General features: G+C 39.5%; 3 protein-coding genes across 5 annotated transcripts; 2 read left to right on the top strand and 1 right to left on the bottom strand.

Moving 5' to 3' along the window:
• Positions 1 to 19,885: 19,885 nt before the first annotated feature.
• On the bottom strand, positions 19,886 to 148,407 carry fer (fer (fps/fes related) tyrosine kinase). Of its 2 annotated transcripts, XM_059969499.1 has the most exons (21): positions 148,243 to 148,407; positions 120,495 to 120,559; positions 108,213 to 108,495; positions 107,715 to 107,888; positions 104,802 to 104,901; positions 101,852 to 102,035; positions 83,541 to 83,678; positions 82,818 to 82,937; positions 81,932 to 82,054; positions 78,330 to 78,519; positions 50,532 to 50,624; positions 48,186 to 48,389; positions 45,810 to 45,932; positions 40,072 to 40,128; positions 38,818 to 38,933; positions 36,182 to 36,276; positions 34,106 to 34,229; positions 30,869 to 31,023; positions 28,093 to 28,215; positions 24,897 to 25,030; positions 19,886 to 21,229 (listed from the first exon to the last, which is right to left on the bottom strand). In XM_059969499.1, the coding sequence occupies exons 3-21, from the start codon at positions 108,420 to 108,422 to the stop codon at positions 21,155 to 21,157; spliced, it is 2,538 nt and encodes an 845-aa protein (XP_059825482.1). In that variant the 5' UTR covers positions 108,423 to 108,495; positions 120,495 to 120,559; positions 148,243 to 148,407; the 3' UTR covers positions 19,886 to 21,154. The 2 variants fall into 2 exon arrangements, with proteins under 2 accessions (XP_059825482.1, XP_059825481.1); XM_059969498.1 differs by lacking the exon at positions 120,495 to 120,559.
• A 62,920-nt stretch (positions 148,408 to 211,327) lies between these two features.
• fbxl17 (F-box and leucine-rich repeat protein 17) lies at positions 211,328 to 917,443 on the top strand. Of its 2 annotated transcripts, XM_059969495.1 has the most exons (10): positions 211,365 to 211,537; positions 222,782 to 223,473; positions 237,855 to 237,977; positions 246,195 to 246,452; positions 272,232 to 272,363; positions 450,647 to 450,754; positions 495,541 to 495,671; positions 703,195 to 703,271; positions 881,972 to 882,114; positions 911,337 to 917,443. In XM_059969495.1, exons 2-10 carry the CDS (start codon positions 222,817 to 222,819, stop codon positions 911,472 to 911,474), a joined length of 1,767 nt encoding a protein of 588 aa, XP_059825478.1. In that variant the 5' UTR covers positions 211,365 to 211,537; positions 222,782 to 222,816; the 3' UTR covers positions 911,475 to 917,443. The 2 variants fall into 2 exon arrangements, with proteins under 2 accessions (XP_059825479.1, XP_059825478.1); XM_059969496.1 differs by lacking the exons at positions 450,647 to 450,754; positions 495,541 to 495,671; positions 703,195 to 703,271; positions 881,972 to 882,114; positions 911,337 to 917,443 and adding an exon at positions 301,033 to 306,509 and having other exon boundaries at positions 211,328 to 211,537.
• On the top strand, positions 411,613 to 622,125 carry LOC132393977 (general transcription factor II-I repeat domain-containing protein 2-like). The gene is made up of 2 exons (XM_059969497.1): positions 411,613 to 412,615; positions 622,083 to 622,125. The coding sequence occupies exon 1, from the start codon at positions 412,009 to 412,011 to the stop codon at positions 412,609 to 412,611; it is 603 nt and encodes a 200-aa protein (XP_059825480.1). The 5' UTR covers positions 411,613 to 412,008; the 3' UTR covers positions 412,612 to 412,615; positions 622,083 to 622,125.
• Positions 917,444 to 955,172: the final 37,729 nt, after the last annotated feature.

The following is a 955,172-nucleotide window of genomic DNA, read 5'->3' as shown; positions in this document are numbered from 1 at the left end:
ACAATGAGATAACAATGGCATGTAAAATAAAGGAGAAAGCTGCCAGACTCTATTAGTAAAACCATTGTTAGGGAGTGAGTAGGTCTCCTTAAGGATGATCATAGTAACCTATATGTGGAGGAACTGTAAAAAGAGACATCTGGGCGGGTATTTGACCGAGTAAGGCATGATGATCAGCATAACCATGGTGGTGTGATGTTTATGAACTTTAAAATTCTATTAATCTGATGCACTTGGGTATTTGGTGATATTAGACTGCCATATTTAAAGGGAGTGCAGAGAACAAGGTTCCACTGAATTTAATGGGAGTGCAAAACAAAAAGAGGCCCTGATGAGTTTCAAGGGAGCACAGTAATAAATGCTCAAGCGTGCTTACAGGGAGAACAAGAAACTGGCCCCAGTGAGTTTAACGAGCTTAGCCAGTAGTCCCCAACTACCAGGCCACGAGGAAACGATATGAGCCAGCTGCACCTTTCCTCATTCCCTGTCACGCACACGAGGTCATTACCCATGCGTCATCCATGTCAGCAGAGGAAGAAGATCAACTCCTTGAGCTTGCAAATGACGATGGGCTGAAAGGTATGTTTGACATAGCATCTCTGCCGGCTTCTGGATCAAAGTCAAGGCTGAATATCCTGAGATAGCCACGAAAGCACTGAAAATGTTGCTTCCATTTCCAACATCGTATCTCTGCGAAGCGGGCTTTTCTGCAACAGAAACTAAATTGCGGAATGGACTGGACATAAGGAACCCCCTTCGAGTATCGCTGTCTCTCTTCACCCCTCGATGGGACCGTCTTGTTGCAGGGAAACAAGGCCAGGGCTCCCACTGATTCAGCAATATGTTGCAATGATTTTATATGTTCATACGGGGAAAATATGCGCTGTGTGTTTAATATTAAATTCGTTAGATATACCGTCTTAGAAACAAAATTGAGTGTATTAGCCACTTATAAGTGACTTAGTTGCCTTATCACCTATATTCCGGTCGTGATTAACACCCCACCGGTCGGCCGGTCCGCAAGAATATTGTCAATATTAAACAGGTCCATGGTGCAAAAAAGTTGGGGACCCCTGAGCGTAGCTATCGGGCCCCTGTTGGGAGTGTGGGAACAGAGCACTGCTGTATTAAGGGAATGTGGATATTAGATGAGTCATTTGTTGAACCATTAGGATTTCTGAAAAAATAGAAGATGATTTTCAATATATTTTTCAGAGGATTTATAATAATTTCGTTGTCTTAAGGGCCAAGCAATAAATATGACTTTTCTCTTTTCAGATCCCCCCACGTAAAGAATGATGAAAATTAAATTTACTATGTAGTTCAGAAATTTAATAGACTTAACAATAAAAATGCATATCCTGGTTTACACAGTATTGTGTGAAATATGAAGAAAACCATTGATAAACAGCTTTGCAATTTTTGCTGATTTATTCCATTATGAATTTATATGTTGGAAAGATATTGAAATTTAGTTTGTAGCTGGGCCATTTTGGTTTTTAGTACAGTAATTATTTGAATTTTTGCTATTATGACATTTACTGTTTGTAATACATATCTTCAATTCATGAAACTTTATTAACAAATAATAAATTACACTGGTCATAAGACACGTCACCAAAATGCATTTTGCCCAACATTTCAATTGATGAAAATCAGAATCAGGTTTAATATCACTGATATATGCCATGAAGTTTGTTGTTTTGCAGCAGCGGTACCTTACACGTTTAAAGGCCCATAAATTACAATAAGAAATGTATATTGGGTTCTGGGTAATTGGACCATAGGTTAATCAGGCAGCTGTTTATTTGGGGCAACTCTTAACGAACAAAAGCTAATCAAGAAAATTGCTGAGATCTACTTCATATATTTGGAACACTGTGGCGCTTAATTGGGGCAAAAGACCGTTGCTGAACAGGTTCTAACTAGCATCTCACAAAATGCTGGTGGAACACAGCAGACCAGGCAGCAACTGTAAGGAGAAGCACTGTCGACGTTTCGGGCCGAGATCCTTTGTCTTGCCGGCTGAGGTTACAACTTCCTGCAACTTCTTTCCAATCCCGTGCAGTTGTCCTCCATGCCAGGTAGTGATGCACCAGTTAGAATGCTTTCTGTGGTACATCTGTAAAAACTTGTGAGTCTTTGGTGACATTCCAAGTTTCCTCAAATTCCTAATGAAATATAGCTGCTGTCGTGCCTTCTTTGTATTTGCATCAATGTGTTGGCCCCAGGATAGATTTTCAGAGGTGTTGACACCAGGAACTTGAAACTATTCACCCTTTCCACTGCTGATTACTCGATGAGGACTGGTGTGTGTTCCCTCATAACTTATAGGTGGCATTTGAGTTGTGCCTAGCCTCACAGTTGTAGATGAAGAGAGAATAGAGCAGAGTGTTGATAGACAGTGAGGAGGAGGTGTTATTTCTGACCCACACTGGCTGGTATCCTGGTGAGGAAGTCAAGGATCCAGTTGCAGAGAGAAGTACAGAAGCTCAGGTTTTAGAGCTTGTTGATTAGAATTGAGGGTATGATTGCATTGTACGCTGAGCTGTAATTGGTCAGCAGCCTGACACAGGTAATATCCTAACGAAGGGTCTTGGCCCGAAACGTCAATAGTACTTCTCCCTATAGATGCTGCCTGGCCTGCTGCATTCCACCAGCATTTTGTGTGTGTTGCTTGAATTTCCAGCATCTGCAGATCCCTCGTGTTTGCAGGTAATGCTGCTGTCCAGGTCATCAAAGCCAAGTGGAGATTGACTGAAGTTGCATCCACTGTAGACCTATTGTGGTGATAAGCAAATTGCAGTGGGTCCAGGTCCTTGCTGCGACGGGAAATGATTCTGGTCATGACCAACCTCAAATCATTTCATTACAGCATGTGTGAGTACAACTGGATGATAGTCGTTAAGGTAGCTCACCCTAATTTTCTTGTTTGCTGGAGTGATTGTCATCCAGTTGAAGCAGTTGGGAACTTCCAACTGCAGCAGTGAGAGACTGAAGATACTCTCAAACACTCTTGCCAGTTGATTGGCACAAGTTTTCAATGTCCTACCAGAAAAATCATCAGAGCCTAGCGCCTTGCAAGGTTTTACTCTCTTGAAACTTTGCTTAATACATTTTTGGAACTTGTTAAGTATCCCTCCCTGATTTCATCTTACTGATGTTGAGTGCAAGGTTGTTGCTGTGACACCACTCCACTAGCCGGTATATCTCACTCCTGTACCCCTTTTCGTCTCCATCTGAGATTCTCCCAATCATCAGCAAATTTATATTTGGTATTTGAGCTAAGCTTCGCCACAGTCGTGGGTATAGAGAGCAGAGTCTATAGAAGTGAGGAAAAGCAGCAAGGAGGTCAATTGTATACAGATTACAGAGGAGGAGATGTTGGCAGTCTTGAGGCAAATTAGGGTGGATAAATCCCCAAGCCTGGCAAGATGTTCCCTCAGACCCTGTGGGAGTCTAGTGTAGGAATTGCATGGTTCCTGGCAGAGGTATTTAAAACATCCTTAGCCACAGATGAGGTGATGGAGGATTAGAGGATAGCTGATGTTCCATTGTTTAAGAAAGGATCTAAGAATAAGCCAAGAAATTATAGGCCGGTGAGCCTGACATCAGTACCATGTAAGTTATTGGAAGGTATTCTAAGAAACTGGATATATAAGTAGACAGGGACTGAACTGGGATATTCAACATGGCTTTGTGTGTGTTAAGTCATGTCTAACCAATCCTATAGAGTTTTTAAGGAAGTTATCAGGAAGGTTGATGAGGGTAAGGCAGTGGATGTTGTTTATATGGACTTTAGCAAGGTCTTAAACATGGTTCTGCATGGGAGTTTGATATTCAAAATGAGGTAGTAGATTGAATTAAACATTGTATTTGTGGGAGAAGCCAAAATGGTAGTTGCCTCTCTGATTGGAAGCCTGTGATTAGTGATGTGTTGCAGGGATTAGTGCTGTGTTGTTGTTTGTCATCTATACCAATGATCTGGATGATGATGTGGGGAACTGGATCAGAAAATTTGTGGATGGCACCAGGACTGGGATATAGAGGACATGAAGAAGGTTACCGAAGGTTGCAGCAGAATCTGGATCAGCTGGGAAAAAATGAAATGAAGAACAGTGCATGGAATTTAATGCAGACAAGTGTAAGGTGTTGCTCTTTGGGAGGATACGCCAGGGCAGGTTTTGCATAGTGAGCAGTAGGGCTCTGAGGAGTGCAGTAGAACAGGGGTATCTGGAAATACAGATCCATAATTCCTCGAAAGTGGTGTCACCGTAAGATAGGATTGTAAAGGCCTTTGGCACATTGGCTTTCATAAATCAAAGTATTGCATACATGAGTTGGGATGTTAAAGTTGTATAAGCTTAACTTGAAGTGTTATGTGAAGTTTTAGTCACCTACTTACAGGAAAGAGCGCAGAGAAAATTTACAAGGATGTTGCCAGGACTCGAGGGCCCGAGTTATAGGGAAAGGTTAAAAGGGTTAGGACTATTCCCTAGAGCATGGAAGAGTGGGTGGAGATTTGATAGGGATATACAAAATTATAAGGAACTTTAGAGAGGATAAATGCAAGCAGGCTTTTTCCACTGAGACTAGAACTAGAGGTCATGGGTTAAGGGTGAAAGGTGAAATGTTTAAGGGGAACATGAGGAGGAACTTCCTCACTCAGAGGGTGGTGAGAGTGTGGAATGAACTACCTATGGAAGAAGAGGATATGAGTTTGATTTTAACATTTAAGAGAGATCTGGGTAAGTACATGGATCAGAGGGAAATGGAAGGCTATATGTTCTGAGTGCCGTTCGATAAGATTAGGCAGATTAATGGTTCAGCAAAAACTAGATGGCCGAAGAGCTGCTTCTATGAGTGTGTTATGACTCTAAGATTCTAGATTGACTGAGTTGAAATGATATGTTAGTTGCTTGCAATTTCATAGGGAAGTGTCAGCGTTTACCTTCTTCCAGTTAAATCCTAACTGTGTGATAGCATTCCTCAGAAACCAACCTGACCATACTGGAATTTCCCATAATTAACCTTGGGAAAAACAACTTTCTTAAAAAGAGCTCGCCCCATGTAGCATTTGAATGAGGACCCTGGCCCTGTTGACTAGGTGGGCAAATGTATGGAATTCTGTTTTTTTAATGGATTCCTAAGAAATAATTCAAAAACAATATTTGAAGCAATCATGATGTATTACTAAATGTCTCTGAATATCTGTAAACTGTTATAAAGCTTTAAAGAAAGTAAAGCTCCAGCCCAACCTTGCCTCTGTCAAAAACTTCCATGGTGTTCTGAGGTGAACTCTCAGGGCTGGTTTGCTGTAGTTCTCTTCACCGTTGAGATCTCACTGATTATCTTTCAGAGGCAGCGGGTCAACTTGTTCAGCCTTCCAGATTTCATCAGGTAAGTATGCTAATAATATTTTGAATGGCAGACCAAGCCATCTTCATTTGGTCTAATATACATGCTGCTCATATCCCCCTTTACAAATTAAAAGTAATCGTGATTAAACTTTCCATTTGGGTCTTATTGAGAGCCTGTTTCAGGTGAAATCCTAGTACAGTTGCTGTCTCAGTACTAATGCTTATGTTTGCATAAAATGGCACTCCAAACACTACTGTTTAAGCCAGCCATTTACCTCTTCAGTCTCTTTAACCTTGCATCATTCTCTATGTGGCTCAGGTAATAACACAGAGATTATAGCTCTTGTCATCTTTGGGAACTTAAGACAAACCTCATTCATAGGAGTCAAAACAGACCTTAACAATATGACACTTTCTAATATATCTTCAAGTCAGTTCGAGGTGTTACTCATTCTGTGATGAAATATACCAATGTATGGCACTCTTAATTTTGTTACAAAGGCCAATCTACGATCCTTATTGATTGATTCTCAGCAAGTATATGAATACATTTTGCATCTTCCTGACTGCTTGCGCTTGGGTGCAATAACCATTATTTGGACCTACTTCCTGATAGCATCTATCCTTGTGCTCAGATAGCAAACTGTCTGTTGTATAGTATCTATTTCTATGGTTCCTTTCTTCATCCCATTGAAGTTCCCACTACTCTGTGCAGATGCAAATTACATGTGCTCTCGCATCTGCCAGCTGATGGCGGATATCCATGGTAAGATCAGGTAACATTTTTTATTAATAAATCACTGAAAGATAATGTCAAGTTAACCATTACTGATTCTTTGCAATATTCCCCTTGGTTATTTGGCATACTTATGTTACAAAATGACAAGGAAGCATTACACTTCAGTGCATTCTAATAAAGCATCTATTCATCTACATTAGACTATAAGTACAGGCACTGGATTTTAACTAACAGTTTCAGTACATTAGGAGAACTGCCTTGATGTAGTCTCCTGCAGCCATGACATTCTGTAATGTATGTGTGTGTGTGTGTGTGTGTGTGTGTGTGTGTGTGTGTAAGTGTATATATATATATATATATATATACACACACACGCACTCACATACACATACTGTAAGTTAATTTTTACATATAGTTAAATAAGTAATGCAAAATAGAAACAAAAAAAGTGGTGAGGTAGAGTTCATTGGTTCAGTGTCCATTCAGAAACCTTTTGCCAAACTGGGATAAGTGTCACCCAGGTCTGATGATTTCTCCACTTTAAAGTGTGCTAACTCCTTAATTCTCCCTCTTTTACTGTATCTATCTCATCTCATATTTCACACTTCCACAAGTTTTGCCCCCACTTCCTTGAAGACAACAGTAGGTATCCGTTATAAACCTCCCATACATCCTTTATCTCCAGTTGTACGTTACCTCTTGGGTGTTTAATAAGTCTTCTTCCTTTGTTTTTCTTTTGCTCATATATTTATGGAGCGTATGCGTATTTCTGTACATTTTTCTTGTCAATGATTTTCATTCTCTCTGTTTTATTCATTTCTCTTTAAGTGTCCCCTCCCCCACTCCTGCATTTTTCTGAACTTTTGGCACTGTTAAATTCCTGATGATTGATGTAAGCTATCATATCATATGTGCTATCATACTCTCCATCATCTTATTTACAGAGGAATTCTAAATTTGACTGTCACATCCTTTCTCTTGTGACAACATGTTTACCAATTGGCAAAGAAACACCTCACTCTTCCTGTAATAGAACAGTAAACAGGAATTCAGTGAAGTGCATATTAACAGGAAAGAGGTTAGATTTAGTTTGAAAACAAAACTTAACGGGCGCTTTGCATCAGTCTTCAGTGTGCCAAAGATCCATGAGCGTCAGAGAGCAGGAGTGAGTGCCTTTGCTACTACAAAGGTAAAAGTGCAATGCAAACTCAAAGGTCTTAAGGTGGATAAGTCACCAGGGCCAGATGGACTACATCTCAGAGCCCTGAGAGAAGTTGATGAAGAGATAAAAGATACATTGGCTATGATCTTTCAAGAATCATCTGATTCTGGCATGGTCCCAGAGGACTGGAAGATTTCAGATGTCACTCCTCTCTTTAAGAAGGGAGGTAGGCAAAAGGAAGGAAATCGTAGGCCAGTTAGCCTAACCTCAGTGGTTGGAAAAGTGCTGGAATCCATTATTAGGGATGAGGTTTCGGGGTACTTGGACACTAATGATAAAATAAATCAAAGTCAGCATGGTTTCTGTAAAGGGAAATCTTGCCTGACAAATCTGTTAAGAGTTCTTCAAGGAAGTAACAAGCAGGGTGGACAAAGGAGAGGCAGTGGATGTCATTTACTTGGATTTCCAGAAGGCATTTGATAAGGTGCCACACATCCTATGGCGTTACAGGAAATACACTGGTATGGATAGAGGAATGGCTGACAGGCAGGAGGCAGCGAGTGGGAATAAAGGGGACCTTTTCTGGTTGGCTGCCAGTGACTAGTGGTGTTCCTCAGGGGTCAGTATGGGGACCGCTACTTTTCACATTGTTTGTCAATGATTTGTATAATGGATTTGATGACTTTTTGGCAAAGTTTGCAGATGATATGAAGATAGGTGGAGGGGTAGGTTGTGCCGAGGAAGCAATGCAAATTGGAAGAATGGGCAAAAGGGATAATGCTGAGGCATTATAAGACACTAGCATGGCCTTACTTGGAGTATTAGCAACAGTTTTGACCCTATATCTCAGCTGTCATTGAAGAGAATCCAGAGCAGGTTCACAAGGATGATTCCAGCAATGAAGGAGTTAACATATAAGGAGTGTTTGGCAGCTTTGGCCCTGTACTTGCTGGAATTTAGAAGAATTTGGAGGGATCTCATTGAAACCTACCAAATGTTGAAAGGACTAGATACAGAGTGGATGTGGAGAGGATGACTCTTATGCTGGGTGTACCCAGAACCAGAGGGCACAATCTCAAAATTGAGGGGCAATCTTTTAGAATGGAGGTAAGGAGGGTTTTTTTTTGGCAGAGATGGTGAATCTGTGGAATTCTCTGCCACAGATTGCAGTGAAGACCAAGTCCATGGGTATATTTAAGGTGGAAGTTGTTAGTTTGCTGATCAGTCGGCATCAAAGGATATGGTGAGAAGGTAGGTGTATGGAGTTGAGTGGGATCTGGGATCAGCCATGATAGAATGGTGGAGCAGACTTGATGGGCTGAATGGCCTAATGCTGCTCCTATGTCTTAAGGTCTAAAACTTGAGGCCATGTTTGGATGATTAATTTCAATAGGACTAGGTACAGATTTTGTTGGGAACAGGTCAATTAAATGTGGAAGTGAGGAGATGTGGGTGAAACCCAACAAACATACCTGTTTTTTTTACTGTATAACATTACATTTGGCTGTGCTGTGAGCACTAGTTCACATATTCAACATATTCAAGTTCACAACTTCAAATTTCCTTTTCTAAGATTCTGTCAAATGCTATATTAAAGACAAAGGTAGACACTTATCCTTTGTATTATACATTCAGTAGCCTGTGTTTTACATAGATAACCAGCATTATTTCACCTTTTCTCTGCTTGTCAGAATTTTTCATTCAAACCCATTAAGGTAGACAGCCTTTATGTTAACCTTGCAGGGTCATTTTCAGCTTTGAGTACAAGATTGGATTGGGGTTAGCACTTAATATGCTTTCACTCTTGTGTAAAGAGGCCACTAGGTAGCACAGTGATATCTTTAAGGATTTTATATTTATTTAATGTCATTTGCATAAATTGAACTCCATGTACAAAATCATGTAATGTATTCATACTTTGATCACTGAAGCTAGTCATGAGCAGAGGGTTAAAATGAGCTTATTCATTATTTAAATTGCCTGGATTGCCACTAGAGAGAGAGAGAAATCTACCTTTCTTCAGATCAATGTCTTTAACATTTTCCAAAGACCTATCCGTCTAACCCTTATTCCTCACTCCACTCTTCCCTGACATTTGTGATTTAAGCCCCAGCAGTTGCTTCATGATACCATAACAATAATAGATCATAGAACAACTAGGTCTAAACATTGTATATCTCCAATGTTTGATGGAGGAAACATTCCTGATGAAGCAGTGTAACTGACGATGGAGCCTCAGATAGCTGAGCACAGTAAAGTGCTGTGGTACGGCTGGTCCTTACTCATCTGTGTTTATTCTGGTTGACCCAATTGAGGAATGAGAAAGGTATGATCATGTACAGGAGCTATATTTGTAAACCTCCCAACAGTGCACAGGATTTAGAGGAATAAATTCGTAGAGAGATCACAGATTGTTCCAAGAAACATAAGGCTGTGATAGTAGGTGATTTTAACTTTACACATATTCACTGGGACTCCCATAGTGTAAGTGGACTAGACAGGATAGGTTTTCAAATGTTTTCAAGAAAGTTTCCTCAATCATGTTTCCTTAATTGTGTGGCGTGTGACAGGCTGTTTTCTGGCCTTCAAAAGTGAAATTTTGAGAGTACAAAGCTTGTATGTGCCTGTCAGAATAAAAGGCAAGGTTAATAGGTTTATAGAACCTTGGTTTTCGAGAGATATTGATGCCCTATTAAGAAAAAGAATGGTGCTTTGCAGGTGTGGGCAGGTAGGAACAAATGAGGTGCTTGTGGAGTATAAGAAATTCAAGAGAACTCTTAGAAAGGAAATTAGAAGGGCTAAAAGAAGGCATAAGGACACTCTAGCAGGCAAGCTGAAGGAGAATCCAAAGGACTTCTACAGATATATTAATAGCAAGTGGGTTGAAAGATATAATTGGTCCCCTGGAAAATCAAAATGGTCATCTATGTGTGGAGACAAAAGAGATAGGGGAGATCGTTGCATCTGTATTTACTTACTCAGCAGATGATCACAGTCCATGGAAGTGAGGCAAAGCACTAGCAAGGTCCAAAGGAGGAGGTGTTTGCTGTCTTTAGGCAAATTAAGGTCCCCAGGGCCTGACATGGTACCTGGGACCCTGTGGGAGGCAAGTGAAGAAATTGCCGGAGGCCCATCAGAGATACTTAAATCATCTTTAGCAACAGGTAAGATACTGGAGGATTAGAAGATAGCTAAACTTGTTCCACTGTTTAAGAAAGGCTCTCACAGTAATAGGCTGGTGAGCCTGACAGTAGTGGGAAAGCTATTGGAGGGTATTCTAAGAGTATGAGTGTTCGAAGAATATTATATGAGTATTTGGATAACCAGAGACTGATTAGGGATAGTCAGCATGGCTTTGTGCATGCTAAGTTGTGTTTAACCAATCTTGGAGTTTTTTGAGTAAGTTACTAGGAAAATTGATGAAGGAAAGGCAATGGATGTTGTCTACATGGACTTTAGCAAGGCATTTGACAAAGTCCCACATGGGCAGGGTTGGTCAAGAAGGTTCAGTCACTTGGCATTCAAGATGAGTTAGACATCGGTTTTGCGGGAGAAGCCAGAGAGTGGTAGTAGATAGTTGCCTCTCTGACTAGAGGCCTGTGACTAGTGGTGTGCCACAGGGATCAGTGCTGGATCTGTTGTTGTTTGTCATCCATATCAATGATCTGGATGATAATGTGGCTAACTGGATCAGCAAATTTGCAGATGACTCTAAAATTTGGGGTGTAGTGAATAAGACTTTCAAAGTTTGCAGCAGGGGATCTTGACCAGCTGGAAAAATGGGCTGAAAAATGGCAGTTGGAGTTTATTGCAGACAAGTGTGAGGTGTTGCACTTTGTGAGGGCCAACCGGGGTAGGTCTTACACAGAGAGCAATAGGACACTGAGGAGTGTGGTAGAACAAAGGGATCTGGGAATATTTTGATATCATTCTTTTGGAGACGCTGACCTAGAGTTCCACTCTGACTTTGTTTTTTTGCGTGAATGGGCCTCATGACCGGCCACAGCCTGGAAGACTAGCGCAGGGCTCAGAAAAAGCAACGCAACAGACTTTTAACACCATAAATCAGAGTTGTTTGTTGTCTCCCCTCTCACTGTGAAACAGGGACACCTTTTTCCCTTTTTAGGGAGAGAGAGCACCTGCAGTATGTCAAATTACCGGGTGAACGAGTAGTCTTTGGGGTACCGCAAGTCTGTATCTTTATTGATGCTTTGCCGCAGCGTGAGTGCTCGGTGGTGGTGGGGGGGATTGTCACCTTGCTGCTGCTTGTGCGTGACGGGGGAGCTGGGGGGGGGCTTTGGGTTCTAATGTTTAACTGTCATTCATTTTTTGGGGCACTCCAGTTTTGTTGATGTTTGCAAAGAAAAAGAATTTCAGGATGTATATTGTATACATTTCTCTGACAATAAATGTACCTATTGAATGAATACAAGTCCATAATTCATAGAAAGTAGCATCACAGGTAGATAGGGTCGTAAAGAAAGCTTTTGGCACATTGGCCTTCATAGATCAAAGTAGTGAGTACAAGAGTTGGGATGATATGTTGAAGTTGTATAAGAGATCAGTGAGGCCTAATTTGGAGTGTTGTGTACAGGTTTAGTCACCTACCTACCACAATGATGTTTTAGCATGTACAGACTATTTTTCTTGTCATTATTCCCTAAACTATACAGTATAACAACTATTTACATAGCATTTACATTGTATTAGGTATTATAAGTAATCTAGAGATGATTTAAAAGTACAAGCAGTCCCCAGGTTATGAAGGAGTTCCGTTCCTGTGTCTGTCTTTAAAACGAATTTGAAGTCGGAACAGGTACATCTGGTATTATTTAGCATCAGTTAGTCAAACCTGTGTCTTACCTTTCTATGCATATAAAACACTTAAGAAACATATGTATTTCAATAATCAAACCACTACATTGCTTAGTAATAATTGTAGCTTTCATTGGGGCAGGGCCTTTCACATTATCCATTAAAATTGTCCCGATTGTTGACCGACTGTAGCCCAACGCTTTTACAATGACCGAAGGCGTTTCACCTCTTTCCAATTGCTTTATTACTTCCACTTTATTTTCAATCATATGATTATTTTCATGAACAGAAACACTGCGGACTCAGAGCTGCACCGGGTCCTAAAGACCACCGTACTAAGCCAGGTTAAATAAGGTCTGGGGTTCCGCTGGGTCCTAAACACCATCACACTCAGACAGTTTGAATAAGGGACTTGAGCATCCGCTTTTTTTGATATCTGAGGGGGGTTCCGGAACCAATCCCCCGCGGATAAGGAGGGCCTTCATGTATATAAAATTATGAGGGCTATAGATAGGGTAAATGCAATCAGGCTATTTTTCCACTGAGATTGGGTGAGATCAGACTAGAGGTCATGGGTTAAGAATGAAAGGTGAAATGTTTAAGGAGAACACGAGGGAGAACTGCTTCACACAGAGGGTGGTGAGATTGTGAAATGAACTGCTAGTGCAAGTTGTGGATGCAATTTTGATTTCATCGTTTAAAAGAAGTTGGAAAGGTACATGAATGGGATGGGTATGGAGGGTGATGATACGGATTCTGGTCAACAGGACTAGGCATATGGAGTGGTTTGGCACAGACTAGATGGGCCAAAAAGCCTGTTTCTATGCTGTTGTTTTCTATGACTCTATGATCCCCCATAACTACATTTGCCCAGTTGCTCTGCATGAGTCTCACCTCTGAAAAGTTCTGCTGCTAATTTCAATTGTCTTCATTCTTATTTTACTTTCTGCAGCTAGACTTGGTCAAATGTTGCTTTGATGTCACTTGAGAGATTTTTCTGGTCTCTGAAATTTAGATTTGTCTCAATTTGTCTGGAACCAAGTGGTCCTGGTGAAACTGTTAGAGATAGCTGGCCTGGGATTAGGCACACCATCCTGCAGAAACACAGGTAAAGGTTTGTATTTACTTTTAAAGGATTTTGAGGAATTTTTAATTGTAACTATAAATATTTAAATCTATTTGAATGTTTTTTAAATATCTCTGGCAGCAAATTGTTTAAAGCATGTGGCGTGTTCTGAGGGTGGAGCTGAGGCTTCAAGAATCGAGGCCTGTATGTGGCTTGAAACCTAACATAGCTCTTAGGTGTGGAAGGTCAGTTTAGTCAATGATTTGGATTCAGATGAGTAAATCCTAGGAAGCACAGGGGCCAGGAGTCAGAGCAATAGACAAGATCTTGCATAATCCTTTTCAGTAAGCAGTGCAACATAAACGAAAGACAAGCTAGTGTTTGTAGTGTGTTGAATTACAAAACAAAACAGGCTCTGGGGTTGTGTAAGACCAGACTTATGAACATCTGACTTTAGTTCACCCATAAAATTTGTAAATATTTTTTTAAAAAGATGGTAGGGTTAGTTACAGAAATGTAAACATCTTCAGGAGTTACGGAACAGTAGCACCAGCAAGCAGAAGCAGCAGATAGTCAATAGGTAAATGACATACTATTCTTTACAGTGAAACTCCCTAGTTTTCTTGGCTGTTTAAGTGTAGGGAAGACCAGTTCTCCCCAGTGTCTTCTCTCTTTATCCCCTGCCGCACCAGACAAAACCCCAAGACCAACCTTAGTGTCCCTCACCAGAGAAACCTTTCCCTAATTGGATGGCACACATTCCACATCATCCCTTATCTTCAACAATAACCCAAACAGGCTGAAAGCAGAGCAGACTACTCTTACAAAACTGCTAAATGAAATACCTACAGCATAACAGTAAAGATGTAAACCAGGGCTTTACAACAGTAAAGGGATTGGAGTTTAGGAACAAGGAAGCTTTGTTACAATTTCATGTGGTGTTGGTGAGGCACACCTGGAATACTGTATTCAAAGAGTAATAGGACAACTGGACAGAAAGTTGGTCTCCTGAAGGATCAGTGTGCTTAGCTTTTTAACCATATACAATTACAGCACGGAAACAGGCCATCTCAGCCCTTCTAGTCCGTGCTGAACGCTTACTCGCACCTAGTCCCACTGACCTGCACTCAGCCCATAACCGTCCATTCCTTTCCTGTCCATATTTACTTTAAATGACAATACTGAACCTGTCTCTACCACTTCTACTGGAAGCTCGTTCCACACAGCTACCACTCTCTGAGTAAAGAAATTCCCCCTCATGTTACCCTTCATCTTTTGCCCCCTAACTCTCATCTCATGTCCTCGTTTGAATCTCCCCTACTCTCAATGGAAAAAGCCTATCCACGTCAACTCTATCTATCCCCCTCATAATTTTAAATACCTCTATCAAGTCCCCCCTCAACCTTCTATGCTCCAAAGAATAAAGACCTAACTTGTTCAACCTTTCCCTGTAACTTAGGTGTTGAAACCAAAGTAACATTCTAGTAAATCTGTACTCTCTCTATTTTGTTGACATCTTTCCTATAATTCGGTGACCAGAACTGTACACAATACTCCAAATTTGGCCTTACCAATGCCTTGTACAATTTTAACATTACATCCCAACTTCTAAACTCAATGTTCTGATTTATAAAGGCCAACATACCAAAAGCTTTCTTCACCACCCTATCCACATGAGATTCCACCTTCAGAGAACTATGCACCATTATTCCTAGATCACTCTGTTCTACTGTATTCTTCAATGCCCTACCATTTACCAGGTATGTCCTATTTGGATTATTCCTACCAAAATGTAGCACCTCACACTTATCAGCATTAAACTCCATCTGCCATCATTTAGCCCACTCTTCTAACTGGCCTAAACCTCTCTGCAATCTTTGAAAACCTACTTCATTATCCACAACACCACCCGCCTTAGTATCATCTGCATACTTACTAATCCAATTTACCACCCCATCATCCAGATCATTCATGTATATGACAAACAACATTGGACCCAGTTCAGATCCCTGAGGCACACCACTAGTCACCGGCCTCTAACCTGACCAACAGTTATCCACCACTACTCTCTGGCATCTCCCATCCAGCCACTGTTGAATCCATTTTACTACTTCAACATTAATACCTAACGATTGAACCTTCCTAACTAACCTTCTGTGTGGAACCTTGTCAAAGGCCTTACTGAAGTCCATATAGACAACATCCACTGCTTTACCCTCGTCAACTTTCCTTGTAACCTCTTCAAAGAATTCAATAAGATTTGCCAAGCATGACCTTCCACGTACAAATCCATATTGACTGTTCCTAATCAGACGCTGTCTATCCAGATAATTATATATACCATCTCTAAGAATACTTTCCATTAATTTACCCACCACTGACATCAAACTGACAGGCCTATAATTGCTAGGTTTACTCTTAGAACCCTTTTTAAACAATGGAACCACATGAGCAATACGTCAATCCTCCCGCACCATCCCCGTTTCTAATGACATTTGAAATATTTCTGTCAGAGCCCCTGCTATTTCTACACTAACTTCCCTCAAGGTCGTAGGGAATTGTGGAGTTGCAAGAGTTGGATGAGGTTGTGAGAGAAAACTTATCCATATTTATTATGAAGAAGGACATGGAGTCTAGTGAGTTCAGGAAAAAGAAAAGTGATAACCTGAAACATGTTGATATTATGAAGGAAGTGGTGTCTGGTACTCCTGAAGCACATAAAATTGGATAAATGTGCATCTTTGATCTAGTAAGCAAAGGAGGAGATTGCCAGGGCCTTAAGGTACTAGAAGACTGGAGGATGGCTAAAATAGTGCATTTACTTTTGAACGTCTGCAGACATAACCCAGGAACTATAGGCCAGGTAGTGTTGTGTCAGTAGTTGGAACATTACTGGAAGGGATTTAGAGGGACGGGATGTATTTATATTTGGAAAGACAAGGACTAATTAGAATAGTCAGCTTGGCTTTGTTCATAGGAGATCACATCCTTCAAATTCCATTGAGGTTTTTGAGATAGTGATCACGAGGATTGATGAGGTTAGTGAGATGGATGCCGTTCATTTGGCTTTAGCAAGGCTTTGTCAAGATCCCAAATGGTTGGCAGGCCTAGAAGATTAGATTAACAAATTGGATACAAAATTGGCTTGGTGATCAGAGTCATAGTGGAGGGTCCTTTACTAATTGGAGACCTGTAACCAGTGGGCTTTCTGCTGGGGTATTTACCATTGGTCATATAAGTGACATAGAAGAGAAAGTTAATGGCATAATTAATAAATCTGCAGATGATACCAACATTGGTCATATAGTGGACAGTGAAGAAAGTTGTCTAATGATCTGAATACAACTGAAAAAGTGGGCAAGGCTATACCTTTTGGAATTTAACTCAAACAATTATGAAGTGAGGCATCTGGGAAGTTAAACAAGACCAGGACAAAAACCATGAAAGGCAAGGCCCTGAAGAGTGTTCATGAACAACAAAAACTTGGGGTGCAAGTACAAACAATACTGTGAGAAGGTCTAAGGCACCCTGGATTTTTAACATAAATTCTGTTTTAAATATTCATTTTTTTTGTCTTCTGCATTAGTGTGTCAGTAGAAAAGAGCAGATTTTAGATTTCCAAACATTAATTTTCCAAAAAAATTTATAGAAGTTTCTGTATTTTGTTAAAGAAAGTAACATATTGAGTAATAGACCACTTTTCAAATAAAAACTTGATAACATTGTAGGTACATAGACAAGCGCATGATTAAACAGGCTTGCAGCTTTGGGGCTAAATTTCTGCAAATGGAGTTGGTGATCTAGTCAGAATTATTGATATCCTCAAAGCAGAGAAGTACAAGCAGATTCTCATCCATTTCTCAGTACCATCAGAGAGGCGTTTGATTGGTCCTAACTTCATTCTACAGCAGGACAATGACCCCAAACACATGACCAAGGCCATAAAGAACTATCTTTGGTGAAAAGAACAGAGTTCTGCAATAGATAGTATGGCCTTCACAGAGCCCTGATTTCAACATCATTAAGGCTCTCTGGGATTAGACAGCCAAAGTCTGCAGAAGGCCTATGGCAAGTTTGCCTACATGCTCAGAAACTACCAGCTGATTTTCTTATATAACTGTAGGACAGTGTACCTATGAGAATTGATGCAGTCTTAAAGGCAAAGGGTAGTCACACCAAATCTTGATTTCATATATTGTTTTACTGATTACTGATTTTTACAGTTTTTTGATATTTAGAAACTTTGATTTCATTATTTTTGAAAGCATTTCACTTTACAGAAAATTTTTACATGTGCCTCAGACTTTTGCACAGTACGGCAGTCCCGACAGTGACGCAGGTAGATGGTGCACTGAGAAAGGCATACGCCATACTTTCATTCATCAGCTGAGGCAATGAGTACCTAAGTTGGGACATTATGTTACAGTAGTATAAATTGCTTGTATTTGGAGTATTATGCACAACTGCTTCAGCATGCCATAGGAAGGATATGATAAAGCTAGGGAGAGTGCTGGAGGGCTGACCTTATAAGGAGAAATTAGATAGTCACACTTTTTCCCCGCAAGGTCAGTGTGTTTAGAACAAGAAGGTATAGGCTTAAAGTAAAGATCTGATCTGATCTGAACCAAGTTTTCCTAGCAAGAATGGTGCTATGTGGAATGCGCTGCCAGAGGAGGTGTAAGAGGCAGATACTATTATGATTAAAGACATTTTGACAGCTATACAGATAGGCAGAAGGAAAATGCTGTTATAAGACTATTGAATGATTTCCCTAGATCAAAAAGATAACTCTTGACTTTACTATCTCATTGTGGCCTTGCACCTTACTGTCTACACATAGCATTTTCTCTGTACTGGAACACTTCATTCTGTCATCTGTTATTGTTTTACCTTGTACGACCTCAATGCACTTAATATCCGTTCTAATCATCGTTACTCCTTTTTCCATTTCCTTATCCTTCCTGAGCACTTTCTATCCAAGAACCTTTAACACCTAATTCTTCACTTTTCTCATCGTTTTATTTGTCACCTACATATCATATTCCAATGTGGCTATCTGAACCTGTTGTTTACAAACTTAATTTAACACATTGAATATTCAACTACATTTAGGTATATCATTTCCATTCACCTGTTCTAGTACTCACCTCATGTGAAGCGTCTTTCTCCATTTCTCTCTCATTCCCTTAATTTTATTTTATCACTAACTAGAATCAGAGAGAAGTCCAGCACCAACAGGCCGTTCGGCTCATCTTGCCCTTGTGGAGCCATTTTGACTGCCTATTCCCATTGACCTGCCCTCCATACCCCTATCATCCATATACCCATTGAAACTTCTCTTAAATGTTGAAACCAAGCTCATGTGCAACACTTGTGCTGGCTCATTCCACACTCTCATGACCCTCTGGGTGAAAAAATTTCTCCATGTTCTCCTTAAACTTCTCACCTTTCACCCTTAAGCCATGATTTCTGTTTGTAGGCCTACCCAACCTCCGTGGAAAAAGCCTGCTTGCATTTACCCTATCTATACCCCTCAATTTTATATACCTGTATCAAATCTCCTCTCAATCTTCTATGTTCTAAAGAATACAGTCCTAACCGATTCAATCTTTCCTTATAACTCAGGTTCTCCAGACCTGGCAACACCCTTGTAAGTTTTCTCTGTACTCTTTCAATCTTATTTACATCTTTCCTGTAGGTAGGTGACCAAAACTGCACACAACACTCCAAATTAGGTCTTACCAATGTCTTATACAACTTCAACATAACATCCCATCTCCTGTACTCAATACATTGATTTATGAAGACCAGAAGCTCCAGTGATCTTTTAAGTATTTACCTGTAGTTGTTTTTCACTTTGCCTTTTCTCTGATTTCTTAATAAAACTGGCCATTCATCAACAGAGAACTTTTATTCCCAATTAATCCTTATCTTAGACCTCACTGCTTAAGGTCTAACACCAACATTGTATTTCAACAGAACCTCTACCATGCCAAGATTTATTTCCTACCCAGGTATGTTGGATATATTCCATACCAGCTAAAATAACTCATGAATATATAATTATATACCTTCTATTATCAATTCTATCAAGATAATACGGCTCGTTGACATAGGTCAGAAATGTGCCTGAATATTTTTCTCTTCTCCGTCAAATTCTTTACGCACTCAGTAGTGATTTTAATCCTTAAGTTCGATTCAAAGACTTCATATGATTATTCTCCAAACATAGTGTCTGTGCTAACAGTGGACATTGTTTTTTATTTTAAAAAAACATTGTAAGCCCAATCCCTTCTGTTTTGAATCCTTTCTCTTCTCAAACCATTAAACAGAAAAAAAATGGGTAACTTCATCCACCAGGAACAAGAAGTAGTGAAGCAGTCCTCAAACCATCTTGCACTTTAGTTGGCATTCAGTTCTAAATACAAGTAAAGGCAATAGTTCCTTGACATACACAGTCAATAATATTAAAATTGTAATTTTAATGCTGCTGATACTATATTTAGAGATTTTTATACTTTAGATTACAGCTGCAATAACCAACACAATAGATTTTAAATTAAGGTGGATGACTCCTTATGGGTTTTCATACAAAAAAAAATTCTATTCTGACTCATTTCTGACATTAGATCAGCAGTAAAACTAAGCAGTAAAATAATTAGTGTGAAATAAACAGTAATGTCCAAGAGCTGGGCCTAAAAGTGTACTTTTCAATTTTCCAGTATTGATTAAAAACAACAATCCAGAGTCTCCATTCTTTTTATTAAAGGATTACATAAATATCAACAGACTTATTAGTGGTATTTGGTCTAAAATGACACAGAAGCAGTTCAGGAACAAGTCTGCAATTCACAATAGCACAGAATTCAGAGAATATAACATGTCATTTCAAAATCCCTGTAAATTCACTGTAAAAACAAAAGTACAAAATAAATAAATGTTAACACAGGATTGTTTAAAAAAAGTACAAAAGACAAGTTTCTGTTTGGTATTTTGAACATGATTTCCCCAATGGACATAGCAAAAATTTCATTTATTTTGGGGTAGAAATATTATACTGTACATCATTAAAAATAAGATTTTAAATTTAAGCAAACATTGACAGAAAGATTGAAACATTTTTATGAATTACATAGTTCCAGTGTTGAAAGTTTGTTTTACTTTCTTTGAAAAAGATAGAAGCTTAATATTAGTAAAAGAAAAGGTGCATAAAAAAAATAGAATTCTGGTCTTAATTATGACACCAAATAACACTGCAATGGAGCTTTTGAAAAGTAAAATATGACTTGCTATTTGTTATTATTAGTGGCAGCAATTATATTAAGTGGCAGCAAAATATAATTTGGTTAGTAGAAAGGTAATACACGTATATGGCACACAGCAGGAAAGTGAAGGGTTATAGCCACTGGGCTGTGGCAGCGTGAAAGGCATCAACCATGGGACATGAGGCAAGGTAGACCTTTACCTTAAATCACTGATTTTAAAGTAACTAGACATTCTGCATTCTGATATAGTCACAGTAATATAACAGCAATGGGTCAAGTATAGATCGGTTAGAAAGAATGCAATTAAGATGATTAAAAATTGTGGGGCAACTGAAAATGAAAACAGAAAATTCAGGAGCTACTCAACACGGAAGGCCACATTTTTGTAGAAAGCAACAAAGTTAAAGTTTTCAGGTGAACGTTTCTTTCTCTGCAGGTGCTGAGCATTCCTGTATTTTCTTATTATAAACATTATGGGCCTGTGCCAACTTAAAAAAGGGTCAAACTATCAAAACCATGCACTGAGAGGTGTTAAATCCCATTAATTGAAGGTGATTTAAATTTTTGACATTGCTGCAAGACCAATTGTTAATTCTTATATCACTTGAAAAAAATGGCTACAATATTTACTGGGGTCTGGCAGAATACAAACCATCTCCCATATTTTTCTTCAGTTTACATTTACCAATTGAATGTAAAATCTCATCTGACGTCAGAGATTAAACCAAACTTCTGTTGGTATCTCTGTTAGGAGTTCCCTTCACAGGTACGTTGGTATTGCAAGTCTCCTCTAGTGTGAAACATCTTTCCTAGGATTCTAATCTATAGGCAGTGAGAAAAAGCTTTTAGTGGCAATGTAAAAGCCATGTGAATTTCAAAATACACCACTGATTCCATAATGCACATTATAATAAATTTAAATGCATTTAGATTAGGATTATTTTTGTGATCTTCACTCATGGCTGGATAATGTGGCTAATGTGATAGTATGTCATAGGCGAATGTGTAGTCATGACTGTGGACACAGTACAAACGACACACTATCAATAATTCCATAATAAAGTCAAAGTAATCACCTTTCTTTTGCAGGCAAAAACACGTTTTATCCACCCAGTTTAAGGGAATTTACTGATCTTACTGTGACCAGCTTCAGTTTACAAAATTGGTAACAGAAATGTGAAATTGATGGGGTAAAAAAAAGAAAAAAATCCATTGAGCAACCAAGAACACCTGTTTAAAAATACTGAGAATTCTGTAAATACATTACTGCACCAAAACTTACTTTTTTTCTGTGGAACTTGCCAAGCATTCATTTTTCATGTGCAAAGCTAAGTTTGCCTTGGAAACAGTGCAATGAAAGTAATTAAATATTTACTAAGTGGAAAACTGGGTTACAAATGTAAACTTCATTCTTTTTAAAACAAAAGCCCTTATATTGGATTAGTTATATAAAAAAAATCAATGATCAGTAGCTGTTAAATAATAATGTTACAAAATTTTTCGTAAACGCTGCACAAAGTACTCAAAATATACTTAGCACAGCTTAGTTTCTATGAACAATAATTCTCTAGAATCTAAATTCATAAAATTCCTATATATGGTACTGATGTTTACAAGATAGGTTTAGATTTAAAACAATTGTAAATTACTTTATGTAAATTCCAAAACTGTCAAAGACCAATATTGCCTAAACATACTAAGCAAACTGATGTGTGACACATCAGCTCATGCTTGTAAACATTTGAAAAGTAGAACAATGGAGATTTTAGACCTGAATATTTATAAGTATCACCAATGGTACCATCATTTACAGTACAGTATTTCAAATTGTTTTATTATTTTATCTATATAATTGCAGGTACTGAGTTCAGTATTACAAATCATTAAGTGAAAGTAGGTAAACGTGCTGTTCTCATATTCAAATACCACAAGGGACAAAATAATTATAGCAAAAAGATTCTGGTGTGAAACAACATGTAATTAGCAAAGCATGCAGGAGCTCAGTTATTCAGCAATGCTTGCTTTATGCATCTTTATTTCAGTAATAATTTTCTGAAACAAAGATTCTTTCAGACTATGTCCTGAAACTTATCACAACTTTCAATTTAGTTTAAGCAAGATACAACAGATAAATATACAGACATCCCACTTCTCCTGGAAGTTCCAGGAGTCTCCTGCATATTGATAGCGGTTCCCTGACGCACGCAAATTATATATATCCCAGAAATCGATTTTTTGAGAGCAAGCGGGAGGGGTGGAGAGAGGAAGAGGGAGCGAGAGAGAGACAGAGAGAGAGAGCATCCTGATTGGTCTCTCTTTGCGCTAAGTGGACCTATCAGTTTTCTCTGTGGGCTGGCTTTACAGTCAATCTCTCTCTCTCTCTTTCATTGTCCATCGGTTCAGTTTAATGTCCTGCAGCGCCATGGCAGAGTGTTCCAAAAAAAGAAAATATAAAACATACTTCACCCCACAGAAGTTTGCCAGTTGATGAGTTCTGGGGGAAGCTGTCCAAAGTAAAATCTGTGAACACAGGGCAGTTGAGATTCAAAGAGCTCTGCCGGTTGATGAAGCTGCTTTTGGTGCTGCTAAATTCTAATTGTGATGTAGAAAGGGCATTCAACATGGCGCGTCACATTAAGACAGAATTCAGAAGTCAGCTATCTCACAAAACATTTGTGAATCTGATGTCTTGCAAAAATAACAAATTAATTGACACAGACTGCTATGAGATTGAGACTTATGGTAAAATGCTCAAATCTGCCAAGCAAGCCACATCACAGTACAAGGAAAGTTTGCAAAAAAAATAGAAAAGCTATTTGCATTGAGACTGCCAACAAAATACTATATATGTGAGTGTGTATGTGTGTGTGTGTAAATAGTTTCAATATGTGATCAAATAAATTGTTGTGTTCTTTCATAATCAAATGTCCTCTGACTCCATGGAGGTCGACTGGGGGTGGAGGGGATATGGGGTTGCAGGGGGCAGGGGTGATGATGCTATCTTCCTGAAATGATTTTTTGCAGGGTGGGATGTCTGAATATAGTAAATTGAAATTGGAGTGAACCTTAAAAGATCTGTGGCAGGTATCCAAGCAATAAAAACTTGGCACATGCATAATACTTTGAAACATCACAGCTTATAAACCATAACCGGATCAGATGCCGGTATGAAATAATGAAATAAAACTTCCCCACAGCATTAAGAAAACAATGTTTTTTTTAACAGTGATCTCCAGCTGACTTACTCCTCTCAAGCCATACTGAAGTCTGTGCTGTCTTAATAACAAATGGTGCTTTTGGAAATTCTATATTAAAGCTGGAGAATCATACAGTACATCTCTCCTGCAATAATATGGTAAATCCAAATTAAGAATTTTTTTTAAAAAAATGTGTATAAGGGTAAAAGACGTACAGCTTTTTAGCCACTGGTCTTTCTACCTCAAATGACAGTTCTCCAAAGTCATAACTACAGTTTTAATATGGATTATTTTTGAGTGGTTACAAATTAGGAAATGCTGCATTGCGTCTGCAAGCTTTCTCTAATCTTTTAAATAGTTAATTCACTGTGAGGAATCATTAATTCAGATTCTTAGAAAATAGGAAATGCAGTTTATAATCAAAGGGTTAACATTCAGCAGTGAATATTTAAATGGAAAAACAATATTGTCCCTGTTAAAGATTGGCCAAATGCCCAGTTTTGTTTAGAAAATACTCAAACATTTTAAGAATAGCTGCAAAATACATTTGTAAGCATAATGATCAAAGGTCTCAAAATTGAAATAAATGGAAAAACAATTTTAACATTTGATTCAAAGAGAGAGGACTTTGCACAGTTTAGATTACTGGAATGTCAGGTACATTATGGAATTATTTTCCCTAACATCTGCAACAACTTGCAACACCAAAAATTATAAGCACTGGTAATCAATTACAGCATGAGATAAATCAATGTTCTTTTGCTCGTGTTCACTTTATATATGCAATTTAGTCATTTCAGTGCTTTTTATAACATCAATATTCCCCGGTCAGGTTATTTTTTCCCCCTTTGGAATGTTGTGAATCTGATTTCTACAATACTAAATTTAAAATACACCAGCTTTAAATCAATTCCACTGAAATTCTTGGTATTGCATTTCAATAACACTCCAAGTAAATGCACTAAATCTCCTTGTTTTACTTACATTTTAGAACATGATTACCGCAGAATTTTACTAGGAGTTGCAAGTTAATTGTCAAAATAATTTGCAATTAGTCTGTTTTTTATAAAACATTGGAAAGGCCTTTCCCCATAATGTACCTTATCATTATTTACAGGCCAGAACAACAGGAAATAAACAATTATAAACTGTAAATAAAATATATGCTAACGTGTTTCCATAATTTTAATTACAATGTGGAAGGAAAATTGTAATTTCCTGATTTTTTTTTGTTTCAGTACTTGAATACTGAATTTCCTACAATCAGCATTTGCTCTGTTCCACTATATTACCTTTTTCTTGATACCCAAGAGTTCTTTGTGTACATCACTGAAATTTGGTCTGTTTTCTGGTTTGTACTCCCAACATTTCAGCATTAAGTTGTAGATATCCTCTGGACATTTCTGCGGTGCAGACATCCTGTAACCTGAGAAAGTATTAAGGTACATTTTAAAATTTGCAATGTTCCCCTCGCTTTCTAATAAGAGCAATGCTGAATGGATCTTGGCATCAGCTTTTACTCTTCTTCTTAAAGAACAAAATTCTGTTTACTCCAGCTTTCAAATGATTCAACCTCCTGCACTCTCCCACTTTGAGAACTCATTTTTATTACTAAATGGCAACATGTTTTGAAATTAATGTTAGATTTGTTCACTTTCTTAATGAAAGACAATCTATTTGCAATGATGACTTTGAGGCAGTCTAATCAATACAAGGGCCAATTCATTTTTGTGCACCATAGATGCCCACAATATTTCCAGATACTTATTTTTGAATTACTATTCTTGTACAGGATCTTTAGATGCATCATTCTTCCACTAAATAATATGTCTGGTTTCATAAATACCTTTGAAAGTCATCAGCAGTTATAATAATAATGCTAAGTAATTATAATTTTCAAACATTCCAAGTGAATTTAATATTTACATGAAATATTATAAATAAAACTACAAAGTCAGATTCAGTCTCAAGTAAAACATCATATGAAATGATTAGAGCAGGGTTTCTCAAAGTGGGATCTGTGAGAAGTCACTAGGGGTTCTGCGAGTAAACATGATATTAAAAAAACATCATTTTTTGAACTTGGTGCAATGCATAATGCTAATGCTCACAGTGTTGGGCACTGTTAGTGATTGTTAGCAATCAGCCCTGTTAGTGATCTCATTAGACCACTACAGACCAGTATGGCAGTGTGCAATAGGACCACTTTTATCTGGTTGAGTCCATTCTCAGTTTTTGATGCAAGATTGGGGAAGCAATTGATAATTAATGAGCACCGTACTGCACAGAGGGGTGGATGGTAGGCTGATGATGACTGCTGTATTGCATGGAGGAGAGGACAGTTGGCTGATGAGGAACATGAGGTGCATTTTCCAAGCACTGAATAGACGCGCCCAACTGGGCTGTGACATCAACCTCTCCCTCCCGCATTACCTCCCTCAACTTCCCCTTACACACTGCTGACTGGCTTATGGGAATGAACAAACTACCAGTGTAGTAGAAAACTGGAGGGAAATTTTCATTCTGAAGATGGTTCAGTGTGGCGATTATTGAAGAGGAAGTGTGAGATGGAAGAGGAGGATTCTAGACCTGCAGACAGTACTAAGTTAATGACAAAGATACAACCTTCCGAGTCATTTCACTGCACTAGTTCAAGAACTGATACAAAAAAAAGTCCATCTTTACAATGAAAGCTACTTATCAATGCGTTTCAATGGACTGGTGATCCAAGTTGTCTATTCCATTGTGCCATGTCTATGGCAAACAACTTACACATGTAGCAATGGCTCCAGCAAAATTGAAAAGGCACTTGACTACAAATCACAGCCAAACAATGCGTAAAAGTGCTGCTTATTTTAAATGACTATTGGATCCTTAAAACAAACAGATTAAAGCTTTTGAAAATAAAATCTTAAAATCTGTAAAACGGTTCAGGAAGCAAGTTATTTAGTAGCTTTACAACAAGCTCACCCGAGAATGTTTAAAAAAACTGAGTGAAAACCTGGAAAAGGGCATACACACAGAAATCCTGTGGCTTAGCAGAGGAAGAGTTCTCAACAGGGTGTTTGAGCTAAAAGGTGAATTGCAGAAACAAGCCTACTTAGCTGACATCTTTCATCTTATGAACCAGCTGAACAAGTTTCTGTAAGGCCCTGGAGAAAATATTTTAACTTCCAGCGACAAGATTATTGGATTTAAAAGGAAACTGAATTTTTGGAAAAAAAATATTGCAAAAGGAAATTCTGAAAGGTTTACACTGCTGCTTGGGCTTGAGAGTGAGGAAGGTTGTCAGAAAGTCTTGAGTCTTACAGGAAACCACCTGGAAGAACTGCAAACAAAATTGAATAGTATTTTTCCTCCCTTTCAACACAAATGCATGAAAGTGAGGAACACTTTCTTTGAATCTTCTGCTTAGCCTGAGAACTTGACCTTGAGAGAAGAGGAAGAACTTTGTGAGCTGCACTCTGATCATGTACTCAAGAAGAGATTTACTGACCAGTCCCTGGACAAGTTCCGGATTTCTGTGAAAGAAGAGTATCCTGCCATTCATAGGAAAGAAATGAATATTTTGCAGCAGTTTTCAACTTCTTCCATGTGTGAGCAAGCTTTTTCTTGTAGAACAAGCATCAACAGCAAGGACAGAAAGTGTATCATTTCAATTAAAAGTGAAATCTGTGTGTGCTTATCTCAAGTTCGACCCAGAATTGAGAAATTTATTAGGTTTACCTTATGAGTTTTTAAAATTTATGAAAAGGAAAGAAAGAGATTAATTTCAAGAAAGCTAAAAAAAAAATTCTCTACTCAAGAGCATTGACAATTATTTTTGTATTATTATATCTACAACTTATTGATCACACTAACATACCATGAGGTGTAGATATAATTTTTTGCAACGGTTCCCTGAGACCTGAAAATGAGTTCAAGGGTTCCTCAAGGGCAAAAAGTTTGAGAAAGTCTGGTTTAGAGTAAAAATTTAATGGATTTTGGTTGGATACGATCTTTTATAACTCCTGTATTAATGAGAACACAATGGAGTAGAAGACATTACACTTGCCTTTAGCTTCACGTAATTGTGTTTGACTCTGACCTTGGATCATGACGGGGCAGAGCTTGGACATTCCCTTCCAGACCATGGGTTTCCTTTGACATCCCAAAGATGTGCTGGTACGTTAATTGGTTATTTTAATCGACTTTATGACTTTTATTGTAGGTTAATGGCAAAAGTAACATTGGGTATATGTGAGAGAGAATAATAGGTGTAAGGAAATAACAGGAATGAGTCTGATGGGATTGATTCCATGGGAATTGACATGGCCCCAACTGGTAAATTATGTTCTTTTAAGTATAAGGAAGACATCAAATTTTGGAAAGACTTATACACAGCCAATATTCCAAGAAACATGGCAAAGTTAATACATAGCTTGCCAGAGATTTCACATAGGCCTGTTCCCTTTTAATAAACTCTTGATTTGATGTTCATAACTTTACCTTTTTCAACCTGTTCTCGTGCCTGCTGATTGGTCATTCCAGGATAAGGACATACTCCTAAACTAAATGTTTCCCATAGAAGTATCCCAAAGCTCCAGACATCACTCTCTGAACTGTATCGTCCTGCAACAGAACAACATATCAAGTGTCTCTTCATCTATTTTGTACATTGGAAATATGTTTGTAGTATTTTAACATAAACATTAATAGAAAATTAATCTCAGGATTATATATGGTGACAGAAACGTACTTTGATAATAAATTTACTTTGAACTTTGAACAGAAGTAGATAAACCTGAGTTTATTGTGCAGCTCTAGGAAAGCCCACATTTGCTTTTTTTTTGCAGAGGAAGGATGGAAGTGTAGCATGATGTATCGCTTTTCTAAAAGATGCTCTATCCCTTCACGCTAATTATACTTCTCCCTCTAGTAATTTGTACAGGTAGCTCTTCTTTGCCTAATTGTAGACATCAATATTGACATGTCCATTACCTGTTATTGAGTTTAACCAAACATGGCTGCTAATGGAGAACAGGAATACTGGGTGTTATTTTCTACCCTTAGCTTCAGGTGCTGAGGTCAGTTGAGCTAACTCAGATGATGATAAAGGTATAGATTAGTGGTCGCCAACCAGTCGATCATGATCGACCGGTCGATCTTTGAGACTTTCACAGTAGATCCCAAAAAACCCCCCAAATAATACACAAATACATTATGCCTGATCAACCTTTTGATGCAAATATGTCGTAACTTCTACTTTGAAAAAGGACCACTTGACAACTTCATGCCCAAAAGGAACAACTTTATCTAGGACGATAAAACGATATTCACACACTGAAGTTTTCACTGATGCGCACCGCAGAAACATCGGAAGGAAAACCCCCACAACCCCGGAAACAATCTCTCTTTACAAACACTTTCCATAGTGGGAGTATTACTATATTACCATGATCCTAATTGGTATTAACTTATCTTTATAATGCTCACATTACAACCCTTCTCCCCCTTTAAATTCCAACATTCCCCAAATGTACAAGAATTGGGAAACAAAAACAGTGGTGTCATTAGCTTGCATACCCCTGAAACTAATACTAGTATCTCACTAAATGTACCAATACCAGGAAAGTTGAGGAGCTGAAATTGGGGTTGAAAGCCAAGCAAACATGTTGCTCAGAGGATGTGGATTGACAAGTGTTAAAGGACTTGTCACTCAGTGAATATTGTTCACTACAGTTTGATGAATCCCTGGACGTAATGCAAAGAGCTCAGCTTGTTGTATCTGTCAGAATGGCTTTCCAGGATTTTACAACAAAAGAGGACTTCCTCACTCTTTTGCACTTTAAAAGATGAGGATACTTACAATGAGTTTTAAAAAAATGTCTGTGAAAATTACATCCCCATTCATAAACTGGTGGCAATTTCTACTGATGGGGACCCAGCAATGCGCACGTTGGTTTTATAGCATTATGCCATAATGACCCTGATTTTCCCAACTTCCTGGATCATCACTGTGTCATTCATCAGCTGGGAAGGTCATGGACTTTTTTCACGTACTGTCACTGGTGGTCAAACTGATAAACTTGATTCGAGCAAAAGCGCTTCAGCACCGCTTATTCAAGGCGTTATTGGATGAGCTCGATACCGTTATGCCTGTTTGATATGCTAGTTACAGTATTTTCTTGGTTAGATTAATGTGAAAGTTTGACAAAAGCATTTTATGTAATTAAAATACAATTAGCCCAAATAAAGGGCCTCAAGTTGGAAGTACAATCTCAGCTGTTTTTTCTCTAAACGATTTAGTAGGTCGATCTTGCCTTTCACTAAGGCTGAGGTAGGGGATCTTGGGCTTAAAAAGGTCGGTGACCACTAATATAGATTATATCAATGTCCCTGGTGAGTTAACTTATCTCAATGAAGAACTAAGACCACAGACACAAGTTCATCTGTGATTCAGTTCCACTCTGAAAAATATACCTACTAATTAGCCATTGTAGCTTTATTTGGAATCTCTTTCTTGAAGCTGAACTAATTTATAGAAATGACAAACTTGTTGCAAATACAGAAGAGATACTTACCTAGAGTAAAATGAGCAAAACAAAGATTACATGCTGCATGACGTAGCCTACTAATTTGAATCTTAACAGTTTCTTGTAAACACACAAAGGAACCTAGAGGAACTGAATGAGTCAGGCAATATCTATGGAGGAAAATGGGCAACTGAAGTTTTGGGTCAAAACCTTTCATTAGGACTAGCAACATAAGTACAAGGAGCATAAATCTTTGAAAGAATTCAGGAAGGAGATGAGGTCCTGTCCCTTTAACAAGACAAAGAGTACAAAAACGGAGGCCACCGGAACATTTATTTAAAAGTAAGGTCAATAATGCATCCAGTTCTGGTCTAGATTTTCTAGAAGAGCTCCACCCATAAGGACTGGAATCTGGTAAGTTAGACTGGTGTAACTGGGTTGGTCCAAGGAGGCTGAAAGGAGATTTGAAAAATGCAAGAAGCTAATGGTAGATTTTGATTTAGCAAACAGGTGCTATGAATTACAGTCTGAAACTGCTTCAAAGGCCGTAAGAAAATTATCACAGCCTTCAAAGGATTTGGAAAGGCCCTTGGGGGTAAATCAATTTGCAGGATGGAGAAAGAGCTTGGGAAAAGGAAGATATGATTAAACAACAAGAAGGCAATGCAGACTTCATGGATTGAGTAGTTTCCTTCACTGCTCACACTCACATGTAAACATTTCCAAACACACCACATAAAAACCTTTACCATAATTTAAAGCCTCAGGGGCTGTCCACTTGATTGGAATCTGCTTCAAACCAGATGATGAGTAAATTCCATCATCTTCCTGTCTTGACATGCCAAAATCACTGATTTTTAGTATATTGCCATCAGCAACAAGACAGTTTCTCGCAGCAAGGTCTCTGTTAAAGATAAAAAGGTCAATTAACTCTGACAGATCTGATAATCTTATTTAAAATGATAGATAAAAAGTTCACCTTGTAGAAATTATCTAATTCCTGTTTTAACTGGTCAGTATAGCTCTCTCGCCTTTTTATCTGATTCAAATACAACCCTCATAAAAAGTCCAAGTCTATGGCACTTACCAACACCAGGTGCAAGTTAGACATAGTAGTTGTTCCTAGGTAGATTTGTTTCCATGGAACTATTCAATTATTTACACTTCCTCCTTCCATCTGTGTAAAATTCACCTTTCTTTTTCCTCACTCTAATAATAATACTTGATCTTCCTCTTGCCCGCTTCCATGCTCCATAAGTGACATTACATGCATTAGATGTTCACATCCAACATCAAGAAGAACTGCTTCCACCTCTATAACATTAGGCAACTCCACTCCTGCCACAGCTCATCTGCTGTTGAAATCCTATCAATAGTTTTCTTTAGGAATAATTATTCAAACACAACTTAGCCAGCTTCCATGACTTACACTCCATAAATCTGAAGTCATTCCTAAACTCTGTTGCCCATATCCTAATTCACATCAGGTCCTGTTGACTTATTGAGTCAATGATGGCAGATATATGCTTATTATTCATTAAGCAACATCTCAATTTAAAAATTTAATCATTTTTTAAATCCTTCCATGACCAAACATAATCTCTCTACCCCTGAATCCTTTCCACCCTCCTCCCAAGACTTTTCTTAAACAGCCTAAATATCTCCTGTGGCCAAATGGGAGTTGAATTTTGCTTGATAATACTCCTTTGCAAAACCTCACCAATATTTAGCTTTGTAATAATTTCTGAAACAGTGCTTTCACAGAGCTACAATGCACTGGTGAATAATGACTAATCCTAAATGGCACTAATGTAAAACTACAACAAATACACTTTTTCTGGGGTTAACTGACCTTATGAAGAATGAACATGGCATGGAAGGAATAATTAAGGGGAAGAGATGACATCAACCAATTGCCACAGCATGATTGTTTTGTGTTACAAAAATGGGAAGGTGGGGATAAACCTGGGCAATTTGCAAAGCAACAGTGTGCAGGTATGAACAATCAGTAAAATCAAGAGGACCAATTACCTCATTTGATTAGTGGAATGAGCTGTCCACAGAATCATGAAGTTAGAGTTAATTACACAGAAATTGAAGTTATGGTTTAAGAATTATAAATAGCATGAGGACAGTTTAAATACAGAAATTGCAACACTGTTTAGTTCATTATAGTTTATGGCATTTTTATCATAAAAATCCTACATTATAATTCATTTTAGTTTCTTGTAATATGCTATATTTTTTGTATTATTTTATGAGTTGTGTTACTTAGTTTCAATAAAAATTAAAAGAAAACAGTTGTGCTGCTCTGTAAGTGGTGACTTGTTTTAGCTCACTTGGATGGGTTCAAGCTGGGGAAAGACAACTGGAATGAGGAAAGGCCACTGATAACTCAAATCGTTATGAAAGAGGAATCAATTCTTAATATATAGTACATAATTCATCAGTTTCATGGCGTGTGTTTTAAATTGCTTCATTTCTTCAGCAAACTTCTATGGAGTACCAGAATAATTACTGACGCAAAATTCATTGCAGCTGGTGACCTCCTTAAAAGACACAAATAGATAATACCATGAGGATATGTCAGATTTAAACATTTCTGGATAAATTGCAGGAAATCGTAATTTACATGAAGGTCAACCAGCCTGTGGCTGCTGAATGAACTAGAATCTTCCATCATAAGAAAACTTAAAATTTCTTCTAAAGCTGAAATTCATTTAAAATATTTTAATATTGACTATTAGGTTAAGACATAATCCACTGAATATTCCTAACACCATAAAGATGCATCAAGAGAATGAAATTTAGCATTTTGCACCAGAAAGAACAGGAAAGACAAATTTTCATAACTTTTTAAAAACAATTTACAGATACTGAAAAGCTGGGGATCCCAGTAAAGATCAAGTTCCACAGAGTAGACTCACCTTTAGTCAGAATTGCAAATTCAATTTATTCTAATCTTGGAATAATGCAGTTGAATGTTAGAATATGATAAAAGATTTAAGTTTGTATACAATAAAACAGAAAATAGAAATTAAGAATTAAAATTAAGTAATGCTAACAGTTGCTGTAAAATAAAATAATATCCTGTACTATAATATCCTATAAAATAATATCAATTCAAGCAAGAGCCACACTGAAAATGAGCTCTGGAAACAGACAATGAAAGTGACTGCTTAGGTCAATAGTGCTGGCAAATGTATATCATGAGAATGAAGATAAGCACGAGCCTTTCTCTTCTTCATCTGCTGAAATGACCTTTCCTTTTTAATCCACATGGAGCTAACTTTATGGACAAAATGGCTTATCATTAAATTGATACCAAAGAAGCATATAATATCAGATTATAGGATGGATTATCCATTGCTACAATATATTAACTACATTTTAAAACAACTCACCAATAATTAACTCTCAACACTTTAACCTGATCAAATTTATTATTTTTGACTTGTGACCTGCTTATTCACCAATGGAGTTCAGAAGGATGGATATGTTGCTATGTTGCTTAAGCGAGATTGCAAGGTATTTCCAAAGTACAGCATCCTGAAGGCTAACAATTCACTTAAGTTTAAAGCTGGCATAACATTTTCGCTTTTTTCCCCAATATATATGCATATTTGGAAATGTCTCTACATTTCATTTGTCTTTATTTGATTCATAGTCCATGAATAAAACCCTAAAAGTCGAGGAAAACAATGTGTAGAGAAAAAAGCATCCAAATGAGAAAGTGCTTTACATACATTATCCCTTTCATTTGATACCATCTCACGCCTACAGACAAGTCAAGTTAGCTCCTTGTTGGCATGCAGTCTGATTAACACAAAAAGATGATTTGAAGATCACATGATTTGTCACTGGAGAGGACCCACTTTACAGATAATGTAGTTTAAAAAAAATGTTGATGTGAAAAGCAAAATTTTGATATTGCTAAATTATCTGTGGGAACAAAATTATGAAAAATTATAAAGCCTTTTCCTCACCTGTGAATGCAGTTTTTCCCTTCAAGATAAGCCATGCCAGCAGCTGCATCCAAAGACATCTTCACAAGTTGTTTCATTTTCAGATCATCTTTCTTTTTCCTTAAAAAAGTAAGGAAATCACCTCCTGAACAGAAAATAAGATACAATTGAGTAGTAACATTCAGTTAACTTACGTTTTTAGAAAGGAAAATGCAAGTTTTGAACTGAAATCACAAATATAGCTGTGATCATAAAGAGCAAATCTTAAAATATTAAATCACTGAAACTGGTTATCCATTCATTTTATCAAGGAAATATATACTGTTCTGTTCTCCAAAGCATCTTTAATTTTCTAATTATTTGTTCTGTTTCAGCCTTCTTGATCATACATTGATAGAAGCAGCAAGTGTCTGCCTGTTAAGTCATATTTGGTAAAGTTACTACATAATTATAACAGCAGGTTGTACTCCATGCCTGAGATTATCTTCCACAGAAGTTACTGGAATGGAATTTTGGCAGCAGAATACAAATGCTGTCTCTATTGTGCAGCAAGTTTAGTGCTACAACTATAGAAATGTCCTTTTTTGTAGTAACAAAAAAGCATTTTTGTCTGTTACAAAATGGAACCTGTATTGTACCAGAGTGCTTTGCTAATAGTGTTTGTGTAACATTACGCCATTGGAACTTGAGTCCTTGACAAACTGCAGACCCTGCAGATTCAATTACTGGAAGAATGCCAAGTACACTGATTAAGCAGATACAGTCGGCCCTGCTTATCCGCGGGTTCCGAACACGCAGATTCAACCAACCGCGGACTGGGAAAATATGGAAGATCTCTCTCCAGCACTTGTTGTTTGAGCATGTACAGACTTTTTTTCTTGTCATTATTCCCTAAACAATACAGTATAACAACTATTTACATAGCATTTACTTTGTATTAGGTATTATAAGCAAGTCTGAACAGGTACATTCGGTATTATTTATTGTCAGTCAGTCAAACGTTTACATTAGTATATATTTTACCTTTCTATGCATATAAAACATTTAAGAAACGTATGTATTTCAATAATGAAACCACTGTGTTGCTTAGTAATAATTGTATCTTTCATCAGTGCAGAGCCTTTCACATGCTCCATTATTCTTATTTTATCCTTTAAAATTGTTCCAATCGTTGACTACCGTAGCCTAACGCTTTTCCAATGACTGATGGCGTTTCACCTCTTTCCGATCACTATTATTTCCACTTTATTTTCAATTGTGATTGTTTTCCATCAACAGAACAGAAACACTGCTGGCGGCAGGCCCTGAGCTTTGCCGGGTCCGAAAGTCTGCCGCACTGAGACAGGTTAAATAAGGGACTTGAGCATCCGTGTTTTTTGGTATCTGCGGGGCATCCTGGAACCAATCCCCCGCAGATAAGGAGGGCCGACTGTAACAGAATGTCCTTGAACTGAAACTGTACTTGGGTATAAAGGAGTAACTATGCTGCCTGGTTTTTTGAAGCTATCACCAGCTCTTGTGCGGAGCTTGTCTTCCCTTGCAGCAAGTAAAATAAACAAGCTTATGATTGATCCACTCTTGAGTTAATTGTTGTTTGTTATAAGATGTAGCAAAAAGGTGCTCAACAGAAGCTAGGCATGAATTTCAAAGCAATGAGACTTTCCAGAGTGTCTCCCTGTGTAATAATAGAATAGCACAGTCTTTCCATTGCAGGCAGTACTGAATAATGGGAAATAATTAGGTGGTCATTATGACATTGAACAAAAAATCAAGTTGCTAAATCTACAATTAAAGGTGGTGAGAAAAATGTGCAAATCATTTGAAAGAACAACAACCCAGGATAGTGGATATTCTGATAAACTCAAAGGCAAAACCTCATTAATATTTTAAATATATTTTCATACAATGGACTGATCGAGAGATATCTAATAATTGTATTTTACATATACTGGAATGTTTATAGAAAGCAAGCAGTTCAAAAAACAAGCACAGCACTTTGTAGATATTACATTAAAAATGCTAAATGGAAGGGAAGCATTTCAATAAATTGCTGTAAGGACATCTATTTAACACATTAGCCATGTAAAAGGATCTTACCTTGTATAAGCTCCATAACAATGTAAATGGGCTGCCTCTGGGTACAGACGCCAATCAATTTGACAATGTTTGGATGATCATACTGTTTGAGTATCCTGTTTAAAATTGAGATATTCATGCACAGAGAACTTGTAAAGTCAGCTTTGCAATTATTAGAACTGGAAAATCCACCCCACCCACGCAACCCAAAACTAGACGGCTACCAAAAAAAGCAGCTAGCTCTACCAAAAAAACTAACCCAAATATAACTTCCAGATCTGTGTCATTAACAGCAGTTCCGTATAAATACTATAGCAAATGGTAACTAGTTTATGCACTAGAAAACATAACTACAAATTGGAACATCTTCTGCAGAAATATAAAACTTAATACAGAGAAAATCAGAAGAAAACCAAAACTAACCTACCCGCGAAAAGGTTAAAGGTTAAAGGAATAGAAAGGGGAAAAAAGGGAGGAAGGGAAAAATTGTAGATTCAAGGAGAGTACTTATCAACCATTCACAGAGAAGAAAAAAAATCAAAAATAAAAAAAGTGAAAAAAGCTTTGCAATTATTAGTATTTAGTGCAAATTTGACAAATAATGTAAGTTCTATCCAATAAGAAAAAGAAATAACATCCCAAATGAAGTTTACACCAAAAACAGATAGTCATTTTTTTACAATCAAACATTTTAGCTATACAATATATTAGTTTCACACATCTGTAGTTAACACAGAACAGTACAGTAATGCACCCTATGGCCCATGACGTCTGTACTGACCATGATGTCACGAGATCACAGACAAAGGAGCAGAAGTAGGCCATTCGGCCCATTGAGTCTGCTCTGCCACTCCACCATGAGCTAAACTATTCTCCCGTCTAGTTCCAATTTCCCACTTTGTTCCTATATCCCTTGATACCCTAATTAGATACCAGTCAATTTCTTCCTCAAAAACCCTCAATGATTGGGCCTCCACAGCTGTATGTGGCAACGAATTCCATAAATCCATGACCTTCTGGCTAAAAAAATTTCTCCTCATCTCTGTTTTAAATGTGTATCCTCTAATTCTAAGACTGTGACCTCTTGTCCTGGACTCACCCACCAAGGGAAACAGCCTTTCCACATCTACTCTGTCCAACCCTTTCAACAATCGGAATGTTTCTATGAGATCCCCTCTCATCCTTCTATACTCTAATGAATACAATCCAAGAGCCGACAAATGTTAGTCCCTCATATGTTAGCTCCTCATATGTTAGTCCCTGCATTCCAGGAATCATCCTCATGAATCTTCTCTGAACTCTCTCCAACATCAGCACATTCTCTCTAAGATAGGGGGCCCAAAACTGCACACAGTATTCCAAATGGGGTCTCACCAGTGCCCCATGGAGCCTCATCAACACCTCCTTCACTATTCCTCTTGAAATGAATGCTAACATAACATTCGCTTTCCTTACTGCCGATCCAACCTGGTGGTTAACCTTTAGGGTACCCTGCACTAGGACCCCCAAGTCCCTTTGCACTTCCGATTTTTGAATTTTCTCCCCATCTAAATAATAATCTGCCCGATCATTTCTTCTTCCAAAATGTACAACCGTACATTTCTCATTAAATATCAATTTAAACTAATCCTACCTGCCTGCACATAATCTATATTCCTCCATTCCCAGCCTGTTGAAGTGCTGTCTAAAGATCTCTTAAATGTTCCTATCACATCTGCTTCCACCACATCCCCGGCAGTCACCTAACTAATACTGTTTAAAAAAGCTTGACTTGTAAATCTCCTTTAGCCTTGCTCCATTACCTTAAAGCTATGACCTCCTCCAGTATGTGATAGTTTCTGAAGATACTGAACATTTATCTTATCTATGCCTCTCATAATTTTATAAACTTCTATCACGTTGTCCCTCAGCCTCCAATGTTCTAGAGGAAACAATCCAAGTTTGTCCAGCCTACTCTCTAGTTCAGGCAACATCCTGGTGAACCCTTTCTACACCGTCTCCAAAACCAGCACATCCTTCTAGTAATGTGGCGACCAGAACCACACACAATACTCCAAATGTGGTCCTACCAAAGTTTTATATAGTTGCCTTTCATCTTTGATTCCAATTGCAAGCTACCTTTCAAATTAATGTGAGTCACATAAAATGAACAGAGCTGGAAGAAGGTCATGCATATTCAGAGAATGTAACCTGCACATTATCTGTCTTCTAACACAACAGATCAATATAGATTTGTATCCCATCCATAGAAAATTAACAATAACGGGAGAAAAAACAGTTATACTTATCAAAGGCAGATTCCAAATTTGTAATCTGATCCATCACAATCAACAGATATATCAATCTGTTTTAAACAAAACCAAAACTAATAAAGCAGTAATTTTATTCCATAGACATAGGAAGACACATGAAAATAAAATATTTATCTAACCATCTTTGCTGCAATTCATGATTTGGAAGTAGAACATAATCAGAGTAAAGGAAGGCAAGAATCATTTCCTTTTCTCTTCTATACAATCATTTAGACTTTGGAGAAATTTACATTAGCTTTTTTCAACAGTTCATTAAATTGTCAGCATAAATGGAATGAAAATAAACAAATTTCAAAGAAGTAAATGCAATACACATTTCTGTGTCTCTCAGTATTTAACATTTACCTTGCTTCTGATAAAAATTTTATTTTCAGCTCCTGTGGCAAGTCTTCTTTGCATGTTTTTACAGCTACTTGAGTTTTATCTTTTAAAGTTCCCTTGAAAACTTCTCCAAAGTTTCCCTGAAATATGTAACATCAAATTTAATTATAATCATACTAAATTAAATCAAGTCATCATGATGAGGCATGCACAGTTTCTTTCTGATTTTTCTTTTCCCTGTTTAATAGATTTGTAAATTTCTCTGCATGCTCATTATCTACATTTAAAATTCTCAGAGGAAATTTTATTTGCATATAAAGTACCTTCGCTGAAATTACAGTATTTTTCTTGATATTAAAGAAGCAAACTGTCTGAGATTTAAAAAAATCAGAATCTTGAATATGTCTTCCAAATGTGTATTTCTTGAATATTTTTAGATAATTCTTAAGTATTTTTAAACACTATACAATTTAAGGGCACAGCAAGTACAGCATTCCATGTATTTCTAATAAATCTTTGCAATGTAAACATAAATAGCGGGACAGTTCCAGGTTTGGCTTAAGACTGCTTACAGGAACAAACATTGAAACAAGATCTGAAATGTTGAAACAGGTTCCCTCAGCATTTCTATTATCTGATTTCCAGTATTTTCCATTTATCTGCACTGTGGAGATTCTTTAATAATTAAAGCTTTTAACCATGTTTTTTAAAATGAACATTTCAAAAAAAAGTTTAAATTGTATGTACTCTAAACATATTATTACTTTATAAAATACTCTGTATATGGAAGCCAGCATCTAGATTTACTATTTCTTGCATTGCCCATTACTGACTTAGGTCTTAATAGGGATTTATATCAGTTTCTACAATTCTGGCATTTAGATGAAGTCATTCCAGCATTTGCTCACGTGAAGAACAGCAGCAGGGACTGAGGACTGGAATCAAATTGCCTATTACTCATTGAGCTCAATTCCAAACCCGCTTCTTTGATTTGAGAATTGAGCTCAACTAACTAGAAGAATGAATTAAGAACCCAAGAGATTCTGCAAATGCTGGAAAACCAGAGCACACACATAAGATGCATCAAATGAGTTAATTAAGAATTAAAAAAACAACTTTTATTAATCAAAATAAGACAAAGATGTTGATCAACTGAATACATTTATACTGTTCAGTTGAAGTAATAAGTACCAGTAACATTTGTAAATACAACAGATGAACATATGGAATTATACATTTTAATAAGATCAATCAGTGAAAGTTATCTTTTCCACTTACTTTGCCAAGCAATTCTCCAAGAGTGACATCATCATGATTGAGAACCCACTTCTTGTCCTGTGCCAAAGTAAAAAAAACCATGTTTTAATAAGCCATGTTTTGCTTTAGGCAAATTGAATGTTATGTACATAAAAGTAGCAAAGATATCAATGAATAATTCAAATGTTATGAGACTGATTCTAAAATTTTGGATGCAACATGATTTAAATCAGGCTGCATATTTCAGAAAAATTGGCACATGGTGGCACAATTACGTGAAATATTTTGTTTAATTGCCAATTATATAAACAGCAGGCAATTCTAATGATCAACCATGATGCAGCAACAACATAGAAAGAAATGGATAATTACTCTAGGAATACAGTGCTCTATTAAACTCATCCTCTACAAAGTTAATGTATATTAATGTATATCAATGTATATATCAATATAATGTATATCAAGGAAAGGAGTATATTAGAAATTCCCATATTATTTACACACAATTTATGCACAGGCATTTTGGAATTTTATTTCTTCAAGTGGTCAGATTACCATTTTTACCATAAATATCATGGGCACATCATGTAGATAAATGCTGGTATTCATCATTTTCATTACAATGCTGTTCTTAGTCATAAACTATTGACCTTTGAAACACACAGATAGCTTGAAACATACAATATCAATGCATTCAGTTCGAATTTGGTAGCAGTATTCTGCAACGTTCAAATATTTTTGCTAGATTTACTGCGAACATTTAATCTGGATATAGATTTAGATCAGTCAGTGGCTGACCGCGTTATATTAAAACAAGAAGTGTCGTAAACAATGAGTGTCACAAAAGAAGCTGCAAAGAAAATGTGATAAATTGATGGAAAGGACAAAAAATTGAAAGACAGAACTAAGGTAGTCGCACAAGGAAGTACTGAGGCCTGGGTCTTGAAGCATATTGATTAGTTTTGAGGGCATCTTAGTATTGAATGCCAAACTGTTGTTAATGAAGAGCATCCTGATATGCATCTTTGCTGTCCAGGAGTTCCAAGACTAAGCCTGTTATTGACCTTTTGTGACAGTAAGCAAACTGGAGTGGATCTAAGCAGGAGTTTACATTTTTCATCAACAACCTCTCAAAGCACTTCATCACAGTGTGTTCAAGTGCTACTGGACGACAGTCATTGAGGCAGATTCCCACATTCTTCTTAGGCACCAGTATAATTGAAGCCTGCTTGAAGCAGGTAGGCGGGTGTATGGGGGATCTTAACCGAAACTTAACATTTAAAATGTGGGATCTGCTTTTGGTCCATTGCCATTAAATGAGGCAGTTTATAGAACCATTTAAGTTTATAACAAGACCATAAAACCATAAGATAAAGGAGCAGAAGTTGACCGTTCGGCCCATCGACTCTGCTCCACCATTCTATCATGGCTGATCCCAATTCTTCCAGTCATCCCAACTCTCCTGCTTTCTCCCCATACCTTTTGATGCCCTGGCTAATCAGAACCTATGTAAGACTATAGATCAAGAACAAAGACCATTAAGACTGTAAAGTTGGTGCTAATCAAACTAAATGTTCTCAAAATCCTTGTGGAAATTTTGACCTTTTAGCAACTGCCCCATCTCCTTACTAATCACAGCTCTTCAAGTAAACATCTAAGCCAGGCATAGGCAAACTACGGCTCGGGGGCCATATGCTTTTTAATCCGGCCCGCAGAACTTGATGAAATTATATTAATAAACCTTGTTAACGTTTTTTTCCCCGCAATTCTGGCGTTTTCCCAATAGATGACGCACTCTATATACATTTGTGGCTTCCCATTTCCTGGCACATCCGAACCGGCTCACAATTAGCCAGCATTCCGGCTAAGGGAGATAGCCTGCGGGGATTTGCGAGCACAGAGCTTTGGAGCCTCTGCGCCACGGGGGGCAGGTTGAGGGAGGCTTAAAAGTGAGGCTGGGGATTTCGAATAAAGTTTTTTTCTTCGACTGCAGTTACCGACTCCGTGTCGTAATTTTAGCGCTGCATGTAGCACACCGCTACACATTGACCTTTGTTGAGGTGCAGCGTATTACTCCACATTTACGCTTTACTCTTTGTTCAGCTCGACCTATTTGTGTGAACAGGCGTTCAGCGTCATGAACATCAACAAAGCCAGCCACAGATCCAAGTTAACTGACCAACACCTCAGATCCATCCTGAGAATCGCCACAACAAAACTAAATCCAGACTTTGATGCGCTGGCTAAAAAGGGAGACCAACAACACTGTTCCCACTGAAATTAAAAATAAGTTTCTTCGTTGTGTTATGTAAAAAATGCATTTGAAAATATTTTTTTCAATAAGCCTTACATGTTACATGTCATTTCTGTTAAGTGATGGACATGAGTAGTGCGCAGGTGCACGTACGTTCTCAAAATAAAAAATGCGCTCCAGATCAAATAACGCGCTCCGCATACTGGCGCGCTGTCACTGTTCTGTCCTTGTGCTGGTCGTTGTTGAGTTTTGGCACAGGGGACAATTGAATAAGAAGGAGCAGGACAAGTAGACCTGCATCTCCTACCGTTTTTGAAATAAAGACAGGCAGGAGTAGAGTGATGATGATAATATCTTGAAGGATAACAGAATTTTCAGTGCTTTAAAATAGTAACTGTTACTATTAAAAAAGCTGTATTTTATTCATTTAATTTTCAGTGTTTTAAAAGTCATTTCAATAAATAGCTAAATACCATGGGACTTCATAGACAGATATTTTGTTGTAATGCATTTGTTCATTTTCAATTGAAATTAAAGCCCATGTCTTCTACATATCCCATGATATTTTATTTTCTCTTATGAGGTGTATTACCAAAACACTCCGTCCATCTGCTCCTGGTCCGGCCCCCCTGTCAAATTTTAGAACCCTTTGTGGCCCACAAGTCAAAAAGTTTGCCCACCCCTGATCTAAGCACTGACTAAATTTGGTGAGAGCTTCTGCCACCGCCTCACTTTCTGACAATGAGTTCTAAGCCTTTACCATTGTCTGGTCAAAAGAATCTGCATTTTCCTTCAACTTCTTCTACAAGTGAAAATAAAATTATGCCTCACAGTTTTTGACCTCATTTAATTAATTTACGTAATTAAATTCAGGCACTTTTTGTGTCTTTGTGTCTTGTAGGTACCGGCACAGAATGAATAAAAACTGAAGTAGTTTAAGTGGTTACATTACTCTGTGGAATTTTTGATTTTTTTTTATAGAAGAATCTGGAAATAATAATGTGCTGGTTTTAAATTAAAATTTAAAATTCACCCCAAATGCAGGAGCCACTGGGTCAAAAAAAAATGCTCATGAGAAACCCTTGAAATGTTGGTCATGGTAGTCCACAACAAGAAGGATTATTGGCCAAAATGATGGTGGGTTTTGCCAGCATTCACTAGTATAAATTGCCAGTATGTTCTAGAATTGAGGGCCAGAACTACTGACTGATTCCAGCTGATAAATCTTCACCAATCCCCATCAATGGATTGTGTATGAGGTCTGGCAACAGAACAGGACCTTAATATTTAAACCATGGGAACTGCTTTTGGAGCCTCGTTTAGAATCCTGACATCCAATTATTTGAATAGGGGTTTTATAGTTGAATAAAGAAAAGAGCAAAGTTAGTTAAATTCATTTCATCATTTGAGATTTTGCAATAATAATGTCAATTATCTTTATTTTTGACTTTTTTAAAATGTGAAATAATTTAACAGTTTAAAAATCAATTGTTTATTTGATTCTTACTATTTTCGAAAGGCCTTTGAACCTCAGGGATATTTAGAAGCATTAAAAAATGATAGGTTCAAATCACAAACACGAGAAAGTCTGCAGATACTGGAAATCCAAAACAACACAAACAAAGTGCTGGAGGAACTCAGCAGGTCAGGTTGCATCCATGGAAAAGAATAAACATTTGACATTTAAGCTGAGACCATTCTTCAGGACTGAGAAGGAAGGGTAGGGGAAAAGATGCCTGAATAAAAAGGTGGGAGCCTTTGAACCCATGAACACTACATCCCTATTTTGCTCTCTTTTGGCACAACTTATTTACTTTATTATTTCTTATTGTAACTTGCTGTATTTTTTAATGTATTGCTGCTTCAAAACAACAAATTTCAAGCCATACCATAAATTCCAGTGTATAAACCAACCTGGAGTAAAACCAACAACCCATTTTCAAGTCATCTTTGTATAAGCCGACCCCCTTTGTAGAGGTTTTTGATTTAACCAGAAAAGATCACAAGATCTCACATGCCGGTACTCCGCTTTGCCAGATCTGGACCCCGGAAATTTTGTGAACCTGTACCTACTAAGAAAACAGGCCTACACATTGTAGAGCATTATAGGCAAATTCTTAATAAATAAATCAGGGAGAGGAATTTTGGATCAGGTTTCCAATGGAAAAGAATCCTCTGAAACATACCCCCGTGAAACCATTTAGCGCCCATCGTAATCTCGTTAAAACATAACATGGGGTGGCGGGATCAGTCCGTGTACTCAGTATTGAGTTTGCAACCACCATGTACAAAAGATTAAAACAAATGCGTTATGATGTTGGCTTCAAGCTGAAGGTTGTTGATTTTGCTAAAGGAATGAATAATTCTGCAGCTGCTAAGAAGTTTAGTGTAAACGAGAAACAAGTGAGAGAGTGGAGAGAGGACACGCTGATGGAAATGTCAAAGACAAATGCAAACCGCGAGAAAACATGCCAGTGGCCAGAACTAGAAGAAAAAGCGTTAGAGAGGGTGAATCACCAGCAATCGTCTGGATACATAGTTACCAGAGAAATGATTGAAGTTCAAGCGTTAAAGTGGGATGAAAAACACCGTGAGGTCAGCAAAAATTTCAAAGCTATGCGAAGTTGGTGCATCCCATTTATGAATAAATGTGATCTTGTGTTGAGACAAAAAACAAATATTGTTCAGAAAATTCCCGTGGGGTGTTATTGTTTATGTTCAAGAACGCTGCTGGATGGATGAAGCAGGTTGCTTAAAGTAGGTTAAAGAGGTGTGGCGTTGACGTCCCAAAGGTTTCAGGAAGGAAAAATTGCTACTTGTCTGGGACATGTTCAAAGTGCACTTGTCAGGTGAGACAAAAGCAGCATTGAAAGCTGAAAATAAGGACATTCCAGACATCCCCAGTGATTTGATGCCCGTGCTCCAGCCACTAGATGTGACTTTAAACAAGCCATTCAAAGAATTCATGCGTCAACAGTGGAACAAATTTGACTCAAAAACAGCCAACAAAGACGACCCGTCTTCCGTGTATTTGTTTTTCCAAAGTTGGCACCCTCTGTACAAGCGGACTCCCTAATTTTAGGACCAAAATGTAGGGCCAAATTCTCAGCTTATACACTGGAATTTACAGTATGTCAGTGATAATAAACCGGATTCAGATTCAGATCTTTACTAGAGATTATCCACTTCACAGCAATCCTACTATCTGCCAGCTTAATATTCTATTTACTATTTTAGTCTATTAGTACAAAACTAATCAGATAATTCGGATTTAATATTTTAATCATGAAAGAGTTAAATGAAGAAGTTTTACTGTTTTATTATTTGTATTACATAGTGTGAAAGACTTGAATAAAGTAACCATTTTAGCAGCAGGTTTCAGAAGGGAAAGCTACAAAATACTGACTGAATTACTCAATGCTTGCTTAACAGTGCTGCTCAGATCAACTAATTTCAACTTGTGTTAAAGTAAAATTCTCTAATCTAGTTGCCCGAGTACACTTACTTTAACAACAGGATTTAAGAGAACCACTCCTGATTTTTTTGTGATTACTTGCTTTGTGCTGTAGTGGTATTCTACAAGCTGAGGTATCGTGGGAAATCCAGTTCCTTCAAATCGATATTGATTCTGCGTAAAAGATTGAAAAGTACATAGAATTATAGATGAACTTAAAAGGTTTTGCAAACCAAATAGCAACAGTCCAGCAATTTATAGTATTACAAATAATAAATAAACCTGTGGATCCTGGATATCTGAAATAAAAACAGAGAACACTTAGCCATCATATGGCTATAAGGCACAGAAGCAGAATTAGGCCATTCAGCCATTGAGTCTGCTCCACTATTTAATTGATTAGGGCTGAATTTTTTTCCCCCTCTTCACTACAATCTCCTGCCTTTTCCCTGTAACCATTAACATCCTTTTTTTAATCAAGAAACTATCAACCTTTGCTTTAAATGCACCCAATGACGAGGCCTTTACCGCTGTCTGTGACAATGAATTCTACAGATTCACCACCCTCTGCCTAGAGAAATCTCTCCTCATCTATTTTCTAAATCTATTTTATATTCTGAGACTGAGCCCTCTGGTTCTAAACTCTCCCACTACTGAAAACACCTCTCCATGTCCACTCTATATTCAGGCCTTTTAATATTCAGTAGGTTTTCAATGAGATTCCCCACTCACTCTTCTAAACTCCACAGCTTTCGAATGCTCATGTTAACCCTTTCATTCCTGTGATCATTCTCGTAAACCTCCTCTGGACCCTCTCCAAATCATCACATTCTTTCTTAAATATGGGGTCCAAATTCCCTTTCATCTTTGGAAAGTGAAACAAGAGTTAATGAAGGACCTAATGAAGTCCTCAATCTGAAATGTTAACTTTATTTCTCTTTCCATATATGTTACCTGAACTTCTGAATGTTTGCTGCATTTTCTTTTTGATGTACTTTAGCAGTGATCACTAGCACAGAGATAACAAGCATATGAAACAAAAGAAATCTAGTGGCAGATGGCTTCTTGTTTATAACTGGACATCCTGCAGTTAAGCCCCAGGTTGAGGGATAGGGTGATGTGAGTTGGAGAAGAGGCACTGGAAAGACACAGAGCTTCTGGAAGCTTTCTGCAGTCCCTTGAGCAGTTATTTCCTTTTTCAAGGCCGGCATGCCAAATAAGATGACAGGCCTACTTTAAGAACAGATTCAGCAGGACAAATTGAGGTGTAAGCATATTTTAGAAGGAGAATCAAAATAAACTACACTTCTACAGAAGAGTAGAGAAAGCTTAACACACTCATAAACTGGAACATAAATAGAGTTCTGCACAGGCTGAACTGCTTCTACTTGTGTTGCAAAATTCTGCACTTATAATACTTGTGGAGCATATACGTTTACACGGGACAAACATTGGAAAGAAATCCTCCAGGAGTAAGCAAGGAACTGAAGAGGTGCTGGGGGAATTTCATATGTTTAGAGAAATAACAAGGCAAATCAATTACTTTGGTTAACTGGAAACTAGAGACTGTTATTTCAAAATAAGCACCTCACAATGAGAGAATATCAAGAGGTTTTATGTAAAGGAGTGTTAGAGGTGGTGGTATGGGAATGGGGTGGGCGTGCATGCTCAATCTTCGACATGCCAATTAAGTAATTTACACAGAGAAAGCAAACTAACTGTTTAGTTCAAGTCACAATTCCTAAATGCAAGAAAACATTAGATAAGTGATCCTGACCCCACCACCCTACTGTATAATTCTGAGGCATGGACTACTGATGGGAGGCACCTCAAAGCATTAGAGAAATATTGCCAACACAGACACTGCAAAATCCTTCAAATCCACTTGCAGGTTATATAAATCAACATCAGAATTCAGTTCCACGTCAACCAGTCCAGAAATCAAGACTGTAATCATATTTGGGTCTGATTGGTACATCATGACACTACTTTGAAATCTGTCATGGTAAGTAATTATCAGACAGACAGTGGAACTGACTCAAGGAGATTTTCAAAGCTTCCTGAGAAAGTGTAATACCTTCACAGGCTCAAGGGATCTCTTACTTATTCTGCTCAAAATGAATATTTGGGAAGGCACTTCATTAGAGGTACTTGAAAGTCCAGTGAATTCAGTGGTAAGAGAGCTTCAGCTCCCAAATAAACTAACCCCTCATTGTCAAACATCTCTAAAGCCAGAATCTGCAGAGTCCACATTGGTCTCCTCAGCTCTTTCAAATGCTCAGAACTGAAGTGGAAGAGAATAATCCTTGATCTCTCAGTAATGACGTTGCAGCACAGCAAGGATGAAATGTTCACATTTTCAACTTAAACTTGCACAAAAATTTATCAGTGGAAGAACAAAGCTTTTTTACCCCCACAACTACTTACATCTGTATACTGGATGATAAAGTGTCTGCGCTGCCCATCTGAGTAAACAGAAAGGACGTATTCACCAGGTTTGCCATGACTTTCTCGGACTAGGAAGTCCCCTTGCTGCTTCAGTAGCTCCTGGGCTTCTATCCGAGGAATTGCTCCATGATACCAGTCCTGTTCAGATAATGGTTTCTCACTGGAAGGCATCACATCAAAGAACTAAAAGAAATAAAATGTTCCTAATTTTGAAAAATGTCCAAGCAATCTGTAATGCTACATTAAAACAATTATATTTGAAATTCCACATGTAAAAAAACGAGGCAGTTAATAGGAAAATTTGAGTATTCTAAATAGTAATAGTAGCTTAGAAAGTATTAAATTTTGATGGAATGCTGTAACATTTCAAAGATATTTTATAATTAGAAGCTTGTTAACACAGGAAACTTTCATCATGTCAATAATTTCCATTAATTATGGTATAAATGATTCCTTAGTAAGACCTGCTAAATAATAATGAATTCCTGCTGAACCTTTAAAATTTCAGTACACATACATTAATACAAAAGCCGTATCACTGTACAAGACTGGCAAATAATGATAGGACAGTTAACACTACAACAGAAAATGTTATGCTATATTTAGTTAAAATATGAAGACAACAGAAACAAGATGTGCCTCTGGTCTATGTAAACTAAATGACCAAAAGCTGATTTTTGCAATCTCTCTTTAATAAATACAGTTGTCCAAACAAAATCTAAGTTATATGAAATTAAAAATTGTTTCTTTGGTTTAGCCTGCTGCCATCTTGTATACGTAGAAGAAAGAATGAGAGATCAAGAAAGAAACAGAAAGCAAAAACTGATAATGAACTATTTCAAATTACAAAGGAATTGGATCACACACTTGATTCATCCCTGTAATTATCACTCAATATCCAGATAAAATGTCAATCACATTCAATTCCTTAATTATAAAAAAGTTAAAATATTTGTTTTTAACTATTTAAGAAAAATGATTATGCAGAAAATAACAAAGCATTGATTTCAATACATTGCCAAATTTTCCCCATTATGAGCACATGAATAACTGTTTCTTTTTAAAAAATTACATTTGCAAAATCAAAATCAAAACAGCCCTTCAGCTCAATTTGTCAATGCTAACCACCATATACTCATGTATACAAAAACAATTTGCTGCAGCTTGCAGTAGATGTACAGAATGCAAGAAATTGGGGAGAATAGCAGAGCCTGCCCAGTGCATCACAGATACATCCCTCCCCACCACCATTACTACCTTTCTGAGCTGCTGCCTCAAAAAGGCTCCATCTGTTGTTAATAATCACCACCATCTGGGCCTTGCCATCTTCTTGCACCTACCACTGGACAAGGGACACAGAACCAAAAATCCCATACCACCAGACTCAAGAACAGCTACATCCCTTCAACCATCAGCTCTGCACAACCCTAACCACTATCTCAATCTAGCAACATTATGACCACTTTGCACTACAATGGACTTTCTTTTTGTTCTAATTGTGGTCTTTCTTGTAAAAGTGTATAACTTATGTTTATTTTTGTGTGAGAGGCTACCTGAAGCTATGTGCCTGTGGCGCTGTTGCAAATAAATGTTCAATACCACTGTGTAAGTATGTACTTGTGCATATGACAAACTTGACTTTGAGCTTTCAATGTCCTGGCAATTCAAGTTCACGCACACATACTTCTAAAACATTGTGAGAGTACCAGCCTCCCCCACCTTTGCAGGCATTATATTCTAGATTGTAACCACATTGTGTGAAAAATTTTGCTTAAACTGGTCTTGCGACTCTCTGTTAAGGGGAAAAGTTGAGTAATGGTTGGTTTAAGGAGTTTATATATTCTCCCCAGGATTGAGTGGGTTTCCACTGGTTTCCATTCACATTCTAAATGCATATTGGTTAGCAGGCTAATGGGTATAATTGGGTGATGTGGGCTTGTTGAGCAGGAAGGGTCTGTTACCGTACTGTATCTCTAATAATTATAACAAAATAATAATATTCACTCTACACCCCTTATAATTGAAAAAGAGGCAACTTATTTATTCAATGCATTCCAATAAAGGAACTGGAACACGACTGACTTCAAAGTGATTAATTGTTACTTGCCCCGGAAACAAAATGCACCAGATTATCATAGGAATCACATATGAAAGCAGCGATACAAATTGTCTACCTCCATCTTTTCTGGGTAACTAGGCAGAAGACACAAATTCCATACTTTGTAGAAACATTTAGGATTGTTCTGAAAATTAATGGTTAAAAAAAGGCAAGGAATTTGCCTGAATTACCTGTCAAAAAATGCATATGAAAATACTGTTACTTACAGATGAGCTCAAATAATTCTTTGGTGATCGCATTATCCCAGCAATGGAATGTCGAATGGAGTCAAATTTTGAAACCTTATCTTTTCCTCTATCCTGATAAAAGAATACAAATTATTTACAATAAAGCACACATTCTTTTGTATTCTAGATTTTAGATTTGTGGCCTAATCAAGATTTAATCAGGTTACCCTTATTCAATTCATATACTAATGTTTAAATACTTCAATATAGCCTGAGATCAAACTCGGGATGTTGTACACTGGGAAGTGACGGGGATGGGTTCCCCACATATCTGTGTGGAACTTGAGTTGGGCTACATATCCTGGAGCAGAGTAAAAGGTGATTTTGACAGAGGCATATAAGATCATGAGGGCTAGAGTGAGGTGCTAAAAACAAGGGGGCATAGGTTTAAGATCTGAAGGAAGAGAATTAAAAGGTCATCAGGGGCATCGTCTTCATGCAAAGGGTAATGCATATTTGGAACGAGCTGCCAGAAATAGCGGTTAAGGCAGGCACATTTGTGACATTTAAAAGACAAAAAGTTAAGTACACTGATAGCTTTAGAGTGCTATGTGCCAAACATGGGCAGTTAGGACTAGCATACTGGGCAACACAGTCAGCACGGAGGAGATGGGCTGAAGGGCCTGTTTTATACTACAAGGCTTAAAAATTGATATATGTAGTGTTGTGTGCAGTTCTGGTTGCTGCATTGCAGGAGGACTGTGGGGACTAGAGAGGTTTGCCAGGACACTGTCTGGAGAGTGTTGGCTATGGGGAAAGGTTAGACTGTTTTCTCTGAAGCTTCAGGGACTGTGGCTTAACTGACCGAGATAGATAGGGTAGATGGCAGAAATGTCAAATATTAGAGGGTGCAGATTTAAAATGAGAAGGGGAAAGTTTAAAGGAACTTTATGAGGCAGGTTTATTTTAAGTATATTTTACATGGAGGGCAGCAGATGCCTGGAACAGACAGGGAGAAGTGGTGCAAGTAGCTATGGCACCAAAATTTATGAGACATTTAGATAGGAAGAACAGGCCATATAATAGAGGGGTGTAGACCATGTGCAAACAGATGGGATTAGCTTGCAATGGCATCATAGCTGCTACAGACATGGTAGGCTACGGGGACTGTTCTACATTCCATATAGAAAACATTATATTAAGCAACACAACATTTACAGAAGCCACAGTATCAAACGACATGATTTACTATTTTATTAAATTAGTACAGTGCTGTGGCACAGCTGGCAGAACTGCTGACATACAACACCAGTGAACTTGGTTTGATTCTGACTCCTGTTCTGGTCTATGCAGAGCTGCACATTGTCCCTGTGACTGTGTGCTTTTCTACCTGGGTACTGTTTGTTCTCCCACATCCTCAAAATGTGCAAGTTGGTAATTTATAAAAACACAAAATGATGGCAGAACTCAGCAGGCCAGACAGTATCTATGGGAGGAGGTAGTGACGATGTTTCCGGCCGAAACCAGTTTAGTTGGCCACTGTAAATTGACCCTGGTATGTTGATGAGAGGTAGAATTTGGGACTGTCGATCACAATGTGGGGAAAAAAAAATGGGATCAGTGTAAATGTGTGTTTGATGGTCAGTATGGTTTCATAGCTTTATTACCTCATGAGTTTACATTAAATAGTTTCCAAAGACGTAATTGATTATAATATTTTAATTTTTCAAGAATTCACAAGAACAATCAATTCTATGCATAAAATAATTTTTAAAATATGCACTGGGAAACACTGTGAATTATCTCCGCCAATTAGAAAAAATGCATACCTAATCACATCAGGGTTAATTGCAAGAAATTAAAATTTCAGAACATTTAAAGATAAACCACTATGTATTATTAATTATAAAGCAAACAAAAACTGCAAATCTGAAACAGAAATTGCTAGAAGTAAATGTTTAGTTCATTATTGTCGACAAATACATTAACAATTTTGGCATAAAGCACTTCTTCCAATTAAAATAATTTCAAGGAATCTGATCAGTGGCAAGGGGAAGTACAGAAACAAAACTGGAAATCCTCAGAAACTGTAGAGAACAGACGTTGGATAGAAGATTGAAGTAGTGGATATGGTCCAGTCCACTACAACCCTAATCCAATAGTGGGGAGTGTAGTGCCTCCCCACTATTGAGCTACATCTACATGAAGCACAATTGAGGAAAGCAGCATTCATCATCAAGGACCCCCACCATCCAGGCAATGCTGACGTCTCACTGCTGTCAACAGAAAGGTGGTACAAGAGCCTCAAGACCCACACCACCAGGTTCAGAAACAGTTATTATCCCGCAACAATCAGGCTCTTAATCCAAAAGGGATAACTCTTTTATGGTCTTATGGAAAAATAGTGGTAAAAACATCAAGAGGGGAATGAAAGGTAATGAAATGAAGAATGAAAAAAAATTGTCTTAAAGTCTCCAGATCAGGTATGAAATTTAACCAGAACTAGAGGCCAAAATTGGAAATTGTCTGCTCTCTTGATAGAAAAACAGCAACCCCAATTCATGGGTACCATATCTCTCCCCAGTGCACCCACCTATTCCAAGTCTTGTGAAGAAAACTGAAATATTAACACATTAAGTTACTGAAATCAATTTTAACAGCAAAAATAGGGTGTTTGGAGTGGAAGGCAGTTTTGCAGCTTTTGGAACTTGAGCTTTTTGAAGATTTCATCTCAAACAGGGGTTCCCAACCTGGAGTCCATGGACCTCTTGGTTAACAGCAAGACTTAGTGGCATTAAAAAATGGTTGGGAATTGCTTATCTCAAAGAGCAAAGCAGGAATAAAAAGATAGGGATGAAAACAGAATGAAAAATTTCAGCAGCTGATGTTGCTGACATCATACTTTTGATTAACTCATCTGCATTAGTGCAAAGAAATAAGGAGAAAAAGTCCACATGAATTGTTTCCTCATGAGGAAGGCGTGCATTGTGATCTCCAGTCAACACAAGAGTTGTGAAGGAGTGTAGTGCCTGTTTTGCAGAGCGGAATCATCCTTCAGAAAAGATATGTTGGCAAACTTATGATCCAGATTTGTCAGCAAATTAATTGTGAGATCATCAGTGGCTCTCATAACCACACAAGTAGAGTTCAATGCATAAATCACCAACTTGCTTGTGCAGCTTTTCTGAATATCATGCTCAACTAGTATTTATAGATGGACTCAGATGTAAACATAAAGCAAAATGCAAAAAGCTTCACATAAATCATTAATATTTTCTAAACTCGCCAAACAAAAACTTAGGCATGTCTAATATATTAGAAAAAGTAAGTGTTTACTAATGAGGGAAAGCAGGAGCTGTACTGGAACCTCTGAGTCACACTGGAACCTATATTTTAACCAGCCATTTAATTAGTATTCTAACCAGTCATATAAGAGTTGTGCGGCGTGTAAATCCAAGAGTGGGAAGAAGGGATGAAGTTCCAAGAATGACATAAATCACAGGGATTTATCAGACACTAATACTAGAGGGAAAGGTACTAATGTGGGAAATGATAAAGAAACGGTGACAGAAAAAGCAAAAAGAACACAAACCAAAGAGCAAAACAGATAAAGCAAGAGGTTCCGAAATAATAAAAAGATAAATGCAAAGGCTTTGAACAGGAATGCAGAGTGTTCAAACAAATGAATTAATGGCACAAACAAAAATAAATAAGCAACACACACAAAATGCTGGAGAAACTCACCAGGTCAGGCAGCACCTATGAAAAAAAGTACAGTCAGACGTTTCAGGCAGAGACCTTTCGGCACGGTATGATCTGATAACATTTCAGAAAGATATTGATTGGGATCTGCATATTTAAGGATATATACAGAATGGGGAGCAGAATAATGAGTGTAATCCCTTCTGTCAGGGAAAAGGTCCTTCCATATATCAATTAAACCATACATCCTCAAAAAGTGTATTAACTTTCTTATGTAAAGATTTTGTTTCATAGGTTTTTCTATTGGAAGAGTCTAAATTTGGTTGTAATTGTAAATTTAAGTCTCCCCCACATATTAGGAGGCCTTCTGCTTCCGTTACCATAATATCAGTAATTTTCTGAAAGAAACCAATATCACTTCCCAGGGGTGCATATATATTCAATAGAGAAACTGATTTGTCCTCTATATTCCCCTTTACCAGAATATATCTGCCCCTTTTATCTCCCATTTCGAATACTTTTTCAAAATTTAGCTTCCTTGAAATAAGAATAGCAACTCCTCTCCCATGTCCTGATTTATATGAGGAGAAAAACAGATTAGTGAAGCCCATTCTCTTTAGTTATTTTATGCTCATTATCCCTTAAATGAGTTTCCTGTAAATATATTACATGCGCTTGTTCTTTTTTCATTTTGGATAAAATTCTCTTACATTTGATTGGATTTAATAACCCATTGACATAAAAAGAAATGAATTTTACCTTGTCCTTAGCCATCTGTATTTATCTGTCAATGTATCATTGAAATTAGAGTAAAGCTTAATCAATCTACTCCCAGAACAAATAAGAACCAAGAAATGCAAATAATAACAAAAATGGCAACAAACGTGTGATTCCAAGGCTGAGGTCTCTAGTAGATGACCCTGCATTGAGCTAGAGGAAATGTCTAGCTGTGGGGGATAACCCCTCCTACTTGTGAGTTGAGGGCCCCCATTGCAGTATTCATAAAAGTCAGTGAACAAATCCATTACACAGAAAAGATTTCCCTGTGTACTCCCCCTATACACACACACACATATATATATATGCACACACATAAATATATAAACATTTTTACATACACACGTTACATACACATATATGCACACATACATATATTCTCATTTTGGTGGGGAAAAGGAGTAAGTGAGCGAATAATGAATAACAACTAAGTAATATAAAATCCACATTATAATAAGTATTTCTCGAGATAGGTATATCACCATGTACTTTTGCTTCCATTTAGCTTCTCAACATTTTTAAAAGTTAGCCAAACCTTATGGCTCTTCTGAAGGGGGTGAGGACCGTCTTTGGAAAACTCCCGATCTCTTCCTGATATACTTCTCTCGGTCTCCTCCTGTCTCCTGCCTTCTCGATTCTTGCACTAATTCCCAAGCAGAGTGGGGTAATCCTTCAGCCAGGCTTTCCCTCGTTTTGGTCATCCTGACGGGCAACCCTCTGGCCTTCATGTCTGTAGTTGCCTCTTCCACTGTCTGGTACAACCGCATCCCGTTGTCATAAAAGACTCGAAGTTTAGCAGGGTGTGGAGTTTGAAATCTAATCTTATTTTGCTTTAGTACTCGCTTTACTTCAGAGTATTCTTTGCGTTTCTGGAGGACCGCAGGGGGGGTTAATCTTGGTCGAAATATATTAATTTATCCTCTAAAAACACTCTTTTCTTACCCCAGGCCCTTCGTAGAATCTCCGCCTTGGTGCTGTACCGAAGGAATTTAATTATTATTGAGCGTGGCTTTCTATCCTGGGTAGGTTTCGGGACGAGCGCACGGTGGGCCCTTTCGACTTCCAGCTTCATAGCCGAGGGAAGATCCAGCACGTCCCACAGTAACTTTCTGACAAACTCCATCATAGATGAGCCCTCCGCTCCTTCGGGAATGTTGTAGATTCTGATATCTTGACCTCCAGGTCAAGCAGTTTACTTTCTTGGTGATGTAATATTTTTATTGTCTTACTCAGTATCCGTTCCACGTTTTGAATGTGATCTTCCACCTTCTCAATTCAAGTCTCTGCCACTGCTATTTTTTGATTGACGCTGGTGAGCTCTGACTTGATATCATGGAATTGCTGCTTTATTCCTTTCTGAAATTCCATTATTTCTTTCAGGATTTCAAAGATACTTGCCGCTTTGCCTGAACAAGGCCCAGCATCCACCTCGCTAGCACGCGGTTGGGTAGGAGAGCTGCTCGCTGCACTCCTCTCGAATGCAGGCTCCACAGTGTCGCTTTTTTTATTTCCATTCTTTTTCCCCATTCTTGTCCCTCTTTCCAGTTCAAATATTTTTCGAAAAATACTATATTTGATGGGTTATCAGGGCTTCATACGTGTTTTTCCGGAGGAGCTAGTGACTTAAGCTGCCATTCTCGACGATGACGTCATCGGAAACCCCGAATATTTAAGGGTATATGACATTAAGGAAAGAGAGAAATGTAGCAAATAGTTGAGCAGTGTTTATGAAAATTAGTTATGACTTAGTCCAGCAGACAGGGATTGCATAAATCCAAAAAAGCAAAATGTGGGAGTGGTTTGGGTGAAAATCAGATATAAGGCCAGGCCGCAGTGGGAGAGCTGTCCGCTAACTGTAATCTCATGATTTGACAGAGTGGTGGAGTTCTGAACATGGAAGGCTTTAACTTACATGGAGATTGTGGGAAGTAGATGGCCAAGGGTAGCTAAGATGATGAATTTATAGAGTGTTTTCGGATAGATTCACAGAACAGTAATCTGGAACCCACCAGAGAACAAGCTGTGCAAGATCTGGTACTGTAAATTATGACTGGAAGAATTAATTATGTCATGGTGAAGATGCCCCTGGGCATTAAAGATGATAAATATGAGTAAATGTCATATCTGACTTTGATGAAATCTAAGGTTCATAACTTGAATTTGTAAAAAGAGAATTATAAGAGTACAGAAGAGGAAATGTCAAATGGGAATTAGCAAATTAGATTAAGGAATTGGTTAATCAAAATGCTAAGATAGGCAAAATATGGGAGTAGAGACAGACACAAAGACTGGATTGATCTGAGGCAGACATGAATGTTTTGGTTTGTGGGGTTGAGACACGTAAAGTTGTTAAAGACAGAAGCAAATTTGGAGAGGATGGGGAGAGAAACAAAAGTCAGAAACGAGACAAAAAAGTCTGGGGTGGAGCAAAAAGAGAGAGAAAAACAAAGAGGGACAGATAGGCTGCATGGTATGACTGAAAATGGTGTTGAATAAACCTATATATAGCAATGCTTCTAGTTTTCTTTCATACATCTTATCACTTTCAGCTTCAATTACAGGATTGTATTGTGCAGCACTAAGCGCAATGCCAGCAAGCGTCAGCAATAAAGATAAGACTAAATTAAACCATACAATGCAAATTAAATCTCATATCACAACTCTCCCCAAAAGGGGAAAAACTGCTTTAGCTGACGATAGCAAAATCGTGCCAAAATAAATACATTCCAAGCAACTGTTTTCAATTTAGTTCAACTATCATGCTGAATATTCATAATCAGATGATTTTTTAAAACATATTAACAATAATCCGTATTATTCTATGCAGTTAGTATTTTAATCCATAAATTAAACTGCTTAATAAAACAGCTCATGTTACCATAGTAACTAGTCTCACTTTCACATGAAACAAAGACTAAAAAAAGGTTCAATTCATCAATCCTAGTGAATTACAACAACAATCATGAGGGACATAAGTAAGGTGGATGGCAGCAATCTTTTCCCCAGGTTAGGGAAATCCAAAACTAGATTTACAGTAGATAATGTAGGTGATCAGAATATAAACATCAACAAACTAGATGCCAGAACTCTTGAAATAAAGACAGAAAATGATATAGTCACTCAGCAGACCTGCAACAGCAGTCCTTACACATCTTCCCTTCTCATTATGCAGGGACCCAAGCAGTCTTTCCTTCAGAAGTAGTGATTCACTTGCACTTCTTCCCACGTAGTGTACTGAAAAGATTTGTGAAGAAGTTGTCAGGACCAGACAGTCTGAGTTATAGAGAGGGGTAGGCTGGGCTAGGTCTTTATTCCTTGGAGCATAGGAGAATAAGGGGTGCTCTTATAGAGGTCAATACAAAAATGAGGGACATAAATAAATAGCAGCCTTTTCTCCAGGGTAGCTAAGGGGAATAGATACAGGGTGAGGGGAAAGGTTTAAAAGGGACTTGAGGGACAACTTCTTCGATTGTCACTTAATATCCCCAACTCACTCCTGCACATATCTCTCTGTCTATGGCCTACTGCACTGTTATAATGAGGCCCAATGGCTGCCTGAGGAACAACAACTCATCTTTTGCCTGGATATGTTGCAGCCCATTGGACCCAACATTGAAACCTCCAACATTAGGCAACTTGTTCTTTCTGTCTGTCTACTGTCTTTTATGCTCATTTTCCCTTTCCTATTAGCTTAGTGTGGCTTGCTGGGCATCCCCCACTCAACCACTGAGCTCAGCTGCAGAACACCCATGTGCTGGAGAAAAGGGCTGGATTTTTTTTGCTGACATTTGGAGGTAAGTTTAAATTATTTTACTTTATGTTCATGCTTTAATTATTAGCATTTTATGGTACTTTATTTACTTATATACATGATCCATTATCTTAAAAAAAATTAATCCCACTACATTTAAATAATTTTAATATCTCTATCAAAGTATTCCTAAATCTTGGATGCAACAGAACATCATAAGTTCCATGAGCCTTTGGAAATACAATCCATATACCAGGATGATCTGAGGATAGAGGGTCAGGTTGGTTCTATCCAGATGAGTTCAGTGTGGCTGGCAGATATTGTGGGAAGGGACTGCAGCACAATCTGGCCCAACTTTCAGTTTTACCTAAGCTACAGAAAGAATTAATGCATTCTGCTTTTCTCGGCAAACTACAAGTAATAGCTTCTGTTAATTGGAATCATCTCTGTTCAAATCCCTTAGAAAGATGAATGAATTACATGCATGTTGAATTAACTAAAATTTAAATATATACCTGAAAGCTAGAGTAAAATCTACATATATTTTTGTGAGAGCAATCAAAAGGCAAATGTCATTAGTTAAACTTATCCCTATATGCACCAACTCAAAATACTACTGAACATCAAAATGCCAGCTGATAATGGTACAGCAAACAAGACGTTTGAGTCAGCAGGTCAAAGGACAGCATAATAGAATTGTTACAGCCCAAAAGACAGTAATTTGGTTTCTTTCAACCAGAGCAATTCACTAGTTCCAACACTCCTTGCCCTCTCTATGTAGTATTGAAATTTTACTTCCACCATATGCAGTATTTATCCAGTTTCCCCCTTAAGGCCAAAATGAAACTTGCCTTCACCCTATATGTAGGCAATGAAGCCCAGATTGCAACCAAAAAGGGCATTAAAACATTTTACTTTATATCACACCAAATTCTTTTCCCTAGTCCTCAAATGCCTCAGCAAAAAAAAAACGGCCTTTCTTGATTCATTCTGTCCAAAACCTTAATCACTTATTATATTTCTATCAAGACTCCCTTAGATATGTTCTTATCTGAAGAAAATAGTCTCAAACTCTCTAAGATATCTTTACGACTTCAGTACCAAATCCCAAGGACATGTTAATCAGTTATGCATTAAGTGGCACTTTACCATAAACCTCCTGGAAACCTTGATTTCCTTCATTACCTTCATCAACTCTACCAATCCCCTCAATAAAAATTTTCATCAAACCATTTAAACATAATTTGCCCTTAACAAATTCTGTGTTGGCTTGCCTTAATTAATTTCTATTATTCCTGTCCTAGATCCGTATTTTAAAGTATGTTTCCTTTAAGAGGCCCCTTTTTTTTTCCATTCTCAGCCCTTTTATAGTTATAGCTTGCAGAACACTTCAGGCTTCTTGTTTATGTCAGCAGATATCTTTTTCACATACTCAACTCTTTCCCTCAATTTAATTTTTACTTCTCCTCTGCTTCTATAAACAATATGTTTTTGTCATAAACATCATTTTTCACTTTATCTTCCTCTGCATCTCTTTCATCATTCATGGAGTTCTGAATTTGTTTGTTTTCCCTTTGACCCTTAAGGGAACACGTTTTCTCTGCATCTGAACTCTCCCTTCCTTAAAGACTTACCATAGTTCAGCTACAATTTTGTCTGTCAATTTTTACTTTGAATTTACCTAGGTCAGATACACTCCCATCCCAATGAAATTGTCCTTCCTGAAAATTAATTACATTTAATTTGGATTGCCTTTTCTCATTTTCAATAGTTAACTTAAATTTTAGTGATATTATAATCACTATCTTTCCCCTTAAATGTGGTCTACTTGACCCACCCTATTCCCTGGGAAGAGTTCCAACAATGCCACCTTCCTTCATGTACAAGTAACCAGAAAATTATCCTGGACATATTGCAGAAAATTGTCACACTCTCCATTCTTAACACTAGCAAAATTTGGCAAAATTAAAGGCACCGAACTTAACTATCCAAGACTACATCTAGCAGTTTAGTGTTCTCTCTATAGTTTCTAAGCTTGAACAAAACAGATTGATTCTTTGACCTTCTGTCACATCATCTCTCTACAGAATTGTTATATTCTCTTCAAGCAATACTGCTACCTTCCCCCTTTCTTGGCTTCCCCTTCTTTAAAAGTGGAACTTGAGTTTAACAGACTACCTTTGGCTGTTAAGATAAGCTTAATACTACTGCTGCTTATCATTATTTCTGTGCAAGTGTAATAGCAACTTTAGGAGACTTGAGGTGCAGATGTGCACTTAAACGCTGATAAGCAATATTGCTGTTCAGATGTCTACAGCATTGGACATTGTAAAATTGCTTTATTTCTGTGTTGAATACAAGGCAAATAATCTATATTCCATATTGTATTTCCCCACAATGTAGGACATTCAGCCTATTATTTCCATGCCAGCTCTCCGATGAATCCCATCAATTCTGCTCCCCCAATCAGCCAACTATAAATCCACTTTCATATACGCATATATTAATATCTTGAGTCTCCCACCAGCCACCTACACTGAGGGAATTTACAGCAGCCTATTAACCTAACAATCAGATTTTTTGGATTGTGAGGGAGAACCAGTGGATTCAATATTCAAGTTTGTTTAATGACATTTCCAGTACACAAGTGTACATGAGAACAAAATAATTGTTCTCTGGATCTGATGCAGCCCAAAAAACACAATTAAGATAAAGAACACAATAATTTAAAAAAAACATAATTAATATAAGTACATAAGACAGCTTATATAATGCATTTCAAATTTCAGAAAGCTTTTTATAACAGATTAGTGTGCAAAATAAAAATGTCTGGGATGGGGGTTAGATATGTGCCATTATGGATACAGAAGACATTTAGTAACGTTCAACGAAAGTGAAAAAGAGTTAACATTTAAATCAAACACTGTCAGAACTAGAAAAGAGAGAGAGAAAAAGATACTTGTTTTCGAAGAGAAGGATAGTTTTGCATAGTTTTGATCTCCTGATCTGAGGAAGAATGTTCTTCCTGTGGAGGGAGCACAATTAACAGTTTGCTAGATCTAGGGATGATAGGACTTACATATGAAATATGGATACATGACATATGAAGTGCTGGCAGAGATAGTAAAGCAGCTGTCTCACAGCTCTGGTAACCTGCATTCAACTATGACCCCTGATGATATCAATGTGGAGCTTGTATGCTCTCCGTGTGATCGTGCAGGTTTTCTCTGGATACTAATGTTCACAGATGCTGAGTTCAGTAGGTTATTTCGCCACTGTAACGTGTCTCCAGAGTGCAGGTGGATGTAGGAAATTAGATAGTTATGGGAATGTGGAGATATTAAAATTAGTGTAAAAATTACTTGGTGGTTGGCACAGATTTGTTGGGCTGAAGAGACTATTCTGTGCTGTATGACTGAAGGATTGGGATAACTGGATTTGCGTTCATTAGAGTTAAGAATAAGCAAGCACCTTATTAAAGTCCTGATGACATTTGGACAAACAAGATGCAGGAAATGGTGCTCAATGGTGTGAAGTCCAGAAGCAAGGGTCACAGCCATTCAGGACTAAGATAAAGAGAAATTTCTTCACTTACAAAGGGGGAACCTCTGGATTCTCTATTCCAGAAGGTTGTTGAGTCCAAATTATTCATTTCATTTCAAGAATTCAATATTGAATAGACTATTTCTTACATTCTTCACATACATGAGGAGAATTTCTTTACATTGCATCTCCGTCTAAATGTGCAATTTGCAATCATAGTAATTTATAATAAACAGAATAGTTAATGTAACATAGAAACACACACAAATCAGTGCGAGTTAATCAGTCTGATGGCCTGGTGGAAGAAACTGTCCCAGAGCCTGTTGGTCTTGGCTTTTATGCTGTGGTACTGTTTCCCAGATGGTAGCAGCTGGAATATTTGTGGTTGGGGTGACTCGGGTCCCCAATGATCCTACACACCTGTCTTTGTAAATGTCCTGAATCATGGGAAGTTCACAAGATGCACTAGGCTGTCCGCACCACTTGTTGCAGAATCCTGCAATTAAGGGAGGTACAGCTCCCATACCAGGTAGTGATGCAGCCAAAGGATGCTCTCAATTGTGCCGCTGTAGAAAATTCTTAGGATTTGGGGGCCCATACCAAACTTCCTCAACCATCTGAGGTGAAAGAGGCACTGTTGTATCTTTTTCACCACACAGCTGGTGTGTACAGATCACATGAGGTCCTTGATAATGTGGATGCCAAGGAACTTGAAACTTTTTACCCTCTCAACCCTAAATCCATTGATATCAATAGGGGTTAGCCCATCTCTGTTCCTTCTATAATCCACAACCAACTCCTTTGTTTTTGTGACTTTGAGGGAGAGGTTGTTTTCTTGACACCACTGTGTCAGAGAGGTGACTTCTTCCCTATAGGCCACCTCATTATTGTTTGAGATTAGGCCAATCAATGCAGTGTCATCAGCAAATTTAATTAGCAGATTAGAGCTGTGGGTGGCGATACAATCATGGATAAACAGGGAGTAAAGGAGGGGACAGTACGCAGCCCTGAGGGGCTCCTGTATTGAGAGTGAGGGGGGTGGACGTGAGGGAGCCCACTCTTACCACTTGCCAGTGATCTGACAGGAAGTCCAGGATCCATCTGCATAAGGGAGGGTCAAGGCTAAGGTCTCTGAGCTTCCTGCTGAGCCTGGATGGAATTATGGTGTTGAATGCTGAACTGTGGTCCAAGAACAGCATTCTCACATAAGCATCTTTCTTCTCTAGATGTGTAAGGACAGTATGTAGAGCAGTGGCTATTGCATCGAATTTGACCAGTTGTGTCAGTAGGCGAATTGTAAGGGATCCAGTTTGGGTAGTAGCATGCTGCAGATGTAGTCCCTGACCAGCCTCTCGAAGCTTACTATTGAGGTGAGTGCGCCAAGATGCCAATTGTTCAGGCATGTTACCTTGTACTATTTTGATACAGGGACAATAGTGGATATTTTCAAGCAGGAGGGCACTCTACACTGGGAGAGGGAGAGATTAAAAATGTCTGGAAACACACCTACCAGTTGTGCTGCACACATCCTGAGTACTCTCCCTGGGATGTGACTGTCCACTCATTGGAAACATCTGCGTACCTCAGCCTCAGAGATGACCAGGTTGCAGGTTGTAGCGGTGGCTTTCCTTGGAGGCTCAGAGTTAGTGACATTAAAACAAGTGTAAAAGCAATTGAGCTCATCTGGGAGAGAGGCCGCGATGTTGGCGGCACCACTATGTTTGGCTTTGAAGTCTGTGATGGAATGCAACCACAAGTCATGTGTGCTGAATCTTGACTCAATCTTGCCCCTGTATTGTTGTTTTGCAGCCTTGATAGCTCTGCACAGATCATAGCTGCTTTTCTTGAGCTCCTGCTGATTGCTGGCAATGTAAGCTCTATGTCGCGTGGTAAGTGCTGCTCACACAGAACTGGTGATCCAGGGTTTCTGGTTCGGGAGGACCCTGACTGACTTCTGGGGGACAACGTCGTCGATGCACTTCTAGATGAAGCATGTGACTGCATCCAAGAACTCGGAGACATCCTCATCATGAAAAACATTCCAGTTGATGTCATTGAAGCAGTCCTGCAACATGGAGGCTGATTGGTCGGACCAACACTGGACAGTTTTAACTATGGCCATCTCTTGTTTCAGCTTCTGTCTGTATGTTGGCAAAAGCAGGATCGAAGATGATTTTGACGATGATCAAAAGGAGAGCTTTGTAAGTGTTGCAGAAGGGAGTGTAAGTGGTCAAGTGTCTGATCTCCACGAGTGCTCACCTAGATGTGCTGACAAAACTTCAGAGAGACTTTCGTCAGCGATGCTCGATTAAAGTCACCAGGTGATGAAGGCAGCCTCTGGGTGTGCAATCTCCAGTGTGTTGATGGTTTTGTACAGTTCCTTGATGGCCAGGTCAGTTATCAGCCTGCAGCAGATTATACACAACTGTGATGATAACAGCCATGAACTCCCTCGGCAGCCAGTAGGATCTGCACAGAAGCATCAGGTATTTCAGGTCTGGGGAACAAAAACATACGAGGGCAAGCACATTCCGTGGATCACACCAAACATGGTTGACCATGAAGCATAACCCTCCTCCTTTACTCTTCCCAGTGAGGTTTTCTGACCTGCCCACCCTGAACAGGGAGAACGCAGAGGGCTTGTTAAGTGTAGTCCGGTATCTCCTCAGTCAGCCATGTCTCCACGAAGCACAAAACATTACATTCCTTTGTTTCCTGCTGGTAGGAGATTATGGCTCTCAGTTTGCACAGCTTGTTGTCCAGGGACTGAATGTTAGCCAGGAGTATGCTAGGGAGCGGTGGCCGATTTGCACGCTGTTTCAGCCTCACCAGGCCTTCTCCCTCGCCTCCGAGGGTGTTTCTTCCAAGGGTGGTGATGTAAGAGATGAGTCTCCCTTGGATCACATAAGCAGGGGTTCCCAGTATCGGAAAGGCAGCATATAATGCCAATTTTCAGCAGAGTCAGCCTATTGTAACTAATGTGATATCAGCTACTAGAACAGAAAATGCTAAGAAAATTGTAGAAAGTTGTAGTATACTGTAGATTTGGAATGGAGCTCGCAACACGGCCACCGTACACGGCACCATCTTGTGAAAAAATATAGTTCTAAAGGCTAAAGAGAGCAAGTGATTTTTGGGAGAAAGTATGAATTGAGAATTGCATTTGAATAATCAACCATAATTATACTGAATAGCTGACTCAAAGAGCCAAATAGCCTTCTCCTGTTCATACACCTGTTTATAATTTCTCTGGGGAAATTAGTACCAACAGGTGGCAGCAAAATAATCTGCTTTGCTTTTGACCTTTTGCAAATTTGCTCCAAGCCACATTTCAAAGATTGTGCTTTTCTAGCTTCCCCAGAAAATGGGGAAACTCATAGGGTTAAAGCTCCACACAGTCAGCAATGGAAGTCAAAACTGAACATTGAATCTGAGAATGCTACACTACCTGTAACCATGGTTTCCATACTTCTGCTCTTAAATCACCTTCTAAGCACACAAGAGCACGAGACAGAATTTGACACCAGAGCAAGCAGAAACAAGACAGAGCAACAAGTAGGAAATAGGAATGATTGAGGATTTGCATGAGCACACAAAGATGGCTACACAGCAGCTGGTGAGAGTTGGGCCAGTGTACAAGACTGCATGGGGGGGGGGGGGGGAGAGAGGGGTGGGGAAGAGGGGGAGCAGGAGGGAGGGAGTGAAAAATATATATGCAGTGAAAGGCTAACATCACTGTAGCAAACATCACTGTTCCTGTAGCGGTGTGCTACATGCAGCGCTAAAATTACGACACGGAGTCGGTAACTGAAGTCGAAAGAAAAACTTTATTTGAAATCCTCAACCTCACTTTTAAGCCTCCCTCAACCTGCCCCCCGTGGCGCAGAGGCTCCAAAGCTCTGTGCTCGCAAACCCCCCGTAGGCTATCTCCCTTAGCCAGAAAGCTGGCTAATTGTGAGCCGGTTCGGATGTGCCAGGAAATGGGTCGCCACATAACCCCCCCCCCCCCCCCCCAGAACCGGCGATACACCCCCCAGTGTCCACAGTCTGGGCCGGAACCTGCTTGGGAGGTCGGCCTCTGCGCCGAGGTGCCGGAAACTCGACCGGTTGTGCCAGGTCCACATGGACTGGCTTGAGTCGGTCCACCGTGAAAACCTCCTCTTTCCCCCCAACGTCCAGCACGAACGTGGACCCGTTGTTCTGGAGCACCATAAACGGCCCCTCGTATGGCCGCTGCACCGGTGGCCGATGCCCGCCCCTTCGTACAAACACAAACTTACAGTTCTGCAGGTCTTTGGGTACGCAGGTCGGGTTCCGCCCGTGCTATGAAGTGGGTATGGGGGCCAGGTTACCGAGCTTCTCGCGTAGTCTGCCCAGGACTGCTGCGGGATCTTCCTCTTGCCCCCATGGGGCTGGTAGGAACTCCCCAGGGACGACCAGGGGCGCGCCGTATACCAACTCGGCCAACGAGGCGTGCAGGTCGTCCTTGGGTGCTGTGCGGATGCTGAGTAGGACCCAGGGAAGCTCGTCCGCCCAGTTGGCTCCTTGCAGGCAGGCCATGAGGGCTGACTTCAGGTGACGGTGGAAACGCTCCACTAGCCCGTTCGACTGTGGGTGGTAGGCAGTTGTGTGGTGCAGCTGAGTCCCCAAAAGGCTGGCCATAGCTGACCACAGGCTGGAGGTGAACTGGGCGCCTCTGTTGGAGGTAATGTGGGCCGGTACACCAAAGCGAGATATCCAGGTGGTGATCAGGGCTCGGGCGCAAGATTCGGAGGTGGTGTCGGTGAGCGGGACCGCCTCTGGCCATCTTGTGAACTGGTCTACGATAGTCAGGAGGTGCCCACGATATCCACATGAATGTGGTCGAAACGTCGGTGGGTGGGATGGAACTGCTGTGGTGGGGCTTTGGTGTGCCGCTGCACCTTGGCCATCTGGCAGTGCATGCACGTTTTGGCCCATTCACTGACCTGTTTGCGGAGTCCGTGCCAAACGAACCTGCTGGAAACCATCTGGACAGTCGTCCGGATGGAGGGATGTGCCAAGTTATGAATGGAGTTGAAAACACGGTGCCGCCAGGCTGTCGGAACGACGGGACGGGGCTGGCCGGTGGCAACGTCACAGAGTAGGGTCCTCTCACCCAGGCCTACGGGGAGGTCCTGGAGCTGCAAACCGGAGACTGCGGTTCTGTAACTCGGAATCTCCTCATCTGCCTGCTGTGCCTCTGCCAGTGCCTCAAAGTCTACCCCTTGGGAAAGGGCATGAACGGTAGGGCGAGAGAGCGCATCCGCCACGACATTGTCCTTACCCGAGACGTGCCGGACATCCGTCGTGTATTCAGAGATGTAGGACAGGTGGCGTTGCTGGCGGGACGACCAGGGGTCGGACGCTTTCGTAAACGCAAAGGTAAGCGGTTTGTGGTCCGTGAACGCAGTGAAGGGCCGACCTTCTAGGAAGTACCTGAAATGCCGGATTGCCAGGTAGAGCGCCAACAGTTCCCGATCGAAAGCACTGTACTTGAGCTCGGGTGGCCGCAGGTGTTTGCTGAAAAACGCCAGGGGTTGCCAGCGACCTGCGATGAGTTGCTCCAGCACCCCACCGATTGCCGTGTTAGATGCGTCCACTGTGAGGGCGGTAGGGGCGTCCATTCTGAGATATACTAGCATTGCGACGTTCGCCAAAGCTTCCTTCGTTTGAACGAAAGCGGCGGCGGACTCCTCGTCCCAGGTAATGTCCTTGCTCGGACCTGACATCAGGGCGAACAGGGGGCGCATGATCCGGGCAGCTGAAGGGAGGAAGTGGTGGTAGAAATTGACCATACCTACGAATTCCTGAAGCCCTTTGATCGTGATGGGTCGGGGGAAGTGGCGGACCGCATCTACCTTAGTGGGCAGAGGGGTTGCCCCATCTTTAGTAATCCTGTGGCCCAGGAAGTCAATGGTATCGAGTCCGAACTGGCATTTGGCGGGGTTGATTGTAAGACTGTACTCACTCAGTCGGGCGCAGAGTTGACGGAGGTGGGACAGATGCTCCTGACGACTGCTGCTGGCTATGAGGATGTCGTCCAAATAGATGAACGCGAAGTCCAGGTCCCGTCCCACCGCGTCCATTAACCACTGGAACGTCTGTGCGGCATTCTTCAGGCCGAACGGCATGCGGAGGAACTCGAAAAGGCCAAACGGGGTGATGAGAGCCGTTTTGGGGACGTCGTCAGGATGCATCGGGATTTGATGGTACCCTCGGACGAGGTCTACCTTGGAGAAGATCCGTGTGCCGTGCAGGTTTGCTGCAAAGTCCTGAATGTGAGGCACAGGGTAGTGGTCCGGTGTGGTAGCCTCGTTCAGCCTGCGGTAGTCGCCGCACGGTCTCCAGCCTCCCATCGCTTTGGGCAACATGTGCAGGGGGGAGGCCCATGGGCTGTCAGACCGCCGGATGATCCCCAATTCCTCCATCCTCTGGAACTCCTCCTTCGCCAGTCGGAGCTTGTCCGGGGGAAGCCGCCGAGCGTGGGCGTGGAGGGGTGGTCCCTGGGTCGGGATGTGGTGCTGTACACCATGTCGGGGCATGGCCGCTATGAACTGCGGTGCCAGAACCGATGGGAAATCCGCCAGGACCCTGGTGAAGTCGTTGTCGGACAGCCTGATGGAGCCGAGGTGAGGGGCCGGCAACTGGGCTGCACCCAGGGAGAACGTCTGAAAGGTCTCAGCGTGTACCAGTCTCTTCCTGGGCAGGTCGACCAGTAGGCTGTGAGCCCGCAAAAAATCCGCACCCAGAAGCAGTTGGGCTACGGTGGCCAGTGTAAAGTCCCACGTGAACTGGCTGGAGCCGAACTGTAGCTGCACCTGACGGGTGCCATAGGTCCTTACTGTGCTGCCGTTCACGGCCCTCAGGGGGGGCCCCGGTGCCCTGCTGCGGGTGTCGTAACTTGTCGGAGGTAAAACGCTGATCTCAGCACCAGTGTCAACCAAAAACCGGCGTCCCGACCTTCTGTCCCACACATACAGGAGGCTATCCCGATGGCTAGCCGCCATAACCATCAGCGGCGGCTGGCCCTGGCGTTTCCCAGGAACTTGCAGGGCGGGCGACAACGGCGGGCTTCTGCACTCCACCGCTGGTGGTAGAAGCACCAGTGTTCATTGGGCCGGGGGTTGGCGGGCTCTGCGGCCGGGCCTGGACTGGTTTGCTGCTGGGAGCGTGGCTGGGAGATCTGTGCGATGGACGCCCCGCTCACCTTTTTGGCGTTCCACAGCAAGTCTGCCCGGGCTGCCACCTTCCGGGGGTCACTGAAATCTGCGTCGGACAGCAGCAGGCGTATGTCCTCGGGCAGCTGCTCCAGGAATGCCTGCTCAAACATGAGGCAGGGTGTGTGTCCGTCGGCCAGAGACAACATCTCATTCATTAAAGCCGAAGGAGGTTTGTCGCCCAAGCCATCCAGGTGCAGTAAACGGGCAGCCCGCTCACGCCGTGAGAGTCCGAAAGTCCTGAGGAGCAGGGCTTTGAATTCCGTGTACTTGCCGTCTGCCGGGGGCGACTGTACGAACTCCGCGACCTGGTCGGGGGAGCTCTCCACGTAGTAGTAGCGGATGTCTTCTGAGGTGATCTGGCGAACGTGGAATTGGGCTTCGGCTTGCTGGAACCATAGGTTTGGACGCTGTGTCCAGAAACCCGGCAGTTTCAACGAAACCGCATGAACAGAGGCGGCGTCAGTCATTTCTGGTCCAAAAATCGTTTGGACCGTCGGGGTCACCAATTGTAGCGGTGTGCTACACGCAGTGCTAAAATTACGACATGGAGTCGGTAACTGCAGTCGAAGGAAAAACTTTATTCGAAATCCTCAGCCTCACTTTTAAGCCTCCCTCAACCTGCCCCCCGTGGCGCAGAGGCTCCAAAGCTCTGTGCTCGCAAACCCCCGTAGGCTATCTCCCTTAGCTGGAAAGCTAATTGTGAGCCGGTTCGGATGTGCCAGGAAATGGGTCGCCACATTCCTTCAAATTGAAAGTTTCGTACTCAGAAGCCTATCTGTTTGCCGGCCTATTCCCTTCACACCCAATCTATTCAAAATTATTCTTATATTTCTGACGGTGGGCTACTCTAGGACCAGAGAGGTCACACAAGGGAACCACTTCCGACTGAGATATATTTGTCATGAATTGCATCTAAAACTATTTTTTGTATATAAGTTACACAATTAATCACAGTCATTTTTTTTAAAATTGCTGGATAATCCTTAAGAAAAATTCTCATTTTCAGCCATTTTGCTGGGGAAGCTAGAAAAGCATAATCTTTAAAATGTGGCTTGGTGCAAATGTACAAAAAGCCAAAAGTAAAGCAAATTATTTTGCTGCCATCTATTGATACTAATTCAGCAGTACAAAATGAAAATTACTATCAACGATGCATTTCACAGCAATTATTCTGATCCACAGTTCCACTTTATCCTTGGACACACTAAATACTGCAAAACAAGAAGCTTTGTCTTTCTTTTAGATATTAAAACTTACAACCTTCAACGGCTCATGCGTTTAAGACTTCTCAGTCTTCCTTCCCCTTCACATTGCTCTGAACATACTGCACTCAGTTCCACTCCCTGCCATGTTTTCCATAATCCCTTCTGATCTTCCCGCTCTAATTCTAAACAATCAGCTCTGAACAAATATCTCAATTTCAGAGTCCAGCATGACATTTAAGCTCTTTTTTTCTGCCAACTGCAAACATAACGTTGGCTCTTTTTTTCTCCCCCAATCTCTCTAACTCACTTCAACAAAACTCTCTTGCAACTTGCAGCATTCTGCTCCCTAACTCTGATGAAGCCTTGAAAACTTCTGACAAGGGTAGTACTGTTGTAGTTTGCTGAATTGACCTCTATCTCCCATAGGTCATATATCAGCTTTCTGACACATGAACGATCCCATCATTGAAAATGAGGGCACTGTCTTCTAGAGAGTGATTCATTTTCTTTTGAGATCATCCCTCCCAAATGACCAGTTTTAGAATAGCTACAAGAACTCTCCCCACTCTCTGCCAAGTTCCCTCTCAAGCATCACCTCCCGAAGGCTTAAGATTTGCTTTCCCAATCAGCGTAAATTCATCCATCAATAAGCACAGTGGAAGTGTTCTTCATTGCATGACAACTGCAAGAGAAATACAGTCAGTAGCACCAGCAACTATATAAGCTCACAGATACTTTTTCCTCCATCAATTAGGAGGAACTGTGTAAATATCCCCTTCAAATTCCATTACCCACAGAAATTTGATTTATCTTACATCTGGTTCATGATGGCATACAAACCATGTTCCTAATGAATGGATCCAGAGATCTCTCAATGCCTTTTATTTGTTAATCTTCTCATTACAATGGCGCACTTCACCTCCAACAAGCTTAACATAGAAGTGAAATTAATCTGTAGGACAAATGGGAAACTCTTCATCCTACATTGCCTCTAATTTGAAACCAAGGTTCCATCCCCTCTGCACTTCTCAATCTTAAAAGACAGGCTTTACACAATAGCTGCAAAAGGAAGATCCTCAACCAAAAGGCTCCCAGCTGTACAACATAGTTTCACAACAAGACCCTGAATAATACACAATATCTCTCATCTTAGAAGATGACACTCAGTGAAGGTAGATATTTATAATAAATTTCCTCATCTTCTTCAGTGTTCCAGTAATGCCTTTGGGCCAAAGTGTGTTTGAAGATCAAGACCTCAAACCAAACAAAGCCCACAATTAGCAAACACAAAGAAATCTGCAGATGCTGGAAATTCAAACAACATCACACGCAAAATGCTGGTGGAACACAGCAGGCCAGGCAGCATCTGTAGGAGAAGCGCTGTCAACGTTTCGGGCTGAGATCCTTCGTCAGGACTAACCGAAAGGAAAGATAGTAAGAGATTTGAAAGTAGTGGGGGGGAGGGGGAAAATGCAAAATGATAGAAGACCGGAGGGGGTGGGATGAAGCTAAGAGCTGGAAAGGTGATTGGTGAAAGTGATACGGAGCTGGAGAAGGGAAAGGATCATGGGACGGGAGGCCTTGGGAGAAAGAAAGGGGGTGGGGTGGGGAAGCACCAGAGGGAGATGGAGAACAGGCAAACAACTAAATACGTCAGGGGTGGGGTAAGAAGGGGAAGAGGGGCATTAACGGAAGTTAGAGAAGTCAATGTTCATGCCATCAGGTTGGAGGCTACCTAGTCGGTATATAAGGTGCTGTTCCTCCAACTTGAGTTTGGATTCATTGTGACAGTAGAGGAAGCCATGTATAGACATATCAGAATGGGAATGGGACTTGGAATTAAAATGTGAGGCTACTGGGAGATCCTGCTTTTAATCCACACATTTTAATTCCACGCCCCATTCCCATTCTGATATGTCTATCTATGGCCTCCTCTACTGTCAAAATGAATCCAAACTCAGGTTGGAGGAACAGCACCTTATATACCGACTGGGTAGCCTCCACCTGATGGCATGAACATTGACTTCTCTAACTTCCGTTAATGCCCCTCCTCCCCTTCTTACCCCACCCCTGACATATTTAGTTGTTTGCCTGTTCTCCATCTCCCTCTGGTGCTTCCTCCCCCACCCCCTCTTTCTTTCTCCCAAGGCCTCCCGACCCATGATCCTTTCCCTTCTCCAGCTCAGTATCACTTTCACCAATCACCTTTCCAGCTCAGAGCTTCATCCCACCCCCTCCGGTCTTCTCCTATCATTTTGCATTTCCCCCTCCCCCCACTACCTTCAAATCTCTTACTATCTTTCCTTTCGGTTAGGCCTGACGAAGGGTCTCGGCCCGAAACGTCGACAGTGCTTCTCCTACAGATGCTGCCTGGCCTGCTGTGTTCCACCAGCATTTTGTGTGTGTTGTTGTTTGAAAGCCCACAATTAACATGGCCTCTAAATGCTTCAGAGAGTTTGAAATCTACCACCAGGTACTTCAAAGTACTGGAGTATTACTATTACTTGCATTGCTGCCTCTACAAAATCTTTCAAATCCATTAGCAGGATAAGGAAACTAACATCAGTCTCTTCACCCAAGTCAACTTATCTAGGACTGAGATCCTAATTATACTCATTTTGCTCCATTGGAAAGACCATATCATTTGTATGCTTCACACGAAACTTTTATTCTAAACTCTGCAAATGACAAGAGATTACCTGGTTAACAGCGTATATATTTCAAGGATAGAACTCAAAGCCTTCTTTAAAAAAAGTTCACCAACCCACCAATTCCTAGGAATCCTTATCAACTGCTTCAAGTGGAGAAAGAATATTTAGAAAGACACTGCTAACCCCTCATATGCCAGCAGTCCACTGTTAGCAGGAGTATAGCATCTCACAAATTATTCGCACACCTGCAGAGTCCAGCACTCCTGCTAAAACTGTTACAAAGTCTTTAAGTGCCACATTGGCCTCAATCACTTCAGAATCTGCAGAGCAGGAATGGAAAGCATGTTATCTTTGATCCTAAGAGATAGCTTAAAAGAAAAGTAGGTGTTATTTACCTTACAGAATGCGGTACTCCAGCACTATTAGTATATGATGTTGACTCTAAGTGAACCTCTGCCTCTCAGTCAGTCATAGATGTTGCATAGGTATTGCTAAATGTAGGAATGGACTGCATCATCTACAGAGATGTTGTTATGCATTGAACACTGTGCAAACAATCTATTTTAGTTATCTACTGTGAGGCTACTAATTATAGCCAATTCTTTCAAAATTTTGTTTGTAGTTTTCCTCCTTCACCAGCTGGCTTCCTAGATCTGTCAGAATTGCATCTGAACTATACCAGAACTTAAAATTGAGACACCATGCTAGCAATTTCATTGTGACTGAAAGGCAAGCAAAAAATAGTTAGAACAGAGCTGCACAAAAAAGTGAAAATAATCTTAGCTACAAACAGAACAGGATTGAACTTTTTAACATAAAGCAAAGAGTGGCACTTTATATAAAGGATTACAGTAAGATGTTAAATGGTTCAAAAGCCAAATGACAATTCTTCTTCCAACTGCTAACAGTGGGAAATATTTTTTAAAAACTGAGTTTCCACTTGTGTTCTGGGTTGTTCACTACATTGAAAGCAGATTCAATTTAGGTGGTTTAGTGATTACAGCTACAAAAGTATGACAATTTGCTGATAACATTTATGATCACAACCACCAAATCCTGTGATCCCCTGAGAGGTAAGAGGAAATTACATACAATATTGTGAATGGTCCACTACTTTAAAAAAACAAAGAACTATCCTCATGCAAAGCTCATGATGGTTAGATATTTGGCTGAAAGACTAAAAGCAGAGTATACCAATGTGCTTTCACTTTAGGTTGTTTGTCTTACGAATGATGCGATAAGATAGTCAGTCTGGCATAACGTACAATCTTGTGAGTACAACTATGTAAGGTTGTTGTAAACACTACTAGAGGAATTCAGCAAGTCAAGCAGCATCTGTTGAGGGAAAGGAATTGTTAACTTTTCAGCTCGAAACTCTACATCAGATTATTGCCTACCAATTGTACAACTGCTTTGCAATTTAGCCACCAGTTCCCAAGATAATTGTGAGAAGGAATTTTAGAAGTGCAGTTGGGCTAGGTGTGACTGTTCTATCCAAATTCAATGTCCAAGTCACTGAAGTGCTCTAAATTGTTTCACTGTTATTCAGCATAAACGCTTGAAATCAGGATTCACTGTTTATTGTAAGAGTTGAACTTAGATCTCTGATTTGTTAATCCATGTCTTTGGATTGCTGAACCAATAACTACTGAGCAGCTACTGCATTTCCTTTACCATTTGCCTTGTTATACTTAATGGCCCATTTCTGATAAATTCTAAGTATATTTTGGAATATTGTAGTTAAAGAAGAAAATGAAGAAATCTGACATTTTTGAAATGAGTAATTAACACAAAATAACTTCACAACTATAATTTACGGCAAATAGTAACCAAACAGAGAAAGGCTATTGATGCAGTATACTGGAAAGGGATTCTATACCTAGTATATAGGGGATGTTGAAGAGCAGACAGATGGACTGTTCTCACAAACTTACTACTGACATTTCAACAGGAACTTGGTCAATGGCTTCTTTTTAAACAGAAAAAAGTACAAAAAGGAAGTGTCAGAAATTGACATTAGGTTGATAAATTATAGGCCACAGTTCATGGTAGTTCAAGTTATTTGCTCCTTCTCAAATGCTCTTACAGATAGAATCATGATTTCATCACTCTTCATCTGACCACCAATCACTGACTCCAGTTGCACTTGAAACATCCAAACTGTTACCCAACCATGCAGTGTTTCATCTCATCAAAATCCACAGGTACTAGTAGATCCCTTATTTCAACTTGTTCACAGAGCTCACTTAGAACACAGAACAGGAAAAAGGCCATTTTGGCCACAATATTTGTGTGAAAAACAAATCCAAATTAAACTAAATTGTTTCTGCAGATACTTGATTCACATCACTCAATTCCCTACAGATTTTTCTGTCGTTCTAACAATCTCTTAAACCCCACAGCCACTATCTGCTTCTACCACTACCCTTGGAAGGCAATTCCAGGCACCTACCACTCTCTAAGTGGAAAAAAAATTTGACAGAAAGCACTTGGTAAACATGTTCCTTACACACACGAACATTGCCTTGTCATTCTGATGTCATTGCATATTCTCATAATGGGTCCTAAGCTGAGCTGAAGCGTTTGGGCTGGCTATATGGTGCCTTTATCACCATACATGGTGGAATATTCTGTTTCTTTAGTAATGGAGATGTATAAATGTGTATATCTTGTTTGTATTCTATATTTAAGGGAGCTCCTTCTGCTTATTTTGTAATAAGATTGCAATTACATTGTTGGATGCATCATATTTTAATTCACGTGTAGTCATAAGTTATCTTTCTGAGTAATTAAAGATGGTACGTCCTGGTGCCTAATAAAATAGAGCTTGTAACCTTCAGAAGAAGAGAGAGATAGAAGCTGCCAGGAGTTCACGCTGGACTAGAATATAATATGGAGCTATTTTGTGTTTTCTGGTAGATATACTTCAGTAAATATTTTGTTTTCCATTTACGCTATTTTTTATAAGTTTGATTGTTGATGCAGCTAATAAATACTCTTGCACTGAAGTACCAGACAACTTCAGCCATTCTTCCTTTGGTCATATCCCATGTATCTAACACTTGCACAACAGCATTAAATTGTTTCTCTTCACATTAAATGCATGCTTTCTAGTGTCAACATATCTACCCTGCGGTAAGATTCTGATTGCTCACTCTATATATGGCTCTCATAAATTCATAAAATTCTATCAGGTCTCCCCTCAACTTCTCATGCTACAGAGAAAATAAGTTTAGCCAACCTCTCTTTTTTACTCATCCTTTCTAATCCAGTCAGCAACCTGTTAAAACTCCATAGCGTGCGCGTACACACACACACACACATGCATCTCTGAACGTATAACACATCGAACCTTGAAGTCAATGGGCTACAGCAGGAGAACACCATGAACGTGCACTCAGTGCCAGGTTAGTAAGTACCTCATGTGCTTAGTAAAGTAGCTACTGAGTGTATGTCATGAAAATTGTTGTTTTCTGATAGCAGCACAGTGCTAGACATGAAAATTACTATAAATTACAAAATAAATAGTGTAAAAGAGGAATAACAAGAGTTCATTGATGAATCAGAAATCTGATGCCAGAGGGGAGTGATGAACGCTGCCTTCTTGAGGCACTGCCTCTTGCAGATGTCCTTGATGGCAGGCAGGGTTTTGCCCGTGACAGAGTGGAGTCTACAACCCTCTGCAGCCTCTCGCTATCCTGTACATTAGAAGTTTCATACCAAACTGTGATGAAATCAGTCAGAATAGTCTCCATTGTATATCTATAGAAATTTGCTAGAGTATTTGGTGACATATTATTTCTCCTCAAACTCCTAAAGAAGTCAAGCTTCAGGCTTCTTGGTCATTGCATCAATGTATTGGACCCTGGACAGGTCCTCTGAGATGCTGACACTCAGGACCTTGAAGCTGCCAACCCCTCAATGAGGACTGGTCTGTGTTCTCCCAACTTCCCCTTCCTAAAGTCCACGATCAATTCCTTGGCCTTGCTGCTATTAGTTGATTTGTCAACATCACTTAACCAGCAAATCTATCTCACTCCTATATGCCTCTTCATTGTTATTTGAAATTTTGCCAATAGTAGTGATGTCATCAACAAATTTATAGATGGTGTTTGAGCTGTGCTGAGCCACACATTCAAGAACATAAAGACAGTAAAGTAGTGGCCTAAGCACACATCCTGTGGTATGCCTGTGTTGACTGTCAGTGAGAAGTTGATGTTACTACCAATCCGCACTGACTGTGGTCTCCTGAGAAGTCGTGAATCCAGCTGCAGTGAGAGGTGCAAGTTATTGATAGTACTGAGGGGACGATGGCATTGAATGTGAGCTGTAATTGATGAACAGCAGCCCAACTAGGATGTCATCTAATTGTTCCAAAGCCAAGCCGAGAGCCAGTGAGATTACATCCACTGTAAACCTGTTGTGGCAGTAGGCAAATTGCAGCAGGCCCAGGCCATTAATCAGACAGAATCACACCCACACAACACCACCCCCCCCCCACCAATATACAATCTGTTTCAACTGCACCTCTGTCCATGATAGCCCTGGTTTCACCTATCAGAAAAAATTATTTTGTCCAACCATCCACTTTCTGAAACTTAAAAGTTACTTTCTCTCCTTCCCAGTTCTGACAACACATTTTCAACCTTAACATTTAGCTCTTTTTCAGATTCCACAGGTGCAATATGACCTGCTCAGTGTACTGATCTTTGAATGATGAGTTATAATTGTTTTTTCACTTCTCGTTAAATTTATTGTCCAAATAATAGCCTTTAGCACCTTATATTCCTTATATTCATAGTACTTTTCATGCTCAGTAAAAGTGTATTGACATAACCTAGCTCCCAAATACATCTGAAATATCAGACAAACATGTGATATTTTCTCATATTTTTCTTTTAGCTTACTTTTGTTACAGTTATTAAATATGAATATCTGAAGGACATAATATGTATATTTAAATGTACCATTGAAGTAACAGATCTTGCATCATCTTCATAGGCCAACACTGGAGGTGGTTCCTTCCCATCATTTTCTTTGACCTTTCGATCCAATAAATCTTTCTGTGCCAAGAGTTTAGCTTCAGTACACTTCATCTGCTGAACATTTTGCCGCAGCTCCTCCAACGCCTGCTTCTGACTCAGCAGTGGCACAATGCTGGTACAAAGAAATTTTGGATTAATTATATGTTCTCCATCTTCATTATGAAATGGCACGCCAGTATGCAAGAAAAATAACCTTTTCTGAAAACAACTCATTAGAGTTAACGTTCTCCAAAAAATAAAACTAGTGGTTTGTTTTCATTACTTGTGTTAAAGCCAAAACTAGAGATGCCAAGAAAGCAATTGGGGGCATTTCAGTTATATGAAGAAACCAGTGAAGTTACAGCCATTAGTCCTTGGAGCAGAAAAGGAACAGTTGCTTGAATAGAGCTTTTTCCAAACTCACTAAGATTTGGTGCAAGTGTACAAGGAATTTTCAATAGCAAATGGTTCAGAAATTAGAAAATGCAGATAAATGGAATTTGATCAAAAAAAATCTTTATTTTTAAACACAGCTAATCATGATTTGGGATATATAGCCTAACAGATTTAATAATAGGTTTCACTGCTAATGTAATGGCCTCTCTGTAATGTTTCACTGCTCAGGCTAAGGTAACGGTTCTCTGTAACAGCAATATTTGGGTTATGACAAGAGGTAACGGCATGTTAGCCAATGAGCGGTATGTTGTTCTTTCTTGTGTGTTTGGGAGCAGGGGTTTTGTGGCCTTTAGTTGCAGAGCAACGAAGAGAGAGAACGCAACTGCAGAAAGCTGGTAGACTGCCGGACGGAGTGGACTGAGGAGTGAGGGGTCAAAGGTCGGCTACGCTCTGAGGAGAACAATGGGAACAAATGGACGACATTGTGAGCTCCAACATTTGCGCATTAGACTGTTTTATGAGAATGGACCCTTTTTTTGTTTCTTTACTAACCATATAGTCAAATTAAGAATTATAAAGCTCAATCGTTTAGTCACATATTGTGTACTGTCTGTTATTTCGGGGTACTGATTTGTAACAGGGGACACATCGCACAGCATCCGCCCAAACAAGATTTCTTAAGTTTGGCTGGGCTGGGGGGGGGGGGGGGGGGCTATCATCCCTAGATTAAGTCGCTAGCTAAACCGAGGGTTACAATAAGAAGGAATTGCAAGAGAAATAATATGCAACCAAAATCTGTTTTGCTGTATATTTAAAAAGATGATAGCAATTTGGAATATTAGTTTTACAAAGATATCTGTGATCAGTCTGCAAAGAATACTTTAAATGACAGCCTAGTTCTCAGTTGGAAACACAAATACTTTGCCTATAAAAAGCATTTATTCCCTTTAATATGACACACCAAATCATCACTACTGTTTGGTTTTACAAGTCACATAATTAGTTAAATGCAGATCGCAGTGTGCAGTCAAGGTGTTTAAACTGACTGTAGTAAAAATACACCTGTATCTGGAAGGTAACAACTGCTGGTGAGTCAATACCCTGGCAAAAACTACACCATGAAGTCTAAGAACACTCCAAGCAACTCTGCGAAAAGGTTATTGAAAGCACGTCAGGAGATGGATACAAGAAAATTTCCAAGTCACTGAATACCCTTTGGGGTACAGTTAAGCCAATCATCAAAAAAATGAAAAGAATATGGCACAGCTGTAAATCTGCCTGGGGCAGGCTGTCCTCAAAAATTGAGGGACTGTGCAAGAAGAGACTAGTGAGGGAGGCCATTAAGACATTTATTACAACTCTGGAAGAGATGGGAGAGACTTCGCAGACCACAACTGTTGCCCGGGCGCATCACCAGTCATAGCTTTATGGCAGAATGGCAAAGTGAAAGCCACTGTTGAAAAAAAATTCTCATGAAATCTCAGCTAGTTTGCCAGTATTGAAGTATAAAAGTTGCAACTTGCTATTTGAAAGAGAATGAAATCTTAGGAATGTAGAAGACAATGGTGTGTTAGAGGAAGCTAAGAGATGTAAATTATGTAATCTGAGTTTGCTATTTGCTATGCATGTACCCAATTTAGCAGGAGAATGAAATATTAAGAATGTAGAAGACAATGGTGTGTTAATGAAAGGTAGCTAAGAGATGTAGATTAGAACATGATTAAGTCACGAAATATTAAGAACGTAAACTTGCTATTTGCTACAGAATGAAATCTTAGGAATATAGAAGACAATGGTGTGTTAATGAGAGGTAGCTAAGAGATGTAGTCAGCTTTGAAACTTGCTATTTGCTAAGCATGTACCCAATTTAGCAGGAGAATGAAATATTAAGAATGTAGAAGACAAGGTAGCTAAGAGATGTAGATTAGAACATGATTAAGTCAATGGGTAGAAACAATAGTGGCGGATGTACGTGTGGTACACAACTATAGACCAATTGCATATGCTAATGCAACTAAACCAGGAGATTGCTATAAAACATGCTATGTCCAAAGATCGGTGGGCAATCAGTGACTAGCTCAATGACCGTCTCAGCTTTGATTTGCAAATTAAAGTTTAACCCTTCTTGAAGAATCTTCTGCGTCTCCTAATCATTCGTGGGGCATGAGAAACCACGACACCAGGAGACTCTGAAGTCAGCTGGAAGAAGGTTCTATGGTCTGATAAAATCAAAATTGAGCTTTTAGGCCATCAGACCAAAAACTGGCCTATACCAAACACCCCATATCATCAAAAACACACCACCCTAACTTAAAGCATGGTGGTAGCTGCATCATGCTGAGGGGATGCTTCACTGCAGGAGGCCCTGGAAGGCTTATGACGTTAGAGGGTAAAATGAATGAAACAAAATGCAAGGAAATCCTGGAACCTCGGCAGTTTGCAAGAGAACTGTGACTTGGGAGAAGATTTGTATTTTCAAGCAAGACAATGACTCCAAAGCTACACAGGAATGGCTTAAAAACAACAAAATTAATGTCCTGGAGTGGCAAAGCCAGAATCCAGACCTCAATCCAATTAAGAATTTGTGGCTGGACTTGAAAAGCTTTGTTCACTCACAATACCCATGTAATCTCTCAGAGCTTGAGCAGTTTTGTAGAGAAAAATTGCAGTGTCTAGATGTCCAAAACTGATAGAGACCTATTCATACAGACTCAGTCAAGGCTGTAATTGCTGCCTAAGGTGCATTTACTAAACACTTTGAAGGGGGTGAATAATTAATCAATTATTTTGTGCTCTATGTTTGTAATTAATTTAAATCACTTTATAGATAGCTGTTTTCACTTTGACACCAAAGTTTTTTTCCTGTTGATCAGCATCAAAAAAGCCTAATTAAATCCACTGTGATTCAATGTTGTAAAACAATAAAACAAGAAGACTTCCAGGAGGGTGGGGGGGGGGAGGGGTGTGAACATTTTTTATAGGCACTGTAAATATGCATTGCAATTCAAAAACAACACAGGACTTTTTAAGGGGTATAGCTCTAGTTGTTGTCTTTCTGTAATAGGATCTGGAATTTAAATCACTGCTTTGAGTTTTTCCAAAAAAGGTTTATCAAAATAGTATCTTGAAGTTCGCGTATTGATACTTACTCAGATTTCTTTTCACATGCCATTGTGGTTTCCTGAATTTTTTTCTCAAGTTCTATTATGATTTCTTCTTTGTTGGTAATGGTTTGTTGAGTCTGGATTAAATCTTCAGTTGTTGTTTTTAGCCTGTTATTGAAAGAGCAGAAGATAATCTAAGAATTTCAAGAAGTGATTGACCTAAGCTGCAATAGAAAAGCTATACAAATTATCTGCAAAGGTATCAAAAATGTCACAGTCAGATATGTTAAATGTCTGAGATCAACAATAAGCCTTGCCACACTAAATAGAAAATGCATGATTCAGGTTCCCATCACTATCCAGCTGAATCATATTCTGAGAAATATGAACAGCACACGTCTGTGCTCTAGAATCTTAAGTTATGAATGAAAAGTCAGAAAAGATTCCTGTCCTCAAATAGCATTAAAACATACCCCACATGGTCCCGAGTCCATATAGGGTGCAGGTGGAGGCTTAAATATGATACCACCATATTTAAGACACATTAACAATCACCTGGCAGGTCTACAGTTGAACAATGAACATGGGTAGAAAGTAAACCTCAAACATTGGAAATTAATCTTCCTCTCTGAATTTCAAAATTTACTTTGCAATTATTGTTAATAATAATTGACAGAATCTGCTATTTGCACCCAAGGCTCAATGTTTTTTTTCAGTTTAACATTCTCAATTTCAGCAAACTTTAATAATTTAACATCCTTTCAGGTATCTGTTATAAACAAAATGTGCCCTGATTTTAGTAACTGTTCTCAGAACTCAAAGCAAATACTTTCCTTGCAGCTGCTGTTAAATATTGAAGGCCCAAATGATTATTGTTTAAAATGTTGAGAAACCACATAGGAAAGGCATAAGAACTATTACTGAAACTTACGTTGTTTGTAAACTTTCTGCTGTTAAGTTGTTCCACAAGATATCACTGGACTGAACATTTTCTATTTCTTCTAATAATAGAACATCAAATTCAATACACGCTTCCCTAATTGGCTGTGACCTACAAAAAAAAAATCATGTATTGAAAACAATATGCAAGCATCTGTTAAACTACCCTTGACTGATGCTTTTATAAAAAAAATTAAATTAAATTGACCATGGAGTTGTATTACATATAAAAATGTAAAACAATTACTATCAGAAAAACAATATAGTTACAAATGTAAATTTATTACCAATGAGGAGAATTTACAAACACACCCCAAAGCAATATTTACATTTTGAAAAATTCATTTTATAAACAGCATTCCTTAGTTTTTCAGTTTTTCTTTCCATCTCAGAATCATAAGATTTTGGAACCAACTCCTAAAGCTAGCACTTAAGACACAATCTAGGCTAATACTTCAGGACAGTACAAACTTCAAATTTGTCTATTCAATGTTACTCAACCTTTCAACGTTGATCAAACAAGAGCAACTAAGTATCTGGAACAATGTTTCATCCACAGTTACAGTCAGGGAATCTTGGCTACCCTGTAAATTTGCATTACAAATATTTTGTTACTCCGTCCGTCGTGGTTGACCATGGGTACTGCACCCTCGGGTACAGAAGTCACTGTTAGTGTTTTAGTTTTTAGTACTGGATTGAATAATAAATACATTACCTGTGATTTTCAATGAAGTGGCTATACTCTGAAGTGGGGTCGATTTGTTCCACAGAATTTTGGACATCCTTGTGGATAGTTACTATCTGTTCCGTCACAAGGCTAGTTATGTTTACATATTCTTCTAGAATTCCCTTTCTATTGAGGAAAGTGAAAACAAAAGATAGATATTGTCAGGTACAACATATTTTTCACAAATCTTCTAACTTACTATACAAATACATTAAAACCCCTTTGTGGAAGATAGCCTACTGTTAATATCCCTCATAAGAAAACTGCCATCTTTTTAGTCAGTGTGAGTTCCTTCATATCCTTCACATATTTCAAATCTTACCAATGACAGCATTAAGGCAAGTTAAATAACTATTTGCAACAAACACACAAGAGAATCATGGAGTAACAGGACTTGGGAGCGTGAACATAGCTGAATTTTAATTCTTAGCGTCCAGTGTCACAAACCACTGCATTTCCAAGCATGCAGACAAATGCAGTCTGACCTGCAATTCACAAAGTGATATGAAGCTGGCTTTAATATAATACATATTCTAATATGTGATAGGTTGTAATAAATGTGTTGCTCATTTATTGGTTCACACATCATCAACAAACAATATCAATCCAAATGTGAAGTGTGGTGAGAGATTGCCCTCAGCATAATACTTGATCCAGTGTTACAACAAGAAGCCATGATTAACTTGAAATAAATTCAAGCCAGAGGGAAAATCTTCTTAGCCAGGATGACATCTCCCACAAAGGGAAGGGGACTGTACTTCCTGGAGGCTGATCATCTCAGCCCTATGTCATCACAGAAAAGAGTTCATGCTTGTGTTTCCCAAACACTTTGAGTTGCTCCTGGAATCCACTGTATTGACACTCCATCAGTTTATTGGCAGGAACTTGAAAATAAAGAGGATTCTGTTTTATTGGGCCATCAGTTAATCAGGACAGCCACTTATTTGGGACAACTCTTAAAGAACAAAATCTAATTGAAAAAATAGCTGGGATGTCCTTTCATTTGTTAAGACACTATGCTGCATAATTGGGGCAGGCAGCATAATTGCTGTATGATTGAAACTGTTGCCAGTTTCTCACTAGCATCAATTGAATGAGTTTGTATGGCTGTTACCACTATGCTGTGCTTAGAGTGAACAATTTTTTTAAATAGTTAAGTGTGTTTGTGTTCAAAAGCAAGTGATTTTTGTCATTGATAGTTGGTGAGAAATAAGCAATAAGACAATTTGGAACTGTTTTGCTCACTGTGTTTTCAAGCTTTCAGGCTTGGAGATACCGGAAATGGACAGGAGTGAAAATGAAGAAATTTCACTACCTCAACAAGTTCAAAGGCAGTCCTAGGAGTCTGTGCTGATTTTGTTCATTTACAGTCAATCAGAAGTACAGGGCACCATACAGTGATTGAATTCCTTCGTTGATAACTATTAGAAAGTTTTATGGTACTGTAGTAATATTGGTAAATTTGTTCTGTATTTCTTTTAAATACTTGTTGCCTAGTTTGTCTTTTTTTTAATACCTTTCTAACTATTTTCATGAAATTTTGGGTAACTGTGGCAGCTGCTTACATGGACCAAAATATACTGGTCCCAATATGCCCCAATCAACCAAAATCTACTGTATAAGTTTTGGAGTTATGAAAGGAAAGTCCTATTTGACTGCTGGAGTTCTTTGAGCAGTTGATAAGTAGAAGAGATATCAGACACCAGTGAATGAGTTGTACTTGGGTTTTTCAGAAGGCTTTTAATAAGGTCGTATACAGGTGTCTGGAGTCCATTATTTGTGCTGGAACTAACAGCAAACAACTTCTGATTTGATAGCAAAAATTGCTTGTTACAGTTTTTTCAGTCTGTAAGAATCTTATGAAATATATTGTATTTCAACTGCATTTCTTGCTCATTAAGGGTGTGGGGGCAATTTTTAGTACATGCCGGCAACAAGGAACCATTTTAAAAAATCACATTAAAAGGAAAATCAGAATTAATGTGCATCAAGCCTATAATGTTAATGGCCTCTGTTCAGGTGGCAACCAGATTTCTATCTCTGTGGTTTTGTGAATCACCAATCATCTTCTAGGAGCATTTGAACACAAACAAAAGCTTGTCATATATAGAAATAAGTAATTTGCTGGAGAAGCTTAGCAGATTGAAATTGTTGATGTTTTGGATTAAAACCTTGCAAAAGGACTGCATAGGTAGATTGTATTTGCTTAACTCTGGTTCCGCTGTGATAAGAACAAAGTAGTAAACTCCATACTGTAACAGTGAGAGATTACATTTGTCTGGCACTGAAACCGGTATTGATACAAGAGAACCCCTGCGTGCAATGGCAAGGAAAGGTTTGCATGAAAGAATATTAATTTAGTGCTTCATAGTTCTGGAACCACCACTGAGAATTAATCTTTCAGATGACCACCTTATCCATTCCTTCTTGATCTTATTTTTCTATTTCTTCCTGTGTGGCCTGCAGAATTTTGCAATATGCAAAAACACCACAAAAAACTAAATCCAAGCTCAGGCAAATCCAACCATACCAGAGCTGTCAAGCACCAGAAATGCACACCTACGGTAAGTCCAATTTCATTATATTGTGGCTTGGTTTCTGAAAGGTCAGTCTCCACAAGAATCACAAGGCTAGATCAAGAAAAGACAATTATGTCAAGAAACTACACACAGACTAGCTTTATACCATGACTGTGATCACTTGCCATTCAAGAACTGGAAACTTTCCTTGTTACAGGGTATGACTGGTTTTGGAACTACCACACAACCAGTCCTTTGCTCTGGATATGATATTATAAAAGATACAAGTGCCTAACTGTTAATCAGGAGCCAGCATCAGAAAATTAATGTACTGGTCTATTTCTGCAAAAAGAGGATCCAGCTGTTGTTGGAATACTGAGCGGGTTGTTCCAAAAGGAACCAATTTTCAGTATCATATTATAGACATACCTTAACTAGATATGCAGTGGATTCTACTTAATTGGGGCACATCAGAACCAATACATTTTGGCCCAATTAAGAGACTGCCCCAATTAGCTGAAGTTTCATGGAAATACTTATAAAAAAAGACAAACTGCAGTTTAACTGAGTAACAAGTTAAATATTTAAAAGAAATACAGAATGAATTAGAGCATTACTAATACTACTAAGTATTATAAAACTGCATTAGTTTTCAAGTTATCAATGGACGAATTCATCCCGTTGATAACTTGCTTTCAAAGGATTTGAAATTAGCCAAAAAATTACCCATGTTCTTTAGAAATGAATAAAATCTGCCCAGACACCTAGGGTAATATTTTGGCTAGTTTCAAATCCTTTCATGCCATCTCGGCAAGGGTCTGACATTTTTAAAATCACAATGATCAACATTATTAAATATCACTGCTTTATGAATTAGTGTCCGTCGGCCCAAACGGATAACATAACACAAGCACACACAACTGATGTTATTTAAAATCTGCTTGCTCCAAGCATGGTGTAGTATCCAGGTCACAAGTGCATATGACTGACACTACTTAGAAACTGTTCAGCAACAGCTTCCTGGTCAAATTCAGCAGCAAAAGTTCCCCAAATAAATTAAGGAAATTCTGGTTATTTTCTTCGTCGTTTTTCCTTCTTTAAGAGTTGTTGCAAATAAGCAGCTGCGTTGATGAATCCGATGGCCCAATTAACTGGAATCCACTTGTCTTTGAAAGCATATTTAAATGGTCCCATTGGAAACCAGCACTTAGAGCATAGAACAGTACAGCACTGGAACAGGACCATTGGTCCACAATGTTGTGCCAAACCAGCTAAAAACAAAAACTAATCCCTCCCACCTACACCGTCCATATCCCAGGCATCTACCACTTCCTAAGCAAAAAACACCCCCATTGAACCTACCCCCCTCTCACATTCAATGCATGCCCTCTGGTATGAGGCATACCTACCCTAGGAAAAAGATATTCCTGTCTGCTTTATCTACATCTCTCATAATCTTATAAGCTTCTATCAGATCTCCCCTCAGCCTCCACCACTCCAGAGAAAACAACCCAAGTTTGTCCAGCATCTCATAACAGCACATCCTCTAAACCAGACAACATCCTGGTAAACCTTGTCTGCAAGCTGTTCAAATCCTCAACATCCTTCCTTTAGTGGGGTGACTACAAATGTATGCAATACTCTAGGTGTGGCCTAACCAGAGTTCTATAAAGTTGCAATATAACCTCTTGACTTTTGAACTTAATGCCTCAACTAATAAAAGCAAGCATTTGAACTTGGACCCCAAGATCACTCTGCTCAGTGTACCAGCTCTTTGCATTTGCTCTACCAAAGTGTATCACCTCACATTTATCTGGGTTAAACGCCATCTGCTATTTCTCCGCCCATGTCTACAATGATCTATATCACCCTGTATTCTTTGCTAGTCTTCTACATTATCCACAACTCCATCAATCTTGGTACCATCCACAAACTTATTAACCATTTACATTTTCATCCAGGTCATTAATGTACACACAAACAGCAGGAGTCCCAGCACAGATACCTGTGGTACACCACTAATTACAGACCTCCATCTCGAATAAATCCCTTAGACCACTTGCGATAGTATTAATAGTGTTAGAAATAAATCCTGAGCATTTTCTAAACTACTGTTCCATCTGCAAATAGGCATAAAAGGGCTGCATTTATTTGTTATTTGTGGCCAAGTGAGAAAATAATTTTTTTTTTAGTTCTTTTACTTCTAGTTATGTTAAGTGTTAGAATTTAATATTTGGTGATCTTTAGTCAGAGTAACTGCATGGGCATAGGTCCTCAGGTCGAACTCATCCATGTCAATAAAGATGCCCATCTAAGCTCGTCCCATTTGCCAATGTTTGGCCCATATCTCTCTACATTTATTTGTCCAAGTTGCCTTTTAAATGTTGTCTTCATCCAGTTGTAGGAGAGATCTGAATTGACTGTTTCCAGTCTAAGTGTTGCTCTTTTTTTCCACTGATGACACAGACCTCCCATGTTACTTGTGTATTAAATCATTTCGTATATCAGTGAACTTGCTTTGCATTAGCACTAGAATCATTGGACTATTTTCTGTCTTGATCCCTTAAAGCATTGAGGAGCTAATATAATTGAATAGATCCATGTGAATCAGACAAGTGTTAAAATCTACCACATGCGTAAGGTTTTAAAAAATGCATTATTACAGTGTTTTTGGCCACTGAATTCCCATAATTTTCATGCCATTTTCCATTTCTCTGGTGTATTTGATATAGCTGTTACTCCCAACAAAACCACAACATCTGTTCTGACGTGGAAGATGAATTAGCAGAAGAAATTCATCTGAATATTAGATGAGTAACTGAATATTTCAAATATTAGCATAGTAACTGAGTATTTCACATATCAGTATAGAAACTGGACATTTCAAATATTAGCACAGACAATTCATAACATTTTAACCCCACAAAGTTCAAAGGGAGAATCAGCATCTACATAAATGGACAAAACAAAAGGCCTCATAAAAAGCCTCCTCCCTCAGACTATAATTTAGGCCTGCTTGGAAGCAGTCAATTGATTTCATACAAATATACTTGGCAAAAAATGCATTTTGTTCTGTTAATTCCCCCCAACTCCACTTTTTTATACAAGCTACTGCAAAGTTCACAACAAACTGAACTCAAATTAGTGGAAGAGCAGTAATGTGGACAACCAACACATTGTGGTCCTAGGAAGAAAATTTTAAGTAGCACAACAAAGACTATCGTCTTAGCTAAATTTGAAGTATATGAATAAAATTTATAGTTGCACACTTAAGGGAAATTAATCTTAGAGCACATCAAGTTTTCTGTTATAAACTGATTGAAAGGGATTTAATTTTAAATTAAATTCTTCATAGACCGGTGACCAAGGAGATCAGATAGTTTGCCAGTGAAATCATCACAGCAGAAAACAATTCAGTGGCCAAGATCAGTTTCACTTCGTGCGCAATGTAGTAATAAATTCAAAATTAAAAGGAGTGTTCAGCATGCTTGGAATTAGTTTTATGCCAATACTAACCATAGATAATTAAAAACATCCTGCTCCAGTTCCAAAGAATACATTCTTGTTAGCCACTCAGAATTCTAAATTTCAAAGTCTAAATTTGTAAGGCCTTATTATCTTGGTTGCTCTAAAGGTAATGAATTTGGTCTTTAAATATAACAACTATCCTTTGGCTGGAAAATTAGTCAAGTCACTTTTATTGTCATTTCAACCATAACTGCTGGTACAGTACATAGTAAAAATTAGACTGTGGCGACCCACTTCCCAGCGCACTCGAACCGGCTCACAAAGTGGCGTGCGCCGGCATTGAGGCAGATCCCAAAGAGGGCGCCAAGCCTGCTTCACCAGCAAGGGGAAAAGCCCGTGCGCGGGACTGGACTGTGAATACAGCATTCCCACCCAGGGAGGGCGGGATCAAGAAGGCTTTAAAGCGAGGGCGCGAAGTTTGAATAAACCCCTTTTGCAACTGCAGCTCACCGACTCCGTGATGTTATTTCAGCGCTGCGTGTAGCACACCGCTACAATTGGTGACCCTGATGGCCCAAATGACATTTGGACCGGAGATGAACGACGCCACATCTGTTCATGCAGTTTCGTTAAAACTGCCAAGCTTCTGGACGCTGCGACCTCACCTATGGTTCCAGCAAGCAGAAACCCAATTCCACATTCGGCAGATAACCTCGGATGTCACACGTTACTACTAAGAGTTGAGCTCCCTCGACCAGAAGACAGCTGCCCAGGTTGAGGAGTTCATACAATCGCCCTCAGCGGACGGCAAATACACAGAATTCAAAGCCTTGCTCATAAGGACTTTCGGACTCTCACAGTGCGAGCAAGCTGCCCGCTTACTGCACCTGGATGGTTTGGGGGACAGGCCACCATCGGCTTTGATGAATGAGATGCTGTCCCTGGCCGGAGGTCACAAGCCCTGCCTCACGTTTGAGCAAGCATTCCTGGAGCAGACGCCCGAGGACATACACCTGCTGCTGTCCAACGCGGATTTCAGCGACCCCCCCCCCCCCCAGAAGGTGGCGGGCTGAGCGTACGTGCTACGGAAAGCCAAGGAGAATGGGGCGTCCGTTGCACAGATCACCAGGCCACGCTCCCAGCAGCAAACCAGACCAGGCCCAGCTGCAGAGCCCCTTAAGCCCAGAGGCAGGGGTGAGGAGACCAACGAACAATGGTGCTTCTACCACCAGCGGTGGGGCGCAGAAGCCTACCGCAGTAGCCGGCCCTGCAAGTTCCCGGGGAACACCAGGGCCAGCTGCCGCTGATGGCTACAGCGGCTGGCCATCGGGATAGCCTCCTGTATGTCTGGGACAAGCAGTCGGGACGCCGCTTTTTGGTTGACACCAGAGCCGCGATCAGCGTCTTACCTCCAATGAGTTACAACACCCGCAACAGAGAACCGGGTCCCACCCTGAGGGCCGCGAACGGCAGCACAGTAAGGACCTACGGCACCCGTACGGTGGGGCTACATTTCGGCTCCAGCTGGTTCACGTGGGACTTCACACTGACCGCCGTAGCCCAACCGTTCCTGGGAGCGGATTTTTTGTGAGCTCACAGCCTACTGGTTGACCTGCCCAGGAAGAGGTGGTCCACGTCAAGGCCTTTCAGACGTTCTCCCTGGGTGCAGCCCAGTTGCCGGCCCCACACCTAGACTCCATCACGCTGTCCGACAATGACTTCACCAGAGTCCTGGTGGATTTCCCATCGGTTCTGGCACCGCAGTTCACGGCAGCCATGCCCAGGCATGGCGAACAGCACCACATCCCGACACAAGGACCACCCCTCCACACCCGTGCTCGAAGGCTACCCCCGGACAAGCTCCGGCTGGCGAAGGAGGAGTTCAAAAGGATGGAGGAATTGGGGATCATACGGCGGTCCGACAGCCCATGGGCCTCCCCCCTGCACATGGTGCCCAAAGCAACAGGGGGCTGGAGACCATGCGGCAACTACTGCAAGCTGAACAAGGCTACAACACTGGACCGCTACCCTGTGCCGCACATTCAGGACTTTGCAGCAAATCTGCATGGCACACGGATCTTCTCCAAGGTAGACCTCGTCCGGGGATACCATCAAATCCCGATGCATCCGGACAACGTCCCCAAAACGCCACTCATCACCCCTTTCAGCCTTTTCGATTTCCTCCGCATGCCGTTCAGCCTAAAGAATGCCGCACAGATGTTTCAGCGGTTAATGGACGCGGTGGGACGCGACCTGACCTTCGCTTTCATCTAATTGGACGACATCCTCATAGCCAGCAGCAGTCATCAGGAGCATCTGTCTCACCTCTGTCAACTCTACGCCCGACTGCATCTCTCCCATTTCATGCACATCTGCTCTCATCCCATCCTTCCAACACCCCAGTAGGGATAGGGTTCCTCTTTTCCTCACCTACCACCCCACCAGCCTCCAGGTCCAACATATAATTCTCCGTAATTTCTGCCATCTCCAATGAGATCCCAGCACCAAGCACATCTTTCCCTCCCCCCCCCTCCCCCCATTTTTTGCTTTACGCAGGGATCATAGATTAATTGCAGGAAACGTATCAGAGGTAGTAAAGACTGGAGAACATGGGTTTAGAGTAAATGAGTGGAACCTGCTTCACCTAGAGAGGCAAGTACCTGCAGTACACTACTTGAGAGAATAGTTGAAGCTGTGTTGTTGGCATCGCTTAAGAAGGGTGTGGATTCATGATAATTTACCCTATTAATTTATTGTTTTATTTCTATGTAACATTCCATATTTTCTATTTGTCAATTATTCCTTGTGAAACTTCCTTCAAACTTTGGACGATACATTTATGCAATCTAAGCTAAGTACTTAATTAAGCCCATTACCTCTACTGAGGCATATGCAGTCGATTGCATCTCGCCTGGGCCAGGCTTTTAAGATGTCCTCGGGTGTAGCCCATCTTGGTGTCAGACCATTCCTCTCTTAGGGATGAGGTCTTTGGAGTTTCTGTTGGCATTTCTCTAGCTCTTTTTTTGGGATGGGGTTGCTAACCCTATGCCCAACCATCCTCCTTCCACAGCTGGACTTGGGACCTGCTTAGTGGAGTTTATTGTATAAAATAAGGGGTAGATCTGATATGCAACAAGTCTATAATTCAAATAAGAGATTATTGGAAACCACAAACAATAGAAAATTTGCAGATGCTGGAAATCCAAGCAACACACTCAAAATGCAGGAGGAACTCAGCAGACCGGGCAGCATCAATGGGAAAAAGTTAAGTTGACATTTCAAACCGAAACCCTTCGGCAGGACTGGAGAAAAAGAACTGAGAAGTAGATTTAAAAGGTGAGGGGAGGCAACAGAGAACCACGAAGTGAAAGGTGAAACTTGGAGGGGGAGGGATAAAGTAAAGAGCTGGGAAATTGGTTGGTGAGATGAGGTGAGAGAGGAAAAAGGGGATGGGAAATGGAGGGGGGGTTGGGGGCCTTACCAGAATTTAATGAATGTACAGAGAGTAGAGTGGAGAGCTGAGGAAGCAACCTTGTAGAGCACCGATGTTTAGAATAATTGTGGCAGAGGTGTTCCTTCCTATCCTGACTGATTGTAGTCTGTGGGTCACGAAGTCAGAAGTCCATTGTAGACTGAGTTATTGCCTCCCAGATCTCAAAGTTTGGTGATGAGTTTGCTTGGAATTGTAATATTGAAGGTGGAGCTGTAGTCGATAAACAGTAGCCTATCACTAGTATCTTTACTGTCCAAGTGTTCCAGAGATGAGTGTAGGGCCAGAGAGAGGATGACATCCATAGATCTGTAGACAAATTGCAATGGTTTAAGGTTGACTGAGAGGCTAGAGTTCATCAATGCCATAACTGCCTCTTAAAGTATTTCATCATGGTAGTTGTTAAGAGTCACTGGACGATAGTCATTAAGGCAGGTTACCTGCTTTTCTAGGTACCAGGATGAAAGTGATCTTCTTAAAAGAAGTGTGAATCTCAGACTGAGGCAGAGAGAGGTTAAAAATATCAAATACTCGCCAGTTGATCTGCACAGGATCACACAAGACGCAGCCGGTGATGCCATCTGGGCCAGTTGCTTTTCACAGGTTCGCTCTGTCAGGTCCACAACGATGATAGTGGGTTTAGGTGCATTGGAGGCTGTCGGGGTGGATGAATGTAGAATGTTTTAACCTCATCAGGAAGGTATGTGCTGTTGTTGGTTATGTTGTCTGACTTGTTTTGTAGTCTGTTATTGCACATAATCCCCACCACAACTGAGGGCTGGTCTGGGTCTCAGTTTTGGAATAGTTTAGTGTCTTGGCATCCCTGATAACTTTATGGAAATAATAACTCAGTTTCTTGTAAAGGTTAGGGTTTGAATGCTACAGAACTAGACTTCAGTAGGGAGTGGATCTCCTGGTTCATCCATGGTTTCTGGCCTGCAACTATCAGGATTGTCCTCTGTAGTACACAGTCCTTGACACACTTGCTGCCAAAGTCTGTGATAATGATGACATACTCATCTGAGTCTTAGAGCATGGATCTGTCTACCAACTCAAAGCAGTCACGTAGAAGCTCATCTACTTCAACTCCCACCCATATGTATTATCTACATATAATAGCCATGATACATATAGTAGATGGTTACATTGTAGTCATTTGGCAAACCAAAATTGCAGTACTTTGTCAAGCTAAGAAGCAGCGAAAGCTGCATCATTACCTTAAAGTCTTAGATGATACTAAATTGAACACTATTGCTTCATCAAGTATGGGTCAATGTCTAAGATCTCTTGATGTAATCCTGGATCCTAGACTTCCTGACTGGGAGACCTCAGTCAGTCCGGATCGGGAGCAGCATCTCCAACACCATCACACTGAGCACGGGGGCCCCCCCCAGGGGTGTGTGATCAGTCCACTGCTGTTCACTCTGCTGACCCATGACTGCTGCAACACACAGCTCGAACCACATCATCAAGTTTGCCGATGATACGACCGTGGTGGGTCTCATCAGCAAGAACGACGAGTCAGCTTACAGAGAGGAGGTGCAGTGGCTAACGGACTGATGCAGAGCCAACAACCTGCCTCTGAATGTGAACAAAACAAAAGAGTTGGTTGTTGACTTCAGGAGGGCATGGAGCGACCACTCCCCACTGAACATCGACAGCTCCTCGGTAGAGATTGTAAACAGCCCCAAATTTCTTGGTGTTCACCTGGCGTAGAATCTCACCTGGTCTCTCAACACCAGCTCCATAGCAAAGAAAGCAGCAGCACCTGTACTTTCTGCGAAGGCTGAGGAAAGTTCTTCTCCCATCCCCCATCGTCATCACATTCTACAGGGGTTGTATTGAGAGCATCCTGAGCAGCTGCATCACTGCCTGGTTCGGAAATTGCACCATCACGGATCACAAGACCCTGCAGTGGATAGTGAAGTCAGCTGTGAAGATCATCGGGGTCTCTCTTCCCGCCATTGCGGACATTTACACTACTCGCTGCATCCGCAAAGCAAACAGCATTATGAAGGACCCCACGCACCCTTAATACAAACTCTTCTCCCTCCTGCTGTCTGGGAAAAGGCACTGAAGCATTTGGGCTGTCACAACCAGACTATGTAACAGTTTCTTCCTCCAAGCTATCAGACTCCTGAATACCCAGATCCTGGACTGACACCTTACTGCCCTCTTGTCTTGTTTATTATTTATTGTAATGCCTGCACTGATTTGTGCACTTTATGTGGTCCTGGGTAGGTCTGTTGTCTAGTGTAGTTTTTTTCTGTGTTGTTTTTTTATATAGTTCAGTCTAGTTTTTGTACTGTGTCATGTAACACCATGGTCCTGAAAAAACATTGTCTTGTAGAGGTGTGCAACACGCAGCGTTGAAATATCGACACACAGTCGGTGAGCTGCAGTTACAAAAGAGGTTTATTCAAACTTTGCGGCCTTGCTTTGAAGCCTTCCTGACCCCGCCCTCCCCGGGCAGGAATAGTGTAGGGGTCACGTATTCACAGTCCCGTCCGCGCATGGGCAAAATTTTCCCCATGCTGCTGAAGCAGGCTCGGCGCCCTCTTTGAGATCTGCCTCAATGCCAGAGTGCGCCGCTTTGTGAGCCAGTTTGAGTGCACTGAGAAGTGGGTCGCCACATAATCCCCCCCCCCCCAACCACAGAACCAGCGATACACCCCCCCAATGTCCACAGTCTGGGTCGGACTCTGTTTGGGAGGTCTGCCTCTGCGCCGCGGTGCCTGAATCTCGACCGGCTGCGACAAGTCCACATGGGCCGGTTTGAGTCGGTCCACCGTGAAAACCTCCTCTTCCCCCCAATGTCCAGCAGGAATGTGGACCCGTTGTTTCTGATCATGGTAAACGGCCCCTCGTAGGGCCGCTGTAGCAGTGCCCGATGTCCGCCCCGTCGTACAAAAATGAACTTACAGTTTTGCAGGTCTTTGGGTACACAGGTCGTGTTTTGCCCATGCTATGAAGTGGGTACGGGGGCCAGGTTACTGAGCCTGTCGTGTAATCTGCCCAGGACTGCTGTGGGTTCTTCCTCTTGCCCCCTTGGGGCTGGTATGAACTCTCCTGGGACGGCCAGGGGTGCGCCGTACACCAACTCGGCCGACGAGTGCCGTGCGGATTCCGAGCAGGACCCAGGGAAGCTTGTCCACCCAATTAGGCCCTTTGAGGCGGGCCATAAGAGCCGACTTCAGGTGACGGTGGAAACGCTCCACTAGTCCGTTTGACTGTGGGTGGTAGGCAGTTGTGTGGTGCAGCTGTGTCCCCAAAAGGCTGGCCATAGCTGACCACAGGCTGGAGGTGAACTGGGCGCCTCTGTCAGAGGTAATGTGGGCTGGTACACCAAAGCAAGATACCCAAGTGGCAATCAGTGCCCGGGCGCAAGATTCGGAGGTGGTGTCGGTGAGCAGGATCGCCTCTGGCCATCTTGTGAACCGGTCCACGATAGTCAAGAGGTGCCGTGCTGCTTGCGACACTGGCAGGGGGTCCACGATATCCACATGAATGTGGTCGAAACGCCGGTGGGTGGGGTGGAACTGCTGTGGCAGGGCTTTGGTGTGCCGCTGCACCTTGGCTGTTTGGCAGTGCATGCACGTTTTGGCCCATTCACTGACCTGCTTGCGGAGTCCGTGCCAAACGAACCTGTTGGCTACCATCTGGACGCTTGTCCTGATGGAGGGGTGCGCTAAGTTGTGAATGGAGTTGAAAACGCGCCACTGTCAGAACGACGGGGCAGGGTTGGCTGGTGGTGACGTCACAGAATAGGGTCCTCTCACCTGGGCCTACGGAGAGGTCCTGGAGCTGCAAACCGGAGACTGCAGTCCTGTAACTAGGGATCTCCTTGTTTGCCTGCTGCGCCTCCGTCAGTGCTTCATAGTCTACTCCTGGGACAGGGCTTGGATGTTAAGGCGGGAGAGGGCGTCCGCCACAACATTGTCCTTTCCTGAGACATGCCGGACATCCATCGTGTATTCGGAGATGTAGGACAGATGTCGCTGCTGGCGGGACGACCAGGGGTCGGATGCTTTTGTGAACGCAAAGGTAAGCAGTTTGCGGTCCGTGAACGTGGTGAAGGGCCTACCTTCTAAGAAGTACCTGAAATGTCGGATTGCCAGGTATAGCGCCAACAGTTCCCGGTTGAAAGCACTGTATTTGAGCTCGGATAGTTGTAGGTGTTTGCTGAAAAACAGCAGGGGTTGCCAGCGACCCTCGATGAGTTGTTCCAGCACCCCACCGACTGGAGCGTTAGATACGTCCACTGTGAGGGCGGTAGGGACATCCGTTCTTGGGTGCACTAGCATCGTGGCGTTTGCCAAGGTTTCTTTGGTTTTAATGAAAGCGGCGGTGGACTCCTCGTCCCAGGTAATGTACTTGCCCTTACCTGACATCAGGGCGAACAGGGGGCGCATGATTTGGGCAGCTGAAGGGAGGAAGCGGTGGTAGAAATTCACTATACCCATGAATTCCTGAAGGCCTTTGATTGTGTTGGGTCGGGGGAAATGGCGGACTGCGTCTACCTTGGCGGGCAGAGGGGTTGTCCTGTCTTTAGTAATCCTGTGGCCCAGGAAGTCGATGGTGTCGAGCCCAAACTGGCATTTGGTCGGGTTGATTGTCAGGCCGTATTGATGGTGGAGGAAGGGAAGCCCCTTTTTTTAAAAAAAGGAAAACATCTCCTTCATCCTGAAATGAAAAGCCTCATTTTGAGAGCAGATGTGGCGGAGACAGAGGAATTGAGAGAAGGGGATGGCATTTTTGCAAGTATCATATCAGAAGCAGTGATTCTGGGCAATCAACTGCAAAGGTCGAATGCACCATGATACAACATATTTTCCTTCAACTTTTGTCATTGCAGCTGGTCTTAATGTGTCTATCACCTCCTATAAAGTGAAATCAAGCGACATAAATGACAACAAGCTTTGCTTCCTGCTGAGCTCAATGCCTTTTATGCTCACTTTACCATCAAATCACGGAGGCACCTTCACAAACTCCCACAGTCCCAGATGACCCTGTGAATTGAGTCTCTGAGGCTGAAGGAGAGCATCCTTCAGGAGGGCGAACTCATGGCAAGTAACCAGCCCAGACAAGGTACTTGGCCGAGCACTAAAGACCTGTGCTGAGTGTCCTCTCACTTTACCAGTCTGAGATACCCACCAGATTCAAGCAAGCTTCAATTATACCGGTGCCTAACAACGTGGTAACCTGCCTTAATGACTATCATCCAGTAGCAGTTACATACACTGTGATGAAGTGCTTTGAGGGGTTGGTGATAAAACATATCAACTATTGCCTGAGGAGTGACTTGGGTCTACTCCAATTTGCTTACCGGCACAACAGATGATACCATTTCATTGGCTCTTCACTCAAATACAGAACTTCTGGAGAGCAAAGATGCATTCATCAGGAAGTTCTTCATTGACTACAACTCAGCATTTAGTACTACCAATTCCTCAAAACTAATCAATAAAGCTTCATGGCTTGGCCTTAATACTTCTTTATGCAACTGGATCCTCGATTTCCTCACTTACAGACCCCAAGACAGTTTGGATTGGCAACAATATTTCCTCCACGATCTCTATTGGTGCATCACAAGACTGTGTGCTTGGCCCTCTGTTTTACTCACTTCACACTTATGTCTGTGAGGCTAAGCACAGCTCCAATACCATATTCAAATTTGCTGGTGGCACCACTGCCAAGAGCTGAATCAAAGGTGGTGATGGATCAACATACAGGAAGGAGAGTGCAATCTAGCTGAGTGGTGCCATAACAACAATCACTCACTCAATGTCAGCAAGATCAAAGAGCTATAACGGACTTCAGGAGGAGGAAACTGGAGGTCCATAAGTCGTTCTCATAGCAGATCAGAGTTGGAGAGGGTCATCAACTTTAAATTCCTCGGTGTTATCATTTCAGAGAATCGTCCTGAATCCAGCATGTAAGTGAATTTATGAAGAAAGCATGGTAGAAGTGTGCAAAGATTTGGCATGTCATCTAAAGCTCTGACAAACTTCTACAGATGTATGGTGGATTGACTGGTTGCATCACAGCCAGGTATGGGAACACCCATGAAACAGAAAAGCTTACAAAAAGTCTTGGATACGGCTCAGTCCATCATGAGTAAAGCCCTTCCCACCACGAGGTGACGTCACAGGAACGTATCATCCATCATCAAGGACCTCCACCATCCAGGCTGTGCCCTCCTCTCATGGCTGCCATCAGGAATGTAGTACAGGAGCCTCAGGTCTCACATCATCAAGTTCAGTAACAGTTATACCCCTCAACCTTCAGGCTCTTGAACCAGAGGGAATAATTTCACCTGCCCCATTACTGAACTGCTTCCACAACCCATGTTCATTTTCAAGGATCCTTCTCGTGTCTGCGATATCTATTGCTTATTTTTTTATCTATCTATTTATTTTCATGTTTGCAGTTTGTTCTCTTTGGCACACTGGTTGTTTGTCCTGTTGGGGGCAGTCTTTCATTTATTCTCTTTGTTCCTTGTATTTACTGTGAATGCCTACGAGAAAATAAATCTCAGGGTTGTGCATGGTAACAATCGGTACTTCGATAATAAATTGGTTTTAAACTTTTAACTTTGAAAAATAAATTGGTTGTTTTACTTTGAGGGTTTTTTCTATCAGACTAAATAAGATATTCTAGCAATATATCAACATGCAATTACACTATCAATGCCAATTTTTTAAAAAACAAAGCAAATGTAAAGAAAAATTACCCGTAGAGCCAAATGCTATTTAGGACAGCTATGCATGTTCTGTTTATGCCTAGTCAAAATAACAGGATCTTTTAGCCAGTCATGTAAAACTCAAGGTTTTTTCTCACAGAAAATTCTGATATACACTCAACAACACGAGGTTTAAGAAAATGTAACCTAACAAAAACAAAGCTACTAACTAGCCGTATCCTGATTTAAAGGGATCAAACCCTGATTGAGGTTGCTTGTGTTTTTATTCTGCTTCTTCACTTATTCTAACATCCCAGAAGTCAAACAGGTTTTATAAATTCAGCAGTAAGTCAGTGACAGGAGTATAACCAAATCTTAACTTTCTTCCAAGTTCCCTTTAAAACCATCCAATTTCAAACTTGTTATCTTCAACCTAGAAGGCTACATAATCTGGTGCTCTTGCAATCAGCATAGCTGATGGTTTATGGATTTTAAGCATGAGTTTTGAAAAAGCAGGTGAGCCAGTTGTATCATTTGGTGCCCTTGCTATCAGCAGAGCCGTTGGTTTGTGGATTTTGAGTGCAAGTTTTGAAAAAGCAAGTAGGTCCAGTCAGGTCATTGATGGGCTTGAGATCATTGAGTATTTAGGCACTTGACAAAGGCTAAAAAAGGGAGGTTAGGTTTAAGCATAGTGGCCTAGGCAAAAATGGTTAATACCGAAAGTATGGGGGTGGGGGGGGGGGGAAGAGTCAGAGATATTTTTTAAAAACACAGAGAGTGTTAAGTGTGTGGAACACCCTTCCATGGGTGGTGATAAGGGAAGATACATTAGGGGCATTTAAGTAATTCTTAAATGGACACATGGATAACACAAAAATAAATCCTCCTATGTAGGAAGGAAAGAAGGAGTTTGATCTGAGCGTAGTTTAAAAGGTTGGCAGATCATTGTGGGCCGAAGAGCTTGTATGTGTTGTAGTATTCTATGTTCTACAACTCCATTTTACTTAAATAACACAAAAACTAATGCAACTGAAAGAAACTTGCCTCTGTCATTATCTTGAATGGCAGCAGAGCCCTAAAATTTAATTTTCACACGCAGAGCAGCATAAGTGAAAAAGGAAAATTCAATACTATTTAAAAATTAATATAATATAAAACCATCATATATGATTGGAATTTCAGCACACCCAAAGGAGATTACTGTATATGATCCATTACTGTATTCCAACTATTCAAGAAATTCCAGTTCATTTTTCTAATTCAGCTCTTCTCTTCATTGCCAGTAGTGGCAGGAATAAATGTTTAGATTTATCTATGCATTCATACTCAGATAAATCTAAGCTGAAATTAAAGTATCCATTAAGTTACCTCTTTGTTCTCATACCTCTTCCCTTACAAATATCACTGTTAAATTAATCAATGTCTCTAACTTCAGGGTCAATTTCTTTCATTGTCTAAAATTGACAACAGCTTTAGGGATGGGGGGGACTTCATCTTGGGTAGAAGGAAATAAATTTGCATTGCATTGTAACATTTTTTCACCATAATTGTGAAGAGAGAAGATCTTATTAAGCTACAGAGAGTGGGGGGAGGGGTGGTTATGGTGATGGAGCATTTGCTGATAGCAGAAAATCAGAGTGACCATAGGGATGAGCTGCAACAAGATTTTTTTTTTTGGTTAATAAGTGACTGGGATCAGTGACAGAGCTACAGCATAGTCAAAATAGTATAGGTTTTAATTTTGAGAAAGGGACACATACTCACTCCTATAGCATCCCTGCAGCTTAACAAACCCCTTTTGTCCGTTCCCAGTTCTGACAGTGCTTGACCCAAAGCATTAACTCGGTTTCTCTTCCACAGTTATGGCCTGACCTGCTCAGTATTTCCAGCACTTTCTGTTTTTATTTCAGAAATCCAGAATCTGCATTTTGTTTTTTTTACTTTTAATAACAGTACTTATAGCATGCCTACATTGCACATAAAAATGCTGAACAACTTTTATTAAAATATCAATCCCTAAATTAAAATATGTGCATTATTTGACCACTTACATTGCCAAAATAATATAATGCTCAAAAACTTTTAAATTAACAAAATCTTCTATAAAAGTGGTAGATGAATTATCTAGAATATGCCTTACAATGCAAGAATCATTTCCTCTTGCATCTTCTGAAGAGAATCGAGGAGTAGAGGAAGAACTTTATCATAATATTGTTCCTGATGTAACTGGGCGCCCTTCACTGCAAGCACATACTGGTTGTGTAGATTATGGAGTTTCATCGTAGCCTTGTCAAATCTGTCTTTAGCTTTTTCAGTCTCTTTACCTGAAGGAGGACAGAAAACACAAGTACAAACCTCAAAAACTCAATTGTTTTCTAAGATAAACAGGAAATTCTTTAAATATTGACTCTTTGTACGGTCAATCAATTTTTCAAATCAAAAGCATACCTGCAAAAGCTATGGATTCTCGGAACAAAGTGGGGAGATGTAATTTTTTTAAACAATTTACTTTCTGCTTAGTGAAGATTTTTAACAATAATCTCAACAAAATGTGTTCTGTGATTTGTCAGTGATGGTAAAGTTTACTTATTTTCATCTTGGACACTTAAGATTGCTGTTCTATGGGAATCCTGATTCAAGGACTTAAAACATTGGGTAGAAATTGATGGCAATGGAAGAGAATTAAAGTTAATTTTCCTTCCTTGAGTAGATTCCACATGTTGGCAGTTAATTAAAAACAAAATGGAATATAATGCTAACCACTAATGTAAATCTGTGCTCTGCAGCATGTTTTAAAGGAGTATATCAATTTCACTTCCCACTATTTATTTATGGTCAACCTGTACTTGGGAGATCTGAACAAGAATTTTTTTTGGAAAAGGTAAATTATCAATCTATACTACTACAGGGATAGCTGAGAGTTACAGGGAACAGAGAGCAGTGTGCAGTTGAGGCCAAAATCAGATCAGGCTGAATTCTGATGAACATTAAGGCAGATTTGAGATGCAGAATTATACTTTATTTTATTTAGATAATAATAGGAATAGGCCTTTCTGGCCCTTCGAGCCATGCTGCCCAGCAACCCTGATTCAATCCTAACCTAATCAAGGGCCAATTTGCAATGCTAATTAACTTACCTTGTTCATCTCTGGACTGGGGGAAGAAAGTGGAGCACCAAGATAAAACCTATGCATTCCATGGGGAGGAAGTACAGAGACTCCTTACAGAGACTGTGGGTTTGAACTCCAAACTCCCATGTCCTGAGCTGTAACAGTATCGTGCTAACTACTACATCACCGTGGCACCTATTACGTTGGTAATAGCTTATGCCTGCTTCCACTTCTTATTTCCAAATGGTACCAGTGTTGAATTTTATTTGGGCAAAGTCTTAGCACAAGTAGGTAGCTGGCACTATAAAGATCTTTTTTTTGCTGTTCAACTACATAATATAATGCAAGGTTTGCCTGTTCTACTGAATGAAAAATTTCTTGTTTACTGATATTGCCAAAAATAAGAAATATTAGATGGAACATAGTAGGATTAAATATTTCTTGAAGTAATAGCATCAAATTTAATTTCACATGCCTCACAGGTTGTGTAGCAAGGACAATTCCAATACATTACTGTAAAATGTACAGTTGTCTTTAACAGCTTTTTTTGACTTGAATATCTTGCTGTAGTACTCTCAACAAGTACAAAGTCTTGCAAACCGAAGATAACATCCACAACTTCAACAAACTTAAAAGGCTCATATACATGTAACCAGGCTGGCTGCCATCATTAATTTTATCCTTTACAGCCTGAAGCAACTCAAAACATAAGAAAATATTTCTGCAAGTCTGGGATTGTGATGAAAATGAAGCAAGTTATTCATGTACCTGCCACAACTTGGAGAGCTTTTATAGAACTGATTCATTCATATCACATTGGAAACCCACAATTACATGAAATGTATATTTTATAGACGTTTTACTTCAGTCTCATGGTAAGAGTCATCAGTTTTGTACTTTATTAACTGAATTCATAAAAACTCTCCTATAGTGTACATTCAGTAAATTTGAAATCATATCCCCTTTAAAGCAGATGTACAAGGCATGCTTTTTTTATTACAGAGAGTGGTGGATGCTTGGAATTTACTGCCAGGGGCAGATATGTTAGAGGCATTTAAGAGACTCTTACATAGGCACACGAATATGCAGAGAATGGAGTGTTATAGACCTTATGCAGACAGAAGGGATTAGTGAATTAGGCATTACTTGCTTTATTACTTCTGCACAATACTGTCGTCTTAAGGACTTTTGTGCTGTACTGTTTTATGTTCTATATTCTACTGATTTTATTTCTCTGGGCAAAACATCACATTCTTACCTGGCAATTATAAAACATTAATTTCAAAGGTTAAAATAAATTGATACTTATATTGGGCTCTGATACTTATATTTTAGTCCTTCAGAGTGAATGATAAGAAGTGTTCTGTGTTTCCCTTCGCTGCATATTTAATTGCCAGTCTTGCAGTAATTGCAAGGAAAATTACCCTACTAGTCCATTGTAAATTAATTTAAGACTTAAAACTGTTCAATTATTCCTTCCTGACGGTGTAACTATGAATCAGATTTGGAATTTATAACTGTGATGGTGTAAGCAGGTATAGCTCAGAAGCAATAATTTACCATTTGAACTTTATACAGCAGAAGTAGAACTTACGGATCAATTAAATGAACTACTACATGCTTACGCTTACTACGTATTAGTGCAAATTTTACAGCAGATTTTAATGCAGTTAGTTAATACAATGCTTATTTTGTAAGTGTGCATCATAACTCATATTTTCATAAAATATACTAAATTATACTCATTTACAACACTGTGTGCTCAGAAGAATACTTGGTTTACTTTGAAGTAAGACCAATAATTTTCAAAACAATGAAAATTACTTGCACGATCCTGTGCCATAATATAACGTATATCATTCTTAAATAATCATTTTATTTTCTTGTGCAAATTCAATGTTTTCTCACTTTCAACATATCATAAAAGGATCAAAACATAAATGTATTTTTAGCAGTTTTGCAAGTTTTAATTTAAATTACCTTTTAAAAGGGCATCTTTATATTTTTCCTTAGCTGCTGTGGCTTCCTTTGCCAGGTGTCTGTAGGCAGATTTCAACTTTTCTAGTTCAGTCTTTGTCACCTTAATATAATTAACAAAAAGTTCAGCTAAGAAGTTGTATGATAATGTATACAAAATTCTAAATGGTGAGTCGGCTAAAGATACTTAGATGAAGACAAAGTCTTACATACAATATTTTACAAAACATTAAAATATTTAAACTGTGGGATATATATTTTTCCATGAATTAGTTGAGAATTTACCCTTCTGTTAATTTGTGAGAAATGATCTACTTTGGATTCTCAAACAAATTTAATAGGACACTCTTTAAATGAGGTTTTGCATAGTTATAAATATACAACTCTGATATCCAACCATTCAGAAATCTCAATTGTTCAGCATCTGCTTTACCATTTAATGTTTATCATGTTCCCTTCCCTCTCACTGGGGCCCTGGTTCTCTTGTTCCTTTTTGACTCCGGGGGTTGGGGGGGGGGGGGGCCTAGTTCCCACACTCCCATTCAACTCACTTGAAATTTTCCCTCATCTCGTTAAACAGTCTAGTGTCCAGCTTCCTAGAGTTCTGAGTTCTTTTAAACTTATCAGGTTTATTGCGATATTTATTATAATCTGCAATATACAAAAAGAACAAATTAAAAATTTATTGGGATATTAATAAAGAATAACTTTCAATAGTCTGCAAAATCTGCATGGCTGGCAGAATACTGAATAGTTGAAGTTTTACTATAAATATCTGAATTCTAAGTGTGCTGGGCATAGCTTTATACAAATGGTTTCATTTGTTAATACTAAATTTAATACCTTTCTTACAATGACAATATCAAATTATAGGGTGTAGTTTTAAGAACTTTAATCTGTCAAAATAAAAATAGGAAGCAATCACTTTGGAGATTTCCATATATTTTTCTTATATATAGGACTTACTTCCATATTTCCTTGCAAAATAGAAGACCATTTCAGATGATTGAGATTATACTGACTCACAAAGGAATTTCATTCCCCAACTAATTTTCCCTGGAACATGTTCATCAACTCCTTCCCAGAACCTATCACTCAAAAACATATCAGGCACAAAGTACAGTGGACAATATGCACAATTTTAGGATGTGAGATGACAAAGGAGTCTGGACCACTAATAGTTACAGGGAGAATGTCAAACTCTACAATGACAATACTCAGATTTAGATTTTAACCAGAGTTGCTGGAGCAGTGAGGCAGTGACTCTACTTACCGTGCCATTTTATTGTGACAGATGCAGAAACTTTTGTTCACAGTACTCTTAGCATAACAAAGCTGCTTTCCTGAGACCATGGTCAACATTAGATTGATAAAGAATATTTGGGTTCGGGAAGGGAAATGGAGATATACAGTATATAATGTTTTGCATCTCATAAGGGTGGGGTGCTCAGGTTAATTTACGAAAATGGAACTATTACAGATTAGCTAAGATTCTTGTTATTATTGGGAGTTATGTAATTGAAGCACAGGTCTTCTCCTATCCTTCCTCGATCTGACTCCATCATCACCAGAAAAATAATTCCTTTCTAAATAGTGGAAAACAGTTAGAATGCCAAAATCACAGTGCAAAAATTGTCTAAAGAGCTCAAAAGTGTCAAAAAAGTCACCAAATTTTGTAGACAAATTCATAAGGGACTTTCACAAAACAACAAATTTTGTGATAATCTGACTGATACTGGCATTTACCTGACAATGTAAAAGACTGCCCAGCTGCAACTTCTGTACAGAAAAAATCTGAATCTTGTCCAATTACAGTTTGCAAGGAAGTATTAACATAGAGCCTGACATGAATGAGAAATAAATGCCAAAGGGTAAGAAATAGATATGAAAATATCAGACATTCTGGTCCTCCAAGGAACATATTTTTAACTAAATTTAGGGATGAAACTTTTTTTTTACATAGCTTGGCTCTGCAAAGTCTTGACAAATAGCCAAAATTATTTTTGCCTGACAGTCATACTCTATATTTTTACTGACTGAAACAAAATTAACTGTTACAGACAAGGATCTGATGCATTTTCCCCATCACTCACTATTCACCAAGTGTTGCGAATCACAGAGAAACACACTTTAATTTTACAGTAGCTGAAATGTTTCGTACATTGCTTGAAGATGAAACTTAGAAATGCTTCAGACAAACTTATTGTTCAACAGTTGGGAAGAATGTGAAACCACATCCTTCCTGATTAGTTCAAATATAACTACAAGCTTGAAAGATATGGGTCTCAGATCACTGACTACTTGTTAAGCAGAAAGAAAAAAGGCATGCTGGTCTTTACTAAAAGAGAATTTGACTGCAAGAGATTAAGTTTCTTGCAGGGTCTTGGTAAAATCACAGCTGGAGTATGATGCACAGTTTTGATCATTTAATTCAAGAAAGTACGCACGTGTCAAAGAAGGAATGCAACAACGATTCACAAGACTGTTTCCCAGGATGGTAGGTGTCAGGCACAATGAAAGATTGAAATTACGTCTGTTACTAGCAAAGTACCCCAACTCAACTGCTAAATGGAAAATGGCTTAATAATACTGGGAATATAAGAACAAAATGGAAAAAAAAATCACATATACATCAAAATATGGGCTAGGATAGGGAAACTTCAGATGAATCTAATGATATCCTTTAATTTCACTCTTCATTATTGTCGAATAATGTTCCTCAATAACAAGCCACCAGAATGAAAAAGCAACCTGCTCCTGTACGTGTTATAATGCTGCACTAAACCACTCTCTAAAGGCATAACGTAAGTCCCACTGTCAATTAGAAAGAAGTAACTTAACAGTGGCACATGATAAAATGAATGCAAAGACTAAATATATATCTAAGAACAAACTCATATCTGCACTTTGAATTACCTTGCACATTTCAGCTTCTAAGTGTTGCTGCATACTCTGATAATTCTTTCTCACTTGCTGCTTATCTTTTATCATCATGGTCAATCTGTACAATGGTCCCACATTTAGGTCTTCTGCATGTGCCTTCATTATTTTGCTCAACTGTTCTGTTTGATGTACCACACAGGACCAAGACTATAAAGAAATAAAAAAAATACAGTCTCTCAAAAATGGCAGAGATGTGAGTAAAATATAATCAAAACACCTTATATTCCTTTGATTCCTTACCATTATGAAAAGTAAAATTACATTATGCACTTGCAGATCAAATATGAATACAATTTGTAACCAAAGAATTCAAGATATTTTTTAAATCATTAACAATTTATTTTGAAGCCTAACAATTAGCTAAAAACAAGCAGAAATATTAATTTAAAATCATTGATGGATTGCTGGAGGATGTGTGGTTAAGGGTTTGTGGCAGAGGATGGGAGGAAAAAATAACCATTGCCAATTCACCTTTGAGATATTGCTAACAAAATCCACTGGGGATGATGCTTCATGCTTTTCCACTTGCTGGCAAATGTTCTGTAGGAAGGATGCATACTCTTTGTCACTTTTAACTCTCAGAGACATCAGCCTTTTTAGTGTCTCCATTAACTTAAGCTCAGATTCTTGCAATTTTAGCAAAGCCTCATGAGAATTCTGAAGGTCACTTCCAAAGCCCATGTTGAATAAGGCACAACGATATCCAGCGTTTAGAGCAACTTTAACTTCTGTTGTTCAAAGCATATCCCCTCTCCTGAATAGCAAAAGAAAGAGTACTAGTTATTATTTTTGCTCCATTAAATTGCAAATGTTTGCTTACATTGAACAATGTGGATTGAACAAGGCATGCTTGATTGAATTCTATATAGTTAATAATTATAAGACAGAAGGCTATTTACTCCTAGATGGCTCTCAGCAAAGTAACCCCATTTGCCCCATCATTATTTCCCTGTACACTTGCACTTCGTTTTGTGGCAGCAGTACATAACAATATATAATATTTTTAAAAAATATATACAGTATATATGTGAGAGAGAGAGAGAGAGAGAGAGAGAGAGAGATAAAATAAATTAAATAAATAGTGCAAAAAGAGAGCAAAAGAAAATAGTGTTCATGGGTTCAACCTCCATTCAGAAATCCGACGGTGGAGGGGAAGAAACCCTGAACCATTGAGTGCGTGTCTTAAGCCTCCTGTACCTCCTCCTTGATGGTAGCAATGAGAAGAGGGCATGTCCTGGATGATGGGGGTTCCTTAATGATGTATGCCACTTGTGGCATCACCTTTTCAAAGTGTCCTCAATGTTGAGTAGGCTAGTACCCATGATGGAGTTGGATGAGTTTAAGACCTTCTGCAGCAGGTTTTGATCCTATGCAATGACCCCTCCAAACCAGATGGTGATGCAACCAATTAGAAGTTTGTGAGTAATCTTTGATAACATACCAATTTTCCTCAAATTCCTAATGAAATATAGCCGCTGTCATGCCTTCTTTATAATTGCATCAATGTTGGGCCCAGGATAGATCTCAGAGATGGTCATACACAGGAATTTGAAACCGCTGATCCTTTCCACTTCTGATCCTTTGATGAAGACTGGCATGTGTTCCCTTGACTTCCCTTTCCTGAAGTCAGCTTCTTGCTTGTATTGATGTTGAGTTCAAGGTTGTTGTTGCCACACCACTCAACACCACTATCTTGTTCTTGAAAGCTTAAGCAGTCTATTAACCTATCAACACATCTTTGAAATTAAGGTCACAACTGATCACCCATTGGAAATCCACATGTTACACAGTGGACGTGCAAACTCCACACAGGGAGCACTCAAGGACTGGATTAAGTTCTGGTTACTAGAGTTGCAATGTAGTTGCATCAACTTTTCTCTGCCATGCCTTGCTCTCATTGAAAAAATTGTTAACACTCTTTACATCTGATCCTAAAATGAGGACTGGCTCATGGACCTCTGGTTTCCCTCTCCTGAAATCTATAATTAGTCATTTGGTCTTGTTGACATTGAGTGAGAGGTTGTTGTTGCTGTGACATCACTGAACCACATTTTCAATTTCCCTCCTATATGCTGATTCATCACTACCTGAGATTTGGCCATGACAGTGGTGTCATCAGCAAACTTGAATATGGCATTGGAGTCGTGCTTAAGTAAGTAGAGCATGGTGCTAAGGACACAGCCTTGATGGAAATCTTTGAACTTTGACAGAAGCAGCTATAATAGCAATATTTTGGACAAACTGTGCAAATACAAAAAGAAAAAATATCTAATAACAATAATAAACTAAATTCAACGCACCAAAATGTCACCAACCCTAGCACAGAATTAGCAACAAACACAGAGATAATGAACTTTTGGTCTAATATCTTGTCAAACAGGGTGATACACAATCAAGAAGCAAGCTGGATTATGGAGGAAAAAGAACACACTCACACAGTTGAAGACAAGCAAACACCTGAAGTTACAATGGATATGCTAAAAGCAGTTATAAAAAAAATACTAACACCTGCAGAAGTACCAGCAATTATACTATTCATAATTATTGTTATAAAGAATTTACTCATTTTCATCTGTACCTATTAATACACATGAACAATTTTCTTTTAAGTCCTGAAGATTGCCTAAATTTTTGACAGAAAGTAAAACATATCTCTTACCTTAAGGAGAAAACACAAATGACCCATCAAAATATCGTCTTCTAACTTGTTCTCAAACTATATATGAAATTTTAACATCTTGCATTTTGTAACTAATCACCAGTTATTTAGATAATCACAATATACTTACAAAAGAGCAGAAAGGATGCTGAAAGTGTATGAACAGATGTAAAGAACAACTGATAACAGATTCTATAGTTCTAAATCAACTCCACAGCAAAAGCAAAAATACTTCATGCTGCTACATTGACTACCCATTATATATACTGCATATATAAAATATTAATAAGAATATGTATATATACTGCACCCAATACTTGTGAAATTCCTATAACATCTGATGAAGCATTGGCATACTATAATCACCTTATCCATTAACAACCAAAAGAAACATCATTATCAAAATAAACAGAGGCATTTATCAGGGCAACTCCCTAAGGCAAATAGTTTTGTCTAGATTTAAACCTGCTCTCTAATTTACTGAATCAGTCAAAAATAGGGTATCAAATCAGAAACAACCAAATAAACTTTACCTTGACATTTCTTCTATACATGGATGATTTGAAATTATACATCAGTCAAGCTAAAGCAATTAATTCAAATGGTAGAACTATTTTCCAAAAGATATAAACATAAACTTTGGACTAAATAAGTACAGAACATTAACTATAAAGAACGGTGCAACAGAGCAAGTAGAATATAAAACAAAGCAGCAGGATACAATTGATGGATGAATATGAAACATATTTGGGATATGTTTGAGATATCAACAAGCAAAGAAAAAAGATATACTTCGATAAAAGGATATTTTTCAACCGAACTTACTTTAAGGCTTAAGAAAATCTGCCAAATGGAGCTCAATAGTAAAAACATACAAACACCATAAGCATTTTCTCTCTACCCATATTAATGTTTTCTTTTGGCATAATATCTTAGTCTTTAACTGATCTGGAAAACTTACTAAGAAAAATAAGAACTGAAGTAACATATTCTTGAAAGAATTATGTATAGTCAAACACACTTTGATTAACACTACCTAGGACAGAGGACAGAAGGAGACAAGGATATACTTTCATCAACAAAAACAAGATTCAGTACTCCATATGAGCATATGCAATTCTGATCAGAAATACATACCACTGAACTTAGATGAAAGCACACACAGAAAAATGAAGAAATTATCACTATAGCAGAGAAAGTTACCCAATGGAAGAGCACGACCCTCCAGAGATGGCATCCATATGATCTGAGCAGACAAGATGTCAACAAAGACGTGTCGAATGCCTGTCTCAGAGTTGGAGACCTTTTCCCAGAAACAGAGGGGGTTCCTTGTGGCAATACAGGTGTTTAACACAAAAAAAATCAAAAAATGCATAATAGGCCAACAAATTCAAGATGTATGTAGAAAATGCCAAGGGAAACTCAAAACAATTCAACATGTTACAGGATCCTGTCACAGTTTAACTCAATCTGATTACTCACATATACATAATCAAGTGGCAAACATTATTCACCAAAATCTTGCTTCAAAACACAAAACTCATAAAAGATACCATACCTTACCATAAATACAACTCTGATTCTGTTTTAGAGTCAGAGACCTACAAATTATACCATGACCGATCCATTATTACAGATAGGACAATCCATAATAACCCAATGGATATAATATTACAAGATAAACAAGCAAGAACAACTTGTTTAATAGATATAGCCATTCCAAATGCACATACCATACAGAAAAAGATAAGCAAAAAACACCATAAACATGCTGAATAAAAGAGGAAATCGAAAGACTATGGAACATGTACAGGGTACACACTGCCCCAACAGTAATATCTCCAACTGGTATTACCCCAAAGTCACTATACATTAGCGTTAAACAATTAGGCTTACACAGCAGTATTTATGTAAATCTCCAGAAAATCACAATACTGAACACCACAAGGATAGTCCTAAAGTTCCTAGCAACTGAAAGATCAGTGTTTGGCTATGCCCATTGCTCAGGTTTTACCAGTTTGAGCTGAAGTAAAAATAAAGATACTACAACAACAACAACAACAACAACAATAATAATAATAATAAATAAATAGATAGATAGATAGATAAATAAGCAGCAACTATCAAGAGCATGAGATGAAGAATCCTTGAAAGTGAGTCCTTAAGTTGTGGGAACAGTTCAGTGATGTGGCAAGTGAAGTTGAGTGAAGTTATCCCCTCTGGTTCAAGAGTCTGAAGGTTGAAGAATAATAACTGTTCCTGACCCTGAGGTTCCTGTAGCTTCTTCCTCATGACAGCAGCAAGAAGAGAGCATTAACTCCATGATGATGGACGCTGCTTTCCTGCAGCAACACTTTGTGTAGATGTACTCAATGGTAGGGCAGGCTTTACCCACGATAGACTGGCTCGTATCCACTACTATTTGTAGAATTTTCTGTTCAAGGTCATTGATGTTTCCCTACCAGTAAACATAGTCTTCACTACACACCTATAGAGGCTTGTCAAAGTTTTAGAGGTCATATCGAATCTTCACAAACTTCTAAGAAAATAGAGGCGCCACTGTGCTTTCTTCATAAATGTACTTATGCACTGGGCCCAGGACAGGTCTCACAACATGATGACACCAAGAAATTTAAAACTTGCTGACCCTTTCCACCTCTGATCCTCTGATGAGAACTGGCTCATAAACCTTCAGTATACTCTTCTTAAAGCAGTGGTCCCCAACCACCATTGTCTTTATTGTCAGTAGCAAAGCATGTGCTACCGGGCCACAAGGAAATGATATGATTTGGCGATATGAGTCAGCTGTACCTTTCCTCATTCCCTATCACGCCCACTGTTGAACTTGAACGCACGCGAGGTCATCAGTCGGTCATTAACCTACAACTATTCGATGAGTAAAAAAAACAAACATTGCTTGAGAGTTTCTTTGGAAGAGGTAGTAGGGGACATAAAAGGCCTAATAATGATGATAACGCAGAGACAGCTGAGGCTGAGACTGCAAAAAAGATAGCTTCCTTCAACGGAAAATACGATGAGTTGTACATAAAATATGGCTTTAATGTGACCGGTGTCTTGCATGCTCCAAGCCCGCTATGTGTGATCTGTGGAGACAAGCTGTCTAATGAGGCAATGAAGTCCTCAAAACTGCTTTGGCACCTTGAGCCCAAGCACCCTGCACTTAAAGACAAACCCAATGAGTTTTTTGAGCAGAAAAAAACATAAGCAAGTGAGACAGAAGCAAGTGCTGAGAGCCACCGCCTCCACAAATGCTGCTGCTCTGAGAGCATCGTACTTAGTGGTTAGCCGTATTCTTAAGGTTAAGAAGCCTTTCACTGTTGGTGAAGAATTGATTCTGCCTGCTGCCAAGGACATGTGCCATGAACTGTTGGGAGAAGCTGCAGCTAACAAGATGGCACAAGTTTCTCTTTCAGCTACCACAGTTTCAGGGAGAATCGATGACATAGCGGAGGACACAGCTGTTGAAATGGATTAACGCATCACCATAGTATGCTATCCAGGCTGACAAGTCTAGCGATGTCAACAACAAGGCAATACTGCTAGTTTATGCACGATATACATTTCAAGACGATGTGCACGAGCTTATGTTGTGTGCACTGCTGCTGCCAACTGACACAACCGGGGCAGAACTCGTCAAGTCTTTTAATAACTACATGTCAGGTAAACTGGACTGGTCATTCTGTGTTGGAATATGCACAGATGGGGCTGCAGCTATGACTGGACGGCTGTCTGGTTTCACTACCCGAGTCAAAGAGGTTGCCCCTGAATGCCAGTCTACACACTGTGTCATACACAGGGAAATGCTGGCTAGCTGAAAAATGTCGCCTGATCTTCACAGCATATTGAGTGACGTTGTTGAAGTTATCAATCACATCAAAGCAAAAGCCCTTAACTCAGGTCTGTTCGAGCAGCTTTGCGAGGAAATGGAAGCAGAGCACAAACACCTTTTCTTACACACTAAAGTCAAGTGGCTATCAAAGGGGAGTCCTGGCCAGGGTTTTTGAGTTAAGAGAGCCACTACAGAGATTTCTTTCAGGAAAAAAGTCACCACTGGCAGCACACTTCAGTAATGAGGAGAGGATAGCAAAGCTCGCTTATCTGTGTGACATCTTCAACCTGCTCAAGGAACTCAATTTGTCACTTCAGGTGAGAATGACAACGGTCTTCAAGTTCGCAGATAAAGTGTCTGCTTTCAAAGCCAAACTGTAACTGTGGGGACAGCTCTCGTGACTACACCTCTCCCACACCTGAAACCACCATGGTGGGCTTCACAGCTGAACAGGTGAGAAGACAGCTGAAACAGCTCCACTCAAGCACGGCTGGAGGCCCGGATGGTGTCAGCCCCAGGGTGCTCAAAGCTTGTGTCCCCCACCTATGTGGAGTATACTTCACCATGTCTTCAACCTGAGCCTGAGTCTCCAGAGGGTTCCTGTGCTGTGGAAGACCTCCTGCCTCATTCCTGTACTGAAGACGCCGCGCCCCAGTGGCTCCAATGACCACAGACCAGTGGCATTGACCTCCCACATCATGAAGACCCTGGAGAGACTTGTTCTAGAGCAGCTCCGGCCTACGGTTAGGCCACACTTAGACCCCCTCCAGTTCGCCTATCAGCCCCAACTAGGAGTTGAGGATGCCATCGTCTACCTGCTGAACCGTGTCTATGTCCACCTGGACAAGCCGGCGAGCACCGTGAGGATCATGTCCTTTGACTTCCCCAGTGTATTCAACACCATCCGCCCTGCTCTGCTGGGTGAGAAGCTGACAGAGATGCAGGTGGATGCTTCCCTGGTGTCATGGATTATTGATTACCTGACCAGCAGACCACAGTACGTGCGCTTGCAACACTGTGAGTCAGACAGAATGGTCAGCAGCACTGGGGCTCCACAGGGGACTGTTCTGTCTCCCTTTCTCTTCACCATCTACACCTCGGACTTCAGCTACAACACAGAGTCTTGCCATCTTCAGAAGTTTTCTGATGACTCTGCCATAGTTGGATGCATCAGCAAGGGAGATGAGGCTCAGTACAGGGGGATGGTGGGAAACTTTGTCACATGGTGCGAGCAAAATCATCTGCAGCTTAATGTGAAAAAGACTAAGGAGCTGGTGGTGGACCTGAGGAGGGCTAAGGCACCGGTGACCCATGTTTCCATCCAAGGGGTCAGTGTGGACATGATGGAGGATTACAAATACCTGGGGATACAAATAGACAATAAACTGGACTGGTCAAAGAACACTGAGGCTGTCTACAAGAAGGATCAGAGCCATCTCTATTTCCTGAGGAGACCAAGGTGCTTTAACATCTGCCAGACGGTGCTGAGGATGTTCTACGAGGCTGTAGTGGCCAGTGCTATCATGTTTGCTGTTGTGTGCTGGGGCAGCAGGCTAAGGGTAGCAGACATCAACAGAATCCACAAACTTATTCTTAAGGTCAGTGATGTTGTGGGGGTGGAACTGGACTCTCTGACGGTGGTGTCTGAAAAGAGGATGCTGTTCAAGTTGTATGCCATCTTGGACAATGACTCTCATCCACTCCATAATGTTCTGGTTAGGCACAGGAGTACATTCAGCCAGAGACTCATTCCACCGAGATGTAACACTGAGCATCATAGGAAGTCATTCCTACCCGTGGCCATCAAACTCTACAACTCCTCCCTCGGAGTGTCAGAAACCCTGTGCCAGTAGGCTGGTCCTGGACTTATTTCCACTTGGCATGACTAACTTATTATTTAATTATTTATGGGTTTTATATTGCTGTATTTCTTCACTATTCTTGGTTGGTGCGGCTGTAACAAAACCCAATTTCCCTCGGGATCAATAAAGTATGTCTGTCTGCCTGTCTGTCAGCGAGTGAACAGGGGCATATTTGACATGTTCCCAACATTAGCTGAGACTTTGGGAGAGACTGAGGCTGCACTGTCATTCTCACAGCTGGTGCGTGATCACCTATATTCGCTGTCGACAGAATTCGAGCGTTACTTCCCAACCGCAAATGACCCAAGACGTGCAAAGGAATGGGTCCATGACCCATTTGTGAATGTCCCCAGTGAATCATCCATGTCAGCACAGGAAGAAGATCAACTCCTCAAGCTTGCAAATGACGGTGGGCTGAAAAGAATGTTTAACATAACACCTCTGCTGGCATTCTGGATCAAAGTCAAGGCTGAATATCCTGAGATAGCCAAGAAAACACTGAAAACATTGCTTCCATTCCCAACATCAAATCTCTGTGAAGAGGGGTTTTCTGCAATGAAACAAGCCTAGGGCTCCCACTGATTCAGCGATTTTGGTGTGTTGCAATAATTTTATATGTTCATGCAAGGAAAATATGCACTGTGTTTAATATTAAATTTGTTAGATAAACCCATTTAGAAATAAAATTGAGTTTATTAGCCACTTATAAGTGACTTATTTTATCACCTATATTCCGGTCATGATGAACACCCCTCTCCACCGTTGGCCAGCCTGCAAGAATATTGTCAAAATTAAACTGGTCCGCGGTGCAAAAAAGGATGGTGACCCCTGTCCTAAAGTCAATTATCAACTCCTTAGTCTAGCTGATATTGAGTAACAGGTTGTTACTCTTTTATTATGAAGGACCCTATGCACCCCTCATTCAAACTCTTCTCTGTAATGGCGGACTACGTCATGCCTTACTGTGACATCAAGACGAGAGGGACAGTAAATTGATATCCAGCTAGTTTGCAAGTTGCTTTGGGAAAATCTGCCATTGCGTCCAATGAGTCCAGCATAGACAAGGAAACTTCTTCCTCATTGCTAACTCTTGTCCTCCCTTGATTTGTGAATTCTCTGTATTGGACGAGACAGTGAAAGTAGCAATGTATTCTGACCAATTAATACAAAAAACTAGGTAATTGCAAAGGGTTCACAAACGTTTTCTTGCAACTGCAGCATACCCCTGCTATTTTAGATGCAGTGCTGCAGTCCAATGCTTTCACTATTCTGCACAAAGACAGGACAGCTCAGTGTTTTAAAGTTGGAGGAGCTGGAGTATGCTTTATGATTAACTCATTATGGTGGACAGACTTGGTGGTCGTGGCTCAGTCCTGCTCACCTGACCTGGGACATCTAGCAGTCAAATGTCATCCATTTTATCTGCCGAGGAAGTTTTCTGCCATCACCCAGGTAACGGAGTACATTCCGCCTCAGGCAAATGTCAAGCAGGCGCTGGAGGAGCTGAAAACTGAACAGCAGTAACAAAACAGCGCACCGTGATACCTTCCCTATCATTGCAGGAGATTTCAACCAGGCCAGTTCAAAAGAAATCTCTGAACAACTACCACCAACATATCACCTGTGGAACCAAAGGAACCAACATACTTAACCACTGTTATACCACCATCAAGAACATTTACCATGCCACCCCACGTCCATACCTTGGAGAATCCAATCACTTAGCTACACTTCTACTCCGAGCGTATAGGCAAAGACTAAAGACTGCAGCAACAGTGGTGAGGACCAAGGTGGTGTGATCAAATAACAAGGAGGAGCACTCAGAGGACTACTTTTGAGTCAGTGGACTGGACACTGTTCAGGGTTTCAACTTCAAATCTGAATGAACATCCCATAGTTGTCACTGATTTTATCAAGACCTATGTCAATAAGTGCATGCCTTCAAGAACATATTGGGCATACCCAAACCAAAGGCAATGGGTGAGATCTGAGGGCTAGATCTGTGACATTAAAGACCAGTCATCAAGAACTGTACAAGAATTCCAGGTACAACTTACAGAAGGCTATTTTAAGAGCAAATAAACCCCAATTCTGATTGAAGTTAGAGGCTGAATTGGACGTGTGTGAGCTCTGGCAGGGTTTGCAGACCATAATTCCTGCAAGGCAAAATCTAACATCATGAATGGAAAAATGCTTCACTCCTAGATGAGCTCAACACCTTTTATACATGCCTTGGAAAGGGAGAATTAAACTACACGTGCAAATCCCCACAGCATCTGGTGACCCTGTGATCTATGTGTCGGAGCTCAATATCAGAACATCTTTCAAGACGGTGTACCCTCGCAAGACATCAGGCCTTGATGGTATACCTGCTGAGGCATTGAAAACCTGTGCTAAACATCTGGCGGGAGTGTCAAGGACATCTTCAATCTCTCACTGCTGTAGTCAGAGGTTCCCATTTGCTTCAAAAGGGCAACAATCATACCATTGCCTGAGGACAGGGTGAGCTGCCTCAACAACTACCGTGAAGTGCTTTAAGAAGTTGGTCATGGCCAGAATAAACTCTAGCCTAAACAAGGACCCGGACCGGCTGCAATTTGCCTATTGCCACAATAGGTCTACAGCTGATGCAAACTCATTGGCTCTCCATTTGGCCTTGGATCACCTGGGCAATAGCAATAAACAATACATTCCTCATATGTGTATGTATATACACATACACACATATATAATATTTCTCACTATGATTTATTTTATACTATGTATCACAAAGTTCTGTTGCTGCGAAAGAAATTTCACAACATATGCCAGTGATATTAAACCTGATTCTGATTATTCTGATATTAAGATTGAGTTGTCCTAAGTTCACTAGAAAATTAAGCTAAGTGGGTGAACAGAGGCAGGCATTCAAACAGCTGGTTTATAAGACTCAGTAGGAATTTGACCCAATTAGAAAGAGGGGAATTCCATGAGAATGAGGTACAAACTGTGGTTAATAAAGGAGATCATGTTAAATTGAGAAAAGAAGCACAAAAAGTGGCAAGATATAGTTGACTTGGATGTTTCTTGGTCCAACAGAGAACAGAAAGGTCATAAGAACAAGGAAAACTGATTTTGAAGTAAAACTTGGAATATAATATCAAAACAAATGGCATGAATTTTTATGGATATGAAAATAAGAAAACGGCAATTAAAGTAGGTGTGGGATCTCTAGTTGAATTAATAATAGGAAACAAAGAAACAGCACTTTGTTAAACGAATACTTTGTATCAGTCTTACCATGGAGTACATTGCAAACATCCCTAAAATAACAAATAGGCTAATTTCACACAACTGAGAGGAACTTATAAAAATCACAGTCACAAGGAATACAATATTATAGAGAAACTCACAGGACCAAAGTCTAGGACAAATTATACTCAGGGATTTTAAAGGAAGTGACTGCAGAGACAATTAATCTATCATTTGAAAGTTTTCAAAACTGACTAAACTTTAGGAGAGTACAAGATTGGAAAAAAGCCAATAGTCTTAGAGAAAGACAATAGGCAGGGAACTATTGTCCAGCTAGTTTAACATCGATCCTTGGAAAAAACCTAGAGTCAATAATTAAACAGGAAATAAGTCATCATTTACTAAAGCTGAATAACCAAGTCTGGCCAACATGGTTTTATGGAAGATAAATCACTACTGACAAATTTTGTGATTTCTTTAATGATGTAACCAGGAGAATTAATAGAAGAAAACTGGTGGATATTGTACTTAGATTTCTAAAAGACATTTAACATTATGCCACATAAGAAGCTGGTGTATAAATTAAGAGCCAAAGTACTAGAGGAAGTAAATTAGCATGGATTGAAAACTAGCTCTGACTGAGAAACTAAAGTTTGAAACAAAATATTCTGCAGGGACTTAACTAGTGGAGTACTCCAGAGATCAGTTCTTGGCTTTCAATTGTTTACTATTCATATTAAATCATCTGGAGCGGACAAAATACAAGGCTTCCAAGGTTGCCAGATATGAAAATAGGTGGAAAGCAGGGTAAAAGAAACAAAGTTTTAGAATTAAAAGCAATTAGGAATAACTTTCAGCCTTCAGAAATGAGAAACTAATGCTATAATTGCTCCCTTATTTGGGTGAGAATACTTAAGTCCCATTGCCAGAAAACATAATTCATTATTAACAACACACACAAAAGGCTGGAAGAACTCAGCAGGGCAGGCAGCACCTAAGGAAAAGTGTACACAGTCAATGTTTCAGGCCAAAACCCTTCTTCAGGTCCTGGTAAATTAGCAACAAGTTCCTTACAGTTCCATGAAATAACCTTTAAATTTATTGGGAAGTTGCTGATGAGTTCCTGTTTTAATAAAACCAGAGCTACTTACAGGGCTTGCCCAATGTTAGGTGAACTTTGGCCTAGTATAGTATCAGTTGAATAGATAACGCAGAACTGTAAATGAACAAAGTTAATTAATAGACTTTAAAAGAGATCATCTGCAAACAGATTTTAATAAACTTGCCTCACACAACATTAAGATATTTCACCAAGCGAATGTTCTTGGAACATGCTCAGCAAGCTGGTTAAACAAGGACCATGGCTGTGATTTGGACAAGTTTCTAATTGAGTTACCTGTGAACAGCGTCAGGCTATTTGAAATATCAAGCAGCATAACTAAATTTGCTCCCATCTACAAGTCAGTCATACATAATCTTTCTATTAGTTTAAATAGATAGCTTTCAGAGGCAAGAAATGTGGTAGATTTGTGTTTCTTTTATTACAATTTGGTCATGGAAATTATGAATACAATATCCTTACTTGAAAATACAGTGGATTCTGGTTAATTGGGACACACTAGGGCCAGTACATCTTGGCTGAATTAAGTGGCTGCCGCAATTAGCCGAGGTATCATGGAAAGTTAAAAATGTAAAAAAAATTAAAACCACCAATTATCTGAGTAACATATTATGCATTTAAGTGAAATCCAGAACAAATTAGAACATTACCAATACTACTATAATACTATAAAACTGTGTATTCATTCTTAGCTATCAGTGTAATTCATCCAGTGTACACTGACCTGTTCTTTTGATTGGCTGTACATGAGTAAAATCAGTGCAGACATCTACTGCAGATGTCTACAATGCTATCGACAACTACATCCTCCAAATCCTCATTTTTATTGTAACATTCAATATTATTGTTGATACCTTGAAATTCTTCATGGTTCCTAACTTGTTGAAGTAGTGAGATCGTTTCATTTTCACTGTCAAGCATTTCTGGCATTTCCAAGCCTAAGTGCTTGAAACTGCAGTAAGCAAAACAATTCTGAATTGTCTTACCGCTATCAGCATCAAAAATCATTGCTTTTTGAACAGACATATATGCAATTGACACTATTAAAATTTGTTCACTCTTGGCATGGTGTAGTGTCTAACAGACACATGAGTGCATATGAACTAATGTTAGTCAGAAACTGTTCAGCAATTGAAGGAACTCTCGGCTATTTTCTCAATTATTTTTCTTTCAAAGTTGTCCCAAATAAGCAGCCAATTAACCAATGGCAAAATTAACCTGAATCCACTGTATTTAGATTTATCTTCTTTACCTTACCCAAAAAGCTTCCTATAAACTGTGAAAATTATATGGCCCTTTCATTTCCCACAGAATTTTCTGAGGAATCTGTAACACTGCCCAAAATAACTTTGGTTCTATTGCGAGACATCCTTCCAGTAATCTATAAACAATGACCTACAACTGTTAATGCATCAATGTTTGATTTTCAGAACTTTAAAATCAACCAGATGAACATGTTTTGGAATTATTACATGAATTATTTTTCCAGAAACAAGACACTACTAGCATAGCAAAATGCAATACAATTAATGGTGGTTTTGTTTGTTTTTTAAGAAAATGACAAAAATGAACTATGCTTATGTTCTGAGGAAAAGGCCAAGCCATGGATGTCCTGATTGGCAAGACCACTCCTATATGAACAAAATTAGGCCAATCGGTCCATTGAGTCCATCAATCACTTAAACATGGCCAATTTTTTCTTCAACTCCATTGTCCCACCATCTCCTTGGAACCCCTAAACCATTTACAAATCAGTAACATACCAGTTTCTACCTTAAATTCACCTCCACTTGGCCTCCATAGCCCTCTATGGCAATAAATTTGATAAATTCACCACCCTCTTGCTGAAGAAATTTCTCTGTATTTCAGTTACAAAGGGAGATCCCTCTTGCCTGAGTAAGTGCCCAAGAATCCTAGATTCTCATGCTAATGGAAACCACCTTTCCACATCCATTTCATCCACACCTTTCTGTAAATAATGGTTTCAATGAGATCCTTCCTCCAATCCTGAATTAAAGTATAGGTCCAGAAACAGCAAATGCCTCAATATTTTAATGAAATATTGGAATCATTGCCAAGAAGTTGTCTTACTTAGCCTTCCAAGTTATACTCTGGAATAAAATCCCAAACTCAAAATGTTAACTATTTCCTTTGTAATTAGGAGAAGCTAATTAAATTTCAAGAACTAGCAGGAGGCCTACGATTAACATTTTGAACTCGGCAATGATACCATTTTCCAATTTCTCTAGATCTATAAATTGTTCCTGTGGATTTGGGGATTATAAAGGTGTCCACATTATTTGAACAAGGAGGGAGAGAGAAAAAAAGAATTACTAACCGATTGACCGAATGTCATTGGTTGGGAAAATAGTGGTATCTATCAAGAGGAATACCACAAACCACAAAATAATAACAGGACTAAACAAAGTCAATCTATTTGTATGGAGGGGGAAAATCATATCCAACTAATCTTCTGGAGCTCTTTGACTGCCACAAATAGAAAAGGGGAAAAACAGTAGAAGTGCCATACTTGGATTTTTGGAAGTACTTTGGTGAGGCCCTGTAGGGGAGTAGCAAAGTTAGGGCTTATGGAATTGAGGGGAACATAGTGACATAGACTGAAGATTAGTTATTGGACAGAATGCAAAGAGTCACAACAAACAGTTCCTTTTCAGATTGGCAGGGTGCAATGAATAAGTACCACAAGGATTGGTGCTCAAACACCAGCAATTCACAATCTACATCAATTCTTCAGCAGCAGCTACACAATGTAATATTTTCAAGTTCACAATGATTAAAAACAAAATTAATTGTGATTATAATTACAAAGTTGGGTATGATAAAGAAGCTTGAAGGTGATATATACGAAGAGTGAGTCGGAGAGAGATTGGTGGATGGAACATGGAAAAATGTCATTCACTTCAGTTCACATAAAAGCAGAATCTTTATAAAATGGCAAGAGACTGAATAGTGTTGCTATTCAAAGGAACCTTTGTGTGTTTGTTCTAAAGCCCAATATTCAACAAGTGATTGGGAAAGCAAATGGTTTACTGGCCTTTCTTATTACAGGATTTAATTATAAGACTAAGGAAATCATTGCAATTGTACAGAGTCTTGATGTTACCATATCTGGAGAGTTATGCAGAGTTTTTGCTTCCTTATGTAAGAATGGATTTGTTTGTCACAGAGGAACTGCCGTGAAGATTCACTCTATTGGTTCCATATATGGGAAACTTGGCATACAAGGAGTGGTCATGTAAACAGTGATTGTACTCTCCAAAGTTAAAAAAATGAGGGGAAATCTCACTGAAATTTACAATTTTTATTTTAAAAGATCTTGACAGTCCTGCATTGAAAATTGTTCTACCAATTGGGAGAAGACATTGAAGAAGGAGATGACAAATAAAAAATACTTTACTAAGAGGGCAGCAGACATGAGCAATTTTCTGGCCTGGACCAGTGTGGAAAGCAAGTCATTACTTTAATTCAAAAAAGAGATCAATTGATTTTTGGGGATTAAAGGAACCAACAGATCTGGGGATAATGGTAGAAAAATGATTCAGAAGGAGAAATTCAGCAGTGATCTTGATGAAATGCAATGTAGTCTCAAAAAACTGCATGATCAATGCCTGCTCCTATTTCATAGGCTGTGTTGGAAAACCTGGTGGGAACTTCAGGACTCACAGTACTAGGTTTAGGAACAGTTGTTATCTCTCAACTATCAGTCTCCTGAGCCAAAGGGGATAACTTAATTGCCCCACTATTGAAACATTTCCACAACCAATGGACTCACTTTCAAGGACTCATCAACTCATATTCTCAATATTTATTATTTATTTATTTATTATTACTTTTTTCCTTTTGCTCAATATATTTTCTTTTACGCACTGATTGAATGCCCAAGTTGATGCAGTCCTTCACTGATGGTGTGATTGTTATTAGTTAAAAGTGTCCAAAGCAGAGTCAGGTAGAGCAGCTATTTAGCAGTGTGACTGCCTGTGGGAGGAAGCTGTTTAGTAGCCTTGTGGTTTTAGTTTTGATGCTCCTGTAACGTTTACCTAATGGCAGAAGAACAAACAGTTCAAGAGGGTGTGAGGGGTCTTTAATGATGTACCGTGTCTTCTGGAGGCATCGACTCTGAAAGGAGTCTTGGACAGAAGGTAGGGAGACCCCAATAACCTTCTCTGCTCCCCTAACCACCCTCTGCAAGGCTTTTTTGTTGGCAGCACTGCAGCTGGAGTACCAGGTTGTGATGCCAAAGGTCAGCACACTCTCAACCATGCCTCTGCAGAATGTAACCATAACCATAAAACAATCACAGCACGGAAACAGGCCATCTCGGCCCTCCTAGTCTGTGCCGAACTCGTATTCTCATCTAGTCCCACCTAGCACTTAGCCCATAACCCTCCACTCCTTTCCTGTCCATATACCTATCCAATTTTACCTTAAATGACACAACTGAACTGGCCTCTACTACTTCTACAGGAAGCTCATTCCACACAGCTATCACTCTTTGAGTAAAGAAATACCCCCTCGTGTTTCCCTTAAACTTCTGCCCCCTAACTCTCAAATCATGTCCTCTCGTTTGAATCTCCCCTACTCTTAATGGAAACAGCCTATTCATGTCAACTCTATCTATCCCTCTCAAAATTTTAAATACCTCGATCAAATCCCCCCTCAGCCTTCTACGCTCCAATGAATAGAGACCTAACTTGTTCAACCTTTCTCTGTAACTTAAGTGCTGAAACCCAGGTAACATCCTAGTAAATCGTCTCTGCACTCTCTCTAATTTATTGATATCTTTCCTATAATTCGGTGACCAGAACTGCACACAATATTCCAAATTTGGCCTTACCAATGCCTTGTACAATTTTAACATTACATCCCAACTTCTGTACTCAATGCTTTGATTTATAAAGGCCAGCGCTCCAAAAGCCTTCTTCACTACCCTATCTACATGAGACTCCACCTTCAGGGAACTATGCACTGTTATTCCTAGATCTCTCTGTTCCTCTGCATTCCTCAATGCCCTACCATTTACCCTGTATGTTCTATTTGGATTATTCCTGCCAAAATGTAGAACCTCACACTTCTCAGCATTAAACTCCATCTGCCAACGTTCAGCCCATTCTTCTAACCGGCATAAATCTCCCTGCAAGCTTTGAAAACCCACCTCATTATCCACAACACCTCCTACCTTAGTATCATCGGCATACTTACTAATTCAATTTACCACCCCATCATCCAGATCATTTATGTATATTACAAACAACATTGGGCCCAAAACAGATCCCTGAGGCACCCCACTAGTCACTGGCCTCCATCCCATAAACAATTATCCACCACTACTCTCTGGCATCTCCAATCTAGCTACTGTTGAATCCATTTTATTACTCCAGCATTAATACCTAACGACTGAACCTTCTTAACTAACTTTCCATGTGGAACTTTGTCAAAGGCTTTGCTGAAGTCCATATAGACTACATCCACTGCCTTACCCTCATCAACATTCCTCGTAACTTCTTCAAAAAATTCAATAAGGTTTGTCAAACATGACCTTCCACGCACAAATCCATGCTGGCTACTCCTAATGTAGTTTAGATGTTAGTGGGGAGTGATGCTTGTTTAAGCTTCCTCAGAAAGTGGAATCTCTGCTGGGCTCGTTTCATAATCCCAATGGTGTTCCTGGACCAGGTGAGATTGTCCAAGATCTGCATCCCAAGGAATTTGATGTTTTCCACTCTCTCCACTAAGGAGCCACTGATGCTGAGGGGTGTGTGCTCAGGCTGAGACTGTCTGAAATTGACAATCACCTCCTTGGTTTTGGTGACATTAAGCATCAAGTTGTTGTCACTGCACCAGCTCCCTAGGTGTTTGACCTCCTCCCTGTATGTTGTTTCATCATTTTTGCTGATGAGCCCCACCACTGTGGTATCATCAGCAAATTTAATGATCAGGTTCTCCTTGAATCTGGCTGCACAGTCATGTGTTAGCAGTGTAAACAGCAATGGGCAAAGCATACAGCCTTGTGGGGATCCAGTGCTCAGTGTGATGGAGTCAGAGATGTTCCTGCCAACACGGACTGACTGTGGTCTCTCTGTCAAGAAATCCAGAAATCCAGAATCCAGCGACACATGGCAGTGTTAAGGCCAAGCAGCGACAGTTTCTCCACTAGTCTCTGCGGGATGATGGTACTGAACACTGAACTGAAATCAATGTACAGGATTCTGGGATAAGTGTCTTTGTTGTCCAAGTGAGAGAGAACTGTGTGCATTGTGGTGGATATTGCGTCCTCCGTAGAGTGATCTGGCCGATAAGCAAACTGTAGAGGATCCAGCGATGAGGGGAAGCTGGCTGTGATATGAGGCTTGACAAGCCATTCAAAACATTTCATCACTATGGGGTCAGGGCAACGGGACGGTAATCATTCAGACAGGCTACAACTGATTCCTTTGCTACAGGGATGATTGTGGAGGTTTTGAAGCATCTGGGGACAGTGGCTTGACTAAGGGAGATGTTGAAAATGTCTGTCAGGACATCTGCTAATACATCAGCACATTCCTTGAGCACACATCCAGGGATGTTGTCAGGACCTCCCGCTTTTCCTGGGTTAACCCTGGCAAGGGTCCTCCGTGTTTGCTCTGAATCAATGATTGGAGCCGGCTGGTCAGATGGTAAGAAGGGTCTGGCTCTCCCCCTTGCTGTAGTGTTTGATGCTTCGAAGCATGCAAAGAATTTGTTAAGCCTGTTAGGAAGAGAGGCATCGCTGTCATCAGTTTTCTGCCTGATCTTGTAGTCTGTCAGAGCTTTAATTCCCTGCCAAATTCCGTCTGGTGTCACCTGTGTTACAGATGTATCCATGTATTTTGTCCACGTAGACCTTTTTCGTTTTCCTGATCCCTAGTGAAAGTGCAGACCTGGCTGAGCGAAGCGTACTCCTGCCCCCTGATCTGTAGGCTGTGTCACGGGCCTTCAGTAGTGAACGCACCTCTGTTGTCATCCATGGCTTTTTATAACCATGTGCAGTGAAGGTTTTCATCACAGTGACATCCTCTGTGCATTTGGCTGTGTAGCTGATTACTGCCTCTGCATACTCCTCAATGTCTAAAAGGTCATCATAGGAGGCTGCTGTTTTGAATATGTCCCAGTCTGTGTGCAAAAACCAGTCTTGTAATGCTGATGCTGCTCCTTTTGGCCAGACCCTTATCTCTCTTTTCTCTGCTCTCACATGTTTAAGCAGTGGTTTATATGCTGGATAACATGATAGATATGTGGTTAGAGTGGCCAAGATGGGGGCGGAGGGCTGCTTTGTATGCCTGTGGTGTGTTTGTATAAACCAAGTCCAGTGTTGTCTTCCCTGGTTTTGAAATCCACATATTGCAGGAATTTGGGGAACACAGTCTTTAAGCTGGTGTGGTTTAAGTCCCCAGCAATCACCACAAAGCTGTCGGGATGTGTAGTCAGTAGCTCACTGATGGCTTCATGTAGGCCTCCCAGTGCTTCGTTAGCATTAGCCTCAGCTACGTAAACAGCTGCCACAAGCATGATGGTGAATTCCCTCGGCAGATAGAATGGCCAGCACTTCACAATGAGAAATTCAGCCAGCGGTGAGCAGTGTTTAGCAGCTACTGTAGTGTTCACACACCAGTCTTTGTTTATATAAATACACAGACCTCCTCCTCGGCTCTGGCTGGAACTAGCTGCCTCTCTGTCCGCACGATGTCATTCCCTCTAGCTGTATCGCCGCGTCCAGTATGTTGTTATGGAGCCAGGATTCCGTTAAGACATACCCACAGCAGTCTTTAAGTTTCTTGCGTGTTTCTCTCAGCAGACGCAGCTCATCCAGCTTGTTGTCGATGGAGTGGACATTTGAAAGCAGGAGGGACGGTATCACTGGCCTGGTGGGGTTAGCTTTTAGCCTAGCATGGATGCCAGCCCTCTTACCCCTCCTCTGTCTTCTCTCACAGCGCATTTGTTTTCTCCTCCCTCGGGAAGCAACCGGCTTGGTAGCGGATAGTAGTCCGTAACGGTGTAAACTGTCCATGTCACACCAGAACTCGTCAGTTTTTCCAACATAGTATGCCCTGATGTTAACGAGCATATTCCAACTGTATGTTATGCGTCTAGAACAAACAGAACAACACTAGATACACTTATCGCTCCATGAGGTGCTGTTGCGTCCATGTGTGCCACCATCTTTTTGGAAGACAAAAAACAGGAATTGTGGATTCATTGAGTGCGCCCAAAAGAAAATGAATCTTAGTATTGTATTTGGGACATATATGTACCTGGATAATAAATTTACTTTGAAATTTGAGAGATACTTCAAACTGATGTCTCTTCTTAATCGGAAGAAATCCAGCATCGTTATCAGCTCTGAGCTCACAGAAACTACTTGAACACTTCTAAAGTCCAGAGAAGTCTCATCATAAGTGGTCTTTGTGGAAGAGTTGCTGCCAAAAAGCCATTCCTCTGAAGTGTAAACAAAGCCAAGAGACTCATCTATGCACAAAAACACAAGGACTGGTGTGCTAAACATGGTACCAAGTGCTCTGGACTGACGAGTCAAAATTTGATATTTTTGGCTCAAATGGGAGGCAGTTTGTCTGTAGAAGAACTGGAGAGTGCTTACACAGATGAATGTCTGCAGTCAACAGTTAAGAACGGCAGAGGTTCCCTGTAAATTTGGGGCTGCATTTCTGCAAAATGGAGTTGGTGATCTGGTCAGAATTAATAGAAACCTCAATGCTGAGAAGTACATGTAGATTCCCATCCATCACTCAATACCATCATGGTACTGAGTGATCAGTCCCAACTTCATTCTGTAGCAGGACAATGACTGCAAACACATGGCCAAGGTCATAAAGAACTATCTTCAGTAAAAAGAAGATTAACAGATGGTATGGCCTCCACAGAGCCGTGATTTCAACATCATCGAGACTGTCTGGGATTACCTGGAGAGACAGAAACAAGCGAGACAGCCAGAGTCTGCAGAACTGTGGCAAGTTCTCCAAGATGCTTGGAACAAGCTACCAATCGATTTTCTTATAAAACTGTATGACAGTATACTAAGAGAATTGATGCAATCTTAAAGGCAAAGGATGGTCACACCAAATATTGACGTGATTTAGTGTTTTTTTACTGTCTACTGCTATTTATAGTAACATTTCGATATTTTAAAACTTTTCCTTATTCTGAAACCATCTTTGCTTTATAGAATTTTTTTTACATGTGCCTTAGGCTTTTACACAATACTGGAAATGCTAGCACAAGGTAGGCACATCAGCACCACTGCTTTCTTAGAAGTTTGCATTGATTTAGCATATCATCTAAAACTCTGACAAACTTCTGTAGATTCACATTGGCGAGTATCCCTTACTGGTAACATCATGGACCAGTATGGAAATAACAATGCCCAGGAATAGAAACGTTTACAAAACGTGGTGGATACATCCCAGTCCATCACAAGCAAATCCTCCGCATCATTGAGCACACTTACAAGGAGTGCTGACACAAGGAAGCAGCGTTCATCATCAAGGCTCCCCATCATCCAAGCCATATTTTCTTCTCACTACCACCATCAGGCAAGAGGTATGGGAGCCTTTGGTCCCATAAAACCAGGTTTAGGAACAGTTATTACCCTACAACCATAAGATTTCTGAAGCAGCATGGTTCACTCACTTCAATGCTGAACTGACTCCACAACTATAGACTAACTTTCAAGGACTCTACAATTCATGTTCTCAGTATTATTTACTTTCTCTATTATTTGCATGATTTGTCTCTTACACATTGGTTTGTTTGTAAGTCTTAATGTATCTATTTTCCATAAGTATTGTACTCCTTTATTTCCCTCTTTAGGCCAACAAGAAAATGAATCTCAGTATATGGTGACATATGCGTACTTTGATAATATATTTACTTTGAACTTTGAACCTCAACTCTGCATTTCAGAAAACATGCAGTAACCTTTCACCCTTTGCAGTTGTATTCTGTAACTGCAAATTGTCCAAATGTAGGTCTTCTCTGGGTGTTCCAGTTCCCTCTCACATTCTAAAGATACACGGTTGAGATTTTTGAGTTGTGGACAAGCTATGTTGGTGCCAGAAGCACGGGAACACTTGTGGGCTTCCCTGCACAATTCTCACTGATTTGATAGAAATGACACATTTCACTGTAAGCTTCAATATACATGTGACAAATAAAGCTAATCTCTTTAAGACTTTATATTCAGTAACAGGTTATAAGATGACCCATTTTAACTAGCCTCAAACTAATCTTTCTCTATCTTCAGTTTTCTGTTATCTGAGTGTACCCTTTTTTTAAAATAAGTTTATGTACACACAGATTACTGCTTTCCTGTTCAGTAGTTCCTTAGTTTTTAGTTTAAAAGCCATTGTTCAACACACCCTGATCCAATCTTCCATCTCCAAAAACTACTCCCATATTTCATTATACAATTTCAATGCAAAAGGTGCAAAGCTTCTTCTTTCACTTCACTTCCTGTCACCCAGTGAGCTAAATTATCCAAGTGAAACAGTGATAAACTTGCTCTTAATTGAGTGTGCTGCACTGGTATTCACAGACATGGTCTTCTTTACACCGGATCCAACAAATCACAAATTGGGTGAATTCATCTACAGTAAATTCAGTCCTCAGGAATGACCCTGAGATTCTGCTTACCTGCCCTTTAAAATTCCCCTTCCTACTCTGACCAATTTATTGGTGGCCTCCTTATCTGTTATAAGAAATGTTTCCTATCAGAATCAGGTTTCATATCACCAGCACGTGACGTGAAATTTGTTAACTTAGCAACAGCAGTTCAATGCAATACATAATCTAGCATAGAGAAAGAGAAAAAATAAATAAAATAAAACATAATAATATAGCAAATCAATTACATATATTGAATAGATTTTTTTAAATGTGCAATAAATAAAAACATTGTTATCTTTCTTAATAACTTGCCATATATGAAAATGTGTTTATACACAACACCCACAAAATAGTGGTCTTGTAATAGCCTGATTCCACTAAACAAACTACATTCTGACCATCAAGTTTCATAGCGAGATCCTGGAAAATGTGAACCAGTTTCTACATCTCAGAAACTGCCTTTCAGTGAACATAAAAAGTACTGTTAAAACTTACCATCATCTTCTACACCGTATCACTAAGGAAAAGGGTGTGCAAGGATCAAGACTTCAAACAGCTACAAGATTTATTCCCACTAGAATGCTGACCTTATACTTACAGTATATCATTTAGACTACCTACACCAGATCCCTCATGCTACTGGGAAGATGCAACTACTGTCTCTACAAAGCCCTCCAACATCCATTGTTAGGATAAACAGAGCAATGCCAGTGTCTTCTTCCAGGCTAATATCCTGAATATTGAGACTATTTATGTATAATCCTTTGCCACGCCAATTAAATGCATGAAAAAAACCTCCCAAGTTGGGACAGTTTCTTCTGAGCTCAGACATGGGAATAAATCATGAGAGGAACATGTATATTTCAAAGACAAAGGATAAGAACTAATGTAAAAAATCATTGTATTTCAGTCAGAGGGATGAATCTATGGAACAGTTGTAGTAGAAATTTAAAAACATGCACTACACTTAAGTTCAAAAATTATTTTAAAATTATTTAATGAACAAATATAAAGTACATGATTTAAAATTAATGGGTAATGTAAATAAATGATATTTGGAATTGGATTTTGTGTTAAAAGATTATGAATTTTTTTGTTTTTGATGTGATGATTGACACCAAGTATGTTGTTGTCTAAGTAAGGGGTAGGCTTAATAAGCTGTAGCTTCAGCCTACACCTTTTGGTCTGTTTTAAAGAATATCTATGTTTTTTGTTGTAGTTTTGTCCAATTAAATCATCGTTGTAAATTATGCTTTTTGTTATGTTCGCACTGACAGAAATAAATTAATTTCATTCATTCATGCAACACAGTACTGTAAACAATTCAAGAATATTTTCAAAGCCTCCTTGGAAAAATAAACATATAGTCAAGGACTCCTGAAGTCCTTGGTCTATTTTTGCTCCAAGTGGATGAGAAACATTTGGAGAGGTGTTGTGAACCTTGGTCCATACTGGTCCATGGACTGAAAAGGGAGAGGTTAAAGAGCAGAAAGCCACTTGGGAGCTTCTAAAAGAAATTCATAACCTTCTTTAATAACAGGTTACTGGCAGAATAAAAATACAATGCAGATAAATGTAAATTTCACTGAAAATGCTTGCAAACACATTTACATTCAGGATTGACTGACATGCTCTAGGCAACAGACAGAGCAAAGAAAGGCTGGCACACATAGTGTAAATGCAACCTGCTCAAATTCTGCAATCACTAAATTAAAGAAAATAAAGTAAACTCTCCAATGCATCAAAGTATTATTTCAACCAGAAGTTATTACACAGATCACAACTCTTTGACAAGAAGCTTTTTCCTCACATTCAGGTGAGGAAAGGGCTTGCCAGAAAAGCCTATCTTATTAGCCCTTTACACTTTTATTCAAGTCTTCTCTCATCAATAACATTATTGATAACTCTTTGCTATTGAACTCATCTCCTGAAATCAGAAATATGAATAATAAATAAAAGGAATTAATGCCATAAAAGGAATTAATGACATGGACTGCTGCAAAAGGTTTATTAAGGGAGTCAATTTCAACTTTTGAAATGGTGGAAAAGTGGAGAACAGCAAACCTAAATATATTTGAAAGGCAAGCAGTAAAAACAACTTTGACAAGGAAGAAATTTCAAAAAATTACAGCAAAAATTGTGTAGTAAATGAAGATTAAAATACTGACAGACAAAATATTAAAACTGTCTCCAGAAAAGCTAAACGAGCTGGTTTACCACAATGAGATTGTGTTAAAGGTATGCAGACAGATAACAGAATCAGAGAAAATGAAGAAACACACAAGACCAGGCTAGACACTGAAGGTTGGAGGCCTGTATTCTGAGGGTGGTTGAGAGATAAACACAAGATATTCTGATATTCTGTAGTTGCTGGAAATCTTGAGCAACATACACAAAATGCTGGCGGAACTCAGCAAGTCAAGCAGCATCAGTAAATACGAAAGTGTGAGGTCCACCCCGAAGTGGTACAAGTAATAGAATTGAAAATTTTAACATCGATCCTTCAAAATTAAAATCAATCAAAATTCAGATTGTAACCTCCTTTCCTCAGTTATCCCTCTTAAATAAAGTATACTATTTATTAAATTCAGGTTTTAAATTTGGTTTTGGTTAAAATGATAATGCTGATGATAATGATTGGTGCAACTGACGGTTTCCTCTGTCAAAACATTATCAGAAACACAAACACATTGACATGAGATCACAATGGATCTATCTTTTCTTGATCTAAATCTGATAAACAAATATTCAGAACTGCAAATTCAATTGAAATATTATAAAAATATTTAAAATGTCCAAATTCAGCGAGTTTAAATGTAACAGAAGGTGGCACACATTGTCAGACATATAACAAGATAACCAATTCACAATTAGTAAAATACAGAATTTATTTCTCCTCAGTAATGTTGCTACAAATAAGCTAAGATAGGAAAATAAAATCTCTTCTAATGAGACCATATTCTGAACTAGCAAAGCATGTAGACAGGAACTGATAGAAGAAATATGAAACAAAAATGTGAAAATTGCATTCCAGCAAAACTGCTTTGCTGTGCATTAGGATCATTGCTATATATGTTCATCTGTTCCATTTTATCTACGCTAGCCACCACCGTGCCCAAAAGGATCATTCTTTTGAAACACAGAAAACCTACAGCACAATACAGGTCCTTCGGCCCACAAAGTTGTGCCGAACATGTCCCTACCTTAGAAATTACTAGGCTTACCTATATAGCCCTCTATTTTTCTAAGCTCCATGTACCGATCCAAAAGTATCTTAAGAGGCCCTATTGTATCCGCCTCCACCACTGTTGCCAGCAGCCCATTCCACGCATTCACCACTGAGTAAAAAACATACCCCTGACATCTCCTCTGTACCTACTTCCAAGTACCTTAATTCTGTGTCCTCTTGTGGCAACCATTTCAGCCCTTGGAAAAAAGCCTCTGACGATCCACACAATCAATGCCTCTCATCATCTTATATACCTCTATCAGGTCACCTCTCATCCTCCCTCACTCCAGGAAAAAAAAGGCTGAGTTATTCAACCTATTCTCATAAGGCACACTCCCCAATCCAGGCAACATCCTCGTAAATCTCCTCTGCACCCTTTCTGTGGCTTCCACATCCTTTCTGTAGTGAGGCGACCAGAACTGAGCAAGTGTGGTCTGACCAGGGTCCTATATAGCTGCAACATTACCTCTCGGTTCCTAAATTCAATTCCACAATTGATGAAGGCCAATACACCGTATGCCTTCTTAACCACAGAGTCAATCTGTGCAGCTGCTTTGAGCATCCTACGGACACGGACCCCAAGATCCCTCTGATCCTCCACACTGCCAACAGTCTTACCATTAATACTATATTCTGCCATCAATTTTGACCTACCAAAATGAACCACTTCACACACTGGGTTGAAGTCCATCTGCCACTTCTCAGCCCAGTTTGCATCCTATCAAAGTCCCACTGTAACCTCTGACAGCCCTCCACACTATCCACAACACCTCCAACCTTTGTGTCATCAGCAAACTTACTAACCCATCTCTCCACTTCCTCATCCAGGTCATTTATAAAAATCACGAAGAGTAAGGGTCCCAGAACAGATCCCTGAGATGCTCCACTGGTGACCGACCTCCAAGCAGAATATGATCCGTCTACAACCATTCTTTGCCTTCTGTGGATAAGCCAGTTCTGGATCCACAAAGCAATATCCCCTTGGATCCCATGCCTCCTTACTTTCTCAATAAGCCTTGCATGGGGGTACCTTATCAAATGCCTTGCTGAAATCCATATACACTACATCTACAGCTCTATCTTCATCACGTGTTTAGTCACATCCTCAAAAAATTCAATCAGGCTCATAAAGCATGACCTGCCCTTGATAAAGTCATTCCTAATCATCTTATAGCTCTCCAAATGTTCATAAATCCTGACTCTCAGGATCTTCTCCTTCAACTTTCTAACCAGAGGTAAGACTCATTAGTCTGTAATTTCCTGGGCTATCTCTTCTCCCTTTCTTGAATAAAGGAACAACATCCACAACCCTCCAATCCTCCGGAACCTCTCCCATCCCCATTGATGATGCAAAGATCATCGCCAGAGGCTCAGCAATCTCCTCCCTCGCATCCCACGGCACCCTGGGGTACATTTCATCCGGTCCTGGCGACTTATCCAACTTGATGCTTTCCAAAGCTCCAGTACATCCTCTTTCTTAATATCTACATGCTCAAGCTTTTCATTCTGCCTCAAGTCACCACTATAATCACCAAGATCCTTCTCCATAGTGAATACTTAAGTATAGATTAAGTACCTCTGCTATTTCCTCCGCTTCCATACACACTTTCTCACTGTCACACTTGACAGGTCCTAATCTTTCACATCTTATCCTCTTGTTCTTCACATACTTGTAGAATGCCTTGGGGTTTTCCTTAATCCTGCCCACCAAGGCCTTTGCATGGCCCCTTCTGGCTCTCCTAATTTCCTTCTTAAGTTTCTTCTTAGTAGCCTTATAATCTTCTAGATCTCTAACATTACCTAGCTCTCTGAACCTTTTGTAAGCTTTTCTTTTCTTCTTGACTAGATTTATTACAGCCTTTGTACACCACGGTTCCTGTACCCTACCATAACTTCCCTGTCTCATTGGAACGTACCTATGCAGAACTCCACACAAATATCCCTTGAACATTTGCCACATTTCTTCCATACTTTTCCCTGAGAACGAGTTTCCAAATTAAGCATCCAATTTCCTGCCTGATAACCTCATAATTCCCCTTACTCCAATTAAACACTTTTCTAACTTGTCTGTTCCCATCTCTGTCCAATGCTATTGTAAAGGAGATAGAATTGCGATCACTATCTCCAACATGCTCTCCCACTGAGAGATCTGACACCTGACCAGGTTCATTTCCCAATACCAAATCAAGTACAGCCTCTCCTCTTGTAGGCTTATCTACATATTGTGTCAAGGAACCTTCCTGCACACACCTAACAAACTCCACCCCATCTAAACTCTTTGCTCTAGGGAGATGCCAATCGAGATTTGGGAAATTAAAATCTCCCGTCACGACAACTCTGGTATTATTACACCTTTCCAGGATCTGTTACCCTATCTACTCCTCGATATCCCTGTTACTATTGGGTGGCCTATAAAAAACACCCAGTATAGTAATTGACCCCTTCCTGTTCCTAACCTCCACCCACAGAGACTCCGTAGACAATCCCTCCATGGCATTCACCTTTTCTGCAGCTGTGACACTATCTCTGATCAACAGTGCTACGCCCCCACCTCTTTTGCCTCCCTCCCTGTCTTTTCAGAAACATCTAAAACCTGGCACTTGAAGTAACCATTCCTGTCCCTGAGCCATCCAAGACTCTGTAATGGTCACCACATCATAGCTCCAAGTACTGATCCAGGCTCTAAGCTCATCCACTTTGTTCACAATACTCCTTGCGTTAAAGTAGACACATCTCAAACTGTCCGTCTAGGCACGTCCCTTCTCTATCACCTGCCTATCTTCCCTCTTGCACTGTCTACAAGCTTTTTCTATTTGTGAGGCAACCTCCTCTTCCCCAGTCTCTTCGGTTCGGTTCCCACCCCCCAACAATTCTAGTTTAAACTCTCCCCAGAAGCCTCAGCAAACCTCCCCGCTAGCATATTGGTCCCCCTGAACACACAGGTGGCGCCTCCATTTTCTGAACATTTGCTTTATGACACATCACTTTTACGAAAGACCTACATTAGTTACTTGTTTTCGCTACCTGAAGAGTGCTTTCACTTTTACAAAAAAAGGCAGCGCGTACCCCAAGCAGCCAAGCTCCTCCCCCGGAACTGCATTCTGGCCGTCATAGATTAAATAATACAGACATTTTTGCGAAAGTGGAATTTAAAGATAGTCATGGGTGGTTTGATCGTTTTTTGAGGTGACGGCAGCTTCATAGCTTAAAGGTTACTACAGAGAGTGCTTCCATCCACAGCGCTTGTGTGAGATTTTCACTACGCTTGACAGTGCTGCAATGATTGCAGAAAAGTATTTCTACTTTATATAGGCTGTGTAAGTTTTATATGTTATTTGGTATGATTTGATAGGTTATTTTTGGGTCTGGGAACGCTCAGAAATTTTTCCCATATAAATTAAAGGTAATTGCTTCTTCACTTTACACCATTCCGGCTTATGAACCATTTCATTGGAACGCTCTACCTTTGGATAATGGGGGAAACCCGTAATAATCAAATCTGCATTCATCACCTATTCAGGTAGAAAACTGAAAATATATTCTCCTGACTGAAGATATTTCCTCCCATGTAAATGCAAAATGGTTGCATCGTCATCCTGAGGCTACGTACGGTCTCCAGTTCTCAAATGCCTTGCCAAGGAAAGCAGATTCTCAGCATGTTATCAAGCACTCTAAGAATTTCATTTTCAATGTGATTGCCTCACAATCTTCAACACCAGAGTATTTAGATCCATTCTTTTAATTTCATAACCCAAAACATCTTTAGCTGCTGTGCTGGCTGCTACTAATAAGGAGTGATAAGGAAATGAAATGACAAACATGAAGATGAGCATTTCATACTGGATGAGTTGGTGGCAAAGGATCAGGAATGACAATTAGGCAAGGTTCTGTGGATCCGCAATGGGCTAGCAAAAGATTATGGCAAAAACAGCACTATGGGCCAAAAGTCAAACATTGTGATGGGTCAAGTTGAAGCGTGTGACGAGGGTAGATAATGTTGGTCTTTATGATGGATTTAATATAAGTTTGGAAGTTCAGGGTCCAACAGTGCATAACTGAGAAAAAGAGGTCTTATGCTCTAAATAAGTTGAAGGATGATCTTGAACTACTGAACAATTCTTGATAAGCACACACATCAAGATCTTGCCTCAACTTCTTAGTCCCTGAAAACATGCACCATTTCCAACCTTCTTTTCCTTTTTGGTCTTGTCACCTCACCAAATCTACCTTCCACCAGTTTGCTGTCCTCTTCTGACATACCTATTGTTGAAATTTCCAACAGAGTTTCTCTCCCATCCTATATATAATGACTTGAAAGAGTATTCAGCCCCCACAACTACTTTCATATTGTACTGTATCATTTTAAAAATTTGAAACATACTGAAGTAGAATTTTTGACCTAATCTACTGTGTGCATACATCTACTGATGCTTCCAGACACATCATCAGTAATGTTCCTGGAATCATCGGGTGTTTCAGGTCTTTCAACATCATACACCCTTCTCCAGGTGACCCAGCCGGGACTGATCAGACCCCAGCTTGTGTCCAGATGGCTAACTACACAAGACTCCATGGCTCCCCTCTCTTGAGCCACAGCCACCTTAAGGCCCTCTCTGCTGCATCGGTGGTACTGCGGATGGCTCTCCTCTTCCTCTCTCCCTCAATGCCCAAATTGCTGTAGGCTCTGGCTAAAGAACGGGCTGCGAATCCCTTACAATCAACTTACACTGGGAGACACCTCGCTCTCCATCCAGCCTGCTGGCAGTTGCTGACCAGTCCTGCATATTTAGATAGCTTCCTTGGAAGAGAAAGGCCTCTTCCAAGTGATCTTCCCATGGGACTGTCAGCTCCAGCATCACCACCTGCTTCGTAGACTCAGACACAGGGACAATGTCTGATCGCAGGATGGTGGCTGCGATACAAAAAATTGTGCATGTCAAATCAAAAGAAAAATTCCAAAACCTGTCAACAATTTACTAAAAATAATTAAAATTGTGACTCTGAAAAAATATACATCCCCTCTGTAATTACTATACTAAATTTCATCAGGTGCATTTATTAACTCACCCAATTTGTTGATGTAGAAAATAAGAGGATCGCCTGAATAAATACCCCCTCCCTCTGTAAGAATCAACAGTATAGTTGATTTTCAAGAGACCAAACAAAAATGAAGACAAAAAGCATTCAAGGAAAGTCAGGGAAATGATAAGAGAAGCACAAATCTGGGGAAGGGTACAAAACCAACTCAAAGGCAGTGAACATACCTCAGAGCTCAGTGGCAGTCCATTATGAAAAAGTGGAAAAAAAAGTATGAAATCATAGCCACCTGCTTAGGTCAAGCTGTCCCTTTAAACTTAGTCACTGGAGAAGAATAGTACTTGTAAGAGAAGCTACTGTGATGCTAACAGCCACTGAGTGAGCTATAGAAGTCAGTGAGTGCAAAGTTCATGGCTCCACAATCTCTATGGCCATGCATATAAAGGGTACTGTAAATTCTGGTGTATAAGCCAAGAAATTGGTACTAAATTTTGGTCCTAAAATTAGCGGGTCGTCTTATACTCAGGGTGCCAACTTTGGAAAAACAAATACATGGAAGACAGGTCGTAGTTATTGGCTGTTTTTGAGTCAATTTTGTTCCACTGTTGTCGCATGAATTCTTAGAATGATTTGTTTAAACTCACATCTGGTGGCTGGAGCATGGAGATCAAACCACGCGGGATGACTGTAATGTGCATATTTTCAGCTTTCAATGCTGCTTTTGTCTCATCTGACAAGTGCGCTTTGAACACGTCCCAGACAGGTAGCGACTTTTCTTTCCCAAAACCCACAGGACATCGACGCCACACCTCTTTAACCCACTTGAAGCAACCGGCTTCGTCCATCCAGCAGCATTCTTGAATGTAAACAACAACACCCCATGCGAACTTTCTGAGCAATCTTTGTTTTTTGTCTCAACACAAGATCTTGTCTATTCATAAATCGGGTGCACCAACTTCGCATAGCTTTGAAATTTTCACTGACCTCAGTGTTTTTCGGTCCATTTCAACGCTTGAACTCCAACCATTTCTCTGGTAACAATGAATCCAGACGATCGCTGGTGATTCACGCACTCCAAAACTTTTTCTTCTAGTTTTGACCACTGGCACGTTTTCCCATGGTTTGCACATTTCGTCTCTGGCATTTCCCTCAGCGTGTCCTCTGCCTTTCTCCACTCTTTCACTTGTTTCTCATTTACACTAAACTTCTTTACAGCTGCAGAATTATTCGTTCTTTTAGCAAAATCAACAACTTTCAGCTTGAAGCCAGCATCATATCGCATTTGTTTTAATCTTTTGTGCCTGGCGGTCGCAATCTCAATACTGAATAGAAATACCGATCCCGCCACCCCGTGTTATGTTTTAACGAGATTATGATGGGTGCTAAATAGTTTCGTGGTGGTTACAATTCTGAGCATTCTTTACCATTGGAGACCTAATCCAAAATTTCCTTCCCTGATTTATTTATTAAGAATTCGCTTATAACGCTCTACAATGTGTAGGCCTGTTTTTTTTAGCAGGTACTGGTTCACAAAATTTCCCGGTTCCGGATCTGGCAAAGCTGAGTACCAGCACGTGAGATCTTGTGATCTTTTTCTGGTTAAATCAAAAACCTCTACAAAAGGGGTCAGCTTATACAAAGGTTACATGAAAATGTCATTTTTTTAACCTTGAAAATGGGGGGGGGGGGGGGGGTCGGCTTATACTCTGGAATATATGGTATTTGTGGAGAAGTGGCAAGGAAGAAGCCTTAGCTTGAAAAAACCATAGCCATTAAGATTTTGCAAAGTGTCACTTAGAAGACACTGTGAAGATGTGGAAGAGTGTCTTGTGATTAGATGAGGCTAAAATGGAACTTTTTGGCCCCAACACTAAATGGTACATGTGACATCAATCTAATACTACTGTGAAATGTGGTGGAGAATGCATCATGCTATAGAGATGCCTTTTAACAGTAGGAACTGAAAATATGGTTAGGATCAACTGGAAGATGAACGCAGCTAAATATAGACAGAAGCTGGATAAAAACATGCTAGCTTCAGCCAGGAAGCTTAAACTAGCAAGGAAAATCTTCTTTCAGCAGGACAACAACCCAAAGCATACTGCTAGAGCAACCATGGAGTGGGCTCAAATGAGGAAAATTGATGCCCTTGAGTGGTCCTGTCACAGTCCTGACTTAATGCGATTGAATATCTCTGGTATGAGCACAAGTTAGCAGTCCACTGATGTTCTCCAACTAACCTAGTATGGCTTGAGCAATTTTGTAAGGAGGAATGGGCAAATCTTGCTTTATATAGATTTTTGGATAAGTCTCTTATGAGCTTTGCACATTCTTCATGTGCAAAGCTCATAGAGATTTATCCAAAAAGATCACTGGCTGTAATAACTGTGAGAGGTGGTTTAGCTAACTCTTTGAGCAAAGGAAGATGAATACTCTTTCATTGCTGACATTTCAGTTTCCAAATTTTTAGTTTTTCATGCTCTACCATTTTCCCTGTTTTCTTTTAACTTACTGTGTAAAAAAGAAACATGTAAATCACAGATAAAAAAGCTCAGTTAAATTGATTAATATCCCTGGTTGTAGTACTTATTTATGTGAACAAAGAGTTGGGGGCTGAATACTTTTACAAGTACTTTATCTTTACCATTGGAATCTTGCAAGAATCTATCTTAGCAAATTTATACATCCTGTTCACATTTCCTTTGGTACTATCAAAGACAAAGGACAAGCTTTTAACAATAACTAGCTGTAATTTTTCCACACCTATTTGGAACCCACATCTATTTCTAATGTTAAACAGTTTGTGGAAATATCCAGTCATGAATGAGTCACCATTTCATTCTGTTAAACACCACCATCAAAGCCACCAGCTTTATGCCTTAAATTAACTTCTATAGTTGTCGCCTATTTTGTCTCCATTCATTGCAACATTGAGACATGATGGATAGCTCAGTTGACAGTTTGGAAATAGCGATGTCCCATTTGATCAGAAGTTGAGATTCCAACTACAAATTCTGATATACTTACAAGTTCAAAAACTCAAAGTACAGGTGGCCCCCATTTTTTGAACGTTCACTTTATGACAGCTTGCTGTTAACGAAAGATCTGTTTTTGCTAAGCAAAGTGGATTTTCACTTTTACGAAAAAAGACGCCCGCTTTACACATGTGTTTACTCCGAGAAAGACTACCATGATTGTGAAGCCTTGTGCGGACAGTTGTGCGCGCATGCGTGTATGTGCCGATTTTTTTTTTCTCCAAATAGGTTTTGGCTAAATCTTCCCAATTCTGATAAGTGAAACTACACCACACATACAATATTTTTACTTTATATAGGCCATATATTTATGATATCATTCCTGCTTGTACTATATGTTGGTGTTATTTTAGGTTTTATGTGCTATTTGGTATGATTTGGTAGGTTTTTTTTGGGTCTGGGAACACTCAAAAATTTTTTCCATATAAATTAATGCTAATTGCTTCTTCACTTTACGACCTTTCAGCTTACAAATGGTTTCATAGGAACACTCTACCTTTGGACAGCGGGAGAAACCTGTACATTTATTATCAAAGTATGTATACCACATACAACCTTTAGATTCACCTTTTTTACAGGCAACCCCAAAACAAAGAAACGCAATAGAACCTATTACAAAGACCGTCAAACATCTAATGTGCAAAAAAAGAAACAAATCATGCAAACAATAAAAAGAAAGCAAATAACATTCAGAACATTTATAACACCAGTACTCAACCAATATTTGTTGAAATCAGTGAGAATGCTTTTGCCACCACCAGAACTGACTGGCTGGACTCAGCAAATTTCAAAAATTTTCACCAACTCTACATGAATATTTCCTTACTTTCCTTGCAGACATACACTATTTCTTTAAATAAATACAGCTAATTCAAACTCTCACTCTTAACAAATTTAGAAAACAAAACAAATTCTTCTGTCTCTCTTTCTTCAATCTTTCCTCTGTACTCTACTCCACTCGGTTAGCATCCTCAGATGTTTGGTAACACTGACTGTCCATTTCCCTCCACCAATACTGCCTGAGTCACTGAGTTCTTTCAGCAGTTTGTTTGCTGCTCCATTTCCCTGTATCTGCAGTCTCTTTTGTCTCCCTGGATTTTCTTCTACATGATGACACAATACAAATTCTCTGGAGTGTCACAGGGAAATTTTGAGAGGCAGAAATAAGACAGGTGGTCCGAGTTTTACCCTCCCTGAGTGGAAATGTCAAATGCTAGTGGTCATAGTTTTAAAGTGAGAGGGGGCAAGTTTAAAGGAGATGTAAAAGGCAAAATGCTTTTATTTCCAAAGCAGAGAGAGTGGTAGGTTCCTGAAAGTGGTAGGAGCAAATATACTAATTTTTAAAATATAATGGGAAACTTTTGCACACTGGTTGAACACCCAAGTTGGTGTGGTCTTTCAATGATTCTATTACAGTCATAATTCTATTACGGATTTATTGAGTATGCCCACAAAATAATGAATCTCAGGGTTGTATATGGTGACGTGGATGTATTCTGCTAATAAATTTACTCAGAACTTTGAAAGGCACAAGAACAGGCAGGGAACAGAGGAACAGAGAATTTGTGCAGGCAGATGGGATTAGTTATGATTTTTATGGCAAGCAGAGATAGTGTTCCTGTGTATTCCCATACTGTTCTAGGTTCCAAAAGCAGTTTGTTGAGGGAGGCGAGCGGTACCTTTTCCACACACCATAAAATCAGTGAAGGCCTGACAATTATCAAATAAATCTCCCTACAGTTCTCAAATATTTCCCAAGGCATCTATTTACATTTTCCCTAGTCACTGGATCTTGCTGTCAAAACCAGTATTTATGACTAGCTTCAAATTCCTTTCAACTGAGTTGGTTGCAGTAATGTGTCAATCACACTGCTGTGGGTCCTACGTGAACTAGACTCAACAAAGATGGCAGCTTTCCTTACACAAGGTTATCAGCAATCCTGATGGATTTTTATGACAATCCAGAAATGAAATGGTTTACATCACAGATAGTAGTCTTTTACTATAAATACACACACATATGTATTTGGGTAGTTGAAGATATGGTGAAAGCTCTCCTTGTGTCTCTGGATTATTTGTCAATGCTTATGGTTTATTGCTCCATTATTCTAATTACCAGGCTACACAACTGCATTCTGGCAAAGAAGGTTTGGTTTGCATTTTCAAACCAGGGAATATTTTTTAAAAACTGAAAAACTGAATTTCAGTGCCTATCTTCAACTGAAATTTAAGATTAGTATAGACTCTAAAACCAAAAGTGAAATATTGCATATTGGAAATCAGAAATAAAAAAGTCAATGCTAGGCTGTGACCATGCTGGAGAGAGTGCAGAAGATTCACCAGCAAGTTTCCTAAATTGGCACACTTCAGTTATGGAGAGAGAATCAATAAGCTTGACTTGTTTTCCATGCAATGGAGGTAGCTGAAGTGACCAGATAGAAATATACAAAATCATGACAGGCATACATATAGATTATAGTTAAAATCATTTCTCATGAAGGGCATGTCAAAAGCAGGAGGGCTTATGTTTAAAGAAGAATTTTAAAGAGGATTCAAGGTTCTTTCTTAAACTCAGAGTGGTGTTAGCTGGAAAGTGCTGACAGAGGAGGTAGCGAAATCAGAAACATGTACTATGCTAAAGAGGCATTTTCACCCACAGTTTAATTTGCAAGGCACAGAGGGATACAGTCCTAATATAGGCAAATAGGATGAGGTCAGCATGGATGTGGTGAGCTGAGAGGCCATCTTCTGTGCTGTACATCTCTATGAAAAGCAACATTTTAAAGTGGCAAAGACTCAGACAGTATATTTTATTCTATTAATAGTTAAACTACAGAACTTAGAGCAGTATGAGAATTGGCTTAGTGCAAGGGTTAAGAAATATCAGAAAAAAGCACTACTTCACCACCACAATGAGGTATGCATGATTTTAAAAAGTCATACAAACGCTGTAATTTAGAATAAAAATGCTGGCAACATTTTTATTTTGTTTTTGTTTATTTTGATTTTGATTTTGTTAAGGTATGTTATCTTAAAATAATACATAAAATCCATTTGAAATCTACAAATTTTCTTTCAAATGCTGCAGATTACATCTGCTTTCAATTGTTATCAAAGCGATTTGAATAAGAGAAAAGGAGAATTGGAAATATCTTAAAGTTACAGGTACAAATAATATTACTCCAGTTATTTTAAAATAAAATAAACCTGATCTGTTTTAAAAATATTCTATCAGTTGCTATTGTAGATAAAAAGCAATCCGACTTTTGCAATAGTTCCCTTGGGGCAAAATGGCATTTCTTTTTCAATAAAATTTTTAAAAAGCAGCAAAATTAAAGTCCATTATTAAGGATAAAGGTTTCAGGATTCTTGGAGGTACATGATGAAATAAGTAGGCCAAAGTCAGTGTGGTTTCCTTAGGGGAAAATCTTGACTAACAAATCTACTGGAATTCTTTGAGGAAATAACAGGCAGGATAGACAAAAGAGAGTCAGTGGCTATTGTTTACTTGGATTTTCAGAAGGCCTTTGTCAAGGTGCTGCACGTAAGGCTGCTTAACAAGATAAGAGCCCATGATATTACAGGAAATATATTACCATGGATAGAAGATTGGCTGACTGGCAGCAAGCAAAGTGTGGGAATAAAGGGGGCCTTTTTCTGGTTGACTGCGGTGACTAGTGGTGTTCCACAGGGGTTAATGGTAGGTCCGCTGCTTTTTTGCATTATTTGTTATAGTGACAGAGCTAATGGGTTTGTGACCAAATTTGCAGATGATACAAAGATAGGTGGAGGGGCAGGCAGTGTTAAGGAAGTAGTTAGTTTGCAGAAGGATTTGGACAGATTTGGATAATGGGCAGAGAAGTGACAGTGTAGGGAAGTATATGGGGTGAAGAAATAAGGCACAGACTTTTCTAAACATGAACAAATTTTCAGAAATTGGAGGTGCAAAGGGACGTAGGAGTCATCGTGGAGGATTCCCCAAGGGTTAACTTGCAGGTTAAGTCAGTTTTGATTCTTATGGCAAGCACATAGTGATAGATTACAGGTTGAAAGCAAGCAATATTAGCAATCATTCCAAGAGTATTACAACATAAAAGCTGGGATATAAGGTTCAGGCTTTATAAGGATTGATCGGACCACATTTAGAGTACTGGAACCCAAAACTGTTCACATATCTCAGGAAGGAATTCTCTTTGCTGTCCATTGATTTTTGATGACAACTGAGGCCTGGGCAAGGTTATATGGAAGACCTGCAAGTTGTCCATGCTGCAAGTCTCCCCTCTCCACGCCACTGATGTTGTCCAAGGGAAGGGCATTAGGACCCATACAACTTGGCACCAGTGTCGTCACAGAGCAATGTGTGATTAAGTGCCTTGCTCAAAAACACAACACGTTGCCTCAGCTAAGGCTTGAACTAGCAACCTTGAAATCACAAGACCAATGCCTTAACCGCTTGGCCATGCGCCACAGGAAGGAATTGGACAGAGTCCAGTTGAGGTTTATGAGAATGATCCCGGGAATGAAAGAGTTAATGTGTGAGGACTGTTTGATGACACTGGGCTTGTGTTCACTGGTTTAGAAGAAAGGTAGAAGGGTGGGTGGGGGAGGTCTCATTGAAACTTACTGAACATTGAAAGGCCTGGATAGAGTGAACATGTATAATTACAGAATTGATGGGCATCCCTTTTGAACAGAACTGAAGAGAAATTTATTTAGCAAAAGGATGGTTTATCTGTGGAATTCATTGTCACAGCTGTGGAGGCCAAGAAATTTGGTACATTTAAAATGGAGGTTCAAAGTAAACCTATTGTCAAAGTATTTATCACCATATACAACCATTATTCATTTCCTTGCAGGCATTTACAGGAAAATAAAATATCATACAATTTATGAAAAAGCAAATAACAAAGACTGACAAACAACCAATATGCAAAAGAGGTCAAATCATGCAAATAATAAAAATGTGAATAATACTAAACTGTAGAGTTCTTGAAAGTGAGTTTGCGTGCTATGTAATCAGTTCAGCGTTGAGGTGAGTGAAATTATTTACGGTGGTTCAAGGGGTCTGATGGTTGCAGTTACACGATTCTTGATTCGCAAAAGGTTACCGGACAGAATAGCGTTAAGGAGGGAAATAAATGAGCCATGATTGAATAGCGTAACAGACTCTCCTTGGGCCGAATAGCCTAATTCTGCTCCTATATCTGATGGTCTCATGGTCTAAAATAAAACAGTATATCATTTATCTTAGGTAAACTAAGCTACTTCATTTATGTTTTTATAAGAGCAATCACATACTGCAAACAACTATTAAGAACTCTTCATGTGCAGTAATGTTCTAAATATATCAATATGATAAACTGATTCTCTGCCTATCTGCTCCAATAATGAACTAATAACCTACAGTTGAAGACGATTTGCGTCTTAACAAAATTGTTCAAGTTATTCGAGCGAAAACAGATGCATGCTATGATTACGAATAAACAAGCAGAAATCAGTTGCTGTCATGACAAATAACCGATATATTACAGTACGCGATATTTTAACGAAAATTAAAAGAACTGAAACGCCGTTTCGCCCTCCTCATATGTTGCCTATCCCGAATTGTTCCATTATTTCCTGTTTTGATTTCAGAGGATACAATGCCGGGCTGGATGAAGCGGGCGAGAGGTATGGGGCGTGCAGACGTCGCCGTGAAACCCAGATCTGGGGTTGTCGGGGGTCGCGCCGCTGGGCTCGGGGGCTGCGATAGCCGGAGATGGCATTAATCAGCCGGGGTCTTGTCACTCTACACACACTCTCTCACTCCAAGATTCGCCTACCTCATCAGCAACAACGCGAAGGGGAGTAATCGCCCGCTGGAGTACGGAGTCACCATGGGTTAGACTCTGAACCGGAAACATTGATTGATGTTCAAACCGATCTACTTTTTTTTAACTTTTAATAATCGCCCGTCGAGGTCCAACCGTTCCCAGGCAGCGCGCATGCGCGGTGCTGTGCGATTGCCTGCTGGGGAAGAGGGCAGAGTTCCAGCGGGATAATTTTCCGGAGTGAGCAGGCGCCGAGGGTCCCGGCCAGCGTTACTGCGCATGTTCCGTTGGGCGTCAAGTTTCGTTGGAGAGCTCGAGCTTGCTTTGCAGTATTCCCTTGCTTCAGATGACTTTTCCTTTTTTTTTTGCTACTTTTGGTGTGGTATTAACATCTCCTTGTAAAACTGCGTTACTTATCGTATAACGCACACCAGAGAGAGCATTGCATTGTAAACTGTCCTTGCCACTCCCTATAAAACATTGGTCGTGGGCACGGCTGTCAGGGGCTTCTGAATAGAACATGCGCGTTAGGAAAAAGAATTCCTCATTGGAAGTAAAACATGAGAATAGGAGCGACAAACCATACATCCGTAAGGAAAACTGATCATTTGCCGGCTCGTGAATGATTGGTTTAAAAAAAGCCTTTAAATATGCCTGCATAAAACTCATCTGCGAAATGAAGATTGATTTTGAGAGATTATGTTGTTGCTCTCAGATGGTTTGATGAAGTGATATTCCAAGTGATACAAAATATATTGAAAGCTTTCTATAGATGTCCTTAGAAAATCTCCCAACCCTTGTACTGTCAGGAGTAGAGGGATTAGATAAGTCTTGTGAAGAAGTTTTGAGTCTGCAACACAATACACAGAGTACTGAAAAGATTAAAAGTGAGTCAAAAACAGGCTGAAAAAGGCCAGGAACTGGATAGAGGAAAAGAATTGAATGATGAGAGAAAACTGTTAGACCAATGACAAATGGGAGACAGGATCAAAAACATTGCTAGAATCAGAATGAGGTTTATTATCACTGACGTGTGTTTTGAAATTTGTTAACTTAGCAGCAGCAGTTCAATACATAATATAGAAGAAAAAAACAAAATATAATAATAAATAAGTAAATCAATTACAGTATACATATATTGAATAGATTAAAAATCATGCAAAAAATCAAATAATATATGCTTAAAAAGTGAAGTAGTGTCCAAGGGTTCAATGTCCATTTAGGAATCAGATGGCAGAGGAGAAGAAGTTGTACCTGAATCGCTGAGTGTGTGCCTTCAGGCTTGTGTACCTCCTACCTGATGGTACAGGAGCAGTCAGCGGGGGTGGGGGGGGGGCGGCATGTCCAGACAAGTATATGTAGTTCACCACAGGTAACAGTGAAAAAAGGGCATGTCCTAGGTGCTGGAGGTCCTTAATAATGGAAGCTGTCTTTGTGAGATACCACTCCTTGAAGATGCTGTGGGTACTTTGTAGGCTAGTACCCAAGATGGAGCTGACTAAATTTACAACCCTCTGCAGCTTCTTTTGGTCCTGTGCAGTAGCCCCCCCATACCAGACAGTAATGCAGCCTGTCAGAATGCTCTCCGCAGTACATCTTTAGAAGTTTTTGAGTGTATTTGTTGACATACCAAATCTCTTCAGACTCCCAATGAAGTATAGCCACTGTCTTGCCTTCTTTATAACTGCATCAATATGTTGGGACCAGGTTAGATCCTCAGAGATCTTGACACCCAGGAACTTGAAGCTGCTCACTCTCTCCACTTCTGATCCCCCTATGAGGATTGGTATGTGTTCCTTCGTCTTACCCTTCCTGAAGTCCACAATCAGTTCTTCTGTCTTACTGACGTTGAGTGCCAGGTTGTTGCTGCAACACCACTCCACTAATTGGCATATCTCACTCCTGTACACCCTCTCGTCACCATCTGAGATTCTACCAACAATGGTTGAATCATCAGCAAATTTATAGATGGTATTTGAGCTATTCCTAGCCACGCAGTCATAGGTATATAGAGAGTAGAGCAGTGGGCTAAGCATACACGCCTGAGATGTAAGTGAGGAGGAGGTGTTTTCACCAATCCACATAAGTTTTGGTCTTCCAGTTAGGAAGTCGAGGATTCAATTGCAGAGGGAGGTACAGAGGCCCAGGTTCTGCAACTTCTCAATCAGGATAGTGGGAATGATGGTGTTAAATGCTGAGTTATAGTCAATGAACAACATCCTGACATAGGTGTTTGTGTTGTCCGTAGCCTAAAGTCTTGTGAAGAGCCATTGAGATTGTATCGACCATCGGCAAATTGCAATGGGTCCAGGTCCTTGCTGAGGCAGGAGTTCAGTCTAACAGCATGCAGTGGTAATAGAAATGGATAAAAGAATCAAGCCAATCAATATAGTAAATATTGTGGAAAAGTTGCTACTGGAAAATTTTTATGAATCATATTAAACTAAAAGGTGCTGGTCTTTGACTTCAGGAAAGGGAACAGTGGATATGCTACAGTTTACATCAACGGTCTTGAGGTTGCGAGTTTCAAGTTCCAAGAAGTGAACATCACCAATACCCTGTCCTGATTCAACAATATAGATGCCACCACCAAGAAAGCTCAGCAATACCTCAAATTCATCAGGAGGCTAAAAAAATTTGGTAAGTCCCCATTGTGCTTTACCAATTTTTATCAATTTACCACAGAAAGGATCTTATCTGGATGCATCATAGCATCGTAAGCCAACAGATCTATTAATGACCTCAAGAAACTGCACAGTATTGAGCATAGCTCAGCACGTCATTAAGCCTAGCTTCTCCTCCATGGACTCTCTATAATTTTCACTGCCTCAGTAAATCAGCCATCATCATCATCAAAGACCCCAACCATGCTGGACATTCTTTTTTGTCCCCTTTCTTGTGAAGTAGAAGATTTAAAAAAATAAAGCACATATACTAACAGGCTAAAGGGCAGCTTCTATCCCACTGGTGTAAGACTTTTGAATGATTTCCTAGTACAATAAGATAGATTCTTAACCTTGCAATCTACCTCATTCTGGCCTTGCCCCTTTTTGTTTACCTAAACTGCACTTCCTCTGTAGCTGTTGTACTTTATTCTGCATTCTACTATTGGTTTATCATGTACTATCTTAATGCACTGTGTAACGATCTGATCTACATGGACAGGATTCAAGACATGCTTTTCACTGTACCTCAGTATGTGTAACAATAATAAACCAATTGCACTACCAGTGTCAATGCGGTTAAGTTATCTCTTGTGCTGCTGTTTCAGCCTAACTGCCAACAGAGCACTTTTTAAGTTAACTATTTTTATCAGCACATTGAGATTATGAAATTACAGGCAAAGCCAATGTAGAAAGAAAGATAAAATATCCTTCCATGTCATTGTAACATTCAATCAGAAACAACCTTTCAGCAAGCTTATTGGGATTTTATCAAGTGGGAGGAGTAAAGTGCAGAGGCTATGGATTGATATGAATGATAAGCAAAGTGAGAAGGATCCAATATAGCATGAAGATGGTCTTCATAACCATAACCAGCCACTCAAAGCTGTTAAAGTCATTGTCACTGGACAATAGTCCTTGAGGTAGGTTACTGTTAAGCCCTTGGGCACTGGGATGATGGTGGCCACCTTGAAGCCTGCATCAGCAGTGAACTATTCCAGAAAGGTGCTGAGGATATCTGTTAGAATGTCAATTAGCTAGGCTACACAGTCCCTCAGCACCCAACCAAGTCTGCTATCAGACTCCGCAGCTTTATGTGGGTCAATTAGCTACAGCTAAACAGAGTGACTGCTCCTCAAGGTGAAGAAGTACATTCTTTGCTGGCACATTGTTAATGTGCATCAAACTGACTATAAAAGTCACTCAGTCTATCAGGAAGAGAGCCATCAATGTTGTTGCAGTCCATCCTGGTCTGAATGCCCTGTCTCTGGTGTCACAGAAATGGCTGTAAATTCTCTGTGAACAATCACATTATGCTTTTCTGATGGCGTGGAAAGTTGAGCTCTTGCAGACCTGACAGTCTTCTTATGCCCACAATATAAAGGCAGCATCCTGATCTCTCAGCCATTCCCAGACCTCTGCTGTCAACCATATCTTCTAATTTGCCCTCACAGAGATATGTTTAATAATGGTGATATCTTTGATGCTCTTCTCTATACAAATGGATCTAATTGGCAATGATCAACTGACCAAAGGGAATCAGAATCAGGACAACTGTCATCTATTATTCAGTTGATCCAGATATAGATGTTGCCAGTGTTAAGGATTATCAACTTCAGTACAAGGGGGCCATGACGAGAAAATTGCACCGACTGCAGAAGAAATAATGTCATTGTGCAAGAGGGCGCTTTAAATCCTGAATGGGCACACAAACAACTACCTTAGAGAGGATATATATTGAACGGTTAAGAGACTTGAGCATTTCATTTCATAGATAGTGTTATGTACCCGTGGGTATCTTGTACTTGTCACGTGACAGCAGTGTTGAAGAAATGCTGGACCTAAGGTAGTGGTCTTGTGATGGTGGAGTGACATCATTTTCCTGCCAGTAGAGGTCATGTGACAGGTTTTTTTTTAACAGGGTATAAAAGGAGGACCCCTCCCTGTGAGGAGGGGCAGTTCATGGCTGGATTTGCCATTTTGACTCCATGCCACTGCGTGGTCCAATATTATGATGCAGTTTGGTTGAAAGGTGGAGTTTTACTTAATGCTTGAAGTTTAAAAGGTCATTGTCAGCAGTTTCTTTATAATACTGCTAGTTAAAAATCAATGGAGAGTGAAGATCGGAGTTCAGGAGCTAAAAGATCGAGGAAAGTCCATTTCGATGGTGAAACAGGTTCGACCTTGTTTGATCCTCATTAGGAAGGAATTTGTTGGCTGTGCCCATGTTAACCCCTGCAAATAATAGCAGGGTTGGGTACAGTTTTGTAAAGGAAAGGTCAGTGCCTTTAAGCCGTTTCATTTTCATCTTCGTAAATTCTCCGGGAAAAGTATAGTTCGACTGGGAACCGCAACAACATGACGTGAAAGAGAATTTAAATCGTCTAAAAAGTCTCTCCTTTAATGGACTGTAAGCATTTTGAACTTTTGCAGTACTACTTTGAAGAACTGTTTTTGTAACATCGCTTTAAGAACTGTTTTCACTTTATTCCTTTAAGAACTGTTTAAGCTGCCGCATAGCAGCTGATTTCCGGTTACGTTAGTTGTTTGTTTTACTTTTGAGGCTTTGTTTTTCAGTGTTTAATAAATGTTTTATTTGTCATAAAAAAACCCTGCCTCACTTATATATTTATTGATGCTGATCCGTAACAATAGGTTTATTGTACAGTGAAAAATTTGTTTTGCATGCCATCTATATCAATTATTTATCACATCAGTACATTAAGGTAGTAAAAGGGAAAAGCAAAACAGGGAGCAGAATATAGTGTTACAGACAAGCAGATTAAGTAGACAATAAGGTGTGAGGCCATGACAAGGTAGGCTGTGAGATCAAGAGCCTGCTTTATTGTACAAGATGTCCATTAAATAGTCTTATAACAGTGAGATGTAAGGTATCCTTGAGCGTGGTGGTGTAATCTTTGTATCCTCTGCCAATGGGAGAAGAGAAAAGGGAGAATGTGCAGGTTGGTTGGTGGGATCTTTGATTTAATTGGCTGCTTTACAGAGGCAGCGAGAATCATAATAAGAATCTATGGATAGGAGGCCATTTTTTGTGATGTTCTGGGCAGTGCCCATAACTCTCTACTGTTTCTTGTAGTCTCAGGCAGGGCAGTTGCCTTACCAAGCCATGATACACCTGGATAGGATGCTTCCTAATTCAAGTTCAAGTTTAATTATCATTCAGCCATACATAAATGCCCATGAATCCAGCCAAACAAAACAGTATTACTTCAGAGTCAAGGTGAAAATCACACACAGACAGCAAGCAAATATAAGATATCAGTAAAATACAGTCAGACAAAAGAATATAGTTCAAGACCCTGAGTCCATGAACGTTACAGAAGTCTGCAGTCAACCACAATATAGCTTGTCTTCAGCCGAGCTGGGGGGAGAGCAGCGCCAACTCCAGCTTGGATCCGCACCACACCATCCCTGGCACTCTAGTGGAACGCAACGACTCCCAACGCCTCTATTCTCGGCAGCTGTAAACAGTCAACACCATGGCTTAGGGCCTAGTCTTTCCTAATACTGGCAATAGCACGATCTGCACCAAGTCCAACTCCTGCAGTTTTTTCACCAACAAGGAACTTGCTGATGGGCTAGATCTGCACTAATTTAAGTTCTTAATTTCCATCAGGATCTTGTAATCATAAAAAAATATATTTATAAAGGACAATAACACCTTTGCTTGACTCCATAGAAGACGATGCAACGGAACATGCTGCCATCTTACCATCACGGTGCTTCTATAAAAACTGGTGAATGTCAATGGAGACAAACCAAAGATCCTTAGCATCTTGAGGAAGTAAACTGGTCACCTCTGGATTGCTGCCTGGGCCATGCACCAGCAAGGGTAAGAGTATGATGATTTGGAAAATGAATGTTCAGCTGAGGGGGGTGAGAACCAGAGTGATAGGGCTGAAGATGGAGCAGTTGGTATACAAGTAGATGCGATATACAGTGAGACTTTAAGGAAGAACAGGCAGATGATGAGGCAAAATTGCAGTCAATGAGATGTGTTAAAACGTAACGTGGGGCAAAAAGCGAAAAAGGTGATGAATACAGGACCTTAAATATGAATGCATGCAGTCTATGTAATAAGCTAGATGATCTTGTAGTGCAGTTAGACATTGGGAGGTATGGCATTGCGAGCACCAGTGAGTCGTGGCTGAAAGAAGTTCACAGATAGGAGCTTAGCATTCAAGGATAGACATTGTATCGAAAGGACGGACAGGTAGGCAGAGGGGTGGAGTGGCTTTGTTGGTTAAAGAATTAAATCAAATCCTTAGAAAGAGGTGATATAGGATCAGAAGATGTAGGGTTAAGAAACTGCAAGTGTAAAAAGACCTTGATGGGAGTTATATCAGGCCTCTGAACAGAAGCCAGGAGGTGAAATACAAATTATAGCCGGAGATAGAAAAGGCATGTAAAAAAGGCAATGTTATGATATTGATGGGGGGGTGGGGTAGATTGTAATATGCAGGTAGATTGGGAAAATCAGATTGGTGCTGGATCCCAAGAGAGGGAGTTTGTAGAATGCCTGCAACATGGCTTTTTAGAGCAGCTTGTGGTTGAGCCCACGAGAGGAAAGGTAATTCTGAATTGGGTGTTGTGTAATGAAACAGATACGATGAAGGAGTAGATGGTAAAGGAACTCTTAGGAGGTCGTAGTATAATTAAATTTACCCTGTAGTTTGAGAGAGAGAAGATAAGTCAGAGATATCAGTATTCCAGTGGAGTAAAGGGAATTACAGAGGCATGAGAGAGGAGCTGGCCAAAGTTGATGGGAAGGAAACATTAGCAGGAATGATGACAGAACAGCTAGAATTTCAGGGAGCAATTCAGAAGGTGCAGGATAGATGCATCTAAAGGGAGGAAAACACAAGCGTAGTTGACAAGGGAAGTCAGCATAAAAGGAAATGAGAGGGCATATAATATAGGAAAAATTAGTGGGAAGATAGAGAATTGGGAAGCTTTTAAAAACCAACAGAGGGTGAAAAAAGTCATAAGGAGAGAAAAGAAATATGAAGATAAACTAGTCAATAATATACAAAAGGATAACTAGCTTTGTTTCAGATATATAAACAGTAAAAGAGCAATGAGAGTGGATATGGGACTACTGGAAAAAGATATTGGAGAAGTAGTAATGCGGGATAAGGAAATGGGGGGGGGTCAAAATTAATATGTGTTTTGCATCATTCTTCACTGTGGAAGACACTAACAGTATGCCAGAAATTTGAGAGTGTCAGTGGGCAGATGTGAGTGTAGTTGCTATTAGTAAGGCGAAGGTGCTTGGGAAGCTGAAAGATCTTAAGATAGTAAGTCACCTGGACCAGATAGACTACACCTCAGGGTTCTGAAAGAGGTAGCTGAAGAGATGATGTTACAAGAATCACTAGATTCTGGAGTGGTTCTGGAGGACTGGAAAATTGTAAGTGTTACTCCACTCTTTAAGAAAGAGGAAAGCAGAAGAAAGGAAATTATAGGCCAGTTAATCTGATTTTAGTGGTTGGGAAAATGTTGGAGTCGTTATTAAGAATGAGGATTCTGGGTACTTGGAGGCACCATGATAATCTAGGCCACAGTAATCATGGTCTGCTTAAAAATAAATTTTGCCAGACAAATCTGTTGGAATTCTGAAAGGAAATAGCAAACAGGATAGGCAAAGGAGAGTCAGAAACTGTTGTTTACTTAGATTTTCACAAGTCCTTTGACAAGGTGCCACACGTGAGACTGCTTAACCATGATATTACAAGAAAGATAGAGGGATAGCAAGGATAAAAGATTGGCTAACTGGCCGAGGCGAATCATGGGAATAAAGTGAGCCTTTCTGGTTGGCTGCCAGCAGTTAGTGTTGTTCCACAGGGATCGATGTGGGAACAGCTTCTGTTCACATTATATATCAATGATTTGGATGATAGTAGTATTGAAGAATCAGGGAGTCTGCAGAAGGATTTAGACAGATTGGAGGAATGGGCAATGTTGGGAAATGTACGATCATATACTTTGGTAGAAGGAATAAAGGCATAGGCTATTTTCTAAATGGGAAGAAAATTCAAAAATCAGTGGAGGGCAAATGTGATGTTAGCATTCATGTCGCGATGATTAGAATATAAAAGTGAAGATGTAATGCTGAGGCTTCACAGGGCAAAAAACCACATTTGGAGCATTGTAAGTAGATTTGGGGCCCTTACCTAAAAAAAAATGTGCTGGCATTGGAGTGGGACAGAGGAAGTTCACAAAAATGATTCTGGGGTGAAAGGTTCAACACATGAGCAGTGTTTGATGTACTCACTGGATTTTAGAAAAATGAGGGAAGATCTCATTGAAATCTATCAAATATTGAAATGTGTTGACAGAGTTGATTCCCAAAAGATGTTTCCTACAGTGGGGGAGTCTTAGGCTAAAGGGTACAGCATCAAAATAGAGGAACATACATTTAGAACAGAGATATGAAGGAATTTCTTTAGTCAGAGTGTAGCAAATCTGCAGAATTCATTGCTACAGATGGCTGTGGATAAGTTCTAGTCAAGAACCTATCAAGCAGACTTTAAAGTTGAGTTTGATAGGTTATTAATTAGTAAGGGTATCAAGAGTTATAGGGAAAAGGCATGAGAATGGGATTGAGAAGGATAATAAATCAGCTATGATGGAATGATGGAGCAGACCCAATGGCCAAAAGGCCTAATTCTGCTCCTATGTCTTATGATCTCACTTGGTCAAGGCATCTACAGTAATAGTTGGACCAGGACAAACTATTGGTGAGGTTTACATGTAGGAATGTGAAGCTCTCAACCATCATCACCTCAACACCATGGATATAAACAGGAGCATGTACACCATCCTGTTTCCTGAAGTCATTGACCAGCTCCTTGCTTTTACTGACATTGAGGGGACATTATGTCACTTGACACTCTACACCTTCCAATACTTCGACTCATTGTTTGACTTAGATTTGGCCCGCTACAGTGGTATCATCTGCAAACACATAGGTGAAGTTATTGCAGAATCTGGCCACACAGAGATGAGTGTACAGGGATCAAAATAGGGGGCTGAGGCTACAACCTCATGGGGTACCAGCACTGATGATGATCGTGGCAGAGGTGTTGCTGCCTGTCCTTACTGACTGCAGTCAGTTGGTCAGAAAGTAAAGGACCCACTTGCAAAGGGAGGTGTTCAGTCACAATTCTAGGCATTTGGGGATGAGTTTGCTTGGAATTATGGTACTAAAAGCAGAGTGTAGTCAATAAATAATATTGTGACACAGGTGTTTTTATTATCCAAATGCTGCAGCGATGAGTGTAGTGCCAAGGAGATGGTAACTGCAGGGAGAGGTTAAATCACATCATAGATCTTTGAAATTTATGACTGAACTCTGAAATTTTTACTCCAGTGAACTAGGTGCAGTACAATCATGCATTATTAAATAATTTTGCTATTTTGTTGAACAAGGTCATTGTTAGATTTGTATTGCATATTGTATCCAGTTTTATTCTCCTTAAGCAATGAATTACATTGAGCCAATTGGAAAGGGCGTAGAGAAAAAGCATAACATAACTTCATATTCATATTATATATACATCTACATTGACATCAATGACTACATTGGTGCTGCGTCCTGCACCCATGCAGAGCTCATTGACTTCATTGACTTTGCCTCCAACATCCAACTTGCCCTCAAATTTACCTAGTCCATTTCCGACACCTCCCTCCCCTTTCTCAATCTCTTTGTCTCCATCTCTCAATACAGATGTCTATTATAAACCGACTGACTCTCACAACTACCTGGACTATACCTTTTTCCACCCTGTTACTTGTAAAAATGCCACCCCCTTCACTCAATTCCTCTGTCTCTGTTGCATCTGCTCTTACGATGAGGCTTTTCATTCCAGAACAAAGAAGGTGTCCTCCTTCTTCAAAGAAAGGGGGTTCCCTTCCTCCACCATCAATGCTGCCTTCAACCACATCTCTTCCATTTCGCACACATCTGCCTTCACACCATCCTCCCGCCACCCCACCAGGGATAGGGTTCCTCTTGTCCTCACCAACCACACTACCGGCCTCTGTGCCTAGCACATAATTCTCTGTAACTTCCACCATCTCCAATGGGATCCCACCACCAAGCACATCTTTCCCTACCCCCACCCCCACTTTCTGTTTTCCACAAAGATCACTCCCTACATGATGCCCTTGTCCATTTCCACTGATCTTCCTCCTGGCCCTTACCCATGTAAGCAGAACAAGTGCTACACCTGCCCTTACCTTCTCCCTCACTACCATTTAGAGCTGCAAGCAACTCTTCCAGGTGAAGTGAAACTTTACCTGTGAGTCTGCTGAGGTGTTCTATGGTATCTGGTGCTCCCGGTGTGCCTTCATGTTTATTGGTGAGACCAAGTATAGATTGGGAGAGAGATCATTTCACTGAGCACCTACACTTCATCTGCCAGAAAAAGCAGGATCTCCCAGTGGCCACCCATTTTAATTCCACTTCCCATTCCCATTCTGACATGTCAATCCATGGCCTCCTCTACTGTCAAGATGAGGCCACACTCATGTTGGAGGAGCAACACCTTATGTTCTGGCTGGGTAGCCTCCAACCTGATGGCATGAACATCAATTTCTCAAACTTCTGATAATGCCCACACTCCTCTCTTTCACCATTCCATTCCCTTTTTCCTGTCTCACTTTATCTCCTTACTTGCCCATCACCTCCCTCAGGTGCTCCTTCCCCTTTTCTTTCTTCTATGGCCTTCTGTTCTCTCCTATCAGATTTCCCCTTCTCCAGCCTTGTATCTCTTTTACCAATCAACTTCCCAGCTCTTTACTTCAGCCTCTTCCTGCCCAGTTTCACCTATCAACACATGTTTCTTCCTCCCCTCCACCCACCTTCTGACCTGCTCATCTTTTCTCTTTGCCAGTCCTAATGAAGGCTTGGCCTGAACCATCGACTCTACTCTTCTCTATAGATGCTGCCTGGCCTGCTCAGTTCCTCCAGCATTTTGTGTATGTTACTTGAATTTCCAGCATCTGCAGATTTTCTCTTGTTTATTTATATTATCATTGTTATTCTGACATATTTGCATAGATGGATTTCTGAACATCAGAGAAACATAGATTTGCAGTTGATTTGGACTGAGTTCTACAAAATGCCAAAGAGATTAGATCATGTTTCTTTGACAATTCCTTCTATAACTTCATCTGGACTCTTGTAATCTCCAGATTTATTCATTCCAGCACAGGCAGCTGCGCCTTCTGCTGATAAGGCTGTGAACTCTGGTATTATTACTCAAAACTTCTTTGCCAACTATCTTAAAGCCTATCTCTTCGACCAAGTATTTGACCAGTCGTGTGGTGAAAAAAGCACAATAGCGCCTCTTTCACCTAAGATGGTTGAGGAAGCTTGGTATGGGCCCCCAGATCATAATAACTTTCTACAAGGGCACAATTGAGAGCATCCTGACTGGCTGCATCACTACCTGGTATGGGAATTGTATCTCCCTTAATCGCAGGACTCTGCAGAGAGTGGTGTGGACAGCCCAGCGCATCTGCAGTTGTGAACTTCCCATGATTCAGGACGTTTACAAGGACAGGTATGTAAAAAAGGGCCCGTAGGATCATTATGGACCCGAGTCACCCCAGCCACAATCTAGTCCAGCTGCTCCCATCCAGGAAACAGTACCACAGCACAAAAGCCAGGACTAACAGACTCTGGGACAACTTCTTCCACCAGGCCATCAGACTGATGAACTCACACTGATCTGACTGTACTTTATGTTACATTGACTGTTCTATTTATTATAAATTATTATGATTACATACTGCACATTTAGATCGAGAAATAAAGTAAGGATTTTTACTCCTTGTGTATGTGAAGGATGTAAGAAATAAAGTCAATTCAATTCATCTGATATAATCCCTATTTTGGGGGCTCTGTGCCCCTTTTTATTCCATCATTTTTGTTCCAAATAAGTGCTTCAGAAGATTTTCACTAAAACTAATGGAACAGTGATGTGTCAGGTTGTGCATTTGCCAGACAGCTGCAGTGATCTGGAGAATATCCTGACGTCAGGTGCTGTGCATGTGATTTTCCATGTCCTCCCCGTGATCATGCTGGTTTCCCCCAAGATGCTCTGGTATCCTTCCACATCCCAAAGTAGATTAATTGATTAAATTACACCTAGTGTAGTTGGGTATACAGAAAATCAAGGAAGATTTGATGGGCATGCAGAAGACAATACATGGGATAGTTGGGTTGATAGCTTTGCTCTGACATCACAATCATAGACTCAGCATTGTCTCCTATGGTGTAAGGAGATTTGCTGTATAGATGGTGGTGGTTGTCATTCTTGTTGCTGTTTCAGCTGTATGGTAAAGAAGGACCAGAGGTCAGATGCGCTGTCAGAATTAGATTTGATGAAAATAATTTATTTTCTGAGAGTGTAATGGGCTGTGTTGAGTGTACTGAATTACTTAAGGTTACTCAGGAAATCTGTTTCTGTTTGAAACCACGATAATGTACCTGGCTATTGCTCAGGGCTAAGGTGGTTTCCTGTTTATATTTTGTTTCCCAGTAGAGAGAAACTCTGAATCTTCCTCCAACCCCATCAATTGGCCTAAAGGTTTATCTTTTTTCCCTCATATACTATCTGGGTATTGTCCAGCCCCTTGGCATGAACATTGAATTCTCCAACTTCCAGTAATTTCCTCCCTCACTCTTCCCCCATCCCATTTTCACTCTGCCTCCTCCTCCAGCTGCCTATCACCTCCCTCATGATTCTGCCTTCTTCTACTACCCATAGTGCTTTCCCCTTACATTCCTTCTTCACCTTTCCTGCCTATCCCCTCCCTGCTCCCCCCCCCCCACTCCCTGATCTTTTTTCACCTGGCACCTACTAGCCTTCTCCTTCCCACCTTCTTTATAGGGCCCCTGCCCCCTCCCTCTTTAGTCCTGACGAAGAGTCTCGGCCTGAAACGTTGACTGTTCATTTCCACGGATGCTGCCTGACCTTCTGACTTCCTCCAGCTTGTTGTATGTGTGGCTTTGACCACAGCATCTGCAGTGCACTTCATCTTTTTTCACTTTCCCAAGTAATTTCATGACTTAAGGTAGGACACAGAGTTGCCATGTTATGTTGCATAATGCAGCAAATCTTTTCCTTTCTAACATTTTCCATATGCAAGTGCAACATTTTACAGTTCTGCGGCAGAATTATGAAGAAATTTAGAGGTTCTTTTCTCAATTAAATATTGTATATTTGATTTCCTCCTGAGATAAATAAATTGTACTGCCACCCAATGGCAAGATCGAGATACTACATTTTCACTGTGTTTAGGAGGTGGTTGGTTTTTCATGAAAGTGTTTAAAAGAAAAGCTTATTACAGTCAATCATGTTTGGTTTCTCCCCATACAAAAATTCAAATTGCTATTGGGTTCTACCTGATTGTTATTTTTTAAACAATTCATTTAGATAACGTAACCATATTTGACAAAGTAGCATTGGGATAAGGAAAAGTGAAGATAAAGCAGAGGAAGTTCAGTGGAAAATAAATGAAAAGAAGAAAAGAAAATAGCACTCAAAAACAGGAATAGTAATAAAAGTAATGATTTGAATTTAAGAAAAAAACATTTTTGTCTGTTAAAGTTAATTTCAAACCATAAAGGTCACCTTTAATGTTAACTTCATATTAATATTAGTAAAAACTTTTATTTTGGTGTGGGTTCTTTAACAAATTGGCACTAGAAGTAAATATTGGACTAGTGAATATTTTTTGGTCATGCTAATTGGGATAACAGCAGGATACAATGAGAATTACTGTGTCAAGAAGAGCTGCTTCAATAGATTTGAACCTGGTGATTACTAAATAGTCAAAAATCAGACATTTCTTTTACTGAAGTCCCCTTAACAATTGTTGGCATGAGTGCTTGCTGTAGATTTGCTTTGGGGTTTCTGCTTTATCTGCAAGACTTGTAGGGAAACCAACAGCACTAAAATAACACATGCCAATGTAAAACGTAGCATCAGTTTTAATAGGGAAGTTGACAATTTTCCGTAGGCATATGCAAAATGCAAATCTTCTTGCAAATGATAGCATTTCCTCTGCAGACAAATTTAAACATGCTGTGTTGAAGAGGGAAGTGCAGAGGAAGGATAAGACTGTCAGAAGCTTCCCTTTTGGTGTCATGCAAAGGTTTAACACCAGTCCCAATTGATAGAATTTCTTTATGCAAAGAAAAGAGTGGCAAGAAGTTGTAGAACTCTCCCTGTGTATCTTGAAAATGTAAATAAAGAATTTTGCCAGGCCAACTAAATTTCAAATTATTAACTGAATCTAAATTCCACAGCTGTTGTGACACCATTTGAACTCAACTTACTGAAGTACAATTCCAGTAATTTAACCATTGTGCTACTGCTGTTCTATAGTTGGAGAAGTTGGAGCAGTTATTGTTTGAAGAGATTTGAACTTAATAAAACAAACGGCTCAAGAATAGAAAATAAAAGTAGTACATTTCTCTGCTCCTGTATCTTATTGTCTTATAGAGGTCGATAGATTCTTGATTGGTCAGGACATGAATGTGTAAAGGGGGAAGACAGGAGATTGGGGCTGAGAGGAAAAATTGATCAGCCATGATGAAATGGTGGAGCAGATGCAATGGACCGAATGGCCTAATTCTACTCCCATATCTTATGGTTTTATGGTTTTAAGCATATAAGAGACAACAAATAAAAAGAACAACCTTGCTTAAATGATCATTTTATCGAGGTCTGGTGTTGAAAAGTCAGTATGATCAAAGCTTTAGGATTAAAAATAATCTTGCACTAGTTAGACTGTGTTAAGCATTTAAAAGTTGCAGGAAGAAAATTAAGAAATCTACATTCAGATTAGTGGGATAAGAAGAAACAACAAATTCATTGTTTTTAAACTTACAATTGATAATCTATTGAGTAGGATACAAAATAAATTGAGAAAAAGAGAGCTAAGATTTGTTCTCTAGCTTATCTTAAAAGGCTTACAAGATCCTTCAAGAGAGCAGTTATAATGCACCTGCATTTATTGTCAGGTCTCCTCAAGCACTGTGATATTGCTTGGTTTGACAAATGCTCTGGGAAGCTTGAGTTGAGTTCCAAATGTTCAATACTGTTGTTCATAATCAGCAGATTAACATACCTAAACAGGCAACCACCTTTCCTTATATGAGATTCCATGTTGCAGCTTCACTTGTTTGTGTAAAATCTGGACATTGACATGCTTGTGTCAGGTTTCTGACATGCCATCAGATTTGATAGTTTAACTCCTTCCTTACCCCACCCTTTCCAAAATACACAGTTATATTCTTCTCCGCAATTGTGCAGTCCCCAAGGAGGACACACAAGCTACAATCAGGAAGAAGCAATTTAATTTTCTAGCAGTCTCTGACTGCCACTTGAAGGAGGCACAGAAAAATTAAGTGGAAACAATTGCTGGAAATTGGACAAACCAAACCCACCCTGGAATTCTGAATCTTCTTGAAATTTTAACATTGTGGCTTCAAGTTATGAGGAATCTCAAGTATAAAATGTGAAGTTCTGAAAATCTGAGGAAGTACTTGGCTAAAATCTGTTTCCGATACACAAGATGTTAGGGAGACCTCACTTGGAGTTCTGTGTGCAGTTCAGGTCATCATGCCATTGGTAGGATGTGATTAGATTATATTAAGCTTCCAACAATACACTTGGTTTGGACCCCGGGTATTTATCTATCTTTATGCACTTCAAGGCCACTTGTTGCACGGAGCGACTGAGGAGAACCCAAATGCAAGACACAGGCTGGAGATGGAGTTGGGATGCTTGCGCAGATGTGAACGTTGAACAGCAAACAGGAGGAATCTTGACATGGAGCTCTGATATGGAGTCCTGACGCGGAGATGGGGTTTTCAGGGAATATCTTGAATCTGGAGCTGAAGCTAGAACTAACAGTTCTAAGTGGTCAGGAAACTAAGTTATCACATGGGAATAGACCAATAAACTGGGCAACCAGTGGTTGTGACACCATGGTTCATATACTGCAGTTCTTGATGGAGATCAGGTGTGCTGTCATCAAGCGAATTAGCAGTAAATGGGAAATTAACTATTGGAATCAAGGCATAATCGAAGAAGATTAGGAGCAAACTAGGGGATTGACAATCAGGACCATGACTGTACCCTCCCCCCCCAACGGGAACCTCCAGACAACCCACCAGGCTTGTCCGGATGGTCCCGATGGAAAACACGGATGAGGGAAGGGTCCAAAATGAAGGAGCGGGGAATCCAGGAGCATTCCTCCGGGCCGTATTTTTCCCAGTCGACCAGATATTGAAAGCCCCTGCCTCAGTGGTGAACATCCACTAATCACCGGACGGTGTATGCCGAGTGGTTGTCAATGATCCGGGTGGGTGGAGGATGTTTGGCCGGAGGGCACAAAGGGCTGACAGATACCGGTTTCAATTGGGAAATGTGGAATGTAGGATGGCTGTGCATTGATCTAGGCAATTTGAGTCCGACCGCTGTGGGGTTGATAATGCTCTCAATCTTGAAAGGTCCCAGGAAGCAAGGGGCGAGTTTCTTCGGCTCGTTCTTGAGGGGGATGTCTTTAGAAGAGAGCCAAACCTTCTGCCCAGGTCGATAATCAGGTGCAGGAAACCGATGGTGACTGGCAAACCTCCGGTTGTGGTCATCTGAGTGGAGCAGGGCTGCGCATGTCTTCCCAGATCTTGCAGCTCCGGCAGAGATGGGCCTGAACAGAAGGCACAGCTATGTCCTCTTCGTGAGTGGAGAACAGAGGGAATTGATAACTGAGGGAGCATTCAAAGGGGAACATTACGGTGGCAGTGCTGACTAGGAAGTTGTGGGTGTACTCTAACCAAGCAAGATGGGTGCTCCAGGCAGACGGGTTGTTGGCCATTATGCAGTGCAGTGCTGCTTCCAAATCCTGGTTAGCCCATTCTGTTTGACTGTTCATCTGCAGATGAAAGCTGGATGACAGACTTACTGAGGCACCAAGGGCTTGACAAAAAGATCTCCAGACTTGAGAAACGAATTGGTGACCCCAGTCAGAAATAATATTCTAGGAGCAGGAGAAGGAGAGAGGCTAGGGCTGGGAGAAGAAGATAAAGCATGCTGTGGGGTGACCAAAGGTATAGGATGACCGGTCCTCTCCTTCTGATGTTCTCGGAGTCAGTTATCCAGCCTGGTGGCTAGGGAGATCAATGAATCCAGGCTGTTAGTGTCATCCCTTGCTGCCAACTCGTCCTTTACCATGTCACAGAGGCACTGCTGAAATATCGCCTGGAGTGCCTCATCATTCCATCCCGAGTTGACCACTAGCATCCAGAACTCCACGGAGTATTCAGCAACACTGAGTCCTGATGGAGGGTGAGTAGTCGCTTAGCAGCATCTTTACCACAGACAGGATGGTCAAAAATCTTCCTTATTTCTGAGATGAAGGTGGGGAACGAAAAGCAGGTCTCTGGCTGATTATCCCAAATCGCGGTGGCCCGCACTAAGGCACTTCCTCGCAACAACCCCATGATGTAAGCTATCTTTGATCTGTCTGTGGCGTACGTGGATTACTGCTGCTTGAACACCAAGGAGCAATGTGGCAGAAAGGCCCGGCACTTGCCCAGTTCCCTAGTGTAGGGTTCTGGTTCAGGTACGTGCAGCTCTCTTAGTGGTCGTGTTGTCAACACATAGGGCGTTGCCACTTACAGGGTGTCTGGGTTGGTCAAACAGAGTTCCTGGAATGGACGGGGTAAGATGAGCGGATACTCGGTTAACCTGATCACTGACCTTTTTCACTGACAGGGAACAAAGGTTCTCCATGACATCCCAGCTGATCGTGCAGGCCCAGTAGGGAGCCCTGGCTGGCAGGGGCTTGTTGCAGGGGATTCGTGTCCGCCGGGTTCATTATGATACAGTTCACCTGTTGCACGGAGCGACTGAGAAGAACCCAAGTGCAGGACACACGCCGAAGATGGAGTTGAGATGCTTGCGCAGATGTGAACGTTGAACAGCAAACAGGAGGAATCTTGACATGGAGCTCTGATATGGAGTCTTGACATAGAGTTGGGGTTTTCAGAGGATATCTTGAAACTGGAGCTGAACCTAGAACTAACGGTTCTAAGCAGTCAGGAGATGAAGTTATCACACAGGAATAGACCAACGAACTGGCAACCAGTGGTTGTGATGCCAGGGTTCTTATACTGCAGTTTTTTTTTTAATTCATTTTTTTTACACATTTTCTACATTGCTACAAATAAAAAAAAACCCAGATCAAAATGAAGAACATTAATACAGTGCAAAAATAAACATGCAATAATAATATAATACAAAAAAAGATAATTGAGAAAGCACCCAAATTGAAGACATGTAAAATTAGTATCCTCCCCAAGCCCCGCAACAAAAACAAACTCCAGACCAACCACAACACAATATAGAGAATATAAATCAGGACATTCAACCCCCCAAAACTGTAAATACACTTAGCAACAGAAGATATTAGTGCTTACTACTAAAAAAAAAGGAGCTAAAACCAAGGGACCGAATAAAAAACCTTAGTTAAGAGGAAGGTTATGAAAGTACTCAATAAAAGGTCCCCAGACCTTATGGAACTTTATATCCGAATTAAGAACTGAATATTGAATTTTTTCAAGGTCTAAGCAGGACGTAATATCATTAAGCCATTGAGCATGCGTGGGCGGGGCAACATCTCTCCATCTAAGGAGGATTAAATGTCTAGCCAGGAGAGAAGCAAAAGATAATATTCGACACTTAGTCGAACTCAGACGTAAATCTGTCTCACCCAAAAAACCGAACAAAGCAATTAAAGGGTTAGGTTCTAGGTGGTGATTCAGAATATATGATAACGTTATGAAGACGTCTTTCCAAAATTTCTCCAAGCTAGGACAAAACCAGTACATATGAATGAGAGAGGCCTCGCCCCTTTTGCATTTATCACAAAGAGGACTAATATTAGGGTAAAATCGAGATAGTTTAGATTTAGACATATGGGCTCTATGAACAATCTTAAATTGTAAAAGGCAATGGCGAGCACAAAGAGAGGTTGAATTATCCAATTTGAGAATTGAGTCCCAAGTCTCATCAGATAAGGAGATATTTAAATCATGCTCCCAAGCCATTCTAATTTTATCCACAGGGGCACGTTGTAAGGATGCTAATTTATCACGAATAAATGATATTAAACCTTTACCTAGTGGATTAATAGAAAGAAATAAATCCATAACATTTTTCTCAGGCATTTCAGGGAAGTTAGGAATTAAAGGATTAATAAAATGTCTAATTTGGAGATATCTAAAAAAATGAGCATTGGGCAGATTGAACTTAGCAGAGAGCTGTTGAAAAGATGCGAAGCGATTATCAATAAAAAGATCTTCAAAATGTCTAATCCCCTTCCTATACCAATCATGGAATGCTGAATCATACGTAGTAGGTAAAAAAAGGTGATTATGTAAGATAGAGCTAGAAAAGGAAAAAACCATGGAAACCATAAAATTTCCTAAACTGAGCCCATATACGCAAAGTGTGTCTAACAAGAGGATTAACAATTAATCTGGACAAACTACAAGGGAGTACAGAGCCAAGAAGTGCAGAAATAGATAAATCTTTAGTGAAACTCAACTCTATTGCCACCCATTTAGGGCACTCGGGTTGGCCATGGAAAAAAGACCAAAAGGTAGCACAACGTATATTGGCTGCCCAATAATATAAACAAACGTTAGGTAAAGCCATGCCACCCTCTTTTTTAGATTTTTGGAGATAAACTTTATTAATTCTAGAGCGCTTATTCTTCCACAGATATGACAAAATAATAGAGTCTAAGGAATCAAAATAAGATTTAGGAATAAAAATTGGGATTGATTGAAATAAATATAAAAGTTTAGGGAGAACATACATTTTAACAACATTAATACGACCTACCAAAAACATAGATAGAGGTGACCATTGTACCAGACTCTGTTTTACAGTATATGAAAGATTGGCAAAATTTTCACGAAAAAGTTCTTTAAACTTCCTTGTGACTGTAATCCCAAGATAAGTAAATTGATTATGAACTACTTTAAAAGGGAGATCACGGAAAGTTAATTCTTGTGCTTCTTTATTAATTGGGAAAAGTTCACTCCTATGTAAATTAAGTTTATAGTCAGAGAACTGGCTAAACTGATCAAGAAGTGAAAACATTGGAGGTAAGGATGTAGACGGATTTGAAAGATAAAGTAATAAGTCATCAGCATAAAGAGAAACTTTATGCTCAACACCCCCCCCCCCCAAATCCCAGTCAATTCAGGACAGTTTTGAAATGCTATCGCTAAAGGTTCTATAGCCAAATCAAAGAGAAAGGGACTTAAAGGGCATCCCTGACGGGTGCCACGTTTTAGGTTAAATAACTGGAATTTCTGAAAATTAGTCAAAACAGAGGCAGTAGGTCACAGATATAGCAATTTGATCCAAGAGATAAAACTTTGACTGAAGTCAAATTTTTCTAAAACTGCAGAAAGGTAGTTCCACTCTAAAAGATCAAATGCTTTCTCCGCATCGAGGGAAATAACACATTCAGGAATCCCAGTTGGAGGTGAATATAAAATGTTAAATAAACGCCAAATGTTAAAAAAAGGAAGACGGTTTTTAATAAAACCAGTTTGATCATCAGAAATAATAGAGGGAATAACAGTTTCTAATCTATAAGCCAAAACTTTGGCCAAGATTTTAACATCAACATCAAGCAAAGAAATCGGCTTATATGAGGAACACTCTGTTGGGTCTTTACCCTTTTTTAATAAAAGAATAATAGATGCCTCATTAAAAGAGGGTGGCAATTTACCATAATTAAATGAGTCAGATAATACTGAGAATAACTGAGGAGAAAGAAGTGAAGAGAATGATTTATAAAGTTCTACAGGGAACCCATCAGGTCCAGGAGATTTCCCTGAAGACAATGCAGAAATTGCAGAAGATATTTCTTCTAATGATATAGGCACATTAAGTTTAGCTTTAAAATCAGATGAAAGCGAAGGAATGTTCAGATTATTTGAAAAATGATCAACAGAGATATTCTCATTCAGAGATTCAGAGGAATAAAGTCGAGAATAAAAATTTTTAAATGCATCATTGATTTCTAAGTGATCCAATGTAAAGTCTCCATTCTCTTTCCGGATCTTTGTAATATGTTGTTTGGCTTTGGAACGCCTCAGCTGATTGGCTAGAAATTTACCAGATTTGTCACCATGAATATAAAAGTGACTCTTACTTTCAAGAAGTTGGCGTTCGACAGGTTGAGTAGACAGAAGATTAAATTTAGTTTGAAGTTCTACACGCTTCTTGTATAATAATTCAGGATTCTTAGTTTGAGCATACAGTTGATCCAATTCTTTAATCTGATTAATGAGGTCTAATCGATCTGCACAGGACTTTCTATTAAGATTTGCAGTATAGGAGATTATTTGACCCCTCAAATATGCTTTCATGGCATCCCAGACAATCTGGGATGACATTTCAGATGATGTATTGGTGTTAAAATAAAAGGTTATCTGATCCTTAATAAATTTTAGAAAATCATCATCCAATAATAAAGTCGAGTCAAAACGCCAGTGTTTATTCCTCTGAGGGAGACCAGGAAAATTTAAAGACAAAGTAATTGAGGCATGGTCAGAAATCAGTATACTCTGATAATCACAAAAATAGACAAATGGAATAAGTTGATTATCGAGTAAAAAGTAGTCAATTCTAGTAAAGGTATGGTGAACATGTGAAAAAAAAGAATAATGTCTCTCAGTAGGATGAAGGAAATGCCATATATCAGAGATATACTGCAGTTCTTGATGGAGACCAGGTGTGCTATCATCAAGCGAATAACAGTAAATGGGAAATTAATGATTGGAATCAAAGAATAATCAAAGGAGATTAGGGGCAAACTGGGGGATTGACAGTCGGGCCCATAACACCACTAGCATCTTCTTGCATCATGGCAATATATTTCAGGTCATCATTCTCTTCCCTGAACTCACAAGCTTCCATGGCCTTCTTTACAATAAATAGACATGAGAAGTATTCATATTGGATCTTGCCCATCTCCTGTGGCTCCACACAGCCATGGAAGTTAGTCCTTTCTTTGAGCTAACAAGTTCTCATAAGGACATTTGAGAAACTTCTTCCTTTCTTCAGTCTTTACTCTTAACATTGACATTATCAGACTCAGGTATATTGTCACTGATGTATACTGTATGTCATGAAATTAATTGTTTTGCAGCAGCAATACAGTGCATTTACATAAAGCTAATATGAATGTCAAAATAAGTAGTGCAAAAAGGAATAACAGTAAGGATCAACATTAAAATTCTACAAGGCATCCTGCAGTTGCTGAATATTTCTGTAATTTTACTGCACATCTGCTCTTCTATCTTCCTCCTTAAACTTTTCTTGCCAGTAATAGACAGCTTCCTCTTTGCTTCTTACCTCTAACTAATTGGATTCAGCCTTTGACCTCGCAAGAACATCCTTTTTCTGCAGCACCATAATAATTAATGGACTGCCACCCCAGTTCTATTTCCTTGCCAGTCTTTCCTGAAGAACTGGTGTGCAAGTATATTCATTGTGTAATCCTGTACTTTTGTGCTATTTCATACTATCAAGCAGTTATTTCGTAATCAGAATCAGGTTCATTATCACTTACTTATATTACGTGGAATTTGTTGTTTGGCAATAGCATTATGGTACAAATAGATAAAATTGCTATAAATTACAAAATATATAAATCATGCAAAAGAAAGTAATAATGAAGTAGTGTTTGTTCATGGTCTGATCCGTGTACTTTATCAAACATGTGTTATGTATTTAACAAATGCATTCTAAGCCTGGCTTTGTCTTCCTCATCGACTCCAAAATGTTCTGCACCCATGCTACAATACCCTTTATTGTTCTACTAGGGAGGCAACAGAGCACATGAGGCAAAGCTTTTCTCACTTCTGTGTTGGACCCATGCTACCAAATACTGGACTACATTCCTCAAGGTCTTGCCCACCAGTCTGTAAGGCCAATTTTGGTTTGAGAAAAGCACTTGGAAGGAAGATCATTGCATGTTCTCTTCTTACCCATTTGGATGACCATTCATTTAATGTCCTGAATGCTGTGGTGGGGTGACCGCTTCCTGAAAAGAAGATTCCAGGAAGCTTGGCTTTCCTATTGCTCCACTGTAACTTCAGCTGTCCTTCAAGCTTTTGAAATTAAACGACTGAAGACATCTTTTAAGCACCTCATCCCTAGATCGTATTAAGAATCATGAAGTTCTTGGAAATTGCAAGAAATAGGTCTCAACTTCATGTATAATAATAACAAAAATCATTAATTTATTCCCTTTTTGTCTGCTTTTTATCAACTGATTGTATTAATTATTATTTTGGAATGTAATTTAATTGAAAGGAATGGCAGATTACCTAAAAGTTCAATAGATAAAATATAAGCTTCCCAGTTTAAGTTAAAAGTTTAAGTTAGGGACCTCTCTTTTCCTCCTACACCAAGTTCCAATACCGTCTGAATCCAATTTGGAATCTTCATTCTCTGATTTCATATTTCCCATGACAGCAAGCCCTTTATATGCATGTACATTATTTTAGTCTCATTCATAGCACCTAAGTATTGATTCAGCCCTTGATGGCAGTAATTGCTATTTATAGTAAAAGTTTGGTTATCCAGAACATAGACTTGAGAGCTGCCAGTTTGTGGCATATAATAGTTAGACAGGGAGTCAGCTTGACTGCCCTGACAATGCAGTCCTTCCTTCAGCCCAGCTTCTCCTTTGACATAAGCCCAATGTTAACCCGGGTGTTCCCTCAGAACTGCCCCAGGCACTGCCCCAGTGTTGCCCCTGACATTTCCTCAGCTGATTACTGGAGTGTATTTGATTCTACAGTACATGATAATCTTTTACTGAATTCAGTTTTGAGTTCGAATTTTGCACTTAATTTAATTGGCAGGTATTTTGTTTACCATTAAGAAAAACAAAGAGAAATTACCAGTGAGGTTTGAAGTTAATACAAAATCAAATTAAATTAAATGAATAGACTATCAGAAACAGATTATTTAGTACTCACCAACACACACACACTGAACGACTTGCCAAGATTTACATATTCAATTGTAGTTCGTGATCTGTACTTCCCCATGTGATATCTTTTAAGCATAAAGGCATCATACAATGCTTCAGAGGATAGCGTGATAATTTGCTATTTCATGGAACCTGCAACATCAGGTTCCACACGTACATTCACACCACGTAAATTTACCTCATGACCTTAGCTTTTAACCATTCCACAAGTTCCTTCCTTAACCGTCAACTTTTGAGGCTAGAACAGATTGTTTCCAACCTTCATATTGTATGACATTATCTTCCAACCACATATGCAGAACACTTACAAAAAAAATTGCTCAACTCATTCATTGCTGAAGTTCTCACCAGTGAATTTGCACCACTTTGCCTAATGAATTAACCAATGGTCACCACTTCGCGCTTTACTCTATGTAAATTTAAGGTCATCCAAAGTTTTGATATCCTGTTATAAGTTCCTTCATGGTCTCAGGTTTTCCATCTCAGTAATACTCCAGTCCTCCTCCTCTACCAGGCTCACCATCATCCCTGATTTTAATCACTCATTGGTGGTTATGCCTTCAACTGCCAAGTTTCAAAGCTCTAGAATTCCCTTCCCAAATTTCTTTCCTCCAAGATGCACCTTAAAACTAGCCTAAGGCTAATTGCTTATCTTAATGTGTTTTGGTGTTGAACTTTGTTTGATAATGTTCCTGTAATTAGTGTTAGCAAGCTTTAATATATTAAAGACAAAGTTGTATCTTTGAAAGTAATAACATTCAAACATATGAATATATTAAGTTTTCCATATATGGTGAATATGATATTCATAAATGTACATATAAAAGAGTGTAAATGACTAATCCCAAAGCAAATACAAAACAAAAGAAAATCAAGATTTTTTCAAAACTAATATGGTGTGTTTTGATACAATTCACAAGTTTAAAATCCCCAAATAGTTCACAGTTGTCACTGAGAATTCATTGTAAAGATACATGTGTTTTACCTTACTAATGTCAAAGTGATCTGAAATTCCTTTGGCTCATCTACAGCACTAAATTTGAGCCCCACACTGGTTTCCCATTTATAAAAAACAAAAAGATTGTGTGTCTTTAAAATCAAGTGCTTAAAAAGATTTAGCCCAAATTTTTTTCTCTTGCACTAAAATACACACTTTAATATAAGTAAGGATTCTTTGGACATTTTCAACTTGTACTGCCATCTTCAGAGATTATACACTTCAACCTCTCTTTATTTCTGTCTCTTTGATACTGTACTGTTTAGTTATAATATTACATATATTATAATATTATAATATATAACTGATATTGATTCTTATTCTTACCAAAATACACTAACTTTGTTCAGAAATATTATGTGCTGTTCTATGAAACTGATTATTAAATTCCACATACACACCCACCCCCTCTATTTCATTACCAAAGAATCCCAAGTTTAGTTATTTTTGTTTTATATAGTGATTTTTGATCATATCATCAAGAAAACTAAATGGAACCAGCTATTGTGAGTTGAAGGGTTGATGAATGATCAGGAAAAAAGTTGCCACAGGATACCATTATAATTTTCTACTCAAATTCCATTCAATGATGGATTGAACGGTTTTGTTTTTTTCTGCAGCAGAATGAATTAATTTATTTCAGAAAACATCTGGACGTATGCCCTATGAAGTATCTCAAATTTTCTTATTTTCAAGTACTTGGAACTATTAATAATGTTTATTTTTCAGATTTGCAGAGGTCATCAAGCTCATTATTCCTTTTATTTTGACCTATTCAATCATTCATCTATTTATTTATATATTTAGAGTAATTTCATGTCTGTGCAGTACTACTGACACAAAACAAATTTCATATCATCTACGACAATGAAAGACGATGATAATAAACATGGTTCTGATTCTGAAGCTATATTTTTTTGCAATTCACCGACTTTTCCTTCGCCTGCACATTTATTTTAAATTTACGCTTCCAATAAGTGGAAGCAGAAATAATTTTTGGGCTGAATTATAAGAACAGAAAATAATTACAAGTGGGACAAACTGGATGAAGCTGTACTCTAGGAAATTCTGAGCCAATTTCTGGAATATTGTTCTAATCAGGTTAAGCACTGCAAACTTTATTTCCAGAAAAAGTACATTTGGTATTTGTTATCAATTCTAAACTTAATTATTTTACAAGGTACGCCACAAAACTGTTTTAAGTTTGAATGCTAGTTTTTATGCGTACCTCATGGATTTTCATTTCTACATGCATGTTTTGAGCTGAGGTTTTCCTGCATAATGGTGGTCAGATATAATTGTTACTATTTTTGCAAGAGTGCTGTCAAAAATGAATTCCATTAAACCTGAATGATAAAACAATTGTCTATTGCTGCAAAGGAACATGATTGCAATATATTTGAAGACATTTTTCAAAGAAACAAAAACAGAAAGTTGTACAACCTTAAAGCTTGTCGAACTTCAGATTGGAAATCCAGTCTTTGTTTTTGCTGCTGCTTAGAAATTGGAGCTAGTTCATAAGTTTTAACAGGCTGACAAATACCCAGCTTGAAAACTGTGTTTCACTTCTGAATTTTATGACATTCTTGGCAAATACAAAGTTCAAAAGGAAGTGGATCATCATCTTATTTGCACTGTAGCCACCTCGAGGTGGCTCTTCTGATCATCAGCCAAGCAAATTCTTCATGTTTAGCTGGGAGTTCTAGTGAGGATGCCTCCTGCTGAATGATTTTATCAGTTGGCGAAGATAACCTTCCAACAGAATCCCTTGTCTCATTTTTTCTGCAGAGCTTTGAGAACATTCCTTGCTGACTGCTGCCTGATGGACTTGTTTCTGCAGAAATGTTTCTAATGAGGGATAATGGTACTACACATTCCAGCTGAATGGAATTTTCCACAGCAAGAAGGAGTAGGGCATGGCTCACACTTGTGCCATGTACAGTGAAACTGGGATCACCTTGCATCTTATGTCCAGATTCTTTCCCACAATCAGTAGGAAGAGCCATTCCCTCAAGCCTAGCTTCTGTTTCATCTTAACTATTCACTCCAGCCAGTTCTTGTTTGCGTGCTTTGTCTCGGGGCCATATTCCCAACACCTTCATGAAAATTCAGTGAAGAGGCAAAAGGATTGGTTGTACCCATTCTCTATGAACATATCCTGACTTTTGGCCTTGAAGGCCAGTTCAAACTGATTGCACATATTCATCAATCTCTCAACAGATGTGATTCTGGCAGAAGATAATGACATCATCAATGTAGAAGACTGATTTCCCCTGAGTGCCTCTTCTGCTGTCTGTGTGCACTTCCTGATGGATTTAGCAAAAATTCAATTCAACACAACACTCAAAAAGAGAGGAGAGAGGATAGTCTTGACAACAAATTTGATAGGAAAGATTTCAATTTCTCACCATTAATTTGGACCATACTACTGATGATTCTATAGAAGTATCATTGTCAACCTTGATCATCATCCAAAAGTCCATTTTAGAATCATACCCATCCTGTACACGTGCTAAATTCTAATAAACTTGCTCTTCTGGTCTGAGCAGACTAGGCAACCATCTGTTCCACTGTCTACATGTGGGCAATCACACTCATGAGCAGTGCAAAGCTACCAAGAGGTTTTTCTGCCTGCTACAGTGCAGGTCTGATCCTGGTGAAGCACGTGCCTCAGAACAGGATTGATTTGACTGGTAATATATCTTGTAAGGCTCATTTAATGATATGACTGGTATTCAATTCCTGAATCCTGTCTGACAATTTAGATTTTGTTGAAGAAGTGACAATTAATTTAACTGTACATTTGGATTTATCTGAAAAGCATTTAATGAACATCCATCCATATCATGTCAAATTGGGTGTGCCTAATGTTACATAGATTCAGAAAAAAAATTGGGTTGGGAGATGAAGGAGTCAGAAAAACTGAAAGCAAAATATATTGTTTGGATTGAAAAGGGAAGGAATGAGTTTACAGAGAATGGTGTGAAAATAAAATAAAAGATCCAGTTAGGCAGTTCTGTGGGAGAAAATGCCTTGATAATGAGAGAGGTCAGAGGAGAATGGCCAGACAGATTCAAGCTGACAGGAAGGTTTCAGTAACTCAAAGAATCATGCGTTACAACAGTGGTGTGCAGAAGGGCATCTCTGAATGCACAATACATTGAACCTTTAAGTGGATGGACTATAGCAGCTGAAGACCACAAGAATACATCAGTGGTCAATTTATTAGGTAAAGGAAGAACCTAATAAAGTAACTACTGACTGTATATTAAGAACACAGGAATATCAAGTGACTAAAGAGCAGTAAGTGCATGGAGCCAGGGAACATAGGTGAAATCTTAAATGAATGCTTCTCATCTGTTTTCATGAAGGAGGACATTGTGGTGGAGAATTTAGCGAGGAACACAGTGCAAATCTAATGCAAATTACCAACATCTTATTAGATTTTAAAAGGAGGGTAAGTTGTCAGGACCTGTTTGATGAATCCCAAGTTACAATGCAAGGTTCAGCCAAATATTGCTGGGACTCTGACTCAGTCTTTTAAATTTTTTCTAACTGTAGGTAAAGTACCAGCTGGAAGAAGCAGGGTCAGTCAGGTTTGTGAGTCTATTGTCCATAGCAGAGCAGTTATTAGAAAAGATCGTGGAACCGGATTTTATGACAATCAAATACATTGAGAATAGTTTTATTATGCAGATCCTGTCTGATCAGCTGAATTAATTTTTGATGAAGTAACAAAGTGTATTAATGGCACCTAGGCACAAGGTTTATTGATTCCAGCATCTATAGTCCCTTGTGTCCATATTGATGATGTATTATACAAGGCTTTTGCAAGGCCTTTGACAATGGGAGACTGGTACAAAAGGTTGAAGCCCATGGTATCCAGCCAAGTTGGCAAATCGGATCTAAAACTTGCTTGGTGTACAAGGCAGGTAGTGGACTGATGGAAGCATTTGACAGTGCTTGTTACATCATTAGTAAGTTTGCAGATGACATGAACATTCTAAATACAAGAGGTTCTCCGGATGCTGGAAATCCAGAGCAACACACACAAAATGCTGGAGGAACTCAGCAAATCAGGAAGCTTCTATGCAAATGAATAAACAGTCAATGTCAATGGGCAGAGACCATTCTCCAGCGGAAGCACACCAGAATAAAAAGGTGGGAGAAGGGGAAGGATGACCAGCTAGAAGATGATTGGTGAAGTCAGGTGGGTGGGAAGGGTAAAGGATTAGAGAAGAAACAATCTGATATGAGAGGAGAGTGGATCATGAGCAAAAGGGAAGTGGGTGGGTATCAGAAGGAGGTGATAGGCAGGTGAGGAGAAGAGGTAAGAGGTCAGATTGGGGAATGAAGAAGAGGGAAGGGGAAGGGAAGTTTGATTCACCAGAAGGAGAAATCGATGTTCATGACATCAGGTTGGAGGCAAACCAGACGGAATACAAGGTGTTGCTCCTCCACCCTCAGAATGGCCTCATCGTGGCAAAAGAGGAGGTCATGGACCGACATGTTGAAATGAAAATGTGGATAGGAATTAAAATGGCTGGCCACTGGAAAATTCCATTATTGGCAGATGGAGTGGAGGTACTCAACAAGACAATCCCCCAATTTACCTCCAGTTTCACCAATGTAGAGGAGGCTGCATCAGGAGCACTAGATACAGTAGAGGACCCCAACAGATTTGCAGGTGAAGTATTGCCTCACCTGGAAGGACTGTTAGTGGGCCTGAATGGAGATAAATGGGCAGGAGCAGCATTTTGGTCACATGCAAGCATATGTATCAAAAGGAAGATTGGTAGGGATGGATAAATGGACAAGGTAGAGGGATGGAAAGTAGAATGAAGAGGGGAGATAAAGATGTGTTTGATAGTAGGATCCCATTAAAGATGGCAGAAGTTGCAGAGAATGATGTGTTGAATGTGGGGGTACATGGTGAGGACAAAAGGATCTCTATCACTGTTAAGGAAATGGGAAGGTAGGGTGAGTGCAGACGTCCAGGAAATTGTCAAGATGTGAGTGGGGGTAGCATTAAACAGAGAAACCCCATATTCCTTTCCTCCATCATGATGCTGCCCTCACCAGCATCTCCTCCAGTTCCTGAACATCTGCGCTCACTCTATCTTCCCACAGGGAGCCAGACAGGTTAAGTCATTGGGCATATTTAAGGCAGAAATTGATAGAATCTTAGTTAATCAGAGCATCAAGGGTTCTGGGGAGAAGGCAGGAGTATGGGGTTGAGAGGAATAATGAATCAGCCATGATGGAATGGAGGAGCAGATTTGATGGGCCAAGCGGCTAAGTTTTGCTCCTATGTCTTATGGTTTTAATAAACATAGGACACACTCTAAGAGAGTATAAAGTAACAGAGAGACTTCGGTATGCATTGGAGCAGAAGTAGGGTTCTTGGCCCACTAGGATACACTTAATTCTTTAATAACCTGGTCTTGATGTGGTGTACAAGTCAAAGGTCTCTTAAGGAGACTCTACAGGGAAATAAAGTGGTGAGGAAGTCATACAGGTTACAGCTTTATTAGCTGGGGCACATGCTAACAGAGGAAGGAAGTTAATGTGCAATGTTATAAAATACTGTTAGGTTAGAGCTAGAGGACTGTGTAGAGTCCTGGTCACCATATACCCAGGGTGCAGCTCCTTTGCACCCTTTCCAGTACAATCCTGCTGGAGGGATTGCAGTAGCGAGGGTTCAATGGAAAGGCACCTGCATATGTTTCAGTTATGAGACTGGATTGGCTAGGTTCATTTCTCTTGGAGCAAAGGAGGCTGAGAGAAGAACTGATTCAAATATTAAAAGATTTTGAAGGATTATGGATAGAAAAAAAAATTTTCCCCATCCTCCGGAGTGTGAAATTAGAGAATATAGCTCTAATTCTCCAGAGCTATAGTCTCTAGAGAAGGGATAAGAGGTTTAGACAGAATCAATTTCTTCACCCATTGTTTGGAACCTGGAATGTGCTGTTTGAGTAGGTGGTAGAGGCACAGATTGTTAAGAAGCTTCCAGACAAGCACTTGAATTACCAAGCCACAGAAGGGCATGATTCAAGTGCTGGAAAATGTCTCAAAGCTCTGCTTTCTGTGTGGCATGACTCTGTGACTCATTGCTCTAAAGCAGAAAATACAGAAAATTAGCACAGCGATCTCCAAGCACCAGCTAAGAAATGATAACTGTAAATTGTAATGGTGAATACTACAATTTGATGAGGATACTGGGACACAACTCTTTCTCAAAAGTGGCATAAGATCTTTCACTTCCACCTGGGAGAGTGGATGGGCTCTTGACTTAACATCTGATCTGAAAAACTGTCTAGTCAATTTTCAAATCAGATTATGGACTAAAATTAGTCTTGAATACATGACTTTCTAACTTAGCAGCAAGTATGTTCACACTGAACCAAATTTAATATCAAGAAACCCGAATAGGTAGGTTCACGTCTAGATAATGGTTAAAATACAGGTCCTGACGAAGGATCTCGGCCCGAAACGTCGACAGTGCTTCTCCCTATAGATGCTGCCTGGCCTGCTGCGTTCCACCAGCATTTTGTGTGTGTTGCTGGTATGATCTTTAACTTATCTTTGGTTTAGTGACCTAATCAAGTGGTCGAAAAAGTCATGGTGATATAGATGTAATGTAATATTACATGTAATATAATGTAATGTAATATTACCAATACTTTACACAACCGATTGGCAGTCAGTGACCTTGATGGAAAATTAATTAAAATAGATATTGAGTAAAAAGGGATCGGGTTTACTTACAAAGTTAAAAGTTTAAGATTACAACTGAATAAAGGACTATGGTGAGTTATAAGAAGGCTGCACATTTTAATTTATCACACACAGTAAAACCTTCTAGTGACAGAAACAACTTCTGCAGGAACTAACGCAACAAGGATTTGGCAGCTTCTAATGGTTAGGAAGAGGGATACCAACCAAGCAAAACAATTCAACCTGAAAAATCTTCATATTCAGTATGGATTATTTCAACATTAGCATTTTCTTGAACCTCTCAGTAAAACTACTTTCTTCTTAAGATTTCAGTTTTAATCATGCCAAATATCATTTCCCTGAAGATGGAAGGGATAGGGTGGGGGTGGTGGGATAAGGAGGTAGTTGTAATGGAAATAGAGGGGTCCAAAATCTGTAAATTGGAATTTCAGCTACAATGTGAGCATGTGCCAGGCTTATATTTATTGCAGATGCATTCTGATGCCTGCCAACAGGAAGGTTATGTGGTTAATTTTTTGCTGCAAAATAAGAAATGTATTATTTGTCCCATTTTTTTTATCTGGCTGCCAATCAATTCATGCAAGTTCCACTTAAGTATTCAATTGGGAAAATAGGTTGCACATAGAGAATTCTTTGGGATATTAATATTGGAGTAGAAATATCTCTGCTTTTAATTTGTTAGTTCATCTAATCTATTTTGGAGCATGTGATGTTCCAACAAATTAACTGACCAACAGTAATCATGTGGTCTTCACAAATAAGTGCAACATTTTCTTTTTTTCCGATTTTCTACTGGAATTTACAGTATGTCTTTCTCATTTTTTCATTTGTACAAGCAATTCTCTTGTGCATTTTGAATCTTCTGTATGTAGACTCTCACACATTAGAAATGGAAAGTCTGTGAATAGTAAACACAAAATACTCTGCAGATGCTGGGGTCAAAGCAACACACACAACACGCTAGAGAAACTCAGCAGGTTGGGCAGCATCCGTGGAAATGAACAGTCAACATTTCAGCAAGGATCTCAGCCCGAAACGTTGACTGTCCATTTCCACGGATGCTGCCCGACCTGCTGAGTTCCTCCACCGTGTTGTGTAAGGCCATGAATTGTACAGGTCAACTGTTGGAAACAAGCCAGGGTCACAACAAACCTCAGGGTGTTACAGAAGATATTAAAGGATGCAGGTCGGTAAGCTAAATAGTATCTCACAATTGTGCACATGGCGGGAAAAGAAAGAACATATACAAACTGAATTGGTAAATTGGTTTATTATTGTCACATGCATCATGTTACAGTGAAAAACTTGTCTTGCATACCAGTCATATGGATCAATTCATTACAACAGTGCATTGAGGAAGTACAAAGCAAAACAGTAATAGAATGCAGAATAAAGTTCTACAGTACAAGGGAAGTACAGTGCAAGTAAGCAATAAAGCACAGAATCATAACAAAATAGATTGCAAGGTTAGGAGTCCATCTTACCATATTAGGGAACGATTTGTCTTATAACAGTGGCATAGTTATCCTTGAGCCTGGTGGTATGTGCTTTCAGACTTGTGTATCTTCTGCCTGCTGCGAGGGGGGAGAAGGAGAAGAAAGGATATCTGACATGGGTAGCGTTTTTGATTATGCTGAGCTAGTAAGAAGTGTACATAGAATCTGTGGAGAGGAGGTTGTTTTTTGTGATGAACTGAGCAGATCAGTTGCCATACCAAGCAGTGACTTATCCAGATAGGATACTTTCTATGGTGCATTGATAAAAAAAAATACAGAGTCAAAGCAACATACTATATTTCTTCAGGCTCCTCAGAAAGTAGAGGCATTGGTGGACTTTTTTGTCTAAGGCATCAATGTGGTTCCACAACAGGTGACTGGTGATGTTCCTGTAAGAAACTTGAAGCCCTTAACCCTCTCGATCTCAGCACCTTTGATAAATACAGGAACATACACACCACTCTCCTTACTGAAGTCAGTGACCGGCTCTTTTCTTTTGCTGACATTCAGAGAAAGGTTGGTGCCATGGCACAATGTCAACAGGATCTGTATCTTCTTCTTGCACTCTGACTCATCATTATTTGAGATGCAGCCCACTATAGTGCTATGATATGTAAACTTGTAGACAGAGTCAATGTGGTTGGGCCAGGAACATTTCACTTTGAGGAACTTGAAACTTGCAAGTTGTGAGCACACAGGGAGCAGAGTAGAGGGCCAAGGGTGCATTGTTGTGGGGTGCCAGTGTTGAAAATAATCGTGACAGAGTTGTCGCTTGCTAGCCTCACTGATTGCAGTATGTTGGTCAGGATGTCAAGTATTCAGTTGCAAAGGGAGAAGTTGAATCTCAGGTCTAGGAATTTGGAGTCAAGTTTACTTGGAAATATAGCATTGAAGGCCGAGCTGTAATCAGTAAACAATATTCTAATGTAATGTCTTTACTGACTAGATGCTCCAGAGATGAGAGTAGGGCCAAGAAGACATAAAGGCTTTGTACAGAAAATATTTACAAAGATGTTGCCTGTACTAGACGGCCTGAGTTATAGGAAAAGGATGGCCAGCATAACTCTAACTCTGTATCTTTTTTACTTCAGTCTTGATGAAGGGTCTTGGCCTGAAATGCCAACTATACTCTTTTCCACAGACGCTGCCTAGCCTGCTGGGTTCCTCCAGCATTTTGTGTGTGTTGCAAGGAATCTTTAAGCCCATTCTGTCTATCAGCTCCTGTGAAAACTTACCTACATTATTGTATCCAATTGCTGTAAATGGACATCGTTGACCACACTACTCTGCCCAGTGTTATACTGTGGCAGACATATGCCAAGCAGTACTCTAACCCAGTATCCTACTTTACAAATCTGTATCTGCCAGCAATATACCTGTATTATACCCTTGGATCTACAGCTGGATAAGGACCAGGACAGCCATACTGTATATCTCAGGTTATTGCACCACTAGACCCTTGGACTTACTGCATGAGTCTCACATCCCACAGATCAGGCACAAAGCAGTTGAATCCAATTGTGGAGGAACATTTCCTCAAGTTGCCATGCAAGTTGATAGGTTGGCTAAGAAGGCATATGGTGTGTTGGCCTTCATTAGTCAGGGGATTAGTTCAAGAACCACGAGGTAATGTTGCAGTTCTATAGAACTCTGGTTAGACCACACTTGGAGTATTGTGTTCAATTCTGGTCACATTATGGGAAGGATGTGAAAGCTTTGTGGGGGCTGGGGGGTGCAGAGGAGATTTACCAGGAATGCTGCTTGCATTAGAGAGCATATGTTATGAGGAAAGGTTGACTGAGGTTGGGCTTTTCTCTTTTGAGCAAAGGATGAGGAGAGATGACTTGACAGAGATGTATAAGATGTTAAGAGACATTGATAAAGTGGACAGCCAGTGTCTTTTTCCCAGACCAGAAATGGCTAATAAGAGAGGACGTAATTCTAAGGTGATTGGAGCACACCTTAGGGGAGGGGATGTCTGAGGTAGGTTTTTGTATAGACAGTGGTGAGTACATGGAGTTATGGCAGATGCAGATACATTAGGAACATTGACTATATTAATGGAAATAAATTTTCTGAAATCTCTCAGCTTTGTCATTTAAAGACCCATATCTCTCATCCATGAATTTAGTGGTTTTAGATGCTATTTTTATATTATTGGCAATGTAAATTGAGAGTGCATTCATTACAACGGTATTCTGTGGCAATCTCAAAAGCAACAGGAAGTATATAAAAAACTGTCAACATTTGAATAGGGAACAGAAATTAATACTTTCTCATTAGATCCTCTTTCCAAACTGAAAACAGAATGCAAATGAGATTCTTTTAGAAATTACAAGAGGCAAGAACAAATTCAGGATATTAACTGTCAATGTGATGTTAATTTGATTAACAGTATGTGTGACTGTAAGACCTCATCGTGGCAGTAGAGGAGGCCATGGATTGACATGTAGGAATGGGACTTCTGGTAATTGCCCCCCCTTCACCATTTCCCATTCCCCATTCCCATTTCCCTCTCTCACCTTATCTCCTTACCTGCCCATCACCTCCCTCTGGTGCTCCTCCGCTTCTCTTTCTTCCCTGGCCTTCTGTCTTCTCCTATCAGATTCCCCCTTTTCCAGCCCTGTATCTCTTTCACCAATTGACTTCCCAGCTCTTTACTTCACCCCTCCCCTTGTCCCAGTTTCACCTATCAGCTATTTTTACCTTCAACTTCCTCCCCTCCCCTCACCACTTTCTTACTCTTGACTTCTCATAATTTTTCTCCAATCTCGATGAAGGGTCTCAGCCTGAAACATCGACTGTTTACTCTTTTTAATAGATACTGCCTGGCCTGCTGAGTTCCTCCAGCATTTTGTGTGTGTTACTTGGATTTCCAGCATCTGCAGATTTTCTCTTGTTTGCGATTTGATTGCAGTTTTGTAGATGTTTTAATCATTTCCCTGTTTTTACAGTATTTCTATTTGTTAAGCAGGGGATGTCATTTATTTTCTAAACCACTTTCTCAGTTCATTTTGCCACTTTAAACACACTCCGCATAATTATCTTCCTGTTCTTGTGCCTTCTAGTTTATAGTTCCTCTTCTTGTTCTTCCTATGAAAATGATTTATCAGTAATAAATTTTGGCTTTCACCAATTTGCCACCCCATGTATATCTATCTGAAGTCTTCCATAGAGTCAGTACTCATTCAAATGTTGCCCTCTTGCAGGTATGAAAATTATGTCCAGTCCACTCAAATCTAAATAATATATTAATATAAGGTGTCAGCAGGGATGGATGCTGCATTTCTTTATAGAGGCTTAACACATGCTTTAACCACTTCCTCTTTCTGGTGATCTTTTTCAGTGAGGCTCAGATCAGAGTCTGTCTCAGGAGTCTGGTATTTGCCATGCAAATGATATGGCATTCCCAGCTTCTCTGATTTTACACAATTAGGACTTCATGGCTAGGGAGGTTGGCCTGGAGTAGATCATTGTCATCAGAAGGATTGTCATAGCTGGTGGTTTGCAGGTTTCTTGAGATGCCTACTGTTAGTGGTCCATGTTTCAGAAGCATATAGAAAGCCAGGAATTATAGTTGTTTGATACGTTATGTGTCAGTTCTAATGTATTGATCTTCAAAATACCATTTTCGTCAATTGGCCAAAGACTGTGTTGGTGCATTGAACATAATGGTTCACTGTACCATTCCCGGTGTGGAAATAATATAGGTCAAATGGAAAAGCTGGTGTTAATCTCTTAGGAATAGAGGAGGCACCAGAAACATCTGTTGTTAGAGGCAGTGTAGTGTGGCAGAATAAGGTCCCTTCTGGTCAGGATAGTGCCAATGAACAACAGTTACTCAGGCAATGTCTTCCAGATTGTCCACAAAACTGTTTCTTTCACTTCTTGTATGACTTCTCTTTTATCTTAAAAGTGTTTCTGGAACTGTTAGAGCCTGCGATTTACATTTTGGAGATTGACTGAGTCACCTGGCGCTCTGCTGTCTCCAGGATTCGTGGTGAAGCTCAGAGACATGGCGTGAGCCCGTGATCAACTTCATTTCGCTGATTAAAGTGCCCATTAATCGCTGGTTAAAGCATTGAGGAAGATTGAAACATCAAGGTGAAGATGGAAGTCAAGTGAGTGTTCAGTGCCGACTACCTGCTCTCGTTGGACTGTGACGGATTTCTGCCCAATAAGGAGTTTGTGGGTGACGGCCCATTGCCCACTGTTGCTGGATAAGGTGTCTGTGTGTGACCACTTATCGCTTGCTGTTGCCAGATAAGGTCTCTGTAGGTAACAGCCTTTTGCTTGATGCTGCTGGATAAGACTATCTCCTCGCTGCTCTGCCTCTGCGTTTGAGTGGTCTCCCTCTCGCCTGGGGATGTTACCGAAGTTCTGCGATTTAGGATTGGACTGGACTCCTTTTAGTTTTATGTCTTTCATATTCTGAATTTTCACCCATTCTTCCTGTTGCTGTCTGACTAATTTAATTTTGGCACAATTTGTAAGTTTTTTTGTATGTGGGGTGGGGGTGCGATTGGGGTTTGTAGTTCTCGCAGTTCAATTTATTTTTGTTTTTCTGCGTGGGGGTGATTTGATGCTCCTGTTACTATTGCAATTTAAATTTGGGGTGATTTGTAAGTTTTTTTTGTGTGGGGGGAGGTGATGCTTTTTCTTTGAAAGACTTTCATTCTTTTCTTTGTTTCACGGCTATCCAGAGAAGATGAATCTTAGAGTTGTATACTGATACATACTTTGATAATAGATAAACCTTGGAACTTTTAAGGGTGGTGGAAACTTTTCTTTTGTAAATGCTGCACTCCGGCACTCCTCAATGAAAACATCAAAGGAAGCTTGTAGCTCGGCCTCTGAACATGCACAAACACAATACCAGCTACACCCAGCTTGACTAGTGAGATTCTGGTGACTTTGACTAAAGAGGATTGAATGACTCTTCATCAGTTCTGAAAATTGGTTCCCTTCCTGAAAGAAATTTGTTGGAGATAAGATGTAATATTGTTGCAACAAAGACAGAAAAATGGTGACAGAGCCTTGTTCGATATCAGTCCTCACTGAGAATGGTTCTGTTGAAGACCCACTGAGTAATATTATGGCTTGTATGCTGTCGAGGAGCAAGTGTATAATAGAGACAAATATCTCTGGGTCTCACATTTGAATAAGGTGTTATACACTCTCACCTGATTGAAGGAATCAAAGGCTTAAGTGAGGTTAAAAGAAAGGCCATGCATAGTTTTTAAATGATTGGAAGAAAGCACAAGGGGGGAATGTCAGAGGTAGGTTTTTTTTTCCACAGAGTGTGATAGGTTCAAGGAATGCATTGTGGAGAGTGGTGGAAGAGGCAGATACATTGGGGGGAGATTTAAGACATTCTTTGACTGGCACATTGCTAAAAGAAAACTGGAGGGCTATGTGGGAGGATAGAGTTAGATTGACCTTGTAGTACAGTGAAAGGTTGGCACAGCATGATGGGCTGAAGAGCCTGTACTGTGTTGTACTGCTCTGTGGACAAAATCCATACCGTGACTTGCTCGCTGCAAAGTGGCAGGTGTGTCACACGGCAGGGAGAAACGTTTGTAGTTCCTGTGATTGGATGAAACTTTTTTTTTGAAGATGGCCGCAGATGTAGATCTGTATGAGTTCTCTGGATTATACTTCCTAGGTGTGGGCATTGAAGCTGTCCATTCATTGAATGTTAAGATTTCCATGGAAACACTGACTGCTTCCAAAGCCCCGTGAGATTGTGTCACTTCAAGGAAATAATAAGTTGTCGAGGAGGTTGTTGAAGTGTTCCCTTTAGTGGGGATTGATCGCTTCTCTATTCTGGCTCTCACTGTGGGAGGACCTTGTGTGTTGGGTCATTGATGCCTTATAGATGGCTCCAGCCTTTGAAAAACTGAAGGCATCTATAGTAGATACTTAGGGACGCCAAAGACAAATAGGTAGTTGAAATCTCACAGATCGAGTAAATGTATACCAAGTTGAATTCATTACCATCTTTTCACAGTATAATATTTAAACTTGTGTAAATAATTATAACTAGTTGAGCAACACCTACAAAATGCCGAGGAACTGAGCAAGTCAGACAACATCCATGGAAGGAAATTAACAGGACAGGAGGGTCTTGGCCCAAAACATCAGCTGTTTATTTCCAAAGGAAGACACATAAAATGCTGGAGGAACAAAAGAACATAAGAAATAGGAGCAGGAGTAGGCCCTCTGGCACATTGGACCTGCTCTGTCATTCAATATAGGAACAAAATCCAGGCACAGCTCACCACCAACAATATACACAGCTTATGGCAAGGTCTGCACACCTTTGCAGACTTCAAAGATAAATGTAGTGAAGTTTCCAACATTGATGACTCCCTCCTTGATGAGCTAAATCTTTTTTATGCTTGATTTGATGCCCCTGAGGACAGCCACTGAAGTTACCTGCACCTTGGCCATCTGTAGGCAGTTGTAAGGCTGCGGGACCAGATGACATCCCAGGGTGGGTACTCAGAGTGTGCACGGCACACCTGGTAGGTGTGTTTACAGACATTTTTAATCTCTCCCTCTCCCAGTGTAGAGTGGCCTCCTGCTTAAAAATATCCACCACTGTTCCTGTACGTAAAAAGACCAAGGTAACATGTCAGAACAACTGGCGTCCTGTCACACTCACCTCAACAATAAGTAAATGCTTTTAGAGGCTGGTCAAGGACTACATCTGCAGCATGCTACCTCCCAAACTGGACCTCCTACAATTCACCTATCGACACAACCAATAAACAAATGACACAATAGCCGCAGCTCTACACGCCATCCTTACACATCTGGAGAAGAAGGATGCTTATGTGAGAACGCTGTTCTTGGACTACAGTTCAGCATTCAACACCATAATTCTAATCAGGCTCGACAGGACGCTCAGAGACCTCGGCCTTCACCCTGCCTTGTGCAGCTGGATCCTGGACTTCCTGTCAGATTGCCAGCAGGTGGTAAGAGTGAGCTCCCTTACCTCTGTCCCTCTGACCCTCAACACAGGGGCCCCCAGGGCTGTGTACTGAGCCCCCTCTTTTACTCTCTGTATACCCATGACTGTGTTGCCACCCACAGCTCCAATTTGTTAGTTAAATTTGCTCAGAATACTATACTGATTGATCTAATCTCAAATTATAACAACGCAGCCGACAGAGAAAAGGTCATCACCCTGACACGGTGGTGTCAAGAAAACAACCTCTTCCTCAATGTCACAAAACAAAGGAACTGGTTGTGGACTACAGGAAGAATGGAGTCAGGCTACCCCTACTGACATCAATGGATCTGGGGACGAGTGGGTGAACAGCTTTAAGTTCCTTGGCATAAACCGAGGATCTCACGTGGTCTGTACATACTGGCTGTGTGGTGAAAAAAGCACCACAGTGCCTCTTTCACCTCAGATGGTTGAGGAAGTTTGGTATAGGCTCCAAAGTCCTAAGAACTTTTTACAGGGCCACAACTGAGAACATCCTGACTGGCTGCTTCACTGCCTGGTATGGGAACTATACCTCCCTCAGTTGCAGGAGTCTGCAGAGAGTGGTGCGGACAGCCCAGCACATCTGTAGGTGTGAACTTCCCACTATTCAGGACATTTACAAAGACCGGTGTAAAAAAATGATCACTGGGGACTTGAGTCACCCCAACCACAAACTGTTTCAGCTGCTACCATCCGGGAAATAGCACTGCAGCATAAAAGCCAGGACCAACATGCTCTGGGACAGTTTCTTCTACCAGGCCATCAGACTGCTGAATTCATGCTGATACAACTGTATTTCTATGTTATATTCACTGTCCTGTTGTACATACTATTCCAATTTACTATAAATTGCACATTGCACATTTAGATGAGGATGTAACCTAACAATTTTTACTCCTCTTGTATATGAAGGATGTAAGTAATAAAGTCAATTCAACTTAATAAGATCATGACCGATTTGGTCTCATTTCCACCTACCTGCCTTTTCCCTATAACCTTTAATTCCCCTACTATGCAAAAATCTATGCAACCTTGTCTTAAATTTATTAACTGAGGTAGTCTCCACTGCTTCAATGGGCAGGGAATTCCACAGATTCACCACTCTTTGGGAAAAGCAGTTCCTCCTCATCTCCATCCTAAATCTACTCCCCAATACTCTGAGGCTATGTCGCAACTACCAGTGGAAACAATTTTTCTGTCTCTATTGTATCCATCACCAGTCCTGAAGAAGTGTCTTGGGCTGAAACACTGACTGTTCACTATTTTTCATAGATGCTGCTCAGTATGCTGAGTTCCTCCAGCATTTTGTGTGTGTTGCTTTGAGTTTCCAGCACCTGTAGATTTTCTCGTTTGTGTTTGTGACTGTTTATTTCCTCTCACAGTTGCTGCCTGACTTGCTGAGTTCCTCCAGCATTTTGCATATGTTGCTCACGATTATTAGCATCAAAAGTATCTCTTGTGTATGTAACTAGTTGAAGGTTTCCATGGTTTGTTTGCTTTCTAAAAGAGAAGCAGTGTTGTATGTCTTTTATATATTGCTTATTAGCCCCTTCTGTTCAATTGGGAAATTAATTTCCTATTTCTCCATTTTCCCTTCTACAAGCTGCTGTGGTGCTGTGGGTGACATAATCTAAAACACAGCTTCTGTTTTCACAGGTAAAACAACACCCTGGTCAACAAGACCACAACCTCTCTGACCCTAGAACTCTCTCTAAATTATTTAGCTACTTGTACAACATTGAGGATTGCATAGGAAACTATTTGCTCCAATTTAAATATTTAACCTTCAGTCACAAATTTCATTCATCTCCCAAACAATTGTATAAGGCTACACAATTTATGACTACGGTGTTAATTTTTTTTTACAAAACTACAAAAGTACTTACAAGACAGCAAACAAATTCAAATTAATATATGATCATTATTTTCTATAAAACACTCAATCCCTTGTGGGGCCCACCATTCCTGGAAATCCCCCTCTGTACCCATTGTGACTACATGCTCCCTCTCTAAGGACACCCTGGACACGCAAGTATCCTGGAAGAGGGGCAGGCAGTCAGCCGTGTCAGAGCCCTCAACTGTCTGCTGCCCGGACCTGTAAGTGGCCATCTTGGCCAAGCCCAAGCCCAGCCTACTGGTAAATCCTCTGAGCAACATGCCCCCTTCTGTACTGGGTGTCCATATATTAGGAGCACAGGGCTGAAGTGTAACCAGAACCTGAGGAGCAGTCCCTTCAGATATTCAAATGGGGGCTGCAACCTCTCACATTCCATAGACACTGACTCCTCCTGGTCACAGAATGGACAAGTGGATGGGATGTCTGTGAACCTACTTAAGAACTTGTTGCACGGTACTGCCCTATGCAACACTTTCCACTCCAAGTCCCCAATGTACAGGGGGAGGATCCCTGAATAAAGAGATTTCCACTGGAGACCTTCCCATTGTATTGCATTTGAGTCAAGGTGACTTTTCTTTCAATTTTTCCCATACCATTATTAAGATTATATACTTCCAAATTTCTAACATCCAATTCATTATCAGTTATGAACTATATTTTTCAACTGCAAGTCTGTCTGAACAAATAATGCTTTGCAATCAATACTGAGCTGAATTACAATTTGTATTTTATAAATGTTGGAGCAGCCTTGTTCTGCTCCTATGTCTAATGGTCTTGGTGAAAACATCCAGAATGAGAACTGGGTGTACTATACAGTGATTGCGGTAAGATAGTATAACGTAGCTGAACTGTTCATTTTCTGTGTGGAGAGTAAACCAGACAACTGGTCCCTCAGGTAGTGACCCAGATCATCTGAGGGGTGCTGCTACAGCTGTGGAAGAAGGTAAATACAGATCAGTGTATGATGTATTTCTGAGTACATTTATTATTGAGGTATACAACTCTGAACTTCATCTTCCCAACAGACTATATTTTACTTTGACGTTTAAACCTATTTAATCTCTATGAATGCTGTTTTAAATGTTTTGGCTATCTGCTCATCAGCTTTTGGCAATAACAAGCTGTCAGGCACACTTCTGTAGATCTTGTATTTTTATATATCTGGGAGCACTTCAGGGATGGCTTTCAGGTGTGGGAAGTCAGGACATTCTGCTCTCTGCGTCTGGGAAAAGGATGGGGGGGGGGGGTGAATACAGTGAATCTGGTTAAGTGGGTGGAGCCCAGCACAATCCGGACCAATATTTTACAAATGAAGGTTGTTGCAAACAAGAGAACTACAAACTATCAAGTTTAGAATAATGCATGACCCAAAACTAGGTGAATAATTTTATAAGTGATAAGTCATTGTAATCATTGAATGGTTATGCAGACAAGGGGGCCATTCAGTGCTTCTTGTCTACGCCAGCTATTTGACCAGAGTAGCTCTCTATTTCCACCCACTGGCTTCCTCTTTGTAGCCTTTCAATTTTTCACCATATGTTTATCCAATTTCCTCTTGAATCATGATGGAACTTGCCTCCACCACATCTTAGCCTGTGCATTCTGGATTCTGACCACAGGAAGTGTGAGAAAACTTTCTCATCATGTCATTCTTAATTCTCTTCCCTTTATTTTGTACCTGTGACCTTCAGTCCTCAGCCTTTCACCAAAGAGAACCATCTCCCACTATCTATTCTTTCCAAACCCCTCATCATTTTAAAACCATAAGGTATAGGAGCAGAAATAGGCCATTTGGCCCATTGAGTTTGCTCCACCATTTTATCATGGTCCATGATCCATTTTTCCTCTCAGCCCCAATCTCCTGGCTGCCCCCATATCTGCTCATGCCCTGAACAAACAAGAATCTATCAATCTCTGCAAGCAAAGCAAGCAAGTTTATTTGACTAGCACTTTTCAAACACAAGGGAATTCAAAGTGTCTTACATAGAACAAGATATAAAAATCAAACATCAAATTTCAGACAATATATGAGTTAAAATCACACAAAAATTAGATATGATAAATAGAAGTTACAGTGCAGGAGATTCTAATTAAAAGCTTCAGCGGAAAATTTTAAGCCTTGATTTAAAAGAGCTTAGAGTTGGGGCAGACTTCAGGTTCTCTGGAAGGTTATTCCAGATACGTGGAGCATAGTAACTAAAAGCTGCTTCACCGCGTTTAGCTTTGACCCTGGGGACAGAAAGCAGACCTGCCCCAGACGACCTGGGAGCTCAGGAAGGTTCATAACACAGCAAGAGATTGATGATGTATTTTGCCCACTCAGTGCTTTATGATCCAGTAGTAATATTTTAAAGTCAATTTTATGATGGACTGAAAGCCAGTGTCGCGATCTGAGAACTAGAGTGATATGTTCTACTTCCTTGATCCTAGTGAGGACTCTTGCAGTTCTGAATGAGCTGCAGTTGTCTAAGGAATTTTTTACAGAGACCTGTGAAAACACCATTACAGTAGTCAAGCCAACTAAAAATAAATGCATGGACGAGTTTTTCTGGATCTTGCTGAGACATGAGCCCGCTAACTCTGGTTATATTTTTAAGATGGTCGTAGGCTGATTTTGTAATTGTCTTAATGTGGCTGTTAAAATTTAAGTTGGAGTCCATCATAACACCAAGGTTTTTGGCTTGGTTTGTGATCTGTAATGAAAGGGATTCTAAGTGAGCACTGACTTTTAATCATTCCTTTTTGGCATCGAAAACAATTTTTAAATTCTGCCTTAAATAAGCATAAAGAATTGGCCTTCACAGCTGACTGTGGCAGTGAATTCCACAGATTCACCAGTCTTCTGGCTAAAGAAATTCCTCCTCATCTCCATTTTAAAAGGACGCCCTCTATTCTGAAGCTGTACACACTGGTTTAGACTCTCCCACCATAGGAAAGATCTTCTCCACATTCTCTGTATCGAGGCCTTTCACCATTTGATAGATCTAAATACTTCTATCAAACCTCCCTTCAGCGGTTTTCTTCAAAGAAAGCAGGAGCCTGCGCAACCATTTTTCAAGCCTCAGCTGTATTTCCCTGCACCGTCCCTTATCTTAATGTTCAGAAATCTTCAGATCTCAGTTTTAACTGAACTCAATGACTAAACCTCCACTGTCCTGATACTGCATCCCCTGGGTTTAGACTCCTTGTGTCCAGCCTGTTGGACCATGGGACAATTTTCTACGTTTCAATGTGAACCGCTTTCACTTTTCTAAACTACTGAGATTGTAGGCCTGGTCTACTGAATACAGTGAAATCCACCATTGCTGGAACCTGTCTAATGAATCTTATTTGCAAGTACTGTATGTTATTTTGAAGGTAAGGAGGCTAAAGGTGAATTCCAGTAATACAGATATGTTATCAACAAACCCTAACACAATTGCAATAAAACTAACTTACTCCAGCAATCAAAGACTTTTGAATTAAAGGCAGGATGTTATTTACTCTTCACATGGCCTGCAGCATCTCTACATTGCCTTTCAACGACTTGTGTGCAAGGATACTTAGATCCCTTTGAACATCACGATTAGCCAGTCTCTCACCATTTTACAAATACTATTTTGATTTGTGAATCAAAGTGGATTATTTCATATTCTTTCATACTCATTTAGTTTAGTCTATGGCCTTTGAAATTTCTTTTTACCCTCTTTCTTGCTCAGAAGCTCCCCCTGGTTTTGTATCACCAGCAGAATTGGAAATGTGACATTTTGCCCCTTTGTCAAATAATTGATATAGATTTTGCACAGATCTCTGTGAAACACCAATAGACACAGCTGCCAACACAACCTGTTTGTTCATTGCTAATCTTGGTCTATTCTCAATCCAGGTCAATATACTTGAAGCACTATCAATAACTCCAAAAGACTGGAAATACTGAAAGGCTTTTATTAGCAGTAAAATGGAGCACATCCATGCCGGATGACTGCTCTGGACTGAGGGAGGAGCAGTGACACAATCACCTTTTCCAGGGGTCTGTGGGAGGAGCCACAGGAGCAGTCAGCAGAGGGGCATGTCCAGACAGATATACATGGTTTACCACAATACTATTCAAATTCTGCATGCTCTGACCAACCTTCTATGTGTGAGGTTATTAAAATCCAAGTGTATCACACCCACTGATTCCATATTGAGCAGAAGTAAGTTACAACAAGAATGTACAAATTACCCTGTGCATGTATATGACCAATGATTGTTTCTGTCATGAAATGCCATGGCTGACAAATATATCCAGAAAGAAAGAGCAAACGTAATCCCTTTGCAACTGGATCCTCGATTTGTTTTTCATCGGGAGACCACAGTCAGTATGGATTGGTGATAACATCTCCTCCTTGCTGGCAGTCAACACAGGGGCACTTCACGATGCATGCTTATTTAGCTGACGGCTCTAGCCTCTCCATACTCATGACTATTTGGCTTAGCACAGCTCAAATGCCATTTTAGAATTTGCAGATGATGTGGCAGTCGTTGGTAAAATCTCATCTTTCACTGAGGAGTCATCCACGGATGAGGTAGAACAGTTTGTTGGTGTGGTGTTGCAACAACAACTTAATGTTCAACGTCAGCAAGATCAATGAATTTTGGAAGGGGAAGTTGGCAGAACGTGCACCAGTTGTCGATGATGGGACAATGGTGGAAAGGATGAGCAGCTTGAAGTGCATGGGCGTTAACATCTCTGAGGATCGGCCCTGAACCCAACACATTGATGCAATGACAAAGAATTCCATCCTGGGTAAAGCCTTGCCCACCATTGAGCACACTTACGTGGGGCACAGTTGCAGGAAAGAAGCATCTATCATTGGGACCCTCGCCATCTAGGACATGCTGTCTTCTCACTGCTGCCATCGGGAAGAAAGTACAGGTGCCTCAGGACTCAGAACACCAGGTTCAGGAGCAGTTATTATCCCTCAACCATCAGGTATTGAACCAGAGGGGATAACTTAACTCAACTTCAATTGCCCCATCACTGAATTGTTCACACAACCTATGGACTCACTTTCAAGGACTCTTCATCTCATGTTCTTGATATTTATTTATTGCTTAATTATTTATTATTATTCTTTTTTTTGTTTTGTATTTGCGCAGTGTGTTGTCTTTTGCACACAGGTTGTCTGCCCTGTTGGGTGTGGTCTTTCATTGATTCTGTTGTGGTTAGTAGATTTAATATGCCCACAAGAAAATGAATCTTGGGGTTTTATATGGTGACTTATACTGTATGTACTTTGATAATAAATTTACTTTGAACTTGAAAATTCTCAAATCCAGAAGACAAATCATCAAGAAACCTAGAAAAATCATTAAAAATACAGTAAGGTCAAATGTGGCTTTTATGAAGGGCAAATCATATCTACCAAATCAAATTGAATATATTAAGAACTTAACCAAAAACATGAAGACATCATTTGTACCATCCCACCCTCCCTCAAGGGCATATAGAAAAATGTGGGAAAAGGGCCAGTAACATCATGAAGGATCCATCCAGCCCTGCTCATGGACTGTTTGTCCCATTCCCATCAGGGAGGAGCATCTCATCCTGGACCTCCAGATTCAAAACCTGTTACTTCCCCAAGTAGTAAAGCTGATCAATACCTCCCCCCATTAATCCACCCCTCCATATCCCCCACCACTACTTTATCACTTTCTGTCAGTCACTTTATGTATAGACACTCCTGTGGCTGGCGTCACTTTATGGACATACAATCAATCTATGTATATAAGCTATCTTATGTATTTATATTTGTTGTTATTTTTATTATTGTGGTTTTTGTGCTGTGTTGGATCTGGAATAACAATTATTTTGTTCACCTTTGTACTTGTGTACTGGAAATGACATTAAACAATCTTGAATCTTGAACAGCGATGAACCAGTGATAATTTAGATTAAAAGACAATGTATAACATAGTCAAGTTTATTGATGTTACAAAGATAGTTAGGAAAGTAAATTTTGAGAAAGACATAGAGTTTGCAAACAGATGAAGGAACTGGAATAGGGAAATGACAGGTGGAGTATAAAGGTAGCATACTTAGACAGGAAGAATAGAAAAACAGAGCATCTTCAGATGGTGAGAAATCGGTAAATGTTAGTGCATAGAAACATCTTGGTTTGTTGATTCACACAATACAAAGTGAACCTGAAAATTCAAGAGTGATTGAGATGTTGCTTAACATGAATGGCACAGTTAGCACAAATCCTATTACAATGCCAGCTATCACTGATCATGGTTCGATTTCTGCTGCCTTCTGTAATCATGACTGTGTGGGTTTCCTCTGGATGGTGTGGTTTCCTCTCATATTCCAAAGATGTATGTGGGCATGCTACGTTGGCACTAGAAGCGTGCCAACACTTGTAGGCTGCCCCAGCACAATCCTCGCTGATTTGATTTGATGCATTTTACTGCATATTTTGAGATACGTGTGTACAAATAAAGCCAATGATTTTTAGATCCTTAATCCTTGGAGCCAATGTTGGTCAACAAACAAGGTATTCTCAACTGTAGTTTTCCCGACATGAATAAGAAATATGGCTTTGGTTGAAACAAACACATTGAATAATGTGAAGATTACAGTTGAAAGTATCCAAGCTGTAGTTTGAATTGTGCATTCTAATCTTGGGCAGGTTCATTAACTTCCCTAAGTTGTGGGCTGCCGTGGGGAAGCACTTGAGATGTTGATTGTTTGATTCTTGAATAGCTTGCATCATTTATTGAGGGCTCATGAATTCTTAAGTATTAACCATAGTTTTGACAGTGATTCTTTTTGGAGAAGTAGACATTGCTTATGGGGCCTATGGGAAATGTATGCAGAATTTCCTCTTGGGGGCCAGTTTTTATGTCTAAATGATTTGTTTCAAAACAGTTTGCTGCCAGAGTGTGTGTTATAATAAAAACACTAATATTGTTTTTCATATTTTGATAATGTAAAATGATCCTGCCATGTTAAAGTGCAGTTGCAAATTAAGAACACAAATGCTTCTCATTAACTTCAGTTAGAAACTAATCTCTATTGATTCCATACTTTTTGGCTGGTACAATCATGTAATCCAGATGACTTCAGTTCCAAACAGAATTTAATGTTGAGAATTTGGATACAATATCCACTAACATAGCTTCCCATTCTTTATGGGAAACTTTACAATGCAAAACAGTAAGAAGCCTCAAATACCAAGGAATTTATCTGAGGGTTAAAGAAGACATAGGCAAGATTCCCAATTTCCTTTTTTCTCTTAACTTGTGTCTGCCTCAGTTTCCTATGTGGATCACAAGGGGTAACATTTATTCCCCAAATATGACAGACAAAAGATCAACACTTGTACAGTTAGTAGATTTAACTTTTCAGATAAACTTCCCAGCAAATTGAAGAAATTTGTTGTGCAAAATCAGGTCAGCCATTTGTCTATTGGTGTTGCTACTTTGAAAGTTAACTCTAGCCTTGGCCCTACTTCTTTAGATATTGGTGCTCTTTCTTGGAAAGACTTGATCCTTTGCTTTGCTTGTGTAGCTTTCTGCAGGTGGGAGCAAGCTGAAAACTGATGGTAAGCTGAATGCTGGAGTTGATCACAAAGAAGGCATCACTGCTAAGTTCTCAAAAACTTAGGATTTGGCCTCCCACCGATTTCTCTAAAAAACCTCAGCAGATGCACTATTGTAGGTATCCTGTAGCATCCTTGTCTGGTGTGGCAATTCCAATGGACAGGAACACAAGGGGCTGCAAAGTTGTGGACACAGCCTGGTTTATCATGGGCACAGCCTTCACCCCCTACTGGCAACACCTACAGTACATGAGGCGGTGCCTTAAGAAGGTGGCATTTATTATCAAGAATCCCCACTATCTAGCCATGCACTTTACTTGCTGCTATCATCAGGCAGGAAGTATAGATACCTTAGGTCCCACACCAGCAAGTTCAGAAAGTTACTTTTCTTCAACCATCAGGTTCTGGGATGTCTTCAGGGCAAACTTGGTGCGGTGCAGCTCAACAGATGTGATTAAATGTTCACGTTTCAGCCTGCTATAGCTGAGAATCACAACTGTGCCCAAGGTCTGTGCAGTTAATCAAGATGTTTTAATGCAATTGAACAATCTATTTCTGTTTAAAATCGACAGAAATAATGCCCATTGTGGCTGCATTTTTCAATGGACTTCTTGTAGGAAATGTGGCTGTCGCTCAGGGCTGCTGGTGCATTTAAGAAAACAAGGTTTTCGATTCCTAATCCCAACTATCTCTGGCAAACGTACAGTAAATAAAATAGTCGATCTCAGAGCTGGAGTGTTGTATCAGAGGGACATTAGGATAGCGTGTGTCCTCTTCTTCATGGAATCTTAGTTAACCCCTTCCGTACGGGGTGCAGCGATTCAGATTGACGGGTTCACTACACACTGTCAGGATAGGACTGATGACTGATAGGTTCAATTACATTAAAACATCTTTATCAACTGGGCAGGCCTTTGATGCAGTTGTGATTCTCAGCTGTAGCAGGCTGAAACGGGGACCCCATGCAAGGCTTATTGAGAAAGTTAGGAGGCATGGGATCCAAGGAAACCTCGATCTGTGGATCCAGAATTGGCTTGCCCACAGAAGGCAAAGAGTGGTTGTGGATGGGTCATATTCTGCATGGAGGTCGGTGACCAATGGTGAGCCTCAGGGATCTGTTTTGGGACCCCTACTCTTTGTGATGTTTATAAATGACCTGGATGAAGAAGTGGAGGGATGGGTTAGTAAGTTTGCTGATGACACAAAGGTTGGGAGTGTTGTGAATAGTGTGGAGGGCTGTCAGAGGTTACAGTGGGACATTGATAGGCTGCAAAACTGGGCTGACAAGTGGCAGATGGAGATCAACCCAGATAAGTGTGAGGTGGTTCATTTTGGTAGGTCAAATATGATGGCAGAATATAGCATTAATGCAAGACTCTTGGCAGTGTGGAGGATCAGAGGAATCTTGAGGTCTAAGTCCACAGGACACTCAGAGCTACTATGGAGGTTGACTCTATGGTGAAGAATGCATACGGTGGATTGTCCTTCATCAACCTTGGGATTGAACTTAAGAACCAAGAGGTAATGTTGCAGCTATATAGGACCCTGGTCAGACCCCACTTGGAGTACTGTGCTCAATTCTGGTCGCCTCACTATAGGAAGGATATGGAAACCATAAAAAGGGTGCAGAGGAGATTTACAAGGATGTTGCCTGGATTGGGGAGCATGCCTTATGAGAATAGGTTGAGTGAACTCGGCCTTTTCTCCTTGAAGCAATGGAGGATGAAAGGTGACCTGATATAAGTGTATAAGATAATGAGAGGCATTGATTGTGTGGATAGTCAGAGGCTTTTTCCCCATGGCTGAAATAGCTAGCATGAGAGGGCATAGTTTTAAGGTGCTTGGAAGTAGGTACAGAGGAGATGTCAGGGGTAAGTTTTTTATGCAGTGAGTGGTGAGTGCATGGAATGGGCTGCCAGTGGCGGTGGTGGAGTCGGATACAATAGGGTCTTTTAAGAGACTCCTGGATAGGTACATGGAGCTTGGAAAAATAGAGGGCTATTAATAATCAGGTAGTTCTACGGTAAGGACATGTTCGGCACAGCTTTGAGGGCTGAAGGGCCTGTATTGTGCTGTAGGTTTTCTAAGTTTCTATATTGTACTTACTGTAATTGATTTATTTTTATCTATATTATCATGTATTGCATTGTACCGTTGCTGCTAAGTTAACAAATTTTATGACACAAGCCAGTGATATTAAACTTGATTCTGATTCTTAAACCTGCACAACCCTTAACACTGCCTCAGCAATGGAACACTACAGACTGTGAGCGTGATTTTTGGGATTAGGACATAAATATTTAGCTACTGACTTTGGCTACCAGTCTTCTCAGCTGAAAATGTACTGTGCATTTAATTGGGAGCGCAGCCCTGAACAATGGGTTCCTAAAAGGTGTAAATCCCCGTCCGGACAATGCTGATTAAAATTCATTTGGATGTCTGTGGTGTGGATGTTTAATACACTTCGTTTAATACATGCCCATGGTGATAGCTCATTTTCTATCCTTGCCGCCGCTTTCTGATTCCAGTACAAGTTACTCTTTATCTGCACATTCTCCAATCCCAGATCGTACTTGTTCAGCACCTCTATTACTTTCTCGTGTCTTACTTTATCAAAAGCCTTTTCATAGTCAATAAAGCATAAGTAGATGGTCTTTTGTGCCTCAGTGCATCTCCATGATGTTTCTAATCACAAATATTCCTTCCCTTGTCTCTGAGCCTTTATGAAAACCAAATTGCGTTTCTCCAATTTCATCGCTGATTGTACCTTCCATTCTGCCGAACACTATTTTCAACAGTAGCTTGATGCAGTGAGACATAATGCTTATGTTCACTACATTTTATCGTCCGTGGCTTTTTTGGTAAGGTGATAAATACCAATTTGAGAAAGTCCTCCGGAAGATTTCCTGTCCTACAAATGTTGTTTAATATTGCTAAAAGGTTCATTTTTCCTTTGGACCTAGTGATTTCAGAATTTTAGTGGAAATCTTATCTTCACCAGCCACCTTTCTGACTTTTAGACTCCGAATTGCACTTTCCATCTTTGACATCTTTGACAGTTTATCAATATTTATTCATTTGATTTAATTCTGGTAAATCTTCAATCCTGCTATCTTCAAGTAATTCCGAGATATACTCAACCCATCTGTCCATGATCTCTTCTTTTTCATAGTGTTATGAATGTGCCACCGCTCTGAGGGGCCGAAGCGTGTGGGGTAGCCCCCTCCTTTGTGAGAATCGCAAGATCACTATTAAGTCAGTTCAGGAGACCCAGGAAATGAGAGAAAGACATGCAGAATCCACAAAGAGTTGGAATGTGTCCTGGCCTCCGAAAGGCGGAACCATTGATACCGGCTATTGTCTCTTGGAGACGGGATTGTGTATTGAATCCTATACGATGCATCAAAGCCCCAGGCAATGAACCGAGGGGGAGGTTGGTGGAGGGATTGCGTCATCCCAACCTGATTGACATCTGAGACCCTGTGAGTCAGGATAAAAAGAGGGTCTGTGGGAACAGCCCCTCAGACGCACCAGAAGAAACGCTAGCGATCCTGTAATAGCAAAAGCCGGTGGGAAGGCCACATGCGTCCATTTCCATTTGCCCCGGAATTGGTGGTCCTTTACCACGGAAGAACGGTTTTTAGCTAACAGCGGGGAAATCAACTCCCAAAGACTCTCGAAGGATTGACATCATAAAAGGAATGGGCAAGTTTTAACCCGTCTTTCTCTCCAACCAGAAAGCTGCAGCTTGAATGAACTAAAGTGACTTTTATATTTCCATCGGACAATACATGATCCCCTAGACAACGATAGAGCTATTCCTTATTGATTATTATTATTATACACGCGCTTTTAGATTTAGTATTGACGACATATATTATCTGTATGTTTGCATTGATATTATTTTTGTGTATTTTTATCAATAAATACTTTTAAAAATAGTACCATCAGACTTCAACAGACCTCTCCACCTTTGCTGGTAAGTGACCCAGTTACGGGGTACGTAACAATAGCATGGATTACTACTACCATCTTTGAAATACCCAGCTGATGGCACGGTCCTCTTTAATTTCATCATATCCTTTCCCTTTTGGTGAAGGCCTCTATAATCATGACTTCGTTCATACTGCTCAATTTCTTCACACTGTCCATTCATCCAATTCTCTTTTGCTTCCTTGCATTTTCTTTGAATCAGGTTCGCCAAATTTGTTCAACCTCTACCGAGAATGGATTTTTTGGGAATGCGACCATCAGGAGACAGGTATTCCAATCGGAGGCTGGAAGGTGGATAACATCAGGTATGTGGACGACACCACATTGTTAGCTGACAGCAAAAGAAAACTGCAAATTATGCTGAATAAAGTGAATGAGAAAAGCCTTGACCACAGACTTAAAATCAACCCTAAGAAAACAAAATCGATGGTGGTAAAAACAAACACTAAAGACTCATTCATGATGTTATCGTTACAAGTGAATGGACAAGACATTGAACAGGTGCGAAAGTTTGAATATCTTGGCAGTTGTCCGACAGATGATGGGTGATGCAAAGTTGAGATCAGAAGGAGAATAGGTATGGCTAAGACCCTGTTCATGAAGCAAAAAGATCTACTATGCAATCGGAAGGTAGATATCCAAAGTAGAATCCGCTTCCTCGAGTGTTACGTATGGTCAGTGCTGAGGTATGGATCAGAAACATGGACCCTGAAGAAGGATAACATGAAACAAATTAATGCTTTTGAAATGTGGTACTATCGATGAATGTTGAAGATTAGTTGAGTAGAGAAAGTTTCAAATGAAAGGGTTTTGTTCGAAGTTGACAGACCATGGACATTGCTGGAGAAGATTATGAAGTTAAAAGTTGCTTATTGTGGACATGGTAAGCGGAGAGATAACATCTTGTCGGACTTACACTTTGGAAAGGCAGAGGGAAAGAACGGAAGAGGAAGGCAAAGAACAACATGGGTGGATAACGTCAAGGATTGGACCAAGCTGGACAAGACGAGGGATATTGTGGACAAATGTCGGGACAGAGCGGCGTGGAGGGAAATCGTCTGCCAACTGGAAATTTTAGATGCGACCTAACGACGACGCAGTGTGTATGTGAATCAGGAGGTGTGAAAATTGTATGTAATTTCAAAGAAAGCATTGTCCATACATTGTAAATATGGAGTTGCCCTTTGATGTTTGGTACATCAAGCCCGCATTGGCCTTTTGATCAAAAGTGCCTCCATATGATTCATGCTGTACCTTGTTTTGTCGAATGAAGAAGCTGTATCTACCGGTAATTTTCTCCAGTGGCTTCATTCATGCAACAACACAGACCACCTCTTGTATTACCAAGAACTGTATGAATTTGTCTTCTTTTTTTGCATTCAGGTCTTCACTTTTTCCCCTCTCTCTTAGTCATAGAAAAGTACAGCACAGGAACAGGCCATTCAGCCCTTCTAGTTTGTGCTGAACCATATAAACTGCCTAGTCTCATTGACCTGCACCCAGACCATAGCCCTCCAAATCCCTACTATTCATGTACCTATCCAATCTTCTCTTAAACATTGAAATTGAGCTGGCATGCCCCATTTGTGCTGGCAGCTCATTCCACACTCTCAGAACCCTCTGAGTGAAGAAGTTTCCCCTCATGTTCCCCTTAAACTTTTCACCTTTCACCCTTAACCTATGACATCTTGTTGTACTCCCACCTAATCTCAGAGCAAAAAGCCTGCTTGCATTTACCCCAGTGATTTCCAATGAGGGCGGTAACACCCCCCCCCCCCCCCGTTACATGTCCTAAGCGGGTGGTAGGGGAAATAGAAGTTGCAGGGTGCATTCAAGATTCTTTGTGGGCGGGGGGGGGGGGGGGGCTCAGCGACACGCTATCTTGAGGCACGAGACCTGACCAACTACTAGTAGAGCAGGCACTTACAGTAAAAAAGGATGAGGCTCTGGAATGTAGGAAGAGCCATAGCTTTGCAGGCGGTGAGCACTCGTCGTCACAACATGTTGGAAACTTGACAATCTCATCTGACTTTTCCAACCAAACAGAAGTTATTGGGGATGCATAGATTAGCAACCAGGGTGCCCAACAGTTCCCCTTGATTCACAGCATGGAATGAGTTCATGCAATTTAACAGTTGGTAAGTCAAGAAATCCCTCTCTACATATCTATGGAAAACAGTTCGCGCAACAATACAGCATTGGTTGGAACCAAACGGTGAAATAGAACCAATCAGTGAAGCTGCTGACCCCGAGGATTCCTCACGGTATTCAAAGCAGCCTCAGCTTCATATGTGTGGTGAAGAACCACCTTTGGGATTATGAGGCCTTACGTGATTGGTTAATTGCACTAACTAATTTAGCCCCGTAAATGATGGATAAATATGTATGAATCTTAAGGCAGTGAAACCTTGAATTCTAATCCTGCTATGAAACAGAAACTACAGATCAATGATGCCCCAGGTGTCTTATTTGTAATACTGTAGTGTATAATGAAGCCATGAAACTATCCAGATTGCAGGAACACTTCTGTAAAATACACCCTGAAAAGGCTACTTATGGTATTACTCAGTTCCAGTAGGTGAAAGAAGCATTTGAAAAGCGTTGCACACTTGAGTCATTTGCCAAGAAAGCTAAAAATGACCATAATCTTAGTCTCATTGCTTCTTACAACATTTCCAAAATGATAGCAGTGTGGAAAATAGCATATAATTGCTGAAAGATTAATAATGTGTGCTCTATCAGAAGTGCTCACCATTGTTCTCAAAATGGATACCAGTATTTTAAAATCAATTCCTCTGAGTAATAGCTCTGTAGCTCAACATATTGATGAAATCAGTGAAAACGTCAACTGTGTACAGAGCTACAAAAATCAGAATTTGGGATACAACTGGATGAGTCAACTGTGCGAGACAATGAGACATTACTAAAGGCATATGCACAGTTTATCAAAAATGGAAAAGTTTATGAAGATATTTTCTTTTGTAAAAGTTAAAAACAAATATCAATGGAGAATCAATCTACAAGCAGCTTAAAATGTATATTGAGGATAAAAGTATTATGATTAGGAACATGATTTCTTGTGCAACAGATAGAGCACTATATATGGCAGCTCGCCATGCTGGTTTAGTGGAATATATGAAAAACAATATTCTAAGCTTGTTGGCAATCCATTGTGTAATACATTGTTAACAGCTGGAAGCCAGAAACCTCAGCCAGTGACTTTTTTCAACCATAAAATTTTTCTATCTGCTATTAACAAAATAGCAGAATATTTCACTAGTTATGCCAAGATAATGATGAAGAGTTTGACCGCTTACTTCTTCACAGTGAAGTATGTTGGTTGTCAAAAGGCTGCTGCTTTAAATGTTTCTTTGATCTTTCTGACACTATGGTTGAATTTTTGCTTGAAGTTGAAAAGAACTTGGGAAACAAGACTGAACTTCTCAGTAGAGATGTGGCATACCTAGCCAATCTGTATGACAAAATGAACATTCTAAATATGAAACTGCAGGGTGAGAATTTCAATTTAATCCACAAAAAAAGTGCAGTGGTCCACTTATATCACAAAATTGAAAATATATAAGCAAAACATTAGGAAAGGAATGTTTTCACTGTTTCCCTGTATCGAAAGTAAGGCACTCTCTTTTGCAGACGGTGGTCTGCAAGAGTACCACTTGCACCTGCAGTCACTGAAGAAGGATTTTCAGAATCAATTCAAGGATTTGAATGATCTGGAAATTCTGGACTGGGTAATTAACCCATTTCTTTGCAAGGTGGAAGAACAGGAAGAAAGCTTGCAAGAAGAGATTATTGAAATTCTGAATGACGAAGAAGCAAAAATGCTTTACAAAAACGTCAGCTTTTGTAGGATGTGTCTACACTGTCATATGAAATTTCCTGGTCTTTGGAGAAGAGACAAACTGCTCTTCATTGCATTTCTAAACCTTACTAAAAAAGGCTTTAGTGCCTCACAGAACCACATACTCACAGAAAACAGAAATCACATAGGCATTGTTACACATGGGAATTTAAGGCTTTGGCTGTCACAACTTGAATCAGATATTTCACTCTTGCTAAAAACCATCAAGCTCAAGAATCATATTGATATCAAAGCTGCTGAAAAGAGCACAGGTATTGTGTGAGCTAGGTTTAAAGACAAATAAAAATTTAAAGCAGGATCTTATGTCTCATGTAGCATATGGTAGACAAGTTTTTACACTATGGGGGTGCCGGAAAGTATATTGTGCCTAAGAGGGGTACTGGCAAGAATGAAGGTGCTTTATGTGGGTGTTTGGCTAAAAAAGGTTGGGAAACATTGATTTATTCTATCTATATCCCTTATATGGTTGGTGGGATGGAGGTACATCTCTACCAAAGGAAGTGTAAGGCAGTCCTTTTCTCTGCTAGCCCTCAGGTCACCCTTAGGCAAGGTGTACAGTGCTTAGCACCCCCGATTATGGTTATGTGAAGCCATAGGAGCAGCTGGTGAATGACTGTATGAGCACAAGTGTTTATCACAAGTCCTGCTTATGCGACCACTGATGCCAGGCAGACAATCTCTGAAGAGCATTGATAATGGCTGGGATCATTTGTCTTTTAAAGATACTGTCCAGAAGAAGGCAATGGCAAAATACTACTGTAGAAAGATTTCCCAAGAATTTTCCATGGTCATGGGGGGGGAGAGTGAGGAGAATGAGGGTGCCAGTGGTGTGGGTGGGGGTCTTCCCCAGGGGCAACGATCCCTTGCTACTTCTTAGATAATGGACAGATGATCGCCCATGTCGTACAACACAGTGCATAATGATGATAATGAAACCCCTCATACTTTTGTATACCTCCATCAAATCTCTCCTCAATCTTCTATGTTCAAAGGAATAAAGTCCTAACCTACTCAATCTTTCTTTATAATTCAGTTCCTCTAGTCCTGGCAACATCCTTGTAAATTTCCTTTATACTCTTTCAACCTTATTTATACTTTTCTGTAGGTAAGTGACCTAAAATGCACACAATACTCCAAATTAGGCCTAACCAATGTCTTATACAACTTCAACATAACATCCCATCTCCTGTACTTAATACTTTGATTAACGAAGGCCAATGTGACAGTTAGAATGGTCTCCACGGTACATCTGTAGAAATTTTCAAGTGATTTTGGTGACATACCAAATCTCCCCAAACTCCTAATGAAATATACTGCTGTCATGCTTCTTTGTAGCCGCATTGATATGTTGGGACCAAGTTAGATCCTCAGATATTGTCACCCAGGAACATGAAATTGCGCACTCTTTCCACTTCTGATTCCTCTATGACTGGTGTGTGTTTCCTCATTTTACCCTTTCTGAAGTCCACAATCTGTTCTTTAGTCTCACTGACATTGAATGCAAGGTTGTTACTGTGACATCATTCAACTTACTGATACATCTCATTCTTGTACACCATCTTGTTTCCATCTGAAATTCTGCCAATAATGGTTGTATCGTTAGCAAATTTATAAATGCCTTTTGAGTTGTGTCTTGCCACACAGTCACGCGTGTAGACAGAGTAGAGCAGTGGGCTAAGCTCACTGTTTGAGGTGCACCAATGTTGATTCTCAGCGAGGTGGAAATTTTGTTACTGATACACATTCTTTTTTTTTCTTAACCAGGGCCTCAATATTTCTTGAAAACCAAGGTTCCCTACACCTGTTATCTTTACCTTTTATTTTGACAGGCACATACAAGCTTTGTGCTCACAAAATTTCACTTTTGCAAGTCTCCTACTGACCAAGTACACCTTTGCCAGTAAATAGCCTAACAAAACAAAAGAGATGGTTGTTGACCTCAGGAGGGCACGGAGCGACCACTCCCCACTGGCTCCTCGGTAGAGATTGTTAACAGCACCAAATTTCTTGGTGTTCACCTGGTGGAGAATCTCACCTGGTCCCTCAACACCAGCTCCATAGCAAAGAAAGCCCAGCAGCGTCTCTACTTTCTGCGAAGGCTGAGGAAAGTCCATCTCCCACCCCCCATCCTCATCACATTCTACAGGGGTTGTATTGAGAGCATCCTGAGCAGCTGCACCACTGCCTTGTTCAGAAATTGCACCATCTCGGATCGCAAGACCCTGCAGCAGATAGGGAGGTCAGCTGAGAAGATCATCAGGTTCTCTCTTCCCACCATCACGGACATTTACACTACACGCTGCATCCGCAAAGCAAACAGCATTGTGAAGGACCCCATGCACCCCTCATACAAGCTCTTCTCCCTCCTGCCGTCTGGGAAAAGGTACTGAAGCATTTGGGCTGTCACAACCAGACTACTTAACAGTTTCTTCCCCCAAGCTATCAAACTTGTGTATACCCAGAGCCTGGACTGACACCTTACTGCCCTATTGCCCTGTTTATTATTTATTGTAATGCCTGCACTGTTTTGTGCACGTTATGCAGTCCTGGGTAGGTCTGTAGTCTAGTGTGGTTGTTGTTTTTTTTTCTCTGTGTTATTTTTTTATGCAGTTCAGTCTAGTTTTTGTACTGTGTCATGTAACACCATGGTCCTGAAAAATATTGTCTCATTTTTACTATGCACTGTACATAGCAGTTATGGTCGAAATGACAATAAAAATGGCTTGACTTGACTTGACTTGACAATCCACCCTTAGACTATAAGACATAAGAGCAGAATTAGGCCATTCAGCCACTGACTCAGATCCTTTCTGATACCACCAAAATTGGCCTTTCTCCAATTTAGAAACTCAACCCGTGGACCAGACCTATCCTTTTCTATATTTACTTTAAAACTAATGACATTATGATCACTAAATGCAAAGTGTCTCCTACTCAAACTTTTGTCACCTGCCCTGTTTCATTCTTTAATAGCAGATCAAATATCACTCTCTCATTGGCACCTCTATGTACTGATTAAGGAAACTTCCCCAAACACATTTGACAAATCGTGTCCTATTACAGTAAGCGAGTCCCAGCTAATACGTGGAAAGTTTGTTTCTTACAACAATCTGCAATTTCTCTGTAAATGTGTTCCTCTTAATGTAGGAGTCCAATCCTCAGACTGTTGGATGATCTATAACAGTGGTCCCCAACGTCCAGGCCGAAGCAAGCAGCGGTGCCGCGGTAGCCAGGACGCACCCAGCACATCAGAGGATCTGGGCTGACATTTACATGCCGGGCGGCACCTAATTGATTAGCTTGTTTATTTGGGCTTTTTTCTTAAAGAAGTGCTGGGTGCATCCTGGCTACCACTGCACCGCTGCATGCTTTGTGGCCTGGTATCAGTTCGTGGCCCGGAGGTTGGGGACCGCTAGTCTATAATATATCCCTATTAACTTGGTCATACCTTTTTTATTCTGCAGTTTCTAAATAAAGCTTCTGAGTTCTCCAGACTGTCCTGACTGAACACTGTAGTGATATTTTCTCTGAGTAGTAATGCCTCCTCTCCCCCTTTAATCCCTTCCGCTTTGTCACATCTAAAACTATGGAACCTTGGAATATTGAGCTGCCAGTCCTGTCTTTCCTGCAACCAAGTCTCATGAATTGCTACAATATAATAATTCCATGTGTTGATTCATGCCCTGAGCTTATATGCCTTTTCAGTGTAATACCCTGGGAAAAGTTTCTTTCCGTTGAGGCAGTGTTTGGGTTATGGTTAGAGATAATGGGTGCTTTGGAATGAGGGGAGAGCATTTTTGTGCTGTGTGCTCTATGATGTTGTCTGCACCTATGTACCTGTGATGCTGCTGCAAGTAAATTTTCATTATAGTTATGTTCATGACAATAAACTTGCCTTGACCTGATTGTGATTGGAAGATGTGTGAGAGCAGGCTAGTGAGCTAGCTGACTGTGATCAGGATGGTTTCCAAAGTATAATTAATAATTAAAAAAAGAAAGAAAAACACTAGAAACTCTCAGCTGGTCAAGCAGCATCTGATCAGAGAAAGAAAGAAACAGGGACCAAGGTCTTGAAACATAAATTCTCTTTCACTTTCCATGGATGTTACCTGTCTTACAGAGTATTTCCAAAATTTTCTGATTTAACTTCAGATTTTCAGTATCTGGATTTTTCCAAAGATTTGTTACTCATTTTGGATAGGAGGTTGCAGGAAGTTACTGGCTTTTTATCAACTGATGGGTGTGACTTTAGGTTGGTTATAAACTGGCTGAAGTTAGAGAAGGGTTAATTCTGATGATCTCCCCTTTTCGATGGCAGGTTACAATGTGTTTGAACGCAGAAGAACATTTATCGGAGCATTACGTTGTGAAGTATTATTGATTATATTTATAGATTCATGAATATTACAAAATGCAGTGTGCAATTCACCCTTGGGAATGGCTCTATACTAAAATTATTACTGCAAATCCCCACTCACCTCACGCCTTCACGTGAGACAAAAGTCCAGCCTCTCCAAACTTTGAACACTCGCAAAGTTTGCTTCAGGGAAAAATAAAATCAACTTAAAAAAAAAGACTACCTAGCCTTCAACAAATGTCCTTACTTCGCGATACGTCACCTGACGTTACTTCAAAGCCCGGGCAGAGAAACCCGCCAGAGAACGGGTGACCCCGGCCGGCGCCGGCGCCGGGAGCCCACAGACGGCGACCAGAGGGCGGCCCCAGCCGTCAAGTGACGCTCCAGCAGTGGCGCCAATGAACTGCGGCGGTCGTCACTGCCGTGCTCAGTAGAAGAAGTAGGCCCTGCAGTATAGGAAGCTCCCAAGCAGTTTATGTTCGCTGTTTCTTTCAAACTGGCAATAGCCTTTTTTTTTGTAAATATAGAAATTATGACACCTCCCTGTACAAGGTTGCAAATGCATGAAAGCTAGGGAGGAATAGTCGCCGGTAGGTAGCACGTACTTTATGCTAACTTACTTACGGTTTCAGACATGCACTGGGCAGCTGAGGCCTTGTTTTAAACGAGTATCAGTAGCAGCTTTGCAGCTGAAATTTTAGATCTACGAATATCCCCACTGTGTGAGGGGAAACAAGGGGTGATACAGGCAGGGGGCTCGAGATTGATGGTTCTGGTGTTGAAGTTCTTGGGGATTTAAATATCGATAACAGAGGCTGCTGTTTTTAAAACATCACATTCAGTTCACAGCCTGAAAGAAAAGGTTGATTGTAAAGCCTTATAATAACGTATAATTAGAAGTGGTTTTTAAACTAAAATACTTTCTGATATTAAGGAATTTATTGCAGATGTAAACAATGCAAACTATTGGAAAACATTAGCCTCAAATCTAGGATTATAAATACTTTTTGGGTTTATAGATTTAGTGGCTGATGGTGCAGTTTCTACTACTTGTATTTCACCTAGATTAGTCATTTGAAATGGTGGTGTTTACATGTTTTTGTACAGTATTTACATTTAAAATGATTATATTACACATTAAACTCTGACATTGTATTTGAAAGCACTTTTGGTTTGAGATATTTTTGCAGGCCATGTTTTTGTTTCAAAATGATGCCCAAATCCCTACCCTTTTCTTTATTTCATAAAACGTACATGTATTAGGGTTGAACACGGTGCAATATTAACTGGGGTGTAATGGTTTTGTACTTGGTTAGTGAGAGTTATCCTTTAAAATAAAACATCAAGCTGATGTGTTTCAACAATGATTTTTTCAGTCTGAAACTTATTTTGTACATAAATGAAAAACATTCAAATAATATTCATATGTATTTTGCATATTGGAAGATGTGTGTACACAGAGTGTCTTGTTAATCAGAATTTATGATAAAATGACAATTGCATTTAAAGCTGATATTTCAAAGTATGTTTACCAAAGTCACAAAGTATCACAATATAGCAAGGATATTTTGATCCTTGTTTTGCGATCTGGGCAACACTTGTAAGATGTACCTGAATCTATTGGGATCATGTACTCTGTCTGGGGCTCGCGGTGTGGCATCCTGTATATCGGTGAGACCCGACGTAGATTGGGAGACTGCATCACCGAGTGCTTATGCTCCATCCACCAGAAAAAGCGGAATCTCCCAGTTTAATTCCACTTCCCACTCCCATTGTGATCTGTTGTGATGAGGCCACACTCCGGTTGGAGGAACGACATCTTGTCTTCTGTCTGGGTAGCCTCCAACCTGATGGCATGAATATCAATTTCTGGAACTTCTGGTAAAGCCTCTCCCCCTTTACCATTCCCCATCCCCTTTTCCCTCTCTCACATCTCCTTACGACCCATCGCCTCCCTCTGGTGCTCCTTTTCTTTCTTCCATGGCCTTCTGTCCTCTTCTGTCAGTTCTAACAGACTCCTCCCTTCTCCAGCCCTGTATCTCTTTCACCAATCAGCTCCCCAGCTCTTTACTTCATCCCTTCCCCTTCAGGTTTCACCTATCATCTTGTATTTCTCCCTCCTCTCCCCCACCTTCAAAACTCTACTCCTCATCTTTTTATTCTCCACTCCTGCTGAAGGGTCCTGGCCTGAAATGTCGACTGTACTCTTTTCCATAAATGCTGCCTGGCCTGCTGAGTTCCTCCAGCATTTTGTGTGTGTTGCTCAGATTTCCAGCATCTGCAGATTTTCTCTCGTTTGTGATAAGATCAGTATTTTCTCATTTTTCATTACCCTTAAGAAGGTGGTGAAGCCCTTCTGCCCCTCATCGTGAAGGTACTCTCACTGGGCTGATGGGGAGGCGATTCAGGATTTAGAAAAGTAAGGAATGACAGAATGGACCAAGAATTCATGGTGTCCAAGTATGAGGGAAGCTGACAACAGGTAGTATTCCTTGGTGGTAAGAGATGAAAGACTTGTGAGGTGGTGAGTAACTGCAATGCATTTTGTAGCTGTATACACTGCAGTCACGCTGATGGGAGGAATGGATGTTTGGGCTGGTGGATATGATGTCATCAGCAGGGTTGCTTTGTTTTAGCTGCATTGAGCTTCTTCAGAGCTATTGGATGTGCAGTAATCCGGATGTATAAAAGGGTGTTTTGTAGCTTCACCTGACTGCCATGGAAATGCTGGGTTACCACACAATAGTAAAGCCATTGAATGTCCAGGGTATGTTGCTGAATCCTCTCAGTTTGGAGAGATGATAATTGTCTGCTATTTGTGGCATAAATGTTACCTACTGTTTATCATGTATAAATGTTGTCTCGATACTGCTGCATGCAGGCAAGGATTGGTTCATCTGTTCAGGACTTGTGAATGGAAGTAACCATTGTGCGCTACTTAGATTATCAGAAGGCCTCTGACAAGGTGCCACGCATGAGGCTGCTTAACAAATTAAGAGCCCATGGTATTACAGAAAAGATTCTAGCATGGATAGAGCATTGTCTGGTTGGCAGGAGGCAAAGAGTGGGAATAAAGGGAGCCTTTTCTGGTTGGCTGCTAGTGACTAGTGGTGTTCCGCAAGGCTCTGTGTTGGGACCACTTATTTTTATGTTGGATGTCAATGATTTGGTTGTTGGAATTGATCGCTTTGTTTCCAAATTTGCAGATGATAATGAAGATAGGTGGAGGAGCATGTTGTTTTGAGGAAGGAGAGAGGCTCCAGAACTACTTAGATTAGGAGAATGGGCAAAAAAATGGTAGATGGAATATAGTGTCGTGAAGTGTATGTTCATGCACTTTGGTAGAAGAAGTAAAAGTGTAGACTATTTCTAAGTGCAGAGAAAATGTAAGAGTCTGAGGTGCAAAATGGCTTGGGACTCCTCGTGCAGGATTCCTTAAAGGATAATTTGCAGGTTGAATCACTGGTACAGAGGGCAAATGCGATGTTAACATTCATTTTGAGAAGACTAGAATATAACAGCAAGGATGAAATGTTGAGGCTTTATAAAATGGTGAGACCTCACTTGGAGTATTGTGAGTAGTTTTGGGCCTCTTATCTAAGAAAGGATGTGCTGACATGGGAGAGGATACAAAGGGGTTCACAAAAAAATGGTTCTAGGATCGAATGCTTATCATATGGCTCTGGGCCTGTACTCACTGGAATTTAGAAGAATGAGAGATGACCTCATTGAAACCTGTCTGATCAGCATACATCACTTCCAGTCTTGTCATTGAAGGAAGGATATTATTCCATCATTAGTTCTTTCATCAGTTTTTTAGATCCACTAGAAAAGGTTGTGCAGTGATGCCAAGTACATTGACTTCAGTTTTCCCACGCTTTCTTGATACCGTAGAAATATATGGAGTATTTCTTTTTCACTTTGATATCAAGGTCAGTCACTCTTGCTGGAATTCAGCTCTTTGGTTTGTGTTTGGAGCAAGTCTATGATGAGATCCAATTTGGAATGCTCCAAGTGAAAACTAAACAAGTCACATTGATTGAGCTATTGATGAGGAAGTACTACTGATAGCAATGGAAAGCTTTAACTACATTGCTTTGATTGAGAAGTGGTTACCAGGATTGGATTTTTCCTGCTTTTTTTTGTCTACGTAATGTATGTCGGTAATTTTTCACCTTGCCAGATACCCACTGTTATAACTACTAAAGCATCATTGCCATGGGTATAGCTTGTTCTGACGTGCAGGTCTTCAGTGCTGCATCAGGTGTGATGTTCAGTTCCATAACATTTGCTGTATGCAGTGTTCTTAGATGTATCTTTATGGTATGGGATACAGTGCCTTGTAAAAGTATTTAGCTCCCAATCCTTTGTTCACTTAAGTGAGTATTACAGCCAGGGATTTTGATAAATTTAATTGAGAAATTTTATTTGTGAATCACATGCTGCTGTTTTTTAACAGCAGAGCTCAAAAAACAGGGAAAATTATAAAGCATAAAAAGCTAAAAATTCACGAATTGAAATGTCAGTATTTCAAAAGTATTCATACCCCTTTACTCAGTACTTAGCTGAACCACCTCTTGCAGTTATTACAGTCAGTAGTCTTTTTGTACAAGTCTCTATTAGCTTTGCACAATGTGATGGAGCAAGATTTGCCCATACCTCCTTGCAGAATTGCTCAAGCTGTGCCAGGTTAGTTGTGGAGCGGTGGAAGACGGCAATTTTGAGGTCTTGTTCGATTGGGTTAAGGTCAGGACCCTGACTGACCCACTCAAGGACATCAACTTTCTTCATTTGAAGCCATTCCATGGTTGCTCTGGCAGTATGCTTTGGGTTATCATCCTGCTGGAAGACAAACTTCCTCCCTAGTGTAAGCTTTCTGGCAGAGGCTAGCAGGTTTTTATCCAGGATCTCTCTGTATTTAGCAGCATTGATCTTCCCATTCATCCTGACCAGATTTCCAGTCCCTGCTACTGAAAAGCATCCTCATAGCATGATGCCTTCTCCACCATACTTTATAGTAAGGATGGTGTTACCTGGCTGATGAGCAGTATTATATTTACGCCGCATATACCGTTTAGTGTTGAGGCCAAAAAAATATTACTTTAGTCTCATCTGACCACAAGACCTTCTTCCACATCTTCACAGTATCTTGTCAGTGACACTTTGCAAAGTCTTTATAGGCAAGGATATGTTTTTTTTTGTTAACCAGAGCTTCTTCCTTGTCACTTTTCCATAAATATCCTTTTTTGTGCAAGGTCTTAGAGATAGCACAGCCATGAACTTAATCTCCATTTGCAGCCACTGACTTCCGCAGCTCACTCAGAGTGACTGTCTTACAAGTCTTACATCACAGTAGCCTGTCTTACAAGTTCTCAGGTGACTAAGTTTAGAGGCCCAGCCTGACCTAGGCGGTGTGGCAGTGGTTTTATATTTTTTCCACTTTTTTTGATGGACTACACTGAGCTCCGAGTTACATTCAGTTTCTTTGAGATGGTCTTGTACCCTTCCCCAGATGTGTGCTTCCCTATTACCATTTCCCTGACTTGCTTTGAATGCTCTTGTTTTGGTTTGGCCTGTTGAAAATCTACCATACTGTTGAACCTTGTGGAGAGAGAGGATATTTATTTTGGTGATCCTCCAATTTTCTACATTAACAAATTGGGTGAATTGGGACCACATCTGGTGAGACTGAATCATTCTGCAATGGGAAAGGAGTCTGCCAAGGCTGCATCCTTTCTCCACACCTTTTTAACATCTACACTGAGATGATCATGAGACTGGCAATTCCAGACAACACTGGCATTAAAATAGAGGGAAGAACCATCAGTAACTTGAGATATGCAGATGACACAGCCCTGCTAGCCACAACAGAAGACCCACATACACTACTCAATAATGTTGCAAAAGTCTCTGCTGAATTTGGATTGCTGATAAATGGCAAAAAGACTAAAGCTATGGTGATAAGCAAAACTGCAATTCAAGCTCACATCTACATCGGAAACTACAAGATCGAACAAGTGTCCTCTTATATACCTTGGTGCAGAACTAAATGACACAAAGGCAGCAAGGAAGTAAAGCGAAGGCTAGCAATGGGACGCACAAGCACTACCAGACTCTGGAACATCTGGAAAGATAGATCTGTGAGCACTGACAGCAAGATATGCCTCCTCTGGAGTCTTATCTGGCCAGTAGCCCTATATGGCTGTGAAACAAGGGCCCTAAAAGCAGCAGATGAAAAGAAGTTGACAGCATATGAGATGTGGACATACAGACGGATCCTCAGGGTGTCATACATTGAAAGGAGATCCAACAATTTCATCCTAGAAAAGATTGGCACGAAACCAATACTTCTGGAAAGTGTTATCCAAAGGAAACTTCACTATTTTGGACACATCTCAAGAACTGATGACACACTGGAACGCACTGTGCTTGAAGGCAGAGTAGAAGGAAGCCGCTCCCGAGGCAGACAGAGGACAACCTGATCGACAATGTCAAGAAGTGGACCAGCCTCACTGCCAGAGGTGCAAGAGGTTTGACTGCAGACAGATCGTAGTGGAAGAAAGTGATCGCTGAGGCTCTGGCAGAGTATGGCACATGATGATGATGGTAAGGTAATATACAGAAGTGCACCTGAGGAAAGTTAAAGTAGTCATTACAAATGGGATGAATACTTTTTCAGCCACAGTTTTGATTTCTAATTTTAGTAAATTCTTGACAGGGTTTGGAGTTTTTCTTTGTATTTGACATGCACAATATTTTATAGATTAGCTCAAAAATCCTACTTTAATATACAGTCGGCACTCCTTATTCGCGGGGGATTGGTTCTGAGAACCCTCGCGGATACTCAAGTCCCTTATTTAGCGGACTAGTGAGGTGGTCTTTAGGACCCAGTGGAACCCCAGACTTTATTTAACTTGTGTCAGTGTGGTGGTCTTTAGGACCCAGTGCAGCTCTGAATCCGCAGTGTTTCTGTTCACGAAAATGATCACGATTGAAAATAAAGTGGAAGTAATAAAGTGATCGGAAAGAGGTGAAACGCCATTGGTCATTGGAAAAGCATTAGGCTACAGTCGGTCAACGATCGGAACAATTTTAAAAGATAAAGTGAGAATAATGGAGCATGTGAAAGGCCCTGCCCTGATGAAAGCTACAATTATTACTAAGCAACGCGGTGGTTTAATTATTGAAATACATGCGTTTCTTAAGTGTTCTACATGCATAGGAAGGTAAAGTGTATACTATATACAAAGACAAATGTTTGACTAACTGATGCTAAATAATACCGGATGTACCTGTTAAGACTTCAAATCTGACTTAAAGATGGACTCAGAAACAGAACTCATTCATATCCCGGGGACTGCCTGTACTTTTAAATTATCTCTAGATTACTTATAGTACCTAATACAATGTAATTGCTATGTAAATAGTTGTTATACTGAATTGTTTAGGGAATAATGACAAGAAAAAATGGTCTGTACATGCTCAAATAACTTACGGGTTTTCCCGATCCACGCATGCAGAACCTGCGGACAAGGAGGTCTGACTATTTTAAATTTAGAATGTGTTACAGTAAAATGTGAAAATAATTGTGGTGGCTAAATATTTTTTAAAGGCACTCGGTACAGATAGTAGACTTTTGGATCTGTAATTTGCAAGGGAATGCAGGGAAGTTGAGCTTCATTCTTCCACAATAAATATCTAACAATTTAGAGGTTATAGAGGAATTAAGAGGCGTGGCTTGGAGTCAGCAGCTTTTTACATATAATTATTGTCACCTTGAAGGGATCTAAGTGAGAGCCAAGAGCAAAACCTTAGATCATTGTCTGTTTTTAGCATTAATATATTGAAAGAGTTTCCTCAAGGTTGTCATAGCTGGGATTGGTATTGAGGATAAGCTGCTACTACCTATTAAATGTTATCAATGGCGTGCATCTCAAATAGCCTCTGCCAACCAAGTCCAGCTCCTGACCTTAGCTACTAGGCCCTGCAGAAACATTTCTACTGACATGAGGAGGAGTAAAGACAGGTTACTGGTGCCTTTAAACCAGTCAGTTTGGGCAGATGGAGCTCATTAGCTGTAGTTGGCAGCCCATCTAAGAGAAGGAAAACTGATCTCAAACCTCTGCTGCCTTGCAGCTGTAGCCACTCATGGGGAAGGCTTCAGGAGTAAATCCTGGGGAATTATCTGGACCTGGAGTCCCTAAAGCACTCCTACATTGAGTTCAACACTGATTGGCAACTCCTGCGACGCTGCTGGTGCCACATTATATTGGTCTCTGCCATTCCTTTGGATTCATCAGCTGTGCGGAGAGGGATGTCTGCTACATGGGCACCAGCTTAGTCTCCATACCTTAGTGTCCTGGCTTGCGTATCACGTAGATAGATGGGACAAACATTTGACAATGGAGGGCCTCAGCAATAATGAAATACCATCATAGTCAAAATAAATGTCTTAGTTACTTATGGGCAACCTTTTTTGAGTGGGAGCGGCCAAAACTAGAGATGTGTTAGGGATAGATACAAGTACCTGTGACAGAACTTGTTTGAAAATTCGGTTTTAATTACAAGAGTCATGGCATTGTTGTGCACCTTTATTCCACCTGCAACAGGCAGAATTTCCCAATGGCCAACCATTTTAATTCCACTTCCCAGTCCCGTTCTGAGATGTTGGTCCATGTTCTCCTCTACCGCCATGATGAGACCACTCTCAGGTTGGAGGAGCAGATTCTGTCTGGGTAACCTCCAACCTACTAGCTTGAACATCAATTTCTCTAATTTATGGTAATTTCTTTCCCCCTCCCCTTTTTCCATTCCCCATTCTTGCTCCCCTCTGAGACATTGATATTTGATGTCCATATAATGAGCCAATAGGCCTGTTTCTGTACTGTATCTCTCCATGACCATATCTGGATGAAAGAGTATACATATGACATACTACATTTTATCATGCATATATTTCCTTTGTTCTTATGTTCTGTGTATGCTTCTTCAACAGATTTGGCTCTGCTTAAATATTGGTTAAAACTTTTTAAACAATGAAATTCATCTAACAATAAGCCTTGCAAAAATATCTAGTATTTGGATTGTTTCAAAGTTATTTTTGATGGCAATATGCAATACTTGGTGTAAGTTTCAGATTTCCATTCAGCAATAGATAACATTCTATTCACCTGTCCTGAATGTCAGGCAAGCAGTCTGGACCAGATGACTGTAGAGGGTAGTGAGAGATGGTGATGACATGTCGTTATTGTATACATACTGATGAGTATTCAGTTGTTGAGAGGAGGAGCATTTACTGTAAATTCCGGACTATAAGCCGCTACTTTGAACACTGCGGCCTATACTACGGTGCGGTTAATGCATGTTTTTTTTCATGCCGTCAAAAACATTTTGCCTCGTAACAGTAGATAAAATTGATGAGTAGTTCACAGAGGTCCAATGAAATTGTACGATAAATCAAGCGCACTTTCACAATTAAATTATTGTAAATCAGTCATTTGTACTCACCCTCATCAACATGGAAAACACTCGAAGAAAAGCATATGATGCAGCTTTTAAGTTAAAGGCGATCAATCTGGCGGTTGAAGAAGGAAATCGAGCTGCTGCACATAATCTTGGCATAAATAAATCGATGTTGAGACGGTGGAGACGCCAGCGTGAAGAACTGAGTTAATGCAAAAAGACAACAAAAGCTTTCAGAGGTAATCATAGCAGATGGCCTGAACTTGAAAACTTTCTTGAAGACTGGGTTAACACACAGAGAGCAGGCGGCCACGGTGTTTCCACCATGCAGATCAGACTGAAGGTTAAAGCAATCGCCACCAAAATGAAAATCGAAGATTTTAGAGGTGGGCCATCGTGGTGTTTTAGATTTATGAGACGAAAAGGCCTGTCCGTCAGGGTACGCACGACCCTATGTCAGCAGCTCCCTCCTGACCACGAGGAACAACTTGCTAACTTCCGCACATTCACTCAAACAAAGATAGCGGAGAATTCCATCGGGCCAGATGATATCATAAATATGGATGAAGTACCTTTGACGTTTGACCTGCCTCTCACTCGGACTGTTAATAAAAAAGGTGACTCGTCCATCACACTGAAAACAAGTGGCCATGAGAGAACACATTTTACTTGTGTTCTGAGCTGCACAGCATCCGGATGAAAGCTTCCACTGATGGTTATTTTTTAAGCGGCTGACAATGAAAGTTCAGTGAAAGCTGCCATTAAGAGTACAAACTCAATTCCAGCTGTGATTCCTGGGGGCACCACGAAGCATTTGCAGCCACTGAACATCAGCGTGAACCGGGCATTTAAAGTGGCGCTGCGCGTTGAGTGGGAGGCTTGGATGACGAGCGGCGAGAAATCCTTTACCAAAACAGGACACATGCGAAGAGCATCTTTAACTCAAGTCTGCCAGTGGATCCTAAATGCGTGGAGCGGTGTCACAACTTCCACCATCACCAGCGGGTTTCGAAAGGCTGGACTGCTGCGTGATGAAGAGGACCGCGTGCGCTCAAGTGAGAGCGACAATGAAGAGACTGAAGTGAATGACAAGATCCTGAGGTTTTATTTAATTCGGACACTGAAGGACTTTGATGGTTTTAGTGCGCAGGAGGAAGATGAAGAAGGCGATCAATAACTTTTCCTGGTAGGCTGCAGTATATATATTTTTTTTACCAGTCGTTAGGAGATATTGGAATGTTGTTCGTGCACTGTTCAGTAAAAAAGTATACGCAACGTAATTTGTGTGTTACCGATACGTATGTATATTTAAAAGTAGCTGTGTTACAGGCACTGTTCGAAAAAAAGCATTTGCAATATATATTTGTTTATGTTACCATACGGATTTAATTAAAAGTTAAAAAATCCTCACGTGTAATATCTTTCTGTGTAAATATCTCATATTACAACGTGGGACACCTGCGGCTTAAAATCCGGTGCGGCTTGTACAAGTACAAAATTGATTTTCTTTCTAAAATTAGAGCGTGCGGCTTTTAATCAGGTGCGCTCTGTAGTCCGGAATCTACAGTAACTAAAAGTTTAACTAGTTAAACTAAAACTATTTGAGATGCATTGCTTCTGCTGTTCCAAAATGCAGTTGAAATAAATTGTTTCTCTTTTGTATAAAGGCAAGTTGTGAGGCTTTATGGATGCAATTAAATATTGATAATGTAACTTGTTTTTAGTCTTGAACTACAGGTTGCCCAATTTCAAGTTTGTTCTGACTCAGTTTTGTATCTCTGGAAATATTTTCAGACTATTAAACAAAAGTTCAATATAGAAGATTTGATCTTGAATAAAATAGTCGTGTTGAGACTGTGAAAAATGGACGTTAACAAACATTTGATTATACAAAATAGAATTTTGAACCAATTTATAAAATAAAACTTAATCCTATGACTTCATTTTCTATAATTTACAATTAAAATTAGCTGTAAATCAAGCCTTTCCTTCAATTTTTAGATAGCTGTCAACTTCTGTGCAACAGAAATTTTGCAGTATCAGTGAACTTCAAAATGTTTGAGTTACCTATCCTTTATGTAATAGGGTTACATAGGGTGATTTTAAATTATGCTATAAATTTATGCTGGAATTAAGTGAATTATAAATGTACTTGTATTATTATTAAAGTGCATTGCAGTCTGTGTTTTTCATTACACTAGCAGAATGCTAATCCATACAGTTCACTAAAGAGGAATGTACAACATTCTTTCACCCATGAATCACTTGTCACTTTCAAAATGGTGATTTGAAGTTAAATGTGCAGTTGAATTATCTCTATAGATCTGTTCACATAATATTTTGCTTTACACTTATTTTCTTTTCTTTTATAGAAGTTTCATATTGGAGAACGTTCTGAGTCTTCTATATGGGCCATTTTCTTTCAAAAAATGGTAAACGTATGAAGAAACGAAGACGGAAAGTCAGGAAAAACTGCTTTCTTCGTGGGCCTTGTATGCTGTGTTTCATTGTTCACAATACTTCTGCTATTGATGAGGATCAGCTTGAAAGTGCATCCAAACTAGCAGAAAGATACACTGCATTGACTACTACAGAAGAGTGTGCTAAATTTCTTCTCTCTCCAAAAGAACTTAGTATCTGGGAAGAACAGGGTAAAAGTTTACTTTCCAGTGTTCCAGCAAAACTTATTGGGCCACCTCTTTTTAGGACAGTCTGTTCAGACTATTCCGAGATGCCTGTTTGCAAACGTAAATGTGCTGGGGTACAAGCTTGTACACCTTGCAAACTACCTCGTTCTGCAGTTGGAAGAATTCCAGAGACTGGTTTAAAGAATGACATAGCACAGTGTCCTGTGTCTGTATGTACTTTGCCTACATCCACAGCAGAATGCGCAAACATGGGACGTGATGGGAACATAGGTGACAGTTCATCTCTTCTCCAGCATCCATTATCCTCATTAGGATCTGAAGACAGTGAAATAATTCCTCAAGAAAATCTTAAAGATTTAAGAATGGAATCTGAACCACCGAATATTAATGAGCTTCCGTCCTCTATACTACTTAAGGTGAGGCAAATAACCATACAGGATATTACTTATGACATGAAATAATGTAGTATCATTTACACAGAAACAAATTTGATTTGTTAGCAAGTTTAAAAAGTTGTCTACTAGCCATTTACAAAGAATTATGTGGGGGGGGGGGGGAATGGTTAAATTCCTTGACCAGCTTCATCTTTGTTTCTGACCTTGTGTTTACTTGGCTACAAAGCTATGATTTCTATCCAAGTCAGTGGAATAACTTTTACTTGATATTAATATTGTTCCTATATTACTGCACATTCTATCAATATTGTTTGCAGATTACCAAAGCCATTCTGAGCATTGTAAACTCTAGAATATTGTAATCTGCCTTGCTCAGTAGATATACTAAGATTAATATTCAAATAGTTTTAACATACCTTGGCAATATTTTGCTTTTATTCTTGGTCAGTAGAAACTATTTGCCTAAAGAGTACAATTTGCTTTTGAGAAGTAAATTTGATAACTATAACTTTGGAATTGTTAACCAATATCTTTGTTACGTATGGTATATGCATTTTTGAGAAACTCTTTCAACAACTTGAAACCCATACCCGTATTCCAACTGTCACTTCGTTTCAAAAAAACAAGGCAAATTTCTTTGATTCAATTTCTTTGTTTCTTCTTCTTTTGTGTGTTTGCATTTCCCCCAGCAGATTGTTTTAAGACTTGGGTTGATCTCTTCTGAATTAATTAAAGAAAATGCATTAACCGAGACAAAAGCCTTTGAAGTGATTGGACAGGAAGTAGCTGTGGGATGATGGTTGTGATGGTTACCATCTACCAAAGTTAGGAGGAGGAGATGGAGAATATGAAAAGGGGTACAAATGGGTCAAGAAAGTGGTAGATGAATTGTGACTACAAAATATGGTTGTGCAGGATGATTTGGGAATTCAAGTGTCCTCATGAGAATATTCAAACTACAGGTCATAGTTTCAGATTAAGGTATCACCTATTTCTGGCAGATGAGAATTTTTTTTCTGAAAATCATGAATCTCAGATTTCTCTAAGGTAGAGAGACATTTAAATTACACTGTATCTGAGCATAAGGAAAGAGTTGAAAAAAACGATGGTGAAGTCAAGACTGGGTTAGTCTGCTTCCATTTCTTATTAATTTGGAGCCTCTGCTCCAAAATTCAAAGTTTTGATATTATTGCAATCATTCTGATTTGCTTAACAATCCTTCAGTAGTAATAGATTAATGTTGAAAATATGTTCTAGATATAGAAGTTGTATAGCCCAAGTACAAACCTGTTTTGTATAAAAGTCATCAGGAAGCACAGACTAAAGTCGTCATTTTGTGAACCGTTTTGTTAACTGTGTGATCATCTTTGGTTTGCTGTGTGATCAACTTGCTGCTTCATGACTGATTTAATGTACCATCCAACAGTGCCTTTACTTCATTTGATTTTTTGCTGAAACCCAAATCCATGCCTTTTGTATCTTGACTTATTATTCTAATACGCTCTGCTTGTTTTTTCCTTTCTCTGTTATGAAATACATGGGAATATCCAGTAGGTGAAGCAGCATTTGTGGAGAGAAAAATAAGAGTTGACTTTTCAGTTTGATTGCTTTTAGCAGAGCATTTTTGTGTGAACTTGATCATCCAAAACATGGCTGCCAGTTTTCTAATTGTATGAAGTCATGTTTGCTTAAACCCACCATACTTGCTGACCATTGGTGGCTTACGGTTAAGCAATCCATTGATATATTTATCATATTTATTTGATCTCTTCTGTGGTCTTGTCCATTCGTAGGTCTTTACTTTTCTCCAGAGCTACTGAGACCTCTTCACACTCCAGCAATTTTAACTCCTTGATTACCTTTGAATTAAATTGCTTCACTTTTGGCAGATATAACTTCACATTCAAAGGCCTGAAGCTTTGGAATTTGTTTCTGCAATCTCTCTGGCTCTCTTTTCTTGCTTAATATACTTTGTCCAAGTTTTTGGTTCTATGTCCTAATTTCCCCTTGTGGCACAGTAACAGACATCATGTGGTAATACACCATGAATCACCTTGTGCTTCTGCGTCAGATGTTCTATATAAAACTCAGTTGCTGAAGTTTGAAGTATTGCACTTAAGGCATTATTGGAATTACTGATTTTCTTTCTCTTTGCATCATGGATCTCAGGATAGTGTTCGATTTGAGAAAAAAAAATTCATTTATGTGTAATTGCTCACCTGAGTTATAGTACTGTACCTGTGAAAGCTAATAGGGATTTCAATAGTTTTTCAGAGGCAGTTAATAACTTGTTGTTCCTTTCCGCATCTTGTGGTACATTGGCAGAAACCTTGCCGTTTCTTTAGCTTTTGTCTGTTTTTAACAAGGCCGAGTTGCTAGCTCAACACTCAACCCAGCATGGATGGAAAGCGTGCAAGGAACTGGCTAAATTCACATCCAAAGTCTGCTGCAGATAGTACTACACCACCGGCCAGCTATTCAATAACTGTAACATATGCAAAATGCTGGAGGAATTCAGTAGGCCTAGCAGTATCTATGAAAGGAATAAAGAATTGATGTTTCCAGTCTTGTCCCGAAACATCAATCAGTACTTCTTTCCATAGATGCTGCCTGACTTGCTAAGTTCCTCCAGCATTTTGTGTGGTACTCTAGATTTCTCGCATCTGCAGAATCTCTTCTGTTTAGCATTTAATAGCTGTTAACAATTAACATTTAGTGTTACTTATTTTAAAAATGTTTAAGATAGATAAAATTTTCATAAACATTTAAATAATTTGAAACTAAACACATAATCTTAGTATAATAATTTTGCCTTTTGCTTGATGGCTCTAGCTCAAAAATGTGGCTTGAAGCTAATATGTGATGCAAGACCAGATTTCAGTAGCATAGCACAACAGATGCCATTTGTTTGGGTTATTTAGAACATCCACATGCGTGGAGTTCTGAGATTTGCTACCATTTTAAAGGCTAAAGGTCATCTTTTCCAGCTCAATGCATGGTGTGAATTAAGCTTGATTGAGAAAGCAAACAAATTTAAGAGTTGTCAGTTGTTCTGTGAATGCTATTGTACAAAACATCCATTTATGTGATCAGATAGATTTTCATCGAAGTTAAAACTTTATTTTCTCAAGGTCTCACATTCTGTCTGGCTTTCTTTTGAGTGGTTTTTTCAGCTTAGAAGAAATGGCTGAAGCATAAATGGATAATTATTGTAATGCGCATAAGGTGAAGGGGCTGAAATGCTTAGGGGGAAAAAAATCAGTACTTCTGCTCTCGATCGACACACGTATTTCCGATTGTGAAGTCAATGTCCTAAAATACAGAGATGTAGAGAGGCTGGCCATGGTGTGTTGAAAGGAATTGTGTCATGTCTCTTTTGTTACCATTCCCATATATGCTTCTGAAACACTCATCCATGCCTTTTATTAGATTCATTACTGTTCCATCTGTTTTGGTGACCTAATCTGGCACTAAATCTGCCTAAATTCATTAAATTCCAAGTTGGTCTTGTTGAGTTCTCTGCTCTTCCAGTTCTGGCCTTTTGCAGCATGATTTAATTTGGTCCATTATTAGCAGAACTTTTGAGTCTCATTTGAGAAATTGATGTAATTTTCAGCTGACCTTTCCTCTGAGTTAAATTGGAGGCCTGAGATTTTTGTGAAGAATTTCCTTTGATATATTGTACTAAAGCACAATGCAATTTGAAAAAAAAACTAATCTTGCTTTCTGCATTTATAGAGCACTTGATGAGATAACACTTAGAATGACTATTGTATGCAGATTTTGACTTCCTGTCCAAGGAAAGCTCTACTTGCAACAGAGAAAATGCAGTGAAGATTCAGCAGGTTGAGACCTTAGACTGGGGTGATACATTGTCTGATGAGGAGTGATTGGATAGAGGAGGGTTAGAGATTGGATAGAGGAGGATGCCAGAGAGTGGATTCAACAGTGGCTGGATGGGAGATGCCAGAGAGTAGTGGTGGATAATTGTTTATCGGGATGGAGGCCGGTGACTAGCGGGGTGCCTCAGGGATCTGTTTTGGGCCCAATGTTGTTTGTAATATACATAAATGATCTGGATGATGGGGTGGTAAATTGGATTAGTAAGTATGCCGATGATACTAAAGTAGGAGGTGTTGTGGATAATGAGGTGGGTTTTCAAAGCTTGCAGGGAGATTTATGTCGGTTAGAAGAATGGGCTGAACGTTGGCAGATGGAGTTTAATGCTGAGAAGTGTGAGGTTCTACATTTTGGCAGGAATAATCCAAATAGAACATACAGAGTAAATGGTAGGGCATTGAGGAATGCAGAGGAACAGAGAGATCTAGGAATAACAGTGCATAGTTCCCTGAAGGTGGAGTCTCATGTAGATAGGGTGGTGAAGAGGGCTTTTGGAACGCTGGCCTTTATAAATCAAAGCATTGAGTACAGAAGTTGGGATGTAATGCTAAAGTTGTACAAGGCATTGGTAAGGCCAAATTTGGAATATTGTGTGCAGTTCTGGTCACCGAATTATAGGGAAGATATCAATAAATTAGAGAGAGTGCAGAGACGATTTACTAGGATGTTACCTGGGTTTCAGCAATTAAGTTACAGAGAAAGGTTGAACAAGTTAGGTCTCTATTCATTGGAGCGTAGAAGGTTGAGGGGGGATTTGATCGAGGTATTTAAAATTTTGAGAGGGATAGATAGAGTTGACGTGAACAGGCTGTTTCCATTGAGAGTAGGGGAGATTCAAGCTAGAGGACATGATTTGAGAGTTAGGGGGCAGAAGTTTAAGGGAAACACGAGGGGGTATTTCTTTACTCAAAGAGTGATAGCTGTGTGGAATGAGCTTCCTGTAGAAGTAGTAGAGGCCAGTTCAGTTGTGTCATTTAAGGTAAAATTGGATAGGTATATGGACAGGAAAGGAGTGGAGGGTTATGGGCTGAGTGCGGGTAGGTGGGACTAGGTGAGATTAAGGGTTCGGCACGGACTAGGAGGGCCAAGATGGCCTGTTTCCGTGCTGTGATTGTTATATGGTTATATGGTTATACTCTGTGTTTAGAAGAATGAGGAATGATTCTAATGAAAAATGAAGAATTCCTACAGGCCTTGAGGGTTTGATGTCATGATGATGTTTCACCTAGGTGGCATGTCCCAGAGACATAATCTCAAAGTTCAGGTCTGTGGGAAGAAGTTTTATTTTCGGAAGGCGAGTGAATCTTTGGGTTTCTCCACTCAAAAGCTTTGGAGGCTGAGTTGCAGAGTATAAACAAGAAATCAAAAGACACTTAGTATTAAAGAAAGCAAGGGTTACAGGGTTAGAACAGAAAAAGTCAGCCATGATCCTGTATTGAGCTTGGCATGAGGGTCAAATGTTTTATTCCTTATGTTAAAATGCCATGGGTATAATGATAGCTTTTCATTTGTACGTTTTATGTGCTAACACTTTGGAATTTTCTTTTCAAGAAATTGAATAGTATTATAGTTGGTCTAGAAGATTCTATAGTTTATAATGAGGTGGTAAATGTGCTAGATTTTCCATAATGATTGATCTGATTGTAACAGCTTAATTCTGCTGGGATCTCCAGGTAACCTGAGGCATAAGTGAGTTTGCAACAACCTTAGAAGAAAAATCTAGCTTTAGAAATGTTGCAAGGTTGAGTATTGTGCATAGGGCATGAATTCCCTTCTGAAGAATGCTGGGCTATTTGAATATGTAAATCAGAATGGCAGAAAAGGTATTAGGTTATGGCGGGCTCTTAAAATTTTTTTTATATTGATTCCATCCTTGCTTGTGAAGATTGACAAAAGGTTAAGTGTAGCAGTACTAAAACATTATTAATATGTTCATTTAAAAATAGCTTTTTCCTGCCTTGACTGCAGGACCTTATTTAAAATAAAATTTTTTATGTTGCGTATGTTTAGATATATGGTGGATTCTGGTTAATTTGGATTATTCGGAACCAGTACATTTTGGCTCAGTTGAGCAGCTACCTCAATGAACTGAAGCTTCGTGGAAGTAGTTAAAAAGGTATAAAAAGACAAATTTGTTGTTTGAACTGAGTAATAATTTATATATTTAAATGAAGTACAGAACAAATTAGAACATTTTACCAGTACTACCACAATGCTATAAAACTGCGTATTGGTTCCTAATAGTTACGGACAGATGAATTCATCCAGTGCCGTGTTCTTTTGATTGGCTGTAAGTGAACAAAATCAGTGCAGACACCTAGTGCAGATAATGGACTGCCTTCATACAATGCTTTTGACAATTGCATCTTCCAAATCTTTATTTACATTTAACATTCAAGATGATTGTTGATCCTTTCAAGTTCTTCATAGTTCCTAACTTGAAGTAATGAAATTGTTTTGTTTTACTCTTTGCTATTTGTGGCATCTCCAAGTCTACTTGCTTGAATTTGCAGTGAGCAATCAATTCTGAATTGTCTTACTGCTTATTGCTCACCAACTGTCAGTGACAAAAATCACATATAATGCTGGAGGAACTCAGTAGATCAGGCAGCATTTATGGAAATAAATACATTTTGATTTCTATGGGTGCCGCCTGACCTGCTGAGTTTCTCTAGCAATTTTCATGTGTTGCTTTGGACTTCCAGCATCTGTAGGCTTTCTTGTGTTAGTGACAAAATATCACTGCTTTTTGAACAGAAACACATGAAATTGATGCTATTTAAAAACTGTTCACCCTAATCACGGTGTAGTGGCTAATGACCACTCAAGTGCGCACAACTGACTCCAGTTAGAAACTGCTCGGCAACAGTCTCCTGTCACAATTATGAGGCATAGAGTCCCAAATAAGTAAAGGGAATTGGGACCCGTATCTCAGGAAGGATGTGTTGTCATTGGAGAGAGTCCAGAGGAGGTTCACAAGGATGATTCTGGTAATGAAGGAATTAACATATGAGGAGCATTTTGCAGCTTTGGGCCTGTACTCACTGGAACTTAGAAGAATGCAGGGTGGGGGGGGGGCATGGTGAGATTTCATTGACACCTTCTGAATATTGAAAGGACTAGATAAAGTGGATGTGGAGAGGATGTTTCCTCTGGTGGGGGATATCTAGAACTAGAGGGCACAGCCTCAAAATTGATTGATGACGTTTTAGAACAGAGGTAAGGAGGAATTTTTTTAGCCAGAGTGTAGTGAATCTGTGGAATGCTATGCCACAGACTGCGGTGGAGGCCAAGTCGATGAATATTAAAAGCGGAAGCTGATAGTTTCCTGATTGGTCAGGGTATCAAAGGATATGCGAGAGGGCAGGTGTATGGTATTGAGGGGGATTTGGGATCAGCCATAATGGAATTGCCTAATTCTGATTCTATGTCTTAAGGTCTTATGGTCAAATGGAATCTCAGCTATTTTGTCCATTAGTTTTTGTTCTTTAGAGTTGTCTCAAATAAACGGCGACCCTGATTAACTGATGGCCCAGTTAACCAGAATCGACTATATTTCTGTTGATGTTGTAAATGTTCAGAAATTTCAGATTGTAATGCAGAAAAATAGGAGGTGCAGCGAACTTGGGTTTCAAAATTCATGCATGTAACTCTTGCTTCGGCTCGTGGCTTAATGTAGGGGTGATAACCACGGCCCGGCCAAACTTAAAAAATCTCGTTTGGGTGGATACTATGCGATATGTCCCCTGTTACAAATTAGTACCCCAAAATAACAAACAGTAAACCATCTGCGATTAACAATTAAGCTTTATAGTTCTTACTTTGACTGTATGGTTAGTAAAGAAATGAAAAAAGATAAGGGCCCAGTCTTATTAAACAGTCTGTGGCACAAAGTTGGAGTTCACTGATAAGTCGATCATTCACCATCGACCTCCTCCGATTGTCGCTGCCCTTCAGACCCTCGCTCCGAGTCCACCCTGGCAGGTGGTTACCAAATCACTCCATTCACATCTTCTCTCCTCATCTCTCCCTGGCAAAAGCCCGTGAAAAACCTCCTTGCAGATTCACAAGACAGAACAACAAAATCCTGTTTGGCTAACATGCATAGCACAGTCCTGTTATCTCCAGCCATAACCTATACATTGCTGCTACAGAGAAACAGTTACCTCAGCAGTGAACATTACAGAGAAGTCAGTACAGCGCATGACACTCTTTCTCCCCCCCCCCCACCAAATTTAGTCATGTCCTCATGACATTGAGATAATTCGCCAACCCTTCCTGCAAAACACAAAGCCCAATCCAGGTGCAAAAGGCAATGACATAGCTCCCCAAAACAGTAGAGATCACGCCCTGTTCCCCAGGTGCTACATAGGCCAACCTATGCGGTGGTTTCCTAATTCTCTGAGACCTCCATACCTTCTCACCTAACTCTTCAGGCTCAGAGGCTACTGGGGATACTTCTGGTTTACCTGGCGAGTCCTCCCCTGACCTGTCACTCATGCCACCCTGCAACTCGGAGCCCTCTGTCCCATGTCCAGGTCCTGCTGTAACTCAGGTTGCCCATAGATAGGGCCCCCCCCCCCCCACTTCACCTGACTCAGCGGGAGAAGGGTTGGGAGTCTCTTCCTCAATCCCTGGGGAGTTAGCGAAAGGCAGCATGTACCACACATCCAGGTCCTCATCCTCTGAATCAGTATCCCTCTCAGGTGAGGGCCGGCCTAAACTCAACTGTTGGGGGTCTGGTAGTCCCCCCGCGTTTCCGAAGAGTCCTTTTACTAGGTGTAGGCTCCAAGTCAGGCTCTGGATCTACCTGCACCTCTTGACCCAGGGGCAACAGCTGGTTCCAATGGAGAATCTTGACAGGCTCATTCCCATCCTCTGATTTCACCTGGAAAGCTGGTAGGTTTGGCATCTGACTCTCCACTACATAGGGCGTAGCTGCCCAGCGGTCAGCCAACTTATGCTTTCCAGGTAGTCCCAAAATATTCCTTATGAGGACTCTATCTCCCTCAAGGAGCTGGGACAGCCTCACTTTTTGATCATACCTTCTCTTATTCCCTTGATTCTGATGGGCAGCCGTGACCCCAGCTAATTCATAATCTCTTTTTTAACTGTCTTCTCATGTCAGACACATACTTCAAATAAGTCTTTGGTGGTAAGTCACCCTCCAAACCAAAGGTCGGTGGGCAACCTTGCCTTGCACTGAAACATCAGATAACATGGCGAGTACCCAGTAGCTTCATTTCACGTACAATTATAACTGTGAACCAGATGCCCAATATGTTGACACCACCTGCTCTTCTTGCTGTACTCCAGGGTTCCGAGCGTGTCCAGCAAGGTCCGGGGGGGTTAAACCTCTGGCTGGGGATCACCCTGTTGTGGGTGATAGGGAGCCGGTCCTCAACTTCTCGTCTCCCAGCATGCCCAGTAACTCGCGGATGAATCTGCTCTCAAAATCCTGTCCCTGATCACTGTATTCACCTGGGAAGGCTGTAATAAATGAAATACTTCTCCCAAAACACCTTTGCCGCCATAGTCACCCTCTCGTTCCTGGTAGGAAAAGCCTGATGTAGTGGTCCGTGATGACTAAGACATTCACTGTGTTGCTGGCATCGGGTTCTATTGACAGGAAATCCATACACACCAGGTCCAGAGGCCTTGCACTCTGAAGGTGGGACAAGGGAGCTGCCTGCTGAGACAGTGTCTTCCGCTGTATGCATCGAATGCATGACTTGCAGTGTTCTTCGACCTCCAACTTCATTTGGGGCCGGTAAAACTGGTCTCTGAGCAATCCGTAGGTCTTTTCCACCCCCAAATGTCCAGAATCCATGAAATGATTTCAATGCAATCCTCCGATACTTCTCTGGCAGAACCAGCTGGCAACGCTGGGGTCGGTCTGGGGTGACGTGACCCAGTGTGTGATCTTGTTCTTCAACTCCAACCGAGGCCATTCTCGTAGTAATCGAGGCACCAATGCGTGTTTCGTCTCTCTGCCTGAGCCACGTCTCCCTTTTCGACCGCTGACCAAATGGAACCAATGCCTGGGTCATATCGCTGAGCAACAGCCACTTCCCCAGAACTCAATTCTGGCAGTAGATTTGTCTTCAGACCAGTCAGGTTACAGTAAACTTGAGGGATAGCATCATCAGAATCCCCCAATTGATCCACTGCTTGCTCCTTCCCCTCCTTTCCCTCTGCCTTCGTGGTGATGGCAAACTGACACATGGCCTTCACCCCAGGGGCAGGAATGCTCTCCCACTCCTTGTCCTTGACCATTCCCTCATGTACCCGTCAGGATGAAGCATCAGCATCAACGTTCCTGCTTCCTGGCCGGTACTTCAGACTGAAATCATGGGTAGACAACATTGCCAACCACCGATGGCCTGTGGCATCCAGTTTCACTGAAGGCAGGATATAAGTTAGGGGGTTGTTGTCAAACTTGGCCCATAGAGGTAGTCACTCAGCTTATCCACTGCTGTCCATTTCAACACTAGAAATTCCAACTTGTGCGTGGGATAGTTTTTCTTGCAGAGCGACAGACTCTGGCTGACAAATGCAACGGGCTTCAACCCGGAGCCCTGATCCTGATACAGGATGCCCTCTAAACCCTCTTGGCTGGCATCCATGTGCAGTGCATATGGTAATCAGGGGTCCGCAAAAGCCAGCACTGGTGCCTGGGTGAGCAGCTCCTTCAATGACTGAAAGGTCTCCTCACATTTTGCCTCCCACCTTGGTCCAAAGGGCTCTGATGGGCTAAGATACTCTCCTGTCCTTTCTCCCCTCCCTCCCTTTCTTCCCCGAGGGAGCGTAACTGCACAGAAGCTGATTCAAAGGGTGACTCACTTTTGTGTAGCCTTTCACAAACCTCTGATTGTAACCACAGAACCTGAGGAATGAACGCAGAGTGCTCACAGTCTGGGGTCTTGGCCAGGTGGTAACTGCCTCGATCTCAGCTGGGTCTGTATCTACTCCCTGTGAGACTATGTGCCCAACATAGCTAACAGACGTTTGGCAGAACTGGCACCTGTCCAGGGGAAGTTTTAACCCTTCAGCTATCAGGCAGCCCAGCACCTTCAGCAGCCTCGCTTCATGTTCTTCCAAGGTGGATCCAAATACTATGCGGTCATCCAGGTACACCAATATCTCAAGCAAGTTCGTATCCCCCACCGTCTTCTCCATGACCCGCTGGAAGTTTGCAGGAGCTCCCAAGATGCCCTGTGGCATCCTTTCGAGCTAGAAAAATCCCAGGGGACGTATAAATGCTATTTTCTCTTTATTGGCCTCACTCATGGGGATCTGTTAATACCCACTCCTCAAGTCCAGCAAACTGAACCACTTCGCACCACTCGGGCAGGCCAGCGCGTCTTCAATCTTGGGGACAGTATACTGGTCAGGGATGGTGTGCCTGTTCAGAGTCCTACAGTCCACACACATCTGTACCTTCCCATTCTTCTTTGGGACCACTACTATTGGGAACGCATAGGGGCTTCGGGTCTCGGTGATGATCCCAGCTTCCTTCAACTTACACAAATGTTGCTGAACATTCTCCACCTCTGCAGGGGCCAGTCGCCGCTACCTTTCTCTGAACAGAGTATTCTTAGTCACTCGGATAGTGTGACAGGTGCTCTTGGAACAACCCACATCAAACTTGTCAGTGGAAAAGACACCTTCCAGCTTCAACATCTTCTCTACCAGCCTCCTCTTCTAACCCGCAGGAATCGAGGAGTCCCCAAAGTTGAATGACTCAGCAGTCAACTTTCCCCCTTTTTCTAATAGTTTCTCCCCGGTGTGTCTCACAGGGGCACTAGACATCACTGTCACCAGTAACAAATGCGCCGGGGTATCCTCTGCTTGAAGGTGACCTCCTACTTCGTAGTGTTCTGGACAATCACTGCCATCCTGCGTTCCTGCACAACCAAGGGCTTCTGCAACTCATGCCTCACCAGTACTGGAAGAAGTTGCCTGGGTCTGCAAAATCCACTGATGCAACCTTTCCTTGCTCCTCCCTCTTAATGAGGTGCTTTGCCCACAGAACTACAACTTCGTGTTTCTGTATTTTGCACCAGTCTCTGTAAACTGCAGGGACTGTAGTGCAAGAAAATCCCAGGAGATCAGCAGTTTCTGAGATACTCAACCCAGACCGTCCAGCACCAACAATCGTTCCACAGTCAAAGTCATTTAGACCATGTTTCTTCCCCATTCTGATGTTTGGTCTAAACATTGTGACGTTAACTGCATGTTTTTCTGCATTGAGATGCTGCTACGTGATTGGCTGATTAGGTATTTGCATTAACAAGCAGATGCAATGAATAAAGTCACTACTGCGTGTGTATATATGCTTCCCCTCATATGTATCAATTGTGCTGAATTGGTGATGGTTGAAAGCTTCAGGTAGCTAGATGTAAACATCACCAACAGTTAGTTGTGGTTCAACCACATAGATGCTATGAAGGATAGATTTTATCCTTCTATTAGAAGCTATTTAGTGGACCTCTTGTACAATAAACATGTATTAGAAACATAGAAAATAGGTGCAGGAGTAGGCCATTTGGCCCTTCGAGCCTGCACAGCCATTCAACTTTACAATCTACTACAGCGTTGTCCTTGCACTTATTGTCTACCTGCACTGCATTTTCTCTAACTGTAACACCATAATCTGCATTTGGTTACTGCTTTTTCCTTGTACTGCTCCATGTATTTGTGCTTTGAAATGATCGGTATGGATGTATATGCAAATCAAAGTTTTTTCACTATCTTTGTGCACTCGACAAAAATAAGCTGATTACCAATTATAGGAAGAAGTACAGTTGTCATTTCAGGCCAAGATCCTTTGTCAGGACTAACTGAAAGAAAAGATAGTAAGAGATTTGAAAGTGGAAGGGGGAGGGGGAAATCCGAAATGATAGGAGAAGACAAGAGGTGGAGGGATAAAGCTAAGGGCTGGAAAGTTGATTGGCAAAAGGGATACAGAGCTGGAGAAGGGAAAGTATCATGGGACGGGAGGCCTAGGGAGAAAGAAAGAGGGAGGGGAGCACCAGAGGGAGATGGAGAACAGGCAGAGTGATGGGCAGAAAGAGAGAAACAAAAGGAGGGGGGAAAAATAAATATATCAGGGATGGGGTAAGAAGGGGAGTAGGGGCATTAATGGAAGTTAGGGAAGTCAATGTTCATGCCATCATGTTGGAGGCTACCCATTCGGTATATAAGGTGTTGTTCTTCCAACTTGAGAGTGGCTTCATCTTGTCTCCCGGTGAGACCCGACGCAGACTGGAAGACCGTTTTGCTGAACACCTACGCTCTGTCTGCCAGAGAAAGCAGGATCTCTCAGTGGCCACACATTTTAGTTCCACATCCCATTCCCATTCTGATATGTCTATCCATGGCCTCCTCTACTGTCAAGATGAAGCCACACTCAGGTTGGAGGAACAACAGCTGATATTCCGTTTGGGTAGCCTCCAACCTGATGGCATGAACATTGATTTCTCTAACTTCTGTTAATGCCCCTCCTCCCCTTCTTACCCTATCCCTTATTTATCTATTTATTTATTATTCCACCCCCCTTTTTTCTTTCTTTGCCCCTCTCACAATCACTCCTTGCCTGTTCTCAAACTCCCTCTGGTGCTCCCCTCCCCTTTTTTTCTCGTGTTTGTGTAATTACCAATTACCCTTCTTTCTAACCCTTTAACTCAGAAACATGTAATTTGAGTGGCAGTGTGCTCGGATATTGACTTTGACTTAGTTTTGTACTCTGCAAAGATTTGTTTCTGCAATTTGTGGTGCTTTTTTGTTTTTTTTAAGAATAACTCCCTACACATGTATTGGAAAAAGACAATGCTCTTTTTAAACATGTTACACTGTTATTTCACAAACTGCCCACTGGGTGTAGCTGAAAATCCATTCAAATCATTCATTTCTTCAGAATTGTGCAGTTATAATTTTTAACTTTCATATCTAACATTTTTTTATAATCAGATCTATTGTGTAAAAATTCATCTTAGTGCCTTTCAGTCATCCAACTTCTCTAATATAACCTTTGAGCATTGTTTTAGTTTGCCCCTTCTGACTGTGTTGGACAGTTGTTTGGGTCTTCCCAGGAATTTGATATTGGTGGTCTGTATTTTGAATTCAATTGAAGAATATTTTTAAAATGCATATTAAATTATTGCTTTTAATGCTAGCAGCTGTGGCACTAATCATGTGGGACCGTTCTTGGTATTTTTTTCTTTTTGTTTTTCTTGCAGTTCTAAATTTCTCTCAGTGCATCTTGATGTTTAGGAGCCATATGCTTCATGTGAACACCAGCCTGCTAAGGGAGGAAAATACTGATTTTAACCTTTTAGAAAAATACACATGAAGTTGAAAAATCTAGAAAATGTGTTTGTTTACTTGAACTTTGAATGAAAGCATTGATTATCATCCAGAAATTTTAGAACACATGTTAGAAGCTTCACCCAACATTCTAAATATTAACTGATCAGTGCCTATTTTTAAAAAAATTTCAGGTCTTTGCTCACTTATCTTTGAAGGAAAGATGTCTTTCAGCATCGTTGGTTTGCAAGTACTGGCGTGACCTTGGTCTAGATTTCCAGTTTTGGAAGCAGCTAGATCTCAGTGGACGACAGCAGGTATGGACTTGGTTGTCTTATTTATATAGTTAATCCTGGAGGCCAAGTGAATGTAACATATGAAAAACATTTACTAAATTTGCAGGTTGCATATAACAAGCTTTTACAATAAGAAGGGCTGTGTAAATTTCTATACAAAGATGTGCTCTTCACGTACCAATGACATTTGTAATAAATAATAGGTAGACTTCTTTGCTTGCAAGGTATTTTCAGTGCATCTTGGAAGATAATTTAAAAAATGATAGTATTTCAATTGTTCCTAATAAATATTTGATCATCCTTTTCTTTTGGAAAAGTGAACTGTCTGGGGTAGGGTAGTACGTGTTCAACTCCACAGCTACTCAGTGCTCCCATCAGTAAATGCTGGCTTGGCAATGGTACTCATCCTTGAGAATAAATTAATATCTTTTTAAAATCAACTTGTATAATCAAGTTATGCTTGAAGTTTTGATGAAGGGTCTCGGCCCGATACATTGACTGTTTACTCTTTTCCATAGATGCTGTCTTGCATGCTGAGTTCCTATGGCATTTTGTATGTGCTACCCTAGTAGTTCTATTAGGCTATCATTGTGAACTATTGCACAGGAAAATACCTGCAGTCCTGCTGGATGGAGATGTGCAGGTTTTTGGCTACACATCTCCTGTGCTGTTTTGGTTGTTTGGATGATAAAATTTGATTAATATACATATCTACTGTCCTTGTTTATCTGATTGGCGGAGTACAGGATACCCTGGTGTTTAGCTATAGTGTATCACATTGACTATGGTCATGATGCATTTTTTAAAAAAAGAATTGTGGAATCCTTATGAACAAGAAGGGCATAAGGTTAATTTGGCCCATTGGGGCTCTCTGTAGAAGAGTCCATTGAGAGCCCTTCGCTCAGTCATCTTCTTATTGTCCTACTTATTTCCCTGTAACCTGTTCCCTCACATGTGCCCATTAACATTCCTTTGATTCTGACACCCACCACCCATACTAGGGGTAATTCACAGTTGCCAACTAACTTATCTTTAGGAAGAAATGGGAAACCAGAGAAAACCTACCATCCCAGAGAATATGTGCAGACCCTGCATAGATAGGACTGGAGGCCAGATTTGAATTCTGATCACTGTAGTTATGAGTTTCCTGATTTGAAATAACTTGATTGTAAAAAAAAAAATGCTTTCACTGTTCTTCTATTGAATTCGAATAAAATATGCTCGTGAAATGCAGAAAAAATATTCTGACCACTTACACTCAATATACACAAAAGCGACGAAAGAATTTTTTGTCAAGGATCTGTCTTAAGGAAATTAATAATTAAACTGACAGCTGAATGAAATAGTTTGTGACATACTGAATTAAGTGGAAATTCTCAAATATTTGTTTACAAAATGCTGAAAAGTACTGTAGAGTTGATTTATAAGACATTCAAAATTAGGGTGGTGGAAGCTTTGTGAATTCTGTTTTGCTTTGTGGTTTGAGATGTAGGTTTCCAAGACTTCCCATAAGTGAGAGTATGATATGCTTCCTTTAAATGGTTTATGTTGCCTTCACGCAAGAAATGAAAATATTCATTTGTGGCTTTCCTGTTCTCTCTATTGTGTTGGAAAATATTTGTGGCTTTTCTACTCTGTTCATGTTCTGAAATTCAATAAACAAACTCTTTCAGCCATTCCAGAGTTGAGTTAATTTTATTCCATTCCAAATTGGATTTAAAATACTTTCGTACTGTTCGTTTTGTTAGAGAGCGAGAAGAAACTAGAACATTATGTAGGGGTGGGTGGTGAGGGTTGGGGAGCTAGTTTTCTAGTGCTAATGGGGAAGGTCAAGTGAGGCAATAGGATGAGTGCCTCAGTGGGAATTTAGGAAGGAGAGTAAGAAAATTAGAAGGGCGACTAAGGAATGTGTAACCGAGATAAATGGCAAAGTAAAGCACTGAAGAGGGCAAGAAAAGAAATATGTTAATGACGACATCAGTGACACAGTCAGTTATAGAACCATGCAATGCTGAAGCTAGCATTTCAGCCCGCCATGATCATAATGACCATCAAGTAGTTATCTTGATTTGTCCCATTTTCCATCACTTTATGCTTACCCTTCTATGCCATAGAGCTTCATAGACATGCACAAGTCAGAAATGGATCCTTGACTCAACTTTTCCATTAATGTGTTTTACTGAGCTAGTCCTATTTTCATGCATTTGGCCCACATCCCCCTAAATGTTTTCTGTGCACATACCTGTCCAAATGTCTTTAAAATGTTGTAATTGTACCTACCTCTGTATCTTACTCTGAAAGCTTGTTCTAGCTACACATTACCCTCTGTGTGTGTGGGGCGGGGGGGGGGGGGGTTAAGATTAGCTTTATTTAATACACATTCAGTGAAATGCATCACTTACGCTGAATCAAATTAGCGAGGATTGTGCTGAGCAGCCTGAAGGAGTTGCCATGTTTCCAATGGCAATACAGTATAGCAAGCCCACAGCTCACTAACCCTAATTGTACATCTTTGGAATGTGGGGAGAAACTGGAGAAAACCCCTGCCTTACAAACAGCAGTGGGAACCAACAGCATTATGCTAACCACTGCACTACTGTGCCATTCAGATCCCCTGTAAATCTTTTCTGTCTCACCTGTAAACTTGTGCACTCTAATTTTAGACTCCCCTAAAATGGGAGGAAGTGAATACCTACCCTTTCTATACCATATGCCCTCCATGATTTTATTGATTTCTCAGGTGTGCCCTGAGCCTCCTTTATTTACTCTAGAGAAAACAATCCTAGCCTATCTAGTTGAATAACTTGTCCTCCAGTTTCAGCAACTTCATTGTGAATCTTCTTTGCCCCCTCTGACCAAAGCTATACATAATATTCCGGACGCAGTCTCACCAGTATATTGTACAGCTGTAACTTGACATCCTAATTCTTGTACATGATATTCCATCTGATGAAGGCAATTGTGCCATGTTCTCTACACTGCCTTCACTTTGTCTCATTTTAAGGGAATTGTGTACTTGTATATTTGGTCTTTCTGTTCCACAATTCTTCCTGGTGTACAGTGCCTGTAAAAAGTATTCATCCCCTCCTCCCGGAAGTTTTCATGTTTTTTTGTTTTACAACATTGAATCACAGTGGATTTAATTTGGCTTTTTTGACACTGATCAACAGAAAAAGACTCTTTCATGTTAATGCGAAAATTGATCTCTACAACGTGATCTTAGTTAATAACAAGTATAAAACACTAAATAATTGATTGCATAAGTACTCACCCCCTTCAAGACAGTACTTAGTAGATGCACCTTTGGTAGAAATTGCAGCCTTGAGTGTGTGAATAGATCTCTATCAGCTTTGCACATCTGGACATTGCAATTTTTCCCCATTCTTCTTTACAAGACTGCTCAAGCTATGTCAGATTGCGTGGGGATGATAAGTGAATAGCTCTTTTCAAGTCTAGCCACACATTCTCAATTGGATTGAGGTCTGGACTCGGACTTGGCCACTTTAGGACATGAACCTCATTGTTTTTAAGCCATTGCTGTGTAGCATTGGTTTTATACTTGAGGTCATTGTCTTGCTGGAAAACAAATCTTTTCACATGTCGCAGTTCTTTTGCAGACTGCATCATGTTTTCCTCCAGGATTTTCCTGTATTTTGCTGCATTCATTTTACCCTCTACCTTCACGCACCTTCCAGGACCTGCTGCAGTGAAGCATCACCACCCTGCTTCACGGTAGGGATGGTGTGTTTTTTGATGATGTGCAGTGTTTGGCTAATGCCAAACATAGCGTTTAGTCTGAGGGCTAAAAAGCTCAATTTTGATTTTATCAGATCACAGAACATTCTTCCAGCCAACTTCAGGGTCTCCCACATGCCTTTTGGAAAACTCTAGCATTTCATGTTTTTTTTCCAACAGTGGCTTTCTCTTTGCCACTTTCCCAGAAAGCTGCCACTGGTGAAGTATCCAGGCAACAGTTATTGTACGATACACACAATCACTCATCTCAGCCACTGAAGCTTGTAACTCCTCCAGAGTTATCATAGGTCTCTTGATGGCCTCCCTCACTAGTCCCCTTCTTGCATGGCCACCCAGTTTTCGAGGATGACCTGCTGTAGGCAGATTTACTGTTGTGTTATATTCTTTCCATTTCTTGATGATTTTTAACTGGGATATTCAGTGACTTGGAAATTTTCTTGCATCCATCCTCTGACTTGACCATTTCAATAACCTTTTCGTGGAGTTACTTGGAGTGTTCTTTTGTCTTGATGTCTGGTTTTTGTCAGTATACTGATTCATCAGCAGTTGGACCTTCCAGATACAGGTGTATTTTTACTACAATCAATTGAAACACCTTACCTGCACACAGTGATCTCCATTTAACTAATTATGTGACTTCTAAAGCCAATTGGCTGCACCAGTGATAATTTGGTATGTCATATTAAATGGAGTGAATACTTCTGCAATCAACTATTTTGTGTTTTAGTTGTAATTTAGTTCACTTTGTAGAGATCTGTTTTCACTTTGACACAAAAAGGTCTTTTTCTGTTGATTAGTGTCAAGAGAGCCAAATTAAATCCACTGTGATTCAATGTTGTAAAACAATAGAACATGAAAGGGGGAATGAATGCTTTTTATAGGCACTCTGTGACTGTTTGTACTGTGTTTCGTACCTTGTCCCTGGAGTAATGCTGTTTTGTTTAGCTGTATTCATGGGTATTCATATATGGTTGAGTAACAATTAAACATGAACTTCCCAGAGACCAATTTTCCCCACTCTCTCAGTTGATCTAGATCCAGCTGTTACCTTAAACAACCTCATCACTGTCCACTGCACCATAACATTTGCAGACTTTTTAAATCATGGAAACCTTTGATGCGGGGTGGGGAACGATGAGCTTGTTCGAATCTAGACTTACCCAAATTGTTAATGTATATGACAGACTTCAGTGGATCCAGCACCACTCTCTGCAGCATGCTAATAAGTATAGGCCTACTATCTGAAAAGCAACTCTGCACTAAAGTCCATGTAGACAAAGTGTACCGCCCTACCCTGGATGATCTTCTTGGTTACGTTTTGGGAGAAAAATACTCAATCCATTTGAATTCTAGACACTTGTGAGAGTGCTCTACCACTCACTCAGACATGCTTTCTAGATTCTGACCACCTTTGGATGAAGACCTCAAACCCATTCTTTTACCCCAAACCTATGTCCTCTGGTCATCTACTGTGAAGAAAATTATCTTAATATGTACTCCATCTGCGCTCCTCATAAACTAATAAATCTCTTATGTTCTGCTACTTTCTCCTCTATTTCAAAGAAACAAACCCAGCCTATTCAGTCTCTCAAACATTCCATTTTAGGCATTGTCACCTCCACAACCCCTCTAGTGTATTTGTATCCTGCCTATAGTGCTGTAATGACAGTACTCTATCAGTGGCCAAATGAAATTTTCACTTAATCCCTGCTTTTATATGCTGTGCCCTGTCTAATGAAGGCATGCCTTCCTTATCTACCTTTACTGCTTTCAGGTACCTTGTACATCAGTAACTCTTGTTTCTCAATGCCTTGAGGCTCTGTCATTGATTGGGCTAGCCCAGGGGTCAGCAACCTTTACCACTGAAAGAGCCACTTGGACCCGTTTCCCACAGAAAAGAAAACACTGGGAGCCGCAAAACCCGTTTGACATTTAAAATGAAATAACACTGCATATAACGTTTTGTTTTGCCTTTATGCTATGTATAAACAAACTATAATGTGTTGCATTTATGAAATTGATGAACTCCTGCAGAGAAAACGAAATTACATTTCTGCATGCAACAAAAACATTTTGAACTCCGAAAAAAAGACGTTGGGTTGAAGGTTACTTTTAAGTAAAATACTCAATGTCTATTTGAGTCCTTCTTGTATTTATGAAAAACGCCAAACTTAAATTTGCCGCCAGCAGCAAACCAAAAATAACGTCAGCCAGCTGTCAACCTGAAAAATAAAAGGACTATTTCACTGAACAATGAAAACATATGAATATACGTAAAATAATAGGCAATTAAAATATTTATCATACTTGGTCAGGTTGACTCTCACCTGACAATGCAGTCGTGTTCAGTAGGGATGGATCGATGCTTAGGGGAGTGACCGGGAAGGATAATGTGTTTTTTTCCTCTCTGAACTCACAGAAGCGTTTCCCAAATGATGTTTGCATTGCGATGATTGCAGAATGTAAATACTCCGAATTTATCATGTCGTGACCTTGTTTGAACTCTCTCAAATTGGGGAAGTGAGACAATGTGCCTTTCTGTAAATCTCTGGCAAGCAACGTCAACTTGCGCTCGAATGCCAAAACATCCTCCAACATGTGCAGGGCTGTACGTCCTTACCCCGTTGAAGAGCTGTGTTCAGCGTGTTCAGGTGCGCTGTCATGTCTTCCATGAAGTGTAGCTTTTCCAGCCACTCTGGCTGTTCCAGCTCAGGAAAGTTGAGCCCTTTGCTGCCCAGGAAAGTTTTCACTTCTTCCAGACACGCGACAAACCGTTTCAGCACCTCCCCTCTGGACAGCCAGCGATAAAAACACGTTGTAGTGGTGTGCTACACGCAGTCAGTAAACTGCAGTCAAAGATAGCTTTATTCGAACTAAACAGCCTTGCTTTTAAGCCTCCCTCAATCCGCCCCCCATGGGCGTGGATGCTGCAAAAGACACGTACTCACAAACCCCCGTAGGCTATCTCCCTTAGCCTGAACGCTGGCTAATTGTGAGCCGGTTCGGATGTGTCAGGAAATGGGTCGGCACAACGTCTTATTTAGATTGTACAAGATCACCATAATCTTCAAATTTAGAATTACATTTCAAAATCTAACAAACTAACATAAAATACATTTTAATTAAATACTGACCATGTAGCGGTGTGCTACACGCAACGCTAAAATTACGACACGGAGTCGGTAACTGCAGTCGAAGGATAAAACTTTATTCGAAATCTTCAGCCTCACTTTTAAGCCTCCCTCAACCTGCCCCCCATGGCGCAGAGGCTCCAAAGCTCTGTGCTCGCAAACCCCCGTAGGCTATCTAATTGTGAGTCGGTTCGGATGTGCCAGGAAAGGGTCGCCACAACCAATTATTTCCCAAAGCAACAGGGAGCCGCAGCACAGACGTAAAAGAGCCACATGTGGCTCCGGAGCCGCGGGTTGCCGACCCCCGGGCTAACCTGTCCTTGTTAATCCTCTTTAAATGCATGACTGAGCATTTATCAGGGTTAATTTCCAGCTCTCATTGCTCTGGCTGCTGTATTGCTCTCCTCATATAACCAGTGATGCACATTTTTGTGTTACGTGCATGTTGACTGACCACACCTCTTACATTTGCATCTTAATGTATACAATGTAGGGTTACACTACTGATCATTACGCTACACCATTAGTCAAAGCCTTCCAGTCACAAGAACAATCCTCTATTACTATTCCTGGCCTCCTTGTTGTTCCAATTTTATATCCAATTTGCTGATTTGTCCTGAATCCTATGTATTCATTTAGTACTTTATTGAAGTTCTTCATATATAGCCCTACTTAAATCAATACATTGAAGATTTATTTTTGATTGGTTGGACAAAATCTTTTCATAATAAAAAAATTATGCTGGGTATGATTAATCCCTGTCTTTCAATGTATAGATTAATCTTGTCTGTGAGGAAAATTTTCCTATAATCTTCTTAACACGGAAGTAGACATACTTATTTATCCCAGCTCTCTGTGAATAAAATACCTCTATTACTCTCCTGCAGTTTGGACCTCACCTAAGACCAGTGAAGGCTTAAAATTCTTTGTCAAAATGACTGCAATTTCCTCCCCAAAACAGAAACAGAATCCTTGTCTAGCAGATTCAGATGCAACTAAACTAGCCCTGAGGATTTATCCACAAAGCCGCCTCTTCCATTTTAATGGTAACTTGTTCCAGAATTTTACTTTCTGACTTCACCCACAACATGAACCTTCAGGAAATAATGTTATTTAAAAAAAATATAGCTCTGTAATATATTGTATGTTCACTTGATAGCAGTTGTTCTTATTTTGCTATGGGTTCTTTTGTCCTTGAAGATGTTTTCTTTAAGCTCTGGGAAAGAAAAGTTCCAAAATGAAATTAAACAGATTGTATTTGTTCTTAAACTTGTATTGAAAAGATAATAACTGGACTCCACTTTGTTTGCTTATGGTTAAAATAAATTATATTTTTCTTGTTTCTTGACAGATCACTGATGATGTACTCAAGCGAATTGCATCCAAAAACAGGAACCGAATCCAAATTAATATATCTGATTGTCGAAATATCTCTGACACTGGAGTGAGTTCCATAGCTATGCAGAGCCCAGGTCTGCAGAAATATATAGCATATCGATGCAAGCAACTTAGTGACATTTCCCTCATTGCAATAGCATGCCATTGCCCTTTTTTGCAGAAAGTGCATGTTGGAAACCAGGACAAGCTTACAGATGAATCTTTAAAACAGGTATTAATTTTATTATTATTAAATTTTCAATTTGAAACCTTTTTTATGAATTTCATTAATCTATTATATGCTTTAATTATATTTTAATCCTTGCCAGGCATTTTAGAACCATGGTATTAGGTGAACATGTTCATAGTATAGTAGTAGTTTGATTGGCAATAAAAGGGTATTTCATTCACTTGGTACTGCATTAGCTTAATTAAATTAAATATTATTGTTTGATATAATTACCGGGCACAAGGAATGTTTCTAGTGTGCTGTTTCATGAAATGAAAGAATAGATTAGGTTGTATCTGCAAACTAATGTGTTGCTGCGATTGAGTTCTTTGATGACAACCACTTTCTCCACAGTTCCCACGTACTCTAACTTCCTTATGGATCAAATATCGGTCAATCTGTCACATTTCAATAAATAGCTCTTTAGGAAAGCGAATTCCAGCCTCCTGAAGGAAGAAGTGCTCTACTCACACCTGGAAACTGTGGTCTTATTAGGGATAGTCAGAATGTCTTTGTGGAAGTGTGATTGTGCATTACAAACTTGACTGAGTTATTTGAGGAGATAACAAAGATTATTTACGAGGGCAGGCCAGTGTAGGTCGTTTCAAAGCTCAAAGTAAATTTTATTATCAGAGTATATATGTGTCACCACAAACAACTGTGAAATTATTTTCCTGTGGGCATACACAGCAAATTTTCGCTATAACGTGATCAATGAAAGATCAAGTAGAGTGTAGAAGTCATCATACTGTGCAAAAACAAATATAAATAAATAAAAAGAGCATGAAATAATAAGGTAAAGTGACCTTAAAGTGAGACCACTGGTTGTGAGACCATCTCAATGGATAGGCGTAACTCTTTTGTCCTAGAGCCTGATGGTTATGGAGTGGTAACTGTTAATGAACCTGGTGGTGCTCTTGTACCTTCACCCTGATGGCAGCTGTGAGTAAAGAGCATCCCCTGAGTGGTGAGGATCTCTGATGATAGATTCTGCTCTCCTATGACAGCATTTCTTACAATGTGGACTTTAGTAAAACTTTTGATAAGGTTCATTATGGCAACCTGATCTGCAGGTAGTGGTGCATGAGATCCATGGAGTCTTGGTAGAATGGATTCAAAATTGGTTTAGCCCGAGAAGACAATGACCAGTGTAGTTCCACAAGTATCAGTGCTAGGATCTCTGTGGTTTGTGATATACGCATGTACTTGGACAGAAAATGCTCTGTGGGATGATTAGTAAGTTTGCAGATGACACAAAAAATGGTGGAGCTGTATGTAGTGAGCAAGATTGTCAAAGAATCCAGCAGAATGCAGACTAGTTAGAAATGTGGGCCAAGACATTGCAGATGGAATTTAAACCAGTTAACTATGTGGTGTTGAACTTTCGGAGCTCCAATATAAGGTGAGAGGGGGTAGTTTAAAAGAGATTTACAAGGCAAATATTTGCTCAGTGGCAGGTACCTGCATGTATTGCTAGGGGAGATGGTGGAAGAAACTAAATTACGGACTTTCAAGTGGCATTTAGGTAGACACAATGAACCTGAAGGGAATGCAAGGATATCCAGTAGATCACATGCAGACTGATGTGATTAGTTAAAATTGGTATGGTCAGCACAGATAGTGTGGGTTGAGGAGCTTGTTTCTTTGCTGTACAGTCCAATGTTTTAATTTTAATCTCCATTTTAAATAGGTAATCTCATATTCTGAAATTCCGTTTTCTGGATCTCAAATGGGGAAAGGAATCTCTCAGTAACCACTAAATTCTCCTGTATTATTTCAGTAAGATCGCCTCTAATTTTTCTAAGCTCCAAAAAATATAAACCTAAGCTATTCAGCTGTTCTTCACATACCAAACACTTCATCACCAGGAATCAACTTTAGATGCAAATACATCCTTCTTTTGAATTATTTTTTAATTAAAAAAATTATTTTTTCACCAGTGTAGTGTAAAGTTGGATCAAAACTTTTCAACTTTTCTGTTCTAAGTCTCTTGGTGTTAAAGGCCTGCTCCCCATTGGCCTTCCTAAATACATGCAGTAACTACATCAAACCCTTTATGCTTCATGCAGCTGGACCCCTAAGATCCCTTTGTACCGCAAGAATTTGTAACTCTTGTGGTCTTGTGGCATAGAAGGAGGTCAAATGAGACCTTGAGTTTATGTCTGTTCATGGAACAATCGAAATACCTTATTTTTCTTACTTGCATCTAAATTCCACCCTTATTCTCTCATCAATCACCCACATGAGGGATAAATTACAGTAGCCAATTAACATCAACCAGTTTGTAACTGAAGTGGAAGCAAACTGGAACATCTGGAGAAAACATTGAATTGAATTGACTTTATTACTTACATCCTTCGTATACATGAGTAAAAATTTTTACGTTATGTCTCCATCAAAATGTGCAGCGTGCAATTTGTAGTAATTTATATTATGTACAACAGGATAGTCAGTATAACATAGAAATACAATTGCATAAGCATGAATTAAGCCGTCTGATTCAATAATTAGAATGTGCAAACTTCTTACAGATAGCATTAGAGGTCAGGGTCATACCTGGGTCATCAGAACCAGAAAACAGCAGCCTATTGTGTCACTGTGCAACCAAAAATAGTAATAATTGATATTTAATACTGTAAAAGTGGATAATCTTCAATGTTCCATTTTGTACTTCACCTGCTAATTAACCATCTGCTGAGCCTTTGTCTTTTGTAAGTTCTTTGTGTCCTCCTCACAACTACCTAACCCATCTGTCAAGTCAAGTTACTTTAATTGTCATTTCAACCTTAACTGCTGGTACAATACACAGTAAAAACGAAACAATGTTCCTCCAGGACCATGGTGCTACATGAAACAACACAAAACTAGATCAGACTTCAGACCTACATGGGACTACATAAAGTACACAAAACAGTGCAAGACAATACAATAATTAATAAACAAGACAATAGGCACAGTAAAGGTTAAATTACGATATAATAATAAATGATGTAAATGTAAATGATACAAATGTCTTTGTATCATTTAGCGGCAAAGCATTCGGACCTAAATTATAAATCGTTAAATCCCCAGCATTGATCCCCGTGGCATTCTACTAGTCATTGCTGACTGATCTAAGAATTTGACCTGAAACTGTTTTCTGTTTTTCCACTATTCTAACCATGCTAATACAGTGGATTCCGGTAAATTGGGGCATATTGGGGCCAGTACATTTTGGCCTTGTTAAATGGCTGCCTCAATTAGCTGAAGCTTCATGGAAATAGTTAACAAAGTATTTAAAAAACAGACAAACTACTATTTAACCGAGAAACAAATTATGTATTTATATGAAATACAGACAAATTAGAACATGACTAATAGTACTACAGTACTATAAAGCTGTGTATTAGTTTCTAATAACTACTGACAGAGGAATACATCCGGGGACAACTCATTAACCAGCTCTGTGATTGCCTGTACAGAAATTGCATGAGTTAAGTTGGCGACGTGCTGGCCGGAGCTCCTGCTGAGCTCGTCACACCCTGGGCCTGCCTGATAGGGAAAATCCGACCTTCATTGACTTCCATTGGCAATTTGTTAACTGGCTACTGTGTTTTTTTGATTGTAAATGATCAAAATCAGTGCAGACATCTCCTGCAGATATGGACTACCTTCATACAGTACTCTCAATGATTGCATTCTCCAAATCTTCTTTTACATTGTAACATTCATACCTTCAAATTCTGAAATAGTGGAATCATTTTATTTTCACTTCCATCTGTTTCTGGTGTCTTCAAGCCTGAATGTTTGAAACTGCATGGAGCAAATCAGTCCTGAATTGTCTCTTTGTTTATTTCTCGCCAACTATCAGTGACAAAAATAACTTTTTTTGAACACAAACACACACAACTGATGTAATTCAGAAACTGTTTGCTCAAAGCACAGTATAGTATCTAATGGCACACAAGTGCATGTGACTAATGTTGGTTAGAAACTGTTTGCCAACCTTCTCCTGTCCCAATTAATCGCATAGTGTCCCAAAAAAAATGAGGGAAATCCTGACTCTTTTCTTGATTAGTCGTTGTTCTTCAAGAGTTATCCCAAACAAGTGACTGCCCTGATTAACTGATGGTCTAGTTCACCAGAATCCTCTGTATATTATCTCTAATGGTAACATTTTGGGAAGTAACCTTTCAATCAACACTTTTATCAAACACCATCTGGAAATCAAGGTACACTATACCTACTTGTTTCCATTTGTTTTGTCTTCAAATTTTTTTTGCAGATTTGTCAAATACAATTTTCCTTTCATACAACAATGACTCTGTTTGTTTGTGTTTTGTTAACTGGTTTGCCATTTGCTCTTTTTTGCTGCCTCCTGTTCTTGACAAGCAGTTTTATACATATGATTCTTCTATTCTCTGGGATCTCCGCAGAATACAAGGAAATTTTGTAGTTGAAAAACTTGATGTCTACTATCTCCACAGTCACTTCCTTTAAGATTCAAGCATGCAGACCATTAGGTGTCTCGGCTTAGTTGGCATTTGGCCCCTTTAGTTAGCTTATCAAAGGATAATAAAAAAAATTCCAGAGGCTGAAAATCTGAAACAAAATCTTGCTGAGGTTTTGCAGCATTTTCTGTTTTTTTTGCTTCAGTTCATATGGTATTTTTTCCTTTTAAGTCACTCTTGTTAACTTCCTTCCAAACCACTATTTCTTGATATCATTGTTATTAGCATCTTCCCTCTGGGTCTAGTAGGAAATAATAATTTAGAATCTGTCTTTTCTCTGCTTTCCAAGATCTTTCTCTGTCTGATCCTGTTAACAAATTGGCTTTATTTGTCGTATGTACATCGACACAGCAAAACATGCAATGGAATGTGCTGTTTTCATTCGAATCAAATTGGCGAGGATTATGCTGGTGTCAGCAAACAAATATTGTTTCTAGCGGAAACGTAACACGCCCACTACATACTGACCCCCAGCTACCCATCTTTGGAATTTGGAAGGAAGTCGGAGCACCTGGTTGGAAACCCATGTGGTCATAGGGAGAATGTTTAAAATCTTCACATACAGGGGTGGGAATTGAACTCCAGTCGGTGATTGCTGGCGCTGTTAATGTATTGCATTAACTACTACACTACCATTTAAGGAACCAGCATTTACTTTATCCATTCTTCTTCTTTAAAAATCACAGAAGCTCTTTATATCCAGTTTGCCTTCTTTTGCAAACTTATCCCGCTAATATTTATTTGTCCAGATGAATGCTCGGTCTGGGTTGTTTCCATGAGAGCTTGTGTGCGAAAGTGACCCGTATTTTTGGTCTCCCTGAAGCAACAAGTTTTAAGTACAAAAGCATCTAAGAATTGGTGCCAGTAAATCAAAAGGAATTCTGTACATTGGTTAGAAGGAAAGCTGATTTTACAAAGCATGGTACACTATGTAGCCAAAGAAATGTTTTTCCGGATATCAAGAGTTTTTTTTAACGCTTAAGACAATGTAGCTTATTTCACCTTTGTTCTTAAGGAAATGCACTCATTATAAATATTTTGGAAAATGTTCAAAAACTTTCATTATGTTTGCAAACTAAATTTTCTTATTAAAGAACTTCACTTTTCAAATTGTAGACTTGATATTTTATTGTTTTATAATTTAAAAACTTGTAAATAAAAGGCTGAACTTGTGTCTTGTTTTGTAAATGAATATTAGCTCATATTTTTCTTAAATTTGTAGATTGTACAAATTTATGAGTGTTCAAATTTTGTACAAATTTATGGGTGTTGAAATTTTGTGAGTTGTGTGTCCTCATTTAGTGAATACTAGATATAGTATGGGAAACCTAGCTTTGATGTTTAAGCTGTATTCAGTTTGTAAGTTAAACGTGGGATAATGTCTGTATGTGTTTCAGAGGTTGGAACCCCCTACTAATGTTGTGAAAAAAAAAGAACACAACATTACCCCCCTCTGTTGTATGGGTCATGGCAATCGCCACGATTACACTCGTGAATCCCGCAGTAATCGATCCAAAGCTTCCCAGCCCTCCCGCAACATAAAAAAGTATATATATAAAAAGAAAAAAAATACTATTCTCAATTAATATTTCTGAAATTTTGCTTTTCTCCCCTGTATCATCCTTAAATGTCCATCACTTCCATTCACTGTCTCTATCTTCATCTTTAATCCATTACGCTTGGAAGTCTCTATGTGTAATTAGTGAATAAATGGAAGTTTTTGTGCGAACTCCTCCGCTTCTTGATAATCGGTAAAAAATCATCTTTTTCCCTCCTCCAAAAAAATTATTAGTGTTGCTGGGTGACGCATTATAAATTTATAACTTTTTCCCATAAGACTTTTTTCGTTGGGTTAAATTCCTTCTTTCTCTTCAAAAGTTTATAATTTATATCAGGATAAAAAAGAACTGCCTTCCCTGCTATCATCAATGGCCCGTTTCTCTTTTTGGCACATTGGGCAGCGGCCTTCAGGATCTTTTCTTTATCTTGGTATCTTAAGCATTTTATCAAAATTGATCGTGGATTTTGATCAGCTTGAGGTCTTGACCTTAAGGCTCTATGAGCCCTTTCAATCTCTATTAGAGTTTCTCCTTCCATTTCCAATTTTTCAGGGATCCATTTTTGAAAAAAATTTATTGGATCTTCTCCTTCTGTATCATCTTTAAGTCCAACAATTTTAATATTGTTTCATCTACTAAAATTTTCAAGCTTATCAATTTTTTTCATTGTTTTCTTTCTGATGACCAGGCAGTAGTATCATTTTCCATTTTATTCATTCTTTCAACTATGTCTTCCGTTGTAGTTTCCAAATCTATAATTCTCTTTTCCATTTTTTCCTGTCTTTTTGTCATTTTATCAAACATAATCTCCATATTTGTCATTTTGATTACTTTTAATGCGCCTAATTTAAGCATTATTTGCATCAAAGTCTTTTTTATATTTCCAGAAAAACTTTTACCTCCATCTTCGTCTGATTTTTCCAGAGAATCTGACTCTCCCTCAGATTCACTTTCACTTTCGGTTTCAATCGTAACTGGGATTTGTAGTTCTGGTTGCTCTCGTTTGCGCATGCTCCTTCCTTCACGTTTGCACAGTTCTCGTTGGTCTTTTTCTTTACGATTGATCGATGCTGCCGCAGTTTCCTGTTCTGTATCACCAGAGGTGAAATGTACCTGAGCCCGTGGTTCTTTGGCAGAAGTGGGCCTTGATTCTGTTCCAACTTGCGTTGTCTTCACAGTAGTAGTTTTCTTCATCTTCTGTTTGTGAGGCATAACTTGAAACAATCCGGAGTAGTTTATAAGTAACTTTTAGAAAGTATTGACTAACTTTTCTTCACTTAAACATTAATTTATTGATTTTTTTACAGGAGAGCTGGGTTCCAGCGTCTCAATCCTACGTCATCACGTGACGTCCCCCTCCACAGTGACATTATTGCCAGTGTTGACATTGTTTAGAGTCATTACCATAAGCCAGCATCCACAGAGACATTACAGACAGTGTTATAATATTGTATAGAAAGATTAATTGGCAAGTGCAGAAAGCACTTGAAGTGAAAGAGACATTTGTCCACATGTTTTATAAAGCACATTATGGCTACTGTATGCATAAGAGATTTTAATTTAAAGAGATAAAGAGATTATTTAGATGTAAAGATCTTCTGATAATTTTAGTAAATCATGGCTATGATTTTTGATAAAACATTTAATTCAAATGGCAGTCTAAACTTCCTATAGGCAAGATTGAGAACAGTGATGGCAAATTGACATTCCTTTATGAGAAACGGTTAATAGTTAAAAGTAATTCTACAACAGTATAGTGAGAACATGCTCTCTTATGTAAAGCAAATATACCTCTCCCGAATTCAAAGGATCATTTTAGACTTCCCCTTTCCTTAATGCTGTTAGGTGCCATAATCCATGTTTAATTCTGACGCTGGATGCTGTCGTGTGTAATGTAATAGATCTTGTCATACTGTATAGCCTTCCTCTCAATGTTATGGTTTCTTCCCACATCCCAACTATATGCTAGTATGTTCCAAATATCATCTTCCAAAAATTGTAAGAAATACGAGAAATGCAAATTCAGAAGAATAGATGTATAGGTATGACAAGAAAACCGGCAGATGTTGGAAATTCAAGCAACACATACAAAATGCTGGAGGAACTCAGCAGGCCAGGAAGCATCTATGGAAAAGGGTAAACAGGATACAGTATTTTGGGCTGAGATCCTTCATCAAGACTGGGGAAAAAAAGGTGAGAAGTTAGATCAAGAAGGTGATGGGTGAAATTGGGAGGTGGAAAGGTGTAAAGTTAAAGGGCTGGGCAGCTGATACGTAAAAGAGATAAAGAGCTGGAGAAGGGGGAATCTGATTGGAGAGTGTTGAAGACAATGGAAGAGAGGGAAGGGGGAGGAACACCAAAAGGAGGTAGTAGAGGAAGTCATGGATTGGCATATCATAATGGGAAGTAGAATTGAAGTGGGATGCCACCGGGAGATCCAGCTTTCTCTGGTGGACAGAGTGTAGGTGCTTTGCAAAGTAGTCTCCTAATCTATATTGGGTCTCACAGATATGCAGGAGGCTACACTGGGAGCATAGAATACGGTAGATGGCCCTAACAGACCCTTAGGTGAAGACCTGGAAGGACTATTTGGGGACATGAATGGTAGTGAGGGAGGAGGTGTAGAAGCAGGTATGGTACTTGTTCCACTTGCAGGGCTAAGTACCAGGTGGGAGATCAGTGGGGGAAGGCTGAATGGACAAGGGACTCATGTAGGGAGTGATCCCTGTAGAAAGCGGAAAGTGGGGGGGGGGTGGGAGGAAAATTGTGCTTGGTGTGGGATCCCTTTGGAGATGGCAGAAGTTGTGGAAACGTGTAGATGTTGTATTTTAATCGGGCACTATAGCACAATAGCAGGCTATTTAGACCTGTGAGCCTTTTCCAGATTTTTGTAGATGAATCAAGTTGAACTCAAATTATACTCTTCCTCCACCCCCCCCCAATCCTCCTGCTCTCCACCCCCGCCATTCACTGTCAGATATTTAATCTACATTTTTTTGTGAATACGCAAGAACACAAGAAAATAGGAACAGGAGTTGGCCACCCAGCCTCTTGAGCCTATGCCATCATTCAGTATGCATTCAGTAGGGTGGCATGTTAGCATAATGTTATTACAGTGCCAGCTACCCGGGTTCAACTTTGCTGCTGCCTGTAAGGAGTTTGTACACTGTCCCCTTGGTCACATGGGTGTAATTGGATGGTGTGGGCTGGAAGGACATTTTACCATGCTGTATCTCAAAATAAATAAATGAAATACTATGATCATGGTTGATTTATGCTAGTTAACTCCACTTACTGCAGTTTTTCATATTCTCAATTCCTTGTTCTATCCAATAGTTATCTACGGCACCATAAACATGAACTTCTAACAATCTAAGCAGTATTGAATTTTCTCCACCAAGCTAACATGTGAACTGTTTCAAATTCTTACTAATAATTTTGTAAACAATAACTTATATATATCTTTACCTCTGATCTCTTAAATCTGAATTCTGTTTGGTAACCTAACCGCCAGCCAGAACATTTTAAAATAATCATGGTAGTTAGAACATTTATGCCAAGGTGCTGCAAGAAGTTCTTGTACAGTGTAAAAATGTAAAAAGCTGTTAAGTTTGATTTTTGTTAGTTTATGGAAGTAGCATCTTGCCTCTGCTTATTGTTGAGATGGCTTGAATGGCTTGAGTTTGCTACATAAGCAGGAGATGTGATCTAAATGTCTGATTCAAAGCTGCGTCAAGTCTGAATACATTTTTAACAACCTCAGAGTAGCAAATCATTCTATGTAGATGCTTGGGTTTTGAAAGTTAATTATGACAAGCATGAACACTTGATGAGTTTCTCAAGATCGTGTCAGCATACCTCGGCGACTTTCTGCAGGCTGCAGAAAATTGTACCAATTTTCCTCTTAAATATATTCTTTTTGAATTACTTTTGCTGCATTCTGCAGCATGTAAAATTTCTCTTAACAATGGACTATGAAATTACATCAATGATCTTCAGATCTCATATTCAACAGTTAAATGTGGAGCAGAAGTTATGAGCTCCAGCGAAGCAGTTGTGCATGGCACCTTTTAAGGGTCAACACCATGGCCAAAATGCGCTAGAGAGGCGGAATTCGAACCAGGGTGAAGTGCAGAGGGATGGGGCCTCCTCTACCCACCATCTTGTTGGCTAATGTGCAGTCACTGGAAAATAAGATTGATGATCTCAGGGCAAGGCTACTGTATCAGAGGCAGATGAGGCAGATCTCAATTGCTGTTGCACTGAAACCTGGTTAACTGTGAATACTCTGGATGTCACTATACAATCAGAAGGTTTGATGATTTTCAGAATGGGTTGAACCACTGCCTCTGGAAAGGTAAAAGGTGAAGATGTGTGCTTTTTAGTCAATTCTTGTTGGGGTTATGTTGACTTCTTGTTCCTCTGACTTAGAACACCAAACAATTAAATGTAGACCATTCTTTTGCTGCGAGAGTGCTCATCCGTGACCCTGGCTGCAGTTTATGTATCACCAGCGGCCGATTGTAAGCAAGCACTCATGAAACTGCACAATGTTGTCTTCAAACAAGAAACAGCCCATCCCGACGCATTTCAAATTATTGTTTAAATTATACTTTAACCTGGCCTGTTTGAAGAAAACCCTGCCCAATTATCACCAGCACGTAACCTATTACACCAGAGGTCCCAACACACTAGACAACTGCTACACAATGGTAAGGAATGCCCATTATTCCTTTCTGTGATCACATTTCAGCAAATTGAATCATTTGGCTGTACTCCTACTACCAGCAGACAGACAGAGCCTAAAAAACAAGGCTCCAGAGATCAAGACAACTAAGAGGTGGATGTATGAGGCAGAGGAATGGTTATAGGATTACCTTGAGTCAGTGGACTGGGCTGTGTTCAGGAACTCATCTAAAGACCTGAATGTCTACACCAGGGTCATAACAGACTTTATTAAAACAGCTGTGGATGAGTGTGCCCCAATCCAAAACCCTGGATAAAACTTGAAATCCGGAATTTGCTGAGAGCTATTCTCTGATCAGAGGCACTCAATCCTGGAGATCAAAAATGCTGTGTGAGGTACAGGTATGATCTCTGGAAATCCATCTCATGGCAGTGAAGATTCTGGACTGGAGTGGAATCAACATGGGATGCTTGACAGCTGTAGCAGGCTTTGAATGTCATAACCTCCTACAAAGTTAAATCTTGTGACATTGGGGACAGCAGAGGTTTGCTTCCAGATGAGCTCAATGCCTTCTATGCTTGCTTTGACCACCAGAACAAGGAAAAGCCATCACACATCCCCATGTCTCCGGATGATCCTTTGGTTTCAATATCTGAAGGTGACCCATGGGCTGCCTTCAAGAGAATGAATCCAAAGAAAGTATCTTGTCTAGATGGATTGCCTGGCTGAGTACTGAAGACCTATGCTGACCAACTGGCTGGTGTGCTCACGGATATCTTCAACCTCTCACTCAGGCAATAGGTTGTACCTACCTGCTTCAAGCAGGCTTCAATCATACCAATGCCCAATATCTGCCTCAATGACTATCACCCAGTGCCACTTATATCCACTGTGATGAAATGTTTTGAGAGGCTGGTGTTGAAGCATATCAGCTCCTGCCTGAGTGGTGACGCATCAGCTCCAGTTTCCTTCCGAAGCAACAGATCCACAGCAGATGCCATCTCATTGGCTTTTCACACAACCCTGTAACATCTGGACAATAAAGATGCATACATCAGAATGGTCTTTATCAATTAAGCTCAACATTTAACACCAGCATCCCCTCAAAACTAATCAGCAAGCTCCAAGACCTGAGCTTCAATGCCCCCTTGTGTAATTGGATCCTGAATCTCCTCACTTGTAGACCCTACCAGTTCAGAATGGCAAAAACGACTCCTCCACAGTCTGCACTAGTACAGGAGCACCACAGGGATGTGTGCTGTTGCCCCTGCTCTACTTGCTTTACACCTATGACTGTGTGGTTCAGTACAGTTCCAACATCATATACAAGTTCATTGATGACACCACTGTTGTGGACAGTATCAAAGGTGGTGATGAATCAGCATACAGGGGAGAGATTGAAAATTTGATTCAATAAGACCAAGGAACTGGTAGTAGACTTCAAGAGAGGGAAACCAGAGGGCCATGAGCCAGTAATCATCAGAGGAGGAGAGGGTCAGTAACTTTAAATTCCTAGGTGTCACTATCTCAGAAGGCCTGTCCTGGACCCAGCATATAAATATAATTGCAAAGAAAGCACAGCAATGCCTCTCCTTCCTTATGAGTCTGCGGAGATTCAGAATGTCATCAAAAACCTTAGCGAACTTCTTGCTGTCTGGCTACAATACAGCCTGGTATGGAAGCACCAATGCCTTTGAGTGGAAAATCCTACAAAAGGTAATGGATTCAGCCCAATACATCACAGGCAAAATCCTCCTTATCATTGAGCACATCTACATGAAACGTTGCCATAGCAAAGCAGCATCCATCATCAAAGATCCTCACCACCCAGGCTATGCTCTTTTTTCACTGTTGCCATCAGATTGAAGGTAAAGCACCTTAGGACTCACCACCAGGTTCAAGAACTACCCCTGAACCATCAGGCTCTTGAACAAAAGAGGATAACTGCACTCATTCTATTTCTGGTGTTCCCGCAACAGATAGGCTCACTTTAAGGACTCTTTATCTTGATATTTCATGCTTGTTATTTATTACTAGTTCTTTATATTTGCATTTGTACAGTTTGTTGTTCATTGATCCTGTTTACAGTTACTGTTTTATAGATTTGCTAAGTATGCCTGCAGGAAAAAGAATCTTGGTTGTATGTGGTGACATGTATGTACTCTGATAATAAATCTTACTTTGAGCTTTGTCACTTTCTTTAGTGCTAGGTATACAACAATAGTAATTCATTGAGCAACTGAACACATTGAATTCTTAGAGACCTCAATTAGTGAATTAAAAAAAAAACAGGATTTTTGTAACCTGACTGTTTGCATTAAGGCTTGGTATGGAAACACCAATGCCCAAGAATGGAAAAGCCCACAAAAAGTAGTGGATACAGCCCAGTCCATCATGGAAAGGCCCTCTCTACCATTGAGCACCATACAAGGAGCGCTGCTGTGAGGAAAGAACATCCATAGTTAAGGACCTCCACCATCCATGCCATGCTCTCTTCTCACTGCTGCCATTGGGAAAGAAAAACAAAAGTCTTAAGTTCCATATTACCAGGTTCAGGAACAGTTATTATCCTACAGCCATCACGCTCTGGACTAGTGTGGATAACTTTACTCACCTCAACATTGAACTGATTCCACAACCTATGAACTCACTTTCAAGGACTCTACAACTTATTTCTCAGTCTTATTTATTTACTATTATCTTTTTTTATTTGTTCAGTCTGTCATTGATTGTTGGTCAGTTTTTATGTGTAATTTTCCCATTAATTTTGTTACATTTCTTTGTTCTACTGTGAATGCCAACAAGTAAATGAATCTCAGGGTAGTATGTGGTGATGTGCACTTTGATAATAAATTTACTTTGAACTTAAAAACTGTTAGCTGATAGAAACATAGAAACATAAAAAACCTACAGCATAATATAGGCCCTTCGGCCCACACAGCTGTGCCGAACATGTCCCTACCTCAGAAATTACCTAGGGTTACCCATAGCCCTCTATTTTTCTGAGCATATACCTGTCCAGGAGTTAAAAGACCCTATTGTATCCACCTCACCACCATTGCCAGCAGCCCATTCCACGCACTCACCACTCTGCGTAAAAAGGACTTACCCTTGACATCTCCTCTGTACCTGCTTCCAAGCACCTTAAAGCTGTGCCCTCTCGTGTTAGCCATTTCAGCCCTGGGAAAAAGCCTCTGACTATCCACACGATCAATGCCTCTCATCCTCTTATACACCTCTATCAGGTCACCTCTCATCCTCTGTCGCTCCAAGGAGAAAAGGCTGAGTTCACTCAACCTATTCTCATAAAGCATGCTCCCCAATCCAGGCAGCATCCTTGTAAATCTCCTGTGCACCTTTTCTATTGTTTCCACATCCTTCCTATAGTGAGGGAACCAGAACTGAGCACAGTACTCCAAGTGGGGACTGACCAGGGTCCTATATAGCTGCAATATTACCTTTGGCTCCTGAACTAATCCACGATTGATGAAGGCCAATGCACCGTATGGTTTCTTAACCACACAGCTTTGAGTGAAGTCCATAGGAACTACTTTGTAGATGGTGGTGAGTATCTGGTATATCTCTGCCTGAAACATCAACTGTACTCTTTTCCATAGATGCTGCCTGGCCTGCCGAGTTCCTCCAGAATTTTGTGTGTGTTGCTTGGATTTCTAGCATCTGCTGATTTTTTTTTCTTGGTTGTTGTATCTTCATTCTTAGTTTTTATTATGATATAATGACTTGTCTTCTGACCTCATTACACTCAGTCCAACACAAAAAAAAAGTTAAGTTTTCAAGGTAAGGTTAAAATAACATTGCACAATCTGAGATTTCTTGTGACAAAATGGCAAAGCTCTTAAACTCACTGAGTTCATGACAGTGCTTTGAACAAACTTTAAAAAACTAATTTTTTTAAACCAACTGTAAATTTTCTCAGGAAAATTTTTCTTTTGAAACTGGTGATCAGTTCTTTTCCTGCCACCCTTATAATCAGTGTTCTGTGTCATTTCACTGAATGTAGCGTCAAAGAGACTTCAAAATTCAATGGGAAATGAATACAAGGCACAAGTCAGGAATGTGAAGGAATACCTTGTACTTGTCTGGATGAGTTCAACTACATGTTTCAGAAGCTGCAAAGCATTCAGTGCAAAGCTCCTCATTCAGCATGCTAAATGGTCACTGCCTCTGGATTGTGAATGATCTATTAAAGGCACTGCATTGCAACAGTTAGCCAGAACATAATAGGACCAACAGTGGACCATAGATAGATACTTAATTGATCCCAAAGGAAATTACAGTGTCACAGTATCACAAGTGCACAGATATAAATATTAGAAGAGAAGTAGAAAGAATAAAAAAAGTAAGTGGTCACAACAGTCACTTCCCTGACTATAGGTTGATTCATTGTAGAGCCTCCTATGAGCCTCATATAAACTCCTGCTGCTATTTCATAGTGAAGTAATAGATCCAGCATGCAAACAGGCCCTTTAGCCCACTGTGTCTGTGTGAATCATCTACTCCTATTTTACACTGAGCCTACACAATCACATTTTATTTTTTATCAACATCTTCCCGTCAGTGTGCCCGTTAACCTCTTCCCCTACACTCCTGAAGATTCTATTACTCATCTGCTCAATAGGGTCAATTTACAGTGGCTAAATAAACTACCTTCCCACATCTTTGAATTGTGAAAGGAACCTCCATGTACCATCAGCTCAAGTATTGTTGCTGTCCCATTGATGTAAGACTATTGAATGGTCCCTTGGTATGATAAGATGGAGTCTTAACTTAACAGCCTTGGATTTTATTGTCGGTCTGCATTGCACTTTTTCTGTGACAGTATTGTTTTATTTTGCACTCTGCTGTTGTTTTTCCTTTTACTTCTTCAGTACCTTGTTACAATGAAATGATTTGTATCGATGGCATGTGAAATAGTTTTTCACTGTACCTCAGTCCACATGGCAATAATAAACCAATTTGCCAACTGGATCACTGAAGGAAACACACACATTCCTGGGAGAATGTGTAAGCACACACTGACAACCCCGTAGTTTAGGGTCAAACGCCTGCGCTGGAGCTCTGAGGAAGCACAAACTGTAAAACCGTGTCACTGTCTCGTGACTGATCCCTCATTGCCTGTATTTCCATTTACCCCTATCAGAAGAAACATTCTCTCAGCATTTATGGTATTCAGCCTTCCCAGGATCTTTTGTGTTTCAGATTGAGATTCACTTATTTACCACAGTTAATTGTTCAACACCATAATTCCCTCCAGACTTGACAAAAAGCTCAGAGACCTCTGTCTTCACCCTGCCTTGAGTAGCTGGATCCTGGACTTCCTGTCAGATCACTGGCAGGTGGTAAGAGTGGGCTGCCTTACCTCTACCCCTCTGACCCTCAACATAGGTGCCACTCAGGGTTAAGCTCCCTCCAATGCTCTCTGCATACCCATGACTGTGTCACCATTCATTGTTCCAATCTGCTAATTAAATTTGCTGATGACGCTACATTGATTTGTCTTATCTCAAATAATAGTGAGGCAGCCTACAGAGAAGAAGTCTCCCTAAATGTTGCGAAAACAAAGGAGCTGGTTGTGGACTACAGGAGAAATGGAGACAGGCTAACTTGTATAGACATCAATGGATCTGTGGTTGAGAGGGTGAACAGTTTTAAGTTCCTCAGCATACACATCATCGGACAAAGTCAGCATGGACTTGTGAAAGGAAAATCATGTCTGACGAATCTTAAAAAAATTTTTAAGATGTAACTAGTAGAGTGGATAGGGGAGAGCCAGTGGATGTGGTATATTTAGATTTTCAAAAGGCTTTTGATTAGGTCCCACACAGGAGATTAGTGTGCAAACTTAAAGCACATGGTATTGGGGGTATGGTATTGATGTGGATAGAGAATTGGTTGGCAAACAGGAAGCAAAGAGTGGGAGTAAACAGGACCTTTTCAGAATTTGCAGGCAGTGACTAGTGGGGTACTGCAAGGCTCAGAGCTGGGACACCAGTTGTTTACAATATATATTGATGATTTAGACGAGGGAATTAAATGCAGCATCTCCAAGTTTGCAGATGACATGAAGCTGGGCGGCAGTGTTAGCTGTGAGGAGGATGCTATGAGGATGCAGGGTGACTTGGATAGGTTAGGTGAGTGGGCAAGTTCATGGCAGATGCAATTTAATGTGGATAAATGTGAGGTTATCCACTTTGGTTGCAAGAACAGGAAAACAGATTATTATCTGAACGGTGGCCGATTAGGAAAAGGGGAGATGCAACGAGACCTGGGTGTCATTGTACACCAGTCATTGAAGGTGGGCATGCAGGTACAGCAGGCAGTGAAAAAGGCAAATGGTATGTTAGCTTTCATAGCAAAAGGATTTGAGTACAGGAGCAGGGAGGTTCTACTGCAGTTGTACAAGGCCTTGGTGAGACCACACCTGGAATATTGTGTGCAGTTTTGGTCCCCTAATCTCAGGAAAGACATTCTTGCCATAGAGGGCGTACAGAGAAGGTTCACCAGATTGATTCCTGGGATGGCAGGACTTTCATATGAAGAAAGACTGGATTGACTAGGCTTATATTCACTGGAATTTAGAAGATTGAGGGGGGATCGTGTTGAAACGTATAAAATTCTAAAGGGATTGGACAGGCTATTGCAGGAAGATTGTTTTCGATGTTGGGGAAGTCCAGAACGAGGGGTCACAGTTTAAGGATAAAGGGGAAGCCTTTTAGGACCGAGATGAGGAAAAACTTCTTCACACAGAGAGTGGTGAATCTGTGGAATTCTCTGCCACAGGAAACAGTTGAGGCCGGTTCATTGGCTATATTTAAGAGGAAGTTAGGTATGGCCCTTGTGGCTAAAGGGATTGGGGGGTATGGAGAGAAAGCAGGTACGGGGTTCTGAGTTGGATGATCAGCCATGATCATACTGAATGACGGTGCAGGCTCGAAGGGCCGAATGGTCTACTCCTGTACCTATTTTCTATGTTTCTACGTCTTCAATGATCTCATGTGGTCTGTACATACAACCGTGTGGTGAAAAAGGCACAACAGCACCTCTTTCACCTCAGATGGTTGAAGAAGTTTGGTATGGGCTCCCAGGTCCTACGAGCTTTCTACAGGGGCACAATTGAGAGCATCCTGACTGGCTGCATCACTGCCTGCTATGGGAAATGTACTTCTCTGAATTGCAGGACTCTGCAGATCGTGGAGTGGATAGCCCAGCACATCAGTAGATGCAGACTTCTCACTATTCAGGACATTTACAAAGACCGGTGTGAAAAAAGGGCCTGTAGAATCATTGGGGACCCCAACCACAATCTATTACAGCTGCAACCATCCGGGAAACGTTACCTCAGCATAAAAGCCAGGACCAATGGGCTCCGGGACAGCTTCTTCCACCAGGCTATCAGACTGATTAATTCACGCTGATACAAATGTATTTCCATGTTATATTGACTGTCCTGTTGTACATACTATTTATTAAAGATTACTATAAATTGCACATTTAGACAGAAACGTAAAGATTTTTACTCATGTGAAGGATGTAAGTAAAGTCAGTTTAATTCAATTCAACATGTACAATGAAACATGTAATGGACTGCTTCATTCTTGTTAACAGTCAACACAAGCTAAGGATGAGCTGGGGGCAGCTGCAAATGTTGCCACACAATCCAGCACCAACATCGCGATGCCGGGGTTAGCTGGTTGTAGGATCCTGAACACTAGGCCTCAATCTTCAGATTAACAGATTTGCATGCCTCGATGGTCCCTAGCTCTGAACTCTGGACCCGCCTACTTGCGTGTCTAGGGAGTTGTACCCTCATACCTCCTGTGTGTACAGACATCCAATCCCAAGAGCCACCAGCTTTCGGCCTTGCTGGCTCTCGTCCTCAGCACTTGCTAGCTCAACATCCGCAGATGTCCTTTGTTACATTTCAATATTGCTGGCCTTTGAAAACAGAGTAAAGGCCTAGATTTTGGCTTGATCTCTGGCTCCTCCCCATCCCTAAACCCTACTCTTACACCTAACTGCCTCACATAGTCCCCCTCAGTCCCCAAAGACATTGCAAAGAATGTAAAAAAAACTGAATTACAACTGCAGCTCGGCACCTTAATGTTGCATTCCTTTCTTTAAAATTTCAGTTTGTATGCCTGATGTTTTCCTGGTTCTTCTCATAAATTAACCCCTTTAGAATCTGTTATTGTCTATGTCAAGTATATAATTCCTCAAGTAAGGTCACCAAAATAGTATACGATACTGCAGGTCTAACTTCTGTATTCTTACCCTTAAAGTGAAGGCCAGTATCGATTCAGCTTTCTGAATACTGGCTGTACTTGCTAACTTTCTACTTTTTGATATATCAGACACAAAGTTCTCTGAATGCTAGCATTCAATTGTCTCAGACCATTTAATTTATCTGTTTTTCTAGTCTTCTTCCCAAAGTATATGAACCGGCATTTCTTATGTGACCTTATGTTTTTTGTTGTCTTCTGAGATTGCCAATTCTAATTGTAATATCACAAGGTGGTGACTTTTTCTAAGGTATTGTCTTGCAGCTGACAGCATTATCAAGAATAATTTTCTTGGTAGTATTTGTCTCGTTACTTTCAAATAGATATAAAGTATTTTTGGATATGTTTGACTGGAAATGTATAGTGTAACCTGAGTTTTCATACTCCATTTTGTTAAGATGTGAATCCAAGGACTTTGGGTTCTTGTGCTTTATTTTTGTTTCTCTGGAATACTGTTTGTTTTTATTTGCACAGTCAATTTGTAGAAAACATTCTAAAATAAGTTGATACATTGTGCTTTGATTTGCTTCAGAAGTCACAATAAAGAACTGAAAAAATGGTAAATGAGCCTGGCTGTTTCTGAATTAAGGCTGCGTTAATTTTCAAAGGAATAAAGAATATAATTCAAAATTATTAACATTTATCCACTTGCTTGAAATGTTACTTTTAACGATTGTATTGGCTGTACAGTTAAAGGACATGATTTTTAATTAATAAATCTGATATATAGAACAAATACCAATTAAAACTTGGGAAATAAATCTTTCTTTGGAAACAGCAAGAATTCAGTTGCATTCTAATTGTGTTTCTGTTAATCTTCAAGCCCTTATAATCAGTATCCATCAATAAATTAATTAGAAAGCAATATAGCATGGAAATAGGCCCTTTGACCCAATAAGCACATGTCAACCAATTTCCTTCATTTGGCCCATATCTCCCTATGTTTTGTTCATGCATGTACCTATCTAAATATTTATTAAATCATACAATGTTTTCTTGCCTCAACCACTTTCTCTGACAACTTATTCTATGTACTTACCTGCTTCTAAGTGGGAACTGTGATCCTCAGATCCCTTTAAAGTTTTTTCCCCCCTCACCCTAAATCTGTGCTGCTTCATTTGAACTACCTTGTCCTGGGGAAAAGATAGATACCATCCATCTTCTCTGTGCCACTCATAATTTTAAACACTTTTATAAGGTTATTCTGTGTCTGAAGGAATAAAGAATTAGCCTGGCCAGCCTCTTGCTGTAACTCAGGCCTTCTCATCCTGGGAACATCTCAGAAATCTTCTCTGCATTCTTTCCCGTTTAACCATGTCTTTCCTATAATAGGGTGACAAAAAATGTACACAGTAGCTGAAATGCAACTTCACTAACGACTTACAGAACTGCAGCATAATGTCCCATGTCCTATATTCACTGCCCTGACTGATGAAACCTGTGTGCAAAATGCTTTTTTTCTCATCACTGTCCACCTGTGAAGCTACATTCAATGAACTATGAACTTGTACTCCTAGGGCCTGGGATTCCATTACATTTTCTAGTGTCCCACCATTGATAGTATAAGTTTGACTTTGTAAAATGCATCATCTTACACTTATCTGTATTTAAATACATTTGCTGCTCCTCAGCCTGCTTACCTAACTGATCAAGTTTGGCCCATAATCTCTAACTCCTTAAGAGGAGTTAATTTCATGTCAGCCACAAGCTGCTGCATTTGTAACCAAATCATTTTGATAACTAACAAATTACAAAGGTCCCAACTTCGACCCCTGAGGCACTAGTCACTGGCCTCTATTCTGAGAAATAACCCCCAAATATCATCCTCTGCTTCCTCCCTCAAGGCTAATTTTGAATCTACCTAACCAGCTATCCCTGGATTCTATAGGACATAACCAGCCTTCCATGTAGGACCTTGTTTCAGGACTTGCTCAAGATCAAATATACTGTACCCTCATCTACCCTTTTTGTTACCTCTTTAAAATTAATTCCTCACGAAGGGTCTCGATCCGAAACATTGACTGCATCTTTCAACGGATGCTGCCTGACCTGCTGAGTTCATCCAGATTGTTTGTACGTCTTGATTTGACGACAGCATCTGCAGTGCACTTTGTGTTTAAAATTAATAAAGTTTGTTAATTTGTGAAAGTTAGCGTATTTCATGACACATGCTGCTGATAATGAACCTGATTCTGATTCTCTAAGAAGATTTGTCAAACACAACTTTCCATACGCAATGCCGTACTGTCTCCTCCTAATTAGACTTTGTCTGTCCCTCAGAATTCCCTCCAGTACCCTCCCCACCACTGATGTTAGGCTGACTTGCCTATAGCTCTCTGAGTTATCCTTGCTACCCTTAAACAATGGAATGACATTAGCAACTAGTGAAGTTCCTGAAGAGTGGTAAGTGTTGTATCTATGAAGCAAATATCTCTGCAAGGCCTTTTTCAACTTTTTCTCCAGCCTCCCACAAACTCTGAGGATGTGCTCGGTCAGGCCCAGGGTTGGGTCACCTTTTTATCTTAATTTATCCAACTGTACGGCTGCAAATACCTTCTCCTTGGTAATATGAATGTCATTCACTCCATTTTTGCTTGTTTTCCCTCATCTGTTGAGCAACCATGATCTTTTCTGTAAACATCAAGGAGAAACATTCGTTAAAAACTTCACTCGTCTCCAATGGCTTGAGATGCTGGTTTCTAAGGGGATCTCTCCCGAGCCATTCTGTTACCTTTAGTATAGTTAAAGAACCTCTAAGGATCTTCATTAACCTTACCTGACAGATCCATTTCATACCATCTCTTTGCCCTCCTGATTTCCCTGTTTAGTGTATACTTAATCTTTTTTTCTGCCATTGAGGGAGCGTTATTCTATGACCACCAAAACCTAATGTAGGTTTTCTCCTTTTTCCTGTCCAGAGCTCAATATCTCTTGTCAGCCAGAATTCCCTAAACTTGGCAGCTTTTCCTTTCAACCTAACAGGAACAGCTGTCCTGAACTCTGAATATCTCACTCTAATCTGAAAGCTATTAGAATTATGGTCACGAGAGCCAAGATGGTGCTCCCTGACTGCCACTTCAGTTAACTGCCCAGCCTCATTCCCTAGGAGGAAGTCCAGTATTGCACTCTCTATATTATTGACTCAGGCAACTTTCCTGCATACATTTCGGAAATTCCACCTCATCCAGGCCCTTACCTCTCTGGGTGTCCCAGTTAATGCCAGGGGAATTAAAATCTCCCACTAATACCACCTGATTATTTTTACAACTTTGAGCAAATTATACAGGCACCTGCTCCAAGTTCCCACTGTCTATGCTGGGGTGGGGGGGGGGGGGAATCTGTAATACAGCCCCACCCGAGTGATCCTTCCATGTAGAGGTGCTGTATTATAGACCCCCTTGTAGTCAGTGGGAACAGTGGGAATTTCATTACATCTCATCTTTAAGCAAGCACTGGATGAAAGGTTTGATTGTTATCTTTTTTGCTAATGATGTTGAAGTTTGATCATATACTGCTTATATATGTTTTAAAAATTCCTAAAAAGTTGATCAAATAAACTATACATCATACCATTATTTTAGTTTCAATAAACTGCTGATGTTGGTTTTCCAAGCTTGGTGTATGAGGCTCTCTGTTAGTGGGGGTTGAGAATGTATATTGTGTCCTAGCTGTATATGTGATATGCAAGCTTGGGCAATACGAAATGAAGAGCAAACATTTACCTGTACAGCAGCTCCCCTTCTCCACGCAGATGATGAATCCAAAGGAACAGCAGACACCTTTACAGTTTGAACCAGTGGTGTTGCAGTAGTTGCCAGTCAGTGTTGAACTCCACGTAGGACTGCCTTAGGATCTCCAGCTCCATAGTTTTCCTTTGGGTTTACTCCTGAAGCCTTCCCCATGAGCGGTTATAGCTGCAAGGCAGCGGAGGTTTGAGATCAGAGTTCTCCTTCTAGATGAACAACCAACCACATCTGGTGAACCCTATTTGCCCAAATCATCTGGTTTTAAGGTGCCAATAACCTACTTCTGTCAGTTCCGCTGGACATAGTAGTGAAGCCACATGTGAAGGCCAGGAGCTGGACTTGGTTGTCAGAGGCTAATTTAAGATGTACGCCATTGGGAGCATTTTGTAGGTAGTGGGAGCTTATCCTCACAGCTTGCCCTGGCTGTGGTAACCTTAAACCACCATAGCTTGATACCATACCCAATACTGAGAAGTGAAATTTACATGCCAGTTTAACCACTACACAAGATGTAGTGACCATTTCAGAAGTTGAGTCTTGTATGATAAAGCTAAAAGTCATGAGAATTTTCTTCACCAGATATAATTAACTTTATGTGGATCTGATGCAATAGACGACTTGGTATGAAGACAAACTAAAGTGCTCTGATAGGTCTAATGCTGAAGTACTCTTTCTTGTGTATTATTTACACAAACTCTTGGTGTGTTAGATAACAATGTGATAAACACAGAGATTGTGATTAGTGGGTTAGTATTGGAACTGCTACTTTTCACTTTGTCAGTGATTTAGATAATGGAATTGATGGCTTTATGGCAAAGCTTGCAGATGATAAGAAGATAGATGGAGAGATGGGGACAGTTGAGGAAGCAATGCGATTGCAGCAGGACTTAGACAAATTGGAAAAATGGGCAAAAATGTGACAGACGGAACAGAGTGTTGGGAAATGTATGAAAATGCATTTTGGTAAAAGGAACAATAGTGCAGAATATTCTCTAAATGGTAAGAAAATACAAACATCAGAGGTGCAGAGGGACTTGGGAGTCCTCATGCAAGACTCTCAGAAGGTTAATTTACAGGTTGAGTCTGTGGTAAAGATAACAGATGCAATGTTAGCATTTATTTCAAAGGGAATAGAATATAAAAGCAAGGAGATAATTCTGAGGCTTTATAAGACACCAGTCAGGCCGCACTTGGAGTATTGTCAATGGTTTTGGGCCCCATATCTCAAAAAAGATGGTGTTGTCTTTGGAGAGAGTCCAGAGGAGGTTCATGAGGATGAATCTGGGCACAAATGGGATGACAGATGAGGAGTATTTGGCAGCCTTGGGCTTGTACTCACTGGAATTTAGAAGAATGTGGGGGTGGGTAAGAATCTCATTAAAACCTACCTAATGCTGAAAGGACTAGATAGGGTGGATGTGGAGAAGATATTTCCTGTGGTGGGGATATCCAGAACTAGAGGGCACAGTGTCAAGATTAAGAGTTGACCTTTTAGAACAGAGGTAAGAAGGAATTTTTTTAGCCACAGAGTGGTGAATCTGTGGAATGCTGTGCCATAGACTGTGGTGGAGGCCAAGTCCGTGAGTATGTTTAAAGCAGAGTTTCTTGGTTGGTCAGGGCGTCAAAGGATATGGCGAGAAGGCAGGTGTATGAGGTTGAGTGGAATCCGGGATCAGTCATGACGGAATAACAGAGCAGTCTCGATGGGTTGAATGGCCTAATTCTGCTCCTATGTTTTATGGTCTAATGAAGAATTGTTAATGAATATGGTGTCTTTGAGAGTGGATAATTTACCAGGCCCAGCTGAAATACACAATAGCACATTAAAAGAAGCATAGAGGAAATTATGAAGGCCTGACCATCATTTTTCAATCCTCACTTGTCATTGGAGTGCAGCCAGAGGTTTTGAAGAACCTGTGAACGCCACACTATTGTTTAATGATGGCAAAAAGGATCCGTTAATGAATTGCAGGTCAGTTAGTTTATCTTTGGTGACCAGGTTATTGGGATCTATTCTAAAGGAGAGAAGAAATCTTCAAAAATGTACAGATTTATATTTTGTGACTAGAAACTTGTGATCAAAGGGGTTTTGCAGAACCTGGAACTCACCATACCTTCCCCCCCCCCAGTATGACAGAATGTGGTTTGGAGTGTAAGGGAAGGTTAAGCCTGATTAACTTAATTCAGTTTCTGAGGTGTGTTTCTGAGTTCAGTAAAGCTGTTCACAATGCCCCTCTAAGCAATAAAATCCAAGAGGATCTAAGGTACAAATTGGAGCCAAAGTAATCTGATTTGCAGGAAACAAAGAGCTTATTTTGCATAAGAGCTTGGAACTCACCTTACTTTTTTTGAATCATTGTAGGGGCAAAACAAAGATGTTGCTAGATAATGCAAAAATTGGTAAAATTTATTTTTTTCACTAGTTATCTGTAAGTTGTGCTGGTGTACCAGGGGTTATTCCTAATTGTTCTTTCAGTGTGTTTATTGTATAAAGTTAGATCCAGTTGTTTATAGAGGGATATAGAGATATGTTCAAGCCCATTAGATTGGCGTCAATAAGCATAGCATAGTGGGCTGAAGAGTCTTTCTGTGCTATGTATCATAACTTAAAATTACACAGATAAATGATACTTGTCTAGTTACCATGTTTATGTTATCATTAAGATCTACTTAATAAAGTTCTCATTTGATCTGAAAAAAATAGCATAGAAGGAAAAGTGAGCCAGGCATTGTGATTTGAGTATTTCCAAAATCACCGCAGTGATATTCCTTAACATTGGTTAAATGCAGTCATGGAAGTGATTACTTTGACATAAAATATTATTTTGGCTTATGGTTATGTGATCTTTTTAAAGTTGTGGATTTATTGTATTATTATTTACATGCAGTTAAATAACCACATAGGTTAATTGAAAAGTGTGAACTACAAAGAAAAATATATACATATGTTATTAGGTATAAATTTGTAATATTAAAAATAAATTCTCTAACTTCTTGTAGCTGGGAGAGAAATGTCCTGAAGTCTTGGATATTCATTTTGGTCAATGTTACAAGATCACAGATGAAGGCATGATGGCATTGGCACGTGGCTGTCCCAGATTGCAGAAAATCTACATGCAGGAAAACAAACTGGTATGTTCAGATTTCTGGGCTGAGGACAATATCAGAGCATCCACTTCTAAACCTTCAGGAGAATTGTTTTTAGGTTTAGTGTGGTAGCTGTTAGCCAACATATAGAGTTGGCATTTTTGATTCAGAAATAACCTTCACTTAGATAAGAATGGTTGTAGTTAAAGACTGTTTTTAACTCACTGATGTCCCAATTCTAGTCTTAGAAATGGAAGCTCTGACAATTGATAGAAAAGTCATATTTTAGGAAATATTGTAATGTTCCATACAGGACAGTTCCTTTTTCATTTCTGTTAATGTTGTGGTTGACCATCACTTAATCATATTTTGTGAATTTAAAATCAGTAAACAAACAGTAATAAAAATGAATGTCCATAGAATTAAAAGTGAAACCTCTGTCATATGCACATGTCTGGTTCATGAATGGTTTTCAAGGTCAACATTCCTAGCCTCACTTTATTGATAATGAATCACCTTCCTCATCATCTGTATCCTGAGCACTCAACAGGCTAAGCAGCATCTGTGGAAAGAGAAACAAAATTAATGGAGTGGTTGCTGACCCTGGGCCAGATAAATTATCATGTTGTCATCGATGTCTTTGGCTGATTTCCAAAAACTGTTCTCTTTAATAACCACTATTCCTTCATGCCAAGCACCTTCAGACCCTCCTAGATTAACCCAAAAATACATTCTCCATGTTGTGACTTCTATCACCAATACCATTACCAAAACTGATCCTTGAAGACATAGTGGTTGGACTGGTCATGAAGCAGTGTTGCAAATATCAACACAAGGATGTCTAATACTTCACATTGTTCTTACAATTATAATTGATTCTTGCACAATTGCCCATGATGGCAGAGGCCACTACCATTGATTGTAGAAATGAAGTTCTGTCATCATGTTATGTGTGGATCATTTTGTGAAGTGGACGTTGAAATGATCAGAACTGAAAGCAATAGATGATATGTCAGAGCAAGTGGGAAAGTGTTCTTGATTTGTGTTGGAAATCTGAATGTTTCAATTGATCAAACCTGTTCAATTGTCCAGTGAAATTTTGTGAAATGAACTGCAGGGATGGAAGTGCTATCCAAGTACAAACTGGTTTAGTTTTGGAATTAGAATTGTGAAAAAAAAATCTCAGTTTTATCTTAAATGTAAAATTAAATTCCCTTATCTGATTTAGATTGAATAATTTTTTGTCTTTGTTGATGTTTTATTAAGTTAGCCTGTTCAATAACTATTCATCAATCTTTGCAAGTTAAATTTCCCTTTTAAGCACTGACTAGTTTCAGTAGAAGTGAGTGGAAGGTGAGGTACTGTTCAGTTAAACTTGAAATAAATCCTCAAGAAAATAAGAACAGGGATAGGTGACCAACTTGCCCACTGTTCGATGTAATCATGGCTTATGTCAAATGCTCTTCAAATATCTTTATCTTGCAAATATTTATCGGTCTTGACCTTAGGTATATCTATAGATCTGTCCTCTACTGTATTTGGTGTAGGAAGCGGGAGATACTCAGTACTGGTCAAATAAATTTCACATTTGTCATCTTTAAATAATTGGCCCCATATTTTGTAGCTATGTCCCCTTACCATTGTCTGTCCCACTGATGAAAATATCTCAATATCTACCTTGCCATCTCCATTGGAAACTTGAATAGGATCACCCCTCATTCTTCTAAGCTCCAAGGAATGCAGCCCCAAGCTGTCAGGCTTCTCTTGATAGGACAGCTCTTTTATCCCTGGCATAGCCTTGTATCTCCTTTGGACTTCATCCTTTTTTAAGGTCAGGAGAACCAAACTGTGAACGCTTTTTTTCTAGATGCGGCTTTGCCAAGCCCCTGTACAGCCAATAAAATGTCTGCTTTCTTAAATCCAACTCCCTTTCCAATAAAGGCCAACATACTATTTATCTTAATTAACAAATGAATCTGCCTGCTAATTTTTTTGTGATCACGGAACTTTAATTGTTTGCAATCTCTTTTCCATTTAGATAGTAATCTGCTTTACGATTCCTCCCACTCAAGTGCATGGTCTCACACCTCCCCACTTTAAACACTGTTTAGCAGACATTCACTTAATACCTTACTTTATCTATATCTTGATTTAGACTGACAAATGTTCTTATCACAACATGAACTTACATTTTTGTATCATTGGTAAACTTGGAAACCTCACATTTTGTTCCTTCCTCTGGGTCATTTATGTAAATAGTAGATAAATAAGGGCCAAGAACTGATGTTGGAAATTATTAGAATCATCGAGCACTACAACACAGAAACAGGCCACTTGGCCCATCTAGTTCATGTTGAACTGTTATTTTGCCTAGTCTTTGGACAATACCCCTCCAAACCCCTGCTCTTGCATCTAGTTACAACTCCCCAGCCTGAAAAGGATCCAACACATTGTGATGGCTAGTTTTCAATACATGGTAACATATTTCTTCTAATGTCTAGGGCTCTTAACATAAATATTATGATTAATACTGTTTAAAAATATCAAACCATGGGATAAATAGTATATGTCTCTGTTGGTAATCATGATACGTCAGAGCAAGTGGGGAAAATCTTCCTGATTTATGTTGGAAACATGAATATTTTCTGAAGGCTGTCTTGGACAGGATAAATTTTGGGTATTTTGGAGTCTTACAATGATTTTTACCTCAGAATTATGTTATGTAAGTTTTTCCTTTATGGATAATAAACAAGTATATCACTTTATGCTTTTATTTGTGTTACACTGGGAAAATCATATTTTAATTGTTTTGTGCTGTAGAGTATGATTACTTTAACATCTGTGAAGATTTGGTTCTATGAATGATGTTTTAAGAAAAATACCTTGTTGCAAACATATGAACCTGATCAAATCCTTTTGTGCACTTTGAATATTTGTCATTTCAGAACAAAATTAGAGTTAACATTTATAAATTAATTATTTGGTTGGAGTTGATAAGGATTGCCCATTTTTCTCTAAAGATCGCTTTGAGAAGTGGGGAACTGAAATTTAATTGCCATTCTTCAAAATTCAAAGTAAATTTATTATCAAAATAGATAGATGTCACCATTTACAATCATGATATTCATTTTCTTGTGGGCATACTCAATAAATCCACAATAGAATAATAACCATAATAGAATCGATGAAAGACCAAAACAACTTGCACATTCAACCATTGTGCAAAAGACAACAAACTGCCAATACAAAAAGAAAAAAATACTAATAATAACTATTGAGAACGTGAGATGAAAAGTCCTTGAAAGTGAATCCATGGGTTGTGGGAATATTTTAATGATGGAGCAAATCATGTTGAGTTAAATTATCCCCTTTAGTTCAAGAGCTTGATGGTTGAGGACTCCTGAACTTGGTGGTGTGAGACCTGAGGTTCCTGTATCTTCTTCCCAATGGCAGCAGCGAGGAGAGAGTGTGATGTGGGTGGTGGGGATAGCTGATGATGATGCTGCTTTCCTATGACAACGCTTCGTGTAGATATGCTTAATTCTGGGGAGGTCTTTACCTGTGATGGATTGGGCCATATCGTCTACTTTTGTAGGATTTTCCCTTCAAAGGATTTGGTGTTTTCATACCAGGCTGTGATGCAGTTAGTCAATATACTCATCACTCAACGTCTATAGAAGTTGGTCAAAGTTTTAGATTTCATGCTGAACTTTCACAAACTCTGAAAGAAGTAGAGGTGCTGCCGTCCTTTCTTCATAGTTGCACTTATGTGCTGGGCCTAGGACAGGTCCTCTGAAATAATAACACTGAGGAATTTAAAGTTGCTGACCCTCTCCACCTTTGATCCTCTGATAATGACTGGCTCATGAACCTCTGGTTTCTTCCTTCTGAAGTCAATAATTATCTCCTTGGTCCTACTGATGTAGAGTGAGAGGTGGTTGTTATGGCCCTCAGTGAGATTTTCTTTTCTTTCTTTTTCAATCTTTTTATTAAATTTCATATATAAAAAAAAACAACACATAATAATGAATAGATTACAGATTCAATAAACTTGAGATTACATTAGTAATAGGATAATAATATCCTATTAAAACATCCATCAACAAAAGGTACATAAATCAATCAAGTCTATATAAATATATGAAAAAAAACAAAAATAATCATCAAAAAAAGAAAAAAAAATTGAGATTATATATGAGAAAAAATATATATTGAAAAAAAAATACTAAACTATAACTAACATGGGCAATAATAGTACTTTATAAATATATGAAGGTGTCAAGAAAAGAACTCCGGAACTCCATACCTGAACAAGGATAAGTAGAGAAAAGGATCTGAAATAGGCCAAATTAATTCATATGAAAGTGTCGAATAAATGGTCCCCAGGTTTCTTCAAATTTAATTGAAGAATCAAAGATAGTGCTTCTGATTTTTTCCAAACTCAAATAAGAAATAGTTTGGGAGAACCACTGAAATGTAGTAGGAGGATTTACTTCTTTCCAGTTTTGTAATATAGACCTTCTGGCCATTAATGTTACAAAGGCAATCATTCGTCTGATTGAAGGAGAAAGCTGATTGCCATCTTCATTTGGTATACCGAAAATTGCAGTAATAAAATGGGGTTATAAATCGATATTCCATACTGAGGAAATGACATCAAAAATGTCCTTCCAATAGTTATGTAAAGTGGGACATGTCCAAAACATGTGAGTCAATGAAGCCACTTCTAAGTGACATCTGTCACATTGAGGATTAATATGCGAATAAAATCGGGCAAGCTTATCTTTAGACATATAAGCTCTATGTACAATTTTAAATTGTATTAAAGCATGTTTAGCACAAATAGAGGAGGAATTAACCATTTGTAAAATTTTTTCCCATTTATCTGTTGATATATTACATCGAAGTTCTTTTTCCCATTCTTGTCTAATTCTATCCGATATTTCTGGCTGTATCTTCATAATCATGTTATAAATAAAAGCTACTAATCCCTTCTGACAAGGATTAAAAGTAAAAATCAAATCTGAAAAATCCGATGGAGTTGAATTAGGAAAAGATGGAAGAATTTTATGTAAGAAATTTCTAATTTGTAAGTATCTAAAAAAATTAGATTTAGGTAATTCAAATTTGTTGGATAGTTGATCAAAAGACATCAAAGTACCTTCAAAAAAAAGTTCACGAAAACATTTTATACCTTTCCTTTTCCATATACTAAAAGCTTGATCTGTCAATGAAGGTTTAAAAAAAAAATTACATAAAATAGGGCTGTCCAGAGCAAAGTTTTTCAGATTAAAGAATTTGCGAAATTGAAACCAAATTCGTAGTGTATGTTTAACAACAGGGTTAGATATCTGTTTATTGAATTTGGCTAAATCAATAGGAAGAAAAGAACCAAGAACGGAAAATATAGAATATCCCTTAACCTCACTACATTCCAAATTTACCCACTGTGGGCACACAGGTGAATCCAAATCTAGTTTCCAGTACATTAGGTTACGGATATTATTCGCCCAATAATAAAATCTAAAGTTAGGTAAAGCTAGACCACCATCTTTTTTAGACTTTTGTAATTGCCTTTTGCTTAACCTAGGATTTTTATTTTGCCACACAAATGAGGAAATTTTTGAATCAATATTATCAAAAAAAGATTTAGGAATAAAAATTGGTAAAGCTTGGAATAAATATAAAAATTTCGGTAAAATCATCATTTTAATAGCATTAATCCGACCAACTAATGATAAAAATAAGGGAGACCATCTTGTAGTAAGTTGCTGAATTTGATGAAGCATAGGTAAAAAATTCAGTCCAAATAAATCTTTATATTTCTTGGTGATTTTTATACCTAAATAGATAAAGTTATCAGTAACAACTTTAAATGGCATCCTATCACTCAATAAAGTTTGCGCGTTTAAAGGGAATAACTCACTCTTATCTAAGTTTAACTTATAACCAGAAAAGCTACCAAATTGAGCCAACAAGGATAAAATAGCAGGAATAGACCTACTAGGATTAGAAATATATAACAACAAATCATCAGCATAAAGCGATAATTTGTATAACTTCTCATTACGGGTAATACCAAAAATATTAGGAGACTCACGAATAGCAATAGCTAAAGGTTCTAATGCAATATTAAATAATAAAGGACTTAAAGGACAACCTTGTCTCGTACCACGAGATAATTGAAAAAAAGAGGATCTATAGTTATTTGTAAGAACAGAAGCAACAGGTTTATAATATATTAATTTAATCCATGATATAAAATTAGGACTAAAATTAAAGTTTCTCAATGCATTAAATAAATATGTCCATTCAACTCTATCAAAGGCTTTTTCAGCATCTAATGAGATAACACATTCTGGGGTTGTAGGTGATGAAGTATAAATTATGTTAATCAATTTTCTAATATTAAAAAAGGAATACCGATTCCTAATAAAACCAGTTTGATCTTCTGAAATAATCTGTGGTAATACCTTTTCTAATCTAATGGCTAAAATTTTTGTAAGAATCTTAGAGTCTACATTTAATAATGATATAGGGCGATAAGATGCACATAAAGTAGGATCTTTATCTTTTTTAAGAATTAGAGAGATAGTAGCTTCATAAAACGATTGAGGTAATCTCTTCTTAACAAGCGCATCATTAAAGATTTCACATAGCCAAGGAGAAAGCAATAAAGAAAAAGTTTTAAAAAATTCTACAATAAAACCATCAGGACCAGGAGCTTTCCCTGAATTCATTGATGAGATAGCCTCTCTTATTTCATCCATAGAAATAGGAGCATCAAGCAAGCTACAATCTTCATCTATCAGTTTAGGAATATTCAAGTTATTAAAAAAATTATCCATCGTAAACCGGTCACCGTCAAATTCTGATTGATATAAAGATTTATAAAAATCTTGAAAAGTGTTATTGATTTCTTTATAATCAGTAGTTAAATTACCGTCTTGTTTACGAATTTTAATAATTTGTCACTTAGTCGAAATAGCTTTTAATTGATTAGCTAACAATTTACCAGTTCGATCACTATGAATATAAAATTGAGCCCTAGTCTTAATTAATTGATTCTCAATTGAAGAAGATAATAATAAACTATGTTCCATTTGAAGCTCAACTCTCTTCTTATAAAGTTCTTTGGTAGGAGTAACGGAATAAATCTTATCAATTTCTTTAATTTTATCCACCAATAAAGCTATATCTGAATATCTTTGTTTTCTTTTACCAGCGGAATATGAAATAATTTGTCCACGAATAAAAGCCTTGAAAGAGTCCCAAAGTATTCCTTTGTCAATCTCTTCATTATAGTTTGTTGAAAAAAATAAGTCAATTTGTTGTTTTATGAAGGTAATAAATTCTGGATCTTGAAGCAAAGTAGCATTAAGTCTCCAAGATCTAGTATTGATAGAAGAGTCCAGAATCTTAATAGATAACTTCAAAGGCGCATGATCCGAAATAGCAATAGAATCGTATTTACAATCAATAACATCTGTTAATAAACGATGATCAATAAGGAAATAATCAATTCTAGAATAACTATGATATACATGTGAAAAAAATGAAAATTCTTTATCTTTAGGGTTCAAAAACCGCCATATTTCAGTAATTCCAGAATCAACCATAAAAGAATTAATAAGTAAAGCTGATCTATTCGGAAGAGTTCGAATAGGTTTAGATCTATCCATCGAAGGATTCAAACAACAATTAAAGTCTCCACCCATAATCAACATATATTCATTCAAATTAGGAAGAGAAGTAAATAAACGTTTAAAAAATTCAGGACAATCAAAGTTTGGAGCATAAATATTAACTAAAACAACTTTCCGATTAAAAAGTGAACCAGTTATCAACAAAAATCTACCCTGTGGATCAGAAATAATTTCATAATGTGTAAACGAAATTGAGGCGTCTATAAAAATAGACACACCCCTAATTTTAGCGGTACAATTTGAGTGAAATTGTTGACCTTTCCAGAACCTAAAAAAACGTTGATTATCCTCCCTCCTAATATGGGTCTCCTGTGCAAAAATAATATTAGCGTTCAATCTATGGAATACTTTAAATATTTTTTTACGTTTAATCGGATGATTTAAACCATTAGTATTCCACGAGATAAAGTTAATAGATTTATCCATCATACCAATATTAATTGTGTGTATCATAAAAGGTTAAAAAGACACATAACCCACAATTTAGGAAGAAGGAAAATTGATTCAGGAGCAACCGGAGATCCTGACACCTCAACAATATTAACAATTTAAAGTCAGCCCATAAACTAAAAGCAAAAAAATAAAAAGCAAAAGCATGAAAAAAGATCCCTCCCCCCTCCCCCCACCCTTTGAAAGAAAGCCAAGCGGCAGGCGCATAAACTAATACTAATATTACCCCCATTTCAAGATGGCAGCTCCATAAGAAAATTTTTTTTAAGAAAAAACTATATAACACCCTAATTAAAATATAGAGTTGCAAAAAAAAATATATATATATATATACCTACATATATATATATACATACACATACACACACATATCAGACAAGTCAAAAAAAACCTAAAATAGTAAAACCAGAAAAATCATTAATAAAAAAAAATGAACATTAAAGTTTAAAAATGTGATACACCTTTAAAAAAGAAATTCCATATTCAGATACAAAGATGACGTTTCACAAGCCAAGACTTATGGGAAGAAGAAACGACATTTTGAGAAAGCCATATTACAAAATATGAATATAAATTCAGCAATCTAATAAGAAAATTTAGTAAAAAAAAAGTTATCAAAATAGAATTTTTTTTTAAAAAAAAGATTTAATAGACACTACAACATATATAAAAAAAAAGACTAAAAAAAAAGAATTCAAAGCCTTTGTTCCATTTCTAAATACAGGCAAGCAAATAAACGCTTATAAAAAGTAAAGACTTATGGGAAGAAGAAACGACATTTTGAAAAAATAATTCATTATTACAAAATACAAACGTGTATAAAAAAGGATATTATAAAAATTAAAACAGCATCTATAAGCAATAATAATAGTAGTAAAAAAAAAGACCCAGACCCATAGTTCAAAATAAAAAGTTATAACCCAACTTCCAGGGTTAAAACTTAAAATGAAATGGCATCCTCTCTCCAAAAAAAAATCTTCAATGTAACTCATAGTTCAAGTTGCACTAGAGGATCGATATTCTTCAACAAATTTCTTCGCTTCTTCAGGAGTGTTAAAAAAGTGTAAACTGTTGTCGGGCAGCACCATTCTAAGCTTCGCTGGATACATTAAAGCTTGTTTAAATCCAATCGAATGAATCTCTGCCATCACTGGTTTAAAAGCGATCCTGGCTTTCATTACTTCATACGAATAGTCCTCAACAATTCGAAATGAGTAATTTTGGTAGGAGATCATACCTTTTTTACGAGCTAACCGAATTAGAAGCTCTTTCTCACGAGGATAATGAAGGCGAACAATCACCGCTCGTGGTTTATCAGACACAGACGAAAGCCTCGCAACTCTGTGAGCGCGGTCGATAACAGGTTCATTTTTCAAACCTTCACCACCGAAAATTTCCCACAGTAATTTAGAGAAAAATTCAGTTAAATCACCGGACTCAACTTTTTCGGGAATTCCGATGATGCGCAAATTCTGTCTGCGAGAACGATTTTCAAGATCAGTAATTTTAAACTTATACTGATCTAAAGTTTTAGCAGTCGACTCTATCTTCTTCTCTAACACTTCAATTGTACGTGCTTTTTCACAAATTGATTGTTCAAGAGTCGTGATCTTATTTCCAAGCTGCTGAACCACTAACGCCTGCGACTGAAACTTAGTTTCAAGCGATTTAACAACTCCTTCAAAATCGGATATTTTCGTAGTAATCCTCCTTTCCAAACTTAACAGTTTACTGTCCAATTTACCTTCTAGTCTGCCTTCCAGACCCGCAAATTTAGCATCCAGTTTATTGTCCAATTTACCTTCCATACCCGCAAATTTAACATCCAGTTTAATGTCCAAAAGACCAGAAATTGCGTCGATGGATACAGGATCCTTAGCCGATTTCTTACTTGTAGCCATTTTAGGTTTGACAAGATTAGATCAACTATTATTTTAGGAAAAAAGGGTCAATCAAAGGTAGCAACTCATATGATTAAGTTCGAAAAGATCTAATTAAAGGGTGATTATAGTTAAAAAAATAAAGAGCGCCTAAAAGGCAGATGCTTACGTCGCCATCTTGAAACTCCACCCCCAGTGAGATTTTCAATCTCCACCCTATATGCTAAGTCATCACCACCTTTGATTCGGCCTACAACAGTGCTTAAAATGCTGTTGAATCTTCTTTAATCATGAGTTGCACTCCAAATTTCACCAGATTTGGATACATCGATTTCAATTAATCTTTAAAGAAACTAGAAGTGGGATTTTTGTGTACTTAGGTAGTGATTGATTATTTAAGTTATGGTAATTCATTAGATGAAAGGAGATCATAGTAAAATCAATTTTAATCTTGGAAGAATTTTAGCAAGGACCACTGAATGCTGAGGCTTCTAATTTTAAGATTCTAATTGATTTAATTATGAGAACTGTCCATGAAAAATTAAGAAGTGTTAAACCTGATTCTAATCTTTGAAGTATCTGTGTTGGCAAATTGCATTAATGATATGACAGAAGCAATCACTTTTCTTAGAGGCAGTACTTCAATATTTTGCTGCCCCAAAAGAAAACATTCATGTTGTGTAACGTCTCAAGTTTCCTGCATCACACATAACTTCATCAAGAAGCTAGTGTTGTAGCCAACAATAAACACTTATTTATTTAGCTATACAGTATAGTTTGTAAAACCACTTTCAAATCTTTTCTCAAATATTTGATCTGTATCTTAGAAACCATATTGTTAATTTACTGCTGATGTTTTCTGATTCTTAAGGTTTAGATTATGTTTTGATCTGAGGAGAATTATTTTACTAAAATGAATAAATTCAAGAACTACAAAATGCCTTGCAACAGACACAAAATGTTGGAGGAGCTTAGCAGGCCAGGCAGCATCTATGGAAAAGAGTAAATAGTCAACATTCAGGGCCAAGACCTGATGAGGATTCTTGGCCCGAAATGTCGGCTGTTTACTCTTTCTATAGATGCTGTCTGATCTGCTGAGTTCCTCCGGCATTTAGTGTGTGTTGCTCTGGATTTCTGACATCTGTAGATTTTGTCATGTTTATAATTTACTCCAACATGCTTTGTGATATTTCAACAAACTTTTAAATCACAGGCAGAAAGATAAACATTTCAAACCTACTTACAAATGAGTGAGAGAAATACATTTATATCATTTAGTGCCAAATAATTAATCAAATATGAGATTTGGTATTGGAGAAAAAAAGGCTCTTAGCCATTTAAAATTTAAACCATTTTTGATATCTTTATCATAAAAGCAATTATTTTACAACAGTTGTGTTACTGCCACCTCGTGTTGTCACTAGAGATTTGTAATTAGGTTTGAGAATGAGTAACTGCCTTATAATGTAAGCTTCAGGAATAAAATGTACGGTACAAAAACAAGTGTTTCTTCGCATTTTGTATACTCTATCAGTGTGTTTTGTAGTACATTATGCAACACTACAACTTTACTAATTTCATCATTGAATTGGTTCTGTAATGGGAAAAAAATGATGTATTATGTTTAAAATAATGCTGACTAAAAGCTTTTCTATGGGATAGTAAGCATTACATGAAAAAGTAGTGAATTTGTTGGCCACAGCAGAAAAGAAGATAAGAAAATAGGAGTAAGCTGTTTGGCCCCCAAAACCTGCATGACAATTCAATGTGATTATACAACCTGCATGTGATTAATGTGAACAGTACAGTGCAGAACTAGCTCTTCTGCCCATGATGTTGTCCCAACCTTTTAACCTACTCTGTCAATCTAATTAATGCACATAAAAGGAGCTCAGCAGGCCAGGCAGCATCTATGAAAAAGAGTAAACAGTTGACGTTTCTGGCCAAGACCCTTCATCAGGAAAAAAGAAATGAGAAGTCAGTGTAAGTAGGTGGGGGGAGGTGAAGAAGTAGTACAGGGTAGAAGGTGACTAATTGGGGGAGGAGGGAGGGGTGAAGAAAAGAGCTGGAAGTTGATTGGTGAAAGAGATAAAGGGCTTTCAAAAAATTACCTGCTTCCTCTTCATTCACCTCCAATGACCTAGCCTCCTGGTACTGGAAATTTCAAAGATTCACATTCGTCTGTAAAATGAATCCTTAGGCACCTTAATTTTAATTGAACATCCCCTGATCTCATAATCATGTTGTCTTATACAAGTTTCTTCCACAAGTGGAAACATCTTGCTTGGATTAGAGGACATTAGCTACAAACAGCGATTGGATAGGCTGGGTTTATTTTCCTTGGAATGAAGGAGACCAAAGTTTGGTCTCTTAAGAGATAAATAAAAATATAAGAGAATTTGAACAGAGTAAATCTTTCTTCCCCCATGGTAGAGGTATCAAAAACAAGTGGTCTTAGGTTTAAGGTGAAAGGAAGAGTTTTAAAGGGTATTTAAGGGGAAAGATGTTACATAGAGAGTGTTCAGTATTTGAAACTTGATGTCAAAGAATGAAGCAGAGACAGATAGGAGCATAATGTTTAAGATTCATTTATATTGGCACTTAAATAGCAAGTAAGAGAAGGAAATAGATGTAATTGAGACAAATGGGATTGGTGGAGACGGGCAGAAGTGTATGTATTGACATAATGGGTCGAAGAACCGTTTCTGTACTGTAGAACTCTACTCCTCTATGTAGTTAATTATTAGAAAACAAGTTAGATGTTGGAGCTCCATGGAACTCCTCATGCAGTCAGATTCAAGCACTTTTCAGTTGACTGCTTGGCTGAAAATGTGTCCCACAAGCTGTCTTACATTTTTTTTTACTATAACTGTATCTGATGTTACGTGAAACGTATGTTGGTTTCTTCAGGAGTTCAACCCTTATTGTAGCTACCAAGATTTTTAAATATATCCATGGAAGCCTATATTGTTTGCTTTGATATTGCTTGCCATTTTTCTCTCAAAATCAATCTTCCTCCTCCTATTAACATTTTTAGACTCTCACTGCAAGTTCTGTAAGATTCTCAGTCTTTGATCTCCCACTTTACCACTTTACCACTTTCTATATTCCAGTCTTTAATATTGTCCTTGACTTCTGTTAACCATAGATGGCTCACTTTTCTCCTGCGATCCACCTTTCTAATTAGGTTAAGTTTCTGCTGAGTATTAAGAACTAGCTATTTAAATATCTGCATTGCTGATCTGCTGATCCACTGATCATCCAGCCTATTTACTCAGTCCACCTCAGATAACTCTACCTTCATACCACTGTAATTGAACCTATTTAAGATGAGGATCTTGGTCATGGGCCCTAGGTATTCACATGCAAACTTTATCCAAAACTTTATCACATAAAATAAGATGTATTAATTTTCTTAGGGGATCCTGAACCATTTTTTGTTATCATTGCTTGTTAATTATACAATTATCAGAATTAGGATGTAAATGGAATGAAATTTATTTATATAGGAGTGCAGGCAGTAACAAGTGTTTCTGGCCAATGAGCCAGTGCCACCCAGTTTCACCCATGTGGCCAATTAACCTCTTAACCCTTTTGTCTGTTGGAATGTGGGAGGAGCCCGGAGCACCTGGAGGAACCCACACGGTCATGGAGAGAATGTACAAACTCCTCATAGGCAGCTGTGGGAATTGAACCCAGGTTTCTGGTGCTGTACTAGTATTTTGCTAACTGCTGATTGTGTGGCTGGGAGATAGAAATGGGGGATCAGCTGAAATCCAGTAGACTGAAGACAATTATTAGCCTAGGATTAAAAGTAACATAAGAACATAAGACAGAGAAGCAGATTTAAGCCATTTTGCCTATTGAGACTGTTCCGTCATTCAATCATGGCTTATTTATTTCCCCCCCCTGAACCCATTCTCCTGCCTTCTCCCTTTAACCTTTGACACCCTTACTAGAGAGGAGAAGAATGCAAAGGAGGAGCAGGAGGCCTCTATCAGTAGTAGCCTCTGTTGCTAAAGTGATCCCTGAAGCCACACAAGCAGGGGTTTTGCAGGATGTTGTGAAAGATCTGAGGATCAAGGTATTTCGGATGATATTGGTTGGTGCTTCCACCAGGCATGACAATGCTGACAATGCTGATAAGAAGCCAGGCCCACTGGTGGGACATACTGAGGCAAAGGACAACTGAATGGGGGTCCCTTGACCAGGGAAGCGACTGGTATTTTCTGTTACAACTGTGGAGAAGGTGGACATTTCAAGTGGGAGTGTGAAGGACAGAAATCTTCAGAAAGTAAATCAGCAGTTAATCAGAGAAGAAAAGAAGTAAAACTACGGAGGGATCCAGTAAAGGAAAAGGCTGGTGTTTTGGAAAGGATATGTTCCTATATGTCTTAACATACTCGGCAGAGAATGGTGCTCGGAGAAGCTATGCCGGAGGGGATGGTCGGAGGTTCGACGGACTCGGAATCCGCTGCGGTCAGGTCGCTTTCATTGTGTGCTGCGTCTGCCAGACTGAGTTGGGCGGTGCCGTGGAAGTCCATAGCGGAGGTATTCCCTTCTGCTGCCGGCGTGGGATGATGAGTCAATCGGGACCCTGAGGACTTGTGAAAACTGTGTGATGGTTTCTTTCGAACTTACAGTCTTTTAACATCTTTGGACTATTTTTACTGTGCCCATGGTCTGTTTTTTTATCAATTAGGCTATTGATAAAATAGCACAAAACCACTGTTGTAACTATGTGGTTTTGTGTAGGTCTTGTAGCTTTAGTTTTTGGTCTTGTTTTGTCTGGTAGATTTGGAGCTCCTTTCCGGGGAACACGCTAAGATGGTAGCGCGATATTAATATGCAGCAGCCTCTCCGGACTCTGGATTGGGGAATGTCAAACGTTATGTGGATTTTCTGTTGTAGTCTGTTTTGTCATATGCTTTTGTGATATCATTCTGGAGGAACGTTGTCTCATTTTTTAACTGCATTGCATTTGTGGTTTCTAAATGACAATAAACTGAAATCTGAATCTGAATCTATCACTGTATGAAGGCAAATACTAAAGTACAAAACATGATTCCTGAAGGTTTAGATCTCTGATGTATTCATATGAATTGAAGGTGTTTATGCTAGAGCCATGCACAGTTTCTCAAGTTACTTTGCTTTATAGATCATTTTACAGCTGGTATTTGATGCATTTACAATCGACACCAAGCGATATCCTTGAGGTTCGGGGCCTCAGTACTGATGAATATCCATACGATGGTGACTTGTCGTTGAAACTGGAGTTTTCGGAAGCAGATGTTGGGGTAACTGAGACGATTGACACACCACTGTTGATCTGCCCAGATGCAGTTGAAAAGGGTGTTGCTTCTATTCTTGTGGGAACGAATACTCCAGTTGTGAGAAGACTTGTGGGAGCCCAGAAGGAGAGAAATGGAGATAACCTTTTGAAAACTTTGTCCATTTACCCTGTGTTCAGAGCTGCTTTTGAGAAGGTGCAAGTTCCTCCTAAGCAGGATGATGAGCAGAAACAAGGAACTGTGTGGTACACCCAGTCTAAACCTGTCATGTTACACCCGGGAGGAGTAGCTAGAGTGACAGGAACCCCTAAATTTGCCAAAATGCCTAAGGAATGGAAAAGGAAATGAACTGAGAAGATGTTGGTAGGCAAAGTTGCCTTTTCTAGTGATGAGTCTGATGTTGGGATCAGCGGAGGTTGAAGATGTTTGGCAGCACCTGCTTTAACTGAAGGAAGTTCATTTCAGTCATTGCCACTGGAAGACACGAGTGGGGAGTCACCCTCTAGTAGACAGGAAGGGTCACAAGCAGTGGTTGAACCTGGAGGAGCCTAAAATGGGATAAGGAGGTCTCAAAGAGTCAGGAAACCCCACAGATATGCTGGCCTATGATGCACTGGGGCAACGGAGTGTTGGGTGTATACTCCTAGTGAAACATGTCATTTCCTTTTACAAATGGATTGGAGGTCCTGGCATTACAAAATTCTTTTCAAAAGTGTGCTATTAATGATGGCTTGATAAATTACAAAGTCATGAGGACATGACTATTTTTGGTGGGGAGAGAGTATGATGCCCTGGTTAACATTTTTACTGCAATGCTGTAGGTACTTCATTTGAGCAGTCTCAAAGAGTGTCTGTTCTGCTTTCAGGATGTTTGAGCTAAAGATAAGGGGTTGTGATGTTCATGTTTAGGAATGTAGTGTCATCCAATCAGGGTGGTGGAATTGGGAGAAGGCTCTAGAGAACGCTAGGCAGAGAGGATTTTGGTAATGGACTCTTGTGTGGGTTGAGGTCTCTTTGACAGGAGCTGGGAGAAGACAGGAGGGAAGTTGGCTGAAGATCCCATCCCTATTGCAGCAGCTGCTTTCTGTAGATGAATGGCTTGAAGAAGGATGGACTGATATTCCCATTGGGGAGCTTGTTTGTTCGAAATGGATTTCGAGCAATAGTTGAAAGGTGGTCTGTGCTTTTATTCAGACCGTGCCCAGTGCAAGAGTTAAAGACAACTTTAAGATGAGCTCCAACTTATGTACACATTTGACTGGGTTAACTGTAATGGACCCTTATTATTTTTTTCTTTTTCTTTCCTACCAACTGTTCGATAAAGCTGAAATTTGAAAATATACTTTCATTATAATTGTATGCAGTGTACAATCTATTATTTCTTGTTGATGGGTAATTGCAAGTGGCCAGCATTAACAAAGTATTCGCTCAGATCGGGGTCCGGGTTGGTGAGATATCCCAACCTCCTTGTTTTGGTGGGACCCAAGTCATATTGACCCTAGACGTACAGAGTCTGTGAAAGGTGGTTTTCTCACCGCTGAGTCCAGTGGCGTTTTGCGAGTGTCTAATGAGCTGCAAATATAGAAACGTCCAATAAAAAGGAGTTTCATATAAAATAAGTAGATAAAAGGAGCAAAGTAAGACAGGTTTTCATGGGTTTAGAAATCTGATGGTGGAGGGGAAGAAGCTGTTGCTTAAATGTTGAGTGTGTGTCTTTGGGTTCCTGTACCTCCTCTCTGATGGTAATGAAAAGAGGGCATGTCATGGGTGGTGCGAGTCCTTAATGACTGATGCCCCCTTTTGAGACATTGCCTTATGAAGATATCCTTGATGGTGGGGCTGCCCATGTTGGAGCTGGCTGAGTTACAACCCTTCGCAGTTTTTTCCGATCCTGTGTAGTGGCCCCTCCATTCCAGACAGTGATGTAACAATTTAAAATATTCTCCACGGTACATCAGTAGAAATTTGCTAGAATCTTTGGTGACATACCAAATTTTTTAATGAAATATAGCTGTTGGCATGCCTTCTTTGTAATTGCATCAATATGTTGGGTCCAGGATAGATCTTCAGAGATGTTGACACACTCGAATCAGCTCATCCTTTCCACTCTTGACCCCTTGATGAGGACTGACATGTGTTCTTTTATCTTTCCCTTTACTGAAGTCCACAATCAGTTCCTTGGTTGTACTGATGTTGAGTATCACTCAACCAACCAATCTACTGCACTCCCAAATGCCTTCTCATCACCATCTGAAAACAATTGTCTGAACAATTGAATCCTATAGATATATTAGAAGAACTAAAACCCCAAATATTTTGCATGTGCACTGTTGCTTTTAGCTCTGAAGCAAATACATTATTTTTAATAGCATTTGTTACTTGTTAAGAGAGAGACTGGCTGTTCTGCAGTCATATTACTTAGAAGAAACATTTCTTGGGTGATATCTTTGATCTTGTGGAGGGAATATCATGAAAAGAAATTGTACAGAGTTCTCACCATTTTAGACTGCCCTTACCCTTACATTTTCACTACCATTATGATTTAGTATTAAGTTGTCATTTAAAGTGCTGTTTCGGGCAGAGAGAAAAACAGTCAGTGTGCATTAAAGAAGTTAAGTTACATCCAAACCAGTCAATTGAGGTTCAGGTGATGATACTATATAGCAAACAATTTTTACATTTCATTTGTCATCAATCTCTGCCAAGCTTCACTTGAGTTCCTAGTCTTCTTCCTCTGTGTTGTGCAGGCTATCATGCAGAGAAGTAATTTAAGGCAAACAAGAAATAGAAGATCAGAATCTGCAAACTACAGTGAAATCACATATTTTCTCATGAAAGTTCTTTTTTCCATTTTAAGTTGTTTGCAGATGAACATATGGAAACAGAAGTTCCTAAATCTTCATTGCTGGGCCCCTCTCCCACTTTCCACTCTGATTATAAACAATTAATTAAAACAATCTGCTTCTCAAATTTCCAGTCTCTTCTAACTTTATTGCACAAAATGCCATGAAGCAGGGAGGGAGTATAAGATTTTCTGAAAGGAGATAGAATTGTATGGAAATAATCTCCTCCAGACAAGTCCCATTTACAGGGACAATATTGGAAAATGTGTCATAATTTCACAGGCCTACTCCAGTTGATAAGTACAAAAGAGTTACTATATTACACTATTATCACATTTCTTCTTGAATATGCACTAAACCAGATTATGTCAAAGTGTGTTTCTGCCCTGAATCAAAAAGTGGTAAGTTTATTTCAGTGACTTGCTATTTTATAAAACTTTTGAGAGACACTACTGTACTATTAAAGGTTAATTTATGGAAGAATGTGTTAAAATGAACATGGTTTCTCATGACACATGTAGGTAAAATATTTCATGCTCTGTATAAAGAATGGCTGAATGTGGTCTTCCAATGTTCTGGTGAAAATGCACGCATCAATAACATCACTAAAGCATATCAAGGGGACATTTTCTTATTACTGCCTGTTGGCCTTTGTTTGCATTTCAGCTGCAGTGTTTTTTTGTATTGCAATATTAGCTTCAAATGTACTTGATTGTCATTAAAGTATTATGGATGTTCTGATGTTTTAAGAGACACAAGTAAGCTATTTTTTAAATGAGCATCGCTTGACATCTATATAACAAATGCTGTTTTAATTGTTATGTCTGTATTAAGATAGTAGTTAAGGAAAGGTGGATGGTGTGAGAGAATGCAACAATTGAATGATGCCCTGTTCTCATGAGTAAAAACATATAGCGGTTGGAAAATATTTAGGTTGATTGGTAATTTTTGAAGTGGCTGTGGTATTTTGATCTCTGTAAAGTATTGCATTTTGTAGATGGTATCATCTGTGTGCTTTTTAAAAATTCTCATAGTAGAACAGAGAAATTCATAGGCCAGAAGAGGGAGTGTATGTATCAGCAAAGTTCAACAATCAGCAGTGCTGGTCTTGAGAAGCCAAGGAAGCATTAGCTTTATACTTTGAGCTTTGCTGCTAGTGAATTGTTAATGCGTTTTATATTCTTGGAGATATCTTATTATTCATAATCTTAACTAGGTTAACCATTTAATTATAAAGATAAGTGTAAAATGTGATTCCTGATGAAGGATCTCGGCACAAAACGTTGACAGTTTACTCTTTTCCATAGATGCTGCCTGGCCTGCTGAGTTACTCCAGCATTCTGTGTGTGTTGCTTTGGATTTACAGCATCTGTAGCATCAAACTACATTGTGTTCATGTAAAATATGAATTTGTTTTTCTATCACTAGTTGGCATAATTAAAAGATGCACAGATTAAACCTTGGCTTCTTTTAGTATAGTGTGATCACCATCACCTTCTGAGCAATGTTGGAAAAATATCCAAAATGGAAAAAAATACTTGGCATTTCTCTTCTTGGGCTTATTTTTTATCTGTTTGATTTATTTACCTCCAGATGGAAATTTAAAAAAAGGATTATTAAAATCTTCTGTATGACCATTTGTACTATCTCCCAAGTTTCCCGATGATACAAAAGCTGGGTAGTAGTGTGGGAGGTAACGAGGATGCAGATAGACCTAAGAGAGATAGAGACAGGCAAAGTGAATTCCAGAGAAAAATATGAGGTTATCTGTTTGGACTTAAAATAAATCAAAATAGTTGTGTTTTGTTTTTAAATAGTGGAAAGTTGATTTTTTTTGGCATTCTATTAGATTTGGGTATTCTTACACATAAATTGCTGAAATTTATCACGTGAATGTACCGAGCAGTTAGCAACACAACAGTACATTGACCATTACTGTAATAGAATTTGAGTGTAAGGGGATGGATATCCTACTGAAATTACATAGGTTCCTGGGGGAACGCCTGGAGTATTGTGTGCTGGTCTGGTCACTCTAATTCAGGAAGGTTGCACTAGCGATAGAGGGAGGCAGATATACCTGATTAATTCCTGGAAAGAATATTTTATCATGTGAGAAACGATCAAGCAGACTGGCCAATGAATAATAAGTGATTTCATTGAACGATACAAAACCCTTGAAAGGTAGATAACTCTTCACTCAACCCTGGAACATCTGGACAGCAAAGAAACATATGTTAGGATGTTCTTTATCAACCACAGCTTGGGATTCAGTGCTATCACCCCCTCAAAAACTAATCAATAAGCTTGTAGACCTTGGCTTCCTTGAGCAATTGGTTCATCGATTTCCTTACTGCAGGCCTTAGCTTGGATTGACAGCGGCATCTCCTCCACAAACCCCATAAGCACAGGTGCACCACAAGACTGTATGCTCAGCCCCCTGCTCTATTCGCTTTACACGTATGCCTGTGTGGCACAACTCTAATGCCATATTTAAGTTTGCTGATGACACCACTGTTGTAGGCCGAATCAAAGGTAGTAATGAATCAGCATGTAGGATGGAAATTGAAAATCCAACTGCGTGGTGCCACAGCAACAATCTCCTACTCTGTGTCAACAAGACCAAGGAGTTAATCATTGGCTGCAGGAGGAAACTGGAGGTCCATGAGCTGTTGCTCATCAGATGATCAGAGGTGGAGAGGATAAGCAACTTTAAAATCCTTGGTGTTATCAATTCAGAGGATTTATCCTGGGCCCAGCATGCAAGTGCAATTATGAAGAAAGCTCAGCAGTGCCTCTAGCTTATTAGCAGTTTGTGAGGATTTGGCTTGGCATCTAAAACTTTGAGCTTATATGGTGGAGCATGTATTGACTGGCTACATCACAGGAGTCAAACTGGACATACTGGAGACAGACAGACATACTTTATTGATCCCGAGGGAAATTGGGTTTCGTTCCAGCTGTACCAACCAAGAATAGTGTAGAAATATAGCAATATAAAGCCACAAATAATTAAATAATAAAAAGTTAATCATGCCAAGTGGAAATAAGTCCAGGACCAGACTATTGGCTCAGGGTGTCTGACACTCCGAAGGAGGAGTTGTAAAGTTTGATGGCCACAGGCAAGAATGACTTCCTTTAACGCTTAGTGTTACATCTCAGTGGAATGAGTCTCTGGCTGAATGTATTCCTGTGCCTAACCAGAACATTATGGAGTGGATGGGAGTCATTGTCCAAGATGGCATGCAACTTGTACAGCATCCTCTTTTCAGACACCACCGTCAGAGAGTCCAGTTCCACCCCAACAACATCACTGGCCTTACAAATGAGTTTGTTGATTCTGTTGGTGTCTGCTACCCTCAGCCTGCTGCTCCAGCACACAACAGCAAACATGATAGCACTGGTCACCACAGACTCGTAGAACATCCTCAGCATCGTCTGGCAGATGTTAAAGGACCTCCGTCTCCTCAGGAAATAGAGGGAGCTCTGACCCTTCTTGTAGACAGCCTCAGTGTTCTTTGACCAGTCCAGTTTATTGTCAATTCGTATCCCCAGGTATTTGTAATCCTCCACCATGTCCACACTGACCCCTTGGATGGAAATGGGTCACCGGTGCCTTAACCCTCCTCAGGTCCACCACCAGCTCCTTAGTCTTTTTCATGTTAAGCTGTAGATGATTCTGCTTACACCATGTGACAAGGTTTCACACCGTAGCCCTGTACTTAGCTTCATCTCCCTTGCTGATGCATCCAACTATGGCAGAGTCATCAGAACACTTCTGAAGATGTTGTAGGACGTTGTAGAACAAAGGATCCTCCAGAAAATCCTGGCAGTTCTGGATAATGTTTCTCACCCCATGAACAAAGGAGCACATTAGTATAAATCTAAGACAACTGTGTTGCTCCAAAAGTGCTATATGAGATCATTCTTACTCTTGGCCATCAGGCTCTGTAACGAATTTACCTATAGCTTGGGAAGTGATCTTGTAATCTTTGACTTGTAAACCTTGTACATCTTATTTTTAAGGTAACTTATATTTATTCTTTCTTACTTTTTTACTACTTGTATATCTCTGCACTTGTAATGCTGTTGTGACACCGTGATTTCCTTTGGGATCAATAAAGTATCTATCTATCAGTTTTGGAACACTGCAGAGAGGTGAAGATCAGCTATGAGCTACTGATTGCTGGACTATACATGAGGGTTCAAATGGCATGGTTCTATTTCTAATTCTTAATTTCTTAGGTATTTTGTGATGCATTTGGCATTGAGAGATGGGATTAAGAAATTTGAGATTACATCAGGGTTGGATATAGAAGATGCTTGGAGAACGCTGTGATACAAGAAGTGAAGAGTTGTCGTTGGCAATATATTTTGAATTGCAGCTTTGATACTGAATAGTTAGTCACCGAAGAGCACCTGTTTACTAGCAATAAAACTGGTTGGAATGATATTTGTCTTTCTATTTGAATGATTTTGATATTCAGTTGTTCTGAAGCATGTTGAGCAGCTCTTTGTATGTAAATGTTCTCAACATGCCAGTACATATGTTATTTCATATCTATCACATAATTTTCTGCATGGTAAAATATATTCAGAAACTGTAGAATTAGGTGTAGTTCTAATAATTAAAAATCAAGATCAAAGCATAAAAAATAAACTATTTCAATGGTGCTATTTCTAACAGTTGCTAAAAGGTGCATTCAAAAATTGGCCGCATAGTTAAGCATGAATTATTAATTATGGATTTGCATTTGTTGATGAAATGTGTAAGCGTGATCGTATATGAACAAGTCCTTATGTAAAATGAAAGTTGCTAGCAATTTCTTTCAAAATGAAGGTCAAAGGCTATTGCTCCATTGAGGAAACATTTGAGAGGAGACAGCAGGTGGTTGTTTGGTAACTCACATAGATAATAAGCATCGATGCAGTTGCTCCTTTGATTTAGCCATGGACCTTGCTTGGCTTTAGACATGGTCCTTTGAAGAGGAAATTGTCTTTCTATTTATGATGAATTCTCAAAAAGGGGGATGTCAGGTCTATTTCCGAGGTGCTTTTCGGATAGAGATTATTGTTTTCTAGATTTGGAGGAGCTGACAAGTGATACAATTATGTTCTCTAGTTTAGAATCTAATTCTTGAAATCATCTTTGAAAGTTAAAAATAAAAACTTCCATTAGTTTGTCGTGGATTTGCTGTTAGTTGCTATGTATTTTAGTATATTTTTCTACTGATTAGCGCAGATAGTTCAAATAGAAATATTAATGTAATTTATATGAATTAAACATTATGTCTATTCACTTAGATGCATTCATTGTTTGAAATGTTGTGATTTGATTTGTTAATCCGATGAAAATAGTTAGTTGAGAATGCGAGTCAAAGTTACTCTGCATATTCTTACAACACAAGTTTTTTGTTCAGGCTTTTGATTACCACAGATTTCTTTGTTTTACTGAATTGAGGTGTTAAATATTTGAATTTCTGCTTTATATATTGGATCATCCCACACTTTGAATAGGTATTTTTCTCTCTCCAGAATTGTAACTGCACAGTAAATTTCCAGTATGAAACATAGGGTGCAGTTACAGCAATTGGCTTTAGGACATAATAATCAACTCTGAAGAAGGTTTTAAAATCAGTAAATATTTATCATGGGAATTAATTCATTATCAGCGTTTTGTGAATCATTGTATTTTTAAAATGTGTTAGTACAGATTGGCTAGTAATGCCCTGTGTAATACTGGATCAACCAGCATTGTGGTGCACTTACTAAAGAGCTTGTAACAAAAATAAAACAGCTTAACTTTTTGGATGTTGCATCTTCCTTGAATCAATATTGGGGATGGTTCTTAATTACTTATGTTTGCAGATGCTGACATATTACTGCATATTTCTGCATTATGGATTTTTCAGATTTCCAGCACTGGCCATGTTTTTATCTGATTCAGCAATTACTAAAAGAAATTTTACTAAAAGGATTATATAGGACCATAAAAATTTGACATTAATATCCTTATTTTTAATTTCAGAAGCATTGATCTTGTCTGAATGATTTATAGTTCTATCTTATGTTGTAATGAACAAAATAAAATGGATAGCATTTTATCATACAAGAGAATTATCTGGGCCCCTCAAACACATTTAGGAGTTAGTTGTGATGTAAATTAGCTCAAGTTATGTAAGCATATCCATACATTATACAATTTTAACACATTTTTATTGTTTTCAAATAGGCTTAAACAATGATGATGATCTGTATCATATGGGATGAATTTCTTTCCTATTTGTTCTCCAAATGCTGTAAAAGGTCAAAAAATCAAATGGGTAAATAAAAAAAAGGTTTCTCTTTTTCAGACTTTCCATTCGTTTTCTGTCTGACTGTTCTCATTTTTTTAGAATTCAATTTACAAAAAAAATTCTTGTAGCATTGTGTCTCATTGCTATCCACAATGGTTGCTAGGATACCAGTGCTTTCCTTTATCCACCATGCCTTCCTTTCTCATTGCAATAACTGCTTGAGTGAACATGGTGGAGCACCATTCAGCTTTATCCCACGATGCAGTGGTAAAGGAATCATTGTCCTGGAAAATTTAACAACGCATCTATGCCTTCCTTTAGGCACTGTCCAACAGAGCTTCAAAAAATCATGTATTATGTTACAAGAAGTTGGTGCAGGTGTATGCTATTCAGCTCTTCTAACCTGTGCCACAACTCAAAATTACAACTGAATTTTCATTTTACACTTCCCCAGTATCTATGATTATCATTAATACTTATAATTGTCTTGATGTTTGTCTTGAATTTACTCAGTACTGTACCTAGGTTGAAAATTATTGCTAATTCCCAGTACAATGCACTTTCATTGACGAGTCCTGACGAAGGGTCTCGGCCTGTAACGTCAACAGCGTTTCTCCCTGTAGATGCTGCCTGACCTGCTGTATTCCACCAGCATTTTGTGTGTGTTGCTTGAATTCCCAGCATCTGCAGATATCCTCATGAATGCATTTTCATTGTTGCTTTGCATTTGGAAGCATCCTTGATCCAATTAATAAGATTTAAGCCAATTTAAGACTACAAATCATGAATGAAAAATCTGCTGCCTTTAACATTTCTCTATCTGCAGCCAAACTCAACAGGTTAACTCAGCCTAACACAGGGTTCCATTGCTTAGAATCATTCATAAGTCGGGAATGAGCAGATGGAAGAGTGAGCAGGCACAGGAAGTAAGCTGCCAGCTAGCCTCACTGACTCAGTAAGTGAGTGAGTCTGCTGAGCATTCCAGCTCTTCTTGGATCGACCCAGCCTCCTATCTATTAGTGGGTGGTGGGAATGTGGAAATGCCTCATTTGCACCTGGCAGAAGATGCCTGCAGCCCCATCCATTCTGCTGTCTTCCAAATGTTTGTTCATATATTTGGGGTGTCCATAAGTCAGGCATTCATAAGCTGTGCAGGATCTGTATCCTCACTTTAAGGATTTTATTTGATGGGAATTTATTCAGTGGTAGACAGAGAAGGATAAATCAACAAGTAGCATTACTGACCATCAGTAAATTGGTTCTCAGCCTTGAAATCAGCAATTTTTCCTGCACATCTGATTATCTGAAAGCTTCCAATCGGTACGTTGAATTAAAGTGTACATTTTCCCCTGAATTTATCTTGTGCAATTGCTATTTTGTGTTACAATAAAATAACTTAATTGCACAATTTTCATCTTGCCAAAATTAATGACAGTGGGAAGGCAGTTGTATTGACTGATAAGGTCAGTTTTAACCTATTAGACAAGTTTAAGATGAAGCTTTAAGGCTAGCAGAATAATAAAAGCAATAAGTGCTAATCCTCAACAAAAAGTTATTAAAATTTTCAGTCCATATATTAATGTATTACATTGAAGGACATAAATGAAGTTGCATGTGCTGGACACCATGGGCTATTTCTGCCAACAGGCTGTCCACTAATTTGCAAACTACCTGGAGTAGCCTGATGTAATTTTTGATATGTTGAAATAAAAAAGCAACTTCAAAAGGAGTAGAGATGGTACGAAACGAAAGCATTGATGCATTACCTGAAAGACGGGAAGAATTCGAAGAAGTTTCAGACATTATATCCAAATTATGATTGGGTTGTCAGAAGTTTTATTAATGTTCTTGGCTTCCTATGCATAATGCCACTGGAAACATGTTGTAGAAAATCACGGCCGCGAGCGTAATTTCTGGAGTCCAACCAGGCAGTGCAAAATTCAACGTTTTTAGCTATTTATGAAACAGAACTCTTGCTCTGAGAACAGACTGAGAGTTCTGTCTGTTTCATAAACAGGTATATGTAGTTCATATATATGTAGTTTCATAAGTACAGTGAAATTATTTAAAAAAGGTAAGCAACACTTTATTATGAAAGTTTAAGTTATTTAATGTATATCAGCGTGTTAACAATTTTAACTTTATGATTTCTTTTTTTAATATTAAATTTCATTCATGTCAAAAACATTCAATTTAAAGTTTTGAATTTAAAGGCTGCTTTACAAGATAAGAGCCCGTGGTATTAATGGAAAGATACTAGTGATAGAATATTATTAAGGTACAGCTCAGAAACAGGCCATTCGGCCCATCTAGTATGCGCGGAACCATTTAAACGGCTTAAACTAGCATGGATAGAAGATTGGCTGACTGGCAGGAAGCAGTGAGTGGGAATAAAGGTGGCTGGTTGGCTGCCAGTCACTTGTGGTGTTCCATAGGGATCAGTGTTGGAGCGACTTCTTTTCACATTATATGTCAATGATTTAGATGATGGAATTGGTGCAAATTTGCAGATGATGCGTAAATAGGTGGAGGAGCAGGTGTTGTTGATGAAGCAGGGAGTTTGCAGAAGGACTTAGATTGAGAGCATGGGTAAAGAAATTAGCAGTTGGAATATAGTGTAGGGAACTGTATGGCTATGTACTTTGGTAGGAATAAAGGGGAAAAATTGAAAATGGGGAGAAAATTCAAAAATCAGAGGTGTAAAGGGACTTGGCAGTCCTTGTGCAGGATCCCCTTAAGGTTAAATTATATTTTGAGTTAGTGCTTTAAATCCATCAGGCCCAACCTTGTGCAACACCTTATTGGTAATAATAACCCAGACCTTCTGGTTCTGCTAATAAGTCTCATATTTCTACATTGGATGGTGCAGGGAAAGAAATCCAGGCGCTAGGACTGAAAGTTAGTGCTTTTAATTGGAATTTCTACACTGGCAAAATCTTCAGGATTCAATCCATTAACATTGATTATTCAAGCAGAAATAAACATGCATGCACTAAGAAAGTGAATTTTGCTTCTATTGTATCAAAGCATTTTGAAGTTTTAATAATGACAACTGTGGAGATAAAAAGGGAAAGTCGCAAAGAATGTCAAAACTTGTAAAGCAGCTTTAAATCAATTTTAGACGTAACTGCATAAGAGTGATCTATTCATTGATTTTAAGATGCAGTGTGTGGTTACCATTTAGGTCTGTCATTTACAGATTCTGTTACCTTTTGATGCAAGGTCATTGATGCCAATAATTGTCCTGGTCAAAAGAATAATCTTGTTAGTTATTGCATCAGGAATTTATTTGAAAATTTATGGAACTATGGAAATGTAATAAGCATGTTGTATTATCCTTGTGGCTAGGTACTCATTTAATGTTTTGACTATTTTATCTCTAATTTCACTGTCACTTAAAATTAAGTTTTTAACATATTTGACCTTTTATGCTCTTTAACATTGAATTTAATGTTAGCTACACTAATATTGAATGTACCTTTTGACATTCTTCATCAGATTCTGATATTCCCCTGAGTTCCTTCTCTTTTTGTTTCTCCTGTAATCTTTTCAGTAGTTTGTTTCCTTTGGTCTCTTTGATCTCCTTCAGCTATGCAGTCCTCTCAACTCTTCCAATCCTGGAAATTATTAAATTACCATATCATTGTCAATCACATTCTGAAGTTCACCATCTTTCTTTTTACTCTTTATTTCTTTGAAGACACTCCTTAAACCAATTTCTTCATCTATGTTTTAGTCATGCACTGTAATATCTCCTCAAGCAGCTTGATGTCAAAATCTATTTAATAATATTTCCATGAGGGGCCTTAATATGTTTTGCAAACTGGAAGTTTCAAGTAATTTAACAAATATTATTATATTGAAAATCATAGCACTACAATTCTGTGTTCATGTTTACACCAAGCAAATTAATGAGCTTGACAATAACTCTGGGCTTTCTGAGATGGTTAACTTTTTAACTGCTCCATATCTTAATTTTCTTGCTCTCTGTAATGAGAGGTCATGAGCTGTGATTAAAACTGAACAAGCTGGTCCAGACCTCTGCAATTCCTGATACAATATCTAACAACTGCACCCTCAATAGTGAGGTTAATTATAAACTGCTTTCTTCTTGGCCTTTTAGGTAAGGTGGCAATTTAGCATAATTAATACAGTTTTGGCAAAGCTCACAAATTGTAATAAATACCTCTGTCATTTGCTTGTGTTATTGTTTATTAACTTGGACAATCATAATTTGTAATCTTTAAATAGGCCAAGGTTGACTGGAAAGGGACACTAGCGGGAAGGACGGCAGAGCAGCAGTGGCTGGAGTTTGTGCGAGAAGTGAGGAAGGTGCAAGACAGATATATTCCAAAGAAGAAGAGATTTTCGAATGGAAAAAGGATGCAGCTGTGGCTGACAAAAGAAGTCAAAGCCAAAGTAAAAGCAAAGCAGTGGACATACAAGGAAGCAAAAATTAGTGGGAAAACAGAGGAATGGGAAGTTTTTAAAAGCTTACAAAAAGAAACTGGTAGTAGTCTCTTGAAGTCCGAGGAAGAGGAATGTGTTGCGCAGTTAACGTCTGTGGGCATGCATATGACTTCTGAGGCCGAAGTCCGAAGCGCAGATACGGTTGCAGATGGGGCAAGGAACACCACCTGTTGGGGCAGGAGCATATGCCTTCCTGTGTCTTTCTTGGCTCACCTCGAGGCGCTGCAGACGCTAGTTGGCTTGGAAGTTGTTTGCTGCCTTGGAGCATAGATTGCGCTACTTGGACCGATCAGCAGCAGTGTGTTCGAGATCGCGGGGCTGAAGGTTGTTGAGCTGCTCATGGACTGGGCTCTGGGGAATCTGGTCGAGTACTGACTGGTTGACAGTAGAGGGGCGGTTCAAGAGCTGACTGAAGTGTTCCTTCCATCTGATGTTGATGCCCTCTTTGTCCTTGATAAGCGAGGATCCATCTGCAGAAAACAGAGGAGCTATGCTTGACTTTGAGGGACCAAAGACAGACTTGATGGCGTTGAAGAACTGCTTGGTGTTGTTTGTGTCAGCATAGTGCTGAACCTCATCCGCCTTTTTATTCCACCATGTGTCACGCATTATACGGATTTCCCTTAGAGCGAGTGCCTGATAGGACTTGAATCTGTCCTTTTTGCAGGTAGAGCTCGGGTCATCCTGCCATTCTTTGAATGCCTTGTTCTTCTTGGTGAGTAGGTCATCGATGGTGGTACTATTCTCATTGAACCAATCTTGGTGGGTGTGCTTTCTGCGACCTAGGGTTGATTTTGCCATTTCAGTTATGGCATTTTTGAAGTGGCTCCATTTCTGGATTGGGTTACCTGTGAGTGGCTGGTTTGTTGATAGTTTCTGTTTAAGAGTATTTTGAAATTCGCGTAGACACGAAGGATGCTGAAGTTTGGAGGTGTTAAAAGATGGCTGTACTGCCTTTGGATGCTTTTTGTGAGATTGAACGATGTGTAGCTTGAGGGTGGTGCGGAGGAGTCTGTGGTCTGTCCAACACTCTGCTCCTCGCATGGCTTGTGTAACGACTATGTCTCGGATGTCACGTTGATGCACAATGACATAATTGATCAGATGCCATTGTTTGGATCTAGGGTGCATCCATGTTGTCTTGAATTTGTTGGCCATTCTGAACACTGTGTTCATGATAGTGAGATCATGCTCTTCACATTTGCTGAGAAGCAGAAGGCCATTGCAGTTCATCTTCCCGACTCTGTGTCTGACAAGCACTCCACTCCACTGATCATGGTCTTGGCCGACTTGGGCATTGAAGTCTTCCAGCAAGATCAGCTTATCACTGGCCGGCACTGAGCGCAGGATGGAGTCAAGGTCGGCGTAAGACTGCTCTGTGGTTTCAGTAGGGCTGGTCAGGGTGGGGGTATAGGCACTAATGATAGTTGCATGTCGGTTTTGGCTGAGGCGCAGATGTAGCTTCATCAGTCTTTCGCTGGTGCCGACAGGCAGGTCGGGGAGCTGTTTCATCAGGGTACTCCTTATAGTGAAGCCCACTCCGTGGATCCTGTCTTCGTTCTGTGCCCTTCCTCTCCAGAAGAAGTCGCAGCCGCAGGCAAGCTCAGTGATGGATCCCTCATCTGCAAACCTGGTTTCGCTCAGCACTGCAATGTCAATGTTGTAGCGAGCAAGTTCTTTACCAATGAGAGCTGTTCTCCTTTCAGGTCTTGCAGTGTTTTCCCTATCCATTTAAGGTGTGAATGTTCCATGCTCCTATACAGAGAATCTTTTTCTTTTGATTTTGATTAAGACCGCAATGATTGGATGATCCGTCAGTCGCGGTTAACTGGCCCGATGATCTAGGGCAGGCGATGTTTAGGCCACCTTTTCTAGGCCTCTCCCTGATTACAGGGTGGATAGCGCTGTCCTAAAAAGGGCTGCCCAGTCACCCTGGATGCTGCCAGACTCCCCTACTGCCCTGGGTTCAGAGGAGAACAACCATCTGTCCAAGGGCTGCTGACGTGCAGGTTTGCAACTGCAACTCAGTGGTCACCTCCACCTGTTGGTTCACTGCTCTCCCATCACCGTAGGGATTTTTTGAAGAGAGAAAGAAGACGAAGATGCACAACACAAGGACCTGTGCGTGAAAGATATTATAGTAAAAAAGCCTTAGCACAGAGACAGTCCTACTCTCTCGGCCTCGGAGGTCAGGATCCACTGGCACGAAGATCATCACACATGGCGGCCTCTTCGGCTGCAGGAGTTGCTGGATTATAGATTGATGAAGTCCTCCCTGTTGACCACCTACAGGACTCTGGCTCCAGATTTCTTCTAAGGGTTTACTCCCATAGCCTTTTTCATGATTGGGTGTGGCCGCAAGGCAGCGGAGGTTTTGAAATCAGAGTCTCCCTTCTCCTAGGTGGGCAGTTGACCAGGACTAACGAGCCCCACCTGCCCGAAGGAAGGAAACAAAAGGAAACTAAGAAGGTCATTAAGAAGGAAAAGATGAATTATGAAAAGAAGCTAGCAAATAATATCAAAGAGGATACTAGAAGTTTTTTCAAGTATATAAAGAGTAAAAGACAGATGAGAGTAGATATAGGACCGATAGAAAATTATGTTGGAGAAATTGTAATGGGAGATAAGGAGATGGCAGAGGAACTGAACGAGTGTTTTGCATCAGTCTTCACTGAGGAAGACATCAGCAATATACCGGACATTCAAGGGTGTCAGGGAAGAGAAATATGCGCAGTCACAATTACAACAGAGAAAGTACTCAGGAAGCTGAATAGTCTAAGGGTAGATAAATTTCCTGGACCAGATGAAATGCACCCTTGTGTTCTGAAGGAAGTAGCAGTGGAGATTGCGGAGGCATTAGCAATGATCTTTTAAAAGTCGATAGCTTCTGGCCTGGTTCCAGAGGACTGGAAGATTGCAAATGTCACTCTGCTATTCAAAATGGGGACAAGGAAGCAAAAAGGAAATTATAGACCTGTTAGCTTGGCATCGGTGGTTTGGAAGTTGTTGGAGTCGATTGTCAAGGATGAGGTTATGCAGTACCTGGAGGCATATGACAAGATAGGCAGAACTCAGCATGGTTTCCTTAAAGGACGATCCTGCCTGACAAACCTAGTGCAATTTTTTGAGGAAATTACAAGTAGGCTAGACAAGGGAGATGCAGTGGGTGTTGTGTATCTGAATTTTCAGAAGGCCTTTGACAAGTTGCTGCACATGAGGCTGTTAAACAAGATAAGAGCCCATGGAATTACAGGAAAGTTACATATGTGGATACAGCGTTGGTTGATTTGCAGGAAACAGAGTGGGAATAAGGGGATCCCATTCTGGCTGGCTGCCGGTTACCAGTGGTGTTCCACAGGGGTCTGTGTTGGGGCCGCTTCTTTTTACGTTGTATATCAATGATTTGGATTATGGAATAGATGGCTTTGTGGCTAAGTTTGCAGATGATGCACAGATAGGTGGAGGGACTGGTGGTGCTGAGGAAACAGATTCTGCAGAGAGACTTGGATAGATTGGGAGAATGGGCAAAGAAGTTGCAAGTGAATTACAGTGTTGGAAAGTGTACGGTCATGCACTTTGGTAGACGAAATAAACGGGCAGACTATTATTTAAATAGGGAGAGGATTCAAAGTTCTGAGATGCAACGGGTCTTGGAAGTCCTCAAGCAGGATATCCTTAAGGTTAACCTCCAGGTTGAGTCAATGGTGAAGAAGACGAATGCAATATTGACATTCATTTCTGGAGGAATAGAGTATAGGAGCAGGGATGTGATGTTGAGGCTCTATAAGGCACTGGTAAGACCTCACTTGGAATACTGTGTGCAGTTTTGGGCTCCTTATTTAAGAAAGGATGTGCTGACATTGGAGAGGGTTCAGAGAAGATTCACTAGAATGTTTCTGAGAATGAAAGGGTTAACATATGAGGAAAGTTTGACTGCTCTTGGACTGTACTCCTTGGAGTTTAGAAGAATGGGGGGGGGGACCTCATAGAAACATTTTAATTGTTGAAAGCCATGGAGAGTGGATGTGGCAAAGTTGTTTCCCATGGTGGGGGAGTCTAGTATGAGAGGACATGACTTGAGGATTGCAAGGCGCCCATTCAGAACAGAGATGTGAAAATTTTTTTTTTAGCCAGAAGGTGGTGAATCTATGGAATTTGTTGCCACGGGTGGCAGTGGAGGCTAAGTCATTGGGTGTATTTCAGGCAGAGGTTGATAGGTATCTGAGTAGTCAAGGCATTAAAGGTGATGGTGAGAAAGCGGGGGAATGGGACTAAAGGGGAGATTGGATCAGCTCATGATGAAATGGCGGAGCAGACTCGATGGGCTGAATGGCCGACCTGCTCCTTTGTCTTATGGTCTTAATTAGCAGAATGATGGAATATAAGAGCAGAGCTACAATGGATGTTTCAGTGATTCCCCAACTTTTAAAAAAGATTGGGGAAGATGAACAAGACATTAATGGCAGGAATACAAAAAGATTGAGCTGAAATTATTTTCTTTGGAAAAGTGACTGAAAGGAGCCTCAATTACGGTATATTTATTAGTAGAAGGATTGGCAGTAAGAATGGGAAATTGTTTTCACCCAAATGGAGCTAGGAAATGCAGGTTAATGCCTGAAAAGGTGGTAGAGCTGAAACCCTCTACAGTTAAAAAAATTTTAAGTGAATACTTTTAAGCAAGTGCAAGAGGCTGGGCATAAGTCTGGGAGCTCTTCTTTTGGACAAGCAGGGGCATAATGTGCTTAATACCCACCTCCCTCGATGTGATATGAAACTGGAGTTGGTATTGAGTTATTATTGTCGCATATACCAAAATGCAGTGAAAGGCTTGTCTTGCGTACTGTCATACAGATCAAATCATTGCACAGTGCATTGAGCTGGAATGAGGTAAAACAATTACAATGAAGAATAAAGTTCAAAAGCTATCGAAATAGTGCAGTGCAAGAAAAGTGTGAGATCTAGACTGAGACCAAGAGTCCATCTTATTAAACAAGAGGTTCGTTCAAGAGAGTGATAACCGTGGGATAGAAGCTGTACTTGAGCCTATGTGCTTTCAGGATTTTGCATCATCTGCCAAATGGGAGAAGGTAAGAGGAAAGATTGTATAGTTACAAGAGAAAATCTGCAGATGCTGGCAATCCAAGCAACATACACAAGATGCCGGAGGAACTCAGGAGGCCAGGCAGCATCTATGGAAAAGAGTACAGTTGATGTTTCGAGTTGAGACCCTTTAGCCGGACTGGAGAAAAAAAGATGAGCAGGCAGAGTTAGAAGGTGGGGGAAGGGGAGTGGTGAAGTAAAGAGCTGGGAAGTTGATTGGTGAGAGATATATACAGGGCTGGAGAGGGGGATATCTAATAGGAGAGGACAGAAAGCTATGGAAGAAAGAAAAGTGGAACACCAGAGTGAGGTGATGGGCAGGCAAGGAGATAAAGTGAGAGAGGGAAAAGGGGATGGGGTATGGTGGGGATAGGTGGGAATTCCCAGAAGTTTGAGAAATTGATGTTCACGCCATTAGGTTGGAGGTTACCAAGTCAGAATATAAGTTGTTGCTCCTCCAACCTGAGTGTGACCTTATCACGACAGTAAAGGAAGCAGGCGATGGACATATTGGAAAGGAACACCGTATATTCTGTCTAGATAGCCCCCAACCTGCTGGCAAGTTTTTGAACTTCCGGTAATGCCTGCCCCTCTTCACCATTTCCCATCTCACTTTCACCTATCATCTTGGGTTTCTCCCTCTCCTCCCCCCACCTTCTGTCTCCGCTTGCTCATCTTTTTTTCTCCAGTCCAGCTTAAGAATCTTAACCCGAAAGATTGACTGTACTCTTTTCCATGTATGCTGCCTGGCCTGCTGAGTTCCTCCAGCATTTTGCGTGTGTTGCAAAGATTGCCTTGGGTGGGTTGGGTCTTTGATTGTGCTGGCTGCTTTACTGAAGAAGTGTGAAGTAGAGACAGAATCCAGAGATGGGAGGCTGGTTGCTTTGATGTGCTGAACTGTGTCCATAACTCTGCAGCTTTTGCAGTCACATGTAGAACAGTTGCCATACCAAGTTATTATGCATCCAGATACAATGGTTTCTACGGTACATTGTTAAAAATCAGTACAAATTGTTGGAGAGTTGATAACAATGATAAAGTGAAGGCTACACTGAGGCAGGAGGTTAAATATTGCGGTAGTGTGCATTGTGTTGCTTTGAAAATCCAAAGTGCCTCCAGCTTTAAGCTGCTGGAGCTATTTTGAATCTATACAATTTTGCATGATTACAGTACTGTACAACATCACTGTACAACACTACTGAGGGTTTCCTTGATGTGAAGTTAGAACTTTGTCACCTTAAGGACTGTGCACTGATCACTTCTATCATGAGCAAACAAATCTGTCACAGGTAGATTGTTACAGATGATGTAATTTTTTCTCTCATATAGGCGCACTGATTACCTACTGTAATTGTTTTTTTTTATCCCCTTCAGAATTCAGACAGCTTGGTCATTGGTATTTTATCTAGCCACTTCTGGTGATGGACAGTTTTGTCCCTTACCCTGAGTACATTCTGTGTCTTTGCTGCTTTCAGTGCTTTTTTCAAGTATTGTATAACATGGAGGAGCTCTCATTCATCAGCTGATGTATAATGGCAGGTTGTATTCAGGTGGTGTTATCATTGCTCTTCTGAGATCTGATGTCAAGAATCTTAATGCATGTTTGGTGACATTGTATGTCTCACTAAGGTGAGTCTGTGATACCATATCATGGGGCAGGTGTGATTCTGTGACAGTTATCCCAATTTAGACATCATTTCCTTTATGTTGACTGGGCTAGGAGCAGCATCGTCATTTCTGAATTTGGTGTTGAGGTGGTCAATCCAAACTTAGCGATAGTGTATGATTTGCATGGGTTTTTCAGAGGCAACCAAGGTGAAGTATAGAGTTACACAATGGCCAAGCTCGTAGGAATATAGGTTTCCTCTCATTAAGGATATAAGTGAACTTGCGACCACTTTTGAGCCGATTCCTGAGCCGATTGTGATTTTCAAACTTCAGTTCCCTAACTGAATTGAAATTCCAGCTGCTGTGATTGTATTTGAACCAGACTTTGGATTGATCTTTCAAGTGACTGCATTACAGGCCTGGTAACCAAACCTCTGTACCTCTCAGTTGGAGCAGGATGGAGGTTTAAAGTCACAAACAGCTGAAAGCTCTCGGTCACCTTTGCAGACTACTTGTGGGATTTTAGTGTGTGAGAAGTGGTAACTATATTTGCCTTAATTACAGGAAGTTCACTTAGAAAATGACTCACTAGCTAACAATTAACTTGGGATATTTTCAGAATGTCAAATATAGATTGCCAATTATTTGTTATTACAATGAAAAGAAATCTGTCTCTACCCTTTGAATTTCTGCATTACCTTGCAATTCGATAACGTCAAATCATAAAGTACAATTAACTCCCACATCAGTAGTGACAGAGTTGTCATAATTAGTATGTCATTCTTGTGCAGTATGCATTCTGTTGACAAAATGCTAGACTAAAAGGGCAAAATTGTTCTTTTTGTTAAGGTGCCTTAGTGGCCATAAAGTCACCATAAGCTTTGTGGTAATCTGAAAAATGAAAATGTCAGGTCATTCAACATAAACTAAGCTAATGAAGTTGACTGATATTATATATTGAAAAATCACAAGCACATTTTACTCAGGTGCCCATGTTCTTTTCACAGGAATTCTTAATCCATCAGAAGCATTTTTTTTACAACCTCTGGTACAGGGCAATGTCTAAATCACAATCGTCCTGCATTACCTGTTTGATTGATAAATGACAAGTACTGCCTTGCTTTCAAGAAAATCAATTTGTCATATAATAGTGCAAGCTTGAGGAAAATCAATGTCTCTTATGAGTGAGAAGATAATGTTAGACAGAACCACTTTCAGTTTGTTATTATAGCCTTGACCTTAATTTTACAGCTACTTAGTTAAATGTTTTGTAATGCTTCTTTTAGAAATATAATCCATCAATCACTTTGTGCAAGTTTTATTCCAATTGTCATATATAGTTCCTGTTTGCATGGAATGGATCAAAATAGATCGATCACAAATAGAAACTTTTAGAGTTTAGAATTTTTTAAAATTATGCTCCAGTCAAGGGGCTTGCTATAACCTAAGTAAATTTGCCCATTTACCACCATGAGACTGTCTAATTTTAAATCAGATCATAGGTAATTTGTGCCTCAGTGCCATTTACTTCATAACTAAAATAAAACTAAACCTTGAAGTTTCAGGTCGATTCTATTTCCACAAGTATTTTTGGAAGTGAATTCCAGATTTCACCCTTTTATAGATAGAGAACAGTGTTCTTAATTTGATGATTGAAAGTTCCTCCTCTGATTTTCAGATTATGCTGCTAAAAGATGGATTTCCACACTAGAGGAAATATTTTATTTTTTCATCTATTTTATTGAATCCTTGATTCATTATAATTAATACAAGTAGATTACTCAATCTTCTACACGCAGGATATTTAAGTCAGATTCATAGACAATGCACTCAAAATTCACATATTCCATGGCATGATTTAAAAGATTAAAACACTGTATTGTTTTCTTATGGTGCTTAGTAGGGTAAATGGAGATTTTGTTTCCTCTGTGTCGCATATCTAGAATGGGGTCGTGTGAAAATTAAGGTAATCTAGGAAGAACTTTCTTTATTCACGTAAAAGTGATTCTTTAGAATTATTTACCCAACAGGGCTGTGGAGGCTATGTTGTTGAATATATTCAAAGCGGAGTTTTAGACATTATTGGAATAAGCCAATTTATAGGATCACACAAAATGCAGGACTGCTGAAGGGTCTCGGCTGGAAACATCAACTGTACTCTTTTCCAGAGATGTAGCCTGGTCTGCTGAGATCCTCCAGCATTTTGTGTGTGTTGCTTGGATTTCCAGTATCTGCAGATTTTCTCTTGTTTATGATAGGATATATAGGATTTGGACAGGAAAGTGCCATTAAGGTAAAAAAAAGAACCATAATCTTACTAAATGGCAGAATAAGCAGCAGGTGCTGAATGGTGTAATGATTTTTTAATTTTTTCCCTATATCAGTGTCTTGAAATCCATTTCATGAGAAAAAAGATGTGCTGATTATGATCACATTCCTATTGGTTATGTTTGCTTAGCATATATTAATTGCTATGTCTTCTATGTCAGAACCTGGACTACATTTTAAAAGTTGATAATTGGTTGCATTGAGCCTATGAAAGACATTAATTAGAAGAATGTAAGCTTTCCGTACACTTGATGCTAAACTGAGTTTGAGAGTCTTTTGTTTCTGCAGTCACACGTGACTTTTGAATGTGAAGGTATATTAAAGTTTAAAGAGCTTCAGAAATTATGATCAATGTATCTACAATTTCCTTACCTGTGATAGAACAGTTTGTAGAGATTGGCTTTTTTGCAATAATTTTTTTTTCGAATTAACTAAAACATGCACTGTGTTAGGACTGTCACTGCAAACTTTCACTGAAGCAAAAATAGTTTTGAGTTTTATTTGACATTTCTAATACTGAGATACTAATATATTTCAAATGATATAGTTTTCATATTTCTACATATTGTCAAATTGATTTTTGGAATATTGAAATTATTGAAAATCTCTATATCAAGCTTTGCTACTTTTTAATGTAGCTAAGTCTTTTGTTTCTTAATCTTTCAAGTTCATGTCTAATTAACATTATGGTACATTGCACTCACCGGGAAAGCTGCTCTTTTAATCTTCTTTTTGAATTGGTGGAAGATAATGTAATTTCAGTTCTATACAGTGAAAAAAAAGTGTGGTGATTTAAATGTTTGTGAATAAAATGAAAATAGTTAAAATTGAAGATGAAAGAGTCCTTGGAATCTTCACAGACTTGTAGCTTACCAATGCTCATTAATACTCAAAGAAATTATTGAATGTTGAAATCACTGCCAAGCAGAATGTATGGGATTAAATTACAGTGCCCTTGTGAAACTGTTAGGTTCAGATTGCTTGACAAAAAAAAAGGAGATATTCAAATACTAGTGGCAGCGACAATGAGACAGTCTTGGAAATGATTGAGAGTCATTTAAGCTCAGTTTCTTACTTTTTTCCATAGATTAAACTTAGTTTGTTAAACTGGAACATCTTATGAGCACCAGGGTTCCAACTTTTATGATTGAAATTTTATAGTTCAGCCACAGTTTATAATTGAAAGTAAAAATTAATGCAAAATAACTGCTATTATAACAATCAAAGTATTACATTGTTTAATTGCCAAATTATTAGAGTAGAATTGATACAGAATTGTTGCTTGATTCAGGATGCAATTTCTATGTTTTGCACCTGAAGCACAAAAAAAGGAATCATGGTAGCTTTTGAATCCTTATTCCTTATATTCCAAATAAATGAAATTGAAAATAATGTCCACGTTGCTGGAAGTTCAATGTGTATTATTATTATTTTCATTATTATTTATGAATATCACCTTTTCAAAAAATAGTATCTGAAAAATCTTGTGAGGAAAATTATATGTCAGTTATGTTTTGTAATATTAAAACCTGCTTTTGTAGAATGCTGGTAATCTTAACTTTTGAAAAAAGGGAATATAACAAAGGGATGTCCAGAACAATGCAGGCAGAGGTTCTTCAACAATTGTGTAAGTTACAGAGTTTTACTTCAATTAATTTCATATCTACTGTTAAATCATTTGCATAAGATAGATCATAAACAGTCCTAATTATATCCATTATAACTATTCTAAGTAAATGGCTCTCCCTTCATAATAAATAGGGTTCAACGCACCTGGGAAGTAGAACTTCAACATTCACTTCCAGATAATCAATGGAGTAAAATTTATTATTTAGTCAATAATTCATCTATCTGCACGCACCATATCTTAATTCAGTTTAAGATAGTACACAGGGCCCATATGTCCAAAGATTAATTGGCACATATTTTTCCTAATATAAGACCTATTTGTGACAGATGTAACGCAGAAGTGGCTACTCATATGTTTTGGTCATGTGTAAGTTTAAATAATTTTTGGAGGGATGTGTTTGGAATATTATCTAAAGTTATAGATATGGATGTTCAACCTAATCCACTTAAAGCAAATTTTGAGATTATTCCAGAGGAAGCAAGCAAAATGTCTGCTTCTGCCCAACATGTGATAGCTTTTTCAACTTTATTGGCTGGAAGAGCTATTTTGCTACACTAGAAAGAATCTAACCCACCTACTGTTTTCTATTGGCTCTCCTACATTATGCCATGTCTAAGCTTGGAGAAAATTAGAAGCTGGACATTTGATACATCCTTTAATTTTGAACAAGTCTGGCGACCCTTTATTCAATATTTTCATATGATTTAATTTATTTTAATTTATTTATTTTTCTTTATTCTCTTTGGGGAAAATCCTTGTCCATGAAGGTTCGGAGATGACTGGAAGGATGTGTTTTTTTTCTCTCTTTTTTCTAATTTTATCCTCAATTAGACTGCCCAATCTTTCTTTTTCTTTCCTTTTCTTTCTTTTTTTTTGGTTTCAGTTTAGTTAGTGGTTTTTTTTTCTTTATCAATAAAATTTCCAATTTTTTTTAATGATTGCTATGAGGAGTTGCAGTTTTTGTTTTGACCATTATATATATAACAGCATAATATTTTACCTATTTGATTTTGACATTATATACTTTCTGTTTTTATTATTGCTGTTTATATGTCTTTTATTTTATCTATTTGCTAAACTCCTCCAATTTGTATATTCTTTATTTGAAAATCAATAGAAAGATTGAAAAATGAAATGAATAAATTGCAATTCTGTATTTTGAAATTTACAAGAAATAAATATATACTGTTAGCGAGTAATGAAGTTTGTATTCACTGTGATCATAATGCTGAGTCAGTTAAAATTAAGAGGCCTTTGCAAAAATAATTCACTATGCAGCTGCAATTCAAAGCAATCAAAGGTGTTTCTTATTTAAATTTTGAGTTCAAGGCAAGGATACTCAGGCTTTCATTCAAAAAAAAGAAAAGCTTCATAAGTTCAAAAACTTATCATCTGATCGCCCCAATCAAACCACTCAAAAATGGCAAAAATAAACACAACCATAATCCAGAAACGTATGAAGCATGAACCTCAAAGATCCCAAAATGAGTCCATAGTTTGCTGATCAATCCTTGCAACATGGATCTCAAGATTCTTGCGCATTCTTCCAACAGCAGCTAGAGAGAGGGAGAGGAAGAATGGTCAAATGCGGGCAGACAGTGCTGAACACCAGCCTGTCCTCTGTTCTCACCCTCATCAAGTTCAACCTTCCTTGATGCCTGAATCAGCGAGAAGCAATGGAGTCAAGCACATGCTCACTCCCCTTCTTGAGGCGTCCAAGCAAGCCTCCAGGCCACATACTCCGCTCCAAGCCTCACTGAAGTCCCTTGGGGATAGCAAAGTGCCAAATCACTCAATTGGCCCAAAAACACACTATCAAAATGTAAATCACAGGTTCCAATCGCACACAGCTTAATAATAGAATCATAGATAAGTTAAATGAATTGTGCAGGATGAGTGGGAAAAAATACTGAGGTAGTGTTCATGGATTCATTGTCCATTCAGAAATCTGATGGTGAAGGGGAAGAAGCTGTTCATGTAAGGTTGAGCCTGAAGACTTCTGTACTTCCTGCTTGATGGCAGAAGAGGGCACGTCCTGGGTGGTGGGGGTCATTAATGATGGATGCTCCTTTTTAAGGCATCGCTTTTTAAAGGTGTCCTGGATGTTCTCCACGGTACATCTGAAGAAATTTGTGAGTTTCTTTGGTGATATACCAATTCTCTTTAAACTCCTAATGAAATATAGCCACTATTATGCCTTCTTTGTAATTGCATCAATATGTTGGGCACAGAATAAATTCTCAGAGATGTTGACTCCCAGGAACTTGAAACTGCTCACCCTTCCCATCTTCTGATTCCTCACTGAGGACTGGTGTGTGTTCTTTTGTCTACATATGTTGCTTTGATGAGCAAGTCAAATTTATGTAGAGAACAAAAACTGTGAAAAATTGGATGCTTAGTAATTTGTCTCACACTGCAGACAAATCTTTCAAGTTTAAAAAAGGTTTTGACACGATATAAGAAATTTGGGAGAGCCTGGCATTGGTGAAAACTATCCATGGTTTATTCTCATTAATCTATTGAATTTAAACGTTTGTGTCTGCCTGATGATGTCTGCCAGAAAACCTCTCTGAAAACCTTTTGTTCCAAGTCTACAATAGTTCAGAAAGGGTTTGCTGTTGTATTATAAATTTTCTAATAACCTTTGTCCAACTGATTAGATTTCTTTTTCAAAAATTAGCCAATGCAGATAGAAGTTAATCATCTAGTAGTAGTTATAACTAAGTTAACAAGATTTTTAAGAACTGCTTATATTGAAAAGAGCTAAATACAATGAGAATAAAGATGACTTGGTCCACTAGCCACAATAATTCTTTTCTTCTACTGTATCTTCTTAGGCCCAACATCTCATAACAAAAGAAATTGAATTGGAAATAATGAGAGCTAGGGCTGTTCTTCTGATTTCATGTCATGGCCCACAGGCTGTATTGGAGGTCTGTTTGATGGCCTTTATTCTATCTGCCACATGAGGGAAATGTTTGGAAAAGCAAAGTAATTACTAAAACTTGCCCAGCATCAGATCAAAAGTTCCCAATGATCAAACGAGGCAAAGGGTTTATGTGAGAAGCTTTTCTTTCTGTCCTCAACACTGGTCATGGAGGAGAAAATGCATCAGTCATTAGATTGCATTGATGTACTTTGATGTATAGTCCACCTCAAGTGGACAAGAGTAAAAACTAGGTCTTTGCTAAACTCACTAACTCAGCAGGAAGATGCATTCAAGTATTTGTGGTTTAAAATACTTTGTTTCTCCTTTTATAAGAAAACCTTAACTCTTATAGCTAAATATGGAAGCGTTTTTAAGTCTTATTTGCTCTTCTTTAAAAAAAAGCCACAGTTTCGGAGTTTCTATTCGCACAAGAAAGGTTGGTGATAACTTAAGTTTTTTATTCTCAGGTTGATATGAAATGGATTAATATTGACGTTTTGCAAAAGTGGTCTGTTTGAAAGCTTTGCTGGAGTAAAACAGGATTTTACAATACAGGACTGAATCTGGGTATAGCATATGGATGTGCAAAAGAGAAGCATGCTAATTTATTTGCAAAAGGCTTTGGAAATGTTCACCTTAATTAATTGTGGTTTGTAAGAACCATACTGATAGCATGATTAATAAGAAAAACAGTTGTGAAATAGAATACAGTTTAAGTTCACAGAAGGATGAGCATGGGAATAATGTATTAACAGCTGAATTGTTAAATAAAATTGTTGCAATATATTATTAATATTTCTAATAGATCTGATTCAGATTTCAGATTCAGAGTACCACCAGTATGAATATGTTACCTTGGTTGATCTTTACCAGCAGGAAATCAAATTCCATTTAAGACATCACACTGCTATGTTTCTGTAAGAATGCCCAATGTTTTAAACTATAATTCCACCAAGTGATGCTTCATCTTCAATGGAGAAGTTGGAAAATTTGAGGGTATAATGGTATTGCATTATGCTGAAATGTATTGTTTAATAATTGTAGCATTTGTCATTCATTGATGTCAGGTATAGGTTTCAACAAAGAATAATCAATAATTGTTACTCTGCTTAGTTGTGTTAAGCACAAATATCGGTCAAAGATAAATGCCCTTACACTTGGTGCAAAGGGTGCAGATGTGGTTTGAACTAAATAGAAACGAAAACATACACCTTCCACGTAAAGTTAATAAGTATACTATACATAACAACTTATTCTGGGTTCCGGTACTCTCTTGTTTTAATTTCAAAGTGAAATATAAGCTACTTCATTTAGACTACTGTTTTATGATCACATCCTTTTAACTGTTTATTGCATCATCATAGAGACCTGACGAGAAACTAACTCAGATTAAGAAATGTACTTGTGTACATGACAATAACATCGACTTTTAATTTGTTTTGTAACAAATGACAGTACAAAAAGCAATGCTGTTGCCTTCAAACTGCTGAGTACCTCTGACTGCCAGATGTTTGTTGATCTTTTTTTCAGAAATCCAGTAATTGTCATTTGTTGCACCTATTTGCAGATTTTTGGCAATTGCTGAGTACAATCAGTTTTAAGGAATAGAAAGTTTTGAGATCCCTTTGATAGCTTCTTATCTGAAATTTCTCAAAAATCTTATGTAATTAAGCCAATGGAACAATTAAATGTTAACTATTTGAAATACGCTGAAAGTTTACAACCCAGTAATGATTAATGTATACATGTCCCTAGGAGTACAACGTTTATGATTTTAAATAGTTAAATGCTTTAACAAAATATTTATAGTTATATATTCTGACAGTAACAATTCTTAAATCAGTTAGAACTGTGGTTAATAATACCAGAACATTTGATCTTGTTTCTTAGATAGTGAAGTAATGTAAATTAATCCAATTTGCATTTTCACTTCTGTAGTGGATTACAGATGGTACTCATGAATATCTGTCTGTTTTGGTCAGCAATGTTTTAAAGTAAGGTTAATCATTCATAATTTACTATTTCAACAATAAATTTCTCGTCACGTACGCTCAGTGGCCACTTAATTAGGTTGCACCTGATTTTATGTTCGTGGTCTTCTGCATTCTTTGTAAACTCCAGAGACTATTGTGTGTGAAAATCCCAGGAGATCAACACTTTCTGGGATACCCAATGCACTCCATCCGGCACTAACAATGATTCCACGGTCAAAGTCACTTAGATCACATTTCTTTCCCATTCTGATGTTTGGTCTGAACAACAACTGAACCTCGAGGAACACGTCTGCATACAATTATGTATTGAGTTTCTGCAGTAAACTGGTGAAGCTGAGATAATCCCCAGTTTGGTCTGAAAATTATGGCATTATAAAGCAATTGGTTTGTGAAACTGATATGTTCACCAAAAGAGCTGTATCACTGATCTGACAGTATTATTAAATGAGATGAAGTCATATTCACAGTGTTAGTTTAGAGCCTATTAGTAGTTTCAAATTCAGATTCATCCATTTATCATATGTATATTGAAACATATAATGAAATGTATTGTTTGTGTTAACAACCAACACAGCCTAAGGATGTGATGGGAGAAACCAACAAGTGGTGCCGTAGATTCCAACACCAACATAGCATGCCAACAGTTTTCAGCAGAACAACACAAGCAACAACAACAGAACAGCAGCAAAGCAACAGTAAAACAAGCACCCCTCTTCCATCCTACCTACTCATCCATCACACACACAAACCGTCCTCCAACCCCATTTAGGCTGTTTATGGGCCTCCAGCCTCCAGTAGACTTGCAGACTCACAGACATTGGGCTCCGACTTCCCCAGTGGACTCACAGATTCACAGACCAGATTTTCGACCATAGGCCTTGACTTCCGAGTTTCCCCATTGACCTTCGAACTTTGATATTTGGTATTGACCCCTGGACTCTTTGATGACAGGACCCTGAACTCCAGGCCTTAAACTCTGGGCTCACCGAATTGCATACCTAGGGGCAGCACCAGATTGCAAAGTAATCAATCAGTTTCTACCTCTGTTATAGTAATAGGCTACAACCTAAACAGATTAACAGATTTAAGGATATCCTTCAAACCTCCTCTGAAAGCTGTTGCAGCTCCACTGATTTCATGACCCGTGGTCAATTAAAATTGAGAAGGAAAGTTTTGTATGGAATATAAAATCGTCATTATGCATTTGTTAGTTTGCTCAGCATAAAGGGCTGAAGGAGTGTGTCATCATCCAGACAACTCTCTTCATTATCCACCTCCTGCACTACTTGCAGCATAGTCTACAGACGAGCAAATGTCTTCTCATTCTTCTCAGAACCCAGAGAACAGGAATAGAACCTCGGTCCCAAGGGTTAGTCAAGGAGAACATTAGGGTACTCCAGAATTTTTATTTGAAAGGATCTCAATCACCTTAAAATATCAACACTTCAAAATATCAACATTTCTTGGACTCTGTAAATATGCCAGATTATTTTGCTCATCATCTTTAGCAGCATCAGAATTTCAAATGTATAAATTGTGTTTAAGGAGCCCAATATATCTAAATAAAATTGTTAAAACTGATTAGAGTTTAATGTATTACCACTGACGTATGTAATGAAATCTGATATTTTGTAGCAGCAGTAAAGTGTAAGACATAAAAACTATTGTAAGTTACAAAAACAAATAAATTGTGCAAAAGAGGAATAATGAGATAGTGCTCTTGGGTTCATGGACCATTCAGAAATCTGATGGTAGTGAGGAAGGTTCCTAAAATATGTGAAGAGGGAATAGCCCAGATGTTGAGGGTCTTTAATGATGGATACTGCCTTCCACAGACACCGCCACTTGGAGATGTCCTCAATGATGGAGAGGGCTGTGTCTCTGATGGAGCTGGCTGAGAGTACAACTCACTGCAGCCTTTTTTGATCCTGCACATTGTGCAACCAGCTCTTCACCGTACATCTGCAGAAGGTTGCAGGAACCTTCTCATTCTCTTAAATTTATGAAATCATTTAAGTCCCAATTGCAGTATTCGTGGTCATCAAAGTGACATTGCCTTTTTAAAAAGTATTTCTTAAATTTTTCCTGTTGACATGTTTTCTTAATGTAGTCCATTTACAAAAGAAAATTGTCTAGTGGCAATTCCATTCTTCAGTGTTTTTATGTGCACTAGTCAGGGATTATGTACATTAATCAAAATGAAAAAAGAATAGTCATAAGTAATATTGACCCACCCTTCTTGTTAAGAATATGCTGAATACCTTCAGGCATTTAGGCTTCAACAAGAAGACAAAAATTCTCAGCCTGAAGATAAAGAGTCACCTGTTGTTTACACATAAAACTTTATTGTCTATTTCCTTTCCCTACACCAAGTAATTACAAATGCTTGTCAAAGAAAAGATCAATAAAGAAATACCATTCCATCAAGAAACAAATAGAAAAGATCTGATAAGAGGTTGAAACCAGAATCAAAAGTTATATAAGGGTAGTAACATCTTGAGGTTTGGGATTGTAAAACTGCTGACTATTAGGATATCAGAGGTTTGTTTAGACTTCTCAGAGAAGTTGTTTGCAGAACTCTTAAGAAATACTGGAATATCATGCTCAGTGTTAAAGTCAGCAGTAAGTGCCCAAACAGTGTCTTTAAGTCAACAGCGAAACAGCTAATTCATCCAGGGCATAGCTAGTTCTTATATTGTGCTAACTATGCTAAATTATCGGGCAGTAGGAAAGCAAAGAGACTTCCAAAATTATAACGATAAATATGATATAGGCAAGCTGTCTGTCATGAAACAAAGTGTACAGAGTAATTTGAAGATATTTGAAGGTACAGACAGTAGGCAAGGATTGGCCCAGTATGAGTTTCACCTTAACATTCTAACACTTTCAGATCTGATCTGGAATACTTAAAATTCATTGCTTATTGTTCCATTTCTTTACAATTCGTGGTATTATTATTAATTGTTAAATAAAGTAAGTCTTCAGAAACTTACTGAAGTTTCTGGAGCAGAAACTAGAATTAGATCATTTAGCCCATTGAGTCTGCTCTGCTATTTCATTGTGGTTGATCCAATTTTACTCTCAGCCCCAAGCTCCTGCTCCCCCACCCTGCATCCTTTCATGCCCTGACCCATCAAGAATCTATCAGCCTCTGCCTTAAATATGCATACAGATTTGGCCTCCACAGCCTATGGTAAACAATTCCACTGATTCACTACTCTCTGGCTAAAAGAAATTCTCCTCATCTGTGTTCTAAAAGGATGCTCCTCTATTCTGAGGCCAAGATCTAATAAATGCTCTTCATATGACAAGCCATTTAATCCTTTTGCGTTCATGGGTTCATTGTTCATTCAGAAATCTGATGAGTATGTTTAAAGCCGAATAAAGTCAACTATGTTTTAACCCTTAATTTTTGGATGGATTACTGAACATTTCAGTCCAAGCCAGTTGAATAACTTAAAGGATTTGAAACTCTTCAGTAATTTTAGAACTTGGTATTCATCTTGAAGATATGGAGAACGCACTATGGTAAATATAGAAGAAATTACTGAAAAGCCATTAAATGAAGCATTTTTATGTTAAAAGTCATCAATTAAGAGTTTTTTTTTATAGAGCTACAGGGTGGTAAGCTAGATCATTGCTTTAATGCATCACAGCCTGTATGGTGAAATATGAACATTATAGAACAAGGATACTAGACCCTTGTTGCAAAACTATTTGTAAATGACTGAAGTAGCAGAAATCATGTTTCAAGCTGTTTGCCTCTATTGGTGAAATGATCATGGCAAAAACTGGCTAAGTATTTGGATAAATTAAGGAGAATTTTACATTATTCCATTGATTATATTGTCTCCGATGTCTTTGTTCTTTGAAGGGATGTTGAGCTACCAGTTTACAAAAAAAAACATTAGAAATGGGAGCAGGTGGGGTCATTTGGCCCTTCAAGCTGTTCCGCTATCCATTGAGATTATGGCTGATATTTTATCTCAAAGCTATTTTCCATCACTGTCCATATCCCCCGTTTTCCTTAATATCCAGAAATCTCTTGTTTTTGTTTTGAATGAATGTATGAATGAGCTTGCTGCTGAACATTTCAACCTTTGCTTACAAAATTATTTGTTGTCTTGTAGCGATGTGCTACACACAGCGCTGAAATAACAACACGCAGTCGATAAGTCGTTTCGCGACTAGTTTATTCAAACTTTGCGGTGCTGGTATTTAAATCCCTAGCGCCCGCCCTCTCCGGGCGGAAATGACATCAGAGGTGCATTACCAAGGTCTCCCCCCGCGTGCTGGCTATTTGTGAGCCGGTTCGCCTGCGCAGAAAGTGGGTTGCCACATAACCCCCCCCAGAACTGGTGATACACCCCCCAATGTCCACGGTCTGGATCAGCCTTTGTTTGGGAGGTCTGCCTCTGCGCCGCGGTGCCTGAACCTCAACTGGCTGCACCAAGTCCGCATGGGCCGGTTTGAGTCAGTCCACCGTGAAAACCTCCTCTCTCCCCCCAATGTCCAGAACGTATGTGGACCCGTTGTTGTTGATCACCCTGAATGGCCCCTCATACGGCCGCTGTAGCGGTGCCTGGTGTCAGCCCCTTCGTACAAACACAAACTTACAGTTTTGCAGTTCTTTGGGTACATAGGTTGGGGTCAGTCCATGCTGTGAAGTTGGTACGGGGGCCAGGTTGCCGAGCCTTTCGCGTAGCCTGTCCAGGACTGCTGTGGGTTCTTCCTCTTGCCCCCTTGGGGCTGGTATGAACTCTCCTGGGACGGCCAGGGGTGCGCCATACATCAGCTCGGCCGACGAGGCATGCAGATCCTCTTTGGGCACTGTATGAATTCCAAGCAGGACCCAGGGAAGCTCGTCCACCCAGTTAGGTCCTCTCAGGTGGGCCATGAGAGCCGACTTCAAGTGACGGTGGAAGCGTTCCACTAGTCCGTTCGACTGTGGGTGGTAGGCAGTTGTGTGGTGCAGCTGCGCTCCAACAGGCTGGAGGTGATCTGGGCGCCACTGTTGGAGGTAATGTGGGCTGGTACCCCAAAGTGTGCTACCCAGGTTGCGATCGGTGTTCGGGCGTGGGAATGAGCAGATGTGTCGGTGAGCGAGACCGCCTCTGGCCACCTCATGAACTGGTCTACCATAGTTAGGAGGTACCATGCTCCTCAGGACACTGATAGGGGGCCCCACGACATCCACATGAATGTGGTCGAACCTCCGGTGGGTGGGTTCGAACTGCTGCGGCGGGGCTTTAGTGTGCCGCTGCACCTTGGCTGTTTGGCACTGCGCGCACGTTCTGGCCCATTCACTGACCTGCTTGCGAAGTCCGTGCCACGCGAACTTGCTGGAGACCAGCCGGACGGTTGTCCTGATAGATGGGTGCACCAAACCGTGTATGGAGTCGAAAACCGGCCGCCTCCAGGCTGCCGGGACGATGGGGCGAGGTTGACTGGTAGCCACGTCATACAGGAGGGTCCTCTCACCTGGGCCTACGAGAAAATCCTGCAGCTGCAAACCCGAGACTGCGGTCCTTTAGCTGGGCATCTCGTTGTCTGCCTGCTGCGCCTCCGCCAGTGCTGCATAGTCTACCCCCAGGGACAGGGCCTGGACAGCTGGTCTGGAGAGTGCGTCCGCCATGACGTTGTCCTTCCCCGAGACATGCTGGATGTCCGTCGTGTACTCGGAGATGTAGGACAGATGTTGCTGCTGGCGAGCTGATCAGGGATCGGACACCTTCCTGAACGCGAAGGTCAACGGTTAGTGGTCTGTGAACGTGGCGAATGGCCTGCCTTCTAAGAAGTACCTGAAATGCTGGATTGCCAGATACAGTGCCAACAGCTCCCGGTCGAAAGCACTGTACTTGAGTTCGGGTGTTCGTAGGTGCTTGCTGAAGAACGCCAAGGGTCGCCAGCACCCCACCGACTGCTGTGTCGGATGCATCCACCGTGAGGGTGGTCAGAATGTCCATTCTGGGGTGCACTAGCATCGCAGCATCTGCCAAGGCTTCCTTGGCTTTAACGAAAGTGGCCGCGGCCTCCTCGTTCTAAGTAATGTCCTTGCCTTTACCCAACATCAGGTTGTACAAAGGGCGCATGATACGGGCTGCTGAGGGGAGGAAACGGAGGTAGAAGTTCACCATACCTACGAACTCCTGTAGGCCTTTGACCGTGTTGGGCTGGGCAAAGTGATGGATCGCGTCTACCTTGGCGGGCAGAGGTGTTGCCCCGTCTTTGGTAATCCTGTGGCCCAGGAAGTGGATGGTATCGAGACTGAACTGGCATTTGGCCGGGTTGATCGTGAGGCCGAAATCACTCAGGCGGGAGTAAAGCTGGCGGAGGTGGGACAGATGCTGTTGACGACTACTGCTGGCTATAAGGATGTCGTCCAAATAGATGAACGCAAAGTCCAGGTCGTGTCCCACTGCATCCATTAGCCGCTGGAACATCTGTGCGGCATTCTTCAGGCCAAACGGCATTCGGAGGAACTCGAACCGGCCGAGCAGGGTGATGAGTGCTGTTTTGGGGATGTCTTCAGGGTGCACCAGGATTTGATGGTATCCCCGGACGAGGTCGACTTTGGAAAAGATTCTTGCCCCGTGCAGGTTTGCTGCAAATTCCTGTATGTGCGGCACGGGGTAGCGGTCTGGAGTTGTAGCCTTGTTCAGCCTGCGGTAGTCGCCGCATGATCTCCAACCCTCAGCTCCTTTGGGCACCATTTGCAGGGGGGAGGCCCGTGGGCTGTCGGACCTCCGTATGATCCCCAGTTCCTCCATCCTCTTGAACTCCACCTTTGCCAGGCGGAGCTTTTCCGGGGGGAGCCTTCGTGCGCAGGCATGGAGGGGTGGTCCCTGGGTCGGGATGTGGTGCTGTACCCTGTGTCTGGGCATGGCTGCCGTGAACTGCGGTTCCAGAATCGATGGGAAGTCTGCCAGGATTCTGGTGAATTCATTGTCCAACAACGTGATGGAGTCCAGGTGTGGGGCCGGCAACTTGGCTTCACCCAGGGAGAATGTCTGGAAAGTCTCAGCATGTACCAGTCTTTTCCCTTGCAAGTCGACCAGCAGGCTGTGAGCTCACAAGAAGTCTGCCCCCAGGAGTGGTTGGGCCACGGCGGCCAATGTGAAGAGCCATGTGAACCGGCTGGCACCGAACTGCAGCTGCACTGTTTGGGTGCCGTAGATCCGTATCGTGCTGCCATTTGCGGCCCTAAGGGTGGGTCCTGGCTTCCTGTTGTGGGTGTCGTACCCTGTCAGGGGCAAAACGCTGATCTCTACTCTGGTGTCGACCAAGAAGCGGCGTCCCGAATGTTTGTCGCAGACGTACAAGAGGCTGTCCTGGTGGCCTGCTGCCATAGTCATTAGTGGCAGCTGGCCCTGGCCCTGGCCCTTGCAGGGCGGGTGACAATGGTGGGCTTTTGTGCCCCACCGTTGGTGGTAGAAACACCACTGTTCACTGTCCTCCTCACTCCTGCCTCTGTGTTGTGTGCGCTCCCTTGCCGGGCCTGGTCTGGTCTGCTGTTGGGCGTGTGACCTGGTAATCTGACCGACGGACGCCACGCTCTCCCTCTTGGCTTTCCACAGCACGTCTGCCCGGGCCGCCACCTTCCATGGGTCGCTGAAATCTGCGTCGGCCAGCAGCAGATGTATGTCCCCGGGCAGTTGCTCCAGGAGCGCTTGCTCGAACATGAGGCAGGGCTTGTGTCCATCAGCCAGGGACAGCATCTCGTTCATCAATGCTGACGGCAGTCTGTCTCCCAAACCATCCAGGTGAAGCAGGCGGGCACCCCGCACACGCCGTGAGAGGCCAAAGGTCCCAATGAGCAGCGCTTTGAATGCTTCATAGTTGCCATAGTTACCGGGGCGACTGTATGAAATCCGCAACCTGGGCGGCCGTCTGCTGGTCAATGGTGCTCACCATGTGGTAGTAATGCGCGGAATCAGAGGATATCTGCCAAATCTGGAACTGGGCTTCTGCTTGGCTAAACCACAGGTGTGGTTGCAGCATCCAGAAAGTCGGCAGTTTGAGCGAAACTGAGTGAACAGATGAAGAGTCAGTCATCTTTGGTCCAAATCCCGTTTGGGCCGTCGGGGTCACCAATGCAGCGATGTGCGACGCACAGCGTTAAAATAACGACATGCAGTCGGTAAGTCGTTTCGAGACTAGTTTATTCAAACTTTGTGGTGCTGGTATTTAAATCCCTAGCACACACCCTCTCCGGGCGGAAATGACGTTGGAGGTGCATTACCAAAGTCTCCCCCCACGCGCTGGCTATTTGTGAGCCGGTTCGCCTGCGCAGAAAGTGGGTCGCCACAGTCTTTTGTAAAATTTCAGCCACCATCTGTATATGGTTTTATCTTTGCATTCACAAGTATAATTTATTCAACTGAGTCATCCAGAAGGAATTTAATGCAAGGTATTAAGATGATTATTGTACAAAAGAGCTTTGCATTGCACCAACACTGACAGTGGATAAAATAATTAATCCTGCTTCTTAAGTTTGTACTCAATGGAAGAAATTACCCATAATAATCAATTAAACAGCTTTTTTTTGTAGATTGTCAAGGACTATAGAAACGTGATCTCATGTTCCAATATCTTCAGCCTATTTTGTTGAAAATCAAAATATTGTGGATGCTTGAAATCTGAGCGACAACCCAAAAATTTTGTAAAGTTAGATCAGAGCGATCAGGGCATGTACAAGTGTACTTCCAACGGTTGCCCGGGTTTCCTTCTGTGTCCCAGTCAACTGAAATTCTATCAGCAATAATTGTGTTGTCAGCAAATTTATGGATGGAGTTTGAGCTACACCTAACCACACAGTCATGGGAAGGGTCGAGCAGTGGGCTAAGCATGCATCCATGAGGTGCACCAATGTTGATTGTCAGTGAGGAGATTTTATTTCCAATCTGCACAGACTGTGGTTTCCCAGTGAGGAAATAAACTATCCAGTTGCAGATGGAGGTACAGAGGCCCAGGTTTTGGAACATGTTGATTAGAACTGAGGTTATGATTGTGTTGAAGAGCATCGTGATGTAGGTACTTCTATTGTCCAGGTTATCCAAGACAAGTGGAGAGCCAGTGAGATTGCATCATCCACTGCAGACCTATTGTGACGATAGGCAAATTGCAGCAGATCCAGGTCTTTGCTTAGGCAGGACTTGATTCTACCCATGATTAACTTATCAAAGAATTTTATTCCAATAAATGTGAGTGCCTCAGGGTGATTGTCATTGAGGCAGCTCATGCTGCTCCTCTTGGACACTGGTATAACTGGTGCTCTTTTGAATCAGGTGGGAAACTCCAGCTGCAGTAGTGAGAGATTGAACATTCCCACCAGCTGATTAGCACGAATTTTCAGAGCCATACTAAGTACAACATCAGGGCTGACTCCTTGTGAGGGTTCACCCTGGACATAGATGTCTGACGTTGGCCACTAAGACAGAGATCACAGGGTTACAAGATGTTGCAGGGATTTGCACAGGTGTAGTTTTATTCTTCTTTTCAAAGTGTGCTCAACAGGCATTGAGCTAATCTGGGAATGAAACATCACAGCCATTCCTGATGTAAGATTTTCCTTTGTAGAAAGTAAAGGCTGCAAATCCTGCCAGTGCTGACATGCAGTTGGTTTCATCTCTAACCTCACAGAATGTTTTTTTTTTGCTGTTAAAGTAACCTTTTATAGGTTGTACCTGGACCTCTTATATAGCTCTGGATCACTGGTGTTGAATGCCACAGATCTAGCCCTCAGCAGACTCGTGTATCTCTTGGTTGATCCATGGCTTTTGGCTTGGGCTTGTCCGGTATGTTCTCAAAGGCACACATTCATCCACACAGGTCTCGATGAAGTCGGTGACAACTATGACGTATTCATTCAGACTCAAAGATGAACCCATGCATATTGTGCAGTCCACTGACTCAAGCAGATCTCTAAGTGCCCTTGAGCATACCTCCTTGGTCTTCACCACTGGTGTGCGGTCTTTAGTCTCTGCCTATGCACTAGTTGTAGAAATACAGACAGCTGATCTGACTTTCAAAGTGTGGGTGTGGGATGGCATGGAAAGCATACTTGGTAGTGGTATAATAATGGTCAATTGTGTTGGCTCTTCTGATTCCATAGGTGATATGTTGGTGGTGGTTCACAGACTTCTTGAAGCTGGCCTGGTTGAAATCTCCTGCAGTGATAGGGAAGGTATCAGGGTGATCAGTTTTGTACCAGCTGACAACAGTGCTCAGCTCCTCCAGTGCCTACTTAAGGTCGAAAGTACACTGCTACCTGGATGGTGGTGGAAAGCTCCCTCGGCAGATAAAATGGATGACATCTGACCACTGGATTTTCCAGGTCAGGTGAGTAGGACTGAGACAGACATTTGTGCACCATGAAGAGTTGACCATAAAGCATATTCAACTTCCTCTACCTTTAAAAGACTGAGCGGTTCTGTCTTTGTGGAGAATGATGAATCCATTGGGCTGCAACACTGTGTCTGAAATTGCCAGAGCTTACTTACCAATGAATCTTGATGTATGTCACTTTCCTACACTATTCCATGTCTCTTAATTTTCTTTAACATCTAGAAATCTATCAGTATCTATTTTGATAAACTCAATTACGGAAATTTTGTTGCCCGCTATGGTAGAGAACTTAATAGATTCTCTAATTTAAATGGTATGAAGCATGGACAAATTTCTCCTCACCTTTGCATTACCCCTTATTCTGAGACCATGATTTTCTAGTTAGGGGATACAATCACTTTTCTCCAGCATGAAAGAATTTTGTAAGTTGCAATGAAATCTATTTTCATTCATGTAAACTAGACAGAATGTCTCAATCTTTCCTCACAGAATAGTCTTGCATTCTCATCAATCATTTAAGTGGATCTTCACGGCATCCCTCTCTGACAAGACTATATCTTAAACTTTTTTTTTAATAGCAAGATGTGTGTGAAGGTATTCCCCTCATGAAGATATCTCTCCATTTATTCTGTTAAAATGCTGTACATGTAAATGCATGTTCAGCACACCATTGTGGGCTGAAGGGCTGTATTCTGCTGTAGGTTTTCTATGTTTCTAAAATGTTATTTCACCAGAGTCCGCTATTTTTTCTTACCATGAAGTTAGTTCAGGAAAGAACTGAGTAGCGTTTACAGAATCCAATTTATTTGTGACTGGTGGAGTAAGTTTATTAAAACTTTAAATTTTAATTGCAGACAATCTTATTTCAGAGCAGAGTAGCTACAACTTCTGTTTGTAAATTACCACTGCTTTGTTATCACTTAATTAGTGTGTAACATAGTATTACATCAGAGATTGGATTGTCATGTATTTTATAACTAGATGATGTGTTTTATAAAACCTTTACTTACCAAGGGATTATGTGGATGTTAGTATCGTTTTCATTAAGACATGTAATATTCATGGCCTAACTGTCTTTGCCAGCTGTTTACTGCTTTCTGCTGTAGTTCTAATAGTTTTAGATGTTTGACCTTGTATATTTTTGCTGGATTAAATTAGTTCTTGCACAGTTGACGAGTCAGGTGTCTGGGTGTCAGCATCTCAGAGGATATGTCCTGGAGCCCATGATTCCTTGTTGTATTTAGGGGATACAATCACTTTTCTCCAGCCCTGAAAGAATTTTGGAAGTTGGGCCAGCACACTGATGCAGTCACGAAAAAGGCATTATCAATGGCTGTACTTCATTAGCATTTTGAGGAAATTTGGTATGTCACTGTATTTCTGTATCTTTATGATGTTGAGCATTCTGACTGTTTGCATCAGTGCTGTGGAGGCTCCAATGTGCAGGACCAAAACAGGCTGCAGAGGGTTATAGGCTCAGTCACAATTATCCCCACCATTGAGGACGTCTTCAGGGGATGGTGAATCAAGAAAATGGCATCCATCAGTAAAGATCCTCACCATTCAGAACATGTCCTATTCTCCGTACTACCATTGAGGAGGAGGTACAGGAGCGAAGACTCACGTTCAGTGTTCAAGTAATGGCTTCTTCCCCTCCACCATCAGATTTCTGAATGATCTGTGAACCTCTGAACACTACCTTGCTTTTCCTCTTTTGCACTAGTTGTCTGTCTAGCTGTATATCTATCTATTTAAAGTAACTTATGTTTTGCACTGTATTACTACCGCAAAACAAGACATTTCACGACATAGTCAGCTTAAGTGGTGGTTGTGGGTTTGATTTCAACCTTCAGGAGAAATTTGGAAAGGTCCATGGATGGGAGGGGTATGGAGGGCTGTGGTCCAGGTGCAGATCATTGGAGTTAGGCAGATTAATAGTTTGTCAACACAAAGTACACTGCAGATGCTGTGGTCCTGATGAAGGGTCTCAGCCCAAAACGGTGACTGCTCGTTTCCACGGATGCTGCCCGACCTGCTGAGTTCCTCCAGCTTGTTTGTTTGTGTTAATAGTTCGTCATGCCTAGGTAGGCCAAAGGCCTGTTTCTGTGCTGTAATGTTCTATGACTCTATATTCAGTGATAACAAACCTAATTCCGATTAGTGTTTGGAATATTCTCATAATCTTTCATTTTTCTACATTTGTGTTACATGAGGAACTCTGTTAATAAATTCATTAACTAATTCAGTTTGAGCAGGGGTTTGGAAAGTACTTTGAGAGGAACTGGTAGCAAGTTGTTTGAAGGTTTTTTGAGCCCCAGTGCTTGAATATTTTAATAGAACGCTTCACTTGAATATGTATTGAAAATGAAGATGACTTTTGGGCATTCCTAAAGGAGACGTTAAAGTTGGTAAATGGAAATGTAAAGGAACTTTTGTAAAAGCTTAGGAAAGAAAATTAAAATTGGAGTTTTCTATTAAGACATTTGGGAAAAAAAGCCTGTTCTAAAAGAAGGATCTGAAATATCAAATCTATTTTTCTCATTTGCTCCTGTGCTTCAATTGTCATACCAGAGCTGGTAAGCTAAGTTTGAAAATTGTTGGTAGTGGTGGTGAAGAGGAGAAATTCATTGAAGCCTGCCTACTTTGATTTCTTTGTTTATGCCACATATGAACTTGTAGAGTCTTTTGATGTATTGTGTTAATTTGTTGGTAATTTTAATATGTGTAGATAATAATTTTAATTTCCCCAATTTGGCGATATCTTAAAAGTACATTTTACAAAGTTATTTTGAAGAGCTGAAACTTGTATGTAGATGCAGCAAGATTGAATGAATTCTTCTTTTGATTATTTTCTAGTCAGCAGTATGCATTTTCTTGTTTACTATATTCTATTGTCTGTAGCTATTGGATAATGACGGTAGATTGTCTCATAAATGCATTCATGGTAATAATCAACAGCAAGGGTATGAAAATCAGAATGCTTGAATTATAACTGTCAAAGCACAAATATACTTTGAAATTAGTTGTGCTCATTACAAGTAGGAATTTGTAATGTAGGAATATTTTCTGCACTAGATCTTCAGTGTTCTTTGAAATGCTGGATAAATTCAAATTTGAGTGAGCTAATTTTGACCACCACTGTAAGATGTAAATCTGAATTCTTAATGTATTAGTTTATCTGTCTCATGGATTGATAGGGAATTAGGTCTAGCCTTAGTGATTCAAGATGAATTCAGCTGAAAAATATGAAAATATAAGAAGATAAATGCTGGTAATGGAGGTGAATGAACTTCAATAGACACACCGACAGAAGACAAAACACAGGTGAGTATATAAATACAGAGATTGAACAGGCATGTAGAGAAGGCAGAAGGACTTTAACAAAGTATTTTAACTTTCATATAAAAAGATAAATGGATTGGTTCATATTTGAGTAATTCTGTTCAGCGTGGCTTTCTAAGATGTTATGCCCCAGGACAGGCAGTTGTGAGTACTAAGCAAGATTTCACTAAAAATCTAGCAACGTCCTGAGCCTTTATTGAATATCGGTCACATGAAAGGGAAAAATGATGCAGGGTTTTTCACCTGATACATCAGTAATTCCTTTGCTCTTGTGGGGACAGTTTGGCTTGGTATGTTCCTTTTGCAGCTTGTTTCTTTCTCCATATTCCATCACTGCAGTCTCTTGTGTCTCTATTTTACAATGATTCTAGTTTTAAGTAAGTCTAATTTCAATGCAGTAGTACAGAGAAAATGTACATCATTAACTAAGCAAAGTTGTTAATGATAAAAATAACAAAATTGAGTGGGAGGTACATTTCAAACAAATTTTATCTCCTCAGGGGCAAGGGTACACTTACCAAAAGCACACTTACAGGAAACTAAAGGACAGAAACATTATATGAAAGATAATCTGGAAGGGATATGACCATGTTTCTTTTGCAACTACATTCACAAAAAGGTCAATGCAATTAACAATAAAGAAATGCTGATGTACTGAATGTTTACTTTCGAGTTGATATTCTAAGTATATCAGACCGCCTAGGCGAAGGAAAACTTTGATTTTAAACCTCCGTGGCCTTGCGGCCATACCACCCACAGGAAAGGCTTCGGGAGTAAAACCTGAGGAAGAAATCCAGAGCTGGGGTCTCTAAGGCAGTTCAATGTTTTTTTACAACTTCGTTCTGGCAACCTCTGCAACGACACTATTGGCGCTTGCCCTTCCCTTGGACTACATCAGTGACGTAGAGAGGGGGGACCTGCTGCATGGGCAACAGCTGCTTCTTCAAGTCTTCACCCCCAGGCTTGCACCCTGGAGAGGACACAGTCCATAACAGACACAAACCCATGATTCCCTGGGATCGATGGCTGCCTACTAGTATACTAGACCAGTAAGGAAGCTGGTACTGAGATAGGAATGTGATCTCACCAGAAGTAATACGGGAAAATAATAGTAAAAAGTAAATAATTGGACCGAATAATGATAGACTTCAAGATCAAATTGTATCCTTCATAGGATTTTTAAAATAATATTGCAGATAACTGATAAAAAATACTCTATTTGGGAATATTTTCTTTATATTGCAAAACTCCACATGTCATTGAAATATTTGAAAAGTTTGAAAATAATAGCTTTAATTTTTTAATATTTGAGTAACTTCACACTTTTTGCTTATGTCAGAAATAAGCATTCATTAAAAGCACTTTGACGGTTATTATGCCATCAGAGAAGTACTGGGGCAGAGACTGCTTTTCTGGTGGAAGGCCCTGTGATTATTTATAAACTAGTTTCAGGTCTCTACTGGTAAATGTAGGTAAGGAAGTTATAAGCAAGCAGGTTCACTCCTCATTGAGATCAAATGTATCATGTGGGCCATATGTTGTGTAATGTGTTCTGTGCACTGCAAAGTAAAGTAAATGTTATTATCGAAGTACACGTATGCCACTGAATACTACTATGAAATTCATTTTCTTGCAGCCTTTCATAGTAGAACAAAGAAGTACAATAGGTCAATTAAAATCACACAAAGACTGAAAATTTGTGTAAATGCAAAAATAAAACGAGTATTAATAATAAATGAGTAAATAACTTATTCTGAGAACATGAGTTGCAAAGTCCTTGAAAATGAGTCTATATAATGATCATTTGAGAGTTGTGTTGAGTGAAGATGTCCACACTGGTTCAGGAGCCTGATGGCTGAATGGTTAATAACTGTTCCTGAACCAGGAACCCTTAGGTCCCGTACCTCCTTCCTGATGGTAGCAACGAGAAGAGATGGTGGGGTCCTTGATGATGGATACTGCTTTCTTGTGGCAACACCTTTTGTAGATGTGCTCAATGGTAGGGAGATTTTTCCTGTAACAAATTGGGTTGTGTCCACTACTTTTTGCAGGCTTTTTTGTTTTTAGGCACTGGTGTTTCCATACTAGACTGTTATGCAACCAGTCAGGATACTCTCCACAATATGTCTATAGAAGTATGCCAGAATTTTAGATAAAACGTCGAATCTATGCAAACTTCTAATAAAGGGGCTGCTGTACTTCCTTTGAAATGGCATTTACGCACTGGTCACTGGACAGATCCTCAGAAGTGGTAACAACCAAGAAATTAAAGTTACTGACCTTCTCCACCTCCAATCCCCTAATGAACGCTTGCTCTTGGACCTCCAATTTCTTTCTCCTGCAGTTAATAATCAGCTTTTTGGTTGTGCTGAAATTAAGTGAGAGGTTGTTGTTCAATCTCCCTGTACAAATTTGTCAGCACCTTTGATTTAGCCATCAACACTGGTGTTTTTAACAAACTTGAATATTCCATTGGAGCTGTACTTAGCCTCTCAGTCATAAGTATAAAACTATTAGATTAGAATGCTAAGCACCTGTACTGATGATGATTTTGAAGATGTTGTACCCCCCCCCGACATCCAAAGTTCAATCAAGTTAAATATCTGCCTTCTAATACATGATATTTAGTTACTATTTGTGAAACCATTGCTAGAATGTGAGAGAATCAAAATAGTAAAGAATTTTCAAAATTTTTCTTGTCTAAATTTGGAAAATGCCATCTGCCTCCTCTTGGGAAAAAAATTATCTTTGATCCTGTCTTCTTCTACTTTACATTTGAGATGACTATTTTAACTCTGGGGAGAGTATAAATCCCGAATAATTAATTCTCTTTGGTTTCTGAATCCTGAGTACAAAATATGTGCAGTGTTAACACTTCGGATTATACCCAATTAACCTTTATACTCAGAAAGGACAAAAATAAATTGGAGCTTTAAGGATCCCTCCAGCCATTATATCTGGAATCTTGAAGATCAAAAAGAATACCGTGTACATATTAATGTCTGTGATGTTCTTTACAAGTCACTGTCAATCTCCAGATCTGCCACATATTGCCTTCAAGTGCCAAACTCAGAGATGGAATGCAATTTTGTCTTGCTATTTTGTGAATGTATAATAAATAATGCAAAATGTGTTAAATTCTGTTCATATAAGTGTCCTTTTTAAAAAAAGAATCCCTGATCGTTACTTTAAAGATAACATATATTTATCATGGTTTGTTTATGCATGGTCCACCAACCTATTTGCTTATATTTTTATAAAATTATGTGCAGTACTGTTCATAATTAATCAGCTCTGCACTTGAGCCGATTTATACTTCCCTTGTACATTCTAGTCCAGGTGTTTTATATTGAGTAGACCAATTTTCATAAAGTTGATTAAAGAAAACTCTTTAATTAGCGCTTTTGTCAATGTGCTTATTGAACTTTTGTTGTAGTTATTGGCAGATGTAATTGTTGTAATGTGAACAAAGTCACTGAAGAGATACTGATGCTGAGATTAGTTGATATAGAATCAACAAAATGAGGCACTCTTGGAAGAAAAGGCCTGTTTGATCCAATGCTCTGTGACATTTTATTTACTGAAGATTAAGGGTAGCGATAGGGCAATTCTGTGGTTACAATACATCTACAATGCTTCCTTTGAATTACATATAATTTTTCACAACTCCTCCTTCACACCTACATTCTAGACACCCAGAAGGAATGTTAATCAGCATTGTTTGCTTTTTCAATTAACTGATGTTCACAGCTCCAGGAAATTATTGTCCAGGGCTGGATTTTAAATTTAATCTACAATCCATGTTCAGGTCTAAAGCTTGGTTGCTGAAGTTTATATTTACTATGTACTGTAACTCCAGAATATTCCCTAACAGTAATCTGCTCTAAAATCCTGTGTATACATTTATCTGTCCTTGATTCACCAACTTTGCCAGAGGTTTTGGAGTTTTTTTCTGGTGACAACATCTGTGGGACCTCTCAAGTGTGAGGATATGTTGGTCAATGGAGTTTGTTTAGCAATGTTTTAGTATAATTTCTATTCTTTTCTATGCTTGATAAAGTCAGTTGATAACTCAGAGCTTGTCCGAACATGCACATTCAAATGTCATCTGTGTCTGGCTGCTCAGTGACTGAGCTTGCTGTGTTTAGTTCAGGAATGGATCTGACAAGGGTTGAACAGTAGGTTAATCCCACTCCAGAGTACGGTTTGTTGGAGGTGAGATGTAGTATTGTGTTGAAAAAGATGAAGAACATGTTGGGGCAGTGATATAGCCTTGCTTTAAATCAGTTGGGCCAGAAGCTGGTTCTGATGTGGAACAGTTCGTTAAGATTACAGCTTACATGTGGTCTATATGTGAGATATAAATGGTACTTTGAAATCAGCTGAACTTGAAAAGGATACTTCACAGTTCCTCTTGATTGATGGGAAAAGGATTTTGAGAGGTCAAAAGTTGATGCTACAGTAAAAGGTCATATTACTGGACACTGTTTGCTCAATGATTTGTCAAGACACAGGGCAGTTTACAGTGGCCAATTAATCTACCAACCCACACATCTTTGACATGTGGAAGGAATCTGGAACACCCAGAGGAAACCAGAGAGGAAAAAATGAAGCTAGACAGACAGCAGGAGAGATCAGGGATACCGGGAAATGTAAGACAGCAGAACCTCCAGCTGTGCCATGGTGCTGCCCACAAATCACATTGTGATGTTAAGTTCAGGATTATGTAATGACTCTAGTTTCCATTGTACTGAAATACATGTATATGAACTGCCTGATCAACATATGTCATGCATTTTCATGGGTTGCTGCTTAGATTTAACTGTTGTATCAATAGGCTGGCAGACTAGTAATTGACTATCATATATAAAAAACGATTGCTTGCTAATTCAAGGTACCATTTGTGTTCTCAATCCCCAGATACCCTTTTCTGTGCTCTCAATATCTTCCTTTTTTCCCCATCCCATTAGTTTTTCATTTAACCATCTCTACTTCTCTGCCCAATTACTTTTTCTTAATGCGGTTCATTTTCTCACACCTCACATATCTCTGCAATTAGCAGAATAGATGCTTTAGTGAAAATAATGCCCAGGTAACTGCCAAAACAAAATATTAATAACAGAAGCTAGTGTAGGGTTAGGAAACCAGTTCATTGTGCAAAACAAAATTAAATGCTTATTTCAGAGGTAACACCATGCATGAGTGTAGGTTCAAACCAACTTTGGATTCTGGAAGTTGGATTTGAAATTTTGCCAGTTCCCACCACTATTATGCCAATGTTATTACTAATCTTTTCAGCCTGTGCCAGAATTTTTAGTAATTGTAAATCATGATTGTCCGGCAAGGTTTAATTGTGGTTAAAAGGGCAGGTGAAAGACTGCAGAGTTGGGGAGAAAATTTCTTTGAGTGAGGCCAAGTAACACATGACTGAATTGATGCCCTCCTTCTAAGCTGCAAGCAATGTGCAGTCACCCATTGGGGCTTCTCTCAATTATTTATCAAGGCCCATGGACTTCCTGTGCTTGTTTCTGATGTCATTAGTGATGCTTTAGACCTCCTTTCTTAGATTTTTTTTTTCCTTTGCTTCCATTCAAACAACAAGCAGGAGTATAATGAATAAAATCTTTCATTTTATATTCTGAAAAGAATTGAAAATAATTGTGTCAATGAGATTTTTATGCTTCCTTGAATATTGGATTGCACCTTTGATGAAAGCTCTGAGCTAGGTCATCTGGAGAAACCATATAGCCTTTAGGGCACTTTGAATATTGTGAGTGTAGGTGGATCTGTAGACAGTTGTAAAGTATCAAGAAGATTTGATGTTATTGTAGATGCATAGCAAATTCATTTCTATCTGACCTTTCACAATTTTTCAAGTTTTTGTTCTGTGCTTGTACAAATTTACTGAAATATTAATGTCATATTCTTGACCAATATTCCAGTGCAGTAGAGTGAATTTTCACGAGGTATAAGACCCCTTCAACTTTTTAAGGTAAGTTCATTGTCAATGATTCCATGCCACACAGTTGATTCTTCAGGTTTAATGCCCAATATTTACTCTTTATCTATCTATTTAGATAGATTTTTAATCAGGAAGGGAATCATGTATTTTGGAGAATGGGCAGGAAAGTGGTCAAGGAATGTTTGCAATCACTATGAAGCTGTTGAATGAAATAGTAGGCTTGAGGGGCTGAGTGGCGTTTTGTTCTTACTTATGTTCTTAATTAGACTGAAGTGTTAGTAGCTAATATGGTATTATTTGTAATTAGAAAGTCATGCAGATATTCTTCAGGTTTTGACTTTGATTCTTGCATAGATGTGTAACTTTTGAATAAAATGTTGAATAAAGTTAAAGGAGATGGTAATGGCCTTCAGGAAGACTAAGCCTGCACTGCACCCAGTTATTATTGATGGTGAGGACATGGATTTGGTGAGGACCTACAATACCTGGGGGTGCACCTGGATGACAGACTTGAGTGGAGCACCAACACAAGAGGTTGTGTACAAGAAGGGCCAGAGTCGCCTCTACTTCCTGAGGAGATCCTTTGGAGAACACAGACCTGTCCTTCACATGTTCCACCAGTCTGCTGTTGCCAGTACAATCTGTTATTCAGTGGTGTGCTGGGACAATAGCATCAACACAGGTGATACCAACAGGCTCAATAAACTGATTAGAAAGGCTGTTATAGGAGACAAACTGGACACACGGAGGCTGTGGTAGAACAGAGGACCTATTGATAACCTAGCAATTCTCAGCAATGTTTTTCACCACCTGCATGCCACCTTGGCTGACCAGAGGAGCACTTTCAGGAGACTAAGACAACTGCACTGCTTCGAAGAGCGCTATATGAGGTCATTCTTACCCTTGACCATTAGGTTCTATAATGAGTCAACCTATAGTTAGGGAAGTGGTGACCCCCCCCCCCACCCCCATTAGACTGTTTTTATTCATTCTTGGTCTCTTCTAATAATTGTATATCTGTGCGCTTGTAATGCTACTGCGACACTGTAATTTTCTTTGTGATCAATAAAGTGTCTGTCTGTCTATCTATCTATCTAAAGCATTCTCTCTAAAGGCCTGCCAAGGTAATGGCAAAAGGCACCAAGAGATTTCTCTTTTGGTAAGGTAGGTAAATATGAAAATGGGGTCAGGCATTTACTTGTGTCAGGAGGTCCTCCTATAAGTGGACTGTCTTGAATATGATAACTTGTTTACATAGCAGCCTAGTTTTAAGATTACCTCTAATAGAATGTTATTCCCTTTACCATGTAAATTTTAAAGCGGTTTGCTGGACCTGTTTGTACCCATTTTTCCTCACTCTTCACCTCCAATTTCACCTGACAACCACAACAACCAGTAGAAATTTTGATGCTTGAACAAGCATTGATGTTAGCACTTACCTAATTTAAATGAAACATAGTGTCTAGTGTGTTTTGATTTCACTCTCGTAGATTGCATCTTAGCACTTTCCCTGAATGGAACAATTGCCATTTCTAGTAATGAAGTTTTGTACATAATTGCTGGTTCAAACAAGAGCATAAGAAATTTCAAGATTAATATTGACCAGAAATGCAACAGAAGTGTGAAAAAAGGAATTTAAAATATTCTGTATTTTGAATATTTGTTCATAATAGCACATCACAGAAAATGTCATTCAATTAACATTCCTTAGCCAGAACTGGCAGCTTTACCTGAATTAAAACATATATTATATATATATATATATATATATATATATTTTTTATTTTAATTTAATCCATGCTTTCCATTAAAAAATGTATATAACTGGATGCCTGAAAAGTCAAAGTTAAATTTATTGTCATATTATCAATATTGATATATTACCACTTATCAATAATAGTTACAGATTTAAGCATATGCCACTATTCGGTTCTTCTGAAATCAAACACCATAAAACTTTTAGTGAAGTGAAAAAGATTTTTAAAGCAAGTTGGTACGGCACTGCAAATAAATGGCATATTTCTCCATTTTCTCATACTGTCAGGCTAATAAAATTTGGAGAGGAACAAATTAAAGGGGCGGCATGATAGCATAGTGGTTAGCATAACACTTTACAGTACAGGTGACCTTGGTTCAATTACCACTGCTGCCTGTAAGGGGTTTGTACATTTTCCCTGTGACTGCGTAGATTTCCTCCTGGTGCTCTGGTTCCCTCCCACAGTCCCAATCCAACCACCCCCACACCACCAAACCAAACTATAAGAGGTTTTTTCCCATTTTGTGTGTTTCATATCTTGAGTTTTGTGAAGCAGGATATAAAATGTGTTATAAAATACTGGGAACATGCATCAACAATTCATGAAGGAGAATTATGTCTGGTGTAGCAATTATCAAAGCAGCAACCAAGAGAGCATATAGAACAAGGTTATGTGATATTACTGGGGAGTGTTGAACCATCTAACAGACAGGAGGAAAGATTAGGCGAACTCATGGGTATCATTTTCAAAGGAGGATATAAGTATATAATATAACAAAAATATAAATATATTTAAGACAAGGTTGGATAGATTATTGCATAGTAGGGGAATTAAGGGTTATGAGGAAAAGGCAAGAAGGTGGAGATGAGTCTATGGCCAGATCAGTCATGATCTTATTGAATGGCGAAACAGGCTCGACAGTCCAGATGGCCGACTCCTGCTTCTACTTCTTAAGTTCTTATGTAGGAGAAATTGAAAAGAAAATGATATGTGTGGAGTTGGTACTTGATCATGTAGCCACTGCAGAAATAGGAGGCTTTGAAAAATAGTTGGGAGGATAGGAATTGTCGGTACAGAACAGAAGAAACACTGGAGAAACTGGGGACTGTTATGTGATGGCTAAGCGCTCCTGCTTCTCCTGGCCCACCAGTAGAGCTTTAAAGGGCAGTTACTTGCTGGAATTATCTGCTCCTCCCTCAATTGTCAAATTCACAGAGTTCTGGAAGATCTCCATTCGTGGTTAAAATTTGAGTTGCTGCCAAATCTCAGGAAAAACGTCTTCATTAAATATACTTACTCTGTTTCTAACTATGGAGACTGGTTTATTACCTGTGAACCTGATTACCAACGTGTAAAGATTGGTATTCTGATCTTGTACCAATTTTACACTTTGCAAAGTGTTCCTGAAGTCAAAGGTTGACTCCCTTCACCCACCACCCCAATCTGTGTTAATCTAATTCCTTGGGCACATTGATTCTTTATGTTAAGTTCTCAAGAATTTCCCTCTTAAATTATTCTCATATCTTCATATTTTTATCCTAACTATAATTCCTAGATATCCTTAAGCTCTTTATAATCCATTAAGCACTTTCCATAGATTCTGAAATGTCTATTTAAATGCTTCAGGCAAAATGCCTGAACAAATGTGTTGCAGTTCCATTGTCTGTTTCCTCCATTTGATCTGTATTTAAAGTTGCTGGTAGCAGATACTGCCAAGGGTCAGCAAGAGCTTTTCTCATACATTTTCATTCTGTTCTGATCAGCACCAATTTACAACCTGCAGAAATATATCTTCTAATTTTCACTGGATAATTTGGTATTGGACTGAGTTTAACAAAATGGTCCTGTTTCATTTTAGTTGAGATGGACTGTATCCTTTACAAGGTGTTTGCTAATGATCCTATAAAACATTAGAACATTACTACACAGGAACAGGCCTTTTGGTCCATGAAGCCTGTGCCAACATGATGCTGATTTTAACTAATCCAAACTGTGTGTATTAACTATATTCTTCCATCCCCTATCTGTTCAGGTACCTGACTAAATGCCTCACATTGCTGCATATCTGCTTCTGTCACCTGCTCTGGCAATAAATTCAAGGCACTTATCACTCTACTGTCTCGCAAATCTTCCATAAACATTCCCCCATCACTTTAAATCTGTGCCTTATAGTATTCGACACTTTCTCCCTGGGAAAATGACCCTTATGTAATCCATCAATGCCTCTCATAATTTTATATATTTCTATCATATTCACCCACAATTTATAATGCTGTAAAGAACAACTCTGAAAACAATCCAAGTTAGTTTGACCTCTCTGCAGAGCCAATACTCTTTAATCCAAGCAACCTTGTGGTGAATCTCTTTTGCACTCTCTCCAACGCCTTATATTAATTCCATCCTTCTTAGTGAGTATCATGAATTACTCATTTCGTATTTCACCTATTTCAACTGGCTCCAAGCATCAATTTCCTCCTTTGTCCTTGAGTAGACCTACCCTCTCCCAAGACACTCTTTTATTTTTAATATATGCATAATATGCCTTTGGATTCTCCCTAATGTGACTTGTTAAGGTCACTTCATGACCCGTTCAGCTCTATTGATCCCCTATATAACCTGTATGGTGCTTTCTTCATATTCTTCAAGGGCTCTGAACAATTTTACCTTCCTAATCCGTAGAGTCTTAGAAAAGTACAACACAGAACCAGGCCCTTTGACTCATCTAGTCTGTGTCAGACCATTTAAACTGCCTAGTCCCATTGCACCTGGACCATAACCCTCCATATCATTCCCTTCCATGTACCTGATAGAGGTACGCTTCCTCTTTGTGATAAAATTCATAACATCTCTTGTCATTAAAAGTTTCCAAATCTTCCTATCCTTGTTTGTTTTCTTCGCAGGAAATGTAGGCACTAAATTCTGATGAGTGGGCCTTTAAATGAATTGTACGTGTCAGATGTGGATTTAACCAATAACAGTCTCTCCTAATCGACTTTCCCCTGCTCCTGCCTGATAATGGTGTAATTAACCTTCCCCTAATTTAGCACTTTACTCTGTTGTCCAGTGTGATCCTTTAAAAATAGATTGCCATTGGTGTTTCTTCTTTTTGTGGCTTTTGGATTTTTGTAATTGCCTCTTATCGTGGTGTGAGTCCTGAGATTCCTGTACAACCTCCTTGAGAACAGCAGAGAGAAGAGAGCATGACCTAGGTGGCGGTGTCCCTGATGATGGATGTTGCTTTCCTGTGACAACACTACGTGTAGATCTGCTCAATGGTGCGGAGGGCTTTATGTAAGATTGTTTCATGTCATTTCTAGTACATGGGTAAAGAAGAAATAAGTAAGTGTTACTCTGGATCTGCTTCAGCACAAAAACACATTAAGATAAAGAACATAATAATAACAAACACAATAAATACAAATAAACAAGACAGCTTTTATACTTAGATTGATTTACGTGCGTAAGTGATTCCAGGTGTAAGATTGTCTGTACACAAGGTGACTCCGACGGGTAGAAGGTGATGTGGTGGAATGGGTTAGTGGGTTGAGATGTTGATCTGCCTTACCACATGAGGAAATGTAATTGCTTTTTAGTCTGATGGTCCTGGCATGGATGCGGTGTAGTCTGCTCCCTGAAGGGAGTAGAACAAACAGTCCATGAGTAGGGTGGGTGGGATCCTTTTATGATGTTGCTAGCCTTTTACTGGCACCTTTCTATATATATGTCCTTGAAGGCAGGTGCCAGTGATGCCTAGGGCAATATTCACTACACTTCCTGATGACTGCAGTGCAGTGTCCTTATCATGCAGTGATGCAGCTTGTTTGGATGCTTTCTACCGTGTATTTAGAGAATGATGTGGATGCGCATAGTCCAGCTCTCTTCAGCCTCCTTAAAAAGCAGAGGTGGTGGTGAGCTTTCCTGATTGTGCAGAATGTGTTTGAGACCACAAGAGGCTGTGTGAGATGTGCACTCCCAGGAGTTTGAAACTGCTTGTAGTTTTCACTGTTGTGCTGCTAATGTAAAGAGTGGTGTGAGTTCCCCTGAGGTTGATACCCATCTCTTTTGTCTTATTGAGCATGTTGACTCCTTATTCTTGTAGTTCTGAGTATTCTTGAGTTGTTAGTTTTTAATAATAATGCTATTGACCTTATTTAGGTCTTCACAGAATATACCTTTATTCTTTAAACTGTTAGGTTTTCCTGAATTTTGTAATCAATAATTCATTTGCGTTCTCTGCCACGTCCACTGTAGTTGGTAACCAAAGTTCACCTCCAGTGGTATGATTTCTCTGATTTTGGGTAATTACCCCCACCTTCCTTTCCACCTATTCAATTCCCCATTCTGATTCCCTTCTTACCGCTCCTTTTTTCTTCACCCAGCTATCTCCTCTCCATGGGAGCTCTCCTTCTTCCCTTTCGCCAATGGTCTACTTCCCTCTCCTGTCTGAATCCTCCTTCTCCGGCCCTTTACCTTTTCTTCTTATCACCTCCCAACTTCTTATGTCATTGTGCTTCCTCCATCTACTTAGGCTCACCTGTCACCTCATTAACAAGAGAAAATCTGCAGATGCTGGAAATCCAAGCAACACAAACAAAATACTGGAGGAAATCAGTAGGCCAGGCAGAATCTATGGAAAAGAGTACATTCGACATGGCCTCCATGTACATTCTGACCTTTTCCCCCTTCCTTTCCAGTCTTGATGAAGGGTCTCGGCCTGAAATGTCGACTGTGTATTCATATCCATAGATACTGCCTGACCTGCTGAGCATTTTATGTATTATGTATTTTATGTATTATGTATTCTCCCCATAGCCCTTCGACCAATCAAGAATCTATCAACCTCTGCCTTGAATATACATAAAGACTTGGCCTCGATAGTTGCCTGTGGCAAACAATTCCACAGATTCACCACTTGCTTGCGAAAGAAATTCCTCATCGCTGTTCGAAAAGGGTACCCCTCTGTTCTAAGACTGTGTCCTCTGGTCTTAGGCTTTCCCACCATAGGAAACGTTCTCTGCAGTTTCAGCACATCCTTTCTAAGATAAGGAGCACAAACTTGCTCACAATACTCCAAGTGAGGCCTCACCAATGCTTTATAAAATTTCAACATTACACCCTTGCTTTTATATTCTAGTCCTCTTGAAATGAGTGGTAACGTTGCATTTACCTTCCTCACCACAGACTCAACCTGCAAATCAACCTTTCGAGAATCCTGCACAAGGACTACCATGTCCCTTTGGACCTCAGTTTTTTTTGTATTTTCTTTCCATTTAGAAAATATTCAACCCTTTCATTTCTTCTACCAAAGTGCATGAACATAATCTTTCCAACACTGTATTCCGTCTCCCATTTCTTTGCCCATTCTCCTAATCTGTTTCAAGTTCTTTTGTAGCCTCTTTACTTCCTCAAATATACCTGCCATTTCACCTATCTATATATCGTTAGCAAGCTTTTCAACAAAACCATCAATTCCATCATCCAAATCATTGACATATAATGTAAAAAGAATTGGTCTCAACAAATAGCATTGTGGAACACCAGCAGTCACTGGCAACTGGCCAGAAAAGACTCCCTTTCTTCCCAATATTTGCTTCTTGCCAATCACCCACTGCATTATCTATGCTAGAATCTTTCCTGTAATACCAAGGGCTCATAGCTTGTTAAGCAGCCTCATGTGTGGCACCTTGTCAAAAGCCTTCTGAAAATTTAAGGACACAATATCAATCGATTCTCCTTTGTCTATCCTGCTTTAATTTCTTAAAAGAATTCCAACAGATATGTCAAAGAACATCTGTCTTTGAGGAAACCATGCTGACTATGGGCTATTTTACCATGTGCCTTCTTGTACCCTGAGACCTTAATAATCAACTGCAACATCTTCCCAACCACTGAGGTAAGGCTAACTGGTCTACAGTTTCCTTTCTTCTGCCTCTCTTCCTTCTTGAAGAATGGAGTGACATTTGCAATTTTCCAGTCTTCAGGAACCATTCCAGAATCTAGTGATTCTTGAAAGACCATTACTTATGCCTCCATGATCTCTTCAGCCACCTCTTTCAGAACTCTGGGGTGTTTGCCATCTGCTCCAGGTGACTTATCTACCTTCAGACCTTTCAATTTCCCAAAAACTTTCTCTCTAACTTTACACACTTCATATCCCCTGACACCTGGAGCTTCCACCATACTGCTAATGTCTTCCACAGTGAAGACTGATGCAAAATACTTATTCAGTTCATCCGACATTTTGTTGTCTCCCATTACTACCAATATCTATACTCACTTCTCTTTTACACTTGTGTGAAATTATCAGCTTTGTCACACAAAATACATATAAATAGAGAAATTTTATTGTTAACGCCAAATATATGCAGAAACAAGCATAAATATAGACACATATGCTGCCCCTTTATTATACTCAATCTGCTTATTGCTTTTCCATGCAGTTATTGATGTAGCTGTGCATGATAATTGAGATTGAAGTATGTTGGCTTACGGTTTTATTCAGCTGGAAGAAGTGAAAGGTATTGACACTCAAAAGAGCTTAATTTGGTGTTCCATTTGTTAGAAAAATCAGCTCTTGTAGCTGCTACATTTTCAATTGTTCTTTAACCTGTATTTCCATTTTTGATGATTTACTGGAATCTCTTACTTTTGTTTCCTGTTTAGACTGTCACGATTCAAACACAATTTGGCCTCCTTTTACTTCCCATTTCACAATTATCTAAATTCTAATTTATTTCTTAATTAGATGTTAATTTTTATAATTTATAATGTATTCTTATAATGTCACAGTTTTCCTTTGAATTACAGTGCTAGTTTTGTCTTCAAATTTAGAAATGATATTTCTGGTTCTTCAGTTGAAATTGTTGATATAAGTTGTCCTGGAACTGTGGAACACTGTTTTCAATTTTTAGCCTTTTGACATCCACTTTCTATTTTGTAGCCCACTATTTGTTCATATTGCTGCTTGTTCCCTACATCACATGTTTCAAGGTTAATCACAAGTGCATTATGTAATCTCCAATTGGAAACCTGGTAATCCACAAATATTATGCATGAACAAACAGATGTTGGAATTATGAGCAGGAACTTAGTTTGTCAAATCTGCTCCGCTATTTAATAATAATAGGCTGCTTTGATTTTATTCTCAGCTGCTCATTTCTATCTACACAAAGAAATCTTGCATCTCCTTGTTTATCAAACAAATATCAATCTCTTCTTTAAAGTTATTCAGAAACTATATTTTCACCATCCTCTGAGGAAATAAGAACTTCTGTCCCCCAAATCAATCATGCAAAAAATAATCTGTATCTTATGTGGGCAATCCCTTAGTTTTAAACAATGAGCCCTAGCTCTAGATGCTGCCACAAGAGGGAACATCCTCTCCATGCTCACTTTGTCAAGATCCCTCAGGATTTTGTCTTAACTAAGTTCCCTTGTTATGACTCTTCTAAACTTCACTGGATACAACGGAGCATAAGAAACTGTACTCTGCAAGTCAAGCAGCATCTATCAGAGGAAAGGAATTGTTGATGTTTTGGGTTGAAACTGTAACAAGACTCGAGTGGGGGGGGAAAAGAAGTGGTAAGACAATCAGAAAAGCAACTACTCCTCCTCTCTCACTTCCATCTCTGTCACACCTGTACCGTTTGTATCCCACCCAGAAATATTGATTTGTCAGTCTTATCCATCCCTCACTAATGTCTGCCTTTTTATCTGTTATATTTTCAAATAATTTTGTTTAGCCACAACTGTCCCTTTTGAAATCCATGCTGATCAATCTTATATTTTTGATTACAAGGTGGAATAAGTGCTATTTTCCAAGTATGGAACAATTGTTTCATCATTTTTACTAGAATGGATGTTAATTTGTTAAAAGTAGAAAATATTGCTATATGAATAGATCTTTCTATTTATTCTTGGATTTCTTAATGCAAGGTAGTTGGCATGCTTGTTATGGGAAAAAATATAAACAACTTCATTTTAATTTGTAACCTCATTACTTTGTAATCAATTACCAAAATGGCAACAGGTTAAAAAAATTGCTTAATAGTCTTAATTTCTTTTGACATACATTAAAATGAGGCTGGTGGGGTGGTAGGTGAGGACAAGAGGCCCCCTTCCTCTTCGGTCCTGATGAAGGGTGTCAGCCTGAAGTGTTGACTGTTCGTTTCCATGGATGCTGCCGGACCTGCTGAGTTCCTCCAGCGTGTTGTGTGTGTTGCTTTGACTACAGCATCTGCAGTGTATTTTGTGTTATCACAGGGTACCTTACCATCACAACTTGTTACTACCTTGCCTTAACTGAAAGTGAAATAATGATAAAGTCAAGCTGGTTAAAATGTTATGTTGAATGCATGACAGACCTCAAGAGCAGGCAGAGATGTGCAAGGTATATGTTTGAGCTCAAAATGGAAATAAGCCCTGCCTTTGTTTTATCAAGTCTGTTCTTTTCACGTGATTCAAGATTGATTTAGGCACTTAGCACTTGAAAAATATTTTTGCGATTAAGTGTTATTTTCTTTTTTTATAAAAGATAAAAATTGAGAATTTGAACTAACTACTAAATTACAGATTTAGTAGTTGCTTGTAAAGTAGAATATTCTTCATTCTGTCATTGTTTCTATCTATAACCTATAATTATATGTGGGTGACAGAAAATATAACTGGATTTATTTTCACAGTCTTTTTTTATATTAGTGTATTACTATTTGTAACAGAAGTACTTAAATTCTTTTGTTACCTGGATTAAATCTCTGTTGATTTTCATTGTCTTATAATGAATAATGAAATATCTTTTATCACCATGTAGAATAATCCATTCTGATTTCTTGAAAGCTGATGTATAATTATGATCAGAAATTAAATTAAAGTCAAATTGCTTTGTACCAATTCTGATAACTTAAGTGTTAATACATTTCAATTCTATCCTTGTATTTTGCCTACCTGTAATCTGGATAAAATTGGCAATAAAAATTTTAAACACAAGAAATTCTGCAGATGTTGGAAATCCAGAGCACCTCACACAAAAGGTTAGGTAGGTTAGGGTAAATTGTATGGCCATCCATTTTAAAGTTCCATCTGTGACTTACAGTGATACTCAGGATTTTTAATTTTGGAAGGTGACCAGTCAAAGAAATGGTAATTAAGGTAGTTTACATCTGTGTCATTCATTGAATATTATTATGAATGGAGTCTGACTTTTTGTGGAATCAAACTTACTATTTTCGATAATGCTTCCTTATGAAATGCCTTGTGTACTAGACCAGTTTTATCACTGACATTGATTTATGCTTTCCAACTAGCAGCAATTGTCTTCTAGTTTGGATATCGCAAAGAAGGTAGCATCTATCATTATGGGTCCTCACCATCCAGGACATGCCTTCTGGAACCTGAGGATGCACATTCAATCTGATAGGAACAGCTTCTTCCCCTCTGCCCTTGTCTTTCTGAATGGTCCATGACCCATGAACAATACCTCACTTTTTTGCTTTCTTTTTACACGTTTATTTTTAGAAATATATTTCTTATTGTAACTTTTTTGTAATTTTAAAGTATTGCACAGTACTGCTGCTGCAAAACAACAAATTTCACAACCTATTCGGTGATAATAAACTTAATTCTGATTTTAACTGAGATCCGGGAAGTGTAATAACCTAAATAGTTCCCTTTTTAACTGCCATGGATGTGAAAGGACGGTAGTTGGCTTCCTGTCCTGTAACAATGATTCTATTATACAGAATAAACCATGTTCCAAATTCGAAACCAGGATCTGCCTTCAATCTTTCCTTGAGGCAGGAACATAACTCTGTTCATCATTTTGGGTTTTAACTTCCGCTATCACGTATTGTCGAAATGTCTTTGATTATTACAGTAGTTAATCTTTTATAGTTCAGTGATTGACTCAATGGCTACTTACCTGTGTCGTCTTCTGTGCGCTCAAGGATCAGATGCACAATTGTTGTTACTTTGCTCAGCTGCTGATCTTGTCTGATTTTGCTTGAATTTCGAAGATGACAGATAAGTTTTCACCTAGAGAAGATTATGCCTCAAATAGCTCTTTAAACATGAACAGGAATGTGATGGGTGATGCACTCTTAAACCTACCTTAGATAAAGGGGAATAAAAAGTGCCGTGCTTGCTTGCTACAATGACCTGGAATTTTGATTGCAAAGCACCCATTTCTCAGGTGAAAAATTGACCCTGAAGTTTCTTGTGTGGCATGCAACATGCATGGTCCACTTAAGCTCTCACAGCATGTCAAAGTGGTTGAGATACCCTGTCATTGTTCATTATGGTGTTTAAAATAACTATCAGGAAATTGGGCCTTGAACCCTTTTCATGCGTCGTCATTTTTGATGCAGTTTTCTCATGCATACAACAACTACACCATGTCAGCTAGTACTTAAGTAGCAGGCGAATTACCAAATTCAGCAACTTGTGACTGTCAGGTGCTTCCTCAGGAATGGTTAATAAAGAAAACTGTGTTTGACTAACAGCACTTGTTATTGCACATTAAAACTGTGGTATAATCAGAGAAACTGATGATAGAGGAAAAACTGTCAGTGTTCCAGTCATACCTCACACATATTCTGTGGTTAATGGAGGGAGTTCATCCCAGCCCCAGGACATTACTGCTTGCATGCACCCAGTTGCTACTTTATTAGGTACACCTATACACCTTGTGAATGCAAATATCTCATTAGATAATTTGTGGTAACAACTCAATGCATAAAAACATGCAGGCATGGTCAAGAGGATCAGTTGTTGTTCAGATCAAACATCAGAATGGGGAAGAAATGTAATCTAAGTGACTTTGAATGATCGTTGGTGCTAGATGGGGTGGTTTGAAGATCTCAGAAACTGCTGATCTCTTGAGATTTTCATGCACAACTGTCTAGAGTTTACAGTGCGTTAAAAACATCCAATGAGCGGCAGCTCTGTGGATGAAAATACCTTATTAATGAAAGAGACAGAGGAGAACGGTTAGATGGGTTCAAGTGACAAGAAGGCAACAGTAACTTAAATAACTACACATTACAACAGTGGTGTGCAGAAGAGCATCTCTGAACACATGATACATCGGACCTTGAAGTGGACGAGCTACAGCAGCAGAAGGTCATGAGCATATACTCAGTGGCCACTTTATTAGTTACAGGAGGGATGCACTAGTTAAGGATCCAGACAAGGGGCTGTGAAGTGGGTTTGGGTAGGAAAGTTTTTTTTTGAGTGGATTGCTTATTCAAAGTTCAAGTAAAATGTATCATCAGACGACATACATATCACCAGATACAATCCTGAGATTCTTTTTCTGCAGACATATTTAGCAAATCTATGGAACAGTAACTATAAACAGGATCAATGGACTGTGCACATGCAAATATAAAAAGATTGTAATAAGTAGCAAGCATTAAATAACAAGCTAAAGTGTCCTTAAAGTGAGACCAACGGTTGTGGGGAACACCAGAATGAGTGTTTATCCCCTTTTGTTCAAGAGCCTGATGGTTGATGGGTAGTAACTGTTCTTGAACCTGGTGGTGCGAGCCCTGAGGCTCTTGTACCTTCTATTGTTACGTATCCCATAACTGGATCACTTACCAGCAAAGATAGAGAGGTCCGTTGAAGTCTGATGGTACTATTTTTAAAAGTCTTTATTTATAAAGAGGCACAAAAGTAACGTTAATACAAACATTCAGATAATATACGTCGTCTATAATCAATCTAAAGCGCGGGTATAGTAATAATCATCATTAAGAAATCGTTCTATCATTTGTCTAGGGGATAATATATTGTCCGCTGGAAATATAAAAGTCACTAGAAGTCTGCAGGCTTCAGCCTTTTTGGGGACCGCTGGGTTTCATTTTTTGGAAAGAGAGATTTGTAAGAAAAGAAACTTGCCCAGTCGTTTATGAAGCAGTTCCATTGAATCGGGAATGTTAGTTCCCCGTTGTTAGTTCGAAGTCCTTTTCGGTGTTATCAGCCACCCGCTCCCCAGGCAAAGGAGAATGGAATGCACGTGGCTTTGAATGGCTTCCCGCTAGCACGGGAGTGATGAGCGATGGTGTGTCCTTCTGGTGTGTCGCTGGGGAACTGCCCACTACAGCCCCCCTTTTATCCTTACTCACGGGGTCTCAGATGTCAGTCAGGTTGGGATGATGCAATCTCTCCCCGTCACTCAGCTCACGTTGCCCTGAGGGCTTGCACGTAGTCCAGTCCCCATTCCACAAAGGTGTCTCCAAGAGACAATGGCCGTTTTCCGTGGCTTTGTCTTGCTGAGGGGCCAGGCCACATTCCTTAAATCTTGAGGCTTCTCTCTCATTTCCTGAGTCCAAGACCCGAGTTAATAGCAATCTTGCGAGTCTCAAGAAGGAGGGGGCTGCGATCATAACACTATCTGATGGTACCAGTGAGAAAAGTGTATGGCCTAGGTGGTGTGAATCTTTGATGATGGATGCTGCTTTTCTATGGCAACATTTTATGTAGATATACTCAATGGTTGGGAGTGTTTTACACTTGATGTACTGGGCCAAGTACACTACCTTTTGTAGGATTTTCTGCTTTAAGGCATTGGTGTTCCCATACTAGGCTGTACTGCAGCCAGTAAGCACACTTTCCACCACGCATCTATAGAAGTTTGCCAAGGTGTTTGATAACATGCCAAATCTCTGCAGTCCCTGAGGAAGTAGAGACACTGTGCTTTCTTTGGAATTATATTTATATGATGGGACCAGGACAGGTCCTCTGAGATAGTAAACACAAAGTACACTGCAGATGCTGTGGTCAAGTCAAGACGTACAAAAATGTTGGATGAACTCAGCAGGTCGGGCAGCATCCGTTGAAATGAGCAGTCAGTGTTTCGGATCAAGACCTGGATCATTTTGGTCCTGACGAAGGGTCTCGACCCGAAACGTTGACTGCTCATTTCAACAGATGCTGCCTGACCTGCTGAGTTCATCCAGCTTTTTTGTATGTCCTCTAAGATAGTGACACTCAGGTGTTTAAAGTTACTGACCCTCTCCACCTCTGAGCCGCCAGTGATTACTGGTCGTGGACGTCTGGTTTCCCTCTCTTGGTCCACGATCAGTCCCTTGGTATTATTGATTTTAGGCCATAAGATATAGGAGCAAAATTAAGCCATTTGGCCCATCAAGTCTGCACCACCATTTCATCATGGCTAAATAGGGTTTTCCTCTCAGCCCCGATCTCCTGCCTTCTCCCAGTATCCCTTCATGCCCTAACACTTTTGAGTGAGAGGCTGTTGTGTTTACACCACTCAGCCAAATTTCCAGACTCCCTTGTGTATGCTGATTCATTACCATCTTTGATATAGCCCACAACAGTGGTGTCATCAGTAAACTTGTATATGGTGTTAGAGCTGTAGTTAGCCACACAGTCGTGAGTGTAACTAAAGTAGAACAGGGGGCTAAGCACACATCCCTGTGGTACTCCTGTGCTTATGGAGATTGTGGAGGAGATGCTTTTGCCAATCTGAACTGACCATGGTCTACAAGTGAAGAAATCCAGGATCCAGTTGCACAAGCGTGTATTGAGGCCCAGGTCTTGGAATTTACTGATTAGTTTTGAGGTGATGATGGTATTGAATACTGAGCTGTAATCAATAAAGAGCATCCTGATGTGAGCATCTTTGATGGCCAGATATTCTAAAGTTGTGTGAGGAGCCAATGAGATGGTATCTGCTGTAGATCTGTTGCTTCGGTAGCAAATTGGAGCAGATCCAAGTTGCCACTCAGACAGGAGCTGATACATTTCAACACCAACCTCTCCAAATACTTTATCACTATGGATGTAAGTGGCACTGGGTGATAGTCATTGAGACAGGTTACCACACTCTTCTTGGGGACTGGTATATTTGAAGCCTGCTTGAAGCAGGTGGTACCACACACTGCCAAATACCCCAGCCAGCTGGTCAACAGTACTTGGCCAGGTTCTCCGTCTGGACTAGATGCTTTCCTTGGGTTTGCTGTCTTAAAGGTAGCCTGCAAGTCATCTTAAGATACTGAGGCCAAAGGATCATCTGGAGACATAGGGGTGCACAATGGTTCCTCCCTGTTCTGGTGGTCAAAGCAAGCATTGAAGGCATTGAGCTCATCTAGAAGTGAAACTCTGCTGTCCCTAAGTCACAAGATTTATTTTTGTAGGAGGTTAGGGGATTCATACCCTGCCACAGCTGTGAAGCATACCTTGTTGATTCCAGTCTTATCCGTAAACTCTACTTCACCCTAGAGATGGAGACTTCACCCTGTATTGCATATAGCTTTCTTGATCTCCAGACTTGAATGCCTCTGATCTGGCTCTCAGCAAATTTTGGATTTCATGGTTCATTCAAGGTTTTGGATTGGGATAAACCATGAATGATTTCATGGGGCACACTCATCTGCAGCTGTTTTTATTAAAGTTTGATATGACTCTGGTGTAGGTCTTCAGGTGAGTTCTTGAACATAGCCCAAGGCAATCCTGTAACTGTTCCTCTGCCTCCTGCAACCACCTCTTAGTTGACTTGATCTTGCACTTTAGGCTCTGTCGATATGCAGGTAGTAGGAGTACAGCTAAATGATCTGACTTACCAAAATGGGGTCTAGGAAAGGAACAATAGGCATTACTTATAGTGTAGCAGTGGTCTAGTGTGTTGCAAACTCTGGTGCAACAGGTTACATAATGGTGGTAATTGGGCAGGGTTTTCTTCAAACAGGGCTGGTTAAAGACATTGACTATAATTTGAAATGCATCGGATGGGCTGTTTCTTGCTTGCAGACAACATTGTGTAAGTTGCATGAAAGCTTGCTTATAATTGGTCGCTGGTGATATGTGAACTGCAGTCAGGATCAAAGATAAGAACTCCCAAGGCAAATAGAATGGTCTACATTTAATTGTTAGGTGTTCTAAGTCAGGGACACAAGAGGTTGACATAACCTCAACATATGTGCACCAACAAGAATTGACTAAAAAGCACACGCCACCACCATTTTCCTTACAAGAGTTCACGGTTGGACACATTCTGAAGATAGTAAAACCTTCTGGTCATATCACTGCATCCAGGTTGTTTGCCTTTACCCAAATTTCAGTGTAACTAACAGTTGAGATCTGCCTCAACTGCCTCTGATGCAACAGCCTTACCCTGAGATCGTCAACCTTATTGAGTCAAGTCAAGTCGCTTTTTATTGTCATTTCAACCATAACTGCTAGTACAGTACACAGTAAAAACGAGACAACATTTTTCAGAACCATGGTGCTACATGAAACAATACAAAAGCTACACTGAACTACGTGAAAACAACACAGAAAAGACTGCACTAGACTACAGACCTACGCAGGACTGCATAAAGTGCACAAAACAGTGCAGGCATTACAATAAATAATGAACAAGACAATAGGCACAGTAGAGGGCAGTAAGTTGGTGCCAGTCCAGACTCTGGGTATTGAGGAGTCTGATGGCTTGGGGGAAGAAACTGTTACATAGTCTGGTCTTGAGAGCCCGAATGCTTTGGTTCACATTTTCCAGCGACTGTACATTTGCCAACAAGATGCTCAGTAAAGGAGGCCTCAACCCTCTGCTCATCATCAGCCTGGTTTGAATTCCACCTCTCCTGCCTTTTTAAGCCATGGCGTCGACCTTTAAAGACGCAGCGTGTAACTGCTCAGCAGCTCGTGACTTCTCTTCATTTAACCATTGAACATGAGAACTGAAAATCATTGATGTAGTTGATGTTATGAAGATCTGAATAGACTCTTGTCCCATAAATTTCTGTAATTTTATGCTCAGGCACAGATTAATCTTTGCAGATGTTTAAAGTGTGAATCATTATGGTGCTCTTCTTCTTCTGAATTCTGTGGTTAAGTCATGCTTATTGTTGCCTCATTCAATTATTATTTTTGATAATAAGCATTATCTATTTTTATTACTCATACCCATTTTCAAGGTTATTTTATTTGCATTCTATCAGACTGATATATTGCTGATTACTTTTATTTTTGAGCAGAGCACATTGTTTCATAATTGCTATTAACAATTAATATTTTCAGGGATTTTATTGAGGAAAGTCATTAAACATCATGAATTGTTAATATGCTTTAAATACTTGTACCCTGCACTAAGTATAGCACCTTGAGCTTCCTGGTTTCAAATTTCTTCATTTTGTTTCCACTTGATAAATTATGTAAATATTCCTATTTTGTTCAGCCATGAGAAATTGTTCTCAGAGCGTATATTTATTTTTGAAACCTGGTGTATTTTAAAACATAACCATTCCAATGAAGATTCTGGATTCAGCTCTGCTGAAGTCTTGATACATTTTCTCTCTCTCTCTCTCTCTCTATATATATATATGTAGTGGTGTGCTACACGCAGCGCTGAAATAACGACACATAGTCGGTGAGCTGCAGTTGCAAAAGAGGTTTATTCAAACGTCACGGCCTTGCTTTAAAGCCTTCCTGTTCCTGCCCTCCCTGGGCAGGAATGCTGTAGGGGGCACGTATTCACAGTCCCGTCCCGCGCGTGGGCTTTTCCCCTTGCTGGTGAAGCAGGCTTGGCGCCCTCTTTGGGACTGGCCTCAATGCCGGCGCGTGCCACTTTGTGAGCCGGTTCGAGTGCACTGGGAAGTGGGTCGCCACATAACCCCCCCCTCCCCCGAACCGGCGATACACCCCCCCAATGTCCTCAGTCTGGGTCTGACTCTGTTTGGGAGGTCTGCCTCTGTGCCGCGGTGCCTGAATCTCGACCGGCTGCGCCAAGTCCACACCGGCCGGTTTGAGTCGGTCCGCCATGAAAACCTCCTCTTTCCCCGCAACGTCCAGCACGAATGTGGACCCATTGTTTCTGATCACAGTAAACGGCCCCTTGTAGGGCCGCTGTAGCGGTGCCAGATGTCCGCCCCATCGTACAAAAACGAACTTACAGTTTTGCAGGCCTTTGGGTATGCAGGCCGGGTTCTGCCCATGCTGTGAAGTGGGTATGGGGGCCAGGTCACCGAGCCTCTTGCATAGTCTGCCCAAGACTGCTGCGGGTTTTTCCCTCTTGCCCCCTTGGGGCTGGTACAAACTCCCCTGGGACGACCAGGGGTGCGCCGTACACCAACTCGGCCGACGAGGTGTGCCGATCCTCTTTGGGCACCATGCGGATTCCGAGCAGGACCCAGGGAAGCTTGTCCACCCAGTTAGGCCCTTTGAGGCGGGCCATGAGAGCCGACTTCAGGTGACGGTGGAAACACTCCACTAGTCCATTCGATTGTGGGTGGTAGGCAGTTATGTGTACAGCTGTGTCCCCAAAAGGCTGGCCATAGCTGACCACAGGCTGGAGGTGAACTGGGCGCCTCTGTCAGAGGTAATGTGGGCCGGTACACCAAAGCGAGATACCCAGGTTGCAATCAGTGCTCGGGCGCAAGATTCGGAGCAGGTGTCAGTGAGCGGGACCACCTCTGGCCACCTTGTGAACCGGTCCACGATATTCAGGAGGTGCCGCGCTCCTCACGACACTGGCAGGGGGCCCACAATATCCACATGAACGTGGTTGAAACGCCGGCAGGTGGGGTGGAACTGCTGCGGCAGGGCTTTGGTGTGCTGCTGCACCTTGGCTGTTTGGCAGTGCATGCACGTTTTGGCCCATTCACTGACCTGCTTGCGGAGTCTGTGCCAAACGAACCTGTTGGCTACCATCTGGACAGTTGACCTGATGGAGGGGTGCGCTAAGTTGTGAATGGAGTTGAAAACGCGCCGCTGCCAGAACAACGGGGCAGGGTTGGCCGGTGGTGACGTCACAGAGTAGGGTCCTCTCACCTGGGCCTACGGAGAGGTCCTGGAGCTGCAAACCGGAGACTGCAGTCCTGTAACTAGGGATCTCCTTGTCTGCCTGCTGTGCTTCCGCCAGTGCTTCATAGTCTACCCCCTGGGATAGGGCTTGGATGTTGTGTATTCGGAGATGTAGGACAGATGTCGCTGTTGGCGGGACGACCAGGGGTCGGATGCTTTCGTGAACGCCAAGTTAAGAGGTTTGTGGTCCGTGAACGTGGTGAAGGGCCTACCTTCTAAGAAGTACCTGAAATGTCGGATTGCCAGGTATAGTGCCAACAGTTCCTGGTCGAAAGCACTGTATTTGAGCTCGGGTGGTTGTAGGTGTTTGCTGCAAAACGCCAGGGGTTGCCAGCGACCCTCGATGAGTTGTTCCAGCACTCCACCGACTGCCGTGTTAGATGCGTCCACTGTGAGGGCGGTAGGGACATCCGTTCTGGGGTGCACTAGCATTGCTGCGTTTGCCAAGGCTTCTTTGGTTTTAATGAAAGCGGCGGCATACTCCTCATCCCAGGTAATGTACTTGCCCTTACCCGACATCAGGACTGAATCAGCATGATTCAGGCAGCTGAGGGGAGGAAGCGGTGGTAGAAATTGACCATACCCACGAATTCCTGAAGGCCTTTGATTGTGTTGGGTCGGGGGAAATGGCGGACCACGTCTACCTCGGCGGGCAGAGGGGTTGCCCCATCTTTAGTAATCCTGTGGCCCAGGAAGTCGATGGTGTCAAGCCCAAACTGGCATTTGGCCGGGTTGATTGTCAGCCTGTATTCACTCAGTCGGGCGTAGAGTTGACGGAGGTGGGACAGATGCTCCTGACGACTGCTGCTGGCCATGAGGATGTTGTCCAAATAGATGAAAGTGAAGTCCAGGTCGCATCCCACCGCGTCCATTAACCGCTGAAACGTCTGTGCGGCATTCTTTAGGCTGAACGGCATGCGGAGGAACTCAAAAAGGCCAAACGGGGTGATGAGTGCCGTTTTGGGGACGTCGTCCGGATGCATCGGGATTTGGTGGTAACCCGGGACGAGGTCTACCTTGGAGAAGATCCGTGCGCCGTGCAGGTTTGCTGCAAAGTCCTGAATGTGCGGCACAGGGTAGTGGTCCGGTGTTGTAACCTCGTTCAGCCTGCGGTAGTCACCGCACGGTCTCCTGTTGCTTTGGGCACCATGTGCAGGGGGGAGGCCCATGGGCTGTCGGACCGCTGTATGATCCCCAATTCCTCCATCCTCTTGAACTCCTCCTTCACCAGTTGGAACTTGTCTGGGGGAAGCCTTCGAGCACGGGCGTGGAGGGGTGGTCCTTGTGTCGGGATGCGGTGCTGTATGCCGTGTCTGGGCATGGCTGCCATGAACTGCGGTGCCAGAACCGATGGGAAATCTGCCTGAACTCTAGTGAAGTCGTTGTTGGACCGCGTGATGGAGTCTAGGTGTGGGGCCGGCAACTGGGCTTCACCCAGGGAGAATGTTTGAAAGGTCTCGGCGTGGACCTGGGCAGGTCGACCAGTAGTCTGTGAGCTTGCAAAAAATCCGCTCCCTCGAGCGGTTGGGCTATGGCGGCCAGTGTGAAGTCCCACGTGAACCGGCTGGAGCCGAACTGTAGTCGCACCGTACGGGTGCCGTAGGTCCTTATTGTGCTGCTGTTCGCGGCCCTCAGGGTGGGACCTGGTTCTCTGTTGTGGGTGTCGTAACTTGTTGGAGGTAAGACGCTGATCTCGGCTCTGGTGTCGACCAAAAAGCGGCGTCCTGACTGCTTGTCCCAGACATACAGGAGGCTATCTCGATGGCCAGCTGCCATGGCCATCAACAGTGGCTGGCCCTAGCGTGTCCCGGGAACTTGCAGGGCCGGCTACTGCGGTAGGCTTCTGTGCCCCACCGCTGATGGTAGAAGCACCATTGTTCATTGGTCTCCTCACCCCTGCCTCTGGGGTTAGCGGGCTCTGCAGCCGGGCCTGGTCTGGTTTGCTGCTGGGAGCGTGGCCTGGTGATCTGTGTGACGGATGCCCCACTCTCCTTCTTGGCTTTCCACAGCACGTCCGCCCGGGCCGCCACCCTCCGGGGGTCGCTGAAATCCACATCAGACAGCAGCAGGCGTATGTCCTCGGGCAGCTGCTCCAGGAACGCCTGCTCAAACATGAGGCAGGGCTTGTGACCTCCGGCCAGGGACAGCATCTTGTTCATCAAAGCCGATGGTGGCCTGTCCCCCAAACCATCCAGGTGCAGTAAGCGGGCAGCCAGCTCGCGCCGTGAGAGTCCGAAAGTCCTTATGAGCAAGGCTTTGAATTCTGTGTATTTGCCGTCCTCTGGAGGCGACTGTATGAACCCCTCAACCTGGACAGCTGTCTCCTGGTCGAGGGTGCTTACCACATAGTAGTAACGTGTGGCATCTGAGGTCATCTGCTGAATGTGGAATTGGGCTTCTGCTTGCTGGAACCATAGGTGAGGTCGCAGCGTCCAGAAGCTTGGCAGTTTTAACGAAACTGCATGAACAGATGCGGCATCGTTCATCTGCGGTCCAAGTATCGTTTGGGCTGTTGGGGTCACCAATTGTAGCGGTGTGCTACAGGCAGTGCTGAAATAATGACATGTAGTTGGTGAGCTGCAGTTGCAAAAGAGGTTTATTCAAACTTCGCGGCCTCGCCTTAAAGCCTTCCTGTTCCCGCCTTCCCCGGGCGGGAATGCTGTATTCACAGTCCCGTCCCATGCGCGGGCTTTTCTCCTTGCTGGTGAAGCAGGCTTGGCGCCCTCCTTGGGACCGGCCTCAATGCTGGCACATGCCACTTTGTGAGCCGGTTCGAGTGCGCTGGGAAGTGGGCCGCCACATATATATATATAGTTATTTGATCTAGATAGGGGCCAAAGTGTGCAAGTATTTATGTTTAGGATCATATTTCATCTAAAAGCTACAGTATTCTGTCTTCCATTTTTAAAAAATTCTGGTGCAAGTTAATTGTCTTTAGTAGGATTGATTTGATAGGCGTTTCTGTTTTGAGAAGTAAATAGATAAGTCATCAATTGTTCAAAGTGATTTTGCAGAATTTAAAATGAGAAATTATTAACTTCTGGGACATGTATTGAATGCGAACTATATAATGGAAGTTAATGTTAGGTAGGGAAATGTTGCTATATTTTGCCTATCCATTCTTTAAACTGTAAGTAGGGCTCTTTATAGATTTAGATGGCTAGCTTAAAGTTTGTTGCTAATGACCATGGTATCATTAAAGTGCTAACCACAATTGATCCAGTGGGAAATGTAACATGGATAGTGTATGAAAAATAGAAATAGGAATACTAGTGTGGTATCAGAATTAAGTTTATTGTCACTAGCATGAGTCATGAAATTGGTTGTGTTTTGCAACAGCACAGTGCAGGCATAACAATTTACCCCAAGTTACAATAAAAATAAATAAATAATGCAGAAGAGGAATAGTGAGGTAGTATGCATGGGCTCATAGACTGTCCAGAAATCCTGTGGCAGAGGGGAAATGATGTCCCTAAAACTTTGAGTGTGGGGCATTAGATTCTTTTACCTTCTCCATGATAGTAGAAATGAAAAAAGGCATGTCCCATGTGGTGAGTCTCCTGAATGATGGATGCTGCCTTCTTAAGGCATCACCTTTAGAATATTACCTCAATGGAAGGAAGGCTTATACCCGTGACTGAGCTGGTCGAGTCTATAATCCTCAGAGATGCCTCTTACAGTCCTGTGTATTGGCGTCTTCTTACCAGACGGTTATGTAACCAGTGGGAATTCTATCCACTGTATGTTTAAAGAAATTTGCTTGTCTTTGTTGAAATACCAAAGTATAGCTTTCAATTTGAGGTGAATATAATAGGACAAAGTTAAAGAGATTCTTATTAACTCTGGTGACAGTTTTGGTAAAAATTGGAACACCAATTTCAAGTATATCAATTTCATAAGTACATATCTTAATTGATTAAAGTAGAGCATGCAAACCATATTTTCCTTTACTGCTCAACTTATTCTCTTCTAGATTTTTTTGACAATATTATGTTCAGTAAAATTAATACCATTGAAATTTTAAGCTGCTTTAGTATTGTCAATCAAAAATGCTGCTGATAATCAGAACTTATGATTAAATAAGATATAATTGAAAATTCTAAGGCATGGCTGATGTAAGAAAATTATTAGGCAGGTAGCTAATTACAAAGGTCTAAATCATCCTCATTGCTCTTTCTTTAATTTTTGTGAAAGCTGAACACAATGTCTGCCAGCTTCATTGATAAAGTCTATTTGTATTTAAATGAAATGTATTAAGGCTGCTCATCTCACTCTGGGTTTATGATTGAAACTCTATGACAGTCCTAAGACTAATGATTGCATGAGATCATTTTCTGGTGACTATTTTCACGATTGATTTTAATCAAAAACTTCTAAGTTTTTAGATTTCACATTATGGCCTCCACAACCATTCTGTGGTCATTTGCAAGTTTTAATTTTCCTAATCTATTTTATCTTTAAACAGCAGGTAAAAATCTTCTCTTACAAGGGGTGATTGATAAGTTTGTGGCCTAAGGTGGGAGTCAATTTTAGAAAACCTAGCACATCTATTTTTCAACATAGTCTCCTCCTACATGTACACACTTAGTCCAGTGGTTGTGGAGCATATGGATCCCTTTTTTGTAGAAGTGGTCCACAGCATGTAACAAGAGCATCTTGGACCTCCAGGTGGTCCACAGCAGAGGTGATTGATAAGTTTGTGGCCTAAGGTCGAAGGAGATGAGTTAGACAGATTTCGTCACATGCACGTGCATTTCAACTCTTTGAGTGAAAATGCAGTAAGTTTGAAGTTAATAACTCCTCTCCTATCGTAGGCTGCAAACCTGTCAATCACCTCATGCTGTGGACCACTTCTGCAGGTCCAAGATGCCAATTTCTACAAAAAAGGGATCCATATGCTCCACACCAGCATGTAATTGCAATGTAGGAGAAATAAATGTGCTAGGTTTTCTAAAATTTACTCCTTCTACCTTAAGACACAAACTTATCAATCACACCTTGTATTATCAATTCTATATTCATCATACTCCTTTTTGCAGGGTCATTTAAATTTCTCTTTTGATCTTCATAAAGATAAAGTATTCAAATGGCCATTAGGAAATTGCCATACTCCTTTGTGCAAAAGAAGTCAATCTGCGACTTGGTTCAACCTGGTTTTTATTCATTAGTTTGTTACAATGGTGTATGTTATTGGCAGAAGGCAAAAACTGCTACCTAATTGTAGGGATCATAAATGTACAATGAAGAGTACTATGGAAAATTGCAATGCAGAGGAGGTCATTCAGTCCATCATATCAGAGCCTGGGGTCAATATGCAATGTGGTGTAATTCTACATTATTTTCCTGCACAAGGTCTGCACCCTGTAGATTAAAACTCTTCTAGTTTCAGGTAGTCATTTTCAGACCCAGATCATCTTGAGTGAAAATATTTTTTCTTTTCTCAGTTCAATCCTTCCACCAATTGCTTTATTCACCTCACCTCATAATCTTTGTCGCCTCACTGAAATCTGCCCTCAGCCTTCTCTGCTTAAACAATGCAAGCTTATCCTATTGTAGCTACAATTTTCCAGTTCAACAATATTCTCCGGAATCTCTTGTGTAATCACAGCTCTTTTGCAATGTATTGAGAACTCTGCAAATGATAAACGATGTAGCTTCTAGGAGATAGAGATCTGTCTACCAGGCCACAACTGCTCCACCTGTGTTACAGGTATGGTGACAATATAAAAGTTGATTCTTGGGAAACAAAGTGCCACAGATTCACAGGGATACACATTAGAATGATTGTGTCAAGAAAAATGTTGCCAGAGAAAGATGTTTTACTTAAGCAGCCTGAAAATTATGGCCTCCAGCCTGATCCCCCAATTGTTATACTGCACCAAATATCAGCCTGGAGACACAGGATAGTGCATCATATCCCCGAAGATCTTTTGGCCTTGAGAAATGCACCTTGGGTTCAGTTATCTGAATGATTAGCTTCAATGCCTGTGTGTTTTCTGATGATTGGCATCAAAAAGTTTCAATATAATTACGGAGAAGGATAGGACTGGACCCAGGGTTGAGATTTTTGATTGGAGATGCGAAAGGATTTAGACGGAGTGGATTAGGACAATTTGTTTTATGAGAAGGATGTAATAGAGAAATGGAGGTCATTTAAAGGTGAAATTTTGAGGGTACAGAATCTTTATGTTCCTGTTAGGTTGAAAGGAAAGGTTAAAAGTTTGAGAGAGCCATGGTTTTCAAGGGATATTGGAAACTTGGTTCGGAAAAAGAGGGAGATCTACAACAAATATAGGCAGCATGGTGTAAATGAGGTGCTCGAGGAATATAAAGAATGTAAAAAGAATCTTAAGAAAGAAATTAGAAATGCTAAAAGAAGATAAGAGGTTGCTTTGGTAAGTAAGGTGAAAATAAATCCAAAGGGTTTCTACAGTTATATTAATAGCAAAAGGATAGTGAGGGACAAAATTGGCCCCTTAGAGAATCAGAGTGGATAGCTATGTGTGGAGCCAAAAGAGATGGGGCAAATTTTGAACAATTTCCTTTCTTTGGTATTCACTAAGGAGAAGGATATTGAATTGTGTAAGGTAAGGGAAACAAGTAGGGTAGTTATGGAAACTATGATGATTAAAGAAGAGGAAGTACTGGCACTTTTAAAGAATATAAAGGTGGATAAATCTCCAAATCCTGACAGGATATTCCCTAGGACCTTGAGGGAAGTTAGTGTAAAAATAGCAGGGGCTCTGACAGAAATATTTCAAATATCATTAGAGATGGGGATGGTGCAGGAGGATTGGCGTATTGCTCATGTGGTTCCATTGTTTAAAAAGGGTTCTAAGAGTAAACCTTGCAATTATAGGCCTGTAAGTTTGACGTCAGTGGTGGGTAAATTAATGGAAAGTATTCTTAGAGATGGTATATATAATTATCTGGATAGACAGGGTCTGATTAAGAACAGTCAATATGGATTTGTGCATGCAAGGTCATATTTGACAAATCTTATTGAATTCTTTGAAGAGGTTACTAGGAATGTTGATGAGGGTAAAACAGTGGAATTTGTCCATATGGACTTCAGTAAGGCCTTTGACAAGGTTCCACACGGATGGTTAGGAAGGTTCAATCGATTCAACAGTGGCCGGATGGGAGATGCCAGAGAGTAGTGGTGGATAACTGTTTGTCAGTTTGGAGGCCAGTGACTAGTGGTGTGCCTCAGGGATCTGTACTGTGTCCAATGTTGTTTGTCATATACATTAATGATCTGGATGATGGAGTGGTAAATTGGATTAGTAAGTATGCAGATGATACTAAGATAGGTGGGTTGTGGATAATGAAGTAGTGTTTCAAAGCTTGCAGAGAGATTTATGCCAGTTAGAAGAGTGGGCTGAAAGATGGCAGATTGAGTTAATGTTGATAAGTGTGAGGTGCTGCATTTTGGTAGGACTAATCAAAACAGGATATTCATGGTAAATGGTAGGGCATTGAAGAATGCAGTAGAACAGAGTGATCTAGGAATAATGGTGCATAATTCCCTGAAGGTGGAATCTCATGTGGATAGGGTGGTGAAGAAAGCTTTTGGTATGCTGGTATGCTGTAGATCAGAGTATTGAGTTTAGGAGTTGGGATGTAATGTTAAAATTGTACAAGACATTGGTGAGGCCAAATTTGGAGTATTGTGTATAGTTCTGGTCACCGAATTAAAGGAAAGATGTCAACAAAATAGAGAGAGTACAGAGGAGATTTACTAGAATGTTACCTTGGTTTCAGCATCTAAGTTACAGAGAAAGGTTGAACAAGTTAGTTCTTTATTCTTTGGAGCATAGAAGGTTGAGGGGGGACTTGATAGAGGTGTTTAAAATTAAGAGGGGGATAGATAGAGTTGATGTGGATAGGCTTTTTCCATTAAAAGTAGGGGAGATTCAAACAAGAGGACACAAGTTGAGAGTTTAGGGGTAACACGAGGGGGAACTTCTTTACTCAGAGAGTGGTAGCTGTGTGGAACGAGCTTCCAGTAGAAGTAGTAGAGGCAGGTTTGATTTTGTCATTTAAAAAAAAAAATTGCGTAGGTATATGGACAGGAAAGGAATGGAGGGTTATGGGCTGAATGCAGGTAGGTGGGACTAAATGAGTGTAAGCGTTCGGCATGGACTAGAAAGGCCAAGATGGCCTGTTTCTGTGCTGCAATTGTTATATGGTTATATGGTTAAAAAACTTGGGAGTAATTTCACTCCATAGGTGTAAAGATTGGTGGAACACTTGAATGCTTTTGGCATTGATAGAGGCTCTTCAGATTAGTAGCCAAGGCAGTGCAGAGTAATGAATACTGCAAAATATTGATGCATGTAGCATGCATTCAGTAGGGAAATATTGAGGGGCTTATGTTTTGTGAAGGGAAATTTTTGACTGAGCTTCAAATGAAATTTATTTTCAGCCATTATACTCCCTGACCATTTCCAGATAAACAATGGAGTAGAACTCATCAAGTTTCAGCATGTAAAACTATTGGAAATGATCACTATAGGATCATACTATATTCCCTTAATGTTTAACCTGAAATCTGGTATAAAAACCCAATTTTCTTGTATAATTCATTTCATCCCTTGTATAATTTAGATCATCCAATAGAATTGGAGGATAGTTGATAAAAGTTTTCGAAGCTACGATTCAGATTCATATTACTCTTTTGTCTTAAACACTGTTTGAGTAGTCATAAAATCTGGCATGTACATCTTTTAAACTTCGCTAACATTGCAGATAGCTTGTATCCTGATGAATTTCAATTATATCTAAGGTTAACTATTTTACTGTAGACATTATTATGCTTTGTGAAGTTATTTTACACAGAGGAACTTAAAACAAAATTACCTTCACTGATTGTGTAAAAATGATTATTTTCTTACATTTGGTTTTAAAATAATACGGTGTGAAATGGGAAGCAAAATAGTTAGCAGATTTTCCTTCTACAATTTCAATATAGCTTTGAATTGAGACCATAATCTTTACAGATGCCCCCAACACCTGTGGCAATTTATGAATATAATGGCTAAGTTATCAATTGGTACAATAGGTACATTAAAATTAAATGCTTGTGTTCTGTATGAAAAGGGAGAAAATAGATTTTATATTGGATGAAGCTCAGAATTAGAGTAATAGTGCTTTGAACAGCGGCCAGTCCAGGCACTGGAAGTTTGGAGAGGAAGGGACTTTGATCAGACCCGCTACCCGAGCATAAAAGACAGCAGCAACAGCAGTAGCAGCGACCGATTGGCATCTAAGATTGATTATTAAGAGCAAATTAAAGGAAGGTGAGGCAAGTGCAGAGGCCATTGTCTGAGCAGACATGGTCATGGTGGTGATCTTGAGACTTTAGTTCTTCGAAGCTTCATTCAGAGAAAGCAAAGAAAAGCTCAAGTTTTTTCATTCTTTTTATATCTGCTCAGCCAGGGACAGCAGGGATGACAGGCAGGATAGTGAAATGCTCCTCTTGCAGGATGTGGGAAGGCAGGGAGTCTTCCTGTGTCTCTGATGACTACAACTGTGGGAAGCACATTCAACTGCATTTTCTGACAAACTGAATTAAGGAGATGGAACTGGATCTGAAGAGCTCTGGATCATTCAGGAGGCTGAAGCGGTGATAGATAGGATATATACAGAGGTAGTTACACCCATGGTGCAGGACACAGGAAACTGGTGACAGTCAGAAAGGGGAAAGGGGTTAAAGAGCCAGTGCAGAATACCCCTGTGACCGCCCCCCCCCCCCCCAAAACAGGTTTATTATTTTGGATACTGTCGGGGGTTGATTTAACAGAGAAGAGTTACAGTGGTTGGATCTCTGGTATTGAGTCTGGCTCTGAGACTCAGGAGGGAAGTGGGGAGAAGAGGCATGCTGTGGTGATAGGGGATTCGTTAGATAGGGATACAGATAGAGGTTCTGTTGGTGAGAACAGGATTGTCAGATGGTATGTTGTTTTCTGGGTGTCAGGGTCCAGGATATCTCAAATTGAGTCCTCAGCATTCTTAAGTGGGAGGGTTAATAGCCAGAAATTGTGTAGGTACCAATAACGTGGGTAGGATGAGTGATGAGGTTCTGCATAGGGAGTTCAGGTTTGCACTGAACTGGAGGGGGACTAATATTCTATCAGGAAGATTTTTTAATGCTTCATGGTGGAGCTTACACCAGAGTTGCAGGTGAATGGGAACCAGGGTGCCAGAAGAGTTAGTGGAGAGGTTGTGGAAGCAGATGTTTGTAGGATCTCAGAAATCAGGAATCAAAAGGTTGAGCATGGTGCAATGAGTGTTCTAAGCTGCCTAAATTTCAATGCAAGGAGTATTGTAGGACAGGTGGATAATAGTGGTGAAGATGAAGCAGCTGGTTTGCAGAGGCAATGTGTAGTGAGGAGAAGCTGTTAATAGGGCAAACTTGCAGACAACAGGATGAGCTGCAATGTAAAAGATGGACAAAATTGTAAAGGGGGAATACAGGACTGAAGGTGTTGTATCTGAATGCATACTGTATATGGAATAAGGTAGATGAATTTTCAGCACAATTGCAGGTTGATAGGTATGATGTTGTAGACATCACTGAATCATGGCTGAAAGATTATATTTGGGAACTTAATGTCCATGGATACACATTGTATTGAAAGGAAAGGCAGGAAGGCAGAGGGGGCAGTGTTGCTCTGTCAGTAAAAAATGAAATAAAATCATTCGAAAGACGTGACATAGAGTCAGAAGGTGTTGAATCATTGAGCTAAGGAACTGCAAAGATTAAAAAAACCCTGATGGGAGTTGTATACAGACCCCCAAGCAATAGTAAGGATCTGGTCTACAAACTACAACGGGAGATAGAAAATGCATGCCAAAAAGGCAATGTTGCAATAATTATGGGGGACTTCAATATGCAGGTAGAAAATCAGGTTGGTGCTGGATTACAAGAGGGGGAATTTTTAGCGTGCCTACCAGATGGCTTATTAGAGCAGCTAGTACTTGAGCCCACGAGAGGATCAGCTATTTTGGATTTGGTGTCGTGCAATGAACTAGAATTGATTTGAGAGCTTAAGTTAAAGTAAACCTTAGGGGAAATGATCATAATATGATTGAATTCACCCTGAAATTTGAGAAGGCGAGACTTAAGACAGATGCATCAATATTACAGTGGCTTAGAGGGAATTACAATTCATAAGAGAGGCATTGGCCAGAATTGATTGGAAAAGAACACTGGCAGGGATAATGGCAGAGCAGCAATAGCTGGAATTTCTGGAAGCAATTCAGAAGGCACAGGATATATACACATCACCAAGCGGAAGAAGTATTCTAAAGGAAAGATGACCCAACCGTGGCTAACAAAGCCAATAAAAAAGCCAAAGAGAGGGGAAAAATTAGTGGGAACTGAGAGGATTGAGAAGCTTTCAAATACTAACAGAAGACAACTAAAGAAGTCATTAAGAAGGTAAAAATGGAATATTTAAGCTAGATAATAATAATGTAAGCTAGATAATAGTATTAAAGAGGATACCTAATGTGTCTTCAGATACATCAAGTGTAAAAGAGAGGCATATGCTGGTAATAGTAAACCTGATTCTGATTGTGAAATTAAGAAATTAAGTGAAAATTACCAGTTTTGTAAATTATATGACAAGGCTATTCTCACAGATGTGTGAGTTCAAGACCTTCACCATGAAGGATGTGAAGGCAGTAGGTGTGTGGGAACACTACTGTAATATTCATTTTGAGTTGCATGCCATGTTGATTTAGAAGTTTTTCCATAGGGTTTAAAACTTGAATTCCTCAATTTTTCTGTGGGACAATCTTCATCAAAGGAACCTCAGCATTCTAGAGTCTTCACATTCTTAAAGGCAATAAGGGATAGGCAATAAATGCTGAATTTAGAATGAACTCCATGATCTAGATTAAAAAAAAAACTGGGATTTCTTTGTAAACCAGTGTTAACAATTTCATTCATTACACTGTTGATATAGTTAAAGTAATTAGGAATGTGATCTAACAGAAGTAATAAGTGAGCTTGCACATTAATTGATTTGAGCAGATGTGGAACATGACACTGGAATGATCCTAGCAAACTCTCCTTTGTGTTTTATGACATTGCAGACTTTCTAGAGCAGTTCTAGATCTTGTGATGGATTGTTGAAGTAGAGGGCATCTTGAAGGTGAAGTCTAAATCATAAGAAGGTGAAAGCAGATTGGGTGACTAAATACTGAGATGTTTATAAGGCACCCCATTAGTAGAAAAACATTGAATACAGATGTACAGTAAAAGGTTCAGAAGGGACTAGAACAGAGACTGTTAACAAAACTTGAAACGATAGAGCAGATTGACAGCAGCCAAAGCTTACATCTGATATTATTGAACAATGGAATCTGGATTGCAATAAATTTTGGAATCCCCAAACAAAATAATAGTGTTTGAATAAAATGCAGTTGAAATCCATGAGAAGTTAGGAGTGGATAGTGAGATCTGAAATCTGTTGAGTTGCAAATGAGTTGAATCCAATCAGTTCAGATCAGTGGAATGGCAGATAGATAGTGGATTTAACTGAATGTGGTCATATTAGGTAAATTAAGTAAACAGAGAACAGAATATACAGTACAGTGCTGGTCTTTCAGCCAATGATGTGCAGACCTTTTGACCACCTCTAAGAAACCTTTTCATCCCCATAGTCCTCCATTTTTCTTTCATGCATGTGACTATCTATGAGTCACTTAAATGTCCTCAATGGATATGCCTCTGCCCCCATCCTGGCAGAGTATTCCATGTACCAACCACTCTTTGTGTAAAAGACCTGATATCACTCCTATACTTTCCAAAATTCATCTTAAAATTAGGCTTTATCCAATTCATTGTGGAGTTATCAAAGAGATTAAGAGATGAAATAAGTAATTCCTTGAAAATAGAACATAACGCTATTCAAAACAAATCCATTAGAAGTAGAGATGTGATGTATGAGAATGAAAAAGTAATAATGATTTTATACAAAAAAGCAAAGCCATGATTACAGGGTAATGTACATTTTTTGGTGTCCTTGCACAGAAATACTATTAAATCACTAACAAACAGCCACTGTAGGTTGACAAATTGATGGTGTTTGGAAATTAGTTTTAAGAGACAGGAAAACATTTAGTCCATTCCTCCAAGGCTAAGCACAGGTTTAATTCAAGATTCAAGATCGTTTAATATCATTTGCAGTACACAAGTGCAAAGGAGAACAAAATAATTGTTACCCTAGATTCAATGCAGCACAAAAAACACAAGAAGATAACACAATAATTAAAAAAAATACGATAAATAAAAATACATAATAGTTTTTATACATTGATTGTACTGTGTGTGCATAAATGATTCCAGGTACAGGATTGTCTACAGAAGGTGACTCTTGACACATGGTGGGTGATGTGATGGGGTGGGTTAGTGGACGGAGGTGTTGATCAGTGTTACTGCTTGGGGAAAAATAGCTATTATCGAGGTTTAAATGGGGGTTTAAAGAGATTTTCTATTGAGGGGAATAAAGTAAAGGGTGGAAATAAGATGCCTCAGAGATCAATGAGGACATCAATATGTGGAGCTATACAATGTGTGTGTAATGTATGGATCTGTTTTTTTAGAGCATGGACACAAAGGAGTGAATACAGCATAGCACACAATGAAAGATGTGGTGACTTTAAAGTGAAAATAATGTGGTGGTGGCTTTATTTGGGAAAGCTGATAAATTTGATAGCGCTAGTGAAGGCTGGGAATCATATATCAAGAGGGTGGAACAGTATTGCAATGTGGAGGAGCAAAAGAAAACCCCTATACTTCTTAGCTTAATGTGCCCAAGAATGTACAGTCTCTTAAGCAATCTAGTAACCCTTGCAGAGACAGCAAGCAAGACAGTCAATGAAATTGATACAACTTTACAAAATCACAGAGCCCTAAATTGCTGATAATAGCTAAGAGTTAGATTTACAAAAGGAGCCAGTCAAAAGATGAAAGTATTTCTGAATATATTGCAGAACTGTGCAAACTTTCCCAGTATTTTGACTTTAGGCTTTAGAGATGAACTTTCAGATGCATTAAGGGACAGTCTTGTCTGTGGCATGCACAGTCAAAGCATTTAAAAGAGGCTGCTGTCCAAAAGAGACCTAACCTTAGAATGGGCATCGATCATTGCAATATCATTAGAGACTGCAGCAAGGGATGCAGCAGAACTACAGAAAAGGTGGTGAGAAAATGCAATACACAAAATGTCCCTGAATGGTACGAAAAGCCAAAGATGTTATCGATGTGTCAAATCCTCCTGTGATGCAAATGACTGTTGGTTCAAAGAAAAAATCTGCCGGAAGTGTCACAGACAAGATCACATAGACAGAATGTGTGAGGCAGACAAAAAGCACAACCGAGTGAAGAATCTCAAACACAAAACTAAGCAAATGCATAAAGCTACCGAACGTAAAACAGAATTAGACAACATAGAGTCTCACAAAGGTGAACTGTCATGTCTAGAACTGCACAGTATAACTGAAGCAGATCACAAGATCATTTGGATCACAATAGATGTGTCTGGTGGAAAGCTGAAAATGGAGCTGAATACAGGGTCAGCTTTGTCCATAATTCCAGAGGCTAACTACACCAGACCGTTTTGGAAGGTAGCATTAGAGAAGACTTCAGTGATGCTAAAGACCTACACAGGCAAAAAATAGTGTCCCTCAAAGGCAAGCTGAAAGTAAATGTGATGTGTGGAGGCCAAACACAACAGTTAGATCTTTATGTATTAAAAAGTGTAGGGCCAGCACTTTTCAGACCTGAATGGTTGAGAAAAATCTAACTAGACTAGCAGTCAATCAAAGCTCTCAGGGTAACATCAACAGGAAAGGCAGTCCTTGTGGTAGCACTAACCAGAGACTGGCACAATTGCTTAATGCTAATGAGAAGGTGTTTAAGAAGGGGTTTAGTAAACTCAAAGTTATGAAGATCAGAATTAATCTGCATGAAACAGCAACATCAAGATTCCGTAAAGCACGTACAGTGCCTTACACATTACATCTTAAAATGGATGCTGAACTGCAGATTTTGGAGGCATCTGGATTCTATACAAGGTTGAGTGGAGTGATTAGGCCATGCCCATTATCCTGGTGATCAAGAAAGGGAAGGCTGGAGCCGTTTGCATATGAGGGGAGTTCAAGGTGAGCATCAACCTGGTGCTGAGTACTGTGCAGTATCTCTGCCTCAAGTAGAAGATATTTTTGCATCTTTGGCAGGTGGGGAGAGGTTTTCAATGATTGACTTGTCCCAAGCCTATTTGCAAATGGAGACTGAGGAGTCAAGTGAGAGGTTCCTCACAATCAACACTCAGAAGGGACTGTTCCTCTATAATTGTCTGGTCTTTAGTGATGTATCAGCTCCAGCAGTTTGTCAAAGAGCGATGGACCATATGCTCCAAGATATCCCAGGAGCACAATGTTACCTTGATGACAACATTGTTACTGGCAAAAATGATGAAGAGCACCTCTATATAACCTTGGTAAAGTGCATACCAGGCTGAGTGGATATGGTCTGCTTGCAAAAAGAGAGAAATGCGAGTTTTTCAAGAATGAAATCTCATATTGTGGATATGTCGTTAACAAGCATGTTTTACATAAGTCACAGGAGAAGACTGAAATAGTGCTACAGGCACCCAAACTGGAAAATGTGTCATAACTCAGGTCATACTTGGGCCTTGTAAACTAATACCACCGGTTTCTTAAAAAAATACTTACAGAGCTGCATCCATTGAATGCACTGTTACAGAGCAAAGTGGGAATGGTCAGAAAGATGTCAAAAAGAAGCATTCAAGGAAACAAAGAGACTAATCACCTCTGATGAACCGCTCACCTATTATGATCCATCACTGCCCATCAGACGGGCGTGTGATTTGTCCCCTTATGGCATTGGAGCTGTTTTGTCACACGTTATGAAAGATGGCTCTGAATACCTGATTGTGTTTGCTTCAAGATCACTGAGAAGCGCAGAACGCAGCTATGCACAAATTGACTGAGGGGCCATTGTCTATTATAGGGGGAGAAAGGAAGTTCCAGCACTCCCTCTATAGACAAAAGTTTATGCTAGTGACAGATCACCAGCCTTTGTGTCCATTTTCAATTCCAAGAAGGCATTTCCACTGATGACTGCTACCAGATTGCAACTTTTGGCACTATTCCTACAAGCCCACTCTTACGACATAGAGTTCAAGGGTACCAAGCAACACAGCAATGCTGATGACTTATCACATCTTCCACTACTGACAGCTGAAGAAGGAAAGTCTTCATACTGTGACACAGCAGAAGTATTCCGCACAGCATTGGTGGGCCAGTTGCAGGTACAAATTCTGAAATACAAAGGGAAACAAGGAATGACCCAAAGTTGTCAGAAGTCCATAAATCACCATGAATGGATGGCCAGCTCATGGTAACCCTGCATTTCCAGGGTTCTCTGTGAGATGAGACCAACTGTCGGTATGTCAAATAATGCTGATATGTAGATCTAGTGTTGTGGTTCCCTCTAAACTGCACACCAGACTGGTAGAAAATCTGCATGAAGGTCACCTGTGTAGAGTCAAGGTGAGGAGTCTCATCTGCAGCTACATGTGGTGGCCGGGAATAGCTAAGTAGATTGAAGACTGGCCAAAAGCTGTTTGGGATGCCAAGAAGTTCTAAAAGCACTTCTGCAGGCACTGTTACACCCATGGGAGTGGCTGTCATCACCATGGCAAAATATTGACTTTGCTGGGCCATTCATGGACTCCATGTTTCTGATTGCTGTGGATGCTCATTTGAAGTGGCTCTAAGTTATTACCAACAAAGTCAACCACCTCGGGTAAGACTGTCTCTGCTCTGAGGACTATCTTTGCCAGAAATGGCTTATCAGAACAAATAGTGTGTGACAATGGTCCAAAATACACGTCAGAAGAATTCCGACTGTTTAGGAAGAAGAATGGTATCAGACGTTTTAAGTCAGTTCCTTGCCACCCAGCAAAGAATGGGTTAACTGAAAGGTTTATCCAAACCTTCAAGAAGTCCATTAAAGTGATGGACAAGGAGGATATTTCTCTGCAGCACAAGGTGGACAACTTCCTTTTTGTGTATCAGAACTGTGTTCATGCGATGACAGATCAAACATTTACAGTGCTGTTCATTAACAGGAATTTGAGATCTTGCATTGAACTCCTGAAACCAGACCTCCAGAGGGAAATACAGAATGAACAGTTCAACTATTTGCCAAGTGATTCGGCAAGGAGCTTTGAGGTTGGGCAGGAAGTCCTAGTGTGTGATTACCAAGAAGACAAGTGGACACCTGGAAGGATAGCTATAAGAACTGGACCACTGATGTACACAGTGGGTGTTAGAGATTAGGCATGAATACGTCATGTGGACCAGATACTGGATGCTCCACTGAAGAACACACCTGAGCTGATTGCATCCAACAAGGTGGACACATAACAGTCACCAGACTTGCCTCTCAGTGATGTTTATGTCACTGACATCAACGTGACACTGGAAACTGAGAACGTTGTCTTAGACGAAACACCTACCAAACCTGATGCCACTTCACGGGTCCAGAGGTGTTATTCTGAAAGAACCAGAGTGCTACCCAAAAGACTAAACCTTTAGAACTGTGAAGTTAGTTATGGACTGTTATTGTGAAAGCATGTTTATCTGGAATATGGGTTTATGAAAGGGAAGTTGAATGTTTTGGACATATACAGTTTTATGTTACATTAAGCTAAAGTGGGAGGAAGTGTAATGTATAGACCTATTTCTTTTAGAGCAATGACCCCCCCCCCCCCTTAGCACTACGTATTGATGTGTTGTGTGCACATGCACATTGCATGCTTTCTCTTGCTGTAATGTGAATACACCAGTAAAAGCTATCTTCGTGTGTGTACTTTTATTTAGTCAATACATAGTTGTGCACAGGCACAACAGTGTGCATGATCCTCAGTGACTAGTTTTCCTTTTTTCAGTTTTGAGAAAGACATGAAGTCTAGGAACTCAGGAAAGTTAATGGGGATGTCTTTGGATATAGACCATATTAAATTAGAGGTGGTGATGGATCTCTTAAAATATATTAAGGTAGATAAATTTCTGTGACCTGATCGGATATATCAAAAAATTCTGTGGGAAGTTGGAGAAGAAATTCTGGAATACTAGATCAGGGTGGTAATTTCTGGATTGCTACTTGTGCCACATGCCAATGATGGTAGGAACAGGACGATTAGGCAAATTAATGAGTGGTTGAGAAACTGGTACAGGCTCTTGGATCATTAGGATATCTACTGGGGGAGGTAGGACCTATATTAAAAGGGAGGTGATGCACCTGAAACTGAGGGGACCAATATTCTCGCCAGCAGGTTTGTTAGAGCTATTGGGGAGGGTTTCAACTAATTCGGTAGGGATTGGAACTGGAGTGAAGGGACTCAGGGTAGGATGGATGGTAAAAAAAAGCAAAGATAATGTGCAGTCAGACCATCAGGAAGGGCTGGCAGATGATAGGACAAAATTGCAGCCAGTAGGGTGAGTATCAGTGCATGACGAATGCAGAATCTAAATGGATAGCAAATACAGTACTCGAAGTGTTATGTCTTAATGTGCTGAGTATAAGAAATGAGGTGGATGATCTTGTTGCACTGTTACAGGTGGTCAGGCATGACATTGTGATCATCACTGAATTGTGGCTGAAGGATGGTGAGCTGAATGTCCAAGTTTACACATTGTATAGGAGGGATAGGAAGGTAGACAGAGAGGGTGGCATGGCTCTGCTGGTAAAGAATGGAATTAAATAATTAGAATGATGTTACATAGGATCAGAAGATGCTGAATCCTTGTGGGTTGAAACTGAAAGGGTAAGTGGACCCTGATGGCAGTTACATACAGACCTCCAAACAGACAGATTACGACTGGAAATAGAAAAGACATGTCAAAAGGGCAGTGTTATTATAGTCATGGGAGATTTTAATATGTAGGTAGATTGGGAAAATCAGGTTGGTAATGGATCTAAAGAGAGTGAATTTTTGTGAGTGCCTCCAAGATGGCTTTTTTGAGCAGTTTGTCATTGAGTCTACAAGGGGACCAGCTATACTGGATTGGGTGTTATGTCATGATTCAGTGACAACTGCAGAGCTTAAGGTGAAAGAACCCTTCAGAGTCAGTGATCAGAATATGATTGAGTTCAACTTGAAATTTGATAGGGAAAAAGTAAAGTTTGACATAGCAGTGTTTCAGTGGAGTAAGAGAAATTATAGTGGTATGAGAGAGGAGATGGCCAAAGTAAATTGGAAGGGAATGCTGGCAGGGATGATAGCAAAGCAGCAGTGGCGTGAGTTTCTGGGAAAAATGAGAAAGGTGCAGGATAGATGTATCCAAAAACAAAGAATTACTCAGATGGCAAAATAGTACCACTGTGGCTGATAAGGGAGATAAGAGAGGGCATACAACAAAGCAAAAATTAGCAGGGAGATACAGGATTGGGAAGCTTTTAAAACCTACAGAAAGTAGCTAAAAATAATCGTTAGAAGGGAGCAGATGAAACATGAAAGCAAGCTAGCAAACATTAACAAGGTGAAGAGCGATGAGAGTGGATTAGAACCGCTAGAAAATGAGGCTGGAGAAATAATAACAAGGGACAAAGAGATGGCAGATGAACTCAATGAGTATTTTGCATCAGTCTTTGCTTTGGAAGGCACTGGCAGTGTGCCAGGTATTGAAGGCTGTGAGGGAAAAGAAGTGAGTACAGTTATTATTATAAGGGAGAAGGTGCTCAAAAAGCTGAAAGACTTAAAGGTGCATAAGTCACCTGGCCTAGATGAACTGCAGCTTAGGGCTCTTAAGGAAATAGCGGTAGAGATTGTGGAGGCATTCATAAGATCTTTTCAAGAATCGTTGAACTCTGGCATGGTTCCAGAGGACTGGAAAATTGCAAATGTCACTCCATTCTTTCAGAAAGGAGGGAGGCAGCAGAGGTTATAGACCAGTTAGCCTGACCTCAGTGGTTGAGAAAATGTTGGAGTCAATTGTTAAGGATGAGGTTATGGAGTACTTGGTGATACAGGATAAGATAGAACTAAGTCAGCATTGTTTCTTTAAGGGAAAGTCTTGCCTGACAAACCTGTCATAATTCTTTGAGGTGATTACACATAGCATAGGTAAAGGGGATGGAGTGGATGTTGTATATTTGGATTTTCAGAAGACTTTTGACAAGTTGCCACCAAGTTAAGAACCCATGGTATTACAGGAAGGTTACTGGCATGGTTAGAGCATTGGCTGATTGGTAAAAGGTAGCGAGTGGGAATAAAAGTATTCTTTACTGGTTGGCTGCCAGTGACCAGTGGTTTTCTGCAAGGGTTAGTATTAGGACAGCTTTTTATGCTGTATGCCAATAATTTAGATGATGGAACAGATGGCTTTGTTGCCAAATTTTCAGATGATATGAAGATTGGTGGAGGGGCAGGTAGTGCAGGCAGGCAGGTCCAAAAACAGAAGGCTGTAGAAGAACTTTGATTAGGAGAATAGGCAAGAAAGTGGCAAATGAAATACAATGTTGGAAAATTCATGGTCATGCACTTTGGTAGAAAAAATAAACATGCAGACTATTTTCTAAATGGGGGGAAAATCCAAAAATCTGAGATGCAAAGGGATTTGGGAGTCCTTGTGCAGAACACCCTAAAGGTTAACTTGCAGGTAGAATTGGTGGTGAGAAAGGCAACTTTAGCATTACTTTCAAGAAGTCTGGAACTCAAGAGCTGGGATGTAATGCTGAGGTTTTATAAGGCACCAGTGAGGCTTCACCTTGAGTACTACGAGCTGGCATTGGAGCGGGTTCAGAAGAGGTTCACAAGGATGATTCTGGGAATGAAGTGGTTATCATGTGAGAAACGTTTGATCGCTCTGGGCATGTACTCGCTGGAATTTAGAAGGATGGGGTGGGGGGTGGGGAGGATTCTAGTGAAATCTTTTGAACGTTGTAAGTCCTGGACAGAATAGATGTGGAAAGGATGTTTCCCAAGGTGGAGGAGCCTATGACAAGAGGGTACTGCCTCAGGATAGATGAACGTCCATTTAAAACAGAGATGCTGAGAAATTTCTTTAGCCAGAGGGTGGTGAGTTTGTGGAATTTGTTACCACAGGCAGCTGTGGAGACCAGGTCATTGGGTATATTTAAGACAGAGATTGATAGGTTCTTGATTGGCCATGGCATCAAAAGTTACGGGGAGCAGGCCGGAGAGTGGGTCTGAAGAGGGGAGAAAACTACCAGTCACGACTGAATGGTGGAGCATACTTGATGGGCTAAATGGCCTAATTCTGCTCCTTATGGTCTTATGATATTGCAACATCATTAGAAATGGGTGAGATGGCAGTATATTGGAGGATGGCTAATATTGTACTTTTATTTAAAAAAAGTTGCAAAGGTTGCACCTGGGAGCTATAGGCCAGCAAGCCTAATGTCGTTGCTAGGTACATTATTGGAGGGAATTCTGAGAGATAAGGAATACATGCATTTGAAAAACCAAGGTTGACTTGGAATAGACAGCATGCTTTGTGTATAGGAGATGTCTCAAGAATTTGATTGAGGGCAAGGCTGTATATATGGTTTATATGGACTTTAGTAAAGCTTTTGATGAGGTTCTGCATGGTAGACTGGGAGGTTAGGTCGCATGGGATCCAGGGAGATCTAGTTAACTGGATACAGAATTTGCTTAATGGAAGAAAGCAAAGTGTGATATATTTTGGACAGGATACCCTTGATTATTGGTGTGCCTCAGGATTTGCTGTTTGGCTAATTGTTTGCCATCAATATCAATGATTTGGGTGATAATCTTCATGGGTTTGCAGATAACATTAAAATTGTTGGTAGTTAGACTGTGAAGAAGGTAATCAAAAATTACAATGAGGTGTTAATCAGCTAGATATGTGGACCTAGGAATGGCAAATGTTGTTCAATTAAGGTAAGTGAGAGATGTTGTCTTTTGGGAAGTCAAAGCAGGGTGTGACTTTCACAGTGAATAGGAGGATGAATGTAACTGTACATCTGTACAGAAACTATAGAATGTTTTAGAATAGAGTGACCTAGCTGTACCATATAACTATATAACAAATACAACACAGAAACAGGCCTTCTTACTCTTACCTGGTCCCACCTACCTGCACTCAGCCCATAACCCTACATTCCTTTCCTGTCCATATACCTGTCAAAATTTTTTTTAAATGACAAAACCGAACCTGCCTCTACTACTTCTACTGGAAGCTTGTTCGACACAGCTACCATCCTCTGAGTAAAGAAGTTCTCCCTCGTATTACCCCTAAACTTTTGCCCCTTAACTCTCAACTCATGTCCTCTTGTTTGAACCTCCCCTACTGTCAATGGAAAAAGCCTATCCACGTCAACTCTATCCCCCTCATTTTAAATACCTCTATCAAGTCCCCCCTCAAACTTCTACGCTCCAAAGAATAAAGAACTAACTTGTTCAACCTTTCTCTGTAACTTAGGTGCTGAAACCCAGGTAACATTCTAGTAAATCTCCTCTGTACTCTCTCTATTTTGTTGACATCTTTCCTGTAATTTGGTGACCAGAACTGTACACAGTACTCCAAATTTGGCCTCACCAATGTCTTGTACAATTTTAATATTACATCCCAACTCCTAAACTCAATACTGTGATTTATAGCATACCAGCATACCAAAAGCTTTCTTCACCACTCTATCCACATGAGATTCCACCTTCAGGGAATTATGCACCATTATTCCTAGATCACTCTGTTCTACTACATTCCTCAATGCCCTACCATTTACCATGTATGTCCTATTTTGATTAGGCCTACCAAAATGTAGCACCTCACACTTATCAGCATTAAACTCCATCTGCTATCTTACAGCCCACTCTTCTAACTGGCCTAAATCTCTCTGCAAGCTTTGAAAACATACTTCATTATCCACAATGCCACCTATCTTAGTATTATCTGCATACTTACTAATCCAATTTACCACCCCATCATCCAGATCATTAATGTATATGACAAACAACATTGGACCCAGTACAGATCCCTGAGGCACACCACTAGTCACCGGCCTCTAACCTGACAAACAGTTATCCACCGCTACTCTCTGGCATCTCCCATCCAGCCACTGTTGAATCCATTTTACTACTTCAATATTAATACCTAACAATTGAACCTTCCTAACTAACCTTCCGTGTGGAATTTTGTCAAAGGCCTTACTGAAGTCCATATAGACAACATCCACTGCTTTTCCCTCGTCAAGTTTCCTAGAAACCTCTTCAAAAAATTCAATAAGTTTTGTCAAATATGACCTTCCATGCACAAATCCATGTTGACTGTTCCTAATCAGACCCTGCCTATCCAGGTAATTATATATACCATCTCTAAGAACACTTTCCATTAATTTACCCACCACTGACGTCAATCTTACAAGCCGATAATTGCTAGGTTTACTCTTCGAACCCTTTTTAAACAATGGAACCAATTCATAACTCCCTGAAAGTGGGACATAGGGGTGGATAAAGCTTTTAGCATGCTGGCCTTCATGCATGAAATTTAGTGCAGAATGTGGCATGTTAAAAGTTCAAAGCAAATTCTATTATCAGAGTACATACATGTCACCACATACAACCCTGAGATTATTTTTCCTGTGGGCTTAATCAGCAAACCTATAAAATAGTAACTATAACAAGATCCAATGAAAGATCAAGAAGAGTGCAAATGCAAATATAAATAAATAGCAATAAATAATGAGGACATGAAATAACACAATAAAGGGTCCTTGAAGTGAGATCATTGGTTTTGGGAACATCTGAATAGGTGGACAGGTGAGTGTAGTTATCTGCTTTTGTTCAAGAGTGTGATGGTTGAGGGGCAGTAACTGTTCTTGAACCTGGTGATTCAATTCCTGAGGCTCTTGTCCCTTCTACCTGATGGCAGTAGCAAGAAAAGTGTATTGCCTGGGTGGTGAGGATCTTTGATAATGGATGCTGCTTTCCTTTGATAGCGTTTCATGTAGATGTGTTCAATTGTTGGGAGAGGTTTACCCATGATGTACAGGGCTGAATCCACATTTCCATACCAGACTGTGATGCAGCCAGTCAATACACTTTCCACTACACATCTATAGAAGTTTGTCAAAGGTTTTAATGAGATGCCTGATCTTTGCAGACTCTTAAGGAAGTAAAGAAAGTTGCACATGCTCAAAAACCTTTTGTCTCAGAAAATTGTTTAATAATCAACACTCTGTTACCAGCATTATATCTTACATCTTGGTTGCCCATCACATATTTGCTTGCATTGGTTTCAGGTCCAACAGTACCATACTTGAAACAAATTAATTCTTATCTTGAAATTTCAGCATTTCATGAACATTCCCTCTCTGTAATCCCACCACCTTCAGCGCATTCTTCTCTCTATGTACTCTTCCATTTTATTATTTCTCAAGCTGATCAGTTTTCAATCATTTCATTACTATTTATGGGGGTTTCAGGCCAGGCTCTCTGCTGTTGTCATCAGGCAGGTGGTACAGGAATGTAAGGACCTGCACCACCAAGTTCAGGAACAACTATTACCCCTCAATCATCAGGCTCTTGAACCGGAGAGGTTAATTTCACTCCACTCACCCTAACACCAACCTTTTGACTCATTTTAAAGGTCTCTTCATCTCATGTTCTTGATATTTATTTCTTTTTATTTATTCTTATTATTTTGTTTGCGTTTTTCTTTTTGTATATGCAGTTTGTTGTCTTTTGCATATCTGTTGTTTGCCAATCTTGTGTATATTATTTCCATTGATTCTCTTCTGCTTCTTCGTAATTACTGTGAATGGCCACAAGAAAATGAATCTCAGCTGACATATATGTACTTTGATAATAAATTTGAACTTTGAACTTTAAACTTCTATCTCCATTGCCTAGTTTTTTCTCCTCTTTGAAAGTGATTTTAATTTTTACCTTTACGATTGAGTTTCTGTTGTCTTGCTGTAATAATATTCTCAAATGGTTTAATGTTATTTTTTTGTTTTTTTTCACTGCTTCCATGAGTCACCTTGTGCTGTTTTATTGTAGTAGGGATGCTTTGCAAAAAACAAATTATTGTTCTGTGAATGTCAGGATAGACAATTGATTTGAACATGTCTCTTTTCTGTACTATTCTACACCAGTTAGAAGCCCCATTAAGTAGAATTAATTACATTGTTTAGTTTACAGATGAACATAATTGTGGATTCATCCTTTAATCTTACTGATGTTGGTGTTGTTATGCCCAATTTATTGCTGAAATTGAACCAGTTTCCTTTGAAACATTTTAATTGACTCTGAGATCAGCTTACAACTGAACGCATATCCATTTCATCATCAAATCCATTTGCTTGTTGAGAAAAATAGACATTGCTGGTTGTTTCGTGGAATAATTGCATTTTTAATAAGGATTTCATTAGCTTTAGCGGAATAGGATTGACTGCCCTCCACAATTAAAATGTGACTTGTTTCTGTATTAACTTGAGTTATACAGGGATGAGCACACAACAGTTAAAAAAATCTTTGATAGAGACAGCGATCAGCATGGAACATCCTGCAGATTCTGTGGGACAAGGTTGATGAATAATGTGGGGAAGTTCTCTGAGTGATCCCAAAGTACACTGCAAACGCTGTGGTCAAATCAACATGTACAACATGCTGGAGGAACTCAGCAGGTCGGGCAGCATCAGTGGAAACGAACAATCAACATTTTGGGCCGAGACCCTTTGTCAGGACTGAAGAGGAAGGGGGCAGGGGCCCTGTATAGAAGGTGGAGGGAGGGTGAGAAGGAGAAGGCTGGTGGGAACCAGGTGAAAAACCAGTAACCTCTTGATCTTTCCTTTTACTGGTTTTTCACCTGGCACCTATTAGCCTTCTCCTTCTCATCCTCCCCCCACCTTCTATATAGGGCCCCTGTCCCCTTCCTCTTCAGTCCTGACGAAGGGTCTCGGCCCGAAACGTTGGCTGTTCGTTTCCACGGATGCTGCCAGACCTGATTCTCTGAGTGAACTGTTCAAATCATCTGGCAGAATTCCTCATCACCAGATCTCACCAGTGATTGTTGGCTGGTGGTCTCCTAGTCAGATCTTTCTTGATCAGGTGAAACATCATCCTCAATGTACACCGACCTTGGGACAGTTTCAGTGGGAAAGACAGCGACCCACTTTGTTACAGAATGTGGATTTGCCAAGAGGTGTGGAGGAAGATGCAAGGTTACATGTCCAAACAGCTACGTTTCAGCGGACTCACTGATTTACAGGATGTGCAGTATCTCACACAAAATGCTGCTGTACTTCATCAGCTCAGTGAAAGACACTCTGGTCTGTCTGATACATTTGGCTTCTCGCACAGTGAGGTATCTGTCAGGGAATGCAGCTGACAGGCACGTTTCAGGTTGCAGAACTATATACTTGAGGGATGAACTGAAGCTGTGTGTAGCCAATTCAAAGGCTCTCTGGGGAAGGACCACTGTATAGGCTTCTTCCACTAAGACACAAGGAGGGTCAAAGTCAGGATGCCCATCAAACGATGCACCACCTCATTTGTCTTATTCTATTCACTTAAGTTTAGTGGATCCAGTTAATTGGGCCATTTTGTTAATCAGGGCAGCCAATACTTGGGACAACTCTTAAAGACCAAAAACTAATTGAGAAAATAGCTGGGATTCCCTTTGTTTACTTGGGACACCATGCCATTTAATTGGGACAGGAAACTGATAGCAAATCGTTTCTAACTGGTGTCAGTTGCATGCACTTGTGTGGCCTTTAAGAGACCACACCCTGCTTAGAATGAACTGTGTTTAAATAGCGTCAGTTGCATGCGCTTGTATTATGTTATCCTTTTGGGTCGATGGATGCTGATTCTAAAAGCAGTGATTTTTGATAATTTTGTTTATTTTGACATTAACAATTTTCAAAATACCACAAAAAGATTTGCTACTAGCCGAGAAAAGTATCCTTCTGGATCAAACTGTGGTGAACTACATATACCTGTCTGGATATAACGCCCCTCTGCTGACTGCTCCCACTGACCCCTGTATAAAGGCGGTTGGAGGCACTGCTCCTCCCTCAGTCTTCAGGATGTTGTGTGGTGGTCTCTTGCTACTAATCGTGGTCTCTTGCAGCTAATAAAAGCCTATCGTTCGCTTCCCGTCTCCAAGAGTTATATATGTTGCATCACAAACTAAAAGCTATCTGCTTATTACCACTCATAGTCAGCTGGCAGAGATAACTGGAGTGTTGAAACCTACAATTGCATGCTTGATAAATCTGCAGGATAAACTCTGAGAACAATGGGCATTACACGAGGGTTAACAGGAACATCACAAAAATGAAAGGTAAGGATTCAGATGTTGGAGGACCTCAGTCAATAGTTTTTCGTTGTTATTGGACGAGATGTGCACGTCAGTGAATCAATGTTTAAAAGAAACAAGGCAGAGGAACGACCTAAGAAGCTGGTCACAAACAATTTGAAGCATTGGTTGTCTCGATGGAACTGTTGGCACCACATTAAATTCAAGAAATCACATGGTGAAAACTGATGCTGTAAGTGCAGAAACATGGAGATCTGCAAAACTCCAGAACTTACCTCAAAAATTTTGTGCAGCTGATATCTACAATGCCGATTAAACAGGCCTTCTTTAATCCTGTCACGCGGAAAGGTTCCATTAGCTACAAACATGCAACACTATTAGGTTCAAATAAAACACTGAATCACTTAATGGATCACATAATAGATCGATTATCTGCATTGGTTATCTGCACTGATTTTGTTCATTTATAATCAAAAGAACATGGCAGCGCAAACTGGATGAATTCAATTTTAGGAACTAATACACAGTTCAGAATCAGAATCAGGTTTATTATTACTGGCATGTGACGTGAAAGTTGTTAACAGCAGCAGTAGTTCAATACAATACATAATCAGCAGAGAGAGAGAAAATAATAAAAATAATAAGATAAAAAATAATAAATAAACAAGTAAATCAATTACATATATTGAATAGATTAAAAAATGTGCAAAAACAGAAAGACTGTATATTAAAAAAAATGTGAGATAGTTTCCAAAGATTCAATGCCCATTTAGGAATTGGATGGTAGAGGGGAAGAAGCTGTTTCTGAATCGTTGTGTGTGCCTTCAGGTTTCTGTACCTCCTACCTGATGGTAACAGTGAGAAAAGGGCATGCCCTATGTGCTGGAGGTCCTTAATAATGGACACTGCCTTTCTGAAACACTGCTCCCTAAAGATGTCCTGGGTACTTTGTAAACTAGTACCCAAGATAGAGCTGACTGGATTTACAACCTTCTGCATCTTCTTTTGGTCCTGTGCAGTAGCCCCTCTATACCAGCCAGTGATGTGGCCTGTCAGAATGCTCTCCACAGTACAATTAGAGAAGTTTTTGAGTGTATTTGTTTATATGACAAATCTCTTCAAACTCCTAATAAAGTTTAGCCACTGGCTTGCCTTCTTTATAACTATATTGATAAATTGGGACCAGGTTAGATCCTCAGAGATCTTGACATCCAGGAGCTTGAAGCTGCTCACTTCTGATCTGTCTATGAGGACTGGCATGTGTTCCTTTGTCTTACACTTCCTGAAGTCTACAATCAGCTCTTTCATCTTACTGACATTGAGTGCCAGATTGTTGCCATATCTAACTCCTGTACGCTCTCTCGTCACCACCTGAGAGTCTACCAACAATGGTTGTATCGTCAGCGAATTTATAGATGGTATTTGAGCTATGCCTAGCCACACAGTCATGTGTATATTGAGAGTAGAGCAGTTACACACTCCTGAGGTACACCAGTGTTGATCGTCAGCGAGGGGGATATGTTATCGCCAATCTGCAGAGACTGTGGTCTTCTGGTTAGGAAGTTTTATAGCACTGTAATAGTATTGCTATTTTTCTTTCATTTAAGTACATAATTTGTTATTCAGTTAAACAGTAGTTGCCATTTTTATACCTATTTAACTATTTCCATTAAACTTTGGTGAATTGGGAGAGCTGGTTAATTGGGCCGAAATGTATTGGTCCCGGTGTGTCCCAATTTACCAGCATCCCCTGTATTTGGTAGCGTGAGTTGTATTTATTTCATGGGTTTGTATATTTTAATTTTGTATTAATTGCATATACATTTTAATTTTCAAATTCACTAATGGATTATTATATGGATTAGTGAGAACTGCATTGATTTCATGTATTTAGTAGTCCAATAGAATGGCAGCATGTATTTTACTTAATGAGGCAGTAGTATTGTATATTATGTCAGCTACACCCAGTACATTTGAATTATAGAATACTGTAGTTAATTATAGAAACTTTGTAGGGAAGAAGTTGTGAAAATAGCTCTACATTCATAATTGACTGTTATTCTAAGATTTTATGCACAGTTTTAATCCCATCTGAATATGATGTTTTGAGGAAAGAAGACATAAGAGATCCTACAGATTAAGACAAAATAACTGCAAAATATTTTATTTCCTTATCATAATTTTACCCTTTTTAATTTGCAAAATACAAAATATCCTATAATATGCAAAAGACCACATAGATGCTGCAGTTGGAAGAAGGCAGGAAAGTTTTGACCCATTAAAGTGAATTATGTTGGTTGCATTGCATTGCTAGCCCTTTGGTCAGCAATTAGAGGAAATTAATACAGATTGAAGGCTATGTGGCTGGTTTATTTTATTCCAACTGGATGAGCACAGTTGGAATGAACATTCTCATTTTTTATAACCGTTTATCATTAACATGCACAGAATGCTGGAAGTTATCATTATGAGCTTTTAAGCTTTTATCTTCCCTCAAAGACATTATGTCGGAAGTAAAATATTATGCAGATCTTCAGTCCATTTGAAAATGCTTATTAGACTGTTAAGTATAGTGTTCATAATACATTCAAAGCTTGGTTTATAGATCATTATGAAATTTGAGATGTTGGGTTAAATGTTGCTAGCTGGGAACCAGTGGCATTTCGCTGGTAAAACTAATTTCCAGACATATATACATATGTTCTCAATCCGCTTCTTTCACAGCCTGGTCAATGACCTTCCACGAGATTCAACTGAAATGTTTACCCTACTTCACTTTCCTCAAAAGCAGTGTAACTTACTGAGTATTTCCTGCACTTTTCTGTTGCTGCCATTCATGAAAACTTATTACTGTTGTCACAGGACTGTCAGGTGTTTTCATCAATGCTCTATTCTACTGTAGAAATACTTCTTGTTATATTCCACCCTTCAGCAGTAAAAGTGAGCACACTGTTTTCCTGCTTTCTTGGGAAGATCAGTAGTGAATGTACATCCAGAGAGTAGTGAATCTGTGGAATGCTCTGTCACAGACTGCGGTGGAAGCCAAATCTGTGGGGATATTTAAAATGAAAGTTGAGAGTTTCCTGATGGGTCAGGGCATCAAAAGATATGGCAAGAAGGCAGGTGTATGGGGTTGAGTGGGATCCAGAATCAGCCACGATGGAATGGCAGAGCAGACTTGATGGACTGAATGGCCTAATTCAGTTCCCATGTCTTATGGTCTTATCCCAAATAGTATGCTTGAGTTTATGGCAGATATAAAAAGCTTATGCTATTCCAGTCAAAATACAGGATGCAGCTGAAGTCAATAATTTTTGTTGTCTTTTCTAACAAATTTATGATAGGTCATTGAATAGAGACCATGATAGACAATGTAGGCATTTTAAGAAGGTTTCACCTGTATGCAGTTAATATTGAGAAGCTGTATGGGGAATTATGTTAGCCATATACATCTGTCGGAATGTTTCGAATTTGGTCTGGTTGAATATCATAAAGTATTTAGTGTGCTTGACAATTCATATAAATCAAATGAAAGAAAACTTTTTTCCTGTTTTAAGAGTGTAACTCTCGTCAACCCATCCCCACATGCACGCATCTCTCTCCTTAAAATACGAATTAAATGCTAAGAAATTCCATTTGTCAGCCACAATGAGCAACCTTTAGGGAGCATGTACAACAATACTTTATAAATGAATAGCATAAATCTTCCTATTTATATAAAGCAGTAATTTGACTTAAAGCCTTTTCTCGTTAGTGTTGTAGCTTTGCTGAATCGCAATTCTTAAGTTTGGATTTGTATTATAAATTGACAACATACAGGATGCAATTATTCCATGGAAATAATCTATAATTCTCTGATATTATGGCATATCTGTTTATAGCAGTTCTTGAGATAGATGTATCATGACCATTTCAACATTGTTTCCAAGCCCAGGTCCTAACAATGGCCAGAAGACATGGGAGCACAAATAGGCCCTCTGGTCCATCAAGACTGCTTTGCCATTTCATCATGGCTGATTTATTAACCCTTTAAACCCCATTCTCTTGTTTTCTCCCCATAATAATTGAAATCCTTACTCATCAAAACCTATTAATCTGTGTTCTAAATATCTACCCAATGACAAGGCCTTCACAACCGTCAGTGGCAATAAATTCCACAGATTTATCACACAGTGGCTAAAGTAATTCCTCCTTATCTCTGTTCTAAAGGGATGCCCTTTCATTCTGAGGCTGCCCTTTAGTCCTTGGTTCTCACACTGAAGGAAATATCCTCCCCATGTCTGCTCCATCTGGGCCTTTTATTGAAGGAGACAACCATTTCTGTTAGTTAATTTACGGGTCATTTAAATTTAGGAGTGGCTTTGGTATTGTTTATTCTCAATGGGTTAAAAGGTTGAATAATAAAAGCAGATTTCCATTAGATGTGAAACCATCTTAAATTTTGCCAGTTACACCCACATTTTAGCATTTTCAAGAAAATCCTAATGATTAGAATTTCATATAAAAGGCAGTTTCTCACCTCTTATTGCTCTCACTGCACTATGGTACATTTCCTCAAAATACCACTCAGTTTATTGAAATCCATAAAAACAAGATAAATGGAAGGCCATTTATATTGGTGGTGTACTTCATTTGAATTGACGGGAGATATTGTATGTGCTTGATATGTGTTCCTCCTGGTAATTTCTCCTGGTAACAACATTCGTTGTTGATGAGGAATCTTAGCAATCTTGCATGGTGTCTTTTATCAGAAAAAATGAGTTTTGTTGAAAATTTATCTGAAAATGTTCTGTGACATGTCTAATCATATTTGGTTAAAATAGAATATCATCTGAACACTCAAATGCTGATTTTATTGGTGAAGTTATTGTTTTTTTTTGAAAACTTTTTTATTGCATTTTTAAGTAGTTACAAAGTAAAGTATGAAAAAAAATGTTTATAACCCTTCCCCCCTCCCCCCTAACTACCCTATAGAAAAAAAAGAGAAAGAAAGAAGAAAAAAAGAAAGAGTGCTTGGTTGTTGGAAGATCTCCACATGCTCCATGGAGTTCATAATAACTTTAATATGTATATTTATTTCTTTCCCCAAATAACCAATTGTTTCATCTTCAGAGCATCTATATATTTAATCCTGTCTTTTGTAAATAAGGGCTCCAAATATTCAGAAATGTTTCATATTTATCTCTTAAATTATAAGTAATTTTTTCTAATGGAATACAACCATAGATTTCTTTCTTCCAACAATCTATACTTAAATATGTATCCAATTTCCAAGTAACTGCAATAGCTTTTTTGGCTACTGCCAGTGCAATTTTTATAAATTCTTTCTGATATTTATTTAGTTTGAGTTTCGGTTTTATCCCTTCAATATCACCTAGTAAAAGTAATATTGGATTATGAGGAAATTGTGTTCCTGTCATTTGTTCCAGTAAAAGTCTTAAATTTGTCCAAAAAGCTTGAATTTTAGAGCAAGATCATGTCGAATGTAAAAAAGTACCAGTTTCCTGGTTACATCGGAAACATTGATCCAATAAATTTGGATTTTATTTATTTATTTTTTGAGGTGTAATATATAATTGATGTAGAAAATTATACTGCACTAATCTTAACCGAACATTTATTGTATTTGTCATACTAACAAGACATAGTCTTGACCAATTTGTTTCTTCAATTTTAATATTCAAATCATTTTCCCATTTTTGTCTTGACTTATGGACTCCTTGTTTAATTGCCTGTTTTTGAATCAAATTATATATACAAGATATAAATTTTTTAATATTTCCTTTTTGAATTAAAATTTCTATTTCATTAGGTTTCGGCAATAACATTGTTTGACCTAATTTTTCTCTTAAATAAGCCCTTAATTGAAAGTAACAAAATAAAGTGAAAATAAAATTGTTTTCATTGGGTGTTCTGACTTATGAGTAACTATATTCTTGTAACTGATATTGTTCACTGAATTTCACACAAATCAAGTCACAGCCAACTATGGGGACTGGGGAATGCTGTAGGATCAAGGGACTTTGGCATTCAAGTACATGGTTTCCTGAAAGTGGCATCACAGGGAAGTGAGGAAGGTTTTTGAGATGTTGCCATTGAATATAAACGTTTAGTGGCCACTGTGTGATTATACACGATCCTGCTGAAGCCAAACGTGGGAGTGTTGTGTCCAGTTTCAGCCACCCTGTTACAGGAAAGACATTATTAAACTAGAACGGGTTCTGAAAAGATTTACTAGGATGTTGCCAGGACCTGAGGGACTTAGTTATAGGGAGAGGTTGGATAGGCTAGAACTTTATTCCTTGGAGATGTGATGCGATGTGATCTTACAGAGGTGTATAAAACCATCAAGGGTATAGATGGGGTTAACATGATCAGTCTTTTTCCCAGCATGCAGAATCAGGAATTAGAGGGCATAGGTTTAAGTCAAGAGGAGACAAATATAATAGGAACTTCAGGGGCAACTTGTCTTACACAGAAGGTGAAAACATCTGTAATGAGCTGGCAGAGGAAGTATTTGACTGAGATAACAACTTATTAAAGACAATTGGACAGGTACATAGATAAGAAAGGTTTTGAGGGATTTGGACCAAGCTCTGACAAATGGGACTATTTTGAATGGGCACCTTGATCAGCATGGACCATTTGTGCCTTAGGGCTTGTTTCTGTGCTGATGACTTGATGAACTTATGATGAAGTGAACAACTTCATGGATGAGTCCAATCACAAACAAGAGAAAATCTGCAGATGTTAGAAATCCAAGCAACACACACAAATGCTGGAGGAGCTCAGCAGGGCAGCAACATCTATGGAAAGGAGTAATTTTATCATGCAAATGAAGGAGCTTGGCCTGAAACATCAACTGTTTACTCTTTTCCATAGATGCTGCTTGGCCTGCTGAGTTCCTCCAGCATTTGTGTGTGTTCCATGGATGGGTCACCTGCTCAGCCTGTTTAGATACATTAGTCTTTCATTTAGGCTAAATGGCTAATTAGGCTAATTAATTAAAATCAATGACAAGAAAACAAGAGAACTATGATTATTAAATTAAAAACAAGGCAACAATGTAGCAAGCAGCAGAGCAAGTGTGAAAAACTTGCAACTAATTTGAATTTTGAACTCATTTTGGATTACAGTGATCTATTTTATGTTTGGATCACAACCCCTCTTCATTCTATAATGATGTTTGGTTGGCTCAGCTGAGCTCAAAACCAAGCTCTTGCAAATTAAGCAAATGTATCAGAATAAGAACATGTGAGTAACTCCCTCATGGGAGCCGCAATTACTAAGTAGATACCAATTTAGTATCCTGCCTGTATCTTCCAATACTTCCAGTGAATTCTTAAGATAGACCTAATTCAAAGTATTGACAAGCCATTCTATTCCTTTGTGGGATAGTAATTTAATTATTCTGATCTCTAATTCAGTAATCACCGTACTTCAGTTTGTTTCTTGAAAACTGCAATCTGTTTTTCTTTTTTTGGTCCAAGATCCTGCTAAAATTGGCTGCTAATGGTTTCTTCCCCAAGATGAAAATCTCTTCTTTTGATGTGTGGATAAGAAAATTTACCAAAACTAAAATCACCACAAATATTGCTGGCTTGATTGACTTTATGAACAAAAAAAAGTGTGGTGTGATTGCTTGTGTGGCTGCGCTTTTTTGCTTTTGTCTAAATCTGCTCTAAATCTTTCTCCTTCTCCCAGCCTTTTACAGAGTCTACATCCCCCTTTGGGAACATTGAATGGCTGGTAATATTGCTACAAGTGCAAAATGTTGGCTGTGTTTTGTTAAATTTAAGCCAATTTTCTTTCAGAAGACACCAGACAAGCATATTCAGCATATAAAGACACATAATCTATATCTTTATTTTTTTTTTGTAATTGAGAAGTATGAACAGTCAGCTTTGCAATCATTTAGTGTTTGTAATAAATTAATTAATATGTTGTAGTTATGTTTCATGTTAGTAAAACTTATTTCAGTGCATTCAGTTCTGTAAACTGTCAAACGAGACAATGTTTTTCCAGACCAGGGTGAAAAGCACAGTAGTACACATAACACACAGATAACGCACAATATATCAGGAAAGTAAGAATAAAATGTACATATTAATTACAGATAGATAAACAAAGTAAAATGCATAAATTAAATATTGTCAGGTACAAAACAAAATAACTGGTGACACTTGGAATACATTGCGGCAGGGAATTCAGAAGCCTAATGGAAGAAATTGTTCCCCATCCTGACCATCTTGTCTTTAAGTATCGGAGTCATGCATGTTAGAAAGTCAAAGAGGATGCTGGATGGGTGGGAGGGGGATCCTTGATAATTCTTAGGGCCTTGTGTGAGCAGTACTCCTGATAAAGGTCTCCGATGGATGGTAGGGAACCGCTATGATCCTCTCAGCCATTCTCACAATCCTTTGTAGGGATATATGGTCTGATGCTCTGCTATTTCCATTCTCGATGGAGATACAACTTATCAGGATGCTCTCAATGGTGCTCCTGTAAAATTCAGTTAAGATGGTGGGGTTCTGGGGGGACGACCCTTGCGTGTGTTGTTTACAAACCTAAAGCTTGGCTACCATTTAACTAATCAGACAAAAAATACCTTCCAATCACAGAAAAATATACAAAACCTGCTTCAGGAGGGTGATGGATGATTTTAATTTCTCCAGAATTCTGGCACAAAATTCAAAAATTATGGTAGTGCAGGTGATGATTTGTACAGATATAACATGAAATCTGGTGGATGAAGTTTTGAGACTTATCTGTTATATTTAGAATAGCACTAATAATATGTGCACTGTTTGAACAACATTGTGCTTTTGGTAGCAATGGTAGCCTTGGCTCTGAGCTAGAAGGTCATGGGTTCAAATCCCATTTCAAAGACTTTGGTGTAAAAAAAAGTCAAGACTTCAGTGCAGTACCAAGAGCTTGTTCCTTACTGCAGGTTAAGTCTTCAGATGTCATATCAAACTAAAACCTCATCTACATCTTAGGTAGCACTACTTTGAGGAAGTATTTGGGGTTTTGTATGTTGTCAAGGCCAATTTACACCTTAACAGGAAAACCAAAAACAAATTCTTAATTTTTGCTCTAATGAGACCTCACGATGCTTACAAATTGAGCGCAATGTTTCCTGTATATTTCAGAAAGAGCTGTTTTGAACTCCAGCTGACAGTTGAAATGCTCTTGCAATTGTACATTGAGACCACTGGATGTCATTGCAGCCATGAATATTTAGAGGCGTATTTTACAGAAATCACCCCATGAAAAACTAAAAATACAAAATAAATCAGAAACAAAACGTTGTTCAAAGATTCAGAGTACATTTATGTACTTTGTTAGGCATTAGGTGATAAAATTGCTATGAAAAATAAATCACTTTTGAATATTGGCAACTTACAAGTTGATTTGCAGTCCACTATTGTTGATTTCTCAGTGTCTCTGCGATATATTATGTGAGTTCTCTCAAAGACAAGGTCCCACCCACAAATTGGACTTGTCTGGAAGGTGAGATCGCATGGGAGCCCATGTTGACTAGCCAGATGTAGGCCATTTTTTGGTGGTGTACTTCACAGTGCTTGTGAAGCCTGTTTTTCCTAGTGCTGGTTTGTAGCCTTAAAGTTATTTATTTCCATGTTTGGGCAAATGGTAACAGCCCCAAGTATCCATTCAGACTCACAGACCCTTATAACTTGAATCCCTCGCTCCAGTCATTGAAATAATGCACACAAAATGCTGGAGGAACTCAGTAGGCCAGGCAGCATCTATGGAAGAGTAAACAGCCGACGTTTTAGGCCAAGACCCTTCATCAGGATCACTTGATGAAGGGTGTCGGCCTGAAAGGTTGAGTGTTTTCTTGTTGCGAAAGATGCTGCCTGGCCTGCTGAGTTCCTCTTGCAGTTTATGTGTATTACTTTGATTTCCAGCATCTGCAATTTTCCCCTGTCCCCAATTATCCATCATGTGCCTGAATAAATCCACCAGAGATACCAGGTTACCCACCATGCCACCCAGCAATTCTGAAAATCTACAGTACTTTGCAAAAGTCTTAGGCACATATATATAGCTAGGGTGCCGAAGATTTTGCACAATAATTATATGTATTACACTGCACTGCTGCCATAAAAACAGTTTTCATGTCATATGTGAATGATGATAAACCTAATTCTGATATGGGTCTCTATTGTGGACTGAGAGTGAGAACGTTACAGGGAGAGGGGAATTATGATTGCCAGAAGGAGAGGGGAGGGAGCAGGAAGCACAGAGGAACATTCTGCAGTGATCAATAAACCAATTGTTTGGAATCAAATGTCCTTACTAGAGTCTCAGGGCTGGGGGTGTCTGCACCTGCACCAACTCCTGCCCTGGCACTCCTTCTCTGCCACCTGTCCCACACTTCTCTTGCAGTGCTCCACCCTCGACATTCCCAACATCCTTTGCTCTCACCAGATTTACAAACTTGTTCTCCGCTCGACGTTGACAAATGTAGTACTCTGCAAAAGTCTTTTCTTTCTAAATCTTTTTATTAATATTAGTAATATGGACAGAATACAAATGATATATTGATAAAGAAATTACCAACATATAAATTCCATTACATATGAAAAAAAACATACATAATAGTTACAATATAAATGAGTTTACCAAAACATAAGCCATAAAATATATGTATGAACATAGTAAGTCTAAATATTTCATAATATATGATATAAAGAAAACAGAAAAAAGAAAGAAAAAAAAACAAAAAAAAATATAATGCCAAACTAGCTAATCTAATCTAATAACTAATAACTAATATAGAAGAACAAAGAAGCAAAAAAGAGAGGAAAAAAAGGGGGCTGTTTATAATATCTCACAAAAATAAGTATTCATCAATGCCGTCACTTCCGGTCCTCTCAAAATCCATAAGCTAAAAGCTGGGAAATCAAATGAACTTGGCACAGGGTCATATTACATCATATGAAAATGTTGAATAAATGGTCTCCATAACTTTTCAAATTTAATAGAAGTCTCAAAAGTACCACTTCTAATTTTTTCTAAATTTAAACATAACATAGTTTGAGAGAACCAATTAAATACAGTGGGAGGATTAATTTCTTTCCAATTCAACAATATAGATCTTCTAGCCATCAGAGTTAGAAATGCAATCATTCGACGGGCAGAAGAAGATAAATGCAGCGAGTCTAACATTGGTAAACCAAAAATTGCGGTAATAGGATGAGGTTGTAAATCGATATTCAAAACTGCAGAAATAATATCAAAAATATCTTTCCAATATTTCTCCAAAAATGAACAAGACCAAAACATATGAGTTAAAGACGCAATTTCAGAATGACATCTATCACAAATAGGACTAATATGAGAGTAAAAATGAGCGAATTTATCCTTGGACATATGGGCCCTATGTACGACCTTAAATTGTATTAGTGAATGTTTGGCACATAACGATGATGTATTAACTAATTGAAGAATTCTATCCCAATCCTCACTAGAAATACTAAGACTAAGCTCTCTTTCCCAATCCTTTTTAGTCTTATAAAGAGGCTCTGAACGTATCTTCATAATTATATTATAAAGTTTTGAAATAAGCCCTTTTTGAAAAGGGTCTAATTCAAATAAACTCCAAAATATCTGAAGGCACAAAATTTGGAAACATAGAGAGTACAGAACTTAAAAAATGTCTAATCTGTAAATATCTAAAAAAATGAAATCTAGGCAAGTTATATTTGTTGGATAATTGCTCAAAAGACATGAAACAATTATCTAAAAATAAATCAGAAAATCATAGTAATCCCTTAGTTTTCCAAGCCGAATAAGCTTGATCTATAATGGAAGGGTGAAAAAAAACAATTAGATACAATAGGACTATTTAAAACGAATTGAGTCAACCCAAAAAATCTCCGAAATTGAAACCATATACGCAAAGTATGTTTAACTATCGGGTTGTCAATTTGTTTCGACAATTTAGAAAGAGCAAAAGGGAGAGAAGTCCCTAAAATAGAACCCAGAGCATAAGCTGATACCGATTTAGTTTCTAAACTCACCCAACAAGGGCCAAAAGTTCCACCCCCATCTTTCAACCAACATAACAAATATCTAATATTAACTGCCCAATAGTAAAATCTGAAATTAGGTAATGCTAACCCGCCTTCCTTTTTTGTCTTCTGGAAATATGTTTTACCTAACCTGGGATTTTTATTCTGCCATATATATGAAGAAATTTTAGAGTCAACATTAGTAAAAAAAGATTTTGGGATAAAAATTGGTATCGCTTGAAAAATATATAAAAACTTAGGTAAAATAACCATCTTAATAGCATTAATCCTACCTATTAGGGATAAAGATAAAGGTGACCACTTAGTAAACAAATCTTTAATCTGATCAATCAAGGGTAAAAAATTAAATCTAAATAAATCTTCATGGTTTTTTGTGATTTTGATCCCTAAATAAGTAAAAGAGTCATTAACTAATTTAAAAGGTAAATTTCCATTAATTGGGACCCGTTTATTCAAAGGAAACAATTCACTTTTATTAAGATTTAACTTATACCCAGAAAACTCACTAAATTGAGCCAATAGTGATAAAACTGCTGGAATGGATTTCTCCGGGTTAGAAATGAATAGTAATAAATCATCTGCATACAAAGGTAACTTATGAATATCTGTCCCACGATTAATACCCAAAATATCCTGTGATTGTCTGATGGCAATTGCCAAAGGTTCTAAGGCAATGTTAAATAGTAATGGACTAAGAGGACATCCTTGTCTAGTGCCCCGAAATAAGCGAAAAAACGGGAGATCTTTGATTATTGGTAAACACTGAGGCTACTGGAGTATGATAAATCAATTTAATCCATGATATAAATATCGGACTAAAATTAAACTTCTCCAACACATTAAATAAGTAAGGCCATTCAACTCTATCAAATGCTTTCTCCGCATCTAATGAAATCACGCATTCTGAAGTGTCATGTGAGGGAGTATAAACAATATTCAACAATCTCCTAATGTTAAAAAAAGATTAACAGCTTATAAGAGCAGCTCGTTGAGCAGGAATGATTAAATTCAAAGAATTTTGCTTCCGCCTGGTAGAAGACTTTAGTCCTGACCTTTTAAAAAGAAGGCTTCTTTTTAAACCATTGATGGCTGAATGTTATGAGAAAAATCTGAAACCTGTGCTTCTATACCCTGCGAAGCTTCGAATTTCTCCATCGAATGCTTCACGACAAGTTTTCACTTCAACTTCAGAAGTGAGAAAATATCTGGAGGAGAACTTCCCTACTGCTACAGATACCAGTCTCTAATAAATGAACGATTCTGATCGTATAAGATGGTTCTCGATCTCTTAAACCAGAATTAAAATCTGGTTATTGGTGTAGGTTCATCCTATACTTTATACTTAAGTTAAAGTGTGTTTTCGTCATATTAATTGTTTTGCCTTATATACTTTAATCATTTAACTACATACTTGTCCATTAACTTTGTTCCTTCGAAGGTATATTTTTAATTCTTTGAAGGTGAATTTTTCTTTGATTAAGATGGTGGTTTTTTGAAAAAGATTTTTGGTTTTGCTTAAGATGGCGTTAATGTCTTTATTTTTTTCCGCCTTTTTCCTACAATGCATCGCTTATCATAACTTAAATATTTTTTGTTTTGTCTGGGCTAGAGCCCGATTTATAATTTTTTTTAGTGATTATATTTTTATTCTTTTTACAACTAACTATACTTAGAAATATGGTTTTTATTATAGCGATTTTAATTTTTAAAGTTGGGGTGATTCTTTTATATATATCCTTTATATATGGAGTGTTCTTCAGCTGACATGGGGGTAGGATTAGTCTTATTTTTTCCCTTTTTAAGTCATATTTTGGCTTTTTCTCTTTTGGAGGGTGGGGGGGGGGATGGTCTGTTTTCTAATTCTATTTTTTTTGTACCAGTTTGTGTTAGTTTTTTTATTTGGGCTGTTTTTGAACTTCAAATATGTCTGTGTTGTCATCACTTCCGGGTCTTCTCTTTACTTTTGTTCCTCTTCCGGGTGCATGAGATTATAAGTTGGTTAACCCTTTCTTGATTTTAGAATTATGGCTCAGACCATTAATTTTGTGTCTTGGAATAATAATGGTTTAAATCATCCAATTAAACGAAAGAAGATTTTCAAAGTATTCCAAAGACTTAATGCTCATATCATTTTTGTACAAGAAACTCATGTGAGGAAGGAGGACAAATTTCGTTTTTTTTAGATTTTGGCGGGGTCAACAGTATCACGCAAATTCGAATGTTAAAGTAAAAGGAGTTTTAATTTTTATTGACTCCTCTATTTCATTTGTTCAACATGATATTTTTTCAGATCCGAATGGCAGATTTTTGTTAATTACGGGTTTACTTTGTAATAAAAAGGTTGCTTTGGTTAATGTTTATGCTCCAAATGTGGATTGTCCTGACTTTTTTAAGTCTTTATTTACCTCTTTACCCAATCTAAACGAATATGTTAATAATGGGTGGTGACTTTAATTGTTGTTTAAATCCTCTGATGGATAAATCTTTATCTATTCAGACTTTACCTACTAAGTCGGCCACTTGTATTAACTCTTTTTTGACTGACAATGGAGTTTTTGATATTTGGAGATTCCGGCATCCTAATGACAAAGAGTTTTCTTTTTTCTCACATGTTTATCACTCTTATTCGAGAATTGATTATCTTTTTGTAGACTCTTGTTTTATTCCATTGGTAATCGGTTGTAACTATGATATTATAGCTATCTCTGATCATGCTCCATTATTACTTTCTATGAAATTTACGGATACAGCTTCTAATGCTAGACAATGGCGATTTGACTCTACCTTGTTGCAAGACTCTGACTTTATAAAATTTATGGAGGAGCAGATCGACTTCTTCTTTTCAACTAATTCTACAGATGATATTTCCTGCGGAACACTTTAGGACACTTTTAAAGCGTATATACGTGGACAGATTATTTCTTATTCTGTTGGTTTGAGGAAACGTACTAAGATGGAAACTCTCTTATTGGTTGATAAAATTAAAGAGATTGATAAGAAATATTCGATTGCTCCTAGTAAGGAGCTTTACAAACAAAGGGTTGAACTTCAAATGGAACATAGTTTATTACTTACATCCTCGATTGAAAATCAATAAATGAAATCTAAATCTGATTTTTACATACATTGTGATAAATCTGGTAAACTGTTAGCTAGTCAATTGAAGAATGGTTAAACGTCAAATCACTAAGTTTGGTCAGCAAAATGGGAATCTGACAGTTAATCATGATGAGATAAATAAGGCATTTCAAGACTTCTATACCTCCCTGTATCAATCTGAATTTCCTCAAGATCATAATACCATGTCTGATTTTCTTGGGAAATTAAATTTTCCAAGATTATCATCTGATGATCTTTTGATATTGGATACTCCTATTACGGATGTAGAAATTAAGGGGGCTATTTCCTCAATGAATTCTGGGAAAGCACCGGGTCCAGATGGTTATACAGTTGAATTTTTAAAAATTTTTTCCGCTACTCTTTCCCCTTGGTTAGGTAAGGTTTTTGAGGAAGCCATTAGATTGGGGAATTTGCCACAATCTTTTTATAGAGCTTCCATTTCTTTAATATTGAAGAAAGATAAAGACCCTACTAACTGTGCTTCTTATAGACCTATATCTTTATTGAATGTAGACTCCATGATTTTTTCCAAGTTACTGGCATCTAGATTGGAGAAGGTATTACCCAAAATTATTTCAGATGATCAAACTGGTTTTATTAAAAATCTGCAAAAGTCTTAGGTACCCTGACTATATACTGTAATGTGGCTGAGACTTTGGCACAGGACTGTTGGCATTCGTCACCCCCATGTCCTGCTTCCCCTCACCTCTTTGCAGATTCACTGTCTGTCGAGACCAAGGTGGCCAACCTTTTAAATTCCATGCGTCAATTTTTTTGCACGAGTTCAGATGCACCATACAACTCTTGTACCCCCATTCAATTCTTGTAAAAATATGTTAATATAGACATATTTAGCATTTTTACATGATATATTGATATAATATAAAAACCAGATAAACATTACTTACTTTAATGAGACTTATAACAAATACATTTTGTCTTCTTTTGATTTCTTCCTTTTTCTTAATCACATATTCTTTCCGTAACTCAGACCCAAGCACTAGCTTCAGTTTTCCTTCTATTTCAGTCTGATGTTGTGTTTTATAGTATCTATTAAGATCACATCTTCTATTAGATGAGAAAGTGTTTTCACAAACAATGCACAACGGTTTTCTCGACGGACCCGCTGTAAATAAGAACTCATTTTCCCACTGTTCATTGAATTAATGCTTACTACCTTTCTGCTTTTCTTATGCTCATTTTCTTTTGCACTGTGACGGGTAACTGAATGTAAAAACAAGGCTTAGTTTTTGAAGAAGTACAAAACTGCAAATGTTCACAAAGGACGAACAAAGCACAACTCCGTAGCGCACGAGTGTCAGTTGTAAACTAAGACGCCTGGGAACTATGGAGCTATGAGGGAGGAGCTGGCCAAAGTTCAATGAAACAATACCCTAGCAGGGAAGACAGTGGAACAACAATGGCAGGTATTTCTGGGAATAATGCAGAAGGTGCAGGATCGGTTCATTCCAAAGAGGAAGAAAGATCCTAAGGGGAGTAAGGGGCGGCCGTGGCTGACGAAGGAAGTAAAGGGCAGTATGAAAATAAAAGAGAAGTATAACATAGCAAAGATGAGCGGGAAACCAGAGGACTGGGAAGCTTTTAAAGAGCAACAGAAGATAACAAAAAGGCAATACGCCAAGAAAAAATGAGGTACGAGGGTAAACTAGCCAAGAATATAAAGGAGGATAGTAAAAGCTTCTTTAGGTATGTGAATAGCAAAAAATCCCTAGTGCCTTCACTAGGGAAGACACAAACAATCTCTCAGATGTAATAGTGGCCAAAGGAACTAGGGTAAAGGATGAACTGAAGGAAATTTATATTAGGCAAGTAACGGTGTTGGATAGACTGTTGAGTCTGAAGGCTGATAAGTCCCCGGGACCTGATGGTCTGCATCCCAGGGTACTTAAATGAGGTGGCTCTAGAAATCGTGGACACATTGGTAATCATTTTCCAATGTTCTATAGATTCAGGAACAGTTCCTGCTGATTGGAGGGTGGCAATGTTGTCCCACTTTTCAAGAAAGGAGAGAGAGAGAAAACAGGGAATTATAGACCGGTTAGCCTGATGTCAGTGGTGGGAAAGATGCTGGAGTCAATTATAAAAGAGGAAATTATGACACATTTGGATAGCAGTAGAAGGATCAGTCTGAGTCAGCATGGATTTATGAAGGGAAAATCATGCTGGACTGATCTTCTGGAATTTTTTGAGGATGTAACTATGAAAATGGACAAGGGAGAGCCAGTGGATGTAGTGTACCTGGACTTCCAGAAAGCTTTTGATAAAGTCCCACATAGGAGATTAGTGGGCAAAATTAGGGCACATAGTATTGGGGGCAGAGTACTGACATGGATTGAAAATTGGCTGGCTGACAGGAAACAAAGAGTAGTGATTAACGGGTCCCTTTTGGAATGGCAGGCTGTGACCAGTGGGGTACTGCAAGGTTCGGTGCTGGGACCACAGCTGTTTACAATGATTTAGATGAAGGGATTAAAAGTAACATTAGCAAGTTTGCTGATGACGCAAAGCTGGGTGGCAGTGTGAAATGTCAGGAGGATGTTATGAGAATGCAGGGTGACTTGGACAGGTTGGGTGAGTGGGCAAATGTATGGTAGATGCAGTTTAATGTGGATAAATATGAGGTTATTCACTTTGGTGGCAAGAACAGGAAGGCAGGTTACTATCTAAATGGAGTCAAGTTAGGAAAAGGGGAAGTACAACGAGATCTAGGTGTTCTTGTACATCAGTCAATGAACGCAAGCATGCAGGTACAGCAGGCAGTGAAGAAAGCTGGCTTTTATAACAAGGAATTGAGTATAGGAGTAAAGAGGTCCTTCTGCAGCTGTACAGGGCCCTGGTGAGACCCCACCTGGAGTATTGTGTGCAGTTTTGGTCTCCAAATTTGAGGAAGGACATTCTTGCTATTGAGGGAGTGCAGCGTAGGTTCACAAGGTTAATTCCCGGAATGGCGGGACTGTCATACGTTGAAAGATTGGAGCGACTGGGCTTGTATACACTGGAATTTGGAAGGATGAGAGGGGATCTGATTGAAACATATAAGATTATTAAGGGATTGGACACACTGGAGGCAGGAAGCATGTTCCCGCTGATGGGTGAGTCCAGAACTAGAGGCCACAGTTTAAGAATAAGGGATAGGCCATTTAGAACAGAGACGCGGAAAAACTTTTTCACCCAGATAGTGGTGGATATGTGGAATGTTCTGCCCCAGAAGGCAGTGGAGGCCAAGTCTCTGGATGCATTCAAGAGAGAGTTAGATAGAGCTCTTATAGATAGCGGGGTCAAGGGATATGGGGAGAGGGCAGGAACGGGGTACTGATTGTGTATGATCAGCCATGATCACAGTGGATGGCATTGCTGGCTAGAAGGTCCGAATGGCCTACTCCTGCACCTACTGTCTATTGTCTATTGCCCCTCAGGATCAAACAAGTATCAAATGTGTATTGAACAGTTATGGAATGACTGCAGAACAAAAGTCCTTCTTTCCTAGTTTGACTCATTGAACATTTTTTTAATTGAAAACAGATTAATGTGAAAGAAGATAACATTCGCCAAAAGATGTGCACGGAATAATAAAATCGCTAAAAATAATTGCTAAGTTTTAGATTTATTCTCAGTAAAACCCATTTCTAGCTCTAAGCTACTTAAATTCTTGTTATAGATTTTTTTTCTATAAATCGGTTTTTGGTTAATACTTTGTGCATGAGTAGGCTTACATTTTTATTATTATCACTGGGGTGCAATGTACCACTTCTAATCATCCAATGCGCCACTTATGGCGCATGCACCATAAGTTGGCCATCCCTGCTCTAGACTTTCTGAATCTCTCTGGTACAGAAGCTTTTTTCATGCTTATTGACTACCCCAGCACCTCACAATCTACAAACCCCATTTCCAGAAAAGTTGGGATATTTTCCAAAATGCAAAAAAAAAACAAATATCTGTGATATGTTAATTCACATGAATTTTTATTTAACTGACAGAAGTACAAAGAAAATAGTTTCAATAGTTTTACTGACCAACTTAATTGTATTTTGTAAATATACACAAATTTAGAATTTGATGGCTACAACACACTCAACAAAAGTTGGGACAGAGGCATGTTTACCATTGTGTTACATCACCTTTCCTTTTAATAACACTTTTTAATCGTTTTGGAACTGCGGATACTAATTGTAGTAGATTTGCAATTGGAAATTTTGTCCATTCTTGCTTGATATAAGACTTCAGCTGCTCAACAGTCCGTGGTCTCCGTTGTCTGATTCTCCTTTTCATGATGCGCCATACATTTTCAATAGGAGATAGATCTGGACTGGCAGCAGGCCAGTCAAGAACACGTACTCTGTGTCTATAAAGCCACGCTGTTGTAGCCCGTGCAGAATGTGGTCTGGTATTGTCCTGCTGAAATAAGCATGGACGTCCCTGGAAGAGACGTCGCCTTGATGGCAACATATGTCTCTCTAAAATCCTAATATACGCCTCAGAGTCAATGGTACCTTCGCATACATGCAACCCACCCATGCTGTGGGCAATAATGCACTCCCATACCATCACAGATGCTGGCTTTTACACCTTTTGCTGATAACAATAAGGATGGTCATTTTCATCTTTGGCACAGAGAACTCGACGCCTGTTTTTTCTGAAAACTAGCTGAAATGTGGACTCATCTGACCACAGCACACGGTTCCACAGTCTTTCGGTCCATCTGAGATGAGCTCAGGCCCAGAGAACTCACCGGCGTTTCTGCATAGAGCTGATGTATGGCTTCCTCCTTGCGTAATACAGTTTCAAGTTGCATTTCTGGATGCAGCAACGGACTGTGTTAAGTGACAGTGGTTTTCCGAAGTACTCCTGAACCCAGGTGGCTATAATTGTCACAGTAGCATGACGGTTACTTAGGCAGTGCCGCCTGAGGGCTCGAAGATCACGTGCATTCAACAGTGGTTTCCGACCTTGCTCTTTACGCACTGAGATGTCTCTGAATTCTCTGAATCTTTTCACAATATTATGTACTGTAGATGTTGAAAGACCTAAATTCTCTGCAATCTTGCATTGGGAAATGTTCCTTTTGAACTGACTAACAATTCTCTCACGAATTTTGGCACAAAGTGGTGGGCCACGACCCATCCTTGCTTGCAAAGACTGAGCCTTTGATGGATGCTACTTTTATACCCAGTCATGATACCTCACCTGCTACCAATTAGCCTGCTTAATGTGGAGTCTTCCAAACCGGTGTTACTTGAATATTCTGTGCACTTTTCAATCTTATTTTAACTCTGTCCCAACTTTTGTTGAGTGTGTTGCAGCTATCAAATTCTAAATTTGTGTAAATTTACAAAATACAATTAAGTTGGTCAGTAAAACTATTGAAAATCTTTGTACTTTTGTCAGTTAAATAAAGGTTCACGTGAATTAACGTATTACAGATTTTTGTTTTTATTGCATTTTGGAAAATATCCCAACTTTTCTGGAAATGGGGTTTGTAAAAGCATCTGAAATCTCTGATTACCGTAAATTCCAGACTATAAGCCGCTACTTTTTTCCCACGCTTTGAACACTGTGGCAACACTGCGGCCTATACTATGGTGCGGCTAATGCATGTTTTTTTTTCATGCCGCCAAAAACATTTTGCCTCGTAACAGTAGACCAATAAAATTGATGAGTAGTTCACAGAGGTCCAATGAAATTGTACGATAAATCAAGCGCACTTTCACAATTAAATTATTGTAAATCAGTCATTTGTACTCACCCTCATCAACATAGAAAACACTCGAAGAAAAGCATGTGATGCAGCTTTTAAGTTAAAGGTGATCAATCTGGCAGTTGAAGAAGGAAATCGAGCTGCTGCACATAATCTTGGCATAAATGAATCGATGGTGAGACGGTGGAGACGCCAGCATGAAGAACTGAGTCAATGCAAAAAGACGACAAAAGCTTTCAGAGGTAATCATAGCAGATGGCCCGAACTTGAAAACTTTCTTGAAGACTGGGTTAACACACAGAGAACAGGCGGCCGCGGTGTTTCCACCGTGCAGATCAGACTGAAGGCTAAAGCATTCGCCACCAAAATGAAAATTGAAGATTTTAGAGGTGGGCCATCATGGTGTTTTAGATTTATGAGATGCAAAGGCCTGTCCGTCAGGGTACGCACGACTCTGTGTCAGCAGCTCCCTCCCGACACCACGAGGAAAAACTTGCTAACTTCCGCACATTCACTCAAACAAAGATAGCGGAGAATTCCATCGGGCCAGATGATATCATAAATATGGATGAAGTACCTTTGACGTTTGACCTGCCTCTCACTCGGACTGTTAATAAAAAAGGTGACTCATCCATCACACTGAGAACAAGTGGCCATGAGAGAACGCATTTTACTTGTGTTCTGAGCTGCACAGCATCCGGACTAAAGCTTCCACTGATGGTTATTTTTTAAGCGGCTGACAATGAAAGTTCAGTGAAAACTGCCATCAAGAGTACAAACTCAATTCCAGCTGTGATTCCTGGGGGCACCATGAAGTATTTGCAGCCACTGGACATCAGCGTGAACCGGGCATTTAAAGTGGCGCTGCGCGTTGAGTGGGAGGCTTGGATGACGAGTGGCGAGAAATCCTTTACTAAAACAGGATGCATGCGAAGAGCATCTTTAACTCAAGTCTGCCAGTGGATCCTAAATGCGTGGAGCCGTGTCACAACATCCACCATCACCAACGGGTTTCGAAAGGCTGGACTGCGTGATGAAGAGGACCGCGTGCGCTCAAGTAAGAGCGACAACGAAGAGACTGAAGTGAGTGATGAGATCCTGAGGTTGTTCAATTCGGACACTGAAGGACTTTGATGGTTTTAGTGCGCAGGAGGAAGACGAAGAAGGCGATCAATAACTTTTCCTGGTAGGCTGCAGTATATATATTTTTTTTACCAGTCGTTAGGAGATATTGGAATGTTGTTCGTGCACTGTTCAGTAAAAAAGTATACGCAACGTAATTTGTGTGTAACCAATATGTATGTATATTTAAAAGTAGCTGTGTTACAGGCACTGTTCGAAAAAAAAGCATTTGCAATATGTATTTGTTTATGTTACCATACGGATTTAATTAATAGTTAAAAAATCCTCACGTGTAATATCTTTCTGTGTGAATATCTCATATTACAACATGGGACACCTGCGGCTTAAAATCTGGTGCAGCTTGTACAAGTACAAAATTGATTTTCTTTCTAAAATTAGAGCGTGCGGCTTTTAATCAGGTGCGCTCTGTAGTCCGGAATCTACGGTATGTTTAACGTAACGTTCAGACAACAACTAACCCTAATGATCTTCAGAGCACATTGTCCCTATGATATTACCCCTGTGATCCTCATCTTTCATTAGCCTTATCTGCCTCTTTTCATTCCATTTCTTCTACCTCAGTCATTCCTTCACTCCTTCTGATTTAGATCTTCTCTCCTTCATTCTTTCCACCCTGTAGATCTTCAGCTCTTTTGATGCTAATCTCTTTTGTTAACTTTTTTTTCTAGCACTTAAAATCAGTTTCAGAAATCCTCTTAACTGATTTTTTTCCACTTATGAGTATCTTCCTGCCTGTCTTGATGCTTGTTTTTCTGTTCATCCTGTGATGCACCTTAATTTGGGTATCTAGTACTGATCCCTGTGGAACACCACTTGTCACCATCCTCCATGCAGAATACGAACCATCTACGCATACCTCCTTACTTTCTGAAGGAGCCTTGCATGTGGAACCTTATCGAATGCCTTACTGAAATTCATATAACTACATCCACTATTCTACCTTCATCAATGTGTTTTGTTACATCCTCAAAGAATTCAATCAGGTTCGTAAGGCACGACCTACCCTTGACAAAGCCATGCTGACTATCCCTAATCAGATTATGCCTCTCCAAATGTTCATAAATCCTGTCTCTCAGGATCTTCTCCAGCAGTTTTCCCACCACTGAAGTCAGACTCACTGGTCTGTAATTTCCTGGGTTATCTTTATTCCCTTTCTTGTAGAAGGGAACAATGTTTGCAACCCTCCAATCCTCCGGCACTTCTCCTGTCCCTATTGATGATGCAAAGATCATCACAAGAGGCTCAGCAATCTTCTCCCTCACTTCCCACAGTAGCCTGGGGTATATCTCATCTAGTCTAACTTATCTAACTTAATGCTTTTCAAAAGCTCCAGCACATCTTCTTTCTTAATGTCTGTATGCTCAAGTGTTTCAGTCCACTGTAAGTCATCCCCACAATTGCCAAGTTCTTTTTCCCTGGTGAATACTGAAGCAAAGTATGCATTATACCTCTGCTACCTCCTCCAACTCCAAGCATGTTTCCACTATCACACCTGATTGGTCTTATTGGTCCGATGTGTTGCTCAAGATTTTCAGCATGTGGAGAATCTTTTGTGTTCATAATGTTAGACCCTTTGTATTTGAAAGTATATGTCTATATTATCTACACATGTGAAAATGAGGTTAACAATCAGGCTCTTGAATCAGTGTGGATAACTTCACTCACCCCCAACACTGAACTGATTGCACACCTATGGACTTAATTTCTAGGACACTGCAACTCATTTTCTCAAGATTTATTACTTATTTTTTATTATTAGTATTTTGTTTTTATTTTCTTCATTGTATGAGTTACAGGGCAATAGAAGTGTGGTACAATTGAAACAGATAGCACCAAATATTGGACTGAAATTGTGTTATATTTGAATCCATGCAGCATAAAAAATAAAATGGATGAACTTGAAATTCAGCTACAGATTGGCAAGTATGACGTTGTGGCCATCTCTGAAACTTGGCTAAAGGATGGCTGCCATTGGGATCTGATCGCCCAAGAATATATGGTGTATTGGAAAGATTGGCTAGTAGGCAGAAGGGGTCGTGTGGCCCTGTGTATAAGAAATAATATTAAATCATTAGAAAGGGATGACATAGGATCGGAAGGTGTTGAGTCTCTATGGGTTGAGTTAAGAAATGGCAAGGGTAAAAGGACCATAATGGCAGTTGCATACAGGCCTCCAAACAGCAGGAGATAGAAAAGGCATGTCAGAAGGGCAATGTCATAATAATTGTTGGGGATTTTAACATGAAAGTGGATTGGGAAAACCAGGCCTTGAGAGAGAGAAATTGTCGAATGTCTAAGGGATGGCTTTTTAGAACAGCTTGTTGCTGAGCCCACTAGGGGAATCAGCTGTGCTGGATTGGGTGTTGTGCAATGATCCGGAGTTGATAAGAGAGCTTAAAGTTAAGGAACTCTAAGGGAATAGTGATCACAATATGATCTAGTTGACTTTGAAACTTGAAACGGAGAAACTGAATTCCAATGTCTCAGTATTTCAGTGGAATAAAGAAAATTTCAATGGCATGAAAGGGGAACTGGCCAAGGTTGGCTGGAAAGTGACACTAGCAGGAAGGACAGCAGAGCAGCAATGGCTGGAGTTACTGCGAAAAATGAGGCGTGCAAGCCAGATATATTCCAAATAAGAAGAAATTTTTGAATTGAAGTAGGACATGTGGCTGACAAGTGAAGTCAGAGCCAAAGTAGAAGCAAAAGAGAGGGCATAAAAGGAAGCCAAAGCTAGTGGGAAGATGGAGGGTTGGGAAGCTTTTAAAAACTTGCAGAAGGGAACTAAGAAGGTCATTCGGAAGGAAAAGATGAATTATGAAAGGAACCTGATGACTAATATCAAAGAAGATACTAAAAGCTTTTTTAAGTATATAATATATAAAAAGCAAAAGAGAGTTGAGGGTAGATATAGGACCAATAGAAAATGATGCTGGAGATATTGTAATAAGAGACGCAGAGACGGCAGAGGAACTGAATGCGTAGTTTGCATCAGTCTTCACAGTGGAAGACATCTGCATTATACCGGATATTCAAGAGTGTCAGGGAAGTGAAGTATGTGCAGTGAAAATTACGACTGAGAAAGTGCTCAGGAAGCTGAATGGTCTGAAGGTGGTTAAATCTCCCGGCCCTATGTGGAATGCACCCTTAGGTTCTGAAGGAAGTAGCTGGAGAGACTGCAGAGGCATTAACAATGATTTTTCAAGAATCAATAGATTCTGGCATTGTACTGGATGACTGGAAAATTGCAAATGTTACTCCGCTATTTAAGAAGAGTGGAAGGCAGCAGAGAGGAAACTATAGACCTATTAGTTTGATATCAGAGGTTGGGAAGTTGTTGGAATCAATTTTTAGGAATGAGATTATGGAATAGCTGAAAGCACATGAAAAGATAGGCCAAAGCTAGCATAGCTTCCTGAAAGGACAATCCTGTCTGATTAACCTACTGCAATTTTTTGAGTAAATTACAAGCAGAATAGACAAAGGAGATGCAGTAGATAGACAAGAAAGCCTTTGATAAGGTCCCACATAGGAGATTAGTGGGCAAAATTAGAGCTCATGGTATTGGGGGTAGGGTACTAATATGGATAAAAAATTGGTTGGCAGACAGGAAACAAAGAGTAGGGATTAACGGGTCCTTTTCAGAATGGTGGACAGTGACTAGTGGGGTATTGCAAGGCTCAGTGTTGGGACCACAGCTATTTACAATATACATTAGTCAAGTCAAGTCAAGTCAACTTTTATTGTCATTTTGACCATAACTGCTGGTACAGTGCATAGTAAAAATGAGACAACGTTTTTCAGGACCATGATGTTGCATGACAAGGTACAAAAAACTAGACTGAACTATGTAATTAAAAAAAAACACAGAGGAAGCTACACTAGACTACAGACTACAGACTACAGACCTACACTGGACTGCATAAAGTGCACAAAAACAGTGCAGACATTACAATAAATAATAAACAGAACAATAGGGCAAGGTGTCAGTCCAGGTTCCAGGTATTGAGAAGTCTGATAGCTTGGGGGAAGAAACTGTTATATAGTCTGGTCGTGAGAGCCCGAGTGCTTTGGAGCCTTTTCCCAGATGGCAGGAGGGAGAAGAGATTGTATGAGGGGTGCAAGGGGTCCTTCATAATGCTGTTTCCTTTGCGGATGCAGCGTGTAGTGTAAATGTCCGTGATGACGGGAAGAGAGATCCCGATGATCTTCTCAGCTGACCTCACTATCTGCTGCAGGGTCTTGCGATCCGAGATGGTGCAATTTCCGAACCAGGCAGTGATGCTCAGGATGCTCTCAATACAACCTCTGTAGAATGTGATGAGGATGGGGGGTGGGAGGTGGACTTTCCTCAGCCTTCGAAAAAAATAGAGACGCTGCTGGGCTTTCTTTGCTATGGAGCTGATGTTGAGGAACCAGGTGAGATTTTCCGTCAGGTGAACACCAAGAAATTTGGTGCTGTTATGATTTCTACCGAGGAGCCGTCAATGTTCAGCGAGGAGTGGTTACTCCGTGCCCTCCTGAAGTCAACAACCATCTCTTTTGTTCACCTTAAGAGATAGGTTGTTGGCTCTTCACCAGTCCGTTACCTGCTGCACCTCCTCTCTGTAAGCTGACTTGTCGTTCTTGCTGATGAGACCCACCACTGTTGTGTCATCGGCGAACTTGATGATATGGTTCAAGCTGTGTGTTGCAGCACAGTCGTGGGTCAGCAGAGTGAACAGTTTTGATTTAGATTAAGGGATTAAAAGTAACATTAGCAAATTTGCAGATGACATAAAGCTGTGTGGCAGTGTGAAATATGAGGAGGATGTTAGGAGAATGCTGGGTGACTTGGACAGGTTGGATGACTTGGGCAGATGCATGCCAGATGCAGTTTAATCTGGATAAATGTGAAGTTATCCATTTTGGTGGCAGGAACAGGAAGGCAGATCACTATCTGAATGGTGTCAAGTTGGGAAAAGGGGAAGTACAATGAGATCTCGGTGTCCTTGTTCATCAGTCACTGAAAGTAAGCATGCAGGTACAGCAGGCAGTGAAGAAAGCTAATGGCATGTTGGCCTTCATAACAAGAGGAGTTGAGTATAGGAGCAAAGAGGTCCTTCTGCAGTTGTACAGGGCCCTGGTGAGACCACACCTGGCGTATTGTGTTCAGTTTGGTCTCCAAATTTGAGGAAGGACATTCTTGCCATTGAGAGAGTGCAGCATAGGTTTATGAGGATGATTTACGGGATGGCTGGACTGTCATATGTTGAAAGATTGGAGTGACTGGGCTTGTATACACTTAATTTAGAAGGATGAGAGGGGATCTGATTGAGACATATAAGATTATTAAAGGATTGGGCACACTAGGGGCAGGAAACATATTCCCGATGTTGGGGGAGTCCAGATCCAGAGACCACAGTTTAAGAATAAGGGGTAGGCCATTTAGAACGGAGTTTCGGAAAAATTTTTTCACCCAGAGAGTTGTGGATCTATGGAATGCTCTGCCTCAGAAGGCAGTGGAGGCCAATTCTCTGGATGCTTTCAAGAAAGAGTTAGATAGAGCTCTTAAAGATAGTGGAGTCAAGGGATATGGGGAGAAGGCAGGAACGGGGTACTGATTGTGGATGATCACCCATGATCACGTTGAATGGCGGTGCTGGCTCAAAGGACCGAATGGTCTACTCCTGCACCTATTGTCTATTGTCTATGTATTTGGAGTTTTAGAAGACCTTTGACAAAGTGTTGCTCATGAGGCTGCTTAGCAAGATGAGAGCTCATGGAATTACAGGGGAGTTACTAGCATGAGTGGAGCTTTGGCTTGATCAGCAGAAAACAGAGAGTGGGAATAAAGGGATCCTATTCTGGCTGGCTGCTGGTTACCAGTGGAGTTCCACAGAGGTTGGTGTTGGGACTGCTGCTTTTTATGATGTACAGTATGTCAATGATTTGGACTACAGGATTAATGGATTTGTGGCTAAATTTGTTGATAATACAAAGATAGGTGGAGGAGTGGGTAGTGTTGAGGAAACAGAGAGCCTGCCGAGAGACTTAGATAGTTTAGGGCGGGGGTCGGCAACCTGCGGCTCCCGAGCCATTTGTGGCTCTTTCACCTCTGTGCTGCGGCTCCCTGTGGCTTTGGGAAATAATTGGTCAGTATTTAATTAAAATGTATTTTATGTTAGTTTGTTAGCTTTTGAAATGTAATTATGGTGATCTTGTACATTTCCTGCCACATCCGAAACGGCTCACAATTAGCCGGCATTCCGGCTAAGGGAGATAGCCTACGGGGGTTTGTGAGTACTCGTCTTTTGCAGCATCTGCGTCCATGGGGGCTGGGTTGAGGGAGGCTTAAAAGCAAGGCTGTTTAGTTCGAATAAAGCTATCTTTGACTGCAGTTTACTGACACCGCTACAACGTGTTTTTATCGCTGGCTGTCCAGACGGAAGGTGCTGAAACGCTTTGTCGCGTGTCTGGAAGAAGTGAAAACTTTCCTGGGCAGCAAAGGGCTCACCTTTCCTGAGCTGGAACAGCCAGAGTGGCTGGAAAAGCTACACTTCATGGTAGACATGACAGCGCACCTGAACACGCTGAACACAGCTCTTCAGGGGAAAGGACGTACAGCCCTGCACATGTTGGAGGATGTTTTGGCATTCGAGCGCAAGTTGACAGTGCTTGCCAGAGATTTACAGAAAGGCACTTTGTCTCACTTCCCCAATTTGAGAGAGTTCAAACAAGGTCACGACATGATAATTTCGGAGTATTTACATTCTGCAATCATCGCAATGCAAACATCGTTTGGGAAACGCTTCTGTGAGTTCAGAGAGGAAAAAAACACATTATCCTTCCCGGTCACTCCCTTAAGCATCGATCCTTCCCTACTGAATACGACTGCATTGGCAGGTGTGAGTCAACCTGATCTTGAGATGGAACTGGCCGACATAGCCGACAAAGACATATGGGTGTCCAAGTTTAGACGCTTGACAGCAGACCTTGAAGATGTTGCCCGTCAGAAGGCCGTTCTTGCTCAGAAACACAAATGGAGTGATATTGAAAACCTCACAGATGACAGCTTGCGATCCTGTGTAAAGATGAAGGTGACATCATACAGCCCTGATGTGCAGACGCTGTGCGCTGAGGTCCAGGAGCAGAAATCCCATTAACCAAGTATGATAAATATTTTAATTGCCTATTATTTTACTTATATTCATATTTTTTCATAGTTCAGTGAAATAGTCCTTTCATTTTTCAGGATGACAGCTGGCTGACGTTATTTTTGGTTTGCTGCTGGCGGAAAATTTAAGTTCGGCGTTTTTCATAAATACAAGAAGGACTCAAATAGACATTGAATATTTTACTTAAAAGTAACTTTCAACCCAACGTCTTTTTTTCGGAGTTCAAAATGTTTTTGTTGCATGCAGAAATGTAATTTCGTTTTCTCTGCAGGAGTTCATCAATTTCATAAATGCAACACATTATAGTTTGTTTATACATAGCATAAAGGCAAAAAAAAACGTTGTATGCAGTGTTATTTCATTTTAAATGTCAAACGGGTTTTGCGGCTCCCAGTGTTTTCTTTTCTGTGGGAAACGGGTCCAAGTGGCTCTTTCAGTGGTAAAGGTTGCTGACCCCTGGTTTAGGGGAATGGGCAAAGAAGTGGCAAATGAAATACGATGTTGGAAAGTGTATAGTCATACACTTTGGTGGAAGAAATAAATGGGCAGACTATTATTTAGATGGGGAGAGAATTCAAAATGCAGTTACAAAGGGACTTGAGAGTCCTTGTACAATATACTGTAAAGGTTGATTGTGAAGAAAGCGAATACAGTGTTGGCATTCATTTCTAGAGGTGTAGAATATAAGAGCCAGGATGTGATGTTGAGGCTCTAAAAGGCACTCTTGAGACCACACGGAGTATTGAGTGAAGTTTTGGGCTCCTTATTTTAGAAGGGATATACTGACTTTGGAGAGGATTCAGAGAAGATTTGCAAAAATGATTCCAGGAATGAAAGGGTTACCATATGAGGAACATCAGGCAGCTCTTTGGCTGTATTCCCTGGAGTTCAGGAGAATGGAGGTGTGGACTCTCATAGAAGCATTCCGAATGTTAAAAGGCCTGAACAGATTAGGTGCGACATAGTTATTTCCCATGGTAGGGGATTCTAGAACAAGAGTGCATGACTTCAGGATTGAAGAACATCTATTTAGAACAGAGATACAGAGAAATTAAGAGGGTGATAAATCTGTGGAATTTGTCGCCGTGAGCAGCTGTGGAGGCCATGTCATTTAAGGCAGAGGTAGATAGGTTCTTCATTAGGCAGGGCATCAAAGAGTTGGGGAGAAGACAGGGGAGTGGGGATGACTGGAAGAATTGATTCAGTCCATGGTTGGCAGAGCAGACTCCATGGGCTGAATGGCCTACTCCTGCTCCTATATCTTAATGTCTTAAATATCTAATCGGCCCATCATGTGGTAGCAACTCGATGCATAAAACCATGTAGACATGGTCAGGAGGAGGTTTGGTGGTTGTTCAGACCAAAATGGGGAAGAAATGTGATTTAAGTGACTTTGACTGTGGAATAATTATTGGGGCCAGATGAAGTGGTTTACGTATTTCTTGGGCTTTTCACACACAACGGTGTCTGAAGTTTATGAAAAGCAAAAAAAAACATCCAGTGAGCTGCAGTTCTGTAGGTGAAAATGCCTTATTATTAAGAGGTTGGAGAAGAATGGTTAGCTGACAAGAAGGAGATTAACTCAAATAACCATAGTTTAGAACAGTGGTGTGTAGAAGAACAGCTCTGAATGCACAAGTCAAGCCTTGAAGTGGATGAACTGCAGGAGCAGTAGGCCACCAAAGTTCCATTACTGTACCGAATAAGGTGGCCACTGAATGTATATTTTCTTTTATTTCAATTGGCTACATAAATATGAAGTTTCCTATTGCTTTTTGCTTCAGTTAAGCTGACCAATGAGTTTTGATTTCCCAGCTGTGTTTCCTATTTGCAGCCACCCAGGAGAGTGGCATTGAGTTGGTCACCGGAATGCTGGGTGTGTTGTGGCGCAGTGTCCAAACTGGAGTTGGTGTGTCCTCTAGTGTTTATTCAATGATAGACAAATTGTATTGTGTTTAACTCTATACTGCTGTAACATTCATGGACTCAGGGTCTTGGACTATATAGTTTTTGTGTCACTGTATTTTACTGATATCTGATATGTGCTATTTGTACTTTGTGTTATTGGGAATGTATTTTCCACCTTGGCCCGGAGTAATGCTGTTTTGTTTTATGTATTCAGGGGTATTTATGTACGGCTGAATGAAAATTAAACGTGAATTGACCTTTGTTTAGTGATTTGACCAATGAATGACTTTTCATGTGCCAACAAAGTTGTGTACTGCAAGTATGTGTTTGCTTTTAAAGAATATAAAATTTTTCAAGATGACTGATACATAATCTGATGTTTTGAAATTTGAAAGTGAAATCTGTTTAATTGGTGGTTGGACATTTATTTGTTATACTAGATAGCATCAGAGTTCATGGAAAATAGAAAATGAATGTGACAATTGAATATGTTGGCCTGAAACAAGTCAGAGCATTTGCAATTATTATTTTTATTTTCAAACTGTATAATCTCAGAAAAAGCAGAGACAAACATAGATATTTATATTCCTTGGTTTATGTAATCTCATATTTTTATTGTTTTATGCTGGAGACTTAATCATGTTAGGCTTCTCTATTTCCAACTTTTAAAGTTTAGGTAGTTTGCACAAATGTAGATTGAGGGAGCAAATTGCTTTTGGACCAGTTTCCAGGTTGTCTGAAAAGTTTGCAGGAATTGTTCATCAGAGAAAAAGAATGAACAAATTGATATAATAATGTACATTATTCTGATCTGGAGGATTCAATCAGATAATGGTGTTGAAATAGGGAGTAGTTGTTGTTCTTACTGGATGATAGAGGAGGATGTATCTATTTTTAGACTACACTAACCCTTACTCATTAGTACAGAAATGATTATACATATTCAGTTAAAATACTATGATGCACTTTTAAAAGTATTTTAGATCATTTTATGCCTCCCTCCCAATTTATTGTTAATGGTTAGGAATGTTGTCTTTGAATGAGCCATTGCGTCATGGCTGAATTGTTCATTAAATTTGTCCTTATCATTTAGTAAGCCTGCTACCATGCAAAATGAATTTCACCCTATTATCCTTATTTGAACTCTTTCATAATGCTTTTCTAGTTCTTCCTCCCTCTATAATCAGCCTGATCGTTTAAATGGATTTCTGTTGTAATAGAGTGGGACACTTCAAATACCAAGACATCAACTGTTATGTTGCACAGCAGAACTTTCTGGTGAAAGTCAACTGGCAGTCTTTTATTTGCATTTCAATGTCCTAAGTGTATCATCCCAAATCTTCATTCCTTAGTCCAATAAATGCACATATTAAAATTTTGATAATTCAGTTGAGCTCCAAATATTTATAAACAAGATTTATGGTGAAAAAGGAATAATTGGGTTGAAAAGTATGGAGTGCAGAATGACAAAAACCATTGAAGGAGAAATAAAATTTTCTGAACAGTCCATAAAAATCAGTCATGAGTGTAATTCTCCTTATGTCAACAGTTTCTTGGACAGAGAAAACTAGTCTTTAACATATTGTCAGTTTGCCGGAGGAAATTAATTATGTGTATCCTTGTATAGATACTGTGATATTAAGTGTGAGGAAGGAATGGGTTCTTCAGATTGAGCTAACTATTACTGTTTAACTTTTATCATTGTTTGCGAAAGTATTTTCATTGTACATAGAAGATTCCAGTTAATTGGTCTATCCACTTGGTCTATCCAATTGGAACAACCACTTATTTGGGGACAATGCTTAAAGAACAGCTTTTGTACCAGATACAGCGATTCAGATTGACGGGTTTACTATACACCATCAGGATATGTCTATAGAGTTTCTCAAAAGCAGAGGTGAAGGAGTATACCTCATGATCAACTGTGAATGAGGCACAAATATATCAATGCTGTACCAATTCTGCTCAGCAGGCTTTGTTAAGTGCCACCAATTTTACTTACCAAAGCAGATTTCCAGGATCATTTTGGTCGCAGCATATATTCCATCTCAGGCCGATGTCAATCAGGCTTTAGTTGATCTAAGCAATGGATGGCATGAAACAGCGCACACTAACACATTCACTTTGGGAAGTCTCATCACCCGGCTGTACTTCTGCTCCCTGGGTATAGGCAGAGACTGCAGCACCAGTAGTGAGGATCAAGAAGGTATGGACAAGGGAAGCACAGGAGCACTTACAGGACTGCTTTGAATTGGTGATCTAGACCGTATTCAGGGATTGATCTTCGACTCAGGATGAGTATGCTGCAGTTGTTAACAACTTTATTAAAAGCTGTGGGAATGAGTGTGTGCCTACAAGGATTTGCTGTACATTCCCAAATCTAAAGCCATGGGTGAACCAGGAGGTATGTTGTCTGCTGAAGGCTGGATCTGCGGCATTTCAAGGCTGGTGACCCAGGTCTGTACCAGTAAATCAGGAAGGATTTGTGGAGGGCTATTTCAAGGGTAAAGGGAAATTTTCAAACAAGTTGGTGGTGAAATCAGATGTACAACAACTCTGGCAGGGTCTGCAAGACATTACTTCCAACAAAGCGAAACCCAATACATGAATGGCAGCGATGCTTCACTACCAGGTGAACTCAATGCCTTCAATGCCCACTTTGAAAGGGAGAATATAACTACTGCTGTGAAGATCTCTGCTGCAACCTGTGATCTCTGTCTCGGAGGCCAATGTTAGGCTGTCTTTAAGGAGGGCAAGGCCTTGCAAGTCAACAGGCCCCGATGGAATACCTAGTAAGGCTCTGAAAACTTGTGCCAACCAACTAGTTGGAGTATTCAAGGACATTTTCAACCTCTCACTGCTACAGGCAGAAGTTCCCACTTGCTTCAAAAAGGCAGCAATTATACCAGTACCTAAGAAAGAATAATGTGAGCTGCCTTAATGACTATTGTCTGGTAGCACTCACATCTACAGTGACAAACAGCTTTGAGAGGTTGGTCATGGCTAAACTGAACTCCTGCCTCAGCAAGGACCTGGACCCACTGCAATTTGCCTGTTGCCACAACAGGTCAATGGCAGATGCAATCTCAGTGGCTCTTTAACATGGCTTTAGACCACATAGTCAACACCCACACCCACATCAGGATGCTGTTCATCCACTACAGCTCAGCATTTGAGCACCATCATTCCCACAATCCTGATTGATAAGTTACAGAACCTGGGCCTCTGTACCTCCCTCTGCAATTGGATCCTTGACTTCCTAACCAGAAGTTCATAATCTCTGCGGATTGGTGAAAATACCTCTTCCTCACTGATGATTAACACTGGTGCACGTCAGGGATGTGTGCTTAGCCCACTGCTGTACTCTCTCTATACCCATGACTGTGTGGCTAGGCATAGCTCAAATGCCATCTATAAATTTGCTGATGATACGGCCATTGTATTCCGTCTGCCACTTCTTTGCCCATTCTCCAAATTGTCAAGTCCTTCTGTAGTCTCTCTACTTCCTCAAAACTTTCTGCCCCTCCACTTATCTCTGAATCATTTGCAAACTTTGCAACACTATGACAACAACCTTTCACTCAATGTCACCAAGACCAAGTAATTGATTGTGGACTTCAGGAAAGGAACCAAGAGGTTCATGATCCTGAACTCATCAACATGTAAGAGAAGGAGAGGGTCGATATCTTTAAATTCCTGTGTGTCACTATCTCAGAGGATCTGTCTTGGACCCATCATACAAATGTAATTGCAAAGAAAGCATAGCAGTATCTCTACTTACTTAGGAGTCTGTGGAGATCTGGCACATCATCAAAAACCTACAAATTTTGATAGATGTGTAGTGGAAGGCATGTTGACTGACTGCATTATGTCCTGGTATAGCAGTGGTCTCCAACCTTCTTTTGCACCGAGGACCGGTTTAATATTGACAATATTCCTGCGGACCGGCCAACGGGGGGTGGTGGTGGTGTTAATCACGACCGGAATACAGGTGATAAGTCACTTATAAGTGGCTAATACACTCAAATTTGTTTCTAAAAGGGTTTATCTAATACATTTAATATTAAACATACAGCGCATATTTTCCTCACATGAATATAGTGATAAGTCAATTATAACACACTTATAAGTCAATAGCATCATAACATTTTAAGTAACATTTGGATATTAAACACTCAGCGCATATTTTCCTCGTATGAACATATAAAATCATTGCAACACACCAGTGAGAGGACAAGGTAAGGGCCAGAGGTCCCTGTGCCGGGGCTGCAGTGGTTGCAGTCTGGAGAGAGTGACCGACCGAGCGAGGAGTGTGACAGGGCACGCCCCCCCCCCACCCCCCCGTAGGTAGGTAGGATCTATCGGCCGATAAAAGTTTGACTTCAGGGATGACTTTCAGTAGATCACAGCGAGGTAGCTGCTCTGCTACTTACAAAACCCTGAGCCCAAATTAGGTTGTCTGCAAATATTTTAGCATCGGGTTCCCCACATCATTTGGTGTGCTGAACAGGTTTAAGGGCAGTGCCGATCTGTCCGCGCTCCAGGCCAGTAGCAGTGGCACTTCTCGTCAGCCATGTGAGGTGGCCGGTTACCCAAGGCCAATCAGTGATCCCTGGCGCTAGGGTATCACTGCATTTAGGCGACTGATGACCTCGTGTGCGTTCAAGTTCAACAGTGGGCGTGACAGAAATGAGGAAAGGTGCAGCTGACTCATATCGCTTCATATCGCCAAATCATATCGTTTCCTCGCGGCCCGGTGGTTGGGGACCACTGTGGTATAGGAACACAAATGCCTTTGAGTGGAAAATGCTACAAAAGGTAGTGGATTTGACCCAGTACATCACAGGTAAATCCTTCCCAACCACTGAGCACGTGTATATGAAATGCTGTTGTGGAAAAGCAGCATCCATCATCAAAGTTCCTCACCACCCAGGCCACGCACTTTTCTCACTTCTGCCATCAGGTAGAAGGTACAAGTGCCTCAGGATTGGCACCACCAGATTCAAGAACAGTTGTTACATCTCAACCATCAGGCTCTTGAACAAAAGCAGATAACCACACTCATCTATTGAGATGTTCCCACAACCACTGGTCTCACTTTAAGGACTCTTTACCTTGTTATTTCATTCTCTTGATATTTATTGCTATTTATTTATATTTGTATTTGCACATTGTTGTCTTCTATGCTGTTGCTCTTTCATTGATCCTGTTTACATTTACAGTTCTATAGATTTGCTAAGTATGCCTGCAGGATAAAGAATCTCCAGGTTGTATGTGGTGAGGTGTACATACTCTGATAATACATTTTACTTTGACTTTGAACAAAACCATCATTTCCATCATTTGTCAAATGAAAGTCTTTTCCAACTGCACTTCAGTTTTTCAGAGGAAATTAAAAGCTGTGATTAGGAGATCACGACAGAAGTATATTTCTTTCAGTTGCTAAGTTGCTAATTTAAAATAATGGCTACTTTAGTTGGAATACAATGCAAAAATGCAAATTTAAACCTTGGGATCATTGGCCTTTCTTCCCTGGAGCTTTGTGTTTCCCTTCATTGTGAAGGAACTAGGAGTCAGAGAAATCAAATAGTTCTCATGGTAATAAAGAAAAAAAAGATTATCTCATAGTCATGGTTGCCTTCTTTTAATAAGAAAATTAATTATAGTATTGTAAATTTGTACCCAGAAATAAATTTTAGTAGAGTATTTGCTAAATTTCATGAGGTGTGGTTGACCCTTGTAATGAGACAGTGTGAGTCCAGTTATTTATGCTGTTTTGATCGCTAACAGGAATGCAAATAGTTCAGATGTTGAAAAATTTTTGTTCCTTCTGAAGCCTTCTTGATGGTGCTTGATAGGAGAGAGAACCATAACTGAGGGGAAAAAAAATGACATGTCCACCTTGTTGACAATCAACACAGGCACACCTCAAATTTGTGTGCTTAGCCCACTGCTGTACTCTCTCTACAGATTGTGTGGCTAGGCACAGTTCAAGTGCCATCTATAAATTTGCTGACAATATCACCATTGTTGGAAGAATCTCAGATGGTGACCAGAGGGTGTACAGGAGAAATATACCAGCTAGTTGAGTGGTGCCGCAGCAACAGCCTCACACTCAACGTCAGTAAGACCAAAGAATTGATTGTGGATTTCAGAAAGTGTAAGATGGGGACACACACCAGTCCTCACTGAGGGATCTGAGGTGGAGAGAGTGAGCAATTTCAAGTTCCTGAGTGTCAGTATCTTTGAGGACCTAACCTTGACCCAATGTATCAATGCAGCTACAAAGAAGACACAACAGCGGCTATATTTTCATTAAGAGTTTGAGGAAATTTGGTATGTTAACCAAAACACTCTCAAATTTCTGCAGATGTGCCATGGAGGCATTCCAATTGGCTGTATCTCCATCTGGTATGGGGGTGGGGGGTGGGAGGAGGGGAGATGCTAATGTTCAGGATCAAAGTAAGCTGCAGAGAGGTGTAAACTTAGTCAGCTCCACCATGGGTTCTAGGCTCCATAGTTTTCAGGACATTTTCAAAGTGTGGCCTCAAAAAGTCCATTATTAAGGACTCCCATCATCCAGGTCATGCCTTGTTCTCATTGTTGCCATCAGGAAGCCTGAAGACACACACACTATGATTCAGGAACAGCTTCTTTCCCTCTGGCATCCGATCTCTGATGGACATTGAACCCATGAACCCTCACTACTTCTTTAATTTCTGTTTTTTGCACTACTTATTCAATTTAACTATTGAATAAATATATATGTATAAATATATATATTTACTGTAATTTACAGCTTTTTTCTCTATTGTTATGTATTGCATTGTACTGCTACCGCAAAAACAAACGAATTTCACAACATGTACCAGTGATATTAAACTTGATTCTGATTACCTCGAGATAGTTACTTTGGCCTGTAGTTTTCCTCCTATCAACAATCACTGCTAACTGTGATTGTCTTGGATGTTTCTCCTGTGATTTCAAGAACTTATTGGACATTGGCAATGTAAAATGCTGCAAGTCTGTTTCCCTAGACAGAAGGTTGGGGAGCTATATTGCTTCATTTGCGGCGAGGGCTTGGGCCTCAAGGCACAGGCTTGCCTTTTGTAGCTGTCCGAGAGAGGAGACATAGGAGGTGGTGTAGTGCGGCATCCATGCTGGGTTGGAGGCTGGTTCCTCCCATTGGTGCTGTCCTCCAGTGTTTGATCTTTGAATTGCCAAGCTGGATTGCATGCATGCATTTGTCTCCAGACCGCTGATAACTGCTTGTTCTTGCTGATAACATCCATGCACCATCAATTTACAGAACATGTCACTCTGGGACTTGATCTACAAAACTTTTTGTATGACTGTATGTTTACTTGCTATCTTATATGTGCTATAGGTGCCTATGGATGTATCATTGTTGGTACTGGGTCTCGGAAAATTGCTGTCTCGTATGGCTGTATTCATGGGTATTCATATATGGTTGAATTATAATCAACTTGAACTTGGAACTATTCATTCAATTTTTTTAATTCCTTCTACCTTCTGTGGTTCAGCTAACATTGGTACTTAGTACCTGTTGAATATTGGTATTTTGTTCAAGAATGAATTATTTCTTTGTTAACTTAGATAGCAATTATTAATAACTAGGTAGGTGCGGCTGAATATGACTTTCTCCACTTTCTTCAATTCTACGAACTCTGCAGATATTTCCACTGGAGGGCACTGTATAGTGATTAGAAGTGAGAATTCAACATGATGAAGTGAATTGTGCAGGTTTAACTCAACACAGATGAATCTAAAACTTTATGGTTTGATCAGAGGCTTGGCAGTTTCACATACATCACAATTACAAAATGAATTTCACTCTTACATTAATTTATTATTTTTACTGTTGATTTTTTCCTGTGAACCATTTCAACTAACAATTCTTCCAAGTTTGTTACTTTTCACAATTTATAAACTCTTGTTTCAACAAGTTATCAGTATGATTTGCCCTAAAAAAATATTGAAAGCTAAAAATATCAAACAAAATACTTAAATTTTATTGAGTATGCACGTAGTGTAAAGAGTTGGTTTTTGTGTCATTTTGCTCTCCTGGTGTCTTTATCATACATTTTGTCCAGTTGTAGTTTAAAGTGAAATTATTTCAAATATCATCAGTTAGGTATTGCTGAAGCAGATATGAAAACATAATTTTTGCATTATAAGTTTTAGTGTAGTTTGTTATTTAATCGGCACACTGATATAATTTAGAAAATACATTTGATTCTAGCATTTTTTATCACAATGATTCAATCAGAAATTCTATTTATTTGTGTGATGCGTTGTAAAAGTAGATTGCATATCTAAAGCCATTTACTTTTAATAGTGGGCGAGGGAAAGAAACATTAAATCTCAAATAAAAATAAAACTTATGCTCATGATACAAGGCAGTAATTTGTCATTGTGTCCTGCTGTATTGAATAGGGATAATATATTAACCAAGGCCCATCATAGATCTTTTTTAATGGGTAGAAAAGTATCAGTGCCATTAGTTCCAGGCCAGTCCCTTTTCCTTTTCTTTAAGCTTTAGTGCATAGCTTATAATTCTACTTTCATCAGCTATAAGACTTGCTTCAAGCAAACCCAATGTGAAACCGTGCCCAAAGAGTGAATGTCATTGAAGGTGGAATAGGTAATCAAATTATTGTGAATTCCTGGGTGGAAGCTAATGGACTTAGATAATGTGATAGTTGTGATTTTCTGTGTCCTTGTCATTGGATACAATTAATGTGCCTGCAGGAACTTATTTTGCTATTAACTTTTATTTTGCTATTAAATTTGCAACTGACCTTATCATTATTACATTAATTGTGTATTTTACCAGGTCATTTTGCGTATCTTTGGGAATTCAACTGAGCAATTCCCAGGATGAGTCACACTTCTGTGGGGGATCCAATGTGCCTTTAATAAATTCAGTTCATCTAAACTACTTTTCAGTGTCGTCGGGTGAAATTCACTGATTTTTTTCTCAGACTTTCCCTTCTATTTATTACATTCAGACCAATTTTATTGCTGTTTGCTTGGCAGCAATGCTGAAGAGCAAATAAATTACGTACTCAGGAAGTTATATCAGGTACAGTATATTTTTTGTTTTGATTAATTAAATTGGCTTCTTATTGTCACATGCACTGAGATACAGTGAAGAACTTGTCTTGTGTACCATCCATACAGATTACTTCATTACAATGGTGCATTGAGGTAGTAAAAGGTAAAGCAATAACAGAGTATAGAGTAAAGTGCTACAGTAACAGAGAAAGTGCAGTGCAGGTAGACAGTAAGGTGCAAGATCAGAACAAGGCAGATTGCAAGGTCAATAGTCCATCTCATCATAATAGAAGATAGAAGCTGTTCTTGAGCCAGGTGGCAAATGCTTTAAGGCTTTTGAATCTCATACATAATTGGAGGGGGAGAAGAGAGAATGTCTGCAGAGGGTAGGATCTTTGATTATGTTGGCCGCTTGAGTGTTGACAGAGTCTACAGAAGGGAGGCTGGTTTCCATGAAGCACTGAGCTGTGTCTCCAACAGTCTGCAGATTTTTGTGATCACGTGTAGAGCAGTAGCCATACCAAACTGATGTATCTGGATAGGATGCTTTCTATGGTGCATTGATAAAAATTGGCATTAAGCTTTCTGAACAAGTCGAGGTACTTGAAATATCTTTACCATATGTCTTCAACATATTTGGACCAGGACAAGCTACAGGTCATGTTCACTGCAAGGAACTGGAAACTCTCAACCCTCAGACCTCAGCACTGTTGTTGTAAATAGGAGCATGTGCACTATCCCCACCCCTTTCTTGAAGTCATTGAGCAGCTCTTTTTATTTTGCTGACATTGAGGGAAAGGTTGTTGTCATGACACCACATCAGTAGGCTCTCTATCTTCCTATAATCGTGTCTTTATAAGAGATGCAGACCACAACAGTGGTATCATCTGCAAACTTGTAGATGGACAGAGCACTAATAAGCATATAGGGAGCAAAGTAGGAGGGCGAGGATGTAGCCTTGTGGAGTGCTAATTTTGAGAGTTGCTGATCCTTACAGATTACGGTCTGTTGGTCAGGAAGGTGAAGATTTGGGTCCAAAGGAAAGTATTTGGTCGCAGGTCTGGAAGCTTGTAAATGAGTTTCCTTGGAATTGTACTGTTGAAAACAGAGCTGCAGTCAAAAGTCTTAACACAGGGGTCACCAACCTTTTTTGCACCACGGACCGATTTAATATTGACAATATTCTTGCAGACTGGCTGACGGGGGCAGGGGGGTGGTGTTAATCAGGACCAGAATACAGCGATACTCGAAGGGGGTTCCTTATGTCCAGTCTATTCTGCAATTTAGTTTTCATGGCTCTCAGGACTTGTTTCTGTCCCCGCTTGATCACGTTTTTTTTTGCTCAAAAAAACTCATTGGGTTTGTCTTTAAGTGCAGGGTGCTTGGACTCAAGGTGGCAAAGCAGTTTTGAGGGCTTCATTGCCTCATTAGACAGCCTCCGGGCCTGAACTTCAGCTTCCCGCCCGCCACCAGACACTGTGGCTAGGTGTGGCTGGTCGTGGGTGGGGTGAGAGGACAAGGTAAGGGCCGGAGGTCCCTGTGCCGGGGCTGCAGTGGTCGCAGTCTGGAGAGAGTGACCGAGCGAGCGAGGAGTGTGACAGGGCACGCCCCCCCCCCACCCCCCCGTAGGTAGGTAGGATCTATCGGCTGACAAAAGTATGGCTTGAGGAATGACTTTCAGTAGATTGTAGCGATGTAGCTGCACTGCTACTTATGAAACCCTGAGCCCGAATTAGGTCATCTGCGAATATTTTAGCACCGGGTTCCCCATGAACATTTGGTGTGCTAAACAGGTTTAGAGGCTGCGCCCATCTGTCTGCGCGCCAGGCCAGTAGCAACAGTACTTCTCGCTGGCCGCGCATGGCGGCCGGTTACCCAAGGCCAACCAGTGATCCCTGGCACGAGGGTATCACTGCGTTTGGGCGACTGATGACCTTGCGTGCGTTCAAGTTCAACAGTGGGCGTGACGGAATGAGGAAAGGTGCAGCTGACTCATATTGTTTCATATAGACAAATCATATCGTTTCTTTGCGGCCTGGTAGCACATGCTTTTTGGCCCGGTACCAGTCTGCGGCCTGGTGGTTGGGGACCACTGGTCTAACATAGGTGTCTTTACTGTCAAGATACTCCAGAGATGAGTGTAGGGCCAGGAAGATGGTATCCGCCTTAGACCTATTTCGAGAGTAGGTGGATTGCAGAGGGTCAAGGTTGCCTGGGAGGCTGGAATTAATGTGTACCATGACCAGCTTCTTGAAACATTCCATGATGGTGTATGTTAGAGGCACTGGGCAGCAGTCATTCATGCATTGTACCTTGTTCCCTTGAATTGAGATTTTCTGCCATGGAAAGAACAACCAGCTGCTCAATAGCTTCAGAAACTTTTTCTTAGACTGCTTGTTCAGAGCTTTGTGCTGTGTAGCTTAATTTTGATGCTCACTTAATAATGGATTCATTGTTTGTTGATGTATATTGTTTTGTCAGATTTAAAGACATGTCATTATAAGTGTCATGAGAGTTTGGTATGTTTGTTGTTTACTTCATAGTTTGAGGAAGCATTTAATGTTTTATATTGGACATACTGAAAGATATTTTTCCGTACATTAGTGAAGTACTTATTTGTGAGAAAAGGAACAGCTATAGGTCTCCTGGCCCCTGAAACCTTGCCCTGTCTTTTAAAATTATTGTGGTTGATCTACCACAGTGCTGGGGCAGAGAATTCCGCAGATTCGGCATTCTTTGCATGAGTGGATTTCTTAGTACTTTGGTGTTAAATGATCATCTCCTTTTCTTGAAACTATGTTCCTTCAGCCTAGATTTTCCCAGTAATGAAAAATGTTGCCATGCCTCCTTCAGATCAACTTTCATTCTCTTAAACCCAAAAGACAGATTTAACATTCTTAGCCTCTCACTCCAGTAATTTGCCTGGTGATTCTGTTTAGGTCTGCCTCCACTGCTGCTGTATCCTTTCTTGGGTAAGAGGATGATAGCTGTATACAGTATGCTTAGTGTGATCTCACACAAATATAGCAACTTTACTGATTAGAACTATAAGGCAATAAGATGGACTTCCTTTGGAAGCCTATACATTGTGTTTTACATTTTTAAATTTAATTTTTTGATGAAATGCCATTATGTGCTAATTTCAAAATAGACTGTATGATGCAAAAAAATCTTTAATATTTCTCGTCAGATCTGGTTGCCTTATGGGCAATGACTGTTATACCATTCTTCTGATTTGATATGAGTCAAATATACTGTAAATGTGGAAAACTCCAAATAGGAGATTGATATAAAATTTCATGATGAGAAATTGAAAGCAGTTTGCAACATTCTTCCCTCATGGAATTTCCCAGTGCTCAATGTATATGAGTTGTCCCCTTCTCTAATACATCCTTAATGCAGAAGTATTCAGGAATGAGAGCCTAATGCCTTCTTTAAAAGGGAAAAGATTTACTGTCTGTTCAGATTCTGACAGCTGTGTTTTTGCTCTCAATGCTTAACACATTTTTGCATGAAAGTAGAAACATGATTGAGCTGCCAGATGTACGTTGCTGAAAGAAGGCTTTGATATTTGCATTGCATTGAATTTTAATCATTATGTGCAAGTATTTTTAAAGAACCATAAATATAAATGTCTGTTTAAATTTCAAACTTACACTTGTTCTTTAATATAACTTGTTTCCAAATATGTCCATTACAGTGGAAGTCCACAAGTAGTGATAATTGAAAGTATTCACCATTAGTTCAAGCCATAGCTTTGTAATAAAAAGGTCTGTACTTTATAATGCTACTATTTATGGTTTTTCATTCAAGATCTAAAATGTGAACATGTTAAACATTTTGAGTGATTTTGATGGGGTAAATAAGTAATAACCATTTCCACTACGCATTACACAATGACAAGAGGGCTTAGATTTAAAACTATCAAACAAATTTAGAGAAAACATCTGTTTATTTTTCTATGCATAAGATCAGATGTGGAATATTTCAGCATAAACAGCTGATGCCTGATCGGGAAAGGCAGAGGTATTTTTCAATAAAAGGACTGCACAAAGTAGTTTAAAGAATATGCAAAAGAATGAATTATATCATTTGGAAATGTAATTTAATTTTGCACTTTGCATTGAAATTAAGCTTTTAAATTTTAACAAATGTTAACCATAGTAAATAAGATAGTGAAAATTAAAATTAAAATTTAACACTTAATTAATGATAACCTGTAATGGGTGATAATTATTGTGAGCTGAGGTCAAGTAAGTACCTGAAGACCTTGGTCTTAAGTAAATTAATTTTACTAGCACACGTTGAATTTGATGCAGAGGAGTAGGAGGTGACTCTGTGTGTTTCCATCGGTGCTTCTCGTGCTTGGAATAAAATTGGGTAATTTGGCCTTTTCTGCATGATAAGTGCGATGGAAGGACAGGGTTGTACTCATTGGTATTTAGAAGAATGTGAGGTGGTCTTATTGAAACATATAAAATTCTGAGGAAGGGGATTGTAGAACTAGGAGGCACAGTTTTAGATCAAGATATTGTCTGTTGAAGATGGGGGTGAAGAGGATTTTTTTGTTTGCAGAGGCACATGAGGCCTTGGTTGAGCTATTGAAGATGTTCAAGGCTGAGACAGATTTTTGGACTGCAAGGTAATCTTTGGTTCAGACAAGAATATGGAAATAAGGAACAGGTTGGATTATCTATAATCTAATTGAATAACAGAACAGGCTCAGAGGGATATATGGCCCATTCAGGGACTTATGTTCCTAGTTGTTTTGCTTAAAGACTAATAGGTAGATCAAAATAGAGAGAGCTATTTAACTTTCAATAAATAAATTAGTTAAAATACATGAAAATTTGAAAAATACTTTAGATAAATAGCTCTTTATTTCTGTTTGTATCAGGGCTGGCCATTTTTGCTTGCCTTTTTCTTTCTACTTGTATATTCTTTATGTTTGGTCTGTGCCTTTAGGGCTGACCATACAACAGTAAATAGCCTTCACATTATCGGTAACATATTGCAAAGACCTTAACTGCCCATATGATGGCAACCTTATTTCACCCTATTATAGATGTCAAGTTGAGTTTATTGTTATATGCACAAGTATGGTGAGGAGTGGACACAGTCATCAATTTGCTTGTATACAGGTTGAGGTAAGAAAGGATTTTTGCAGAGAATATTGGAATATAGTCAGGGATGAACAGGTGTGTTTCTTTTAATTATTTCAGGATCTGAATGTCACTGCAAGGCCTGAATTTATTGCCATCCTAAATTGCCTTAAGAAGGGTAATCCCTCTGCTGAAGTTACTCCTACAGTGTTGTTAAGTAAGGACTTTCATGATTTAAGCAGAACAGCAATGAAGACCTGACAATTTATTTCCATGTCAGAACACTACCACACTATTTTGATCTCTTTTTGCACTATTATTTTTATATTTCTTATTGTAACCTGGGTTTTTTTTAATGAATTGCACTGCACTGCTACCCTAGAACTAAATTTCACAACACATGTCAGTGCTAATAAACCTGATTCTGATTCCTGTTCCTAATTAGTGTTTGCTTTGGAGGTTAGCCGTCTCGCTCTTGAAGACAGAGATTGTAGCTTTGAGATGCTACATTATATTGTGAATGTTTCACATTGAAACTACAGACAGCCCTCCTTTTCCGTGGAGGATTGCTTCCGGGACCCCCTGCGGATACCAAAAAATGTAGATACTCAAGTCCCTTATTTAAGATGGCTCAGTGCGGTGGACTTTAGGACCCAGTGGAGCTCAGGACCCGCTGCCCACTGCTGCTGCTGAATCTGCAGTGTTTCTGTTCCACTGATGGAAAATGATCACGATTGAAAATAAAGTAGAAATAATAAAGCGATCGGAAAGAGGTGAAACACCATTGGTCATTGGAAAAGTGTTAGGCTATGGTTGGTCAACGATCGGAGCAATTTTAAAGGATAAAGTGAGAATAATGGAGCATGCCCTGATGAAAGCTACAATTATTACTAAGCAACACAGTGGTTTACTTATTGAAATACATACATTTCTTAGGTGATTTATATGCATAGAAAGGTAAAATATATACTATATACTAAGACAAACATTTGACTAACTGACGCTAAATAATATCAGATGTACTTGTTCCAGCTTATGTACAAATCCAATTTAAAGACTGCCTGTACTTTAAATCATCTCTAGATTACTTATACAGTAATACCTAATACAATGTAAATGCTATTTAAATAGTTGTTATACTGTATTGTTTAGGGAATAATAACAAGGAAAAAAGTTTGTATGTGCTCAAACAACAAGTACTGGAGGGAGAACTTCTGGGTTTTCCCGATTTGTAGTTGGTTGAATCTGCGGGTGTGGAACCCGCGGATATGGAGGGCCGACTGTACTGTATGTAGTTGGTGGAGGAAATGAATATTCGGGTAGTGGACTGTATTTTCCATTTTGATGTCAATCATCTTGAAAACTACTGGAGCAACACTCTTTAAACCAAGTGGATGTTTTCTATCATGGCTTGTGAATGGTGTAAAAGCTTTGGGGCATCAGGAAGTAAATTATATCCTAAAGAAAATATTAGTATTTATGTCCCTGGTTCAGGTGAATTTCTGGTCAATGTAATGTTCAAGATATTGGTGGTGCACTGGATATGGTATTGCCATTAAGTGAAAGTAAAGAAAATCAAGTGTTATAAAACATCTGCTTGTGTCATAAAGGATTTTGGACAAAATGTCGACTGATGATTTCCCCCATTCAAGTCAAGTTTACTGTTATTTAATTACATACAAGTAGGTAACATAAATAACCATATAATGAATATAGAAACCAGATAATGTTTCTTCAAACCAGAGTGTAAAGAATAGTAGTACACATAAAACATGATAAATTATGAAGGTAAAGATAAAATATACAGATGAACCACACATATACAACAAACTAAAGTTCATTAATATTAAATATTGTAAGGTCCAGAACAGATTAACCAGTGACACTTCAAAATACAATGTGGCTGTGAGTTCAGAAGCCTGATGTCCTGGGGGAAGGAACTTTTCTCATCCTGACTGTTCTTGTTTTTATGCATCATAGATTCCTGCTGGGTGGTAGAAAGTCAAAGAGGATACTGGATGGATAGGCAGGATCCTTAATAATACAAGGGCCCTGCGTACATTGTACCCCTGATAAAGGTTCCTCATGGATGGTAGGGAGACTCCTATAATACTCTCAGTTGTTCTCAGAGTCCCTTGTTCGGATTTCCGGTCCGATGCTCAACTGCTCCCTTACTAGATGGAGATGCAACTTGTCAAGACACAGTTAAGATGGGGGAGGGAGAGCCTTGCTTGCCTCAATCTTCTCAGGAAGTGGAGGCACCTTCATATTCAGAGAGGTTATATTAAGGGACCAGGTGAGGTCATCTGTGATGTGAACTCCCAGGATCCTGGTGCACTTCACTCTCTGTACAGAGGAGCCATGTTATTTTCAGAGGGGATGGTTCATCTGCACCTTCCTGAAGTCCCCAATGATTTCCTTTGTCTTCTCCACGTTCATGCATAGGCTCATCTTCTCACACAAATCCACTTCCTCTCTATACATCATCTTGTTATCATGTTTGATAAGGCGCAACAATGTTGTGTCGTTTGCAAACTTGATGACACGGTTTGAGCTGGATCCTGTGACACAGTCACGCGTTAACAGTGTGAGCAGCAGCGGGCTGAGCACACAACGTTGGGGAGCGCCACTACTCAGTGTAGTAGGACAAGAAACATTGCTGCCCACACAGATTGACTGTGGCCTTACTGTTAAGAAGTCCAGTAGTAAATTGCAGATGGAGGTGTTGAGATCCCGCAAGACAGTTTCCTCCCAGTTTCTGGGGTATGATGGTGTTGAATGCTGAACTGAAGTCTATAAACAGCAGTCTGGCATATGAGACCCCATTTTCCAGGTGAAATGGGACAGAGTGGAGGACAGAGGCTATTGTATCACAGTGGATCGATTTGAGCGATAAAGCGAACTGGAAAGGGTCCATTAATGTCTGACCCACTGAGTTCCCCTAGCATATTGTGTGTTGAATTGCTTAAGTTGGCTGTGGTCTTGCTAATGGTAGTTGTACTTCAAGAAGTACTGCAATAATGATGGACCTGAATCTTCAATTTAATTGACAGAAGAAATCTTGAAAATGAGTTTATGGCATGTATTCAAGATAATTTTCTAAAATCATACTTGGTTAATTAAACAGGTAATAAGCTATTTAGAATCAGTGATGTATAATGAAATAGGACTAATTCGTAATTTCCTAACTGTGGAATAGTGATCATAATGTGACAGAAGTTTAGATTTTGATTGAGGGCAAAAAACTGAAATCTGAAATGAGAACCTTATTATCAATCAATATATTGAAAATCTGTTTTATCCTAAACTATGCATTGACACATAGAGGGCTGAGTTGGTAAAGACAATTTCTATAGGTTCTGATCATGTAATGGTACTTCAGTTCTGCAGGATAACTTAGAAAGAAGCCAACGTACATTACAGATTTTATGTCATTATTCTGAAATTGTCCCCTTCTCTGGCAGTAATGATACCATTATCCACAATTTGGTGTCTTTCACAATTTCGCATAGCTCCCAATTTTATTTTACGTGATTCAGAAGCTTCCCCCCCTCCCACCCCAAGAATAAGCATCATATCTGCATCTGTCCCAGAACATCCAATGTTAATTAGGTTCTAACATTGAAATCTCATGCTCACCTACTTCACAGTGGGTGTCAGAAAAATAAATCTTCACAGCCACTTGTCATAGATTTCTGCTTGAATTGACTGGATTAGGAAGGCTATTGAGAAAAGTTAACTTGTGTACTTGTTGAAAAGTTTAAATGATCAAGAATAAAATAAGTAACAAGAATAACTTTTACTGTCATGATAGGGTATAAGTAATATAAAGCCTGCCAAAAAGTGTTTTAACTACTGGATCATGTAGCTCCACCAGCCTAATTATCCAAGCATAGAACCTGGTTGTTTAGCTTATGTCTTCTAAGATGTGCTTTAAGTATTCCTTTCATGAGAGTTGACCTATTGGAATAAAAGTTTAAACTTCAGCTCAAGTTGAAAGCCAACATTGGCACATTCTTAAGTTTCATTGCATTATGTAATGTATTCCATTTGGAGTGAAGAGAATTTTTATGATTTAGCTTCAGATTTTTTAATTGAAGGTTTGTAAGGAACAAGCACAAGTAATTTTCATTGATTGGAAGAATTAGAAATAAGAAAATTGGAAAGCCAATTGAATGTTGCTGAAAAGGAATTAAGAACATGAAGAGAAAATTGGAAAAGAAAATTACTAATGACTGAAGAGAATGCAAAGTGTTTTGGCATTTGGAGTATTTGTAGTTTGACATTAAGATTTGAAACACAAAATCTTTTGTCCAGAAGAAGATGAATGCTGCTAAAGGTATGAATGATTTTTATGCTTTCGTGTAGTGGATTCAGATGTTGAAAGCCTTGAATTACAAACTCAGAAATACATGCATTGTATTAAATATTTCAGAAAAGCACATCAGCCCATTAAACTGATTTCAACAAGCAACTTGAAACGTCCTGCTTGAACATAAGGAAAATGCTGCTTCCTGTGGTTAGCAAAAACACAGAGGAAAGTTTATCTATAAAAAGGAAGTGTACAATTTATCCATACGTTTCTAATTAATTGCAGTCTTTTATTTACAGGATCTAACTTAATTACATGAACTAACATTTGAATTTTAACTGTGTGGTCCTCAAATTTCCTGAATGAGTTGGTAGACAAAAAACACTACCATAAGGATGATAATTTTTATTATCTGGTTACTGTTGAAAGTACATTATACTGGTCCTCAGTCATTCTTGACCATGTTTCCTACTTATGCAGTGTTCAGTGCATATCATAACTGTGAATAAACCTGGTGCCAATGTTCGCCAAGTAGTCTGGTGATATCCATTATTTGAATACATTCATGATGTTTGGTTGTTTTGGCAACTTGCATTGTAAATTGACTGTTTTCTGAGTGACCAATTGATAGGAGTATGGTGAGGGGTTTTGTTCTTCATCTGAGGTGCAAAAATGATGTTGAAATGATTAATTAAGGTAAGTTTTTAGAACATAAAACATAGAAAATCTACAGCACATTACAGGCCCTTCAGCCCACAATGTTGTGCCTTCCAAGTAATCTACTCTGGAAGCTGCGTAGAATTTCCCTACTGCATAGCCCTCTGTTTTTCTACTTTTCTAAAGTTAAGCCTGTAAATACATTTCTTTACGCAGAGGGTAGGGATGAATCTAGTATTCTCAACCCCATCTACCTTGTTCTACAGACCCTATAATGCACAGAAGGAAAGATTTGGTGAGGTGAAGTGAGGCAAAGAGCCAAAATGTAAAGAAAATGAAGGCTGCATAGGAAAGTAAAATTCAACCATTAAAATTTATTTACTGTGTTAAATTTCAGTGCTAAAGTGGTGGTATGGCAGTAATACTTGCATTCAAAAGCAGAGACTGATAGATTTCTGGGTTGGTGAAGAATCAACGGATGTTAGGAGTTGCTAGGAAAATGGTTTGTCTGGAATGGGCTGATCCTTTTCCTGTCCCTTATGCACTAATTTCAATTAATTGAGCATTAGTTAAGAGTAGCCAATAAGTCACTCTAACACCCAACTACTTACTCCCCATTCACCCTCTAGACTAGGTAGTTCTTTTTTATGTTGATGGCGATTTTTTTCTATAAGCTACAGGGAGTGTTCAGTGAATATTGTAGTGCATCTTGCAAGGCAGCTAAGATCTTTTGCACCATGTATCTCCTTAAACAGATTGTATAATGAAAAATGTGGAGATATGAATAGTTTTGTTAATTTGATTGGCCAGATTTAATGTCAAATGAAAGCACAAAAGAAAAGACTGGATTACAAAAAAAGAGATGGAAGCCAGAGTGAAAGCAACATTAATTTTATTATATTAAAAAGCCTTCAACCATTAAAACCTAAAAGGAACTCCATACTTGTCATTGTTAAAGTTTGGTGCTGAAGAGGTGGAATGGCAATAAGTAATACTTAGTATATAATTAAATGATCAATTGTTCATTTCAGCTTTAACCTGACTACACTATATTTTGCTCACAAAATAGTGAAGAACAACATTTCAATTAAACGGGAATTTATATGATTGCTGTTGAGACTTAACATATCCCAATAACTGAATCATCTGTTCAAAAATTTAAAGGATAGTTGATTCCAAAATAATCCAGATAGCACTGTGTTAATCCCATCTGAATACTTATGAACAGTGCAGTATCAACTTTATTGGATTTTTGTCAGTCTCAATTAGTAATCTTCTTTCGTCAGCCAGTTTTTTGAAAACAGACAATTTGTTATTCAGTGATTTAAAAATAAAATATAAGATTTCATTAAACTTGTTTTTTTTTCAGATATCTGGTTCTTTTCATGATGATATTTACAGAACCCACTTCCGTATATCCCATGTAAAATCTGAGATAAAAGACATTACTGTATTTTTTTCCCATTTTGAAATTGTCAGAACATAAAATAAAAAACATTGACTGTTGTGTATATTGGAATAAGGTTCAGATTACAGTATACTGATCTAATTGAATGGGCTGAAAAATCCTGAATTAAATGATCATCTTTCATTCTTATGCTTATAATTCACATCTTCCTTTTGCATTACTGCAAGGACAATACCATAGGTCAGATGCCCCAGTTAAGATCCTTGCCTTCTTAAATTTATTTGTGTATTTCCTGTTGATTGATTGCTTCCAACAAAAACCTTTGTTTTAAAAGTTCAACTTTAATACAATAACTGAAGAATATACCTGCCCGGATTTTGCTGACATTTCTGTGTGTATCTACTTTTTCTTTCAGTCTGCCTCTTTCACTCACCCTCTCTCTTTATCTTTCACATCTACACAGATGTTACGAATCAGAGTTTTTGTTTGGTAACTCAGGTTTTTACATGTAAAAAAAAACGCAGAAGGGGTATAGCAAGCCTCGCATTACAGCTGCCGAAGTAATCAAAATTTGTCTTCACAGAATCCCCAAACCATTCAACAAAAATTTGAAATGCAAAATAAAATTCATAGGAACACAAACCCCAGGTAGAGGGTTTCTGTTCTATATTCCCTACCAAATCCTATGCCCTTGAAGGGAAGCAGACAAGTTAAAATAATTTCTTGAACTAATAGATTCAGTTACAATTTTTTTCCATGTGTTTTCTACTACGTGAACATCAAATACCAGTACTGATGATTTGCCATGAGAACTGTGAGCATTTTCTGAGCTCAGCATTAAATTAATGGCCAGCTATAACTGATAGTGCAGAGCAATAATATGCCTTATTTTTCTTGTCTTTGCAAGCACAAAGCACTTAATCTATAAATCAATAATGCAGTTTGCTGTCTGGCCAGTATCAGCAAATATTCACAAGGCACTTGATTGGTTAACTCCTTATCAGATGCCACTGATTTCTTGAGGGTGAAGTTAATCAGGTTGGATAGCTGTTCCGTCAGGATTGAGTTCCATCCTTGATGAACATAAACATATCAAAACCACAAGTACTTTTATTTGAAAATGTATCAAGGTTTGAAAAGCAGATGGTAGAAGTTTAAAGCATAAGCATTAAACACTGTAAACACTCAGCAAGTCAGGCAGCTTCAATGGAGAAAGCAACAATTATAATTTCTGGTTGATAGCCTTTTGCCAAGTTCATTCATTCATTACCTTTCTGCTTTCTGAAGTACATTTAGGTTCAGTCTAGGAATGTCTTGATTCCAAAGTTTTCATCCCTTTATTGCAAGCCCTTCATGGCCTTGCTGTCTACTGCCTTTATGATATTCACCATGCTTTTGAGATCTCTGCGCTCTGACCTGTTCTTCATTCCCAGTATTAATTTGTCCATCTTTAGCAACCATGACTTCAGCAGTCCTGACCTCAAACTCTGGAAAATCCTCCTTTAGACTATCAGCATTTATACTTCACTTTTTAACCCTTAATGATGATGCAATAAAACTGTATGTAACTTGGAACAGGTACATCTGGTATTATTTAGTGTCAGTTAGTCAAAAGTTGGTTTTAGTCTGTATTATATATTTTACCTTTCTATGCATATAAAACACTTAAGAAATGTATGTATTTCAATAATTAAACCATTGCATTGCTTAGTAATAATTGTAGCTTTCATCAGGACAGGGCCTTTCACATACTCCATTATTCTCACTTTATCCTTTAAAATTGTTCCGATCATTGACCAACTGTGGCCTAGTACTTTTCCAATGACTGATGGCATTTCACCTCTTTCCAATTGCTTTATTATTTCTATTTTATTTTCAATTGTGATCATTTTCTGGCAACGGAACAGAAGCACTGCGGATTCAGCAGTAGCTGCAGGTGGCAGGTCCTGAGCTCCCTCGGGCCTTAAAGTCCACCCGCACTGAGACAGGTTAAATGGGACAAGTGGGGGTGGTGCTGACTGGAGAAGTGGGGGTCAGGGTGAATCTTGCTAAGAAAATTTAAGACAAATACAAAGTTACACACTCAACACAGTGTTAATGGCAACATGATCTAACTTAAAATATCAGACAGTGTTCTTCGAGCAGACGAATTTTTAATATATGTAATAGGCTTTATGGCAGGCCGTTTGTAAATATAAGTTCTTCGTAAGTTGAACGTTCATAACTCAGGGACGAGCTGTACTGTGGTCCTTCAGCTAGGTCTATGAATATTCAATGTTATATTTGAGTATAATTTGCTTATGGATTGTGATGATATGTATTCAGGCCGAGCTACTTTATTGTGCATAATCATTGACTATTACAGGAGGATATTGTTTATTCGAGAAGATTTCCATTATTTACTGCTATTAAGTCTGTTCATCCATGTCATTCACAAAATATCATTGTGCTAATAAGAAAAGGATTGCAAAGTAAAAGCCTTCCTCTGAGACTATAGGATTACGTGTGCTCATCAGGTTTATAAATATTAGATCAAATGCAAGTTTGTGTTCAGTTTTTTGCAATTAACACTGCTGCTGGTGCAAAATGTGACTATGGTTGAGGATTGCCTTATTTGATATGCTTCCATTCCCTGTAAGTTCGAATAAGCACCCCAGGAGTTTGCTGGAGGAAAGTTGTAAAATTTTCAAAAAAATTAAGGAGTTCATTAAAGTTCACTCGGCAGTTTTCTGTCAGGGCCAATGAGAATTATCTATAGCTCAAGGAGTATCCTCCAGCATTCTGCTTCAAACTCTCTCTGGCATATTGGACAAGATCAAGCTCAACAAAGCCCATTCCTCCATCTTGCCCCATGTGCAATGCCCTCTAATGAACTAAACATCTGCTACCTCAGTTAGTCTCGCTGAGCTGGAGGCTTTGCTGGCGTGGCCACTAAATTCAAAGACATTGATGTTGTTTCAGATAATTAAAAATAAAGCAATTATACATATATTTGAAAAAGTGTTTAACAGATATTATTTAATAAAAATAAAAAATACGTTTCCCTTTCTGGCCCACATTAGAGGAACTTTATACAGTTTAATCTATCAGTTTAGTGCTAGGTCCTGCCCCGTGCTCAGCCAAGAAGGAAAAATCAGAAGGAATAGCATATGACTACAAGGGCATTCCTTACGACAGTGGGGAATGTTGTAAGCTTGTATTTGTTTTTGCAACTGACTGCAGCAGGGTAACATGATACAGGCTTATTACAATCTATGTATGATGTGTGGTTCTGCATAACATCAGTGCAATGCTCTTCAGCTTTTTTAATTTCTGTGTGTTTAAATGACTGTATCCCCTATTTTGCTATGCCTTTTGTACGCGTTAACATGAAGCATAGGGAATCTTTGGCAGCTGCCAGATGTTGGGTTCCAGATTGCATTTCTTTTTATCACCCTCTATCAAATCTGAACCTCTTAAGGCCAGATTCAACCTTCTGTTCGTCGTGTGCACTTTTGCCTTGGAAAATTATTTTTTGCATGAACTAATGGTTAATAATGAAAAGGATTACTTCTCTGAAATACCTCATTTATATTTTTTAATTAATTTTTTGTGAGTTTCTACAATACAACAAAAAAATCAACAAAATGGAGATTTATACGGTGCAAAACAAACGTGTCTAATATATAATTCATAGCAATAAGGAAAAAACACCCAAAATAGAATCATATAAAGTTAGTGTCCTCCCTACCCTCCCACTACAAAACTCTAGGCCTGTAGCGATGTACTACACACAGCGCTGAAATAACAACATGCAGTCAGTAAGTCGCTTCGAGACTAGTTTATTCAAACTTCATGGCGCTGGCATTCCACCTCTGCGGGCGGAAATTACATCAGAGGTGCATTACCAAAGTCTCCCTACGCGTGCTGGCTATTTGTGAGCCGGTTCGCCTGTGCAGAAAGTGGGTCGCCACATACCCCCCCCCCCCGCCCCCCCAGAACTGGTGATACACCCCCCAATGTCCACAGTCTGGATCAGCCTGTAGGAGGTCTGCCTCTGTGCCGCGGTGCCTGAACCTCGACCGGCTGCACCAAGTCCACATGGGCTGGTTTGAGTTGGTCCACCGTGAAAACCTCCTCTCTCCCCCCAATGTCCAGAAAGTATGTGGACCCGTTGTTGTTGATCACCTTCAACTGTTCCTCATATGGCCGCTGTAGCGGTGCCCGGTGTCCGCCTCTTCGTACAAACACAAACTTACAGTCCTGCAGGCCTTTGGGTACATGGGTCGGAGTCCATCCGTGCTGTGAAGTCGGCATGGGGGCCAGGTTGCTGGGCCTTTCGAGTAGTCTGTCCAGTTCTTCCTCTTGCCCCCTTGGGGCTGGTATGAACTCTCCCGGGACGGCCAGGGGTGCGCTGTACACCAACTCGGCCGACGAGGCGTGCAGATCCTTTTTGGGCGCTGTACGAATTCCAAGCAGGACCCAGGGATGCTCGTCCACCCAGTTAGGTCCTCTCAGGCGGGCCATGAGAGACGACTTCAAGTGACGGTGGAAGCATTCCACTAGTCCGTTCGACTGTGGGTGGTAGGCAGTAGTGTGGTGTAGCTGCGTTCCCGACAGGCTGGCCACAGCCGACCACAGGCTGGAAGTGAACTGGGCGCCTCTGTTGGAGTTAATGTGGGCCGGTACTCCAAAACATGCTACCCAGGTTGCAATCAGTGCTCAGGTGCAGGAATCGGCAGATGTGTCAGTGAGCGGGACCGCCTCTGGCCACCTCGTGAACCAGTCTACCATAGTTAGGAGGTACCGCGCTCCTCGGGACACTGGTAGGGGGCCCACGATATCCACATGAATGTGGTCGAACGTCCGGTGGGTGGGTTCGAACTGCTGCGGCGGGGCTTTAGTGTGCCACTGCACCTTGGCTGTTTGGCACCGTGCGCATGTTCTGGCTCATTCACTGACCTGCTTGCGAAGTCCGTGCCACACGAACTTGCTGGAGACCAGCTGGACGCTTGTCCTGATAGATGGGTGCGCCAAACCGTGTATGGAATCAAAAACTTGCCGCCTCCAGGCTGCCGGGGCGATGGGGCGAGGTTGGCTGGTAGCCACGTCGCACAGGAGGGTCCTCTCACCTGGGCCTACGAGAAAGTCCTGCAGTTGCAAACCCAAGACTGCAGTCCTGTAGCTGGGTATCTTGACTGCCTGCTGCGCCTCTGCCAATGCTGCATAGTCCACCCCCAGGGACAGGGCCTGGACAGCTGGTCTGGAGAGTGCATCCGCCACGATGTTGTCCTTTCCTGAAACATGCTGGATGCTGCTAGCGAGCTGACCAGGGATCGGACACCTTCGTGGATGCGAAGGTCAACGGTTTGTGGTCTGTGAATGCAGTGAACGGCCTGCCTTCTAAGAAGTACCTGAAATACCAGATTGCCAGATACAGTGCCAACAGCTCTGGGTCGAAAGCACTGTACTTGAGTTTGGGTGGTTGTAGGTGCTTGCTGAAGAACGCCAAGGGTTGCCAGCGCCCCTCGATGAGCTGCTCCAGCACCCCACCGACTGGTGTGTCGGATGCGTCCACCATGAGTGCGGTCAGAACGTCCGTTCTGGGGTCACCAGCATCGCGGCATCTGCCAAGGCTTCCTTGGCTTCAACTAAAGCGGCCGCGGCCTCCTCGTCCCAAGTAATGTCCGTGCCTTTACCCGACATCAAGGTGTACAAAGGGCGCATGATACGGGCTGCTGAGGGTAGGAAACGGTGGTAGAAGTTCACCATACCAACGAACTCCTGCAGGCCTGTGACCGTGTTGGGCCGGGCAAAGTGGCGGATCGCGTCTACCTTGGCGGGCAGAGGTGTTGCCCTGTCTTTGGTAATCCTGTGGCCCAGGAAGTCAATGGTATCGAGACTGAACTGGCATTCGGCTGGGTTGATCGTGAGGCCGAAATCACTCAAGTGGGAGTAGAGCTGGTGGAGATGGGACAGATGCTCCTGGCGACTACTGCTGGCTATAAGGATGTCGTCCAAATAGATGAACGCAAAGTCCAGGTCACATCCCACCGCATCCATTAGCCACTGGAATGTCTGTGCGGCATTCTTAAGGCCGAATGGCATTCGGAGGAACTTGAACAGGCCGAACGGGGTGATGAGTGCTGTTTTGGGGATGTCTTCAGGGTGTACTGGGATTTGATGGTATCCCCGGACGAGGTCTACGTTGGAAAATATTCTTGCCCTGTGCAGGTTTGCTGCAAAGTCCTGCATGTGTGGCACGGGGTAGCGGTCTGGAGTTGTAGCCTCGTTCAGTCTGTGGTAGTCACCGCATGGTCTCCAACCCCCAGCTGCTTTGGGCACCATGTGCAGGGTGGAGGCCCATAGGCTGTCTGACCTCCGTACGATCCCCAATTCCTCCATCCTCTTGAACTCCTCCTTCGCCAGGCTGAGCTTTTCCAGGGGAGCCTTCATGTGCGGGCGTGGAGGGGTGGTCCCTTGGTTGGGATGTGGTGCTGAACCCTATGTCTGGGCATGGCTGCCATGAACTGCGGTGCCAGAATCGATGTAAAGTCCGCCAGGATTCTGGTGAATTCGTTGTCCGACAGTGTGATGGAGTCCAGGTGTGGGGCCGGCAACTTGGCTTCACCCAGGGAGAACGTCTGGAAAGTCTCGGCATGTACCAGTCTTGCAAGTCAACTAGCAGGCTGTGAGCTCACAAGAAGTCCGCCCCCAGAAGTGGTTGGGCCACCACGGCCAGTGTGAAGTCCCATGTGAAGCGGCTGGCGCTGAAATGCAGCTGCACTGTGCGGGTGCCGTAGGTCCATATCATGCTGCCGTTTGCGGCCCTCAGGTTGGGTCCTGGCTTCCTGTTGCGGGTGTCCTACCCCGTCGGGGGCAAGATGCTGATTTCTGCTCCGGTGTCGACCAAGAAGTGGTGTCCCGACTGTTTGTCCCAGACGTTCAAGAGGCTGTCCTGGTGGCCAGCCGCCATAGTCATTAGTGGCAGCTGGCCTTGGCCCTGGCCCTTGCAGGGCGGGCGACAATGGCGGGCTTTTGTGCGCCACCGCTGGTGGTAGAAACACCACTGATCATTGTCCTCCTCACTCCTGCCTCTGTGTTGTATGCGCTCCCCTGCCGGGCCTGGTCTGGTCTGCTGTTGGGTGCATGGCCTGGTAATCTGACCGACGGACGCCAAGCTCTCCCTCTTGACTTTCCACAGCACGTCTGCCCGGGCTGCCACCTTCCGGGGGTCGCTGAAATCTGCGTCGGCCAGCAGCAGATGTATGTCCCCGTGCAGTTGCTCTAGGAACGCTTGCTCAAACATGAGGCAGGGCTTGTGTCCATCAGCCAGGGACAGCATCTCGTTCATCAATGCTGACGGCAGTCTGTCTCCCAAACCGTCCAGGTGAAGCAGGCGGGCACCCCGCTCACGCCGCGAGAGGCCAAAGGTCCCAATAAGCAGCACTTTGAATGCTTCATATTTGTCTTCTTCCGGGGGCGACTGTATGAAATCTGCAACCTGGGCGGCCGTCTCCTGGTCAAGGGCGCTCACCACGTGATAGTAACACGTGGAATTAGAGGATATCTGCTGAATCTGGAACTGGGCTTCTGCTTGGCTAAACCACACGCGTAGTCGCAGTGTCCAGAAAGTTGGCAGTTTTAGCGAAACTACGTGAACAGGTGAAGAGTCGGTCATCTTTGGTCCAAATCTCGTTTGGACCGTCGGGGTCACCAATGTAGCAATGTGCTACACACAGCGCTGAAATAACGACACGCAGTCGGTAAGTCGCTTTGAGACTAGTTTATTCAAACTTTGTGGCGCTGGCATTTAATCCCTAGCGCCCGCCCTCTCCGGGCGGAAATGACGTCAGCGGTGCATTACCAAAGTCTTCCCCCCGCGTGCTGACTATTTGTGAGCCGGTTCACCTGCGCAGAAAGTGGGTCGCCACAGGCCAACCATTTTAATGTGTAAAAGAGAAATTTAATCGGAACGTTTGACCCCACAGAGCTGTAAATATATATTAAAAAATATAGTGCCTACTACCAAAACTATAATGTAATTCACATCAAAAAAAATCATAAAAAAAGCTGAAATTAAGAGATTATAGCACAAAAAAAGGATAAACTTAATCTAAAGAGGAGTTACAAAATTATTCAAGGTCCCCACACCTTATGAAACTTTATGTCCGAATGAGAGGTGAATAATGAATCTTTTTTTGATTCGTTAGATTCTATTATTTCATCCTATCTATGGAAGGGCAAACATTCCAGACTTAACAAGGCTCACCTTCAAAAACCTAAAAAGCAAGGTGGTATGGCCTTGCCTAATTTTCATTTATATTATTGGGCAGCCAATATTCATTGTCTTACTTTTTGGTCCTTATTTCATAATCAGCCTGACTGCCCAAATGCGTGGCAGTGGGGTTGAACTCTAGTAAGGATCTCTCCATTTCTGCACTTCTTGAATCCTCACTTCCTTGTCACTCGCCTAGACTAAATGTTAATCCTCTTTTTAGACATACTCTGAGACTACGGGCTCAGTTCAGAAAATATAATGGCCTTCATGGTTTCTCTCTCTCTAGTTCTATTTTACACAATCATCTTTTCCTACCTTCTATGCAAGACTCAACATTTCATGATTGGTACAGAAATGGCATTAGGCGCTTTGAAGATCTTTTCACAGATAATCGTTTTGCAACTTTTCAACAACTGTCTGCAAAGTTTAACCTACCTAATACTCACTTCTTTAGATATCTTCAAATTAGACATTTCATTAATCCTCTAATATCAAACTTTCCTGAGATGCCCGAGAAAAAGGTTGTGGGCCTGTTTCTTTGTATTAATACATTGGGCAAAGGTTTAATATCTACTATTCATGATAAGTTAATGATCTTGAGGCATGCCCTGTTCGATTAAATTAGAACTGCCTGGGAGCATGATTTAAATATTCCTTTGTCTGATGAGGTTTGGGATTCAATTCTTAAGTCAGTTAACTCAACCTCTTTATGTGCTCACCACCACCTTTTGCAGTTTAAGGTTGTACATAAGGCCCATATGTCTGAAACTAAATTATCGCAGTTTTATCCTGACATTAGTCCCGTTCGTGACAAATGTAAAGGGGGCGCGAGGCTTCTCTTATTCATATGTACCGGGGTTGTCCTAGTCTAGAGAAATTCTGGAGAGAAGTTTTTTTTAACTTTATCCCATATTCTTAATTGCCACTTAGAACCTAATCCTCTGATTGCTCTTTTTGGCACCTTCCGGTGAAGTAGACATGCATTTGAGTCCAATTAAATGTAGAACATTATCTTTTGCCTCTCTTTTGGCTAGATGGTTAGTTTTTCTTAGGTGGAGAGATGCTGCCCCACCCACTCATGCTCAATAGCTTAGTGATATTATGTCCTGCTTAGACCTTGAAAATACCTCATTTATAATTAAATAAAAATATTAATATTGCTGCACAATGGCCAACAGCAGGTGCAGCCACCAAAAGCAAACAATAAGGGATTCTTATAAGGGTGATCCTGGTAAGGTCATAGTTCCTGACCATCCCATGTTGTCCTGTTGATCAATTGAGCAATGACAAATCTACCTGTTGGCTAGAAGTTCTGTGGCTGAACACAGATTTTTATGACAATCCTGCAACTTTCCTGATCATTTTGTTTTAACCTGGTGACCATTGCCAGCTCAAACTTTACTGTATTCAGTTTTACTACTTGCTGTGCTATAAATTGAACAGAAAGCCCTTGCATTAATGTTGAATACCAGAAAGATTTATCTTTTTCATTAATGCCATTTTATTTTACTAAGATCTATTTTTAATAATGAGATTTTTGCACAAATGAAATGTTGTTTCATGCTGCTTCATGTACAAATGCAAAAACTATGAGACAATTTTCAGGAAGTTTCATGCTCCCGTTGTTTTGCCTTCTGGAGGGAAGCCAAAAACCATATCCTGTTGTCTATGATACTGAATTCAGAAGCTCAGCTTTCCAGGATGTTGATAATTTTCACTTTGTTTGGGTCAACCAGTCTGTCATTGTGGTATGTGGGCCCAGGTTTATAGTATCAACTATTAGTTTTGGTTCAAGATTACTTGTTTCCTCAGGTTTAAGCGAAACTTTTCTCTTTAACAACGGGCTGTAATTCCCACACTGTTTAGTGGCCAATACCAAAGACGATTTACTTACAGTTTTGTAATCTTGTCATAATGAGACCTTTTCTCAGTTTGCTTTTGGTGAAACCTTAATCTTAGTTTGTTAAGCTCAAGACTCGAGGATGCTGTCCATGTTCTGTGAGCTTCCAAATCTCTGTTAAGTATATCTGTCTTGCCCAGTCTGTCATTGTTAATTTATTTTGGCTCCCCATTGCTGAACACATAGAATGAGTCCCCCGTTTGTGTTTAAATTCCATCACTGTTTCATCCCTCTAATTAAGGCCCTCAAGAAATCCAGCAGCTCATTTTTGTATGATTGGCCACTCCTCAAACTCTGATTTTCAAAGCAAACCCCCCCCTATTTTCACCCTTCTACTGGCAGCAATGCCTTCAGCTTCCATGCACTGGGTTTCTTGAGGTAATTTTGTCCTTTTTTCATCTTCCATTTCCAGCTTGCACTCCTTTAAGACCCTTCTTTAGATCTATTCCTTTAACCAAGTTTTTGATCTTTCTTCCATCAACATTCAACTTGGGGGTCCATATTTTGATTACACCTTTATTATGTGCCTTGGGATATTTTTCTGTTTTCTGTTCAAAGAAGAATAGACGTTCAAGTTGTTTCTTGCCAGCTATTGCCTGTCAGGACACAGTCAATGAAATAATCCAGTCAACACACACAGAATGCTGGTGGAACACAGCAGGCCAGGCAGCATCTATAGGGAGAAGCACTGTCGAAGGGTCTCAGCCCGAAACATCAACAGTGCTTCTCCCTATAGATGCTGCCTGGCCTGCTGCATTCCACCAGCATTTTGTGTGTGTTGCTTGAATTTCCAGCATCTGCAGATTTCCTCGTGTTTGCGAAATAATCCAGTAGTGTATTTTGATTGTCAGCTATTAAAAGTACTTGGATGACAATATGTAGAAAATATATACATTTTATATATTGAAAGAATTGCCTTATCAATGTTGATAGAACTTTCTAAAATGAGTGACACTGTGATCATGTAACATTGTGCTATTAGTAATGTGTGCTTTAAACATTAGTTTGCCCAGGATGAACATCCCTGTACTTTTCATCATTTTTCTAATTTGTGCTTTCCTAAATGTCTCTTAAATGTAAAGATTGTATCTGACTCTAGCACCACCTCTGTCAGCTATTTCCAGATATCAACCACTCTATGTAAAACAAACTTTACCCTATTACCTTAAACCTACAGCTGAAGTCAGAAGTGTACATACACTTAGGTTGAAGTAATTAAAACTCATTGTTTAACCATGCCACAGATTTCGTATTAGCAAACTATAGTTTTGGCAAGACGCTGAGGACATTTACTTTGTGCATGACATGAGTAATTTTTCCAACAATTGTTTACAGACAGATTATTTCACTTTTAATTGACTATATCACAATTCCAGTGGGTCAGTAGTTTACAAACAAAATCAAAAGAAATCAGAAATCAGACCTCAGAAAAAAAATTGTGGACCTCCACAAGTCTGGTTCATCCTTGGAAGCAATTTCCGAATGCCTGAAGGTACCACGTTTATCTGTACAAATAATAATACGCAAGTATAAACACCATGGAACCATGCAGCTGTCATACTGCTCAGGAAGGAGATACATTCTGTCTCCTAGAGATGAACGTACTTTGGCGCAAAAAGTGCAAATCAATCCCAGAACAACAGCAAAGGACCTTGTGAAGATGCTGGAGGAAACAGGTAGACAAATATCTATATCCACAGTAAAACGAGTCCTATATTGCCATAACCTGAAAGGCTGCTCAGCACGGAAGAAGCCACTGCTTCAAAACCGCCATAAAAAAGCCAAACTACAGTTTGCAAGTGCACATGGGGACAAAGTTCTTACTTTTTGGAGAAATGTCCTCTGGTCTGAAGAAACAAAAATTGAACTGCTGGCCATAATGACCATCGTTATGTTTGGAGGAAAAAGGGTGAGGCTTGCAAGCCGAAGAACACCATCCCAATCGTGATACAGAGGGGTGGCAGCATCATGTTGTGGGGGTGCTTTGCTGCAGGAGGGACTGGTGCACTTCACAGAATAGATGGCATCATGAGGAAGAAAAACTATGTGGATATATTGAAGCAACATCTCAAGACATCAGCCAGGAGGTTAAAGTTCGGTTGCAGATGGGTTTTCCAAATGGACAATGACCCCAAGCATACCTCCAAAGTTGTGGCAAAATTGCTTAAGGACAACAAAGTCAAGGTATTGGAGTTGCCACCACAAAGCCCTGACCTCAATCCAATAGAAAATTTGTGGGCAGAACTGAAAAAGCGTTTGCGAGCAAGGAGGCCTACACACCTGACTCAGTTACACGAGTTCTGTCTGGAGGAATGGAACAAAATTTTAGCAACTTATTGTGAGAAGATTGTGGAAGGCGACCCAAAACGTTTGAACCAAGTTAAACAATTTAAGCACAATGCTACCAAATACTAACAAAATGCATGTAAACTTCTAACCCACTGGGAATGTGATGAACGAAATAAAAACTGAAATAATTCATTCTCTCTGCTATTATTCTGACATTTCATATTCTTAAAGTAGTGATCCTAACTGACCTAAGACAGGAAATGTTTTCTAGGATTAAATATTAGGAATTGTGAAAAACTGAGTTTAAATGTATTTGGCTAAGGTGTATGTGAACTTCTGACTTCAACTGTTTGCCTCTTGTTTATCCAATTTCTCCCCCTAACTAAAGTCCCCCAACTGATGGACGTCCTGCACTCTCTCCAACACAACCATATTCTGCCTATAGTTTGGAGACCTGAGCTGTACACCCAGTGTGTTCTAATAATTTTTTACATTGCAACTTTTTAATCTATGGCCCAACCTATAAAGGCTAGGATGCTGTAATGTTATCTACTTTCGGTTTTCAAGGATCTATAGACTTGAAACTCAAGGTTCTTTTCATCAACATCCCTCAGCACCTTAGCGTTTACCGCATATGCCCTACCCCTTATTTTGGATCCAGTTAGTCAGTGCACCTTGAATCCCATGTGTCTTAATCTTGTGCCCAGTCTACCACATGGATCTTGGCAAACACTTTACAAAAATTCATATAGAGACTGCATCTACTGCCATGCCTTCATCAACCTTCTTCGTTATCTCCTCAGAAACACAATTAAATTAGTGAGCAAGGATTTTGTCAAGTATTTCCCCATTTTAAATAAAGAAACCATATTAGACGTCCCCCAGTCTCCCAGCACCTCAGCATCTTAACGAAGAAGCAGAAATTTTCCCAATGTCCAACCTATTTCCTCCATTGCTTCCCAACCAAACTGGGCAAGAGCTCATCCAGTTCTGCCCATCTTGTGCATCTGTTTACTTTTAACTATTTTGTGATGTCCAACAAATCCACAGTAAGGCATACTCTTGAATATCCATGTACCCTTCCCTGAACTTACCATCTTTTAGGGATATAGCAGTGAAAACAGTACTGTGCAAAAGTCTTAGGTGCACGAACTGTATATATGTACCTAAGACTTTTGCACAGTACTCTATTTGTCAATGTGGAGTGGAAAGCCAGTTTGGAATTCTGGTGGGAGTAAAGGATATTGAGAATGGCGAGTGCGGAGCATTACTAGATGAGTGTGGGACAGGTGGCAGAGAATGAGTGCCAGAGGCGGGTTAGTGTTGATACAGACGCACCCAGCCCTGAGACACCAGACAAGGTAATTTGATTTCAAACAATCGGTTTATTGAGAATGTGTCTCTGTTGCTTCCCACTCCCTCCTCTCTCCCTTCCCCTTTTCCCAACCATGGTACACCTCTCCCTGCCCCTTTCCCACTATCAATCCACAATTTAAAAACATCATATCAAAATCAGGTTTATCACTACTCACAAATGTCATGAATTTTTTTTTTGTGGCAGTAGTACAATGCAATGCATAAAATTTCTACAGTACTGTGCAAAAGTGTAAGGGCTTGCACTCAGTGTCAGCAAGATGGTTGTACTGACAGTGGACTTCAGGAAGGAGAAGTCAGGCGAACTTCTCCCTGTCTTCATCGAGGAGTCAGTAGTGAAAAGGGTGAGCAGCATCGAGTTCCTGGCTGTCAATATCTCAGAGGATCCATTTTGGGTTCAACATGTTGATGCAATTCCAAAGAAAGCATGTCAGCAGCTATTTGTTATTATGAGTTTGAGGAGGTTTGGTATGTCACCAAAGACTCTGGCAAGTTTCTACAGATTTACTGTGGAAAACATTTTGACTGGTTGCATCATTGTCTGATATGGAGGCTCCAACGCACAAGTCTGAAAAAGGCTGTGGAGGATTGTAGACTTAGCCAACTCCATCACAGGTACAAGCCAACCCACCATCAAGAAAATCTTCAGAAGGCAGTACATCAAGAAGGAAGCATTCATCATTAAGGAATCTCACCATCCAGGATATGATGTCTTCTCATTACTACCATCAGACAGGAGATACAGGAGCCTGAAGACACATTCAATATTTTAGGAACAGCTCCTTCCCCTCTGCTATCAGATTTCTGAATGGTTCATGACCTATTTGTCTTTTGCATTTTTTTTATTTTAGATGTCATAAATTCTTTTTATGTCTTGTACTGCACTGCTGCCACAAAATAAATTTCACAACATATGTCTGTGATAATAAACATGATCCTGATTCCTTTATGTCCTTCTCCAAGGGTGAATGCAGATTAAAAGTATTCATTTAGGATCTCGCTCACATTGCTCACCATTTTAGTGGGTTAACCCCTCCTTCCCTGGCTGCCCTCTCATTTGTGGTTAACTGATACAACACCTGTCATTGATTTTGTCAATGGAATCTTCAGGGAAGCTCATTTCATAACCTTCTAATATAAATGGCTGTCAAATGTATCTATTTGCTGCTATATTTTATTGATTTAAAAACATTGTTTATCTTGATGTGTGAAGAATACAAGACAGGATAGTTAAGATGGACTAAAACTCAACAAAGCAAACAATAAAGAGAAAAGGGGTAAGGTATAAGAGAGGCATTTAGTGGAATAAGAATGGTGGCTGTCTATTTTTTTGGATAGAGAGATTGATTTTTAAAAAATTAGCACTTTTTTATAAAATTTTGGAAGCTTGGCTGAATATAATATTAGTATTTTTAGCAAATGTTTGTCCATATTTGCAAATTATTTTGTTCTTTTCTCATGGCTCCTATGCATTTAAGTACTTCATTTATTTGTTAATGTGAACTTTTTTTGCTCAGGGTGTCATTGGCAAAACAAAAGCTTTTAGAAGCAGTTAAAATGAAGCAATTGTGAGCAGTTTTACGGATAAATTTCAACGTAATGTCCTTTAAGCAAAATGTTCTTTCAAATTAACTTGAACTATAAAGTTGGTTAAAACTTTTTTCTGTTGATGAATGTATTGTTCAACTGCTGGATAAATGTCACATTAATTGTTTTTGTTTTATTCTTCCTGCAGGTGACAGATAAATCGGTGAAAACATTTGCAGAACATTGTCCTCTGCTGCAGTATGTGGGTTTTATGGGCTGCTCTGTCACATCCCAAGGAGTCATTCACCTCACTAGGGTAAGTGGTGGGATAACAACCATTTATTATAAATCTTTATAATTACTGCTAAATCTGTAACCATATTTCTGAATAAACATGAAGTTAGACATGAGGACAGAAATAACAGTTCTCTTGCACTCCACTTTTATAAGGTGGGTTTGGACTTCTGTAAAATGAAAACTTGATGAAATATCTTTGAAGGATTTATGTCTGGATTATGCATGCAATAGGGTACATAAATGATATCCTGAAATATTTCAAAATTATTGTGGAGAATGCATCCAAATTCTCCACTTCTATACATTTAAATGTGAAGTTTCTATCTATTGAAAAAAAATGGAAAGGAAGGTTTTTAAGGGAAAAAAAGCATGAACTGAATTCTGAATGATTAATTTTAATTAACTGAATAACACTACAATGCAGTGCTAAACAAGGACTAAATATGAAAAAGCCTAGTCGAGAGTCATAGTGTTGAGGCTCTTTGGCCTCCCCATGTCCATTGTACTATCTGCTTTGATCCCATTTACCTGCATGATATCCATAGCCTTTTAAACCTGGTGATATTCTTTTTGCATGCTCTTAAAGTATCTGTCTCTAGCACCTCTTCAAGCACACATTCCAGACTCTTGCTTTCCATATTGTGGAACAAAAATCTACTCCCTAGAGTCCCTCTAATTCTCTTACTTTTCATCTTAAATCTAAACCCTCTTGCTCTAGACAGCCCCACTGTAGGACAAAGGTTTTAATTATTTTCCCCATTTATACTTCTGTCGGAGTCCCCCTCAATTTCTGGCTTCAGGGAAAGCAAATCCAGCCTGTTCGGTCACTCTTTTTGAAAATGCTCCAGTCCAGGCGATGTCCTTGTGGATCTCCCCTATACTCTGTCCAGCACAATCACATTCATTCTATGGTGTGGCAATCAGAAATGCATTCCATACTCCAGCTGTAGCCAAACCAACATGTGGAATAGAACATCCAGGCTCTCATTCTGTGCCACCCTCATTCAAATGGAATCTTTCATGGCTGCTGGATGTCCTAACACATTTCAGAACTGATAACATATTTTTGAAATTGAAGATGGAACCAACTTCCACCCAGTTTGTTTCAAATGCTTAAGAAAAAAGCACTCTCAGTAGATTAATGAGGAAAGAGACAAAACTTGATTGAAAATCATAACAAAAGAAAAATCTTGCAGTATTCCTGGTGAAGGGAGAAAATAGAAAGAATTTTAAATGATATTACTACAATGAGGAGTATGGAAAAATGCTACAAAGATTATCAAAATCAAATAGCATCCAGTTTAGCCAGATCTCTGGCTATAAACTTAATTTACATAAGAGTGAACTTCTCCCAATTAATAAAGAAGCGCAAGAACTAACATTTCATGATCTCCCTTTTAAAGTAGTCCATAATCAATTTACTTATCTTGGAATTACAGTCACAAGGAAGTTTAAAGATCTCTTTCTTGAAAACTTTGCCAATCTTTCATATGCTATAAAACAGTCTGGTACAATGGTCACCTCTATCTATGTCTTTGGTAGGTCGTATTAATGTTGTTAAAATGTATGTTCTCCCCAAATTTTTATACCTATTTCAATCTATCCCAATTTTTATTCCTAAATCTTTTTTTGATTCCTTAGACTCTATTATTTTGTCATATCTGTGGCAGAATAAGCGCTCTAGAATTAATAAAATCCAGCTCCAAAAATCTAAAAAAGAGGGTGGCATGGCTTTACCTAACTTTCGTTTATATTATTGGGCAGCTAATATACGTTGTGCTACCTTCTGGTCTTTCTTCCATGGCCAACCCGAATGCCCTAACTGGGTGGCGATGGAGCTGAGCTCCACTAAAGAATTATCTATCTCTGCACTTCTTGGCTCTGCACTCCCTAGTAGTCTGCCCAGATCAATAGCTAATCCTCTTGTTAGACACACTTTGCGTATATGGGCTCAGATCAGGAAATGCTATGGTTTCCAGGGGTTTTCCGTTTCCAGCCCTATTGCTCATAATCACCTTTTTTTTACCTACGACATACGATTCAGCATTCCAGGTTTGGTATAGGAAGGGCATTAGACATTTTGAAGATCTTTTCATTGATAATCGCTTCGTTTCTTTTCAGCAGCTCTCTGTTAAGTTCAATCTGCCCAATGCTCATTTTTTCAGATATCTCCAAATCCGACACTTTATTGTTCCTTTAATTCCTAACTTTCCTGAAATGCCTGCGAAAAATGCTATGGACCTATTTCTTTCCATGAATCCACTAGGTAAAGGCTTAATATCAATCATCCGAGATAAACTAGCAGACTTACGTCAGGCCTCCATGGATAAAATCAAAATGGCCTGGGAGCAGGATTTAAATATATCCTTATCTGAGGAGAGCTGGGATTCAGTTCTCAAATTGGTTAACTCAACCTCTCTTTGTGCTCGCCACTGCCTTTTACAGTTTAAGATAGAGCCCATTTGTCTAAATCTAAACTATCTTGATTCTACCCTAGCGTTAGTCCGCTCTGTGATAAGTGCAAGAGGGGCGTGGCCTCTCTCATCCATATGTACTGGTTCTGTCCTAGCTTGGAGAAATTCTGGAAAGATGTCTTCACTACGTTATCGTGTATTCTGAATCAGCGCCTAGAACCAAACCCCTTAATTGCTCTGTTCGGTTTTTGGGGCGAGACAGATTTATGTCTGGGTCCGACCAAATGCCGAATATTATCCTTTGCCTCTCTCCTGGCTAGACGCTTGATCCTCCTCAGATGGAGAGATGTTGCCCCGCCCACTCATGCTCAATGGCTTAACGACATCATGGCCTGTTTGGACCTCGAAAAAATTCATCATTCAGTTCTCAATTCGGATCTAAAGTTCCATAAGGTCTGGGGACCTTTTATCGAGTACTTTCATAACCTTCCTCTTGACTAGGGATTTTTTTTCTTTTTGGTCCCTTGCTTTCAGCTTTTTTTTTCTGGTAGAAGGCATTATTACCCTCTGTTGCTGAGTGTATTCACAGTCTGGGAGTTTGGCTGTCCTGACTTATACTCTCTATATTGTGTTGTGGTTGGTCTGGAGTTGCTGTTGTTTTTTCTTGTGTTGTGGGGCTTGGGGAGGACACTAAGCTTACTTGTCTTTAATTCAGGTGCTTTTTTTTGCTAAATTCTCTTCCTTTGTAGCATATTGTTATTGTATGCTTAATTTTGCACTGTTTTAATGTTCCTCATTGGGATTTGGGGTTTTTAATTTGTAAAATGTTTTGAAAAACTAATTAAAAAAAAGGGTTTAAAAATAAATAAATAAATAAATCGAATGGCAGTAATTTTACAATTTTATTAGAAGATAAATGATGGAAAGGAGGTCTGTGAACTCTTCCTAAACTGGTAACAGGTAAATTTTAAACAAAAATGAGGAAATGGCAGGTATATTTTAATTATTTTATGATTTATATAGAAGGAAGAGTGATAGCAGGTTTGATATACCAACCAGCGAATTATCAATCAGATAGCTTATAGTGAATGAATTTTATAAAGATTTTAATAGATCCAAAAAGGGTGGTATTAGTTTTGCTTGATCAACTGATTATTTCAAAAATGGATGGAATTTTTTGTACTCTGGTTTAAGAAAGTACTTAATTTAAGAAACCATCAATTGAAACTATAGACAAGTTGTTGGCATGGATGAGAAACTTCTATGTATGACAGAAGACAAAGACCATAGATTAGGTGATTGAGGAGCCTGTGAGGATTCATTTAAGTACTTAAAATATTCATTTATGAACATCTTAGATAATAGAGATATATAAATGGTCAAAGTAGGAAGCCATGTGTAGACAAGTTTTGATTGGCATTATAGTACTCAGAGACATTGTGGTCCAGAGGGCTTATTCCCATACTGTACTTTTGCATGCTCTACTGTTTATTTTTTAATAACATAGTAATCTTCCATTGAAAGTTCAGATTAAAATACAGCTGTGAGAATTTAACATGGCCAAACGAATGTTACTATATGCAGGAGTTACTAGAACAGCATGAGAAATCTAAAATAAGTCATTTCACTAACACCAGAGATTCTGCAAATGCTGGGAATCCAGAGCAACACTTCTTCAGTACTGCAGTGGAATGTCAGCATAGATTTTTAAACTTAAATCCCTGGAGTGGGAATTGAACATGGAATCTAAGAGGCTCAAGTTCAACATTTGAACCGACATTTCTTTTGTCATCCACAGCTTTGTTACAGAGGAAAAGAGATTCCATTTTGGCTTTATAAGATCCAAAAGTCCACTGGCACTTCTCACATTAATCTTCACTTTTATTTTCTCACTTGATTGTTATTTATTACTGATGTTGCAAAGCATCAATATGTCTTTAGTTCAGTTGCAAAAGAACCAACTAATTAAAAGTAAATATATTTACCATCTCTGTTTCATGGTAAAACTTTTTTTCCTGTTAGTGGCAGTCTTCGAGGAATCAAGGTAATCCTCACATTCTGAAAATAGCAAAGAGGAGACTGTCAATTCTACAATGGTGTAAGTCCATTGTGTCTTGGTTCTAATGGGACTTGTGTCTAATTCATAATAACTTGATTGCAGATCAGTTATCTGGATTCAGCAGGCAGTGGGATATTGCTTCTTTAGGACATCTTACATTAAGCTCTGCAGATTACCTCCTCCAGGCTATTTATTATAAATGTATTGTGTGCTCTGCTTTTTATTCCCCTAGTTGTTTTAAAAACTAATAATTTTTCTTCTTCTTTCTTCCTGTCATTGCATGACACTGAGTGCCACTTAAGAATTCACAAAGGCAGCCTTAGGTTGTTGAAGAAATAAAATCTATCCTGTTTCATCAACACACTATACTGTATATCCACATGCTCTGGTAAAGTGGCTTGCTAGGGATAAATTTCACAAAATGGGTTTGTTCCTTTTATTAAGTGTTTTCCTCAGTCTGTGATTTGTTAAAGTTGCTGCAAAAAGTCCCCATGATTCTAACGAGTAGAGCAGGCTAGATGGGGGGAGGGGGTGAAAAATGATCAATTGTCTATAATTGAAAATGTACATGCAATGTGTATTTCTTGATCAATGGCTTTTTTTTACAAGACAAATTCTTTATAGCCTTCAGCTTCAAATAATTAGTTTTGGATTTATCATTATCACTTTTAGATATAAGCTGTTAACATTCCATTTTCTCACAAATTATTATGCTGTAGAGTGGTATAAAATCAATAATTGCAACTGTAATTTTATATAACTTTGTTGTGAGTATCCAAGGTGTTGTATATTGTACGATACTGTGGGAAGTTAGAGAAGAAATTACAGGAGTCCTGGCTAAGATACACTCAGTGGCCATTATTTTAGGTACAGGAATGGAACCGGATGTGGTTTTCTGCTGCTGTAGTCCATACACTTCAAGGTTTGATGTGTTGTGTATTCAAAGATACCCTTCTGCACACCACTGTTGTAACATTTGGTTATTTGAGTTATTGTTGTCTTGCTTTCAGCTAGAACCAGTCTAGCCATTCTCCTCTGATCTAGAGTCATAGGGGTCATACAATACTCATGCAGAAATCGGCCCTTTGACCTATCAAATCTATGCATAACCATTAATTTGCTTAGTCCCACTGAACCGCAATCGACCATAGCTCTGCATACCCCTCCCATCCATGTACCCTTCCAAATTTCTATTATATGTTGCAAATGATCCCACATCCATCACTTGCACTGGCAGCTCATTACACACCTTCACCACAACATGAGTGAAAAAGTTCTCTATTATGTTCCCCTTAAATATTTCACCTTTCACCCTTAGCCCATGTCCTCTAATTTATTCTCACTCATTCTCAGTGGAAATTGCCTGCTTGCATTTATCCTCTCTATAGCCCTCATATTTTGTATACTGTACCTCTACCAAATTTCCCCTCAATCTTCTGTGTTTTGGGGAATAAAATCCTAATCTATTCAGCCTTTCCCTATAAATCTGGTCCTCAAGTCACAGCAACATCCTTGTAAATTTTCTCTGCACTTTCTTTAAAACTAACAGAAGGCAACTAAGACAGTCATTCAGAAGCTAAAGATGGAACACGAAAGCAAGCTAGCCAATAATATTAAAGAGGATACCAAAAGTTTTTTCAGATACATAAAGTTTAAAAAAAGAGGCGTAAGTGGATATCAGACTGCTGGAAAACAATGCTGGAGAGCTAGTAAAGGGGGACAACAAAATGGCTGACGAACTGAATAAGTATTTTGCACCAGCTTCACTGTGGAAGACACTAGCAGTGGTGGTAGAAGTTCCAGGTGTTAGGGGGCATAAAGTGTGTGAAGTTACCATAACTAGAGAGAAGTTGCTTGAAAGGACTGAAGGCAAATAAGTCATCTGGACCAGATGGTATACACCCAAGAGTTCTGAAAGAGCTGGCTGAATGAGATCATAGAAGCATTAGTAATGATCTTTCAAAAATTACTGGTTTCTGGAATGGTTCCAGAAGACTAGAAAATTGTAAATGTCAATCCACTCTTCAAGAAGGGAGAGAGGTAGTAGAAAGGAAACTATAGGCCAGTTAGTCTGAACTCAGTAGTTGGAAAAATGTTGGAGTTGATTATTAGGGATGAGGACTCAGGTTACTAGGAAGCACTTGATAAAATAGGTCGTAGTCAGTATTTTTCCTCAAGGGAAAATGTTGCCTGACAAATCTGTTGGAATTCTTTGAAGAAATAACAAGTAGGATAGACAAAGGAGAATTGGGTCATATTGTGTACTTGAATTTTCAGAAGGTCATTGACAGGGTGGCACACATGAAGCTGCTTAACAAGCTGCAAGTCCAGGGTATTACAAAAAAGATTCAAGCATGGATAAAGCAGTGGCTGATTGGAAGAGGCAAAGAGTGGGAATAAAGGGAGCCTTTTCTGGCTGGCTACTAGTGACTACTGGTGTTCCACAGGGTTCTCTGTTGGGACTGATTCCTTTTACGCTATATGTCAATGATTTGGATGATGGAATTGAAGGCTTTGTTGAAAAGTTTGCAGACAATATGAAAGTAGGTGGAGGTGCAGGTAGTTTTGAGGAAGTAAAGCCACTGGAAGGGCAAATAAATGGCAGATGGAATACAGTATTGGGAAGTGTATGGTCATACACATTGGTAGAGGAAATGAAAGTGTTGACTAATTTCTAAATAGAGAGAAAATACAAAAAACTGAGCTGCAAAGGGACATGGGAGTCCTTGTGTAGGATTCTCGAAAGGTTAACTTTCAGGTTGAGTCTGTGGTGAGGAAAGGCAAATGCAATGTTAGCATTAATTTCAAGATGACTAAAATATGAAAGCAAGGATGCAATGTTGATCAGTCTTGGCCTAAAATACTACTCACTTGTAGTATTGTGAGCAATTCTGGGCTCCTTATTGTAGAAACTGGAGAAGGTTCAAAGGAGATTCACGAAAATGAGTCCAGGATTGAGTGGCTTGTCATATGAAGAACATTTGCTCCCCTTGGGCTTGTATTCACTGGAATTCAAAAGAATGATGGGTGACCTAATAGAAACTATCGACTAGTGAAAGGTCTTGATAGAGTGGGTGTGGAGAGGATGATTCCTATGGTGAGATAGTTTAAGACCAGAGAATATAGCCTCAGAAAATAGGGGCATCCTTTTAGAATGGAGATGAGGAGGAAATTCTTTAGCCAGAGGGTGGTGATTGTGTGGAATTCCTTGCCGCAGACGGCTGTGGAAGCCAAGTCTTTATGCATACTTAAGGCAGAGGTTGATAGATTCTTGATTGGTCAGGGCATGAAAGGATACAGGGAGAAAACAGGAGATTGGGGCTGAGAGGAAAATTGGGTCAGCCATGATGAAATAGCAGAGCAGACTTGATGAACTAAATGGCCTAATTCTGCTCCTATATCTTATGGTCTTTCAATCTTATTTCCATCTTTCCTGTAGGTAGGTGACCAAAACTTCACACAGTACTCCAAATTAGGTCTCACTAATGTCTTATATAATTTCAACATATTATCCCAACTTCTGTACTCAGTTCATTAACTTATGAAGACCAATGTGCCAAAAGCTTTCTTTACCATCCTATCTACCTGTGATGCCACTTTTAAGAAATTATGGATCTTTATTTCCAGATCAAACTGTTCTACTGCACTCCTCAGTGCCCTACTGCTCACAGTGTAAGACCTACCCCGATTGGTGCTCAAGTTTGGCTGCATTAAATTCCATCTGCCATTTTTAGCTCATATTTCCAGATCCAGATCCCATTTCAGGCTTTCATAGTCCTCTTCGCTGTCTACTACAACAGTATAGCACATTATCATCCAGATTGTTGATATATAGTGACAAACAACAACGGACTCAGCGCTGATCTCTGTGGCACACTATTAGTTACCAGCTTCGAGTCAGAGAGGCAACCATTTGCAACCCTCTCTGGCTTCCCTTGTGAAGCCAGTGGTACATAGAAACATATAAAACCTACAGCACAATACAGGCCCTTCGGCCCACAATGCTGTGCCGAACATGTACTTATTTTAGAAATTACCCAGGTTACCCATAGCCCTCTTTTTTCTAAGCTTCATGTACCTATCCAGGAGTCTCTTAAAAGACCCTGTCATGTCCGCCTCCACCATCATTGCCGGCAGTCCATTCCATGCATTCACCACCCTCTGTTTAAAAAAACTTGCCCCTGACACCTCCTCTCAACCTACTTCCAAGCACCTTAAAGCTGTGCCCTCTCATGTTAGTCATTTCAGCCCTGGGAAAAAGCTTCTGACTATCCACACAACCAATGACTCTTATAATCTTATACATGTCTATCAGGTCATCCCTCATCCTCCATTGCTCCAAGGAGGAAAGGCCAAGTTTACTCAACCTATTCTCATTAGGCATGCGTACCAATCCTTGTAAATCTCCTCTGCACCCTTTCTATAGTTTCCACATCCTTCCTGTAGTGAGGTGACCAGAACTGAGCACAGTACTCCAAGTCGTGTCTGACCAGGGTCCTATTAAGCTGTAACATTACCTTTCGGCTCTTAAACTCAATCCTGCGGTTGACGAAGCCCAATACACTGTATGTCTTCTTAACCACAGAGTCAACCTCTGTAGCAGTTTTGAGTGTCCTATGGACTTGGACCCCAAGACCCCTCTGATCCTCCACACTACCAAGAGTCTTACCATTAATACTATATTCTGCCATCATATTTGACCTACCAAAATGAACCACTTCACATTTTTCCGGGTTGAACTTCATCTGACCTTTCTCAGCCCAGTTTTGAAACCTATCGATGTCCTTTGTCTAACCCGGTTTACTATCACATCTTGAATGCCAAATACTTGAACCTTCTTGACCAACCTCCCATGTGTGACCTTGTCAATGGCCTTGCTAAAGCCCATGTAGACATTCATTGCCTTACCTTCATCACCTATCCTGGTAACTTTCTTGAAAAACTCTACAAGATTGGTTAGACACAACTTACTACACACAAAGCCATATTGACTATCCCTATCAGTCCATGTATTACAAATATTTATATGTCTAGTACCTTAGAATACCTTTCAATAACTTCCCTACTATTGATGTCAAGCTCACTGGGCCTAAAATTATCTGGTCTATTCTTACTGGGTGGAGGGTAGAGAGATTAGTACAGTTGGTATAGGTAAATAAAGGCTTTTGATAAGGTTCTGCATGGTAAGCTGGTTTGGAAAGTTAGATCACATGAGATACAAGGAGAACTAGCTGATTAGATACACAGTTAACCTGATGTTGTTGGCTATGGCCGATTTAAAATATGGAAGAAAACATTGAACTCAAATGGGTCAAGGACAATAGAAGTAGGAGGTTATGAATCAGTGAGTTATAAGTGGTTGGTAAGTTGACGGAGAAAATCCTGAGAGGCTGGATTTATGAACATTTGGAGAGGCATAATATGATTAGGAATAGTCAGCATGGCTATGTCCAAGGCAGATCATGCCTTATGAATCTGATTGAATTTTTTGAGGATGTCACTAAACACATTGAAGGTAGAGCTGTAGATGTCGTGTATATGGATTTCAGCAAGGCATTTGGTAAGATACCCATGCAAGGCTTATTGAGAAAGTAAGGAGGCATGGGATCCAAGGGGACATTGCTTTGTGGATCCAGAATTCGCTTGCCCACTGAAGGTAAAGAATGGTTGTAGATGGTCATATTCTGCATGGGGGTTGATCACCAGTGGTGTGTCTCAGGAATCTGTTCTGGGACCTATGTTCCCTTTAAGCTGTGCGTGTGTGCATGCACACCCAAGTTTTCCAACCACTGCACAAAGGAAATTAATGTGTGCACAAAAGGTTAGTTACCTAAAATAATGTAGTACTTAATAATTATACTTACTGAAAATAATTTGTTAGCTAATTGTTTCTGATAACTAGTTAGTTGGTTTTTCAAATACCACAATGCATGTCACTAATTTACGTCACCTCACCTTTCCTGTTCTGATTTGTACAGCTGCATCACAGCGGCTGCCATCTTTGGCAGACAGTGTTCATATCGTAAAGTTTACAAAGATCTGTTTCAAATCCTGTAGATAGCTTACTAATTTTTTATTGAAAAAATGTTTTGTGGAGTGACAAAGTTAAAGTTTTGCTAAGCCAACAATGTGAAGAAAACATCACAGCAGATACAAGTTTGCTGTTGACTTTTATAAATAGTCTTTGTGTTCATTTAGAAGAAAGTTTTCCTGAAGATGAGGTACAAGAATGGTCAGCTTTTGATTTCTCCACATTTGCAGATTGTGACTTTACATTTGGCGATGAACAAGTTAATGCCTTATGTCTAAAATATCATGATTTTCTAGCTGAAAATACTGTAATAGTTAGACAGTTTAATGATTTCAGATTTTCCGTACAAGAAAAAAATAAATCTAAACTGATTTCAAACTTTGCTCAAATGGTGGCATTTGTACTTCAAAATGAACAGTTTTGTGACGTTGCTCAGTTGATGTTCATATGGGGAACATTTCTTGCATCTAGTGCGGTGAGCGAGGTTTTAGCCTAATGAATCAACTCAAAAACAAGCTGAGAAACTGTTTAGGTGAATGCCATTTGGATATGTTAATGAGAATCAAAAGCTATCAATTGGATGGAAGTTCTATTAGTCGAGATAGAGTTTACAAAGAATGGGTAAATGCCAAAGACAGGAGAGAGTAAAAGTAAAATATGTATGTTATTTTGTTGTTATTCTGTGCAGTTTTATGTCAAATATTTTGTAAACCTACATAAACTGTGCCATGTGTGCATTCAGTGCACACATACTTCTGTCACAGGAGAAAAATTTGCGCAACGTAATATTTTTGCACATACTGACTACTAAAAATTAGAGGGAACATTGTCTGGGACCCCTTCTCTTTGTGATTTTTATAAGTTACCTGGATGAGGAAGTGGAAGGATGGGTTAGTAAAGTCGCTATGGACACAAAGGTTTGGATGTTGTGGATAGTGTGTAGGGCTGTCAAAGGTTACAGCTAGACATCAATAGCATGCAAAACTGGGCTGAGAAGTGGCAGATGCAGTTCAACCCAGATAAGTGTGAGGTGATTAATTTTAGTAAGTCAAATATGATGACAGAATATAGCATTAATGGCAAGACTCTTGGCTGTGTGGAGGATCAGAGCAATCTTGGGGTCTGAATCCATAGAATGCTCAAAGCTGCTGCACAGGTTGACTGTGTGGTTAAGAAAGCATATGGTGCGTTGGTCTTCCATCAACCATGGGATTGAGTTCAAGAGCCAAGAGGTTATGTTACAGCTGTATAGGACCCCCACATTGGAGTACTGTGCTCCGTTCTGGTCACCTCACTACAGGAAGGATGTGGAAGCCATAGAAAGGGTGCAGAGGAGATTTACAAGGATGTTGCCTGGATTAGGGAGCATGCCTAATGAGAATAGGTTGAGTGAACTTGGCCTTTCCTCCTTAGAGCAACAGAGGATGAAGGGTGACCTGATAGAGGTGTATAAGATGATGAGATGCATTGTTCGTGTGGATAGTCAGAGGCTTTTTCCCAGGGCTGAAATGGCTAACAGGAGAGGGCACAGTTTTAAGGTGCTTGGAGGTAGGTACAGAGGAGATGTCAGGGGTAAGTTTTTTATGCTGAGGGTGGTGAGTGTGCCGTCGACGGTGCTGGAGGCAGATACAATAGGGTCTTTTAGGAGACTCCTGGATAGGTACATGGAGCATAGAAAAATAGAGGGCTATGGATAACCTTAGCTAATTTCTGAAGTAAGTACATGTTCGGCACAGCTCTGTGGGCTGAAGGGCTTGTATTGGGCTCTAGGTTTTCTATGTTTCTGGACAGCTCAATTGTCTCTGGTCCTGCCATGTGCTTGGAGATGGACACTACCATTTTGTGGAACTGTTTTACACTGCTTTCTGTGTTTTAAAGTAGACACAATGATGTTTCAGGTAATTACTGGGTTGGAGATCATATCCAAATAAGAAGTTATTTGTGAGTTGTTCTTTGATATAACATAACATGCAGGTTTGTGAATTTTGGTGTTGATGCCTTCCTGAAGTGATTTGAGCTGGTTACTGAAGAGAACAAATAACCATGAATTACTGACTGCCACTTGTTGGGAAGAGAGCAATAAATGGATGCTGAGCTAGAGCAGAACCAATGAAAGGTGTTAAAGGTCAATCAGATGACCTGTGGCCAATGACAGTGGAATGCAATATTTGAATTGGGAAAGAACGACTATAAAAGTGGATACTTCGAGTGTGCTGTCAGCGATAACTTTCTCAAGAGATTCACCATCTAAAGGAAGAACTCTCATGCCAGGGGCTGGTCGAAAAAAGGATTGATCATCTGACCAATGGACATTCCTCTATTTCGGTGTTATAAATTTGACAAGTTGTCTGAGTTATTATTGGTAAAGAGGGAACAGTAGAATTCATGTTCTAAACTGTTGGCCTGGGGTCAACATAGTTATGTTGTTGCTTGTACAGAGACGATAAAGTGTGAGCTTCGATTAATTACAAGTTCCGTAGTTAATTTCCTAACGTGGTTCCATTGACAAACGGTCTGCACTGCTTGAAAGGAAATGTGCCTGAGCTCATTGTTGCTTGTCATCTATATCAGTGGTGTGGAAGAGAATGTGCAAGATATGGCTTGTAAATTTATAGATGACAGTAGTGTCATAGACAACAGAGTTGCATAACAGATGTTCAGAGGAATTTTGTTCTAATGGGTTATGGGCCGAGAAATTGCAAACGGAGTGGACAGTATTTCATTGTGGAAAAACAGATCAGGAGAGGCCTTTCATAATGAATGATGGTGCTCTGGGGAGTGTTGTTAGAACAGAGGGATCTTGGAGTACAAGTAGATGGCTCTTTGAAAGTGACGTCACAGATAGAAAGCTGGTGGGGAAGACAGAATTGGAAATGTTACGTTGCAATTTTATGAGACCTTGTGAGGCTGTATTTATAAGATTGGGTTCAGTTTTGTTGTGCTACTAAATTAAGCCGAAAAGAGTGCAGAGAAAATTTACAAGGGTGTTGCCACAGCTTGAGGGTCTGAGGGAGCGTAGTTTACCAAATGGTAGTTTAATCATAATGTAGGAGAAGGAGGGGTGATCTTACAGACATCGCTAATTTGATTTTTTTCAGTCTACATATGAATTCAAGCTTGCATTATTATTGTGTTAACTTTACTGTAAATGTGTAGTTTCTTGGTATATGGGAGGGCACACATTACAAAGGCTGATTGGGAGCAAGAGACAACTCCTACCAGCACTGTTGCTGTTTCTTAGCTCCCTTCAAATCAATTCTAGTTTTGATTTCCGATTAAGATCCAGTGTGTTAACAGCTTTTATCATATCCTTTGTTATGAGGACTACTATTTTTTAGTGCATCATGCAATAAAAACATATAACAATTATAAATAGTAAATAATTACATAAAATAATATTAGAATATTAGAATAATATTACATATTAGAATGAAGCATTAATTTTTATCTTGTTGTTTTATTGTACCTTATAAAAATGATATCTTTACAACTATCATAGTAAATAAATGTTTCTATTCAGACCTTCCTTTTGTAACCTAGTTTGAATTTTCTTTCCTTACTGATATTTGATACCTGTATATTTATGATTTGGGCAACAGGGTTCATTCTGGTCTCTATTATAGTATTTTCTTAAGTGGACAAATAATAACAGAACCTGAAAACTCAGTTGATCCCAAGTATTTTGATTGTGTGCTATTGAGCTTCTGTTGTAAATGCCTTTGGATAAAATCCAAAGCAAATTTGTGCTGATTAAATTCGTTTGTGTTTAGCCAGGTTAAAATGTAATCTTCAGCAGCCTTCTGTCAAATATGCTCAATCTCACACAGAATAAATGCCTTCATTGTCAACTATAATTAGAATGCCCTGAAATTAAATATGTTTTAAATCTTGAGAAAGCAATAATGTGTGTAATTACCTTTAATCACATGGAGTGATATATAAACCCAGAAAAATTATTTCCTTGGTTGCAGCTCTGTCTGTGCAAGGTGCTAAAGAGCGCAATATCTGTTATTCAAAAAATTGGTTAAAGTGATGAGGAAGAATATTTAGATCTAGAATATTGAGTGTGGGAGGTGGCATCCCAATTATCTAGAAATAATGTAACTGGGCCACATGCGCAGGAAGAATAACTTGAACCTCCTATCTTGCATCTTTGAAACATCTTAATGTTTTCAATTTGAATTATATTGGTTTATTGATAATTGATTTGGTGATTAGAACAGCCAAATTACCATCATACGAAGAAGTTGAATGGCTTGTCATTGTTTTGAGATTGGTTTGCCATGGATTACATTGGAATTAATCGAAGATCCAGGCATGTTCTTAAATTAATATCTGTTTAGTAATTGCAGCTCCTATTAGGAGATTTTTCTCATGCCATTTTCCTGCTTACATTGGTACATTGCCTGAGTTTGCAAGAAAGTTGATTTTGGATCATCTTAGTTAACCTAACTCCTTCATAGAATGGAGTACAATTAATGAACCCATAATCATGTCTTATGTTGCCTTATAATCATAATTTAGATTTCTATGAACAGCAGATTCAAAATATGTTAGATTGTCAGTACAGGGGAGGAGAAAACAGGGAATGAGTGACTTCTTCCAGAAACAGTGAAATTCTGATTGTGGAATAAAAGCAATATAAAGAAATGTTTGTACAGTGAAGAGCTGCTTATTGCTTGAAATGAAGTTGGAACTATCAGAATTTTGACAAGCTTTGCGGGGGTTCCCAAACTCGTGCCACTGACCCCTTGATTAATGGGGTCCATGCAAAAATGTTGGGAACTCAAGATACGTATGCTATTTGACTGACGTCCACCAGCATCATTGATAGTTAAAGTCCCAACATTTTCAATAGTAAATTATTGACCTAGACTGACTACTACTTTGACACTACCCAGCTCATTAAAATTTCTCAGCCTCTGTCTGATTTCCTGTAATTGAATGACTCTGATCAGTATGTTTTTGCTCCTGATTGTTTCTTGTGCAACTGCTGGTGCACTTCATCAGTGGCTAGTGAATGGTTTAGCAAGGAAGATGGTCAAATTTGTGTATCTCCACTGTGACAGAGACTTTTAATTTTTCTGAAAAATTCTAAAAACTTTTTTCATTTGGCTTCGCAAATGTTGGAGAATTCTGAACAGATGTTGCTCAGCGTGGGCTTTTCCTCATTTTTCATCAGTCACATCAGCTTGTACCTTCTCCTGACATGTATAACTGATAGTAAGAAAATTTGAAATCAAATGTAAGATTTTTAAAAGAAAGAAACTACTATTTGAAGCATATGTCATCTACTTTTCTGCTTTACAGTCCTAAGCTCTCTATTAGAAATCTGAAATCCTTTCTCAAATAAATATTGGATTGAATATGTATGTAAGGCAACATAAATGTCATTGTATAAAAACATAAGCATTATGATTTTTGATGTTATAACTTCCAGAATTGCCAGTTATAGCATTTTAAACTGGTAATGAAAGTTTTTTGATGTTCTTTGTACATCTTGTGAGTTTTGTTGTCAATTTATTTGAGTCCTTGTGTATTTGTTTGATCAGTCAATCTTCCAAGGAATCTTATTTTACAGATGGAGCTGTTTTTGTATTAGATTTCTGTTAACTGGATTTTTTATAGTTCTTTTATGCTTGGACGCCCTTTCAACAATGTAACTTTTTACGTGTTTCGTTAGCATATTTACAACGAATTAAGGAATTGCTGAATCACAATAGTTCATTCAGCTTAGGGCTGTACAAGCTTCTTATAAAGTAGTCTGCACATTTCTTTTATCCAATTCTTTTCTTTCCCTGTAGCCTGCAGTTTTTAAACCTTCATGTATTTATACAGTTCAAATTTGAAAACCATAATTGAATCAGAAACCAGAGTAATCCACATCATTGTTACTTGCTGTAGAATGATTTTCCTCATGTCACCTTTAGATCTTCAGCTTTCATTTTAAATTTGCGTCCTCAGTTCCTTGACCTTTCCTTGAATGGGAACTATTTTTCTTTGGGACATTATTTAAATATGTCATAATTTTGTATACATATATCAAATCTCCTCTCAACTTTATGAGAGTAACCCAAATTCCAAAGGATGTTTTTGAAATTAAAGTTATTTTTCTCCCAGAATAGTCCCTTGGAATCTCAAATGAACCATCTGAAGAGCTTTGACATCCCTCCCAAATTTGTGATCAGCATATTGTACCCATTATTTAAGTAGTATCTTAACTGCTCTATAAAAGCTCAAAACGACCTCCTTGTTTTCTGTATTGCATTTCTGTTTATAAATAATGGCATCCCATATTCTGCAGTAATTTCATGGTCAACTTGCATTCCTTGCTTCGAGAATTTAATGTACAATTCATTTATGTCCCTCTTCTCATTCACCAAATTTAGAAATATTTTGTCCATGCTGTTTCCTTTCTTTTACAAGCTATATTGACATTTCATTTAACACTTATTTTCTGATCTTTTTTTTTGCCTCTGCTGTTCAAATCACTTTACCAGAATCTCTTGTCTGAATCTTGATTGAGCCATACGTTCTTCTTAGAGTGTGACTTGGCCTTCAGGATCATTTGCTTCCACTTGGAATTGTGAGTTTTGAGGTGATTAATGAATCTCGTGTGGGAACCACAGACTCTTCCACAGAGGTCAGGATGGAGCTAGCCCAGGTAGAATAGGTACATAGTTTGTAAGCTAGGACACTTCTTTCACTACTTACACAGGTCCTCTTAATGTTCTTGCTGCATGACTTTGAGGTTAGAATCAGAATGTTTTATAAGCACTGACAAATGTCGTGATTTGTTGTTTTATGGAGGTAGTACAGTGCAAGACATTAAAATCATTCTAAGATATAAAAATAAATAGGGCAATAGAAAAATAATAAGATGGTGTTCATGAGTTCACACACCATTCAGAAATCTGATGGCGGAGGGGAAGAAGCTATTCTTAAAATGTTGAGTGTGGGTCTTCAGGCTTCTGTACCTCCTCCCTGATAAGGGCATGACCTGGATGGTGACAGTCTTTAGTGATGAATGCTGTCTTCCTGAGGCATCACCTTTTGAAAATGTCCTTATTGATGGTATTGAATACCATCAATATTCTCAATGCCAGTTTGAGTGCTGCTTTTTCAGTGGCCATGAGCATCACCTTCTTGGGGATTGGTGGGGGTCATTCTAATTTTTTTGAAGAAGCTTTGAGCAGAACTTTGAAGTATTTTCCCTGTCTATTCTTTATTCTTCTCTCACAAGAGCTCAGCATATAGTCTGTATTTTGGGAATCTGTAGTGGGGCAGGGATATAACATGGCCTCCTTCGACATAGTCAACTGAGTATAACTGGGGCCTCTGTGCTAGGAATGGGCTGGAAAAAGATTATGATGTTGGTTTACTGAAAAGAGTGAAGCTGGAAGATTTTTTATACTTAACTGCCTTTGCTGAGAGTGGTTCCTTTGATATGAGACAGGTACAGAGGGAGCAGTTTAGTAGAGGACATTGGATGTGGAGTTTAAGGCCCATTTTGTCATATAGTTTAGTAAACAAATTGATGATGCCATGGAGCTTGGAATTCCAAGTCTATGCAATCACTAGAATTGTCAGTATTTTTCAGTTCTTAAGAGATTCAGGTGACCTTGGTTCTAATTGATCATTTTCCCTTTGGTTCTCAGGATTAGTTTCAGTTCCATAACAAGTTTGTTGGAAGCATGTTAAAACATACCAGCGAGAAAAATTAGGGAAAGTGTTGGTCGGGTAAGGCTGATGGCATGCTGTACCACTGACATTACCACATCCCTTCTCTACTGCAAGGTTTGAGTGGCATATTATGACAATCATAAAGTTGCTATATCATTCATTGCCACACATTTACTAAATGGTATCAACAAAATGCTAGAAACAAAACTTCAGATCTTTTTGTTTTCAGTTCTGGCATTCTTGCTTTTAATATTAAAGGAACAACTCCCAAAAGAAAGTCAAATTAATGGTTCTGATGAAACAGATACTTTGTTAGTTTAATAGAGAAGGTACCCTTATGTTTTATCTCTCAAGCTTGTGAAAGAACAATAGAATCTTTTTCAGGTCTTTTTGCAAGATGATTTGCTAATTTAATCTTCCAATTTTATATTAATTTAAGTGAGGTAAAGTTCTTTTGCCAGAAACAAACTGAAAATGACTAAAGTTCAAATTTAATGGTCATTTAACCATGCATGAACATTCATGAATAGAGCCAATCTCAACAGTCTTCATCCAGGGCCGAGGTGCAAAACACAATGCCAACAGTCATACACATCACAAGGCACATGTAGCACATATAACTTACAGTCAGCCAGTAAAATATAGACACACAAAAAATAGCCTAAGTCACTGAGTGTCATATCCTCTAAATCAGGGGTGCGCAAACTTTTTGACTTGTGGGCCACAAAGGGTTCTAAAATCTGACAGGGGGGCCAGACCAGGAGCAGATGGACGGAGTGTTTTGGTAATACACCTCATCAGAGAAAATAAAGTATCATGGGATATGTAGAAAACATGTGCTTTAATTTCAATTGAAAATGAACAAATGCATTACAACAAATTATCTGTCTTTGAAGTCCCATGGTATTTAGCTATTTATTGAAATGACTTTTAAAACACTGAAAATTAAATGAATAAAATACAGCTTTTTTAAATAGTAACAGTTATTATTTTAAAGTACTGAAAATTCTGTTATCCTTCAAGATATTATCATCATCACTCTCCTCCTGACTGTCTTTATTTCAAAAATGGTAGGAGATGCAGGTTTACTTGTCCTGCTCCTTCTTATTCAATTGTCCCCTGTGCCAAAACTCAACAACGACCAGCACAAAGACAGAATAATGACAGCGCGCCAGTATGCGGAGCGCGTTATTATTTTGAGAACGTACGTGCACCTGTGCACTACTCATGTCCATCACTTAACAGAAATGACATGTAACATGTAAGGCTTATTGAAAAAATATTTTCAAATGCATTTTTTACATAACACAACGAAGAAACTTATTTTTAATTTCAGTAGGAACAGTGTTGTTGGTCTCCCTTTTTAGCCAGCGCATCAAAGTCTGGATTTAGTTTTGTTGTGGCGATTCTCAGGATGGATCTGAGGTGTTGGTCAGTTAACTTGGATCTGTGGCTGGCTTTGTTGATGTTCATGACGCTGAATGCCTGTTCACACAAATAGGTCGAGCCGAACAAAGAGTAAAGCGCAAATGTGGAGTAATACGCTGCACCTCAACAAAGGTCAATGTATATAGAGTGCATCAACTATTGGGAAAACGCCAGAATTGCGGGGAAAAAAACGTTAACAAGGTTTATTAATATAATTTCATCAAGTTCTGCGGGCCGGATTAAAAAGCTTAACGGGCCGCATATGGCCCGCGGGCCGTAGTTTGCCCATGCCTGCTCTAAATTGATGGTGCATGTATATTGTCAGCAAGAACAAGCCTGCAGCACTCTAATCATCATCATGCACGAGTAGCTGCAGACAAAATGCAACCCAGCTTGTTGTCCATCGAGCAAACACTGGAGGGCAGCACTGATGGGAAGGGCCTGCCCCCAATGAGGTATGGACTCCAGCGCACCCACAGTGCCTCTGCTCTCTCCCTTACCACCTCCAGCAACTTTGTCCTAAGATGGCTGCAACAGGTGAACTTCCGAACGAGGCCCTCATCCGCACTCTGACTGACACCATATAACTCCCCACTGTTGGTCTCGCCAATGAACCAGTGAACCAGACTTGCAGTTTTCTACGTTATCAATATCCAACAGCATCTTGCGATTACAAGAACAAAGTCCAAGACAATCACTCGCTCTATTTGTTAGAATGCACATTGCCTTCGTGCACTGACTCCAAAGCTTTTCAGTAGCAGGCAGCAACACGGTTTTCCTCAAGTCCAGCTCCTCTACTGTTGAGCGACTCACTGATGGAGTAGACCTGCAGTGGTTAACGTTCTTAGTATCCAGCAGTGTCTGGTGTTGTAAAAATGACATAAAGGATCAACAATTACACCTTTGGTTGGGCCTGGATGGTTTGCCATGCACACCACCATCTTACCAGAAGCTTGTTTCAGTCAGTTTACGTACTTCATTATTCTCCTATTGCGTATCGGGGTATCAACTATAATTTGGCAATGTGGTCGCAAATTGAGGGTTCTGTTTGAATTTGCTTCTTACTTACCTATTTGCAAAATCTACCTTAAGCTAGTGCTGCAGTCAGTGTTTTCAAATATACTTGCCTGAATATTCATCCCCCGTCAGCAAAGAAAGTAAGAAAGTATTATTTGTAATGTGTACATTGAAACATGCAGTGAAATGCGTCTTTTGTGTCAAAACAAATTAGTATTGATTGTGCTGGGCAGCCTGCAATTGTTGACATGCTTCTAGAACAAGGTCTGTAAGTTTGCAGTTGAATGAGTTTTGGAGGTAAAGGGTAACATGTTGACACCATTGTATGGCAGCTTCTGCTCAACCTATTGAAACTGAAGTTCACAGCAAGTTCTCTGGTGCATTTTGTTTAATGCACATGAGACTGTGTCACAAAGAAATAAATGGTTGTGATTAATCGTAATGAATTGTTGAAAATGGTTTTAAAAATACATACAATGTCACATTTAAAAACAGTTACTAATATAATTTGGGATTAGCCATTAATTTTTGAATTAATTTACAGAAAATAAATCAAAACCTTTCACAGCATGCCTAACTAATATCTTGGTAATTTTGGTCTTAAAATTAAGCCATATAAAACCATAAAAGATAGAGCAGAATTAGGCCATTTGGCCCATTGAATTTGCTCCTGTGTTTAAGCACAATTATTGAAGATTTCGACCACAGATTTCTGGCATGTTGATTTTTCAAATAGTACAAAGGTAATAAAAAACTCGAATTGTTCAAAATGTAATTTGAGCCCAAAGTTCTGTGGACTTTCGTTGTGCCCATGACACCTATTGCCAAATTACACCAAAAACCTCTGCAGGTGACTGGAAATTCCAGTCAATCCACCTTTCTTGAGTTTGTTCAGCATTTCCTGACAATAAATTTTTCCCACAGCACATTCTGGGCTGGACAATGCTGTGGTGGTATGTTTCATATTGAGGACCATTAATTGAAGTTTTATGTTTGGCATTGACATCATACTTCCTTCAAGAATGTTTAAGATCATTTCCAGTACACAAGTGTAAAGGAGAACAAAATAATTGTTACTCCAGATCTGATGCAGCACAAAAAAATCACTGTAAGATAAAGAACACAATAATAATAAAAAAGTCAATAAATATAAATACACAAGGTAGTTTGTATACATAGGTTGATCAAGTCAAGTCACATTTTATTGTCATTTCAACCATAACTGCTGATACAGTACATAGTGAAAATGCGAACATTTTTCAGGACCATGGTGTTACATGACACAGTACAAAAACTACTCTGAACTATGTTAAAACAACACAGAGAAAAAAAAAACACTCAACAACTACACTAGACTACAGACCTACCCAGGACTGCATAAAGTGCACAAAACAGTGCAAGCATTACAATAAATAATAAACAGGACAATAGGGCAGAAAGGTATCAGTCCAGGCCCTGGGTTGTTACGAATGTACCATAGTTCTGAGGGGCCGAAGGGTGTGGGGTAGCCCCCTCCTTTGTGAGAATCGCAAGATCACTATTGAGTCAGTCCAGGAGACCCAGGAAATGAGAGAAAGACATGCAGAATCCACAAAGAGTTGGAATGTGTCCTGGCCTCCGAAAGGCGGACCCATTGATACTGGCTATTGTCTCTTGGAGACGGACTTGTGTATTGCATCCTGTACGATGCATCGAAGACCCCAGGCAATGAACCAAGGGGGAGGTTGGTGGAGGGATTGCATCATCTCAATCTGATTGACATCTGAGACCCTCTGAGTCAGGATAAAAGAGGGTCTGTGGGAACAGCCCCTCAGACGCACCAGAAGAAACGCTAGCGATTCCGTAATAGCGAAAGCTGGTGGGAAGGCCACGTGCACCCGTTTCCATTTGCCCTGGAATCGGTGGCCTTTACCACGGAAGAACGGGTTTCAGCCAACAATGGGGAGATCAACTCCCAACGACTCTCGAAGGATTGACATCATAAAAGGAATGGGCAAGTTTTAACCCGTCTTTCTCTCCAACCAAAAAGCTGCAGCTTGAATGAACTAAAGTGACTTTTATATTTCCATCGGACGATACATTATCCCCTAGACAATGATAGAGCTATTTCTTATCGATTATTATTATACCCGCGCTTTTAGATTTAGTATTGACCACGTATATTATCTCTATGTTTGCATTGATATTATTTTTGTGTATTCTTATCAATAAATACTGTTAAAAATAGTACCATCAGACTTCAGCGGACCTCTCTATCTTTGCTGGTAAGTGACCCAGTTACGGGGTATGTAACAGGGTATTCAGGAGTCTGATAGCTTGGGGGAAGTAACTGTTACATAGTCTGGTTGTGAGAGTGATGGTACTGTATGTCCATAAAGTGACACTAAGCATGGGAATATCTGTACATAAGGTGGCTGACAGGAAATGATAATGGTTGGGGGTGTGGAAGAGTGGGTTAGTTGGTGGAGGTGTTGATTAGCTTTATTGCTTGGGGAAGATAGCTGTTTTTGAGTCCTGTGGTCTTGGCCTAGGTGCTACCTAGCCTCCTCCTTGATGGGAGTGGGACAAACAATCCATGAGTGGGGTGGGTGGGATCCTTCATGATGTTACTGGCCCTTTTTTGGCACCTTTTTTAATATATATTCTTGATGGCACGTAGGTGTCAATGATGTGTTGGGTAGCTTTGACTACCTGTTTTGGAGCCTTCCTGTCTGCTGCATGCAGTTTCCATACCATGCAGTGGTATGACCTGTTAGGATGCTCTTTACTACACACCTGTAGAATGACATGAATATAGATACGCATAATCCTGTTTTCTTCCGTCTCTTCAGAAGGTAGAGGTGTTGGTGAGCTTTCCTGATTGTGTAAAACGTGTTCTGGGACCATACGAGGTGGCATGAGATGTGTACTCCCAGGAGTTTGAAACTGCTTGCAGTTTCCACTGTTGTGTTGCTGTAGTAAGGAGGGTTATGAATGGTGTGAGTTCTCCTGAAGTCGATAACCATTGTCTTGGTGACTTTGAGGAAGAGGTTATTTGCATGACACCAGGCCTTGAGCTCCTTCACCTCCTCTCTGAAGGCTGTCTCATCATTGTTGGTGATGAGCCCTACCACTGTTGTGTCATCGGTGAACTTGACAATGTGATTACTCAGGTGTTTGGCTGTGCAGTCATTTATGAACAGAGTGTACAACAGTGGGCTCAGCACACATCCCTGGGGAGCACCAGTGTTGAGGATCATGAGGAGGAAGGAGCGATTGTGCATCCTGACTAACTGAGGTCTGTTGGTTCAGAAGTCCAACAGTCAGTTTAACAGCGGTGTATTTAGATTGAAGAGTAGGAGCTCTTCAGTGTTGCAACTTGATGGAACATTGATCTGAAAATGTAATTAGTAGAAACTAGAATGTTATGCTAAGTGGTATCCATCTGAAGCAACACAAAGTGACAACGAACCACTCCAACAGAGAACATAGTTGAGAAGGAAAAGAATAGTAGGAGAGGAATAGGGGATAAAAGGAAATGAAAATAAGAATATGAGGAGAAGCATATTTTCCTTTAATAACTAGTCTCATAGTATAATACCATATTCAAAAATTGTACATTTCCAAAATCCAGTCTTTTTATAATCATGTTATAATTTTTGAAGTTCCCATTAATGGAAGGAGGTTTTGGGTCTAAAACACACATGTCTGGGACCATGTGTACTTGCATATTCTTTTTGATCTTGTAACCCTACTATACAATTGATAATTTTTCCAACTTACATACAGTGAGCCCAATCTTTTTCAGATGCTTACCAAACAGAATGCAGCTTTCCTTTCATAGTAACCTTGAAGTTAGAAGTGGGTAGTTTAATGGAATACTTATAAACCAAAAACAAGAAGTTGAATGCAAACTGTGAAATGTCTGTGACTAATTAAGTATCAGACAACTGATTTTTTTCCTCATAGTCCTTAGTTCTACTGCCTTTTATCAGTTGCCAGAATTTGATCACTGAATTTATTGTTTAAACATTTCAGCCAGAGTATTGTGGTATTCTCTTCCTTTGATAATTTCTCATGTGCAGGTGTGTTTTCTTGCTGAATTGGATTGATCATAGAGAGAAAATGAAACATATAAAATAAGATTTGACAGTTTTCTTTTCTAAAATGAGCACAACTGCTCTGAACATTTTGGACTGATTTTACTAACCACAATGGAAACACTCAGCATCCTGCAGAAAGAAAACCTGTTAATGTTTTGGTCCAGACCTGAAATGTTAGTACTTTTTGAACATTTTCTGTTTTTATGTCAGATTTCTGGAATCATTTCTGGACACACGGCAATGATATAGAAATTTTAATTAAGTTTTTCATCTCTCCGTGTACTGTTAGCATAATCTTGTGGATATCAGCTTTTGTTATAAATGGGTGGGCATCCATTTCAATTCTACTTCCCATTCCCATTCCCCCAGTAGTATATCAACTACTCAAACTTCTGATAATTGTCCCCCACACCTCTCCTTCGCCATTCCCCATTCTAATTTTCCCTCTCACACCTTCTTATCAGCCCATCACCTCCATCTGGTGCTTCTCCCCCTTCCCTTTCTTCCATGGTGTTCCATCCTCTATCAGATTACCCATTCTTGAGCCCTTTATCTCTCTCACCAATAAACGTCCCAGCTCTTTACTCCACCCCTCTTCCTCCCAATTTCACCTATCAGCTACTACCTTGTACTACTTCCTCCCCTTCCCCCACCTTCTTAATCTGACTCATCCCCTTCCTTTCCAATCCTGACGAAGGGTCTTGGCCCAAAATGTTGACTGTTTATACTTTTCCATAAATGCTGCCTGGTGTGTTGAGTTCTTCCAGCATTTTGTGTGCATTGCTTTGGTTATAAGTGAACCTTATATTTGGTTATAAGTGGCATCATGTAAGTGGAGAATGAGAAAACACAAATATATGAAAGTAAAGGTTATGTCAATATTAAATTCTGTTACTGCCCCATAGATGTCCAGTTTATAGATTTTGATCTATTCTTATTCTTTTAAAATCACAATAGCGATGACAAGCAGTATGACAGAGGATGTTCTTATTTTAAAGGTGGTGCTTTGTCTCTGAAAGGAACTGTGAATAGCTGTTCTGCCAGTGCTGTTGAAGGAAGATCAATCATCAATGAGCAGATAATATAATTATCTTTGCAATTGTAGACTACAAATAAGACAACTTAAGCTTCAGCTTTTGTATCTGTAAATAGAGTGATTAATCAATATTAATGCAATTGTTTACAAAGTGCTACTATCCATAAACACTGCAGACAGAATGAGGAATAATTTTAATAACTTTCAATATAAAGGTAAAATGAATCAAGATGGTGAAAGGAAATAGAGAGAAAAGAAAATGAAAATTTCAGTGCTCTGTAGCTTTTTCTGTTCTAGATTAAAAAAAGCACGCCAAGAACATCGACAATTTATGGATGCTAGCCTCATAAAATTACAGCACTGGTAAAATGTATTCTAACTGGAATTCCACAGCAATACCAGACAACCTTGTCAAATTCAGTCATTAATATCTTACAATCAAGAAATGGGCAGAGATAGATAGTGTTTGATTTGGCCTGCTGCTCATATTTCACATAGCTGAACTTAATATTTATGGTTCTGTGGTTCAGATTGACCCCAGGGACCTTATAAATCTGGCCCTGATGGTGGATCCTGAGCCCCTGTGCTCACAACACCTCAATAATTTTTTGCTGGTTTGTTGCTGTTGGTTTTTTTACAAGTTTTAAACAGAGACCTCCATGATTTTTCCCACCTCCTTCCCTCTCAACTCAGTAGCCACTGAAATGGTCATTCACACTTCTGATACATTTACATTTCGAATAGTCCAATAATCTCACAAATTAACCAGCTGCTCTTCTTCCATTTTATAAAAAAATTATCCAAATCGATGTCCTTACATTGTCCTGTTCCTAGTTTGTCTCATTAGCTCCACATATTCATACCTTGCATGGGCCACACATTCCCAAAATCTTTAATTTAAAACCTGTAAAGTTCTTAAATACTTTGTGAACAGGTCCCCTCCCTATTTCTGTGATCTCTTCTAACCCTGCATTTTTATTCTCTCAAGTTTTCTCTTCCTCGAGTTCTTGGCTGGGTCTAAGTATCTGCAGATTTTTCTGCCCATTGTCTTCCTTCAAGATTGGCAGCACTATTTCCAGATACTTAGACCCTTTGTTTTGTTACTCTTGCACTTTGTCTTGTCTTCTACCTTCAAGAATTTTGTCTTTGTCACAGTTTTTGTTTCCTCATGTGTTCATTCCAAAGTTTTGGCTCAACAGAGCATTTTCCCTTCATGCTTCAAAGCTGCTCATTGTAGTTTCAAGAATGATAAATCCACCCCTTCTCTTCTCACCTGCCTATCACCTGCCAGCTTGTACTCTGTCCCTTTCCCCTCCTCCTTATTCTGACTCCAGACCCTTCCTTTGCATTCCTAATGAAGGATCTCAGTCCAAAATTTCAACTGTTTATTTCCCTCCATAGATGCTGTCTGACCTGCTTTTTATGCATGTTGCTCAAGATTTCTGGCATGTATAGAATTGCTTGCATCTATTCAAAAGGAAGTTGATATTGACCAGTTAAAAGGAAATCAAAGTTAGTTCTGTTTCTCAGGGGTAGAACCAAATACATGAGTGAGAAAAGTACGTTCATTGTACCCTACATTTTTCCAATTGACTTTTACCACAGAATTAGTAAAAAAGATCATTCATCCGATCATAATTTGATGCCTCTTTGAAAGTTATCCAATTACTTTGCTCTTTTCCCATATCCCAGAAAATTATTCCTTTTCAGCATTTTTTCCTTTGAAGATGCTTCAAGAATCATTAAAAAAATGTCTCAGTCTTCTCATTAAACAACATTGTGCTCTGCGGGTCCAGATATAGTTGACTCAAAGACTTCAGAGTGGATTTCTTCTGAGTGCTTTCTTTTGCATTAAAACAAAATTCCACAAATTAAAGCTGGTCTGGTGTGAATGTGAAATAAAATTGCCAAATCTTTCCTGAATGCATTTATAAATTTATTTTATTCAATTGTTTCACAATTGATAATTAATTAACATTTTCCAGATCAGCCTCCATCAACCTGTAAGTAATCCTAATGTCATCTAAATGGATGTAATATTAAATAAAAAGTTTTGAAGACTGGGAAATAAAAAAAAAGCTGTATTTATGCATTAAAGACGTCTGTCACAGCAGTAAATCACATTTAACACAAATGGGCTTACAATTCCAAATGAAACAATGAATGAGCAACGAAATTGATGGTGAAAAGGTGACTGTTAATGAAGCCTAAGAGGAAAATAAGTTTCTAACTTTATTTGGTATCTTGCAATTATACACTCTGGGTGGCTATAGATACCATTGAACTATAAATTACAGGGACAGACATTAAAGCTCTTGTGGAGGACAGAATGGCTTCATGAGGCAAAAACGAGCCATTTGGTTAGTTAACACTTTATTTAATGGAATGTGTATTACTCATTCAACTTCAGACAATAGAAGCTATTGTGAACGATTTGATCTAGCAGGAAAGTGCTGGCCAATCCTGTGAAAGAAATGTGATTTTCACAAACCACCTATGTAAATATTAATGTCAGATAACAAGCATCATTGTGATCTGTCTGTTGATGATGTGTTGTTGCACTTTGTTTCAATCGCCCACTAGTTTATATACATACTTATCAAAAATATTAGTATTGCCATATGTTATATTTCCATAAGACCAAAAGACAAGAGCAGAATTAGGCCATCTGCCCATTGAGTCTGCTCTGCCGTTCAATCATGGCTGATTCTTTTTTTCTCCTCCTCAATCCCAGTTCCCAGCCTTCTCCCCGTAACCTTTGATGCCATGTCCAATCAAGAAACTGTAATAAAACAATTACCATTGCATAATCATTTCCTTAGAGCTTTTTTGAAATGTTAACCTAATGACACTTAATACATTTGTTTTATTGAGCCAAATAGTCTTATCTCTGCTACTTCTGCTTCCATTTCAGTATATTTTTTATTTATCTGCATTCTCTCCCTACAGTAGGCTGTTGTTCTGCACCTGTAAACCCATGCTTGAATGGAATTAATATCAGGAATGTGAGTTACCTGTAATTTAGCTTTTCTTTTGAGCTGAATATAGTCAAAAATATCTTATGCTGATTTTATATAATGATGGTATTGACCGTAACTTTCTTAATGTCTAAGAGTAATGAGATTAATGGCAGGAGAACAAAAAAGTTTCAGCAACAGCAAACAAATTATCCAGGCTATGCTTTCTTCTTGCTGCTACCATTAGGTAGGAGGTACAGGAGCCTTAAATCCCACACCACCAGGTCAGGAACAGTTATTACCCTTCTCCCATCAAGGTCCTGAACTAGCGTGGGTAATTCCACTCACCTCAATTCTGAACTGATACCTCAACCAGCAGACTCACTTTCAAGGATTCTGCAATTAATGTTCTCAGCATTATTTATCTATGTATGTATGTATGTATGTATTTATTTATTTATTTATTTATTTATTGCACAAGTTGTCTTCTGCACATTGGTTGGTTGTTAGACTTCGTTTATGAATAGTTTTCCATAAATTCTATTGCATTTCTTTATTTTCCTGTAAATGCCTGCAAGAATATAAGTCTCAAGATAGCATATGGTAACATATACCTACTTTGATAATACATTTCCTTTGACTTTAACTTTGAAGTGGCACATGTGAGGTTACCAGGGACCACCTGTCCTGACGCCTCATGTTTTGTGGATTTTGATTTGAAGTCGCAGCACATGGATCATAAGGTAATGAACTGAAGTTAGTGATGCAAAAGGCCAATTCTGTCAATCAGTTAGCTAAAAATGAGAAAAATTTATTTCAGTGCAGAATGGTGTGAGGGAAACGAGTCACCTTACAGCATTGAAGAAGTATTGAGATGGGCTGTTGAATCACCAAGACATAGAGAGCTACAGACAATGTATCAGTAAATGAGAGTAGTGTAGTTGGGTACTTGATTGTTGGCATGGATGTAATGGGCAAAAGAGTCTTTTTCTGTCCTGAATGATTCTCTTACAAATGATAGTGTGGTACGGGTGGTGACTAAAACGTTAAGAATTGTAGATGTTACACATGCAAAGTTAGCATATGTTACAATCACAAGTCAACAACTGAAGTTTAACCTCAGTGGTGGAGAAACTTAGTTATCAAGAACAGAATTCGCTGTCACTTGAGCAAGTGTAGATCATTATGGGAAGCCAGCATGGGTTTGTTAAGGTCAGAACATATGTAATTAATTTGATAGAGATATTTGCTGGAGGTTCATGGTTGATGAAATGAAGTTGATATTGTGTATATGGGATTTCAAAAGCTTTTTGAAAAGCTGCCTCCTAATAGATATGACATAAAAATCAATGGCTTTGGAATGATTTATGAATACACTTTTATCTGATTGACTATCTGACTGTACATACATGTTTACAAAACTATTTTGTATATAATCTTAGTGTTTGGGCAATATCCTCCCACATTTCCCTTCCGTATTGTTTATACTTAGCAATGGTGAAGCAACATAAAGATTTTTACTCCCTTACATTGGGAGGTGGATGCAAGAAATAAAATTCTAATTCTAATTATGGTGTACTGTACTGGCATATAAGGGGAGTTGAGCCATGATCATATTGAATGGTGGCATATTAAGGGGCATGATTACCTACTCCTGCTCCAAATTTATTGTGTTCCTGAAAAAAAATCTTAGTCCACTCCCAGTGAGTGGCAGATCAATACTCCTGGGTGACTTCAACAGCACGGTGGGAAGATGCACAAAAAGCAACAAGGTGTGATTGCCAAAAAAGTAATCAGAATTAGATTTATTATCACTTATTTACGTGATGCAATATTTGTTGGTTTGTGGCAGCAGTACAGTGCAGAGACATAAAATTACTATAAATTACAAATATAAATAAAATGTACAAATCAAAAAGGAATAATGAGGCAGTGTTCATGGACCAGTCAGAAATTTGATGATGGAGGGAAAGGAGTTGTTTCTGAATTGTTGAGGATAGGCTAACTTCATTGGGGTCCATGTCCTGAAAACATGCTTGGAACATAACCTTGTCATCATGAATACCTCAATTTTAGTCAGAGGGACAAGCTCAAAATTGCAGACTGATCATGCCTTGCATAATTACTGCAAGGTAGTAAAAAGAAAACAGAATGCAGAACCCAGTGTTGCAGTAAAAGAGAGAATGCAGTGTAAGTAGGTAAAAAAAGTGCAAGGGCCCAGATGAGGTAAATTGGGAGATCAAGTTCAAGAACTCACCTTTCAGAGCATGAAAGGTTTGTTCAAGAGCCTGAAAACAGTGCAGTAGAAGTTGTCCTTGAGTCTTGTCATAAGTGTTCTCAAGCTTTTGTATCTTCTGTCTGATGGAAGAGGGTAGGAATGGTCCATGATGATGATCTCTGCTTTTCTGAGGCAGTGGGCAGTGTAGGTAGAGTCAATGGATGGGAGGCCAGTCTACATGATGGATTGGGCTGTGGTCTGCAATTTGTTGTTCTTGAACAGAACAGTCACCATACCAAGCTATGATGCATCCAGATAGGATGTTTTCATGATGCATCAATAAGAGAGAGATCAAAGATATGTTCTGTAATGACCATGGGACAGTCAGTGGTCATATATTGAAAATCAGTGGGAAAACTGTTTAAGTTATTCCCATAAAGCAATCAGATTTTTAGAATGCAGTGAAATCAACAGGTCACTTGGTTGTCAGAAGGACATTCATTTAATATCCTGAATAACTTATTAAGTATAATGAAGGGAGATTCTGTTAATATGCTGACCTTTTTTTAATCTTCCCTGCTGGAATGGTATTCACACATGGATCACCAGTGATGTTCCCATGATTGATACAGGTGGAATTAATGATAATGATGAATGTTTGCTAACTATATGACAGATCATCTGTACAGAATTGTAAAATGTTATGGTGCAGAACCTGCCCATCTGGTTCATCAAATATGTGCAGCTGTTTTTGTTTTATTTCACCTACTATTCTCTATACCTCATCTTTGACACAATTGTGTTCTATTTGAAATAAATGTATGAAGTTGATGAGGCGTAACTCTTAAAAGATGTGCTGATTCTAAATAATAATCTCCTTTTATGAATGCCCATAAAATAGTTTAGCCAGTATTCTCTCTAGAAGCCTTGTAGTTCCTAAAATATCAGAAAACCTCTAAGCCCATTCATAAACTGTCTGGACCACCTGAATTTCTTTAAGCAAGAAGCTCCCCCAGACTGACGTCGGGGGAGGTTTCCATGGCTATCACCTGCAATAAATAGTTATGAAGATACCATTCAATTCGGTCTTGTATTGGATAAATGCTGAGAGTTATTTTCCCACCCTCTAACTTGAGGTCATTTCATTTTTATTGTAACCTCCATTTTAGAGGCTTTCATGCAAAATGGTGCTTGCCATTTTGATTTCGTTTCTGCTCTCTTATCAGGCTTGAAAGCAGGAACATGTACTCAGTATCCACTTTATTAGGTGTCTCCTTTATCTAATAAAGTATCATAAACAAGGCAGATAAACTTAGAGCATGGATTATTGCATGGAACTTTGACATTGGTCATCAGAGAGACTTGTATATCTCAGGAGCAGGAATGGCTGCTGAGTGTGCTGGGCTTTAGATGTTTCAAAAAGAACAGAGGGAGGCAAAAGAGGTGGGGGCATGGTATTGCTAATTAGGGATAGTGTCATGGCCGCAGAAAAGGAGGTAGTCATGGAGGGCTGGTCTACTGAGTCAGTGGGGGTAGAAGTCAGAAACAGGAAAGGAGCAATACCACTGCTGGGTGTTTTTTATAGACATCCCAATAGTAACAGGAAAATTGAGGAGCAGATACGGAGGCAGATTCTGGAATGGTACAATAATAATAGGGTTGTTGTGATGGGAGATTTTAGCTTTCCTAGTATTGATTGGTATCTCCTTAGCGCAAGGGGGTTAGATGGTGTGGAGTTTGTTCGGTGTGTTTAGGAAGGTTTCCTGATTCAATATGTTGATAAGCCAGCTAGAGGAGAGGCTGTACTTGATCTGGTATTGGGAAATGAACCTGGTCAGGTGTCAGTGGGAGAGCATTTTGGAGGTAGAGACCACAACTCTTATCTTCTTCATCATGGTGCTGGAGAGTGATAAGAGCAGACAATTTGGGAAAACATTTAATTGTGGTAGGGGAAATATGATGCTAATAGGCAGGAACTTGGGAGCAGAAATTCTCAGTAAATGCACGGCAGAAATGTGGCAAATGATCAGGGAGTTCTGCATAGGTATGTTCCATTGAAGCAGGGAAAGAATGTTAGGGCTATAGAACTATGGTGTACAAAGTATGTAGAAAATCTAGACAAGAGGAAAAGAAAAGCATACAAAAGGTTCAAGAAACTAGCTTCACCTGTGGAAAAAAAATGTTTTTTTTTATATCAACAGTATGGCGGCATTGGGGGCCTCATGAAGGAAAGCAAAAAGTGGCTCATAAGTCATCCCAGGCCATTTTCCTCGCACAACAGGTCATGGTCTCTGCGGATGCATAGGAGCATTTTTCCTGCCAGAATGATCATCTGGATTCCACTACAGAAATTTTAAAAATACAAAAGAAACTGCAGCCGACAGTTGGCAGTTTGAGTAATTTGTCTGATCTTTGATCATCAGGTCCCAGAGGTCACATGTATAACGCCTCCCAATGGTACATCAGGAATAGGTTGAAAGAGGTTAATGCAGGCGAGATTCATGACGTGCCCTTCTGTTTTAACCTTCATTGTGTAGTGATGCTCGTAATTTTTGCAGCTGAAGTTTCAAGTTCTCCAGGTGGGAGAATTTTTGGCAGTGAACTCCCATTGCCGAACTGATTCAGAAACAGGTGTAACTTTTTAGCTGCTTCCAAGTCTTAAAACAAAAGACACCAATGCTACTGTGGGCTATTATTTGACCTCTCATTAGTCCTCAGGAGGAATGAGTCATGTTGCCATCAAAATCTATCACTATTTTTCTTATTATTGTGTATCAACATTTACTTTAAAGGCAGGAATTTGGAAAAAAATTGTTTAAAAGAGACGCAAGGAGGATTTTAAGAGACCTCTGTGTTTTCGCCACAGAACTGCTGCTCACATGATGTTTTTTGTTTTTTGCACCATACTCTGTCAACTCTATAAATAAAGATTCATGTTCATAACATTGTGTTTCAATTTATGATTTCTTTTTTCTCTACACAAGCTTTTCCTTCTACCAACCCATGAAGTTTAGTTAGTTGCAGATTCCTCTGAAAAACTATACATTGGAATTCACTTGAATTCATTATTTGGTAAAAATTTTGTTCCAATGCAAAATGCCTCCAATTTTTTTAAAGAAATGTTTGTGTCATTTTGGCAGAAGCCGAGGGAGGAAGTACTGAGTGACTTTTATGGGATCTAAAACCATGAAGAGTTTGAGAAAAGAAATGCTTTTGATGTTGAACATGTGGAATAAAACATAAATACTGAAAATACTCAGCAAATCAGGCAGAATCTGTGGAAAAGGAAACAAGAATTAATGTTTTGCGACATTCTTTAATTAGATATGTTAGCTCTGTTTCTATTTACAGATATACAATTTTTTCGAGCACTTTTTAGTCTTATGATGATTTTGATTAGAAATAAATGTTAACATTTGCAACAATGTTATAAAACAGAAAGCAATGGCTAAAGATAACAGTGAATTGAAGAAGGAAAAAGATGAATTCTGGAGATACGAAGTATAAACTGTAACATAGAATTTTTTTGCCATCATTTTCCTTTTTTCTTGACTGCAAAGGTTTTGTACAATGCTTGGAACCTAAAAGAAGTTGAATTGCTTGTATTAGTGTAGTCATTGATATTTTTCCCTTTATAAAAATTTTGCAAGGTAATGTTTTGTACTGACAAAATGGAGACTGTGGAGAAGGAAGAATGGCTAAAGCAGATTTTTTTTGAAACTGTGATGTAGGGAATGTGGGAATATAGCTTTGCATGATAACCAAGACATAAAGAAGTGTTTTCACAGCCACAGGCAAAGCTGCATAACTCAATATGTTGCTCGAGTGACTGAGCCTCAAAAGATCATCTGATGGGAAAACATCAAACACCTGTAGCAGTCAAAGTGTCTGTCTGCCTGTCTGTCTCTCTCCCTTCTCCTTCCCCCTCACACCTCCCACTCCCTCTCCCTCTCTCTCCCCCTCTCTCCCGATCCCCCTCCTCACACTCTCACTCTCTCTCTCATATCTGGTCAGAGAAAGTTTCAGGATTGTACACAAAGCACCCCTGGAGAAAGTGCAAGATCTCCACCACTGTTGGGAACTCCTGTCCAGGGCATCACAAAGTGGAGAAGCGACACTTGGAATGATGTTGAGAATCTCGAGGTCATGCATCAAGAGCACACAGAAGCCTTGTGTAAGCAGCAGAGTGAACACTTCATTTACAAACTCACTGGCCTCATCAGACACCTGCTTCATCCCATAAAGCTTGCAATTCTCAATCAATATCTCTGCTCCACTTTATTTTGCTTTCCTCCTTTCAGATTTTGGTAATTAGTTTCATTGGTTTCCAAATTTTTGATTACAGCCCTGTCCTGCATCTCAGAAAGGAGCAGACTCAATGGCTTAATTGTGCTATTAAGTCTCATGGTATTGTAGTCTAAGAATGTTTGAGCTACAGCAAAGTTGCTCTGTAAATGAAGTTGTTGTTAAAAAGTTATCGCTACAACACCACTATTGTAGGCCGAATTAAAGATGGTGATAAATCAGCAGATAGGAGGTGAATGGTGCCAAAACCATAACCTTTGTTAGCATGACCAAGGAGCTGATAATTGACTTCAGGAAAAGGAAACCAGAGGTCAATGAGCCAGTTTTCACTGAAAGATCAGAGGTGGAGACAGCAACTTTAAATTTCTCATTGCTATTTAGAGGACCTGCCAAGTATGAAAGTGCAATTATGAAGAAAGCACGGCAGCACCTCTACTTCCTTATGAGTTGGTGAAGATTTGGCATGACATCTAAAACTTTGACGAACTTCTCTAGATGTGTGGTGATGAGTATATTGACTGACTGCATGACATTAGTACAGAAACGCTAATGCCCTTGAACGGAAAATCCTGTAAGAAGTTGTGAATACAATCCAGTCCGTAACAGGTAAAGCCTTCTTGACCATTGTGTACATCTATATGAAACGCTGTTGCAAGAAAGCAGCATCCATCATCAGGGTCCCTCACCACCCAGGCCATGCTCTCTTCTCGCTGCTGCCATCAGGAAGAAGGTAGAAGAACTTCAGTACTCACACCATCAGCTTCAGGAATAGTTATTACCCCTCAATCATCAGGCTCCTGAACCAAATGAGATAATCACTCAACTTTACTTGCCCCATTATTGAATGTTCCCAGAACCTATGGACTCATTTTCAGGGACTTCTTAACTCATGTTCTTGATATTTATTGTTGATTTGTTTTGTGCTATTATTCCTTTCTTTTTGTGTTTGCACAGTTTGTAGTCTTTTGCACACTCGTTGAACACCCAAGTTGGTGCGATCTTTCATTGATTCTGTTATCGTTATTGTACTATAGGTTTATTAAGTATGCCCACAAGTAAATGAATCTTAGGGTTGTATATAGTGACATCTATGTACTTCGAAAATAAATTTACTTTAAGGTTTGAAAATACACATTAAATTAGTTTGTTTATGGGAGATGATTGATGTTGATAATTTGATTGTGACTAACCAGTATCAAAGAAAAGTTATAGAAAATTCATTAATTTGTCTCCTTCTGCCTGAAGCTGGGGAAGGTGCCTGTCCTTTCCAAGGTTTTCCCATAGAGATCCTACTTTCCAGTGGTGATGTTTCATCTTCCTGCAGTTGCAGCTGCTGGCATGCTACTCTGGTGGGCTTCTCATGGAATGTAATGGTGAAGAGTGAACCTCTGTAGGCATCTCAGCTCTTTGTGTGGGATATCTGCCTGCTGAACCGGCTGTTGAAATGATTATATGAGTCCAATATGTGCAGATGTAGTATCCTCTTTCTTATAATTCCCCACTCCTATTGATATACTTGGGCCCGTGGAATTAAACTACCAGCAGAAATAGTAATGTGATCACTCAAGTTGAGTATGATGTTCTTCTAAGGCGGTTATTCGTGGGGAGGCTGATTCAAGGGCAGCCACCACATGGTATTTGGTAGGTTGGGGTCAGGGTCTAGTGGCATGAAATGCAAGGTGACTTGGGGACCCTTGATGCTGTAGCTCTTTCTCTGCCTTCACTGCCGTTACGATGCATCGTCTTCCACCAGTTCCACCATTGAGGTTTTGATTTGATTACTCTTTGTCTGGAATCTCCCCCTTGACATTACCATCATGGGTGACTCTGCCAGGAGATAATCTCCAGGCAACATTATTCTTGGGATCTCAGGATCTCATAAGCCTCTCCATCTCAACAAGGTGACAATCCTCAGACTGGAAACAATGCTACATCTATGCTAGTGTAGGCACATGGTTGGTGATATTGGGATAACGGGAGTCCCCAATGGTTCATTAAATCTTTTTGACAAACCTTGGTCATTGGTTGTGCAGTACTTTAGTAGCTACCTGTTCACTTCTGAAATTCAGTTCCTTTGGCAACAGTGTAATTTGGAAATAAAATGCCACATTGCAGGTTTAGTGTTGGTGATGGAGGCCAATTTTATATCTGTCTTTTTAAGGAACCTTTTATTTGAAGTTATTGCTGCACTTACAAGTTATGAAGAAAGTCTTCAACTATAGTTGTGGTTACCATGTATTTGAAAACTTACTTCTGAACCATTTTATTTGAATGCGCTTTGTAGCTCTGTAGTTGCAAAGCTTCAAAATGATTTAGCAAACTATTTTTTATGGGTAATTTTCTTCAGATATATCAGGATAAATTATATGTTGTCAAGTACAAAATACCAGTTTTAACAGTTTTTGCAATGTGAAGCACTAGAGCTTTTCTTGTCTTTGCAAAAAGGCGTACAATATTAGACTGTCCAACTGTGCGTATTTAAATATAGTTTGGCAGAGAACAGTTTTCGTCAGTGGAATCCTCTCGTAACATGCTGTGCATTGCAATTTCCTTAAATGCTAAGTAAATTGCTGCGTTCTGCACCGAGGGATCAATATGAAATGTTCATGTAAGTTGTTTTTAATGGAGACTTAAGGGAATAAAGATATTTATTCTTGGTTCAGAGAGTTATTAATGTGGTTCAGATAAGATTTAGTATCATTGATTGGGTTTAATAAATATGAAAGACTTATGCTCAACTTGCTCTAATTCAGCATTTTGTTTATCTATAAACTTGAAATCTCATTGAGGTAAAAGGTTAACGAGAGTAGTATGTACAAGGAAAAATATATATTACTTACTAAAAGTTCAAAGCTTGATCAGAGAAGAGCCTGCTTTGGTTACGATTATTAATATTTATAATGGCAACCATTTGTGTGAGAATGCCCAGTATTCCTGTCTACACTAGAAAGGGATGATGGTGATTTATTGGCTGTCCTGCATGGAAAGATCATGCCTATCTCATATAACTCTCCCTACAGGAAATGGCTGAGAGAAACCAGCTCCATCTTTTGCAGTGAGGTTTATTTATTGATAGGCCCAGTAAACCTCCCTGAAATTATGAGATTGTCTAGAGAGAAGGAGGAACTCAAATACAGTATAGTAAATAATAACTATTATATAAATTATTGGGACTGGAAGGCACTGAACTCCCAGAACCTGACAAACTGCACCTTTGGATTTTGTTGATGTTAGTCATTTTCATCATTACATGGACCCACAGATTGGAAGGTTAAAAATGTAATCCCACTATTTAAGAAAAGAGGGAGAGAGAAAACTAGTAACAGTAGACCAGTTATCTTGACTTTGTTAGTGGGGAAATTACAAGAAACTATGAGCGGAGAAATGATAACAGGACCCTTAAAAATCTAATATTCTGATTAGATAGAATCAACATGGATCTATAAAAGATAAATGACTAACACAAAACACTGCGAGTTTTTTGTGGTTTTTTAGTAGGCAGAGAAGAGCAAACAAGCTTGTGTGGAATAATTAGGACCGCTAGAGACCTTTGGTAAGATGCCATACAACAGATTAATAAACATGGCACTGGAGGTAATACAGTGGCATGCAAAAGTTTGGGCACCCCTGGTCAAAATTTCTGCTACTGTGAATAGTTAAGTGAGTAGAAGGTGAACTGATCTCCAAAAGTCATAAAGTTAAAGATGAAACATTCTTTTCAACATTTTAAGCAAGATTCATGTATTATTTTTGTTTTGTACAATTTTAGAGTGAAAAAATGGAAAGGAGCACCATGCAAAAGTTTGGGCACCCCAAGAGATTTGAGCTCTCAGATAACTTTTACCAAGGTCTGAGACTTTAATCAGCTTGTTAGGGCTATGGCTTGTTCACAGTCATCGTTAGGAAAGGCTAGCTGATGCAAATTTCAAAGCTTTATAAATACCCTGACTCCTCAAACCTTGCCCCAACAATCAGCAGCCATGGGCTCCTCTAAGCAGCTGTCTAGCACTCTGAAAATTAAAATAAATGATGCCCACAGAGCAGAGGAAGGCTATAAGAAGATAGCAAAGCATTTTCAGGTAGCTGTTTCCTCAGTTCTTAATGTAATTAAGAATTGGCAGTTAACAGGAATGGTGGAGGTCAATTTGAGTTCTGGTAGATCAAGAAAACTTTCTGAGAGAACTGCTCATAGGATTGCTAGAAAGGCAAATCAAACCTCCTGTTTGACTGCAAAAGACTTTCAGGAAGAGTTATCAGACTCTGGAGTGGTGGTGCACTGTTCTACTGTGCAGTGACACCTGCACAAATGTGACCTTCATAGAAGAATCATCAGAAGGAAACCTTTCCTGCGTCTTCACCACAAAATTCAGCATCAGAGATTTGCAAAGGCACATCTAAACAAGCCTGATGCATTTTGGAAACAAGTCCTGTGGACCGATGAAGTTAAAATAGAACTTTTTGGCCGCAATAAGCAAAGGTATATTTGGAGAAAAAAGGGTGCAGAATTTCATGAGAAGAACACCTCTCCATCTTTTAAGCATGAGGGGTGGATCGATCATGCTTTGAGCTTGTGTTGCAGCCAGTGGCATGGGGAACATTTTGCTGGTAGAGGGAAGAATGAATTCAAATAAATACCAGCAAATTCTGGAAGCAAACATCACACCGCCTGCAAAAAAAATGAGGATGAAAAGAGGATGGCTTCTACAACAGGATAATGACCCTAAACACACCTCAAAATCCACAATGGACTACCTCAAGAGATGCAAGCTGAAGGTTTTGCCATGGCCTTCACAGTACCCCGACCTAAATGTCATCAAAAATCTGCGGATAGATCTCAAAAGAGCAGTGCCTGCAAGACAGCCCAAGAATCTCAAAGAACTAGAAGCCTTTTGCAAGGAAGAATGGGCGAAAACCCCCCCAAATAAGAATTGAAAGATTCTTAGCTGGCTACAGAAAGTGTTTACAAGCTGATTCTTGCCAAAGGTAGTGTTACTAAGTACTGATCATGTAGGGTGCCCAAACTTTTGCTTCGGGCCCTTTTTCTTTTTTGTTATTTTGAAACTGTAAAAGGTGGAATTAAAAAAAGTAATCTTGCTTAAAATATTAAAGAAATGTGTCATCTTTAACTTTATGCCTTTTGGAAATCAGGTCATTTTTTACTTGCTTAGCTATTCTTTTGCATGCCATTGTATGCTTCAATATGTTTTGGATTGGTTAGTAGACAAAGTGTAGGAACAAACAGATGATTTTCAGGAGAAAGGTTGTGATTAATGAGGTGCTGTAGATCTGAGTGCTGCAGGTTTCTCTGGAGACAGTTGCTGAATGTATTTACATCGGAGGTAGATAGATTTTACAGATATAAAGGAAATCAAGAGTGAGATGAGTGCAGGGAAGTGGCATTAACATAAATGATCAACCATTCTTTTATTGTGTGGTGAAATATCACAAGGAACGTATATCCTACACCTCTTCATTTATTTAAATTCCTCCACCTCTGCTTGGTTTAAGATGGTGCTGATGAGACACAGCAACACTCTACTGGCAGTAACCAAATCTACTAACTGCTCTATTAATCATACTTTTTATGGACAATGACCACTGCAATCAATATCCTATAACTTCCCTTTCAGAGTTGTGCGTTTGAACCACCTGTATGACCTGGTGTTTTTGCAGTGTCCTAGGGGATTCGGTGACCTGGGGTCTTGGAAGGTGAAGTGCGGTTGTGGTGGTGCCATGGTGCCCGGACCTGGAAGTAAGGAACCAGCCAATGTTTGGCCATTGCTGAAGTGGACTTGAGGCACAATTGAAGCTGCAGGCCCGGGTCCAAGAGCAAGGAATGAGCCTGCGTTTTGGCTGATTTAAGTGCAGGGCCAAGTTAAAAAGGTCAAGGTTTTGGGGGAAGGGAAGGACCAGTGTTCAGCGTGCTGCTCCATAAAGTTTACTCACATCTGTGCTGAACTGAGGCTGTAGCATGAAAGCAATGAGTGCTTGGAAAGGCTGCAGTGATGAACTAGCTTTATGGCTGTGGACTCACATTTGTGAACTTCAGTTCTGAGTGTTATTTGTTTACTTTTTACAGTTTGTATGATATGTTCTTTTTTCAAATTGGGTGTTTGATGGCCTTTTTTAACATGTTGGGTTCTGTTGGGTTTCTCTTTTTTAGTGGCTGCTTGTAAGAAGATGAATTTCAAGGTTGTACATAGTAAACTGTACATACTTTGATAGTAAATGTTCTTTGAATTAAAGAACAAAGAACAATACAGCACAACCCCCAATGTTGTGCACACCCTTAAACCCTGCCCCCCATATAACCCTCCACCTAAAATTCCTCCATATACCTGTCTGGTAGTCTCTTAATCCATTCTTGTTTTGATATACCTGCCACGGGACATAGATCCTTTCTTTCCACCCTGTGAAGAGATCTCCTAATTGGCTGCCAATTCAGGTTTTCACCAATATCCTTTGGTATTTTTCAAGTATGCCATTTTATATTCAATCTCTAATTGTTAAAAATCTATTTTGTAATTAATATTCTGACTTCTGTCTTAATAAATTAATTCTAAAAATTTTAATGGGTGCAGAAGATGAGCTGCGTAATAGAACAATTATCCACCCTGCTGCAAGTCTCAACTGCAGTGGGTGATCCATTCATAGACTGTGTAGCAGAATTAAAGTATATTGCAACCTGGCGCTGATGATTATGATGGGATAAACTGTTAGAGTAATGGGTGATGGAATAAAGACAAATTGACTTATGGTAGGTGGGGCAGAATAGGGATGTCATTTGTAGAATAGTGTGGCAACTTATGCAGTGGTATCTTTCACTTGAAGCATTATGGCAGGTGAGCCAGTTTATGTGGTTAGTACTTTGGACAGGGCATTGCAACCTGGTAGGTCAGGAGTCAGAGCCTTTGAAGAAAGATCATAGGGCGCCAAGTTGTGTAGGATTCTGGCATGACTGGGATGGCAAATTTGGAATCATAGGGTCTCTTAGGAGTTTGGAAAGGTTGGAGCTGTCAGTGGTGAATGATCTGTATTTGGTGCTGTTTGAGCAATGAGAGTACCTTAGGACATTCCTGGGATAAAATCCATCTCATTACAAAAGGAGCATTACATTGGAAATGTTATCTGATGTAGAAGTGCAAGGGTGTTGCAGATGCCATTCCCTGATTAAATTTATTGAATGACACAAGGCAACACTAAAGTAGTTGCTCTTGTGTTTCACTGCGAAAAAAAACATTATTTTTTCAGGGGTAGGACAATGGAAGAAAAAATGCAATTGTGTATCTTGGCACACCTTTGTTCTAATTAGAGCCAGCAGTGAAAACATTTTCTTTCTGTTGAGTTTCTTATGATTTTTGACAACTTTATAAACCTTCACGAGATCGACATCACCATTCCCCCCACTGACACTTCCTGCCTCTCTGTATGGCTCAGTGATATGATCTCTATTGTTTTAGCAAAGTGAAAGTAATGTTTCACAATTTCTTCACCGGTAATTTCTTTTCTCTGCTGTTATGGTCTCCTGGCCAGTTGTTTGCCTTGCATAGTGTAAAAGTACATCCTTTTTCCAATTGTTTTGCTCCTTAAGTAGAATAATATTCTTGAAAAATGCATAGATTAAGTAGAATTTCTGTTCCATATATTACATTTTAAAATTCTTCAGGATGATTCTACATGCAGCATATTCACATAAACCTTTTATTTGCATAAATGAGTATTAAAACCAGGGCTTTTGATCACTTTATCTCCAGTTGCAGCCACTGACTTATGCAGCTCACTCAGAGTGACTGTTGGTGTCACAGTAGCCTGTCTTACAAGTGTCATTCTCCAGCAGCTCAGATTAGATGGACGGCCTGACTGAGGCAGGTTCATATTTTTTCACTTTTTCACAGTGGACTGTACTGAGCTCTGAGGTTTGTTCAGTGAGTTTGAGATGATCTTGTACTCTTCCCCAGATTTGTGCTTTTGTATTATCGTTTCCCTGACTCGGCTTGAATGCTCTTTTGTCTTCAGTTTGAAAACCTATCATACTATTGGATCTTGCAGAGAGAGGGTCTATTTATTTAGGTGATCTCCCAATTTTCTGCATAAACAAATTGGGTGAATTGGTAAGGCAATATACAGTATTGCATGTGAGAAAAGTTAGCATAGCAATTACAAAAGGGATGAATACTTTTTCAGTCTCACATTTTAAATTTTAGTAAAGTGTGACAGGTTTTGGAATTTTTCTTTTGATTTGACATGATGCACAATGTTTTGTAGATTAGCTCAAAAAATTGTACTTAAACATATTTTAAATTTTGAAAATGAAAGAGTAAATGTGAAAATAGTTGTGGGGGCTGAATACTTTTTCAGTGCTCTGTATACTGTACATGACGAATTACTATTGATCAAAGGAAATCTGCTGTTAAAATCTTCAAGCAAAATGAAAGACAGGACAAAGCACTTTGTTTAATTTCATTGTCCAAGGATTGTGTTTGTCTATTTTTCAAGGGAAAGGATGCTAAAGCAGTAAAGCTTTCTCTGTTGTAACAACTTCCAGTTTGCTGAATTGTGACCAAAGCTCATGGTGTGACAATCTAATCTGCATGACAAGACATAAGTGCAGTAAATTCTAAAAAGGTGCATTTCCCTGTTTTTCCCTGTTTATCCATATGCAATATAAAGTTAGATGTGAAATAAATTATTTAATCAATAAGATTAAATTTTCTTGGGGTTTTCCCAAATTTATGCCCCAGTTTCAATAGAAGGTTCACAAAATCCATGTAGAAGCAGCATCAAGGCAATTGATGCTATTTTCCAAGCCTGTCTGAATCTTCCTGGAAAGATGGGTATTGATGGAACACCCACAGACCACTGAACAAGTTTCCTGAAATGTCACTAATTAGATGTGATATCCTATGTATTACTTATTGCTGCAAGCATAAATAAGCTTCTGTTTATTATATATAAAGAAAAATCAACGTCCTCAATAAAACATGTCTACAAACTATATCTAAACTCCATGTGTGCAATTAAACAGATAGACTTAAAGCAAGTTCTGTTGCAATCAATCTGCTTTAAATTACAGTGAATAATTATCAGAATTCAACACTTTTTTTAGTCAATGCACGTATGCAGTGTGTCTTAGCTGTTGGTTCTTTATTCAACACCTATACATTGTGTTAGTAAATGGAAGATTAACATTTCTTTTAGAATATCTTAGCAATAGAGCAAGCCATTCAGCCTGCCCAATCTATGCTCTTCCCTATCCTCCATTTGAGTCCCTGTGCACTTGAGTAAATACAGCATCAATTTGTATTTTCAGTTTACTTTGCCCTCATCTATTTATTTAGCTTCCCCTTGAATGTATTGTGTAATTTGCCTTGGTTAGTCCATTGAGTAACAATAAATATATATTGGAAACAATTCAATCATGATTTTGCTGTAAGAAGAAGTTGGCTTGAAGAATTAGAGAGGCCGTAGATGATCATTTTGTATGATCCGTATTGCAGTTTGTTATTGTGATTTACAACATGAATCGTAGTGCAACAATGACCCATTTCAACTTTTATTTTTCTTTTCATTCTAAGCTGAAGGACCTCATCAGTCTTGATCTACGTCACATAACGGAGTTGAATAATGAAACAGTAATAGAGGTGGTGAAGAGGTGCAAGAAGTTAAGCGCACTGAATCTATGCCTGAACTGGAGCATTAATGACAGGTACAATTCACCTTCCTGAGTACGTGCAATAACTTATAAACAGTGCAAACACCAACACAATAATCCTTTCCTGCATTGCTATATATTGTGGCATCACAGGCAAAATTGATACATCCTGTATGTCTTTGCACAATGTTAACAGTATAATTCAGAGCATGTGTAGTAAAATATATATATATAATTGGCAACTCTTATTGTAAGTAAAACATGAAGCAAGCTCAAGAAGCATGAGGAAAAGCAGCTATTTTATAACAATTATGTGAAGTTTCTACTCAGTGACTAAGATTGTCTGAATTTTGAATTAATCAGTATGTTTGTAAATTTACTCCAAACTATTTCTTTATAATTAAATTACAGCATTGTAAGTTATTTTGCAAAGTAATAGAGAGCAACATTGATTATATCATAAATAGAGTGAGAGTGAAATTGGCTGCTTCCCTTTCCGGTTAAGTCAGTAAAAAGAATGGCTGAAGTTTAAAATGGACTGGTAAATCATTGATACATTTTGAATGTTCATTCTCAAGCTGGTGTTGCTGATTATTATGCCAAATACTGCAGTACAGATTTTAATATGAAACCAGAAAAGGTTATACTGCAGAAAATATCAAAAGCAGAGAAAATAGCTGATTGCTGATGTCCAATTATTATATATACAGAATGTAGTTTGTGAAATTGTATCTCAATAGTTACGGAGGGAAACTAGATACTACCACCTTTCTGTTTCTAACTTGGTGAACTTACTGAATTGTTGATAGTAAAGTTGCTTATTTCATGTCAAAAGAATTTATTCAGTTATGATCTCGGACTAAACACTGATTTTTTTTAAATAATTCCGTCATTTACTTGAGATGTGAAAGTGAGTTGTGGTGAAACCATGCTTGAAAAATTTGTATCTTTTGAAAAATTTTCTCATTCAGATGTTGAACACTAACATTTCATACTTCCATTTTAGTGATGCAATTTTTTTTGTAGAATTTTGATGCATGTCTAGTGAAGATAGCTGACTTTTAAAATACTTCAATTTTCTGAAATATTGATCATGAGCACATGAAAGACAACTATTCCATGGTTCCCTGTTTACATTACATGCTGAATTACAAGAATATCCTCTTGAAAGAGCAAAGTTCAATGAATTTCTTTCTTGACATTGAGGCAGAAATGGGACATAATGTTTTTGTTTAACGTAAACAACATTTTAACAGCTTGACATTCTTGTAATTGTGAAGAAGCTATTATTTGCATAAAATTGAACAAAATTGTTTTTGTTATTTCTACAGTATATCTCAAGTAGCCAGCTAGGCAGAAATAACTTTACAGCTGAAAATCTTTCATGCTTCTCTCTTCTTTGGCTTTATTCTGTGTGATTTTTTTTCTGACCTGTTACTCTTGAAAGGTTGGCAAAATAATGCAGAGCAATGCATTCATTTCTGGAACTACTTTCGAACAAAAGAATGACAAAACCATCGATGACTTCTTCAATACTTCCACATCATTCCTTGTGGAATGATGTGGTTATTGTGGTTATTGGTAACTTTAAAGAACTGTTGAAGGCCATCTTTCTATTCAGCATCTCCACCACAATCTACACCAGCACAGGTGCACCACAAGGCTGAATGCTTACAACCCTGCTTTACTCGCTTTATACTTAAGATTGTGAGGGTAAGCACAGTTCCAATGCCATATTTAAGTTTGCTGATGACACCACTGTCATTGGTCGAATAAAGGTGATGACAAATTAGCATATAGGAGGGAGGCTGAAAATCTGGCTGAATGGTGCCACAACAACAACCTCTCACTCAATATCAGCAAGGCCAAGGAGATGATTATTGACTTAAAGAGGAGGAAACTGGAGGTCCATAAGCCAGTCCATGAGGTAAAGAGGGTCAACAAATTTAAATTCTTCAGTGTTATCAATTCAGAAGATCTTTCTGGACGCGGCATATCAATGTAACTACAAAGAAAGCAAAGCACTGCCTCACCTTCCTCAGTAGTTTGACAAGATTCAGCAGGACATCTAAAACTTAAACAAACTTCTATATTGACTGGTTGCATCAAAGCCTGCAGTGGAAACACTGACAAAAAGTAGTTGATAATAGACAATAGGTGCAGGAGTAGGCCATTCAGCCCTTCGAGCCAGCATCGCCATTCAATGTGATCATGGCTGATCATCCACAATTAGTACCCCGTTCCTGCCTTCTCCCCATATCCCTTGACTCCGCTATCTTTAAGAGCTCTGCCTAACTCTTTCTTGAAAGCATCCAGAGAATTGGCCTCCACTGCCTTCTGAGGCAGAGCATTCCATAGATCCACAACTCTCTGGATGAAAAAGTTTTTCCTCAACTCTGTTCTAAATGGCCTACCCCTTATTCTTAAACTGTGGCCTCTGGTTCTGGACTCCCCCAACATCGGGAATATGTTTCCTGCCTCTAGCGTGTCCAATCCCTTAAATAATCTTATATGTTTCAATCAGATCTCCTCTCATCCTTATAAATTCCAGTGTATACAAGCCCAGTCGCTCCAATCTTTCCATGTATGACAGTCCCGTCATCCCGGGAATCAGCCTCGTGAACCTATGCTGCACTACCTCAGTAGCCAGAATGTCCTTCCTCAAATTTGGAGACCAAAACTGAACACAAAACTGATATGGCCCAGACCATCTTAGGTAAAGCATTATCATAAACCAGAGAAAATCTGCAGATGCTGGCAATCTGAGCAATGCGCACAAAATGCTGAAGGAACTCAGCAGGCCAGGCAACATCTAGAAAAAGAGTATGGTCAGCCCTCCTTATCTGCTAAGGATTGGTTCCGGGACCTCCCGCAGATACCAAAAAAAGTGGATGTTCAAGTCCCTTCTTTAAAATGGCATAGTACTGTATTTGCATATAACCTATGCACATCTTCCCGTATGCCTTAAATCATCTCTAGATTACTTATAATACCTAATACAATGTAAATGCTATGTAAATAGTTGTTATACTGTAATGTTTAAGGAATATTGACAAGAAAAAAAACTGTACATGTTCCTCTCACTCACAACACAAGCAGCGAACGAACGAGACATGAGGTGAACAATGATCAAACAATGAGTAAAACTTTTAATCATCTCTAGGCTACAGAACTTATAACACCTAATACAATGGAACTGCTATGTAAATAATTGCTACACTGTCTTGTTTAGGGAATATTGACAGGAAAAACAAGCTGTACATGTTCCTCTTGCTCACAATACAAGCAGCGACCGAATGAGACACAAGGCGAACAAGTAAAGCTTGTAATATCTGTACAGTAGTTGTTACACTGTATTGTTTAGGGAATAAGGACACTTTGGAGGAGGCTCAATAATACTAAAGTCAGGAACTGTGGAGGTTAAGGGCTGAGGATCTTCAAGTGTTGAACGTCAAGACTTCAGAATTGCAGATGCTTTAGTTAGAAACATTGTTATAGGAAGCTGTGTCTTTTTCTTTGCATCATCAAACAATATGCTTCTGTGGCATGTCCTCTAGCCACACACTTAATGCTTTCTCAGTCTTTGCAAGCACTTTATCGTGAACCAGGGAGACCATTTTTGCTGTTGTAGGGGCAGCACTAACACTTACACGAATTTCAGCTTCTTTTTGCTTTATTGTGTGAATGTTCGATTCGTTCTTACCAACCTTACGGCCCATTTCGGAATGTGACATGCCACTTTTCAAAAGATCAAATACTTCTACTTTCTCAGCAAGAGATGGCACTTTACGCTTCCTCTTAGCCTTTGAGGAACTGCTTTGACCACCTGATTGCTTTTTAGGAGCCATTTTTTCACAGGAACAAAGTAGTGAATGAATGAGATGCGAGATGAACATTGCTCGAACAACAATTACTGGAAGAGCACTTCTGGGTTTTCTCGATTCACGGTTGATTAAATTCGTGCATGAGGAACTCACGGATAAGGAGGACCGACTGTACAGCCAATGTTTCATCCGGAAATGTCAACTGTACTCTTTTCCTAGATGCTGCCTGGCCTGCCAAGTTCCTCCAGCATTTTGTGTGTGTTGATAGTGTTACGTCCGTAGCCCCCTCCTTTTTGAGAATCGCAAGATCACTATTAAGTCAGTTCAGGAGACCCAGGAAATGAGAGAAAGACATGCAGAATCCACAAAGAGTTTGGAATGTGTCCTGGCCTCCGAAAGGCGGAACCATTGAAACCAGCTATTGTCTGAGACCCTGTGAGTCAGGATAAAAGAGGGTCTGTGGGAACAGCCCCTCAGACGCACCAGAAGAAACACTAGGACTCCTGTAACAGCGTAATAGTGAAAGCTGGTGGAAACAGCCCACGTGCGTCCTTTTCCATTTGCCTCAGAATTGGTGGGTCTTGCCACGGAAGCACGGCTTTAGCTAACCACAAAGGGGAAACCAGTTCCCCAACGACTCTCGAAGGATTGACATCATAAAAGGAAGGGGCAAGTTAAACCTCCGTCTTTCTCTCCAACCAAAAATGCTGCAGCCTACAGCTTGAATGAACTAAAGTGACTTTTATATTTCCATCGGACAATACAAGATCCCCTAGGCAACGATAGAGCTATTTCTTATTGATTATTATTATACCCGCGCTTTTAGATTTAGTATTGATGGCGTATATTATCTGTATGTTTGCATTGATATTATTTTTGTGTATTTTTATCAATAAATACTGTTAAAAATTGTACCATCAGACTTCAACGGACCTCTCTATCTTTGCTGGTAAGTGACCCAGTTACGGGGTACGTAACAATAGGTAAAACCCTCCTCACCACTGACTGCATCTACACAGGGCATTGTCACAGGAAAGCAGCGTCCGTTATCAAGGTCGCCCAGCACCCAGGCCATGCTTGCTTCTCACTGCTGCTATCAGAAAGAAGGTACAGGAGGCTCAGGATTCACACCACCAGATTCAGGCCAAGTTATTACCCTCATGAACCAGTGGGTGAACTTCACTCAAGCACTCACCCCATTGTTAAACTGTTCCCACAACCAGTAGCCTTACTTCATCACATTTTCTTGATACTTTTTGCTTATTTATTTAGTCTTTCATCGATTCTATTATGGATCTTGGACTTCCTGTATACGCCTGCAGGAAAATGAATCTCGGTTATATATGGTGACATATACGTACTTCGATAAATAAATTCACTTTGAACTTTGAAAACATCAAACCTTCGTGTAATTGTATCCATAGCTAGTTAGTTTCAGCAACAAACCTGGATGCAATTGATAGTTTAATTGACTCTGTGTTAGGTCGAAATGGTGGATGGATGTCTGATATGAATGGTGACAATTGTAAATTGAAATACACTCAGTGACCATTTTATTAGGTATAACTTTACACTTGTCCGTTAATGCAAATATCTAATCAGCCAATGATGTGGCAGTAATTCAACACATAAAAGCATGCAGATATGGTCAAGATGTTCAGTTGTTGCTCAGACTAAACATAAAAATGAGGAAGAAATGTGATCTAAGTGACTTTGACTGTGGGGTGATTGTTGATGATTTGAGTGGTCTGATCTAGCATTTTCGAACACAGCAATTTCTGGAATTTACAGAGAATGGTGAGGAAAATGAGAATCATTCAGGGAGTGGCAGTAGTCTGGGCAACAATGCCTTGTTAATGAGAGAGGTTGGAGGAGAATGACCAGACTGGTTCAAACTGACAGAATTGGCAGGTACGCAAGTAACCATGCATTACAACAGTAGAGTGCAGAAGAGCATTTCTAAATGCACAACAAATCAAACCTTGTAGTGGATGGACTACAACAGCAGAAGGCATGAACATACACTCAGTAGCCACTTCATTAGGTACAGGAGGTACCTAATAAAGTGACCACTGAATGTACTGTGTATACTTAAGGATCATTTGTGATATTGGAACTAATATAGTTCCTGTATTTCCACTAACTGAGCTGAAATTTGCAGCCATATTTATTGCAGTGAAACAAGAATATTGTTTCCGGTTAAAAAAATTTGGAGGGAAGATTAAAGATATAAGAAATCATAATGTAGTGAAGTGCATTTGTTCTTATAGCCATTTTCAATGCCAGGCAAAAATTGGTCATTTTTAGAAAGCTTTATACGATTTTAGCTGAGATTTTTACAAGTGCAGATGAAAAGTACCAACAATCTAATTATATTTTGATTCACGAGAGAAAAACCTTCTCCATGTTATGCATTCTAGCAGAATATCACAGTATTTCTTTTGTAATATACCTTTTTCGCAGTAACTGAATTAGATTATTTATTTGGCTGCTGATATGTACTGCAAGGAAACTTTCAGAGCCACAGAAATTGTAGTTATAAAGTGCTTTACATGCTGTGACACTTGTTTACAAAATTCATTTGTGGTCCCACCTAGCACTTCATGGCTTCAGACAGGATTGGATTGGAATTGTCGTCTATTTATTGCATTCAGCTTCAGGAGGAGAATAAAACTACTAGTTGAATAGTTGGGTCAATTGTGGCAAGAGGAATGTCGAGATTGGGATATGTAGATAAAACTGTACGAATTGATGAAAGGAAAATAATCTACTCCAAGGTATAATGGAATTAAAAACAGAAGATGTTATGAGTCTCTGAAACTGACATACAATCAACCTTCAGGGAGGTGAGCCCACAAAAAGCATCCGGCCTAGACAGGGTACCTGGCTAAGTACTAAAGACTTGTGCAGATCAACTGGCTGCAGTGTTCACTTAGATCTTTAACCTCTCGCTTCAGCAGTCTGAGATACCCACCTGCTTCAAACAGTCTTCAATTATATCAGTGCCTAAGAAGAACATGGTGACCTACCTCAATGACTTTCATCAAGTCACTGTTACATTCACAGTGCTGAAATTATTTGAGAGGTTGGTGATGAAACTCCTGCTTGAGAAATGACTTGGTTCTGCTCCACTTTGCCTATTGGAACAACAGATCCACAGCAGATGTCATCTCATTGGCTGTTCACTTAATCCTGGAGCATCTGGACAGTAAAGATGCAAACATCAGGATTTTCTTTAAAGAGTACAGCTCAGCATTCAATTGGATCTTCGATTTCCCCACTTACAGTCCCCATTCAATTTCGATTGGCAGTGCATCTCCTCCAAGACCTCCATTAGCACAGGTGCACCACAAGAATGTGAGCTTAGCCCACTGCTCTACTCACTTTACACTTAGGATTGTGAGTCTTAAGTATTGCTTCATGCCATATTCAAGTTTGCCACCAATGTTACTGTCGTAGGCTGAATCAAAGGAGGTGATAAATCAACATTTAGCAGGGAAATTGAAAATCTCGCTGAGTGGTGTCATAACAACAACCTCTTACTCAATATCAGCAAGACCAAGGAGATGATTATTGACTTCAGAAGAAGGAAACCAGAGATCCATGAACCAATCCTCATTGGGGGATCAGAGGTGGAGAGGGTCAGCAACTTTAAATTCCTCAAATGTTATTATTTCAGAGGACCTGTCCTAAGCCTGGTACATAAGTGCAATTAGGAAGAAAACACGGCACCCCCTCTATTTCCTTAGGAGTTTGCGAAGATTCGGTATGACGTCAAAAACTTTGACAAACTTCTTTAGATCTGTAATGGAGAATATATTGACTGTTTGCATCACAGCCTGATATGGAAACACCAGTGCCCTTGAATGGAAAATCCTAGAAAATGTAGTGATATGGCCCAGTTTATCACGGGTAAAGCTCTTTCCACCATTGAGCATATCTACATAAATCGCTGTCATAGAAAAGCAGAATTCATGATCAGGAACCCACAGCACCCAGGACATGCTCTCTTGTCACTGCTGCCATCAGGAGGGAGGGTACAGGAGCCTCAGGATGCACGCCACCAGGTTCAGGAACTATTATTATTCCTCACCCATCAGGGTCTTGAACCAAAGGGGGTAACTTCACTCAATTGCACTTGCCCAATCATTGAAATGTTCCCTCAACTTATGGATGCACTTTCAAGAACTCTTCATCTTATGTTCCCAATATTTATTGCTAATATATTTTTATTATATTATTATTTATTTATTTTTGTATTTGCGCATTTTGATGTCTTTTGCACAGTGGTTGAACGCTCAAGTTAGTGCATTCTTTGACTGATTCTTTTACGGTTGTTCTATGGAGTATGCTTGCAAGAAAGTGAACACACACACACACACACACACACCCCCACCAAGTTTGGGCACCCCTGGTCAAAATTTCTGTTACTGTGAATAGTTAAAGTGAGTAGAAGGTGAACTGATCTCCAGAAGTCATAAAGTTAAAGATGAAACATTCTTTTTAACATTTTAAGCAAGATTAATGTATTATTTTTGTTTTGTACAATTTTAAAATGAAAAAAAGGAAAGGAGCACCATGCAAAAGTTTGGGCACCCCAAGAGATTTGAGCTCTCAGATAACGTTTACCAAGGTCTGAGACCTTAATCAGCTTGTTAGGGCTATGGCTTGTTCACAGTCATCGTTAGGAAAGGCTAGCTGATGCAAATTTCAAAGCTTTATAAATACCCTGACTCTTCAAACCTTGTCCCAACAATCAGCAGCCATGGGCTCCTCTAAACAGCTGCCTAGCACTCTGAAAATTAAAATAAATGATGCCCACAAAGCAGAAAAAGGCTATAAGAAGATAGCAAAGTGTTTTCAGGTAGCCGTTTCCTCAGTTCGTAATGTAATTAAGAAATGGCAGTTAACAGGAACGGTGGAGATCAATTTGAGTTCTGGTAGATCAAGAAAACTTTCTGAGAGAACTGCTCGTAGGATTGCTAGAAAGGCAAATCAAACCCCCCGTTTGACTGCAAAAGACTTTCAGGAAGAGTTATCAGACTCTGGAGTGGTGGTGCACTGTTCTACTGTGCAGTGACACCTGCACAAATGTGACCTTCATAGAAGAATCATCAGAAGGAAACCTTTCCTGCGTCTTCACCACAAAATTAAGCATCAGAAGTTTGCAAAGGAACATCTAAACAAGCCCGATGCATTTTGGAAACAAGTCCTGTGGACCGATGAATTTAAAATAGAACTTTTTGGCCCCAATGAGCAAAGGTATATTTGGAGAAAAAAGGGTGCAGAATTTCACGAAAAGAACACCCCTCCATCTGTTAAGCACAAGGGGTGGATCGATCATGCTTTGGGCTTGTGTTGCAGCCAGTGGCACGGGGAACATTTTGCTGGTAGAGGGAAGAATGAATTCAAATAAATACCAGCAAATTCTGGAAGCAAACATCACACCACCTGCAAAAAAAATGAGGATGAAAAGAGGATGGCTTCTACAACAGGATAGTTACCCTAAACACACAGAAAATCATCGAAAATCTGTGGATGGACCGCAAAAGAGCAGTGCAAGCAAGATGGCCCAAGAATCTCACAGAACTAGAAGTCTTTTGTAAGGAAAAATAGGTGAAAATCCCCCCAAACAAGAACTGAAAGACTCTTAGCTAGCTACAGAAAGTGTTGACAAGCTGTGATACTTACTAATAGGGGTGTTACTAAGTACTGACCATGTAGGGTGCCCAATCTTTTTGCTTTGGGCCTTTTTTGCTTTTTTGTTATCTTGAAACTGTAAAAGCTGGAAATGAAAAAGTAATTTTGCTTAAAATATTAAAGAAATGCATCATCTTTAACTTTATGCCTTTTGGAAATCAGGTCAACTTTTGACCCGGGTGACACACAAACACACAAACACACACACACACACACATACACACACACACACACACACACACACACACACACACACACACACACACACCCCCCTCCCTTTTGAACTTTAACGTACACAAAGCTGACATCTGGAAAATTTCTTCTGTTTTTTCCCATTACCCTGAAAACATCCAGGGTAATTGAAAAAAAAACTTATCAACAAGACCTATTACAGTAATATCAATCAACACTGATAACTAATGACAGATTGAATATATATTATGTCCTTTAGTGGTTTAAATATCCTGATTTTGAATTCATCAATTATATCCTTGCAGACGCTCTCCAGCAGCAATTCTGGAACATGAAAAATCTGCATAATGCTTACTGTTTCCATTATGGATAGAGCAATTTGTTTTTCATTTTCAGCATTTTCTGGCAGCAATTGATTGGTTTATATCAGTCAAACATTGTTATGATATACTTGTACATGCGCTCGTGAGCAGATGATTAAAGTTGGTGCACATGCGCTGTTGTTTGTAACTGAAATATTTGTCTCGAAACATGGCAGCAGCGGTGGTGCTCAGAAAATCGATTTTTTCAACGGCAGCGCCCGATTTTTTCAACTTGCAGTCGGCAGCATAATAATATTGCAACTCTGAAACATCGGAGTGTGAGTGTAAGAGTAGAAAAATGTCAACTGAGACGAGCAACTAGCCACAAGTAGAGATGGGTGCAGTAGCAATGTCTGGAGGTGAGACAGCAGAATCTCAGCAGCACCTAGCACCCACGGGCGACCCCGTGCCAGGGAACCAAAGTTGAGCCAGAAGTCCTCCCCCAGTCAGCGGCATATACCCGCCACCGGCTGTGATGGTCAACTGCGGACTGATAGAAGGATGGAAGACATGGTGGTAGATGTGGACTGACTAAAGGATCATAGCACAACTGCATAAACAAGTTCCAGCATACCAGACGACATTATTTTTGCATACACTTGGACCATCAGGACTTGAGGTTGACAACAGTTTTGTGTTTGCAGATGAGGCTGAAAGCCAAGACCTCACAAAGGTTTTAGCTGCATTTGGCAGATATGCTATTGGTGAGAAAAATGAGACATATGAACTGTACTTGTTCAACAAGCGGCAACAAGAACAAGGTGAGACCTTTGAATCGTTTCTTGCCAGCCCTAAACCCTCTGCAAAGACATGTAATTTTTGCTCATGTCTTTGAGAGACAGTCTGCTGAGAGACAAGATCGTACTGGGCATTAACTACTCCCAAACCAGAAAACGTCTGTTACAAGAGAGAAGGCTAACGCTCAATAACTGCATTGACATCTGAAAAAGCTCAGAAATGGCTGAATCACACCTACAAGCATTCAGTACAGCTGCAGATAGCCGGTCTGCTACTGTCCATGGGATTAAACCTCGTGCTAACAAGAAAGGTTCAAAGCATCCTGGACAGAAAGCTAGTGCTAGTGGTGGAGCCAGAGCAAAAGGCATCTTGAACAGCCACAGAAGCAAAGTGAACCCTTGCAAGTACTGTGGCACAAAACATGCAAAAGACAAGCACCAATGCCCAGCAGATGGCAGGTGTGCAAGGCGTGTGGCATTCAAAATCACTTTGCAAAGGTATGCAAGCAGAAGCCTGTGCGTGGGGTGGCAGCACAAAGTGGTGACCAAACCGACAGTGACAGCAGCACCGAGTTTATCGACAATATCATACTGGTGGTCAACAGTTTGAAGACAAAGGATGACGTATTTGCACAGATCCTCATCAGTGGAAAGCCAATAGACTTCCAAGTCAACAACCGGGTGAGCATTAACATTTTACCCCACAAATACTTGGAGCAAGTAGATCACACACTAAGACAATGCACAAAAAAGTTGATGATGTGGAACAAGACCACCATGGATGCAGAAGGGACGTGCAGAGTAAAATTGCGTAACCCCATGATGAACTGCAAGTATTCTGTTGAACTTGTCGTGGTCACTGATGACTACACCATTGCTGGGAAGCAGGGCCAGCCAACAAATGAAGCTGATTACGGTCAACGATGACAACTTTCGCAGGGTGCATGTATCTACACTCAAAGAAAAACAATGCACACCAGAGGAACGCTATGCAGAGGTTTGATGATGGTCTCAGGGAGCTTCCAGGTGCAGCCCACTTACAGATTGATGAGGAAGTTCAACCTACAGTGTTACCCCCACTATGTCTACCTCACGCTATGAAGTGGAAAGTGAAAGCTGAGCTTGATTAACTGGTAGACCGCAAGGACATAGCTCCAGTCCATGAACCTACAAGGTGGGATAGCCAGCTAGTGGTCGCAAAGAAGAATGGCAATCTTCATATATGCATTGACCCTTGGCCATTGAACAAAGCGCTGAGGAGAGAACACTACCCCCTTCCAGTGATGGAGGATATTTTGCCAGATCTTGACCAGGCTAAAGTTTTCAGCAAGCTTGATACAAGTTCTGCGTTCTGGCAAGTGAAATTGCGCAATGAATCAAGCGTGCTCACCACCTTCAACACACCTTTCAGGTGGTATAGATGGCTCAGACTTCAGTTTGGAAGCAGCGTTTCATCAGAGATCTTCTAGTGCGAACTGCATCAGGCACTGGAAGAACTACTGGGAGTGATCTGCATCACAGGTGACATTCTGGTGTACAGAAAAGGGGAAACGCAGGGAAAGGCAATCGCTGATCATGATGTGAAACTTGAGCAGCTATTACAGCATTATGCAGAGCAGCATATCGGGCTCAACAAGAACAAATCTGTCTTCAGGGCAACAGAGATACCCTTTTTGGGGCATCTCATCACAAGTGAAGGGCTTCAGCCTGATCCTAAAAATGTCGCTGACATTCTCAACATGCCAGCACCCACAGATGTGCAGGGAGTGCAGCGATTGACCGGATTTGTCAACTACTTGAGCCATTTTCTACCAAGTCTCTCAGATGCCCTTGAGCCAATAAGACAGCTGACAAAGCCAGATGTAGCATGGGAGTGGACAGCTGAGCAGCAAAACGCTCTCTCCAAGATCAAGCGGATGTTATCTGAAGCACCGGTGTTGGTATAATACAATTCTAAGGAAGAGCTAACCATCCAATGTGATGCCAGCAACAAAGGCCTAGAGGTAGCACTCCTCCAGAAAGGGCGGCCGATCGCATATGCAAGCAGAGTGCTAACAGACACAGAAACGCGTTACGCAGTGATCGAAAAGGAAATGCTCGCAATTGTTTTTGCACTTGAGCGTTTTCATTAATACACTTTTGGCCGCTTCACAAGAGTACTCTGCGATCACAAGCCGCTCAAAATGATAGCTAAGAAGCCATTGGTGAAAGCACCAAAGCGTCTACTGGGAATGCTTCTTTGCCTGCAGAGCTATGATTTCGATATCACCTACTGTCAAGGAAAGCTCATGCACCTCGCGGATATGCGATCGCAACCAGTTAGCCAAGTGGTACTCTAGGCCAGGAGAGCAGCTCCAACGAAGTCAACATGCTATCTCACCTGCCAATCCGCAATGAGCTTCTAGAGCAGATTCGCATAGATTCAGCGAAAGATGACACACTACAGATGCTGAAACGTGTAATCATCAGCGGATGGCCGAGTGAACGTGACACATTACCAGAGCAACTGACACTTTATTATAGCTATAGGGATGAGCTCGCAGTCCAAGACGGCTTAATCTTCAAAGGTGAGCGTGTCATCATACTACAAAGTGAGCTAAAGCAAATGAAGGAAAGAATTCATTCGTCACACTTGGGCATAGAAGGATGCTTCAGATGCGCACGCGAATGTCTTTTTTAGTTGGGCATGAGCAGCGACATCAAGCAATATATTGCTACATGTGATGTTTGTCGCACATATGAAATGAGTCAGTAGAAAGAATCACTTATGAGTCATGAGGTACCTGCTCAGCCGTGGAAGAAGATAGGTACTGACCTATTTACATTCGAAGGAAAAGAATACCTCGTCACCATTGATTACTACAACAATTTCTTCGAGGTAGATCTTCTCTGTGATACAACCAGCGCAGCCATTATTCACAAATTGAAGGCTCATTTTGCGAGATATGATAGCCCGACACAAGTGGTTAGTGATAATGAACCACCATACACGTCAGTGGAGTTTCACAGATTTGCACGAAAATGGGATTTTGAGCACTTGTGTGGCAGTCCTGGAAATAGCAAAGTGATTGGAAAAACTGAATCAGCAGTTAAAACAGCTCAGCGGATCCTCACAAAGAGCAACAAATTGCAAGCACTTCTAGACCATCGCAACACACTCAGCACGAGTCCTGCCCATACAAATGGAGATAATGAGTGGTATCTATTTGTGACAGGCATAAGAGACATATGACATGATTAATAAATTCTTTGAAAGTTGATACCATGAAAATATACTGGAAAGCAGATAAAAAGGGGGATGTTTATTATATACTTGTACATGCACTCGTGAGCAGATGATTAAAGTTAGTGCACATGCGCCATTGTTTTTATCTGAAATATGTCTTGAAGCAAACATATTTGATAGAAATACAATATATTACAAATTCTGTAGCTATACTGGGGCAAATGCCAACTTTTTATGTGCATAGTATTTGTTTGTCAGAATGCTGTCATTTCTAAGTGCTTTCATAAGACAATCATATTTCCAAGTAATGTACATTCAAGGACCAGAGAATGGTTATGCCAGAATATAATTGGCTTTACATTTGGAATGTCACATCATAGATGAGTGTAAGAGGTGTGACACTACTGCTGTAAATAATTTCACATGGGAATTCAATTCATAAGATTATCTGTAATAGCAAAGGTGCATACTGCAGGTTTTCCTCTTTCTGCCAACTGTTCAGATATATGGAATAGGAGTTGTCATTCCTTTGAAGACCATTAAAGCATTCATTTTTTTAGTTACTACACTCACCATTGTAAATATTACCCATATATCCTACCAAGCGTGCAGACGTACACAGCTAACAGCACAAATCCATTGTGGTTATTGATGTGGCTTTTATTATTATTCTGTAGTGACAGCTTAAGTTTCCAGTTTTCATTTGAAATTGGGATACGGTAGTTAACATTTTTCAAAAACATACCTGCCATTCTACAGATTCTAGTATTTTAATCTAAAACAATTATAAACGTAGAATTAAACTGGATTTTTTTGAATGTACATTTCCACTTTTAAATCTATTGATTTCATTATACACTCCTTTTTGAGATGAATTGATGTGTGAATTTATTGAGTTACATCACTGAACATTTTGACAAACTTTTCTACAATAATTCGTTGTAACACTGTTGTTGTGTAAATGAGGTCACTGGAGAAAAGTACTGGTAGCTGTGAAGCAGCCCCAACATTCAACGTTCGGCAGGCATCACATTGAGGCACTTTTGGTGGAAAGGTCTGGCTAGCCCATGTTACTTAATATTTTATGTGCTAAACATCAAAGGACAATTCCATATGTACAATGCATCCCCAATGGTTTCTTTGACACTAAACACAAACTTCATAACTTCTGATTCACATCCACACCATAGACATCTAAATGAATTTTAACCAGCATTGTAATTCAAGGTTGTTGGGAACCTATTGTTCAGAGCTGCATTTTAAATTAAATCTGAAATCTATGTTCGGATTCTAAATTTGGTGGCTGAAGTTATTTGCTAGGTGTGCTGAACCCTGAAATCGCTCTAACAAACACAGTTTCATATTTTGATATTATAGAGACCTACTGGTCAGTATGTTTCTTTTATCTTCCTTGGAATTTATAACTTTTTAATCATGTAATTTATCTTGTAAGTTCATGATCAAGCTAAGTCGTAATTACAGTATCCTAGGCAGTTCAGTACAGTAGAATATTTCAATACTGCCAGGGAAAATCCATTACTGTTCAAGATGCTCGTTATTGTTACTGAGAGGGGTGGCAAAATAGATTTTAAAAAGTTTATTTCAAAGCTAAATATTGCTTAGATTGAAAGTAAAATTAGTATGAAGTTTAATCATATTGGGATTATATTATGCAAAGTAATTGGTTCAACTTAACTTTCTCTTCATGTGGTTCAACAAATTGACATGTTTTCTGTTCACTTAGTTTTCCATAGAGAAGTTCTGATGAGAATGGAAGTTGGTTTGAAGAATGTCTACATATTACTTCTGAACTCTAATAGCGAGAAATAGACATGTGAAGGAAGGAATCGGAATCCAGGTGATTCCGATTTGGAAATCTTATAATGCAGAGTTTCTGAACATAGAAGCGAACCTGAGAAGTTTGCAGGTTATTTTGACTTTAAAAGCAAAGCATAATCCATGGCACCAAAATCATGAAAACAGTAATGAAGAGAGAAACCACTGGATAAACAAACAAAAAAAAGCACACTGAGACCTGGAATTAAGAAAATATAACTGAATAGAAATAACATCAAATTAAAAAGAAAACATGGAAGAAAGCAACACACACAAAATACTGGAGGAACTCAGCAAGTCCAGCAGTATCTATGGAAAGGAATAAACAGTTGGTAATTTGGGCCCAGATCCTTCATAAGGATAGATGCTCACCTGCAGAATCTCTTATAGTTATAATTTGGAAGAAAGACTTTGAAGGAAAACAGCAAAATTCTCATAGAAACAAAGAAAAATTGGAAGAGAGGTCAGACTCCTGTCAGGTTCAATGATCTTTAGGCTTTGTCAATTCCTCAATCATCTCCTAGCTTTTGGCACCATTCCCACTCTATCCTCACTCATTTGCCTATCACCCCTCCCCCAACCTGGATCCATCCACCTATCACCTGCCAGCTCTTGTTCCATTCCTTTGGGTGAAGGATGTTGACAATCCAAAGCATCATCTGTCTATTTTCCTCCATGAATGCTGCCTGACCCCCTGTGTTCCTCTAGCATCTCATGTGTTGCCCCTGATTCTAGCATTTGCAGCCTCTTGGGTCTTTGTTATCTGAGGAATTGTGAATGGCATTGAATGGCCATAGGATATATAGGCAACATCCTGATATTGAGTTCCATTAGCATAATCACATGTTAATTTGTTGTTATCAGTTAAAACCATGGTTATCATGCTTATTAGAATACAATATAAAAGTTGCCATATCTCATTTAGAAACACGTATGAAAAATGTCAGTGTTCAGAAGTAATCAAATTACTTTCTATCTATCACATAATTTTATCAACATTTATTAGTTCGTTATGTGATGTGTTGTATGATGTTCTTGACTGTTCTTGGCAATTTTTCCTACAGAAGTGGTTTGCTATTGCCTGCTTCTGGGCAGTATCTTTACAAGACAGGTGACCCCAGCCATTATCAATGCTTTTCAGAGTTTGTCTGCCTGGCATCAGTGGTTGCATAACCAAGACTTGTGATATGTTCATATGACATCCACCTCCTGCTCTCATGGCTTCACATGACTCTGGGGGGGCTAAGTAGATGCTACACCTTCCCCAAGGGTGTCCTACAGGCTAGCGGAGGGTGGGAGCACCTTACGTCTCCTTTGGTAGAGATGTATCTCTACCCCATCACCTAATATCATGATTAAACTTCATATTTTTTTATTTTCAAGTTAAGCAGAGTATTGGCAGATGGAATTTAATCCGGACAACACACACAAAACATTGGAGGAACTCAGCAAGTCAGTTAGCATCTCTGGAGGGAAATGAATACTGGACATTTTGGGCCTTGACCCTTCATCAGAACCTGACAGATTTTTAGAACTACAGTATATGAAACTTAAGTTAAGCCATTTGTAGTGTTGTGTGCAGTTCTGGTCACCATGATGCTTTGAAGAGAGTGAAAAGAGCTACATAAGAGTATTGGCTGGATTGAACAATATTACAAATGTTTGTAGTTATTAAGATTACCTTTGATTGTTTTCTTCAGCATTTTGGAGACTGAGGAATGACCTGAAAGAAAAAGCATATAAAATTATAGGAAGCAGAGAGAGGAGAGATAGTTAGCATCTTTTCCCAGAATGCAAATTGTCAAATACTAAAGAATATGCATTTAAGGTGGGGAGCAGGCATGAGGACAAGCTTAAAGGAAATGTGTGAGGAAAGTTGCTGACACAAAGAGTGGAGAGTAACTGGAAAATGCTGGAAGCAGATACAATAGCGACATTTAAGACACACTTAGGCATATGTGATCAGGCAGAGAAACAGCAGGATATAGATCATATGCAGGCCGATGGGATGAGATAGATTGGCATCATGTTCATGGCAGAGATAGTGACCCAAAAGACTGGTTGTACAGTTTTGTACAACTCCTCCTCACTACTTCATCCATTCTCCAAAATTCAAAATAAATTTATTATCACAGTATATATGCATCACTATGGTACAACCTTGAGATTCATTTTCTTGTGGGCATTCACACTAGATCCAGGAAATACAATAGAATCAATGAAAGACTGCCCCAGAAGGGTGGGCAAACAATCAATATGCAAAAGACAAAACAGACTGCACAAATATAAAAAGATTGAATGAATAAATAATAAATAAATAAACAAACAGTAAATATCAAGAACATGAGATGAAGAGTCCATGAAGTAAGTTCATAGATTGTGGGAACAGCTCACTGATGGGGTGACTGAGGTTGAGTGAAGTTATCCTCTCTGGTTCAAGAGCCTAATGATTGAAGAGCAATCATTTTTCCTGAACCTGCTGGTGTGGGTACTGAGGCTCCTGTACCTTCTTCTTGACAGCAGCAGCAGGAAGAGAGTGTAATCTCTTAATAATAAGAGAACAAGATAGGATAATCTGTCCTGTCCTCCTGCAAACTACCTGCCCCCTCAACCTATCTTTGTATCATCTGCATACTTGGTTGTAAAGCCATTAGTTCTGTCATCCAGATTATTACCATATAATGTGAAATGTATTGGACCCAGCACCAACCCCAGCAGAATGCCATTTGTCACCTGCAGCCAACCTGAAAAGTCTCCCTTTATTCTACTGTCTGTCTTCTGCCAGTTAGTCAATCTTCTGCCCAAGCTAGTATCTTTCCTGTAATACCAGGGCCTCTGTTTAGCAGCCTCTTTGTGTGGTACCTTGTGAAAGGCTTTCTGAAAATCCAAATAAGCAACACCCACTGACTCTCCTTTGTCTGTTATTTCCTCAAAGAATTATAACAGATTTGACGGGCAAGATTTCCCCTTAAGGAAAACATGCTGACTTGAACCTATTTTACCATGGGCCTCCAAGTACTCTGAAACCTAATGGTCTCAAATATCTTGTCAACCACTAAAGTCAGCCTAACTGGCCCATAATTTCCTGTCTTTTCTCTCCCTCTCTTAAGAAGTGGAGTGATGCCTGCAGTTTTCCAGTTCTCTGGAGCCGTTCTTGAATCAAATCATTTTGGAGCGATCACTACTAATGCCTCCACAATCTCTTCAGCTACCTCTTTCAGAACCCTGGAGTGTAGTCCATCTGGTTCAGGTGGTTTATCTACCTTCAGATCTTTCTGTTTCAACTGCACTCATTTTTACTTCCCTGACACTCTCGAATTTCTGGCACATTGCTCATTCCTTTCACATTCGAGACTGATGCAAAATATTTACTTAGTTTGTTCATCATTTCTTTGTTCCCTATTACTACCTTGCCAGCATCTTTTTCCAGCAGTCCAATATCCACTCTTGTGTCTATTACTTGTTTTTGGTCAATGAAGAATTTTAAACCTGAGTCAGTGCTTTTTTTATACTAGCCCATTGCCCTTCTTATCTTTTTTAGTCACTTTGCATTTGTATTGGAGTCCTGAAGAACACACAGAAACACATATATAAATTCATACAGCAACAAGAAAAAAACACAGGTTATAAGTGGCCAAGGGAATTGGGTTGAATTGTGTCTAAAAAAATTATTCTTATTCACATATCTTTCTAGAACTCGTGTCAAAACTACACAAACCAGACTATTCTATGGAAGGCCATATGCTCACTGTGTGCATGTCAAAAGAAATACAAAAGGATGTAAAACATGGCCTCTATGTATTTTATAGTTTTAAAACATTCTAGGAGTGCATGAATTTTTTATTAGGATGAAATGCATTTATTTTTGGCATTCAGATAAGGTCAATAACCTGTACCAATATTGTTCCTTTATTGCAGTAATCCCTCCCAAAAAAGACAGTTTTAGCTTTTCCCGTTCAGTACATCAAGAATGATTTAAGTATAACCTTGTAGCACCAGACACATTGAGTAACTCTGCTTCAAGCTGAAGAACTGTTATCACATTGGGAATACACTAGTCGCAACTTAAGCTTTGAAGATACTATTTTTTCTATGCTAACTAGGTACTATGATCCATATGGATGGCATGCAAACCAGGGGTTTTTCACTGAACCTTGATACACGTGACAAAAATAAACCAATTACCAATTGTACTTGCATTGAATATTTTGCATCTGTTTCATAATGCCTTGCTATTTTCATATAAAGCAAAATACTGTATACTGATTTGGTTCATATTTCTTAAGTGTCATTTAATAATCCTTTAGGAAAGCATTGTGCAATAATTGATGAAATTCTCCTGTTACCCAATTAACGGTACAATCATGCTTGAAAATATATAGTTGAACACCCTCACGCTCGCTCCCTACTGTACTTGTGATGTTTACTCCTTCAGCTCTTCCAATCATTTCCTGCTTGCTTACTTTTGTGAATCCTGACTAGTGATCCTATTAAGCCGTATAAGTATTCTTTTATTCAATGTCACTGTTTCTCCCTTTTCCATCAAGGTCTTGAGGATTACTATTCTGTGCATTTTTTGAGTATTTGGAATAATAGATCATATTGATTTGGGACTCTCATTTTTGGACTTGGAGATTCCTATGATGTGCTTGAAAATCATGTCAAGTCTATTGCCACACACACGTGCATGTGAGCAATGATAAACTTCAAAAATAAAAACAAAATTAGGCAGTGTTAAAAAGGTTGAGAGTGTTATGTTGTAGAAATAAACATGGAACTGTGGTGCTGTTGTCTGTCTGTAGCACTAGAATTTTGAGTATACAATGAAATGAAAACATCAGATTTATTCAGCAGTCAGTCCCCATTCCAGTTCCAGAATACAATTTAGCTAATGGAGAGGAAAACTTATAGTAGACTCTACCTCATGCCACTATAGAGCATGGTTGCAACATTATCTATTGTGAAAAGATGTCAGTTTGGTTTGATGCTCTTTTCTTTCCAAACAGTAAATTTGCTGCTGCAAGCTAAGGTAATTATTAAGATTTGACAGATTTTGAACTGCTTGTGAATAATAAAAAAAGATGAAACATTGATGATTTTATTCTTTATTCTTGATTTTCCTATTTTTAATAAAGAAAGGTAAGAATGATGTTGAAGATGTCTAACACAAAAATAAGTCATGATATCCAAAAATGTTTTTACAGTCACAGAAGTAATTCTGAAGTTACTTGAAACAGGTTCTTTGGGCCCATCAAGTCTGTGCTGATCATCAGTCATTCATTTACACTCATTTCACATTAATCCCATTTTGTATTTTCCTCATATTCTTATCAACACCACACAGACTCTACTATTCACTACATAATAGATATTTTACAGTGGCCTAATAAAGTACCAACCAGCTTGAGGGAGGAAATGGAGGAAGCTCCCAACATCAGGATTGAATCTGAGTTTCCGGTGCTGTGAGTGAATGGCTCAATCAGCTATGCTACAGTGTGTCACACTGAGGACACTGTTGTGGAATAGGGAAGTATAATGTATAATTTTCACACAATAGGTTCATCGAGCACTAGGAAAAAAAGTTTGCTTATCTTCTTTAAAGAGCAGAAAACACTAGAAATGAACAACAGGAGCAAGAAGCAAGGTTAACATCTCAGATGGGTGACTGGATTTGCCTGGGTTACAGAATATTTCCAGCATTCATTCTTTTTATTTCAGATATCCATCATCTGTGGTTATTTTTGCTTTTCCACAACTGTTTTAACCTTGGTTGATAAATGTTACCTTGGCCACAAGGAGATGTTCTCTTTGAATAGTGGCATGTTATCTTAATGCCTTCTCAGAAGGCAGATGGCCCTTGGTTCAACAGCTCTTCAAACATGGAACATTAATGTGACAGTCTAAACTATATGTTGTTGTCTGTGAGGTGGGCTTTGATCCCACAACTGCCAGTATACAGAAAAAACTGCTTGCAATGAATTGAGGATAATACTTGCCTGTGTTAAATACTAGGTGCAGTTTTAATGCTCCATGAACTGGCTTACTTTATATTTTAACAAATTAGGTCTAGATCTTCAGCATTCGAAGGTGAATTTTGTAACAACAAAAAAGAAAGGAATTGAGCTTATGCTGCTCATTCTGTTCCTTGTCAGAGTGGATAGTCACATTTTTCCATCTTGCTCATTCTGTGGGATTGTAATTTACAGTTTTGTGGTCCAATTTATTTTGCTTTGACAATAAAACTTGCTTGTTAAACAAAATAGAATTTGTCTTCATTCCATGAATCAAAATCCTAAAATAGTTACTGTTGAATAATTGTGCACAGTGAGCTTTTCCTATTTATTTAATATTGTCTGCAGTTCTATTACAGTGATAGATGTAATCGTGAGTTTATTATACCTGTACTAGGAAATGGGGTCAAACAGCATGTCTGTGGATCTTGCAGCTTCTCTGACCTACATTATACTTGTCTCCAGCAGGGTTCAAAGTCAGCTTAAGTAACAGAATCATATCAACTTGTTCCAGTACTGCAGTAACTTAACAAAATTTAAGGCCCAAATGCTAACCATATGAGAATAAAGCTATTGAACTGGGGTGCAGGTGTGGTTTTGAATGTCCACTTTGAAATACTGTGAAAATGTTCTCTAATGTTGGAATGTGTCATTTATCAGTGGTACAATTAAGCCCAAATTCAAGTTTAATTGCTGTTCAACTGCACATGAATACAGCTGAACAGAACAGTGTCACTCTGGGGCCAAGGTACAAAACACAGTATCAAAGTCATGCACAGCACAAGGCGTATGGATCACATACAAGCAGCAGTAAGATACAGTCACACACAAAAAGACATAGTCCAAGTCCCTGAGTCCCTGATTGTTGCAGCAGTGCTCAGTGAAGCACGGTACATCTTGTCTCCTGCTGAGCGAACACTGGAGAGCAGCAGTGACTTCTGCATGGACATCACGCCACACAGCCTCCATTGGAGCATACTGGCTGCGACGCCTCTGTCCAGGGTGACTGCAAAGAGGCAACACCGCGATTTGAAGGCTAATCCTCATTATGACTGAGTCTACGCAGCTTCTCCACTGTTCACCAATAAAACGATGAATCGAACCTGCAATATTCCACATTACCAATGTCCAATACAGCAATAAAGAAAGCAGAGAGTTATGTCATGTTTTGAATTTATTTTGTCAATTGTATATCCTGGTGGTGACAGTAGCAAATTAATGTACAACTCTATGTACTAATGAATAGCCTTGGTCATTGCTTAATAATGCAGTCTTGAAGAAATAAAGGAAGAAAGGAGAGCCAAGAGATTCGATTAAGGCATATTCACTGTTGTTAACTTTGAAAAGCTCAATTAAATGTATGATGCCTTGGGCCCTGTGCAATAAAATTTGTTGTGATGGTCCCTCAATTAAAAATGTTTAATAGCTCACCAGCATTTGAATGAAATCTTCCAGGTGTTCAAGAATTCCCATGCTGATAGTTCATTGTAGCAGGAAGTTAAATTTATAAGAAGGTTAGAAGGACAATTTGTGTCTTTGTTTTGACATATTCTTGGCTAAAATTTGTATTAGAATTGAACCAAAAACAGTTGCTTTCTATTTCTCTTGCTGTTGGAATGTGTTGGATAGAAGTTAGGGATGGTGTGAAATTGTCAAACAAAAAATGGAGATATTCCTGAATACATTTGTAGGCTTTTTACAGTTTTTGAACATGATCAGATTAACTGAAGTCAGGTAACTTTAATTTGCAAACTCATTTGCTCTGCACTCGATGGATTTTTGAATTGACTCCAAATGAATGGAAACTGTAATTGTAACTTCAAAATAATTGTGGCCTGCTTGAACCTATTTTGTGCATAACCTGTACGTTTTAAAGTCTCAATTTAATGCAGGCATGTTTTTTTGTGGACTGAAAAATGAACTATGTGATGAAATAAGACACTGCATCTAGCCCACCCTATAGTAATGTGGTTGGTCTCAGTTATTGTGTGTTAAGTTGTTACAATTAACTTCAAGTCTTGTGGGGTCAGGCAGGTAATACAGCCATGGTTCCTGCTTCTTTTGCAGAGTAATAATCCCTTGACCACAAAATAGCTATTCTTTATAAGAAACTGGTTTTGTTTAGATGTTGACAAGCAGCAACTCTCAGTATTGACATTATCACATGAAAATAACAACTAGAGCTATTGGCTTATTTGAAATTGCACAATCCGTACCTTGAGGAGAGAAGTTCAAACAAAAAGGAGAAAATTCTAATGCAGAAAGCACATAATGTTCATTGCCCTACTTCTCTGATAGCCTCAGACCCTTTCTGTAAACTGCTTTAGCCATTTTGTCTTGTTAAGCTACACCATTTGTAATGTTTTGTCCCGTCCAGAGTTTTGACTTCAACTGTCTCTCCAGCAAAAGATAATTTATTTCACTTGTACACTGTTCCAAAGATCTGACCTTTTCTCCATCCAATTTCTACTGAAATTCTTGTGTGAACTTTTGTCATTTCAAATTTGATTTTTATAACACGTATTAACCCCATTCTCACCACTAATTGCCACTTATATGTGAAATATTCTTGACCTAGTTTTGCACTTGCATGATTGTGAAATAACTTTCTTAATACTTCTTTTTACAAATTTCTTAAAGCGCTAATCTGAAAATTTATTTTAAAGAAAAGACTAACCCATCTAAATAATTCAAAATGTTTTATTTTCTAAATGTTATGCTATCTTTCATTTACTTTTCCAGAACAGGCGATGAATGCTTCAACAAAACAGGCTTCATCTAACCCACTGCTGAGATTTAACATGGGCATTTGAACTTTTCTTAGATGTTTCTGGTCATCAGAAAATTAGGTACTGTAAACTTGTATTATAAAACTGCTATATTGGAATGGAAGGTTAGGTACATTGGTATCTCCCACCACCAGCACCCTGCTAGTCTGAAACAAATTGCAGATTGAATGCTTGAATGTTGGCACTTCCCCTTGGAAGAGCTGGATTGATTCAACTCAGGAAGCTTGTCAATCAGATATTTAATAATAATATGAATAATATGGACAGGGCTTTGTTTTGCAGATACGTTATTTTTATTAAATTATTTCCACTACAGGATGGACATGGAAAACCATAGAAAAGGTGCACAGGAGATTTACAAGGATGTTGTCTGGATTGGGGAGCATGCCTTATGAGAATAGGTTGAGTGAACTCGGCCTTTTCTCCTTGGAGTGACAGGGAATGAGCGGTGACCTGATAGAGGTGTGTAAGATGATGAAAGGCATTGATCGTGTTGATAATCAGAGGCTTTTACCCAGGGCTGAAATGGCTAGCACAAGAGGGCAGAGTTTTCAGGTGCTTGGAAGCAGGTATAGAGGAGATGTCAGGGGTAAGTTTTTTATGTAGAGATTGGTGAGTGCGTTGAATGGGCTGCCGGCAGCAGTGGTGGAGGTGGAAACAATAGGGTCTTTTAAGAGACTCCTGGATGGCTGCATGGAGCTTAGAAAAGTAGAGGGCTATGGTAAAACCTAGTTAGTTCTAAGGTAGGGACATGTTCGGCACAGCTTTTGTGGGCTGAAGGGCGTGTATTGTATTGTATGTTTTCTATGTTTCTAAGTAGAACTCTTGTCTTCTCTGTTATCTTCGGATGCTTTCATAACATACTTTACACTAACTCTAAGATCACAATATAGTAAATGTGATTTATATTGAGCAGACAGAAATTCTTCATGTGCAGATTTCTCAATAGGTTTTCTGATTATTGATCTTAAGGATAAGAGAGATGCTGGTATTAACCGCTGATCTCTGGTAGGTCATAAGCTGAAATGCGCCTATTTTTAAAATCATAAATAAAAGTAAAAGTAATGGTAATGCAGGTCAAACAGAATCTATGGAGAAGGAGAAGCTGATTAAAAGTTTCAGATCAGTGACCAAAGTTGATTTTCAATTGATACTTTTGAACTCAATTCTTGGTTATAGATGTTGAAAGGAAAGACAGTTTTAAATAGCTATTCCTAGTTTTTAAGATACTGACAGAAAATGTAGTGAAGATATTATAGGGAAGTAATTTTATGAGTTTAACACAATAATACGAAGGAGATTACATTCAAACCTGGTGTGTGGCTTACAGTGTGCTGGTATTCTTGCACCTGCTGTCCTTGTACTAAGAAGGTGGCAGCACAAGTTGTCGTAGTAGATACAATGAAAGTTTTCCCACTGAACTTACAGGTCAGTGAAACACTTGGGTTAAATGTCTCAATCACTACTTGTAATGTTTGCCTTATTTCTCTGGTAGTTCAGCTGAAGTTAATGGTGGGTGGATTAAGTACATCCTAATTTTAAATCTCTTCATCTGTGGCCTCCACCTATGGCTTAAGGCCAGTCCCCTCCTCAGCCTCCAGTGTGTGACTTGGACACACACACACACACACCACCCTACCCCCTTGGTCATTGGAAACCATAGATGCAGGCCTCTCATTATCATTGCATTTTTGTGGCCACTATGTGACTTGGTTTCTGAAAACGTTACTGAACTCATGGGATATGCACCTAGACTTGGTTTAATATGTAGATTTTCTTTCGTGGTCACAGGGTCAATCAGCATAGAAACAGACTATTCAGCCCACTATATGCATGCCAATCACCACAGTGTTATGTTTTATATATATTATGTTGCATAAACCCATCCATACTAATCCCATTCATCAACTTTTCTATGCCATCGTGATTCGTAAGCTCAGCCATATAGTTATTAAACATCACAAGAGTAACTCCCTCAGGTACCACATTCCAGATTCCAGCTGCCACAGAATTCACCCAGCTCTGTTTGTGATCTTATAGAGAATACGCTGAAAGTTCTGTTGTGGGCTTATCATGTCTGAAGTTGACCTGAACCAGAAAAATGCAAAGTGGGAGCCGGAATGAGAGTGCAGCAGGTGGAAAGACAGAATCATATGTAGAAAATGGAGTTGTAGGTTGTTTAGCCACACGGTCCTAATTGCAAAGCGATTAGAACAGGGGGCTAAGCACACAGCCATGTGATGCACCTGTACCGATGGAGATTGTGGAGGAGATGCTGTTGCCAATCTGAGCTGAATGGGGTCTGCAAGTGAAATCAAGGATCCAATTGCACAAGGGGGCATTGAGGCCAAGGTTTTGAAACTTATTGATTAGTTTTGAGGGGATGATAGTGTTGAATACCGAGCTATGCTCCATAAAGAGCATCCTGATGTATGCTTCTTTGCTGTCCAAATGTTCCAGGGTTGAGTGAAAGGCCAATGAGATAGCATCTGCTGAGGACTCGTTTCGCAGTAAGCAAATTGGAGCAGATCCACGTCACTTCTCAGGCAGGAGTTGATATATTTCATTATCACTCTCTCAAAACACTGTGGATTTGAGTGTTTTAAGACTCAAATCCTTCACTGCGGATGTAAGTGTTACTGGATGATAGTCATTGAAGCAGTTACAATGTTCTTTGTAGGCCCTGGTGTACTTGAAGCCTGCTTGAAGTAGATGGCTACCTCAGGCTCCTGAAATGAGAGGTTAATGATCTCAGAAATCACTCCAGCCAGTTGATCAGTGTAGGACGTTAGTATTTGGCCAGTTACCCCTTCTGAGCTGGATTCTTTTCGTGAGTTCATCCTCCTAAAGGATGCTCACATATTGACCTCAGAGATTGAAATCACAGGATTGTCGGGGCTTTTGGGAGTTTATGATGGTTCCTTCATGGTTTTGATAGTCACAGCGAGTACAGAAGGCATTGAGCTCATCTGGAAGTGAAGCCCTATTGTGGCCTATGTCACTTGATTTTACTTTATAAGAGATGATAGTATTGCCCTGCCACAACAGTTGAGCATCCTTTGTTGATTCTAGTTTAGTCTGGAATTGCCACTTCGCCCATGAGATAGTTTTCTGGAGATTATACCTAGACCTCTGGTATCTCTCTTGGCTGCCAGACTTGAATGCCTCTGGCTCTCAGCAGATTGTGGATCTCAGGGTTTCTGGTTGGGGAAGACTGAATGATTTTCTAGGGACACAGTCATCTAAAATTACTTTAAAGTGAGGTCTCCCAAGAGTTAATACGAATACAACAGATATGTAAACAAACTGTTGTAGGGTGCAATATTCCTGGTGTAATAGTAATAGCAGATTAGTATTAGTGTTAATATACAATGAGATCTTAGAGTACAATGTTGATTGTTCCCTGAAAATGGTGACATATGTTAGGGTGGTGGAGAAGGTATTTGCTTTTCATAAGCCAAGGTGTTGTGTGTAATAATTGAGAGATCAGGTTCAGAATTTAGAATCAGGTTTATTATCACCAGCCTGTGTCGTGAAATTTGTTAACTTAGCAGTAGCAGTACAAATGCAATACATGATACTATAGAAAGAAAGAAAGAATAAATAAATCAGTCAATTACTATAAGTATGTGTGTGTGTATGTGTATGCATATTAAATAGATTAAAATAGTGCAAAAACAGAAGCAATGTATATTTTTTTTAAAGTGAAGTAGTGTTTATGTGTTCAATGTCCATTTAAGAATCTTGGCAGAGGAGAAGAAGCTGTTTCTGAATCGCTGAGTGTGTACCTGCTGCCTTCTGTACACTCTTCCTAATGGTAACAATGAGAAGAGGGAGTGGCCTGGATGATGTGTGTCCTTAATAATGGACGCTGACTTTATGAGACACCACTTCTTGAAGATGTCTTGGATACTACAGAGGCTAGTACCCAAGATGGAGCTAACTAATTTTACAACCTTCTGTAGCTTCTTTCAGTCTTGTGTAGTAGCACCCCCCTCCTGCACCATACGAGACAGTGATGCAGCCTGTCAGAATGCTCTCCATGGGACACCTACAGAAGTTTTCGAGAGTTTTAGGTGACAAACCAAATCTCTTCAAAACTCCTTTTTTTTAATTGAATTTTCAAATGGTTACAGAAGGAAAAAAATTGTCAATCCTTCCCCCCCCTTAACCCCTCCCCCCTAACATATCCCTGTAAAAAGAGAAAAAAAAGAAAGAAAGAATGCCTGTATATCGGAAGATCCTCACATGCTCCATGGAGTTCATAATACCTTTAGTATATATATTTATTTCTTTCCGCAAATAACCAATAATTTTATCTTCGGAGCACCTATATATTTAATTCTATCTTTTGTAAATAAGGGTGCCAAATTTTCAGAAATATTTTGTATTTATCTCTTAAGTTATAAGTAATTTTTTCGAATGGAATGCAGCGAAAAGCGATATCTATTTTCATTTTCTTAATGTGTGTTAAAATTCTTTTTCTTTTTACCAGTCCATTAAGCCCATTAACATTAAAACTTTAAAAATTAAGTAAATTAGTCATTATTTTTAACAGGGTTACTCCTGTCTTTAGTAATACCTAACTTTTCATCTTTCGTAGTACCTTGGGGAATCTTTTTAAAATTTTCTGTGTCGCTGTGTGTCTTCCCTCCTCCCCCAATTGTCCAGGCAAAGAAAAAAAGATTAAAGAAAAATAGATTATAAAGAAAAAAGATAACAAGATACCCCCCCTACTAATGTTGTGAATAAAGAAAAAACACAACATTACCCCTCTCCGTTTTGCGGGTCATGGCAATCGCCATGATTACACAAGTGAATCCCATAGCAATCGATCCGAAGTTCCCCCAGCTCCCCCGTAACATAAAAAAGTATATATAAGAGAAGAAAAAATAATATCACTACTCTTGATTAATATTTCTCAAATTTTTACCTTTCTCCCCCTGTATCATATAATTAAGAATATATTTAAATATTCTTCTGTCCTTAAACATCCATCAACTCCATTCACTGTCCCTGTCTTCATCTTTAATCCATTTCATTTTTAAATCTTTGGCTGTGGTTAGCGAATATTTGAAAGTTCTTGTGCAAATTCTTACGCATCCCGATAATCAGTAAAAGATCTTCTTTTTCCGTCATCCAAAAAGGGTGGCTGGGTGGCGCAATATAAATTTATAACCCTTTTCCCATAAAACTTTTTTCGCTGGGTTAAATTCCTTCTTTCTCTTCAAAAGGTCATAACTTATATCAGGATAGGAAAGAACTGTTTTCCCTTCTATCATCAATGGCCCGTTTCTCTTTCTGGCACGTTGGGCAGCCGCCTCCAGGATCTTTTCTTTATCTTGATATCTTAAGCATTTTATCAAGATTGATCGTGAGTTATGATCAACTTGAGGTCTTGATCTTAAGGCTCTGTGAGCCCTTTCAATTTCAGTTAACTGGGTTCTTTCTTCCATTTCCAAAATTTCTGGAATCCATTTTTGAAAAAAAATTATTGGATCCTCTCCCTCTATATCTTCTTTAAGTCCAACAATCTTAATATTATTTCGTCTGTTAAAATTTTCAAGTACATCCACTTTTTCCAACAACTGTTTTCTTTCTGATGTCCAGGCAGAAATATTATCTTCCATTTTATTCACTCTATCAATGGTGTCTCCCGTTATTTCTTCCAAGTTTTTAATTTTCTTGTCCATTTTGTCCTGTCTTTTCATCATTTTATCAAACATAATCTTCATATTTTTATTATATTTTTATTACTTTTCATGCTTTTAATTCATGCATTATTTGCACCAAAGATTTTTTTATGTCTCCAATATCACCTCCAACCTCTTCCTGTTGCTCTTCTTTGTTTGTCTCTTCGTCTTCTTCTGATTTATCCAGAGAATCTGATTCCACCTCATATTCACTTTCACTTTCAGTTCCAGTCATAGCTGGGATTTGTAGTTTGGGTTGCTCGTGTTTGCGCATGCCCCTTCCTTCACGCATGCGCAATCCCTGTTCCTCTTTTTTTTGGAAATGGTTGATGTTGCCACAGTTTCTTGTTCTGTATCGCTGGAGGTAAAATGCACTTGAGCCCGAGGCTTTTTCATGGCTGCTGGCCTTGATTCTTTTCCAACTTGTGTTGTCTTCAAAGTAGTAGTTTTCTTCTGCTTCTGTTTAGGAGACATATCTTAAGACAATCCTGAGTAGTTTATAAGTAATTTTTAATAAGTATTTACTAACTTTTCTTCACTTAAACATTATTTTGCTGGTTTTTTACGGGAGAGCTGGATTTTCACGCCTCGATCTTACGTCATCACGTGACGTCCCCCTCTTCAAAACTCCAAATGAAATATAGCCACTGTCTTGCCTTATATATAGCTATATCAATATGTAGGCACCAGGTTAGATCCTCAGAAATCTTTACTTTTTGAAGTTGTAGGAAACAATGGTTAGGCTGCATGTGGAGTATTGTGTCTAATTCCAGTTTCCACACAACAGGTAATGCTAGAAAGAGTGCAGATATAGTTCACAAGGATGTTGTCTAGAATGGAAGGCTTAGTTACGAGGAGAGACTGGATTCACTTGGTTGGGGGTCGGGGTTGAACTTATAGAGGTTTGTAAAATTATAAGGGGCATAGATAGGATAGAGATTCTTTTACTTAGGGTAGGAGAATCCAAAACTAGAGGACATCAATTTAAAATAAGAAGAGAGAATATGTAAAGGAGATCCAAGAGGGATGTTTTTTACATGGATGGTGATAGTTCTATGGAGCAAGCTGCTAGAAGAAGTGGTGGAGGCAGGAGAAATTACAACTTTTAAAAGGCATTTGGACAGGTACTTGCATAGGGAAGGAATAGAGGGGTGTAGGAAGATGCTATCAGTATAGGCTGGCAATGTGGTTGACATGGATGTATCATCCAAAGAGCCAGCTTCTGTGCTCTACACCTCTTATAAACTGTAAATCTCAGTTATTAATAGGTAAAATTTTTTAGCTATTATAATTAGTTTGCTTGTGATCTTCAACATATTTTGTAAAAAACTTTAATAGACAATAATTTCAAAGGTAGAGAAATTAATAAGATTATTGAGGCTAAATATGGCTTACACTTGGGCTGCAATATGATATGTGTATATCGCACAACTTTTTTTTTAAAACAAGCTATCTTAGCCAGCATTCTGCCTGATCTATCTATCAATGTGTACTTGTTCATAATGACTTTCCACTTTCTGAAATGGTGCTAAAGAATTCTTATGTTTGGAGAGAAAGCAGAACTTAAATTTTGCAGGATTTTTACATTCAGTGGTTTACAACTTACCACAGGAAAAAATAAAGTATTTGCATTTCTCATTTTAATGTTCATCATTAATTAAATATGATGATTAATAAAACTGAAATCTAATTGGTAGAAGATGCTCTAATCCAGACTTTCTCATTGTCATATGCATCTAGTGCATTCTTAAAATTGATGGTCAGATAAATTACAAATGCATTAAGCATGCATTTAAAAATTGATTTTTGTACTTTATGTAAAGCTCATAGCTTCTTAGCTTCTTTATCTATTTCCCCCTTACATTAGCCAAATGGACAAAACTGATTAATGAACGTTAACTGCAGAATTAACTGGTAACAGAGCTTGGTTATTTATTTGACTTGAACGTATGAAGTGGCGGATTTATCTAATTACTGTGTCCAAGTTACAATTACACCAGAAAGGTCAATCTGGTTGTCACCAATTAGAGAAGGAAAGGCTACATTTATGGGTCTGCAAAACAATTAAGTACATTTTTATGCCATTCTCGTCAGTCTTAAACAATTTTCCAACAGAAGTAAGTCTAATCTGCCTTCTTATTGCACCATGCTCAATAGTAGCTGCAAAACAGATGTAACCATAAGTACTTTTTGTTAATTGATGAAGCGACCATCATATTTAATCACATTGTTAAAAGTTCATGTTGAAATGGATGCACCTCTGTATCATCACAATGTTTTCAATGGTACGAGATTATTAATGGTAGTTGAATTTAATCGGCATTCAGACTTCGTGTGAATGTGACCCTCAAAATTGAATCTACCAGTCACTTAATTACTGAATAAAGGGAAAGTGATACTGGACCTAAATTTCAGACAGGTTAAGGTTGTAAATTTAAGTCCTTACCATCTGTTAAATTTAGTACCATTCATTTTGTAATACGCATTTGTAATACCTCAGTTCTTCACTATCAAAGAGGAGTCTTGACTGACTGATATCTTAAAAAGCTTGCAGACGATACAAAGATAAATGGAGGTGCAGGTAGTGTTGAGGAAATGGAACTTACATAAGAACTCAGACAGATTTTGAGAATGGGCAAAGAAATGGCAAATAGAAAACGGTATGGAAGTGTATGGTCATGCACATTGGCAGAAGGAAAAAAGGTGTAGACAATTCTAAATGAGAAGCGAATTCGGAAATCAGAGGTGCAAACGCACTTGGGAGGCCTTGTGCAGGATTCTCTAAACGTTAACTTGCAGATTGAGTTGGTAGCAATGAAGGCAAATGCAATGTTAGTATTCATTTCAGAAGAACTTAAGTATAAGAGCAAGGACGTAATACTGAGGCTGTATAAGGGCTGTTGAGGCCTCATTTGGAGTATTGCGAGTAGTTTTGTGCCCCTTATCAGGATGTGCTGGCATTGGAGAGGGTCCAGAAAAGGTTCACGAGAATAATCCTGGGAATGAAAGGGTTAACATAGTGTATGAGGAGCTATTGATGTACTCACTAGAGTTTAGAAGAATGAGGGGGAGGTCTCATTAAAAGATACTGAATATTGAAAGGCCTCGATAGAATCCAGTATGTGGGAGTCTCGGACTGGGACACAGTCTCAAAATAGAAGGACATCCCTTTAAAACAGAAATGAAGAGGAATGGTGAGGAACAAGGGGTGGTGAAACTGTAGAATTCATTGCCACAGACAGCTGTGGGGGCTAAGTATATCTAAAGTGGAGTTTGATAGGTTCTTGGTTAATAAGGGTATCAAAGGTTACAGGGAACAGATAGGAAAATTGGGTTGAGAGGGTTAATAAATCAGCCATGGTAGAATGGTTGAGAAGAATTGATGGGCTGAATGGCCTAATTCCACTCATATGACTTGTGGTCTAATTGGGCTTATAGTTAATAGTGTTAATGCAGGAATTGTAATTTACTTACTTTGCTGGGGTGTTGTGGAATATCTTCATTCTGCATGTACTGCCACAAGCATTGCATTGTTGTAAGTATTGATCGTATGTCATCAAACCTGTCCTTGGTCAGCAGTATTTATTTCTTTATTGGAGTCTGTATATGTTCCCAGTTCTACAAGGTGTGTTTGTTTAGAAACCTTGAGCGAGATTCCAATCATAATGGATGTAATAAATGTTCTAAAATGCTTTGCATGTCTCTGGGAGTTGTTACTTTTGCTAAATGCATCTGACCTTGTATTAATTCTTACTATCATCTGTTTCTGTACATTAAGATGGATATGTGTGGACAGGGTAACAACTAGTGTTTCAAGTCATCAGAAACCTTTCTGTCTTCATAGATGCTGCCTGACTTGTGGAATACTTTTCAAACATTTTTATTTCAGATGCACATCATCTACCTATTTTTTGCTTTCCCATTAATTGCAGGTGTTCACTTTATGCACCAGATATTTCTGTCCTATATGCAACTGAACAAAAATCATGCATTTTTAAATAAAAGTTACTCTTGGGCAAATTGCACAGAACAAAGTTCTTGAAAACTGCAATAAATTATGTGTAATTTGTTGTACTGATGTTAGCTGAGGAATGGATATTAACCAGGACACAGAGAATTTCCTTGCTCCTCAAATGTGCTTTTGTCAGTGCTACAGTGAGGTGTCAATCTTGGTCAGATCTCTATTATCTGGAACGAGGCTTGAACATATTATCTTCTCAGCTACAGACATTAGTGTTAATCCATTAAAGCTTAATGAGCGCTTCTTTGATATATTGGCTTAGAAATTCTTCTATGTGCTAAAATATATTAAAGTAACGGTGTGTTAAAGACCTGAGCCTGTGTCATTTGAGACTGTGGGGAATGATATTAATAAGTAATAATGTGCCATGTGTGATATGTATTAGAACAGAGAATACTAGGCCTTCTGAATGTAATCATGGAGAAACTGCACATTAGTTCCAAGTCATATAAGAAACACAAACCTTGGTGTGCAGTTTCCTGCACTAGCACAATTATTTCAAATTGAGCCACTTGGGGAAGGCTTGTCCCTTGATTTGTGGATGGATGATAGTAACAGATATGCATTGGTGTCATCAACACTTTCCACCAAGAAAGAGGCAAATTTAACCGAAGATGAAAAACATCTGAGCCATCAGTGAAGACTGCAAGTGTGACTTCACTGCCTAACTCCTTGTAAGTACAATTTGGGCAGAAACAAGATCTAAAAAAGTTGTTACTTGATTCTCTCCCATCGTCTCTCAACCTTTCAGAGCAGCAAAATTCACTTTATCAACAATTTTATCAATGATTTGTTTTTATACTAATGTTGAGTTACATAGTGCAGTAGATAAAGTGTTGGGAGTTCCCTTTCAAATCAGATCACTAATGGTAGTTAATTTTGAGTAGGTTAGCAATTCCATAAGGAAAACAAGTATTGCAAGTAAAGATGTTTGTAACTCAAATAATAATAATAAAGTTGCTTAATTACATGTGTTCTTCTCTTGCCCATAGGTTAATTGGTCACCGTAGATGTCGCTCTCTCTCTCTCCCTCCCTCCATCTATCACTATCTCTCTTTATCTCTATCTCTATCTCTGTCTATCTCTTTCCTGCTTATTATCATTGCTCTCTTGTATCTCTGTCCAAACATTTAAAATCAGGATGACCATTGGGATAAGATGTGCACAAGGTTATCTTATTAATCTTATAAATAAGAGTATTTAGAGGGTGAGAATATAGAATGTGAGGCTGCAAAATGCAAAGCAAAAGGGCATGCCAAGTAGCTGAGGCTCGATTTGGAGCACTCACTCCAAGAGCTAAAGCTGATCTAATGTGACAAATATTGATATAGATAAGGATGACTGATCACGTTAGTGAAGTTCAAGAGTACAATACTATGATCTTCACAGAAGATGAGAACAAATTCCTCAACCTTGTTTTGACAGGAGTTAGAATATATCAGAAGAGGAGTGGGAAGAAGAATTAAAGTGGCAGGTGACTGGAGGCTCCCCCTGTGGAATGAACACAAGTGTTTCACAAAGTGATTACCTAATCTGTATTAGGTTTCTCCACATGCAGTTCTTGAATGCAGTACACAAGACTGAAATCATTGTTTCACCTGGAAAAGCTGTGGCGAGAGAGGAGCAAACATGTAGGGAAATTGCAGATTTGTGTTGGAATAATAAGATTGTAACAATTAGTAATTTTAATTGCCCAAATAGTGCCGATGAACGCCATAGTGCAAAGGGATTAGGTGGGGCAGAATTCATTATGTGTGCCCAGGAAGGTTTTCAAAAGCAATATATGTTGATATATTGCTTTTGAAAAATGAGAGAATGGGCAACACTTGACCTCCTATTGTGAAATGAGGCCAGACAAGTGAGCTTGTTGGAACTAGTGACCATAATTCACTTGGATTTAAAATAGTTTTGGAAAGAAATAGAACTGGCCCACAAGTTAAAGTTCTAAATCAAAACAGGGCTAATTTTGAGGGCTATGGACAGGAACTTACAATTCATTCCTAGGTCTAATGAGGGGTCTTCAAAGTGAAACATTAACCAGTCCCACAGATGCTGCCTGTCGTGTTGTGTATTCACAACTTTTTAAAAATCTGTTAACAGAATCTTAGCTGGACTTATGTTGAAAATATTTGGGCCAATTTGTTTAGTTCCTTTGCTCATAACTTCCTCCCTGGATTTTAATTCTATGGTTGCCTTTCCGAACCCATATCTTTGCACAGCTTATCATCATACCTCCCGTGGTCCCCTTCCTAGCCTCCCTTTATGCTACCAGCCTCTTTCTGCAGATCATTGTACAGTTAGCTGCTTCAAACTCCATGCCAATTTTCTTGTCATGGTCATTACACTCAGTTTCAATGTTGTGTGACAAATTTCCTCCATGATGAAAACTTAGTTCACTTCTCCGAGACTGATTTGTGACATGCTCATTTAATTTCGCTCTTCGAACATCCTTTATGGTCCTCAGTAATGACCCTGCCTCATTTTGGAGGTGATTATTGACTTTTCAGTGTAATTATCAACAATGTGAAGCTGTTATCAGGAAGATCAATCAATTGAATTATTCTTAAGGGTGAGTAGCAGACATTGATGACACATGAAAATCAAATGTTCTTACCAGTACCAGTCCGATATTATGCTACCCGTCTTCTGAACAGACCTTTTGTGCAGAGCATGGCACTTGTGGTGCAAACTTCTGGGTAAAAAAAAACTAGTTATCCCTGATTATTTCAGTGTAAAGATTGTATGATAACATTATAAAAGAAATAAAATTATACTTTCTGTTACTATGTTCCCATACTTCCAATTCTAATCATTGCTTCTCAATCTACAACCAGTCTAAATTTACAGCCTGAGCTAATGTGGTTTTGTTTTAAAGATCTTCACTCTATTAATTGCCAGCACCTACTTTTATGGTCTCAGCTAAATACTTTTGTCTTTTAGACAAAATGACTTCACTGTCTAACCTAATCTTCAGTTGGTATTCATTAGGCATACTGCATAATTTTTGTTGATAATTAATATGAGTGATGACTGTAGGAAATGTAATGTTTCATCCTCCTTCCGCTTGAATTTGATTACCGTTGCTTATCCTGTGTCAGCTGTAATTCTCTGTACATTTCAGAGCACTTTTAACAGTCTATTAGAACAATTGAAAAACATCAGGTTTCCTGCTGCAGCTAACTTGCCAAGAGAGAATATGAATAAGATTCTCCAGCCAGTGAACTCTGCTAATGACGGGGCACCCTACTTTGGAGACGAGAAATAAATTGTTAGGACTCTGCTTCCAATCAAATCTTAAGACCTTGGATTCAGAGAAACCTTGGTTAGCGAACTCGATGGGGTGGCAGTCTCCTCCCTGCACCAGTGCACTTATTTATGATTGATTGTTGTCCTGGAGACAACTTGCTGCTGTTCTTTCAATAAAGTGATGAAACTGACTCAAGGACTATGGTTTGCTCTATAAATTCTGGAAAAATAATGCCCGTCTACAGCTATACTCCAAATGTTACTTGCCCTTTTGTACTTTCCCTTCACACTTCCTTTATCCAAAAGTCAATAGATAGAGACATTTTCTTTTTATGACTGCCCTCTGCTGAATGGAATAACCATGCTGTATTGAATTGGGGTGAATGGAGAGTGAGCATGAAACAATCTGTGCAAATGTACCTTTGGACAAATTTGAATTGCATTTATCTTAATACACCCTTCTAGTTGCATGGCCTAATGAATTAATATTGTTTCATAAGATGGTATGGTTACAATGTTTTTATTAAATATATTTATGGAGAAAACATTACCTATTGTTTGGAACTTTATGCTTTTAGCTATGCAAAATTCATATTTCGGTATGGATTTCAGGATCTGTCTGAAACCAACCCTTAGTGGTCAGTGCAGAATGAGTTAAATGGACTACCCAGTCCGTAAGTTTAATTTTGATTTTTAGTGCAACATAAATCTTCCAATGTATAACTCAAAAAGACTTAGGAATACGAGTGGAAATCTTCATTTTTTTTTCTCACTCAAATCCATTCACAGGAAATACTCTCTTCGTTCCTCCATGCCAGTTACAACAGCTGTGCTGCAATTTTTTTTCAAATTTTAACATTCAACAAAACCAGAATATACAGGATGCAATATTTGTTTTAATGCTGTTTGCTTTACTACAGTAATAAAACATTTCTGTTGAGGAACAGTTCATTCTGTATGTGCTTGTTTACTTGTTTTTCAATCTCTTTACCTCAAACAATTGTATACATTTATATGATAGGATTAATTTGTAACATGATGTGAAGCTGACCTTGCAAAAGCAGTGTACAGAAATTCTTATTATTACCAAGAAAATATATATAACTTCAGCAGTAAAAAAAACTTAAAGATAAGAGGACCTATTCGTCTTATTGTATCTATACAGAATGAACTGCTGCTGCATTTAATTTTTCACCTACATCAATTACTATAGATTTGATTTTTTTTGTTTGAAAATAAAAAGTGTGGAGACTATTTGAAGATGTTGGGTAAAGTTGATAGTCATGTAGAAGGCATTTATAATGTCACTGAATTTGTGTAGCTCACATTTACTTCTGAAATAACTAAGAGCCTAAATTAGATGATCTGTATAGTTGTGACTTTGAATGTCAACTCTGTTTATTGGTATTGGTTATTATTGTCATATACAATGAAAAGATTTTGTTTTCCATGCTACCCTAACAGATCATGCCATACATCAAGACAGTGATAAGAAAACAGAATGCAGAATATAGTGTTGCAGTTACACCAAAAATACAATGCAGTTAGACAAATAAAGTGCAAAGGCCCCAACAATGAGGATTGGGAAAACAAGAATTCATCTAATAATGTATGAGAGGTCCATTCAAGAGTCTAATAATGATACAGTAGGTAGCTGTACTTGATCTAGTGTAAGTGCTTTTGTATCTTCTGGGAGAGAGGAGAAGAGAAAATGACCAAATTGGGAGAGGTCCTCAATTACATGAGCTGCTTTCTCAAAGCAGCAGGAAATGTAGACAGAGACAATAGAGTTTGCCTGATGAACTAAGTAACGTTCACAACTCTGCAATTTTTTGTGGTCTTGGGGAGAGCAGTTGCTGTTCCTGGCAGTGGGAGAGTCCTCTGCAATCAGTAGTTGGTTGGTGTGGAAGGCAGGTGGTGAGGGGTGAGGCAGATACCTAGAACCAAAAGGAAATGTAGCACAAAAACTGTCAACTGGTTAAAATATGCTGCTGATTTAGCCAAAACTGCTGATGACTAAATGTTTCTGCATATTTCATATGGAATAGGGTGGTATTGCTACAGCAACAGTTTTTCTTTATGTGATGTACTTAAAGTAGAAAAAAATACCTACATTTGCAGGCATAATCATAGCAAAGTCAAAGCAAAACTTAAAACATGGAGGAGAGTGATAAATTTGAAGAAGGTGTAGGCTGGCTGGTGGAATTTTTGATAGAATAATGAGGGGCAACAGAGTATAATACCCGGCTGCTGGTGTAATGGCCTCCATATTGGACTTAGAGGCAAGTGGTCTTGGGTTTGAATCCAGCTGGCTTCTTGTACACTTTCCATCCATGCTGGGTTGGGTGTCGAGCAAGCAACTCAGCCTTGTAAAAGAAAAAGACAAGTGCTAAAGAAACAGCAAGGCTGCCTCCCGATGCGCCACAAGGTGTGGAAAGGGATAACAATAAAGAGGTAAATTTCAAAGGAATTGCAGGAACAAGTACATCTTTAAAGTTGACATGTTAGAGGGAAAAATCAATGGGAGATAGGCTTTCAGTAACAAAGGTATAGAGTTCAAAATAAAGGAAGATAGGTGAACTCTAATTCAGCCATAACTGCAATCTTGCATCCATTTCTGGTCTTTTAGCAGCGCTTTAGGATAGGAAGAGTGTGAAAGCCTTGGAGAGGGCGTGGAAGATATTCACTGGAATGGTCCCAGGGTTGTTGCACCTGTTATGGAGAAAGGCCGGGGAAGCTCAGATTGTCTTCAGAACAGAGAATGTTGCAAGGAGATGTTGCAGTAACTAGGAGGAATCTATGCACAGAGAACAGAACTGTTCTCTTTAGTGGAATGGTCAAGAACCTGAGGACACAAATTGGTGGTTGGCAAAAGAATCTTAAGGTGTTTGAGGAAAAATTTAAAATGCACAAGTGCAAGTGCCTGGAATATATGACTTAAGGGGACAGTGGCTGATTTACTCATGGCTTTCAAAAGGGCAATTGGATCATTTTAGTAGGTAAAGGGCATGGGTTTGAGCCTTACTAGTTTGTAGTTGCAGAGGAGCAGCATGGGATCAAATGGGCACCTCCTGTAATAAAGCTATTCTTTCATTATATGAAAGACATTACACCAAAGAAGGTGATATCACCTGGTATTGGGAAGAATGTACAAAAATTTGATCAAGTAGATAAGTTTAAGTGTCTTAGAAAGAAATGAAGGGCTTTAAGGTAGGAATTTTGGAATATGGAGCATAACAACTTAATATATTAAAGAAGGATAAGGTTTAGTGGAGTTGTGTACATAAAGGTCATTATGGAGATGAGGAATGAAGCAATTTAAATATGAACTTACACCATTCAAATGTTGGGACACTCGGCATCAACATAGATCAGCAAGCATAAGGATTATGGATAAGTGGAACAAATTTCAGTAGAATAATTGCAACATGGCTTTGGATGGGTTTAAGTTTATGGAGGGAAGAAGGTGAGAGGTCAGCAAGATCAGCACTGCAGTAGCTGAACCTGAAGAGTTACAGAGACGTCTGGAAACAGAGAGATTTAATGATCGTTTGAGTATAGGAATGGAACCTGTCAATTAGTACCAGTTGCCCCATCTAACATAATGCTTTGCACTCCATTAGAACATTCCAGAAATATAGTCACAGAGCTTTCCAGTCACACAATTGGTTCTTTACATTTATGAGACCTAAGTTACCTAAGTCTGATCAGATAGCAGATTGAAGGATCTTTAACATCACTGTTAAAGTTCCTAGAGCCTATTTCATTTATACTTGAAAGAGTTGCTGATAGTGATGGGGCCATTCTTGTGCCATTGAAAGCACTTTATTAAGTAAAAAAAGTCTTGAAAACCTCCTGTATTTTAAGACAACATGCTTATCTCTCCCCAACTGCTGTACTTGGTATCTGTAGCACTTGAGAAACAAATCACTGTATTTCATGGAGGCAGTGTCAAAAGCAAAGGATTGTGAAGCTATAAAGGTGCTGTGTGAGTGACATTAGATTCTTTGTATTGGTTTATCACTTATTAAAGCATATCCCATAATTCTTCTAATACTTTAATGTTCTGCCTTGGAGATATAGACTGTTTACTCTGGGTCCTGGGGGATCTCTGACCTCTAATCCAACTAATCAAGCTTTGTGTAGAAGCCTTGATGTTAAAGGTGGGCTTTTAGAATGTAGTAACTATTTCCAGGGAGATGATTGAGTATGCTTTGGTTGACACAAGAAGTAGGAATTTAAGTTTGTTTTGCTCACCCTTAGCAAGAAGTACGGAAGTTATTTGCGCATTATCTAGAGACATTCTCATTGAGGTCTTTTAGGTCAGATACATCTGTGATGTATAGAATAGTCTTCTACACAATGTCAGTTCTTTCCTATCTGCTCTAGGTCCTGTCAGGCAGCTTAATCCTTCAAAACCTTTGTGCTGGTGCCATCATTGACAATGAATGTTGAAGATCTCAACCAGCACAAATTTTGTTTATCTGTACGTATTTCAAGGTGTTCAACATTGTGCATTTGAGGGAGGAAGTGACCTTTTCTAATGCCATTAGGCTTCGTTGGTTCTGTAGTTTCTATGTTAAGAACCTGTTCATCTGTTTTCTCCCACTGTAGCAGCCCTCTGATGCCTCCATGCCACAAATGGGCAGGTTGTATATCTAGGGATCAGGATGAAAGAATTTGGAGCATGTATTTGTTGAAATATGAGATTCTGTGTGTCTTCTATTCCTTTATATCTGTGGAATTGATTTTGACAGTTTAGAAATCTCTAAATCTTTGTGGGTTAGAATTTGCAGGCACAACTTGGTTGAGTGTGTTTTTCTCATGTCCACTTTAGTGCACATGTCATTGCCATATGGTCAGTCAAGGTTGTTATAGTTAAAGGGCTTGTTGGACATATGGAAGGTACTTGTGTATTAAGCACATTATACTGGGTCATATGTACCCATATCAGGTTAGGACATATTTCTTTCTATTTGGAAACAAAACAAAATTGAATTTTTATGACAATTCCATGATCATTGGTTCTGTTTTCTTCTTTTTAGACTTCATAATTATGTTTATATTCTCCCATTGCCATGCTGAGATCTAAGCTTAGACCTTGGATTCTGACTTAGGAGTGATTTAGCCATAAGGTTTTTGTTTCTGCTGTGATGAGCATTGAAGCTAGCAGTCTAGTAACTCAATTCTTGCTGCTTACTGTTTACAAATGAAGATATGAAAGCAGTTCAAACTGGCTTAAACTAATTTGTAGAAAATATTTTAGGAAAAGCCTATGCTTTCAGAAGCCTATTACTGGTAGTCAATTAGAGAGTGGTGAAATACAGTAGCATGCACATGTATACAGCTAGGGTGTTGAAGGTACAGTACTGTATTTGTCAATGTGAATCAGAGAGCAAGATTGTAGATCTGACAGGAGCAAAGGATGTTGGGAATGGCAAGGGTGGAGCACCGCAGGAGGAGAGTGCCAACCTGCAGACACACCCAGCCCTGAGACACCAGGCAAGGTCATTTGATTCCAAACAACTGCATTATTGATTATTTTGGAATCTCTCTCTTGTGCTTCCCCCTCCCCCTCCTCACTTTTCCACTTTTCCCAACCATGATTCCCTTCTCCCTGTCTCCTCCCACTCTCAATCTGCAATAGAGACCCATATTAGAATCAGCTTTATCATCACTCACATATGTCATGAAATATGTTTTTCTGCAGCAGAACAGTGCAATGTATAAAATTACTACAGTATTGTGAAAAAGTTTAATGGGACCTAGCTATGTATCTGTGCTAGCTCAACATGCAAGAGTTAATCTTACCATAATGTGATTTGCATTAACTTCATGGATATTAGATGGCTATTTCAAGCTACATCACATTGTAATAAAGTTAAGCAACTGATTAATTTTGCATTCCATTTCATCATAACTACCCTGTCTGTTTACGTTCCCTGATTCTGTGAAATTCTCATAATATTGGGATGAAGGGAATAATTTCATTAGATGGTTCAAAAAGGCTACTCAGATTCTAGTTTTCCAAAGGACATTCATGTCCTATAGATGAATAATTTATAAAATATGGTAAGTCTGCTACAGTGCTTTTTTACCATGTGTTGCATTTGCATTTTTAGTTATATGCCATCTGAAAATTTTGAATATTGTATTAGAAAACTTGGATCATTAATACGCATCAAGAAAAAGGATTGGATGTTAAATGCTGTTTTTTTGCTAGTGGTGTTGGCATTCAATGATGAAAAATAATAAAATCATTCAAATTGTGTTTTCTGGTGCTTGTTTTGATCTGGATCTTCCTAATGCAAAGAACAAGTGAATGTGAAGCAGATGTGGGATCAAACTTACTAATTTTTAAAAAGCTTTTGAAATCTTAAACAACATACACAAAATACATGAGGAACTCAGCAGGCCAGGCACCATCTATGGAAAAGAGTATAGTTGATGTTTTGGGCTGAGACTTTTCAACAGGGTTAGAGAAAAAATGATGAGGAGTCAGATTTTAGAAGCTGGGGGGAAGGGAGGAAGAAACACAATATGATAGGTGAAACTGGGAAGGGTGAAATAAAGAGCTAGCAAGTTGATTGGTGAAAGAGATGCAGGGCTGGAGAAGTGGGAATCTGATAGGAGAGGACAGAAGACCATGGAAGAAAGGGAAGGGGGAGGAGTGCCAGAGGGAGGTGATGGGCAGGTAAGGAAATAAGGTGAGAGAGGGAAGAGGGAATGGCGAGGTGAGGGGTGCATTATGGGAAGTTTGAGAAATCGATATTCATGCCTTCGGTTTGGTGGCTATCCAGATGGAGTATAAGGTGTTGCTCCTCTGACCTGATGGTGGCCATGGACTGACATGTCAGAATGGGAAGTGGAATTAAAATGGGTGGCCATTTGGCGACTGGGAGATCTTGCTTTTTTTGGTGGACAGAACGTAGATGTTTGGCAAAACGGTCTCTCAATCTACATTGGGTCTCACTGATATACAGGAGGCCATACTGGGAGCACCAGATATAGTAGGTGACCCCCAACAGACTTAACAGGTGAAGTGTCACCTCACCTGGAAGGACTGTCTGTGGCCCTGAATGGTAGTGAAAGAGAAGGTGTAGGGGCAGGTGTAGCACATGTTCCGCTTGTAAGAATAAGTGCCAGGAGGGATGAATGGACAAGGTACTTGCATAGGGAGTGATCCTTGCAGAAAACAGTAAGTGAGGAGTGGGGTGGAGAGATACGCTTGGTGGTGGGATCCCGTTGGAGATGAAGGAAGTTAACTCTAACTCTGACTTCTCATCTTTGTTTCTCCAGGCCTGATGAAGGGTCTCGGCCCGAAATGTCAACTATCCTCTTTTCCATAGATGCTGCCTGGCCCGCTGAGTTCCTCCAGCAGTTTGTGTGTGTTGCTTAGATTTCCAGCATCTGCAGGGTTTCTTTTGTTTGTGATTGAAATCTTAAAATCCACTTTTTAAACTGGTGCCAAGAAAGGACCATTTTCAGTGGGTCTCTCCAGTTATTAGAAGACACTAGACACTAAAATTCTACAGCACAGTACAGGCCCTTCAGCCCTCGATGTTGTGCCAACCCATATATTCCTTTAAAAAAAAGTACAAAACCCACACTACTCCATAATCCTCTATTTTTCTTTCATCCATGTGCCTGTCCAAGAGGCTCTTAAATGCCCCTAATGTTTTAGCCTCCACCACCATCCCTGGCAAGTCATTCTAGGCACCCACAACCCTCCATGTAAAAAACTTACCCCTAATGTCTCCCCTAAACTTCCCTCCCTTAACTTTGTATATATGCCCTCTGGTGTTTGCTATTCGTGCCCCGGGAAACAGGTATCCACCCTATCTATGCCTCTCATAACCTTACAGACCTCTATCAAGTCCCTTCTCATTCTTCTACGCTCCAAAGAGAAAAGTCCCAGCTCTGCTAACCTTGCCTCATGAGACTTGTTTTCCAATCCAGGCAACATCTTGGTAAATAACCCCTGCACCCTCTTCATAGCTTCCACATCCTTCCTGTAATGAGGTGACCAGAACTGAACACAATACTCGTAAGTGTGGCTTCACCAGAAATTTGTAGAGTTGCAACATGACCTCTCTACTCTTGAACTCAATCCCCCTATTAACGAAGCCTAGCATACCATAGGCCTTCTTAACTATCCTATCAACCAGTGCAGCGACCTTGAGGGATGTATGGATTTGAACCCAAGATCCCTCTGTTCATCCACACTCTTACATAATCGACCATTAACCCTGTACTCTGCCTTCTGGTTTGTCCTTCCAAAATGCATCACCTCACACTTATCTGGATTGAACTCCATGCGCCACTTTTCTGCCCAACTCTGCGTCCTGGCTATATCCTCTTGTAACCTTTGACAACCTACAGCTTCATCCACAACTCCTCCAATCTTTGTGTCATCTGCAAACTTACTCACCCATCCTTCATTCAGGTCATTTATAAAAGTCACAAGTAGCAGGGGTCCCAGGACAGATACTTGTGGCACTCCACTAGTCACCGACCTCCAGGCAGGATACTTTCCTTCCACTACCACCCTCTGCTTTCTTCCTGTAGGCCAATTTTTTGTCCAAACAGCCAAGGTTCCACTGATCCCATGCCTCATGACTTTCTGGATGAGTCTCTTGTGGGGGACCTTGTTAAATGCCTTGCTAAAATCCATGTAGACCACATCTACCACCCTACCCTCATCTATTTCTTCTGTTACCTCTTCAAAAAACTCAATTAGGCTCATGAGGCACGACCTTCCCTTCAAAAAGCCATGTTGACTATCCTTGAGTAGACTGTACTTTTCCAAATGCTTGTGGATCCTATCCTTAAGAATCTTTTGCAATAGTTTGCAGACCACCGATGTAAGACTCACCAGTCTATAGTTCCCAGGCTTCTCCCTATTACTGTTTAATAGGGTTTATAATCTGCTTTTGGATTTATAAAAGTATGACTGAAAAGCAGTTTGGAACTGTATTATGATGTTACCAATTGCCAGAAATGGGTCACTGTAGGCTTGTTGGTGCATACATGGCATACTCTTTACACCCCCCAGTTTATTTAGGTCACTGGTTTTCTGCTTTATTCTTGCCTAAAAGTGCATGCAGTGCTTTTTTTACCCTTTGAGAAAGTTAAGTATTTTCTCAGTGTTATAGTCATGCTCATCAAATCATTCTAACCTCTTCGGTTGCTATTGATTTTGAATCATGTACATTAATGGGGAAAACTTTCAAATAGTTAGTAGTGGTAATATTGTAGTGCATTTGGAATTTGTCTTTTTTGATATTTTATAAGCAGATCCATCTACTCAGAGTAACATGCTACTGCCTCATTGATTTACTTTTATTTATACTGTATACCTCTAAAAGGAAAATGAAAACAAATGTGATTTGGACCATTCACAAATCAGAAACCATTTTATAGTGGTTATATCTCCCATTGGTCCTAATACAACTAATATTTGAATAACTACAGTGTAGAAGACAAATTCTGAGCATTGACAGCAGCATTGTGAGATTTTAATTCATGTTTCTCTGTTGGAACATTATGCAATGGTATTAACTTTCCTCAGTACTGTTCTGTTATCTAAAATATCAAGTATCAAAGTTTATGTCACATGCTGGTGATAATAAACCTGATTCTGATTCTGAGCTCTTTATCTGAAATTAGAAATGGAACTTCCTTATTTACATAAATGTGGAATACTACAATTCTACTAACTTAGTTCTGAAAAGTATTCTATCCAAAGTTTAAGAGGATGTTTTAATATTAAAATATCATGGGTTTTTCTATGAAAAATGCACAAAGGTCACATTGCTGCAAAATGTGAGCGATTTATCCTTTACTAATTCAGATGTTAATTAGTGATTCTATAATTAGCTGTACCTTCCTGATTTAAAGTTTGAAGTTAGATACACACTACCTTAAGCAGATCTCTGTTTTGTTGATACTGATTGTATGCAGAATGCCTTGGTCCTTTCCTTTTGGGATTATGATGGATTTGGATCAGTAAATCAGATAATTTGGACATTGTCATGTGTCTCATTCTAATAATATTTTCTTGGAAGCACTTAATAGGGCACAAATTTGGGGTGACCCTTGCTTGATGGTGATTTTTCAAAGAAGGTGTTACCTTTTGTGGACTGCATGAGGCCAACGCTGAGAACTAGATAGTGCTAACCTCAAAAACATACCCTTTATCATGGTGGTTACATCCAGATGGAAGCCTTGTCAGAAGGTGAAAGGGGCAGAAGAAACTCAATCCAGAAATTACTACAAAATACTAACAACCAGTTAGATCACATCACTCACTCTGAATGCTTTTGAAATAAAAACAGAAATTGCTGATGCTATATGGATATCATAAACAGAAGCGATTCTGCAGATGCAACAAACACAAAATGCTGGAGAAACTCAGCAGGTTATTCAGCATACATGGAGAGGATTAGCAGTCGATGTTTTGGGCCAAGACCCTTCACGTATTCTACAATAGCTGCAGAGTGAAAAGCAGGTCTAATGGTTCAAGTTAGAAACCTTTTATCAGAATTGGTAAAATATTTTTGATGCAGCATATGTTGGAGGAAAGGGAAATACTGATGGAGTCAAATGTTACACTGTTCACTTTGAGTGTAAGTTCAGCAGGCTACAGTGGAAATGTTGGTGAATTATTTTGTTCTCAGTTCAAGATTTAAGACTTGGGTTCTGAGAATGTATTTCATCAGGTTGAACTTTGTATTTACCTATGACAAGGAAATACATGAGCTAAAATATAAAATTTCTAAGATTTTAATTTATTAATGTTAGTCCTGAGCATTGTATTGCAGTATTGAAGACCATAGGAACAGTTTGCAAAATGAGAGTGATGGTGAGAAAGAGAAGTTTGATTATGATTAGCATATATCTTGTTTAGCTGCAGGGGGAGTTGTGTTGACAGCTTCCACTGGTGATTTTACAATTGCTCACTGAAGTTGGTAATTATTCTCCTCTACTGTGACCTGCTGCAGTTACTTTGTGTTTGTATGAAATTTGACACCACACAGATAATTTTGAAATTAAATTAGAGTGATGAGGAGAGGAGAGACTAAAGATGTAACCCAAGAACATAATAACGTTATGGGCACTAATCTTTGCCTTGGAATTGAATATCCAAACTGTGGCCCACAGCATTTCTTGGGAATATTCTTGAGAAAAGCTATAAACTAAAAATTACTGTTGGTTCCCATTGAAGGTTTAATTTAAATATGACAATTTTTCAGTACTTGTTGCTAAAAACAAGCAAATTTACAGGATTATAATTTCATCACACAAGCATCCAGTCAAAATTTTAAAAAATCTAATTCTGAGCATGTAGGGAATGTGTGAAGCACAGAATGCTGGAATAATACATGTACATCTGGGGCCAGGCAGAAAATAGAAAATGGGCACACAAGAATGTTAACTTAAAAAAAAAATGGATTGAAACTATGTTGTTCCAGATGGAAAATACAAAATAATATATCTTAACTGCAAATTATGTTGCTAATGAAGTGTAACATAAGATAGGAAATGAAACATTATACTGCATATTCATAGGAGGTGCAAGGAAAACAAAGGTTAAAAAACTCAAAGCTTGAACAAGTCAAATCTGGAAAGCTCACTGGATCACAGGAGTATCCATATCAGTAAGCTTCAACATTGTGCAGCTAATTTGCAAATGAATACTTTAAATTTGTGAAAGATAGTTTGACAACAGATAGACTAAATTGGCTAAAGGGCTTGTTTCTATGCTGTACTATTCTATAACTCTATCACCTTAACGTGTTGTATTTAAACCCGTTTCAGTAACTTCTTAAGATGATGAAAAGATAAGTTAGCTGCTAGAAAATTGACTGTGGAGTTTAGTTCTGGCCCGAGATACTCTGATCCAAAAATGGTTCTCCAAGTGCAAACATTTGGACTAGGTTTATTATTTTGCTTCATGGTTTCAAGTTCATCTCTCTCTGATGCCATTCTGATTTCACATAAATGTGCATAATTATTTACAAAGTGGAAGAAATAATAAACTATTTTGATTAAAGTTGATAAATCCTGTATGAGGTGGCATAGGACCTATATTGTTAGTTAATAGTTGCGCTCTTTTTGAAGAAGAGAAGTTATTTTATGGCATGGTAATTTTTGATAGTATTCGTTTATTATGATCATCTCTGTCTGTGGTTGTACATACATACTCTCTTACAAGTCATATGATTAATTAGTGATGGACAATATCCGACTATCAGAATCAGAATCAGGTTTATCATCACCGGCATGTGACATGAAATTTGTTAACTTAGCAGCAACTTTTCAATGCAATACATAATCTAGCAGAGAGAAAAAAAATAAATTAAATAAAATGTAATAATAAATAAACAAGTGAATCAATTACGTGCATTGGATAGATTTACAAAAAATGTGCAAAAACAGGAATACTGTATGTTTAAAAAAAAAAGTGAGGTGGTGTCCAAAGCTTCAAAGTCCATTCAGGAATCGGATGGTAGAGGGGAAGAAGCTGTTCCTGAATCGCTGAGCGTGTGCCTTCAGGCTTCTGTATCTCCTACCTGATGGTAACAGTGAGAAAAGGGCATGTCCTGGGTGCTGGACATCCTTAATAATGGATGCTGCCTTTCTGAGACATGACTCCCTAAAGATGTCCTGGGAACTTTGTAGACTGGTACACAAGATGGAGATGACTAGACTTACAACCTTCTGCAGCTTCTTTTGGTGCTGTATAGTAGCCCCTCCATACCAGACAGTGATGCAGTCTGTCAGAATGCTTTCCACGGTACAGCTGTAGAAATTTTTGAGTGTATTTGTTGACATGCCAAATCTCTTCAAGCTCCTAATAAAGTATAGCCACTGTCTTGCTGCCTTTATGACTACATCAATATGTTGGGACCAGATTAGATCCTCAAAGATCTTGACACACAGGAACTTGAAGTTGCTCACTCTCTCAACTTCTGATCCCTCTATGAGGATTGGTATGTGTTTCTTCGTCTTACCCCTCCTGAAGTCCACAATCAGCTCTTTTGTCTTACTGGCGTTGACTGCCAGGTTGTTGCTGCAGCACCATTCCACTAGTTGGTATATCTCACTCCCTTACGCCCTCTCATCACCACCTGAAATTCTACCAACAATGGTTGTATTGTCAGCAAATTTTTAAATGGTATTTTAGCTATGCTAAGCCACACATTCATGTGTATAAAGAGAGTAGAACAATGGGCTAAGCACACACACCTGAGGTGCGCCAGTGTTGATCGTCAGTGAGGAGGAGATGTTATCATCAATCCGCACAGACTGTGATCTTCTGGTTAGGAAGTCGAGGATCCAATTGCAGAGGGAGGTACAGAGGCCCAGGTTCTGCAACTTCTCAGTCAGGATTGTGGGAATGATGGTATGCAATGATCAGCCCTCTTTGTTATTCATTCCATTATCTTTACCCATTTCAGTTGGTGTAAATGTTGGAGAGAATGATATGGTAGAAGAAGGTGATACACTGAGAAATATTAAGCATTCTGAATGAATCCTTTGAGTATTTGGAACACAAAGTACCTAAGAAAGATATAATCTTTCCACCAACAAATATTTTGCCAATATTTGAACTGTTGTTAGGGCTAGTAGTACTGAGAAGTGGAATGCTTTCTTCAGCCTTCTGAAATCCAATTTAACATACAATATTTATTGGTGCAACATTACTGATTATTACACCAACAGTAGTTTTCAGGCAACTTCATCAAAATGAATGTTTCAATTTTCCAATTTAATTGCTGAAGTTGAGTTTCTAAAACTGTTAATATGAGTACCATTGGCAATGTTGCATTTATTGTGTATTGTCACAGACTTTATTAAAAGATGTTTATTTGTAGAGCAAAGTGTCCGTGAGGCAATTCCAGAGAATGTTAAGAATGAGTTATGTGATGAGTTTTCAGCACACATTGGTGAGACTGGTGAGGGTCTCTGCTCACAAATGATTAGATTTATTGAACTTATTTTCTGTTTTCCATTTGACATATGAACGCACAATGTCTGATTTGCTGCACTACTGTGCCTTTACAAAATCAAAATCAATAAACATGAAAGTAAAAATATATGGAAGTTGATTCTACTTGTGTTTTTGTCAGGCAGTGCCTGCTAATAATTACAGGCCTGCAATTGTTCATTAAAATGGTCTAAAAACCACAGGCTACAAGCTCTTGATTTCTAACCTGAGTCTTCCACAAGTGCACGGCTGACTGAAGCAGCCCAAAAATTTCAAACGCAAGGGAGTATTCTGCCTGACCAAGTGACTATATTGACACATTTGGTGAAGTAAACGTCAGTCCATTTTATTCTGTAATATATTTCACTTATTACATAGAACAAAAACCAAATTAAACTAATTGTATCAACTGCTTCTTGTGTTTCCAGATGGAATCTAACCCTGTTTTTATTAATTATCATTTAATTCATATGTAGATTTTTGTCGCCACATGAGAAGAAAATACAGGAACCCATGCAATTTTCTTTTGCTGTGAGGCAGAACATTATCAAAGCAACATTCTTAATACAGCTGGAATTTTATTTCAATCAGAGTAAAATGAATTGCTTTACACTGATTGAGGTTCAATTCCCACCATTGTCTATAAGGAGTTTGAACATTATCCCCACGACCACATGGGTTTCCTCTGGATGCTCTGCTTTCCTCCCACATTCATGAAGACATCTGGTTAGTGAGTTGTGGTCATGCTATGTTGGCGCATAAAAATGGCGGCACTTCTGGAGGCAATCCTTAAACTGTGTTATCCCTCCCCTTATTCCGGCTTCTTCCCCCTCTTCTTCTAGTCCCGATGAAGGATTTGGTTTTGGCCTGAAACGATGACTCTTTATTCCTTACTATAGACGCTGCCTAATCTGCTGAGCTCCTCCAGTGTTTTGTGTGTGTTACTCAAAGTTTAGTTTATTTTTGAAATAATCTTTTAAGAATTATGATGTGAATGTTGTTTCATTAGGATAAAAGGCAAATTTGTATTTGTGAAATATAACTCCTACTATGGAGTTATATGGACCATGACTACACACAAGCATGGTCATTTCTGTGCCCCTGTTGTTTTTGAAACAATTTTCAGGACATCCTGAAAATAGAGGTCAGAGGTTATGTAACTTAAAGCTGTCTTCTATTGCTGCTATTAATCTTTACACAAAGAGACCAAATAATGAAGGCATGTAAATAATCACTCAATTTAGTCAGCTCTGTGCATTTCTTTAAATCTGTTCAAAGACAGAATAGCTGTATTTAAGGAGGAGAGAGTCACTCACCGCATTCCTTTTTAAAAAGAACCTGAAGCAAGTGCGTCTGTGAAGTTAAGTGTTACAGAGAAAATTTAGAGGATCAATAAATTAAATTGAAATATTGTAAAAAGAGAATGCACATGGATATTAAGAGTGACCAAATTATAAAAATGGAACTTAATTATCAAAGCTGGAGTAGATATGGATGGAGACTGAATTATTAAAGAAAAACTTAAAAACTGTAATGTCGCACAGAATCAATAGGTGCATTTTAAAGCCAGGAAATAAATCTTGGTGAAGGAAGATATTGAAACGTTTACAGAAAGAGAAGAATAATTGTACTGCAAAGGCTTTCAGACTGTGTTCTTTCCCATCAAGCCATAACCCATTAAATTGTTGACAAATTTACTATCTTGGCTTTTGTATGCCTTGTAACCAAGATTCTTACACTTAAGAGCAGTTCCCATAGTTGTAGCTCGAGAGAAGGAAAAAAATTGGCACAAAGTCACTGACAGAATTTTATCTGCAAGTTAGTTATTTAAGTGTTATAATTGGTAAATCGGTTTATTATTGTAACGTGCTGAGGTATGGTGAAAAACCTTTTTTGGATGCTACCCGTTCATTCATTACAACAGTACTTTGATGTTGTATAAAGGAAAACTGTAATAGAATGCAAAGTATTACAGTTACAGAGAAAATGCAGTGCAGGATATCAGTAATTTACAAGACCAAAATGAGGTAGATTGTGAGGACAAGAGTTTGTCTTAGCATACTAATTATTCAGTGGTCTTGTAACAGCTGCTAGTACTTGTTTATAAGCCTTTGTATCTTCTTCCTGATTGGGGAGGAGAGAAGAGAGAATGTAGGGGGTGGGGTCTTTGATTATGTTCACTGCTTTACTGAGGCAGATAAACATATAAGTTGTGTCCATGGGTTTTCCATGATGTACTGAGTTATGTCTATAACTTTCTATAGTTTCTTGCAGACTCAGACAAAGCACTTGCTATGCCGATCTGTGATGCATCTGGATAGGATGTTTCCTTGGTGCATCAATAAATATTGGTAAGAGTCAACAAGGACATGCCACATTCCTTTAGCCTCTTGAGGAAGTAGAGGCATAGTTGAGCTTTCTAGACCTTAGCACGTGCTTGGTTGGACCAAGATAGGCTATTGATGATGCTTACACCTATGAACTTGAAGCTCTAACACTGTTGACCTCAACATCATTGATGTACTCAGGAACATTTGCATCACTGCACTTCTTGAAGTTAATGACTAGCCCTTTGGTTTTGTTGGCATTGAGCGAAAGGGCATTGTTCTGATACCATGCCGCTAGGCTTTCTATCTCTTTATTACATTCTGTTTCATCATGATTTGAGATTCAACCCTCTAAAGTGGTGTCATCTGCAAACATATGGGTGGAGTTAGAGCAGAATCTAGTCACACAGTTGTGAGTGTATAGGGAATAAAATAGTGGGCTTGGGAACCATGCTGAGGATAAGTATGACAGATGGGCTGCTGCCTATCCTTAAGTCAGGAAGTCAAGGATCCATGTACAATAGAGGGTGTTGCATCCCAGGTCTAGGAGTTTAGAGATGAGTTTGCTTGGAATTATAGTACTGAAGACAGAGCTTTAGTAAATGAACAATAGTTTCACGAAGGTGTCTTTACTATCCAGATGCTCTCAAGATAAGTATGGGGTCCAGGGCTGGCAACTGCCATGAATCTGTTTTGGCAGTAGTTGAATTGCAATTGGTCGAAGTTGTCTGTGAGGCTGAATTTGCTGTGTGCCACGACCAGCCTCTTGAAACACGTTATAATGGTGGATGTCAAAGCCACTGGGCAGTAATCATAAATAATAAAGCCAAAATGTTGTTTTGACAACATGTAGAAGTAGTGTTATCCTGAATTTTTAAAAATGGGTAGTGCATTAAGAAAACATGGCAAAGAAACCTCCAGATTAGTTTTGCATCCTCATTATTTCTTCATCTGTGACCAGCTTCTCATTGACCTCCCTGTTCAGCTTGCCCCCAAGGCTTAATCTTGCCAATTGCATTCCTGTGCAGTTTACTCCCCCCGGTATTTATGCAGCAGATTAGTTGACCTTTTCCTCATCTGGTACAGAATATCATTTCACTTATGCATGGGGCATTTTCTGTGATGTAGCATTATGCATAAACTGGTAAGTTAAAATTATTAAAATGTTTTATCACTGAAGTACAGTGAAGGACTTGTTTAGCATATTATTCATTCAGATCAATTCAGTACCATAAGGCACAAGAGCAGAATTAGGCCATTCAGTCCATTGAATTTTCTCCATTCCATCATGGTTGATTTATTACCCCGCTCGAACACATTTTTCTGTCATCTCCCCATAACTTTTGACATCTTTACTAATCAAGAACCTGTCAACTTCTGCTTTAAATATACCCAATGACTTAACCTCCAGAGCCAAATGTGGCAATGAATTCCACAGATTCACCACCTTCTGGCTACAGGGATTTCACCTCATCTCTATTTTAAAGGGATATCCTTCTATTCTGAGGATGTGCTTCTGGTCCTAGACTCCTAGTATTTTGGACAGAACCTCTCCATGTCCACTCTATCAATTACAATATTGCACTGAGGTAGTACAAGGTAAAACAATAACAGAATGCCAAATAAAGTGCTACCCTCACAAAGAAAGTACAGTACAGATAGACAATAAGTTGCAAGCTGAGGATTCATTGTTTTGGATCACCAGTGTTAAGGATAAGTAAGTTATGTTGCTGCCTGTTCTGACTGTCTGTGGTTTGTTGGTCATATAGTCAAGAATCCAGCAGCAAAGGGAGGTGCTGAGTCCCAGGTCTATGAGTATGAGGGTGAGTTTGTTTGGAATTGTAGCATTAGAGCACAATAGCTTGTTGTTCTCAGGTACTGGAATGATAATGGTCTTTTTAAAGCAAATGGAACCTTCAGATGGAAGCCCAGGAATTTAAAAAATATCTGCAAATACTCACACTGGCTGATCTGTGGAGGGTCTAAGGACATAGTGAGGAACACAGTCTGGGCCAGATGTTTCTGCAGGTTCAGTCTGCAGAAGACTGATCTTACATCCACGACGTGCAGTGGAGGCTGTTGGGGTGGGTGGTGACATTCCCTTCCCCTTCTGTTCAAAACTTTCATGGAATGCATTAAACTCATCAGGAAAGGCTGTGCTATTGCTGTTCCTGTTTACTTTGTCTTGTAGTCTGTTGTAACATGTAAACCATGGCACATCTTACAGCTTCTCTGGACTCAGTTTCAGACTTAATCTCTTGCCATTCCTGATAGCTTTATGGAGATGATACCTGATTTCACGTAAAGATCATTATCACCTGATTTGAACACTGCAGTCCTAGACTTTAGTATGGAGCAGATCCACGATTTCTCATTTGGGAATACCTGGATTGTCCTCTTTGTACATGGTCCTTGACACACTGATAACATCTGAGACAGAAGTGATATATGTATCTAGGCTGGCTGCTGTCTTTGAATATAGACCAGTCTACTGACCCAAAGCAGTAACATAGAAGTTTATTCATTATCTCAGACAAGTGCTGTATGACTTTCTGTACTGAATTGTCTTGTTTCAGCTTCTGTTGTCTACAGGGAAAAGGAATACAGTCTGGTGGTCCGATTTGCTAAAACATGAGCTGGTGTGGCTCTTAGGAGGGTGTTGTGGGGAAATGGTTTCATAGGCATCTTTGATAGTTATGTTGATTCATAATCTGTAATAGAATTATGATTTGGGTAATGAGAGTTTCCTCTCAAGCACAGCCTTGCCCATCCCCACCCATCCTTCTTTGAGCTCCTTTGGCAAAAAGCTCATACTGTCAGTCTTCCTTCCTTTTTTCCTGTTTGTGTTGCAGTCCAGCAAGAATATCATTAAAAGACCTATTATAAACAACAAAAAAGTGGCAAACTTCAGCTTGTTACTCACCCAGACTCCGCACATGTCATATATATATTCCAAAAATTAGCTTTATGCAAAAAATGAAAAAAACCTAATTGCTTTTCTTTACATTTGGGGAGTTATTCAGTCAATTCTCCATAGTGTTAACAGTTCTACACATTGCCACTCTTGTGGCCTCCTTGAATGTTGCAAACTTGAGAGGCTTCTACACGATGTCTCATGGCGGTAGGACTTTAGACTGGTGAGATCTTGCAGCAGCAGTTAATGTTGTTTTGGGAATCTCCTGTAGATCAGAGTGTCCTTTGTTATGCAGCTGCTGGAATGAGCATTAGCAAGAACCTTCATATACATTTACAGAATAATTTTTGCAAATGTGCAATCCACAAAGAGGTTGGCAATCACGTTGTCCTCATTACAGCCATCCCAAGGGCAATATGCACTGAATCAGAATCAGCTTTATTATCATTGACATGAAATTTGTTTTATGACATTAGTACAGTGCAAAACATTTAAAAATTACTTTGTTACAATAAAAATAAATAAATAGTGCAAAAGAGGGACAGTGAGGTAGGGTTCATGTGTTCATGGACTGTTTAGAAATGCGATGTTCCTAAAATGTTGAGTATGGGTCACACTTCAGACACCAAGACCTCCTCCACAAAGGTCGTAGTGAGAAGAAGGCATGCCCTTAATAGTTGATGCTGCCTTCTTTAGGGATCGCTTTTTGAAGATGTCATCGATGGTGGAGAGGCTAGTGCCCATGATGGAACTGGCTGAGAAGGCAACATTCTGCTGTCCTGTGCAGTGGAGTGAGATTCTAGTTGTATGGGAAATATATGATGGGGAGGGCTCTGTTATCGCCATTCAAGTGAGGTCTTGGTGTTAGTTGGTGAATTGTAGTGACAAGCCATCCTCCCAAATGGTGTTGACGTCCTGCTTGGGAAACTAACCTCCAGGATCCATCGTGTCCTTCAGCATTGCCTGCAGAACTTCCATGCTGATCACTATCTGATGAATTTGTGATCGAAAGTATTTTTCTGAAATACCTACCTGTGGAAGAGGGATCATGTGCAAATTTTCTAACCGAATGTTTGATGGTGCTTGCAAATGCAGTATTATGTGGTAGAATTTCTGGATCAATCCTACTAAAAAAGAATTAATGCCATCTGGAATATGAAGCTAGATCCATTCAGAAGCTGGATTAGCAGCATTAGATAAGTAATTAACCTTAATTGCTTCAGTGAAAAGTTCTATTAAATTTTTGCTCAGATAATTCTACTCACTGGGTATAATAACTCTTCCCCTGCCAGCTCTGACCCTTCTCCAAAAAATCAATGTAAAAATCTTTCAATGTTTTTGCTTAAGAAATAAAGATTTCTTTGGAGAGAGTCTCTTGGAGAAGAACAACTTGTTCAGTTTTTACCCCATTTATATTCAAACATGCACGTACGGATTTTCTTTCCTGTCATTTAAAAAGTGAAAGTACTGGAGATATTCAGTAGGTGAGGCAGGGGCTGTGGAAAGAGAATTAGAGTTGATCAGTTCATATCACTTCCCTTTCCACAGGTGCTACCTGGCCTGGTTACTCCCTTTTCCCATTGCCATCTGTCTTCATCCGCCTGTCATCTCCTCAGTAAGGTTGCATTTGTCTCACCACACCCTAAGTATTGACTGCCTTCACTCTACACTTTCAGTTCTGATGCAGTGTTCCCCTCCATAAATGTTATCCAATAAGACTTGGGAGCTGAATTAGGCCAGCTGGCCCATCAAGCCTACTCTACCATTCCATCCTTTTTTGTTTCTCTCAACTTCCCTACCATGTTCTCCATGTAACCTTTGACACCCTTACTGTCCAAGAACCTATCAACCTCTATTTTAAGTATACTCAATGCCTTGCCCTCCACAGCTGTCTGTGGCAATGAATTCCACAGATTCACCACCCTTTGGCTAATTCCTGAGTTGAACTCCTGAGTTTGAGTTTTTACTACCTGACCTTTTGAGAATTTACAACATTTTCTGCTTTTATTTCACATATCCAGAATCTGCAATTTTTGTTTTGTTTCCTTTTCAATTACATTTGCTCCCATGTCATTATTTCTGATCTCAGTCCGTCAAAAATTGGAGTAATATCTGCACAGGTGAGACACATAAGGACTTTATTGTTTTCTTTTCTTGATGGTGTAAGTACACACGTTTGGAGCTTGAACCAAGCAACGGCTGAGAAAGTGTAGTTCCATTAGCCATTTATGTTCAATGCTGCAGGCACTTTGTCTAGTGTGATGGGAAGAAATGATCTCATGCGGTGAATCCTTTATTTGTCTCATAATTCTGCTGCTGCTGCTGGAGGCAGAGCCAACTTTAATACTGATGGTTGTAAATCTTTTATTCGCCATTTGTTTTAAATGGTTTTCTGCAAAGCTGTAGTATACACAGCACCACGAATGTGCCACTGCAACATTATAAAGTAATAAGTGAATTCCCACAATGGCTAATTGGTAACTATGGACATGGGTCAAGCCTCCAGCTAAAGCTATTATGAAGTTCATTCTAAGTGTTTGTAAATGCAATGACAAGTCAAAACTGCAGACAGTACATCAGGGCAACATGAAATAACTTTGTCAAAAAACACTGATGAAGTGAGTAATCTTATTTTTATACCTGTGTATGCCCCCTAAAGCAAAATCTTGAGTATTAAAGTTTCAACTTGCAAATGTATCAAAAACAGAGTTGTCAGTGACCAAGAGCATAAGGTAATGAATGCTGCTAGAGTACAAATATGTAAAATATTCATGCTATGAACATTTTTTGCAAATTTCTGATATTAACGTTCTTATTCATGCTTATATTAATTCAGTAATCACTTTTTTAATCTTTCAGTTAACTCATTGTTATCCACTTTGGTATATTACCCCATTGTAAGGTTGTAAGATCTGATATCATTTTCTTTGAAATACTTTAATATATGTAAAATTTCCTCTGTTGCAAACATAAGTTTTCTTTCAATTAGCAGTGATTGGAGAGTTAAACTTTAAAAGAGAGATTAGCTTTATTTGTCAGATGACAGCGAAACATCAAAACATTCAGTGAAATGTGCCATTTTGCCCCGACAACCGGCACAGTCCAATGACTTTGTTGAGCAGCCTGCAAATGTTGCCACACTTCTGGCACCAACATAGAATCCCAAAACTTACAAACCCTAACTCTAACTATACGTATTTGAACTGTGGGAGGAAACCAGTGCACCCAGAGGAAATTCATGCAGTCATGGCGAGAACATACAAACTCCCTACAGCCAGTGGTGGGAATAGAACCCCAATTGATGATCACTGGCACTACCGTGCTGCTCTACCTATAGATATCCAGGCAACCATGTTAATGGTTTTGGATAACGGAAATTTGTCCTCACAGAATTCACAAATCAGCACCATTTTTTAGTTACAGAATAAAAGTTGTTCGAATTGAATTTATGTGTAAAAATACACACAAGATTTGTCTCTTGACCCAGCTGTGTGTTATAGAAAATCACAATATTGGGATATGGGCTGGTTCTTAGGAATGCAATCCCTGTCCCAGCCATAATGTGGTGGTCACCTCCAAATGAGTGAGCAATGTTAACTTTAACCGAAGATTAATGGAAGTGATTGCAATACCTCTCTCATTCACATTACCCCCATTCACAGAACATGATGAATACTTTCGTATGCAAGGGATCAGGAAACTCAATTTGAAATAATAGCGATGGGGTGAGGTGCATTTGCCTACAAGTGATGTAGTAATTACATTGAAATGATGCATTAGAGGCTGTAGTCTCATTTGCAATGTTTATTTAAGTTTGGCGTTTTGAAATGCTTCCCCTGTATATTGGGTGTTTGCGGTTATGACTTGCCTCTAGAATTGTTGCTTTTGGTGACACGTAATTTTCAACCATTTTTCTGCATCAAGTAGATGAGGGTAAATTTGCAAAAGAATGAGGGAGTAAATGTTTTGAACTCCTGCTGAGCCCCTTTGCTTAACAGCTATCCACTTTGGAATATATTCGCTACTTGCAGTATGTAAATGCCAGTGAAGTATTGCTTGGAAATATATCTTGCCTACTATTGCAAGGTGTAAAATATATATGCTCAGTGGGCCCTTAACCTTTGCGGAATATGCAGACTTACACATATGAAACATTAAGAACTCAAACGAAGCATGTGTAATTTATTTAAGAGCTCTTCACAAACTGTCATTGGAACATTCTACAAATGTTATTGCAACCCAGAGAGCAGTTAGTCATGTAACAGAATCCTTTAAGGGGTGATGGCCTTAAAGTAACAATCACTGTTCATAAAGAATATTACAATGCAAAGATGTAAACCAGCCACAGTGGAATAACCATCGTACTCTGTCCATGGAACAGTAAATTAGAGTTATATGGAATGAAATCAGACATTTTGGCCCAACACGTACGCTCTGACCAAACTTTCTGCCACTGATATATGTTTACCCGCCTGCAACTCCTTTACTTAATTTTGCAGACCTTCTAATATTGAGACATAACATTAGTCACCTTTCATCCTTTAGTACCTTAAATTGTGACAAAGGAAAATCTTTACCAAACCCCTGGCAATTTCTTCTTTTGCTTCCCATATGTCCTGGAGTATGCTTGGTCAGATCTTGGAGATGTATGCACCTGTATGTGCCTCAGGACCACCATTATCTCCCCTTTCATAATACCAAAATGTTTCAGGGCATACTGATCCTTTTCTCTAAGCTCCATAGCTTCCACGGCCTTCTTCACAATAAATATAGGTGAGAAATATTCATTGAAGATCTTGCCCATCTCATGTAGCTCCACACATAGATGACCAGACTGATCATTAAGGGGACCTTTGCATTTCTTATTTACCATTTTGTTCTTAATATACTGATAGAAGCTCTTAAGATTGTCCTTTACCCTAAATGCCCAGTATATCCTGTGTCCCCTTTATGCCCTCTTGAATTTTTTCTTATTTGTGCTCCTGTAGCTTTTACTCCTCAAGAGCCTCCATTTAGCCCAGGACCCTATATCTGACATATGCCACCTTTTCAATGGCTAAGGGCTCAATATCCCCTATCACACTGGGTTCCCTAGTCCTGCCAGCACTGCTTTCTACAGGAACGTACTGACTCTGAACTCTCCCCATTTCACCTTAAAAAGCCTCCCACTTGCCAGATATCCCTTTGCCTGCATGTATAATCCTTAAGTTTGTAGCAACTTGACATTTTATTTTGGATTTTCCCAAGTTACAGAGGGAACATTGGTTAATGTTGCGAATTTATTGTTCACTGATGTATAAGTAGGTAACTGCTATTTTTTAAGTTTATAAAATGAGTGATTTCATCGCTTATCACATTGGCAAGAAAGTGCTGCTGCAGTTCTTACAAATGATAAACTTTCCTACAGAGTAAGGTTTTACTATTGATGTACATCTTTCGTGACAAATATTTTACACTGCCATATAGATGAATTGTTTACAAATCCGGTGCTGGCATCTCTATCACATAACATTTGTTGTATCTTTGAATGCTGGGCTTGCAAACAAGATTTTCCTTAATCGTGTTACAATATAAAACGTTTTAGCAAGTTATTATTATTTCCTTGTTTTGTTTTGAAGACAGAGGGAAACTGAAGCCTGGTTGTTTCTTGGCTTTTACCTTTTGCAATATACTCTTTATACAAAAGCAGAGGTGTGTATGAGAATATCGAAGGTCTTGCAAACATAAAAAGAAGTCAATCAGCAATATTTTATGCACATTCATCCTCTCCTATAATCTGTAAACAATCCTTCTGCTAACCTGACAGCAATATTGTAAGGGTGGGGTGGAAAGGTTAAGTAAAACTTAACCAGGTGTATTTTTGTTTAACACATCCATTCCTGCTACTGTTTTGACTACTGTCCATTGACACGTACCATGTGTGATGAAAGAATGTCAGAAAACAATGTCCATGAGTACATTTTGATTGGCATAGTCCTGTTAAGTTTTGTAGCTATCTACTGCTCAAACACTGCGTTGGAATCAGACAAACCTTAAGAGCAGCAGCACTTCCACTGCTGTACTTTTGTGGGATAACTATTTGGCCATAAAATCGTTGAACTTGTTGAAAGAAGGTCTATCTATAGTTCATTGAGTCAGTACCATTTCTTTGTTGAGTAACTCATTCACACACTACTTTTGCCGTGACTTACAACAGCTGAGTAACCATCGGCCAGCATGTCTTTGGCATGTAAATGGATTCTGAAGTAACTCAAGGAAACCCATGATATCAGAGGGCAAACGTGCAAATTCCAGACATTCAACTTACTGATCAAATCCAAGTCTCAGAAAAATATTTTTATTTGCAAGACTAAATTAGCATTTTATAGAATTTAAATTTGTGAGCCACATCAAAGCCTAGCTTTAACACTCAAAAGAGGTTCTTACACTGTAAAATTGTTCAGTGCGCAAGAAGTAAAAAGCAGAAATAGAAGAGGTGGAATTATGTTACCTGTCCTTTGGATTGATGTTGTATCATGGGAAGAGTTTTTCAAAATGTGTTGGATTTAAAGGTTTTGTCTTGCTGTCAAAAAGTTGACCTGTCCCTGCTAGTACCAGATTATTTTTCACACAGTGTTTGGGGCTGAGCTGATGCTGAGGATACGTACAATGTGACCAGTTTTATACGTTACTTTTTCTGCCATACACAGTTGCAGGCACTAGACTCTAGAGAGACATTTTATGCATTATCTTCTCCAAACAACATTAGAGTCAAAGTCCCAGAGCTAGCATATATTACAAATATGCAGTTGAATTTGTCCATTGTTTCAGAATTAAAGGATTAGAACTGATCTGCTCGTGCTTGTTGCTGACATGTATGGTAAGTATGGACTTAACTTTTTGGAAGATCTTTACTTGCTTCTTGAAGCAATTTTGATCCCAGCTGGCATGGCTTGCACATTAACACATCACATAGGAGAGAGAAGAAAGCTTTGGACTCTGAATGCTTGTAAAAACATTCAAAAATAATTCAGAATCAAGGGCAGATTCTCCAGTATAGCTACTGGGGATTGCAGTTTGTTCATGTTCTGTTAGGAGAAGTGCAATGTCAGATTCTAATCAAGGAATTGTTGCTGAAGAGCAGCCAAGTGTGAGGCTTCTGCATTCATGGGTGAATCATGAACTTAATAGCTTTTTGACTGAGTCTTTGGTCTTCCATTAAGATGATGGTGCGCTGAGACACAGTGGCTTCTATGGGACAAGCCAAAGGTGTTACTGTCCTTTTTAAATGTATTTTTTACAGTTGCAAGACCCTGCTGGACATTAAGAACTTAAAGTACTGCAGGTCTACCCCATCAGTGAATTGCTGGTTGGCGGAGAAATCGAAGAAGCTGGACTTGGTGCGGATCATGCGGCTGCTTGTGTCAGACAGATGTTGGAGCGGGGGTGCACAAAGGATATGTGCAGTCTAACAGCGAGTGATCATCTTAGTTGCTTTTCTTGTGATAGCAAGACCCCATTGAACATAGTTAATGTAGAATGCTGCAAGTCCAATTCACTCATTTATTGGTAAGGAGCAAGGGAGCTGCATGGTCTTGGTCACATTGAGGTCGAGGCCTCGAGCCGTGGTGTCACCTGTTTGCAGCCGTCCAGGAGAGAGGTGTCGGAGTCAGTGCTCTCCTCTGGTGTATCCTTGGCAGAAGACAAGATGTATAGTGTTTGACTGCAGACTTGCAACATTTATGGACTCAGGGACTTGAACTATGTATTTTTTGTGTGACTTTATTTTACTGTTGTCTTATATGTGTGCCTTGTGCTAAGTGTGACCATAGTTATTGTGTTTTGCACCTTGGCCCCAGAGTAACAGTGTTTTGTTTGACTGTATTCATGGGTATTTATTATGGTTGAATGACAATTAACCATACTGCTGAACTGCTGGCTCTCCTCAGTATACGCTGGTCTATTATTTAAACTATTACATCTGCCTCACTGACAACCATATAGCAGAGGAAGTTTCATTTACTTTTCCTTCAGCTGATTGTGTTGCACAAAATAGGCATGAGAGATTGTCAGTGCTTTCAAGTGTAGGGCTTAACAGATATTAGCTGCAGCATATGGGATGCTTAGATCTCCAATGTCATTGTCATCTAGAAGAGATGGGAATTGAAATAATAAACACACGAGATTTTGCTGAAATCCAAAGCAATGCACACAAAATACTGGAGGAACTCAACAGGTCAGGCAGCATCAAAATAAATGAATAAACAGTCAACTTTTCGGGTTGAGACCCTTCATCAGAACTGGAAAGGAAGGAGAAGAATCCAAAATAAGAAAACGGCGGAGGGGAAGGAGTACATGCTAGAATGTGATAGATGAATCCAGGGGGGTGGGGGAGGAGGAATGAGTAAGAAGCTAAGGGGTGATAACAGGCAGGTGAAGAGAAGAGAAGAGGTAAGAGGGGAGCCAGAGTGGGGTATTGTTTACTTCCCCTACCTTATTCTGGTTTCTTCCCTGTTCCTTTCCGGTCCTGATGAAGGGGCTTCGGATCAGAGCGTTGACTGTTCATTCAGTTCCATAGATGCTACCTGACCTGCTGAATTCCTCCAGCATTTTGTGTGGGATTTGAAATGATGTGTTTGCTACAGTGAAAGAAGACAGCTTTGCATTTTCGGAGTACTGTCAGGTGTGCAACATAAGACTCGTTTTGAGAGAAGACCTTTGTAGCAAATACATAAGGTTGACCTATATCTACTATCCCTTTGGGAAACAAATGGTTGAATGTGCCCCACTGACATGGTGGTACACGTACAGATGCTGGTTTGTGGCTGACCTTGAAATAGCACCGGACGTTTGAATTTCTATTGCTTTCAGACAGCAACTTCAGAAAGCATGCATACTAAATTGAAATACTGGCTGTCCTCACAAAACACAAATAGTTGATGATTATGTATGCTAGCAGTTTTTTTTTTCTAATGTAAATTGGCCATTCACTTCAAGCAGTGAGAACACCATGTTCTTCCTGGTGGAGCTGTATTATTTCCAAGGAAACCACACTAAGGACAAAGCAATGTGAATGCAACACCACTGTAGTGTAAATGATTTTCCTTCATTACACTAATTAATTCTATAGAAAAGAAAATAATACATGTAATGTGTATTAGATCTACTAAGTTTATACATGTGACAATTTATTTTTAAAGTTGTTTCATTTGAAATAAACACAGCTTCATATCTATGAAGATCTTTGTCATACTGATTGCAAAATGTCAGCGCTATATGATGCAGCACTCTGATTTACACCATTATGGAAGTAATCAATTGTGAAGATGTATAAAAACAGCAAGACACAACAAAAACAAAGCCACACTGAAGAGTACAGCAAATATTATTTAATCCATGACAATTTGCAAATGCATTGCAGTGAACTTGAGTTTTTTTTCCCCTCAGTTGGAACTCTCCGAACCTAGTTCTGGTTTTTCTCTTGTTTGATGACATACCATTACCATTCCTCTTCAGCTTCTCAGAGTGAGAGATAAAAGAAGGGAAAAAAAGGAGAAATGGAGCTAATAGAAATTAACAAATAAAATATTTTATTCCACTTGTAGAAGAACTGTGGAATAAATGTCAAAACTTGAGGAGAGTAATGAAGAGTAAATGGTGAAGAGCTTAAAAATTTTGTGCAGGAATGCAAATCCATTCTAAGCTAAAGTTCAAAGTAAATTTATTATCAATCTACATGCAATATGTGTCACCATATAAAAGTTATAAGTTCAATTTTCTACCATACAACCACCATAAAACATAGGAAGAGAATTACGCTGTTCGACCCATTGAGTCTTCTCCACCATTCGATCATGGCTGGTTTATTTTGTTTGTTGTATGTTGAAATACAACACGGAACAATCCCTTCTGGCCATTCGAGCCATGCTGCTCAGCAATACCCTCAGTTTAATCCTAGCCCAATCATGGAACAATTTACAATGATCAATGAATCTACCAACTGGTACGTCTTTGAACTGTGGTAGGAAACTGGAGTACCCCGAGGAAACGCACAGGGTCACAGGGAGAACATACAAACTCCTTACAGGCTGTGGCAGGAATTGATCCTGGGTCACCTGTATTGTAAAATGTTGTGCTAACCATTACACTGCTGTGCTGGCTCTCTGTTAAAAATATTAAAAATGAATATTAATTAGCCCTCTCAACTTCATTCTCCTATTTTCTCCGCTTAACCTTTAATACCCTTACTAATCATAAACCTATTGACCTCTGCCTTAAGTATACCCAGTGACTTGGCCTTTGTGGCAATGAATTCCACAGGTTCACCACCCTTTGGCTAAAGAAATTTCTCCTCAGCTCTGTTCTAAAGAAAAGTCCTTCTATTCTGATTCAGGACATTTTACCCTTGTTCTTAACCTAGATAATTGAAATTTTAGTTTTATTCACTTTTATAGATTTATTTGAATATAACAAGAAAACAGAGAAACATTCCAAGCTAAATATTTTTTGATCCACATAAAGTACAGAGTATAATTTTATCACAGACCCATAGGAAGAATTGTAAAATCATCAGAACAGTTATCCAGAAGAGGGGAAGAAGTTTCTTTTTTTCCCCTCTCTTTCCTGTAGTTGTCAGTCACTTGGTTTTGGGTCCAGCAGAAAACCTAGGAGCTGACAAGCAGTGAGCACAGCAGGCTCAGCCACTTGCAATGGTGTGCAAGTTCATCATTGCTGTCAGACCAAAACATCCAAATGCCCCACTCCTTGGAGAGTCAGAAATGAGAACAAATTCATCAGGGACAGAGAGGTAGTTGAAGCTCACTGTGAAGCAAGATATATTTTGAAGCCCTCACTGACATGAGAATCCTTCACCACATCCCACAGCAGCTCATTTGAGCCATCCTTGCTGCCACTCCTGACTGAACAGATAAAATTACAAGGCACCTGTATCTCCTCTGGCATCCTAAAACTTGCAATGAATAGCTTTGCTCTCAACTCCACAGTCTGTAACCCACATTGGGAAGTTAGGGCTAGGGTTGGATTGGAACTGAGTGGCTGGAGGAAAGAGGGATGTGGCAGTTAGGGTTCTGGGATGGAGGTGAGGGGCTGGTGAGTAGAGGGGTGTTGAAGTTAGGGTTGGGGGTTGCAGATGAGGGGCTGGTGAAGAGAAGGGTGTGGAGGTTAGTCTTGGAGTTTGGAGGTGAAGGGGGGGCCTAGCGAGGAGAGAGAAAGGAGGTCCTGGTAGGGAGAGAAATGGGATCTGACAGGGTATTCAGGATTATTCAGATTATCAAGTATTCAGAAGAAAAGATTTAGCGATGCGCAAAAAGCCTCTCTGAAGTCATTCAGCATCCTCTGTAATTCCTGGGAATCTCTGGGTCAAGACTATTCAAAGTAGAGAAGGAAAATTTGGTATGATATTGGGAATTTTGAGGTTGTGCGTAGGCAGCATACAGAGGCCCTGGATAAGACGTGGTAGGATCGCACCTCGCAATCCACCCACCCACCCTTCCTTGTCTGTGGAACAGTCTGTGCTTCCCACAACTATTTTCTTAGCCTCCTAAGAACCCACCAAATGGAAGTAGAAGCAAGTCAACATATTAATACAGCAACTCTATCAATGGCAATGGATATAGCTTCTGATTCCAGCTCTAGCATTTGGGCTCAATCCTGACCTCTATTACTGAATGGATTTCCTCTGTGTGCTCTGATTTCCTTGTATCTCTTAAAGATGTTGTTAGCTTAATTAACTGCTTTTAATCACCCCCAAGTGTAGGTGGGTGGGAAGTTGATGGCCACGTGAAAGAAAATGGTTTACAGAAAATGGGGGAATAGGATTAATGGAAATGCTAAAAGAGGCAAGCAAGGTGTCTATGGACCAAATATGGACTTATGTTGTAAGCAAATGTATGAAATGCTAAAAGGTAAATTTTAATATTCATTTGCTTCTTTGCACATTTTTCTTTCTGTCTATATTCGTCAGTTCCTTTTGCTTACCTCCTTTGGGATCATCAGTCTCAATTGCTGAACCCTACTGGACTGAGAAATGTATAATGAGGTGGGAAGATTGCATAAATTGAAAACAAATCCTTGAGTTTTTTACACATCAGAAGACTTGTAAAAAACCAACCAGAAAGGCTATGGTTGAAATCTGGGAATTTCTTAACTTTTTTTGCATAAAAATTCAGATTGTTGCAGCCTCTCTGTTAGCATGTCTTGTACTAATGGATAATGTGACTATAATTTTTGATCACCTATCCAACACGATCCATATTGTACTAGGTTTTTTTCTACATTAGTGTTTTAAATCATATTTGTGTGAACAATTTTTTTTCTCTATGTAGAATGTAGCTATGTCGATTTATTGAAAGTTTATGGGTCATCATGTGTAATTTCTTCTTATTAATAAAGTGGCATCATCTTCAGACTCTGATTTGTTTGAAGCAGTCAGTTGTACTTGGGAAGAAGTCAGGGTGCAATAATGTACCTTCCAGAAACTATACAATAATAATTGAAGCATTTCTTTGCATTCATTTTGCAGAAGAGTTGAAGAATTAATGGCCTGCAAACAAATTGAAGAATAAATGATCAAATGTTACTAGAAACAGATGAGAGGTAGTCCGAAAATGCAATGTCATTATCTGGCTAATTTCAGACAGGGAAGGTATTTAGTTTTTCATGGCTTCTGAATCTATAATAACCCAAGGTATTCCATCATTATATTCAGTTATTTTTGTAGTTTTTTCCTCCACTATTCTGGGAAGGGGTGGTGGGGTGGAGATACGTCTCTGCCAAAGGAGTTGTAAGGTGCCCCCTCCCACTGCTAGCCTGCAGGTCACCCTTGAGCAAGGTATAGCACTTGCTTAGTCCACCAGTCAGGGTCACATGAAGCCGTGGAAGCAGATGGTGGATGATTTAATGAGCAGTGGGTGTATATCACAAATCTGGTTATGCGGCCACCAATGCCGGGCAGACAATCTCTGAAGAGTACTGATAATGGCTGAGGTCACCTGTCTTGTAAAGATACTGTCCAGAAGAAGTCAATAGCAAGCTACTTATGTAGAAAAATTTGCCAAGAACAGTAAAGGTCATGGAAAGACCATTATCACCTATGTCATACGACATGGCATATAATGAACAAATGACTCTGGGATATCTATTCCCAGTGTCAGACAGCAGTCCTAAACTTGTACCTTATTAATCTGCTATTTTGGTTGCTTATAATCTGACAGATTCTACTTTCCCATTTTGTGTTTGGATCTCTAAAGCAGTCTTTCTCAATCTTTTTACCCTGGAAGAACTCTTGAAATAATTTTCAGGTCTCAGGGAACCCCTGCATAAAAATTATATCTACAGCTCACAGTACATTAGCGTGATCAATAAATTGTAGAAATAATAATCCAAAAATAATTGTCAATGCTCTTTTGAAGATAGGATGAGTTTTTAGCTTACCTTTCTTGAAATTAATCTCTTTCCCTTTCAAAAATTTTAAGCACTCGTAAGACAAACATAACAAATTTCTCAATTCTGGGTTGAACTTAAGATAAGCACACATGGATTTCACTTTTCAGCTAAAATGAGATGATATCTATCCTTGCTCTTGATGCTTGTAAAACAAGAAAAAGCTTGCTCACACATGAAAGAAGTTGAAAACTGCAGCAAAATGTTCATTGTTTTCCTATGAATGGCTACTCTTCTTAAACAAAAATCCAGAGCTTGTCCAGGGCAGGTCAGTAAACCTCATCTTGTGTGCATGAGTGCAGCTCACAAAGTTTTTCCTCTTCTCTCAAAGTCAAGTTCTCAGACTGAGCAGAAGATTCAGAGAAAGGGTCCCTCACCCAGTCATACACTGTGTTGAAAGGAAGGATAAATACTGTTCAGTTTTGTTCTGCAGTTCTTCCAGGTGGTTTTCAATAAGATTCGAGGCTTTCTGATATCCTTCCTCATGCTTAAACACAAGCAGCAATGGAAACATTTCAAGATTTCCTTTTGCAACATGATTTTATCAAAAATTCAATTTCCTTTTAAATCCAAGAAACTTGTCACTTAAAGTCACAACATTTTCTCCAGGGCCTTGCAGATACATCCTACAAGGCCCTGGAGAAAATATTGTTCCCCATTGAACTCCCTCCTGGCACTTATATTTGCAAGCAAAACAAGAGCTTCTCCTACCCCTACACCTCCTCCCTCACTACCATTCAGGGCTCCAAACAGTCCTTCTAGATGAGGCGACGCTTCACCTGTGAGTCTGTTGGGATCGTCTTCTGTATCTGGTGCTTCTGGTGTGGCCTTCTATATATTGGGAGACAGCTATAACGAGTTCCTGCACTCCATCCACCAGAAAAAGCAGGGTCTCCCAGTAGCCACCCACTGTATTTCCACTTCCCATTCCCATTTCGACATGTCAGTCCACGGCCTTTTCTATTGTTGCGATGAGGACACACTCAGGTTGGAGAAACAACACCTAATATTCCGTCTGGGTAGCCTCCAACTGATGGCATGAACATCGGTTTCTGAAATGTCCAGTAATGCAACCCCCTGCACCATTCCCCATTTCCTTTTCCTTCTCTTACTTTATCTCCTTTCCTGGCCGTCACCTCCCTCTGGTGCTCCTCCTCCTTTCTTCTGTGGCCTTCTGTCCTCTCCTATCAGATTCCCCCTTCAGCAGCCCTGTATCCTTTTCACCAATCTATTTCCCAGCACTTTGCTTTACCTCCCCCCCCCCTCCACTTTCTGGTTTCACCCATCACCTTGTTGTTTCCTCCCTTCCCCCCACATTCTAATTTTGATGCCTTGTCATTTTATTTTCTCCAGTCCTGATGAAGGGTATTGCCCCAAAATGTTGACTGTACTCTTTTCCATAGATGCTGTCTGGCCTGCTGAGTTCCTCCAACAATCTGTGTGCGTTGGTTGGATTTCCAGCAACTGCAAATTTTCTCTTGTCTGCCCTTGCAGAGACTTTTTCAACTGGTTCACATGATGAAAAAGGTCTGCTAAGTAGGCTAGTTTCTGCAGCCATTCTTCATCTTCAAAGCACTCAGCAAAATCTGGCCTACTGTTTTCTTGAAAGTACTCCTGCAATTCACCTTTCAGCTCAAGTACCCTGTTGAGAACTCTTCCTCTGCTAAGCCACCGGATTTCTGTATGTAGCAGGAGACTGTATGTAGCTCTTTGCCCAGGTTTTCTCACAGTTTTTTTAAACATTCTCGAGTGAACTGGTCTTAAAGCTACTAAATAACTTGCTTCCTGTAACCTTTTACTGGCTGCAACTTTATTTTCAAAAACTTTAATCTGTTTGCTTTGAGATTCCAATAGTCATTTAAAATAATCATCGCCTTTATGTGTCATATGACTATGATTTGTAGTCAAGTGCCTTTTCAACTTTGCTAGAGCCATTGCTACATCTGTAAGTTGTTTGCCACAGACATGGCACAGTGGAATAGACAACTTGGATCACCAGTCCATGTAAAATCCATTGATAAGTAGTTTTCATTGTAAACACGGATTTTTTTGTGTCTGTTGTTGCACTAGTGAAGTGAAATGACTCAGAAGATTGTAATTCTTCATCATCAGCCTTATCAGCATTGTCCATAGGCCTAAGCCTAGAATCCTCCTCTTCCATCTCGCCTCCTCTTCAAAAATCTGGACTGTCTTTAAAATGAAAATTTCTTTCCAATTTTCTACTACACTGGTAGTTTGTTCATTCCTGTAAGTCAACAGCCGTGCGTAAGGGTAAGTTGGGGGAGGTAATTCGGGAGGGAGAGGTTGACATCACAGCCCAAGTTGGGCAAGTCTATTCAATGCTCAGAAAACACACTTTACTCTCCTCATCACCCATTCATCCTCTCCCCTGTGCAATACAGCACTCATCAATTATCAGTTTACTGTCCTACCCCGTGCAATACAGCGCTCACCAGTTATCAGTCTAGCATCCTCCTCTCTTTGCAATACAGCACTCACCAGTTATTAATAGCCTCTCCTATCTTGTATCAAAAGCTGAGAATGGACTAAACTAAATAAACATAGTCCTACTGCACACAGTCAAACTGGGCTAAGAACCTCTATTGAGATTGTAAATGGGGCTGCTCGGTCACTGCTCACCACTGCAAGCGCTAGCATTGCACTTTGCACGTGTTCAAAAAACAATGTTTTTTTTAAATCACGACCCCCTACAGAACCCCTCACGACCTCTCATGAAAACCCAGTTGAGAAACCCCGCTTTAAAGGATCACCACATTGTTATTCATTTTTTGTGTATGAAGAGCTCAATCTGTTATTTTCTTTCTCATTATACCAGAAGTAGTATGAGCAAAGATCCTTAGATTTTTCTGAATTGCCAGTGGGATTTGACTATTTTCCATTCCGGTTTTTGGAATTATTTGTGTTTTAATTAAGATGATTTATTGTCATATCATTGCACTCTATTCAACTTTTATAAATTGAATAAATTACATACGCCGTACCCTACGCTGTAGGGTGATGTGCACCTCTCCAGAAAAGTTACTCATGCATCGCGATGATGCAGACTGCAGCAACTGTGATTGGTCCGCTTGGTAGCATCACATTTCCTCCTACGCATTTCAGGTTGCTTCTTCTCCACCATGTCTGTAGGCTGTGTATACACCGATGTGAAATAGATGAACCAAATCATCAAATCTACCTGCCGACATGCAAAAATGTTTGAAATGCATTTCCTCGTCCATGTCTCTCATGAAGAAATTCAACACAGTGGCATAGAAACCCCACTGCCAACTAGCGTTTTGGAACACACCAACGTATGCTTGCTATAGCGTAGAGCGATGCAGAAGTGAAAATCAGGGTTACGGCGCAGGCTGCGGCTTAGCCCATATGCACAAGTATAAATAAGCCTTGTCTTTAGTTTGGGAGTTCTGTGTCCCTGTATTCAGATCATGCTCTCAAAATTATTTTCATATGTTTTAACACATTTAATAAAAGACATCCAAAATTAGGTAAGGTTGATTTAAACAAAATTTAACTAATTAGAATGGGCTGCACAATGGAAATCAGTCACAATTAGCTAAGGAGCTTAAGGTGACTGTGTCCAGTCCCTCAGTCTATGATTTCTATGCACTTTATCCTATATTCACTGGTGATTTGGGTTCAGTTCTACATTGTGCTGAAATGAAATGAATAACCACCTACTTCTTCCATGTTCACTCCTGCCATTTTTTACCTATTACTCACTTAACCCATTTCTCTCAGCTTATTTGCATTTTCCAGCTTATTGACCGGCATAATATGATGAGTCAAATTGTCACCTTCTGTATCAAAAATATTCTGTAATTTTAAGTTTTCTGATGAGGAAAAGGAAACTTTTCCAACAGTTTTCTCATAAGCAAACTTAGAATTACAGAATATTTATGATACAGAAGGAGACAAATTGGCCCATCATATTATATTGTTCAATAAAGAGGTTGACTCTAGCCTAATTCCAATTTTTAATACAATGCAGTCAGGGCTCTTCAAGTATACATGCTACAGGAAATACATCATTCCTATTAATTCTATCTGAGCATTCTTAATTTTATACACCTAAACTAATTTTTTTTCAAACTCCTCTTATCCCAAAGAGCACAAGTTCAGCTTTCAACCTATGTAGGGTTTTATAATCTCGCTAACATGGTCATTAATCTCCTTTGCATTTTTTCAAGTTCATTTGCATCTCTTCAGTAAAGTCACAACACGTATGACCTAACTAAAGCTTGAACATAACTTTCCCTGCATTTATATTCTATGTATTGGCTCATGAAGGATAGACCATGTAAGTATCATTAAACAGCTTATCAATCTGACTTTCTAACTTTTAACGATCATATATAAACTTAAAGGCCCCCGTGTTCCTTATACTTCTCAATATACTCTTCCTGTGCTTCAACTCCGCAGTGCATCTCCTTGCAGTTTAAATTTCATTTACCATTTTTCATTTTAACTGATCAGACCATCTACATCTTCATGCCATCTAAAATTTTATCCTTGCTATCACCTACACAATCTTTTATTTCATCCAAGTCATTGTACATTGCAAACAGCTGAAGATGTAGTTCTGATCCCTGTCGTAGCTTTGTTAGACTTGCATCCTAAAGAACGGTTTATTCCCAATTCTCCATTCAGGTTAATGTATTACCCCATAACCAGTGACCCTTAATTTGGTGCACCTTTAATGTCCTTTTTAATCTTATGCCTTTTGAAAACACAGATACACCATATTTACTAGTTTCCCTTATCTGCAAAAGTTATCAGAAATCTATTTTATTTGTCAAACACTATTTCAGTTTTATAAATTGATGTTGACTCTGCCTACTGACATTCCAATTTTCTATGTGTCCTTCTACCAAGTCTTTAATAAAAGCATCTAGCAAGTTTCCAGTGTGCATTAGGCCCTTGAGTATGGTTATGTATTTGGTTGTTAAAAGAATTGAATGGTCTGTCGTGTGGTTTTTTGCTGAAGTAAGTGGGGGAGGGGAGGGTCATTGCTTTGCTGCTGCTTGTGCAGGTGTGGGAAGGCGGGGGGGGGGGGGTATTCTCTTACATGTTCCCTGATATTAAATGGAACTATTGAACTGTTTAGAGAAATAAATCAAACAACAGGGAAGTTATTTTAAATTTGCAAGGGTCACACTCTGCACACTGCTGCTCTGTGTTATGAAAATGATTTGGAAGTCATGAAGAAAGTACAAGCATGACAAAACATGTAGGTGTAGGCCACTTGATAATGCGAACCTATGCAATGGGCCTCATTTCTGTGTCTTATTTCTCAACAATGTATTTCCTTTTTAAATACCCCAATGAGTAAACCACCTGAGATAGAGAATTGCAGAAAGTCACTACCCTCTTAAAGGAGGTCCTAAACACCCCATTTTTAGACAATAGACAATAAGACCTAGGAACAGAATGAAGCCATTCAGCTTATTGAGTCTGCTCCGCCATTCCATCATGGCTGATTTGTTATCCCTCTCAACCTCATTATCCTGCCTTCTCCTGTAACCTTTAATGCCCATACTAATCAAGAACCTATCAACCTCTGCTTTAAATATACACAGTGACTTAGCCTCCACGGCTGTCTGTGGTGATGAATTCTACAGATTCACCACCTTCTGACTAAAGAAGTCCCTTCTCATCTCTGTTCTAAAGTGTCGTCCCAAGAGCAGGTTTAATATATGCTTCCTATGATGCGTGCAAGTGTTTTCAGTTTTGAAATTAAGATAATTTGTAAGGTTCCATCATGGAAATTAGGAAATCAATACGTCCTTAATTACTATAAGGTGTTAGTAACTTCAGAAAAAGCAACACAACAAAATGCTGGAGGAACTCAGCAGGCCAGTCAGCATCTTTGAAAAGAGTAAGAGGGAGCAGAGATCACAGAGAGAGCAATTAGAGAGGGTTTCACTGAACTCCCATCAAAGAGAAGATTTAAAGTTCTTTCGGGGAGGCATCACTGGAAGAGACTTTGCAGTGTAGTAGTCCAATCACAAATGAGAAAAGCTGCAGAAGATGCTTTCCTTAAAGTGCTGATAAAAATAGCTTCCAGTGATTGACTGCATTGCTTTTGTTTACAAAAGGATTACATCTTGTTTACAAGATTTCAAACAAAGCAACTGATTTAATTACTATTTTATTGTTTTTTCTTGAAAGAAATGTGGTAATTTCAATCATTGCCCAGTGCTGTCAATTTCTCTGCCACATTTTACACTATAGGTTACTAGTTTTTGAAGTATAAATTATAATTCAGGAATAAATATTGCCGTTTGATTTTCCATTTTCCCTTCAATCTTTCGAATGCTCTTGTTCCAATACCTTCCTGCAATGTCCAGATGAACACTCCTGTCTTAATTCAGTGCCTATACAACATAATGAGAATCAAAATATATATTTTTTCAGTTAATAGTTACCCCTTAGCATTGAGTTCAAGAAAAATTATGTTTTAGTTACACTATTAATATGCTATTGAATTATGTCCAATACTTTGTTAAATAACAAGTTCCTTCAGAGGAGTGTGGTTTGAGATAGTAATTCAATTTGGCTGCTCTATTCATTTGGGCTGTTTTTCATAGTTTGACCAAATGGATGCTGAAGTCAAATAGTGGTGTTGTTGAATGAGAAATGGCAAAGTAGAACCTTCCAGCAAATGTGCACATTTTCTTATTTCTCCCTTGCATTTGGTTTTCTGAATTCTCGAATGAGCAACATGCATTTTGTGTATTTTCAGTTAGGAGGAATTCTGTAGAGTAATCTTTCATTTATGTGGAAACGTTATATACTTGTATATTTTCTACTACTGCACTTGGCTAACAATTCCAATTATTGAATTTCATATTGATTGATGGTTAGGCAAGAGCTACCAAGCTGATCTGAGAAAGGTTATCCATCTATCCACTATGGTACTAATGAATGTTTCACTACCATGTTTTAATGCTAGAAGGGTCATAGAGCTGAATTAATCACGAGGCACAATGAAGCATGTTAATCACCTCCAGTTCCTCATTACTACTAGCAGTCAAGAAAAGCTTACGGGTACTTTAGAACATCTATATCCTGAGCCTGTGCCATTGATGCTCCTTTTAGGAACACAGGCTTTGAGTTTATCCTGGTGAATTGGCCCACATTTGAGATTCCATTGGAGGAATTTGCACCATGTGGGATTGATATTACAGCATAAGGTAACATTTATTGCCTCTGGTATTTTTCACTGACAGGGCTATTCTCATTTGGCAGTCTCTTAGATATTGAAAACTATGTATCCCCTTCTCTTAGATCTTCACACTTCAGAGCAGCCGATTATAAGTTATTTGTGTTTCCTCAGCAGTGAATTAAGAATCTTTAGTTTAGAATGACGGATTAACTTAGGTCATTTTGTCCACTGCCATTGTACTGGCTTTTGGAAGGAGATGTCTAATTAGACCTAGTCTCTGCTCTATCTTCTGATCTTGAAAATGAAGCACTCCTGTTCAAGTTTATATGCAATTCTCTTTTGAATGTCACAATTTCTCCAGCTTCCACGTCTTATAAGGTGGCTTTCCAAATCACTGACAACCTTATGTAAATCAAGTCTCTTGTTTTGTTGATTTATAGAAGGAACATAGCATGAGACAGTGCAGGATGAAGGCACTTGGCCCACTACAGTTTTGCAGAATAAATTGGAATTATATTGGTAACTTTTACTTCCTGGCTGTTGGTGTTTGCTCTTTAGTTCCTTATCCAGGTATATATTAAATTTGATGAATGTTTATCATTCCACCACCCTTTCGTTCAGGGAATTCCAAAAACCCCACAACTTTTGGTTTCAGATTTTATTTTCAACTTCCTCTAATACTATTACCAATTAACTTAAATCTATGTTCTCTTGTCATTGGCCTCTTTGCCAAGGGAATTATGTCCCTCTTGTTCACCTTTTCTTGACCTCTCATAATTTTATTCACCTTAATTAAATCTTCACTCCTGTGTCTACATAAAATCTATCCAATTCAGTCAGACTCTGCACAACAATAATTCTCCAGCACTGAAAAATATCCTCATAATTCTCCTCTGTATTCTATCCTGTACTTTTGGCATTCTACCTGCAGTGTAATGACTACACTGTACGCAATTATCCAGCTGTGACTAAATTAGTGTTTTATGTATTTGTAGCATGACCTCCTTGTTCTTATTTTCAAAGGCTAAGCTATCAAAACTAAGTGCCTTAGACAGAGGAGATTTTGCAGATACTGAAAATCTTGAGCCATGCATACAAAATGCTGGAAGAACTCAGAGAATCAGGCATCATCTAGGGAGTGAATAAATAGTTGACTTTTCAGTCTGAACCCTTCATCAGGACTGGAAAGGGAGGGGAAGGAAGTATTGTATGTGTTTTTTTTTGACTTCCTTAGCCTTGTCCCACGTGATTTTGAGGTTCAGACTTGAGTTTTTATGTCTGAACTAAATAGACATACATGAGTTTGCAGATATGACTGTTGTTCAATTTAACATGTTTGCATGACTCTGTCCAGTTTGAACTTCAGTCCTTGTTTGAACCTTACACCTAACATGAATAGGTTTCTTTTTGCTGTTTTGCCGTAACTTTTGATTTCATTCTGTTAATCAGTTTTTGCCTTAATTTAGAAAGAATTTTTAATCTAATCAAATGGTTTACTTCAAACTTTTTGGCAATGAGTTCTCTTTGACGTAGTTCTGCCCACTGTCCAATTGATTGGTATCTTCCTGCAGCATAAGCATTGCACTATCAACAACGTGGCCAATTTAAGTATTAATTATTAACATGAAAAGCAAGGGTCGTGATACTGGAAGCATGGTATCAATTACTAGAAGTGTAAAACATTACAGAAACTGCTAAAATTTTTCAGATGATTAGGCATCAGTGATGGAGTGAGAAATGGAGTCAATGCTTTACTTACTGGAGAACTACATTGGGGATTGCAGAGCTCACTTTCTGGCGTCATCCATGGAGAGAGAAGGGGAACCAACTTGAGGATGGTATTTTTTCGTACCTTCTGCCCGTGCTGACACCACTGGGGATGATTGTGGGACTAGCATAAAATGATTAAACTACAAGTGATGTCCATGCCTCTTGACTTCAGACACCAAAGTCCGTCCCCTTTACACCACACCCCCTGCTCCCAAACACACTTGCTGTCATTATGAATATAAAGTTAATAGCATGTGACTTTGTTAGATGCCTTGCTAAAATTTATGTAGATTGTATCATACGTAGGAACATAAGAATGAAGACCAAGATTAAAACATAAAATCCCTGATCCTGTTCCATCATTCATTAACATTGTGGCTGATGGAATCTTTGATTTTTATTCTCCTTGATTCCTTTGTAGTCCTTAAAATATTGATTGGTTTTGGTCTATACTATCAAACTACCTCAGAATCATTTATATTTCAATGAAATTTCTTTGTATTCTCAACACGAAATGATAGACCCATTCTCTCAGTCTTTACTTGTAAATAATACAAGAAATTAATCCATTTGATGCCTCTCTGCACTGTCAGAAAGAGAAGTTTATGTCAATCTTTAAATAAGGAATACTCTGCATGTTGCTTAAGGTATGTTGTCATCAAAGACACGTACAGTTACGTATAATCTCATTTACAATCATGGCTAATATGCTATTTTCCCTTTCAATTTTCTGCTCTGTTTTCATGAACACTTTGTGTTTCTTGACCTAACCCACTCTGATCTTGCCAAACAGCAGTGTTTAATGGTCTTACATGATTTAAATAATATTGTTCTGTGGTAATTTGTCTACTAAAGTGAATTTCTTCTCTGTATACTCTGTCTTCCCTCACCTTACTCATTTACTTGATCTCACTGAATTCCTTTGCACAGAGATTATGTCCTCACACTTTATTTTCCTGGCTGTATTTGTATCATCAGCAAACTTGAACACATCATACTTGGTCTCTTCATGTCAGTCATTTAAATGGATCATTTATTGGTTAGGTCCTGGCACTGATCCCAGAGATGTTCCACTAGATTCAGCTTGAAAATTATTCAGTTAGCCTTATTTTCTGTTAGCCAGTCCTCAATCTATAGTGATATGTTACCCTCAAGCCCAGCTACTAAGCAGTAACCTTTTATGTGGTACCTTTTTGATTGTCATTTTGAAATCTAAAACTACAATCTCTGGCTACCCTTTATTCATTCTGCATGGCACTTCCTCATTGTTTCAATACATTTGTCAATGTCCCTCTCATAATGATATTGTCTCTGCCTGATCTTATCAAGCTTTCCTATGTGTTTTGTTATAGGCTATTTGATAATGGTTTCCAGTCGCCACCCACATCAACTCTCACTTTTACTTCCTCCAATCAGATTAACCTTGAGGTGATTTTCCCTTGTGAAATTCGAATGGCCAGACTAAGCATATTCTTTCAAGTGCCAAACGAAGGGCAGCTCTAGGGCAGTGTGGTTGAAGTCCTCATTTGATTCTGCAGAGTGAATGTTGCATGCACAATGACGACAACCCATGTGCAGAAATTGCATGAGGAAATGCCTAATATAATTTCCACAATGATATGAAACCACCTGAAAAGTCTTATGTAATGTTAAGTTGCTAAGAGATGAAAAACATATTTGCAATTCAATTTGTTTTGCTTATTCACGGAAAGCTGATGTTGCAGGTGCAGCAAATGATGATAAAGGCAAATGATATGTTGGCCTTTATTATGAAAGAGCTTGAGAATAGAAATAAAGATCTCTTACAGCAGTTATACAACCTTGGTGAGGCTGCACCTGGAGTAGGATCACAGAGGCATAGAAATGGGTCTTTCAGTCCACATGACCATGCCAACCATTTTCCTGTCTTAGGCAAATTCCCTATGTGTCTGCCTAAACGTCTCTTAAATATAATTACTGCATCTGATTCCGCCTGCTCCTCTGGAAGCGAATTCCAAATACCTAACTCTTAAATATCATTTAAAACTTCTTTAGCTTAATTTTAAGCCTATTCTATATTCTTTCTGATACCTCTATCATAAGGGGGGAAAAAAAAGATTCTGGCTATATACCCTATTTATTCCTCTTCTAATGTTGTTCAAGACTCCTTGGATTATGAATGACCTGACCTATGGAAATCCAACTTGAAACAAATTATCCCGTACATTTTTAAAGCATTTTTAAGCTAGTAATAAGAATAGTAAAATGCTTCATGGTATTCATTATTGACTGTATACTGTATATTTGTTTAACTGTGTGTAGTTTTAGGGTGATTATTCAATGAGATGAAAAATTATAGCAAGTATGAAGAGTGGTATGATATAGGCAGTTAGAGAAAAAAAGGATGTTTCTGATTCATGGAAAAATTAGTTTTCAGATAGTTCCTAAGAATGGAAGCCTTATGTACCTGGGGGCTGCCCGTTTATCTCTATCAGGTGACCCCTTAGCAACCTTAACTCCAAAGAAATCAGGCTCAGCCTATCCAGCCCCTCCACATATTTAAAGACCTCCTTTCCAGGTAACATCCTAGAGAATCTCTTCTGTACTCTCACCAGTACAACCATATTCTTCCTACAGTGTGCTAACCAGAATAGCACACGCTACTCCAAGTGCAGTCCAACTAGTGTTTTGTAACGATGCAACGTAACGTCTAACTTTTCTGTTCTTTGTTGTGACCTATGGAGAAAAGCATGTTATTTACCTTTTTCAGTACCCCATTGACCTATATTGCCACTTTCATGGAATCGATGTTCCTTAGCGTTGTACTGCGTATACGTGTCCTACCTCTGTGTGATTTACCTAAATAGAAAATACTTAATGTCATACTTGTCAGTATTCCACCAAACTTTTCGTCTGATCTATACCTTGCAATTGCCATAGAACATCTTTTTTTGCCATCTACAACACCGCTAATTTTTGTGTTTTACACAAGCTTGCTAATTGTCCCTCTTGCATTCATATTCAGTTTGTTAATATATATCACAAATAACAAGTGCCTCAGAAGCAATCACAATGGTGCACAATTGATCACAGAATTCTAATCTGGATAGGATCCTTCGACCAGCACTTTGTCAAATGACTTGGTGTAGTCCATGCAAACAACATCTTCCACTCTCCCTTTATCAGTCTTCTGAGATGCCTCTTCAAAACACGAGTGAATCTGCAGATGCTGGAAATAAATAAAAACACAAAATGCTGGCAGAACTCAGCAGGCCAAACAGCATCTATGGGAGGAGGTAGTGACAATGTTTCGGGCCGAAACCCTTCATCAGGAGTGAAGTAACATGGGATGGTCGAGAGGGGATCAGAAGTGGGGGGAGGGATAAAGTAGAGAGGTAGGAAGTAATAGACTGGAGGGAAATGGGCTGGGGGAAGGTGGAGAATTATGGGAAATAAAAGAGAAAGAAAGGTAGGGCTGCGGGGAGATTATTGTGAGGGGGGGGAAAAGAGAGAGAAAGAGAACCAGACTAAAATTATAGATAGGGATGGGGTAAGGGGGGGCAGGGGTACCAATGGAGGTCTGTGAGTTGAATGTTCATGCCGGCAGGTAGGAATCTGTGAGTTGGGATTTACCCTGCACAAAGCCATGCTGGCTATTTCTGACTAAAAAAGATGAAAGTATCTCAGTTAGAGGTCCAGCTATTTTCACTGATGCTTTGCATATCCGAGATAGTTCCAGTCTGGTCCCGGGGATTTATCAAGCCTTGCACATTCCCCCTTCTTGATACGGACATGCTTCAGACTTTCTGAATACCCTTCCCTGAACATATTGTCTTTTATGTCCTTCTCCTTAGTGAATACAGATGAGAAGTGTTCATTCAGGACCTTGCCTGCACCTACAACTCCTCACATAGTTTACTCCATTAGTCCTTAAGGGGTCCACTCTTTCCCTATCACATTTCCCTGTCACTATCTTCTTGCTCCTGACATCCTTAATAGAATGTCTTGGGATTCTCCTTAACCTTATTTAAAAAGGATATTTCATTGCTCCTTTCTGTCCTTATTTGTTTCTTAATTTCTCTCCTACATCCACTCAATTTAATTAAATCAAAATGTAATAACATATTGACACAGTTCTTATTTATTAAAATATAATAAAGTGTTGACACAAATGTGTGATTGTTTCAGTGACAGAAACCAGAGAACAGAATAAATGGGTTACTTTTAGGCTGCAAGGCTGTGATGCATGGGATCTCAGCGACTGACAGACTATATTGTGGATTTAGATGAGGGAATCATCCATGTCAGCTGTGTGGCAGTGTCTGTTGTGAGAGGAATGCAACAAGATTTAAAGGAGATATAAATAGGTTCTATGTATGTACAAGTACATCTTCTTCTTAAGCCATTGTCCCTACTGAGGCATAGGCCACTGACAGCAACTCAAAGGAGTACCCTGTCCTTGGCCAGTATTTCAACTATTCCCCAGATGCAGCCCATCTTCTTGGTGTATCCTTCCTCTCCCAGTGATGAGGTCTTTGGAGCTTCTGTTTTTGTTTCTGTAGTGCTGGAATTTTACATGTTGGGGTTGGTAGTCCCATGCCCAACCCTCTCCTTTTGCAGCTGGGCTCAGAACCATCCATGGCGAAATGTATAAGTACATGTTTTACGTTCCTGGGTGTCAAATCTCTGAGGATCTAACCTGCTCCCAACATATCGGTACAGCTATAAACAAGGCAGGACTGTGTTTGAAAAGATTCAGGTTGTCATCTAAAACACTCTAAAGTTTCTACAGATGTACGGTGGAGAGCATTTTTGACTGGCTGTTTCATTGTCTGGTATGGGGGTGAGGTGGAACGACACAGGACCATAAAAGCTACAGAAAGTTGCAAAATGAGTCATTTCCATCTTGGGTACTAGACTCCATTGTGTCCCAGACATCTTCAAGGAGAAATACCTCAGAAAGGCAATGTCCATTATTAAGGCTGCCCATCATTCAGGGAATGCCCTCTTCTCATTGTTACCATCAGGAAGAAGGTACAGAAGCCTGAAGGCAAACACTCAGACACTCATCGATTCAGGAACAGATGCTTCCCCTTTGCCATATGTTTCCTAAGTGGACATTGAATTCATGAACTCACTTATTTTTTTCTTTTTCTTTCTTTCTTTCTTTCTTTCTTTCTTTCTTTCTTTCTTTCTTTCTTTCTTTCTTTCTTTCTTTCTTTCTTTCTTTCTTTCTTTCTTTCTTTCTTTCTTTCTTTCTTTCTTTCTTTCTTTCTTTCTTTCTTTCTTTCTTTCTTTCTTTCTTTCTTTCTTTCTTTCTTTCTTTCTTTCTTTCTTTCTTTCTTTCTTTCTATTTAAAATACATATTATTTATGTTTTCCACTATTTTTTATCTATTTAATATACATATGTATACTCAACTGTAATTGATTAACTTGGCTATTTATTTATTTTCTTTCTATATTATCAATTATTGTATTGTACTGTTGCTGCCAATTTAACAAATTTCATGACACATGCTGGTGATAATAAAACCAATTCCGATTCTGAATATTATGTGGAAAAATGTGAGATCATTAGTGTAAGCTGAAGAAAGACGGAACACTAAAAGAGAGTGAAAGGTATTGACAATCAGAGAGACCTGGGTGTGCTGGAACATGAATCACTAGAATTTAACGTGCAGGTTTAGCATTCGATTAGTCATTTTTTATAACTAATACTTCATTGTCAGTTTTGATTATTCTTCTTGAACCACATATTATCATTTAATGCAGCACCTAAAGCCTTTGTCACTTACAGTGATCCACATTAGGATGAGATATATGTTCCATATGCACTTCACATTAGTAACATTTTTCTGCTTTTGTGAGAGTACCTTAGCAGTTTTATGTCTGAATTTATGTGAATGTTGTTGAACAGAATTTCTGTAGCACTGTAGTCTTTTGAAAAAAAGATGCAATTAGTGTTCTTTGATTAGCTCTACTTGACTTCATCTCCAATGGGCATCACCTATATCATTATTCAGTGCTTCTAAGCTTGCATTGTCAAAAGAATGGGAAAAAAATCACACTCGTAAATTGGATCTGTAGTTTGCATTTCTAGTATACTTTTTGATAAGAGCATAATGTTCATTATTTATGAGTTTATTGTTCAAAATCAGAAGCCTTGCCACCTTTCTTAGACAACATAAATCATATTACTAAACTTCTAAATCATTGTGAATAACAATGTATTCATTATTAATTCCAACTTGTGCTGTTATATTGAAGAAAAATGCATTTTGTAAAACAGTAAACCTCATAGGGAATAAAAAAAAATTTGCATTCAAAATTTGTTATTTGGTGAAGGAATAATATTGATTGTTCATTGAGCTTTTGGTATCCCAATACTTCCTAGAGTAGAATTTCCATTTTCATATGCAAGGTCTTGTTTTGAGTATCACTGAGAAACACATCACATTTTGAGTTGCCACTTTGTCTCTGAAGTGTTGCAGAGCCCTCTCAAAGATGGGGGACCGGCAGATGTTAATCTAACAGGCAAACTCACAAATTTGCCACAATGTCTTGTGATAACGGAGGGAATGGGAAGCAGCACAATTCTTTGCTTACTTACCATGTTGCTTTCTTCTGTTTTCACAACTTTAAATTGACTAATGTTCACATAGAGTTTTAAATGAAATTATTACTTTACTTACAGACCTTGGCCAAGAATCCTTGGATGAAGGGTGTGGGTGGATGGAGGCTTACACTGCTCTTATGTTCTACATAGGTGCTTGAATCCTGTATGTTTACGTATAAGATGCACCTTAGATCCACAACCAAAGAAAATTCAGAAAACTAGTGATTTATGTTCGGAAAAATATGCAATACAAAGCTCAGAAATTACCTTGATTTAGTGGCTTCTTGTTACCTTGGAGATGGTAGAACACCCTGTTGGAAAAACACTTGTTATGAAAGAAATCGTTCAACTTCCCTTTGTGTGCTTTTATAATGTAGAAAAATCAACAAAATGAGTTTTATAGCTACCGTTAAGGAGTAGATTCTGAGCCAAAGTAGGTGTGACCAAAAGCCAAGTCAAAGAGATTGGTTTTAATGAGGAACAGGAGTTAGAGGAGACTTTTCAGAAATATGTAATCAATATAATTGAAGTCTCAGCTGCCAATAAAAATAAATTTGATTTCTGCTTCATTAAGTAAAGTGTGATCCATGTTAGCATTTACCCTTCTGACCTCTTTTTCTAATTTTGCCTTATACTTTACATTTTACTTTTTAATCAGATAAAATAGAATTAAAATATAGTTTTTATTTCCTGTGTTTTGAGACATAGCAAGCAAGTATTTGATACTTCCTCATCTGAGCCATAGTAAGATACTGTACTCTTTTTATTTCACATCAATTGTTATTGTCTTGTCCTAATGCTATTTCTGTAAAGTTTGTCCATGTGACTGAAAGTTGGCCCTCTTATGTAACAACTAGTAATATATGCAGTTTTGTAGATTGAAGTCTTCTTCTTCAGTTGAATCTGTATTCGTTAATTCTTCATTTAGATATCTTGTGACTCAGAAAACTTGAATATTAATGTCAGCTGTAAAAAAATACTTTTGTCACCAGCATTGTAACAGTAGCATCTGTAAGAACCTCGATTTGTTTTATTTTTAGATTCTGATTACTGGATTGTCATTTTAGCTGGTCTGTGGCTGCCAGACTAAATAACAAAACGTTGGCATTTAGACTAAGGCCTTTCTAATATGAATGCACAACATTAAATGCCAAATCAATCTGTATGTGTACATATTTCCTATGCCGAAAGTATAGAGCTGATTTTGTGCTTATGTTGTAGAATGCTCCTGATACTTATCTGGCTATTTAATTCAAATTAAAGGGTGTGATTTCTCACAATAATTCTTCACTGTATTTTATTTATGTTCCAGATGTTCATGTATTTGATATGACTGGTATTGGAGAATTGGTTTCATTTGGTTTCTTTAGACTAATTTTTGCAAAATGTTTTCTTCAGAGGAGGAATGTTGCAAGCATTATCAGCATTTTCTGATGAAACTAGTGATACTCTTCTCTCAAATTACATTACCTTGGCTCATTGACTATCAAAGCCCTTTGTTTCCCACAAGTATACAGCCTAACACCCTAACACAGCTGTAAGTAGAAAACGTATGATCAGGGTCTCATCTAAGAAGCTAACCTGTACTGACCCTTGGTTACCTGGCTGAGAATTTCAGTGGCTGAATAATTGCAATATTGGGATGTGAAAGCAACCATTTTGACACACGATGATTCTCAAATAACCTATCATTTATTGGAATTTTGGAAATAGGTCACTAGGTGGTGCTCAGTGCTGCAACCTTGTAAGTGTAGCTATACTTTTTGAATAATCATTTTAGCGATAATGAAGTTGAAAAATTGAAGAACTGTTGTCATATCAAACTGCCATTACACAACTTGGCTTTACTAGGCTTAAAGGCAATTTGATGTCTGTAAAGGATTTTTGTTTCAGTTTACGATTAAGTAAATTAACAAGTCTTTTGAATTGCAAGTCATGAATGTAGTGCTCCCAGTAGTAAAAATAAACAATGCAACTATCTAATTATAATTAGTCTTCTCAAAAGAAGATTAAAAAAAGTCTTCTCCAGTGACTTGATGTTGTCTATAATTTCAACAGCTGCATTAAGGATGTAATTTAGGAGCACATCTTTGTTCTGCATGCATTTTATTATTGGTACTAATCTCATGTTTCTTGTCAGATAGTACTGAAAATAATTAACAATTGAAAATACTAAGCAAGAAAATGCTGATATATCCTGCATGTTTGCATAAAAATGAAGGTTGCATGACTATTACTATTGCCAAGGGTGGCTTAAAATCAAGACTCTTACTTTTATGGAAGGCATATAATAATTCAAATGTTTTGTTGATATCTGATAGAAAAGCTAATTATTTTGTCATTTTTTTAATCCTGAAGGTACTGAATAAGTCTGGGGATAAAGACATGCCAAGTGGTTGACTTGAATGAGCTGACCATTTTTCATCCACAAGCCTATCTGATTGACTGCATTAATCATCATAAATCTATCACTCTTTCTGGTCTTGTTGTTTTTTAATAATTGCAAATGCCTTTACAGAAATTCTTATCAGGTGTGTAAAGAGGTGGGGGAAGGGGATCCCTGGGAAAGAGCTCATTCTGTTGTTTGGGAGTGTTGAGTTTAGCAATTGCACCCCAGTTCCACCCATGCTGAGATTGGGGTTGGCAGAGAGGGGGGTGTCAGGTAGAGAACAAGTAACTCATTTTTTGGGAGATTAGGCCATAACTGACAAGGCCAGTATCCCTAATTAATTGCGAGAAGAGAGTTGAGGGTCACCAATTTGAATCACCGGTACTGCTTTCATTCTGATGACGCTTCTGTTTGGTATGATGTTCCAGGATTTTGATTCAATGGTGATGAAAAAACAGTGATGTATTATCTGATACTTAAAAACAACCTACGTACTGCCATGTACACAATGCCCTTGTTCATGTCATCTTAGTGAATAACTGATAGAATAGATAAGGGAGATATGCTATGTTTGTATTTTAAGAACATCATTGTGTTAAATTGTACTGCTGCAGTGTATTGCTGCAAAATACATATCACATCATATAAGACTGTGATACTAAATCTGAATCATGTACAAATTAATACATGTGGACAAAAAATGGAAAGTGCCTGAAATACATAGAAGGTCAGACCTGAACTCTCTTTCTCTTCCCACAGGTGAAATCGCACCTGCCGAGGATGTCAAGCAAATTTGTTTTTATTTCAGAGTTCTAGCATCTGCAGTTTATTTAACATAAAGCGCACGGAATTTGGGGTAATATATTGACAAGGAAGAGATGTTGCTTGTCTGACAGAGAATGGGGAATAGGAATAAATGAGTTTTTGAAGTGATTAATGGAGAATTGCAGGAATCATTGTCCAGATTTTGGTATTAACAACATATAATCAAAGATTGGGTGAGGGAACTGAATTAAATATTTACTTTTTGCCTATGACAGAACACTGGATAGTTGTGAGAAAGATCCAAAGAGACTTCATGGCAATTTAGCCTATTTGAGTGGGTATACATTATAGAGTGGATAAATGTGGTTATTTGCAGAATCAGCATAATCAGATTGGTGGAGCAGTACATAACTGGTGATAGAAAGGGAACTATTGATATATGAAGAATGTGTGTGGTTCACCATTCAGTGAAAGCAAGCATGCAATTAAGAAAGCAAATAGTGCAGTGCCTTAATGAGACCAAATCTGGAATACAGTGTGTACTTTTGGTCTTCTTGCTAAGAAAGGATGTATTTATTGTAGAGAAAGTGCAATATTTATATCGTAACAGAAAAGTGCTAGTTCATTGACTGGTTTGTACTGATAGAGAAAATGAAATATTTATATCATAACAGAAAAAGTGCTATTTTGTTGACAGGTTCATACTGATTCCTGGGGAAACAAATCCACTCATCCTGCTCCGCATTATCAGATACACTAGCAGATTGTCTTCTCTCACACTCTACACAGAGCACACCCAAAGTCAGGATTGAAACCAGGTTGCTGGAATTGTGAGGCAGCAGGGCTTACTGCTGGGTCTATAAATGTATTTAGGGAGAGAGTGAAAACCTCCTGCTATCTTTGAGGAGTTAGTATGCTCTCCCTGTGACAGTGTGGGTTTCCTATGGGTGCTCTGGTTTCCTCCCACATTCCAAAGACATATGGGTTAGGGTTAGTAAGTTGTGGACGTGCTACGATGTCGACACTTGCAGGCTGCCCCAGCACATCCTTGGACTGTGTCGGTCGTTGACACAAACAATGAATTTCACTATTTGTTTCAATGTTCAGATATACACATGACAATTAAAGCAAATCTTTTTCTTTAATTTTTTTTTGGTTTTGAAACTGAGGATCAGCTTTGATTATTTTCAGTTGTGCAGCATATTCAAATAGACTGCTATTTTTCTGGATTTCCATCTAAACATTTTATAAGTGATAATCATGGTAAAATTATTAATGAGTCCTTAACTTTAACTGAGTCCTGCCAGAGGGTCTTGGTTTGAGCCATCAACTGTTCATTTTTCCATTGATGCTGCTTGGCCTGCTGCATTTCTCCAGGATTTTGCATATGTTGCATTGATAGCTTTAACTGTTGCATCTACATTGCTCAGTGTTACGTACCCCGTAACTGGGTCACTTACCAGCAAAGATAGAGAGGTCCGTTGAAGTCTGATGGTACTATTTTTAACAGTATTTATTGATAAAAATACACAAAAATAATATCAATGCAAACATCCAGATAATATACGTTGTCAATACTAAATCTAAAAGCGTGGGTATAATAATAATCACTAAGAAATAGCTCTATCGTTGTCTAGGGGATAATGTATTGTCCGATGGAAATATAAAAGTCACTCAAGTTCATGCCGGCTGCAGCCTTTGGTTGGAGTCAAGCGAGAGAGTTTAAAACTTGCCCATTCCTTTTATAATGTCAATCCTTTGAGAGTCGTTGGGGCTGGTTTCTCCTTTGTTTTAGCTAAAGCCGTTCTTCCGTGGTAAGGCCCACCAATTCCGAGGCAAATGGAAAAGGACGCACATGGGCTTTCCACCGGCTGTCGCTATTACGCTGTTACAGGATTTCTAGCGTTTCTTCTGGTGCGTCTAAAGGGGCTGTTCCCCAGACCCTCTTTTATCCTGACTCACAGGGTCTCAGATGTCAATCAGGTTGGAAGGATGCCTCCCTTCAACCAGCCCACTTTTGGTCATTCCCTGAGGGCTTCAAATAAATAGCACAGTACTCAATACACAATTCCGTCTCCAAGAGACAATCGCCGTTTCCCGTGGCTTTGTATCGCTGAGGGGCCAGGACATTCCAAACGTCTCTCTCTCATTTCCTGGGTCTCCTGACCTGAATTAATAGCGATCTTGTAATTCTCAAAAAGGAGGGTGCTACTTTGGACCCTTCGGCCCCTCAGAGTTGGGCACAGGCGTAACATCAGCTATACTCACTTAAGAGTTATTTTAGAAGACCAGCAGCAGCTTTTAGTTTTTCATTTCTTTCTAGCTTTGTGTTTATTGGTTAAGTGCAGAATTTCTCATGCTTCTGAATGAACGGTAATGAACACACCAAGACCAAATGCAAAACATCCACTTGCATAGAAGAGCTCAGTATATTTTAGATTCTGCCCTCTTTGTGAAGCTTTTAATATCCACTTCATCCATCATGTGGTTTCTCTGAGACACAATGCCAGTTTATTGCCAATTAGTATTGAATTATGGTTGGCTTGGTGTCTTAAGACTGTTGCTAAAAATTGTCTGGGTTGCCAAGTACGTTCCAATTGGGATCCTTTGAAGTCCAGAGCAGAGAGAGAATTTAATTTTATCAGCTATGGCTAGTTTTGTGCCAGGTACCAGAAGCTAAAGCAAAATGAGCTCAGTGCTTCATTTGGAAAACTTCTAAAAACATTAGCTCTGAAAGAAAATATATTGTATTGCATACTACTTCTTTCCTAAATGGATTTAATTCACAATTGTTCGTTTGTACTAATGATGTACTTTCAAGAAGACATCATAGTTGTTGTAAAGAGGAACAAAAAAAAATCCTAAAATCAAGAGGTTCTGCGGAAATCCAGAGCAACACCCACAAAATGTTTGATGAACTCAGCAGGTTAGGCATTCAGAGGAATAAAGAGCCAACATTTCAGGCCGAGACCTTTCATCAGGACTGAAAGGGGAAAGAAGTCAGAACAATACTTTAAACCCTAAACTGCAAGCTACTTTTAAAAGATATTTTTCTATTCAGTGAAACATCAATCATTATTGAAGAATGCATTTCAGTAAAGTGGTTATATTTAATACCTGTCAAATAAATTGACTGATTCACTGCCTCAACAATACATTCATTGTCTATCAAATGTGATTAACTAAAGAAAGACTCTTGTGATGCAGAAACAAATTGATTAAAACTTTTATGATCAGCCTGTTCACTGGACCCCAACATACCTGCCAGATATTATGATGATGATTCTGGTGCATAGGTCTACCAGTGAAGTAAAATCGATTATAAAGATTAAAATCAATAAACAGATATGGATTCAGGAGATGTAATACTTACGTATGTCAGTCACTGTAGGGAGCATTAGATTAATGTGATTCATCCATCCACATCATCTTTTCTTTTGATCTTTTTGATGTTAATGTTGAATCTGAGTAAATATCATTCGGCCATTTCTAAGGCAGGGATTACGTAGTATCTTGCCATGATTGCAGACAAATGCCAACTGTGATCTAAATTGAGCATTAAACTTTCTTTTCAAGATTCAAGATTGTTCAATGTTATTTCCAGGACACAAGTGTAATGGAGAACAAAATAATTGTTACTCTGGATCCAATGCAGTGCAAAAAAAAACCACAAGATAAGGAACACAATAATAAAAAAACGCTTAATAAATATAAATACATAAGATAGCTTATATACATCGATTGATTGTATGTTCATAAAGTGACACCAGGCACAGGAATGTCTGTAAGTAAAGTGACTCTGACAGGAAATGATAAAGTAGTGGTGATGGGGTAGGTTAGTAGGTGGAGGTGTTGATCAGCTTTATTACTTAGGAAAAGTAACTGTTTTTGAGTCTGGTGGTCCTGGCATGGTTACTATGTAGCTTGCTCCCTGATGGGAAAGTGAATGGCTTAAATGTTCAGGTGATGAAGAGAAATAATGAGTATATCTTCATATATTTTGCTTAAACACAGGATTGTAACAAAATGCTGCCCAGTGTTTGTAAAGATCATGAATGTTATTTTATTAATTCATAGATAAAACCACAATAAGCACATTAAATGTGTTGTCTACATTAGACAGGTGAATATATATTATATAGCAAATTGCTTTTGAAATGCTGCTTTTCATACTTTGGAGAAGTGGCTTTCAATATCCATTTGGCAGCTTAATTTGGATATATGTTTGCAGACAATTGTATTCAGATAAAATAATAGCTTGCTGGTTGTGAGATAGAATGTGGTAGTTGAATAAAAAGCTGCAAGTGAAACACGAATCAAGCCCCTGAGATTTAACACAGCTTTTTCAGACTATGCAAAGTCATCGGTTCTTGAAGTCCAGATCAGACAACATGAATAGGTCTTTCTTTACAAAACAATAGTGAAAAATGTGTTTGAAATTATTTTGACTCATCATAGCTGTATTACTATGAGTATTAAGCAAGCCATCCCAGGATATTGATTTTAATCCTGGCCGGGAATACCCAGCTGACACTGGATCAAGGTAGATGGTAACTGGCCGAGGCTGATTTATTGCTGTCTGTATAGGTTTTCATTTCCTCAGCAGGATATCTCCCAGTTTAATGAAGATGTCATCCAATACACTGATTTTCCTTCAGCTACTGTATTTATTCCAAATTAAAATAATATCTAAAACTATAACATTCATTAGGTAAAAATGCAAGATGGTCTTGCACATAAATAACAATGATTTACTCACAAAGGGTAAGGTTGAAAATTTAAAAAAGAACTTGCCTAATTGTCTTTTCTTATTCTTGAGAATGTATCAGTTTAACTATTTCTATTTACCAGTCAAGCTTGGCAAATTTATTTCCTGGTTCTGTGGTTCTCTGGTTTCAACCTATCATTGAAATATGACTGAGGTGCTCATTGAATTCAGTCTGCCAATTTCATCATTTTCTTGGCAACAAACCTGCAGTATTCCAGGCATCTTCTATCCTAGTACAGACCAAGTCTGAGTCAGTTTACTCAGATGATGAGAAAGTTGTCTCTTTGCTACCTTGTGTCAGGCAGGATGTGTTGGCATTGGAGGGGTGCAGTCTGAATGATCCTGGGAACGTATGAGGAGCATTTGATGGCTCTGAGCCTGTATCCACTGTAGCTTAGAAGAATGAGGGATGAAGCAGTGGGGGGAGTCTAGGACCAGAGCGCACAACCTCAGAAGATGAGGATATCCCTTTGGAACAGAGATGGGGAGGACTGTCTTTAGTTAGAGGGTGGTCTGTCTGTAGAATTCAAATTCTGTGGGGGCCAAATCATTGGGTATATTTAAAGCGGAGGTTGATAGGTTCTTGATTAGTAAGGGCCTCTAAGGTTATGGAAGAAGGCAAGAGAAATGGTGTTAAGAAGGATAAGAAATCGGTCTTGATGGAATGGTGGAGCAGACTCAGTGGACTGAACGGCCTAATTCTGCCCCTGTATCTTATGGTCTTATGGTAATATAGCTGATACAAAGTGAAATGTCATTTAAATATGCTGCATCTCATGGTTGGAACTATAATGATGGTCATCACGTCACTGATATTTGTAATGTGCTCAAATTTATCATAGAAGCCAAATATACATAGCAATTTTGTCTTTTGATGGTCTCTGTATGATGTTGACCCTGTATGGGAGATTTTGTTTTCAGTTGCTACCAAGTTTTGGGACTCACATGTAAACATGAAAGATTCAGACTTAATTGCTAAGAAGTGGCAGCCATTTCCTGACTGCCTTCCACCCCTGGACACTGTATGGACCTCAGCAATAGAGCAGAGACTTTCCAGCATTTAGATTAGTATGCTGTCAGTCCCTTTGGCAGTTTAGAAGAAGCAGGGAATTCTTGAGCCCCTTTTGCTCCAATGGGGATTGTAGTGTTATGAGGAAGAAAGGTAAGAATTACGTGAGATATATTTTTTAATTGTTTGTACATTATTTTGTGTTTTAGTTGCAGTTATTTTAACAGCTAAATAACTGAATTATTTTAATTTTAATGTTTAGAATGTTTATTAACTTATGAAATATTCAAATGCATTGAACAACCTTATCAGCTTATGCAAAGCTAGATGCAGGAGCCTTGTCAACTGTCAAGGGTTTCCGTAAGTGTTTTTGGAAGAGCCTTTGGGTACATTAGTTGAGGCAAGGCCTCTGATCAGGCTCTGGCTGAGATCTGCTTTCCAGTTGCAGAGAAATTATGGAAATGGAGATCGTGGGCAATAGCCGTGACTTCAGCAAATTCATATCACTTTATTTTTGTGATCACTGGGAGAGTTGTACACATGTTTAGATCTGTTCTCAATAGTTAAGTTTATTGTTAATGTTTCTCTATTGGTTGATTGATCAATAATATGATCAGTTATATGATGTAATATGGAATGCAGTTGAAGAGTAAGTTAATTTATTCCCTTGCTGCCAGGTGTTTTCAGGAAGACCACTACCATATTTCTTCAGTTTTATTCATATCCTTGTTACTCGTGTAGGTGGGTATGTCTTTCTCATATTATAGTCTTGGCAGAACTTGAATTGAAATAGCATCATTCAAGATCTCAAGATATTCTAAAGAAGTATTTTGAGTTGTTACCACCATCGTAATGTAGTTTATCAAAAGGACTGATTCCCAAATTGTGTCAGCAACATTGGGCTAGGCATATACAGGTATATTCCATATTATTGTAGCTGTGGCCTCCATTCCACTTCAGAAATGGAAATGAGTTTCATAAACAGAGTAGATTGTTCAACCACTGCTGCATAATGCATTTGTTCCGAGGAAACAAATAACAACACAACAGATTGGAAATCAACAGGTTAGGCAGCATCTGCAGGGAGATAAGCAAAGCAAATGATTTGGATCAATAACTTTTCCTTAAAACTGAGAGAAGTTATTATTTAATTTGCTTTTTGAAGCTGCAGTGAAGAGGAGTGTCGGTGAGCACAGAGAGAATGTCTGTGATAGGACGAAGATGTAATGGAGTTTCGACCGAGAACGGTAGTGACAGTTTGATAAATGCAGATGATCTATCTGGGGGAAATGTAAATAGAAGGAAATAAGTTAAAAATAAATGGGAGAAAAAAACCAATCTTCAGATTGTGCACTGAACTGGTACCGAGAAGGATAATCAGGGATCAGTTCTGATGGAAACTCATTGACATAGGACATCAGATATCCTCTCCCTACTGATGCAGCCTGACTTACTGAGCTTCCAGCATTTTCTCTTCTCTGTCTAGAGGATGAAACAATATTCTCACTGACAGCATAATCTCCCCAGTCCCGCGAGAGCTAAAATTTTACCCCACCCCTTGGTAGGGCATCATGTCACCTCTTAGTATAGCTTCTCAGATCTCACACTTGCCTTTAGCCCGCACCAGGATGGGTCCCTACACAGCCCTCTACAGTTGGCCTTCGCAGGCAAGAACTAAGTTGTTACCATCAAGGACATCTGTGTGGGTTCAAAAGGAAGTGAGCTAATACGCAGACACAGAAAGGACACCAGGATTTCAAGGCCTGTATCTAAAATATTGAAATGGAGTCTGGGCTGCTGAAATTTGAACCAATATATTATGATTTATTTTAGTTTTGAATCATTCACTCTTTTAATGTTATAAGTGATTCTGAACTAACCCAGTAGAACTGTGACCATCATTGTGCAGGGCTAAGTGACACTGCTCAGGTGTTTGCTGGTGTTGCTATAGAGCCTACCAGGCTTCCTCCAGAAAGGTTGCCAATTTGTGAAGTCTGCTGGGATGAAAGGTGATTTGCTGACACTCTGACTTTGTGATTTCTAACGTAGCTAATGAAACTGGCTAAAATGGTAATGAAGAGTGGAACAGATTGTCTCAGAAGCAGCCCTGACAGCAAGAAAGCTATGGGCAGTGTTTTATATGCTTTGAAACTCAGATATTAACTCACATTCTTTAAGCAGAAGTTAATAAAATACATGAAAATACATAATTAGTTAAAACATTAAATTAACTAATACTTTACGGTGCCAGTGATCAGAATCCCATTCCCGCTGCTGTCTGTAAGGAGTTTGTACGATGTCCTTGTGACTGCCTACGTTTCTTCCAGGTGCTCCCGTTCCAAAGACAAGAAGTCACTTGAGCCCTGTCATTTATCTCTGCACAATAATGGATACATTTGAACTGGATTAGTAAATTGTGGGCACGCTATATTGGCAGTGCAAGAAAGTAACACTTGCGGACTGCCGCGCCTATGCTCGGACTCTTGTCAGTCATTGGCAAAAACAACACATTTCACTGTACCTTTCAATGTACATGTGACAAATAAAACTAATATTTAATCTCTAAATCTTTAATTCAAAATACATTTTAAAAAAGTAATTTGCTTATTCTTTGCATCTGAAACCTTTGATTAGAACTGGAATTCCTGTGGTTCCCATTGGAATTGCTCCACAACTCAGTGTGATCTGGTTCATAATGTTTCTAAGTAAATAATTTTAATTGGACAGAAAAGTGAAAGTACACGGATTTAAATTTTCTTCAACTGATAAGTAATCAGGATTTAGTACATATGAAGTGTTTTATAAAGATAGGAATAATGTGAATTAACTCTTTGAACTGAGGGAGGATCAGAAAGATTTGATTTGCTCTACAGATCTTTATTGTTCTTTACTTTCAATGAGAGAAGACTGCATGAATCATTACTGAAAATTCAAAAAGCTGCGTTCAGAGCATTTCAATCTGTTGAAAATGGAAATACATTTTGATGAAGGTCAGACTTGGGTCTCCATAAACCTAATAAAGCCAGACGCTAATCCCTTTAGTGTGTCTGTGTCTGAGAATATTCTGAGCTGTAAGCAGAATTTTCATGGCACACCTCATCTGCTTTCTCTTCCTTCGTTTACCACTCTATTGTTTGCTTTCTGTAAGTGTAATCTCCTGCACCACACTGTTATACCACCATTTCTGCATCTGAAAAAAGCAGAATGCTTTGCAAACACACTGTCCTCTTTTTGTACTTTTTCGTAGTCTTCATCCTATTCAGTCATTCCCAGAATAAAACTAAATTAACACTGACCATTCATAAATGAACAATGACAAACCTTCTTTTCCACGTACCTGAGCACAGAGAATATTTCTAGCAAAAGGTATTGATGCGTTTGAGGACAGGCTCAAATAATTTTTTTTCTGAATTAATGTAGTTTAACAAAGTTTGCTTCGTGCTTTGGTGATTTATTGATTTTCCTTTTTGAGCAGGGTAATGGTAAAACCTAAAGATGAAAAGATAACATCATTAAGGGTGAAGTGTATTACGATCTCACAGCCAATCTGTCAAGGGCATATGTTCAATGAGAGCATTCGCAATCGGAACACACACAAAATGCTGGAACAACTCAGCAGCATTAATGGAGAGGAATAAACATTTCATGGTTTGGGCCAAGGCCATTCATCAGGACTGGCAAGGAAGGGGGCAGAAGCCATAATAATCTTTCCTTTCCAATCCAAGGAATAGTCTCAGCCCGAAACATCAACTATTTATTCCTCTCCATAGATGCTGCCTGACCTGCTAGGTTCCTCCAATGTTTTATGTATGTTGCTTTGGATTTTCAGCATCTGCAGAATTTTGTGTGTTTATGATTCACAATAGGAAGTCTAGTCTAGTGCAAAGAGAGGCAACGATCACCTTCCAAATTTTTAAGCCCGAAGAACCAGAAGCTACTGCAATAATCCAGCATGCATTTGTGTGCAAATCCTGACACCCTAGTATCTCTCCCACTCATTAGTCTTGAATGTAAGCCAGGGGTACAGAGTTCAAATTAGGGTGTGCGACCAGAGCCAGAAGCCTGGAATGTAATTGGGATCGATGGTGAGCATGTTGTGCCATCAAGTTTGGGTTTAAGGTTGGAAGCATCAGGGGTCAGGAACGTGGGTAGCTTCGCAGCAGGAGCTGGGACCCAGAGTACTTGCATACTTCCTGCTCGTTTTAAGCTCAGTGAGTCAATAAACTCAGTAAGTCAAAAAATTTGAGATGCTAATAGGAGTAACATTCAATCGTCTAAAAAATCTGCTTGTCCAACAGTACCTAAATCCCAGGGGTACATAATTAGAGTTTTATTGTACACAGAACATTGACAAGGTTGCCCCAGGCAGGCATGTCTTTTGGGAAAGCAGCCTTTGTACATTTAGCTCCGTCAATTCCGAAAAGGGCAACTAGTGCTGAGCTCTTCCTGTGTAGCCATCTTGTTACTGTTTTAACACTTACTGCTTTGTTTTCATATCAACATTGAGCCCTGATATTTCCATTGAGGAAACTATTGGAGGGAATAACATTCTGGTGTTGAGTTGGACTTCAATTTACACCAATGGTAGAATTTAATAAGCTACAGTACACCATCATTACAGCTGCGTGTGTTTATTCAAAATCTTTCAAACAACTCTGCATATTTATTCAGTGGGTTACTGTGACATTGTTAGTTTGAGTGAAGCCCCTGTGGAAGTATGTTACAGAATATGCCATAGTCTTCAGAAGGGTAGTGAGATCTGCAGTAGAATTTTTGCTTCACAAATTAACTTATTCCTTTTAATCCTTTCAGCTAAGTATGCTCAATATCCTGAAAGGATCAAATACATTACATCTGTGCAATATGTGAGAGAATGGCTTCTTTTTAATAATTCTTATGTCTAAGGTGCTAAGATAAAAGGCTTAGCATGATCTTTTGGTGTGCAGATCAAGTAAATGGTGATGATTTTCGGTAGAATTCCCAATTATCAGTCTTTGACATCCACACAGTGCTGCAGACTGTCCTTGAATAAAAACAAAGCTCTGTAAAAACTAACATATTTCTCCAATATTAAATCCTATCTGTTCAAGCTATGGAAAGGATGTATTCAGTTTAAGAAAAGCTGTTGTCTGCATGAGAACTGTTTTATATAGATAACTGAGAGTACAATAATTCCACAAGTGACTGGAATTTTAAGTTATTTCTACCTTCATGTAAGGAGGACATAGATGCTTGTCAGTTTTCTGCATGCTGCCAGCACTTGTTCCTTTGTGTGTGCATATTGTATTTTGAGGCTCTCTATTAAGATTAGTTTTTGAATAAGAGGTTTGATTTTGCTTAATTGCTGTATTCCAATGTGTTACCTTTGATCTTGTTATTTTAAATGGAAGGTAAGAAAAGGAAGAAATATTTTTAGTTGTAAAACACTCAGTTGTATGAGTGGAAGGTTTAGTCATCAAGGACCCCCACCATCCAGCCCATGCTCTCTTCTCGCTGCTGCCATTAGGAAAAAGAGACAGAAGCCTCAGGACCTTAAAAACCAGGTTCATGTATAGTTATTATCCGTAAACCATTAGGCTCTTGAAAAGAGGGGATAACTTCACTCAACACTTCACCCTAACAGGGAACTATTCCCTCAACCTATGGACTCACCTCAAGACTTGTTGATGGAAATATATCCTTAGAAGTTTTATCTGACTGCTGTGTAAATTTTTTATGTCTGTTATTCCTCTTCCTCCTTCTAGCTAGTATTAATCTAAGTATGTTCAAGTGTACAGTACATAGTGTTTTGTCGAATTTGTCATTTCAGTTCTTACTTTTATTTGTAAATTTTCCAGATCAGTTTTGGACGAAGATATTATGACAAAAAGAATATGTTAATATGGGTTAATAAGGGTTTGTTGCCTTTGGTATGTTTGATTTCTGAAGTCTTGAGGCAAATTTTATTTACTTTGCTTGGCAATATCTTAGGTACTTACATGTTTCATATTCATCAGTCATTTGTATTGTACCCCAGCTGCTCTGTTTTATATTCTACTAGTTCTATTGCACCTTTCTCTATGTTTAATGTTCTGCACTTATCTTGTCCAAAGTTCATGTTTATGTATTTTGAAAATAGTTCTACTATTTGAATTAATTGCTATATCTTTACTGATGAAGAAGCATAAAATTTAATATCGCACATGTATAGAAGGTGTGTTAAGGTGTAATTCATTCGTTTGTTTCTGATTTCATACCCTATTTTCGTCTGATTCAGTGAATTAGAGAGTGGCTTTAAAGCTAGACAAAGCCATTGTTGGCTTAAGAGAGTTGCTCTGGAAAATGCCTTGGTTTATTTTGATAACAGTGGTTGTTCTTTTTTGGTTGTTAATGGATGTTATTATTATCATCATCATCATTATTATTATTATTATTATTATTATTATTATTATTATTATTATTTGAATACCCACAAGAAAAGGAATCTTAGGGTTGTATATCATGACATATATGTACTTTGATAATAAATTTACTATGGACTTTTGAAATTTCAACTTGAATATTCACATGCCTATCTAAGAGTTATTTGAATGCCTCTATCACATTTGTCTCCACCCCATTCCAGGACTCACCACTTCCTGTGTAGAAAAACCTAACCCCACACAGATCCTTTGAATTTACCCCTTCGCACCTTAAATTCATGGCGTCTGGTGTCAAACACTCCAATCATGTCTATTAAACCATAAGATCATAAGATCTATGAGCAGAATTAGGCTGTTTGGCCCATCGAGTTTGCTCCTCCTTTTCATCATTGCTGATCCATTTCCTTCTCAGCCTCAAATCTCCTGCATTCTCCATGTAACCCTTCATGCCCTGACTAATCTGTCTTTGCCCCTCAAAATCTTATAAACTTCTATGAGACCTCCCCTTAGTTTATGTTGTTCTGTTGTTGGAGGTGTTACCTGTGAGTTAGGAGGTCAAACAAAAGCCTGATCTTATGCAGAGATGAATCTGAAAGAGAACATTTGGGAGCAGGACAAGACACTCTCTCTTCTATTTGGGCTGCATTCATTCAAGTTTATCAATATTTATAATCATTATTTATTTTGTGCAAATTAATCTATAAACGAGGAGACATTGATGGTTTCAGGAATAGAAATCCTAAACATTTCTGCTTAGTTAAAGACTGACTTTGAAGTGGAAGGTGAACGACGTCAGAAAATGTGAGGTGGGAGATTGATAGAGGATCTAAATTTAGATAATAGCAGACACAGATTACATATGGCTTCCAACATAAGGGACTGCACGGTAGCATAGTGGTTATTATAGTACCAATGACCCGGGTTCAATTCCACCACCGTCTCTAAGGAATGTGTACATTTTTCCTGTGTTTTTTCATGGGTTTCCTCCCACATTCCAAAGGCAGTCATTAGGTTAATTGGTCACTGTATGTAATCAGGGTGGCATGAGCTTGTTCAGTTGGTAGGGTCCATTACCAAGCTATATCTTTAAATAAAATAGATACAGGTTTCCCTCGCAATCCAAAGGTAGAGCATTCCTTTGAAAATGTTTGTAAACTGAAATGTTGTAAAGCAAAGAAGCAATTACCATTAATTTATATGGAAAAAAATTTTCAGCGTTCCCAGACCCAAAAAATACCCTACCAAATCATGCCAAATAACACATAAAACCTAAAATAACACTAACATATAGTAAAAGCAAGAATAATGTGATAAATATACACCCTATATCAAGTAGAAATATTGTAGGTATGTTGTAGTTTCACTTATCAATATCGGGAAGACAGCGAGCCAAAATCGATTTGGAGAAAAAAATTGGCACGTACACACATGTGCATGTACACGCCTACGTACGCATGTACACGCATACGTATGCATATGCGTATGCACATACACGCATATGCACGTACGTGCATGCGCAAACAACTGCCTGCACAAGGCTTCACAGTCAGTGTAGTCTTTCTCGGGGTAAACACACGTATAAAGCGGGTGTCTTTTTTTCGTAAAAGCAAAAATCCTCTTTGGTTAGCAAAAACAGGTACTAATGTAGGTCTTTCGTAACAGCGAGTTGTCATAAAGCGAACATTTGAAAAATGGGGGACACCTGTATAAGTGACCACAGGTAGTTATGGAAGCTAGCACAAATAAATAGCATCACCACATCATGGTGTTCACCAGTGAAATTGCCGAACAGATTTAATAGACAAGAACGAATGAAGATCACCCAGCCCACCACTGAGGTGTTTAGCCCTTGGGGCAAGAATATCGAGGAGATGCAGCAGGTTTATAACACTACGAATAAGGGCAGCAAATTATCAAGTACTTAATCTGAGGGCTTTCTTCTTTCTATTGCTGCTTAAGCCACTCCCAATAGGGCAAGATTGACATATCTACAAGTATGCATGAAGGCAGCTGGCCCTACCAGCTGCTCACCCACACTCTTCAGAAACCAGCAGATTTGTTTTGGCATATCTGGTTAGACTTTAATGGAATCACTCTCTCTCAATCTCAGTCAAAGCACAATGCACTGATCTTCATTGGAGTTTAAGAGGAAATAAATCTCTCCCACAGGATATTATACTCTGCTCCTTCTTCCCTTCCTCTTCCAGCTCCCACCACTTAGCAGTTCAGTTTTGTGCAGAGACGTTGGCATTCACTGGAGTAATGGTGGAGGAGGCTGCCAGCTGATGGAGTGACTGGGGAATCTCTGAAGCCTGGTAGTGGCTAATGGGTTTGCACCTCCACTGAAGAGCCCATCCTCTGAACCAAGAAATTCAGTCATGACCTTTGGTCAATGGGATAGATATTTCTTCTTTCTATAATTTTTAAAATCTGAATATTTAATGATGTATTGTTTTAATGCAGCAGAAATAATTATTTCAGAAATAAATATAATAAACTTCCAGGACTTTAAGATATCAGTCCCAGAGATCTGGAGAATACTAGAATCTGGCTGTGGGTCCTAAGCCCAGTAGGGCACATTGATATTTGTCAGATTGATGTCCCATTCAGAGTACGCCCAGGCAAAAAACAGTAGGATTGGATCATTCCGGGCTATATCTGTGGCTCAGTATTTGTAGAGCTCAGGATGACTTGCTTAGAATTATATTATGTATTGGTCAGTATTTGGAGATTGAGCCTCAAGCAGATCAATTGCTTGCTTAAGTTTAAGTGGTGCATTCAGACCCAGCGCCCTTCAGTGGCAAAACAAAGGTGTTTTTGTGTTTCTTAAATGTCCTTTTTATGATCGCGAGGCAATGCTGGACATTAAGAACTTCAGGTACTGTAGGTCTACTCCATCAGTGAGCTGCTCGTTGGAGTCAATGCACGAAGTCTATGTGCAGTCTAGCAGCAGGTGATCGTCTTGTAGTTGCAAGACCCGAATGTAAAATGCTGCAAATCCCTTGTGTGTTGGAGAGACAGATGGCGGAGGAGCCGTTGTATTGAGAACTAGACTGTTGCAGTAATCTGGGAGGGGAGAGGTGGTGTAGCGTGCCATCCAAGCTGGCCACGCCCATGAATGCTGCCCTCCAGTGTTCAATCAGTGGAATGACAAGCTGGATTGCCTGCAATGTTTGATCTTGCCAGTAATACCCACGCACCATCAACTTACAGGACATGTCACTCAGGGACTTGGGCTATAATATATTTTTTAGTGACTGTATGTCTATATATGCCATACTGTTGATTGCCTTATGCTGTGAATGACTTTTGGTATTGTGTTTTGCATTTTAGTCCTTGAGGAATGCTGTTTTATTTGGCTGTATTCATGGGTATTCATATATGATTGAATGAAAATTAAACTTCAACTTGAACTTGAACAACAGCAAAACTTAAGACAGCTTAGGTTGAGTTCAGACTGGCCACAGTTGCAACTGGAGCAGACCTTGACTTCAAACCAACTAAATGGATCAAGAAATTAATTCAGTACTAAGGAGAGAGTCAGAACTGCTGTAGACGTATAGTAAATTAAAATTGACTACTATTATTAGTGCATGAAAACAGCAATTTGTGATGAGAGATATCCATTAGTCACAAATGGGCACAGATTGCTAGAGAATTTGCAAACTCCACCATTGGTTTTAAAGAAAATGAAAGGCTGCTGTTGCTCTCACCATTAACATTCTAGACATTTCTGGACTTGCACCATAAATACAAATTAATCTTGGCACCGCCATATATAACTGGTAAACCATGTTGTAGCCCTGTTAGGCATATAATATTTACCCTAACATACCACATAATCTTGGAGGCCTTGAAAATGAATTGTAAACTCTCATATTGAGCAATGTTTCAAGAGGTTTTCAAAATGTAATTTTAAAAAATATTTTTATTTTCCTTCTGCTTCTTTGCCTCTCAGTTTTATATTTCTCTTTGACTGTCATTCATTTCCTTTTTTTCTGCAATGTTTGGGATCTTTCTTAATCCTTAAATTCCACTGACTTAATGTCTATCAATTTCTAAATGCCCCTACTGACATTCTTGACATCTTATCAATTTGTAGTTCCAGCAGTTGTGAGGCTGAAATAATGAAATCTGAATGATGAGGTTAATGTCCAGCATGTGACACTCGCTGCGTTATGTTGGGGCAGTAGTTAAATATCACTTGAACATAGACTATACAGTAGAACCAAGAACACTACACCATAGTACAGGCCTTTTGGCGCACAATATTGTGCTGACCTTTTAACCTACTTCAAGAATAATCTAACCCTTCCATCCCACTCTCACACTTCCAACTCCATTTTTCTTTCATCCATGTCTCTATCTAAGAGTCTCTTAAATGCCCTTCCTGTATCTGCAATTGCCACTCTTTGTGTGGAAAAAAAAACTACCTCTGACATTCCTCCCCTGATACTTCCCTCTAATCACTTTCCTCTCATTGTTGCTGTGGGAAAACACATGATCTCTCTCAAGTGGTTCAGTTGGCAAATGTACAAGCTCAAGTGATGCCAAGCCTATTGACTGCTATTTTTAATACTTCTGCAGATCTCATCTGGGTTGATGGTTGATGTGCTTCAATCAGCCGCAGCACCCACATTGGAAAATTTCCTCCAGGTCTTATTCTTGGGTGTGTGCAAATCATCACCAATCAGCATCTAAGAAGTATTTGTTATCATTATCTCTAGTTTTCTTTGCACATATGTTACCTTATCTATTGAGGATTTGTAGTATTTTCTACTTTTGCTTCAGATTTTCAGTATCTGCAGTTGTTTTTAATTTTCACCTACCTCATACAAACTCACGGCATTAGGACTTGGACAGACATGTAACTAGTTTGTTGTATCTTTATGGCCGTGTGGAGCTGTTGATAGTGATGTTGAATAACTTGAAGTTCCCTGGTCACTGGTGCAATGCTGGAGCCACGTGATGGTAGTGATAAATCCAATAATAGTCAAATAAGTGGTAACTATCAGCATTTTATAATGGGACATGTTTTATTGACCAAGGGGTATGTGATGGGAAATTACTTACTGTATCTGATCTGAATCTCGATTTGATCTGTTGCCTGACATAGAGATAAAGCTTTTCTTGCTGGCTGATTGCATCCCTCTTTGAGGTTGGTCACTTAGTCTTTTTTAAATGTAAGCCCAACAAGATGAAAAATGCTAATGCAAGTGATTTATGGCTGTTTTATTTCAGGCACACAAACATTGGCGTAGAGCAGTCCAGAGTTAACATTAGTACAGCTAAGTGCAGAACAATTTTCCCTTCACTTTGCTTAGCACTGTACTTCAGTCCTTTCCAGTACACATTTATGTCAGTGTGTAGGCGCATCAGTAAAGTAATTCAGATGAGACAACAATAATGGGAATAAAGGAAAAATCCAATCAAAGTGTACCATGAGTCTGTTATTTTCCTTTTGTCTTTCAGCCGCATGCAAGCTGTTGATGGGTAGGTCATTTCAAACTAACCTGCCCAATAACATCTTGAAATTATAATGAGTGAATAATTTTATCTATGACATGGACACAAGTTACTTAAGTTTTCCCCCATACTCTAATTAAGCTAATGTAAAGTTGAGGTGAGTGCTTTTGATTTCACAGTAAGATGTATTTTCAGCCCACATCAAGATATTGGTACCTGATTTATTTTGCTATTTCTCTTGATAACCACATTTCATAGCTGCTAACTACTGTGTCTGAGAATAATACTGCATACGTGTGGCTTTCCCTGGCGGTGAAAGCTGCCACTATCCAATTAGTCTTTTAAAAATAGCAAGAAATAAAATTTAAATTGCTCTGTGCAACCTGAGCTCTTTTGTGCTATACTTTAAAGTGCTGCATAACATTTAAAAGCCGAGCAGAATAGCTGACAGCTATCTGGGATTTATATCCTGCAGCATTACTACCCTTAGGGCAATTTATAATAAGGTGGCATGCTTCAACCACGGAATGTTAACCCTTTCACTTGCAATTCATTACTTTATGCTGTGGCACTTGTAATACATACAGAATTCTGTCTTTGAATTGTCACACAACTAGCAAGGTTAGAACTCAGCCTCCCAGAGTGATGGTGTGGTTTCAGATACAATGACAATGTCAGTTTGCAGTTTCAGAATGATGGGAGCTGCTTTGTGAAAGGGAAGACGAGAGAAAATTCAGAGAATCTTTTTCCTGGAGAGGCATTGGAATTAACTAGGAGGCACTCCTTAAAAATGTCTCTGGATTCCATTGATTCATAGAAAACAACAGTATTATGAGTGGAACCGTACTAAGTTGGCTGGGTTAGCACGTTTTATTTGCCAGGCAATGCAATATTAAGGAAAATCTTTACAAAAGGAAGAAAATATAGAATTCAGTTTCCTGACAGTTGTGATTCCGACAGGGCAGTGTTTGTTGAATGTGGGCAAGGAGAAGATCAAGTTGGATAAGATTGCCCCTTTATGCTGGCCCACTCCACATTATCAAATAGTCATCTACAGCCCAAGGACTGTGTTTTGCATGAACAAGCAAGCTAGAAGAAAGTACAAACAACCAGTTTGCCACAGCTTGTGCCAGTATTGTAAGGACAGGAAAAAAGTCCATTTTTGTTTATCTGTAAGTGAAATTCCACTGATAAAAGATGCATGAATTCAGTCCGCAATGAATTATGCCTTTCTTGGAAACGTGAGTATTTACCTGACAGTTTGTCAGCACACTGGCAGCTAATCGAGAGAGATGTTTTTTTTGTCCAGGGTGATATTATTGATTGCTAAGCAATTTGCTCAAAGCTAAGAAGCTGCTTACCATTATGAGACGACCGTTACCAATGACTGAGTGAAGACTGGCATGAACATAGTCTTATCTGAGAGCTGTCATAACTTGAATCTCTACAATTTGAAAATCATTTGATTGTACTTATCCAGAGCTGCTGGAAAATGATCTAATAGCCAGGAAGCCAGGATGCTTCAGAGCATCAGATTATGTTAGTTACTTCATATTCATGAATAGTACAAAAACACATGTTTTGGGTTATGTTATTTTTTTTAAAGCATTTACAGCTGAGGTATGAGCTATAGCAAATGAAGAAAATGTCGAGGCAGAAACTTTCAATTGGAATTACTGGAATTTATTTATTTATGTTTTCAATATTTTTTTCACTCCTGTGCTCTTTGAATATTGTCTTTGCTGAGTTGCTGTTCCAGCTGAGCCTTGACACTAGTTTGTTCAAACTGAATAATTCATGTATGAGCCATAATAAAGGTCCCCTCCAACATATAGAATGTTTCTTATTATTTAATCTTACCACTTGAAAAATAAAGTTCTTCAACATTTAAATTGAGATAACTAACACAACAGGCACCGTTAATGGCACAGCTAATAGAGACACTGCCTCATATGATCGAGACCTGAGTTCCATCTTAATCTCAGGTGCTGGCTGAGTGGAGTTAGCAAATTCAGCCAGTGATGGCATGGATTTCCTCTGGATACCCTGGTTTCTACCCAAATCCCAAAGATATGTGGGTTGGTAGGTCAGCTGACCACAATAAATTGCATCTAGTGTGTACATGAATAGTTAAATCTATGGTAGCAATTGGGAATGTGGGGAGAATAAAATGGGATTGTGTAAAATATGAGGATTGGTGAGGACTTGATGGGCTGAATAGCATGTTTTCATGTATCTCTCTATTCTAATCAAGTCAAGTCGCTTTTTATTGTTATTTCGACCATAACTGCTGGTACAGTACACGGTAAAAACGAGACAACGTTTTTCAGGACCGTGGTGCTACATGAAACAATACAAAAACTACACTGAACTATGTCAAAAACAACACAGGAAAAAAAACACTACACTTTACTGCAGACCTACCCAGTACTGCATAAAGTGCACAAAACAGTGCAGGCATTACAGAGTGTTGTGAGAAATTACACAAGTTTGCCAGTTACATGGGGCACTGCCAATATCCTGTACAGAGCAGATATCTCAACTAGATACTTCCTCCTAGAATGATTGGATAGTGATTTGAAGCAGAAACGTGGGACATTTATCCCTCTCCAGTCCTGGAATGTTTTAGCTGTTCAAAGTGGCCTCTCCTCCTGCCTCGCCCAAGAACAACATACAACTGACTGAGATGATTGTGACTATAGTATAAACTTGCTGATGTGTCAAGAGTGGAAGAATGGTGCTTTTGATCTCAAAGAGTGATGAATTGCTAAAGTAGACTTTAATTATTTAATAGAAATACAAAATGATTACTGAATGCTGGAATTTAAAGAATGAGAAAATGGTAAAATGAAATTTAAAGTAGAAATTTTGTCAATGCAAAATGATGTATAGCAGTAGATATTTTGGTTGTAGAAAACTGATTGTGGTATTAGAAATGCATTATTAAGTCAGCCAAGTACATTAACTATTAACTACTATTAGAAATAGTTAGCTTTTGGGCATCTTAAAATGTTTGATTGCAACCAGGAGTCAAACGTTAAACTTTTATCCAAAGTAAAACATGAGAAACAACCAACAGATCAAGCAGAGCATAGTTCCAGAAAAATAGCACTCAAGTTTCTGATTAATGCCCTTTTCACCAGAACTAAGAAAAGCTGGCAATCGAATATGTTTTGCAGAAGGTGGAAGAGTGGAGAGTACAAAGAGAATGTCTATGATAGAGTGCAGAACAAGAAAGACAGATTTGACACAGATGGTGTCAGTGCCGAAGTGGCGAAGGTTTGTTAATCATCTTTGCTCTACTTAGAGGTGCAGTAGAAGCAGAAGTAGAAGTAGAAGCAGTGAATGAAAATAGCGGAGAAACAGAAAAATATAATGCTGGGATGGCAGAAAACAGAAACCCAACAAGTATCCAACACATCATGCAGCATCTGTGAGGAAAGAACTGTGTTAGTGTTACAGACCGATGACCTTTGATCAAGATAATGCTGTGTCATGAATTTACGGGGGGCTGGGGGGTAGAGCAGTAATCCATTCTGTATTTGGTTTCTTCAGTGCAAAAACATCAATCTGCAGCATTAACTCAGTTTTTTCCCTCTCCGCATTGATTCTATTTAAAAATAAAGAGATTCCCTTTTAAGAAGTTACCAGCCTGATCTTATTTCCAAAGATCCTGCAACAGAAGGATAAGATTGCTTGACAGCAAAAAACAAAGAATCAAATGATACAATAACACCTTGCTGGCTTTAGAACAGAATAGGGAAATGAACTTTTCATAACCAAACCACACAAAATAATGACAAAAATATGAAATATTCAAACTTTTGACTTTACATTGTAGGCTGTAACTGAGTGAAAAATAATTCAGCAAGGTGGTGATTACTTACAGTCACCTTGGCTCAGCATGCAACTCTGACATCATTGTTTCCCCATCTCTCAACTGTCATGTGTATTTGACATTTGTGAAGCATGCCAGAGAGGAGACTTCAACTGGAGAATCTTCTGAACATAATTAAGGCTGTGGAATTCATTTTCAGGACCAATGCTCAAGATAAGATTGGGTATAAAGATGAAAGAAAAAGTGTTGAAAGAATGTTGGAACGTGATGAATAAATACAATAGGATTACTTGGTTAAGTGGAGGCTAAAGGTCAAGGTAAATGGATTGGAGAATTGCCTAGTTTTGTAGTCCAACCTGTAAATAATTTCTCTGCATAATTCAAATCCAAAAGTGAGGTTTCTACCTTTTTATATGATGCATATGATATTTAGTTGGAACATAAATTAAAAAGACTTGAACTTGTATGCACGTCCCCACAATGCCAATGGGTGACTTGCATGCTAACAGAAACAAGAAGACATTTATGTTGCCCACATGCAGAGTTAAAGTTTGAAGATCGTGATTGCATTAGAAGCTATGTTATTTCCACATCTGAAGGCAGATTCCCAAAACAGACCTTTATTTAAATAATCAACCAAACCAAACCATTTACCATCTGTCTCATGGGAAGAGAGGACAAAGGGATATTCATAATTATCCTCAATACCTCCTGAAAAAAAATTCTCATTCCTGGGAAACCCTATTTGATAATCATCCAAAGTGTAGAAGTGTAGAATCATCCAAAGTGAAGCCTCAAGTCGATGAGCTGGGAGGGTGGAAGAATTTCAAAACCTCTGAAATTAGCAACCTTTCCACCCATCAGCATTTCCTACCTCAACTGTGAAGGAGCCTGTGGCTCTCATATGGCCATCATTTGCCATTTCAGAGACTATGAAGTGGGAATGGAAACACATTGGTCTTGACACTGAGAGATCACTTAAGGGGAGAAGGAGATAAGAAATCCTATTTTGAATTCATTTGACTGCATCATACCCTGGAAACTGAATTTATAAACATTTCACATTAAGCTTTGGCTCTGACTTTTTAGTGATAGTTGACCAGTAGACTGGTCAGGATTCAATAAACAATGAACACCAAAAAGATTTAGAAGGAAGGAAAAATTAAATTACGGAGCACTGAGATACTATCTTGATGTCCTTGTGGATGACTTGCAAAAGAGGGGTATGCCAATACAGCAAGTAATTTGGAAAGCTAACAGATGTTATTGTTTATTACTGCAGAATTGAAAACAAAAGTAAGGAAGATGTGCTTCAATTAAATAGGGAACTGGTGGGACAGGACACTTAGTGGCCACTTTATTGGGTACACCTGTACTCACTAAGGCAAATATTTAGCAGCCAATCATGCAACTTAGTGCATAAAAGCATGCAGACATGGTCAAGAGCTTCAGTTGTTGTTCAGACCAAACATCAGAATGGGGAAGAAATGTGATCCTAGTGACTTTGATCGTGGAATGATTATGGGCGCCAGGCAGAGTGGTTTGAGTATCTTGGAAGCTGCTGATTTCTAATGCACTATAGTCTCTATAATTTACAGAGAATGGTGCGTAAAACAAAAAGAAAACATGCAGCAAGTGGCACTTCTGTGTGCAGAGATGTTTTGTTAATGTGAGATTTCAGAGCAGAATGGCCAGATTAGTTCAAGCTTGCAAGAAAATGATAGTAACTTAAATAACCACATATTGCAACAGTGGTATGCAGAAGAGCAACTTTGAATGCAGAGCACATTTAAGGGCTACAGCAGCAGCAGACTATGAACATACATTCAGTACTCACAACACCAAATTAGAAACAATTCATCCTTGATCCCAAAGGATTGCTTCAGATTTTTTTTAACCTTTAAAGTTATAGTTCCTATTGAACTAGCAACTCCTCATTCAAAAAGAGAAAGTATCCCTTTTGTGGAGTAATAACATACTATATCTTGGTGCAGCTCTCCTCTGTGCTCTAACCTGAATTAGTGCATCAGTAAGCAGTGAATGGAGCATCACTCCCCCTAAAGTGCATCATCTGTTGAAATATGTCACCAGTTGCCAAAGCCCTAAGCTCTTGAATTTGCTACATGAATCGTTTTTTGCATCTCTTTCTCTACACCGGTAGTTCCCAACCTGGGGTCCACAGACCCTTGCTTAATGATACTGGTTTATGGCATAAAAAAGGTTGGGAACCCCTGCTCTACACTTTAATCCACTCTTTGCAATCTGTTTGTTCAGAGTAAGATTGTGGTCACCTGCCTCAGTGTCTCATTTTGTCACACAACTCTTTCTTTTATTTAATGAAGCTCATAAAAGCATCTTAGACATTTGTTTTGTTGTGATTGTTGTATGAGTGGGATTTTGGGGAGACAATGCAGAACAATTTAGGGGAGAGGTTGGGAAGAGATTTGGGTGTGAGGGTGCAGGTCAGTACAGAGGTGATGGCGTGGAGTATGCAGAAAGATCAGGGAGAGAGGAGTAGGGTGAAGAAAGAGGGAGATAGAGGGTGGGAAGTTGAGTCTGGGAGAGCAGAGGGAGGTGCCTTACAGTTTAGCACAAGGATTTTGCTTCTTTGGTATGGTTCTTTATTTGCTGACCAAAGTGTGGGTTGGGGTAACAAATGGACTCTGATTGTATCCTACCTTGAAGCTGACTCCTGGCAGTTTACAAGCATGCAGAACATATGAAGAATGGGGTTAGTCTGTCTACAACTGAGCTTGTTGATAATGGACTATAATGATGGGTCGGAGAGAATCAGCCCTGTGCAAGAAGCTTGAAATGGATGATTGCAGAGACTTAAGTGACATTGCATTGGAGGAGCTACACAGAAAGGAAAGGGAAATCCCATACATGGACATAGACATGATGAGAATTCTAAATTATGTTATTGGAGCTAATGAGTAGGTCATTTTCCTAATGACCTCCCTAAATCATTACTTTTAGCAATTCTGTTATTTTTTAGCATTCTGTTATTTTTAGCCAATTAAACTATAATTTATTTGTGATTATTTTCTTTAATTGTCCAACATGGTATTATTTATTTTGCAGTCCTAAACCAAGAAGTGAATACTTTTGATCTTTGTTTAAATCTTTTAATAAGAGCTTAGCTGATGCCTTTAGTCTCAGTAATTTTATGGAATTAAACTAAAAATGTGGTATTCTGCTCACACTTTTCCACTCTGTGCAGTTGAAACTATTCATTTTAACGTTAATTGACACATTAAGTTCACTTGCAGCAAATAATTTTTTGTACATAGAAAATTTACTTCTGTGCTTGCATTCCTTTTCCGTAAAAGTACCAAGCATAAATTTGCAGTCCATTTGGAATTGTGGTCATTGACGTTTATTCATGTTTATATTATTCTATATTTGTTTTGAGTAATTGTGTTGCCACTTTAAAAGGGAATACTGCAGCAGTTAGTATCAATACAGAGACTGACTTGTAGATGGGTAATATTTTTATCACAGTTAAGAAAACTTAGAAATCCGACGTTTTAAAGTTGTAGAAAACATTGTGGCAGAAGGCAAGTATGGAATATCTGAGATGGAATGGAATGTCTTCAATGGAAAGGACAAGGACCAAACGAGTTGAAGTGGCACAGGGTGTTGGTGCTGCTGCTGGGTGTGAGAGTGTGGTAAAGGTCTCCTCCAGTTCAGTTTAGGTATTCCCATTTTTCTTTCCAACCTTCCCCTATCTCTACAAGGCCATTGACCTAAAGCATTGACTCTGTTTTTCTGTCCACAGATGCTGCTTGACCCCCTAACATTTCTGGCATTTTCTGTTTTTATTTCAGATACCTATCATCTGATTCTGTTTCACTTTTAATCTTCTTTGGCCTGTATTTTAGATCTGGTAATATATCAAAAATGGTGAAGCTTAATTTTCTGACATAAAAATACACCATTTTTGGACAAGTCTTCCTTATTAAAACCTAAGCTTAGGGATAACTTTTGGCCATTGTCAAAATTACTCAGATGTCAGGAAGTTCTGTTATTTGTTATTTAGTTAAATAAGTTAATGTTTAGCCTTTTTACTTCCCGGCATTAAATTACATATCAGGATACAAAATGATGTAAATATTCTAATGAGTGCATCTGCCACACTAAAAATGCTGGAGGAACTCAGCAGGCCAGGCAACATATATGGAGTGCATTAAACAGTCAATGTTTCAGGCTGAGATCTGTCATCAGGATTTCCACCATCTGCAGAGTGTCTTGTGTTTATGATTCGCCATACCATATATCCTTGTATATTTAATGAAGGCCTTAAGAATTGCAGGGAATTTTGTACAGTGACCTCAACTTAATGAGCCAGACTTTGGATTATTTCAAGAAGAATTACATGTGTATGATGGAAAATCAATACAGTTTATTAGGTAAATGCCAATTATCTGTGAATTGAGGACTGTGGCACAGTGGCTAGCATGATCGCTCTACAGCACCGGTGATCGCCAATTGGTGTTCAATTCCCTTCACAGCCCAAACATGAGATATTTGGGGCGGCACAGTAGATTAGTGGTTAGCACAATACCTTACAGTATCAGTGACCTGGAATTAATTCCCACTGCAGTCTGTAAGAGTTTGTATGTTCTCCCTGTGACCACATCGGTTTCCTCCAAGTACTTCGGTTTCCTCTCACAGTCCATAGGTGTATCAGTCGGTAGGTTAATTGGTCATTGTAAATTGTCCCGTGGTTAGGCCAGGGTTAAATCAGTGGTTGCTAGGCAGCGCGGCTTACTCCTTGCTGTATCTCAATTTTCAAAAATTTATGAAACTTAAGACGAACCAAATGAATAAATATTCAAATGCATTATGCAGTTTATTTAGTTCTTCAAATTAAGTATTTGTGCTTTTGATCAGTGACATAATTATTGCTGAAAAGAAATATAGAAAATCCAAGCAATATCAGAATCAAATTTTTTATAAAACCATAGACATAGTAGCAGAATTCTGCTTCTTTATTCAATCATGGCTGATTAATTTTCCCTCTCTACCCCATTCTCTTATCTTCTCCCTATAACCTTTGACATCTTTACTAATAAAGAACCTATTAACTTCTACTTTTAATAAATGTGTTGACTTGGCATCCCCAACCATCTATGACAATGAATTCCACAGATTCACCACTCTTTTGTCAAAAGGAATTCCTCCTCTTCTCTATTCCAAAGGAACATCCTTCTATTGTAAGGCCGTTCCTTCCAATTTGCAAATTAACCTAAGAGTAAAAGGTAAAACATTTCAGGGGAACATGAGAGGGATCTTTTTCACTCAGAAGGTAGTGAGAGTTTGGATTGAGCTGCCAGCACAAATGGTGGATGTGGGATCAATTTGAACATTTAATAGAAATTTTGATAGGGACATAGATGGGAGGGATATTGACGGCTATGGTCCGAGTGCAGGTTGATAGAACTATGCAGATTAATGATTCAGCACAGATATAGATGGGCAGAAAGGTCAGTTTTGGGCTGTAGTGTTCTATGACTCCAATAATAGTAAATACAAAAGCAACAAATATCGACAAGATGAAGTGTTCTTGAAAATGATTCCATAGGTTGTAGGAACAATTCATTGTTGGGGTGGGTGAAATTATCCCTTCTGGTTCAAGAGCCTGATGGGTGAGGGTTAATAACTGTTCTTGAACCTGATTGCGTGGGTCCTGAGTCTCCTGTACCTTCTTCCTGATGGCAGCAGTGAGAAGAAAACACGACCTGGATGGTGGGGGTTCTTGATGATGGATGCTGCTTTCCTGAGACAGCACTCCTTGAAGATTTGTTCAGTGGGGGGAGGGATTTACCTGTGATGGCCTGAGCTGTATTCACTTCTATATGTTGGATGATGTGAGATTGTTGGTTTTGCTGCGGCTGTACAGTGTAACACTTTAAATTATCATAAACTACAAAAATAAATAAATGGTGCATTAAAAATAGGAATAAGGGGTTAGTATTCATGGCTTCATGGACCATTAAGAAATCTCATGGCAAAGGGGACAAAGCTCTGTTTTTGAATTGTTGCCTGTGCATCATCAAGCTCCTGTCCCTCCTACCTGATTCTAATCATGAGAGGAGTGGATGTCCTGAATGGTGAAGGTCCTTGGTGATAGATACTGTCTTATTGATGCATCACCTCTTCTCTTAAATTTGTCCTAAATGGCTGATGAAGTTGTCTGAGTCTACAACCCACTGCAGCCTCTTTCTGTGTGCATTGAAACGTTCATACCAGATTGTGATCTGAAAAAAAAAGATTGCTTTTCCTTGACTTCATAATAATTTCTGGAAATATTTACTAATTAAGTTGTCAGTTACCTGAATTCCACACAAACTTCATTAACAGATGATACTTGTGTCACTTTAGGATACAGCGGGGGTATTAACTTTAATTTGATATTACTACTGCTTTTCTAACATTGGATCATACGAAACCAAGCTGTTGAAGGAAAAATCCAGAGATTGGTATAAAATTCACGTGGATATTTAACAATCCTTTCCGTCAATAAGATGATTGGAACAGCCAAAGTGTGATAATGACCCAATTTAGGAGATCTGTACCTTGAACTAAAACTACTAATCTATCAAGGAGACTTTAGCTTTGTCCATCAGACCATAAGACAGAGAAGGAGAATTAGGTCAATTTGCCCATTGAGTCTGCTCCACCATTCAATCATGGCTGATTTATTTTCCCTCTCCATCTCATTCTCCTGCCTTCTTCCTGTAACTTTTGATCTCCTTACTAATCAAGAACCTTCCAATCTCTGCTTTAAATATTTACTCAGTGACTTTGCCTCTGCTGCCGTCTCTGGCAATGAATTTCATAGATACACCACTCTGGCTAAAGAAATTAATTCTTATCTCTTTTCTAAAGGGATGTCCTTCTACCCTGAGGCTGTGCCCTCTGGTTCGGGACTCTCCCATTATGTCTGTTATTGTCTGATATGGAGGTCTTCGAATGAGAAACATTTTTCTCCATTATCTTATTACTGTTTCTTAATCATATGCGATGGGTGAAGTTCTTGAAATGTTATGCAATAGTTGCATTTCTTCTGCTGTTTTTGTGTTGTGTGGGATGTTATGTTTTGCATGACTGTACATAACTGTTTTTGCTGAAATGATTAATTAGCAATCTATAAACTTAAATGGACTATTTTATGCATTAAGAGAAAACAAGTAAGAATTTCTTATTTTATCTCTACTCATGTAAATTATCTTCACAATTGCCAATGAAATAATGACTGGTCGTTAAGAAATTAATCAATGTGAAGCAGTTATGGCATCCTTGTTGCATTTAAGGTGACATTTAAATACAGATTCTTTCTTTATTTCTTGAAAACTTTGAAGTACTTTTGCAACCAGTTATTTTGGCAGATAATCACTTTTGGGGAAGAAAAAATAAACAGTCAACTTATGACCATGTAAACAAACAGCAAGTGAGCTGTGAAATGAATCATTCTGTTGCTCTAGATTTAACTGTGGGTGGTTGAATTTTGATCAGAGTACTAGGAAAGCTCCTTACCCGAAAATCTGCAGCAGCACCTGAACCGTACCTAGTTTAATGACATTCATGTTGTCTATCTCTGCATTTGCAACTTTCCACCGCTACGTCAAGTGTGATTTTGTGGTGAAGTCCTGAGCTTGGCTTGAATTTGCATCCTGTAGCTAGGATGTCTATTATTGAACCAAGGCCAAAGCATAATAGAAATACTATCTTAGTTACTGCCTACTGGAGAATGGCTGTCATATTTTCCTGTCACTTTTCTTCAACCAGCTACCAAGGGATCCGGGGGGGTTCATGGGTTCGTGTAGCTTGAGCAGGATGGTTTTCTGATTAACATTTTGCCAGTTTTCTACTGATACTATTGTCTTGTTCCAGTTGGAATATCGTCTGAGATGCCAGGACTTGTGTGAACCCCAAATAGGGACTGCTAGCTGACTGTTATAGCTGAGAATTGTATCCATTACTGTCTCATGCAGGAATTTACAAAAGCACACTTGCATAAAATATCCCCAAATAATCATTTGTAACTTGAACTCTTCTTATACAGCGTCTATGAGGGCAGATGACATCCTGGCAAGATTTACTAACTCAGCAAAGAATAACATTTAATCATAGCGTACCCTGCTTCATTTAGTATTAAGTCAAGCAGCATTTTAGCTACTATCTTTAAACTGACAGTAACGATGTAGCCACTCCATCTGCCTCTTGCATTCAGCAAGAGTTTTAAAAGGTTAAGTCTGAAAACAAGTGATTTAAATTAGTGCAAATCAGATTAGCACGGTGAGTGAAGGACGGCACCCGGATTTAGAGCGATTCATCTTGCTCAGCTGGATTCACTGAATAAGCAACAAATCAAGCAGTAGCAGGTCGCATTGTTTCTGTCACCTGTATTGCAGTAAAAAAGATGGAGTGCCAGAATTAATACTCTTCAGTGCAGTGCACACCGGTGGCTGTTTAACAACCATGCTAGACAGTGCCAAGAGCTAGTGGCACACTGAAGCTCAAAGCTGTCATTCCGAATGACTTGAGATCTCTATGGCAGAAGCAAGTGTTGAAAAAAGTGCTTACACTTCCTTGATATGTGGAACTTATTCAGTTGCTCTTCATCAAATAACTGATGAGCAGATTGCAAAGAACGTGGAGCACTGTTCAAGATTTTGATGCTTAATTGCAATATAGAACACCACAGTATAGGAGCAGGCCATTCAGCCCATGATGACTGTGCTGACCATGATGCCAATCTGAACTAATCCTATCTGTCTGCATGAGATCAAAGTCCCTCTGTATAAAGCGGTTCTCAACCTGGGGGCCCATAGACACCTTGCTTACTGGTAATGGTCCATGGCATAAAAATGATTGGGAGTCCTTGTGCTAAATGCTGTCTATTTGTGTGCTGTCTAAATGTTTCTTAAAATATCATTATTGTACCTTTTCTACCACTTCTCCTGGCAGCACATTCCTGGATGCTACCACCCTCTGCAGAAAAAGAACATGCCTTATAAATCTTTATACTCCCTTACCCACACCATCCCCAACACCTAACACCTTAAACCTATGCTTTTACATTTCCATCCTGCAGAAAAGACTGACCATTTACACTATTTACGCCTCTTATAATTTTACATACTTCTCCGATGTCTCTCTTTAGTCTCTTATGCTCCAGCAATAACAGTCAGTAATGGAGGCAACCAAGAAAGAATGAGGAAATTCATTCCATCCACCGTAAATCCAGATCTCCATGTGGCCATCTATTTTAATTCCACTTCCCATTCCAACAGTGACATACATGTCCATGGCCTCCTTTACTACCAAGTTGTACAACGTAGAGGAACATCTCATGTTTCATCTAGGCCATCTCCAGCCTGATGGCATCAACATCAATTTCTGTCATTTCCAGTAAACACACCCCTCTGTCTTCACCCCCCCCCCCCAATTGTTTTCCCTTATCCCTCAGGCCTCTTTATCCCTTCTCCTTCTTCCCTGCCTTTATGACCTGCCATCACTCCCACATTCCTCCCCGGTTGCCCACTTCCTTCCCTTTATTCCATAGTTTACTGTTGACTCCTTTCAGATTCCATTTTCTTCAGCTCTTTGCCTCATCCACCCTTCACATGCCAGCTTCTCATATTATTCCCATTCTCCCCTAACCTATGGACATAGCCTCTCCCACTCACCTGGTGCAGCCACCCTCCCTCCCTTTTATTTTGGCTTCTGAAGAAGGGTCTCAGTTCAAAACATTGACTGTTCATGTCTCTTCAGAAATGCTGCTGTGATTCCTGATTGTGTTGCTCTGAACTGAAATTGTAAATTGTAGTGAGTGCACTATCCTCCAAACACTTTACAGTACCTGTGCAGAGTAACATTCCTTCTCTTTTTAAAGTGAGTGAGATCATTGAACCTCAGTTTAGTAATCAGAACCAAATGAGCAACTTCACTTTGAAAATTCTGATGATGGGCTATGAAGGGAATAATACACTGCTATGATTAAGGAAAATAGAGTAAGTCATTGGACCACTATTTACCTTGATATTCCCAGGTACAAATAAAGTAGGATAATGTATGGAAGTTGTTTAATCTACCAGCATTCCTCCCCATTCTAATCAGTGGATCAAAATATAAGAGTAATTAAATAGCAATGTCATTTTAATCTACATGGGATTTCATTAACTTCCTTTGTCACTTGCTGATAGCAGATACCGAAAGGGATTCACTTGGCTATTTCCTAGGGTGAGGGGTCAAAGTTAAAAGTTCAAAGTAAAAATTTATTATCAAAGTCCATTTATGAAATTCATCTTCATGTGGGCATAGTCAACATATCTATACAGTAGTAACTATAACAGGATCAATGAAAGATCAACCAGAGTGCAGAAGACAATGAATGTGCAAATGCAAATATAAATAAATAGCAATAAATAACGAGAACATGAGATAAAGAGCCCTTGAAAGTGAGTTCATGAGTTGTGGGAACATTTTAGTGATGGGTTGAGTGATGTTGAGTGATATCCCCTTTCATTCATGAGCCAGATGGTTAAGGGGTAGTTATGAACCAGTTATTCTTGCTCAGTTAAGAGAGATTGGGTAGTCTGCAACTTGATGGCATGACCATCGATTTCTTAAACTTCCAGTAATGCCCCCAAACCCCCACCCCACACCTCCTTCCCGTACCCTTTTCTGTCTATCACCTTATTTCCTTGCCTGCCCATCACCTCCCTCTGGTGCTCCTCCCCCTTTTCTTTCTTCCATGGCCTTTTGTCTCTTTTACCAATCGACTTCCCAGCTCTTTACCTCGTTCCTCCCCTTAAAGGTTTCACCTAACACAATGTGCCTTTCTCTCTCTCCTCCCTCCACCTTTTAAATCAACTCCTCAGCTGTTTTCCTGCAGTCCTGCTGAAGGGTCTCGGCCTGAAACGTCGACTGTGCTCTTTTCCATAAATGCTGCCTGTTCTGCAGAGTTCCTCCAACATTTTCTGTGTGTTGCAGAGATTGGGTCTGTATTCCTTGTAATTTAGATGAATGAGGGGTGACCTTATTGCACCATAAAGGATCCTGAGAAGGCATGACAGGATAGATGTCACTAGTGTGAACAAGGAGACATAGTGTTTAGGGGCAGGTCATTTAAACAAGTGTGTTTAATCTTCCATTTGCAGAGTGTGCTGAATCCCTGGCCCAGGAGGTTGTGTGCGCTAGCTCATTAGAAATATGTAAGGTGGAAGTAGATAAATGTTTGAAAGATCAGGGCAATTAACTGGCAAGGTAGAGGAGATGAGGCCAGTGTAGATCAACCATGATCATATTGAGTTGCAGAGCAGTCTTGAGGGGCCAGGTGGCCTATTTCTGCTCCCAACTTCTTGTGTTTTATACATTTGTTCTTGTCCGATAATGGAAGATTTAAAAAATATTCTGCCACATTCCCATTATTGCTATCTCTACGTAAGTGTTGAGTACTCATAACCACACAATAAAATATACATATGTTAATGGAAGAGTGTTATATTCTGCTTATCAGCATGTTGTATTCAATAAAAGCAGTAGAAAACAGTCTGACCTATTATAATTTCATAATTACTGCAGTAATTTGTATTCTTACCTTACTGCTACAGTCATTTGTATTCTTACCTTATTAACTCAGTATTCAGAAGGGCTTGGCTTTTGCCCTTGGCTGAATATTGAAAATGACTTTGCTGATGTTGCTTCTGACCTGGCCACTTGAGGGGATGTAAATGCAACCAGGCAGCAGTTACTGTGCGATGTTAAATTACACCAGAAAGTGCTGAAAGTGCACAGCAGTTCAGTCAATGTCAGAAGAAGAAAGTAAATGTTCCTTTTTCAATTTTTCTACTCATTTACAGTCTGTGTTTCTCTGCACTTCCTTTTCTTTCTCTTCATGGATAAGTTATATCCTTCCCTACAAATGAAGATGATTGAAGAAAGACCTTGCATTAAGTATAAGACTGCAGCTTGAAATTCCTTCTTAATGTAAGAAGAGATTCCAGAGTTCTGAGATGCATAGAATCTGGATGTTCTCGGGGATGGTCTGTAGAAGATGAGTAGTCAGGTACAGCAAGTAATTAGGAAAACTAATGAAAAGTTTTCATTTATTGTTAGGGGAACTGAATGTACAAATTCGGATGGTATGCTTCAGTGATTTGCGGGATTAATTAGATGATCTTTGGAGAACTGTGTATGTTATTGGTCTCCTTATTTAACATAGATTGTTAATGCATTGGAAATAGCTGAATAGCTTAAAGAAAGTTTACCAAATGAATAACTGGAATGGGTTGGAACATTCATGCTTATAGTCACTGGAGGTTGAGAGAAGTGAGCAATGACTTGCTTGGAACATGTGGGTTAAGAGTTCTGTGGGCTCTTGACAAGGTGGATATAGAAAGTTTGTTTTTTGGGAGAGTCTGAAACTAGGGGGCTGCCTTTTAAAGTAGAGGGTCATGAATTCAAGATGGAGATGAGACTAAGTATTTTCTTTCAGAGAATCATGAGTCTTTGGAACTCTCTTCCTTGAAGGCAGTGGAAGTAATCTTTAAACATTTTCAAGGCAGAGATAAATAAGTCATTGGAAAGCAAATGGTAAAAAGTTAGTTGAAGTTTAGGAATGCATAGTTGAAGTTACAATCAAATCAGCCATGATCTTTTTAAATAATGGAGCAGGCACAAGGGGCTTCTTTCTTTGCTTCATGGAGAACAGGGCAATCCAAATTCTGCCCAGCTGAAATATTCACGTTGATTGTCATCTGACTGCACATATATATTACCAAATGAAACAACGTTCCTCTGGACCATAGTAAAACCTCAAAACATATATTAGACAGTACATAAATCAAAGTTTTACCATAAATAATTTAATAAAGTGTAATTCAAAATGCATGTGAAGTGCGCAGCACAGCTAAGTAGTACAATAACCAGTAAACAGCTCACTGTCCTCATGATGAGACCTGAATGGTGGCAGGGTATTCACTAGTCCACAGCCTGAGGGAAAAAGCAGTTACCAGTCCTAGTTCTCATGCTTCTACACCTCATTCCTGATGGTAGTGGGATGCATAATAGGAATCCTCAACAATGCTTCAGGCTCTTCGTCTGCAATGCTCCCAGTAAGTGTCATGAATAGCAGGGAGGGAGACCCTGGTGATCCTGTAGGCCATTTTTACTATCCTCTGTGGGGTCTTGCAGCTTCCCTATCACACAATAATGCAGTCAGTCAGGGCACTCTTGATGGAGCTCCTGTGGAATGTCATTAGAATGGGGGACAGGATGGAGTGGAGAGCTGAAGCTATGGCATGATCAGTGGACTGGTTTGAACAGCAGGTAAACTGGCAAGAGTCCAATGTAGTTGGAAGGTGGGATTTTATATGATCCATGCCAGCCGCTCAAAGCACCTCATGATTGTTGACACGAGGAAATCTGCAGATGCTGGAATTCAAGCAACACGCACAAAATGCTGGTGGAATGCAGCAGGCCAGGCAGCATCTTCAGATAGTCATGATTGTTGAAGTCAAGTGCCACTGGACAGTAATCGTTTTGGCCAGTTAACATTGCTATTTTGGGCACCAGAAAAATGGTGGTTGCCTTGAAGCCTGCAGGCACAGTGGAGATACTTCAAAGTGACATTAAAGATGTCCATTAAATCTCTGTTAGCTAGGCTGTACAGTCCCTCAGCTGCTGACCAGGCATGTTACCCCACAATTTTGCATGGGTTTACCCTGGCTAGAATATTCCTCACCTAGGCTGTGGCAAAATGATTTCCTCAATGGGAGGGGACTTGCCTCGATGTCACATTATTCAAAGCATCGAATCATGCATCAAAGACATTCAGCCTATCAGGACCAGAAGTGTTGTTGTTGTTGAAGCACAGGTGAACTTGTAACCGGTTATGGTTGCATACTTTGCCACATATGCCTTGTGTCCTGGTGTCACAAAGGTGTTTGTGAATTACCTGTGAGTCTTAATGCTTTTCCTACCTGATGGCATGAGAGCGCATGGCATTTGCTGACCTTAGAGTTGCTCTGTTTCCCCAATCTGAGGGCAGGCTTCCAATCTCTGCAGTCGGCCACGGTTTCTGGTTTACGCTGGCAGTGTAGTGTTTAATCACGGTAACATCCTCAATGCATTTTCCTACATAGTTAGTCACCGATCCTGCATATTCATCAATGTTGACGTGATGATTGTAGGTAGCCACTTCCCTCAATATGTTCCAGTCTGCGCTTCTGAAGCAATGCTGCAGCACTGAGGTTACACCTTCTGGCGCGGTCTTGGTCTCCCTGTAAACTGTTATGACTTGTTTAACCAGTCTGTATGTAGGGATTAGCAAAATGGATGTGGGGTCTGAGAATCCTAGGTGAGAGGTTGCAGCCTTGTAGGCTCCACTAATGTTGGTGTAAAGCAGGTCTAATATATTCTCTCCTTTGGTCGTGAAGTTGACATGTTGGTAGAACTTTGCCAGGCCTGTTTTTAGTTGGCATGATTGAAGTCGCCAGCAACAATGAAGACACCATTAGGGTGAGTGGCTTTGAGGTTGTAGGTAGTCCTGTAGAGCTCCTTCAGAGCTCCCCAACATTAGAACAGAGAGAGATGTGAACAGCAGTATCACAATGGCAGTGAACTCCCTTGCTAAGTAGAAGAGCCTCCACTGTGCCATTAAAAACTCTCTGTAGTGAGTAGCGGGTTGTTACTATCAAGGTGTTCACACACTAGTTCTTATTGACGATGATACACAGACCTCCTCCGCAAGTCTTGCCAGAGATCATAACATTTCTGTCCGCCCAAATGAGGTGAGGCTCTTGAGCTGGATGGTTGAGTCTGGAGTCGTGTCCTGGAGCCACGTTTCTGTCAGGATGAGTGCAGTCCCTCATTTCCCACTGGGTCAGATGCAGACAAAGGTAATCCAGTTTATTTTCTAGCAATCAAACGTTAGCGAGTAGAATCATCTGGAGCGGGGGTCAGCAACCCGCGGCTCCAGAGCCACATGTGGCTCTTTTACGTCTGTGCTGCGGCTCCCTGTTGCTTTGGGAAATAATTGGTCAGTATTTAATTAAAATGTATTTTATGTTGGTTTGTTAGTTTTTGAAATGTAATTCTAAATTTGAAGATTATGGTGATCTTGTACAATCTAAATAAGACGTTGTGGCGACCCATTTCCTGACACATCCAAACCGGCTCACAATTAGCCAGCGTTCAGGCTAAGGGAGATAGCCTACGGGGGTTTGTGAGTACGTGTCTTTTGGATCATCCGCGCCCACGGGGGGCGGGTTGAGGGAGGCTTAAAAGCAAGGCTGTTTAGTTCGAATAAAGCTATCTTTGACTGCAGTTTACTGACTGCGTGTAGCACACCGCTACAACGTGTTTTTATCGCTGGCTGTCCAGAGGGGAGGTGCTGAAACGCTTTGTCGCGTGTCTGGAAGAAGTGAAAACTTTCCTGGGCAGCAAAGGGCTCACCTTTCCTGAGCTGGAACAGCCAGAGTGGCTGGAAAAGCTACACTTCATGGTAGACATGACAGCGCACCTGAACACGCTGAACACAACTCTTCAGGGGAAAGGACGTACAGCCCTGCACATGTTGGAGGATGTTTTGGCATTCGAGCGCAAGTTGACAGTGCTTGCCAGAGATTTACAGAAAGGCATATTGTCTCACTTCCCCAATTTGAGAGAGTTCAAACAAGGTCACGACATGATAACTTCGGAGTATTTACATTCTGCAATCATCGCAATGCAAACATCGTTTGGGAAACGCTTCTGTGAGTTCAGAGAGGGAAAAAACACATTATCCTTCCCGGTCACTCCCCTAAGCATCGATCCATCCCTACCGAATACGACTGCATTGTCAGGTGTGAGTCAACCTGACCAAGTATGATAAATATTTTAATTGCCTATTATTTTACGTATATTCATATGTTTTCATTGTTCAGTGAAATAGTACTTTTATTTTTCAGGATGACAGCTGGCTGACGTTATTTTTGGTTTGCTGCTGGCGGCAAATTTAAGTTTGGCATTTTTCATAAATACAAGAAGGACTCAAATAGACGTTGAGTATTTTACTTAAAAGTAACCTTCAACCCAACGTCTTTTTTTCGGAGTTCAAAATGTTTTTGTTGCATGCAGAAATGTAATTTCGTTTTCTCTGCAGGAGCTATAATGCAACACATTATAGTTTGTTTATACATAGCATAAAGGCAAAACAAAACGTTGTATGCAGTGTTATTCCATTTTAAATGTCAAACGGGTTTTGCGGCTCCCAGTGTTTTCTTTTCTGTGGGAAACGGGTCCAAGTGGCTCTTTCAGTGGTAAAGGTTGCTGACCCCTGATCTGGAGTGTGGGCCGGCAGGGATCTGCTTCAAGTCTCAATCAAATACTGCAGTGCTTAATGTGCTTTTGTGTTTTCATGCACCACTTCTGACGTCTGCTCCCCTGACTGGCTGTGGCACCGAGTGAGGCCCCACTCCCTGCATTAGTCTGTAACTACTCAGCACCTTGTTATTCTGCTTGCTAGTGAGGTAGACTTACAGATTTTAGGGTTCTTTATGATCAGCAGTGTTTTTTAAGTCATAGAAAAGATGAACAGGACAAGAAATGTCACAGTTGATTGTAGCCGGTGAGGCTGCTGAGACTGCGCGCTGCCATCTTCTGACGCACAAATAAAAAGGAGGTCTTTAAACATGCCAGTGATTTTCTGAACAAGATTTTTATTGGTGCATTGCATAAGTTTCACTACTCCTGCAACTGATTGCTTGGGTACTTCTTTGCAAACATCATCTATTATGTGGTTTCCATTTGTTTCTGAGCCGTCAGTCAGTAAGATAGTAAGGAAGCGTAACGAAGTGAGGGAATATGAAGTGCCACAAGATGAAAGTATCATGGAAGCTGAGAATCTTCAGAATCAGAACCAGGTTTATTTTCACTAATATATATCATGAAATTTGTTTTGTAGTAGCAGTACAGTATAAAAACATAAAAGTACTATGTTACAAAAATAGTAAGTAGTTGAAAGATGAATAATAAGGTAGTATTTAATGGTTTATGGACTGTTCAAAACTCTGATAGCAGAGGGGTAAAATCTGGTCTTAACATGTTAAGTGTGGGTCTTCCAGAAACCTATAGAAATAACTTACTGTGGTTTCAAGTTCAAATTTAATTGCAAGTTCAGCTGCAGACAAATTCAGTCTACTATGTCTTCCACTGAGCGAGTGCTGGAGATCGGCAGTGACGGGAGGGGCCAGCCCTCAACCCAGCATGGACTCCAGCACGCCTACCATGCCTACACCACCTCTGGTATCGGCTACCCTGAGTGGCTGTACCAGGTGACAACGTGGCATGAGGGCCTAATCAGCGCAACACTGGAGGCCAAGACAGTTCCTGTGCCATTGGTTACGCAAATGCGCCAGTGACCCAGACTTGCAATATTAGTATTCTATATTACCAGTGTCCAAAAGGAGCTTGTAAATACAAGAAAAATGTCCAAGACAATCATTTGCACCATTTGTTGGACTGCACACTGCCTCTGTGCAACAACAGAATGCACCAAGTCCAGGCAACAACATGGTACACAAGTCCAGCTCCATTACTATAGAGAAACTTGTGGTACTTGTAGTACTTAATATCCAACAGTGTCTTGCGATTGTAATAATTACGTTAAAATGAACAATTTCACCATTGGTTGGACCCTGAGAGGCTGCTGTGACCAAGCATGCCACTTTCTTACCAGAAGACCAAGTACATTGAGATGGAATGGAAGTCCCTCTGATCGGTGGATATATCTGTGTGATCAGCAGTTTCCTTGATTGCCGCAAGTTTTCAGTCAATTGCTCTTGACTCTTGTGGGAAGCCAGCTTGGTGACAAACCGAAGATTTTGATCATTTAAACTGCTTTGTTACAAATTAAGTTGATTAAATGTATAACTATTTATGAGTGACCCATTGATTAATCCTGCATTTGTGTGTGGCAGAAGGTCAAGGTCTGGTAAAAAGAGTGCAGCTAATTAGATCCAGTGGTCAGTATTATGAGACTATATTTGTGAAATTTCCAAAGCTGCCTCAGCTTCTGTGGTTCAAACATGTCAAAAAACAATGTAGACTTGTGCAACACATCTGGTCTCCTATGAACATTAATTATTTGGTGGCGTGTTCTTTATTGTACAGCTGTCAGCAAACGAAGATGAGTTTTAAGGTTTTCAGAAGCTCCTCCTTAGTCCCACATTCAAAACATAGACCCAAATCCCATGATGAAGTGGCACTGGAGAACTGCAAGATGCACTTACCAAGTCTGCATCTCTAAATTTTGTCAATTTAACACAAAAGCCCACCAACTTCAAATTCTCACAAAATTTTGTTTAAAGCTTTTTTAAAATAATTCCCATCTTGAATGCAGTATTTTTTCAGGGCTTCACTTAGAGACCAACAGCAAATCTGCATTCATCATGTCCAGATTTGCCTTTTAACTCTGACCTCCCACTGAATTTTACAGTTCTCCTGTTTTGTTTTCCATGATGTTTTACAGAATGTTTGAGAAACTCATATCATTATTGACCTCACAATCTACCTCATTATGACTTTACACCTTATTGTCTACCTGCATTGAACTTTCTCTTTCTTTTTCAATCTTTTTATTATTGTTACTAATATCAACAAAATAAAATTGATACATAGATAATGGGATTACAAACATACACATTTCAACTGAACATGAAAGAATACATAAGCAATGATTACAGTATAAATGAGTATTCCCAAATCATGGACGATACAATATACAAATAAACAAGACAAACCTAGGTATATCATAATATATAATAAAAAGAAAAAAGAAAAAGAAAAAAAATGCAAAAAAAAACTAATCTAATAACTAATAAGGAAAAAAACAAAAAAAGAAAAAAGAGAGAAAAAATGGAAAAAAAGAAGGGCTGTTTATAATTCTCACAAAAATACAAAATCATCAGTGTCATCAACTCCGATCCTCTCAACATATATAAAATCGAAACTGGAAAATCAAATAGGCCTGGAACAGGGTCATATTACATCATATGAAAATATTAAATAAATGGTCTCCATATCTTTTCAAATTTAATAGAAGTATCAAATACAACACTTCTAAATTTTTTCTAAATTTAGACATAACATAGTTTGAGAAAACCAATGAAATACGGTAGGAGGATTAATTTCTTTCCAATTCAACAAAATAGATCTTCTAGCCATTAATGTAAGAAATGCAATCATTCGACAAGCGAAAGAGGATAAATGGAGTAAGTCCATCATTGGTAAACCAAAAATTGCAGTAATAGGATGAAGTTGTAAATCAATGTTCAATACCACAGAAATAATATCAAAAATATCTTTCCAATATTTTTTCAAAAGCGGACATGACCAGAACATATGAGTTAAAGATGCCATCTCAGAATGACATCTGTCACAAATAGGATTTATATAAGAATAAAAACGAGCCAATTTATCCTTGGACATATGAGCCCTGTGCACAACTTTAAACTGTATTAATGAATGTTTAGCACATATAGATGATGTATTAACTAATTGAAGAATTTTATCCCAATTCTCAATAGGGATAGTAAGGTTAAGTTCTCTTTCCCAATCATTTTTAGTCTTATAAAAGGGCTCTGAACGTATCTTCATAATTATATTGTGAAGTTTTGATATTAGCCCTTTCTGAAAAGGATTTAGTTCAAACAAATTCTCCAAAATACCTGAAGACACAAAATTTGGAAAAGTAGGAAGTACAGTATTTAAGAAATTCCTAATCTGTAAATATCTAAAAAAATGAAATCTAGGCAAATTATATTTATTAGATAATTGCTCAAAAGACATAAAATAATTATCCAAAAATAAATCGGAAAATCGTAGTAATCCTTTAGTCTTCCAAGCTGAATAAGCTTGGTCTATAATAGAAGGATAAAAAAAGCAATTGGATACAATAGGAATATTTAAAACAAACTGAGTCAACCCAAAAAATTTCCGAAATTGAAACCATATACGTAAAGTATGTTTAACTATCGGGTTGTCAATTCGTTTTGGCAATTTAGAAAGAGCAAAGGGAAGAGAAGTCCCTAAAATAGAACCCAGTGCAAATCCTTGAACAGATTTAATTTCCAGGTTCACCCAATGAGGGCTAAAAGATATATCCCAATCCTTTAACCAACATATCAAATATCAGATATTAACTGCCCAATAATAAAATCTAAAATTAGGCAATGCCAATCCACCTTCCTTCCTTGCCTTCTGTAAATATATTTTACCTAACCTAGGATTTTTATTCTGCCATATATATGAGGAAATTTTTGAATCAACATTAGCAAAAAAAGATTTTGGAATAAAAATTGGTACCACTTGAAATAATATAAAAACTTGGGTAAAATAACCATCTTAATAGCATTAATCCGACCTATCAGAGATAAAGATAGTGGTGACCACTTAGTAAACAAACATTTAATTTGACCTTAAATAAGTCTTTATAGTTTTTTGTGATTTTAATCCCTAAGTAAATAAAAAAGTCATTAACTAATTTAAAAGGTAAATTTCCATAAATTGGAACCTGTCTATTTAAAGGAAACAATTCACTCTTATTAAGATTTAATTTATACCCGGAAAAATCACTAAATTGAGCCAACAATGATAAAACTACAGGAATGGATTTCTCAGGATCAGAAATAAATAATAATAAATCATCTGCATATAAATATAACTTATGTATATCCGTCCCACGATTAATGCCAAAAATGTTCTGTGATTCTCTGATAGCAATTGCCAAGGGTTCTAAAGCAATATCAAATAATAATGGACTAAGAGGACAGCCTTGTCTAGTACCCCGAAATAAACGAAAAAAGGGAGATCTTTGATTGTTAGTAAGCACCGAGGCTACTGGAGTATGATATATCAGTTTAATCCAGGAAATGAATGTCGGACGAAAATTAAATTTCTCAAGCACATTAAATAAGTATGGCCATTCAACACTATCAAATGCTTTCTCCACATCTAATGAAATAACACATTCTGAAGTGCTATGTGAAGGAATATAAACAATATTCAATAATCTCCTAACATTGAAAAAAGAATAGCGATTTTTAATAAAACCGGTTTGATCTTCCGAAATAATTTGGGGTAATACCTTCTCCAGCCTGGATGCCAGTAACTTGGAAAAGATCTTGGAATCTACATTCAATAAAGATACTGGTCTATAGGATGCACAACATTGAACTTCCTCCATCACTGTAAAGCTTAATTCTGCATTCTGTTGTTGTATTTCTTTGTACTACCTCAATTCAGTATTGTAATAAATTGATCAGTAGAAACAATATGCAAGACAATTTTTTTTACTGTACCTTGTACAGGTGACAATATGTACCAACTTACTAGTTGAAATATCAGCTTATCTTAATAAATTATTTTTATTTTGAAATTGATGACGTCCTTCTTCAGTATGTCCTCCCCATGAACTCATGGATTTCCTCCAGGTACACTGGTTTCCTCCCACAGTCAAAAGACATACTGGTTAGAAGCTTAATTGGTCAGTGCAAATTGCCCTGTGAATAGGCTATGGTTAAATAGATAGGTTGCTGGGTGGTGGACTTGTTGGGCCAAAAACGTCTGTTCAGGACTGTACTCTAAATAAGTAAATAAGCAGGAAATTTCATCACATATCCCTGTCAGTTCAAAGTAAATGTGGATTTTGGAAGGTGACATTGTGTTTCCAATATGTCATAACTTGTAGTGGAATTAATTATCTATTCCTGTAAGCCTATCTATAGACAGAATCATCCCTCATTTTTCCCAGAAAGATATTTTACCCTGATTATGTAAATACTGAGAAGGCTAACAATCCTCTGGCTGATTTATTAATGTCAACAAGCATTGGAGTGGATATCCATGTAGTTTGCATTTAATTTTTACTTCAAAGACAGATCAAGGTTAACTAGGTGTGACAAAGTTTTTATGAACTTATTTTTCAAAATTAAATTACCATGAAAATATAAACATAAGGCAGAAACCACAGCCAGTGGCACTCCAATCAAAGGTTTTCTGGTCATGTACAATATAAATCAGTTTAAATAGCACGATGAAACAGAAGGCAACCTCAAAGATGTGACAAAATAATGAGCCAGTGTAGCTTTTCATGATAGCCTTTCCTCATATGTCCATTTTAAGCATTGAAAGACTGATCTGATTTGGTATTGGCTTTTGGCAAAGTATGTTAACAGTGGAACTAACCAGTAGAGACCATGATCTAACTGTATGGTATGAGGAGAACCTTTCTTTCCTCTTGAAATCTCTGATGAAACTCCCTGAGGTCGAGATGGGTTAACAGTCATCCAATCAGTCTGGAACATTCATTATTCAGACTGTTTGGAGACAGACGCAATAGTACCCTTCATAGTTCAGCCTTGATAGTACAGCATTTCTCCTAGAGATAAACACTGAGATGCCTGTCATCTATTGAAGGATGACTATCAACTATTGAAAGGAGCTCAGTGTTCTCTCCAAAGCCTTCTACTCTTCCAGATGAAAGACCTACCTGTGACCAAGTGTTAACAAGTAGCATATTGTAAAGTCCATAAAGCTCGATTTTGATCCTTTAAACTGTTCTTTAACTGCTGCACTGCAGGATGGAAACTAGTTTACCGACTTAACATTCTTCATTTGTGCTTACTGCCCACACACATAGGGTAATTTGCCAATGCTGCAGAGAGATTTTAAAAGTTAAATAATGCTCTTTATGTAGTTTTCTTCCTTTCACTTTGAAGTTTTGATATTTCCGTTCTTCCATTGGTTCTGTCTATGTCACTTACGGAGAGAAAATGTGCCACTTTGTTACCTCTGTGGATGAAGTGCAGAATGTAGAGAATGAGGAAACTTGCCAACATTGATAGGCTTAAAGCTTTCTCTCTCTGCTGTCTTCAGGCTAAGTTAGGCTATTTCACTGCACAAGGTGGCACTATTTTGTGTTAACCTAATTTAGTTTTTTGATGAGATTACAGAGAGGTTTTATGTATGGGTTTTTCAAAAGTGATTTTCAGGTTGGAGGGAGATTAAAAAGAACACAAGAAAGTAGGAGAATGACTAGGCCAGGGGTCAGCAACCTCTACCACTGAAAGAGCCACTTGGACCCGTTTCCCACAGAAAAGAAAACACTGGGAGCCGCAAAACCCGTTTGACATTTAAAATGAAATAACACTGCATACAACGTTTTGTTTTGCCTTTATGCTATGTATAAACAAACTATAATGTGTTGCATTTATGAAATTGATGAACTCCTGCAGAGAAAACGAAATTACATTTCTGCATGCAACAAAAACATTTTGAACTCCGAAAAAAAGACGTTGGGTTGAAGGTTACTTTTAAGTAAAATACTCAACGTCTATTTGAGTCCTTCTTGTATTTATGAAAAACGCCAAACTTAAATTTGCCGCCAGCAGCAAACCAAAAATAACGTCAGCCAGCTGTCAACCTGAAAAATAAAAGGACTATTTCACTGAACAATGAAAACATATGAATATACGTAAAATAATAGGCAATTAAAATATTTATCACACTTGTTCAGGTTGGCTCACACCTGACAATGCAGTCGTATTCAGTAGGGATGGATCGATGGTTAGGGGAGTGACCGGGAAGGATAATGTGTTTTTTTCCTCTCTGAACTCACAGAAGCGTTTCCCAAACGATGTTTGCATTGCGATGATTGCAGAATGTAAATACTCCGAATTTATCATGTCGTGACCTTGTTTGAACTCTCTCAAATTGGGGAAGTGAGACAATGTGCCTTTCTGTAAATCTCTGGCAAGCACTGTCAACTTGCGCTCGAATGCCAAAACATCCTCCAACATGTGCAGGGCTGTACGTCCTTACCCCGTTGAAGAGCTGTGTTCAGCGTGTTCAGGTGCGCTGTCATGTCTACCATGAAGTGTAGCTTTTCCAGCCACTCTGGCTGTTCCAGCTCAGGAAAGTTGAGCCCTTTGCTGCCCAGGAAAGTTTTCACTTCTTCCAGACACGCGACAAAGCGTTTCAGCACCTCCCCTCTGGACAGCCAGCGATAAAAACACGTTGTAGCGGTGTGCTACACGCAGTCAGTAAACTGCAGTCAAAGATAGCTTTATTTGAACTAAACAGCCTTGCTTTTAAGCCTCCCTCAACCCGCCCCCCATGGGCGCGGATGCTGCAAAAGACACGTACTCACAAACCCCCGTAGGCTATCTCCCTTAGCCTGAACGCTGGCTAATTGTGAGCCGGTTCGGATGTGTCAGGAAATGGGTCGCCACAACGTCTTATTTAGATTGTACAAGATCACCATAATCTTCAAATTTAGATTTACATTTCAAAAACTAACAAACTAACATAAAATACATTTTAATTAAATACTGACCATGTAGCGGTGTGCTACACGCAGCGCTAAAATTACGACACGGAGTCGGTAACTGCAGTCGAAGGAAAAAACTTTATTCGAAATCTTCAGCCTCACTTTTAAGCCTCCCTCAACCTGCCCCCCATGGCGCAGAGGCTCCAAAGCTCTGTGCTCGCAAACCCCCGTAGGCTATCTAATTGTGAGTCGGTTCGGATGTGCCAGGAAAAGGGTCGCCACAACCAATTATTTCCCAAAGCAACAGGGAGCCGCAGCACAGACGTAAAAGAGCCACATGTGGCTCCGGAGCCGCGGGTTGCCGACCCCCGGACTAGGCCATCTGATCTTCTTGGCCGATTTGACTAGGACTCCTCTTCTGCGACAGATCTTAGTATCCCAGTCTTGCAAAATCTCTTCAGTGTCAGTTTATACGAATTTTTAGAGCAAAGCAGGTAATCTGTTTAAAAAAAGCCCTACCCAACATTGTTTTAAATAAATACCCTTAGTGTAGGGGTTCCAACCCTGAGGTTCACTGACCCCTTGGTTAATGGTAGGGGTCCGTGGCATTAAAAAAATGGTTGGAAGCCCCTGCTGTAGTGAGTTCTCACCCACTTACTTTTGAAAAAATGCCTCCCCAACTCTCCCACAGGTGGAAACGGCTCAACATCTATCTTATGCTGCCCCCTAGGATTGTAAATGTTTCAGTAAGATCACCCCTCAATGGAAACCTGTCCTTTTACCTCATCTCTATTCACCATCCAAGTAGTCTTTCCAGGTCAAACAATGATTCATTTGCACTTCTCACAGTGGCGTGTACTTCGTACAAAGTTCACAATGTGGCCCATTTCTACATTGGAAGAACTTTTGATTTCTTTATGGTGCATTCATATTCAGTCTGCAAGAGTAACCTTGAGCCTGTCACTTTAACTCAATATCCCATTCCCATTTTGTCTGTCTGTGACCTCCTGCACTAATACAGACCTGAGAAACAGCACATCCTCTACTTAACGTATGAGAAGCATTTGATAGCTCTGGCCCTGTGCTTACTGGAATTTAGAAGAATAAGAGGGGATCTCATTGAAACTTATTGAATACTGAAAGGCCTAAATAGAGTGGACATGAAGAGGACGTTTCCTAAAGTGAAGGAGTCTAGGGCCAGAGTGTACAGCCTCAGAGTAGAAAGACAGCTCTTTAAAACAGAAATGAGGAATTTCTTTTGAGGCTGATGAATCTGTGGAATTCATTGCCACAGACTGATGTGATGGTCAAGTCATTGGGTATATTTAAAGCAGAGGTTGATAGGTTCTCGATTAGTAAGGGCATCAAGAGTTATAGGGAGAGGTCAGGAGAATGTGGTTGAGAAGAAAATAGATCTGCCATGATGAAATGGTGGAGCAGACTCGATGGGCCAAATGGCCTGATTCTGCTCCTACATCTTATGGTGTACTGTTTGGTCACATTGCAGACTTGGTATTAAATTGTTTGACATTTAAATAACTTTCTTTTGTATCATAACTGCCCATTTGTGCCTGTCACCTTCCTGGCTCCACTTTGTTTTGCATACTTGTCCACTGGACGTGTTCCACAATCAACTGTTAGCAATACAGTACACAAATGAAGAAAATAAATCTGATCTGAACTTTAGGTAACAATTGAATAGCAATGATGAAGTGAAGTTCATGGGTAGAAATGCCTGGTTGAGTTTCTGGAGTGGTCAGTTTGACCTGAAATTTGTCACAATTTCATTCCCTCCAGAAATAATTTTCATTACAAAGCAAAGAAATAGAAATGCTCTGCATGTCAGTTTCCTGATCAAGTTATTCTTTCATGATCCTTGTAAAAAATAATTACTAGTGTAGTTCATTTTAAATTAAGCAGAGAGGAAGAGAAAATATTAGATATATCCAAACATTAGTGGACATAAGATAATCTGTCAGGTGTTTTAAGTTGCAACAAACTCCAGATGAACAGAATCGGAGCTGGTAAAAGGTAATTGTGCTATTAACGTAAGGCATAACATAAGGGAGAAACTTAATAAAAGAAGTTGGTAACTTTAACATGGGGATGTCTAAGGCAGGATTGGATGAGAGATGGAACAGTAAAGCATGTCTAAAATGCCTTTGGTTGTCTTGGATTAAAGGTGATTTACTGTAACTGACTTGATATGCAAATTATTGTTTCATTTGAGAGGACAGCTTGGGGCTTGAGATATTGATGTCAGGGAAAGAGAGACAATAGATTTGCTTTAAATAGCACGTGTCATAACCTCAGAACATCCATAAGCACTAGGTAGCTAATGAAATAGTAGTGGGTGGCCTGGGTTTGCATTGCAAGTACTTTTGTGATAAGAGCAGATAGTGAGGAAAGTGAAAGATTAAGCATGGGAATCATTGGATAGGTGAATTAAGGTTGCCAGAATCATCTTGTATTTTTATTCACTATCTTGCGATGTATGTATGTTCTTCTCTGTTTTATTTTTTTCCAAGTTGAGAAGAGAAACTAGCTTTACAGAATCTTTTTAAAATAATAATTAGGACAAATAGCATGCATAATAATCTGATTGTGCATATTTTTGTTCAATAAAAGAGAAGGTGATGACTCAAAAATATGGCATTCATCATTAAGGATCCAAGACATGCCCTCTCCTCATTGCTACCATTAAGGAGGAGATGCAGAAGCCTGAAGACACACACTCAACATTTTAAGAGCAGCTTCTTCCCCTCTGCCATTAGATTTCTGAATGGACAATTAACCCATATATGCTACCTCACTATTTTCTTTCTATTTTGCTCTCTTCTTGCATAACTTATTTAATTTAAAATATATATTTCTTATTGTAACTGATAATTTTTATTATTATGTTCTGCAATATATTACTGCTGCAAAACAATAGATTTCATGACAAATGCCAGTGATATTAAACCTGATTCTGATTCTGATTCTGCCTATTAGTCTGTGTTTCAAGGGAAGATGCCATCCATCCTCCAAGAGTTCCCAGAAGGATTGCAGAGAAAATCTATGTTATGAGTTTCTTTGTGCTGACTTAGAAAATAAATCACTGTGATCCAAAGAAGATAGTTTTTATCTTGAATTGATCTTTGCTTGGAGAATACATCAAATGGTGACTCGGGTGTAGGGTGGGGTTTGGTGGATATCAACTTCTGATTGCAATTGTAGCAACCCTTGTAGTAAAAGTCAAAGCGCAATAATCTGTTGAGGTGATGCAAATAGAATTAGACACATGAGGTTGTGCAGATGCTGGAACTCTAGAGCAATAAACAAAATGTGCTGGAGGAGCTCAGCAGGTCGGGCACCATCAACAGATGGGAATAAACAGTCGCCCTTTCAGATGGGGACCCTTCATCAGGACACATTTCAAGTGTTGCCTACGCCTTTCCCTGCTTCGCTGATCACCGCCACTGCCTTTGCATTAGATGCTGAAATGAAAGCATCATTGTCTTAATTATTCATTGATAATGCCTCTTAATTGAGCAGAATTATCTACCAAGGCATGGAAGATTTAGGAACTGGGATGAATTTGTCTTCTAAGTTGTGGATCTAAAGATAACCAGCGAATACAGTTTAGGCACCAGATCGTGACTTGAGTGATGATGGGTCCACAAGATGATGCTTCTGCAGGAGTGGTGGGGGAGGGGTGTGGTGCAAATTTCAAAGGAGATTAAACTTATGCCAAGTGAAGCTCGAAAACTGGCACATACAGACTGATAATTTCAGAAAATTGACAGACCAAAAACAGTCATGTCCAATAAAGCCAGTATTCCAAACTGTTGTGGTCTGTCAGTTTTTTGAAGTGGTGAAGGGTATATCATGGTCACACAACTGCTATCCTTTATTTCACAGAAATTCAAAAAAACTGCTCATCTCAACCATTTTCAATTATGGTGATTATTTTTGTGTATAAAGTTTGAGGGAATTGCATAAACGTTGTATTTACTTTATGGATGTTTTCAATTACAGTTGTGTAATTTAGCACATTAAGCGCATTGCATTTTTGATTGCTATCCTAGTGCGGCACATGTTTATTGGAACTGTGGAAAATTTAATCACAGGTCATTTGTTTGCATTAGCAGAGGGTTAAAAGTCTATGAGGCAGCAATATACAGTGCCATTTAAAAGTATTCACTGCCCTTGGAAGTTTTAATCTTTTATTGTTTTACAAATTTGTGTCAAAACTGAAAATGAATTTCTACAAATTGGTCTAAATTTATTACGGTTATTAAACACACGATAATTGATTGCGTGATTACTCATCCCCTTCAAGTCAGTATTTAGTAGATGCACCTTTGGTAGCAATTACAACCTTGAGTCTGTTTGGATAGATCTCTATCAGCTTTGCACATTTGAACACTGCAACTTCTCCCCATTCTTCTTTGCAAAACTGCTCAAGGTCTGTCAGATTGCATGGGGATCATGACCAAACAGCCCTTGTCAAGTCCAGCCACAAATTCTCAATTGGATTGAGGTCTGGACTCTTGACTTGGCCAATCCAGGACATGAACTTTGTTGTTTCTAAGTCAATCCTGGATAGCTTTGGCTTTATACTTGGGGTCATTGTCTTGCTGGAAAACATCTTCTCCCAAGTCGCAGATCTCTTGCAGACTGCATTAGGTTTTCCTCCAGGATTTCCCTGCATTTTGCTGCATTCACTTCACCCTCTAACTTCACAAGCCTTCCAGAACCTGCTGCAGTGAAGTATCCCCACAACATGATGCAGCCACCACTATGCTTCGCAGTAGAGATGGTGTGTTTTTGATGATGTATGCTGTTTGGTTTATGCCAAATATAATGTTTAGTCTGCTGGTCAAAAAGCTCAGTTTTGGTTTCATCAGACCATAGAACCTTCTCCCAGCAAACTCCAGCCAAGATTTCATGTGAGGCTTTTTCTCCCATAAAGCTGTGACTGGTGAAGCACCCAGACAACAGTTGTTGTATTTGCAGTCTCTCCCATCTCAGCCACTGAAGCTTGTAACTCCTCCAGAGTTGTCATAGGTCTCTTGGTGATCTCCCTCATTAGATCCTTTCTTACATGGTCACTCAGTTTTTGAGGACAGCCTGCTCTAGGCAGATTTACAACTTTGCCATGTTCTTTCCACTTATGATGATTGACTGAACTGTACTCCAAGGAATATTCAGTGAAAAAAGAACACAGAAATCTAGAGCACATTACAGGCCCTTTAGCCTACAATGTTGTGCCAACCATGTAAGCTACTCTAGAAGCTGCCCAGAATTTCCCTACTGCAGAACTAAGAGTCTCTTAAACAACCCTATTGTATCTGCCTGTACCCCTGTCACTGGCAGTGCATTCCACGCCCACACATTCTCCGTGTGAAAAACTTACCTCTGGTGTCCCCCCTGTACCTACTTCCAAGCCCCTTAAACTATGCCCCCTCATGTTAGCCATTTCAGCCCCAGGAAGAAGCCTCTGAACTATCCACACAATCAATGCCTCTCATCATCTTATACACCTCTATCAGGTGACCTCTCATCCTCCATTGCTCCAAGGAGAAAAGACCAAGATACTCAACCTATTCTCATTAGGTACAATCTCCAATCCAGACAACATCCTTGTAAATCTCCTCTGCGCGCTCTCTGTTGTATCCACATCCTTACTGTGACTTGGACATTTTCTTGTGTCCATCTCCTGACTAATGCTTTTCAGTAACCTTTTCGCTGAGTTGCTTGGAGCGTTCTTTTGTCTTTGGTGTTGTTTGTGCCAGGATACCAGTAGTTGGACCTTCCAGATAGAGGTTTTATTTTACTACAATCAATTGATACACCTTAACTGCACACATTTATACATAGCTAGGGCACCTTAATTAATTATGTGATTTCTAAAGCCAATTGGCTGCACCAGTGTTATTTGGTGTGTCATATTAAAGTGGGTGAATACTTAAGCAATTAATTAATTGTGTTTTATATTTATAATTAATTTAGAACCCTTTGTAGAGATTTGTTTTCACTTTGACATGAAAGGGTCTTTTTCTGTTGATCAGATTAAAAAAAAATCAAATTAAATGTACTGTGATTCAGTGTTGTAAAACAATAAAATATGAAAACTTGCTGGGGAGTGGGGAGTGATTACTTTTTTATAGGCTCTGTAAATTGCTGACTGAATGATTCATGTAGATGCAAAAAAATTTTTTTTGTAATGTTGAATCTGGAACTCACTTGTAATAAACATAGATTTAATGTAATGTAATGTGCTGTAGAAATCTACAGCACATTATGCACCCTTCAGCCCGCAATGTTGCGCTGACCACATAACCTACTTTAGAAGCAGCCTAGAATTTCCCTAGCACATCACCCTCTAGTTTTCTAAGCTCCATGTACTATCTAAGAGGCTCTTAAAAGAACCTATTATATCCACTTCCACCATCATGGCTGGCAGTGCATTCCACGCACCCACCACTCATTGTGTGAAAAACTTAAACCTGACATTCCCTCGGTACCTATTTCCAAGCTCCTTAAAAGACCCCCTCATGTTAGCCATTTCAGCCCTGGGAAAAAGCCTCTGGCTATCCACATAATCAATGCCCCTTATCATCTTATACACCTCTATCAGGTCACCTCTCATCCTCCGTCACTCCAAGGAGAAAAGGCCAAGTACACTCAACCTTTTCTCATAAGGTACTCCCTCCAATCCAGGCAACATCCTTGTAAATCTCCTCTGTACTTTCTCTATGGTAACCACATCCTTCCTGTAGTGAGGTGATGTGATCAGAACTGAACACAGTACTCCAAGTGGGCTCTTATTTAGCTGTAACATTACCTCACAGCTCTTGAACTCAGTCCCACGGTTGATAAATGCCAACACACCATACACCTTCCTAACAACATTGTCAACCTGCACAGCAACTTTGAGTGTCCTATCAACACGGACCCCAAAATTTCTCAGATCCTCCACACTGCCAAGAGTCTTATAATAAGAGTAATCATGGGGTTAGTGGGTAATCAGGAATTTCACAATTAAATAGCCATAAAAAATCATTTGTAAAGATGTTGGAAAGGAATGAAAGAATAAGATCAACTAGAGAAATTTGACTGTGCTATTACAGCTCTTTCGTTCTAGATTCGGGATGATCTCCAGAAGACTTAAAGGAGAAAATATCTTTTCCCCATTCCATAATGTTCACAAACCCTGAAATGCTTTACCAAAGGAGTCAGTTGAAGTGGACCTTATGTGAACTCCTGATGACTTGATAATTCAAAAGCAGCTAAATTTTTCAGTGGTATAAGCCACACAATAATAAGGAATGTCATTATCAACTGGTTTGAATTAAGCTGTTAATTAGAATGTATTTACTGAATAATTACCTTTTAATGAGAAATGGATGAGTACTTAGGGAAGAAAAAAAGGGTTACAGTAAAGGACTGAGAGCTGAAAAAGTAGTTACCGGTATGAATGGCCTTCTTCTAGCTCAGTTGTAGCTTTCGTGCTTCAGAGACACAAGTGGGATTATATACCATTCCAGAGACTCCAGCTTAGAAATCTAGGGCAACACTCCTATCCAGTCCTGAAAAAATGGTGCTCTGTCTAGGATGAGAGGTAAAACATAGGCTCTTTCTATTCTCTGTAATAGATGTGTACAATGCTATTTTAAAGAAGAGGATGAGAGTTACCTGCAGCCTCTTGGCTCCTATTTGTCTCTGAAACAGCATGATACAAACAGATTATCTGTTCATTACCTTGAAGCTGTTTATGTGAGCATGCTGTACACTAATTGCTTGTTGTGTTTCCTATTGTACAACAGTTCTGACAGTTCAAAAGCAGTTTAATATATTGTAAAATGCATTGGGATTTTATTAAAGAGAAAAATAATTGTTTTGCCTTTTTTTCTTAGCATTATTTTCTCATCTGTGCTATAATTCCTACCATGTGCTGGTCATTTAGACACTTTACAACTGTGTAGGAACTGCGAACTGTGTGTTCACAGTTCAGAAATAAAACAGCATTTGGGATTACACTGTTGGATTAAGCAACAGCACAAACCCAATGAAGCTCATATTGCCGTCGTTATTACTAACCTCATTGAAAGTTTTGTGTATTTGGACTTAGAGTGAGAACAAAATAGGATGCCACCTGCATTGGTGCACATGGGAAATGGGACCAGGCCATCTGTATTCACATACCTTGTGCTTTCCTGGCATCGTACCTGCATCTGATGACCATGGTGTTCATGGTTTTCCCATTTTTGCTTCTACAAACACATATTGTAGCTTTGAGTTGTAACCTATGACGTCCATTGCACAGTCATAAAAACAATATGGAAATCCCCAATGAGATTCTAATCAACTGATCTCTTGTCTGACAGCAATTAATGACCAAAGCACCTACCAGGGCCATATATAGTATAGTGCCAAAAACATTTTCCCAATCATTTTCCACAATCTTTGCCTCTTTGATCATTTCGCAACTCCCTTGATAGTGGTTTATAGGTGGCAGAAGACTTCATGGAGTATAGCAACATAGATTGACAGTTACTAAGTCCTGTCCTCCTCTGTATTTTCCCTCAATTCTGTGGCAGAGTTTCACATAGATTATATGTGGAAATTGGCCTGCTAAAGTCTGCCAATCATTTTTTTGTTTGCAAATTGGCAGAAATGTAACTAACAGTGTCAAATGAGGGATCTGCATATCCCATCTTGCCTTTGGGATAAGATTCAAAATTCATGCCCAATTTCACAATTATTTTGAAGGGCAAGCAATGAGGCATTAATGCTAAGTACCTCACTATCCTGACACACCAAAAATAGGTTAAAACAACTTCTGATTAAGGATTACCACCAGTTTTGCAGTTCACTGGATTATTTTATCTAATCCATGTCAATGTCAGCTTTCTTTAATCAAATGAAAAGATCCCCTGGAAAGGGAAACTCAAGAGAAAAAAAAATCTTCATTTGTTCTAATAGTTAGCTGTTTTATGTTCCATTTTATGGAATTCATCTGTTAGGGATTCTGGTGTTACAGTATATCTTGATATCTTAGTTAGCTCTATATAATAAGACAGCTCCACATTATATTAAAGTCCTTTGGCATCTATGATGCATTTTATTGCGAAAGATTTTGTGAGTATATTAAAGGCCTGGAGAGGAAGGGGTCATAGAAATATTGTTCTTTGATGGTACAGTGTATCTGTACCATTGTTAATGCATACAATGGAAAAAGGAGATAGAGTACCATGACAAAATTGCTGCTAACAAAATTGTGGTCTTCACCTTAGAGTACATCCTTTATTTTGCAAGAGAACGTTTTCTGTTCAGTACTGCTCTTAAAAAATGTTTCACTTCAAACAGCAGTTTCTCTGTTCATTATCCTTTTTGTCAATGCAAATATTTTACTGCATATTGCAAAGTATAATGTTATCGCAAAGACATCTGAATTATATTTATGCAAGTGAATCGCCTCCTGGAGCTTGCTTCACGTTACAGTTGCTTCTACAACTGCTGCAGTGTATCTAGAAAAATGTTGAAATTTATATTCACCCAAATAGACCTGACTATGGTTGGAGGTTTCAAAAGCTTCTCCAAGATAAATAAGTCTCAGATTTGTGTAGAACTGCTTCAATATTAGGGACATGTGGCATGTGCATCTGTCACTGCACTCCAATATCAAACTTCCCATTGAGTTCACAGCACAGCCACATCACAGCCACATGAGATTGTGCTGGGAATTCCACCTCTCTGATCCAGTGCCAGTTAGAACTGGCAAAGGAGTCGGTCACAAGATCATTGACATGAATGGCCATTTCTAGTCAAGTAGTAGGGCAGGAAAAGATAATTCAATACAGTATTAAATTTTATTTGTCTTACTGTATTTTAAATTTAGTAATTATTTCCTAGTGTTTAATGTGTTTCTTGTTTACTTAACCTTGTAATGTTTTAAAACTGTTTTAAGGAATGTTAAGAGTTTAGTCAAGTCTTTAAGCTGCTGCAAAATTCTGATAGCTTTGACAGAAGGAGACACTGTACCGTTCGCCATGCCATCTGTCAAAAGCTGTCAGGAATTTCTTGGGTGATGTCTTGTCATGAGGCCTATTCATTTTACTAGAACCCCTCACTACTTCTTATTGGAAACCTCCAGGATACAAAGGAGAAGCACTCCATATTTTGATTGTTAATTATGGCTGTGCAGGCACCATGAGCAGTGGATCTAGATGGTGGACTATGTGCGGCTCAAGTTAGCCCATCATTTGTAACCTTAAGGGTTTCTAGTAGTAAAGATTTACCCATAGATTCAGACTGGGCGTAAAAATGTCTGTGTCCCCGTGAGTCAAATAGAAGAGTATAATTTGAATCTTCCATTCCATTGTAGCTGCAGACATATAAATAAATATAGATCTGATAGATATGATTGTGTATACAGGGATCTTTGAATTTATGCCTCCTAATCTGTCAATAACTCTGGGTTGTTGCAGATTCACAGGTAGAGATTAGTCATCACCCTCATTGTCATTGTATCCTGCAATTACTAGAAATATAGGAGTGAAGTTTGATGTTTACTTTTGTCTCACAATTCCTCTTTCTAAAATGTACCATTGTTCAGCCTGCCCTATAGTCCACATTCCATGAACGGTCTAGGTTCTAGTCTCAGCCCTGATGAAGGGTCATGGCTTGAAACGTCAACTGTTTATTCCCCTCTATAGATACCACCTGACTTGCTGAGTTCCACCAGCAGTTTGTGGGTGTTGCTCTCATTTAAAGTTTATTAAATGGCATTAGTTTTACTAATAAAAAGACCCAAGCAGTCAACGGTGATTTAACATTATAGTATTCTAATATTACCAATTAATCTTACCAATATTTTTGATAGCATTTGAACATTAACCAATCGTGCCACAATTCCTCTAATATTTGAGTTCTACATATGTATTAACACAATCAAAAATCACAGGCTGGTTGATCAGATTAGTACTGGGGTAAATAGTAAAGATGAGCAAGTACGTATACACATGAAAAATATGTATATAACAATTGTTTTATGTACGCTTCTACTTCTGCTGTTTGCATTCAGATATCTTTACATTCAATTTATTTTAATGATCTTTTTCCAGTAGCGCTAATTCACTTTTTAATGGCAGCAATTGAAATCTTTTATTGAAATACTTTGTTATTTTTTGATGTACAGTGGATTCTGGTTTAATGGGATCAGTACACTTTGGCCCAATTAAGTGGCTGCCCCAATTATTTAAAGTTTCATGGAAATAGATAAAAGGTATAAAAAAGACAAACCGAGTAACAAGTTATGTGTTTAAATGTAATGGAGAACACATTACACTACCAACGGTAAAACTAAATTTGTTACTAATAGTTATCGACATAGGAATTGGAATGTATGGAATGAGCAAAATTAGCGCAGGCACCTAGCGCAGATAATAGACTGCCTTCTTCCAATGCTTTGGACAAATGTGTCCTCCAAATCTTCATTTTCATTGTAACATTCAAGATGGTTGTCGATACCTGTAGATTCTCCATAGTTCCTAACTTGATAAAGTTGTGAAATAGTTTCATTTCTGGATGCTTTTGGCATTTCCAAGCCTGAATGTTTGAAAGTGCAGAGAGGAAAGCAGTTTGGAATTGTCTTACTGCTTGTTTCTCGACAACTGTCAATGACAAAAATCACTGCTTTTTGAAAACAAACACACACAATTAATGCTATTTATAAACTCTTTGTTGTAAGCATGGTGTGGCATCTAACAGCCACCCAAGTGTGCATGACTGGCACTAGTTAGAGCCTGTTTGGTATCAGTCCCCTGCCCCAATTAAGCAGTATAGGGTACAAAGTAAACAAAGGGAATTCTGGCCATTTTCTCAATTAGGCTTTCTTCTTCAAGTATTGCCCCAAATAAGTGGCTGCCCCCAATTAACCATTGACATAATTAACCTGAATCCACTATATTATGCAATCGAGATTACTCTGAGCATGCAACTTCTGAGTTTAGGTATCATCAGAAGTAGTTTAGAGAATAGCAAGGCATATATAGCCTTCAAATGTACAGTGATTTTTGTTGCAATATGTTTTTTTAATATTCTGTTATGTTGTATTAGTAGCAAATTTGAAAAATCTAGCAATTACACTTTGCTATCTATAGTGAGGCTGTGTAGTAGCCTTTATGAAAAGTTAGTTGAATATGGTAAACTTTGAGCTTTGAAGTAAACTTTGAACTTTTACCTTTGTGGTAAAATTTGGGGCCTGCACTCCTGTTAGCACCATGATAATGGAAACTGGGTGAGACCTTTTAGAATGAATAAATATTCTTTAGTTACATTTGTTGCCGTTTGTTTGCAGAACATATAGGGCTCATGGGACACATGTTCTCCTGAATATTGGATGATCTGAAGTCAAGTATTGCTGCCATCTGGCTTTATGCTATGCTGTAAAGATAGTAACTCTCTTTGTTTTCTATGGTTAAGTAAAGGTAACCAAACTGAATGAATTGAGCAACACGCACAAAATGCTGGAGGAACTCAGCAGGCCAGGTGGCGTCTATGGAAAGAAGTACAGTTGATGTTTTGGTTGGAAATGTTTCTTCCGTAGATGCTGCCTGGCCTGCTGAGTTTCGCTAGCATTTTGTGTGTGTTGCTCCAGCATCTGCAGATTTTCTCTTGTTTGTGAATAAATTGAGCTTTGTCTTGCAAATGTTTGAAATAATGGAATACACATCTAAGATGCTTTCTTGAGTGACATTCTTCCATATCTTGGCATCATTCAGAAAGTGTTGCTCAACGCTAGTAATTTGATAGTGATTTAGACTCATAATGAGTATCCCTGTAGGTCCTCTAGCAGAGTGATCAGCCATCTTCAACGTTTGTCCAATCTCATAGAGTATGGCTCTCTTCTGCCTCCTTGTTTTAGGTTTTAAATCAGAGGGCAGGGGACATTCATCTGGCCTTTTATTCTTGTGCTGAAACTGAACAACATAACTAGTATGCCATGGTCCCTTGTTCTTTTCCCTCTTCCTCCATTATTTTCCTCTTTGTGCAAATATAAAATTCCATTTTGCAAATTACTACTGTATGTATTTATACCACTCATCCATGGAGTGCATTCCTTGACCAAAATAGCTAGCTGCATTAAATAAGATTCTTTTCGTCTCCCTTCTGGTTGATAATATGTCAAATATCTTCAATTAGTCTTCACTGATGATTGATCCCCTTACCACTGGGAGCAGTTGCTCTCTGGGGAGGTCTTAACTTAAGTTCAGTTGAAATGTGCCATCACCCGGCAGAACCGGATATACTGCTATATCCCCTTCCTCTCCGTGGTCGAGTGAAATCAGTTGAATTGATGAGAACCTCATCATTAAGGCACAAGAGGCTGCAAATGCTGGAAATCTGGAGCAATACACAAAGGGGTGTTTTGATGGGGGGAGTTGATTATCAGAATGCTGTTCTTTTTTGTAGGGGGGGGTTGGATTTGATGTTTTCCTCTGAACAACTTTCATGTTCTTTCTTTATTTCATGGCTATCTGGAGAAGACAAATTTCAGAGTTGTATATGGGTATTTGCTTTGATAATAAATGAACCTTTGATTTTAAAATAACAAGTTTGTGAGATTTCAGCATCCATCTTAATATTTTTTTGATATTTTCATTCTTATTGATGTCACAATAAATAAATTAAAACTTCCATTATCCTTGCTGTTTGCTGTCTAATAATTCTTCAATAATGTTGTCTGATATGAGAACATAATGATGCTAGTATTACTGGAACTGATTGTAAATTGGTACTTGAAAAGCAGTCATCAATATTATTTCGATAACGCTATGGATATGTATTGTATTAAGGTCAGCAGCAGAAGCTGTGAATTTGCTGCTGATGGCAAAATTTGGACCATGGTCTTTGACGAACTTTGTTCTATAAATCTCCCCACACAAGGTAGTGACATCAGACAATTAAAGACTTGGTGAAAAGAAACAGGATCCTCTTCAAAAATTCACTTGAGAAAAGAAGTAATTCATTTACATCAGAAGCATTTGTAAATTTTCAGTCACATCCCATTAGTTCTTGATTGTTATAGTCGTAGAAACTATATGTTTACACATGTAGTGCTTAGTTATTTAAATTAACATTGTATTATGGTTAACGGGTGTTTTCTGATGTGATTAGTCCAAAAATCAGGATTAAATTAATTTTGATAGAATGCAGTACAGTGGTGAATATGTAAACATTTATTAAAAATTTCCTCATGAGACACCAATGTAGAACCGTTTTAAATAATAGCTGTAAGTATGTAACAGACGGCAGAGCTAACATTTTAAATTGCTAACCTTTTAATACACTGATAAAAGCTTATTCATCTGATATCTTAACAATAGTTCTCTATTCACAGACTGACTTTTGTGTCCGTGTCCTGTGATGTTCCTGGGTACAAAGTGCAGTCATCAGCAAATACAGCTGATTTTATCTCCTGTACCTAATAAAGTGGCTGCTGAGTGTAGTTGGTGGTCGTCTTCTGCTGAGCCTATCCACTTCGACGTGTTGTGCATTCGGAGATGCTTTTCTCTTATAATAGGTGGTTATTTGAGTTACTGTCACCTTCCTGGCAGCTAGAACTTATCTGGCCATTCTCCTCTGACCTTTCTCATTAACAAGGCATTTTTGTCCACAGAACTGCCACTCACTGGATGCTTTAAGTTTTTCGCACTATTCCTTGTAAATTCTAGAGACTGTTATATGTGAAAATCCAGGAGATCAGCAGTTTCTGAGATACTCAAACCACCCTGTCTAGTGCCAGTATTCCACGGTAAAAGTCACTTAGATCATCTTTGTTCCCCATTCTGATGTTTGATCTGAACAACAACTGAACCTCTTGTCCATGTTTGCGTACTTTTATGCATTGAGTTGCTGCCACAGGATTGACTGATTAGATATTCACATTAACAAGGAGGTGTACAGGTTTACCAGTAAGCTGACCGCTGGGTGTAAATGAGCAGTGAATACTGGATGAAGCAAAGGCTATGGGAAGGAGTATGTCTCGGCTGCAGTGCTGAATATGCAGTCCAAAACTAAACACTCTACTGCCTATGAAAAGGATTTCTCTCAGTCCATTTTGTTTTGTAACAAATTCCCTTCTGGACTCTTGGTTTCAAGAACAAGCCCATCCGAATATACGTGTCCAAAACCATGATTTATGTAGGTTCTATGATTCTCCATCAAGCCCAGACCTCTGTATGCTTTTTAACTACTTTCTCGAGCTGCCCTGCCACAGAATGAATGCACCCATCTCTGATCTTATATTCCTTTTAGAGTTGTTTCCTTTATTTTATCTTGCAAGGAAAATTGATTAAGAAAAGGCTGTGGATATTGTTTACGTGGACTTTAACAAGGCTTTTGTCAAAGTCCTACTGTGAGGTTGGTTAAAGAAAGTTCAGTCACTTGGCATTCAGGATGAGGTAGTAAATTGGATTCAACATTTGGCTTTGTGGGAGAAGCCAAAGAGTGGTCATTGATGGTTTCTTCGCTGACGGAGGCCTCTGACTAGTGGTGTGCCCCAAGGATTGGTGCTGAGTCAGTTGTTGTTTGTCATCTGTATCAACAAACTGGATGATAATATGGTAAACTGGATCAGCAAATTTGTAGATGACACAAAGATAGGGGGCATTGTGGAGTACGAAGAAGGCTATCAAAGATTGCAGCTGGATCTGGAGCAGCTAGAAAAATGAGCTGGAAAAATAGTAGATGGAATTTAATGTAGGCAGCTGTGAGGTTTTGCACTGTGGGAGGACAAACCAGAGCACCGAGTGGTGTGGTAGAACAGAGGAATCTGGAAATACAGATCCGTAATTCATTGAAAGTGGTGTCACAAATATATGGGGATATACAGGGCTCTTTTTGCCCATTGGCCTTCATAACTCAAAGTATTGAGTACAGGAGTTGCGATGTCATATTGAAGTTGTATAAGATGTTAGTAAGACCTAATTTGGAGTATTGTGTGCAGTTCTAGTCACCTACTTACAGGAAAGATATCAATAAGATTGAAAGAATACAGGCAAAATTTACAAGGATGTTGCCGAAAGTTGAGGAACTCAGTTATTGGGAAAGGTTGAACAGGTTAGGACTCTATTCCCCAGAGTGTAGGAGGAAGAGGGGAGACTTAATAGGCATATACAAAATGGTGACAGGTACAGAAAGGGTAAATGCAAGCAGGCTTTTTTCACTGAGGTTGTTTAAGACTGGAACTAGAGATCATGTGTCAAGGGTGAAAGGTGAAATGTTTAAGGGGAATATATGGTTGAACCTCTTCACTTAAAAGGTGGTGAGAGTGTAGAATGAGCTTCCAGTGGATGTGGGTTTGATTTCAACATTTTAGAGAAATTTGGATAAGTACATCGATGGGAACATTATAGAGAGGTGTGGTCTAGGTGCAGGTTGATAGGATTAGACAGAATAATAGTTCGGCAAGGACTGGATGGGCCAAAGGGTCCGTTTGTGTTCTGTAGGGTTCTATGACTACAATATGGGAATTTAAAGCTGAAATTGCTATTTTATTCATCTGTTTTAATTTATTGAAGAACAATTTCAGACTTATTCATTTGTGCAGTTCCAGATGTATCTATGTGGCTCATTTATTACAACCATTCAAACAAAGAGGCTTTATGTGGATTACCAGTCTGTGTGGAAGCTAGATAGCCTTTTTTTGACAGGAGCAAATCAGGCAAAGATCATTCCTCAGATCATTATCCTATTATTCTGTTAGCTAAGTAATATTTGCATTGCTCAGTGATGCTATTGTTTCTGTGATGTTTAGTTTTTATTAGATATTGCTTGCAATTTTTTCTAAGATAAAATACTACAGATTCTGAAAATCTGAAATAAATATAGAAAGTATTTGGAATGCTTAGCAGTTCAGCCAACATCTGTGGAGAAAGAAAAAGAGTTAATGTGTTGGACTTTGGTGGCCCAGGTCAACTGCCCAGAATCACTCCAGCACATCTGCACATACCTGGACTGGATGCAGAGGGTGTTGTGCACTGTTCCCTCTAAGTTGCGGTCACTGAAATGCTCCTGCACAAATGGCAGCTGGAATTTTCTGTTATATAATGTTTTATGAATGTGCTGTGCAGTTTTCAAGCCATGTAAAAATGTCTTGCTCCAAGCAATAGCTGATCTGCTCAGTTGTGAAAAGTATTAGAAGGAACATTGGTCCTGGGTCTATCACAGTGGCACGCTGTATGCTTGATTAGAGTGGTGAGTTTCAATTGAGACTGGACCTGGGAGGTGAGAGAGATAACCTACCCCCAGAATACTCCTTGACAAGCTACGTTTCGATTGCAGAGCTGGTTGCGAGTCCGGAACTGTCTTTGAATTAAATGTTTTTGAAATGTCTAACATTTTAAATTTTTTATATCATTTACATATTAAAAACATAATGAGTAGCACATATAATGCTAAGAAACAATTCAAAACATTAGAGTAAAACAAAATGATTTCTCTAATCTTTATAGCTTGCAGATGGATTATGCTGATGGATTGAAAATAATAGGCATGATTGCAATAATCTGAAAGCTCCACAGCTGAACTGAGCACTTAGCTATGAAAACAGTTGTAAGAAGACGTGGTCTTGCCAGTCACGTTATGACTTAGTATGGTTGACTCAGAGCATTGAAATTGCATTTTAACTAGCTAATAGGCTATAAGCTATATTGTACTTTGGGCTTTTATACCATGATCTGTCTTGCCACATCTGGCAAATTGAAGAACAAGATAACATTAAAGAGTGGTAGCTGTTGTTAAATGTAATTTGGCCATGAAAAAATTGGCAAACTAATAAGGCCACGGTGTTATTCGGTGCTTTGCTAAACTAATTGTTTTCCAGTTAATCGTCTAAAAAAAGCACGTAAAATAATAAAAAAACTCAATTTATTTGGGCTGTTGTCTTCAAAAATGACTAAAACTCTAGTGAATCCAGTGTTGTAATCTGTATCGATTTTCCTATATGATACAAAGAAAGCAGTTACTTCTTGAAGTGCATTGATTATATAATTTAAAATGATAAATTATTTTCAAACATCATTCTTTTCTTCACCACTAATCAATGCTTTTGATCCCATTAAATGTCAAAAAATATTGCTTCACCATTTACAAATCAAGAATACCAACTATCACCAATGGGCCCTCTGAGTTCTTCTAGCATTTCATTTTTTTTTAATCAAAGTCTTCACACACAAAATGCTGGAGGAACTCAGCAGGTCAGGCAGCGTCTATTGAAATGAATAAAGAGTCGACGTTTCAGACCGAGTCCCTTCTTCAGAAGTGCCGGAATGAAAAGGTGGAGGGGGAGGGGTGGGTGAGGAAGGAAGCTCGCTGGAAAGTGATGGCCGTTGCCAGGTGAATGAGAAATGACAAGTGCTTGAGAAGTAGCAATCTGATAGGAGAGGAGAGTGGACCATAGAAGAAAGGAAAAGAAGAGGGGACCCAAGGGGAAGTAATAGACAGATGAAAAGAAATAAAAAGTCTGAGTGGGGAATAGAGGTGGGGGGTAAACTTAGGTTACCCGAAGGAGATTTATACCATCAGGTTGGTGGGTACCAAGGTGGAATATTAAGTGTTACTCCTCCACCTGAGAGTGGCCACAAGAGGAGGCTGTGAACCGACACGTCAAAATGGGAATAGGAATCGGAATTAAAATGTTTGGCCACCCGGAAGTCCCGCTTGGTGGCGGATGGTACAGAGTTACAAAGTTTGTATACAAAGTAAATAACCTTTCTAAGAAATATAGATTGGTGTCTGATTTTAAAATGTTTTTATTTATTAACAGAGGACTTATGATTTAATTGTAAGAGGCAATTGTCTTTCTGCCTGCAAATATTTTCTAAAATTGCATCCCTAAACCCTTCTCCCTGGTTACTATCTCCATAATTCTCCCTGACAACTATTTGAAGCTGAACTTGTCTGCTGGTAATCATGCTGTTATACTTGGCATCAAGCTACACAGCTATGCTCTACTTTGGATCACCTGCTTTCTTTTTCTCCTGAAAAATGTCACTTAATTCTATCTCTGCTTCTGGTCACCTGATGTGCAACAGCTTTGTTACCACTATTTTCAATTATTCTGCCTCTGTTAAACACCCCATCTTCCATCAACTTAAGTTCATCTAAAACTCTGCTGCTGTTTGCTAACTTAAACCAAGTTCCTTTCAGCCATCACCCTTGTGCTGACTATATTGGTTTCTAGGTGAACTCAGGTCTAATTTTAAAGTGTGTGTTTTTCTTTTCAAAGTACTCTGGATTTACCTATCCTTTATAACACTTCCAATATACATACTATTCCATTTCTGATTTCTGGAATAAGTCTGATTTTAATTACTCCACTTTTTAAAACCATTCCTTCAGCTGCCAGTTCTCAGAGCTTTGGAATTCTCTTGCCTCCTCTCTATGTCTCTTTTCTTCTTTAGAGATTTTCCATCCACCTGCCATCTTTGGTCTCACATCACCTGAAAATTTGAGTCAAGTAGTGCTTGGTATCACTCCCTTGAGGTGCATAACGTGTTTTATTATATTAAAGGCACAATATTATAAAAGTTGTTGTGTTTAGAATAGAGAGCAGGAAAAATGTAGAAATAGCTGTTAAATATGAACGAGGACGATGTCAACCTGACTCATGAAATGGATTCCCTAGCACAAAGGGATGTAGTTTGGGTTTTATACTTAAATTATCCCATCCTCCGCATGTAAAGTTTTTTTTTATTAATTATACCTTCATAATTGATGCTGAGTTGAGTCAAAGTACTTCTCCTCCGAGAGTGAAAAAAAATTCTGATCCAATTATTTCTAAAGTGTCATTTCTTGGTCCCTGCCATGACATTTGTTCCCTAGCCATTGAGTCAATCCATCTCCTTGGCAACTGTCAGAGACTGAATTTAAGCAATCACAATCTTGGTAGCATATTTGACTTCAAGGGGAGCTTTAAACCCCTATGGCCCCTAATTCAACCTTGAATATGACCTGACTGTGTCCTTAACTCTTTCGTAACTTTCATGCTACCAGACTGGAATGCTCCAGCAACTTCTTGGCAACTTCCCACTTTCATAAATTTGAAGGCTTTCAAAATTCTACAGTTTGTATGTTACCTTCAACCCAATTCTATTGTGATTGCTGATCAACATTGATTTGAAGCTGTATATTTAAAATACTCATCTTTGTTTCCAAATCCTTCTATGACCTCACACTTTCCTATCCTTGGGTTAAGGTGATATACAAGTGTAACTTATTGTTGACAGATGTGCCTTTCAGTGGGCCGTCTGTATGGCTAAAGTCAGGACATATCCAGCAATAATTCAAGTAAAATATATATGGAGGATCAATTCTGAAAAAAAAAGATGTAAAGATAATTGCTGAGTGCTTAGCAGGCACAAGATATATGACATGTGCAGTAGTCTGGAAGATTAAGCCGTAAGGTATCAGATCTAATTAACTCTCAAATGCTATAGTAGTAAGGGTGCTGGGCCTGATTTTCTTGTTACCTCATGCTAAGGTACAGTAAGTATTTTTCCATCCATAACTTATTTTAATAAAATAGATATCAATAAGGAGTAGATTGAGCTCTTGCCAACGGCTGTTGGTGTGTCCTGATTTCTTTTTTTGTCTCTGTTCTTACATTGGATGTGCAGTTGTTGAGGTTGATATTACAAATTGTAATTTGGTGGAACCAGGTGTCACGACGTATTGTCAGGAGTACCATTAGCTTGCCAAAAGTGGAAACAAAATAATTGTCATTTTTACTCTGAATATGGAACAGAAGGGAATATATTTCAAAATTAATTCATGAGAAGTACTTTGAAATGTCCTTGACATAATTCAAAGGCCTACAAACATCTTAATTTTTGGCAGGAGATACACAAAGGCAGTGGTACTGCTGTTCAGTTGGATTGTGTGTGTGTAATAAACCTTCCCTGGTGACAGTTGCTGGAGTGCTCACCAGATAGAGATTAGGACATCCTTTATATCCGGGCTTGCCTAGAGGCCTCAGTCCAGACTCCCTAGTGGTTTTCTTGCTGATGATATTAACTTTAAATTAGTTTTTCTAGCTCGATCTGTTGTGGTAGTGATCATACGAATTGTCAGAGAGAGCTCCAAATTTCCTGAGAACTTTCTAAAACATGTTGCTGAGCTGGATTTCTCATCTCTTTTTGCTTTTCCATTTGTATTGAATTGGCTAGAGAGCATTGCTTTCAGAAGACAAACTGGCAGTAACCTCCACATATCCTACTGAGTGAAGCATACAAACATAATCTAGTTGGCATAGAAGGTTTCTTCTCTTAAATGCCTTCAAAGAATTTCCTGTGATTTCACAGGAGGAAGAGATTCAGCCTCTGCGACTTGTTGGATTACATGACCCAGTGACATTTGTCATAAAGATGATGCTTGAAAGTATAAGATCTGTTTATTTTAGCTGTGTATTTAAAATAGTGACCCATGAAAAGATCTGATTAATAATTGTAGCTTTGTAGAAGCACAATTGTACTTTGTTACAAAGGATGAACAACTCTGATGGGCAGAAGGGTGCAGAGTCGCCCATGCTGCCGCCCCCCCCCCCCCTTGGAGAATCGCAAATCGCTACTATTTCGATGCTGCTACCAAGGAAGTAAGAGAGACAAAGGAAAGCTGCCAGGGCAGTTGTTATTGATAACAGCTCATGAAAGTTATGAGAGAGACACACAGCTAAGGTGGAATGCCTCCTACTGACAAAAGCCATTGATTTACTGCTATTGTCTTTTGGAGAAGGATTGTTTACTTGATACTGTTCTATTCATTGAAACCCCTCAGGGGGCAACCAGAGTGGGCTGGTTTGATAGGTTACATCATCCCTACCTGATTGACATCTGAGACCCCGTGAGTGGGCATAAAAGTGAGGTCTGTGGTAACACCTCTCAGACGCACCAGGAGAAACGCTAGTGAGCATCAGAACCCCCACGAGACAGGGTGGGAGATCGGAGACTGAACGAAGGGTCGGTAAATTTTAACTCACAGTGTTTTGTAGCGAGACTGGTGGGGGCTTGTGTATGTGTCCACCCATGCCTGGGTGACGAGTCCACCACGGAAGAACGGTCTTAACTAAAGGATGAAGGGGTCATACGTGAATGGCCACAACAACAACGCATCGATGGATCAAAATTGTAAAGGAAGGTTGGCAAGAAAATAGCTGTTACTGTTTACATGTTCTCTCTCTCTCTCTCTCTCTCCAACAATTGCAATACAGCGACCAACAACTACCGCAGCCTGCATGAACTGAACTGAACTTTATATTTCCATCTGACAATTCATTATCCCCTAGACAACGATAGAGCTTGTTTCATTAGTGATTATTATTATACCCGCACTTTTAGGATTAGTATTGCTAACGTATATTCTCTGTATATTCACATTGATATTATTTTGTATATTTTTGCTAATAAATATTGTTGAAAATAGTATCACCAGACTCCAACGGATACTTCTATCTTTGCTGGTAAGACACCCAGTTACGGGGTTTGTAACAACTTGTATTTTGGATGGACATGAACATGAATGAAGACAAGAAGAACTTTAGTTCAGGTGCAGCTTGTTGCTTGTTGGTTTGAGTATGAAATGCAAGAATGAACAACTGGTCTTGCAGTCATTGAGGTTTCCATTCAGATTATTGGAACAAATATTTTCTTGTATTTAGATTAAAGTTTCCTATTTTATCTTTTACAGAGTTGTTCATAAATAAGTGAATATTAAAATTGATTATAATAAAACTAATGAAAAGGCTTATAATTAGCCTATATTGAACTGAGCTTTTGTTGTAAGGCTTTAATTTTCTTATTGTTTTGATGGATGTTGTTTTTCCTTGAAAACTCTTGAGAATTGTTGATGTCATAGTATTGCCTCTTTCATGACATTGTTTCTTATTGTATTGTTTCATCCATGTCTACATTATATTTCCTTCAAACTTTCCTCAGATTCTGTTGCATGTCTGCTCCAAATCCCACAGTATTATTCATTTCCTCATGGAACATTGCTCCTACCCTTTTTAGCTACACTTCCTGTTACATCCAAATTCTTTTGAAAAGCAATTAGATCAAAACCTGAGTGACATGTATCCCTCAACCACACTTTGAATGATTAGGTTATCGTTAATGAAAATAAAATAACATGAAATTGTAATAGAAAGTGCTACTAAAACTTAGCAAGTCAGGCATCATCAATGGAAGGGGAACAACCATTGACAATTTGGGGCAATTGTTCAGACTCTACATTCATTTTGTATATCTGGTTCCTAACCTAACTATTGTATTTGATGCTGTACACATTGTCTGCTGTATTTCCCTTCATTATACATGTGACTGCATTTAATGATGTGAGCTATATAGAGTCATATATATAAACTGAAGAACTGGGAATGAGAAAGAAGAAAGGCCATTTTCACAGAAAATTTAAGAGTAATTCTGTCTGAGGAATTTAGATAAGGAGCTATGGGACCTATGCTGTTTAAACGGAAATTTGTGTTCAACCAATGTACTCTTATTTGTTTCATAGGAAGTGTGTTGTACAAATATAATGAATTTAGTGATCAAAGGGAGAGCAAGAAGTTTAATGCTTTATTCAGTGATCGCATCATATTCACAAATAATAGAGCTTATGACAGTCAGCACATTGGTTGAATATCTGTGATTATGATAGGAAGATTTGGCAAATTTTGTAAGTTGGCTCAATGAGCTGTTAATCATTTTTTTCAGCTTCTTAATCTGTTCCAGGGGATATAAATCATTTATTTTCAAGGTCTACTTGGGACATGATTCACATCAGTGATATTAAATGCAACAGTTTTTTTCCTCTGGTTTATGCTCTACTAAAACAGTTAATGCTCTGGATTACTCATGCTTTGAAATGAAATCAAATTGATCTGACTATGTTTTCCCTATAAACTTTCCAGAGCAGAGATAATTTCAGACATATACATTCAAAGCAAAATCTCAAGGTGTTCACAAAAACAGCAGATAGGATTAAAATCTGAAGCAGAATATGTACAGGGAATCTGTATTTACACAGCTAGTTTGGAATTGAAATTATTTAAATTAAACAGGAATGCACTGATGTGAATTTAATTGTTTTTCCTAATAGTAGAAAATATTTGTTAATTGAAAATTGAATGGTTTCCTGAACAAATTTAGAAAGTAATTAATTTAGAATTTTTTAATAAGAAGCAAATATCCAATCATTATTGACTATGTTTAACATAAGAATACTTATGAATGCAGAGAATTGTAGATGTATTAACATTTTTCTCTGATTATTATTTAAGATTTAGATCCTTCAATTTGGGAGGCATCTTCTTGATTATGTGGGGTACCACAGTAGTATAACGGTTAGCTTAGCATTGAAGTTCGGAGTTCAATTCTGACGTCACCTGTAAATAGTCTGTACATCCTCCTCGTTAACACATGGGTTTCCTTTGGGTGCCCTGCTTTCCTCCCACAGTCCAAAGACATACCAGTTTGTAGGTTAATTGTTTGTTGTAAAATATCCTGTGATTAGGCTAGGGTTAAATTGGGGGTTGCTGGGGGCATGGTTTGGTAGGCTGCAAGGGCCTATTCTGCTCTGTGTCCATAAGTAAAAATTTTGAAATATATTTATGATCATTGGTAGCACAATTTCCTGTATGTGAGGACAGTAGGAAATGTGTAGGGCATTGCAGTCACACAAAGCAATTCCTAATCTATTTTCTCCTTTCTTCTGCTTTTATCTTTTGTATTTCATCATATACTGTGCCCATAAAAAGTGTACGTCCCCTTGGAAGTTTTCAGGTTTTATTGTTTTACAGCATTGAACGACAGTGGATTCAATTTGGTTTTTTTTGACACTGATCAGCAGAAAAAGGCTCTTTAATATCCAAGTGAAAACAGATCTCTACAAAGTGATCTAAACGAATTACAAATATAAAACACAAAATATTTGATTGATTAAGTATTCATCCTCTTCAAGTCAGTATTTAGTAGGTATACCTTTGACAGTAATTACAGTCTCTTTTAGCTTTGCACATCTGGACACTGCAATTTTTCCATATTCTTCTTTACAAAACTGCTCAAGTTCGCTGAGATTGCATGGGGATCGTGAGTGAACAGCCCTTTTGAAGTCCAGCCAGAAATTCTCAATTGGATTGTGATCCAGACTCTGACTTTGCCACTCTAGGACTTTAACTTTGTTTTTTTTTTAAGCCATTCTGTGTAGCTTTGGTTTTATGTTTGGGGTCATTGTCTTGCTGGAAAATACAAATCTTCTCCCAAGTCTCAGTTCTCTTGCAGACTGCATCAGGTTTTCCTCCAAGATTTCCCTGTATTTTGATGCATTCATTTTACCCTCTACCTTCACAAGCCTTCCAGTGAAGCATCCCCACAGCATGATGTAGCCACCACTATGCTTCACGGCAGGGATGGTGTATTTTTGATGATGTGTGCTGTTTGGCTTACACCAAATATAGCATTTAGTCTGATGGCCACAAGCTCAATTTTGGCTTCATTGGACCATAGGACCTTTTTCCATGTGACTTCAGAGTCTCCCACATGCCTTCTGGCAAACTCTAGCCAAGATTTCATGTGAGTTTTGTTTCAACAGTGGCTTTCTCTGTTTCAGTCTCCCATAAAGCTGCAACTGGTGAAGCACCCGGGTGACAGTTGTTGTTTGCGCAGACTCTCCCATCTCAGCCACTGAAGCTTGTAACTCCTTCAGAACTGTCATAGGTCTCTTGGTGACCTCCCTCGCTAGTTCCCTTCTTGCACACTCATTCAGTTTTTGAGGACCACCTGCTCTAGGCAGATTTACAGCTGTGCCATATTATTTCCATTTCTTGATGATTGACTTGACTGTACTTCAAAGGATGTTCAGTGACTTGGAAATTTTCTTGTATCCATCTCCTGACTTGTTCTTTTCTATAGTTTTTTTTGCAGAGTTGCTTAGAGTGTTCTTTTGTCTTTATAGTGTCATTTTTGGCAGGATACTGACTCATGAGCAGTTAGATCTTCCAGATGCAGATGTATTTTTACTACAATCAATTGAAACACCTTAAATGCACACAGGTCTCCAAATCAGATCTCCATTTAACTAATTATGTGACTTCTAAAACCAATTGATTGCACCAGTGATGATTTTGTGTGTCAAATTAAAGGAGAAACCCATAAAGAAAGAAGGAAAACTCTGATCTCAATCCTCTGTTGCCTTGTGGCTATTCCTACTCAAGGGGAAAGCTTTGGGATTAAACCCCGAGGGAAAAGTTGGGAGCTGGAATCCCTAAGGCAGTTCTACATTGAGTTCAATGCTGACTAGCAACTCTTGTGATGTTGTTGGTACTGAACTGTATTGGTCTCTGCCATTCCTTTGGGTTCATCAGATCCATCGAGAGAGGGAGCTTGCTCACCTTTTCGTACTGCCCAGACTAGCGTATCTAGTCAGCTAGGACGCAATATCCGTGGTCAACTCTGACTGATGGTGGCCTCACATTCACATGGGGGCGGGGGGTGTATACTTATGCAATCGATTATTTTGTATTTGTAATTAATTTAGATCACTTTGTAGAGATCTGTTTTCACTTTGAGACAAAAGAGTCTTTTTCTGATGATCAGTGTCAAAACAGCCAAATTAAATCCACTGTGGTTCAATGTTGTTAAACAATAAAACATGAAAACTTACAAAGGGTGGTGAATACTTTTAAAAGGCACTGTATCTTTGTGTGAGAACTCCTCGGGATCTGCCCCAACTCTTCAGCAAAAGCCAAGTGCCGAAAATACTCATTAAATCGGGGAGAAATTTTGGAGAGAGCAGTGTGCAATACTTCAGAGTGATGACTTTTCGTCAGAATTGGAAAATGTCACAGATATAATAGTTTTAATCCAATAATAAGCTAATAAAGAGGAAAAGGGGTAGGTCTTAATAAGTTCAGGAACAAAAAAGATGATGCATGGTAACAGAGAGGCAGAAGGGATAAAAAAGCAAAAAAAATTATAAACCAAATGATTTATGAATAAGACATGCTTTCTACAAAGGGAATAGTGATTATGACCAAAAACTAATGTTTTGTGCAGGGGGCGGGGGGTTTGGGGTCAATGTTCTTGTTCCATTTTAATTGTTTTTTTGTGTGGGGGTGGGGGGTTTATGATCGTGTTGCTGCTTTTTTTCATGCATGGGGGTGGGTGGGTCTAATGGTTCTCTTTGAGTGACTCCATGGTTTTTCATTGTTTCATGGCTAACTGGAGAAGATGAATCTCTTGTATGCCACAAACATACTTTGATAAGAAATTACCTTTGATGTCGAGAAGGTGGTGAATATCTTCATATCATCATAAGATGAGGGGCAGTGAACAGTTCAAAGGCATCTTTGTGATCCTACGAATAAGGGGAGGGGGCAAGTGAAACATGAGCAACAAGGCCACCCACAGTCAAAGAGAATTGTTGGTTGAGAGAAAAGAAAGCTAAACTGAAGTATTGATGTGGAAGATAATATCACCAGAACAGTTGCAACAGAGACTGAGAAGCTGAAAAAGTTAATTAAATCCTAACAAAAATAAAAGGTTGTGGATAAGTATGGTGGGATGAGCAGTGGGCTTGTAATTAATAACTGTTGTCATCCTATCCCAAGAATGGAGATGAGGAGGAATTTCTTTAGCCAGAAGTGGGGGTGAAACTGTGAAATTCATTGTTACAGACGTCTTTGAAGGTCGTCATTAGATATGTTTAAGGCAGATGTTGATAAGTTCTTGATTAGTGAGGGTGCCAAAGGTTATGGGGAGATAGCAGGAGAATGGGGTTGAGAGGAATAATGAATCAGCCATGATGGGATGTGGAACAGAGTCAGTGGGCCAAATGGCTCAGTTCTGCTCCTAGGTCTTATAATCTTATGGAGACAGGGAAGTTGAAAAGAAGAGAGGCAGCTTTGGAACTGGACTGTGGAAAGGAGGAGGGTTGGAACTGTGAGGCTCAGCTGATGGGCAAGAGCTGACATCAGTGCAATCATTCATGTAATCATTTCCTTCAGAAATCAAATGTTTCATCACTTTTGCTGACAATTTCCAGCCTGCTTCACTTTCAGATAACCCACCTTTGATTTTTGCTTTCCTTTTCTTATTTTTTCTGTCTCCATCAATAAGGGCTAGGTAAATGATCAATATCTGCTTCAAGACCGCAGACTCCTGCAGCTACCTTGACTACACTGTCTACAACCCTGCTTTCTGTAAAGACTTCGCTCCATTCTCCAAGATTCTCCTGCTCAGTTGCATTTGCATTGATGATGACATTTTGCCTCCAAGCCCTTTTTTACATAAATTCCCTCTCACTATAGCTGACATGGCTCTCAAATATGTTTGTTCCAATTCCTAGACTAACACTTTAATCTCCTTTTAGTCTCACCTAGACTAAGGATAAGGTTTATTTTAATTCTTGTGTATAAGAAAAACAAATTTTTAAAAAAATCTTATAAAGGTTTATTTTGATCATATCTTCCATTCTATAAGCCTCCACGTTTAGTAGATTGTCCTCCATTACTTCTGCCAAATTGAACCAAATTATATCACCAAACACATCTTCCTCTCCCCATCCCTTTCAGAATTCTGAAGTGACTGTTCCCTCTGTAATTCCCTAGTTCTTGTGTAAATGCAGGAGATGCATCACCTCTCCTTTTACCTCTTTCCTCACCCTTTGCAGTAGATGAGGTTGGTAGAAGGGCATATCAATCCTTGTCTTACCATGAAGGGCTGTTTAGGTCTCTGGATGGTTGTGAAGGAGAGGTGTATGGAAATTCTTCAGATGCAGAAAAAAGTATCAGGGAACAGCGAGGGATAGGATGAGTGAACCAGGGAAGTAATGGAGAGACTGAACCAAGGAAGTCATGGGTAGAAACAGCTTTCTAGTCCCCTCAGGAAGCAGAAAACTGTTGGTGGGGATCATGTTATTGCTACTGGAAGTTCAAAGAATGATGTGCTGCTGAGGTTAAAGATGAGGACCAAAGGGGATGGGGGAGTGGGCAGTGGAGGGTTAGACCAGGTGTCCAGGAAATGGAGAAGATGTGAGTGAAGGCTGCATTAGGTACGTTTCCTGATAAAGGAAGATATTTCAGATAGCTTCATTGTGAGAACAGATGCAGCAGAGATGGAAAATCTGAGAGTATCTGATGAAGCTTTTGGCTTTTTACCAATGTTGACACCTTGTTACTCCACTGAGCTTTTTTTAACTAAATGACATGAGGTATAGGAGAAAAATGTTTAATTTTGGTAGTAGATTTTACGAACTCAAGACTTCCCAAATTATTTCACCACTAATAAAATACGAATTTGATGCAGTAAGTACCCATAAATATCAGTGTGTACTGAGCAGGTAATCCTTTTTAATAACAATGATCACAGTGACGGGTCAGAACACAGTAATTCAGCACTGGGGACATATCAGTGGAAACATCTGTTGCCACAGGCAGGTGTGCAAAAGAGAGCAGTTTGTTACGAATGAGGAGCAACTCTGATGGGCAGAAGGGTGCAAAGTCCCCCCCCCCCCTTTTTGAGAATCGCAAAATCACTATTATTTCGGGTCTGATACCAAGGAAATGAGAGAGATAAACAGCTCATGTCAGTTAATGAGAGAGAGAGAGAGACAACACAGGGATACACAAAAGTGGAATGTCTCCTCCTAACAAAATTGGAACGGAACCACTGATTACTGCTATTGTCTCTTGGAGAAGGAATTGTGTATTGAGTACTGTTCTATTCATTGAAACCCCTCAGGGAGCAACCAGAGTTGTCTGGTTGATGGGTTGCATCATCCCAACCTGATGGACACCTGAGACCCCGTGAGTGGGGATAAAAGTAAGGTCTGGGGAACACCCCTCAGACGCACCAGGAGAGACGCTACGAGACCGGTGGGGCTTGTGTGTGTGTCCACCCTTGCCTGGGTGACGAGTCCTCCACGGAACGGTCTAGCTAAAGGACGGAGGGGTCATACGTGAATGGCCACAACAACAACGCATCGACGGATCAAGATCGTAAAAGGAAAGTCAGCAAGTCAATAGCTGTTACTCTCTCTCTCTCTCTCCAACAATTGCAACACAGCAACCAACAACTACTGCAGCCTGCATGAACTGAACTGAACTTTATATTTCCATCGGACAATTCATTATCCCCTAGATAACGATAGAGCTTATTTCTTATTGATTATTATTATACCCGCACTTTTAGGTTTAGTATTGATGATGTATATTATCTGTATATTTGCATTGATATTATTTTTGTGTATTTTTACTAATAAATACTGTTAAAAATAGTATCACCAGACTCCAATGGACACCTCTATCTTTGCTGGTAAGACACCCAGTTACGGGGTTCGTAACAAGCTCAAATCTATAATAAACAGTTGAGCAAACAGTATGCAACCAAATTTTACAAAACTTAGGTACATTTCAAGGTGAAATTTTAACATCGTATTAAGTGACTCATCATTCTCAGCGATTACTCTGATGATGTTAACATACAACTTCAATTACTGAAAACTATCCTAGAAGCTACACAACTTTGATGGAACATAGATTCCAAAGTATCTATTTTATAAATAAGCTTGAAGTTCATTTTAACTAAAATGCATGCATGTGCTTAAAATTATATCATCATTGTAATTTCTACTGGCTAATAAGGGCTTTCTATCTAACAAATTGCTTCTTAATCTCATTTCTCAAACGAACATAGCCACAATTTGCAAGACTTCCTATTGAGAAAGATTTTGTAGTCTACTTTGTAACTTGAACACTATTATTTATTCAATTACTTTTACTCAACTTATATCTCAGGTCCTGCAAAACAGTTGTTATTTGTATTAACAGCAGGGCAAAGTGGAGCTGCTACCTCATCTTCCAGCTTCAGTCCTGACCTTCATTGCTGTCTGAATTTTGGACTTAGCCGTTTTGTCACGTGGGTTTCCTCCTTCAGTATTCTCCACATTGCAAAGACTTGCTGGTTGGTAGGTTTTATCAATGAAGTAAGGGCAAATACTTTTGCATCTTCTTTTTGCACAACCATTTGAATCATTCCAACTGCAAATAATATTTCCTCAAAGTAAAATAGAATATTGCATATTCGTACAACAATATTAAGATGATTAGCTATTCTACCAGCCCAACAGAAATTCCAGCACAATGCTTCAATCCTGTATTCAGAGGAAGATGCCTAATGTATATGCATAAAATTTGCATCCCCTAGTCAATTTCCTGACATGTCACATTAAGATTACCCATTTAAAGTCAATTATTATTGACCATGAACAATTTACAGTGTGGAGTCAAGCCCCATAGACTGAGTTTACATTTATCATTTGGGACTTTGGAAAACAAAAGGGACTGGAAGTATTTTTATTCACAGATGGAACTTTTATTCAAATTACTTATCACTTGGTGGGTACACTTTGGTTCCCAAAAAGTTCACTTTATCCTGCCAAAAACTATATTACCAAAAATAGATGAAATAAATCGCAAAAGAAAACTAAAGTTGTAAGTACTGCAGTTAGCCGCAAAGAATAAAATAAACACACAATGTGGTTGATGGTTGCTGTGTGCTAACATTCCACAGATAGTCAGAACATACCAAATACGTATTCTTGAGTTAATTGACAAGTTTGCCTACTCCTCTGTCTGCAGCTTGCTGCCCCTGACTGCGACAGAACCATTATTCATATCTCCTCTTTGTTCAGACTTTCCAGTGGACCGAATGATTTGTTTCTGTCTGGTCACTTAACCTCTGATTTGTTTCTGATTGGTCACCTAACCTTTGATTCATTTCTGATTGGTCACCTGACCTGTGTGCTTCTACTGGCTGGTCATCTGTGCCATTTTGTACCTAACTTCTCATGTAGATCTATTGATTCCATGAGAATTGTAAATTTTTCTTTTATCAAGTCAAGTCACTTTTATTGTCATTTCGACCATAACTACTATGTACAGTACATAGTAAAAATGAGACAAAATTTTTCAGGACCATGGTGTTACATGACACAGTACAAAACCTAGACTGAACTACGTAAAAAACAACAGAGAGAGAAAAAAAAACAACTACACTCGACTACAGACGTACCCAGGACTGCATAAACTGCACAAAACAGTGCAGGCATTACAATAACTAATAAACAAGACAATAGGACAGTAGGGTGTCAGTCCAGGCTCTGAGTATTGAGGAGTCTGATAGCTTGGGGAAGGAAACTGTTACATAGTCTGGTCGTGAGAGCCCGAATGCTTCGGTGCTTTTTCCCAAAGCCAAGAGATCTTGGCATCAGTCAAGCGATGCAAAGTTGATATAAAACACAAAACAAAGCTATCCATAGTTCTTGCTTATTTGTTTCCCACAAGTGTGCTTGTACTCAGATAATTTCTCTTTCCATTTAACCATTTTAATCTTGGAGGATAAATCCACAGTCCCACTGCAAATTCCTTATTGTTTGGAACTTAAGTCATTTCAAGCATTCTGTCCAAGTAACCTCTTGTACATAACCCTATAATATCAACTACAATGATTAGTTTAGTAAAGGAGTACAAAAAATCATAATATGAAAGAAAAATCTGTAAGTAGAAACCGAGAAGATTATTGAGATGTATACAAATGAAAATATTTGCAAAATTTAATGTGAGCTCCTTTCTTCCAATGACATATATATGTACTTTGATAATAAATTTACTCTTAACTTTCAACATAAGTCAATTCAACCCATTGGGCCCATGCTTGCTTAGAGGGGCAATCCCATTTTCCCTTTCATTATTTCTGTGCAACTTTGCAAATTACTGTCACTCTTTACATGCAGGTCAACTCTCCTAGATAATAATTTTTGCTTTTACACTATGGGGTTATTTACAGCGGCCACCTAATCCATTGGCACATCTTTGGGATGTGGGAGAAATCCTGAGCACCCAGGAGAAGCCAGCACTGTCATGGGAAAACATGCAAGCTCCACACAGACAACAAAAACATTTGGTTGAAGCCCAGTCACTGGATCTATGAGGCAGCAAAGTCAACAACTACGTGACCACTATGTTTGAAACAGGAAAATTTATGTTGTGAAGTAAGGAAATACCAGTGAAATTAAACACAGAAAATGGAACTCTACAGTATAGGCCCTTTGGCCCATGATGTTGTGCTGACCTTTTAACCCACTCCAAGATCAACCTGACTTTTCCCTCCCATGTAATCTTTGATTTTTCTTTTATTCACGTGCTATCCAAAAAGTCTCTTGAATGTCCATCCTTGGCTGAGTATGTTCCACACACCTACCAATCTCTTTGTAAAAAAAAAACTACCTCTGGCATCTCCTCTATTCTTTACTTCAATCACCTTAAAATTATGCCCTCGAGTATTAGCCATTTTCACCTTGGAGAAAAAGGCACTGGCTATCCACTCTATCTATGCTTTACATAATCTTATACACCCAAAATACTTTATATTGATCTAGAAGATCTCAGGGAAATAGTGAAGACCAACAGGTGTAAAGTGAACAGGGTGCTGAATGGTATGAGTATTTGCAAAGACTAAAGGAATGGAAGAAACATTGGGATAGTACTTGCTGGCAGGTCGGCAGTTCCATACAGAAATGCTGACTTACAATCTTTGAAATGTCGTCTCAGACTTGCATCCTTTTGCTATTGAATGCAGAGGCCCTGGATTTACTGAGTGACTGATGCCACCATATCTGGCATTGTGCATTTCCATGCAGTTCCACCTGGCATTGCATACATGACCCCATTGTTTTCAATAGGGTTGTGATCCTGTTAATCAGGTGACAGGGAAGGGAAGTCTTATCTTTAAATTATTTTAATTTAGTTTAATCTTTGTGAACTATTGTTCCAATTTTATTTTTAATAAGTTTATTTTTAAAACTTACTGAAATACTATTTTAATAGTTTGTAAATGTCTCTGAAAGTCAGACTTTTTTTTCAGCTTTGACAAAATCTTCCCTCAACCACGTTCTCCCTATTCAGTTGCCAAAAAATTCTTTGCTTTCTGTCAATTTTTTTTTTGCACGAGGCTCTCACCGTAAACTGCCTGAGTTCTACTTATTAGTAAATCCTTACTGCCTGACTGGAGGTTGCCCTCTGCCTCTGGCTCTTGTGAATGTTAGTATCTGGTGATTGGATGGCAGGCTGACAGGCATGATCTGGTCCCATAGAGCACTGATAAAAATGAAATTTTCTTGGATGTATGCATTTGGTCAACACTGGAGCTGTCTTGTATAAAAAATAATATTTGTCTAAGTATTCTTTTACCCATATTCCCTCTGGGAAAAGGCATTGAAGCTATAATAGATTTTTAAAAATGATAATGTTAATTCTGTACCTTTAATAGACCTTTTTTCTCATGTTTTCATTATTAACCATTTATACATGCTGACAGATGCACCCTATGAATCATAAATACAACATTTTCTTGATATAACAAAGAAAATCTATGCACAAATACCAGACCAATTTGACTTCTACTGGCATTTAGCAGAACGCTAATCACTTTGCTTCTTTAGTTTTATATATACATAAATAACTCAGTGCTTCACATGATTTAATAAAGTACATAAGCAAAATAAAAAGTGAAGCTGCCATAATATCTTCATAATATTTGATTATTTAAAGTGTAAATAATGCCGGAAGAGCTAGATACAAATAGAGGGAAGTTGTACTCACATAAAATATTGATGTATGGTACATACATGAGGATAATCTTTGTATATCCGTACTCTTGGTGAGTTACTTTTCCCAGTGGGATTGCTTATTGGTCATTTAAAAAAGGTCAGCACTCTCTCTTTGGAATGCTGTCTGCTAATTGTCATTTTTATTTCACCCATACTGTATATTTGAATTATAATTGATTAAAACATCAAATGCAAAATGCATAAATAGCAGAACAGCTTAGTGTAAAGTGTCTTATAAATTTATTTTGTTCTTGTGCTTTGTTGTGCAGTAAGTGTTTTTGCAAGTTATTCAGAGGTGGATGCAATGAGCAAACCAGAGTTGAACACAGATTAGTCGTAATAGGATAAGCTGTGAACAGAGATAATTATACGTTTATAACCAGGCAGTATGTTCTCAATCGTGTTACATCCCCAGTGTAATGTTCAGCTTTCATATTTTTCTGTGATCACAAGTCCCTGGATAAGATTTTAGTTCTGTAAAATTGTCTTTCTTGTTTCTTTGTCTCTATTGATTTACAGCTATTAATGGAAAGTTGTACAAATCGAAAACTCACCTGTGGTTCCTTGGTTAATCACATAAAGGAAAATCCAAAATAATGTCTCATTACATGGCCTATTTAATCATTGCTGAACACCGTGCATCAGTAATTGTGAAATTATTTTACACACACACACACACACACACACACACACACGCGCACGCGCACGCACACATGCACACCAGTACTAAAGAGGCATTTCAAGCACTTTGGCAGCAAAGGTGGAAGTGACAATTTAGTTAATGATAACAAAAAGTCAGGACAAGTACAAATAGAAAATCTTGCTTTGTACAGAAGCTAACATTTTAATGCTAATTTTGAATTGTCAAACCAAACAGCTGCCTACCAATTCCAACAGTTTATGTTTCATAGAATAGAACATACCTTGTTAAGCAGTTCTCTTTTACCAACATTGTCAGTACTATGCCAACAACAACAACTTGTATTTATGCAGTGTATTTAAAAATCCTAAGTCTGTTATTTCATTCAAATTATATATTTTTTTCCAGTCTTCTGGGATTTTATGCTATCAGACTTTCTATGGGATTCAAATCTATGACAATTTAATTAAAAGAGTGATATATTTTTATGGTTCCAAATTATAGACTTGCTGCTTTAACCATAAAAATATTTTTTCAGATTTACTTAATGCCACTGATTTATTTCGTGACATGTCTGGAACTTTGATTCTGCTAACAGATCTTACTTGAAGTAAACCTGGTTCAGGAGGTTTTTCAAATGGCATAGTGGTTAGCACAATGCTTTACAGTACAGGCGACCCAGGTTCAATTCTTGCCACTGCCTGTAAGGAGTTTGTACATTCTGCCTGTGACCATGAAGATTTCCTCCAGGTGCTCCAGTTTCCTCCCTCAGTCCAGTGACGTACAGGTTAGTAGGATAAGTAACAAGTGGCCACCATGGTCGCTTTTCTTGTGTTCGCAGGACCCCTTTGGACATTGTTAATCTGGTGTGCCGCAAGTTCGATTCGCTGATATATTTGGATCCAAGCAGGGGTGAGTGGAGGGGGACTAGTACCTGGTCACCTGTTTACAGCTGCTTGGAATGAAGGGATGAAGCCATTGGGCTTCACCAGGGGCGGTGTAGCATAGTGTCCAGAACGGAGTCGGAGCTACCCTCCCAGGGTTACGCTCGGCAGAGGACAAGCTTTGTTGCAGTCGACTGCAGGGTTTTTAGTGGCACTCTATGGACTCTGGCCTCAAGCTGTGGGGTCGCTTACTTTTCAGCAGCCGCAGAGAGAGGACTCTTATTACATGATTGTGATCTTGTGTGTGTCTCTTGGTAATGTGTCTTTGCACCTTAATCCCGTAGTAATGTTGTCTTGTTTGGCTGTATTCATGAGTATTCACATACAGTTAAATGACAATTAAACTTGGAATTGAATTAACTGGTCATTTGTAAATTGTTCCATGATTAGGCTAGGGTGAAATCAGAGGACTGCTGAATGGTGTGGCTGAAAGGTCCGGAAGGACCTATTCCACGCTGTATCTCAATAGAAAAATAAATATAATTATTACTTAATAATGGGAATGTTAAGTACTTTTTGACAGTACTCTTTTGAGCCTTTCTTTTGATCTGTATGTCTTATCTCTGATCAGAAAGCAGCTTTCAGCCCATTGAGTTCATGCCAGCTCCCATAGCCTGGCTAATTTATTATTCCTAATGCCCATCAAACTTCCCCTTGACTCTTTTTCCAGCAGCAAGTTAACTTATCAGCTCATTTAGGAGGAAGATAGAGTACCTGCTGGAAGCCCATACAGTCACTAGAATAATATATAAATTCCAACATGGACTGAAAACCCAAATTGAATCCGAATCTGTATCTGACATTACAGCACTATATTTGCGCCTTGGAAGGTTTCCAGGGCGCAGGCCTGGGCAGGGTTGTATGGAAGACCGGCAGTTGCCCAAGCTGCAAGGCTGCCCCTCTCCACTCCACCGATGTTGTCCAAGGGAAGGGCACTAGGATCCAAGCAGCTTGACACCGGTGTCATCACAGAGCAATGTGTTGTTAAGTGCCTTGCTCAAGGACACAACACGCTGCCTTAGCTGAGGCTCAAACCAGTGACCTTCAGATCACTAGTCCAATGCCTTATTCACTAGGCCACATGCCAACACTTGCAGCACTAACTACCATGCTAAACTGTTTTTTCTTGGTGTCGTGCATCTGCAGATCTTGGTTGGAGATTTGCTCCTCACCTAATTTGAAATGCCCTCTAAAATGGTGGTAAAATACCTTCTTGAACTGCTGTAGTCCTGGTTACTGGCTCAGAAGTGATGATCTTTTTAGAGGCAGAATACTGTGTGACACAAAAAGGAACTTGAAGTGATGGCATTCCCATTGGTCTCCTGCCCTTGTGCGAGGTGCAGATTGTGGGTTTGCAGATGCTGTTGAATCAGTCTTGCTATTTTGCTACAGTAAATTTTGTAAATGGTTCATACTGAAGCCACTATGCCCCAGGGTAGAGGAAAAAAAAATTTGGTTTGAGTCGGATTTGTCCCAGATGGTAGGACCTTCTTGAGTGTAATTGGATCTGTATTCGTCCAGGCAAGTGAGGGTGTTTATCACACTCCTGACCTGTAACCTTGTAACTTGCAGAAAATAGCAAGGCCTCGGGGAATTAGGAGGAATTTGGCCTTTACTGTTGTAAACACAGCATTTATTGGCCCAGTTGAATCACGCGTCAATGATGACTCTCTTGGATGCTAATAGTGAGAAACTTGGAATTCCAAGTGCATCTGGCTAGATATGGTATTGTGGCAGATGGTCATGTATTATGAAAGTTAGTGTCACATGGAGTACTCAGCACTGATTATTGTTTATAATAGTGGTGTCTTCGCACCAGACAAGGTAGTTGGTAAGGCGATCTTAATTGTTTCCATGGATCTGAATCTACGCCATTCTGAGTTAAATTGATTGGATTTGACTTTCACCATTGATTTGAAGCACACATAGGGACTGATCTGTGCATTTGCAATGAAAAAGAGAGCCAAGCATGGTTTGATGGGCTCTCAATTCAATATCTCCGGCTGGTGGCATAGTGGCATCAGTGCTGGAGTGAAGTCTCCTGAGTTTGAATCCAGCCGGCTCCAAAACACCTGGAGAGGGATGGGCTCTGCCAGGTTTCAGATGCCCAAGGCACACTGTATGATGAGCAATCACCAAAAAGATCAGTGCAAAAAGGTTGTCATGACGGCGCCCTGACAACTCCATCAATAGAGAGCTGCATGAGACTGTAGAAGTTGGAATCTGGAGTAACACAGAAGAGGGTAGAGGAACTCAGTGGGTCAGGCTGCATCAGTGGAAGTAGTTGATGTTTCTGTTTGAGAACCTTCATCTGGACTGATAAGGAAATAAAATAAAAACTAATGATTTTCAAAGAGGGTCGTCTATAGGATATAGATGGAGCACCGTTGGCAAAGCAGTGAATGGAGTGAGATCCTGGCTGAGCTAAACTGGGATGAGATAGTGGTGGAGTCAAGTATCAAGGAAGGACATTTGGCTGCAGTCTAGATGACAGGTGTTGACCCAAAACCTCAATTATCCATTTGCCTATTCAGGTCCCGTAAGTCTTGCTGAGATCCTTTAGCATCTTGTGAGTGTGACTGCAAATTATTTCACAAGCAGAGATAAACTAAAATATCACACATTATTTGAAAGTTAATGAATGAAATTGAAAATGAGGACTAGCTTCAGTTAAATATTTATCTTTTTTGAAGTATAGGTGCTTTAAGCATTCCAGTCCTTCTAATTTCCATTCTGGATTTCTATGTAGTATCATTAAAATCAGACAGCATCTGTAGAGAGGGAAAAGCAGTTAACATTTCAGTTCATTGATTCTCATTTGGTTGTGGTTGGTAGCTCTCGCCTCCTTTGGTCAGAGAGTATAACATGCCGACATTCCTTTATAGCATGATTAGTTTGAGAAGAATTCCTATGCATTCGCTTTGTTTTTTTTCTCTTGAACATTTCAGACTCCTCCTCCTTTCCCCAACTCCCACCCCTTTGCCACAATGCCCTGGTGAGTTACAGACATCAGTGTGGTACTTAGCAAGACTCAGGTCTTGATTGTAAAATATTGGTAAATTGGTTTATTATTGTTATATGTTTCAAGGAACAGTGAAAAACTTTGTTTTGCATGCCATCCATATCTACGCTCAGTGACCACCTTATTAGGTTAATCTGTAAAATTGCTCATTGATGCAAATATCTAATCAGCCAATTGTGTGGCAGCAACTCAATTCATAAAAGCGTGCAGATATGGTCAAGAGCTTCAGTTGTTGTTCAAACCAAACATCAGAATGGAATAGAAATGTGATCTAAGTGACTTTGACCATGGAATAATAGTTGGTGGAAGATGGGGTAATTTGAGTATCTCAGAAACTGCTGATCTCCTGGGCTTTTCACATACAATAGTCTCTAGAGTTTACAGAGAATGGAGTGAAGAACAAAAATCATCCAGTGAATGGCAGTTCTGTGGTTGAAAACACCTTGTTCATGAGAGAGGTCAGAGGAGAATGGCTGGACTGATTCAAGCTGTCCGGAAGGTGACAGTAACTCAAATGACCACAACAGTGGTGTGTAGAAGAGCATCTCTGAATTCACAGCACATCGAACTTTGAAGTGGACAGACTACAGCAGCAGAAGACCATGAATATACATTCAATAGCCACACTATTAGGTACAGGATATACCTAATAAATTTAGCACTGAGTATATTTCATCACATTAGTAAATTGAGGCGGTACTAGGAAAAATCAATAGCAGGATGCAAAATATATAGTGTTATTGTTACAGAGAAAGTGCTCTGAGGACAGACAACACAATAACAACTTGGACAAAGGTGTGAGGTGGTTTGCACTAGCTTAGTTAATCACAGTAGTATGTGGCTTACATTTTTCTCTAACAGTTGGCAGTAGAGGAAAAAGGAATTACTGCCTTACAGGTTTTTGAGACATTCAGTTACTTAAGTGGACAAATTGTACATTAAAAGAACAAAGATCTGACTTCAGATTGTTTCAACTTCTGCTTCAATAATGAATATTGAGTGTTTGTTTGACATATTGGATGGCTGACATCCCATATGGATCTATGCCCCTGCCTTCAGTAAACTCCTCTGGGAGAAGATATGTGAAATGAACAGGTTTCTCTTTACCAATGTCTTATTCAAAGGAAGAAAAAGCTTGCCACTTGGTGGCAGTGTGAGAGGGTGCAGATAAAAATCTTTGAAGGAAACATAATGCTTTCTTATTTCCTGCTAAAGGTAATTTCAGTTAAAATGAGGAATATAGCAACAGAATGTCTTAATTTCATCAATATTTAAAACTGGCAAAAGAAGGTGATTAGTAGTCCGAAGTATTCTGTCAAGTACTTACAGCATTTCATAAATTATAGATCTTTCAAAGTTTAGTGGTTTAGAAAATTGACTGTTCCTTTTTGTTATTCCTTTCAACATACAGATATTTAAAGTGTTTCTAAAGAAACATGTCAGTGTAGAAAGATTTCTTAAGAATCCTCCCTGCAATTTAACCACCAGTTATAGTTTCATTTGCTGTGACAAATAAATTTGCTTTCAGGCTCTGAGCAATCTATGGATATTGGAATTATTGTTGAGCAATACTTCATACAGCCATGCAAATGCTGTAATGATCTTCACAGTATACTGAAGCATCTGTTACACACATTTTTCAGAAAAGCATTTTGCAAGCTGATAGCATAAAACCAAAGGTGTTGCTTTATGTTCTACAAATAAAATCCCTGAATTTTCTTAACCATTTCATTCTGATTTTATTTTATTTATCCTCTGAAATTTGTGACTGTTGCCTGAATTTTGTTCCTTATATAATAGCTTGTGGTGCTTTATTACATCTGATTGGACAGTTTGTATCTCTGGACAACTTGACCAGATGAGTCATTGCAATCGAGCTATATCATTCATTTTGTCAAATATGTTAGCACAGGTTGTTTTTTCTCATTGCATCTAAAGTTTGCACAGAGAAGTTTACTGCCATGGCAGTAAAGTTGACTCCACACAAGCCAGGATTTGAAACTGAAGCCACCTTGCTCTTTCATCGCGTGATGAGTATACAGTTTGTAAAGACACAGGGAGAATAATTTCCATATTTGCATGGTCTCAATTTGTGTATCAATGTCACTTATAAACCGGATTACTTTTCTCCTGGTGACCCAACAGTTTTCGTAAGTGGTACATTCTGTCTCCCTTCTTACCTTTTCCCTTCTCCTTACCTGTCTATCACCTCCCTCTCGTATCCCTCCTCCTTCCCATCTTACATGGTCTACTCTCCTCTCTTCTCAAATTCCTTCTTCTGCAGTATTTCACTCCTTCCATCGATCACCTCCCAGCATCTCACTTTATCACCCCTCGCCCATCCCCCTACCTTCCCTCTCAACTGGTTTCAAAGTTCAAGGTAAATTTATTATCAAAATACATATACAACTCTGAGATTCATTTTCTTGTGAACATTCGCAGTGAAACATAATTAGGCAGTACAAGCTGGCAGATGATTTATTTCACCTTTCACCTGTTAGCTTGTACTTCTTCCCCTCTCCACATCTTTTTCTGGCTTCTTCCACTTTCATTTCCAGTTCTTAGGAATGGTCTCAGCCTGAAGCTTCGACTTTTCATTGTTTTCCATAGATGCTGCCTGACCTGCTCAGTTCCTCCAGCATCTTGTGTGTGTTACACTGGATTTCTAATATCTGCAGAATCTCTTGTGTTTATCATAAGTAGTACACTCGTCTTTGGGGAAAACTCTTAAACAAAGACCAAAATATTTGATAATGAATTCCAGTTCTTCCACCTCAGGGAGTAAGTTTCTTCGTAGCTTGTCTTTGTCATGCATCAATGTCTACTTTAATAATACTGATCTATCTATTTAACGTGTGTGCAATGGTGTATGGTTTTCAGTTTTCCCTAAAACAAGGTCAAGTACACTATTGGTGACAAATACATATTTGCATGGATGAGATAAATAAAAATGCCGAGCAAACAAATTAGAAATAAAGATATTTTATATTGTATTAGAACTTCCTAATAGTTCTGCATACCCACAATATATTTTAACCAATTGATTTGGCTAAGTCTGACTAAAAGTAACCTTGAAACTATCTATTATTGTGGAAAATGAAGCAAAATCATCTGCTTGTAATAAAACTAAATTACATTCAGTCATTTGAGGTTGATGGTGTTGCTTCAGCTTGGTTTTATGTTGTGCCACAAATAATGGTTAAAGACAAGCCTTTCGGTTTGGCATTAGATCTAACTTATCTTGACAAGGATTTAGATCACAGTTTAAGACTTTATTCATTTGATTTATATAAGATATTAAGAAGAGGAATGTACAAGTTCCAAGATTATTCAGGTGAAATTTATAACTGACATTTTTGCTCTTTCAAAATGGATCCATGAGTTGGATGAAATTTATGCAGTAGATTAAGAAGCAGTTGGAGTATACAATACTTCTAAGCATGGTTGAATATTTGCAGCTAAACATCCTGTTAAAGGAAGAAATGTTTTGCATTTATAAAGTGTCTTTCACAACTATAACAGATCCAACATGTTTGTAATTGACAAATTATATTTTAAGTACGGTACCTTTTTTAATTGTAAGAAATGCATTAGCTAATTTGCATACAAGAAGATACAGATGACAATGTGCTAATGCCAGGTAATAATGAAATGCTGATGCATACTGTAAAGTTTACTATTCTACTTCAACGTGCTTACTGTGGTTAACTTGGCTCGGTATTGAAGTTTCTCCTGATATAATAGGCAAGTGTGTCAAATACTGTATTCGACACCAGCTTGATGCCTGTTCACCACTGGCAGCTGCTGGTGTATTTCAATCATTGAACTGTAGCTTGGTTTATAAACTTTAACTCTTGGTGCAATGCCCCTTTCTTGATGGCCAGATTTCTGGCAATTTTAAATTAAAACAGAAGATGCTAGAAACATTCACAAGTTGGGCAGCAGCTATGGAGCAGAATTAACTTTTTTTTTCAGAATTGGGAAACAGAGAAAGGAAATTAGTTTTAGTTGCAGAGAGGGAAGGGGAAGTATGGAGGCAATTTTTGCAGTTTGCATCATCCTTCATAATTTCCGGGGGTAGGGTTGGAGTTGCCAATGTCACCCCAAGTAATAATGAAAATAAGTTGAACACTGACAAATGTATTTCTTATTGCATTTTATAGTTTTTTATGTATTGCATTGTACTGCTGCCACAAAACAACAAATTTCACAACTTATGTCAGTGATATTAAGCCTGATTCTGACACTGATTCTGCTTTAGTGATAAGCTGTGAATGGATTGTTTTCTAGATTGAGTGCAGATAGAGAAAGAAAGCAAAAGGAACTTAACTACAATATGAGGATGACTAAAAAGAGAGAATACATTAAAAGGATGCCAATCTGTGTGAACTATGTAGCAAGGTAGGCTGTGCTAATGGAGAGATGGGTGACCTCTGGCAGAATTGTGATAATAGTGTAATATAAACTGAGGAAGCAAGTTACCTGAAGGATTGTAGAATTTGATACAGGAAGACTTCTCTACCAGAAAGCCAGCTATTGCGATGGATATTCACTTTTTGGTCTTTTGCAAAGTTTGCTTTCTAAACACAGAAATCCTTGTAAGATCACAAACAGATGTAAGTAAACTTCCCACTAATATTGCTTTGTTTAGATTCTGGTCATAAATGGGAGTTGGTCTTCAGTTCTTAAAATATAAATGGCAAGCAGTAATCAGTTTGAAGTTAAAACAAAGTATTGTCTGTAGAGCAGCTTTGAAGGCCCTCTGTCTGTAGTAAGTAACTGCACCTGGTTTATTACTGCTCAGAGATGCATTATCAGACAAGGATTATTTAATTTGTGTTGTTTCAAACATACAAGCAGATTAAGTTGCTTAGTTCAAGAAAGCTTACAGACCGGGTGGAAACAAACGCTTAGCATATTAAGTAACTGATATATTAAAGTTGAATTTTTGGTACTCAAGGAAGTTAGCTTTACAGCATTTGCTGAGATCTATGTCTCCAAACTGCTTTTAGACTATTTGCGTTAAAAGGATATCTGAGGAAATATCAAATGTATAAGTCACCCAAGTGGAGCAAAAGGGTGTAAATGTAGAGAGCAGTTCAGACTTGTTAGGAATGGGGAAAGGAACTTCAAGAAGTTATGAAAGAAACATGGATTGAACTAGAATCTAGCTTCAGTTTCTGCAATGGATGACTCGTTGATCTGTACCTTTGGTATGTCTTTATTTTTAAGGAATTTTACCTGTTATTTGGCAACCCTCCGTCCTTTGTGTTTTAGAAATGGTGTGAAATTTGGGAATGTTTAAGTTAGAAATCCTATGTGAGTTTTAAATGTATTTTGCGAATGTTGTTTGCGATTTAAATATGTATTACTGAAAATAAATGAAACTGGATTTAAATTACTTTGTTAGCTGGAAGCGTCTTCTCCTTGGTAGGGAGAGGGAACAAAACACTTGAATAGTGGGTAGTGGCAGGTAAACAGTGAAGTAAATTAAGTCTTTGAAGATTCGGTAGTTACATATTATCTCCCTTTAGTGAGAGTACTCGTGGCTACTTATATCCAATAGGGTTTAATGTCTTCGTTTAAGTTTCAAACTTTGCAGTCAGCAAACGCAATATCATTACACTATGAAAAAGCTCTGTTCCACACATGGATAAACCAACCATCAGGCCCTGAAGCATGGATAACTTCACTCACCTCAACACTGATCACTAAACACAACCTATAGACTCACTTTAAAGGGCTATACAACTCATGCTCTCGGTTTTATTTAGTGTTTTATTCATTTGTTTGGTTTGTATTTGCACATCTGTTGCTCCTCAATCTTTGCGTGTAGTTTTTCATTTGGTCTATTGTTTTTCTTTGTTCTACTGTGAATCCCTGCCAGAAAATGAATCTCAGGGTAGTATATGGTGACATATATAGTCCGTACTTCGATAATGAGTTTACTTTGAACTTTGATGGGGTTTCATTCTGTCTCCTTTTTCTCATTTGTCTTCCTGTCAATTTTACTGCTGCACATTAACTCAAAAACATCTTATATATTAATAATTTAGGAATAAAATTAATATTTTCTAAATTATGGGATCATAAGATCAGTGTGGTGACTTTGAATAGGGGTATTATTGAAAAGTCTAATTATGTTAGATTAAGTCTAAAAAGTACCAAACTTTGCTAACAATTTTTCAGTACTGTATCAGTTGTGGTCATTAGGCAAATTAGAACTAGAAGAAGAAAATACTTAAGTTTTTTAATGGAACATGTAGAGTAGGAAAGCAGATAAGGAATTATTTACATTCTTCAAATTATCTCATCAGTTGAGATGAAATATTTTACACAGGTAATGCTGAAGTGCAGGATATGCATAAACTGCCATCCTAGTTAATCATTGCAGAAGTAAATTTTAATATGAAATTTTAATGTGGAATAAACACTCATTACCAAGTTAGTTTGTATATTTTTGTGTTTTTATTTATAACATTAAATTTAAACTAGTAGTCAGGTTAATATTGTTGAAGGGAAGGAAGCTTAGGATGCTGGAAGATTCTAAACAAATGTCATTATTACTCCCACATCTTGGGTGGCTCTTAGATTGCTTGGGCCGAAAACTTCAGGTATGATATGGGTAGATGAATGCCTTCATATTCTGGCTGCCATTTGTTCTCCAAGAGTTTTATCCTTTGTTTTGTTTCAAAGCTCAAACTCTTAGAGTTGTTCCTGAAACTGTCAATGTCTTGATCATACTTCCATGCTGTGGTGGTTGCTTCCCAAAGTAATTTACTTATAAAGGAAAAACAGAAATTTATCATTGCTGCTATTTGATTTACGTTATATCTGCTTTATAATAAGATTACATATCTGTGTTATGATCTATTTAATATGAGTAAGATTGGGTAATATATTTTTTCAGATTCACTGGATGCTTTAAATGCTTAACAGTCTCTCTATTCATCATTGTGATTTCCATTTCAATAATGCTATATTTCAGTTTGATTCATTTTGTTTTAAATTGCAATTGTATAAGAATTAGAAATTTGACTTATTCATTATCGTATTGATGTAAGTGAATAACATAGCACTCTGCTACAGAAATTTCAGTTATGTTCCGGGGAAGAAATAAATAACTTGAAAGTTGTTCTGAAAATAAGCCATCACACTACTCAGTGTGAAAAGTACCTACCAATGAACATAGGTTTATTCCCTGAAGATATATGACCCCACATCCTTGATTTTACAGTTGCAGTAAATTAGGAAACCAAGTTAGCATGGATTAAAGAGGAAAGCCCTTTTCTCATCCGGCAATGCACTGGAAATTCTAAGAGTGGTTTATTTATTAACGAGTGTTTTTGATATGTGACACTGATCTACTTGACTGTTAAAGTTGCATTGATATTAGTTAGTATTGATATACCTTTTGATTCCTACGGTTCGTAGATGTGGATTGCTGGTATGCAAATGCAATCCTGGAACATAAAATTCTGCACATTATTTCTACGTTTTAACTTTTATTCAGACTCGTAATTTAAACATTTTTCAATAAGAAGAACACCAAGTTTATTGTGTACATTTTATCCAGGTATAGCACCAATTAAGAAGAAATTGCAGAAAAGAAACAGCTGTGTTTGGAGGTCTTAATCTCTGCTTTGTCTAAGCAATGTTCCATTTCTTTTTAATCTCTGAATTCTTTCAAGAGTGTCACAGAACTTGAGTGTATTGCTGGGTGAAAATATTGATTAAGTTGCACTCGTCATTGTCACGGCAATGATCAAAATAATTCAGTAGGTTTGTTGACTGACAGTGTGTCTGTTCTTTTGAAAAAAGATCTTGTGTGAGGTCATGGCACTGACCTTTATGATTCTTGTTTACAAAATTGAAGATTATTTGTGTTATAAACCTCAGAGAACTAAATTTTAATTTGAATTAAACAGTCCAGGTGGAACCTGAAGAAGGGTGTTTAATCTGAAACATGGACTTCGAACATTATTACCATTTTTCTGATTTTGCCTGGGAAAACAAGTTGCGAGGAGTAAAAGATTATAAGATCGACAGGTTCAAGATGAGGAGATAGAGTGTAAATTGTTTAACTGTGAAATTATCCATGTTGTTAGAAAAAAACATAAATACTATCATTTAAATTACGAGCAAATGTTGAATGTTGGTGTTCAGAGAAATCTTGGTGCCCTTGTGTAAGAAACACGAGTGTAGCATAAAGATGCAGCAAATAATTAGGAAGGCATGTGTGATGTTGCCTCTGATTGAATGTTGGATAGGGTGCAAATTTAGGAGTTCTGCTTCAACTACTTAGGATTTGAGCGTGATCACATTAAAAGTCTACATACAGTATTTAAAGGTATACTTGCCTGGGATACAGTGTAGAAAAGGTTCACTGGTTTTGAGAAACAAAGGGTTATTTTCTGAAGACAGATTAAAAGGTTAGGGCTTATACTTAAACAGACCAGGATTAACCATTTAGGATTGAGTTAAAGAGGAATTTCTTCTCTCAGAGGAATGTGAGGGGTTTTTTTTCGAATTCTTTACTCCTAAGAACTGTAGGGGCTGAGTCATTAAGTATTTTCAAAGATAAGATTGGTAGGTTTTTGGAGGTTAGAGGAATCAGTGGTTATGGTGAGCAGACAGACTTGTGTTGAGAGCACGTGCACATCAGCCATGAGCAGGCACAGAGTGTTGGGTGGTTTTATTCTGCTCCTATTTCTTGCAGCTTGTTTTCTTAAATGCCATGACACAAAAAAAGCGATATAACTATATTTTTTGAAGAATTAGTTGAATGGAAAGAGTATTTGTGTTTATGAGACAGCCACTGAATACGTCTACTTTGGATGAAGAATAGAAGGAATAGAAGAGAAAACTACAAGGTTGTTTTATTTATTATTCATATGGCACAGTTCTGATTTATTGCATTGTATTTGCAAAGGATGTCATGATTTGTTAAATATTAATGCAAATATAAATATATGTTTAAACATCTTGACTCATCAGTCCAAACTGTGTCCAGCTGACAACTCCTCCTCCCCTGCCCTTTCCACCTGCCTATTTTATCCTCTGTTTTTCGGTTTCTAAACACCTTTCTCATTCTCTCATCAAAAGTTGGGTTCATGTCCAACTGTAGACGTACTACATTGGTGACTACCAGGAGAAGTAATGGAAGCAGGCAGACAGTGCAGGGTTCGTTCCACCGTGCCATTCCCTTCACTAACTCTCTACATTTGCACTCAATCCTACATTCATATAGGGCCTATGCCATAGACCCCTGTCATTAACTGAGGGATCCATTGACCCCAATTTTAGAATCAGTGATATAGGCCAACGTCTCAGATGCCTTTTTAATTACTTGCTGCATTTTTGTTTCTTGGACAAGGGCATTTCTATTTCTCTGAACACCAACATTCAACATTTGCACCTAATTTAAGTCATATTATTGATGTGTTTTTCTTAACAGCCTGGTTAACTTTACATTTCTACAATTTATACACCACCTCTCCATCTTGTATCCTCACAACTTTACTGAGGCTGAGGGGTAGACAGGATAGAGATTTTTAAAAATCAGATTTGAAGGTTAGAGGAGGTTGATTAAATATGGCGTGAGCATCAAGTTTTTTATGCAGAAAATGGTAGATGCTTGGATGATTACCGGGGGCAGTAGTGGAAGTTTGGTGAAGATGAAAAGGCTTTTAGATAGGAACATGATTATGAGGGAAATGGGGAGATATAGATGATACACAGGAGGACATTTAGTATCCACTGGCGTCAAGATCAACATAATGTCATGGGCTGAATCGCCTGTCCATTGCTGCATTGTTCTATGACTATTATTTATGTTGATATATGCAGAACTGAGCAATGACTACTGGCATTCTCAGAATTGTAGTGTTTTGGGTTAAACCAAAACTCCTTGTGCCTTGTCAATTGATTTTAAAAGATGCCACCTGACAAATTGAACTGATAGGAGTTTTTTAAATTGTCCTGACCATTATCATGAAAGTAGGTCACCCTATCACCCTAGATCAGGGGTTCCTGACCTTTTTAATGCCATGGCCCCCTACCTTTAACTGAGGGGTTCACTGGGAATAAATACGGCCCAGATTATTTATTTTCTAGTTTAGGGTTCTTATACACACAGCATTACCACAAAATTAAACTATGGAATTACAAGATCATTTTTGCACATCCGACCAATGTGGGCACATGCTTTAAGTGCAGGCCTTGTTATTTCTTATATATATTCTATAAGATATATGCTGCAGGTTGGGCACGTGTCAGCAGCTTTTTCAAGCAACTATTGTGCAAGGGATTTGGAGTCTGATGTTCTTGTTGGTGTTTCTCTGCCTGGACGATCTGTTAGTTTGCGTATGTGACAGAAGAGGTTGGGGGTTTGATGCTATTGTCCCTGTCGTTTTTTGTGAGTGAGGGTTTTGGTGTTTGCTGTTATTGTCACTGGGCTTTTTTGCAAGGGAGGGGGTTCAGAGCTTAGAGTTTTAGATGTTCTAGCTGCCGTTTTCCAGGTGGGCGATCTGTTAGCTTTTCTGCGAGGGAGGGGGTGGGGTATTTGGGGCTTGCGAGTTTTGTTTCTTTTTCTTTTTTCATGTGGGGGCTGTTGATGTCTGTATTTCATGGCTAACTGGAAAAGATGAATATCAGAGTTGTATTGTACATGCATACTTTGACAGTAAAGTGAACCTTTGAACTATTGATTATCTGTAAGTCTAGGTAATGTGTCTGGTTTGGTTATTTAAAAGCTTTGCGTAGGTGGGTTGGAGGTGTATATAGTTGTGACATTTTCCACAGGTTTCCTGACCAATAGCCAATAAAAATTCTGATTATCTCTTCCACAAAGCACACATGTATGGACACAAATGTCTGTGCTTTACTTTTCTATGTCTCTATACCAGCGGTCTGACTGACATAACCCAAACTGGGATTGAAATGAAAACACAGGTTTTACCTCCAGTTTTACTACTGCTTGCAGTTCACATTTAGCATGTGGTTTGTTTACATTGTAATGGGTAGTTACAATATCCAAAGTACCTTTACCATGGGGTGTATTGAATGTCATATCCTTCTAGGAATGAATGGAGGGTTGTAGTTATAAGGAGAGATCAAATGAATAAGGTTTATTCTCACTGGAACTGAGGAGGGCTGAGGAGTCCCCTTAGATTTTCTTAGATGGGACAGTCTAAAAATGTATAACATAGATTTAAGATGATAAGGGAATAAAATCAAAGAAGATCTAAGATGTAGGTTTTTCACACTAAGGACAGCGGCTATGTGGAACGATCTGCCAGATACAATTACAAGATTTACAAGGCAGTTGAACAGGCAATTGTATAGGAAAGCAATAGAGGGCTTCAGATCCAATGCAGGCAAATAGTATTAATATGGATAGGTATCACAGTCCGCATTAAAGAATTAGGCCAAAGGGCCTGTTTTTGAGCTCTACGACTTTGACAACGAAATGTTGAATAGGTTCTTGTTTTGGGAAACAATTTTACTACATGATTAAATTAGTGTTTGACCAGAAGGATGTTTTCTTTTGTTGTAATTTTATCCTCAAATGGACTGCCCAGTCTTCTTTTTCTTGTTTTAGGTTAGTTTTCCTCTGTTAATTATAAAAATTTCCAGTTTTTTTTCTGTATGAACTGCCAAGAGGAGTTGTGGTTCTTTGTTTACATATAATAGTTCAATACAACATTTATATGACTTTGACAGTATACATCCCTTTCGTTGTTTTGTACATTTATGTATTTGATATAACTTCTCCTCTGATTTGTATTTATTCATTTTATTAAAAAAAATAAAAAAAGATTGAAAATGAAAAAATTAGTGTTTGATGTGATAAAGCGCTTTAGTTGAACTCACAGAAGTGTTATCAGAACAATTCTCCATTTGTATTTCCTTGACTTGGAAAATATGGAAAAAGACAGGAAAATTAGCTAACAATGCTGTGTGATAGACTTTGTTCTGGTTTTTTTCACTGTGATAGAGGTGAGAGCTTCATACTACAATGTGAACTCCTATTTCTTGAAAGAATATTTAGTTTTCTCTCAAATTTAAGGGGCAGGATGGAAGCATAATGTTATTACAGCACTGGCGACTCAGGTTCAATCCTGTTGCTGTATTTAAGGAGTTTGTACTTTATCCTCATGACTGTGTGGGTCTCCTGTTGCCTTCCACATTCCAATGATGTGTGTTAGTAGGTTAATTAGTCCCGTGGGTGTAATTGGGCATCGTGGACTCGCTGGGCCATAAGGGCCTGTTACAGTGTTGTATCTCTGAAATAAAAAAAAATTATTTTACTCAATGGTGACCAGAAACCTAATTGTGACTATAACAAAGGATCAACAGTTTAATTTTTTTCTTTTGAGAAAATATAGTCAGGAGTGAATATGGAATTACATGAATGAGAACGCTTTAATCAGTTAAATAAATGGATGTTAAAATGGTGAAAGATGGCAGTCATTTTGGATGGAGAATAAGCTTTATCTTCATCCCTAATCATCTTCAAATTTTGAGATGGAAGGAGGCATTGCACCACTTTACATCACCTCCTGATTAGCACTTGAATAGCTGCTGAGGGAATTGGTGCATTTAACACTCGTTTTAAGTAAATAGTTGTGTTGTTGAATTCTGCAGCTTGAAATGTACATCACAATTCCCATGATAAATACATTAAGTGAATATGGAATCATTACTCATATGGAAAGGAGCTAATGCATAGCTGTTAAACTAGGAAATATTGACAGCTGACATAAAATTTAGCTCTCACTCATTGTTAATGTACATCTGTTAAAATTTCTAGTGATCATCATAGTGATTATTTCCTTTTAAATCATATTCTTAGATTATGCTGCAGATCTAAGACAGCTGTTGTGTCAGGTGGAGCCATCCAACAAAAGTCTGAAACGTGGTATCGAATTCACCAGCATTTTATTTTCAGTTGTTGCATCTTGAGCTATATATACACTCGGTGGCCACTGTTAAATAGAGTGTAGCCTTATTATGTGTATTTATGTTCAGTGGCCATTTTATTAGGTACAGGAGTGGAACCCAGCGTGGTCCTCTGCTACCGTAGCCCATTCTCTTCAAGGTGTGACATGATGTGAGATTAGAGATGCTCTTCTGCACAACATTGTTGCAACACAATCACCCTCTTCCTGATGGCAATCAAGTGAGTTACAATCACCTTCCTGTCAGCTTGAATCAAGCTGGCCGTTCTCCTCTCACCTTTCTCATTAACAAGATGTATTTGCCCACAGAACTGTTAATCACTGGATGTATTTCTTGTTTCTTGCACCATTCTTTGTAAACTCTAGAGACTGTTGTGCATGAAAATCCAGGAGATAGACAGTTTCTGAGATACTCAAACCACCTTGTCTAGCACCAGCAGTCATCCCACTGTCAAAGTCACTTACATCATATTTCATCCCCATTGGTCTGAATAATATCTGATCCTCTTGCCCATGTCTGCATGAGTGGTTGGTTGATTAGATATTTGTATTAATAAGGAAGTGTACAGGTGTACCTCATAAAGTGGTCACTAAGCACAGCTGCATCATACATAGTGAAAGCTTTTAAAACAGTTAATTGATACTACTTTCTGTTTATGAACTGGAGAAAAGAAACATGACAACCACAGTACTACTAAATACCCCCCATGGCCCTGGTTCAGACCCACTTGGAGTACTGTGCTCCGTTCTGGTCACCTCACTACACTACACGAAAGATGGTGGAACTATAGAAAGGGTGCAGAGGAGATTTACAAGGATGTTGCATGGATTGGGGAGCATGCCTTACGAGAACAGGTTGAGTGAACTTGGCCTTTTCTCCTTGGAGCTACAGAGGATGAGAGGTGACCTGATACAGGTGTATAAGATGATGAAAGGCATTGATCGTGTGGATAGTCAGAGGCTTTTCCCCAGGGCTGAAATGGCTAGCATGAGAGGGCATAGTTTTAAGGTGCTTAGAAGTATGTACAGAGGTGATGTCAGGGGTAAGTTTTTCACGCAGAGAGTGGTCAGTGCATGGAATAGGCTGTTGGTAATGGTGGTGGAGGTGAATACGGTCGGGTCTTTTAAGAGACTCCTGGGCAGGTACATGGAGCTCAGAAAAAGAGAGCTACAGATAACCCTAGGTAATTTCTAAAGTAAGTACATGTTTGGCACAGCATAGTGGGCCAAAGGGCCTGTATTGTGCTGTAGGTTTTCTACTTTTAAGCTTCTGTGGCCATCATCTGCAAACGCATTGCAGGTTAAATCATTTCTACATGTTACAGAAGGTTTAACCTGAAACATTCACCAGAAAACAGTGTATAATGCATATATGTCTGGTACAACTTTTGTTCATTTGACCATCTTCTTGTCATCTGATTGGGTTATGAGTAAGAGTAAAGAATAGTACTTACTTCCAGGTATCTATTTGAAGAGCCATCATCAGTAAAGTCATTGAGCACATCTACACGAAGCATTGTCACAGGAAAGCAGCATCCATTATCTGGGACCTCCACCACTCAGGACATGCTCTTTTCTTGTTGCTGCCATCAGGAACAGGGTATAGGACTTACATGACCAGGTTCAGGAACAGTTATTACCCCTCAACCATCAGGCTCTTGAACCAGATGGGATCACTTCACTCAACTTCATTTGCCCTATCATTGAGCTATGGATTCACTTTCAAGGGCACTTCCTGTCATGTTCTAGATATTTATTGCTTATTTATTTATTCACTTGTTTGTTTGTTTGTTTATTATTTTTCTTTCTTTCTTTTTCAGTTTGTTGACTTTTGCACCCTGGTTGGTTGCCAAAGTTGGCACAGTCTTTCATTGACTCTATTAAGGATTTAATAAGTATGCTCACAAGAAAATGAATTTCATAGTTGTATATAGTGACATATGTACTTCAATAATAAATTTACTTTGAACTTTGAAAATCACCTGTCTCCTGTACCATAATTCTATCTGAGCATCTTAAGAGCTTTGCTTCAGAAAATCACGATGGCTGCTACACCATAAAACAAATACACAACGATATACTTAAGTAACAGCAGTATACTGATCAAGGTTTCAGAAATGTGCTTCGCTTCATCTGCAGATTATCCCTGGTACAGAAAACTACAATAAATGCAACCTTTTTCCCTTTGGCATTGTCTCTCTAATTACGGATGCAGCATTTTACTCGGAGATTTAATAATGACGAAGCCGCAGGCTGCCTGCTCCCATGCTGATCTCTAAATCATCGCAGCTGGCTCCACAATTTATTTAGTAATTCCAGGGAATAAATGGCTACGATTGGAGTAGGGGACATAAAATGATCATAAATTCAGCTTAACCTTGACTGAGCTTCAGTTTAGTGTTATTGTGAAGTAGAATTTTTGGTGAGAACCTAGCCATAAATACATTGGCTCTGTGGAAGTAAGCAAAAGGTTGGTTGTGCAATATGCAGCTGTCGGCCTCCAAATTAAAATGTAATAGTGGTCAAGGCCAGTGCACTACTAAGTTCCCAATACATACTTGTGGAGGCAAGGGGATAGTTGGTGTTTTGGGCTGAACCCCTTCACCAAGACAGAGAGCTCAGAGACAGCCAGAACACGGAAGTGAGAGGGAGGAATGAGATGGAGGCTGGGGCTGATAAATTATGGGTGGAACCAGATGGGAGGTGAAGGGGGAGAAAGGCGGGATGATGATAGGCAAAGAGAGCCAGGTGGAAAAGGGTAAGGGATAGTATTAAATCAGAGGCTGGAACATGATAGGTGGTTTCGTATACGAGGGGAGGGGTTGGAATTAGGCACGAGATCTAATGAGCCATGATGGAGACAAAGACTATTAGAAAACCATAAACACGAGATTCTGTAGATTCTTGAAACCTTGAGTAAAATACACAAAATGCTGCAGAAACTTAACAAATCAGGAGGGGAATAAGCAGTTGGCATATTGGTCAGGTCTTGATGAAGGCCTTTGGCTTGAAAGCAGCCTTCCTTTCTGAGCTTTATTTTAACTCTTGTTCCCACTCCCACAGCCACCCCAGCCTTCTCCATTGTCACAGTGAAGCCAAATGCAAACCAGAGGAAAAGCTGAGTGCAGTTTCATGATGCTGTTACAGACAGAGCATTATCCTGGACATTTGTTCTCACCCCTCCCTCTCTCCCCAAACAGAACTTGAATTAGATTCCACTGGTTCTTACCTTTTACCAAATCAGCTTCCACATCTAACATATTATCACTTCTGTCAGCTCTAATGGGATCCCACCAAGCAGTCAAATCTTCCCCTCTCCCCACCTCCCCCCTCCCCAAACTTGTGGACAATCTACAGTACAGTGTCCATTTCTCCCCGGTCCATTTATTTCCTGTTCGGGTTGGAAGAGGTGCACATTGATGCACCATCAATAACTCACTCTGAGATGTAAGGCGAGATATCTGCTTTTATTGACTGGAAGAAGGAACAAGCAGTGGTTGACCACCATACTACATCCTGGAGACTGAGAGGCCGGGCTCAGGCCTCAATCGCCTTTATACAGGGGTCTGTGGGAGGAGCCACAGGAGCAGTCAGCAGGGGGCGTGTCCAGACAGGTATATGTAGTTCACCATATTCACCCCCCCCACCTTTGTTTTAAAAAGAGTCCTCATGTGGTGAAGTTTCTTACAGGTTAAGTCTATCAGGTGGTCGAATCTGTTGCTGCGATCTACGTAGCAACGGCTGTGATTGCACAGGAGCCGGTGGTGCTTGCACCGGAGACGGAGGTTGTGTTGGTTCCGGCCTAACTGGAGGTGTCAGCCCACTAGGCGTCAGTGATCCCTCACGCATGTGCAAGGCGCCTGGTATATACGCGTACGAAACGCCCGGTATATGAGTGTCGTGAGGAGTCTGTGTAGGGCCTGGTGTGCGCGGTGTCACCTTGGGTACGGGGTTCATCGTTACTGGGGAGTGTTCGGGGTAGTGGTCTGCTGCTCCTGCGGGTGCCAGGTCGCAGACGGAGACTCCCGCCCATCAGGTAAGACCACATAGGCATACTGGGGGTTCGCATGTAGAAGGTGAACCCTCTCGACCAGCGGGGAGTATTTATTACTCCTCACATGTTTCCGGAGCAGCACTGGCCCTGGGGACGTCAGCGAAACTGGTAGGGTGGTCCCAGTGACAGACTTCCTGGGAAAAGAGAATAGGCGTACGTGAGGGGTGGCATTGGTGGTTGTACATAACAGGGAGCAGATAGAGTGGAGTGCCTCGGGGAGGACCTCCTGCCATCGAGAGACCGGCATATATCGGCTTTTATTGACTGGAAGAAGGAACAAGCAGTGAGTGACCACCATACTACATCCTGGAGACTGAGAGCCCGGGCTCAAGCCTCAATTGCCTTTATACAGGGGTCTGTGGGAGGAGCCACAGGAGCAGTCAGAGGGGGCGTGTCCAGACAGGTATATGTAGTTCACCACACATATGAATTTCTTTCTCACCTGGAAGGGTTGTTCACAACTTCCAATACTTCTTCTCCACATTACCAAGACTCTTACTCTTCCCATTACTCTTCCCACCACGATCCTTTCGCCCATCACCGACATGTGACCTTATTTTCAAAGTAACATCCTAAACTTGGGAAAGTTGCACAAGAAGTTGTAACAATCCGTGCACCTGACTGGCATAGAAATCGCGTGATAGTCATGATTTGTAACTTGAAGTACAAGGTTGAATTTCTGCACTGGCACTATTTGACCTGGAAATCATCACAATTAGATGTCACTCTGGAAATAGCCTACTTTCATAATTAGAGAGCTAAGGGGGAAAAAAAACACAAGGTGAAAGAATTTTTAGATCTTGGTGTTTAACTTTATGCTAATTGGATTGTAGCAGCATTTCAACAGAGGGATGAATTTAAATAGTTGGAATCAATAGTGGTGGCTTAATTGCTTTAATGTTGATATACAGGTAGTTTATGTGTAAAAGATATCTGGATGATATAAGCGGGAGGTAAGTTGATTACGGTAGAGGTCTTCTGTAGCATCTGTGGGCAGGAATCACGAGGGCAGGGACTCCCAACCCCAAGTCACCAGGGTCAGTGGTCCGTGTGAGCCTGGAAGTCAAAGCCCTAAGGTTAATGCTGGATGGAAGGAAGAGTGAGAAAGGGGGAGGTTTTGCTGTTGCTGTTTTGGTCTGTTGTTGTTGTTGCTGCTTCTGTTCTCTTGAACATCATGGGCACACTATGTTGATGCTGGAATGTGAGGTGACATTTGCAAGCTGCTTCCATCACATCCTTATTTGGGTTGGTTGACACATTCACTATATGTTTCGATCTATGTGTGATAAGTTAGTCTGAATCTGAACATGCCTGCTGTTGAGTACAAATGTGATATGATGGAAATGCCCAGGCTGTTCATAGATGTGGCCACGTATAAGCTGCTCTTTCAGTATGCATCCATGAGAAGGAATTGCTGGCAATTTTTACCTATATCTATATACTGGAGGAACACAGTGGGCAATGCTCCATCTAATTTTTCTTACAGCTGTACAGACCAACTGTTATTCTGAGCAGAAATGTTTACACGGTCTGAAAACTGCACATTATTTTATAAAACATTATATAATTGTAGCACGATATTAATACGCAACAGCCTCTCTGGACTCTGGATTGGAGTTTGCCAAACGTTATGTGGATTTTCTGGTGTAGTCTGTTTTGTCATGTGCTTTTGTGATATCATTCTGGAGGAACGTTGTCTCATTTTTTAACTGCATTGCATTTGTGGTTTCTAAATGACAATAATCTGAATCTGAATCTGAAAAGATGCTGCAATTAAGTAGCATTAGTTGAGAGACAAACAACTTTAGTGTTTCAGAACAGATGATCTTTCATCAGAATTGAACAGTTAAGTGTTTCACTCATCACAGGAGCTGCTTGACACAGTGAATATTTCCTGCATTACATGTCTAATTGTGGACTACCAGCATCAATAGTATTTTGGTTTTGGTTCTTCACATTAATTTTTTTTTCTTTAGAAGTAATGGAGATTTATAATCCTTTAAATTAATAAATAGCATGGACAAGTGAAACTTTGGTGGTGAAAAGTACAAACTTATCAAGAAATGTGAACTGAGCAACTTTTAATTCACAGTAATTAGCTTTATACTGCTACCATGGAAACAGGCTCAGGATGAAGTGCAGGGAAGTATGGCTAAAGGATTAAAATCTCAAGGAAGCCTATGAGTCATAAAAGCTTAAATGATCTGTCCTTATTACTTTAATGAAAAGTACATGTTATAAGGGGATAAAATCAGTGTGAAAGCAAGAACCACCTTGCAACTGTTTTCCTTGAATACTTTTCTAGATTTTTAAGCTTCTATGATGCCTAAAGAGAGACACATTTATCATCAAATGTGACTTTGGACTGAACAACCTAACATTATGCATCATCTTTTGTATGCCCATCATCTGTTCCTCTCCAGAAGTCATACTGGGATATGCTTTAAGTCAGTGGTTCCCAATTGGGTGATAAGGATAAAGGTGGTAGTGGTGGGCGGCACTTGGTAGCAAGAGAGGTAGCTGAGGGATTATAGGCTTCATTTAAGAAATGTATTACTTAATATAAGCATTTGATCCTCAGTGCTTCAAAATTGATTACAATGATAACATCATCACCTCATTTGTTGCTAACCTACCATTGTCAAACTTTGCTCAAAGCACTTTATAATTGTTAAAAGGCAATGTGAAGGTTCTTTATTTGGCATATCATGAGAAATATGGACTGAAGAAATCGTGTTATTCCAGGCCTGGCCTGCACATTATTCCTGTTCACTACTGTAGTATAGTGTTAACTAGTACTATTCCCATTTTCTAGTCCTGCAGGGACACAGTTCATGTGAATTAGGATATGGTGTTCAATGGGGTGAAGTTCAGAATCTGTCCTCTCAATTAGTATTGACCACATTTCTGTAGCCCACTGCCTATCAGATATCACTGCCCCACTTTATGTACCTTCAGGCAGAGAGTCAGGTTTTCTCTGAGCTATGATGACATCATAACTTTCTCCTTTATTGATCACAGCACTTGAGGTTGGACTTGAACAATAGGGGATTGACGGTGGTCGTTAATCCATTAACAAAAATGCCAGAAGCAGACCAAATGGAAAAGAAGTATAGACATACAGTGTGGAGTATCTGAAATATGAATTCATACCAGCACCAAGCAACCAATAGCAGCCAATATATTTTTTGCGTGAAAAAGTTGTTTTTCAAATGAAGCAATGAAACTGACTAGACCCCTTTAACATTTGCAGAGGATACACTCTGATAAAGCAAACAAGACTTATTTTCAGTCACTTTGTGAAAACTTCCAGAAACGGAAAACACTTCAAAACTTGTTTGCCAGCACTTCGCGACAAAACAGTGTTGGTTTGCGTGCTCCATACAACATTTTATTTGCTCATTGCTAAATCTGGAAATCCCCAGACAATTGCTGAAGAACTGATTCCGCCATTTGTAAGGGAGAATTATGAGTACAGTTTTGTTTTAGTCATCTGACCAAATAATTGCAGCGATTCCACTAAGCAACAACTATGTTCAAAGACAAATCGATAAAAAAGTCTGAGAATGTGGAAGACCCATTATGCAACATACTTATGAAACAGAATTTATTCTGCAGTTGGATGCGTCAACTTTGCCAGGCAACAAATCTTTGTTCCTTTGTTATGTTCACTTCATAAAAGATGAAAGCATGGTTCAAAAGTTGTTATTTGCAAGGGGTCTAGAAACAGATATGAAGGGGGAGTCAATATATTGGGAGCGATTTTTGAAAGAGAAGGACATTCTGAACACAAATGTTCTTGCTTATGCAACAGATCAATCACCATCAATGACAGGACACCACTGTGGGGTTAAGACCTTCTTGTAAAAGCTGTACCTAACATTTTTACCATTCACTATATAATTCTCCGACAACATTCTGTCACAAAAAAACCTAAGTGATTGGCTGCACAAATCATTAAATACTGTTTTCACAGCAGTAAATAAAATCAAGTCATGATCTCTGTTCTCGAGGAGGATGAACAGTTTGAATGCGTGCTGTTGCATACAGAAGTCAGAGTGCCCTCAAAAGGAAACTGAGATATTTTTATGAGCTTTTTGAAACTGATAAAATTATTTAAAGATTCAAATGCTTCATTCAGTAATCAACTAAAGAATATTAGGCATGTTATTAAAAACAAAAACAGAAAATGCTGGCAGAACTCAGCAGGCCAGACAGCATCTATGGGAGGAGGTAGTGACGATGTTTCGGTCCGAAACCCTTCATCAGGAGTGAAGTAACATGGGATAGTCGAGGGGGGATAAGAAGTTGGGGGAGGGATGAAGAAGAGAGCTGGGAAGTGAGGCTGAAGGGAAATGGGCTGGGGGAAGGTGGAGAATTGTGGAAAATAAAAGAGAAAGATAGGGCTGGGGGGAGATTATAGTAATGGGGGAAAAGAGAGAGAGAAAATTATAGATAAAATTATAGATAGGGATGGGGTAAGGGGGGGGGGGGTGGTAAACTATGTATACCTGTCTGGACATGCCCCTCTGCTGACTGCTCCTGTGGCTCCCCCTGTATAAAGGCGATTGGAGGCGCTGCTTCTCCCTCAGTCTCCAAGATGTCGTGGTCCCTTTTGCTGCTAATAAAAGCCTATCGTTCACCTCCCGTCTCCAAGAGTTGTTGATGGTGCATCAAGGGGCAGGGGTATCAACGGAGGTCTGTGAGTTGAATGTTCATGCCAGCAAGTAGGAGGCTACCTAGGCGGGAGATAAGGTATTGCTCCATTAGCCTGTGTGTTGCCTCATCTTGATGGCAGAGGAGGCCGTGGACAGACATGTCATAGTGGGAGTGGTCTGTGGAATTGAAGTGTGTGGCCACAGGGAGATCCCGCCACTGCTGGAGGACTGAGCGCTGGTGTTCGGCGAAATGGTCTCCCAGTCTGCGGCGGGTCTCCCCAATGTATAAATGGCCGCATCGGGAGCACCAGATACAGTATATCACCCCAGTTGACTTGCAGGTGAAGTGGTGCCTCACCTGAAAGGACTGTCTGGGGCCTAGGATGGTGGTGAGGGAAGAAGTGTGGGGGCAGGTGTAGCACTTCTTCCGTTAGCAGGTATAAGTGCCTGGAGGGAGGTCGGTGGGGAGGGATGGGGGTGATGAATGGACAAGGGAGTCGCGTAGGGAGCGATCCCTGTGGAAAGCCGAGAGTTGGGGGGAGGGGAAGATTGCCTTAGGCATGTTATTACTTATTTGTTAGAATTATTCACAAAATTTTATGAAATCAATCTTCAATTGCAAGGAAATTATGTGAATCTTATCAAAGACAGATCTATCATCTCCAATTTTCTGTCCATGTTAACATTGTTTAAGTGCAACATTGGCCTTGAGACATTTTCCAATTTCCTAGTCTCTCTGAGTTGAAAGAGAAAGGAAGAATACCAAATGATGATTTTCAGTATACCTTGGTGAGCTGCATAAAGACACATGGGAGAGTTTTCAGGATCTTTTCTCGATCCAAGTTCCAGAATGGATAATAAATCAATATCTGAACCCTTGTAATGAGGAATTAAGAAACAGGATGGAGGAAGAACTGTCCTTGCTACAAAATGACTTTGAGTTAAGTCAAGGTTCAAAAAATCTTATCAAGGCTTTTGGTTGTAGAAAGAAATCTCTATTCTCTATCCTGCACCGTGGAAAAAGGTCAAAATATTCTTTATTGCTTTTCCAACATCATATTTAGAGGAGTGCGGTTTCAGTGCAGTCATCCAACTTCTTTCAAAGCAACAAAGCAGACTGCAAATTACTGAACGTGGGGATCTGAGACTCCTTCTGAGTGACATTCAGTATAATGTTGAGGAACTAATATCATTGCACCAAGCCCACCCGTCTCATTGAAAGATGAAAAACCACTGAAGAAGTGAATATTTGGACTACTAATGTATGCTCAAAAATTGTTGACGGAAATAGTTTTTACTGTAATTAAAGAAATAATTTTATTTGTAGCTTTAAATGGATTTCAATAATTTTTGCAATTATTTGTCACTGTTTTGAATTTGCAATTCCTATTTTTCCTTAACTGTGCATCGTAAATTAATATTCTTTATAGTTTTTATGTAATGACCGGAAAGGGAGAGAAGGCACTGAGGATGTGGTTTAGAAGCCAAGGGGACAGTAACCCAAAAATGTTTGGGAACCACTAGTTTAAGTTTTTTCCTTTCCAGCACATAAGAAAACAATTCATTCAACGAAACTTTCGCTGATGAGAGAGAAAAAAAAACAGCCTGCCTTATCAAGCTTAGTTTTGAAAAAACTAGTTTGGAAGATATGAAAGAAATTGTTTCTGGCTTCCAAATCTGAAGAGGATTCAGTATTCTTCACGGGACTCTGGCACTATGGATCTGTGATAGTGATTGATAGTTTAGTCTCTAAGAAGTACTTCTTTTGTTCACTTTGTGCTACAAGGCTGTTCTTTCTCTTCTAAAATGTTTTTTATTACAATTTGGGAATATGGGAGCCACGTCAATGGTCATCATTTTCTCTGCTTTCTGAAAGCTGCAAATCATTTGCAAGTGGCAAGTCTCTTGCTCATGCCGTGTGTTCTTGTCTGTGTATTTGCTTTCTACTTGACCTTAAACTGAATTAACAAATATTCAGTCCACCAATGCCTAATGTTGCATTAGCTTATCTGCTGCTGAAATGCTCATCTATGCCGTCAATACTTTTTGAAAAATAAGGTAATTTTTATTGTTTTTATCAAATCTTTTAAGTCAGGCAGCATCTATGAAAAAGCAATATTGGGTCTTTGACCTGTGACATTAATTTTGTCTTTCATTCCACAGGTGCTCCCTGATGGAGTGTTTCTAAAATTTTGTGTGTTTATTCAAATATTCTCTTGGCCAGCTTGCCATCCTACACTCAGACTGAGTTCAGTTAACTTGAGCATACAGGAAGTCCTAATTGTCTTCCTATCTAGAGATGCCCATTGGGTGTCTTTCCTTTAATTCTCAGTTTTCACAAGGTTTTTGCATTCTATTGTGATCTCATTCTTTTTTTTTGATTACCTAATCTGACCAGTCTCTGTATTCCAGTTCTGGTGTTTTGCTGATCTCCAATTGTGTCTAATTTTAACATCAATGTTTTTATTTGCTTAATAGTAATGCACTCAGTTCTTGAATTGCCTTCATAAGCTGCTCAGCCAGTTTCTCCTACTTTCAGAAAACACCCACTAATTGTGTGTTTTGACCCTAATGACATTATCTTCTTGGTAGCATTGTAGTTAATACAAAGCTCACTTCTTGGTCTCAATTTTTGCCTGATATTATGCATGGAGGTTGGACAAGAAGTTTCGGTTGCTTGGCATTAGACATTAGGTAGTAAGTTACATTAGACATTGGCTTCGCGGGAGAAGCCAGAGAGTTGTAGTAGATGGTTGCCTCTCTGACTGGAGGCCTGTGACTAGTGGTATCCTGCAAGGATTGGTGCTGGCTCCATTGTTGTTTCTCATCCATATCAGTGATACAGATGATAATGTGGTGAATTGGATAAGCAACTTTGTGGATGGCACCAAGATTGTGAGTGTGGTGGACAGTGAAGAAGACTATCAAAGCTTGCAGTGGGATCTGGACCAGCTGAAAAAATAGGCTGAAAAATGGCAGATGGAGTTTAAAGCAGACTAGTATATGATGTGAGACTTTGAGAGGACAAACCAGGGTAGGTCTTAAATGGGGAGCGGTAGAGCACTGAGTAGTGTATACAAAGTCAGTAATTCCTTGAAAGTGGCATCACAGGTAGACAGGGCCATATCTTTTAGCACATTGGCCTTCCATGATCAAAGTACTGAGTACAGGAGTTGGGATGTTTTCTTGAAGTTGTATAGCAGTTTGGTGAGGCCTAATTGTGTGCAGTTATCAACCTACAGGAAAGATGTAAACAAGACTGAAAGCATGCAGTGAAAATTTACAAGGATGTTGGCAGGAATTGAGGACCTGAGTTATAGAGAAAGGTTGAATAGGTTAGGACTTCATTCCCTCGAACATCGAAGACTGAGAGGAGATTTGATAGGAGTATACAAAATTGTGAAGGGTATAGATAGGGTAAATTCAAGCAGGCTTTTTCCACTGAAATTGGGTGAAATTACCGCTAGAGGTCATGGGTTAAAGGTGAAAGGTGAAATGTTTAAGAGGAACATGAAGAGAAACTTCTTCACTCAGAAAGTGGTAAGAGCGTGAAAAGCTGCCAGCAAAAGTGGTGGATCGGGGTTCGATTTCAACATTTAAGAGAAACTTTGATGGATTGGAGACCTGCTGTGGTGCAGGTGGATGGGACAAGGCAGATTAGTAGTTCAGCATGCACTAGATGGGCTGAAGAGCCTGTTCCTGTGCTGTAGTACTCTAAATTCATAGTACTGTAGCAGTGTGCTACACGCAGCGCTAAAATTACGACACGGAGTTGGTAACTGCAGTCGAAGGAAAAAACTTTATTCCAAAACTTCAGCCTCACTTTTAAGCCTCTGTCAACCAGCCCCCCATGGCGCAGAGGCTCCAAAGCTCTGTGCTCGCAAACCCCCGTAGGCTATCTCATTGTGAGTCGGTTCGGATACGCCAGGAAAAGGGTCGCCACATAACCCCCCCTCCCCAGAACCGGCGATACACCCCCCCAATGTCCACAGTCAGGGCCAGAACCTGCTTGGGAGGTCGGCCTCTGCGCCGAGGCACTGGAAACTCGGCCGGTTGCGCCAGGTCCACATGGGCCGGTTTGAGGCGGTCCACCGTGAAAACCTCCTCTTTCCCCCCAACGTCCAGCACGAACGTGGACCCGTTGTTCCAGAGCACCATAAACGGCCCCTCGTATGGCCGCTGCAGCGGCGGCCGATGCCCGCCCCTTCGTACAAACACAAACTTACAGTTCTGTAGGTCTTTGGGTACGCAGGTCGGGTGCCGCCCGTGCTGTGAAGTGGGTATGGGGGCCAGGTTACCGACCTTCTCGCGTAGTCTGCCCAGGACTGCTGCGGGTTCTTCCTCTTGCCCCCTTGGGGCTGGTAGGAACTCCCCGGAGACGACCAGGGGCGCGCCGTATACCAACTCGGCCGACGAGGCGTGCAGGTCGTCCTTGGGCGCTGTGCGAATGCCGAGTAGGACCCAGGGAAGCTCGTCCGCCCAGTTGGCTCCTCGCAGGCGGGCCATGAGGGCCGACTTCAGGTGACGGTGGAAACGCTCCTCTAGCCCGTTCGACTGTGGGTGGTAGGCAGTTGTGTGGTGCAGCTGAGTCCCCAAAAGGCTGGCCATAGCTGACCACAGGCTGGAGGTGAACTGGGCGCCTCTGTCGGAGGTAATGTGGGCTGGATATCCAGGTGGCGATCAGGGCTCGGGCGCAAGATTCGGAGGTGGTGTCGGTGAGCAGGACTGCCTCTGGCCATCTTGTGAACCGGTCCACGATAGTCAGGAGGTAACGCGCTCCGCGCGACACTGACAGGGGGCCCACGATATCCACATGAATGTGGTCGAAACGCCGGTGGGCGGGATGGAACTGCTGCGGCGGGGCTTTGGTGTGCCGCTGCACCTTGGCCGTCTGGCAGTGCATGCACGTTTTGGCCCATTCACTGACCTGTTTGCGGAGTCCGTGCCAAACGAACTTGCTGGAAACCATCCGGACAGTTGTCCGGATGGAGGGATGCACCAAGTTATGAATGGAGTCGAAAACGCGGCGCCGCCATGCTGTCGGGACGACTGGACGGGGCTGGCCGGTGGCGACGTCACAGAGTAGGGTCCTCTCACCTGGGCCCACGAGGAGGTCCTGGAGCTGCAAACCAGAGACTGCGGTTCTGTAACTCGGGATCTCCTCATCCGCCTGCTGCGCCTCTGCCAGCGCCTCGAAGTCTACCCCTTGGGAAAGGGCATGAACGGTAGGGCGAAAGAGCGCATCCGCCACGACATTGTCCTTACCCGAGACGTGCCGGACATCCGTCGTGTATTCAGAGATGTAGGACAGGTGGCGTTGCTGGCGGGACGACCAGGGGTCGGACGCTTTCGTAAACGCAAAGGTAAGCGGTCTGTGGTCCGTGAACGCGGTGAAGGGCCGACCTTCTAGGAAGTACCTGAAATGCCGGATTGCCAGGTAGAGCGCCAACAGTTCCCAGTCGAAAGCACTGTACTTAAGCTCGGGTGGCCGCAGGTGTTTGCTGAAAAACGCCAGGGGTTGCCAGCGACCTGCGATGAGCTGCTCCAGCACCCCACCGACTGCCGTGTTTGATGCGTCCACTGTGAGGGCGGTAGGGGCGTCCATTCTGGGATGTACTAGCATTGCGGTGTCCGCCAAAGCTTCCTTCGTTTGAACGAAAGCGGCGGCGGACTCCTCGTCCCAGGTAATGTCCTTGCTCGGACTCGACATCAGGGCGAACAGGGGGCGCATGATCCGGGCAGCTGAAGGGAGGAAGCAGCGGTAGAAATTGACCATACCTACGAATTCCTGAAGGCCTTGGATCGTGGTGGGTCGGGGGAAGTGGCGGACCGCATCTACCTTAGCGGGCAGAGGGGTTGCCCCGTCTTTAGTAATCCTGTGGCCCAGGAAGTCAATGGTATCGAGTCCGAATTGGCATTTGGCGGGGTTGATTGTAAGACCGTACTCACTCAGTCGGGCGCAGAGTTGACGGAGGTGGGACAGATGCTCCTGACGACTGCTGCTGGCTATGAGGATGTCATCCAAATAGATGAACGCGAAGTCCAGGTCCCGTCCCACCGCGTCCATTAACCGCTGGAACGTCTGTGCGGCATTCTTCAGACCGAACGGCATGCGGAGGAACTCGAAAAGGCCGAAAGGGGTGATGAGAGCCATTTTGGGGACGTCGTCAGGATGCATCGGGATTTGATGGTATCCCCGGACGAGATCTACCTTGGAGAAGATCCGTGCGCCATGCAGGTTTGCTGCAAAGTCCTGAATGTGCGGCACAGGGTAGCGGTCCGGTGTGGTAGCCTCGTTCAGCCTGCGGTAGTCGCCGCACGGTCTCCAGCCCCCCGTCGCTTTGGGCACCATGTGCAGGGGGGAGGCCCATGGGCTGTCGGACCGCCGGATGATCCCCAATTCCTCCATCCTCTGGAACTCCTCCTTCGCCAGTCGGAGCTTGTCCGGGGGAAGCCGCCGAGCGCGGGCGTGGAGGGGTGGTCCCTGGGTCGGGATGTGGTGCTGTACGCCGTGCCTGGGCATGGCTGCTGTGAACTGCGGTGCCAGAACCGATGGGAACTCCGCCAGGACCCTGGTGAAGTCGTTGTCGGACAGCGTGATGGAGCCGAGGTGAGGGGCTGGCAACTGGGCTGCACCCAGGGAGAACGTCTGAAAGGTCTCGGCGTGTACCAGTCTCTTCCTGGGCAGGTCGACCAGTAGGCTGTGAGCCCGCAAAAGATCCGCACCCAGAAGCGGTTGGGCTACGGCGGCCAGTGTAAAGTCCCACGTGAACTGGCTGGAGCCGAACTGTAGCTGCACCTGACGGGTGCCATAGGTCCTTACGGTGCTGCCATTCACGGCCCTCAGGGGGGGACCCGGTGCCCTGCTGCGGGTGTCGTAACTCGTCGGAGGTAAAACACTGATCTCAGCCCCAGTATCGACCAAAAACCGGCGTCCCGACCTTCTATCCCACACATACAGGAGGCTATCCCGATGGCCAGCCGCCGTAGCCATCAGCAGCGGCTGGCCCTGGCGTTTCCCGGGAACTTGCAGGGCGGGCAACAACGGCAGGCTTCTGCACCCCACCGCTGGTGGTAGAAGCACCAGTGTTCATTGGGCCGGGGGTTGGCGGGCTCTGCGGCCGGGCCTGGACTGGTTTGCTGCCGGGAGCGTGGCTGGGAGATCTGTGCGATGGACGCCCCGCTCACCTTTTTGGCGTTCCACAGCAAGTCCGCCCGGGCTGCCACCTTCCGGGGGTCACTGAAATCCGCGTCGGACAGCAGCAGGCGTATGTCCTCGGGCAGCTGCTCCAGGAATGCCTGCTCAAACATGAGGCAGGGTGTGTGTCCATCGGCCAGAGACAACATCTCATTCATTAAAGCCGATGGAGGTCTGTCGCCCAAGCCATCCAGGTGCAGTAAACGGGCAGCCCGCTCACGCCGTGAGAGTCTGAAAGTCCTGAGGAGCAGAGCTTTGAACTCCGTGTACTTGCCGTCTGCCGGGGGCGACTGTACAAACTCCGCGACCTGGGCCGCTGTGTCCTGGTCGAGGGAGCTCACCACGTAGTAGTAGCGGGTGTCTTCTGAGGTGATCTGGCGAACGTGGAATTGGGCTTCGGCTTGCTGGAACCATAGGTCCGGGCGCTGTGTCCAGAAACCCGGCAGTTTCAACGAAACCGCATGAACAGAGGCGGTGTCGGTCATTTCTGGTCCAAAAATCGTTTGGACCGTCGGGGTCACCAATTATAGCGGTGTGCTACACGCAGCGCTAAAATTACGACACGGAGTCGGTAACTGCAGTCGAAGGAAAAAACTTTATTCCAAAACTTCAGCCTCACTTTTAAGCCTCTGTCAACCGGCCCTCCATGGCGCAGAGGCTCCAAAGCTCTGTGCTCGCAAACCCCCGTAGGCTATCTCATTGTGAGTCGGTTCGGATACGCCAGGAAAAGGGTCGCCACATAAAGAGCCTGTTCCTGTGCTGTAGTACTCTAAATTCATAGTACTATGAATTTGAAGCAGCTCGGGCAGTTCATCTTGGTTCGAAGTGTGATCTAGTTGTGAAAGTCAGACAAGAGAGATTTTGAAACCAAATCTAATTTGGTTGAAGATGCTTCCAGTGATTGTCACCATGTCCAAAAGGCTACTATTTGTGCAACTTGTCTGGAAATTCCATATGGTCAAGTTTATGCTATTCTATGACATTCCTGGACAAATTTGGCTGAATTTTCTCAATATGTTTTGTTCAAATTAAATATAAATTTCTATGGGTCTTTTTTATTTATTACCTCTAACTGAAGAGTATAATTTTGAATTGTAATGATTAGATAAAATCAAGTGGGCAGTTGTATGGATTGCATCTCATATGTAACATTGAATGGAAATTACAATACTTGAATTTGAGAAAAGATCTTGTATAGTGAACTAGAAGCTAAGTTTTAACCTGTTTGATTTTATATTGCGTCATGTCAAGCAATGTAAAGTTTTAGTTTCCTCACACATTTCATTCTTTCATCAATGCTGGCCTGATCAGACCTTGAAAATGATATTTACCTTTCTTGATCCTAATTTAGATTAAGCTCCTTGAGCTACTATTCAATGTCTAGTAGTTTTAGTCGGAGCCAAATAATGGGATGTTGTGTTTGAAATGATGCCCTTGAATCTGCTCTCTCAGGAGTTCCTGTTCCCCTCTCCCCCTCCCGAAGCCAAAACCCTATTTCACTTTCCCTTTAGTACACCAAAGGCATATTTACTCTTTACTGATTGGTGTAAGATGGTACCTGTGATGCTTCTGAGAAAAGTGAATTCTGACAAAGGAAGTAGATGAAAATGGCATTGTTATCTTGAAGTCTGTTAGTCTGACGTGAACTTTACTGACACAGATATACATTCATAACAAAATCTGGGCAGTTAAAACCTGGTTATTTTACTATTTCTTAACGTACAATTTGCTTTAAATTGAGTAATCTGAGATCACTCAACGTGGAAAGTAAAAGATAACCAATATGCAACCCTTCTAATTAGCTTTCTCTTGGTTATGAGTACATCGTAAACTGTAACAAGGTCTCTTAAGACTGCTTCTGCTGCCAAGAACTTCGGCAGTTCTTTCTAATTAACTACATTCAGTCGTCAAATTATAGATTTATTATCACAAGTCTATCTATTATCCAGATATACTTGTAACTGATTGCTGGTCTAGCATTTCAAATGATCAGGTTCTAACTACATTTTTCAAAGTCCATCCTGTAATGACCTTTTACTATGTACCCTGCCCCCCCTCCCCCGTTAACCCCTCTCTTCCTCTTCCTCTCCCATTTGTATCTGAGGTTGCTGCCTCCAGTTCAGGACACTGTTACAAACAACACAGAAACATAGAAAACCTGCAGCACAATACCGGCCCTTCGGCCCACAAAGTTGTGCCAAACATGTCCTTACCTCAGAAATTACTAGGCTTACCAATTCTGGATCCACAAAGCAATGTCCCCTTGGATCCCATGCCTCCTTACTTTCTCAATAAGCCTTTCATGGGGTACCTTATCAAATGCCTTGCTGAAATCCACATCCACTACATCTACTGCTCTTCCTTCATCAATGTGTTTAGTCACATCCTCAAAAACTTCGATCAGGCTCGTAAGGCATGACCTGCCCTTGACAAAGCCATGCTGACTATTCCTAATCATATTATGCCTCTCCAAATGTTCATAAATCCTGCCTCTCAGGATCTTCTCCATCAACTTACCAACCACTGAGGTAAGACTCACTGGTCTATAATTTCCTGGGCTATCTCTACTCCCTTTCTTGAATAAAGGAACAACATCCACAACCCTCCTGTCTTCCAGAACCTCTCCGTCCCCAATGATGATGCAAAGATCATCACCAGAGGCTGAGCAATCTCCTCCCTCGCCTCCCACAGTAGCCTGGGGTACATTTCATCCCGTCCCCACAACTTATCCAACTTGATGCTTTCCAAAAGCTCCAGCACATCCTCTTTCTTAATATCTATCTGCTCAAGCTTTTCAGTCTGCTGCAAGTCATCACTACAATCATTAAGATCCTTTTCCAGCAATGACACTTTAAATGTAAATAATGAGTTTTCACTTCAAAGTTAATTGGTAACATCTTTGTACCGTTGTATTGCTGAAGTCATTTGGAAAGCCAGTAATGAGGAATTTTTCTAATGAGTATTGGAAAAATACATATAAATAAACTAACAGTGAGCAGACATATTTCTTTCCAAGTCTTCATGGGATTTGTCTGCTCCATATTAATGCATTTTTCCACTTTTATCGGTATACCTACTTGTTTTTCAAATGTTCACAGGGCTTTTGGCTCCTCTAATATGTTTGGAAGTCTATCAGTTGCAACCTGTCAAAAATCTTAATGAACTCCATGTATACTGATCTGCTTTAATCAGTTTTCTTAATTGTATCCTCCAAAAACTCAGGTCAAATTTGTGAGATTTGATCTTCTCACCATAAGACCATACTGATCTCCCAATCAGTCCTTACGAACCTGTCCTCTCCCTTAGAATCTCCTCCAACACTGATGATAAGGCTCACTGACCTGTAGTTTCCAGGTCTTTCTCTATCATCTGTTTTGAACAATAGTATAACACTTACTGTGCTTCAGCCCTCTGGCAAATGAAGATGCAAAAATCTCTGGCTCAGCCTCAGCAATCTCAGCCCTTTGTTTCCTTAGAAACCTGGGATGAAACCCAATTGACCTTGAGGATTGATCCCTTCTAATAGACACCCACATTTCTAACTCTTTCTCTTTCCTGTTTCAAATAAACTCCAGCATGTTAGTTTGCCTCTTTTGTAACTCTTCAGCCTTTGCTTCCTTCTGTCTGCTAAGTACCATTGGAAAGTATTCATTTCTGACCTCCTGGCTCCACACCTGGGTTAACCCCTTTGGTCCTTGAAGATATCTTTCCTTAGCTATCTTCAAAGATTTTAGGATTCCTTTTAATCCCACGTCACAATCTTTTTCATGGTCCCCTTTTCCCATTCTAATTTCTTTCTTTAGTTCTCTCCCATATTCCTCCTTTTTCTTGATCAAACCTTCAACACCTTTAATTTCCTTTGTTACCAATATTCCCTTGTTATCCTAGCTTCTTATTCACGTGGGGACATGCTAGCTCTAAACTCTTACCGTCACACTTTAACCTTCTCCTATTTATTATTTGTGGCTTCCCTTCAAGTAGCTGCTCCCAATCTACTTCTACTACGTCCTGTTTTACACTATTGAAATATGCCTTCCCCAATCTAGGCATTTTATGTTCAGGAATAGCATTTTCCTTGAAGCTTAGCAGGCTATAGTTACTGCCCCAAAGGGATCTTCCACAGCTATGTCTATCTCTTGCCCAATCTCATTCTTTCAGATAAAATCTGTACAGCACCTTCCCTAATATCTATATAATCTCTACATACTGCTTCAGAAAGCCCTTCCAGATGCATTTCATGAATTCCATCCCAACCAAGCCATATTCTCTAAGGCAATCCCTGTCAAGTTTGGGGAATTTTAAATCCTCCACTACTACAACCCTCTTGCTTTTCTTCTTTAGAAAGTTAAGCCAAACAAAACCTTACCCTTTGCTGACATTGATGTATTGTTGCCTTGGTACTTGGGGTTGGAAGAATGTGTAATGATGGGGAAAAGTTAACATTTTGCCTTATTTCATCAGTTTCCTCCAGATACCGTGTTAGGAATTCCTGTTTGCTTAATCGTTCAAACCGTTTCTCCAATTTGTATTAACGTGGGTGCTTTATTTTGTTTTTTTTTAGCTGTGTGGAATTTATAGCTAAGGAAGGAAAGAGCCTGAAGGAGCTGTACCTGGTATCCTGTAAGATCACTGATTACGGTGTGTATGCTGCTGTTTATCACTTCTGCATTTGAGATATGCCTGTGTCTGCAAACCTGAGATTATAAGGTCATCTAATATGTACAGGGCATTGAGGCCTCTCAAGTGTATTCATAAAAAGCTGATGCATACTGTACTGTGCAAAAATCTTAGGTGCATGTGAAAAATTCTGTAAAGTAAAGATGCTTTTAAAAATGATGAAATGAAAAGTTTCTAAATATCAAAAAAATTATTATAGTTTTGTACAGTAAAAAAACGAAATCAAGTCAATATTTGGTGTGACCACCCTCTGCCTTTAAAACTGCATCAATTTTCTTGTGTACACTGCCATGCAGTTTTATAAGAAAATTGGCTGGTAGGTTGTTCCAAGCATCTTGGAGAAGTTACCAGAGTTCTTCTGCTGACTTTGGCCCTATCGTTTGCTTCTGTCTCTCAAGATAATCTCATACAAGCTTGCTGATGTTGAGATCAGAGCTCAGTGGAAGCCATACCATCTGAAACCATATAAAAAATCTAGGGTGCCTCAGGCTTTTGCACAGTATTTTGTTGAAGTAATAGTTTTTAAATCTTCACAATGGTCAATCATTTTAGGTTCAATTGTAGATCCGTGGAAACTTTTACATAGTTACCAAAAGTTAGACCATTGAAGTATTGAAAGTAAGCAATTTTAAATGATAGCAACAGATTTAGCAAGTTGTTTTTGAAATATTCCCTTCATATTCAAAATCGGAACAGGTATTTTTGTATATGAATCTTTTTTATTACAGTACAGCATTTTTGCAAGCATTTAAATATTATAATCAGTGTTGCCATGCTAGAAAAAGGTTTAAGTTAGTTCAGTATTAATATTTGAAATACAGAAGTTACCAGGAGCCTATATGTATGAGAGATTTTTCTACTCTGATCAGTTCTACTGGCTTGTAAAATTGTCATGAAAGTGTGTACTTTACTGCTAGGTTATTTACGATGTAAAACATATTGGGGGTACTTTGGCTTCATTTTGCCCCAACCTTGTCATCTCAGATTGGAGTTGGAACAAATCATTCCCAACCCCCTAGCTCTATCTACGACAAGGAATTTATTAGTGCTATAAAAATATTTGTTTTTCTTCTCCTACATTTTTTTTTCATCTTATTTTCCTTTTTATACGATTGTTGTTTATAATGTTCATAATTTTTTAGTGAAGTTTATATGACTTTATTGAAGATAAATCCTTGGGTATTCTGCTTATTTAAATTAGATTTTATTTATTTTGTGCATTTTTCATAGTTTGTTCTGTTATAGTCTGTAACTGTCACTCACTGGTTGCTCAGTTACGTTGGATTAGACTCCACAAAACTTGAAGTAAGGAAGAAAGGGTGATGCGTCATGTCTCAGTCTGCAGCGGAGATTCATATAACCAATGACAGGATGTGTATTAGATGATCCAAGGCAGAATGGCTCACTGAACAATTTAGGTAACGACTGACAAGGTGCTTCCTGCAGTGGCTGCTTTTATGAAGGACAAAGAGGCCTGGGTTTCAAGGGCAATCTTGCTGTCTGTTTAGAAGGCTTCTGTAACTATATATAGTATTAAACCAATGTAAATGTGAACGCTGTACTCATACTTACCGTATCACTGTCCGCTGCAATCATAAGAGAAATATAATATATTGTCATCATCAATCTAGTTCCAAGAGAGTCAAATGTTGAGCAATTGAGTAGTTTTTTATTGATGGAATAATGAGGCTTAAGACATTCAGGACCTCTGCACAGGTACTTCAGACTTCAGGCTAGACATTACCACCTCCTGCATTCCAATGTTTGATGAATGTTCTTTGTGACAGCGTTGCCTTGAAATTGGATTATATTGCATTCATTCTGGTATGTTGTGATAAGTAAAAACCTGTTTGCAAAGAAAAACTGCGGATTTACAGCAAGCTGCACAAAGTCTGCACTTTTTCCATACATCTAAAAAGCTAAAATATGGATGGATGCTCATTCAGGTAGGTGTACTGTTATGCAAGTATGCCCTGTGGATCATGCAGGCCAGTTGTCCAGCAGCAGTGTTGTGGGGCCTCCTTCACCATTACTCAGTGCAGACTTGCCCAAGGAGGCCATAGGCTCGGCAGTCTTTCCACTGGGTAGGATGTCTGTCCTTGGCTTTCCCTTCTCTCTGTGGCCCACTTCCTCCTTTGGTCATGGCTCTTCAATACACTTCCCCCTTCCCTGTTTGCAATCCTATCACCACTTCAATAAATTGCCATCTTACTTACCTCCACCCCACACTTATATTCCACCCCCTTCTATTTAGATACCGTCCAATCTAGTCCCCTTCAGCTGAGCACCACAAACCTCCCCTCCCCACCCACTCACTGTCTCCTGATGCTAATGTCCTGACCCTACTCCTCACCTCTCAAATCTGGTTGCAGACCTTGTGTATGATGTATGACAGAGAACCTGAAAGACAGATCTTTCACCTTTCAGTGAGCCTCTTCAGGGATAGTAATTCACAGGCTGTTCTGCATGACGTCTTTTGTGGTAGTGAGCCCTCAGAAAAAGATAATTTATTTCTCCACTGCTTACTTCCCCATTAATACACTGTATAATTTCTAGGTATATAACTCCTGCAGTAGTAGTATTTCTCTAATTTGCTTTTTAACAGAGATGCCCATCATATTAATTTATCTTACCCACTTGTTTTCCAGTTTAGAAAATAAATGATGGCTCTGAGCCTGTTAATTGTGAGTCATTGCAACTATTTCATGTTTTCTCCAACAGCATTTACATAATTTTGATTAACATAAAGTAGACTCATTCATGTTCCCTGGTTCACTTGGTCTAAACATGTCGTCATCTAAACAAGTCATTATTCAAAATCTAGTAATCTGTCTATCTGTTGTTAATCTGCTATTAATAATTTCAAATAACTATACTGTAAATAATTTGATCCAGGGCCTCATTAAGTGGTATATTTTGAACAAAGACAATGTTATTCAAGTTAACTTTATAACTAGCAACACATAAAATGCTGGAGGAACACAAATCAAAATGCTGGAGGAATTTGCTGAGTTCCTCCAGCATTTTGTGTACTTTGCTCAGATTACCAGCATCTGCACAATCTCTTGAGTTTGTAATTTTATAACCAATTTTGTTTAACTCTTGTGTGTGTTGCTTTGTTTGGCACGTGAATTGCTTTGCTTTGTGTTCCTTTGTTTAATGTGTGTGTTGCTTTGTGTAATGTGTGTGTTGCTTTGTTTAACGTGTGTGTGTTACTTTGTTTAATGTGTGTGTTGCTTTGTTTATTGCGTGTGTTACTTTGTTTAACGTATGTGTGTGGCTTTGTTTAATGTGTGTGTTTTGCTTTGTTTTACGTGTGTATTCCTTTGTTTAACAAGCTTGTGTTGCTTTGTTTAATGTGTGTGTTGCTTTGTTTAATGTTTGTGTTGCTTTGTTTAATGTTTGTGTTATTTTGTTTAACGTGTGTGTGTTGTGTGTGGCTTTGTTTAACCTATGTGTTGCATTGTTTAACACTTGTTGAGAATGCATCATTGGTTGTAACAACATTTGGTGTGCAATTGCAGTGGAGAGGGAGTTTACAAATATTTCACTGAAAAGGTTTGGAAAATATAGACCAAAGAGATTATGGTTGTTTTAATTTTTATTCCTTGCACTAATATGCAGAGTAAGGACATAAAAATGAGGCAGGGAAAATGTCCCTCAGGCTTGCTGCAGCATTTGAGAAGATTGGGGCGGATTTTATCTTGGTCTTAACTGTAACGTTCTATGTTCAATGCTCTATGTTAACTCCAATTTCCTGCCTGTTCATTAGGGCTTTTTACTCCCCTATAGACCAGAAGTCTGTCTATCTCAGCCATGAATCCTCATCTCTCTGGAGTCAAACATTTCAACAATTAAGAATCCTCTGAGAGAGCATTACAGAGTTGAATTTGGCAATGTCACTGATTAAGTACAGCGACAAGATTAAATTATTTCTAGTTTCTCATTTCCACAATGTTAAAAATGAGACACTGACAAAGGGAAAATAATCTTTATGGTCAGCAAATTTAACCATTATTCAACTTAATTTAATACAGTGAAGTTCATAATTATTATAACATTCTCTTATATATCTGCTCCCCATCAAATCAGAATTTATCATTTTGTGATAGTAATGTTGAGTGTTCAGTTGAAACTATCATTCATTATTTATTAGTTTTATAAATCACATGTTGCATCTTCCCCAGCCTTGTGTTTAAGAATTACAATTTTATGGAGAAGAACAAGAAACACTGCTTCTTCTTCATGCCTAGCATAAAATCAGGATTTAACAAATTTGACCTTTCCATATCCAATGGGCATGTTCAAGGGCTTTTTTCTTTAAAGTCATTGTACATACCCAAAACCAATCCCACCTTTCCAAAGTGACAGTTGTTTCTAAACAACTTATTACATTCATGGATGATTCTCTTTGTGATCATAACCTTCTCAGGTTGTGCACAGATTTTGATAGGATTTTTTATGTCATCTTCCTCCAAATATTTTAGAATCAGGTTTATCACCACCGGCATTTGTCGTGAAGTTTAATTTAGTGGCAGCAGTTCAATGCAATACATAATAGAGAAGAAAAAAATAATAAATGAATAAGTAAATCAATTACAGTATATATGTATATTGAATAGATTAAAAATCATGCAAAAACAGAAATGATACATATTAAAAAAGTGAGGTAGCATTCACAGGTTCAATGTCCATTTAGGAATCGGATGGCAGAGGGGGAGAGGCTGTTCCTGAATCGCTGACTGTGTGCCTTCAGGCTTCTGTATCTCCTACCTGATGGTAACAGTGAGAAAAAGGCATGCCCTGGGTGCTGGGGGTCCTTAATAATGGATGCCTTTCTGAGACACTGCTCCTTGAAGATGTCCTGGGTAATTTGTAGGCTAGTACCCAAGATGGAGCCGACTACATTTACAACCCTCTGCAGCTTCTTTCGGTCCTGTGCATTAGCTCCACCCCCCCCCCCCCCCCCCCACCTCCATTCCATATAGTGATGCAGCCTGTCAGAGGTATATTTGTGTAGTGTTTTTGAGTGTTTTTCTTGACATACCAAATCTTCTGAAACTCCTAATGAAGTATAGTTGCTGTCTTGCCTTCTTTATATGTTGTGACCAGGTTAGGTCCTCAGAGATCTTGACACCCAGGGACTTGAAGCTGCTCACTCTCTCCACTTCTGATCCCTCTATGAAGATTGGTATGTGCTCCTTTGTCTTACCCTTCCTGAAGTCCACAGTAAGCTCTTTTGTCTTACTGACATTGAGTGCCAGGTTGTTGCTGCAATACCATTCCACTGGTTGGTATATCTCACTCCTGTACCCTCTCTTGTCTCCATCGGAGATTCTCTCAACAATGGATGTATCATCAGCAAATTTACCGATGGTATTTGAGCTATGCTTCGCCGCACAGTCGTGGGTATAGAGAGAGTAGAGCAGTGGGCTAAGCACACACCCATGAGGTGCACCAGTGTTGATTGTCAGCGAGGAGGATATATTATCACCAATCCGCACAGATTGTGGTCTTCCAGTTAGGAAGTCAAGAATCCAATTGCAGAGGGAGGTACAGAGGCCCAGGTTCTGTAACTTATCAATCAGGATTTTGGGAATGATGGTGTTAACTGCTGAGCTATAGTTGGTGAACAGCATCCTGACGTAGGTGTTTGTATTGTCCAGGTGGTCTAAGACCAGTTACCAAATACAGGATCTACAGTTTTTCCTGATGTTGTCATGAGTGAATTAAGCTAATAGACTCTTATAGAGTGAGAGAGAAGCTGCCAAGGGAACTTCCTAATGATAACTAAATAAATAAGGATGCAACCAGAATATTTCTCATTTTATCCAGCAAGATTCTAGTCTGGTTCCATCCTTGGTCACATATACCAAGATACAGTCAAAAGCTGATTTGCATGCCATCCATATAGATAATTTCAAAACATAAGTATACCAACATAGTACAATATCAGACTGCAGAATGTAGTGTGACATTATATTCTGTAAGATGGTGGCGTCTTCAGACACAGTGGCCGCTCAGGGGCCAACCAAAGGAGTTTTTTTTGTTAAATGTCCTCTTTACAATCGCAAGACAATGCTGGACTGTACGAACTTTGGATACTGCTGGTCTACCCAATCAGCTACTCGCTGATTGGAGTAATTGGACTGGGTGTTGGAGGAGATATACTGGGCTTGGAGGAGCTGGAGTGCGTACAGACTATATTGCTGCCTACTACAGGAATGTATCAAAGGCATTGGAGTTGGTGCACAAAGGCGGCATGCTGCATAACCCTGGGTGATTGTCCTTTTGCGATTGCAAGTCCCTGTTCGATTTTGTTAATGTAAGATGCTGCAGGCATTTTTCCTGTGCTTGGTGATGTGACAGAAAGCAGGGGAGCTGCATGGCCTTGGTTGTGGTGAGAACAAGGCCTCGAGCCGTGGGTTTTCCTGCTGCTGCATTGCAGGAAGGGAGATATCAGACGGGGTCTAATGTGGCATTTGTGCTCAGTAGGTGGCTGGCCACTCCTGCCAGTGCTGTCCTCCAGTGTTTGATCAGTTGAATATCAGTCTGGATTGCGTACTGCCAGGAACTGCACCATCAATTTGTGGAACATGTCATTTAGGGACTTGGGCTACTTGTATGCTTTTTTGTGTGATTTTGTGGGTGCTTGTTATTTTGAATGTGTTGTGTATGTTTTTTCACCTTGGCCCCAGTGGAACGTGGTCTCATTCAGCTGTAGTCATGTATGGTATGATAATTAAACTTAAATAAACACCAGAAATTCTGCAGATGCTGGAAATCCAAAGTTACGCACACTGAATGTGGAGGAACTCAGCATCTATGAAATGAATGAAGTATTGATGTTTTGGACCGAGCCCCATCTTCTAGAGAAGGAACAGGGAAGACCCCAGATTAAAAAGATGAGGGGAGGGGAAGGAGGCAAACTGGATGATGCTAGGTGGGATGGGAAGGTAAAGAGCTGGAAAAGAAAGAATTTGATAGGAGAGGAGAGTGGTCCATAGGAGAAAGGAAAGGAGGTGAGGACCTGAGAGAAGAGATAGGCGGGTGAGAAGCGGTAAGAGGCCGGAGTGGGGAATAGAAGAAGAGGGGAGGGACACTGGACACAATAGACGACCCCAGCAGATTCGCAGATGAAATGTTGCCTCAAGTGGAAGGTCGGTTTGGGGCCCTGCATGGAGGTGAGGGAGGAGGTGTATAAGCAGATGTAGCACTTACGCAGGTAGGAATAAGTGCGGGGAAGGAGATTAGTGGAGAGGGACAAATAGCCAAGGGAATCACAGAGGGAACAATCCCTGCAGAAAGCAGAATGACATTTACAGAGAAAGTGCAGTACAGGTTCACAAGAAAGGTGCAAGGGCCACAATGAGGTGGATGGAGATCTAGAGTTTATATTTAGCATCCAGAAGGTGGGAAGAAGCTGTCCTTGAGCCTTGTGGTATGTGTTTTTCTTCTGCCCAATAGAAAAGGGAAGAAGCCAGAATGACCTGAGTGAGAGGAGTCTTTGATTTTGTTGGCTGATTTCCCAAGGCAGTGAGAAGTGTCAATAGAGGGCAGGCTGGTTTTTGTGATGCACTGCGCTGAGTCCACAAGTCTCTGCAATTTGTTGCAGCCTTGGGCAGAGCAATTGCCATACTATGAGTCATCTAGATTGGATGATTTCTAAAACCCATCTCTGAAAGTAGGTGAGGGTCAGTGGGAACAAGCTCAATTTCCTTAACCTTCTGAGCGAGAAGCAGCACTGATGTGCTTTCAGGGCTATAGCATCTACATGTTTAAACCAGGACAAGCTATTTACATCTAGGAATTTGTAGCTCACAACTATCTCAGAATCAGGTTTATTATCACCGGCATGTGTCGTGAAATTTGTTAACTTAGCAGCAGCAGTTCAATGCAATATATAATACAGAAGAAAAAAACAAAATTAAATAATAATAAATACATAAATAAATCAATTACAGTATACATACAATGAAAATAGATTAAAAATTGTGCAAAAACCAGAAATAATATATACTAAAAAAAGTGAGGTAGTATCCAAGGGTTCAATGTCCATTTAGGAATCAGATGGCAGAGGGGAAGAAGCTGTTTCTGAATCACTGAGTGTGTGCCTTCAGGCTTCTGTACCTCCTACCTGATGGTAACAGTGAGAAAAGGGCATGTCCTGGGTGCTGTAGGTCCTTATAAATGGACACTGCCTTTCTGAGACACTGCTCCTTGAAGATGTCCTGAGGACTTTGTAGGCTAGTACCCAAGATGGAGCCAACTAAATTTACATCTCTCTGCAGCTTCTTTCGGTCCTCATACCAGAGAGTGATGCAGCCTGTCAGAATGCTCTGCACGGTTTTTGAGTGTATTTGTTGACATACTAAATCACTTCAAACTCCCAATGAAATATAGCTGCTGTCTTGCCTTCTTTATAACTGCATCGATATGTTGGGACCAGGTTAGATTTTCAGAGATCTTGACACCCAGGAACTTGAAACTGCTCACTCTCTCCACTTCTGATCCCTCTATGAGGATTGTTATGTGTTCCTTCATGTTACCCTTCCTGAAGTCCACAGTCAGCTCTTACTGATGTTGAGTGCCACGTTGTTGCTGTGGCACCACTCCACTAGTTGGCATATCTCACTCCTGTACAGCCTCTCGTCACCACCTGAGGTTCTACCAACAATGGTTGTATCGTCAGCAAATTTATAGATGGTATTTGAGCTATGCCTAGCACACAGTAACGTGTATATATAGAGTAGAGCAGTGGGCTAATTACACACACCTGAGGTGCACTAGTGTTGATTATCAACGAGGAGGAGATGTTATCTCCAATTCACAGAGATTGTACTCTTCTGGTTAGGAAGTTGAGGATCCAGTTGCAGAGGGAGGTACAGAGGCCCAGGTTCTGCAACTTCTCAATCAGGAATGACTGCATTGCCATAGATATGTATCAGGGGAGGGAACTCAGCACCACTTCCTGAAGTCAGTAAGCTCTTTAGCTGATATTGAGGGAAAGGTTGTTGTCTTCACAGCATGCCACAAGGTTTTTCATTTCCTTCTTGTACTACTTCTCATTGTTATTTGAGATTTGGCCCGTCATGCTGGTGTCATCTATAAACTTGCAGATGGATTTGTGCAGAATCTGGACACAGAGTTATAGTGTATTTTATGATACACCTCATCCTCTGCCTCACTCAACCCCTATGATTTCAGTTTCAATTGTTTGACTGACAATCAGTGACATATAGGCAAAAATTTAATCCAACTAATTGTTGGGAAGTCCTACCCCATTGTTTGTGGATCTGGTCATAAATTTGTCCTGTAGCTTATGGCTTCTTTGGCAACAGAGGATAAATACAGCTATTTACACCTTTGGTGTCAGTGGTGACCCTGAGATACCTTTCACTGCACAAGTCCAACCATCCTGAATCAGAAACCCAACATTGCTCTCTTGTGATCTTGATCCAGATCTAATATCAACAACTATGACCTTTATGTTACATCAATGATGAACATCAGGACACTGATGTCGTAATGAAGGATCTCAGCCTAAAACGTCAGCTCTTTATTCTTCCCTTTAAATGCTGCCTGACCTGTTGAGTTGCTCCAGCATTTTGTGTGTGTTGTATTTATGTTATATCACTTAGAGGTGCATTATAAATAGAAGGAGGGAGACTGTAAAATGAGAGACGTACAGTCGATAGGTAGAGCAAGTAAGCAAACATAAGGGAGTGAAAATACAGTGAAGTAAAAGAGTTAGATTTAGAAGTCCGTGCAATGGAAAAAATGAGAAGTTTCATCAGAGAGGTAGTGTTATTGTGTGGTTACCCACCTTTTGGAATCTGTGATAAGAATAATAAAAATATGTGATGTAAAAAATAGGCATTTATACATACAGTCGGCATTGTTGTGTATTTAATATTTAAGTAATATTTGAGTAATCTTGTGTATATACACACACACACACACACACACATATATGTTCATTTAGCATTCCTGTTTGCTTAAGTAATTCATTATGTGTTTATATATATATAAATACATAAATTGCATACATCATCATATATCATATGTGGGTGTTTTATTTAATGTATACACAAAGTTAGACCCACATTTCAGACTACTATGTCTTCCTTTGATTTAGTTTAATGTTTTGAAGGTACTAAACATAACAGATACCATGTGATACAACAGGTAATGGTCATTGGAAAGAGTGAAAGGAATAAGACAAGAGGAGTCAAAGATGAAGGGATATTTGCATAATGAAAGCAATTAAACACAAGGATAAATTAAGTTACTCAGAAATTTTGAATTGAATTACAGTGATCATCTGAAACCCAGTAGTAAGTTCACTGGACACTTTCAGTGTCATATTGCAAATATTTTAAATGCTCCAGGCACATAATTTTTTAATTTATGTTGGTGTTGCTGTTGTGTTTGTATGGAGCGGCAGAGGTCCTTGAGAAAAATTGGTATATGAATCCTGCTGTCTTTCTGGGTTACTTTTATTAATTGCAGAAATACTGTCTGCAGTCAAAGTAGAAAAATTGCAAATGCTGGTGGAATAAAATAAAATACTAGGAATACAATCAGTTTGTCATCTTCTGATTGGAGCAAAGCCAGGAGGAGACCGGTGGGGATGACCTTTTGGCAATGAATTCTAACGAGAGTCTTCATCCACAATAGTAACTGCCCATGCTCAGTATGGTTGTTGAGAGACCTACATTTAATTCCATTTCCAATTATTACATTGTGGGACTCATAGTCCCATGGGAGGAGTCCGGGGCTGAAGCATATGAGCACAAGATGCTATACTATGCAGATCCAGCAGATGAAGTGTAGCGACAGGGCTGGAAAACCACAGTTTGTCCTGTGGAAGTGGGTTGTAGGCCATTTATAGCCACATCCACCATCAAATTGCTGAAGGAGCTAGGAATCAATGGTCAGACTCCACGGCAAACCATCAGAGCCACATCAGAGGGAGTGGAAAGAAGCAGTCAGTAGCTTTGGATCAGGCAAAAAGAACTCTCCTGGGCTCCAAGAGATTGGGAAGACACAATGGGCGTGACTGTGAGACGTCAGAGGTCATTGTTGAGCTCTCCAGAGATATATTGGGCTAATCGATGAAACATCAAGGAAGGAGGGTGCCACCTGAAAACCACTACATGTCAACCCTGTGCCGCTCCCAACATCAAGGCAGTCTCGAGCAAGTGCTCACGGCCCATTGGCATGAGGGATATTAATGTCTTATCCTGTAATTTTTATTTTATTTTGATTAACTGGACTTCTCCAGTGATTGCTGTGAAAGGGCAGCTGAGGACAAGGAAAATACCTCATGACAGCGTGGAAAGAAAGCTGACAGGGGGGAATCGACCCCACTGGGGCTGTCATGGGCTAGCTTCCCATGGTGGCAGTCCTCAATGTTGCTTCAGCAGTTTGGAGACACCCATTAACGCTATGAAAAGGAAACAAAGGAAGATACCCCTAGAGCCTGTGAAAGCGGAGGTGCAAGATGGCTCAGTGGCTGATAACATGGTCAGTTTGACTCTTGGCAGTGTGGAAGATCAGAGGGATCTTGGGGTCTGAGGCCATAGGACACTCAAAGCTGCTGCGCAGGTTGAGCCTGTGATCAAGAAGGCTTATGGTGCATTGGCCTTCATCAATCATGGGATTGAGTTTAGGAACTGAGGGGTAATGTTGCAGCTTCATAGGACCCTGGTCAGACCCCACTTGGAGTACTGTGCTCAGTTCTGGTCAAGGATGTGGAATCTATAGAAAGGGTGCAGAGGAGATTTACAAGGATGTTGCCTAGATTGGGGAGCATGCCTTACGAGAATAGGTTGAGTGAAATCGGCCTTTTCTCCTTGGAGCAATGGAGGATGAGAGGTGACCTGATAGGGGTGTATAAGATGATGAGAGGCATTGATCATGTGGATAGTCAGAGGCTTTTTCCCAGGACTGAAATGGCTAGCATGAGAGGGCACAGTTTTCCACAGTGGTGAGTGTGTGGAATTTGGTGCCAGTGACAGTGGTGGAGGCGGATACAATAGGGTCTTTTAAGAGACTCCTGTATAGGTACATGGAGCTTAGAAAAATAGAAGGCTATGGGTAACCCTAGGTAATTTATTAGGTAAGGACATGTTCAGCACAGCTTTGGGTGCCAAAGGGTCTGTATTGTTCTATAGGCTTTCTGTGTTTCTGTGCCTACTGACCTAGGAATGGAATCTACCATGAATAAGGAGAGTACTGCACAAGAGACCACCAGAACACCAACAGGAGTAGTGGGTCACAAGTGTCAGGCGTGCATCTGTGGGTGGGAGAAAGTAACATCAGGAAAAAGGTTAAAGAGCCATCAAGGAAGGAAAAAGCGCTTGGGGGAGCAGGGACAGGGGCCTCACAGTGACCAATACTATTTATGAAGTCATTCAACTAAGTTGCGTGAAGCACAGCTACCGGACACAAGCCAAAATTGGCAGAGCAACAGCACCCCTGTCACTGAGGAGGTTAGCACAGAAATCCCAGCTGAGGGACACACCCAACCACCAACACCTCCCAAGGAGAGAAAGATCAAAGGGCACAGACCACTCGTGAAGTGATGTAAAACTGCTGATAAGAAAGCATAGGAAATCATCAACAATGACTTGATGAAAACTTTGGAGCAACTTAAAGGTACAGCAGAAAAGAAGTTAGATGCAATAGGAGACATCATCTACTGCTACAGGGAAGAGTGGTTTGGAGTCAGTGCAAGGATGGATGGAAAGGCATTATCACCACCTATAAAGTCCAGGAGGCAGCAGGAGATTGAGCAACTGGTTTGAGAAAGGAGACAGCTCAGGAAACAATGGAAGAAAGCCCCAGATAGTGAGAGGGAACTCCTCAAGCAACTTCAAGTGGACATCAAGAGCTGGCTGACAAAGTTGTGAAGAGCTGAGAATGTAAGGAAACTGCGCAGAAAGAAAGAACAAATGAACACAGTTCTACAAAGATTCTTTTAAGTTCATTAAAGGGTTCAAAAAACGGGTCCTTTTCAGAGTGGCAGGCAGTGACTAGTGGGGTACTGCAAGGCTCAGTACTAGGACCACAGCTATTTACAATATTCATTAATGATTTTGATGAAAGGATTAAAAGTAACATTAGCAAATTTGCAAATGACACAAAGCTGAGTGGCAGTGCAAAATATGAGGAGGATGTTAGGAGAATGCAGGGTGACTTGGACAGGTTGGGTGAGTGGGCAGATGCATGGCAGATGCAGTTTAATGTGGATAAATGTGAGGTTATCCACTTTGATGGCAAGATCCGGAAGGCAGATTACTATCTAAATGGTGTCAAGTTAGGAAAAGGGGTAGTACAATGAGATCTAGGTCTCCTTGTTCATCAGTCACTGAAAGTAAGCATGCAGGTACAGCAGGCAGTGAAGAAAGCTAATGGCATGCTGGCCTTCATAACAAGAGGAATTGAGTATAGGAGCAAAGAGATCCTTCTGCAGTTGTACAGGGCCCTGGTGAGACCACACCTGGAGTATTGTGTTCAGTTTCAGTTTTCTTGCTATTGAGGGAGTGCAGCGTAGGTTCACGAGGTTAATTCCCGGGATGGCGCGATGATCATAGTTGAAAGATTGGAGTGACTAGGCTTGTATACATTGGAATTTAGAAGGATGAGAGGGGATCTGATTGAAACATATAAGATTATTAAGGGATTGGACACGCTAGAGGCAGGAAGCATGTTTGTAATGTTGGGGAAGTCCAGAACCAGAGGCCACAGTTTAAGAATAAGGGGTAGGCCATTTAGAACAGAGTTGAGGAAAAACTTTTTCACCAGAGAGTTGTGGATCTATGGAATGCTCTGCCTCAGAAGGCAGTGGAGGCCAATTCTCTGGATGCTTTCAAGAAAGAGTTAGATAGGGCTCTTAAAGATAGTGGAGTCAAAGGACATGGGGAGAAGGCAGGAACAGGGTACTGATTGTGGATGATCAGCCATGATCACATTGAACAACGGTGTTGGCTCGAAGGACCAAATGGCCTGCTCCTGCACCTATGTCTATTGTCTATAAAGATCTCCTCACAGCAGAAAAAAGTGGAACTTTGAAAACAGCAAAGCACAAATTGGAAGAAGACCTGGAAAAAATTCACACCAACTTGAAAAGGCGGGAACATATGATCATTCCATCTGACATCCCGCCAATTCAGCACCCCCCCCCCCCCCAACCTACCACCTGGATTTTGACCCTCCAAAATGGAGAGAAGTGGAGAAGGCTGTCCGATAGGCAAGTTCGGCCCCTATTCCCAGGCCTAATTGTGTACCATATATGGCTTTATAAGAATGTACTGGGCATCTTGCGGTTTCTCTGGAGCCTCATGAGAGTAGTGTGGCAGAGGTGAATAATACCCAAAACTTGGTGAAGGGCTGGTTGTGTCCTAGTTCCAGAAGAAAAGGATGCACATATCATCAGTCAGTTTTGACCAATCTGCCTTCTGAATGTTGAGGGGAGAATCTTCTTCTTCACTGTACTAGCACAGAGGCTGGCCAGCCACCTGGAGAGAAACAAGTACATTGACATATCTGTACAGAAAGCAGGAATTCCAGGGTTGTCCCGGTGTTTGGAATTTACAACCATGATATGGCACCAGATCCAATAAGAAGGATAAAGGCTCTTCCTGGACCTTGCCAATGCATTTGGCTCAATTCCCCGTGCACTGCTCTGAAAAGCATTTGACTTCTTCCAGATACCAGAGCTCATCACAACGCTGGTGAAGTTGTGCTTTCAAGACCTGCAATTGTGCTTTACAACAGTAGATTTTTCCACAACATGGTACAGACTGGAAGTAGGCATTATGGCAGGTTGCTGTATATCACCCCTGGCCTTCACAATGGCAATGGCCATGGATGTCATTATCAGGGCTTCAAGATGGTGTAAGGCAGTGAAAGAACAAGTGTTGGACTTCGTCTCACCCCCCCCCCCCCAATTAGGGCATATATGGGTGATATAACAATGCTGACCACCACTGCAGCATGCACCGAGTGACTGCATGGAAAAATACAGGGAAACATTAAGTGGGTTAGAATGAAAATCAAACCCAGCAAGTCACAAAACATCTCCATAGTCGAGGAAATGCTGAAGGACAAAGTTCTTCATCATTGATGATCTAATTCCAACAGTGTCTGAACAGCCTGTTAAAAGCCTGGGTAGATGGTACAACACCAGCCTCACGGACAAAGAGCAGGTGCAGCAACTGAAACAGCACATTGCCAGCGGCCTGGATAACATTGGCAAGACCATACTGCCTGGAAAACTGATGTTTACGGATTGGACTCCTACCCCAGGTGATGTGGCCACTCACTGTCTATGAGGTCCCACCAACAACCGTGTAGAAGCTCAAGAGAACCATCATGTAATTTGTAAAGAAGTGGCTCAGTGTCCTAAGGTGTATCTATACGATTAGTCTCTATGGTAAAGGAGTCGTTGAACTGTCTTTCACTGTCCTTACAGAGGAATTCAAGTGTTCGAAGGTGCATCTACAGATGACACTCAAAGACTCTCATGGCAAGACAATCAGTAACAGTGCATGGACCTTATCAACTGGGTGGAAATGGACTCTAGCTGATGTGGTTCAGCAAGCAACAGCAGCCCTTAGGCATAGAGACAATGTGGGGCAAGTCAGACAGGGCAGGGGTGGCTTTGGTCTAGCAGCAAGTGTACCCCCAATTCCAGAATGAAGGAAGTTGGTTGTACTGGAAGTACGACGTCAAGAACAGTTAGACAGAAGTGCAAAGGCTGTCACTCTGGCTAAGCAGGGGCAATGGATGTGGTGGGAAAGCATTGAGAGGAGGAAAATAAGCTGGAAGGACATATGGGAGAAGGAAACAGACTTAGCTTTCTCATCAGAGCTACATATGATGTGCTTCCCTCACAAAAACCTCCACCAGTGGTTCAGTGGGGACCCGACTTGTGCCCTGTGTCTGATTCCAGCAACCCTCAAGCATATCCTGGCAAACTGCAAAACCAGCCTCATACAAGGCAGATACAGATGGTGTCATAACCAGGTCTTGAAGGGTCTGGCAGCAGCAATCAGTACTAAGAAGAAAGCAACCAACTCTTGGGCCCCTAGAACGAGTAACGCTCTGACACCAGCAGCATTCGTCCAGGAGGGAGGGAAAAGACCAACTATTCTCCCTCCTAAGCCAAAAGCAGGGCAGATGAACATGGCCCGTGACTGGAAAATGCTGGTGGATGTCAATAAGCGACTCGCCTTTCCACCAGAAATTGATACCACCAGCTTCAGGGTAGAATTGGTTCTCTGGTCCAATTTATTACAGATCATCTACATTGCAGAAGTCACAGTCCGGTGGGAGGATTCAGTGGCTGAAACATATGAGCACAAGAGGCTATGGTATGCAGATCTAGAAACAGAAACTCAGCAACAGGGCTGGAAAACCGAAGTTTGTCCTGTGGAAGTGGGTTGTAGGGTATTTATAGCCGCATCGAAGGAGCTGGGGGTCCATGGTCAGACTCTACAGCAAACCACCGGAGCCACATCAGAGGGAGTGCAAAGAAGTAGTCAGTGGCTATGGATCAAGCAAAAAATCCCTTCCTGGGCTCCAAGATAGTATTATGAGAATGGGAGGACTCAATGAGGGGAAATCATTGCCGAGCCCTCCGGAGATGTAGTGGGCTAATTGATAAAACATCGAGGAAAGAGGGTGCTCATTTGAAAACCCGTGCATGTCAACCCTGTGCCACTCCCAACGTCATGGCAATCTCGAGCAAGTGCTCATGGCCCATTGGCGTGAGAGATATTAACATCTTATCCCGTGTTTTTTGATTTTTTTAAAATTAGGATAAATATATATTGGGTGGATCAAGTGCTGGTCCATATGCCCATTGAACTGCATAAAGTTTACATATTTAACTTAAGCTATCATTGCATGTAGTCAAAAGACATAATAGCCCTACTATATTGTGAATTCAGTTAAATGTTCAAATCTTGCATTAAATTTTCAATGAGGCAAACCGTCAAGTGACTTTTTTTTCAAAGAGCTTAACCATGGACACAAGTACTTTAATAAGAGGTAATTTAATAATTTTAAGTAATTGATCATGTATAAAAGCCTTAAACCTGTTGATCTAATGTGCATAATATTATTCATTGATTAAAGAGTACTTCCAAATAGTTTTTCAAGCCATCAGGAAATAATTTTAACGAAATGGCTTTGGGCCTGAAGGTAGGAAGATTCTCTTGAGATATGGATAAGCAGATTAATTCTTTTTTTTATTGATTTCATTAAAGAAAATAGGTAGTTGAGAAATAATTTAGAATAAAAGGAAAAAGAAGGGAAGTTACTGATGAAAATATAGATTTTGTACAAATATTATGTAGGATATTTAATTGGCTGCTTTACAAATATTACTGTAATCAACTGTTAACATCCCAGTAGTAACATTGTGATAATTGAGTCTCAGTGTGAGGTGAAGCATTTACAAGTGACTGCCAACTAGAATGTACTAAGCATGCTGTTTGCAGATGAGTATGATTGATAGCCAGTTTATCAGCATAAGTCATTAACTGAATAAATCATTTCTCATTTAGAAACAAAGTTTTAATTTTAATGAGGACTTCAGTTTGATTTCCCAATTAAATTTGCTGATTTTATTTACATTCAGAAAATGTGTATTAAATATGAAATGATTTGTTTTGCACAATAACATGACTTGTGTTGAGGTTAAGTCCTTGAAAATGAGTTTGAATGATGCTGCACTGTTTTCTGACAGAGTGACAAATTGGGTATCAGTTTTCCTTTTAATTTGGTTCATAATATGCAGGGAACGGTGGCAATGCTGTGTCTTAGTTGTTGGAAAGCCTACTTCTTGCGGCCACTTTAGTCAAAATTTAATGCAGATGTGGCATTCCCTACAACTCAGAGATTGGCATGGCAGCTCAATGTTATTCCTTTTTGCCGTTTAGATAAAATTTGATGACCCATTGTTCGCATCTTCATACATAGACATCAGTTGTAGACTTCCAGGATTCTGGTCTGGTAACGATGAAGGAAGTCTCGAGATTGTTTATAATTCAGGGTGGCATCAGACTTGGAGGAAAGCTGAAGGATTTTGTATCAAAATTGGTTTATTATTGTCACATGTACCAAGCAGCAGTTAAAAGCTTGTCTTGCATACTATTCATACAGATCTATTCAATACACCAGTGCATTGAGGTAGAACAAGATAAAACAATAACAAAATGCAGAAAAGTGTAACAGCTACAAAAAAAGTACCGTGCAGGTAGACAGTAAGCTAAAAAGTCAAAACAAGATTTATAGTGAAGATATATATATACACGTCCCATTCCCATTCTGATATGTCTATCCGTGGCCTCCTCTACTGTCAAGATGAAGCCACACTCAGGTTGGAGGGACAACACCTTAAGTACCGGCTGGGTAGCCTCCAGACTGATGGCATGAACATTGACTTTTCTAACTTCTGTTAATGCCCCTCCTCCCCTTCTTACCCTATCCCTGATATATTTAGTTTTCTCCCCCCTCCCCTTTTTTCTTTCTCTTTCTGCCCATCACTCTGCCTGCTCTCCATCTCCCTCTGGTGCTCCCCTCCCCCTTTCTTTCTCCCTAGGCCTCCCGTCCCATGATCCTTTCCCTTCTCTAGCTCTGTATCCCTTTTGCCAATCTCCTTTCTGGCTCTCAGCTTTACTCCACCCCCTCCGGTCTTCTCCTATCATTTCGCATTTCCCCTCCCCCTCCTACTTTCAAATCTCTTACTATCTTTCCTTTCAGTTAGTCCTGATGAAGGGTCTCTGCCCGAAATGTTGACAGCACTTCTCCTATAGACGCTGCCTGGCCTGCTGCATTCCACCAGCATTTTGTGTGTGTTGCTTGAATTTCCAGCATCTGCAGATTTCCTCGAATATAGTGAAATCAAAAGTCAATAAGAATCAGAATCTAGTTTATTATCCCAAACATGTCTGTGCACTTCACATACTTTTTGAATGATATTTTATTAACTTAGTTGTGTTAATATTTTGTATTATATGCTGCAAGTGATGTATATATTGTGGGTACACTGTGGTTATACTGCCTTCACAATGTGTCATGCACAAACTGGGCAGGGAGTTAAACACCTTAGCAATAGTCACCTAAGCTGGAAGCTTTTTTCAGGGTTTTTAATGAGAAAACTTTGTGAAACTGCAGAGAATTAAGTAAAACACACACGATTAAATACAGAATTACTCTGTGCCTGAATATACCAGTGTTACTGGTTATTCTCGCAATCAGCATTAAACAAGGTAATACACACACGCAACTTTCCAGTTGTGCCATGGATTAGAGCAAACTCGTGACACGATAATAGCGATGAGCGATAAATATAATACTTCTTCAAAGTACATCTGCTAAATGTTTACTAATATTAAGAAAGCTTAAGACTCACAGATATTGCTGTTTCAAGAGCAAATGAAGATTAATGGAGATGGATGACCTTCGACCATGTTTGATCCTGGTCGAAATCCAATTTAATCCGTGCAGGAAATGATGTAAAAGAACAGCTTATGGACAGGAAGTGATGTTTATACAAAACGACAGTCCTTCTAGAGGATGCTGTTTCATTAGGTTATATATATGTACTGTAGGATGACAAAAAAACTTGAACTTAACCACATCAGCCTATTCCTGTTGCAGAGAGAATGATTTCTGAGTCCAATGTAGTGGCATTGTGGGGACACATTTGAACATTGAATATTGGGGACAAAACTAAAACCTTTGTTCAAAAGGGTGCTGATCTTCCTGGGAGTATTGGTGTAATCATCAGAGCAAGTGATTAGTATTCCATCTTGACCTCTGATCTAATCGTAACATGAAGAAGAGAATTTTCAGATTATTTGAAAATTGAAGAACTGCACAAACTGGAAATCAATAAAAAACAGAAAACATTGGAAACACCCAGAAGGGTTGATGTTTCAGTACAAAGAATCTTCATCAAAATTTTAAGGATCCTATATTCACTTCAATAATAGCTTCTCTTAATACTATTGAATTTTGACTTTTCATTTCAGCTCTTGGTGTTTGTTTGGATTTCAGTTCAAATTAATGGAATACAAGTACCAGAGCATGCCAATCACCTTCTTGTGTGTATTTTACCTTTCTGAACCATGGTTGACATGTAGCTCAAATAACAAATCTCAAGGTTGTATAATAGATACTTACTTTGATGATAAATGTACTTTAAACTTTGAACAAATTTATTTAGCTTCTTTAGCTCCACTTCCCTTGAAGTCCTAATGTAATAGGCATCAAATATTTTCTGTTTTGAAAGCTGGCTATTTGGATCCTGTTCTTACTGGGGATAAAATCTAAATGTATACCAGCTTTTCCATGACAAACTGCTTCTTAATTGTCTCTATTGTAATTTTAAGATCACATCCATGCTATCACATTCATGTTTTGATTCCCTTATCAAAGAATAACTATTTTAAAATGTAATTGCATGGTGCTATTTTTCATCCTTCATGCATTTCACATTAGAAAAAGTTAATCAATTCCAGCTCATTTTACAGCACTTTAGGAATGTGAAATTCTGAGCATGAGATACCCATGCATGATTGACACATGTTCCTATGTCAATATAAAATGAGATGACATGTTTACCTGACCCCACTTACAACTTGGGCTCCAACCTCAGCTCGGTACCCTGAGAGCTCTGTGGAGGTTCCAGGTATGCATATTCAATTGTTTCCCACAATTCCAGGCATTAATTTTTATAGAATCCTCTCTTCCTCCTGAACATAGGCCCACGTTGGTCTAATGACATCTTCATGTTCCCACCTAACCTTTAATGACCAAAGGATTTGATTGTTCATTCCCAAAATTGGAACCATGTTTAATATCACTGGCATAAGTCATGAAATTTTTGTTGTTTTGCTCTCCATGTAATCTGTAGAAATCTACAAGCATCTTTTATGACATACCAATTCTCCTCAACTACTCATGAAACATAGCTACTGTAGTATCTTCTTTGTAGTTCCATCAATACGTTGGGCCCAGGATAGATCTTTAGAGATGTTGACCCCCAGGAACTTGAAACTGTTCACATTTTCCACTTCTAAACTCGTGATGAGGACTGTTATGTGTTCCCTCGATTACCCCTTCCTGAAATCCACAATCAATTCCTTGATCTTACTAAAACTGAGTGCAAGGTATCTCACTCTTGTATGCCTTCTCATCACCATTTGAAGTTCTGTCAACAATAGTTGTGTCATTGGCAAATTTACAGATGACATCAGAGCTGTGCTAGCCAGTGTACCACAGGTGTAGAGAGAGTATAGCAGTGGGCTAAACGTGCATCCTTGAGCCAGTGTTGACTGTCAGTAAGGAGGAAATGCTGTATGCCTATTCAGTTGATTTGCAGCGGGAAGTTCACAATTAAATGAAGTATAACACTTCATTGTCAGTTTACCTCACCTTATTTGGATGTATCAGAATTTATAAGTAGGATTCTCTTTGAATCTGATATATATTCAATCCAAATATCTTTCATGTGATACTTGAACATGGTTTGACCAAGGCTCTTATATGACTGCCGTGCCTTTATAATCCAGCCCTATGGATAAATATCTTCTCTGTTTTATTTTGGTCACAAGTCTAAAGAAATGCATAAATTGTACATTACCTACTTTTAAGCAATTAACTTTTTGACCATTTTTGTTACCTTCGTTGAAAGCTTTTAAATAAGATGGAAATGTTTTTGGGAAGTGTGTGTCATGTAGTACAAACCAAGGTGCCCTGTGGCTTCAACCTGAGCCCTTCTTGCTCATGCCATACTGGTAGGATAGAGACCTCAATTTTTAGCAGTGAAGGACAAAAGCAAAATGCAATGCACAGAATTAAATTACAAAGAAAATAACAGGTGATGATGTCTTGTTATATCCTTTAGAGCGGGTGCGTTATTATTTACACAGTCCTAGAAGAAAATGAAATTTTCTTCAGCTATAAGGAGATTGTGTGTCAAATGAATTAGTATGAAACAATTGTGTGCGGCTGACAAAGCAGATAGCAGTCGCTCATGTAATTGTTTCACTGTCTTTTTGATTTTCCGCTTTAATTCATTTTACTCATTTCTGTGGAATCGCAGGATTGTTTTGTTCTGAAGTATTTTGGAAAAGATTTGATTTTTTTTGTATTGCCTTAAAAAGCACGGGTCTGACATTATCATACTTTGTTTGAAAGTGGAGAGTTGTTGGGTAACCTTGGCTTTATCAAACTTTAGAAACAGAAAACTTGCAGCACAATACTGGCCCTTCAGCTCACAATGCTGTGCCAAACATGTACTTACTTTAGAAATTACCGAGAGTAGCCTATAGCCCTCTATTTTTCTAAGCTCCATGTACCTATCCAGGAGACTCTTAAAAGAGCCTATTCGCCTCCACCACTATTGCTGGCAACCCATTCCATGCACTCACCGCTCTCTGTGTAGAAAACGTACCCCTAACATCACCTCTGTACCTACTCCCCAGCACCATAAACCTGTGTCCTCTTGTGGCAACCATTTCAGCCCTGGGAAAAAGTCTCTGACTATCCACATGATCAATGCTTCTCATCATCTTATACACCTCTATCAGGTCACCTCTCATCCTCTGTCGCTCCAAGGAATAAAGGCTGAGTTCACTCAACCTATTCTCATAAGGCATGCTCTCCAATCCTGACAACATTCTTGTAAATCTCCTCTGCACCTTGTCTATAGATTCCACATCCTTCCTGTAGTGAGGTGACCAGAACTGAGCACAGTATTCCAAGTGGGGTCTGACCAGGGTCCTATAAAGTTATAACATTACCTCTCAGCTCTTAAACTCAATCCTGCAGTTGATGAAGGCAAATGCACAATATACCTTCTTAACCACACAGTCAACCTACACAGCAGCTTTGAGTGTCCTATGGACTCGGACCCCAAGATCCCTCTGATCCTCCACACTGTCAAGAGACTTACCAGTAATACTATATTCTGCCATCATATTTGACCTACCAAAATGAACCACCTCACACTTATCTGGGTTGAACTCCATCTGCCACTTCTCAGCCCAATTTTGCAACCTATCGATGTCCCACTGTAACCTCTGACAGCCCTCCACACTATTCACAACACCCCCAACTTTTCTGCTTTTCAGCCTGACATGAACTGAAACAGATTTTATTATTTGATTTAATGAATGAATATTAATAACAAAAATTGTGAGATCTGATTATCAAAATAAGTATGATATATTCACACTACAAGACAATTGTTTGTAATATTTAGTGAACTAATACTGTAATCAAGCCTTTGTGTCATACCACCAGACAGCTGTAGTGATTATCATAGTATTAGTTTCACACAATTAGTAAGTGTTGATTTGTAAGTGGCTTCAACCTCTATGGTTTTCACATTCTGATAATTAACTCCTTATAGGATATGGGGATACAAGACACTGCAGATGCTGGGATCTGGAGCAGAAAAAAACTGAGCAGATCAAACAGCATTTTTGAAAAAAAAGCGGTAGTCAATGCTTTGGGTTTCGATCCTGCATCAGAACTCACTTAAGGGCATTCACAATTAAATCCTATCACTTGCTGAAGCCAAAATCTTGGCCGCAAGTCTTTGTCATTGAAAAACAAAGTGATCTTATCAAATCACTAAATGGTTTCCAAATGAATTCATGGCTAAATATTTTAAAATAGGTATTGAAAATAGCTAAAACTATCAGAAACATTGGAGCAACTTCAGAGTGGACATAGAGAGGTTGTTTCCAGTGGTTGGGGAGTCTATCACCAGAAAGCACAGCTTCAGAATACGTTGCTTTAGAACAGGAATGAGGAGGAAATTCTTTAGCCAGAGGGTGGTGAATATGTGGAATTTATTACCACATGTGGCTGTAAAGACCAAATCATTGTGTATATTTAAAGCGGATGTTGGTAGGTTCTTGATTAGTCAGGGTGCCAAAGGTTATGGGGAGAAGGTAGAAGCATGGGTTTGAATGGGTTAACAAATCAGCCCTGATGAAATGTCAGAGCAGACTTGATGGGCATAATTCTGCTCCGATGTCTCGTAGTCTTAAGTGTGAATCACTTAAATTTAGATTAATGTTGTGCTTGTAAAAATTCTACTGAAGCAACTTTTGGATGTGCTTTGGACTTCATGGCCAAAAGCAAGTGGACAGCAAGAGAATAATTTCTGTTTTTTGGCTCTTTAATCTGTTAACATTTATTTCCTCAGTGGAGCTGCAATCCTATTGTCCTGTGTTCCTTTGCAAAATGGGAGCTGTACCTTTGTACCTGGTGTCATTGATCAGTTAACAAATGACTTCGCCCATTATGGGTTAACAGATCATATCGGCATGTCCCTCCTGAACAAGGCCCCAAAGTTTGCTTCTGGTCATGGCAGATGGATTTCTGTGACAGCCATGTAATTCAAACTGCAGCCATTTGCCTGGAAGTGAAGGATTTGTTATGCTGTTTTATCAAATGAGCAAGTAAATCCCTGCTTGGTTGCAATTATTGGATTGCATTCAAGGATTGTTAACCCCTTTTCCCGCTTTAGTGAGCCATTACTGAAATTTCTGGATATAACAGCACTGTCTGAAATATAATCCATTCTGTCACCCGGCTGCCGAAACTCCCCATCTTGCAGCTCTTGTAAATAGCTACCTATGTTTATTGCAGCTGGTAAACCAGCGCTCACTGTCACAGCTGGGATTTTGGGGGAGTAATAACTTTTCTGTTTTATTATCTATGCTATAACTCAGCTCTATTGTACAGAAGAAATGAGTGGTAAAATGAAAAAAGGAAATTAACATTCCTCTTAAAGTGTTTTATACTAACAGATAAGTGCAAGTATGTTATTCTGGTGTATAAATTGATCGTAATTGTGGTTGGAACACGATACAATCTATTTTTAGAACAGGAGAGAAATACAAAAAGTGGGGAAATATGCACCTCTTGAGAAATAGAGAATTTGAATTGTAAATGAAAGTAAAATGGTTTAAAATTGCTTTTAATCCTTTCAGACTTTATTTTAGCATGTGCTGTTGGCAATCACAAAATAAAATCACTATTTTCCCTACCTGCAGAGACAGCCAGTTAGAACACAAAAAAGGTTGCAGCAGCCTCCAAAACAAACCAGAGTTTTCATGTAAACAAGTGGAGGTTTATTTAAATGCACATCACCTATTAACAAAGGGCCCTCACTCCCAAGACTTAGTCTGAATTTTAGTGCTGCTATTAAAGTCGTTCTGCCATGATTATTTTTTTTTGTGTGCCATACTCTGCCAGAGCCTCGATGACCACTTTTTTCAAAGTGGTTGTCTTGGAGGAACGATTCTGTGAGTGGTCCCCCATGTCCTTTTCACAGCGCAGTTTCTTTTTTTACAAGGCTGAGTTGTGAGCTTGACACTCAATCCGGCACGGATGGAGAGCGTGCCCAGGAGTGGCCCAACTGGATTTGAACTTGGGAACCTTCACCCCGGAGTCAGGCTCTGATGTCACTGCGCCACCTGCCAGCCTGCATTGATCATCAGGACAATTTTTATTTTAAGTGCATCTATGCCATGATCATAGATGCACTTAAAAAATCGTCCTGATAAAGGATCTTGCCCTGAAACGTTGACCACTCCTGACCTCCTGATCCTGCCTGACCTGCTAAATTCATCCAGCATTTTGTGTGTTGCTCTGGATTTCCAGCATCTGCAGAATCTTTTGTGTTTAAAAAAATCCCTACAAATTTCCATCTGCATTGTACATACTATCATATCGATATAAAGCACTGTATTTGGTCTCCTAAATTCATTTCGTTGTATTCAGTTCATGAATTTCTTGGTAAGATTTTCGTAGCTGGGTGAAAAATTAGGACAAAGTACATGGATATGCTGCTCATACAAATTTCTCCAAGAACTGAAAAAGTAAAGTTTACCTTTACCTGAATACAATACCAGTAAGGTTGATTTTGATACAGTAAGCATGGTGACACCTGCAGGCTGTCACAGCACATCTTCAGACTGTGCTGGTCATTAATGCCAGTGGTACATCTCACTGTATGTGTCAATAATTCCATGCAAATGCGACAAATTAAAGCTGATCTTTAAAGTACCTAAAAGATAGGAAATAAAAAGCAACATAAAAATGTTTTTACAGACAGATCAGGTGGGATTCTTTGGGATTGGTTGTTATATATTTTTGTGTATATTTAAAAGGACAGCTGAGTACATTTCTGAAATTTGCAGATGATACAGCATTGATCTGTGCAACAAATGGTATCAATGATAGAAAGAGACTACAGAAGATCATAGACAGATGACAGAGTTGATTTATTCCATTCAAACTGAAGTACTCTCTTTGGAGAAAACAAGAGCATCACTCTAGAGGTCATTTACTGTACAGGGTACTTTCTGCATAGGTGGCAGTGGGCTGGGGATTGCCAGAGCATACAGGCCTTATCTACAAATCCTTGAAAGTGACAAAGAAAATTGATAATATAATGAAGAAAGCTTTTGATGTTTCTGACTTCGTCAATCAGAACAGGAAATCATGCTCAAGCTTGAAAACTCCTTTGCTGGGCTTTCGTTTGAATTTTTTTCCAGGATCTGGAGAGCATATAGAAGAGATTAACCAGGTTAAGAAAATATGATACATGTGGAGAAATCATAGAAGGTAGATGAAAGTGTTCTCCTCGCAGGTTATGGAGAGACTTTATTTGAAGTAATTAAAATAACGAGGGGTTTTGTAGAGCAATAGAGAGAAACTGTTCACTAGCAGATAGGGAAGAAGCCAGAGGTCAAGGAGCTAAACTAATCTGTAAAAGAACAGGAGAAATCAGAATAAAGTCAATGCAAAGTTAGTCATTACAAGTGCCCTACTGAAAGACTGGTGGATCAGATTCCATAGAACTTACAGCGACTGTTAGGAATATATTAAGAGAATTAATTTCCAGGTTTATTTGAAAATTTGAGTTATGAGATCAAAAGGGATCCGACTCTTCAAAGAGCCAATACATGACAAGTTGAATAGCTTTTTATTTTTCTGTATGATTCTCAGTGCTTTTGTTGGAATCCTGCATAAGTACTGGTATTTTTCTGATTTATTTCCGTTTCCAGCATTTGGTTTTTTATTTTCTCTCTGTATATTTTCTTCCTCATTACATTGGAAATGATTGATTTTTGTTCACCAATCATTTTTGGCATGATGAAATGTTTTAATTTAGACTGGCTTGCAGAATGAATGATAAAGTTGACCAAATTACAAGTTTTATGCATCAGTTATTTCTATCAGCAATCTGAAAATATTTTAAAGCAGACTTAAACATGCCGTTTTCTAGTACAAATGCCTTCATCCATACTGTATGTTATTTCTAATTCTTTCTGTTAAAGAAATAAAATAAACATAACTTTCAAACCTTGTGTCTGTCCTGAGGTCCAATTAGTGGCACTCCTAACCATCAGTGACATACCTGCTATTCTTCTTCTTCAGTCATCAGCTCTAGGCCACCAGTAGTAACATGCTAGAGTCCTCTGTCCTGGGCCAGTGTTTCATTCTTCCCTCAGGGGTGAGGTCCTTGGAGCTTCTGTTGATGTTTCTGTAACATTGGGTTAGGGACTGTCTCTGAAACCCGCCACCCTCATCTGCAATACCATAGAAGATTGACTGGCCTTAGTTTTGTGCAATATTGTAGTTAAATGACAAGAGCACTTGTTCTTATGTAAGGAAGTTGAACATTGAAATTATAAAAATTATGTTAGAGGCTGGGGAACTACGTAGTATATACTCTGCTTTACTAGGTACCTGTATTTCTCTATGTTCATGGTCTTTTGCTGATTTTGCCCAATGTCTTCAAGGTTTTTTTATGTTGTGTGTTCAAGATGCTCTTCTACACACCACCTTTGTTCAAGTTCAAGTTTATTGCCATTCAACCATATACATGTATAGGCCAAACAAAACAATTTTCCTCCAGAACAAGGTGCATAATAGGGTACGTATTACACATACACAGAACATATAAATTAATATTACCACAAAAAACTTAACAAATAATAAGGTGCATTTACAATGTACATTAAAATATAGCAATATAACATTACTGGTGCTTCAAGTGTGATGAGACCTGGGTGATGGTCTGGGAAAAGAAGCTGTTTCCTATTCTAACTGTCCTTGTCCTAATGCTACGGTACCTCCTGTCTGATGTTAGGGAGTCAAAGAGATTGTTGGATTGATGAGAGGGATCATTGACAATACTAAGGACCCTGCACTATGCACTACTCCTGATAAATATCTCATATAGGTGGCAGAGAGATCCTCTTAGCAGTCCTTGCAATCCTTTGTAGGGTCTTGCATTCAGATGCCTTGCAATTTCTGTACCAGATGGTGATGCAGCTGGTCACAATGCTTTCACTGGTGCCCCTGTAAAAATTGGTTAGAATTGAGAGGGTTGGGGGTGTTGTTTGATCATCTCTATCTTCTCAAGAAGTAGGGACACTGCTGTGCTTTCTTAACTAAAAAAGTGGTGTTGAGGAACCAGGTAATATTATCCATTATGTGCACTCCTAGAAAACTGATGCTCCTTACTCTGTCCACACAGGAGCCATTATGTGCAGTGAGTAGTAATCAGCTTCACCTTCCTCAAGTCCACAATCATCTCTGCAGTCTTGTCCATGTTGAGGCTCAAGTTGTTGTGCTTACACCTTTCTATGAGCCACTCCACCTCCTCTCTGTAGGTCATCTCGTCATCATTGATGAGGCCAACCGCTGTGTGTTATCAGAGAACTTGATTCGGTTGGAAATGGATTAGCAGTGCAGTCATGCGTCAGCAGTGTGAACACATTGGATCAGCCATGATGAAATGAAATGGCAAAGCAGACTCGATGGGCTAATTGGCCTAATTCTGCTCCTATTGCCAGCCATTTTCCTTTAACTCCTCTCATTCACAAGGCATTTTCACCCACAGGACTGTCGCTCACTGATTGTTTTTATTGTTTTCGCACCATTCTCTGTATTTCTGGAGACTGTTGTGCATGAAAATCCGAGAGAGACTAGGAGATCAGCAGTTTCTGAGATACTCAAACCACCCCGCCTGGCACCAACAATCATTCTACAGTCAAAGTCACTCTGATGACATTTCTTCCCTATTCTCATGTTTGGTCTGAGAACAATTGAACCTCTTGACGATATCTGCATGGTTTTATGCCTTGAGTTGTTGTCACATGATTGACTGATTAGATATTTGCATTAACAGGCAGGTGTACAGGTGTAGCTAATAAAGTGCCCCTGAGTGTAAGCTTGTTTAATTTGTAAATTATATCTGGAATAATAATAGAAGTATCTGTTATATTAATACATGGTAGGTTAAGCAGCATTTCTGTTGAAAATAACAGAGTTAATCTATTCAAGTTGATGACTTTCATCAGGTCCTGCTAATTTGTTGATACAAGGCAAGGTGAGCTAAGAGGGGGACAGACAGTCTACAAAGGGGAATTGATGGATTAGGTAAGTTGGAAAATTAGTCAATTGAGTATGATGTGAAAAGGTTACCCATGTTGATAGCAAGAATAAAATAATAGAACTTTTTTAAAACAATGAGGAATTTGTGAAGGTGAATTTAAAAGAGACTTGCCGAGTGTTGATTCATGCAGTACAGAGAGTACAAGTACAGAAAGTAATAAAAAGGGCAGATAGTATATTGACTTTATTTTGAAGGAATTGAAATACAAAAAATAAGTAAGTCAGGCTGTACTTTACATGACTTCTGTAGAACACTCTGGTGAGACCGCACTTAGAGTATTGTATTCAGTTCTGGTCACCTCATTATAGGAAGGATGTGGAAGCTATGGAGAGGGTGCAGAGAAGACTTACCAGGATGTTGCCTGGTTTGGAGAACAATTCATATGAAGCAAGGTTAGCAGAGCTGGGACTTTTCTCTTTGGAGCGTAGAAGAATGAGAGGGGACTTGATAGAGGTCTACAAGAATATGAGAGGCATAGATAGGGTGGATAGTCAGTACCTGTTTCCCAGGGCACCACTAGCAAACACCAGAGGGCAAATGTACAAAATTAAGGGAGGGAAGTTTAGGGGAGACATCAGGGGTAAGTTTTTTACACAGAGGGTTATGAGTGCCTGGAATGACTTGCTATAGGGATGGTGGTGAAGGCTAAAACATTAGGGGTATTTAAGAGTCTCTTGGACAGGCACATGGATGAAAGAAAAATGGAGAGTGATGGGGTAGTGTGGGTTTAGTACTTTTTTTTAAGGATTATATGGGTCAGCACTACATGGAGGGCTGAAAGGCCTGTACTGTGCTGTGGTGTTCTATGGTTAACACGCCTGAACTAAGGAGAAAAATTAAAGGATACTTGTCTCGGGGTCAGTGGAGTATATATTCACTAAATTGGGAAATGGGAGGAAATTGGTTTTCTTAGAAGAAATTGAGGAAGTTTAAAAAGTATTCAGCAGAGTTTTGAAGAAAAAGTGATCTTATTGATTCATTAAAGATTCAGAGGGGTTACCACCCCAGGCTGGAGAATTAGGAGCAGGGATACAGAAACAGATATTTTCATTTAGAGTGGTGATATTTATTTAGTTAGAAAATTATAAATCATTGCAATTCTTCATTGAAGACAAAGGTAGATGCTTAGTCACTGAGTGTATTTAAGGCTGAGATCTATAAAACTGACAACAAAGGAATTGACAGGTATGACGATTGGTGGACAAAGTGAGCTTGAGGTATAGGTTCAGCCACAATCTTTCTGAGAGGTGTGTAGACTTGAGTGTCTTTATTGTTTCTTCTTGCTTCAGTGCTGATACATGATGTAATTTTAGCATTTTCAGTTTTACAAATAATTCAGTGGAATATGAATCTGAAATGTGCATATAAAACCTTGATTTATAAACCATAGATTATAGTTTTAGTCTGATGACTAATCCATCATACCCTACCACCAATATTTGTCTTTGATCAATAAAGAATCCACTAATAGTTACTGATTAATAAGAATGTGCAGCACAGGAATGACCCCTTTTGACCCATTTGATCCATGCTGACCATGATGCCTTGCATGAATCCAATTTACCTACATTAGGCTTATATCCATCCATGTACTGGTCCAAAAGATTTTAAATGTAATTGTATCTGCTTCCATCACCTCCTCTGGTATTCACCATCCTCTTAAATGAAAAACTTAAGCCTCGGATTTCTTTTCAATTTCCTCACTCTCATCTTAAACCTATACCTTGTACTTCTTTATCTGTGACAGTCTGAACAGGATTCTATCTATCCTATCTTTGACCCTCATAATTTTATAGACTTCCTTAAGGTCACGGCTCAGACTCCTACATTCCAGTGAAAATAAACCCAACCTATACAATCTCTCATCATCTCTACAACCTTCCATTCCATCCTAGTGAACCTTTCTATACTCTCTCCATTACTACCATATCCATCATGTTGTAATGACCAGAACTTTACAAAGTTCTTTTAAGTGTAGTCTAACCAATGCCTAATACATGTGCAATATGACATCACAATTTGTACACTCATTGCCAATGAAGACAAGCATGCCAAGTGCTTTCCACTTTCACTGAGTTACGAACTTGCACCCCAAGGTCTGTAGATTAATGCTCCTACAGTCCTCGTTAAATACTTCATATGCCCTACCAGCAATTGGCACACATTTGTGTGGATTAAATTCCATCTACTACCAATTCACCCATCTTTTCAGCTGACTAAAATCCCAGTAACCTTCTTTGCTGTCTTATCTCAGAAAGACACTCTGAGATGTGAGTGAATAAAATTAACTCAAAAAGTTAGGGAGAAGTTTTGATTTTGTGGGATGAAGTAATGTTTTGGCTTCAAAATTATCATGGATCTGAAAATGTGCTGCGTAACGGCGTTAATGTACGGTCCAGGATCTTGAATGCCAATTGTGCTGTGCAATTGAAGTGTACCTGGGAGCTGCAGCAGTGGGTGAGTGCAGAGGTTGGAATAATAAGTTAGCAATAAGCCTTTGCCTCCAAGAAAAATAAACCACACATTTTATTTTTAAGGCTCAAGGCGTGCGCCCCTTATTGCACCATAAGAAATGTGTACCTACAATGTTTTTAGTTCCATCTGTCTTGGTGAAATATTTTGGCATTATCTGACTTTAAAATCTCCAAAAATAATTCATCATTGTTTTTGCTGCAAACATGAATACATAAGATAAAAATGTTAACATCTCTGCTTCAGTAGCAGATGGATTAATTTAATATTATCTCTGGAATCATTTGATAACCATCAACTATAATTTCTGCCCTGCAGTCACAGAATACATACTTCTGCAAGTGCAGTGTGTTTTGGCTACATTAAATCTTATCACTTATATTCTTAGTCTAAGCTAAAAAAATGTGCTAGGTATACCAGTGCCAGTTTTGTTTCATTACTGTCTCCTTCAGCACACTGCATGTGTTTTTGAGAGTTATTGTGACTGTAAAGTATTGATAGCAAATTTGGTTGAATTTTTCCTTATACCTAATGAGCTGCCTCCAACCACATACCAAGTCATGCAGCCTATCTTACTCAATTTACAACAATTTATAACCAAATAAATAAGGTATTCAATTAACTGAAAGTGAAGCTCTTTCTTTCTTAATGTCACACGATTATTTTCCCATAGAATTTATCACGACAGTGTCAAGAAGATTCTCCTTTAATACCTGGAGCCTTCAGAATAAATCTAGGGAGATGTCAATCTTTTCTGAAGACGATTACTAATTAGACAGCTGCAGATTACTTGTAGATATGAACTATGAAGGACACAGCCATGAATAAGCACAATAGGAGAATTTCAGGGGCAGAGTAGAATGGATAATTACCACTCTCACTGGTTTTGTGGACTTTTGAATCTACATAAGCGACTCAAAACTTAAATCTTCTGGCTACATTATGTACTTGCTCAGGTTAGCCCATTTTTGAAGAAGCTGTGAGGAAGAATTTTGTGTGGACTGCAGAAACAGAGGCACAAGGTTTACAGACAGCAGTACATGATGATTCAAGAACAAATGAGGCTATTGAAAGAAAAAGCAGATGGGTATAGAGTTTAAAAATGAGGAAATTATGCAAATACCTTTGAGCTGCAGCTGAAATGTTATGGCCAATTCTGGGCATGACATTTTATGAAGGATGTCAGGCTCTTGGAAATTAAAGAAACTGGTATTGTTCTCTGTAGAGCAGAGAAGGTTAATGGCCGATTTAATAGAAATATTCAAATTTATGAGAGTTTTTTTACAGAATTAAAAAGGAAGAAAACATTTTCCCTGCAAAGAATGTTGGTAATGAGAGTATACAGAGGGAAGATAAAGATAAAATTATGTCTACGCCGCAATTTATAACTTTGACTCACTGAAATGATGGTGAAAGCATACTCAGTAAAATCTTTGAAAGAGCGTTTGTTTTGATATTTGAAGCAGAAAACTCTGCTGGGTTTGGATAAAGTATGAGTAATTTGGAGCAATTGGAAAACTCTATCAAAGATTTGGTACTGTCTTGATGGGACAAATAGCCTTCTTCACAATGACAAAGTAGGACTTGTGTACAAATAGTATTACAGTGGAAATCTGAGTGCAAGCCATGCCTAGATCTTTTAAGGAACCATAATTAGACCATTATGAGATGCTAAGAACATTGTTATCATGATTAGATTACCAGATGGAGATACTTCTTGAGTTCAAAATGCTTTCAGTTCTGTACATTGAGTCTGCATTCTTAGGAAATGTCTGTTTTAAGATAACTGTATGTCTATGCACCATTATGGAAATTTTTATTTGTCTATAATGTTTGAACCTTCTGTAAGAAGTCAATTGTATTTACTTTCCTGTTGATGCACACAATAGTATCTCATTTTTCAGTGGTGGTAGCAGGTTTCATTGTACAATGGCAATACCGTTGTTTATTTGAGGAAAAATTATTTGTAGAGCTTTGGGAAAAGAGATGGAAAATGGAGCTTGAGATTGTTAGACAAACTCAGTGGGTTAAATAGCTTTCAGTGTTGTAATGATTATATAATTCCCTTGAAAGCGTCAGCAGATTAATCACTATAAGACCCTCTAAGCAAATCATAAGCTAAGTTAAATAAGGTTGCTTGACAGTACGTGCCAATTTTTAAGATCTGCATGTTAGAAGTTTCAGTGATCTTAACGTAGGTCTCAAAGCATCAAAGAGCAATGGAAGAAATCTACTGGGACTTTACCACAAATAGAGCATAGAAGATAGAATAGTAAAGCACCATTGGTCCAAAATAACTGCACTGTCCAACTATATGTACCATTTCCTGTTACAGTAACTTCCAGGCACCTACCACTGTCAGGGTAAAGAAAACTTTGCATTCAAATCTCCTTAAAGCATTCCCCCTCCCATCTTAAAAACCCATATTCTCCCGTATTTGACATTTACATCATAGGAGAAGGCTCCTTATCTATACACTTCATAATTTTATTTACTTCTGTCTTGTTTACCTCTGACATTCCAGAAAAAAGAAATCCAAGTTTCTCCTACCTCTTTTTATAGTTCTTAGATACAAAGTCAGGCAGCATCTTATTCACCTTCTCCAAAGTCTCCACATCCCTCCTACATTGCGGCGATCAGAACTACACATAGTACTTGAAATATGGCCAATCCAAGGATTTGTACAGTTGCAACATGACTTCCCAACTATCATCCTCATTGCCCAAACTGATGAAGACAAGCCTGGTGGACACTTTCTTAATCATCCTGTCCATTTGTATTGCCATCTTCAGGGAGCTATGGGTTTACACCCCCCAAGATATATCTATTCATCAGTGCTCCTAAGAATAATGCTATTTACTGTATACTTTCCACTTGCATTTATTTCTCTATCCATGTCTGACTTTACAAACCTTACATGTGCTTCCTTTTTCTTTTTAATTAAACTTGTAGTATCTCGTGTCATCCAAGCTACTGAACCTTGTAATTCTTATCTTTCATCCTTGTAGGATCATGCTGGTCCTGAACCCTAACTGGATGGCTTTTATAACCATTACAGCACGGAAACAGGCCATCTCGGCCCTTCTAGTCCGTCCTGAACTTTAAATGACTTTCATCTGTCGGATGTGGATTTACCCTCATCTAGGTGTAACCAATTTACTCATCCTAGTTCGTGCCTAACTTAGTTGTAATTAGCCTTCTTCCATTTTAGTACTTTAAACAGAGGACCAGTCTTATCCTGAACTATAAGAAAACTTAGGAATTTATGATCGCTGTTTCCAAAATGCTCCCCAACTGAAACTTCTGTCACCTGGTTAGCCACACTTCCCAGGGAAAGATCTAGTATGACCTCTTCCCTACATTGATAATTTACATATTATTCCAAGAAACCCTCCTGGATCCTGAAGTTGAATTCACCTATGTAACAAGCTGATTATTTTTATGTATTTCCAAGATCAGCCTGCATACCTGAACCTATGAAACCTACCTCACTGTTCCTCTTCTGCACTATTTATTTAATTTTATTGTAACTTATAGCAATTTGGTGTGCCTTCACTGTACTGCTGTCACAAATCAACAACTTTAACGAATTATGTCAGTGACAATAATCCTTACTCTGATTCTGTTCCTCTAGCTCCCATTGGCTCTTGGGAGGCCGATCATACAACCACATCAAAGTGATATCACCTTTCTTATTCCTGAGTTTTACTCATATGGCCTTTCTGGATAAGCTTTCCAAGATATTCTCTTTAAGTGCAAATGGAGTATTGTCCCTGATCAGTAATGCAACTGCACCACCTATTTTACATCCCTTTCTACCTCAGCTGAGACATCTAGTCCCTGGAGCTACCATTCCTGCCCTTCTTCCAACCAAGCTTCTGTGTAATGATCCATGCTCTAAATTCACCTGCCTTCCTATTATATTCCTTGCAATGAAATATATCAACTTCAGATTGTCAGTCCCACAGTATTCATTCACCTGGTTCTACCTGTTCTTCCTTTGAGCTAACCTCTACTTTCTCCTTCACCTCTCCAAGTACTGCTGCTGTGGTTTCCACTTCACTGCCCACAAGTTTTTTAACCTCCTGCGTAGCACAGGCAAACCTCTCTGCAAGGATATTCGTGCCCCTCTAGTATTGAATCCCTCTTGAACGTGTCTCACAAGTACTAGAAGAGAGCCTTCAGCCCTCCCTGCTGAACAACAGAGCCAGACATGAAGCATTGACGTGGCAACTGCTAACCCTCCCCCCACCCCCCCCCCCCCCGAGATGCCTTCTCACCCAGCAGTATCTAAAGCAGCATGTTTGTGCAAGAGGGGGGACAGCCACAGGAGACTCTGGTGTACTACTTGCCTGCCCCTCTTATCAATTTGGCTGAAGCCTTAGTGTGACCATATCCATGAAGCTCCTACCTGCAGCAATTTTGTGTCCCTCATACTTCCTAGAAATGTAGTCAGCAGGAACACTTGATTTCTCCCTAATCCTGCACATCTGATGAGGAATAAACACAGGATATTCTGAAGGTGCTGGAAATCCAGAGTAACACACAGACAAAATGCAGGTCAGGCAGCATCTATGGAGATGAATAAACCTTCATCAGAACTGGAAAGCAAGGGTAAAGAAACCAGGATAAGATGATGGGGGACAGAGCCTAAGCGGGCAGGCGATGAGTAAAGCCTGGTGCAGGGGAAGGTAGCTGAGCTGAGAAACTGGGAAGTCAAGGGTGAAAAAGGTCACAGGCTAAAGAAGAAGGCATCTGACTGGAGAGGAGAGTGGACTGTTGGAGAAAGAGGAGGGACACCAGAGGGAGATAATGGGCAGATGAAGACAAGAGAAAGGGTGAGGGGGAGTCAAATCATGTTCACTCTGTCAAGGTGAAGGCTTCTGCACTCTGAGAATGGACTCACTGTGGCAGTAGAGGAGGACTGCCATTACTACCCCTTTGATAACTAATGAATAAAAAAAACATGAAGACCTTACCTTCCCTTTCTTTAATGCTGATTGACCCCTTACTGTAGCCTACCATTGACAAAGCTGGCACCGTGATCACCGCAGCAATGCTTCAAACTCAGAACTGCTCTTTTAAAAATGGCTGCACCTTCTGGAGTTTCCTTCCTTTTCATATGCTACAGTAGGAAAGGGAAATTCTCTCTGTTTTCTGCCTTTTTATACAGTCATTGCTGCTCCTCCTCCTCTGCAGCTTACACTGAAACTAAAACCTCTAGGAATCATGGCCTTTAGCTGGACCCAAAGCAGCCAACAAATGCTTTTTATTAACTGTTGATAGATCTGCATAAGGATCCATATCGAATATAGCAACAACATATCCTTTCCATGGGGTGGCATTCATATTCCCTGTCAAACACAATCCTTGGGCATTGAAATTGTTTATAATAATCTTAGACCACAAGTCGTAAGCTTACAAATGATGGATTTGTTTCATAAGCTCTGCTAAATGAACTTTGAAAAAGACATCGCTGACTTCCTGAGCCTTCCTGAAAAGCATTCAACTTTTCCAGTTTAATTGTTGTATCCTGATAGTGGTAGTAAATATGATGGGGAACAAAAGATACTAATCATCAAAGTGTAGGTTTATCTTAGTCATAACAATATTAAAAATCCTATAATGACCATCTCTGGTGAAGATTTTGTAGCATGCATGCATGGTCTTAAAACTGCATTTTTGAGTAGCAAATCAGGCTTTGGCATGTTGTGTAAATACTCTCTAAGATTTAGCTTCCAAGCCAATCACATAAGCTGCCTACAATCCAGACTATACCTTACATCATGATGTACAGTTAACAAGAGCAAGGCCAGTGATCAGAATAGAGAATCCTTGCTTTATCGGCTTCATTGGAGTATACCACACATACTCTCCCAACTCATAACAAGTGGGCTTGATATTGAGTATACATGTATTAGATTGAGACTCAGAATTTAGACCAGCAGCAGATGATACGTTTATATTCAAGGTTTAACTACATAAAAATTAACCAAGCACCCAGTATTAAGCTGTCAGTCACTTATTGACACACATCCCGCCAGATTTTGACTCTGAGATCCATTCACTAACGACTCATCTGATGACACAATGCAACTAATGTGTATAATGATTAGAATTCTGTAAAGACCTGTCTTCATTGCTGAGAGTTACAGCTGCAAAAAGATGTTTTCCTTGGTTGTATTGAATAAAATCATACTCCTGCAATATCCTAAAACAACTTCACTCCTCATGAAGGGTTTCGGCCCGAAATGTCGTCACTACCTCCTCCCCTAGATGCTGTCCGGCCAGCTGAGTTCTGCCAGCATCTTGTGTTTTTCTAATATTGACTAACCACTCTTTTGCATTGTCCTTCTGAATTTACTTTTTTCAGTTATCATTATAGAGTGCATAACATTCAGCATTTTCAACGGACATGTTTTCTTGGAAATGCACTCTGGTTTAAACCCTTATTTGGTGCAGATGTTCAGATTTATGATCAGCGTGATCTAAGTTTAAATGTTTGTTTGGTCCACAAGTAGAAATTTAAGTGCAGTGCTCATTGCCAAACATGGTCTTCATTTCATGCTGTGCAAAGAGATGAGGACATGACAGCCTAATATTACTCATTTGCACTGCCCATTGTGGCCCAGCTACAGCTTTAATAGTACATTCAGGCTTAAACCAGGTCATAAGTATTTAAGACTTGAATATTGCAGAGTTCACTGAGATGTAAGTCAGTCCCCCTGTAGCTGTTTGGTTTCATTTTGCAGTCAGTGCCAATTCCAGCAACCCCTCTCACTGGCAGTGAATGTTTTACGAGCACTTCACAAGATCTCCCAAAACGGAGAAGAGGTCGGCCAAGTGACTGAAAACTTAGTGAAAACATAGGAAATTGCAAGGAGCGGTTGCAGAAATTAATGTTTAAAAATAGAACCACTGGAGGAACTTAACATCTGTGAAGGCATGGTGGTGATTGGCACCTTTGGTCTTGCATTGGGGCTGATCCTTCTGCAGAAGTTTGATTGTCAACCATCTCCCTGTAGCCACAGGTGCTGCCTGACCCTCTGAGTTTACTACAAATGAGTAAACTACATTTATAAAGAAAATTTATTCATTAGTAAGCTTGAAATTAAAAAAAAATTACAGTTTTTAAAACAGATCCCCATTTTATCAAAATTGTTCATTCAGCAGCCCTTTGCTGTGTGGTGCAACTTGTTTAATTTTTGCTGGCAGGAATTATCCCTGTGTTACTCCACAAAATTAGAGTGGGCATACTGTATATCTGTAATTGGACTACTAATGAACAATCTCCTTGTCATCTCTTGTGGGTGTTCCTTACCAGGATGTATCACAGGCGGTAATGCAATCCTGGCGCCATTGTGCACCATTGGGATCAGATGTAACTGTTCACATATCATAAATTCGAATAAACAGAAATGTTGATGTGTACATTCCACTGTTCTGAATTATTAATTACTTTGATCACAGTAATTGCACTGTACAGGCCATATCTCAACTCCGTAATTACTGTAAAGCTGTCTCAAAATCATAAAATGGGGAAATGGGGTAAGGCTCACTTGAGACACTCAGTGGATTCTTCACAATATTCCATCAGTCTAAAAGAAGGTAATCCAGGTCCAAAAAACACTGGAATGCTCTCCTCCTCAGATACAAAAAAAATTCTGCCAACTCTTGCATGTCAACTGAAGAACCTAACAAATATGCAAAAGGGGAAAAGCAATTCTAAACAGAATAATCAACACAATTATTTTAAAGTGCACTCCTGCTCAGAATTTCAAGCAAAAATTAATTTATACTGGAATTATTAATAACATACAAATAAAATTTAAATGAAATATTTATTAGTAAATGTTTGCATCATTGGCAGATTTTATTTGACATGTCTGACATCGAAAGCAAGATGTGATTTACCTTTCAGCATTATATTCATGGGGATATTATCTGCAAGTTAATATGGCATCACTGTCAGGAATAGATACAGAACAACTGGCATGCAGCTATCACAAAGTTATGTAAAAGAGGTACATAAAACTAAATGAGGTTCAGTCCTCTGCTGAATTTTACTCCTTGAAGAAAAACTGATTCATTTGCTGTTGCTTTCATCCTACTGCCATAACATGGCCGTGAATGCAAATGACCTTTACATCTATTAGACAGCATGATTGGCTCTTGAATGCTCTCTGATATTTCCAAGCAAACCAATTAATTGTTATGAAAGGGCTCAAGAAAACAATATTAATGAAATGGACTGCAGACATCAACTAAAGCACCAGACACAATGAATGTACACTAAGCCCAATTAGCTCTTCAAAATCTTTCTTTCTTAATGACAGAAGCTGTGTCACAAATTGGGTAAGCATTCCTCATGCTGTCACCATGCAGCTTCAATCCCTCACGTCAACATTTTGTTTCCCTCCACAGATGCTATCTACTTGCTGCGTTCCTCCAGTAGATTGATTGTTGTTCCAGATACCCGTATCTGCTGTCATCTGTATCTCTAACCCACACATGCTAATAGTTTCAGAAACATCTCAGGTCCAGATGCAGGATCATGAATCATTGATCTGTTTGCCTCCACTGATGATGCTTCACCTGATGAGTTCCTCTGGTAGTTTGTTCTTTTTTTTTGCTCTAGATTCCAGCATCTTCAGTCTTTTGTGCTTCCTTCACGGGCGTGTTCATTCTCACGAATAGGACACCACACATGGTCACACAGTGGTTTACAGTTGGGAGGGAATGACCCTACAACACCTCAGTGTTGAACAAGGAGTCCATGAAGTCAAGGAAACTTGTATTTCTCACTCCACAGATGCTAACTTACCTGCTGAATGTTTCCTCTATTTCATTTTTTTTAAATTTCAGTATTTGCTTTTTCTTGGTATTTCCATATACTGTACTGTCTCAGGTTACCATTTTTATTGAAAACCATTTAGAAAAATGCTGAGGAATTCAATGTGACAGAACATGTGTATTCTTGAGGGGGGACATCAATGTTCATGCACCTTGTTGAATCCTGATGGGTAACGACTGAACATGATAGTGAAGGAACCAGTGTTGTGGGAGAAATCTGCTGAATTGGAATTGGAATTGATTTATTATTGTCACATGTACTGAGGGACAGTAAAAATCTTAACTTGCATGTTGTTCTTACAGATCAATTCATTGTATGATGTATTACAAACTAAAATAATAACAGAATGCAGATTAGCTACAGATAAAGTACAGTACAAGTAGTCAACAAGGTGCAAGATCACAATGAGATATATAGTGTTATTACCATTCTCCCTATCAAATTCCCATCTGACTCAGGCTGTATCAGGGGTATCCATTGCCTAAGATTAGATCTAACAGCTCAGACTGGACATCTCTGCTGCCATCAGCAACACCCAAATTGTACTCCACATTAATCTATAATTTATGTAGTTTAAGTAGAAGCGGCGCTGTGGCATTGTGGTTAGTGCAGTGCTTTACAGCATCAACTGTAAGATCGGAGTTCAATTCCCACTGCTGTCTGTAAGGAGTTTCTGCATTCTCCCCAGCACTACATGGGTTTCCTTCCACAGTCCAAAGACATACTGGTTAGGGTTAGTGAGTTGGCACCAGAAGCTTGGTAACACTTGCGGGTTGCCCAGCACAATCCTCGCTGATTCAACTTAACACAAATGAACTATTTTACTGGATATTTTGATATATATGTGACAAATAAAACTCATGTGTCAATCTATTTATCTAACCAATATATACCCCATTCTACTTGTTCCTTAAAACCATTAGCCAATTATGATCCAGTGAGGACAGCAGAAGTGTATGCTTGGAGCACTGCAAGGAATACCTAAAAATGTCCAAAAAAAGAACATATGTATAAAAGTAAATATTTCATGAAATTACAGTATGTACATGCTAAATAATGGAAGCAGCAAGCAATAGACAGAACTTAATTCCACATTAATTGAATCATATTTCACCAGTTCATTCGAGAATGATGGTGGACAATTAAACAGCTAACTAGAGGATTAAGGTTCACCATAAGACCATAGGATATAGGAGCAGAAATAGGCCATTTGGCCCACTGAATCTGCTCCGCCATTTTATCATGGCTGATCCAGTTTTCCTCTCAGCACCAATCTCCTGCCTTCTCCCCGTATCCCTTCATGTTCTGACCAAACAAGAATCTGTGAACCTCTGCCTTAAGTATACTTAAGAACTTGGCCTCCACAGTTGCCTGTGGTAAAGAATCCCAGAGATTCACCACTCTCTGGCTAAAGAAATTCCTCCTCATCTCCATTCTAAAAGGAAACCCCTGTAATCTGAGGCTGTGTCCCGTGGTCTTAGTCTATCCCACCATAGGAAACATCCTCCCTATCAAGGCTTTTCATCAGTCGATAGGTTTCAATGAGGTCATGCCTCTTCTGAATTCTAGTGAATACAGGCCCAGAGCTATCAAACTTTCTTCATATGACAATATGACAATCCATTCAATCTTGAAGTAATTTTAATGAAATCCTTTGAATCCTTTCTAGTTTCAGCTCATCCTTTCTGAGACAAGGGCCCAGAACTGATCACAATACTCCCAAGTGAGGCCTCACCAGTGCTTTACAAAGTCTCAACATTACATTCTTGCTTTTATATTCTGTTCCTCTTGAAATGAATGTTAACATTACATTTGCCTTCCTCACCACAGACTCAACCCACAAGTTAACCTTTCAGGTTATCCCACACAAGGACTCTCAAGCCCCTTTGCGCCTCAGCTTTATGTATTTTCCTCCATGTATAAAATAGTCAACTCTTACATTTCTTCTGCTATGTGCATGACCTTACACTTCCTGACACTGTATTCCATCTGCCACTTTTTTGCCCATTCTCCTGATCGGTTCAAGTCCTTCTGTAGACTTTCTACTTCCTCAAAACTACCTGCCCCTCATCTATGTTCAGATTGTCTGCAAACTTTGCAGCGAAGCCATCAATTCCATCATTCAAATCATTGACCTATAATGTAAAAAGAATTGGTCCCAGTACCAATTGGTTCCCTGTGGAACACTACTAGTCACCGGCAGCCAACCAGAAAAGGCTCCTTCTGTTCCCGCTCTTTGCCACCTGCCAATCAGCCACTGCTTTATCCATGCTAAAAGCTTTGGTGTAATACCATCGGTTCATAGCTTGATAAGCAGCCTCATATGTGGCACTTGTCAAAGGCCTTCTGAAAAACCAAGAACACAACATCAACCAACTCTCCTTTGTCTATTCTATTTGTTATTTCCTCAAAGAATTCTAACAGATTTGTCAGGCAAGATTTTCCCTTGAGGAAACCATGCTGACTACGGCCTATTTTATCATGTGCCTCCAAGTACTCTGAGAACTCATCTTTAATAATTGACTCCCAACATCTTCCCAACCACTGAGATCAGACTAACTGGCCTGTAGTTTCTTTTTTTCTGGTTCTCTCCCTTCTTGAAGAGTGGAGTGACATCAGCAATTTTCTGGTCAACGTACTGGATGAGTTTTCACATACAAACTCATCCTTAATTATAATGGAACCCTGTGCATAACTTCAGTCGAATAATCCACCTTAACCACCTAAACAGTTCTCCCTTTTAGGGAGACTGATTGAAATTGAAATAATGGGAAAACTATTAAATAAAACAATAACTGTAACCATGCCTGCCTGTATTTATAGAGTACCTTTTTAACACTGCAGTGCAACTTAGAGCACTCCAAACAAGTGTTAGCAAACAACAGTTGTCAGCAAGCCAAATAAGAAGACACTGACTAAGACTTGATCAAAGAAATTAGTTTCAAGGAGCATCATAAAGGAAAAGAAAAAGACAGAATAATCTTTTGGAACAAAAAGTGACACAAAGTAAGATGGTATTTGTTGAAGGCCAGTCATCTTAGTATTTTGACATAACTATATGTTTCTCAGATCACCTCATTAGCTTAGCCACGTTTGCTAGATCTAGTAAAAAGTCATCAACCTGAAGTGTTACCTCTGCTTCTCCCTCCACAGATGCAGTTTAAGCTGTTAGATATTTTACATTTCATTCTATTATTTCAGTTTGCATCTTACAGCACCAGCACTCTGTGACTGCAATGTGTATGATCTACAGGATGCAATGAGTCTTCTTACTGCAAAACCTTTAATAACATCTCCCAAAACAGCCACAGTCTGTCAACAGCATGACTGAGCATGTGGTAGATGGAAACACACCACATACAACATTGTTTGGAAATATTTCACCATTCCTTCATCAGTAAGTCTCAAAATCCTGGAATACTTACCTAACAGCAATGTTGGTAGTACCTTAAATTCATGTGTTGCAGCCCTTCACTGCCATCTTATCAAAGACAGACAAGAATGGGTAATAAAAGAATGCCCTTGTTCATGAAATACAATGTATGTGTTACTGGCTTCATTTTAGCTAATGGTGTTTGCCTGCAGAATGCACTATTGATGAAAAAAAGTTGGAACATTTAATGTTGTGTGTATATAATATTTTGGCCCAAAGAAGATCTTGGAGCACATCACATCAACCTGAACGTAAAGAATATTACCTTCACAGGAAATGCTGTGCAATAACTGTCCATATTTCTTAACAGAGAGGCAAGGCAGCATGGGGATGTGAAGGAGTAATTTATTTTACCATTCAATACATGTATTCTTCAGAGCAGTACTATACTTCAGTGGTCTTATCTGCTTTAATGTGACAGCTGAACTAATACAGATGTACTTGCAAGCTCTGGTACTTCAAAGATTTAAATCTCTTTATTGCCACAGCAGATTTTCCTTTTTGCCCGTAAATTTATTGTTTATCAAAGACATTCAAAGGCTACTAAGTCAAGGAAAAGTTCCCTGGGTCTGGACCTGCCAAACATTGCTCCAAAGCCAGTTTGATGAAATCATAGTTGCTTTGTGCTAGGAATCTCTAGGGCTAAAGACAAGAGGAAGTACTTGCCCAGAAATTGCTAGATATTCTTATAGATTAACAGCAAGTGCTGTTGCTTTCCTGCTGGTCTCAAGTTTTGGTCAATGCTATGAAAATACAGAATACTTGTGCAGAAAGGGCAGAGCCTATTAATATTAATTGGATCTGCACTGTGCTTGATCCCTTTGCAAGTCACTATTGATTTCTTGAATTAGTCCCTGGTACATTTTTCCTTTAGGAAGAAGATAGTGAAAATATTTTAGAACTAATAAAGGTATACAGGTCTAGATTAACCGAGGAACTTGGAGAAATTAGCATTAATGAAAACTGGGAACTAGATAAATTAATGGGATTTAAAGTTGATAAATTTCCCGGACCTAATGACCTGAATATTGGGGTTTCGAGAGAGAAAGCTCTGGGGGTATTGGTGCTCTAGTTATTGACTTCTAAAGTTACTTTGATTCTGTAATAGTTCCCACAAACTGGAAGGTAGCAGATAAAATCTCCCTATTTAAGAAAGGAGGGAGAGAGAAGACAGAGAGCTGCAGACCAATTTTCCTTACATTAGCAATAGAGAAAATACTGGTATGTATTATGAAGGGTGTGATTACTGGGTACTTGAAATATAGTAGAGTCAACATAAATTTATGAAAGGAAAAGCATATTTGATAAATCCATTGTTTTGTAATTATACTTTGCAGAATAGTTAAGGACTGATCATTTGATACTGTGTTTTACATTTGATGTACGGAAAACTTTTTGATGAGGTGCCACACAATTTTTGAACAAAAGTAGAGCACACAGTATTGAGAGTAGGATGGTAAGTGTGGATGTATATACATAAGTTTAGCTTATATACATAGACTGATTGTACGTACATAAAGTGATGCTAAGTGCAGAACTATCTGACAAAGTGATTTTTGGCAAGGGGAATTCTTATAGGTAGCAGCAGAATATATGAAAACACCATGAGGACCATGACTGTATCAGTATAGGTATGAGGTGTAGAGTTGTAAGCGTAAAGTGGCAGTAGATGGGGGAATGAAGGGTAGAGAGGGAGTGTGGAAAGGAGTGGCTGATGAGGATGTAGTGCCAGGGAGATGGGTTAACTAATGAGTGATGCAATCCTTGGAGGTCCTATGGGCTTTGAGAAGGATGCAGAGTCTCTGTAGGGAAATATTAACAGTCTAAGTGAATGCACCAGAGCATGAGTGATAAAGTATAAAGTGGAAAGATCTGAAGTCAGTGATTTATATTAAAAAAATTAAAAAGGTGAACTGTATTGTAACTGGTGAATGATTCACTATTTTTATGTTCAGAAGGAAGGGTAAGACAAAGGAACACATACCAATCCTCATAGAGGGATCAGAATTGGAGAGAGTGAGCAGTTTCAAGTTCTTGAGTGTCAAGATCTCTGAGGATCTAACCTGGTCCCAACATATCGATGCAGTTATAAAGAAGGCAAGACAGCAGCTATATTTCATTAGAAATTTGAAGAGATTTGGTCTGTCAACAAACACCCTCAAAAACTTCTATAGATTTACCGTGGAGAGCATTCTGACAGGCTGTATCACCCTCTGGTATTGGGGGGGAGGGGCTACTGCACAGGACCAAAAGAAGCTGCAGAGGGTTGTAAAGCTAGTCAGCTCCATCTTGGGTACTAGCCTACAAAGTACCCAGGAGATCTTCAGGAAGCTGTGTCTCAGAAAGACAGCTTCCATTATGAAGCACCCAGCACCCAGGGCATGTCCTTTTCTCACTGTTACCATCAGGAAGAAGGTATAGAAGCCTGAAGGCACACACTCAGCAATTCAGGAACAGCTTCTTCCCCTCTGCCATCCAATTCCTAAATGGACATTGAATACTTGGACACTACCTCACATTTTTAAATACAGTATTTCTGTGTTTTGCACAATTTTAATCTATTCAATATACATATACTATAATTGATTTACTTGTTTATTTCTTTTTCTCTGTCATTTTATGTATTGCATTGAACTGCTGCTGCTAAGTTAATAAATTTCACGTCACATGCTGGTGATAATAAACCTGATTCTGAGAAGGACCTATCTTTGTGCACGAACCATTGAAATTCATATGCATCAACAGCAAGAAAATAGTAAAGCAAATAATGTGTTGGCCTTCATTGCAGGAGAATTTAAGTACACGTAGTAACTTCTTTCACCAATGATGCTGAGCACTGGAGTGTCCCTATCTGGAATATTACGGTTAAGGAACAATATACTTGCAATAGAAGGGATATCGCGGTTCACCAGGCTAAATCCTGAGATGTGAAGTCTGCCGTATGAGAGAAAATTGAGCAGTTTAAATCTGTGCTCCGCTGTGGAAGAATGAGGGTTGATCTCATTGCAAATTGGTGACAAAGAGTCTGTGACTAAGTTCAAAAATTGTTTCCCTTGTCACTTAATTTTGCTGGTGAGAGTGCAAGATGACTTCTCCCTCTAATGCAGAAGTTCTCAACCTTTTTAATGCCATAGACCCCAACCATTAACCACGGGGCCTGTGGACCCAGGCTGGGAACTCTTACTCTAATGGATCAAAAAAAAGCCAGAATGCCAGAATGAAATGAATAAACCAATTGGCTAACAGCAGGTCCCACAATGTAGACCAAGAAATTAACTATTGTTTATAATTCTCAGAAGTGGTCTGGAAGATATCAACCAGGTTCAAAGAGGGATACGTATGAAGGAATATAATGAGATGGTGAGGAATTTAGCGGTCCATGCAATCTGCTTCTGAGCATTTTGCAGAGCATGATGAAAAGGACTGTGAATGGAGGAAATTAGTATTTGCCATACACATTAACTTTGCTGAAGTTGCAATTGGAACAAGGTATTACAAGCAGGTTAAAATTTGTATTTGTTCTATTAATTGAGAAACGGTGGAGCTTGCTGGACAATATTGTAGCAGCTTCAGTAAATGAACTTCCTTTCATTTGGTATTCATGGCAGAGTCTTGTCATTCTGTAGATTTTAATTATTATGCAAAGTAGTTTCAGAGGCAAAATGTGAACTATCTTTAATGCATTAAATATTGTTTATGGACAAGAGTAGCCTTACTACTACTGCTACGACGTCAACTCAGGCCTAGGGGGCCGGCGTCGGGCATGATGACAGAGCAGCTTTGCTTTATTACTACACTACACTAGGTGCTGCTGTCATCAATATTTTGTTTTGATTAAGTTGTTGAACAATCAGATGCACAATGGCAACACACACAAAATGCTGGAGGAACTCAGCAGGCCAGGCAGCATCTGTGGAAAAAAGTACAGTCGATGTTTCAAGCTGTGACCCTTCGGCAGGACTTCTCCATCTAATGGCAGTCCTGCCAAGGGGTTACGACCCAAAACATCAACTGTACTTTTTTTCCATAGATGCTGCCTGTGCTGAGGTCCTCCAGCATGTTGCTCAGATTTCCGGCATCTGGAGACTTTCTCCTGTTTGTAATGCGCAATGACCTCTACTTTGTAATGAATCTGAGTGTGATCCACCCAATCTTCTTAGCACTTGTTTTTTCAATCTTCCCTCATTTGTCCTTGTTAATGGAAATTTTAATGCCTAAACAATAGTGTTGAAAGAAAAGAAAGCCAATTTTAGCAAATTGCTGTTTAATCTATTGAATCATCTTAACGCCTTCTAAAATTTCTGCTGCATGCCAAGGTATTTTAATCTGTTAGAATTAAGATTGTAATGGTGTCATTCACCCCCTAAGGAACTTGTGTCCCTTATTTTTAAGGGGAAATGACTCTCCCTACTCTATCTCAGTTTGTATAGGGGAGTAAAACAGGGATAACAATATTACAATTGAAATCTGTGGTAATCCATGCCACATAATTATGTGCATCACTCTTGATGAAACAAAGTGAATGTCTGTGATCAAAAGGCAAAGTGCTGCATTTACCAGAGATCTGGAATAGAAACAGAGAAGGCTGGGTGTATTCAGCATGTCGGGTAGTTTCTCTGGAAGGGAAAAAGAGCTAATAATATGTGTTGGTGAGACGTGATGAGATATCATCCACCTGAAATGTTGGCTGTATGTCTCTTTCCGTTGATGTTGTCTGTCTTTCTCAGCATTTCAAGCTGTCTCTGGTTTTATTAGATTTCTGTAGCGATTATTCCCAGGGTCAGTACTTTGCTAAATAAATGGAGCGACGGTCACTAGATGGTGTCTCCACAGCTCTGATGGGCAGCACAGTGATGTAGCAGCCAGTACAATGGCTGGAAATCTTAAATAAAATCAGAAAACATTCAGCGGGTCAGGCAGCAACTGTAGAAAGAGAAACAGTTAACATTTCTAGGTCCAGGTCCTGGAAGGAGAAAAAAATAAATTGGCTCTCAAGAAGGTAGGAAAAGGATGGGTAAAGACAAAGAAGCTATCTCTGATTGTGTGAGTCCAAATGAGTTCATGTAGCAGTTCATGTTTCATTTACCCACTGTCATTTTCCTATATCTACAGCAGTCATCTGACCTGCTGAGTATTTTTACCATTCTGATCATATTGGGGTTATTTGTTTTTTTTGTGTTCCTGATAGCAAGATTATGGGACATGCCCAGAAGGTAAACCATACAGATAAAACTGAGCCAGACGGTAGTCGGCAGAAGTGGCTAGTTCTGCTACTGACAGACAAGAAAGCATAAGATAACTTCGAAAACTGGCGAATTTGATATTGAATTTGGTGAGCGTGCAATATGACCAGCGAGTGCATCAGCTTGCATTGGGCAGTATTGTAACAGTTCAGGAGGCTACAGCCAGATTGTTCAGACCAGGATGGTGAACTAAAGTGGCAAGCAACCAGAAGCTCGGTTCTGTGGACTGAATGCCTATCTGATCCTGGGCTTAGATGCTGTCTGCGTGTCCTTCCTGTTATTAAACGAATTTGCTCTGGGCACTTCTGGTTTTGGTTTCCTTCCACATCTCAAAGATGAACCGTTAGGTTAATTGGCTAGTGTAAATTATCCGCATTGAAGGTGAGTGACAGAAAAATTGTGGTGTTTTGATGGGCATTTGAGAAAGAATAGGCGATAGGGCAAATGCAACTGATGGGATTGCATTTGAGAGCTGAGATAGACTCAAGGGCTATCTAACATTCTTTGTTATAGGAACACGTTGGTTGCGAGCGATAACTGAACTGAGTTCTTTAATTTGGAAGAAATGTTAAGGACTGGATTCCTATCATCTTAATTCTCTGTTCCACGCATGTATTAACCACTCCTATCCCTGCACTCTGCCTTTACCCATTTACAAAATTCCAACAAAGAGAAAGTAAGTAACATCTCAACTTCCCATTTGGCACTCAGCAGGGCTCAACATCAAATTCACCAATTTCCAATTCCTCCTACTTCTCCAGTTTGTTTCAGGTCTGCCCAGAATGGCCACTTTCCTCTATCATTTTCCTATAGCCACAGCAGTCACCTGACCTGCTGAGTATTTTTACCGTTCTGCTTTTAGTAATAGACTAAGACAACAGTGCTATATAAGGTCATTCTTAGATCAACCTATAGCCAGTGAAGTGATGACCCTCTCCTGTTGGTCCGTTTGAGGTAATTTATTTTTTATTCTTTCCTGCTTCTCTCCTTACATTTGTGCATTTGTAATGTTCCTGTGACACTGTAAATTCCTTTGGGGTCAATAAAGTATCTATCTATTTATCTTTTTGTTCGGATTCCCAGCGCAGTGTTTTGTCTATCACAGTTGCAGCATTATTTTGTTTTCTCTCTCTCTCCTTGTATTTATCTCCTTCTATTTACACTTATTCCAGACAAGTCACCTACATTCAACATGCTTTCTTCACCACAACTTCTGCATTCAGGCTCCAGCTCTGCTGTAAGACCATAGGACATAGGAGCAGAATTAGGCCATTCATCCCATCAAGTCCACTCTGTCATTTCATCATGGCTGATCCCATTCAACCCCAGGCACCTGCCTCTCACCATATCCCTTGATGCCCCAACAAATCTATCAACTTCTGCTTTAAATATACCCACGGACTTGGCCTCCACCACAGGCTGTGACAGATCATTCCACAGATTTACTACTCCCTGGCTAAAAAAAATTCCGCCTTACTTCTGTTTCAAAAGGTTGCGCCTTAATTTTGAGGCTGTGCTCTCTAGTTCTGGATACCCTCACCATAAGAAACATCCTCTCCACATCCACCCTATCTAGTCCTTTCATATATGGTAGATTTCAACGAGATCCCCATGCATTCTTCTAAATTCCAGTTAGTATAGGCCCAAAACTGCCAAATGCTCCTCATATATTAACCCCTTCATTCCTGGAATAATCCTTGTGAACCTCCTCTGGACTCTCTCCAATGACAATACATCCTTTCTGAGATAAAGGGCCCTAAACTGTTTAACTAAAGTCCCAAGTGTGGCCTGACTAGTGTCTTATAAAGCTTCAGCATTATCTCCCTGTTTTTATATTCTATTCCCCTTGAAATAAATGCCAACATTGCATTTGCCTTCTTTACCACAGACTCAATCTGTGAATTAAGCTTCTGGGAGACTTGCATGAGGACTCCTAAATCCCTCTGCACCTCTGATCTTTAAATTTTTTCCCCCATTTAAATAAGTCTGCACTATTGTTCCTTTTACCAAAATTCATTATATTTCCCAACACTGTATTCCACCTGCCACTTTTTTGCCCATTCTTCCAATTTGTCTAAGTCCTGCTGCAATCGCATTGCTTCCTCAGTACTACCTACCCCTCCACCCTCTTCGTATCATCTGCAAATTTTGCCACAAAGCCATCAATTCTACTATCTAAATCACTGACAAACAATGTGAAAAGTAGCAGTCCCAATACTGACCCCTGAGGAACACCAGTAGTCACTGGCAGCCAACCAGAAAAGGTCCCCTTTATTCATACTCGCTGCCTCCTGCCTGTCATCCATTCCTCTATCCATGCCAGTATATTTCCTGTAACACCATAGGATTTTATCTTGTTAAGCAGCCTCATGTGTGAGGCACCTTATCAAATGCCCTCTCAAAATTTAATTAAATGACATCCACTGTCTCTCCTTTGTCCACCCTGCTTGTTACTTCTTTGAAGAATTCTAGCAGGTTTGTCAGGCAAGATTTCCCTTTACCGAAACCATGCTGGCTTTGACTTATTTTATCATTAGTCTCCAAATACTCCGAAACCTCTCCATCACAGACGTTCATTTTGTTCTCCCCCTTCTCAGCAACTTAAAAATGTTTGATTTCTAACTTTTAACACTTCTTATGATAGGTCATCAATCTCGAACATTACTTTTTTTTCTCGGTTGCTGCCCAACCTGCTGAGTGTTTCCAGCTTTATCTGTTTTTATTTCGATTTCCAGCTTCGCTTTCCAGTGAAGAGAGCCTGAGAACAAAAATCAAAAGGATACAGTTTCTGTCAAAGGATCCTCAACTTGAAAAGTTAATTCTGTTTCTCTTCATACAGATGGTGCTTGAGCTATGACTTTTTCCAGCATCTTACTGTTTCAGATTTCCATCTGCAGTTTTTGTTCTTCAATTAAACATTGTAGTCTTGATATTATAGCTTCTGTTTAATGACTTTATTCTTCATTTCCAAATTAGAAACCTGGTTGTATGATTCTGTCACATGGCAAAGAGATTTTATATTTACTAAGATCAAACAAGAGCTTGAACTATTCAGAACTGTTGTCATAATCATACTCTAGTGAAGAAAGAGACCCCTGTTAGTGAAAGATTTTAAAATGTAAATCTCTTTGGGCATATGTCCAAGATAAGAAGCTGATCTCTTTTTGTATATTTTAACTGCAGCATTTAGAAGTGGGACAGTATTTTTTGTAAGAGTGTCATTTTAAAGTTTATTGCATCATAATTCTGAGAAGGCTAAACAGAATTTATTTGACTTGTGAATATCTTTAGAAATATGCATGGTTATTAAAAATGACTTTGACCATATTTTAGATGTGTATCATATAACTTCCCTTTAGATCGCCTACAAAGGCCATCCTTTAGAACAGAGATGAGGCGGATCCACCAGATGATGGGGGATCTGTGGAATTCATTGCCTCAGATGATATGTAAGCCAAGTCATTGTGTAAATTTAAAATGGAGGTTTTTAGGTTCTTGATTGGTAAGAATGTCAAGGGTTATGTGGAGAAAGCAGGAGAATGAGTTTGAGAGGGAAAATAAATCAGCTGTGATCGATTGGTGGAGCAGATTCAATGGCCCAAATAACCAAATTCTGTTCCTGGGTTTTTTGGTTGTATGGGCTTGGTATAACTGTATCCAACCAGCAAGTGTAAGGATTTGTGTGGTAGAAAAAGATGCTTTGTGTGCTATATTACAACTGTCACAAATCTATAAAACCACACAGATATACTCTGAACAGAGTTTAGAACCCCAGATATCAAATGAGTCAGTCAACATGTAGAAATTCAGTATATGTATATGAAGGTTGTGTAGCATACTTCTGAAAATTGTCTGCAGGTATTGCATTTTCTGTTTCTATTAAAGAAACAAAATGAATTTGGCTGCTGTTGGTGCTTTATGTCCTTGAGTATCTACGTGACTAGAATTACCAATTTTATGATTTCTATAGACCTATAAATGACGGACAAAAAAAATCGCCTAATTTATTGGACACAAAATACTGTGTTAAGAGAAATTTAAATAGGAGTGGTGAAAAGCTTTGATGGAGTGGATCTCTAAACTGAATAGATACTTTAAAAGTTTGTTGCTATGTCAGAAAAGTAATTGTGAACCTTGAAACTTTTTTTAAAACTCTTTTTTCAGAAAACAATGTGTTATTTTTCTTGCCTTCTTGCAATTTTGGTTGTCATCTTCTGAAGTGATTCTTTCACTTTGGCACTGTCGATCATTGGACTCTTGTGCCACTCTCGTATCATGTTGGATAGTGAGATTGTAAGAATTTTGGATTAAAAGCTTTGATTAAAACTAAACTGATCTCAGTTTTTACCTCATGCATGCAACTCCTATCATTAGTGATTGATTAATAAGAACAGTGAAATCCTTAATGGTCCCTCCCATAACTGAATTTCTACTTGTTGACTGACCCATTTGATGTCTATGTTTCCAATTTCTTGACAGTGCGTATCTGTGTGGATTTGTAGATTTGGGAGAGTTGTAAGACAGCATGTAAATGATTTCTTTTCTGTCACACAAATGAGTGCTTTGGTTCAGCTATTCATTGAATTCGGATGTGCAGTTTTTACCTCCAGTTTTCCTGTGGATCATTCCCCTTTACTCCTTCGCTCAAGTCATCAGGGATCAAAGGATTGTCTCTGGCAGGATCATATCAGATTTATCTTCGGCAAATATCTATAAAGGCAGTTCCCAGAGTGGTTGGCAGAGATCAGGAGCTACCCGACAAGTGGCACTAGCCACTAGACAAGACATTTTCAAGGCGTGATGCCTCCAAAAGGTGGCATCCACCATTAACAATACCCATAGTTTAATTTAAGTATTTTATATATATATATTCATACAGTAATTCACATTTTTTCTGTCTTTTATTAAGTATTGCATTACACTGTTATCACAAAGTTAATAAATTTCACAACATATGCCGATGATATTAAACCTGATTCTGTTATTACTTGGGTGTGTATTGAGTTATTGAGAAGACATGCCCACGTTTAAAGTGCTTCCAGAAGGAAAGGTTAAACAGAGTTAATTCCTGTCATTTCCAAACTTGAATCTAAAGACAACAAATGTCAGACTTATTACAGATGATACTCTTTTCTCATGCTGCTGCCTATCAGTCAATAATTTGAAAATCATTATCTGTATACTTTTTTATTTCACTTTAGAAATAATTTTCTTGAAGGCCAACAAAAACTCTAGCTCAGAATCAGAATCAGGTTTAATATCACTACCATATGTCGTGAAATTTATTGTTCTGCAGCAACAGTACATTGCAATGCATGGTAACAAATCTATATATTACAATAAAAATACGTATATAAATAATAAATAGTGCAAAAAGAGAAGGAAAAATACCGTGGAAGTGTACATGCATTCATTGTCCATTCAGAAATTCAATGGTAGAGGCAAAGAAGCTGTTTCTGAAATTGTGAGTGCGTGTCTTCAGCCTCCTACACCTTCTCCTTGAAGGTAACAATGAGAAGAGGGCATGTCCTGGGTGATGGGGGTATGGGGGTCCTCAATGACTGTTGTGTTCTCGTGGTTGATTGTAAATTAACAAAATCAGCAGACACCTGTTGCAAATAATGTACTGCCTTCATACAATGTTTTAGACAATTGCATCCTCCAAATCTTCATTGTTACTATGAAATTCAAAGTGATTGTGGATATCTTAGTAACTTTAACCTGTTGGAGTAATGAAATCATTTTGGTTTCATTCCTGGCTGTTTCTGGCTCCAAGGCTGAGTGTTTGAAACCATGGCAAACAATATAGTTCTGCTTATATCTCACCAACTATCAGTGACAAAAATCTCTGCACTTTGAACACAAAACACTCAACTGACATTATTTAGAAATGATCCCTCTAAGCATGAATTAGTGACTGATGGCCACGCAAGTGCACACATATGACGCTAGTCTGAAATTGTTCTGCAACGGTCTCCTGCCACAATTAAACTGCACTGTCCCAGATAAACAAAAGGAATTCCGGCTATTTTGTCAATTTAATTTTTGTCTTTAAGTGTTGTCCTCGATTAACCAATTGCCTAATTAATTGAAATCCATTGTATTCCATTTTGAAGCCTGAATACCATGAAGGAAGGATGGCTTGATAAAATCAGATTGTTTCTACACATTAGATTTAGATGGAAAGTTTTCTGATTCAGATTAAAACCTGCTGATAACTATCCTTCTAAATTTGAAACATATAAACTATTCATTTGAAAGTGAATATTATAGTCTTAGTGCTCTGCAGCACAGAAATGGGCTCTTCGGCCCAGCTAGTCCATGCTGAGCTATTTAGTCCCATTGACCCGCCCTCTATACCACTCCCATCCCTACACTTATCCGAATTTTCCTTAGATATTGAAATCAAGCCCGCATCCACCACTTCCAGTGGCAGCTCGCTCCACACTCTCATTTCTCACTAGACGAGGTTCCCCCTTACTTTTCACCTTTGCAGTTATGTATTATGTCACATTATCTCCTTTAGTTATTCAAATGTATGGAGACTCTCCCACTTCCTGGAACCAATTTATATTTCACATTTTTGATGCTGGCAATGCCAACGTTTGCTATCCATTCTTAATTGACCTTGAGAAGGTGTTGGAGAGCCACCTTAATATTCTTAGAAAACTGTTGCTAAGGTATTTCCAATAATTAGGCCCAATTATAAAGATGAAAAATCAGTGTATTATTAGATTTGGAGGGAATGGAAGATGATGTTTCCCTTGTGTCTACAGCCCTTGCCCAGCTTGCAGATTCGGGAATTGGCCCAGCCAAGTAGCTATAGTGCACCATTGGTGGAGGGAAAGAATTTTTAGAGTCACTGATAGGATGACATTCAAGTTTTGATCCACATTATGCTGGACTGCCTGCATGTTCTTAGATCTGCACCATTCCAGGCAAGCAAAAAGTATCCTGTGTCATGTGCCTTTGGGATGTCAGGTGAATACAGCAGGATAACCAGCCTCTGACCTCCTTTTATACCACTGTATTTATGTTGTTGGTCCAGATTACCTACTTTTGTGACTAGACCAGTTGAGTTTCTCGTTTAGAATGACCTCTGCCCAACCTCTGCTCTCTCCTCCTGACCTCCACCAGAGTTGATAAGGTCATTGACTTTCAGGGATGCGTGATTAGTAACCATAAAAAGTCTAGCTGCAAGAAGGCAAAGACTTTTTTCTTGAGGCCTGTGAAAATCTGACCTGTTGTCTGAAAGATGCTAATTCATGATGGTAACTTAAGAGTTATTGCTGATTCCAAAATAGTGATGTTGAACACATTGCTATTACATCTTTCTGCAAGGAAGGGAAAGGAAATTGACGATATCCATACATTTCAGCAAGAGCTCCTGTAATAAATGAAAGTCAAGTAAATGGCATGAGAGAACAGTAAAACAGAATCAGATTGACTGCTTTTAACATGATTGCATGAGTAACCCCAGCAACCACCAAGAAACCCAATTAACCCTAACCAAATCATGGGACAATTTACAATGACCAATTAAGCTACCCGGTATGACTTTGGACTGTGGGATGACATCAGAGGACCTGGAGAAAACCCATACATTGCATGGGGAGGATGTCCAGAGGCTCCTTATAAGAATTGAACTCTAAACTCCAGGATTCTCCTAGCTGTAATAGCTTTGCCCTATCCAATACACTACCCTGGCAACCAAATTTGGCCCATATCTCTCTAAATCTCTCCAATTAATGTGCTTATTCAAATGTCTTTTGATTGCTGTTATTGTACCTACGCAAGAGATTCTGCAAATGTTAGAAAGCCAGAGTAACGCACACAATATGCTGAAAGAACTCAGCAGGTCAGGCAGCATCTATGGAGAGGAATAAAGAGTTGGGGTTTTGTATGTTACAGTATACAAATTCTTGTTAACACTTTAGACTGCCTTCTTTGTTTCCCTAACTTCTCATTTCTAAAAGAAGGAGCAACTTGGAGCAATGCAAATGAAAGCAGAAAACATGAGGAAGAAAATGTAAATAGACTGTTATTCTTTGACAAAATTCCTTTTGGTGGCCTAGAAACAGGTACATCTTGGATTTTGATTTTCTTGTAGGAGATGAAATCCTGTGTGACTTTGCCTGTATGGGTCAAGGACTTGTTCATGTTTGTGATATCTGAGGATGTTCGCCCGTTACTTAATAACCACAATAATACTGAGGAATCTATTGATTATTTTTAAACTTCTGGTTTAAAATGGTGGTGGTGAAGCTCAGTGACTGTTTGCTAGTGGCAAATAAAACAAAAAAAAAACTTAATACTTCGTTAAGACACTTTTTTTGCTAAACAATCACTGCAAACAATAGACTGTGACTTCCCTGTCGGAATTGAGCTTTTGAACCGCCTGCATGACCTAGCATTTTTGATGTGGGAACTGAAATCTTGAAGGCGCAGGAGGGCTGTGGTGTGGTGTGTATGGGCCGAATCGAGATCATAGGGTCCTGGCTGGAGAGCGGGGAATGAGTCAATGTTTGGCCATTCCTGAAGTGAACTTGGAGGCAATTGAATTCAACAGAACTGAGACAAGGTGGGCGAAGACGATGCAGAGTCGAGGCAGCGAGGCCTGGACCTGAGTCAAAGAGCGAGGAAAGATTGATTGATCAAGGTTTGATTGATCTAAGCGCCAAGCTGAATTGGAAAAGTTAGGCACGGGCCAAATAGAGGCGGCAGAGCACAAGCCCGAGAGCATATCGAAGCAGCAGGGACCAGGTCAATGAGCAAGGCTTGGATGATTTAAGCACCAGGCCAGATTGAAAAGGATAGGGTGTCGGAGCCAGAGGTGAGGCATGGGCCAGTTCAGATTGCTGCTCCATGAGGTTTACTTGTTTCCACACTGAACTTCAACTCATTATTCTGTGAGGTTTACTCATCTCTGCACTGAACTGTGCCTGTAGCCTGCAATTATCACAGGATGTTCTGAACTTCTGTTCTAAACACTATTTGCTTACTTTTACTGTTTGCATGTTTTTTCCTGTTGTATTTTTCTCTGCACATTGGTGTTCACTGGCCTTCTTTTGTTTTAATGGGATCTATTGGGTTTCTTTGTTTTGTGCTGCCTGTAAGAAGACATATCTCAAGATTGTATAAAGTATACATATTTGGTAATAACTACTTTGACTTTTGACTTATTGATAACTGCCTTAATTTTCTATGTTTAAAAAAATCTGGAGTGTGCCTTGGGTAACCTGATGAAGTTGTTATAGAGAAATTCAAGTTGATCTTTTGAAGATTTCTCTTCTGACATTCATGTATAGAAAAAAACTGAAAATGTTTGATTCAGTAATAATCTTACTATATACAGCATGTTACTTTTAATATATCATTTTAAGTGTCATGTTCCTCATTCGAGTTTTACTTTTTAAATATAGATGATAGCTTTACTCAAGCATGCATGTACAATGATACCAGTGTATCCAGTAAATCAAAGTATATAAACAGAGACTTGAGATTGTAGTTTAGTCCCTCCTGTTTCTAAGTTGTTTTCAGTTTTTCTGTCAATTTTGGCGATGTGCATTAACTTCCAAACTTTTTCATCAAACAGAAGATACTGCATCTAATCCAATTCCAGGTCTTCACCATTGTGCTACAGAAGAGCAGTCTTGGAATAACACTACCTCAGTTCTTTAGGAAAACACATGGTCTCCATTGGACACCATAGAATGAGATAGAAAAAGATGAAAAATTACAGGATCTCATGCAACATACACAAAGTAGTGGAAGAACTCACCAAGTCAGGCAGCAAATATGGGTGGGGGAATAAACTGCTCTTGTTTTGGGCAGAGACCTTTCATCAGGACCTAATTCCCCCCCCCACCAAAACATCAACTGTTTAATTCACTCCATAGATGCTGCCTGACTAGCTGAAGTCCTCCATCATTTTGTGTGTGTTGCTCAAGGTTAACAGCATCTGCAAGATCTATTTTTATTTAATCTCTTGTGTTCATGAACGGGATCTTATTCTAAGCTAATTGCAGAAATAAAGAAAGGAAGAAGAATAGAGGTAGGCTGAAATGAGAATAAATGGAACAAGACAGGATGTAACAATGTGTTTTCTGGAGCAGCCTGTTTGTAGCATGTAAAGTCATTAAACATTAAATGACCCTGCTGTCTTTAAAGGGTCCTGCTTTGAAATCCAAGCCGTAAGTGAGCAGAATAAATAACTTTTATGTACTCCTAGGAAGATGGAATAACTCTCTTTTTAACTCAAATGCATCACTGGTCAGTACTGCTAAATGCTTTACAGTGTAGCGGCTATGCATTCCCATGCAATTCCAGCCCATGGTGTCATTGAAGCCAGCAAAAATGAATTTCAGAAATCCAGAAAAATGCTCCGATGTAGTGTTTATTATTACCGACTGTGGATGAATTTATTGGCATTTCTGTCTGTCTCTCTATATTTATTTGTGAGCAAAGTCATACATACAACATAACTGCATTTCCTTGTTTTACATGAGCAACGATAAGGCTAAAACAGTCCTTATCCTAACTTGAGTGATTCAGTTCACTTTGCTTGCGAATCATTGTGGACCCTAGTTTCTGATTTAGACTCCACAGATTTATCATTGGTAGAAGCCCAAACTGTTTGACTCTTCTGTAGAATTTGCTGTGGTGAATGTTATATCAGACATGATGAACATTGTGTACATCAGTGGATAACTGATTTAGAGGTGTCCATTTTGAGGCTGAGCTCATTCACAATGCATCGCCTTCTGATTTATTTTATCCTGATTAAGTATTTTTTATTTTGTACAGCAGTGATTTACTTTTTTGTATTTCAGTTCTGACTTCTCGTGAAGTTAAATGGCACAAACATAAAGTGCAAAACACAGGTAGATTAATGAGTAGTTTAGTTGCTTTTCACTCCATGTAAAAATCCTTTGTAATTACATGTCAGTATTTCTTATTCGTTTAACATATCCAAGTTTTTTTTAAAAATCTCATGCTGTTGGGTTCACTTAGTCCAAATAAACAATATTTTCTTTAATAGCAAGCTTTGGGTAAAGGCATTGTGAAAAGTATTTCAACCTGCTATTTGTTTTTTTAATCTGTAATTGCAAAGCATACAGTGCTGTTTGAAAATGACTTCAGACTGTGAGCATAAATTAAATGTGGCACTGCAGCTGAATATCACGTTAGTGTAGAACAAAGCCACAGTGCCCGTGGAACATTAGAATGCAGAAAGTCAGGTAAAACTGAATCGACATGTAATTACTGCAGGGTCAAGAGGTTGCCAATATGCAAACTGAATTATCTTGTTCTGGTTAGCATGCCAATATTTGGATGTGACAACAATAAAGCTAAGTATTGCCTGCACATTTTAATAAGAGCATCGCTGTGAAATTTGGCTATACTGTGGTACAATGGCACCCTCATCAATGCTGGAGCAAAGAATTAAAGGATGAAATTTACTTGCTGCACTCTTCCATCAATGTGCTCAAAGCACCAGATAAACAGGACTGTGATAGTGTTTAAAATGTGGCTTTTTATATTGGAATAGTGACTGAGTTTTGACACTTACTCCTGATTTGTTTTCCTATTTATTCATAGGTGGTTTGTGTCACTTTGCTCAATGTGAATTCTGACTGAATGCAAGTACTATGGTACAACTCTACATTAAAGTAACATTAGGGGAAAATCGAACACACAAACATCTGCATGTACTAATACACACAGACCTATTAGGCTTCAACACAAAATACAAATATAGCTGACCACATCATCAAGTTTTCTGCTGGTATGAGAAAGCAAAGAATTGTATTTTTTCTGCAGTTTGGCAATGGCTTATTTGAATACACTGACATAGAGTCAGTGGTCACTTTATTAGGTATACTTGTGCACCTATTTGTTAATGCAAATATCTAATCAGCTAATCATGTGGCAGCAACTCAATGCATAAAAGCATGCAGACATGGTCAAGAGGTTCAGTTGTTGTTCAGACAAACATCAGAATGGAGAAGAAATGTGATCTAAGTGACAATGACCATGTTTGTTGATTGTTGGTGCCAGACAGAGTGGTTTGAGGATCTCAGAAGTTGCTGATCTCCTGGTATTTTCACACACAGCAGTCTCTAGTGCAGGAATTCCCAAGCTCTTTATGTCATGGAGCCTTACCATTAACTGAGCAGTCCATAGACCCCAGGTTGGGAACCCCTGCTCGAGAGTTTACAAAGAATTGAATTGAATGATCTTTATTGTTATTATACATAGGTACAATGAAACTCTGTTTGGCTTCCTCTCAGGCAATCAAACAAAGCAGTAGATAAAAACAAGACAGTAATTGAAAAACAGTATTAAATAGATAAGTAGCAGAAAATAAGTTGCAGCAGCACCAGAATATCACAGTAATGCACAAAGTGTTGTTAGTGCAAGTATTTGAGTCCTTGTGTGTGCATGTGTGTGCTCACAGTTTCAGTCATTGTTCTGTGGGAGTGGTGTGATGGAGGCCACAGCTCTGGGGTAGAAGCTGTTCCTCAGTCTATTTGTTCTGGCTTTTAGTGTCCAGAACCTTTTGCTGGACGGCAGCAGGTCAAACAGGGAGTGGCCGGGGTGTGTGGTGTCCCTGGTTATGCTGATTGCTTTCCTCCTGAATCTGCTGGAATAGATAGTGTCCAGTCCTGGGAGCTCCATCCTGACAACTGAATGGTGTGAAAAACAAAAAGCATACAGTGACCAACAGTCCTGTGAGCAAAAACCTCTTATTAGTGTAAGAGGTCAGAAGAGGATCATTAGAAAGAGGTGACAAAGAGTCGAAAGGTGTTGAATCATTATGGATAGTGCTAAGGAGCTACAAGGGTAAAATGGTGTTTATATATTAGCGGGAAGTTAGAGGATTGGGAAGCTTTTAAGTACCAACAGAAGGCAACTAAAAAGTGATTAAGAAGATAAAGAAGGAATATGGAAGTGTGAGTGCGCACCCTTAACTCCTGGTGGAGTCGTTGGGACGCTGTCGTGACATCTTTTGCACCGATCTTTTTGGTGATTGCTCATCAATTGTCTTAGGCATCTGAAACCTGGTGGAGCCCATCCCTCTCCAGGTTTTTGGAACCGGCTGGAGTCGAACTCAGGAACCTTCACTCTGAAGTTCGATGCTGATGCCACTACGCCACCAGCCGGCTTATGAAAGCTGGCCATAATATTAAAGATGATACCAAAAGTTTTTTGAGATATATGAAGTGTAAAAGACAGGCAAGAGTGGATATCGGACCATTAGAAAACAATGCTAGAAAGGTATTAGTGGGGGACAAGGAAATGGTGGATAAACTGAATAAGTATTTTGCATCAGTCTTCACTGTGGAAAACACTAGCAGTATGGTGGAAGTTCCAGTTTTCAGGGGTCATGAAGTGACCATTACTAAAGAAAATGTTTTTGAGAAACTGAAAGGTCAGAAGGTAAATAGTCACCTGGGCCAGATGGTCTATACCCCAGGGTTTACAAAGAGGTGGCTGAAGTGATTGTGGAGGCATTAGTAATGATCTTAAGAGAATCACTAGATACTGAATGGTTCCTGAAGAATGGAAAATCTCAAATGTCACTCCACTCTTCAAGAAGGGAGTGAGGCAGATGAAAGGAAATTATAGGCCAGTCACAAACAAGAGAAGATCTGCAGATGCTGGACATCTAAACAACACATGCAAAATGCTGGAGGAACTCAGCAGGCCAGGCAGCATCTATGGAAAAGAGTAGACAGTCGATATTTCAGGCTAAGACCCTTCATCAGAACTGGGGGCAAAAAGTTGAGAAGTCAGAGTAAAAAGGTGGAGGGGGGGAAGAAGGAAGAAATATGAGATTGTAGGTAATAGGTGAAACTGGGGGGAAGGAGTCAAGAAAAGAGATGGGAAGTCAGCTGGTGAAAGAGATACAGGGCTGGAGAAGGGGATTCTGATAGGAGAGGACATATGGCCATGGAAGAAAGGAAAGGGGGAGGAGCACTGTGGGAGGCGATGGGAAGGTAAGGAAATAAAGTGAGAGAGGGAAATGGGAATGGGGAATGGTGAAGGGGGGATGACATTACCAAAAGTTTGCGAAATCGACGTTCCTGTCATCAGATTGGAGACTACCTAGATGGAATATAAGGTGTTGCTCCTCCAACTTGTGTGTGGCCTCATTGTGGCAGTAGAGGAGGCCATGGACTAACATGCTGGAATGGGAATGGGAAGTAGAATTAAGATGCTTGGTCACTGGAAGATCTCACTTTTTCTGGCAAATGGAGCAGAGGTGCTTGGCAAAGCAGTATCCCAGCCTACATCGGGTCTTACCGATGTACAATAGGCCACATTGGGAACACTGGATACATTAGATGACCCCAACAGGTGAAGTGGCATTGGGAGCAATCCCTACAGAAAGCAGACTGTGGGGGTGGGAATGATGTGCTTGGTGGTGGGATCCTGTTAGAGATGAATGAAGTTACAGAGAATTACGTACTGGATGCAGAGGCTGTTGTGATGGTAAGTGAGGACAAGAGGAACTCTATCCCTGGTAGGGCGGCAGTAGGATGGGGTGAAGGCAGACGTGCGTGAAATAGAAAAGATGCGTGTGAGGGCTGTGTTAATGGTGGAGGAAGGGAAGCCCCTTTCTTTAAAAAAGGAGGACACCTCCTCAGTTCTGAAATGATAAGCCTCATCCTAAGAGCAGATGCAGTGGAGGCAGAGGAATTGGGAGAAGGGGATGGCAGTTTTACAAGTAAAAGGGTGGGAAGAGGTATAGTCCAGGTAGCTGTGAGAATCAAGGGGAAATTATTAGCCATTTAGTCTGACCTCAGTGTTTGGGAATGCATTGGAGTCGATTGTGTTACGTATTCAGGCAACAATAAATATATGAGTTCGGCAAGGGTTTCTTATAACAAACAACACGTTTATTAAACACAGAAAACAAACCCCCCAAAAGTAAACAAACACTACCGTAACCGGAAACAGCTGCTGAGCGGCAGCCCAAACAGTTCTTAAAGTGATATTCCAAAAACAGTTCTTAAAGTGATATTCCAAAAACATTTCTTAAAGTGGTATTGCCAAAGGTTCGATATGCTCACAGTCCATTTAAAAGGAGAGACTTTATAGGACGATTTAGGTTCTCTTTCACGTCGCTTGCTTCGATCCCCGACGTCGAACTTCCCACGAAGAATTCACGAAACAGAACGGCTTAAAGGCACTGACCTTTCCTTCTCCACTATCTTCAATCCTTTCTAGTTAAACCTAGGGATTAACACGAAGATAGTCAACGAAATCCTTCCAAATAAGGATCAAACAAAGGTCACCCCCGTTTCACCGTAGAAAGCAATTCTCCTCGATCTTTAACTTCCAACTTCCAATCTTCACTCTCCACTGTCTCGAACTAGCAGGATCGTAAAGAACCTGCTGGCAATGACCTCTTAAACTTTAGGCATTAAATAAAAACTTCATTCTTCAACTAAACTGCGTCATCACTTAAAACACGCAGTGGCATGAAGTCAACCTGGCAAATCCAGCCACGAACTGCCCCTCCTCACAGGGTGGGGTCTACCTTTTATAACCTGTAAAAAAAAACCGTCACAAGATCTCTACTGGCGGGAAAATGACGTCATTCCACCATCACAAGACCATCACCTCAAGACCAGTACAGCTTCAACCCCAGTCACATGACAAGGACTCCACTGTCAAGTGTCACGAGTACGTAACAATTGTTAAGGATGTGGTTTCAGCGTACTTGGAGGCACATGATATAATAGGCTGTATTCAGCAGGATTTCTACAAGGGTTTTGTTTCAAAGTTTGTAGACAATATGAAGGTAAGTGGAGGGGTAGGTAGATTAGAGGAAATAGAGAGGCTACAGAAGGACTTAGACAGATTAGGAGAATGGGCAAAGAAGTGCCAGATAGAATGCAGTGTCGGGAAGTATATGGTCATGCACTTAGGTAGAAGAAATGAAAGGGTTGACTATTTTCTACATGGAGAGAAATACAGAGGGATTTGGGAGTCCTTGTGCAAGATTCCCTAAAGGTCATTTTGCAGGTTGAGTCTGTGGTAAAGAAGGTAAGTGCAAAGTTAGTATTCATCTCAAGAGGAGGGAATATAAAATCAAGGATGTAATGTTGAGACTTTATAAAGCACTGGCGAAACCTCATTTGGAGTATTGTGAGCAGTTTTGGGCACCTTAACTTAAAAAGGATGTGCTGAAACTGGAGAGGATTCAAAGGGGGTTCACGAAAATGATTCCAGGATTAAACGGCTTGTCATATGAAGCGCGTTTGGTGGCTGTATTCACAGGAATTCAGGAGAATGAGGGATGACCTAATTGAAACCTATTGAATGGTGAAAGGCCTTAATAGAGTGGACGAAGAGAGGATGTTTCCTATGGTGGGAGTGCCAAAGACCAGAGTTCACAGCCTCAGCATAGAGGGGCATCCTTTCAGAATGGAAATGAGGAGGAATTTCTTTAGCCACGGTGCTGAATCTGTGGAATTTGTTGCCATAGGCAGCTGTGTAAGCCAAATCTTTATGCATATTTAAGGCAGAGGTTGATAGATTCTTGATTGGTCAGGGCATGAAGGGATACGGAAAGAAGGCAGGAGATTGGGGCTGAGAGGAAAATTGGATCAGCCATGATGAAATGGCAGAGCAAACTCGATGGGTCAAATGAACTAATTCTGCTCCTATATCTTCTGGTCTTATGGTCTTAATGGACTAACTCAAGCTGACAGGAAAGCAACAGTAACTCAAATGACCACACTTTTCAACAGTTGGATGCAGCAGCATCTCTGAATGCACCACATCTCAAACTTTGAAGTATATAGGCTACAGCAGCAGTAGGCCATGAATGTCCACTCAGTGGTCACTTTATGAGGTACAGAAGGTACCTAGTAAAGTGCTTATAGGTGCTCTACAACATTTGAATGATTTTAGGTAAGCCCAATTTGGTACACATAATTATTACAGAGGCGTAATATCTAAATTTGTGAAGTTACGTAAGCCATTCCCCTCCATTAGACTGTGTTTTTATAGTACACATACTTCCTGTTGAATTGACCTTTGGAGATCTTTCTAAGCATAAGTCCACATTATAAAAGTGTAGAAAATTATATACAAATGGTATCGTGACTCAGAACTTATATTGCTTCTTAGTAATTAATGAAAGTTACAATTTAATCAATAACATGAAAATATACTCTTAATGACAAATTTGCATTTTGTGGTCCCATCATTTCTGAACAAACGTACTTTTTTAAAATACAAATAAAAATATTGGGTACATTTTCCTGGCCAGGGACGGCCACTGGTTGGTACCTCATGGGCATGCTTATCTCATTTGCTTGTTGGGTGCCTTTCTTGCTGGCACAAATTGTCTTGTACCACAACAAATTACACAAGATACTCTGCTGATGCTGGAAACCTTGAGCAATGCACACAGCGTACTGGAGGAGCTCGACAGAAGGCAGAATGAGAAGGGTGGAACCGAAAGGAGGAGAAGCTGGCAGGTGATGGGTGTGACCAGGTGAGGTGAACTATCCTACCAGCTTGTATTCCTTCCCCTTCCACCCCCCACCCCACATTTGTATTCTGTCTTCTACCTCCTTCCTTTCCAGTCCTGATGAATTATCTCAGCCTGAAATGTCAACTGTTTATCCCCTCCATAGATGCTGCCTGACTTGCTGAGTTCCTCCTGATTGTTGTGTGTGTTTTACCTCATCAGCTTAGTCCGACTGATGGCAGGGACTCCTATGTTGCACCCCCTCTCCAAAGTACATCTACCCTCACCTTTTCAGGAGCCATTTCATAGTTCTTAAATATCTTTAAAAATAAAACACACAGTATAAATAATGACAAGCAATAGAATAAAGATCATATATATTTTTTTAATTCTCGTTGCTGTATCTCGACAACCCACTATTCCCATTGAAGTGAATAGTGTCTTGAATTGTGATCCAGGATCTGACAGACAATTTCCCAGTGTAAGTGCTGACATTCAGGCAAGATGGAGCTCTGCTGAAGGATTCCACGTTGCACTCCTGCAACAGAACAAACTGACAGATTTGGCATTCCAATCTGACACAGAAGTTCGTGACTCCCAAGATTTACAATGCAAAGAGCAGAGGTTCTGACTTTCTTCTATTTAAACAGATAACTGCTGGTGGTTCTGAGGTTTATGAATGTTTGAAGTATAGCTAACATAGAGTAACTTGTAAGTTGATGCAAGGAATATGCCACATAATTTAAAACCAGTGTTTAGGAATTACATTAAATATCACAATTTGGCAATCAATTGACTCATCCAGACAGACCTCTACGAGCGTTATGCTCCCGGATGCACATATGCTAGGTGGATTAGAGGTCAGCCAGAAAAGTGAATTGCACAGTTTGATTTGAAGCTTTGAGGCAATAGTGCATTCATCAATCACACTTTCTCACAGAGGACAATGATTTACAATTTCAGGATCAGAAGAATTGGGATCAGGTTTATATGTCACACATTATATTGCTTTGCAGCAACAGTACGGTGTAATACATTAAAAAATGCTCTAAGTTACAATAAGAATATGTAAAATATAAGTAATGCAAAACAGAGCAAAATACTGAGTTAGTGTTGATGTGTGCATAGATTGTTTATAAATCTGATGGTGGAGGGAAAGAAGCTGTTTCTAAACTGTTGGGCGTGTGTCTTCAGGCTCCACTACCTTCTCCCTGTTGGTAGTAATGAGAAGAGGGCATATCCTGGATGGTGAGTTTTGTAACTTAAGAAACTAATTGAAAGAAAAACCCAAGAGCCAGGATGTGTTTTGTCTACAAAGTATATTTTTCATTGAGGCGCTCAAAGATGACATGATGGTATAATGACTTATGCCAGTCAAGTACTTCTTACATATAACCCTATTACTCAAATATTGTAAGCATTGCCTTTTGACTGTGTCATCAATGATGAAAAGGCTCGTTCCTATGATGGAGCTGGCTCTGCAGCTTCTTCTGATCCTGTGCCCTGGGCCCTCCATACCAGCAGTGATGTAATCACTATGCTCTCTACCGTGCATCTGAAAAAACTTACTAGAATCTTTGGTAACATACTAAATCCCAAATAAGCTCTTCTTGGGCTTCCGGCTGGGCACGGATATCAATTTTAACCGACATTTAGATGGCAAACTCTGCCATTTTCATCAGGAATAATGCTTAGGCATGTCTAGTCCAGTGGTATTTATAACCCCATTGTGCGTTCTTCCTGATTGGTCCTCATCCAGTCAGGTTGCCACTGTCCCACCTAGTTTACAATCAAATTCCAGTACTTAATTAGAGCAAGATCCTTGTCTTTGTTAAAATTATTTTCCTCGAGTTTTATTTCAATGGCTTCCTTCACCAGGCGGTCCCAAAGGCCACAGTAGTTTTGTGCCATCGAAGTCAATCCTATGACCATTGAGAATGCAAAGTTCTGCTGCAGCTGATTTCTCAGGGTAACCCAAACAGATGCGCCTCCTGTGCTCCTTGATGCAGGTTTCCACCATGCCTCCCGTCTTGCCAATATACACTGCTCTGCAATCATAGGGAATCCTGTAAACACTAGCCGTCCTGAGTCCCAGGTTGTTTTTCAAGTATAGTCATTAGTAAGTTTTCTTCTTATTTGTAACAATATGTTGGGCCCAGGATAGATCCTCTGAGATGTTGACGCCCAGGAGCTTGAAACTGCTCATCACTTTTACTGTTGACCTCCATCCCTGCCTAGAGTCCACAGTCATTTCCTGGGTCTTACAGATGATGAATATAAGGTTATTGTTGTGACAGCACTCAAAAGGCCAGTCTGTCTCCCTCCTGTGCATGTCCTTGTCACCATCTGAGATTCTGCCGTCAGTTTTGTCATCAGCTAATTTATCGATGGCATTTGAGCTGTGCCTAGCCACAGTCATGAGTGTAGAGAGAGTAGAGCAGTGGGCTAAGCATGCTGCTATGTACCTGAGTTGATCATCAGCAGGGAGGGAGGTTATATTATTTCTGATCCACACTAAAGGAGTGAGCATCTCAGGTATCCAGTTTCAGAGGGAGGTACAGGGGCCCAAGTTTTGAAGCTTGTTGATTAGTATGAGAGTATGATAGAGTTAAACAGCAGCTTGACATTGGTATTGTTGTTGTCTAGGTGGTCCAAGGCTGAGTGGAGAGCCATTGAGGCTACATTCACTGTCAACTTACTATGGCAGAAGGCAAATTACAGTAGGTCCCGATCACTGCTCAGGCTGGAGTTAATTTTTGCCTTTAATTTGTTGCCATCCTAACTGAGCGGCGAGTAGAATTTGCCATTAATCTACTCAAATGCTGCCATTGATGTTATTTGTTATATTTACACTGAAATAAGCTGAACTTAAATTAAGGAATGCCAACATTTTTGCAAAAGAACACCCAACAACATACATTAATGAAAAGGCAGCCTGAGCCGACATTCATGCCATAGTAGAAGTAAAATCTTTGCAAGTATGAACATTGGATCTTAAGACCAAGGCTGCAGTTAATTTACTCACTAGGACCCCCATGCCTTCCTTAAGCTGTCACTGAATTTCCTGGATAAGCATTTTCATAGGGAACATACAATGTTAAGGAGCAGTGAAGATGAAATAAAATGACTTATTGGCAAATTAAGATGTCTTGTTATCCTTCTAACATGCAATCTGGGGAGAAGTGAAACAGCGCTTTCTGGGTTTTGAATTACAACTCTGTCAATGTGGCATTTTTTTACATCCATTATTGAATTATTTCAGCTGTGGCATTCGTTAAGTATTATTTTATATTCTAGGATTGACTGCAATTATTTATATGTGTTGCACCTGATAGATCTCTTTTACTATTACTCACTGCCTGGACACTTTGAACTGGGCATTGAATAAGGCTTAATGTTTCAAGAGTATTTAACCAAAATAAAAAGTACACACTACACTACTGGAATGACTATTTAATATAAGAGATTGAAACATTACTGACTGCATTAATAAATTATAAATGTACATAAAGTGAATGAAGTTACTGCATTGTGACAATAGACAATGGTGACTGGATTAATTGTACTGAAGATGTCTAAATTTCTAAACTGCTCTTTCAAACCTCACAGACAATATAAGCATGAATGTCCTGCTGAAGGGTCTCGGACTGAAACATTGACTGTACTTTTTCCATAGATACTGCCTGGCCTGCTGAGTTTCTTCAGCATTTTGTGTGTGTTGCTTGGATTTCTAGCATCTGCAGATTCTCTCTTGTTTGTAAGCATGAAATGCTGGTATTTTGTAGGCAGTGGAGCACTTACTTGCACACACTAAGATCTGACAGAAGGACAATAATCAAATTGATAGATAATCTATTCTTGGCCTTGAATTAAGGATACATACACATTGACTTGTACGCTAGGAAGATTCTTCTGTACTTTGAATGATGCCTATCAATTTTCATCATCACAGAGGAAAGATGTGACCTTGGTTCAAAGTCACATCTGAAAAACATATAGAGCAATGCTGAGTTCAAGTGAAAATGTTGCCAGTAAGCTGTAGTTGACCAAAAGCCCATGTAACAGTATGTTGTATTGCTGTCAGTAATCTACTTGTAAACAATCTGTTTATTAAAAAATGTTTAAAATACTGCAGTGTGAACTGGAGCAAAATTTAAATCAAAGTGCTGAATTAATCATGGAGCATTGGAATAATTTTGTTTTCAGTTGCTGGACGTCTCATCAGCTTAATTTTCCATCTGTGCATCTGAATTTTCAACATCTTTGTTTTAACAATAAAAATCTTTGTGAACTAATATTTGCAGAGAAATTACTTTTGATGCATTGTTAATTTACTTCAGCTTTTTTCTGCTATTCAGCTCAGTCCCCCTAACTAAGCGAGTATTGTTCAAATGTTTCCTGTGCTTATATAGGTTAAAAATCATTTATAATGGATGTAGCATAGCAAATAAATATTGGAGTCGTAATCTTGTTTGTTAAACTTAAGTGTCTGAGAATTATTGTTATCCCATCAGAAACGATAAAGTAAAGTGGACTCTGGCTTAGAACCTCAAACCATTATACTCCTTTTTCTATTGATGTAGCTTCCCCTTATGGGATATGTAGGACACTGTGTTGCATTATATCCATTATTCTTTTCTCCAGTAGGTTATCTTCTGCACTATAAATCGTTGCAGATTTACTATAGTCTGGAGATTGTTCCGAGAAAGGCTTTTGATGCTTTCTACAGTTTTTAGTAATTTGTAAAGATTTTTGCAAGTTTCTAGTTTCGCCAGTGCTATTTTGTTCAGGTGACGCATACTACCCCTGAGTAATTTGATTCCAGTCTTTTGCTTTCATCAATGTTATTCATCAATGCTGCCTCTTGCATTCAAACTGTAAATTGATTATTAATCAAACTCAGAGATCTTTTATTATTATAAAGGAAATTCTGAAGATATTTAGCCAGTTAGGAACCAGCAGTGTTCCCAATAAAGCTGATGTTTCAAATTGATGTCCTTTCAGCAGAATCAACCTGTGGCATTAATTCTGCATCTCTCTTTACAACTGCTACCTGACCTGGTGATTGTTTACAAAATGTTCCATAGTAACTTCCAGTTCTTGCTGTATTTTGCTTTTGTATCATAATCTAAAAGATGCAAAGAGACTTGAGGGTCCTCATGCAGGATTCCCTAACTTGCAGGTTCATTCGGTGGTGAGGAAGGCAAATTCAATGTTAGCATTCATTTCAAGAGGGCTGGAATATAAAAACAAGGCTGTAATGCTGAGGCTTTATAACAAACTGGTGAGGCCTCACTTGGAGTACTCTAAGCACTTTTGAGCTTCTGATCTAAAGGATGTGCTGACATTGGAGGGGGTCCAAAGGAGCTACACAAACATGATTCCAGGAATAGAAGACATTGAAACATAGAAAATAGGTGCAGGAGTAGGCCATTTGGCCCTTTGAGCCTGCACCACCATTCAGTATGATCATGGCTGTTCATCCAACTCAGAACTTTGTACCTGCTTTCCCTCCATAACCCCAATCCCTTTAGCCACAAGGGCCATATCTAACTTCCTCTTAAATATAGCCAATGAACCGGCCTCAACTGTTTCCTTTGGCAGAGAATTCCACAGATTCACCACTCTCTGTGTGAAGAAGTTTTTCCTCATCTCGGTCCTAAAAGGCTTCCCCTTTATCCTTAAACTGTGGCCCCTCGTTCTGGACTTCCCCAACATCGGAAACAATCTTCCTGCATCTAGCCTGTCCAATCCCTTTAGAATTTTATACATTTCAATAAGATCCCCCCTCAATCTTCTAGATTTCAGTGAGTATAAGCCTAGTCGATCCAGTCTTTCTTCATATGAAAGTCCTGCCATCTCAGGAATCATCTGGTGAACCTTCTTTGTACTCCCTCAGTGAATCATACAAGAAAGGGAAGAAGGAGGAGAACCAGAGGGAGGTGATAGGCAGGCAAAGAGAAGGAGTGAGAGGGTAACCAGAATGAGATAGGAAAAGAAAGGAGCAACGTCGGGGAGAGGGAGAAATTACCAGAATTTAGAGAAATTGATGTTCGTGCCAATAGGCTACACAGATGGAATGTAAGGCATTTTGGTATCCAACCTGTTTGGCCTCATCATGACAGTATAGGAGGCTACGGACAGATAAGTCAGAATGGAAATGGGAGGTCGAATTGAAATGTGTAGAGGTTGATTAATGCAGAAAACTTGTGCAGCTTGAACCTCTTGAGCCTCTTCTTTTTGGTTTAAAGAAGGAAGATAAATGATTTATTGAAATAAGTTTCTGAAGGGGTTTAAATAACAGAGGCTGGAAGGATGTTTCCTAGAGTGGAGTATGTCTGCCAACATGGAAAGGGACAATGTGGCCGATGCTTTTTCTCATTGTGGTCCCATGAATTCTGTTCCCCAATTTATTTCTTTATAGCCTATTTTCTAGCAGATGATCATTAACTTCCCTTTGACACTCCTACCACCCACCTGCACTAATGGTAGCTTATAAAGGCCAGTTAATATGCCAGCATAGCTTTAGATGTGAGCGAAAACTGGAGCATCCAGGATAAACCAATGTGGTCTTAGGTAGAATGTGCAAAACTCCATGCACATAGCACCAGAGGTTAGGATCGAACAAGAATCGCTGCATCTGTGAGGGAGCAGCACCACCCGCCACCCCATTGTGTCACCTGTCTGAATAATTCTGGCAAGCTATTCAGGGAACTGTGAGGAAATCGGAATGGGGAAGATGATTGTGGAGTCCGGCAAAAAAATTGGTGTCAAAAGTGTATAAGGAGCTTAGGGAGAGAGATTGGGCTGGGGCTCTGTAATGAAACCTTTGTGCTGAAATATAAACAAGTATATTGGAAGGAAATTGGTAATGGGGATAAAGGAGGATCCTTGAGAGGAGGTAAAAGAGGATTCTATAGAGGGGATTGGTTATAGAGAGATGATAATGGGGCTTGGGTAATAAAAAGATTGAAAAAGAAAGATAATGGGGCTTGGGAAAGAGGTTAGTATTATTGAAATTATAGAGGGTATTGTTGATAGGGAGGTGATCATGAAGCCTGGGAAGGAGGCAAGTGTGATGAGGTGCTCTGCAGAAAAGTGATGAATCAGCAGGTGGAGATGATCGGGAATTGTAGAGATAACAGGAGTAAAGCCAAGGAGAAATCCAGAGTGGCGTTTGGAGTAAGGTTGTGAGACCAGTAAAAAAAAATTCTGGGGTATATTGGAAAGAGGATTGGTATGTGGACTCAGATCTAGGGTCTCTGGTGTTCATGTGAAGTAAATGGAGATGAACAGGAGTTGTTGTGGGATTGGAGGGCATTCAGAGTAAAAATGTATCCTAAAGGAGATTGGTGCGAAATTGGAGCTTTTTCACTTCCTGGCAGTACAGTGGGCTGGATTGTGTCGGTTTTGAACTTTACCCTTCCTTGTAATAAAATTTCTGGAAGTGTTAACACTTAGAGATGGTCTTAGGCAATTACAAATATGGCGTAGCTGCTGAACACTTTGAAAGAAACTACATCTTATTGTTTTTTTTAGTTAATACCACAGTCGACATAAGCCATTCATTGATTGTTTATTCAGTGTAAAAAAATGCACAATTGATGTCAATCATATGCTATAAGTTGTTTTCTGTTTCTGTCCATGTTATGTCTCCATTCATGGCAAGATTGGGGTTGAATTTCCAGTGGAGCTATTCCCACTGGGATGTTATTTCATCTTCATTGGTTTGGCTGTAGGCCTGCTAATACCCTGGAGTTGCAACTTGAACAATTTCGAGTTATTACACCAAGGGTTGCATCAATGGTATGCAAATGTTAATGAGATGCCAAGGATCCCCCATGAAAATGAATGAAAACTCGTATTTAGCTGATCTTGACACTGTTTGAATGTTTACTTTTAGACTTAAGTGGATATACAAAATGGAAATACTTGCTAATAGCAGGGAAGTTGCACATTTTAATGCAGCAGGACTAGTGAATAAAGATGAATGATCAAAACAGCCATATTACTCTTCTTGAAAAAATCTCCATCTACCCATGCGTGACCAACCAAATGGGAATATCTGACCTGTTTCTTCTATATATATTGTAAATTTGAGAAGAAGTAGATACCAATTAAGATTAGAAGGAAGATAGTCTGAGTAATGTGCAGATAAAAGTACAGTGTTATGAAATGACAGAAACCATTAGGAGGGAAAGAGCTGAAAACAATGTGCAGTTGTTTGTTAGTATGACAAGGAACAAACTTTAGAAGTGATAAAATTGGAGCATTCACAGAAAACACAAGAGCCAGAAAGAATTGATGATCTTAGATTCTTTTTTCTTAATGCCAGTGCACTAGTCACATATCATTAGTTTTGGGATTGAATCTGATATTTGTCTGTATTTCATGTCAACATTAGAAGACTTATAATTTCAGTAAAATTGAAAAACCTTTGCTATTTATTTCAGATACTTGCAGTGCGATCAGTTGATATGACAGTCTGAAATCAGATTTTGTTTTTGTAGACTTAGCAAAGTTAAAACAGGAGCAGACTCTTCTGCCTGTTTATGCCACTCATGAATCATTTGTAACACGTTGCCTTTTTTCTTGCTGTAGTATTTTTTGCCCAATAAAATCTTACAACACAATGACCTGATGAAGGGTCTCAACCCAAAACATTGACTGCTTATTCCTTTCCGTAGATGCTACCTGACCCAGCATTTTGTGTGTGTTGCTCTGGATTTTCAGCATCTGCAGATTTTCTCATGTTTGGAAATCTTACTGAACTCAGTTTTGGAAGCATCAATGTTTGCAGCAGTCGTAACCATTTGGAAAGGCGAAGTTGAATTTCTATTACCCTCACACTTATTAAGTGCTTCCTGATCTCTCTTAAGTCAAACCATAATTATAAATTATGCCCTTCATTATGGGCAGCTCTATCTGAAGGAATAGTTTCTGAGTGAATCTTATCTACCCTTTCAAACACTTCACAATTAGAACTACGCATGAGAATACAATACAAATGTGTGCAACTTGACCTCATAATTTGGATCTCTAAACTCTGGTAACAATTAAATGAAATGAATCTGCTTCCCCTTCCAGATAGATCAATCCTTTTAGATATAAGTAAATACTGTATATCTTTCCTGTACAACTTACTCACAACTTATTTGAATGTAATTTCCCACAGAGGTCTTGCACTTTGTGTTTGCCCTTGCAGGTCATGAGTAGCTTTTTATGTTTGGTTTTCAGAGGTAATTAAAAATTTTCAGAATACATTTTGGAAGGAGAGTAAACGCTTAACACCATATTTGAATAAAAGAATGCCCATATCTGGCTTCCTGTCTTTTACCTCATTATACTTAATTTCCTTTATTTTGCTCTCCTAATGTACTGTCCCATTTTACCCTTGAGGAACTCAGCAGTTTCAGGCAGCATTTGTGGAGGAAATAAATGGTCAATGTTTCAACAGGTCTGGAAAAGAAGGATGAAGAAACCAGAATAAGAAGGCTTTCCCTTCCTCCCATCTTCTGGCTTCTTCCCCTTTTCTTTCCAATCCTGATGAAGGGTCTTGGCAAAAAGCCTCAACTGTTCCTTCCATGGATATTCCCTGACATGCTGAGTTCCTCCAGCACTTTGTGTATATTACTCTGTATTTCTAGCATCTGCAGAGTCTCTGTGTTCCCATTTTACTCTTCATCCTTTGCTTGCTGGTTACATTGGTTTATATGTAAGAATGCCTTGGTTTAAAATTCCTATCCTTATATTCAAGTACTTTCATGATGTTACTTATATACATTTACACTATGATCTTCTACATCCCTCAACCCCCTTGAGCTTGCTATTACTCATTCTCTGAGTTGAGAGGAATAGTAAGAGTATACTGGAAAGGTTTGACAGGGAGGATGTTTCCTGTGACTAAGGGGTTTAAGACTAGGGAGAAAAGGTTCAGAATAAGAAGTAGGCAGTGTAGGATAGAGATGAAAAATTTCCACCCCTGGAATGGTGAACTTTTGGAAAACAACACTGTATAAGGCTGTGGAGGTTCAGTCGTGTTCATTCAAAATAGAGATTGAAAAAATTTGGGTATTAAGGGAACTGAGGGATATGGGAATAATGCAGGGAAATGATACCCAGGCAGAAGATTAGCAATGATCCCAATGAAAACTGAACAGGCCCGTAGTGCCAAAAAGCATACTTTTTGTTTCTAATTCTTACGAATTCTGTAACTGCTTACATCCTTATAAACTGACTATTGGCTATGGATCAACTTTGACAAAGGATTGACAGTCTATCCAGTCTTGGTTCAATGTATTTACAGACAGGAAAGTTTCAGGAGCATCTGAAGACTGGGATTATGTACTGAATGAAAGAGAACTGTCAAAATAGCTTTCCCAGTTCATTTGAAGTTTAAAGATAATTTTCATTACCACATCCAACTTTTACCTGTTTGCTAATGTGTATTGTTACTTAGTGTCCAATATATATTTGCTATAAACGCTTTTTACTGTTTTAAAAGTAACCGAATAGAAGTTAAATAGCATTATTTCTGTAATTCATTACTACACAGAGAATGACAGCAGTTTACCATTTACTGGAAACTTATTGAATATGACGAGATGATGGATTGACACCATTCCTGGAAGGAAGATGATAATCAGTAGATTTGTTAAATTAAATTGGACTGCAAAAGCATTGGCTGTCTCAAAGGGCAATCAATTAGAAAAATATATCAAGTCAGACATACTAAAGAAACACCAACATTTTAGTTGATCTGATTATTTTACTGTCTCTGTGGATCACTGAACACAGAGAGGTTATTATCCAAAGCATGCTTACCTTTAGCTGACAGATCAATTTGACTTTTGTCACTGTTTTACAATGTGAAAACCAGAGACAAGTTCGAAGTGCGATACCATCACATCTGACCTCCCACTCTTTAGCTGGAGCAGTACCTCACATTTCCAACCATGTTCAAAATAAATATATTTCTAAATTCTCTGTTGGATTTATTGATATTCAAGTTCAAAGACCCAGATAAGTAAAGCAAGCCTCTTTCTTGTGACATGCATATTTTAAAAGCAAATAATTTATTGAAATAGTCAGGTAGAAATCTTTGGAAGAATCGAATGGCTGTATATATTATAAATGTAATTTGTGGCAAAGAATTTGCAGACAGCTTTTAAGCTGTGATGCTTCCTGCTAATACCCTTTTTCTGCCACCTCCTGGTTCAAAGAAATCTCGCTCGCTCTTTTGCCTCTGATGGAAGATGAGAGTTTAAAGAGATTGCTGGATCCAACAGTTATGATGCAATCACTAAAAAATTCTCACAGGAAACCAGAAGAAATAGAAACAGGAGCAGGCCCCTTCATATGCTCACCATGGCTGATCATGTGTCTCAACACTTTCTGATTTGATTCTCAAATTTCCTGGTTCCTAAGATCCATACTTCTATCACTTGAATATCATAGGTTTTCTTTGTAGTCAGTATTTCAGGGCCAGGGATGACTTGTTTTGAAGGTAGCAAATGAGGCTAATGTGCGACCTATAATGTTGGTAGTTCGGAAGGTAGTACACTTTTTCCTTTATTTTCTCTTGGCTTCAAAATATCCTGATGAAGAAACCTGAGGTTCTCAGTGTCTTCCAGGATGCTTCCTGTGGAAGAAAAATAGTAAGACGTTGTGACAAACGTTAAGGGGTTAATGACCTTCATCTAGTATGTGAGTTCAAAGTCTTAATCACTTATCTGCGACTAATGTACACTGTGTGGCTGAAATGTGCTTTGTAGATGGGAATGGAAAATAACTATGTCTGTGCTTCCTTGTTCTAAGAATCATCACATGTCTGTGCTTGGGAAAGCCTGATATACTGACCTGAGAAATAACACTTAGGAAAATGTATAACCACTCAAGGACATATAGAGCAACTTCATTATTCTAACGAGTTTTAATTGAAGTTCCCTCCTTTTCTGGATTTCAGTGCTTCTTGTCACGTACGCCTGGGGTATAAATAAGAGTATAATCCATTGTTGAGCAGAGTCTCGGTACTCTGCTTTAGGAGTCTGGGCTCTCCATGATATCATGTAATAAAACCCTTTAGTCTGAAACAATTCTCTGAGTTGACTGATCTATTCTGTCTGCTGCTCCTGAGATTTTTTTCCACAACACTTCCCCTGGTGTAATTAGATTCTCAATTCTAAGGATGTTTGTCTGAGAGTGAACATTAATCTTAGTTCACTTATTACAAAATATCATGTCATTACAATGTATACATGGTGACCACTTTATTAGGTACACCTGTACACCTGCTTGTTAATGTAAATATCTAATCAGCCAATCACTTGGCAGCAACTCGACGCATAAAAGCATGCAGACGTGGTCAAGAGGTTCAGTTGTTGTTCAGACCAAATATCAGAATGGAGAGGAAACGTTCTAAGGCCAAGACCTCAAACCTAGTACTTCGCTCATGTCCTGCTGGGCAGCTTTGAAACCATGAGTCGTGAGGTTGAGAAGTTGACAGGAAAATGGGAAAACATAATTTGGGAAAAATTAGTGGGGAATGGGACTGCTCTGCTATTCGGTATGGATTTGGTGGGCTGAAATAGCCTTCTTCTACACTTAGCGGCCACTTCATAAGGTACCTCCTGTATCTCAGAAACTGCTGATCTCCTGAGATTGTCACACGCAGCAGTCTCTATAGTTTACAAAACTGCAAAAAGCAAAAAAAATCCAGTGAGTGACAGTAAGTGACACCTTGTTAATGATAGAGATCGGAAGACAATGGCCAGACTTGTTCAAGCTGGCAGGAAGGCAAAATTAACTCAAGTAAACACGTGTTACAATAGTGGTGTGCAGAAGAGCATCTCTGAACACGTAGCACATTGAACCTTGGAAGTGAATGGGTGAACACAGCAGAGACCACAAACCTACACTCAGTGGCCATTTTATTAGGTATAGAAGGAAGTTCAGAGGAACACACAAAAGTGCTGGTGGAACTCAGCAGATCAGGCAGTATCTATGGAAAGGAATAAAAGTCCGTGTTAAGGGCAGAGACGTCAACTTTTTATCCCTGCTGCCTCATCTGCTGAGCGCCCCTAGTATTTTATTAATCGATGAAACTATTTGAATTGTCAAGTAATGGATGAAATGTTGAATATAGATTAAAGTATAAATTGAAATTAAATAAAATTTTTATTCTATAACTTTTATATGGTGGAATATTCATCTGAGGAAATTCTAGTGCATCTAAATGAAGTTAGTTATTTTGGAGCCAGGTAATCGTGGCTTAGTATACATAAAAACCAACAGATCTCAAGTAACTAAACTAAGGATTTACAGAGTATTTTACATTGGGGAGAGTCTATAAAAAGCTTAAATATCTGTCAGTTCAGGTAATTACAGTTGTATTATGTTGGAGATGGCCGCTGACAAATCAGCATATGGAGAGTTGATGGATCATTAACAAGAATTTTTCAGATTTTTGTTTTAAAACTATACATGTATGAAAATCCAAATCCTGCTGAGAGTTGAACTGAGCAACAATGGTGAACATGAGTATTTTATTATTTCTGCCATGTAACTCTCAAATTCTTCCAGAAGTTGACATATTTGATATCCACTCAGTGGCCACGTTATTAGGTACAGGAGTGGGGCCCAATATGGTCTTCCATTGCTGTAGCCCATTCACCTCAAGTTCAACGTGTTGTGCATTAAGATACGTTCTTCTACACAACCACTGCTGTAACACGTGGTTATTTGAGTTCCTGTCACCTTCCTGCCCAGCCATTCTTCTCTGACCTAGCTCATTGACAAGGTGTTTTTGCCCATACTGGATGTATTTTGGTTCTCGTACCATTCTCTGCAAACTCGAGAGATTGTTGTGCACAAAAATCCCAGGAGATAAGTTTCTGAGATTTTTAAACCACTCCATCTGGCTGCAACGATCAGTCTACAGTCAAAGTCACTTAGATCACATTTCTGCCCCATTCTAATGTTTAGTCTGAACAATTGAATCTGATGACCATGCCTAAATGTTTTTATGCACTGAGTTGTTGCTGCATAATTGCCTGATTAGATATCTGCGTTATCGAGCAAGTTCACAGGTATACATAATAAAGTGGCCACTGAATGTATATCCACCTACATTGGCAAATAAGAATATGTAAATGATTGTACTATCCTCCAACCAATTACATTTCATATCTCCAGTCACGAGATTTAAGAAGCTATTGTCCTTTCACAACTTAGTAATATTTATTTATTTATTGAGATGCAGCGCAGAATAAGCCCTTGTGGTCCATCGAGCAGTGCTTCCCAGCAATCTCTCAATTTAACCCTAACATAATCACACAACCATTTACGATGACCAATTAACCAACCAACTGGTACATCTCTGGACTGAGGGGGAAACTGGAGCACCTGGAAGAAATACATATGGTCATGGAGAGAATATACAAGTTCCTTACAGACAGGGGCAGGATTTGGACCCAGGTTGCTGGTACTGTAAAGCATTCTGCGAACCACTGTTACCATGCCATTCATAATATTCAAAAAATATATCCATTGTGTCATTAAAATTGCAATTAATTTCTCCCTGCAATTAACTCTGTAAAATGCAGCCAGTATAATAGTTTCCCATTGTCTCCAGTTTTTGCTAATCGACTGTTCTATCTACCTGTTACTATCCACCATGATCTGACGCTGTTCTCTACCGCACTTCACAACTGCAGAAAAGTGAGCAATGAATGGGAACACAGCAGTTCATGCATAATTGAAAAAGTGAACTATTAAAAAAGAAACACTACAGTGAAATAATGAGAAGAATCACAGCAGAAAATACAAGACTGATAAAAGCTGTGTCTATACAATGGTAACAGGAATAAGAAAAATACTTCAAGGTAAAATTCAGGAGCAAGATAAAGGATTAGAAAAGATAGCATGTTTTTTTCAGTGTGACATCATCATGAAATAAATTGTTAACAATCATTCCAGGGTGAAATCATGTGACTTATAAAATTATATTGGGCTCTTTCTGTTTCCCTTTCTCATTTCCTTTTATGACAGAAAGAGGCTAATCTGCCCTTTGAGTCTGTGCTGGCTCTCAGAGCAATACCGGCAACTTCTTTTCTCCACTACTTCCCTCACAAATGTCCAGCAGTTCCAGATTTATTCTCCTCCCACCCACTGGCCACATTACCTTCCGATCAGCTGACGCACCTAGAGAACACTACCTGGTCACAGGAGGGCGCACATTCGCCATTCAGAGAACACACGAACTTAGGACTGAAATTGAATCACTGGAGTTATGAGGCAGCAGCACTACCTGACCTGCTGCACAATTACCAATTTTAATCTGCCTGTCTGTTTCCTGACATTAGTCATGCACTATGTTGTCACCATCCATGCGATGCCCAGTCGTCCTGCTCTGATATAAATGAGACTTTAAAGGCCTGTGCTAAGACAGTTGTGAATCCCCTTCTGCTCATTGCCTTTCTATCTATTTAATGAGACCTTTTGCTGACATTTGGAGATTTGATATGACAGTTCTGATTTGGTCCCAAATTTAGGATTCTGCAGACACACAACATACTGGAGGAGCTCAGCAGGTTAGACAGCATCAATGGAGGGGAGCAAACAGTCAACATTTTGTTCCAGGATCTTTCATCAGTACTGTCCAAACAGAATTTGCTATCTACCCTTGCACTGTCTTTCTGAAGAACTAATTGATCTGCTTTGATTTCATTAGTAAACAGGCCGCATTTTGTGCAGTGAGATTTCCCTGCGTTGTTGACAATCAATGAAACTGTCATGTTTCCCTAAGAAGCTTGGCCCTTTTTTTAAACAGGAAAGGTTTCCACTCCCTAGATATGCTGAATGTTGCGGATCACAAGAAGTATTTCCTGATAAACAACTGACTTCTTCATTCAGAGTAAAATTACATGGCCAAACTTTTTCAGCAACCAGATCTGGCCAAGAGGATGTATCCTAGGGATGAAGGCCACCTTCTGACACCCTGGTTCATCACACGAGTGCATTCCCCAAATGCAACTGTTGAGTCAGATATAGTGCCATACAAGTACCAGAATTATAGCAGAAAATGTTGTGGGGTTTTTCAGGAATGACAATCCATATTCTGGGTTTTCCTTGCAACATATGTTCAGCAAATGAATGGATTTCATTATTATCTGCTACATGCTACACAGCCTTGCCAATAAAGGTATTAGCTGATGCTGAAGTGGGGGGGAAGGAGACATGAAGATTGCCTGGGGACCATGAGGTGGAGCCTATAGAGTAGCAGAAGGAAGATGGCAGTTAACAAAAGGAAATCACTTGTCCACATCCTCTTACCCAATGCTTAGCTGAGCAAAGGAAGCAAGCATTGGTTGCATGAAATATAACGTCTTCCTGATAGAACATTTGCAAAAGGAGCTAGCAAAACCCTGGTGTCTAGTGCATTCCAAAGGGAGGCTTCTTGCTATAAGATTGTTACTCTAAAATTGATGAGGAGAGCCCAGATAATGTAAGTAATCCCCTTACATCCTGCTTACAGGTCTGCCTGCAGTGAATATAACACATCAACGAATGATTTGTACACACGATAACTTGAATGGCTTGGCACATGGGATGAGTGGAACCTTGCTCAAGAACTATGACTTCTGCACAGAATATACTTTCCAAGAAGAATCTTAACTCAATCTCAGTGGTGGATAGTTAGCATCGAGCAACGGCCGTTCAGAAAAAAATGCACATAACAACCTATTGAATAGATTGGCATTCAATGTGTCAGGAAATGCATGGAGGAACTAACATTTCAAGCCAGTGGTCCACAGTCATTCAACAATAAGAAATCTCTCAGGAGACTCAAGTGAGATTCACCTTAAATCATTGTATTTGTCATCAGTACACAATGTAACAGAACTGGAGTATCAACGCTAGAAGCATCAAATTTCACTCAGCATGTAACAGCTGAATTGTTGAATGTAGTTTCACTTATAGCTGTTGCTTTCTATTAGTAGGATATGGGGAACTCCCTGAGAAGGGGTAATGTGGAGAAGGTATTTTATTTTATTGGGATAACATTCATTTTCCCGGCCATTCTCCCCTTCCTTGTAGATTGTGTCTCGGCTATCAGGCTGCCATATGGATTGTGCTTTTAAGAATAGATGCCTTTCACAGTTTAGAGTAACTGTCAAGCAAAGTGTTGGCAGTTACATTGAATTGAGTGTGATCTTGTATTGTTGATCCATTTCCCAATTTCTTTGAGGAATGCAATTTAGTGCAGCACTCAACGTAATGATGGTTTAGCTTGACGAAAATAGGTGAAATCCAATTTCTAGGTATTACTTTTCTTATTATTGTATTTTAAGACGTGCTTTAGGAGATCAACTGCTGCATAAATACATAAACCATAACTCACTTCACTCCTTCTTCATTTACCTTGTCATTTCTCTCAGTCATTACATCTTGTTGATTTCCTGCACATTGGCATTTGAATCCCTTTTTCATTTATTGAACAGTAAAACAAAAATTGCAATGGGCTTGCTGCCAGTACTTCATTTTTTTTTGTTGCTGTCAATGACAATTTGATGAATATAATAGGTAACAGGGCTTTATGAGGGCTGGACTAAATTCTCTGTGATAGATCAGGGAAGGAAATGAGGAGCTGGCAGACTGCAAGAAAACAATTGAATTCAAGATTCTTTATTAGAATCATTTGTAAACTGCAATGGATTTAATTAGCCTGATTTAGTAAATATTTAATAAGGACACATAAGTTTCAAAGTGGAATTTCTTATTTACAATTTACTCTTAAAAAGGACTTAAAATTAAAAATCTGCACTAAAAATGAAGGTAAGCATGTTTTAACAATGTTCTTGATTGATAATCCAATTCATGTCTGCTTGTTTCCAGTGACATTATTAAGCCAAGCTGCTACATTTTGTTAACAAAGAGCAGTGAGTTCTCCCAGGGTTAACTCAATTTTACTTTGGGGAATTCAAGTATGGAGCTCAAATCATTTAGGTGTATAGCCTTTGAAGGTGTGATTTTACTGTAATAACATTTTTAATGACCAGCTATGGATCATGTCAGTCCTGTCTCCATGTATTGGGAATAGAACAAATTGATAAATAGTGAGAAGCCCCAATTGTGCATGACTTTGTTGTAGGCAGATTGGAATTCTGTACAATTCAAGATCAAACATCTCATTTGGTTTAGTGGAAAAAAGGTGGTATGAACTAATTTTATTGCAGCATAGAAATTTTGTTTACTTGTTTCATTATTAGAAGCACTTATTAATATTTATGCTGTGTACCTCCTTTGGCCCCTTTTCATTCCCTTGGCAAGATTTGGCATCTGACACTAAATTTTATTTGGGTTTTTGTGAAAACCTTGGTGTATCTATTTATATGAAATACTATTAATTTTTGAATAGCAAAAAATGGAAGAATGGGATTATAACATGCAAACAAACTAATGTTAATGTTTGTATATTTTCTATAAGTTTGTTATGCCCATGAAGATAGAAAATCACACTTCTTTGATTCAATACATTGGCAAGTCATTTCACGTGCCATAAGACCTCAGGTTGCCTCATGCTGAACAATTTACAGATTATTAGCTTCATCCTTCTCTCCAGTTCATTGCGGTTTGACTTTACAAACCCAGCTCCAAGGACTTCTTGCTATCTACTTCTCACTCACAATATTATTTTCCTGCATATTTCTTTGTATCTATTTCTTCCTAAATAAAACATAGCAGCAATATTTTCTTTGACAAAAAGAAACTACATTGACAACATTAAATCAATAAATAACATTTGAAAAAATTATAAAATACCATTTTTAGATTCACGCCCAAGATTTTCCACAGGATGAGTTGGCAGAAGGATCAATGCACTCATAGTTTAGCTTAACGTGAGCATCCGGCAACTCCTTAATCCCTTATTTTAACTTTCTGTCACTAAATATTGAGAGTTTACCACCCAATAAAATGCCAAGGAATTAATAATAATCGGACCATAATATATAGGAGCCATTTCATCATAACTGATCCATTTCCCTTTCAGCCCCATTCTCCTGTCTTTTCCCCATATCCCTTCATGCCCCGAATAAGAAATAATTAAATGAGGCTCCTTTGACTGTCTTTATATGATAGTTCAGGTTTTGTTGATATTTATATGACCAAATCCTCGGGAAATCCAGATCATTTGCATATTTCATTAATTATATTGCTAAATACCAGCAATTTCAGATAGATGAAAGGTGCAGTGTTTAAGGAGAACATAAGCGGAAGCTTCTTCACTCAGTGGGCGGTGAGAGCGTGGAATGAACTGCGAGTGGAAGTGATGGATGTGGATTTGACTTCAATACTTCAGGGAAATTTGGATGGGTAGATAGATGGGAGAGATATTGAGGGCTCAGGTCTGAGTGCAGGTCATTGGGACGAGGCTGAATAATATTTTGGCATGAGTAGATGGGTGCACCTTTTCTGTGCTGTAGCGTTCCATGACATAATGCATAAATTAGCAATCACTTCTTAGTTTTTTTAATTATAGTTGAAGGTAACAGTTAAGTAAACTTTTAATGTTAATTATTTAAGTAAAGGAAAGTTACGAAAGCAGTTTAATAATGTGTGGTGATTTACCATTACCTGCTTCCACAAATGTCACTTAGATCATTAGTGATTACCTGGTAAGATTAATTAAGAATTAGACTCCTTAGCTGTATTTTAACAACATTGCGCTGTCAGTCTGCTGACAAGATATCCCCATAAACTAGAGATTGTATGTCACTTTAAAATGCACTTTACATAGTGATGCTGAGCTAAACCACATTTGTTTCAATCAGGAGAGTAATTTTTATGTATGCAAATATTGTGCATTTAGGTGGAATGAGTCTTGGGTTGCTGTATAAATTCAGGAAACATGCACTAAGTATAGAATTAATTTGCATGCCTTTCCATTACACTGAAATTCTTAAGGTAGTGGTTTTCAAATGAAACAATTGGGAATGACCGTTGGACTGGCTCAATATGAAGTTTGCCATACTGATCATAGGAGCAACTATTCCAATTCTTCACAAAATGTACAGATTACAACAGTAATTGTTCCTCTTCATGTATAAATCACTACATCATGGTATGGTTCCATAAAAAGATGGGAAACTTTATGGAATTTGTAAAACTGTTTAATTATTTGCTAGAAGTTTTTTCTAAGCAACTTATCATCAGAATCTTCAATTTAAGCCATCATCATCAATTTAAGACTGAAGATAGTTGAAGGAAAATGTAAAAACAAAAAAGTGATAATCCAAGTAAGGGCATCAAAGGATATGGTGAGAAGGCAGGTGTATGGGGTTGAGTGGGATCCAGAATCAGCCATGATGGAATAGTGAGCAGATTCGGTGGGCTGAATAGCCTAATTCTGCTTCTATGTCTTATGGTCTGTTGGTCTAAAAGTTAAAAATGGGAGACTCTGGGAGATGGGAAATGTTCAAATGTTCAAGAGAACTCTGTGATGGCTGCTGTGAAGTGTGAACAAGTAGTGTCGTGGAGTGAGAATCTGCAGCTTTCATTTTCCACTATTTTATCTCTAAGCTGTGGTTACCATTTTGGTTGAGCAGTTGAGAGCAAAGCTCAAGTAGCTGGATACCGTCGCTCCTAGCTAGTCCTCATCAACTTTCTGCGGGCAAACCTGTTTCCTCAGCAGGGTGCATGACACTGAATTCTTAACTACTACACTTTTTTTACATCTATCAATGGAATCTACGGTTGATGATACTATCCATTTAGCAAGTACGCAAAATAAACTGCTTAATGGTTTAAATTCATAAATAGCCTGTTTTTGTGACTAAGGAAACTTCTTTATTTGAATGGGTAGGTTGAGTTAAAAAATAATCATTATTCATAGTGGGGAAAATTTAAAGAAAATAATCAAATGAGACTTTTTTTTGTATCGTGTCAGTAAGGTGGAAGGAGACTTTGCCTCTTAATAATGGACCTGCCAAGAATGTTACGATTGGATTCCTGATTAGCTTACATTCTGAAGTGAAAGACCAATTTCTTTTGTTTTGGGAATTACAAGATTACACAAAAGGTTACTGTCACCTTTGTTTTCACAATTTGATTTAGTTTAGCTGATGTCGTTCTTTAAAGATAAAAACACAGTAGCAGGAATGACTGATTCTGAAAGAGAATCACCAAAAAGGCAAAGGGGTTGTATGTACCAAGTCAGGTGGACATTTATAACGAACTGTGCTAATTATAGACAGAACTCAAAATGGTCTATTTAAGATCGGTCAATTTGAAAAAATCTGATCAAAGAGAAGTCTCTTTGGAACAATAAGACCTTTGCTTTTCATTCCATCTGAAGTGCTAATTGGATTGCAAGCCATTTCACATTTTTTTCCAATTAGTCCATCACTGGCTAAATTTCTCATCAAAAATGACTAGGGATTCCAAATTCCAAAGTTTTCTGCTTTCATGTTCTTAAGTATGATGTACTCAATGTGGAATAAAAAAGATGATCTAGTTTTGCAGCTGGATTACTTACATAATTAGCTGTCATTAGGAGCCAAGCTAAGGTATTGTCATTTCGCAAGTTGATTGTATGTGTGTGTGTGTGTTTATTCATGTTCTGTACAAAAATGTTACCAATCTTTCACAACATAATTACACTGAAGATTGTGTTATTTCTAATTTTTTTTAAAATGTAGCTGTGTATATAAAAAATCCCTAAAATCTCTTTTACAATAATTATGATACACAGAATTATGTACCTAAGTATCCCCGGTGTTACAAGTCCAATTAATCATTATTAGCAGGGATAATAGCATTGAAATTACCCTGTCTAATTTTATGATAGCTATAATTTTGTCACTTCATAAAAAGGTGCAAGCTGAATCATCTGCAGCACAGCATTAGTAAGACAAAGGAGATGATGATGGACTTTAGGAAGACTTAGCCTGCATTGCCCCATTATTGTTTTGGTTCAAAACGTCGACAGTACTCTTTTCCATCGATGCTGACTGGTCTGCTGAGTTTCTCCAGCATTTTGTGTGTGTTACTCAGAGAGATCATAATCTTGCTAAACTGTAGTGATCATTAGGGTATGGCCGTTTGGTTCAAAACCTGAATGGTTGAATAGTTCATGAACCTGGTGCTATGTTACTTCAGGCTTCTGTACCTCCTGCTCATTGATAGCAGCAAAAAGATAGCATGGCATTGAACACATTGAAGTGCACAAACGTTAACTTCCTTACTAAATGAGCCATCACAAGATTTGCTGCAAAGTCTGACTAATATGACTTTTTTCTGTATGTTGAATGATGATGTATGCCCAAAGTAGAATGCAATAGAAAATTGCTTGTGTCTTGAAAATAATTTACAACAAAATGAAATCAAAACTCCATGTTTGTCTGTCAAATTGAGCACCATTGTGCTGTTCTCTTCTTATGCTGGATTTCATGGTCCATCACTGTATTACTTGCTTCCCCCCTCTGTGTCTGCAGTCTGGCTGCTACAGCCACACATTTTTTCTTTCAATCCCTCACTTTCCTTGACATCTCACAAGGAGCTCTGCCTTAGATCGGCCAGGTTCATACTGTGAGTCCCAACCCTCTGAAAGAAAAGTCTGGGTTAGTTGGTGGAGGGGAATGCTATAAGAAAGGCTGTGCTGAGAGGGCACTTGGTGATTTCAAGTTACACTACCTCATTGCACTTTTGTAATGAATTAATCTATATGAATGATATGCAAGACAAGCTTTTTACTGCACCTCAGTACATAAACCAATCCACATGAGAGCATTGTTGCTGAAATCTTTATAGAGAAATGCACATCTTCTCCATGTTCTCATCTGCTGTTTCTCCTGCTGCTCCTCCTTATCCCATCCCCTTTGGCAATTGTCTGGATCGCCAAGTGAGGGAGCAGCTGCACCCAGTGTTCATTTCCTGCAAAAACAAATCACATTATCACTGTGCCAATGTACTACATTTGGATTTGTGACAAGGTTGGAGAGGGGGGTAAAATGTCATTGGTAGAATTGAGAGTAGAGGTGTAGTAAGCAAAGGTAGAGTGTGTGGAGTTTGTAGATTTATTAACAGCTTGTGTCTAACCATCTGGGTAAATGTGAGCAGTATTCATAATATATTTCATTAGGACATGACTGCTCTGCTGTGTGAGGATTCTCATTCCTGGAAGAAACAATTGTTGGCCGCTCCTGCCTGGCTCTAATTTGGTCTCCTACCTGGTCTTGGTCTGGGTTCAATCCATCAGCGTCAGTAAGGACTTGTACTTCTCCCCAGGCCGCGTGGGTTTCCTCTGAGTGCTCTGGTTTCCTCTCACATTCCAAAGACATATATGGGTTAGGGTTAGTAAGTTGTGAGCAAGCTAATTTGGTGCTAGAATCCTGATGACATTTGCGGGCTGCCCCCAGCACATCCTTAAACTATGTGTTGTTGACACAAGTGATGCATTTCACTATATGTTTCAATGGACATGTGACAAATAAAGCTAATCTAATGTATGGTATGTCTCATGGCTATTTGTGCCATTTCAAATGTCCCTCCTGGCACACTGATGAGAACTTTTGTGCCTCTCTCTAAATTTTGAAGTTCTCTATCATTTTCCTGCAACTTCTGTCTCCTCTGTGGCATCTTCCTTGTGTTACTGTTGGTTGATTGCCAAGGAGAGTCTGATCTTAATAGCAGTTTTCTAGTAATCTGTCAGGAATTGCACTCAGGTGAATGTTAGCTGATTAGAAACCATACAAGTCTTGTTACCTATAACTTTCTGGGTGAAAATCATGCTAATACTGTCACACCCCTTTTTTGACCCTTTTCATGAACTTTTCAGGAGATAAGAATTATAATACACTGAAAAACCCACAGTCGAATTTTTAAATGTTTTACTTTTCAAATTTGATTATGCTTTTTAAATATATTTTTAATTAAATTTAAGAGAATTACCTAAAATGAATAGAATAATAGAATAGTGAAAAATTAATATTAGCCCTCCCCCCTTAACCCTTCCCCCCTTAAGATCCCTATCTTAAAAAAAAGAAAAAGGAAGAAAGAAAGAAAGATTGATTGATTGATTGATTGATTGCCTGGATATCGGAGGATCCCCACATGCTCCATGGAGTTCAAATTAACTTTAGTATATATCTTTATTTTTTTTCCCAAATAACTAATAATTTTATCTTCAAAGGACCTATATATTTAATCCTATCTTTTGTAGATAGGGGTGCCAAATTTTCAAAAATATATCATATTCATTTCTTAAGTTATAAGCAATTTTTTCAAGTGGGTTGCAGCTATATATTTCATTATTCCAGCGGTCCATAGTTAAATATGAATCTGATTTCCAAGTAACTGCAATAGCTTTTTTGACTACTGCCAATGCAATTTTTATAAATTTTTTCTGATATTTATTCAATTTAGGTTTCGGTATTATCCCTTCAATTTCGCCTAATAAAAATAATGTTGGGCTATGTGGAAGTTGTATTCCAATAATTTGTTCCAGTAAAAGTCTTAGATTTATCCAAAAAGGTTGAATTTTAAAACAAGACCAAGTAGAGTGTAAAAAAGTATCGATTTCTTGATTACATCGGAAACATTGGTCAGATAAATTTGGATTTAATCTATTTATTTTTTGTGGTGTAATATATAATTGATGTAAAAAATTGTATTGTACTAATCTAAGTCAGACAATTATTTGTCATACTATCAAGACATAGTCTTGACCAATTTTTTAGACCAATTTTAATATTCAAATCAGTTTCCCATTTTTGTCTTGACTTATGAATTCCTGGTTTAATTGTCTGTTTTTGAATCAAATTATACATACAAGATGTAATTTTTTTAATTTCTCCTTTTTGAATTAAAGTTTTTTATTTCATTAGGTTTTGACATTAACATTGTTTGACCCAGTTTATCTCTTAAATAGGCCTTTAATTGAAAATAACAGAAAAGAGTGTTATTTGATATTTTATATTTATTCTTTAATTGATCAAATAACATCAATATACCTCCTTCAAAACAGTCACCTATATATCTGATCCCTTTTTGAAACCAGTTATATAAAAGTTGATTATCCATTGTAAAAGGAGTAAGTCTATTTTGAATTAGGGTTCTCTTTGCTAATAAAGATTTCTTTATCTCATCATCCATAGTTACCTTATTCCATAAATCAATCAAATGTTTTAATATAAGAGATTCTTTCTTTTCCCGTATCCATTTGGATTCTCATTTATATATAAAATCTTCTGGTATATTTTCTCCTACCTTATCTAATTCTATTCTAATCCATGTCGGTTTTTCTTCATCAAAAAAAGATGCAATAAATCTAAGTTGATTTGCTTTTTAATAATTCTTAAAATTTGGGAGTTGTAACCCTCCTAGGTCAAATTTACATGTCAATTTTTCCAATGATATTCTTGACATCTTACCTTTCCAAAGAAACTTCCTCACACATTTATTCAACTCTTGAAAAAACTTCTGGGGCAGTTGTATTGGTAATGTTTGGAATAAATATTGTAATCTAGGAAATATATTCATTTTTACAGCATTAACTCTACCTACTAATGTTATTGGTTACATTTTCCATTTATCAAGATCTTCTTGTATTTTTTTCCAATAATGGCAAATAATTTATATAAATTCTTTGTATCATTTTTGACTCTTATACCTAAATATTTTATACCATTTGTCGGCCATCTAAATTGAGTTACTAATCGACATTGACTATAATCTCCTTTAGTAAGGGGTAAAATTTCACTTTTATCCCAGTTTACTTTATACCCTGATATTTTCTCATATTCTTCCAATCTAAAAGATAATTTATGCAATGAATGCAATGGATTTGTTAAATAAATCCAAACATCATCAGCAAATAAATTAATCTTATATTCCTCCTGGTTAACTCAGAAGCCCACAATATCTGGATCCATTCTAATTAATTCAGCTAATGGTTCTATCGCCAATACAAATAGGGCAGGTGATAATGGACAGCCTTGTCTAGTTGACCTTGTTAAGTGAAATGATGTTGAAATTTGACCATTTGTCACTACTTTAGCTTTGGGACTAGTATTTAAGGTTTTAATCCATTTTATAAAAGATTTTCCTAACCCATATTTTTCCAATACCTTAAATAAAAAGTCCCATTCCAATCTATCAAATGTTTTTTCTGCATCCAAAGCAACTGCCACACTCATTTCCTCCTCCTTTTGTGCCAGATGAATTATGCTAAGTAACCGAGTTACATTATCTGCTGATTGTCTATTTTTAATAAAGCCTGTTTGATCCATATGTATTAATTTTGGTTAATATTTAGATAAAATTTTTGCTATTATTTTATAATCCGTATTCAACAAAGAGATAGGCCTATATGATGTTGGTTTTAAAGGATCTCTATCTTTTTTTGGCAATACTATTAGGATCCCTGTCGAAAAAGATTGTGGAAGTTTATGTGTTCTTTCCGCTTGATATATTAACTCCATAAAAGGAGGGATTAATAAATCTTTAAATTTTTTATAAAATTCAGGCGGAAAACCATCTTCTCCTGGAGATTTGTTACTCTGGAGTGATCCTAAAGCTTCTTCAACCTCTTTTAATGTAAAGGGCATATCTAATCCTTTCTGTTCTTGCGAATTCAATTTTGGAAGAGTTATTTGTGATAAAAAAATTTCTATCTCAGCAACCTCATTTTGTGATTCTGATTGATATAATTCGGAGTAAAATTTTTTTAAAGTTTCATTAATTTCTAAAGGTTTATAAGTAATTTTATTTGCACTTGTTCTAATTGCATTTATTATTTTGGAAGCCTGCTCTGTTTTCAACTGCCAAGCAAGAATCTTGTGTGATCTTTCACCTAATTCATAATATCTCTGTTTAGTTCTCATAATTACTTTTTCTGTTTATATGTCTGGAGCGTACTATATTGTAACTTCTTATTGACAAGTTGTCTTCGTTTTTCTTCTGTCATATATCTTTGGGATTCTTTTTCTAATTTTCTAATCTCTTTTTCTAATTGATCTATTTCTACCATATATTCCTTCTTAATTTCAGAAGTATAACATTATCTGACCCCTCAAATATGTTTTCATCGCTTCCCATAATATAAATTTATCATCAACTGAATATGAGTTTCTATCCAAAAAGAATTGGATCTGTTTTTTCATAAAATCACAAAAATCTTGACGTTTTAATAAAATTGAATGAAATCTCCATCTGTAAATCAATTCCTCCTTATCCGTCATTATCAAGGGGGAATGATCTGACAGTATTCTTGCTTTATATTCCACACTTTTCACTATATCCTGAATATTTATTGACAATAGGAAAAAAATCAATCCTTGAATAAGTTTTATGTCTATTTGAATAAAATAAATAATCTCTTTCTCTTGGATTAATTCTTCTCCATATATCAATCAAATTTAAGTCTTTCATCAATGATAAAGTTAACTTTATTACTTTTGATTTTGTAACAGCCTTAGTTGACCTATCTAGAACTGGGTCTAAACAAAAGTTAAAATCTCCACCTATTAATATTTTATCATGTGCATGGGCCAAATTCAAAAAAACCTTGTATGAATTTTGCATCATTTTCATTTGGTGCATAAATGTTCATAACAGTCCATAATTCTGAAAAGATTTGACAATGTATAATCACATATCTCCCCACAGAATCAATTAGTACATTTTGTATTTTAATTGGTAAGGTTTTATTAACCAAAATTGCAACGCCCCTCGACTTTGAATTAAATGAAGCTGCAATAACGCTTCCAACCCAATCTCTCTTTAATTTCTGATGTTCTGTCTCTGTTGAATGTGTTTCCTGCAAAAAAGTTATATCTCCTTTCATTTTCTTAATATATGTTAAAACTCTTTTTCTTTTCACAGGTCCATTAAGCCCATTAACATTAAAACTTAAAGAATTAAGTAAATTAGTCATTCATAATACCTTGGGGAATCTCTTTAAAATTCTCCATGTTGCTATGTGTCTCCCCCCCCAATCATCCAGGCAAAAAAAAGAAAAATAGAAGAATGATAGATAGTAAAGAAAAAAAAATAACAAAATCCCCCCCCCCCCACTAATGTTGTGCATGAATAGAAACACAACATTACCCCCCTCCATTTTACGGGTTATGGCAATCGCCATGATTACACACGTGAATCCTGCAGCAATCGATCAGTAGCTCCTCCAGCTCCCTTATTACAAAAAAAAGATGTATATATGTGAAGAAGAAAAAAATTAATATCTCTACTCCCAATTAATATTCCTCAATTTTTTTTCTTGTTCCCCTTCTATCATATACTTAAAGTATATTTGTATATTCTTCTACTCATAAATGTCCATCAGATCCAATCCCTATCTCAATCATCTTTAATCCATTTCATTTCCATAATTCTTTACCGCATTTCGTGAATATTAGGAAGTTCTTGTACAAACTCCTCCGCTTTTTGGTGATCAGTAAAAAATCTTCTTTCTTCGTCATCTAAAAAAATTGTCAGTGTTGCTGGGTAGCTCAGTATAAATTTATAACCCTTTTCCCAGAAGATTTTTTTCACTGAATTAAATTCCTTCCGCCTCTTCAGAAGGTCGTAACTTATATCAAGATAAAAAAGAACTCTTTTCCCTCCTATCATCAATGGCCCATTTCTCTTTCTGGCACCTTGAGCAGCTGCCCTCAAGATCTTTTCTTTATCTTGATACCTTAAACATTTTATCAAGATTGATCATGGATTTTGATCTTGTTGGGGCTTTGGTCTTAAAGCTCTATGAGCCCTTTCGATTTCAATTAACTGATTTCCCTCTTCCATTTCCAAGATTTCCGGAATCCATTTTTGAAAGAATTTTATTGAATCTTCTCCCTCTATACTTTCTTTAAGACCAACAATCTTAATATTGTTTCGTCTGCTGAAATTTTCGAGCACATCTACTTTTTCCAACAACCGTTTTCTTTCTGATGTCCAGGCAAGGATATTATCTTCCATCTTGTCCATTCTTTCAGTGTTGTCTCCCATTTTTTCTTCCAACATTTTAACTTTCTTGTCCATCTTCTTTTGTTTTTCCACCACCTTATCAAGCGTAATCTTCACATTTCTAATATCTGTTTTTATTACTTTTAATTCATGCATTATTTGTATCAGGGCTTTTCTTATGTCTCCAGAAAGTTTTCCACCTTTAATTTCCTCCTGTTCTTCTTCTTCTTCATCATCTATTTCTTTATCTGCGTTTTCCAGAGAGTCTGATTCTACTTCCGGTTCACTTTCATTTTCACTTCCAGTCGCAGTTGGAACTTGTAGTTTTGTTTGCACCTGTTTGTGCATACTCGTTTCTTCATGCATGCGCAGCTCCTGCTGTTTCTTCTTAGAGACCGTTGGTATTGCCGTAGCCTCCTGCCCTGCATCATCGGAGGCGACATGTATTTCGCCAGGAAGAGATCCAACTTGAGTACGAGGCTCCACCAAAATGGCCAGGCCTCTTTCCCCGCCAACTCGTGCTTTCTTCAAAATAGTAATTCTCTTCTGTTTCTGTTTAGGAGGCATATCTAAAGATAGTCCTGAGTTGTTTATAAGTAGTTTCTAAAAGGTATTTATTAACTCTTCTTCACTTAAACTTTGCTTTATTGGTTTTTACGGGAGAACTGGATTTCCACGTCTCGATCCTACGTCATCATGTGACGTCACCCCAATTATGCTTTTTTTAAGCTGATGTTTCCATTTATAAATCTGAATTCCACCAACATTATTATTGGCGTTATTCAGCTGGACTTTGTGGAATATAATAGCTTCCACTTTTTAATTCCACTTTCCATTCTCATTCTGATATGTCAATCCATGGCCTCATCTACAGTCACGATGAGGCCAAACTCAGGTTGGAGAAACAACACCTTACATTCCATCTGGGTAACCTCCAATCTAATGGGATGAGCATTGATTTCTCGAACTTTTGGTAATCCACCCCCCACTCCTTCACCATTCCCAATCCCTCTTCCCTCTCTCACCTTATCTCCTTACCTGTCCAACACCTCCCTCTGGTGTTCCTCCCGCTTTTCTTTCTTCCATGGCCTTCTGTCCCCTCCTATAAGACTCCCCCTTCTCCAGCCTTGTATCTCTTTCACTAATCAACTTCCCAGCTCTTTACTTCTTCCCTCCCCCTCCTGGTTTCACCTATCACCTTGTGTTTCTCCCCTACCCTGACTTTTAAATCTCTTTTTTCCTCTAGTCCTGCCGAAGGATGTCAGCCGGAAATGTCAACTGTACTTTTCTCCATAGATACTGCCTGTCCTGCTGAGTCCCTCCAGCATTTTCTGTGTATTGCTTGGATTTCCAGCATTTCTTGTCTTTTTCACACTTGTCTATATTACCTTGCTAATGTATCTCTCTTGACTCATGAGCATTTGCCAAACCACATGGGTGTCATCAAAGATGTCTCAAATTCACATTGTCTTTTAAACAATAAGGAAAAGTGAACCACTTGGAAGGTGAATGGAAACGGGGGTTGTGGTGATGGGGTTGGTAGAATGTTGGAAGTTATAAAATAGCAATGATGAAATATTTTAACGTGAATTCAGATTAAATTATCATCACAGAATGATGAGTCAATTGATGTTTCTGCACTGTATGTAATAGATTTACTTCAGGAAGCTTTCTGGTTGTCCATGTTGCTACCCTTTGTAGTGCCCTTGTTTACTGGAATGTCATAGAGAAACCAAGTGGCAAAGAGATAATTTGCCTTAAGTAATTCACCACTGGGGGAAAGAGTGGGTAATTCTTCAAAAAAATGTGTTGAAAAATTAAACAGATTTGGAGACCAGCTCAACGTGGTTGTTTACAGATTTAGGAAATAGAATTGTAAAACATTCAGTGATTTGATATTTGGGTATTACATTTCTCAAATGCTTTCATTATTAGCACTTTATATCACTGAACAATAAATTACTTGATAAAGAGATTTCTTTGAAGTAATTTCCAAAGAATTTTTGTTATGGCAATAGGGTTCAATTATGTATTCCTTTAACAACTGAATTTAAGAAAGAAACCCATTTCTGACTAAAAATAAAGTTACTTGTAATGAAACATCAGTCATAGGCCATTTTGTAAGTGTTTTGTTATGCATGTGCATTGGCATGTAAATAACAAAGTACATTCTGTTTACAAAGCACTGAGCATTTTTGTTCTTAATGTCTCTTGATCTGGATAAAGAGTACCATCCATGTTTTGAGAACATGGTTGAATCAATGTTTCTTTCCCTTCTTATCTGTTTTCTCTATTTCATAGAGCATCTTTTGAATGCAGACTGCATTACAGAAAGCAAAGGCAATTTTTATTGAGCTAAATAGTTGCCCAAATGAACTACCACTCATGTTTATTCACAGAGTTCTACAGCATTGAAATAGGGCATTCAGCCTGACTCAGCTTTTCCAACCAAGGTGCCATTCTGAGCTGGTGTCATTTCCCAGTATTTGGTTGTATCCCTCGAAACCAGGAGTTTCCAACATTGGGTCAACGGTAAGGGTCCATGGCATAAAAAGTTTGGGAACCCCTGCTCTAAACATTTTTTTATCCATGCACTTGTCCAAATGTATTATAAACATTCTCATTGTCTCTCCCACCTCCTCTGCCAGCTCCTTTCCTATACCCAGCAACCACTATTCGATAAACTTGTCCCTCAGGTCCTCTTTCCCTTTCCATGTAAACCTATTCTCTATAGTTTTATACTCCCCTATTCTAGAGGAAAGATTGTTACCATCCACTTTATTTATGCCCCCCCCCCATGATTTTATAAACTGTAATGGTTTCTGCCAGCTTCCTTCACTTCCTGGAGTAACAGTCTCAGCCAATCCAGTCTCTCTTTATGACTCAAGGACTCTGGTACCAGTAACCTCCTTTTGAATCTTTCTGCACCATCTCTAGATTCATTATAGCAGAACCAGAACACTGGCCTCATCAGCTTCCTATACAGCTGTATCATAACGTATCAACTCTTATAATCAGTGTCTTCTTTGATGAAGTGAAGCATTTCATACACCTTCTTCATCATTTTGTCTATCTGTGTTGCTACTCTTAGGAAATGTGTGCTTGTACCCTTGAGTCCCTAAACACTCCCAATGGCCACATCATTTACTGTCTAATTCCTGTCTTGTTTTTACTTCCTAAAACACATTACGTAACAGTATTTAAAGTTAAATTCCATCTATCATTCCTTTGCCCACTTTCCCAGTTGATCTAGATTGCGCTCTAATTTTAGGAAGCATTCCTCACTGGCTTTTTGGTTATAGTATGCATTAAATTGGATCATTCTAAGAAGATTCAGTGATGCTGCTTAATTCTCCATTTTGGACATATCTAATGGCCTGGAACTCTATAGCAATTGACACAATTGACCTTACATTGTTGTCTTTTTCCACCATCCTCACCATTAGCTCATTCAAGCCCCCACCTCCAATTTAGCCTTGTATTACTTTTATCAAAATGCTCCATGATATGTAAGTTTTATTAATATATGTATTACCTGTGTTACATGTCATAATTTCTCTTTGAGGTTTATATTGAAGCCAATCCTGTCTTGACTACGCTGAAGTTATTATGTGTTACATATAACCTTCTGTGGGTTTGACATTAACAGAACCTTATTTTAAATTACATAGCATTTACAATATTGCATTTTATTCACATTATGGAAGACACCTTTTTTACCTCAATCGGTGATCTTCTACAGAATAGATATATAATTGAATACTAACAAAGATAAGGATACAAATTATACAACTGCAGGGGATACTTCTCCAATATTTCTTTAATACAGTACACAAATGGAAAAAGAAAAAGTTCCCATTAAGTCTTGCTTTCATGGCTTAAGGTCATTCTTAAGTGCCTGTGGCTGATGAAATATTTCTGAAGTGTACCTACTGATGCATTTGGACACAAATTGCTCCAAGCGCTGATAAAGAAACACATGAACTTGTTAGGAGAAGTTTAGCCTTGACTAGCATTAAATTCCTTGATTGAGATTTTGATGATCTAACAAAGAAGGTTGATACACATAGGCAGTTGAAGGAGTAGTATGTACAGAACTTCAGAAGAACTTAAACTATTAGGAAAATTGATGCTTAGAGATAAAAGAGGCAGGTAGCAGTAAAATTAGCTATCGCACAGAAAGTTGAGAATCCTAAATGGCTGCTTTTTTTAATGATTGTGCATGTCACTAACAGGCTCATAAATCATTGCCCACTCCTAATTGGCTTTCATTTGACTGCCTTGCTCAATCATATTAAGGGGTATATATAGATCATACAGAGAAGGATGTTGCTATAAGTCAGACGCTATATATAGGCCTCTCCAAACAAAAACTTCATGCCATCTTAAAGTTTCTTCCACCAGGCATTTTTAATCTGATCAACAATTCTAATTAGCCCCCAGAGACCTTTGTGGATTGATAGGAATATAAAAGCTAGTAGAATCCTTAACAGTGAGTATAGGTTGTAGAGTCATTCATCTTTGAGGTGTGTAAAGTTATCCGGATTGATTCAGGATCCTGATGGTTGTAGGGTAATAACTGTTCCTGAACCTAGTGGTATAGGACCAAGCACTCTTTTCACTACTACCTCCTGCTGGATGATTGAATGATGGGGGTCCTTGAAGATGGATGCTGTTTTCTTGTAGCAGCACTTATTGTAAATGTTCTCAATTATGAAAAACAATTTGAATAAAGTTAGAGACAGAATTGGATGCATGTCAGCTCTGGCAGGGTTTGCAGGCCATTACTTCCTTCAAAGTGAAACCTAACACCATGAATGGTTGTGATGCTTCACTCCCAGATGAGCTCAATGCCTTTATGCACTCTTTGAAAGGGAGAATTACACTACACCTGTGCAAATTCCTGCAACTTTTGATGACCCTGTGATCTTTGTCTTGGAAGCTAATATCAGAACATTTTTTGAGAGGTTGAACCCTCATGTGGCATCAGGACTTGATGATGTACCTGGTAGGGCCCTGAAGACCTGTGCCAAACAACTGGCTTCAGTCTCTCACTACTGCAGTCTTAGGTTCCTAGCTGCTTCAAAAGTACCTAAGAAGAGCAGGTGAGCTGCCTCAACAACTATTGGCTAGTTCCACTCATATCTACTGTGATGATTTGCTCTAGAGGTTGGTCATGGCCAGAATCAACTCCTGCCTAAGCAAGGACCTGGACCTACTGCAATTTACCTGTTCAACACAATCATAATTTCAGTTCTAAGATGCAAAACTCGGCAATTTGATCCTTGAGTTCTTTGCTGGGAAACCATAGTCAGCATACATTGGAAATAACACCTCCTCCTCGCTGACAGTCAACATGGCACACCTCAAGGATGCATGCTTAACTCACTGCTCTACCCTTTCTACACCCACGACTGTGGGCCTAGGCACAGCTCAAATGCCATCTATAAATTTGGCAATAGCACTATTATTGGCAGAAATTCAGGTGTTCAGGCGTACAGGAAGAAGATAGATCAGCTGGTTGAGTGGTGTGGCAACAACAACCTCGCATTCAACGTCAGAAAGACCAGGGAATTGGTTGTGACTTCAGGAAGGGGAAGTCAATAGAACATATACACAAGTCATTATCAAAAGAGTGAGCAGTTTCAAATTCCTGGATGCCAACATCTCTTAAGATCTATTCTTGACCCAACATATTGATGCAGTTACAAAGAAGGCAAGACAATGGCTATAGGTCTTTAAGGAGACTTGATATTAATACTCACAAATTTCTACAGATGTATTGTGGGGAGCATTTGACTGGTTACATCACCATCTGGTATGGAGAGGCCACAGCAATGTATCGGAAAAAGTTGCACTAAGTTGTAAACTCAGCCAGGTGCATCATGGGCACTAGCCTCCCCAGGATCAAGGGCACCTTAAAAAGCAATGCCTTAAAAAGGTGTCATCCATCAGCAAGGAGCCCCATCATGTAAGACAAACCGTCTTCTCATTGGTACCATCAAGGAGGAGGTCCAGGAGCCTGAAGACATGCACTCAATGTTTCAAGAACAGCTTCATCCTCTCCACCATCCCATTTCTGAATGGATAATGAACCCTTGAACATTACCTCACTTTTTTGCTCTCTTTTTGCACTTATTATTTAATTAATTTTATATATAATTCTTACTGTAATATATAGTTATTTTTATTATTATGTATTACAATGTACTGCTACTACAAAACAACAAATTTCATGGCATTGCAGTGATATTAAACCTGATTCTGATTCTGATCATGGGGACTGCTTGCCTGTGATGACAAAAGCTGAAGTTCCTTTTAAAACCATGAAGGTTTAAGATAGGTAAATGGTTAGAAGTGCTTCCATTAGTGGAGAAAAGAGATTTAATCTAATAGATATAATATTCAGCGTAACAGGGGAAGAATATATTTCTGCAGTGAGCAATTATGAATTGCAATGTAAATGTGGTAGCTGCCATTTCATTTGAGGCATTCAAAATACGTTGTATCAGTTGAGACTAACAGATCTACCACTGACTCCATGGGCTGAATAGTAACTTGGCAAATTTGTGTAAGAACCTGTCTTGCACACTGTCAATAAAATTGGTCAGTGAGGCAGTACAAGGGAAAACAACAGATTGCAGAATAAAGTGTCTCAGCTACAGAGGAAGTGCAGTGCAGATAGACAATAAAGTGGAAGACCATAATGAAGTAGATTGTAAGGTCAAGAATCTATCTTATCGCACTAGGCAACCACTTAATAGTCTTGTAAAAGTGGGATAGAGTCTGTCCTTGAACCTGGTGGTACATGGTTTCAGACTTCTGTATCTTTGCCCATGGGAGGGGAAGAGAGAATGGACAGGGTGGGTGGGATCTTTGATTATCTTGACTGCTTTACCAAAGTACTGAGACATATACACAGTCCATAGAGGGATGGCTGATTTCTCTGAAGTGTCAAGCTGTGTCCATAGCTCTCTGCAGTCTCCTGCAGGCATGAGCAGAGCAATTGTCATGTTGCATATGGGTTGGATGCTTTCTATGTTGCATTGATAAAAATTGGTGAGCCTCAGAGGGGACATGTCAAATTTGTTTAATCTCCTGAGCAAGTAGAGGCACTGTGAGATTTCTTGGCCGTGGTGTCCATGTGGATAGAACAGCACAAGCTATTCATGATGTTCATTTCTAGGAAATTAAAGCTCTATCGACCCTCTTGAGCACAACACTATTGATGCTCTGCTCACAAACCCTACCTGAAGTCAGTGATTGGCTCTTTTGTTTTGCTGGTATTGGGGGAAGGTTTGTTGTCTTGACACCATGTCACCCAGCTCTCTGCCTCCTTCCTATAATCTGATTTATTATTATCTGAGATTCTGTACGCTATAGTGGTATCATTTTCAAACTTGTCGATGGAGTTAGACCAGAAGGTGGCTGCACAATCATGGATGTAGAGCAGTGGAGGAGGGTACCAATGTTGTGAAGAATCATGGTAGAGGTGTTGCTGCCTATCCTTACAGATTGCAGGCTTCTGTCACTGTGAGGGAGGCCCTCCGTTGGTTCAGGTCAACCATCGATGTTGTGTCCCATTGGTCTACATAATATGCAAGCTAGTACACAAGACAAGATAATACGATATTCAGAGCAAGCTGTTGCCCATGTAGCAGGCTCCCCCTCTCCATGCAGCTGATGAATCGACAGGAACGGCTGAGAACGATACAGTTTGGCACCAGTTGTGTCACTGGAGTTGCTAGTTAGCATTGAACTCAATGTAGGACTGCCTTAGGGACACCAACTCTGGATTTTTTCCTCAGGGTTTAATCCCAAGCCTATCTCATGAGTGGGTATACTGCAGGGCAGCGATCATTTGAGTTCAGAGTTTTCCTTCTCCTCGATGAGCTGCCAACCGTGGCTGATACCCCATCTGCCTGAAGCCACTGGTTTTAAGGTGCCAGTAACCCGCCTTTGCCCCTTCTCTTGTCAGTAGAAATGGTTCTGCTGTTTAGTAGCTAAGCCACACATGAAGAAGGCCTGTAGTTGGACTTGGTTGTCAGAGATTATTTGAGGCGTATGGCATTAGGAACATTTAATAGGTAGTGGGAGTTTATCGCCACTACCACACCCACTATAACAACTTTAATGAACCTGCTGCTGTTGTTTATGGTTATATATCAGGATTTATTTCAGATTACATGTTCTCCTCTCTCTGCTAAAAATTTAGCTGCTTTCTTCTGTCTCACTGTCAACGTAGATCAACTTGACTTCAAAATGAAACTACTGACACTGACTGGTATAATATCAAGGTATTTCAGCCAATGTGGAGAAATACTAGAACACCTAATGTCATTGAAATGAAATAAAATTCAATCATTAGTTTACAAAATCTTGCCTACCCATCACAGTAACTTGCTTGATGTGGCTTTAGGTGCAGATTTTCTCTGCTTTAGGATAATTTAAGGTGACAATATATGTTGCAAAAAAACAATTTAAAGACTGCAAGGCTTAGACTTAGCACTAACTATGGAAGTTTTATTTTGCTCTAGTAACATTAGTAAATGTTCCAACATTTTATCACATAAAACTTCAGCTGCATTTATGACAGGTTTATTTTGACACCGCTTGAATAAATGGAAATCATTAGATGGTTCACTTTTGTATTTATGAAACTCAAGGGTCAAATTTAATATTTTTCTCATAGGCGGTAAGCATTTGCTGGTGGCTATAATCTGTCAGTTGCACATTGTCTTTTCTACCAGTGAAACCAAATTAAAGCAAGACTGATGAGCAATGTGACAAAATGGGCATTTGTACTCGAAAGCTGAGGCACTGAGTTGGGAGCACAGCTCACAGAATGTTGTTACTATTTGGGAAATTGATGGGCAGAACTAGAGACAGGCGGAGAGTGCTTTCATTTTATCTGTCAAATAGCATTAGATCTGAGATCTGTGAAATTGATGGCAAAATTGTTGGCGAAGTGATATTAAAGTTTTCTGTAAATGTTTCTGGGCACTGTTGTCCTGTTTATCGTACTCCTGTTAGTTTAACAATGAAACTATAAGACATAGGAACAGAATTAGGCCATTCAGTCCATGGAACCTTTTTATAATTCCATTGTAGCTGATTTATCATCCCATTCTACCCCACTCTCTTGCCTTCTGCCTGTGACCTTTGATGCCCTTACTAATCAAGCACCTATCAACCTCTATTTTAAATATCCTCAATGACTTGGCCTCCACTGTCATCTGTAGTAATGAATTCCACAGCATCACCACCCTCTGGATAAAGAAACCCTTCTCATCTCTTTTCTAAAGGGATATTCATAACTCGCGCATATTCACCTTTTTATATAGAATCAGCTGGGCTCTATTTTTCCTATATAACTATATTCTAAAATGTCAGCGTGAATTTAATTTTACTAAAACAATGATGATGTGGAGCAGCTCAATTCTGAACAATTCTTTTCTCAACCTGCTTTGTTTTCTGTACCAAGAAGACTATTTGTTAATCAGGTGTACAGCTTTAATGTACTTCACGGCCTGTATTCAAGATGACTGATGATCATAAACAAGAGAAAATCTGCAGATGCTGGAAATCCAAGCAACTCACACAAAATGCTGGAGGAACTCAGCAGGCCAGGCAGCATCTATGGAAAAGAGTACAGTGGACATTTCACGCCGAAACCCTTCAGCAGGACAGTTTTGAGGGGTTTCGGCCCGAAACGTCAACTGTACTCTTTTCCATTGATGCTGCCTGGCCTGCTGAGTTCTTCCAGCATTTTCTGTGTGGGACTGTTGATCATTTTTGCATTCTGGTTTGTAATTTTCAGAATAAGCTCATCAAACAGCTTTGCATAATCTTGCCTTAAAAATCACTGTGAAGCTCTTCCTATCTAATTCAGAAAGCAACTTCAGATAATCACAAAATGCTGGCAGAACTCAGCAGGCCAGACAGCACCTATGGGAGGAGGTAGTGATGATGTTTCGGGCCGAAACATCATCACTACCTCCTCCCACAGGTGCTGTCTGGCCTGCTGAGTTCTGCCAGCATTTTGTGTTTTTATTTATTTCCAGCATCTGCAGATTCACTCGAGTTGCCTTCAGAGAATCACACATCGATTTAAGCTCAGAAAAGTCCAAAATGCTGTTTAGGATATTCTGTTCCTTCACTTAGCGATAATGGTACTTTGTCAGCTAAATCAACAAATAAATACATAGAGTAGCAGGTAGTTAATGCACTTTTAAGTATGGACCACTCTCACTAAATAATGTTCATTCCACCCTAAGACCCCTTTAATTGAGTTCTGGAATTAAATAATAACTCTTAAAAGTTTTGGAATATCAAAGCCTCAGCTTCTCATTATTGTTTGCTTAAAGACAAAATAAAATCAATTTTTCTGTATCCTTTCTCTCTGTTTCTCCCTCTTGTCTGTCTATTTCTCTCAGATCCATCTTAAGAAATGTACGTCCAGAAGTAAGAGAATTCAAAACTGTAGGACAGAGTAGCAAATGTGATATAAGAAAAATAAGCAATGTGTCTTACAAAGCAATTGGCCAACTCTTAGTGTTAATGCTATTACTGGCCAACACTTGGTAAAGTTTTACCCCAACATTGAAGATCTTAAAGTAAGTGTTGATAGTTTTTATATCTTTACAGGTGGCACAGTGATGTAATGGTTAGCACAGCTCTCTACAGTATCAGAAACCCAGGTTCAATTCCCGCTGCTACCTGTGAGGAGCTTCTACATTCTTACCGTGACCATGTGGGTTTCCTCCATGTGCTCCAGTTTCCTCCCACAGTCCAAGATGTACCAGTGGGTAGGTTATTGAAAATTGTCCCATGATTAGGATGGGATTAGATTGGGGAATAACTGGGCAGCATAGCTCGAAGGGCCTATCCTGCCCTGTATCTCAATAAGTAAAATAATATAAATAAACATTAATAACATAAATAATTAAAATATTAAATTGAACAGAGACTTTAAAAATTATTTACTTTAATTTTGCTTAGTGTCTGCACTTCTGTCGTCCCCATTGATATAAGATGCTCCTACGAACATTTAATATAACAGATAATCTGAAAGGAAATTTACTAGATGTAGATGATACCCAGTATTTTTTCAATAAGACTGCCAAGGAATATGGAAATAATTTTGAGGGTAAGAGTCAAGTTGGATCAACATAATGAATGATGAAGCAGGATCAATGGGCAGAATGGTTTATTCCTGCCTGTTTCTAATCTTATTTTCTTTTTTACTACTGTAATATAAAACTCAGATAAGATTCAGATCTTTTCTAATGCCCAAATGTATACTTGCAGTTATCAAGCTGTTACAGATATATGTAACACACACAAAATGCTGGAGGAACTCAGCAGGCTAGGTAGCATCTATTGAAAAGAGCATAGTCAACGTTTTGGGCTGAGATCCGTCAGGACTGGAGAGAAAAAGATGAGGAGTCAAGATTAGAAAGTGGTGGAGGAAGGGTGAAGTAAAGACCTGGGAAGTTGTTGAAAAAGATACAGGGCTGGAAAAGGAGAAATCTGATAGGAGGGTACAGATGGCGAAGGAAGAAAGAAAAGGGTGAGGAGCACCAGAGGGAGGTGATGGGCAGGTAAGGAGAAAGAGGGAAATGGAATGAGGAATGATGAATGAGGAATGATGAGGTGAGAAAGAGGGAAATGGAATGAGGAATGATGAAGGGGAGGGGCATTACCGGAAGTTTTAACAAACCAATGTTCATGCCATCAGGTTGGAGGCTTTCCCAGATGGAATATAAGGCATTGCTCCTCCAACCTGAGTGTGACCTCATTGCGACAGTAGAGGAGGCCATGGACTGACATGTCAGAATGAGAAGAGGAAGTGGAATTCAAATGGGTGGCCACTGACAAATCCCTCTTTTTCTGGTGAACGGAGCATAGGTGCTTAATGAAGTGGTTTCCCAATCTATGTCGGGTTTCTCCGATATACCGGAGGCCACACCAGGAGCACCGGATACAGAAGATGACCCCAACAGACTCACAGGTGAAGTGTCGCCTCTCCTGGAAGGACTGTTTGGAGCCCTGAATGGTGGTGAGGGAGGAGGTGTAGATGCAGGTGTAGCACTTGTTCCACTTGCACGGATAAGTGCCAGGAGGGAGATCAGTGGGAAAGGATGAATGGATAAGGGCATCACATAGGGACCGATCCCTTTGGAAAGCAAAAATTTCAGGGGGGGGGGGAGATGTGCTTGGTGGTGGCAGAAGTTACAGAGAATTATATGCTGCACATGGAGATTGGTGGGGACAAGGGAACCCTATCCTTGGTGGGGTGAGGGGTGGATAGGGTGAGAGCAGACAAATGCGAAATGGAAAAGATGCAGCTGGGGGCAGTGTTGATGGTGGAGGAAGTAAAGCCCTTTCCTTTGAAGAAGGAGAACATCTCTTTTGTTCTGGAATGAAAAGCCTCATTCTGAGAGCAGATAGGATGGAGAAGGAGAAGTTAAGAGAATGGGATGCCATTTTTACAAGTAACAGAGGAGGAAGAGGTATAGTCCAGGTAGCTGTGAGAGTCCATGGGTTTATAATAGAGCAATAGACAAGCTGTCTCCAGAGATGCCCAGAGAGATTGAGAAAGGGGAGGAAGGTGTCAGATATAGACCAAGTAAATTTGTGGGGAGGGTGGAATGTATGCATCTCTGTGTATTTTATGAAGATAGTATTTGTAGAGCTTTGATTTATTTGTTTGTAAAAATGTGCATAGAACTTGTGCATGTGATTTAATAGCTAATTATGCATGTGACATAAACATGCAGTCAGTAGCCCCTTTATTTGGTACCTCCAGTGCAATTGTCTTCCGTGGTCTTCCGCTGCCGTATGCTACCTCCCATTCCCATCAAGATTCGACATGTTGTGTTTCATAGATGCTCTTCTGCTCACCACTGTTGTACTGAGTGGTTATTTGAGTTCCTGTCAGCTTGAACCAGTTTGGGTCATTCTCCTCTGATTTCTTTCATTAACAGGGCATTCTTCACCCACAGAACTGCCACTCACTGGACGTTTTTTGAATTGTTGCACCATCCTCTGTAAACTCTGGAGACCGCTGTGTATGAGAATCTCAGGAGATGAGCAGCTTCTGAGATTGTCAAGTCACCCCATCTGGCACCAACAATCATTCCTCAGTTAAAGTCACTTAGATCACATTTCTTCCCCATTCTGATGTTTGGTCTGAATAACAGCTGAACCTCTTGACCATGTCTGCATGCTTTTAGGCATTGAGTTGCAGCCAGACTGATTAAATATTTGATTTAACAAGCAGGAGTACCTAATAAAGTGTGCGTGTAGTTATTACTTGAGTAGAAGTAACACGTGTTCAGCACTACTCATGTCTCCTAGTGTGTCTCTAATTCTGTACTAAGCTCCCAATTAACACAGCCACTGGTGACAAGGATGGTCAAGGGAAGTAATTGGTGTGTCTGCAAATGGCGAATTGTTTTCAAGAAACTTTTCAAAGCACATGTCAAGGATCAATGGTTGATAGCATTTAACACTGAAGGTGAGATTGTTGCAATTAGTGAAGGGAAAATGGCTGGAATTTCAAAGTTTTGAAGACCATTGGTGCACATTGAGTCAGTAAATGTGCATCTTGAGTTCAGATAATTGCAGTTAAAAAGATAGCTATAGTTAGTAGTATCGTGAGAGAGAAATTATCTGAAAGCGGAGAATTAAACATGGGCATTTAACATTGTGCAGAGAAATCTTGAATGTGTGTCGCTCTTTAAGGAAGTGAGGAAAATTGTCAGTTCACACACAGAAACTCGAGAGGTAAAAAAATAAGCAATTAAGTCCTTTGTGGAACATATAGACAAAATTAACATTTTCTTTACTCCAATTGATATTGTGGGAGTAGAGGTTATATCAAAAATGTTCAAGCATAGAGTACTGCCATTAGAGCGAATCTGAGGCCAAGCTCGTAGTTAGTGCTGTGGTAGATCCATGGAAAGCCAAAATAATACAGAAATCAGAGGAATATTTTAATCCTCAATTTGAAATAGTAGAAAGTAACAAATTTGGCATGAGGAATCAAAAAAGTATGAGCAAAGGTCTGTGACAGTGTTGTTACATTGAAGGAATTTTAATCCGTGCTCTGCAGATAGATTACTGTCTGGCTAAAATGATGAATAGATTCAGTCTAACTTGTTAAACGCACAGAATCTTTTATTTGATCTGGTTTGCAGAAAAGTGACCTTGATGGAAGTAACATTGAAAATGTCAATAAATTGTTTTGTTTCTGAAATCTGAAGTGAAAACAATCAACCTGAAAATGCTGGAAGCATTCAGCACATCAGGTAGCGTCTATGGAAAGGAAAACAGTTCACATTTCCAGTTGAAGACTGCTGGTAATAACTGCAAAAGAAAGAAAACAAGTAAGTTTCAGGTTTCAGTGGAGGGAAGGAAGGGATAAAGAGAATATCTCTAAGGCCAGAGTTGCTGAGGTGGTAGACTGTTAGTGAAGCTATCTGGTTGATAGATTGATGATGGCTGTTAGAGATGTCGGTCAAGGACAAAGACAAATCCATTTTTGAGCAGAAGAAACCGATTTTTACCAAAGTTGGCCTAGTGTGGCTGCATGATATGCATTATTTTATTTATATGAACAGCACTGTTCCAAACCAAAGAGCCTGTACTGCCCAATTACATCTTTGTGACCAATTAACTTCCTAACCTGTACGTCTTTGGAATTTGGGAAGAAGCTGGAGGGACCAGTGGAATCGAACCTGGGTCGCTGGCGATGGCATAGCGTTACACTAACCACTACACTACCATGCCACCACATTATGTCTGTATCCTTTTATTAAAGTGCCTGTCTAAATTTATCATGAAATTAGTGATTGAATCTGATTCCACAACCTCCCAAGGCAATGAGTTCTAGATATCAACTGCTTTCTGTGTAAAAACTTTCTCTTCGGATCTCCTTTAAAACTCCTTCCTCTGATCTTAAACATGTGCCCTCCTGCTTTTGATACCTCTTGTCATGAGAAAAAGATCCTGACATAATTTTGGATTGGAATTGGAATTGGTTTATTACCGTTTATTGCATGCACTGAGATACAATGAAAACCTTGTCTTGCATGCTGTTCATACAGATCTGATGTTTACACAATACATTGAGGTAGAACAAGGAAAGCAATAGCATCACAGAATAAAGTGTAACAGCAACAGACAAAGTGCAAAGCAGGTAAACAATAAAGTCCAAAGTAATAATGAGGAAGGTTATGAAGTCAAGAGTCCAAATTAATCAAACTAGGGAACTATTTAATAGTCTTTAATCCTTCATTCTTTGTGGATCAAAGTCCTCAGGTTCACTTTTTGAATGCACAGTTGGAATATATTCAAATTGCCATTAGTACTCCAACTGATACAGATTGGAGCAGTTGCTTTGTGGTGCGCCTTGTCACGTATTGAAACAATAAAGAATGTATTGTATACAGCCATCATCATTGATTTATTTAATTAAGCTTTGTGTGCTCAGGTGTACATCATATAAACTTTATGAGTTTGTGTTTGATTATGTATGTGTACAGCTATCTGATAGATTTGCTGAATATCCACATTTATAATGACATCTGATTTGTCAGCATATACCCTGCAAGATGCGGTAATGGAGTAGCTATGGCTCATGACTTTATAGTTATTATGGGAATATGCCAGCACATCTAGAGCAATGTTGAATCGATAACTTATTTACTCTGCGATTTTTTTGGACGTGGACTCCAGATATTGTTCACATAGAATGTGGTTGTTATTCTTCTAGATGGTGGGGTGGTTTCTGTCCTGAAGGTGTATCTTTGCAACATAGACAAGAAAACTGGTTTCATTTACTTGGGCTGAGAGAGAATCAAAACGTTGTAGAAGCTTCTCATTCTCACCCAAGGATGGATAGCTGCAACTTGTCGTGCTGTATCCTCTGATTTTAAATGTTTTTGTAATATTCTTCTGCCCTCGGTGGTGTTCAAGAACTAGTCTGGCATTGGCATTGGTTTATTGTTGTCACACGTACCAAGATAAGTGAAAAGCTTGCCTTGCATATTGTTCATACAGATCAAATCAAGACACAGTGTACTGAGGAAAAAAGCAGGTAAAACAATAACGATGCAGAATAAGGTGTAACAGCTACAGAGAAGGTGCAGTCAAGGTAAACAATAAGGTGCAAGGTCATACTGAGGTAGGGTGTGAGATCAAGCATCCACCTTATCATACGAGAGGTTGGTTCAAGAGATTGATACAGTGGAATAGAAGCTCTCTTGAGCCTGCTGGTAAGCGCTTTCAGGCTTTTTTATCTTCTTCTCGATGGGAGAAGGAAAAAGGGAGAATATTTGGGGTGGATGGGTCTTCGATTATGCTGGCTGCTTTACTGAGGCAGGAAGAAGCACGGATAGAGGGGAAGCTGGTTCCCATGATGTGCTGAGGTATTTTCACAACTCTGCTGTTTCTTGAGGTCACATGCAATTTACGTCCTTGCCATTGATGTTCAGAAAGCATTCAAGCACTTTGAAACATCACTAGTTTTTCTGTGTTATTGTTGCTGATGGAAGCAGGTATTACATACAGAGCTCTCTGACACATTTTATATGTCTGGACCATTCTCAGGGATTGGTCATGTTGGTTGAGATGAAAATTCTTAGCTACTTGTTGAAGGGTGGTCTTGGTGCCTTTAGGGAGCTGCTGGATTGTGATGCCTGGCTGCTAACAAACTAAAATAGCAACTCTCAGAATCTATCCCACAAGACACAGACACAGGAGAGACAGATGATAAAATCATTTGGATTATTGGAAAGATAAGGAACCTGAGTCCAAACTAAAGGAATTACAGCAATTGTAAAGTGCTTCTGGTTCTCATGATCTCTTCCAGGGTTTTAGGATTGTGAACTGTGGATTAGGTGGGAGAATGGTGGCTTCTAATTCCCAGACTTCGGTGAAGTTGAGGGATCAGGCATCAATCTGTGATCCTTCAAACCTGTAGTGCCCAGTGCTTTTCTCTGGTTCTGCCATTTTAATTGGAATTTAATGTCCCTGCAATGAAGCTATTACCTTTAAATAGACATGACTGAATGGCGTGGAATGGTAGTTCACTCTGGATAACTAAATCACACCTTGTTAGGCTGTCTTGTGATCTCTCTTAAGAATTTAAATTCTATGAAATATAGGCACTTAAACCTCAATATCTGTGCTCTTAGATAATTATATCAAGCAGCCAAAATGCCTCATTGTCTGACTGCCCAGTGAATTCTCTGAAATAACTACTTCCTGTGCACTTCCACGGCGGAGTCATTGATTTCAAACAAGTGAATGTGGCTTCTAACAAATAGCATTGGTGTCCAGGTGACATCAAGCATAAAAGGAAAAGAAATAAACTGACAGCAGTGTCAAGATAATAAAGTCGTGGATTGCTAGCTGAGAATTTACAGCAACAAGAGCAAGGAGTTATTTGTGCATCCTTGCTAGATTTTAAAGTAAGTATAACATGGTTTGATTTTATCTTAAATAGCATCTATTGTCAGAGCCTGATCCAGGCAAACTATCCCTTTATTATAAACTAACTCCTCTGTTTAAGTTCACCTCGGCACAGCAACTCACCCATTTATTATACTAACAAATTAAAATAAGTCTGGCACAGGTGGCTTGTCCCTTTTCCAATGGAAGCTTAAGGATTATAATCAGTGGAAACATTGCATTACATATTTGTTGCAGTGATAATTTCATTATTTATGTTAGAGTTATACTTTCAAAAGTGATTCTGCTGCAACCATACATCTGAGCTCTTTTTCTTCACAGTAACTGCATTGCAATCTTTGTGATACATGGAAAGTTTTATCACATACTTTTTCTGTTATTCTTGATGATAATTTTCAAGTGATATATCAGTGTTATACTTTCAAAACTGATTCTGGTACAACCATTTTTCTGATCGGCATGATCAGTGGTTTTTCTAACTTCTGGTAATTTCTCCCTCCCCCCACACCCTCTCTTGCATTTTTCATTCCCCATTCTGGCTTCCCTCAAATTTCTTCTTTTCTCCTCACCTGTCTATCACCTCCCTTTAGTGTCCCTCTTCTTTCCCTTTCTCCCTTGGCCCTCTCTCCTCTTCTATCAGATTCCTTCCTTCAGCTCTTTACTTTCCCCCCTCCCCCAACTACCTAAATTACCTCTCGCTTAGCTTCTCCTATCACCTTCTAGCTTGTACTCCTTCCCCTCCCCACACCTTATTTTGGCTTCCTCCTGCTTCCTTTTGGCCCGAAATGTCGACTGTTTATTCCTCTCCAGAGATGCTGCCTTACCTGCTGAGTTCCTCCAGCATTTTGTGTGTGTGTGTGTTACTAACCATATTTCTGAGCTCGTTTTACTCCCAGTAACTGCATTGCAATCTTCTGATACATGGAAAATGAATTCACATTCTTTTTCTGTGCAAACGCATGATTTACAGGTTTATATTTTCAAGCATAAGTTTGAGGTCAGAACCATTTCAATAGATGGCAGGATTAAACTTGCAAAAAAAAAGGCGTCACATAAAGAAACAAACCAATGCGTATTGCCTGCAACTGTTGAATGCATTGCAGAATACTGATGGCCATAAAAAGAACTATCAATTCGGTATCATTTTTATATTTTCAAATGCAATATTTGAAACAGAGGATGCTACTACTATAGGATGCTTTTGCTTTAATATCACTGTAGGACCAATGAGGGGTTCCTGACTACAACAGAATCAGAGTCAAGTTCATTATCATGGATGTATGTTATGAAATTTATTGTTTTATGACAGCAGTACAGTGCAATACTTAAGTTACAAGAAAAAATGAATAGTTCAAAAAGAGAGCTAAGTAAATGAGGCAGTAGTGTTCATGGGTTTATGGACCATTCAGACAGTGAAAGTACTTTCATAATCTGTTTCATATTTAAGCCTTTGCTAGCTTTTTGAGGAATGAATAATATGTGTTTTTTTGTCTGTTTGCCCCGTACATTTTTATAAGCAATTTACTTGATTAGATTTTTCATTTGTTGCCCTTATTTTTTTCCTTTGCTGTGCACACACTGTAGGTATGTTATTAAGTCATTGCCTCATTGCTGGGCTTGACAATTATTGCAAGCCAAGTTCCCCAACTTTGTCATTCATTTTAGAAGTGGTACATCGGATGAAGCTGAATGATAAAACTTCTTTTAATTTGCCGTTCTCTTGTAACACAGACGGAAAAAGTTTTATAGTACTGCATTGGTAGTCTTCTAATTTGTTCTGTATTTCAGTTAGATACATAATTTGTTCCACACTTAAATGGTAGTTTGACTTTTTTAATATGTTTTTAACTATTCCCATGAATCGTCGGCTAATTGGGTAGCCGTTTAAATGGGCCAAAATGTACTGGTCTTGATAAGTCCCATTTAACCTGAATTTGCTGCATTTGAAAAAATTCTCTCTGATCCTTCCTCCTCTTTCAGCTTAACCAAGTTTCTTTTTATTCAATATGTAGCCATTCCTAACACCACAGTCTCTTTAGGATCATCATCATGTTATTCTTAATGCTCATTTCTGAAACTTTCCTCCTTGAACAGTCTCTAACGATCATGGATGAATCATTTCCATTCTAGTTCTCTGGGTTCTGAGGTAGCTAATGAAGTCAAAATGAGAATCATAGACACTTTCACATATGGACTAGGAAGTGGTCGTCTCAGTAGTTTGTTCTTTCTGCTGCTTATATGGGGCCTTTGTGTACTCCTGACATATGGCCTTGGGATTCTCCATAACAGGAAATTATAGACCAGTGAGTCTTACTTCAGTCGTTGGTAAGTTGATGGAGAAGATCCTGAGAGGCAGGATTTATGAACATTTGGAGAGGCATAATATAATTAGGAATAGTCAGCATGGCTTTGTCAAAGGCAGGTCGTGCCTTACGAACCTGATTGAATTTTTTGAGGATGTGACTAAACACATTGATGAAGGTAGAGCCATAGATGTAGTGTATATGGATTTCAGCAAAGCATTTGATAAGGTACCCCGTGCAAAGCTTATTGAGAAAGCTAGGAGGCATGGGATCCAAGGGGACATTGCTCTGTGGATCCAGAGCTGGCTTGCTCACAGAAGGCAAAGAGTGGTTGTAGACGGGTCGTATTCTGCATGGAAGTCGGTGACCAGCGATGTGCCTCAGGGATCTGTTCTGGGACTCTTACTCTAAGTGATTTTTATAAATGACCTAGATGAGGAAGTGGAGGGATGGGTTAGTAAGTTTGCTGATGACACAAAGGTTGGAGGTGTTGTGGATAGTGTGAAGGGCTGTCAGAGGTTACAGCGGGACATTGATATGATGCAAAACTGGGCTGAAAAGTGGCAGATGGAGCTCAACCCAGATAAGTGTGGTGGTTTATTTTGGTATGTCAAATAAGATGGCAGAATATAGTATAAATGGTAAGACTCTTGGCAGTGTGGAGGATCAGAGGGATCTTGGGGTCCAAGTCCATAGGACACTCAAAGCTGCTACACAGGTTGACTCTATGGTTAAGAAGACATACGATGTATTGGCCTTCTTTAATCTTGGAATTGAATTTATGAGCTGAGAGGTAATGTTGCAGCTATATAGAACCCTGGTCAGACCCCACTTGGAGTACTGTGTTCAGTTTCGGTCGCCTCACTACAGGAAGGACATAGAAGCCATAGAAAGGATGCAGAGGAGATTTACAAGGAAGTTGCCTGGATGGCCTTATGAAAACAGGTTGAGTGAACTCCTTGGAGCTACGGAGGATGAGAGGTGACCTGATAGAGAGAAGATGATGAGAGGCATTGATCGTGTGGATAGTCAGAGGCTTTTTCCCAGGGCTGAAATGGTTGCCACAAGAGGACAAAGGTTTAAGGCGCAGGGGAGTAGGTACAGAGGAGATGTCAAGGGTAAATTTTTTACTCAGAGAGTAGTGAGTGCGTGGAATGGGCTGCTGGCAATGGTGGTGGAGGCGAATATGATAGGGTCTTTTAAGAGACTTTTGGATAGGTACATGAAGCTTAGAAAAATAGAGGGCTGTGGGTAAGCCTAGTAATTTCTAAGGTAGGGACATGTTCGGCACAACTTTGTGGGCTGAAGGGCCTGTATTGTGCTATAGGTTTTCTATGTTTCTAACTTCCCTAATGTCGCTTTTCACTTTGAGCAATCATGGACCAATGGTTCCCAGAAGTCGGTGGGAACGTTGCAATTCTTTATGAAACCTTTGAACATGTCCTTAATTCTTTTTTCCTTTGTCTACTTGGTAATCTCTTCTCATAACATGTAATATCAGTTTTGGGTGACCTGTGTTGGGTATATAAATGAAATGGTCTGCCCAGTATAACCATTTGAGAGTTTCTAGGGTGTCAGTGTAGGGATGTTGGTCTGGGAAAGGGCCCTGATGTTGATTTGCGTATAGAGCATAGAAAAAGGCTCTTTGGTTCTCAAGTCCATGCTGACCATTTTTTAGCACCACTTGGTCCATAGCCTTGTACATTCAAGTTCAAATTCAAGTTTAATTGTCATTAAACCATACAGCCAAATGAAACAGCATTCTTCCAGGATCGAGGTGCAGAACACAGTACCGACAGTCACATACAGCACAAAACACATAGTACATATTACGATCACAATAAAACATACGGTCACAAAAAAATAATATAACCCAAGTCTCGTGAGTGTCAAGGCCTCTAGATTGATGGTGCATGGGATGTGGTCCTGGAGCCACGTTTCTGCAAGAGCAAGCATATAGCAGTTCCTTATTATGCGGTGGAGCAGCCACAGACAAATGCAATCCAGCTTGTCTTCCACTGAGTGAACACTGGAAGTTAGCAACAATAGGAGAGGCTAGCCCCCAACTCAGGCATGCCACCACTGCCTCCGGCATCTGCTTTCCTGGGTGGCTGCAACAGGCAGCCCCACAGTGTGTAGTCCTGTTCTGCACTACAACAGAGGCCACCCAGCTCCCTGTCCGTCGGTCTTTCCAATGAACCAGTAATCCAGATTTGCAGTATTCTACATTACTGATATCCAACCTGGTTTTGCGATCACAAGAAAATTGTCCAAGACAATCATTCTTGCCATTTGTTGGACCACACACTGCCTTCCTTCTTGGTTGGCTGTATCAGGCAACACGGCACACAAGTTCACCCCTACTACTATTAAATAACTTACTGACGGGGTAAGCTCACAGTACTTGATATTATTAATATCGAGCAGTGTCTTGCAATTGCAAAAAAGACATAAAGGACGAACAATTACGCCCTTGTTTGGACCCAGAGGCCACTGTGATTGAGCATGCCGCCATATAACCGTAAGTTTCTGCCATCTTACAACTCAAGAGCATATCTAAATACTTCTTAAATGTTGTGCAAATACCCACTTCCACCACCACCATAGGGATTGTGTCCCAGACTACACGTAATTGTGGCCTAAACAATGCTGTAGGACCTCCCTGCTCTTCCAGCTGATGAAAGCATATATCTCATACACCTTCTTCACCACCTTGGACATTAATGCCAAGGTCCTCAAAACCCCCTTGGGCCCTACTATTCATTATATAGACATATTTTACATTTATAGTCCTCACAGAACGTTTTGCCTCACACTGATTAGGATTAAATTGTGTTTCATTGTTCTGTCTACCTTAGCAACTAATCAATATTTTTCTGAAGTCGAAGACTATCCTCTTTAATATTACAGTACCATCAATTTTAATTTCATGTTCAAAGTTGGTAGTTGTGCCTCATACTTTGCTCTGATTAATGTATATGGCAAATAAAAAAGCTCCCAGCACTATTCCTGTGGTATATCACTAGTCACAGGCTTCCACTCACAGAAAAAACCTTTAACCATCTGAAACACACACAAAGTGCTGGAGGAACTTTGCAAGCCAGGCAGTGTCTATGGAAAAGAGTAAACAGTCAATGTTTTGGGCCGAGACCCTTGTGCGTGCGTGTGTTGTATTGCTTTGGAGTTCCAACATCTGGAAATTTTTTCATGTGTGAGAGCCCTTAACCATCTGCATCTTTTCAGCAAGCCAATCTTGCATCCATTGTGTCAACATACCTTGCATCCTATGTGCTCCAACATTTTGGGCTCATACCCAATTTATGGCCTTGTCAAAGGACTTATTGAAGTCTAGTAGACTGCATCAACCCTCACCCTTCAATGATTTTGCTGAAACAACGTTGATGATATTTTATCAGTGCTTTGAAATGCCTACTGTAATCCGCAACTAGGCTTTTATGAGCACTGAAGGTGCTGTAGGGTATAATGAAAGTACTCTTCTACGGTGACCAAATTTTGGTTTGCCTGCAATGCTTTATTGCAAAGAAATTGATGAAATATTTAAGTATCACCTGGTGGGAAAACTGTATACTTTAAAAATGAAGTAGTTTTATCCCTCAGTACTGAAGTCAAAACAGTCTTAGTCTCAGTGTCTGGCATTCTTAGGCTCTGCACATAATTATTGGATTAACTTGCTGTCTAAAAATAAGTGCAGAGCCCTCTTCTGATTGTAAGAATGATTCAACTATTTGTAGAATTTAAAAAAAGCTTGAGGAATACATATTTTGTGAAACACAGAAACTTGAGGAATTTTCACAGGTCCAAGGGTCCCTGGAGCATTTCTTAATTTAGTATGATTGACCTTCAATTTGACACATTGTTTTCAATTAAATTGACTTTGGGAAAATATCCTGCACTTCTCCTCATTGAAAGGTATCAAGTATCTGTTCTCCTGTCAGAAAATACAACTTTACAAGTTTGTACAAGCATGGTGCAAGCTCTGTTTCAATTGGCAATGCATCAAAAAGCTGAATGAGATTTGCCAGTTAACCCAGACTGATTGTTATTTGCAGTTTGTTAGTACTGAAATATAGAGACTGTTTTGGCCCCTTTTGGGTTCATTTGTCATACTGGCATGAACATTAAGTGGAACTAAAGGTAAAAACATTCATTTTGCTGAAAGTATAATCTCTTCAGAGAGAAAAAAAAGGCATTTAAAACCGGCAAATCACTAGGTTTCAAAAAGCCTACTACCAAATGTCAACTCTAACATCTTGTATCTTATTTAGAGGTTTGAAAAGTCAAAAAAGGCCATTGAAGTCAAGTGGATTCAAATTTTATCTTCGTTTGAATTGCTGAAATAAATGTTTCTAGTTTTTCTTTCAATTTAACTCTCTAAACATTTCATGACTGTCAAAAGGTTTGTGAATTCTGAGTTTATTTCCTGTACGCTGAGTTCAGCATAACTGCTTGATGGTTACAACCCAGTCTGATGAGAAGTGTTGTTACAATCCAATGTGACAAGGAATTAGTATGTGCTGAATATATGAGTACAGATGTACCTTTAAGAACATAGTGCACCATGTACTATGACCTTCGTACGTTATTATTGTGCCAGGTTCTGCTGGGCGGTTTTAGAATGTTTTCTATTAGTTGTTTGGCTTGAAAAATACTACTTGCAGCAACACTTAAGAAACTCCCAGACAATTATTTTCTGTGAAGATGGTACATTGCATTACTTTACCCGTGGAAGAGACTGCTCCCACCCACCTTATCTATGCTTCTTGTGATTTTAAAAGCCTCTGTAAGGTCACCTCACATTCTCTTCCTACATGCCTTTATGTCTTGGAAATGGAGCGGAGCTGCTGGAATACGTTACATTTGGTGGAGTCAGAAAATAAAGAAATGAAAATAAGAATGCCTAAAGATATTTATTAAAAGGAGTGATAAATACAATTCATGCAAAGCAATGGCAATTGAAGGAACAATTATACACATGTAAATAGATATATCAAGCCATTCAGCAACAGAACAAATGGAATATATATTAATATTATAATTTAATGTTTGTATATATTCATCAGTGCTTTTCAAGACGGACCAAAGCAACTTTCATATAGCAGCCTTCAAAATATATGTAAGTGTGAGTGCATCTTTATGACTTTATCAGTTAAGGCTGAGACTTTATAAGGTTTTGGTCAGACCACACTTGGAAAAAATGAGCAAATTTGGGCTTCATATCTAAAAAAAAAGGATGTGCTGGCATTGGAAAAGGTCCAGAGGAGGTTTACAAGAATGATCCCAGAAACGAAAAGTTTCAAAGTACATTTAATATTAGGGTATGTATCCAGTATACAACCCGAAATGCTCCTCTTCACAGACATCCACGAAACAAAGAATCCCCATCCACCCTTCACACAAGCAGCAGCTAAAACCATTGACGCTCCCCTCCACCCCCACCCATGCCAGCAGAAGCATCAACTCCACCCTCCACCAACCATGCAAGTAACATCCTTTTCCTTGATTATAAGATGAGTGTTTGATGGGCCCTGGGCCTATGCTCACCGGAGTTTAGAAGAATAGGAGGCTGTCGTTGAAACCTACCAAATATTGAGGCCGAAATAGAGTTTATGTGGAGAGGATGTTTCCAATAGTGGAGAGCCTTAGAATAGGAGAACATCCCTTTAGAATAGAGATCATTCTGGAGGAACATTGTTTCATTTTTTAACTGCATTGCATTTCAAAATGACAATAAACCGAGATTCAGATTCACTGGGAATTTCTTTAGCCAGAGGGTGGTGATTCTGTGAAGTTCATTACCGCAGATGGCTGTGGAAGTTGTTATATTCTTGATTTAGAAGGGCATCAAAGGTTACAGGGAAAAGGCAAGAGAATGGGTTTGAGAGACAAAATAAATCAGCCATGATGGAATGGCAGAACGGACTCGATGGGCCGCATAGCCTAACCACACGCTTCTGTCTTACGGCCTTTAAAGGCTGAGTACATCATGTGACATGACGTGAAATTTTATTGCAATACTAACTGGAATATAGCTTTACAATGGCTGTCAGCAAAACAGAATATTCTGTTATTTATTCCATTCATCTGAGTGAGAGGGTTTGCAGGATTCTGAAGAAACTGTAGCAAACTTTACCACCTGCCTAGATGGAAATCTACAATTTTGCTAGCTGCATGGTAAAATTATAACTGAATCTTTAAATAATCATGACTCTGAATCTTTTAATCAGCTTTAAACTCCAAAACAAGGAAAAAGAGTGGGTCAATGAGCTTTTTGAGATTTCTCTGCCATTCAAAGCAAACATGGCAATACATTTTCAGTGGCAGACTTGACAACATAGTTCTCCGTCTTGATACCACAGTTTCACGTTCTCCCATTCTCTTGATGGTTTTACTGCCTAGAAATTTATCTTCATCTTCTTTAATATTTTAATGATGGTGCTGCCACCTTGAATGAAAGAAAATTTTCTTCTTATCGCAGTTTTAAAGGCTTACCCCGTACCCTGAGATTGTACCTCCTCATTCTAGATTCTCTAGCCAGAGGCACAGGAATATCCAGCCTTAGAATGCCCATTCTCCTCCCCTAAACATAGCCCTAGAATTTTGTACATTTCCATGAGAGTTCCTTCTTTTCTCCTGAACTCTTGTGAATTTGCACCTAATCAACCCAATAGTTCTGCACTTTCAGGAATGAGTGTGTGGTGTTTTGCTATAATCTTGTCTCCGCTAAGATGAACAAAACTGCTTACAGGAATCCAGGTGTGGCTTCACCAAAGCCCTACCTAATTGTAAACTTCCTCGCCCAGAATCTCTTATAGTGAAGGTTAACATACAATTTGCCCTCTGTACAAGGACATTCAGGCACCTATGTACATTAACATTTCCCAATCCCCCAACATTTGAATAGTGTTCTGCCCTGGCAAGGCCCAGTAGTGGAGCAGTTAGCATTCCACTTTACCGTGCCAGCTGTCAAATCGAGGTTCATTTCCCATTGTGGTTTGTAAGGAATTTATACAATCTCCCAGTGACTGTGTGAGTTCCTTCAGATGCTCTAGTTTCGTCCCACGGTCCAAAGGTGTACAAGTTAGCATTAGTAAGTTTTGAGCATGCTATGTGGGCACCCAAAATATAATGACACTTGTGGGCTGCTCCCAGCACATCTCAGACTGTGGTTGGTCATTGATGCAAAACAAATTGTTTCACAATATGCTTTGAGGTTTTGATTTTTCATGTGACAAATAAAGCTAGTCTTTAAAAAAATCTTTATCTTTAATTTTTACACCACGTATCTCATTGCAACCTCCTCACAACTTGCACTGCACCCATCTTTGTGCTGTTGGCAGCCCTACCAGGCACATCTTCTCCTCCTAATCCCTTACAGCCTTCTACAGTGACCATTCCCTCCATGACTTTCTGGTCTGTTCAGCCCTCTCCGACCTGCAACCACAGGAGGTGCCACATTTGTTCTTACACCTTCTCTCAGCACCATGCTGACTTCTTTCAGCATTTGTGTGTGTTGCGCAAGACTCCCAACATCTTCAGAGTGTCTCAAGCTTAATATCTGATTCCAGCACTGGTAACCTACTTCTGGCAGCCTTCATCTCGCTTTCCCTCCCCTCCCCCTCCTTACTCTCTCACCTTTTTATCTCTGCTGGTTCAACTGCTCCCTCCTCAACCTGGCTCAACGTGCTCATTTTCCTTCTCCCCTTCTTCAGTCCACCAGTTACCTCAGACTCCTGTCTCACCACTCCCCTTCTCTTCGTTGTACTGGCTATTTCCTTTCTCGACCCTTAATGCAGGGTTTCAACCTGAGACATCAACATTAATGCTGCATGACTCACTGAGATCTTCCACCAATTTGTTTGTTGCGTCAGACTCAAGCATACAGTCTGTTGTGTCTCTATTGTCTTTATTAATTCTTATTTTTGCATATATTTTTAGAAGCTTGTACAGTTGACTTGTACATTCTTTTCAGGTTTACTCTTTATTTACTCTAAATTTACTCTTTATTTTGCCTTTCCAGATGAAGCTCCTGGTCCTTTTTAGCTGAACTCTAAACTGCTTCCGTTGTTCAGGTCTGCTACTTTTTCTGGCAGCATTATATACCCATTCTTCGTCTCTTCTCCTTGGAAGGTCAGCATTTCGGTTGCGACCCTCCATCTGTTCATATGGACAAATGAAGTTTCAGGAAGAGACCCTTCACCTGTATAAAAACACCGACTGTCCATTTCCTTCCTCAGATGCTGCCTGACCTGCTGAGTTCCATTAACAATTTAATTGCTGTTCATGATTCCAACATCTGTAGTCTCTCTATCTCTATATCACTTCTCTTTCTGGATTTTGCTCCAGAAAGAAATGTCTAAAATTATTGCTCCTGCTCACTATGAAAATGGGGGACACCTCCCTCTCGCTTGCCAGGGAGAGAGAGAACCTTTGGTTTGTCGAATGTCGGATGAAATGCGAGGCCTTTGGGATAACTTTAGTCTGTATCTTTGCTATTGCTTAGCACACGCTTGTGCTTGGTGATGGTACCAATGAGCATTTTTTTGCTGGTGGGGGTAGGGGGATCGCTGCTTGCTGCTGCTTATGCATGGGAGGGAGGAGCTGGGGGGTCCTTTGGGGTTCTCACGTTAAACTGTCGTTCATTCTTTGGGGCACTTCTCTGTTTTTGTGGATGTTTGCAAAGAAAAAGCATTTCAGGATGTACAGTGGCATGCAAAAGTTTGGGCACCCCTGGTCAAAATTTCTGTTACCGTGAATAGCTAAGCGAGTAAAAAATGACCTGATTTCCAAAAGGCATAAAGTTAAAGATGACACATTTCTTTAATATTTTAAGCAAGGTTACTTTTTTCTTTCCATCTTTTGCAGTTTCAAAATAACAAAAAAGGAAAAGGGCCTGAAGCAAAAGTTTGGGCACCCTGCATGGTCAGTACTTAGTAACACCCCCTTTGGCAAGTATCACAGCTTGTAAACACTTTCTGTAGCCAGCTTAGTCTTTCAGTTCTTGTCTGGGGGATTTTCGCCCATTCTTCTAGTTCTTCTAGTTCTGTGAGATTCTTGGGCCGTCTTACATGCACTGCTGTTTTGAGGTCTATCCACAGATTTTCGAAGATGTTTAGGTCAGGAGACTGTGAGAGCCATGGCAAAACCTTCAGCTTGTGCCTCTTGAGGTATTCCTTTGTGGATTTTGAGGTGCATTTAGGATCATTATCCTGTTGCAGAAGCCATTCTCTTTTCATCTTCAGCTTTTTTACAGATGGTGTGATGTTTGCTTCCAGAATTTGCTGGTATTTAATTATATTCATTCTTCCCTCTACCTGTTCCCTGTGCCACTGGCTACAACGCAAGCCCAAAGCATGATCGGTCTACCCCCAAGCTTAACAGTTGGAGAGGTATTCTTTTCATGAAATTCTGTACCGTTTTTTCTCCAAACATACCTTTGCTCTTTGTGGCCAAAAAGTTCTATTTTAACTTTATCAGTCCACAGGACTTGTTTCCAAAATGCATCAGGCTTGTTTAGATTTTCCTTTGCAAACTTCTGAAGCTGAATTTTGTGGTGAGGACACAGAAAAGGTTTTCTTCTGATGACTTTTCCATGAAGGTCATATTTGTGCAGGTGTCGCTGCACAGTAATTCACCACCACTCCAGAGTCTGCTAAATCTTCTTGAAGGTCTTTTGCATTCAGACAGGAGGTTTTGATTTGCTTTTCTAGCAATCCTACAAGCAGTTCTCTCAGAAAGTTTTCTTGGTCTTCCAGACCTCAACTTGACCTCCACCATTCCTGTTAACTGTCATTTCTTAATTGCATTATGAACTGAGGAAACACTACCTGAAAACACTTTGCTATATTCTTATAGCCTTCTTCTGCTTTGTGAGCATCATTTATTTTAATTTTCAGAGTGCTAGGCAGCTGCTTGGAGGAGCCCATGGCTGCTGATTGTTGGGACGTTTGAGGAGTCAGGGTATTTATAAAGCTTTGGAATTTGCATCACCTGGCCTTTCCTAATAATACCTGTGAACAAGCCATAGCCCTTACAAGCTAAATAAGGTCCGAGACCTTGATAAAAGTTATCTGAGAGCTCAAATCTCTTGGGGTGCCCAAACTTTTGCATGGTGCTCCTTTCCTTTTTCTCACTCTAAAATTGTACAAAACAAAAATAATATACTAATCTTGCTTAAAATGTTGAAAAGAATGATTCATCTTTAACTTTATCTTTAACTTCTGCTCCAGAAGGCAATGGAGGCCAAGTCTCTGGATACATTCAAGAGAGAGTTAGATAGAGCTCTTATAGATAGCGGGGTCAAGGGATATGGGGAGAGGGCAGTAATGGGGTACTGATTGTGTATGATCAGCCATGATCACAGTGAATGGCAGTGCTGGCAAGAAGGGCTGAATGGCCTACTCTTGGAGATGTTCATCTTCTACTCACCGAACTTTTGCATGCCACTGTATATTGTATACATTTCTCTGATATTAAATTTGACGTTTGAACCTTTGAAGAAGGAGATATAAAACTTAGAAAGGTTATTGGTGTCATGACAGCAATCTATCCCTCCATGTTAACAAAATTAAAGAGCTGGTCATTGACTCAGAAAAGGGAGTGTTGCACATCAATGGTATTGCGGTTAAAAGGCAAACACAAGAAAATCTGCAGATACAGAAATCCAAGGCAACACACACAAGATGCTGGAGGAACTCAGCAGGTCAGGCAGCATTTATGGAAAGAAAGAAATTGTTTCTTTTGTGTGCATTGCCTTGAGGTTGAAAGGATTAAGAACTTCAAGATCCTAAGTATGAACATCAGCAATAGCCTGCCCTGGTCCAACAACATTGATGTCACAGCCAAGAAAGCTCGCAACGTCTCTACTTCCTCGGGAGTCTAAGGAAATTCAGCATTTCCTCATAGACTCTTACCTATTTTTGTTGATGTATTGCAAAAAGTATTCTGTCAGGTTGCACAAAGTATTCTGTCAGGTTGGTATTGTTTTGATATAGCAACTGTTCTGCATATCACTGCACTGCAAGAAATTGCAGAACTGTGGACACAGCTCAGCAAATCACAGCCTCCCCTCTAAGGACTCTGGGTATACTTCTTACTGCTTCAGCAAACAGCCAGCATAATTAAAGACCTGACTCACCGCAGACATCCTCTCTTCTCCCCTCTTCCATTGGGCAGAAGATATGAAAGCCTGAAAATACATACCATCAGACTCAAGGGCAGCTTCTATTGCACTGCTATCAGGCTCTTGTAAAATAAGACGGACTCTTGGTCTTACCGTCTAGCTGGTTATGATCTTGCACTTTATTGTTTACCTGCACTGTACTTTTCCGGAAGCTTTTACACTTTATTCAATGCTATAGTTTCACTTTATTCTAGCTCAATGCATGGTGTAATGATTTGATCTGTGTAAATAGTATGCAGGACAAGCCTTTCACTGTATCTTAGTACATGTGACAATAATAAACCAGTACCAATACCAATCTCAGCATCAGATTTGCTTTGTAGACTGCCACCATGCATGATTGCGATCACTGCAGTGATGATATGGATTATCACAAGTTCCAATGAAGTAATGACAGTCATGCTTGATAGCTGTCAGCAAGGTAAATCAGCTGTTAAGAAGTCTTTAAAACTGAATAATATACTGAAATAGTAAGATAATTCTGACACTCTTTACATCATTGGTGCAATCCTATTTAAAATATGGTTCCTGTTTGTCAACAGCTTTCGATTCCAGGAGCCAACATCCTTGCTAATATGCTGTTGCTGCAAGTGCTATTTGATGTATTTGTATTAGTCCTACTCAGCAGTGTCTACTCACACACTCTTGTTAGTGCTACATTACTGGAGCTATATTCATCTATTATATGTTTCTTACTGCCTTTGTGTTTACTTGATTTGAACAAATTGCCTTGTCTACTTTTCAGTGATGAGCAGTCCTTGCACTTTTTTATTCTTTACATGTATTTCAAAGTAAACTTAACTTCTTGTTTCTATGCCACCTCAACTTGGCAGATACTGTTTGTTGGCCAACTTGAGTTATATGTGGAGCTGATATCATTTTAAAAGTATACTTCTGTCAAGAAGCATGCCTGAAACTGCATACACTTTGAGGAAACTTTCAATTTTTCCCACATATTACCTAATCTATCTGTCTATCTACCTATTAATTCATTGGTTTGTTTATTTATTTATTTTAGAGGTGCAGCACAATAACAGCCCTTTCTACTCGGTGCTACCCAATTATATCCTTGTTGACCAATTAACCTACTACCCCACACATCTTTGGAATGTGGGAGGAAACCAGAGCACCTGGAGGAGACCCAGGTGGTCATGGGGAGAATGTACAATCTCCTTATATACGATGGCAGAATTGAACCTGGATCGGTGTTGCTAAAATAGCATTATGCTAAACACTAGCTATCTTGCCGCCCTTTTGAAACATACATTGCATTATTGAAAACCAGAACTTTTCAAATTTTGCAGCACTGCCTTCTGATTGCATTCTGCCAACCTGACTGTGCAGAGCATAAAAGAGTTGCTGTAAAGTGAAAGCAGTTTCATCTTAAGCTTTCAAAACTGGAATGTTTGTTGAGAAAGTTCCTTAAGAAGTGTCTAACCAGCATCTGAATCATTGAAATCAAATATAGTAATTCCCATGAGGTGATTCCCTGTTAATAATATAAAACTCTTGGCCCAATATAACTCAACTGAGAACAGGCTGGTAGATATTTCAGTTTGTTTGAGCTGTTTGATAGTATGTACTGTCATGGGTGATGTGTGACCTCCAGACTGGCTCATGTGGATGATAACTTGTGCACTTACCAGAAAATCAGAATCAGAAGCACTTTATTGCCAGTATGTGGAACATACCAGAATTGATTGTGGTTCGATGGCGCACATAAAACATAGCACAATACTGTAACAAGACAACACAGTAGCAACCAACAATTTACAAGACAATAGTGCAAACAACTATGAACAATCAACAATTAGCAGAATGCTCACATGTGCAATCAAACTTAAATGTGAACATATGAACAGATTAAATAATTATCAACAGAGCAAGGAGAGCAGAAAAGGCTTTTTAATGGATGTTGTGCGGGGACAGTTAAGAGTAATACACCTGAATGAGTTTCGATAAGAAGCTGGTTAGCTACAGGAAAGTAGCTTTGGAACTTGTTTCCTACGGTGGGAGTGTCTAAGACCAAAGGACGCAGTCTCAGAGTAGAGGGGTGTCCTTTTAGAACGGAGATGAGGAGGGATTTCTTTAAGCAGAGAGTAGTGAATTTGTGGAATTTGTTGCACAGGTAGCTGTGGAGGCCAAGTCTTTATGTATATTTAAGGCAGAAGTTGATAGATTCTCAATTGGTCAAGGCACGAAGGGATACTGGGGGGGTGAGGGGCGGGGAGATTGGGGCTGAGAGGAAAAATGCATCAACCATTATGAAATGGCACAGCAGCCTTGATGGGCCAAATGGCCTAATTCTGCTCCTACGTGTTATGGTCTTTTGAGTCTGCAGTAATTTTTTCAGCTCTTTGCTCTGTCAATCAACAGGACTTTTAATGTTAGTAGCTGTCAGCCAATGATCTTCTCCACTGACTGGACTACTTGCTGTAGTCTGGACCTGGAGAGAGAGGAGGCAATGGGGGAACCAAATGGTGATAGAGAAGGTCATAACATTTGAGTAAAAAATCATCAGGATATGCCCTGAGATATTTAGTTTCTTCAGCTGGTGTAGGAAGAACAACCTCTGCTGAGCTTTCCAATATGAGTGTAATATGTTTGTTTGACATCAATGTATTGGTAATGATAATTACATATATATAGTTTATAAAGATCTTCTGGTTAATGGTTGGGGAAAATAATGACAGGGATTCGATAATAAACAGTGAGAGAGGATTGGCCATTGTCAGAGGAAAGTGGCTTAGTCTAGTGAGGATTTGTCCTTTGCCAAAATTTGCTGCAATTAGGTGGCAATCAATAATGTCATCAAATTGGTATCTGAATAAACCTGTGTTTTAGACCATGAGATAGGAGGCCATTCAGCCCATTGGGGCTGCTCTGCCATTTCATCTGAACCTAGATCTAGAACCTAGATAAGCCTGCCCTCTCAATATATCCCTTGATGCCCCAACCAATCAGGAATCTATCAATATACCCATGGACTTGGCCTCCACTGCAGTCTGTGGCAGAACATTCCACAGATTCAGCACTCTTTGGCTAAAAATACCCCACCAGGTGAAACATCGTCCCCACATCTACCCTATCTGGTCCTTTCAACATTCAGTAGGCTTCACTGAAATCCCTCTGCATTCTTTTAAATTCCAGTGAGTACAGGCCCCAAACTGCCAAATGGTCCTCACATGTTCATCCCTGCATTCTGAGAATCATCCTCATGAACCTCCTCAGGACCCTCTTCAGTGACAATGCATCCTTTCAAGATAAGGGGCCCAATACTTTTGACAGCACTCCAAGTGCAGCCTAACTAGTGTCCTATAAAGCTTCAGCATTATCTCTTTTTTTATATTTTAGTCCCCTTGAAATAAATACCAACATTGCAATTGCCTTCTTTACCACAGACTGACCGTGTGAATTAACCTTCTGGGAATTTTGCACGAGGACACCTAAGTCCCTCTGCACCTCTAATGTTTAAATTTCCCCCCCCCCCATTGAGATAATAGTTTGCTCTATTGTTCTTTAACCAAAATGCATTATCATACATTTCCCAACACTGTATGCCATCTGCCACATTTTTGCCAATTCTTACAATTTGTCTGTCCTGCTGCAATTGCATTGCTTTCTCAGCACTACCTACCCCTCCACCCTCTTCGTGTCATCCGCAAACTTTGCCACAAAGCCATCAATTCTACTATCTAAATCACTGACAAACAATGTGAAAAGTAGCAGTCCCAATACTGACCCCTGAGGAACACCAGTAGTCACTGGCAGCCAACCAGAAAAGGTCCCCTTTATTTCCACTCTAACAGATAATGTACTGGGAGAAAAACATTAAATGTTATAACTGGTGTGAGAATCAGTCAGTCAGTCAGCAATGCTAGTCAGTGGTGTTGTGGATTGGTTCCAAGTAGATAGGGAGGTGGGTTGGCTGGAGAAACCACCTTAAACGAAATATGAAGCTTCTTCCTACTTGGAATTTGGGAGAACCGATCATTGGGGCAGAACTAGCCAAGTAGTGCAAAATACTCAGCAAGACTTGAGGATGACTATAGCAGTGGTGCTCAGACTTCAGACAGGCTGACAGATGCAATCCCACTGGCTCATCGCCAACTGTCTTGAGAAAGATTTGATGGCTTGCCGTATTAAACTGTTGCAGTTCCTCTAATGCTCCCACTGTGTTATTAGGAAAGGTGTTCCCTGATTTCATCTTCGAAGTCCAACTTGGAGTCCTGATGAAGCATCTCTGCCCCAAAATGTTGTTTGTTTATTCCTCTCCACAGATGCTGCCTGACTTGCTGAATTCCTCCAGCATTTTGTGTGTGTAACTCTGGATTTCCAGCATCTATAGAATCTATAAAAACACAAAATGCTGGCAGAACTCAGCAGGCCAGACAGCATATATGGGAGAAGATAGTGACGACGTTTCGGGCCGAAACCCTTCATCAGGACCCTTCATCTATAGAATCTCTTGTGTTAGTGTCCTCAGTTTTGAGTCAGCAATTATGATAGAAAGGCTGGTCATCTCTTCAGCACCTCTGATCATATTTCACTTTGTTCCCTTCCACTGCTACCTCTTACATATTCCTACAATCCTCTGTCCGTCTTTTCCATTGATCATCTCCCTGTTCCACTTTCCCAATCAAGTGCCAATGTATTTCCTTAAAAATGTCTATAACAATGGCAAATTATATCACTGTACACAATTCCACAAATAATCTTGTTCTCTAGTGCTAGATGCTTTGCTCTGTAGAGAGCTCCTCCTAATGTGAATACACACGTTGATGAATGTCTAGTTTGCAGAATATTAAATTATCAAAGTTCACATTATATCTTAATCAACAAAACATAACATGTTTTGTATGACTGACAGTAATTTCTGATGACCCAAAACATCAATAGTTTTTCTTTCTCAGATGCTGCTTGGCCCGCTGAATTCCCACAGTAGATTGTTTGTTACTCCAGATTCCAGTATCTGCAGTCTCCTGTGCCTCCATCAAAAAATGCCATGGTTTGCTACGGATTAAAGCAATAATTTACTTATTAGAAAATTCATTGCTGCAAGTTAACACCAAAAGCGTATATGTAGAATGTATGAACTCTTGTAACCAAAAGTTTGGACAGTTTCTTTGTATTGAAGAACGTTCCCATATTTCAAGGATTGATTCATATGCATTACAGCCTCCTTTTCAGAGCATTGCAGGAAAGGCTTTGAAACTAAATAAAGAGTTTCACCATATGTTTGCTCCAGCACCACTAAGCTGCAAGAGTTCCAGCAGTTTACATTGAATTAAAAACATTTATATACCCCTTCACCACAAAAGTTTCCACTAATTTCCTCATTTTTGGCACTTGCTTCTTTTCTTCCTTAATCCACTCTCTACTGAATATTTGTGCCTTGTGCTTATGCTATTTAAGATTCCAGAAGTGTCAGGAACTGTCTCTTTCTTTTGATGTAAATCCACAGTCCATAGTGAGGCAGAAAAAAAGGAAAGGTCTTAAAATGAAAACTTGGTAATCTTGGAGGGAAGTCAGGAAACCAGGTCTCACACAAAGCACAGTGGAAATTAGGAACTGAGGCCCTGTCTCCCATCCCAACCCCCCACCTCATCCAATTTGAAAAAGTATGGATGCTGACTCAATGAAACATTAAAGACAGAGGTTCTTAAAGTATTACAATAAAAGACAAAGAAGCAGAGCTGAGTCCAGGATCAGCTACATCTAATTAAATTGGAAAAACAAACTTGTGGAGTTAAAGGAATCCTCTCTTGCTCCTTTGTTCCATTTTGCCCCGAAGCACCCCAGTCCAGCTGCAGAGCAGCATTAGGGCTCTGAGGCTGATCTTTTATTCAGGCTTGATTGAGATGTGCACTCAGTGGCCATTTTATTCGGTACGCTCGTACATCTCGTTAATACGTATATCTAATGAGCCAGCACACAGAAAATGCTGGAGGAACTCAGCAGGCCAGGCAGCACCTGTGGAAAAAAGCACAGTCGACGTTTCGAGCCAGAATCCTTCGGCAGGACTGGAGAAAAAAAAGCTGACGAGCAGATTTAAAAGGTGGGAGGATGGGAGAGAGAACCACCGGGGGATAGGTGAAACCTGGGAGGGGGAGGTAAAGAGTTGGGAAGCTGATTAGTGAGATGAGGTGAGAGAGGGAAAAGGGAGAGGAAATGCAGAAGGAGGGGGCATTACCGGAAGTTGGAGAAATCAGTGTTCATGCTATCAGGTTGGAGGCTACCCAAATGGAATAAAAGGTGTTGTTCCTCCAACCTAGGTACGGCCTCAGCATAACAGTGGAGGAGACCATGGATGGACATATTAGAATGGGAAGGGGAAGTGGAATTAAATGTGTGGCCACTGGGAGATCACACCTGATCTGGCAGACGGAGCTTAGGTGCTTGGCGAAGTGGTCTCCCAATCTACATCGGGTCTCACTGAAGTACAGGAAGCCACACCCGGAGCACTGAACACTGTAAATGACCCCAACAAACTCACTAGTGAAGTGTCGCCTCTCCTGGAAGGACTGAATGGTAGTGAGGGAGGAGGTATAGGGGCAGGTGTAGCACTTGTTCCACTTGCAAGAAAAAGTGTCAAGAGGGAGATCAGTGGGGAGGGATGAATGACAAGGAGGGTCACATACGGAGCGATCCCTGTGGAAAGCAGAAAGTGGGGGTGAGGGAAAGATGTGATTGGTGGTGGGATCCCATTGGAGATGGCAGAAGTTTCGGATGAGGCCACACTTAGGTTGGAGGAACAACACCTTGTATTCTGTTTGTGTAGCCTCCAACCTGATGGCATGAACATCAATTTCTCCAACTTCTAGCAATGGCCCCCATTATTGTTTGTTATCTAATCAGCTAATTATGGCAGCAACTTTATGCATAAACGCATGCAGACATGGTCAAGAGCTTCAGTTATTGTTCAGACCAAACATCAGAATGGGGAAGAAACTTGATCTAGGTGACTTTGACCGCGTAATGATTGTTGGTGCCAGACAGGGTGGTTTGAATATCTCAGAAATTATTAATTTCCTTGGATATTCACGCACAACAGTCTTTACAGGGAATGGTGCAAAAAAAACCAAAATGCATTCAGTGAGTGGCAGCTCCATGGGCAAAAACACTTCGTTAATGAACGTGTCAGAGGAGCAGTGCCAGACATGGCCATGCTCTCTTCTCACTGCTGCCATCCAGAAGGAGGTACAGGAGCCTCAGGACTCACACCACCAGCTTCAGGGACAGTTATTACTCCTCATCCATCAGGCTCTTAAAGCAGAGGGGATAACTCTGTTTATTTTCACTCGCCCCGTCACTGAACTGTTCCTGCAACCTATGGACTCACTTTCAAGGTCTTTTCCTCTCATGTTCTCGATACTTATTGCCCATTTATTTATCTTTTATTCTGTATTTGCATAGTTTCTTGTCTTTTACACATAAATCCATCCTGTTGGGTGTGGTCTTTCATTGATTCTATTGGATTTACTGTGTATGCCCGCAAGAAAACAGATCTCAGGGTTATGTGGTGATATATATGAACCTTGATAAAAAATTTACTTTGAACCTTGAGACTGGTTCAAGTTGACAGGAAGGTAACAGTATCTCAAATAATTACACTTACTAATAGTGGTGTGCTGAATGCAAACACATCAAACCTTGGAAGTGGTTGACTTCAACAGCAGAAGGCCACGAACCTACATTTAGAGGCCTCTTTATTAGGTACTTCCTGGTTTGTTTTAAAAAATGAAAAAAAGATCAATTCAAATACAAAGAAATTTATGGTACTGAGACTAATGCTGAGCATATTCTAAATTAGACCTGGTATGCAACAATATGTATAAACATTAATTTCATGCTGAAAATCCAATCTTGTGTGACATTTTCTCAGGAAACAGTTATTGCTGTATTTTAACAATCTTGTCATAAAAGGGCAGAAAAAGCACATTTTTATGGTTGCATCTGTGAGCTGATTTTTAATAGATTTTAATGCCTTGTGCACCTCAACGCACAAATCATTTTGTTCTGTGTTTCTGTTTGTTGAGAAAGCATTACAATGGGATACAGCCTCATGAATCTTAAAGCACTCAAAGACCAGGCAAACTCCATGAAGGTTGAAAGAAAGAAAGGAAATTGCCACAACCAAATGAAAACTTATTCTTGCCCAATATTCCCTTGCCCAGTGCGAGGAGTGTAGGAAGATGATAGGAATCATTACTGCGCACAGGCTAGGGAAGTGTTTTGATCAGATTTTATCTCAGATCAGAAGGTCTCTGGCTTCCTACTGATCAACAGCTGAGATTGTCTAATTCACAGTCCAGAGAATGAGCTCAAAGGAGCTTGATTAATGGTACAATTCTACAAAATGGTTATGAGACTTTCAGTAGTCCAGTGAGTTTATCCAGTATGTAGGTAAGTCAATGAGAGTTTTGGAAGAAGAAAGCTGTCTGCTGTCTTTATTCATGATCATTACACAGTATCCTGTGCTGAAACTCAAACTGTAAACACATGACTAGGCATAGTCTTAGCTGAATAGCAAGAGATACTTTCAATCAAACTCATATTCACAGCCTCACTGGATATCAGCAAGTGATATACATAGAAACAGAAAAGCAAGATCCCCAATCTGCCCAGCTGCAGCCCAACAGTTAAGGATTCAGTCTTCACTTTTGCATCTTGAGGCCCCTTACCCTCTCTGTCCCACTCTCTGCCCTAACTTCAGACGGCTGACATCATTATCTAGTTGCCAGCCTCACCCAATCTGTACTGGCCCTAATCATGCCTTCTATCTGCGTCCCTTTTCTGACAAGGCTGCATTAAGACCTTTTGTCCAGGCTGTCTTCTTCCCTCCTCCCAATGGGCATGGTATTTCTGTTTGTGGGAAAAATGCCAAGCCCATTTAGCTGTACCAAAGACATGAAAAAAGTTTGCAGTGGCAGACCCAAGCAGAATGGATGTTGTTGGCATGTAGTTTCTGGACCTCTGATTTCCTGTCCAATTTCATCTATTTCTTCCTGCACAAACTGCTGAAACTGCTTTTTTTTTATATTGTGTGTATTCATAATGTAATTAATTTTAGTTTTATGTGTTCTAAGATTATAATGTAATGACAGAGCATCTTGTTCGTTAGCAGATCATATGTATGTTGTCATTCACACAAAGAAAAGTTTTTTAACTGCCTTTGTGAATGATAGCTAGTTTTAGTATCCTTGTTATGGCCTAAGTGTACCATAATGGGTGGTTTATCCATATTATGGAGTGTTTTGTTTACTTGCAATGCAGTCATGATTTATTAGAGGATGTGGTTTATGTGCTCACAGTTTGTGGTATATCTTGTTTTTTGTTGTGTTGGATTTATATGACTAATTGAGTACATTTAGACTGGCAGTGCAGCCCCATTAAGGCTGTTAGATTCTAGGCTGAGTTTTCCAATGGCCAGATTACTGCCTTTTACACATGTAAGTTTGTACTCTTAGTGGCCAGAAATGTTGATTTTATTATGAGGAAGATTTTTTCTCAAATAGGTAACAGAGTAAGCTTACAACTTCACAAACTCTACAGCTTGTAGAAGAGAAGCTGACCTTTCTTTGTACCTCTCTCTTTTCTCCCTTCCATGTTTTTCTCTCTTACATTTGATACCACACAGCTTTGCCTCTCTTTACTTTTTTTTCTTTCAATGCTATCTTTCTCCTTATTTTCCTTATTTTTTTCTGTTTCCAACCTCTTGTCTCTCACTGACTTATTCTGTACTTCCCCATCTGTTTTTTCCCTCTCCTTTCTGTCAGGCCAACTGCGCATTCCCATGTCAGTGGTTTCTGGCGCTCTGTTTCAATATTTAAAATCTCTAGAAGCCCTAGTTTTGCTTTTGACCTCCATTTTAATTGAATTTCCTCCTCTTGTCCATTCCATGGCAGAGATTCCCACATCCCTCCACTACCTCATGTCCACACTTCATAGAGTATTCTAAGCCATTCTCAAATTGAGAACCAACAAAAAATTATAAGCTACGTAAAGATGGTGTTTTCTTAATTTTTAAATAATAACAAATCCAATAAATGTGGAGGTTGAGCACTGTTCAGTTGAAACAGTTGTTCTATGCAAAGAAATATTGTCTTACCGGGAAGCCCAGGTTGAAGACTTGAATCATATCTGCAGGCCATTCATATGTGCCTTGAAGTTCTCGATAGAGCTGTTCACCTGTCATTTTAATTGCATCTGACCTTAAATTCCTCATGGTCTTGTGAGGGCCTGTGAGCAAACCTCTGCTGCTTCCCAGCAGATGAGGTGAGATATCTAAGCTCTGAACTAATGTCAGTTTAACCCAGGCAGGAGTTGAGAAACATTTTTGTGCAGGTACAGTACTATGCAAGTATCTTGGGCACATATATATAGCTAGGGTGCCTAAGATTTTTGAGAGTGCTGTATTTGTCAACTCGAAGTGGACAGTGAGTTTGTAAATCTATTGGGAGCAGAAGATATTGAGAATTGCAAGGGTGGGAGCACCGCAGGGCAGGTGTGGGACAAGTGACAGAGGAGGAGTGCCAGGGGCGCGTGCTGACGTAGAGGCAGACACACTCAGTCCTGAGTCACCAGGCAAGGACAATTGATTCCAAACAATTGGTTTATTGATCTTTACAGAATGTGTCTCTGGCAATTCCCGCTCCCTTCTCCTTTTCCCAACCATGATTCCACTCTCCCTGTCCCATTCCCACTCTCAGTCCACAATAAAGACCCATATTAGAATCACATTTACCATCACTCACATGTCATAAAATTTGTTCTTTTTTTGCACCAGTTCAGTGCAATACATAAACTTGCTAAAATACTGTGCAAAAATCTTAGATATCCTATTTATTTATATATATGTGCCTAAGACTCTTGCACAGTCCCGTACGTTTCAAGTAATATACAGTATGTTTAAGGGTAGTTAATTGTGTTCAGTGGATTCCAATATTAGTTTACCAATTTTGTACATTACTAATTTAATTATTTTGAATTCCTTTAGTAATTAATTAGTAGCATGATCAGTTAGTTTTCAGTGTTTGAATATCAGAGACATTCAAATCTTTTATGGTTTTAACAGCAAATTCAGCCTGAAGTTGTGGGTTGTAGCTTTGGAGAAAGCATGTGAAGCCCGCATTTCCTAGTGTGAAAAGTTCTCATTTTAACCCCTTAACTGTCAGGATTGGTTATTTCTGGAGCTCTGATATCTTCAAATCTTCACTCATTTCCTTCATTGAACTTATGCTTAAAGTGTGCTTGAAGTTTGCTTGTATCAATTATGTGAGGGCAAAAGAAAAAATGAATTGTATCATTAATAATTATCTGAAGTAGTTACTTTGAAAGCAGGTAGTTTGTTCCTGAGGGATATTAGAGGGTTTCTCACACCCTTATATTTCCAGTATTAAATTTGGGTAGGAATGAGTGATCCCAAGGAGAAGGCCTCTCATATGGCAGATCACCCCTCACTGTGGTGAGCTCTACAGAACCACAGAAGGTACAATACTGTGCAAAGGCACTTGTATATACTAGGGTGCATAAGACCTTTGCACAGTATTTCAGTAATTTTAGGTATTTGGACTCTACTGCTGCTGGAAAAAAAAGCTAATTTTATGACATATGTGAGTCATGATAGATCTGATTCTGATATGAGTTTCTATTGTGGATTGAGAATGGGAAGGGGCAGGGAGGGGGAAATCATGGTTGGGAAAATGGGAAGGGAAAGAGGAAGCAATGGGAAGCACCAGAAAGACATTCTGTAATAATTAGCAAACCAATTGTTTTAAATCAAATGACCTTGCCTGAAGTCTCAGGACTGTGGTCCCTACCCCAGCACACCTTTTTCTGCCACCTGTCCAATACCGCACCTGCAGTATTCACCTTTGCTATTTCCAACATCGTTTGCTTCTGTCAAATTTACAACCACGCTCTCCACTCCATGTTGACAAATACAGTACTGTGCAAAAGTCTTAAGCACCCTAGCTACATATACGTGTCCAAGACTATTACACAGTCCTGTGTGTTTTATTTACTTGGAAACACATTTTTTTAAATTCAGAGACACATTATTTTGTTCCATTTCATATTTCTGTCAATTGTGACAAAAGACATGTTTTTACATGTATTTTCCTTTCCACAGTACTACAAAATGCAAGCATAATCAAGGCACGTGATGAAAACGTCTTTGACTCTTCCACTCTCCTGCTTTAACTGAAGATTATGGTTCCATTAGCATTGTAAAAGTAACTGTGTGATACTAGTATATTTATAATTGTCTTTCTTATTCAATCATAGAGTGAGGCATTATGAATAGAATTTGGAGTTCTGGATTCCAGCACCTGCCCAGCCTTAATCATCATTAGTTCTTTTCCAGCTTTTAATGAACTGAGAAACTTGACCATCAGTTCTTGTGATCAGCAACAGTTAGTGTTGCCATCAATGTGACTTTCAAAAGAGAAAACAATTGCAAAATAAAAAATCTGATTTAGCAATCATTTTTTAATCAGTAAGTGAAAGATTGCTGAAATTAAGATGTTTCACTTACTGATTTTTTAAAAGAGGATTAGTGTTGTATTTTTTTAGTCCTTGTCCATTTCCCCAAAGATTCTCTGGGCTGTCTTCTCAAGTGATGGTGAACAATTGAAAACCTCCCCCACCAAAATTAAGCCTCACTACTGCCAAAGTTATGAGGTAATTAATGTGAGGAATCTGATGTACGAGGTGGAATTAAAGTTATATTCACATTAATGTCTCCTCTTGCTATTAATACACATTGAGCTCTTGACAGCTCAGTAACTCCTCCATGCCTGGAGGATGTTATCCTCATTATTGATGAAAATTTTTACTTATTTTAATAATTAAAGGCAAACAAAAGGATGGAAAATTAATGAGAATTCTCTACACTCATTTGCTTTTTAGGACTTATGTTATTGATACTGTTTGCTCCTTGAATGTGTCTGGATGATTGGAATCAAGTTTGTTGTTCTTTGTCATCTTTCTAACTTTTTCTTTCTAGGAAAGAACTTGGAATTGCTTTCTTGATTATTCAGTTTGACCTGTGATCCTTTTAGCTTAAGGCCAACATATGAGTCAAAGAAAGAATACAAATGGTGGGTTGAGGAATGAGAATCCATTACCAGCACCCTCCTCTCTCCACGTACTCAAACACACATACCGTAGGTCCTTAGCTCCCTGCTTGTATTCATCCACTTGCTGATCCTTATCAATGAACGGAAGACATGGAGGTCAGTGTCCAGGTAACAGTCAGTTGTGTACCTCTGCAGCAGTTTTCACTGTCAGCTGTTTTTGCTTGTTCAGCCAGCAATGGGAAAACTGATGCTATTGATTTTATCTGTGCCCTTGCCAAATATTCTTTCCACTTCCACAGCTGCTATTTGAAGATGACAGCTTCATATTTTGTTTTTGTCTTGTTTTAAGACTTCCTGTTTGGTCCTGAATTAGTTTCCATATATGTATCCTCTTAACCCATTAATAAACTCCTTTCAACTCCATAAATTCACCACCCACCTGCTCCTTTTCAGCCCATCTGCTCCTGAAGCTCTCACCAGTGCATTGGCTGCTTCGTGACTTAACAAACCCAAGAATTTCTTGTTCATGCTGCCATCCTCCAAGGCCTGTAAATCTCTTGATCTTCTCTCCTAGATTAAATGTAACATGCTTATTTCCTGTGTTTATGTTGGTTGAAATTGACAACCCATCTCTTCACAGCTACATCTGAAAATCCTCCTTTTGTCTTTAAAATCTTTTCATGGTTTTGTGGCTGTCCTTTTACATTCCTGCAATTTTTGCTTTCTACCTGAACCTCCATCCCTCTTTCCACATTGTTGATTGTTTTCTCAGATAACTCAACTAAGTCTGGAGTTTTCTCTCAAAGCCCAACTTCCTCCTTTCTCAAAACCCATTTCTTTGATAGAACCTTTGGTCAACCTCCTAATATCTTGCTTATTTCTACATTCACAAGTCTGCACTTCTGTGATAATGCATATTGTTGCTGACATCATCCATTTAACTGAGAGTCTTGACTATAACCCTGAGACATCTATTCCATCATGGCATATCACTGTCAGTTCCTGTCTGCCTTTTATCTGACAGGAAGTGGCGCATTTTATTGTGAATAGGCAGTGGAATCTGAAATGATTTCCCTCTCCCTTACACAGAGGAGCTGAGGCTATTTGTGGTTTCCTTGCTGGTATCTTTACTTGTATCCAGATATTGAGTCTAAACCTTCCTGTTCTGTCTGGGCTAGCCCCCCACTCCCCCTAAACACCATTGTTAGAAGCTGCATTAATGGCAACACTACGCTGCAATATTTTCTGTTATGCAACAGGACTGGGCTCAGTTCACAACTTATTTATTCTGTAGGAACTTCAGAAACTGCTAAAACTAAAGTTGCTGGAAATCTGAAATTGAAGCAGAAAATGCTGGAAATGTTCAGTAGGTCAGACAACAACTAGAGATGAAGAGTCTTAAATGTGAGACACTAACACTGTTTCTCAGATGCCCGGGTGCAACCTAACTTGGTGGAGTTTACAGCATTTTTCTCTTTTGTTGCAAGAGCTTTATTTGTTAGCTATGGGGAAAATGTTTAGCACTCGTCTGAAACAAAATGATACAAGCTCCTGGGAATTAAATAGCAATTAGCCTAACGTTAGCTGAAGAATGTGCTGGCAGGCATTGAATGAGGCTTAGAGATGAGTCATTAAAATAGTTCAGACACCACATTACGAAAGGAAAAACTCAGACAACTACACCTGTTTTCTCTGGAGAAAAAGGATGAAGGATCAGAAAAAAATGCTGCAGAAATTATCATAAATGAAAGGTTTAATCTCTTTTCAAGTTCTGACAGAAGGTTATTAACCTGAAACGTTAAGTCTGCTTCCCTTTCCACAGATTTTTTTCTTCAGGAGTTACTGAGGGTTTCCACAATTTCTGTTTTTAGATCAGATTTAAGTTATCTGTTATCAGTTATCAGTTTTTTTTGTAACTGTTAATGCTTAAATCTCATGGGAAAATTGCTTGAGAGATCAGAATCAGAATCTGGATTAATATCTTAATATCACTGGTGTATGTCATGAAATTTATTGTTAAATGCCAGCAGTACATTGCAATACAGAATAATAAAAATTGTAAGTTACATTAAGAAGTATATATATATATATATGTGTGTGTGTGTGTGTGTGTGTATATATATATATATAGTGTGTGTTAAATAAGTAGTGCAAGAAGAGAGAAGAAAAGTAGTGAGGTAGTGCTCATGGGCTCAATGTCCATTCAGAAATCTGATGGCAGAGAGGAAGAAGCTGTTCCTGAATAGTTAGTGTGTGCCTTAAGGTTTCTGTACCTCCTTCCTGATGGATGGTAGATTTCAACCGTACAATTTTCTGAGCCACTAAAATAATAATAACATTACAATGGAAATTAAGTGAATCAGTTGCATTTCCTAAATTGGTCAGAATAGAAATTGAAATATGTTGTTTCCATTGTCTTCATCGTCTTCAAACCAAGGATGACTTGATTCCAGTCCACCTCCCTGCATTCTCAAATGGCTGAAGAGGGCAAAGTCATACCCACAAACTCTGTCACAGGTAGAGCAGATGGTGTTTGATATGGGAAATATTTAGACGTTTGGAAGGTGTGTTCTCCATTGTTTATGTGAGCATCTGTAAGCTCTTGATGCATGGCCTCTGAATTCTCAGTCCCCATGCCATATATTCCATCTCCATTTTCAGGAGTCATGGGCCAGGGATTCCCATGAGTTAATGGGAATGTCTCTATTTTCAAGGAGGCTTTGAGAATATCTTTGAACCTTTTCCTCTGCTCAGCTGATTACCTCTTGCCATTACACAATTCTGAATAGAGTATCTCTTTCATGTGTGTGATAGGATCATAGAATCATACAACACTGCACAGGTACATATCCTTCCAGCCCACCTTCTCCATGCTGACTATTATGTTAATCTAGACTAATCCCATTTGTCCAAATTTGGCCCATATCCTTCAATGCTGATTAAATATTGTAATTTTCTATGCTCCCATCACCTTGTTCCAGATATTCACCATCCTCGGTGTTAAACACTTGCCCCTCAGTTCAGCTTTACACTCTTGCCTTCTCACCCTAAACCTGTATCCTCTAGCCCTAGACAGCTCTGTCTTGAGAAAAAGGGTCTGACTGTGTATCCTATCTGTGCCCCTCATAGAATATAGGACATAGAACAGTGCAGTACAGGAACTGATGAACAGCACAGGTATGTGAAGGGTGTGTTTCAGCCATCAAAGCCAACACAGTGTCATTGGAGCCTTAGTAATGAGAATGTTGGCTTGGAGAACCTCCCTGCTGTAGGTTCACTTATTCTGCCATGTTTTTCTCAGAGGCAGCATTGTTAGTATTTTTCTGTAATGCTTCAAGACTTTGTTCTGTCGGTTGTAGTAGGCACACTGAAGGTGACATTGAATGTCATCTTCCAATACATATCTTTGGTGAAAGGTGAGATACGTAAAGTGCACAATGCTTTACAGAGTTTTATTGTGGACAATGTACAGCAGGGACTATTTGTTAGAGGAAGTTTGTAGAGCAGGAGCAGAGGTCAAGGGTAGATCCTTGGGAAACTCTGGAGTTAATCCACCCAGAGAGAAAGGAACCACCTCAGGAGAGGACATGTATTCTTCTCATTCAGGTTGCTGCTTCAAATTTATAAAAGCCCAATGTTAAGAAAACTACATAAGAATGCACGTTAAATATGCATGTGAATGTGTCTTTGGGGTCAGGGAGCCACTTACAATAATGTCATCAGTAAATGCTGGTTTTGGTATTGTAACTGTCAGTTGGACCTCCGCATTGCTGAGCAGATTTATGCAAGTCCAGACCCTCAACGACCACCAATCGTCAGGTGGGGAAATTTACATTTGATACCTTTTGAAGTAGCATGTTACCCACGTGCAAAATGTGCATCTGAGTGAATCCTCGATGTGGCAATTGATTACTGTGGCAGTCTGTGTCCGAATGACACCCCTGCCTATGGACCCAGAGTGGAGTTTAAATTGTCAAATGCAGATAAAGAATAAAGACCATGTACCAGTCATGCTGCAAAGCAACACTGATGTAGTATATGTGCATGGGTCAAGCAGCACAATTAACTGGCTATTTTCTACATAAATGCAAAAAAATCTGCAGATGCTGAAAATCCAAAGCAACACACACAAAATGCTGGAGGAATTCAGCAGGTCAGGCAGCATCTATGGAAATGAATAAACAGTTGACATTTCAGGCCAAGACCCTTCTTCAGGACTGAAGTGGAAGGGGGGGAAATGCCAGAATAAAAGGGTGGGGGGAGGGGAAGGAGACTTGGTAAAAGGTGATAAGTGAAGCCTTATTTTAAGGTTCATGACTAGCATATCTGCATCATCCTTCACACTGGTTTTATCCTGTCAGTTAAACAGTAGTGTTTTGGTTGTGATCCAGCAACAGTATTAAGTCTCAATGCCAGATATGTACCAATTGTTTTTATATTATTCATCAGTCACAGTAATGTGCAAATAATAAGAAGACAAAATGAAAAATTTTGTGACTTCAAGTAGATGCTTATTGAAAAGCAAAGAATGCCTATAACTTACTGGGCATTTTATGTTATGTGGTTTAAATGTGAATTGAAGTTGTCTGCACGTTATCTGTCGTGATTGTGATTGAATGTATGAATTAATGTATAGTTCACAGTTCCATGGTGATACTGTGAAGCCAATAATAAAGTGAGATTCACAAAGATCATGTGGTTGAGGGAGGAAAGAGTAAAGAAATAAAAACAGAAAATACTGTAATCATTTAGCACCTTTCATAGAATCTGTGAACAACAGTTAAGTTCAAAGACCTTTCATCAGAAAGTTCATCAGAACTAGGAGGGAATGAAAGCAAGTTAGTTTTAAAGAAGGAGAGAGATGGGTGGCACATAAGAAACATCTCTGAAAGAATGGGAAAGTGTTGTCTTGGTGGTAAACTATTTCTAAAGCCATTTTTGTAGATTAATGAAGAAGGTTAGAGAGTGATAAAATAAATGCAGAAATATGTTCCATCGCAGGCAATAGCCTCTGTTGTATCCAGGACCCCCTACAATTTGCTTATCGACACAATCGATTGACAGATGACACAATAACCACTGCTCTACATACCATCTTTACACATCTGGAGAAGAAGGATGCTTATGTGAGAATGCTGCTCTTGGACTACAGTTCAGCATTCAATACCATAATCCCATCCAGGCTTGACAAGAAGCTCAGAGACCTCTGCCTTGACCCTGCTTGTGCAGTGGATCCTGGACCTCCTGTCAGAGCACCATCAGGTGGTAAGAGTGGGCTCCCTCACCTCCATCCACCTCTCTGACCCTCAATACAGGAACCCCTCAGGACTGTGTACTAAGTCCCCTCCTTTACTCCCTGTTTACCAATGACTGTGTTGCCACCCACAGCTGTAATCTGCTAATTAAATTGGCTTTATCTCAAACAATAACAAGGTGGCCTACAGGGAAGAAGTCATCACCCTGACACAGTGGTGTCAAGAAAACAACCTCTCCCTCAATGTCGCAAAAACAAACGAGCTGGTTGTGGACTACAGGAGGAATGGAGACTGGCTAACCCCCCTATTGACATCAGTGGATCTGGGGTTGAGAGGGTAAACAGCTTCAAGTTCCTCAGCATTCACATTACTGAGGACCTCACGTGGTCTGTACACATCAGCTGTGTGGTGAGAAAGGCACAACAGTGCCTCTTTCACCTCAGATGGTTGAGGAAGTTTGGTATGGACCCCCCAGATCCTAAGAACTTTCTACAGCGGCACAGTTGAGAGCATCCTAACTGGCTGCATCACTGCCTGGTATGGGAACTGTACTTCCCTTTATTGCAGGACTCTGCAGAGAGTGGTGCGGACAGCCCAGCACATCTGTGAACTTCCCATGATTCAAGACATTTACAAGGACAGGTGTGTAAAAATGGCCCTTTTGGTCATTGAGGACCCGAATCACCCCAACTACAATCTATTCCAGCTGCTACCATCTGGGAAACAGTACGGCAGTATAAAAGCCAGGACCAACAGGCTCCGGGACAGCTTCTTCCACCAGGCCATCAGACTGATGAACTCACATTGATTTGAGTGTATTCTATGTTACATTGACTGTTCTATTTATTATAAATTACTATGATTGCACATTACACATTTAGACAGAGATGTAATCTTAAGATTTTTACTCCTCATGTATGTGAAGGATGTCGGAAATAAAGTCAATTCAGTTCAATTCATTCAAGGATTCAGGAGTAGCTTCTTGCCTGTCATCCAATTTAGGATGGACATTGAACCCATGAACACCACCTCAATACTTTTTAAATTTTTTTATTTTTGCACTACCTTTTAAATTTAACCACTTATATATACTTACTGTAATTCACATTTTTCTCTATTATTATCTATTGCATTGTACTGCTGCTGCAAAACAACAAATTTCACAACATATGCCGGTGATATTAAACCTGATTGAGAATTCTGATAGGTTAAAGTTAGAAAATGCAGGTCAAAGCTGTAAAAATTGCCCAGCAAATCAGGCAGTGTCAGTGGAGAGAGAAAACTGTCAGATTACAGCCTGCACCAGTTTGAGTACAAGTGTATAAGATGATGAGAGGCATTGATCGTGTGGATAGTCAGAGGCTTTTTCCCAGGGCTGAAATGGCTAACACGAGAGGGCACAGTTTTATGGTGCTTGGAAGTAGGTATGGAGGAGATGTCAGGGGTAAGTTTTTTATGCAGAGAGCGGTGAGTGCGTGGAATGGGCTGCTGGTGACAGTGGTGGAGGCGGATACGATAGGATCCTGGATAGGTATATGGAGCTTAGAAAAATAGAGGGCCATGGGTAACCCTAGGTAATTTCTAAACTAAGTACATGTTTGGCATAGCATTGTGGGCTGAAGGGCCTATATTGTGCTGTAGGTTTTTCTATGTTTCTAAGTTTTACAGACAGATTTCAGATTCCCAGCAACAGCTTTTGGGTTTGCAAAAAGTAACAGAAACCAGCATGGCTTCCATTCAATAAAATTACTTTTTCAGATTCATTTTTATGTGTGCCAGAATGATCATTTACTTAAGATGCAATCCTTTAAAACTAAATTTTAGGAACCAATACCTGAGAAAGGATGCTGTTAATTGATTACCACCAAAATGTCTATGGATCAGGAGCTGCTCATCGAAAATCTGACTGATATCTCAGGTTCTGATGTGGTCTTGAAATAATGCTTGGAATATATTAACAAACTCTTTTGTTTATCCATCAAATATTAACCCTGGGGGCATTGGTTTAATTGTCATTTAGCCTAAAGTTAGCAGCAGTCTCTAAACTATTATCGGGATCTTAGCCAGTGCCTGGGATTGGTAAAAATTAGGCGTGTGTCATCTCTGATGATTTCAACCAATCTTTGGTGACGACCATAGAAACAGATTAACAGCAGCATCACCGATGGAGATGATTGCATACAAAAATACTGGTTCCTCCTCATCATTAACTGGTTATTATATCTGTGTGCCACCCTGTGCTGCAAGAAAACTAGAAAAATGTGAGTATAGAGGCCCTCTGTTGGTTAGGTTTGACCACGGATATTGTAACCTCGCTGTCGACATGATTTCCAGACAGGGCTGGGATCACTGACCAGTCTCACTCACTGAGACCTGCACCCAGACAGAGCTGGGATCACCGACCAGGGACACAAGCCAGAGCAGTACATAATGGAGAGCAAGCAGCAGGCTCCCCCTCTCCAAACAGCTGATGAATCCTAAGGAACAGCAGAGACCAATACAGTTTGGTACCAGTGGCGTCGCAGGAGTTGCCAGTCAGCATTGAGCTCAACGTAGGACCACCTTAGTGACTCCAGCTCTGGATTTTACCTCAGGGTTAACTCCCAAAGCCTTCCCTGTGAGTGGGTATAGCTGTAAGGCTGCAGAGGTCAGATTTTTCTTCTCCTAGATAAGCTACCAATCACAGCTGATGTGCCCCATCTTCCAAAGCAACTAGTTATAAGGTGCCATTAACTTACATTTGCTCTTTCTCCTGCCAGTAGAAATGGTTCCGCTGGGCTTAGTAGCTAAGCCACACGTGAAGGCCAAGAGTTGGATTTGGTTGTCAGAGGCTATTTGAGATGCACACCATTTTAGGAGCAGATAATAGGTTGTGGGAGCTTATCCCCACTACCTCCCCCAGCTTAACCTTCAGGAACCAAAGTGTAAGTTAATGTTGTGTATTTTGTCCAGATGATCTGGTTATTAAAGTTGAGTAATTGTCAGTGTGTGTGAAATGTGAAATATGAGCTTGAGGCTTTCAGCAGTGCTTTGTGTTTGGAGGTGTAATGAAGTAACTCCTGAGTCTTGATTGATGGAGATTGTTGATGGGACTCTGATGAATTGAGCTGAATTGTCTAGTGTTGTAATCGATAATGTACGACATTTGAAGATGCATTCATTGACCTTGACCACTTGTATGAGTTCTTCATAATAATTTTGGAACTTTAGCCATGATTCCTGATGGCTACAGGATCCTCTATTATGTGAGCTTATTTCTACTGGGGATCTGACACCTGACAGATATAAGACAGCTAGGAACCTTCTCCACCACGACATCTAACATGGTGCCAGAAAACTGAAAATCTGCTTCCAGTGTTGCGTCATCCTGTCCTGTTTCTAGTCAGAGAACACACACCAGCATTTCCAGGCACAATAAACTTCACGTTTTAAAAGTTTACACCACCTTTAAGTAATGCTTCTATCACTGAGAGCTCTGACCTTGCTCTGAAGTGTGAAACCAGTGAAGAATATCATTAGAGCTAGCTGGATACCACAACAATTATAATTAGCAGACACTATAATTACAGTGGGATATTTGAATTCACAGTCCTCATGTTTGTTGGGCTGTCGAATTTAGCCCCATATAGCTCAGGAAGGAAAATTACTTCAAGCTCCATTCCTGAAGTCATGTGTTTGCAAATTATGTCTTTTTGGGCAAATTGAAATCAAATTAAATCTGTATTAAATTGGCTTAGAAAACATAAGGAATTTTCTGTTGTTAGATGTTGTGATATAATCTTCCCATTATAGGTCATGCATTTAAATGTTGGTAGTTATAAGAAAACATTATGGCAGTTAACTGCATTAATTTAAGCTGTGCTGTGTGAAAATGCGAACAAAGATTTTGCAGCCTATGTCCAGACATGATTACTTTTCCATTCTCCCACTTTGAAAATGCTGTTGGTGGAGCTGATCTTGCTCTATTAGCATCTCCCACACAATCTTTCTCCTGGCTCAAGCAGCTCTTCCAAAGTGCTATTCAGTAAGCTTTTGTTTAGATGTCCAGGGTGCATCTGTGTGGTAAATCACAGAAATATAGTGAATCTTACCCAAAGCTCACTCAACTCAAATCTATTAATTCATACCAGAACTGCTAAGTGGAAGACTAAAGGTTCAATCTGTGCATCACAAAACTTCTGGAACATGAGGCTTATTATCTTAAATGATGGACTGTAATTAGAAGCAGTTTTATAATAGCAATTACCTGGTGTAGATTAAACCTGCTCTTTGTCTTGCACACAACAGAAGCATAACACTGCAGTAATAGTGAAGCAGCAATATGGTGCTGCCTGAAATAGTTTGCAGTAAAGGTTTCTACACTGGTAATATTGATTGCTATAATTTATTGTTTTGTATTTGCATAAATTTAAATAGGGGCAGCATGAAAGCAAACCTGTCTCATGTCTGTACTTGTATTTCATCACCTACTTTAGCATTTCAGATTTGGTTGGAAGGGGAACGAAGTCTGTGTGCTAAGAATCAGTGAATCTGAACATGAAAATATTGACTGAGCTTTTACTCTGCAGCCAGGCAGTAAATTCCGTCTAAAGCAATTTATACTTGTTTATTCTCAGTTTGTGGCTGGCCTTCAGAAGAGCTTTGACAAAATCTTGTGTTAATTTTTCTCAGCTGCACTTATTGAAAGGCATCACTTCGCCATTCCATTAGTTTCTTTGTTAAAGACCCACTCTCCAAATATTCATGCACTCTATAGGTAGCTTTCCTTTCTGTTAATTTACTTCCCATTTTCTCTTTGTTGTGCTATCATTTTAGAATGGGGACCTTGACAGAGCCTTATAGGGAGTCTTTAGTTAAATAAATGAATTCTCAGGCAAAAAGGACTTTGATTTCTGCTGGAGTTTGATCAGTCATTGGGATTGGGGTTTTTTCATCAGGCCAAGAAAAGAAAACATTTTCAGGGCAAGGCTGCCCTTTTAAAAACTGCTTTAAAAGCCCAGCAGTGGGTCTGCAGTGTCAGAGGGTCCTGCATTTATATTGGTGAAGTTGTTTTCAGAACTGTTGCCAATGTCATTAAATCTTGGTGGAAATTGTGACTTAATTCATAAAACCAAAGGTCAGTCCTAAAGAATGGTTTAAAACTCCTATGCGGGAGGTGAAAGGTAACAGGTTGAATGCAACTTAAGTGATGCTTAAGAGCAGCAGTACCATCCTTACAGTAACTTTGCTCATTTTCTTAAGGTTTCATTTATTGTTACCCAAAGCAATAACTTAAAATTATTACAGTGGGAGTCAATGCCATTTCAGATTTCTGTTGTTCACATAAAATTGGTTCCGGTATAGTTCTCATTATGGATAAATTGCAATCTATACATCAAGCCTCAATACAGCTGTATTAGATAACACTGGAAAATGGGAACCAGAACTGTGATGCATGGGATATCAGAACATAGAACTGTACAGCACAGGAACAGTTCAACCCATGATGCTTGTCTAACCAGTTTAAACTGCGTATCTGCCTGCACATTGTCTATATCTCCCCATTCTCTGCCTTTTCATGCTTCTGTCAAAATGCTTCTCAAATGTTGCTGTCATATCTGTTGCCACTTCCTTTGGCAGCATGTTCCTGGCATGCACAACATTGTTTAAAAAAAAACACTGGCCTCATTAATCTCCCTTAAATTTTCTACCCTCACTGTAAAGCAATGCCCTCTAGTATTTGATATTTCCACCCTCTGGTGAAAGTGACTCTGACTATCTACCCTAACTTATTTTATATCACCCCTAGGATTCCAACACCCCAGAGAAAAGAGTCTTTTTGGCTTAGGTCAATGATCCATGAGGTCAATTTTTGGAACTGTTAAGATCAATTACCTTGCATTGATGAAAGCCATACCTCCCTCTCTTAGAAGGGAGATGCCTTGTGGCTGCAACTGGTAATGGAAGTCATTTTGTAAATCTTTGAAGCTCGTTGAAAGCCAATACCAATTGCAGGCAAGATTGGGCATGCCATTTTACCAAGACATCCCTGGCTTCCATGGTCAACAAGGTGGGGAAGAGGGGAGGGATGCTCTTTATAAAGGGTATTTGAAATTTCACAGAGAGGTGATTGAGTGGGATTGGGGTAAGGTAGGATCTGAGACCAACAGAAGCACAATAACATGTGGTAACAAAAGGCCAGATATTATGAGTAAGTCAATGTACATATGATCAAATCCCATCTTCTAGCACTACCCCATTGTTCGGAATCCTCTTTCAGTCAGAAGTCCTATTTAACAATGGTGTGCCATCTAGATAAATTCAATAGTAAATAAGAAAGATTAAAGAGCTAAGGCCAAACAAGGACAGATGGGGCTAGCTTGCTAGGCAACTCATTTGGCATGGACGAGTTGGGCCCAAGGGCCTGCTTCCATACTATATAACTCTATGTACCTTAAAGTGCGAAAGTCCTTGGTAAGTTTCACATCCATACATCCCTACTTCCATGTTAGCTTTCAGTCACGGCAATTAAGAAACACAAGAGTCAAGCAGCATCTGTAGATGGAGGAACCAATTAACATTTTGAGTTAGGGACCCTTCTTCAGAACTGGAGGAAGAATGAGGTGTAATTCAATTAACTAAATGGAGATAGGTTAAGACATATCAGGTGATATGGAGCATGAGTACAGACTGTAGGCAAGACATTTTCCAGAAGTAGGCTGAGAAAGCAACATAATGTAAATATGATCATGGGAAATGGTGATAGAACAGTTTGCCTGAAGTGGGAAAATTCATTGTTCATTCTAAAAGGTTGCAAAGTGTTGAAGTGGAAGACAAGATATTTTTGCTATAGGTTATGTTGATGGAGGAGGGTGCAGACTGACAGATCAGAAACACATTGAGATCAAGAATGAAATTAACAGGAAACTTGGGGTCACCTTGATGGACTGAATATAGGTGCTCCACAGAACAATCTCCCATTGCCAGATACTTTGTTCAACATTCTTCCCTGTTTCTTACAGGAGAAAGTAATACACAATTGGTGATAGCAGCATCAAGCTAGCACGGCCTAAGTAAGCTTCAGTGGTTCACTTCAACTTGGAGAAGATAATGTTGGCAATAACTGGAGAGGCATCACAGTGCTAAAGAGAGCATGACTGTGATTTCTGATGTAATCCTCACCATTTCTTCCCCCTTATCCTGCATTATCTTCTGATTTACCAGCTACAACCCCCAACTTGCCTCTTTTCCCTACTTTAATCCTGTCCTTTTGAAGATAGGAAACTGGATTCAACCTGGCATAGCACAATCAAAATCATACTCAGAATCAGAATTAGAGTTATTTTCACTAACATACTGTATAACATTAAAATCTGTCGTTTTGTGGCAGCTGTACAGTGCAAAGGCACAAATTTATTGTAAATTATAAATATAAATAGTGCAAAAAAAGAATAACAAGGTAGTGTTCGTGGGGTTATGGATCATTTAGGAAATTGATGGCAGTGGGGAAGAAGCTGTTTCTGAAATGCTGAGTGTGAGTCTTCAAGCTCCTGCAACTCCTTCCTGATGATAGCAATGAGAAGAGGGCATATTTTGGATGGAGAGACTTCTTAGCGATGGATGCTGCCTTCATGAAGCATCTCCTCTTGAAGAGGTCCTCAATGGTGGGGTAGATTGCACCCTGACATTGACCATTTTGAAGCATTCTGAAAATTTGGATGGGCATTTCTGGATCTGAGTCACCGTTGTGTATTGCCTATAAACACCGGGGGAGAACCTAGGCTCCATTGTCCTGGGACAACTGCATTTAGTAATGCAGTGCTGATGAGATAATTATAAGGTAAAGACATCGCCCAGACCAAACATTCACTCTTTTCCCCCTCCCATTGTTTAAAAGATAGAAAGCCTGACTTCCACCGGACTCAAGGCAACTTCAGTGTCATTGTTGAAAGACTATGGTGCAGATCCCTAGTACATCCCTAGATGAATTCCTAACCTCACAATCTACCTTGTTATGACCTTGCATCATATTGTTTACCTGCACTGCACTTTCTCTGTAACTGTAATAGTTGATTCTGTACTCTGTTATTGTTTTACCTTGTACTACCTCAATGCACTGTGTAATGACTTGATCTGTATGAACAGTATGCAAGAGAAGCTTCTCACTGGATGGGACAATGATAATTCAATCCCAAGTCCAAACAGAAGGATAAGTGGGGTAAGATAATGAAAGCAGCATAGAACATGACACCATGGGTTATTTACAGTTGCTAATTATCCTATCAGTAAGTGCTTCATATGTGCCAGGAAACTTGGCCAGTTGGAGGACAACCATACCATTATGGAAAACTGTATAGTCTCCACCCTGATGGTATCTGAGGTTAGATTCACCCTCATGTCCCTCAAGCTGTACTGTTCTACTACTAGCTGTTGCATTACCATGCCACACACAGTAGTTGAATCACTCTGTAGAACATAGAACAGTACAGCACAATACAGGCCCTTTAATCTACTTCAAAAGCAATCTAACTCTTTCCTCCCACGTAGCCCTCCATTTTTCTTTCATCTATGTGCCTGTGTCTCTTAAATGTCCCTAATATACTCACAGCAGTGTGTTCCATGCACCTACCACTTTCTGTGTTTAAAAAAAACCTACCTCTGGCATTCCCACTATACTTTCCTCCAAATAAAGTTATGTTCCCTTGTGTTAGCTATTTCCATGATGGGGAAAGAAAAAGCAATGACTGTCCACGTATCATTTCGTCCTAAAGTCACCTCTCATCCTCCTCTGCAAAGAGAAAAGCCCTAGATCACTCAACCTATCCTCATAAGACATAAGAACATTCAACTTCTGACATGCTGGGAGTCATAATATTTATATTTCTGCTCTGCTTAAGTTTCTAATCAGTGCTAACTCCCGTATGTTCATGCAAAATTTAGGAAGGGTCTGTAGGAGACGTTTGGATTCACTCTTGTTGGGGATCCAAAGACCTAAAGTACATTTATTATCAAGTTATGTATGCAGTATACAACCTTGAGATTTGTCTTCCCACAAACAGCCATGAAACAAAGAAAACATCAAACACATGTTCAAAGGAAATCATCGTACACCCCCCATGAGCTTAAAAAGAAACCAAATCGTATGAACAGCAAATAAAAAAAGAGTGAGAAACGCATAATATAAAGCACAAAAATGAAGGAGTCCAGGCATATTCAGATCAGCTCTGTTCTGTTCAATCTAGTGCTGTTGTTCATTACCTGCAATCTGCCCTGATCAAAATTGCCCAAAATAGCAACAAAAAAGGAGCAACCAGGAACCAATAACGCATTGTAACGTGAACTGCAGAATCCAATCCACAAACTACGTCGATTAAACCTTTCCCAGGATCCAGGATTCCAGCCCAATCCTGCATCATCGAGTGAGAGGGAGAGAGAGAGAGAGAGAGAGAGAGAGAGACCATTCGAACATGGAGACCTTCCCCCAAGAGTAGCAAGTGGGAGGGAGAGAGCGAGACCATCGTACACAGACACCTTTCTCTGGCAGCAGTGAGTGAGAGACTAGTAGACAGCACTGAAAGATCTTTATCTGGGATGTTTAACATCATTGCTCATTGTCACTTAGCATGGCTGAAAGTTAGCTGGTTCTTCCTTGCATGCAGGCACACACTGCTCCATTCTTTAAAAAACAGCAATTTGATTAAGCACAGTAGTTTCAAGTTCTGATGAAAGTCAAAGGACTTTCTGAGATTGCCTGCTTCCTTCCTCAGGTTTATTTCTTATTCCTTGTTTCATTGCCCTCTTTCCTCAGCATCTCCTTCCCACAGCTTGAGGTAAGGGCTGATCCCTTTTAATTGCCAGTTATGTGGAGGATGCAACAGAGGATTTTTTTGCAATATGATTCCACTGTGCTCCAGGCAGAGGAAGTGTTGCTAAAAGAACCAAGCTTGTCTGCTTTATACTGTTCTTATAGAAGTGAGCCTTGTGTTGTATAATATGTGACACTGGCTTTTAGCAGGCTTAAGAAGGGTGTGAATAGCCATATGTTTAGCAGATGTCTCTTGAATCAAGTCAGGCTGCTGCTTGATAAAGAAGTCATAGCTTATTCTAAGATAAAGGCTTTCACTTTTATTATGTTTACCCAAGATAAGGTTGCAATATGTAAGAAAATGGCGCCAGTGAACAACGCAAGCATGAGTGACATCCTTCAGACTGTTCACAAAACTACTTTTTTTCTCTTCATTTACTTCATCTTTTAATTTCAGATGTAGTTCTGCTATTGCTGGAGTCTGTGGTCCACATTTTGGTATGTGTTTTGGGGCTGTTCTGGCCTTTGCTGTCTCCAAGGGAATTTGGAGAGGTTTTGAGTGAAGCATGCAGCCTGGAGGCCAAGAAATCTGGAGTAGGGGCGCATGCCCATGATCAACTCCATTTCTAGCTGAACCCGCTGATTGAAGCGTCAAGGAAGATTGAAATCAATGAGGACAAGAGCGGAAGGTGGGCAGGAGTTCAGTATGTGACTGCTGTCTCTCTTTCTTTTGCTCAATGCTGCCAGAGGATGGTGCAGAATCCATGGGTCTTGGGCAAGGTTTAATCAATGCGGTTTGTGGGTTGGACTCTGCAGTTCATGTTTCTAGTTTCTGGTTGCTCAGTTTTTCTATTGTGCTTTGTGCGATTTTGATCGGGGCAGACTAACGCTGCAGTCTGCAGATAGCGAGCAGGTCTGGATTGAACTGAATTGAGCCGAACTAAATATGCCTCAACCCTTTTGATGCTTTGTGATTTTGTGTTTTGCATTCTGTGTTTTTCCCTCTTTTTTTGCAGTTTGCGCGATTTTTTTTCCTTGTGCATTGAGAGTTTGATGTTTTTCTTGAAACAGGTTCTATGGTGTTCTTTGTTACATGGTTGTCTGTGGGAAGATGAATCTCAGGATTATATACTACATGCATACTTTGATAATAAATGTACTTTAAATCTTTGAAAATATGGAGATTGAGTCCATCATATTTCAAGATTTCAACATATTGCCCTCACATTAATGTGGTTGCAACAAAAATATGATGGCACCACCAGGAAGACCGCAGTCCTCAAACAGAACATTGCTTGATTTGTTTGCCCAAGGGGAAGGAAATAAATACAGTTCTTTCAGCCCTCCCTCTACTGCCCTCCTGCAAGTAGTCACTGATGTGTCCAGCACCAACCTGGAAAGGGCCAGAGGAAGTGAAACTCAGTGCCACAAGGGTTTTAACTGCCATGATCAGGCTGGTTTTATGTGACAGCCAGCCTAGAAAAGTAGAAACTCTTCAAGAATTGAGGTTCAGTCACTTTGATGACACAGAACCCCTAGTAAAATAATTCTCGACGTAATCACCCCCTCAGAGCTCGTTTTCTGCCATGTTGTTCCTCTTCTGGAAGGAGTTCTTGGGTTCCCTTCATCTCCGTCCTGTCATACTGTGAGAAAGAAGGAACAAATATCAATTCCCTTTCTATTTTGTTATTCTGGATAGCTCAGTCAATAGAGTTGTCAGTCATTTGATATTAGTCTGAGGGTCCAGGGTTCAAGTCCATGTACAGGTGCTGAATTTGGGGTGGCACAGTAGCCTTGCAGTTAACATATTGCTTTACAGTGCCAGTGATCACTGATTGGGGTACAATTCCTGCTGCTTTCCGTGAAGAGTTTGCATGTTTTCTCCATGACCATGTGGGTTTCCTCCAACATTGCGAAAGACATACAGGTTAGGTTTGTAAATTGTGGGCTTGTTATTTTGACGGGGGAAGCATGGTGACAGTTGCAGGCTGCCCCCAGCATTTCACCGTAAGTTTCAATGTACATGTGATGAATAAAGCTAATCTCTCTGGGTTGCAATTAGTCTGAGTTCAAATTAAATTTAAAGCCACAACACTTACTCAAGGTCTCTCAAATCTAGTGAACTCCAACAACCATCGGCTGACAAATCAGCACATCCAATTTTCCATCTAACCAAACATCCACGAGCATGTGCATAATTGAGAAACTCTATAATTGGTCCAAGGTGTGGTGCCGAGTGGTGGAGGATAAATGGTGCAGGAATTTCTTTCTCTTGCAAGTACTGGTTTCACATACTTAAAAGATGACTTTAACTGTATCATCCTGTTTCATCTGGCAGCATTGCATGAGGATTGATGTTATGATCAGTCTACCCTGTGTTCTTCTGGCATATGGGAGAGAGATATCCTTATCAACTTTGCCAAGTTAATGGATGACAAAATTTGCGAAGAAAAATGTGTATGAAAGTTTAATGTTAGAAGCTTGAGTCAGACAGGTAAACAAATTATGAATCCTAAAGAGGAGAAAACCTGCAGATGCCTGAAATCAAAGCAATACACACAAAATGATGGAGGACTCAACAGGCCAGGTAGCATCTATGGAAAAGACAGTTGATGTTTTGGGCCAAGACCCAGTTCTGTAAAAGAATCTCAGCCTGAAATGTTGACTGTTTACTCTTTTACATAGATTCTAGCTGAGTTCCTCCAGCAGTTTGTGAAATTGCAGACTGGTGCAGGCACCATTCTCAGATTATGCTTATTTCCTCAGAGAGAGATTGGCTAAAGGCTTTAAAAAAAGACTTATTATAATGATTTAGACGTCACTTGCTCGTACATATGTTTTTTTGGCATAATTCATTATGCTCAGATATTGCATTTGATTTAACAGTACAGAAAAAGCTGTCCATTGTCCTCCAGAGTTTATGGATCACCATGACACTGGAGAAGATTACATAAATAGGGAATAACACTCTTTCAAAACAACCCACTTTCTGTCTCCCTACCTCCAAACTTTCATCTTTAGGTACCATTCATTCACTAGCTTGCTTGCCATGCTGATTTCTGTCCGTAAATGTAAGCGAAGATGTATTTACGCAGAAGAAATATTCATTAATGACAGGTAGATAAGGTTTGAATCATTTTAACTATTAGAGTTTAAAATTCAACAAATCTTCTCTTTTTCTTTCTTCTAAAGTTCTGTTTGAATATCCTCCACAATAAGTGTAATGGAACTGAAGTTCTTTTTGAATGCCTGTTGTCCCATTGTGCCTTTCCCATGTAGCCATCTTCCACCATTGATTCAGGACTAGGTTTATTATCACTGATATATATTACTTTTTTTTGTTTTGTGGCAGCAGTACAGTGGAATTCATAAAACATTACTAAAGGTTACATAAAGAAACACAAAAATAACTAGTGTAAAAATAGAGAGCTAATGTTCATAAATTCAGTCAGTAGTTGCAGATTATTCACCCAGAGGTATTATTGCAACCAAGCAGTATCAATGCTAACCTGGTGGATTCTTGCTCTTTCCCATGTGAGATAACCTAGCTGATCACGGAGTACAGATTGAACTTTACACTATCCTTTTCTAAACATTGTTGTTGCAATCTTCATCAGCTGTTCTCCTGAAACATTGAATACAGGAATAATTTTGAAGGCTGTTTCTTTACTGTCAAATTGTATAAATATACTGTTAACCATTCAGGCCAGAAAGACCTCAGAATTATTGTATGATTTATGTCGAAGAAAAAGAGGAGAAAAAAATCCAAACATTTGGGAAAACACCAGGAGTTCGTAGAGGAATTTTGTTTTCAGAACATCATTTAAGTTTAGCTGGTAGGTAATGCATTTTTAGTCAGTAATATAAACAGGACACATTTTATCAATAACATGGTAACAGACTAATATGATTTTCCTTAACTTTTGAGATGAACAAAGGAAAAGTAAACAAGCGCACTAACCTTTGACATTTTGGATTGGGGTTGATTCCGCCCCAGACTGATGGAAAGAATGTCGCCTTTCTCAGACAGCTGTTAATGATCAGCCTGTCTTAACACACTTCCAGTAGACTGCATTTATGGCATAAATAGTGATGATATCATAAAATTGACTTGTTTGCAGTCTTGGATTTAGTTATTCCTAGATGATGAGCTGAGGATTCAAAATGCTGAGGATTCAATATCAGCACCAAAGAAGCATTGACTGGAGGTTCACACCGACAGTCCTATGCAGTTAATTCTCTATTATCAACCAATTCACTAGCATAAAATGAGATCTAGTACTTTCCAGGGAAGTTGATTAATTAAAGAGATGTGTCAGTTAGTAACAGTGTCACAAATTCTATGAACTGGTAAGCTCCTGGTCTGGAGTGTGTGCCCAGTGGGTCAGCACACTTGGCTAAGTTATGATGGAGTTCTGAAATGATTAATACAAAAAAAGTTTGAGTTATGATGTAAATCTGAAAACATTCTTAATTTTTCATTATTTCTGTCATAAAATGGTAGCTTTTTGATAAACTCTCTATAATTAGCTTTTTTAAAGCACATGAAATTCAGTAGTATAAAATTGGAAGCAATTGTTGGGCTTAACCTTACAGGAGAGGTGAGGCAAGAATGACTGTCAGTTTTCTTTTGGATTTGTGCCTAACATAAAATATAAGCTCTGAATGTTGATTGTCTAAAATACACATCACTGGGGATTGTAAGAGCACTTTGAATGTGAAAAATACTAAGCAACTTGAGGAAAAGCAAAAAGTTGTTCCAGTGTTTCCATTCTTTTCTTAATCAATTCCTTCTGCAAAATAACTGATCATCATTAAATGTTTTGTAAGGTTTATCTTATTTAAAAATCATAACTATACAATAACACAGTTACTGCAACTTTGAACTGAATTTCAAAAGCAAGATTTAAGATTGTTTAATGTTATTCCCAGTACACAAGTGTAAAGGAGAACAAAATAATTGTTACCCCGAATCCGATGCTGCACAAAAAAGCACAATAAGACAAAGAACACAACAATAAAGAACGATAAATATAAATACATTTAGATAGATTATTTGTCCATAAAGGGATGCGAACCACAGGAGTGTGTGCGCATAAGGTGATTCTGACAGGAAATGATAAAGTAGTGTTAGTGGGGGTTGTGGAGAAGTGGGTTAGTGGGTGGAGATGTTGATCAGCCTTACTGCTTGGGGAAGGTAACAGTTTTTGAGTTTTTGAACAGTTTTGGTGAGACCTGACGCAGATTGGGGGACAGCTTTGTCCGTCACAATAGACAGGACCTCCCTGTTGCCACCCACTTCAACTCTGCCTCTCATTCCCATCTAGATATGTCCATACATGGCCTCCTCTACTGCCATGATGAGGCCAAACTCAGGTTGGAGGAGCAACACCTCATCTACCCTCTGGGTAGCTTCCAGCCTGGTGGTATGAACATTGAATTCTCCAATTTCTGGTAATTCCCTCCCCCTCCCCCTTCCCCTATCCCAGGTCCCTCTCTGCCTCTCTCCCCTTTCAACTTTCTGCTTCTTTATGTCTACAGTTCTTTCATGCTGATCCCCTCCTCCTCCCCCCTTTATCTTTCCTTTGATCGGTTTTCCACCTGGCGCCTCTAGGCCCTACCCCCCCCCCCCACCCATCTCTATTACAGGGCTTCGGTCCTCTCTTCCCCTTCCTGATGAAGGGTCTCGGCCCGAAACATTGGCTACCCTTTTCTCACAGATGCTGCCTGACCTGCTGAGTTCTTCCAGCATTGTGTACGTAGTTTTTGAGCCTGGTGGTCCTGTTGTGTATTCTATGTAGCCTCCTCCCTGATGGGTATGGGATAAACAGTCCATGAGCAGGGTGGCTGGGATCCTTCATGATGTCACTAGTACTTTTTTTGGCATTTTCCTATTTATGTCCTTGATGCTGGGTAGGCTGGTGCTGGTGATGCATTGAACAGTTTTGACTATGCATTGTAGGGTCTTACTGTCTGCCGCAGTGCAGTTTTCATTATACGTACTGATGCAATATGTTAGGATGCTCTCTATCATGCACCTGTAGAAGGATGTGCATAGTTCAGCTCTCTTCAGCCCCTCCAGAAAGCAGTGGTGTTGGTGAGCATTCTTTATTCTGTAGGATGTGTTCTAGGAGGTTGCGTGAGATGTGCATTCCAAGGTATTTGAAACCACTTGCCGTTTCCAGTGCTGAGCTGCCTATGAGTGACAAAGCCTTGGGCTCATATATAGAGCCGGGATGCCTGACTTTTGCACAGTTCTGTATCGGTCAACATGGAGTGGAGAGTGAGCTTGTTGATCTGGAAAGAGCAAAGAATGTTGCGAATAAAGAGGGTGGAGCGCTGCGGGAGGGGTGTGGGACAGGCAACAGAGAAACGCCAGGGATGGGGGTGGTGCGGGTTCAGACACACTCAGCCCTGAGACACCAGGCAAGGTCATTTGATTCCAAACAATTGGTTTATTGATCATTATAAAATGTCTCTGTGGTGCTTCCTGCTCCCTCCCCCTTTTCCCAGTGATGATTCACCTCTCCCTGCCCTCTTCCCACTCTCAGAGCACAATAGTGACCCATATCTTTTATCATCACTCACATACTGCATCTCATGATTGTTTTGCAGCAGCAGTACAGTGCAATACTTAAAACGACTACAGTACTGCACAAAAGTCTTAGGCACCCTAGCTCTATATATAGAGTAAAGAATTGTCTAAGTTTTCCTGAGGTCAATACTGTCTGCTTTGTCATGTTAACATTGAGAAAGAGAGATTATTTGCCTGGCACCCGGCCTCGAGCTCCTCCACCTCCTCTCTAGGATGTCTCATCATTGCTGGTGATGAGCCGCATCACAGCCATGTCATCAGCGATCTTGACAGTGTGCTTACTTGGCTGTGCAGTCATGCGTGAGCAGAGTGTGTAGCAGTAGGTTCAGCACAGAACCCTGCTGGGCACCCGTGTCCAGGATGATGGGGAGGGAGGAGTCTAGTGCATTCTGACTGTCTGAGGTCTGTTGGTTAGGAAGTCTAGCACCCAACTGCACAGTGATGTATTTAGACCAAGGAGTAGGAGTTTGTTCACCAAAAGTGTTGAATGCCGAACTGAGATCCAGGAACAGCATTCTGACGTAAGTGTCCTTGTTTTCTAGTTCTGTCAGGGCCAGATGCATGACAGATGCTATAACATATGTTGTAGAATGGTAAGCATATTGGTGAGTGCCTAATGTGGCAGGAATGGAGCTTTAGATACGAGCAGAGTACGAGTTGCTGCCACTGAGATCTTCCCACCATCCAATCCCAATCTCTAGATGCTCATGATATCCAGGGACACCCCAAGCTCTCTTCCCTTAGCTCTGATGCTCTAGCATGGATCTTAGTCTCTTCCAGGCCCCAAATGAGCATCCAGTCATTAGCCCTCTCCTCACTAACTTGCTTTTCTCTGAACTGATTCCACAACCTAGGACTCACTGTCAAGGACTCCACACCTCATGTTCTCAATATTATTTATTTACATTTTTAATTTGTATTTTATTTAATCAGTTTGTCTTCTTTTCCAATTGAATGTCTCTGTGTGAGGGTTTTTCATTGATTCTGTTGTATTGCTTTGTTCTACTGGTGTGGAGATACATCTCTACCAAAGGAGGTGTAAGGCGCTTCTTCCCTCTCTTGGGTCACCCTTGGGCAAGGTGTAGCTCTTGTTTATCCCTCCGATTGGGGTCACTTGAAGCCATGAGAGAAGGTGGTAGAGGGTGGTATGAGTACCTGCTGCAGATCACAAGTCTGCTTATGTGATCAATGATGCCAGGTAGACAGTCTTTGAGGAGTATAGACAATGGATGGGGTTACCCATCTTGTGAAAGCACAGCCTAGAAGAAGGCAATGGCAAACCACATCATACAACATGGCACATAATGAATGAATGAACTGTGAATGTCTGCAAGAAAATGAATTTCAAGATAGTATATTATGACTTAGATACTTAGATAATAAATTTATTTCACCGTCTGAGCCCAAGCCACAGACTTGAACTTGGCACAAAGAAAAGTGGCATTTGGCTTTGTTTATTGTGCCCTAAAGACCTCTCAACCAAACAGCCAGATGTTTGTATAAAACATGGAAGGTGCAAACAAAACCGTGTTATCTTTAGGTTATTTTTCAAGGAAACACTCAGCTGAGGCATAGAACAATGTCCACCTTCTGATCATGCTGCGCATACCTTTTTAATAGAACTGAAAGATTTAGAATGCTTCATGAGTTGCATGATTGTCTTTGGCATCAGGAACTCAGCTTTGAATCCAGATCAGCCTGATAATAACAATGTGTCATCATTCTAAAATCTATTTCAATCTGCTTGCAATAGAACCAAAACCACATTATAGATTTGCTCAAGACACTTATAAATGTAAGAGAGTAAAATATTTGGCCTGTTTTTGTAGAATCTGTGACAGAACATTTGGTTATTTTTGTCCTGTTTTCATCAATGCCTTTTAATTCAGGGAGTCCTGTAATACCAGAATTGGATTTTCTAAAACCTCTTGATTTATTGCAGAAAAGGAAATGCAGGAGTTTCACAGTTTTGTGGTTTAAATCAGTAATCTGCTGTAATGTGGAGCGACGAGACTCTGCAGTTCTCTCCACAGATAAGGAGAGAAAATCGAGGAGTGAGGCATTTCCAGAGACCTCCTGCTTGCCAGTTCATAATGAGTCCTCTTTCAGGGACAGATTGCTTTTCAACCCCATTTTTTTCACCACTGAAGATATGTAATTCAGCATGGCATTTATAAAAATACAAAGAAATCGCCGTCTATCCCATTATTGCTGGAAGGTGCACTGCTGAGAATTAATGTTAGGTTTCTATAACCACAATATTAATCTGGCAGAAATGAAAACATTTTTCACTCTGATAGTGTCTGCATAGTAGTCCTGCCTTTTAAAAGAGTAAACTGTTGAATCAGGCTTTACAACGTGATGCCACGTCTACACATTGTTCACTTTATTAGGACATCTGCTCATTAATGCAAATATCTAATCAGCCAATCATGTGGCAGCAGCTGAAAGCATAAGAGTATGGCCAAACCATTCAGGCCAAGCATCAGAATGGGGAAGAAATGTGGTCTAAGTGACTTTGACCATTGAATGATTGTTGGTGCCAGATGGGGTGGTTTGATTATCTCAGAAACTGCTGATCTGTGATTTTCACACACAGCAGACTCCAGTTACAGAGAATGGTGTGAAAAACTTTAAAAATCCAAGGCTCACTGTGGCAAAAATGCCTTGCTAATGAGAGAGGTCATAGTAGAATTGCGGACTGATTCAGGGTAACAGTAAGGCAACAGCAACTCAACTGAGCACACATTACAACAGTGGTGTGCAGAAGAGCATCCCTGAATGTGCAACACCTCAAACATTGAAGTGGATGTCTGTAGAAGTAACAAGCAACCAACATACACTCAATTGCAACTTTATTAGGTATGGGAGATACCTAATAGAATGCCCTCTGAGTGTACGTAAGCAATACACACTGCCATCATGTGAATATTTTATACGCTGTTTGCTTAGTGAGGTCAATTTCAAATTATTTCTCAAGCCAGGTTGAAAGGTCGTGGTGGTATTGTAATAGCATTTCCAACTACAGCCAGCAGTAAACCCCAGGTAATCTCATAAGGACTGAGTGGATTAAGTAAACATACAAGGTAGAAATCATAAACACAAGGGATTCTGCAGATGATTGAAATTTTGAACACATACAAAATAATCAACGTTTCGGGCCGAGACCCTTCATCAGGACTGGAAAGGAAGGGGGTCGACGCCAGAATAAGAAGGTGGGGGGGTGTAAGATGATAAGATGAGTGGGAAAGTGGGTGGGTGGAGGAGTGGATTGAAGTAAGAAGTTGGGGGTAGAAAGGTGGAAGATGTAAAGGGCTGATGAAATAGGACTTTCTCCTTCCCCTCCCTCCTTCTCTCTTTTTCCATTCCCATTTTGGTTACCCTGTGACCTTTTCTCTTCTCCTAACCTGCCTATTACCTCCATGTGGTTCCCCTCTTCCTTCCATTTCATCCATGGTCCACTGTCCTCTCCTATTAGACTTCTTCTTCAGGCCTTTACCCCTTCTGTATATCACCTCCCAGCTTCTTACTTCATCTCCCCTTCCCCCTCATCTGGTCTAACTATGACCTGCCAGCTTGTACCTCTCCCTCCCCTCACCCCCTTCTTATTCAGGCTTCTACCCTCGTCCTTTCCAGTCTGGATGAGCAGCCCAAAATGTCAATGTTTATTTCCCCCCAGTAAGTGGTGCCTGGCATGCTGAGGATTTTGTGTGTTTTGCACAAGATGGAAATGTACTGTTAAAACAACTAAATGTAATAATTGTATTTGAAATTCAAAGAATAAACATCAAATTCTATTGTTTTAATTCATCAGTAAGGAGTGTTTTGAAGCTGCAGTGAGCAATGATTTTTGGACATGAATGCCTAATCTATCGTTTATGGTAGCTGCCATAAATCTGATAGGATGATGCCTGCTGCATTTTTTTAAATTATGAGAAAATATTCAGTTTATTTAACTGCTTCTTGTGTAGTATTGATAACAATTACAGCCAATAGGGGAGGAAAATGACTTGTTTCAAATATCCAAATCAATTCCTCCTTTTGTTGTAATGCAGTGAGGTACATGAGGAGTTAGGAGTTTGCCTGTGAATGCTTTTCACTTGCCATTTTGTTCCCCATGTAAAAGAAATGCTTGGCCTCTTCTCTTGAAGTGACAAGGCTGGGATTAACAGCGCAGCTGGCTTGTGGGAAGTGGGAGAGAAGAACAGATGTTAATGTGTATTGAAGGACTCTGTAATGTTATACATTGAAACATAAATCTACTATAATAACAAACCACTCTGTAGCCTTCCAATATGAAAATAATAGATGAATCAAAAGCACCACCGTGGTCAGATTTGTATCCATTTTCATTATAAAACCTACTTTCTAACAAAATATTTATTTCAGATAAACATTGCCTGAAATTAAATTTGAGATATGTGAAAGAAGACATGTATATCTGAGTCACCTCTACAGTTGATAGGATTACTTTATCTGTGATCATTTCCATTGTAACCTGCAGGGTGCAGTTTACCAGCAGTGTGGGCAGTGAGTCTGAAAGTTGGAGCTATTTATCCACTGTATTGGCTCTTTTTGTAATGCCCAATTAGCATTTGTACATGATGCTCATAAGAGTCCCAGTGTGATACTTAATGTTAATTAGAGAGGAAAGGAATCACTTGTGCATTTCCTTCACACCATAGCACTCAAAGCTGCACACCTGTGGTTAAGCACACCTGTGAGGTTCACTAACAATATAAAATGCACTGGCAAATATGACCTTATGCCTCACAATATCCTTCCAAAATAATTCATAAAGATAGTGAATATTACATTTTTAAGTATCGCATAGACAGAGACAGGCCCATCTGATGAGGCCTTTATACATGTTTATTTATGCATATTAAAGCATCTTTACATATGTATGCTATTTTCTGGCCGGGTTTGTTATAATCAGTTGTTATATCTGCCCAGCTAAACTATTAACAATACATTTTTCTTTCCTTAATTTCAGTAATTCAGCAATTCTGGATATATTCAAAATGTGAACAGCGTTTTAGTTGATCACATATGCGTTATCAAGTTCGATTAATAAACACTCATTATGCCTTCACTGATAGTAACATCCATGTCAGCGATCACAAATTGTTGGGAAATGGTTGAATGCATTTGATTGAGCTGACCTGACTTTCTGCTCCATCGGTTTCAACTGTACTTGCCCACTTCTCCTCATTCTCCTACGTCCTGTGATGGCCTTTTAATAAAGTTGGCTGTGGAAAAGGATTCAGCATTTCCTCACAGTGAATTTCTTTCCACAATAAGCTTCAATGCAGTGCTCTCGCCTGGTGTTGTTTCAGTGTGGGTGCCTCGCTATTGTTATCAGATCCTTCATGTTTATTGCCTCTTATGACTTTGCAACAGTTAGTCGAAGTCAAGGTAAATTTATTATCAAAGTACATATATGTCACCATATATTACCCAGAGAGTCATTTTCTTGCAGGCATTCACAGTAAAACAGAGAGCTCCTATAGTATCAATGAAAAACTACACGCAAAGAACGACAAATAACCATTCATTGTGCAAAAGAAGACAAACTGCAAATGCAAAAAAAAACTAACAGTAATAGAGCATAGAACATAATGTACAGCACATTACAGGCCCTTCGGCCCACAATGTTGTGCCGACCCTCAAACCCTGCCTCCCATTTAACCCCCCACTTTAAATTCCTCCATATACCTGTCTAGTAATCTCTTAAACTTCAGTAGTGTATCTGCCATCACCACTGACTCGGGCAGTGCATTCCATGTACCAACCACTCTCTGAGTGAAAAACCTTCCTCTAATATCCCCCTTGAACTTCCCTCCCCTTACCTTAAAGCCATGTCCTCTTGTACTGAGCAGTGGTGCCCAGGGGAAGAGGCACTGGCTGTCCACTCTGTCTATTCCTCTTAATATCATGAACACCTCTATCATGTCTCCTCTCATCCTCCTTCTCTCAAAAGAGTAAAGCCCTAGCTCCCTTAATCTCTGATCATAATCCATACTCTCTAAACCAGGCAGCATCCTGGTAAATCTCCTCTGTACCCCTTCCAATAATAAATAAGTAGATAAATAATACTGAGAACATGAGTTGTAGTGTACATAAGTTGTGGAAACAGTTCAGTGTTGAGGTGAGTGAAGTTACCCATGCTGGTTCAGGAGCCTGGCGGTTGAAGGGTAATATCTGTTCCTGAATGTGATGGTGTGGGACCTAAGACTCCTGTACCTCCATCCTGATGGCAGCAATAAGAAGAGAACACAGCCTGGATGGTGGGGGTCCTTGACATTAGATACTGCTTTCATGTGGCAGTGCTCCTTGTGGATGTGCTCAATGAGGGGGAGGGATTTTTGTGCGATGGGAGCATTTGTAAGACTTTTAATCAACCAGTACTTCCATGAGGATCCTTAATGTTCCCAGGTAACCAGGTAAATGTGAGACTGGAAGCACACCAGATTATTGCTCTGGAGCTCTTCTCCTGCTTCCTCCACCCATTTGCAACTTTGATCATGCTCATTAAAACATAATCAGATGCTTTCCACAGAAGTGTTGATCAAACTCCGTCATGAAGGGCAAACAACCTAAGAGGTGGTTTTCAGAGAACTTCAGGAGACAGGAAGGGAGAAAGCTTTAGGGAGACAATTCCAGAGCTTTTAGGTTCCTTGTACCCAAAGCCACATGCCCTGTTGTTGGAGCTAGTAAGAGAGGAGAAGGTCAAAAAGCCAGAATTGAAGCAAAGATAGACTGAAGAATTGTAATATAGAAATGTGTATAGAGATATGCATAGGCGATTTCAGAGAAGGAGATAGAACTCAACTGAAAATTGAAAAATCAAAACATTGGTTAAGCAGGAGGTGGTGTATGTCTGTGACCAGAGAATGGTGCAAGTATATACTCAGGGAGGGAAGGCAGAATATTAGAACACTCTCTATTTACAGAGATTGCTGAGAGGTAAATCAAGCAGAGGTATGTTGGAATAGTTAGGTACAAAGATAACAACAGTATAGGTGGATGTACTTTACTTAAATAATTTTCATTATATGTTCATGAAACATATAATAGACTAGTTCATGAAACATAAACTAGACTAGTTTAAAGTCTAGTGATTGACCTTACCATTTCTGCATCACTTTCATCCAAATAACAAGAGCACCTGCTGCAAAATCAACACAATTCAATGTTCAAAGTAAATTTATTATCAAAGTACATATATGTCACCATATACAACCGTGATTCATTTTCTTGTGGGGAATACTCAATAAATCCATAATAGATTAATAACCTCAAAAGAATCAATGAAGGATCGCACCAACTTGGGCGTTCAACCAGTGTGCAAAATACAACAAATAATGCAAATACAAAAATAAATAAATAAATACATAATAAATAAGCAATGAGTATCGAGAATATGAGATGAAGAGTCTTTGAAAGTGAGTCCATAGGTTGTGGGAACAGTTCAGTGATGGAGCAGGTAAAGTTATCCCCTTTGGTTCTATAGCTTGATGGTTGAGGGGTAATTATTGTTCCTGAACCTGGAGGCTACAATTGATCTATCCCTCAGGTAAAGACTTTGTGCAGAATTATGTTGGAAGCTTGCTTGCATCTGAGTCAATAAGTGATTTTAACTTGCTAAACCTCTTGAGCCTGAACAAGCTGTTTGATCTTGGGTGGTTATTGTCTATTCCTACAAAGAAGTCCATTTCAGTGAAATAGAAACTCCAGTCATCTACGAAACCATGGTTATTTAAAACAACAAGTTATAATGTGGAGCTATGTCTTTGTAAATATCTGACTAGGTGCACTATTTGGTAAATCACAGAATTTGGATAATCTCTCAGCAATCATAGGTATAAGACACAAGAGTCTGCAGTTGATGGAATGTGGAGAAAGAAACAAAGCAGTGGTGGAACTCAGCAGGCTGAGCAGCAGCCCTGGTGCAGGGTTTTCACCCAAAACATCAACAGTTCATTACCCACCACCACAGATTGTTCTCAGCATATTGAACTCCTCCAGCATTATAAACAACAGAACTGTATTAAGCTAACTGATGCTTCAAATGATCCTTGTGGACATGTAATAGATGTCTGCCTTTCACATGAATTCATAGAAAGCATAGAAAATGTGTGATGCAGGAGGAAGCTTTGCCGCTCATCATTATCTATGCAAATCAACAGAAAGAACTACCCAACCAAATCCTATTGCCTGCATTAAGTCCATAGGCCCTCAAATACGTACACAAATACTGTTTAAATGTGCAGGGGATCCCTGCCACTTTCTCTGTCTCAGGCAATAAGTTCCGATTCCAACCAATTTTTGTATAAAATCAAAGGTCTCTCTTCTCCCATCTGAACCTTTTGTAGATTTCTTTAAATCTACGCCACTGTTTTATTGAACCATTTTCCAAGAGAAGTAGGTTGTCTTCTCTCAGTCCCTCCTCTCCAAAAAAAAACTCAATTTATTTAGTCTTTTCTCATTGCTGGAGTTTTCCAGTTCTGGCAACATCTCCATAACTCTTCCTTTATACCGTCTCCAGTGCAATTGCATCTTTACTGTGATGTAGTGCTCAAATCTGTGTACAGTACTCGAGCTGTGATCTAAGTACTGTTGTTAGATTTGTAGCAAGCCTCTCTGTTCTTACATTTTATACCTTGGCTAATGAATTCAACTCTTCTTAGCTGACTAACCCATCCCTATTTTACAGTCTAAATCTTTCCACCACACACTCAACCACTTGGAAAATATTTGCATCATTGTGTCTCTTCTATCCAGGTCTAGATATACTGTATATATTTTAAAACATAAGAGACTATGTACTGATCCCTGTGGATCCTCACAAGTCACAGACATCTTGTCACTATAGCATCATTAGCTGTTACCTGCTACTTTCTGCCACTGAGCCAAGTTTGGATCCAATTCACAAACACAAGAAAATCTGCAGGTGCTGGAAATCCAAAGCAACACACACTGAATGTCTTGATGAAGGGTCTCGGTCTGAAACATCAACTCTTTACTTTTCTCCATAGATGCTGCCTAGTCTGCAGAATTCCTCCAGCATTTTGTGTATGCTGCTTTGAATCCAATTGGTCACTCTGCCAATGATCATAGGTTTTAATTGTTGTGACCAGATGGCTAGATTTATCCTTGTCAACTGCTTCAAACTGTGGTCTTTCTTAACCCTCTCTGTTAACTCCTCAGAAACGCGATTAGTTAAGCATGTGTTCCCTTAACAAATATGGCTGCTCACTTGCAAACGTTTATTGTGTGAACAAGCATTTGTGGTAACAAAGCGATGGACAATATTTGGGGTTGAGGCTCTGCATCAAGACTGAATTTTATTTTGTGATTAGATGAGAAGTCAGTTGGGTGTCAAGGTACAGACAGACAAACAAACATACTTTATTGATCCCGAGGGAAATTGGGTTTCGTTATAGCAGCACCAACCATGAATAGTGAAGAAATATAGCAATATAAAACCATAAATAATTAAATAATAATAAGCTAATCATGCCAGGTGGAAATAAGTCCAGGACCAGCCTATTGGCTAAGGGTGTCTGACACTCCGCTCCGAGGGAGGAGTTGTAAAGTTTGGTTGCCACAGTTAAGAATGACTTTCTATGATGCTTAGTGTTACAATGACTTCCTATGACGCTCAGTGTTATAGGTAGCATAGCGGTTAGCGCAACACTATTTCAGCTGGAGTGTTGGAGTTCGGGAGTTCAGTTTCAGTGCTGTCTGAAAGCAGGTTTGTACTTCCCACGTGAGCATGACTTTTCTCCTGTTGCTCCGGTTTTCTCCTACTGTCCGAAGACATTCCAGTTAGTAGGTTAATTGGTCATTGTAAATTGTCCCCTGATTAGGCTAGGATTAAATCAGTGGGTTGCTGGGTAGTGCAGCTTGAAGGGCCAGAATGGCCTGCTCTGCACTGTACCTCTAAATAAAAATAAATAAATAAATTGTGTGCCTACTTGCAAAAGATAAAGCTGTAAAATAGACAAACTGGGCCACTTTTCCCTTTAAATATTGTGTATGTCCTTTCTGCTACTTTGACTTTTTTTCTCTATACTTTAGTCTACCTTCTCACTATCTAACTGCTCTGATTCTTTGAAAGGTCAAAATTGAAGAGAGAGTACAGAGTTAATGGCAGGATTCTGAGCAGTGTGGAGGAATATAAGGATCCGTGTCCATAGGTCTCTCAAAGTTGTCATGTAAATTGATAAGGTGGTTAAGGTGTAAGGTGTGTTGACCATCTTTGGTTGGAGGGTTAACTTTAAGGTAATGTTGCAGCTCTATTAAATTCTGGTTGGACAACACTTGGAATATTGGGTTCAGTTCTGATCTCTTCATAGGAAGGATGTGGAAGTTTCAGAGCAGGGTTTCCCAACATTTTTTATGCTTTACCATTAACCAAAGAGTCTGTGGACCACAGGTTGGGAACCCTGTTTCAGAGAGATGCAGGAAAGATTTTTCTGGGATGATGCCTGGGGTAGAGAGCATATCTTATGAGGAAAGCTAAGAATCCCCTTTTTGTAATGAAGGAGGATGAGAGGTAACTTTACAGAGGTGCATAAGATGATAAGAGGAATTGATAGAGTAGACAGTCAACATGATTTATCAGGACAGAAATGGCTAATACGAGAAAGCATTATTTTAAGGTAATTGGAAAGTATAGAGGGGATGTCAAAGATCTTTTTTTTTACACAGAGTGTTGGTTGCACAGAACACAATGCTAGGGGAGGTGGTAGAGGCTGATCATGGGAGACATTTAAGAGACTCTTGGATAGGCACATAGATGAAAGAAGAGTGTTGGAGCTGTGTGAGAGGCAAGTGTTAGATTGACCTGGAGTAGGTTAAGGGTCAGCACAACATTGTGGGCAGAAAGGCTTGTACTGCGCTGTACTGTTCTGTGTTCATATTCATTCAGTGACCAGATAACCTTGCTTACAGTTTACCCCTATGGTCACCACAGATGGTGGAGGACAAAGATGCCTCTGATCTCTATCAGATTCATCTCCACCCCCACCCTCCCTGCAGCTTAACAAACTCCTTTTATCCCCTTCACAGTTCTGAGAAAGGGTCTTTGACCTGAAATGTTTATTCTGTTTTTCTTCCCACAGAAAGTGCCTTACTAGCTGAGTATTTCCAACATTTTCTGTTTTTATTTTAGATTTCCAGGATTTGGTAGTGTTATAGATCATAGGTGACTCATTTCAGTCCAGAATTTTCTTGGATTTAAATAACAACAATATGTTAATTCAATTTAGCATAGCTGGAAGTTTGGGATCTAGTTAAAGGGATATACAAATTGTCTATAAAATATGTATTTTAATTAATTGTATGCTTTCTTAAACAGAACTAGAAACCTGAAGCTTTTACATTTTCATTGAAATAATGTTGTACGATATTAAATGACTTTGAGTCATGTATTTAAGTGAACCTAAAGCATATTCGTCTCTCCACAGATGAGTTTCTTTCACATAAATATTGCAGTAGCTTCACTTAACCCAGCTAGCCTTTCCTGCCTTCTCCAAGCCTGGAATGGTGACAGATGTGCTAGTGAGCTTAATGTGTCTGGTCACTCTATTACGTACAGTACAGGAAAGGAGATAAAATGTAAGAGGTTCAACTTTGTTGCTGCAATCACCTCATCCTTCAAAATGCCAGCATTGCTGAGTAGCATGAACACTACCTATAATTAACTGTTTGGGAAAAAAAAGCTGTTTCTCTGACAGTTTTCCCAGCATGATCCAGCTAAGGGACGCAAGAATAATAGATTCATTGACATTATTTATGTAGCCTATTTCTGCCAATCAACTTACTCATGTCTAAAGAATTTACATGTGTTAATACTTTAGAAGCACTGACTGCAGATGTGCCTTCTTTTGCCTGTCTGTCCAGCAACAAGCCTCGTCTCTATTAAACTGTTGTAAAGCTATCTGGAATCAGTGGGAGAAATCAAAGATTCAATGACAAGTGTGGCTTTCTAGGAAATTCAATATGTTAGTTAATCATCTCAAGAGATAAGTAAACATGAATTCTAGTTCTGTCACTGAGGATCAGTTTAGCTTCAGTCATCAGACATGGCTTTTTAGATGCATTTACGCCTCAGTTAACATATCCAAAAGATAGCCACAAATGTTTAAAAGATAACTGACTAAGTAAATAGCAGACACAGGAACCTTGCATAAAGCAAATGGTGAAAACCAGACTCATTGGCATATGGGGTATCCCAGCAATGGAATTTCCTTTTATCTGCCTTCTGAAGAGTCATCAAACTGTATATTTAAAAAAAAATGTTGCAGTGAAACACAAGGAGAATTAAATGGAATCATGTGACAGGATCCAAGGCAGCTAATCTGGACCTGGTAAAGGTACTCATAGCCAACTCAGCATTGTAAAGTCCTCCTGATGAATATATTGAGACTGCTGTCTCATTTCAGAGACAGTCATAAAGACAAGACAACCAGCAGTTCTGTATGCTCAGAATTGAACCTTGCAGCCAAAGATTACGTGTTACTCTACGCCATCCTGGGGTGGCACGATAGTATAGTAGTTAGTGTAACTGTTAGAACAATGGCACCCTGGGTTCAGTTCCCACTGCTGTGTGTGAGGGGTTTGTCATTCTTTGTGTAACCCTCATGGGTTTCCTCTGGGTGATCCAGTTTCCTCCCACTTTCCAAAGACATACGAGTTAGCAGGTTAATTGGTCACATGGGTGTAATTGGCCAGCATGGGCTCATTGGGCCAGAAGGGCCCATTACCAAGCTGCATCTCTAAATAAAATAAATAAATAAATCACAATCCCTGGGTGTGTCCTGTCCCTCTGCTTGAACAGACCCATTTGAGAACACAGTACACCGTACAAGAGGTACAGAGTGACCCTCTTAGATCTGAACTTTGACTTGGGACTGCTTGAAATTTCCTGGCTTTCAATCAAACATCATCATGGATACCTTCTTATTAAACTCTTCCATTCTCCCTCATGAATCCCTGATGAATCTACACTCTTCCATTTTAACGATGTGGAATAAGCAATGAAAATAGCAAATTCGTGAATGTACTCAGGGTGAGAGACTTTAATGACTATCTCTAAGAGCATCATTGACTGGATGAGCCATGTCCTGTAAGACTGAGAGTGCATGCCTATAGAAGGGATAAAGTTAGATATTGAACTGTTTGTTGGTAGCAGTAGCAGTGACCACAGAGACCCTACAAAGAAAAGTCCAGTGTTCTATACACTGTCCATCGAGATGTAGGGCTCTGAATGGAACAGACCTAGAATATGACGGGTGTTCTAAACTGTGCATCTGTGAAGTGCTGTGAGTCATCATCAGTGGAAGAAATACTCCATAGCAACCTATAATATCATTTCACCAAACTCTCATACCAGTGGTTCAATGAGAAGTACTTTCGAGCATACAAAAAAATAAGGTATCAATCTGAGAGCTGAAACATAGGTGTGCTAGACAGGAAAATCAGGAGTAAGTATACCCAAATGATCCCAGAGTCAATGGATTATATCAAAGCTTTGAACACACCATCACATCAGTAGTGATAAACAAGAGATCCTGCAGATGCTGGAAATCGGGAGCAACACAAACAAAATGCTGGAGGAACTCAGCAGCTCATGTAGTATCTATAGAGAGGAATAAACAGTTAACATTTTGGTTCAGATCTGAAACATCAGCTGTTTATTCCTCTCTACAGATGCAACCTGACCTGCTGATTTAGTCCAGCATTTTGAGTATGTGCCTCGTATTGTGAATATTGGAATGTGAAATTATGAATTGGATAATCAATAACTTATCAATACAGACATTTATTTTCTGCCCATCTGGTTTTTGAATTTTAAGACCGCAGGAAATGTACTCTTTTCATATGTGAGTCTCCAAAACATTCACTGTATTGCTTCTGAAATGCAAGCCTTCTCTGCAATCACTAATGAAACAGAGCACATCTTAACATTAAGGCTACTCAGAGGAAATATTTGCGTCATTCATGAAAACCTTGGTTTCACAATGGAGCTTCTTTCATGTACAAATAGTAAAATTTTCTCTTATGTTTTGTCTTTTAAAATGGCATTCTTCAATGTGGTGCCTTTTCTCAGAAATATCTTAAAATGTAGCCAGCAAGGAAATGTCATGACTGATTATTGGGCAAACATCACAGCCATTTAGCACCTAGGAACATCATTAACAAATATCACAAAAATTAACAATCTGTCTTTGGTGTATTGAGGAAGAAATATTGGCTCATACAAAAAGAATGCATTTTGTTCTTCATGAACGAGCACTTAGATCTGAATTTGACATCTTTAGAAGAAGTATTCTTACAGTGATACTTTAGAACTATCTTGGGATATCAATTCAATTGAAGTCATGAAGTACCTCATCTAAAGAGGGTCTTAAGAATATTATTGTGTAAAACTGAACTGATTAAATAAAGCAACAAAATGTTCATTGCCATGGACCTTTCTGGTGTCCAGTTGTCGATTAAAAGCACTGAAAACAGAGTTTGATTTATAAATTTTATGATACAGTTTTACAGCTTCTACCCCAACCTGGAGTCCTTGCTTAATGGTATTGATCCATGGCATAAAAAAAGTTGGGAACCCCTTCTCTAAAGGGATAGACTCATGATGAGCTCATTAGTATCCTGATTTAAACTGTTCATGAAACCAGCAACAACTGAGGAGAGAGAGGTTTTTTTTTGGTGTTGAGCATTAGAATACTAGGTAAACTAAATTTGCCACAAGGAGATAATCCTTTCTAGTTATCTGCTAGGGTAGCCACATGGTAGTGTAGCAGTTAGCGGGACATTATTACTGCTCAGGATACCGGAGTTCCGCGTTCAATCCTGGTGTGCTCTGTAAGGAGTTTGTACGTCCTCCCTATGGAATGCGTGGGTTTCCTCCAGGTTCCCCCAAAGGCATACAGGTGAGCAGGTTAATTGGTCATTATAAACTGACCCAGGATTAGGCTATAGTAAAATAGGTGGGTTGCTGGGCAGTGTGGCTTGAAGGGCCAGAAGGGCCTGTTCTGTGCTGATTCTGTAAATAAATAAATAAAGTGAGATGACATTTGTCTGTTAGCTGACATTTCTAATGAACTCAGGGTTTATACCATCCCTGGATTACTGCAAATATAGACTTAATAAAATCTTACATTTATTCAATTAGTATATTGAATGTAAATTCTGTTTCTCCTACTGGTCACTCATCTCTTTCCTGAGGTTTTATAAGGCATTAGTCAGACACATTTGGAGTATTGTAATCAGTTTTGGGTACCACATCTAAGAAAGCACATGCTGGCATTTGAGAAGGTCCAACAGATGTTTACAAGAGTGATCCTTGGAATGAACAGGTTAACATGGAGGAGTGTTTGATGGTTCTGAGCCTGTACGCACTGGAGTTTAGAAGAAAGAAGAGAGATCTCATTGAAACTTACTGAATATTAAAATGCATAGATAGATTGGATGCGGAGAAGATTTTTTCAATATTCGATGAGTCCAAGACCAGAGGGCATCCTCTGAAAAGAAAGATGCCCTTTTAGAACAGAGATAAGGAAGAATTTTCTTTCGCCAGAAGATGGTGAACTGGTGGAATCAAATGCCACAGTTGACTGTGGAGGCTAAGTCCTAGGGTATATTTTCAGTGGAGGTTAATAGTAATCTTGATTAGTAAAGGTGTTGAAGGTTATGTGGAGAAGGCAAGAGAATGGGGTTGAGAGGGAAAAAAAATCAGCCCTGATGGGATGGAAGAACAGAATTGATGGGTCCGATAGCCTAATTCGAATCCTATGCCTTTTGGTTTCTTCTGATAATAAACCCAATCTGTCTTTTTTCTTGGTCACTAGACAATATACAAAATGGGTCTGAGATATTTGTTATTTCTTGGCTGTGTTACCAGTGACCTAGAAGCTCCATATCTTATGTTGGCACTTGAATTACTCTGCCAAACCTCATCAGAACCTTTTTCAACAATGGCCGGAAAATATTTTGCCTTTAGGGTGTTTGCATGCTATATCAAAGGGTCAAATATATATCTAAATTACACAGTTAATTGATCTTATTTTGGCACTAAGGATATGTAATTACTATGTATTAGATCTGGAATGTTTATCTTGATACATCAGGCTGGCATCCAACAGAAAAATTCTTTTCGTTATGGCCATCAAGAGTAAAGAATTTTTCTAATGGCCATTAACTATGTCTTGAACAAACAAAAATAATGGTTTTTCATTCAACCATAAACTCTCAGAATCAGAACATCATGGGTAAAGGACTGATTCCACACACTTTATTGATTAGATATTTGTATAAGAGAGAAAAAAATACATTGTAAACTCAATTGTTTGAGAACATTGAGTCCAATTGTGGTTCCTTATGAAAAACTCAGATTAAAGCTCATTTCTATTTATGGATTTTTTTTAGTTGCTGGTATATGTACCAACATGACAGGAATTTCACAATGTGGTTTCTTTAAACGGACTTCTACCCGATGTAGTTAGCTGGTATAGAAATGCAAATTATTTCTTTGCTTTCATCTGATTTTAGTTTGATAACCAAATCTTTTCTGAATTTTTTCTTTCTGTTTTTCCTACATGTAATTCAAGCATTTTACACTTCATCCTTCCCTTAATCCCTCCTATCTATTTGGTGGAAAGTTAGTCAAACAATTCAGAATAATTCAGTTATATATGGAATCAATTATAATGTAAGGTGAGCCTGCTGCTCATTATGCTGCCTTATGCCATTCCCTTCATGGTCTTAAACTGAGCTGTGTTGTTCTTTTGAGAAAAGGGGAGAAATAATTGACCATGTCATCCCCAACTACGTGCACACCCATCTCAGAAATCAGGAGTAGTAAATGTCAGCAGTTGGCTGAATTTAGGCCAAGGTAATTATCACCTTAAGTAAATAAAAATAATGGTTGTTTACACAGAACTAATTGACTACGTCCTTATTTGTTTCAGCTTTGATTGCGATTGGCCAATATAGTGCAACCATAGAAACTGTGGACGTAGGCTGGTGTAAAGAAATCACAGATAAAGGAGCAACCCAAATCTCACAGACCAGCAAGTCCCTCAGGTATTTGGGGCTTATGAGGTGTGATAAGGTAAGAGGCTTCATTGAAGATGCTAAGATTAATGAAACTTTACCATGTTAATACTTCATTCATTACTTCAGACTCATTGGGTATGTTCGGTTTAGTTATGATGTTATGCAAACTGATAAAAATACCAGAGTTTATAATAATATTTGATACTGTATTGAGGAAATTAAAAGACATTTTAAAAAGTATTTTATTATCAAAACAAATTGCAGTGTGCTTAAAAGGAAATTCCCACTGATTACTCCCAGCTTTTCTCAGAAACGTGGCTAAAAAAATGATGCTAATTCTCTGTGGTGATTCCTTGTAACATTTTTTTAAGATTAATGGGATCATATTTGAGCTGTTTGGTTTTACAGTGTGGAGAAGGATAAACATGTAATGCTGATATGTGTACCATATCACCCTAAAGAAAACAGTTCTGAAGGTAGATTACTGTGGCACAGTTATTAGTTCTCTATTGTTTTCTGTTTGGTGAGCTTTTATAGTCATCAAGATGAAGTTTGACCATGCTGAGGACTAGAATAGTGACCAGAAGCAACATTGAGGAGTTGTGGAATAGGTCAATAACACCTGCAGAGTGTAGGGCTATGGCGCAGTTTCTCTGCAAACTTTCCATTTTGTTGGGCCAGGTGATTTGTAATTCACATTATTTTGCCTACTGCAAAGTGACTTCTATGCCACAGATGAGAGGTACTGCTTTACTACAAAGCTTTGGGCAAATACTGAGAAGGCTGTTCATGCACTGTTGGAATATGGAGCAACAGACAGTTTACTGCAGGAGCTCAGTGGGTCAAATAGAATTCTCTTCCCACACAGATGCTGCTAGACCCATTCAGTTCCTCTAACAGGTTGCTTGTTGCTCATGTGCAATCTTGGAGATTCCAAAGGATGGAAAGATACACAGATACAAGCATAGGACAAAAATATACCACATATAATCCACAATTCTATGTCAATATTACAGAATGTGTTTTCCCAGAAACAAAGTCCAAACTAAAAACAGAATGTGTAAGACACCTTGTTGGAATGGAAGGTAGGTGAAGCAAATGAAATTGGAATTGAACTGCAGATGAATGTGTTGCAATGCTCTATGTTAGCAACTGAGTCTTGTAATTTCTGTCCTTCTATGACTTTTTCCAGATTCTTTGAATGTAGTCTTTGTAATGTGAACTCTCCTGCTTTACCAAATCCCTCACAATGTTTCAACATAGATAAAAGCAGATAAGCTGGGAATGGGGCAACGGAGAACATCAGAGTATTTATTCCAAGGAGTCTGTGATACTTCACAGCAAAGTACTTGTTTTCCATTAGATGGGAAACTATGTTATTAATCAGTTTTAACTTTCAGGTAGGCCTGAGGCTCCTGCACATTCAAGTGAATTGATTGCCTTTGATGCCAACCTTGCAGATCAAATAACTTGTTTCCAGGAACAAATTCAACACAGATTTAAATCTTAAAAAGTCATGATGTGAAATTTGATGCAATTAACTTATTCTGACTTCATCTGGGAAAGTTGTCAAACTAAAAAGCTGCACAAAGTATTATGTATTTTGGGGGTTTTTTTAATTCTTTTTCTTTAAAGTCTACAAAAGGAATCCACTGCAAGTGATTTGTATGATAAAATTTTGTTTCTAATTATCATCATCTTAAAGTATGACAGTGGAAGGAATTCAGATGTTGAATTTCAAGTCTTGGAACCAAGCATCTCGTATCACTGCTTCATGTTGGCCACATGCCCTGGAAAAAATCAAGGGGGCAAGACTATGATAAAATGTTCCATTGTTTGATTTGTTGTTGCTGCCAATATATCTGGTTTAGAGTTTCCATAATGCAAAAGTTGGCCATTTCTTCCTCAGTTTTTTTATACCCAGCTCAAGGGCGCCAGTGCACAATGCCCCTTCAGTCAACATCTTCCTGATAGCAAACGAAAATAGCTGTTTTACTTCTTTTACTTCTGTTTTTCACCTTAAATGTGTTTCTGGGACTGTTGGACCTTGCGATTTACAGTTTGGAGATCATTTAAGTGATCCAGCTCTTTCCTGGTTCTGAGAAGATTTCGGGAAGCAAGCGCATACTCAGGCAGCCTCATGCAAAGAAACATCGAGACAAGGTGCAAGGCGATGTTCGACTCCATTTTACTGTTTAAAGCATCCATTAATTGTCGATTAAAGCATTGAGGAAGACTGAGACATTTAGGCAAATGCAGAAGGCGAGTGAGAATTTCAGTGTCAACTGCCTGTCTTTTGTTCACTGCCAGAAAAGGAGTCTATCAGCGGCCTATCGCTGTGTGGCTCACTGTGGTAGGGGGTAGGCCTCTCTGACTCGTGTGGTGTCCCTCTTTTTTGATGAACGTCAGTGATATCATAGGATGGTATTGTGGTTCTGTGTTTATGGATTGTGGACTTCTTCAGTCTTATGGTTTTTATATTCTGTTATTTTATTGCCAGTTCCTTTTCCATTTTTGTTGTGCGAGAGAATGATGCTTGGGGTTGATGTTCTGTTAGTTTTTTGTGCGGGGGAGTGGATGTTTTTTTGGGGGGAATCAATGTCCATTTTGTGAGGGAGGAGGGGGATTTGGGGGGGGTTGATGATCGGGATGCCGTTCTGTTTTGTACAGGGGCGTGGTCGTTTTAATATTTCTCTCTGAACAACTTTCATGTTCTTTCTTTGTTTCGTGGCTATCTAGAGAAGACAAATTTCTGAGTTGTGCATGGATACAGGCTTTGATAACAAATGAACCTTTGACGGTCTAGTCCAGGTATTGGTTCAAAAAGGTTTGGTAATAAGGTCTTTCTTCCTTTGAGAACTCCATTATTCCTTGCTATTGAACAAGGAGATTGATTGGAACTTTTCTCCTGGTCTGAGATTTTTGGCATGCCTTCCATCCTGTGGTGGATCACATTGGGTTTGCAGAAAATCATTTAGCAAAGTAGTGGTGGATCTTCCTGCTCTTATATCTGGGAAAAGATGTGTCCTAGCATCAGTTGACAGCCATTAACATTGGTGTCCTGCTGACAATAGATGCAGCTGTGTTTTATTCCACACCCAGTATTCAGGTTTGGCCGCTATCTATCCACAAAAGAGCATAACACATGACAGTAGAATATTCCAGGACATGTCTTCTCTTCTGTATCCTGGTGGCTTTTAAGAGTTTTTGCAGATTTGTTCACCTTTTATTTGGCCTTCAGCAAATATTAAAGGTGAAGGATTGGTCCAGCCATACATTTAGGTAGCTCACAGAATCTCTATGATTCACTTACTCGCTCCCAAATTTTGTGTCCAACTTTACTGTTGAGATTGAGTTTCAATGGATAGTGATTTACTTTCTAGTAGAAGAAATTTCAAACCAATCTTTTGAATTTTTTTTAGTGTTCAGCTGGCTAAGGTGGAGTAGTGGTGACTTATGTAATTAATCCTGTATCATCATCATCATATGTGATTTGGCTGATGCTGACTCAGACATGTAACGTCAATACTGCAGAGTGTTTCAGCAAAGACCAGTCCTTGTAGGTGTCTAGCAAATTGTACTCCATAGTAATGTAGTGTTGAGGCAAAGCAATGACAACTCTACGTAGACATGTCTATTTTGTAAGTCTGGTATTAGGCATGTATGATCCACAGAGGGGTCTGCTTGATGTGTTTCGAACATTGATGTAATGGAAGTTGGCTAATGAGAGTAAGCTAGCAAAAGCTCGCAAATGCTGCCAGCAGTCTAGGAAAGTTGCTACAAAAAATAGGTTAAGCGGTACCCCGACAGTGCTTGCAGATATCTATTCTGCAAAGAGGCCACCCTCACCTCAGCAAGCAATTATGGTCAAGTTTCATGACAGTGATATTAAACCTGATTCTGATTCTGGATTATGGTCACCAATTCAGTGCACACCTTGGAGAAGAATAAATAAGTGAATTCCTCTAATTATTGATGAGCTCCTGTAAAGATGATCTTCGTTGCATCAGCCAAATCCACACACAATTATGATGTTGGGTTACCTGTGTAAGTACAAATTATGGGTAACTGGAAACAATAAGTCATTGTAACAACACATAAAAAAACATGAAACATTTCTCGTAATATTGAATGAAGGAATCAAGTTCAATGTTTGACTCAGCTGAATATATCTCTTTCTAGAGTAAGTCTGAAATCTCTATTCCCATGAATTACTGGATAAAGCAGTGAATATGTCATGAGAAATGTCTCTGGACCTCTGTCCTTATTTCATGTACTCTGTATTTTCAAAACCTTCAATGTGGTTCATTATGTTCCATTCAGTGCTGATGTTGGCTAGTTGGCTGATGTCCAATTCGTGTATTATAGCAAGAGTTTGTGTAGAAAGTTTTAAAGAAATGAAGTTTTTTTCCCTTAGTTAAAGCAAGTGAGAAGGGAATTGTTCAGAAACAGGTGGGTAAATAAAAAAGGAATTAAGTTTGCCAGCTTTCACTTTTTGATTGGTGCCTGTACTCAGACATTAGCTGCATTATGATTCAGATTTGGCAGCTTAATGAATCTTGACTTAATTTAAGTACAGTTGCATCAAAATTTAGATTTAAAGATATAGTATGGTAACAGTTCCTCCTGGCAGAATGAGCCCGCACTTCAGGCTGACTGTAACATTGGAACAGCGACTGTTTTGTCTCCCCTCTCGCTGTGGAAGGAGCAGTATCTGTCTCTCCTTTGTAACTGAGAGAGCGAGCTGAGGGATGTTGAAATGTTGGAGTGAACAGTTAGTTTTCGATGTGCTGTATTTTTGCTGTTGCTCGCATGGTGGGTGGTGGGAACGCTGATGCTAGAATAAGGAGGGGGAGGGTTGATGCTGCTTGCTGTTGCTTATGCGTGGGAGGGGGTTAGGGGGCTTTTGGGCTTTTGCGGGTTCTTTTCTATCATACATTCTTTAGAGTTTTTTTCCCTGTTTCGGGGATGTCTGCAGAAAGCGAGAATTTTAGGTTGTATATGTTATACGTTCTCTGATAATAAGTAGAACCATTGAACCAAGTGTCCAATTAACCTAATTTCCAGTCCATCTTTGGAATGTGGGAGGACAGACTAGACCCCCCAGAGGAAACCCACATGGTCACAAGGAGAAACCCCTTACAGACAGTGGCGGGAATTGTACCCAGTTGCTTGTGCTGTAAAGCAATGGACTAACTGTTATGCTACCACACCGCCCATAAAGAAAACTAAGTATCTGGTTATTCAAGTACTTGAATGAAACATATCAAATAGAGAACAGGATTATGATGAACAGCTTCCACCAGATTATTTTTGTTCATAATGCCATAATTTAATGTAATAGAAGTATTTAACTGAAATCCTCGAACACCATTTCCAGCCTGTGACATTATATGTTCTCACAAGATGTGAGAATGTGAATTCATTTTAATGCTAATGAAATGAACTGTTTCAGTGCTCTAGCACCCTTATCCCAATGACTTATGGTCTTATATATATTTTCCTGAATCTTTCTTTGTTTATGAAGAGAGAAGATTTTCAAGTTAGTGCTAGATTAAAGTTAGTGCCATAGCTATTTTCCATATTATTCTTATCATCAGAAATCCATCACATGGACTTGCTCTGGGAAAGTAACTTGAAAACGAAGCTATAATATGTTGTGTCATTCAGTCCCCTTTAATTCCATTTACTGGCATTTTGGATATGTACCAGAAATGTCAGTTATTCATTTTTCTTGTAAAATGTGTCCTTCCTGTTGCAAAACCTAATAAATATTTTTAGAAGAAACCTTAGATTTGGTGGTAATTTGTTTCTTTAAACCTTAGTTCTATATTTTGGGGGTTAAAGTTTAAAAAGCAAATTAACACCAATATATTATATAAAGCACACTATTATACTTTTGTCCTGAAATTCCTTTTCCTCCACAATTGCTTTATTCATGAATCTCAATGCTTTTTAAGTGTCTTTTGAAACCTAACTTAATATCCAGTTTCATATTTGGTTTAGTCTATTTAGACAATGAAGCATAACTATAGATATTATCTGTACTAGGGCAAAGCCATGAGCAAATTATACACGTAAATAGAGGATTGTACTGTCCATACTTTTCATCTAATCTCAAATCCCCCTCCACATCGCCTCCAAATCAGACAGAATACCTACCATTGCAATTCTAAATACAATGCATGTAACATAAATACCAGACCAATACAGAATCAAAATCTCAGTATCAGAAAAATATTTTTGCGTCTGATGAGGGAAGTTTAGACTTAATAATCTTAAGTACTGCACCTGTTTAATTTCAATGTCTACTTTGAAGATTGCCAAGCATCAGCACATGTGCCTACGTCCTTGGGAAGAGAGCTCTGCCTTTTCTTTGACGTCTGATTCATTATCATTTGGGTACAATGTGATTTGTGTTCAGAGAAACGAGGATAGCTTTAATGCTTATATGTAAGGATTTGGTGCTATTCCTACTGCATTTTGTTGAGAAACTTTTTTTCTCTTTTCTCTTTTTGGGAATTTGCACGATAGATATTTATTGTTTTTTAGAACAGCAGGTGCGATATTCTCGAGTTTTAAAAGAATGAGAGACATTGAGACAAATGTTCAAAGATTCAAACTACATTTATTATCAAAGTACATACAGTATGCAGTAAGCAACCCAGAGATTCATCTTTCCAAAGACAGCCACAAAACAAAGAAACCATGGAACCCATTCAAAACCCTTATCAAACCCCTCCCCCAACATGCAAAACAAAGAACAAATCAAGCAAACAGCAAAAAAGCTAGCAAAAAGCACAATATAACATCAAACCACAAAGTCATCAAACAAGTCCAGGAATATTCAGTTCAGTTCAATCAAGCACCGTGTCATTTGTTGACTACAGGTCACAGAACCCAGACAGGGCGGACTCCCTGTTCAGGATCGCACAAATTAGCAACCAGAAACTAGAAACATAATAGCATGAATGACAAAGTCCGATCCACAAACCGTGTTGATTAAACCTTGCCTAAGACCGAGGACTCCAGCAGCATCGAGCAAAAGGGGGAGAGAGAGAGAGAGAGAGGTAGATTGAATGCAGGTGTTATCCTCCAGGAGCAGAGAGTGAGTGAGAGACCGAAGACACATAGGTAGGTGGTGCTGACCACCAGCCCCCCTTTCACTTTTCCTCAGTGCTTTGATCGGTGAGGTCATATACAGTTCCTAAGAGATTGAATACAGGTTGAAAGGATTAACCATTCCGAACTGAGGTGAGAAGAAATTTCTTCATGCATCTTGGAATTTACCATATTTGAGGGCTGTGAAGGATCAGTCGCTGGGTATGTTCAAAACAGAGATCAATTATTTTTTCCAAAGAGTTTGGGATTGGAACAGCAAAGTAGCACTGAAGTAAAAGAGAAGCCGTGATTTTATTGAATGAGCAAGCAGGAGGGACTAAGTAGCTTATTTCATATACAAGAGAAAATCTGCTGATGCTAGAAGTCCAAGCAACACACACAAAATGCTGGAGGAACTCAGCAGGCCAGGCAGCCTATATGGAAAAGTGTATAGTCTGCATTTGGGCCAAGACGTTTCAGTCCTACCGAAGGGTCTTTGCCTGAAACTTCCCCTGTTTACTCTTTTCCATAGATGCTGCCTGGCCTGCTGAGTTCCTCCAGTATTTTGTGTGTGTGGCTTATTTTATATACTGTTTCCTGTGCTCCTATGCTTTAAGAACTTGGTTTATTTCAGCTACCGGCTCCTCAAATTACCATCATCATTCTGCAGTAAACATAGAATAGCATGTTCATGTGGTGCCAAACTAATTAGACGAGTAATTAATCTAATCCCTACTGCCTGTCCATTCTCCATTCACTACACGTTCACATGTCTACGGAAAAGCCTCTTAATTGCGTCTATTGTATCTGCCTCCACTACCATACCTGCTAGCACATTCCAGGCATCCACTACTCTCTGTGTATAAAAACTCACTTTAAACATGTACCCTTTTGTATTAGACTGGAAACATATACTGGTTGTTTATCTATGTCTGTCATAATCCTATATGACAAGCATCGATATAAAGCTGCATCTTTTTCCTGCTTCTGTCAGATCTCCCCTCAGCCTCCACCGTTCCAGAGAAAACAAGCCAGATTTTTCTAACCTCTCCTTCCAGCACATGCCTTCTAATCCAAGCACCATCCTGGTGACTGCACCACATATGACTCTATATGAGAAGAGGCAATTTAAGTGGTTTTGGGATGGAGTGGATAGGCCAAAGAGCCTGTTTCTGTGCTGTACTTCTCTATGACTCCATCCTCCGCATCTTTCCTGTAACATGCCAACAAGAACTGAATGCAATATTTGAGATATGGCCCAGCCAGAGTCCAGTAAAGCTGCAATGTGACTGACTCTTCATCTCGACTAACAAAGGCATGCACGCCATATGATCTTATAGCCCTTTCAAATTGTCCAGGCACATTCAGGCAGCTATGGGAATGGACCTCAGGATCCCTCTGTACAATAATTAGCTTTCAAAGCCATTGAGATGCATTTGGTGCAGTGACCATTGTAATGGATTAAAGATAGGAGTCAAGTTGTACATTACTAAGTCCCACAAACTAGCGACTGATGATGTTGATTTACAACTAAGTATCAGCTAAGATGGGACGGGAACCCTGTGCACTGGTTGAAAATGGTGTTGTGAGATCTACGTCCATCTGGCAGCAAGTTACAAAACCTTTGTTCGACGTCTCATCTGAAAGATGACACTTTCAGCAGGCACCTTTCAATTAACTTTGCACACTAGAGTACAGCCTAAATTTTGATCTTCTCTTGGAGTAAACTTTCAATAACAGGGCACAAATTAAATTCTTTAATCTGTTGTACCCATGCTGGAACTTTGAAAGAATTGATTGGTTTGTTGCTCCTTCTCCATTGTAGAATTTTGTTCTCTTCAAATACATATAAAGCTTGTATGATAAGATTATAAGTTATAGGAGCAGAATTGAGCCATTTGGCACATTGATTATGTTCCTCCAATCAACCATGACTATTCTCCCACTTTTTCATAACCTTTAACCTCCTTAATAGTCAAGATCCTATCAATTTCTGCCTTAAATAAATGCAATGACTTGACCTCCACAACCCATTGTGGCAACGAATTCCACAGAGTCACCACCCTCTGGCTGAAGAAATTCTTGCTCATAACAATTTAAAAGGACATCCCTTTATTCTGAGGCTGTGCTCTCAGATTCTAGACTCTCCTACTAATAGAAATGTCCTCTCCAGATCCATTCTATCCAGGCCAGAGCAGAGTGGGCATAGAGCAGAAGTATCTGGTAGATTTTAATGCGAACCCCCCTCACACCTGATTCCCAATCCTTTTAGATACTGCATATCATAATAGCTCATCTTCAACCCTTTTGTCATTCTCAAGTCCATAATCTTTGTTTATTGACTACATATCTGGGAAAAGTTTCTTCATACTTACAGATAGACAGACATACTTTATTGACCCCGAGGGAAACTGGGTTTCGTTACAGTCGCACCAACCAAGAATAGTGTAGAAATATAGCAATATAAAACCATAAATAATTAAATAATAATAAGTAGATAATGCCAAGTGGAAATTAGTCCAGGTCCAGCCTATTGGCTCAGGGTGTCTGACACTCCAAGGGAGGAGTTGTAAAGTTTGATGGCCACAGGCAGGAATGACTTCCTATGACGCCTAGGGTTGCATTTCGGTGGAATGAGTCTCTGGCTGAATGTACTCCTGTGCCTAACCAGTACATTATGGGGTGGATGGGAGACATGGTCCAAGATGGCATGCAACTTGGACAGCATCCTCTTTTCACACACCACCATCAGAGAGTCCAGTTCCACCCCCCACAACATCCCTGGCCTTACGAATGAGTTTGTTGATTCTGTTGGTGTCTGCTACCCTCAGCCTGCTGCCCCAGCACACAACAGCAAACATGATAGCACTGGCCACCACAGACTCGTAGAACATCCTCAGCATCGTCCAGCAGATGTTAAAGGACCTGAATCTCCTCAGGAAATAGAGACGGCTCTGACCCTTCTTGTAGACAGCCTCAGTGTTCTTTGACCAGTCCAGTTTATTGTCAATTCATATCCCCAGTTATTTGTAATCCTCAAACTTGAACATTGTTATTCAGTGAGTATCTCTGTCTCCAGTGTGAAGAAAGCTCTTGGTGATAACAGCACATTAACCCTCTCATAAACATTACATGAAAGAATTGCTGCATTGTCTTCCGTCAAACCTCTCATAAAATTGAAAATTAAAGTGGAAGATTGAGGATGTTTGAAGGGATAATTATTTAAATACTGTATTAGTTTGCCCATGAAATGGGAAAACTAAGATTTTTCTATGTGGTTTCTTTTCCAGGCCTAATATGCTCCAGTGTTGTTCTTCCTTAATCAGTATATCCATCTGTCATCAGCAACTTGATTGCATGGAGACATTATGTATTAAGTTGGCATTTTTCCATTTATTCTGGAAAAAGTATCTAGATAATTGTGGTAAAAACTGCCTTAAAGTTAAATATACCTATCATATTTAAGATTGAATACCACTCTTCTCCATAATACAGTTCAAAAATCTGTACTGTAGTCATCCATCATAAAGCTTGCTCATCCTTTTGATCATGATGTGAAGACAATGAAAGAATTAAACTGAATGTTCCTTGGCATATTATTTTAAATCAGAATTGCTTATTCATGTAATTATTGTATCTGCTATATACATAAGGCATGAGTAATGTCTTGTTTTACAGACCAAAATAATTAATTTGGAGTAAAATTAAAACCAGTTGCACCAACCATGTTTATTAACTTAATGCAAATTTATGACAGGAGCAGAAGGCCCCAGAATGCCAACATGTTCAGCTGAAAAATATATGGAATGTGTTGCCAATTTTCAGTTAATTCATATGTGATTTTTAAGAAAACCTTCTGATGATTTTAGTACTGATCAATAGTTTGCCATCAACCTCAATCTTCTAGTTTGTTTCACTAGCACACATTATCCGCATTTTGTAATCCAAATTGCGTTAGTTACTAGGAACAGCTTCTTCCCCTCTTCCATATGATTCATAAATGGGCATTGAACCCATGAACACTACCCCACTTTTTTAATATATATTATTTCTGCTTTTGCACTATTTTACTCTGTTTAATATACATATATGTACTTAATGTAATTGATTTACTTTTTTCTATATTATGTGTTGTATTGTACTGCTGCTGCTAAGTTAACAAATTTCACGACACACGCCAATGATAATAAACCTGATTCTGATTCTATGCAAGGTAAATTTAAATTTACAATCAAGGTAATAAAATAATCACAGGCACCAACTGGCTTGGTTTAACTGTGGCAATGTGCAGATATTTAGAAACTAGGAATTTTGCTTGATTACCTTTGAGAATCAGAACTTTGCTGTCAGTGATCAGAAACGTTGGCATTCATCAGATCACTCTGACAGGATTCCAGACTTGCATGAAATGTACAGGATTTTCCATCACTAAATCTGCCCATACATCCTGACGCAAGCTGCGCTCACGTTTATATTGGAGACTAGTGGCCAGCGCAACAGAAAACAACCAGAACAAGTCTGACCAATGTAAACATGAGCACTCAGCAGGAACAACACTCACTTGCATGCTAATGATGTCACCTCGACTGGCGATGAAACGTTTGTGACCTAACCACCAGGCTCAGTGAACAACCTTACAAACATGTGTAAGATATTCATATGATGTTAAAGGACCACAGCAGATCAAATGATCTTGACTTTGAAAGGCAATGACAGAACGTTATACTTTCAACCATCAGGCTCTTGTGTGCTATCAGGAGTGATAGCTTCACCCATCTCAACACTGAACTGATTCCACAACCTATGGAATCACTTTCAAGGACTTTACATCTCATATTCTCAATATTATTTTATTTGTTTATTTACTTACTTATTCATTATTAGTTTTTCTTTGTATTTTCACTGTTTCTTTTTTTTCCCCATTGTTTTTTTTTGTCAGTCTTCATGTCTCGTTTTCGTTGATTCTATTGTATTTCTTTGTTCTGCTATGAATGCCCACAAGAAAATGAATCTCAGGATAGTCTATGATGACGTAAATTTACTTTTAGACTTTGAACTTTGAACTCCCCCAGTCAGCTAATCAGGAGAAGAGGTACATTCTGAAATAAAGCATGAGTCAATGAAGGGATCCATGGAATTAAATAAGAGTTAATATTTAATTTTTCAAGCTTGTGGCTTTTGTGTGTGGCTTGGACTTCATTTTTTTCCATTTTGTAAAGTCAGAGCCTCTTCTCATTCTGTGTCATTTGCTGTTCAGCCCAATCAGAATTGCAAAGTTGTTAACTATTCTGACTATAAAAGATCAGAGCACTTTCAAGGCTAGGCGAAGCCACGCACTTGTATATGACTCTATTGATTATTACTCGCTCCAGGCAAGGCCGCCACAGTGGAAGAAGAATGGACTGATCAGAGCCATACAAAATCATCAAAAGAATTCATTGTTAATCAAATTAGTGTCGGCAAGGCCTCTTTTCCCATTTGCAATCATCAGAGTAACCATTATAGAGAAAAATACGTTAACAGCAAATGTCACTTTTTCACATCCTGGAGAGTAAATGTCAGAAAGGAAGAATGAAGTCTTTTTAGATTCACTAACAATTATATAGAAATGATTGCAGTCCCCTTATCAGGCTGTATTATATATCCCACTATCAATGTCTTTTTTGATCTTTCTGTTTAGTATAAGTTTAGAGAGAATTTTTTCCTGACTGGATCGAGGGAGGCTACTGTCAGAGCATCTATCACCATCTGCAGTGGAAAGCCCATCCACAGATTAACAACAGACATTACTTTCTTTCTATCTCTCATTTATTTATCCTTGGTGGTTTAAACCAACATAGTAACAAAGTAGAAATATTCATCAAATGTGTTCAAACTATCTTGTGAATGCGTACCCTCTGAGAGAAAATGAATATCTGTTGGCAACACACACAAAAATGCTGGACGAACTCAGCAGGCCAGGCAGCGTCAATGGAAATGAATAAACATTCGATAGTTTGAGCTGAGACCCTTCATCAGAACTCCTCTCTCTAGAAGCATGTACAGAAGTTAATCTCGGTTCAGATTAGGGACAGGTCATTTAAGAAATTGCTAATTTGATGGCTTTGGGTGAAAAATGTATAGTGTGTTCTGCTTCAAGCACTACCTTTTCTTCCAACTTTAAATTTATTATGATTTACTTGTAGGAGTCTATGTTTTCTACTTATGTTTCTCATAAGTTTATTTCAATATTTTTTTGAAGTATTTTCTCAATGCTCTCTTTTAGGACTAACCACCCACATCTACTTCTTTAATGACTTTCATTCCATTCATTATAAGATCAGAAAAGACAATGTTCATTTATAGTTGCACAATGTTCAATTCTATTCATAGTCTTATTTAATTTTGCAGTCCACACCTGTATGCAGCAAGTCTAAAACAATATCCAGGCCTGCATTGATAAGTGGAAAGAAAATTTCTATAACATTAATTTCAATTACTCACCTAGACTACAGCCTTCTACGAAGCTCTGACCTTTACCACCAAAAAAGGCAGAAGGCCTTCAAAGTTAAGAGTAAATTTATTATCAAAGTACGTATTTGTCATCAGATACTACCATGAGCATTCACAGTAATTACAAAGCAACACAATAGAATCAATGAAAAACCGCACACACCAAAGACAGGCTAACAACCAATATGCAAATGACAACAAACTATGCAAACATAAAATGAGAAAAAATATATAAATAAGCAACAAATATCGAGAACATGTATTGTAGAATTCTTGAAAGTGAGTCTATAGGTTGCAGAATCATTTCAGTGTGGGTGGTTAAGCCAGGTAGTTGAAAGTAAATATTTGTTCTCGAACCTGGTGGTGTGGGACCTGAGGCTCCTGAAACTCCTTCCTGATGGCAGCAGTGAGAAGAGAGCATGGCAGGCAAATAGGGGCCTTGATGATGGAAACTTCACTTCCTGCAGGCCCCCTTCCAAGATGAGCACAATGTTGACTAGTGATTATATCAACAGTCTTTTATTGTCAAAATCTTGGAGCTCTCTTTCCAACAGTACCTTCACGAGAACTCAGTAAATAGGAGCAGGAGTAGGTTGTTCAATCTTATTTTGAAACAGTAACTTCTAGTTCTAAACTTCTCAGCCTGTGTCAACCCTGCTGAGATCTTCAAGAATGTTGTACATTTCACTGAAATCAGCTCTCACTCTTATAAACTCTAGAGGTCAGGGGCTCTGCCCACTCAATCTCCTCTTCAAAGACAGGAACCAGTCTGGCTATTTTTTTCTGTGATATTTTAATAGCAGGGACTTAATTTTTTTAGATGAAGGAGCAAACTGTATATTATATTCCAATTGTGGTTTCATTAAAAAATAAATTATCTGTTCTTTTGAACTCAAATCCTCCAGTACTGAAAGCTAACTTTCCTGACTGCCTGCTGTGTTTGCACGTTTGCTTTCAGTGATCTGTGTACAAAGACTCCCCCCTCTACCACCCACTCCAGCTGTCTTTGAGCATCAACATTTACTGATTGCTCACAATTTTTAAAAAATCAGCATTTCTATTTTTACTACCAAAATGGTTAATCTCACATTTTTCCACATTATACTCCACCTGCCATATTGTTGCCCACTCACTCAGCTTTGACTTGTTAGAAATACTGGTTTATTTTTATTCTTTGTTTTCTATCTGCAAATCAATTTCAATCCACAATGGTATATTACCCTCAGTTATATGTGCCCCAAATTGGCTCAGCAAGTCTGGGCCCTGCTAAAAGGCTGCCAAAAATCAAAAACACCACATGAACTCTACCAGACACACACTCTAGATTCAAGATTATTTAATGCCATTTCCAGCACACAAGTGTAACCCAGAGTGAAATAATTGTTACTCCAGATCTGATGCAGCAGCGAAAACACAATTACAAGAAACACAGCAAATATAAATACATAAGAGAGCTTATATACTAAGATTGATGTTAAGTCCATAAAGTGATGCTGTGCACAGCAGTGTCTGTATACTCTAACTGGAAATGATAAAGTAGTGGTAGAGGGGTTGTGGAGGAGTGGGTTAGTGGGTGGAGGTGTTGATCAGCCATACTGCTCAGGGAACGTAATGGTTCTTGAGTCTGGCACTTGCAGCATGGATGCCACATAGCCTCCTCCCTGATCTGAGGGGGAAAAACAGCCCATGAGCATACGGGTAGGACCCTTCATAATATGGCTGGGCCTTTTCCTGGCACCTTTCTGTATATATGTCCTCGATGGCAGGTAGGCTGATGCCGGTGATGTGTTGAATAGTTTTGACTATCTTTTGTAGAACCTGTCTGTCCGCCGCAGTGCAGTTTCCATACCGTGCAGTCGTGCCACATGCCAGGATGCTCTGCACTGCGCACGTGTAGAAGGCCATGAGTATCGATGTGCATAGTCCAGCTCTCTTCAGGCTCCTCAACAATTAGGTGCATTGGTGTACTTTCTTGATTAGAAGAGAATGCCAATAGATTTTTTAAAAATCCTTTTCAATTAAGCACGTGGTTCTGTTCTGCCATATTATTACCCAGTAATTATCTCGATGTTACATCCATTTTGTGGATTCAAGCATTTTGCCAACTGCAGATTGGTGATTTTGTTTTCTCTCTCCCTCCATTCTTAAATGGTGAGGTAACATTTGCTACACTGCAACCTGCAGGAATCTTCCCAGCAGCTCTTGAATTTTGGAAAGTGATAACCATAATCAAAGATTCCACCCACTCCAGACATTCTCTCTTCTCCCTACCTCCATTGTATAGAAGAAAAAGTTTGAAGGCATATACAGCCAGGCTCATTGACAGCTTCTGTCCTGCTGTTAAAAGACTATTGCACAGGCTCCTATAACAATAAAATGGACTCGTGACTTCACAATCTACCTCTTTAAGGTCTTGCAAATTATTGTCTTTCTTTCTCAGTACTTTCTCTGTAGCTGTAGTACTTTCTGTTGCATTCTATTATTTTACCGTATACTACCTCAATGTACTGTTGAAATGAAATGATCTGCTTGGACAGTGTGCGAGACAGGTTTTTCACTGTACCTCAGTCTATGTGGCAATAATTACTAATTTATTAGAAAATCTGCTATTATCTCTGCTGACAGCTCTTTCAAAACTATAGGATAATGTAGATCCCCTGGTTCTGGGGATTTATCATTTGGCTTATTACTTTATCCAGTGGTACTTCTGCACTAATACAGTGGATTCCAGTTAAGACCATAAGATATAGGAGCAGAAATAGACCATTGGGTCTATCAAGTCTGCTCTACCATTTCATCGTGGCTGATCCGATTTTCCTCTCAGCCCCAATCTCCTGCCTTCTTTCTGTATCCCTTCATGCCCTGACCAGTCAAGAATCTATCAGCCTCTGCTTTAAAGACTTGGTCTTTACAGCTGCTTGTGGCAACAAATTCCACAGATTCACCACACTATGCCAAAAAAAATTCCGCCTCATCTCCATTCTAAAAAGACATCTCTCTATTCTGAGGCCTTGTCCTCTGGTCTTAGGCTCTCCCACCATAGGAAATATCCTCTCTGCATCCACTCTATCAAAACTTTTCGCCATTTGGTAGGTTTCAATGAAGTCACCCCGTTCTAATGAATTCCAGTGAATACAGGGCCAGAGCCATCAAATGCTCTTCATATGACAAGCCATTCAATCCTGGAATCATTTTGTGAACTCCCTTTGAACCTCTCCAGTTTCAGCACATCCTTTCGAAGATAAGGAGCCCAAAATTGCTCATAATAATCCAAATGAGGTCTCTCCCGTGCTTTATAAAGTCTCAGCTTTACATCCTTGCTTTTATGTTCTGGTCCTCTTGAAATGAAAGTTAACATTAAATTTTCTCCTCGCCATGACTCAACCTGCAAATTAACCTCTAGGGAATCCTGCACAAAGATTCCCAAGTCCCTTTGCACCTCAGATTTCTGTATTTTCTCTCCATTTAGAAAATAGTCAACCCTTTCATTTTTTCTACCATAGTGCATGACCATACACTTCCCAACACTGTATTCCATCTGCAATTTATCTGCCCTTTCTCCTAATCTGTCCAAGTTCTTCTGAGGCCTCTCTACTTCCTCAAAACTACCTGCCCTTCCACCTATCTTCATATTGTCTGCAAACTTTGCAACAAAACCATCAATTCCATCATTCCAAATCTTTGACATATAACATAAAAAGAGTAGGTCCCAACACAGACCCCTGTGGAACACTACTAGCCACTGGCAGCCAGCCAGAAAAGGCTCCCTGTATTCCCTTTCTTTGCCTCCTGTCAATCAGCGACTGCTTTATTCATGCTAGAATCTTTCCTGTAACACCCAGAGGCTCATAGCTTGTTAAACAGCCTCATGTGCGGCACCTTGTCAAAGGCCTTCTGAAAATCCAAGTACACAACATCAACCGTCCTCCTTTGTCTAACCTGCTTGTTATATTGGGACACATTGAGACCAGTACATTTTGGCCTAATTAAGTGGCCAAATTTCATGGAAATAGTTAAAAAGGTGTAAAAAAAGACCAACTGCTGTTTAACTGTGTAACAAATAGTGTATTTAAATGAAATAAAGATCAAATTAAACATTACCAATACTACTACAGTACTATAAAACAGTATTGGTTCTGAGTAGTTATTGACAGGATTCATCCAGTGTACGCTGCCGTGTTCTTTTGATTGACTGTAAATGAACAATATTAGCACAGATGGCTTGGGTAATTTTTTCAGCTAGTGTCAAATCTTTTTGTGACATCTTGGCAAGAGTCAAGTTTTCAAAAGTGGAAAATATTAAACAAAGTGGTCAAAAATCACTGCTTCTTGAATCAGCGTCCAATTGGCCCAAATGGGTGACATAACAGAAGCATATGCACCTCAGGCAACTTAAGAGCTCTTTGTTCTAAGCATGGGTCATCAACCACACAAGTGCAAGTGACTGATGCTAGTTAGAAATTGTTTGACAATAGTCTTTTGTACCAATGAAGCAGCAAACAAACAAAGGGAATCCTGGCTATTTTCTCAATTAGCTTTTGTTCTTTAAGAGTTGTCCTGAATAAGCGGCTGTCCTGATTAACTGATGGCCCAATTAACCAGAATCCACTTACTCTGCTTCTTTATCTGCACTGTATCCTAGCCAAGTATCTCCACCAGAAGGACCACAACAATTTACCACCATCTAGTCAAGGGGAATTAAGAAAAGCATGTTGATACTGATCTTGCCAGTAACATCCGTATTCTGTTAAGACAATTTTTTAAAAGACCCAAATAGAACAAGAATAGTAGCAAAGTCAGATATGAAAGATAAGGATTATTTTTGTTTGTCACATGTATATTGAAACATACAGCAAAATGAGACATTCCTGTCATAGTTTGCAACGTGCTGTGGGCAGTTCACAAGTATCATCAACTTCCAACATACTTCCAACATAGCGTGCACACAACTCATTAAACCTAATGGTACATTTTCAGAACGTGGGAGGAAACTCATGCGGTTACAGGGAGAACATACAAACTCCTTACAAGTAGCATGAGAATTGAACCCCGACCAGTGATTAACAATGGTGTGAAGTTATGGCTCAAGTACAGAGACAGACACACGCAAAAATGCATGAACAGTTCACTGACTTTTAATAAAAACTATGCAGAATTAAAGGAAAAGCAATAAGTGCTAGGCCACCAGGGCCATTAACTAAAACCCTTAAACTGAAAGCTAATGCTGACACTGTGGCTTGGAAGCGGTAACTTAACACTAAATAAATACCACTCCAGCGTCAATTTAAATGGTCGTCTTCTTTCCTGGAACAAAGACAAAAGTAAGCAGGGAGCATTGATGTTGCTGTACTTTTGGTCAAGACTCAATGAGATTGAAATGAGAGGAAGGGAGTTAAATGCCATCACAATGAAACACTAATTAGAACATGATTAGAACATAGAATTGATCTGGATTTGGGATACAGGGGCCAAATGGCCCATGGTACCTCTTCCTTTTGTGCATGGAAGAGTTTGAAACTCAGATAGCCATAACTTTAAACTGCCGTGTTCCAATAATCAGCTACAAGGAAAAGATCACTTTTTTAATGTAATCATCACAAGCATGATATTGACCCTGTTCAGCAGCCTGCCTGCAAGGGTGCTTAGGTCCTGTGACGGAGTCCATGGTTGTGACAGGAATCGCTGGGCTTTAAAGCAATTGCACTCACCACTAAACAATGGTGCCGCCACACTGATACTGATCTAACTAATAATGTTGGTATAAAATAATAACAATATTCTTAAAAATATAGCAAACATCTATACATTGAAAGTAGGAAATAAACATTCACTACAACCAAAGTAAGAATGAGCTTGGTGTTTGTTTTTTTCATTTGTTTGGCTATTAGAACTGAAGTCTATATTGTTAGAAGAGTGAAGTTCAAAGTAAGTTTGTTGTCAAAGTACATATATGTCACCATATACAATCCAAAGATTCATTTTCTTGTGGGCATACTAAATAAATCTGTAACAGCATATTAACCATAATGGAATCAATGAAAGGCCACACCAACATGGGCGTTCAACCAGTGTTCAAAAGACGAAAAAACTGTGCAAATATGAAAGGAATGAAATGATAATGTAAATAAATAAGCAATAAATATGGAGACCCTGAGATGAAGTGTCCTTGAAAGTGAGTCCATTGGTTGAGAGAACATTTTGATAATGGGGCAAGTGAAGTTGAGTGAAGTAGTCTTCTTTGGTTCAAGAACCTGATGGTTGAGGGATAAGATGTAGCTGAACTTGATCAGCAGGGTCAAGAATCTGCTGCTTTACTTCTTAACCCAATTGAATTTGTTGAAGTAATAACAAAGGAAGATATAAAAAGATATATTTAAACTATATTTACATTTTCAAAACAACCCTATTATAATATTGCAGACAGACTCATTGTGAAGGTCGGGAATTAGGGAGCAGGATTACATACCAAACCAATTCTGAAAAGTTGAACAGACAAGGTAGTTAAAGAAATGAGCAACTCTGATTGGCAAAATGTTGACTGTTGGTCACCTTACATAGAATTGATCTGGATTTGGGATACAGGGGCCAAATGGCCCATGGTACCTCTTCCTTTTGTGCATGGAAGAGCTTGAAACTCAGATAGCCATAACTTTAAACTGCCGTGTTCCAATAATCAGCTACAAGGAAAAGATCACTTTTTTAATGTAAACACTGTCTTGCAATGTCAAATATGTCATTATCTATTTTCAATGTTTTTAGTGAATTTTGAAGAGTAAGCAGTTTTGTTAATGGAAAGAATGCTATCTTTACAGCATGCAGACACGAACACTACCACAGATTAGGTATAGAGAAGTAAAATCATGTTATGTCTAGCAATGTGCCTTTTCTGCAGAGATGCCAAATTCATTGCACCATATTACGCATGTTATCCTTACAAGTTTTCATGAGTAAATGGAAGTCCAATTTTGTGGTCTTTTGTGTTCACTCATTTTATCTAGTGGTCTTTCTCCTCACACAGTTACAGAGAAATGAGAAGCCTTTGTCCTTCATCAGGCATTCAGGGTAAACACACATTAACTGGGCCATTCTAAGCCTTTTGAAAATCTTTTAAAATCAGAAATATCGGTCTAGTGTTTGGTACTAATTGACAACTGGAACTTTATCCAGTATATCTGTGACATATTTGAACTGTTACCTTGTATACAGTTATCTGACAGTAAATTCAGAGGTAAATCCACTTAAGATGGGAGAAGGGGCAGCTGATCTAATTTGAATTGATGAGTTGGACTAAGTTAAATGTCATTTGTCATCTTTGCCAATCTTAGATTGTGAGAGGAAGTGTGAGAACTGAGAATGATTCACCTCCAGATCTGCATTACATATGGAAAAACAGAAAAATTATAGCACAGAGAGAGGCCATTGAGTTTATATTGTCTGTATGCAACAATAATCCACTAATCCCACTTGCCTACCTTCTCCTAATCGCCCTGCAAACTCTTCCCTTTCTTATTCAGCTGGAGCTCGCTCTGCCACAATTGAATGTGTCCTTACTATTGTCCCTGGCAGTGCCTTCCAGACCCTAATCACAATGAGTAATAAAGATTTCTGTTACATTACTTCAGGTTTTCTTCCCCCTAATCTATCTCCTTTATTCTTCATCCTTTAAATGGTATTCTGTTGTTACGCAAAGATAAATTTGCATTGATCTTCTCAGCAGCCACATAACGGAGTACATATATTCATCTATTTCAGGACTCTGTTTTCTTATTTGGGCTTTTTATACATCAAATATTTTGGCATAAGATAAGTGAAGAAAATAAAAATCCCGCAATTACATATAAGAATGCTCTTCAGTTGTCTGATTTGGATAATTCTTGTACTGCCACTGAAGATGGGAGTGGGAGGGAAGGGGTTGGTGAGGTTGTGGGCTGGGTGCGTTTTTTGTGCGTGATGTTCATCTTAATGTTTTACCAGTGATATTACATTTCCATTTTTCACAGCATATATTTTGTATCCAATTTCTTTCTAACAGTTAAGAAATTGAAATCTTGCATCTAATGAGTCACAGGTATTGATATGTTAAGCAGTTTCTTTTCTGAGTTCTCGGAACATCTTCATTTGCATCTTTAGAGGCTTGTATCCGTACCTACTGACATATTCTGAAGTATCTTTGCTCTTGATGTGATTTGTAGTTTGCCTTGAAGTTGCATTGTATCATTGTTCTATATCATGTATATAATTCAGCATTTCTGATTAGTTCAATCCATGATTTTTGTGTCCGTTCAACCTTGTGCATTTAGAAAAAAAAATTAAAAACATAATTCAGCTTCTTAAAAATAAATGTTAAAATTACCCCAAGCCAGTAGTGAGATAGCTGCCCATTTTATAGGTTTTCTGATTTTCATCTACATTTTATGATGGTCTAATTTCACTCCGAAGTACAAGCACAATTGAAAATTGAATTTGAAACACAACTTAAAAATTGATTATACAATTGTTTAAAATTGACATTGAAACCCTCAGTTTTGATCCATCTGTGCTTTCTGAATATCAGTCGCTTTCTGTTTGAACGTCCTCGAACGTGAAGATACGCTTAATCCCAATCAATAGATTATCTTTCTTTGCTCCCTACAGCACCACCTCCTGATTTTTGATCCATGTGGGCCCTTCACCTTCTCACCTATGCTATGTCCCTCAGTTACAGCATTAACTGGTGTATTGATATGGCAACTTGTCTTTCCTGTCTATGTTCTGCTGTCCCATCATCAGTCTGCTTCAGTCTCACATCATTTTTTAATGAGTAACAAATACTTTACACCATAAATCAGGAAGAGTACATTTGCAAGGAGCTCTGCCGCAAGAAAGAAGCATCCATCATCGGTGACACCTCCCCCTCCTCCCCCCCCACCCCCCATCCTGGCCAGCCTCTCTTCTTGTTGCTACCATAGGGAAGGAGGTATGGGAGCCTTGGGTCCCACACCACCAGGTTCAGGAACAGTTATTACCTTTCAACCATCAGTCTCCTGAACCATCACTCACCTCAATACTGATACTACAAACTACAGACTCACTTTCAAGGACTCTACATATTTGTAAATATATTTGCACTATTTGTCTTCTTTTGAGAAATTGGTTGTTAATCAGTTTCAATGTATAGTTTTTCATAAATTCTATTGTTTTTCTTTATTTTCCTATAAATGCCCTCAAGAAAATAAATTTGAAGGTAGTAATATGATGACATATACATACTTTGATAACAAACTTACTTGACTTTGACCAGTGTTATGTTTCATTTGGACCATCTTTGGTCAGATCTGATTAGGAGTACATTGTTTTGCTTGGGGCACCGTGACTTGGGGAGGATTTGTTCGCCTTGGAGGGAACATGAGATAGATTCATCAGAGCGATGCCAGATCTTAAAATGATCATGACAGGACAGGCTACCTAAACTTGGCTTCTATTTCCTGGAGCTCAGATTGTTCAGAGGTACTCTGATTAATATATTTGAAATGATAAATAGGTACAGACAAGTTAATTCTTCTAATGGGAAAATGGTTAATCCTTCTTCTGGAGCAAGTAACTCAGGCATGATTTTAACATCAGAGAAGGCTGTTCAAACAAGGATTGGGAAACATATTGACGTTATAGAGGCTGGTGCACTTGAAGTGTTCAAGACTTAGAATGATAGATTGTTCAGTAACAATTCAAAGGATATGAATCACAGTTGAGGCACACATCACACTTAATATAACTGACTGTTAGATCAGACTTAATGGGTTAAATCGTCTACTCCTGTTTCTAAGGCCTAAGTCATTTTGCCATCAAACCTTACAATTAACTGAGCTTCACAGCTGATTAGTCAGATTTCTTGGCCACTCTGTCAGTGTGAGCCGTACCAAACTTTTGTTCCATTTTGACTCTGCTTTGACCTCCGCATTCCATTGAACAGTACAACTACGTATGTACTTTGTTGTCTCTAGATCCTTTATCATTGAAATAGTTATCCACATTTTTGTCGTCTCTAACAATTACTTACACACCAACTACGTTAGTCTTCTATTTTGCAGCTTCCAGAAATTCCAGCTTACCTCACAGTTCCTCACACAGATGCAAGAGCACCTTAAACTCCAATTTAGTCTGAGTTCATCATTCCTTTTAAATGCCTTTGTGGCATTGTTTCTAGCCTACCCATGTTCCTCCATTGCTGTATCCTTAGCCTCTCTAATTCTGAATGTTGAATATCAGCTTTCTTTTGCCCTATCTTGGGTGTTAAAGAATTTGGGCACTATTTCTGAAGCAGTCTAAAATAGATTAGTAAATCCACCTTTTTGTCTTGTTTTGATTCAGACTTTATAATCTTCCCTATCAATGTCATTTTTCTCCTTGTAATTACCTCTATTGTGAAGCACCTTACTTATTATTATTGTTAGATTTCTGTGGGCTGTTGACACCTGATCTCAATGCAGACACATCCAAGCTGCTTCACTTGCTCCTATGTCAAACCTCGTGTCTGTTCTCGAAACTGCCTCAAGTGCTCTCCGCTCTGATTTGTGTTTGAGTAACTGGACATAATATATTTAAGCTGCAGTCCCATCATTAGCATAATTACTGCCATATTTCCATGTGATAGAGAAGAATTTTACCTCAAGCCATCAAGTCTGTGCTGGCTGACATAACAATCACATTCCATTACAAACGACTGCAGCGTGGTCATCAGCCTTCAACTTGTGGACTTCCGATCAACAGCTGGGTTTCCATCTTTGGTCTTGATCCCTGGACTAAGCTGATGACAGCCCTGAACCAACTCATGGGCCCTCATGTCTCCTGCTCGTACAGACATCTGATCTTGAGGCCCACTGAATTGGTACAACCTGAATCTATGGATGTCCTTTGTCACCCATTCACGTCACTGGCCTTCAAGCATGAGTGGGGACCCAGACTGCGGATGTCCTTGTCATGACCAGTTCTACAATCTCTTGCATATATGCCACTTTGCTGCCACCTTTGTGGGCCTCTTGCATTTTGTCTGTAATGTGTGATTCTGTGAGTGAGACTGTGTCAGAGTTAGTAAAGGTAGGTGTAGGTGTAAAGCCATTTGGTCTGGGATTTGGAGAATGATTTAAGAGCACCTTTAAACAGGCTTGATTTAAAATACATTATCATACATTACAGGTATGAGCCCATTCAGTTCAGGCAAATCCATATGTGGTATAATTTTGTCAAAGTTTAATTTTTAAATGTTAAGAACTCTGCTTTAGTGACATTAGTAAAACTATTTTAGACTTTGTAAATTGAGTTGTTAAAATGGATTAATTATAGTGAACAATTAATTGTTTGGTATGATCGGGGTATAGGGTACAAATTATGCATCAACATTAATAATTGTAAATTATTTATAATACTGTAAATAGGTTGATGACTTGACTATAAATTATATCTTAATATGCAAGCAAGTACTTAATGTCATAAAAAAATGCATGGGTAACTGTTGAATTGTCTAAAACCCAGTGCTGGGTTTCAAGCTTAAGTCATTGGACAATTTCACTATAGTCTAGAATTCAGACAACTCCTATTCTAATGATGTAAGTGTGAAGGAACAGAGAAATCTTGGGGTTCACATACATTGATCTTTCATTGTTGTGTCACAGGTTAATAAGATTGTTAAGAAAGAGTATGGTGTGTTGGCTTTCATTCGTGGGGGGGGGGGAACTGAGTTCCAGAGTCATGAGTTAGTGTTAGACCATAAGACACAGGAGCAGAATTAGGTCACTCGTCCCGTCAAGTCTGCTCTGCCACTCCATCATGGCTGATTTACTATCCCTCTGGACCCCATTCTCTTGCCTTCTCCCCATGACCTTTGACAACCTGACTAATCAAGGACCTCTGCTTTAAATATACTCAATGGCTCGGAATTGACATCTGTTTGTGGCGAACAATTCCACAGATTCACCACCCTCTGGCTAAAGAAATTCCTCCTCATCTCTGTTCTAAATGGACATCCCTCTATCCTGATAGGCTTCAATGAGATCTCCCCCTGCCCCCATTCTTCTAAACTCCAGTGATTACAGGCCCAGAGTTATGAAACGCTCCTCATATGTTAACCTTTACACTCCTGAAATCATTCTTGTGAACTTCCCCTGGCCCTCTCCAATGTCAGCACATCTTTTCTTAGATAAGAAGTCCAAAACTGTTCCAAATACTCCCAAGTGGTGTCTGATATGGCCTCAGCATCACATCTTTGCTTTTATAGTTTAGTCTTGTCGAAATGAATGCTTACATTGCATTTGTCTTCCTTATCACCAACTCAACTTGTAAGTTAACCTCTCAGGAATCCTGCATAAGGACTCCCAGGTTCATTTACACCTCTGATTTTTGAATTTTCTCCCCATTTAAAAAATAGAATATGCTTTTATTCCTTCTACCAAAGTCCATGACGATTTATTTCCCATGTTTATTTCCCATGGTAGTGGAGTCCAAGACAAGAGGACATGACATTAAGATTGAAGAATGCCCATTTAGAACAGAGATGCAAAAAAAATTACTTTAGTCAGAAGGAGGTAAATCTGTGGAATATGTTGCCACGAGCAGCTGTGGAGACCAAGTCAATGGGTGTATTTAAGGCAAAAATAGATAGGTTCTTGATTAGCCAGGGGAAATGGGAAGAAGACAGGGGAGTGGGGCTGACTGGAAGAATTGGATCAGCCCATGATTGAATGGCAGAGCAGCCTCGATAGGCAGAATGGTCTACTTCTGCTCCTGTAGCTTATGGTCTTAATGCATTTACCTACATCAGGGGTCAGCAACCTTTACCACTGAAAGAGCCACTTGGACCCGTTTCCCACAGAAAAGAAAACACTGGGAGCCGCAAAACCCGTTTGACATTTAAAATGAAATAACACTGCATACAACGTTTTTTTTGCCTTTATGCTATGTATAAACAAACTATAATGTGTTGCATTTATGAAATTGATGAACTCCTGCAGAGAAAACGAAATTACATTTCTGCATGCAACGAAAACATTTTGAACTCCGAAAAAAAGACGTTGGGTTGAAAGTTACTTTTAAGTAAAATATTCAATGTCTATTTGAGTCCTTCTTGTATTTATGAAAAACGCCGAACTTAAATTTTCCGCCAGCAGCAAACCAAAAATAACGTCAGCCAGCTGTCATCCTGAAAAATGAAAGGACTATTTCACTGAACAATGAAAAAATATGAATATGAGTAAAATAATAGGCAATTAAAATATTTATCATACTTGGTTAATGGGATTTCTGCTCCTGGACCTCAGCGCACAGCGTCTGCACATCAGGGCTGTATGATGTCACCTTCATCTTTACACAGGATCGCAAGCTGTCATCTGTGAGGTTTTCAATATCACTCCATTTGTGTTTCTGAGCAAGAACGGCCTTCTGACGGGCAACATCTTCAAGGTCTGCTGTCAAGCGTCTAAACTTGGACACCCATATGTCTTTGTCGGCTATGTCGGCCAGTTCCATCTCAAGATCAGGTTGACTCACACCTGCCAATGCAGTCGTATTCAGTAGGGAAGGATCGATGCTTAAGGGAGTGACCGGGAAGGATAATGTGTTTTTTTCCTCTCTGAACTCACAGAAGCGTTTCCCAAACGATGTTTGCATTGCGATGATTGCAGAATGTAAATACTCCGAAATTATCATGTCGTGACCTTGTTTGAACTCTCTCAAATTGGGGAAGTGAGACAAAGTGCCTTTCTGTAAATCTCTGGCAAGCACTGTCAACTTGCGCTCGAATGCCAAAACATCCTCCAACATGTGCAGGGCTGTACGTCCTTTCCCCTGAAGAGCTGTGTTCAGCGTGTTCAGGTGCGCTGTCATGTCTACCATGAAGTGTAGCTTTTCCAGCCACTCTGGCTGTTCCAGCTCAGGAAAGGTGAGCCCTTTGCTGCCCAGGAAAGTTTTCACTTCTTCCAGACACGCGACAAAGCGTTTCAGCACCTTCCGTCTGGACAGCCAGCGATAAAAACACGTTGTAGCGGTGTCAGTAAACTGCAGTCAAAGATAGCTTTATTCGAACTAAACAGCCTTGCTTTTCAGCTTCCCTCAACCCAGCCCCCATGGACGCAGATGCTGCAAAAGACGCGTACTCACAAACCCCCGTAGGCTATCTCCCTTAGCCGGAATGCTGGCTAATTGTGAGCCGTTTTATGATGTGGCAGGAAATGTGTCGCTACACTTAGGTTGTACAAGATCACCATAATTACATTTCAAAAGCTAACAAACTAACATAAAATACATTTTAATTAAATACTGACCAATTATTTCCCAAAGCCACAGGGAGCCGCAGCACAGAGGTGAAAGAGCCACAAGTGGCTCGGGAGCCGCAGGTTGCCGACCCCCGACCTACATTATATTCCATCTGCCACTTCTTTGCCTATTCTCCAAATTGGTCTAAGCCCTTCTACAGGCTCCCTGCTTCTTCAATAGTGTCTGCCCCTCCAGCTATTGTTGTATCGTATGCAAATTTGACTACAGAGCCATCAATTCCACCATCCAAATTGTTGACATATAATGTGAAAAGAAGCGCTTCCACTACCAACCCCTGCGGAACACCACTAGTCACCAGCAGTCAACGGGAATAGACTTAATTTATTCCCACACTTTGCTTCCTGCCACTCAGCAAATCTTCTATCCATGCTAGTATTTTTTCCTGTAATACTTGAGCAATCTAGGGCTTTTCTCTTTGGAGCGAAGGAGGGTAAGAGATGACTTGATAGAGATATACTAGATGATAAGAGGCATAGATAGAGTAAATAGCAAGATACTGTTTTTTTTTCCTGGAACAGAAAAACCTTATATCAGGGAGCATAATGTTAAGGTGATTGGAGGGATGTCTTCACACAGAAAGTAGTGGGGTGGAATACCCTGCCAGGGATGGTGGTAGAGGCAGATACATTATGGACATTTAAGAAAGTCTTAAATAGGCACATGGATGATTGAAAAATAGAGGTTTCAAAAGGAGGGAAAGGTTTGGTTGATCTTAGTGTAGGTTAAAAGGTCAGCCCAACATTGTGGGCCGAAAGGCCTGTACTGCACTGTAATGTTCCATGTTGTAAGTGCTCCAATCCCACATTAAATTCTGCTGATGTGAATTCAGTGAATAACTATATGACAGAAGTAAAAATGGACAATAAGCTGTGATTTTCAATATCTTGCAAAATTCTTATTAATTTGAAAGTCGCAACAAGCTTCTCGTCACTGAAATTTAAGTTTTCTCTGTTTGGCTGCATGGAATTAATGAACTGTTTAAGCCGCTTTTGTCCCTCCTTACAGGCCTGTCAGAATTGTAAATTTTTATCACATTGGTTGAAATAGCAAGGTGACATTGAGCAGAGTTGCAGCAGAGATATGAGTTTTAATGCTCACATGTTTCAAGAGTTAATCAACCAGTGACCCCAGAGGAAAACATGCACGTGCAAATATTTGATGTGGGTAAGAGCAGATTGGGATTTTTTCTTTCACTAAGGTAGTTCCAAATCGTCAGTGTCTGGCTTATAACTGAGGAATGATCACCTGGAAGACGTTCATCGTGATCATCTCTTTCAAGCTAGCATTACAAGCACATCAGTGTAACAGCAAAAGTAGAAGTGAAACATCAGAGAAAAGCAACTCTTTTAATATTTTTCTCTCTCCAAATCTGTTTTCAAGGTGAATGAAGATACGGTAGAACGACTAGTTCAAGAATACCCACATATCACCTTTAGCACGGTAATGCAAGACTGCAAGCGGACACTGGAACGAGCCTATCAGATGGGATGGATTCCTAATACATCAACAGCATCATAATGCTGTTAAAAATTTTGTGTAAACTTATTAAGTGGTTACTATAAGTCTCAAATTCTTAAATACAGTAAAGGGTGATTGCAAGAGACTGTCACTAATAATGAACTGTATTGAACAAAAATTGATAACCACAAAAAGACAATACATTGCCATTTTCTGTTCCTGTTTTGACAATCTTTAGCATTTGAAGATTGAAATTGTGGATTTTTAGCTATCCATGGAAGGAGTTTATTTTTAAAGATAAGTAATAATTAGGAGCAGGTATTGCAGGTATTGCTCCATTTGTTTTATTTTATGAATTATTTGATGCCTATTGTCTTTTTGTCCTTGAAACAGCTGTAATCAAATCTATTGAAGTATATATGCAGCGAGTTCAAAGTAATGTCTCTTCTACAACATCCTTTCTGCTCATTGCTACATCTGAGCCCCAAATGGATGTAATGGGAATTTTCAAATATGACAATAATCTGCTAATTTCATCTGGTTATGGTCTTGTTTAACAATTCCTCCCTTAGTTCATCTTTGTTAAGATTATATCTCATTTATTAAGAAGCTTGGTTAAAATCTGAATTCCATTTTATTAAGCTTCCTTCATCCTTGAAATAATCAATTACTACTGATGTAAAAGAACAGCAATGATTTCACTCTAGGTAGAAGAACCAATGGAGTATTTTCCCCCTAAATCCAGACTTAACTACAGCAAGCAGCTACAATAATGTTTGATGTATTTTGTTCTGTTTTTCTGTTCTATTTCATCTTTACAGTTGATCAGACTAGCCTATGTAGGACATAATTTTTATAACACAAAAATTTAAATAAAACTAATTTTTGTCCATTGTAAATATCATGCCTGAACACTTCATTGATTAATATGAGAAAATGTCCTGAAAAGTAATAATTAAAAGTGAAAAAACAACATATATTACTGTGTTATTTAAGACCTGGCATTAACTGAATATATCCAGTGGAAAAAGACTACACATTGTATTGCATCAGAAATTCAAAGAACGATAAGGTATATTTTGTCCAACTTTAACCAAAGAGATCCAGAATATGGAATAAGTACACAATTCTGGTTTGCTTTGATTGATGATTAATTATCTTAACAGATTCTGAATTATTTTTTTTAATCAGATGTTAAAAGGTAGTATGCAGTGTGTAAATCTATGTTTGTTTAAATGTAAAATGTTCAATGGGCACATAAACAGTTTTACAGGAGAACATAGGAACCTGAAAAAGAATGTGCATATTAATGTATGTGTGTTTTAAATATATGCAATTGTTATGAAATTTAAATTGAACGTACCAGTTTAGATGATCTGCTTCAAAGTTCTTAGTCTGAGCTAAAAGTGAGCAGGAGGTATCAGGGAGAAAGAAAAAACAGCTTAAGTGATGCTTGGTAAATGCAGCCTTTGAGAGTCCATACAGAAACTGAACAATTTAAGATACTGATAATAGCCGCATGGTGTATCTAAATGGAAGTCTGTTTGGGTCATGCCTCAGATCCTCAGCATTCATGCAAAATACATTTGTCAATTTTTGATTAGATCGATTTTCTCAGGTCTTGCAGTGTTGTTATTTCTGTAAGATTCAGCTATTTCCTAGTATTGTATCTTTCTATTTCTTTCTTTACACATATCTGAGAGTTTTGGAGTTCACAGTTAATGTGCATGATTTAATGTGTGGATTGTACCAACAAGAAGTATTTTCTATGGAAGAAGTTTTAACATTGGCTAATGTTTTGCCTAGATTACACAGCAATCAACTTTACATATATTCAGTCCCATTGGCAAAGGATTCTGTTTCAGAGACAAGAATGTCAGGGAATCCTTTCTCATCAGATACTGTCTGGCATCCTTCCACTGTGAACTGTTATACAGTAAAATAACCTAGCATTTGCATTAAACTTTTTTACTTGTAGAGAATCTCACTAGGAAGGTTGTCCTCGGTGTACTGCTGTTCCTGTTCTTCCTGGTTGAGTGAGAGGCCTCACGCATCATCAAATAATCAACTCATTTTGTTGGTAGGAAAATGGGACTGATGGCAGTTTGGAGACACCTGGACCTACTAAAATCTCTCTCTCAAAAAAATCTTAAAGCACAGAAACATGCCATTGGGCTCAACTATTCCTCCTACAAGCATATCTTCACTCTTGTCCATCCATCAGATGTTTTAAACACATATTATCTTTCTTCTCACGCACCAAGCATCCTTCTAAAAACACCTAACCTACTTATTTCATCTATTTCCTGGCTTAGCTTATTCTGCATCCTACAAATTATGTGATCAACAAATATCTCCTTGTACCCCTGTAGATTTATTGGTAACTATCTTGTGCTTATGGCTCCGTTGTGGGGCTTTTTCCCCACTTAGAAACATTATTTCCATCCTACCTGCCCAATTCACTCATAATTTTAAAGAGCTTAAATTCTAATTGAAATAAAATTAGAAAAATAAACAGATCAGGTAGTATCTGTGGAGAAAAAAGCAGAGATCTCATTCATAATGATCTTCCATCATCATCGTTATGTGCTATGTCGTATGACATGGCTGATCATAGTCTTAGACCATGATTGTTCTTGGCAAGTTTTTCTACAAAAGTGGTTTGCCATTGCCTTCTTCTGGGCAGTGTCTTTACAAGACAGATGACCCCAGTATTATCAATATGCTTCACAGATTGTCTGCCTGGCGTCAGTGATTGCATAACCAGGACTTGTGATATGCACCAGCTGCTCATATGACCATCCACCACCTACTCCCATTGGCTTCATGTGACCCTGATTGGAGGGCCAAGCAGTTGCTCACCTTGCCCAAGGGTGACCTGCAGGCTAGTGGAGGTAGGGACGTAGCTCCACCTCATCACACATCAGTACTAGAAATTGTAAAAAAAAAGTTTCAAGATGCAGAGGAGCAGTGGAGGGTTAGAGAAGAAAAGACTTAATGACATGACGCAATGACATTTTCATTGAAAGATTCAATGACACAAGATGTGGTAATACTGGTTGCCAGAAGTTAGTGAAGGGTTTTAAAATCAGGAGTGATCTACATAGGGATCTAGAGGTTTTAGCACAGAGGGTGAAGTATGTGAGCAGGGAGAGAGAGCAAAGGAAACATGGAGACATGAAATACAAATCACTGCAGATGCTGGAAATCTGAAATGAAACTTCTTGAAAAAATATCCAAGTGATCAACAGAACAGCTGTAGAGAGAGGAGGGAAGTAAACATATTTTAAGTATATAGAACTGACCAAGTATGTATGATGCAACTGGAAGTGCAAATATCTGAATTTGTTGAATTGTAAGGTGAATCTTGAGGAGTGTATGGTGTCCAGTTGCAAAATGAGATGCTGCTCCATTGTGCTTTGCTCAAATAATGTAGGAGGCAAAAGACAAAGTTTTGGAAGTGGATTCAAGAATGTAAATTAGAGTCAATTAGAGTGATTCATGCAGACAGAGTTGGTGTTCTGCAAGGTGGTCACCCAATTTATGCTGGGTTTCCCCAATCAAGTTAGATTGGGTGACCACCTTGTAGAATACACTGTTTTGTCTGCATGAGTCACTCCAGGCTTTCAACGGACCCTCATTTCCATTCTTGAATCCATTTCCACTTTCACCACTCTGCCTTTGACCTCCTACATTGTATCAGCAAAGCACAATGGGAGAGCATCTCATCTTGTAACTTGGCACCATACAGTCCTCAGGATTTGAGGAGAAATCACATTGTAACAACTAAATATAATATCCTAAATTGAAAGAGGCAAAGACAATCAATACTTCACTTGGAATTAGTGTTGGATCCCAAATGGTGGAAGAGGTCCACAAACTGGGGACTCAAGCATTTGTTCTACGCATAATAGAGATTGATTTTGCTGAACATTTCTGTTAAGCGCACAAAGGTGGCCCTGAGCTTCCAGCTACTTGTCATTTTAAATCTCCATTCCACTCCCACTGTGAATTTTCTATTTTTGCCCTCAATCATTGCTCTAACAAGACCCAATATAAGCTCAAAAACAATATTTCATTTTTTGGATTAGACACATTACAGCTCTCAGAACTCATGACTGAATCAACAATTTCAATGAGCAGTATTTCAGATGTATATCAGAATTGGCTGTTCTGACAACAGGTCACCATTGTGTAACCTTTACTCCATTTTGTCTCTCCAAAGATGCTGCCAGACCAGCTGAGTACTTCCAGCATTCTCTTTTATTTCAATTTTCCAGCCACTTAAGTTCTGTATTTTACATTTCCTTGTTCTCTTTTCTCTCATTCATCTCCACACAGATCATCTGTGATCAATAGGAAAGCACCAGCTTCTTTCAGCACCACATCCTTTTGTAGAAATTCCTTTTGTTAGCTCCACCCCACCCTCTTTTTCTTCAAATTAAAATGTGTTTGATTTGTAACTTTTTTTCCTTATGATAAAAATTTAATTCTATTTTTTAACATATATGCTGCCTGCTGTAAGAATTTTAATGATTTTCTGGCTTTACTTCATATTTTTGCAGACCTCTATAGTCGCCACTTACTTTAATCTTTCCCTGTATGTACAATTTCTTGGTTTTGTGAGACTGCAACCATTCAACCAGTGAGCTTTTAACCTTGGGTTGATTGGTTCAGGTCACACTGAAATACCAACACTATAGGAAATAAGTGGCCTTCTCCTATAGCTGAAGTAACCAGAGCTCAGGGGAAACAATGACAATAATTAATGGATCTCTGTGAGGCAGCATATATGTAAGTCCATAAGATCGAAAGTGTAGAAAGCTCTCGTCTCTCACACACACACACACTTGAATGCACATGCACATGCGCGCACACACACACACACACACATTCTCAATACCTTTTGTGAATTTGAAAATGCCATATAGCATACATTATTTGAATAGTAATAAAACAAATCCCAGTTTTTGAACAATTCTGTAGATAACCTTAAATCTGTATATTTCAAAGGGTGCAAAAAGAAGTGTGGTTAAAGAAAAATGTATGTTGAAAAGAAACATCCCTTTAAACATTCAAAGTGACTATGCTTGCAGAGAAAATACTCTTAAGTGCATTTTCTGCTGTCCTTTCAGAATTTACAAACCTGTGAGTGCTGAAAAGGTACAGTTTTTTTATTATGGTTTGTGTTATTATTTCTTCTGCCACTGTATTACTTCTATTGACATTTGCAGGGTTATGGTTGTGTCTTGAATAAAAAGGGAAACTGATAAAGAGCTTTTCCCTAATCTTCAACACACATACACAATATCCAAGTGATTCAATAGAAATCACTATGTTGCATGGATAATAGATATCACTTATTAAGACACTTAATTTAGTTTATGAGAAATTTTATTCACACCCAAATTGTTTTAACTATGCCTTCAGCAGGATTTGAAACTAGAATGATTTCCTATCCAATTAGTGGGATATCTGAACCAGGTTCCCAAAGATGAAGTATTATTCTGCATTTTATTTAGAAGAAAAATACTGCTTAAGTATCCGGTTTGGAATGAGATTGAGAATTACAATGATGAGTATTGTCAATGAAGATTAATGGGATGAGTCCTGTGACAACTGAATGCCCTGACAACTGGATGAGAATAATTAATGTAGAGTGCAATGGCGCATACTCCAAACTTTCATTTAGCTTATTCTTTTTAGGGAAGGGAAAATTTACAAATTGTAATTTACGGGGCTAATAAGGTTCGGTATTATTTATAATGGAATCTGTTGTACTTGGTTGATTAGCCATCTCACATTTTATTTCATGTTTGCTTTGGTTCTTGGAAAAAGCTGAATTTCCAAATGACTTTGGGACATTTTCTTATATTTGGATTTTTTCCTATAGTTCATAAATTTGATTTATTTTGCTAGAGAGATGGCCAATGAATATAAACTATATCTTGTAAATTCAGATGAGAAAAGAAATGTTGCTAATTACTTATCAATTTGTAACATGAGAACTGTCCAATAAATAGCATTTCCAAAAACATCTTCTGTACAATATTATTTCAGTTTGTCTATTCACATATTTATTTCACTTAATAAGCATGGGGCTGTAATCATCAGATTTGCTGATGTTTTCTGTATCAAAAACGTGTAAGTTATTAGGGGTAATCTTTGGATCTCCTATTCATCCAAGAACTTGCATTTATAGAGTACCTGCAATAAGTTCAGTCTTAGAAGAGTTTGTGGAATCCAGTGAAGTAGTTTGCAGCATATTAACTGTGTATTATTGCAGACAGCAACCAAAGTTGGGCTCAATAAACTTCTGAAAACAACTGAGTATAATGGAAAGATAATCTGTTATGGTGATGTTGTTGAGGGGTAAATATTGGCGAAAACATTTTTTGAAACTGTGCCTTAGGTGGGAGAGTGGAAGGAGTACAAGCTAGAAGATGATAAGTGTAGCCAGGTGGGTGGGGATGAAGTAAGAAGCTGGAAGGTGATAGGTGAAAAAAGTGAAGGGCTGGAGGAGAAAAAATCTGATAGGAGAGGAGAGTGGACCATAAAAGAAAAGGAAGGAGGAGAGGCACCACGGGGAGGTGATAGACAGATGAGGAGAAGAGACGAGGTAAGAGTGGAGCCAAAGTGGGTAATGAAAGATGAGAGGAGGGGGGAAAATACTGTAAGTTAGAGAAATCAATGTGCAGCCCACCAGGTTGGAGGCTCCTGCAAATTTAGAGTGACCTCATTTTAGCAGTAGAGGAGGTCATGGATCAACATGTTGGAATGGGAATGGGGGTTGGAATTAAAATGTTTGGCCATGGGGAAATCCTACTTCTTGTAGACAGAGTGAAAGTGCTCAACAAAGCAGTCTATCTTGGGCCTCGCCAATGTAGAGGAGGCCTTATCAAGAACATTAGACAACCTCAACAAATGGTATGATAAAGAGCTGAAGATGCAAGAAACTTAAATCAAAACGGACAATATGGAAACAGCAGGTTAAGCAGCATCTGTAGAAAGATAATTGGTAGATGTTTCGAGTTGATCTGAAACGTGAACTCTGCTCGTCTTTCAACAGATGCTGCCTAACCTGCTGAGTGTTTTCAACAGTTTAATGTTTTTTTTGAGATCTGCAGGGATCAGTGCTGGGGCCTCAGCCATTCACAGTACATATCAATGATCTGGGTGAGGAACTGGAGTGTAATGTTTCTAAGTTTGCCAATGATAAGAAATGGACTGAGGATGCAAAGAAGCTTCAGGGCAAGTACAGTATATGACAGAAGCAGTTTAATGTCGATAAATGTGAAATTTTCCACATAGGTAGGGGAGAAAAAGGAAAGGTAAGCATTATTCATGATGATTGATTTGGCAATATGGCTATTCAATTGGACCTGGGTATCCAAGTTACTGAAAATAAGCTTGGAACTACAGCAAGTAGTTAGGAAGGCAAATGATACATTGGTTTTCATAGCCTGAAGAACATTATTGCCATGATACTGGACCATGGTAACACCACACTTGAAGTACTAAGAGTACTGATGAAGGGTCTTGGCCCAAAGTGTTGACTGTTTACTCTTTTCCATAGATGCTGCCTAGCCTACTGAGTTCCTCCAGCATTTTGTGTGTGTTGCTTGAACTACTAAGTGTAAATTTGATCTCCTTACCTAATAAAAGATATACTTGCCTTTGAAACAGAGCAGCAGAAGCTCTACAACTGATTCATGGGATGGCTGGACTGTTGTGTGAGGCAAGAATAGGTCAACCAGGCATGCTTTCAGGATGAGAGGAGATCATGTTGAAAAGTGCAAAATTCTAACACGGTACCAGAGAATATTTTCCTGACGGGCTGTCAAAGTCATAGGATATTGAGAAGATGCTTAGGACTGAGAAGAGGAGAAATCTCTCACTTGGGATGGTTACGCTGTAAGATTTTCTGTCACAGATGGTAGAGGTCAAGTTATGGAATGTGTTTAAGGAGGAGGTGGATCAATCTCTGAACACAAAGCATCAATGGATGTTTGAAGAGGCCATGATTATGGTAGTGATCTGGGGGAATTTCAATGAAGTAGAAGGCCTGAAAGTCCTGCTCCTCCCCCATTTTCAGAGTTTCTATGTTTCCTTCCCTCCTGATTCAGGTACCAAAAATGATGATGGAAATTTTGCTAAGAACTGATCAGTGTTACAGGAATGAATGTGATGCAAGAAGACCCATCAGGCCAGAGCTGTGAGTCACTGATGGGCATGGAACCTGTCCCACATGGTTCCTGTGAGTTTCCAAAAGAGAAGAAAAATGTGATCGGTTTGTGTTTCTGTGCAATATTTGGCATTTTTAGAGGTAATTGTTTTGGTTGTTTTGGTAGCCATGTAAGAAAATGGACCACTTCCAACCTTTAGGACAGACAGCTTGCCATTTATATGTCTTGATGCTATAAACAATAATTTTTCTCTGTTGCCTGATCATGTGGCTCATTTGCGACCTTGCAATGCAATTAAATGTTTTGTGCTTCCCACACCAGCCAGTTATGATCTGCCTGAATGAGTTATACAACCAGTTTAATGACAATTTGTACGGTTAATGGTATTACTTTGCATTTACCGTAAAAAAAAAGCTGTTGAAATGTTCCAAGCTCATTGCTTAAAGGACAGAAATGGTCAGCAGAGAGAGCCAAGTCTATGGCCTAATGCAGTTCGGCTGCAATCATGCTTGTATATGAAGGCTGAACGCATTAACTCACTGTGCACCTATACGTCTTGCTGCTCTGGATGCATTGGCTCGGTGACAGGGAGTGCATTGCAGTAAGATGCTACTCAAACTGAGGGACATGTCTTGTAGAAACCTCAGTTGTGCTGAAGGGTTGACGGGGCAACAGACATTTTGGGGAACAAAGGTATGCCAGCCAGGATAACATACACATGCAATATGATTGAGGAACTCAGCAGGTCGGGCAGCATCTGTGGAAAGGAATAAACAATCAACGTTTCAGGCTGAGACCCTTCATCAGGACTGGAAACAAAAGGGGAAGAAGCCAGTAGTACATTCATATACTGGAAATCACACTAAACTTGAATCTTGAGAAGTCTCTTCACTCAGGATGGTTACACTGCAAGATTTTCTACCACAGGAGAGAGTAGAGGTCAACGTACTGGATGTGTTTAAGGAGGAGGTGGATCAATCTCTGGACACAAGAAGCATCAAGGGATGTGATGCTTCCATAAAGGTGAGGAGCAGAGGAGTACAAACTGACAGCTAATAGGTGAGAGGGAAGGTGGGAAAGTGGGTGAGAAAGTTGAAGTAAGAAGCTGGGAGTTGCTAGGTGGAAGAGGTAAAGTGCTGAATAGGAGAGGACAGCTGATTATGGGAGAAAGGGAAGGAGAAGAGGAACCAGAGGCAGGTGAGGAGAAGGGGCAAGAGGTGAGCCAGAATGTGGAATGGAAAAATAGAGAAGGAGGAAGGGGGAGAAATTAACAGTTGGAGAAATCAGTGTCACTGGAAATAGGTTGGAGGCTGCACTGATGGAATAATGAATTTGGCCTCATCGCGGCAGTAGAGGAAGCCGTGGACCATGTCCGAATGAGAAGGAGAAGAGGAATTGAAATGGATAGCCAACTGTTAATCCTGCCAACCAGTCGCCAGGTTCAAGGCTAGTGCAGGGTGCTTGGAACAACCAGAGGTCTCAGCTCCCCTTAGTCCATTGCTGCAGTCAGCGAGGCATAGAGAGGGGATCTAGTGGTTGACACTAGATAAAGGATCAGGTTTGTGATATGGCTTCGCATGAGGTGTGTGACTGAAAAGGATAGGACCTGTGTTGTGAATTGGAAGGTTGGGGTTAAGGAGAATCAGGCCTGTACTTAGTCCATGCCAGGGTGGGAGAGCTCCTGGCTATTTTGTGGTGGGAGATGGAATGAGAGGGATTGGGCCTGTGTTTGGAGAGGTTGGGGCGGGTGGTAAGGGTTGGCAGACATCCCACCTCCTGGAAGTTCTGGGAGTCTCCCGCATATTGATGGCGGCTCCCTGATGCCCGCAAATTATATACAATATCCCGGAAACCGATTTTTCCAGAGTGAGTGAGAGGGGGAGAGAGCGAGAGAGAGTGAGTGTGTCTGAGAGAGAGAGAGAGCGCACCATGGCAGTGTTCCAAAAAAAAAGAAAATATAAACCGTACTTCATCTTTAGACTACATTAAAGTGTACTCCTGCCTAATAGGGGTCAAAAATAATGACAGTGTTGCTCGCTACACTGTTTGCAACAGTGACTTTTCTATTGCCCTTGGTGGGTTAAAATGTAAAAGACATGTTGAGGTGAGTTTAACAGGTGTCATTCGTTCATTAGCATAGCTAATGTTACTTAAACTAGCTGGCTGGCTGCTAAGGAGCTACTCTGTTACAGACATCTCACCATTCCGGGAGTCTCCCACAAATCGATGGTTCTACCTCCCTTAAATGAGTTTTGCAGGGTGGGATGTCTGGGCTGGGGTGAAGAGGGACCAGGTGTGTGCAGTAGTTGTGATGGCAGGGAAAGAGATCAGACTTCTGGCTGGGAAGGGGATGAGAAGGATCAGACCTGCGTTGTGGCTCGGGGCGGATAAAGCAAGGAGTGTTGTGACAGCAGCACATACACAGTGCTGGAGGAGCTCAGCAGGCCAGGCAGCATCTACGGAAAGAAGTACAGTCAACCTTTCGGGCTGAGACCCATGACTGTACTTTTTTCCAAAGATGCTGAGTTCCTCCGGAAGTTTGTGTGTGTGTTCCTCTGATTTCCAGCATCTGCAGATTCTCTCTTGTTTGTGCCGTGGAGGAGACTGGGTGGGGAGGAAGAAGCGGGTCAAGTGCTTTGGATCAAGCTGGGGGGAGAAGTGTGGCAGCTGGTGATACTAGCAGTTCCCATGATCAGTGGTGGTAAAGGATTTGCAGTTCAAGGCCTCCAAACAGAGATAGCCCTGGTACAAATAAAGTGGGGGAGGGTGAGGGGACAGGAGGGATAGAGTCTGGGTTTCAGAGTACTAGCAGTGAGTATGGTGGTTGGAGGGTAGAATAATGAAAAATAAGTCAAAGACTCATCTCCCAAGGACCCTAATTTAAAGAAACACTAGTGTCTGGGAAGCATTCACTAATGGTCACTGTCTGGCCAAAGTAATGTATTGCCCTGCACAATGCCACAAAGGCTTGGTGCACAGAAAATAATGGTATCCTGTAAATCTGTGGCAATGTGATCCCATCAGGAAAACAAGGATAACTCCTGCAAAAAATTGCCCTGTTGAATGGTCAGTGTAATATGAAATAACCTGAACTTGATTATAATTGAGTTTTGCTCTGTGATAAATTATTAGTTCTGTTGCAAAATAGTTAAAAATAATGTGATTGAAATTCTAGGTCCTGTGTCTTAAAATACTGTTTAATGCTTATTAAAAGTCAGGTTGAGGCAAGCAGAAAGATTGCTGATTCAATGCAGATGACTTAGAAAGTCTTAAAAAAGGTTAATATCACAGTGTGCCACGGAGATTGCCATGATGAGTGGAGCTATTCAAAAGCAGGTCCCTGCTGGCACCATCTTAATGCTGCACATCCTCCAGCTCACCCAACTAAAGGAGCACCACCAGAAAATTGATGAGGTTTTCCCAGACTGATATAGTTAAAAAAATTATGCTAAAAGAATGAATTGCACGTTGAGACGGTGATGAGGAAGACAAATAGAATGTTAGCATTCGTTTCGAGAGGGTTAGAATATAGTAGCAAGGATATAATTTTGAGGCTTTATAAAAGATGCCCCACTTGGAGTATTGTGAGCAGTTTGTGGGCCCCTTTTCTCAGAAAAGTGTTGACTTTGGAGTGGGTTCAAAGGAGGTTCACAAAAATGATTTCAGGATTGAATGGTGTGTCGTATGAGGAGTATTTGATGGCTCTGGGCCTCTACTCACTGGAATTCAGAAGAATGGGGGTGACCTCATCGAAATCTATCGAATGTTGAAAGGCCTCAATAGAGTGGATGTGGAGAGCATGTTTCCTGTGGTGGAGGAAGTCTAAGAACAGAGAATCCAACCTCAGGATAGAGGGGTGTCCTTTTAGAACCAAGATGAGGAGGAATTTCTATAGCCAGAGAGTGGTGAATCTGTGGAACTTGTTGCTGTGGAGGCCAGGTTATTGGGAATAGTTAAGTCAGAGGTTGATAGATTCTTGATTACTCACGGCATAAGGGGAGAAGGCAGAAGATGGGGCTGAGAGGGAAGCTGGACCAGCCATGATGAAATGGCAGAGCAGACTCAATGGGCCAAATGGCCTGGTTGGCTCCTATATCTTATGGTCTTAATTATGAAGAAAAAAACAAAAAAATGTGTCTTTGAAAGAAAACCGTAATATCTGTGTGTATTTCCTCTAGTTATTATTATCAGCAAGTAAACTGCTTTAAGAAACCCTTTACATTCAAGTGAAGGGTCTCGTCCCAAAATGTTGATTCCTTATTCCTTTCCACAGATGCTGCCTGACCGTCAGCGTTTAGTCTGTGTTACTTTCCATTCAAGTGGATGTTCTTACACTTCAGTTATAAAGGGAAAGAATGCAATCCCATTTTAATTGTCACATGTGGTGTAGGAATAATAACATAATTTATGGCTCTTCTTTAAACAGATGATTCAAAATCCAGAGTTTAGCTACAAACAATATCCTTTTCAAAGATTTACTGTACATGCATGTTGTTAACTTTCACTATTTTGTTGATCTTTTGCTAACATGATGTACATCACTATCTCCATTCACTTGTTATTGTTGACAGATGACTTGCAGAGAATTAACCAAGTCTTTCTTTCCTTTGTGTTCATAATACTCCTAAAATTGGCCGTCGTCTCTTAATAGTTTATTTTTTGGGCTCCAACCTTTCAGCACAGCTCTCATGACACAGGTTTTCATCAGGAAACATATTGTCTGAAGCAGTATTTTAACAGGATATTGAAGCAGCATGCAGAAAATATCCTGTCAATACAAGACAGATGCCACTGACAATGATTTACTTTATATAGCAGCTTAAACATAGCAAAATATCACAAGAAACTTCACAGGTATGCAAATCACACAAATATTGACATTGATTCAAAGGAGGGAAATTAGAACAGGTGACTAAACATTTGTTTTTTTTGAGTTAGATTCCAAGGAGCATCATTAATAAGAAGCAAAGGAGTAATTTCTTTAGCAATAGGACCATGAGCCTATGGAAGCAGCTGTGTTGGCCAAGTCAGAGGGTTTACTTAAAGTCGAGGTTCAAAAGTGCGTGAATAATAAGGGTGTCAAAGGTTATAGGAAGAAGGCAGGAGAATGGGGTTGAGAGAGATAATAAATTAGCCATGATGGAATGGCGGAGCAGACTCAAAGGCCCGAATGGCCTAATTCTGTTCCTATGTCTTATGGTCAAAGGCAGGAGAACTTCCAGGATGTAATCTAAGAATTTTGACCTTGGCCTCTGAAGTCAGTCAATACTGTCAGGCATAGGGAAAGGAGAGCCAAGGATTCTGGAGGGCCCAGAGACAAGTCACGAAAGGATTTGAAAATGGCAAAGAGAATTTTAAAATTTGAAAGTTTACTGATGGAGCTGGGACTACCGTATCCTTTAAGACCATAAAGAAATTCCTTGTCATCTGCGTTCTAAAGGGATGTCCTTCTTTTCTGAGGCTGTGCCCTCTGGTCCTAGATTGCTCCACTATAGGAAACATTCTCTCCACATCGACTCCAATGAGCTCTTTTCTTAGATAAGGGGCCCAGCATTACACCCTTGCTTCAATATTGTAGTCTTCTCAAACTCACGGGAATTCAGGGTGAATGGAGCAGAGCTTACAAATGGACTGCTGACTTATGGATGCTCATTTTCTGATAGCAGGAAGATCGGTGGCCAGATTTGGGACTACTGAGATGGTCAAAACAATGGCTGAAACAAAAGTTTTGGTAACATTTTTACCTGAGGAAGGTGCAGGGACAGGTGATACCACAGAGGCAGAAGCCTATGCAGCGGGGATGATACGGGATCACAGCTCTGCCTGGGTTCATACAGGATGGGAACCAACAGGCTGAGGTTGAGACATCATCATTGCTGGTGGGATGAAGTCTGGTGTCTGTGACATGACAGCTAACGATGGTGCTGAAGAGCAGAATGCAAATAAGAAATAATGCCAAACCCGATTAAGCAAATCTAAAATGCATCTCAAGAATGTCTTGAAATGAATTATTTTCCTCAGGCTACATATTTGACACATTCCATGCCTCAACTTCTAATCAATATTGATACATTGAATAGTATTTGTGGGCAATTATGATTTTCAAAGCTTGAACCTATTCTGTGAAAGGAACTTTATATTTATTTTCTTTGATGAACTTAGGTTTGAAAGAAATCTTATTGTGCTTTTTAAAACGTTGAAGCTGTAGATAATGCCATGTCTGTAGATGTTTTAAAACTGTGATCACAGAACTGGAGGGGACAAGTTCAAATCCGCTAGGCCCCAAGCTAAATGGAGTTCAGAAGAGATTTTCTTCTTCAATTAGAACTCTATAGCATCAAAATAGCTTCATGCTGTCAATTAACTTCTTCAGAAAAGAACAGGATGAATACTATCTCATTGAGAACAGGATTGAAAGTTGCACTGGCAAGTACAGACAGAAGTGATTAAATGCTCCCTGGAATAACAGAGATTCCTGTTGTGTTGCGAGCATGAAAATTTAAGGAACAATGCTTTGAAATTTAAAATTCACAGCTGACTCTTCTCGAACAACTTGAAATATATGTACCTTTTTGAATGTAATGATGGTATCTATTATCACCTATCAATTTGATCAGCAGTTTGAAGAAGGGCACCTCTTATATTTATTTTCTGAATCATCTGCAAACAATTTAAAGTTTATTTGGTATATTGGTGCTGCATCAGTGCCTTGAGCTTTAATGCAAACATGAACCAGAAGATCTCTGTTGCTTGTATTCTAATACCAGTTTCCATAGAAGCCCCAATTCAATCACTGACAACATCCTCCATGATGCCCTAGTACACTCATCCCTCCACACCCACCCTCCCTTCCATACCCATCCCCCTCCGGCACTATTCCCTGCCCTCACAGCAGACATAACGTGTCCTTACACCTCCTCCTTCCCACCATCCAAGGACCTTAACAGCCCTTCCAGGTGAGGCAAAGATTCACATACATCTTCTCCAAGCTTGTCTGCTGCACTTGCTGTTCTCTGTGTCAGTGAGACCAAGTGCAGACTCAACGATCATTTCACCAAACACCTATGCGCGGTCTGCACTTCCCATCCTAAGCTCCCAGTTGCCCCTTATTTCAACACCCCTTCTCATTTACCATCCTTGGGGTTCTCCATTGCCAGGATGAAACCCAACACAAGCAGGAAGAGCAACTCCAGGTGAGTTGCCTACAAGTCAATTTCATGAATATTGAGGTTTCAAGTTTTAGGCAACCCCCGCCCTTTTTGTTTTTTTTACTTATTTTTCCCTCTCCTCTCCCCATTCCACCCACTCCCACTCTCTCTTCCTCTGGTCTTCTCATTTTTGTCCCCTTCCAAGCCCATCTCACCCATCTCTGAATCCTCATTCTTCTCGTTCTATCTATCCATATCACACACAGGTTCTTCCTTCCCCACCGCCACCACTTGTCTGGTTCCAGCTATTGCTCATCTCTAATGGTTCCCATTCTCAGCTCCTTCTCCAATTCCAGCTCTGGGAGCACTTTGTAATCCTGCCTCCGTCAGCTGTCTCCCATCTTCGTAGTCCCCTCCTTGTACCTTGCTCCATTTTTTTGTTTTTCTCTCTCTTCCCCCCGCCCCCATTTCCTTCTATCACTCACCTACCAATGTCGTCCAACTCCACTCACGCTCACCTCCCCTACATGGCATTGCCCACCTCAGTCCACCAATCACTTCAGAAACCTTTCTCACCTCTCTCCTTCTCCTCTCTGTGCTGGCAATCTCCACTCTCCACCTAAATTCTGATAAAGGGTTTTGACACTGATACTGCTTGATCCCCTGAGTTCCTGCTGCAGGTTGTTTGTTGTCCTAGATTCCAGCATCTCTTCTGTCTACATATAAGATCCTGGCGGGTTTGATAGAGTAAAGTGGAGTAGCTGGTTCCTCGTGGAAGCAAATCTAAATCTGGGGTCTGCTGTTTAAAAATAAAGGATTGCCCTATTAAAATAGAGATGAGACAAAATTATTCACCAGAAGGCCCTGAGTTTTGGAACTGACTTCCTTAAAAGGCAATGGAAGGAAAGCCTTTGAATAATTTTAGGGCAGGTGTTGATAGCTAATTGATAAACAAAGTAAGAAAGATTACCAAGAGTAGAGGGGAATGCAGAATTGATGTTAGAATCAGGTCTGTCCTGATTTTAGTAAATGGCAGAGCAAGTTGAGAGGCCAAATTCAGCTTGTTTGTATATTCATGTGCACAGAAGATAGGAATACTATTGAGTTCTTATAAGATATTGAATACATGTTGATGTCAATAACAACTAAGTATTTTTAAGTGAATGCAAATTTTAGTTTGGAGGGATATTGATTTCCTACTTTTGAGAGAAACATGAAGGATCAATGAATACTTCAAATTTTGGTAATATTCAACCAGTCATTCAGCAAAATCCTGATTAAAGGTCTTCAACGTGAAGTAGTGAATCTGGTTTTTTTTCCCCACAGATGTTCTCTGACCTGCTGAGTGAATCCAGCAATTTTTTTTTTTTTTTTGCTTTTAATTCAGATTTCCAGCTATCTGCTATTTTTTTTTTATTTTCATGAAGGTGTCATGAAAGGACCCTGGTCAGACCCCACTTGGAGTACTGTGCTCGGTTCTGTTTGCCTCACTACAGGAAGGATGTGGAAGCCATAGAAAGGGAGCAGAGGAGATTTACAAGGATGTTGCCTGGATTGGGGAGCATGCCTTATGAGAATAGGTTGAGTGTACTCGGCCTTTTCTTGGAGCTACAGAGGATGAGAGGTGACCTGATAGAGGTGCATAAGATGATGGGAGGCATTGATCATGTGGATAGTCAGAGGCTTTTTCCCAGGGCTGACATGTTTGTCACAAGAGGACACAGACTTAATGTGCTGGGGAGCAGGTACCGGGGGGATGTCAGGGGTAAGTCTTTTGCTCAGAGAGTGATGAGTGCATGGAATGGGCTGCCAGCAAAGTGGTGGAGGCGGATACGATAGGGTCTTTTAAGAAACTTGTGGATAGGTACATGGAGCTTAGAAAAATAAAAGGCTATTGGTGATCCTAGTAATTTCTAAGATAGGGACATGTTCAGCACAACTTTGTGGGCAGAAGAGCCTGTATTGTGCTGTAGGTTTTCTATTTTTCTATGTTTCCATGTCATCACTTATTTAATGGCATTGCCAATTGTATCTCAGGCCAAGGATAAAGTAAATGCAGCAGAGAAGATATAGCCAAGATGGAACTGTGGCTCTTAGTGTCTTGGCCAAGCATGAAATAGTGTAAACACTGTAAAGCATTATACAGGTACAAGATTCCTTGTTATTCCAACATTTTGTGTATATATTCAGTATGAACAGTGAATTATTAACCACAAATGTACATTAGTTTTGTGGTCAAAATGTTTGTGCTAATTGGGTTTAGGGATATAGACCTTTGTAAATACAAAATCTTGTAAACCAATTAGAAGAAGATCAATACACTTCAGGGCACAACAGTTTAAATTCATTCTGACAGGTTTAAGTGGAGATTTCACTTTACTATTAAAAGAGATATCTGGACTGAATAAGTAAATAATACTGCTAAAGCCATTCTTTTTGGTTGATTATTGGCTGACAATGAGGAAAAGAAAAGTCCCAAATCTTAATGTAGAGAATATTAAGTTCCATTTTTTAAAATCTGTAACCCCTATTTTCTATTTTTTTTCACGAAGTCAGTTCACGTGGTACCTCTCACAGCTGGAAGTTAGTGTTGGTTGAGGTTTTTTAATTTGAACTTAATAATATAATTCATGGAGAAGTAAAACATTTACAATGTGACAACCTTGGCAAGCATCAACATGACTTCATGTAGATAAAACAGCCTCCCACTTGTCTGAATGAAACACTTTATCTGTAGCCTCGGAAGAACATCTGCTACAATGCCAGTGTGGCAGTTTTATTTCTCACATCAAACAACCCGAAGACCTTGAAATGCATGCAGTATTGTGATTGCATTGAGCTGTGCACTTGCACCCACCAAGTCCTCGATTGAGGGTGTCCAAATCAATCCTTGTCTGGCCTACATTTGGGAGAGGAGATTCACAAACTTTCAGTCTAGAGCTGCACTTGAATCCTTCAGATCAAAAACAATAATGCTCCACACTTTATCAGCCACTTTCAACTTTTATCTTGTTACCACACTTGAAATACTTCAGCGATTTTAAGCCGTTATCACAATCACAAAGATGAGTTGTTTGACACGTTGATTTATATTCCCAGTAAGTTCCCATCAGCAAATAAAACAATGAAAATGTTAAGACACAGAAGCAGGGAATTTGGCCCATCGAGCCCATACCAGCTCTTTATTGGGCAATCCGGTCAGCCCTGTTCCCACACTCTTTCCTTGCAGCTCTTCAAATCATTCACTCTCAAGTGCCTATATGATTCCCTTTCAAAATAAAAATGCCCTGTAGATCAGTCAGCCTCAGTGGAGAGAGAGATATGGTTAATTTCTCAACATAACTTTCCATCATCTTTTTTGAAACACCAAATTAACTCTTTACACCAACACTTTAAACTGCAAAGTCTAGATTAAGAAACACACTATGTAAGATTTTTCCTCCCCCACACATCTCCAATGTGTCTGCTGTTCATCATCCATCACTCTAATGCTATCAAAAATATAAGAAAGTTATACATAAACACAAGAAATTCTACAGATGCTGGAAATCCAGAGAGATGCACACAAAATGCTAGAAGAACTCAGCAGGTCAGGCAGCATCTATGGAAAATAGATTTGATGTTTTGGGCCGAGACCCTTCATCAGGATAGGAGAGGAAGGGGAAAGAAGGTGGGAGGAGAGAAAGGATTACAGGCTGGCAGTTGATGGAGAAGCTCAGTGAGGGGGGGAGGGAATGAAGTAGGAAACTGGGAGGTGATAGATAGAAAAGGTAAAAGACTGCTGAAGAAAGAATCTGATAGGAGTGAGGAATCTGACCTGCTGAGGTGATAACAAAGTTAAGCACCTCTCTTAATTAGATCGCCCTTTAATCTGAGCTCTGATGGGAATGGACCAGGAAAACATTTGCAGTGACCCAGGCCCTGGCACACAACCACGACAGATGGAACACACCGGTGCAAAGATTGTCATGATGGCGCCTCGACGACTGCACCAGGAGTGAAGGGCACAAGAAGAAGATGAACATGATATGCACATGGTAAAAGAAGAAATACATGATATGCACCATTAAAATGTAAGTTCATGAAGTTTTAAATATTTATGGTGGACTAGCACAAATAAATCATTAAAATTGTAAGCTTTGCTGCAAGTCATTTTATAGTGTACAACGTCGAAAATTTCAGCTTGCTTTGACATTGATTTTGGGGGTCGGCATCAGGTAAATCCTTACCACTGATGTCTGTTGCTGAAAGGTATCAACGTCTTGCTTGTCTTCCAATACATTTAACTACTGATTGATTGTTGATTTCAGTTAATACTATTAAAGACATGTCATGCCACTTGCCACACTGATTCAACACAGCCTTTGCGAGATAGGTGAGCAATCAATATTAAATCCATCCTCTTTTTCCTCGCCCAGTCTATTTTCTCAGCATTTCAAAGTTGCATTGATCTCGAGTTTCATTATAATCACCACCAAAGAATCATTGCCCTATCAGGATAAGCAATGCCTAAGATTTACAACTCTCTGAGAGAAGATTTCTCTTTTCTCTTAGGGACAGCGTAGTGGCACAGTGGTTAGCGTAATGCTAATACAGCACCAGACTCAATTCCACCACTACCTGCAAGGAGTTTGTACGTACACCCCGTGACTGTGTAGGTTTCCTCCCACCTTCAATTCCATCTCCACCTCAGCTCATCTTCTGCAGCAATCCTCATCCAGCCTCTTTTAAGTTTAAAACTTGTCTCTTCAGATAGATTCCTCGTCAATAGAATCACTTAATTCTCTGCGGCCTTCAAGCTGTCCGAAGTGGTGCCGGCTCTTCCCAAGTTCCAAGTCTCACTGATGCCCCAGCTCACACTGGCCCACCTTAGTTCCCAGTTAAGCAGCACCTTAATATTAAATTCCACACCTCCCCTTCTCATCCTGTTTTGCTCTTCCCCCCACTGTCTTTCACATCTCCTTGCGTACTACATGCCTCTAAAATACAGCGGTTGTGTTTCTCCGATTGTGGTGTCATGCACATTGTGAACTTTGTTGCTAAGAGCCCCGAGCTCTGGAATTCTTTCTCTAAACCTATGGATTGTCTGGTTATCCTCCTTTCAGGTATTCTTTGAAACCTACCTTTTACCAAATTTCTGGTTGACTGGCCCTTAAACCCTCATGTTGCTTGAAGGGAAGGTTTGCCTTTAACAATAAATGATGCTACGTTTATACTGCTGCACAAAGAGAGGCTGTTCTTGCAATGGCGTTCAATGAGCTGGACTCTGCAAAGTACACAGAGAGTCAACAATACAGCAACCATGGCAACGTTTTCACACCTAAATAGTAAAATTTAATTCTAATAATGGACCCATCTTCTTTGTAATGGAGAATTGAAGACACTGATTGAAGGATTTGACCTGTCTGTCCTCAATTCTCCAGAGCTGTGCAAATGGTCATCCATTATAATGTAAATGATTACAGATGATAGTACTACCTATTTGAGTGTCTATTTGTTACACTCATAATATTACTGCATTTATTACCTCATCTATCACCTAGGCAGTTTGTGCGGCATCTGAAGCATGTTGCCAGGATCCCGCTTTATTGATTCAAACTGTATTTAGTATTAGATAATAATGGATCCTGTCTACTCAGTTTATAATCACGTTTATCAAAAAAGGGTTAGCTCTCTTAGATAAGCGGTGCATAAATTTTTAAATGATGTTTTAAAATGATTAAGGAATTGTTGATTCTAGAAGAGGCAAATTTGATCCCTCACTATTGTGCCTTCTCCCCATACAATCAGAAAGTGTATGCTGCTTCAGTTTGGTGAGATAAAATATTGTGATCACTCTCATTGTAAGGGGGAAGGTTCAAAGGAAGGTTTTTTAAAATATATTACTAATGAAAGTGTAGAAATGTGTGATGGTTGTGTGGTCAAACTATTTTTATTCTTCTACTAGAAAACATCCAAATAAACAAACTCTCTCTGATCTAAGTCATCAGTTATTGATTTCATCCACTAGATAAGATTGCCATGGATACAAAGGGATTTTCATGCTTTGAAAATATGCCGAGTAATATGAGAAAGCACCAGTGTGTATTGAAAATGTCTTACTTTGTCTATTTTGTTTTAATTTTTGACTACATTCTTCATAAAAAGTGTTTTTCTTCCCATTTCTTCTGGGAGTGTATAGTCATATTGAAACCGTACCAGCAGTCGTCCCTCAGAGAAACCAAACAGAGCGTGTCACTCACTAAGCTTGACCACGAGGGTCCCATCTCCTCTCGCCTTCAAGGCATGCGCCATTTTGTCCACACGTGTAGCTGAACATCTAGGCTTACATCCTTCCATCATATACCACAATAAATAAAACACTATGTAATAGTAACTTTCTCAAGACACCCAGCTAAAATCCGTCAAGCAATGAAAATTAAAATGGTTTGTGATCACCACAGACAAATGGCCTCTATTTGAGACTGTACAGTGATTCCAGCATCAAAGATGTCATTATAAGATCAAAAGAACTCTACTTAAGAGCTGTAGAGTACAATTACGTACAAATAATTAAAATTAACTTGCCTTTTTAGAATCATAGTCATACAGCATGGAAACAGGCCCTGCAGCCTAATAGGTCCAAGGTAAGTGCAACACCTTGCACCTATATGAGATAATTCCAAAAATTTAATTTTACATAAAATTCAATGGCTATATTCCTCCCACTGAGAGAGGAAATATTATTGCTTATCGTAATCAGATAAAGCATTCACATAATATCCGTGTTCCTTTCTCCGAAGATTCTCACATGTAGTGTCATTGGATTCTGCGAGTGTCAGTAAAAGAGTCACTTATTGGGTATATCCAGGTGCTGACATTTGATGAAATGTTCAAGATGTTATTGGGAGGCTCTTTAGCCAATTGCTAATTTCCTATAACTGGTGCCAGCAGCACTAAGACCAACTGTAGCACCATTGCTTCAGCTGAGGTCAGTTAACTTAGTGCCAACTGGGAATTAAAACTCCTGCATGCGACTGGGACAGTAGCATATTTAGGATTATAAATATGTTATCTAAATGATAGACTATCTTCAATGGATTAGGCTGTCTGTTGTTCCTGTGCGTTTTTTTAAATGGGATTTTTATTTATTCATTGCCAAATTGTCAGGAAAGGAAACCTTATAGGATTCTAATATTTTGGAAGTAGAGTAACTGGGATTCTTTCTCTGTAAACATTACCCCATGAACATTTCACCCTGCCTGTATATTTCTTACTTGGCACTCAACCTGCTCAACCAAACCCCTGTCCTCATTGATTCCCATAGGTTTCCTTATCTCCCAGTGCAATAATTTCAAACTCCTTGTCTGATTTACAACTGTCTGAAACCTCAACCATCCCTGTGATCAAGTCTTGGTCTCTGATCTTTCACCTCTGATCTTCATCACATTTGGCAGCAAGGCCTTCCAGCTATCTTGCCTGTGCACAGATCTCTTCCTAAATCTTTCCACAGTCAAACACTTCCCCGAGATCAATATTTCAACCAATTCCTCCTTCGCGTTGCCACGGCATTCCTTTCATTCTCAAGATCAGTATCTGATGATTCCCTGGAAATCATTATCATATTAAAGTTACATATGGTTATTGTTGAGGTTTTTGTTCTGCTTTGTACAAGACATTAATATTCTTTTAGTCTGCTTTGCTCCAGTATTCATGCTGCTCTTTGGATTTCATAGGATCTATCAGTCCATACAATAAATTTTATATCACCATTCATCTACATATTAAGAGCGTTGGCAGAGTTTTTCACAGTCTATGAGCTGGTGCCTCACAGGGAGTGCTGGGTTTAGCTGCTGTTCTTGGAAAGTAGTGATGAAACTTCAGAGCCATTGCGATAATACTCAGAAATCTGAGAACATTAAGGTACACATAACTTGCTAAACCTCCACCTCATAGAAGCACACACACTTCCTGCTTCATGACTAAGTACCACGGGAGTTGGATATGTTCCCATCCCAGATGATGCAGTGTCAAGGTGATGTGGAGGAGCTTGTGTTTCAATGTGTTTCAATGTTACAAATTTCTCCACAGAATACAAAATTTTACAGGAACATGCCTTTGGTAAATCGAAACAAACCATGCACTGGTGGTCTTGAGTTAGGGACACTTTGTTTCTGGCACTTACAGAATTTCATTTTATACATTTTATCTTATATAAATGAAATGGATAGCAATGTTTTATTGTTTGCACGATTTGTTTTTTTCTGTCTCTCTGCACATTCTGTGTTTGATGGTCTTTTGTTTTTTATGAGTTGTATTGGGGTTCTTAGTTTTGTGCCCGCCTGGAAAGAGACAAATCTCAAGGCTGTATGAAGTATACATACTTTAATGATTCATGTACCTTGAACTTTGAACGGGTACATTGGCTTGGAGTCATAGAATCAAGGAACACTATAGAACAGAAAGGATTCCCTCAGCCCATCTAGTTCATGCCAAATTATTAATCTGTCTAATCACTTCAACCTACACTTCGACCAAAGCTGCCCATACCCTCCCATCCATATACCTATCCAAATTTCTCTTAAATGTTGAAATCAAACCTGCATCCACCAGTTCTGCTGGCAGTTTGTTCCACGCTCTCACCATCCTCTGAGTGAAACAGTTCCCCCTCATGTTCCCCTTAAACATTTCACCTTTCACCCTTAACCAATGACCTCCAGTTCTTATCTCACATGACCTTGGTGGAAAAAGTCTGCTTGCACTTACCCTATCTATATGCCTCACGCCCCTCATAAAAGTTTGTGTGGGCTGGAGTACGATCTGACTGGAGTTTATGCAACCTGTACAAGTGAACCTCCTATCAAACTCCTTAGAATACTAACACCATTACTAACTTTAAGCTGAGGATACGTCTTTTCCAGTTCTTCAAGAAAAACATTAATAATTTCCAACTACCTATTTAGGGCAATGCTGGCAGATAGCAATCTCAAAGTAGATTTGTCTGAAAATTCCAGTTTTTTTATAACTTTATTCCATTGTCGATAGTTCTTCAAATCTGATGAGATAAACTGACACTTTTACAACTATTTACCATAACACTTTTGTATTTCAGGTACTGCTTGCAAGATATCCTTTTTGGATGATGCAAAGAATATTGTGCTTCAGAAGTCCAATAAGTTCTATGTTTTTTCAATGATGACAGTCACCTCATCAGGTGCAGGACAGAGATGTTTATACACTAGTACCTCAGAGATGCCAAGCACAATTGTTATGGTAACACAATGGTTTTGTTTTAGTGCAACCTAGTCCAATATTTCTTCTTTTAAAATGGAAAGAAAATACATGAATATTGCTAATTGTCAATTGTCTCCTTGGAGCAATGGAGGATGAGAGGTGACCTGATAGAGGTGTATAAGATGATGAGAGGCATTGATCATGTGGATAGTCTGAGGCTTTTTCTCAGGGCTGAAATGTCTAACCTGAGAGGACACAGTTTTAAGGTGCTTGGAAGCAGGTACAGAGGAGATGTCAGGGGTAGGTTTTTTACGCAGAGAGTGGTGAGTGTGTGGAATGGGCTGCTGGGAATGGTGGTGGAGGCGGATACAATAGGGTCTTTTAAGAGGCTTCTGGATAGGTACATAGAGCATAGAAAAATGGAGGGCTATGGGTAACCCTAGGTAAATTCTAAGGTAAGGACATGTTCAGCAGAGCTTTATGGGCTGGAGGCCTGTATTGTGTTGTAGGCTTTCTATGTTTCTATGTCTTATATGTCATCAGATTTGCCAAGTATGATGTTGAATGCCAGCACTGATTAGGATTTCACCTTCTTGTAGTACAGAACAGAAATGGAAGTTGCTTTATTATTTGATCTGAAATGTTAACCCAGTTTCTCTTTCCATGGCGAGTATTTAATTTGTGCATGTTTCCATTTTTACTTTGGATTTCAGTAAAAAGGGCAATGTTACAACGGTCATGGGGGATTTCAAGATGCAGGTAGGTTGGGGAAATTAGGTTGGTGCTGAATCTCAAGAGAGGGAACTTGTAGAATGCCTCAGACATGGCTTTCTAGAGCAGCTTGTGGTTAAGCCCATGAGTGGAAATGCAATTCTGGATTGGACGTTGCGAGGGAGCTTAAGGTAAAGGAACCCTTCGGAAGAAGTGGTCATAATGTGATAGAATTCACCCTACAGTTTGAGAGGGAAAAGATAAAGTCATAAGTACAAGTATTATAGTGCAGTAAAGGCAATTAAAGAGGCAAGAGAGAGGAGCTGACCAATGTTGATTAGAAGGGGACACCTTCAGGCATGACAGCAGAACAGCAATGGTTGGAGTTTCTGGGGGAAATTTGGAAGGTGGAGATAGGTACATTCCAAAGATGAAATATTCTAAAGGGAGGATGAGGCAACCTTGCCTTATATTGGAAGTCAAAGGCAGCATGAAAGCAAAAAAGAGGGCATATAATACAGCAAAAATTATAATTATAATTCAAAGTTAGAGTATTTAAAAACCAACAGAAGGCAACTAAAAAACCATAAAGAGAGGAATTATAAAATATAAATGTAAGCTAGCCAGAACATCAAAGAGGATGCTAAATGTTTTGTTTAGATGTATAAAGAGTGAAAGAGAGGCAAAAATGGATATTGGACCACTGGAAAATGATGCTGGAAAGGTAGTAATGGGGACAAAGAATTGGTGGATGAGCTTAATAAGTATTTTGCATTAGTCTTTACTGTAGAAGACATTAGCAGTATGCCAGAAGTTTGAGAGTGTCAATGGGCAGAAGTGAGTGTAGCTGCTAGTATTAGGGAGAAGATCATTGGGAAGTTGAAAAATCTGAAAGTAGATAAGTCACCTTGACCAGATGGACTACACCCTAGAACTCTAAAAGAGGTAGCTGAAGAGATTGTGGAATCATGAGTAATGATCTTTTAAGAATCACTAGATTCAGGAATGATTTTGGAAGAGTGGAAAATTGCAAATGTCACTCCCCTCTTTAAAAAGGGAGTGAATCAGAAGAAAGGAAATTATAGGCCAGTTAGTCTGACTTCAGTGGCTGGGAAGATGCTGGAGTCCATTACTAAGCACCTGATAAAGTAGGTCAAAGCCAGCATGGTTTCCTGAAGGGAAAATCTTGCCTGAAAAATCTGTTGGAATTCTTTGAAGAAGTAACAGGCAGGATAAACAAAGGAGTGTCAGAAGATGTTGTTTACTTGGATTTTCAGAACCCTTTAACAAGATGGCACATATGAGGCTGCTTAAAAAGATAAGTGCCAATGGTATTACAGAAAAGATAGTAGCATGGATAGAAGATTGGCTGACTGGCAGGAGGCAGAGCGGGAACAAAAGGGGCCTTTTCTGGTTGGCTGCAGGTAGCTAGTGATGCTCTGCAAGTTTCAGTATTGGGATGCCTCTTTTCATGTTATTTGTCAGCGATTTAGATGATGGAATTGATGGCTTTGTTGCCAAGTTTGCAGAAGATATAAAGATAGGTGAAGGGACAGGTGGCATTGAGAAAGAAGGGAGTCTACAGAAGAGTTTAGACATATTAGGAGAATGGGCAAAGAAATGGAAGATAGAATACAGTGTAGGGAAGTGTATGGACATGTACTTTGGTAGAAGGAATGAAGGCATAGACTATTTTCTAAATGGGAAGAAAATTCAAAAATCTGAGGTGCAAATGGACTTGGAAATCTTTGTGCAGGCTTCCCTAAAGGTTAACTTGCAGACTGAGTTTGTGGTAAGGAAGTTAAATGCACTGTTAGCATTCATTTTGAAATGACTAGAATATAAGTGTAAGGATATGTTACTGAGACTTTATGAGGCATTGGTCAGTTGTGAACCTTTGATCTAAATAAAAGCTGTGCTGGAGTTGGAGAGGATCCAGAAGATTTTCATGAAAATGATTCAGGGAATGAAAGGGTTAATGTAAGCTGACCATTTGATGGCTATGGGCCTATTTTCACCAGAGTTTAGAAAAAATGAGTGGGTGGGGGGGGGGGGGGGGAAATCTCATTGAAACCTATCACATATTGAAAGGCCTAGACAGAGTGGATGTGGAGAGTGTCATGGTCCCTTCTGGCACCTGGCTATCTTACTCAGGAATTGGGCCTTTAATACCTCGTTAGTTCCCAATCTATTCCCAGGTTCCAATAATTACAAACACCTGCATTCCATCAAACAGAGACCACTACTAGAAGGTGCTGGTTTGTTGGTCAACTTGTGTACCATGTTGTTTAGAACTATCAGTTCTAAGTCTAGCCTTGTTCTGGAATTATCTACCAAGACCAAGACTCTGGGAAAAAGCCCTTTGGAACTCTTCCCACGCTCGCTACAACAGCAGCGTCTCCCTCCTCGGCCTCCACGCCCGTGTTCATTACTTGGGTTCGATCCACCGCCACGTCCTTGCAACAGAGAGGATGTTTCCTATAGCAGGTGGAGTCTAGGTCCAAAGGGGACAGCCTCCGAATAGAGGGATGTCCAGTTAGAACAGAGTTGTGGAAGAATTTCTTTAGCCAGACGGTGGTGAATCTGTGGCATTCATTGCCATGGATGCCAAGTCATTGAATATATTTAAAGCGGAGGTTGATAGGTTCTTAGTCAGTCAGGGCATCAAAGGCAATGGGGAGGAGGCAGGAGAATGAAGTTGAGAGGAATAATAAGACCATAAGATATTGGAGTGAAATTAGGCCATTTGGCCCTTCAAGTCTGTTCTGCCAATTCATCTTGGCTGATCTAATTTTCCTCTCAGCCTCAATTTCCTGCCTCCTCCCCCACCCCCCACCCATGTATCCCTTCATACCCTGACACATCAAGAATCTATCAACCTCTGCCTTAAATATACATAAAGACTTGGTCTCCACTTCTGTCTGTGGCAATGAATTCCACAGATTCACTACTCTCTGGCTTTAGAAATTCCTCCTCATCTTCATTCTAAAAGGACACCCCTCTATTCTGAGGATGTGTCCTCTGGTCTTAGACTCTCCCACCACAGGAAATATCCTCTCCACATCCATTCTATCAAGGCCTTACACTATTCAATAGGTTTTAATTAATTCCAGTGAATACAAGCCCAGAGCCATCAAATGCTCTCCATATGACAAGCCATTTAATCCTGGGATCATTTTCATAAACCCCCTTTGAACCTCCTCCAATTTCAGCACATCCTTTTTAAGGTAAGGGGCCGAAACCTGCTCACAATACTTCAAGTGAGGCCTCACCAGTGCTTTACAAAGCCTCAACATTACATCCCTGCTTTTATGTTCTAGTCCTCTCGAAGTGAATGCTAACATTGCATTTGCCTTCCTCACCACAGACTCAACTTGCTAATTAACATTTAGGGGATCCTGCATAAGGACTCCCAAGTCCCTTTGTGAATCAGATTTTTGTATTTTGTCTCCATTTCAAAAATAGTCTACCCTTTCACTTCTTCTAACAAAGTGCATGACCGTACATTTCCCGACACTATATTCCATCTGCCACTTTTTTGCCAATTCTCCTAACCTGTCTAACTCCTTCTGTAGTCTCTCTACTTCCTCAAAGCTACCTGTCCCTCCACCTGTCTTCATAGTCCGCAAACTTTGCAACAAAGCCATCAATTCCATCATCCAAATCACAGACATAATGTAAAAAGAATCGGTCCCAACACAGACCCCTGTGAAACATCACGGGTCACCTTCATTCCCACTCTTTGCCTCCTGCCAGTCAGCCACTGCTTTATCCATAAGAGAATCTTTCCTGTAATACCATGGGCACATAGCTTGTTAAGCACCCGCATGTGTGGCACCTCGTCAAAGGCCTTCTGAAAATACAAGCACAAATCCAAGAAAATCCAAGAAAAAAGTAATAAATCAGCCTTGATGGAATGTTGGAGCAAACTCGATGGGCCGAGTGGCCTAATTCTGCTTCCATGTCTTATAGTCTTACAGAGTGTGCAGTTTTAACATTTCCTTTAATGTAGTCCTTATCTTTTTGACTCGGTCTTCTAAGGGAAGTTGGTGCTACCTATTTAATCTAACTAGATTCATTGTTCAATGTACTCCAATTGGGATTCTCTTCAGCACTGAAGGAAACAACCCTGGCTTACACAGTCTTTCCTCATCTAAACCCGATAATATCCCTGTAAATCCCTGTCGTGGCATCTCTCGTGCAGGCAACCTTCTGAAAGGTGTGTTCCTAAAAATATGGTCCTCAGTAAAATTTTCCTTTACATGAATCCACATCTTCAGGGCACGCTCCAAGAAATGCTAGTTGAAAAATATAAATCCTATACTTAATTATTTTCACTTTCTTTCAATAAATTCAGTGTGAGCTTAATTTATTTTTTACCTCAAGTTTTTGTGTCGTGATTTGTGAATTCTGTAGGAGTGAATGTCTGTTACCTGAATGGCTGTAATTCAGGGGTTCCCTGTACTATCAGATCTGTAAGTCTGGCCTAACAAGCAATAGATACAGTTCTAGAATAACCTTCCTGCTGTTATCTCTCTGTCGTTTTTGAGAATTCAGGCACTACTGGCAAGGCCAGCGTTCATTGACCATCCTCAGTTGTCTTTGAGAACGTGATAGGGAGCCACCAGTAAAAACTGCTGTAGATTTGAACGCAGCAAGTCAGGCACCATCTATGGAAATAAATCGATGTTTCAGGCTAAGACCCTGAAAATGACTCTCAAGGTACTATATGGTAGTACACTGATAGTAAATTTACTTTGACTCTGAACTAACCTGTAAGTATTATGTTATAGCTAACAAAAGAAAACATTTCATATACCATATGCAGGTAGCTTCTGTTCAGTCACATCTGACTCTGAGTGTCTGTTGGTTGCTCAGGCATGATCCTAATGCAACTACTTTATTTTTTTAACTTTATTTTTTGATCCATGAGGATGTTCAACATAATTATACCCTCAAATCTAAGCAAAGATCTTCAAAACCTAACCCTCTCTACCTCCCTCTGCAACTGGTCCTTTGACCTCCTCACTGAGAGACCACAGTCTGTCAAGCAATAAATTTGCCACTGACACAACTATTATGGCAGAATTTCAGATGGTGACGAGGAGGTGTGCTGGAGTGAGACAGATCAGCTGGTTGAGTGGAGTCGCAGCAACAACCTTGCACTCAATGTCACGAAGACGTAGGAATTGATTGTGGACTTCAGGAAGGGGAAGTCAAGGGAATACACACTAATCATTGGGGGATCAAAAGTGAAAATTGTGAGCAGTTTCAAGTTCCGTAGTGTCAACATTTCTAAGGATCTTTCCTGGGCCCAACATATTGACACAATTACAAAGAAGGTATGACAGCAGCTATATTTCATTAGAAGTCTGTGGAGAATTAGTATGTCACAAATTTCTACAGATATATTGTCGAGAGCATTCTAACTGGTTGGATCACTGTCCAGAATGCAGAGACCACTGCACAGGATTGGAAAAAGCTGCAGAATGTCCTAAACTCAGCCAGCACCATCATGGACACTAGCTTCCCCAGCACCAAGGACACCATCAAAAGACGATGCCTCAAAAAGGCAGCATCCGTCATGAAGATCCCCCTTCATCCAGCCCGAAGACACACACTCAATGTCTCAGGAACAGCTTCTCCACTCTGCCATCAGATTTCTGAATGGACAATGAACCCATGAACACTTCCTTAGCATCTTCCCCTCTCTTTTTACACTACCTATTTAATTTTTTAAACATATACGTGTTGTAATTCATAATTGTTTTATTATTATATATTGCAACATACTGCTGCAGCAAAACAATAAATTTCACAAGATATGCCAGTGATAAGTAAAATCTAGTTCTGATTCTGATTCTAATTCAGATGAAAACTGTGGTGCAAGAAGTGGTTTACAGAAAAGCACATAAGAATGCAACATTTTTTCCTATTCTAGTTTTAAATTGTTTTTCTTTTCTTCAAACTTGCTTTTCTTTTCTTTTGTAATTCATTTTTTTATTGAAGTTCATCAAACAAACATTTCCATAAGATGTATTTCAGACCAGACTTGCTTTTCTTATAATTCAATTCTGCTGTTGTCACCAACAATATTGAAGTTGGATGACCAAATGATAGATCGTATGAGTACTGAGTACAACATGCTACACAATTTATTCCACCATAGTGAATAATTGCAGTTTTTACACCAAAAAAATGATAGGACTATGTTGAAGAGGGCAGCATGGGGGTCCAGCAGCTGACAAACACAATTTTATACCAGCTGACGGCCAAAACAATGGTGTTTTTGCCATCCTGAGCATATTGAACAGCAGTGATTCCCAGCTGGGGCGGTTACGCGTCCTAAGGGGGTGTTAGGGGAAATTGAAGTAATTGGGGGACATTCAAGATTCTTGGGGGGGACAATAAGTGGAACCCTAACTTGAAGCACGAGACCTGACTGACTGTTAGTAGAGCAGGCACTTCAAACAAAAAGGATGAGGCTCTGGAACGTTGGAAGAACCATAGCTCTGCAGGCGGCGAGCACTCGTCGTCACAAAGTGTTTGAAACTTGGCAATCTCATCCCACCTAGTCAACCAAACAGACATTATTGGGGATGGATAAATTAGCAGCCAGGGTCCCAACAGTTCCCCTTGTCTTGCGGCACAGAACAAGTTCATGCTGGTAAATCAAGTACATCCTCTCAACTTTCTCTACAGAACTATGGAAAACAGGTCACGCAACAGTACGGCGCTGGCCGGAACCGAATAGTCAAACAGAGCCAGTGAACTTGCCAACCCTGAAGATTCTTCAAGGTGTTCAAAGCAGCCTCGGTTTCATATATCTTTGGGTATTATGAGACCTTAAGTGATTCATCAATCGCGCTAACTGGAATAGCTTGCTGACCACCAGCTCTATTCCGACTAACATTCAGATTCCAATCTGAATCCTTGTCAATGTAATTTTTGCTGTTTAATTGTCTTCATCTTCACCTCACCATTACTTTGTGTGCTGCTGCCATCATCGATGTCCGATTGGCATTCCCAGTTTGTGTTAGTCTTTTATTTTAATTTAGCCCCATTAATGATGGACAAATACGTATGGTGTGATCTCTATGAATCTGAAGGCAGTGAAGCCTTGACTTCTAATCTTGCTAAGAAAGAGAAACTGTGTCAATACAATGTTACATACCTGGGAAATGATTTTATTCTCTTCCCATCAGATCAGCGATGTCTCATGTGTCTTATTTGTAATACTGTACTGTCTAATGAAGCCATGAAACCATCAAGGTTGCTGTAACACTTCTATAAAAGACACCCTGAAAAGGCTACTTATGGTATTACTCAGTTCCAGAAGATGAAAGAAGCATCTGAAAAGCCTTGCATACTTGAGTCATTTTCCAAGCAAGTTAAAAACGACCTTGATAGTGGTCTCATTGCTTCTTATAACATTTCCAAAATGATAGCAAAGTGTGGAATATCTCATACAATTGGTGAAAGATTCATAATGCCTGCTGCATCATAAGTGCTCGCCACAGTTTATAAATGGATCCCAATATCTTAAAATCAATTCCTCTGAGTAATAACTCTGTAGCTCATCGCATTCATGAGAAGAGTGAAGACATTGAGTATCAACTATGCATAGAGCTACAAAAGACAGTATTTGGGATACAACTGGATGAGTCAACTGTGTGAGACAACCGGTCATTGCTAATGGCATATGTACAGTTTATCAAAAATAAAAATAGAGAAGTTTATGAAGAGATTCTCTTTTGTAAAGAGTTAAAAACAAATATCAAATGAGAATCAATCTATGACGAGCTCAAAATGTGTATTGAGGATAAATGTATTCCGATTAGAGTCTTGATTTCTTGTGCAACAGATGGAGCACCATATATGACAGATCGCCATGCTGATTTAGTGACATTTATGAAAAAAGAAATTCCAAGTCTGTTTGCAATCTATTGTGTAATTCATCATCAACATCTCACAGCCAAAAGCCTCAGCCAGTGACTTTTTCCAAGCATGATTCTTGTAGTATCTGCTATCAACAAGATTAAAGCTCATCCATTAAATAGCAGAATATTTCACTAGTTATGAATGAATTTGAACCCTTGCTTCTTCACACTGAAGTGTCAAAAGATTGCTGCTTAAAATGTTTCTTTGATTTTTTTGACATTGTGGGTTTTTTTTGTTCTAAGTCCACAAGAGCTTGGCAATCAAGATTGAACTTCTACGTGGGGATGTGGCATATGTATGACAAAATGAATATTCTAAATATCAAACTGCAGGGTGAAAATTTCAATTTAATCCAGGCAAAAAGTGCAATGTCCACTTTTCTTGGAAAATTGGAAATATATAAGCAAAACATTGGGAGAAAAATGTTCGCACAGTTTCCCTGCATGTGTGGCACTCTCTTTCACAGATGGTGGTTTGCAAGAGTACTGCTTACACCTGCAGTCACTGAAGAAGGATTTTCAGAATCGAATCAAGGATTTGAATGATCTAGAAATTCTGGACTCAGTAATTAACCCATTTCTTTGCAAGGTAGAAAACAGGGAAGAGAGCTTGCAAGAAGGAACTATTGAAATTCAAATGATGAAGAAGCAAAAGTGCTTTTCAAAAATGTTGATTTTTGTGGTATGTGGCTACACTGTGTTATGAAATTTCCCGGTCTTTGGAGAAGAGCAAAACTGCTGTTCATTGCGTTTTCATCGTCCTGCCTTGTTGAAAGAGGCTTCAGTGTAGTACTTACAAAACCAGAAACCGCTTGGACATTGTTATGCATGGGGACTTCAGGCTTTTGCTGTCACTAGGACCAGATATCTCAACTCTTGCTAAAAACCATCAAGCTCAAGGATCACACTGATATTAAAGCTGCTGTACAGCACACAGGCACTGTGTAAGCTAGGTTTAAAGACAAATAAAAATTTAAAGCAGAATCATTTTTTTTAACGTTAGCATATGGTAGACAGGTTTTTACACTCAGGGGGTGACAGAAAGTATTTTGTGCCTAAGTGGGGTGTTGGCAAATATGAAGTTTAAGGGGTCTCTGGGCTAAGGAAGGTGGGGCAACACTGTTGTAGAGCAACAGTTGTACAACAAAAACAAAAAGTTCCACAATTAGACCCTGGTAAACTTGGACCACTTTTGTGACTTAGAGCCGCTTCTCAGCCAAGAAAGTCATTGATGAAGAAATTCATTATTTCTTTTGGTGAATAATGAAGCCTTTCTCCAACTGCGTAAAATGAATTCAGATAATCATGAACTCAAACCTTACACCAAGTTCTGATCTATCAGGCAAAATTGATGCCAATACTTTTGAGACATGGAATTCTTATAATAAACACAACTCAAAGCACTGCAGAAGTCCAAACATCATTGTCTCAGCAGATGCCGCCCACTTAATCCATTGGCAGTATAAGAAATCGTCAGCATCATCCCACAGCCTACATTCTCCAGAACTGAGTTTACAACCACACCTAGCTGGCTATTGTGGATAATTCGTATTGTTCAAATGCCTGAGGTCAGACTCCTGAAACAGGCACTCTATCTTGTCAAAAGATTATTGAGAGGACACAGAAAACACATAAACAAGCATGTTCTGAAAGCCCTCTTCAAAAAGTGCTTGAAAAAATAGCTGGTGTATGAATGTGTGTCTGTAGTCACCCAGTCCACGGGAATCCCTGCTCAATGGCCAATGGAAATGGAGAAGGAACATCTTAGGATAGTTTTGAGAATTTTGATTGTTTGGTTGGGAGTACACAAAAGCCTTGCAAAAATTGTGGAAGTGAGATACCATCTCCCAAGCTACCTAGCTGACCGATACAGCAAACTTGACCTGTCCCATCTATGGTAGAGGACGCAGATTCCCTTTTGATACATAGAACTAGAGTAGAAGCAGATCACTTCACTCACTCCCCAGAGAGTGTCTCAATGAGAAGATGATTCTGCAGAAATATTCTATACCAAGTGCTGGAAAGTCCCAGCAGGGTCAGATAAATCTATAGGAAGAGGAACTGTTAATGTTTAGTGTCCATTTGTCGTAACTGGGAAGAAGAGATGTACAAGTAGTTTTCAGTTGCAGGGAAGATGGGGGAGGACAAGTGGAAGAAAGGGAATATCAAAGTTCAAAAGTTCAAGGTACATTCAAAGTACATATATGTCACCATATACATACCATCCCGAGATTAATTTTCTTGTGGGCATTCACAATCAATGCAAAGAAACATGATAGAATCAATGAAAAACCACACACAAGAGGGATGAACAACTGATGTGAAAAAGACAACAAGCTGTGCAAAGACAAAAGGATAGAAACAAACAAAATAATAATATATAAATAAGCAATAAATATTGACAAGCTTCCTTGAAAGTGTGTCTAACTGATAAGACTGATAGGGTGAGTCCAATTGAGTTGATGAGGACAATTAGTGAATCAAAATCAAAATCAGGTTTAATATCACTGTCAAATGTTGTGAAATGTTTTCTTTTGCAGCAGCAGCACATTGCAATATATTACGATAAAAACCATAAATTACAACAAGAAATATATCTAAAAAAAAATAAGTAATGCAAAAAGTGAGGCAGTGATCATGGGTTCATTGTCCATTCAGAAACCTGATTGTGGAGGGGAAGAAGCTGTTTCTGAAATGTTGAGTGTGTGTCTTCAGGCTCCTGTACCTTCTCCCTGATGGTAGCAGTGAGAAGAGGGCACATCCTGGGTGATGGAAGTCCTTAATGATGGATGTCTTCTTTATGAGGCATCGCCTTTTGAAGGAGTCCTTGATGCTGGGAAGGCGAATGCCCATGATGGAGCTGGCTGAGTTTACAACTTCCTGTGGCTTTTTTCAATGCTGTTCAGTGGCTCCTCTGTACCAGACAGTAATGTAACCAGTTAGAATGCTCTTCACAGTACATCTGTAGAAATTTGCAAGTATCTAGGTGACATACCAAGTCTCCTCAAACTCCTAATGAAATATAGCTGCTGTCATGCCTCCTTTGTGTAACTCTAGGTTTGGCTAGTGGCTAGGGGAGGACAGCCTTTGGTCCGGCCAAACTTAAGAAATCTCGTTTGGGTGGATGCTGTGCGATGTGTCCCGTTACAACTCAGTACCACGAAATAACAAACGGTACACAATATGTGATTAAACGAATGAGCTTTATAATTCTTAATTCGACTATATGGTTAGTAAAGAAACAAAAAAAAAGAAAAGGGCCCATTCTCAGGAAACAGTCTAGCGCACAACGTTGGAGCTCACGGTTCCGTTCATTTGTTCTCCGTCAACCTCCTCCGAGTGTAGCTGACCCTCAGACCCTCGCTCCTGCTCCACTCCGTCTGGCAGTCTACCAACTCTCTCCATTCATGTCTTCTCTCTTCACCTCTCCCTGGCAAAAGACTGCAAAATCCCTGCTCCCAGACCCACAAGAAAGAACAACATCCCACTCATTGGCTAAAATGCATTCCAAAGGCCCTGTTATCCCTAGTCATTACCCAAACATTGCTGCTATAGAGAAACCATTACCTTAGCAGTAGAACATTACAGAGCAGCTATTACATTAGTACTGAAACCTTACAGTATGTTACATTTGTTATTGCATTAATACGTTGGGCCCAGGAGATATCTTAGGAGGTGTTGACACCCAGGAACATGAAACTGCTGATCTCCTTTTCACAAAAGCAAGAAATCACATGAAAGCCTTTCCATTTCAGGCAAGATGCATTTTCCTGCACTCTCAATCTTCAGTTTTCTGGAGCACCACCGACCTATGCCCTGAAATAATTAAAATATTTTCGATTTTAAATCAGTTAACACAGTCAAAAATACCAACAAAAATAGAAGATGGTACGATTTTGTAGTAAAAATGTTTTGGTCCATTTCAAAAGAGGGAAATTTGAGTGTTTCCTTGGTGAATGCTGAGTGTTTCCTTGACTTCCCATTCCTGAAGTAGCAGTTAGAAGCACACTCTGTTTTTATGTTTCTATATTATATTAATAATAGCAGAACTATGAGACATGACTTGTCGGCAGACTGTATGAATTGCAAAAGAAAAACTGAGGCAACTTATTGACAGGTAGGAATGGCTATTTCTGGTACAAACGGAAAGAAAGATTGAGTTACCAAATTTGGTGAATTTGAGACAGGCCAGGAGGCGGCAAGCCAGAGCATTTTTTACCATGTTTGTTCTGGATCGGCATTCTGTTGGTTTTACACTCGGGAAAAGCATTTATTAGCTGCCAAAGTGAAACCTCTGTGAGATTGAATAAGCGAGTCACTTTGCCCTGTCAAGATTTGTCTTGGATGTTTCCAGAGTTCCCGTGACTTTCTTGACCTTAATGTGAGACAGAGCTGGGTCAATGTGATTGTAGGATTGTATTCATGTACCGAAAATTACTGTTAAGGTTGGAAAAATTGAAGTTTGTTACAATTTGAGGCCTTAATGAAATTGGACCTGGAGTATTGTGTACAATTTTGGTCTCATTGTCTCAGCAAGAATATACTGGCCACAATGGAGTACAGCAGAGATGCCCAAGACTGGTTTTTTGGATGTTGGGTTTGTTTTCGGATGAGAAATTGAGTAGAATAGATCTGCGTTCTTGAGTGTTTGAAAGAATGACTGGAAATCAATGACAAGATTCACTGACAACAATGACAAGATTCTGAAATGGTTAAAGATGAAGATTAGCTTTATTTGTCACAATGTACCTCGAAACATCAAAACATACAGTGAAATGTTGTCAACGACAGCAACATCTGAGGATGTGCTGGGGGCATATCCACAACCCACTAGCCCTAATCTCTACATCTTTGGAATGTGCGAAGAAACCAAAGCACTCAGTGGAATCCTACGTGTCACAAGGGGAATGTACAGATTCTTTACTGGCAGCAGCAGGAATTGAACCCCAATCAGTGATTGCTAGCGCCGTAAAGCCATTGCGCTAACCACTACATTACCATGCCACCCTAGACAGACCAACATCCAGGGAAGATATTTTCCTTGATTGAGGAGTGAATTATCGTAGGCCAAGTTTGAGACAAATTGAAAGGCTATTTATCTGAGTATTTAGTACAATCTGGTATTTTCATCACTCAAAGGGTAGTGAACCTTTGGAGTACTGTACCCAGAAAGCTGTAAAAGCTCGGTTGTTATGTTCATTCAAAGCAAAGATCAATAGAGATCTGGCCATTGAATCAAGGGATATTGGATTGTGTTGGAAAATGGGGAAGGTTGACCACGAAGTTGAAAGGCAGAACAGATTCAAAGGAATGGATGACGATAACTCTTCTTACTTCATTTGCTCTATTAAATCAAGACCTGTAATAGTCTTTTGCTAAGAGCAAACAATCTAAGTTGGTAACTACCAAAGAGGCTGAAAACAAAGTAGTACCTCACATTTGTGAATGCATCTTCTGTGTCTGGCCAAATGTTTCGTGTTGAAACTCTATTTGGCTGGGTAATGCACCATGGCTGTATCTGATGCTCCATGCTGCTGAGCTAAATGATATAATCATTTGCCAATCCCTCCTACTCACTCCTCCATCCACAGCTAAATCAGCACAAGTGTGGGATCAAAGGTAGAAACTTCCTCAACTGATCAGTAGCACATTGGACATTGCAATTATATGCTAAGCCAGCGGGGAGATCAGTACTGATAATTTATGTTAATTAGATAGAATAACGTAGAAAAGTCGGTCAGCTATGAAATGAGGTTTCAAGTAACTCAGCATCCAAGATTGCTTCTACAATGCGCTCATTAGCAAAGGGACTGCTTACTGCCAGCAGATCTTAAACAGTGGACACAGAGCTGTGCTATTAGTGGTTTCATCAGGTCCACCAAAGAGAAAGAGGAATATTTGAGAAGTACCTGTTCTTGGCTGTAGACATCTTCTCAGTGGATCAGGCTACTTCTAAAAGGAAAGATTTGTGCTCATGGTGAGAGCCTCTGAACGTGGTTTGCCTGCTTGGTTGGGTGAAGCACAGTAGGTCTACTGATGCCTGGATTACTGAATCAGAGCATTTTGTGAACATATTAGGAGCAAGAGGGTAGAATGGAAGGGGAAAGGCCTTGAAGCAACCGAAGTGGCCATCTATTCATGCTACCAGAGGACGGAGGTGAAGTCTTAAATAAATGTGTCACATCGATATCCATAAAGAAGAACTTCGCAGTTGGAGAATTCAGTGAGGCAGAACTTTGCAGTATTGATCTTACTGGAACTCACAGGGCTAACAATTTTACTCATTTATTTTTGAGATACAGCACAGTAACAGGCCGTTCTATCCCAATGAATCTGCAGATACCCAATTACACCCATGTGACCAATTAACCTACTAGCCCGTAAGTATTTGGAACGTGAAAGGAATCGGAGCACCTGAAGGCAACTTGCGCGGTCACGGAATGAATGTATAAACTCCTTATGAACAGCTGCAGAACTGAATGTGAGTTGCTGGTGCTGTAATAGCGTTATGCTAACTGCTGCGCTCCAATGCTGCCCTAAGTAGACATTTAAATGGCACCTGCCTGCAGACTGCAGACAGAAACTCTGGTCACTGCTTGCAAAGGTTGAAGTCAGTGTATTTAGGGTAAATTGATGGGATCTAGGCAACTTCACCTGCCTGAATACAGCAGTAAGGCTCACCTGGAGCTTGACCACCATCTCCTCAGTGCATTACCTCTGTCTTTGGCCTCAACCTAGGAAGCAGGAACTATTGGCCTGGGGGGTTCCACTGCTCATATCTGACCCCATAGCCACAACTACAACATTACCTTGATAAGAATGAACAGAGATGCAGATCCTATCAAGAGCAACTAAAAAACTGGTATTGCAGCTACATTACAGTTTTTTTGTTGGAAGCTGAGCAGTGGACCAATGTTACCCCTGAGATCAGTCCCAGATAGTTCTTGTTTGATCTCTTGGATAATTTTACTAATGTACCTTTTAAAATGCTTAACCTCAAAGGCTGTCCTTCAAAACTATTTAATATCAATTGTCCTTCAAATACATCCTAGACATCAGTAATTTCACACAGATTTAAACTTGGCCACAAAAAAAAACAATTGACTTTACTCCAACAGAGCCAAAGCTATTTTTCATGGTTTTGTATGGGTTCAGTTGAGATGAGGTTCTTGAGTCTCATGCACTAAGTTCTAGTTTAATCAGGTTCAGATTTATTTACCACAGGTACGTTGAAACATGCAGTGAAATGTGTCCTTTGCACTAACGATCAACACAACCGAAGGATGTGGTCGGGGGGGCAACGTTCAAATGTTACCGCACATTCTGGGGCCAACATGGAGTGTTGGCGCCTGAACAATGTTTGCAGAGCAATACAAGCAACAACAGTAGAACAGCAGCAACAAACCCTTTAGACATCTAATTCCTCCACATCCCTGTCCCTAATCCCTAACATAACCATTAACTCCCTTCTCTGTACCCAAAACCATCCCTAAGAACCTAACAAATGACTGTCAGAGCACTGACTTCGATGGAGACCACAGCTCAGCTCCATCTTGTCCAGTTTAATGAATACTAAAAGAAAACTGTAGCTCTTGGAAATCCGAAATAAAAACAGGAAATGCTGGAGACACTCAGTAGCTCAGAATCTATGGAAAGGGAAACAATTAATCTTTCAGTCTTTGATCTCCCACTTCAGTAGTTCCTTAAGTGAGCTTCATTCTGTTTGAAATGGAGTGATATTTCGTTAAGTAGTAGCGAGTTCAGGGATCACTCAGAATGCTCCTGTTAACATTGTTTCCTTACTCATTTTATGGGTCTTTGCCAGACTATTGTTGACTTTGAAAGACCATAAAATTAAAGAAACTCTTTTTGCTTGATCGTGGCTTAGGCTATAAACTGACAGAAAGGTTTATTAAATATAAATGGCAAAGTGAACAGGTTTTTTGACACACTGTAGAAACTCAGTTAACATGGTCTTAACAAACTCTCATGGGTAGATAAAAATTGACAAACACTTGCATCAGCTCTACTAAGCTACATTGTAAGCTGAATTACACAACACCATTGAGTATTAATCTTAGTGCAGTGAACTGAAGTTCTTCTTCCTGATCAATCCCAGGCATTTGAACAAGATATGGCGAAAATTCATCTCCAAAAAAAAAGCCCAGGCAAAGAAAATTTAAAGCAACACACACAAAACGTTGGAGGAACTCGACACAGGTCAGGCAGCATCTATGGAAAAGAGTACAGTCGATGTGACAGATCAGAAAGGTTCTTCAGATCCTGAACAATGGTCTCAGGCTGTAAGATTGACTGCTTACTGAGTTCAGCTGCTGAGATCCTCCAGCATTTTCAGAATCTGAATCAGAATCAGGTTTATTATCACCGGCATGTTACGTAAAATTTGTTAATTTAGCAGCAGCAGTTCAATGTAATACATAATATAGAAGAGAGAGACAGAGTGTGCACATGAGAAAATAAATAAATTACAGTATTTGTATATTGAATAGATTAAAAAACATGCAAAAATCAGAAATACTGTATTTTTTTTTAAAGTGAGGTGGTGTCCAAGGGTTCAATGTCCATTTAGGAATTGGATGGCAGAGGGGAAGAAGCTGTCCTTGAATCGCTGAGTGTGTGCCTTCAGGCTTCTGTACCTCCTACCTGATGGTAACAGTGAGAAAAGGCCATGCCCTGGGTGCTGGAGGTCCTTAATAATGGATGCTGCCTTTCTGAGACACCACTCCCTGAAGATGTCTTGAGTACTTTGTAGGCTAGTATTCAAGATGGAGCTGACTAGATTTACAACCCTCTGCAGCTTCTTTCTGTCCTGTGCAGTAGTGCCCCCCACCCCACATACCAGACAGTGATGCAGCCTGTCAGAATGGTCTCCACGGTACATCTATATTAGTTTTTGAGTGTATTTGTTGACATATCAAATCTCTTTAAACTCCTGATGAAGTATAGCCACTGTCTTGCTTTTTTTATAACTACATCGATATGTTGGGACCAGGTTAGATCCTCAGAGATCTTGACACCCAGGAACTTGAAACTGCTCACTCTCTCCACTTCTGATCCTTCTATGAGGATTGGTATGTGTACCTTCATCTTACCCTTTCCTGAAGTCCACAATCAGCTCTTTCATCTTACTGACGTTGAGTGCCAGGTTGTTGCTGCGGCACCACTCCATTAGCTGGCATATCTCACTCCCGTATGCCCTCCCATCACCACCTGAGATTCTACCAACAATGGTTGTATCCTCAGCAAATTTATAGATGTTATTTGAGCTGTGACTAGCCACACAGTCATGTGTATGCAGAGAACAGAGCAGTGGGCTAAGCACACTCCCCTGACGTGCCCCAGTGTTGATTGTCAGTGAGGAGGATATGTTATCACCAATCCACACAGACTGTGGTCTTCTGGTTAGGAAGTCGAGTATCCAATTGCAGAGGGAGGTACAGAAACCCAGGTTCTACAACTTCTCAATCAGGATTGTGGGAATGATGGTGTTAAATGCTGAGCTATAGTTAATGAACAGCATCCTGACATAGGTGCTTGTGTTGTCCAGGTGGTCTAAAGCCGTGTGGAGAGCCATTGAGATTGTATCTGCTGTTGACCTATTGTAGTGATAGGCAAATTGCAATGGGTCCAGGTCCTTGCTGAGGCAGGAGTTCAGTCTAATCATGACTAACTTCTCAAATTATTTCATTACTGTTGATGTGAGTGCTACTGGGCGATAGTCATTTCGGTACCTCACATTACTCTTCTTAGCCTCTGGTACAATTGTTGCCTTTTTGAAGCAAGTGGGAACTTCTGCCCGAAGTAGTGAGAGGCTGAAAATGTCCTTGAATACTCCCACTAGTTGGTTGACACAGGTTTTCAGAGCCTCACCAGGTACTCCATCTGGACCTTCTACCTTGCCTTGTGTGTGTTGCATTGGATTTCCAGCATCTGCAGATTTTCTTGTGTTTGTAAAAATAATTTAAATGTTTCTTATACTCTAAAAGATTGCAAAGATTGAAACCCATATACGATTAAAACCCAGAAGCTGCTTACATTTGAATTACATAACTTATCGCATATGTACCTGATGCAGACAGAAGTGCTCGGTGTGAAAGCAGGTTATAAGACGTGTGTTTCCAAAGCCTAGAATTAGGGGACATGTTTTGGGCTAATCATTTGCCACTGTCACATGAACTTTGCTGAGCTTTAAAAAACCAGGATCCTGTGATTATTAATTGATTAAACACTTTTATGGATCCCACCCAGAAACTTGCACTGAACTGTGGAAGAATGTGGCTTGTTGCAGGACACTCAAGAGAATGGTGAAGCGCTACCAAAATTACCACAGAGAGACATTTTGGAAATTCACTCCATAAAATCCAATGTATTTTATTCATGTTGGCTATGTTATAATTGGTGAATAATGATATATGACCAGTAAGCATTGATTCTATTAAAATTAATGCTACTTTTCCGATGCTCAACAGCAAAAGCCTTCCCAGCGTTATCCTGTACTTAGATAAGTTAAGATCTTCTCATAATTATTCTGATCCAGCC

This window comes from Hypanus sabinus, chromosome 5 (genome assembly GCF_030144855.1).
Source record: "Hypanus sabinus isolate sHypSab1 chromosome 5, sHypSab1.hap1, whole genome shotgun sequence".
Lineage (NCBI taxonomy): Eukaryota > Metazoa > Chordata > Chondrichthyes > Myliobatiformes > Dasyatidae > Hypanus > Hypanus sabinus.
This window is presented reverse-complemented; position numbering and strand designations above follow the sequence as displayed.

Bases quoted from the DNA above. Each gene is read 5' to 3' on its own strand.
- fer (XM_059969499.1), bottom strand. From the start codon at position 108,422: ATGGGCTTTGGAAGTGACCTTCAGAATTCTCATGAGGCTTTGCTAAAA. The intron at 45,933-48,185 runs GTAAGTAGTTGT...TCTTTTACGCAG, and splicing joins TTATCATCCAGTATACAGAT to AATCAATATCGATTTGAAGG. The intron at 25,031-28,092 runs GTAAAGTTATGA...ATACTTTCTCAG, and splicing joins ACGAGAACAGGTTGAAAAAG to GTTACAGGATGTCTGCACCG.
- fbxl17 (XM_059969495.1), top strand. From the start codon at position 222,817: ATGGGCCATTTTCTTTCAAAAAATGGTAAACGTATGAAGAAACGAAGA. The intron at 237,978-246,194 runs GTATGGACTTGG...GTTTCTTGACAG, and splicing joins ATCTCAGTGGACGACAGCAG to ATCACTGATGATGTACTCAA. The intron at 495,672-703,194 runs GTACAATTCACC...GTTTTTTTTTAG, and splicing joins AACTGGAGCATTAATGACAG to CTGTGTGGAATTTATAGCTA.
- LOC132393977 (XM_059969497.1), top strand. From the start codon at position 412,009: ATGGTAGACATGACAGCGCACCTGAACACGCTGAACACAGCTCTTCAG.